This window comes from Gopherus evgoodei, chromosome 13 (genome assembly GCF_007399415.2).
Source record: "Gopherus evgoodei ecotype Sinaloan lineage chromosome 13, rGopEvg1_v1.p, whole genome shotgun sequence".
Classification (NCBI taxonomy): Eukaryota; Metazoa; Chordata; order Testudines; family Testudinidae; genus Gopherus; species Gopherus evgoodei.
In genome coordinates this window covers 14,769,564-15,776,071 of record NC_044334.1, presented here as the reverse complement: position 1 = coordinate 15,776,071, position 1,006,508 = coordinate 14,769,564, and the positions used below count along the sequence as shown (strand labels likewise).

General features: G+C 42.3%; 3 protein-coding genes and 1 long non-coding RNA gene across 23 annotated transcripts; 2 read left to right on the top strand and 2 right to left on the bottom strand.

Moving 5' to 3' along the window:
- Window positions 1–13,345: 13,345 nt before the first annotated feature.
- On the top strand, window positions 13,346–58,419 carry LOC115661122. Of its 6 annotated transcripts, none has more exons than XM_030583296.1 (8): window positions 13,346–13,506; window positions 14,841–14,891; window positions 37,020–38,017; window positions 48,451–48,502; window positions 48,600–48,702; window positions 50,303–50,466; window positions 54,649–54,894; window positions 55,604–58,419. In XM_030583296.1, exons 1-8 carry the CDS (start codon window positions 13,423–13,425, stop codon window positions 56,339–56,341), a joined length of 2,436 nt encoding a protein of 811 aa, XP_030439156.1. In that variant the 5' UTR covers window positions 13,346–13,422; the 3' UTR covers window positions 56,342–58,419. The 6 variants fall into 6 exon arrangements, with proteins under 6 accessions (XP_030439156.1, XP_030439157.1, XP_030439159.1 ...); XM_030583299.1 differs by having other exon boundaries at window positions 13,428–13,506; window positions 14,788–14,891; XM_030583301.1 differs by lacking the exon at window positions 14,841–14,891 and adding an exon at window positions 33,787–33,890 and having other exon boundaries at window positions 13,435–13,506.
- A 5,226-nt stretch (window positions 58,420–63,645) lies between these two features.
- On the bottom strand, window positions 63,646–98,875 carry CHFR (checkpoint with forkhead and ring finger domains). Of its 5 annotated transcripts, XR_004002964.1 has the most exons (19): window positions 98,723–98,864; window positions 98,083–98,227; window positions 96,258–96,357; window positions 83,231–83,340; window positions 81,249–81,308; window positions 80,861–81,073; window positions 79,300–79,521; window positions 78,405–78,561; window positions 77,166–77,320; window positions 76,298–76,460; window positions 75,290–75,432; window positions 74,120–74,239; window positions 73,546–73,629; window positions 72,791–72,861; window positions 71,008–71,095; window positions 70,710–70,817; window positions 69,037–69,109; window positions 66,216–66,398; window positions 63,646–64,576 (listed from the first exon to the last, which is right to left on the bottom strand). XR_004002964.1 is itself a non-coding variant. In XM_030582687.1 (18 exons), exons 2-18 carry the CDS (start codon window positions 98,213–98,215, stop codon window positions 66,356–66,358), a joined length of 2,043 nt encoding a protein of 680 aa, XP_030438547.1. In that variant the 5' UTR covers window positions 98,216–98,227; window positions 98,794–98,875; the 3' UTR covers window positions 63,646–66,355. The 5 variants fall into 5 exon arrangements, 4 of the variants coding, with proteins under 4 accessions (XP_030438547.1, XP_030438546.1, XP_030438548.1 ...); XM_030582687.1 differs by having other exon boundaries at window positions 63,646–66,398; window positions 98,794–98,875; XM_030582686.1 differs by having other exon boundaries at window positions 63,646–66,398.
- A 70,747-nt stretch (window positions 98,876–169,622) lies between these two features.
- Window positions 169,623–925,800, bottom strand: FBRSL1 (fibrosin like 1). 11 transcript variants are annotated; one of them, XM_030582655.1, is made up of 21 exons: window positions 925,295–925,800; window positions 706,757–706,957; window positions 563,527–563,628; window positions 549,174–549,209; window positions 392,262–392,291; window positions 301,157–301,210; window positions 245,344–245,389; window positions 202,471–202,864; window positions 200,499–200,752; window positions 194,435–194,595; window positions 191,756–191,806; window positions 190,527–190,622; window positions 187,067–187,138; window positions 186,501–186,530; window positions 185,846–185,917; window positions 185,426–185,509; window positions 184,308–184,440; window positions 179,892–179,975; window positions 176,734–176,817; window positions 175,409–175,643; window positions 169,623–171,776 (listed from the first exon to the last, which is right to left on the bottom strand). In XM_030582655.1, exons 1-21 carry the CDS (start codon window positions 925,586–925,588, stop codon window positions 170,543–170,545), a joined length of 3,747 nt encoding a protein of 1,248 aa, XP_030438515.1. In that variant the 5' UTR covers window positions 925,589–925,800; the 3' UTR covers window positions 169,623–170,542. The 11 variants fall into 11 exon arrangements, with proteins under 11 accessions (XP_030438515.1, XP_030438511.1, XP_030438513.1 ...); XM_030582651.1 differs by lacking the exon at window positions 194,435–194,595 and adding an exon at window positions 194,102–194,337; XM_030582653.1 differs by lacking the exon at window positions 194,435–194,595 and adding an exon at window positions 194,102–194,337 and having other exon boundaries at window positions 179,898–179,975.
- A 53,712-nt stretch (window positions 925,801–979,512) lies between these two features.
- Window positions 979,513–990,840, top strand: LOC115660801. Its single transcript, XR_004002942.1, has 3 exons — window positions 979,513–979,616; window positions 981,182–981,191; window positions 990,830–990,840. It is a non-coding gene; the product is annotated as an uncharacterized LOC115660801 (long non-coding RNA).
- The last annotated feature ends 15,668 nt before the right edge of the window (window positions 990,841–1,006,508 follow it).

Below are 1,006,508 nucleotides of genomic sequence, written 5' to 3'. Positions count from 1 at the left end.
CTGCAAATGCCTAATGGTGACAACTAATTTACATTTATATATATTACACGCACTTTACGTCGAAAAGAAATACAAGGTACTAGCTTAGTTTTCCATTCAGCGGGTTTTGCAATTTCAATTTCTGTTAGGCTGACCAGATATCAAGTGTGAAAAATCAGGAGGGGGCGGGGGGGGGGGGGAATAGGTGCCTATATAAGGAAAAGCCCCAAATATCAGGGCTGTCCGTATAAAATCAGGACATCTGGTCGCCCTAATTTCTGTTGAACTGCTCAACCATCAGAAAAGTTCAGGGCTTTTTTTCTGTTCAACTGCCAAAGAGAACCTGGAAGTGTTTGTCACTGATTGATCTGGGACAGAGTGTAGCAGAGGCATTTGGCAATTTGGGGAGGTTGTCAAATTGGGGGCACATCACAACTTCCAGGATAAAAAAGGTTTGGCATCTACCTATAATTTATTTTAGACATTTTAAGATGCCTTTTTAATTTGTTTCACACATCTACTTTATCATTAATCAGTGGGTTTCACTAACAAAATTGTAAACGTGCCTTGAGGTATTATTTTAGTAACTCCTAATAGCAATGTCTGATGTGTCATTTGCACAGAGATTTTAATGTTACCCCTTTTGACCTGAGCATTTCGTGCATAACTGGGATCTTGCAAGTAGTTTTTGTTAGCAGGAAACACTGATGGTGGAGTCAAATATTTCTTTGATGCAATCCTGTTTATTTATAAAGAACATACAAAGTCCTGTTTGTTTGTTTGTTTGTAACACTGTAGGAATGAAATAACATTGAGACAGTTTCCTAGCTCAGTATCCCTAGCCTCTTTTTCAAGCCTGCACTCTACCCAAAAAGCTCACTCTCAGCTTTCTCTTTTTCACATTACAAAGTGCTTCTCTGTCTGTCTCTCACTTTCTGCTCCCTCTTCTGGCTGTGTCTTCTCTCATACATATAAACCACTCCACACAAAAAATAACCAGCATAACTCCTTTTCCCACATAACTGTTTCTGACCAGCCTTGCATTTGGCTTTTAGGCAGTATCTACTATTGTTTCAGCTATCTTACTCTAGAAACAGAGAAATTGTTTTGTACGTTTATCCTGAATGAAGGGCAACTATTGCGCCCCCCCAACTTCAATGAGATTTCACCCAACCCCCAATATACATAATATTAATAGATAAGATATTTTAGGCCCCAGTCCTGCAAACACACCTGTACTTTACACACATGAGCAGTTTGACTACCTGCATTCAGAAAGTTAATCATGAGCATTAGCAGAATTAGAGTACAGCTAGTTTGCAATAAAAAATGTCTTTGCTTATCAATATTTTAGTAAAGCAACAGAGAATAGGAAAGTTGGCATGTTTGTCACTAGAAAAGACTCTCCAACCTAGCTACAGAGAGGTGATGAGAGCACCTCACTTTCTTAGCGCCTAATAATGAGGTGGCTCCATTCTTTAAACCATTATCTCCCATGAGGTGGGAAGGAGCATCTCTTCTCTCCCCCACCCCTTCAGAAGGCCTTTCCCAGCATCTCTCTCCCCTTGATGGAACACACTTCTGTCTGTTGTTCTTGAGCTCAGTTGCAGGACCACTGAGCAGAATAGATCAGGCAATGTGGTTGCTGCCTGTTTCCTTTCAGGCCACAACATTAATTTTAGCAACTCCCTAAGGCACACATCAGCTTTCACTCTGCCTGACAATTAATCACCCCTAGACAAGGTAGATTTGGGCTCTTTCACTACTTGCAGTAATTTTCTTTGTTAATGTAGGATTTCTTTTGAATGCTGGGTTACATAAGAGCATAAGAACTGCCATACTGGGTCAGACCAAAGGTCCATCGAGCCCAGTATCTTGTCTTCTCACAGTAGCCAATGCCAGGTGCTTCATTAGGAATGAACAGAACAGGTAATCATCAAGTGATCCATTCTCTGTCGCCCATTCCCACCTTCTAGCAAACATAGGCTAGGGACACCATCCTGGCTAATAGCTATTGATGGGCCTATCTTCCATGAATTTATCTGGTTCTTTTTTGAACCTTGTTATTAGGGTTATCAACTGCTGTCACTGATTATCATGGAAGACTGATGGTGAAAAAAATCTACCCTCTTATCAAGCACATCTCTCTGCCAATGCAGGATTATTCCCCATAGTACACTTTCCAGAGTCTTGTCCAGTTGTAAATGTCCCAGGCACTGGGTTTCCATTACATTCCTAATAAGTTGTTCCTTAGCCTAATGTCAATCTCTGTCACAAAGCTTTCCTGGATAGTTGGCCTACATTTTCTTTCTTAATTTCATCCCATTACTTCTAGTAAAAAGAGATCTGTTGACTTCAAGTTACATATAAAATTGCTTTCATCCTTCCTATTTTTGTGCTGCAGCAGTGCCTACAATTTCCACTTGGGTCCACATTAGACTGGGAGCTATATACATGCATAATAATGGACAGTCTCTGTCCTGAAGAACTTGCTGTCTGATTTGAAACAAGATGCAACAAGTGAGTTTAACCAATAAAAGAAGGGAAGGGAGGATGAAAGTAGAAAAAGAGGATCATATGATTGGATAGTTAAGATATTGCACACTTGGTTCCAAATCACAAAAAAGTCCTAAATGAGGTATTACTGACTGACACACACCTACCTATGGTGGCTGGATGATCTCTTCTAAGCAACACAGTAAACTGGGTCCTGCGGAAGAATTTGAAGGAGGGTAGGGTAGTTGTCTTCAGACTAGTTCAGGAAAGTGATCCAGAGATATCCTCTGTTGTGGACAAGGTAACAAATACAATACTGTATTGATGGGGGACCATAAGAGGACCTAAATAAACTAGACTGAAGTCCAAGGAATAGCAGTTTCCTCCAATTCTCATAACTTTTTCTAGAGTAGATGGATAGTAAGATGGGAAAGACCTAATATATATAGAAATTGTTCCATTTCAGATTAATTGGTTTTCTGCTTTCTTACCAGTAGATCATTTTATTCTGGAGATATCTAACACACACATGACGGACCAATTTTATATAAAATCAGCAGAACTACAATTCTCAGTGCTCTGACCCAGCTGTTTATAAGCCCTGTAATCTAATTCCTTTTGTTAGGTGTGTCCACCAAGTAGGAACTGCAGTCTGTCTGTGTGCAAACATTTAACAAACAATTTGTAAACCATAAAAGTGGGCTTACATGCTTGAATAAGAAAATGCTCAGCAAAATTGAGCCTGGATTAACAAATAAATTCTCAATGAATTTGAGAAGAGCCTTTGAGAAACTGAATATATGGGAAATTGTTTCAAATTCTTTGGGAGTGATCTCTGATGGATGTCTGTCCACAAAAGATGTCAAAGAACCTATGGTGGGAAAAACTCAGATGTTTGGTTCTTTGATTTATCTATTTTTGAAAGAATGTAAAAAAAATTGTTGCCTTTGTCCAGAGAACTCAAAGTAACAAAAATTAAGGCCTGGAGGTAGTCACTAAGGTAGCATTCCAGTTTCAGTATTTGCCAATGTCTTCCTATCAGCTTTGAGCAATCTTCTCTGAGACAGTTAATTGCTTGAGTAAAGCTCTGAGTAGTTCAGATTTTACTTTTTGGTCTGTCATGTGGCCAGGGCCGGTGCAAGGAAGTTTCGTGCCCTAGGTGAAACTTCCACCTTGCGCCCCTCCCACCCAGCTAACCCCACCCCCCGTGGCAGCTAACCCAGCCCCCCACCAGGGGAACCCTCCACCCCCCCCACGGCAGCTAACCCTGCCCAGGGAGCCCGCCCCCGCAGCAGCTAACCCCGCCTGGGGAGCCCCCCTGCTGCAGCTAACCCCACCTGGGGAGACTCCCCACCCCCCGCGGAAGCTAACCCCGCCAGTGGAGCTCCCCTTCAAGGCAGCTAACCCCGCCTGGGGAACTCCTCCCTCCCCCCTGTGGCAGCTAAACCCGCCTGGGGAGACTCCCCCTCTGCGGCAGCTAACCCTGCCTGGGGAGCCCCCCGCCCCACCATGGAAGCTAACCCCGCCTGGGGACCCCCCCCGTGGCAGCTAACCCCACCTGGGGAGACCCCTGCCATGTCAGCTAACCCCACCTGGAGATCCCCCCCATGTCAGCTAACCCCGCCTGGGGAGACTCCTCCCATGGCAGCTAACACTGCCTGAGGACCTCGCTCCAGCTCACCTTGGTTCCGCTTCCTCCGCTGAGCACGCCGACGTCGCTCTAATTCTCTGCCCCTCCCAGGCTTGTGGCGCTGATCGGAGGAGACTTAGAGCGGGGGCTGTGTGCTCAGTGGAGGAGGCAGAGTGGAGGTGATCTGGGGCGGGGAGCGGTTACCCTGTGCGCCCTACCCCCCGTTACTGAGGGTGGCCGTCCCCGCGCCCACCACCCCAACTCACCTCCACTCCACCTCCTCACCTGAGCAGGCTTTTAGGTGCCCCCAACCACTAGGCACTCTAGGCGGCTGCCTAGTTTGCCTAAATGGTTGCACCGGCCCTGCATGTGGCACTGAGAACCCCAGCCACAAAAATAACCATTTGCTTGGAGACAACACGTATTGTCACAATTAAACAGTACACAGTAGTATGTAGCTATAATGAACTTAACAGTCTATTAAAACAGGAAGAGAATTTTTCACGTGAAAAAATATTTATTAGTAATATAGGTTGTACCGACACACTCTGACAAGTTAGCTGTTTAAAAAGCTAGGGGAAGTCCAGGGCTAGTACAAAACAGGAGTCGAAGTGCAGAGATTCCTCAAAATCAGAAGCGAAAAAGACTTATTGAGCCACTTCGTTCATCTCTCCGTGCTACTGCAGCATGTCTTCTTGTGACATCAAATTCGAGGCCTGAGCTCCCAGTGCTGACAGAGGCTGGTATCCTCTAGAGACCAGATATTTAGTTCCTGAACGAGGGAACATTTCAAATCATTTTCAAATGAACCTGAATAGGCAAAGTTTAATGTGATATTGAGAGGCTACTCTATGGATTGCATTCAGCTATCCTCAGACAGAGACAGTCATGCCGCAGAGCCTATGAGGGTGAAAGATGGAAAACAGAGATTCTGTAGGAGTCCCACTACTAAAGAACATAGACTGCGTGCAATAGCTCACTCTTATAATGATTAGGCAGTTACCAGGCAACTGGTATAATGCTTCCATACAAACAATGCAATGGTTTTTGGGTACTTGAAATAGCTCCCCTCAGCAGCCCCAATAACTGGAGAAACACTTGCTCCCTCATTAAAATGCCAATGGTACACAGCTGCATCTTCCTCCAGCACTCCCAAGGGTCCAATTGTTTTGTATATGTAACATTCATAGTATTTTAATCACAAACGGATTAATCTTCAGAGCACTCTAATCAGGTAGTTAACTAGCCCAGTGGTTCATTCTATCTGTTCAAAATTGCAAATGTATTCTTTAATCAGATAACTCGGAGTCTGAGCCTCATACTGCAAGGTGCCAAAAGCGGTCTGCAGGATGCTAGGCACCCTCAACTCCCAATATGTTAGATAAGACTTTGGAAAGTCAGTGGGACCCTTTGTATATATTTCTATGTCCAAATGAATGAACAAGGGGAATAAAAGGCCTAGATTCCTACTGTGACTCAGGAAGCTGTTAGTGGCAACTGGCAGAGAGCGCAGGGGGTTCATAGGGTTTTACAGGGATCCCCTGGGTCAGATATATGCATAATAGTTTACCAAAGGGTGCAGACAGTGCCAGATGCCAATCAAGAGACTGCAAAATCTGCCAGAAAGAAAATCTTCATGAAGAAACAAAACAGCAGGGTGGTGTCTGATTTATGAAAAAGACAAATAATGGAACTTGTATATCTTGGGGGCCAAAGGAACACACTGGGTCCTACACTAAGGAGGCAGGCTAGAAGTATGTTTGTCTTATGAAAGGATGCATTCAGACAGCCTGGCTGTTACACCCTGCAATGGTTTTGGGTGAGCAATATTCTACAACACATGAAAGTATCATGTTAATGATGTCTAGGCTCTAGGATGCATGTTATAATTTTGTTTTATAGGTAATCATTTTCTTCCGATATTACTTCTTGCTATTTCTTGAAATCCTGTGCTTTGTTAAATAAATTTATACTTGATTTCACTATAAACATATCTAAGTGCTGTGTGTTAGGTGGAGCGGTGATCTGAGGGGGAACTGGTAAGCAGGGGTATATTGTTTCTTTGGCAACAGCAAATCTGTGAATACTACGAGTGTCCAGTGGAAGAAGGGTGGGACACTCTACAGAGATACTTGATGGGCTTGAGAGTTGGAGTGTGCCTATAGCTAACCTGTGTAGAGGGCCTGTGGGCCTGTGAGGCACACAGGGAAGAACTTATGTTGCCTGTGGCAGTGGAGTTGAGGAGCTGACCCCTAGCAGGCACAAACAAGGCTTCCTCACGCAAAGGGCGGTGGTAGCGAGATGCCTCAGAGCCATGGGTACCCCGGGAAGCGTCACACCTACCTTCAGATTATATGTGTCTATGTGGTGCAATAGATTGTTGCAGATTAGATGCGTTAGTTAAAAATCAGATTATCTTTTTACATAACCATTTGATTTGCAGCATATTTGTGGATCATTTCTGTTCTTTGAGCAGGTATGGGTCTGAAGGTTTCCTCTTCATATTTTCTAGAGCAAATTCAGGCACTCTAGTTCTGTTTTTCTGCCATCTGGTATGGTAGAGATCCTTGGTCTATAGAACCACAATAAATAACTTTAAAAGGAATTTCTGGTCAACTCTGTAGTGGGGAAGGAATCTATAGTTTCCCAATCCTGCATACATTTTTAATGTAAGTGTTTGGGGTTGCTTTTTATAGAAAAATACTTTATGAGACATAAGGTAACAATATAATATATATATATAAGTGCAACTCACCAGGAACAGGATAGGAAAAAAATTCTTGAAATACCTTGGCAAGTTAAAATGTTAGTACAGTCTAACTACTTATTTCATTAATGATGTGTGTCAATCATTAATATAGGGTAAATAAAATTTCAACCCAGTTATTGGACAAAACATGGTGCACAGGTCAAATTCTTGTAAATTTACAATAGTAACATATGCAATTATTCCTAGATTAATCCATTGAACATAATAGGGGTGTGGGACAGTAACCCATTTAGAGAAATTACAGATTACAAAAATTAGGAATGTGCATATAAAGCTAGAGGAGCACGACACTCTAGATAATATCTATCCTTAGTAAAAGGTATTGACCTATTCACAAAACTTTGAAGTATTCCTATTATAAGATACAAGAGTAGGAAATTGTTTCCTAGGAAATTGTTTCTCTAGCTGCCATTCGGTGGTTTTACCCTCTGCAGAAAAATAAATTACAGTTCCAAAATTTGGAACAACATATGGAGTAAACTCTGAATCCATAACATACAGGGATGATGTGTGGCCCCTTGTGGGAGATGCACTATAGCTTTACAATAGTCTTCTGAACCGTAGAAATATCACCAGAATTCCAGTGGAGGGCAGTCTCTTCCCAAAACCTATTCCAAGTGCTTATATGGTTTACTTTGTAAAGCTTGATTACTTTATTTTGGAAAGCAACCTTCTAGCCTTAAAAAAATCCCTCCCGTTTAACTAACTAGAACTAGTAAAGTGCATCCAAAGTGAATAAATCTCTCTTCTTTGTGCAAGAGTAAACTGATAACTTTGTGATATTTCTTGACTTAAATGTCGAGGGTGGGCTGTATCACTGCAATAATCTCGGCTGAAAACCTCTCTTCTTTACTTACTACTATTTGCCCTTTTCCCTATTACTTCAGGAACTGACCCTGCAAAGAACTAGGGAGGTGAGCAGTCCTATTAAGTTCAATAGGACTATTCATATGCGTTAGTCTTTGCAGGATTGCAGTCTAGATCTGTAAACATGTTATTAAAACCATGTAAAGCATTTTAAGATACAATCTGTTTGAACATATTTGCACCATATCTTTATTTTGTATTTATACTCAGAATTGCACCAGTAAAGAAAGGAATGTGAGATCTTGCAAGTGATAGGCCCTGGATGATAAACAGTTTGTATTTGGCCACAGTCATGATTCTCAAAGGACAAAAGATCATAAATATATCATTTTCTGCCCAGCTCCTCGTCAAAAAAAGTGAAGTCAAATGCATTGGAAAAACTACATACCCCTCAGAGCCAGTAGGTGTCTCTCTCTGTGTACAGTCCAACAGACATTGTGTGTATTGTCCAGTTACAGAAGTGGATTTGTTTTCGTAATTATTTTCTTAACACAGATCTTGTTCTCTAACCACCAACAACACTATGTGCATGCTTCAGTCCCCTGAGCTTATTAGATTTATTTTCCCCTTAGACATTCCTCTTATTTGCTTCTATTCAGTCTCCAAGACCCTTTCCGCTCATTATGTATTGGAAAGAAAAACCTGCCCTGACCACACACAAAGCACAAATGGTTAAGTAACTAACCAGCCTGGCACATTGTATTCAGCCTCAGGCATCCAGTTCCCCATCACATCTCAGTGAGGGGGAAATATTTATTTTGTACTAAATATGGAAAATAAAAACCAATTCATTAAAATCTTTAGGAATGTCATCATCAATCAATCATCATTAATGATCAATCATCAATCATTATGGCCATTCTTATGAGTGCTTACATATCTAAAGAAGTATACTCGCAAAGTTCTTTCTCCATTCCTCAGGGTCATAGGAATCATTTTTTAAAACCATTATTTGGCTTATCCTTCTAACAATAAAGAGGTTTTACATTTAGTTCTGTGAGTACTAGTCTACTGTTCATGATCATTCCAATCTCTTTTAAAAGTGAATTTCACAGTTGTGAGCCACTTGTTGAGAATATTTGGCTCTGTGTGTGTGTCTGTGTGATGAGGCTGACAGTGCCATTGTTCCAGGCAAACATAGCTGCCATGGGAGCTCATGATCCTCCTAGGAAAGGTGGTTCCTTAGGTAATTCAGGCCAGTCCTGTGAAGGGGTTTCACAATGAACATGGAAGCCCCCATTAAAACACAGTAGTTAATGGGGAGCCAGTGCAGACAGCAGAGTACTTTTGTTACTAGGTACAGTGGGCTACTGTAGATAGGAGAAGAACTTTAGGACTTAATCTTATAAACTATTCTGCATGGAAGGCACTCTGGGGTCCCACTGCACATCTGGAGGCGTATTGACTTTACTCACATGGGATCACTTGCAGTAGGAGTGCTAAGAAGGATGTTCAAGTGTGGACATTGGGCATGCCAAGGATTCTCTTTGGCTAGAAAAAAAATTGACTCAGTTGTGTAGGGGGAGTTTATAAACTTAAACATAAAAAGAAAATCTTCAGAGATTCATCAGTCCTACCTAGATGAAACTACTAACTTTAGATTTGTAATTCTGAGTATTTAGTAATTAGGAAGTTACGGTACAAAGTGCAGTGGAGACAGATCTGTGCTGCAGAGGGATGGTGGGAAGAGCAAAGAAATACTGAAGGGAATGAAGGAATAGATGGGTCTGAATACAGCTTAAGCAAGAAATGAGAAAGCAACACGTTTGTCTGTGTGGTATATGTTAGAGGTCTACTTTCTGAAACTACAGCACAGTCCACATGGCAGCCTATTCGCCTTGAAAGGATTATAGGTGCCTGCACTCAGATAATCCTTGGAAAGGAATCCAACTAACAAGGAAGTAAGATCCTTAAAAAAGAGCTAGAATTGGACGTGTTCTCCCTTTCCTTCAGATACTTTTTGTAATATTATTCCAGTCCTTTCAAAACAAAGAAAAATCACTCTTCTGATACCCCTTTTTGCTAGCCCTTGACTTACATGCTCAGCAACTGCACCTAAGCATAAGCAAGCACTAGATAGAATCTCTTTATTTACTTCTGCCACACTGTGTCTCATGTGGAAAATAATATATTCTTTGTTTGAGGAATTTTTGAAAGCTTAACGTGTATTTATGTTGACAGCTGAGACTTACCTGTGTTAGAAAAGCAATGCATCTCAGTCCTATGCTATGAACAACAGACTATGCTTTGAGCAGGAGAGCTCTGTTGTAAAAAATATGCTGCAAGACTGCCAATTGACAGGGAGTGTATTTATCCAGAATAGGTCCTATATAGTAACACAATACATTGTAACTGACAGGCAACTCATGGGAACATTACACAGAAGGAGCAAGATCTAAAATTCAAACCTAAACCAAGGTGGATCTGGAACAAATGACTGACAACATCTTAGCTCAGGAACCAAAATATCAGTTTCACAGAATCTTTCTAAAAATAAAACAGTGAAATAATTCTCTGCACATAGAAGTCTTGCAATTGCCAATCTTAAGGCAGGCAGGCAAACCAATTTATCTATCAAAGTGTTTCTAATGTTCCATCACCAGGATATCTGGGTATCAACAAATGCAAATCCGCACTCCTCCTCAGGGAGGCAATACAATCTAGCAGAAGAATGAGCACAGATTGAACAGTCAGAGTTCTGATTCATAACTATGGCTCTGCCACTGACACTCTCCATGGCTTTGGGCAGCTCATGTCATTGTTCTTCCCAAATTCCCTCATGTGCAAAACAGGGTGGGGGAATAACATATCTACATCTCAGAGATGTTGTGAAGCTTAATTAGATGGTGTCTGTACAGCTTTTGGAACATGTCCGTGCTAAGTGCTAATTTTTTTTTTTTAACTGATGGCACATCTCAAGCACAGAGATGTTAAGTAACTTGTCCCAGGTGACACAGCAAGTCAGAGTCTGAGGTAGGATTAGAACCCACATCTGCTGACACCAGGACTGAGGAACATATTTATTCTTGTTCTTCAGGGAACATAAGAATTGCTATACCAGATGAGACCAATGGTCCACTTAGTCTAATATTAACCAATACTAGAGCTTTCAGGAGAAAGTCCAAGAAACCTCCTATTGGACAATTACGGAATAATCTTCCTATGAGTGGAAGGTTTTCCCCTAAAACCAGCTACTTAGTGCCTGGACCTTTGAAGTCTCCACATGCTGTTTCTTATAAGAAGGTAATTCAACAATACCAAAAAACAAAAAAAACCACCAGCATCAACCACAACCCACAAATTATTCTAAGGAACCTTACTCCTTCACCAAAGACTTTAATTTCTAAAGAAATGTGTTTTAATTCTTTCTAGAGACAATTACGATTAATTCTAGCTATCAGCAAAAACAACAAGGAGTCCTTGTGACACCTTAGAGACTGACAAATTTATTTGGGCATAAGCTTTCGTGGGCTAGAATCTACTTCATCAGATGCATGAAGTGGAAAATACAGGAGCAGGTATAAATACATGAAAGGATGGGAGTTGCCTTTCCAAGTGTGACAATTCACTTAACAGCAAGATATCAAGGGAGGAAAGATAACTTTTGAAGTGGTAATGAGAGTGGTCCATTTCAGACAGTTGACAAGAAGGTGTGAGTAACAGTAAGGGAAAATTAGTATTGGGGAAAATAGGTTTAGGTTTTGTAATGACCCAACCACTCCCAGTCTTTATTCAGGCCTATTTTGATGGTGTCCAGTTTGCAAATTAATTCCAGTCCTGCAGTTTCACATTGGAGTCTGTTTTTGAAGTTTTTTTTGTTGAAGAATTGCCCCTTTAGGTCTGTTATTGAGTGACCAGAGAGACTGACGTGTTCTCCTACTGGTTTTTGAATGTTATGATTCCTGATGTCACATTTGTGTCCATTTATTATTTTGCGTAGAGACTCTCTCCTAGGGGGTGGAGACTCTTTAGCTCTATAGAGATGTCTACACTGTAAATGAAGGGGTGATTATAGTACGGTTAGGCTTACTTATACTAACTTTAATTGATATATCACAGGTAATAATAGCAGTGTAGATGGCATGGGCTTCAGCATGGCCAAGCAACCAGAGTACAAGCCTGCCAGAAATTGTTGGTATGTACTCTGGTTGCTAGCCAGTGCTGAAGTCCATGGCACCACGTCTACACTGCTACTGCCACTTGTGCTAGCTAGATTAGTGGCTCTTATGTACCCTGTCTGCATTATGGGGCCAGGGAGAAAATACAGTGGAAAACAGAAAATAATTACATCAAATATAAAACCACTATATGTTTTAAAACTTGCCTCTGCTGTGATGCCTACAACAAATTTGACAATGGTTGTGCAGCTGGTGTGTGGTAACACTGCTTTTCATGCAGTTTTATCTTATTGATTCCTTGTGCTCCACATATCTATTCTGTTGTATCCGCCCATTGCCTCTTATTTTATACTAGACCGTAAACTTCTGGAGGCAGGGACTGACTTCTTATTTTGTGTAGCACCTAGCACAATGGGATTCTTGTCTATCATCCAGGTCCCTAGATCCTAGTGCAATGTTACTACTGCTGCTATGTGTTTGGTGGAAGACTAGTTTATATTCTCTTTTTTTAAGAAAACAGGGGTGTGGTGGTGTGATGAAAAAGTCTGTGCTTGCTTGATTCTCCTATTCCTCAAAGAGCTTGCCATCCTATTCCACTTCAGAGAACAGAGAAAGAGCAGAGCTTCAGCAATCCCAGATCTACACAACCACCTTGTTAGTAGATTATTCCCACATAAAGAAATTGGGCAGCTCTTGTAGGGCCAGAGGAGTCTCTGCCCAACAGCAACAAGGACCTACCAGAAAAATATCTTTCTCTGCTAAGCCCCAGGGTCCATAGACACCCCCTCCCCTAACAGGCACTCACGGCACCAGGATTTGGTTTGGCTGGGGTGGCTGTACCTACTCTTAAGTGTTAAATCCAGAATTTGTTAGTGTTCTCCTTAGGGTGACCAGATACTCTGATTTTATAGGGACAGTCCCAATTGTAGAGACTTTATCTTAGATAGGCGCCTATTACCCCCTACCCCATCTGCAATTTTCACACTTGCTATCTGATTATCCTAGCTCCCCCACCCCCGAACTGTCAATCAGTTAAATTACCCCCAAAGAACCGCTGTGTACCAAGGGGGGGACGGGGACATCCGTGCATCTCTCTCTCTCTTTCTCTCTCCCTCTCACACACACACGACACCCTCCTCCCGGCTTTCAACCCTAGTAGCCCCCTGTGAATCTCCCCCACAGCTGGAAAAATCACGCTTGGTTTCTCGCCGGCTGAAATTCCGCTTCCTTTGCATCCTGCTGCTTTGGGGGGCACAGGGCAATGTGTGGGCAGGAAAATGCAAGACCTCTCTCTCTTGCCCCATACACCACCCCATTCCAGCCTTCCTCCCTCCCCCTCCTCTGCTGCAGGTGACTCTCTGGAGGAGAGGGGGAGGGGGAGAAATACAGCGCAGGAGGAGGGAGGGAGTTTAGGAGTGGGACAGAGGCAGGGAGGAAAAGGAGGGAGGTCCAGGCGGGGGGGGGGGGGGGTAGGTATTAGGAACAGCTGCTCCAGTCTCCGCTTGCTGCAGCCAGCGCACAACAGGCAGCAACAGCGCACAGAGCATCAGGATCCAGCCAGCATGGATAAAACTTTCGCCCAGTACAGCTCCGGGTGGCTCTTCCTGACAGCTGTGGCGCTCTGCTTATGGGGTGCCAAAGGCAAGGTAAACGGGCTGGTTCTCCCCTCTCCCCTAGGGACCTGCCCTGCTCCCCGCTCCCCCAGGCTTTGGGGGTACAGCTGCGGCTCTGTCGCCGCTGGGGGGGGGGGTCTGGGGTTGGAGCAGGGGCTGATTTCGCTGGAAGGGGCGGGTGTGGGTGGGTGCTGTTGCCCGGGCATGTCTGGCTGATGTTGTTTTTAAAGGGGATGGATGGGTTAGTGGTGGCTCTGAGGAGAGGGAAATGTTTGATGTGTAAATAGTGCCCATGGTAGGGGGAGGAGCGGGGGGAGCTGCTGCTGCTTTGTCACCGCTGGGCGATATTTAACCTATTCCCTTTCTAATGTAATAACACCAGCCTCTTCCCCCTAACCCGCCCCATCTCACTGCCTCGCCTCTCTACTAAACTGCCCTGGGATGTGCGCAAAGTTCCTTTTTTCTTTTAATTAAGTTGCAAGTGCTTGACCACATCTCAGACCTAATAGTCTTTTCACACCTTGCAGCCAGGGCAGTCGTTGGAAAGCCCGATTAGTGCTCAGTAGGAGGGACTGGTAAGATGACAGTGAACTGCTGGAGCCAATTAATTAGTTCTGAAACTGACCGAGAGCTCCTGGCTTTTGGCTGTGTCTTGAGAGCCCCTGGGAGACAAAAGTCATGCCATCTACAAGCTCCCGGGGCTCCCAAGCTAATGATCAGACTATATATAAAATACTGCCTATTTTCCAAGAGCTGCACTACTCACCCTAATACTTTGGAATGGCATCAAGTGTTGCTGTCCCCATTGTAGAGGTGGGAGACCTGAGGTCTCCTGGTCACAGGAGCGTGACAGAGCCAGAACTAAAACACTAGTGTTCTGACTCCAAGAGCTCATGCTGCTGAGGTGGGGGTGCCACACAGGAGAGTCATTTGTGGCTTTCCGAAGCTCAGAGCAGCAGGGGACTGGATCACCTCTAAACTACCCTAGGAGCCAATCTGCCAACCAGGGATTGCCAGTGCAGTGCAAAGGGTTCGTAGCAGGGCTCAGCATTGAGCCTAAAGATTTGTTTCAACCACTGTACTACACTACTGTACCTCTTTTTCCAGTTAATTTTAAAAATATTTTGATGTCTCTGTTTGCTTGTGTTACTGAAGTGCCCAAAACATGCTTGGTGCTGTATAGAAAAATAGAAAGCAAAAGTCCTTGTCCCAAAGATTTTACCTATTATGTGACTTGCTTTTCAAACTGTGTATTCTCTACTGTAAATACTATCATTCTCAACAATTCATTGTTTTATGTTCACATTTGCCCAGGCGCACAGCTATCTTGTAATATCTTGCTTTCATGTCTGAATTATTGACCTCAGAAATGCAGAATGGTGAAATCTGAGATTGTAGAGAGCACAATGTATACAAAGGTAATGTAATCCCTTATTGTAATGTATCTTGTACTCATTTTTGTATTTATATCCCATATTTGTGCCTTAGCAGGCTGAGCAGTGTGCAGGAAACAGTAAGGGTTTGTTTACATAAGGTAGGGTATTAATTTAAACTGCTATAGTTACACCTGTATAATTCCCCATGAGGAGTTATTCTAAAATAAGAGTGCCTCTTTCCAGTTTAGTTTGTCACTTTGGATGGGTTTAAGGTGAACTGCAAAAAGCCATTTGTATTTTGGAATAAGTGTGTTCACATACAGAAATTATAGTGGTTTAATTATAACTAGAATAATAGTAAGTATAACTAGAAAAATCTCCCAGGTACACAAGCCTTAAGGCTGAGGATTCAGATATTTCATACAGTTTCCCCTTATCTATACTTTGGAGATGACTTGAGGAGAAGGATTACTAGTTTATGATAATATATTGTGTATAAAATGGGCCAGAAAAAATAATTTGGCTAATGCAGACTCTGGATTGTGAGGGTATTACACACACAATCACACACTAGTTACCAAAAAAATAGCCCCAAACATATAAAAGCAATAACATGAAATGAAGTTTACATAGAAATTACAGAACCTAACCAGTAGAATTAACCTACCCTTTGATTTAGTGCTTTATAAAGCCCTTGAGACATATGAGTAGCCTGGTGTAATCACTTGCCTTGCTATCTATTATTACTTCCCTAATTGTGTGCATGTAATCCAGAATATGAACAGGGTTTAAACAACGCGACTGGCTATGTGTGGCACCTCCCCTAAAGGGACACAAGTATAAAATGGGATATATTAAATAGGTAGGGCCAGAAAAGCATCAGCTCTCTGGTTCCTTTGCGGAGCTTGAATATGTGCATATCCTTTTGCAATGTACAGTCATTTGCACAAGAAATGGTCACTAACCATTTTGATGAAATAATAGGCAATCCTGGTCCCACTGAAGGCAACAAGACTTTTGCCATTGACTTTAGTAGGAGCAGGAATAGTGTGGAATCTTCATCCTCTGTCCCAACCAACTTGTTATAAGAAAAGTTGTATGTAAAGCTCTCTCTACACTACTTAAAAAAATTCTGCTTTTTAAATTTAGGATAACTTACACGTTAGCTAGCCTGCTGTAAAATCCCAGTAGAGATAAGGCACTGTAATTTTACCACAGGATTGACCTTGCCTGGTTAACCATGGGTGGGAGGGTATAGCATTGACTCACCTAAAAGATGCTTTGTCTCTACGCTCTCTAACAGGATTTTATAGCAAGATAACTAATGTATGGTAGTTATCGTTCTGTACAAATTAATTGGATACTCATATGGAATTGCATTATTTACTAAACAAGGTACATAGCTTATTATCTGTTTTGTTAATGTGGATGCATACCTCTCTAGTCCAACTGCATGCTTCTCTTATCAAGCTGCATAATTCACTAGTTGTCTGATTTTTTTTTTTTTGCATACTTCTGAACTAGTTTGTCACTGTAATTTCTTCCATATATTAGATGGAATTAGTGTTAGCTGAGTTACATGCTTCTGCGTGTGGGTGGGGCATGGAAGAATGTTTGCACAAGCTGTATATTTTGGTAGATGTAAAACAGCTTTGCTGATCAACTTCCATTGTTCACACGCTTTGAAATCTATCAGTCTGATTTCCTTTAAGGTGTTTAACCTAGCTATGTACTGATTTTTAAAGAAGCGCCCTATTTAATGGTAGCACACCGAATCCGGTTGCAGCTTCCCGCATAGACATTACATCTTGTGAAGTCAATTTACCTTTTTTGATCGCATATAGTCTGTAAATTTGCATGACAGTACAGGATAACTTTCTTCAGAATGATAGCTATGCATCTATTCAAGTCTCACTAACCTCAGCCAGCATCCTGTAATGGAATCTCAGCACAGGCCTTTGAAAACTGTCTTGCAGCATGTGTGTATGTGAGACCGCTGAACTTGCTTGGTATTATCAAGGATTGTGTTATGGTCCTCAAACAGGAAGTCTCATTGTTTTTTATCCTTTTTGGTTGGATTCGGATTCTTAAAGAGTGGGACTTGTAGTTTTCCTCTAGGCTGATGGTTCAAATCCAATTCAGGTTAGCAGAGAGAAAAACTCTTTCCATCTGGAAACTGTATAATGTCCTGCAAGAAGTGAATTGTTAGGTGGTATCCTGTTCACATCATTAAAAATGATGACCAAAATTGATACTAACTGGTCCCCATGTTGGTTTCAGTACAGAGGTCAAGGATTGTGTGGGCCAGAGAGACTGAACTGCCCTTTCACCCTTGGAGACGTTCTGTCCAGGTCAAAGTTGAGGCGCATTGGCAAACCCATGTGGAGAAACTTGGACTGTTTGAAGCTTGTATCTGGTTTGTGGATAAATAGAATTCTGTCTCCAGGAATGTGAACCAAGCACTACATTAACAAGAAAAAAAAAAGTTAAAAATCAAATGAAAGAGAAACTGAAGAAGTGGTGGAGACTGTTGTTCCTGTTTATTTACAGCAAGTGGAACAAGATCTGAAGAACAATGGATTGTTTATCCTGGAGAAAATATAACTTTGAAGTCAAACAGATAGCAGGGCAGTCAAAATTCCTATTGTGTGTGAAGTACAGTTCTGTTAATAAAATCCTAAAAGAGAAGATCTCTATTTATCCAAACATAAATCCTCCTATGATATACTGCTATTCACTTGCTGCATTCAAAAAGAGTGTTTAATTTAAAAAAAAATACAAAAGCGGTCTTCTGCTATCCCAGACTCTCTAGCTAGGGACATGATCCTACCCCATTGAAACCAGTGGGAATTTTGCCATAGTCTTCAGTGGGAGCAGAATCCTTCCCAAGACCAGTCAAGTATTAAAAAGTTCAACTACTGAAATATGCACCTCAATTAGCAAAGAATGTGGCCTGATTAGTAAAGTGTATGAAATTTCAGCTACTAAAGTCTGCAGCTGATCAACAAAGCGTGTTGGACAATTGGCAATGTATCTGGAATCTCAACTACTGAACTACAGCATCCTGCCAGATCAACCAAGCATGCATCTGAATTAGTAAATTATGCAACTGGAGCAGCAAAATATTCACCTTAGACAGTAGAGAATGTAAAATCTGAAACACTTGAAAGAATGCACGATAGTTAAAGTCTATGGCAATTCAACACAACAGTAGGAAAAATAGGTAGCTCATTCAAGTATCTCCGGATGTGTCCTGTACTTAAAGAATTCCCCTAGCTAAAATGACAGCTAACTATTGAATAGTAGAAGTGATAAAGAATAGGGCTGCTAGTACTAATCTGGTTTTCAGCCAGGTGTGTTGTGTTCTGCCTTGTATTTAGCTGTGATCCTGAGTACATTTGCCAGACCTGAGAAGAGCTCTGTAAGCTCTCTCACCAACACAAGTTGTTCCAAGAAAAGATATTACTTCACCCACCTTGTCTTTCTAGGTGTATGCGGAGTTATTTTAGTGACACTTTAACTGGCTTTTCAGTTTCATATAATTATTACTTTAGTAGTCACTGCATGAGTACACAGAACTTTAGAAATACATAAAAGACAGGTTGCCAGCTGAGACAAGACGTCTTCAAAGAGGCTAAAGATTTCCCTAGCAATTAGTTTAAGGACTATTAATCTCTCCATTATCTGTGCAACTGTGCAGTAGAAATAGAATATTATAAAGTTTAAATAAAACTGGTAATATTTTTACTTTCCTCTTTGTTTACTCTCCTCTTTTAGCTTTCTTATTTGTTTACAGTACTCTCATATCTGCTAGCATTGCATTGACTCGTATTTGCTGCATGGAGTATTGGGATACCCAGCCTATCATGGTAGCTAATATACAAGTCTATAGTATTGTCCTACTTCTCAAATCCACAGGGGGAATTCCCTAACATCCTGAAGCCAGAAACTTGATTACCCTAATCTTAGTGTGTACATATAATTAATTTAATAAAATATTCTAGCTACAGTATTCGATTCTGATCTCCTGCAGTTGCTTCTTAAATTTTAAATTCTCCTCTCAACTCCTTATAAATTATATCACTTATTTTTGCATATACACAAGGAATGTGGGTTGTCTTGATTAATCAAAATGTATGGTTTCAAATCCCTATAAACAACTTGTTTATATTTGGAAGTCAATTTTTCTATACTGTCCACCTTCAGAAATGGAATGTATGACACTTGTTTTGTAGTGGCAATAGTAACTTTTACTATACTGTTCACTTCAGTACACCTCAAATTTGGACTATTATTTCATTTGTTATATAATAAATCTCTGCTTTTTTTAACCAGCTCCAACTGATATATACAACCGATTTGCAATGAACTTCTTATTTACAAAATTTCTGCTTCATTTCCAGGTCAGTTCAATGAATGATCCCATTTAGATCTTTTTTCCTGTCTCAAATATTTCCTACTGAGTCCAAATCGGTTCCCTTAAAACATAATTGATTTAGGTCATTGAACTATTATTTTTCATTCGTTAGTCTGCATCTTGCCACGGGTCTGACTGGTATTTCAGTTAGAACAATGTAGGAAGGTTTTTCTCTTAGAGGATAAAGTTCATGAGGAGGTTCTGAAGAAATAAAATCCTGGAGTCTGCATGCCTAGTTCCAGGCAATTTTATGTGTGAGAGAATATTTTGAGTCTAGTTCTTTCTTTTTAACATCTCACTGATCAACAATGTGATCCAAAGACGTTTTAGTCCTCATGACTCTAATTACTGAAACATTGAAGAGGCTGAAAATGGAAAAGACTTGTAAGATTGACTTCAAGTCTTGCATATCACATGGGACTCTCTTTAGAGTTGGACCATGATTTTTTTTCCCCATCAAGACCCTGATGTAGATCAAGAGGCCAAGGGATGTAACTTAGCAGGGAAGGAATCATGAAATTATATGGAATCACTTACATTATAGAAGTTAACGGGGTCCTGCACCACTAGAGATACAAACTGTCCTTGGGATGAAAACTGTAACCAAAGTCCCTTCTAACTCTCTGATAGTTGTCCAGCTTGAAGCAAATGATCCCATAGCACTATCTGAAAAGAGAAGGGGACTCTGTCTCCTCTCCTGTGGTAACTAAGAAATACTGTAATAGTAGAGTGTGGTTTGTTTTTTCTTCTTTCACATGACAGACATGGGGGCATTAAGGTTTTTGTTTTGCCTTTAAAATATTGGGTGCCAAATACTGCGAGAAGATGGATACCAAACACTGACCTAAGTGGAACAATGACTAGGTCTAGCATAGCACCTCCTAGAATCACAGAATGTAAGGCTGGTGGGGACTCAAGAAATCCTCTAGTCCATCCCACCCCACCCCTCCCATGCTGAGGCAGGACAAAGTACCTCCACCATCCCTGAAAGGTATTTATCAAATCTGTTCTGAAAAGCCTCCAATGACCGGGATCCCACAACCTCCCTTGGTGACCTATTCCAGTACTTAATTATCCTTAAAGTTAGGAAAAACTTTCTAATATCTAATCTAAATGTCTCTTGCTACAGATTAAGTCAATTACTACTTTCAGTGGCCATGAAGACCGGTTGATCAACGTGCTTTTTATAATATCCCTTAACATATTTGAAACTGTTACCAGATCCCCCCTCCTATGTCCTTTTCTGTGTTGAGCATACCTCATTTGCCTACATGATTGCTCTGCTACTATGGTTTAACTTGTGAATTTTTAAAACCCTGTAGGTTGTTTTTTTCAAAGCTAAAATGCTGCAGTAGTACATGGCTCTGCATTGGCTCCTTAGGACTATGCACACTAAACATTAAATGCCAAATTTACTGATATTGTTGCCTATCATTAGCACTTGAATCTTAATTAGATGGGAGGAAGGGGTTAGGCTGTGCCTTGAGTATGAAAGGTGCTAATAGAACTAAATTATTTTCTGCTTGGACAAGTCCTTGAATAATACTGGTGAGTCTATAGAATCTTGAGTTATGTGTAGACTAGTTATACAAAAGTTATCCTGTCAAATTATTAACTAGCACCTTCATCTCTTGAAATCACTTAGACTCCATCTGAGAACACCTTAATCCTTGTTACAGCTTGTAGTAGTGAATTGTCCAGTATTGCATTCTGCAGTAAGGTGCATCCCTACTCATTCCATCCTCAATAAAACATACATGAAACATAGTGAGAAGTGATCCAAGTGGTGTGGGTGTGGGTGTGTGTGGTGCGGGTGCATGGATCAGCATTCACGTTGCACTCCCCGTTAGTACCCTGCCCAAGCCAGGGGAGCTAATGATCCAACCAACGGACCATATGCTAAGAAGAAGAAGTGTGAGAAGAAAAAGCCATTTTCCCTTTGCGTGCTTCTTTTCTTTCTAGGAGCCAGATCCGAAGACCACTGAAGTCAATTACAGTCTTTTTCTGGATTTCAGTGAGTTGGGATCAGGCTGTAGGTGCTGCTGACTATTAGTAGTAGTGGGACACTGAAGAAGTGGGTCACTCAGCCCTTCATCTGTACTCAGTGTTAGGGGGAGACCTTTAATGGCAGAACAGTCATTAATACTTTGCTTTCACGGCACCTTTGTTTTAGGATTTCAAAGAGCTTTACAAATATCTAAGTAAATTAAGAGAAACTCATAGTTCTGAGGAGCATGTGGATCACCATTACTTCTTAAGTATAAGGCATGGGTGGGAATCAAAGCTCCAAACAAAGGCAAGTTAATTAGATGCAAGCAATTGATGACTCAGCCATAACTTGTTACTCTGTCTGCATTTTCATCCAATTTTCTTCTTATTCTTTTTTATTAGCTGCCAGATTGCAACATCAAACCAAAAGGGAACATAGGTCTCCATTCAGAGCTATTGCAGAGTTGAGAGTGTCTTTCTAAAGTGGACAGATCACCAGTCCCTTACTTATCTTCAATTTACCTGAGGGGCAGGAGCCCTCCTGGGTTAATTGCCTGTACATGTTCCACTTAGCAGCTGCCTTGGTTACCAAACATACTTCAGCCCAGAGTGATAGCTCAGGCCCTTTTAAAGGGATAATTTTCAGGGTTTGCATAATATGTGGGACCTCAAGCTGCTGGAACTGAGGATCAAGCCATGAGTTGCTAGTCCTCTGGTCCACTGCCTACAGCATAGGTCTGTGTGTATGTGTGGTGGGGAGGGGGTGTCTGACTGACTGCGAGTTGTGTTTTCAAATGCAGTTAAGACCTGCCTGTTTGAGTTTCAGGGCCCCATGTAGCTGTTTGTTTTTAAGGTTGGCCTTGACAATGTCAAGTCTGGTAGGCTGAAGGTTTTGACTTGCTTCTAAAAGTAACAGTAACTTATTCCAAGTTTCCTGGTAACTTGAAAGAGAGAGAAGAAAGGGCATCTGCAAAGCAGATTTATTAGGAAAAATAAACTGCTCTCTGGTTGGGACCTTATAATAACAAATTCAATGTCAGTTTTTCCTCTGGCTGCAGTGCCCCTGAGGCTTCCTCATTTTCCACCTCTCTCACTTCCCAAAATAGTCTGTCCTCCTGTGTAGGCTGTAAAGTGAAATTTACAAGCATCCTGCTCTCTGAAGTCCTGGCAGAGCAGGAGTCTTGTAAATTTCCCTTTACACCACACACAAGAAGAGATAAGCCCAGGCACAGTGAGGTGGGGAAAAGAGTTGCCATTTATACTCTCACCATTTGAACTATAACAGATTTTTTGATATCTAGTGAATTTTAAAGTGTAGTTATAAACAAAATATTATTTCCAAAATTGTGTTTGTAAGTATTAAAGAATCATTATAAATGTCCTCTCTGTAAGGCTCCCTCATCCCTATTTCCTTACCTTGAACTTGTTTCCTTGAATGACAGGAAGAGTATCTGAGGAGGCACAGTAATGATTCTGTGGTGCAAGTGGTGAGATGGAATGTTTGCAGATGAGCTTTCACATGTGGAATGTTTTCTTCTCCATATGGTTTTATAACATAAACACTCAACATGTGAAACTTCCAAAGTGCCGTGATGAGGAACAATTGCTTCATGTGGTTGAAAAAGAAATCCAAGCTCAGACTAGCCTTTGTCGATTTGCAAGGCACTTTTATGTGCGTATAGCTGTGGATTTTTTTTTTTAAAGCTCAAAACCTTTTTTGGCCATGAAAGAGTGGGTGGGTGTTTTGTTGACTATGTGGTAAAGGCTTGAAAGAGACTTACCCAGGTAGTCTGTTTCTGCTTTGATTTTTTTTTTTTAATTTTAAATTTTGAACAATGGAGCTGTATGTGGATTAGTCATTTGAATTTTCTTTTAAGAAACAACTTCCATAACAAAAGACTACTTTTTAAAAAACAAACAAACAACCTATCCAAATGTATCTTCACAGACATACACAGCATATATTGACCTATACTGGACTACAAACAAGATTATTTTACTGCAACTCTATAGATTTTGGTTGGTGTACATTTTTTTTGTTGCTGAGAAGTTTAAACACATTCTGACCATGTTCCCTTACTCTTTAATTTGAGCTGCTTTGGCCTGTTCAATTTCTAGAAAATGAAAACCAGATTGACCTTCTGAGAGTTCCTTCTCCACCCCCACCAATTTCCACCAGCCATATCGTTTACTATTACATTTTTCTATGGTGTGTTGTGTAAATTTTGTTAATTGGAGCTCAGTCTTGTAGGAAAAGGACCTATATTGACCTATTAAAGCCCTGAAGCAAATGATCATGGCATCTTGAACTCTTCATTACAACAGTTTACTTTTGTTATTTATGGTGCTCCCATCAAATTCATGATTATTTGCCTGAGGAGACTCTCTAAATGATGCCTTTGTTTCTCTTTCTGAGGCATTAATTTTTTTTTTTTGAATGAGAGCACTTGGCATTGCATTTGCATCAAAAAGTGGGGAAAAACAGGATGGCGGCTTTGTATGAAGGTAGGATCTTGTTTGATATGGCATTTTGCATCCAAATCACAGAACCTCTCTAAAGAAAGCAATACACACTTCAGCAATTCCCAGACCGAATAGGGTTTGAATCTATTGCATTTATGGTCACACCAGAACTAGTTTCCCCAAGGATCAGCCATGAATTTTGTGACTTAGAAAAAGTCTATGAGAAGACACCAGTTGTTTTTGTGAACTCCACGAACACCACCACTCCATGGTGTCTGTTATCTTACATATGTTGTATGCTTCTTTATAGCTGTCAAAAGTTTGTGTGATGATGAGAGGGAAAAACAGTGAGCAAAGACTACTTGCATCTGCATTGAACTTATTGTATGACCCTGGAAGTTTATACCATATGGTAACCCTAGTTTGTGTGAACTATTAATGAGAGACAGATTTTTGCTTTTAATACGGATCTTGTTTGCTAGTTAAAAGTTCTGTCCTCCCCCACCCTCTAAGAATGGATCTGGAAATTCTGCTTCTAGTGTAATACATTAATCCAGAAGTGGGAAAGAGCCACTGAACCAAGGGTTCTCAACATCCTTTTTCTTCCTGAATACATTTAGGAAGAGGAATGGATTCTGAAACTTCAAATTGTAACATGGGGTTGCAGTATGCGGGAAAAGTTGAGAACCACAGATCTAGTCCACTTCTCTGCCAGTGCAGAACTCTTATCTATATTGTACACTTCTACTAGTGTTTTCTCTAGTTTATAAATGTTTCCAGTATTGTGGCTTCCACAGTTCCCTTGGGTGACTATTCAACAATTTAACAGCTCTCACTGCAGGAATATTCTGCTAATATCCAGTCTAAACTTTGTCTCTTAACTTCATCCCATTACTACCTGTTGTACCATCAAGTATTTATATAGATTGCAGTAGTGCACATAATGAACTAGGCTCTTTTCAAATGCAGAGGGAAAACTTTGGTCCCTGTCACAAAGGCCAATAAAACAAAATGGTAGAATGTTTCCCCATCCCCTTGTCTTTTTGCTTAGCAAAACTATATGTATTTAATCTCCCATCCATCTCAATTTTTGTTGCTCTTCTCAGAACTATTTCCAATTTGCCAGTTTCTCCCCTATGACAAAGGGATCCAGAAACAACCACTATTCCAGGCATGGTCTCACCAATAGGTCTACTGTTCCTCCCTCCAGGGTGCTTCAGATTTGTCTACATAGGGAAATCTGCCAGCATAACTATACTGGTATAATTATACTGCTATAACTCCCTGTAAGGACCCTCTTATTCTGGAATAAGAATGCCTTTTCTTGGTTTAGTTTACATCATTTTTGGAAGGGGTTTAAGGTAAACCCGGAAAAGCCATTCTTACACTGGAACGGGAGTGTTCATGTGGTGTATAGCAGTAAAAATAGGTCAGTAAATCTCTCTTTATTTGTTGGGTCTTCTCCTTTCTGCTCTTGCTCTTAGCTGGAGGGTAAAGACTGTATAGTAAAGTGAAAGCTACTATATTGTTGAGCTGTCTTGGTGAAGAATAGGAGTTTTGTTAGATGCATATGAAAAGGTCTATATATATAGGACAATCTTGAAGAAGTAAAATATTGTTGCATTTTGCCATGGTTGCTCAAGTTGCTTTTATGAAAGATTCAGGGTGCCTCCATTTTTGGGAGCCCATCATGATACCTTGGTTCTTATGTTCAAAGCAATGAGAATCTGCATGTCCTACTAAAGTAAATAAGACTTATAGGTGCTCACCCTCTCTAAAAAGCAGGCCCAAGGTGCCTCAAATTTGGCAGCCAAAATCTGTGACTTTTCCTAAAAATTCTGCCCAAATAACATGTTTATATAGTAGTTTACAGTCAAAGCCCATCTCTAAATTATGCTAGAGATGCTGAAGTTTTGGTTCCTCATCTGAGCTTCTCCAAATAACATAGATGTTCAGTTCTGGGATTTTGGTTTGGTGTATCTGCACTGTACACAAATACAAATTGTGATTTGAAATGTTGTACAGATGCTGATTACGTTGTTGTTAAAGAGCTGCTGATTATATCATGGACAGCTGTAGTGTTCAGTTGGTAACTGTTTGAAAATAGCCTCTGTTTGTGCGTCTGGGAACAAGCATTTGTTTGTAAGCTGGAAAACGTTTGCAGATAAATGAGAACCAGTTCTGTTGTTCTCTGTAGAAGCTGGAGAGCCTTGTTGTTCTGCCTGATGGTCGTCGGAGTGCCCATGTTTATGCTGTAATTTCTTCCTCCAGAAAAAATCAAATGTGGGGGAGAGGAGGGACAGTGACTTCATGGTACAATTATGCAATCGGCTTGAGACTGGGTATCAAAATACATTAGTCTGCAGTGGTGAAGCTGGCCAGGTGGTGGGGGGATACCAAAGACCTCTGTAATGAGAATGCTGACCTTATCTTGCCTCTTCTGCAGCTTCTTTGATTGATGCATACTTGGGGGACAGTCTACCTAACAGTCCAGCAGTCTGGTGGAGAACATGTGACTGCTTCCACATCTACAGCCAGTTGTGCAGACCTGCTGTAATGGGGCTCACTCACCACTCTGGCACTTCCTGCTGGCTGTCTTGGGAATTCGCTTTGCATGTTAGTGCGCCCTCTTCGAGTCATGCCTTGCCGCCATCACTCCTGCTCTAGGACCCACATCTCTCCAAGGACCGCAGCGTCCTCTTCAGTGGCACAGCCCTCTGGCCATGCCACACACTGTGCTCCCCCATTCCAGGGGACCTGCAGTCTGCTGTTCAGCCACTTCCCCTAGTGGCTACTGCAGCGAATTGTCTGGCCACTTCCTCCCGGCCCCAGAATCCTCTTTGCCCTTGCCTCAGGGCCACCACCTGCAAACCCCAGCAGCCAGCCAGGAGCTGTCTCTTGCTCCCCCAGTCCCTGCTAGCAGCACTGCTGTATCCAGGGTGCTGGCAGTTCTCTCAGCCCTCCAGAGACACATTCTTCCTCCCTGGGCTCCCAGCAGAGAACTGAACTCCTGTTTTGGGATTCTTGTGTATTCTGTATTCTAGGCAATAAAGTAGTATCATGTTACAACCTTGCACCAAGAAGATTTATTATCTAATTTACTTGTATGCTGTGAAACAAAGAGTCCAAAATGCAGCCTGGTATCAGAAGGGCCCTTGTTTGTGGATGTCTCCCCTGACTGAGAGAACACACAGGCTTATGCAGTAAAATGTAAGTGTCTCCTAAACCCTCCAGAATTATGCATTCAGCTTCACAATCTCCCTGTGAGGTGAGTAAATAGTATCTCTATTTTATAGATGGAAAGATTAAGGCACTGAGAGGTTAAGTGCCTGCCTAAACTTACACAGCAAATTAGTAGCAGGTTTTAGGCTAGATCCCAGGAGTATAGACATCTAGTTCTTTACTCACTAGATTTTAGTCCTTCCCTTCCTTTACTCTAATAATCTTATTGCCCTCCTTGACTTTGGCAGCAGTAGGCTTTTATAGTCTTCCCTTACTTAGTAGTCCTATCTGCATTTTTCATTCTCCTGTAAACTGGAGAAAATATAGTAGAAAGTTTAGTGATACACAAGAAAACAGGGTCCTGTAAAGCTGTCAGGTGTGTGCCAGGAAGGATTATGAAAAGACTTGGACCCTTTCCTAGAAATGGGATTTGCAGAGTGGAAATGTCACATCCCATAATCACTTTCTTGTAGTGGAACTGCTGTTCCCTACCACAATAACAAGAGCATCTGTTCAAAAATGCAGTGTTGGTTTTTTCTCAAATCCCAAAGGAAAATGTTACCCGTTGCTGAAAACACATGTCCGCAATAGGCACAGATGAATGGGAGACGGAAATAGCTTTAACTGCAGTCTGTAGACAGCACTAAAGTCTGTTCATCCCTGCTTCAGAAACCCAAGATTGAATCCTTAAGCAGCAGTGTGGGTGAATTTACTAATGTAGCTGGAAGAAGAATTGTGTGTATGTCCCTGATCAAATAAAATGTGGAGTGCTGTGGTTTGTAACTGACAAGAATTTTTCCAAGGCCAGTTCAACTAAATCCTAGTTGAGAATCTGAAAAGGAATGAGACCTCTTTCCCTGCCTCTACCAGAGCAGCAATTCATTCTTTATTTATAGCCAGATAATTCGCATAGCCTGACAAACATCTGTGGATAGGCATGAACATGTCTATTAATCTGTCTCTTATCCCAGGGAGTCTCAGCCTTTTTCTTTCTGAGCCCCCTCCCCTCCCAACATGCTATAAAAACTCCCCAGCCAACTAGTGCCACAACAACTGTTTTTCTGCATATAAAAGCCAGGGCCAGCATTAGAGGGTAGCAAGCAGGACAACTGTCCAGGCCCCACACCTTTGGGGGCCCCACAAAACTAAGTTGCTCAGGCTTCAGCTTCAGACTCAGGTGGCAGGGCTCAGGGCCCCAGGAGTCAGCCCTGCACAGCGGCACTTTGGCTTTCTGCCCCGGGCTCCAGCAAGTCTAACATTGGCCCTGCTTAGTGGACTCTCCTGAAACCTGCTTGTGGCCCCTCAGGAGGCCCCAAACCCTTGGTTGAGAACCACTGTCTTGTCCAACCTATAAAGGTGTCTATATTTAACACCTCCCTGTCTCAGAAATGGACTATCCGACACTTCCCACATGTGACACAGAGTTTGAATGCAATGTGATATTATAAGTTGTTAGGGACAGGGCCCTTGTTATTTTCATGCCTATCTGTAAAGCACCAAGGGCATCATAGTGTCAGACACAGTGGTAACAACATGGTTCACTACTTTTTTAGGATCTAGTCTGTATTAACTTTGCCTGTAATACAGCTAACATCAAATGTCCTATACCCATGAGCAGTCACCTTTTTCAAAATAATAAATGTAAGGCCCATGGCTCGATGCTCAGAGGGGAAAAAGCTCTCCATTTCCTCTATGACAAGTGCTGCTGAATAGAGTTTCACTTGCATAGGCCAGCTACTCACAATTCTCCTAGTGACACTGGTTAGTGGCCATAATAATACATGAACATGGATTTTGCACGGGGTAGTGGGCTCCTAAAGAGAGGAAAGAGCTCATTCCCAGGCATCCAGGATTCTGCTCAAAAGTCTCAGGTGCTCTTGGCTCCTCTCCGGTGGGGACTCCACAGTGAGGTACAACAGAGCACAGGAGCAGAGCTGAGTGGATTCTGGCAAGGCTCTGCTCATCCAGCACCTTACATAAAGCTGAATCACTAAACTAGGTGATGGCACTTCTGCGTGAGACTAGCAAGCTGCTTCCTTGGTACTGGAAAGAGGCCATGGGTTGTTGTGACTCGCTGATCCAAACCATGAGTGGGATTTAGTAGATGGGTGAGATAGTACCTGTGGGACATTGTCATGAGCAGGTGGGAAGGCAGTTAAATGAACAATTGTCAAAGTTACTGGGAAAGGGAGTGGGTTTTACTCTTTATTTGCATATATATTTTGTTGTGTTCTCCCAATTTTATAACTGTTCCCTTTCCCCAATAAAGATTTTGTTTGTTTGACTCTACACAGACCCTAAATACTTGCCAGTGGGGAAGTTCTACCTATTAAGGGCACCCAGGAGGGTGTTTAGTTTCCCCAGATTTCTGGGTGGGGGCTTGAGCTGGCTTAGTTATTTATCAAGAAAGACTTTAGATCAGTGTTTCCCAAACTTGGAACACTGCTTGTGTAGGGAAAGCCCCTGGTGGGCCGGGCCGGTTTGTTTACCTGCCGCGTCTGCAGATCCATCCGATCGTGGCTCCCAGTGGTCGCAGCTCTCTGCTCCAGGCCAATGGGGGCTGCTGGAAGTGACAAAATGTCCCTTGGCCTGCACCGCTTCCAGCAGTTCCCATTGGCCTGGAGCAGTGAACTGCAGCCAGTGGGAGCCGCAATCGGCTGGACCTGAGGACGGGGCAGGTAAACAAACTGGGCTTTCCCTACACAAGCGGCGTCCCAAGTTTGGGAAACACTGCCTTTGATATATTGAACCTGGCACTTTTTGCTGCTGTTAACCAGCTAGCAGAGTGTCATAAAAACAAAAGGATTCTCCTTCCTATGTCTCACTGAAATATTTTTACTTAGTTCTCTTTTCACATGCTTAAGAATAACTTAAAGTTAAAATTTTTTTTAAATATCTCCACATAGATCAGAGGAATACACTTATTTTTGAACTCTGTGTGGAACTAAGCTTTTACTGATCAAAGTTTGGATTATATATAGGCAATTTGATCTGGTAATTAGACAGGATCCACATAGGTCAATTCTCAATCCTTCCTTTCTGAAAGACATTTGAACTTGTGCGTGGCTCCAGAAACCAGAGGGAGCTTGTCCACACTTAAAACTTCAGGCCACTGCAATGTAAACACCTCCCATTGCCATAGGTAATCCCCCTCTCTGAAAAGTGGTAGATAGGTCAAAGGAAGAATTCTTCCATCGATTTAGCACGGTATACGCAGGTATTTACGTTGTCTTAACTATGTCACGTAAGAGTGTGGATTTTTCACACCTCTGAGAAACGTAGTTATGCCAACCTAATTTTCTGTGTAGACATGGTCTGAGACTCTCCACTACACTAACTTCTTGGTGTAGGTATAGGTCACTAGATTGGGGTTTAAAGACATAGAAGACCAACCTGGTGGGAAGATAAGGCAAGACGTGCTAGAGACTTTGTGTTTTGGTCTTGGTGTGGCACAATCTTTATGTGCCCTGTATTTCCATCTGTAAAACTGTAAAACGCTTTCTTCCCACTAAGTAGTTTTAGCACTGTACTCTTCGCTTAATGTCTAACCCTACTCTGGAAGGGGACTGCAAAAGTTCTCATCCTATTATGTAATACAGTAGTATCTTCTGCTAATGCTGACACAGTCTGGGGTTTGGAGGAGACAACATCAAGGGCAACAATGAAAGTTCAACTGGAGTCTTCAGTTGGTGATGCAACATCACAAAGAACTGAGTCACCAACATAAAAACAACTTTAGATATTAGAATGGAGACGTGAAAAATAAATGTGTGAATGATGAGCTGAAACTTCTGAAAACAAATACACACACTTTAAAAAAAATATTGGCAAAGCACTAGCTATGAATCCTCCCATTGACTTTGTGCTCTAGTTTGAAAGACTCCCATTAAATTCCATGGTCTCTGGATCAGTCAGTTAGTGAAATGAATGTCCTATAGAGCTCTTAGTTGGTTTTTAAATGTCTTTCATGCCTGGGATGGGCAATCCTTGGAAGATTCTATTCTGAGAAGCATCCTAAAGCTCAGACTTTTTCAGCCTAGAAATCTCTATGAGAAAAGGACATTGGGTTTCAGCTGGGAACCGCACTATACTTTTGGGAGTGTTGCAGCTAATGCCAGGTCAGCAAGAAAGACCTCTGCAAACAATGAACAAAAAAAAAATTTTTTGGTAAATGTCAAAGTTCTGTGTTTGCTTCCAGTTTTGGCTGAAGGTTCAGGCCACACCTCATTTCATTCCAGTTGGTTGGTTTTGCTCTAATAGCCCGGTGAGTTCCAGAGATCCTTCATTCAGAATGAAGTTCCTCTGCTCCAAGAGGGAGGGATCTCTAACCAAGACATTGCACCTTGCTCTGCACAGTTTGAGTCATCCCAGAATTTATTGGTAGAACTGAGATTTGTAAAGAGGTCCCTGAGGGAGATGAAAGGAAAGGGAGCTGGTGAGGTGGTCTTAAGTCCTGCCAACACTTTCAAACTTGTGATTTTAAAATGGACATTTAAAGAAAATTGTGGGGTGGGGGGAAGGGGGACATGTTTAAGACAGTGTGCTGAGCATTGGCAGCTTCTAGTGACTTACATGGGAGCTGGAGGTTCCCATACCTCAAGTGAGCTGCCTAAAGTTAGGCATCGAAACATGAAAACCTTGGCCCCCAAGATAGGTTTTTCTGACAGCAGTAGATCTTAATTGCACCCTCCTATGGCATATCTTGAGCTAGCTGCCGTATGAGTAAGGCTCCAATAGATCTCTCAAATGGTATCATTGAGATAGAATCATGCTGCTGTTCATGGAAGAGGCACTTTTAAAAACAAACAGAAAAAAACGCATGCAATATTCCCTACCTTCACTGTGGAAAAATTACCAAAATGTCAAAGCAGTGATGCCTCCTCCAGAAAAGGATAGGACAACGCAGGGTAATAGCTGAATTTCTGAGTTGGACCTTAAGAATATTGTGTACCTCAGTCTGTGCATGTGTATCTTCTCTTTGCCCCTTCCTACTCCTGATGTTAAGTCTTCTTTGTATGCTGTTCAAAGCAAAGCAATGAAAATCATTGCCTTGAAGGGGAGGTAATAACACATCATTATGAAACGTTAGAGGGAGTGATCAGTGTTAGAGCTATATTCCTCCCCCTATGAAATTTAGATGGGTGGAGGTTTGAGAAGGGGTTTCATTTATTTAACCTGTTCAGGGCCATAACCGAGAGTGACTTTCAGTCTATTTGCTCAGTCTGAAACTGGGAACAAACAACAGAAAGGTGAGACCTTTGCTGTAAAGCTAGAATGTACATGGTAGCACTTCTATGGCCTAAAGGAAAAAATAGTTTTTTGGGACTTCCAGGTTTTTGATTATCATTATCAACGGCTTGGATTGCCTCATATGTGTTTTTAGTAGATTGTGTGTCTTGTTTTCTCTATGAGGAATTTCATTCTGATTCTTGGTGCTTTTCCAAGGGAGCTGATATTTCCTGGGTGAGTAAATATAAAAGAAAACAAACTACATTGGATAGGTCCCAAGCTGGTGAATCTGAAATTCTGAATGTGAGGAGTTACACAAACCTCAAGATGACAGGATGAGGGGACTCTCTTGTTTCTTCCTTCTCCACCTCTTTAAAATAAATATTTTTGGATCCTGCCTGCAATGCTGGGACAACTGTGCAGCTAGGCTGCTGCAGACAGCAGCCCCCTGTGTCTAATGTAGATAAGGAAAACATGTTGGTACCTTTCTTTTTAATTGTGCTCAAACATGGTTCTTGCTAGAAATGAGCTAATAGCTTACCTTTTTTTTTTAGTAAGGGAATTGATTTCTGCTTCCAAGTGGTCTCTATAAAGTGGAATAGGGAATTACATCATCATGGAGTCTTAGGACACTGCCATCACAACCACCATACTTCTACCCAAAAAACATGGAACAAAACTCCTTTTTGAGTCCTGATAATATCATTTGTAGAAGACTGCACTCAGCACTGGATTGCCTCCTCACAGCTGGTGTGGCATAGTAGGTTCTCCTTTTTTAGCACCCTCTACCAACAGCTGTTCCAGCCCTGCAGTGCTATGGATCTTTTCTCATGACTCAGCCCTTTGCTCAGGACATGTTCAGTGCCACCCCTTCCAGAGGAACAGAAAGTCCAACAGAAACATAAGATCCCTCCATCTGGTCTGCTGCCCTCAGTTATAGGCCTAGTGGTCTGTACACCCCTTGAGGGCTGTCAAAAGTCTTTACCCCCTTATGTCAAGGGTTTCACACCATCTTCTCTGGGTGGCAGGTAGGAGAAGTGAGGCCTGCCCTCTGCATTAAGTTCTGGTCCAAGGACTCCAGGAAAGGCCATCAGGGTTCACTTCACCAGACTCCTTGCTGTCACGTTCCTACCTAGCCTTTCCTTGGGCTTTCGCCTCACCCTTCAAGGGACTTCTTTGTTCCCTACAGGGCTCTTCACTTGCTACTACCAGGAAAGCCCCTTTTGCACTAAACTTCCTCTGCTTGTAGCACCATGAAGACCCTGCCCGTCTGAGTTTCATCGTTAATTAGGCGTGGCAGACCCTCCAGGTGCACCCAGATGGGTTAATTAGCCTCTCCAGCCCACATTTATACTTTCATCACCTGTGTGGGATAGCTGTCTGAGTTTGGGAGATAAGCAGGGTAATACCTGACCGCAGTGAACTGGGAATTGGCCATTCAACGGAGTTTTAAAAAACACTGAGAGTCCTAGGCAAACTTACAAGCAGTGAACAACCCAGGACACTCTGGTAGCCTTCTCTATGATTGTGTTCAGTGATGCTCTACACCTCTACTATGGTATAGGGTATCTTCACCTTCTCCTTTTCTCTCTCCTCTTTTCGTTTCTCTATTTACAGGATCTCCAGTAACTGGAGCCTAGAAACCATCAAACCATTCACTGACCCCTGATGCCTTCTCTTCTCCTCATCTCATCCCTTGGAACCTTCATCTGTCTGAGCAGGTCATTCAGTTTCATGTGCTGGTGGGGATAAGCACTCCCAATTGTGACCTTTACATTCTCATTGTGTTAAGGTATCTTTTAATGGCACATTGTTGCAATAGCACTCCTGCATAAGATTCTTCATGAGAACTCAGAAGACTGATGTGAGAGCCCCCTGCACAATCTCTGATCATCTGTTAAAATCTTCGTATGAGATGCAAAAGATTAGCCTTCCCCATGATTTATCTGAGTGATGTTGGCATATTTTACCATTTAAAAAAAATTCCTATAATTTGAAAAGATTAAAAATAAAATGTGTCAAACAAATTCTCTGCCTAAATGCATGTTTCTGCAAGTCTATGACTCTATACATTGGTAAATGTAGTGAACATCTTAATAGATGATATTCAGCCTTTGTAACAGATGACTCAAATTCACTGGCTCGTTTGTCAATCATTCAATTGTGGATTATAAATTCATCAGTCCTGTCTCTTCTTCAGGAACCTTTTTTTTCTCAGCTCTGTCTTGCAGATTCTGCCTCTTGTTGACCTTCCTCTGGGATAAAGTTTTGAATCCAAACTCTCAAGCTATAATAAATAAATGATTGCACCATTGAGGTCACTGTTCTAGCCTAATTTTGCAATTTGCAGTATACAATTCACCCACCCTTGCTCTCTTTGAGAGAAGCATTTTACCTGCTGGCATTCAGCAGTCTTCCAGCTAAATATTGGAGCCAACTGGCAATTCTCTGGTGGTTCTGGGAATCAAAAGGAATCTGTTTGGACATCTGCTTTTGAATCTGAGATTTCACTGATGGCGGTTTCTACTAAGGAGATACATAATCCACCCAGAATGGCACATGCAAGCCAAAACTAAGGACAGAAAAAGGGATGAACTTGTCAAAAGTGCTGGATGGACTGTACTGGACTGAAAGTCCTGGATCTGTTGAACTGTTATAGCATAAGTAATAGTGTGCAGGGCTCCCCCTGCCACCTTTTTGGGGCCAGAAGACACCTGTGAACCAGGCCATCTGGTAGTGGTGGTTCTGGTGACGACCAAGTTGTTCAGCAGAACCTGGACGGAGACCGTTAGCTCACTTCACATAGACACACAGCGATTTCCAGTCACTGTGAGCTTGAGTAGACTTAGGCCAGTGCTCTTACCGCCCATCACATCCAAGGTAAATACTATTTGCCGCTAGCAATTTTCATACAAGTTTCATATACATTTAAATAAAAGATAAATTCATGTCAGGGCTCTACTAAAGAATGTCCAACTCAGGTGACACTTGTAGAACACTCTACTGATTGGGATGTAAGAAGAATGATTTTTTTTCCAAATCAACACGACTTTTCCCATGTAAACAACTTTACAGTAATAAAAGTTTGAATAAAAGACCAGGCCTGAAAAGGTAAATCTGCATGAATGTGACTTCCTTCTAATGTAGAACATAGAAGCCCTCTTCCATTCCCCAACCAAGGAAACCATACCACCATACCATACATTCTGTTGCCTTGTCTTCACTAGGTAAAAAGGCATGTTCTTAACTTGAATTAGCTAATTTGAGTTAAACTCGTAGTGAAGACAAGGCAGTTTGTAGCTCTCAAATAGGTTATCAGGTAAAATTAGAGCAGTGGTGGGCAACCTGCGGCCCATCAGGGTAATCTGAGTCTGGGCCACAAGACATTTTGACATGCTGGCTTCCGTTTCCCACAGCTCCCATTGGCCGGGAATGATGAACCATGGCCACTGTGATCTGTGGGGGGCAGTGCCTGCAGATGGTCAACATCAGCAAAATGTCTCACGGCCGGCAATCAGATTACCCTGATGGGCCACAGGTTGCCCACCACTGAATTAGAGACTATCAGAGCATAGGCTTTAACTCTACTAGGCTTTCCCATAGTTTCTAACTCTACCTGATAACCTGCATGTGAACTGCCCTGTCCTCAGTAGGATTTTACCTCAAGTTAGCTAACTTAGGTTAAGAATGCATCTCTCAAGTGAAGACAAGGCCTGCATGTGTATGCAGGAACTGTAGTTTCTTTACCACTTGAGTATGAAACACAGTGTTTGACAGTGAATTAGTCTCCTGATAACATGGAGATGTGAAGAATTTAATTTCCATAGATAAACTAATTACCGGTACTTGAGACTTGATGCTTTAACCTAACTCATGCCCCCAAAACACCAAAATTGCCTGTTGCTTATTTCATTAGACTTAGGATAACAGCAGTTTTTGACCAATATTTAAATCTGGCCATGGAGTATTTTAATTCTGGCATAAAATAGTCTCTCGCTCTCTTGTCCCCACCTGCCACTCCTACTCCCCTCTGGCAAAAAAATGGAAAGCATCTGCAGAAAATCACTTAGTCATGTCCTGGAAATCTGCAAAGGAGAGCAAATCTGGCCACTGTTTGAGGACATTTAATAATTCTTTGAGTTTCAAAGGAATTCTTTTTTTAATTTTAATCAACTGAGGGAGGGAGACAGAGAATAAAAATCTGGACTCTTTTGACCTCATGGCTATATACAGACTTTGTTGTTCGGCCAAGCTTCTTTTGTGTTTTAACAGATAACAGACCAAGGTGACTAATCATTTTAAATAAAAAAAAATTCCCTTTTCTCCAACTAACACTGGTAAACACATGGCTCCTAGACTGGTGATCTAATTATTTATGGACTTTCTTCCTTTAAAGAATATTGCCCAAGGCGGAGGTGAGATTTACTTTCCTGTGTCTATGGAGGAACCTTGCATGAAAGTTCTGTGAGAGAGAAGTCTCTTCACCTTCTCTCAGTAGCAAGCACTGTTGCTAATGAAAGCTTTTGCCATCTGAGACAGTTGTGTCACATAACGAAAGGGAGACTGGGCTTGCAACATACACGTCCAAAAAGTGATCATCTGTTTTAAATATTAATGCTCCAAATGGTGAATGTGGAAGATTGGCTTTTTAAAAGCTTTATGAATTTTCATTTCCTAAGGGATGTTCTATGTCAACCAACTGAAGATGGATACTTTTAAGATAGTAGATGTAAAAGGTCTAGGCCTCTGAATACTCTCTCTTTAGTTTATAGCACTAATATACATCCATTATAAAAAAGGTGATTTTTAATTTTAATTTGCTTTTTATTTGTCTGTCTGTTTCCCTCCAGGTATATTATTCCTGTGGTGCAGATTTGGAATCCATGGAAAGAGGTCTTATTTTATCACCAGGCTTTCCAAATAACTACTATCCAGGGACACACTGTGTTTGGCAGTTTTTCATTCCTGTTAGAACCCATCTTATCCTGGAAATTCTTGACTTTGATGTATTTGAGAGCTCAGATGAAACTCCAGACCCTTGGGATGGCTTTTCTTCTTCTAAAAGAAAAAATAAGGAGATGTTTCCTACTGAAGAAAACTCTGACCTTCCCGTCACTCTTGCTACTACAAAATCCTCTGTTCTGGCTGGGATGTCAAAGGCGATCCAGAAACATAGCAGCCCAGGAGCTCGGTCAAAGGGTCTTGCTGGCCGCTATGATGGATTCCCAGTAACTACCTCCAAAAAAGAAGAATACAAACAAACATCTGAAGAAAAACAGTTCAGACAGATGGAAGAACCCAAAGAAATATCTAAGGCTCAGCCAGATGGACTGCCATTCTCTGTGGCTGGCAATACCACTACGCAGCAGCAAAATATCAGTGGCCTAGAGATGAACAGAGATTTGAAAGGGAAAGTCCTGCTTGCTCATCTCACTGCTAGAAGGAGAGATGAGGTCATGGGAGAGAGTCAGACTCTCTCCACAACAGCCTTACCAAGAGGAAACTCCACCACCCAGCAGTCTTCAGCGGATGTGTGTCCCCATGATGTCTTGTATGTTTCTGACCTCATCACATTTTCCTCTCGCTTCTGTGGGACAAACTTGCCTTTAAACAAGACCATGATCTTCAGTTCATCTCTGGAGATGGTGGAGGTTATTATGGAGCTGATCACGACCACGGATCGTGGGAGGGGCTTTGCAATGCTCTTTGAATACAAGAACATCACGGAACCTAATGTCATGGATGTGGTGAGGCAGGATGGAAAGGAAGACACAATGATGCTGGCAATAATAACTGGAATTGTCCTCTTTGCACTTGTTCTTCTGTCTACCCTCTGCATAACTTGCAGGTAAGATATTTGTAATGATCTAAGCTCCTGAAACTAAGCCTGCCATGAAATCTAGGATATAACTGATGACATGGTGAAAAGGACAGTGAGGATTTTTTTTCTACTTTATTTAATTCAGAATCAAACCTGATTAGATAAATTGTCCACAGAATAAAATCTGGCTAAATTCCACTCTAATGTATTTGTTAATACTATGTGTAATTTACTATTATTATTTGGTAGTATGGTATGTCTCAAAAAAATGATGGTCTTGGCTTTGGATTTTTTGGCAGCTGTCTTGCACGTTTTAATGGGGTTACCAGGAGTGGCATTAGACTTGCTGGAGCGGAAGCTGAAGCCAGAGCCTCCCTGTCCAGAGCTGAAGCCGAAGCCCCAGGGTTTAGCCCTGGGTGGCAGGGCTCAAGTGACAGGCCCACCTACTGGGGGCTGAAGCCCTTGGGCTTTGTCTTTGTCCCCCTGGTCAAGGTGGTGGGGCTTGGGCTTTGGTGGGGCTTGGATGGGCTCTGGCTTCGGTCTCCCCTCCTGAGATTGTGTAGTAATTTTTGTTGTCAGAAGTGGGTTGTGGAGCAATGACGTTTGAGAACCCCTGCTTTATATGTGTCCTTCAAATCTTTTACCCATCCCTCCTCCATCAAGCGGGCGAGACACTAGTGTTGCCCTAGAACAAGCAGCATATTCTTCCTGGACTGGGTCTAATGTTGTTCCATGCCCTGCAGGATAATGTTTCTTCTTTTGCTGCATATTGAAGTTGAAAAATCAAGTCCTATTTTTGCTTTTCCACAAAATGTCTTTGTTCAAAACCGTTTTTTCTTAAATTGAAAATGAAACAATATTTCTATATGATTCCTCCCCGCCCCCCTGCATCAAACTTAGCTGAAACCTAGCTGGTTTTGCCAGACATTTTGATTGTGACAGAAAAACTTTCAACAAACTCTACTGCATGTACAGATCCTCTGCAGCAACAGAATCCAGTTTTCCAGGGCAGCATTCAACTGTTTTAACCAAGAGACAGTCTTTTTTCCCCTTCCCTTGCAATCCCCTCACTGATTCATGAGAATACATCTTCCAATGTCTGCAACAAATGAAGCAAGGGTGCTACAGACAACAGCCTCCTTTACTGAACACTCCTGAATAATCACCAGAGCAAGTCCATCCTGAGCACTGACTGATGTAGCAATCTATGTAAAAAACAGTTATGTACTCATGTAATTAAAAATTGTAACATCATCAGGCATATGACAAAGGGGGCAAAATTACAGTTATACAGGCTTCCTTAATTCTGGCATTTCCTAACTTTTGAGTGCTTGACTTCACAACATTTTAATGTTCTTTTAACCTTTTGTGTGTGTGTAATGTCTCCCTGAGGTTGCAAAATTTTCAAAGAGCTCTTGGTAATATTCAAGAATATTTTGATAAGACTTATTTTTCTTGTGGTCCTGTTGGAAGGTAAATCCCTGGACATGCTGAATAGATAGAAAGTATATTCTATAATCACACTAAGTTAAAAGGGATATCAACAAGGTGGCTAGGTTTAAATATCATTTTCTCTGCTATACATGGAAGTTCCTGACTTCAGAATCCAGCTGTTATTTTGTATTGCTTAGCAAACTAAACCTTGCAAAACTTTAAGAGTTAGACACGTGTTTATATCTAACCATTGTCCTTCTTGATGGATAAATACATAATTTAGACTACAAAGTTTTGCCTGCTCTAAAATGGTTCAAATCTGATGGAAAATATCTACTAGATACTAAATATTTTTTATATTTAAGCTCTTGCCAATTTTTTTTTTGTAAATGCTTCCTCTGCTATAGTAACAGTTATGTCCTAATCCTGCTCATATTGGGCCAGATTCTAATACTCTCTCTTGTTGAGTACCATGTTACTTCTCAAATACTCCCAGTAATTTCAGTGGAACTTCTCATGGCACAAAGTAATACTCAACACAAATGGGGATGTTGCAAGCCATCAATTTGGCTTCCAGCCCACTTAAAAACACCAAGCCCATTTTGAAAGGCAACTTTACCTTTAAAGGTTCAGTTGCTACAGATATTGTTTTGCTGATGAGAGGCAGGATTTGTTTTAATTGGCTTTTTCAACCAGGATGTTTTTAAAATGGAGAACTAGTTGAGTGTTAACACATGGACTAGAATTGCAGGAAATGATTGTCCCTGGTAGCTTGACTCCTGGATCTTTGCATTGGTGTGGTTTCAGGGAAAATTACCTGCTTTAAGTTAGACTGCATGTTTGTATTGTGTTTTTGTTTTGTTTTTAAAGGCCATTTCCTATTCCGCTTGCCTCCCTGTCTTTCCAGGGAGAGGTTATTTTGGGCATATGTTGATTTCTTGCCAAACTTGTATGCATGAGTGAAATGTGATGCTTGTGAAAGTGAAGGCCTCACGGCGCTGAGTAAGCCAGTTTATATAGTACTGGCAGATGCTGCGTCAGGTTTTTTCTTGCCGTTCTGTCTATGCACCTCCAGTCTTTTAGTCTGGGACCTCTTCTGATTAGAGCTTGCCAGTGTTACTCAACTGTTTTGGCTTATGCAGACTAGGAGTAAAATTATGTGATATCCATTAAGCACATCAAAAATTTGCCTCTGAATGAGACCATCAAACTCACTTCTAATTTTGTGTGGCCTAAGTAAGGATTTGAATTCAGAGATGCATTAGCCCCCCTCTTGTCCTCTTTGCAGGAAACGTTAATTAGTCAATCTATAAGAGAGGAGCTGACTTCAGATCGAGAATGGGAGAATAAGGAAGGAGAATGCCCACACTGTAAAGTTTAGGGAAAGGTCAGATCTGGATCCATTACAAAGGAGGCTTTGAAATTCAGAGTCTACCTGGGCCCGTTACAGGGAGAAGAGCCTGCTTTGAATTACAGATATGAGTTATAGGGATTTGATCTGGGATTTCAGTTCAGGCTTATCTAGGGTAACCATATAACAAGTGTGAAAAATCAGGAGGGAAGTGGGGGATAATAGAAGCCTAAATAAGAAAAAGCCCCAAATATTGGGACTATCCCTATAAAATCAGGACATCTGGTCACCCTAGGCCTATCTTCTATAATGAAGCTGGCTACAGCATTACATCAGGGGTGCTGGAACAATCTATATAGTGGGGGTACTAAGAGCCATTGAACCCAATGGTAAACCCTGTATATGATGGAGACCACTACAAGCCAGAACCCCTGGTTCCAGCACTTATGTATTACGTAGAGCACAAGAAGTTCAAAATTAAGGACAAAGGGGGCACTTGCTGAAATGACAACAATGTCCAGTGGAGCCCATGATGGCAGGTGCTGTCCCCTGAGAACATCCTGTCAGTCAGAGAGTACTCTAGGAGGAATGAAGATACTCTAATGAGGCAGTACATTCAGCAATGGGTCCAGTTTTCTGAGGAACAGCACTTGCTATGACTGGAATGTGCTGTTACAGAGGAAACCTTAACAGAAGATGCTAATAATAACCTGTTTGCTAAACTTGTCCTCCACCTCCCTTTCTCTCCACTCCACCTGCTCCTCTGGTATCTGAGCAAGTTGAAGCTTAGCTGTGCTATGCTTCCCTCCCCACCCCCTCCTTTTTTTTTTTTTTAAGCCGCCACTGTTGCTCAGCTAGAAGTAGCAAGCTCTGCCTCGCCAGTGGTTGAAATGGCATAGGACAGGCTTGGCACACAGCACCATCTAATAAATGGAGTCATCAGCAATGCCTGCCCAGGTTTATTCCATTGAACCAAAGTGAAGCTATCTGGGGAGACTCCAAGTTTCTGCCACACTGTTGCTTTTGTTTAGTGTTTGGGGAGGGAATGAAAGCATCAGTTGTTAGATGGCCAATAATTCTAATTACTTTTGGCCATGAGGCCTGGCTTGAGTAACAGGATTTTTTATTTTCTTTCCCAAGCCCCCCAAGAACAAGAGAGACGTTCACCTTATTTAATTTTAATCATTTCCAGTGCAATCAGACTTTTGCTCGATGGTTGCAATTCATGGGGAAGAGACATTTTACATCTGCGCACCCTGCCAAAGAACTGATTCTTATTACAACCCCTCAGTTTACAAGCATTTCAGATGAAAGGAAGCCTCTTATTTCCAAACACCCCCCTCCCATATAAATTAATTTTAAAGTTAATATCCTCCCTGTATTTCCACTTGGTGGGCAGAAATGATGTAGTAATTTTTCATTCAACACAAGACCCAAATAATAGTGACCGTGCAGGATATAGAGCAGGACTGACCAATGGGTTGCCAGGTGGCAATTCTTACTGCTGTAATACATTTCTGGGGAATCTGATTGACTTCTGAGAGTGTGCTAAAAACAGAACGGTTATCTGCTAATTGCTGCAGCTCTGTACTGAGTACTGTACAGAATCCAAGAAGCGCCTCACTCCTTGCCTGCATGCCTCAATGCCCTCCATCTTTGTTTAGCCCATAGCTCTGCACATTAGTTCTTTCCATTTAAATGGAGCTATTGCTACTTCAGCAAAGTCTTGCTGTGCTGGAATAAAAGTTGCCTTTGTCAAAAGCTTCTACAGAAAATTTCAATTTTTCAGGAAAAAAAAAACCCACTCCCAATTGTTCAGCTAAAAACTTCGATTCAGAATGTCATTGTGGTGCCTCACATGAGCTGAAGTCTAGGGGCATGAGGCATTCTGCTCTGTGGATGGGGCTGCCTGGCCAGACTAAATCTCCCATGATACACCATGGTGTCCCTGGATGCTGAGCTGCTGCAGTGCATCATGGGAGTCATAATTTCACTGGCTACCCAGGCCCAAAAAGAAGAATAGGGGCATAAGGATCTGTGGCAGCATTTCTGAACTGAAAAAATTCCATTTTCTTCTGGAAGTTTTTGACTTTTGGTCAAAAGATGACTTTTTTCAGGTGTTCATTTTATTTTTTTCTCCACTTAAAAAAAAAAAAAAGAGTTTGCACAGAAACACTTCAGCCAGCTCTAATTAGTGTTTTGCCCGTGATACATAAGTACTTTAAGTCTTGGGAAGCACAGTGGCGCTCATTTTCTTAGTTACCCTCTAGATACCCAGCTCCTAGCCTTGTACCTCAGGAATACACCATCTTGCACTGCTCAAGATGAGCAGTGCAAATTTATTAATTGGTTCACCACTTCAGCAATGGAAAGTGGATATACACTGGTCTTTGTGCCCTGAGCAGATTTGTCCCACACTTCATTCAAACTGACTGGTAAAAATAAACAATTAAACATATTTATTGACTATAAAAGGTAGATTAAGTGATATTCAAAAAGTCAGAATTAGTTACCAAAAGAAAAGAAAATATAACTACCCCGTCTATACTCTCAACCCTATTAGACTGGGCAACATCTAGATTAAGCAGCTTCTCACCCCACTGGCTATTGCAGTTCATAATACACAAATTTGAAACCTGGGCCTGTCTCCTTTGTTGGAATCTTGTTTTCTTCTCAGTATCTTTGTTGCTTGCATCATAGGTGGGGGCAGACGAAAGGGCCCAGTATGTGTCCACTGTCTGTTTTATACCCTCAGTCCATGTGCTTGGAAAACAAGTCCAGACATGTCTGGGGGGGCATTGCTGAGTTTCCAGGCGAGGTTGAACAATTCCCTTGGTGTGGCCTCATGCGGGCGAGCCATTGCATTGTAGTTCCCTTGCTGGACAATGGTTGTTGATGGGTTGACTGACACCCTGCCCAGGTGTTGGCTACTTCTTTGCTATTGCCTATGAGAAGCTAATGTCTGGCTGATGCCTCAATTTACAACATGTTTTAGTGACAACCATACCACATAATTCTCATAACTTTATGTACACACACACACACCCCACTACATATATGGATAGAGAAATGACTTTCAGCAGATCATAACCTTTCCCCTGATACCTTACAAACAAGCATTATGTATAATCATGATTAGATAAAGTGAGGAATATGGGGGTTTCAGGACACTCCCCCAAAGGTATAGAATGTCACACCAGCCAAGTAACTGAGATTTTTGTATTCAGTATTAATATATGCCTTTTATTCAACATTATGCAAGAGAATACCAATAAATTGTGAGTTGTTCTAAACTTACTTATATGCATTTGCATCCCACTGAATATTATTTTATATATAAATTTTGAGGCCATAACTCAAGAGACCCATATAGGTGACTTTCTTTGGATCTTGGAGGGTTTCAGTGGGGGCATGGGGAGGAGGAAGGGTTGTTTTAAAATCATGGTGGATGTTCAAAAACACTCCAAGTAATGTAATCCTGACAACGCTAACAAGATATGGGTTGTTCATGGTTATAGAAGGGTGGACTCACTGCTAGAGTATCTCCTTATGGCTGGGTTTGGCCCAGCATTTCTCTCCTGTTGAGTGACTCTTGCCAGTAGTTGCAGTCGTCTGAGTCTTCTTATGACTTGGCCCTCTACCCAAGTAACATTTAGTCCTACCCCATCCAGGGTAAATAAAAAGTCCAATAAACTAAATTTTCCACCCCTGTCTGAGCTCACACCTCAGCTGGGTCATCACCGCTTCCCCAGGTTCTGTAAGGTGGTCTGCATTAGAGTGGCAGACAAACACTGCTCAGGGCTTTTTCTCTGATGGCCTTTCTCCAAATTCTACCGTCTGTCTCCCTTTCTGCATCACCTTTCTCAGTGGTCGGTAGGGAAACCCATGCTTTCCTTCTACTCTGAGTTCTAGTCCAGGAACCCTGTGATCAGCAGGTAAAATCTGCTCTCTTAGACTTCACTGTCTCCCTGGACTTCCTCCTACCTTGGCCTTCCTTCAGACCCTTTCCCTCATCTCTTCCCTGGGTTTACAGTACATCTGTTTCTCTCTAGTTGCTTCCTTTGCTCTCCAGCAGTTAGAAAGCAACTGCAGAGTTCTCACTCTGTCTCCCTAGATCCCTATGTGCTCAGGCTTCTTTCTTTATACAAATCACCCATCTCCTTACCCAGCTGGTACTCATCTTTAATTGGGCCTTGCCCACCCCACTCTCCAGGAATGACCTGGTTGGTTGATTGGCCTGTCAGTCCCACATTATCCCTTTCATCACATGGTGTGGAGTAAACTGGCCTGTGTTCATGGTTATAGAAGGGTATCCCAGGTTTTGATTTTTGAAGGTGAATGTTGCTTCACACTCTCCCTTCATCCCAGTTTCCAGCCCGTCTAGAGAGAGAGATTCTAATCAATACCCAGTGAAGACAAGTTCATTCTTCTGGGAGGCTTTAATGCGAGAGTTGGAAAAGGAGGCTCGGAGCGGTGTAGTAAAGACCAATGGAGTCAGAAAAATGAAAAATGGTCTCCTCCTATGCTGCAAGTGTGCTACCTGTGAGCTCGTTGTCACCAACCCAACCTTCAGGCAAGCTAGCAAATACAAAACTGTTTTGGTTCATGCAAGATGAAAGCACTGGCACCTGACTGGCTATGTTACTCTACAGCAAACGGACATTAAGATCACCAGAGCAAGGCAAAGGGCACTGTTGGACTGACTACAGGATGATTAGAGCCATTTTTAATTTACATGCTGTTGCCCCTCAGTGAAATAATGCTGAATAGATTAAACCAAAATTGAACATAGCAAAGCCATTTCTCCAAGAAAAGCTGAGGGAAAACTTAGAGGAAAAAAGGATAGCAGTGCATCATCACCCAAGATTGCACTTAACATATGGAATATATTCAAATTAGCCATTCTTCAAGCCCCAGAAGAAACTCTAGTTAAAATTAAAGTTGGCCCTAAGATTGGTTTGATGAAAATGACAATGAACTCAAAAAGATCCTTAAGGAAAAGAACGCTGGGTTTGTGTCTTGGCAAAATAACAAAGAATCAACATCAAAGGAAAATAAATTCAACTATTTGCAAGAGATAGCTCAAGGATGTCTTTGTGTCCTACATGATAAATGATTGGAAAAGAAAGCAGAAGAAATACTGTGTTATGCTGATACTAACAACACAAAAATGTTTTGATTCCCTGAAGGAATCAAATTTGAATAATCAAAACCAGGAACAGCTCCACTAATAAGTTCAAATGGATCTACCTTAATCAAGGACAAAACAGATTTCTCTGAGAGATGGGTGTAGCACTTTACTGAGCTACTCAACTGTTAGGGGGCTTATTCCTTTACCCTGTCACTTCCCTGGTCCTTCTCACATGAACAGAGAGAAACAATGCTGCATTATGTTGGGGAAACACCACAAACAGGATTCATAACACAAACCATGAGCAAAAGCCCCACCCCTAAGTAAGTTTGGCAGTATCCTTTTCCTTTCAGGGTCTTAAGTCCAACCACCAAAAAGATCACCCCAAAGTCCCAAAAGTGCAACACCCCAAAGTCTCTTGAGTCCAGCAACCCCAAAATCACCCAAAAGTCCAACAACCGAAAAGTCTCTGTCCCTGGTCGGTGCAGCCCCCGAGTTCAAAAGTTTATCTGCAGAGTTTTACCCCCTCCAGCTGGGTGGAAATGGTGGGGGGAAGAAAGGGGCATGCGGAGTGTTAAGGGGCACCTGAGGCCAACTGCCCTGTCTCTCCGTGGGGTTCTGCTGCAGCCTTCACCACAAGCTGCTCCACTCCACCAGCCATCCCATGAGCCACTCCAGCCATCCCATGAACTGCTCCGCTCTGCCCATTTCACTCCACTCACCATCCCGTGGGCTGCTCCAACCATCCCACAAACTGCTCCACTCCGCTGGCTGCTCCAACCATCCCACAAACTGCACTGCTCTGCCAGCCACTTAGTAATATATCTTCAGGCTCCCCCACTAGTTAACACAGCACTCAATAATCTCAGCTTTTAGTAATTTTAGCTCTTTAGTGATTTTAGCTTGTAGTAGGGGAGCCCCAGTGCTGGTGCAGCATTAGCCTAACATGAATTCAGCACAGCAGCCTGTAACCAGACTCTTAACAGAATCAAAATTAGCTCTACTATTCAACAGTGCTGGTGGCCCTCAAAAGGGGCCCATACCATCAGGTACAAATGCTTGTCCCTAAACTGTCTCAATTCACTGGGTTTTGGCATCCATGTCCCTTGTCTAGCAAGTGCTACTTAGTTGATGGTGAGTCCCTCTATCATAAAACAGTTCCACTGGCCTTGATTCACATAATCAGGGTAACAATACTTTATTCTTCCTGCCCCAATAACAGAGAAACTGGGGATCCCACAGCAGTCAAAGTGACCATTTGGGCAGCTGTGGGCTCATGCTAGGTGGGGTGGGTGTGCCTATGCAAACAAGACCAACCACAACTCACCACAATTCACCACCAAATGTCAGGGTAGAGCTCATCCTGACTCAGCTTACACTAACATATTGTAACATGATTTAACCAATTATATTCCATCACTTTAATTGGTTTACACCCAACAAAATTAATTATACAGCAGACAGAAACAATCACAGAACCAGAGATTATACAGACAAACAATAGGGAAGTGGAGACTGCAGTGATAGAACAATACAGAAATTAGGATTTCACATCCCAGCTATTAATAAGTGAGTTCTTGCCAGACAAAATGCTATCAAACTAAGTTCTCTTTTACATCTTCTAGGCTCTTCCCTTTCTCTGAAGGTGATAGGATTACAATCCTGTCCTGACATTCCTAACAGTCCAATAGCACCTTATTTCAATGTGACTAGTCTGGAATGTAAGAATATGACCATACACTTCCCAGTTTATGGCTGGCCTCTGCTACTTAGCCGAAGGTCTTAGCCTAAGAACAGGGGTCAGGCTGTCACAGTAAGAGAAAGCCCTTACACAGTTTAGTGATAAGAATACACCTGAATTCTTAAAGTATAGGCCTTTGCAGACAGGCTTGAATATCTATATCCTGACATCAACCATGCCTCTACTATCAAGCTACAGGTGCTAAAGGAACTGACCCAGCACTCCATAGATGAAGAAATTGCACAGCCACCTACCACTGAGGAAGTGCAATAAGCTATCAAACAAATGAAGTCAGGTAAATCCCTGGCAAAGAGAATATACTAGCTGAAATCTTTAAACTTGCAGGCCCCAAAACTTCTTGGCTCACTAAGAATATCCCAGAATGCTTTGTTCTATATAATAAAATGTCTGGCATGGTGAAGCCAATGAACTGTATCACAGCTTGAGACCTGGGGGGACTACATATTTTGTAGTGTGCTCTACTTACAGAAATCAAAGTTCCACCCTTCCAAGGAGAATAAGTGTTGAGACTTGGGATATCTGGCATAAACTCCTGGTTCTGCTGCAGACACATTGCAGATTCTCTAAGAAAGTAATTGAATCTCTTCTGCCTTAGCTGACGCCCTGATAAGAAGGGGGTAACAATTGCTACCTAGCAAACAGGCATTGATACAAAGAAAGCTATAAAGTGTCATGGGTTGAAGTGCTAGTGCATAGTTGTTCTGTTGTGTTTTATGAACATGGACGAGGACTTTCCTCCTATGGAATACTAATCCATGGGCTTGCTGCTGTCTTTTCCTCAGGCAGAAAATGTGCCCCAAAAGGAACCCTTCCAGTGCACACAGTGACCAGGAGGTTAGTGCTAATGTTTTTGGTGATTTTGTGTCTCTTGCATATTGGCTATTTCACTGTTTGTCTGTAGATGTTTACTGGGGCGTGTTCTGAGTTGTAGAATGGGATCCAGAACTCCGCCATAGATATCAATGAGCTCCAACTTGTGGTGCCAACTCGAGAGAATGAAAACAACAATCACACTGTCAGCGGGGACCAAGCTGGTAAGCTGGAGAGTATATTGTTTCAACCCATAGCTCCTTGCCCATTAAGTCAAGTCAGTCTCTCTCCCTGAATCTTCCTCTTCAGCTGTGTGTGTGTGTTGACGAAGTGCAAGCTGTCACATATTAAAAGTTTTGATGTGGAATTACCTCCTTTTGCCCTCCCTCTTGCTGGTAGAGTAATTCCCTGTCAAGGAATACTGATAAGTGTCATTTCTGAACTCTGCCAACAGAAACTTTCATATCCAGTGGCACAATGCATATATGTGGTTAGCAGGGCAAATGTGGTTTTGGTTCATTCTGTCATATTGCTGGCTTAAAAACACCTGTAAAACCTTCAAGAATTGTGTTTTTTCTCCCTATCATCCTCCCCTTTGTGTCACCTGGCAAGCATGGCTGTCTAAGCACTGGGTTTGGAACACTCAGATTCCCTGGAGCAGTCACAGGTCCAAAGTTTTTTCATATTAACGTTGTGGATAAAATTGCTTTGATCCAGAGTGAGCCATCTACAGAACCCCAGTGAGTGACAGTAGTAAGTGCTGGGACGCTTTGACTACAACTCATAGGTCCTTCATGGCTGGTAAAAGCCAATACAGATATACTGGGTCTAATGTTGGTGGAGATTGTCCATCAAAGTTTCCCTCCAGAGAGACAAAGTGGCTGAGGTAATACTGTTTATGGGACCAACTTCTGTTGGTGAGAAAGACAAGCTTTCGAGCTCACACATAGCTCTTCTTCAGGTCTGGGAAATATACTCCAGGTGTCACAACTAAATACAAAGTGGGATAGATTGTTTAGCATAAGTAGTTAACACATATTTCAAGGTACCATTCAATGTGAAATCGCCCACTAATGGTTCCTTGAAATATGTGTTAACTATTTGTGCTGAGTTGAGTTTGTCAGACCTGTTAGGAGCTGCTGTTACAGACCAGTGAACCCTTTGCCAGCTGGTACCAAGCCATCTGTGTGTCACAGAAGTTCTTGTGAGATCCCAGCTCAAAATCCCAACTCTGTGCTGACAATCTTGCTAACAGTTTCCAATCTCCCTTTGTTGGGAAAGGTCACTAAGAGGATTGTGGCCAGATAGCTCTGACAGTCTGAGTCCCCAAAGCTCTTTGACCCTGATCAGTGAGGTATAACATGAACACAACTTTGGGGGATCTTCAAAGTTTAGGATTTGAGTTGGGGGAGGGCAGGTTATATGGAGTGGAGGCCACAACTGCCTTCTTATCGCCATATCAAATCCTACTTGCCATCCCAAAATGTTTATATGTATATAAAAATGAGATGGGTTGAGCCAGCCTGCAAAGTTTTGATCCAGAGCTGAACTTTTCCCAAGGGTGGCTAGATTTACAACTTTGATTTGGGCCCATCTCTAAAAGGCTTTGGTTTTAAGTCCTTCTGGTTTCCTAGCCAAATTTCAGCCTATTAGGACAAGGCAAGTGGTTGAATGACTGCATTTTTTTCAGATCTGTGTGGCAGCCAAGGGCTGATTTTTTTTAGGCTGGGTTAGAATGGGAAGAGGAAGGTAGGCTATTTGCCCAGCCTAAACAAAAGGAGATCGTCACTTAAAAAAATCTTTCTGTGTCTTTCCTTCCCTTAGTCACTTCCTCTGGAGGCTGCACAGAACACTCTTCTCGGCATACTGACCCAGATATGCCCTCTTCTATGTCTGCCGTGACCACTGAAACGGGGAGCGATGAAGTATTTATTATTTCAGCTGGCCCTGGTGCCAGCGGGTTGAGTTTTACCACATACAAAATACAGGTAGACTGTCATAGACGCACATGGGAGTATCACAGAAAAAGATTTCTAGTAGTTGGAGGAAGGAACTGAGAGTCAAAACTCCCAGATTCCATTCCTGGCTCTGTCCCTAACTTGCTGTGGGCAAGTCATATAACCATACAGTTCCTCAATCCGTCAGTAATATTATTACCTACCTTGCAGCGCTGTTGTTGTTGTGGTTGATTTGTGTTACTGTAGCTCCTAGGTTGTGAAGCTTAATGTTTGCCAATAAATTGGATGATTTGTGTGTCAGAGCTCTTTATAAATGTTTATTTTGTAATTTTATTTTTAAAATTTAAATACTGTAATGTGGCTTCCCTAGTTTTTTTTGTTTTGTTTTGAAGGGGAGGAATTGGGGGGTATTTTAGCTTACTCCCTTGAAGCTCTTACTGATGTTTCTTTAGAAACACGTGGTTCAAAAATCCTTTTGCTTGCATTTCCCTTGAGCACCCAGGGTGGTGATTAACATACATTTTCGTAATCGTTCTGGGGTCAACACTTGCTATCTAAGTGTAGAAGCATGGAATAGTGCAGAAACCTACCAGTCCTTCATGTAGCTCATGTGACTTTATCCCTGGGGTACAAAGTATTGGGTGTCTGCATCCCTGGCCTTGACTGGAGGTCAGTGAGGTCTGCTAGGATACAGTATTGATTAGGATTTTCCTAGAGTCTTAATAATGTACACAGACCTCTATAGAATTATGTCCAGTAATGAAAAATAGCCAGTGAAAACTTAAATGAATATGGGCCACTGCTATTTTTCTTAAACTAGCCTTCTATATGATGGGCAGTGATTTATTATCTAAGACCCATTAAAAATGTTTTAATGCTCTAATTCAGTGTTTCTGAAACTTTTTAATATCAGGGACCAGCTTCCTGCCTCCCTAAAAACTGTGTCAGGAAGACCTCAGGGACAAACCCTGGTCCACAGAGCAGTCGCTGAGAAACACTCAGAGGTGAAAGTAAGCTGGTTCAGTCTGGTACGGCGTACTGGCAAAAGCCAGTACACAACCGACCGTACCGGCAGGGGACAGCTTCCCCAATCCAGCAATTTAAACGGGCCCTGGGCTTCCAGCAGCGGCTGGAGCCCCTGGCCCTTTAAATTGCCACCAGAGCCCCACTACCAGAGCCCTGGGGTAGCAGCAGCGGACTCCGGTGGCAATTTAAAGGGCCAGAGGATTTAAAGGCCCCGCCCCTTCTGCCAGAGGCCCCACCCCTTCTGGTCAAGCCCCCCCCCCCCCCCTCAGGACTCCGGTCCTGCATACTAGAAAGTCCCTTAAGTTACTTTCACCCCTGGAAATACCGCTCTAATCTACCAGTCTGTAGCTTCATTAAATCTTGAAATATTTAAGGTGTAAAAGAGAAGAAATAGTTTGCATAGGCAGAAGTCAAAATTTTTAAAATTTGTGCATAGCTTTAAAATTCTTACATTATCTAACATCTCCTTTCCACCTGCATCATCATCTGTGGCACGATTTCACAGAGGTGGATAGGAAGATAGAGTGGAAATTACAAGCTCTGTGCTTTCTCGCCAAGTATGACTCTTTTGGTCAGAGCTCTATCAGGTGCTGATGAAATGAAACCTCAGTTTGTTGTGGATAGATGGAAAATCCATATTCTCTTTCCTCCCGTTTAAAAAAAATGTTGAGCATCCACAAATCTCATAGAAATCATTGAGCTGTGAAAGCTCATCTTTCAAAGTCAGGCTATTTTTTCCTCTTCTTTCCAACTCCCCGCACCCCCCACTGCTAGAAGATATATAAAATGTAAAAGTAATATTATTACACTTGGTCTTGGACAAAAAGCTTAGAAGGAGCGATCTGATATTACTGCTAAGTAGTGCTTCCCACAGCATGTTGTTAGCTAGGTAGCTAAAGAATCTGGATTATGGCTTTATGGATCCATACTTGCTTGATAATGGTGGTAGGCCTGGATAGGAAGATGATAAGAAATCCTTCTAAATGCTAGACTTTCAGCATGTTTTAGACCCAACCTCCCTGTTTTGGAAGAAAAATGTACGTACAAAATGGCTTGCAGCAGGCCCATATCTAAACAGCGGTACTTCAAACAAGCTGATTTGCACCCTTATTCTAGAAGTCAGAAGTGAGCTACTCAGGTTTGCACACCTGATTGAAATGCACCCAATGCGCATTGTTGGGGGCACAAATTGCATCTGCAGAAAGGAGGCGGTCCTGAAAAATGTCCTCTCTAATCCTCATATATATTGCTCTGAATAGGGGGACTCCAACTGTCTTCCCCTCTATAATATGGTTTGTATGTGCTAGCTTCTTTTGGACAGCCTCGGCAAATGGTGCATGTTGTTATCCACTGGCATGCAGCTACTTTCTTGGCTCTTACTCTGACATTATCCTAATGTTTATGGAGGTGTGAAAGCTTGAGCTTTTATAGTAGACAAGGATTCCAGACTCACTCACCTCAACCGAAATGCTTGTCTAGACACAGCGGATCATAAGAAGCTTTATACAAAGATTATCTAAATCCTTTTACTGAGAAATAGTAGTTGGCCAGCAGCTCCCAAACCTCCCACTGAGTGTGAGCCTGAGATTTGCTGGTGAGGGGGCAATGATAGGTTGGATTTAAACACACACCCCAGGAGCTAATCCACTGTTGGGAGTCAAGGGTACATCCAGGCAATGTTCTGGGGGAGCAAGCAAACTTCTCTGCAGTGTCTCAGTACATTTGTTAAGATGAAGGGAGGGTAGAGGAACTACTCTGCAGGCCCTGAGGGAGAGAACTGATAAAGAGTGGAGACAATGAATCCTGTACGTGTGTTCCAGGCAGGGCCGGCACTTTCATTTAGGCGACCTAGGCAGTCGCCTAGGGTGCCAGGATTTGGGAGGGTGGCAGACTGCTCCGGTGGACCTCCCACAGGCGTGCCTGCGGAGAGTCCGCTGATCCCACGGCTCCAGTGGACCTCCCACAGGCACGCCTGCGGAGGGTCCACTGGAGCCGCGGGACCGGGGAGCCTGCGAGCCAGCTCTGTGCCTAGGGTGCCAAAAACCCTCGCGCCGCTCCTGGTTCCAGGGGACAATATAGGGCATATAGACAACTTCTATAGGAAACCATGTGACTGCTTTATTTATATAACCACTTTTAGCCCTATGTCTATTGCCTTCACTCCACCATCCCTTCTCATGCATTGTACTCTCTATTGATCTTATTTAATTCGGCCTATAAATAGAGTAGATCTTAAAATGTGGATCTGTCTCCCTCTATTGGCTAGACCAGTGTTTCTCAATCTTTTTGATAGCAGGGACTGGCTTGCTGCCTTCCTAAAACGTGTCACGGTGGGGATCTCTCAGAGACCAGTGCCAAATACTGGGGAAGACTACAGAAGCCTTTGACTAAAAAACTTAAGACTTTTAGCACAGGTCATTAAGATTCATGGTTTTAGATCAAGAGACCTGTGAGAACCAAAGACTGATTGAGGGGAGCTGGTCAGGCCTTTAGGTTGACTAGCTGATATCCATCAGATCCTCAAAGGTTCTGCACTCACATTGCTTAATGAAAGAAATCCAACTCCATATTTTTTGTATACATCTTATTAAAACTCTTAATAATGACTTCAATAAAACACAGCGCCAAAGGCAAGCTGACATTACTCATATTAAAATGAAAATAAAGTAATGCAACTACCAAATCAAGCTTAAAAATCAACAAATTAGTCTCCACACTGGATTGGATTTAAATAATCAAATTAATTGTTATAGAAATAATTAATCCTTAAATATTATAAAGATTCTGAGAAGGTGGCTATTTGGTAAATATCGCCATGGAGAGATGTAAACAGGCCCTAATGCGTTTGCTTGAGAGGACTGTGGGAGTCTCTCTGGCATGTTAGGGTTTTCTAGCTGAGTGGGGGATATTTTGAAACTGGCTAATAAAGGTAAAACTTTTCTTGTGTGGGCAGGACGAGGCAATAGTGAACCTGGTGGGTTTAATGCTTTCTGTTCTGGCATATGTTAGGCAGGTGCTGTACAAGCTGCCCCACTGACCTATCTTGTCCCAAGAAAAGATGTGTTTAAAGAACCAGGGTCACTTTCACAGATAGCTCAATGTTTCTAAGTGCCACTAGGGCCTTTGCATGTAAAGTACTTTTGAGACCTTTGGCTGAAGATGTTGAAAAATCTCTCTGTTTTTCAGGACAAAAACCTAAAGAGAAGTGTCACAAGTCCAGCTTCTGTGTCAGACTGGCTGACTTCTGATCATATGGCTCCAGGAGCAGGTACTGTGGATAAAGGGAACACACAGGCAGAGAACCATCATCCAAGGCAACGGACATGGAGCGCCCGCACATTTCATGACTTACTGACTCCGTTACCTCAGTTACAGAAAAAATGGTATAGCTGGACCACTAACAGCCCCTTCACTAAACTGGTAGACAGCAGCGTAAGTATCCACAAGAAGGGAAGGTGTGGGATTCAGGCATTGTGCTCCTAACAACATTACAGACTACTTCCAAAGGGGCACTTTGTGCAATATAAAGACCCACCTACTTTTTGATGAGAACTCCTCTTCCCGCTCTTCTGCCTTTCCCTTGTGCATGTGTTGAGTATGTCAGCTGAAAAGGTCCAAGGCCCTGAATGGGTGTGTGCACACATGCGAGAGAGATGGAGACTGTTAGTTCACATTACCATAATATACATCATCTGGAGCTTGATTTTGCAGCACTGAGAATCTGCAACTCCCGGGGCTAAGCATCTGGATAAAAGATTATCTTCCCTTAAACTTACAAATTATTTCTTCAGAATGGATCACCTTGAGTCATTCTGCATAATTTTTAGGGTTATATCTTAGGTTTCTTTTAATTGACATATTAGTATTGTACGGCAAAGAATCTATAGACTCATGATGACTAGCTCTCTCTCTGATTGACTCTGCAGATGTCAAACTAAGAGTGTTTGTTATAAAGTTAACATGATGCTTCTGTATCTTCCCATGCAGAAAGTACTGCTTTTTGAGAAGGGAAGGAAGCATGTAGCCTCTTGGTCATGATAAGTGCACTATGAAATTTCAGTTCTAAATTCCCTGAGGTTAAAAGTTTTCTAGATTGCTACTTTTCAAAGTATGTTTATTAACTTTATTATTATTTTGGTAGGGTCTTTCTACATCCACAAGAAACCAGAGTGTAACAACCAGAAAAGTAATTTCAGCCACTGAGATAGAGGGAATCTCAGATATTGTTTATTCTGACTCGTCCATCCGCACTGCATCATACCCACAAACCCAATCTGCACAAAGGCAGGGGAAACTGAGCTCCTCCAGCTTGAAGAAATCCAGGTTTGGGAACCCTTACTTTGGGTTTTTAACCAGCTCCCCTGAGTGCAAAGAGGTGAGGCCCTTGGATCCCTCGAGACACGTGGGGGTGACACCTCCACTTGATAACCAAAGCCATGGCCTCCCTGGTCTCAAAAGCAACTTAATCAACTGTTCAAAAACCAAGGAGCTCTCAATAGAAATGGACAAATCCAAACCAGCTTTTGTTATTTCTGAAGAAGGGGATGACCAGCAGCCTCTGGTCCTCGCAGAGCACTTTAGTCAGTGTAGAGATACTCTGTCTGAGCAAAATGTTGTATATGCTTCAGTGAAGGCTATACCTGATAAACCACCAGTGGTCTTGAGTGTTCAGGGAGACAGCTCAGGCAGGCCTCCCAATTTCATGTTGGATCTCCCCATTTGGGAAAAGTTTCCCAATTTATATGGCAATCACATGAAGACCGATAGCTCTTCCAACGGCCAGTGCAGCTTGCCTAGTGCAGATAACAATACAATTGAGTCACCATGGAATTTTGATTCCTTAAGTGCTCATACACTCTGTCAAACATCGGTTCAATGAGGCTTCCAGAGCGACTAAAGGAATCTGCAATAAGGACCATAGCTGTTCACTTTTCTGCTGGAGAAGAAGCTGCTGTGCCTATGGAGGGTAGCAAGTGTGGACAGAGACAACTTTTTTTTCTTCCCATCAGCAGATTGGAGTTATGGGAAAAGGTAACCTAGCAAAGCACAAAACAAAATCATCTTTTCTCATGATCAGCTGGGCCTAATAATGTGCACGACATGATCTTGTTCTCAGTTCCATTCTCCCACATGAAATTTTAATTGTGGCTTATGGAAGAGAGTGATAAAGTGACTCCTCTAAAAAGGAGTCTAATACTGAGTAACTGTGTTCTGGTACACTACAGGAAAACAAATGATCTGAGTGATTACTTTATGGCACATGGTGGGGAATGCAGACCAGTCCTCAGGGTCACTGTGGTGTCACCTTACTCTTTGCTACATGTTATGAACCAAATTCTGCTCTCAGGTACACTTGCATAATCCCTACTGATGTCAACTGAAGTTGCCTCCAGCTATCCAAGAGTAGAATTTGGACTTGCATGTTTATGTATACTATATATAAAGTAAAATGTTTTAAATAGTTGGTAACCTCTCCAATTTAGTACAGTCTTGTTCATATCAGTCTTTGCTGTTTCCTTAGCATTAAAGGGCACATGTAGACCTTAGTCTAACAGTTTAGAGTGGTAAAAGCACAATACAAGAGCGCACTCAGTCTGATGCTATCAAAATAATTAATACTAATTTCCAATATTAACCCTGTTAAAATTTCTACACTGTTGGCTAGCACTGTGTAGGTCTGAAGAATTAAGGGAGCACCCCTCATGGCAATAGGAGGGTGAATACAAAAAATACTATTCACTAGCAATAAAGTCTTTCAGCATCCTGATGCTTGCAGCTGCTATTGTTTTAATACTGTAACAACCAGCTATTGCTGGTAATGCATACTGACTGCAGAATTACTTCCTTTAGCAGGCAAGCCTTAAAAAAAAACAAACCAACAACAACAAGCAAACTAAGTTGGGCAGACTTCATAGCCCTCTTTTGAAATGAACTCCTTAGTAGCTATGCCACCCTGATTACAAATCCAGCACATGAAATGGAAGACTGAACCAAAGGGAAGACTGGTAATTCGATTGCCTTTAATAACCCAATCCGTATTTTAATTGCCTCCCACTGTTATTTTCCTGTCTTAGCAAGAAATGTCTGCATACTTACCCCGCAACTAAAAGCATTTCACTTTCCTAATTGAAAGGATTGTGTCACATAGAGCTATGTGACTGCAGCTGGTTTAAGCTGTTCTAAAAATGGATAGAGGTCTCCAAATATGTGATAAACAGATGCCAAAGGTGGGAAAAATCTTCATGCAGTCTACCCTGTGTCCACAACACTAGGAATCAAATGAGTGATCTTAATATTTCTATGCCCAGACATCTAAGCCTGCCTCTTGAAATATTTAACCCCAGTTTGGCCCTGATTTATTTAAGATCTCACCTGCTATTCCAGCTTCCATCTACCACCTATTAATGTCTGAGCTGTACAACACATGGTCTTAGTTTTGCCTAGCATGTTTTATGTGTAGAAATAGAAGCATTGCATATGGTACTGGTTGAGGAGGAAGAGAGTATCCCATAGTAACTTATTTTTTTAAACAGAACTGCACAAGCAGGTTTCTGTTAATTCTTATTACTGCCAGCCTGCATTGAGCTGAATTTTAAAGCATAAAATTCTAGCTTCAGCTTTTTTTAATTAATGTTACAAGAACTAAAGGGAAGAGCTAATATACTTAGAAAGAAATCTGCAGCGCTCTATATATTTTAATGAACTCTTTCCCTATGTATTGAGTTTCATATGTAACACTTGCATTGTAATGCAGCATCATTATGCTTTGTTGTTTTTAGACTTCAACTTGCAAAATAAATATGAAAGTATTAAAAAAAATACTTTTGGAAAACACTCATGACCAGTTACCTTCGATAATTGCTTGGGTGGGGAGAGGGAGAATGAAGGTTGTTTTTTTTCCAATGAGTGTTTGTTAATGTATGAATTTCTTTAGTTGAATAAACTGCCTTGGCATTATTGCTTGCTTTTTGTGTTGTAAGACTGAACTGAATGACTTGTGCTCCCCTGAGTAATTGGTAACTACTATACTGCCTCAGATAGAGGGAATATGGCTAGAAATGGGAGCTGAACAAATTCAGACTGGAAATAAGGCATAATTTAGACAGCGAGAGCAATTAACCATTGGAACAGTTTATCAAGAGTCCTGGTGGATTTTCCATCTCTGGCAATTTAAGCAAGACTGGATGCTTTTACTAAAAATTATGATCTAGGAATTATTTTGGGGAAGTTCTATAGCCTATGTGATACAGGAGGTCAGACTAGATGATCACAATGGTCCCTTCTGTCCTTGGAATCTATGAACAGCTATGCTAGTAACTTGTCTTCAACAGGACCAGAGCCTGCAGAGAAATCAAGAAATATTATAATGAATAGTTCTTGCATAATGTGCTCATCACAGAAGCTTTTCCCCAGCCCCCTTGAGTTAATGCCCTGAAGCAAAAGGATTTATATCCTTACATCTTGTTTATCCAGTTACATTACTTAAGATGAGGTTATTTCCCACATTCTCCACACTCACTTCCTGTCCTAGCTATCCCTGTAGCCAAAGAATAGACAGTCTGCCTTCTCCTAAGCCTTTCACCAGAGCTAGCAAAGGAGGGAAAGTCTCACACTTGCATCTTGCTGTATAAAATATATCCCTCATGTTCACTGACAGCATGTGCTACCTCCATAATACCTACTACAATGGTACACAGCCACTAACCGCCTCAGAACAAACTCGGGTGGGATGCAGGGCAGGTCTCCAGCATGGATAGTATACATACTAGACCTTCCCTTTCTTCAAAGTTGTATCACAATCTTCAATATATATTTATTTTCAGACTAGCTGTAGCTGCTGCTGCAAACTTTAGAAGCGCCGGACACCCTATGACAGTGGGATATAGGAAAAAAAGCTAGAATCAGAAACAGTTCCACAATATACAGATTCTTATATTAAACTTGGTTTCAAAAGTATGGCTGCATTTTTGCTTTCCTACTAAAAACCAAGCCCGCTGTTATTGGACTGTAGGATTTCCCCCAGGCAACATTCCCATGTTTCTGTTGAAAAACTGTTTGAACATCACAGGGGTAGCATTTATCTAGAAAAGTATGAAGGCTGCTGGTGCAGGAAAGTTGTACAGTGTTCTCTGTGGTACCCATAAGCTAGGATTAGTAAAAGACAAAAGTCTCCATGGTACACAGACTGAAGAGTTTGTGTACAATATACATAACTTGGCCCTTCCTCTTACCAACTCTAAAAAAAAATTAGTCTTCGACACCTCACTTAGACAGATGTTACTCCACTTTGTAAATGAGGAAACCGAGGCACAGCAAGGACAAGGAAATGGCAGAGGCAGGCTTTAACAAAGGTACCTGCCCCAAAAACTGGCTTCCAGACCATTATGGTAGATTACCTCTGACATAGCTACAGCTAGCCTATTCCAAAAGCATATATGCCTGCTTTTCAAAGCTGCCTGTTCTATTCATATTCTTATGCTGCACCCATCAGCATTGTATCTGAAAGTGTATCAGACTAGACACAAAACACCAGACTCATCCAAATTCTCACTCAACTGAGCAAACTAACAGCATACAGCACAGCTAGGCAAGACAGAAAAAAGAGCAAATTAGTAATGCTTTTGTAAGAAATTCTTTTAAAAGTGCATTAAAGTCCTATATTTTAAAAAAAGGGCCAGGGTTCAAAAACGCACTCAACTATCGTGAGTATTTAAACCTGTCCCCTGTGACCCATTTTACTTTTAAAACAAGCTCATCAGTTTGCAGTTGTAATTAATGTTCTTATTTATATAGAACTCTTCTTAGGTACAGTAGGTTAAAAACCGCTAACAGGAAGAGGGAAGTAATTTAACAATTACGTGGGAAAAAGTATCAAGAGATTATGAATCTAAAACCTAGAAAAGCACAATAGAACCTCAGTTCCAAACACCTCAGGAATGGAGAATGTTCATAACTCTGAACAAAACATTATGATTATGCTTTTAAAAATTTACAACTGAACATTGACTTAATACAGCTTTGAAACTTTACTATGCAGAAGAAAAATGCTGCTTTTAACCATCTTAATTTAAATGAAACAAGCACCAAAAGTTTCCTTCCCTTGTCAATTCCCCCTCCCCTTGTTTTTAGTAGTTTTCATTTAACAGAGTACTGTACTGCATTCCTTTTTCTGTTTTTTTGTTTTTTTTGGGGGGGGGTCTCTGCTGCTGCCTGAATGTGTGCTTCCAGTTCAAAATGAGGTGTGTGGTTGACTCATCAGTTAATAACACTTATTTCATAATTTGGGGATTCTACTGTAGTGTGTAAAACTGATATGAAAGCCTTTCTATATTTCACCTTATATTTGATTAGAAATATCTTTGGCTTGTGTTATAGCTATAGTGTCCGTATCAGAAACGCAGTAAGACGGTAGTTCCTTCCACCTTTCCCCCCTCACCCATAATGTTAGCTAATTGGCAGTAACAGGATTTCAAAAGAAGGCATGGGCCTGGCTTTGCTCATTGGTAGCAAGAGCAAGGTAGCAGCAGTTCTCTGAAGCGACCCTACCACCATATAGCAGAACAAGGTTGCAGGGCACTAGTTTTCTTCAGAAGCAATCAACTACTCATAGGTAGCTAAAATGGCAAGGAGAAGTTTAAGGGAATTAAACACCTAGCAGGGTCAAATATGCAGTTACTGTTGTACTAAACTTGAAGATTTAGATTTGTGTTTTAAAGAAGCATTTAATACTTATATCCACTACACTTAGTATGTAGAATTTTTAATACAGGGAGCTGATTGGGCAGGAAGATGCAGTCAGTTTGTTAGCAGAAACCTACTTTCCTTTCAGTCATTTTATAAAACCCAGTCAATTAACCAATGTTAATTTTGTTGCTTATATTTGCTTTTTTCCCTCAAAGTAGAAAAACAGTTTGCAGCAAGATGGTTGTTTGGCTTGATTTCACTTATCAAAACATTTGAAATATTCTAATAAATTCACAGAGTTTGTTAAAAAGCTAGAATGAATTGTTTGGATAAAATGTAAACAATTAAAGGGGAAAGAAAGGTGACAAGACCCAAGCCAATGGGGTCATTTAACCCATCCAAGCAGTTGTAACATCAGCATTGAAAGAAATAGCTGACTGGGAGATTAAAATTTCAAAAAACATTCATGGCCTTTCTGGAAATGTATGATGTTAAATCTCATATGGCGCCCTTAGAAAATGAATTACAAAAAATGCTATAGCAACTAACGAGCTTAGGGATGAAATTATCTCATTGAAAGTCAGAATAGCCAACCATAAAAAAAAGCAAGATGATCTGAAATATGCCAAAGGAAATAACTTAAGTTAGTTTTCTTCAGAAGCTGGTCCCTGACATTGTAATTGGGGCCTCTGTTCCCACACTTGATACAGAAAGGCAGGAAAATAACTAAGGCAAAAAAGGCAGGAAAACTACCAGGCACATTCTCTGAACTGCTCAAATGCAATACTGAAAGCAGGGGAATAAGCAAACAGTCCTTGTGCTGCAAATTTTTTTTCCCCAAGAGGATAGACAGCATGAAATAACACCTCTTTCCAGAAAAGTTTTGTCAGGAAGCATAAATGATTGTGGTTTGGTGGTGATCCTCTTCTCACAGCGCGAACTCCCCCAATTCCCACTTCAAAAAGAAAAAAAATCCAAAAGGACTAGTTTAAGCCATCTAAACTAAAGCCTCCATTTAAAAGTTGAAAACTACTGCACTAACAATTACAGTGTGTGTTTTTACTAGTATAGCCATCTCACTATTTATTACTCATAGCCAAAGACCAACCTCATTGACTTTAAGGGGAGCACAATCTCACTTTAGGTGTAAATTATGGAGGCCTAGATGGCTCAGAGAACTGTAATGGAAACTACCCACTCACTGACTGAAATCCAACCCACAGTAAGGATGACCAAGAGTAACAATGACTGTAAGTGCTTCGTGGACAGATGTGAACACTCTAAAACCTAAAATTAAATGTTGCTCTTTTCTTTCACTCCACTTCATAAGGTACTCCTTCCACAATGGATAAGCAGGGTAAAGCAGAGCTGCCTGTATGATGCTACAGCTGTTCAAGTGACAGGACTTCACTCTGGCAAGACCAAAAATTGACTGCTTCCTTTTAAATTGTGTTAAATACAAGACAGTCCATTCTAAAACAGAATACACAGTACTTAAACCCACCAATGCTGGTAGAACATCCAAAGCAGTTACAGGTCTGAACGTCTACAAGTCTCTTATTCTTACAGCTTACAGAGCAGGATTATACTTTCACTGTATATTGCTTAAAGTTTGGGTTTTAATGTTTTTTCAATTTAGTTTGAAGAATGAATGACAGCTGGCTTAAAAAACAGCAGTAAGGATTAGCTACAATATTAAAGGATTTCAATTTCCATCTTAGTGTGAGAACTGTAAGAATTCAGAAATGCTAAGATCCTAACTCATTAAAACGTGAAACTATAACAATTTTGACTGGCTTTACTATTTTCATCAAATAGTCAAATGAAGTCTGGTGTGAATAAGTTTTTCCAAGTTGGTAAGTATGCAACTTTCTACAACAGACTTAACTTCTCCATCTGTAGTAGCCATTCGGAATCTTTTCATGTGTACATATAACCTAGACTATCAAGACTGGCTTTTAATACTGCAATATTCATTTTCTGTAGCCTGCTGTTAAATCTTATTCTAGTACTGTCAGCAGTTTTAGAATGACAGTGATCACAGTATCTAGATACTCTTGCACGAAGTTAGAAGAAAATCCAGTTCTACAAAAGGAGGTAAAACTCTTTGCTCCTGTCCCTTGTATAGAATTTTTCTTATTTAAAAGAAGAGTTATGTCTGCGTGGTTACTTTCAAGTACAATGGACTCAGGTGAAGTGCAGCTCATTTGTTATAAATCCTGCAGAGAGATTGGAGATCCTTTGCAAATTTATTTTGACAGGTATGTAAGGGAGGCTAAGCCAGATCTCTCACATGCCAAAGACAAGGATTCTCTCCAGGTAATACCTTCATGTCAGTTATTAAGAGTTTAAAGTCTGGTATTTTGATGTAAAAACTCAATAACTTTCAAATCATGGGCAATATGACTGAACGTGAGAAGGTGGTGTGCGCAATATCATCTATGTACAGATTGTGGTGAGGAGAGATTGAACAGCACAGATGAAATGGAAATAGACAGCTTCAGTGGGTAATTTTTTTAATAACTTTTTAGTCCAGGTAATCACAAAAAGAATTGGAAGAACTGCATTCCACCTTCTTTATAAAAGAACCTTCTCACAGAAGGAGACTGTATCTTATTCACCACTACATTAAGCCCTATCATAATCCCTCTTGTTTTCACAACATCTATTCTACAAGGTTCCATGCTCAGCTCCCAAATGTCTCTTATAAAGAGGGTGGGGGTATGCTTTAGACAGGTTAAAAATATGGTGCACCTTTACAGTATTTAAACAATTACATCAAGTATAGTTTATACAGTTATCACATTATCTAAATATCACCTGGCAACCATACATTTTAAAAGGACTAATGTATAAGAGTATGTAATACCCATGACAGATGCTCTTAGTTACTTAAGAGCATATAAAGATCAGGATTCATTCACCTTCCCCATTTGCAAGTTAATCTCTCAGCTCTTCCAAGTACAATATAATCACAAAAAACTTCTCATTCCATTGCACTACTTCAACCCCCTATGCATAGAAAGGCATATTTATTCTCTATTGGGGAGGGGGGGAAGAGAGGGGTACATAAAAGGTATATAAGGAACCTCTACTATACAGGTAGTTTGGATGTCAAGTACTTGAGATTGTTGCAGATTTTTAATGTCACATACGTCCCAACGGCTTGTGCAGGTGCAAAAGAAGTTATACATAGGGTTGTAGACGTTATTCTTAATCCACAAAAAATTCCGCACATTTGGGACTTGAACGTTAGCATAGTGACAAGTCTATGCTAAAAGCCAATGTGGGGCATGGAAAGTAGTGAGTGAGAATGCAAAGCACATTTCTACATGTAATGTGCAAAGGCTCTCTTTCCACAAATACATGTAATTTGCTTACATGCACAGCCAGTGTTGAAATGGAGACCAAACAGCTGGGAATGGCTGTCCTGAGAAGATATAATAACCATTAAAAAAAATCAATCTTTCTAAACATAAAATATGAATACAGATGCAACAGAACATTGTTAGTAATAGTAAAAGGTAGACAGAAAGTTTTGTTAACAAGTTTCAAGTATTATTCCAGATCTGATTTCAACCCTACTCACAGGAGGAAATGCCCAGAGATTAGGAAGAGAAGTCCACACCCAAGTGTACTTTTAACAGCATTATGGATATTACCAACAGACCCATCACTGTTACATCTACTCTTAAAATTAAAATATGAACAGAAATCTATTATTTTTAACTAGCATTTATATTAACATGTGCAGTATTGTACTTTTTTTTATTAATTGACTAACAGATATAATATGCTACATCATCCTGTGCTGCACTATAACACATAGCACAGAGTGTATTTTTTCATGTTGAAGTATAAATCTTGCTTGCAAAATAAGGCATACCTAAAACATGATATATACAGAGGTAACTTTGTACTCTTTCTTCCCATTCTACTTTGCTCTCTGGGTATGATACTTATGAAAAGCTGGTCCAAGTCAAGCATATGAACATTAGTTGCCAGACGACTAGGAAATATTTATGACTACATCACATTTTTATGATGCTCAGGAAATGTTCTGAACACAATTAAGCAAAAAATAGATGAGTGAAAAATTAAGTCTACATACTCAAAATGTTAGAGACACCAATGTCCCCCTTAAAATCTCCCCCATATCAAAAGAATTTCTCCATATTGCTAAAGTTCATCTGTGGTGGACCTTTTCGTAGGTAACATTTGTTCTTTCTTGTAAATCTGTTATATTCTGTTGAAGTGGCAGCTTTTCTATGCTTTTACCGATGTGCACACACTAGAGCACAGCTGCAAGATAAAAACTACATGCCTAGCTAACGTACATCACACCAAAAAATACATTTAAAAAATCGCACCAACTTGTCTTACTGTCTGCTCTATGTCAATAATGGTTTAGTTTAATATAAAATTGCTAAACAGTTATTAAAAGCAGAAGCTTGTTCATAAGCAATTACTATCCCAAATTTGAGTCTGATTTGTAAATATTTGTGCAACTGTTTGAGTTATTTAATTCTAATGGTAAAAAAAATCAATATTACTAAGCTAAAAAAATGTTTTCCTTTATAGCGTTCCTGGAAAGCACTGTTCTGATCTGGAGCTGTAAACTGAAGCCGTTCTTTGTTTAATGAGTAGGGAAAAAAATTAACAAAAAACCATTCTGATGAACATATACCAGATCACCTTCCTGTTTTGTGAAAGTGAACTTTAATAGATTTCCAACCCAACTGCAATTCTAATGACAAGACAGCAGTGGACAAGTCTTAACATGTGTTGAGTTTCCTCCTTTGATATTAAGTTACCAATACAGAGCATTTCCATTTTAATCTAAAGGTTTCTCTTATTTTCAGACACATTTAGTGCAAATACACTCCTTACTGATTATTGTTAGGTCCTCCAATGTATGGCTGCTATTACGTGATTTAAGTATAGTGAAATAGTAACACTGTAATAATGAGGATGGAATGCAATGCTTGTCAGATTTTCTTTCAAAAGGTTCTCACTTACTCATATATAACTGTTAAACTCTACAAATTAAAAAGGTCACACCAGAGTACCTGATGAAAAAGTTATTAACTCCCTGCTGTGAGGGAATAATGAAAATCCCCTGAAAACATTTCCTATGTGATCAGTATTTTGGGCTTCCATCCTCTTTCTAAAGACTACAAATATTCAGACAGCTTCAATTTCAGAAAGTTCAGTTCTTGAAACGTGTTTGTTCACAAATGTGATTAAATTTCCTGAAATAAAAACAAAAACGTTTAGAATTGCTCTCAGAAGTACACCACCATGAAAAAGAGTCAAACCTGCTTTAGGATATTTTAAAGTCAAACAAAAGTTTAGAGCGGCACATATACATGTTAATGCTATCAGAACCTGAAGTCATTGAGGCCTGTTATTTTAGGCTGAATCCTATCCTCCATAAAGTTTTTCATAATAGATTTCTCAGTATTTCTACTACCCAACAACTGTTAATTACATTATGTACTCTGAAAACCTGTTAACTGCATTCCTCTATACCACCACATAATTGACTCCTGGATTTAAAGTAAGACAGGACACATTAGCAGAAGTAATCTTGCCCTGACAGACAGTGGTCATTTTCACAGTCAGCATTAGAAGTCTCACTGGGAACTGAAGTTGTTAGACAATCTTCAGGACATATTAACCTGGCTAACAAATAAATTTCAACATACACATTCTTTGATTTCTGAGATCCAAGATGAGTCTGGAATCTCTTGCTGGAAATAAAGGAGAGTGGAAAACTTTCCCACTTTCGGGAGGAAGGATGCATCTTCCCAAGTGACTTGGGTTCCATACTGATCATCCTGGATTAGATAGGTAACACAGAATTCTAGAAATGTACTACTTTCTTAGTGTCAAGTTCTTGTCTGTTCTTGTGTTCTCTCTGATGGGTTCAGTGCCCCAACATGTATTTAAGGCACAAGTTGAGAGTTGAGCATAGACATGTTTGCAGGAGATGGTGTAAAAGGCCTGAGGCTCTCAGCCCTCTTATTTAATAAGAATCTACTCTTAAACCCACACCAGTTAGCAGACTAGCTCTGCCTCATGCAGAAGGTGATGTATGATGTCAAAGTGGTGTGTCAGGACTGTTTTGTTTCATGGGTTTCTGGAACTAGAAACTTGTCCAAAGTTCTGTGTACAGCTAATGCTTGAAGAAAGAGCACTGAATTATCACTAAAGCTTCCTTCAATTCCAAAAAACCCAACTTCAATCTGAATAGGAAAGTTTGGCAGTTGTTTTGACACTGAATCAGCTCCCAAGCGCATCAAAATCTCCCCTAGCAACAACAATGCAGCCCAGTGCTACAGATAATTCTTGCAGATGTACACCAAAGCACCTAAACTAAATCTATGAGAAAGAGAAAGAAAATTAGTTTGTGGGTTTATTCTGCAAAATCTTTAGCCTTGGAAGACATTGGCGGATGAATATTTTTAATATCTTTCTAATGATCTGGCTGTATAAGCTGCACAGATGGATGATTTTCAGACCACAGTAGTCTGAATTAAAGGAAAATTATGATAACTGCATAGTCTTCTCAGAGAATTAGGTAGACAGAGCAGGACCTTCTGCTCATTAAAGCAATCTCTCAATACAGGGAAAGTGACAGCTCCTCTTTAGGAACTGAGAACATGGATCATTATTCATAAAGTGAGGAACAGTATTTCTGCCTACCCTCACTCTGCTTAATAGAGTAAATCAATTCTGAGCTAAGCAAGCTGTTAAATCATTTAACTTTTGGCCAAATTTAGGCTTGGAGTGAGTGCAACTCCTCTGAATATAGTGGAGTTAGACGGGTTTACGCTAGGTCTGAATCCAGCCCTTTGTGGGGAAAAAAGATCTTTTTAATTCTATAGATAGAACTTCTAGTTAGTTCTCGTGCACGATCACGCACCTTGAGAAGCCTGAGACTGTCCTCCATTAACTATCTGGAGTCTCTCTTTCTAACAAAAAAGATATAACCAAGAAATTCCCACCCAGCTGATTAGGATTTAAAGGAATCAAACCCTTCTTTTTAAATATATCACACATGCAGTCTTATGCAAATCACCCTGGCAGGGGTAGCTCCAGGCACCAGCATGCCAAGCGCGTGCCTGGGGCAGCAAGCCGCAGGGGGCGCTCTGCCGGTCGCCTTCGGCGGCATGCCCACAGAGGGTCCGCTGGTCCCGCGGCTTCGGCGGACCGCCCGCAGGCTGCCGCCAAATCTGTGGGACCGGGGACCTCCCGCAGGCAAGCCGCCAAAGGCAGCCTGCCTGCCATGCTTGGGTGGCAAAATACCTAGAGCTGCCCCTGCCCACTGGCAGCTGCATAGGTCTGTCTTTCACAAGTGGATTTGGAGTCTATATTCCCTAGAATTGATATACACTTGAAAAGCGAAGGCTCTTCCTCCTCTCTTCAAGCTTAATTCTTTATTTTCATCAGGAGCCCAAGCTGAACAAATCCAGAGAAAGAAACTCTTGGAACCACACTGGCAACAAGGAATGGCAGGCCACATCAGACTTCTAAAGCTACAGGTTCTCAACCGGTTTCCAACAGGGAGATGTCAGATAACCACTTTCAACAAGAGTAATCTTGTCCTCAGATGCATCCCAGTATCCTTGGAAACCCATGACACTTCAAAATAGGGACCAGAACAGGGTTTATGCAGTGCATCTGAGAAGAGCCCAGGCACAAAGAACTTAGAAAGTCTGATTCAGTCGGAAGTGATGACTAGGCTTGGGGAGTCAGGATCAAAAGTGTACCAAACTTGGCTATTTCAGATCACAGGTGCTTGTGTAACCTGTTTCCTTATGCCTGATTTTTTTGATAGTTTTAAGTTCAAGCTTAAAAACAAAAACAAAAAAAACACCAACTCACATAGCATGGTGTGCTTTAACCTGAGTCCGGCAATTGCGCCCCCAGTAACAATCAGGACGTGATGTGACAGTCACTATAAAATAAACCACCATAATATCACATTTATTGCATGAAGTAATGAATAAAGATGTAGCAGATGACAAAAGTCAATGTAGCTGAAATACATTAGGATCCACTGCAGTAAATGGCTTTGCTTAGGTGTTGCTGAGGATAGAGAAGATCTCCTCTTGCAAGAAACTGCTTTAAGTCATATCAGTTTCCTGTCATTTTTACAAAATACATATTGAAGCACAGAAAAACCCATCATGCACTGGGGGCAAACATGGACCAGCCCTCTGCATAATGACTTGATCCTGCACCACTGAAGCCACTTGGAGTTTTGCCACTGACTTCAGTGAAAACAGGATCAGGCCTTAAATACATAAGACATCATGTACCAGTTACAGTTCAGATATACTTCAAAACAGAATTTGAGAAAAATATGTCGTGATTATTTTTGTTTCTGTAATTTTGGCGCAGTTATAATGAATGTAAAGCTGAATAGTCAAACATGCCTCCCTAAGCAGATAAAATGTTACTTATAAAAATTAAAACATAGTACGCTGGCCCGTCTGCCCCATGCTGTGTTGAAACTGGCAGCAGCATACTTAGCAGGTAATTGAGTGGAGAAGCTGTTGCTAACAACAAGGACTGTTTGAAAAAAAAGAAAAAAAAAAAAGAGTTGCAGTGCATAACTGAGTTAAAAGTAGATTAATGGAAGGGCTCATCTGCCCCCAAAGGACTGTGGACACATTGGAATTGAAGGAGATACAATTGCCCTTACTATCTTCTAATGAAGCTCTATACTGCTCAGCAGTTTTAGAATGCATGTTGGGATGAATTATTGTAACCACCTAATGACATGGAGCCAATATAGTCAGATATCATTCAGAAAATATCAGCACCTGATTTGCATTTAAAATGTGCAAAGAATTTATGATAGCTAAATTAAAGTCAACAGCTAATTGTTCTTGTATATTATGCTTTACTTTTGAAGTGTTTTAGTATGCACTTTTGTCCTCAAATATTTAAAATTTTAAAAAATAACAAGCCATATTGGAGGCAAAGAATCCCCTATGAAGGGTTTGGCACTAGCCGCTCTTTGAACTGGTAACACACAAGCTTTACAACAGCTCATGAGTAAGGCAACCAACATAAGACCTCACCCTTGCAAAGGGAACCACTGACTGCCTGCAACAGGACTACACCTAGGTGTAAGGACCTGCATAGGAGGATCCATTTAACTGAAAGAGGTTTGACTCTGAGGCCTGGTCTACACTGTGGGAGGAGGGGGGCAAAATCGATCTAAGATATGCAACTTCAGCTACGAGAATAACGTAGCTGAAGTCGACGTATCTTAGATTGACTTAGAATCACTTACTTCACTTCCTCGCGGCACAGGATTGATGGCCACCTCTCTCCCATCAACTCCGCTTCCACCTCTCGCCGTGGTGGAGTTCCAGAGTCAACGGTAGAGCGATCGGGGATCTATTTATCCGTGTCTACACTAGATGCGATAAATCGATCCCCGATACATCGATCACTACCCGCCAATCCGGCGGGTAGCGTAGACATACCCTGAGTTTCCAGGCCTGCACAGTCACGGATCAAATTAATTTTTCCCGATTCCTCACCTGGCAATTCAGCAGCAGGAATATTCTGCCTATACTGGTAGGCGAGCTCTCGGAAGCTGCGGAGGCCACAACAATAACAAACCACTGTGTTCCCAGTAATTCTGTAATCTGGAGAACAAGCCAGTTTGTACACAGCATTAACTTAAGTCTCATTTAATCTAATGTCTCAAAAAAATGCAGTGACCGCTCTGAGCATGTACACAGACAGCTTAGGAAAGCAGGATAGGTTTAGCACAATCCACTATTACTTACTGAAATGCATGCCACTCAAAATAAACATAAGAACGAAGAGACTTACCTGACAGCATAAAAACTTCTCTTTGAAGAGCTAAGAGACTTTCATTTAACATGTTTTTCCATGTAAAACCCCTGGATGCCAGGTAATCCTGAAACATGGAATTTAAAAATGTGTATTTAGAAGAGGCTAAGAGATATTAATGTAACAAAAATGCAAGTCTAAATAGGTTTTCAAAATGCATTTCATTTTATATTTTTAATCCAATGGGGCCAGGATTTTACCCAGTGTCCTTAACTAAAGACAACATGGATCATGCTCAGGTACACAATATTTGGCATATACTTGAAGTTAAAATTAACTCGAATGGAAGAAAAAATGTTAATAAGCCTAATTTTCTTTGCAGATTTTTTTCCATTATTAATCTTTTGGACATTACACTTTTTATAGACCTTGGGAACCGGTTTTCTTAGCAAGTCATCATTGATATGTATAAAGCTGTAACACCTGTTTGCTAGGTGCATCTGAATTCCAGAAAGTGTCTTTTAGTCATTTAATTTCAACGTGATTTCTCTGGTGTTTAATCATTGCCACACCTGCACCAGAAGTGCAGGTGGGAGAAATAAATTCTCCATGATTATGGAAAAGTGATTTTTCAGCTTATTTTGGGGAGAAAGAGCAGGGGGAGGGGAGTGCTTAGGAGAGCTTGGAGGGAATTTTAGTTCAAATCTCTACACTTCCTCTTGCATAGAAATTGAAATGGCTAAAAGATGACCCAGAAAATGAATACAATACTTCCAGCTGGCCATTTGCTCAGTGAGGTAAGTTTTACACTTGGTCAGCTCTGTTGAAAGCTGAAGAACTATTTAGCTTGCTTTTCAGAGACCCACTGGTGGCACACCTAAAAACTGCCACTCAGGACACAGCCCTATTGTAAAAATTACCACATGCAACATTGCTAGTGAACACCTTTCCCCCACCCTTACAGAAAGGATGTTTAATAACATCAGTTTAGTGCTGGTGCAGAGCAGATCCCACAGGTGACACACTGAGCCAAAATCCATTACAATTCATCATCCAGGAACTGAGTGCACTTTAGGCTCGACAGACCACAATATAAAATCCCTGTGTGTATGTGTGTGTACAGGTACGTTTACATAAACACACACTACATAGCAATTACACTCTACTGGGTGAACACTATGTCTAAATCCTTAAATATGTATTTTTACACAATCTAAGTATGTATATTATTTCATGCCACTGGCCTGCTGGGTGACTTTGGGAAAGCCACTTCATCTTAGTATTCCCATTTCACAGATGGGGAAACTATCACACTACATCAGAGCAAGGTATTATTATATACAGTAGAAGCCTGACTCATTAACAGCTCAGAGCAGTTACTGTCCATTGTGTCTTGTCCTGCACTCTTCTCAAAGACATGTAGCAACATGAAGACTGAACACATTCCCGATGTCTTTATTCACTCTTCTAAACTCACTTTGTCTTTGAAAAGAATATTTGCCTGAGAGTTAATGGATTAGGCTAATGGTGTTAAAGTGACACTGAGTTTGGGGGTGAGGATGGAGTGATTAAATGCAAGACAAAATATAACTCATGGAATTTGAGTTAAAGATAATGTTAGTTGTGCCTAGACACTACCTGCATCTCCAGACAGTGAATGAACAAACATCACTCAGTTGCTGCTGGACTATACACAATGGGATGGATAAAAGGAGAAGAGTGTCTCCTTCTGGATTTCTTGCTTTAAACACCTGGTATGTCACAGTCTCAGTGTTCCATGTTCTCTTGCTCATATCCAACATATACTAATTTTTAAACATACCTTTAGAATATCCGACTCATAATGGTTGTTGTTTAGGATTCCATCTAAACACTTGTCACCAAGATTTATTTCTGTTAAGAAGAGGAGAAATTATCTTTGTTTTGAAATTTCTAAATAAGTTTTTCTTATTTTGTAACAAAATGGACTTTTATGAACACAGTATATGAGTTTATGCAAACACATATTGAAGCATATCATGTAATATCCCAACTTTAGGAACTGATCCAAGATTAGGTACTAAGCAGCTCACTACTCATTACAGTCCACAGAAGCCACTGTTGCTCAGTACCAATTAACAATACAATAACCCATTAATTGTGACTTCTACTACCCATTTTAAAGGTATAGTCTAAAAGTTTTTGAAGTGGGTGTCTTCTCTAACATTTTAAGATCTGGCTCTCAATGTTCTTATGTTGATTTGTATGTTTTTCTCCTTAGTCTGAAATGTTGCAAGTTTCTCTTTAATATTCAAGGTGCTATTTATAGTCGCAAAAGTAATTTGCTAGCTTGATCTGATATTAAAGTGTTAAATCATGTCAAAGCTAAGGATTATACATTTAAAGAGTTACACGTATTTGGAACATGACAACATACATAGATCCCCTCTCTTTTTCTGTCCCATGACTGAGGTAAAGCCTAATCTGAACTACAACATTACATTTATATTAGAAAATTAAGCTTGGTAAAATCCAAGTAATCGAGACACTATTGTTTGCGAAGTGACTATAGCTGATACAGCAATTCTCCTGCCATACCACAGAATGGTGCCAAGCAGCCAAAACATGCCATCCGAGTGCAGCCCCAGTACAAGTGACAGAACGGCTGTAGACAAACTGTACCTGTGAACACAAAGAAAAGCCACGATCAACCCAAGGCAGTCACCACTGTCTGGGTATATTGGCCTTACAAAGCAGCATAACAACCCAAAGCTCATGGGGCTTTACACAAAACACTGCTTCGCTGTACAACTAACCTGACATAAATGGGGGCTATATGAGAAATGTTACAATACCAAAAAAAAAAAATAATAAAAAAAAAAATCAGTCAGCTAATGCATTTTGTTTTATCACTATAACAACGAAGATACACAAGTCTTTCCATCCACACTATTGTTGAAAAATGCTAATATATTTCAAAATAATTTGCATTAATTGTGCTTAGAGTAGAGATATAGGAGAACAACCTCCCTCCCTTAATTAAACCCCACAGAAGCAGGAAGACCCTGTCTTGTAACAGCAGGTGATCTGATATAGTTAGAATGTCTTTCAAATAGACCTAGGATTAGCAATAAGAATTAAATTTGTTTTTAGGATAATAAAGTTTACTCACATTGCTGAGGGGCAATATTGGGATTCTGTTCACGCTCTGCTCTTCGGTCTGGCATTGGTTGAAAACAGCACGTGCATATTACATGACTTCCTTGAGAAGGACAAACATACTCCTGGACAGCTAGTTTTAAAGAAATAAAACCCCAAAGAATTATATAATATGGAACCACAGTACCAATGAGTGTTATACACACACATCAGCATCCAAAGAGCAGAGGAACTTGATACTTAAGCAATATCACTGAAGTTTTTAGAAGGCTATACAGAAAAATAGGGAAATTGGTGTTAAGGCTTCTAAACAATATACCTTTTTACACTATTAAACTACAAGACTTTTATTAATACAGGGAAATAGCTTAAGAAAATAAAAGAAACAATTGCTCCTAAACAGTGTATTTTGGGCAATATAGCTGTTAAGTTCTCTCTCTAGTTTTCTGCTTGTACATTTGAGTACATATCTCTCTCATCATACATATACATGCAGACTCTAGAGTTGACAAGTCAAAGCCAATGAATGATTTTTTCAATCAGCTATGAAACAGCAGGAGAAAAAGCTTGACAACCTTTTGATACCACTTTGATTTTGATGAACCTTCAATTTTATCCACCAGCAGCAAAATCAAGGCTGTCAACCCACAAGATGAAGAATGGAGAACAATTATTTCATATGACCCTCATCAGTTGATGTTCTACAACTTATTCCCCTCCCTGGGAAATCCAACTAAACCCTAGTAGTTAGTGGATTACTTACTACACTGAGTAGAATCATCTACACTCACCCTATAAGCACTACAAATCCTGTAAGCTTTTGAACCTACGTCACTGATAACTCCAAAATGGAGTGTCGTAAATCTGCTTTTGTAGTAGGGCTTTGCCTTTTGCTGAAATTCACAAAGACATAGATTATTCTGTACTCCCACAAGGGTGACAGAAAATGATTCCACTCAGCTGTAATGTTTAGCTATTTAAACATAGAGCACATAGTATTTGTTAAATAAATAGGAAAGGCATGACTTATCCCTCAGTAACTCAGGAAAGTCATCTTCACATCTCAAGACTCTAGGGAAGATGCTGACTTTCACAACACCTCAAGAAAGTGTCCTTTCCTCATAAGTGACATGTGTTTCTTAGTGTCCCAGTACCACGTTAACAAGCTTTTCATCAAACTGACTTGCAGGAAAGTCGGCAGACGTCGATGGTGCATCTCCCAATGCTTGTAATCCTCCTGCTTCCCCCTCTTGGCCTGGGCAAGGAAGTGGCGGAATGGAGTGTCGCCGATATCCTGGGCACTGTCTGCACACTATATAAGGCTGACTGAAAGGACAGACACAATCAGGTTACTGGATTTTATATGTATAGTTTCCAGAGTGCATTCAACTAGCTATTTGTTTCTGGTTTTATAAAGCGTTAGCCTAAGCCCAATAGATAAAATCTGGATATGGAAGCTTACGAGTTCAGCAACACAAATCACGTGAAGCTAAGTACTGAACTCCTAGTTCCTTTCAAAGTAGAAAGGGTAAAATAAAAAGACACAATTATTTCAGAAGCATGTAAAGTTTTTTAGTTCTAGAAGTGAGTGCAAGTAGCCCTAGATTGTTGTTATTTACACTAAGCCCACAAGTGAGCTGGATGCATTCCAAGATCTACAAATGACACAATGCTTGTCTTGGCTTCCAGTCCAAGAAGGTGTGGGATGGGGGGAAAAGGAGGACAAAAAGTTACAACAGTATGTGATTTAGGGCCAGATCCACCATTCCGTTCCACTCCTCACGCCTTCAGGAAAGCGCTTGCTGCTCAACATCACCCACTACTGGACCTCTGCTGGAGAGGGAATGCCAGGGGCAGAAGGCAGCACAGCTGGAGCTGTACACTGGGGATCTTGGGATACTTTAGCTTGTGCCAAGACCTGGATCAGCTCCCTATTTCCTTTATAAATAGCATTTTATCTATCGGTTCTGAGATTATTACAGAGGTTCCAAAACTGAACTTGAAAACAAAATTAAATCAAAACCGAACCCTGACAACGATCACGAAAACATACCGACAGGACTTCAAAAATGAGGGATGCAATAAAGATTAAACCCTAGTTTCAAATGGCTGCAGCTAACAACACAGCGCTCTAGCTTAGTTTGAGACTGCCAGCACTCAGACCCAAACAAAGCTAAGCCAATGCACATACCTGATATCTGAGGATTCACTATCTACATCTGACAGTTCCAGCAGATCCTCAGAACTTCCTTCTTCATCTGAAAATGACCTTCGCACCTTAGGCTGCAGCATGTCTTGAGTGATTTTGTTTCTGGCATCCATACTACGTACATCCTCTTCATTACGACACTTATCTGCCAAAGAAACACAAATATGAACGTGAAGAAAGAGACAGCTGTAAATCATCAAATCGACTACTCCAGAGCAAAATCATCTCCCTCACCTTGCAAGTTTTTAAACAATGTACCCAGTATTTATGAATATGTGACTACGGTATTTGTAGCTATGTAATGCTCATGTATCTGACATTTTATAAAGTCACAAGCACAAGACTGAAGCCCAGAATTCATAATTCTAGTTCCAGCTCTGCCAATAGCAGTGTATGACCTTGGGTAAGTCAGTTAGGATGAAATTTTCAGGAGTGGGTGCTTAAAGTTAGACAATTAAATTCAAATCTTGTTTTTTCAAAAAAATCTAACTTCAGGAAGCCTCATCTCTCAGTGCCTCTCTTTGACAATACCTCCCTCCTTCTCATAATGAATTTAGCTTCACAACACCCTTAACATTTGTTAAGTGCTTTCAGGTCTAGTATTATAAAAAGGCTCCTGTAATAAATTGCTTTCAATTCTCAGGTATTTGAGGATTACACTTTATTCTGACACACTAACTGGCAGTTAGTTCTTTTTCTCTTATGGCAACGTGAGAGCAACAGGCAAAATAGTAAGATAGGCACAGAAGGTTTTATGGATAAAAATCTTCTTCTGTTTATACACCTATTTCACACTTAATATCTGAAACATGCTGTAGATGTAAGTATATTAAATACACTTCCAACTTGCCTGGATGCTGGATTAGATAGGCTTCAACCAAGTTATTCAGTATATGGTTCTTACAGATACGTTCAACTGGACAACGGCAAGTTGGACAGAGAGAAGACCGTTCCATCCACCCTGAGTAGCAGGCAGCACAGAAGGTGTGCATGCAGGGCTGCAAGCTGGAAACACAAACAGGTTTACATCACAGGGACAACGAGAAATCCCAAGACTCAAAACAGGCCTTTTACATAAGCTTTAAATACAGAAGTATTTAAAAAGCATGGTCCTTTGATATCTATTTAGATAATCAAGAAATGGAAGTCTGTTTTTCCACTAGCTTTTCTACAGTGAAGATCTGTTTCACAAGGGGCCAGGATTACACAGAAGAGTTGAACTGGTGACCACATTTCTGTTACCAATCAGACGATGGATGTTTAGCAGTCTATTGGAAATTAGTGGATAATCTCAGGATTTAGTAGACTGTAGAAAGCATGTACAACACATTCACAATTAGCATCATATTACTGTAAGTCTTGTCAGAGACCAAGGATTTAATATAGACCACTGTGCTATTAATCTAGCACCTCTGATTACTGAAGGACACTGCTTCATTTTTAAAATTAATTTTAATAAAATAGTTCAATTACTTATAATCCTCTATAATTTTGAGCCTTTTCCAAATATATGCTTGAGGCAAAGATGCTCACCTTTCCCATATGACGATGGGAAAGCATCCATTAAATCACACACTTCAACTGGCATCTCATGTTCAGTTTGATCTGCTTTGCTTGCTAAGCTACCTGATATACTCCACTTCACTTCAGTCTAGTGGGAGAAAACGGTAATGTTGATTAAAGAAGAGTCAGAGCCTTGTTTCACCGTCCACTGGCCAAGTGAACTAGAATTCATCATGAGATTTGCTATACCAGATTGACTCAAGGATCCATTAAATCCTGTATCATGCCTCTGACTGTGGTCTATGTCCAAGGCTTTGTAAGATGGTGAACACGTCTACCATTTAAGCTTCTTTGAAAGTCCCAGCCTAAAGCAGCTAGCTAATTGTTCAATACTGTACGGGGGGTGTGTGTACATGTTGAAACCCTGGTATATACACTGCATAAAGAGAGGAAATCTTACCAACCCTCAAGAGAATATAATAGTTTACAAAAGACAAACAAACCCCCATTACCCCAAACAGCAGTTATTGCATTCTCTGTATTAAGTCCCATGTAATTACAGAAGCTTCTTTTTAACTGTAGGTACCTGACACAGTCATGCAGCAATTCCTGGCAGATAATGCAAGTGAGTGTTTCTTCCATTTTGTCTGGTTTCACATTTGTTGGTTTTGCACCTTCAGATCCAGCTTTAATTATACATTGATTTGGAGCTGTCATCTGAAGATATGGACTAGCATTCTCATCTGCAGAGAAGACATCTCTCAGTGTTATAACAATACATGAAATTGACCATGGATGTCAGAGCCTTCCTATTTAATGTTAATTAAGCCAAAAAGCTAAGCATTATGATTCATATCTGCTTCCATCACTAATGTTGTCACAAAGCCGATGTCCTTGCTTTATAGACTGACCTCCACACAGTCTTACAGTCACGGACATTATTTTCACTGAGCCAGCAACAGAATAGCAGGAAGCCTGGAGCAGGTCTAAAATCAGCAATATTTGGTCCCTTTAAGGCATACTTTGTGAAAAGTAAACATATCTGCCCTCATGTAATAGAAGCCTGAGGGCATGGGTTTTTAAAAACCAGATTGCAATACCTATTGTGTTCCGAATAAGGTTTTATATACCATTTAAACAAATCCTTTAAAGCCCTTCTAGGTTATAGGGGTGCATTTTGAACTTATTTCACAGAGAAAAAAGGAATAATACTCTTAAACTTTCATAAGATATAGTTAGAGTCTTGGATTCTAATCTAGAATGAACCACTGAACTGCCTACTGAGCCTTGGTAAGTCATTTCAGATTCCTGCGTTTCAGTTAACCCAAATGGAATTCTGTGAAAAAATAAACAAGCCATTCATGTACGTAATTAGAAGCTTCTGATTACAATACAGATTATCAGTCTTCTTTCAAATTATTTAAACAAAAGATTAAATAGAAGATTACATCATATGTCACATAATACTATAATATACTAGCCTCCTTTCATTTTCTTCTTTGCAGGCTCCAAGTCCTCCTCCTTTTCCCTTTGAGGCTCTGATGTAAAACTTTCATTTCTCTCTTTATCAATGATATTTGAAGTGATCGTAGAAGTTTCACTATTTGCATACAGCTGTCCTTGTTCTTCATGTGATGCTCCAGGATACCTAGGTTCTAGAGTGGGGAAAGCAGGCACAGGAATGAAAATAGAGGACTGTGATCCTGTAAAATGAAAGCAGAGATTATTAACAGATATGTACAAAGAGGGAACACTGAAGAAAAACTATATTTCCCATGACACATGCCCATCCCAATTCAAACATCATCTGAATGAGAAAAGGCCACGTCAAACAACAAGTGTTACCGGCATTGTTTGCACGATTATACGGTATATCATCTGACCCAGTTTTCCCAATATACCTGATTATTTGGAGGATGTGTAAAAAAATTGGTACAGAATCTGTAAACGCTCCCCATCTAAATGGACGTGCTTACAATTCATTCATAAAAATACACTCCAAGCCAGTACTTAGTAATAAAGATTTGGTCTTGGAGTGATTTTATTCTCTTTCTCTCACATGCACGCACACACACACACAGCCCCCCTACCTCCTTCCACATATGCAGCCTACCACAAAAGTGGTTGAAGAGTCTGGGGGGAGCACGAATAATATGCAGAGTACATCAAGGCTAAGGCACATTTTGAACAATACTTAGGAAGGAGCCAGTATGAGCAGGCAGGGCCAGATTTCTAATAAAATGCTGCAGTATTTGAAGCATTTAGCAATTTGGGGATGGAGCAAGGTCATGAGACAGACTGCAGTATAGGTGCACAGAAGACTGAGGACACACTGAAGGTCAGGAGGCAGCCTGCAGTGACCATGTAAATCGGAATGACAGCATGAGTAGATTTTCACTTGGTTAAACTGGGTGGCAGGTGGGTAGCTGGAAAGGATCCCCAGAGGAACTAGGTATCATTTCTGGGAACATCATTTACATCTTCTAAATAATTGTCTTTTGTTCTATTTGTCAGATTAAAAGATCAATGTGGTCCCTTCTAACCTTAAAAATCTCTGAATAGGAGAAAGTGGACTAGTGAATGGCAGCAGCAACAGTGAGGATTAGAATGGTTCCTCAGAGAGCAACTCCATGCGTGCAGATATTCAGTTGTAGTTAGCTTTGTGATGTGATCTGTATAGTTTCAGTAAGTTTACACTCCAGCTTGGTGAGGGAAAAAAATCCCCAACAGCTGCACCTAAGTTCCAAGATGGTGAAGGCTGCAAAATTAAAACACTTAATGATTGAAATGCATTGTCTGTGTCCTTGAATACACACAATTCTCCCAATTTCCTCTCCGAGCCACTAGGACTAAGCCTATGATTTTCTTATGGAACAAATTATTAAATTAACTACCGATCAGGAGCTTTGACTTGAACTTTTGCAGGGATTTTGATCATTATCATTTTATCCTCTACAGTAAGAGATTCGTTTCTTAGGATTCAACAGAAAAGTCATAATTTCTGAGGCACCAAGCTTACAAACACTGCACGCAACACCTTACCAGATGTTGAAGGATTATCCCGCTCAGCAGATGCCTGCTCAATAAGAGAGGTAGAAGAAGCATTAAAGAGGTTAGATGTAGAAGTAGATGGCTGTGGTTCCTCATAGCAAGACTCAGTGGCTGGCAGTGATGAGGTAATCTGGGTTCCATCATCACTTCTTCCTATATGTGAGGTATCTTTGGTCAGATGGCACGTATTTTCTACATTAGCTTCTGTAACAGAAAGGGAGTGGAAAGAATATTTCTCTGATAGGCAACCTCAAAAGGTCATGGCTTCATCAGGGTCAATTAACAGGATTTGAAGGAATCAAGCTCTCTTAAAATGGCTACCATTAGTCATAACCACTCATCTCCTTTTCTTTAGTCTTGAACTAATAGTTTAACTTACCTACTGGTTCTTGAGTTACATCTTGTTTTGCATTGAAGGATTCGTAGAGATAAGCAACATCTGAAAGGAGAGAAAATGGCAGAAATTTTATTATAATTTTAAAAGTGTTTTTATTTCTCTCCCTCTTACTCTCATAAACTCCTACCCACAGGTGGCTGCTTCTCTTACGTTTTCCACAATGGAGAGGGCAAACAGGAGATTGCTGTTATAGCCAATGTTAATACTGCTACTTAGGAGGTAATTAAGAACAGAACAGATAGATCTATTCTTCTCAGACCAAGCAGAATGGCTGTGCGTGAAATTTAGCTTGTGCCAACCATAGAAATTGAGGCTTAAACACTTACTAACTATAAATTCTGGTGTGTATCAAGATAAGCTGTGACTACTCTTACTAATACAACTGTACTGGATGTTCTCTGCAAAAGGCTGAGAGGTGAGCTCTAACTGTTCATAAGTTCAATTTTTTGTATAAATTTTCCTTAGAGTTTATTGTAAAAAGTTTAAAGTTAACAATCAAATTCCATACAACAGTTTAAGCCACTACCCAAATGCCATTCACTGGCTAAACCAAAACCTACTTACAAAGCAAATCAGAGCAAATTCTTTTCTTCCCAGCCTATGGGAACCCTTCAGCTTCCTGACAGAACCCCAGAGATGCCATTGTGTCCCCCTGCTTTTTATCCTCAACCATTTAGGTCCTTCCAACACCCTCTAAATTTGCACTGTGATCAATCTTACTAGCAAAGAACTATGCAGGATTCTTTTTAGACTGCTTCAGAATTGCTTAAATAAGACAACTATACGTGCCAAAGCTAAGCTCCCTCTCAGTCCTTCAAGGCACAGGGGACTAAAAACACCAGGACTCAGAACATTAACTGAAAGACAGGTACTAAGGCACTAAGCAGCCCCGTTCAAATACATTTTAACTAAAAGAAAAATTAATACCTCAGAACATCTCAATCTATCTTGGAACAACGGGGTAAATGAATTCCTCAACTAGTATTGCCTGCTACAGGAAATCCCCAAAAGAGGATCAATAAAAGAGATAGTGGATATAAAGATATAGATTTAGAGTGTGTGCACATGTGTCATTGCTTTCCTGTAAAACTGACATCACAAATTGATAAATCCAGATTCAAAAAACTGAGGTTACAAAACAGAATTCAGGTTCCAACAGTTATAGGCATCTAAAATAAACTGTGGACAAACAGCTTATACATTTTCCTGTTGTGGCATAGAATTGGTTTGCAACTAAGACATTTAGACTTTCTTACACTTTAGACAAGTCTGGGGCACCAAATTCATCTGGGGCTTAAGTTTTATCTGGGGTTTTAATACCACACCCATCACAGTAGTATTTATCTCTTCTAATAATTCCTGAGCATATAACAGTGTAATAACTTGTCACACTCCCAATCTGCCCATTATAAATTTACATTCCTGTTTTGGACATAGTAGCAGGATATAGTATTTAAATACCTATACCGCTAATCTACTGTAAAGGAAGCTTCCGAAAACTGAACATTTTCTACTAAAGGTACAAATGCTAAATACTAATTTCATGGCACTGGGATGGGCCCAGGAGACCGGGCTTATATTTCTGGCTCTGCTACTGACATACTGCATGACCTTCAGCTTGTCTCACCACCTCTCTGTGCCTCCATTTCTCCTCCAAGCCTACATCTATCTTGTCTAATTAGGCTGTAAGTTTCGTAGGGCAGGGGCTATTTCCTACTATGTGTTTATAGAGTATCTTGCAAAATGAGTCCCCAATTTCAACCGAGGGCTATAGGCTCTACCATAATACAAATAAGAGAGGATGATGATGATGATGACTAGAGAAGGCCTCCAGAATAATGAAAAAGTTTGGTTTTAATATTAAGTGACATTCACTGAGTAGCTATATTCTCACCATCTGATATTCCCTTGTATCCCTTATGACTAGCCAATGCCACTTTAAAAAAAAAGAAATATCTGCTTACTGTTTTCTGGCTCATTCTTCCTGTAAACAACATAGATCACATCCCCAGTCTGCAAAGGGCATGTCTGCTTCTTAACCACTTTCAGTTTATTAATTACTGTTCCATTAGTGCTGCAAAAAGAAAGATCGTTATTTAGCCCAAATGCTTTCATTAATTATCATGGGGGTTGACTGAGAGAAGAAGAAGGTGGGCAGAGAGATATTAGCACAGAAAATCGTAGCCAAGATTAAGAGAAGCCAAGATTATGTAGCCAAGATTAAGAGAAGCCAGATAACTGAATGGGAAAAATCTGCCGTGCAGGGCTGTTCTGCAGAGTTGCCGAGGACTTCATTGCTAGTTTTCAGCTCCTGGTAAGGAAATGTGGCTAATAGACAGACAATGATCCCTTACATTTGGAGAATGGCTCGAAATAATTAGAGAATTGCTCCCTATGGAATGAGCTCAGCTAAGATAAATGGAAGACAGAAATGGATAGAAGTAGAATATCTTATGCATCTATCTGAAAGTGCTACAGGTATGTCTACCCTACGGGATTACTCCGATTTTACAGAACTCGATTTCTGGTAACTGATTGTATAAAGTCGAGTGCATGCGGCCACACTAAGCACATTAATTCGGCGGTGTGCGTCCGTAGTACCGAGCCTAGTGTCAGCTTCCGGAGTGTTGCACTGTGGGTAGATATCTCATAGTTTCCGGAGTCTCCCCCACCCACTGGAATTCTGGGTTGAGATCCCAATGCCTGATGGGGCGAAAAACATTGTCACGGGTGGTTCTGGGTACATATCATCAGGCCCCACTCTCCCTCCTTCCCTCCCACCCTGCCTCTGTGAAACCAATGGCAGACAACCGTTTCGTGCCTTTTTTCCTGTGTTACCTGTGCAGAAGCCATACCACGGCAAGCATGGAGCCCGCACAGCTGACCGTCACCGTAAGTCTCCTGGGTGCTGGCAGACATGGGACTGCATTGCTACACAGCAGCAGCCCATTTCCTTTTGGCAGCAGATGGTGCGTTAGGACTGAAAGCCATCGTCATCATACAGAGATGGGAGTGACTCAGCCGGGTCATTTCCCATTTTCTGCCGAGCACCCAGGAGATGATGATGGCTAGCAGTCATACTGCACCGTCTGCTGCCAGCCTAAGATGTAAAAGATAGATGGAGTGGATCAAAACAAGAAATAGATCAGATTTGTTTTGTATTCATTTGCTCACCCCTCCCTCCGTGAAATCAACAGCCTGCTAAACCCAGGCTTCTGAGTTCAATCCTTGAGGGGGCCATTCTGTGTAATAGTTGTTTGTGTTTCTTCTTGATCTGCCTTTGTGGATTTTAATTCCCTGTAAGCCATGTCGTCAGTCGCCCCTCTGTCCATCAGAGCAACGACAGACAATCGTTTTGCGCCTTTTTTCAGTGCAGACGTCATACCACAGAGCATGGAGCCCGCTCAGCTCAACACAGCAGTCATGAACATTGTAAACACCTTGCGCATTATCATGCAGTTTATGCTGAACCAGAACCAGGAAAACCAAGTGAAGAGGAGGCGACGGCAGCGCAGCGACAAGAGTGAGGAGGACATGGACACAGAATTCTCTCAAACCATGGGCCCCGGCGCTTTGGAGATCATGGTGTTAATGGAGCAGGTTCATGCCGTGGAATGCCGATTCTGGGCCCAGGAAACAAGCACAGACTGATGGGACCGCACAGTGCTGCAGCTGTGGGACAATTTCCAGTGGCTGCAAAATGTTCACATGCATAAGGGCACTTTTACGGAACTTTGTGACTTGCTTTCCCCTGCCTTGAAGCACCAGAATACCAAGATGAGAGCAGCCCTCACAGCTGAGAAGCAAGTGGTGATAGCCTGCTGGAAGCTTGCAATGCCAGACAGCTACCGGTCAGTTGGGAATCTATTTGGAGTGGGCAAATCTACCATAGGGGGTGCTATGATGCAAGCAGCCAAAGCAATCACTGAGCTGCTGCTACCAAAGGCAGTGACTCTGGGACATGTGCAGGTCAAAGTAGATGTCTTTGCTGCAATGGGATTCCCCAACTGTGGTGAGGCAATAGATGCAACCCATATCCCTAGACAGATGGAACCCGCCCCCTTGATTGACTCATTCCCTGTAAGCCACCCACCGTCCCCCCCCTTCGATCACAGCTTCCTTGCAAAGGAAATAAAGTCACTATCATTTAAAAATCATGTATTCTTTATTAATTGATTATAAAAATAGGGAGAGAATTGACAAGATAGCTCAGGTTGGGTGTGGGAGGAGGGAAGGAAAAGGCCACTTCATAACTTGTTGCACGACAGCCTTTTATTGCTTGGGCTGTCCACTGAGGTGGAGTGGCAGGGTGCACGGAGCCTTCCCTCTGCTGTGTTCTTGGGCGTCTGGGTGAGGAGGCTATGGAACTTGGGAAGGGGGGAGGGCAGTTAAACAGGGGCTGCAGCGGCACTCTGTGATCCTGCTGCCGTTCCTGAAGCTCCACCAGATGCCGGAGCATGTCCATTTGATACCGCAGTAGCCCCAGCGTTGCATCCTGCCCCCTCTGATCTTCCTGCCACCACCTCTCATCTCGAGCATCCCTCCTGTCCTCACATTCGTCCCTCCGTTGACCGCTTTCCTGTACTGTGATACTGTGTCCTTTCACTCATTCAGATGAGTGCTTTCATTGTGGGTTGACTGCATGATCTCAGAGAACATTTCAACTAGCGTGTGTTTTTTTCACCGCCTTATCTGAGATAGCCCTCAGGACGGAAGAGGGAGACTTGAAAAATTTGCAGCTGCAGGAAGGAAAAAATGGAGAGAAATATTTAAAAAGATACATTTTACAGAACAATGGATATACTCTTTCACTGTGAACAACACTATTCACATTACATAGCACATGTGATTTCAGTACAAGGTCGCATTTTCCATCTTAATATTGAATGCCTGTGGCTTTGGTGTTAGAGATCACAGACGCAAGGCCAGGCAACGGAATTCGGCTTGCATGCGGCCATGGTAAGCCATTGTCTTTCGGCTTCTGCAACCTTCATAAAAGCAGCGCCCTCCTTTCCCATACCAAGCAAAGCCTGTTGAGTGCTGCGGTTTTCGTGTTAACGTGCAGCAGCAGAAACCAAACTAACCCCCTCCCCCCATCCAATTCTCTGGGATGATTGTTTTACCCCTTCCCCCACCACGTGGCTGGTATCAGGGAAGATCCCCGCTAGCCAAACGCGAACAGCTCAGCGCCAATACTCTCCTGCCCCCCACCGGTTGGCTAACTGCGGGGAGGATTTCTTTTCAGCCACAGGCAAACAGCCCAGTAGGAACAGCCACCTCTTAATATCCCCTTAATTAAATTCCCATATTTCAACCAGGTTACCATGAACGATATCACTCTCCTGAGGATAACACAGCGAGATAAAGAACAGATGTTGCTTGAATGCCAGCAAACACCAGGACCATACGCTGCCAGGTTTTGTCATGCAATACCACCAGATTACTTGCTACTAGCACGGCATCCTAACATGGAGGACGGAATAAGGCTGCCCTCCCCAGAAACCTTCTGCAAAGGCTTTTGGAGTACCTCCAGGAGAGCTTCATGGAGATGTCCCTGGAGGATTTCTGCTCCATCCCCAGACACGTTAACAGACTTTTCCAGTAGCTGTACTGGCCACGAATGCATCCCAAGTCCTCAGGGCAAATTAATCATTAAAAAACGCTTGCTTTTAAACCATGTTTTATATTTACAAAGGTGCACTCACCAGAGGTCCCTTCTCCGGCTTCATGGTCTGGGATACCGCCTTGGGAGGCTATTTCAGTCAGGCTGAGAAAAAGATCCTGGCTGTTGGGAAGAACAGAGTGCTGTATGCTCTCTGCAAGCTCCTTGTCCTCATCATCTTCCCCGTCCGCAAAATCCTCAGGCATGGCTAAGAGTACCCCCTCCTTGGAATCCACGGTCAAGGGTAGGGTAGTGGTGGCGGCCCCTCCTAGAATTGCATGCAGCTCAGTGTAGAAGCGGCATGTCTGCGGCTCTGCCTCGGAGCATCCGTTTGCTTCTTTGGTTTTCTGGCACACTTGTCTGAGTTCCTTAACTTTCACGCAGCACTGTAGTGAGTCCCTATTGTGGCCTCTCTCCATCATGCCACTGGGAGATTTTTTCAAATGTTTTGGCATTTCGTTTTTTGGAATATAGTTCTGCTAGCATGGAATCGTTTCCCCATACAGCGATCTGATCTAGTACCTCCCATACGGTCCATGCTGGAGCTCTTTTTCGATTCTTGAACTGCATGATTACCTGTGCTGATGAGCTCTGCATGGTCACTTGTGCTGATCAGCTCTCCACACAGGGCAAACAGGAAATGAAATTCAAAAGTTTGCAGGGCTTTTCCTGTCTACCTGGTCAGTGCATCCGAGTTCAGATTGCTGTCCAGAGCAGTCATAATGGTGCACTGTGGGATAGCTCCCGGAGGCCAATACCGTCAAATTGCATCCACACTAACCTTAATTCAAACCGGCAATGTCAATTTCAGCGCTACTCCCCTCGAGGGGGAGGAGGACAGAAATCTATTTTAAGAGCCCTTTATGTCAAAGTAAATGGCTTCGTTGTGTAGTCTGGTGCAGTGTTAAGTCGATTTAACGCTGCTAAATTTGACCTAAACTCGTAGTGTAGACCAGGCCATAGTGTTGGGATTAACATTGATAGAAAGGACTCTCTTTTAAACTGTTTACGGGGTGGAAGAACCCATTTTCTGTACAACCAGGGACCTCATGCTGGCCTCTCTCTCCTTCCTCCTCCTTTCCGATGCTTAAAGTTTAAAATACCAAAGGTTGCAGATGGGAAATGATTCTGGTTATTAGTGACTCTAGTCAGTTATTTTATTCTTATTTAAATTAGAAAATGAATTGCTGGAATGACTTTTTTTTTTTTTATTAAAGGTCTATAAGTTTTCAGCATCCTACTCTCAAGCTGCTATCTGTGGATTACTAACAGAAGGAAGGAAAGAAGGAAGTATTTATTTTTCCAGTGATGTTTACCTCAGCTATTTCAGGTTGCCAACTTTCCAGTCACACAAAACCGAACACTCTTGGCCTGCACCTTCTCCGAGGCCCCACCCTGCTTAATTTATCCCCTCTCCTTCCATCACTCGCTCTCTACCCACCCCCACCAACACACTCACGCGCTCTTGTTCACCGGACAGGGGAAGGTCCCTTTTCAACCAGGTGTTCCCGTTGAAAACCAGACACATGACAACCCTAAGAAAGTTAACAGGGGAAAGAACGTGTACATGCGCTTACATGGAGATAAAAGCCAAGCTAGATGGAATCATTTTGAAGTGGAAACAAACTTCAAAATACTTATCTAAGGACTTAAATTTGGAAACACATCAGTGCACAGCACCACCATCTACTGACTAAATATCTAATTATATCGCTCTTCACTCATTCTTTTTGAGATGCACCACTTCATACAGTCGCTATCAGTGTTTTAAAATCAAGTCAAATTACAGTGAAATGAGTAATTTCAGCTCTGTTGCAATATGAGCATTTTTTAAATGATTCATAGAACTAAAGGAGTTCAGATTTCTGTCATCCACGAACCTCAGCAACTAATACTATATGTATAAAGATGCCCAAAGAACATTGGGTCTTTTTTGTTGTTGTCTATGGCAACCTTTGGTCCTATAAATCTTTACTGCCATCTTGTGGATGAATTTAGTTACTCAGCCCAGATTTTTCCAGACATACCATGGTCTCTACTTCATGGTGGAAAATTAACTATCTAGAAACAAATCCCATGCTTCTCTTCTCATCGTTTATCATTTAAAGCAAAAACGGCTCAGCAGAAAGGCCTCCAGTCATCTATTTACACAAGAAGAGAAAGTAAAGAGATTGTTAAATATCCAGAGAGATTGACAGTAGGAAGCGTCTACTAGGCACTACTAGGAGAAATAGGGTGACCAGATGTCCCAATTTTATAGGAACAATCCCGATATTTGGGCTTTTTCCTATATAGGCTCCTATTACCCCCACCCCATCCCGATTTTTCACACTTGCTATCGGGTCACCCTAAGGAAAAATCACTTTTAAGGTGGCACTAAGTGATTTCTCAGTCAAGAAATATATTGCCTCTCCCCATCAGATGAACACTTACAGTGTAGATGGATAAGTCAACTAAGGTGACCAGCCGTCTGATTTTATAGGGACAGCCACGATTTTGGGGTGTTTTTCTTATATAGGCTCCTATTACCCCCCACCCTCGTCCCGATTTTTCACATTTGCTGTCTGGTCACCCTAAAGTCAAACAACACAGCGCAAACTGCAAGAAATGCTGTTTTGAAGGTCCCCTACAGAGGGGAGGAAAAACATTGGACTCGTTTCCTTCTTTGCTCCTTTATTAAAAAAAAAAAAATTAAAAAAGGAGGTTAGAATATTTAAATAAATATTTTCTCCTTGTCTTTTTACATTAGAAATACAGATCCTGTCTAGGCTGGAAGACTCTATGATGATGGGAGAAACAGCGAAGTGCATCACCAAAGTTAAGAGAATGAAAGTTGAGCAATTAGGAGGGGAAGGGAATTTTGGTCAAACTGTTAAAAAATTTTTTTGATTTATTATTTACCTATGTTCAATGACAAAGAAATATTTTGAAACAAGGAAACCATTGTTAAAGATTCAAAAAACTGACTAAACTTCTTCAATCAAGAGTTATTGCTCACAATGACCATAGAGACCTGCTGGAGGTCTGCCAGCAAAGCTCCTGAACAAACAAACAAAAACAAAAAAACCCAAACCTTTTGGGCCTTCTTCATAATAGTAAAACAGCAAAAAAATAAAATGGGAAATGCCCATCTTCTAAAGAAACCTTTACAAGCCTCCTTTAAGTAACGCAGAAGAATTTTCAGGGATTATTTTATACAAATGACAATTGCACTAATTTGGATTACAGTTATATTATGGGCTGGCTACTCATGCAAAGTATCAGAGGGAACAACTCTGCTTGCAACATTACCCATCTGGACACGTTTCAACAGAATAAAACAACGAAATAAGAGTCATATCTGAGTGTTTAAGCAGTGGTCTATGTGCGCTATGATGAAAGTCTAAAGTCTTGTTCTGAAGTGTACATGAATATTAGGTGGAAGGAAAAAAAAAAGCTCAATCTGACAAAATAAAGAATGTCTTTTAGTGAACTTCAGATCTTCAGGAGGTTTCTGGCCTCAAGACTTATTGCCATAATGAGGGCAAATATATGAACTTAAAAAAAAATTTCAATACAAAGGATTTTATAAGTACCTTTAACATAATTATTAAGCAATTACTGTCAAATCCCAAGATGGGCATAAGGCACTTTAATGTGTTTTAGCTAAATGCTTATTAGAAAAAATGTGCACTCTTGGATATTAAACAGTGAAGTTTGCTACTGGGGAGGGAAAAACTGCTAAAACTGCTGCCAAATCAATGTTAAGGCTTGAATTCCACACACATTTCCATGCAGGTGAATCTCTGTGCTCCTGCAGAGTCCCATTGACTTGAACAAAGCTTTGACTACACCAGTCATTTGGAGAATCAGGGCCCAAATCATCATCCTTAACAAAGCCAAATGAGGAAATTGGTAGGGTAGCAAATGAGCAATCTTTGGACAAAGTTTTTCCCGCTCCAGCTGCCCAGAGATTCATTTGTTTAATAGAAAGTAAGGGAAAAAAATATCACATCACTCAAAGAAAAGCACTCAAGTTTTTGCTAAGCACTAAAGAAAACTGAATGTGGTTAAAATTAGATCTTAGCCAATAATATATGAAATTGTAACATTCCTGTGTGTGTCATATCCAGTTTCAGGGCTCTAACCAGAGAAGTCTAACAGACACTTTGTGGAGCGTCAGGCTATCACAAAATGGCTAAATTTATGTATTTATGAGGCACTACAAATCATTGCACTGTAAGTGAAGAAGAAAGTCTAATATGTCCCAAGTCCAACAGACATTCCTTGTGATTCTGTACAAAACCAATGCCAACCTGCTATATTGTTTTGGAGGGAGATGAGAAGGAAACTCTACTATCAGAGGTATAATTTGGATGAAATGTAAATCCAGGTCATAAAAGATCCCACATCACTTTTCTTAAGACTAGAGATATAAATCTCTGTTTCCTGACCCAGTTCCCGTTTGGGTAGGGTGTAGTGGTGCAAGTTATCCCATACTATTCTGTCAATGTGCCTCTTGGCTCTGGAAGGGCCAATCCTAAAGTTAAGAGTGTAGTTTGGCTATTTAATGCAGGCACACACACAAAAACTGCCTAACGGAAGACAGGGACAGGCCCTTCAACTCATGAGACTGAGGTCGACTTTTGCATTGGAATTTCTGTTTTTAAGAAAGAATTAATTGCTTTTCCCTAGGACAAGCCAACTGTTCCATGAATGTAACTGATTTAAGTCATTTAATACAGTATTGTTTCATCTAGTAAACACTAAGGGCTTGTCTACACTGGCAATTTACAGCACTACAACTTTCTAGCTCAGGGGGGTGAAAAAACATATACATTATGGCAGTAGAAGACTTAGGCTTTGTCTACACTAGCAATTTTGTCAGTCTGGAGTGTGAAAAAACATCCCCAACCAACATAAGTTTCACCGACAAAGCACCTCTGTGGGCAGCGCTATGTCAGCGGGAGACACTCTCCTGCCTACACAGCTACTGCCATTTCTTGGGGGTGGCTAATTATGCCGGTTGGAGAGCTCTTTCCTGTCCACATAGAGCAGCTACACAGCAGACCTTACAGTGGTGCAGCTGTGCAGCTATAAGGTCCATAGTGTAGACATAGCCCTAGAAGGCAAAGATAAATTTTGTGGTTGGGATGGGGTGACCCACTTCAAATTCCTGCTTGAGAATTCCATTCACAAATTGTTAAACTTGAATTTAGCTCCCACAGAGTCAAGTCTGTTCATTCAGAGTCTGATGGAGCAATGATCATTGCACTCTGCACTTTGCATTGATCTAGCTTAATTCTGCCAGCACAGCAGGGAGGACTCCTCTGAATGAAACTTGGAACTGTCAGGGTCTATTTTTTGTGTTTTCAACCTCATCAAGTGTGAGACAGCTAAACTGCTGGATGAAGTCCCGAAGCCCTTTACTAGGCAGACACATTACAGTTGCTCATGATACTTCCTGTTAAATTGGAAGCATAGCACTTTGCTCTGCAGCTTCCGCCAGTTCAAGACTTTTCCCTGCACACAAAGATAAAAGTGTTTCCTGTCTTATAAAAAAAAAAAATACATGGCCTAAATCAACATCAGAAGTCAGTTTCTGCCCTGGAAAGAATCCCATTAACAACATTACATCTACCAACTCTGATCAAGAGAATGAGGAGGGACTGGATAAGTAAGGGTAGGGATAGCTCAGTGGTTTGAGCATTGGCCTGCTAAACCTAGGGTTCTGAATTCAATCCTTGAGGGGGGGCCACTTAGGGCTCTGGGGCAAAAATCTATCTGGAGATTGGTCCTGCTTTGAGCAGGGGGTGGACTAGATGACCTCCTGAGGTCTCTTCCAACCCTGATATCTGTGATTCTTCACTAACAACGTTAAAGCACTGCCGTGGCGCTCCCAGTGCTGTAAAAAACCCCATCCCCATGAGGGTAGTAGCTACCAGCAGTGGGAATGCAGCTCCCAGTGCTGGTGCACTGTCTACACAGTCACTTCATAGCACTGAAACTTGCAGGGCTCAGGGACGTGTTTTTTCATACTCCTGAGCAAGAAAGTTTCAGCGCTGTAAAGTGGTAGTGTAGAAAAGGCCTTAGTTAAATTTTGCCAAAGGAAACTGCTGACTAGGTCCCTCCATACATCCTGCGACAGGCAAGAAAGATTATACATCCCAACTAACTTAAACAACACCCCAATAACTATGTTGGTGAAACAATAAATCACTACATTCTACAGTAGTGATTAGAAAATGATACAAGACAAAAACATCCTATCACCTGTAGGTGAAGAACACTTTTCACAGAGAGATGACTCTGTATCTGACCTATCAGTCCTCCTCCTCAAAAGAAACATGCACAATAACACTTTCAAAAGACAAGCCTGGGAGCTCAAATGTATTACTCTGCTAGACACTAAAAATCATGGACTGAATGGAGAGACTGGATTTATGGCTCATTACAACAAGCAGGAAAGCATTAACCCCCTCTTTTTGTTCTATGACTATAGAGGTGTCAAGGGCCATTCTACCTCGAACAGTCTCTTACAATATGTGACAGGTTTCAGAGTAGCAGCCGTGTTAGGGCTTGTCTACATCAGAAAGTTGCAGCGCTGGTGAGGGAGTTACAGCGCTGCAACTTTGAAGGTGTACACATCTGCAGGGCATCACCAGCGCTGCAACTCCCTGTTTGCAGCGCTGGCCGTACTCCCGTTTTGTCTCGGGTGTAGAGGATCCAGCGCTGGTAATCAAGTATAGACACTTACCAGCGCTTTTCTTGACCTCCGTGGAAGGAGGAAGCCTCTGGTAATCAAGCTGGTCTCCTTCCCCGGCTTGCTCTCGCGTTCCCGGAACCCCGAGCAAGCAGGTCTCCTTCCCTGCGCTTTGCAGGGTGGTTCGGGGAACGCGAGAGCAAACCGCCGCGAAGCTGGTCTCCTTTCCCGGTTTGCTCTCTCGTTCCCCGAACCCCCGAGCAAGCAGGTCTCGTTCCCTGCGGTTTGCAGGGTGGTTCAGGGAACGCGAGAGCAAACCGGGAAAGGAGACCAGCTTCGCCGCGGTTTGCTCTCGCGTTCCCCGAGCAAGCAGGTCTCCTTCCCTGCGGTTTGCAGGGTGGTTCGGGGAACGCGAGAGCAAACCGCGGCGAAGCTGGTCTCCTTTCCCGGTTTGCTCTCTCGTTCCCCAAACCCCCGAGCAAGCAGGTCTCCTTCCCTGCGGTTTGCAGGGTGGTTCGGGGAACGCGAGAGCAAACCGCGGCGAAGCTGGTCTCCTTTCCCGGTTTGCTCTCGCGTTCCCCGAACCCCCCTTGAAGCCGCCCAACAGCACTGCAGTGTGGCCACATCTAACACCACTTGCAGCGCTGGTTGCTGTAAGTGTGGCCACTCTGCAGCGCTGGCCCTATACAGCTGTACTAATACAGCTGTAACAACCAGCGCTGCAAAATTTTAGATGTAGACATGGCCTTAGTCTGTATCCGCAAAAAGAAAAGGAGTACTTGTGGCACCTTAGAGACTAACAAATTTATTTCAGCATGAGCTTTCGTGAGCTACAGCTCACTTCTTCGGATGCACAGAATGGAACACACAGACAGGAGATATTTATACATACAGAGAACACAGGAAGAGTCTAATCAATAGAGATGAGCTATCATCAGCAGGAGAAAAAAAACTTTTGAAGTGATAATTAAGATGAGTTCTCCTCACACCTTCTATGGGTCATCGTAATTATCACTTCAAAAGTTTTTTTTCTCCTGCTGATGATAGCTCATCTCAATTGATTAGACTCTTCCCGTTGGTATGCAGAAGGTGCCACAAGTACTCCTGTTCTTTTTGCAGATACAGACTAACACAGCTGCTACTCTGAAACCTGTCATTATGCTAAACAAGCTGTTCCACCTTACATTTAACTGTGATGCTGAGAGTACGGGTATGGCTACATTTGGAATTTCAAAGCGCTGCCGCGGCAGCGCTTTGAAGTGTGAGTGTAGTCAGAGCGGCAGCGCTGGGAGAGAGCTCTCCCAGCGCTGCATGTAAACCACATCCCTTACGGGTGTAGCGTGCAGCGCTGGGAGCCGCGCTCCCAGCGCTGCTGCCCTGATTACACTGACACTTTACAGCGCTGTATCTTGCTTGTTTTTTCACACCCCAGTTGCAGTGCTGTAAAGTGTGAGTGTAGCCAAGGCCTACCTTTCCCAGACCTGAAGAGCACTGTGTATCTCTAAACTTCTTTTTCTCACCAACAGAAGTTGGTCCAATTAAAGATATTGCCTCATTCATCTTGTCTCTCCAATATTGTGGGACCGACACAGCTAGAACAACACTGCATAAGCTCTCATTAGCATTCTTGTAAGCCAGCAGGAAATAACCTCTCCCAGAAGAGCAAGTGTGTTGGCCCTGATCCTGCAAAAACTTATGTGCTGAACTTTATGCACTGTGGAGCAGTTCCATTGACTTCATTGGGACTGCTCATGGTGAGCTAAATTAAGCACATACATGAGTCTTTCCAGGATTAGGGCCTTTAAGCATTATATCACTACATAATAACTCCCTGAAATACTGATTAGAGGAAAGAACTTAAAAAAAAAAATCTGATAAATGACTAATGGCAACATCAAGAGCTACAATGTTATATTGAGCAATTTCAATTATTTAATTAATTTTATTGACTTATATTTTACTTATTAGGCCTTTCTCTCTCCTCTCCACCTGAAGTGCTTGAGGTGACAAAATACTTTCAAAATATAATACAATAGACGTAAGTATTTATATAGTGCTCGTTACCATAGATCCAAAAGGGAGTTCAAACTATAAATAAAGCCAAAATCCAGACAACCCTTCAAGCCCCAAAGTTTCTGTGAAATATAAGTTATCTTCAGAGATATTTTAAATACCAAAAGGAATAACAAATATGAATCTCTATTCAAATCCATTGCACATTTTTGAAGTTATCAGTGCAAATGTTATTTCCTCCCCGACCCGAGAAGCTGGGGATGGAGGTAGGGAAGAGAGTTAGTATTAAGGAATGAGGGTATCATATACTAATTCACTATGAACAGTTTTTAAAAAACTCCTTATGTCACTGATAATTTTTTTCACAATGCTATAATTGCAAATCACATAATAAGACGCACAGTATACAAAACTACCAGGCACTTCCCACCATCAGTCTGTTTTTCATCCAGTAAGCTAGGCATTCCGTGGGGGAGAGAGAGGAGATAAGTTTTAGAGACTGCTGGAAAAAATTAACACCTAAAAATAAGAGACTTACCAACTACTCTCTGATATGTACAGCTAACGCCTTTCATGAGCACTAAACAAAATTTTACTCCAGCAACCAGTAATAAAAGTTTAAAGCAGGGCTAACCTGGTATCCTCCAATGATGCTTGTCCAGATTCTTTATCCACTGTAATTTTACAGTGATCTCCAGACACCAGTTTGTTGCCAGGAAAGGACAAGTCACAACCTTAAAAAGAAAATGTTTATGATCAATATGTTTATAAATATCCCATGAGAATTTACATAGGCAGAACTCTTCTTTTAAAAACAAAATTTTCTTACACGTGTTAGCACCATCTTTAGATTATTAAAGACAAAGAAAATTTTAAATCTAGTGCAGTTCACTGTCATTAGGCAGGAATATTAATGATTTGGGGGGTGATTCTAGGGTTCGAGCAACCTTCACCATTTTGACACTACCTTAATCCCTCCTTCCCAGCCATATTCAAGGCTTCACACTAAGACACTATTCTATCTTGCAACACTTCCCTTGTAAGAGGGGCCATAATAAGGAACATGATTCATATCCTCCCATTCATAGCCTGGCCCTGGATTATTTCCCAATACATTCAATCCTCCCTGATAATGGTTTACCACTATTTTTCCACAACTGATGTCCATGGGACTACCAACAGCTACAGAGTACAACTTGTGCTGCACAACTTCATGATCATGTGATTCTTGCTGAAAGTGACTAGAACGCCGTAGTTTCACTCAGAAGTAGTTCAGCACTTCCGCACTGGTGTACCCCTCTACTCTTTGTGGCTCTTGGAATATGGTGTAAGGGCCAGGAAGAAGAGGGGAACAGCATGGACTAAATTAATTTTTCCAGAATCCCACATATTTTTCTAATAGGATAATGGTGCCAACAATATTTTGCTGAGGAGTAGATGGCAAATTTTGGTTATGTATTTTTCTAACTAAACACTTGAGTAATCTAACTGTTAAATGATGATGAGAGCAATTCAGCAGGCAAAAGTCAATCTTTATCTGCCATGTAAGCCCACTGAAATTCAACAAGATTTCCTAGTGTGGACATCTTGTTGGTTATCAGGCATATTTAGCAATACAGTCATCAAAAAGGGCAACAAATATATGGTACTAAATTTAACAGATAGAAGATATTTAGATTTTCCCTATAATATGGTCCATAAATTCCATTTTGACTTACCATAAAGAGTCTATAAACTATAATATACTTTCATTGATGCTAGGTGCTACAACATGATATGCAGTGAGTTGATGGACAGGCAACCTAAAGTTAGTGCCAGATGGAACAGTGCAAGGTTAAGTGAATAATTTGCTTTAAACATGGAATTCCCTTAAAATAAAATCAAATAGTCAACACTTTTAAACACAGAATCACTTGCATTTCAAATCAACACTCATAGAAATGATCTTAATATGTTAGCAACCATCATGCAGCCAGAAGGTTTTTGGATTGTAGGTGTGTGTTAAAGTGTGAAAATGTTGCATTGCAGATCCTTCCCACTGCCTTTTTTTAAAAAAAAAAAAATCACAAGAGCTAAAGGAGAGAGTGGTGACATAGGTATGGCATGACAAACTTGGTTTGAAATGTAGTGCTTTTTTATTCACACAGAAACAATCAGGGAAATCATCAAGACAAATCCACAGGATTGGGTGTCTGTGATATCACCAGGAACCCCATTAAAAAAGAAAGCCAAAGACAGGGTGAGAGCACAACTTTTCTCTCTGGAAATGCCAGAGTAGGGAACAAGTGATTTTGTGGCAAGCATTGAGGTGGGTCTCTTCTATCCTACCTCCACCTTATCCTCACACCAGATACTAACATACCTGTCATGTTTCAGAGTCCATCTTCATACATTTTTAAGGCCAGAATGATCACTATGATCACCTAGTCCAACCTCCTGCGAATCACACACCAGCTTACCTTTTTTCCGCCCAATTGTCCATTCTCTTTTCAGCAGTAAGACATGGGGCTCTGCTTCATCTGTACCTAACCGGATCAGCTTCCCCCAAGGCTGTTGCTGCTGGTTTTGGTCTCCTCCTTCAGAGTGCTCCATTTGGATTCACATCTGATTAAAAAAAAAAAAATTCACAAGACACACGATAAAAGTTTCACTTGGAAACAGTAGAGTTCCTCTCCCCAACCCTCCTACCTTTCTCCTCCATCTGTTCTTCCTCTCGCAGCTTTCACTGCCGATTACCTTTCTCTTTCCCCAGCCTTCTCTCCCCTCCCCATCCCTCTCCCGCTTCTTGGCTGTTCTCTGCCCAAAACCATCACTTCTCCTCTCATCTCTTTATTTCCAGACCCACCTCCGCAGCAGCCCCTCAGACACCTGCACAGACACCAGCCCAGGCTCTCCTGCATTGTTCTAGTGTGTGGGCTGAAATCCCTGCACTCTACTCCCCGCTCCTTCGCTCTCTAGGGCAAGCAGGGCCCCCCCTAGAGCCTGGCCCTCCAAGGCCTCTCACAGCCCTGAGGGTGAGACATACTGGAGCCAGGCTGGGGCTGCTGCCACGGCCCCGTCCTCCCTCCCCTTCTCTCCCCCAACGTCCCTCCCGCTCACCGCCCTGCCCCCAGCCCAGGGGGATTTGGGGGGCTTCGCAGCGATCTCCTCCCCCAGCGCCAGCCTCTTACACCCAGTCCTGCCGCGGAGGCTGCTGCTGTCAACAGACATTGCCAGCCATCAGCTGATCAGGCTCTGGGCGGGGCCCAGAGCTCCCCCTCGCCTCCTATTGGAGACCGGAGCAGGCGAATCATAGAGGGCAGGGAGGCAGGGAGAGAGAAGCCTTCCGCTCCCACCATAGAGCTGGCCACGCTAGAGCGCCGTTTTCCCCCCGAGCTAGGCAGCCATCTTGGATTGGGGAAGCCAACCGACTATTGATGCGGAGGAAGGACGGACGGCGGCCATCTTGGAGGTGGGCACCAGTGGCGACAGTGTGTCGGGCATTTTGGATTTGGGAGCTATTCCCTTTTGAGGTAACATATTAATCACAGAGCACGCTGGCGCCCATCTTTGTCATGGGCAAAATGAACGTCCTATAACAACTGCCCTGAGAGAGTAATAATGCTGTATTAACAGACATGGAACTAACTCTGTTATCTGGTACCTTCATTTCTGTTAACTATCCAGTAATGAAGCTCCAGTTAATTTGACTATAGCCCAATCAACAGAGTTTCGCTGGCACAGAAGGAACCAGCAGCGCTGCCTTCCCAGGGAATTGCTCCAGACCTAATTCTGAGCTGAAAGGGAAAAACTAAATATTGATTTTGGGCCCAGTCTTTCTAGTTTTAAATACTTGAGAGACACTTAAATACAAGGATGGGGTGGGACTTAGAAATACATGGTTGGCAGTATTGCCAGCTCCCAGGGCCCACGGGGTGGGGTGGGGGGAGCCAGTACAAATAACCGGGGCCTGGTGGTCCAGAAGGGGGCCCAGGGCCTGCTTCCCCAGCCCTGTGTAGCTGGTCCACCCTTGCTGGGGGGCCTGAAAAATGTTTTTCACCAGGGCCTGAACCCGCTCTTGGTGGCCCTGCCAGCTCCAAATATTAGAAAAGCATGAGTCAGTCGTTCCTCCTTCCTCCCTACTACTAGTTGCCAGTTTTGAACGTATTCCTGGAGGTTTCATCACATGACATCATCTATAATTAAAGATTGATCTTTAATTCCTGGAGACTCAAGGAAAATCCTGGAGGGCTGGTAACAAATTTCCCCCCACCCCCAAGGCATGACCAGCTTTAAAATATTTTTTAAATATAATAATACATTTGGGGTTCTTTGTTTGCCTTTTGGTATGGTCAAGCAGAGGGCGCCCCGCGTCCCCCGGTGCTGCAGGAACACACTGTCAGGTATCTGGTTAACACTGGTGACCAGACACTAAAAATCGGGTTACCATGGGAAGCCCTGCCATGGGTGTAGTTTGAGCAGGCATCGTCCCCGCCCCCAGAATTCTCCACCCCTGATTTCTCCAAAGCTCTGCTTAGCGGTTGGGTGGGAAGAAGCTCCCTCTGTCCCTCTCCCCGGCTGAAGCTGGCAGGCTCCAGGTCTCTGCCTCCTGGCTCCTAGTGCCCGTCACATCAGCTTCTATGTGTGCTGGGTCCTGTTTCTGGACAACTGGTGAGTGCCTGGGGGTGGCAGGGCAAGGGAGTGGCAGGGGAAGAGGCAGTACCAGAGCAGTAGGGTGGGAAGCTTGCACACATTCTGTCCAGCTCCAGCCAGAACTCTTGCTTCTCCCATATATAAGTAATGAATTCCCACACACTTGTAGGCAAAACAGAACAAAACATCCCATTCTGGATACCAGTACTTTAACTTTTATAGTACCTTCCATCAAGGGGCTTCAGATTGATGACGCACTGTGTTCAATACTGTATTGAACTGTTCTAAAAATCAAATAAATTCAATTTTTTCTTTGATGTATTTTTCTGTACTGGGATGCACAGGCAACCAAGTTCTTTCCTTATGCTCAACCTAGTTCCACAAGCCAGTGCATCTCTGTACTTTTAAGGGGTTGCAAAAGCACTGAAGAAGCTCAACACACAATGTTGTACGTTTCTCCCTCCCCTCTCCCTCAAGGATTTTCAATCCACTTCTTAGCAGGCTATGATAGAAAGACTGTCTGGATAAGCTAAAGGCAGTTTCTGTCTATTTGCTGGTTCTCTAGCAGTTCAATCCATCATAAAAGCACCTCTCATATGATTTCTTTTGAGTTTCATTCCAAATACTTAAAGCTACATAAACCTGAAGTTAGTCCTCATTTTTCTGCCCCAATTCAAATTAACTTCTTTCCCAAGTGGAACATGTTGGGTAAGCATGGAATGTGTGTGATTTGAGAAGAAAATGAGAACACAGGCCAATTCCTGCTGAAAGTTACACCTGTATAGCCTCATTGACTTCAGGGAGGAGAACAGATTTTTGCACAAGAATAGATTTTGATCCCTTCTGCTTTTGCACACCTGGTATAGCAGAATCTCATTCATTTTCTTCCCTAAACTGGGGATTTTAAGGAAAAAAAATAAATAAGCAAGGTCTGCTTGATTTACACATGCAAACGAAACAGGAAGCTCTACCTTCATTCTACACCAGCCTTAAACAAACACTAGACCTGATGTAACAAGGGCATCACTACAGCAGCCTTGGTTAGACTGTTCTTTTGAAAAATCCTTAATGGTTCTTTCAAGATGCTGACTTTCAGTTAAGTCTTTTTGTTTAGGGGGGAAGAGAACACAACAGGGAATAGTCTGTTTTGTCAACTGCTAGTCATTCAAAAGCTGAAAGCCTTTAGATTAAGTTGTTTAATATTTGTACAGTGATTTTGAAGAACTAACATTGTACAGAAGTGCTAATTATGACAGGACAACCATCTAAAGATCTGTATCACTTCTAGATGTTACCTTTTTCTTACAGAAAACTTAAAACAAACAAATGCAAACGACAGGGGGCTGGTGCACACAGAATTCATGCATTAAAAACCTCATGTCAGAGCTGCTTATCACACATTCTAGAATAGATAATACTTAGTCCTACCATGAGTGCAGGGGGCCGACTAGATGGCCTCTCGAGGTCCATTCCAGTCCTATGATTCTATTTTATTATTCTAATTGTGGAAGAGTTTGGTGACTGAATGGCCTAATCACTGGAGATTAACTACACAAATTGGGTATCATCCCACAAATAATATTTTGGTTCAATCTGAAAACAGTAATTCATTGTCCTCAGCCAGTGCAACTGTGGGAGGCAGCTTTCTGAGCAAGACAACCTAAAATACAGTGCCACCCAATGTAATTTTTCCTCTACTTCAGTGGATTTTACACCTGAGTGGTTATCTTTTACATAATAAAAGCTGACTGCCTCCCAGACTGCAGAGTGAGGGTATGGCTACACTTGCAGCTATAGAGCGCTGCTGCGGGAGTGCTCCTACGGCAGCGCTTTGAAGTGCGAGTACTCCACCTCCCCGTGGGGATTAGCAGTGATTTGCCTACACCCCCCCTGAATTTCCCTAACACCCTCCCCCCCCAGTTTTGTGATCTAGTTACATGCCAAACCTGGTGGCTGAACTTTGCGACTTTGTCCTCACCCACAACTATTTCACATTTGTGGACAATATATACCTTCAAGTCAGTGGCACTGCTATGGGTACCCACATGGCCTCACAGTATGCCAACATTTTTATGGCTGATTTTGAACAAAGCTTCCTTAGCTCTCATTCCCTAACACCCCTTCTCTACTTGCGCTACATTGATGACATCTTTATCATCTGGACCCATGGAAAAGAAGCCCTTGAGGAATTCCACCATGATTTCAACAATTTCCATTCCACCATCAACCTCAGCCTAGACCAATCCGCACAAGAGATCCAGTTCCTTGACACTACTGTGCTAATAAGCGATGGTCACATTAACACCACCCTATACCAGAAACCCGCTGACCTCTATACTTACCTACATGCCTCCAGCTTCCATCCAGGACACACCACACGATCCACTGTCTATAGCCAAGCTCTAAGATACAACCGCATTTGCTCCAATTCCTCAGAGAAACACTTACAAGATCTCTATCAAACATTCTTAAAACTACAATACCCACCTGCTGAAGTGAAAAAACAGATTGACAGAGTCAGAAGAGTACCCAGAAGTCACCTACTACAAGACAGGCCCAACATAGAAAATAACAGAATGCCACTAGCCATTACCTCCATCCCCCAACTAAAGCCTCTCCAGCGCATCCTCAAAGATCTACAACCTATCCTGAAAGATGATCCCTCACTCTTCCAGATCTTGGGAGACAGGCCTGTCCTTGCTTTCAGACAGCCCCCCAACCTAAAGCAAATACTCACCAGCAACCACACACCACAGAACAAAAACACTAACCCAGGAACCTATCCTTGCAACAAAGCCCAGTGCCAACTCTGTCCACATATCTATTCAAGTGACACCATAATAGGACCTCTTCGCATCAGCCACGCCATCAGGGGCTCATTCACCTGCACATCTACCAACGTGATATATGCCATCATGTGCCAGCAATGCCCCTCTGCCATATACATTGGCCAAACCGTACAGTCTCTACGTAAAAGAATAAATGGACACAAATCTGACATCAGGAATCATAACATTAAAAAACCAGTAGGAGAACACTTCAACCTCTCTGGCCATTAGGTAACAGATTTAAAGGTGGCTATTTTGCAACAGAAAAGCTTCAAAAACAAACTCCAACTAGAAACTGCTGAACTTGAATTAGTATGCAAACTAGATACAATCAATTTAGGCTTAAATAGAGGCTGGGAATGGCTGAGCTATTACACACATTGAATCTATTTCCCCATGTTTAGTATCCTCACACCGTCTCATCAAACTGTCTTAAATGGGCTATCTTGATTATCACTACAAAAGTTTTTTTTCTCCTGCTGACAATAGCACATCTTAATTAATTAGCCTCTTAGAGTTGGTTGGGCAACTCTCACCTTTTCCTGTTCTCTGTATGTATATATATATATATCTATCTATCTCCTCACTATAAGTTCCATTCTATGCATCTGATGAAGTGGGCCCACAAAAGCTTATGCTCAAATACATTTGTTAGTCTCTAAGGCGCCACAAGTACTCCTGTTCTTTTTGCAGATACAGACTGACACAGCTGCTGCTCTGAAACATGCCAATTTAGTGACTGTTTGGAAATTTGAATTGAAATTGAAACATTAATACACACTTTAAAAGCATATACGGTATATGATAAAATACGTGTATCTGAAAGTATAATAGATTTGAAAAGTATGAACATAGACTAGCTTCCTTGTACAGCTGTTGTATTTTATGACAATGTCAGTGCATTCATTTCAGTGATGTTGGCAACCTAATAATTTCGAATGATGATTTGTAAGCAAAGTCTAAATGAGTTCTCCCTGACAGCTAATGATGAGGTGAGGGAAAGGCTTCAGGACCAGATTGTATTTACTTTCACACCTAATCTACCTAGGTATCCAGCAAACAGAGCTGTGTTGCCCAAGTGATAGATTTTGGCTGGGGTTGGGTTACAAATCACTTGAATGTGGGGGGGTGGAGGTGGGGTTGGGAATGAAATGTTGTTGTTCTTATTGTATGAGTAAAGGGCAGTTGAACTGTACTTAGCTTGTGCTGATTGAGGGCATCAAAAGAGAGGATGGGGACCTGTCCCTCTCCACTGTTTAAACACAGAGCTCATTAAGCTCCATAGATAGTCTTTTGTTCTGTTAAGTGACCACTGCAGCTGAAATCACTGATAATCAGGTCTAACTGTTTAGTCCTGCTGTGGGGACAGTGTTCCTGTGGGTACAGTGTTTTTGTGTAAAAGACAGCCCAGACTGCACTAGCAGCGAGGTTCCCCCACTGAGAGCTCAGCTGAAATCACTGAGAGCTGGGTGGAACCTCAAGAAACCAACTTGCAGAGGTCACAGTGGCAGGTGGCAGTAGAAGGTGACTGCGCAGGGCAATTGGCAACTGAGTGGTGGAGTGAACGATGGCACAGTGAACAGTTGTGGCCAGAGCGAAGAGTGAGCAGCTGGAGGAACGAGTAAGGTGCCTTCTTGCCCCCCACCTGGGAAGTGTACTCACGTGAAAGCACTTTTAACGGCTTAAATAAGGGGCATGTTAAGTAAACATTTGTTTGTTGGACTATATTTGCTCCAGAATGCTAGATTTGTGACTGGGAATGGAAACTTACATATATATGTTTCCTAGTAGGCCACGATTTTTAAAATGCATTATTTGCCAAGGTTGTTATCTCACATTGTTGCTATCTTGAGAGGTCATTATGTTGGGGAGTTTCTGTACTAAACATTTTTATTATTATAATTAATTTTTACATAAGAATGGTCATACTGGGTCAGACCAGTGGTCCATATAGCCCAGTATCCTGTCTTCCAACAGTGGTCAAGGCCAGGTGTTTCAGAGGGAATGAACAGAACAGGTAACCATCAAGTGATCCATCCCCTGTTGCCCATTCCCAGCTTCTGGCAAACAGGCTAAGGACACTCAGAGCATGGTGTTGCATCCCTCCCCATCCTGGCTATTAGCCCTTGATGGACCTATTCTCCAGGAATTCATCTAGTTCTTTTTTAAATCCTGTTATAGTTTTGGTCTTCACAGCATCCCCTGGCAAAGAGTTCAACAGATTGACTTAATGGTGTGTGGAGAAGTACTTCCTTTAATTTGTTTTAAACCTGCTGCCTATTAATTTCATTGTGTGACTGCTAGTTCTTGTCTTATGTGAAGGATTAAATAACATGTCCTTATTCACTATCTTCACACCAGTCAAAATTTTATAGACCTCTATCATATCCCCCCTTAGTCGTCTTTTTTCTAAGCTGAAAATTCCCAGTCATTTTAATTTCTCCTCCTGTTTCATAATCCGAATCATTTTAGTTGCCCATCTCTGTACCTTTTCCATTTCCAATATATCTTTTTTGGGATGGCATGACCAGATCTGCACACAGTATTCAAGGTGTACACATACCATGGATTTATATAGAGGCAATACGATATTTTCTGTCTTATTATCTATTCCTTTCTTAAAAAAGAAAAAGTTTCAGAGTAGCAGCCGGTGTTAGTCTGTATCCACAAAAAGAACAGGAGTACTTGTAGCAATTTAGAAACTAACAAATTTATTTGAGCATAAGCTTTTGTGGGCTACATCCGATAAAGTGGGCTGGAGCCCACAAAAGCTTATGCTCAGATAAATTTGTGTTTCTAAGGTGCCACAAGTACTTCTGTTCTTTTTAAAAAAGCAATCAGAATGTTGGGAATCATTGACTACCACTGCACATTGAGTGGACGTTTTCAGAGAACTATCCACAATGACTCCAAGATCTCTTTCTTGAGTGTTAACAGCTAATTCAGACTCCTTCATTTTGTATGTATACTTGAGATTGTTTTACAATGTGCATTACTTTGCATTTATCAACATTGAATTTCATCTGCCATTTTTGTTGCCCAGTCACCCAGTTTTGTGAGATCTCTTTGTAACGTTTCGCAGTCTGCCTGGGACTTAACTATCTTGAATAGTTTTGTACCATCTGCAAATTTTGCGACCTCATTCTTTACCCATTTTTCAAGATCATTTATGAATATGTTGAACAGTAATGGTCCCAGTACCGACCCCCCAGGGATACCACTATTTATCTCTCTCCATTCTGAAAACGGATAATTTATTCCTACCCTTTGTTTCCCATCTTTTAACCAGTTACTAATCCATGAGAGGCCTTCCCTCTTATCCCATGATGGCTTACTTTTCAAAAGTCAATTTAAATTAAATACATTTTTTTTTAAATTATATGTTTTTAGAAATCTAGACCTGTTATATGTTTTGGTGTAACTTGCATTATCCTTATGTTAAATTTGCATTATCCTAACAAAACATTTACTTTATTCATATCTCTTTTATATAACTCATCGGTCCTGACAACCCCTCCTGTAAATTCGAACACCCCCTCTAATTTCAATTCCTGGGGAAACCACTGAGGATTAGCTTACAGCACTGGAAGCTGTGCTCCCAGCGCTTTGCAGCACTGTAACTTGCTGTGCTCAGGGGGGTGTTTGCAGCGCTGTAAAGCGCCAATGTAGCCAAGCCCTGTGACAGGTAGAGGCCATAGCTTGTGGAACACACACCTGCAGGGCTTGGCTTTGCACTGTGCTATGTGGAGAGCTGAGGGTAGAAGCACAAGGCTGAAAGAGGTGAGCAGGATGGGGAATGTTGCAGTGTTCATCCTCATACAGATGAGCCATTCACTACTTAGGAGGAAGGAGGCCTAAGCAGGGCTGGCTCTAGCCATTTCGCCACCCCAAGCACAGCGGCATGCCGCAGGGAGCGCTCTGCCGCTCGCCGGTCCCGCGGCTCCGGTGGACCTTCCGCAGGCGTGCCTGCGGAGGGTCCGCTGGTCCCGCAGCTCCGGTGAACCTCCCGCAGGCGTGCCTGCGGAGGGTCCGCTGGTCCCGCAGCTCTGGTGGACCTCCCACAGGCGTGCCTGCGGATGCTCCACCAGAGCTGCGGTGGACCTCCTGCAGGCGTGCCTGTGGATGCTCCACCGGAGCCACGGGACCAGCAGACCCTCCACAGGCACGCCTGCGGGAGGTCCACCGGAGCTGCCTGCCACCCTCCCGGCAACCGGCAGAGCGCCCCCCGCAGCATGCCGCCCCAAGCATGCGCTTGGCGCGCTGGGACCTGGAGCTGGCCCTGGGCCTAAGAGAAGGACAGCATAGCATCCCTCATGCTACCTCTTACTCTGAAGTATCTGTTTGAAGAATTGAGCGTAGTGAGAATAGAATAAACTTGTTAATTTTACATAAATAAATAATATATAAATACATATGTAGATAAATGTTTGATGACTTCATACTTTTTTTTTGCAATATGTAATTCACACTTAGGCCCTTCCCTCCCATTAGCCTTAGGCCCCTCATAACCTTAATCTGACCCTGGTGACCACACAGGTTTTGAATCCTGCCTGGGTTCTGTCAGAACTTCATCAAAATAGAACAATCCCCACAGAAGGTTTCTGTTTTGAGAAATTGGCAAATTCTGACAAAAAACATGTTCAGTAAGAATTCTTCTAACTGGATCTAGTAGTCACAGAATTCACACAAGTTGATACTTTAAGAGCAATTATTGCAAGACTTATGAAAGTTGGCAATGCTGAGGCAGCTAGATGGCTGTACCCTCAAGAGTCATTCTTTGATTTCAACAGGGATGCTCAGGTGAATAAACGTTGCAGAACTGGGCCCCAGATTTACAAGCCAGACTATGTTCCTGGTCAGGTGCATACTTGGCTCTTTGGAAGTCATTGTTGTACAGGACTCAGTTTTGGCAACCTCCCTCCCATCTGAGTACCCTTGCTCACGTGTGTTTACAGATTTGGGTTCTTAGGGGGATCCTGGTAGTTTTGGGTGTGCAAGGAGGGATTTCAGTCTGTCATTTATTAGGGCCTGAACCTGTGAGGTGATCAGCCTCTATCAAAGTGTACATAGTACCCACAGCAGCATCACTCTTGGCACAACACATTGAAGGACTGAGCCCTAATACACCACTCAGTGCAAAATTCTCACTGGCACCTTCCCACTCCTGCTGGCTATATGGAAAAAAGAGGACTTGAGAGGGACTACTTACATGGGCAAAGTTATTCAGGTGCATAAGTGTTTTCAGGACCAATGCCATAATCAGCATTTAGAGTACAATGTCTTTATTGACACACATTTATCACGTAGCCTTAGTATTTTTGAGCCTTGACTCATGAAAGTCAGCTTGCATCACTCAGAAAGGATTTGTTTATAAATGTTACCCTTCTGCCCATCAGAGTTGGCAGCAACAAGGGCCGGGTTCAGTATCTAGAGGTTCTGTTTCAGTAATACAATGCAAAATCGGCTCGAGTCCCCACTCAGTGACCTGGGACAATTACATACCACCACCCTGGGCACCTCTAAGAGGCAATACCTCCCCTCTCGCAAGCAGAGTCTGAGTGTAGTAAAAGCCTTTTAATAAAGGAGCAAATAATTCAGCATTATGTTGGGGAAACACCACAAACAGGATTCATAACACAAACCATGAGCAAAAGACCCACCCCCAAGTAAGTTTGGCAGTGTCCTTTTCCCCTCAGGGTCTTAAGTCCAGCAACCCAACAGTCACTCCTCCCACAGTTTCTGTCCTTGGACAGTGTAGCCCCCAGAGTTTGGAAGTTCATCTGCAGAGTTTACCTCCCAGACTGGTGGAAGTGGGGAGAGGTATAGGGGCATCTTGTATGCTCCGCCTTCTGTGGAGTTCTGCTGTAGTCTTCACCACCAGCTGCACCTCTCCACCATCCACTCACCAACTTGTCTTGAGGGCCCCCCCCTCACTTAGCCCAGCACTCAGTGATTTCAGCTCTGCAGCACCTAACAAGGCTCCTAACTGAGTCAAAATTAGCTCTATTATTACACCATGGAGAGAGGAGGGATTGGGGGGCAGGGGGAGGGGCTCAGAAGGGGCCCACATTACCAGATGTACATTCCTGTTCTCAGCCTGTCTCTCAATTCACCGGGCTTTGGAACCCATGTCCCTTGCCTAGCGAGTGCTACTTAGTTGAGGGCAATTCACATAACCAGGATAACAACACTTCATTACTCGTGCCTCAGTAACAAAGAGACTGGGGATCCCACAGCAGCCAAAGTGACTATTTGGGTGAGTAGTCCATCATACTTGGCAGAGTGAGTGTGCCCATGCAAACGAGATCAGCCCCTGAAGTCCTTTTCCACAGCTCACCACCAGATGTCAGGGTAAAAGCTCATTCTAACTGCTTACATCAACTTCAAGCTTACTTTGGACTTAGTCCTTACTGTGGGCTGGTGCCTATAACACTTGTTATCTCTGCGTAACAGAAGAAAATACCAGCATATGCTGTACATATTAACTACCTGAGGGGGATACAGCTAGAAGCACTATACCCAAATCTTTTTTAAACAGTAGCATTAGTAGAGGGAGAAAGTTGTTTCTTTGTATTGTGGCTTTGAGAAAACACATTTTCCAAATGTTCCTGCAGAGAGATCCCTTACTATCACACTAAGGAATTACTGCACCATGGTGATAGCACAGAACAAGTGGTTTCGTTCAGCTTCTACAGCATCTATGCAGAAAGATGGAAAGTGAAATGTACAGCTAGCTTAGTGAGTCATGTGTTTATGGGAGATTCAATTAAAATTAAATTATACAACAAATTAGGTTTTAAATGCTACGCTGCATAGCCAGACAGATAAATAATAATTAGAAATGCACTGATTCAGCACTATGTGCATTTGAACAGTCCACTACCATTATTGCTTTTCATGTACGTTGACGCTACTTCCACACCCTCACACACACCATGAGCAGTTCCTTATGGAACCCCAAATAACTTATCCTTCCCCATATTTACAACACTCCCCATATCTAGCCAATTTCATGGTGAAATGGATAGAACTCTTCCTAGAGCTCATCCACCGAACTATTCAATCAGTCAGTAATGGCTCTTGAGGGATTTGTGTCACTCTCTTGCTCTTTCCGGTGGCAGGGAGTCAAGATATTATTGAATTTCAATCTCTAAATCTTTTGTTGGTTGGATGTGCATATAAAATTCTGAAGTGAAGGAAGCTGAAGATTAGTTCTTTGCTTTTCTCTTCCCCTTCTGTTTTTGCTGTTGATCAATACACAGACAAACTGGAAAGGACTTTGAAGGGAGCAGCTCGCACCCCAATGCACATATCAGATATTTATTATTTATACTGCAGTAGCACCTGGAGGCATTTGAGAGTTCTATCCCAAGATCATGAGCGAGGCTTAATTTTACGTAGAAATTGCATCTCTTATGATAAATTCACGAGAGTTGGCATGTCTGGGTTATTGGGGAAGGAACCATGCTGTTGGGGCAAAAAAGGGAGGCAACAATGTGGAGCAACTGCCATGTCACACACAGAATTTGCCCATAGTTCCTCCCTGCAACCTCCAAACTCTTTCATCCCCCTATCTTCTGTATGTTGCGGCAAACTACTCCTGCCTTGCCATGTTTCAGCACATTTTCCCCTCCCATAATTCTTTTTTATGTGTTGGGGGGGTGATGTAATCTTAAAATTCAATTTTGTAACCATAATACAGAAATAAGAATTTATGTATATATTTTAAAAAACTGAAAAGACACAGGTCTATGCCCAAATATCAATCATACATAAGCCAAAGATAATTCAGAGTGACTGTACACAACACTGAAGTGTGCTGTACCCAGGGTGACAAACCTTTTATAAATGTACTCACGCATTTCAACCACTGCACATCGACCTTTTTAAACCACCAGCTGCATGTTTGCCATCACGTCGCCCATTATGATCTCATCCGCCACGTCAGGATGTTAGGGAGGAAACACTCTGGGGAGAGGAAAGGATATTTGTTATAATCCCCAACCAGTCCCTCGTCGCCAACCCCACAATCTGCCTGCCTGGTTTTGACCTGCTCTATTGCCAATGGTCCCTGTTGAACAGGTTCCGGACAGGGCAAAGTCTCTGTGCAGCAAACCAGTATCACTGGGGCCTTCGTGACAGCTCTTTGTGCAGCTGCGGCACGACACAGACAATGACGCACGTTGTCGATGAATGCCAGCTGACTAGGTTCAGCAGTGGCCTAGAAGAACTGCATCATGCCACTGAAGATGCCATCGCTTGGCTAGACGACTATGCAAATGCTAAATAAATAAAATTTCTAGAGGGATGCCATCAATTTTAAAAACATTTTAAAAAACACATTAGTTCCTTCCTGAAGTTACCATCACCAACTTTATTGAGTTATATTCAAAGTGGATTTTCAAAAATGTTTACAATTTTTTCACTGTTTATGCCCTTTATTTTTCTTTCTACTTGGAAACGAAAATAAGTGAAGTCAGTTTTGCTTTTCTTTAGAGTCACTTTCAAGATCTCAATGCTGCAGTCTTTGGCTTGCAAACACTGTGTGAAAATGCTTGTCTAAAAATAAATGTTTCCATTGGGATTACAAAATAATAATGAAAACACTTCTATTGGTCTTAGGTTTTTTGTTTGTTTTCTCCCCAGAGGCCATTCCTAACTCACATTAGCTGTCTTCCTCACAAAGTAAATTTTAATCATGTGAACAAGGGTTGTTAACTGATCCTTACATCTTTGGACAAATTTGAGTTTGACCAACTTTCTTTAAAGATACTTCTTTTGATTTACATGTGATATACCATATTTTCCTTATATGAAATGACATTACATAAATTCCCCAGCACTTCCCTAGTCACATTCTTAGACTTATAGCTTTTGTCTAGAGGGAGGAAAACTAGCATTTATTATTTGAAGATTAAGAAAGATACATAGAAAGATTACATTAGTATTTCTACAAACCTTCACCTTCATTGAGAATTGGGAGATTTATAATTTGGTTTAAGAACTGTTAGCACTTGGGGGATTTTTTAATTGCTTTTTTTAAAATGTTTTTGAATATTGATATTATGAAAGGTGCCAAATTGATAACACTGGAGTGTAAAATTCTGTATTTATCCACACAACAGGCCTGGCCGCTGTCCATGCCATACTGTCAACATACTTCCCCGCCAATGTGTCCCTCAAATTTGAGTTAAAGGGATTAACACTAGAATTCAGATAATTTACAGCCCATTGCCTCTTTTGAGGCTGCAGAAGTAGTGCCAATTTGTACGACTGCTAATTTTAGATACTTCCCCTGCTGGGTTAAGTTAGGTTGGGTTGCCTCACTTGGAAGGAAGCTTAAGGATGGCAGTGTAGAAGACAAGAGTCCATCCTGGATTTTAAGAGAAAAGGACTTTGTTTGTGGGAAGAGTCTGAAATTGTAGTGAAATTGGCAAATATGGTCCTAAATTCACCCTTGCTGATGAATAATAGTAACAGTTGAAATGCAAAAACAAAAAATATGGAATACATTGGATTCATAGCTCTTGTTCTAAAGAAAATCAGGGCAGCCAATAGTGTCATATTTTCCCATAGGTCTAAGTGGTGTGTTTGGACTGATAGTACATGCAGCCCAAAGTAAGCATGGTGATTATACAAGTCACTTCAGTGCAGTGAAGGAATTCATTTTCCCCTGGGGAAAAGAGCCCTATTGACTAGAATAAAAGACTGCTTCAAACAATGAATGAATGATGTTTTTCTACAAATCTCTCAACTCTTTCTGCTCAGTAAGCGAAGCCATTTAAAAAATGATAAAATGCAGTTTATAGCTGCTTGCCGATTAAGGAGCAGGAGAAAGATTTAAGAAGATTGTTGGGGAAAATATACAATATATTACATTGCTCATATCTTACTTTTATCTGCACACAAATTAACATAATTTCTCAGTCCAAACAGCCTGGATTCTTTATCCATCGTCATTTAAAAGTACTCCTGAAAGAGTGGTTAGTTATCTTCTTGTACTTGATAGTAATCTCTCTCTGCTGGAAAATTATTTAAATGGAAAACTTCTAGCAGACTTCTATATTAAAAGAAAAAATATATACTTATCTCACCTTTCTCACATTCAAACGACAGTTCTCGTCTCACTCAGAGAGATTAGCAGTGAAAACCAACATAATTAGATCATAACGAAGGATCTGATTCTGTCATGGAGGTCACAGAGATCACAGATTCCATGACTTTAATGGACCTCTGTGACTTCTTCGGCTTCAGCCTCTTGCAGCAGCAGAGCTGGAGCAGCTGTCCGCCCCCACCCCCAGGAGCAACAGAGGGACTGGAGCAGTGGCCAGCAATCAGCCCCCAGGGCTAGAGCAGCAACTGCTCAGCCCCCACCACAGAAGCAGTGGCTGGGGCCAGAGCAGCCCCCGGGGCCAGAGCAGCTGCTGGGGCAAGAGCAGCAGGGTGCTCTAACTGTTAGTTCCCCTACTGCGCATATTTTTAGTAAAAGTCAGACAAGTCATGGGCGTCTGTTAATTTTTGTTTTTTGCCCACAACTTATCTGTGATTTGACTAAAAATATCCATGACAAAATCTTAACTTTCACCATAACATAATGTGAACTGTGAAGGTAACTGAAGAGACTGTCAGAATTGAGAAACCTGTGTAGGTTTAATTAAGAAAATCTTGAACCAGGTAGAGTCAGAGTATCCTGCACTGTAACCTAGGAGATATGGCCATAATTCTAACAGTTGCACTGCAGGATGCTCATTTTATGTGAATTGGTGGAATTCCATTGAAATCAGTGAAGTCACACCAATTTTCGCCAGCTGAGAATATTGCCTCTTGTCTCTTGCTGTCTGGACTGGCAAGAGTTGTAAGTACTGTACAGACAGAAGCATTTGATCTTACCAACTGAAGCCTTGCAACACTAACGGTGACCCTTTTGGCCAATTTAGGAGCTGGGCCAATCTATACAGATCTTCCAGTGGTAAAAATGATGAGAATAGCGTTTCCACTCTCCAGGGTTTCCTAGGATTGTCCCTTTTTTGAGGTAGCGCTCCCAGGAAATCTGTAAGTGTGCTCAATACATGATGCCATATGTCCAGTTTTGTGGTCTCAGGATTCCTGGATGTCCTAGTTTTCTATACCTCAGAAATGGCAAACCTTGCTGATAGTGGTCTTAAATTTATCTTCACAGGATTTTGTTTCCTCCACATAAGAGTGAGAAGGGAAGCTGTCTTTCCATTCAGTAACGAAGACCAGCACAGATGCCATCTCAGTTACCAGTGACAAGTGTTACAAGACTTTGCAATGCATTGTGCTGTTGATAGCATGATTAAAATGTACTGTGCCTTTCATAAAGAGTTCCTTTTTTACTGGAGGCAGAGTAAGCGGGCTGGAAGAAGAGACCTATTCAGGATCAGAATCTATTCGAGCTGTATCCTCTCCGTACTGTTGTACAGTTAAAAGAATGAGGAGTACTTGTGGCACCTTAGAGACCAACAAATTTATTTGAGCATAAGCTTTCGTAGGCTTTTCGTGTACAGTTGTGAAACATGGAACTCTACTGCTCAGACTGGGCAAAGCTGGAGGCTTTTTCACACAAAATGTCAGCGCTGTATATTGGGCATAGAGTGGAATGACTTCATTTGTAATGCAGATGTTTATGGTCACTCTGGTCTACAGACTATTGAGGACATTGTCCGCAGATGGTGTATTATGCTTTTCGGACATATCGCAAGAATGCCACAACACAGTCTGGTGAATGACATTTTCCAAGTGGCTTGTAACATCCGGGATAAAATTCTACCAACAGAGGGGTGAAGGCGGCCCAGAGGCAGACTCCCTATCACATGGGTTCATCAAGTCTTTCTGATGTTGGACTCCCAGGCTGTCAAGCCCTCGCATCCACACAGGACCGGACCAAATGGCGAATGATCATTGCAGCCAACTGTTCAGCAAAGCATTGAAGACAAAGAAGAAGAGACTGCTAGAGAAACAAGGCAAGATGGACTGATTTAGTGCTACTAAATAAAAGCAGTGCCTCCTCACAAGTTGCAGGTATAGATCCATGAGCGCCCATGGGCTGGAGCAGCTGGCCTAGTGGAAATACAATGAAGATGTTTGTCTTGCATTAGTGTTTGAGTTAATCTATAGTGATCTAAAAAATTGTCATGGACACCAAACTGGGGGCCTGAGTGGATAACGGAGTGGGATACCACCATAAGAACGGAGATACTGGATCAGACCAATGGTCTATCTAGTCTAGTATCTTGTCTTCCAACAGTGGCCAATGCCAGGTGCCCCAGAGGAAATGAACAGAACATCAAGTGATCCATTCCCTGTTGCCCAGCTTCTGGCAAACAGAGGCTAGGGACACCATCCCTCCCTATCCTGGCTAATGGATCCATCAATGGCTATCCTCCATGAACTTATCTAGTTTGTTTTTTAACCCTGTTATAGTCTTGGCCTTCACAACATCCTCTGGCAAGGAGTTCCACAGATTGACTGTGGGGTGTGTGGAAAAAAATACTTACTTTTGTTTTAAACCTGCTTCCTATTACTTTCATTTGGTGACCCCCTAGTTCTTGTGTTATGAGAAGGAGTCAGTGACACTTCCTTATTTACTTTCTCCACACCAGTCATGATTTTACAGACCTCAATCATATCCCCCCTTAGTTGTCTCTTTTCCAAGTTGAAAAGTCCCAGTCTAATTAATCTCTCCTCATATGGCAGATGTTCCCTACCTCTAATCATTTTTGCTTCCCTTTTCTGGACCTTTTACAATTCCAATACATCTTTTTTGAGATGAGGTGACCACATCAGCAGGCAGCATTCAAGATGTGGGCGTACCATGGATTTATATAGAGGCAATATATTTTATGTCTTATCCTCTATCCTTTTCTTAATGATTCCAAACATTCTGTTTGCTTTTTTGACTGACGCTACACACTGAGAGGATGTTTGCCGAGAACTATCCCTAGTGACTCCAAGAGCTCTTTCTTGTGTGGTAACAGCTAATTTAGACCCCATCATTTTATATATATAGTTGGGATTATGTTTTGCAATGTGCATTACTTTGCATTTATCAACATTGAATTTCATCTGCTATTTTGTTGCCCAATCACCCAGTTTTGAAAGATCTTTTTGTAGCTCTTCACAGTCTGCTTGGGACTTAACTATCGCAAGTAGTTTTGTATCATCTGCAATTTTTGCCACCTCACTGTTTATCCCTTTTTCCAGATAATTTATAAATATGTTGAATAGGATTGGTCCCAGTACAGACCCCTGGGGGACACCACTATTTGCCACTCTCCATTCTGAAAACTGACTATTTATTCCTACCCTTTGTTTCCTATCTTTTAACCAGTCACCAATCCATGAGAGGATTATCCCATGACAACTTGCTTTGCTTAAGAGTAGCTGGTGAGGGCTTTTGTCAAAGGCTTTCTGAAAATCTAAATACACTATATCCACTGGATCCCTCTTGTCCATATACTTGCTGAGCCACCTCAAAGAATTCTAGTAGATTGGTGAGGCATGATTTTCCTTTACAAAAACCATGTTGACTTTTCCTCAACAAATTATGTTCATCTATGTGTCTGACAATTTTAGTCTTTACTATAGTTTCAACCAGTTTGCCTGGTATTGATATCAGACTTACTGACCTGTAACTGCTGGAATGACCTCTGGAGTTACAAACTACAGTTAGTAGTTCTGCAATTTCACATTGAGTTCCTTCAGCATTCTTGGGTGAATACCATCTGGTCCTGGTGACTTATTATTGTTTAGTTTATCAACTTGTTCCAAAACCTCCTTTAATGACACCTCAATATGTGACAGTTCCTCAGATTTGTCGCCTAAAAAGAATGTCTCACATTTGGGAATCTCCCTGACAGTGGCCACACTGGTTGTTTAAAGCATGCTTCCTGCTTCTGAAGTACTTACAATTGTTTTGCTATTACTTTTTGAGTCTTTGGCTAGTAGTTCTTCAAATTCTTTTTTGGCTTTCCTACTTATATTTTTACATTGCATTTGCCAAAGTTTATGTTCCTTTCTATTTTCCTTACTAGGATTTAACTTCCACTTTTTAAGGGATGTCTTTTTGTCTCTCACTGCTTCTTTTACTTTGTTGTTTAGCCACGGGGTCACTTTTTTGCTTCTCTTACTATGTTTTTTAATTTGGGAGTATATATTTAAGTTGAGCCTCTATTATGGTGTCTTTAAAACGTTTCCACGTAGCTTGCAGAGATTTCACTTTTGGCACTGTACCTTTTAATTTCTGTTTCACTAACTTCCTCATTTCTGTGTAGTCTCCCTGTCTGAAATTAAATGCTACAGTGTTGGGCTGCTGTGGTGTTTTCCCCACCACTGGGATATTCAATTTAATTATATTATGGTCACTATTACCAGGTGGTCCAGCTATATTCACCTCTTGGACCAGACCCTATGCTCCACTTAGGACTAAATAAAGAACTGCCTCTCCTTTTGTGGGCTCCAGGACTAGTTGCTCCATCAGTACTTAAATCATAGGAGTTAAAAAAAAAAAAGGTTGATAAAATACCCTACATTGCATCATCTTTAAATTAAAAAGCCCTTCAGAATGGATTCAGAAATTAAGGAACTGTCTTACTCTGTTATTGGCTTCTTCAAATGTCAAGTTCTAGAAACCTCACTGCAATTTTTTAAAGCATATAAAGTGATATAAGCTCATGTTCTTCACTGATTTGGACTGGGCTGTCTCTAGTAGAAGACAGGAAGCAGGTTTCTATGTCTAGTGCAAAGTTAAAAATTCCAGTGCTCCTCTGTCTGGTTTATTGCTTGAGACAAGGTGGGTGAGGTAATATCTTTTATTTGACCAACTTCTGTTGGTGAGAGAGACAAACTTTTATGCTACACAGAGCTCTTTCTCAGGTCTGGGAAAGGTACTTAGAGTGTCACAACCAAACACAAGATCAGACATAGGTTAGCTTGGTTTATTGGTGGCATGGAACTAGACCCATCAATCCTGGAGGATAGAGACTCAGAATCCTTTTTGGATTGTTTATAAATCCCTGATCTAGACAATAAAAGAAAATTGACCATAGTTCAGGAGGCTGTGGCTTCCAGGGATAGTAAGATGAGAGGTTTCATATTAAAACCCAAATTGAAAATCAGGAGGTATCAGCTGATGGGCAATACACATTCGTTACGCAGAATACCAAGCTCTGTAAACTTCTTGGGGGTGCATGACATCCCCCAGGATGCAATCTGGACTGTGGAACTACTGTGACCCCTTTAACTCTCCTCCCCACCCCAGGCTATCTCTTCCACTGGTATGCTAGGCCTGGTCTACACTACACATTTAAACCGAATTTAGCAGCGTTAAACTGATTTAACCCTTCACCCGTCCACACAACAAGGCCCTTTAAAGGGCTCTTTAAACTGATTTCTGTACTCCTCCCCAATGAGAGAAGTAGCGCTGAAATCGGTATTGCCATGTCGGATTAGGGTTAGTGTGGCCGCAAATTGACGGTATTGGCCTCTGGGCGGTATCCCACAGTGCACCATTGTGCCCACTCTGGAAAGCAGTCTGAACTCAGATCCACTGGCCAGGTTGACAGGAAAAGCTCCGCGAACTTTTGAATTTCATTTCCTGTTTGCCCAGCGTGGAGCTCTGATCAGCATGGGTGGCGATGCAGTCCCAAATCCAAAGAGAGCTCCAGCATGGACTGTATGGGAGATACTGGATCTGATCTCTGCATGGGGAGACAAATCTGTTCTATCAGAGCTCCATTACAGAAGACGAAATGCCAAAGCATTTGAAAAAATCTCCAGGCTATGATAGACAGAGTCCACAGCACAGTGCTGTGTGACAAGCGTAACAGAAAGCCAAAGAATCAAATGGATGCTCCTGGAGGGAGGGAGGGGGTACTGAGGACTCCAGTTATCCCACAGTCCCCGCAGTCTCCGAAAAGCATTTGCATTCTTGGCTGAGCTCCCAATGCCTGAAGGGTCAAAAACATTTTCCCAGGTGTTTCAGGGTATATGTCGTCAATTTACACCCTTCCTCCCCCCCCAAAGAAAAGGAGTAAAAAACGTTTCTTGCCTTTTTTCAGTGTCACCCTATGTATACTGCATGCGGCTGGTAGACGAGGTGCTGCAGCGCTGAACACCAGCATCCCCTTCCTGGTGGCAGACAGTACAATATGACTGCTATCCATCGTCATCATCAGCCCATGAGTGCTCCTGGCTGGCCTCGGTTAGGTCGGCTGGGGGCGCCTGGGTAAAAATGGGAATGACTCCCGGTCATTCCCGGCAGATGGTACAGAACGGCTGGTAACCGTCTTCATCATAACAACTGGAGGCTGAGCTCCATCAGCCCCCCCCCCTTTCATGTCTAAAGAAAAGATTCTGTACTGCCTGGACTATCATAGCAGCTGGAGGCTGCTTCCCCCTCATTTTATCTCACTAAAAAGTCAGTGTTTCTTATTCCTGCATTCTTTATTACTTCATCACACAAATGGGGGGACACTGCCATGGTAGCCCAGGAGGGTTGGGGGAGGAGGGAAGCAACAGATGGGGTTGTTGCAGGGGCACCCCCTAGAATGGCATGCAGCTCATCATTTCTGCGGGATCTCTGGGGCTCTGACACGGAGCAGCTGTGCTCTCTGGTTCTCTAGTACATATTCTAGGCAGGACTGACTCTATTTTTAGACAAAACCTAAAGAAGGGAATGACCTGGGGAGTCATTCCCATTTTTGTCCATGCGCCCCCGGCCAACCTCAGCGAGGCCAGCCAGGAGCACCCATGACAGCAGCAGACGGTACAGAGCGACTGATAACCCTCATCTCATCGCCAATTTACAATGGCATTGCAGACAGTGCAATGCGGTTGGTAACCGTCTCTGCTACCTTGCAAAGGCAAATGAATCCTGCTTTATAGCACTGCAGTACTGCCTCTGTCAGCAGCATCCAGTACACATACAGTGACAGTGACAAAAGATAAAATGAGCTCCATGATTGCCACGCTATGGCATCTGCCAGGACAATCCAGGGAAAAAGGGCGCGATATGATTGTCTGCCGTTGCTTTCACGGAGGAAGGATTGAGTAATGACATTTATCCAGAATCACCCGTGACACTGTTTTTGCATTGGGATCTCAACCCAGAAGTCCAATGGGCGGAGGAGACTCCGGGAACTATGGGATAGCTACGGGATAGCTACCCACAGTGCAACGCTCCGGAAATTGACACTAGCCTCGGTACATGGACGCACATCACCGAATTAATGTGCTTAGTGTGGCTGCGTACACTTGACTTTATACAATCTGGTTTACAAAACCGGTTTATGTAAAATCGGAATAATCCCGTAGTGTAGACAGGCGTCTGTTCAATCAGCCATCAGCATGCAGACGCATTCCCAGCAAAGTACATGAATGCTCTCCACAGCCACTCATGAACTATATACAGGAAGACACCAGGAAATCTCCCTCCCACTCCCCCACCCCCAGCCTTGCAAGCTCATTAATTAGGTTGCCACTCCATCAAAGGATAGTGGACATGCACCAGACTTTGTAACCTGAGTAGACTTCCCAAACTTCAATCAAAAACACACTGGCTTAGATAAAACATTAAAATAAGTTTATTAATTACAGAAAGCTAGGTTTTAAGTGGTATAGGCATGAAAGTTCAGATTTGGTTACAAAAAGAAATAAAAGAAAATCACAGTCTAATGCCTAAACTTTATCAAGCTAAGTCAAATTTGAAGCAGTAAGGTTTCTCTGACCCAAAAACCAACACTCTGTGCTAATTGAAGAGCTTTTCCAGTTCGGACCACTCTCCCCAGGTCAAATGTTTCTTTATCTTCCAAATGATCTTGTTGCCTTCAGTGTAGGTGGAGGAGGAAAGGTGAGGTGGTGGTGTCATTGTCCCTTATTTTATACTCTCCTCCAGGTGCTGGAAAGATCCTTGCTATGTCACGGAGGTTAGGCAGCCTCATGGTGTATGTGCTCCAGCAACAGTCTTTCATGTGAATTGTAAATTTGTTGTTTATAACTCCATTGCTTGCAAATGGCCAGTGATGGTCACTTAACATCTGGCTGGGTGTTGGCCATTCCTTTGTTGCTTCTGAAGAGCTAGTCTGTGGGCGTTTCCCAGACTCACATGTTTCAATAACCAACATATATCAAAATCTCATAACTTCATATACAATGATGATACATATATTTTGACAGAACAATGATGCTCAACAGATTATAACTTTCCAAATGATACCTCACAAGGCATATTTTGTATGAAACATATGATAATCATATAACAGGGATTTGGAGTGCTATTTTGAGGTACAGTGCATCACAGGGTGAAGTGGGGAATCAAAGCACTGACTTTGAGGACAGTCTCATTGTTTAAAAATATTAGGTTAGTAGGAGCTCCTGAGACAGTGGAAGGAGGAGATGCTGTGATACAGCTTGAGTGCCCTATTTATTTGGGTTCTGTATAGTGTTTACCCCAAGGAATCTATTAGAAACTCTACATAGTTATGGTGAGTATGCAACTCTCAGTATGTTGTCCTGCATCTGTGAAGTATAAACTTACCAATGTCCCTCGCATAAATAACAACTAGGGCTAGAAGTGCCATAGAACTCAACTAATGGATCGCTCTGCATTTCTCACCAACACTTCTGTGGCATTAAAGAGAGCTATTGATGAGCTTTAAAGGAGTCCCATTCAGTCTTCCTCGCCCAGAACAACTATGGTGACAGCACAGGGTTGTGAGAGTGTAAAGTGACACCGGGAGGGGCATCTACGTGCCTCTAAAAAGGAAGCAGAAGAGAATCTTAAGAAAATTAAAAGGATTTAGATAGAAGGAATCAGAGAACAAGGTTTTTAAACCTGGCCTTAGTCTGCGGGAAGATATTGGTGACACTGACTTGGAGTAAGATTATTTATAAATCCACAGAAAATGTATCACTAGATCACTTTAAATAGCTTATAGAGATTTATCCTACTAATGAATTTGCTGGAATTCTACCAAATTCCAAATTTGGTACTAATAGCTACCAAAGCATCTCAGGTAATAGTAAAGCACCGGAGGTTAACTCAACATCTTCATGTGTTGCTTGTACATGTCTGTTAAATGTAGGTAATTTGAAACGTGATGAGGCCAGAAGTATGAAGCATTGAAAATTATGATAGTACAGCAATAAATTTAACAGAAAGATTTGTTGGTCATCTCATGACATCATCACCCATCATGACAGCATGTGCTGAAGTGTAAAAGAATTAAACTTGACCTGTCTCCAGTGGTAGCATGTGGTCAATAGCTATAGCATGTGTTGAAACAACATAATATCCAAGAAGCAAAACTGCTGCAGTTTCTGAAAGATAAGAATGGAAGGGAATGCAGGAGACACATCCTTGTTTAGGTAAGGGCTTGGCTACACTTGCGAGCAGCCCCCGGGCGCCCTAGCTCACTACCCATCCACACTGGCAAGGCACATAGAGCTCTCTGACTCCAGGGCTAGAGCACTCCTGGTACTCTACCTCGGTGAGAAGATTAACACTTGGTGTGCATTGGCTGAAATGCCTGGATGTCAGTGTGAACGAGGTGTTGCATTACTGTGCTCTGATCAGCTCCGGAAACGTCCCATAATCCCCTTAAATCAAGTGGCCACTCTTGCCATTGTTTTGTAATTGCTGCAGGAATGCAGATATGCCCTTTGAAAGCTCTGTTCCTGACAGCCATCATGCTTGTCTGCTCTGAGACAAAGCAACCATTACTGTGGAATGCTGAGTGTGAGAGAGAGAGGCGGGGAGCTAGAGGGGGTGGTCTGCTGCTGTCTGCACTTACAAGACAGAATGCTGACATGCTCTCCCCCCATATACACACAACACACTCCCTGTCACACTCCACCCCACCATCATTTGAAAAGCACGTTGCAGCCACTTGCATGCTGGGATAACTATCACAATGCACTGCTCTCTGTGGCCGTTGCAAGAGCTGCTAATGTGGCCACACCAGTGTGCTTGCAGTTGTCAATATGGACGGATTGCAGCTTTCCTTACTGTGCTCTCCAAAGGCTGGTTTACCTCAAAGCGCTCTACAGCTTCAAGTGTAGTCCTGCCCTTATACATTTTTGTATGTGGATTAGGGTTAAAAACTGTCTCAGGGCTTGTCTACATCAGAAAGTTGCAGAGCTGGTGAGGGAGTTACAGCGCTGCAACTTTGAAGGTGTACACATCTGCAGGGCATCACCAGCGCTGCAACTCCCTGTTTGCAGCGCTGGCCGTACTCCCGTTTTGTCTCGGGTGTAGAGGATCCAGCACTGGTGATCCAGCGCTGGTAATCCAATGTAGACACTTACCAGCGCTTTTCTTGACCTCCGTGGAAGGAGGAAGCCTCTGGTAATCAAGCTGGTCTCCTTTCCCGGTTTGCTCTCTCGTTCCCGGAACCCCGAGCAAGCAGGTCTCCTTCCCTGCGGTTTGCTGGGTGGCTCCGGGAACGCGAGAGCAAACCGCGGCGAAGCTGGTCTCCTTTCCCGGTTTGCTCTCTCGTTCCCGGAACCCCGAGCAAGCAGGTCTCCTTCCCTGCGGTTTGCTGGGTGGCTCCGGGAACGCGAGAGCAAACCGCGGCAAAGCTGGTCTCCTTTCCCGGTTTGCTTTCTCGTTCCCGGAACCCCGAGCAAGCAGGTCTCCTTCCCTGCGGTTTGCTGGGTGGCTCCGGGAACGCGAGAGCAAACCGCGGCGAAGCTGGTCTCCTTTCCCGGTTTGCTCTCTCGTTCCCGGAACCCCGAGCAAGCAGGTCTCCTTCCCTGCGGTTTGCTGGGTGGTTCGGGGAACGCGAGAGCAAACCGCGGCGAAGCTGGTCTCCTTTCCCGGTTTGCTCTCGCGTTCCCGGAACCCCGAGCAAGCAGGTCTCCTTCCCTGCGGTTTGCTGGGTGGCTCCGGGAATGCGAGAGCAAACCGCGGCGAAGCTGGTCTCCTTTCCCGGTTTGCTCTCTCGTTCCCGGAACCCCGAGCAAGCAGGTCTCCTTCCCTGCGGTTTGCTGGGTGGTTCGGGGAACGCGAGAGCAAACCGCGGCGAAGCTGGTCTCCTTTCCCGGTTTGCTCTCGCGTTCCCGGAACCCCGAGCAAGCAGGTCTCCTTCCCTGCGGTTTGCTGGGTGGCTCCGGGAACGCGAGAGCAAACCGCGGCGAAGCTGGTCTCCTTTCCCGGTTTGCTCTTGCATTCCCGGAACCCCCCTTGAAGCCGCCCAACAGCGCTGCAGTGTGGCCACATCTAACACCACTTGCAGCGCTGGTTGCTGTAAGTGTGGCCACTCTGCAGCGCTGGCCCTATACAGCTGTACTAATACAGCTGTAACAACCAGCGCTGCAAAATTTTAGATGTAGACATGGCCTCAGAGAATACAAATGAAAGGAATTAAGGAATGGCCCATCTCAATGCTAACTAAAGTAATCCTGACTAGGAGTCACCTGTGTGCAACAGGTTTTTAGATAGAAGTGGTCCTGGAACAGACTGGTCATTTCAGGCTCTGAATCCTTACTAAGCTTAAAAATCAGATCAGGATGATTAAACAAAAAGACAGTTATTTTAAGAGATGGGCTGGAAATAAACTTGTGTCTGTGCTAATTTTTCTTTTGGCAGAACTAATTCATTCTTGGCCTTCACAAGATAGTCTTTTACATTTGATTTAAAATTGGATTTGGGCCTCTGGGGATATCTTATGTCAGCCTCTGTAATATAGTATCTGCAGGAAAACAGAGATAAAAAGTCACTTTCACTTAAAGGCAGAGATCTTTTCTCCGGAATCTAATATGGATTTTCACATTCTCATTCCCTCTTGTACTTTAGATCACTGTATCCATAGGCGGCAGGTTATATGGGCTCGAGGTGCCCGGGGTCCAGGAATATTCAGGGCTGGGGGCCCTGCTCCAGCAGTATTTGGAGCTGGGTCTCTCCCCGGCCCTGCCTGGATCAGGTCCCAGCCCCGGCCCCCGCGGGTCTCCCCCCACCGCGTCCCTGCCTGGATTGGGTCCCAGCCCCGGCCCCGGTCCCCGTGGGTCTCCCCCCACCGCCCCACCCCTCCATGTCCCTGCCTGGAGCTGGTCCCGGCCTCCACCTTACACCCCTCCCTCTGCGTCCCCCCTCCGCCGCGTCCCTGCCTGCTCCTGCTGCCCGAGTAGAGCGGCTCCCAGCAGAACTGCTGTCTGCTGCCCCAGAGTCCTAGCACCTGCCATCCACTAATGGCAAGGCAGGCTGCCCTTACCCTGCTCTTCTGCCCCAGCCCTGAGCCTCTCCAACGCCCCAAACCCCTCATTCCCAGCCAGAGCCCTCATCCCTCTGCACCCTAATCCTCATCCCCAGCCAGAGCCCTCATCCCTCTGCATCATGAACCCCTCATCCCCAGCCAGAGCCCTCATCCCCCTGCACCCGAATCCTCATCCCCAACCAGAGCCCTCATCCCCCTGCACCCTAATCCTCTGCCCCAGCCCTGAGCCCCCCCCCGCAGCACGAACTCCTCATCCTCAGCCGCAACCCTCATTCCCCTGCCCCCCTCATCCCCTCCTGCACACTCACCCACTGCCCCAGCCCAGAGCCTGCACCCCTCACCCCTTCCTACACCCCCACCACCAGTCCAGAGCCTGCACCCAAACTCCGTCCCAAAGCTTGCAGCCCTCACCCCCTCCTGCACACCCACCCCCTGCCCCAGCCCGGAGCCTGCACCCAGCACCCAAACTCCTTCCCAAAGCCTGCACCCCTCCTGCACCCCAGACCTCCCCCCTGAAACCCCGCCCAGAGCCTTAGGCAGGTGGAGGCGGGGTTGGTGCGCGGGTTCTGGGCACCACCAAAATTTCTACAAACTAGCCTCCCATGACTGTATCTACTTTTTTTAAAGTCACATTAGATAGGGCAAGATTATGCTAAGCGACCCCTCTTTGTTTACAGTTAGGGTCAGTGACACAGCTGGGCAGGGGGGAGACAAACTCATACTTGACAGTATCTGCTCTTAAAATGATCAAGGATGTCAGGCAAGTTTTAGGCCTGCCTGTGAAGAGCAGGAACTCTGAGGATCAGTGTAGAATATGCCAGTGTTCCAATTTAGCAGGGACCTGTGACAGGAATATTCTTCCAATACCTAGAGAAATGGTAGATACACAGAGAGATCCACTGAGATTCACTTCGCTATAAGTGACCAACTACTAGCATTTCAGCAGAAAATGCCAGGAAACCTGCTCAGCAAATACAGAATGTATCTTCCTATTTCCTGAGTACGCCAGGAAAATTTATTACATCCGTGCTCTGGGCTGGCTGCAGGTCACTACCTACAAAACCCTGTATGACATAACGTGTGTGTCTGTATCTCCCTTTCTGACCCATCACACTCGGTGCTCATTTGACACATATGGGCTCATCAATGCAAATACAAGGCTCAGTGGGGAGCTAGGGCATTAACATACAACAGGTCCCTGGCGAGGGAAAAAATCCAGTATGTGATAGACTGTCATAATGCATACACACAAGGGGGTTGAATCAAAGTTGCCTAGGCACCCTTAATTCCAGATGTTCCTGACCTGAACCCCTGACTTTGCAACAACGTCCTTTTAACAGTTTTTTTTAATGAAGTATTATACGTATAAACTGTTATTTTAGTACAACTGAGGTTACTCATACTTACTATTAGTACAAACATAAGTGGCTTCTCTCAAAATTTAAGAGAAATGGCTTTTGTATAACCTTACTCAAGCATCACTTAGCAAAGATGGTGACAGCAAGTGCTCTTGGCTAGAAAATTTCAGACTTTATTTCTGTAAAGTATACTGAGTAGATTAATAATATAGCACAGAGTTTTAAGTGGGAGGTGGAGGCTTTCCAATCCACTCAGTTATTCAGCACTTCTTCCTGCTTCAAACATGAGTACTAGCAGCTATACTAGACTAGTCCTACAACCCAAGATGCCTCCCCTTCATGCATCATCACAGACCCTATCAAAATGACTGTTAAACTGGACTGCATTTCCCAGCCCTCATTGATCTCAGAGAGAGGCTAGGTAGGCACAAATTCTTACTCAGGCCTTGGCTACACTGGAGAGTTGCAGCACTGGTAGTGGCTTTACAGCGCTGCAACTTACTCCCCGTCCACACTGGCAAGGCACATACAGCGCTGTATCTCCCTGGCTACAGCACTGGTTGTACTCCACATGGACAAGAGGAATAAAGAGAACAGTGCTGGTGCTGCAGCACTGGAGTGCCAGTGTAAACAGTGATTAATCTTACTATGCTGTAACTGACCTCCGGAATTTTCCCGTAATGCTTTTAACTAGAGAACTCTCTTTGTTTTGTTATGATGCCTCTCTTTGTTTTGTTGTGAACTCGGGGCTCCGGGAGCTGCTTATCTAAAAAACAAACACAGCTATTTTTTGCTCGAGCAGAAGCAGGCAGGGAATGTCCACAGCTAGTGTTTGCTTGAGGAGAGAAACAGCATGGCCGGGGGAGGGAGGGAGTCCGTCGGAGCAGCTGCTTGTCTGGTCTGAAGGCTATTTGGATTTAAGAGTGAATGAGAGAGGGGTGGGGGAAGTGGTCGGAATTTGCAAGGCAGGTGCTGACACAGTGTCGGCTCCAAAAATCCACTCTCTCTGTCTCCCCCACGCTCCCTGTCACACTCCACCCCACCCCTCTCTTTTGAAAAGCATATTGCAGCCACTTGAACGCTGGGATAGCTGCCCATAATGCACCACTCCCAACACCGCTGCAAATGTGGCCACACTGCATTGCTGGTAGCTGTCAGTGTGGCCACACTGCAGCGCTTTCCCTACACAGCTGTACGAAGACAGCTTTAACTCCCAGCACTGTATGGCTGCAAGTGTAGCCAAACCCAGAGGCCTTGGCTACACTGGCACTTTACAGCGCTGCAACTTTCTCGCTCAGGGGTGTGAAAAAAACACACCCCGAGCGCTGCAAGATACAGCGCTGTAAAGTGCCAGTGTAAACAGTGCCGCAGCGCTGGAAGCAAGGCTCCCAGCGCTGCAAGCTAAACCCCGTCAGGATGTGGAGTACATGCAGCGCTGGGAGAGCTCTCTCCCGGCGCTGGCGGTGCGACCACACTTGCACTTCAAAGCGCTGCCACTGCAGTGCTGCCGCGGCAGCACTCTGAAGTTTCAAGTGTAGCCATACCCTCAGTTTCACAGCAATTTACACAGTAGTTTAGGAAACACCAGCAAAACTTCAGGGAACTGCGCCCCCTCATTCATTAGCACCTAAAATCATGACCTGTATCAGCAGCATAAAGCACATTTTGTCCCATATCTCAGTAATAATCATACAAGAGCCATACAAACATAGAATTTAGTGCTAGGAACAGAACACTATAGATGGTGTAGGCATTCTCCTGTACTTTTCATACAGTAGTCCTTCATGTCCCTGAAACCATAAAGAGAATCCTCCTGTACAGGCAGGCTATGCTACAACCTAGGGTGGCAAAAGCATAAAAAACCCTTTTCGTGGGGCAGTTTTCTCCTCTGCTTACATCAGGGTCTAGCCTAGCATATATATATATTCATGTTCTCATTTTCTCTCTGCTATCTGAGCAGACACTGTCCAATATCACATCCCTCCCTGCAGCAGGTTCGTACCACCGAGTCCCTGGTAAATAGCTGATTGAACTAAGCTAGTTCTGCCTAGGCTGCAGCTAGGTCAGGCAGAGCCAGCTGAATGCAATTTCAGTGTACCCAGAGTGGAGACCAAATCAATTCTTCTCTAGAAAGGGAAATGGGTATAGGAGATATGGATTCAAGTACTTTCTCTGAATCAGACATTGAGAACATGGAAGGGGGGGGTGGGTCAAGAAAATGGGGGTGCATGCCTGAGGGGAAACATTGGAAAGAAAGTCTGAACAATTGCATAAGTTTGTAGGGGTACAGTGTGTGAATGGTGTGAGAAAAATAGAAAGGAAGAAAAGAAAGGGGAAGCGGGAAAGATTTGGATTTTTTTAAAATCCCAGTGAGGAAAAAGAAACGGAGAGAGCCGGAAAGATGGAAAAGTGATACAAGAAAATAACCAAGTGGTAGAAAAAGAAGGCAGAAGAGATACTCCAACATGTACAGTCACCAGAAAAAGGAACGACTATGGAGACATAGTAAGTTTTTTAAACTGTTCACAGAAAGTTTACTGATGATGTATTAAATTAAACCTGTAGAAAGTACAGTACACCATGGGATGGGTTATAAAAGATGGAAGGTGAGGGGAAGACAGGGCTCAGATGGATTTTATCCACCTGAATGTCTCTGATAGGTTTTCTATGGAATATGAATGCTCAGTTTAGACATGCTCTTACTGCAGAAAATTCTCATTGCCTTGGGCTCTGCTTTCCATATAGTTGCAGAAAAATCCCATAGTAGTTTAGGTGCTGAGATTTTCTATGGGGCAAATGCTGAAGAGACTGTTAATTAGAGAACAGATGTTCACTGGCTTGTGTGCTTGGCTGAATGTTAATATGTTCTGCACAGCACTAGTAAATAAGCCTTCTGCATTCACTACAAAGAACCATGAACTTAATGGGCCAAATTCACACCCATGATGTGCAGCATAGCATCTGGGCTTAAACTCTTGTAGGTAAGTTGAAATCTTTTATACAAGATGTGAAAATAATGCTAAAACTAAAACCTGTCTCTTTCCAAAAGTGAAGTACAGCTCCTGTTATGTCACAGCAAGTCTGCACCAGATAGATTTAACTGAGATATGAATATATGTGAATACAGTTGCTCTAATTCAGGGGTAGGCAACCTATGGCACGTGTGCCAAAGGCGGCATGCAAGCTGATTTTCAGTAGCACTCACATTGCCCGGGTCCTGGCCACTGCTCTGGGGGCTCTCCATTTTAATTTAATTTTAAGTGAAGCTTCTTAAACATTTTTAAAACCTTATTTACTTTACATACAATAGTTTAGTTATATATTATAGACTTATAGAAAGAGACCTTCTAAAAACTTTAAAATGTATTACTGGGACGCGAAACTTTAAATCAGAGTGAATAAATAAAGACTCGGCACAGCACTTCTGAAAGGTTGCCAACCCCTGCTTTAATGACTAAGACAATGTCTTGGTCCCTTTCTTAGTAAAAGGATGTTGCTTATTAGAGGGAATCTAATTCAGTGGACTCCATCCTGCCAGGCAGCAGCAATATAAGGGCTGAATTGTAGCTGAGATGCTCTTTCAGCTCCAGTTATAGGTGTCTGAATCATCTTCTGGATGTACATGTAAACTCCCCTTGTTTAGTACATTAGAGTCAGAATCTGACAGTTAGAATCTGTTTATTTCAGGTTTTTGGGTGACTGAGGGTTCAGAGGAGAGGCGCCTTCTGATTATGATTGGTGGAGATTTTTTGTTTGAGTTTGTCTGATATCTATAGATTGCAGTTTGGGATTTGCTGCCAGCAATTTATTTATTTTATTTTATTTTAAATGTAAATGTACCTAGAGGCTTGGGAAATGGGTGTTTTTCTTTATAAATATAAAAAAACTGATGATCATGGTGTTTGCATAAAGGACCACAGTGAAAGATGGCGAAGGTCTACACTTCATATGGTACAAGCTAAATACCATGCTGTGTTTTCAGTATGCTCAGTATAGTTTTATGAAGTATTAGCACTTCCAGCCAAGCACATCTAGTATCAGTTTCTTTACCAAGTGGTGTTGCATCCTTCCTCGGTTACAGCTATGAGAAAGTGGTTTTGTTCAAATGGAAAACAAGCTAATAGATTCTCTTATCTCTCATCTTTCTTTTGCAAGCAGATACTCCAATGATACAAGGGGTTTATCAATGGCTTGTGTAGCTATGAAGGAGACACTTTTCTGGGAGCCCTTTTGTTAAACTGTTAGCAGCATAGTTAGTCCAGTGCATACTGACAAGAAGTATTGTAAATGGAGTACCCTTGACTTTCTAGTAGTAGATAGGGTGGGAGTCAGGAGAGCTGAACTGCTGTGTGACCTTGGGCAAATCACTTCACCAGCCTATTCATCTGTTTCCCCTCCCATGCTTGGTCTTTCACTAATTAGATTGTAAACTCTTTGAAACAAGGATGGTCGCTTGATAAGTATATGTACAGTGCCAAGCACAATGGGGTTCCTGATCTCATTTCAGGCTTCTAGGTGCTACTTTAATATAAATAATAATACTAAGTACACTTTGTACTGGTAAGAAGTCCTTGGAAAGGACTTGAACAGCATTTGTTAGCATAGGTCTTTCTGTATAGCTACAGCATCTATTATGTCAAAAGCCTTTACGGATACAATCTATACATCTGGATCATGACATCACTAGTGTAATGTTGTCACATCTAGGGAGGAAGGTTACTGTTGAAGACTGCACAGCAATATAACTAGGCTTGGCAGAATCCAGTTTTTTATATAGTTGTGATAGATAATTTTAACTTAAAAATCAATATTTATATTCAGTTGTGCAAAAAAAAGTTTTTTAGATGATCAGTTTAAATTTTCATAGTTGGGGAAATTATGAAGGGGTCAGACAATTATTTAATGAGTAGATGCTGAGATTAAAAAAGTTAAAGTTTTATAACAAACAGATTGTCATACCTCAATTTTAGCTTTAAATCAAACTTTAATAAGTTCTCAAGCAGCATTTTTCTTACTTTGCCAATTTGTAAATTTCTGTTATCAAAGGAACTATTTTTTATTGGTTGGTGTGAATTGATGAATGTTGATTTCACCACAATTACTGATAACTGAAAATCTAATCTTACCAAGTCTAAATATTCTCGGGGACAAAATATCCGAAATCTATATTTAGTTGGGAAGTACAAAGGAAACTTAGTCAGGTAGGCAGAAAGCAATTAACTCAGCTTTGCAAAATTCCATTTGCCCTCTTTCCTCAGGCAAATTATATTTGGCCAGGCTGAATTAACTGATCTGTAATCTGACCAGCATAGTAAGGTTAACACCCTGATTCTTACTGAGAATGTCAAGGGATTATCAAAAACCCTTGCTGCACCTAGATATTCCTTAAATCCCTTACCCAAGAATTCACCTTGTTTAGTATATCGGACATAACAGCACATAGGCTGCCAGCCATGTAGGTACTGGGGGTAGTTCAGAAAGCTCTAACGCACTATATAAATATTAGGTCCTTTATGATAATTAATCGGGGAACTGTAACAGCAGGTTATACCTTTTTTTTGGAGCTGGTCATTAGGAATTCTTTTAAAGCTCATACAAAGCAAATTACCTGAGGCCCTAGTGTCTCCGGAGTTTGTGATAGAGTCTTCCAAAAGGGACTCTGGGGTATTTCATGTTTCAGTTACTGTTGCTGGGGTTTGTACAAATCAGGGCAAGATTTGCTTCTTCCTCTGGTACTGTTGTGGTAGAAGGAACTTGTGAATTGCAAAGTCAGAGGAGATTCTTAAGTTGTGAGATCCCAAACTGTTGCTTATATTGCATGTGCCTAAGGTACAATTTATACTACATGTATATCTAAATTAGGGGGACCAAGCTACTGCATGGTTGTTGCCTGACCTAGGTAAGCTACTGTAGTGTAAATGGGCACCTAATCATAACTGCATTAAAACCTTGGCTTTAGCCCAGATATTAGGCTCCTCTCTACAATTATGGGTTTTGAGCGGTTTCTCCTGTCTCATTTTCATTTGGATGTCTGAACAGAGCTTTGTTCAGAGGCCAGCTGTTGACATATTTGTGAAGTAAAGACCACTGAGTTGTTCTCAGGCTGGAAGAACTGATTGCAAGGCATGATTGTTCAAGCCTTCAGTTTTCTCCTTTGGCACGAGATGGCATTGTTGCTCTTTAGCAGCACTTGAAAATGACAATTCTCTCTCAGAAAGGTTGGCACAAGCAGAGATAGCTTGGAGATTTCAGTTAGTGGTTTGTGCATTGCTGCTGTTATCTTTAAGCTTACACCTCCCTCCCCCATCCAACTCCGTCCCCCCTCCCCCCGCACTCTTGTAAACTCTTTGTAAGCCCTCCGGCTGTTTCATAGATAAAATGTGAAAAGAAAAACCACGGTGATCTCTCCAATGGCTTTCGTTATCGCACCTATCTAACAACTGCAGAATTTGCCTTTCGTTTCAAATTGGATTTAGCTGATCTTTGGAAAATAAAGCTGCGGTCTCCAGACTGACAACTGGACTGATATGTCTTAACAATGAGTTATAACACACATTCCAGTAAATGAAGGACATAAGAAGAGTGGCACATCTGCTTGCAATCGAAACCTCCAACTGCTGGAGAGTTGCAGCAGGCCATAGAGATGGTGCAGGCCAGGAAAACTCATTTGTATACAATGAAACTTGCTTACATTGTGCTCATGCCCAAACTGTGCTAGGTGTGGTGCAGGCAAGTGATTTTGCTCATAGCATAGTTATGGAAGCAACAGGCAGGAATTCAATCATTTTGTGTGAAGAACAGGTCATCTGTTCTCCAAAATTACAGCTCTGGGATGATTTAGTTGGGGTTGGTCCTGCTTTGAACAGGGGATTGGACTAGATGACCTCCTAAGGTCTCTTCCAACCCTAATCTTCTATGATTCGCTTATTCTTTGAGTGTGGAAAAAATGTTGAATTTACAAGTCAATCTGTTAATTAGCTTTGGTTAAAATTAATTTTTAAAATGGGCCTTTTAGGGCGCCAAATTTCTTGCGTCTTTTATCTCGGCACAGGTATTTGTCTATCCCAAAACTGGCAGATGGGTAAATCTTGGGTAGATAGTCTGACGTGGATAGATTTTGAAAGGCCTTCTAGGATTAATGATAAGACTAGACCTAGGCCATCTAGTCCATTGGCCTTTTCCAATGCGGAATTGTTAATATCATTACATAGTTTTGATTTTATTTCAATTTTAAAACTCCTAAACACTGGGACTGCTGTTGAAAAAAAAAAAGTTCTAGACCCTAGTAGAGCTTATAGTGAGACAATGTACCTGCCATTTCAAATTAAAGTTTCCTTTTCTTAATTTCATCTAGTTTATGCTTATTAAAGTAATCTGGAGCACCCAAAATAATGCCTCTCACTGGGAGGTATGTTAAACCTGTCCAAATATTTACAGGCTTCATCTTCCTCTTTAGTTTTCACTTAGCCAAATTGTACACACTATGCTTTGCTGTCTTCCTCTGTCCCCAATGAGCTAATCTTTGCAGCCTCATAATAATTTTGTTTCACTTCTTAGAACTCCCTCCAGTTTATCTATATCATCCTGGTAAGTGCCCAGAACTAGCTATAGTTTACTAGTCAGAGCTCATACCAGAACTGTATAGAAAAGGAGCATACAGCCCAATACTGTGTACTTGTCCTTTCAGTGGCCCTATTACATTGGGGACTCGTGTATCATTGGCTGTCCACTCACGCCCCCATCTCCTTTACTTATTGCCTTCCAGATTTCTCTCTCTAGTTGAACATCTGTGTTTTGGATAATTTTCCTCCAGATGCACTAGCTTGCAGTTTTTTCCATGCTGAATCTCGTTGTTTTCTGCCTATAATTCTAAGCTCTCACAGTTGCTTTATAGTATTCCTCTGATGTGTTCAAAGGGTCCCAATTCAGTATTATCTGCAAATTTCATCACTGTCCTTATTTACCGCTTGTGGTAGAACATACATGAAAACTAGAAGCAAGCCAAATGCTGATCTTTATGATACATTGTTGGACACCTACTGCCTTTTAACATGTCCTTTGTTTATAGTCCTTCTGACATTCTTCTATGTGGATTACGTGCACATATCCAAGCAAATTGAATTAATGTTATTCTTAAGTGCTTTAAAAACCCATATGTTTTTTATCAATTGTGGTTATGTTATCTTCTGGATGATAAAATTTTCTCTATCATTTTACAAGAGAGAGGAGTTAAGCTTACGGTAACTCCCACAGTCACATTTTCCTATTTGAAGAGCTGTGCCATGTTTACTTTTCTTCCATTTTTTGTTTCCTTCCACCTTCCTAGTTCTGCAGGATTCAACTGCATGGTAAGGAGAATATTTGTTAAATCCATGCCTCTAGCACTGTGAATATGCCCGTGAAAGGGCAAGTAGATTTAATTTCAAAGCATAACTTTGCAAAAACTTCTGTGATTTACAATTACGCATTTAAAACTGGATTAAATGAGCTTTAAGTGAATTTAGCTTTGTATCCTGGGGCTTATCTGTACATGAAACCTGTGAGGTAGGAATGTGTGTCTGAAGATGCACAAAAAAGGGTTCCCATGACATCCTCTTGCCAAGATTACTACATTTTACACAAAATCCCTTCAACCCTAGCTTCCTAGTGGTTAGTAGTGCACAACACCTCTTGAGGAAGTCGTGGGGCTGGAGTCTAGGGCTATGTCTACACTGCTGTGTGGCCGCTCTTTATCCCGGCGACAAAATAAACCATTGTTGGGACAGCATCTCCCACCGACGAAGTGCTGTCCACACCGGTGCTTTTTGTTGTTAAAATTTTTGTCGTTCAGGGGTGTGTATATTTTTTCCATACACAGTGCTGAGGGAGAAGGGAGGGGACTGTAAGGGCAAGGGGACAAGATCTCAAAGCAATAAGATTGCTGCTAGGTGATCTGTAGTGGCTTGATCTACTGCCCATTAAAGCCACTCATTGACTTCAATGGGTTTAGATCAGTCTAGAAGTGAGAGAGAAACCAAAGATGAGAATGAATAGCTAAGCAACATATTGGCATGATGTTCTTGTTTGAGCCCAAGTTGCCTTGAGATATTTCTATTCTCTGACCCTCACAAATTCCCCCTCTATTTTTACCCAGAGGAATGTAAGGCACTTGGAATTCATTAATAGTCATTGCAGATGACCATGTCTAATGCTTAACTTTTTTTTTTCTTTGCACCCACCCACAAATGCTGTGCTGGAGCACAACCCCCTTGTGCACTCTATTGCATGCTGCACGAGGATTTGTAAGATATGGGCTTGAAAATCTCCTTCATTCAGAGTCACAGTTCAGCATTCCTGGTAGACAGACAGACAGAGAGGAGAGTGTTTCCATCAAAGGTCCCCACGCTCACAGCTCCCCTTCCATACTACTCCAACTGTGTGGATTAAACTGTGTTATAGCTTTGTGTGTTTCGGCATCCTCCTCATTCATCACTGCATTGATAACTGATAGAGACAGTATTAGTTAAAGAACCAACTGCTGCAGTACCAAAATAAACAGGAGATGAAAGATAAGGCAGAGTCTCCTCGGTGCATACTAACCTTAAATGAAGGTCTGTTTGATAATGCTGCTGTTTTGATGTGCTAAATAGGTCTGTCTTAATGCCCCAGTGGATAATAAATCAAACATACATCCCAGTGATGTCACGCCAAGATTATTGAGATTGGCAGCTGGAAAAGGGGGGAGGCTACCCCACAAAGAAGTTGTGCATGGAGAATGTTCTCAAGTCATCTGTTGTGGCAGGCAGCAAGCCTGTCTTCACAGCCTGTTCCTCTGTCAACATGCATTTAAAATCTCATCCAGTGATGCTTCCAGGAAGGCTGATAGTTCTTTCAAAGTCACCTTCCCCGTGTTGTAAATAACGTTTCTCTGAGTTGTTTGTCTGGAGATAGAGGCCTTTCAGGCACAGGGTTTGCAGCTCTCCACATGGCAGAGGCCACTCCCCAGTCCTTCCAGTTCTAGGGGAGCTCCCTTCAAAGATAGCCTTGAAGTGACAGAGGGAAAGAAGCTGCAGATGTTGTTCAGATGGTATTACTACCTAGGATCCATGCATTAGCCAAGCTGTATTTGTTGAACACTTTCTCTCTTTTAAATTGACCTTCAGGAAGGACCTGGTGACCTAATTATGCCTGCAGTTGTATCACTTAACTTGTCCCGCACTATAAGTGGCACGTGGAAGCAGGGAGCTCTGAGCACACATGCTCGCAGAAATTAACTAATAGAGAATGACAGGAGGTGGTGAGGGGTTTTTGTTTTAGAATAAGAAATCTTCTGGAGTGTTACTGATCCTCTAGAGGTGCCATTAGCTCATGATAACCAAACCTTTGAAATGGCTTTATTGTCTTAATAATACAGTGGTGAAAGAAAATAGGGAATATGCCACATTTATTATTTATGCTGGTAAACTATGAACACTGGCAATTAGAATCTTTAAACCATGGGTTCATCAGAACTGTATTGCTCGTTTATTTCTGTTTAGAACATCCATCATGGCATCTGAATGCTCCTAGTGTCCCTGTCTGACCACACAAGCTTGCTAAAATAGTAAGCTTATCCTATAAAATACTGCAAAGCAGCAGGCCATCAGAATTAATATTGCAGGATGGAGACATAGTTTAACTGTAGGGATGGATGGGCTTTCCCTATTGTGGGTGATGTTGGAAATGAATGGTGCTTTACGTTATCTGATCTAATCTTACCTTAGGAAAAAATTCTGCCTTGGTTAAGAGCACACAGCCTCTGTGTTGCATAGTCATGCTGTGGCATCTGCTGTGCATCTGATCTGAACATGCAGCTTCCCTGCACACTTAATTGGTAAAATTGCCACCTATAAAAAAACATAGAGCAAACAATTCTGGTCCCTGGGACTGTAGCAGCAGTCTCTCTCTGTCTCTCTCCTTCCCTTGCAGTGTGGTTGGGAATCATGCTCTGCTAACACAAGGCAGTGTGGCGGAGATGCATGTTGAAACATGTGCATCATGACATCTACATCTGGATGGAGTATTTCACATTGAAATTTAAGGAGAACATGCAGCTAGTGAGAGAGAGCACTGTATTTTACAAGTTCTTTCCACACCGCTACATTCTACCCCCAGACTGTACTTTTCTTTTATTCTTGGTGCCTAGAGCGTTGCCGTGGGAAGGGGGGAGGAAAAAAGGCTTTCACAACAGAGGAAAATGGAAGGCGAGAAGGGGAAAGTTAATGCGTACATAAAATAAATTTGCCAAACCATCATATGACCACATTGCTTTCAATCCAATGGAAGCTATTTCAGTAATCTGCCTGACAGCCCACTTTCTCATTCTGTGCGATCCATCCATTAGGTTGCAAACTTTTGCATCACTTCATCTTAGGAAGTAGGCAATAAGAGTAGGGATAGCTGGATTTTGTATCTGCAGTAACTGTCAGCAGAGACTGGAGGGGAGAGTGAGAACAAGTGAACTTTTATTAATAGATTAATTCAATCAAATTTGAATTGGCATTGCAGAACAGATGAAGTGCCAACGTTTGAGGGTCACACACACAACATGCAAAGGTGTCTACACTAAGTATGCTCCTTGTCTTGAGCTGTGATGATTGATACTTGTGCACTTTGACTAGTCGAGGCAGTTCTACTTGAGTTGTCAGAAAATCTACCCCAACTGATCCCCTTCTGCATGGTATTCAATTACAAAATGTTACATTATCAAACTCACTTATTGCTCAATAGTGTGTGTGATGCTACTGCCTCTTGCATCCCTATATGCCCCACCTGGGGTTTCCCTCAACTAGCTATGTGGAGGTAAAAAGTATCTGCTCCTTGTCTCAGTAGGATTTTACATTAAGATAGCTAATGATGTAAAAACACACTTAGCCACTCTGGGCTGCGAAGGAGACAAATCAGTGGATGAACACACAGTGTTACTAGTTTAACAAAACACAATATTAGTATGAGTCTGTATAAGGTTAGTGTGTCTGAAATCTTTCTCCATTATGTAGGATCCCCCATTAAAAGGCCAGAATGCAAAACAAAAGGGGCTGTTGTGCTGTAATTCATATTATGCTGGGGGTTAAGGGTGCAATTTGTTCTAGAGCAGAGGGCCAGCTCATGGGCCTCTACATCACTTTAACCCATAACATGGAGTGTAAATTGCATAAGCCCATTGCACTGGAGTAAGTTTCTCTACAACTTCAGCATAATTAATACTAATGTGTTAGGCTGGGCTGTTGGTATCCTGACCACTGTTGGGCAATAACAAACCCACCTCGTGACTGGTAGCGTGGAGGCACACTCCAACTGACTATGGAAATATACAAAGCCCTGTGATTTTGCACAGAGGAGTGGTGCTAGATTATAGCTGTTGGCCATATGAACTGCCTCAGAACAGAAGGAAGATATAGCACATGCTGTCACTCATGATATTTCTGCAAAAGCTCTGTTTAAGTCTGAGTTTCTTTTAAAATCTAAACCCAGTAACACTTGCTGAGATCATTAGCTGGCAGCCTGAGGCAGCTAAGAGTGAATGGTTGCTTCAAAAATTAATTCCCCTCATTGGTTTTAGTTGAGTCCAAACCCTTGAAATGTCTAGTGTACCCTTGTCTTTCTCTCATATAATTTTATACCTGTTGGCAAGTCTTTCATTTGGATCCATGTGCTCCCACTGGAGACTTGATTCAAACTGTTTATTAATCCACAATAATGCACAGGTGTTCACAATGCATCCTGGATCTCCACATTTACAACCTGTCCCCAGGTATTCATGTTACATAGGCAAAAGGAAAAAGTCAATCTCTTTCCCAGTGGTGATATTCTCTCCGTGAATGAATAAACCGAGTCAATTTCTTTTGAGTGAGTTTAAGGCTTCTTGGTCCTGTACGTCCCTTCTTGGTGAAAGTATAAGTGACCCCAGTTGGGCTGTCTGTAGGGTTTGAACTTGGTACCTTCAGCACTAAAAGCATGAGACTCTAGCACTGCATTAAAGAATTAAGAACTGTAGTTAGCATCTGTAGGAGATTCATTAATCTCCTGTGTGAGCTAGCCACTAGAGCAACCATGAATTTTTAGCTGCCCCCAGACTGCCAGCTATGATCTCAGCAAGTGTTACTGGGTTTAGAGGGGGACAAAGCCCACACTGAGTGCAGGCTACACAAGTGTGACTAGAATCCACAGACGGGTGCAAAGTTAAGTGCTGAGCAGCAATAAATCTCATATGTCCTTGCTTTCAAGAATGCAAGGTGAGAGAGTTGGGGTGATGGGCAGAGAATGGATTTAAGTGCAATCCTCAGCACACAAAACAAGCCACTTAAGTATGTTTCCCTTTTAAGCATTGCCTACTAGTTAATGCAGACCTGGGGTCCCTGCTACTCCTTATCTTGCTCATCACTTTCTGCCTTGTATACACATGTGCAACATTCTGTGCCTGCATTGCTCAGAATCAAGCCCTAGGATCTCACAAGCATGGAACAACAAGAGTTTGTGAAGGGAGCCGGGTAACCCCTCTACATAAAACATTCATGCAAGCTGCCTCTGCAGCATCCGCAGTTCCCCATAGTCCTGACTTCTTCAGGACCCTCTGCTGTTCCAGCCTTTAGGCCCTTCCTCAGCAGTAGTCATTGTATAACAAATAGTTATGGTAGAAGCTACACGACACTTTAAATCTTCTAAACCATATGCTCCAAATGAAATAAATAGGAAAAGGCCCCAGCAAGATTAGATCTATTAACTAAAGGCCAAATTTCAGTGGCTGAGGGTGCAGAAGAGTGCAAGGAATCTCTTCTGACCAATGTCCTCGTGCAGAATGTGTCTGTAGTGTGGCTGTCTGCTTTCTTTGGGCACAAAGCAGAATGGGAGGGTTTCCTGTTGGTGATGCAGCCAGGGCTAATAGGCCAAAGATGATATGTTAGTGTTGGCTGGAGTTATGTGTGGGGTCCTGCCCTACCCACCAGCTAAAGACAGTCAGGCAGTGCTGGAGGAGTTCATTTTGTAGTAAATACCTTTTCCTGAGTACACACCACCTTCCTGCCCCAGATGCTCCTGGAGGAGTTATGCCTTATGCAGGCTGAATGCCTTCCCTCTACCATTGCTGGTTTGCCACAGCTGCTTACAGCCCAGTGAGTGAGCCATAATTTATCCCAGAGCATCTCTATGAGCTGACACACTTAGCTTGCCATTGCTCATAAATTATAGGCAGGATGTGCCTCTGTCACCCTCTGACTTTTTTTCTCTGAGGGCAGGTCTGCCTCTGACTGCTACATTTTAATTCAGACTGTCAGATAACCAGTGGTAATCCCCCAAAACCTAGGCACCTTGCCCATCTGCCTTAATCTGGACACCCTAGAACAGGATTTCACTGTGTTAGAGGAAATGCTTCTGACTCCTCTCTCACCTGGATCTGGGGGAGAAGGAAAGTGTGGTTTGGATCAGAGCACTGCAGCTTTATAAGTGTAGATGTTCTGCTCCATGTGGCATAACAGTCTCAAGTCCTTTTAAACCTTGACATAAATATGTAGTGATAAGATAAGCCTGGTTATCCTGTACCGGTTACTCCAGATAAGACAAAGCCTTTTATGCTTTAAAACAGGACTCAAAGTTTCTGCCCCTTTTTTATTTTTTTATTTTGAGCAACCTCTAGAAATGGTTCCGTTTACAAGGGGAATGGTCGCGTGGGAGCAACAGGGATTATAAACATGGCTTTCAAAACCTATCCAAAACACACAAAGCCGCCTGTTCTCAGACCAAACAATTAATCTGATGGATGGTCCCTTTCAATCTCAAAGAGCTGCTGGGCCAGTAAGAGGCAAAATTATTGCAGTACATGGGTTTGCCTAGGGTTAGTTTGCTAGAACTGTATGCATACTGTAATATTTCAGTGATTACAGAGGCCAGTTCTGGGATAGTTAACATGAAATACCATATTATGGAGGCACTGGTTGAGACTCCACAATTAAGGCTGAGTTTCATTTTGCACTTAAAGGAAGGATTCACCCTCTTTGTTTTGTATGAAAAATACAGTATATCCTCACCAAACTTAAACATTTACCCTTTGAGTACAGAATGCATTTTCTGAGAACATACAGGAAGTCCATCAGAGTTAATTTTAAATGGGTCCTTTGCAAAATTTAGCATGTTAATTTTTGTCCCAAATGATCTTAAACGGAATAACGCGGACTTTAAATTTTCCATACAGTTAAAATAAATTAATCTTGTGCCTAGGCTAAATTTGAAGAAATTAAGTAAGTTTATTAACGGCGGTTGTATCTAATTGCTATGATTATACAGAAACTAGACAGAGTCAAGTAACTCTTATATTTGGCCATTCTGACATCAGAGAACTCAACCAATTGCCCTGCTTCTACAGCTAATGTGCATGTTAGTTGTTAAAAGTCCGTGGTACAACTGCAAGATATCTCAGTGATAGATTACTTGGTCCAGCTGTCTCTGCTCTTGAAGAAATATTCCAGGCCTGCATACTAGCTTGAGCATCCGTATGTGAAAGGCTCCCCATGGCACTGTAGTGTCAGTACTGAGGCAGCATTGCTGGAGGAACTGGGACACAAATGCAAAGGAAACCTTTAAAGCACCAAGGCATTTAGACTCTGGGACTGGGTTCTCCCTGCCTCCTCTTTACATAGGCAGACTGGTGTTGACACAGCCTTTTAAACCAGTAAGTTAATTGCAAAATAAATCCCAGATCCACCAGTACACTTTCAGCCTGCTTTGCATCTGTAACTTGCTAGTGGAACGTGTTCCCCATCCTCTCTGTGCCCAATCTATAGAGGATGGGAATCTGTGACTGCCCCAAATAGTGTGTCTTGGCTTTTTAGCTTCAGTTGAAGAGGATCACGGTTTTAGTTCTGAAGGTCCCTTGTCCATTGACCAAGCTGGCAGCTGTCACACTCAGTGTTCCAGTGCGGCAAAGTGGCTATAAATCCAATTTAACTGGCTAGTGTGCTCTGACTGCTTTGAGCTGCAATGGTGTACCATGGAAGCTGCTGTACAGTAATGCCAAAAATAGGGGCTGGGGGTGTCTTTAAAAATCAGTATAATCTAAAATCTAGGATCACCAATGTCAAATGTTTTAGTCACAATTCTATGGTTACTGCATGATACTGTCATGGGGTAGCATTACGATAGTCCGGGTGCCTTAGCTGTTCATTTCTTATCTGAGCACATCTGGGTTTTGTTCTTTAAGCACAACCTTAAGTCTGGATTTACAATGCTTGGTTTTAGGATAACTACAGCATCCCTGAAACTACTTTCACTCTTTAATTACTGATATGTACTCTCAAGCTTAACCCTCTCTAAATGTAGGGTTTGTGTTTGTGTGGTGTTATTTGGTTTGGGAATAGGACCATGATACTGATATTACTGTAATTGAGTGTGGCTGATTCCTTTGGGTGATCGAATCAACAGGGAACGTGGCACTGTGTAGTGTCCTGCAGTATGTTTGGCAACTGTGCACTCTAGCATGGAGCTCAGACCTTTCATTGCACACAAGAGCAAGTGGACTTCTTGACAACTGCAAACATTTTGGTGCCCATTTCACAAGTGAGCAGAGGCTGAGTGTGTGGTACATGACACACAAGAAGGCAGCTAAAGCTTAAAATACCACAGCCATGTGTTACAGTTCTTAACTGCCACAAATGTGTTTGAAATGGACTGAACAGAGTTAGAGTGATCAACAAGATCATTTCTAAGTTCACGCTAAAATTTTATGTTTTGTAGCAAAATGTAACCCTTCACTTTTCCTGTTACTTATAAGGAGTATTGTGGACAGAGCAGATAACTTCTAGATTGTGTTTTTCCAAAACTGTCACTGATTTGGGTCCTGGCTCCACTGTGACCAGTCCATTGGAGTTACATCATAGACTTTCCATCGGGGGATCACATATGGGTTTCAGGAAGTTGTGACCATCCTACCCTTCTAATATTGCTAGATAGAGAAAGTTGAGAGCCACTGAATTATTGCAATATAGTGCCAGGCGCAGTTCAAACAATGTTTGGTCTCTCCAGTACAGATGGGACCAAACTGGGTCTTAATGCTGTTACTAAATATCATGATGGCCCTGCAGAGTCCAAGGTTGTTAAACAACTCAGGAATATTTTAGGGCTGAATCCCACCTGTGCAGATGATGCTTAGTCACATAAGAATTATTTTGTAACCAGGTCCCCCAACATGGTGGATTCCCATAAGGTTGATGAGACCTGGCAAGTCATTTAGGCAAAAGTTTTCAAACTTAAGTGCCTCTAGAAGAGGACTCAGCACAGGTGTGCCTTCTCATTGCTGAATGTGGCTTAGCAGCTTTCCTCTCTAGCATCCCCTGATGACCTTTGCTCTGGTGCTGGGTGGTCTTCCTTTTCCCCATGACTTGATCCTCCAGCCCAGTCATGTCAAAGTCCACATAAAACAATACCCAAAGTTCCAGTCTCTTCTGCCCCCTTTTCTCAGTGTTAAGACCCATGGGTCCTCACCCCCTGACATTCAATGTATACCACTCAAAGAAATCCTTACTCAAGTAAGTGTTAACACACTCAACTCCCAGCACTTTACTGAACCTGTCTTGGGTTCACCACAGTGAGAACCCCTCCTCTCCCAACCTCTTGGTAGGTCTGAGTTCTATATTGAGCCCCCTTTCAGGCCTGTTGCAGTGAGAATCACCATTTCCTGTAGCCTTTGCCTTTTAACTGTCTGTGCCTAGGATTTTCCCTGCCTCTAGCAGCCTTCCTTGACATCCTCAGCTTCCCAAGCTTCCTCTCTAGATCCCATTTCTCCTCTTCATCAGAGCTTCTCACTTAATGTCTCAAGCTCAGCTTAATATCTGCAAAAGTTCTTTCTTACTCATTTCATAGCATGGCTTCTTCTTGGCTCCAAACTTCAGGCTTCTCTTAGACTTTAGCCTGAGGGAGAACTCCCAGCTATCTCTCATTAAGATCTCCTTTCTGAGCCACTTCCACTGCCTTTTACTCCTGCCTCTATGAAGACCCAGCTGGGTTAGATTACCAGTTATGCCTGATACCCCTCCAGGTGCCACTCAATGGTCTAATTGGGCTCAAGCTCCTGTTAACCCCTGGTTAATCACTGTGCAGGGTTTACACACTCCATTACAGTGCCTCATGTTAGGCAGCTATATGCTCACCTAACTGATGAGATAACACCCACAGCTCTTGCTAACTCTGAAAATCAGGCCACTTTTATTTAGGATGCTAAATGTGGCCTTAGCCTTGATGCATCTAGATTGGCCTTAGCCTCTCTGTGGCTCAGTTAACCTTCTCATAAAATAAAGATATCTTCCTTGCAGGGATGCTAAATGATCTAATGTTGGGATGCCATGTTATCCTAAAATTAAAAGGCACAGTGTATAGTCAAAGTATTAATATTACTGCAAGATATTACAGAGTGTTTATACTCTCTGAATCCCATTAAAGGATTTATATCACCATTTATCAGTGATCCTCTTTCCCACAGTTGTGGAAGTCTGGCTGGCCATCTTCCATGTTGTTCCGACCACTCAGACTACGTTGACCATTGAGGACTTTAAGGGAAATCTCCCACCATCCGGTGTAGGTCTAGATGACCCAATGGTAAAAATGCAGGCTCTCACTGTGGGCTAGCACTAGTGGAACTGCACCAATGTTACTATAGTGCGGGAGGCTCAGACTTCCTTAAAATCCTTCAAGGCTATGATAGCTGGGGGGAGAGGAGAAATATTCCTGGAAATTCCCATTGTAAACTTTTGATAAAAGTTCCTTATGCCCCTGAAGCTAATGGTCAGAACAAGAACAACTCTTCTTTTTTGTTGTACTGTATTTGAAGGGAATTTGGCTGAAAGGTAAAAGTTACATTTCAATGTAATTAAATAGAGCATATTTGGCTAAAAAGAGTAATCAGCTGAGCAGCCAATGGAAAAATGTCTTAAATGGAAGATAATCAGAGAGACCAGGTTCAAACATGAAAAACAATGCCATGATTCCAGACCTATTTAATGAGCAGTTAACAATGTGTGTCTGAGATAGAGTGTATCTGAGGTGAATTCAACAAGACAAAGAGAGATCATCTCATCCACTGGAAACTTGAGGGACATGCTATGTATTCCCACTCGATAGAGTTCAGGCCAGCATATATACACAAGATCCCATCAGTAACCTTTTTTGGCTTGCACAATTAGTGTTCTCCAATTTTCATCCATCGTTGTTTTGTTTAAAGAACTCAAGTCATGCAAACTAAGAAGTAAAATGTTGAAGTATGATTGGAAGAGTTTTGCTGAACTTTTCCAAATGTGTGTTTTATTTAGGGGGAAAATGGCAATCAGGCTCCGATCCAGTGCCACTGAAGGCAGGGTCAGGCCTTTAGAAGCCATCAATTATAGTGTTCAGAAATTCCAAGTTTAACATTTGTGACTGAACTTGGTTAAAATCTACTTTTCATAGGGCTTTGTTGGTCAGCAGGCTGGGGTCAACTCATTACTAGATTTTGATTTTAAAATCAGCTTCAGTCCAGGTAGTGATCCAAACTACAGCACTTAAGCACAACTATTCACATATCTGGAGTTGCATAACTTAGGTCGACGTAACCCTGTAGTGTAAACCTGCCCTCAGTATGAGGCGATGAAAACAGCCACAAGCATGGTTGAGACAGAACTCTTTTTATTCAGAATATCACCAGGCTGAATAATCACTGGGTTTCACAATCTGTTACCATCCAATTTAAGTTCTCAGCCATTTTGACTTTACAAATTACACCTATGAGACATACAGCTAGAGTGAGTCATGTGTCTGCGCCATGCCAATAGTTTTAGACCATTGGTCATTTAGACCTCTGATTTCACTCTTAGTCTACAGAGAATTTGCATGCAACAAGTGTCATTGATTGTAAGAGAGACTGCACAGAGGGTGGGTTACTTGGCTCAACTGCCCCAGTTCTTCAAAGCTACCCAAAGCAAGACAAATCACCCTGCACCCTCCCTTAAACAGTGGAAATGCCCTCCCTCTCTTGTTTGATGGGGCTCACAGTCTCTACAATGATTGGGAACTTCCTGAGCAGGAGATGGAAAGGAAGATAGGGCCCTCTGACTGTTCAGGCTGCCAGTGCTCTGGCTAGTGCTCTGGCTGCTGCTGGTACATGTGGGGTGAACCCCTGAAGAACAATGCTCTATGCTGTTACATATGCCTAAAACCACCATTGACTGTTCACGGATTAGCTAGGAGGGGTATATAGTTATATACACTACTGGCTGTTCAATAGCTCACAGCCATTTTAGAGTGGGAAGTGAAGAAAAACACTGAGTTTGCAGGGGTGGGATTCAGTATGGCCAAGTGTAATTAAAAATTGAAGTCGAGCCAGGACAATGAGTTTAACACACCCCTACAGAAAGATTAAGTGTGGGGTGTGGGAGGAGACTGGCAAAAGTTCAGTATCTGTACTTTGCTACAATAAAAACTTGCCATAATAAAATAAAATTAAAAAAAAAAAACCAACCTTGTAGCTTCATTGCCTGTTGGCCTATACAATGATAAATTGGGCATGAGAGGTGTGCCGGTGTTTAATCTGCAAGTGAGACAAAAAACTGGGGCACTGTGCTGTCTGTGAATGATACTCAGCACTCTGGGGTTCTGTCCAATAAACCATTTATACCTGCATATTCACAAATGATGCCAGAAGGGTACTGGGGGGGAAGTTTGAGCATTGGTCTACTAAACCCAGGGTTGTGAGTTCAATCCTTGAGGGGACCATTTAGGGATCTGTAGCAAAAAAAAAAAAAAATCTGTCTGGGGAGTGGGCCTGCTTTGAGCGGGGGTTGGACTGGATGACCTCCTGAGGTCCAACCCTGATATTCTATGAAATGCACAGACTGCACTAGCAGCAAACAAACTGAACTATTTTTAGAAGAACCCAACTTAGCCAAGCACCTTTGCTGGCAGGGATCAGCAGCCCTGCAGCTGCAAGAGCAAATATGAAAGGAATGGGAGAGGTGAGGAAAAGGAAGCAAAAAGGTATTTTGGGGGCTCTGCAGGTCATTTAAAGCAAAATCTTTGGGATTCAGGTGCGTGGGGGAGCAGGTTTACCTTCCACTTGTTCCTAATTACAAAGGCAGTTAGGCAATTTTTAATTAACTTTAACTGCAAATGATTTGACGTGAGTTGGAGGGAACATTTTTTGGAACTCATCTTACTGTAACCAAGTTAAGAAACTTGATTGTGTCTAGAAAGCACAAACTTAAATCAACAGCATAAGACATCTAAAAAAGTTCCTTTCAAGTCTGCCAGTTATTCAGTACCTTAAGTACCTCTGCCAGTTATTCAGATTTTTATACCCATTTTAGTGTTTGATAACTAGGTACATTTTAAAAGCATCCATTTTATCAAGCACTCTAAAGACTGTGCTAATTATTTTCAGGTGGATTTAAAAAAAAAACCAAACATTTAAGAACTTCTGCCTTTTAGTAGCTGGGCTCCCTATAATGCTACATATTCCCCAACCAAACACTCTCTAACCCAAGAGAATAAACTAGAAATCACAGCCACTGCTCCTGCCAGAAAATTTTTGCACACCACTTTAAAACTTTAGGTCCATAGAGTAATAGAGGTAGAAGACATTAAAATGAGAAAATATCCTTGAAATTTTACTCATGTCCTATAACTTATAGGATTTAATATATACAGAGACAGCTTATCTAGCATCTATATTGTACCTTATAAACAATGTTAGGACTAGCAGCCTGACTTACATTTGCTTTTGATCATGTCTCTGCAAAACAGTGCTAGAGAGCAGGACCTCTGCTTGCTCCCATTTTTGCTTACTGTTGAACACAAATTCTGCTGTTAGAGGAAAATACCTAACCATCCCATGAACTGGATCGAAGGGAGTCTATTCCCTGTGAAATATGCTCATGTAATGCCTATGAAGGGGCAGGTAGTCTACTTGATCCTGACTTGTTATTTACCAACTTTAAAGGACGTACCTGAAAGGGAGCAGATGCCTGGCTAGTGTCCCATTTTAAGAATGTTATGACCATTATTTGCAGGCCTTTGCAGCCTATACCAGCCATCAGCAGTAGAAGATGAGTGGCCGGGGCCTCCTTATCTGCCTAGCTATTTTTATATGGTGCCTATAACCTTAGGATTCAAGTAGCATAAATGCAGAGAGGGGCCCCTGATCTTACAAACTATTCTATATGGGGCCTGTGTGTACCTGGAGCCCCACCCTGCTTGGGCGCAGGGTTTTTTCCCTTGCAGAGCAGTATGGACAACCGGGGCTTAAAGACAGACAAGTTTTAGGTTGATATTAGTCCAGAGGATTGGAAAAAGTTATCAACATGTTCACAAGGGCGATCTAGCCTCACAGCTGCTCCTCCCTTTGGCAGGCACGTTCAGTTTAACAGAGCCCTGGAAATGCACAGGTTTTTGGGAAATAAGTGTTCTTGGTCTCCTTTTTCTTATTGCCTGTAAAATGGCAGGAGACTTTTAAAGCAACACCAAGTCCTGTTTAGTTTTTAATGTTCTTTTTTAAAGAAAAGTTACTTGTCTAGATCCAGCCCTTTTCACTTTAACTTTCATTCACACCACATAAAACTCCTGTATATTTTGGCACTCAACAAGAAATAATTTTTTTCCCTCCTTTTCTTTTTCGAACACAAAACAGGAGCTCGCATGCTCTCTCTCTCTCTCTCAGCTTTGGAATGTAGTTCTGCATAAACACGGAATGTGCAAATAATGGAGCAAGAAAACAGTATTAAATTTTGTAGACAATGAAATGTATTCTATACACAGCAGCTAGTTTCTCTTGCCTTCTGCAGAAGTAAAAGATTTACTAGTGTTCTGGGAAGGGATAAAGAATCAAACACCTCCCTACAAAATCCAGCACAAACAGCTTGGAAATGGCCCTGTGCTACATCACCTTCTGAAAATGTCAATTTCACTCCTACAGGCAAATTGATAGGCCCCAAATGAATCTACCCAGAGAATTCAATGTAAGAGTACTGGATTTTTGTGATCACAAGATTGGGTGCACGCACAAGCATGTGCCCAGGAAGGTATGCCTCTGTTCTTATGAATCATCTAATCAAAGGCCCTATCTGCATAAAGGAATTGTTACCTAACTACAATCAATGTAGTTAAATTCCATAATGTAGGCAGGGCCTGAGGCATTTCTTAAGTTTCCATCACCATAGTATATTGGCATCAGGTAAGCCGTTTATGTCAATTAAATTCTTGTTTGTAGTCCCATTGATGTAGTATTTGATAGGAATGGAATGGAGGCACACTGTGACATGCACATCTCACACAGGCCCGTGGCTGCAAAAAACTGTGTGTTTGGGTTGATTGGTGGTGGGTTGTCTCCCTGCTGAGAGCTGGGATTTCAGTCTGACTTTGAAAGAAGAGTGTTCTTTTAAATCTCTCTCAAACAAAGATCAGATTCCCTTTTAAGGCAGGTTAATTTTGGGGTGTAGCAGCCTTGATAGTGTTTTCTGCAGTCCTAAGAACAATAGTAAGAAGCTAGTGCAAAGTAGCAAGTAGAACTGTGATGCGTATATGGACCATGTCAGCAGGGAAAACGTGTCTCTCCTTTCCTGCAGAGACGTCTGGTTCAAAGCCTATGATGCTTTGGCATCCCAGAGGGAAGAAGATAAAAAACACACAAGAATTTAAGAGCAAAGGGAATCTACCTGCAAAGGGAATGGGTACTATTGAAAATAAGGAAGCAAGGATTAAAACAAAAACAAAAACATCCATGCCTTCTTACGGAACGTGCACACACAGTGACCCTATTGGCTTTGCTTGCCCATCTTCAGGCTCCTCTGTTATGTCCTTGCACCCTGATTGATAATATATTGTATGTAATGTTCCAAGCACAGTGAATATTGCCGTTCCATTACGGCACAGTTTTTAATGAGGCACAAAGTTTACATCCCAAGGAAGCTTCCTGGAACCTAACCTTATTCTCCTCCCTTCCTCTTAGCCTCCCTCCCTCAAAGATCGTTGCCTCCAGCAAGAAGGGTTTGATTGGGCTCCCTTTGGAGCTCATTAGCATTGTTGTTTCAGCCAGGCAATAGGACTAATAGAGAAAATGTGCAGCATTCGCTCCCTACCTAGGACTCAGCCTGCTGCCCAGGTAGTGAACACCCAAACTAAGGTGTCCTGCATAGCCATACACTAGATAGCCAGCCCTAAACACAACGCTTACATGCAAGACATGACATACAGTGCCTACTACTGATTTTTATGGACCCCTAAATGTCCCAGTGTGTAGGCAGGATGCCAAACTTAATGGAACAGTAGTAGCTAGGATGGCTTTGCATTTATGTAATGCTTGCAAACACTAATGAAGCTCCACAATATCCCAGTGAAGTAGGTGGTGTTATCCCCATTTTTACAGATGAGGAAATTGAGGCACAAAGTAATTAGTTTTCTCATAGTCACTACTGCAGCCGGGAACCAGAATCCAGGCATCTTGACTTCTAGTTCCCTCTAACACCTAAACTCACTCTTGTAAAAAGAGGGCATCTCACTAGCTGGGTTGGAGTTTCCACCACAGGGTTGACGGTTGGCCTAGTACAAGCCACAGACTCTTAATCCTGGTAGTGGCTCCACCCTTGTGGCCCTGCTTACTTTACTTCAGGGGAAGGGAGAGCAAACAAAAGTTCAGGTCAACACAAACTAAACCCCTCCTGGGGTCGATAACCAGGCCAAATAAAAAAATGCCTGAGGCACCACCTTGTTTCCGGTGTGCCTGGGTAGCAGCTTTGTTGGAGTTTTTGGGTAGCTGTGTCAGCCCCTCCCTACCTTACCCTGGGATAGTTGAACTCTTCCTAGAGCTGGCAGGCTTCTAGCAGGAAGTATCCTCCTGCTGTTCCAGGACCTAATCTAGTTGCTCCCTTCTCAGTGTTTCCTGTCTTGGGTACTGCAGCTTCCTCCTTTTAAAACCTGCCTTCCTACCATGCCTGACTGACAGGCCAGGGGGTGGGGTGCACACAGCCTCCCAGCCTGTTAGGGTGGCATTTGTACACCCCATCACAGCTCTTAGATTCCAAGATATACTGAAATAATTGTCACAGGAATTGGGTAAGGTAGGCAACTGAAGAAGTCTTCTTCCAGCTGTTTAACTCCTTAAGCAAATACATTCTAATGTCCACATCTCTTGTTCAGGCAGAAAGAGTGTATGTGTCTGAGACTGGCTGCTTAAAAGCTAGTACATTTTCCACCCCCTCCAGTAAGGGTATTTTCTATTTAAAATGTCAGAGAGAAAACATCACCAAATTTGTTTCTTTTTGCAGCAAGTGGCATCCACTGATGGGTCCTTACTATGTGATAGCTGAATTCATACCTGAATCCCAATCCTGTGTCCATTTGTCTAAAAGACCCTAGATAGAGTGCCAAAACTCCCATAGACTTCAGTGAGGATAGGACCATGTTCTTTGGAGTTAATTGCACCAGCTCAGTATTTAGCCTGTTATTAACCATGGATCCAATCCTGATATATAGGGTATATGAACTAGGCACTCAACTGCACTCTTGAAAGTGCCCATGAGAATTAGTCATTCCTATATTTGGTGTTAAGTAAAATCTATTGTGTCCTGTTACATAGAATAAAAACTGGAATCTCTGAGCATGAGGATTGTTCAGAAGCATAAAAGAAAGACTTAAAACTGTCACTCTCAGGTGTAAATGGCTCATTAAAGCCTTTCTTTGGAGTGCAGTGATGAGGGGGAATTGCTCTTCTCTGATGAGAGATTGTATTTTCTTCTCGAGGAGAATGCTGCTCTCTTCCTCCCCCCAGTTTAATAATACACTAAATTGGTGGGCCTCTTAGCAAGTGATTCTAGTCAACTTCAATATCTATTTGCAATCACATGTGCTTGGAGAAGCCCACTTATGCCGCTATTTGAGAGACCAGAGGAAAGTTAGAAGAAATGAATGTATTACTGCACCCCATTAGCACTCTAGAAAACCCACTGAAATGAATCCCTGGTGGCTGAATGTACAAGATTTATATACTGAAATACCATTTTAAAAAAAAAGTCAGGGCTCTCATTCAAGCAAAGTTGCTCAGGCTAAGTGTACAACCTGTACTCTACCCTCAACTAAATTACTCTCTTAGCAATTGAGGGTAGGGATTGGGAATGTATCCAGGGATAGGAGGGTGGAGGAGAGCTAGGGCAATAGCAGATGGTGGTTTCCCACATGAAAAGGAGGAAGAGGGAATGCTTGGTTGTGCCCCAGACAAGGCAGAGATCAAAGATGAGACAGCCAGATTCCCCAAGATTTGACATTTTCTGCAGAGGGTTCAGTAATTTGTGCTTTCCAATCTGAAGTTCTGGAGCTGATGCCATAATCACCATGCATTATTGCAATTATTTTGCACCCCACCCCCTTCCCCCCAAAAAAGAGAACTGGGGTGTCTAAACTGGCCTTGGGAAAATGGTTACCAGATGCTGAGCACACTTTGTTTTTATTTATTCTGTCTAGCATATGAAATTTACAGAAAGGCAATAATTACTCAAAACATTGCACATAAGAGCTATCTTATTCTCTTTACAGAAATAAAGGGAGCCAGGTAGGGGAAAAAGAAGGAAAAGTGCAAAAGCAGACATTTGGAAAGGTTAGGGCAAGTGGCCTTTTGTTCCTCCTTGTGCTACAATCCCATGTAATTTCATCAGCTAAGCAGTGTGGGTCTGTTTCAGTATTTACAGAGGAGATCTGCAAGGAGCACTATCGCTATGCTGTAGAAAATGGTGGTGGTGGTGGTGGCTCAGTAGCATGTACTCTTCCCTCTGATTTGCTGTTGAACCAGTGACCCAGCATGGAGTCTCTCTCTCTCTCTCTCTGCTTCTCTCTGAAGTCCTGGTCATGAATGTGTAAGGCCAGGGGTTCTCAAACTGGGGGTCGGGACCCTTCAGGGGGTTGCAAGCTGTCAACCTCCACCCCAAACCCCACTTTGCCTCCAGCATTTCTAATGGTGTTAAATATACAAAAAGAGTTTTTAATTTATAAAGGGTGGGGGGGTCATCAGAGGCTTGCTATGTGAAAGGGTCACCAGTAAAAAAGTTTGAGAGCCGCTGGTGTAGCGCTTTTTATCAGGTGGTGGTGGAGCTTGTCCTTGGTGACCTGGCCAGATTTCTTCTTGGGATAATGTCCTTCTGCTTAGCTAAAATACACCCAGCAGTTTCAACTGGATACAATGGGTTTTTTTTCCTTCACTCCCTGTCTCAAAACTGTTGCATAGTGTAAAGATCAATTCAACAACTTCTGTATGTCAGAGTGTGCTGAAATGTACTCTCCATATCCCTTCTGTATCTCACAGGGTGTTGTGAGACTCTTAAAATTAAATCATGGATGGAAAGGTGGTGGAATCTCCATCCTTAGAGGTTTTTAAGGCCCAGCTTGACAAAGCCCTGGCTGGGATGATTTAGTGGGCGTTGGTCTTGCTTTGAGCAGAGGGTTGGACTGGATGAGCTCCTGAGGTCTCTTCCAACCCTTATCTTCTATGATTCTATGAAAACCCAATAGAAGTGGGAAGTATTAATACTTGTTCCCTACTTCATAGACATTTATGATGCAGTTCTGTGTTGTCAGGAGGCATAGGGCCTAATTTAAAGTGTGCTGCACTTTGGCTACTCTGCTGCTAAAGTAGATGCAGAAGCAGACTAAGGGCTCCATTCAAATCAAAATTAGTTTTCTGGTCATGGTACCTCTTTGGCACTTCCTGTTCAGGAGCCAGAGCTTGTAGGGTTCTGTTCCCACAGAGACAAGGCCTTTAGCAAAACTTTGTGACTGGTGCAGAGTAAGAAGTCAAAGTCACACACACACACACACACACACACACACACACACACACACACACACACACACACACACACACACACACACACACACACACACACACACACACACACACATATATATCCTGGTGATGTAAGAGAATGCAACTGAGCATATTCAGAGAAGAAGTCAATATTTATACATGGGGGAGAATCCTCAGAAGCAGATTGGTGGTTAAATTGGTGCTGGATTAACCTCTTTTTTAAAAAAAATATGACTGGCTTCTACAGTGCTCATCATTTGGCTGCCTGAAGTCGGGCGATGTGTACAAAAAGGAGGGAGGGAAAAAATCATGCTGTTCATCTCTGTGCAAGATAGGATCAGCCACGCCACTAACTAGTCCAGCCCTCTGACCCTAAATGTGTGGTGCAGCCAAGTCATTTGCAGACTGCACCTGACGAATATCATTTATAGATTCATAGACTTTAATGTCAGAAGAGACTGTCGTGATCATCTAGTCTGACCTCCTGCATATTCCAGGCCACAGAACCTCACCCACCCATAGGCCCATAACCGCTGGCTGAGTTACTGAAGTCCTCAAATCATGGTTTAAAGATTTAAAGTGACAGAGAATTCACCATTTACACTAGTTTAAATGTGCAAGCGACCCATGCCCCATGCTGCAGAGGAAGGTTGAAAAAAACTCCAGAGTCTCTGCCAATCTGACCCAGAGGGAAATTCCTTACCAGCCCCCAAAATGGCGGTCAGTTAGACCCTGAGCATGTGGGCAAGACCCGCCTGGCAGATACCTGGGAAAGAACTATCTGTAGTAACTCAGAGCCCTCCCGAACCTATGTCCCATCTCCGTCCATTGGGGATTTTGCTACTGGCAGTTGCCGATGGGCCACATGCCATTGTAGGCAGTCCCATCATACCATCCCCTCTATAAACTTATAAAGCTTAGTCCTGAAGCCAGATATGTCTTTTGCCTTCACTGCTCCCCTTGGAAGTCTGTTCCAGAACCTCACTTCTTTGATGGTTAGAAATCTTCACCTAATTTTGAGCCTAAATTTGTTGATGGCCAGTTTATATCAATTTTTTATTGTGTCTACATTGACACTTAACTTAAATAATTCCCCTCCCTCCCTGGTATTTATCCCTCTGATGTATTTATAGAGAGTAATCAATCTTCTTTTGGGTAGGTTCAACAAGACAAGCTCTTTGGCTGTCATAAAGTAGGTTTTCCATTCCTTGCATCATTCTAGTAGCCTTTCTCTGCACCTTTCAGTTTGAATTCATCTTAAATGCTGGACACCGGAACTGCACACAGTATTCCAGATGAGGTCTCATCAGAGCCTTGGATAATGGTACTAATTCTTCCCTGTCACTAATGGAAATACCTTGCCTGATGCATCCTAGGACTGCATTAATCTATTTCATGGCACATCACATTGACAGCTCATAGTCATCCTGCAACCAATAGACCCAGGTCTTTTCCTCCTCTGTCCATTCCAATCAATAAGTCCCTAGCTTATAGCAAAAATTCTTGTTGTTAGTTCCTAAATGCATGACCTTGCACTTTGCATTATTAAATTTCATCCTCTCTCTATTCCTCCAGTTTACAAGGTCATCCAGATCTTCTTGATGATATTCCGGTCCTCCTGTGTATTGGCAATACCTCCCAACTTTTTGTCACAAGCACATTAGCACAATCCCACTTTTTGTGCCAAGATCAATAATAAAAATGTTAAATAATATTGCACCCAAGACCGATCCCTGAGAAACTCCGCTAGTAACCTCCCTCAAGCCTGACAGTTCACCTTTCAGCATGAACTATTGTAGTCTTCCCTTTAACCAGTTCCTTATCCACCTTTCAGTTCTCATATTAATCTCCAGCATCTCCAATTTAACTAATGATTTCCCATGTGGAACTGTGGCAAATGCCTTACTGAAATCCAGGTTGATTAGATCTACTGCATTTCCTTTGTCCATTTCTGCACCACTTAATTTTTGTGCCTAGAATCCTAAAGCCCTGATTCTCTAGAGCTTCAGCACAGGTCCTTATTTTTGTGCCCATAAGTAATTGTTGGTGCATTTTATAGTACTTGGACATCGATCTGATCTACAGACAAAATCAGGTATTTAAACATTGTCTGGGCTCTAAAATGCCTGCAGTTATTTGTGGATATAAGAATTGGAGGCCTTCTGGAAAATAGGTTTGGATTTTTTAAAATACTCCTCCTTTTCTTTTAAATGGAAACTCCACCCTGCGGGAACTCTTCCCCATATTCACATGCTCGAAAGAAGGCCAAACACTTGTTAGAGACCTGCAAACTGGGTAAAATGGCTGTACACAAAAGTTTTGCCAGAGGGAAAAGTGTTCGTTGGAGTGAATAATTAGTTTGTCAGACAGTACAATGGCTTTCCCCTTCTGTAAATACACAGCATTCACTAAGGTGGGTGGCTGCTTTTTTTTTTTCAATAGTATGGAAAAGTCTGTTTAAGTCCAGTAATGTTAGAGGTCTCACCTGTAGAGACTGGCTTATACAGTAGCAGCGTGAGGGAAACGGTAGTTATTTGACAGGGCTTCTCAAGGCTAAAACACAGCAGATTGCAGCTGCCTTTGTCACCTTTAATATGAAGATCCCAGCATGCGTTTCTCCAGTCTGATCTACACAAAAGTTGCTCAGCTCAAGATAGGGGCTTGTTGTGTCCATGGTAATATGTATCTCTATTAAAGATGAGGGTCACAGGAGACAGAGCATTGCCTGATGAGACCTGTAGTCTCAGAGAGCCACACCTAAATTCTAAACGTGTGAGTAGAACTCCACATGCAAACAAGCCTCATGCTGGACAACCTGTTTGGCAGTTTTTGCACAGAGTTATAGTCTTTGTTTGCCTCTTCTCTCCTAAATTCCTAATCTCTCTGAGTGCTGTTCTCCTCCAGTATATTCCATCAAGTGTTTCTAATATCTAATTGCATATGACTGATGAGCCTGAACTACACGACAGTGTTGCCAAGAACCACTTTTTAGAGCCTGCTCAGCCAGTCATAACACACTGCATGACTGTTAAGAGTTTATAGTTTGTGTACATAACACCCTCTGAGTACTGAAGCGTGGTTTATCCAAACAGAAAAGAATGGAGATGAATGAATGAAGGAATGACTTTTGGCCAGGAAATACTTTAATTTTAATTAGAAGAAAGGGGGTGAGAGGGGCATGTGGAGTCTTTCTTCTCTCACAAAAGACAAGGCTAATGTTTACAGCTGTGGGCTCGACCTCAGAGCATCCCACATAATGCTAGCGCTGAAATGTTTTGATTTATTAGGAGTGTGATGTTAGACCTGATAACCTTACATTAAAAAGAGTGAAATAAAAGGAAACATCTGACTAGGGAGGAATCCATTTTTTTCTTTGTTTATCCCCTCCCCCCTTCCCTTTTAGCTGCCTTCATAGAGAAACAAGTTCAGACAGCTGCCCATTCACACAGGCCCCATCTCTTTGAAGAAAGGTTGGTCTATTACTGTAGCTTTCCTGCATCACCATAGCTTTCGCTCACCTCTCCACTGAGTGCCCATTTTAGGAAATAAGCAATGCAGCCAATTGATCACCACTGCTATTAAAATGGGGGACACTCAGTCCTGAGAATCACATTAAGGGACCCATATCCCACTGTGAATGAGAACTTGTCAGATCTAGGCATTTTGTTCAATAGCCTGTTTGTGCAAGAGCACTCCCATCGCCATTAAGAAAGCGATAATCATTGTTTAGAAATGATGATTTCTCCCTCCGCAGGGCAACAAAATATTTAAATCTTTATTGCCATCTGTGTTATTCCTGATCAGTCTCAGTAAATCGGGTCTGTAGAGAGAGGATGTTTTGAGAAAGACTGACGCAAAATAGGCATTAAACACCCCAGCCTTCTTGATGTCACTGGTTCTTTCCTGCTAAGTAATGAACATATACATTCCTTCATCTTTCTCTTATTGGTAATGTATTTATAGAACCTCTTCTTATTGCCTATTGTCTTGTACTCCTGCTTAGCAATTTGTCCAGGTTTCCACTTTTGATAGTATTCCTTTTTGATTTTCAGGTATTTAAAGAGCTCCTCTTACTGTTCTGCCTATCTTTTCTTGGCATTGGGATAGTTTAAAGTTGTACCTTTTAATATAGTCTCTTTGAGAAAGTGCTAGTTCTTCTGAACTCTTTTTTCCCTTGGGTTTTCTTTCCGTGGGACCTTACCTACCAGTTCTCTGAGTTGGTTAAACTTGGGTTTTTTTTGAAGTCCATTGTCCTTATTCCGCTGCTTTCACTCTTTTCTTTCCTTAAATAATGAAATATATCATTTCATGATCACTTTCTTGAGTGGCATTCTATCTTCTCATTCATAACTAATTCCTCCTTGTTAGTCTGAATAAAATGGTTGCCTCCCACAAATTACTTCCTTCTCTTTCTGCAACAAGAATTTGTCCCCAATACATTCCAACAACTTATTGAACATTTTGTGTTTCACTGTATTACTTTTCTAACAGAGGTCTGAGTAGTTAAGTCCCCCATTAATATCAAGTCTTGTGTTTGGGATAGTTGTTGTTTGTTCTATAAATGCCTCATCCACCTCCTCTTCCTGATTTGGTGGTCCATAATAGACCTTTATGATGACATTGCCCCTTTTTATTTTTACCCAGTGACTTTCAACTGATCTGCTTCTCACCTTCTGGACCTCAAATGTATAAATTCTTGGCATATGATGCCACACCTCCTCCCTTTTCAACGTGTCCTTCCTGAACAAGTTATACCCTTCAATATCAATATTCTAGACATGAGATTTATCCCAAGTCTCTGTGATGCCAATAACAACATTTTACATGTGTACTAAGCCATCCAGTTCTTCCTGCTTATTCCCCACACTCCTTGCATTTGTTTATCAACATCTAATATATTGAATAGATTCCCCCACTGGTTTCCTTTGTTTCTCCTATGCCCTTATTGACATTTTCCCTCCCCTGCCTCTAAATTCTTGACTTTGGTGTAGGTCACCTTCTTTTATACTTACCTGTGTGCTTTTGTCACCTGACCTCTTAGAATCTAATTTGAAGTCCTCCTCTCTAGGTTGGAGAGTCAGGGTCCTAAGATGCTCTCCCCCTTGTCAAGTGGACTGCCATCTCGTCCCACCAGTTCTCCCTCACAAAACAGCATCTTTGGTCTCACCACTCAGATTTTGAAGCTCTCCTTTTACAGTATGAAGTTGTTCTGAGCCATTGTGGCTTTTAAGCCAGTTTCCCACTCTGGTGATCAACACCAACGGGCCTGCTGAGTCGACAGCCAGCCAGGCTGAAACAATAGAGCAAGTTAATGGAGCAAAATAACCATCAGTGTTTCCCATTAAAAGTAAATTTTTTATATAGTGACTGTAATTTTCTCCCAGCTGACTCAAACACCTCACAGAATAAACAGTTTCTGTATTATCCCCTTGTAAATGAGACCACAGGATCATAAACTTTAATTTGTTGCTTTTGGCTGCTCTCAGGTTTGACAGACAATTAAACCAATTCATTAGTGAGTTCAGAGGCACATTTTTGGCCATGCCTTGCTTCAAGAGCTATGTGAGGTAATCCAATGAGTTCATCCACTGCAGGGTGCAAAAAATGTCCAGTGTCTTTATCACAATGCCTCAATACCGTAAATTTCCTAAGTGCATTCTGGGTGGCTTTTTTTGCCCTTCACATTGGTTTGCAACATCCAGAAGATGTGTCACTGTTGGAGGCTGGGTAGCCCACTGGCCTGATGTGTTGGACAAAGTCTATGTTGATCAGCAGGATGAATATCACTTGTGATAGGGCTTAAGGCTTACATTTAGGGAATGGGCCAATAAACTGCCCCAGAACAGTTCACAGCTGAGTTTTGGGGAATTCTCATTTGTATATGAGCTTTAGAGCTCTCCCCACAAGATGTAAATAATTCATCAGCAATTCCTTGGATGTCCAAACCAATTTCAGAATCCCCAGTTCCAGCTGGAGAATCAAGGCTAGACTGTCAACTCAGCTAGATTGTCTCTCTGATTTTAATCTTTTGTTGCTATCAGTTTAATGTATAACGAGGATAGAGGTTGCTTTTAAAACAAAAGACTTAATATTATTTTTATGACTGCAATAGGGCCCGGATCTGACCAGTCTTAAAACTGCAACCTGTTGGGGATGCGCTCTGGATATTTTTAATTTCTCAGAAACTGTAGTGTTTTTTTTTAAATAGCTCCTAGTTTTGTAACCCCTACAAACGCCTCATAGTTTTGTTCTTCCCCCTCCTGACTGTAGCTGCATTTTACTTTTCTCAGCGCAGTGATGTCCATCAGCATTCTCATTAGTTTAAGAAGGCAGATGATCTCTTTAGCAGTCTCAGGGGTAAATATGAACATTTATGAGGGGAGAAACCTCTTTGATTGTCTCTCTCATATTTCTTTGCTGACACAGAGAGAGACTACTGCACGGCTTCCTGTATCTGACTGGATTAATTCATTTAGGACAAGTGCATGCTTCATTTCTCCCAGGGCTCAGCCCTGGCACCTCTAGGGACTTGGCAGTTCATAGCCCCAGCACCTCTGGGCTTGCCGCATCAGTTATGAACGTAAAAGGAACTGCTTGAGTCCCAGCACCGCTTTCATTACAAATTACGCACTGCTCAAGTGCTAGCTGTGGTAGCCCTTACACAAGGTGTTGGATACATTCTTAGACGCAGGTGTGGCATTATTAGCAGATGGTAAATACTTGGGGAGAAGGGAAATAATCTTACTTTCAGGAAGGGGCCTGAAATGCTTTAGGTCAGTTTTCCTCCAATTTTCCTTCTACAAATGAGATGCTCTTAAACATCATCTTCCGCCCCCTCCAAGAAGTATAATGCCTGGTTCTCTAACCCAACAAATCACCAAGAAAGGTTTTGTGGTCTACAGCCCCGAGGCTGAGATCCACTCTAGAAGAAGGTATCTTATGTGATGTGTGTTGTAGCATGAGGTCAACTCCTTTTTCATGCCTAACAGAAAAAAAGTTCCAGGATCTCAGCTCCCATCTAGTCATAAAGAAAGGGGATCATGCCCCCCTGAGACCTGATCATAACTCACCCAGCTCCCAGAATGCATGGCTCCTTTGCTGAGATCTTTTATGCCCATTTCTCTCCCAAGGCAAGATTTTTTTGTGTGCAAAGTCTTCTCTGAGGATAGCTCTTAAGAAAAGAGTTTCCGAGGGAAAATAAAATTGCACCCAATATAAACACCATGAACAAAATGTTTTGAGCAGTGAAACCAAACAGCATCTAAAACTCCATTTTTCTGATTGGTGTCTTAAGCTTGTACTGGCTTGGCATACAAACATTTTTCCTTTAAATTTTTCCTTTAAGTGAACGGGCTGTCAAGAGCAAAGCTGGGAAATGTCCCTCAGGAGTTGACGCTCCAGCTGTCTCTCTCTCAGCTTGTAATCCTTGTGACATTTATCAGAAGGCTGCTCACCACCACGGTAACATGGATCCCACAGGGTGGAGAGGGAGATCCAAGCCCTTATCTGTCATCTACTTGAAACTGCTGACAAAGCAAAAGTTTCAAGTAGCAAAGCAAAAACCAAGAAGCCTTGTTTGTAGAGAGTGAGTGCTCTCAGTTTTGAGCACAACTAGTGCAATCAAAAACATGTCCCATCATTCTCATTAAGAAGCAAAGTAAACAGACATGACAGGTGTGGGTGAAGATCCTCTCTTTCACTGGTTATGTAAACACTGAGATACAACCTGGGCTATTCTCATGTGCACACCTCAGGTGGCTCACAATTGAGAGGAGAGGACTAAGTCTTTACCTAACCTCTGTCGTGTGTGGCAGGGGATGTGTAAATAAACAAAGTACCTTTCTCATTTTAGGAAAAGAATGAGGGTTTTGTGGATAAAACGCAGACCTGTGCCAGGGGAAATCTGGGTTCAATTTCTTGTGCTGCAACTGCCTTCCTGTATGACCCTGGGCAAGTCACCTTGCTTCAAATTTTCCAGCTAGGATGCCTAACAGTGAACGAATAGAAGTGGCCTCATTTCTGAACTGATTTCAGTGGGCATTCAACACCTGAAAATCTGGCAACCTATTAGATGCCTACATCTGTTTTTCCCAGCTGCAAAATGGGGATGATATTTACTTCATAAAGTGCTTAGAGATCTAGGAAAGAAAAATGCTACATAGAGCTAGATATTGCTATAAGGGTAACTTTACATTATTTGCTTATTGTCAGAGGCTCCAGTTTGAAAATGTTCTTGATCTCAGTGCGTAACAGTGTTCCTGGTATTTGTAAAATGCAGATGAGATGGCCAGGCTCCTGCTTCCAGATGGAAAAACCTAATGAAGGGATAGGGGGTGAGAGGAGGGAAAAATGCATTTTTTTTCACAATTATTCTTTTGGGGGCAGGTGAAAAGAGTATAGGGGAAGTCACCTTCTCCCATCCTGAAACCCTGCAGGTGCTCTGTGGTGCCTGATCAGCTGTGGAGCTCCCTAGCCTCCATGCAGCTCCATTATTTTTGCTGAGAGAAAGCAGCCGTTCTCCAAAGTTGCATGGCTTTGGCCTGGCTTTTCTAAAGTTCTCTTGCAGCCTAACCACTTGAAGGAATGCATGAAAACGACAGGGTGGTCAAGGGCATGTATGAATAGAGGATCTATCTCTGGACCAGTCACATGTTGACACCCAACCTTCTTCAAAACTCTTAGTAAGCGCCCCTTACTTCCACCCCAGTCCTTGTACATGCAGGGAACAGCTAGTTCATTCGGATCCACAGGTGGATAGCAGGTGTGGGGAGGGACATTGATGGAGAAGAGTGGGGCAGCCATTTTTTTCATCTTACCTACCTGTGTACCCTTTTCTGATGCCTAGCAAAGGCAGACCATAGCTGTCTGTGCCAGGTGACTGGCTACCCTGTCTGAATGGTTAAGCTCTGTAAATCATGCCAGCTAGCTTGAAGTGTAAGAATGAGTACACTTCCCCTGCTGAAAGAGGCTGCATCCTGGGACTTGTTTTTTAATGGCCATTTAGTGGGACAATCCTTCATATCACTGTTTTGACACAAGAAAACAGAGGGTGGTTGATGATAAATAGGGTAATTAGGGACGATTAATGGAGTAAAGGGTCTTTCAAGAAGACAAAGAAATTGCTTTGCCAACATCTGCAAAGAGGTGTCTTAGTCACTTCTGCGCAGATTGCTCTAAATACTCTTTCAACGGCAGGGATCAGAGGCAATGAAGGATAACCCCTTTTCTTCTGCTGCAGGTTGCTGTGAAAGGTTTTGGTGGGAAATCCTGTGGATTATGCTCAGACCACTGTTTGGCTTTTCATTATGTTCAGCAATAGAAGTCTGTAATTTAGGCCTGTAAATTAGTCTTGTAAATCTGTAATTTATAGTGTCCTCTGGCCCTCAGGCTTTTATTTTTTCTATTTCACGTAATACAGTGTTACCAGAAATGGCATCTTCCAGACAAAATATTGATCTCTGTGGCATCTAAGTAGGGATGATGACACTTCAGTGCTCTAATGTCTTTCAGGAGTGGCAGGAAGGAGCTAACTCAGTATGGAGTGTTACCTTGGCCTTCAAGAACTCTGTTAAAAGCGGAATCCATCACCTACCATATTGTTCCTTGGGAGGTAGATGTTGATGCTATTTGAGAGCTAATATCAGGGCTAATAGCTCCAGAAAACTTGTATGTATCTGATAAAAAACACTTGCCAAAATCTGACTTACCTTTATTTCCCAGGTTAAACGCCTCACGACCCACAAAGAGAAATCTGCCTTTAAGACCTCAGGTAAGTGAGGTGATAGTGCAAGGGGATAATCAATTTCACCTAAGAAATTTGGATATTTGATCTTGATTCATGGGTGGGCCAGCATCAAGCACTATTGAGATCCCATGCACAATAGTAAGGAATAACAATACAGCAATCAAAAATCCTCATTGCCGGTGCCCCATGCATTCTGCTGAGAATTCAAAGCAAGTGTCCTATCAGCAGCTCTTTCTGTGAAGCATTGAAAATGATATAACATCTGTCACAAAGCAAGAGGTTGCTTTCCAAATCAGGGGCTCTAATTAGGTGCGTGAATTTATTGAAGATCATGGGAATGTCAAGTATTTTCCTTTTGTATTAAGCTTCACTCTTTCAAGGGGAAGGATAACTCTACTTCCAGCAGGTGAGTCTTGGGGAAGGCTCATGTAGCTATTTCTGGCTCAAGAGAATATACAAATTTGTCCCTCTCTTTGAGGGCAATCGAGAGTAAAAAGGGATTGCTTCCTTCCATGAGTGGCTGCAAAGCCTCTCAAAATTAATGCAAAAGATAGATTCTACATAGTTGCCACCTCTCCCTCAAAGTTACATGTATTTTTAAGTTTTATTACTGAATCTGCCCAGGCATAAGTAACAGTATTAAAAAAATTAAGTGACAATGTGCTTAATCCTGCATGAGTTAAAATTTATGGAGCTGCCAATCTAAATGGCACATACAGCAAGGTAGATAAGAGAAGCTGCACTCGGAGACCCAGAAGGTTGTGTGTGTTATCTTAGGTCTCCTTTATTTTAATCTTGTTTTATTGGCACAGAGGCATCAGCTTGATATGGGCTAGTGTTTGTGTGCTCTGTGGAAGGTGAGAGGTTAGAAGGGATTTAAATGAGGAGAGGGTCTGAGCCTGGTACATTAGGAATGGAAGGTGGCAGCATGCACAGGGGACAAGGAAGAAGGCACCTAGAAGGGACAGGAGAAGGAAACAAGGGTGGCAGAAAACATTGCGATGGTGGCAGAGTGAAGAGGGAGCTTAAGAAATAAGATGCAAGGCTGGAATTAAACAGGTCCTTTGATGGCAATGATGGGCAGTGTGGATTTGAGATGAGGGCATGGGGTGAGGAGTCATTGGGGGATGAAAGTTGTGGGCAGGGGATGGACGAATCACTTGATGATTACCTGTTCTGTTCGTTCCCTCTAAAGCACCTGGCATTGGCTACTGTTGGAAGACAGGATACTGGGCTAGATGGACCATTGGTCTGACCCAGAATGGCTGTTCTTATGTTCTTAAGTACCAACTGCTAGATGAGCCAGGGAGATAGCTTTAGTGTTCTGGATGGAAGGCAAGTGAATCAAGGAAGGGGATAACTAGAGGATGGACCAGTGCTTTTTTTAATGTTTATTTCATTATTTCAGTAGTTGGCACAAAGGAAGAGCCAGATTTTTAAAATGTGAAAAGTGGTTTCAAGCTTTGAAGAGAGTCTCGGTATCTGGGCCAAAGAGAAAATACAAAACATGATCCCAAGTGTCGGAGCCTAAGTTATGGTTATGGGAATAAAATGGTGGTGTGTGCAGCCCCTAAGGAGAGAGGAAGAATTAAAGTGCTTCATTAGGTCATGGTTGTAGTCAGCCAGCCATCCAGGCTGACCTCGCAGAGAGAGAGCTGGATATGTGGCATTGCACAGAGACAGAGTTAAGACATCTGAGCCATCAGCAGAAAGTTGATAGTTGGATCCATGTGAATGGAGGTAGTTCCTTAGGAATAAGGGGTGACAGAAGGAAGAACAGACCCCTTTCACAAATGCATTAATTCCTAGAAGAAATAGTGTGTGTGAGATTATGTATTTGCTGGCTACACCTGAATGCATTAGAAACCTCAAGGCCAGCACAACAGACTATAAAATTAGTCTATTTTGGGTTTAGCTAAAGGCTCCACCTGAGTGCCAGCTACTTCTCAGGAAAGCTATTACAACTAATTGACTTTATCGGGATGTTTTAAGTTTTCCTACCCTTTGCTCAATAGAATTCTACAGGCCAAGTCTGCTACGGAGATTATTTTCCCTGAGAACTTAGAAGCTAATGTGGTCTGATTCAGCCAAACTACCTAGATGGGAATGTCTGAATTCACATGCTCTCTAGTAGTGGAATAGGGGTGGGTTCATACAGTATTGAAACATCTATAGTCTTGTGGCTTTGGCAAGATGAACTTTTCTAAAGGAGCTATCAGAGTTCCTCTGTTTTTTTTTGTTCAGTGTAAGTTGATGAAAATGTGCTCCATTTCCCTTTGTCCCTTTTTTTCCCTAGAATAGGCATCCACTTTTGTCTAACTCAAGGAGTCTGACTCATAATTTGTTCATTTCCCCCCTGCTGGTTCAGACATGAGGTTGACCTAAGAGATGGATGTAAGACTCTGATCAAAAGCCTGACATGATTCTTGAGTGCTGGGGTCTCCCTTTCCTTCTGAAACTGTTGGGACATTCCATTTCTGCTTATTTTGGCTTCTCTAATTTATTTCCTTTGCTCCTTCTGTAAACTAATTAATAATAATGAGGCCCAAAGATGATGTGCATATTCGTAATCTGAGAATTCCTGCTGTGACAGCCTGGACAACTGAGGAGTCCTAGAGGGTGTAGCTACACTAGACTTTTTTTGTTTTAATCTTTTAAGTTAATATGGATGAGACCCAGATGTTTGTTCTTTAGGTAGGGAATCAGCAGATTTGCCTTATTGTCAAATTCTTTAATGCTTATTTTTTTGCCATGTAACTTTGAGGATTCCTACAATCCCCTATTGTTTCAGGAATTAGCTTTAGCCTATAATCCACTGTCTCCACTCAACCAGTCAGATGGATATTCAGCACAGTATTTGATCGTTCAATTAAAAAAAGATGCCTGTAACTGTTTATGAACAGAAGATAGTATACTCATAATTATAAAACTCATGCCAGGAAGCCAACTGTATTCCAATCGGTACATAAACACTCCTGGTGTCTCAGAAGAGCCTATTTCCCTCTCCTTGTTCTTTCTGTACATAGACCTTCCAGTGAAAGCAATGAGATTGCTGCATTTCATGCATTTCCTTCAGCAGCTGCCAATACCACTGCTATTTTTCCACTAAGTCCCACCTCTACCAGCGAGTGAGGAAAAATCTCCCAGATGATGGCTGGAAATGGAAGAATCAAAAGTGGGGGTGGGAAACTGAAAGAGCATAAATGAAGCAGAAGTTCTTAACAACCAAAAAGATCTGTGTAGTACTCCCCTCTTCGTAAGAGAAGGCTCAGCTGGGGTAGCTAAAGGAGTAAAGCTGAGTTAATTTCTCTGTTTAGTGTAATAATATGATTAATCATGATGAACTGTTTTGCTATGGAAGTTGATGAACAGTACTGTGTAATTCCATAGGAATTCCATTGTGGTGCAGTATTAATGAACCATTGCTGTTACACTTCCACATAATGTTCACAATACAGTAAACGGCAAATCATGGACTTCCTATGCTGTTGTGACAGACTGAATACCATTCATGATGAATTCTTCTGGCACTCATATGGGTACAATATGTAATTCTTTAGGAATTCCATTGTAGCTGGCCACTAAATTAATGCCCACTTATTAAGTATTACATGGACTGCTACTGTACAGTAGGCTTTTAACTGGATTGCATACACACTATAATCTTGTTGACATTTCTGAGCATTCAAAAGATATAGCTATACAATCTTTTTAATGGACACTAACGTTGTAACATGCTGAGTTTGCCTTGGGCTCTGCTGTAAAAGTGTTGTCAAACAAGATGGCCCATTGCACAATGGTGGTGGAGGAGAATTTCAATTCCAACATTATCCATGAGCCAAGATTACTAATAGCTCTTTGTGCTGAGGCCAACACACTTCTCACTTCCACCATGTGTTATACATTTCTCCAATTTCTGGTGGGGTAGCAGGTGCTGATTTTTAATGCCTATTTTATTTTGTCTCCTTTCACATCAGCCTAAAGACCATGCTTTTTTTTTTTTTTTTTTACACTGAGTAATTTAGTCACACACAAACTTAAAAACAGAAGCTGTAACGTGCTGTTAAATCAGTTAGTTATTGATAGGAAGGAGATAAGGGGAATTCAGAGTTAGGCCAGCAGCACTGTTCTTTAAGCAAGCTGTTGCACAGAGGCTACCCATGAAACAACTACATTTTTACTCCCTCCCCTCCCAACTCCGAAAGGTGGCATAATCCTGTATGTGCTACAGAGACGTCTATAACTTGTAGTTACAGGTTTTCTATGAGGCAGTGCCACTCTCTGCATAGTGTAAAATGAGCTGCTTCATACACCATAGCTATTCTAGCAGCTGTCAAAGTTCTTAGTCTGATACCTTTGATATTGTGTCTGAAGTGCTAAGAGCTAAATCCTTGGCCAATGGGCAAGGTTCTTAGGGTAAGGGGATGCTAATCAAGGAAAGATTTTAAACAAACCCCTCAACCTCTTCATCACACGGTGGCTGGGCCATCAAAGCATCTGAAGCACTATTGGTATTAAAGGGCTCAGCACATCTGTCGATAAACCATTAGCCTTAAAGTCAAGAGGACTAGCTATGACACACAAACACTCAACTACCTTTTTTCATCCAAAATCAATGTTGTATTTATCTTCATTGATCTACAAGGAAACTGAATGTTTAAAATTACAGGGGCGCAGGGGGGAGGTTGGGAGGGGGAGGGAGGGAAACGAGATACAGAGTCAAGGAAAGAAAATAGTAGCAGATGGCTGAATTAACTAGAGAGTAAAAGCCCAGGAAATATAAAACATGGATACTGAAAAATAAAATAAAGGATGGGGAAATGGTACAGCAAGTAAAACATGGCAAAATTTACATATGAGTGAAAAGTAAAATTTGAAATAAAAATAAAAATCATTCCAAAAAGCCAGTTCAAGGCAGAACCACACTGCAACAAACATTTGCTTATGGTCTTCATGTAATAGAGATAATACATCAGGATTTTTTTTTTAAATCAACCATTAGACTTTTTTGCACTCCTAAAATTCTACTTTGTCTTGTATACAGATTCCAATAAGAACACTGCACAATTAGCACAAGGGGTCCACGGAAAATTGTCCTTGCTTGCCAGCTACCCTGCCCAAAACAAAAAAAAAAAAAAAAAAAGGAACAAAAAAGAAAAAAAAAAGGAAAAAAGAAAAAAAAATTAAAGAAAGGGTCTGCCGCATGGGTACTGTGCCAGTTCCATCTGTTTTTGCCATCTTGAAAAGTAGGAAACCAAAATCTCCTCCCAGGAGCGTCTCTTCCTTGGTGAACTGTCCCTTGTGTTTGTACAAAAAAAATGCAGTCTTTTTTTTTTTGTTAAACACAAGCATCCTTCTTTCTGTTCACATGCCATTTCCATTCTGTCTCCAGAGTTGCAAGTTGTTTTGTTTTTTTGGGGTTTTTATTTTTTTTTTTTAAATCTTCCTCCCCCCAACATCCAGTAAGACCTGCCTCCAAGTTCTTGCATAGTTGAAGTATATATGCTGCACTCAGTGTGTATTTCTGACTGTGACAAGAATGAGTTGTAACCATGTTAACAAATAACCCGAGTGGTTCTAGAAACCTTTTTTTTTTTTTTTATAAAGTCTACCTATGTTAAGAATTTAATATTGGTGTACATTTATATTAACAGAATATTTACAGTTTGTTTTCTTTGTTTGTTTTGTTTAAAACAAGAAGTCAAAAAAAATTCCTCTTAAATTTCTGCATAATATTATAAGGCAAAAACCAAACAGTTTTGTACATTATTATTATTAATAATAATATTTTAATATATATCTGTAACTTCGGTTCCAAAGTACCAAGATAAGTGATCAATTGGCCTCAGTTAGGGAACCTCACAGTGGACTGTAAGAAACTACAGTATTTCCATAAATAATACTTTAAGAAACCCTGGGTCATTTTCTTAAGGATCTGAGGCATTTTAAATGCAAATTTAACTAAAAGCAAAATTTCTCTTTTTTTAAGTGAATAAAGAGCACAAAATTAAAAAAATTACAAATCCATTAAAAATGTTTCTCACATTTGGGAAAAAATGTACAAACTTGATATTTTTAATAACTAATTTTAGCACAGAAACAAAAAAAATCAATACCTATATATATTAAATTCCCATTCTTAGCAACCTTCTTGTTGGAAAGTTTGAAACCCCATACCCCATTATTTATGGAACTGTGCTTAACTTCTATAAATTTTACATTAAAAAAAAAGGTTACAGCAGTGCATTTTGTAAAAGATTTTTGTTGTTCTATATACAGCCAAGTTTAAAATTCACCCTGTTGGGGACTATCGTGCCTCTACTTCTTTGGGGTTCCTAGAGGGGGAATAGTCCCTGGACTCTGAGTTTGTGAGTGGGGTAGTCCTGCGTGGGGAGGCAGGCCTAGTACTGCTTGCTGGTACCAAAGGGGGCGGGGCACTCAATGCTGCGGTTGGTGGGTTCCTATTTAAAATTCCATTGTGCATGGCAGTGGATGGACTGAGTCTGGGGTAATGCATCCCGCTTAAGTGAGGCATGAACGATGGCATGTGTGCCAGATGACTTTCGATAGGGGACGAGTGCAGGTGGTGCATTCTGGCACGTTCAAGTTCTTCCCGTAAGTGCAAGCGCTCCCTCTCCTCCACTTGCCGCAACCGCTCCTGCTCTCGGCGGGCTTCGAGAAGGTTTTCATGGTTATAGTCGTGCGGTTCTCTGTCTCTGTAAGAACGCTCATGGTCATAAAATCCAGAAGTGGTAGGGAACCTGTGGATGGGATCTGTCCGGAGCTGGAAGTCCATTCGACGATGCAAGTCTAAGCTCCGGTAGGCATCTCTCAATGGGTCCCTCACTGGGTCCCAAGAAAATCCAGGATGTGGCAGTCTCTCCCTTCCTGACAAAGGATTCATGCCCATGAGAGGGGTCATCATTCTGCTGCGGTCTAGAACATTCATGTTGTTCATCTGGTGAACGCTACTCATGGAGAGAGGCATTGTGGTGGCCATAGAATGGGGCAATGGTAATCCATGCAAAGAAGGTGGTGGCGGATGTTCCACTGTTCTGGAATGCTGTGAAGGTTCAGATCCCACCACCAGCACATCACTGTCCTCCTTGCGCTCCTCTTTGACCTTGATGTCATTCTTAATCTTCTGGAGGTCACTTGGAAGCTCTGACTTTCTCTCTATATCTTTGTTCATTAAATTGCTAAGTTTCAAGCTCTCACTTAGTGCAGGTTTGCTGTAGGGAGATACAGACTGAATTACTGGCTTCGTGTTGTCCTCGGAGGGTCTCTTATCATGGCTTGGAGTTTCCTTCCCGGGGGAACGGCTCTCTTTTATCTTGTGTTCTGTTATGGGCGGCTCTCTCAGCCGCTCAGGGTGCTCTCTCTCTGGTTCTTTGGACCTGTCCCTTTCACCAATGCTAACTTGCCTGATGGGATCGCTGGAGGTCTGAGTGTTGTTGCGGATGAGGTTGCTGATCTGATGGGTCACAGGAGCTGATGCCGGTGAGGATCTATTTGAATGTCTGTTTTTATCCATGAGATCCCTGTGTAAACAGAAAATAGCTTACTGTTGGTGTGTGCTTGTTTACACCAAACACCTACGCCAACAATGAACAGAACTATATTCTAGTCAATAAAGTATATGTTAGTATTAAAAGTGTGAGCCAACATAGACCTTCTGAAAATGAGGGACTGACAGCTTTGGCGAGCAGCAGGCATAGTAGTGTTAAGTGCTGAGCACTACCTTGCAGCCGGCTACTCCAGCTATGGCTGCTCATGAACACTTGTTTGGTGACTTGCAAAATGGAACATGAATATGAGAACCAAAGTTACCTTTCACAAGTGACCTTATCTCAATTTAAACTTTAGTCTCCTTAAGAGACAGGCTAGTGGAAGGCCAAAAGGATCAGTAGATTATTTAAAAAATATTTTTCTAGACTGTGCCAGCCAAGGAAGTAGTCATTATGCTATCAATCAATAAATACAATTTATTACCTAGGGATATTAGCCATGAATTGTCTAAGATCTGCTTGAGTTACCTTGATAGCTGCACTGATGCCATGTATCCAAGACAAAGAAACTGCATCCGTTGGCAGCTTAGTCTTGAGTTCTATGCATATTTACACTAAATTCTTCATAAAACAAATCCATCTTAAACTCTCCTATCTAGGAGCTTGAGCAGCCTGGACACGAGACAACATTTTTCCTAGTTTTCCTAGGCAGCAGCAGATCTGCTTTTTAGTTCAGTTTAGCTGAGCTCAGTGCTCCAATTTCAGCAGTTATATAAGCTGATAAGAAAAAAATGCCAGGCACGGGAGATATATGCACATGACACTGATTGACCAGACTGCCTTTCAAGAAGGGCTGCTGTGAGGCAGACAGTTTAATGCACTGATGCTGACTAAACGAGGCAGGTCTCTCACACAAGCAGGGATGATATTCAATGTTTAGAGTGGGAATGGGAGGCATGAGAGTGGGGTTGTATTCCCAGCTGTGCCACAGATGTGTTTTGACCTTGGACAAATCAATTAACCTCACTGTGCCTCAGTTACTCCCATCTCTAAAAGGGGAGGAAGGTAAGTAATGCTCACCCTTTTCAAAGCACTTTGTGATCTTTGGGTAAAAGGTGCGCTAACCACAAAGTACGAGACAACTGAGAAATTTAATGATGTTCAAACTTTCTGTTGGGTTACTGTCATGAGCTGAATTACTTTTGGTGAAAACTAATAGGTGCTCTTGGAGTTTTATGAATATTTATCTCCTTTTGTTTATTTTTCAGGGCACTGAATTTTGGCAAACCTTTGGTTTTAGTTCAGCAAAAGGTATTAGATGCTGTGGTAGACAGACCTGGTGATGTTTTTCGGTCAGTTAAGCTGATTTACTAATGGCCTGCCTACATTACGGACCCTATGGCATACTTCCATAGTGTAGACATAGCCTACACAGACAGACAGAGCTTTTCTATTGGAGTAGGAACACGGTCTCCCCAAATGATGGTAGCTACATTGATACAAACATTCTTTAACAATATAGCAGCCTCTGCAGTGGGGATTAGGTTGGTTTAGCTGTGTCTATCATGGGTGTGTTTCTTTCATACCTCTGACCAACATAGTTGTTGGCCTAATTTTAAAGTTTAAGCAAATTAAACCTCTTTCTGGATGGTCTCACTCTGAAGTAAAGTGGTCTTTGTTTGCTTTAGTGAAGTGAATTAAGCTAACGTGACCTAATGCCACTTTACTTTGAAATGAATGTCCAGATAGGGGTTTAATGCGCTTTAACTAATGCATTTTGAAATTCATACCTTTAGTTATTTTGTCTTAATTTCTTCCCATGCAGACAAACTCTAAGTTTATATGCAAATAGATTCTTCTTCCCCCTTACAAAAATGTGTGTCCGTAAATTGTATCAGAGACTATAACTCTATGCTATTTAGGATTCTGGGACAATTACTCCTATACAATCTTCCTGACTTTGGTGCATGGGAGTAAGAGGTCAGAATTTACCCTCGCCACTGGTGAAACAGACTGCATAAATACTTCATTACAAATGCCTTGAGCTAGATTTTCATCTCCAACTCACCAGGTCAAATCCGGTCTAGGGTGGTAATAACAGAGTTGTCAGCTGAAGTACCAGCAATACCCTCCCAGCTCAAAAATGTTCCAAGTAAACAGAAAGGCCCTGAAGGTCAACAAAGTCTGACTGTGTGTAGAACAAGTGAAGGTGGAAAAGCAATTTCCAGAGTGGAGGGCCTTCTGTAGAATGTGCTCGCATCAGGCATACAACTCTAGGAATAGTTGGCTAGTATCAACGGCCAAGGTAAAACACACATACTGAGTTAGCCACTCAGATAACCTAAGACACAACGGGCGTGTTAGATCAAAATCATACACCTAGAAGACGAAGCACTACGTGCAGTACAGGTGAAATATTCCACTCATCACTTTAAAAGGTTTTACCTACACTAGTACTGTTTTAAAACTCAAATTAATGGATTGGCCCTTAACATGAGTTCACTAATACTCCTGCACACGCTCTGCAGACATTTGCATTTACCTGGTTAGTATTGTGGGACAAACACTTGTGAAGTATCCAGACTAGCATGTGTAAACGTTAGTGGACTCAAGTTAGTGGGCAGTGCTAGCTGAAATTGTTTACAAGCATTCATCTCATAAAACTATCACCTCATTTTTGGAGCAGTTGGTACGCTTGGGCTCTCTGTGAGATTGCTAACAGGATCCGAATGGGCCATGGAGCCTGAGCTCCACACCCTGGTCCCTTTGAGTCAGGGAAAGGAGCACAGAGGAGGGTTCCAGGCTATAAGGGACCTCTTCTGTGGATAAATGGAGTGTATTTGTCTGCAGATCGGTTCTCTTGATTCTACAGTTGACAATTTCCCTTGCAAGCCTCATGAGAGAGATACTGATCTGGTTTAGTTCTTTTAAATTTCTTTTTCACTGGGCCACTTTTTCATAGGAGTTGAAAACTGCCTGCCACGGATAATTTCATCTCCGAGCATGTTTCTAACAGAATTAAAATTGATGACTTATTGTTCACCTCTTGGTTTATGCATTAGCATCTTTGCACTAGGCCAGCAACAGCTAAAGAGGAATCCCACATAGGCTTTTTCTTTTCTGGATCCTGCCAAATCAATCTCTTTTGGTTTCTCAACAACAGAATTGTTTGGGTTTTATTTGAGATACCTGGCTAGATTGGAGAGGCATTGCTCTTAGCTCGGTGTATGGGAGTGAGAGAGATCAGATCACAGTATCACAATGCAGTTTGCAAACCTTTGCTTACCTGAGATGTTTTGAAAGACAGAAAACACTGTAGCCCACAGCAGCTCTCATTCACCATGCCTGTGTATTAAGAGCTGTCTAACGAGACACACTTTGGGAATAGAGTCTGCCTGACAAATGGCCTAGTGGCAAGGAAGGACAGACTTGTTCACCATGTTGCCACAGAGAGTGACATTCAAGGATGGTCTGTTTGTTTCTGTCTTGCCAAAACATGCCTATGGCAGTGCTGAGTGGAGGAGGCGGTCTGTTGACAGCTTCAGAGAGAATTTGCTCACCTCACTCAGCAGCAGATTTACAATTATACCAAAATCAAGGCCACTGGAAGGGGAGTTGAAGATTAAGGGGTACAAGAAAGTGCCCAAAGTGTTCCTGCCACATACCTCTCTTTCTCTCTGTCGTCTTTATTCAGTGAAAGATCCTTCTTCTCTGACTCCCGCTCCCGGTCTCTGTCATGGTTGGTTACTGAAGAGCTCCGTTCGGAATCCCCCGGCTTAGGCCACTGTGGAGGTGTTGGGAAGGAAGGTGGGGTTCGATGGAGTCTGTTCCATGGCTCGTGGGGATTATTAAAGCTCTGTAGGTTTGGACCGTCTTTGTGAGCAAAAATGCTGTTGTGAGCTAGAACAGTGGAAGGCAAAAGGGAACAGATTTTTTTCCTTCTTTTGAACAAGAGTTAAAAAATAATTCACAGCACATTATCCCAAATAAATTCTGTAAAGTGCCAATTATAACCATAACTATCCTTTCAAGGCTTCTCATTTTGGGGTCAGGGAAAGCTCTTAGCAGGAAGTTTCAACCACCTCTGATATCTGGTGAAAGACACAGCAGCTCTTAAGACTGTTTGTGGGGGAAGCTTTAACTACAGATCTGAGTAACTCCTGTAAGGTAATGAGACCATTAACAGCACGAGAGATGATTCAGAATTGCCCAGCTTCTCTTTCTCTCCCCGCCACCATGGGATCCATCACAACCAGTACTCACTAGCTCCTGTCACTGACCTAAACTAAAAGGTTGCAGGTAGTTACAGCAAATCAGCTGCCTGCAGTGAGGACTAAGGGCCCTATTTGTTAAGGAAAGCATAGGTGATGTGTAGTTGTAATTTTTTTTTTTTTTTTAAACAGAGCTTGCCGTGGTTCACAGGCTCCTTTTAGTATGATCAGTCACTTGATTTTTGTCTACCAATCCAGAATTCATCTCGTTCTGCATGAGATGCACATGCATGCTCCCCTGCGTGTGTCTGCCAAGCATGCCTCACCTGCCAGTAATGTACTTTTAAAGGAAAATCCTTCTATATGTGGAACTTAAAATTCAGACCATGGGCACTGGCAGGAGGGGGAAAGCCTGCACAGCAATTTAGGAGAGAGATCAATGGCTGTTCTACTGCAAGTTTTCGCCGTTGAAGGGTGTCACTTTACATGCCAGTAGGGTAGTAGAGCTCAGTGGAGTTTCACGGCTCTGGCACCTCTAAGAGCACACAAGGCAACAATCTTGAGCGGTGAAGAGATGCAGAAGCACAGCTACTGATAACACGTGACATGCAGAAAAGCTCCCACCGCAGAGACCTGGAAATCTTAGGTGCAGTGTTTTCAGATAGGATAATGGAGGTTAGGAAATAACTTTTTTAAAAACTACCACCAGCTGCTGTAAATATTAGCATGTGGCTTTTTTGGAAGGGATGTTTGTCTGCAGTAACCCAGCCAGTACTTACTCAGAGCATGACTGCCTAATCCTCCAAAGGCATTGCTGCCTAAGTTCCCAAGGCCGCTGAAGGTGCTTGACCTGCTAAATGGATCTGGAAAGGCAAACAGGGATTTAGCAGGCATTTAGCCAAGAATGTTGGAGAATGAAACGCACCCCTCCCCTTTTGAATGCTCTGAATCCAAGTAGGATTAGGTCAGACTTTAAGCTGATCCTCCTTATTGCAAGGTTTTTTGCACGGAAAATTCCCAGCATGTTAAAAAATGGAGAAGGGATTCAGTGCTTACTACACAAACAGATGCTGTCAATGTTTGTATGCCAGTCAGAGGGGAGCTAGAAGTTAAGTTCTAATAGCTGAAATTGGGGTCGCAGCTACAAAGCTACATGTGGCTATGAAGAGCTATAAACTGTGTTCTGGCATGAATGGGCCTTGCAATAACCTTGTGAGGACATAAGAATACTTCGATACACTTTTTGCTCTCCAGCTCCTTTCAGAGCCTACTCTGGGTTCTGTGCCATGTCACAGCGTAGACATCAATATAAAATAAAGCTGTGACAAAACCCAGCAGCCTTGGTATAGGATAACAAAAGGCTCCTGCATTAGTAACCCTACACCTGAGAAAGAATGAGGCAAGACACAAATACCACAATGCTGCTAGCTGATATTTCGGCAGCATTAGACAGTTAGTGGAGGAACTAAACATAAAACCATTCTAGCAAGCAGGGGGTTGATGACATATATGACAATGCTTTTTGATACAGATGAACTTTCTTTGCTCACTACTATTATATTTCAGTTGCCTTGAAACAGGAACTGCAGGAACTTTGGTGAGTGGCCTGAGCGGTCATCTTGTTTCACTATCGCTTTTGTATGCATCTCGGTATTGTCTGCTGTGTAACCTTTTCACAGACATAATCCTAAGCGAATCACTACGGACATCCATCCCTATAGCAACAGGAGCGGCGCCAGGGTTTTTGGTGCCTTAGGCGAGGGCCTTTCTGCGCTCCCGGTTGTTGGTGGCAATTCTGCGGTAGTGGGGGTCCTTCCGCACTCCCGGTCTTCGGGGCACTTCGGCGGCGGGTCCCGTAGAGAGTGAAGGACCCACTGCAGAATTGCCGCTGACAACCCAGAGCGCGGAAGGACCCCCTGCCGCCGAATTGCCGCCGAGGGTGGCAAAATGCTGCCCTCCCAAATCCTGGTGCCCTAGGTGACCGCCTAGGTCGCCTAAATGGAAGTGCCGGCCTGTATAGCAACTATACACCTGGGCCTTTTGCACTAAAATTCCTTGTACAGAGCCACTAGTCGCAGTGAAACTGGGAGAGCTAGTGTAGACTAGGGGCTATTGTGTGTCAGCCACCTGGCGTTTTAGACCTGCTCTGAGTCAAGTTAAATGAGCGGTTGGCTAAAATGCCAGAGAAGGGTCTGCACTACCGCTACAACTAGGGTGGTAACCATAGTTGAGAAATGTTAGGGGAAAAGTGCTGCTGTAGAGTCAGCCTCAGAGGATTGTTTATCCTCACTCACTAGTGTGAAAGTAGACCACAGTCGTAAGGCCTTGCTAAGTCAGAGGACTAAGTTCCCTCACCATAGGTGCCGACTTTCCCTCTGCTCCGTGGGTGCTCAAACCCCATGCCTCGGCTCTGCCCCACCCTCGTCCCAATTCCAACCCCTTCCAAGTCCCCACTTCCTCCCCCGAGCATGCTGTATCCCCACTCCTCCCAGAAAGTCCTAAGCGCCGCCAAACACCAGTAAGGCGGCGGGCAGGAAGCGCTGGGAGGCGGAGGAGCAGGGACATGGCACGCTTGGGGGAGGAGGAGGCAAGGAGAAGGTGGAGGTGGGGAGAGCTTGGCTGCCGGTGGGTGTGGAGCACTTGCTAATTTTTCCCTGTGGGTGCTGCAGCCCCACAGTACCCATGGAGTCAGTGCCTATGTCCCTCACTACACCGCTACCATTAAATTCTGACCAGATGTAAAACATCTTAAATAACATACAAGAGCTGGGTGAACACTACAGAGTTTTCCACAAATACATCAATTAGAATTTTTACACTACTTGACTCCATGTTTGCACCCTACTCTTGTACTGAATATTAGAGTGACTCGTTTCCAGAAATAGTGAATTTTAATTGAGTGTTGGAGAAAATTCAAAGAAAACAGGTTACCATGGGGTTTTTGCCCTGGAAATTGAATTCAAACAGGTCATCATAGGGCATATTCTGTTCACTGACTGGATGAGAGTAAGGGCTTGAGACACATGAAAGTTAGTACAGAATAAGGTAGGATGTGAATTTAAAGTGGAATGGACATTCCTGAATAACTCTGATTCTGAAATACAAATGCCTCTTTTCCTCAAATTATCTTAATCCACTTTGGAAGTGGATTACGCAAAAAACAGAAAGACACACTTATTCCTGAATAACTCCACGTGTAGAAAAACCCTTATTATCAAAACTAACCAACACAGCTTGAACTCTAAGTGATATAATGAACTGCTAACGAGCACTATGTCGAACAAGAAAAACTAATTTTGTGTATAATTTAGAATGAAGAAATTTTAGAAAATCAGGGTCTGCTTACAGCCAATTAGGGAACAGAAAAGCAAGCAAAATATATTGGATAACCGTTCATCCAGCTCTAATAAAAAACCCAGCCAAGAACTTAATAGGTGGGAAGGGATGTGGGAGAAACACATTTTAAATTATGCTTTGTTTGAGATATATTTTGCCAATGACTGGAAGTGCTAAATTATTCTTTTTCTTTTGATCACCTTTTGATAAGCCTCCTAATTTCTAATTATTTATCCATCTAATAGCACAAATTCTTATTGTTTCTTTGAGCCCACCACACACACATTTAACTACAGACTGGAATAAACCTTTACATCTAAGATGTAAGTGAGCATGCACAGTGGCTTATCACTCATGGAGTTCCACCTTTCTGAGACTCTCCATCCATTGGCAGTGGAGGCATCTACTAAGCCTGCTGACCTTAGGAAGTAATTTGGAGGTGGAAAAACAAAGGCTGTGTTGGGGGAATATTCCTACATAGCTTCTGTTTCCTGTGGGGAGTTAAGCCCCCCTAGTGCGACAGTATCTCAGACACTGCTGATCCATGGAATCAGGGAATGAATTAAATAGAACAATAAATGCGAAAGCAGTGTTTACTTACACTTACCTGCCAAATGGCTAGTAGGCAGGAAGCTGCTGTGATGAGGCGAGGGTCCAAAAGGGGTGGTGGCTGGATGTGCAGCACCTGTGACAAGGGAGTGATATGTTTTTAATCCAGCGATGCGTAAGTGTTTAATATGAAAAGCCAAAGCTCCTGTCCATCAAGTCCATTAGGTAGATACAAAGGCACGGGACATACTTAAACACCACAGAGGTAGTATTTGAAACCTGTTCCCTAAATCAGGGCAAGAGAAAGGGTGAATGTAAGATCTTGCATCAAAATTTACTAATTCTCTGTAAAACTCTGATCTTGATGCCTTTTTATAAAAGATTCATGTAGCATGGTCATTTATTTCACTGTATGGATCACCCAAGATCATCACTGGGCTGGGTCACCCAAGGTCACAGAGCAAGACAGAGACCATTCTGAAGTGGGACAGCTGATGGCAAGGATGCATGTGAAGCAGCACAACACCAGTCATCCCTATCCCAGGGTATTTGCCTTGAGGTTCCCTGAATGCATGGCATGTTACATTTTGAGACTGGCATTAAATCACATGAGGTTCCCCTGACCATTTATTGTCGAGTTTGGTGATGTTGTCCACTCCCAGCTGTGGAGCATCACGCCAGACTTTGCTGAGTTGCTGGGATTCAAGGTTTCTGGGACCTTGTCTATGGTAGAAAATCTTTCCTAAAATTTCCCATCATGGCTAACGGTTAATTCAGCTCAACTGGTGGTCTCAGTGGTGGGAGACCTAGTTTATATAAAGGCCCAGGCAGCTGCCATCATTTTAAACACTAGGTTGAGTAGGCCAGCTCCATGCAGGGTTAGATGACACGCTGTTTAAAATGCTAGTGACCAGCTGGAGGCCCTGCCTGTGCTAATATTCCCACTATTGCAGCTGAAATGCTGGGAGATTTTTAAGACAATCGTTTAATGTAAATATACCCTCCTGCCTTGCTCAAAGGAAACAAAAACATATCTACCCCTAAAACCAAGTGCCCCCATCTCCACATTTTATTATGAACTAATGGGACTCCACTAGGCACTGACAGAACCGGCACTTTCTTGAGACCAGGCTTAGCTGAGCCCAAAATTGACCAAGAACTTAGTACTGCCTTCAGGTGCAGCGCTTTATTGCTTACTTTTCTCAAGTTGCACTGTAAATGCAGTCAGTAAAAAGTTAACTTTCCCACCTCCATTAAGACTGGAATAAGAAGTAGGGTCTGTCTACAGCACTTGGTACCCACATGGCCCCACAGGGATATGACACTACTAACAGTTACAGTGGGGAGTAATTAAGACTTCAGAGCAGAAACTGCTACCCAAACATGGCCAATCCCCACCTCCCTAAAGTGAATACAACTTAGTCCAAACCAGGACATGGATGTACCTATACATTATCTGTGGCAGGAACTGGTGCACAGAAGGTCATTGTTAAACAGAGTGATGTCCCATGAACATGAGCAGACTTTAAAGCCCCAGAGACAGACATGCGAGTGCCACACCAACTTGGGCACTGCAAACCTAAGCAGCCAGAAAATGAATTAAGGAAACTTAAGAGAGACCACAGCAACGAAACCTGAGGTTATCTATAAACATTCCAACTGCTCCACTGCTTCAAGATGGATGGAGACTGTCATCTATCTAATCCTTTAAGATTTCAGAAGATGTATAACGGATGGGAGATTTCTTCAAAGGAGATGGCTTACAAACTCAACTACACGGGCTGATAATAAAAAATCCTCTAGAGAAAGGCAGGAGCAGCACTGTGGGCTGTCAGGTAGTTATTAAATATAACGTCTGCCAGGCAGCTGAACATTCGTCCTGAAGACAGGTGGCCCTAAGATAACTTATGTCTCCCACAGTAACAAGGCAATGCCGCAGAACCAATGATTCACACCAACTATGCACTTGTTCAATCAGGCGAAAAGAATGCCTCAGATACTGTAGAGTAAAAGATTTATTTATTCTTATATTACTGCTGCAATGTTTGTTCACTCTGCTGTTCTCTGATAGCACACTTTACCTAGATTTACGGTTTGATGGCTGTTGTGATTAATATACTCCCAGACTAGTTGGTCTAAGTTATTTATCTCCGTTTGAAATAAAGGATTCTATTAATTTGCCTTCTTTAAACAAATCTATTCTATGCTACTTCTCTTCTTGCTCTCGTTAAGAGATAAGCTTGTCGTTATTAAATCATTAGAGAGCTAGATACTTTTCAGGCACGTTTGCTTCCTTTAAAGAAATGTCAAAGATAATAACTGGACAGCACTTTTGCTGCAACAGACCGTTTCTGTTTATGACCACAAACTGTACTATGATACAGGCCTTGCGGCAAAACCAGAGCTCATGTGGGCATCTTTAAAAACAACAAGGGTTTGATTTGAAGATAATGGGAGGAAGAGCAGCTCCCACAGTTAAAGTAATCACTATCTATACACATTCACACATAAAGACATCACCATAGTATCTGGGCACCTGTACCAGACACATACCTATGCAGCGTGCATCATACAGCATAAAAATTTTATGATGGGCACATTGCTTATGTTTGGTGAGGTCACCAGTCACTCCCCCTTTGTAATTCACATCCACAAATCATTGCAGACAGATAAACAGGTCCCAGTTATGCAGGCTGAAGGCTACCTAAAGCCGGTGTTTGAATCTTAACTTGATGCTGGATTAGTTTTCTTTTTAGGATTTGGGCAAAAAGTCATGCTTCTTTTAACTACATGAATTTTAATGGAGTTACACTGGGAATAAATTTGATTAAGTTGGTCACAAATATACACAAGTGATACTGCAATCCTTTGCTCTTGGTGGGAATTCTGTGCCAAAAAATTACTTTTTCTGCAAATTCTGCAAATTTTTACATATTTGATTTGTCAAAATAAAGCAATATAATCACACCAGTTTCAATTATTTTGGTAATTTATTTCAAAATACCTGTCAGCAAGTATGTCTGCAACAATACAGACAATAAAAAAAACTCCACCAGAAGTAGAGATAAAGACACCTCTACCACAACCCAGTTCCTGTTTCTCTGTTATGCTTTTGCTGGGTGCCTCGCTTTGAGTGCGTCACCTGTGCCAGCTGGACATATCTTGAGGGAAAACTACCCCACAGCCCCGAGCCCAGAAACTCACACCCCCCAGAGATCCAGATTGAGGAACAGCCTGATGCTGGGTCCTGGGCTTGTATGCAGTTTCCTGCACGCTGCCTCCTTCCTTCAGTACGTGCTGGGAACCCCAGCTACCCGGAACCCTCCAGCTCCCACTCCCTCCTCCCCCACCCCAGGCAGTGTCCTGTATTTGTGAGCTAGAGAGCCAGGCTCTGCTGGGTCCAGCAGTCCCTAGTGGCGGCCAGCAGCTCTGCAGCACCAATTTTGCAGGGAAAAATTAAATTTAGCACAGAACATTAATTCTGCACAAATTTTGCATTGTGCAGTGGCATAGAATGCCCCCAAGAGTAATCCTAAAAATAGAGTAAGGTGAGGAAAGAAAAACACCATGTAAATTACCCACTAATTAATTATATAAACTAAAATTATATTCTGTCATCCTATCCAAGTGCACAGCTTTCAGTGACTGCAGCTAGAAACTGCATGCCTAGCTCTGAGGGCAGACTTAGATATATAACATACGGAAATAGTCAGAAGCGGGTTGGGGGAAAGAAGGACCATAGAGGGAGAAGAGAGAGAGTATTCTGCAGCAGGAAATATTCCTGAATATAAAACAATAACCATACACAGTAGAACATCAGAGTTGTAGACTGTTTCAATCAGAGCTAGTGGGAAGAATTCAATGTGGATTATATGATTGTAGATTATATGGTGTTTTGGTTTAGGGGAAAAATATATTTTAATGAAAAATTGTCAACACTGAATTTTTTGGTTTTCTGTGATTTTTTTAATCAAATGTTACTGAAACTTTCTGTTCTCAGAAAACCATGTTTTCGATAGACAAAAAACAAAAATGTGGGGGAGTATAATACAGCATGGACAACTTAAATAAAACAACAGAAAATGGATCCATTTTAAACCCTCTGTAATGGAAACAACTGAATTTTTTTGCAAAATCATTTTTTGACCAGCTCCATATAGCATGTTAATCCGGCATGTGGAAAACTAAACTAAAAGCTAGTTAGATAGACCAAATTCAAGAAGCAATTCCTATCACCTCTTGTCTTGTGGGGTAACATGTATTTCCATCTGTATTAAAATAGGAAGACCGAGAAGAACAAATGGATCTGTTCTAAAAGTACAGTTTACCAATATTCTCTAATATTTTCAAACCATTATGCAGACTAACATTGTACTGCTTTAATTTTTGATACATAATAGTGAAAGGGGAAAACATGAAATCCATTGAGTGCGTGACATTTCTGCAAAAATGATAATTCTCTCCTTACCTGTTGTGGAAAACAGAGGCCTGGCAAGGTCTTGTGGGTAATGGAATCCTGGAAAAATTCCAGGGGCAGGAGGTCTGCTGAACAGGTCAAGTTTACCGCCTATGTCTAGCTTGTGGGGATCCAGCTGCATCTGCTGTCAAAGGATACAAGAACAATCTCATTATATATTTCCCTTCCTTATGGGGAGAAGAGAGAGTTCAGGTTCACTGCTGCTTAGTACTGCCAGGGCGAGTCAGTGAGTGTGACGGCAGTGTCTCTGGTCAGATACCGTAGTCATAGTCTGACAACATCTATAAGGCCATTTCACTCCACAGCTTCTCAGCTGCCTGCCTCATTCACATGAATAAGGTCTGAAGTGAGCTCTTAGCCCCACAGCATACACAGCAGAGCATGCTACATGATACACTAAGAGCGCTGCACCCTAGGATCAGTCTGCAGTCTTGACCTGACAAAAAACATTCCACAGGCCGAAAGCTACAGAAAGAACCAGAAGCCTTAAGAGTTGACGACAGAGTTCTGTGCTTTGTTGCTCCAGTCCAGAGAGAGCGAGAGAGAGAGAGAGAGAGAGACTTTCTCAGACTATTCCTTTTCTACAGCTAGTAAGCACCAAATGAAAGGGCTAGGGAGAGAGAAGAGATGTGGAGGAATGAAGAAAACTGCTTCTGAGACGCCGGATGAGATTTTTAATCTTCTCCTAGAGTATGCAAGGCTACTAGCAAAGAGCCAGACTGATACATTGACAAACTTCACCTATGCTGAGAAAATAAGTCTTTTTCTAAATGTACAGCTGAAATGATACTTTCACGTACTAAAATTTACATTTGCCATTTTAATGGCATTAATTAAAAAGCCTCAAGTGAAAGCAGTATATACTCATTAACAACTGGATAAAAACTAACTGTGGAGCCATGAAAAAAAAAATCACTAAAGAGATTGTTTTACTGTGGTATCTGCTATTCTAAGTGTAGGCACCTGGCATGGGGAATGTCGAGTTTGCAATGGCACCCAATGTACCTAAGCTTGTTACCTCGTCAGTTTTTAAATTCCCTCCCATCCCCCCACAGAATCAAAGAAGAAAACCCATCCACCTCTAACACAGTAACTATCATTCTACTCGCCTGCTCTATGTTTTGTAAAATGTCCTTCACCGTATCGGTCATTTCATTCTGAATAGGATAATACTCCATATTCCACAGGAGGTACTAGTGCAGAAGGGAAATGATATTAAACATGTATGCTTCGTAAAAAGCTGGATCTTGGGCAAAATTACCCTCCCCCTCCCACTCTTCCGAACTTCCTCTGGCTTCATACTTAATATCTGCTGTGTGTTTTTGCTACCATTCAACCCAATTTCCGTGCCCTCAGACAAACGTAACAGTTTCTGCCACAGATGTTAAAAGTTTGAAAGCCTTAGTTAATCTATACATCATAAGCTGAAGCATCATCACTAGTATTCTGCATCCTGCTCATTAGTCACTAGAATTTAGCCTATAATAAGCCAGAAGACATGGCTTCATTGAATAAACTGGCTCTGTTACCTTTATCTTCTGCTGGTGATGGTAGATCTGCCAGGCAATCTGTACGTGAACTGCACACCACTTCCCAGGTTTCTGCAATTGAAAGGATAAGAATATAGCTTACTTTAGCGCTTACGCTCTACGAATATCTGATACAACCACTTACTTCCCTTTCTTTAAAACAGTTAAAAATGAGAGAGATTAAGTTGGCAGAGGGAGGTGATCAACATTTTTTGGTGACCTGAAATTGATTAAATGTCTTTTTTTTTTTTTTTAAATAAAGGGGGATTGAGAAGCAAGGTGTAATATTTTTCTAGTTTCACTACCACTCCTATTGGGAGTGGTGGACATCAGCATTCAGGGTTGACACCCTGGGCTCCAAGAGCCATGCTTTGTTCTTTCTGACTTACGTATCGCCACGCTAAAAAGCCACAATAAATGGCATGAAGAATATTATTACGTCTATTAACTATAAGTTTCACTTTATCATTGTTCCATGCAAAACAAGACTGGGTTTTAACCTGAATGATATTCCTCAGATGCAGCTGAGAGCTAACTATTACATGTGTCTTCAAGTAAGGGATGAACATAAGACTTATGCTGTACATGTTAAGTTTCAAAAGCATGTGAACTGTACTTAATAAAAACGTACAACCTCCCCCTAACCCTTACTTACTCTTACTGGAGGTCTATAGGGGTCAGACACCTATGAAGAAAGCAGAAATAAAAATCAGAGATTTTTCTGAAGCTGACCAATATATGGTAGGATAGGGAACTTCCTTCTTCTGAACAAACATAAAGAAAGGCATTGTTCTAGACAAGTCCCTTGTGGTATAGCAAACCCCAAAAGGCTTAAGAGAGGAGTTTTATTAAAACTTGTGTCTTTCATTTCTTGCACCAAACACAATAGGATTTTATGATAGATAAAGCAGTTGCATGCCAGCAACCAAACAGTGCCAAGGTTTTTCAGAACCAAGTAATCCTCCTACAATGGAGTGCATTAAAAACTGCTTCTCTCTAAACAAGGCAAAGAGGAAAGAGCTTAAAGGGTTTCCCACTCCACTTCCGGTGGATTTTGTTTAAAGGAGTCTGTAAATCCCCTTGCATTCATGAACTGTTGGAGGTTATTGCCATAACAGCAAATTCAATCTGCAAAGGCTGTTCTCTCTTTATTATAAACAAACAAACTGTTCACTGGAATTAAAAGAAGAGTAAAAGAAAGGTTGCAAATTGTTGCTTTACCCCCGGAGTCTTCTGCAGAAGAGTGTGGTGGACTGTGCCAGGTCTACCTGCTACATCAATTGGATTTGAAGTCTAAAAGAAAAGAAAATAGCATGAGTGACACTGTACTGTACCAGCAGCACACTTAATATTTCTAGCTATAGTAAATGGCATTAATTAGTCAATGTTTGTACTGTGCTTTGACATGCATATTGCTATATTAGTGCTAAATGTTCTCTCTCATTGGCTCTCAACCAACCATGTCATATATTAGTGTTTATTTTATTGTTTCCCCAAGGAGGATTAAACACTTGGGAGTGCAGAATCCCAGTTACTACTCCTCCATGCTGCCATTTGGATTTTCTTGGTTCTAGACTAGCTCACAGAACCTGCCCTTGGCTGTCTGCAAGAGAGGCCCAAGACCTGGAATTATATGTAAACAATCAGTCTTTGACTCCCCAAACAACTTCACCTGTTGCCCCCAAAAAGCTAATTCCCTGGCTGGCTGTTTTACTCAGAATTTAGGTCATGTGACTGTAGATTCCAAACAGCCAGATTTTAGGAGCAATCAGTAAAAAGGGGTTTTTTTTTGGTTTGTTTGTTTAGTTTAATTTTCTCAGGTCAAGTTGTTAAAACTATAATATTTATTTAAGACAATTCTGAATTGTCTAAGTGATGAAGCACTCCCCTGAAAGACCTGCGTTCAAAGGGCTCCTAGGGTCTCTGTCAGCTGAGGTTTAGGGAGAAAACAAAAGTCACAGCTGTGATACAGTCAAGAGTCTTGGGATCACAATGCATTAATGATGGAGTGTCATTCTGTCCTCCTTTCCCCTGAGGACAGATGTGAATGCTTCTCCCAGCAAAGGAAATTGAATACCTTTGACCTTTTCAAGTCCTTAGCTTGTGAGAATGGCTTTTGGGAAACTCACTCAGAAGTTTATAGTCAGTCTGGATTTATGTGAGTGGCTTCATACACCAGGCCTAAGGCAAGTGACATGGGAGAGATGGGGGGAGAAACATGGACAAAAGCAAACTCTTTGCTTTGTAGGACAGGGAATGCTGAATTCTTTGTGCCAGAATCAAGCCACTGGTCTGTCCTAATTATCTAGAATTTAATCAAATAGCTTGGGAGGAAGGGGGCGGGGTAGGAGGTGACAGTATCTTGTGTGGCTTCACCCAGAGGCTCAGCTCCGTCTCCTCTAGGGAACTGGAAGAGAATGTGACAAGTTGTGGATCAATTTTTCATCTCGTTCATGTCCCTCCAGATGTTAGCTTCCCTGTAAATATAGCACTGTCCAGTGCCCACACCATGTTCCTGATTAACCATTGCAGCAGACTGTGATCTTGCGCGGTTTAACCTTGAACCAGTGAGTGTTCTATTTATTTCTCTCTAAAATAAATTAAAATCTAGTTACATAGTACTTGGAACTGCTTAGAAATGTGAAAGACCTGTGCTCACTCCTTCCTTCTTATTGCAGAACAGTTTCTCCTGTAGTCTCATGGTATTTTACAACAAGATGGTATTATACAGTTTGGTAATGAAGATGGAAACCAGAAGCACACACTATCAATGTATCAGAGGTTGTCTCATTACAGGCAGCCTTGTAGGAAAACTGTACTATCTTCTGATGTCAGAGGTGTTCTACAACAGTGATAGTTCCACAGGGTTTGTGCATCTTTTTCAGATGAGATGTACAACTGAGGACCTGACCACTTGTGGAGTTCTTCGCAAGAATAGGAACTTTAACCATGGTGTTCTGGCCAAATTCCAAGCTAGGTCATTACAGAATTCCTTCCTAAATTCCACCCCCTGCCCACCCTTCCACCTGGATTCAACTGGAGAACTTATTCTTCCATTCCTGTACTTAATTTGCATAATCTTCTAGTTGAGATAGTGTAGAATCCATAACAAATGACCTATTTACAAAAAAAGGCTCACAGAGGCTTGATAAACCACTGAAAAGTTCCTTTAGCTTCCATTAAACTATCTTGTGAAATCCTTAATCATAGTGGTAAGTAGTTATTCACTTCCATCGACTTCATGTGAGTAACTGCTCATGTGAATAACTGTTCACCAGTGCGAGTAAATGCACACCCTGGCCCCACGTTTCTTGCTGGTCTGTTGCAAAACTGATCTTCCAAAATGCAAACAGTTCATAACTGACACAGCGCTGGTTCCTGAAGCCCTTTAATAAACAGTGATTCCGCAGATCATTTCTTATCTCTCTGCAGAGATGTGTTTAGAAATGACAGGAGATCTATAAAACCACGTCACTTAGGAAGTTATAAACATGCTTTATCACAACAAGACCGAGTGTCACTTTTATAAGAATGTCATCAATAATCTCTGTGTACTATGGATTTTTTCTGTTGGAATGGATGTAAACGTTTTCAGTACACTTTCTAAATTTAAAAAAAGAATGTTAAGTTTGAAAAAAGTATGTGCCATGGAGTTTTTTTTAAAAGTTAAAATGGCAACATTTGCAAGTTTGCAATCTGCACTAGTTATAATAATACTTTGCAGCTGTACTCTGTCTTTCATCCAAGCATCTGAAAGCACTTTACAGACATGAAATAAACCTCACAAAACCACTGCATGGTAAGTATGTAATTATCCTCATTTTATAGACGAAGAGGCTGAGGTGCAGAGGGGTAAGTGACTTGCTGGAGGTCAGAAGGCAAATCAGTGGCAGCACTGGGAACTGAACGCCTCACTCCTGCTCTAACCACTACAAAGCATTCCTCTCTATGGTTCCTGTGCTTTGATAGTCAGTTCCATCCCCACAGCTGGCTGCTATCTAGCTGGGGGAGTGACCCCTGTCTATCAGTCTGTTTAATTTGCAAATTGCTTTGGGATTCATCAGTCTGTATTAGAACTAAATAATTTATTTGACCCTGAGCTTCTGCTTAGCTGGCTTTGACTTAGGGCATATCTACACTACAAAATTACGTTGACTTAAGTTATGTTGTCATACAGCTGCCGCAGTAATTAAATCGCTTTTGCGAGTCCACACTATGCTCCTTGTGTCAGCGGTGTGTGTCCTCACCAACAGCGCTCATACAGATTGTACTGTCAGCACTGGGCACTGGGGGATGGCTTCTGAAAGCCAGTAACAGTCGACGTAAGCAACGCAGTGTTAGTGTCAATCTCACTACATTGACATTGACTCTATGCCTCTCACACAGGTTGCATTATTAAGTCGCCGTAGCGGGACAGTTATGTCGACAGGAGTGAAATTTTAGTGTAGACACGTACATAGTTAGGCTGATGTAAGCTACCTTGCATCGATCTAACTTTGTACTGTAGACCAGGCCTTAGACTTCCAAGTGAACAACTGCACTCCTCTTTAAAGAGCAACCCCTGGGCCCCAAAAGCATCTGAGCTAGTCAAAAAGGTCATTCATATAATCATCGGAAGTACAATTCTGATTACCCATTGAAGAACAAAGCCTGTGCTAATACACCAACAATACATTTGTACCTTCGGTTGAAATGCTCCCTGAAGTGACCCAAAAGGTCCTGAGTGTGGAAGCATCGGTGGCATTCCAGGCATTGCCGGAGGATAGGTTGGAAAGAACTACAAAAAAAAGAAGACAAAATGAACAACAGCCAAGGCAGGAGCTAAGCCTGTCAACCACTGTTACAAAATTTTTAAAAGCCAAAATAAAATGTGAAAATTTGCATATCTGATGCATTTTATTGTTAATTTTGAACATGTTGGACTATACAATTTGCTGTATTTTTGAAACAGACAAAGGATCCCTCCACCCCATTCTCTAGAAATGGAAAAATATTGTTTCGCTTGACTATTTTTGAATAGAAGCAGTAAATCTATAACTAATCAATCCTATTTAGAAATGTGTGAAATCGCTTCATTCTACAAAGCAAATATGAACCCTGGATATATACTCTGCTATTACAGACTAACTGCACAACATGTACATAGCCTGGTGAACTGTATTAAGATTTGCTTGGGCCTCTCCTGAACGCAGACTGTACACCAAGTACCAAAAATGTATGCAGTTTTGGTGCTGTGGAGAAATGGGGAGCAGGATGCAGCCACTTGTCCCACTTTGGATATGTCTACACTGCAATAAAAAACTCACAGTACCGAGTCTCAGAGTCTGGCTCAACTGATTCGGGTTCACGGGGCTTGGGCTGCTGGACTAAAAATTTGCAGTGTAGACATTTGGGTTTGGGCTGGAGGCTGAGCTTTGATACTCACCCTCCCTGCAGGATCCTAGATCCCAGGTTCCAGCCTGAGCCCGAACATCTACACAGCAATTTTTAGCCCTGCAGCCTGAGCCCTAAGAGCACGAGTCAGCTGACCTGGGCCAGCCACTGCTGTGCCATGGGTCTTTCATTTTCATGTAGATGTACCCTTTGTCTTGTGAAAGGACCGTGCTCTCTGTGGCACTGCATTGTGTGAAGCTCTGATTGCACCGGGGCTGCAGTAATCCACACTATGAGAAATCTCTGTGCACCCCCAACATTCCCAGGCACAGCAATTTAAAGTGAAAGTAAAGAAAATGCAGAAGACAAAAGTTGAAAAGTACAAGATTTACATTTACAAAAAATTCAAACAAAAATAGGAAAACTTTATGGATGGATGAATCGAAACCGCCATCTGTATCAATTAAAGACATTTAAGCAATGCACTAGCAAGTGGAAGCATAAAGAGTGGAACTGTCTCGAAACATCATCACTCACGTTGGAATGTCGAAAGTAAGGGTTGTCCAATTTGGGAGCGTACTTGTCAAACTGGAAGTAAAAGAGAAAAGAAAAGTTGAGTTTGCATTCCACAACACATAATGAACCCAGATTTCTCATACATAAGTGAATCATGACCCCTTTGTACAGCATTTAACAGAACATGGGAGACTGACTATTCCACACTCATTCAGGAGGGCGTGACCGGTTCTCCCAAAGCCGTTGATTAGTAGCGGTAAAGTTATAGCACCTGGTTGTTCACTAGCCCCCAAAGTACCTCTTTGAGTAACAAACTTTGCACAAATTGGTCCCCTCCTTATTATTGATACACACCTCTGAATCGGAACACTCACTCCATCAAAAAAAAAAAGTAGGGAAGTTGTTCCCAGATCCAAATCTGGCATCTCTAGCTATGAGCTGAATTGCAGCGCTAAATTAGAATGCTGGGGAAGTTCAGATTCTAATCCAGATCTTACTTCTGCAACTCTGGCCCAGCTCTAATTGTCAAGCTAAGAAAAAAACAAATTATCTAGTGCTGCCAGCAATTTCCCCTTCCTCGTTGTATGGGCAATGCCAATATGGCTAAGATAGCTTTTTGGAAAGGGTCCCAGGCATAGAAATCATTGTATTAATCCCCCCCACTCCCAAAAAAGGAGAGGTTCAGTGCTCATGGGAGAAAGCCTGACTCTGAACACGCCCAGCCTGCCAGCACAGGGCTTTAACACCTCCACGCATGTGATCTGGGTCCCATATTTATTTTCACCAGCATTGGTCCTGAACATCTTTTGAAGAAAATAATGCATGTGTTTCATCTTTGAACAATAAGTATTCTGGTGGGGACCAGGGAGGGCAAGGGACAGTGAGCAAGGACCCCCCCCGGAATGCTGTTCATTCGGCAAGTCAGCTGCTGTTACACGCTATCCTACGTGCAGGAGAGCAGATTTGTAATTTCATTAATTACAGTTATTACTGGAGCCATGTACCCACCAGTGTAAATAGCATAAATTACTAAACACATGCAGCTGGAGATTTCAACACTCCTCTCTGGCATTAGGGTTAATAAACCTTATTTAGTGAAATATAAGAAGATGTGAGTAAAATACAACAAAAGAGCCTTGCAAACTGTTTTCACTAGCAAGTCTGACATCAACAGGGCGTGAGTGGGCGGGGAGGGAGCTGTCAGCGGGATCAGATATCAGGGTTCTCAAATAACACACCAGGTTTCAAGGAATGTTTAGAGGGTTGTTTTACACAGCAGAAGAAAAGAGAAGAAGGTATTTGCACACGGCTATGCTGTGCAAGCACCTGGGGCCCAATCTGGGGTGGGAGATATTACTTCCATTGTTCTGTCACTAAGCGGATTATCACTGAACAATGGCATCATGTAACTCACACCAGGAAAGAAAGGCGAGAAATATTGTTTCCCATGAATCCTTGGTAGTTTTCTCCAAAAGTTGCCTTTCATGGTTATTGCTCAGTTTTGCCGGTCCTAGTAGAAGAGGACTCTGTAAGTTTTAGAGGTGGCATGCAACTGAGGAAGAAAAAGCTGAATCTTGCCTTTTCAACCTAACAAAATAATAATTGCCAGGGACGTATGGAGAGCGTGCTTAAAAGAACTGACAAAGCTGGTTTATGCCAGATACTCTTAGATTTTTTAGCAGCAGCAGCAGAAAGCACTGTTACAAGCACTGTCAGTGACAAAATGACAAAGCTTATTCGATGGCCACAAGGTTTTGTCCCGTAAGAGCCAGCCACATATAAATTAGTGTTTGCTGACCAAATCAAATAATAAATACCCAAATTGCCTTCTAGACACAGTATGGGGAAGTAGAAAATAAAACAGACAGGACAACACTGAACTCAAACAGTGCAAGTACTGTGTTACAGTAAGAACAGCAAGCAGACCTGCATTATATGCTCCAGTATAGAGAGCCAAATATATTGTTCCACAAAACCTTTCTTGACATTTTATATTAGAAACCTCTATTCTTCTGGCATCTCTGTGCATGTGTGTTAAGGAGCTGAGCCAGCTGATGCAGCTCCAAGGATGGGTTGTTAATATAAACAAAAGTACAGAGCTGACAGTTTACCATGAAGGAGAGATAAAGAGGCCTGAGAACCACACAGTGTATCTGTTTATTGGTAGGAGCACAAGGGAAACGGGATGATAAATGTTCTTGGTTCTGAATGGAAAGGAGAACATCCTTCAAGAATGGAGGGGCTTAATTAAGTCAGGAGCAGGGCTTCTTGGGGGATGGGAGAGAGAGAAGCTGGTCTGAAATAAAGAGGACTGATTTTGGTACGGTGGGTTACGCTTTTGCCCCAAGATTCTTTACTTATCCTCACATTTTGGGCTGGGGTATGCACCATGGGAGGTGCAGAGGATGGCATGAGCGGCGTCTGGGGTAAGCTGGATGGAAAAGGAGTGAATGTGTGTTGGTGGGTGTGCTGGTGCTGGTGGGTGTGTTGGTGCTGGTGAAACTCCGCCCTCAGTAATGGCACCGGGCCAAGAGAGGCACCGGCCCGGTCCGAACTCTGAACCAGAAACCGGTTGTTCAGCTCTTGCCTGAGCAGCTCATGATCTAAAGGAGAGAGAGAGAGAAAAAAAAAAAAAAAAAGACACAAAGGCCCATTGGCCTGTGAGTTTCACAAAGATGTAGAAGAGAGTCAGATATTCACCTGGCATTCCCTGTTTCTGCAGGTCATGCTGTGGTGGTTTTCTACGTGAGGACTCATTGGTGGAGGTAAGAGAGATGCCTGTGACAAAGTACCAATCAGAATCCCCGAATGAGGCTGGCAATACATGATTGGTTGGTTGAATGATATCAACAGGCTGGTATCTAAAGACAAGAAAGAACACCATGAGTCATCACAGCAGAAAACACAGTGGGGCTTCATAAAGCATAAACAAGCTTGCCCCTCCCCGCTCCCCCAACCCAGCCATGAATACTGAGGTTAGGACACTTTAAAAGGGACATTATCAAATTAAAAAACAAAACTGGAATGACTCACTTTCCTCCCAACCCACAACAGACTCTCCTTCCCTAGTCTACAACCTCACTTTACATTATCAACACTGGAAGAATTATAAACATCTCCCCTTTTTCTGTTTTGGTGCATTAGCCTCATCTGTGACAGTGAAAATAAACTAGTCAGTCTCACATCCAGCTTTTTCCCGCACTAGAAAAAGGCTGCAATATTTGTGTTGGGAGCAGTGCAGAGGAGTATTGGATGGTTTTAAAATAAACAAGAGAAACCTGTTCCCACTGAAATTAAAAAAAAAAAGGTTGGGGAACATTTGCATTGGTCTTAAGTTTGTTAAATTCTCTTTTTTGGCCACATTTGACTTGTCGGTGTCCCTTTGAAAAAGGCACTTTAAAAACCACAGCAAAGGTGATGGGATGGAGAAATGACAGCGTATAAACTTCACTATCCCTCCAAGGAAAACAATGGTTAATTCACAGAGATACACAAACGGTCTAGCATGACTGGCTTCACTGGGTTCTCTCTGTGTGTGTGAAGAAGCCAGGTTAGTGCCTGATAACAGGATAGCATTTTTAAGTGTCTCCTTTTGCCAGGAGGCAACTCCGCAGGCCTCACTTCAGCTGGCAAGATTTGATCCACAGTACAGTGAGCCTCAAACTCTGGGTTGTGACTGAGTTTGCTACCTTCACTTTACTCCCTGGCCTGGGAGGTGAAAAACAAAGCTGGGAATCAAGCTGGGGCATACCAGGTGACTAATGGTAACCATTAACCAACCAAGATGGGCTGAAAATACCACAAAATTTACACACTTCATTGATTGATTTGTATTTAAGCACGTGGACCTGTGAGTTCAGGCTGATGTTCCATAGTAGCGCCCACTGGCTTGGCCATGCTCTCCTCCTTTTGATATAACCAGTGGGGGGAGCATGCACTGTGTACCCGAGAACACTTGGGCTGAGGACTCTGAAGCCTCAGATACCTGTTCCAAATAATGTACCAATTCCGGGAGAGGTTCAACACCTTTAATACTATATTTCTAAACATGCCATCTTTTCAGATAGTAATTGGAATTTCTCTCTCTTCTGCCTCCAATTTATTTTCCCATGCGAAAACTGGGGGCGGGGAGCAGACGGGGAGAAGGAGAAGACACATTTCATTTCACTGGGTCAAGATCTGAAAAAGGTTGCAGCTGCTATAAAAAGAAAAATATTCTATTATATGATACAGGGTCTCCCTTCAGTATCAATATGGGAGGGTAACTGACCCTTGGTCCCCAGATGGGGACAGATTTTCAACAGCGCTAAGCACTCTATGTGCTGAGCTCTTCTGAAAATCAGGCCCTTAGCCCAGCATGCATATTTTTTTGTTCAGTGTAATAGCTGTCTCTCCCTTTCTTAGCTAGCACCACTTTTGCAAAGAGACCCTGACATAGTGACTGACCCGTGAGGCACAGAGTACCGTCCGCTCCCATTCATTCCAACACAAGGAGCCTAGGGCACTCTGCATTTTGCAGGATCAGGCCCATAATAAGAAAGACAACATTAGTTACAAAAAGGCCCCCTCCTAGAATGGAATAAATGTTTAGAGCTTTTAACTTGCACTGAAAAACTAGTTTCTGGATAAAGCACTTTAAGTGACACCTTAGCTAGGTGTCTGATGTTTCTTAGTTGTAATTACTTTGGGCCATGCACAGGTCTTGAGCTAGATTTTTTGTTATTGAGACACTGTCGGTGAAACTCACAAGGTCTATGGCATGCTTATGTCCCCTGAAATCTTCAATGCCGGATTAACATGGCCCTCTGCAAAGGAATGAATTTCACCCACTATGAAAATTTCAGTAGTTTACCCTGAAATAGTTGAGGTGGTCTGGATATGGGTGGGAGGTAATAGGGAGTGGAATCAATTTTAGCAGATTTATCTCTCTTCATTTCCTGTGAAGTTTCTTTATGCATTTGAAACATGCTTCCTTTTCCACAATGTGTATGTGATATTAGCATTATCCCAAATGTTTAACTTCTGCATCTGAAAAGCCTATGAAGTGGTTTCCATGGAACAAATGGCTTTAGATGAAACAGGTTCAACAATACTCAATTTGTAATGAATAACTCAATTAAACCTTCATCTTTTTGTTTTTGGAAGGGGGAATGAACAGGATTCATTTCAGATTTTAAATCAGATTTACCATTAATCCAGGAGATTCCTGATTATTTCTTATTTAAATGTTGTCTAGAATTGTAGAGAGCAGGTGGGGAGATAATACCTTTTATTGGACCAACATCTTTTTGGTGAGAGAGACAAACTTTTGAGCTTACACAGAGCTCTTCTTTGGGTCTTTTAGACTTATGGAAGATACTGAAATGTTATCAATCATCTGCAGTAAATAGAATAATGAGAGCAAGCATCCTCTTCATCTGCCACGTGCTATGGTAGGTATGTCTGACAGGCATACTATAATTATTCATTATTTCCATTGCAGTAGCACCTGACAGCCCCATTTCTGGATCAGCACTCCATTGTGCTAGGTGCACACAAAACAGCTGCTGTCCTAATATCAAGTATGCTGATCTCACACACACACACATGCTGCTGAAGAGACTTGTGTCCTGATGTTCCACTGGTTTCAAGAAAACATCCCATTTAAGATGCAGCAGAATCACAGAGAGGGGAAAATGAACCTTTTGACATTCTAGTTCACCTGTAAGGGTCAAATGTTCAACAGTACCCATAGATGACTTAGGTTCCTAAGTCACTTTTTAAAATGGGACTTAAGAACTAAGCCTCATTGAAAGTCAATGGGAATTTGGCTGTTAAATGCTTAAATAACTTTTGAAAATACGACTTAGAAGCCTAAGTCATTGTAGGATACTTTTAAAAAACTTATCCTAAGAGTCTAGGAGCCAGTGCAATCTCTTTTTAAAGCACTATTTATTTACATACTACAAGAATATTAAATAATAATAATAGATTAACACATGGGCAGAAATGGAGAGAAACCAAATAAAACTACTTGTAATATTCAAGACTTTGGTACTTGAATGCAAAGAGCCTACATTGAGATTTTCTTTGGACGAGCACTAAACTATACTCCAAATAAGTGTAATTAAAATCGAACCTCTTTAAAGACAATGTAGTTTGTTGAAAATAAAATACATTTTTTTTTAAATCTGGGCATGATTCAAAGAAACTGGATCTCTCTTTTAGCATCAAGATAATCCACTTCATGTTGTTTTTGGAAGGAGGGATAAAAGAGAGCTGGCAGCTATAAGTGCCTCAATATCCAATTTCTTTAAGAGACTTGAAGTCAGTCTGGTGGATCTGTGGCTGGCTCCAGACTTCAGCCCTACACCGCAACTTTGCCTTTATCAGTAAAAGAACAGACACTGAAGAGCCTGGAGGAGGAGCAGGTTGGAACACCTTAAGACGCTGTCTAAAAGAGACTATCAGAGTGGGGACACAAGCAGTGTCCCAGTTGCAAATTGGGCTTTAGAGAGTGGCATCAGGACTAGTTATCTGTGCCTATCAGTGATGCCTGTTACAATGGGTTTAGCTACACAATAACACAGCTAGCTATGCAGTCACTTGTATTACCACTAAGTCCCTAGCACCCAATAATTAGTGTCTCCTGTGTGTGAGTACACTTATGGCTGGGACAGGGAGAGAAGAACACTAACGGCTGCCATTTTGTTTTGCTAATGTTGTTAGTACCCCCTAAATCTCAAAAGGGAGGCCTAAAAGCCTTGGCTAGCATACATCAGGGTCGGCCATGGAGCTCCTGACCAGCAACTCATGTGGGGGTCACTAGTACATTACCTACTCAAGCTTTGGGTTTCCAGAGAAAAAGATGCTAGTAGAAGCATATCATTTCCTTGTTACACTGATATGCACAGACCTAACTTATTAGCATCACTGACATATAAATACTGGAAGTCAATGTGAACTCTGCCTCCCTGCCTAGGAACTGGAGCAGAAGTGACAAAGGGCAGCGGTTACTTTAAATTTAAAGGGACAAAAGCAAGCAGGTTTTTTTCTAGATAGGGAAAAGAAAGAAGAACTCAAAGAGCCCATGTTCCCTCTGAGCGTCTCTTCTAACCTGGTGCTTTTATTCAGTGCACACATGCGACCAAGCAACATGACACCATACTAAGGACAACATAACTGGTAGGAGTTTGAACCTAGCACTCCAGAGGTGATTGGCAAACCCACTGCATCACTTATTTGTTAGTAGCAGAGCTCTTGTCTTTTGTTAGCAAACTACTATATACAAGCAGGCCACTTCATCTTGCTCTTACTGAAGTCAATAGTGAAAACTCCACTTGAGTTCAGGGGTGGATGCAGAACTAGCCTGTCAGTGACAACATTCTAATTTCCTCCTTTCAGGATCTGTCTGCACTAGGCCAAGATGTCTATCGTTGGGACTCTTAAGTCTCTTTGCCTTAAGCAGGGGAAGAAGAATAAATCCCCACTGCGATGCCCAAAGTGTCCCCTGCCATGCGGCTGAAATTCTAGACAGGGCCAGGTCCTTGAAAGCAGGCATCTACTAGGATAGCCCTGGTTGGGATCCAGAATATTTTGGTCTAATGTTGTTTTGAGAGTTCATTTGGGGGTAATTCTCATTTCCACCCCTTCAAAAGAGTAATTCGAAATAATGGGATATTGAGCCCCTGAAAATGAAAGTGGGATGCCAAGTCATCAGAGTTTCTAGCAGTAGATCTTCCATCTCCCTACTCTCATTAACTGGCTATGCAGGAAACAGAAGGGTACATTTTTGTCAGTCCTTGTCCTCATTAATCCCTGTTGAGTTAGTTATAGAGTCAAATGCTGGAACAAAAGGAGGCCCAGCAAGTCAGAGTTTCAGGGAAGTCTCCATCTGCCAGACTCTCCCACAGGAACAGCTACAGGCTAATGGTGGCACTATCAACGGGGCATTTAGAGCAGAAGTGACAATAGGGACGGAAAGGGGAACAAAGGAAACGTCTCAAAAAGGCTGCAAAAATAACAATAAAAAGTCTAACAGCAGAGCTCGGAGACTTTAACACTGGGTAGGGGGGTGTCTCACTTGCCAATCTATTTTATTATTCTGCCGCTCACCAGAAAAATTTTCTTCAAATAAGGTCTAAACTGCAGCTTCTTCCAATGCAGGTGCTGAGTATCAGTCCTTTATTTATTTATTAAATGCATTAAATGAATGAATGAATGAATGAATGGCACAGCTCAGCATACCTGGCAAAACCCAAGTGATGGTGGAAATGTATCACTGGACAATCTGCTCCCTCTAGAAAGTAACTAATTTTTAGCAAACCATCCTAAAGCTTATTACAAAGAGCACATGCTCCCCTCCCCATACTGGGTAACAAAGGCAGCAGCAAAAACACAAGACTGCAACATGTTTAAATGAGAACATAAATTCAGGCTGGGAGTTTCAAGAGTGCCTAAGGGATTGTGGTATCCAAATCCAGTTGGGAGCCCAACTCCCTTAAACTCCATGGAAAATCCCAGCTTCAATAATAGTTTATACTCAGATTCACTTCCCCTCCCCCTCTTCTTTTTGTCAGAGAATGCGGAATATGCAGCGATTGTCCTGCAGGTTAACCTAGGCCTCAGCATGCTGGGCCAATTCAGTGTCTCTCATCTGTTACAAGACTACTCTTGACTATTTCAGGATATGTTTGCATTGGGTTTTTTTGCTTATACATCACTTAGCCCCACTGTAAATACTGTGCATGCACAGGAGCCCAGCCCTGATGAAAAGAGCACCTACCTGCAGGGTGTCCTGGTATCACAAGGCTGTTGGTGGGTAACGCTGGTGGTGGTGGTAGCGTTGGTGGGGTGGCAAACATGGCCGGATGGTGCTGGTGTTGGGTCTGAGATCTGAGAGGGAAGTGTGAGGTAGCAAGATTAGAGATGGAGAGGGGCAGGGCTGGGCCAGAAGAGTGGTGAGGAGGGATCTGGGGGGAGAGGGGAAGGTGTTTGGGCAAGCTGATGCTTGTTGCACTGCTGGCGCTGCTGCTCCTGCTGTGGGGAGAGAAATGTGGAGAAGAGAGAAGAGAATTGTGTTACAATACACCAGTCATAATGGCACAGTGTCAGAGACAGCCAGGCTCTATAACAATGACCTCACCAAGCAGAGGGACATGAAACCATGGCCCTTTCTGCCCATTTCGGGGAGCTGTCCACGTGGGGGTTAAAGATCTCAATAACCTTTCCAACAAGGCAGGGTATGGCTCGGGTTCTTCTGGGTGACACTCCCTTTCATGACTGAACAGGTGGCAGCTCTCAGAGCTGTGTGTGAGTTGACTGAGATGCTGTAGTGGCAGCTGAATTTATACCTTTATTTAGCCTGTGATGCCCTTCCAATGCCAACACATTCCCTTGTGATCACAAGGCTCGGTGATGGTTACTCTGTATATTCAGAGTGTCATGGTATGAGCTACAGCAATCATATTATGCCTGCCCTGCATTCCGTACAGTGGTATTGCACTTAATCAATATGATATATCAGTATATATTATATTATTTTAATTCTATTGTTTTAGAAAGCTTTTTATTATTTCTGTTGCACAGCACTTTAAGAGCTTTGTTGGGGGTTGTGGAAGGGTAATGTCAATGCAATTATTATTATTAACCATATTCTCCCACAATACCCATGTCTTGCGATTATCTAAGCACTCTGAGATACCTGTGTGTTTGTTTGAATAGTGCCAATGTGATGTTGTTATTAAATATTTATATTGTGGTAGCAGCTAAAGGCCAAAACCAGGGAGGGGCCCCACTGTGCGAAGTGCTAGACAAACTGGTTGTAAATGACAGTCCCATATCTTGTTCTTTATGCAGCTAAAAGGTTACGAAACGATGCAAACATTGTTCACTGAATTAATCTAATTCAACAGGCTGATTTGGGGGGAATGGTGTGTTTTCTGCACCAACAAAGGAACTGTCCATGTCCCCGTTTATTCCTGTGCATTGACTCCTCTCTCGCCAGCTCACCCCCATTTTATTTCTACTCAAGAAATATAAATCTTTGCATTTTACCCACTGGATGAAAATTATTTGAAAGACAAACTGAGTCTCATGCTAGCCCTACATCTATGATGAACGAGTTACTTTGCAATATCTTTTTTGCTCTACACTGAGAGTCGTACTCTGAGGCTGCTGTTAGCTGATGCATCCTCAGTTTGAATTGTGCTTCCTGCAAAAAAGTCCAAATGGGATGTGGAATTTGTTTTTTTCCAATAGCCCAATATCCCACTAGCTCTGGTGAACCAATTAAACTGCACCAATGTCATATGAACATATGTGACCATGCCAAATCCAAAGACTGCCTATGGGTTTACAATTGGAATCCACCAGGGGGGAAAAATGGTTTTGTTCAAACTCAAACTGTTTCCCAATTACTAAATCTTCTGCTGACTGGTTCTGATGGAAAAAATTGCAAATGCACTGGAAGCTGGACCTAGAAAGTTTTGCGCCACAGCCACGCAGCCCCTGTTCACTGGGGACGCTCTAGTCACAATCTCTTTCATGCAGCTACCCAACACAGCTGGAAATACATGGCTATGTGGTGTGGGCCGAGAGGAATACAATGCATCTCCCAAGCAGAGCACCTTGCCCAGGAAACGGGAAAGCCTATGGCCTATTCCAGAGAGATTTTAATACTTTTTCAATTAACTGTACCCTGGAAGTAGGGTTTGAGTATTTCACAAAGAAGCAATGCAAGTACCCCTTCCTCCTACCTGATATTGAGTCCGTTCTGGGCCACCTGGTGATGCACTTGGTAGTTAAGAGGGGGAGGGATGTGACTCTGAGGCTGGGTCCGAAACTCAGGTATGAGCTGAGGCTGAGACTGTGGTCGAGGCTGAGGTTGTGACTGCGGTCGAGGCTGTGGCTGGGGTGTGAGCCTTGGCGGTGCTGGTGCTGAGATCACTGGCTCCTTCTTCAACAGCGGGCTTGCCCTGGCACTCGACGTGGGTGCAGAAGAAGTGGAAGTCACAACAGCAGCAACTGGCTGGGGGCTGGGAATAGGCAGCACGAAGGGCACGTCGGTGCTCAGTTCCCGGCTGCGCTCTAGCCCTGACACCTTTGGGATGGTCGCTGCTTTAGCTTCAGGTTTGTCATTCAAGGTTGGACCTTACAGAAAAAGAAGAAGAAAAGTGGCATATTGAAGCATCTCTGTTTATTTTCCAATTTTGCAGAATATTTGCCCGGTAAGAAGAAAGTCATATTTAGCTCGCGGGAGTATCATCACAACACGATGGTATGTTCATCTGTCAGTCTGTCTACTACATGGCACTTGTTCGAGTGTGTGTAAAAGATCAAAGTGTTGTCTAGGGGGTGCTTGACGCAAAGAACATATAACCCTTACTACGACTACAGAACACTAAATACAGCAGGAATGCTTCTCAAGTTACTGCTAATGCATTTCCCACCAAATTTAATTTCCTGGAATAGATGATAAATCCCACAACCGTAAATCTGATCACAAGAGTTTTGGTTCATTTATTTTCTCAATGGTCTTTCAAGGTAACCTGCCTGGCATATCTTGCCATTTGTAGCTATGGGGATGGTAACTAAACATTGACGAGAGCATGCTTTAACACCCATCAGCATGCTTTCTGAGATGAATACTAAGGCCTTTTATGAGAGAGAGGATGGCACAATGATTGTTGATTGGATGCACATTCACATATGAAGATGGAACATAAGCAGCCTAGGAAAACCTACAATGAGCACAGTAGGGCAGCCCTGTTCACCCTAAATGTTCTGTGGATATCAAAGAACATACTAACTGCTGTAACATATGCCAAAATCATAAGTAATATGGTAATGAATGGCTAATAGGTGCCAACCAAAATGATTCTTTAATGTGTTAAATTCCTCTCAGATTTTTTCTGAGTACAATGCTGAGTCTTCATTTTTCCAATGAAGTTTGAAGCTCCAGCCAGTAGAAGGGATTAAATAGCAGCAACAACAACAAAAAATCAGACCAAGGACTACAAAAAAAAGACCTAAAATAAGAAGAGAAACCACATGCAGCATGCTGAATACTCAATTCCCAAAGATAACTCCCTTCTAACATTATGTACATATCCCTGAAGTGCAGGGATGCTCCATAAGTCCACTCAAGAGGAGCCTTCCATTGACTGAGTCTGTCGTTCATTTGCTTCTCCAACACACATGCATCCCATTAGATGTATAAGTGTTAAGTTTACTGTACATGTTTTTATTATATCATAATAATTTTAGAGTTTTATTTCTTATAATCTTCAGCCCAACCAAGCTGCCGGAGAGAATATGACAGAGAAACATGTGAGAAAGGAACACGACACCCACCTATGCATGCTCCCAACACTAACATGGACAAATTCCACTTACGAAATTACCTTAACTCTTAACCTTAAAAAGGGCTGGGTAGCACTGAAATATATTCATGATGTATGAACTGTGGAAACAGCAGCACACAACATGCAGCAATTTCTGCATTACTTATTCCACTCTGTGTCTGATTATCAGCGTCTGGCTTCAGTGACTTCACTGGAGTTACGCTGGCATGAAACCAGAGGGAGGCAGTACTGAATCAAGCTTTCTGCTTCCCTGTAATATGCCAGATCATTTTGTATTTATAAAATATACATCCAATAACAGGGTGATGTCAGATTATTTTCCTTCTTCCTTTGGCAAAATCCAATTTCACACATATACCCACCCACACACCTTCAGAATACAGTGGGAGAAAGGCACTGAAATAAACAAGCTATTTTCATGAGCTTGGGAAGGGTTGTGACTGCATAACTCATGAGTGGCAGAAATGTGTGGGAATTCCAAAGAAATTCCAGTGTTTTGGGTGGATCAAATGGTAATTCAACCCCGTCAGCTGATCCCCATTTTGAGACAATCTAGAGATGTCCCAAATCAATTACTATATGAAGTACTATATATAGTCAGTTTCACTGTATTTTTCAGATGTGATTTGATTTATGGACTTAAAGATAATAGTAAGTAGATTTTATTGTAGTTAATACATAAAGTGACTGTATTTATTTCTGAAAATTTAATTTTCATTAATCTAACAGTTCACTGATTTTTATTAATGCATCTAAATCCAATGGGTGACATCCTCGCTAAATTTAAGTCAATGGGAGTTTTGCCACTGATTTCAACATGCCACCCAATATGCTTATCAAAGGAAGCATATTCACAATTATAGATACCATGGTTATCTAGAGGCATCCCATAAAAAACACTCAGGTTCCATTCCTGACCACAGGTTTTATGAAATCCTATTAGCTCATTCCATCCAATAGGCCTATTCAGAGTCAAACTTTAGACAGTGTAATTACAGGCAATATAGACTAATGAACACACTGACACCATAAAAGTTAAAGAAGCTGAGTTAAAAAATAAATCAATTGGATCCAAAACAAATCAATGAAGTGTTCTATTAAAAGCAGCTGTCTGACCAGTTTTATATACAACTATTGATTCCCTGTGGTTCCAGCATAAGATCTCGTTTGCAAGTTTTCCCCAACCATTCCCTAATTGAATCTATTTCCCCATGTTAAGTACCCTCACTCCCTCTATGGGTCATCTCGATTATCACTTCAAAAGTTTTTTTTCTCCTGCTGATGATAGCTCATCTCAATTGATTGGCCTGTTACAGTTGGTATGGCTACTTCCACCTTTTCATGTTCTCTGTATGCATAAATATCTTATAGAATATCTGGGTTGGAAGGGACCTCAGGAGGTCATCTAGTCCAACCCCATGCTCAGTGCAGGACAAATCCCCATTTTTTTTTAAACCCCAGTTCCCTAAATTGCCCCCTCTAGGACTGAACTCACAACCCTGGGTTTAGCAGGCCAATGCTCAAACCACTGAGCTATTCCTCCCCTCTTCTTGTTGCATGTTCCAGTCTATGCATCCGATGAAGTGAGCTGTAGCCCACAAAAGCTTATTCTCAGATAAATTTGTTAGTCTCTAAGGCACCACAAGTACTCCTCTTCTAACTAGAATTGGTTATCACCATTCCTATTTTTCAACAACTGCAGTCAGAGGTGAAAGTAAGCCGGTACAGTACGGCATACTGGCAAGAGCCAGTACGCTGCGCCGGACTGGACTGGCTTGGCTCCTCCGGCAGTGATTTAAAGGGGCCGGAGCTCCGGCCCCTGCAGGGAGCCCTGGACCCTTTAAAGCACCGCCCGAGACCTGCTGCTGGAGCTCCAGTGGTGATTTAAAGGGCCCGGGGTTCCCCACAGCACTGGGCCCTTAAATATTGAAAGGCCCCGCCTCTTCCGGTTGAGGCCATGCCCCTGCTCAGGACTCCAGAGTACCGGTAAGTCCTTTAAGTTACTTTCACCACTGACGCAGTACAGCGTGCTGAAATAAAACCACTTCATGTATTCGATTTACTAGGGAGCGGGAAGGTAGTGCACATAACTAAAACTGAAAGCATAGAGAGAGACAGGTGGTTAGAAGAGAGCAGAGACTGGTCCAAGCATGGGCGGCAGGTAGCATAGGCAGAGGAAAGCTGTGCCATCCCAAACAGCCTTGTGTATCCCCACCTATGCTTTGCCCCAAAGCCCTCTCCTGCCTGCTTCCAGCTCCTTTCTTCTCTTCTGTGGCAGAGAGGCTGAGGCAGGCAGGTTGAGGGCCCGTGCACACAAGGCCCAGGGCTTGGTGCGCGGGGACTAGGGCCACACAACGCTGCCCACCCCTCTGCCTGGCCCTGGGGGTGCTCCAGCCGCACTGCCTGCTCAGCACTCTGGGGTTGAGAACACTCTGGTCACACCGCCCGCCCAGTGATCCAAGGCTGGGGGCATGCCGGAGAAGAGGGGAGAAGGAGAGGGGAGGGTTCAAAAAAAAGAACTAGATAAATTCATGGAGGATAGGTGCATCAATGGCTATTAGTCTGGATGGGCAGGGATGGTGTCCCTAGCCTCTGTTTGCCAGAAGCTGGGAATGGGTGACAAGGGATGGCTCACTTGATGATTATCTGTTCTGTTCATTCCCTTTGGGGCACCTGGCATTGGCCACTGTTGGAAAACAGGATATTGGGCTAGATGGACCTTTGGTCTGAGCCGGTATGGCCGTTCTTATATTCTTCTTATGAGAGGCCTTGGGCAGAGAGGGAGGGGTCGGGAGCTGGCCTTCCCCAATGGCAGGTTCACCAGCTGCCCATGAGTGCAAGCCCAAATATTCAGATATGGGGTGTCTTTGGATCCATGCTTTTGTTTCAGTTTGTTATTGAGATGCAGGAAAGTGTGAAATTTGGATCCAGACCCCAGCTTGGAAGTTGGATTCTAGACCTGCTGAAAAACCAGGGTTGCTCAGATCTAGGGATTTAGTCTCTAGCAGGGAGGACAGAGTCAGGCAAACAAAGGACACTTTTACCCATCTCAGTTTTAGTCATGTGTCTTTGTTAGATTTACAACATACATGTATTTCCACTAGAAAGGCTTACTTGGAGAGAACCCTTCTCACCAGAGATGTACATAGGGCTATGAGTAACCATTAGCTCCGCAGAATAATTTCCCTTGGGTATGCCCCAAACACTGGCTCTACAGGATACACACTAAGTTTAGAGTGAACAGATGTCCCACTTTTCTAGGAATGTCTGTTTTCCTGGGGCATCCAGGCCAATACTATCCAAAACAGTGCCCTTTTCTATTTGGTGCCCCAAACCGATACCCACTTATCACCCGTTAAAACCTTCCTGCATCCTCCCCAGCTACGCACACACAATTCTCCCCACATTTACAGTAAGATGTCCTAGTCACTACGGGCTTGGCTACACTCGAACATCCAAAGCGCTGCTGCAGGAGTGCTGCCGCGGCAGCGCTTTGAAGTGTGAGTGTGGTCGCGGCGCCAGTGCTGGGAGAGAGCTCCCCCAGCGCTGCAGGTACTCCACCTCCCCGTGGGGATTAGCTTGCAGCGCTGGGAGCCGTGCTCCCAGTGGTGGGGCACTGTTTACACTGGCGCTTTGCAGCGCTGTAAATTGCTGCGCTCAGGGGTGTGTTTTTTTCACACCCCTGAGCGAGAAAGTTGCAGCGCTGTAAAACGCCAGTGTAGCCAAGACCTAGCTAGGACATCTTACTATAATCAAACGAACCCTCCAAAATGCTTTACTTTGTTTTTTTAGACTTATTGATTATTAAGAAAATTCCTGGCCCAAACTCCCCCTTCCATTCTTCATCAACATGTGTGTTCATGTACATTTAGGTGGCACGGTAGAACTAAATCAGCTTTGTTCCAACTTCATGGAGCTCCACCAGAAAACTGGGTTTTTATTCTTTTGAGTGATTTCATTGTCCATCCAGAACAGTATCTAGAACTTCAGAGCTTTCCTCCGCAAAAAACACCTAAAAGACCTTCCAACTCACACTCTCTTGCTAAGGGATTTTTCACCTATTCTACACAAGTTGCCTTCACTTGATTGGAGATGACTGCTGTTCACATGTGGAATTGTTCCTTGGGCCTCTTATATCTTCTTTCAGACTTTCTGCACTGGGGTCACATACCTCAGCCCCCTCTGATCATACAGACCTGCATAACCAAGCCCGGCCTCTCATAACAAGACCTGGATTCACCATAGCACACTGGAACATTCTAGCAACAAAAATGTATTTATTTTTACCAAGTCCTAGAGTAGTTAATTTTCATGCTTAATGATAACAGGCTGAGCCAATTTGCCTAAGACTTGACAGTCAGCTCCAATAACTCAAGTTTAATTAAAGCTGAACGCATGTCAGTTCAGCTCTTCCTTTCACAGGAAATCTGACATTTACAATGATTCATGTTTCAGCCATGCTATGTCAAGGCTGGAACGCATCTGCCATTCCCCACCATGCACAACGTTACCCCTTTTCAGTATGCCAATTTTCTTTATTTTCTAACCACGCACATGGGACTTCTGCCACCAAGAGAGAGTTTTCTTCTGTTAATAAGACAGTTAAACACACCTTGGTTCTTGTGGGGTGAGTGGAGAAAAAGAAAGGAGGATACGATTGAACCTGGTCTAACAAAGGAAATAAAAATGATCTCATTTTCAGTAAGTCGTGTCTGCCTGATCACCTGCAACTGGTATTTGCAATGTTGCAAAATATCAACAGTGTGCTACTTCACTATTCAGATTTGACTTGGCTAAGAAAAAAATGTATTTTTAAACAGTAGTGAGGGCGTATGCGACTGCTTTCAGGAAATCTGTGAGCACATACAGTATTATCGATTTAAGATTCAAAAGTCTTAGAGGGACAGTCGACCAACACAGACAACTGTTTGTAAAGTAAATTCTTGAAGGGTTTATCTGAGCCCAAATGAACCTGTTGCACATACTTGATGTAAAATCTGATTGAATTTAAAATCTGTTATGAGAATAAATTTTTTTAAAAAAGTTGCCTCTCCACCCAACCCCATTGGTTAGTATCACCATTACAGACTAAATACGATACAAAAAGTCACAAACACAAATTAAACCTGTTCTATTACAGGAATTTGCTTTCAAGCTGATTAAGTGTTGCTCAAGTGCAGGGGATTAAATCTGCAAAGTCTGCTTTGAGGACTCCAACAGGTGGCTGCTGTTATACAAACCGTACTCAGGGCAATAGCATTTCCAGACTGGCTGCCCTGCCCCTTGCTCGTTGTGGCTGAACGTTGTTATTGAAGGGAACTTGTCAGCACATATACGATATGACTGGAAATTATCTCAGCTTGTCTGTGCATCTTTCCTTTGTTTCTTGAAATAAGAAAGTGGTGTCATTTGGACACGCTCTCTAGCCCTCTGCACTTTCTTTCTATGTGTTCGAAATGTAAAGATGATGGGATAACATGAGAGAGAAGTCTGCAACCCTCTCCATTCCAGGGCATCCTATAAAACAATCCAACAGCAACCTCTTTTAATCTAACCGCACCCCCATCACTCCAGTCCCATCATTCCTGTAGAGCACAGACCTAACCCATGCTACTACTAATCCTGAACCATACAAACACCATGGTTACTGTAACTGAAGCAAGCATATGTAGAAGCAAAGCAACCAGAGTTAATGGGACATAGATATTGAAATGAGTTCATGAGCCACAGAGATGAGCTCTTGAACTCATTGCATTAGGGAATCAGTCAAGTAAAAACAAGATTTTCAGCAACTGGAATGAATAAAGAAAATATCCAAAGGACGAGCTTATTTAATCGAGCTACACCACAATTTTTAAATAGTGCTTTGTATGTGTGCAGCATTATGTATGGTGGATATGTAACATCATCAGCACAAATATATACTTACAAGTGTGTGGTGGAGCAACGCATTTTGCTTTGGTGTTGGGACACAATACAGTAGCTGATGTTTGTAAAGTGCATAGAGGGTGAGAAGAGCTATGTAGGTGATGTCACTTCATTATCACGAGCTTTTTGCTTTTGTTTCTACATTCCAACCCCCCCAGGCTACTGAAGACAGCACTAATTCAAATATCAGTCACACCATGGATTAACCTGCTTGGTCTGCATATTTCAGGCTATCAGAGCAAACACATGGAAGTTGCCCAACATAAACGGCCCTTCATATATATCTAATAACTGCAATTCACTGTTAAGAAAATAAAGACTTGCAACTTATATCTAAAAATACAGATTATTTTCTTAATGGTATGTAAAATGTATTTAATATAGAAATACAGGCAAGGATTATGAGCCAGTAACAGAAAAGTGACCTGAAGGAGGGTAAAACTGCATTACTACTACTCAGGGACTATGTCTATGCAGTAACAAAACATATATGCCCTCGCACCTTGAGATAACATCTCATCTTTTTCATAATATCACTGAGTTTAACTGAGGAAAGGTGTCCTCATGGTTACAGCATAAAGCTATGAGTCAAGAGATCTGGGTGCAGTATGATCAGGGGCGGCTCCAGGCCCCAGCACGCCAAGTGCGTGCTTGGGGCGGCAAGCCGCAGGAGATGCTCTGCCGGCGCTGCGAGGGCAGCAGGCAGGCTGCCTTCGGCGGCTTGCCTGCGGAGGGTCCGCTGGTCCCGCGGCTTCAGAGGACCTCCCACAGGCACGTGCTTGGGGCGGCAAAATTCCCAGAGCCGCTCGGAGTATGACTAACTTTGTGACTAATTCACTATGTTACTGTGAGTAACCTCTCTATGCCTCAGGCTCTCCAGCTGTAAAAATGAGGTGATCTTGTTTTAACTCAGTAGGGCCATGCAGATTAATCATTAATGCTGATCCTTGGATGGGAGGAGCCATAGAATGTGAATTGTTACTATCACGATGCAAGACTAAATCTCCCCTGTGACTCTAATTATCTGCTCCACAGGCTAGTTGGTGTTATCCCATGCCATTATGCAGAGGAGTGTTCTTCCAAGGTGCATGCTCTTCCAAACACAACAGGCACCGAGTGAACTTTCAACAGATAATAATATGAAAGTCTTTTCTCATAGGGGAAAATGGGCCAAATATGAGCACAATCCCCATGCCTTGCTTTGAGCTTGCATCACTGGAACGAAGGAGCGAGGGAAGCGTTTTTTGTCATTGTCACTGATTCCCAAAGTTCTTCTCTGGTGAATGAGTTTTGCTGCTGTCTTTCAACAGGAAGTTCCTTTTGCAATCAAGTTGGATTCAGCTCCTATCACTCAGTTCATTTGTACAGAGCTGTCTGTCAAGTCAAATCGTCTTGCAACAATCTAAAACACCCTCAGAACAGCTGCCACTATCAATTACTCTTGCAGACAGCCTTGACTATCACGAAAAGAACTGGAGCGAGCACTTGCCAGTTTTAATAAACTGTGTTGCCCAAGTCATTTAACCTGCTAGATTGCTGTATGCTGGGGCTGTAACAAGCCTTCAGCTTCTCAAACTGGAAGAAAGAAACAGTGGCAAAAAGCCGTCAGCTCAGTCCTCAGAATTAACTTTCAAGCGTATCTTTTTTTCTGAAGCACCCAAGTTTAAAAGCAAGATCATTTAAAGTCATTTGCAGTATGGTATGATAAGCAAAGCATCTCAAAGTCTTAACACAGAACTGATGACCCACAAGCGTGAGAGTAGCAATTCTCCAACATTTTCATTCAAAACTAGATAGACCGCCTCCCTCAAGAGCATAACAATTTTCTTTGCCTACATAGTCACTGCATTACCAGCATGGAAGTACTAACTCAGCAAAGTGGTTTAGGAAATAGTGAATATCATATGCACTATATACACTGCAATCTAGTCTAATTTCCTGATAGGATTTACCTTTTTAACAGTGAACAATTAAATGCCTGTGCATGCTGAATTTATTCCATTAGCATTATCAGATTGCTATGTGAAAGATTTCCTTGAGAAATATATATATAAAATCAAACCATTTTCTGCTGAATATTTTTGCTTCCTAACCAGCTGTGAGGATTTTGGGAAAAACTTCCAGAACAAAGGATATTTTTTTTTCCTTTTCAGAAATGGTTCCTAACAGCATTAAGATCTATGGACTTGACGCTGATTTGCTGCTTTATGGTTCTTTAATGGGGTGTTTTATTCCTGGAGATTTCAAGCTTGTGGCGTTATATCCAGGCATGTTAGTTGCAAGCATGCATGACGACACTCTGAAACTGCAAAAGCTGCGTGGAAATGGGCACCAAACGTAAGGATTGGGGCCAGGGCATAATGAACAAGGAACATCATTCAAATCCTCAGAAAAGTAAGTCACATTGCAGTTTCATAGTAAAGTTGCTTTTGGCATGGATTCAATGCAAAGCTGAGGCTGTATTTGCAGCCCAGGCACCTACTGCGAATGCTGGGGTTGTAATGAGATTGGAAGTTTCATGTTGTCTTTTAATCCAGGACTATAACACTGGATCAAACACTGCAAGGTTAAATCCCTTCAGTCCTGTTCCGGATGCCAGCTAGCTGAAAAGCAATGACGTAAGGGGTATTCTACTGCCCTGACCACAAAACAATATAAGCATTTTGTGTCTACTAGGTAAGGGTTTTTTGCAGCATGTACTGTATTGTACATACAATCTTACTTTGAAGTGGTAGACAAGAAGCAGGATATATAGGTTATTAAGGAGCCTACCAGAAATCCCAAGAAAACACAAATATTCACCTCAAACTCAAGCAAACACAAGTATTCAACTAAAGTTGAAGCTTTTAAAAAGACAAAAACCCTGCTGTATTGTATATCAAGGAATCTTGTGGTTTTAATTAGTCTAGCAAGTGCAAATAACAAAACTATCAGTGGCTACACTATATGAGAAAACGTACTACTTTTGCTGTTTGAAATCCATATTGATTCCCGTCTGGCCCTGTGAGTGAGTTATTAATCACTTCAATTAAATCACGAACACAGGTCTTTACACTGAAATTGAACCCCCACCAATAGATCAATAGCTCAAACCTCCAAGAGGAATTACTGTTCAGCATCATAGAACAGCTTGTTATAGAGAGCTCCTTTCAGGCCTCAGTTCTCTACATTGTATTTTTCATATGCAGTTCGCATGTATATAATGTAAAGTATTATTTAGGATCACCTAATCTCTCACATCACAGAAGAAAGCAGATTTGCCGAGGTCACACTGGAAACATGATTATGCTTTTTCACAATTTGTTGTTATAGCAAAGCCCTGATGAGATTGAGCTACTGAAGTTCACACTGGTTTAATTTCAAGAGGTTAAATGCCAAATCCTTTTCTTATTGATACAAGAAAAGGATTTGCCAGGTTGTAGAATATCCTGTTCGGGCTAACGCAACAATTTTGTTTCATCTGAACAATCTTACCAAGATTTTGATTTCAAAAAAATGACATCAGAGAACCCTGAATGCACACAGAATCCTTAAAAGTAAATCTGAAAGCTAGATCTCCTCCGAAGTAGTCTGAACGATCTCTCAGACAATCTGGAGTAAAGAAGTTAAATCAATGGTCAGCTGAGGGCAGGTCTACTCTTAGATAGACACTGCATGCGCAGCGAGCACAGGTATAAACAGACGTGTGGACAGTGAGGCCCTGCCTAGGCAATCAGAGTAGCATAGCGTGCCCTGAACTCTAAGGTATATATCCTACAAGCGTCTCTCTCTGTATGCCCAACAGCGCCTCCCAGGTCTAAAATATTATTTTTAGCCCCATAGTGTCCCAACTGCCTTCCTACTGCTGGAGCCCTTCCCTCTCCACACCGCAGTGAGTGCAGATGCAGCCTGCCTTTCCTTGCAGCGTGTAGTTACACGTACCCTTCATGTCACCGCAAGTGTAGACAAGATCTGAGAAAGAGCACTCGGAGACCAAGAAAAAGAACTCTGTCAAACGGTCTCTTTTGAGCTGGGAATGGAAATCTTCCCCGTATCCAGCCAAACACGCACAGGGTCAAGGCCATTCTGCTTTCTTTGACTGGGAAGATCACTGACGCTTTTCTTTCCTCTCTGGCACCTCTGACCAAAAGAGGTAACAGTGCTGAAACATACAAACATTCCCTTTTACTCCCTCTACCTGCTCATTATCTTGTATTGCTCCTGATTTGTTATAATTTATCCATGCCACTCTGGTTCCTGTCCAAATCTGGTTTGACAGATCCAAGAGAGAGAGTCCGCAAGGGGGAAGAAAAAGTAATGTGACATTCCTCATTGGCGACAGCCAGCTGTTCGCAGCCTGAAGGTTACTATACAAACTCATTTTGATTAGTTTCATGGCTTGGGTCCATCGGCACTTAATTAACTGCCAATAGCTTTCCAAATGAAGGATGATAGATTGAACAGCTCAGGGGCCTGCTGGAAGGGATGCGCCAATAAGAATCATGCACCGATGCAGCAATATTGCTCTCACCTGAAAATGGACATGGCAACTAAGTAGTGAGGCACAGCAAAGTGTGTGTCTTAGCATGGATGGTTCCTCTTTTCATGCCATTCAGGGTAAGGGCACTTTTACAAGGGGGAGAGTTTATCCATCTCACTGCCACACAGAGAACTCGAAGAACAAGGCAGGTATCTTTTTCCCCAGAAGGCTGGAGGTGGAAAACAGAGCTGGGAAGATCAAATAAGGCTATTATCTCTTTTCCAGAATGTGGCATGCACTATGCATATGAAATGTCAGTTCAGGCTTCAGCTTATTGTACACACCATCACAGTGTGTATCGTACACATCACCAAAATACTTATGGAAGGGCCCATCCCCTTGTACCTGGGCTGCATTGAGAACAATAGTCATTCATTGGAGCCAAATTTTGTGTTCTGAGATGGCTAATCTATCACTTCTTAAACCCATTAGAAACATACAGCAAAACAGAGGACTTAATATGTAAGGCCAAATTCTGCCTTCAGATGCATGTACATGGCTCCAAATGGGCTTCAATCCAAGGAAAGAGTTTCACCCTACGTAATTAACCAAAATGCCAAAGCAAAGAGCAACCTCTCTCCTTTCCACGCCCGGGTGATCATGAGTTCACCGAATGGGATATTGTTTTATACCATTCCATTTGGATCTTAAATAGTGAATGAGTTAGCTGTAATACAGTGACTAAGCAGGCAAACTGAGCACCCATTATGCATTCCAGATCACACTCAAGCTAAGGACAAGAACTAGCTATGTGTAGGAAATCAATGTTTTCAGTTTGCAGAAATCTGTAGGAATCTTTTCTTCTGGTGGGGAGTGGAGGGAGGGCTCAACACACTATGAGTTTCAATTTGATACAGATCCAGTGTTCAAAAGAAACTCAGTTAAAGCAGTACCTACTGCTGGGTTTTGAGTTGATACATGTGAAATCACTGACTTGCATGCAATTTCCACCTGAAATGTAACTGGACCCAGGTTTGCTTGAAACTGGGTGCAGCGGACCTGGCTTAAATTTTGTTTATCAAAATCTGAAACCAGGGTAAAATGTTCCAAAGCACTTAAATGACAACAGCACCTAAATTCAATTTTCAAAAGGGATTTATGCATGCAGGAACCTGCTCTTCAGTGAAACGTAGGCCCCTTAAGTCACATAAGTGCTTTGGAAAATTTTACTCAGGGTGAGTTTGACCTGGTTATAGGGTCTTTATTACTAAGAAGATTTTCACAGCTCTAATTAGGACAGATCCTTGACCAGGTCACGAGGATTATTTCCTACTTTTTAAAAGAAAATTATACAGAATGCCATGGAATCATTAATTTCTACCTGGTTACTCACCAGAGATGGGCAGAAGGGCTCTCACTTTAAGATCTAACAGGAAAAAAGCTACCAGTGGAGAATACCAGCTGTCACCAAAATAATGCAGTATTACTTCCCTACTGATTTACCTTCAGTCTGAGTACATGGATATTCAGTATAGGACTTGAGTCCACAAACTCTCCTTTAAAAGCTGCCAGCTTCTCCTGGCTGTTCATGCAGTGATTTCAAAATGCAGCATCTGAGGCTGCAGCATCAGCTCTACAGCAATGAATTGTGACACTGCAAATGCTGGATCACGACATCACTGAATGAACTGGGCAGGAGGCAGCAGCTCGCCCTGCTGGGAAGCAATGACGGGAAAGGAAATACAGGGGAGGGACAAGGCAGTTTAAAGGGCTTTGGGTAAAATATTCTTCAAATAAACAATACAGGATCACTACCACCCCCTTACAATTCCTTACAGATTTGGATAAATTGTGCCTATATTTATGCTGGACATTTATTTTAAAGTTAAATAACCACCGCCTAATCCTGGACCCCAACATTTCTCCAGGAAAAAAAAATATACAAGGAGCAAGGCATGTTTGCTCAGCTGTGTAACAGCACCTGAAGCTGAAAGCAGCCTCTGTGCAGTGCTCCCCAGTTTACCATTCGTGAGCTGCTTTTATTCTGTAAATGCAAATGTGCAATAGTTAAAAATGAACTGTTTTACACCTTATCAATTGTTCAGCAGAGAGCAAAGTTTTAACAGTTTGTTCTGTAGGGTAAGGACAAGGTCCTGCTCTGGGTGTGCATGCAAAGTGAGCAAAACCAGCTTCTCTCTCCACTGTAAGTGACAGGGCAGGTTCTCTCTTTGATGCACAAGAAAGACATGACTGGAGAGACACCTAGCCAGTACTGCAAACCCCAAGCATGAAAATCATGAGATCTTCTAAGAATATCGTATTTGGGGCTCTTTTTCTTTACTTTATGGTTTCTGAGCCTTTTAGGTTCATCCCGCTCATGTTTACAAAGTTCTATGCAACCATGAAGGCTACAAACTGACTTTCCCTTTAACATGAAAGCAGAGATTCACGTGGCTGCTTTAAGACCACCACCAAACATTGCTGGATTCATGGCGAAATTATGTGAGTTGGCAACATTGCCTTGCTAATGTAGTAACAGTAATACTTAGCTAGTATATAGCCCTTGATTTTATAAGGAGATGTGGTCTGCCAGCCTGGGGACTTGTCCATCCCTATCCCCATAAGCCTCAACTGGCTAGTGTGTATGCTGCAGTCAGCAACCTGCACTAGCTGGAGGCATGTGTTTGCTTTTAAAGGCAAGGCAATGCAATGCAACGCGTGCAGGGTACCTCTGTGTAAGCTGAGTGACACCACTGTTTCAGTCCATTCTCCACACATGGGTAACTCTAAAACAAGGGTGAGATTCTGCCCTGAATATGTTGCATTCATTTATCATTGCAATGGCTTTAGGCAAGTATTTATTTCTAACCTCACAGCCCACAATGCATTGCCTTAATTAGATCTGATTAATTCAAAATGATTGTGCCTGATTCTATAAATTGCACTGGACCAGGCCTAGATATTTCTTGTGTTTATGCACCATGTGATAGAGCTTTTTTCCAACTAAAATACATAGTAAATTATGAAGGATAAAGCAATTCACGCTGGAGAAAAGGAATAGGCCATTACATGGAGATCATGAATACCCAGAATTATTACAATTAATGTTAACAAAAATGTTGTGGAAGGGATATCAAATCCCACTTCACGACAATCTCTAGCTATTAGAGATCAGGAACAGACCATTTCTGGGGGGCAGATTCTCCCATGTCTGTCTACTATGGGGCTTTTAGTCCTTCCTCTGAAGCATCTTGTGCTGGCCCGTCAGAGATAAGATACTGACTAGATGGATTTGGGGTCTTATCTAGTATGGCAATTCTGTGTACCAAAAAGACACTGTAGAACATTTGGCAATTATTTCTTAAAGAGCCAGTGTCAAAGTTGACAGGCCCAAAATTTAGTCTGCCTTGAAATTCATTTGTTTCAAAACAATCTTCTTGATTAAAAAATGAGAGCAGCAATACTGCTGAGCTGCCAACCTTTCAACTCACCTCAGTAATCCAGTCTGCGTAATCTTGATCTGCTTCCTTTAGCTAATGAGGGTAACATGCATGTCACACATGGAAGACTGATATTCTAAGAGAGTCATTAGTAGAGACTTCTTATGATACTTCACTGTACATAGAGAGGAGGAGATGTTCTGGCAGGGAAAATTTTGATTAGGGAATGCAAGTGGTTTCAGTTACTAGTTCTATCACTGGTATGTCTAGCTGTTAAGTTTGTCTTTAGCCCAGTGGAAATTCAAATTAAAATGCTCAGTCGTTTCCTGCTGATCCTTAGTTAGCCAACAAGGTTTTGGTACAATTCAGTGGATCTACAGCATTGGGCTACTCGCCCTCCAAGCTTAAAACAAGAGCCCATTAAAACCCAACAAAGACCAAGAAACTAGTAGGAAGGTTCTAATGGGAATTTCTACCAGGGAGGGTCCTGTATTATGTCATGATACTACTAATCTAACTAAACAACGGCATTCACAGTGACACTGCCCAAAGTCTGCCAGGGAAAATGATATTCAAAAAGTGAGCTTACTTCACATAACGAGGAACAGTTCAGAGGGACGTACATAGAGTAAACTTCTGAGTGAACTTTAAGCTTCTGGTATGGGAGACTGCACACACTAGTGAGGAAAGCTTACCTATGGAGCTGTGATAAGGCTAACAGGCCACATTAACTGGAGATTTCCCATGTGCCTTGTCTCTATCGGAATCCAGCACATTGCACTTTTGTCTAGGGGGCTCCGGGCTGAACTCTGTAGTTTCTATTCTCAAAGAAAACAAGAGAGAGACAATTGTTTCTAATGGGTTTAAATCTGAAGTGGTCTTTGTTGGATATCAGGGGATTGCACAAAAAGACCTGTCTTGTGTTTGCATGCTGTCATTGCCAGGGAACTCAGAACAAGACGGCAGAAGGAAGGGAAAGGAAAGGTTTGGAGGGTTTAGGTTTAGGAATCATCTTGATTTGGAAAGAAATAAGCTCAGTAATTTGCCTGACTTCTTAATCAATGATATGCAGGGACTTTGTGGCTTTGGTTATAGGTGGGGTACAGTGAAAATAAGAAACTGTGCTGAAGTCAACTTTGTCTTTGCCAAACAGAAACCAAAAGGAGTGATTTATCATGTAGAAATTAGCAAAATCCTGTCTTATTTGCTTTCTAAACCAGCACTCATGGTTCAATAATTGCTGTCATGTTAGTGCTAATATATTTATAATTTGAGAAAACACTGCTTGAGATTCAGCAGTAATTGAGAATGACACATTTCCCTTCCAGAGCTGCCAAGCACACTCACCGTACCCCCATCCCTGCACAGACTCAGTTGCAGCCAAGCTGCATTCAGTCATTCCCCTCACTCAAATTTAGTAAGAGCCACACAATTCTCCTCCCTATATTCAGTAGCAGCCAAATACCATTTGTCTGTCTGTTAACGAATCTGTGACCATCATCTGTCTGTGCCTTCTCTGATGTGGTGGTAGCTGTGCAGTTGCACTATTCCTCTACCTCACATCATATTTGGGGATGTAGATTTTTCTGTGTGAACCAAAACCATAAAATCCCTGCATATCATAACTGCACTGTGATACTCCAGCTATAGACCCGATTGGACTCATGTCTTAAGAAAACTGGGATATTGAGAAAAATAGACTGACTATATACAACATTTCAAGTTGCATCAAGGATAATTAAAATATTTAAGGGACAAGCTGCACATTGTTAATCACGGAGCATTTATTTGAATGGTGTGTGCCCTTTGGATTTGGTCCCTATGGCAACCAAATATTCGCTCCAAAAGGATGTGCTAGAAGGAACATGTCAAGAGCTGCCTCAACATTTTAGTTCACTGAGTAAGCAATGAATAAATGCAGCTATTGACAAGCAGAGCAGAAGCAGTAAAGGTTTGTGAACAGCATTAGGAAGCCACAGATGGCCTTTTGCTATCTAAGTCTGCAACAGGTACATTTTCACTTTAAATGCATCTGCTACGAAGATCAACAAGATGCTACTGTGTTGTGTGCCGGGTGCTGTGCCACATGTACCGGCTGCAGATAATATGTACTCTGTGGTGCTTGAGCTTATTTTCAGTTTCTAACAGCTAAATCCTGCTGGATTGCAATCACATGCTGGTTGTAGAGCTTCTCCGTGAAAATCTGCCCTTTTCCATTAACTTGTTCCCATCTTTGCTGGCCCTCCAGGAATAGCTTCAAAGCATCCTCATAAAAGGAAGAGGAGTATGGTACAGTGACAAAAAGAGGCACCTATTCTTGGTTTATACCCAGTATTGTGGCAGCACCCAAAGTCTCTCATCATGATCAAAGCCTAGTGCATACATAGGAGACACATTATAGGCAGTTTGGAAAGCTCCTTCCACATGGCCCCTTTTATGCAGGGTGGTGTCCTCAAGAGGCTATGGTAATGCTGGAAATACTGCCACCAGAAAGCAGCACGGTACAAGAGACCCTCTATATTCCACAGCCACGGAGTTATCCCTTGATGCAGAGTCACACTCCTGAATCTCGGCTTCCATTAAAAAAAATGTTTCCAGCCTTTATGGTTCTTGAGGAAAACCTCAAAAATGTCAACATAACAGAAGCCCTGAAGCCGGCCTGAATCTACAGAGAGCCTGAAACAGTAACTCTAAGAGCAGCGAACTGACTCATTTATCTCAAATACGCTCTTCTCCACACTAATCTCTGCTGTCTGGCCTTGAGGCCAGATTCCATAGTAGCAGGGATCTCTGGACTGCAAGTTCCACAGGAATTGCTGGTTTGGGATTGATTCCTATTCTGAGGGGTACTCAAAAGCATCTGGAGGATCTCTGTGCTGTTTGTGTGGGTGAAGAGCATTTGTTTTCTAACCACTGATAACGACCCGCTGGGGTCATTAAACGGAATAGTCTGGCTGAACCCCGGACTTATTTGGCTTTTCTTTTCAACGGCTTTTGCCGGAATGCACAGAACTGTACAATTTCCCCCAACCAGTCCCTGAAATTAGCAAGCAGCAGTCTTAAAAATGTCAGTAATCTCTCTCTTCTTTCAAGCTACACATTCTGAACTGTAATTAGGCAGGAGCTCTGATGATACTAACAGGGTTCCCAACTGGTAAACCAAGTAAAAATACAGTACATTAGTGAACACTTTAAATAGAGGTTTCTAGCTAAAGTATAATCATAGCAAGCACTTCAACTTAAATTGATTCATAGTTATTTATTTAATTTTGGGTGAAAGGAAGGAACAGGAAACCAGTTGTTTTGGCCCCTTGAGCTTTTTCCAAGATAATAATTTCAGAGTAATTTGAATGTTTGCTCTCAATTGTCTGCCGTGTGAACGAAGAGACTATTTATTTATTAGTATAAACCTTGCCACTGTCGCACACATTTTTTCCTAACAAAAACTTAGATGGTCTCATGGTAGGCAGCTGCTCTGATTTCAACAAGGATGCTGCATCCTGGAGTCTTGCATAGTGTGAGAAAATGAATGGAGTCACTGTCAGCACCCAAGACAACAATTTCCACTCACTGTGTCTCCATTTTTTTTAAGGGAGTTTTCTCTGAAGTGAAGGTGGAACTGACATTCATGTACTCCAACCTATCCTGAGACTGGGAAGAACTAATTCTTCAGGAATATCCCAGGCAGGAATCAAATCCAAATCGCAAACTCAGAAGCAAGCACTAGAATTAGTGAGCCATCTCACCTCTTATGGCCGATCCTTGCTCTCTGGTTTTAGGATTCATTTGGCGATATACTGCAAAAGTGCTTCCCTCTCAATTAGTAAGGGTTCTTAGGTAATAAACATTTGTGATGATTAAAAAACCACCACACAATTAGAAACAATTTATAGTCTCCATCCAGGATAGGCCCAGGAACAGAACAACAGCGGTGTTACGGTCAGGCATGACTTGTATTCGTATAACTTTTCTATGGAAATCTAACTGTGTATTGCTTGTACTGTGACTGCCTCTGGCCAGTTCCTCATATTCTTAAAGTTTAAGTTAATTTAATCACATTAAAAAGATTTAAGAGCGACTGCCTGCATTAATTCAAATGGAGATTAAACCCTAAATACTAGGCACCAGGATTCCTTTTTGTGAAATACATATGCACTAATAGACCCAAAAGGGTTAATAACGTCAGTGACTATAAATAAAATGCTTTATAGCTCAGTCTAGATTCATGGTGCCATTGTGCATGTGGTTTTGTTTTGCAGATGATCCTGAAAGTTGCCTCTGGCTTGCTCCAGCAAATAAAATCTAAGCCATTCTTCTGACTCTTAATAAGGGGCAGAGTATTACTTTATTATTAGGGCCCTCCAAATCATGGTCCGTTTTGATCAATTTCACGGTCATAGGATTTTAAAAGTCTGAAATTTCATTATTTTAGCTATTTAAATTTGAAATTTCAAGATGTTCTAACTGTAGGGGTCCTGATCCAGAAAGGAGTGGGTTTGGTTTTTTTGGCAAGGTTATTGTACGGGGAAGTTGAGGTATTGTTACCCTGTGCTGCTGCTGGCACTGCCTTCAGAGCTCGGCAGCTGAAGAGCAGCTCTCTGGTTGCTCAGCTCTGAAGGCAGTAGTGCCAGAGGTAAGGATGGCAGGGTATGGTATTGCCACCTTTACTTCTGCATTGCTGCTGGCGGGGTGCTGCCTTCAGAGCTGGAGCCAGCCACAGCCGCTGCTCTCCAGGTGCCCAGCTCTGAAGTCAGTGCAGAAGTAAGGGTGGCAGTGCCGCAACCCCCCTAAAATACACTTGTAACCCCCCCTGCAACTCCCTTTTGGGTCAGGATCCCCTATTTGAGAAACACTGGTCTCCTCTGTGAAAACTGTATAATATAGGGTAAAAGCACACGAAAGACCAGAATTCACGGTCCATGATGCATTTTTCATGGCCATGAATTTGGTAGGGCCATTAGTGCATATGCATTTCACACAAAGGAATCCTGGTGCCCAGTATTTAGGGGTTAATCTCCATTTAAACTAATGCAGGCAGCTGTTATGTACTAGACACCTTATTACTATTTATTTTTATTAAAATCAAGACTGGTCCCCCATTGTGGCAGGTGACGTATATACACAGGATAAAACAGTCCCAGTCTGGCTTTTACAATCTAAAAAGAGACAAGATAAAGGGTGGCAGAAAGGAAGCATCACTGTTGCTGTTTTACAGGTGGGGCATTGAGGCAGAGAGATTAAATGACTTGTCACAAGGTCACACAGTAGAACTCAACCCACATCTACTGGGTCTAAAACACTGCCTTAACCATGAGACAGTTCTCCCTCTCCTTCCATATTAAAGCAGAACAAGACACTCCCTGCTTACCGGTGTTGGATGCTCAATGTGTGTCAGTTTAAGGTCCCTTTCCGTCTTAGTATTAGGCATCTACTCTGCCTCCCACTTTCATTTTATAAAATACCAGCATAGACGTTTAAATGTTCAAGGGTAATTTGAACGCAGCATTCATGCCTTGGGCATTTTTACGCTCTACAAGCAAAGAAACAAAAGGGCCTCATTTAATACCTCTCTATAGTATTCTTTGTTCTGGCTCTTCCCTCATGAATCCAACACACCAATCCTTATTGGTATAATGCACTGCATCTCCTTTCTTTCTTTCTTTCTTTCTTTCTCTCTTTCTTTCTTTGTAAGACCAAGACTGGCTTTTCAAACAAACCTCACTGAGCAATTGGAACAGGTGGCAGAGTCCTTTAAAGGACAGAAAAATCATCTTTAATAAAAAAGGGGGGGAAATTCTCATTCCTTCAGCTCTATTAAGAACCAGGGGGAGTAATTCTGGACGCTAGGCACATCTGCCGCTTCTATGTGCTTCAGCAAACCCTCAGTGCAGGAGCTGTGAAGCTGCAGGGCTGAGAGAATAAACTCTCTTCATGCAGCTGCACACTCAGCTTCTCAGAGACATCTCAGCTTGCACACTGATGGGGAGTTTTATGAACTCAGTATCAGCCCCAAATCTTGATCGTCTATGGATTGTCCCCATCTTCTCCAATAGGTCCTCTGTCCAGAAGGCCTGAGATTCAATTTAACAGAAGCCTCAGAAATTTCTAGGGGCCTGTCCACATACAAAAGCAGTGTCGCTTTAACTATACTGGTATACTTTTGTCAACATAGCTTTGTCTTTGCTGGGGGTTAGGTTGGCAAAGTTATGTTGGTCAGGGGTGTACTTTTTCTCACCCTGACCGATGTTGCTATGCCAACATACATTTTCAGCATTAACAAGGCTTAAGAACTGTGAGTAGGCCAGGCCCAAGAAACATTTCTTGGGGGTTTATTTTATTGCTTTTAAAAAAATCTCTCTCTGCTTTTCTGGTCCTCCTTTCAGGAGGGAAGCTAGTATAATCTATAGCATTATGATTAACATGTGGAGACGTTTAATTAGGACATAACCTCTGAGGCAAAGCTGCAGCAAGCTGGATTTGCTATGACAAACTTCAAGACTGAACGTTTCCTAAAGAGTGGAAGAGAACTGTCACATTTTAATAGGCTAGCCCCAACTCCTTCCCCAAGCTATAGTTATGGTTCAGAGGTATCTCTCTTCTTTACTGCCAATGCAGCACTTCAAAGAAGAGAAAGAAGACAAGAGGGAAAGAAATGGCCAAGATCAAAGATCAAGAACTAAAAGGACTCCTGCCAAACCCAAAACAATGTTTTATGATCCTTCTATGTATGGAGCAAGAATATGTTCCCTATCCTAGCCAAGCGTGAGGGCGCCCAAGCCTCTGCTAGGAATACTTGAGAGAATCCAGGTTGTTGTCCAGCTCCTGGGCCAAGAGCAAATGTTAGAATGCAGACTTATCTGAATGTGATCTCCTATGATGTGGCCACTGTAGTTGTTTGTTCAAGAGTTAAAAGGAAGCAATATTTCCTCCTATGAAATGAAACCTGGAAAGGACTCCAGTCTCTCCCCTTTTTCATGATGGGTTTCTCTCCACAGGGGAGGGACTTGAATTTACTCCAAATGCAACTTCCTTTTCCTGCAGAGGTAATTCATAAAGAAAAGGGTTTGAAGGAAACTGCCACACATAGCTTCCAGGCCTTTTAGAAATATCATAGAATATCAGGGTTGGAAGGGACCTCAGGAGATCATCTAGTCCTCCTCTCCCCTGGCTCAAAGCAGGACCAATCCCCAGACAGATTTTTGCTCCAGATCCCTAAATGGCCCCCTCAAGGACTGAACTCACAACCTTGGGTTTAGTAGGCCAGTGCTCAAACCATTGAGCTACCTTTCTCCCCCCACCTATGTAACATTTCTCAAGCATTTATTTTTTTGCCCCACTGCAGCCTGCCATGAAGTGATTTAACACACGCACAAATGCCAATTGCTCCATTACTCTGACATGCTGCTGGTAAGCACCTTTCGGGATCCAGCCCTAAATTAGCATCACTATAATCCAGAAACAAAAGGAAGTCAAGTTACAGAGGAAGGGTAGAAAATCTGAGGTGTGTTCTTACCCAGTGGTCTGATATTTCATGTCAATAATTTCCCCAAGACAAGCCCAGAACTATAGTGACACAAACCCACCTCATTAACCTAGGGTTAAGACTACAGAGTAAATAAGCCTCAATCTCATGTATGTTTGGTATATTTATCATCCTGAAGCTGAATGAAATTTGTCTTTGGGGCAGAATTTCAGAGGTGCTTAGCACCCAAAGCTGGGACTAGACATTCAAAAGGGCTCAGCTCTCATTCAGGCACCCAAATGAAGTGGCCCCACTTTTAAATGTGCTCAGAGCCCCCAGCAGCTCCCATTGTTTCAATAAACATAAATAATACCGTTTGGTGCAATTCGGGGCTCTATTTTATTAATCCTTGGCTGTGATCTAGTGAAGTACCAATTTAACATCTGATCTGTCCTCTCTTGAGGGGGATAAAGCTTAAAATATCTAATGGGCCTTTTTCCATTTCTTTTACTACTGTTGTCCTATGACAACAGAAATATTAACAGGTGAAGGTACTGGAAACAAATACAACATATTCTGCGACATCTGCCAATCCAAAAGTTTTACGGAACACAAGGCTGAAGGCAGAATGGTCTAAGAATGGTCACGGAACAGTGAAATGGTGTCATAGCATTCTCTCTCAGATCTGAACTTTAGAATTCAGAAAATGAGATACTAGCACCTGAATCCTCTAAGCTTAATTATCAGCTTAGATCTGATAGCACTGCCACCACCCAAAAATATAGTGTTTTGGGGCACTCTGACCTCCCCAACGTTCCCTGAGGACCCCAAGAACCCAGATCCCTTGGGTTCTTAAAATAAGGAGAAATAAACCATTCCCCCACCTTTCCCCCTCCCAGAATTTCCATCCCTGGGCTATCCTGAGAGATACTGATCCAGCCTCTTAAATCACCATACAGAGAAGCATCTCCCTTCCCTTCCACAAAGAGGCAACTAGATTCAAGGAAAACAAAGAGAGATTCTCTCTCTCCCCCTCCCGGCTCCCCCCCACCCGTCCTGGTGAGTTATCCCAATCCCCTGGAATAACACAAGCGAAACAAGAAAAAAAAAATCAATCAGGTTCTCTAAAAAGAAATCTTTTAATAAAAGAAAGGAAAAAGTAAAGAATTATCTCTGTAACTTCAAGATGTAAATATTACAGGGTCCTATAGCTTACAGACACCAGAAAGAGACTTTCCTCCCAGTACCAATACAAATCAGAATATTCCCAGCAACTACACACATAAAAGTTAACCAGCCAGATCCACAATTGCATATAGAGTAAAAAAAATCAAAAAGCCTAAACCGCCTCTTTTTACTTACTATATGAAAAGAAACTTAGAGAGCCTGTAGTAATGTCTGGTCTCTCTCAGACCCTCCGAGAGAAGAGCCCACAACGGACAAAGAACACACAGAAAAGCTTCCCTCCGCCCAAATTTAAAAGTATCTTGTCTTCTGATTGGTCTTCTGGTCAGGTGTCCCATTCCCTGCTTGTAACCCTGTACAGGTACAAGAGATATTAACCCTTAACAATCTGTTTATGACAAATGAGAATCAGAAAATCTGGCTTCCGCACTCCCCTAAGATCAAAAACAAGTTGCAGCCTGTTTCCCCATCTGAAAAATGCAGATACTAAGCCTTACTGACCTTTCTAAAGTGCTCTGAGATGCACAGGTGCTGTAAGTGCCAAGTATTGTTAATCAGTGAGATTTTCAAAGGCACAAAGGGCAGTTAGTTGCCCAACTCAGGCCAGGTCTACACTACGTGTTTAAACCAAATTTAGCAGTGTTAAACCGATTTAACCCTGCACCCATCCACACAACGAGGCCCTTTATATCGATATAAAAGGCTCTTTAAACCAGTTTCTGTACTCCTCCCCGATGAGAGGTGTAGTGCTGAAATCGGTATTGCCACGATGGATTAGGGTTAGTGTGGCCGCAAATCGATGGTATTGGCCTCCAGGCGGTATCCCACGGTGTACCACTGTGACCGCTCTGGAAAACCATCTGAACTCTGATGCACTGGCCAGGTAGACAGGAAAAGCCCCGCGAACTTCTGAATTTCATTTCCTGTTTGGCCAGCGTGGAGAGCTCACCAGCACAGGTGACCATGCAGAGCTCATCAGCACAGGTAACAATGCAGTCTCCTGAGAATCGGAAAAGAGCTCCAGCATGGACCGCACAGGAGGTACTGGATCTGATTGCGGTATGAGGAGAGGATTCCGTGCTAACAGAACTCATTCCAAAAGACGAAATGAAACAACATTTGAAAAAATTTCCAAGGCCATGATGCAGAGGCCACACCAGGGACTCAGTACAGTGCCGTGTGAAAGTTAAGGAGCTCTGACAAGCCTACCAGAAAACCAAAGAAGCAAACGGAAGGTCCGGGGCAGGGCCGAAAACATGCCGCTTCTACGCTGAGCTGCATGCAATTCTAGGGGGGTCCACCACCACTACCCCACCCGTCCCTGGATTCCGAGGTGGGGGTGGTAATCTTAGCCATGGCTGAGGATTCTGCAGACGGGCTTGCAGAGAGCACACAGCACTCCGTTCTCCCCAACAGCCAGGAGCTTTTTCTCACCCTGACGGAATAACCCTCCCAGCCCTCCCAAGCCACTAGCCCAGACAATGAAGCCATGGAAGGGATCTCTGGTGAGTGTACCTTTGTAAATATAAAACATGGTTTAAAAGCAAGCATTTTTTAATGATTAATTTGCCCTGAGGACTTGGGATGCATTCGCGGCCAGTACAGTTATTGGAAAAGTCTGTTAACATGTCTGGGGATGGAGCAGAAATCCTCCAGGGACATCTCCATGAAGCTCTCCTGAAGGTACTCCAAAAGCCTTTGCAGAAGGTTTCTGGGCAGGCACTTGACCACGCCATGCATGTAGCAAGTAATCTGGTATCACTGCATGATAAAGCCTAGCTGCGTATGATCCCAGTGATTGCTGGCATTCAAGGAACATCCGTTCTTTATCTCGCTGTGTTATCCTCAGGAGAGTGATATCGTTCACGGTAACCTAGTTGAAATTCAGGAATTTAATTAAGGAGACAGACATGGCCATTCCCACTGGGCTGTTTGCCTGTTGCTTAAAAGAAATCCTTCCTTGCAGGTAGCCAAGCAGGGGCGGGGATTGGCGCTGAGCTTTTTCACGTTTGGCTAGCAGTGATCTTCCATGATACCAGCCACGCAGTGGGGGGAGGGGTAAAGCGATCATCCCAGAGAATTGGATGGGGGGGTGGTTTCTGCTGCTGCATGTTAACAGGAAAGAAGCAGCACTGAACGGGATTTGCTTGGTCTTTGGAAAAGGAAGGCACTGTGTCTATGAAGGCTGCAGTATCTGAAAGACAATGGCTTACCATGGACACATGCAAGCTGAATTCTGCTGCCCGGACCTGTGTCTGTGAGATCTCTAACACCAGAGCCGCAGGCACTCAATAGTAAGATGCAAAATGCGACCTTGTAGTGAAATCACATGTGCTATGTAAGGTGAATAGTGTTGTTCACTGTGAAAGAGTACAACCATTGTTCTGTAAAATGTATCTTTTTAAATACTTCTCTCCTTTTTTTCCCTCCCTCATGCAGCTGCAAATTTTTCAAGCCTCCCTACTCCATCCCGAAGGCTCTCTCAGATAAGGCGGTGGAAAAAAAAAGACGCAAGACGAAATGTTCTCGGACATCATGGAAGTGATCCACAATGAAAGAGCTCATCTGAATGAGTGGAAGGACGTGGTATCAAATTACAGGAAAGATGCCAGTGAACGTGAGGACAGGAGGGATGCTCGAGATGAGAGGTGGCGGCAGGAAGATCAGAGGTGTAGGCAGGAAGATCAGCAGTGGCGGGATGCAACGCTGGAGCTGCTGCGTGATCAAACTGACATCCTCCGACGTCTGGTGGAGCTTCAGGAACAGCAGCAGGATCACAGAGTGCTGCTGCAGCCCCTGTGTAACCACCCTCACCATGTTCCATATCCTCCTCACCCAGACGTGTAAAAATGCATGGGGGAAGGCTTTGTGCACCCGCCCACTCCACCACCGTGGACAGCCCAACCAAAAGGCTGTCATTACTTTGAAATTTTTTTAATGGCCTTTTCCTTCCCTTCTATCCTCCTCCCATACCACACCCGGGCTACCTTGTCAATTCTCTCCCTCTTTTTATAATAAATTAATAAAGAATACATGATTTTTAAATGATAGTGACTTTATTTCCTTAGAAAGCAAGCTGGAATCGAAGCAGGAAGATGGGTTGCTTACAGGGAATGAGTCAATCAAGGGGGGGGGGTGTTCATCAAGGAGAAACAAACAGCAGTCAGACCGTACCCTGGCCCGTGATTAAACTCGTTTTTAAAGCTTCTCCGATGCGTACCGCTTCCAGGTGTGCTCCTCTAATCGCCCTTGTGTCTGGCTGCGCATAATCAGTGGCCAGGTGATTTGCCTCAGCCTTCCAGCCCGCCAAAAAGGTCTCCCCCTTACTCTCACAGAGATTGTGGAGCATACAGCAAGCAGCAATAACAATGGGGACATTGGTTTGGCTGAGGTCTGACCGAGTCAGTAATGTGCGCCAGCGCGCCTTTAAACGGCCAAATGCACATTCTACCACCATTCTGCACTTGCTCAGCCTGTAGCTGAACAACTCCTGACTACTGTCCAGGCTGCCTGTGTATGGCTTCATGAGCCATGGCATCAAGGGATAGGCTGGGTCACCCAGGATAACTACAGGCATTTCAACATCCCCAACTGTTATTTTCTGGTCTGGGAAGTAATTCCCTTGCTGGAGTCGTTTAAACACAGAGTAGTGTTCCTGAAGACGCGAGTGTCATGAACCCTTCCCGGCCATCCCACATGGATGTTGGTGAAATGTCCCTTGTGATCCACCAGTGCTTGCAGCACCATTGAAAAGTACCCCTTGCGGTTTATGTACTGGGTGCCCTGGTGCCAAGATAGGGATATGGGTTTCATCTATCACCCCTCCACAGTTAGGGAATCCCATTGCAGCAAAGCCATCCACTATGAACTGCACATTTCCCAGAGTCACTACTTTTCGTAGCAGCAGCTTAATGACTGCTTTGGCTACTTGCATCACAGCAGCCCTCACAGTGGATTTTCCCACTCCAAATTGATTCCCGGCTGACCGGTAGCTGTCTGGCGTTGCAAGCTTCCAGAGGGCTATCGCCACTTGCTTCTCAAGTGTGAGGGCTGCTCTCATCTTGGTATTCTGGTGTTTTAGGGCAGGGGGAAAGCAAGTCACAAAGTTCCATGAAAGTGCCCTTACGCATGCGAAAGTTTCGCAGCCATCGGGGATCGTCCCAAACCTGCAAAACTATGCGGTCCCACCAGTCTGTGCTTGTTTCCCGGGCCCAAAATCGGTGTTCAGTTGCTAGAACCTGCCCCATTACCAGCAGGATCTCCAAAGCGCAGGGGCCAGCAGTTTGAGAGAATTCTGTGTCCATGTCCTCATCACTCTCGTCACCGTGCTGCCATAGCCGCTTCCTCTTCACCTGACTTTGCAGGTTCTGATTCAGCATAGATTGCACGAGAATGCGCGAGGTGTTTACAACATCCACGATTGCGGTCTTGAGCTGAGCAGGGTCCATGCATGCTGTGCTATGGCGTTTGCACAGTTCACCCAGGAAAAAAGGCGCAAAATGGTTGTCTGCTGCTTTCACGGAGGGAGGGGTGAGGCTGTACCCAGAACCACCTGCGACAATGTTTTTTGCCCCATCAGGCACTGGGATCTCAACCCAGAATTCCAAGGGGTGGGGGAGACTGCGGAAACTATGGGATAGCTATGGGATAGCTACCCACAGTGCAACGCTTTGGAAATCGACACACCGCTGAATTAATGTGCTTAGTGTGGCCGCATGCACTTGACTTTATACAATCTGTTTTTAAAAAACGGTTTCTGTAAAATCAGAATAATCTCGTAGTGTAGACATACCCTCATACTGAAAAGTCAGGGGGAGCTGGGTACCTGACTTTTATTTGGGCTTTGGAAAATCTCCCACATAAAGTTGAAGAGATAGGCTTAGCCCTGTTGTACAAACAAGCAAGGTAACTCCATTCACTTCACTGTAATCTTCACCAGTGTACCCTGGGAGCTTTTCATAAGCAGATGCAGGGATGACAGGCATTTGTTGTTTGATTGAATACGCCCCATTAGCACATTGGAAAGTAATCAGCTATACCCATTACTGGCTTGTTCAGTCTCTTACGACTTCTTGTACCCCAGGCACATGGCAAGAGGAAAGCCTCTTTAATAGCTTCCCTTTCTCTCCTGCATTTGTCTTTGGCCCAGAGATAATTTCCTGCTTTAAAATGTGATGCATACAAAGAAACAGCACTTCAATGCAACCTGAATGTTAGAATTCACAGATAGAAGAAAATGGCGCTTTACTGGAGGGGGAAGGAGAGAATTGTACTATGTAGAAAACCAAGCCCTGCAATCCCACGTTCCTCTCTGAAATCCAAAGAGAACAGATGAGCAGCATATCTGAAATTAATTACAGTAAAATCAAACTGGATTGTCCCCCTCCCCTCCATCTCCTTCACTGAACTTTCTGTGCAGTGTGTATATTTTCTTAAAGTCACCAGAGCCAAAACAGTACAGCTGAAGTCAAAGAAAGTGCAGAGAAATTTGTGTGTGTGGGTACAATAGTTCCTTAAGAGCACACTCTCCCTCTCCCCCCATCTCTAATGAAGGTTTGGTGTCTGTCCACAAAAAACAAACATCAATCAGGCAACAGGCTGTTTCTTTCCCCCTGTTGCTGGTCTGAAATAACAGTCATCCCACCGCTGGGCTCGGAACACCACTTCCCTGTCCAGCACACATACGGAAGAATAGAGGAGGGAAGAAAACTCGCTCTTAGGTGCCAGAATACACTGTGAGCTGTGCTTTTTGGAGCCAGAGAAAACTTTGGCATACAACAGCTTTTGCTTTCCTCCATCCCACTGGGCACATTAATTATTTAATAGTCGGCTTGTGAATGGAGGGGGAGAGGGAGGAACACAAAGCTCTCTCACCTTCTCCCCACCTAGCAGAATGTGTGTATGTGTCTCACTATCAGACAGGATAGAAGGCTGCTTAGAGCTTTCTGACAAGGACCCCCTTGTTGGCTTGTGACAACAGGAGCATTTGACAGCATGCGACAGCATCTGCAGCAAATGAGTTACAGAGCAGGGGAAAAACAACTGCCCTGTGTGTGCTCCCTAAGGAAGCCAACGTTTTCATGCATTATAATTGGAGGGGGACTGGTGTGTTTATCCTGGGTTTCAATGTTCTTGGAGTGGAGATGCAACCCCATGGCTAACCGAGATAGGCTTATGGTTTGCAACAGTGGTCAGCTGCATCAAAAAGTTATTTAACGTGTTTTCCAGCAGTGTAATGTAACATTTTTGGGAGTGTGTGGAGAGGGGATGTAATTAAGTCTAATTTGGACACAGATGACTCGCAGATGTTAAGAATCTTTTGGATCAACAGCTCTGCTGGCACCGTGGAATCCATAACCTTGATTGCTAGCTGAGTAAGAAAGAGCTGGCAGCTCCTGCCTGTGTGTAGGAGAATCATAGCACTGCCAGTCAATACTTCAGCAACGACAAAATCAGAGCGATCATATTAAAATACGGGAGGGGGGAAACTCAAATCAAATCCGAGCCTTTCCCCTTTGCAGAACTTCTAATACTGCCTGATGGGAAAACTCTCCCAAATCACAACCTACCAATTCTGTTTATTTAAAATTAACACACTGTGGTGGGAGAGTCCAGTCATGAGCATGGTAGGGTAAGCCTGCCAGCAGCAACAGAAGCAGACTCAGCGAGAAGCAGCTTGACACAGGGACACCTGGGTGGCATGTTTAGTAAAGGCCCACAGGAAATGATGCAGAAAAAGAAGGTTATCGCAGCTGCCTCCATTCAGTGACGGAAATGTTTGCAGCAGGCGTGGGTTTAAACCAAAAACCTGGATCCAATGCTCCCGAATTACTGGGGCTGTTGGGGTGTTTCCAAATTCAGATTTTGCAGTATGGGCGGATCTGAAAGCAATATAGGTCCCTGAAGAAAAAGTGAGCAGCACAAACAATCCAGTACTTTTAGCTGCACCAGGGCTCACCTCCAGACCTTAGTGTAATTTAAAGCCGCTCTAAATTACTCCTGGCTGCAGTGAACTGCAATGAGGCGCTCTGGTGCTATGGACGGCTGGAGCCATGCTCTTTCTCTTTCCTGAGACACCCTCTCTGTGCCACAGAGCTGATACAGGACTGACTGTGCAAGCTTTATGCCAACTGGGGTGTCCCCTTGTGCTGGTTAGGATGGCCTTACTGTGACTTTATGCTGTTGGAATGGCACAAAGGGGCCAGGGTCTGGGACAGAATCTGGCCTCTAACACAGAAACCTTCCAACCAAAATGTCCAGTGTGCCCACAGAATTGGTTATAAAAAGTATCAAATAATCAACTTTACCATATCAATTCAACCAATCAGTACAGATTTTAACTATCACATTCTAGCTGTCTGTTTCAGGTTTCTATCTGGCTTTAACTGCCAGTTCAATAATAAAAATAATAACAGTCAATGTTCACACAAATGTTAAACTCATTCAATCAGGATGCTTCGTAGAACCCCCACCCCTGGAGCCCATCACTAGTGTCTGGAGAAGGCCAGCCGCATAAAAGGTCAACTGAACAAAGGCAGCCCTTCAATTTGGAAGCCAAGCCCCATAGAGCAGAGAGAGAACTAAAATGCTGCCTATTTGCCTGCATGAGGTTGGCCCTCTCCTATCAACTGTGCTTTGTGCACAGGTTCCCAGGGTGCAGGTTATTTTTTGCAGCTTGGTGTGCAAACCGCAACCCATTGCAAAGCCTGTTGAACTTTAATCTCAGTCTAATTTGGTTGGTGCTGCCTGCTTCTAAATTTCTTTCTCATCTGTCCCAAACCAAGTCACAGGAGAAAGGAATCAAGTGCCAGAACGGACAAGCCATACTCTTTAGGAGACACTGTTAGGCTGCAGGAAGCATAGTCCCTCAGTACTGGATCATCAGTGAATGCAAACAGATGCATACGCAGTGAGCAGAGACTACAGCAGCAGATGCAGTTTCACGGATGTCTGGCTACCAGCAAAACCATGTTTGTTGAGATCTAAATAGCCTTCCTTATGCAAAATGAAAGAGAGAATGAAACTGAAGGAAACTGGCAATTACATAATTTTACTTCTTTTTCAGCCCACTCACCTGTCATTGGGTGGCTCTGGGCTTGCACATGAAAGATACAAGCAGCAAGATGCATACATACACAAAGACGTTTTCATTTAATTAGATAAAAATTACAACATTAATGCCTGGATGGACTGGACAAGCAGAGCTGGCTGTTTTCAGGGGTCCTGGAACATGTAAACTATCACTACACAATATCTTAAAATACAGTTTGTCACCATGCTGAAAACCTCCCCATAATTCCAGGAGTGCAACTACTACAAACAAGCAGAAAAGAGTTCGGTGGCACCTTATAGACTAACAAACGTATTGGAGCATGAGCTTTTGTGGGCTTTCACCCACAAAAGCTCATGCTCCAATACGTTTGTTAGTCTATAAGGTGCCACAGGACTCTCTGCTGCTTTTACCGATCCAGACTAACACGGCTACCCCTGATACTACAACTAAGGTTACTTTCAGCACCGACAGCTGGGGAGGAGTGGGAAAGGGGTTATAAAACCAACAATGGGAGTAATGATATGATGTTTTAAAAATAACATTTCTTTAACCCAACCAAGATGCAGGGACTGTGATGGTGAGGGGCCTGCCATTTAACAATACTAGTAAATGTACTTTTTCTATCTGAGCTTTCTTCGATTTGTAGCTCACCCTGCTGTTAGACGTTTCAACAGAGCAAAAAGTTAATGCCCATTTCACTGGGGAAAGAGATCCACAAGTCTGACTATTACCTTATGGATAAGCCCTATAGAATTTATTAGTGATTAAACCAACAGGTTTCTTCAGAAACGTAATAAGGGGTCTACAAAATAAGTCTAAAATCCCTTAAAATTGAATGAAAAATGAGAAACTTTCCACAAGCTTATGGCACAGAATCCCGTAGCAGGAATATGATTCTCTAATAAGCTCTACAGGACAGTTTTAAAAACCCTAAAGTTTATATTCCTATTAACTTCAGTAGGACTTTTACATCACGTGCATTAAAATGGAATTGGAGATAGAGAGTTAAATTCTAAACAACACAAACACTAGCCAAGTTTAAAAACAGCCATTGTGGAAAAACAGGGCAAAAACAAAAACATACCCATAAAATACCAGTCTCAGCTATGCTCCTATAAATCCAAGTAAGGTCAACGGAATTACTATGGATTTAAACTGGAGTAACTGAGAACAGATTCTAGCTCACAGTACACAGGAAAAGTCTGAGCCCTGAGTGGTGGGGAGGGAAGGGAAGGCCTCGTGCTGCAATTCATGTGGCCAGCTCAGGAACAGCATTAAAAGACTCTGCAGGGAAGAGTGTTCAGCCCTTGTTAACCAGAAAGGGGCAGGAGGTGGGGCAGAGAGAGAGAGAGAGAGTGTGTGTGCGCGCGCGTCTAGCATGACTTAAAGGAGAAATAAAGTGGCAGGAACCTTCAAGGCTTGAAGGATGCCTCCTTGATATTGCCTCATTCTCTTGGGAGAGGACAGGCCAGGCTGCTGTTAGTGATTCAGAGATTTACACATTTCAAATGAAGCTAATATGAAAATCAATTACCGAAACATACAGCATGTCAACTCCAGAACTGCTGTGGAAAATGAACTGTTACTGTTTGCCACATAGATTGATCAGGATAGCAAGCATCCTGCTCACCAACCTCATGCCCTGTGCCTCCCCAGATTAGGAGGGGGGGCCTTAAATCTCCCGGGGGAAGGGGCAAAGCAGCAGCTTGCTAATGGTATTCTCTACTCATGACGGAAGACCCTGTTGCTGGAGGTCGTTGACTCACTGGGAATTACAGACCACACCAGCTTTCTGCACAAAAGAGCAACCAGATCCATTTGCAATTAAAGAACACATTGTGGTCTCATTGATCATTTTCATTGATTGCTCAGAGGGAAATGCAGGATGACCTCAGGGTCAGTTCCAGCTTTCCCCATGCACCCACCTCCTTACCCTCCTGCTGACTTGTCAAATTACTTGCCAATTGTCGGTCTGGCCTCTGCTATGCTAGTGACCTGCATGAAGCACACAGTTACTGTGTCTGCAGGAGTCCCTAATGAGCTATTATACAACCCAGGACAGCTTAATATTGGCCACCTGTCAAACTGCTTCTCCCAAATAGAAGTATGAAGCATAAGGGTGGAGGAGAACAGAGAAAGGAACATCAGAGAGCTATAAAAAGATCACAAACACCTGGTGCAGCACGCATAGAGAATGCATATGCATTGTATCAAGGCAGTAGAGAAGGATGACACTATTTTACTAGGAACAGATCTGAATTGGATCAGGACTTTCCTCAGAAGGCCAAAAGCATTCATACCCCACACATTGGTTCCAGATAGTCTAACACTGATTAGGCACTGGTTAATTTAAAGGGGCATGGTGGATTTAGACCCAACATTTAGTTTTCTGATTAACAAAAGCTTTACAAAATTAATACTAACAGTGTTTTCAAAGTTAAAAAAAAATCAAGGAAAAAAACTATTAAAATGGATATTGTATTTGGGTGGCGGTGCTTGGATTTAAGCATTAGCACCCTATTAATAGATCAGAATCAGAATGAGAAATCAACTGGGAACAATAATGGAAACTGACCTGTTTCTCATTGCCCCACCAGAGAGAAATGCAGGAAGTAAACAAACAGAGGAAAGGATGCAAAGGATACCTGATTTTTTTAAAAACCTTTTAGCTTCAGTAATTTGTTACTAATAACCAGTAGGAATTTTTTTTTAAATGTATGATTTATAATCTGAGGGTCTCTTCAGCTACTTTTACGTGAACTCGGAAAGTTAAAATGTGCCTAGTGAATCACTACAGTTTATGCATGAATATGCCAGTTATATTTTCTTTGCTTTTAAAAGTTCTTTTTATTTTAAATAAAAACTATAATTAAAGAAAATAAACCATCCTTTTCATAACATTGATACATCCAAGACTTAGTTTATTTTATTTTTCTTGGTAAGGCACTGCATGCAGTTAGCTCTCCATAATATTTAACAAAGCTGCATTTAAAATGTAAAATATTTAAGGAAATGAACAAATCCTGTGGAGGAAGGGCAGTCGAGCAAATAGATTTTTACATTACCCTAGGCAATTGTGTGTGCGTGCATGTATATGTGTGTGTGTGTGTCTCTCTATTCCAAAAATATATCCATGGCTTGTATGCTTTAAATCAAAAAGCAATTTCAGTCTGTAATACTCAAATAAATAATTAAACACGTTTTATCTCTCACAGTATTGCTTCTATTCATTCCAATCCCACTGACAGGAACACAGCTACAGACCCCCCATAACCTTAAAACAACAAAACAACACACATGACACCAACCAGAAGGCCTAGAAATGTTTGTAATTCAACTTTTCACCTCTTGGCTGTAGCCTGACAGCACAAAGAAAGCTTTATCCTGGCAGACTACAGTGGAGGTGGTTGTCTTAACTGACCAGGGGCGGGAGTGGGGAGAAATGGTACTAGCAGAATCTGCCTACTTGCGTTAGACAACAGTAAATTTCTGTCTATATTAAAATCATAAATTGCCCTTCTTCGTAGCCCACTCGCCTGATGACATTTCTGGCTGGTGTAAGTCGAGCTTTACTAAGCTAATTCAACAGTGGCGGTTGGAAAATGGTCTCTTCCATGTTATTGTGACATTTTCCTTGGACTCACTATAGAGAGATGATATGGTGTAGACAGCTATTAAATAAGCCTTACATACCCCCCCCCCACCCTCACGCAGATGCATTTTCAGTTATAAAAAGACTGCAGAGTGCCTTCCAGTGCCTGAGCAATGCAAGGATACCTGTAGAACCCCACTCTTAATGGCTGTTGTTCTTACTTGGTTTTCAAAAAATGTGACTAAGTAGCTCTGACCTATGGGATTGTCATGGTTACCCAGATGGTTTTTGAAAAAACAAGAGTCCTCCTTCTTTCTAGACCACTATATATTATACATGGATATATGCATACACGTTCAAGGAAGCCCAATAGTAGGGTGACCAGACAGCAAGGGTAAACATCGGGACAGGGATATGGGGGGGGGGGGGGAATAGGAGCCTATACAAGAAAAAGACCCAAAAATAGGGACTGTGCCTATACAATTCGGACATCTGGTCACCCTACCCGATAGCTAATGTATTAATTAATCCAAGGAGTGGTTAGATTAGATTAGAAATTTTAGAGAAGGAAAGAGGCAGGAGGCCATGGATGGTTCAGGTCCTGGATCGAATTATATCCCAGATCCTGGTGTGTGTCTAGTATTGCCCCCAAAGCATTAAAAAATTATGAGATGGGCTTAAAAATGAGCTTTTAAAACATAGTACATATGAAGTATCAGGGGGGTAGCCGTGTTAGTCTGGATCTGTAAAAGCAGCAAAGAATCCTGTGGCACCTTATAGACTTATGCTCCAAAACGTCTGTTAGTCTATAAGGTGCCACAGGATTCTTTAATACATATGAAGTTCTTTTTAACTGCCGTCTGGTTTTTGAGTGTTGGAGGAGTGTCACATTATCAAACTTTTCTTTGTAACCAAGCAAGCTAGAAACTTACTACACCTCTACCTCGATATAACACGAATTCAGATATAACGCGGTAAAGCAGTGCTCCGGGGGGGCGGGTCTGCACATTCTGGTGGATCAAGGCAAGTTCGATATAACGCGGTTTCACCTATAACACGGTAAGATTTTTTGGCTCCCAAGGACAGCGTTATATCGGGGTAGAGGTGTAATTTTAACAATCAAAACAGTGTCTCATGTAATCACATGACTCCAGAAGCTAGGGCTTAAAAAACACCAAATAATGTGAGATTTGTGACAAAAGAGATGAGAATACTGGTGGAGAGGGGCTTTATGAGCAGTCTCACCATCTAGTGCATAGTAAGTGATATACTACTAGTAATGCTTCTGTTAAAAGATTTCGCTTCTTGCCTGTGATTAACATGGCCTCTCATTCGCAAATGTGGCTCTAAATCATCACCTTTAAATTCGGGCTGCAAACATCATTGGACTAGGTTTAACAAGCATCACAGAAAAAAATGCTGACTCTGGAATTTCATCAAAGCCTGGGTACATTACAAAATGGGAAATAGGAAGTTGGAGGAATCAGTGGCAGAGCCCTTAGTATCTGTATTCCTGGCTCTTCCATTGAACTGGTGTATGACTATGAACAAGTTTACTACACTTTTCTGGGCCTCAGTTTACACACACACACGATTCTGCTACTTACCTCCCTGAAAAGGGTACTGGGAGACTTGCTTAATGCCTACAGATCACATCAAGATCTTCTGGTGAAAAGCTCTACAGTGTATTATTACTATTACCTAGTAGCACCTAGAGATTGCCAAGTGAGATTATGACCCCAGTGGAAAAGGCTTTATATAATCACATAATGAGAGAGAGTCTTTGCCCCAGTGAGTTTACAACAAAAACAGAACAAGAAGTGGGAGCAGAAAGAGATGAAGTGACTTGTCCAAGGTCACACAGCATTATCAGTGGCAAATCTGGGACAGAACCCAGGTCTCCCGAGTCCCAGTTCAGTGCCTTATCCATTAGATAACGCCTCACAATGGTGTAAAGCATCTTACTTCAAGAGCTGCCCTGCTAGGGCTGGTTTCCACTTCACTGGCTCACACAGGCTCTCTCAGTAAAGAAATCATCTGTTTCCAACCCTTGTCCCTCACCCCACCCCACCCCAGTTCCCACCCCCTCTTGCAATAAGCATCAGTTTTTAACAGCATGTTCTACTCTGGCGATTTTGTATTTCTAGCTTTTAAAATGATTTAGTGTGACAGTTTAGTGCAGAAGGAAAAAAAAACAAGAAAAGAAAAAAGAGAAAAGAAAAAGGAGAGACAGTCCCCTTAAGGCAACAATATTATGCAGCACTGATCTCAGAGGAACAGGGGTTCTTTTTTCTGGTTCAGATGCACTCGTCAGGACTCTGAGTTGTCTTAACAAGAAATCTCTCTTGCTGGCCCATGGCACACTTCTGTGGTCAAGAGGACAAAATATAAAAGAAGGAAACTTCAAAGAGTTATAAATTGCATTAATCCAGGGGGGCTGGTGGTAGTGATGCATCCCATGGCTGACAATTATGGCCTGCATGCCAAGCAAGCCTGTCTCCCTCTTGTCAAAGGGTTAAGACACAGACCGTATGCTTTAGAACTTTGGGTACATGTACAGTTCACGATGAAAGAGAGCACTTCAGAGCTCTATGCCTATATGTTCAATGAAAAGTGAGAGTGTATGGTAAGCAAAGAATGGAAAAAAGCAACAACAACAAAAACTCAAAACCTATTTTCACTTATTATTACAGTGAGAACAATGCTTTACATACTTTACTCTCCATAAAACCTCTCAATATAGGATCTCAAAGCACTTTATAAACATTAATTAATTAAGCCTACCAACAGCTGGTGTGTCAAGTATTATCCCTCATTTTGTAGATGTGGAGACTGAGGCACAGAGGTTAAGTGATCACCCAGCAAGTATGTAGCACAGCTGGACAAAGATCTTAGGAACATGGATTCCCAGTCAGGTACTCTATGCGTCAGACAACATTGCCTGCCTAATTCAAAGTTTGGGCCCGAGCCCAGCAGATGTTGAGTACTCACAGCTCATATTGACTTCCTAATCGTCCTTGATGGCTGTTCCGGGCCCTGTCCAAAGTTGTGGTGCTGCACTCAGTCTGGTTCCTAGTGAACAGGTGGTCATCTTACAAAACCACATCTGGCAACCTTGCTGGAAGCTTTGGAAGAGGTTCCAAGGATTCAGTGGACAATGACACTGAATTCCCATTTCACTTCTACAAGTTATTGCTCCAGGTCAGGACTGAAGCACATTGGGAAGGGTTAGTATGGAGAAACTTGCACTGAAGCTGTCCATGCTCCACTTGCTCTGGGGATAGAGGATTTCACTAACCAGGACCATTTACCTGGAATGTTTCACCAGCATTAAATCCACTGAAGAAACATCTATTTTAAAAAGCCCATTCATACTGCAGTACTCCTGGTGGCTGAGGAAGGAGCTGGGTTCAAGAGAGAACTCGGATCTCCACAAATTTTCTCAGCATTAGGATCTTGGTTTCAAGGCTTATTGGTAATAAAAGCTCTCCTTGTTCCTCTGGCACCTTACTGGTTATCTCACTGAAAGAAACGACACAGGGCTGGCACTGCATGGACTAGCACCACTGGGGATCACCAAATAGTAGTTAGGATACCTGCACGTAACATAGGGCATAATCATTTCCCTCCAATGAAATGGGAAGAAGGGACTTGCCTAAAAGTGAATCAGTAGCTGCAGTGAGTGCATCAGAATAGCTTTCAAAAACTCAACACCCCTAACGTCAATACACCAGCCAGACTGAGGTCCCTTTGGGTGTTTAATGGGCAAATGCTCCTCTGGCCTGCTGCAGGCTGACAGACAAATCTGAATTTGTGTCAGAAGCTCTTGCTTGTTTTCCTCTTCTCAGTCTCTCCTATCCCTTTGGCTAGCATGGAGCTTTGATCCAGCCTGCCTCTGCACTTTCGTTTTTCAGGTCCCTCCAAGCTCTCCCCCCGCCTTTCCCCCACCAGTGACTGGCTGGAAGAACCCTGCATGAAAAGAACAAGGTATCAGAACAAATGGGCCTCTATGCTTTTTATTGTTAATTGCTATTTTCTTGTGTGGGGTGTTTAATCTCTCTCTCTCTCTCTCCAGGAAGCTCAAAGTCCTCTAATTCGCTCTATTTCACAGCTGTGACCACTGAGGTCACTTTGGGTCAAGACACCTCCTCTCCCCTGCATAATGGCAAAGGTTCCAGGGAAGCTGACTGTACATCTGTTGTCACACATCAACTTGTGTCAAAAGAGGGGCACAGCAGCAATGGCTTTCTGTTGTAAGGAGGCAAAGACAAATGTAACACAGGGAAAAGTAAACAAAAGATTCAGCATCTAAGACCTAAGCAGCATGGTAAAAAGTTACATTTTACAACTATTCCAGACATGGAAAAGTAAAGGCTGCCCATCTTCATACTTCATTGCACTGTTAATCTATTGGTAAACTAGAATGACATTAATAAGTTTACTGCACCAAATGCATCTTTCATGTAATTGTTCAGAAGTCAATGGTGTTACACCAAGAATGAATCTGACCTACTGTGTTTAACACCCGACCCCCAAAAAACAACAATCATGTAAAAAAAGGCAACATAGAACTTGCTAACTAAGAAATTAACCTCTACAGAATTCTGGGTGATCTTCATGAAGAAAAAATGGAATGATAATATATTAAAATAAAAACCTTACTGAGAATTTACAAGCAGCGAGTGCGTAAAGTGTTCTGAAGAAAGAGGGCCCTCTCCCATAATCTGAGCAGTACAAGCTTTGGCAAAACAATGCTTGAAGTGCACCCCTCAGTGACTTAGCTTGATTTTTAATTTTTGCTTTTCGCCTGTAATCCCTTGCAATCCTCCATCCCCGCCCCAAACCGAAGCACAGATTTTCAAAGAAGGGCACAATGCGAATGCCTGCAAGAGAAATGTGCACCCGTTGCACCATATGTGTGTACAAATCAGGAAAGTGTACTTTTAACTAATCTTTTGCCTGCACAATTGCTCACACCTTTGAAAACTTAGGACTTAAGTCAATTTTGGTATCTTATTAATGGAGTTTGAAATGTCAGTCCTTGAAGGTCACCTTCTCTCTGCCCATATGGCATCACAAAGGCTTCATCATTTAACAGTGCCTTTAATTTGCATATACGAGAGATAAAACTCTGTTGTAATCACATAGCAGGACTTGTAAAATTAACCAGCATCAGAATTTAGTGCTGTTCAAGCTTCTCCATATAGATGAACCAATGCTACTCAATCGGACCTTGCAATACAACTGCTATGCTATGCCATGCCAATACTAAGGTAGCCCTGAGCACAGTCTGCCAACACAGTCTCAATCTTTGGCAAGCAGCATGGTAGACATGTGTTTACTCCAAGATCTATGTAGAAGCTAAAGATGAGTCACAAAATTCATATCTGGATTGAAACTTTCCCAAAGTCTGGTGATATCTGGATCCATGGCAAAAAAAACAGTAATAATTTTCAGCTGCAGTGATGTAAACACCAGAGAGTAAATGACTCCATGCCGTCAAGTTTACTGCCACCGGCACATGATGGAGAGCAATCCATGTTGCTGAGTGGCTCTGAGATATCAAGGTGGAAAAAACCATCAGACTTCAATAACTGCAGGAGCCAACAAAGCTGCTGACACTTGAATGTAATCCTCTAAACTAGATCACTGGGCCACATTTTCACCCATGCTCCTGGAGTTTTTTGTTTTGTTTTTAAGAGCAAGCGAGTTGTATGGGATTTGGACTTACCAAGGTTTGGCACCTAATATACACAGTAGGGTGGACAGATGACAAATGGTGTCTGTCCCCCTTCCCTCCGCTCGCCTCCTCTTCGGCCCCTGCAGTTCTTTGTTATTTTTTTCCTGATGAAACTGCATAATTTTGTGAAAACATCTGCAAATGTACTAATGTCACACACTTACCATCAGTTTTCACATTTACCATTTAAAGTTTGCAGGACTTGGAAAGAATTTGTGGCACTTACAGCCTCTAAAAAGGCCAGCCCAATGGTGCCTGGAACCAGCCTGAGACACACACAACAAGTAATAACCAAAAAGCCTTTCCTTGGCTAGCTCCTATTCCTATACAGTAGTGAGGTAAACGAGTCCTCTCTTGGTCCTCTTGAAATAACCTTTTCATGCTATAATTTCTTATTAATGAGCCTCATTTTCCCCCTTCAGGACATTTGTGTCTCCCTAGTAGTCATTATTGCTCTGAAATGGTTTTTATTCTGTAGTTCAATAGAAGGAACACTGCAGAACAGCGTTACTTACTGGCAGTGTATACAAAGCCATAATGTCAGCCTTCTTGCACGACAGAGCAGAACCATTCATAGCGCATAATGCTTTCAATTGTACACAACACTCTTCTCTACAAGGCTGTTCCTTAATATTTTTTGTCCACAGCATTCAGCCAAGAGTGAGATTATCCATAGGAAGCTGAGCAACAAGCCAGAGTAGCCTTGTATTACCGGCAGACTGAGTCCTAAAGGGAGGGGTTGGTATATTTAAAAATATATATACCCAACTCCCAAAGGAAATCTGAACAGGCCACGTCTCTTTGCAACACCCAGTGTGTATCACAGGTAACTCTCATTAATACTAATGGGAACTATGGGCTAGAATCCTGCAATATACTGGGCACCTTAAACTTCACTTTGGAGGATTGAGATCTACAGATATAAAAGTTCGGCATGCTGGTGGGTGAAAAGATATTTGAATCCTTGAGAGAGTAATATAGATACACAAATATTCCTTAGTTTTTTTTTAAAAATGAAGATTTGCTTGTGGCAGCTCTGCTATAGAGTTGATTTCTGCTTTGTCAATAAGCTCTCTCGTTAAGACATTTGCTACAAATCTACCATCTGGAAGGGAAAAGAACCCAGCCTCATCCTAATACAAGGTGGCAGTGAAAATTAACATAACCATTGCAAGCCTGTGACAATATGAGGTGTTCTTTTTGACAATGCTACGTGGCAAGATTGAAGTCACTGGCTTCCTGTTAAATTCAATTTGTGTTACACACACAAGCTTATGCTCAAATAAATTTGTTAGTCTCTAAGGTGCCACAAGTACTCCTGTTCTTTTTACGGTTTCATACACTGAAGGAGTTTCTTGTTCTTACGGCAAGATAAGAAAAGGAAAGTGTTTCTCCGAAGCACCTACCTTTATTTGCTGCAAGGGAAAACAGCTTTTCGGAGCCCAAAGAAGCCTGAAAACAAAACAGAAAGAGGGTTACTGATTCTAAAAGAGAATCTAGGAGTCTCTACCAAAAATACACAGTCCTTACAGAACAAATCAATCATCATAACTGCAGTTACACACTGAACCTGGAGGGTGCAATGTTGTGCTATTTAAGAACAAGCAGGAATCTTGAGTAGAGGAAAGAAAAGCACATAAAAGTACTGTCCTGTTCTCACTCAAGTACATCCTCCTGTCTCTTTTATTTAGGCACCCATGCAACACACAAGCTATTTTATTCATGATTCTTCATATGAAAATACAAATGAATTGGCTATTAAGCTGAAGTAACAACATTTCAAAGTCTCTCTTGTTGAAAATAAACCTCTTCTCTTACCGAAAACACAAATCGTAGTTGTGTAGTGACAGTGCAAGCTATAGCCATATGCATCTGCACAAACAGAGGTGTTACATATATCATATCAAATCACAGACACAGCTGCTATGCAGCTGCTATGGTTATGAAACAAAGCAACTTCTTTCTATAGGAAGCCTGTCTCAGTATAATGCAGCCCCGTTTACAAAATTTGAACTCCATCATACTGTACTTGTGCTCTTCACAGCTATGGGAAGTAGTTAAGAAATCCAATTAACCTAAACCTTGTAAACAGCTTCATGATAATCGGGGTCACTATGTTGCAACCAGGATGATAATGACAGACATTTAAAAAACGCTTCATGGTAAATAAAGCTTTTATTGGCTAATTTGATGACTTTTTTCCAGCTATCAAAGTACGTCTACTTCAGCATAAACAAATTTATTGTTTATCACTAGCTGATTATTATCTGGTCAATAAAAGGGTCCATAGAGAATGACAAGCTAATTTTTGGACAGATGGGCATTATCAACATGTTACTCATCTCAGTGTGATAATTATTACTATATTCTCCAAGTTTGCATCAAACTGAATAAAAATATGATACAGACAGAACCAAACTGGAGAAGCTAAATATATATATAAAAAACCCCAGCCTCAATACTGCTTTAAAAATAATTAATTCAACTCAGGGCTGAACTAAGTTGATTTTCTTTTTGATTTTACTGATTTTATTCTAAGGTGCCCCTGGGAGGTTTGCATGATAAGTGCGCTATGACTTGTATTGCGCTGTTACATATTTTAGACAGTGATTTAGAAAGAGACAGTAAAAATGCAGCAAGATCTGCAGCAGATATAATAAGAAAGAGTCATCTCTACTACTATTATTTCTAAGGCCTTGTCTACACCACGCGTTTAAACTGATTTTAGCAGCATTAAACCGATTTAACGCTGCACCCATCCACACAACGAGGCCCTTTATATCAATATAAAGGGCTCTTTAAACTGGTTTCTGTTCTCCTCCCCAACGAGAGGAGTAGCGCTAAAATCAGTATTACCATATCAGATTAGGGTTAGTGTGGCCACAAATCGACAGTATTGGCCTCCAGGCGGTATCCCACAGTGCACCATTGTTGGCCTCCAGGCAGTATTCCACAATGTACCATTGTGACTGCTCTGGACAGCAATCTGAACTCTGATGCAGTGGCCAGGTGGACAGGAAAAGCCCCGCGAACTTTTGAATTTAATTTTCTGTTTGCCTAGCATGGAGCTCTGATCAGCACGGGTGACGATGCAGCCCCAAATCCAAAAAGAGCTCCAGCATGGACCGTACTGGAGATACTGGATCTGACCGCTGTATGGGGAGACAAATCTGTTCTATCAGAGCTTCATTACAGAAGACGAAATGCCAAAGCATTTGAAAAAAATCTCCAGGTTATGATACAGAGTCCACAGCACAGTGCTGTGTGACAAGTGTAACGGAAAGCCAAAGAATCAAATGGACGCTCCTGGAGGTAGGGAGGGTGTACTGAGGACTCCAGCTATCCCACAGCAGTCTCCGAAAAGCATTTGCATTCTTGGCTGAGCTCCCAATGCCTTTAGGGTCAAACACATTGTCCGAGGTGATTCAGGGTATAGCTCGTTAATTTACCCCCATCCCCCCCGTGAAAGAAAAGGGAAAAACATCGTTTCTTGACTTTTTTCAATGTCACCCTATGTCTACTGCATGCTGCTGGTAGACACGATGCTGCGGCAGTGAACAGCAGTATCCTCTTCCCTCCCCTCCCCGGTGGCAGACGGTACAATATGACTGCTATCCCTCGTCATCATCAGCCTGTGAGTGCTCCTGGCTGGCTCCAGGTGAGGTCGGCCGGGGGCGCCTGGATAAAAATAGGAATGACTCCCGGTCATTCCCAGTAGATGGTACAGAACGGCTGGTAACCGTCTTCATCATAGCAACTGGAGGCTGAGCTCCATCAGCCCCCTCCCTTTCACGTGTAAAGAAAAGATTCTGTCCTGCCTGGACTATCATAGCAGCTGGAGTCTGCCTCCCCCTCATTTTATCTCATTAACAAGTCAGTGTTTCTTATTCCTGCATTCTTTATTACTTCATTACACATATGGGGAGATACTGCAATGGTAGCCCAGGAGGGTTCGGGGAGCAGGGAAGCAACGGGTGGGGTTGTTGCAGGGGCAGCCCCTAGAATGGCATGCAGCTCATCATTTCTGCAGGATCTGACAAGGAGCGGCTGTGCTCTCTAGTACACTGGTTCTCTAGTACACTTCCCCCACATTCTAGGCAGGACTGACTCTATTTTTAGATACCATAAAGGAGGGATTGACTCGGGGAGTTGTTCCCATTTTTGTCTTTGCGACCCTGGCCGACCTCAGCCAGGGGCACCCATGACAGCAGCAGAGGGTACAAAATGACTGATAACCGTCATCTCATCGCCAATTTACAATGGCATGGCAGATGGTACAGAACAACTGATAACCGGCTCTGCTATCTTGCAAAGGCAAATGAGTGCTGCTGTGTAGCGCGGCAGTACCGCGTCTGTTAGCAATATCCAGTAGACATACGGTGACAGTAAAAAAAAGCTGAATGGGCTCCATGGTTGCCGTGCTATGGCGTCTGCCAGGGCAATCCAGGGAAAAAGGGCGCGAAATGATTGTCTATCATTGCTTTCACGGAGGAAGGAATGAGTGACGACATTTACCCAGAATCACCCATGACACTGTTTTTGCACCATCATGCACTGGGGTCTCAACCCAGAATTCCAATGGGCGGGGGAGACTGCAGGAACTATGGGATAGCTACCCACAGTGCAACGCTCCAGAAATCGACGCTAGCCTTGGACCATGGACGCACGCCACCAAATTAATGTGCTTAGTGTGGCTGCGTGCACTCGACTTCATACAATCTGTTTTACAAAACCGGTTTATGTAAAATCGGAATAATCCCAGTGTAGACATACCCTAAGGAACACAAAGTCACAATCTGCAGTGATCATATTGAATGCTATAAAAAACAGAGGGAAGGCAACATGAAACAATGCTGAGGTTGAGACAGCAACCCACAAAATAAGTAAGGCGGTTCTGACTTGAGCCTGCCTCTTCAGTCTTGGTGTGTATGGCCACTGCATACCTTCTATCAAAATGATCCAAGATGATGGACCAAATTCTGCCTTGAATTACACTTGTATCACCTTTGCTGCATGGGTGAAGCTGAGGGCAGAATTTACTCCTTGACTTTGGCTAGTTATTTACCACTACACCGTAATGCTGCAATGGCAGCAGTGTATAAAATAGTTTAGCGCCAGCTCTGAATTTATTATCCATGAGTAAGACCTTCTTCCATATATTGTCAAACAATATACACCACCACCAGACAGAAAATAGGAATGCATCTGAATCAAAACCCTGGGTCTATGCACTAGGAATGTTTGAAGTTTGGGCTGAATATTGCAGCTCAGTCACTGCTTCTAAAACCAACAACTTACAAGACATAAACCTTCATACCGAGTGTTTACATTAAGATTTGCATGAATTTATAGAGATCTTTGCCTCCGGATCAGTACTGTTTTTGGCTTAAGGGCCATTTCTGAAACAGTAAATGCCTGCACTACAGTTTATTCAAGGAATTACTCTAAAGTCAGTGAGCAAGTTGAGGAAGGCAGAAATGAGACAGAATTTGAATACATCATTCAATTCCATTACTCACCCTTTAAAGAAAATGGACACAAAAAACCTATGGATCTGAGCAAGCCCACTAATGAGTGCAAAAATCTAGCAAACCAAAGCATATGCTAAAGCCATTGCCCTCCCACATTTTCTGCTGTTTCAAGCAATTAATTTGCATATGTTTCAGAAGGAATTTTTTTTTTTAAAAAAAGCAGAATTCCTCCCCTGAGAGCAATTCAGCCAGTTAAGAGCCCTTTACATGGATGGCTCAAGCCATCCAGGAATTCATGTGTGCGAGTGTTTGGTTTAGGAGCATGAAGCTAAGGGATTTCCTTTCCTCCTCTCCCCACCCACCTGAAGCAAAGTCTCAGGAACGGGGGAGGGCAGTCACAGGGTTACAGAGCAAAATGGTTTGTGTACCCCTGGAGTCTTTTGCTCCTTACTAGATTTTATTTTCATCACTGGATGATGCAGACAGACATTCTCAGCCTGAAGCCTACAGACTGAAGACACTTCTAGTCTTGCTTGTACATTTGGTGCTTGTTCTCCTCTTAACTATTCTTCTCTTTCATTTGCACTGGATACAGCACAGCTAGAGGAAGATATGTTTTATTAAAGCTGTTGCTTTGGTAAGACCTCTTTCTCTATGAGATAGGGGGCTCTATATTTTTCGTGTATTGTAGACTTTTTCTCTGACTCTTTCCCCAAAATAAGCATGCATGTGCAGGGCTTCCCAGAGGATTCAGGGGGCCTGGGGTCTTTAGCGGTGGGAGGCCCCCGCCGCTGAAGACCCAGCACTTCGGTGGTGGGTCTCGGGGTGGAAGGACCCCCCGTTGCGGGTCTTCGGGGCACTTCAGCGGCGGGTCCCGGAGCGGAAGGACCCCCTGCTGCCGAACACCCAGAGTGGAAGAAGCTCCGGGGCCCAGGCCTCGAGAGTGTCTTCCGGGGACCCTGAAGCGAGTGATGGACCCCGCTCCAGGGGCCCCAAAAAACTCTCATGGGGGCCCCTGTGGGGTCCAGGGCAAATTTCCCTACTCGCCCCCACCCTTCTGGGCAGCCCTGTGCATGTGCGCAAACGCACAATTTCACAGGATAGTAAAGAGTCTTCAAGGTGGTTCACACAGCTGAATCACATCAAACTTTTTAAGATCCTTCCAGTTCCATTTAAGGGAGCCTGCAGATTTGTACCATGCCTTATTTTTTTGGGGCGGGGAGGGGAGGAGGCGGCTTATTCATCAGGGTTGCTGACAACTGCCAATTCACCGCTGCTGTTTTGATTTGATTTCCTTCTCCCCCTCCAACGTCCTACCTTCCCCAGTTCTAAAGAGGAAAAGCATCCACCCAGCTCTGTGGCTTAACTTTAAATGGTGTTGAAACTACTACACATAACTACTCTTTCCCACGCCCACCCCCAGAAATAAGAAAAAGAAAACCCATGCTCCGTTTCCTCATTCTCTTGCTCCTTGTGCACACAAACTAGCAGCAAACAGAACACATTGTGGCTCATGTTTTCAACTCTTGCTAATAGAAGCCCCAGCAAAGGCAGTTTTTGCTTTAATAATGGAAGGTGGAAACCACAAATGATGCAGCACACCCTTTCTCCCTAAAGACAAATACTGAGGTACAATAAAATCCATGCCTCATTTATCCCAATTCCTGCTAACACAGGACATCTGAAAGGTGTAGCCCTTTTACAGATTAATAATTTAAAGATTATATATAACAAAGAACTATAGCATCACACAAAAGACAGCACAATAAAACCATGTCAGGCCTCCCAGTAGTTACTGATTTCCCCCCCCCAGCCTAAAAAAATTGTTAACGGGGAATCAATGCTTGCTTGGCATTGAAAATAAAGGCCATATAGATCTTCCTGGAGCAGAAAACACCAGTTTCCCAATCCAGAACTGATTCATCAAACAACATAGCTCTGCTCTACACTGGCCCCAGTCTTGCTGCTTCAAGCACCTGACCACAAGGCACTTTTCTGCTAGCTAGCTCCAAATTTTGGGTTCACAAAGAACAAAACTGTATGGTGACAAAGGCCGGGTGGACTACTTCTGTATATGTAAGAACCAAATCTTTGCTCCACACTCAGCCACATTTCCCTTTGGGGGAGAGAAGAAAGAAGGTTGTAAAATGTAGCTTAATTTTCATTTTTGGAAAGGCTGCACACCTTCTGTTGCAGCTAGGATCCAATCTCAAGACAGGCTATTCTCACAACAACACTCACAAAGCTGAAACCAACGAGTGCTGGAAATCTCACAAAAAAGGGATCTTCTTGGGAGGCTTCCAAACTAAAAGGGATGGATATGTTCTGAGAAGCCTCCAGAGCAGACCTGCAAGATTTGGAGGTTCATCAATTACTAGGCTGTCTCTTCCTGCTTTTCATCCTCCTTTTGCGCTTTTTTCTTTGATTTTATCCACCTCTTCTGAGCTGCTGTGGCTGCTATATGGCTTATTCAGTGGAGAATTTCACCATATGTGGGTGGCTAATCCTTTTGCTCAATGCAAGTTGTTTCTGGAAGTCCCTTTTTCCTGCTTTATACCAAATTCCTTCCTTCAGTGCTAGGAGCAGACAACTAACTAGTTTTTCTAAAGTAAATGGAAATTGATACACATGGGAAGATGCAAAAGTAGCTTGGAGCTCCCCCAAACCGTCCAGTAAACAAGGAAGCATCAAACACAGGAAAGGGTACAGGAGAAATGTAATGATCTGTGGACAGCATTGCATATATTTTGAGGGGACGTGTAACATTTGAAGAAGCTGTTAGAACTTTGAATCTTTCAAAAACGGCACCCGCATCTGACAGAAACTTCTGATGCATTAATACAAATAAAATAAACAGAATAAAGTCAGCTAGAAAAACTATGAAAACTGCAAGTTGATAATTTCGCACAACATCACAAGAGAAATCAATCTGAGGTGCAAAGCATGTGACTGATCTTTTCTTGAAACCTTCTAGGAAGCATTATTGTTGATGGGGACAGGGCTAATTAACTGATCAATGGCGAATATTAGACAGCTGTGCTGCAAGAAGAAACAGGATACACTACACACACTCCAGCTACATTTTGCTTTTTGATCATCCTTGGACTGTGAAGACACTGTCCCCATGTGACCTTTACATAGAATTTATGGTCTAGATTTTCAGAAGGGCTCAGCACCCAACAGTTCCCATTTGGGGACCTAAATAATGGGAACCCCTGGCCACGGGGCACTTTTGAAAATCTTCTTAGGTGCCTAAATGGGAAATAAGCTCTTTTGAAAGTGTAACTCCAGTTGCTGAAATGGAGAACTTGTGAAAAGCTGGCCACTCACCTCTAAGCCAAAGGCTGTATCTATTTAAATGCCAAGCTCACTAATAATAAATGAGAACCCCTAAGCAAGAAAGAATTCCAGATTTGGGCAATATTGGCAAAAGAATGCATTGTGCTGATCTATCTAAAACACAATACAAAAACTTTTGCCGTGCTGCAGTCACCTGATAACACACTGTGGTGAAATCTGCACTATGAACTACACTCAACAGGCAACTCGTTGATAAAGTGACCGCCTTAAAATAGCCTAAAGGTTTCCAGTACAATCCTGACCTTTCATTAAAGGCCTTTCTATGAGCAACTGATAGGTGTTGGGCACCAGGGGTGAAGGTTCACTTTAACAGAGACTTTACTAGTAACAGGAAGCTTCTTGGACTATATTCTGTTCCTGTCAAATGTCAAGCAAAGCCCCAAAGTCAAGTTAATTGACAAAAGTAGTGCGTGCACGCAGTAATATTGCTGTCACGGAAAAGGGCACTTCACAGCACACTTTTTTCTATTCAAAAAGGCATCACCTCTGCCCCTTTTCCACTTGAACGTTTTTATTTCTCAGTAGCCCCAGAACGCCAGTGAGCACGGATTTCTTGTGTTTAACTTCCTTGTCCTTGGGCCAGCATCCTCAATGTTGGCGCAGTTCTGGGACTAGTCAGCTGCACTAGGCTGTGGGGAGCCTGAAAGCACAGGACACAGGGGCAGTTCACTGCTGAACTTCACTGTGTATACCACACACCATGTGCCTACCAGTGCAAAGTGGACCTGATCAGAATAGCAAGGGAACATTTTACACCCAGGTTGCACTTACGTACATGAGTGCATAAGCTGCAGGAGTATGGTGAATCAAGCCCATAATTTTGAAATGCAGGTCCTATATTTATGGCTATTTTTTCACGCTACTCTCTTGGCAACAGAATGGTGTGTTGCACAGAAAAACAAAATAACATTTTGAATCCAGAGCACTTTCCCCACCGCTTTACAATCATTCTGAAGGTGGTTAAATTATTTTGGATTAAACAGTAACTGTAATTGTACAACATGTGCCACTCAGATCTCTCGGTTGCACAGACGCGCCCTCCTTTCCGTGCTGGAAGAGAAGTCTTTGCTGACATGATGCTCTGGAAGCAGCAGGATGCCTGACCTACAAGCATGTCTGTTATCAGAGCCTCAGGGCAGAGGCCTGCTAACTTCTCTTCCCTCCCTGCTCCCTTCTGTCATCTCCCCCACAAACCCACCCCTAGAGAGCATCTACAGCCTACTGTTTTCCCTTTCCTATTCCCTCTATTAGCCATGCTTTGTGATTCTGCTTCCTCTCAGCAATTACTACCTCCCAGAGGAAAAGGCCAAACTCCTCCTCCGCCCCAGCCTCGCTCCACAGCACTAGCTTTGTCTCTGGACAATATAAGTAAATAAATAAATGCATTTCTTTAAAAAAGGTCAGAAAGTTCATGGGGCCTCGACAAGACTGGTCCTGCAGCTGTGGAAGGCCCCCTAAGCTGTTCTCAGAGACACTGAGCAGAGAGAAGCATTTCCAGCTGTCCTTGTTAAACACAGCCCAGAAGCTTCACTTTACATTTTAGCCTGTGTGTCCTTAGTTACTTTAATTGCACTATGGGGTAATATTCTCTCATCTCAGTACCCTTCTCACTGAGACTACCTCCAAGCCCTGCTGGGGCTCATCACAGTTTTACACTCCTCTTTTCCTTTCCTAATTGGCACGGGTATTTTCTTTATCACGTGCCCATCCACTGTGTCTTTCAGATCTTCCACACCAAAGACATGCCAGATAATCAGGGGAAAAGCCAATAGTTCTGGAGGTGAAACAGACATTGCGCTTGTTTCTTCTCCAACTCTTTCCAGTAGGAAATTATTTTAAATTGTGATAAATGGCAAGATTACACTTGGCTCTTCTTTAGGCTCTCTTCTTAATTCCCTCCCAGTGGCTAAGAGCACCAGCTCTGTCTCTGGACAATATTTGTCTATGAATTATAATAAGGGGAGAGTTTTCTGGACATCTCATTTGACCAGGTTGTGTCCTCTCCCTGCAGATTAGTGATGGGAAAGACTCACTATGTTAAAGTCAGCTAATCCGCCCCACAGCCAGTGCAGAACTATTCCTTATGGTGCATTTTTCCAGTGTTTTGCCCAGCCTACTTTGAAACATCTCAGATTATGGTGCTTTGAAACCTTCTCCTGAAAGGCTACTGTACTCCATGACAAGAGCTCACCGTTAGGACAGTTTTTCTGATATTCAGTCTGTATTTGCTGTCTAAATTTCATTGCATGACCCCCATGATGCTGAAATATAGCCATAGAGTTGGCTACTGTTTCAGCTTTCATTACAAAATGTAGGAGGAAACTTGTCTATGACTAGGAAAGGTTGGGAACATTGTAATAATACACTACTACACTAGTTTGTATTATTGTCATTACAGCTTGCAACTATCCAGCCAGGTTATCATTTGGCTGGGACACAGATTTTATTTGCATTAAATCAAAGGAATCAAAGGAAAGGACTCTGTAGAATTACCTAAAATTTCTTATAATTCAAAGGCTGCATCACGGAGAGGAGAGACGGGGGGAGGGCAGGAAATGTCTTGCAAATGACAGGTGGCAGACTGTTGTTAGGTACCCACCAAATTACTCTGCTGCTCCCAGGGCTGAGTTGGCATTTCATTATCCCAGCTCTTCTGGAAGGATGCAGACATAAATTCACACCTCGTGTCCTGGTTTCCATCAAACTGAGTAAGGATGCAAATGCTGGCACCGATGGGGAACGCCAAGCAAGGCTTGGCACACTAGAATAAACTCCTAACTGTGGTCCTTGCCAGCTACCTGCATTTATCATTGAAATGGCCTGCCAGACAGGACTTGGCAACCAAGGGAAAAACGGGTGGGAGGGGGAGGAAAAGGAAGGGCCAGATCTGCACTGCCAAGCAATTCATTTCTGTACCTCCTGCCATCATTGTAAGGGCAACCTTAATTTTAATTTTCCCCTTTTAACCAATCATGGGTCACCCAAATCCCTCCTGGAACCTTCAACTACACAAACTGCTGCAAACCACATTCCGGAGGCCGAGAGGATTTTGCAAGACATCTGATTTCATGTAAAGTTTACGGTCTGAGAACGGCTGCAATTCAAAAAGGCTCCAAATAACAATCTGCATTGGTAGGCAACAAAGGAACAGCTTCTGTGATCTGCCACATGTTGTCATCTGTCCTCAGATAACAGGAGTATTATTAATGAGGTCAGCAATGGAAGAGTTACTTGGATTCGGCTGAACTAAGAAGCTGATACGAATTCAATAAAATATTCCTCCCTTCAATTTTTAGGAATATATCCTTGATTACATAAAAAATAAAAATAATATATGTTAAATGAATGGGAATGTTTGACTGTAATCACCCTCGCCACATAAGCAAAGTAAATGCTTCTCATTTTGGCCTTGACTCACTCCAACTTGCCTAGCTTTCCTCCATGGAATGGAAGATCATACCTAGCTCCCTTCAGAGATCGCTGCAATCCTTTATGGGTCTGAATTTTTTGGCTTTTGAAGTTAGAAGAAAAGTTATCTTTACATGATTTGTGTAGAGGCTGGACACATACATATAGTCTGGCATTTTATATACGTGCACTCACACATACATTATCTATATTTTAGGGACACACAAACTTACTTATTGGTACCCCCTCAGATATTTTGCATTCCCTTTGCATCCAGCCACTTTGTGCAAGTTACACTTCCTGCTAAACAGTCCCATACTGAGTTAGCGCCAAATCTACGTCTAAAGAATCAGGCTAACTGCTGTAAAAATTGGTTAGTGGAATTTGTGTGATGCATGAAAGGATTTGTGTAGTTCTACTAGCCAGATTCATGGTGTATGACATGTTCATACCATAGACACACCACTTCTGGCAGAAGCTCCATTGTCTTTTACATTTGTGAGATCTGATTGTTATTTGGCTTATTCTGGGTTAGGAGGTCATGGAATTTATAAGGGGAAAGGCTATTGAAATCTGCTATATTATCTTCACCATCCCAAAAAGGAGCTTCTTTGCAGAAGGCTCTTTTTGTTGTTTCTAATTCACTGCTCCAAAATATTTCTTGGCTGTATCCCAGGGCTGTAGCCTTATCTGCCCATCCCCCATGGCAGACGTACAGCAGCTGTTGAGGCTTATCACGGCTGCCTGTCCACCGAGTTTACAAATTAACACCCTATCGAGGCTGCACAAGGGCTGATTAATCAGAGAAAGGCAGTCTGAGGACCTTTATCACGTTAAGCGGCTGCTGGGAGTGAAGTCACAAATCTCTCTGGAGGCCAGAGATGCCTTACAAATGAAAGAGCAGGAGGAGGAAGAGAAGGAAGATGAATAGTAAGGGAATCAGATATTTTAGAGATAGTGATGGCGGAGGCAATGGATTAGGGGGAGGGGATGGGCTAGAGGGGAACACCAGTACATTATGACAGCTAAAAAAAGATAATGAAGAGCCTATACCTCATGATTTTAGCTTTCCCTCCCCAGGCTATAATTTAGCCTATTGCTCCTTTGCTCCAGAGGACAATAAACATTTATTATGTTAAACACATAACTGTGCTGCACAAAAGCACTGTTCTTTCTGGGGTCCACTCCTTTCACAGCTGTTCAAACCAAAGGAAGGAAGGGGCATTTAAGTGTGTGTGGGGGGGGGAAGGTGCCACTTGTGTATAGAAAATAATTCAGTTTGGTCACAAAAAGCTCACCCAATGTTGAGGCAGGCTGGGTGTTGGGTTTCTAGACAACTGTGAGCATGTCCCAGACAATCCTCCAGGGGTGAAGAACACTAACCCTTAAGAAGGTGATCTGACGTTGCATTTTCCCTTTGATACAGGAGGTTTTTCAGACTGAGCAGAGATCCTGAGTTGCCAAGCTCAAGCCCATAGCAGAACTTTCCCTCAAATTTGTGGTGTTCAGATTCAGTTTTTGGTTTGGCCCACTATAGACATAAAAGACCAGTGACAACATTCAGACCCATCCCTATAATTAAAATCCAGTGGCCCAATTTTCAAATATGGATGACTCAACAGGATGCTGAAATCCCACACTGAAAGGTTCCTGGCTAAAGAGATAAAACTCCTTTCCCCTTGGGGGGCCGTCCATTTCCATATCTGTACATTTCATTCAGGGCGAAGAGAATACAGCGCTTCACCAGTGCTTAACATATACACAATGCATTCTTGGAACCATGCTGGAAGCTATGTTCCGGGAATACGCTAAGCCCCCTTGCCAAGCACAAAGGGTACATCTTTATAAAGGTGTGACCAGAGTGCTGGGATGAACGCCCACCACGTTCCTTTCTCACTCCTGGAGTTGCTGACAGCAGCTGCAACCATGAACTACAGTGAGAGTGTAACTCGGGTAGCTTTTGCTGCACATGCAATTTTTCCTTCTTTTTATTTCAGCAACTTCTAAACATTCCTAGTTGAGGTTTATTGGGAAGTTCCCAATCCCACCAACAGCATGTGTAGAAGAGATTCTTAATACAACGGGCATACTATGATACCATAAATCATACTAGAGTAGTGCTGGTCCTACCTGTTCTGAGCATTTCATCTATTGGGTCCTGGCAGAGGGATGGGAACAGTGGAAGATCTGATTATTCTAAGTGGCCAGTGGGTACATGTCTTTTCTTTCTTTACATCAAAGTTACTGGTAGCGCGTTCACAGTAGCCCCCATCTCCATGCCTGTCCTAGAACAATGCCAACACTCTAAAATCACTAGTTAGGCGCCCACAAATCATAAAAATAAAATGTTGGATTCAATTTCCCTTTATTTTCCGCAGAGTTTTAAGCCTTTAGGGAGTATATTTTCAAGCTTTTGTTCATAACTATGAGGGCTACGAACCTGGATTAAAAAAAAAAGTGAGTTGAGATTCTCATGCAATAACATGACTCCAGGAGTTGTGACTTTAAGAAAAACAAAAAACAATATCATGAGTCATGATAAAATGGTGAGACATGGCAATGCTGATTTTCCTGGGTCCTTTTTATTACACAAACCAACAAAAACCAAAACCCAAATAATTTCTGGATGAGAAATTTCTTTCAGCACAGCAGATTGCTACAGATTTAACACCAATAGGATAATTTTGATGAGCAACCCCCCTTCATCTTGTTCTAAGGATCTGTAAGGTCAGCATGCATTAAGTCCCATGGCCATTTTGAACCTCAAGGCTAGTTATTGCCAAACAATACAGGATGAAGCAAAACAAAAAGGAAACAAGGACTGTATATTGCAGTGTAATATATATAACAAAAAGAGCATGAGCTGCTATCTTCTCATCCTCTTGAACCCATACGCAGACCCTCTGCTGAACCAGCCTGCTTGTGTGGCTACTGATTACTGTAGGAATCAAGGCTTATATGTAATGAACTAAGCTAACTGGGAGTGGGAAGGGGAGAGTGGGTTGTGATTAGCAGCACAGGAAAAAGAAGCCAGCTTCTCTGCTCTAGAGCTCTCTCTCTGCCACAAGAAGCAGCAGGTGTGTAAGGACCTCTCATAGCCCTGCTCCACAAGCTGAAAAGAAAATGGATTTCAGCAACACTGAACCACCATGCTTGGTATTCAGCAGACCCTTGGGTAATTAAACTAACAAGCCACACAACAACTGCTACAACCTCCAGTCACACCAATCAGATAACATTGGTTCTATACGTGAATACAGCAGAAACTATTCAATATGTACACAATATGTATGTTTTAATCTTGAAACATGGTGAAACAGCAGAACCAGTCTCTCTCTGTTATTTTATGAGATACCTATATAATTTTATCATCTACCGTGCAGGTCAATAAGCAACAAACATTTCACTTCCTGGTATGTTACTCAGTCCCTACCCTTTAAAAAGCCTTTGTTCTAAATGCCACAAGCTCTTTCACCAACAGAAGCTGGTCCAATAAAAGATATTACCTTACCCACCTTGTCTCGCTAATATCCTGGGATCAACACAGCTACAACACTACAGTTCAAACAAACAAATATCCCGGCCACTAGAGGCACTTGGCTATAATAGGGACAGGACTGGGATTAAAAACCTACTAGAAAAGACCAAAAAGATTTGAAACTCCTGAAAAAGAGTAAAGGCCGGAGAATGTACACTATCTCCCTACATATCAAAACTGTGTAGGGAAATAGCAAAGTGCACAGACTATGTGCCTGAATTAGAGAAATCACCCTCTTCAAGAAGGTCAGGGCAGAGACATGATACAATGATCTGAACAGACAGGGAGTACGGAACTCCTGAGTTCTCGTTCAGGGTTTGACTTTGACTACTCCTTGGCCAAGTCATGTAAGATCTCTACCTCAGTCTTTCTATCTGGAATTTGGATTAAATATTTAGCTATTTCTCTGGAACGTCGGGCGGATTCATTAATGTTTGTGAGCCTTTCGGGAGACAAAAAGCACTGCATCAGCAGTAAACATTTTTATAATTGGAAGTGTGTTATCAGTGTCATACGGGGATTCAGAGTGTAGCAGCTTGGAAGGCTGCCTCTTTGGAGTTACGGTCGCAAAGCACAACTGAGTGAGGTACAATGTGTGCAGGAGTACAAGGAGGACGACACAGGTACCGTGCACTCTCAATGTGCTAAACAACAGGAACTGGGAAGGTTCTGCCCATGACAATTCGATTAAATATGGAATTTCCTGACTTCATCTTTTGGGGAGGATGGAGGATTGAGGGGAGGGGAGGGGAGATGACTTTTTCTCCTCTTTAAAGCAGACATATATAATCTGTCTTCTCCAATTAGGCATGCTTTGCAACAAGTGTGGTGGATCCATTTATTTTTGTACTGTACTAATGCAGATAAATCCAACTTTGGCTTCAATCCCATTGCTTTCAAAGCTGGGGCTCCGCATTTCCAATTCCTGCTTTTATTTTTTTCCCCTTCTGCTGCAAAATGTCACCAATTTACTTTAGCCTGGGGGCCCATTTTGAGTTTTACCGCTAATATACGAGAAATGCATTTTTCAAGCTGTTACCACTTAACTGTACTGATATCAGCCACTCAAGAGACACAATATTGTTTACACATCCTGCTCTATGGAATAAGCACGGATGCCAAAACTCTGCCTGGGCTGTGAAGGAGACGTTTACTCTCTGTTTTATGAGATTTCCTCGATTTGTGGCTGTCTCAATGGTCGTAAAAACAGCTGTAAATCAAAAGAGCACCACAAAATTGCAATAACAACTGTCGAACTCAGCTCTAAAGAGCATAACTCCCAGCAACAGAAGGTGGAAGGCTTTTTGCTGATTTAATACCAGGTGTGAGGGAGCCCTGGCAGGTCTGTGTATAGCACAGTATCTCTTAAATGATACCCATGCTTATCTGCATGCCAGCTCAGATGGAATGTGCTAGTCTGCCACTCTTTGCATCACTTTCTCTCTTCCACCAGGAGTTCTCTTTAGAAAGGCTTTTCAAATACCGTGGAGAATGCTTAAATAAATAACTGCTAAACACATAACCCTGTTTAAAGCATTAAAAACGGGAAAGTCAACCCAGTGTTCAAACATGATTGTGCTTTGAACTGTGGATGTCTTTGCAAAATGGCAATAGCTTTAGCAGATCACCTCAGCCACTACACGGTACAGGCCAGTTCCATGGCTACTGGCTTATCTTAGAGGGCCCCAAATTCTTGTAAAGCCTTGACGCCCAGTTCCTGGGGTGCGGAGGGAGAAAGAGGAGGGTTGGTGTGAGGTGAGTTACTAACTGTCTTCAGGGAGCTGACTCTAGCTAATATGGCTCCAAACCAGACAGCTCCATTTTACAGTTTCTGGTGAGAGCCGGCCAAAGGAGCGGACGCACAGGTCTGGAAGCTACTGTTACTGCTACATTGGTGGCTTATTTCCAAATCAGATGTGGGAGCAATTTTCTCCCAGTGGTGGAAGCAGGGCTTCCTGGATTTTATTCTTACCCCCTTCCAATTCCTTCCTCATCAAATTCAAGAGCCTTATCCTTGCCTTCAAGGACCTAAACCAGCAGTTCTCAAACTGTGGATTGTGACCCCAAACTGGGTCGTGACTCTGTTTTAAAGGGGTCTCCATGGCTTGCGTTAGACTGGCTGGGGCCCGGGGCCAAAGCCCGAGCCCAACCACCTGAGGCCCAAGTCCAAGCTCCACTGCCAGGTGGCGGGGCTCAGGTTATAGGCCTCCTGCCCACGGATGAAGCCCTTGGACTTTGGCCCCCCCCGCCCGGGGTGGTAGGGCGAAGGCTTTGGCTCCTCGGCCCGGGGTGGTAGGGCTCAGGCAGGCTTAGGCTTCGGTCCGCACTTCTGGGGTCATGTAGTAATTTTTGTTGTCAGAAGAGGGCTGCAGTGCAGTGACGTTTGAAAGCCCCTGACCTAAACTATACTTAGCTCCCTCTTCCTTTCACTTTCCACATCCCCTATGCTCACCTCTCCCCCTCACAGCATCCAGCAAGTCTAACAACCAATCCCTTTTATTGCCTTCTCATCTCCATGTGCTCAGTTACCATGGTAATGAACTGAGGCATAAAACTCTAGGTAGATAAATTAGCTTGGCCTCCTCCTGCATAGCATCCAAAGCATGAAACCCCTTACTGGCCTCTACCCACCAGGCCTTCATCCTCTCTTCCTTCACGTGTCTCCTTAAATCAAACTTCTTTCATGAGGCCTAAACAATCTAACCCTCCTCTTAGCAGCTGAAAGTGTCTGTATGTGCATATGCCAGACTACACAAAGAAAGGCAGAAGAAAAGCAAAGAAAAATTCAGATGACGCATTATTATGCCTGCACTGATGTCCTTTGCAACTGTCTTGTCATCCTACCAGCACTCCACCTCTAGTGTCTGTCTACATCCCTCATGCATATTATTTCAACCTTGCTTGCAAATTCTTTATTGCAGGGGTCATGTGTTATCTCTCTGCAAAGCTACATACACATTCAGAGTGCAAAAGAATTAATACTCTTTCTGACTTTGCTGATGACTTACTGTATGGCTGTTGGGGCAAATCACAACAACTGGGATTTTCAAAGGAGGCTAAAGGGAGTTAAGTATTACAAAACCAGTTTCTCCTCTTTTGGTTTTCACACCTCAACTGCTAGAACAGGGCCTCATCCTCCCTGATTGAACTGACATCGTTATCTCTAGCTTGCTTGCTAGCACACATATATATACCTGCCCCTGGATATTTCCATTACATGCATCTGAGGAAGTGGGTATTCACCCACGAAAGCTCATGCTCCAAAACGTCTGTTAGTCTATAAGGTGCCACAGGATTCTTTGCTGCTTTTACAGATCCAGACTAACACGGCTACCTTCTGATATAAGTATCAGTGGGGTAGCCGTGTTAGTCTGGATCTGTAAAAAGCAATGAAGGGTCCTGTGGCACCTTGCAGACTAACAGACCTATTGGAGCATAAGCTTTCGTATTCACCCACGAAAAGCTCATGCTCCAATCGTCTGTAGTCTATAAAGTGCCACAGGACTTTTTAAAGGGAATTAGGTGCTCAAATCCTACTAAATTTCCTTGGGCACTAAGTTCTTTTCAACTCCTTTGAAAACCCTAGTCCCTCACTTCCCCATGCCCCGGTTATCCATCTGTAAAATGGATAAAATAAAAATAATATCTGCTTCATAGGGGTGTTGTGAGGGTCAATGGATTTAGTATTTGGAGATACGAAGATGAGAGGTACTACAGAAGAGTAAAAGTGAAAGAGATTAGAAATGAACACATTGCATATTGGTGTTACAGCTGGGGAGACAATATGTTCCTGCCAGTTTTACTTCTAATACATTTCCAAGGAGATGGACATGAAGATTTATTTGGTGCCTATTTTTCCGGAGAGGGTGGAGATGGGGGAGGCAGGAAGCCCTCCTAGACCTTTCCTTCATTTGAGCTCTCTCCTCTGCTATATTAAGCATCACATGACACCAGTGACAATTCCTCCATTGTCATGATGCTGAACAAAGCATAATTCCAGCTACTAAGTGTTTTGCTCACATGAAAATATCAGCTGCACTTTCCACTGCTGCTGTTTAACATGCGACAGCCGGCATGGCCCTCTGTCCTTCTTCAGGAACCACTGGTTTATTTTTAAACATGGTGTATATTTTTAAATGCTGCTTGCGGTTTTTACATCTGCTCTCCTTTGCACCTTTTTTCAGCAATGGGGTATTTATCTCGGTCCACCTTTTGGCAGGTGCATTGCTGTCGCCACCACTGCTTCTTCCCAACAAGAGTTGAGGGAGGAGGAATACACCACCAGGAACGGGGACACAAGGGTAGGGAATAGAGAGAACTTCTGATATAGAGCACTTCAAAACTCCTGGCCCGAAGGGAATCAAGAGAGGGATAGCCGCTTAATTTTCTCCAAATGCCGTGCAGCTCATGTCTATAGAACAGACATAAGCACAAATGCCCTCATTTGGAAGAAGTCAGATTTGAGGCTCTGAAGCATCTCATTAATCTTCTGGGAATCAAATGCTGCCTTCCCTCTGGGAGTTAAAGTAGACGAAGCTGGACCATATCCTAATCTGCCCCGAGACTGCCACACAGATGGGGTGAGCCGATTGACACAGCCTCCTGAATGGGTGTATGTGAGTGTAATGATGGAGACTCTGGAGCTCGGTCTCTTTCCCATCCATAATAGATTGAAATACCACTCTATGCGTCTCTGGAGTCCAGTGTTTTATTCTGATGTCTATCATTGAATTTTCTCAGCTTGCCTCACATTACAGGCTGTCCCCTTCCCCTTATCACTGTTTTCAAGAACATTTTAGTGCCCATGAATACTCCAGATAACTTCACTTTCCAGTTTAGTCATCTTTTTAATCTACAGAACAGGAACAACACAGGCGGTGGAAAACCAAGTTTCTTCACAATAACTGTCAATTCCCCAACCGCCCACAATCAAGTGCAGGAGGGAACTCCTCTAATCTGAGAGGACAGTTTAATTTCCATGGCCCACTTACTCTAGAGGGAAGAGACTCTACGACCCTCCTTTCTTCTAGTCTCTTTGCTGGTAGTATCCACCCCCTAGACTCCTGACTTTAGAAAACTGTCCATAGGTTGAGTGGTCTTTTGCTTCCAATAGGCTACTCATCTCTGTAATAAACACTTCCTTTTCCTATGATGCCTGCTGCATTTTCTGTGTCAATCCAACTCAAAAGCAAACTGACCAAAGAAAGAAGGCCCTAAACCTTTAAGGATTGTGTTACGAGCAAGTTCAAGTGGGGAAAGCCTTCTATATTCTTGCATGCAGTCATGGTATGGAGAATATCACGCTATGCTTTAAAAAGCTGTGTTTGATGGATGTTCTGGATATAGGAATTATAGTAGACAAAGCAAGGCTCATGAGGTGGATATCTGACCAATTACACCCAGACTGCTTTTCCCAAACAGTGATTTATTTCCTTTGGACCACATCCACTGTGACTGTCTGGGTGTGGATACAAAAATTAAAAAACAAAAAACAGTCTATCTCCAATGCCAAGCACCAGCCACTAAAACAGATGACTCCTCCATGCAGTGGTCATAAGCAACTCCCCTAGCTGTCAACCCAAATCTGTAACCAACCAGTTTAAACAGATGCATCTAGTACGATGTTCTAAAGCCTGCCACCCTCCTGCCACCTAGGAGAGTGAATTCTAGAGAGGGGTCTTCCACTGAGAATGCTCTGCTGCCACTCCGATGATTTCAGAAAAGGGAATTTCCCCTCCCCCCCCCAATGACAATTGCCATGACAGGACCACAGGGGTTCTCTTATTTTTGTACAAAGCATTTTGCTCTTCACACAGCTTTACCTGGCTGAGACAAACACAACTTGTAAACTTATGATAAGGCTCAATTTCCAGGAGTGTTTCTAACTCCATGTACTTCCGACTCAGCTTGAAAAATGTAGAGGGTGCCTGCTCATCATTTTGTTTTCTTTAAAAGTAAATATATCACACATTCTAAAATGCTCTGCAATTTTTGCACTTGGCCTGTTAATAGTGTCAGCGACTTGGCTTTGCTCTTCTCCCTTTGTGCTGATGTCAGAGGCAGACAGGCTCGTATGAGTCAGCAGCTAATGCTTTCCATGCTCAGTCACCTCTTGGAAAATGTCCAGAGTACTCACAGGCGTGGCTTTCCAAAGCGCCGAGTCATCTATGGAGCAGAAGAAACTTGACCCAGCAGCTTCAGTATGCTTGGTGCACATGTCCAGCCTGCAGTTTTGCACAGGTGATGCCCATGCCAGGGGACAGAACAGCAAGATGTACATTGTCTCCATTCAGCAGACTGGATGCACTCGTTTGCTGACATATCAATACGGTTGACAAGCAATTAAGGGGTTAACTTCTGTTTAAACAATAAGATCTTCAGAAGTTGGATAGTCCCTGCTCAGCTCTGATAGTTTTATCCCGGTTGATTTTCCTGTGGCCTCTGTTAATGGTAAAGGGCTGAAGTTTATGCCCTTTTCCATATGTATCTACAGAAGCTGTACAATGCCTAAAGCGACATTTAGCTGCAGTTTCCTGAGCTCAAGAAGGTGCAAGTGCATGTGGTTAGAAGGCTTTGTGACCTCAGCACAGACATGACCCTCCCAAACTGCTCAGTAAAGAGATGAAAAGGCTGTGATGAAACTAAAGGGCTTACCAATCCTTCATGTTAAAACACACCAACTAACGCCTTCCCAAAAATCATCTCCACGTACAGGACGCAGAGGGAGTTGGGTAATGAATCTCTACAACGTTTAAAATGCACAGAAGGCTTTCAGAGAGCATCCCCTTTCAAGAAAGCACTTAAGGCCGATGCTTAGCTTTAAAAGTGCTTAAATCATACTGAAGCCCACGGTGGTTAAGTGCTTCCAGAATTGGATTCTTGCTTTCTACTTCTATTAAAAATAAAATTATGGAGGAGAGTCTCCAAACTAAAACCCCAGATCTGAACAGTCCAAAGTTTAGGGAAAATTCTGATCTGGGTCTGAATTTCTGTGGTTTCAGCACAGCTGTAATATAAACTAGAAGTGTTGACTTTGGCAACAGAAGGGAGGAGGAAAAAAATCTGGAGAACCACATGGACTAATCTTCTATGTTTTATCAAATCCTAGTCCAAATTTATCCAACATAAATGTGTACGCTTTACATTTTTAAACAAAATAATTTCAGAGTTGGCCAAGAAACCCATTAAAGACAAGGATACCATTCAAAGGATTTAACCTATATACATGGAAATCATGATTCTACCGCTGGGCTTTGGCTGTGTTAAGATATAATGCTAGGAGGAGGAAATGAAAAGCTATAAAGCAGTGGACGTGTGTTGCATTCCTGATGTTGGTAATCATAACTGTTAGATTAAATCAATGTCTTGCTCATTACATTGCAGTTTTTTGTATTTTCTGGTAAGGGGGGAGGAAAAAATCATTTATATTACACATTTTAAATAAATTTGTATAAGTTGTAGCTACCTCCATGGGACAGGAGACCCAGCACGGCAGCGTGGCAGATAATCACAAATACAAAAAGGATGATACAAATCACCAATAACTACCACTAACTACTGTAATACAAAGTCAGGCTTGCTTCCAAACGAATGACCTCCATAACTCAGTGTTCCCTCTGGAATTCTAGATAGCGTCAAGTAAAAGTCAAAACCCATTTCTGCTTTCCTAAAATAATGCCAGACACACCTTGACGAAGTTGACACAGTGCAGCAAACCCATCTGTTTCTCAGTGTTGGGAAGAATGCAGAAAATAGGATTCTTCTTTTCTCATTTGCCTCCTTTTCCCATTCCTGCTCCCCACTCACATGCTTTCCGATTCCTTCCCCCTTCTTCCCTGGCTGGTGACTCATTGTTGGTCTTAGAGCAAATGGAAGATGGAATCAGGACTGCAGTTCCTTATGCACTCCAATGATTTCAGTCATACCCCAGCATCTCCTGACTAGTTAAGCAAGAACACTAAGTAGAAGGTACAGCAATTTTTGTATCTAATGAGCAAAAGCCACTTTTTTAACTCACTTCAAATACATTTTATGGATATTTCAGCAATATAGACACATATAACGAGCAAAGGGGAGGAAGAAGGGAAAACAATCTAGCCCCTTATTTGGTTGGTTTCAGACCAAACTGATGGAGTGAACCTGATTTCTGCCAATTATCCCTACAAAGCACTAGAACTCTGTAGAGGAAACCCACTGATGGTGGTGTTAGGTTTGTTTCTTTCTTTAAACACATTCATAATCCAATTTGCAGTCCGGCTCTTCTGGCAAATGTGGTTTTGTAAAAGATCACATGCAATTATACAAGACTGGCTTTGGAGTATAATAAAGCAACTGTTTGGGGCTTTGTTTTTTCTGGGATTCAGTGCATCCTGCTCTTGTTTTCTGGAGCAGAAATGGAAAAAAAAGAAAAAAAAGAGGTCTCTCTCTGGCCTGGTCTACACTACACGTTTAAACCGATTTTAGCAGCGTTAAACCGATTTAACACTGTACCCATCCACACTACGAGGCCCTTTATATCGATAAAAAGGGCTCTTAAATCGGTTTCTGTACTCCTCCCCAACGAGAGGAGTAGCGCTAAAATCGGTATTACCATATCGGATTAGGGTTAGTGTGGCCGCAAATTGATGGTATTGACCTCCAGGCGGTATCCCACAGTGCAACCACTGTGACTGCTCTGGACAGCAATCTGAACTCGGATGCAGTGGCCAGGTAGACAGGAAAGCTCCGCGAACCTTTTGAATTTCATTTCCTGTTTGCCCAGTGTGGGAGCTCTGATCAGCACGGGTGGCGATGCAGTCCCAAATCCAAAAAGAGCTCAGCATGGACCGTATGGGAGATACTGGATCTGATCGCTGTGTGGGGAGACAAATCTGTTCTATCAGAGCTCCGTTACAGAAGACAAAATGCCAAAGCATTTGAAAAAAATCTCCAGGCTACACAGTGCTGCATGACAAGCGTAACGGAAAGCCAAAGAATCAAATGGATGCTCATGGGGGTAGGGAGGGTGTACCGAGGACTCCAGCTATCCCACAGTCCCCAGCAGTCTCCGAAAAGCATTTGCATTCTTGGCTGAGCTCCCAATGCCTGTAGGGTCAAACACATTGTCCGGGGTGGTTCAGGGTATAGCTCGTTAATTTACCCCCCTCCCCCCCGTGAAAGAAAAGGGAAAAACATCGTTTCTTGACTTTTTTCAATGTCACCCTATGTCTACTGCATGCTGCTGGTAGACGCGATGCTGCGGCAGTGAACAGCAGTATCGTCTCTCCTCCCCTCCCCGGTGGCAGACGGTCCAATATGACTGCTATCCGTCGTCATCATCAGCCCGTGAGTGCTCCTGGCTGGCCTCAGGTGAGGCTGGCCGGGGACACCTGGGTAAAAATAGGAATGATTCCCGGTCATTCCCAGTAGATGGTACAGAACGGCTGGTAACGGTCCTCATCATAGCAACTGGAGGCTGAGCGCCATCAGCCCCCTCCCTTTCATGTGTAAGGGAAAGATTCTGTACTGCCTGGACTATCATAGCAGCGGGATGCTGGTCTCCTCTCCCCCGCACCGCTTAATGTTCTGCTTTGACTGTCAGAGCATCAAGAGGCTGCCTCCCCCTTATTTTATCTCACTAACAAGTCACTGTTTCTTATCCCTGCATTCTTTATAACTTCATGACACAAAATGGGGGGGGACACTTCCACGGCAGCCCAGGAAGGTTGGGGGAGGAGGGAAGCTACAGGGGGGTTGTTGCATGGGGCAACCCCTGTGAATGGCATGCAGCTCATCATTTCTGCGGATCTGACACGGAGCGGCTGTTCTCCTCTGATACACTGGTTCTCTAGTACACTTGCCCATATTCTAGGCAGGAGTGACTCTATTTAGAAACCATAAAGAAGGGATTGATTCGGGGAGTCGTTCCAGTTTTGCCTTGCGTCCCTAGTCAACCTCAGCCAGGGGGCACCCATGATAGCAGCCGACAGTACAGAACAACAGAATAACCGTCATCTTACTGCCAATTTACAATGGCAGCAGACGTACAGAACGACTGATAACCGTCTCTATCATGCAAAAGCAAATGAATGCTGCTGGTAGTGCTGCAGTAACGCCTCTGTTAGTGGCATCCAGTAAACATACGGTGACAGTAAAAAAAAAAGCTGAACGGGCTCCATGGGTTGCACGTGTTATGGGTCTGCCAGAAGCAATCCAGGAAAAAAGGGGCGCGAATGATTGTCTGCTGCTGTTTTCCAGGAGGAAGGAATGAGTGACGACATTTACCCAGAACCACCGCGCGACAATGATTTTTGCCCCATCAGGCACTGGGATCTCAACCCAGAATTCCAAGGGGTGGGGGAGAGACGCAGAAACTATGGGATAGCTACAGAATAGCTACCCACAGTGTAACGCTCCGGAAATCGACGCTAGCCTCGGACTATGGACGCACCACCGCCAAATTAATGGCTTTAATGTGGCCCGTGTGCCACTCGACTTTATACAATCTTTTTATAAAACCGGTTTATGTAAAATCAGATAATCCCGTAGTGTAGACGTTACCCTCTGTCTAATACACCCTTCCAACCATGGGACCAGAGAGCAAGGCAATTTATTGCTCAGCAGCTCTGGGCAACATATTAAGGCTGGCCCTCTGAACAGACAGTGCAACGAACATTCTTCTTCTTGTATCTGTAACTTTTTTTCCCCACTTGACTGTAAACTCTTCAGGACAGGGATTGCCTTTAATTTGTGTCTTTGAATAAGACAGGCCACATTATCAAGAGCTTACAAATAATAGGGTGAACACCTTTGCTTGTGCTCCTTAAGATTTTTCTGTTTAAGTAACTTTACAAATCACTTATGGTTTAAATTGTGATAACAAGCACACACACCAAAAATAAAAACGCTATTCCAGTCTACTTCTATAAGACACTAAAGTTTCTCAAAGAAACAGGCCACCAATGTTCCTTATCTGCCGAAACAACATTTTCCCCTAGCCTCATTCTTGGAAAAAGCTGAACAGTTTGGTTGAAACTTACTACAAAAATACTCAGCCTGAGGAAGAGATCCAGTAGCAAAGTTTTCACCCAAATAGGTACGGTTTGGCAAAGCACTGAAAATAGGTCTTATAATGGAAAGTATTGGGCAACCCTAACAATATATGGTGTTACCAGCTCCGTCTATAACAAATATAAATGTTAACTACAACTTCGACTAACCACGCTACCATAAATTGTATTATTTCTATATATTTTTCTTTATGTAACAAACATCTCATTTGGACATATTTTCATTTTCAGTACAAAAAAATGAGACATGTGGTAGAAGATAGTGGAGTTGATATAAGAGAGGTGGGATTTTTTTTCATTTATTCCCTACAGTGATTCTTATCCTCAGGGACCTGGGGGGGAGTTATATTTATTTTATTTATTTTTTTACAGCACAGTGCTAGCTAATAAATACAAATACAAGCTAATCACTTGTATCCATTTATCATCAAAGAGCCCTTCTAGTCTTCACTTTCCACAAAGTTGATTAACGATTGTGTTTAACACATACATTATAAATGTGGTGTGGGGGCGGGGGGGTTAGAGCCACATCCTTGTATATATTTACATACATTTACATATGGACAATAAAGAAATGCAGAGAGGAAGGCATGAAAATCTGTTTTTGCAAGTCCTCCTCCCCACCTTCCTTTCTAAAAATATGAAAGACAGGAAGGCTCCACCTCAGGCCTCAGTCACATTTCAGCGAGATAATCTGATAGTCAGAGAAAACAAGATAAAATATGCACTGAAACCGGTAGCACCAACCAGATTTGAAATTTGTAATAACTCTCTATGATCAGCCACATTATTAGTGAATGTAAATTAACATCAACATTAACTTTAAGAGAAAGGAAAGGGGTTAAGATTTAAAAGCACCGTTAGTCTATACTATTAGCTTACACAGCTCCTAGAACCATAGTTAAGCAGGCAATTAAACCAGATAATTAGCCCAATTAAGTGTCCCTCTGTGTAAAAAAGAAAAAAAATCTATCTTGTCATATCCATCAATACTGTAGGCTTTGGGGGCACAGGAGAGTATTGACCCCAGAGACTGGGAAACTGACATCTTGTCTCCTTAATACCTAAGGAAATCACAAATCAACCAGAGCAGAAAATGGGCCCAATCCTTGACTCCAGCTGAGAAAGGCTGGTGCAGATGGGGATAAGAGAGGAAATAATCTCTTTGCACAGCATGGGGCCATCCAGGGGCTTGGGAATTTCCCTGTATAAGACAGAGCAGCCTGAGGGCTTCATTGAGTACGCTGGGAGAGCTGAGGATCATCACTTGGTCAAAAGGCAATCCCAGCATGCTCTTTGTATTGGTCGCTAGGAGGGCGTGGCTTAGCAGTCTGCTATTATGGCTCTGTGCTATTCAAGGAGCTCTTATCTTCCAGCGATCCACCATGCTGAGTTTTTAGGCATCTTTGCAAGATACAGATTTAATTACTGTTTTATTAGCAGGGGCTCTAGCAGCATGCTGCACACAATAACATCTTGCACTATTCTAGGTGGACCATTAGGGTTGTGTCCACAGTCGCTTTGCACCGATTGAGTTCCCCCCAGGAGCAGCCGTGGCAGGCATGAGGGTGAAGACCAGGCTTAAAGCAGCTGCAAAAATCACAGCGATTAAAATGTACTTGGCCCCAGCAGCTTGGCAATCACCATTAATACTGGTGGGGCTGAAGCAATGGTGTGAAATGTCAGGAGAGAAATCTAGGGAGAGTGGGACAAGTTGGAGTTCTCAGGTTACAACAATATGGTGCCTTAAGGGGTCACACAATTACCAGGGTCCTCTTTTGTGCAATTCTCCTGCAACACGGTTGGAATTTTATCTGTGACCTCTGTGGGGGTCAGGACCCACAAACTAGAAAGCCCCAAACTAGTGCATGAGAACCAGACAATGAAACTCAGATCATCAAGCTGAGTGAAGTGCAAACAGGAAATAAACAGCACAAATGGTGGAAAAGTAAATTAGATTCATAAAATGCTTTAAGTCTAAAGAAGCTAAGGCGTTATTAACAACACAGGTAAGGACTAATTTATTTATTAAAAAACATGTGCTTCAGCCACTTTTGAGGTAAGTGGTATTTTCTTTAAAGCACCACCTCCTGGATTTCTGTGCTTCTGTGAGAATTTCAGCTTCTCTTTCAGAAAAGTTCTAACCCTTATGGTTGCAGGGGAAAGCTGGAAAACATAAACCTAAAGACTCAAAAGCCAGACGGCGAATAAAAACACCCCAAATTATTCTATTTTACAATCTCATATTTGAGGCCAGGCTCATAATTTTTGAATGGGGTTAACAATACTGTTTACCTCAACAACGATCATTTTATAAAGCAAAGAGAGAGAATGAATGAAAGAAAGAAGAGTCACAGTCTTCCACCCCTGGCTCTCCTTTTTAAATATGAATGAGCAAACTGCATTCAAAATGCAAAGATCTACCTCAACATTAAAATAAAGGTTACAGTTTGCCTTAAACCCACAAAATGGGGAATTCACAACACAACAGGGAGTAGCAGCCCAGACTGAAATTAAGATGAGTTAATGTGTACAACTGTCTCTTTCCTGCATCTTTTCCTTTGCTGTCCAATACCATCAGCTCTGTACACACCATGCTGTTTCAGAGCACTTCTGTATGCTTTTGAAGCACCAGGCCCTGAACTGAAATGGATGAGGATCATTGCCACAAACACATAATGTAAATCTGCTAGAGCCATTCTGATATATAAAATCAATTTTCAGTGACCAGAAGCAGTCCAGGAGGGAATTAATGACATGATATATGACAACACGTCCTCTCAGGTGTGCTAGGCCACATCACGCCAGTGCCAATTGTGGACTGGTCTATCCCATTATGGATATTTTGTTTTTCACATTTTGACACAGTGACATCTCACTACAGATATTTTTTTCTTGAAAGGTCTTTAGATGGATATTTTGGCCTCACTTGTGCATACACCTTTAAGATCGTGTGTTTATCATTCCAAAATGAACCTGCTAACTAATGAGAAAGAAATACTACCCCGCCAAAACATTACTTCATCTCCTAGAATAGTGAGCTTGTATCCCATCCCCGTTAGTGCATGCCTTCTTATAAACCTAACATCTTAATCAGAGAGAGAACAATGAAGTAGCCCTGTCCTCCTTCCCCAATCCCAGGCTCATTGATATTCACTGCATCTATTTGGCATCTGACATGGAGTTCTTCTGTGAGACTTGGGTCTATATCCAAGTTCTGATACAGAAGAGGGAAAGGAATTACCACAGTTAGAAGTGCCACTGTTCAGCTGGGATGTTAACCTCAGGTCCCTTCCACCTCTCTTTGGTAGGTGTCCAGGTGGAAGTTACAGTGGTATTTTTTAAAAATACGTAATACTGCACAATATTGACTCACTCAATAAAATGGGTTCCAGAGACAAAATTATTGCTCAGTGCAAAATGGCGGCTCCGTTTTCCTGCACCCATTTGGGGTTTGAAAACTGCCACAATAAAATCCAGTTCTATCTTCAGTGGTTTTGGATTTACATTATTTTATTTTCAAACTAATAAAATGAGGAAGACAGTCACCCTGAGACTGTTCAGCAACACACAGCTGGAGGCGAGCTGCAGTCACTACAAAATGCCTCATCCACAGGTGCACTCCAGCTAGAAAAAGTGACAACAGGCAGACTTGTGCAATAGCCTTATGGGAATGAAGAAACCGACAAACTGAACATGGAAAACTGAACACACTGTATGCCAGTTTAGGCACAGACACACTATGGAACCGAAATCAAAAAGCCAGAGAGAAACTCGCAACTACCTACAACGTGCACAACAAAGGACGATCCAGAAGTTGATGGACTTACTGACTGAAACAGCAGCTACTGTTATGGAACCTGACTCAAGATGACTGCCCTGGTTCAAGAGAAATGGAAATTTTCAAGCTCTCTTAAATACAAATGCAATGAGAACATGAGGAGTAAACGTGAGACCACTTTCACTCAGCATTCAGAGCAGAAGCTGAGTGGGATGGCAGCCATCTCTGAACTGTTCCTCTTGCTGGGAGGACGTGGTAGAGATAGAGTAAGAAAATATCTTAGTATTACACATGTATACTTTCTTTTTGTGATGGGGATGAGAAAGGATAGGAAAGAGGTGCAAACAAAAGGGAAAAAAGGAAGGAGATGCAGCAGATGATGGAAGAAAGACATGTCTAAGGTTTGTGAATACTTTATCTTGGATAGCAAGAGTCTTGTGTTAAATGCATAGAATGTGAGTAGGCCACACTACAGATACAACTATGCGGATGAACCACAAGGTAACTAACAGAGGGGTGTATTTAATCTGCACCTGATGCCTGTCCCTGTGCTTCTAGGGATATGCCAATGAATACAGAAATATGCTGCAGTTACACACTTGCCAGTGTGGTGTGTCCCCCGTTTTCAACGCATTAGCCAAATCCTTAATGAACGTGACTAAGAGGTGGCTCTGCCCTGCACAAAGACTGAAGTTTGCCAAATGGAAGGGTTGCAGCAATATCAGTTGAGAGCAGCAGCAACTGAGTCAGCCTTCTCCACTCACTGCAGAGTGCCACAGATCACACCAAATTCCAGTGTATGAGTTCATGTGTGTAATATATCAAATTAAATCAATGGTAGTATAGAGGAAATACGGTGCCACTTCCAACAATGCATATCTTTGTGCATAAAGTAGAAGATGGATCAAGGTTTATCACAACCTGCAGGAAAACGGAGTATGCTACACATTCCAAGTTTCACCCTGCTCAACTGTGACTCTCAAACTTGAATATTTCTCTCATTTTTCTTCTGAAAATATTGCTTGCCCTACTTCTAGGGCTACCAAAGCAATGACAAAAATACATCCAAACCCCAACATCAATGTAGTAAAATTGCATACATGAACATGCAGTAAAAACCATCATCCCCTATATCAGGGGTCGGCAACCTTTCAGAAGTGGCGTGCCAAGTCTTCATTTAATCACTCTAATTTAAGGTTTCACGTGCTAGTAATACATTTTAACGCTGTTGTATGTAAAGTAATAAGGTTTTAAAAATGTTTAAGAAGCTTCATTAAAATTAAATTAAAATGCAGAGTCCCCTTGACTGGTGACCAGGGCCTGGGCAGCGTGAATGCCACTGAAATCAGCTCGTGTGCTGCCTTCAGCACGCATGCCATAGGTTGCCTAGCCCTGCCCTATATTGTAACTACATAGAAACCAGCCAACAAACCTGCCATAACATTTCAAGAGTATTTAAAACTAGAAGCATGGGAACATTTCAAGAGTATTTAAAACTAGAAGCATGGGAACCTTAAATGTTTTGTAAAGTTTGGTTCAGATAAGCATCCAGAAATTTCTATGCTTATTATGATATAGAGGTCTCTGGTTAGTCTTTCAGCCCTCCAACCATACAACTCTAAGGACTGGGGAAAGAACTTCTCAAAATATACCTTCAGAATGAAAAGTTAGAAATCCTGGCTGAGACCGCAAAAGCCGCTTTAAGGGTACCTGGATGACCAATTCCTACTCGGTAAAATTTAGATATTATCTAATCCCTTTTCCTCCAATAGCAAAATGCATCAAATTAAGTATAACAATGCTCCTAAAATATTTCTGCTTTGACTGTAAGCTCTTTGGGGCAGGAATTGTCTTTTTTCTCTGTCTGTACAGCATCTAGCTCAGTGAAGTCTTGCTCCATGACTTGGGCTCCTAGGTGCTATGAGACAAATGATAAGTGATAGTAATTATTCAAATTCTTGAAGTTGATGGAGCATTCTACCCCAGACCATTCCTGCTAGCAGATGTCTCCATGAAAATCTGAATTTGAGGCTAAAATTTCACCTAAACTTTAAAACCACAACAAGAGTACAGGAAATATTTAACTGGAATATTGATACATCTTTAGTTTTATTAATATTCTAGAGATGTTTTTGTTCTGGCATTTTGAATAACAACACAATTTAACATCAATGTGTCTGCAGTGGTGTGTTTCACACACTCAAGGAGGATATACACAATACCATCATTGGTGAGGTGAGAGTGCATGTCCTGGATTTGGAAATTGCATTGCAACGGCTGCAATGATCATGTCACTGAATTGCACCGCTTAGAATTTTTAATGTCTGTAGAGATTAAAATGAGAACTGGCAGTATGGGCAAAGATACTGCACTCTGAATGTGTTATCTATAGTGATCCAGGCTTTCCAGAGCTTCAGCTGAAGCTGGAAGGAGCAGGCTTTTCGCGATGGAAGAAACTACATTACATTGCTCCCTAGGAAATGAAACAAAACAATAAAGGACGGTTAATCTCTTCTCTAATTCTGCTCTGTGGGACAACTCCTTCACCAAGCAGCGCCTGGCCGTATCTACCTGGGAGGGGGTCATTTTCCTTCGGCTTCCTCTTCTGCTTCCCTCTATCCCTGGGAGTGCTCTGTCTCCCTGCTGCATCTTTCAATGGCTTTATCAGAGCTTGCACCATCTCAAGCGTGAAAAGTAGCTCTGGGCCCAGCAGGGAGAGGTGGGGGAGTGTGTGTCTGTGTGTGTTTTAGGGGGAGACAAGGGAGGAAATGTTATTCTGTCTTTTGTCTTTTCAACAATTTCTTTTTAATGCAACTTGCAGAGCAGCCTATAATTAGGCGGCTTGTGGAGCAGGCTTAAACTCAGGAGTAACCCTTCTAACGACCTCAGCAATGGATAATCAGGTGCGCGGCTGTGGGGCACAGCACGCCTCCCCACCCGCCGCGCATCTCGGCCTCGTAATTAGAAGCCTCCACACTCCGCTGCATAAAGGCAGATTGCAAGGACAGCGTGAAGTCCTTGTTTGAAGCTGGGGGTACAAAGATTGCAGTGCCTGTGATGGATAGAGACAAAGACTCCAATACTGGAAAGCTTTCAACAGCCTCAGAATACTTGCAGCATTTCTGATGGACATTTTAAGGCTTTCTTTGAGCAGTGAGGTTATTCTCTTGCACTCCTCTTAAAATTCCTTCACAGCCCTGCAAATGAGGGGCACAGATGTAACACAAGCCCTCTGATATTTCCAATATTTTTAACCAGGAAAACATATTTTTCCCCCATCTTCAATTTTTATTACCTCTCATTCCTGACGAGAGGGAAGATGACTGTGCAATTAGAGATAACAGAAACATCTTGGCATAGTGACATATTGTAGGATGTGAGAATCAACTCCTCAGGAAAAATTCCCAAGGGGCACAAACCCAAGCCCATATGGTATTGTTACCAGACTTTGTTCATACTGGTTTGAAACTGTGGCAGCAGCAACCATAAATAAACGTGGCTGCTCTTAGCACAGTTTCCCTAACCACTCTGGACCTCAAATTAGGATAATGCACAAAAAGTAAAAAGTCCTCTTTTAAAAACACATGAAAAATCTCCTTCTATACTGACCAGAATCTATTTTTATATGTACTTACATGTGTGCAAACATACATGGCTATGACTACTTAGGTGGCAAAATACATAGGCTACAGAGAGAGGGAAGAATACTGGAGGAGAAAACAAAGAAGGATGAGAGGGAAACCCAGGGTTGAAGAAACTGAAAGAGCAGTGCTGGAGGAGGCGGCAATGGTGGTAGCGAACTGTGTGATGTATTCTCTTCAGCTTTGTCTACACTGGCACTTTTGTTGCTAAAATATTTGTCACTCGGGGGTGTGAAAAAACACTCCTCTGAATGACAAAAGTTTCAGCAATGAAAAGCGCTGGTGTGGACAGCACTTTGTTGGTGGAAGCTGTGCTCCCGGTGATGAAGCTACCGCCCCTTATTGGAGCTGGTTTTATTTTGTCACCAGGAGAGAGCTCTCCTGGAGATAAAGAGCAGCCACGTAGTGCATCTGACAATGGTGTGGCTGCAGTGGCACAGCCGCATTGTTGTAAGGCGTGCAGTGTACACATAGCCTTAGAAAACCCTCTTTGACTAGCAGCATTAGGCCCTCTATTTTATTCTATCCTGTTGAGCCTTCCACAAAACTATTTTCATGTTCTGGTAAAGTCTGCACCTCAGGCCTCGGCCACACCTGGTTTGCTAGTTTCTACAGTCCTTGGATCTGCCTCTCAAAGCAACTCTGGTTCTCCGCTATCGCTCTGGGGCTCCTGATGCTCATAGCCAGAAGCAGAGCAGCAAAGCATCTGGGGAGAAAACCAAGTAGCATGGTGCAGCTCAGACAGCTCGAGAAGAGCCAAGCAACACTGCAGAAAAGAGAAAAGCCAAAAGGGGGTGGCGGTAATAAATAAATAAAAGAATAAGAAATGCAAGGAGCAAAATTGTTAGAGCCGCTCACAATTCTGTAGCAGTTTCCATAGGGATTAGCCCCTTGGAAAAACTATGGGGGGGGGGAGGCCATCATCCCTTCTGAACCTACTTAGTGGAATAAAATAGCTGTTCTTCTCAGCATGAAAAAGACATTTACAGGAACTGGGAAGGCAACATAACATGGAAGGTGTCTTCAGTAGAATCTTCGGTGGCTCTGCTGCAAGGCTGCAATTTGTGTGTCCCGCCGCCCGCTTGTGAATACACATTTGTAGATATTTAAAGCCTCGGACGATCATTAACAGACTATTAGAACCGCCAGCAAAGGAACCCTAACTTGGACTCACTAATGTGTCTCATTCCTGAATAATGAAAGGGCAAAAGTATCCACAGACGCCTACCTGGCTATAACTGAAAATGCTATCACAGGAGAAACTGCAATTTGAGTCGTCTCTCTTACCTACCCCCTTTCCACACCACCACTAATACTGTACAGTACAAGAGAGTCATTCTCAATTCTCTCTCCCATTTCGCCTTCTCTGCACTCTCCCCTCTGCTAGGAAGCAGAGTAATTTCATAAATGCCACACTGTCCAACAGGAAAGCAAATTACTGACATACTCTACAAGCTTTCCTATTTTAAAAAAACCATGTAGCCTCTTTGAACAAGGAGCCGCAGAACCACTTTGGGACATGAATATTTTCTACATTGAATCCAAAATGCTCCATGGCCCTTGTGAAATCTGAAAACTTAAAACCACCCCACCCACAAAGAGCAAACAGCCGTGGACGGAGAGGGGATGCAGTATAGAAAAATAACACATCCTACACACATTCAGAATAACAGCTCTCCAGGGGCACATTTACCCTGGTTCCATTCACCTCACCACCAAGCTCCTATTATTCTCCGATCCTTCCCCAACTCACCAGCCCTTTATTTGTTCACAAAGAAAAATGCCAAATTAAAACTGCAACATGGAACTTTTTTTGAAACAACTGGAGCTACAGAGCATCCCTGGTGTAATGATATCCTATTCTCTCTCCTTTCCTTTTGTTGGTGTTTGTCGCTTTTGACACTGATTACTTACTTATTTCTTTTTATTAGGTAATGACTCGTGGTGCTAATATTCTCTCTCCTGCCCCCCTACTCCCAACCAGGCTATGTTTGCACTGTAAAAAAAGAAAGAAACGTGTATTAGATCAAGAGAGCTAACCTGAGACAACTCACTTGATGTAAAATCCTAGTGGATAGAAGAACAGGTAGGTATTCCTCGATGTTAACTAGCCCAGCTCAACCCTAACTCCCCCACCCCCCGGGAATGACCTTGATTAGCTAAATTGAAGGTAAAAACTATTGGTACCTTGTCTCTCTAGGATTTATATTATGAAAAAGCTATCTCAAGTTAGCTGTCTTGATGGAAATACTTCCCCCTACTCCCACCCCAAGTGAAGGACATAGGCTATGTCTACACTCCACAGTTTTTAGCAACACAGCTGTGCTGCTGCAGCCGTACTACTAAAAGGGGCACAGTGTAGCCGCTGTTTGTCGGCAGGAGAGAGTTCATCACTATCATGAACAAATAATTCATTATTACAATGCAGTGGCCACTGTACAGAAACATAAAAGCCAAGCCATAAGTCTAGCTTTTATGCAGGGATGTGTTTACACGTCAGAATGAAGTGGCATAACTTCATCATAATGCAAATCTGCTTGCCCTATGCTGTAGCAAGGTGTGTATTTACTGACATAGAATCTTGTCCTAAGACCTTACTGGAAAACAGAAATATAAACAAATTTAAGGAGAATGAAGGAAGGAAGCTTTAATGAGTTTTTGACGTTTTAAAAATGTTATGCAGATGCTTGGCATTTGGAATGTACCATAAAATGGACACTTCTCTATTCTCTTCAGTTATCATGCACATTCCTGTTGCAGAGATTGTTGCCTCAAACTACTTCATACATGCCTGAAATTACTTAAGAAAACATCTCTGACAGCACTTCTCTTTCAGCCCAATTTAGAGCCATCACAAATAGTTTTCTACAGCTTTCATCTTGGGAGGACACACACTGAATTCTATTAACCTGGTGTGAATTCACAGCAATTCCACCCAGGCACTGTATTTTCTGAACACCCCAAGGACGGACCCGATTTTCAGAGTTTGCGCAGCATCTCTGAAAGTCGGGCCCACAGAATTTATCTGCTCTTGCAGTTAGAAATGAAACAATATAGATAAAAGCTGTCACAATGCCTGTCACCCTCAGAGCCACCTTCTGTTGTAAACTGTTACACAGAATTCAATGATACTGGACAAGGAGTTTAATAAAGAGAAAGCCAAATATTCCAGAAGGCTCTTCTGCTACAGAAGTCATGTTACCATTGCCTCCTTCACTGTGATTAACTCGACATCCTTCTCCCATTGACAACTGGGGAAGGACAGACTGAACTTGGTGACTAATTTACCAGCATACCTCCTCTTCCCGAACCCATCCTTCTCCTGCCCCCATCCATGATCTTTATGGCTCAGTTCTATATACAAGCCACATTTTCTCTGCAACAGCCAACATTAGAGGCATTTTGGCTAATCGCTACATTAACAATATCTGAGTTTAAACCCACCCCTCAACTTTTGTGCCTGGGAATGGAATTCTCTGAAGCCCTCATTCAAATGATGCTGATTAGACAATCTCATAATTCCAGGCATGGAACAGGGAGGAAAGAATAGTAATAGGAAACACTAGATAAAGCAACATTAAATCACCTTTCTTGCAGTCATGTTCCTGCGATTTTTAATATTTGACGCTGCTGGAGAAGCTCATGCCGGCCAACTGGGGGTAGCGCAGCACATTTTAAAAAACGAAGGGGGAAAAAACCCTGAGAAAGGAAATAGGAGTGAAAAATCTATCGGTGTTCTCCAGGCTTATGCCGAGCCAAGAGGCCCTGTTCTAAAAAGCTGTAACTTCCCAGTCATCTGCTCTGCCGGACACTCTGGGGACCCCAGCACAGCAAACTACAATTTCTAGTAAATATATCCCAGGGACACAATTAGTTTGTCAGCTGGGGGCATGATAAATTGGTCATGCATAATTCAAGGCCAGAGCAGGCTGGAATATAAACTGCTCCATGGCGGCTTCCAACTCCCCGACAGGAGAATGCAAATAGGCTGCTGGCACAGAGGTTGATGGACGCTGCTAACACTGCTGGTTTCATTTTACATCTTTGCTTGTTCCTGTGTCCATCAGCATGCACAACAACCACCATTTTAGCCTCTCCTGGCTATTATACTTCCACAGTGATATATCCATCACTGTCCAAATATCTTTTGGGATTGTATGTTGTTGTGATAACATACACGGTTATCACAACAAATGCAGAACAGTGCCTGCCCGTCTCTGTTTTATTTTTCACATCCAGATAGAAAGAGGTAAAGTCTTAACATACAGCTGAGGGCCAGGGTCTTCTGTGTTCTATTCTCAACTCTGACATTAGCCCACGGGCAAGTCACTTAACCTTTGCTTCAATTCCCCTAGCCATAAAACGGAGAGAGATTTACAACCACATGTTTGTGGGGATTAGTTTATGCTTGTAGAATGCATTCAAATGGCATTTGTGCTATAGGGTTGTCAAAATTATGGAGGATACTGAAGGTACACTTCCTAGATGATGATGGGGCAAAAAGGAGTACTTTACATACAACAATAGTTTAGTTATATATTATAGACTTTATAGAAAGAGACCTTCTAAGAATATTAAATGTATACTGGCACGCAAAACCTTAAATTAGAAGAATGAAGACTCAGCACGCCGCTTCTGAAAGGTTGCCAACCCCTGTTTTAAAGTATCCTCAGAGTTTCCAGTGCATTTTGTTTCACCTGTCATTAATCAACTTCTGTTAGGCAATGTGTTTTTCCTGTTCCGCGGGGGGTGGTCACTTAAGACCTAATTATTTCATTTATTTCTTGAGATTGAAATATCCAAGATGCACATATTCTGTACTTTTAGGCACCCTAATATACACTAACGATACCATTAAATCTCAGAGCAGCATTAAGATAATCACTTTAACAGGAGCCCAGCCAGCCACCTACAAAAATTAAGGTTTAAAATGTTTAAGAAGCTTCATTTAAAGTTAAATAAAATGCAGAGCCCTCCGGACCAGTGGCCAGGACCCGGGCAGTGTGCGTGCCAGTGAAAATCAGCTCGGGTGCTGCCTTCGGCACCCGTGCCATTGGTTGCCTACCCCTGCTTTAAAATGACATCTTGAAAGCAAAGGTTTTTAATGAAGCTTCACAGTCTACCCTGTGTACTTGGGTCACAAGCACATGACATATCCATTGGAAATCTCTACATAAATAATTGAAGTGGAGATCATTGTACTGAGCCTGCCATTTGCATTTTATGATCCAGGACAACAATTACATGTTTTTCATTCTACTTCATGAGCCACTAAGTTTCACTAACTCCAAGATGCAAAATTCTAAAGACAATTTACCAGTTTAGTTGCCATATTTCTCTCTTCAGGAATAGAATAAGCATTTTGGCCCACACTGTGGCAGACATTTTCAAAAGTACGTTGTGCTGAAATTTGTCGTCTTTCTGGAAAGATTTTGAGGGAGGAAATACAGACTTATTTGTTACATTTTTGGCAATAGATATGCAGACAGAGCAGCCCAGATTTGCTGAATCTTTAATGAAAATAATGCAGGAACTATTATTATTATTATTTTAAACAACACATTTTTTCCTGAACATGGCTGCATCTTTCCTGGGAGAAGCTGGGATTCCCTAGAAAGGCCAGCCTCACTGGTGGAGAAATCCTGACATAGGTATATGGGGTATCAATAAAGCAAGTGCTGAAATTACATTTATGAGACAGAATGTCCCCATCAGGACACAACCTGATGTAGTGCTACAAGACTTAAGGGAATTCTGAATCCTATCAAGTCAAGATAGATTTGTTGTCCTTAGTATAGTCATGTCATATTTTATTTTCAAATTCCTCATGTAATACTTTCCTGTATCTACATGGAGCTGATTTGGCTGTCTCTTTCAAACCCTGGAGCCATGGTCCTCCATTCTTTTGGCATGATGACCGTCCTAGGAGCTGGTCTCACAGGAGAATGACATGCATGAAGTGAGAATAGCTTGATTTTCTCACTGCATATTCATTAGGTACTTAAATATCTAAGGAACTACCATTATATAGCAGTTGTAGAAATTTACACCTATAAATCACATACCTTATTACAAGATACTTCTACATTTCTACCTAAGCTTCAGGCCTTCTAGAACGTTCTTCCCTACACCTGAGAACATGGAAAGTGTGTCTCTCTCTTCTAACTTCGAATTCAACCTTATAACTTACTTTTTCCAATAATCCTTCCTACCACCTTCTGATCAGTAACCCGCATAGCCTCCAGTGACATGGAGTATCTGGCATTTATTTGTCTTAGGCCTTATCTACAAGAGAAAGAAGCACTGGTCTTTAAGCCAGATTTGTTACATTGGGGCAAGCCTTTTATTTTGGTTTAAGAGGGACTTATTTTTGTTGAGTTTAAACCAGTGTTTCTGAGCTGGTGGGCCATGATTCCCATGGGAGAGGTCACGAAAAGCAACCAGAGAGACCAAGAGGCACTGAAAACTGTATTTGCAATCTAAAGCAAATAAAATCTTGCTCCCCAACTCACTGTTCTTTAAAGTCAAGTATTCTCGGCCAACTGCTCAAAACACCCACAACAATAAATTATATGGGCTTATCCTTATCAACAATACTTTTCTAGTATACATAAGGGGGAGCATAATTTTTTTTTTTTTACTTAGAATAAGAAACTGCCCAAAAGTTGAGAAATACTGCCTTAGCACAATTCCTAACTAACTTATACTAAGCCTGGTGCAAACCAAAATAAGAATGTCCACACAGCCTTTTGTGGCTGGTTTAACTAAAGCAGTTTAAACCACAACTTTCTCATGTAGAAAGGTATTATTAGAGCAAGAGCACATCTTTTCCTAGGGCCTGATCTTGCAAATACTTAAACTGCTGAGCATGAGGTGTATCATAGGCACGAGTAATTTTACTTATGAAGTTCATGTTTTCGCAGGACCAGGTTCGGTGTCTGCATTTTTGACATAGCAGTCCTTTTAAAATATATATTCATGACCTGTGACCTTTGCAAACTTTGTGTGCAAGGGCTAGTGGATGAACTGACACAATTTCATTGAGAACCCTAAATGCTGCCAAGTTAAACTCTGGGCTGCATGAGAGACTCTTAGACAGCAGGAGCTCAGCAACACCACTGCAGCTACACAAAAGAAGCAGACCAGTGAACTCTCAAGAAGTGCTCTAATTCCTCTGGGGTGGTAAGTACTCTCCTTTCCACCAGTTAAAATCTTTTAACAGCATTTGGAGAGTTAAGCAGGGTTTAGCAATGCTCAGTTGTGTCCTGATCAGCCCACTGTTATGACTGCATAAAGCCCAGTTTAATTTTATTCTCACTTCAGTGACTAGCTGAATTTTGTGTATCGTGGGGAGGGGGACAAAGTTGGTGAAAGATGTGGTTTTTTTTTTTTAATAAATATATTTCCACAACTTTTGACCTTTTCACCATTTTGATCTCATGATTTCTCAATTTTTAAAAATTTATTATCCAGTTTATACAGTCCAAATAGTTGTTCTGGCCTGTCTCAGAATTGTAGGTTGGGGGATGCACCAGTTTCATAACAATTCTAACTTTCTAGTCTGGGGAAAAGGCTGTAGGGGTATGCGGGCAGAGAGAATACGTATGGGTTTAGTAGACTGGACTTGTTTAAATGTCCCTGTGAAGAAGAGTATGTGTGTGTGTGTTGTAGTTTTAAGGAGGATGGGAAGCAGGTCTCTTACTCACAGTTTTACATACATGGTAAACAAAAACAAACACTTTCACACCCAGAAAGCTATCCTGACAGTGCAATATGTGTATGTGTTTGTGTAAGGAGCACGTGTCAGTGTAATACATGTGTGTCTCATTTATACGTACAAATACGTACACACGCATAGTATAGATTTATGTGTATCTACACACACATGGAGCACATTGTATAACAATGAAAAGCATTTTAGGAAAAGTCATGGGGCGTCATGTTGAAAAGAGAAAGTCATGAGTGTAAAGCTAAAAAAAAAAAAAAGTCACTTGTCCCAGCTATTTTTTTGAACTCCCAAATGACAACCTCTCTAGACGCAAAAAGAAAAAAAAACATTTAAAATCACAAGCAAAAATATTACTGCAAATTAAGACAATGTCAGATAAGGCACATAAACACCTTAATCCTCCATTAAAAGGAAAGCTGGCCTGTTCCCATCCCCTCATGGGAAAAAAAGGAGTAAGTAGGTCAAGTTATATGGCCTGAAGGCCAGTAATCCTCGATTCTGTTGGACCAAGTTGGAGAAGATAATTTTAGAGTCAAGGACCCTCTGCTAAGAATATACTTCTGTTAAGTCATAAAAATCTAGAGGTGGTCAGCAACAGTGTCCCAGATGTTCTCAACTGGTAAGGTAAAGCATGAGGAAACAGGCTGCTCCAAAATGCCAGGGCAAATCACTGCCCCTGTTGGGTAAACAATATAGAAGAAATTCCATAGATACATTTATTTATATCTCTGGGCTTTTCTACACTGTGGGACAATGTGAACTACAGGGGTGCAATTTCTAGAGCACACTAATGTGTTGCACATTAATTGGTCTGTGTAGACCCTGCTGGTAGGCACTAAAGGTTCCCTAGTGCGCTTTAAACACAGTGCTCATTAAACTGCAACAGGGAACCTTTAGTATGTATCAGCAGGGTCTATACAGACCAATTAATGCACAAAGTTAACGCACTTCAGAAATCACACCCCTGAAGTGCGAATTGCCCCACCATGTAGACAGGTCCTCTGCATCAAGGGATGTAGCCACATACATATATTGTGTGTGGACATATCCAGAGTGAAGGAGGGAGTATCCTATGGAAGGACAGTACACAAACAACACATTCTTGCACAGAGATTTCTTTAAAATATTTAAACAAAATCATATTCACAGCACACCACAAGCACAGCCCCACAGGCAAATTTACAAGACTGGAAAATGAGAACTGCAGTTTGTCAAAAATATATCAAAAAACAAAAACGGATGCAACCACCAAGCCAAAATCATCCCCGAACTGAGGCTGAGACAGTAATTATTTCCTGGGTTCTCACTGCAGATATATTAGATATAATACACCCCCACATGTTTAAAAAAGGCAATAGGAATTTCCCCTCCAGAATATTAAAAGTAACAACTTTTTTTTTAATTTATTAACAAACACTAATCTCAGATCATTAGCCAACTTGGCAACAGACCAGAGAAAATTTATAGCCGACGTGTTGCAACATCAGCTTTCATCCAGAAATGCTAATTTCAGTAAAATGAATAGTGTGTGGGCTTTTCATACTGCTTTGCATTTGGCTCCTCACAACCCTGTTTAAAGCCTGGGAACCGGCCATATAGTTAAACTGCACAGATGTTCAACAATCTGTACTTGTGTTAATTACCCTAATGTGAGCAGAAACTCAACAGATCCCTGCTAATGAAAGAGAAAGTTTTCCAGTGTGACTACCGTATGTTTCATTGTCACTGTATTACTAAGCTTCCCCCGCCCTGCAACAACACCCCCTCTATTCTCTCCAGCTCTTTTGCATTCACATTGCCCGCCTACCTTGGTGTGCATGAATTGGATCAACTAATGACTGCGTTCTTGCAACATGGCAGACACCATTAGGCTGATCGGAGGTGCAGCGGCTGAATTTTAACAGGCAATTTTACACAAGGTAAGGAAAACAGATTTATCAGGCTCCTGAGTCTCCCATGCCCACCCATCTGCCAAAGCATCAGTATGATGCAAATATGCTTCCCACACTGTAAAACATAAGCATATAAAGTGATAAAAATCACTATTGCTGGGTGATACTATTGAAGATGGAAGCCTGACATCCAGTTACATCTGGGAGGATAGACTAACAAGCTAGTGAGGGTGAAGTATATTTTTGTGGGTGTGTGCAATTCTGTGCTGGCAGTCAGCACTGTAGCTATAATATGCCTTGGGAGATCTCATCTGCTAAGCCTGCTGCTCCCATATTAAGAGGCTTGAGTCACTGAATTTCATAATGGTTGGGAATCACAAGAGCAGTAGCGTATGCACATGGGTATGGGAGGGGAAGATGGGGCTTCTGAAGAGTGAGTTAGGCTACACACACACGCACACACACACACACACACACACACACACACACACACGTAATCAGCTATACTAGTAGCAATGAAACAATGCTGAAACCCCACTTAACCGAGCATTAAAACACACTCGACCTCTAAAGGATGTTTCTCCCACTGAGGATCTCACTTTCTCTTCCTGCTTCTTTTCCCCAGTTCCCAGTTGCAATCATCATCTTCTATGATTTCTTCGAAAGCAATCATCTCAGCAAGCGGAAGGCACGGAAGGCTATATAAGGGGAATCTGCTTCCCCCCTGAAAGCACCAGGTCATCTCTAGGCTGAGTTAGATCATCTCACAGGTGCTGCCACATGACCATTAAGCCAGGTTTCATGTTAAATTGCATTACAGGTGTGAAGAGACTGACTTACCTTGCTGGACCTGGCCATGCCAGCACACAATCCACCTCCCTAGAGGCAGCAGCTTGGTCAACAGAATAATTCTTACATCGACCTAGCGCTGTCTACACCAGGGGTTAGGTCGACATAACTATGTCTCTCAGCTGTATGGATTTTTCACACCCCTGCAAGATGTAACTATGCCAATGTAAGTTCCCAGTGTAGACCAGCCCTTAGTTCCTACCTTGTACTCTTCATGCTAGGAAAGCTTCTTGTGTTATTCACAGAGCCAAGAATTTGTAAACACACAGTCAACAAGCATTTCCCTTTGGAGATGCAGCTGCTCCTTTGGATAACTCAGCTACCTTGCCATATTTCACATGCTCACTTCAACAGCAGCTTGGGTAAGTGTACTTTCAATTCTCTGCTTGCAGAAGCTCGAATTCACTTTCACAAATGATGTTCGTCATGAAGTGTGCAGAGAGGGGGAGAAAGAAGCACCACATGAAAAGGTGGGGAAAAGGTAGGGGGAAGGAGTTGGCATAACCCAGAAAAGAGTTGAAAATTATTTAGAGAGCACTTGGGCTCTTTTCTGCCCACCTCTTCATCATTAGCACTGGAAGCAACACAGCTGTCTAATGGCAACTTCAGGAGCCCATGGGCCAGCGAAGCGACATTTTCCACACTTAAATAACACTAAGCTGATTTAATTACTGCACTTAATAGTAACAAAAGATGTCTCAATTTAATCTTCAAACGGCCCTCCAAGATCAAAACACAGCTGGCTGGATAACAAGATGGCCTAGGCCAGCAAACAAGGAGGGCCAATTTGTTCAAGAGCCACATCCACTCCTTAGCATAAAAGGCCAAGGAACACTTGTGCTGCTGAACAAATCAAAGAAAGCTCCACTCCTTTCCCCCCATCCTCCCCTCCCTCCTTCCCACTTTTGTTATACAGAAAAAGGCAGCTGATTCATTGGTGAAGAAATGCAACATGATAAAAGAACAAATGATGTTTGGGAGAGAAAAAAAGAATTAAGAACCAAATTTTTAAAGAGGTTTGTTTTTATAATCCTCAGAGATTATTACAAAAGAGTGAATCAGATTAAAATTGCACAGGGACAAAGGAAAGTCTCTACCTCTATTATTTTCCTTTCTGTTCTGGACAGAAGGAGACAGCTCATTAATGAAAGCCCCCAGGATATGGCTCTTGTAAGGAACTCCCAAGTGTATGTGTGCGCGCGCATGTGTTGGGGGGAGGGGTGGTTGTTGGGGTGTTTTTGCACGTCTGTTGGGGGTTTAAAGAAGAGAGAGAACTTTGGATAAAATAACCATTTCTCTCTCTGAAATTTTCCAATAATTCCTAATAGGGAGTGGCCTTTATTAAGAGGGAAGTGTTTTGGTGAAAAGCTTTTCTTTTCATTAGTTTTTAAGTTCTCCTGCTGATCTATTAACCCTGTGACGCAGTGGTTAGGTCTCTCTCTACTCCCTCTTCAGGAGCATTAAGACTCTGCAGTTTTCATCAGGCTGAATCTATGCTACGGACCTTACAGTGCCACAGTTGTACCACTGCAGCTGTAAGGTTTCCTGTGTAGCTGCCCTATGCCGGCAGAGCTCTCCTGCCAGCATAATTAAACCAGGCCTAATGAGCGGCGGTGGCTATGTTGGCAGGAGAGCCTCTCCCACTGATATAGCACAGTCCCCACTGGTGCTTTGGCCAGCGCAACTTTTGTCCATTAGGGTGTGTTTTTTCACACCTCTGACCGACAAAAGTTTTGCTGACAAAAGTGCTAGTGTACCCGTAGCCTTAGAGTTTAGCACAGAAGCATTCTGGAAGGTAACTATGAAAACTAACTTGCCAGCCATTGTCACATTCCTGCAAGCCTCTGAACAACCACCACCAAAGCCCAAACACACTTTTATTTACCCATCATGTAATTTTTCCAAAAGACCCATCTAACAACTGCAGGTAACTAGACACATCTGGTCCAGTTTTTTTTCAATCTCACTTACACTGGTATAAACTGACAGTAATTCTAGTGCAGTCAACTCCACTGACGTCAATCTGTTGACTGCTGTGGAGTTCTGCTGGATTTACACCATTCCAAGGGAGATTACAGTCTGGTCCATTTGTAGGTTCTTCTCTGAATGGAGAATTGTGACTATGTGACTTTACACTCCCACTCTTTCCCAGGCTTTGTCGATATTAGACTTTCTTCCTTAAAATTTCCCACTGTTACAGCAACAGCGAGACCTTTTGTGTAAGACAATGCTGGCCACCAGCATTTTAGCCACTGTGTCATCTAGAACTGTTCTGAGCAGGGTTAGACGAGATGATGGTTAAAATGCTGGCAGACACCTGCCTCTTTATGTAAATTAGTGCTGCCACCACAGCTAGTTCTGATGGAGTTGTGGAAGTTATGGGCCAAATCCTATTGTTCATGGAAGTACCTGCAACTTCCAGTGACTTTGATGGGAGCTGCATGTGTTGCATCCAAGGGAAGAAATGGGACTTTTAAAACTCAGTGGATATCCACCACGTTGGTATGAGTGAGCATTACACAGTTTTTAATTTATACTACCACTTTGTTTCAGAATTGTGTTCAGACCTTGGTAGGGGATTCATGATTCCCAGTAGAGCGGCTGAGTCATCTGACTTTGCTTGTGGAGCAGAAATGTGGGTGCTCCAATACAGTTTTCAAATTGATGTAATTTAATATGCTTAAGCCATATGGGCAACCATTTCCCCAATCAGTATGAGCTCTGTGCTAGCGTGGAGATGCCTTTGAGAGGTCCTGCTGCTGAAGTTCAAACAAGCTAACATTTACAAATTTGTTTTGTTTTTAAAATGACAGAGATGGGTGTATCATGGGCAACTTCTTTAATTATAATTTGCAAGTGCAATCAACTAAAAAATAACTCCCCCGCTTGCTAGCAAACATATTCAAAGACTGAAAACCAGCTCTGCTCAGTGGACACTGGCACTCAAAGAAACTTTGGTTCAGTTTTAAACACCAAAGCATCAAGGGTGAAATCCTGTTCCCATTGCAGTCAGCAGCAAAACTCCCATTAACTTTAGTGGGGCCAGGATGTTTGAGCCTGTTTAGACAATTCATTAACTACTATTTCAAAGACACACCTTTTCGTGGGATTCCCAAAGGCCTTTTGAATTTTGACTTTAATGCTTGGATTATTTTTACAATTCCAGTTATGGGTTCTTTGTTCGGAGGGAGTTAAGCAACACAAAGCACACAGCAAGAGAACAATGGATCGTATTACCATGCATGATTTGCCTTTAAAAAAACATCCTCTCTCTTTTCACAAAGTTATAGATCCAATTTCAGTCTTCATTATTACTTTCCATTTAAGAAAGTGGCTCTTCATTTTAATAAAGGAAATGGAGCTCCATATTTCATCAAGTGCTAAAATACTCCCAGTAACACAGGAGGCAAAAAAAAACCAAAGCAAACCAAACCAAACCGGGAAAGGCTGTTTTGTTAGATCCTCTTGCTGCCCCAAGTTCAAAGGGAGAAGAAAAAAAAATCATATTTTCCACACTTAGAAAACTCTATTCATTTTTAAAAGCAGCAAAGAGTCCTGTGGCACCTTATAGACTAACAGACGTATTGGAGCATGAGCATTCATGAGTGAATACCCACTTCGTCGGATGCATGTAGTGGGTATTCACCCACGAAAGCTCATGGTCCAATATGTCTGTTAGTCTATAAGGTGCCACAGGACTCTGCTTCTTTTGCAGATCCAGACTAACACGGCTACCCCTCTGATACTACTCACTTTTGAGATTGATCCAATTGATGCTAGGTGGGATAGCACATAACCACATCTAGTGAGAACATGGGGAGGACTGTTTAGCTCCTTAAGAGAACCCAAGAGAATGCCTCATCAAACCCATATTATGTTTCACTCCACACCACCCTCACAAAACTCCTAGGCCAAATTGAGAGCAACACTTAACTTAAATGCCAAGTAAGTGCGTGTAAGTCAGTCTGGGTCTAAGCTGCCTTAAACCCCTGATCTTGCACCATTGAGATCAATGAGACTTTTGCCTTTGACTTCAACAGGAGCAGGCTTTTAAATTACATGCTGAATAGCCTGAACACAGCGTAAGAAGTGTGCGTGTGTGTACCTACCCTTTTCCACATCCAGCTACTAGCAGCTTCCTCTGCTACCTTCCTCTTTTCTAACCCCTTACTGTATAAGTTATACTGATTTAAGACTTCCTTGGATCCTGAAATTTACACCACTGTAGGCATCAGCTCTGAAATTGGCCCTCTGTATCCACTGACAAAATGCAGCATCTACCTCGAACTCTCTCCCTATGAGTCACTCCATCTCTTGTTATAATCTTTGTGTTTACCTTAGCATATGACTAACTCTACTCTCTTCCCCTCCTTACTGCATCACCGCAATGAATTCTACAGCAACATCCATACTGGCAACTTTATTGCCCTTTACTTGGCTTTGTTAAGCATTTTGACTGCCTGGTCTACTTCTCTCTTTAAAGGATTTTGTGGTATATCTAAAAAGATTGCCATATAAAGTTAACTGTATCATATTTGATGTTCAGGGGAACAAATTAAATCCAAACCCTGAATCAAAACTAATTAAACAACAATTCAGAGAGTGCTGTGCAGTTTACCTTTGAAAAAATGATGATTAAAGGCCTGCATTGCCACAACAGTTCACTCTTACAGTGAAGTTACTGTATTCACTTCAAAATGGACATTCTAATTAGTTTTGTTGGCCAGAACTTCTGATATATGGCAGCATTACTGAAATTGCATTTCTTGTCTAAGCTGACCAACAGCTCTATTACTTGGTAGCTTTTTCTATTAGCCCCTGTCTACATGCCTGCTGGAGACAAATTAACAAGATCCATGTTTACACATGGTTCTTGCAGGCATGGAGTGAACACGGTTTTGTAAAATGGTTTATAACACCACTCCATCCATGTGCGTTCTGGCCAGGGAAACCAAGTTAGTTACAACCTGAGACCACACATCATGTTTAAACATGGGTCAAATGAAAGTATAGGCAGGGATTTACTATAACATGTATTGAGTAGTAGATCTTTTTGTTTAGAATTCCTGTATATGGCATCCATGCTGCAAAACATGATATTGCATTAAGCAGATCCTCGCAAAACCAGGCAGCTCTGCTGTGGAGCCCATGGGGAGAGCTAAGAAAAGTCTTATGAGGCTCTCAGGACTACACTGCACAGTGGAAGACACATTCACCTGTTTCTGAATTCTCAATTCAATGCTGGCAAATGCAAAGTTTCCAGTTGCAAATGTTCAATCTTTTAAACCAGAAAAATTATAGTCCCCCTGACAACGCTGTTCCTTAAAAGCAGTCTCTGAAAATCATGCCCTTTTAAGGCATCTCAAGCTGGGCACCCACAAGCAAGTCACTTTTGAAAGACCTGGCCAAGGATCCTGTTATAACAGGACATGATTACCAAGGGTGCCTTTCGTGTCATTTTCTATGCTTGGAACAGACACTCAATCAAGGCTCACTAAGGGTACGTCTACTCTACCCACCAGATTGACGGGTAGCAATCGATCTATCTATCATGCAGCCACGATAAATCGATCCCCGATCGCTCTCCCGTCGACTGCTAAACTCCAGCAATTGGAGAGGCAGAAGCACAGTCGACGGGGGAGCCGCGGACATCGATCCAGCGCTGCGAGGATGCTTAGTAAGTAATTTTAATTCGATCTAAGATACATCTACTTCAGCTACGCTATTCTCATAGCTGAAGTTGCATATCTTAGATCAGTCCCCCCGACCCAGTGTAGACCAGGCCTAAGTGCTCTCTCCTACATTCCAAGACATCCACCTAACCTGCACATGCAGCTTGTTTGTGTCTTTGCATTTCCAAGCTCTTGGGGGCAGGGACTAAGTTATGTTTTTAACACTCATATCTGGCCCTGGCTATATTATAGGACTTTGTCACCTATAGATCTCAAACAATTTTGAATACAAAGATAAGTTGTGTTATCCCCATTTTACAGATGGGAAGACTGAGGCACAGAGCACTGAAGTGACTTGCCCTGCATCACATTGCAGGCCGGTGGCACAGCTAACAGAACCCAGGTCTCTTGACTCTCAGGTCCACTGGATAATGCTGCTTGTGTATTTTTACAGATGCACAAAGCTGTGTAGTAGATCTCTGTCTATCTTAACACTAACCAATGTGCTAATTCTGATTTTTTTAAAAAAATACATCACATTCTGACTCTTGCTAAAAGTAAAAATAACAGTAAATGGAGCTTGTAGTCACATAGGAGAGAGATTTATACTGAAACATCAGAATCTTGAAAATCGGCAGGACATTTCCAGACAAATCTCAAACCAGACCAAAAAGAAAAAGGGGAAAAAAGACGACAAAAAAAGCAAAAGAGCTTCTTAAACTGCCATTTAAATCTCTCAATTCTCTTGCATGCTATTCCTAGAAAAGGGTTTTAACTGTGATGAAGGGAGTTGTGAGATACAGAAGCACGATACGCTATGTTTTCATGCTTCTTTTCATGTAGCAGAGAATAAAATCCTTGTCCTTCTCTCTCTCCTTGGGCCATTCATATTTCCCAGATAATGTAAAGCCGTTCTCGCACCGGGTGGCCCTACTCTCCCAGGATCTTAAAATTTAATTGTCACAAATCAATTCTAATCTCGATCCTCACACTGCTATTCCTTCCTTCCTCTGTTTCTTCTTGCTTAAACTGATCGTAGCCTGGGATCCTTTCATGTTGTTAAATTCATCTTCAGACACACCGCCAAGATAACAAAGAGGTGGCAACACGCATTGCTCATTGCAACCACTATGGTGAGTGGACACATTGCCAGAAGGTGGCCTAAAAATTGTAATTGCGTATGTGTGTGGTCATGCCTCCTATTTTATTTTATATTTTTGTTCAGCTGGAATTAATCAGGAATGATAAACACTGTTTGTCTCCTGGAAGCAGCAATGGGGGAGATGAAATGTGCCTCTTACGCTTATCAGCTTCAGTGCCACTGACAGGAAAGCTGGCTTCTAAGCCCTGGGATAATGGGCGTCCTTTCAGGAAGGTATCAGAGGTCTCAGGAGGCGAGACAACACAATGGTGTGACCTTCAGCTAATAAAGCCAACCCTAGAGTCCAAAGAAGCTTGGGGAATATTGACAAAAGTTCATATTTACAACAGCCTGGATTCCTTCTAGACACCATTACCAATTTAGACAGCCAGAGCCAACACACACACACAAAGCCCATCTCTTTTCCTTTCTCTCTTTCTCGCCCATGCTAGCTGCAAAAATGAGTTGGAGCATGGCAATTCTTCGCTAACAAGGCACTGAAACCACAACCCTCCCTCTCCCCCATCAACGTCTTTTATAATGGAGTTATTTTTTTGACACAAAATAGAATAAAAATTTGCTTTCCACCTCACTACATGGTACTGTCCTCTACATAAGAGGGGGAAAGGGGGCCCCTGGCATGGATTCTCAGCGCACTTTTATAATGATCTAAAGAAAAGACAGCCAACTTATTTAAAAACAAGAACAATTTTTTTTAAATGGGCTCTAGCAATAAATGCAATCACTATTAGAATTAAGAAGCCAGATTTCTTGGGGAGCAGGGACTGACTTTTTGTTCCGTATCCGAACAGTGCCTAGCACAGTCGGGTCCAGATTCATGACTGGGTCTCCTTAGTGCTACTGCAATTCAAATAATGAATATTAATAATAATACAGACCTTGTCCATGCAGAAGATGGAACTGTGCTAGCCTGGCTGTTTCTGGCATCTCTCTAAAATTTCACAACAGCATGAGGGATTTCGATTCTGTCCCACCACCGTGAAAAATATGTTACTCTAACTGTTCTATAGATACTCTACTCTCTACTCCCCTAACAGTCAGGTAGCCTGCCAAAGTTTTATCTTTGATCTCCTAATTATCATAGAAGCTGTGACCAAGTCCATTCACCTGCAAATGCAGAACCTTATTCTCTTGATAAAGGATCTACCACACATTAAAACCAATATAAAATGAATCTTAGCCATTTTTTAATTTCAGCATATCACCACTAAAAGGGAGAGAAAATAAAAGCCACTTAAACTTCTTTCCAGATATTTTTCTACTACAAAGGTGACTCTGTATCTCTTGTGGTCTCATTAACAGCTTCAATATGTAATAGGAAACATCACTACACAAGTGTCTGGAAGATGGAAGAAGAAAACTCATGACATCTCCACACAACTCCAGAGCTAATAAAATGGCTCATTTATATTTCTTTCCGTCCCCGATGAGATCTATTTAAAATTGACATCTACATGAATAACACTTCTTCTCTGTTTACTATGGACTGGACAGCTCACAAATAGTCTTCCAAATCCCTCTAGTCATTGCATAGTAACCCCAGTATAGTTTCCTTAGCCATTCAATATACACTTGTTCTCAAGAGAGTTCAGAAGATAGAGCTGGGCTGTACTAAAAGTGGCCCAATTATACATTTATGCTGTGTTTATTGTTGTCCCACAAACAAGGTGACTGGTTGTATGAAGACTCTAATAAAATATGGCATACGTGGGCGCTAGACAGTTCAGGGGATCGATAATTGGAGAAAAAGCCTTCCGTTTAAGGTCACTGTTTCAAATTTGGCCTGGTTCTATACTGGCTGTTTAATGGCCTATCTGACATGGCATAAATCTAGTTCCCAGCAGATAGTTATCCATATCCCCAGTATAGATGGGCTGGCAATGCTGTAGTTGCACTGGCACTCGACAAATGACAAACAATGACCAGATTAGCTGCCCTCCATCCTCACTCTCAACATTTGCTCCAGAATTATTTGTACTGGTGACAAACAGAGGTGAGATGACAAAATCCACAATAATACTAACTTAGGAGGAGCCGCACATATCAGTGAGGATGGAGCAGTAATACCAAGAAAGCTAGCAAGTCAAACATCAGCAGAAAAATAAAGCTTAAATAGCTGGAAGAAAATAATCCAAAGCCATGATATTCCATGTGAAGAAAAACTCAGAAAAGTGAGATGTATTAGGTTGTGGAATAATTTCCTACGTGAAGCAGAGAGTGTTTCCTTGGGATGATTAGAACTGGGCTGGAGAAGGTACTACATGATATGCTATAGCAGACAACCCTGCATTAGTAGGGGAAAAAACTAAATGGCCCTTGAGGTATTTTAAATTAATAACTTCTATGACTGAAAGGAGATGTTGCAGCAGCTGGTATAAAAGATTCAGACCCCACTCCACACACTTGTCAATGTCACCTCATTATACATTGCTCCAAATATGAGGTCGGTCTTCTTTCTATACTGCTCCTATTACTGAGGCACTAAGTCATATTCCTCCCTCTCCCCAGGTTTTAGAACCAAATTGTTTATTTTCTCTATTTTTTAGGGCTTGCTGTCACGGGTGAGACAGTGATGGAAAGGATGAAATGCTGCCAGAGCAAGTGCTAGCACCACTGTGAAGACAATGTAGACCCAGCCTTTGGATATCACAGGGATACCGTTCTGCCAGTGCTCTGTAAGCAGTGTATATAGAACTACATCTTTGTTAGGATACGGACAGCCAGCATGTGCATATGGTTTATTTCAGCACTAAACGAGAGTCCCATGCTACCCAGGAAATACACCTCCCAAACGGTGAGGCACAATTACAAAAAGCAGCAATATCTATGGCATCTTTGAGACAAGAAAGGAAATAGTTTAGGGTTCAGGGATTGTTAAGAATAATGGATTTAATATCGGCCAAGACCAAGCCTGGAATCCAGAGGCAACTGTTTCCCTCACAGTTTCTCCTGACTGACTGCTAGGCATTTTACTAAAGATTTCTCTTGTGCAACTGCCTGACTAAAATACAGCACACCCTTACCATAAAGCCCTTTGTTACAACATCTCTGCTATAAAGCTGCAAAACCTTGGCTCCCAAGTACATTAAATCCTTATAAACATGCCTTCATTTCAACCGTGCAATATTTCAGCACACAAAGCGTTTCTTCTGAAAAATAGCACTTTAATGAGGAGAGGGGTAAAATGTATAAACTAAACCTCATTATAACCTAATTTCTGGGAGATAAGCAAGCTGTTACAAAATGAAGCCATGGCAATCGCATTTCATATGTCTTGACGGTTTAACTCTCTTAAAGAGCCCTGGCCACACTGATGACAAGTTTAAAAAAAAAAAAAAATGTATTGGGCCACAACCTGAATTTCGGCTCTGCTGTCAGCAACATATTATATGTTTTGTATACTGTCAGAAACTGTGATGTTAAACACTGCTGCAGCTTAACAAATGACCTGTCCACTGGAAGTTAGGAGGCTGATTACAAGTTATTATAGACACACATATCCTTAAGCCTTTCCCACATGCGGCTTTAACTATGCTGGTACAGTTAAAGTGGCAACTCCCCTCTCCCCTCAGTATATACACAGTTATATTAGTATAAAACATCAGTGACTTAAAATAAATTTTGTCACGTATAAACTGCCCTTATACCAGTATAACTGTGTCTATGCTAGGGCTTTTACTGGCATAACTATATTGGCTAAAACTAACCCCCTCAAATCACACACTTTGTTGACAACAGTTATACCAGTAACATTTTTAAAGTTTTAGGCCTTAGATTGTGAGCTTCTCCAGCCAGAGACTGTCTCTTCTAGCACTGGTTTGAGCATTGGACTGCTAAACCCAAGGCTGTGAGTTCAACCCTTGAGGGGACCATTTAGGGAACAGGGGTAAAAATCTGTCTGGGGATTGGTCCTGCTTTGAGCAGGGGGTTGGACTAGATGACCCCCTGAGGTCCCTTCTAACCTTGATATTCTGTGACTCTATGTCTGGATAGTGCCTAGCACATGGATTCTCAATGTGAGGCTCATAAACAGGTGTTAAGGAATATGACCATTCTGCTCTTTTCATATTGCAAAGTGGAAGAGGATGGAGGAGAGAGTGCCAGCGTGAGAAAAGTTGAACATACTGTGAGTGCTACCACAGACAAATACATAAGAATAAATATCTAGGCATTTTAATGTTAGACAGCTGTGCTAATTATATACACACCCCTCCATCCTGATAATCAACAAGAATGGTGAAAAGACAGAAAAAAAGTTGACGACCTTTTAAAAATAAGTTTCATAATAGGACAAAAATCTTCTTTCAGAGAATGAGCTATTTGCCTACCACAAAGAACACCCTGAACTAGAATGGTTTAGAGGACTCCAACCTTTTTGCAGTCTTAATTTAATCAAGAAACCATCATTGATTATAATTCTTCTAGCCCAGCCTGCTGGCTCTCACGGCTGAAAAGAAAGCTTAGCGATGATTAGGTATTTACTACAATCGATGAAGAAAATAGTGAAAGATTAGTGTAAAGGTAACTGGAGAGGAGAATGGCTTACAAAAAAAAAAGAAAACAGCTAGGAAAGGCACTTCATTCCGTCTTTGATTTGCGAAGTCAATATATCATCAGAAGATGGGAACGTAGCAATAGTTGAGGCACAGTCAGAAAATTAAACCATCCAAACAATGAAATCCACGAGGTTCTTTTCTTCCTGGATGTTCTGTTTTGGACAATAATGTAGGAGGATCAGAATTTCAGCAAAGGATAGTCTTGGTTCTTAGTTGCTATCACATGATCTCGGTCAACAGCAGGGTGAAACCCTGCCACTGTTACTATAACCAGGTTAAAATAATTATTTTCCCTTATCTCCTTGCTACAGCTCATAATAAATGAAATTCTGGACTGAAGGGGGCATATTTTTCCTGACTGATCATTAATACAGGTTTCAGCACTAAATACACAGCTCTCTCTACAGTAATAGACAAGTTTTTGCAATTGCAGCTTTTAGAAAAGAAAGACCTCCTAGGGGGACATAAGACCCCCAATACTCTGTTGAGCTACAGAATTAAAAGCAATAACCTGGCTTTGAATCCAGTCCCCATATACTTTCCCATCTTCAAATTTTACTGACAAGATTATCTCTACAAAGCCTACAGTGAAGGAACAAGAGATTTTTTCCCCCTTAAGTCACACAAGACTTATCCAGCTCATAATGACATTGCCACAGGAAAAGACTGTGGGTTGGACAAGTTTGAATCAGTCTGTCAGTGAAACTGACAAAAAAAAATCACAGAAAGCCTAGTGTTAAAGTACATTAGCATGTGTCTTCCATTAACTCAATGTTTCTGTTTACTTTCATAAATTTTTCCCCTTAACCATACAATTAAATTGGTAAAAACTATTATTGGGTGCAGACGCCACTTCATTTTACAGCGTTCCATTTTCGTTTGTTAATGATGGAGAATTTGGGGTTTTGGAAGGCTGACCTGGAGCACGTGACATGCCTGTAACAAGGCCCTGAGCTAACAAGTTAGCCTTTAGCTGCTATGGAACTGTCAACAGAGCACTGGCTTGGAGACAGAGAGGAAGAGCAAAAGACAGAAAAAAAGACCAATTCAGCAGAGAGAAACCAAGCTAAATCAGTCCCAAGTGCCCATGTTGGAGAGACTTGATCTCATACCTTGCTTGTTATCAAGCCACTCCTGATACGAGGCAGCTCCAGTTCCGTTGAGGTCTACAGACAAAACAAAAAGTTTCGTTCACATCAAACACAAATAGTAGAAACCTTGTTTAAATGGCAACCTTCCTGGAACAGTCTATTATCTGTGCATGGCCCTAGTGGTTTAAATAGGCAGCGCTGTGTCGCATCAACCCAGGGTGGCGAGTTTCTTTGTCCTTAGGAGTAAGTGCCTGGCACTGTTCCTCCAACCCTGCCCATCTGGTTCCATGCTGGTGAGGGGCTAGGGGATGGAAATAATGAAGGAGAGAAGAGGGATAGGGAAATGCCATACTGGGTATGTTCCCCAACCAAAGGAATGCTGGCATTCAAAATTTGCACCGAGTGTCCCTTTAAGGCCCACAAACATAATAAATCAGTGGTTCTCAAACAGTGGTCTGGAGAACACTTGCTTGTAGTTCATGGAAAGCTGGCTGGTCCCAGGGTGCTGGCTCTCCTTTTGGTTTCTTGCCACTGTGTCACATTAAAGAAACTAAAAATACATTATTGTATTTTTCTAACATTACTTTTCCCAATAAGCAATTGCTGTAGTTGCCAAAGACGTTATTTGATCATTAGTGGGCGGGGAGATGATCCATGAGACACTTACTCTATTAAGAGCTGCCTCACACAATGAAAAAAAAATGGAATCTCTTACTAACTGTAGTAACAACCAATCTTTAAAATAATCATTAGCAAGTATCAGAAGGGTAGCCGAGTTAGTCTGGATCTGTAAAAAGCGACAAGAGTCCTGTGGCACCTTATAGACTAACGAGGTGGGTATTCATCCACAAAAGCTTATGCTCCAATACGTCTGTTAGTCTATAAGATGCCACAGGACTCTATCGCATTATTAGCAAGGTTCTAAAGGTGCTCCCATATCAGCATGAAAAGTGAGAGAACCCCTATATACATGGGGATTCTGACTATATTAAATAACATGGTTTAAACTCCTTTATGGCAGAACCAGGTTCCAACATGGCTTAGACATAGTGTGAACAGATTCAAGTAGAGTTAAAAAACCCAAACAAAACAATGTTCCTATATGTTTTTCTACCTGGACATAAAATTGTTTGGCATTGATGCCAGCAATCTAAACCATATTATAATCCAATTCAGCCACAATATAATCTGAATAGCCCTTAAAAGCAAGATTGTAAAACACATCCCACAATCCTGTGTAAATCAAGGCTTTTTTGGACACCTAGTTACTAAACACAGGTAGAAACAAGGTTGAGTCCAGACATGGTGCACAGCAGGATTCCTCACAGTGTGAATGTTCCATGTTTAAACCTTGCTCATGAGCAGGACTGTAACATGATTATCAGGCAGTAGCTGGGATTTAACTCAGCACTGCTGTGCAAATGGGGCCATCTAAGCATGTCAATTGTCTCAACCTGGTTACACTTAATGTGGCTCTAGTCGCATGGCTGACAGGACCTCCACTAGCATAGTTTTAACTGTAGTTATTAAATGGCTGCATACATAGGATTTGACGTTAACACCCCATTCATCCCTACTATTTCAGTCTTGTTGTCAGTAGATACACAAGACAGCAGTGGGCAAATCTGTTTATGAAGGCATCCTTCATTGTGCAGAAGGGATAGGAAGGCTGCTCTCCTAGACAATGATTCCCAAACATCAATTACATTTCTGCCCCTACAAAATTTGAACAGCTCCTTAAAATCATAACACTCTGCTATTCCTTGCGTGTATTGCAAATGCAATTCCACAAAAGCTTCGCAAACAGCTGGCAATGGCTCCTGGCACACACACAGAGATTCAGACTGGATTTATAAGGTTTCACATTCAGCAATACTATTTAATGAACAAAAAGGAAAAATTTAAAGTTGCCCCAGTGTTTATGTTGTGTAAATCTGAGATAATAGATCTTCTCCCTAATCCTAATGAGGTCTTCCCATTAAAATCTTTATTAGTTTCTAGCTCAGCATATTGCCAAAAGGCTTGTCAGAGTTTTCCTATCGCTCAGTACCAAGATCTGCTTTAACTTTTACAAATAGCTCTGAGATATTTCCCAGCTTATCAGCATTGCCAAGCAGGCTGTCTTATCATTACTATTGCAGATAAAATAAATGAGCTCGGGATGATATGAATAATGGCATTTTCTGTAGTCTCGTTTCCCATTACATTTTCAACAGATTGTAGATCTAAACTTAAGCACACAAAAAAGCAGAGGGAGAAGATTTATTTTAAAATTTACCTTTGTTGCCTTAGTATCTAGCATGTATTTTTAAGCTTACACGAAAAGAGCAGGCAATTAATTTTGAAAGGGGCTAGAAAAGCCTCAATTCTCCTTCTCTGAAAATCCTCAAATGCACAATTACTTCTGGGACATTTCTTCAGCTGCATTTGGTGGATAGCGACAAGGACAGACAACATTGCACACTACCTAATGAAGCCATCTTCATTAGTATCTTCCTTTCTCTAGCTGCTACGTGTATCAATCGGACTGGGAATTGAAATCACGAAAGGCAACGGAATTGTATCTGAATAAAAAGACTGGGCAACGGAGGTCTCCAAAGCCTTCCTGTGTCTGATAAAACTGTGTACATGTGGCACATTAATAGTACAGGGAGAGTTTAACACAGCAAAAACTAGGGCAATAAAGAGATCAGAAAGCTGAAAGACCAATACATCTCTCAGTTTTCATGCCAACAAGCAGGGAGGTCATATTCTGATAACCACTTTTCATCTGGAAATCACTACAGGGTTAAATGCTTTCCTGTTCCCCAAATTCCTAGCCATGTCACAGCATCAAGGTTATCTATTATTGGCAGTGACAGGTGAAAATTAATCTCCTAATTATTTCCTGCTGCATAATCTGCACTGAAGAAGTAACACAAAGGGATTACAGTGCACCATCTATGGAAGGCTTTTCTAGGGAACCAATCATATAGTGGGATAGGAGGCAGGTGTTAAAGAAGTATTTGTGAAGGATTTCCAACTATTCTGCAGACAAACTACATTACAGCTTTATAACCTAGAGCTTTGGAGTGAGAATCTACTTGCAGGTGACTTAATGGCACAGTCTTTATTCTGTTGTTGATTACTTAAGGAAGAATAATGATTTGTGCATAATGTGTCTTCTGGGCAGGAGAGCGTTGTGTATCAAATGCTGGAAAACTATAACAAGTCACTGCAGGAGTGTAGTCCAAGTAAGAGATTTAATTTTCCCCACAGAAGCACTATGAAATTACTAGCCTATGGCCGCAAATAACCATCCTTCTCTCCCACACCATTTAATACAAGATAAAAATTCTTGTAGCTACTTGGGACTACAATCTAAGTCAATGATGAGATGAGGCTGGTAGAGGTTAGCCAGCCACATTTTCAATAATATATAAATGATCCTTTGTAACAAGCTTTCCACAAAAACACAAACTAAACTGTGTGCTTTTAAAAGTGAACATTAAAAAAAAACAAACCACCCTCCACTTTGAAATCAAAGATTTTCCTGTCTAGCTTGTAATGTAAACATCTCAGTTGTCTTGAAATGATGGAGTTACAGTAAACTCCATCACTTCAACTCACTTTGCATGTGCACAAAAGCAGGTTTTATTTTTAAAAGACCAAATGTTGTATTAAGTGTTAGCCTTTTCAAAGCAGCCTTAAAAGCAGAACAGAGTGGGTTTTTAAAACTTAATTTCTATTGCAATTTACGCCCTAATAAAAATACTCATATTTAAATAAGGAAACAAACAGCACATTTTTACAACCATCAAAAAACACTATAATGTCATCTTTTGACTTCTCCACGTTGGTGACACATGACTGTGGTTCTGATTACCATCCCTAAGCATTGTCGTCTTGTCAAGTTCCTTCTCCAGCTGATAATATTAAGATTTCGAGCCTCTCTGACGGTGGTGGTATACTTCTTGACCTTTGGTACAGGCTTCAGAAACTGCAGTAAGTCCTTCGTCTAACCTCTCAATGTTGAAGCCGGCCACTAATTTGCATCTTTTCAGAAAAGCCAAATCCTGTCCCAGCTTTGAAAATAATTTATTGATCCAACAAGCATAACCGCACTGATTTAAGTGATTTAACTGCACTGAATCACCTAACTTAGGACATGATAGGTAGATCTGAACAGATTGTTGACACTTTAAAGAAACACAAAATAAAACTATCATAGTATAGTAAAGTTGTCAGTTCCTTGAAACTGGGAGCCATGCCTGAATGAAATATTGTACTGTACTTTAATAACCACAAGGTGGCATACAAAATAAGAAAAAACACTGTCAAAAAAGAGTTGTAAGGAGGGTCTGGACTTCAAATAAGGCAACTGCAACTTTATTTCTAGTAAAAATTGTTTAACTACACAAATGACATAATTACCAAAATCACCACTGGGGGTCACTATACTGCCTTCACTGCTTAGAATTAGCAAGGTAACATTAGTGGTTGTTTTTGAAATAAAAATAACACTTTAATGTGTTTTTATCTGCAGGAAAAATACCTAATAATTTTTTTTAAACAAGCTATTTAAAAACCTATTGGAATTGCCAGTATAAGTAGAGATGTTAAATTAGCACTCAAATGAAAGGACTTCCCCATTAGCTATAGAGTTCTTCTGATTCTTCATTCTGTTCATCTGCAGATTTAAAAAACTTTAAAACCACATGTAATAGCATATATAACATTGCGATAGTCTAGATTTTCAGGTTCCAAGAGTTAAAAGCTCTATTTAGAATCTGAATATAAACATCTTGAACTGGTGAGAATGGGGAAGGGTAGAAATGAATAATTTCCTTATTAAAACAATTGGCAGTGAAACTTTAAAAATATTCAATTATTTCAACAATTATTTTATTACATAGGTGAAATTCAGGTCTTTGGAGGTCCTGAGTACTAGGACTCTGAAAACACACATCCAGCTAACTAGGCATATTAAATCAAACAAGATTATGCATACATATTTTTGATTTAAAGATGTATTAAAATTTTGTTCCTATATGGATAAAACCATTTGAGTTTACATCACTAAAGTTAGAGATTATCTTTTCATTCAGATCGATCTACCACAGATAAACAGAAATAACTTAATGAGGGCTGTGATAGAAGTAGAACCTTTTAATGTTTAACCTTTGGCACTAAATATGTCACCCAAAATTAATGACTGCCATTTCATATTTTTTGAAAGTTTTAATTTCTTAGTAAGTTACCAAACCTTTGTAAATGTAATTACTAAAAAGAGAGATACCCCCCAAAAATCACAAATATGCCAATTTTACTATCTCTGCCAATTTTTTACAGTATTGTGTCTTGTTTACAGAAGACTGAAGTATAAATTATTATGCATGGGCATTTAAGGAATATGCACTTCATTATGTGATGTACAAATTCTCCCAAGGGACACTATGTAATGCAATTTCTCCTTCCTCTCCCTAAGGATTATATTTCTCATTACATCTCCTGGTAATTGATCAGCCTAGGAAACAATTACTGGTAAATCCATACGTTTCCTTACCTGGTTCACTGTTCCCATCCCATACTCAGCATCATAAAAGATCGCAAGAAACAATAAATAATTTTTCCATTTGTGATACCAACGTGTTTTCCCTATTTTACCACTAATATCTGTTGATCAATGCTATTTGGTGACAGAGAACACATTTTGGTAAATAGCATGTCAAACTGACTTCAAGTCATTTTGTAATTTCACACAGTCATTGAAGTTAACCAGGATGTGTATTCTATTCTGATTATACAAATAAGTTAACTTTGAAAGAATCTTCTGTGATTACTTAAAATCTGTGTGAGAGAGTGTGACCCATTTCTGCCTCATATCCAGATTGGAGTCTTTGGTTATTATGGGTCATTCAATGCAAGGATGCTGAAAAGCAAGCCTAATTAAGGTATAAAATGAAGTATACATCAATGCTTTCACAATGTATTATACAGCAAAGATTAGTTCACTAAGGAATTAATTCCTCCAAGTGTAATTTTTGTCAACATATATTCCACTAAATCTCCTGCAGTTCTTTAGGTTAGGAAATAATCTAATATTTCCATTCTTTACCAAAGTTCAGTACTACACCTCATATTCAACCTATGTACACATCAAGGTCAGCAAATACCAATTCATATTAAATACACATAGAAGCAACAGACTTCTAAAGTATACACTGACACCCTTCCTACATTAGGGTACTGGACTTATTTGTCTTGCTGCTATTATGTTGAGCAAACATGTACTACCAGTTTGCGCTAATAGAATAACATGGGAATATATTTTGCTCATTTCATACACTGCTGTTCATTTACAAAAATAGACTCAGTGTCCCTTGCAAAAATAAGTCTTACGATTTCAATCAAGGTAATCCACCTTTAAAATAACATTTTTCAGATATAATGGGGCAGCTGTTTTAGAGAACTGATGTTAATGAAGGAAATTCTTCAAAAGAACATGAAAAAGTATATCATTTAGAGAAGTTAATGCTGTGTGTTGAAATCAAGCTTCCCTTCCTTGCAAGCCTGCATGTGGGGAAAACCGGATTTATACATATACATAAACCACTGAAGTAAACTCTGATCAGGGATGACCAGAGATTTAACTCCTCAGGAATAAGAACAGGAAGGTTCTGTTTCCATGTAATACTCTAACAGTCTTTTCCAGTTGAGCCGGACTGACTTTCAGGGGTGGATAATGAAGCAAATAAATCCAGCAGGTATTGTGGACGGTAGACCAACTCAGCAGTCTTGTGTTAGGCAATCTCCAGGAACCAAAGCAATCACTGGGAACAGTAAGTAACTTAGATATCTAGATGTATTTGTTCTATATGATGAAGTCAAAAGAATCTCTGATACTATAATCTTTCAGGAAATAAGGATATGTATAGGGGTTAGTTATTTATCAGCCTGATGACATACATATACAACTCTTCTGTAAGATTTTGCCATTAGTTCACTGTTTAAAAATGAATTAAAATACCCCCTTTTTTCCAAATTCCTTTTTCAAGACTGGTAATCTTTGATTACCCAGTGACTTCATCCCTAAAAAACTGATAACTTTTAAAGATTCAATCCTGAATTTTTAATTGGATTAAATATTTCTTTCCTATTAAGTAGATGGTGGGGAAAAGTAGACACACTGACAATAACATCCATCCAAGCAGTCAACTCAAACCCTGTGTTTCAATTTTGCCAACACAATTCATTAGGCTTTGCAATGCTGTTGGGGTGTTTGTTCAGCCAAATGACACTATGTTAAAATGGACAGATTCTTAAAGACCATTTTTAACTTCTTATCCTTTGTGACTAAGAAATTTTAACTGCACTGAATGAGTTAATTATCAGATACTTTATGCAGTTAAGAATCCTGCGGTACCTTATAGAATTCACCCACGAAAGCTCATGCTCCAAAATGTCTGTTAGTCTATAAGGTGCCACAGGACTCTTTGCTGCTTTTACAGATCCAGACTAAGGCCATGTCTACATCTAAAATTTTGCAGCGCTGGTTGTTACAGCTGTATTAGTACAGCTGTATAGGGCCAGCGCTGCAGAGTGGCCACACTTACAGCAACCAGCGCTGCAAGTGGTGTTAGATGTGGCCACACTGCAGCGCTGTTGGGCGGCTTCAAGGGGGGTTCCGGGACCGAGAGAGCAAACCGGGAAAGGAAACCAGCTTCGCCGCGGTTTGCTCTCTCGGTCCCGGAGCCAGCCAGCAAACCGCAGGGAAGGAGACCTGCTTGCTCGGGGTTCCGGGACCGAGAGAGCAAACCGGGAACGCCGCGGTTTGCTCTCTCGGTCCCGGAGCCAGCCAGCAAACCGCGGGGAAGGAGACCTGCTTGCTCGGGGTTCCGGGACCGAGAGAGCAAACCGGGAACGCCGCGGTTTGCTCTCTCGGTCCCGGAGCCAGCCAGCAAACCGCGGGGAAGGAGACCTGCTTGCTCGGGGTTCCGGGACCGAGAGAGCAAACCGGGAACGCCGCGGTTTGCTCTCTCGGTCCCGGAGCCAGCCAGCAAACCGCGGGGAAGGAGACCTGCTTGCTCGGGGTTCCGGGACCGAGAGAGCAAACCGGGAACGCCGCGGTTTGCTCTCTCGGTCCCGGAGCCAGCCAGCAAACCGCGGGGAAGGAGACCTGCTTGCTCGGGGTTCCGGGACCGAGAGAGCAAACCGCGGCGAAGCTGGTTTCCTTTCCCGGTTTGCTCTCTCGGTCCCGGAACCCCGAGCAAGCAGGTCTCCTTCCCCGCGGTTTGCTGGCTGGCTCCGGGACCGAGAGAGCAAACCGCGGCGTTCCCGGTTTGCTCTCTCGGTCCCGGAACCCCGAGCAAGCAGGTCTCCTTCCCCGCGGTTTGCTGGCTGGCTCCGGGACCGAGAGAGCAAACCGGGAAAGGAAACCAGCTTGATTACCAGAGGCTTCCTCCTTCCACGGAGGTCAAGAAAAGCGCTGGTGAGTGTCTACATTGCATTACCAGCGCTGGATCACCAGCGCTGGATCCTCTACACCCGAGACAAAACGGGAGTACGGCCAGCGCTGCAAACAGGGAGTTGCAGCGCTGGTGATGCCCTGCAGATGTGGACACTCTCAAAGTTGCAGCACTGTAACTCCCTCACCAGCGCTGCAACTTTCTGATGTAGACAAGCCCTAACACGGCTACTTTATGCAGTTAAAATTTCTAACGGGTTTAACTTTATTTTATTATAATTAATTAACAGGATTCTTGGACAAATATATCTGCTACATAGTATATTGGGACAAGGACAAAACTGCCAAGAAAATACCCAAAAGCGACAAGCTGTGGTACTGAAGCGTTCGTTCTAGGCACGTATGTACAGATTTGGTTTGGGTGGGTGGAATAAATAGGAGGTCATTTTGAGATCATGTTACCACTTTCATTCTTTCCTTACTTGTATATGAGGGTGTTTATATGGCACTTTAATGGGTTCAGTTTCTCTGGTTAGTTATGCTTGGAATTGTTGATTCTAATAAGTTTCTCAGTCAATATGCACGCCTTCCTTTGAGATGTTGAAGATCCCTTATAAATTACAAGAAGGTGTGTGCCTTGGGGCTCTGCTAATACAGTATTATTTATTGCTTGGATTTAATATGGTTCTCTACTTAAGCGTTGTTCTAACCATTCCTGTTTTACATGGGCTATGTGTGGAACCCTTGACATTTACCTTCCTTTCCCTGTTGTATACATCCTTCCGCAGACTGGGAAACTAGGCAATGAAACACATGCACACCTTTCCTTCTTGTACACAATCACTACATCTGCAAGAGAAATCTCCTTCCATGTCCCTTCTGTGAAAGCAAAGTTTCAAATGTTGGATCATTCCAAGATCCCTGATTCCGGCAGCCCTGGGCTGGAAATACAGCCCTGTGTATGCTGATGAAGGCAACAATTCACTATTTATTATTTCCCCCCTTCTTAAACTGAGGGGGAATATGTGGTTTGCACAGAAGGAATGCGCAAAACAGATTGAAAAACAGGCTGCCTATAAAAAAAGCGATTCACTTCCCAGCACATCTCAGAAGGCTCTTCCCTGCTAAGTCTGGATTAAACATTAAAAAAAAATAATAGCCCTCCATAAATCTGCATTGAGGATTTTTTGGTTTTGCCTATTTGTTTCAAAGCAGGGGGACGCAGTTTCTGATTATTTGTGCTTTTACGACGGATGCATCTGGAAAATTCACTCAAAGGAAAAAAAAGAAACCCCATGGAAAACAGTAGAACATGACGAGAAGGACAAAACCTGTGGTAAGATTCAGAAAATTAAACAACCTCGTCAATTTCACCGAAAGAGACAACACAACACACACACACACACACACAACCAACCACCATGCACCAGGCGGAAAACAGGGCGATTTCCTTCTCCTGTCTTACCGCAAAGCCACTTAACTCATCATCTCCTGGGGCAAGGGGAAAAATATTTCTAACCTTACTCACCCTCCCAGACAGAGGTGCAAAAACGAAACAATGCATGACGCCTACATGCTCTGAACTGGCCGCAGAGCAAAGACTGGGGTAGGGGTGGTAGTGGCTGGGGGGACAAAGCATCTTCCCCAACCTTCCCCCCTCCCAAACGTGCTTTTACTTACCCCAGCTGCAACGCTGCCCGAGAGCCGCTACAATACAATCACAAGAACAGTTGGGCAACTTCAGGAAGAAGGGATAATCCACAATGCGAAAAAGTAATAGATATATATGTATATACACATACACACATAAATCTACGTGTGTGTAAACACACCCCCGGGGTGTTCGGGCGGGAATCCAGATCAGTCTTAATCCATAGACCAAATGCGCTGATCAGCTCCGGCCGGTGCTAGGGGGGGCGAGCCTTGCTCTGTTTGCACAAAGAAGCACAAAAACCGGGAGATGCCCTAGGATCCCGTCTCCCCCTTCCAGCCCGCACAGCCGCCGCCGCTTCTCCTCTGTCCTCGCCGCAATCCTGGCCCCGGGAGCGGAGAGTTTCGGGCGCCAAGCAGGGATTCCGTGCGCGGGGGTGCAAGGAAAGGTGGAAAAGCCGCTGCTGCTTTTTTAAATTTCCTGTCCCGTCGTCGCCCCCCACCCCCCAAAAAAAATCGGAGAATTTTTTTTAAACTCGAAGTTTGTGTCCCCCCCTCCCCGTCTGTTGGGGGGGGTCTGTCTGATTTCCCTCCCCCCCACCCCGCGCTTGTATCCAGAAACTCAGCTCAGGAGCCGAAGCGGGCACATGGCACTGATGCAGGCAGCGGCGGTCATTGCAAAACCAGCCCGGCTCCGATCGGCCTCAGGCAGGCGGCGAAGGAGCGGTGGGGGGAGAGGAGAAAAGAACCCGGGCCCCCCCCGCCTCTAGGGACTCCCCCCGGCTGGAGATTTCTTCCGCTCCTTCCTGCTGGTCGTCAGGTCTTGGGAGCCATTAGTCCCACGCGTGGAAGGACACGGGACGCAGGACGAGCAGGGGCAGCAGCCCCCTTGCGGAGGCGGCGGCGCCCGGGCAGCGAGAACCCGCGCCGGCTGCTCCTCCGGCGAGCGCTGCTTCGGCGACGCCGCTCCGGAGGCAACTGCGAGCGGCTCGGTGGCAGCACTCGCTGTGGTGGCAGCGCAGAGCGGCAGGAGCCAGGCTAGACTAATCCAGGCACGAGAGACAGATCTCTCCTTCCCAGCGCCGGCGGGGGACTCCGCCGCCCCCTGCTAGGCGGGCAGTGTAGGGAAACCTTCCCCCCAGCTCCCAGCAGCTTCTGCCTCCCTTTCCCCCCCAGCCCCCGCCCCAGGAGAGCCCGGGGATTGTCCTCAGCAGAGCTGGAAGGGGAAGGCGTTCTGCAACCTCGAGTGTCCAAATGGCACCGGGGGACACGGGATAAATTCGGATCAAGAGGAGGGAGGGGGAATTAAAAACAAAACAAAAACAAGGGGATTTCTAATGACTTATGGTTCCCTTGAAATGAAGGTTCCGTTGATAAATGAATGGCAATCGGTATATTAGAAATATAATCATTGCCTGATTGATATATTTTAATAAATGGTTACTCAACTGTTAGAGTCTGATAGGCAGGTTGCTTATAACCAACAGCAATGCTTATAACTGTCTGTAACACTTACTATCATGTCTGCAACAGCTATTAATCATTGATTAAGCCTTTATAAACCATTTCTCCGTGGAAAGTGTGCAAGAATTAACAGCCATTGGGGGATGTAACTCCATTTTGGAAGAGAGTATGTATGAAGGGGTGTCAGATCACTGGGGTTCAGATCACCCAAGTAACTAGATAGATAGATATTGTACTCATATAATGACTCATCTTTATTATAAAGGGGTGTGTTATAGCCCTTTCTTCTACCCTTCACCTGTCCTCTTCCCTGTTTGTTCAATGCCCAGGGGGTGGAGGGGAAGTGGGGCAATTTGCCCCAGACCCCAAGCCCCACAGGGGCCCCCACAAGAATATAGTATTCTATAGTATTGCAACTCTTTTTAATGGAAGGGGCCCCAAAAATTGCTTTGACCCAGGCCCCCTGAATCCTCTGGGCAGCCCTGTCAATGCCTAGCACAATAGTGCCAGATCTTGGTTGGTCCCTACCATAAGAAACCTGATTAATAACTAATAGAGATGTTATCTCCAGTATCCGCCAAATCCTGTCTTATGTAATTATGTACTCACACCTAAATTCAGCCTGCAGTTTCACTCTGGATTACACTGAGAGTACCTTCAGACAGGAATGGTATCTGTCCAATGCTTTGTAGAGAACACTCTTGGAACAGCAAACTATTTTATACTTCTAGCCTAAAACTACTGTTATGCACAATAAAAGAATACTGTGTTCCACCCCAGAATGGGCTGCATTTCAGTGCTGGAGAAAATGTTCTTTACATATAATGTAAATATCACTCACTGGAATGCTCAGAGATCCTTCTGGTTCAAATGTAGTAAATATGTAAATTACTAGTATACTATTACATCATTAAGTGTGAGCATTTTATAATTATTAGTATATTATATTTCTGTGTATAGTTATTGTGACTATTATATTATTAAATCATTATGCATGACTATAGATGCAATAAGTACATTTCCAGGGATTTCTATGGACATTCAGACATTCACTGATCATTATTATTAAACCACATGGAACACAGGATTGCACATACAGATTGTGGGACCCTAGATGTATGATGTTTCATTATTTCTTGTGATTCTTAGATAAGAAGGGGGAAGGAGACCAGCTAACCTAAGTAAAGGCATTCTGCTACGCCCAGGGTTAATTTTTAAAAGCCTCAGATGCAGATGAGCTAGCTAACATAAGTTACAAAGAAACCTGTTGGACAAGGATATTCAAACCTGCCTGATAAGATGGAACCACAGAAAGAATACACACTTCAGGCCATATCTTGCTATTGTTCCACACATAGAACCTCCACATGCAGAACACTCATTGAAGTCAAAGGGAGATTTGCATAAAAATAGATATCAGGATATGGCCCTGGACCAGCATCCTGATACTGAAACTGTGATTTTCTTGTGCAACCTGGCTCCACTGCAAGTAATAATCACAGACACGTTCTCAAATGCTGCTGCTTGTGCTGCGGGGCAGTAAAAGTGTCTCAAACCCTTACCCCGACCCTAGGTCACTAGAGTTCCTGAATTTATGGTACAGCTTCTCATGAAAGAGCAGATGTTGGAGAGAATATACATCTGTATCTTTTCAGCAAGAGAACTGGACGCCAATCAGGGTTAATTTAGGATACATTTACAAGAGTGCACAGCATGACCTGAGGTACCTCTTTATTGCCCTGCTACAGGCCTGCTAAATAGATTGGCCTACTAACTACTACATGAACTTACAAATTCCAAGTAAATTTTACAGGAAGACACAGGGATAGAAAAAGGAAGAAGCCTGATGTCACAAATGACATCCAGATGCGAGAACATTGTAAATAAATATCAGAAAGCTCTTCCTCATTACTTATATTTCTCAAAGGAAAATACAGGGGAAAAGACTTATTTCTGAATTTTTAAATATAAATCATCAGTAAGGAATCTGATGATCCTGTCATCCCCGTGCACACCAATGGCTACTGACTTTAATGGGAATTATGCATACATAAAAACACATGGATCTGGTCCCATGTACATATCACAGTATTATCCTGTACACCCAACTTGTGATAAAAGGGGATGTGTGTCTGAATGGTAGGGAAGTACTTAAGTATGAAAAACAGAAGTTTAATTCTAATATCTCAGGTCAAGAGCACTGAAAATTCCACTACCAAAAAGGATGTATATAAAAATGTAGATTTAGATAAAATCTCTACAGCTATTACAAATTTCTGAGTGAAATCAATACACAAACAGTGGTGCCTCTAAAATGCATCAGTTGCCTTAAAACAGCTAAATAACGATATGCAGACAGACAGCCTTGGTATATGCAGCATTAAAGGTATTTCCTTGTATCAGCTATGCCAGTATAGTACAAGCGCAGATTCTTGAGACCATGAGGCAACCTCATCTTCAGAAAAGCTGGCGAGTTTTAAGGCCCATCTTAAAAATTGGGGAGGGGGCAGGAGAAGGTGCATAGTAAAGGGCAAAACAGGGAAAGATCCACTGTGAAGGATGTGCAGACTTTCCCTCTGTAGCCTCCTGACTGCCAAGAGGAAAAAATGAGAGAGAAAACTGGTTTGAAACGAGAAGGTAGGAATGTGAAGTAGAATCGGAAGGCAGGAGAATCCACATATCACTTTTCCACAAAGGAAGGGGGATTGAAGGATAAGTGGTGCACAGAGGTTGCAACCCCAGAAATTTATTTAGCATACTCAGCTCAGCCCCTAATGTACAAATCCAGATGATAAAATTGGGTGGTATTTGCTTAACCTTGCACCTCAAAGCAGGGTGGTCAGGCATCAGGTTGGAGGTGCAGTGTGAAAACTGAACTGAGATGAAGACGTACTGTTGTTTGTTTTCTTCATACAACATTGCCCTTTCAGGAATACCTTTTACTTATAGCACAGTATCAGACTAACTAGACCACAAGGGACTTTATACCATGCCTGTGATAATTTCCAAGGTGCTCACATAGGATATCGAGGAGTGGGTATAAGTGATCAGCTAGATATTAGATGACTATGACTATCCTTTTTACTTAGATTTATCTGACGCAGGCTTCAGCCTACTACAGCACTACCTGCATCAAGACTGCAGGATCTGACCTCTCAGTTCTAAAAATGACACTCGTCCTAAATAGAAAACATTTTCTATAGAAATGAATCTATCACACTAAAATAGTTCCTTTAAAGATAGCATGCAGACTGTATTTTGGGGCTAAAAGCTTCCAGGAGTTGAGACTCAGAGTACTGACTATAGAAAGAGAAAACATTTATCTTTATGTAACACTGTGGTTGTCATATCACGAGGAAATCAGGACTTTACATCTTTCTGTTTTATAGTCACTGGCAGGGGTGGGGTAGGAAAGTTCTGGTTCAATTTAAAACAGCAACAACAACAGACCAACCTCTGTCTATCTTCTTCACTGTGTGAGCCCCTCACATGAGCTTCTGTTGCGCTGAAGCCAGAGTGAGGTTTTACTGGATCTTTTATAGAATCTGTCTCTAAGCTTGTAACTGTGCTATACATTCTCATCAGAGCCTAAAAATATAAGTGAAGTGACACATACATGTGCAGTTAAATTGTTAAAATACGCACTAATTATTTTTTAAAAAATTGTACTCTGGTAGAGCAAAAAATTCATCTGAGTTCCGGAATGCTATATAAACACCTGAAGTTATCAGTTCTGCTACTACAAGGCGTACCATGGCCCTGAGTTCCTGAATGTGCAACCTCAGCTCCCAGGCCTGGTGTTTTCTGGTTTTGTGTAGCTGCTTTCTTAGGCCTAAAAATATACGAGGCCTAATGCTAAAACAGACGTAGCAAATCTATTTTAGCATTAGAGTATCATACTACATTCAAAATCTACAGCAACCAGGCAGCTTAATTTCAACATAGAACTCTCAGTTGCCAAATAGGAAATGGGGGGAGGACCTGAAACTGTCTAAACAAAAGATTTTTTGCCCCACTGCGCTTTAAAACCTTCATAAGCAGGCACTCAGCCTCAGGGCATCCAAAGCTATGGCTCCAATTAAAGAGAACAAGGATACAGGAGGTGGTACCTCAAGTTTGATTGCTCTTGCCTGGGGTAGCTAAGTCTCAAGATGAAAGAGTGTTCCCTCTAACTCCCAACAAAACAATTACACATTTGTTTTTAAGACTATTTCTTGAGCCTTTCCACTCACAATTTTTGTTATTATAAACTAGCCAGGATAGGAATAAATATCCTTGTCATTCTCTAAATGTCCCTGTAATTCCTCATGAACTTATATCTCTGCAGATGATACGAAGAAATGTATCTTTGAAATATATTTAGATTATTTGCAGTTAATTATGATAGAAAAAACCTTTATCTGTACATACTGCCAGATACCAGAGTGAAAGTCCCAAGAGTAAATTCTATTATCTTGGAATAATGGAGGCAGAATTAGATATTATATCTGACATTTCAGCATATCATATGCAGTGCAATGAAACCTCTCGTTATGACCACCTACTATTCATGGTCACCTGAATAAGTCAGCCCCTGCAATATTTATCATTTCCATACTAGCTCACACTCTCGCAAGCAGTCATGTGCCTCCTGTGTTTCCAGCTACCCTTGGACCTGCCCATGTGTAGAACCCGCATTGTGCCCAACCTGCTAACGGTGGCCAAAAAAGGAACAGTCTTCAAGATAAGGGATTTGTCTTTAGCCAGGAAAAACACTAGCTACCATTGTTTAACATCCGAACTGAGAATGGACAATTAGCGTTTATTAGGCCATTTTAATTTGTATGCTTATTGGATGAGCCTAAGCGAAAGTGAGCTGGATGGTCCCTTTTTTATTTTTTCTTGGTCACACTCCACAAAGCAACAGTCAAACAAATCTGGAATTCCAAGAAAGGCCATTGTTAGCACATTAATCACGATTGAAGGAAAAATGCCCCAACTTCTTATTTTGTTAAAATTTTAGAAAAATAAGTACACAGGCAAAAACAAAAGAAAACCCCAACTTCCCTCTAACAATGATGATGGGATTAATGGCTTATTGGGCCTTCCAAGAACATAATCATTCTACCCTCAGATAATTGACAAAAAAACATATGTGAAAGTTTAATAATGATCAGTCCTTTTAAAATATCAAACCCTAAACCGCACTTTTTGCAATTAGTACAAAACATTCTGGAAGAGATGTCCCCTGACCAGATTATTGTCCTCCTCATCACTGTTATAACAAAGAGAAAATGTAGAATGTGAGAATATATAAGAGATTCTGTTAGACTGAACACACAATGTGTGCACCTGAAAGTGAATAAGCAACAGACTAGTTACTGGTGTTATATATAAGAAGTGAGGTGCTGTGTAATGTCCCATGCTATTCTATTCTATTCAACAACAATGTATATGGGGAGCATGAGTACAAAAATAACAGATGTGACAAGATATTAAAACACAGAGTGGCATAGTACAAAAAAGATAAAAGGACTATGTATAGGCTCTGTAGGAGGGTTTATGCTGAATTGTGTAATTGGTTCTACAGCCTCTTCATCTTAAACTATAGAGCATGGGTATCGTTATGCGTTGCATAAGTAACATATACAACTTTAAACATAAAAAATTGCATTTTGCATGAGGGTTTAGCATAAGGAAATACGTACTGCAAAAGCCAAGATATTAACAAAAGCCCCTCCTCAGTTCTCTGCTGCCAAAATGATGTATTTCAAAATCAAGCTGAGGATGCTAATGATCTGTGAGGTATTTTAAAAGTGAAAAATCAAAGGCAATCTTTTAATTTGGAGGAAAGTCTTTAGGACAGATTTACCTACTTGCACCCAATAATGTTGGTGGTGAATTTGCTAAGGAATTACTTTATGCATGTTTCATTTTGCAGAACCTGCTGGTTGTGACTAATATTTTCTCAAAACAAAACATGTATACGACAAATGGAAACTGTCTCTCTTTTTAAAATGTATACCTCAAAAAGTATTTTATCTAACTGTATAGAAAGCGTGGGGGCTAAGATCCTGTGATTTCTACAAATTTCCACTTTTAACCAAGATTGTGAGTGTGTACTAAAAGGGTCTGAATGGGCTGGTGATTTTGAAAGTGCTATTTTGGCATCATAATATATCTACATTCCTTTTAAGGATGTTTTTGTTAATACACAAAATACAGACTATTTACAGAAAGTCTGAGCTGAAATCTACAGTTTGTGAAGCCATAATTTGTGGTTGCAATTGTGGTTAATTTAACAAAGAAAGTCTTTTGGTTCTCAGTGTACCATACTTACTATTTTTCATAAACTATTGGAGCAAAAAAACTTCATGTCAGATATATGATGATCCAGCAATGTTGTATTTTTCCAACTCTATTTTGTGGTATACCATACTATATGCACAGGAATGCTACATAATTTATTCTGGAGCACAACCCTGTAATTATTGCTGGCAAACTACTAATTACATACCACCATCAAATCTAACAATTTTCCCAACAGCAGCAACAACAAAAAATTTACTTTAATGTGGAATACACCAAATACATGTGTATGTGTTTTTGTAAATATATATATGGCGTTGATGTTTATAATACATGGTACCTGAAACAGTTTTACTATTAATGACAGACTCACACATTTTATAGTATAAAGCCATTTAGTGTTGTGCTGTATTAGAATTAGGTCTGAGTTGTAAAGTTTGATTTTGAATGTGAATTTCTTCAGTGTCTGTGGGAAGTGAATGTCAGATCCGGCATTTTGCTTTAGTCTATTATAGGGTCAGAATGTGAGCCACAAAGTTTGGATCTAGATCTGAACTTCTCCAAAATTCAGGTGCGTTGAACCTGGGGTTTTGGTATGGGGTCCATCTCAAGATATATTAATACCTTATACAACTATGGGCCCAATCCTGCAGTCAGTACCAAATAGAGTGGTTAGCATCTTGTAGGGTGACCAGACAGCAAATATGAAAAATCAGGACAGGGGGTGGGAGATAACAGGAGCCTATATAAGAAAAAGACCCAAAAAATCAGGACTGTCCCTATAAAATTGGGACATCTGGTCACCCTAGCATCTTGGGAGATTCTCCCATCGCCTAGTAGTGAATTTGGCCCTATGTCTATCTTAAGGTATTTTAAAATTTATGCCATGATTCACTTTGCAGAACCTCATGATTTTGACTATAATCATATCCAGGAAAAAAAAATGTACGTGACAGAGCTATCCAGAACATAAGCCCTCTTCTGAGTAGCATTCACAGGCTCAGACGCATAAATTGTACAGCTTGGGGTACTTTGTTATTTTGCTGTATATTCCCATACCATTACTGCCTGGAAGCATGAGGAAGGCCAGGGCAAAAATGTTGCAGAAATATAGTTAAAGCCATGAACACTATTATTTTGGACTTCTCTTGTCTAACATGCTCAGGAGTCATAATACATGTTTGCACATCACAGGACTGCTTGTGGATTTGTTAGTATTTCTAAAGGAGACACTATGCACTCTCACAAGGCTAACGCAGTATAAACACTGTGGGCTAAATTCCCCTGCACTAACTAGAGGTTGGCTACAGTGGAGAAAGGAGAGGGGGACCGAAGAGGGAGCAAAGTACGGATCTCTGAGTCTACAACATTCAATCTCAGCATCTATTAGAGCAGCCCAGGTGCTGCTTTAACTTAAGTGATGGGTGTAAGCGACCTAAGGCCAGAGAATAGGCATATAATAATGGAGGCTCAACTATACCCTCTACAATAGGGCACGCAGAAGGAGTGTATAAGAGGTGCAGGAGCCAATTTCTTCAGCTTTACATCAACAGAGTTCAGGGAACCTAGGGCCACCCATGGCTAGAATCTCTCCCCTTTGTGCTGCCCAAGTGACATAAAAGGGGCAGAGGCTAAACTAGAATCAGGCACTATGTCATCTAAAGCACATTATGTTTCTTTACTTGCAGAAACTGTGTTGTTTTGGCAGGTGGAGGAAAAAGGAGGAGAGAACAGAACCATTAATTCTATTTTCTTAATTAACATTTACCTTTTTGGGTGACCATTAATGATTTTTAAATGGTGTATTTATGACTAGTTGACAATCAAAATAGCTGAGAGCTTTCTCTTTCTAAATTTAACATTGTTTAGTTATGCAGTATCTTTAAGGACAACTTACTTCTCATATCTTCTATTTCAAAAGTAAAACACACAGAAAAGGACTGTAGAGCAAGATCCATTCCTGCTTATTTCAAGGTATGAAATAATATAAGAAGCTCCTTACACACTTTATTATCAAAGTGTGAAATTGACCAGTCAGGGGCACTTCTAAAAGATGTCAAAAGAAATCACACTGAAGTACAGTAATCTTCAAACATGAACAGTAGCACAGGGCACTCATTGCTCAACACAGGCAAACTCGCACATAGCTGCAATATCTGGCACGGCATGGATTATTTGCTTAAGCTTCTGGCATTTACTCCTCAGTGTTCTTAGCAGCTTAAACAACAATAAGCATGCTTTGCATGCCAAGCAAGTAGGCTGATCTTAGTCATGGCTTTGGTCAAATATAAGCAGTTTGACAAAAAATCACTGCAGCTAAAAAAAAGAATTAATTTTTAAAACGCTCACAAAATTCTCTGTTTTCAAATTCAGTATTGTATTTAAGGCCTGACATTCCTTGGGAACTCCCTATAACATTCATCTCACCAGGAATTCTCTTTCACTAACAATCCTTTTTTACATGCATCCGACGAAGTGGGTATTCACCCATGAAAGCTCATGCTCCAATACATCTGTTAGTCTATAAGGTGCCACAGGACTCTTTGCTGCTTTTACAAATCCTTTTTTAAAATTTCACAGATACAGAACAGGGATGGTTTAATACAGATATTTGACAGGTATGAGATTCAGCTGGTATGAATAACTCTGGGAAAGGAGATTTTCTTCCATGAGTCTACTTATAGGTTTGCTGCTTTCAGAGTCAAGGATTAGTCAGCTAATGTGGCATCTCTGTAAGATACATTTCCTTTCTCCCCCTGCAGCTAAAACAGCTTAGCTACTTCATGCATCAGAATCTGCAAAGGTTAACCAGATTCTCATGTCAACAATAGCTTCTCCTATTTATTCATTTATAGTTCTGCTTTCAATATCAACCTGGAATCCATACACAAAGGAAAAAGCACCTTAACCTGGCATGCCTCTAAAATATTTCTGTATCAAATGGATACTTTATTATTAGCTGAATAAATAACACAACAAACCGCCAGGTCAACCAGCCCATGGAATCCATTTACAACTTCTGCATGTGTTTTCTTCTTCAGTACATAGACATTTCAAGGATTAACTAGCAATGGAAAGTTATAGCTTTAGACATACTCTGTCTCAGTACCAACCACAGCACTATCTTTTCCACAAGGATTACTAAGACTACACCCCCCACAGCTGTCAGTCCCTCAGGGCTGTAATTCAGCTATCCTTCTCTTACTCTATCCATCACATTTACACAAATCCCCAAGGTGGACTGTCTCTAAATGTCTTTACCTTGTGCATTATCCTGGGGCTTAACAATCCAATATTGGTGCAGCCAAGGATAATTACTCTCCACTGATGATAAAACACCCTGAATCCTGTCAGGCATGGCAATTTGCATCTTACAGTGCCAAGGATCAATAGCTACAACAATGGAGTGAAACCTGATTAGACGCTATGTGCCTCTCAATGAAAAGGGAAGAGCTGATTGTTTTGCAGGGTTGAAGTCCTGGTTAAGAGAGAGCCAGAGGTTTCTCATTACAACACTGCCTCCAAAACCTACTTTACCTTTGGAAACTAACTTTTACAGAAGAAAATACGGACCCAATGAGAAAGTAGGTGAACTAACAACTTCATTCACATCATTCCTAGCAAATATTTAGTAGTAAAGTTGTGGATGTTGTAGTTTATTGGTAATTTATTTATGCAGGAAAGTACAGGGGACCTGTATCATCTGGGATTGGGTAAAGTCTTGCCTTTCCACTCAGTTTTACAGATGGGTTGATTTAACGAAGAGGTCAAGCAAAAAGCTCAAAGTCTTGTAGTGCTTTAGTGACCCAACTGGGATTAAAATCGTGGACCCAGGAATGGAGGGGGATAGGTCCTTCTTAAATTGTTCTTCCATCACCACGGGACCCAGTAAAGAGCTCCTACACTGTTGGAAAAGGGAAAAGAAATGTAATTTATATTTGTTTAAGGAAAACTTCTAAATCTTGTGATCAGTTTTTGGGTGCATGAGGTGGAAGAGTGAGATGGAAAAATTCTCCTAGCAATCCTCCGGTGTCACCATGGAAGAGCTCAGGGAAGAACTGTATGTGTGTGTGCGCTTGCCATGTCTAATCTTCTACATGTCCATTCAAATTCTTGGCCTCTCCTTCTGGGATGCCAGCAGGGTACAGGTGTGCGCTTAGTAGGGTGACCAGACAGCAAGTGTGAAAAATCAGGACACCCTAGAGGGTAGGTTTTTGAGAATGATATTATGTACTGTGACAAAGTTCCTCCTCTACCTTGGTGGGTCCTGCGCTTATTGGCAGATTTGTTCACCTCAGTGATCTTCCCCTCTTGGGGAACCCACAGTCTGGGTAACTCCTCCTGTGTCTGATCAGGAGTTGGGAGGTTTGGGGGAAATCTGGGCCCGCCCTCTACTCCAGGTTCCAGCCCAGGGCCCTGTGGATTGCAGCTGTCTATAGTGCCTCCTGTAACAGCTGCATGACAGCTACAACTCCCTGGGCTACTTCCCCATGGCCTCCTCCAAACACCTTCTTTATCCTCACCACAGGACCTTCCTCCTGGTGTCTGATAACGCTTGTCCTCCTCAATCCTCCAGCAGTTCACTCTCTCACTCTCAGCTCCTTGCCTTCTTGCTCTTCACACATGCTCCTTCTTCTCTGGCTCCTCCCTGCCTGACTGGAGTGAGCTCCTTTTTAAACCCAGGTGCCTTGATTAGCCTTCCTTGATTGGCTGCAGATGTTCTAATTAAAGTAGCTATCTCTACTGCCTTCTAGAAAGATCTTAATTGGCCCCAGGTGCCTTGATTAACCTGGAGCAACTGTCATTTGGTTACCAGGGTCCTAGGGATTTGTTTAGCCTGGGGCTAACATACCTGTTTCTCAGTACTTTACTGTAGCCATCTGGCCTTGTCCCATCACAGTAACAGGAAGTGGGCTGTAACTAACCCATTTTGTACATGATGCCAAACACCCATGAGTTTCCTGTGTATGTAAATTTATACTTTTCTCCCAGATTATGGTGCTGGAAATCCTCTTTCATCAGTCTCCTTGGAAGTACCATAAGTGCAGCTTCTACAAAAGCAGAGCAGTTCTCACAGAAGGAAACAGAGCTGGACAGACATCCAAATGAACCAGCAAGGCTGGTTCCTTTACAACAGCACTCAGTCTATCACATCCTGGGAATCCATCACTCATCATGAAGAAAGGGACATTATTATGGCTTTCCATCTGTCAGTTCAAAGTGAAATGTAACTTTGTATTGGACTCTCCACTCTGCAGTCAGGCATGGAAGATTTAGAGCTTGCTGCTATATTTTTGAAATGGGAAATTGGAATGAAGCTGCTGAGTCATGAGAACAGGGGGCAATCTCACCAGCCATTTCTCTCTGGGGAAAACCACTAATCCTCCTCGATGCACCTGGGTGCAATTGATTCTTCAGAATTCCAACGCACTTAAACAATCTCAAACTGTCAAAGGTGCATTGATTTGTTCTGTAACTGAGAACAGAATGGATATAATGGAGATGATTTTTTTAAAGGGATGATTGCTATGGGAGGGTGAAGATAAAACTGTATTAAATAAGCAGCCATTAGATCTTAAAACCAAGCAGCTCAATCATCCACTTCTGCCCTCTAAAAGGAAGACCATAACACCATCACAGGCATCTAACACAGGTGAGCAGAAATATAATGAATTCACACGGTGTAATAAACCTGAAGGAAATGGGCTTAAAATAGACTTGTGGTAATAATGAATCCTCTTGCAGAACAGTGCACTCAAGGACTCTGCTCTCATCAGAATGACATTATGTATGGTTGAAGAAAACAGAGGGAGAACATAGAGGGTCCTCAAAAACAGATGCAGCAGGGCCCGAATCCCAAACAAGAGTGTCTTATTTAAAACAGTGACGGTGAATCCTTAATAACAAATGCAAATTAGCATGGCTGGTATTCAGAGTTTGCCTAGAAAACTTCTGGTCAGAGTTATTTGTTTCCATGCAACTGGATTGGGAGGTGAAGAGGATTAGGATAAAGGCCTATTTTCCTATAATTTTATCACATCATTCCTCATATGAACACCCTGCTGACCAGCCTTCTCCCAGGGCTCCTGGTCTATTAACACCATGCTGTTCCTAATTGTAAATTTGAACAGGAGTAACACAAAGTTGTCAGCAGGGGCTTCAGTGATCAGAAGCGGCACAGCCAATTCTCACTATTTTCCTGTGTGTCAAACAAATGTTTACTGATAAAAGGCCTAACACTGAGATATGCTGATAATCCTCAAATCCTTTTGGCCTAGTGGGAGTTAAGGGTTGTCAGCACACTGCAAAACTGGGCCCCAAAATCTTTAACACTGGTGGACTCCAATCAGTCAATATTTATTTTCCAGAACCTATAGGACAGGGGTCAGCAACCTATGGCACGCGAGCCAATTTTTAATGGCACGTGGCTGCCTGCTGGGACTCCGCGTGTCATTAAAAATCCTGCCGACGTGGCAAGCCGCGGGGTCTGCGGTCCCGGGCCGGAGTGCCAGCCCGAGCACAGCAAGCCACTGCCACCTCTCCCGCCTTCCCCTAGAGCCCTGCTGCCGTGCGTGCAGCGCTCTGGGGGCTGGGGCTAGGCGGTCCTGCGGGGCAGCGTTTAGCTCCATGGGGAGGGAAAGCTGCTCCTCGCTCATCTGGAGCCCTGCTGCCATACGCACAGTGCTCTGAGGAGCAGGGCAGGGCTATGCGCACGGAGGTGACAGCAGCAGGGCTCCGGATGAGCGGGGAGCCTCATGGTAAGGGGGCCAGGTCCGGGGCCGGTGGGGGAAAAGGGGTTGGGTAAGGGGTGGAGGCAGTCAAGGGACAGGGAGCAGGGTGAGTGGAATCCCAGGGGGTTTTAGGGCTGGGGGTCTCTGGAGGGTGCAGTCAGGGAGCAGAGAGGGGTTGGATGGGGCATGGGCGTCCCGGGGTCTGTTTGGGGGGGTGGATAGGGGTCAGGGCAATCAGGGGACAGGGAGCAAGGAGGATCCTGGGGGAGCAGTTAGAGTGTGTGGGGGGTCTCTAGAGAGGGTGGTCAAGAGACAAGGAGCTGTGGGGGTTGGATGAGTCGAGAGTTCTGGGGGGACTGTCAGGAGGTAGGGGTGTGGAGAGGGGTTGGGGCAGGCAGGGAGCGGGTGGGGGGTTGTATGGGTCCAGAGTTCTGGGGATCCTGTCAGGGGGCAGGGAGCAGTTAGATAGGCATGGGAGTCCAGGGGGTCTGCCTGGGTGCGGAGGTGTGAATAAGGGTTGGGGCAGTCAGGGGACAGGTAGGGGATAGGGTCCTAGGGGGGCAGTCAGGAGATAAGGGGCAGGGAGGCTTAGATAGGGGATGGGGTCCCAGGAGGGGGAAGTCGGGACAAGGAGCGGGGGGGTTGGGAGTTCGGGGGAGGCAGTCACCCAGCCCTCTGCCCTGAACCCTGCACCCCCACACACCCCCAGGCCCCTGCCCTGAGCCCTGTACCACCCAGACCTCTGCTGACTCCTTCACACCCCCCCATAACCCCAGCCCTGTCTGGCACCCCCACACATACCCAGCCCCCCTACCCTGACTCCTGCACCCCCCTCACATGCCCCCATCTCTCTGCCCTGACTCTTGCACCCCCCACATCCTCAGCCCCCCCCACATCCTATGTACCCTGCCCATCCCCACCCTGAGCACCAAATGGGAGCCCCTGCACCCTCACTCACATTTCCACCTGCTCTCCTTACACCACATGGGAGCTGCCCAGGTAAGTGCCCCCACAACCAAACCTCCTGCCCCAAACCTGAGCCCCCTCCCTCATTCTAGCTGCTGCACAGACCCTTCACCCCCAGCCCTGTGCTCGGTCCACTCCCACCCTCAGCTCAGTGCAGAGAGAGGAAGAGAATGGGCCAGAACCAGGGAGAAGGTAGGTACCCACTGTATGTGGGCAGGGCTGGGACCCAGACCGGCACTGGGCTGAGCGGGTCCAGCAGCAGGGATCCCGGCTGGCAGGAGCCGGAGGATGGAACCCCAGACCGGCAGTGGGCTGAGCCGCTCAGCCCACTTCCGGTCTGGGGTCCCGGCCACCAGCCCCACGCAGTCTGCTGCCGATCTGGGGTTCTGGCTGCCAGACTCTTCCCAGCTGGGGTCCCAGCCGCAGGCCCCACTCAGCCCACTGCCGGCTTAGGTGAACCGAACCTCAGACCAGCAGCGGGCTGAGTGGGTCGGTGGCGTAAGATCAACATTTTAATTTAATTTAAATGAAGCTTCTTAAACATTTTGAAAACCTTGTTTATTTTACAATACAACACTAGTTTAGTTATATAATATACAGACTTGTAGAGAGAGACCTTCTAAAAAACATTAAAATGTATGACCAGCACGCGAAACCTTAAATTAGAGTGAATAAATGAAGACTCGGCACACCACTTCTGAAAGGCTGCCAACCCCTGCTATAGGAGTTAGGCACCCAGCTTCCACAGAAGTTCAGTGGCAATTAGCTATAATCCTTAAAATGTTAGCCTTAGTTGTGAAGAGCCTAATAATTCCCAGTCTAATGGATGGAGCAAAGAACAGGGAGCCAGGAACCTCCGAATTCTAATGCTGGCTTTGCTACTGATTTGATGTGCAAGTGCCTTTGGGCATGTCACCTACCCCTTTGCACCACCATAACTTCATCTGCAAAAAGGGGGGGATGATAATAATACCTACTTTATCATGGGGCAAAAGACTATTCAGATTGATTAAGATAATATTTATAAAGTTCCTTGAAGATGCTAAGTACTATTATTCAACGAGTACGTCTTGAAGCTAACATTAAAGGCAGTAAAGGCTATGCAAACTTTTCCCATTTCCACAGCCAGAGAATACAATATATTTGTAATACAGACTTACATCTTAAAAAGGGATTTTTACACTGGGGCCATTTTGAAAAGAGTAGCCATTTATGCTGCCTGCAAAGCTAAAGCCTTGCAATTACTGATGAGATATCTTTTTGAATGAAAACTTTATTTCCCTGCAGCCTGGCATCGACCTCTGCTTGACCCAACAGTGAAGTCATGATCCTATATTTATGAGATCACCGTCAGCTGCCATGGAAATGTCATGCACTGATGTGATGTCATAATTCAACCATATGATTCCAGCGCAAGAGCAAGTAGGCTTAATACCAAATATATCTGATAATTAGCAGAAGTGATACTACCATTACAGGAAAAGATGTGAAAGGTAAATGGATTTGGTCTAATGTAGGATATATTTTAAAGCTTCCTCCAGCCTGAAAGTCCCTTTTCAATACCACATATATTGCATTTTTCTTAAAGCAGCCTCTGTGGAATTCCAGTATATTGGCTAATAGGAAGAATGGTCATAAGCAGTTTTAATGCGGCTGGGAAGGCAGAGTACAATACTTACAGAACAGAATGAGCAATGTGCCAAAGAGCCATATGATAAGGAAGAAATGTGTTTTCGATCAAGGAAAACCAGTTTAATGCACTTACTGGGAACACAGTATTTTACACAGACACTTCTTCACTGGCCATGTGAATTTAAGGAACCCTCCTGCTGGTTACTCAGATTCTTTGCAGACAATCAGACCAGAAGCAAAACGTTATAAATTCTTAAGGTTCTGTACTCAGTGAGATTTACATCCTATTTTATACAGACCAAAAACAAGAACAGAAAAGATACCATGTAAGCATCTGAACAACCATACAACAAATGCCATTTCAAGCATCATTTATTATGCTGCCTTTCAGAGACTTTTACAAGCCTCACTATGGTTAGCAATTCCAGCTGACTCGTAAAGCGGTTTTAAAATTCATCATTGAAAAGAATGTTTATCTCTGTGTTTTCTCCAGTTCGGAGTAAAATTATACTCTTAAAACCTGGGGACGGTGTGTCTTTAATTTTGTTTAGAACAGAAAATAACTGTGATATGAAAGATTTAATGAGGTTAGAAATCTAAAAGGAAATGGAGTGGGAATAGATTATCAAGAGAAATAAAGCCAGCCGCTGGAGAGTACACTAATATTAAATATTAGGTTTCTAAACCAAATATATATAATCCATTTAGGGACTTAATGGTGGTTCTCAGAAGCACATTTATCTACAGCTTATGGTTCAACAACCAATATTATAACTCCATTTGTCATTGTTAGGCTAGGGGAATGGATGTCAGGGAGGGGAGGGTCAGCAGAGAGGGAAGAGCTAATTCTGAACAGAAGAGAGACAGCCACCGTATGTTACAGAATTATGCTCTGAGGGGTGGAACTGGACTCTTGACTTTTGGATCCAGAGTGAAAAAAGTCCCATGGGGCGAGGGGAATCTCCTTTAAAAAAAAAAAAATCTTTCCTCCAAGATATGGGGTTTATTTATTTATTTTTTGCTGCCCTACAAGAACTAAAGTCACCATTTACCACATGGATTTGCCTTAAGTTAGGCTTCTAAATCCATATTTAGGCTCTAATTTGGCAAGATGTTTGAGCATATGTTTCAGTAAGTATGCCAGCAGTTCCAGTGATTTCTACGGGACTACTCATATGCTTAAAATTAGCTACACTCTTAAGTACCTTGCTGAAGTGGGGCCTCGGATGCCCAAGTACACATGGTCTGAACACCTTTGAAAATAAAGCCAAACTTCCTCAATAAGGATTTAGAAACCTGACTTTAGGCAGCCAGGTTCAAAAAATATATAGCAAGGGCAAATATCCTTAGCTTGACTTGTGTATATGAACACCTACATAGGGATCCTTGCTTTGGTGATTGACACAATACTCATCTTGCCTCTTCTCGCTGCCACTCAGAGTCCCTCTGTCGTAAAGAGGTTCATTCCTGGGTAGTACAAGGTAGAATGAATAGTGACAAGGAAGTTTGCCTTCAGCAACTCCAGTCATCTTAAAGCAGCCCCTGAAGGTGTAGAAAAATCTTTCATGCTTAAGAGAAAATGAGAAATTAAGAGATGAAATGATAAAAAACAAAAATTCACATTCCCTCTCCATTTTGACTTAAAAGACAGCAGGAAAAAAGTCTAATTTCGATTAGCAATTAGCTAATTGTCGTCACTAGGGGAGATGTACATATGAATTAAAAAACAATTCCATAATGCTGGTTCCAGGTTTATCCAAACAACAATTATGGACTACCATATTAATGATGGAGAAGAGAGATGCAGCTACATTTTTCACCTACAACTGAGATTATTTAATTTCCCATTTTATATCACTTTACTATTTTATTAACTCTGCTTTTTTATTTGTTTTTAAGAACGCTCTCACAGAGTCTCTTACACAATTCAGCAATTCCTCTTAACTTCTAAATAACGGCAGGGCTTACCAGCTACAGAATCCACCACCACTGAATGTAATCGGTAACTCACTGAAGACTCCATCAATTTTTTTGTGTAATTTTTTTTCCTGAGTGGGGGATATGGAGGAGAAAGATATAACAGGGAGTGCAACATTGTTCTCTTTTTGTTTAAAAACAGATGACAATAAGGACTTCAAAAACGTCTCTCTTTTCACCAGGGAAAAGTACATTTTGGACTCTTTCTTCCTAGACTGGGAAACTTAGAATGCATATAGGGTGTCACCAGGAGCCAGTGGAGCTTACCTAACTAGGTACCAAACAGGCCAAAGCTAAAAAGCAAAACAGGACAAATAGAGAGTACAGCAGCCCATTTTGGAGAATACTTTTCTGCTGCCACCACCACCAGTAGTAAATAATCTAAATACTATTAATGCTAATATTTTTTACTACCAGTGAAGTTTCCTGAGGTCTAAGGCCACACCATAAACTGTCATATGTTGAGCTGCCACTCTAATCCTATGCTGAGTATTAAAGTGCGGTCAGAACTAGAACTGTTGATATTATCAGAGTGAAGCGACTGCATGAGTCAGAGATTCATCCTGTGATCCATATCACCAAATTTCTTTCCATCGCCTACTTTAGCAGTACTGTGCATCTCTGTCACTCAAGAAAAACTGGTTTTGGCACTACAAGTAATTTTAATTCTGATGAGGCCTGATTCAAAGACTCCCATTAATTTCAGTTAGCACTGAATATGGCTCCAGTTCAGTAGAGCACCTAAAAGCATGTATCTGAAGAAGTGGGTGGTAGCCCACGAAAGCTTATGCTCAAATAAATTTGTTAGTCTCTAAGGTGCCACAAGTACTCCTGTTCCTAAAAGCATGCTCAACTTTAACAGAAGTCAATGGGACTTGAGCATGTGCTTAAAGTTAAACACTTGCTTACGTGCTTTGCTGAATAGCAGCCATAAAACCAAGTGGATGGGGCTCTCAACAGAGATCTAAAAACTGACCCAAGAATATTTTTTAGGATTTTCAAGATCAAGGGATTGGTTTGCAAGGGAGAAATCTTGGTAACATAATAAACAACACTGTTTGTTTAAACATTCATTACTTCTTAAACTGCCTCCCTAGCAGCTACTGTACCTGTTATTTTCAATAAAAATCAAGATGTATGGCTATTTAAGCATCAAACTAAAAAATTAAAAACAAGAATGCAAAGCATAACAGAGTAAGTTACATGTATTCCCATTAGTATAATGCAGCTATATTAGCAATGTTCTGAACCTGCCACACAAGAGAGAGAAACAGCTACAAGTATTCAATGGAGTTATTCAATCCAAATTCGTGTAAGGGCACTATGTCAAAATGTCTTGCAATAACAACATTACTGTAGCTGTTGATACTGGAAGAGTCTGCTAGAGCTGTCTGCAGATCCATATGGAGATATTGCAAGGTCCAGAACTCCTTGACAGTGTTAATTCTCAAAATTTTATCACAAGTCTTATGATACTTGATGCTTTATTGGAGACTTCCTTTCTCCAATATGTTCATTAGTCAATGAAGATGGTATTAACAAAAATCAAATAACTGTAAACAGCTGGATTAAAATCTCTCTCTTCTCAATTGCTCAACTCTCCATCTCTTGAAGTCATAATTTTGTGAGTTCTCCAGTAACTAAAAAGTCTTTCAAACAAGACAAGACCTGAATTTCTAATTTAAAAAAGCAGTTTTTTTAAAACCAACCATCCCTTCCCATCATGCAAACTTTCAGACTTACTTTATACATTACAAAAAAAGTACAAAAGCCCAATGTGTTTTTGGGCTTGTCTACATCAGAAAGTTGCAGCGCTGGTGAGGGAGTTACAGCGCTGCAACTTTGAAGGTGTACACATCTGCAGGGCATCACCAGCGCTGCAACTCCCTGTTTGCAGCGCTGGCCGTACTCCCGTTTTGTCTCGGGTGTAGAGGATCCAGCGCTGGTGATCCAGCGCTGGTAATCCAATGTAGACACTTACCAGCGCTTTTCTTGACCTCCGTGGAAGGAGGAAGCCTCTGGTAATCAAGCTGGTCTCCTTCCCCGGCTTGCTCTCGCGTTCCCGGAACCCCGAGCAAGCAGGTCTCCTTCCCTGCGGTTTGCAGGGTGGTTCGGGGAACGCGAGAGCAAACTGCGGTGAAGCTGGTCTCCTTTCCCGGTTTGCTCTCTCGTTCCCGGAACCCCGAGCAAGCAGGTCTCCTTCCCTGCGGTTTGCAGGGTGGTTCGGGGAACGCGAGAGCAAACCGCGGCGAAGCTGGTCTCCTTTCCCGGTTTGCTCTCTCGTTCCCGGAACCCCGAGCAAGCAGGTCTCCTTCCCTGCGGTTTGCAGGGTGGTTCGGGGAACGCGAGAGCAAACCGCGGCGAAGCTGGTCTCCTTTCCCGGTTTGCTCTCGCATTCCCCGAACCCCCCTTGAAGCCGCCCAACAGCGCTGCAGTGTGGCCACATCTAACACCACTTGCAGCGCTGGTTGCTGTAAGTGTGGCCACTCTGCAGCGCTGGCCCTATACAGCTGTACTAATACAGCTGTAACAACCAGCGCTGCAAAATTTTAGATGTAGACATGGCCTTTGTTTGCAGATCACCTTTAGAACTACCACAGACAGGCAACATGAAAGTTTATTTCATGCAGTTTCTGCTGGTCACAAGTATTGTAATTCACAAAGTTTGAGAGTGTCCTGGATACTGAATCCATCCCAAATACAGATATCAAGATTAATGCCAGCAAAGCATCACATTTCTTATAATCAGCATATGCTTTAAGTAGATCTAAATTCCTTTTCAGTGCTGTTTTATTCAATTTGTTGCATCAGACCTGGTTGTTTTCAGGTCAGATACCAGCAGCCATTTGGGTAACTGAACACCTACTTAATTCCAATCAGAAGTATGCAATGGTAATGCATAGCGATAAAAGCCCTTTTATTTTCTGTTATTTTTCCCTAATTTGTTTTAATCTTTCAGCTCCCTGAAAATTCTGTAAGGGGATCTCAAGGCCTTTTAGACAGCAGTAGAGGCCTTTTAAAGCAGGACAGTATTAACATTTCTTCCTGCATCACAGTAAGCTAGTAACATATTGATAAATTACCCACACCATGCTCAAAACTGGCTGAACCCGCAAGTCAGAGCAGGTACTGTACCACCTATTTCTAAAGTTGTAACTCTGGCTTAATAATTTGCAGACTGCCTTTACCATATGCCAAATATTTTTTGACAAATATATTAGGTTGAACCTAAAGTAGCTTCCACCAAGGTACTGAACATCTTTTAAAGAAAAGAAATTATGGATTCTGTTGTGATGACGTAGCCCCTAAAAGATGTTTCAGGGTCACCAGCTACCTTATATAGGCAACATCTGGCAAAATCATACTGCATCAAAGAGGGAATCACTGGTACATGTTAAAACTGTCTGCAAAAACCAGATGAAAACTATAGTATTCCAGATTCCTTCCAAAAACAGTGTCTTTTCATCAAGACAAAAGAAACAGAGTGATGCTTTGGCGAACAATAATGGAAACTTCCATTCTCAAGTAGTGATATATGAACATTTTTGCTCACTTTCAGATGCATGGACAGAATAGTTTTCTGTGTTAAGAGTTCATTATAGTTTCAGCCCTCCTACTGAACTGTTTCCTCTGAAATCAGAGGTAAGATTAAACCTGTTGTAGCAGAGTGCTTTATAATGGCTCTGACAGACATTGTTTTTCCTAGGCCTCACATCTGGGAGTTAACCAGCAGGGCACTTGAAACCAACCAGGTCAGCTCTTTAGTTGAGTTTTGTGTCTAATCAGCCAGGAAGGCTGAGGCCTCAGGTCACACATGGAAATCACTAGAGCTATTTAAGTCGCCAGAGGTTATTAATAAATCTCCCACTATTTCCTTAAGTAAATAATTGAAGGCCCATCTTTCAAACAAGTTATGTCTGGCCATGTTATGGTACCAATTTTATCCTTCCTTTTTTCCTCTCACCAAGCAGGAAGAACAAATCTCTGGTGACAACAATGGCAAAACTGTGAATTATAAACATCCATGTGTCTCTCATTTGAACGCCTCCTCGAGTTTCCTTGACAGCTGGGAGTGAGAGAGAGGCTCTTAGGCTTTCACTAGAGCCCTCGCCACTGAAGCTGCTCTCAGAAACACAGACTTTGTGGGAAAGCCATTCAGCTGTTTCTTACAAGGAAGCTTTACGTACTCGGTGAAATATGAGCCATTCTATTTCTATTAGGTGCTTTTAGGTAGCCGAGTTCAGATTCTTTTAGGCTCCCATCAAGAAAACAGGAAAGGAACCTGACTATGAAGCAACGCTGGAGCCAAAGCTCAGGGATTTCAGGAAAGGAAAATGTGTTGAGGGACAGACACGTTTCGACTCTGACTCTTCACTTCAGAGGCCATGTGCAAACACTGAACCCTGACTGTGCAGAGAGGCCCAAACACTGGCCCTGATATAAGCGGGCTTTGAATTCAATAGGAGAGGCAATTGCTCTTGCTGAAGCTGAATTTGCCTCAGAATCACAGTAACGAGCATTGTCCTATTGGAGACCATAACTTATTTCTTCTGCATCTGTCAGTCTTTCAAATTCAGAAATAAAGGATTGCTTAATTCTCATTGTAAAAGTGCCAATTATCGATAGCAATGTGTATGTATGTGTGTGTGTATACACATGCTTTCACTATATGTAGATATTTACACATATATTCATATATACTTAACATCAAAAGCGAATCTAGCAGCACTTCTCTACTGACACAAAATGAGGGGAAGTCAAGGCAGGGTCAAGGCGATAACTGTAGTGCACGCCAGTGCAGAGATTCTGTGCAGCTTCAGGTGGCAGGGCAGCCCAGGCAAGGTTGCTATAATTTAGAGCAGCTTCCTAGGCTAAGTTATGCTGCAGGTTGTTCTGACCCCCAACAAACCCAGAATCCCATGTGAGCAAACATGGCATAAAGTCAGCTTCGCCTTGCCCCTACCTCACGTGCTGTGTGTGCTTGGCCTCCTGGGGATGCAACACAGCAGCTCTCTCAAGTTCTTTAGGGTATTAAAATTATGATGTAGTTGGTTTCCCCCAAACATCATTAAGAAGCCACATCACCACCACTACCAGAGTGGTGGTGTTCACTGTTACAGAGTTACAAGCTCATTGTTTTTGCCTGAGCTTCGTTCAAGATATGAAACAAAGTCTCTGTCAGTGTCAAAAAAAAATTGTGGATGCTTTAAATAATGACAAATGTGAATTTTACACACACATCCCTAATCACTGATGCTACTTTCAAGTTTGCCTCTTCAAATTTTAAATCAAAAACATAGACACACGTTCTGAATGATGCATCAGTCAAAACAGCAGGTTTACAGTCATTACATCACCTATCTGATCGGAAATTGATGGGAAAAACCCCTACAATGAACTGGGTTATTTTGGATATCTTAATAAAATAAGAGATTTAAAAATCCCAACTACATGTTAGGGCTCAGAAATATTAAAAATACCTGATTATATACCTGACTGAACGGAATGGTAAATTACACATTGTATGAAAGTAATATGATTCCGAAGTGAAAGCCCTGGATTCAGTTCCAGCTTTATAAATCATTTAATGAACTCGACCTTAAGTATCGCCTGTGAAGCCCTGGAGTTGACAGCTAACCTATAGACTTGATTCAGAGGTATTTTTGCTAGTCCATTTTATATTTTCTCTCATATGCTATGGGTGAGTTTTATCAACTGATGTAAAAAGGTGTTCCTCTATTGATCTATGACCAATTTAAACAAGTTAGGGAGCTGGCCCTATGTTACTTACACACACATGCTATCCTCCTGTAAGTGCTCACAGGAGAGGGTGTGGGGAAGGTAAAGGAAACCTTACAAAGGAGTCTCAAACTATATTAGCTCTATTCCAGCTGCTCCACAGAGCTTGGTGGGTACTTTAGGCTTCCCTTCCACATGACAACCCCACTCCATGTGTGGATCCCCAACCCTCCAGAGGTAATAAAGTAAGGTATGAGGTAGGAAGAAAGCAATGCTACTTAGGAGACACCTGATACTGCATCCCTATCTTTACTTAGGACTGGAGAGGTCCACATGGATGAAACCGTCCAAAAGGCGAAAACTGGCCAGATGATCTGGCTTGAGGATACCCTAATGAAGAGAATAATACTAAAATAACTTCTCTAAAATCACAGTATCACTCAAGTGAAAAAACCAAGTGGAGTCATGAGTGAATCATAATACCATTCCAGATAAGCAAAAGCCTGAAGAATTAGGGCCTCAAACCAAAGTAAAACTCTCATTATCTTCAGTGGGACCAGGATCAGCCTGCATTTCCACTCTGGAGAGATTTTTCCCTTTCAATTCAATGAGCGTTTTCTATTCCCATTCACAGACGACCGCTGTTCTTGGTAACACCTGCAAAGATTAATGTCCAAAACTCTGGGTGCTAGTCTCCCGCTTGCAAGAGCACATTTTCAATTGCTAGATTCCTATTGACAGTTGTACACCTAATTCCCTACATGTTGTGCTGAAAACTTACCATGCAAGTACCACATGAACTGTATTTACATACATATACGTTTACAGAATCACTTGTACTATATTTCTGAGTGGAAGACTAATATGTTCCTTATAGTGAGGTGGAGGTGTCTGTATGGGCCGCGTGTTTTTGCGGGTAACACAAATACAATCTGAAGTTAATGGTCCAAAACATGTCCTTGAACTCATTGCGAGTTGTGTGCTCATAGCCAAAAGCATAATTTGAGAGAGAGTGTCTAGCATGCAGCTTATTGCTCAAGCGCTGAAGAACGGATCTGTTTGGAACGTGACTATTTTTACATGCACTGAACCATTTTTTCTTTGCAAGATTCAGATTCTAAAGACTTTTTCCTTTGTAGTTTTCATTCATGACCTCATAAATAAAAATATTAGGCACAAAGTAACAACTGTCCATCTTGTAGTTTCCAAGTCCAATGGCTGATGTGTCAAATGTGCATAAATGGGTGGTGGATCACCTCCTTCCCTATGGGACATTACCCTCCATTTGCTAGTTGACAAATTATTTTCATTTACATATTGATCTACTTTCCCTCACTCCTTTACCCTTCCTTCGCCTGCAGTTTAATGTCATGAAACTGAATATTTGTCATTTAAGGAGAGGCTCTTTCTTGCAGCTTAATTGCTTTATTTGACTTTCAACTGTTCAGAAAGGGCAACTTTCGGCCATTTCTAAAAGGGCTATTGAGTTAATGGGATATAACTTCAGCTCTGAATCCCAGAGCAGAGCGCAAGTTTGTATTGCTGCTACTTACACAGCACCTTGTTGTGGATATGGACTTCACAGTCAATCCAGTAGCTTTCATGAGCATTAACTTCAATATAAACCCTCCCCACAAATAAACAAAGAACAACAACAATAACACTCACATAAATTACACCAGTGGCATCTCCAGCTCTTTCAGATGCAATAGAAATCTTTATGTTCACACTAGGCCAGGCCTGGGGAAAATTCCACTGGCAGATGTGAGGAATCCCAAGACAGGTTGGTGCATTTCCTGGGTTACTGGCAGCTGATCTTTGTTTGAAAAGCAACATATTGAGTCTGTGTGCATGTGAATGGGGAGGGATGGCGGGGGGTTAAGCAGGGGAGGTTAGGGAGGAAATGGGGAAAAGGTGAAGGCAATCCAGCTCCTCAGCACTCATGCTGTCACTGAGGCAGCACTGATGTGGGAACTGGAGGGAGATGCTTGCCAATCCTTCTGGAAGGAGAAAAATTGCTACAGATGGCAACTGCCAGCAGGGGAACGAAGAGCAAAAATAGAGGAATTCATGACAGAAATTAGAGAGAGAGAGAGAGAGAGAGAGGATTTCTAATGCAATCATTTTATCTTTTCATTTACAGGAAATCGTGAAATCAAATAGCCACAAACAGAATGGGCCAGATACTGCAAATGAGTGTAGCTCCACTGAAGTCAACAGAGCTACATCATTTACACAAGCAGAGAATTTGGCCCAACTACCCTAAGCACAAAGTGGAATAAAGCCTCTAAGCCCCATGACATTAGCATGTGCCTTTTCTTTCCCCATGGCAGAAGATGTCAGATGAAGATATTTCCTATTCCATCCACTCAGAGGCAAAAATAGAAGGAGAAAAGAAAAGAAAAAAGCATGCAGACACACTCAAAATGAGTTACTACGGCTGGTTACTCAATCCTTTCAGCCCTGCCAACACTTTCCTGTGATTAGTTAGTAAATCGGACAAGGTCTGCATTTGTTCACAGCTTATTGACAGAACTGTATCGATAAAGCAATATCCAACCAGGGGCTGTAAGGGGGGATGGGGTGGGGAAGAGAGGGAGAATCTCATTTTACTTTCTCAAGTCTTTATTGTACAAAGGTATTTTTCCTGGATGAATTAATTTTCTAGAAACTGAAGTGTGAATTTTCTCAGACTGCAGCTCTTATATCATTGCTTAATAATTATTTATTGACTGGGCAGACATTAAACATCGAAGAATAAAAATACGTCACAAAAACTTATTCTTATAGATTTTTAACCTGACGCTGCAGGGACATTTTGTGTTGAGTTCTTACGAGTGCTGAGAAGTGTGTCTTTGTGGATTTTCTTTCTTCTGGAAAAGCTCTTTGTGCTACTGATGGGAATCCTCCGATATTTTCCCTCCTTTCCTAATCCCTTCCCCCTAAACCCTGGAGACCTTGAGTCATGCCACTACCCTCTGGAGGAAAAAGACTGAATGGGATTCCCTCTGGAACCTGTTAGTGGCACTCAGAAATCAGCCACATGGGTACATGCTGACCAAGAAAGCAAGGGACTGGAGCTGGAATAGAACTCAGGTTTTCCATACAGCAGTAGAGAGAAATAATCCCCAGACAGTTGCAATGCATGGATTTTCAGTGGTCTTAGGTTTGGATTCACTATATTATAGAAACTAAGAAGGGACAGAATTAAAAGTAAAGACATTTATATTAAAAATATACACATTATTAAAGCCTAATTGGAGTCTTTTAGGCCCTGTTGAACTTTATGAGTCTGATAAAGCCAAACTATCAATAAAAAGCAGCACTGACTCGTGACTGAATGAAAATGAGGGGAAACAAGCTCAGGATCTATCTTGGGATAGTCACACACAGACAGGCAAAATAGTGGTATACAGTACAGGCGAGGGGCTGGGTAAAAAAGATGCCACTGCATTAATCTATATGCATTTCCATTTGGCCATATAATACAGTGGCACTTATGACCAATGCAGGTGGTTAGTTGCTAGTGGAAATTTCTGAAGAGGAGAACTTTTTGGGAGGCAAGGAGTAGAAAATGGTGGGACCCAAATTCATGCCATTGTAGTGGGGAATGGAACGTTATAATCAAAACAGAGTGATTGGGAAAATACCTTTATCAGTTAAGTTAGATCATCATCAGTGTGGATGACATAGTTCAAAAATTTCTCTAGGCTTCCTCTGTCAGTACAAATCCACAGACTCCACTCCAGCCTTCTCTATTTATTAGAACTTTAACCTTTCTCCCCGTAACAAAAATACAAAAAACAAACAAAAAATAAACAAACCCACAAGTACTGTCAACAAAAATTGCACAAGCTCTAAAAATACAATACTTTACAAATAACTAATTTTACAAAAATGGGTTGAAAACAATAGTGCAGTATACAAACATCTTCAGAGGCTATTCTCACTTACAGAAAGCTGGCCTGCATATGTTAAAATAAAGCCTCCAAAATTTATGAAGGCAGAGAATAAAATGGGGAAGAAACAAATTACAACTCTAATTGAAAATCAGGCAGAAGCAACCTAGTGCTAGGAAGAAGCTAATAAAATATACTTTAAGGAATGACATTTATTATTAATGAGTAATCACACTAGTGCTTTATTATATAATTCTATAAAAAAAGTTTTTTTGTGCAGACGAGAGAAAGAATTGGAATTTGGATGCAGTTGTTCTGTGGACTGATTGTAGGACCAGGAGCTAGGAAGTCTTAAGTTCTAAACCTGGCTTTGACACAGATAATTTCTGTGGTTTGGACAAATCCTACCATGTCTTCCTTATTATCACCATTTTACTGATGGGGAAACCAACACCTATGTCCTGACCTTGCAAGTGTATTGAGGGAATGAGTTAATGTTTGTGCAGAACTGTAAAGAGGCAGAGCCACTTTCACAACTGTATTTACTCCAGTTTTATGCCAGTGTAAGGGTATGGCTACACTAGAAACTTCAAAGCGCTGCCGCGGGAGCGCTGCCACGGCAGCGCTTTGAAGTGTGAGTGTGGTCCCAGTGCTGCGCGTACTCCACCTCCTCATGGGGTTTAGCTTACAGTGCTGGGAGTCGCACTCCCAGCGCTGCGGCACTGTTTACACTGGCGCTTTGCAGCGCTGTATCTTGCAGCGCTCAGGGGGGTGGTTTTTTCACACCCCTGAGTGAGAAAGTTGCAGCTCTGTAAAGCGCCAGTGTAGCCATGGCCTAACTCCAATTCAATTAAAACACAAAACTGAAGTAATGCAGTGAGGATATCAGTCTTGAGAAGGGAATTACTATTATTTAGTACCCTTTTGTTGTAAGTATCCAGTGGTTAGTTCTTTGAAATGCCATGTGGGAAAGATAAGCTCAGTTCCAACCCACAGTCCCTTGCTTTCTTGGCTGGCACATAGTCCTCTGGCTGATTTCCCAGGACAGGAAACAGGTTCCAAAGAGTCCCATTCACTCACTCTTAGAAACTGGATATGGTAACATACAACTTAAGGTGTGACTCAGAGCCTCTGAGATTCCATAACTCCTGTTTTAGTCCATTGGGGTTGAAGGCCCTCAATTTTTAGGGCTTGTCTACATAGGAAAAAAGCCTGCAGTAACTGGTGCATACTAGCTACTCTGCACCAACTTCCCGTGTGCACTTACTGTGCACTCGGGATACCTTTGCATACATTAGCTTAATGCACTTTGGAAGCGTAGTAATTTAAACAGGCTGAGGGCACTCTCAGTTTGTAGTAAGTGTCCGCACAGGGAGTTAGGGTGGAATAGCACTTTAAATTCACACCTTAGCTTCCCTCAGTGTAACTGTAAACATAGAATCTGGGTCCATGTGGATGGGTGGTGGAGATAATTTGTCTCTGTAACTGGATGTTGGGGATTATTACGTTCTCTAAGGATTTCATTCCACAATCACATCAGCCTCACAGCAAACCTTGCAATTCATGACGATTTTTTAATAGAGTTAGTCAAGTGTTGTATTACAATAAAATTATCTGTAATATAGTCCACTGTGGCACACATCATTAGGTTGAAGAGTGAGAGAGAAAACAAGCTGATAGGTACAGGATAGCAGCAGTAAAACCATTCACTCCTTCTCTGGAGGAGCCATTTTTGAGCAATATAAATCACCAGCCTATCAGCATTCAGAATCCCTTAACATTTTCTAGTTAGAGTGGTACCACTTCATGCTTCTCTGAGAAAGACGGGAAACAGGGACTGGCTGATTTTTTCCTGAAGGAATGGTATGCTCCATTCTGGTATTCCTTATTCTCATAGAAAACAGTGAAAGCACAGTGGGATTAGGAAGACTATCTGTGCCACAGATGTGCTGTGTGACACTTGATAAGAAACTTAACACAATTTTTTTTTTAAGTTGTCCACTAATTTTGGGTGCCCATCCTGAAACATCTAGGGCCTGATTTTCAAAGGATCCGAGCACCTACAACTCCTACTGAAATCAATGGCAGAGGTGAAGACTTCGCAAATCTGAAAAGCAGACTCACTGTGATCTAAAGCAGGGCACGCAAAAATTCAGCCACCCAGAATGTCTGGGTGTTAACAGAGCTATGACAATTTACATCAGCTGAAGATGTACTCCATTGAGACACAAATCTCTCTCTACAGCCTTAATAAAGCCAAAACTACTAATATGGGACATCTATTGGAAGGGAGTGATTGCCAAAGCTGAAGATGAATCATTTAGACTGGTACTATAGGGGTGTAATGAGGAACTGAACTGGGAACAGGACAATTAAGACTTCATGGGCCTGATTCACATTTACACAAACGGCAACAAAGGAGTGATTTTGCCACTACAGCTTATACTAGTTCCCTAAACAAAATGACTTTTTTTTGCTGGTATAACTGTGTCTACACTAGGACTTTTCCCAGCACAGCTATGGTGTGTGTGTGAAAACTTGTAAGTGTAAACCACACCTAATACAGATACATACATCAAAATATAAGGGTCTAATAATGAAAAGTGCTTGGTCACCTCCACCTTAATTATACACATGGCTGCCAGCTCTTCCTATAATAACCAATATACACTAACCAGCATATATAACACTATTACCCAGAATACTAACTTGGGTGGAGGGGAGAAGGAATATATATACTGCAAGCACACACACAGAAGAGGGTTATATTTCCCTGCCACATGCACTGGTTTAGAACTGAACTGGAGATGGATACCAAAGTGACCCTTTTCATCATCCCTAGAGAGTGTGCAACATTTGTAAAACGAGAGAAAGATTTCCCCACCCCACCCCGTCCTTCCCAAAGAAAGCATTGGCTCTCTTCTACTTCCAGTTTCACCATGGCTGCACATGACTAAACATCAATTTTGACACTTATATGGAGTGGTGCTCTGCTCAAGCTTTGGTCAGTCTGCCTGACTTGTCGAGAGATTGTAAAATCATTAATGGTGTATTTTACACCGCATCTTTTTTAAAACCATAATTACCAGAAAAATTATTCTCCTCTTATTTTAGATTTATTTTTTTATAAGACATGTGTTCACCTTCTCATACCAGTCAAAATGAGGTCAGTAATTTGAACATATGTGGATGTGTGCACTTTCTCCTCCCACCAGAAATGACAAAGCAGAGCTTGGCAAGGCAATAAAGGAACGGCTACAAATCAGCCAGGATTATCTGACTTCCTTTAAGAAAGCTATAAATTGTTTACAGCAGCATTGGTCTTTAAAGGCAGAAGGGGCCGGGGGTGAGGGAGAGAAGGGGAATGCTTTAAACTGACAATTTCAACATGTTGCCAAAGTCCTTTCTTATAGTTCACAATTAAACAAACAAACAAACAAACAAAACAAAGCTTCTAACTTATGTCGGCTGGACATTTTATTTTCAGGGGGAAAAAGATGCCTCCCATTCCCTCACTTCTCCCCCATACAAATGGACTGGGATGCAGAGTTAGCATAAGTTCTAAAACATTTAAGTGTCTGAAAAAAAATGTTTCCAAAGATTTTCATACATGGAAATCTCAAGAGAAACTGGACAGAGACTTGGATAATACACAGCAGCTCCTTCAACTTAGCTTCATGGGGTCCCCTGTGGTGAAGGGCCCCAGGCATTTGCTCTGCTTGCGGCCTCCTAATGCTGGTCCTGGCTTTTATATGCAGGAAAACAGTTGTTGTGGCACAAGTGGGCCGTGGAGTTTTTACAGTATGTTGGAGGGCCTCAGAAAGAAAAAGGTTGAGAATCCCTGGTTTAATGCATGGGGAGATGGAATCATTAGGATTCCAGCTGCAGCAGGGCTTTATCACCTCTGGATTTAGGCACAACTGTCCCCAGTAACGTATAGGCAAAGGGAAAATAAGGATGAGGGGTGGGTTTTCTGCAATTGTTGACACGATGAGAAACAGTTCAGTCCTTTTAGATTGCCTACAATTTTCTGAACATGAAAAGACACCAGAGCATTTCAGTAATTCTAGAGATTGAGCAAAGACGCAAAACTTAGATGTGGATCTCAAACCTCCTTTGCTAATACAAAGTTCAAAGTTGTTTGGAATTTTGTTACTATCTGTTTGAAAGATATGAGCCAATTGTGACATTTAGACCCATACCCGGACTTCTGACTCCAAATGTCCCCAAAGTCTGAGGGTGCTCACAGCCAGAGTTCTGGTTTGTGCCAATCCTTACCACAGTTTTGTATCTTTTGTTCCTGAAGGCCATTCAAAACCAAGGTCAACCATTACTGTATAAAGCCCAAAAATACACAAGTCTAGATTGGCTGGAACTGCAATTCCCAAACTCCTGTCATGTAGTACCTCTCATCGACAGGATACATCTCAGGGTTTGCCTACACTACAAAATTAAGTCAACCTAAGATAGGTCGATGAACAGCCACTGCAGTAATGACTGCTTTTTTCCATGTCCACACTACCCTCCTTCTGCTAGTGGTGTGCGTCCTTACCAGCCTCACAGCTGGAGCCCCCCCCCGTCTTGAGCTGTGAGCCCTGTGCGAGGCTGACAGCCAATAGGCGATGTAAGTAACATAGTGTCTACATGGACACTGCACTGCCCTAACTACATCGACCAAGGAGCCATGCCTTCCATGGAGGTGGAGTTATTAGGTCAGTGTAGTGGGTGGCTTACATCGGCAGGAGCAACACTATAGTGTAGATTACAACGCTGCCTTACGTTGCGTAGTGTAGACCAGGCCTGAGACTTACTGAATGGATGCTGTTACCCGAAATGCCATCCCCAGACATGGTACATCATTTCCAAGCTGCTAAGTAATTCCTGGGTCACATCCCTTATGGAGGATGTGCGCCTATAATAAGAATGAAGTAAAAATTATGACAGAGCTCATGTTATTCACGCAGCTCAGGAACAGCAAAATACCCATCCTAAGCTACTGGCTTTTGAGAACTGGAATGTTTCCAAATCTGTTTATGTCATCACCTTATCTCCTTTAGCCTCACATTTTCATCTTGCTTTTTCACAGGTGCATTTGCTTCCCAGGATGAAAACAAATAATGAACCATCTTCTTTAATTGTTATTATTAATAATAATTATTTTTATTATTTAGTAGTACCTGCGAGCCCATGGCTTGGGCTAGAAACCCTTTGTGTTAAACACTGTACAAACACAGAACAGAAAGATAGTCCCTGCCCTAAAATGCTTACAGTCTCTTTTCCTTGTGCCACTCTATTTGATAGAATGCACAACGCCAAGTCAAAGTTAGTTTTCCTAGTATTGTCAGGCAGATTGCCAGCAAAGGTCATGAGACACCAGTCTCACTTTTTGGGAAAAAATGAAAATTAGTTCATGACTATTTACATAACCACATCCATCATGAACATCATTTTCAGACTTTTCTATGCCAAAACTAGATCTCTGTTGAAACCTGTGTAATGAACCTTGGTAGCAGGTGTTGATCCTTCTGAGAAAGAGTTCTGTGGACTCACAGAAGCTATCTGCTTATTTCCTCACCCAGATGTAAGGAAAGTAGGAGTGGCTCTCTAGAGGGAGAGGATCCAGGGTGTGGGCTGAGGAGTCTGGAGAGAGGAACTCTAGGAGCATTCAAGCTTGGGGAAGGGTTAAGCTGAACTTTATTATTTTGTTGTTAATTTTAATGTTAAGAAAGCCCAGGAAGAGGCTGAGTTTGGATTCTATATAGCATGTGCATCATACTGGAACACAGGTAGGGAAAGATAACTGCTCACATTTGCATTTTGGCAAGGCAAAAGTTGGCTAGCTTAAATGAATTTCATTTTGTGTTTGTTTGAAACCCCACACTCAGGGGGATGAAGTGAAACCAAAACAGATGATGTGAATAAAAAGCACAGTTTTAAGAGTAATATGCTCACCTTTACTGAAAAGCCTCTCTTTAATAATTAAGGTTGGAAAATGACCAGTATTTTTCCAGAGACTAACAAGGAAGGTATAGAAAGTAAAGACAGGACGCTGTAAGTAAACAGCACAAAAGCAAAGAATGAAGGAGAAAAGAGTCCTTTGTGGACAGTTTTAATCTAACTCTCAATTTTGTGTCTGGAGCCTAGCTTTTGAGGGGCTAATTAGAAATGCAATAGGTAGATATCCTCAGTTCTCCTCAAACCCTCACAGCAGCTTCAGTATCACACATGGGGGAAGCTGTGTTTGCTAGGTAGGCAAATGATTTTCTTGTAAAATTTGTATAGCTCTTAGCATGGCTCATTTTCTCCTTGAACCTTGACTATTGCTGCAGTTCCTCCTTCAGAATGAAATATAACACCCTTCAGCATCTTAATGATTCTTTAACGACAACAGTTAGAAAAACAGAGTGCAGAAGGCAGGATATATACAGCTAGTAAGCCTGAGCTCTAATTACAGCACCTTGCTGTTCTTTCCAGGTATAGTAACCCATTCCTGAACCCACTAGCTTCCTTCTCCTGCAATTTACTATCCAAAAAGGGCGAGAAAGGCAGCTGAAATCAGATGCTGCAAAACAATAAAATACTAACAATGAAGTAAATAAGTGTCCTTTTTTTTCCTTACTGCTCAAGAACATGCAAGATAGTTGGGGGGGGGGGAAATCCTTCTCCAAGTAATTCAGTCTGCACTCTTGTATCAGACATTCAATGCTAATTTGGAGTCCTGTCTTATCGCATTACAGACAAACACAGGGCCCCTTATATCAAGTGCAACAAAATAGCTACACTTGGCATTATTAATGAAGTAGATGGATTAATTTCCTATTTATGAGAAGCTAACCAACTGGCTAGCTTGCTGACAGCACTATTAATGATCCTTAATGCCCCACAGGCAGTAATGGGTCCCGCTGGGAGATCTAGGAGCTCTGCAATTTGTATTGAGGATTTAGACATTTAAAAAAAAAAAAAAAAGGCAGCACTCCTGGGAGCAGGCAGTTGATCAGCAGGCGCCCCAGCGGAACACAGCAGACAAATAATAAATGACAGCCTTGCGATTAAATCAAACCTTCTACTTTAAGTGTTAAAGTGTCTGACTGTCACTAACAATCTAGTGCTTGTTAAAGCCTCCCGGGGCCCCCAGGAACAGACGCAGTGAGCTGGAAGGTAAAGAGAGAGGGGGGGGGGGAAACCCAGCAGCAGGAGCCTCGCTGTCTTGACAAGTGAAGCTACATTAAGGCAGAAATTTAGAGAACTAAAGTACCTTGTGCTCTGGTTTTAAAGATACCGCAAACCTGTAGAGTAGATGTCTGCTACTATGCATAAGCTTTTAAAGAAAGTTTTCGCATGTGAACAAAACAGTCTGAAGCCTACCTAATTCAAGCTTGCTCAGAACCGTGCAAGCCTGCTTACAAACAGTGCTCTCAACCTAGTGACCAGCTGAGATGACACCATGCTTTGGGAAAAATGAATGGCCTTGTATATGGTACCTGGGAATTCTGGTTTCAATTTATTTGTCTGCACATTCAGCTGAGAAACTGGAGGATTGTGCTTTTAAATTCAATAAGGTCAAGGTATGAAAAAAAAAATCCCAAAGGCAGTATGCTTTTCATTCATTTGGTGTTCCCAGTAAAAACAGGTCTAATAACTCAGCCATCCTTTTACTTAGTCTCCTTGCAGTCTTGATCAGATCTCATCCCAGGGCAGGACTAGGGTTTGCAGACATATAAACCTTTCTCCTCTGAAGATCTGGGTTCAGACATAGATTAGAGATGGGCAAACAGGCCAGGAAAACATAACTAGTGGACTGAGCCTTTGCTTATCTCCCTGAGTCATGATTCCTTAGTGATATGGATTCTCTGATGATTAGAGATATTAAATCCAACCCTATATCTGATTGGGAAAATGATCTCTCTTCCTCTTTGTGTCATGCCCTCTCCCATGCCATGCCACATACATCTTCCTGCCTTTTTGTCACCTTCCTCTTCCCATCCTTGGAATACTTCAGTAGGTTCCCCCCATCCATCCACTGGCAACCTCCCTCTGATCTTTGAAGGCCCCATCATAAGCCACAGCAATTCCTCTACTGATCTCCAGCCACCACTTCTCATACAAACTGATGTGTGAAGCACTGGTATGTGCAAAGGAGTAATTCAGCATCAGATAATGCCAACTAGAGAGCCTGCCAGAACAGCTTGGCCCTGATAGACACTTCACAGTTAGTATACGTTTTTGAAGGGAAGGAAGCACCAGATGGAACAAAATAGCTGTGGTTCATTGGAAGATTGCAGGAGGCAGGAGGTAGTGTATTGGGGGAGGAGAATATGGAAGCAGTGTGGCCCAAAAGAGAGGGAACCGGACTGGGAGTCAGGAGACCTACTAAAAACAATTTCTGACTCATTGCGCAACCTGGGGCAAATCATTGCACCTCTCTGTGCATCACTTACCCCACATATAAAGTGGTGATGATAATATTTGCCTTTCTTTGTAATGCACGTGAAGACGTACAGTACAGAGTGGTATATCATTTATCTAGAACAAACAAAAAAGGCATCTATGCCAGATCTTGGTGTCCTTCACAAGTATTTAAAAACACAAGAGCTAAGTAGCATTGTTATTATTACTGGAGGATCACAGGGAGGGGACGAGAGTTAGCACTCCGGAAGCCTCAGTCGTTTGGATAGGCACCCAAGCATTAAGGATGCTTCTTCAGACAGAACAGAAATGCCCCATTTCCAGAGGTTTTCTTATCACCAGTGTAGATGAAGGCACAGGTGGAAAGCATTTGCTGGCCTCGGCCTTGCCTCTGGAGGACACTTGTCTACATCACAAAGCCACTACGTTTGGTCTAGAGAGGCCTAGGATTGGAACACAACAGAATATTTGCAGAGGACACTTGCACCTGCTTAAACAGATCAGGGTGAATTCCATTAAATAACACTAAGTTCGCGTTTAAAAGCAGAGAACTAACTTCCTTCCTCCAAGAAAGGAGAGATTTTTCATTTTCAGTTACTAGAACTGCATATATTTAAGGTGAATCGTATAACATTGGAAGTTTTATACAAGATACGTTGAGATTTTCACAAATGTTTATGAAAGAAGTTATGTTTTCAAAACATTTTATATGTCATTTAATACAGAACATCAATATATGCTAAGTCCTATCCCCATTTTACAGATGGGGAAGTTAAGGCAGAGAGGTTACTGTCTTGTCTAAGGCCACTCAGTACATGAATGGCAGAAATGTGTTCCTTGTTTCCTTTCTTGTGATCAATCCACTGTTATTGATATTATGGTAATTCCTGAATGCTCTAACCAACATTGGGTCCCCATTGTGCTAGGTAATGTACAAGCACAAGGGAAAGGATAGGCAGTACATGGAAGAGCTTACGGTCTAAAGAGACAAGACAGATAATGGGGGGAATGGAAAGAGTGACATCAAGAGGTGAAGTGACTTGTCCAAGATCACACAGGAGGTGAGTGGCAGAAGAGAATCCAAGTCTCCTGAGTCTCACTCCAGTGCTCTTTTCCACTGGATCATAGCAACTCCTCCCTAAAATACTCTGCATCTCTATCATCGTTACTGCAATGCTGGAAATAGCATAACCGTCCTGAATCAAAGTCCATCAAAGTCAATGGGACTCTTTCTGCTGACTTCAATGGGTTGGGATCAGTCTCAACACCTTTTTCTTGGTTTTTTTTTTTTTTGGATAGGGGTAAGGGGGGAGAAGAAGTTACAAAACTGAAATTATTATAGGGGGGAGAAGAAGTTACAAAATTGAAATTATTATAAGGGACAACTGTTTTCAGCCTGATTCTGAAATGCTCAGAATTAGTTTCCAAGATAATCTGATGTCCTTGCACTCAATTTTAGAGAAAATACTGTTGAGAGCAGCTTGTGTCAGCCCTACAGTGTCCAAGGAGGTGACCTATCTCTTGGCAGACATAAGGAAACCGGGCCGGCTCTAGTGTTTTTGCTGCCCCAAGCACCAAAAAAAAAAAAGAAGCTGTGACTGGTGGCAATTCGGCGGCAGGTCCTTCGCTCAGAGAGGGAATGACGGCCCTGCTGCCGAATTGCCGAACAGCCGGATGTGCTTCCCCCACTTCACTGGCCGCCCCAGGCATGTGCTTGCTACACTGGTGCCTGGAGCCGGCCCTGTAAGGAAAGCACGACTACATTCTCTGCATACAGGTCTTTGAACCTTAAATGTTCACTTCAGTGGGTAACGCAAATGTCAGAGAACTGAAAGTTTGTGCTCCCCCTGCTCATTACTCCCTCACCCTGTACTTCTGATCTCCACAATAAATACATTTTTTCCCTGCATGCTTTTGCAAAAAACAGAAGACTCCTCGCACCCATCCCTGTATCCACTATACACCAATGTGAGTGGTAGGCAATACCTGGCCCTGTATTCTTTGAGGAGGTACCATTTACGGTGTATTATCTTATTACTGTGAGGCGGCATGATAAAATCTCAAACAGCTATTTCTTATAAATCACTCCACTGCATTTTTTTGGTCAAAGTTAGTAATTTTTTCCTCTCTTTTTAAAGATATTCTTTCACCAACAACAAAAAATCTACTGAAAAACTACCCATTTAGAATAAAATGTTCCACTGTGTGGAAAACACATCAGCCAATGAGAATTTCTTCACTCTACAAGAGCTTCATGAAAGGACATGTAATGAAAAAAAGAGTGCCTGGGAACTTTGCCAGACCCTAGATACTGATTGGCTGGTGAGGACGTAGTGTCTTATAGCTATTTATTTATCGTTCAGTTCATACAGGATGCTTCCATTGTAGCCTCCGGGTGCAGACACATCAATTTTAAAGTATCACACGTTAAAGAATAACCAGTCTGACAAAGAGTCAACTCAAAGACAACTCTACATGCAGGGGAAGCTTACTGCACTCAATGCATCCGTCCCCCGCCCCTCAGGCAAAATCTCAGCAGATAGACAGGTCTTGCAACGAGCCCTCGAGGTCCACAAAACCAAGCTCTGAGAATGGTGTGTGTGTGTGTGTGCAGCAAACTTCAGACTTGAGCTGCTGCCTTCCCCTCCCCACAAATACTTTGCCATAGGTCAAGTTTGGGAGCTATAAGCAAAAGTGTCTCAGCTGATCTGAACTGCGGAGATGGAGCCTGCAAAGAATGCCAGTCTCTACATTTGCCAGCACCCACATCATATACCAATGTATAGATCACCTGGCATTGAACCCCCAGCCGTATTAATAGACAGAAGCATGAAGAGCACTTCCAACTGAGCACGGGGAGTTCTGTCCATCTGGAAGGTCACTCTGATGTGGGACTTTATCTAGAAGACCCTTCGAAAATGAGGAATTTTTTTCTGAAAGTTTCAAAAGCTAATCATGAGCCTCAGTCAACAGTCATGCAGCCAACATCTATATTAAAAGTAACAGCACTGTGATGTTCCCCCTTATTAGATTACAAATGTCTGCTGCTTGGGCCTTTTCTTTGAACCCTGTCTTGCTCCAAGACTCTGCCACCCTAGAGTGACTGGACAGCAAGTGTGAAAAATCGGGACAGGAGGTGGGGCGTAATAGGCTTCTATATAAGAAAAAGCCTCAAATATCGGGATTATCCCTATAAAATCAGGATATCTGGTCACCCTACGCCACCCTGCCAGAGGAGCTGTTGGTCAGAAGTCCGGGATAAGAATATGATACAGAATGCTTTCAAAAGTCTGCACTGAATGTGTGCGTGCATGTCTAACTGCCACTAAACAGAACATGGGGTGGCAAGCAGATGTTGAACAAAGGACAATTTGGTGCTTTGGGCTTCTGAACCCACCTTCAACTCCTCCTTGCAATGGACTGTCCAATACATAAATCAATGGGTTAAGCAAAGTCCTACCACAGATATCCCTTGGATGAGCATGAACCAGCAGACAACAGAGGGGGGTAATTTACATGCGCGTGAGTGCAGCAAAGCCAGCAGCGACTGCGAAGGAGAAAATGCCCACTATCAGGCATCTTCCTCCCATCCACTGCGCGGAATTAAGGCACGTTGTTATTTTCTTCTGCCTGTACTCGTCTGTGTCTCTCTTGAATACTCATATTAAAATTCAGTCCTGAGCCTTGTTTGTTTGATCGTGCTTCTCCTCCCCCAGCCTTTCCACATCCCCCATCCTCACACTGGTGTGGAAGGGGAAAATAACAGTGACAGTCCTCTCGGGAAAGCCGATAGGCCCTAGCAAAGTGCACCGCGAAAATGAACACGCCTGCTCACTCATCACATTTAGCATTCGTTCTGCCACTCGCTGTCAAATTAAAACGCGGCCAACAACTCATTTCTCCTGCTCTCACAGTTACAAATTAGTCCATTAAGCTGTCTGCAGCAAGCCTCTTTCCCTTTTCCCAGTAATGGCCTCTGAGAATTCCTTCATAATCGCCAAGTTCTCCTGGGATGCCCATGGAAAGCAGACGGAGAAGCTCCTGGATAATACATGGCACTTTTTAACAACACAACATGCTGTGTTTGTGTATTTATTTATTTATTGTCCCTGTTCTCCATCCCCACCACCCCAGCTCCTTCTCCCCCTCTTTATTCTGCCAGGATAATTTAGAATTTTAAAAAAGCAGAAAAGAGGAAGAGGAGCGACTGAATAAGAGATTGTGCTACTGTGTAAAAGCTGCAGGCTAGAGGGATGAAAAAAAAATCAGTGTTTCAGCACCCTAATTAAAACATCTTAATTGAATTATCTTTATTAGAAAATTAGACCTTCCACTGGAAGCTTAGAAATCTGGAAAGATAGAGACGATAGAGTCCTTTTGTAGCTGATGGATCTGCTTCGCTTAAAATCTCATCTTCCACACCCGAACAGTATACAAAAGAGAACTTTCTCTCTCCAGACTGTCTGAAAGAGAATCGTTCATGACAGAACAAGTTGCTTAATGAAGAATCCCCTCTCTTAAGGGATGTTCTGGAGAGCCAAAAGGACTTGAGTGTTTATTAGCAAGTAAAGGGCTTGGATCAGCTGGGAGCAGCTTCTATTTTAATTTATTTATTTATGAATTAAGAAGACTGCCTTAGAGTGAGACACCACGATAGCAGTGTGCCCATTTAGGTGGCATGAGAGAGAAGGGGCTGACCGTAGCATTGGTTAGGGCACTTAAAACTCTCCCCCGATCCCATTCACCATGGATATCACTTAATAGACAATTTTACCTTAGAACATTGCTGTGCCTAAATGCAGGGCATTCTGATTAATATCAGCATTTACGCACATTGATGATGCACAGAGAAAATGATACTGATCAAGTATAGCAAACTGCATTCTCATTAACGCTTTCAATTAAAAAGCCTTGCAGCAGATAAGGGAGAAATTAGAGCAATTCCCCAGCCCTACAGGAAAATTCTTTTCCATTCTACCTGACGCTGCAAATGCTAAGTCTTAGAGATGCCATCAGAGAGCTGTAGTTCTTAGTGTCTGGTCCAAAGCCCATTGAACTCAGTAGAAGCACTTTCTTCCACTGACAACTACGGCCTTTGGATCAGGCCCTTGCTGCGCAAAGTCAGGGTCCATACTGTAGGAAAAGGGCTGCTCTTCTCTAGTGTCTGCATCGGCCAGAGGCAAAGCTAGAAAAGGGGAAGTCACAGGACACTGCAAGGTGGCAGAATGACATAATCAAATAAGGTAGGAACTGGTTGGATTCTGAATCTCCTGCCCAGGAAACCAGGGGACACAGCCACGCATAGTAGCATCCTCAAGTCATTTAATTATTTGGTTTAAACTGAGCACCCCGGTATGGAAGTGAAGAACCCCTGGCTATAAAGATACTGGGAGATAAGGGGCTGGCTCATTCAAAGGACTGGTAATGGACCACACACTACAGAGTCTCTCTCTTCTAGGATACTTGTTCAAATCCAGTCCAGGCTGTTACCATCTTATTGTTAGTTGGAAGCCTACATGAAATTAGTTTGGTAGGTCTCAACCCAGTGCCCTGTGAGCAGGTGGTCACATCACAAGACCCACCACCAGCACTGGCGCTCGCTGTCCTCATTTTTTTGGCAGTCTCAGCAGAAAAAGCCAGATCTGAGTGGGCATAGAGACTTAGGCTATGTCTACATGATACCTTATGCCGGCATAACTTATGTCGTTCAGGGGTGTGAATAAATCACCTCCCTGAGTGACATGAGTTACATCAACGTAAACGCCGGTATGGACAGCGCCTTGTCAGCAGGAGAGCTTCCTCCACCAGCAGAGGTGGTTTTATTACGCTGATGGGAAAGCTCACTCCTGTCAGCATACAGCATCTTCACCAGATGCATGGTAGTGGCCTTTAAATACAAGTGGCATCCCTAAGAGGTGGTCCTTCCGGTTCAGCTGAGGCAGTGAAGGAAGGGTAGTACTGTCAAGGCTACACTTGTTCTGTCCTGAAAACAGGACTTCAGCTTCCAAGCAATCAGCTCTCTTTCAAGAGCAATCCATTCATTTGGAAACTTAAAACATACATAGAAGTTGAGGGAGGAAGAAGTCAAATATTTTGTAATTTTGCTCATCGAAGAATCTCTGTGAGGCCTGGTCTACACTGGCGGGGGGTGGGGGGAATTGATCTAAGACATTCAACTTCAGCAACGAGAACAGCGTAGCTGAAGTTGACACATCTTAGACTGACTTAGAATCACTTACTTCGCGTCCTTGTGGCGCGGGATCGATGGCTGTCGCGCTTCCGTCTCTCACCATGGTGGAGTTCCGGAGTCGATGGCAGAGCGATCAGGAATCGATTACACTAGATGTGATAAAATCAATCCCCGATAGATCGATCACTACCCGCTGATCAATTTTTCTATTGCAGAGCAAACTAGCACTGGGAGTGAAGGACTCCAAGCTGCTTTCATTTGAGTTTAGAAACAGCAGAGATAGTGTCACATCAACATAAAGCTGAATGCTGAAGAGTAATTATCCCATACTGTGCTTTACTATTCAAAACCGAAGAAGGAAAGGTCTACGTGCATGAAGCTATTGGAATAGAAGGAATTATCAACGGTATTATTTGTCAGCCTCAAATGTTCAAAAACCACGAGCGAACCTCCTAATCGAAGGATTGGTTTAGCAAATCATGAGATTTTGCATGTAAATAAATAAATAATCCCCTCCCATTTGCATTATGATTTTTCAGTCCTTACAGTGCACTCAGGTCACGTTTCCATGTTTTCCTGTGCAACTATAAGGGCTAAAAGCATGTTGTTGTTTTTTAAGGGAAGCGGAAATTATCACCTAAACACAGGATTCCAGGAGCTGAGCTTTTAAAAAACAAACCACCAAATACCACAAGACTCATGATAAAACTGCAAGAGTTGGCAATTCTGCTTAGTATAAGCTAAGCCTGTGGACAAATATCTGATACCCTTTCTTTCCCCGCCCCCACACCTCCTTTCTCACCACTCCCCAAAGAACCCTCTTTGTCTACCACGTTTCCACTCAGAAATTAGTGACTCAGGTGCCATCTTGCAGATCTCACCACAATTTTGCTGTGAGTGACAGGCGTACTGTATGCTAACACCTTCCTGGTTTTTCCAGCCATGGAATTTATTCTTAGACAAGCAGTGATAAGGCCATTGTCATGGCCACCCACACTATCATGCAGTTCTAACGAGAAACAGGAGGAGGGGGAGGCAGGGGAGCTTCCAGCCTCACCCCACTGTTTTAAGGATGTACTGTGTACTGAAGGGCAGCGGAGTAGGTTTTAACTGTGGGGAGCTGTATTTTATATATATATATGTGTGTGTGTGTATGTGTATGTGTGTGTATACGTACACACACACACACATTTATTTTCTGGGGAAGACAAAAATACCCAACAGCCTGGAAGTGAAGAAAAATTGGCTGTCTTTGCAAACTCTGTGGCCAAGCTGGAAAGACAGAGGCGTGATTGAAATTTTTGTTTAAAGAAAACCCACTCCAAGTGTCAGAAATGTCCAAAAAACGCACACCTCTCCGTAAACACAGAGGAGGTAGTGTGCATTAAAAAAAAAGTCTTTCATGAAATAATTTATTACACTGACAAGAAAATAGGCAATTTCCTTGGAAAGGTAGATGGTGTCTATTCCTACTGAGAGGAGGGGGGCAAAGCAGGGGAAGGCTTAGAACTGTTGACCACTGCAGTCTTGGATTTTGCTGCCACTGTTTGCTTATTTATCTTTCCCCCACAGCATAAAGATGTTTTGATTGCACCACTTATGATATATTTATAGGAAATGTTAAAAAAAATATAAAAAAACCCTCCCTGAAATTTTTCAATTGTTCTTTCCAGTAAATGCAGTGAAAGGAAAGGAGGAACTTTTATCTTCGCAGCCTTCTCTCACCCTAGACAGAGATAATGTCTAGAAGAAACTGACTAGTTGTGCCAGAAGTAATGCATTTCTTAGTGGAGGAAAAAGAAAGAGTGTCAGGGGGGAAGGGACAAGGTTTGATGATGTGCTACCAGAAGACCAGCCATCCCACTGTGGGCTGTGAGACTGGTGAAGCTCACAGGCTAAAGAAAAAAAGATTTGGTCAGTACGGGTATAAAAGACCTCCAAGGAAACTAGATGGATTTCAGGAAGGGTTACTGGTAACTTCTCTCTGTGATGTTGCTGTACTGATGCCTCAACATTGAGAGGGAAGGGCATGTGCTATTGGAGATGCTATGGGAAATTATCAAAAGCCAAAATCAATGGAATTTAAGTTTCTAAGACACTCAGACTACACCTACACTACAGGGCCTATGCTAGCATAGCCCCCTAGTGTAGATGCAGGGTATGTTGACAGAAGTTTTTCTGCCAGCACAAGAGGAACACCACTTTGAACCATGTTAGATATGCTGAGAGACCCATTCTTCTGTCAGAATAGCTGTCTATACTAGGGGTTAGACCAGAATAAAATCACACCAGCTAACCAACATAGTTATGCCAATATAGGTTTTAAGTGTGCGCTGGGTGCTTTTGCAAATTGTATCTGCTGTCTTTTGAATTACATGCAAAATCAAGATCCTCCTAGCTAGTTGAAATCTTTCACCTTCAGCAAGAGTTGGGTTGCTAAGGTCCGTGTCTTGGCCTAACAAAAGTAATTACATTACATTTGCACTGAGCTACCTAATTTGCATGTGTATCCATGGTAAGTGTGCAGGCAAATATGGTCATGTATTTGCATACACATTTTTGCAAATGGATCTCTATTCTCTGTTTATTTAAAATGTTCTGCCAAAATAATATTGAACGTGTGTACCTAAAACATATACACAGTATGTGTGTGTATAAAAATATTCACATATATACGTACACTACATTTATAAAAAACACTTCAGTATTGGATTGTTAGGACCAAAAACTCTACAGCTTACAATTTTACTCCAGAGTTTGGGGCAATTGCTGAGAAATACTGTAATATTTTTGAACCGTGCATATAGGAGAGACTATATAGACTGAAGTTGGCCTCTGGTTTCCATAAACCTTTTTAAAGTCAATATTTTTGCTCCCATGAAGGAATCCTGAGCTACTTATTTTCCATCTTCGTAAAAGTGGTCAGATCAATAGTTCTGTGTATGTTACTTGGAAACATGTCACAACGGCTTCAAAAACCTCTTTCCCCTTTGTCTGAAATCGACTGCTGTAATATGCAAATATTAAGAGAAAGGGAAGCTTTAAGTTTCCTCTTAGAATCCTTTGTGAATCCTTCAGAATCCAGACACCATTAGGATGGAAAATTAAAACCCTGCCAGCAGTTTACCGTCTCCCCTGAGCGTCAGTCGTTCTGTGATCGTAACACTTTGCTCCAAGCCATGAAATTCTAAAATTTGCATATTCTTCTCTTCAGGATTGTTTCAGCAAAAAGATCAACAATAGTGGAACTGGCTGCCTATTAAAATAACCATCTTGTCTTACAACCTTGCTCTCTCTGAAAATGACAAAGAAAAAGCAGGATTTCCATGGCTCCTATGTGCTGGAGAACAGATAACACCATGCAGTCTTGTTTTAGATGTTACCATACACCCTATTTTTAGTTAACATGCAGGATCAGGAAAATCAAACTTGTGTTATAGTCTTTGAAAAGAAGCAAAGAGAAGTGCTATTCACTAGTCTTTTGTGAGAGCTTTTTTTTTCAGCACAGCTTGAGCCCTGAAGCTTTTATACAAAAAAATAAAAAAAACCCTTCCCCCTCTCTGAAGCAGTGTACAAAAATGGGGGGAGTAGAGAAGGTTTAACAAGCACCAAGTCATAGATTTTAAGCTGCTGCTAAAAATTTATGGATGTTTGGATCTTTGCCACACAGAACAGATTGGCAAGCTGATCAGAATCGCAGCAGGCTGCCTAATGAGTCCCACACAATTTTTCACCCCATATTTTTCCAATAAAAAAGCAGTTAAATACCAACCGCAGCCACAGCAGAGCCTGCCATCTGGCTGCTTTTTTCTCCAGCCATCATTAAAATGGTTCTTGGCAGTTTACACCTCGCTTTTTTCTCTACAGATGTGGAACGAATTTTCTGACAACCCTTGGATGAAACAGGGGACTTTATTGAGCTTTACAGATTAACTGCCTAACTTCTGGTCCTAATTTTAAGCGTCTTAGCACACCAGCGGCCTCATTTTAAGTGAGCTAATTGTAGGTATCCGAGCCCCACCGGCAACATTGAGCAAGTCACACTGAGATTTTAAAAGAGCATTGAAAGGGACTGCGTAACCAGTACTACCACCATGCTTGGGAAAGACTGGCCCATGCTGTGAGCTCATGAGAGGTTCAGAAAATGTAAGGATAGTGTTCAAAAGGATCTACAGAGGAAAGTGAAGAATTATTGTTGAAACTGATCTATTCCATCCAAATGAGCATCAGCGGCTTCCAGCCATGTTTTGTTGTTATTGTGGTTGTTTTTTGTTCTGTGTTTGTACTGCTATCTCCATGCAGCAGTTTTTCAAGACAAGAAGTAACAGGACACCAAATTAGTGGTTATTCCAGGGAGCCTTTGGAACAGTGGAACCAGTGATAAAGTTGGATCCCAGAATGCACGGGCAGGTATTTCAGGCAACGGGGAAAGCTTGGCTTAAAACGATGTGGCTTTAAAAAAAAAAAAATGAAGGACTTGGAGGAATTTTTATAAAATCTACTTGCTCTTGGCAAGGACCTTATGTATGCAGTCACGGAAATGGCCCCATAATTGTACTCCAGAAATTAAGTTTTCATTCAAAATACTGAGCTTATTATAGCCTTCAAGGTTGTGAAGATAACCTTCATAATGTAAACTAAAGCTGTGATGTCTGCCTGAGTATGGAGACAGCCTGAAACAACTGCTCTGAGAAGAGCATGTTCCAATTCTTCTCAATGGGTGTTAACTCTGATGTCTACTGATGATACCTTATATACTAATATAGTTAGCTAAGTCACGGCTGATCATTTTAGCAGAAACACCCAACTAATGTACATCTCCATTGTTACTGGATATAGTGGCAGATTTTGGGTAGTGGAGCAGTTAACTGCTGTCAAGGATTGACGAGATGGGAAGTTCAACCCTCATGCTCCTATTTTAAAGTCACCCCCACCCGTGACGAAAAAGGTGTAGAAAAAGTAGATATGCATACCTTCCCCACTGTGCAAAAATGTCAACTGCCAGCAAGATGGCAACCAAAAATGACCTCCACTCCTTCCTGAGAGCCAAAGGCCCCAGATGTCCCCTTCCCAGCTGCCTAAATCACCAGCTTCATCCAAACAGTAATGATGCACTTTCCATACACAATTCTGCAATATACTGGAAGTCTGGGGGGGCAACATAAAATGAACTGACATTAATATCAGAATACATTTAAAATAAAACAACAATTATGTATGTTTAGGGATAATTGTTGGTGGGGAGCAGCAAGGGATGGGATCCTATGGTCCTGGACTGAGGAGAAGATCATGTCACATCATACTGGAGTTTGAAATGGTATAATTTGAGTCTAATGTGTAGTGGGGGATAAAGAGCCGTACTTACAGCAAAACAAATTTAAAACGAAACAAACGTGACAGAATAACTTCGTGCCTTGTTCCATATTTAGTAAATTTTGTTCCTAAGAAATGTGTGAGGTTTTTTCTTTTTATGTATATATGACATTTGCACTTTTTTTATATAAACATTTTTACAGTATTTCATTACCCCAGAACACACTAGCTAATAGCCAAATCCCTAAAGCTGCTAACAATAAAATCTGGCTCGAGAGTTGCCTCTGAATAACTTCTATTTCGTCAATGCTTTTGCACAGCAGGCTGGCTAATAAACAACTGAGCAGTAAAACTACAAGTTATCCAATACTGCCTCTGTCTTCTCCAGTTCAGGACCAGCTATAATATGATGTGGAAATATATCCATTGGCCAACCAGCCTCTGGGAATTCTTATGTTTCATGTCAGTTTGTCTTTATTTGCGTTATTTTGGGATATCCACAAAAATGAGTCCCAATTCCCTATCCCTTGCTCTCCACCTCCCCACAATCACATACTCTAGCACGCAAAACATTCTGGCTGCTCAAATGTGGTCAGGGAATAAACTATTGCAAGGGAAAAAACACTAGCTTCATCTTAATGGTTTCCATCCAAATGATTCAGCCCAAAGGCTTTCCTTCACACAAGCCTAACACAATAGGATTTATAGAGCTTGCTTGTGCTCTCTCACATTCGATCTATCCCTGTCAAGAGTTCTCAGCCCACAGAGGAGATGATAGGGTAGCTTAGAACTTGCTCTGAATATCATTTTAATTTTATTATCTTTTTATTTAGGAATTAACTCCATCTCAGAGAGTTTGGCAGATTACCTGTGTATTGTAAACAGCCTTATGTTTTACAGACTCCTTTATAACTAAGGTCCCAGCACTGCAACGTGGAATTCTGCAGCTGCAGGATCAGCCAGAGGGGCAGTTTCTCTCAAGCAAGTTTAATTGTACTTTCCGTATGGCAGGGCTGATGGAAAAACTCAAGGGAGAATTTTCAAGTGACTCTACTAGGTTACAGAGTTAAATAACAGGTGCCTCCTCATTCAGCACCCAAACATACATACAGTTGACTTGTGAGCTGTGTAAATCCACAGCTGGCTAAAGAACATCCGAAAATTCATATTACTGAGTTCCAGGGCTGCTCCAGCACTGCGGCTTGTTTTCTTTTTCTGCTCAGTACTGCTACTTCTTTATGATTACTATGTTACCTTTATGGATAACACTATTAGAATGATACCCAATACTGGTGCTGCTGTACTTATAGGTCTCTCAGTGGTCTCTTGTTCCCTACTATTTATAAGGTTATAACTAGGCTGTAAAAATTTTGCTCTAGGCTAAAATTTGGCATACCAGATCTTGCTCCTAAAAAGATTTTTTCCTCTACACTATACAAATAAAATTTCCATTGAAAGTTAAAACACCACAAAAAAGAATTCAAGAAAACAAACATGGTTCACCATTATTTGGCAAGTCCATAATTTTTAGGAAAAAAAACCCCAAAGAAACATACTTTCTACAAAGAAAAAAAGGCTTTGTTCTTGGAAAACCACTTGAGTCCAAGTGATGTCCACAGGAAAGGAAAATAAACAGGCTCAGGAGCTCTGGGGATGCAAATAGGAGATCTGGACCCAGAGGGAGCTGGGCATAGGACACAATTCTATTTGGAAGCTGTGGTACTCTAGAAATCCTGCCCCTCTTAAAGTACATGATGGTTTTGCCACTAACATCAGTGAGGCCAGGATATCAACCTATATCTGGATGGGAGGCAGAAGTGTGTAGTATTTTGCAGCGGACAGCATTTTTAAATGCTGCCACGCTGGTTAAAGCGGGGTAGATATTTTCTTTTTGATTTTGTTTTCCTGAATAGTGTCAATATATCAGGACCATTCTGGATACAAGAGATTTCTTGGGGTTACTCGAAAAGGGTACATATGCAGCTCTGTGGCTCACTCCCATAAACTGAGTTCATCCGTTTTCTAATGGTCTTTACTGTTTTAGAATTCACATCCAAAGCTCAGTTTCTCCTCGGAAATGGCCTCCCTCTAGATCTAATTTGTTTACTTTGGGGCGGGGAGAATTATTGTGCCATGTGAACAGGGGAGGTCATAAACTGCAATGTAACTGAGAACAATTGCCACAGAAAGAGTTTTGTCTTGCCCCTTGCATTTTATTTTGCTGAATGTCCTTTGAATTCAGACTAGTATTTTAAACGGGGGTCTCCAGAGTTAGGATCCTAAATCCAAATTTAGGCCCCTGCATAAAAGTGGCCTGATGTTCCAGTTATTGGGCTCAATAGAGAGGTAACTCGGTGAAATTCTGTGACTTGTGTTATACAGGCATCAGACTAGTTACTTAGATTCTGGCCTTAGTATCTATGAATTCCAAGTTGCCAAGTGCTCATGCTGTGTGTTTTCTGCACCACTGAACATCAGACCACTTTTATTCAGGTGCCCAAGTTTGAAACAGCTGGTTTTAATCTATAACGTTGATCAGGTTTCATTGGGTATTTGCTGTTTGTTCTCAGTTATTAACATTTGAAAATTAACTACTGCGCACAGACGATAACTTCCTAATGTTACCGAATACATGTTACTGTATTCACATTGTAAAGACTCCACATCCTTGTTCTGACGCAAGACTTGGGTATAAGGCCACTACAGTGCTGTATTAAAAGCCTCAATATATACTGACACATATATCTGCATTTACACAATGAGCTGTCAAAAGCACACTGCACTTACCCCCACGCGGCCATTACAATTTGGGCTTCATGTGACACACCAGAATCATATTAATTTATTCACTTAACTAGTGTTGTGAAAGGAAAAGGAAACTGATGGAACAGCAGCAAAATCTACGTGCAAAGATTTGACTTCAACCTACAGAAACAAGTCAGGACAAATAAGAAGTCAACTTTGAATTCACTGACTTTTGCCTTCAAAGGGTAGAACAGATTTCTTCAGAGTGTGCGTAATCGTGTGTACCGTGAGATAAGTTTGAGGCTGCTTCATATCTGCACATATGGGGGAAAAGCAGCAGCAAAGAGACGTGCAACTGTTCTACCTCACTTGGGCATCCCTACAAATCTCCATGGGTCCCTCCAGACACAGTCCCAAAGGGTGTCACCAGCATGTTTTACCATATCTGGTCTCCCCATATCTTTCACATATTATCCTTCTCATTGCAGCAAATCCTGGCTGATCACCCTTCCCTATGGCTGGTAGGGCCTTAACCACAGCAGAACCCGAATGTGTGCACCAATTACTAGAAACCGCTGCAGAGGGTCTGCACCCCCTATATCGCTCTGAAAGAGGCACAGCCAGTGGATTCATTTTTACAGGGATTAACCAACTATACCACCACACCTCACCCTTTCCCTGAACAAGGAGCGTTTCAAGTGTAGCTGAGGAGGGAAGGTTCACAGGTGGTCCTTCCATTCCAACTTGCAGCAAGGCTTTTGTCCCCATGTGACCTTTGCAGACTCGCTCAAGTGCAGAGGCCCACAGGCAGGAGTAACTTGCATGGGGCCAGCAGATGATTCAGAATATGGTGCACATTAACGCACTCTTTCTGCATGTCTGTCTCTGCCACAAAAGTGAACAGGGCTGGGATTTAGTCTCTATACAGTCTCCAAAACCTAGGTCACAACATGACGAGTCCAATGCAACTGAGAAATCTTTACTGTCATTAAAAGCTATACAAGTATTGCCAAAGATTTAAAACAAAACAAAACAAAACACTTCAGTCTTAGTTTTCTATTGCTTTACGTCTGTGGGTTTAAAGAGAGGCACTCTAATGTTTTTTTGAACTGTTCTTTTCATTACATCAGTGAATGATTCTAGTACAAATTGCTTCAGTTATGATGCAGGAGAGTTTTACACACATGCAGGATTATAGGCTATGTTATCCTGCAACTTGCCAAGAACACCTTTCAAGGAAGAAATCATTCTCCCTCTAGGTTTGTTTGTAAACAAATATATATGGCATTCCTAAAATAAATGCAGCAATGGATGTTTTCTCACCGGATATTATCAGCTACTCTAAGTAAACTCGGGAGTTTCTTGTGAACTGAGCGGGGCGTACATTCTTTTCCTGGTGGGACATATGTCCTTATAGAACTGCCTTTTAGAGAATTCCCCCAAATATTTTTGGAATAGTATTTTTATTACTCAACTTACCCATGTACCGTGTGCCTTCAGCACTGGGATTTTATTTTTCCAAAATACCAAGCATGTGCATATTGAGATTTTTTTGGAGGCTTTTTAACTTGGCCAGATTTGGTTGAATTTTCACAGTGATGGCAAAAAAGCAGATTTCTGACACCAGAGCCATCCACTGCCAAATTTCAAGTCCCTGCTCCAAAGCATGGCAACACTAGAGCTTCTGAACAAAACAGTTGCAATAATTTTTTATTTTTACAATGGGCAAAACAAAGTACTTTCTCCCAATCTCATTCTTGGAAATGGCTGAACACTTTTAGCTAAAACTTTCCAAAAGAAATTCACCCAGAGGCAGACATTTAGCATGGAAAATTTCAGCCTGAACACTTTAAGGTTGGCAAAGTTATAAGCAGCTGCCATCAGGGTCTTATATAATGGGAGGTGTCAGGCAAACTTTACTCTGTGAAGCACTACCAGCTCCATCTATAAGTACAGTAATGCACTCACGTATGTCAGGTCTATACGACATTGTCATGAAGCTGTTTTTAAGGAGTTAAGAATCATATATGTTATTGTGAGACATGATGTTTATTGTGAAGGATTGTGAAGCTGAAATGCAAGAAGGCATAACCTTACAACTAAAGAGCTTTATAGTCGGGGGACACAGATTAAATCATGAGTACTCTAGAGAATTTAAAGACTTGCCCATTATTCACAGAGATCTGGAATCACTTTCCAGACATTTTGGGTAATTGCAATACAAACTTTACCTAGACTATTAAAGGCTATGTCCAATTAAAATACATAAATTCCCACCCAAAGGATCTACAGATACAAAGCACTAAATAAGAGCAATGTATTGTTATCCTCAACACTGTTAATCTTTGTAAGGATTTTCACATATGATAGATAGTTCCTTATCTAAATTTAAACATAACTCAAGGATCTACAAGTCCAAAATAAAAATAAAATAATAAAAAAAAAAATCGAACAGTGGAGGTTAAGTTAGAAAGACAGAAAAATGAGCAGTGTTTGGAAAGGCACAACATTTCCTCTGTCAATCCTACTCCTTACTAACTGCCTGTTATGTGCAACTTTCTCTAGGGAACTGGCCAAAAGTTAAGAAATTATAACCAAGAGAATCAGTTTAGTATTACATTTAACGCTTCTAGAACTCCAAGGATGTAGTCAGCATAATGAATTACCGACCATATTGATATAAACTTTTGAAACATATTAGAGGCATCATGCCTAGTAGATTGAGCATGTGACTGCAAAACGGGATTCCAGCATTCTAATCCTGGCTTGGACACTGACTCCTGCGACCTTAGTAGATCACGTAAGGCCCAGCTCTGCTATCCAACAACCATAATGATAAATGATTTCAATGGGGCTACTAGCATAGTAGGGTGTGTCTTGTGTTCTATGAATATCGATGGCCTGTGTTATACAGAAGTCAGACTAGATGATCACAATGGTCCCTTCTGGCTTCAGAATCTATAGGAATAAACCATCTTGATTTCTCTGAGGCAATGGGAGTTTCACCATTGATTTCAAGGGGACCAGAATTTAACCCTATCTACTTCCCTTTCATAAAACTAGGATCATACTTACAGACCTCATAGAGGACTGTAAGGATACATTCATGTTTGTTGAGAATTCTGAATACGGACAATGGTATGTGTCATGTATTATTTATGTGTATTAATTAAAATACTTTGGTTGAAATTTACAATCCAGTTTATTAGACAGAATGACATAAACCCAGTCAGTCTGTGGTACTCACACACTTGTCACTAGTCAGACCCTAAATCTAATTACAGACTAAAAAAGTCACATCTCTTTCCTACAGAGAACTACTGTTTACTTAGATGTTAACATTAATTTCACATCGTTCTCGAAGTCTGCTCCTGTTCTGCTGACATCAATGACGCAGGATCAAAGCATTAGTTTCTAGAAACTCCACAAAATCGTCATATAAGGCAGTGAATATTTTTACTCTCTATCAGAAAACAATGGATGCTGTCTTTTTTGCCACTCAGAGACCAATCCTAAGCACGTGTAAATTACCAGGTAGGCCTAATTTATATCACCCGAAGATCTGTTGCACTGGTATCTCCATTAGGTTTTCTCTTAAAATTTCACATCAGTGCAATATAATTGGTACAGATCCCGCAGGGGTAACAACAACAAGAAATCTGGTGCAACCATGGTACCATCATGTTGTTTAATTCTGAACAGAGAAAACCTGGGTGATATGGTGGTAAAAAAGGTTGGTAGCTGCCAGCATCTCATCTACACTAGAGTTCCCAATGCTGGAGCTGCCAACAATGAAAACTTTTAAAGAAAAGGTAGAGACAAGGCCAATGATGCAAGCACGTTCCCTTGGATTGAAGTCAGAACTTTGAACGTTATCAGCTGCAGACACTGGACAGATATTTACCATAATATGGTGAACTATTATTACCCCTTGAGCTAGAAATGTGAACTCTAATTTAGTAATAACATCATTAGCCTCTGGATTCATTATTATGTCTCAGTGTTGCAACTCATGGACTAATAACTTTTCAGCAACTCCAGTCCCTGTTGGTATAAATGTATATCCCCAGCATGTCAGTGATAATAGTAACCTATCAATAAAACCTATTATTTCTCTCATAAGACTAACTTCCAAAGTGAGAAAATGTCCTGCTATTGTCATATTTCTGATTTCACGTGTTAGCCTGAACCATCTAGGGATGGTCTAGACAGTATTTGGTCCTGCCATGAGGGCAGGGGACTGGACTCGATGACCTCTCGAGGTCTCTTCCAGTCCTAGAGTCTATGAGTCTATGAGCTTCGCTATGTGAATGCGCGTGCGCATGTGTGTATATTTTTTACCTAATATATAATGGAGAAAAGAAAAGTAGCACTACTAATATTGTCCCCTGAGGTAAACTTCCTGTTGGGTCTGTAACTTTTAATATTTACATTAACAGTCTAATTGTTACATAACTATGAGAAAATCTTGGTTCATGACTGGCTGAGAACACTAATGTGACAAGTCATCACATTTCCAAAGCCCAAGGCCAAGCCTTTCAAAAAGCAACTAGGCCTAGAATAGTAAAGGTATTTAGGCTCCTAACTCTCATTGAAATCAATGGGAGTTAGGTGCCTAAATACCTTAAAAAACCCAGACCCTAGTGATTTTGGGTGCCTCCATTTTTGAGTCTCCAACCTGACACACCTTGAAGGAGCCTGTATTTTAGAGAGCAAGTACTCGGCACTTTTTGTGACTCAAGTCCCTTTGATGTGTCTCAAGTTGGGCACCTCAAAGTGGAGACTCCACAAATCAATTATTTTTTAAAATCTTGGTTAATATTTACGTCATAGTAAATATAAAGTACACCTCTACCTCGATATAACGCTGTCCTCAGGAGCCAAAAAATCTTACTGAGTTATAGGTGAAACCGTGTTATATCAAATTTGATTTGATCTGCCGGAATGCGCACCCCTTCCCCCCAGAGCGCTGCTTTACCGCGTAATATCCAAATTCGTGTATATCGGGTGGTGTTATATCAAGGTAGAGGTGTATACAACAGTTACCTCCCTATATCTCCGCAGAGGTCGATATCTATTCAATTTTTCTCTATTTTGTGTACATGTTTTTCTCTATGTATATATTGGCATATTCTATACATTTTGTCTCTCTATACTGAACAGTTTTAAATGCACAGGTAAACAAACCATCAAAGCCAGTCTTCATATTCCTCTGTTCATTTATAATGTTCATTTTCAGCCCTTTAATTTTGGTACAAAATACCTGCTCACTGGTTCTAAAACAACAAAAGGCAGTTCTCATGTACTGTACAAGTATATCAGTAAAATACTGTACCCCACCCAACAGGTTTTCAAAATAGCCAGGCAGGAAGAGGGCTTTTTAAAAAAAAGATATTATTTCTTTGACATAAGGCAGCCTTCCCAGCCATTATCAATAATCACTGTTCCAACTGTCTGATGCATATGCTGGCCTGCTCTGTTACATGAAGTGGCTCTCTGCTGGAAGAGGCATTAATTATGAGCAGGCAAGAAGAAACTTCTGTGATGGTGACAGTGGCTGCTCCACTGGATGATTCTCTCTGTGCTAAGCTTGTTTTCATTAACTTTCTAAATAAATGATAAAAGGTCTGGGACACAGGCAATGGGAAGACAAAACCATAATCACTGGATTATCTGGCTGACTTCCTATATGCAGACAAGGAAGCATCATTTAGATTTGTGTGTGCGCCTACGCAGATTTCCTGTCATAACTCAACAAACGCAACCATCAGTATAAATATTAGCCCACTGGGAGCTTGAAGTTTTGGCTACCTTTATGATGCTGAGGTTTAAAAACAAAAACAAAACAAAACAAACAAAACCCTCATGGTATAAGGTTTCATATTAGGCCTGTGACTTAACAAAATAAGATAATGAGGACAGAGAAACCAATGGTAGAAAGACTGTGTCTGTTCTCATATTGGTATAGTGCTGCCAATCCTCATGATTTTATTGCAAGTCTCACTATAGCTGTTGTTTCTTGTAAAGCCCCAGCTCCTAGAGTCATGTGATTTAAGTTGGAATCTCAGCTTTCATTAAAACAAAAATAAAGTTTCTAGCTTTCCTAGCTGTGTAGAAAAGCTTGAAAATATGACCCCCTAAAGGCTCAATCACCAGAATACAAATAAAAATATCCCTGGTTCAATATTTTCTAAAATGTTGTGGTTTTTTAACCCAATCTCATGATTTTTGGAGCCTGACTCAGAATTTTTTAGGGTTTAGCTATACTGCTGGTGTAAATCTGGAGCAGCTCCACCCACATCAATGAAATTAAACCATTAAAAAATATAATAAGGGAGAAAAGAATCAAGCTAAGAGAAGTAACAGCTGTGATTACTCATGCAGACTGTGCATTAGGAAAGGTCAAAGACTCATTTTTTTTACAAAAAACTTTGATTCAGTTTTTATTTGTACTGAATTAGGGAAAACTTAGCCCATATTTGCTCCAAGTAGCCTGGTTAGCCCAAAATTCTTCAGTGCGATTAGAACACAATATTAATACTATCAGTGGATGGCTGACGCTCAGTTAATCTGAGAGAAATTTATGCCAGCTGTTGTAGGAGACTTCAGTCATTCAAATGGAAGGTAGATTCCCTCCCACCCCACATGATCAGACCTGGATAGGGACGGAGTAGAAGTAAACATTAACGATTTAGATTTAGATGTTGGGATAGAAAGTACGCTTATTAAGTTTGCGGACGATACCAAACTGGGAGGGATTGCAACTGCTTTGGAGGACAGGGTCAAAATTAAAAATGATCTGGACAAATTGGAGAAATGGTCTGAGATAAACAAGATGAAGTTCAATAAAGACAAATGCAAAGTGCTCCACTTAGGAAGGAACAATCAGTTTCACACATACAGAATGGGAAGAGACTGTTTAGGAAGGAGTATGGCAGAAAGAGATCTAGGGGTCATAGTAGACCACAAGCTTAATATGAGTCAACAGTGTGATACTGTTGCAAAAAAAAGCAAACATGATTCTGGGATGCATTAACAGGTGTGTTGTAAACAAGACACGAGAAGTCATTTTTCCGTTTTACTCTGCGCTGGTCAGGCCTCAGCAGGAGTATTGTGTCCAGTTCTGGGCACCGCATTTCAAGAAAGATGTGGAGAAATTGGAGAGGGTCCAGAGAAGAGCAACAAGAATGATTAAAGATCTTGAGAACATGACCTATGAAGGAAGGCTGAAGGAATTGGTTTGTTTAGTTTGGAAAAGAGAAGACTGAGAGGGGACATGATAGCAGTTTTCAGGTATCTAAAAGGGTGTCATCAGGAGGAGGGAGAAAACTTGTTCACCTTAGCCTCCAATGATAGAACAAGAAGCAATGGGCTTAAACTGCAGCAAGGGAGATTTAGGTTGGACATTAGGAAAAAGTTCCTAACTGTCAGGGTAGTTAAACACTGGAATAGATTGCCTAGGGAAGTTGTAGAATCTCCATCTCTGGAGATATTTAAGAGTAGGTTAGATAAATGTCTATTAGGGATGGTCTAGACAATATTTGGTCCTGCCATGAGGGCAGGGGACTGGACTCGATGACCTCTCGAGGCCCCTTCCAGTCCTGGAGTCTATGAGTCTATGAGTTTTGTTGAAAAGTCCTATCCTGCCCCCAGATTTCATTGCTCAGAAGATCATCCCTATCTTGCTGACACAGGGAACAGTGACTAGCAAGAATGGTTTTAAAGGTTAAACAACTGAACCTTCTGTCATGTTTTTTTTTTTAAAAATAGGCAGACAACAGCACTACAAATCAAGCGAAATGACCTCTCAGCAGAAGCAGAGGGCAAAGGTGTACATAGCATTATCCTGTTTGGAACACAATACACAGAAACTCTGTTCACACTAGGATTCTGTAGAGAAAACAATTGTCTTAATCACAACCCCTTGGAGCTAGCAACTTTCAGGCACTGGTTTTGTATCAGGAAATGCCAGATCTTGGCAGCAAACATGTTACCAATATGTCTCATAAAACAACAGCATTCTCTGTATGTGTATTATCTCCAAGGACTGAAGAAAATAGAAGCTAAAAATCTGAAATGTCCTCTTCCGAAAAGAGGCACGAAAGCTATGGACTGTCTTTCCCAGGTATGTTGTGTAGTATCACTTCCCTGACCAGCATTGCTTCTTTAAGAAGATCAAAGAGGCACGCCTTGCACAAAGAGGGGTTAAATAGGGACTCCAACTAATTGCAGCAAGTAAGCTGAGGCCCCAAATATTTGCTGAAAGCTCCAAAGACTTCCTCTCTCTCACTCACATCCCTCCATCTTTACTCCCCCAAAAAGCTGAAAACATCCAGATGACTACGTAAGAGAGAAGCTTTTTCTAGTGGCCTGAGCACAGGACTGGAAGTCAAGGCCTCCTGAATTCTAATCTCATCTTTGACAGTGACTGTCCTCAACTTAACTGCCCTGTGCCTTCTTTTTTCCATCCTTAAGAATGGGTATAATGAGAAACAGAATGAGCAGTTTACCAGTACACGTATACCAGTATACTAAACCAGCAAAGAACGCCTTGTGTGGTCGTGACTTATATTGGCAAAGTTGCACTGTTATTGCTATAGCTTATTCCAACACCTTATCCCCTACTCACTGAAACAAGCTATTCTGATGAAAGTGCTGTTTTGCTAGTATAACTGCATTGACACGAGGGGCTTTTCCTGGCACACCTATGTGGCCATAAACTTCTCCTCTTCGTCCCCTGACCGACACAGCTACGCTGGCTGAAGTCTGTAATGTACACATAACCTTCCCTACTCCCCAGAGTTTGCGATAATGTAACAGAGGGTAAATTGCGATAAAAGTGAGCAGGATAACTCAGCTAAATCATGACCCTGCATTTGGAAACCATGTCTCATGCCCCATATTCCTCATCTCTCTGCTTAGATTGTAAATTCTTTTGAACTCCTGGACAATCACTGCACTGTTATGGAAGAGGATGCAGCCTCTGGTCTCCTTTAAGGTTATCGGGTTGTGCTCCTTTCTGCAGAGGCTAGCATCACGTTCCTGGCATGCTCACCCATGGGCCAGGCACAGTCTTGCCTCTAATGCTGAAAAAAGCTTTGAAATGAAAAGCTTTCTGTGTTATCATTGTGGAGAGGATGGCGCTCTACTTCCCATCCAGTACAGCTCAGCAGCTGAAGATAGATGGCACTAGAAGTGGGCCTTGGACGTTCTATATTTCACTTAATTGTGAGAGGGCTGACACCACGGCTAGGCAGAGAGTGATAAAAAAGAATGCAGTCTGATTTGGCAAATTAGCCCCTGGTATGATGCAGTTGCCATATGTACTAGGTGCCAAATTTCAAATGGACCAGAGTGACCTGACCCTGACCTTTGGCTCAGAATGCTAAGTTCAGTCTTCAGGGAGCCCTTTTAGCCTGAAGCATGTTTGAGAGCTGTGAAGAGAATAATTGTATTCACCTGGGGGTTATTTACAGCAGAACATTTGTATTCACTTATACTGAAATCTAAGGAGGGCTTTGTCCTTTTGTCATTTATTCCAAGAACAGATTTTGTGACTCTTCTTATACAGGTGTCTGGGACCCGTGTAAATCTATCCTGGCTGACCACAAATACCTGATGATGCATTTATTTTAAAAAGCAGGATGCTAATTCTCATTCCACTAATCTGCAGTACCCGGGATCTGACACCCTCTCTCCCACTGCTTACCAACGATTTAATAGTAGCTTTGCAATGTTTCTGTTACCAACACTTCACTATTTGTAATAGACATACTCCAGAACATTTACTAATTTACAAGTAGTATCATAAATAATTTAAACTATACTTGAAATGAATGAAGCATGTTTTTTTTCATCCCTGCTATGCATAGCTGTGCTATGCTATGCTGATTGTTTGCTTACTAATTAAAAAAATGTAATTGTTCGCAATGGGTCATTAGAGCAAATTAGTGAGGTTAGACTAGAGAATTAAATATAGGCTAATTTCAACTGTAATCTTGGTAACTGTAATGTATAATCAGTGTATCTGTTCTATTCAAGTTCTCATAACTGCACACCTGCCGTAACTTCAAAGCCAACGACTCCTGGTGTCGGATTTGAACTCAAGGCCTTTTGCACTTCATACTGGAACCAGTTCCCCTAAAATGTACTAACCACTTCACAGATGCTCAGTCATTGTGATCCGCAGTTTCTCTAAAATTAATATTGGCTCTAGGCAAGAGTAACATCAGGGATGGGCAAGACTGGATTGGTTTGAAATAAGGCAAAAAATATTAGGGGCTGAAAGCTCAATTAAAAACGTTTGGAGGGTCAAGTTCTGCTCAGGAGAGATTGTGAAAAAAGGAAAAACAGAGGAACTCAGAGCAAAAAGTCAAAAGATTAATTAAACTAACAGTATTCGGGCCATTCACTAGCTTTTGGGAAAGGTGGATATTCTTCTACTCCTAGTACATGGGGCAGGCTTCCTTCCAGTTAACTAAAAATACATTTTTATTTTAAAGGAACTGAATCACCCCTGAAATTAATCATCGATGTTTAAATTACAGTTAAAAAAAGTTTACAACTGTGAACTAGTTTGGCAAATCCCTCATAAATAAAAAACAGTTTGTGAGATTTGGAGAACACCTTGATCTCCAGGAGACTGCTCCATTCCCTATAACAATAATAAATCTTCCCATTATTACCATAGAAGGGGAGGGGAGTTTTGGTAAATTGTGGTTTTATACAAGTTACATATAGAAAACTTCAGTTCTGTGAACTAAGATTCCGTAGTAGGACACATCCATCTGTTAAGGCAGGGATTCTCAAACTGGGGATCAGGACCCCTCAGGGGGTCGCAAGGTTATTACATGGGGGTCACAAGTGATCAACCTCCTCCTCAAACCCCGCTTTGCATCCAGCATTTATAATGGTGTTAAATATATTAAAAGTGTTTTTAATTTATAAGAGGGGTCACACTCAGAGGCTTGCTATTTGAAAGGGGTCACCAGCACAAAAGTTTGAGAACCACCGTGCTAAGGTCTCTTTTCCTTAGCTCACCCAAATTCAACTCTTCTCTTTTTTGGAGCACAGCCCATTTTGTGTGTCACTATAACACAATAAATATACACAAAAAACTGTAGAGTATTAAAAGACCTTTATTAAGGTTGCAAAGTCAAGCACTCAGAAGTGAGAAAATCACAGATTTAAAGTTGTCCATGCAACCTCAGTTTGGCCTCCTTCTGCCTAAGCATTTATGGCACAGTCTTTAATTACACCGGGGGTGGCAGAACTGAGGAGGGCAGTGGGGACTAGCACCGCCACAAAGTTAATATTGTGGCTACTCCATCCCCATGTAAACTTGTGCATGGGGGGCACGAGTAGGTGAGAGCAGGACCTGGAGGGGCTGGTGAAGCTGCTGCAGATCTATGATCAGACTAGGGAGCAGGTAGGAACCAATGGAACCGTCCCCTGCTTCCCAGCCTGTAGTCGACTGCACTCCCTCCACCTGAGTATCAGTTGCTTTCTTTGCTCACCCTGCAATCCCTCCATTCCCCTATTCACAGCAAGCTTTTGTCCCCCCCACCCAATTTACATAATATATTTTTAACAAAATTCAACTCCATGTCTTATCCCAGTTCCCTGTCCCAGTGCTAGTCTCTCAACCCCACACACCTAAGGACTGCATCCTAGTCCCCCACTCTCTGAAGCCCCTTCTCTAAGTCCCCTCCGCCCTGGTCATCCTATCAGACCCAGCTCATCATCTTGCTGCATCCAGCCAGGCTGCGTGCTCCTTATCCAAGCTGCCTGGATTGCAGTAACAGGATCTTTGAGAGCACAAGAGAGATCGTTTCCCTGCTCTCAGTTCCTGTGTTCAGTGCCGGGGTCACGGTCCCCAGAAGTCAGGAGGAGCAATTGCAAGCAAAGTCCTACTCATTCTCTGCAGCACACACAGTAAAGATGGAGTCTTATAAGCTGCCAAACTCTAACAAGGCTCAACTCCACTGAGCATGTGCAAACAGAGTTTCAGAGGCTCATAACATGGCCAAATTTTGGCAGACATGGGGATGGCAACAGGCACATCCCTGCCACCAGTGCGTCACTCCTGACAAATTTCAAGTCCATGTCCCAAAGCACAGGTGCACTAGAGCTTTTTGAATGAAATAGTTGTAAACAGTTTTCAACATTGGCAAAACTATGTACTTTTTCATAACCTAGTTCTAAGAAATGGCTGAACCATTTTACCTGAAATTATCCAAAGTAATTCCACCTGAGGCAGACAACCAGCAAGAGAAATTTAATCCCAAATGACAAAATGTTGCCAAAGTTATAAGCAATTGAAAACAGGGCCTTATAATGGAAAGTGTCAGGCATGCTGAATTTTAGATGTCACTAACAATTGGAAAGAGGCAAAAGACTTCAGTGGTGGTGATAAGAGGAGGAACAACAGGTGCCTCACTCCCAACTCCCACAAATAAACCAGGGTAATGTGTTTTTAGGATGCACAGTAAGCTCATCCATTAGAAGTTTCTCGAAAGGAATGAAGGGAGTTGCACATGACAGAGATAAATGTCGTGTTAAGGAAAAATTATGCTGAGATCGGACAGGATTTTCTGCACCAATGGCCACTTTTGAAAACACTGAACTTTATACACAGAAATGCAAGCATCTTTTACCGAGCAGCAACAGCTTTGGAAGAGTGCAGAAGTAAATCATAGGAACAAACAAAATAAATAAAGTAATAATAATAATAAAAAGCCTACCGTGTGGCACAGAATGCCCAAAGGATGCAGGGAAATATGGATTCATGAGCAACACCTTTGAACCTGTAAGTGTGAATGTCATTTCACAGCACCTCTCCATTCCTATTAGCAGGTGAAAGCAGCAATTAAGCAAGCAGTAGCACTTTGCAAGCTTCACTCACTATCACTGGCTAATCCAGTGATTTATTGGATAACCCATTTACTCCAATGTGAACTTATTTTGTACACCTACATCTACATCAGACTACAGGGATAGCCTATCAACCAGGGTATTTTTTCTAATGATAATTCATTGCTGTAAAGCTCTGTCCCTGTGTACAGAGGTTACTACAAACCATGGCTACTGTATAAAATGACTGTACTCTACACCCTCCTTCACGTCAACCCCTACGTTCATCATTCTTCAACTGTCTGGGGGACAATTATACATAAGATGTCTGCCTCAGAGAACAGATTGTACAGGATTTCCAGCATAACCCTACAGGGATTTCTTTTGTAACCTATGCTATGCTTTCAGCTCCAACTGTCCCACTCACAAACAGATTCACCAAATAAACTTTTCAGTACTTGAATTCCTGGCCAGAGAGTGAGGCAAATCCTCTGTTTACGCTCAATTTGAAACAGACTCTCCTTCCAGGGGTGCAAAACTTTTGCCTGGAAATATGTCAAGTCAGGACCTTGGCCTGTATTCACTGACCACTGATGTCAGCGATTAGATAATACATGAATGGAAGGGCTGTCATAAACAGATAAGTAAGGGTTAATAGAACAGAAGTACTTCATATCTCTTTTGCCTGTAAAGGGTTAACAAGATCAGTGAGCCTGGCTGTCACTTGACCAGAGGACCAATCAGGGGACAGGATACTTTCAAATCTTGAGGGAGGGACGTTTTTGTGTGTGCTGTTAGTTTTTGGTTGTTCTCCTCTCTGGGTTCTAAGAGTGATCAGACATGCAACCAGGTTTCTCTCCAATCTCCCTGATACAGGTTCTTATAGATTCAAAATAGTAAGTACGAGGTAATAAGGCAAGTTAGGCTTATGTTTGTTTTCTTTATTTGCAAATGTGTATTTGGCTGGAAGGAGTTCAAATGTGTATTTTGCTGAAAGGATTTTACTTTGTACTTGTATACTTAGGCTGGGAGGGTATTCCCAGTGTCTATAGCTGAAAAACCCTGTAACATATTCCATCTTAAATTTACAAAGATAATTTTTACTATTTTTTCTTTCTTTAATTAAAAGCTTTTCTTGTTTAAGAACCTGATTGTTTTTTAATTCTGGTGAGACCCCAGGGGACTGGGTCTGGATCCACCAGGGAACTGGTGGGAGAAAGGAGGGAAGGGGGAGAGAAAGGTTAATTTTCTCTCTATGTTAGGATTACTTTCTCTCTTAGGGAGTGTCTTGGAGGGGGAGAGAGAAGGAGGGGGAAAGTTGGATTTTCCTCTCTGTTTTAAGATTCAAGGAGTTTGAATCACAGTGATCTTCCAGGGTAACCCAGGGAGGGGAAGTCTGAGAGAGGCAATGGTGAGGGAAAGGGTTTACTTTCCTTGTGTTAAGATCCAGAGGGACTGGGTCTTGGGGGTCCCCGGGCAAGGTTTGGGGGGGACCAGAGTGTACCAGGCACGGGAATTCCTGGTTGGTGGCAGCGCTACAAGTACTAAGCTGGTAATTGAGCTTAGAGGAATTAACGCTGGTACCCCATCTTTTGGATGCTAAAGTTCAGAGTGGGAATTATACCATGACAAGGGCTTTCAACAGTGCTATTGTATGCTGAGAAACATAATAAAGAGCACACATCATGGCAATTCTTAACATATAAAATTCCCTAGAGGGATAATCCTGTGAGAGAAAATGTCTTTGGTATGTCCCTGTTTTTCACACTGGTCTCACTGATTTAGCGGTTGGATAATGTACGGCAATCTACCTACCCACAAAACAAATCCCACCCACACCGCAGGGCTATACAAAACTTTCCATTTCACTCCACAGAAAAATGTTATAGCCTCCATAGACAGACTCTTGTACAGCTCCCGATATTCAAGGATCAGTACTAAATGACCTTCATTTTCTCTTCTAAGGTGCTTTTCATGCCATGCATTATAACCCTAAATCTTTTACAAAAATGAGCAAGCCCAACATCTTCAGTGTTTAAGAGAAAGTCTGATCATACTAAACAGATTTGTGTTTAGATTTAAAAGCAGAAGTTGGTACTACATTTAAAAAATGAACCAGTAACAGAAGGGAATTTCTAGATGCAACAGGAAATGACAGCCAAATACTCCAAACTCAAAATTACAGTCTTGTACCAACAGCCAAGCTTTCCCATATTAGGCAAACTGGCACCTCAACTTTCCAGCCCTATTATGTTAGCTTGTAAGATATGTGTTAGACTGCAAGCTTTTGGGAATGGAGATTGTGTTTGTCTATGCTTTGCAAACCACTATGTGCATTTATAGCACTATATAAATGTCTCAGATAATAGATGCAAATTATTCTACTTCCTTGAAGCCAGATTATATGCAAATTTCACAGTACTAGTGAGAAATGCATATCCGCAACAAGATCAGAGCCTATTGCAAATGGACATAGGACCAATTCTGTAACATTGGTGAAAAAGATACTATGCTAGCTTCATTAGCTAATTTTTTTGACTTGCAGCAGTTAAAGGAAATCCCATAGCACTTGTGCTACTTACCCTGAGTTCTGGTCATGCTTCTGATGCAAGTCAGTCCTGTTTTGCACTCATTTTCCCACATTCTATAACAAATAAGATTATTTGGCTGCTCCTTGTTTTATTTCTGGTTTTAACACCCTACTTCTTTCACCTCTCTGCTTCTGTCTAATGCCTTGTTATCCCCACCTTCCAAACACAAAGTAGACATCAACAGAGAGTTCTGCCCAGGGAAGAGCTCTGACTGCTGGATGCTAGATGAGCAATAGTGATCCCTGCTGCATCCATGCTTGATTTCACCACTCTTTATAGGGTCTTCTACATCACTGCATAGCGCAAGCCCCAACCCTTATCTAAGCACTTGCCGTGCAAGTTCAGATCACAAAAAGTTATTCCAGGAAGCTCCCTCCATGCATCATCTCCAACCTTTCCAATGAGAGGGCAGCTGCTGTGCAGAATGACCATTTCCTGTGGTTTGCTGAGAGTTGGAAACTCAACATCTATTTAATTGTTTTTGCCATCAGAAGCCATACCCCAGAAGACAGAGTTGGAAACATTACAGATGCCTTTCTGAAAAAGCTAATCTGCACAGGAAACAAATCTGGCCAGTAGGTTCACTCCAATCTCCTCATTTGTGTACTGAGGGCCACCAGACAAGGATTACCTAGGATGATTTAATTACATGCAAAAACAGCATGTGGGGTATCTTGAGGGTTTTAGTTTTAGGGGTGAAGGGAGGGAAGAAATTAGACAGAGACAGGCTGGTTTAGTTTGGGATGGTCTTTGATGATTAAGAGGGCTGTTGTCACACATTTTTTTTTTAATAGCAGCACAGGGTCAAGGATTGATACACACAAAGTTAAAGTTTCTTGTATCAACTTACTCCTGATAGCTTTCCAGCTAGGGCAGGATCACCATGTCTGGCTGGCAATATGAGACAGCAATGTACTTTCTTCTGATCTGTTCACTGGCATACAAAGGAAGACTTCACATTCTTCTATGTTAAATGATGCCTGTGGCAGAGGAGGGTGCCGGGGCGGGGAATGGGAGATGTGGCATATTCTTGGTGACACTGGATGAACTCTTGGCCTCACTGAAGTTGGTGAGAATGCGGCAATTGACTTCAACAGGGCCAAGATTTCACCCATTGTCTTGATAGGTGTGTCTGGAGAATGGCAGATATCACCTTCCAATGAAACCCAGCACCTTCACTCTCATGGGGCCTGATCCTATGAGATACTACTGGGTGCCCTCAAGTCCCATTTGCTGAGCTTCTATTGGAAGTGAGGAGACTCAGCACCTTGCAAGAAGGCTCTGGGGTACCACCCCCAATGGGGGCAGGGGAAATCTCTCTCATAATACCAATTTCCATAAACTGTGATAAGAGCTCCTCAATGCTATCTGCAAACTGATTGAAGCCTTCCATTTAGGACTGTACCAAACAAATCTCATGCAGGAATTACAGTCCATATGGTTTTTGTTTGGTTTTGTTTTGTTTTTCCTTGACTTTTATTTCTGGAATATTTTTGCTTAGTAAGGTCATTTTCTTGCATAGCATGCAATATCTAATTATTTGTGGCCTTTTTTTTTTAAACTGACATTTTCCCCAAACTTAAGGCTACAAGATGCTTATTCAAACCATCCTTTTTGCTTCGTTGAGGGCTCTAGTGCTGCTAACATTTTAAAACAAAAACATATAAAAATGAAAGGCATACTTAGCTGGAACAGACACCTTTTTGTCCTATGCATGTGTGCACGTGCAGACACACACATTTATTTTACTCTCTCCTTTCCGGTGTTTCCTATCTGAAGAACACTCCACAAAAAGACTTGAAGACAACCTTGTCTTGCTTGGATTTTAAAAGGAACCTGCGGGAGTTAGGTTACCCCAAATCCCACAAAACGTCAACAGGACTGGATGCCTAACATCCTTTGCCTCCTTTGAAATCCCCAGCCTTACTGAACTAAGAAAAAAAGAAAACCTTGCCTAAAAGCAGGAATCCACTAATTAAAGAGAAATGGCTTATTTGTCTTGGTTCCTGAAGCCACAGTCCTCTATGTCTGAAAACACAAGTTTCTCACCATCTCTCCCCTAGGGCTGTGACCTAAGCAACTTAAATGCTACACAGATTTTGGTCAAAATCTGGTCCTTATTTACTGGACTGCAATGTGCAAGCAATTACCGAATGGGTCACATTTATTGAATAAAAACACTTAGGCATTATGTTTACAAAGGCTCAGAAACATTAAAATCCAGTGAAAAACAATTATTTTTACAGAATACATCTGCAAGCAATATGGAGTCATTTTGTTTTTGTAAATTTCTCCGTAAAAGATTTATAGCTGGTGTGGAAAATGTTCACATCACGTCAGTGAGTTATTTTGAAATGCCAAACTTAATAAATGAAAAATTATTGCAGATAATATTGCAGCCCTACAAAAAAAGCAGCCAAAATGCCAGTGGTTTCCTGACTAGTCAAGCCTCTTAAGGTTGGCAGGACTCTTCAGACTAATCAGGAAGAGTTAGACAAATAATTATTTTATTACTGAAACTGTCACATAAATCAAGATCTGGTCAGCAACTGTTTCGGATCCCTGCATTCTGGCTGACTTGCTTTTCCATAAAACTTAGGCTAACTGTGATCTTGGGGGGGGAAGGTAGGGGGAGGTCTGTAAAACAAATATAGGCTTTTAAGCCTCCAAACAAAACTCTCTCCAAACTTAGGCCAGCATTTTTCTTGGCTTCTCCAAGTTTGTGCTCTGGAATATGAATCAGCGAGGACGAGAAATGCTTTATAACCCACCAGATTCAATCAATGCTGTTATTCTTAGAGGAACTGTGGAGTTCAGTTCACAAAGGGTAACAGGAGCATAATGTTTAAAAGGACATTGTCTACTGAATTAGGCATCAAACTTGACCTCCTTTATCACCTGATTCTTCTGGGATCTTCAGGCAAAGTTGTTTTCCTCAAGAATGCCTACTCTTTGGGTAGGCAAAATGAACAGGAGTTTTGCTTGAGTTACAAGTGCTGAGCAGGCCCATAAAAAGGGTGGGACTGTCTCGAAATGCAAAGTTCAAGTCCCAATCTGGGCTGAATGACTCTGGGACAGCATTTGTCCCAGATTCCCTATGGTGCCAGTCCACGCCACCTGAGGCTCAGGGGTAGCACCAGCCTCTTCCCAGTGTGTGTGTCTGTGGGGCTGGAGGGCGGAGGACTGAGATGGACCTCGGGACACCCCTCCAACACCACGAGGCCCTGCACCTGCTCTTCCTCTTCCCTCTCTGCCCTGCCCCTTGGCCATGCCAGAGCCGGGGTAAGAGTTGCCTAGCCCCGGAACCTCCATCTGCCCTGGGTGGCATGCTCCGGGGGGACGGGCACTGCTTTTGGGTTCCACGGTCACCTGCCCACAGCAGGTGGAGGGTCCAGAGCTACTCACAATGGCCCAGGCTACCTGGGCAGTTCTTACCACTGCCTAGCTCTGGCTTCTGGCCTGGCCAGGGGGCAGGGCCTTGCAGGGGCGGGGGAAGAGGAGGAGCACGGGCTGGGGGGAAGAGGAAGGGTGGAGGAGGGGCACCTGCATGTGTTCCGCTTTTGCCTTTTGAAAAGGTGGTCACCTTAGCCATAACTAAGGATTGCAGAGTAGAGGAATTTAAGAAAGCGAACCACACCAAAGTGTTGGACCTGCTATGCACCTTACTCTAAACAAATTTGTGCATGCAGTGAAGTTTCAGCTGAGTAAGAACTAAGGCCCCAGTTTAGCAAAGCATTTAACTGTAATTTTAAATCCATTTTCATTCAGCATAGCACTTAAGCACATGCTTAAATTTAGACATGTTGGACTTAAGCATGTGCTTAAGTACTTTTCTGAACAGGGAAATCCAGACTGCTAAATCAGAGTCTAATTAAGGATATCAGGGTTTGGCTCTGTGTCCTACCCTGCCTAATCCAATCCAGAATGTGTCATTTATCTGCACTACATGATATTGGTTTGAACGTGAACCAGCATTTGGGGAAAACCTTGAAATTAAGGCCTAGCCACTGCCACACTAGGGTTTATAACTCTGTTTGGAATCATTTTTAATCATGGTTATAACACAGATTATGTACACAAACCAAACAGGTGAGAATTGTGTTTAGAAATTATAAGATCACCTAGGCAAAGACTGTCTCTGTCTTTGTGCACCATCTTGCACAAAGCACGTTGACAGCAATGAAAAAACAGTCAACAATGCTAATAATAATGCTAAAAATTTGCCAAGATGACGATGAGGGTAAGGTTTTGGGCAAGGACGCTGGTTTAAAAACATCCCTTTCCACAAAGGGCAGTGACACTGTGCTAACACCATGCTATCCACAGGTGCTTGACAACTATTTGCAAATACAACTGTAGCTAGAGTAGCACTGTTCTTAATAGGAATCAACTTTTAATACAGATCAGTTTTAGGTCTAATTGACTTCACAGCGTCTCTATAAATAACTATCTATTCATCTAGCTAGCAGCCAGTGTACTCTCCTTGCACATGTCTCAGTATGGAAAGACAGCACTACAGGCATCATCCTTTTCTCTCTCCCACACCACACAGTTTCCTCTTCCACCTGCCATTTCATACAATGTTGACAGTTTGCGATTCTCTATTACTGGCGACAACATTGTTGTTACAGAGAGAAAACTTGCAGTGCCACCAGTTTGCCTCCTGAAAATCAACTTTCAGGAGGAAGAGGTGAAGGAAGGCCAGAGAGGAGGAACAGAGAGAAAAAACAGAGAGTTTTCCAGTTTACATAAACATCTCTTTAGTCATTAGTAATTGCTTAGCAGACAAAACTGTCACTAGCTCAAGGAAAGGGAAGTGCCCTTTGCTTAAATAAAAATGTTGATAAGTGTGAAAACTAAGGTGAATTGTATAAAGCTGTTTTTCAGGATGGACTTCTAGTGTGACCAGCTGAGGAGAGAAATGGGAAGATCCAGTTCTGAGAGATCATCCAGGAAAGCTAGTGAAAAACCCAAAGTTTTTAAGCGGGGGGTTATAATACAATCATTAATTGTCTTGTGCACACACCGCCTGTCATATTGTTATAGGATGCTCACTCTTTCCACCTGGAGTAGTGCTAATTATTTACAATTCTTCTAGGACATATAGGAAAGAAATATCTATACTAAATTGCTATTTAAGGAAAATTGGATCTGAGTAAATAAAACCCCTCGTAATGCTTTATTGCATTTCAGCTGTGTATAAGATAAGGTTAAACAAGAATGGAGGGTTCATGCTGCATGGTATTCAAGCAAATATTAAAAGAACCCATAATGACTGATTGCACGACCAAAATGAAGGACTATCTCCCAGCACATGTCTAAGTGTACAAGACACTAGAGCTCCAGATAATCATCCCTTAGATTTACACTGATTTATTTAATTTTAGGTAGCATTACAGCAAAGCCCATCCATCCAAAATGAATTTACAGTACAAATAAAATCTCTCCTCCTCCTCATTTACGTAGCAATAAATGTACTTGTTACGTAGAGTATACAAGAGGCAGCATTGTGTAAGGATTGGAGGAGGAGATTGAGAGTCAGGAGCTCCTGTCTCTGCTTCTAATTGCTTTTGTAGTCTGGAGCAAGACACTTTACCTTAATTTCCCCATCTGTAGGATGGGAACCATACCTATAATTACATGGATATTGAACGGCCAAATCGATGTTTGTGCAGTGATTTGAAGATATGCATTATGAAGAATAAATATCTTACTTTTACACACAGAGTATTTCCCCCTTTCTTCCTCATTCTCATATATCAGAGGTTCTCAAACTGGGGTTCGGGACCACTCAGGGAGTCATGAGGTTATTACACGGGGAGGGGTCGCGACCTGTCAGCCTCCATCCCAAACCCTGCTTTGCAGCCAGCATTTATAATGGTGTTAAATATATTTTGAAGTGTTTTTAATTTATAAGGGGGGGGTCACACTCAGAGGCTTGCTATGTGAAAGGAGTCACCACTACAAAAGTTTGAGAACCACTGTCATATATAGTAGATGGGGTAGGGTGGAGTGGGGGGTCAAAAGGGGTAGGTGAAAATGAGTTTTTACTCATCCACTTAAAGCACACTGCCCTTCCATCTGCTTTACACTGTACATCATCACCTACTGTCCTAGCTGGAGATGATTTTCAAGTCCTTAAACTGTTGATGGCTGTTGGTAATGATATATGAAGCACAAACAAAGCCAGAGTTTCAAAGAATCATGGAGACTTCAAAAGGCTGAGAAGAACAAGTAATATGATTTTGACTAAATACAGATACATGCAGGAAGAAGCTGCCACTTCTACCAAACGAGCTCTCCTTCTGGAGCAACCTTTTAATTTCTTGCAGTTGCATAAATTATCTCTTCTAGCACTGTGTGTTAGAGTTCAAAGGAGACAGCGATCAGAACAGTATCTTGATACTCTTGCCATGTTAAAGCACTTAAGAGAGCAAGCTTCAAGGTCTCAGCAAGAACGAGACTTTCAACGTAACCCAAAAACATTATGAATTTTAAACAAAACAAATCCAAAATGTATTCCGGTTTAGCTAAAAGTTAATTAATTTTCAAGGACTGCCTGTCACTCTTAAAGAGAATAAATATATACAAGGCAAACGTCCAAAGATTAGTTTTGGCTAAGACTGTTTGTAATAAGAGCGTAATAATAATATTAGTAGAGGAAGTGGTTACATTTTAGGATTGAGTCAGGTGATCTGGGCTTCTAGTCCCAACTCTGCCACTAGTTCACCGTGTGACAACAGGCAAATCACTTATTTTCTCTGAGATATTGGGGAAGAGAATTTCACGCTTTGATTTGGGGACAGTCTGTGTCAGATACTGGACACAGAATGTGGTGGGTATCCTGACAGGACACCAAGGCTGATGAAAATCTTGTAGGAAAAACGAAGCTGAATAAAAGTGAATTGGAAAAGATTCAAATCTGCGCAAACTACTTGCCCATAGTCTGAATGCTACTGATCCAACAAGATGGAAAGCTGAGGCAGGTACTGGATAAATTAGCTCTGTGTTGTTGATCCTACAATACTACAGAGTAATCAAAATGCCAAAAGCTATAAGTGTTTAACACCTATATATCTTTTTCCTCATACAGGAAGATTCCAACCTATCCCAGGCATTTTTAAAGCCTAATTTTCACTGTAGCTCAATTATGAAAGCCCTTCAGCAAATTTTTAGGGCTTTTCCAATCAATGAAGACAGAGTGGGAAAAATAAGAAAAATCCTTCATGGAAAAGGGATTCTGCTTAGTGTTTGGAACTCTTTTTTTAATTAAAAAGACATGTTTCTGTCTCTCATCAGCATGAAGCCAAGGAACGTTTCTAATAGTTTTCAGCTCTTTTGCCATCTTATATTGTACATATTGCATCTGCTTTTACAGCTACATTGGCAAAATACTGTTTACCTGGACAACTGAATCACTACCAAGATATATAGTAACCACTAAAGAATATTTCCACATAGTTAAAAAATCAGAGGAAATGATATATTTTAGGGAAATTCATCCCAGATGTTTGAAGAGCAGGAAAGGTGAGCAAACCTTTGTAAATCCATCAGGACTTTCTTCCCCAACCACCCCAATCTAAAAGCCTTAAAATGCAAATGACTTTGTCCTCGGATGTGATCTTGATTGTAAAGATTTTGTTTTGTTTCTTTCCTCCCTACCAAAGACAGAAGGGATAGTGAGTGAGTCTTTAAACTCTCAGTTCTTAAGGCTGTTAATATTTCACATTGCCAGCAGGGAAAGGAATTAAAACTGCCAACAGCTATCCAGATAGATTTAAAAATCCCCTTCCCTTCCTCCCTCCCTCCTTTTTTCTTTCTGCATCCCTTGGCTTCAGAGAATATTTTCCCCGCAAATTGGTTTTAAATTAAAGGAGGTGATGAAAGCAATGTGCCGTCTCAGCATTTTCCCAGGTGCACTTAATCTAATTTCATTAAGGAGATCAGGACAGATGATCGCTACAGTCGAAACATTAAGTCTGTCCATTTTTGTATAAAAAACCATTAAGTCTGTCAAAGTGTCGGCGGGTGGGCTGTTTATTATTGGAGATGAAGGCGCACTTTGCTTCCCCAGTAAACTGTCAGGAGTAGTAAACCACAAATTAAGTCAGCTGCTGCCAAAGATTTAGGCAAAGATCTCCAACTAATTTCGACACAGGTGTGAGAAAGGCCAGGGAAATAGAGCCCTTAAGTAGGTCTGTTAGGTTTGGGAACCATGTTTTTTGTGTATATTTGCTATGACTTTTGACAAACTTCAAGTCAATGCAATGCAATGCAATGTTGGGATGGGACATCACGGGGTATGGTAAAGCTGAGTCATTGGCTCAATATGGTTTTAAATTTCCAGATGCCAAATGGCTGTACATTGGCATTGGGCACTGGTAAGTGCTGCAAAGTTTCTAATGCTGAGTTTACCACCACTTTTACCTACACTGCATCCTGCTCAGACCCATCATCTTATTCTTACGCAGAAGTGAACTCATTAAATCTTCATTCAGCCATTTTTCCCTTTTAAGTGTTTTTGCAACTGTCAACACACCGTGGAATCACGATGCATGGGTAATAATAAAAATATCACACAAAATTAAAGGAAACCCAACAATACAGAGAAAGTACAGCAAACTTCTCTAAAAGCACAGAAATAAGAGTGAAGGTTTCAAATTGAGTTTTCAGGCATTACAAAGCTCAACATAATCTATTTGTTCAGAAGGACATCTTGTTTCTGATCAAAAAATGCAGTTTGGTAAATAGAGTCAGGATATTATGAAATGTCATTAAAGTTATTTACGTCTTAAGTTAAATTTTCTTTATAGTATATACAGAATAATTCATGATCTCTGGTAGAGTGCATGATTGTTGCAATTCTATCAAGAGCTTTTTACTCATCTTGTAAACCACAAGGGAGCAGTTGAAACAGCATCTGACCAGCAGAATCTACCAGCCAACAGGTACATTCCTCCTGCATTTTGGTTCGGGGGAGCAGTGACACATGAATTCTCAATCAAGGAGAGGCAAACGTAACCTCTTGACTTCGACACCGACCCATGCACCAGTCCAGGCTCCAGAGCACAAGGGCTGATACAACAGACTCCAATGACTCAGCTCTTTGTGCATTCCTAGTTTTTAAACTGCTCTAGTAGACAGAATGTAGCATATCTAGAACTCATTTCTGGACAAAGTTAAGTCAAGAAGCTAGGAAAAAAAAGTCTCCAGCATCTGTAACTTCTGTTTTTGTGAGATAGAGTTTTGTAGTTCTGACAGCCTCACCTGGACTTGTGTGAAATGCACTTTGCAGTCTGGAGCTTTCAGGTTATTTGTGCCCCAGAATATTTTTAATGAGAAGCCAAAAAACTGAGGATGCATCAGACATTGGACAAAGGAAGACCCGCGTGGAGAATGAAAGCTTAAGATGCAGTCAGTCAACCTGAGAACTGAACAGAGGGTTAGGTTTGGTTTGGGAACTGACATAGATTTGGATGGGTATTTACATTGCCCATCCCTTTTGCTATTAAACATTTTCAGCTGACTATGGAGGGGCACAGATGAGCTATAAAGTGAGTTCTTCATCCAGTGTTCCTTCACCAGATGGTAAACACTGAACATCAATGACAGAGTGGAAATTAGTGGAGGAAATGGGGGAAAAAATGTTCACAAAGGTTTATCTGAAGAGACTGTGATTATATGTCAGGAATATTTTGCTCCAAGAAGCATTTCAAAAATGATCTTTGCAAGACTCTTACATCACCCACGCTTGTACTAGTTCTCTATGTCCTGTGTATTTCTGAAGACTTTGGGCACTGCTGACACTATACACTATTTGGAGCAAGGACTGTAAGCGTCATATATTTATAAGGTGCTGAACACATTGTCAGTGCCCAGTAAATAACAGTAGCAGGGTGAAGTAGAATTTGAAGACTAAATTATGGTGTGTGAATAAGGTCTAACAAACGGGCTACAAAGGAGCCTGAAGCAAACTTACTGTGCTTTTGCAAAGTGCACTGTGAAAACACTATTTTGGCAACTCCACCAATGCTCTTTTTAATTTTTACTTCAAGCTCACATATTACTTACTTGAAGCTCTCCTACCAGAGCTAGAATACAAAACTGAATTGCAGCATAAACACACAGCGAACATTTAATTAACTTGGAAACACAATGTCATTTTTTCTATGTCTTATTTAGCACCACATTAAATGAAGAAATGCCTGATATCTAACCCTTGATTTGGAGAGCATGCTTATACCCAGCGTCCACACAATTAAACTGACAACCCATAATTTCACACACAGCAGACAGAAGCCCAAGAATGAAAGAACATGAGCGCTGAATTACTTTGAAAATGGGAAATAGGTTGTTTTTTTTAAAACACGGTCTTGAACATTGTTATTAAAAAAAATCAGAACAACATTTTGGTGTAATGAGCAGAGCTTATTCATTCCCTTGTTCTATGCAACTTGACTTTTGGCTTTCTGCAGAACGCCGTTTAACAGAGCACATTACCAAGCTGCTAGCCACTTTTCATAGTGATGCTAAAGCAGGTAAGAGACAATAAGTGGAACTGTTGATGGTTTATATTACTCTATTATGTTAATGTTCACTAAAGTATGCCATAAGCTCTCTCATTACATGTGTATAAACCAATTCTCTGTGGTGTTATTCCTGTGTTAAATGCTATAACTACATAAATCTTGAATTAATGGAGACTTTATTGTTCCTGAAAATGAAGGGTAATTGCTATCTGTTAATGCTGTTGTTGCTATTAAAGGAGTATATATTTTCTGTAACAATGTTTATGGACCATGCGCCTCACATAGCAGCTACTGCATGGTTTGGAACATAGCATAATACCGTTACCAGACAAACTCCCCTCCTCTTCCCGCAACACCAGAAAAAGGCGATAAAACTCTCCACAGCTACCACAAACTACCCTGTAATTCTCCTAACAACGGCAGAGTCCAAATCCATGCCCGTCAGTGAACATAAGGCAGAAATAATGGAATTCATGTTACCATCTCTGGGAATGCATGGTTTGCAGAGCTCTTAGTTTCTCTCAGTGGTAGAAAAGCTCAGTTTATTGTTTCATTAAAAAAAAACAAACAGTTCTTCGAAAGGATGGAAAGTGGGTGCAAGAAAATATCTCCTCGTTTGCCTCCCTGGAGAGTTCTGTGGTGAAACAGAAGCTTGAGGAAACGGTTGGTGGAAATTCGCAGCACTCTCCTTCAGAAAGTAGAAGGGGCGGATTAGCAGACTTCAATATACCTACCTGAAGTCTTTGCGCTTTTAAAAACAGCAGAGTCATCATTTGGAAGCACTGTCACAATCTGCCAGCAGACTGCACCTCATGCAACTATAAATATCACTCTTCCGTTCTGGTTTATCTTTTTTATAATTAACTGGGCTCTAACTTGATTACCCTATGCCACTGCCCTCTAGAGTACTGGATGTGACTGCATAAAGGTAAAAACTATGAAGTGTCTGCTTATAGCTACTAATACAGGGAAGAATTATTACAAATGTTGCTCTAATGTATGCATTTTTAAAATGTTGGGCGCTCTAACAACCTATATATCTATGGGCTAAATAAATAAGGGATAAGCAGTAGGCAGCGGATAGAATATGGAAATGGGAGTCGGAAGACTTGAGTTTTATTCCCAGCTGATGCCACTGACTCTGTGTAATTGTGGACAATTTTTCCTCCCTCCCATTCCCCCACCAATAAAATGGCATTGCAGCTGCAACTAACCCACCTTAGTGAAGTGATTTGAGATCTACAAATGAAAAATGCTATGTAAGTGCAAAGTATTTTATTATTAAATGCTGCCCTGCATTTAATTAGTGTTCAAAGGGTATTTGTGCATGTATTATATATACATAAAGATGCCACAGAGAGCTTCTTGCTGAGCAAGCAGCAAGATAGGAGCTCTCTGCAGCACTTTAAAATGCTAAGAAAGGTACAGAGTCCATACCTCTTATCCGTGAGAGAGTGCAGTGTGTGGGCTAGAGCATATGTCTAGCCCTACAACTGACTGCAAAGGGCAGGAAATGTTATTAGAGGGCACACTTTGCTAATGTTCTGAGGAGTAGAAATACTCCCCAAGTCCCTAGTGTAATCTCTCAGGCTACCATAAGGTATTCTTTGTTGAGGCCACTCAGGCCAGCATTTTGATAGCTCCTTGTTGCATCAGTCAGGGCAGGATTAAGATCTATAACCAACAGTTGTCCACTTAGGTATAACATCAGATGTAAACAGAGCCTGATTCTCCATGTGCTCCATGAATTGAGTGGGAATTCCACATGAAGGGCATTTGCACTATAAGGCCCATTGGAAAGACTGAAATCCCTCCACTTCAGCCATAATGGTGCTTATACTTATGTGCTATATGCACATGTCTTTGAGGACACAAAAGGCAACCTTACTTAATGCCAGAGACCTACTTAATGAAACTGATGTCTTGCCTCATGTCTTTACAGATCAGAGAAGAGATATAAAAAAAGACAATTGCTCTCTCTCCCTTTTTGGTACAGAAAGTACTTTGATTAGGTAGGATTTACTAAAAGGAGGGGGTAGTTGGAACATGCATGAGCCTGGATGGTCCGGTTACAGATATATATGAAATGCTATAATAACGGTATGGGATGCTACAATGGTCTTTCATTTGCTGTAAAGGACAGTAAGTTACCAGCCAAACACAATGCCGCTTTCTCTAAAGGTAACCTCAGATCCCACATTCTGAAAGCTAATCAATGTTGTTCAGATTTCAATTTCTTCACTACAAGGTGAAGTCAAACCTAATCTAACAAACGTCAGTCTCAGGCTAGCTGGGTCTACCAGTGTAATTTAGATAATCATTAATAGCATAGCTGTATACTAAAACTACATGTCACTTACAACTTCATCTGAGGTTTGACTGGCAGATCTTTTAAACTGTTTTCTAAATGATTGCTTTTACTTTCTCTGATTGGGCAGTGTAAGAAATGTTTTAACTCTTTGGTACCCAAGCTTTGGGGGAGTAAATTCAATCTGTTTCTCTGCCCAAAACCATCCTCTGTTATTATTTATCCTTATGTGGAAGACAGCCTTAGAAACATAACAAAAGGTATGCTGAAAATGTCCATTGTATGTTTCATTCAAGAGCCATGATTAAAATATTCCTCTTTGTTTAAGACTTTTTGCCAAAATGTATCTGCTGTTTCATTCAGGGAAAATTAGATATTTGAGTGGACTTTTAAAAGAATACAATGAAAAAATTAAGGACAGCATACATTTTCCTGGTTTTAAACCCATGTCAAAAAGCAAACAACCGTCACAAAATTTAGTTAGCATTAGCTTTCAATGCAGCATCTTGAATTCACTTCTTCCTATGGCTACAGGCAGTTGTGCTACCAAACTGGATACGGAATTTCAGAACTCAGCCTTTACATTTGTAATGCTGATCCAGTGGAATCTGTGCATGTTGTTGGTTCTCATGCATGGATATAAGGGACTGGAAAAACAAAGAGTAGAAAAGGTTTGATGAAAGTTTAACCTGAGACTAATATCTGCTAAAACAGATGGCTATGGGGATGCTGAAGATTTTAAATGCTTGATATTCAAAAGCACATCGCAGTTGCTGCTTCTAGTAGGGGTTGTCTGTTTTCATTGCAAAGGTGATGGTCAAGCACAAGAATGAAGGTCATTGGGATGAAACAAGAAGTCCCTATACATATACCAAAACATATTCCTATAGCCTCCCACTGTCTAACATCCGTATCAAACAAAAAGGTCAGAAAAATCATTGTTGCATGATAAATATGCATGCAACATGACAAAATACTCCCTGACAGTTACCTATTCTCACAGATAGTGCAGTACCAGTTGTCCATCTTCTAAACCCATGACAAAACTGACATGTTCAAAGGTTATTATAAATAAAATATTGGCTCTAGAAGAGTTATCAGGGAAGTCTTTCTCCGAAACAAAAAGATAGTGCCAACACAGCGGCTTGCATCCTACTAAACTCTGACACATTAATCAAGAAGGCGTATTGTGTTAGGAACAGAAAGCTCGGCTGCATGTCTAAGCTTAGGGCAAAGGCTGAGACTATCATCTTGTGAAGCGGATACAAGTTACTGATATTTCTAAATTTGACATGAAGGCTAAAGGAAAATATTATGTTATTGTTAGATTCATTTTTATTTTTCTCGTAGGGGAATTTCCAAGCTAGTGAAGCATATGGAAAAAGGGAATTCAGTCTTACCTTATCGTCAATATCACTCTCGCTGTCACACTGCAGATTAGAGAAAGAGAGAGAGAAAAGGCTTCATGAAATATCTGTATATAAATGAAACTCCTGCATCATCATCTGCAATCTTTCAGGTGGCTGCTTAATAGATATTTCAATGAACAGAGAGTACACTTTCATTGTATGCATTTTACATTGCCAACATAAATAAAAAATGCAAAGAAATAGCAATTTCCTCTCTTTTTTTAAATAAAAATACAATGTGCTCGTAGTTGAATTAGATGTTCACACACAAAGTGGGCTTTAATCAAGTGAGACAATCAGCTATGTGTTGCAATAACCACTGGATATCATATGGATATTTCAACACAAATCTTGCCCTCTTTTCATCCAAAACTCTGGAAATGTATAGACACAGCTGTGGATGCCTCTAGTGTGATAAGCACTTTGTCGTTTAATGAGGAAACTGTGAAGGTGGCAACAGTTTCTAAATCAGATTAGTAGCACCCATAATGGTAATTTAATATATATAATTATTTTAAATAGTGTATCTTAAAATGAGATTGAGAACCCAAGTCGAAAAGTGTTTATTTAAGGAGTTCAGAGTGAACTCTTTTACTGTTTCTGAAAAGAGAATATTTCATTTTCATTGCACAAGTGATGGCAAGATAACTTGAGCTCTGAATGTTTAGGGGTGCATGGATTTCATAGGTCACAGGTCAGAAAGATTTACATTTGCAAGACAGAAATAAACCCACACAGAGTGGAAATGTCTAGCTGTTGTGGGGCTTCTGGATTCCACTGGATTCCATGTGGATATTACAGCACATATTTGCAAATGGAGGTCAGGATGGGAATCCATGTTGTGAAACGCTTTATTGGGGCTCAACAAGCTGAGATCATGCACCACAAGTATGAAAACTGGCAGTGAGAAATTTGCACATGTGTATTACCGAAGAAAGAAAACGAAACCCTTTCTTAGGTCATCTAGTCTCCATCTTCTAATCTCCAGAGAGGGAAGATTGTTCCTTACTGTATAATAGGTCAGTTTAACGGGAACGTTGTGAAACGTCATGCAGTTATACTGTGACACTCTTGCCTTTCTGTGGTTTGCCTTAGAAATTACATAGAAATCTCTCCTTCCTTTTGGCATCTGAAGTGGCATCCCCAAGCGCCAGAAGGCTCCTATGACTATGTATTCTTTGATAAGTACAAAGCACACAATGAACTTTGTCATTCTTCAGTCATGATTCTATAGTTAACATTGCCACAAGTTTCCACTCTAAAGCTTATTCTCACCTAACTTTTTGCAGTAATAATATTCCCGTCTAAAAATTTATGTGACTTATGGATGGGGGGCGGGGAGGAGTCAATAATTTTTTGGCTGTTATTTCAACAAACATTTTTCAAATGTTTCAAAATTTTTTAAAAAATGACATGCCCCATCCCTTCTTCAAATTGTAACGGCCTCTCCTGGTTTTCAGCCTCCTTTCACTGACAAATGCCACAATTTTAAAACAACACGTGCATCCGTACACTTGTGTCTGTCACAATTTTGAAGAAACATGAATTCAAAGCAAAAAAGTTGGTAATCTTGGTTAACTACTGATTTGATCTCTTTAGTGATGCTGCTGGACAGAGACTTATCCATCTATCAGCAGCAATGGGCAGTGGTTAGGTTAACCTGGGAAGACTCTGCAGGTAATGTGGTGTTACAGGTAGATCAGTCTTAGTCAATTGAGTGCTTCAGCATCTAAACCTTATGTGCAAATCTAGAAGCACTGCAAGCCTATTTTCAAGTATAAAAATGTAAGCAATTCAATAGGAAATGGGACTACCGAGCTAAACAGTATCCCATGGCAACCTAGGTCTCCCCTCACAGCCCACTATAGGTTTATGCAACCCTATTTTCACTTTTGAGCTCCTTTTACCTTTTTAAAAGAAAGAAAAGCAGGAAAATCCCAACATATACACCTTGTTAAACTTTCAGGTGCCCTTAAGGCTCAGCCATTCAGTTAAGTGCAAAAAGACGGTTACCTTTTCTGTAACTGGTGTTCTTCGAGATGTGTTACTCATGTCTATTCTACAGTAGGTGTGCGTGCTCATCACGTGCACTGGTGCTGGAAGCTTTTCCCCTAGCAGTACCCGTACGGGGAAGTGCCCCTCACGATCCCTGGAGTGGCGCCTGCCTGGCGCGGTATAAGGGGAGCTACGCGCTACCCCCACCCTCACTTCCTTCTTGCCAGAAAATCTCTAGCAGCAGGGAAGGAGGGCGGGATGTGGATAGACACAAGCAACACATCTCGAAGAACACCAGTTACGGAAAAGGTAACCGTCTTTTCTTCTTCGAGTGATTGCTCAAGTGTATTCCACAGTAGGTGATTCCAAGCTGTATCTGCTGGAGGTGGGTAGGAGTTCATAAGTTCTCGAGACGGCGTTCCGCCCTGCCAAACCCTGCGTCATCCCTGGTTTGGGAGACTACCACACAGTGTGAGAGGAACGTGTGAACCAAAGACCATGTGGCGGCCCTACAAACGTCCTGAATAGGAACGTAGGCCACAAAGGCAGCCGACAAGGCCTGCACCCGCGTTGAGTGTGCCCTAAAAATAGGCGGCAGGGAAATACCAGCCAGCTTGTAACAGGATTGGATGCACGGAGTGACCCAGTTGAACAGCTGCTGAGCGGAAATCGGCCGGCCTCTCATGCGCTCACATGAGGCGACAGACAGCTGTGAGGATTTTCTGAACGGTTTGGTTCGCTCGAGGTAGAAAGCCAGAGCCCGCCTCACACTGAGCCTGGGGAGCCGATGTTCCTCATTAGTTGCGTGATGTCTGGTGCAAAGGACTGGTAGAAAAATGTCCTGACCCATTTGGTAGGCGGAGACCACCTTCGGGAGGAATGCAGGGTGTGGACGGAGCTGGACCTGCTCCTTATGAAACATATTATACAGCGGCTTGGAGCTCCGAGACCCGCCTGGCCAACGCGATAACCAGGAAGGCCACCTTCCATGAGGTGAGACCACGAACATGTGACTAGCGGCTCAAACGGGGGCCCCGTAAGCTGAGCAAGCACCAGATTCAGGTCCCACTGTGGGACCAGGGGCTTAGATTATGGGTAAAGCCGGTCCAAACCCTTAAGGAGCCGGCCGGTCATAGCATGGGAGAACACCGTGTGTCCTTGCACCGGGGGATGGAAAGCCGGGACAGCTGCCAGATGCACCTTGACCAACGAGGTCACCAGACCCTGGGCCCTCAGGCAGAGGAGGTAATTGAGAATAAGCTGAAAACTACACTGACTACGGGTACTACTGCACGAACAGTTCTGGGGACAAGCTGCAGCAAGGCTGGAGCTAGGCAGTTCCGACGCACCTTCACTGATGGCAAGAAGGAACTGAGAGTGGGAGAAGTGCGCAGTTCCCCTTATACTGTGCCAGGCAGGTGCCACACCAGGGGTTATGGAGGGCGCCCCCCCCCACAGGTACTGCTAGGGGAAAAACTTCCAGCACCGGTGCACATGGCGAGCACGCACACCTACGGTGGAATACACTTCAAGAAGAAGAGCTAAATACATTTGTTCCATGTTATGTACAGTGCACTCCATTTATAAGAATCACTGATACAAGAATCAACCACAGATAGTGATGAAAACCACGGGAACAAAATCATTCCTAAACTAACTAAAATACGCCGCTTGTAAGAATCAACTGCTTGTGAGAATCAAATCATCCAGAACGAATGTGATTCTTATACAAGGAGTACACTTGTATAAAGTAGCAAATATTTAATATTGGGCTCTTCAATTTAGCAGAAAAAAGTATAACTTGATCCAATGACTGGAAACTGAAGCTAGACAAATTTAGACTGGAAATAAAGTGTACATTTTCAACAGTAAGAGTAATTCACCACTGAAACAAGTTACCAGCAGTCCTGGTGGATTCTCTATCACTAAGCATTTTTAAATCAGATTGGATTTTCTCTAAAATATATGCTCTAGAATTATGTTTGGGAAGTTCTATGGCCTGTGTTATACAGGAGTTCAGACTATATGATCCCTCTGGCCCTGGAATCTATGAATCTATGGAAAATACAGCAAAAATAAAGGCTGTAAAATTCCTGTGATGCCGCGATAGCCATGCATGCCTAAACTAAAATTCTGGAAAGAGACAATCCTAAAACTGCAACAAACTCAGAGATATGCAACCCTGTTCCCTTCAGGAGCTGTGCTTAAAGAACCAAATATCACAAGGTAGGCTGCACTACATTTGTATTTTGCACATCTTCAAACATCAGCTTATCAAATCACTACCACTGTCAGGGTAATCTTCAGAAACCACTGCAAGCCAATGCCTCTTGAACAGCTCTAGTGCTACACATTAAGCACACTGTTAATTATTTTGCTAAACTGAAGCCTAAATTCTCAGTGACAGAAACTTCAAAGATGCTGTTGCCTCCTACTTAGACCTACTTTTCAGCATATTTAAAACTTCACTAAGGAATAACTTCATGCAGACTGGTCCTTAGCAAATAATTTCCCACATGCCTTACTTTTCAGTTTATGTTGCTAAATTTCACGAAATAAACAAATGAATAGAAGGGGTTAGTGTCACTTCCGGAGACCTGGGGTTTCCACATCATGTTTGAAGATCAAAAGACAAAATCACTTTGTTACAAACTCTCATCCTAGTTCCTAGCCCTAGCGGATGTTTGCTCTCACAACAAAGCTGTGCGCAGTTGGCAGGTATCTGTTCTGGTGAGGCCCAGGCCTAAGACAGAAGGGGCACCACACCTTGTGATTAAAGTGCATTGGCAGCACACTGTGTGTAGGCACCTGCCTGAACTTGAGCATGGCTCAACACAGTCCTGACAAAGCAACAAATTCACCAAAAAGCTTAAGAGAAAAAGAAAAGGGAGATAGAGTCACAGCAGTAAGCGAATTATTGTCTCTGTAAATACACTATTTAGGGAGATTGGATGATTTAGGGGATTGGGAGCCTTTCATCTCCAACTGAGTGGTCGAAATCCAGCCTAAGTCAGTAGTGACCAAAAGCCAGTATCATCTAACAGCTGTTTGGAACTCAATATGAAATAGATTAGGTTAGTCCAGTTCCTATAGTGGGGTCCATGGCCCCAAACCACCGTCACAGTTGATACTACCACTTGTGGTCTCTGTGGCCGGTCTACACTAGAAAATTAGGTCGGTTTAACTACACCGGTCAGGAGTGCGAAAAATCCACATCCCTGAGCAACGTAGTTAAGCCCACTTAAGTCCCTGTACCGACAGAGGTAGGCTGATGGAAGAAGTCTTCCACCGACCTAGCTACTGCCTCTCAGGGAAGTGGATTACCTGCGCTGATGGAAGAACTCCTCCCATCGGTGTAGGTAGTGTCTACACTGAAGCACTACAGTGGTGTTGCTATACACAAGCTACAGACTGAATGGACCAAAAAGACTGAGTTATCTTCTCACACTTAAGCCCCTGTCTACACGACACTGTGGCTATCATTTTGACTGCTGTGTCACTTAGACTTGCACTGAGATGGGATTAGTAGATTCACCGGTTTTAAAGACAGAAGAGACTAATATGATCATATAGTCCGACCTCCTGCAAAACACAGGCCAGAGAATTTTACCTAATGCTGCCTGCATCTAGGGTGACCAGATGTCCCAATTTTATAGGAACAGTCCCAATTTTGGGGTCTTTTTCTTATATAGGCTCCTATTACCTCCTACACCCTGTCCCGATTTTTCACATTTGCTGTCTGGTCACCCTACCTGCATCTAGACCAACAACCTGTGGTTGAACTATGGTATACCTTTTAGAAAGACACCCACTCTTGATTTAAAGACCCCAAGTGATAGATAAATGACTCACTAGCTAAAGCGGTGGCCACAGCTGGAAGTTTCCACTCATATGCACTGAATCTACCTCTACTGTGGATTAAGGGGGCAGGCAACAGAGGGAATTTTTTTTGAAAATTTCCCTCCTTTAAATAGGGCCCAAACGGTAGCCAACTTGAAACAAGTTTGAAGTAAATCTGAGAGGTAGTAGGGGGGGAAGGTTGCACTGTTGATATTCTATGTTGTACTGGTTCTGTAAATGTGGGACTTTCCAGGCTACCAACTGACCACCCTGCAACAGCTCTAAATGTAATTTAAAAATTTTACATACAAACTACTCAACTAATTTCAACTTCTTGTTTAATAATTCTGTATCTCACAAGCATTAATAGAAATTCGTGCTGAGACTTACTCAAAAGAATCCAGTTGTGCCACTTGATATAAATTCTAATTAACTAAGCCCAAAAAAGTCTTATTTTATTTTAAAATAATTCTTAAACATTTCTTTAAAGTTGATATATTTTTGCCTTTTAATCATGCCAAGATATTTCACAGATTTGCAACATAAATGTTAGCCTTTCTAAACATGGGAGTTTAGTTCAAAGATTTTTGAAAGCAGATTATTTTTTGAAATAATTTTGGAATGTTAATATCCATTATTATCCAAATCTAATGTGATTTCTAGGAGTTATAAGTATTAGTGGCTTCTGAAGATTCAAAGTTGTCTCTCTTTTTACAGCTGAATAGTGTATAATATCAAAAAAATTGAAAAAGGCACAGTAGAAAACTAAAAAAAGTCTTACCTGTGCTTTAAGGGGAAAAAGCTTTAAGGGAAACTTGCTTGCTTAATACAGATCTGGTAAGCTCACACAGCCATAATGAGTATAAAAATCCATTACAGATGGCTTGCATTACTAAAAGGCGCAGAACTGCCTTATTTAGATGCCTAATTTTGCTCTGTGCGATACACAACTTTGCCTGACGTAGATAAGTGAACGCTGTAAAAAGCAAGTGAACCATCAAAACTGCACTCTAAATTTTATAAACAGACATACAAATGAAACAAACATCTGCTATCTGAGGATAAGATTTTCAGTTCAGAATCTGAAAATACACTATAATTAATTGTTTAAAAACTAAAAGGAAAGCAAAGATTTTCGTTACATTTTAATTTACATTTTACTTAGTTTAAACACTAAGGCTTCATGAAAAAGCCAGTGAAGCACCATGTGGGTGAAGATCCGTTTGCAAATTTGGCTCCATCCCCATGAATCCAAATGCAAGATGTTGCCTTTAAATGGACTATTTTGGACAGCAAGCAACAACTACTTTGTTTATCTTATAGACCAGATGAGTGAGGCTAGATTTCTTTTCCAATCTCTTCCAATCCTGCATAGATTTAAACGTACATAAGCTTTACTCATATGAGTAGACCCACTGACTTCACTGTGACTATTCAAGTCAGCAAATGTACACAGGTTCTTAGTCTTTGCTGGAATTGGGCTCTAATCTGTGTGATTCTACAAAGAAACAAGCCCAGTGCGCTCTATGTATGTTAACCTTTGAATCAGACTTGCTAATAGAACTAAAAGAATGCTACAGCATGCGAGAAATAATCATCATTATCGGTGTATAATTTGGACTACTGATCAATATAGAATGACCTGGAAAATGGAGAGTGTAAAAACAAGCTCAAGCTCTGGAAAATGGAGGGTGTGCAACAAGCCCGAACAGATTTTCTTCCGACTCCCACCAATTCTCAAAGGAAATCAATGGCCAACTCCAGTGAAAAGCCAAGCTACTATTAAGTGTATGGGTTTTTTTTTAAACAATTTAAAGAAACTTACATTCATGTACACATAAAGAAACAGGAACTCTCAGGCTGCTGAATGTGCAAGAGTGACACAAAGGAAGAAGCAACTATAGCAAAAGCAACTCTGCTTGTGGAAATACATGAAAAACAAAACCAATGTCATCTCTTCCTGCCCCACCCTCCCAAAAAAGTAGATTTCAGTAGATCAGTTTAGTTTCTGTGGTAACACACTTCAGTATCCTTATGCCCCCCTCCCTACTATAAAAGAAAGGCCATGGGTCAAAAGAGAAAGACCCATGTTTTCTGTTGAGAGGAGGTTTAGATGAATAATTAAGTAATTGGAGAAACTTCAAGTTTACCCATTGGATTCTCAGGGACCTATAGAGAAAAGGCTGTTCTGGGATGATGGGAGGGGTTCCAGAGGTACTCTCAAAAGAACTAGCAAATTAAGATGGTGTAAGTCACACAACCAGTTTCCACACAAACTTTGCCTAAGGAATGTCAACTGCAGAGGAATTAAAAAAAAAAAAACAGAAAAAAGCAGCTCTCCACAATTTTACCTCTCACGCAGCCGTTGTCAACGGGACAAAAGCCCTTGTCAAAATACAAAGTTAAAGAAATGTAAAGAATGGCAACTGTTGACAGCTATGGAGGCTCACTGAAAGACAAAAGCTTCAATTACCTGGATATTCCTAGAGGCCTGTTAACACTCCTGGTCTATAAGCAAAACTGTAAACAGCCTATTGTACTGTGTTCATACAGGCTTGTAAAGGGATTATTTGCTGAGTTTTGCCAATTGCCTCTTAATTCCACCAAGAATGTTTGCAAAGCAGACCCTAATTGCCCCAGAGTTTGTAAACAGTTTCCTCCAACACAGGGTTGGAGTCAGAACCCTTCCTGCGAGGGAAAGTTAACAAAAAAGAAAAATACAGTGGAACTGGCTCAATCTGCCACACAGAGGCCATAAGTGCTTCCCATCCTCCTGCCCTAAATGAGGCTGAAGTGAACTTTCTAGTAGGAGGAGAGAGGCCGTCAGTGCATTGAAGAACTGCTGGGAGGAGACTGCAAAACCAGCTGTTAAATCAACATTGAAAGAGGACTTGATCACAATCACATTGACTGCTATGGTGCAAGATCAGATTCAGGATGTGGAAGAGGTTGCTTCGCAGGGTAAAAACGGTGGTTTTCTGCCTTCCACACGTCATCCCAGAATTCCCTATGCACTATTATTTGCCCCCACTATCTTGCCTCATGTCCGAGCAATCAGAGACAAGGCAACTCTACAGAGGGCAGGCTCACAGCCCTGCTCTTCTGTGACTGTTGTGCAAGTGTTAGTGGTTTCAGGCAGGGAATAGTTTCAGTATGCCATCCCCTATGCTTCCTCAAGACCTGGAGTTAGGGTTGGCTGAGGCTATGAACCCAGCGAGAGGTGAATATGACGGCTCCTGTGATGGGAGAGGGCATAAAAGGACAAGGTGGGCTGGGTCCTTGTGAGATTTCCAGCCTCAGCAGGACTTCCAGGGAATACTGGGAGTCTCGAGGACTTGGCATGAGATGTGGAGCTCTAAAGGGAGCCCTGTACTCAGAGCCACTTCCTGTTTCCCAGTGGAGACAGCCAAACTGATGCTCGCAGCTCCTTTTGGCAGGTGCCCAGTGCACAAATTTGCTGATTTAGCCTCAAAAAAAAAGGGTAACACAGTGGGAATCCTGAGGGCATCTTCTTATGAGATGGGGAAAACATGTCTAGCCCCCTGGGACAAATGTGAACCAGGGGCCAGGATATTATCCCAGGATTGTGGAGTGACTGATGGCAGCACTAGCGGGGTTGAGGGTCAAGGTCTCCTCTCGCCCTCTCTTGCCTCAACCCCTGTAAAGGGGAGGTGGTTAGCAGATAGGTAGAGGCACCCAGAGACACCTCTAGCATGGTGACTGGCTTCCGTTGTGGTGGGAGCAGCCAAAGAATTGGCAAAGGCTCAATGGGGTGTGAGTGACTGGTCTGAACTGCTCCGTGACAGGAACCTTGGATGTAATTTGACTAATAAAGTTGCGGCCTGGTTAAAACTCATACCACATGTGTCCTTGCCTTCTTCCATGCGGTGAGCACACTAAAGCTGGATATGTCAGTGATTTAAAGATGGACAAGGAGTTACTTCAGTGGTGAAACATTCCGGTTTAATATTTGGCCTGTACAAATCAGCTTGATAGAAGAGAAAAAGGGACTAAGGCTCTTAAGGAGCAAGAGCAAGAGCAAGTATATCGATGGAGAAGGTCTTGTTTTGTCATATAAATTGGACTGCTGCTTGCAAGACAAACTAGCATTAACTCCATTCTGCAGGGAACTGAACACAAATTGCTAATCCTTACCACCCATTCCATACACACAACTGGAAATGGGGGAAATATGAATTTTGCTTGCAGCTGGTTCAGATGACATTTAAGTAGAAATCCGATAGTTCCAATAACAACATATAATTAGATATTTAGAGGTTAGCAGAACTAAGCCTAGGTCTACACTACAAACTTTTGCTGGCATAGCTAGATCAGTCAGAGGTGTGATCCTGACCGACACAGTTGCATTGGCCAAAACCCCTAGCGCAGACACAGTTCTACTGGAAAACATACAGGATTTTGCCTGTAATAAGCTGCGTCCACACTATAATGCACCTGCACCGGCAAAATGCTCCTAGTGTAGACCTGGTCTAATTTTCATACTGATGTAACATAAGACTAGAAAGGTGTGCACCACAGTTTAGGATGCTATTTACTGATACATCTTCTGGGTTTGTATGTGTGCACATTTGTCAATCAACTGAAGAATGGAATGGAGGTTTAAAAAAAAAATCAATCAGATTTGGTCAGAAAACAGCTCAAAATAATAAAACCAAAAGCCTTGAACTGCACCTTTTGTAGATTTTCACTCACTAGTCTATTTAACAAACACTGCCATCTTGAATTGAATATGGTTTTTTGGGGGGAGAGGGGAAACATTATCCTTAGGACGATGCGTGGATGTGTCTGCCTTACAACAAATAGAGCACAGTCCTGATCCTCCTGATTTGCACAGCACGAGTAGTAATTTTTTCTACACCCACTTGTACATAGCTCACACACCCACTCATACAGTACTAAAAGATGGCCACAATATTGTGCGGTTATTATTTACAACCATATATTGTTATCTCATTTCCTTTTAATGGCCAGCTTGCTGGAAACATCTGGCTCAAAACCTTGCATTGTTTAAAAGCAAAATAAAATAGTATATCTTTTTAAAGACTCCTCTCCCCTTGTTCCCTCCCCCTCACGCCCCCAAATTAATTCTCCAGAGCTGCAGGGAGGTGCTTGTGGCAATGGCTGTGAATGCGCATGTGGGGGTGTTGTTTCCTATTAAGTTTGGCATCAGATTCAGGTCTACAGGGACTTGCTTAAGATGATAGGAAGAGGGAGTTTTATCGTGAGCCAAGCTGACAGAAAAGCCTGCTAATAGGACTTGAGGCATACACACGAAAGAAAGTGCCAAAACATTATGCTACCACCAAGTGTCAGAGGGCCACTGATTTATTGCAGCAATTTTGCCACTGTGTCCTTCTTTATAAGGTCCCATAAGTCCTTCCTGCTGGCAAGAAAGCATGAGCTGCTGCAGCTAGGGGAGAAGTTTAGATCCACAGCACAGAGACTGGCCAAGAGAAAAGGGGAGGGGGGTGGAAAGGAGGAGAAAATCGAATGTTGACTTGAACTTGCCCCAGGCAGGAATGAGTCCTCTTAGGTCCACTGGCTCCTTGACAGTTTGATTAAATGAGTCAGGGCCTCCCTATGGCTAGACCAGCTTAGGCTTCTGAGTACCAGGGTAGAGCTGTAAGAAACAGATTGAGCCTCAGGGCAGCAATTTTTCCCCCCTTCTCTCCTCAGCATCTGGCTAGGGGAAAGGGAGGTTATGAGCACTACAGATATATATGCTGAGCCTTTGTCTATGTGCATGTAGGAGGGAAGGCGTGGGGGCGGGGGGGGAAGAGAGAAGAACAGCACGAGTGTATTAGTAGTGGCAGCCAAGGGTAGCCCTGAGCACTATAACTAATTTTGAGGGGCAATGATGCATCATATGGTCTGTCTGCTGTTTGGTCTGAGGGGGCCCCTGTTGTGAAGCAGCAATCAAGAGGACATTTTGTTAAGTGACCAGCAGCTGTCATTTGCAAGCTGAGAGGAGAGAAAGAAGGGGCAAGGGAGGGGGGAACATTGTACCTTGGAGGCAGAGCACATTAATCCACCAATCTGCCTCAGGTTTAACTCTAAAAACGCTCAGCACCTCCTCCACTCTATTACCCTTCCTGAAAGATGCATTCCTCTCATGAGGCATGAATCCGTCAGACAATGCGAGCTTCCTTACCTCTCTGGGTCAAGGAACCAATGCTAAAATACTGTTTAAGTCTCTTTTCATTCCAAAAATCAAGTTGATCTGCTGCAGCTTCGGGTCAATCCCTCAAGGACTGTTTTCCCCCCTCCCCTTTCCTTTTCGTTAGCACTCATAAATGAATCAAGGAAGCCCCTGACACTTAGTCATTTTATGCTGTACAACATAAAAGACAGTCCCCTGATGATCCATGCTAGGATCTAGTAAAAGGGGGTGGGGAGGAGGAGGAGGGAGAGGGCTAAGAAAGAAGGGAGAAGAGAAGGGAGGGAGAAGGGAAAAAACCTCAACTTTTTTGATTTTTTAGGATAAAAGCTGGAGGAATTTGTTACAAATTCTAGCCTACATCAAAATACCTTGAATAATTCAAAGAACATGTTAAAGGGAAGAAACTGAATGTTGCTCTGATGTTCAGTTGCTGAAATGCAGAATATTACCCAAAACACCACAGCCTGTTAAGGGAGAGAGAAGCCTTGAGCATTTCAGTTCTTTAGAAAAATGTCAGAACCTGTAAAAATCATAATTTCCAGCAACTTTTTTTTTTTTTTCATGATGTAAACTCAGTGAGACTGAAATGTAGGTTTCTGACAAGCTGTTAACAAGACAACTTTAGAAATCTGTCTGGAGCTCTCAGGGAGATGGCTGCCATTTCATAGCTTCGAAGAAGTTCATGACATGACAAGCAAAAATCAGGGAACAGAGACCTAAAAACCACGGTGTAATTTTCATTTGCTTCTGTCGTGAAAGAATTCAGGCAGAAATATTAGAAGACTGCACAACTAAAAAAGCCAGCAACTGGAAAATCATTGCTTGGGTTTGACAAGCACATATTTTTATGCTGAAAATGGATTTTTTTCCTCTCTTACATGAAATAATTTTGTTTAAAAAAGGATTAACTCCAAATTATTTCATGAGCTCCTCAAGGATTCTAAGAGCTGCTGGTTCTTCATACTGTGTCTAAAAATGATCCGGTTAATATGAAACTTTTTCTACCTTTAGGGAAATATAAAAGCTGGTGCCACCTTTTCTTATGGCACACTGCAAGCTTCTGCTCTACTCTAAGGTAATCCGACGGACATTGCTGTAATATAAGGGCGTTTAATAAAAACAAATTCATATAAACAAAGAATATGAGCACCCAATGTCATCAAAACACTTGTGCTCACACCTCACTCGAGAATCCTTCTAGGCTAACCACGCTGGAATCACAAAATACAGAACTGTGTTAAAGAAGGTCTGGGGGTTCATCACACATCTGGCATCAGGTCTTAGTATACCAGTCAACAGGCCCTCCATGACTCTTTGGAGGGACTAAATGGTCTCTTTTCCAGAATCTATCCATGCTGAAGCACGATTAGACACAAGTGGAAAACCTACATGGTAGAATCTGTGATCATGAAAGGGAGACCAAAGGTGAGAATCTAGCTCAAAATCTCTTTCTATGTAAAACTGATAATCTGAACACGTTTTCTTACATTGGATTAGCTCCATAAATGTCAGGACACCAGGCGATGCATCTTACTTATGTTTTGTGTTCCTTAATTCAACTTTCTAGGTACTGGTAACATACTCTTTCAGCAAAAGTTGTGGATCTAGCTCTGGCATCCAAAATTGAAAAGTTAGTCTTCGTTCAATTCTTAACAACAGCGTTATAAGTATGGACCTCATAGCATAAGTGCTAAGATCCATGCACTGACAATTTGACAAATTTCCCCCTCCGTTACAGTGCTTTGACATTATAGTGATAGATGCTTTAGGGAACCCTAAGACAGACAGTTACACATTTTCAACACCATGGTTAATTACAGCCTGCACTAGCATGGAGATAGAGTGGATGATCCAGTAGATCATGTCTATCGCTATCATCTATGATTCTACGACTGATATAAATGGGGAACCTACCTTTGGTTTAACTAAGGGACAAAATTTGGCCCAGTATTTACAGAGACCAGGCAAACAATGAACTGAAGTTTTTTCATCCCTTCCTCTTTCAATTCTTTTCTACACAGCTCAATGGTGCAAATCTAAGGCTGCTTTTGGATAATTGAAAGGACAGCGCACACAAAGTTGAATGGCTGACACTGCATTTCACCAATTTACAATGCGGAGGGAACTCTGACAAGAAAAGAAGTCTGGTTTGTCCCTCTTCAGAGGCAATGACAAGTTCTTTTCATTCCCCACTTACTATGGCATTGTGTGGCCTGTCAGTCATTTTCTTTTCATTCGGCAGACGCTTTGGGAGACATCACAGTGTCAGTGCTCTACATGGGCTTTTACTGAGAAGCTAGAGAAAGATCCATTACTTCTTTTTTATTCTGTAGTTTTAAAATGTGACTAACCTCATCCGCTTCTAACAGGTGGCTCATCTTACCCCTCCTTCCAAACAGCCTGCTTGTTTGGGCATTCCTAGCCCCTTAGTTCTACCCAAATTAGCTTTATGAGACTGTGGTTCCCCAATATCCTCATACTCCAAGATGGCTCCTTAGAGGAGAGAGTAAAATGGAGATAGAATTTTCATTTACTCTGCCAACCCCATCATCCCATCCTAGCAGCTGGGGTATTCTGTGTATAATATTCAACAGCGACCCAGATGTTAACATGAAGAAACTCTAGTCCTTGTCTGCAACCAGCAAATATTAACTCAAAAAGCAAACTATTTGCAACGCTGAAGGGTGAAAACAGTTGTGGTTTGACTACATAAACCTTACTAAATTTAAAGAGGAAGGTTGGGTTATTTTGCATTTGACAAAAAGTCATTACATCACTTCATTATGTTGTAATCCCTCACCGAAACCATAGCTATCTGTCCAGATATAATTTTTTTCTAATTGGGCCTTATCTAGTCCAGGTGTACATTCAAATGTTATATATGTGTCATAATAGGAGAACAAAAGCAGCATAAAGCACTAAAACACTAAGAAATAACAAGGGTTTGTTAAATGTGCCTCTGCTATGACTGGAATACATTTAGATATTCTTAGCTCTCCTGCGGTATTGCATGGAACTCTGTTTGGGAATTTAATTTACCTATATATTTGGTGGAGAACATGCATGGCTGTCTTTATTAGTTGGCAGGAAGCTGTTTTAGGAAATTTCAGCAAGGAACTCACTAGATAAAGTGCTTTTTAATCCATTAATATCATAGTTTATAAAACTGACCCTTCCAGAATGAACAGCAACTTGTGCCTATGGAACATGCTGTGATTTGTTAGGAGTAAGTCATGGGAATATTTATTTTATTTTACTTTATAAATAAAGAGCTGAACTTGTCCCATTTGATCATCCTGTCAATTTAACTCCTTTGCAAGCCATTGCTTCTCCCCATCCAGACACATTCTTGAAAAAGTAGAGCTACTGGGTTTTCACACGGTGGCGAGGAACCCACAGCATGGGCTACACATCAACACATGCACTTAGCCACACATATGCACAACGTGTATTCTAAGGCATGGGAGAAGTTAAAAGAAACTGGGGCAAGACTGCTTTCAAAGAACTTGTGCACAACATTTTCAAACTTAGATGCCTAAAGTTGGGCACCTAATTCCAAAAAAGGTGTATTTTAGGTACCCAACTTTGGGTATCCAAATTTGAAAATGCCCATGGTTATATACATTATTTTCAGCATAATGTTCAATTTGGAATTTGGACCTGAAACATAATCAAAGGGAGAAGGACCTAAAGCATTCCCTATTTGTCTTAAATCAGGAAAACAAAATACACTATATAATAATTTCAGTGGATGTCCTAATGTTAGGTGACTCAGATACATGGTTCTGTTAAGGCCTTTCAATTGTCCACAAGGAAAGTCCTTTGGTGCTGCCACATGTATGATTTAGAATACTTATGTATAATTAACATTATAACCAATGTTACGTAAGCCCATTGCCATTTAACTCATAAAAAGACTGTTTGCTGTTGTTGATAATAAAGGATAAACCTTATAAAACTACCAGTCATGTCTGCATGAACATCATCATTCAATCTGGTTAATGATTTGACACAACCAGGGAATCATCTACAGAAGCCCAATTCCTCTGTGAGGCAGCTGTCAGCGTATGTGCTAGAACACTTCAACCACGGTAGTTGAGAGAAGGACAGCCTGATCTTCTTGATTGTACTCGTAGGTAGTCCAGGCCCAGGGCAAAAAAAAGTTACTAAGATGGCCACTGAAGAACATTTTAAATCCAAGGTGTAAAGGGAACAGAAAGTTTAGATGCATACAATGCAACTCTTCAACAGTCAAATTTGAATGGATTTCTTTCTTTCACTCCAGCCCTCAAAGCTGTAGAGATAGGCAAGTCACAGAGGTGAAGGAAACCATTGCTTGGAGTGCTTAGGTGTGTATTTTTACTGAATGTTATGCAATGAAGTAACAGAGGACTGGGCCCCTGTCTTAACCAGCTTCTGCCTTGAACTATTGAAAGACAAACTTGAAAACGAATAGGTTTCACTTTAGATTAGAAATTGTAGGTGCTTATCTGAAATGTTGAATACTCTCCACCATCTCATCTCATCCATTCCTTCACTTCCTGTTCAGTAACCTCTGGTTACACAACTTGCTCTTACCAACCCTTCAAATCCTCAATGCCTCACCCAACGTTAATAGTCAACGTTAGTGTCTACGTACCTTTGCATTCCATTTGCATCAGCTGGAAACGTAGTTTGGCCTGCACTGACCTGAAAGATGAAGTCTGGAGCTTCTGGAAAGTTCAGAAGGAGCCTAACATGCATTTGAGACCCCTGCAACTGACCCTCCTGCAACACTTCAAATTAGTTTGGGGGGTCAACCCAGTTTTTGTTGTTGTTTGCAAATTTAATACTTTTATTTATTTTTACGTACATTTTTCCTTCAGAGCAAATGTCTGCTTGGATGGATTGGTGGATGTTAACAGCTAGGTCTCTGCAAGCAAACTGAGAACAATGAATGCAAGCCCCAACTGTTTGATAAGCCTTTCCTCAGTAGTGATATCTCTCCCCAGAACTAACTCACAACAGGATGGTTGAAAAGTAGAAGGAAAGAAGGAACACCTCAAGAGGAGGAGAAGTAGGCAAAGAACAGTAGATTAAAGAACAAAGATAACACAAAACAACCCTTTCTCCCCTGTTGTGGACTAGCAATGGGATGGGACTACAAATACAACCCTGCTTCCATGCTCACTGCTACCTTTAATTGCTATTCAGCATAATTACCACACCTTAGAAACACCTAAGATTAGATTAGATGGAAAAAACTAGTATGTATTAGTCATGAAGCCAAAAAACATTCTATTAAGGAAACCGATTTCAGTTGCAAGCAATTAGTATAAGCAAGAGTGAATATAAAAATCTGTTTGAAAAACTGGAAAATACTTTCATGCTGTCCATTTTAACCATTCTCTGCTTAGTATATTGAAGTTAAGAATACAGGCCTTGTTGCTGCGATATATGGGAGGTACAATAGTGCTTGGAGTAAATTTTGTACCTGTTGTGATTTTCGTTATATTGCATTTTGGTACCCCAGGGCCATTACATCTGCTGAAAATGGCTCGCAGCCACAAGCAGCAGTAAAATGCATCAATAGCAACTCACAATAATAGCATTATTAATGCATTTCACTACCACACATGTAAGAACAGGAGGAGTTTTCATCGACTGCAGTGTAATTAGATGCCTTTAAATTTGCGTTAAAGCCTTTTAATGAAGCTACACTGTGGGAAGATTCTCCTCAGTCTTCACATGAAATGTTTGCACAGGTAACTAAAAAGCCCAGGGGCTTCTGGCAAGCAATTTTGGAATACATGTAGAGAACGGCAGGAACTGAATGAAGTCTCCCCCAAGTACATTTGCTTTTACATTTTCATTTTAAAATCACACCTAGCACACTTCTGTTTATGCAGCAGAAATACCATTTAAAGCAAACCAGTTTGTTGGCCCAGCTGGATAATGAAAAATTGTCACAACTACAAAAACAAATCTTTGTTTTCAATTTTCAGTAAGCAGAGCTTTAAAAGAACAAGCTGCTCTTGAAACCATGACAATTTTTTTTCCTATCAGGAAAAAAAAGTCCTCCCTAGCAACTGCAATTATGATACTTTCATGTCAAATGAATTATATTACTGAAAATAAATCTTTCTAAGATGCACAAGAGGGTTATCTGGCTCCAGTCAGACTTATGCATTACTGGTTTTATATGTTGTACTCTACTTGATTAATATAGGTAATCAAATTATATTGCCTTCCACTGTGCTCTCAAATTCAAGGCTATAATGTTTTCAATGACAAAGTTCATAGAGTTGTATAAAAATGTACCTCATGCTGTACCAGCCCTTTACTGCTGTAGTAAAACACCATTTTCAATTTAGTAATAAGTGATATAAAACAGAGTGTCTTGATTGGCAGGGTCGTATTCGTCATGCAGTGCCCTTTGACACAGCATACTTCAGAATGGAAATGTAAGGAAAGAATCAACCACAATATCAGACACTGATCTCTTTTTCTGGCATTTTTCTAAAAGAAGCACTGATTTCTTCCTGAAAGACTGTATAGAGGGCTACAGAAGGGCAGACTCAGAGAAGTACATTAATTTAATTGAGTTCCACCATATAAAGGTTTTCCTGCGCAGTAGCCAATCCCGTAACATTGCTTCCTACCTTGAATGGTAAATAACAAAAAAGGGAGGAAATGTAGCACAGTGGATCATGCTCAGTCAGGAAACATGGGTTCTTTTGTGGCTCTGCGACTGACTTGCCGTTTGGTCATAAGCCAGTTGCCTAGGCCTAAATTTTTAAGAGATTAGTGATTTTGGATGTTCAGCATGAAACATTGTCTGAAAATGAGGCTCCTTTAAGGTAAGTCCTAAGCTCTTTGTGAACATTAGGCCCCTTTAAGGTGCCTTAAGTTGGGCAGTCAAAAACGTAGACACCCAAAATCACTAGTCATTTCTGAAAATGTACCCCTAATCTTTCTGTGCCTCATTTTTCCCATCGGGAAAATACTGATAATATTTACCTATATTTGTTAAGTACTTTAGCGCTATAGAGGAAAAGCATATTAACAAAAATATTATTATGAGTAATACCACAGGCTGAGTTATAAAACCGCTTCATGGGGTACTAGATTATGTTTTTCTGCTAGTTGATGTCTTTTCTAAACATGTATATTGAACAAATGATTTTACCAGGAAAGACAACTCTTAGAGTCAGGAATTAGTATCATCATCCCAGGTTTGTTTCCTTGGCAACTTCACATTTCAAAATCTACCCCAAGGAAAAATATAGGCAACATATCCTTCTCAAATCATACACTGACAATCTTGTGATTAAAAGCATCACCATAATGTGGCCTTGCCATAAAATGGAGAATTAACAACTCTATATTAAATGATCCACTGATGTTGAATAAAATGAAAGTAGCCTTACAAGAACGCTTAATGAGAGGCTCTGTATTAGAATAGGTTTAATCTAGGATGCAGCTATAGATGTCATAAGAAGGAATTTATCAGCATTGCTTCCACTAAAACAGAAATGCAAAATTGCTGAAATGAATTAGAAACAGATTAAAAAACTAGGACTTAAACATAAAAGAGACTGAGCTGATGCCACCCTCAGAGAGCTCATTTGAGATACAGGAGAACTTAATTTGCCGTTAACAGAGGAATCATAGTGTTTGATGTTATTAAAGAGAAGCATGCATTATGAAGAAGGAAAAAAGGCAGAAAGTCTTTTGCCTTGTCAATTAAAAATGAAAACCCGACCAGAATATCAGCAGCAGACTCAGAGACCCAACAGAATAAATTTACTGTTGCCTTAGGGACTATCAGAGTATCCTATGTGGGACTCTAAAAACAACTAAGTGCTGTGTAAAACATCACCAGTTTACAACATGCTTGCCTATGTTGCACAAGTTAATGCCTTTTGAGATGGATAACTTAGTATTAAAGAAATATACACTGCAATTGAGCAAATGCTTGGAGCTTGTGAAAAATATGAAATCAGATGAAGCCTCTTGAGTACACTCTAGACGGTTTGGTCAGAATCTATACAGAAAGAGCTCTCTCCCACCATGATAAGGCTCCCCAGGATCAGCTCCACTATGGCCATACAATGAAGAATAAGTCAGTGTATCATCTCTCCTATTACGCAAGAAGAATCTAATATTTTCCATGTGTATTACATAGTCCAATCTCGTTCATAAACCAAGGAGGGTCAGCTCCTTTATGAGTGAAGCTTTTATCTAGCAGACACAATACAAATATTCACAGAGTTTAAGGTAAATAGGGAGAATTAGGTAGTCTAGTTTGCCCTCCTCTATATATCACTAGCCATTACATTTCACCCAGTTACCTCTGTATTAAGCCCAATAACCTGTGTTTTACTAAAGCACATCTGCAAGAAAGCCTCCTGTCTTGATTTGAAGACATTAAGAGATGGAGATTCTAACACATCCCTTGGTAATTTGTTCCAATAGTTAATCACTCTCACTGTTAAAAATTGTGAGTTATAGTTAACAATTCTGCTTATGCAAAGGACAAACTGAGTTGATCAAATATGAGTTTTTTGTTGACAGCCTCTGTGATTGTACTAAATATCTACTCTGTCTGATCCAACGAAATCATCTATGACTTACTATCACTACTTGCTAAAAAGGTGTTTGACTGTGTTGAGTGGCCCTTCTTTGAAACACTGTATCTAAAAAAATCTGCTTCAATCCCAATTTTCATCAATAGCCTGATGTACTATGCCAATCATCTAAGTACTTGTTTCCGAACTAATGAAATCTTATAAAGAGCTTTGATCTTGACAGAGGAACCCATCAAGAGTTCCCATTTATCTCGCTACGTGCATGCTTTGATACTCAAGATCATTGCATCAGTGAATGTCCTGATATTGCCATAAACACAGTTAGTGAAGCTGTGCTGCATACATATAGCTATACCTGCTATATATTTCTTCTTTCCTTTTAGCCACTCCTCAGTCACAATTATAAGGTATATCTGTAGTGTAAGTTAATAAAATCATTTCTATTAATTTGAGTCTTACAAAAGTGCATTATAATAACTAATATTGAAAGTCAAGTTGTTCTACCTGCACTGTAAGTATACCAAAGCTAGAAGAGGAAATGTTCTTAGAACACAGGACTATGAGCCAGGACTCAGGAGTTCTACTCTTGGCATTGCCACTGACTTGCTTTGCAATCTCTTCCTGGCTCGGTTTTCCTAAATGTACGTACACACACACACACACACACACACACACACTTCTCTCCTGTAGGCATGTTGTAAGGAATTATCTTTTGTGAACCTTAGCTGAAAAATCCTATAGAAGTGCAAAACATTATTAATATTTATATTTTGCTTGAGGTGAGTTTTCTCCCTCTACTTCTGCAACTTTATTATTAGCTGAAAAGCTTTTATTCAGCCTCCATGCATCTCCCCTTTTTAAATGAAGATTCCAAATAAATAATGAGATATGGTTAAATTTGAACATTAGTAATAATTACATATAAGCACAAAATACTGGAAAATCAGTTGCTTTTTTAAAACTTATCTGCCAGGCCCCAAGGTCAGTGATCTGCATCTTCCCTCATGAAAGAGGTTATGACAAACTCCTACAATGAAGCATTTTTCTGCACTCCCTGTATTGATTTAGGCGCAAGGGATGCCATGAAACACAGTACCTGGCAGGTAAAGTCAACGTGGAACTCATATTTTATTTTAAAATGTATGTATATTTGCAAGCCGTCAGTGCATGCATACACGCTTGTCGTGACTGTGAACCTTAAAGAGGTTTCTTCAACTAGATACAAAAGTTTTTAGTGCACCTTCTAAAATATAGCAAATGAATAAAATATGTATTGTAAGTGGAAAACATCTTAATGCAGTGTAAACTGGCTGGCTGCCTAAAGTTGATTTTTTTATTTGTTTCTTTTAAAACACAGAATTACCTTTTTTTTTTTTTAATTTGTAAGGGAAGCAGTCTCTTCTCAATATGCCAGGTGTTCTGCTACAAAAGTTTTAAATGTTGTGTCAAGAGCACACCTCTAAATCTTTTTTGCTCAGAGTTTAGAAATCTTCCTTAATCAATTAAAACTGTATGGAGAGGTAACAAGTTACCAGCATGGACGTTTTAAAGCAAATCAGAGCATGCAATATTAGTACAGACTAATAACTCCACTAATCCTGTGAGCATGCCCAGTGTGAAAAATTTGTTCTTAGAATCCTCAGCAATCTCAGGCTGAGCTGGTGGCTAGTGCAGCTAATATATGTTCTGAGCCTTCCCCATAAGCCTGGATTTATTAATTATCACAGGAATGAGGTTTTACACATTATCCAATAGAGATATCCGTCATAAGTTTTGGTACTACTAAGGCTCCCAGCCTGCAACAAGGTCCACATAGTTGGAGGTATCTGTCCCCATACTGCAGGATCAGGATCCAAAGTTTCACCAGCACTTAATGAGTGGAGGCTCTTTAAATAATTCTTCTCTCTTCTATTGCTCATCGTCCCCCCCCAAATAAAAATTAATCTGGTGTGATATTAGACCTTGAGGTTAGATCATGCCTGAATATAGTGCACTTACAACAGGATTACATTTATACAGATAATCTTAACATAAAGGCACTACACTTTCATTGCACAGCCTGTGATTGACACCTTACCAGTTTCTTATTATTTTGTTTGGAACAGGATAGAGAGGAAAGATGGATTCAAATGAATTAAATAGGCCCAACAGAAAAGAAGAATTATTGACTCTGGGGCAATATGGCATGTTTTTCCCAGCTACAAGCATAAATGAAACCTATGGTCTTTACCAACTCCAAAATGCCCATAATAGCAGAAATCAGTATTAGTATGCAAAATGAGCCGATCAGGCTAATCATCATTGTCTTTGGATAAGTTGTCTTAGGAACTACCTTATTGAAGAATGTGAGAAACAACAGTAGCCAAATTGTAAGATGAGGAAAAAAGGACAATTTATTACTGGGTAACTGTTTGTTTTTTTTCTAAAGAAAATCAGCATGCCAAAGAACTTGGACTTGTCTTTCAAAGATATATGCCCAGTAACGTGAAAGGTTGTAATGTACGCTACATGAGAGAGAATACATAAATCACTATAAAATTCAGCATGATTAATATATGATTAGCTAATGTTTGTACAATGCTTTGAAGATGTACAGTGCTAATTAGAATTTCTAGATTGGTCTGGTTTATGCCCCACTGTAATCCAGATCAGGAAATAAAAAAACTGCAGAAATGTACACAGACTGCCCAAAGATTGAAGAACTCATGAGACATTGTTAAACATTCTAAAATTAAACTAGATAAATAAATAAAAATAAAAAGGGGGGGGCAAGTCAGGGCATTACTGATATTAGTTAGGAAATTTAAAAAACCCAAAGCTGATAATACTGACAGATGCTCTGATCCAACTCCCAGTAAAGCCAACAAAAAAGACTCCTATTAACTACAAGGGGAGTTTGATGGAGGCTTTTAAATCAACGTGCAGATAGCAGAAATGGAGAAGATTAATGCCCTGATTCTGGATAGCCCTTAAGCATGTGTTTAATTTTAAATCCATGCTTGAGACCTGCTGACTTTAGCGGAATTTATGCAAATACTTAAGCAAATTCCTGAATTGTGGCCTACGGGACAACACAACAATATTAACTTTGTTCTGCTTTACAATGTTCAGTGGAGAAGATGCAATGGATGTGGCGTAGATGGGGATGCCGGGGGAGTGGAAAGAAAGAGAAGGAAATCCACTTTAGTCTTATCTTAAAATCAGAATCCAAATCTGGGATATGAAAAGAAGAACAAAAGTGTAATGAGGTGACATGGACAATGTGTACTATTCAGTGATGGAAGCTTCCAAAGCAGCAGCAGATGAAAAGGTAAGATAGTAATTGTACAAACAAATAATGAAACTCATGAAAAAGATACAAGTATGTGTATGAAAGAGTTGAATAAGTCAAGTCATTTATGGTACAAATGCAGTCTGTATACAATGACTCGCATGTGACCAATACACAGTGTAGGACTGAAATAGAATGACATCCAACAGAGTGAGGTTGACTCTGCTACCGATCTGGCCTTTTCCTGCTTAATTAAAGCTGCTGAACACTTGAGCTGGAAAACTGTAATCCCCATTAAAGTGTCATTTTAGCTGTAGGTGATCAAATCTTTCAAGCTAAACTAAGTAATTATGCTAGCAGGAATTGTGCGTAGTATTAATGCTACCATAGGAAAGGCATAAATGTGCAGGCAGGAGCACCATCAATAGAGAATCCTAGTACAGAGTAACACTACTTAACACACAAGGCAAAAAAGTAGTTTCAGCTCTAGGTACATCTTCAGTACTACTATGGCAGTACTTATGGAGTACTGAGTGCCATGCAGAGAAGGGTAATATAGCTCTCTTGTTGTGTACTTGAGCATAAATACAATAGATTGGATAGACTGGCATCTGGGAATAAGGAATGCATATAATGGTAATTTACACCTAGGTAAATCATGAGTTTGATATAACCATCAAGTTTAAATGTAGCAGTAGAGTAGGCTCAAAGCAATGAAACACCCATCACGTGAATGTGTACGTAAATTATCATCAAGGCACAGAAATGCAGGTAGTGGTCTATAAAGTTTAAGTTGGTTTTATACTGCTCTGCGTTCTAAGGAAGAAGAAATGTGACCCATGAAAATCTTAGCAATACAGAAAGTGTGGAGATTTATTTCTGGGTAACTGGTTTTTTTTTCCCCCTAAAGAAGATCAGCATACCAAAGAACAAAGATAATTTTAGAGAATGCATTTACATTTAGAGCTTAGCAAATTCCTTTATGAACCAACTTCAGAAAGACTATTCAGGGGCACAGGAAGATGGGGGTACATCATAGATGCCTGTTGATTAGAAGGCATGCTGTGATGAAGCTGTCATAACCTTAGTCCCAGATTTGGACCTTAGCGTCCAAAATATGAAGGTTAGCATGAAAACCTCCAAGCTTAGCTACCAGCTTGGACCTGGTACTTGCTGCCACCACCCAAAAAATGAGAGTGTTTTGGGGCACTCTGGTCCCCCTGAAAAACCTTCCCTGGGGACCCCAAGACCCAAATCCCTTGAGTCTCACAACAAAGGGAAATAATCCTTTTTCCCTTCCCCCCTCCAGGTGTTCCTGGAGAGATACACAGACACAAGCTCTGTGAATCCAAACAGAGTGACTCCCCCTCTCCGTTCCCAGTCCTGGAAACAAAAAGGACTTTCCTATTCCCCAGAGGGAATGCAAAATCAGGCTAGCAAATCCAATGCACACAGATTTCCCCTGATTTCTTCCTCCCACCAATTCCCTGGTGAGTACAGACTCAATTTCCCTGAAGTAAAGAAAAACTCCAACAGGTCTTAAAAGAAAGCTTTATATAAAAAGAAAGAAAAATACATACAAATGGTCTCTCTGTATTAAGGTGACACAATACAGGGTTAATTGCTTAAAAGAATATTGAATAAACAGCCTTATTCAAAAAAGAATACAAATCAAAGCACTCCAGCACTTATATTCATGCAAATACCAAGGAAAAGAAACCATATAACTTACTATCTGATCTCTTTGTCCTTACACTTAGAAACAGAAGATTAGAAAACAGAACTACTTCTCCAAAGCTCAGAGAAAGCAGGCAGACGGAAAACAAAGACTTAGACACAAACTTCCCTCCACCCAGAGTTGAAAAAATCCGGTTTCCTGATTGGTCCTCTGGTCAGGTGCTTCAGGTGAAAGAGACATTAACTCTTAGCTATCTGTTTATGACAGAAGCTGAAGCCATATTTAACCACTCATCCTAGAATGCCTGCGTTACTGAAAAGAAGTTAAATAGAAGAAAGCCAAAACAAAGTAAACCTTCTAATTAGTGTTAAAATGAAACAAAGACACTTTCTTATTAAGTAGGTTGTACATTTTCTGTCCTGTGTTCTTGCAAAGATGACTAGGACAATTACTCACACAAAGTATAAAAAAGATGCAATTCCGAGGTATTTACAAATCTTTTCCAATTGTTTTTTTAAAACCAGCATCTGCAGCAATGCATATTTGTAGCAAGTATTTAGAATGAAATATTTTACGAAGTACTTCAGCACTTCTTTGAGTATTTAATTTATCTGACATAAAAGAACAAGAATATAGCATTTTTCAGTAAGTGGATGTAAAATACGCATTGCATGGATCCCTATAATTAAAAAAACAGCAAATCATTGTCATTAATGCATAAGCAAGATCATAAATGAATACATTATTAAGTCCTACTGAATTAATGTTTAACTGCAATAGAGTCGAAATTGAATGAGGCAATTAATCAGAGTAAGAACTGAAAAAAAAAAGCTGCATCTGTCTCACTTTGAATACATTCAGCTGAACGACCTTCAAAACAGTTCTGTCAATCAAAGCATGATGCCCACTGATTTGACAGTCCTGGTGCCACCACAGAGGGAAAGTTTAGTTAGTGTAACAGATACAAGCTTTCACTCTGAGTCACTTGGGGGGTACATGTCACCCCAAAGGAATAGAACATTGTGTCTCAGGGGTCTCATCTCATAAAATCATGAAAGCTCAGATAGAGAAGATCATGCTGGTTACAAATGTGAACTACATCTGCTCAAAGATTCAAGAAAATGAAACTGGGGGAGCTGACATATTAATTATAAGTTTTAGAGGCTTAATGTTCTTCACCATCTACAGTAACTGAAAAAATTCTGTTCAGAAGCATTTGTTCCAGGATTGTTCTTTGATCATCCAAAATATGCTAAATTCCTTTCTTCCTTGTCAATCTTAAATTCCATAGTGGAATTTTCTTTAGTGGGATAATTAAACTCCCTGAGATTCCTGATTGACTCTCGTTCTGGCTAAAGCCTTTAACCATTCTCCACATGTAATAGTAAATATTTTAAAATATTATGATAAATCTTCTGTTCCACTGTACTACTAGCTGAAGCAGAGAGACAGTCTTTGGGACTTTTTTTCCATATACAATTATGGAAGCTAAACTATACTTAAAACTTTGGAAATTCTATTGGTATTTTTGTTTCAAATTCTTAAGCAATAATTATCAATTTGATACAGATTTTGTTTTGTTGGTTAAAGCAAACGAGCTGCAACTCTTTCAAGTTGTAATTGTTTCCCCCTACAACGGATTGCTGGAAAGACTGGCATGAAGGAAATCAGCATATTCATTTCCTTTCTTAACTGCATTAAGGTTTAGGACTTGCCATTGAAAATGTCTGCTCTGGGGTTTGTTGGTGAATTAATAATGATTAAAACTGTAGACAAGTTTGCCAGACATTTGAACTGTGGTTATCAAGTTCCTGTACTCCTACATTCATACCAATAGTCCATTAAACACCTTGTATTATCTTTGCAGTGTACAGTAATTTGACCTTTTGTATAGTAATAGCTTACTTCAGCAAAAAGTCATGCAGAATAGAATTACCTCTCTATTTCCCCATTAACAGTAGCAATTACATTTTCTTTTTCTTTTCTTTTGTGGCGCATAACGCAGGTGGTGTCACCAATGCCAGCTGATTTACTTTGGGGGGCCAACATGAATATCTCTATGCTACAGTACCCTTACTCATATTGCCTAAATACATCAGACGGGGACTGCAGTGTTTCATAAGATACCAACGCACTCATGTCACTGTAATGTTATATGCTCTATTCTGTGTCTCTGTTCTGTATCTCTGAAGCCTCCCTCGCATAGACTGCCCTAGACTGATGGCCTAGAATAACACTCAGGTTACGCCCGCACTACAAGCTAGGGATGTGATTTCTCAGTTCACATACACATACTTGCTCGAACCATATGAGAACGAGTATGAGTATAAATGGTAGTATAGCCATGGTAGGACAAGCAGCAGCAAGATGGCTTAGCCGTACCAAGTGCGTACCAACAGGGTGCGTGCAGGTTTATACTCAGCACGACTACGCTGTGCTGCTGCTGCCTGTGTTACTGCGGCTACATTACTATTTATACCCATGCTAGCGCTCACTGAGCCAGTGTATGTCTACAGAAACTGGGAATCCTACTCCTAGCTCGTAGTTTAGACATAACCTATGTGTAGAGCTCAAATATATAACATAGGAAAAATCAAAGAAGCGGAACACAATGGAGACAGTTTTCATTGTCACAGATTCTGAAACATCACTTAAAATTCATTTTGAAAGGTATAATGTTGCCAGTACACTCTGTACAGCAGAGGGAACTATTGCAGATGAAGAATATTCAAGCCATAGGTTGGCATATGGAGACATTTTTGCATCATTGCAAATATCATCTACTATCCAAATGCTTGATATGCAAGATACTGAGTAAACTCAACTTCCGTTGAAGTGAATTGGAGTTGAGGACACTTAAGGCAGAATTTCTGGAAGGGTTCACCAACCACAATTAGGGCCAGATTTTCAAAAGAGCTCAGAATGTTCCATGCAGAGCTCTTTTCAGAATGTCGTCCTTAAGCATCACAACAGCTCGACTTAGTGCAGTAAGTCTGTTACAAAAATAGGTTTGAGGAGAACAGGAAGATTAGTGTCAATGACTGATGGGTTTCCTTGATCTTTTACAGCTCAGGGACCTGATCCAAAGCCCACTGAAGTCAACAGAAAGACTCAGTTGACTTGGGATCAGACCCTGGGGCATATGTCTCCCTGAACAAGAGCAAGTCCTTAGTGCAGAAGAGAGAGTGCTGTCTCTTGAAAACAGTAAGGCTAAGATTTTCAAAGCTGCCTTTGGAGCTTGGATACTCTATTCCCACTCAGCTGTATAGAGAATTTTAACATCAAGCGAGTGGCCCCTATTAATTTTAGTAACTGTGGATGCAAAAGCAAAGATGACGACATGACGTGATGGGTAAATGATGTCATATTTCAAGTTGGTAAATAAAACCATATTTGTTCTATATAAATAGTTATATTGTCCTAACAAACAAGTATCTAGGCACCATCTTACATAAGAATTATGTTAAAGAAATAATAGAACTGAAATTATTATATCCAATTGCCATTGGGACCTAAATGTGTGACTATCAGGAGGCCCATTGGTGTGGATAATCATAGCATAGCAAATTCAGAAAGCTATAGGAACAGAGATTTTGATCTTCATAAAATCTATTCAAAAGCTGCTAATAACTGACTCTCTGAGGCAACAACATGGGTTAAAAGGGACCCAGTCTTAACAAGGAGAATAATTCACTCTATTTAATGTAGAAAGACAGAGCTATAAAGTGACCTACAGTGTGCCTTCAGTCCAAGCCAGTCATATTTATTAATGAGTGGTCATGCTGTGCACACTGAACATGTAGCTCTTTAGATCTCATAGCAAAGACACAGAGTGAAACGGATTCAGAACTGGAAAGTATTACAGTGGGGAACTTCAGATTATGTCTCCTGAGAAAAGCAAGTCTCAAAATAATCTAACTCTCCTGTCCTATGAGATTCACATCAGATAAAGATTCTTTTGCTTTAAGGACAATGGAAATTCACTTTTCTACTGAAGGACTTAAAAAAAAAAGCTTTAGAAGCTACTCCCCAGGATGCATTTCCAGTGAAACAATATTTTGTAAGGATGCTGGCCTCTGAGATCTAGACATATGTTTCTGGGAAAGCCTGTGTGTGTCCATCCAGCCCTTTTCTAATGTGAGAAATGCAGAACTGTATAATCTAAAAGTAAACTTGAAAACCTCATCGGAATTGTCTAATGACCAAGGATGTAGTTTTCGATTAAAACTTCACAATGGAAGAGCACAATAAAAAGGAGTCATTGCTATGTATTAGTGATTCAACTTTGGCTGCTCAGTACAAGACAGAGCACTCTTTAATAAAGCAATGTGGAAATCACACAAGCTAAGGCTTTCCCAGGTATCGTGACAAAATAGCTAATCAGCACCTGAATGCAAACGAAAGCATTAACAATACCAACTAATTGCAAGCATGGCTAATTGACCGAATTCATAAGGAGGAGGATTTAGGGCTCCTACTCCCACTGAAGTTAATGGCTGATGATTTGTTTACTTCAGTGAGGGTGGGATTGGGTCCTATGAAAAAGGGATGGGGGAGTGGAATAAGAAAGAAGACAGCATGAAGGAGGAAGAAGCAAGAGCAAGAGAGGAGAATTCAGTAACACACAAATCCACAAGATAAAAATCAACAAAGCAATTAAGCTTCAACAAAAACAAGACAAGTTTTTTTTTTTTACAATGTGAATGTTAATTACTGTGCTTTACAGCGGAGATAACAAGAGGGTTTTAATGCCTAGCATTTTTCAAACAAAGACATGAAAAATTCATGAGCAGGAGAGACCTTGGTTTTGAGCTTCAGTTTTCTTGTCAAATATTTCAGCTCCGGAGGTCTTTGGGAAGGTTACACACCAATATTCAAGTCTAAAGGATGCTGTCAACTGGAAGTAAAAGCAACAGGAATTTTATAGGCTGCATGTGACCCTGTCAATGGTATTTTCACTGGCCAACAGCCTCTTGGTAATGGTTACTCATCTCAGTTTTAAAAAAGAGAAAAGAAAAAAAAAAGAACCACAGAGTGGATCTTACAGGGAGTTGAGCACCCTCAGCTCCAATATGTCCACATTTATTAAGATAGCATTTGAATAGCTTGTTTCATGCAAGGAATAAATGTCATAAAATTAACATGAACATTCTAATACAGGTTATTTTCTATGGCTGAGATTCACTCCTGTGCAGAGGGCCAGCAAAAAGTCTTTAATAGAACTTAGACAGTACACAGGAGTTTTGCCAGGCCCTTGCACTGGACTGAGCTTGACCCTACATGAGAGCTGGGTGAAGATCTTGCCAACTTTGGCCCAGAAACTGATATAAATTAACTGATCTACTATTCTATATTAGTCTTATACATGCTGCTTGCTTTAGGTCAGTCCTGCATTTATTGAAACTCAGGTAAGATTTTTTTTTTAAGAGTTAGAAAAAATTATTTGCTGTGTCTTGACACCTAGGTCAAGGACAGATCCAGTGCCAAAAGAGTAATGCCATTCAGCTGGCTAACAAGAAATAAAAATAAGACAAAAGCTTTTGGATCTTGTGAAACTCCTTCCCCTGCCTCATCAAAACCACTACAACAGCAAAAGGAATTTGATGAGCTCTTCAAAGCTTGAACATTCTACATATTCTTTCTTTCCGTGTTTAACAACACAGAACCCTTACATAATAAAATAAAATAAAATAAAATAAAATAAAATAATTGGAGATATACCAATCTCCTAGAACTGGAAGGGACCTTGAAAGGTCATTGAGTCCAGCCCCCTGCCTTCACTAGCAGGACCAATTTTTGCCCCAGATCCCTAAGTGGCCCCCTCAAGGATTGAACTCACAAGCCTGGGTTTAGCAGGCCAATGCTCAAACCACTGAGCTATCCCTCCCCCCCCATGTTACTAAAAATGATTCCTCAAATCAAAATCTTCACTCCACCTTTGCGTCAAGCCTTTAAAAAGGATTTATTCAACTTCAAAAACTGCCAGATCTCTTGGAATACAGATGCTTATATAAAGATAATACTGTATACTAAATACATTACATGCATAATGTGTGCATCCAATTCTTAACTTAAGCCTTTATCCTGCAGTGATCTCTGTACAGGTGCAGGGGTTCACCCACACAGAGCTCATTGCAAGATCAGGACCTTAGTTGGTTAATCCAAAAATTGCCTCAAATTCACTGCTGTTTCAAAAATATTAGTAAACTAGCCCTTTTAGCAAAACAGCACGAAGAGCTGATTTACTTGATAATTAAATTCCTAGAGTTAGACAAGAACCTACAAATAAAAAATAACCCACTTGCCAATACCAAACAGATCAGTGAATGCACCCAAAAGGTCAAATGGCTTGATTCTGTCTTGGAGCGCTAATATAGAAGTAAGCTAATAACTAGAGTGTGACACAGAAATCCCTAGCAATGTGTCACATAAAGCCTACTGGTATACTGTATATCTGTGTTTAGTTCAGAATGCTTAATTTCATTAACATGCTGTTGCTGTTCCTGGAGATGTTCTCTCTCGCTGTCAGGATCACTAATCCTAAAGGTCCAAAAATCATGAATCAGCCCCCTCCTCCTACAGGAGTCAGATTAGTTTAAAAATCGTGAGATTAAAAATAAATAAATCTGGGGTTCGTTTTATTTCCCTTCTGGTTTTTGAGTCTTTAGGGTATATTCGTGTCATGTGTTCACGTTTCTCTCTGCAATCATCAGGAGTAGAAAGTTATATATATTAAAAAACCAAAAACATAAGACTCTCACATAATCATTTGTTTCCAGGAGCTGGAGCGTTAAGGTAAAACACAAAACATCATGAGAGTTAGCAACATGGTAGTATTTAAGAACATTTTCCAATCATGGAATTTCTTTTATTAAATATTTATTAAAAATATTAGATATGTGGAAGGGAGACTGCAGTGTACTTGCTGTAGCAGGAGGCTCTGCAAACTCTCATAGTTTAACTGGATTAGTGGGGAAATAATGTTTAATAAATGCTTCCTTTTCCCAAAAAGTGAATTGGTCACTGAAATTAAACAGGTGTTTTAAAACCCCCCAAAGACAAAGAGTTTTAAAATACTAACTCTTCCACTCACAATAGGTCAGAATTGCACTGTCATGGCTTTTGTGATATTGCCATTTCATTAGTTCTTCCTAGCTAGATGGGACCTGATTTTCACACCACAAGCAGGGGAAAAAAAGCTCTTTAATGCCCCCCTCCCTCAAAGAAAAAGCTTTCAGCCCTTCCTGATGTATCATAAAGAAGCAGAATAAGACACAAGCATATTTTCCCCCTCCTTTGTAGGTCACCTCTGATTAATATGGTCCCAGATACTGAAAGATAGTTGCTGGTAGGTATAGAAAACACGTTAAACAAGGGAGAAGAAAGTGCATGAGCTGGTTTCACCTACTCCTTATCTTAGGCCAATGACAAAGTAAAAGCAAGTGCATTTAACCTCAACATGTTTCTCTTAAGTACCCATACTAGACATTTTCTGCAATTCTAACCATTGTACGCTTTCAGCTAACCACACTCTCTGCTCTCACATTGCAACATTGAGCCACTTAGAGTTCAAACACAGCATTTGTAACCAACCACTCTAAGCTCTTCTGAGTGCAACAAGCCTGAGTATTGTTCTGCCAACCTGTTCTTATCCATGGGCCATTCCCTGTTTGCATGCAGGCATACACATGAAATCTCATGCTATTTGGAACACAATTTTTTGTTCCATATGACATTTTACAGAGAAGGGGCTTAGCTGCAAAATTATGGCGATAGAGTCTCATCTGTAATCCACATGTGTGGGGTGCAACTGAGTGGAGGTGGGTTGGGGCAAAGTATTTATTTGTGGTTCACTGATCCTGAGGATGTTTCTATGCTGGTCTGTTCCCTGGTGTAAAATTCTACCAGCTACCTATAGCTGCCAAATGCCATTGCACCACAAGGGGTCTATCTATTTTAGGTACTTATAAAGCCCACATTAATGCAGTCTCTGTGGACTTTGCAATCTTTAATGTATTTAGTTTCAGGTGCGGAAGGGAAGTGCTATTATCTCATTTTACAGATAAGGAACTGAGGTCCAGAGACATTAAATGGCTTGGCGCAAGGTCACGCTAGAAGTTTATGGTGGAACAGGGTACTGAACCCGGACCTCTCAAATCCCAGGCTAATGTCCTAACCACTGGACCATCTTTCTTTCAGATCTCTAAAGTGCAGCAGTGCTCTGGTGACACACTCTTTACCCAGCCAGATGCTTTATGAGGGGGAGGTGGTGTAGGAGGTAGCATTCCCCCATGTTGAGGGAATTCTCCACTGGACAGATCTGCTGGTTTGATGGTCCCTTTGTGCTGGTGGACTGGCACAAATAGGGCACAGGGTAGTACAGAATTTTGCTCTAGATCTGGATCAAATCTCTCAATGAGTGGTTTTGAACCAGTGTTTCAGTCTGAGCCCATTTCTAGCATATATGGAGTCAAGCAGTCTTCTCAGTGGCTATATTGTTTAATGCCATACTCCTGGGTTTTGTGTCACCTCTTGTTTTACAAAGCTTTCCCCCCTTTCTGCACACCCACAAATATCACTGTATGCGTGTTTTCATTCTGTGAAATCACACTGCACAATTCTCTGATTAAAGATCTTCCCTGATGTAAAAAGCAGAAGCATTATGAAAATCATTTCTCCCCTCCCTCCTCATTTTATCTTGCAAAGTGTTTCATCTGTTCTCCACCCTGTACTACAGATGTCTCCATAACAAGAAATATCCCCAAAGCCACAATATAAAACCCCAACATACCTCTGGGACAACGTCCCTTCTACAGGTTTGGGAGTATCAGAGCAGAATGCAGAGAGTCTTATTTCCAGTCGTTACAAGTGATAGCGTTAGTTTGAACAGCAGTGCTCATGAGTCAACCTTATACTGACATTGGTTGCACATCTATTGGTAAAGGCTCACAATGAGGTTATTGAGATCCAGGCCAACTTCCTTCTGAAATGAGTCACTGCTTTTCCACGAGTCACTTTCAGTTTTAGTTAATTAGTGTGAACCTTCTCTGACCATTTTTCAACCTACTGGCTTCTAAAGACTTTATACAAATTACTCTCTTTCTTCTTCTGTCTGTATTTTCCTCACTTTTATTCTCCACATTGGTTGGGGATACTGTTTTTCATTTCAGTTTACTCTAGTAGGCAATGGCAATTGGAGTCTCTTTTGATAGAAAATGGCAAACCTTTTGGTGTCCTTAGCCTTGATACACCAGTTACGTTAAGAGTAATTAATCTGCTCTCAGGGTAATTAACTAAAGAGAATGGGGAGAAATGTCCCACTGAGTTTCTAATCGGTGTTTTAAACAAACTGGAACAAATTCTAACTTGACCCAACTTCTTTGCACAGCCGCACTAAGGACAGTAGGGTTATAACAGGTGTGAATCAGGACAAAATTTTGTCCACAGCTTCTAGCACAAAACTGACCACCTCTCACTAATGAATGGGAGGCAGCACACATTTGAGTCGTCATTGCAGTATTGCAAACCACGGGCTTGCCTCTAAAGTCAGGTAGGCTAAACGTGAGTCACCATAACTACAAAGATGACCAAATCGGTTGCTCCTTTCTTTTACCAGAAATGTCATAACAAGCACCCAGCTCTCTGAGGGAAGAGACAGGCCTAATTGCAACCAATATATTACATTTATACAATGTGTCTTGTGGTGTTAGATGGATACTCACTGGAATTCAAGAGTTTGGGTAAAAAACTTCAGAAGTTTTCTTGGAAGTCTGAGCTCTCAAAAAGGTAAACAGGAGACCTTGCCAAGATACAGCAGTTGAAGATGAAGATGGTGTAAAGTCGGCCACTTATAAGGAGAATTAAAAAGTAGGCATAAGAGTAAAACTTCCATGGAACAAAATAGCACAGTGTCCCCTGCACGTACCCAGAAACTATTTGTTTATGCTAATAAATCTTAAAATTGTTTCCAAACACATTTGTTTTCCAAGTTCGTACCTTTTTTTTTAATATGAAAAGGCCCCAAAGGAGAGGCAAGAACTCAGAAGGGTACACACATGTAATATTGACTTGGACCAGTGGTTCTCAACCCATTTACCATTGTGGGCGGCATATGCAGCTCTCTCTCTATTGCGTGGGCTGCTTCCACACAATATATATACTATATACTATCTGTAGGGCCCAGAGGATGTCACATGAGCTACAGCTGTGTGTGGATTGGGCCACAAGCGGCCTGCAGGCTGAGAATCACTGACTTGGACAATAAGAAGCAGTTCGAAGGGTCAGAGTAAGAGAAGATTAAAGCACATCTATTTCTAGGATACAAAGATATTTGATTCAATTAGTCATTCATTCAGTAGGTTTATTTTACTTTTCCTAATTAAATTGCCCTAGTATCTATTCTTGATGTTTTAAAGATCTGGGTTAAAAAAACAAATTTGGCTCAAGTTGCAATGCAAATGAGATTTGTGATCATGGTTTAGTCCCTTAGTGGATGTTTGTCAACCTCCCAAAAACATTACACAATTTGGCGCTGTTCAGCATGATTGGAACAGCAGGGGAGTTTCAGGTCAGGATTGTGGTGCCTTGGCAGAGCTATGACTGGGAGATTTGTATAGCACCTGCATGTACTGTCTGGCTACAGTTAGTTCTTTCATGCTCTCACTTTCATGAGAACCAAACTTCACCCTCCTACTCGTCCACCACAAAAAGGAAATGCTCTAGATACAGTAGAATTTATCACTGCTGAGGGCTATGATTAAACAAAACAGCCAGAGCAACTAAAAACTGGGGAAATCAGCCTGGCAGTAAACCTGTGCCATTTGGATTTTGAAACCACTGTATCCTCCATGGTATGTTTATTTGCCCAGGAAAACAACCCAGTGGGTTAGTGACTCATCTGAGATTAAACCCAGAGTATTTTATTGCTCACTAGTCTTATATTTCAACCACAGTGTTTTCTTTTGACTATTCCTGCTTTCATTTCAACTGATTTTAACGGCATGAAATTGGAAACAAAGTTTAAACTACACTGTTTTTTGGTGACGCTGATACAAATGGAAAGGTCACCTTGTAAAAATTAATTTTTTCACATTACAGCTGAACTATTGCCTGGCTAGCCATTGGCTAAATAAGGTTGCCAACTGAATTATTCTTGATAGTGCAAGACATGGAACATTTTTCCTGTTTTCCCCTGACCCTCTCACTCTATTTTGTATGTTTCCCCATCCTCTAACCTGGTTTCCTACATTTCTTATGAAAAACATGTGAGGAACTCTTGCAGCACAGAGAAGAGATTCTATTGTAACCAAGTACAGTAGCTATAATCAATAAATGGAGCATCTGCCTTGGGACTGCTGAGTGTAACATTTATGGAATCTTTGAGTGCATAAGCTTCAATGACTTGTCCTAGGCTGTTACATTAGCAGTGGGAACAGAGCTGCTTTTGCAACTCAGAGGCAATGAGAGGAGGTAGTAGTGTCTTGGCAATTTAAAGAAAGACAGAAAGAAACACTAGGAACAAACTACATTTTCTTTTCAACATGCTTATAAAATAAAAACAACTCCAGAGATATGTTTCACTTCAAATCCAGAAGAGGGAACATCTCCATAGTAAGTTAAACCATTTTAGTTTACCCACACATTTAGATGTTTGATAGAGATTAGCTTACTGTGATCTTAGAGCTCTCAACATGCAGCGAATAGATGGGAAGAATGAATTAACTTGGCGAGCTTGTCTAATGTTATAGCCTTATGCATGTCAAGTAGTGCTTTGTAGGCGGAGAATAGAGAGTTCCATTCAAGCGCCTTTGATGAAGGTTTTCTCCAAAATAAGGCAATCAGTTAAAAGTCTGTATTTGCATGTATCATTTTTCATTAGTGCAGGTTCACATAAAAAACCCCACCTTAGATACATGAATTGGTATCATTAAGCACTGTAGTTTACAGAAAGCTGTGCGTGAGAGAACTTTGTGCTGTTGAGTGTAGTAATGCATTAATTTGAAAAACATGATTGGTCAAAAGAACAATGCTCACCTATAGCTAAATAGCTATTTCCACTTCAGGCACTGTACAATATTTTCTCTGCTTTGCACACTCTGCATCGTGCAAGAAAAATCTTGTTAGTGTGCAGCTGGCATAGTCTGATCAGCTTCTATTCCAATGGTCCAACCCAAGGACATTTCCACCATCTGAGGGCCTATTACACTGCTCTACAGCCAAAATGCTTCTGAAATAAATGTAGTCCAACTTTACTAATTCTGGGTCACTGAGAATGAAAATGATGCTTAAAATTGTTGATTGGCTCTAGTTTTCAAGATATGCTATTGGGTCAGTATATACGACCCTTGACTTGGGAATGGCGGAGGATAAGTGAGTTATAAAGGGAAGGGATCTCAGTTTAAACCAGAAATGACTAAAATACATCTTTGACTGGATTTATGAATAAATCTATGATTGGGTTTGGACAGTACTTGTTTTGCCTAAAAAGCAATGAATGATTCAATCTGAAGCTGGTACTGTGTCATACATGATATGAATTGCATCATGTTATTCCTAGAAGTCATAGATGATGCAATCATAACAAAGCTTACATCACTCTGCTGAACAAATTGCCCTATATCAGCTCTAGAAATCATACAGTGTTGTGCTCTCTTATTGGTCAGTGTTTGATTTTGCAAAGGGACACATTTCGGTTTATCCAAAGTGAGCAGAGATGCCTCGTACTTGTGTGAACAGTGCAGATAACTTCTGCTATGTTTGTGGCGAAGTGACTTTTGCATCACAAAAGCGCAGTATAACCATTATGGTTAAGAAAGCCTATCACCTTTATTTTGGCTGCAAATTGGAGATAAGGACAAGAGGTGGGCCCCACACATATGCTGCAACACTTGTGCAACAAATCTTCGCCAATGGTTGAACAGGAAAAGGAAATCTATGCCTTTTGCAGTGCCAATGATTTGGAGAGAGCCAACAGATCCTACCAGCAATTGTTACTTCTGCATGGTGCCTCCAGTTGGGAAAGGTGTGTCAAAGAAGAAAAAGTGGACTGTGCATTATCCAAACATTCCATCAGCTATATGCCCAGTACCCCACGGAGAAGGACTGCCGGTTCCTGATGCACCAGAATCAATCTCACTCGAGTCAGACGAGGAAGAGGAAGAGGATGAAACTTCTGGTCCTGAACCATCAATATCACAGGACCCACATTTTCTCCCATCCTCCTCCTCTGAACCACACCTCATAACACAAGGTGAACTGAATGAGCTTGTCAGGGATTTGGAACTACCCAAGAGTAAGGCAGAGCTGTTGGGCTCCAGACTACAGCAGTGGAATCTCCTGGCAGGCTATCAGGGCAAATGGAGCCCATCACTGCTTGCAGACTATTGCTGGACAGTGACAAGAGATGCTCCATTTAATGAATACAAGAGACAAGCCAAGAAGCGCCGAGTAGACACTGAATAAGACTAAACTATGTACCTAATAGTTTTTTGTCTTTTGTTTCATAATAAATTTTATTTATATAACCCTTTTGCTGATTTTTAAAGTGTTACATAAACAGGACAGGTGAAATATCATGTAAAGCAACCATAAACACATGAAAAGAGCTAGGTTTACAATTTATGATTAAAACTCTAATATCTACACAATATACATAGACATAAAATGTAAAAACTTAAATATCTTAGAAACAGTAGCCAATCAGTTGTTTTAATTGTCATACTTGAATTCAGCACATCAAAATACATAATAAATATCACATTTTATCTCTGAAGCAGACAACTTCTCAAAAATTGTAGACCAGTGTTATGTGAAATGAGCTGATGGTCTCCATCCAGCTCCTAGTGCACAAGTGCAAAGAACACAACAAATATCATCATTACCACTAGCACCTCTGATATCAGTCTCAGCAAAGAGGTGGAGGATGGTAAGAGCCTGAAGAATGGATCTATTTATTCCCTAGAGTAGGCTTCATCTGATTACCTGAGGCATGTTGCTGGGGAGAGTAGGGTAGTCTTGCTCTACTGCCTATGCTGTATCTGACATGTGGATAAATGGAGGACTTTTGTCACAAGGGCTATAAATCTGGCAACTTTCATGAGCACTGCATTCATTAAAAATACCTTTCAGAAACTGTAAGTAAACATGTAATGCTTTCAACTTATATTTAGGGACTTTCAGCCAAAGATCCCAAACTGCTTTATAAGAAGTGGGTATTATCCCACAGCAGGGGTCACCGGCTACTGATGCACAAAGAGATAAAGTGACTTGACCAAAGTCACAAAAAGACAGTAACAGAAGTGGGAACAGAACCCAAGCAACTTTAGGTGAAATTCTGTGCTGCAGCTCTCAGGTGGGCCAACACAGAACTCAGATCCTGGAAGGGGAGGGGTGACTTTAAACTTTGCAGCTCCCGGCATAATATGAATAGTCCTGGGGGCTGTGTAAAGTTACAGCAGCCTATTCATGACTGCTTATGAGCAACAGCAGTGCCTCAAATCTCTGCACTGACATGTGGTATGGACCCACTCCCTGGCACGCTCATAACTACCCTGATACTCCATCCCCTACACCAGGATTTGTGAAACGGTCCTCAGAAGATCATTTATGGCAATGGGGTAATTCTCCCTGACCAGATTTGAAGCGTTGAGAACCCTTTTATGCCACCCCCGCCTCACTCCCCAGCTCACAGAGGCCTGATGATGATGAGAGAGACAAACTCACACTTTTTAGTTCTAAGTCTCCTTCACTAAACAGTAGACAGTGCTGCTCCCACGTAGACGTATCCCTCACTCCCACAGACGCTGTATATTAGTATGAGTGCAGTTATGATCATTTATTTTTACAGCAGTGACCAGATGCCCCAGAGAGATTCAGGAATTCATTGTGTTTGGTGTTCTACAGTCTCCACCCCACGGCACTTATATGCTTCTGTAATGCCAAGGGAGTCCGGCTGTACGTGTGACTGTTTCAGTGTTTGAGTCTTTGACTACGCCTCATTTCCCTACTTTTTCTGCTTTTGGCAGATGTTCCAATAATAGCCTGATCCTGCCATGTGACAGAGCCTTGGAAGCTCTGTGCATGGATAGAAGCTGAAACCTTCTTGGCATGCATCAGAATAGTAATCCGTCTTTTAGGGTCATATTAAAAAACCCATAGAAATGTTCCTATCTCATTGAGTGCACTGGAAGTTCACGGGGAGACACATTTCTTGCCTTGCCTGAACTATGAGCCAAATTTCAAAGCAAAGCTGTTGGGTTTTTTTTTTTATTGTTATTGGCATCACAGAGCTAGAATTGCTAGTGGAGGTGGTGTCTTGCTAAATCGTTAGATCATTTGTGACCCAAGTAATATGGAAATCCATTTTAAGTGATAACGATCCATTTTCCCATCCTTTTTAATACTTGTTTAACAATCACAGTAAGCAGACAAAAAAGTATAATATTAAAATGGGTAGAGATGTACCACTCTGCTCTTATGAGAACAAATAAAATTAAGCACTTGAGCAGGCAAACCAAGGTTTTGCATGTGCAAAAATTGGCCATTGAAAACCGTGAATGCTAAATCTGCATTCTGATTTAGAGAGGCTGGGTTGAGTCCCATTTGAAAATCTGGCCTAACATCATATGGTGAAAACTCTTGAAGATCATGATCAATGGCCTAATTTATTTTAAGCTAAATAAGAGTGTCCTGTAAAAGGCTGGCACGTTCTGATTTTCACACAGGAATGTACTTTTTAAAGCACATTCTTAAATTGTATGACAGGCGTTATTCCCCTCAATGACACTTAGTCATGAGAATGGCTGAATTTTAAAACTGGCTGTAGCACGTGAAACTTCAGAAGCAGAACAAGAATGTCAATCAAGGGATATATCCTGCAGTCATCTCTCTCTCTCTCTCTCTGTCATGACTTGCCCTTGCCCTATTTTGGAAGGAGGGCAAAGAACTGGAATCTATTATTTAGATTAAATCCTACAACTCTGTTCTAACATTCATGTCTCTCTCCAGGGAAATAAGTCTCAAAACCATGCCAACCAGTTGGATTTTTTAAACACACTCTGCCTTGAGGTTCCAAACTGACTATTTCTATACATTGGATGGTTTAAGCGGGTCATAGACTCTGTCTTAGTAACAGATTGAAAGGAACCAAACAGAAGGCATGCAGCTGAACTCATTATTATATTTTAAATGTTTCAGGATCCTCAAAAACAGATTAAGTAATGCAATAATAAAACTCTCAGTGAAACTGTGCAATAAAATCCATCAACAGAGGAGATAGGTAATATAATCTCTTTAGAAAAAAATCCTCTGCTCTATGCTTGAATTACCTTGTGCACCACAAGATAGAGGATTTAGACTATGGCAACGGATTGAAATCTCTCTTCAGGGACATCCTTCTCATAATTGTACATTCATGTCTCTCTCCCCAGTAGTAGCCTAAATACAATTTACCGTTGCACACATTTTTATAGGGTTTCTGCAAAATCGCCACTTTATTACCACCCCGGTTATAAGGGGCCCCACAGCAATTCCTGAGAGTTCACTAACTGAGCAAGATATTAAGCACAAATAAAAAGAATCAAAAAGTCTATCTACAATTTATAGTTCTTTATAAAGGACCTTGGGGAACTGCAATTTGAAGGTGAAAAGTAAATGGAAAGCAGATTTAGGCTGGAAAATTCCATATGATCAATGGGAAGACTTACGGGGAATTATCCAGAGAGGTTTTTAAGGTGTGCTGGAGTTAAAAATATACAATTTCAAATTATACACACGCCACATAAACACCCCAAGGTGGATTCATTTAATTAATAAGGTCTATTTGGAGCTTGATAACAGCTGCCTTCTATATGCAAATGTTATGAAAGCAACCCTATTTTAGAACATCCATCACAAGAAGGGAAGGCAATAAGCAGACATGAAAAGTTCTCAGGAGGACACCAGTACCTAATAGTTTCCTAGCTTGGCTAGGAGACCTTGAGTTTAGTAGTCAGGAAATCTGGGCTCTACCCCAGCTCTGCTATTAACCCTCAATGTGACCATAGGCAAGTCACTTAACCCACTGTGCCTCTGCTTCCCTGTTGGTAAAATGAGATAATATGCATTCATTAACACACATTAAATATTTTGAGATAGTAGCATGAAAAGCGTTATATAAATTAAAATTGGTAGTGTTCTTAATTTTCGTAATGCACGGTAGGCTACTGCATTCAGCTGAATATCTGATTAAAAAGCAACACAGACTAAGAAATAAGATAAGAACTTTTTTACAGTAGTTACTAGGAATAAATAAATGTAAATGATTTAATAAACGAACACAAGAAACTAATCATAGGCAATGTTGTGAGCATTTAGAAAGCAAACGACCTGTAAGACGTTATTCAGAATGGACACGAATTGCAAGATTTAGACCCAAAATTTGAGGTGCTTGCATTGTGTGTCAAATTCTCCATCACTTGGAGTCTTTAAATGAAGACTAGTGTTTTTCTAACAGACAGTTCAGCCATAAGTTATTGTTTGGCTGGATGCAGGACTCACTGGGTAACATTCTATGGCTTGTGCAGGAGATCAGTCTAGATCAGTGGTTTTCAACCTGGGGTCCGCTGACTCCTGGAGGTCCACAGACTATGTCTAAGATTTCCAAAGGAGTCTGCACCTCCATTTGAAAATATTTAGGGGTCGACAAATTAAAAAAGGTTGAAAACCACTGGACTAGATGATCATACCAGATCCTTCTGGCTTTAGAACATAAGCCAGAAATTCCCTGCTGTCGTAATTCCAATGACCTCAGTGGAATGATACCAGCAGGGAATTTGTCTCCATGAATCCATGAAACAAGGAATGATTCTCTCCCCAAGTTCTGTTCATTTCCATCCTAGAGCAGCTTGGTATAAGAAGTAGGCATATTTTAGCTTTGTGATCATGTGTGGTGGAGGGGTGAGCATTAGACAGAGCATGAACTTTCTAGTATTGGTGAGATGTAACACATTTGGTATTAAAGAGTCCTGTGGCACCTTATAGACTAACAGACATTTTGGAGCATGTGCTTTCGTGGATGAATACCCACTTCGTCGGATGCACCCACGAAAGCTCATGCTCCAAAATGTCTGTTAGTCTATAAAGTGCCACAGGATTCTTTGCTGCTTTTACAGATCCAGACTAACCCAGCTACCCCTCTGATACTTGACACATTTGGTATTGGATCTTCTGCAACATCTGAAGACCATCACACTATTCCCTGAACCGACGGCACAGTATCTCATTTGAGTCTGAAACAATGACATATGGTAATTAACTTTCTTTTCATCAACTTTTGATTCAATTACATCAGCTAACTATAATAATGAACACCAGGTGGGGAAATCTGTGTTTCATTTTAATCCTGGAAGAGACCTAGATAAAATGATAGGCTTTATTTGACACTAAATCAAGCGAAGATGCGATATCTTGGGCGTTGTGTTTCCTGCGCCATCATAATGTTTTTATTATTTCTCCTCTCTACCCTGCTAAGTCTAAAAATAATGTAAGTGCCGCGTTCACCCAGAACCCTGACTTGGGGAAGATAGTGCTCTCCTCCATGTGCTATGACCTTGCTTGTGTCAGCACTCTGGACAGTACTTGAGAAGTACACCCTACAGTCTGCTCTAAAGTGATGTCACAATTTTGACCCTTCACATTGGACCTTAATAAACAACACTCTGAGGCTAAGTGTCCTCAGACACTCAGAAGAAAGAGTTGGAACAATGGGATGTCTTTTTTAAAGCCCATTTATTATTGACTATTGCTGAGGAGAGGTAGCTAGTAGCACTAGACTTGGACTCAGGAGATGTGGGTTAGATTCCCGGCTCTGCCGAAAACATCCTGTGTGACCTTGGGCAACTTAATCCAACAGTTCTCCATCTGCAAAATGGGAATCATGATACTGCTTGTTCCCTGCCCTTTGTTCACCATGTCCATTACAGATGTAAGGGCTAATGCAGGGACTAATCTTTTCCTATGCATTCAGGGCATCACACAAAAGGACATTTATCTCAACTGAGGCAAGTATGTGTATGTATGTAATATAAATAATAAAAGTAGTTGACCGGCTTGGTGTATTATGGAGGTATATGAGCATCTCTCTCTCTCTCTCTTTTTTTTTTCTTCCAAATCGGGGCTTCAGTAATACTTTAAAGGACAATTTACAGACACACAGACCTTATTCACTGGGATGAACACAAACCTCTTTTCCTCCAGACTGTTTCAATCCATTCACTAAAGTTTATTCTACACTTTAAAGAAAGTTACTGGAATTTCTAAACTGTATTAAAATTAATCCTTTCATTCTTTACAGTCGCCTTTTGGAGTGCTTCTTTTTGTTCCAAGCCATCACTTATAGCAGCTTTCATAACCAGTAGGCAAGGCAATCAAACACATCCTTCCTGTTTGCAGTTTTTACTGTACTTTACACAAACAAAAAGTGCAGAACAGTCCAAAGGACAGCCCATGTGTCTGAGAAAGAACAGGGAAAAAGTAAATGTTAGTAATAGCTCCAAACAGAGACAAGAAGCTGAATAGAGACACCTGAGTTTGCTGATGGAGCTGCAAATATACCATGTCAGGTGACCTGTTAACAATCTGGTTGTCCAGTGACACTGCTAAGGCACCTCCACTGTGAAGTGTGGGCTGAAATATAAGAGCAGTGACCTTCAAAACAAGGGATCAGCATAGCATTCTGTTATGGTTGCTAGAGGCCCCAACCACAGTGGTAGGCTCAGTACCAATAACTATTTCACAACAAACATACATAATGTCTTATTGAAATAGGCAAGGCTCATGGCCTCCCTGCCTGCCATACCATTAATTCATGTAGCTCATCTGACGCTCCATTTCCCACAAACGTTAAATTAAGAACTCTTTCCTAAATGCAGGTCAGCACGTTGAATGAGCTAATTTTTGAGGCATTGATCAGACTTGAGAGAATACAGGGAAATGCTTAGTGGCCAGTCATACCCTTCCTGTATCTTCACTGTGGTTCGTTGCTAATTCACCTATCTCTGTAGCAGAAACTTTGTGGAACTCATTGAAAAACAGTCTTTTCCATAAACTCAGACTGAAAACACTGGCCTACTTATATGTATGGAATCCAAGGTGGTTCCAGGAACCCTGATTATCTTTAGTAAATCTGTTCCTCATCAGAATTTAAACCAACATGTTCTCACCCTTCTAAGATGCCCTATTTCCTGCAGAAACAGTACAAAGAATTGTTGTTTTCTATTCTGTAGCAGTGTTTTCATAGAACAATGACGCTCAATCTCCATGGTCTTTTGTATAACTAGAAAATGTACCAATTTTTCAATAACCATGTAGCTGGAGTAGACCAGGCTCAGGTGTTCTTACCACGTCTAACACACAAAATCCTCAAGCTCTAATGCAGTGATAAAATAAGCCCTGTCTACCATTAGCACTTCAACTTTTGTTAGAACCAATGCAGCTAAAAATGGGCACAAAACGTTGTAGTGTACACGAACTCTTAGAAAAAGAGAAGCTGGGATGGTTACCTGCAAATGCCTGAGTCTGCTTTACTTTGCGTCCAAAGAGCTTACAGCCCAAAGCCAGATAATAGGTGGGAGAAGAAATAGAGACAAGGAGAAGCACAGAGAAGTGGGTTGCCCAAGGGTATCCAGCAGTTTTAGTGGAAGAGCTAGGAACAGAACCATGGTCTCCTCACTCACACTTCAATGGCCTTTCTACTAGACCATGATACCACTCGTATTTTCTATTATTCATATATATTATTTTAGCAGATTAGTGTATAAAGTCCATATTCAGCATTGCCACTCTGTGGTCAAGGTTCACGCTCTGCAGCTTTGCACAAGTCACTTTGTACCTCGTTTTACCCATTTATAAAATGAGGATAATACCATCAACTTTGTGGAGGTGTGGGAAGGCTAAATTAACCTGTATGTAAGGCCTTTTGCTGCAAGTAGAAGTGCAAAGCGATGTTCTTCCTAACAGTAGAGGTGTAACTTTAAAATTAACCTCCAAACCATCATCAAATCGCTAAAGACACATTTTGCCCTAATTATGAGATGGGACTGGCACACTGAATATGGAAAATAATGGTTAAAACTTCTTTGCTGCAGTTAGGGGAATAATAACAACAGGGAATGAATCCATGTAACATTAAAAAGGTATCATGAAAAAAGAACAGCCCTTTCCTCAAGCATGCTGCAGCTAGAACATAATGCAGCCTAGCTGCTTTTTGGTGTTTACTGCTTGAATGACTAATGTTCAGAAAGCTTCCCTTCACTGTGCCGAGTCCTGACTGATTTCAGAGCCATGCTATCCAGGTTAATAAAGAGGAGAATTTCTCTATTACCACAATGATTCATGAAAGTGATCACTCCAACTTTGACATGTCTTTAAAAAAAAAAAATCAGCATGCAGTGATGTACCTGCCAAATGCGTTTCCAAACCTTCTGGGGAGGGCCACTCACTGAGGTAAGCGGTAACCTGCCTCTCATTGCTGCTGCAGAATACCAGAATTTGGTCTGTGAAATGGAGCTGGCAAACTTGGAGAGATGTCACATACATTAAAGGGAGAAGCTTGGAAGAACAGCATTGACAATACTTCCATTCCTTGTGTAAGTGGATAGGAGTTAATCAAGCATAGACACAAGCCATGCACATACTGAACCCAATCCTCAGGCCCAGACATGCTCCTTGCAGTGCAGGACCTTGGGCCTGGCTGGAGGCAGGGCTGCTCTAAGGTATACCAATTGGTAATAACTACAAGCTGGAGTGTATCAGACTCACACTCCCTTTCCTGGCCACACTTGTTCCTACCCCAAGGGCTCTGAGTGGCTGCTGTAGAGAGCCAACTATCCCATGAGCTTCCTCGGCTTCCCTCTTAGGTGTATATATAGGGGTTGTAGCAAAAAGGCCACAGCAGTGGCTTGAATGTGGCACCCTGTGTTTGTGTAGAAGCTGGAGGAATGTGTGCTGGCATAATCTCAGGTACTGCATCTCTTCCATCAGCATATCTCCATCACCACAGTCCAAATACCAGTAATAATGAAACTTCTGAATTGCCTTCTGAAGATCTCAAAAAGCTTTAAAATCTTTAAGTGCCTAATCCCCAACTACCCCTCTGAGCAAGGCACGATTATCCCCATTTTACAGATGAAAAAAACTAAGATTGTGAGAGAATGAGAGAGAAGTAGCTTGTCCAAGGTCACACAGTGAGTGGTAGAACCTGGAATAGGGTCCACACCTCCTGACACCCAAGGTATGCCTACCGTGCAGCTGGAAGGTGCAATTCCGAGTGCAGGAAGTACATGAACTAGCTCTGCTCAAGCCAGCACACTAAAAATAGTAGCGTGGCTGCAATGGCAGGGCAGCAGCTCAGGCAAGCTGAGCACGTACATACCTGGGCCCTCGGATGGGCTTGTATTTTGGTAGATAGCCTGAGTCACCACTAGTGCTGCAGCAGCTATGCTGCTAATTTTAGCGTACTAGCTTGAGCAAAGCTAGCGCATGTATGCCTACCACACTCTCCAGCTGCAGTATAGATGTACCATCAGTTCCCTGCTCTAATGACTAGAATATGCTCCCTCCATTTTAGCTGATCCTCATATTACATGCAAATATCCTAATAAGCAGTCTCTACAATGAGGACTCATTATATCTAAGGCCAACTCTACACTACAAAGTTTGGTCAATATAGCTGTGTAGGTCAGGATGTGAAAAAAAACTACATCCCCTAGTCGACAGAGCTAGGCCAGCAACCTAGTGTAGATGCAGCAATACTGACAGAAAAGTGCTTTTGTTGACACAGCTAATGTCATTTGGGGAGGTGGTGTTAGTATGCTGGTAGAAAAACTACTCCTGTTAGCATAAAGTACATCTACACCAGCGGCACTGCCAGAATACCTATACCAGCCAAGACTCTAGTGTAGACAAGACCTGAGAAAATCCCATAATGAAATTCTAGAACCTTTGCCTGCTATGTCAGCTGCATACATTTAATGGGCTAAAGAAGTGGTTTTCAACGTGCAGTCTGCAGACTATGTCTAAGGCGTCTGTGAAAGGTTGCTATTACCATAGAACAGTGGTTTTCAAACTCTGGAAGGGTCTGCACCTACATCTGAAATTTTTTTTAGGGGTCAGCAAATGAAAAAAGGTTGAAAAGTCACTGAGCTAGAGCAAAACTCTCTCTCTCATTTGGTAACAGAGATTCCATCTCCCCCATTTTTTTTTTCATATAGGAAACACATTAGCTATGAGGTTATGCATTACTGTGATACATTTGGTTTTGAAGCACTGAGTAGCTTTTAGAATTTGGCATTTTGAACTTCTAAGATGGAAGAATGTTACTCTCACGACAAACTTTGAAGTCTATTTCCTGAATGCGTTAACTGTTTACTCTCTCTCTCTCTCTCTCCTGGACACTTTAAGTTCCGTTTAAGTAAACACAGCACTAACTCCTACAATTCTTATCGTTCAGGTGTCAAATAACATTCCAAATGCAGGAAATCAATGTAACAATATTTTAAATACAGAGACAGAGCCTCAGAAAGTAGTGGGACTCAGGCTTTAATGCAAACACTCAACAACCTATTCTTAAACGAGTCTTCCAGTTCATTTTATGGTAATCTGGCAACTTTAATTGCCCAGGTGTGTATGTCACAGGAATCACCCGTAATTACCAATCATTCACCTTTCTTCCAAAGCTCTTTGGCACACATAGGTCTAGAGTTGGATTATTATTCAAACAGTGAGTATTTTAGTTTTAATATCTGTACTTTCATTCTCAGATTTGAATCAAACCCTTTCTTCTGGGCTATAAACTACAATCTCAAACAAGAACCTTACGAAACAAATCTCTTGTTGAATTCTATATCCTTTTAATTGGCTTTCACATCCAAGGGCCAAAATTTGCTCTCAATTACACGAATCCATGGCCACTGATATCAGCAGAAGCTACAGAACAGAATTTCTGCCCTGTATCTCTCTCTTTTGAAAATAAAAAGCAAGGGATACCCCGCTAACCCTTTCTTATTCAAAGTATTTCTTTTTTCATATAAAAAGAACAAAAGTAAGTTATGCTACAGAGTCATACAAAAGAGCTTTAAATATATTTCTCCTTATCTAGGGGGTTGGGAAGGGCTTATATGCAAAATTACCACTCAAAGGTGGCAACGAAGAAAATTGTGGCAAATATTTTTCATCAGATAAAATTAAGGCATTTTTTAACCCCTTTCTTTATGCGGAAGGGAACAAAATCTCTGACAAGTGTCAGTTTCAGTTTGATGAAAACTGCTCATTTAACAGTTGTTAGTGTCAGCAAATAAAAGTGAACCCATTTTTTGCCAATGAGTCAATAGTTTTTTGTGTTGAGCATAATTTAAAAAAAGATACTACATCTTTACCGCCTGTCTTTGCACTAAGTCATATTTAAAGCAATGATCAAGTTTCTCAGTTCCTCCTAACAGCCAAACCCCTACTTCTTCTTTTTATCCTTCTAAGAAGCAGAGGAACAAAAGTTGCAAAGCCCCACTGAAAAGAACTGGCTTTGCCATAACTACAGCTTCATGAGAAACAAGGTTGCACAACTAGTCCACAGAAGCCTGAATGACAACACAATCCAAGTAGAGTTTCAAAGTAGGATGCTAATGTCTAGGGTATGTCTACATTGCAAAATGAAGGTGTGATAGTAGCCTGGGCAACAATACCAGTGTAGACATGGTAACACAAGCTTCAGCTTGGGCTAGCAACCAGAGTACATAGCCAGGGTCCCTAGAGGGCTTGTACTCTGATTACTAGCCCGTGCTGAATCCCGTGCCACCACACCTACACTGCTATTGTTACCTGTGCTAGTTGGATTAAAGCTAGCGCAGGTATGTCTACCTATGCTACAATCACACCTTCACTTTGCAGTGTAGTTATACCCCTAATGTCGAAGGGCATAAGAGGGGTAGGAGTTAGCACTGAAGAAAAGATCTAAGAAAACCCTCAGATGTGAAACTATTCCCTTTCTCTCCCCTGTGTTTCACTAGGCAAGAACCCCTCAGAAGATGCATCATATACACAAGGGCCCCCCTCCTCCAGTGCCTCAATTTTAAAATCTGTTTCCTTTATGTTTGTATTTTCTCAGATTTTTTTTTCCTCTAGTGAAGCAGGGGGATTCTACCACTGCTGGGTGAGAAGCGATTTACTGACAATGGGATTTTACTGCCTCTCGCCAAGGGGTGCACTTAACAAGAACCTTTGGCTAGAAATTAAAGCCAGACAAGTTCAAATTAGAAATAAAGCACACATTTTTAATAATGAGTGTGATTAACCAAGAAAAGTGATTGAGTCTTCATCACTTGATGTCTTCAAATCAAGATTGGATTCCTTTCTGGAAGGTATGTTTTAGTCAAACACATATTACTGGCCTCAGTACAGGGGCAACTCTGCGCCCTATGTTCTACAGGAGGTCCGGATGAGATGATCTAATGATCCAGTGTCACCTTAAACATTTATGAATCTTCAAAGAATATTCTGGATGTAGCTGCTTTGGCTTAAAATATACTAAAGCTTTTAGCCAGCTGAATCAGGTTTTGATCACCCAAAGTTTCTCTGCTAACTTTTTGTTCTGCGAAAATATGGCTCCTTCCAGAATATGGCTCACTGACTCTGTGGCTCAAAAATTTTAGAGATTTTAACCCAAAGTAACTGCATCCTGTAATTACACACCGTGCATTTGTATCATGCAACCGAAATTGTTGCTTTGTTTTTGCTTAAAAGGTTAAATATCTGTGTGAAGTTAAAGGAGGGTGGAAACAAGCCACTAAAAAGGACATGAAAGTGTGAGGTTTGTATTCTTGCACTTGCCAAGCTCTGCTCAAGTTGTTTTTTTAAACACCCTTCATCATGCCTTTAGCTAGAGGCAGCCACATAGACAATATTCCTGGCGTAAAAGACTGGAGGGCTGTTGCCTCCTGAAACCACCACTGGCACCGATGTTGGCAGATGCCTGGTTAACAGTGCTGTTCCTCTGCAAGGTAGTGGACTCCTTCCCCTTAATGACTAATTACTGCATGTCAGGCTCTGCTGTGCTAAGACTTTGCTGGCCTGTGGCCTAGACTCTGCACTTGCTTCCTGGCTGCCATTTGGCATGTTTTCACAATTTCTGTTTTAACTCTTTTCCTGTCTCACAACATTTTCCAGCCTGGGAAATTGCATATGAGACTGCCACCCTGAGCTTGGCTGACACCACGGAAATTTTCCAGCTTAGAGATCCCTGTGTGGGTGTGAATTTGAGACTTTCACTCCCCTCCACCTATGGAGCTGTCAGGTTCAGCTCAGGTTGGGAAGGATAAGAAGGTGTCCACACTGTTATGCTACCTACACTTTCCAGAATTTGACTCAGGGAACAGGGATTGCTGTTTTGTAAGAATCTGGCTATTTTACCCACACAGTGACAGCAGTATATATACAGTGCGGAACAAGGGAAATAAATAGAAGGAGAAAGACTATTAAAGAAAGAGGACGTGGGCTCACAACCCCACCCAATAACTCCATTAAACTAAAATTCTTTGTCTGGCCCTTACAGAAGTGAGTGACCCTGACAGACATCTTCGGATAGCACTTTTGTGTCCCTGATGTCCTAACTATTGAATGAAATAATTTTAGGAAGAAAAAAATATGCACTTCGCCTTCCAGAATGCCACATGCGGAGACACAGAAGTGCCATAATTAAACCCTAGAGCTACAGGCACAATTCTCAGTTGCTATCCACAATACAGTGTGCTTGGAAATCATTCATAGGAACCACCTCAAAATGGTTTTAACTTATCATGCGCTTTGGGAGATCCCTATGCAAAGGGGAAAAAAATCACTAAATTGAGACTGTCATTGTATCACCAGAATAATGAAGCACATTTGGCCATGATACTAACCATTTTATATTCTATGGTTAAAATGATCTCTTCATCTATATACACAGCTTACTGATTTGAAGGGAGAGTTTATTATTGAACATAAATCTCTTTGGTCTTTCCAGTTAATTGGAAAACAAAATTATAGTTTTCAAGCTAGGCCCTATGGTTTACTACATCTAAACAATAATATAACTGAATGATTTTTTGAATTCATTTAAGATCAAATTCCTCCATAGGAAAGCAATTCCTATTGTCTTAATTCAATCAGCAGTTGCAGTTAGACCAAGGTGTCCAGTTACACCAATGCAATTAGACTTCCTATCATTTTAGGATTTATTGTTTCATTTTGGATTCTTTTTTCTTCTCTATCCCCTCCCGCCACACACACACACCCACCACTTGTGCCATTGGTTCAACTCCTGCTGGTCCCTGAAGTATTTTGTGGTCTCCCCACACGGATTGTGTTTTGGAGAAGAATTTGTCAGTGCCACAAGGAAAGGCTTGGACAAACCTTTAGGTATAAGGAAGGTATAAAAAGGTTTCTTCAAAATTATAATTTAGTCAGGCAAAGTTGGCACATCTACATGCAGACCACAGCACTTTCATAACACACAGATTCAGAATCACTCCAGTTGTGTGTCAGTTATAGGGACTGGGGACACTAGAAGGAAGTATAAGCTCCTTTGACCTCCGCCTCCCCGCCTCACCCCCCCACAATCTTTTAGTATATATAGAGGCTACAAATACTGTCTTACTCCCAGTACGATTCTTTAGATTCCTCTATACAGCCTAATAACAACCAAATTTCTTCAAGTGCTTTATTCTGCTTTTACCAGACTATCAAAACAATCCACCTCATTTATGTTCTTGAAAGGTAATATTGAGGGTACTAAGAAACTGTTACAAATAGATTTTGACCCCACTGACTTTTTTTTTTTTTTTTAACTCCAGATCTGAAATTTGTTGATAAAAAGGTTCTGTAAAAAGGAGCTTGACTCTGTGCAAAAGTCATTGTGGCCTGAGAAATTTGGGAATAGATTTGTAGGAGTCAATTCTAAACCTCATTTCCAGTTTCTGGCTTGAGAGAGAGAGAGAGAGAGAGCGAGCATCCACCCCCCACCATGAACACAGTTGGGTGAAGACTAAATGAAGAAATATACCACATAATGGACAGATCAACTCCTTGGGTTCTGGTGGCAAAAGTGGAACTCAGCCTGGGTATTCCCAGCATTGGATAGTCTGTTATAGAAGTGTTGCAGTGGCACAAGACATCTACAAACGCTACTCACCAGAAGGGCTGGAGCCTGCCAATGCATTCCCAGCTGGAGCTGTTTCCCTAGGGTAGAACTCTTTGGGAGGAGGTGTCGGCAGTACCATTGCCTGCTGTCCCCTGGGGGACGAATGCCTCCTCCACACAGAAAGTTGCAATTTATACCTCTTACATCCAAAGAGGTGAGTCTGACCAAACATTAACTGAACACGCATGCATCCAAACCCACACTCATTAGGAACAAAGCATTCACCTTATTGTGCTGTTGCTATCAGCTGACCAGACACTGCATTTCAGGAATGGGAAAGCAAATGCCTCCTTTTCAAAATAAGCCATATTTTGTGTGTTTTGTACTGTTGTGTGTGGGACAGATGACATAGAAGGATTTTACAATAAACAATTGAATGCTCTTTTCTCAAAAAACAAAAAAAAACCCACCCTACTTGCAAACAACCAGGAGTAACCCTACAGTGCAGTAACAAACTCGATGGAAGTGAAAACATTTTCAATAAGGAAACACATTTTCATTTTTAAGCTGCCAAGAGGTTCTTCTAAACACCAGTGAGAAAAACAATGACAGGAGAAGTAAAATACTGGTGAACATGTTCTCTTTATTATTAATAGTCAGACATTGATCATCAGATATTCTGACACTGGCCCCCAAGCCTCTGCTGTATTAAAGTGAAAGCATAATACCAGCTTAGGGCAGATGAACACGACGTTGGATGGAACACAATGCTGAATACTGCAAAAGTATATGGAGTGATCCATTTATGGAAAAGACCTAGATGTAACCAGCACAGTTCTATGGAATTTGAATAGGTTTCTATAGAAATGACTATAAAAACCAACAGAATTCAATAGCTGGTGACAGTCTTTTTTATAGTTTTAATTAAACCACCCTACAGGATTCTATGGCATATTCTATGGAATATACTTTATTAAAATTCCACAAGATGGTTTCAATCACCTACAGAAAAGTGATCATTTTCTATTAAACTTGCACAGGACTTTTCCAAAATGCTTGCTTGTTTTACTATATTTATTTATTTAAACTCTCATGGTGCTTAATACAAGCTTTAAGAACCTGATCCTATGGAAGTTTTCCACTGACTTTGATGGGCTTTGGATCACGCACCAACCGCATTACTTTTTTTTTTTTTTTAAAGTACAATAAACACTGACAAATAAACCTCCTCAAAACCTGCCCAGCCCTGGTATTAGGCCCTTCACAGCATGTGACTCATTACGTAAAGAACTTCATAGCCTACCAACCATTAACGACTTGTTTATGGCTTCTAACAACCTCTCCTCTTCTCAGCCCTTCACAATCATCCTTCATTAGAAATGGCTGAGAAACAGATGACTCCCGTAGTACGTCCAAAAAAAAATCCTGGAGAACAAAGGAGGGAAATGAGTTCCAGATCCAAGAACCCTTCACTTAAAATCTCCTCCTTCCAGTCCCCTCCCACTAATACCTGCTTGCAAGCCACAGAAAACAATTGCCATGCTATATTTTTCTCCTTATGCAACTGAGGTCAGTCATAATTCCAAGAGCAGCTGATACTCAATGAATAAGATGCTGAAGTTACAGCCTCATTTCTGGTTAACAGTCCAGTTTTATTCCCACTTTACAACATTTCTCAGATCAAGCATCTCACATTTTTCACAGCGAATGGGTCAGGGTCCATCTGATGTTGCCAAATCATCCACTCCAACCCTGTCTGTCTAGTTTCTTATTGGTCCAAGAGTTAATGAGACTGAGCTAACAGACTGCAGCATGTCAACATGCTAAGCTGACATTCTGATGCTCCTTCCACATCTGCCTGACTTTAAGCTTTTTCTTTCTGTTTCCTCTCCGGATTATGGGCTACTTGCACTGCCATCCAGGAGTGCCTCTTGCTTTGGCTGCCTCGACTCTTTCTGGCATGCACATGGACCCTGAGGGAGTCTAGCTGAGGCTGGCTACATGGCACGTTTGCCCTTTACTGAACATTAAAAAGAAAGCAGAACCTATGCCATTTTGATGTTTCTATTAATACACAGCATAAGAAAGCTCAGGTTCTAATAATAAAGATGGCAGGAAACAATGACATTTCTAGCGCTCGATATATATAGTACAGTAGCAGAAAGGTTTGCCAGTGGGAAAATAAGGGTGCTAATCACTACTTTATGCATTGCAAGCGTCTTCGATTTGAAGTACTCTAACAATGCAATTTGGTGCATTTTACTGTCAGGTTCTTGCATTCTTGAAATGTCCATTGAATGACCTTTACTTATGGTTATTTTCACCCATTGAACTATAACAGCTCAGCACACAATGCAAACATATGCTGTTGGAGACTCATTGTTACTAAGTGATGTATCAGATGGGATGGGAGCGAGGGTGGCGGTCTTCTCTACATCCCTCCAGTGCATCGAGCAATGGCAGAAAGCATTTGGTGAATTATAACCTTACTGGCTACATAATGTCACATGCAGTATGATCTTCAGTGGGTAGAGGGAGGGGAACAACATCAACATTACTGTGAATCTTAAACATTTTCTTTTGATTAGTTTCATTTCCGGAATGTCAGGCAACAGAAACTAAGGTCCTTGAACAATGGCTCACCGTTTTAAACATTTTGTTCTGCCAGAGTGACCTTTGCAAGAAATCTAGGGAAAAAGAAAAGAGCAGGTTCTTCCCTTCTTAGGGAGGATTGCATCTCCCAATTGCACTCCTGAGCATGAATCAATTTTCGTTCAGTCGATAACTAGCGCAAAGGTTCTAACCTTCATTTGTGCTCCAAATACTCAATCGGGGATGTAGAACACATACCAATTAAGCAATTCAGCTAAAATAAGAAGGCCGTGAACCAACATCGTTGCTGCAGCTGCCCCGAGGGATCGAGGGTTATCAGCTTGGGGAAAAGGTAATTTATTGAGCTTAATACTCTGCGAAATGTTCTCATGATAATAAGATTGTAAGATCGTTTTAATATCTGAAGTCATGTTGAAAAGGTCATTTCTCATCTTTTACGCCTACCTAAGTCATGTAAATTAGAGCTACTCAAACAGAGTTGAGGATTTTTGCAGCCTAAGTTTTTCTATTATTTCATCTGAAGGACTGGGAAAAGGCTAGCAATCACAGCTGAGGATAGTCTGGACACAATCAACCAAATCCTCAGCTGGTGCAAATTAATGTGACTCCATGAATTTGAGTGCAACAATAGTGACTTACACAACCAGGAGATCTGGGGTGAAATATCCTACTGAAGTCAATGGAAGTTTTGCTACTGACTTCAATAGGACAAGGATTTCAGCCCTGTTTCTGAATTTTTTTTAATTTCATTTTATCATGGTTTGGATTTTTTTTAAATGTTCTGATTTGGAAACTATATTCTTTATTAAAATAATTAAAAATGCTGTATATATCCTGGAGGGAAGGGGAGAATAGCTAAGTTACCCTGTCTGCCAAAACTTATATTACTAGGAAAATGGGGTATTGGCAGTTCCATAAGCAAAGCATTCTCCATTTTTCCATGGGTGAGAGTTAATTTGGTGAGATTTTTTTTTTTTTGGTTTTTTTTTTAAAGAAGGACTTTCTGGGCAGAAACTGTGTAAGTGTCACTCTCCCCATAGCTCTGCCAACATTCCTACATCACACCTTGTAGTTGCCCCTGCAATGTGAACACTGAGCCTTGCTTTGGTAGAGAACCAGAGTAATGCCAAGATGTGACTTTTTGTGATCCATACGTTTATCCAATGGGGACTGAACTGAGATCACTAAACTCATCTCACTTATGTCCTTAACCCATTTTTGAACCCTGGTCTCCAAAAGTGAAAAAATATTACACACCTAGGCCGTTAGTTTTGTTTATTTTTTTGATGCCTCAAGTACATAACATGAAGTCTGATTTTAATCAGAGTAGAATGTCAAATACTGCATTAGATTTCATGGCAGTCTGAAAGAAGATTGTGTCTCCTTTTTCATTCTCTCCTTACTGGCTACCTCACCTTCTCCTCCTCTATGTTCTGCTATTTCTTTGATACAACTCCTCTCGATTCTAGTCTCAGTTCTAGTCAAACTCTCCTCTCCTTCAAGACTCTCCTTAAAACCTATTTCCTCAAAAAATTCTTTTTATTTAGTTCTCCATACCAATTATCTATCCATTCCCTGTCCCGTTGGTCTCGTATCTCAGGTTATAATTTTTTTGTGGGCAAACTAAGTCTCTCTCTGTGTCTGGCTAAGTGCTGCAAAGGTGCTATATAAATGATTAATTATAACAATAATGACTGCAATAATTGAATGTACTATAAAGTGAAGGCACAGGAGAGTTGGTCACCCAATGGGTTCACCAAACTAAAATCCAGCTCTACACAAAAAGTTTTCTGCTGCCACAATGATGTATTTTCAGATTTGCTGGGAGGGGGGTGTGTGGGGAATTTTCCAACCATTCATCAGCTTGAACTTCTCCCATGGCCTTTATCATCCATTACAGTCTCTCTGAAAAACTCTCTGAAAGAGACAGACTGAAACAGCTGCCAAACCACTTCTTAGTCATTGGCTCTCAGGGTCTGGGACTCTCTGAAGAGCGCTGCAATGAAAACATGCCAAGACCATCACCCTTCATATTATTATACTAGAAATAATGACTGTGATAACTGATAACACAGGGTCAGATTGCTCTGGCCTGCAAGAAAAACAAGAGATTTGTCCCACAACTTCATGGACTTTAGGTGATTCACTGGATGTAAAATGCACTGGAAGGTTATCTGGCAGCCCAACTATTGGAATTATATTGCCAAGGGCTCTTGTGCTGAAATTACCCCCCACTTAGATAGGAAGTTCCAAACAAAAGTTATTGCAGCCTCTCAGGAACACGGCCTCATCATAACTCATTTTATCCTTTAAGACTATTTTTCCTAATGCAAGGCTAAGGGCCACGTCGTATCCATGGGGAAGTCAATCGGAGTCTCAGTGCTCCTAGCTGAGGGCAGGAATTGGCCCTTATTGTGTGAACAGTAAATATATAACAATAGTATCAACAATACAACTATTGTATTGAGAGAGACCTTGAGTCCGTTTGTGATACTGTGCTTCCAAGTGAGGCATTTTGAAGCAGCATAAACCCTTCCCCCCTCAAAAAACAGAGGCACAGAGAAAAGTGATGGGTATAAAAGTATCCCAAGCACCCATGGGAATTTTTTTTATTTATGACTGGCCACTGAAGATAAAGGCTGGAAACTGTGTGTGTCTGTGTGTGAGTGCAAGTCAAGCCTTCAAAAAAAATGAGCAGAACTGATGTGACCATGAAACAATAAATCAAGTTTGCTTCATTTCTGCAACAGTCCGCTTTAAAAATTCACACCGCATTCTGGATAAGCGTGGATGTGTGTTTTTCACTTGCGGAGCAGGGGAGACACAGAGGCAGGCTGTGGTTACCTTAACAGGAAACCTGCCATCTATTTTCTGTAGCGTGTGCCAAATAATGCAGCCTGAAAGTTAATAGATGATAAATTGTTATTTAGTAGAAACACATATTTCTCACACGGCTTAAAATATGTTCATAAAAAAAGCTGAAACTTGTTAATCCCAGGCATTTATATCTTCAGCCAATTTAAAAAATTCCAGTCAGTTTCTGAGAAGCCAATATATCATTGCTGACTGGAAAAGTGTCTGCAAGGGGAAAGAAACCCTAGAAGTATAAGAATAGTAAAAATTTCACAATACTTTTCTTCACTTCTCCAAAACGTATATGTAATGCTGTTCAAGAAAAGTTAAGGGTACAAGATTCCATGAAAAAAAATAAGAACTGTGACTGAGATGTATAAAGTCAGCACATCGGAGATAATTTTGCAGAGTATGTAACAAAAGTTGGCAGCATTGAAACCAAGGAATATCAAGCATTTTAACTTATCTTCTTTAAAGAGGGGTGTGTGTGTATGTGTTCGTATTTTCCCTCGAATTCATTTTGTTTCATTTTCTCATGTTCTATTCTTCTCTCTCTCTCTCTGCAGGGCCCTTAAAAAAAATTGTCTTAGGTTTTATAGTTGGTCACCCATCACATAGTGTCAGATCAACTTCCACATTAAATCAATAGCAACAGTCAAGTTTCTAGTGAACTTTTAGGAGGGAAAGCTCTGCTTCAGGTTGGGTTTTTGTTTTTGATTGAATGTCTTGGTTTGAAGAAACCCAAGGTTAGTAAGATGCATGGCGACTCAAGGTTTTCAAGCCAGTGTCATCTCAGCAGATCAATTTCAGCTGCTGCTTTTGCTTCAACCATAAGGATGTACATTGTTCCACATTTGACCAATATTTTAAAATCTAGAAATATGCAGTTGCTCCAATTCTACTTCCCTACCTAACTGCTAGTTCTGGGTACCATATAGCAAAGAACAGCTTGTTCTTGGATCGGTTGTTGCATACTGAGCCACGCTGTTGGCTGTTATATTTTAAATGCCATCACACCCACAGAAAAATGTCTATAGGAAACTCTATTCCCAGAAGGCTGTCCATCAAAGGTGTGTGACACAGGGAACTGAATGGCTTGTTCACTCACAGACATTGGTTATCTGATGATGTTAAAGAGACAGAGCAACCAAGAAAGTGGATCATCATAGAAGTCATATGTAGAGCAACACTTCGGGTGGAATCTGAAGGATGTGTATGTACAGGGTAACATGAAAGAGGTAGTTTAGCTTCATATATCTCAAAAAGATCAAATATTTCCAATTCAATGTTCTTGTATGTGTCAAACTTTACAGATGTTTCCTTTATCAGCTCGCTAAGAAAATGCCTTTGTGGTTCATTCTTTGTAAAACCTCAATTACATTGCAATGAAAACTGTCTAATGTTATGGTAGTTTTATTTACCATATCAACATCTGACCACAAATGCCAAATATAAAAATTATTAGATTTCACCTTACTGTGTTTTGTACTTTATTATGAGCCAAACTCTAAAGTTCTTACTCAAGCTTTCCTCAGACAAATATTTTACTAACTTCAGTTTGGGACAACATTGACTTTGGAATGAATTCTCACTTCACTAGTATAAATCCAGAGTTAACTCCATTGACTTCACCAGTGAAAATGTGAGCAGGATGCGACCTTATATATAATACACGAGCAACATTCCAGAGACCACTGATGTTCCTTTTTAAATCCAATCCCAAAAGCAAGAAGAATAAAAATAAATGCTTATCCTTCTGTTCCCCTTCCTCTACTGCTCAGAGGGTCTCAGATCCAATTATGACACCATTAAACCATAAAATCCAGTACTGCAAGGAAGAGCACAATGAAGCACCCACAGAATATTGTTACGACCACTCTTCAGAGATAAGGCCTCAATGCCCAATTAAGGATGTTGGTATTTTTGAGTAGTGCAGGCAACGGCTTGCGACATTCAAAGAACAAAAGCAACACTGGCAGAGGTGTGTGCCCCGAAATGGGTGTGTGTGAAGTAAGCCAATAAGTATTGGATACAAGCAGGCTTTAAATCTAATTTTTTCTGTACCAGTATTAATTATTACTATCCTTCTTCTTTAAAAAAAAAAAAAAAAAGTTAGGACGAATTGTCTCTGATTAGCACATCCATCTGTAGGGCTGTCTCTTCTCCAGAGAGAAGTTTGTTGTGTTTCCATGTTAATGCAGACCCTGGTAAAATAAACTTGTTTTCACTGTATACCATGCTGCTGGGGGGTTTGGAAGACTGCTCTATGCTGTGGAACTAAAATTAATACACCACTACCCTGATATAACACAAATTTGGATATAATTTGTAAAGCGGTAAAGCAGCTCTCTAGGGGGTGACGAGGCTGTGCACTCCAGCAGATCAAAGCAAGTTCGCTATAACATGGTTTCACCTATAACACGGTAAGAGTTATTGGCTCCCGAGGACAGCGTTATATCGGGGTAGAGGTGGACATGCGGAGATGGAAAAGGAGGCAAGGGATAAAAAAAAAAATCCCTTCCCCATGAGCATGTCCTGCCTCATAGTGACTCAGCCTTAAGCCCCAACCATGAAAGTCATCCATGTGTTTGGATCCCTATTCTTATTGGGAACCCCACAGAAGGCGACAGGGTTCGGTGAAGGTTCTAGAATCTGCCCATATGGAACAATATGCAGGATTAGGGCCTTAGAGAAGCCATTAGATTAATGAGGTAAATTCAGGGTGCTTTTTCAATGTGTGTTGAGATTCGTATTCATGCCTCCCCCACCAACCTAATGCAGTCGCCGGAAAGAAGAATTATAATAAAAGCTTGATTAATTATGTGCAATAACTAGGACAGCATATCATGAAAATTCCATTCTTGTTTACTCAGCTAATTCACTTTTTATGAGTGTTTAGGCTTTAAAGCAAAACAAAGCACTAATTACCCAATTAACGAGCAATTAAGTTACTGCAGCCTAATAGCCTGTACAGTGGCTGCCTTTATGAGTCTGATGGTGAGTTAGAGACCCATTAAACAAATTTATACACAGCTGTAGCAAAAACTACATTTCCAGAGATGTTACATTACATGCTAATATTTTCACAGCTCTGAATCATCATTTGCTTGTTTAAGAAATGGAGGCTTAGTTAGCAGAGGTCTGATAAAAGGAGAGATGATCTTATATTTTTGTTATAGCAGTTCCCATGAGAAGGGGACGAAGGGGTACTATATTGGAAGTTATGTTAGCACATCAGGTAGTTTATAACTCAACTGTACAACATTCACTCTGGCTTAAAAATTTTCCTCTTGTGCCTCGACTGTGGACAGATCTTCAAAGAGTGGGTCATCTCAGCTCTGACAAAGATAGTACCAAGACATCACAAGATGACAGTTAAGGGCAGAGCTTGAAATTTCACTCAGAACTTCTTTTCTCTTGAGAGTTTAGGTCAAACAAATAACATTAAATAAGTAATGTTAGTTTTTTTTTTACATCAACAAGGGAAACATCTATGCCTGTAACTTTATTTCCACAAAGTAACATTTTAAAAGTCTAATTCTAATCTCAGTTGCCAAAAATTATAACATTTATGTATTTTTCCAAGCAAGATTTACTGAAACACAAAATCATTTTTCCTTTTTGGGAGGGGGTGTGTCTGTACCCTGGCACAGCCAGATTTCTATTTACCTCAATTTACCGGATAAACCTGAGATCAGCTTCCCACAGACATGAGTATATGCACTTAAAATGGGTAGCCTTCATTAGGAAAAAAAATCCAAAAACATACTTGTGTATACATGTTTAAAAATATGGATCCAATCTTGAAACATATGACAGAGCACCCTGAATAATTCCAGTGAATTCTGGAGTAGGCAATACTCACTGGAGCATATATTTGTAGGCTTACGTCGAAGTGGCTTGATATTTAAAAGTGCTGAGAATCACCTGGCGCAGTGGCAGTTCAGAACTTCTGATAATCAGGACCTAAATGTGTATCTGTAACCGAGAGTACCCATTGGGCCAGACTCTCAGTTGTGTAAATTCCCATAGCTCCACTGACTTCCATGGAAGTCCATACTTCAATTTACAGCTAAGTGTGTGTGTGTGTGTGTGTAAACTAAAAGCAACAGAGATGTCTCATTTGTACAGCAAATAAACAACGTTTTCTTCACATCTTTCAGTGAAAACATAAGCAAGCAGTGAGCTTTCTTCTAGAATAGATGGCTACATGGATGAGTGGATGAAAGTGGTTTTTGCAAGGAATTTAATCCGTCTGATAAAGCAGCAGACAGCAACACAAAAACATACCTGTCCCCATTTACAGCCATCTGTAATCAGTCTAACCTGTACTCTGAGCATGCAAAAGTAAATGGGTCAGCAAGAGGAAAAATGATGAAGACAAACTCAAAGTCAACATAAACAAGATGCAAAGTGACTACGATCTTACTCAAAAGAGTGGCATTTTTTTAAAAGAATGAATACACTGCAGTAGCAAACACTTTTCTAGAATCATCATCCAGCTCCGCTCATCTACGAGTCACCCAAGCAGCATCTGGTTCAGTTCAAGTGATTTCTTCCACTCCTCCACTCCCCCCGCAAACACACACACATTTTTTTTTTTTTTTGGTCTTACTTGGCCTGTTCTGCATTGTTCTGATTTTTTTTTCTAAAGTCATTTCAAAGAGTGAGTGTCAGATATCAAGCCCAATATCCTTTTTCTCATTAGCGTTTTTCCCGTGCAGACCTTCAAATGCGGTAATAATTAATGAGTCTGTGTCAGAAAATGAATAAAAGATGGCTCAGATGCTTCACTGTTCAGGGCTGACCTTTAGCTGAGTCTACTGTATTAATATATTCTTGTGTTGTCAGACTCAAAGAGCTAACTGCCTTATGAATTATTTATCAACACAAAAAGTCTTAACCAGAAACAGTGTTAACATTAATTTCTAACCCTCTGTGTCACAGCAAAGCCTGCCTGCACTGCATAATTGAATTTTAGTTTTAGACAAGCAATCAAAGCACAAGTCACTGTTATTGTAAGTGTGGCTGCCTATGATAACGAGAGGAACGGATGCTCTTTCTACACATCTGGTGCATTACGGGCGGCTCAGGTTTCTGTGAGCATGAAGTCAGACTGGAGACAAATGTGGAATGCGTTTGCAGTCGAAAAGGCTTGCTTCTTTCTCTTCTATCCTGTTCTCTCGCCGTAAGAGCACTAGATGCTGTACTAATTATTACACGGCTACTGATATTTCTAAAAGGACGTGGTATGGAAATTCATGAAGGATTCTAAAGCTTTTAACATTCTGTGGGCATATTTGACATAATACATCTAAATTGTGGGACTCTAGATTATGCAGATTGCCCAAAGGCTACAGTAGTTTCATCAATCCTTTTATCCCTCCAACTCTGAGATGAGATTCAACCACACCATTTGCTCTCCCCTGGAACCTGGATGTTCCCCATTTGGATGATTTTACAAAGTCTAGTCAGTAGCAAACTTTGGAGAAATGGATTACAACAGTGATTCCCAACCACTTTTGAGTAACTACTAAATCAAATCATAGATTAGGTTTAACATGTACCATATTTACCTGATGAAAAGATTAGCTGTAAGAGCTCAGAATTATACTTGCAGCAGCACACAACTCAACGAGGTGTGAGCCAGCGTGATGCACCTGGGCACAGTACAAAGGTGTAGCATTATGTGAGCAGGATGGAAAGCATTTTATATACCATTGGAACACAGCAGCTTCATTGCCTACCCCCAGCAAAATTTATAAATTTATTTTTTCAGTTCACATTTAATGACTTTATTGGGTTTGTAGCTCTTTGAAGACACTAGACCTGCAATTTTCAAAGGAGTCAAAGAAGGTCCTAAATCAGTGAGATCTGGACACTTAGCTCCCTTAGGCTCCTTTGAAAATCCCAGCCTAAAATATTGTGACACATCAGTGCTGAGCAGTGGATTCACTATTCATCTCTCCCATCCCAGAGGATCACAGATCAGCAGGAGCAGGGAGAGCAGACCCATATCCTCTCTCCTAACTGAGGAAGGGGATGGAAACTCTTTCATAAGCTGAGTCCCAAGAAGGGAATTCTCCCTGGGGTTCAAGCAGGAGGCATATTGGGAGCTCTGATAAGGAGACTGGGTGAGAACCAGAGAGCCCAGCATGGGAGCAGGTTGAAGCTGTGCTGGCAGAAACTGCAGAAGCAGGACACAGGTTTGAACAGAGCCTGTGTGGTAGCAGCAAGGACTGAGATAGGGGGTCCTGCAGTCAAGGAGCAGAACAGAGAGGGAACCTGAACGTGAAGCTCAGAAGCATAAAAGCAGCAGCCCTTCCAGTCTCTTAAAAGGGCAGTAACATGAAATAAGCTATCGTTCAGTCAGCATGACCCAGGCATAGGGTTTAAGCCTGGGGGAAAGGTCAATCAATCTGACATGACTGCAAGCCAGGACAAAGTGAAAGGGGTGAGCAGGCTGCTGAGCATAAAGGAGCAGATGCAAAGCAAAGATAAGGAGAAATGGCTGGATGGGGTTATAGCCTAATTGTCGCCCACAGTGGAATAGGGGCAGGGGATAACCACTACATCTGGATGACAGGAGGACAATGTGAAAGGATCGCCAATGCAGCCATAAATGAAGGGAGCCCAGCAGAATTAGCCGCCTAGAAGCACCAGATTGCAGCACTTGTCTCTGAAACTCATGGTACACCTGATGCCAAGTATCTGAGAGAGTTTGCTCTGCCTCAGCACTCCCGTGACCACATTGTGTGGGGTCCAATTACACTACAGCTGCGACGGTCTGCGATTGTAGGAATCAACCCTGGGAGCATGGTGTCTTTGATCAAAGTCTGTAGAGTTAAAACCACATCAGCGAAATTCGAATCAGGCCCCCATGCCTTCCTATTGCAGTACATGAATTGTGAATTATGAAGGTTGAGCTCCTGCAAACATGCCAAAGGGATCTGGGTACCCAGTTAAAATGAATGGAAATTGGGTGACTAACTCCCATAGGCAGCTTTGAAAAACTCAGCTGAGAAGCGCAGCATTTGAGTCAGTGACAGGTGCATTAACCCGTAGGCGACTCACCCATGACACATGACTGGAACTTGGTAATAAAATCCCTACTTTTACCCACACTCCTGCGGGTCACACCTTTATAAAAAGGAAGAGTTGACTATGAATGTTTTAATCTGAAATACGAAGCGCAGAGTTTTGCGGGTGATAGACTGTGTGGTTCTGGCTTTTTTGCACAAGACTGCCAGCCAAATGTCAATGGAACAAGATGACAATATTTTTTAATTGCTCTGCCTGCCCTTGGTAAAGGATAATTTTTTATGGGTTCTAGAATCTTCTGAGCAGAAGGGTTTCTTAAACTTTCTTTTGTGTTGTTTTTATTTTTACTCTGGAGGCTAAAATGGCAGAAGTCAGTTTTTGCCAGCCAGATACTTTTCCTTGGTACCTATTTGCATATTAAAGCTAAAGTTGTCTATCTTAGCATAGCGAAAAGCAGTTCCTGAAAATCACCTCACATCCTCCCTGTAACATGTTACTAATACACCTCAATAACTAGCACGGCAACACTCTGCCTGCTTTCTCATGACCTGCTAACCTGGCACATCCAACTGTTCTCTAGTGACTACTTATTAATGCCCAGATCAAAACCTTTATAAGATCTGCAACGTAGAGACAAATAATTTGACAAGATCTTAATTTATCACAAGTCTTCCTTTAAAGTTGGTATTTATTAATTTTTTCCCCAAACACACCACAGGTCAGTAATAACTAGCTCCCAATTGCACACGTTTACTGCTGCACTATACAAAATGACTGCATTGGAAGCCGAAGAATGAGGTTTAAGAATGAGTGATATGCTGAGATTGACTTTTGCCCTCACTGAAGGCTCGTGGCAGGTACATTCCACCCTTCATACACTGCAAAATTGGCCAACGGATAAAAATAGCGTATTGGTTTATAGCTGTTTCGCAGATGCAGTGACCTGCTTCGTATCCCATTGTTCTCAATGTCCCAAACCCTCCCCGTTGGTTGTGTAAAATATATGTTACAATTGGGGATATTTTTTTAGTCTCCCATTTCAATATACCAGACTAGGCTAGTAAAAAATGAGACGGTCATGCTCTTTTAAAATAACACAACACCCACCCTGGCAGTTATGACATAACCCAGCAGATTTTTCTTGTTACTTTGCTGTTTTAAGTGCCTCACTCAATGTGAATCCAATTACCAAGGCCTTTGTTTTCTCTAACAAAGGGACTGTGTTTCGGAGCTCTGTCTCATCTGGCTTTAATCATCTCTCAGGAGGGGAGCTCAGTAACAACCATCTTGGGATACCTTTTATGACAGCTTTAGGAAGGCACATGGAAGAAAGGGGTGGTTTGAAGAAAGTATAGAAGAAATAGACTTTTTTTCCCCTTTCTTTTGACAAGTGCATGAGCCTTCCACAGAGGTCCAGTAAACCTGTACATGACATACCCTAGCCACTGATGGAAACTCTATTTTGGCTTGAGCCATGGTTTATTTTAAAAGTCCTCTAAGTCTTCAGAAAAAGCAGCTCTAGATCTTCACTGGCTCATGTGTCTGAAAATCACAAGCTTTACTACTAGCAGTGATGGTGCCAAGTGGACAGCACATACCGTGGTGTTTTCTTTTCCCTTTAAGGCCTAGTCTACACCGGATTTTTCCCCATAAAACTTCCCAGTAGTGCAGCTCACACATCGAATCTGAAGAACAAAGTTTCTGAAATCAGTAGGAAACAAATAAATAGAAGTGAATGCATCAACATCAGGGATGGGGAATTCAGGCTGTTGGAATGATACTCAAATTCTCTTTCCCACTCCATCCCAGCAGGCACTCTTGCTTTAAAAGCAACCATTTCAATATCAGACTAGTAACCAAGGCCAGGATCTTTCCTATTCCACTCCCAAAGGTTACATTTAAAAGGGAAAGTAGACCCAACCTGAAAACTTCCCCTAAAGCACTCATGTCTTGCTACAGGTCAGTGAAAGAGTGGTGGGATAATTATCTCAATGCCACAACTAACCTATATTTTGCTAAGTTTACAAGTTTTGGTAATCTCCACAGTGCCCAAAGCAGTATTATCTAGAACTCTTTATTTATCTTCCGGGAATAGACTTCAATAGCTACCCACTGATTCATCATTTTTCAATGTTGTTCCATCTTTACCAGGTTTATAACTCTTTAGCAATGTTGTGAGTTGGTTTATGATGGTTCAGAGCTACTGCACAGAGAAGAGTATTTGGGGTTTCTTTCCTATTGCACTCAACAGGCAGAGAAGCCTGCATAGTAAATTTTCCCTCGGAAATCTGTTCATAACCACCATAATCATGCAGCATCTTCTGATGACTGGTCACATGTCTTGTCGAAGGCTCTCTGTCGGTATGTACTGCAGCTTCTCAAGGGCTCTCCTCTTTCCCACCAAAAATCAGCTACAAGGTCAAAAGTCTAATTTAGCATAATGCTGATAGCAGAGACTAGAGAATTTTGTCATGTTTCATACAACTACCTAGTGTTCAAGGCATCTCTGATGTTCCCTAAAACCACAAAAAATTAGTATAAATAAATAAATAAAAATAAATGCCCAGTGGGAGTTTCTCCTCTTTCTTCAAATATTGTTCCTCCATTGACCACCCAGTCGCCACTACATCTCCTACAGGTAAGTTTTGGCTCAACAGACCAAAGTATTTCAGGATGAAAAGCCATCTTTCCCCTTTGTATTCAGCTTCATACTCATATCAGTTTTGCATTTAATTTGATTATCATTTCAGGATCAACATGAATATTCCCAAAACATACAGGGAAGATTTTTTGCTGCTTTGCTTCCTATTTTGCTGTGTATCTTCTGAATGATTCCTATTTGGGCCTGAATACAATGCACAGATTTTCACTACATCCAACAGCACAGTTGACAACTCCATACAAATTACCATAGTTACTGTATTAGACCAATCTGGGCAATGACCCAGCCACTATGATTTACCATTACAGTAACTATCATACATTTCACTTTGATTTACTAAGTCCTTATACAAGCCCGGAAACTAGATCATATATTGGGAGTTGCTGGAGAAAGCCAAGCATAATTAATTGTTTTGATCCACTAAGAACAACATGCCAGTTTAGAGACTTATACAGGCTTCAGATCACGTCCCAAGAAATTATTGGTAGTGAATCCACAGTTAAGATTTCAGGAGCCATTCCTCTGTAAACCTAATTTTACCCACTAAAAATTTCCACACTGCTGTGTTATATTCTGGAAAATTTGAAGGATATTAACTTTGCACACCCTGTGGCTTAATCAATGTATCCCTTAAAAAAAAACAACAAACCTTCTTGCCTTTTTATGCTCTCGTCTACCTTAAAAACAGCTTGCTCTTACAAGTTTAAATAGGCAGTACTGTTAATCTTCCATAAGAATAAGTGGATATGACATGTCTGAAAAGTTTGGGTTAGAAATAAACATATAAACCTTTGAAATCAATCCTTTCTAATTACATGAGCTCATCGTAGAAGATTTCATAAACTACACTGGATGCTTGAGAAGATCCTAATGTGCACCAGAGGTTTCTATATCTGATGATGTCCACTGGTATGAGCTGATACATGAAAAATGACATGCAGGCACTAAATATCATCATCATAATTATGGTTATGCCTCTGCTTGGGAGCCTAACTCCAGAGAACCGGAGTTTGAGACACAGCATACCCCATTCTCCTTAGAGTTGGCAGGGTTTATACACTTCTGTGCTGCAGAAGCCCACACAAGACCTGAAACATTTAATCTGGAGACTTATGTGACCTTTTGCAGAACTGAAGCCTGAAGTTTTGGTGTTTGGGGTTTGTGTGTTAAACCTCAGTTGGGTTCAAATGGTTAACTTGTATGACAAATCACAAAACAAGACAAGATTATCCTGGGGACTCTGTGGCTCAGGGGGTTCATAATGAGATACAGAATGTTTCATCTATGACTAATCAGCTTGAATCCAGCTGAGTCAATAGCAGCTCAAAGTGACTGTACTACCAACTGATGGCTTTTGAGTGGCCCGAGTGAAATGACTTTGACGGATTCATTCCAGTTCCCAGCAGATGGGTGTCCACACGATAAAGGAATCACAGCTGGAGCTATGGAGACTGAACTACACTCTCATTCTTAAGAGAGAGGTCCTCCAGACAGCATATGGCAGGGGCAAAGTACTGGAGATTGCACTGCCTATGTCACATCATAAACAGAGGGCTTCAGGCTGTATGATAGCCACGCCTGGCACTTTTCACCATCACTAAATTCACATAAAAAATTAAAGAGAAAATGATCAATTATTGCTGAGAAGCCTGTGGCCATGTCAAAGAGGAAGGCAAGGTGCTTTCTGGTTTTTTTGACTCCTATTTCTTTCCCCACCCCCACCTCCTTCTAATAAAGAAAATCACTTTTTTTGGTCACTGTTTTAATGATTCCCAGAGCATTTCTTAGCACAGACATAAATCTGGAAATCAGCTCTTAGAAGGAATGAGTTTTCTCTTCTCTAAATCATAAAAGTATGCGGAGCTCTTTGTAAATTCCCACAACAATGTAATTGTGGTTCTCCCATCATTGCATAGAATGTTTTTGGTGGCTTGTTTACAAGCTAAATAAATAGCTGCACAAAACATCTGGAACCACAATATATCTTTTAAAAGGCTGCTTTCTGAAGAGCTTAAAGTCTCAATTTTTACTGGTCTCGATTCTTTCTGATCTAATTGGGGTATATTAATAGACATCATGGAAACATTTGCTTAAAATATGATTAAAAGCTCACAATCTCTCATGCAGAGAACTAAGACCACTAGTCCTTTACAGTATAACTTCATTGATCTTTCTGTACAATAAAAAAGAATGCACAACTTTCTGGGTACTGGATGGCCCAACTCTTCAAGAAACTAGAAAGTAACTTGAGATTCTTCTTTGCAGGAAGCACTGTGATTCAATAGCTGGTGCCAGATCAAGTATAAATGTTTTAGGAACCAATTTTGAATATAACTCAGGTAAAAATCCCACTGTAATCAATGGCAATTTTGCCTAGGTAAATGGGCCTGCTGTATATATGACATATTGCCGGTGACACAGGGCCAAGTGCAGCACTCATGGTCTTCAATAGGAAATGGATTGACCCAGGGTGGCTCTAGACATTTCGCCGCCCCAAGCACGGCGGCATGCCACGGGGGGGGCGCTCTGCCGGTCGCCAGTCCCGCGGCTCCAGTGGACCTCCTGCAGGCATGCCTGCAGAGGGTCCGCTGGTCCCGCAGTTCCACCGAAGCCGAGGGACCAGCAGACCCTCCGCAGGCACGCCTGCGGGAGGTCCACCAGAGCCGCGGGACCAGTAGACACTCCGCAGGCATGCCGCCGAAGGCAGCCTGCCTGCCGTCCTCCTGGCTACCGGCAGAGCGCCCCCCGCGGCATGCCGCCCCAAGCACGTGCTTGGCATGCTGGGACCTGGAGCCGCCCCTGGATTGACCTCTTGGGTGGTGGTACAGATTTCAATATGGACTGTTCGAGCATGCCATGAGTATATACTCATGTTTGTAGTCCATGTGGAAGCTTGCATTACTGTGACAACACTGCTAATTTTAGCTATGGGAGCATGAGTATACTGAGTGCAGGTATGTCTGTCTGTGCTACAATCACACCTTGGACTGCAGTGTAGGAGAACATTGTTTAAGGGTCAAAGAGTGGGGTGGCTTTAAGTAATTGAAAGGCGGTGTTAGGATTACCTAGCATAATATATATGTATTTTTTATTGTGGTTGATGGGGAGGAATAGATTGGGTTTGAGTATGAGAATTGTGTACAGGTACAAGGAATTAGAGCAATTAATGTATTTCTAATGATGAAATGTAAAGAGGTTTGTCACATTAATACAAGATTTCTGCTTCTAGTAAGCACTGCTGGTGTTTCAGGTTTTCCAGCTGCTATATTTTCATGCTGAGGGTCAGCATAATAATTTTTTCTTCAGATGTATTCAGTGCCAGGAGAAGACAACATTTATAAGGTTGGTTAAGGGGCTTATGAAAGAACAATCACAATTTTAAAAGCCTGCAGCACTCCAACCACTTTTAAACACCCAATTTTCCTCAAGCTTTAAATATAACTAATCAAATGACAATCCAGGGACTTAACTGTGAAATGAATTAATAGTCCTCAGTGCAGATTCTAGTGCATAAATATTCATACCACAGACATGGCCATTCTATCCAGCACTTACAGGCACCTTCAACAGAGGGATCATGGATGTGTTGGGGCATGGAAGCTAGACTACCCTCCCACCCTTAAAAAGTGGTCACTAGGTCGTGGATGATGCAGGTTGTTAAGTTACCAGGGCATTGAAATAGGCCATTTTTTGGCTAAAAAAATCTCCAGACCTGTTCGAGCTGTATCTTTCACCAGCAGTAAATTTGCTTTAAAATATGTTATTTTAAGAAGGCTTAAAAACCTCTGCTGAACTCCTGAGTTTTATTCTTCAAAGTTAATTTTGTATGCAGGCGATTAAAACAGAATAAAATTAATGAATCCTGTTATTGGGGAGTCTCTGTCAGGCAAAAAAGGCAAGACAACACACTAATTCCCTCACCACTTAGATGCAGATGTGTTTGGGTCAGCAGCCACAACATTTCAAAAAGGCAAATTAACACTGAATATCTTATTTTGAAATTGCATTTGTGAAACAGGATTTCCTGGGACAATGGAACCTGTAACGCCCCAAAGTTATTCATAGCCCAGAATTAGCTTATGCCATCTGGGTGAACAGTTCATACCAATGTTTAAGGCCCTAATCTGCAAACAACAGTGTGTGGGCAGACCGCTGCACCTGTGTGGGACCTACTGACTTCAGCCAACCAGGCTCAGTCAAAGTACAGCAGTTTACAGGATCATGACCTTGCACATAACATGAAAATCGCTATCTGAAACCAGTCGTTTCGTGTCCTGAGGTCACTTAAATTCCTGGAGGATGTTTTAAGTGTGCTTCCAAGCCTCCCTACTTCTGAGCAGTTCAGTGCATACGTAAACCCTGAATCTGGTTGCCATATACTACTGAAGCAGCTATTGCCTTGCAATACCTCCTAGGTAGAGAGTGAGGAGGAGCCATGAATGCTGTTGCTTCCCATCTGTATATATGCTTAAAGACTGTAAAATAAATTAATGGTGAAATCTAAAACATAATGATAAGGATTCCCCACTGAACAGGTGTTTTTTCCATCCACGAAATTACAAGTTGCCAGGAAAAGACATGGGCCCAGCTCAGTTTTATTTTAGTCTCAGCTCCTTCCATTAAAATAATAACAGGCTTTATGTTCCTGACGCTGTAATTAAACAAGTGCTTTAGGAGGAAGACCTAAAGCTTGTTGTACTGGAAACAAAAGGGAAGCATGAGCAGCATGCTCTGATTGGCTGCTTCCGACTCACTTTCTCTCCCTCTCCTTGCCTCCTAGTGTGACTCTCTGGATCAAGCTCTGATTTTACATCGCTGTTTTGGGGTTGGGTTTTTTAAAATGGAGAATATGTATTTATCATTGGGATACATGTTCCGAAGCGACTTTGAAAACTAGAGACGCATTAGTTCTTCAAAGAGTCCCATATACCGGCCATTGAATTGCCTAGAATTTTTTTAATATTGTAAACATTCATTTGCCATCAGTGTCTAATAGTGACATTCACAACAACTACTTATGATATTGACCTTTATTTCAATCACTCAAAACGTAAATGGCAAATATCACTCTAAGATGACTCCTATTTTATATTGTGAGGATGACAGAAACAAAACGTCTCCATATTTACAATACAAAATAAGCACTAGCAAATATAAAACAGTTCAAGAGGGAAAACAGACTGCGGTTTGAACCAAATTTAAATCAATTATATCTATTACAGAATCCAGGATTTACAAAAGAAATAAGCTGCCTTTAGTGAGACAAAATTCATTTAACCTGTCTGTAACCCCAATAAATAAAAGGGTTTCAACATGCATTTATAGATGAGGGGGAATGTAAACTAAAGATGTCCTATAATTTATGATTTTGTGTTTTAAAAGATCAATAGAGAAGCTGGGAAAGAAAAGAAGATGATTCTGAGTCTCTTGCTCATCCACTCTCAATCTGTATTTTTCTGGGTGCTACCATAACATAAATATTGACCATTAATATAGTGGTTAAAGCTAGACATGGGTCACTTACTGAAGGTGACTAATAACCAGTTATGTTATATTCTTCACTTGTGCATGATTAAAGATTAAAGACATTTATGACTGAGTAAACTTTATTAACATTCACAGCTGACATACAGTCAAAATCAGCAAGGCTGCCAGTTATCAGAACCAGATGATTTAATAATATATTTGAAACTGAAAATAATAGAGTAAAAATGAAGTAAAATTCCTAACTGTCAGGGTGGTTAAGCACTGGAATAAATTGCAGAGGGAGGTTGTGAAATCTCCATCATTGGAGATTTTTAAGAGCAGATTAGACAAACACCTGTCAGGGATGGTCTCATGCCATGAGTGCAGGGGACTGGATTAGATGAACTCTCGAGGTCCCCAGCCCTACAATGCTATGATTCTAAAATAAGTAACTCTAGGAGAGACTTTGCAAAATGAGAGTCTAGGGCTATGGAGGCACAAGGGACTCTGTAGACAAGGACTGCCAGCTTGATCCACTAGCCAGGATGAGTGTCCATCTGGTTATCTTCTAACAATTAACATGCTGTGTGTGAATGGGTTGTACGCTAAACAAGCACCACATCACTATAAAACTACATGAGAAAGTCACATGACACATCCATCCAAGTGCTGTATCATTGGCATAAGACAGCTTACATTCTTACTCCCTCCTCATGGACTACACCGGGACCTGTTACTCCCATTGGTGAGCAGTTACTCAAATCATTAGTCTCACTGTGCCACTAACCACTCACCATTGAGAGTAAGGAGATCACAATCTGCCCCGTAAGGAGTGTGAGAAAAGCTGTAAAGAGTCTTGTACAAAGAACAGATTTCAATCCGTCGTTAAGTTAGGAGGAGTCCACCTGACTAAAAGGGGATCAGAAAAAGCAATAAAAGATTTGTATTGCCCAAACAGAAGAGAGCTTACAGTGTCCAATTAGGAAAGAAACATGCTTCAAGAGACGGCTTTAACTTTGTACCTGTATTTTCAGAAATAGACAACTCACCCTTGCATGTGGTCTTACACGCATAATATTTTTTAACATCTGCTTCATTATCCTAATAAGAATCATGCCATTAATGACAGACATGAATGTCCTCTTGTTGCATCTCCCACCCCCGTTGAAGAGGTGTTTATTGTCAGAAATCTCTCTCTACCCTGAAGTTCCCCTTTGTCTTATTGTATCCCAGAAAGTTGAACTGCCATTATCATAAAGCCCTTCCACGTGTAATTTCAAATCCAAGACTCAAGTCACTTCAAATTTTAATGAGTGAAAGTATCATCTTGTTACTGGATAGTACTAAATTTAGTAAATGAATGTTGCTTCATTATAAGATCCTTCTGGTTTAAACTCTGGTCACTTCTAAACAAGATAAATAATTGGTTTCATCTTGATTAATTTTGAGAGAAAGCAGATTGGGGAAAAACCATCAGGGAAAAACAGGAGAGAAACTAAATATTATTGTAGTACTCGTTTTGTTTCAAGGGTCTGCAATAGCGTAATATAGCTCCAGTGACATAGTATTACAGTAGTATTAGTAACCTTTCTACCCAGTAGTTCTGTATTTTGGGTCCTGTACCTGATATCCCACACATCAAATGAAGACCTCAAGTATATTCTTTGCTAAGAGTAGTCATTGATGTACAGTCGCAGAAGATGTAGAGACAATTCCAAAACATCAGCGGCTGGATCCTACAAGGCACTAAGCACTCTGGAAAAGTACTTAGCATTTGCTCAACATGAAGCATGTGAGCATGAAGCATTGACTCTATTACTAGAGCTGGTTGAAAATGTTCAATTTGCAAAAATTGAGACCAAAAGTTGTTAAACAATTTTCAATTTTTTTTTGTTTCTAGAGAGGATGGACTTCTCAGAGACACAAAATTTCAAAGAAAATGTAGAAAATGTTTTGTGAAAAAAATATTTTGTATTTTTTAACTATAATAACAAGAAAAAAACATAAGAATGGTCATAATGAGTGGGACCAATGGTCCATCTAGCCCAGTACCCTGCCTTCTGACAGTGGCCAGTGCCAGATGCCTCAAAGAACAGAGCAAACCTCAAGTGATCCATCCCTGCGGTTCAGTCTCAGCACCTGACAATCAGAGGCTCCACTTATTATCAGCTCTACTTACTACTATTCATAGTGCTCCAACAGTACGGAATGCAGAAATGGATGACATGGTGGTAAATATACCCATGCCTTATGTTCAAGCGAGCCACTGGTGCTAATGCAGGTGGACTTGAAAATTTCTAGTGTGGATTCACCCCTAACACCTAGAGGTCTATTATGAGCTATCTCCGATGTTAGTACAAATATCCTCCTTTCTAGCCATTCAGTTCACAGAAGATAAACTGTTTCTAAATGTTGGCTCTAGGTACACATGTCCTTTAAGTGCAATATGTATGTACAGCAACTGGCCCAAGCAGGAAACTCACATAAGAAAAAAGTACCTCCAAGGACTTGAAGAAGAGCTCTGTGTAGCTCGAATGCTTGTGTCTTTCACCAACGGCAGTTGATTCAATAAAAGACATTACCCTCACTCACCTTGTCTTTATAAAGGAGGAACATATACATGCTTAAGCAAAATGCTGATGAAACAAACCTTAGGTAGGTACCAACTCTCTGACTATCGTAATTACAGAGCAGCCAGGGAATTATCGCAACTTTGAAACAAACTACATACTGGTATTTGCCTAAAGATACAATTCATGAGAGCCGCCTCGCCCCCCCTCATTGTATCTTAACTGTTCCTTAAATTGTTTCCTAACAGATATCTACATGGCAAAGCATTTTGTTTTTTCTCACAAATTGGAGATTAGGCTTCAAATTAAAATGGAAAGGCTGCGTTCCAAATTTCAAGAAGCGAGGTATAAATAAAAGATAGTTAATTAGCAGTGTGGTGATAGGTGCCCGCATAACAAAGATGAATTACTGCATTTTTGTGCCCTGGTATATTAGTGTGTCTACTGCAACATAACAGGAATACCTCACATCAGTGTGAAGCACAGTACTCTAAAATAAGCCACTGACATGGGGTATTTGCTTATCAGAAGATATTATGATAGGGTAAATGTAAATGAGGATACTGTGTGTTGATAAATGCATTTGACATCACAGAAGAAAACGTAACCTCAAGAGGCTGACTGCGAATTCATCAAAGGTTCATGCAAGTTTCAAGCCACAGCGTACAACATGGAAATGCAGAGCAGGCTCTTGTCATATAGGAGGAAAGGAGGAGATCTATTCAGACTCTGTAATTTAGTGTTGTCTTTTTCAATAAAAGTTAAAGATAGTTGGAAGCTCAAGGTACATAAATGCTGGAATTTATATCTTGGCTAGAGAAGGGCACATGATATACAGTACAATGGGAAGGCCACCACAGTTAGTCTACACTGTGCCTACTTCCAGGATTATTGTGTTAAAGGGCGATGACGGTAGGAAGGGAATTGTAGGTGGGGAATGATGGAGATCAGAGTCTGTCCTTGGAATAATTTAAATCCGGGGGGGGGAAATCACTCATCGGGAGGAAGCTTCCCTTTGAAAATGCTCTCTCATATGCAGGAGATTGGAGGGATTTTGATAAAGAATTCATCTTTTTGGAGATGTGTTTTGCTGCTGCAGGATTATAACTCTTCTTTTGCTATCTGCAACACGGTATTAAGCTGCCCTGACTGCCTCCTGGGACAGTGTTGTGCACACATACTGTGGGCAGATTTTTTCTGTTCTGGAGCTTGCAAAGAGAACAGGACGCAGTGTAAGATTTTTAGAAGCACTAATGAAAAGGAGAAAGAAACAGTCGCAGATACAGGCACAGGGGTTTGCCCATTCATTAGAAAAAATACTAATTTGCCCTATAATAGAGCCCTACAGTGAGCTCAGCGCACTTTAGGAACGTTGGTAATATTTTGATTGTACGTAGGGGTAAACAGGCAGAGATGTTAAGTGACTTGCTCAAGGTCACACAGCAAAGTCAGTCGGCAGAATTGAAAAAAAGTATGGGATCCTATAAGTAAAAACTGAACCATAATGCATACGCGCAACTGGCTGAATTAAGATTTCATGGGTAACCTCAACTCTGGCATTTCCTGACTTCTGAATTTGCAATCTGACCATTCTTTTAATATAGTTGTGTGTAATTTCCTTGGGTTTTTTTTTTTTTAAAGTAAACTGAAAAAACAAATTCCATTATGTGGAATCTTACTAACTCCAACATGATTCCTCAGCATAGTGAGAGTCTTTAGATCCACAGCACAAATTTCTGTCACCTAAGCTAACAATCCCTACAGCCCCAGGATGGAGCATACTCAATACAGATGGAATCTTCAAAGAATGTAGCCACCAAACTAAGAGTTGAGTCACTATTGAACATGTGCATACTAAGATTTTCAGGAGCTCATAAATTGGTCAAAATTCGGTGGGTTTTCATAGGGAAAGCAAAAGGCACAACAATGACACTACAGAGACTACCACCAAATTTAAAGTCTCAGCTTCACAGCATGTAGGCATTAGAGCGTCTCAAAGAAATGGCTATAAGCATTTTTTTTTTTTTACAACTTTTTCTCCAGACTTGTTCTGAGAAAAGACCAAACTCAAATATGCAGGATGGAAATTCCAGCCCAAACAGGTGAAGTCTGGCAAAGTTACAAGCAACCAAAACCAGTCTTCTAATGGAAAGTATCAGGCAACCTTAACTACAGGCAGTGCTACCTGCAGTGACTCTAATAAGTAACTTCAGTACAGACCACGCACGGTAACAATGGGAGAATGAGATAACAAAATGACAGACAGGGTATTTTCATATGCAAACAGGCTTTTTACTATACAAACGAGGTACTCACTGTACATGCACAATTAGCTCTTCTGTATTCATGAACAGATGACTCCCAGATGTACTGTAGGTGCATTTTTGGAGGCCCTTGGAAAATTTGGTCCAATATGTAGAAACTTTTATTTTGCCTACTGTTAGATTGAAATATCTATTGGCTTAAGAGAGAACCGAGCTCCTTACTGAGCTCCTTACTGAAATGGAGGAGAACAGAATGCTAAGACACAAAACTCAAAATGAAGCGGTGGAGATGTTACCCTGGAATTTGACATTCCTGCATGTACCCCAGAACTTGACTGTACTGCAGTCAGCCATTTTGTATGTTCAGCCACTGTCAGACAAAAACCAAACATCATATAGGTAGGAATAATCTTAGGTCTTTGTAAAACAAAGTCAGACAACTGCATATTTGCAGTTTACTAATCAGAACGGGAGAATGGGACAGAAAATTATGGAAAAAAGTGAATAAATAGCGACCTTGGTTTTAAGTGCCCCGACATATTGTTGTTCTAGCTAAAATGTTTTAAAATAATAAGTAGTTTGTTAAAATTAAAAAATTTGTAATCCAGTAGACATTATTATGCAAAGCCAAGAAGAATCACTATAGGTTATGTGCTTTGTTAAAGTTAGCTATAAAAAATTAAGTAAAAGTAAATACCTCGGAGCAGTCTGAGGAAGCTTTCTTAAGGCAAAGAGCTGACATTTAAACTCCCCATCAGATGGATGGTAAGAGGGCCCCTGGAAGCCAGGCTGGTGATCACTCGAAACCACTTCAGACTGTGGGTAACTATATCTGGGATGTCCTAAACCTATTGCGTACTTGTGTGTGCTGAATAGCTAATAAATAGTAGAGTTAAATAAGAGCATGCTTGCTTGTATCAATCATTTATCAGATGGAAGCGCTGTGTTCCCATTGATTTATCCCTGACACCGCCTGGAGAAAAATAATTAAATTACCACTGTTATAGGTTCTGAAAATTCTGGGTAACAGACATACTCTGGACTGGTTGAACTAGATTTGCTTTTGCTTTCCCCCACTTTTTTACCTAAAAGTAAAGTGTCAGTAGAAGAACATAAGAATAGCCAGACTGAGTCAGAACAAAGGTCCCTAGCCTAGTATCCTGTTTTCCGACAGTGGCCAATGCCAAGTGCCCCAGAGGGAATGAACAGAACAGGTAATCATCAAGCGATCCATCCCCTGTCGCCCATTCACAGCTTCTGGCAAACAGAGTTATTGGATCATGTTTCCATAACCTTTGACAGACAAGGCTGTTAATGCGATCTCAGCAACAGACAAAGTCAGACCAGGATAAAGCTGCAGCTGCCAAATTTAAGAGGAAGTCATTGCATAATCACGTTCAATGCCAAAAAACTCAGGATCTAGTTGGCAGGGCTCCAGATGGAAGAGTTGATGTGGCTAAACATTTATCATCAGGAATTGGAAATAAGAAGCAAGGTAAGCTATGTACTCAACAGAGGACTATGATATCCTGGGCCTGATTCACAATTTTGCTAAGGCCTCTTTATACCACTCTGGCTGTGTAAAGAGGCCTTATAGGGAACATCGACTCAGCCCCTGGCAGCAAGCCTCCCAGATTGCGTCACCAGACTTGGGCTAACAAGGCATGTGCTAATGCTCTATAAATAGCTGTGTAGACAGTGCTTTGAAGGTGTGGCCTGGGCTGGAGCCCAGGCTCTGAAGCCTCCCACCCCCCCAGCCTTCAGTTGAGTCCGAGCTCCAGCCCAAGCCACAACATCGAAGCGCCATCTACATAGCTATTTTTAGAGCGCAAGTGCAAGCCCTGCTATCCCAAGTCTGTCCCTATGGGCTCAGAGGCTCGCTGTCGTGGGCTGTATGGACATACCCATCATATAACTGAGAATTCAGGGCCCCCGAGGGCTTACCCTGGCTCTCCCAGTGATGTGCTGCATGTCTTTGAGCAAGTCAATTTCTCCATTTCTCATTCCTCCCTCTTCCATCAGTAAAATGGGAATTACCTACCTACCAATGGCCAAAGGGATTTGTTAATGTTTTTAAAATGCTTTGAAATTGTAAATTGACCCCCACTCCTTCAAAAGCAAATAGGAAATCAGGCTGTCAGAAAGTCTCATGGTCTTCAAACCAAAACCTCATTTCAGTGTTGGGTTTTTTTTTAAGAAGCTCCTGCCAAAAGGCTCACAGTTCACATGAAATCTTAAGGAGGTGGGTGCTTATTTATCATGTCTTATTATTAAAAATACTCAATATATAATCTGTTCTTCAAATTGTGCTCTGTTGAAACAGTTCAATAGTCATATTAACAAGGTGAATTGAAGAGGAGAGCAGTATAGTTAGTACCTGCCATTTTAGTAAAAGCAGCTGTTTGCACTTAACATACATAGTGTAGGACCCAGCGTTCTAAAATAGACTATTTAAGAGCCTTATATTTTAGAGGGCGATGACTTGAACTATAATATTATGAAGTAGCATTACACAAGATGTCGTCACAATATATAAAAAGTAGAGTTGTTAAATATTTAAGAATAATTTCAGGTACTGTTTGTGGTAGGTTGTCTTTAAAGAACTCAAGATTTACTATGCTATGGTATGAGGGCAGGACAGTGGGGGAGAAAAAGAAATTTGTAGAAGGTCACATCAGTGCAATGACATTATGAAAGACAGCATGGCCAATAAATTGTGAATAGAATTTTTATAAGCTGGGATTCGGTGTCTTTGCTTTTTATTGACTCACAAGTATCAAATAGTAAAATACATCTAAATAATATGTATTATGCAGCTTTATTTTTATCACAGGGCTGTTCTAAAAGAAAGTACACTGCTTCGATTCTGCTGTCATGACACACACTATCATTTGAAAACCCCTGGTAAAAGGGGAGCCTTTTATCTGTAGTTTGGCATGCTTTAGTCTCTATTTACTTCACAGCTACTGCACATAGTCAGGGTGTTGTGTTGTATCCCCATGCAGGAGTCTCAGGTTTAGGAACCTGTCTGCCTAGGAACACAGCTACACTAGAGAGCTTACAGCAGTGCAGCTGTAAGATAGCTGTATGGCTGCTCTAAGCTGCCAGAAGACAGGCTCTCCCGTCATCTTAATTACTCCAGGCCCGGTGAGCAGCAGTAGCTATGTCGCTGGGAGAAGCTCTCCCGCTGCCAATATAGTGCAGTCCACGCTGGTGTTTACACTAGTGTAACCTATGTTGCTCGGGGGGTGGGTTAGTCACATCCCTAAGTGATGCAAGTTATGCTGACATAAGCTATAGGGTAGACATAGCCTAGGTCAGAGGTTCCCAAACATTTCTTGTTGCAAACCCCCTTCCAGATCTACCAGCTGTCCACAAACCCCTACACTTTTCATGACTAATACTTTGTGTGCTCTTTTTAACACTAACCTGTCTTTAGCCATCTATCCAAATTTCAGTTACGTACAGATGTGATGTCTATAAAAAAACCTGATTAAGTTCTGAGCTTAGCTAGACTGGACAGGGGCTCGGCAACTGAACTCGTGTTGTACGGTGATTGGAGGTGAGGGCTCTGTGTGTCAGCGTCTCTGTGTATCTGTGTTCTCATTGGTACATCTTGAAGTAAATTAACTACAATATTTTATATAACAAATCCCCAGCGTTTTAAAGCATTGTCTGAGTAACCCGTTGTGAAAATGCAATCAATAAAACAATTAAAAAAACCCAACATTACATAATTTCTCCTACATACCCCCCCGAGATGTTTGGGAAGCCCTGGCTTGGGTTCTTTACCATGATCTTCCATAGTACCATATATGAGCGCATGCCATGATTTGTACTACGTGAGGCAATTAGGACTGACGTCACAAAAGGGCAGGGGCACTGTCTGCTCTGTGGAGGACAGGACAGGTGGTGGGGGAGAAGTTTGAGTGTGTAACTGTGTGAGCACACCCTGAAACGACTAACAGCACTAAGAATCACCTCTGGGAAAGATGCACATTGCCCTCCTTCCACCAGGAAGTTGGATGTCCTACATACACCTTAATTTCTACATGAATTTACAAATTATCTGCTTCTGTTTATGCACTGGCATTGATGGCAGTTTCATGCATGTAAAACTAGACTTCCTTTACTCCTCACTAGTTCTTTGATTCCCTTGAGAATTGCAACACAAGAGTCACCAACCAGCTTCCCCCTCTGACCTCTTCCAGGCAGCATAAGAGAGAAGTTGCTATCAGGCAGTGGATTATGCTTGGAGGCATGGTCCTTACCGAGTTAGCTAAATAGAGATGCAGGTTTCCTATTACAGGAGTCAACACAGATCCTTACATAACACCCCCAATAAAAGGTATATACTGTAGACTACTGTGATCCATCAGCACATGAGCAGCTGAGGAGGAAATCAGGACGTACTATGCAATGTATTGTTTTAGATCTCAAACATGTCAGCGCCAGGAAATGCCCAGAGTTTTCCAGTGCTTGTGAGAATTCTTTGGTAAAAAAAAGGGAAAATAACATTTTAACTATGAAGTTAAAAAAAGGCTCCCTAGCTTCTCACTTAACTTGTTCTCACTTAACTTGTTCCTCACTTCCTCATCACTTTGCACTTTCAGCCCTAGAGCCTTCCCCGCACTGCATTCTGAGGTTCTGAAAAAGGCATTTTTTTTTCTGCCTCAAGCACTTTCTTTAAATGATCACTGAATCATGAAATATCCAGTCTCTGCCAATCTTTGGGTAACCTAGCTGTTGTGTTCCCACCAGGTTTGCTTATCAAAGGTCAAAAACCTTGTGCTGCTGCTGCTAACAGCAGTAGTTCCATGCATGCAAGATATTGTTCTGACAAACTTCTGTAATACAGAACTGCTGTTTGAAGTTAACCTTCACTGCATCAATTTAGGGATGGGCAACAATACAATCATCTTCCACGTGAAAATGGTTGTACTACAAATACCTGCATTTCGTATAACCTTTACTAGGGCGGAAGTTGTTTTTTCTAGTTACAGCTCAGAACTGAAAACTAGGGATTCTGGAGTCTGTTCCAAGCTCTGCAACTGACTCAATGTGTGGCCTTGGTCAAGTCACTTACCTTCTCTAAATTGGGAAAAATTATTATATACCTTTCTAGTTTAGGAATTAAGAACACTCAAACACTCTCCCCTTCGCCCCATTACATGTGTATATCTGATATATGTTTGTGTGTCTACATACATATACATACACACACAGCTGATAGGTAAGAGATGGAGAAGCAGTCTGAATATGGCTTTTGTTAGCATTCACAAATCTCCTTTAGAAGTAGCCAGTAAGGCAAGTAAACTAATCAGTCCACAGCTAGCATTAAGTCTAATACAATCTCCAGCAGAAATGTGATTAATCCATGCATGACATCTTAAAGGTCAAAGCTAGAATGCAGTGCTTCTTGACTGCAAAGAAAGAACTGACTTATTTTTATCTCTTCTTTAAAAATTACAGCAGCCATGAAGTGGCTCAAGGAGCAGAGTAATGAACGTCATAAACCTGCCTCATAAAAATGGCATTCATGCAGTAATATAGCAGGTCAGATGAGCAGGGAACATTTCATTAAAAATTCCCCTTCTTGCCTACCCAAGAGAGACTTAAAACTAATCATATAAAATGGCTGAGTGACACCATTAACGAGCATTAATATTTTAAAGCTTTAATAGTACAACAGAGCTAGGCTGTTATATCAAAATTATACAACCTTATTAGACAGTGCACTTGGCTGTACTGTACTTGAACTGTCAGTATCCCTCATTGAAAATATTAAGGTGGCCAAGGTCCATAGCATAAATACTTTAGATGTTGTTTGTCCATGCTTCGGAGGCATGACTGTTATCTGACCACTTGCACATGCACCAAAAACCTTTAACTTCTAGAAGCAGGTTGATTTACTCTATCAGTAGCAAAAAGGGGGCAAGAATTTATTATTCCCAGATTATCTGGGTTGGGGATTACTGGTTTCAAAAGCTAATACAGATCAGAATTCTGAATTTAAGCAACTTGAATTATAGTGCTAAACAGAATTAGTGGAACCACTAGGATGACTGGGGGAGGAAGGGTAGTAAATGTCTCTTCCAATTTTAGATATACATATTAAAATCAATATAGGGCAGAGTAACAGCTAGCCAAGTATACATAGCTTCCTTACAAAAAGAGAAACCCTTTTTTAATATGGATCCATTTATGTACCATAGATACAAAGGGTGAAACAGAAGCAGAGAGGTTAAGTGACTTGCCCAACATCTTCCAGCAAAGAAGCTTTAGAAAGCTTGCAAGGATCTGATGAAGTTGGAGAAGACAGTGAGCTGCCTATTTTAGTTTCAGACATAGAGCTCTGACTTAGGAAGCAAAAGTAAGAACCATCCATACCTTTCTCCCTCCAGACAAAAATTAATCACACTCACAACACTAAACCAACAATATACTGGGCTTCAAATTAAGTGAAATATTTTAGCTCAGGATCCATTTGACATACCTGAACTAAAAGCTTCACTGCAGATCATTTGCAGTCATAAGCAATCACAGTGAGAGTTAGAATCACTTAGTTACTAAATAAACAATAGTACTTCTAATGAGCAGACATTATTTCCAGCCTTTCCTTTTAGCGAAAATGAGATCTCCATCATAATTTTCTAGAAATTAAATGCATGAAATAGAAATTGGAGGGAGATGTAGTCAAGTAAAGTGTAAGAGACTGCGTTTTATAGTATTCTTTGTAGACAGCATAGTTCCTTAGTTCCTTCCAGTTAAGACACATCTAAACATTGCTGTTTCATATGGTGCAAAACTGCTATAGAAAACTGAGGCTCTTACAACTCCTGTTCCTGTCTCGCATAATCTTGAAGGATGTTTGCTCATCTCTATAACATTCTACCTCAACACACATGCACAAAATACAACTTCTACTGTTTCCAGGCACTGGTCTTTCCTTAAACGTTTATGATCTGTAGAACAGGGTAACGATTTGGAAGACCTGTCCATGAACAGTTTATGAATTCCAGTTTGATGTGATGAACTCTCCGTATGTTTAGGCCTTAGGGCTGTCTTCTGTTCTAGTGCTGCATTATGCTTCCTGTGTTAAGAACAGGAGGAATGTGTGGGTCCGGATGTGGGCCTTTGAATGAGATAGCTGTTAAAGTTCAACAACAGCTCCATAGGCCCTGCCCTAAGAAAACAAATGGTTACCTCAGAGTGTGGCCAAAGCTGCAATAAAGCAGTTTTTCAAGTCTGGACTCCAAGTGGGTGGTAACCAAGTAAAAGACCACCTGATGGGGGACCATGATCATCTGATAGATGGGAGGGCTTGAGTCTGACTAGGAGAATCACATGACAGAGGGGACTGGAAGTTATAGAAGTACCTGGTTTGCTCGGAGCAGCACGCTCTTTCTCATCAACTCGAAAAGGAAAAGAAGTCTGTGGGTGGATAAGTGAAGTCCAGGACAGGGGACCTGGAACTATGAAATGATACTGACTGAATCCCAAAGAATGCTCAAGAGTGGTGAGAAAACTGAGGGCTTGCCTACATGAGGACATTCGGGCAAGTGAAAGCCCCCATGCAAACACTCTCATTCAGAAAATGGCCTTAATATAGACAAGACTTGATGCATGGAATGGCCTACAAATGTCTCTTATTTTGCAAGGATGTGTACATCTTGTGCCGTCTAAAAGAGAAGCGTGATTGGGTTAGAAATCCTTCTGCAAATCTGTATATTATTGGCTTCAACTATTATGTGTCCCTGAAGGGTTAAACAGTAAATCACAGTACCCACCATAGAGGGAGTGCTTAAGCTACTTTCAGGGGTCTGGGACTTGGGGGTCAAGACAGGCCTATGGGCATAAGACAGCTGAACTGCAGGGTCCCACTTCCGAGAAAGGATGCCAGATAGAGTCAATGTCCAGGGAATGAGCCTAGTGGCCAAAGAAGGAGACAGTGCTGGAGCCTAATTCAGGCGCAGGAGAGATTAAGGCTCATAGACCTAGCAGGTAAGTCCAAACACAACAGACTGCTGAATGTCCAGCTGGGGGCACTCAACTGGGGCCATGACAGACAATAATTAGTCAATGCTGACAATATAATGTACACTGTAAAGTTTGCAAACTACATCTTTAGTAGGCATCCTACTTAAGGAACATCTGAAAATTCAGCGAAGTTATCATAAGAGCACCTCTTAATTACTTTGGCATTATAATGAATGTTCCTCAGCTGCTTTGTTTCGTCTCATATAGAGACAGTGGCGAATTGCTCAATAACTGCCTGAATGATAAGACATTGGTAATCTTAAGACTGAAGAGATAATGCTGATGACTCTGGTCTATTTCCCTCTCTCTAAATGCTATAATTAAAGTGACCAATTTAAGAAGGGATTGCTCAAAGAAGAGAGTGATGGTAGGACTCAGCTCAATACTGGTTACTTGGACAATATTAGACAATAGTAAATTGATGCTGTGATTTTGGAGAGGAAGAGAGATTTAAGTAAAATGCATATATATAAGAGCATTAAATGCTAGAGGTGCCATACACTCCCCTATAACGCCACAGCTTTCCGACTATTGTAGATGAGGTTGTAGACACATATAAATCTTAATATCCCAGATATATAAATGCTAGTGGGCTTTGGTAGCTAACTTTTCCTGGCTACTGGCCCTTTGCTTTGTTGGCAATGCAAAAACCCAGGGCAATCCTATCTGATACAATAAAAGGCGCCATGTCCTTTGATGTGCTAAGCATAAATGGTGTAGTATAGTAGACCCTACCCTCTTCAACATATTGTTTATCGATCTTCACTGTGGATCCATTGTGCTGGTTAGAATCTGACCCCTGGTCATGCACCCTTTCTCTCTATTTTGCAATGCAAAAGTCAATAATAAGCAAGCATCTAATGCATGTTATTTATAATCTGTGAATATTACCCAAGTGCTGTTATTAAGGAAAATCAAACAGCACATATTTTAAGATAAAGAAAAAAATATAGAAAGTCAATTAATCTGATCTTACAAGTACTAAGAAGGAGCCTCACAACCCTTCTGTTTTAAGAACTTCGGTGCTCACAAGCTGTGTTGCATCATCTCAGAAATGATAAAATGGAATAAATCATCCAGAACATTGATGTGACATCCTAGCATTGTATTAAAAGAATAATATCCCAGGATACATATAGTGATGGGGCACTAGATGGGGAGGGCTCTGAGTTACTACAGAGAATTCTTTCCCAGGAGTCTGGCTGGTAGGTCTCACTGACATGTTCAGGGTTCAACTGATCATCACATTTGGGGTCAGGAAGGAATTTTCCCCCAGGTCAGATTGGCAGAGACCCTGGCTGGGTTTCACCTTCCTCTGCAGCATGGGGTAGGGGTCGCTGGCTGGTTTGAACTAGTGTAAATAGTGGATTCTCTGTAACTTGAAGTCTTTAAATAATGATTTGAGGATTTCAGTAACCCAGCCAGAGGTCTGGGGTCCGTTACAGGAGTGGGTGGGTGAGGTTCTGTGGCATGCGATGGAGATCAGACTAGATGATCACGATGGTCTCTTCTGGCCTTAAAGTCTGCGAATCTAATAGCAAGTTAGCAGAACAACATTTTTATACACTCTCCAGATTGGGTTGTGAGCCTCCTTTTGTACTCTGCCTCCCTCAGGTTTTCCCATCATTTCCCAGTGCATGAAAGTGAGAGGTGAATTCCATTGTTTTTCCCTTGCTCAATCTAGTAATGTCATAATTCCATGATCCTCTAGTAATACCTTGGTCTGTAAGGAATCACAGCCATTGAAACATGTAAGGCAGCCATCTCTTCCCAGGAACACCTACTATTTCCCCCCAGGAATGAACATTGCAGTCTTTTTATACAATAACCACCTACTTTTACCACTTAAAACTTAATAAGCAGTTTGGGGAAACTATTCTCAAACCTCTGAAAAAGCTTTGTGAAGATGAAAAGTTACACTTTCCCAACAGGCTGAGGGCTGCAATATCTAGCTATCTAAAGAACTTTAGCAATATGAAACAAAAATAGCCATTTTTTTTTCTTTTTGAGCTATGTTGCATTTAACAGATCACTTCCTGAGGTGATACAGCTTTACATGTCCGTAATCATTGCAGGAACACCAGACTGTGCAGCTGCCTAAAGAATGCGACGATTTGTTTTGATTCTTACGTGCTTTTTATCTACAATTAGTTCCCCAAAAGGAAGCTCATCTCTGCTATCAATAAATATTTGGAGGTTTGATAAATAAGGCCATGGTATAATAGAGTATGTTAAAATCTAAAAGTTATTTCCATTTGGCGGTGGATTAATTTTAGTAGCAAATCTCCCTGTGACCCTTTTGTAACTTAAAAGATCTAACACCATTCTTTTCACAGTAGCATCAGAACATCTCTGACCTTTAAAAAAAAAAAAAAGTTTTTTGATTGGCATTGTTAGCACCAAGTCTTAATATACCATGACGATATAATAAAATCCTTTGAATGCACAGAAAACTCATGCACTCCATGCAGCTTTCTTTCTATTAGCTTCACTTCCTTTTGTTGTTTATTCGGAGCAGCCCTGAAGCTGTGATCAGAAAACTCAGCAAGATTTGGCAAGGACAACCTCCTCTCCCCCCAAAAAGTGCAAAGAAGCAGAACAGAAATGTCCACATTGCACAAATTTATCATTGACCATGTGCAGTGACTACAGCTCAGGTCTAGCAAGGGAATGATTTTAAAAAAAGATTAAGCTATTTGACATTGTGCCACCTGCGAGGAGACTTAGGACTGAATTAGGGTGGCTAGGCTCTGGGCCAGAGGAAGATGGGTACAGCACAGGGGGAGAAGTCAACAGATTTCAGGACATCTGCCAGCTGGCTAAATAGCCAAACAGGCGATCAGGAGCAACAATCATACATGAACAGCAGTAAGAGTTGAATGAAAAGAATGAAACTGGGAATTCCATAGCTGAGACTGGGAGTAAGGTGGGTAACTGCAGAAAAAGAAAAAAATGTATATCCTCATCCACATCCTTAGAAAGGCTTTATCACTGATATACTAAATTCAGATTGGCCTCGAAGTTAGATCTTTGATGACCTGGAAAATTAATATGGATCTTGGCCAGTACAATGGAGGCCAATTAAATGTACTTGCTAGAAGAATGGACCTAATTGAAGACTCTGTTTTCCAGGTACCAAAATAAAACATATAGCATCCAATTCCCATTTATACTGAGGCACTTTTCCTCTGTGCTGGCAATCTAGAGGGGCCTGAACATGGGCATAAAAGTACGTAATTTACTTTGTGTAATGAGAATCAGATCTATGCTGCACAGAAATGCATTGCGGTTCCCTTAATAATAAGGTACTTGTCACAGTCATAGGATACTCGACTAGGTGGACCACTGGTCTCATATAATTCCTATATCCCTGTTTTAAAATGAATATTTGATTTAAAAAATAAAACGGGTGTGGGGGGGTACCAAAACACTTAACTGAACATTGACTAGACAAAAACTAGGAGTTCAGATTATTAGCTGGTGTAAATCAACAAAGACCCAGAGCTCTGCCTACTACAAAATGTAAGGATATGGCCATAGATCTGTCAAAAAAACAGCCACCACCACCCAAACCTTTAAATTAATAACTGCAAAAGAAATAAAATTGCAAAAAAGAAGAGAGGGTTTGGGCCTCCTCAGCAGCATCTTCTGAACATACTTCTGTGGCAAGTTTGCAAAATTCTATTCAATCTTTCAATCCAGGGCAAATAACCTTTTTTGACATAAGAGTAAAATACCTTCAGCATTTTTGCATTATTAGCAAACATCTTGGTAAAGTGCAGAAGAATAGATTTCTATTCCTGGGTCAGTACATGTTAATGGAAACTTTGCAACACCATTCTTTGCTGTATTTGTGTTTCAGCTTTACTCTTGTGGCTTGCATTTCAAAGCATCAGCAGATTATTTTAATTACCATTTTAGTCAACACCCTTCAAATGAAGGAACAAAAATTTCAAATCGCATGCTGTGACCCTCAGAGCCCCTAAACAACACTGGCAGAGGGCCCACCATACTATAATTCATATCAGGCCTGACACATACACTACTCCCAACACACTGTTGGCACAATATATATCTAAAAGGTGTTTTATGTATTATATGTAAACAGGTGATCCCGAAAATCATATACATGTTGTGTTCAAAAGTTTTGTGCGTGCGTGCGTGCGTGCTGCAAATATGTTCCTAAAATGTGTTTGGGCAGAAGTTTATATACCAAGTCTAGACAAAGGAATGTGGATTTTCCTATCCAACCAGCTTGATTACAGTCAGGAGACAATGAAAGTACATTTACGTGTAAGGTAAACAAAGCCATCAAGCTAATGAGGCAAGGAGACAATTTAGTAAATACACCGCAGGTCAGAATATGCACCCCAGGATCCCTTCCTGGCTCTTGAGTCAGATACAACAGACTTTGGGTAGTACAAGGGGAACAAAAAGACATGATCATCACTTAAAGGACAAAAGAGGCCAGAGCTCTTGGAATCTGTGGAAGGTGGATCCTTCAACCACGTGGGTTGAAGTGTCTGGGAACTGACTATGGGTGAGAAATTGCCTGAAACCAAGATTGTAATCTATTAAGATTCAGGTATTAGAAAGTTCCCCCGAGATATATTTTGTTTCGCTTGTATCTATACCTGTCTCTTTTTCTCTTTCTTAGAATCACTTAAATCTGTTTTTATTATAAAATCATCATAGAGCTGAGTACTAAAGTGATTTCAGCTAACCTAGCAGGTTGGTGCGTATGACACTGTCTCTTTTAGGAGGCAGCAAATTTAACAATTTCTGTGAGTGTCACAGTAAGAGAGACTGGACACTTCAGTGAGATATCTCTGGGGAACTTGGGAACTGGCTTCACTAATTGCCTGTAAGGCAAGGTTTAGACTAGCAGTGTCTTGCTGGTGAAGCAGATAGACTGGTGTGGCAGTAAGATAACATACAGTCTAATCTCCCAGCAAAGTTCACTCTTGATAAGGCAGATGGGTAACACGGTGGCTTAAAGTTCTGGGTTTCCTGAGCAGAACATCAAACACACTTTAGTCTAAAATTGGGTTAGTAGGGGTTCATGGATAGCAAACAGCTATGTTTTGCAATGCAATATAAGGGTAAAAAAGGCAATGTTATTTTGAGCTGTTTCTGGAGAGCAGTCACAGTGATATGACCAGCATTACAGAGTAGAATGGATATTATCCCCTATACAGCACTTATGAGACCTCACAAAGAACATCATGATCAGTAATGAGTGCTTCAGTATTTGAAAGATGTTACTAAACTGAAAGGAACCAAGAGAAGAGCAACAAAATAACTAAGGGGCTGGAATGATTGACTTATGAGTAGAGATCGAAATAAATATGTCTAAATAGGACTAAATACGTCTGTCTTAGCCAAATGACCACTAAGAGGGGATGGAGTGCCAGAAATCAAAAGTATCTGAAGTATGTAAGCACCAAGAAGGAAGATGAACTGTTTAGAGTTTACTTGTGTGAGTACTTACTGTAGAAGAAAAGGGGTATATTAAGTCAAACAAAATTCAGTGTTCGTATTAGAAAGTTTCCTATCTGTAATAGTCAGACTGTGCAATGGCCTCCCAACAGAAATGCTAGAACCACCTCTGCTTAGGTCATTGAAAGGCAGATTGCAAACACACTAGATTATAGGGAACAATTCTGCATTTGCAAAGGGATGGACTAAATGGGTTAAGACAATCTGTCTTTTCCAATTCTATTTTTCACAATCATTTGACATTTAAATTTGATCTGCATGTAAATAATTTCTTTTCCATTTAGAAAATAAAAATATCATATGAAACAGAATTTTTCATCTGTGTCTGTCTGAGAATTCTGATTCCTCTGAGATCCTCATACTTGGCAAGACAAGGAAGATGCAGAAGAGAAGAGGAGCCTTTGGGAAGTAAGCTGATAGTAATTCCACATTAAATGCCAAAAGAAACATAACTGACAAGGTCATATGGTAGCATATAGGTTGAGAGGTATCTCTGACAACTGAAATTCTGATAGAAATATGTAGTAATTTGCCATACCGGGAGTACAACCCACAGTCACTTTAGAAGTTCCTTTTTTCTCCAGTACAGTCGCTTGATTGAAAATTAACGTAAGACCTGCAGGTAACAAGTATCCATTATTATTATGTAACTATGGGTATTTGAGATGGAATTACAGAGCAGGTGCATGGTTATCTTTGAGTTTTCAAAAGAACCCACAACCACAACACCTGAAATTCAGCAGTCAAGGGCAACATGTCTGGTTTTGACAGGAAGGTCTGTGAACTCCTGCAATCCTTGCCCAACGTTATCAACGGTTATGTGGTATGTGGGCTTCTCCCCACACTTTTTTCTACCTCCATATTGCATCTAATTCTTGGAACTGCAATAATTGACTGGTCTCTACAGAGATCACAAGTTCCTCCCACTCCTGGCCAGAGGTTGGCAAGAAAGGAAAAGGGGAAGCAGGGGAGATGTAGATGACAGGCAAACCAGAATCCCAGTAGCACGAATGGCAGGGCTTTGCTCATGCTTGCATAGTTAAAGGACTAGCAACAAAAACAGACTTTATACTTGAGGGCAAGAATACAGTGGTCTGAAATAGCCTTGCAACTCAAGGAGCAGAAGGCTTATTACACTCTCCAGACTAACACAAAATAAACACATTTCAAATGGTGTCATATCCAGGTCAGACTCTCTTGTGTTTCAAAATATTTGGATACAGAAAAAACTTCACCTTTTGTCTCACACTGTTAAGACTATCTGAAGAAAAGTATATTTAAGATTAAGTGTGATGTACAACCATATAGAGAAAAAGATTTAATTATGTCATATTCCTACTGATGTTCAACTGAGTTCAATTTCTCTCGTTCCCAGTGAAAGTCTGCATTTCAAACCATATATCTGGAAAAGCATCCCTGTTCTCTCTATTTTCCAATTTCACCTTTGCTTCTGCTGCTGTGTTCTTTAAAATGAGAAAACATTAAGATGATTCCAGTTGTCTAATCTACATGGATGGGATTGTTAAAACTGGTGCCGAATGGTTCACTTGCCACAATAATTATTTACGATGCAGACCCAACTTCTTAGGATATAGCCTTAGTGTTTCTATGAAGATGGAAGGAGATACCAACACATCTGCCAAGCCAGGCAGAAAGAGCTTGTCTTTTTTATTCATAAATAATTTTGCATTTCTTACTGTATTGCTCCAGTTTAATGAAACAAGTGATTGCAAACTCCCAAAAAGCACGCCAGTTCTGTGCAAGGACATGAAAAGCCTGCCAGCCTTTTACACAATGGATTTTTTTATCTAATAAATCAAGTCAGGCCTTTTTGACTAAAGCAATGCTCCTCATGAAGGAGTGAAGAACCGCCTCATTTGACAACGCAAGGAAGAAGAAAAAAACGAATGGGGGAGCCAGCTTCATTTCAAGGTGACACTAAGCAGAGAAAGCAAGGAGAAGCAGCAGATTGGTATTCTGCAAGACTCCAAGCAAGCATTGGACATAAGATTCCTCTGAATTGAGGGAGTCTCACTCCATTAATTCAAAAACCGATTGAGGTGGAGGGAAAGTAGAGCAATATGCATTATGTATTTGTTACAAAACTATTGTGTCAAAGCAATATTTAGTGGTAAATTATGGCACTATCAGGAGTAGGATGCCACAGACATAAATCAATTTGTCTGCTATGCTGTGTGACAAAAAGATAAGAGCTCATCAGAACCATTATTTCACTAGGCTAGAGGAGGGGTGGGGGAAGTGCAGAAGGGGGAACCAAACACAGCCATTGATCGTAAGTGACAAAATGAGGAAGGCCTTGAGCTTTGACGAGCACTGTTAAGATGCTATCTCTAAGTTAAAACAAAACCTCTGCTAAAGAAAGGTTGCACAATACAAACTCTCTTCTCTCCTACAGGAGGGGGAAGCAGACAGACTAATCATTTATTTTTCCAACGTCAGCTTGAAATATTGCAAAGATTGAAACAATAATATTTTCTCTGGCAGAAGAGAACCAAAAAGAAAGAAAGAAAGAAAGAAAGAAAGAAAGAAAGAAAGAAAGAAAGAAAGAAAGAAGTAGGGCTTCTTAGAATAAAGGGAAGTACAAATGGCACAGAGCTAAATGGTAATTATGGCTTTATGGAAATATCCCATTAATTACTAGGTCATTTTTTTTTGTTTGTTTTACAATTGAGTTGTCAATTTGCAGCTAATTTAGGCCATGCCAGCCTAATAGCTATTTACAGTTCACACAATTGCCTCCATGGGAGGAGCAAGTGGCCTGCAGGCATCAGATGCCATTTTGGAGGAGGGGAGGGAGAAGACTATCATTCGGCAAGTGCAAGTTTCCAATTGAAACAGCCCCACAGGCACCTGGGATACATGCACAACAATAGTAAACAGAGCAAGGGGAGAAAGAAAGAATGAAGTGGCTTCTCTGCTTAGTTTATTCATTCTGTGATAATACAGTGGAATAACATGTCCTCCAGTCAGGCCTGCCCTGTGATTAGAGGAGCACAGTAAAGACCATAATTATTCCTCTTTTTTAAAACCCTGGGCAATTCTGATGCTGTGTGTTATCTGTTCCTTAATTGCAGCTGTCCACAAGAGTCTGTGCTTGTAACCTGAAAACTGAAGTGCTAAGAACCAAATAAAACACCACAATCAAATGCACTCTCTTATCCCACAATGTCAATACTCTGATTCCTATCCAGAAGCGTACTGGAGTTTCATCCTGAGGCGTCTATGAAGGCCCTTTCAGCCACAAGTTGCAGAAGCTAGACGTGATGCTGGCAGGCCAGGTGCCTGTGTCTCAACTGGACACTACAAGATACATAGCTGCAATCTGTCCGGCTCACTTGTGGGTGAATATTGATAAAATAGGCATTAGAATTATAAGGAAGTGTTTAGACTCTATTGAATGCTGGTGAGTTGCTGCATGAGTAGTTGAATTGTGAGCCTCTGGGACTATATGAATCACTGTACAGGAGTGGGACATTAATTAGGGTGAGGAGCTGCTCTTCTATAGAAATTGTTACAATCCGTTCAAAAGAGGAGAGCCATCAATATTAGACAGGATATGGGGGGATCTTACAACTGTCAACTCCCCACATCTAGACTGAGGAAAAGTCAACAAAAGGACTAAAGACTCTTATTGCTGTTCTGTTCTCCTCCCTGTGAAGATGAGCCATGCAAGTGGACTCCACCCATCAGCTGAGTTTGAAACTCAGAGCACATAGAAGGAGGGGGATAAAAACCCCAGACAAAATGAACTAAGCTTCTCTATGCCACCTCTGGGGAGAGGGTGTTTCTAGGCATAAGGAAGAGGTCCCCAGCTCCTTAGCCCAAAAGGTCAAATACAGCTCACTGATTATAGAAACCTCTATTACCTTTTGAAATCTAAGGGCTTGTCTACATCAGAAAGTTGCAGCGCTGGTGAGGGAGTTACAGCGCTGCAACTTTGAAGGTGTACACATCTGCAGGGCATCACCAGCGCTGCAACTCCCTGTTTGCAGCGCTGGCCGTACTCCCGTTTTGTCTCGGGTGTAGAGGATCCAGCGCTGGTGATCCAGCGCTGGTAATCCAATGTAGACACTTACCAGCGCTTTTCTTGACCTCCGTGGAAGGAGGAAGCCTCTGGTAATCAAGCTGGTCTCCTTCCCCGGCTTGCTCTCGCGTTCCCCGAACCCCGAGCAAGCAGGTCTCCTTCCCTGCGGTTTGCAGGGTGGTTCGGGGAACGCGAGAGCAAACCGCGGCGAAGCTGGTCTCCTTTCCCGGTTTGCTCTCTCGTTCCCCGAACCCCCGAGCAAGCAGGTCTCCTTCCCTGCGGTTTGCAGGGTGGTTCGGGGAACGCGAGAGCAAACCGCGGCGAAGCTGGTCTCCTTTCCCGGTTTGCTCTCGCGTTCCCCGAACCCCCCTTGAAGCCGCCCAACAGCGCTGCAGTGTGGCCACATCTAACACCAGTTGCAGCGCTGGTTGCTGTAAGTGTGGCCACTCTGCAGCGCTGGCCCTATACAGCTGTACTAATACAGCTGTAAAAACCAGCGCTGCAAAATTTTAGATGTAGACATGGCCTAAGACTATATATATAGTTTACTATAGGATTGGCTACAAGCATTGTCTTTGGCATGAGACTAAAAGCACAACTGACTGGGGGTACATGAGTTGTCCTTTGGAATCAGAAGTAACCTGAATATTGCTGTGATTCTTGCTGCAAGGGGCATCTGTCACAGAGCTGTGGGCACCTGGGTGGCAAGACAAACCAGAGTCCGGGTTTTACCCGGACAGTTCAGTTTTTGGCTTCTGTGTCTGGGTGCTATTTAGGGTTGCCAGGTGCCCGATTTTTGACTTGTAAGGCCGGTCAAAAAGGAGACCTGGAAGTGGCCGGTCAGAAGCCCAGTTACGATGGGACGGGGAAGGTACTGGGTCATTAACCTGCATCAGTTCCTGCTCAGCCAGGGCCACCTCCTACATACAAGCTCTTTGTCAGGATGCAGCAGCTCCCATTCCAGCCCGGGAGCAGAGGGAGCCCAGCTGGGTGGGGGAGGGAGTGGAGACAATCCAGCGAGTGATGGGGGAGAGAAGAGGACCAAGTGATGGGGGGAAGGTTCTGGGGGGAAGAGGCAGGGCTTCAGGGAGGGGCCTTGAGGGAAGAGGTGGAGCAGGGGCAGGACCTTGGGAGAAGAGGTGGGGTGGCGACAGGACCTCGGCAATTAGAAAGATGGCAACCCTCACCAGCATATCCAAGGGGATTGTCTGTGATTCCATGCTATGGCTTTTAAAGTGCCTGAGGAGCGTACACTTGGTGCATCTGGTTGGTGAAATTTAAGTTTAGAACTCTCAATCCATTTGGAGGTTGTGCCCTTGTTTTTAAGTCTGCCCTGAGGTTAGTACTCATGCTCTTGTAGCGCCATTGGTAGCATTACGCTAGACTCATCACTTGGTACACTAACAGAAGACACTTCTATGCCATGGTGATGGGTGCGATATAAGAACCTGAATAGAATGGAATAGAAAATAGAAGAGAACAGAAAACAGAATTTTTAGTTTTTGGGGAGGAGGAACAGAAATACAGAAGAGCAGATGGAAATCAGCATCTGTGAACTCAGAACCAAGAATATAAATATAGAACATTTCCAAATAAAATTGATTGATCGAGGAGACTTCATATGAGTTTGGAAAAACTCTGATAGGATGCACAGTTTATTGCAGCAGAATGAAGCACATGTGAATACCTGTGGGAACTGCCACACTTCCTGCAAACATAAGATATAGGGATCTTTCTATATGGCTTTGACAGGCACTATGTACACAAGCCATTTAGAACCAACCATTTGTAGTACAAAATCACCACACTGACTAATATTAGCTGATTTCCACAGGTTTGTTTTTTTTTTTTGTTTGTAGAAACAAACCTTCAAGCACTTCTGTTTTGTTTTGTTTTAATAACATGTGATCCATTGACATATTTCAGAGGATAAGACGGTTACCATGTACCCATGCAATTACTAAGATTTCATTTCACCTTTAGCAAAAATGATACTTTCCTGATTTCAAAACCAAAGATTAAATGTCTAGTGCTGAGCTACAGGAGGTGACTCCAACATTTGTTTCTAAGGTTCACTTTTCAATTTTTTTAAGGGAAAGAGGAAACTCTTTTGGTGCCTCTAGCTGGATCTGGATGGCAGTATCTTGTAAAATTAGCATTCCTGTATTGTGCACTGGATAAACGGGAATAAGAGAGCTTATTATTAGTATATGTCAAGACAAAGTCAGGCAGGCTACTGCCCAGATAGTCTAGTCTCAGCAACAGTTCAGACAATGATGGTGACTTGTTATAACAACTAAACTACAAATGAAAGCAATGAAAGGCAATAGGGGTGAAAGAAATCACACACAACAAACAGTCTCAAAGAAATTATCAAACACTTTATGAAATTATCTGTTTGCAACAATTTTAAGTCAATTTATAAAAAAAAATCCCAGAAGACAATCAAGTAAATCAGGTAATTATATCTTGTAAGGGGAGATAACATCAGGAAAATTAGCAACACTTCTGCACATAAATTAGAGGAAGGAAAACCTTCACACTTCATTTACTCATTATCATGTCCCATATATTTCACACAGGGGGCAAGGGAGTGGCTTGGGTGATGTTGGCTGCTGGGTGCATTCTGTATGTTTACGGAAACTGGATGAGGTCATCCTATGTAACATGGGTGATCAACCCAAAGAGGCAAACCTGCAATGATGTGATTTGATTTAATGTTTTGAATATTAAAATTGGAGATGGGCCTGAACCAGAATGAAAAAATGTCCCCACTGAACTCTGAGGTAGTTCGGATACAGATCTAAATACTATGACTCAGGCTTTCCTAGTCTAAAATGGTTAAACGCCCGGGACTTGGGAGAAGTTGGTATTCTGATTTGATTCCAGACCTGAATTTCAACACTTGAGGCCACAGTGTCCCTTGTGAAAGAAAGATGAGACAGAACTCAGATGTAATAAGCACAAATAGATTTTGTTACTGACAGGGGCAGCTCTATGTTTTTTGCTGCCCCAAGCACAGCAGGCAGGCGGCTTTGGCAGTGCGCCTGCGGGCGGTCCGCTGGTCACATGGATTCGGCAGAACGCCTGCGAGCAGTCTGCCGGTGCCGAGCCATCAGCGTCCCCCCACTGAATTGCTACCAAAGCTGCTGGACCAGCGGACCTCCCGCAGGTGCGCCGCTGAAAGGTGCCTGCCTGCCGCCCTCACAGCGCCTAGTAGGCCGCCCCCCGCGGCTTGCCGCCCCCCACACACACTTGCTGCGCTGGTGCCTGGAGCCGCCCCTGGTTACTGAGGGTGTTGGCTCCAGCCAGGGCCCAGTATTTCTTTCTGCCTCTCTACAGCATCTACACCAAAAGCCTATGCTACTTACTGTCACTATACAGAGTTTCCCTAAATCCTGGCCTGGATCAGCTATCACAGGATGGACTGCTGACTGGATTTATATGGCTCATTTCTACTTAAAAAGATTTGGACATAGATACGCTTGGACATATGCTTTTGTACTCTATCTATCATAATTTCATCTGCCTTGAAATGGGAACTGCAAGCATTTTTATAAGCAGATTGAACTGTAACTTCTAAGTAACACTTGTGAGGTGTCATTTTGTAACTTCTATCAGCAGTCAATCACTGCAAGTATTGCTATGCCTCCTGTAGTAATAGGGTCCTAGGAGAATTATTGTTTCTCTTTTCTCCAGAAATGGAAGAACACCAATGTCAAAAAGGCTTACATTCATCAGTACATCCTATTCAGCAAAGCTCTGAAGTACATGCTTATGCTAAGGCCTGGTCTACACTGCAACATTAGGTAGCAGCTACCTGCCATTGATCTAGCTGCCCACGGGTCAACACTTAAATTTGTCTCCCACCGATGTAAGCACCCTCTTACAATAATGGAGTAACATCACCTCCCCAAGCTACACTGAGCTGTAGTCGACGTAACGAGGTCAACTAACTAACTTATGTTGACCCTAACAGTCCTCCAGCAGCTGTCCCACAATGCCTGACACTGACCGTTCTGATCACAGTTGTGATCTCCACTACCCAGGGGTCTCGGAGACCAGAAGGCCCCACTCCTCTTTAACCACTGCAAATTTCTGACATGCTTTTCCTGATTATCCAGCTTGGCAAGCACAACTGCCCAACTGCCCATACCAGCTATATGCTCCTGACGTGCTCTGGTTTGGAGCAGACAGGTTGATGATCTCCTGTGTCTGTGGGGAGAAGAGTACAGGTATGGACCAGCCATTAAAATGTGGATATCTATGAGCAGATAGTATGGGTCCAACCAGGCTGCAAGCCAGAACCTGAGACTCCACCACAGTCCAGTCAATCCCGGCAATTGAGCACAGGTGAACCAAATGCAGAAGAAGGAACCTTGAGTAAGCGTGTAATTGTATTTCTCATTACAATGATGTATTGACCAGACCCCCGAGACAACAGTACACAGCTATCTACTTTTCATTCATTTATTCAGACTAGAGAAGGTAGCATTTTGATGTCCCTCTAGAATTCAGAATTCAGGCGGGGTGGGAAGGTCATGCAGAGCAGTTTGTTTGTTTACATAGGGATGTTCTTTGAATCCTCCTGAGAGAGCTCGATGAAACTGTTATGGAGGTACTTTGCAATCCTCCCCGGACGGTTTCTATGAATGGCAGCCTTATTTCTTCCTCTGCAGTACAACTCCTTCCTGCGCCAGACAGCAATATCTTCAGCAGGCACCAGTGCAGTACTACCATGCAGGCTAGCAGCACAGGAGCACAGACAGCTTCGGGATGCCAGCAGCAGCTGTGCTCTCTGTGCCTTTGTTACCCTCAGGAGTGAGACAATAGCTAAAATCACCACCGATCGTGGAAAATGGTGCCAGTATTCAGTGCCATTACCCTACACTCATTGTTTCATGCAACTGAGCAATTCCCTCCTCATTTCCCTCACCCCTAGTGGGCCATGCTCACCGTGGTTGGTGTCAAGAGTGGCGCTGTGCACAAACACTTTGAAGCAGAAGTGTCAATAAGCATGTCTTGTTTAAAACTACAGGGAAGCAAGGGAAGGGAATTCTGAATCTTAATTTTTGCATACAGTTGTGACTATACTGACAATGGTACCTCTGCATGTTTTATCTGCAGCTACTGCCATTGCAGCCTTGAAAGATTCCCCCTCCACACCTGAAGAACATCTGTGCCAGATAAGGAGGAGCTAGGGATGAGACCCTGCAAGGCAGGACTGCATCAGACTGTGAACAAAAGGCCAGGAGACATTGCAGACAGCCTGCAGAAAGAAAGAGCAGAAAGGAGAAAGGCCCAAGCATCCTAGTAGGAAAGGAGAGGAAAATGCACCAGGACATAATGGGGCTTCTCCGGCAGCAAATACAGACACTGCAGACTCTTGTGGGCCTACAGGTTCAATAATCTCGGGCTCGCCTCCCTTTGCAGTCTCTGGAAAACTCCATTACAGCACTTCCCTAAGTACCCGGCATTAGGGGTTGCATCTCTAGCCCTACCATTCCACCCTGGGACATTAAGGACAACCATAGCTTCACATACGCTGACCTATGAAAGCCAAAGTTGCTGTATGTGTAGGTAAAATGGACGTAAATGTTCTTTCCTCTTCTTAAGTTCTGTTCCAATAATTTATTAAGTTTTTAACATACACTTCTACCTCGATATAACGCTGTCCTCGGGAACCAAAACATCTTACCGTGTTATAGGTGAAACAGCGTTATATCGAACGTGCTTCGATCCACCGGAGTGCACATCCTCCCTCTCCTCTCCCCCCCCCGGAGCACTGCTTTACCGCATTATATCTGAATTCGTGTTATATCGGGTCACATTATATCGAAAGTAGAGGTTTATTTGCTTTTAAAATTGTACAGATTTTTCTTTGCACTGATTTTGTTACTGAATAAAATTCCATTATTTTGAAAATAATTCATCTTTATTAGTGCACAACACATGCTACAGAGTGCCTAGCAGTTCAGAAAGCAGCCAATTACTTGTTACTGTACAGGGTGACACAACTCATAGGCTTGGTGACAAATGGTGTAATAATCATAAATGTACAGCAAGCAATGCAAAATTAATAGGTGCACTGACAGTGTTATATCCATAGATGTACACCAAGCACCACACGACTCCTTACAGACCCCAAAACAGCAGGGCAAGGTAGAGCACAGTACACCACAACATATGAATGTGGCTCACTGTTAAAGTGCTCTTTCAAAGCCTCCCTGAGCCATATAGCTCAGCACTGAGTTTTTCTAATAACCCTTGTGTCTGGCAGTTCAAACTCAGCAGAGAGCCATTCCACCTCCACCCTGGTGGCAACTTCCCCCGCTCTACTTCACAGATATTATGCAGGACACAGCAAGCACTTATACAATTGGGATCTTTTTTTCATTGCAATCCAATCTTGTGAGTAAACAACGGCAGCGTCTCTTCAATCTTCCAAAAGTGCATTCTACTCTCATTCTGCACCTGCTGAATCTTCGCTTGGTGCTGTTGAGGGGGCTGGTGTGTGGCTCCATGAGTCAGGGGAGCAAGGGGAAGCCAGGTCACTATTAGCCAAGGTCCCTGTTAGCATTTCAAGATCACCAATGCTAATCTGCTGTTCAGGAAAGAAAGTCCCTGCTTGCAGCTTTTTGAACAGTCCTGTGATCTTAAAGATGCCTATATTCTTCCCTGACCAGCCAACACTGATGTAGATGAAGCATCCCCGGTGATCCACCAAGGCGTGCATAACGTCACAGAAGGTAGCCCTTTCTGTTTATGTACTCTGTGGCTAGGTGTTCTGGTGCCAAAATAGGGATATCCATGCTGTCTATTGCTCCACAGTTTGGAAACCCCACTGCTGCAAATCCATCCACTATGTCCTGCACATTGCTAAGAGTCACAATCCAGCACAGAAGGAGATGATTAATAGCCCTGCACACTTGCATGACAGTGGCCCCCATCGTCAATTTTCCAACTCCAAAATGACTTCCTAGTGACTTGTTGCAATCTGGCATTGCAAGGTTCCACAGTGCAATTACTACTCACTTCTCCTCTGTCAGTGCAACTCTCATTCCGGTGTTCCTGAGCTCAGCACACAGATACAGGAATGGGTCTTGCACATCCAAAAGTTCTGCAGCCCAAGACTGTATTAGGATGTGAACTTCCCAGTCAGTGCTCATTTCTGAGGCCCAGAAGTAGCAATCCATCATCTGCAGCTGTTCTATCAATACTACCAGCAAACTTGAACTGGTGCTAACTTTCTCCCACAGCAATCTGTCCTCCAAGACATTTTTGTATGCAGCGTTGTTGTAGCTATGTCAGTACCAGGATATTAGATAAACAAGGTGGGTGAGGTAATATTTATTGGACCAACTTCTGTTGGTGAGAGGAACAAGCTTTTGAGCCACATAGAGCTCTTCTTCACTCACCTTGTCTGCCTAACAAATTGTCACGTACCATAGAATCGTGGAATATCAGGATTGGAAGGGACCTCAGGAGGTCATCTAGTCCAACCCCCTGCTCAAAGCAGGACCAATCACCAACTAAATCCCCAAAATGGCCCCCTCAAGGATTGAACTCACAACCCTGGGTCTAGCAGACCAATGCTCAAACCACTGAGCTATCCCTCCCTCCCTCTGCTCTGCAAACATGGGAGGATTGTGTGTCCTGCACTTGCAACATGTCTGACCACAGTGCAGAGCTGTGCAGGCTCCATGCTTCTGTCACAGATGGTGAACAGTGATGAGGATCATACAGGTTCATGGGATTTTTAAACAAGACATGAAAACTATGGGATGTAGATGATATTATGGGATGGAGACAGTTGCACGCTGGGAAGTTGACTCCTCCGCACCCAGTCACTCCCTTGTATGACTTGTTTCTGCCCCACCAGGCACTGCCAAAACTTCCCAAAAAACTGCAGTGCATCGACACAAGCACTACTGGTGAGTACACAGAGAGCCAGTGCAAGGAACCAAGCATGCAGATGCACAAAGGATATACAACTGCAGCAGCTTTATGTTGACATAACTTGCACTGACCAAGGTTTATTGTGTGGACATGGCCTTCAGAACATTTTAAGTTCCACTGGAATTAATAGGACTTAAGCAAGTGCCTGGAGTTAAGCATTTGCTTAGCTGTATGGGGAAGAAGCTAAGTACATGTTTAAATGCTTTGTTGAATTGGTGTCAAGCTTGTATTAAATCAGGGCCCTGGCTCTTTCTAATCTGATGCCAATACCTCATGAATCAGGCAGAAGAAAGGAGGTCTATCCAAGTCCTGTATCCTTTCTTAGGATAGAAAAGACTTGCCCTACTTCCTGTTACAAGTAAAACATATAAACTGATGCCACTGGGGAATCTCTCGTTGCCAAAGCATCTCAAATATATTATGGCAGATAAGCCTTTTAGTAGTTAATATTCGTCCCTAGCCACATTCCTACTTTATAGATTATCATTTCTCTTTAATAAAGGAAAAACCCTAAATCCCCCAGCTTCAGCTGGAGATGGATTTTCATTTATTTGGTAGCAAGAAATCAAATTAAGAAAATTACTTTCTAACTAATTTTATAGTGCTAAGGAACATCTGATGATATGCTGGGGGAAAGCTGCAAGCTTTCTGAAAGAAGCTGTTAAGAAGTGAGTAATAATTGGAAATGTACTGTGAATAAATCTTGGCAAAATTAAACTGCATTTAAGTATGTGCTATAAAACCAGGTCAAATGGCAAATGTCCCTATGTCATTTAGCACGGGGAAATGTATTGTGTTAAAACTTCAAACAATATAATTACTGTTTCCAAGCTCTACATACAGGTAACCATTCCTTTCCTTGCATACAAAAAATCCTGGTGTAAAAGTGCTATATTTATCAGTCACTCCTGATTCAAATTCATCTCTGGAGAGAAATGTCCAGATTTGCAGACGGCACAATATGATGTTTGTAGACATTGTTCAGCTTTACAATATGTTCGCTAATACAACACAAAACACAGTTCTTTATAATATGCTTTATCAAATCTTTGCAACTTCCTTTGGTATTTGCTGAGATAGCATTAAATGATATTATTTTCCCCCCTACCCCTCTGTGTTTATACATGCTGGACTGGATCCTCAACTACTGGATGGAGCCAATGGAGCTATGCTGATTTATACCAGCTAAGGCTCTAACTCATTGTGTATAAACAAGTTCATAGAAAGTCCAATGTCATGGAGCATTCAATGACAGCCACTCAGAGCACATTTGGGTTATAGTCAGGTGTGTGTTACAAACCATTACCCAATTCTTTAAGGCTAATTATCTGTCCACCGTGTCTTATGGACAATGGGGGAAAGCCAGCCCCCCTTGTAGTTAATGGGAAAAATCCCATTGCTGTCAATGGAGCCAGGGTTTCACCTGATATTTCTAAGGCATTATGGGCAGTATACTGTTTTTTGTTTAACAAAGCAACCCATATTCTAAAGTGAATATAGTAAAATCACTATTGGCTCCTATCCTTCCAAGAGGAACAAACAGCCGTCTGTTATAAAAATGAACTTCATCTGAACATAACCCAAATGCATCGTGAGCTATCATCGCTCCAAGGACTTTGACAAAGTACATGAACGTGATGGAAAGTCTGCAAAAATGTGATAATTAACTGTATATACAAGTAAATCAATAATCCAGGAGATGAGCCAGATACTCAGCAAATGTAAATTGGCACCATTCTGTTGAAGTCAATGGAGCTATGCCAGTTTTCTTCAGGTGAGGATCTGGTCTACCGGCTTTTGAACTTAAAGCTAAACCTGAGGCATGAAGTATAATTTATGAGCAGAATGGTGGGAAGAAGCAGTGAACCACTCTTCCCCCACCACACCTTTTTTAAGCAAGTCACCCAGCAGACTAGTAGGAGGGGATAAACAGGTCACATAATGAGAATAATCTTCATAATAAATTTCTCTCTGAGTTGCAGGAAGAGGAGCAGGCGGAAGCTAGGGCCAGCTGGATGACCTAGAAATACTGTGCATATGACAAACTGAGTGTAATTCTGGTCCCACAAGGAGAACTGAGGAGGGTTCAGGAACTCACTCAGAACTAGCAGTGATGTGTCTGATAAAGAGGAAACATTTGGAAGGATCCTTCCCAGTTTACCTCTCTTATATAGCCCCCTATCTCTCCATAATATCTAAGCACCTCACATACATTAATTTATCCCAACAACACTTCTGTAAGGCAGAGAAGTACTAATATGCCCATTTTAATGATGGGGAACTGAGGCATTGCAAGATGAAGTGACTTGCCCACGGTCACTCAAGATGTTCTGTGGCAAAGCCAAGAATTCAACCCAGATGATCCGAGTCTCAGTCCAGCATCTTAACCACAGGACCATCCTTCCTCTTGGAAGTCCTCAGTCAGAAGAATGGTGACTCTGACATGAGGATGTCGGAAAAGGAAAGGCAAGGCGGGGAAGGAGGCAAGAGAAGAAAATTGACCAGCAGTGTAAACAGCCCTCAGGATTTCTGGAAAAATGACTCTACAAGCTGGGAATTGTGCTTCATTCACAATGGTAACATAACCTACATCCAGGAAGAGTGTCAAACCACATAGGCAAGTTCCTTGGAGGCGCCGACTGGAAATGCATCAGGCTTGAGTCTGCAGGCACCACAACGCAACAGTGCTTTATTTGGCAGGGGGGTGGGGAGAGGAGAGAAGTGGAAAATTCCACAGATGTAGCTCAGTGCTTCAGCATGCAACAAAAATATTATAATTTAGCATGAAAGGCGAAGGGCACTTCCTGAGGAAAACATCAGGAGGAAGGAACTTTTCTTTTTTACAACCTTAAACAGAAGCACACTGTCCTTTTATGGGATTACACAGCACATATCTGCTAGCAGATACATATTAACTGCTGCTAGTTTTTCCTTCGCTGTATGTTGCATTTATTACTGTGTGGTTAAAAACAAAATCCCTGCTGATTTAAACCCTTTCAAGTAATGTTTGTTATGTTTCCTGCTGCTAATATTTGTCTCGTAATACTTTGCTACAGAAGTTAGGTAAACTTGTCACGGAATGCATTTAACAGTCCCCCTGGAGGCTAGTCCTGAACACTGCCTGCTCTGTTACAGAAATGTGTGGGTCCTGACAAGCTACTAGTATGTTTTTTATTTAACCCCGGGAAAAGGAACATAGGACTTGCTGTAGCACACCAGCCCAATGGTGCATCAACTCTGATTGGCCAGGATTGTGGCCTTTGTCTGATAGTTCAGGGGAAGGCGAATACCTTCCACTATACACATGAGCTTAATCCCTGCTGAAGCCCTCTTATTTCCATCTATTTATGTCCCACACTTGCTTGTTCTGTAACACAGTCTCCATCATTCTGACCAAGGAGAACTGGCTGGAATTCTCTTTCTGGGACATGTTTTGGGGCTACTGCTATATTGCCATTTTTATATTTATTGATTTGCCAATAGTACCGCCATATTCTGTCATTGTTAACTTTGAGGTACTGAAAGGAAAAAGTTCAATGATACTAACATTTTGTGTAATGTTTCTCAGCTGCACTTGGAAATACATTTTTCCAAACAGAAGGAGAAAGAATGAGTTATCTGAAGAGAATTTATAAAAGGTTCAGGGTAGACTGATTGAGCAGCATCGCTCACAAAGAGATTGCAGCTCTTTTAGGGAAAGCTGGGAAGAAGCATCAAAATCTGAGAATTGTGTTTTCACTTCTAAATCACATTATATCCTTCTGAATGCAGACAGGTTTGTGGAAACAGAATGCTCTCTTCATACAGCTAGTTTACGGCACCTGACAGTACCACAGAGCATGTGATAACAAGGATGAATTTATTTATTTATTACAAATTTCTTCATTACTTCAAGCCTAAGTGAGATTTCAATTTTCAGTTCAAGATGACAGACTATTATCAAGAAATGTACAATTAAAGGGAATCTTTCCACCTCCATGAAGGTGATGAGTCAGCAAAACTGTGAACCAAAACTGCCAACTTTCCCACAGCGCTACACCTTTACTAAGCAGGAGTTATATTAGCAAATAATAAGGAGTAGTATCATTCCCAAGACCCAACCACTCATTGAGTCAAAAGAAGATATCACTCGACATGAGATACTAAAAGGAATTTCTTAATATCAAGGGAAGGTCAGGATCCCTTCTGGCCTTAAACACTATATATATGATCATCTCTCTTCTTTCTTGCATACTTTTATCAGCACAGAAATAGGAACCAATGTTGACATTTAAATGATCATAATTAGGTTTCAAAGTTAACAGATCATTCAGAAGAGTAGGCTGCAGTGTATACCTTTCAAAGCCATTGTTTCAGGTTATGAGTCACAGAATGAAAGTGTTGGGAAACCACCCCATTAAATGAATGATACAGTGACACAGGTTATTAAAATATCAGATTAGATTCATTCTCTCTGGGTCCACCATGCAGATATTAAGGGTGTATGCACAGATTCAGTTCTTCTCGAACATTTTCCCCCAATGCTTTTACGCTGCCTCTGTTTGGACATCTTCTCGGCGCTCCCAGCCCCAGTGGTCAAATTGGACTAAAAAGTGTTTCAAATGGGTGATGATTTTCAAGTAAAGCACAAAACAGTCATACTGGCAACATTAATACCGTTAAAAGAGAGAGACCGAGCCTGCAGGCTGGCTTTGGTCTAATATAGCATTCATCTTCCTGGGTGAGGATGAGAAAACAGATGTCCCAAACAACCTCTCCTAATCAGAGAGGCTAACCACATGCAGCGCTTCCACTGAAACCAGTGGGAGTTTTGAATGCAGATCAATTGGAAAAAAAAAATCAGGCAGGTTTCTCTGTATGTTTTTCCCTGTTTTGATGAAGAAGGCAGCATCTCATGGTCAGCACACAGGACAGCGATTTAGGATACCAGTGGCCTGATGTTCAGCGCTGATCAGTACCCTAGAAACCAGCTATAGTTAATGGGAGGCACAGGTGCTCAGACCCTCTGCAAATCAGGTCACAGGGGATCTATTTTTTGCTCTGCTGGTCAATCACTGTAATTTTGGGCAAATATACACAACTGTATATGCAAAATATCCAGCCAGGAGGTGCAAGGGGACACAGGCAATTTGCCAGCAGTATGTAAGGTAAGTAAATGCCCATTTTACACACCCAAGTGAAAATATGAGCATTGAAAGGTGAATATGTTGTGTTACCAGGTTTGAAATTATGTTTGGAGCACTGCTCATCCCTCGGTCGATGAGGTAAGTATAGTTATTCAATGGATGAGAACAGCTGAGCGATCCTTTTTCACAATCCAAAAGCTGGTCAGATAGCTCAGGTTTCCCTCTCACGCTTCTTTATTCTGGGGGAAAAACATCCTCAGATCCCTATTAACATCCACACCCTCCTGCTCCTTAAGCAGCCGCCCCTGTACAGACTGTTTGCCATCAAGAAAAGGAATAATCTGCTACATCTCTCTTTGCAAGGATGATGATACAGCATACTCCTCTCTCTTAACTATATGCTACTGCTTTATACTGTAAAAAGGAACTATCTATTGACTTCCAGTGACTGCTGTTCATGCTCATGAGACAGGCATCTCATAATTTATTCATGAAGATGCTGGTTGTGAATGCTCACTCTTGGGAGGAAATGTGGTATCTTCAGAGGCAGCATGAAGGGATTTGCTGAGGGTGAGGAGGGGTACTAGAGTTGCCCATCAAGTGTCTTTCAGCCTTGTGTGGAAGAGGCACAACACAAATTTTTCCAAGCTTTCTCACTCACAAAGCCCTCGCACCTCCCACGCCTCCAGAAAAGATGTCAGAGTATGTTGCTCTTTTTTCTTCTCCTTTCCGCTGCTAGGAAGTTAATTCCGCTGGAGTACTATAATTCAGTGCCGGGGGAAAATCCTGATCTCTTGGCCATGAAAGTTTAGCACGGTTACATGGGGATGCCAAACTTCTAGAGAATTAGGCTATGTTTTTTCTCTCTCTCTTTTTCTCCAGCCTTGAATTAAAAGATGTCAACAGCCCCGTTCACTGGCAATATACAGCTGTTACTCCACTTAAATACACCTCTGCCCCAATATAACACGAATTCAGATACAGCACAGTAAAGTAGTGCTCCAGAAGAGTGGGGCTGTGCACTCCGGCAGATCAAAGCAAGTTCAATATAATGCGGTTTCACCTATAACGCGGTAAGATTTTTGGCTCCCAAGGACAGCTTTATATCAAAGTAGAGGTGTATTTAAAACCGAAACATTGACTATTAGGAATCCTAGTCTACATATGCCTGCATCCATTCCTCTGGCTCGTAATCTCAATCTATTTTCAGTAAAGATCCATTTAACTGGACTGTATGTAGGTGTGATGCTACACCCCATATTCTTCATAGAAATATTGTTATGATATGAATATGGCATAAGTAATATAGGTTTTATGCAAGATGGGTCTTGTGAGGTATCATTGGAAAGGCTATGATTTATTAAAGGTGTTTATCCAATTGGTATGCATGTATCATCCCTGTATCTGAAGTTAGAAATATTGACTATATAACAATTACTGTGTGTGTACTTGGGGGAATGCCCACCAGACAGTAGACAATCAGCCTTAATGTGACATTTAAGGAGGACAAACGAAGATACTAATCTCCCACCTTCCTGAGAAGCTTCCTTGGATGCTGCTTTGACACTGCAAGGTCAGGTAATAATGTCACCTGATACGGAATACCACCTTGGACACTGCTGGTATTTTTCCACTGGAAACAAAGGATTCCCACCTTATGTAAATCCTATTTAAGGCTGGGAAGTGAGTCAGTCAGGGCTCTTTTCCATTGTCTCTCTGCCCAAGGGGGAAGACTGCTGAAAGCACCTGAAGAGCCAAAGGGACTATGCTGGGGAAAGGCAAGGGCCGAGTCCAGGCTGAGACAGGAGTCTAGCCTGTGAAGAGAAACAGCTGGAAGTCTAAGTTGCAGAAATTCTGTAACCTGCCTAAAACAATATTCAGGGTGAGAATTACTATTAGTACCTTGTTCCTTTAGTGACTTACGCTTAGGTTGCGTGTTTTGTTTGATTTGCTCACTAATCTGCTTTGTTTTGTTTGGTATCCCTTATAATCACTTAAAATTTACCTTTCATAGTTAATAATTTCATTGTTACTATTTCTTGTTTATACCACAACCCAGTTTGTGCAATTCATATCTCCGAGGGAGGCACAAAAAGCTGTGCCTATCTCCCTCCACATTGAGGGAGGAGCAATTTTTATGAGCTTGCACGGTACAGATCTCTCTATAGACAATATTATTTTGGATATACACCCCAAAGGAAGTGTGCACGAGTGCTGGGTAAATTCCCGAGCTGAATCCTCCCATACAGAGCTAATTTCAGTCTGTGTCTGCAGCTAGGTGTGGCCTTACCTGTATGCGTGCCAGAGAAGGCTTCAGGGTCTGGCACAGCAAGGACAGGGTGAGGAAGACCAGGCTCGTGGAACGGGCAGGCTCAGTGGAACCCCAGCACACTAAGTGGCATCCCAGACAGGGGATCCAACCCGTCAGAGTAGGGTACCATAACACTCCTAAGTGGCACATGTGCTTATTTTTTATAGTGTACCTCAGCCCTTTGTTCCAGCTACTGGGGGACTGAGTAAAAGGTGGATGCCCTCTGATCTGCTGTTACTCCTGCTTTGTACTGCGTCATCTGTGCAACTGCTATACGAAGAAGCTGCGGCAGCAAGGATGTTCCATCTGGAAGACGGACTATTGAAGTAACACCTCTGTCCAGTGCACAGAATTGGGAGGAGGCAACTGTACTTTAGTCTAATTTTATTTTTCATTTCTAGAGTGCCTCATGCAGCCTAGTGACTGAAACACCACTGATTACGGCAGAGTTTTCACCTTTGTACTGCAGCACTAAATCATGCCATGTCATGGGATTGTATTCATAAGCAATCATGTGTTTTGCCATGATGCAAAGCCACCACATCTTGACGCAACAAACTGGTTCACTATATCAAGATGACATATCTCAATCTGCTGATTCCCAAAAATATAGCCAAGTCTCTAACCATCTTGCAAAAAGCTGAAGGATGTGGGAAAGACCCAAGACAAAACATGCATTTTAGGATGGGTGACAATCCTAATTAAACAGGGTTGGCTGAGTCATTTCCCTCTTGGTGCTATTAAAACAGGAAAAATGTAGCAATTATAGTAATTTTTATTTATCTACCATCCTTTATCCAGAACCTCCAAGGAGGCTAGGCATAGTTTATCCCCATTTGCAGATGAGAAAACTAAGGCAACAGAGAGGTTAAGTGAACACAGGGCCTGATAGTAAATACCCTGTATGTTGGAAGGCTTTGCTCAGAGGCTTGCAGGGTTGAGCAGACAGTCTGCGGGAACTCTGCCATTTACTTCAATAGGGTGAGGATTTCACTGCAAGCCTGCTCACTCTCAGCCACCTGTCCTGACCACACTGCCTTCCTCTAACACCTTCTGTTCTTCCACTGCAGACTATGGTGCCCTTCTCATGCTACCTGTTTTCCACGCACAGCGTCCTCAAAACTCCTACTTTAGAGGTTCCATGACATTTCTCTTACTGGTGGGGGAGTGAAAAGGTGAGGCTGAAATTTAGACTCTTACCAACAACACATCAAGTCATTTTAAAGATTTGTGAATTACTGTAACACACCTGTGAATGTGGTCTGAGAGCAGAAGAAAATACACAAGTGACAAATGTGTAGTGAATGCTGTCATGTGCATTTTCAATTCTGAATGCCACCACTGCATGGCCAAATTCTGTCTTTAATCACAATGCATGCAAGTTGATGGCCCATAATCTCAAAAAGATGCATGCACCTCTCTCATAAATACTCACAAATGAGAGATGTTTATTTTAGTAAAGACTATAGCCATGCATTTTGGAAAGAAACACATTCTCCTTTCAACAACCAGAGATGCAGGCAGCTCCTGACATTTATGGCTTGGGTTCAGGTTTGAGCTTGTGGCTTTTCTAACCCTCTCCCTCCGACATCTAATAGTCTGTTTATCCTCACCTCACCTCATCCCTCCCTGACAACCTATTAATACCCAGCTCTCTCCCCTCTGTCTCTTTTAAATCATGTAGAATTTTTTTGGCATTCATCTCAGTGTAGTACATAATTCCACAGGAATTCCATTGTCATTTAGCATTAATTTAATGTCCACTTACTATACAAGTATTATGATGAAATAATACACTATTCTTGTATGAGAAGATTACGTTAAGAAACTGATTGTATAATAAAGATGTTACTTTGAAAGGTACTTCCTATTGTTAGGCATCTTTAGACTCTTTAGCACCGAAGTGCTGCTTGTTTTGACAAGCAACTGAAAATTCTGTTTATTGCTTTAACGGCAACGTTTTAGCTGTCATTCTGTCAGGAAAAAATGTTCTGCAGTTAAAAACACACAGCTTCAAGGAATGATTTGGATATACCTATGCTCCTTTTTGTATTTTTTAAAAAATGTGAAAATAGCTTGCCAGTCTAATTTGCTTGTCCTATGTGCTACAGTGCTTCATTGCACACTACACAGGGACAGACATTGTTATATGTTTGAAGAGAATAATTTGCAGTTCTCACAATTTTATTTTAACTTAAAAAAAATTCTAGCAAAAACTAGAAATTCCTAATGTCACACTTTAAAAATGCTTAATATATTTGCATTTGATATACTAAAGGGATAACTTTAGGAAGATATAATCTATTCGTAATATTGCTACAAGATAATGATCTTCCGATGCTAGACAGAGTGAAGCCAAGACACTCATTTTCAAAGCAGCAGACACCGACCCTGTGACAATGCTGTATAACAACCACTTTATCTTTTATTATGCCATATGACTGGAGGGAGAAATTGACCTCTCAGATCTACACAGCAAACCTGAGACTCCAATGTTGTGCTCTCTCAATATATCAACTCCATTTGGCTTTGGCAGGAGATCCATGCACAGAAAGAGAATAAGAAGCCCACCATCACTCATCCAGATCTGAGAGCAGAATTTTCCCCTCTCGCAGGCATGCCGCCAAAGGCTGCCTGACTGCCACTCTCACAGTGACCAGCAGGCTGCTCCCCGCAGCTTGCCGCCCCAGGCACGCGCTTGCTGTACTGGTGCCTGGAGCCACCCCTAGTCAGTCAATAGAAATTTGGCACAAAAGGGCTGTGTGATTTGGCTTGGTATCATTTGTGCACTGGACTGGGCTTACAGCAAAAGACTGATTTGGTTCCTAGAGCACAGCATTATTTCCAGTCTAGCTTCTAGCACATTAAGGACCTGTCTATACTGGCCAGAAAACCAAGTTGGCACCTTACTAGCAATAACCAGATCAAGGAACAGTTTGTTAGAAAGGTGCTATTTCCCTGGGCAGTTTGGACAGTGGTAAAAAGACTGAAGATTGTAGTCAGACAATATTGATCAGAAGGACAAAGCCAACCACTGAACATGGGGCCTATTTTTGGTATGTTCCTGGGCAGTAACACAATCAATCAACCAACAACCAACTACAATTAACAAGGGACTAACCCAAAGACACTGCCTCAAATATGAACAACACAGGGAGCTTTAAAATGTTTTTTCATCTGCCTGTTCTAATTTGCAAAGTATAGAAAAGTGTGTATTTGACAACAATCCATTGGGTTTTTAGGTTTGGCTTTTTTTTCTTTCCTTCAGATTTTGTTAATTATGAGGATAGTTTAGATGCTAAGTGAGACGTAATGGAAAGGTCATCTTTCTATAACAAGAAATGGAGGTTAGTAAATTTAAAAGCTGATGTTTTACTGAAACTTCAGGATCTTGTTGACTGGCTGGCACTCTGCTGAGCCAATAGTTTGGGGTGAATCTTCAGAGCGGCATGAGAAGATTTAGCCTCATGTCTCCCATTCATGTTGATAATCACACAACTAACTTGACACAGCACTTCTTTGACTATTTACTCCGTTGTGCCTTATTCAGCCTGGGCTTATTGATATCTGGTTTAAGCCCCTTGGCTAAGTTTTATTTGTAAACACAGCTCCAGAGGTGCAAACAACAGGCAGCGAATGCTGTAGCATGGACCTTATAAGTCACACCTGATTCATCTGAAAGTCCAGATAGGATTGGACTGCCTGGCTGATCAGGAGCATGTGGCTATTAAACAACAGTGCACGTACCTACAGAATCACTTGGAAAAAAACTGAGGTAGCATCAAATTGTCATCAATAGGGGGACCTGGCTATTTAGTGAAGATGGGATTTCAGCTGTCAGAGAAATTAGACTAATTTTTCTCCTTTTGAGGATCATTGTTTCATAAGTAATGTTATGGTGCTTTAACTTAACGAAGCCAATGGTGTGAATAATTAAAATTAGATGATGAAAGAGAAATCAAACAACGCTTCCCCTCCTAACCTTGAAGGAGCTGCATGATCTTAATGGAAAACTAAACAGACTGAAAAAAAATGTATTTTATGCTGAGATAAAAATTATTTCTGCTGGCTACAGGCTGTATAATAACTAACCAGATTTAAACAAGGCAATGCAGTTTGCATTAGCCTATAGCATCTACTTGGTTGCTCTCTCTTTCTGAAACACTCCATAATGCCTTTCTGACAATAAAAGGAAGTATTGGAAAATGAAGTGTCTGTAACATTACTAACAAAACTGTGATAATGACAAAGGACATATGTTTAATTAGCTTAGAAGAAAGTTGTGTGAACAGTGCTGGTGAGGAGGCAGTTGTCTGAACAATTAAATCTAGGGAATTCATTAACCAAGCCACTGCCAAAGCTTATGTAAAATGTCAGACATCCAACCACATCACTCAGCACTTATAATATGCTTTTTACATCTTCTGAGCACTTTGCAAGCATTAAGTAATTAATTCTTATGCCAGGCAGGGCACTAAAAATCATTACCCCAATTTTGTAGATGGGGAAACTGAGGCAGAGTGGTGTAGTTACTTGCTCAACTCCACGGTGTCTCTCAGAGCCAGATTAGTCTTATCGTTGCTAGGTTCCCACACCTGCACTCTGCCATACCTCCATTCCTCTGACCCACCAAATATATGGAGTGGAAATCAAGCATTCTACTGGGGATTTAAAATCCTCTCCATGTTGCTGAAAGTGCAAAACTGCTAGATATGCCAGTCCCACATTCTGCCGACTCTGCGCTGCCAGCTAGTCACTGATGGGAAGCAGGCTTAATGAATGCGAGATCCAGGTGTCTAGAAGGAAAAGAAGGAGATCAGAGAGCTTAGAGAGCAGCAGAATTCAGTAAGGAAGGGCCAATCATGCCTTCAGGTACTTCTTCACAGCTTCTACTCACTTCCACTGGAGCTACTGTTGGAATATAGCATCCATCCATGAGCAGAACTTGGTCCAAATTGTTTCAGTTAGCAACCATATTTAATGATGAGAGACAGCTAAGAGACTCAAAATGGAAGACATGGAGGGAACAGCAATGATGAAAGAGGAGAAGACACAGGACAGGGTAACAGAAATGGGGGGAGAGGATAAACCTATCGAACTTTGTTCTTTCCTCCCTAATGACAGATGCCTTTTCTCTTTGGAAAAAAAGCAGGATCTCAGAGGAGAAAGAGTCATAACTAATTTGGCCCAAAGAAATGTGTGGAGGATGAGGATTCAGCTACTCAATGGAAGTGTGCACAACGTATGAACCCATTTCCTCTGCTAATTTGACTTCTGATAGTCTAAGCTAGTTGTCTGACTTTCCTCACTGTGATTTGTAAGGATCTATTTTATGGACAAGAATAGTGATTAGTTGGTTCCTCCAAAAAAAACAAAACAAAACAAAACAAAAACCAAAAGTACATGAGAATTTAAATTCTTACTGGTAGTTAAAAAATGGAAAAGACTTAATAAGAAAATATTAATATCACTCTCTAAAAGTAAAGGCCACAGTAATATTGAGCTGTTTTTACAATTTTAAACACATCAGGTTCTTGAACATATTGCTTTATTGAGATGTTAAAAAGTTATATGATTTTAATGGCACAGGAAAGAATACAGTCTCAGGGAATGAATACCGAAGTCCTTAAATCCTTAGCAAGTGTCTTTAAAGTAGATAATTTCTAAATGTATCAGACTATAACTCATGGTAATTTTATTTCTATTGAATATGCTAAGAGCTACTGCTCAAGGACAGGCATTTATTGAAAGCAGGTCGCCGAGGTGTTGCATCAAAATGTAATAACACTGCGTAAATGAAAACAAAAACTATTGAGGTTTTCAATCGGGGAATTTCAAAATCTAATCCACACCCATCTGGCAGCTGTGATTTAACTTACTCTGGTGCAGAGGTCTCATTACTACATCGAAAGGGGAAATTTGGAGAAGATTGGAATCTGCTCACAAGCATTCAGGTGACCGATGTTCAACCACCCTGCACTTGGGAAGTGGGTGGCTGGCTGGCTGAATCAAATGTTACCATTGTTTTTAAAATTTCAGAGGGAGAGAGAAAACTGAAAGGTTCAGCTACCACATGAACGTGAACCTCAGGCTTATCTGCTTGATACCAATATAAAACCAAGTGCTATGCTATACACACAAGTAGTGTTTCTTCCATCAAAGTGAAAATTTACAGTCTCTGAAACAATATATGAGATACAGTTGTTAGGCATCAGCTTATAACATTTATGGGTAATGATCCCTATAGTATTTAAATGTGACCCAGCAAGTATCACAAAAGAGAATGGGGATGGGGAAGACTACTGAAAGTCAATTGCTTATGTGTTACTTAGCTTTTTTGCACAGGAGGTGGTGTAGAGGAGGATTATTTTTTAGAAAGACCACATGGGGATGTGTGGGGAGAGAGAAATACGCACTCTCACACACACATTTGGAGGCTTGATAAGCGCTGGATATAAAATGCATGAGCAAATCTCAGATACCCTGGTGATTGATGCAACGTAAGAACCTGAGCAGAATTCTCAAAGGATCATTCAATGTGGAGAAGATAAAGATCTACACTGAATTTAGCTGATCACTGAATTGAATCATATGGCAAGAGAAGCAGAACCTGAGTGGCAGCATGGTCCAGTGAGAAAGATGTTGAGCTGGAAATTGGGAGACCTGCATTCTGCTCCCAGTTCTGCCACTTACCTACTGTATGACTTTGGGTAAATCACTGCCTCTGTTTCTCCCAATACCAATTATCTATTAGAATGTAAGCTCCTGTCTCTGCCTGTGTGCTTGTACAGTGCCAAGCATGATGGTGCATCCTTCCTGGCTCAGGCCCCATGGCTGCTTTCCAACACAAAAATATTAGCAACAATTAAACACATGATTAGTATATAAATTGGCCACCTTCCTCCATAGCCACTCTGTAGTCCAATTACATTAATTCTAGTTTTAGCTGGATTTAAGTTTCTTTAGACTGGAGGTCCTCAAATGGGAGAGCATGGAATATATTATTGGGCAGGGAGAGTGTGAGAAGTTATTGTGGCTTTTTTTGGAGTGGAGGACTTACTGCACACAGTTTACCCACAACAATGAATAACTAGCAAAGCTGATTCCTCCAGACATATCAGGTCCTCAGATGGTGCTGTGCATTTGCCTTTGTCTGAATCAATGCTTTACTGTTTTTAATATTTAGCGAGAGTTGCATGTTAATTTTTTTGATCAGTATATGTACTTGTTTGGCAGGAGGGTGGGGCATAAACTACTACAGACACAAAGAAGGGGGCACAATCAAATACGTCTGAGAGCCACTGCTCTAGACAGTCTCTGTAAAGTTATAATGTTCTTAATTCTAATATTGACAGACAAAACTGATACCATGTGTCTTATAACACCTCTATGAAGTACATACATATTGTCTAGGTAGATTACTTACATATGTCCCTGTATATGATGGATTTCAAAGGTGTCTTTACAGTTTGTTCCATAAATGCTTTTCAGTGTGGCAGGGCATGATTCTGATTTCCGGCACACTGCTGTAAATCTGTTGTAATTCCATAATCTAGCCCTTATTTTTAATTAATAGAACTGCCACTGGGGTATATTTACCATATATTTCCTATAGTCCATGAGATTAGAATTATGGTGATGTTGTCCAATGCTCTCTCTAATCTTATATGCATTCATTAATGGTTTAAGGAAAACGATCAGACTGTCCAATCAACACAGAAGATCATTCATGAGCCATCATTTACATGTTATCCCTTTTTGCTATAGTGTGATTTCCACTTGGCCTCAGGGTAATACGCGATCAGTATTAGCATTTTTCCTTGTAAATTAATCAGAATCACCTAGCAAATAATTACAAACCTCTCTTCCAAATTTATTATCTTCAAGTTTAAATTTTGGCAGCTGGTAGGCTGGAGGGCATGTTTTATTCCAGGTATTGCATTAATTGATGATTTCTGACATTATAAACTGTCCTTATTAGGCTCATGGTAGGTAAATGTCTGGCAGCAACAAAATCTGATTTTTAAATATTTAGCCCATTTTGATTCTGGTACTAGAATCATAAGCTCCCTTCTTACTAGTCCACTAATATTCGAAGTTTCCCTGTAACACTTGATTTCTTCTAAGTGTCCAGTTCTGGGCACCGCATTTCAAGAAAGATGTGGAGAAATTGGAGAGGGTCCAGAGAAGAGCAACAAGAATGATTAAAGGTCTTGAGAACATGACCTATGAAGGAAGGCTGAAGGAATTGGGTTTGTTTAGTTTGGAAAAGAGAAGACTGAGAGGGGACATGATAGCAGTTTTCAGGTATCTAAAAGGGTGTCATCAGGAGGAGGGAGAAAACTTGTTCACCTTAGCCTCCAATGATAGAACAAGGAGCAATGGGCTTAAACTGCAGCAAGGGAGATTTAGGTTGGACATTAGGAAAAAGTTCCTAACTGTCAGGGTAGTTAAACACTGGAATAGATTGCCTAGGGAAGTTGTGGAATCTCCATCGCTGGAGATATTTAAGAGTAGGTTAGATAAATGTCTATCAGGGATGGTCTAGACAGTATTTGGTCCTGCCATGAGGGCAGGGGACTGGACTCGATGACCTCTCGAGGTCCCTTCCAGTCCTAGAGTCTATGAGTCTATGAGTCTATAAGAGATAAGCGTTAATTTATTCTTCAGGCTGCTTCCTTTGGCTAGAATTGAACACTCTTCCCAAGCAGTCCAATGACATGCATGATAGTTTTAGGATATAAATACTTTGGCTTGGAAACTTAGTTTTTCTTTGAATTGTACCCTAGAGTTGAGAGAACAAGTCTTCATTTATTTGGACAGCTTATCAATGAGAACACAATCCTGGATCTTCCAGAATCTCAGACAACAGAGACCTCTTGGATTGTTCAGTCCGAAGCAGCAAACCATGCCTTGAACACAAACTTGGAGTCTTTTAAGGTGCTGTTCGGCTAAACCAAAGAACGTATGCAGTGTTGTTGCAGTTGTATTGGTACCAGTATATTAGAGAGACAAGGTGGGTTAGGTAATATTTTTTATTAGAACCAACTTCTCTTAGTCAGTGAGAAGTTTTTGAGCTTACACAGAGCTCTTTTGTGTAAAACAAAAGCTTGTCTCTTTCACTAACAGAAGTTGGTCCAATAAAATACGTTATCTCACCCTCCTTGTTTTTCTAACCCAAGGAGCTGGGTTAGCACCTTTCTTAGAAGAAATATGTTAAAACTCCAAAGCCTTGTCTACTCTGACAAGTTCTAAACCTAATCCAGTACGTCACCATTACCCTTATCCTTCCCAGCAAGTGCATGTATCAGAGGAAAAATACTATATGCCAGCTAGAGTTAAATACTTCGGGAGGCAGCATTGTTTTGAGCTTGGAAATATCCACTGTATTCTAAACATCATGAAAAAAGAGCCCGACAACAAGCATCCCATTTATACACAATAAGAGCCTATTTTTAAACATTATTATTAGTGTTATTCTATCTACTGATGGAACAGACCTCTTGTGGAGGCTTTGTAAATACCTCTCTATAAATCATGACCATACAACAAAGCACTGGGAGATAATTTATAACCTCTTATTATTTTTCTTTATGGCTTCTTTGCTATCACTCACATATGGAAAACAGAGCTCAAGTAACAGCAGATATACCTACATCTGATTTTCCTATCTCAGAGGGAGAGGAAAAAAACAAACCTCAAAACACAACCAGCCCTATCAAAGAGCTTCTTTTTCCTGGCTGGCAGAAATAAGACACCGTGTTATCAGTATGGATATAGATTTCCTAGGACCTGCTATCAATATTGTACACTGAAATCCAAAATTCATACAATAGGTAAGAAAAAGCTTAGTAAACAGCGATCAAATGTTTTTTCCTTTCCTGTCTCAGGAAGCAATCAGTGCATATAAGACAGAACAACTGATCTGATCATGATGAGAACAGAAAACTTTGTTCTTTCTTTTCTTTCGAGGAAGAGCTGTTTTCTGTCAGCAAGTAGTGACCAACAAAATTAAACCAGAACAATCCAATTAGGTACAAGGAAGAAAATGTCTAACAGTGTCTGACAAGGTAAGTACTTTAAATTGATGATAATACATATGTTAGGACTAAGATCCAATGTCAATATTTTACAACCTCAGTGGCATAGTCACATTAATAGAACAGACTGTGGACTCAATCTAGTAAAGAACATGATTAACTTTAAGCACTGAGCAGTCCCATTGGCCAAGATTTTCAGAAACGACTAGTGATTTTGGGTGCCTCAAATTTTGGGTTCCCAAGTTGAGACACTTTTTAACTTTTTAAAAAGGGCCTGATTTTGAGAAAGTGCTGAACACTTCCACTTCTGAAAATCATCCCTTTTTAGGGTGCCTCCAAAAATGGAGGCAACCAAAATCACTAACCAGTTCTGAAAATCCTGGGCATTGATTTTAATGGGATGGCTCACATATAAGAAGTTAAGCATACTGTGCTGGATAAGGGCCTATGCATCAGTGGGCAGATAAGTGGCTGATTGGGGGGCGGGGAGGGGGGACAGACAGACACGAGACGGGAATAAATTCCGAAAATGTGGCCCTGAATAATGACCTCTTAAATCACTTATCCAGAATTCCTGCTCTAAAGGTACGGAGAGAGGGTTTCCTTAGAACAGGGACAGTTTGGCGAGCCTTTTGTGGTGAAGTTCAGTTTCCTGGGACTTCTTCAGTGGGTAGCTAAAACTCAATTAATCAGTTAATCAATCAATTAATGCAATTCCAATGGTCTCTTGCACAATCATCATTGATCAGGATGCCATGGGTAATGCTTAAATGAAAACAAAGGAATTTCTTACAATCAAAAAGCAAGAATTTTATTTCCTTAAAAATAAATTAATTCCTAGGAACACAAGCAGGCATTTTTAATTATACCTAAAAAAAGGAAGAGCTACACCTTAATACAATAATTAAAGAGTTAATTATATGTACTATAAAAATAAGTTTTATGATTTACAGTGCACACCCAATTCTTATAATCTGGTCATAAATAAATGTGCTGGCAATAAGGAAAGCTGCAGGCAGGAGAGCAACTCACCATCTTTAATGGGCAGTTATGTGACATGCTGCTAGTACACTGGCAGTAAATCAGCAGAAACATCTTTTATAGAGTTCTGGTTTTTATGATGTCATTAACTTTCCTCCTTATACTTAAGGGATAATGAAATAAAGTCATGAGGAGGGATCAAAGGATGAGCCCGTATTGTGTAGTTTGAAGCAGCCGCAGGGGAATTAGCTTTGCCCACTCATTCTTGCGGACATTTTGATGGTGGAGAAAGGAGCAAAGGGTGGAGATGGTAAGAAAAACCACAGATTTTTGGCAAACTCTGAATAGCACACAGTAATGAGCTGTTTTATGAGAAGAGCTCTTTAAGCAACAGTTTGTGGTTCCAAAACACTACAATTTAGGCAGAATTTAAACCCATAAGGTGACAGGATCAATCTGAGGTTCAAAGCATTTTTGCCACAGACGTTGCATTGGGCATTAGGATAGTTTCTATCCCCGGCCACCAATCTCTTAAACATAACTAGAGATACAGTCATGGGCATCTAACAATGAGTAAGGCAAAATACGGCATACATTAACCAGTAGGCTTGCTGAATTAAACCATTAAGACTGAGGGGAGATAAAAAAAAAATTAAAAAAAAAGAGGCAGTTGTATCCATTTAGGCCAGCGTAGGAATTTGAATCTCTCAGCATGGGAGGCAGGTCTTGTCTGCACATACAGTGATGGGTATGTAATTTTTATTTTAAATTCAAATAAGATCCCCTATCTGGCAGTAGTCATTATGATAAAAAATTACTCCTTCTGTGATTCCGCATCAATCATGTTTTTTTTCTCATCTAGACTAAATATCAGAATTACAGCATGCAAATTTTTTTTTTTTTTAAATATTAGGGTAGAATTTTCAAAAGTGGTCAGCAGAGTTAGATCAACACCGAATGGCTTTGAAAAATTCACTCAAAGCACAGTGGAACTCTCTTACACTGAAGACTAGTTGTCACTGAATAACAGGAGAGAGAACTGACACTGTTTTCACATTTCAAGACGTTTCATTTAGAAATGAGCCCAAGATGAAGTTCAGAACTGCATCCTGTTTGTCCCAAACTTTGGAAGTATTTTGACTGCAGGTTTTGGTTTGGACTCAAACTCACTATGTATGTGAACTCATTATCAGCAAGGACTCCATCTGAGTATACAGTCATGAATCTTCCATTGGTTAGAACACGAGTATTTAAAACAGGATAGTCTTTTGCTTTGTTTTACTAGCCCCCTGATGTAATGGTGCAGCCAACTTTACTTGTCTGCAAAAGGGCTGCCAGGAGGAGCTCAGAAAATGTGCTTTAATTAAAATCTTCTATTTCTAACTGCAGTTCATATCTAGAAAGAAAGGCTTTGCACTCTTTTAAGGAACAGACCAAGATACATACATTACTACATATGAGATGTGTTATTTGGCTGCCTATCTGCCTCACACAACTCCCACTTACCCACGTAAAAGTAAAACTGGTAGCCTGTGATTGACACTGTACTGTAGAACATTTTATAGTGTAGTTGGTTCATGGACGATAAAAGTTTGTTAGGTACTAGGGCTTGGATCAGTTTCTAATGTACAAGTTTATTCACAAAGCACATCCAAATGTGAATAGTAGACTAAGAACAACTTTCCCCTCCACCTTCAATGAACAGGCGTGAACCATGAAAGTTCATCTGTAGCACTAAGAACAGCGTCACACCCACTATAATCTAGTTAAGTTACCAGGAAAGTGTCTTTCTGGTGTCAGATATGCCTTTCCTTACATTAGTAGGTTTAATTTTGAATAGTAAAAATGTAATCTTATTCAATGGCTGATGACCACTTACTCACCTTGCATGGAATTCAGGACATCATCCAAAGCTCACTGAAGTCAATGGAAAGATTCCCGTTGACTTCAGTGGTCTCTGGGCCATGTCCTGAGGTAATGAGCCACAATAAGATATGCTGGAGGGTAGTGATAGGATCCAGAGCAACCCAGACAAATTGGAGGATTTAGCTAAAAGAAATCTGATGCAGTTCAACAAGGACAAGTACAGAATCCTGCATTTAGGACAGAAGAATCCCATGCACTGCTACAGGATGGGGACTGACTACTTAAGCGGCAGTTCTGCAGAAAAAGATCTGCAGATTACAGTGGACAAGAAGCTGGATATGAGTCAACCGTGCCCTTGTTGCCAGGAGGGCTAACGGCATATTGGGCTGCATTAGGAGCATTGCCAGCAGATTGAGGGAAGTGATTATTCCCCTCTATTCAGCATAGTGAGGCCACATATGAAGTATTGTGTCCAGTTTGGGGCCTTCCACTACAGAAAGGATGCGGACACATTGGAGAGAGTCCAGCAGAGGGCAATGAAAATGAATAGGGGGCTGGGGGACATGACTTATGAGGAGAGGCTGACAGAGCTGATCTTATTTAGTCTGCAGAAGAGAAGAGTGAGGGGAGATTTGATAGCAGCCTTCAACTATCTGAAGGGGGGGTCCCAAGGAGAATGGAGCTAGCGGTGGCAGATGACAGAACAAGAAGTAATGGTCTCAAGTTGCACTGGGGGAGAACTAGGTTGGATATTAGGAAAAACTATTTCACTAGGAGGAGAGGGAAGCACTGGAATGGGTTACCTAGGGAGGTGGTGGAATCTCAATCTATAGAAGATTTTAAGGCCCAGCTTGACAAAGCCCTGTCTGGGATTATTTATTTGGGGTTGGTCCTAGTTGAGCAGGGGGTTGGACTAGATGACCTCCTGAGGTCTCTTCCAGCCCTAATCTTCTTTGATTCTATGATAATTGGTCCACTCTTCAAATGATCTGGTGGCTAGCTGACTTGTATGCTGACTGGAGTGATATACGTTTGGATTGACCAAATCCTTTTCCACTTACTCACACAAGTGATCCAGTTCCTTCAGTAGGACTATTTCAAAGAATAATATGAGCAAGACTAGGCCCACAGTACATGAGCAATCTGCATTAAAACTACAGATTACACAGTAGGATTGACATTATCACCAGAGTGAATAAAATGAAACAATTCTAGCTTTAAAGCATTAATTGAGAGCTTTGCTACAATGACATTCGGTTAGCCAAGCCTGGTAGGCTCGAATCCTGTCCTGACCTATTGGTCATTCCTTATTACTTACTGTGCCTGTATCCAATTATTTAAAAGGAACAGTTGTGCTTTTTGCTGACCAAAAACATCAGGTGTTGGCAGTTCTTTGACACACTAAGTTTATGCAACCTGGTCTCTTCCTCCCTCCTGCACCACAGTAGATGCCACTTGTTTTGCATAACTGGTTAGAAGGTTTAGGGGTTGAAATGAATAAGGGGAAGTTAATGATCCCATCTTGGAGATTTGCATGTGTACATGGTAAGCTCTAGGTCAGCGCATCTGTCTGCAAACAAAGTGGTGAATTATTACAAAAAAAATCCATCATCAGCTACGGTTACATATTACATAAGCAAATGTTCAATTAAATATGAGCAATATCCTACAGCAAGTCTCAGAAATCTACTTGGTTGTAGTTTAGATTCTTGAAGCTATTCTGCCACATTATCAGAAGCCTTGCACCATAGGAGACCCACTCCACACATCACTCCATTCAGATCGAAACTGTCTTTGTATGAAACATGCACAAAGTAGTTCAACAGAAGAGTATCCAATCCTACTTCCCATGTACTGAGAATGACCTAAACCCATGGGCTCGTCTGTCTCTTGCCTGCCGATCTGTCTCTTGCTGCTTCCCATCCTCCTTGGTACTACAGTTTCCTTGAATGCTCAACCCTGACAAAATAGTATCACTCAAGGAAGAAGGATTTAGTGGTGTTATTAAAAGGGAGGAGGAGAGGGAGGAGGTAATCTTGTTCACTACAACTCTCCTTAAAAATAAGGAATGTAGGGCTTTATGCATTCAAACTTCTCTAAATGAGGGACTGCACCATGCATTGAACATAACCATATAGATGATTGTATACCATTACCTAAAATTGAACTGAGTCTGTTCAACCTACACTGCACTCCAATTTGTCACAGGAAATAGTTTTCCCAGCCCATTCACATAATGAATGTAGATACGAAGTTAATACCAAGGAAGGTAAGCACCCTAAGGGTTATTTAAGCTTAGCCTTCTCTGTCATTTCCTTCATTATTTCTTAGGCAGGATTGTACAGTGGGTTTGTTTTTTAAAGGAAAAAAGGTGTGTGTGTGGGGGGGGGGTTACCAGCAAGGTCTAATGCCAACATTTACTGTGGCCTTGCTGTCAAGATTGTGATAAAATGTAAAACATTTCATATTTTTTGTTTCTGGAGAATGACACTGAAAGACCTAGACACTGACTATGTATTTTTCTGTAACGCTGATGTCGCTCTCTTACTTTAATAGGAAATTCAATATAGAATTAAACTGTTAAGTGCAAAATACAGCTTTGAAAGGAAGGCTCCATAAAGCAAGCAAACAAGACTCCTAACAACTTGCACAGCAGCCTGTTAGGAGATCTGGGTGAAATAAATTGAAATCAAAGGTAAACTTCCCACTAAGCTCAACAGGGCCAGAATTTCACCCCCTGGATTCTAGTCCCTAACACTACCTTTTAATCTAATTAGACCCCCATTTACTTAGCTTTTCTAGGTACTTCTGAAGCTTCTCACCTTCCTTTCTGGTCTTGATTTACCTAAATAATTTAGAATTATCTGCACTTTTGATCACCTCACAGTTAAATTCTCCAGATCATTAGTAAGTGTTACTAAATACAGGTCCTAGTTAGGATCCTTCCATGCTGGAAACTCTATTTACCTCCTTCTATGTTGACCACTTATTCCAACAGTTTGTTTTCTATCTTTGCCAGTTTCTAATCCATAACAGAACTTTACCCTGCTCACCCCATGACCAATGACTTCTCTTAGCAGCCTTTTGTGAGGGACTTTATCAAAGGCCTTTTGGAAGTCTAAATAAATGTTATTTTTTCTCTCTCTCTCTCGCTCACGTCTTTATAAGCTAGTTCACTGACTCCCTCTTAAAAGGTTGGAGAAACACAATTTTTCTTTAGAGAAACCAGGCTGGCTTGCTCCCATCATATCATGCTTCTTTAAATGTTTCTTAACTTTATCTTAATTATTGTTTCAAGCAATTAACCTGATATCAGTCTGTGCACTTTACATTAGAACAGATACAACAAGGACTACCCTGCAGACCTGTGGAGTAACAGCAGATTTTAATTTTTATAGCCTCTGGGCGGGAGTTTGGGTGCAGAAGGGGATACGGGGGTGTTGGCTCAGGGCTGGGACAGGGGTGCAGGAGGAGTGTAGGCTCATGGGAGGGAGCTTAGGTGCAGCAGGGGAACGGGGTGCTGGCTCAAGACTGGGGTAGAGGGTTGGGATGCAGGAAGGGTGCAGGCTCTGGGAGGGAGTTTGGGTGCAGGAGGGAGTTCCGGGCTGAGGCAGAGTGTTGGAGTGCAGGAGGAAGTACAGGATGCTGGCTCTGGGAGAGGGCTCAGGGCTGGGGCAGGGGTTTGAGGTGTAGGATGGGCATGGGCTCCCCGTGGGCAGCACTGACCTCAGGCGGCTCTCAGACAGTGGCACAATGGGGCTAAGGCAGGCTCCCTATCTGTCCCAGCCCGCTCCCTGAAGTGGCCAGCAACATCCCTATGGCCCCGGGGGGAGGGGGGCCGGGGAGGAATGTGGCTCTGCATGCCACCCCTTCCTGCAGGCACCATCCCCGCAGCTCCCATTGGCCACAGTTTCCCTGTTCCTGACTGATGGGAGCTGCAGGGGCGGTGCCTGCAGGCAGGAGCAGCGAGCAGAGACCCCCTGCTCCATCTCCCCAGGGGCTGCAGGGACATGCTGGTAGCTTCTGGGAGCAGCACGGGGGCCAGGACAGGCAGGGAGCCTGTCTTAGCCCTGCTGTGCTGCTGGACTTTTAGTGGCCGGAGATCGCGATCGACTGTCAGAGGCTCCAGGATCAACCAGTCAATTGAGATCTACCAGTTGGTGACCACTGATCTAGTCTTATCTCCTGCACATCACAGGCCACTGACCCCTACAGGTGACCTCCTGAAGCATGAGATTTACGAATACAAACCATGGGACTGGAAAGGACTCCCTGGGACACAGAGCCTAACCTTTCCTCACCATAAGCAACCCCTCATGCAATCCTACTCATAAATATACCAAGCTCTATCTTAAAACTAATTAAGTTGAAAACACTCTAAGGTGGTGATAGGCTATAACATTTCCCCCAACGCATATCTACCTTACATTATTTAGAGAAAGAGCTCATTATAATGTCAAATTAGAAAATGCTGCCAGCAGTGTTTGACTCTGAAATCTCTTCTCATGTGAGCAGTCCCAGTGAAGTTATATGGGTTCAGATTCCTACGTTGAGGGCTTGGTCTACATCACAAAGTTGCAGCGCTGGTGAGGGGGTTACAGCGCTGGCAACTTAGGAAGTGTACACATCTGCAGGCATCACCAGCGCTGCAACTCCTGTTTGCAGCGCTGGCCGTACTCCCCGTTTTGTCTCGGTGTAGAGGATCCAGCGCTGGTGATCCAGCGCTGGTAATCAAGTGTAGACACTTACCAGCGCTTTTCTTGACCTCCGTGGAATAGGCAGGTATCCCAGCATACCTGAGGAAGCCTCTCTGGTAATCAAGCAGGTCTCCTTCCCCGCGGTTTGCTTCCGGTGTTCTCCGAATCCCCCCCCCAAGCGGGTCTCCTTCCCCGCGGTTTGCAGGGGGGTTCGGGGAACGCGAGAGCAAACCGCGGGAAGCAGGTCTCCTTCCCCGCGTTTGCTCTCGCGTTCCCCGAACCCCCGTGCAAGCAAGTCTCCTTCCCCAGTTTGCTCTCGCGTTCCCCAAACCCCCGTGCAAGCAGGTCTCCTTCCACGGTTTGCTCTCGCGTTCCCCGAACCCCCGTGCAAGCAGGTCTCCTTCCCCGGTTTGCTCTCGCGTTCCCCGAACCCCCCTGCAAACCGCAGGGAAGGAGACCTGCTTGCTCGGGGGTTCGGGGAACGCGAGAGCAAACCGGGGAAGGAGACCTGCTTCCCCGCGTTTGCTCTCGCGTTCCCCGAACCCCTGTGCAAGCAGGTCTCCTTCCCCGGTTTGCTCTCGCGTTCCCCGAACCCCCGAGCAAGCAGGTCTCCTTCCCCGCAGTTTGCAGGGGGGTTCGGGGAACGCGAGAGCAAACCGCGGGAAGGAGACCTGCTTGCTCGGGGGTTCGGGGAACGCAAGAGCAAACCGCGGGGAAGGCAGGTCTCCTTCCCGGTTTGCTCTCGACGCTTCCCGAACCCCCCTTGAAGCCGCCCCCAACAGCGCTTGCAGTGTGGCTACCATCTAACACAACATTGCAGCGCTGGTGCTGTAAGTATGGCCACTCTGCAGCGAGGGCCCTATGACAGACGTACGTAAATACAGCTGTAACAACCAGCGCTGCAAAATTGAGATGTCGAAAATCACTGTGATAACTCCCAACTTTTTTTTTTTGGACAGGGACACGCTCCCTGTAAGTCTGAGTGTCTCAAAGCAAGGCCTGTGGGCAAGGATATACAAAGGAGCCTAAGTGAATAGATATTCAATTCCCATTGAAAACCAGTGTGGTAATCAGTACTGTATTATAAATATTATAGGCCCATGGAATTAGCATGCAAAGTATGCACATGCAGAAGACAATCCTGACTGAGGTTAATATTTGGCTTTTCCATGAGGTTTTTATGTGACTTTATGGCCTTATGTTACCTTTGGTATCTCATCCTTGCACCTCCTATTCACACAAAACAAGTATGCCGCAAAGATGCAATATTGCTACAAAATGCTGCTTATCCAAAGATGCCACCATCTCCCAGTTACTGATCTGCATGTAGCAATTTACATGTGCAATAGTCTCTTTCCGAGTATCACTAATTGTAAGGAAAAAAAAAAACAAATATGACTGCCAGCCTCCAAGTATCATAATTTCTTATGGCTTGCTGTGGAACCTTAAGCCCAGGATGAAGAATTAGCTGTGCCATGGAGAAAATTTGCTACGTCAAAGTTAGTTAGTTATTCAGAGTTACAAAATATGATTTGCTGCTACCAAAATCAACTGGGCTGTATTAAAAATTGTAATTGATACTTGGATATAAATCTCTTAATAAAAAGTGCGGTGAGGACGATTTATCTATATAGAGAGATTAATCTCTATTTAAATGCATATAAATTCAGGCAAAATGAAAGATAGGCAGAGCAGAGGAGGATTCTACAAAGTCTTGGGTGTTGCTGCTGCTGAGTTTTGTTTTTTTTTTTTTTTGTGTTTTTCCTCCTACTAACTAGTGAAATGCTCAGTTTTCTGCAACCTATTTGAACATACTTTGCAGTTAAGCATGAAATGTATTTATTATTCTCACTCTGAAACTTCCACAGCATCTCTTTCATCAGTTAATTCTCCCTTTTGAAACCAAACATCTATTTGAACAAAAACAGTCTTTAAAAAAATCAAAGCGTTTCAGTGAAATGAAGTTTCTGGACGAATTACCCAGCCTACACCATAGTATGCTCAGCCACTGGAAATTATTTAGAAACAAACCAAGTATAGGGCTAAAGGCCTGAGGCCTCTATTTCTAAGGCCACATGATTGATGTGTTGGGGCCCTGATGTGGTTAACAGTGATTTTTATCTGTTGCTAGCAGCAACAGTCAGGGTCTCAGCATGAGGCCAGCAGCAGGCTTCATGCTGAAGCAGGCCGCGCACACAGGGACAGACAAAAGTCTTTTCAGCTGGACAGGTCTCATGGGGGGTTTTGCATAAAGGGTCCTTTGGAAAGGCTGGAATTGTCAGTCCTTTGATGGCCCATGCTGGGCCATTAGCTTTGTTACTAATTTGCTGTTCATGGAGAGGGCAGAGCTACGTGAACACCTGCAAGCAGCTATTGGTGCATTGTGGGAAGGATTTTATAGGGAGAGCGAAGGAATAAAGGATGAGGCATAACCCCTCCATCTAAAGGACAGATGACACAGACTTATCATTTTAAACCATCAAAAAGACAACTCTGAAATAAACATCAAGGGGCCTAACTCAAACCTGAAAAAGCAAAGAAAGCAAGAACATTCAGAGTTAACGAGAGGCCATCCCTTCATTCAGCACGCCTAGGTTTTGCAGGAATTGTCAAGCAGAGGTACTCTTATATTCTGGAATAGGAGGTAGAATGGAGTTTAAGGAGAGATTTCAGCATAAATCATTGCTTTGCTTTCTGCGTTTTGGATTCTATCCCTCCAAAAATGTGTTAAATATAATGAGAGAAAAATGCTGTTTTACAGTCAAATGATAGCTGACAGATCTTAGACTGTAACAGCACTAGAAGGACTAGCTATCTTAATTCAGACAATGTTTAAACTCAGGATAAAATATGGAGCAAATCTCTCTTGTACATTCTATACTCATTCAGGATTCTCGCTCATGATGGTGGGAAATGCACACGCAGAACATAACCCACTACTACACGATCTACAGGGCACACTGTGCAGGAGTATCCTGCCCTAGTATGCAGATTATGGATACAGCGATTAATGAAAAGTACTTTTAGAAATCCTGAGTTAACCTTCTTAAATATGGATTATTGAAGTCTTTCCAACACATACATCATGGACTCCATGTACTTACCATGGGGTAAATTTCACCCCAAGCAATGGGGTAGTGTGAGGGCTATGCACCACTTAAACACTCAGAATAGGATTTCAGAGGTGAACAGATTTTCTGCTGGCACTCCACACAGTGGTGAATTTCACCCCTGGAGGACTGTAAAGGCTCTGAGTCATGAGCTACTTGGTTAACTTCTTAAATCCACAGATTCATGCATCCCTAACACTATTGAATCAATATTTTGGCACCTTTCACCTGAGAATGTCACAGAACACTATAAACATAACCTGACTAAATAAATTATAACGTCCAACTTTATTTAGCACTTTTCACCAAAAGCTCAAAGCACTTTACAAATGAGGTCAGCATCATATTCCCATTTCCACAGAAAGGGGAGATGACTTGCCCAAGATCACTCAAGCAGGCCACTGCAGAGTCAGGAACAGAACCCAAGTCTCCGGAATCCCAGTCTAATTCTGTATTCACTAGGCCTAACAGCACATCCTGAGGTCTTTCCAATCCCATAGAAGAGTTAACTGAGGCACAAACACTTTAAATGACTTGCCCAGAATCACAGAGCAAGATTATGGTAGAGTTGGGAATGGAACTCAGACCACCTGATTCCTAGTCCTGCGTTTAAAACACAAGACCGTGCTTCCTCTTCTGGTTAACATACAGAATGTTGGAATTATAACCATTAAAGATTGTAGCTTTGAAGAAAAAGAAGCCGCTTTTGAGTAATGTTTATTAAGCGAGCAAAAAAAGCACAGACTGTAAAATCATTAACTGGTTTGCACCGCTCTGGATTCAAATTGCTACAGAGCAAGTTGGCTGTGAGGCTGAGTTGCAGGCAAGAGAAAATTCTTCAGTCAAGTTATAAAATCTGTGTATAATGGAGAGTCATTGACAGCTCTCATATTATAGTGGGGTTAGCAGACAGCATTTCAATAAAAACACACGGTAATAAGGGGACCGACAGAATGCCAAAAATAATCCTGATTTTTACTTTATTTAAAAACCTACGAAACAAATTGCCCCATTTCTACAAGTTATTCTAATGCACATACAATTGCCATGTCCACCCAAAGGGTTTTGACCGAATACCTAGAACAACCTCACTGTAGAGTTTACATGAAAAGTTACTCATTATTATTAGTGGTATTGCTGATACAACAGAGCTGAGAGGTTTCAACTAAGATTAGCGCGTCATTGTGCTAGGAATGGTACAAGCACAGAATAAGAGACAGAGCTGCCCGAGATCCCCTCTCTACAGTGAATGTTAAGGTCACATGGCTACAAATGTCTGAATCAGGAAATAACAGCTTTAAGGCTCCATGCACAACTTTCAGTCTGGCCCTGATGCAGTCTTTAATTACATGCTTCCATCAGCATGGCCAGCCCCAAGCAATTAAAACTCATAAGTCAGGGCCGCCATAAAAGTATGAGATTGGTTGAAATTCACAAGTTTTCAAAAAATAATAATACATTTGTTCTTTTTATGTGCCTTCTGGTTTTACAGCCTCACAGTTCCCACTTTCCTCCACAACCACAAGGGTTAGAAATTCGTTGTGGTCTCCCCACACTCCTTTCTTTTAAATGAAAAAGAAGACACTTGCCACCAGGAGCTGGGGCTTTATGGAAAATACCAAATATTGCAAGACTTGTAGTAAGATTGTAAAAGTTGGCAACACCATTGTCCTCGTACTCCCGCCGAGACAGATAGATGTGGCACGTTCTGGATTTACCTGGGATCTCTGTAACTCCTCATTGCTGGTCACCTAAGATGGGAGAAATCCTGCTACTATCCTATCCGTCTCCCTGCACAAAGGGATGAAAAGTGGCCTGCAGAGTAGTGGAGGTAGAAGGGAGGTTTAGGAAACTGCTTGCCAAAGAGGGCGATGGGAAGAACATGGAACAGACACACACCTATGATTTATCAAAATATGAAGCAGTAGACTCAGTGCCCTTTTGAGGACATTTCCTGCTCTGTTTTTGCCATTCACAACACATTTTAAACACAAGTGAATGGAACTGCCAGATGTCACGCCTACCATTCATATTTTGAATCATTTGCACCCTTCATACCATGTCCCAGAGATTACAATCTGTGCAGCTGGCCCAGAAGCACACTACACAGAGAGCTGGCAGGCAGAGCAGTGAGCAGCTTTGTTTCTGCGTATTTACACGATTTTACCCAATTCCTCCACTACTTACTGTCCCCAGGTCTCCAGTAATTTCCTTATCTGTATACTGTGAAAACACAAGCTGCCTTCCACGAATTTTCATTGCAGAACTGCCATCCCTCTACCAACAAGCTGGTTTTGAACTCTGACCCAATCACCTGAACAAGATTGCTAAACAATTAGATCTTATGGCATAACATGTCATAGTACTTTGGGCCAACAAGAGGGTAGAGTGCGTATACTGTATTTCAAAGCATACCAGCTTCCTGGTTCCTATGTGCCATATTTGTCTCAGGTTCATTTGTATTACACTTCATGCCACTTTATGCATGCTTGACTATGTATACTTCAATCAAACGAGGCTGCTTAAATTAACTTCCACTATTACATACCACCTTCAGATCTCCAATAGCTACTCAAAGGTTTAGGGCACTGAATTCCAATATATTGTAAGGTCATCTGGATTTCAGTACTACGTTCCAAAGGCCACGACCATTTCAAATCCTGCCATCTAACCAAACAGCTGAATGATGGGAGGTATTTTTCTTTGTTAAAATTTCTTCAGACAACCAAAAGCTTGTGTGTTTCCTTATATACTTAAAAACTCAGCAAGTTTACAGAGAAACTGATTTCTGACAGGTTAAAACACACACAATGCTTTTTGTTCTTTAAGCCAATCATAATGCAGCTAGTCAGTGATGCAGACTAATTGCTAGTCCAAAGCATTAACATCCTTCAGAAGAAATGATCAACTCTACATCAATCATTGGCCTTTTCAGAAATAAAGTCACTGAAACAATCAGTTTATCTTGGTTTTGAAAATAAACGTCTTGGCCTTTATTTTCCACATAAGTGCTTTAAACCTTTTTTTTGGGGGGGGGGGGGGGGGGGCGGGGAGGTGGTGCATGTCAGGAGAGACATAAAAATTCTGTGACGATGTGAGGGTTTTGTGGGGGTTTGTTTTATTTAGATTCCACTATGGTTACTACATAATCCTTTAGTCTATATGCCTGTTCCACCCCTCCAGCCTTCTCTCTCTCTGCTTAGGACCAAAATTATATTCTATTGCAAGATCATAACCATCTTCTGCTCCAGCATCTGATGCAAGAAATAATGGAGACAATCTCTCTCTCTCTCTTCAGATGCTCTGTAAAGTGTACACAGTATCTGGCTAGCTCTTAACCAAAAAATTGTCCAGGGACCTGTTGTGCCTTCTCAAATTTCCTTGAAATACTAATCAATTCTTGCTTATCTTCTCACATTGCACAACATAAAGTCTTTATTGGAAACAGCATCTTTCATTTCTCTGCAATTTTCTGTAAACAGGAGAGATCCATTTGCAGATAATGAGACTGATTTTGGCATGCCCAGCCAAGCTTTATTTTTTAAGACAAATATTTGAAGAAAACATGTGTGCTGAGAAATGTTGGTGTGTGTTTGTTCTGAATTATAAGTATAGAAATAAAGACACAGTCTGTTCCAAAGCAATTAAATACAAAAGGAATCATATGTAGATGGTACAAACATGATGCAGCCAAGCTTGAAAGGAAAGATTTAAATAAGGAGCGCATGAGTATCAAACAATAGAACCAATCCAGAGAGGTTGCTGGAAAAAGAGTGACAAACACATGAGACTGCAGCACGTCACTTTGGAAACAGGACAGATGGCCCCCCTCTCCCTTCAGCAGGGGACAACATTTTTTGGTTTTTATCAAATGCTAAACATCACCAGGCAGAAACCAAAAGATTGTCATCCTGATTCCATCGCTTCTGGGTCATTAGCATTTTCACACACGATGCTCCCCATCCAGCAAGAGCAGCCAATTTTTTAAAATCCCTTTTTTGCCCCATCTGAAAAAGTCTCTTTTGAGTGACAAGGCCCTTCTTTCTAAAGACTACATTTGAAAATTGAGTTTCCAAGATTTGCATACTGCACCTTCTGAGGAAATGCAGGAATGATGGTTCAATCCAAATGTCTATGGACTGCAATCTGAAAGGTGCTTTCAATGCTTTTTCTGATCAAATGACTTACACGTAGACTGTAAACTCTTCAGGATGGTGATGTGCCTTTCTGTGTGTGTGAACAGCCTAAACAGAGAGTGTTACCAGAGTTAAAAAAACCAGCAACTAATAGCTTAGAAAATGCTACAGGACAGTGGCATTTGTTTGTTGACACACAAGCTGTCCCGTAAGTGCTGCATCCCACTGCCCCACTACTTGATCCTCAAAATGTTTCATCTTATGTACCACACTTGGGGAACAACTTCCTGAAGGCTGACTGAGCAGCTCAGACTATTTCTGACATGGTTAGTCTTCTGTGGCTTACAGGAGACATGGTCAGCCACTGGTCTCCTGTTATCAGGGACAGAAAAACACCATTCAGTTTGTGTGTAAGCTTCTAATCATGGGCATTTCCATCTAACCTCTCCAACCACACACCCTTTCGCCCGAAAGGCATATACTCTGGACAGGCAGTCTCCATAATGTCTGTAAAACCCACTGACAATAACAGATGAGCAGCTTAGTCATCATAAAACTGTTCTGCCTAATAATTAACGGAGGCTTCTTATTTATTAGGCTATACTTCAAAGACACATTCTCACTCTTGATAAGATTTCATGAGAGTTCTAAAATTAATGTGCTAAATATTTTCCTTTTCAAAAAAAAAACACAACAAAAACACCACAATAAGCTTCTAGACATTTGATTACAAAATATATGTATATGACAGATATCAGCAAGCCTACAGGAAGATGTCTCCTTCAGTATTCAATGCAGCCTCAATAAATATTTCAAGGTTTCAACTGGATGCTTTGCAATAGCAAAGTTTTCATTTGCACAAGTGCCGGAAGGAAGCATTCAAAGCAGGCTTAAAGCAAAAACATAGTATTTTCCTGTAAAACTTTAATTGGGAAACTGACACTATATAATCTGTACATCATTGCCTCCGAGCTGTTGTTAAAAAATTAAAGCTGTATCAAAAGAACTGCTTTGTTAAATAACATGTTATGCATACCAGACATAATCTGTCCCAGGAAAGGAAATAGTTTTGAGTCAGAAACCCACTGATGGTTATGGCTGTCACTGCAACTGTCTGAGCCGTGCAATGAGAGCAGACAAAGCAGAAGGATACATCTCATCCTATATATGAATCTTAAACACACACACTTTTTTTTTTGGTGAAACCCAGCTAGCTAGCAAAAATGATGCTCTGTTATTACAATCAACATGGGTAAATCATAGATCACATCATGCAATCCCACAATAAAATAATACCACCCATTCTTGTACAGCGCTTTTTAATCAGTAGATCTCAAAGCACTATACAGAGAAGGTGTCATCGTCCCTTTTTCTACGTAATGAAACTTACGCACAGATCAGCTAAGTGACTTGCCCAGGTCACCCAGCGAGTTCTCTCCCATTGAAACAGAACATTGTCCACTTTACCTCAGAGATTTGCAGCAGAGTAGAGGCCTTTCACTATCCAGTTGGAGATGTCACATTACACCAGTCCTCTGTTTCGTGCATGATGCCTTTATGCTTTATAGTGACCCAATATTCTGTTGCCCAATCGGCATAATCAGACTTGGACAATGGACTTTCCACAAGGTGGGATGGATAGAGAGCATCCAGTGTCCCTAGCAGCCTGAATGATGTCCCCATTTTCTGTATTCTAATCCCGAAAGGCCGATGCCACAGCTAATACCCTCTGAGTCAGGCCTAGACCGAACTCATCTGAGAATCCACCAATGCAGCTTCTTAATAAGCCTCAGGAATAAAAGTTGCTGAACTATTTGTGTTATTCCTTCCACCTGAAGCAGTGGGCAAAGGAAGCTCTGACAGGTCTAGGGAGCAAGATTAGAGACAGAAGAAAAGCACTACCATCGGGCACTGAGCATGCCCACCGTGCAGGTTGGTTTGTTTTTTTAAATGGAGCAAGGAGGTTAAGCTGCATAGGGGCCTGTCACATGCTGTGCTTTCATAGCTGAGCCATGCACATCCAGGATTTACTGAAGTGGTGAAAGGACATTGTCAAGTGCTTCTCTGTTCCCGGCTTCGTAGCACAACTTTAAACTGCTACTGCTCACATTAAAAATATACACTGGAATGTTCAAAGTTTGCCAAAGGGAGTTAGGAAAACACTTCCATTTAATTTCAGTGACCCTGGGTGGGCCTATCTCCCTTGGCATCTTGAAAATGCCATCCATAGACTACGCACAAGAGTGCGGGATTTCACTGTTAATTCAAAACCAAAAACTCAGCTGACATCTGGTGGCATATTTTGGGGTATGGAACAAATCCACGAGCTATCAACAAGAGAGATCAGTAGACGAATCACATATGCTTGGGGAGGTGAGAGCAGAATCCCCATTCTTCCATTCTAAAAGCACAGTCCTGTCATTTGAGCTAAAGGAGAGCTTCTTCAGCTACCAGGAGCAGGTGCCTGTACTCGTCCTTGGGCACCATCCTACACACAAAGCCCTTATACTACAGGTGGACTTTACAGCCCAGATTGTCAAAAGGGGTGGTGATTTGCCTGCCTCAGCTTTTGAATGTTCAACCTGAGAATCTTTAAGAGGCTTGATTTTCAGAATACACGGAGCATGCTCCCTCTAAAAATCAGGGCCTTTTGATGTTTCTCAAGTCAGTTGATTGAAAAACTGAAGCACCCAAAATCACTTTTAAAAGGCTTAGACATAATGTTTCTCAGGGCACGTCTTCAGCGGCAGCACTTTAACATGGCTTGTGTAGTTGCAGCACAGCTCACTGGGAGAGCTCTAAAAAAAAACCCCACCTCAACAAAGGGATTGCACTAGCACTGGGAGTGCAGCTCCCAGCACTGTTTCACTGTCTATACTGGCATGTTACAGCACTGAAACTTGCAGAGTTCAGGAGAGTGTTTTATCACACCTCTGAGGGCTTGTCTACATCAGAAAGTTGCAGCGCTGGTGAGGGAGTTACAGCGCTGCAACTTTGAAGGTGTACACATCTGCAGGGCACCACCAGCGCTGCAACTCCCTGTTGCAGCGCTGGCCGTACTCCCGTTTTGTCTCGGGGTAGAGGATCCACGCTGCTGGTAATCCAATGTAGACACTTACCAGCGCTTTTCTTGACCTCCGTGGAAGGAGGAAGCCTCTGGTAATCAAGCTGGTCTCCTTTCCCGGTTTGCTCTCTCGTTCCCGGAACCCCGAGCAAGCAGGTCTCCTTCCCTGCGGTTTGCTGGGTGGCTCCGGGAACGCGAGAGCAAACCGCGGCGAAGCTGGTCTCCTTTCCCGGTTTGCTCTCGTTCCCGGAACCCCGAGCAAGCAGGTCTCCTTCCCTGCGGTTTGCTGGGTGGCTCCGGGAACGCGAGAGCAACCGCGGCGAAGCTGGTCTCCTTTCCCGGTTTGCTCTCTCGTTCCCGGAACCCCGAGCAAGCGGGTCTCCTTCCCTGCGGTTTGCAGGGTGGTTCAGGGAACGCGAGAGCAAACCGCGGCGAAGCTGGTCTCCTTTCCCGGTTTGCTCTCGCGTTCCCGGAACCCCCTTGAAGCCGCCCAACAGCGCTGCAGTGTGGCCACATCTAACACCACTTGCAGCGCTGGTTGCTGTAAGTGTGGCCACTCTGCAGCGCTGGCCCTATACAGCTGTACTAATACAGCTGTAACAACCAGCGCTGCAAAATTTTAGATGTAGACATGGCCTGAGCAAGAAAATTGCAGTGCTGTAAAGTGCCAGTGTAGACAAGCCATAAGATATGTTGGTTTTCTTTATAGCTTTGTTTAATGTGACAGTTTGTCAAACGAATTTTCTGACTGCAAATCTTAAGACGCTAATGTAGTCCACAGTGGTGAAGATGGGTTAACAGTTTTGAGCCATTAAGATAAGTAAAATTTCCCCTTAACGTTGTAAATCTTCAGGTGGTTACAGGCAACAGCTTCTGCATTTTTGATGTCTTCTCAAAAGAGCTCACATAATTTTATCAGCCTCTGGGGTGACCATCAGATAACCAAGCTATTCCTGTCTGAACCACTCAACATGTCTCAACCTTCCTGTCACTGGAAATCCACAAAACAACCAGGAGACCTGTCTTAAACCACATAGCTCACAGCTTAACTGATTAAGTAGGTGGGAACTGATGCCAGCTCAGCTCAAAGTGTCTTTTTCTGCTAACCAAAAGCTGGCCACAAGTTGTACAGAGGATTGACCGCAGATATTGCACCGATAACTAAACAGTTCTGGTGAAGTTACAACTTCCTGTTTGAGTGCTCTTACAATCACATGTCGCCTCGGATTGAATCGCGAGCAGGAAACAGACTCAGAAACAAGCTGTCAGGTTCCTATAGACACCCATATATTACTGTATGGTGTGTCAACAGGAACCATTTACCACTTTCTCCCCATGCCCCAGCCTTCTAGAAATTAACTAAGTTAGGGCTCCGAAGAGAATGCCAACAGTCCTTAACAGTGTGCATGTGTCAACGTTGGAAGACAGCAGTGGCTTCTTAAGGAGTTCATGGTTATCACTTATGTGGCACTTCATGGTCACTTCAAATGACATTGTAACACTCAAGAAGCTGCACCACTTTCTCTACAAATGCAGCCTCCTACGATTTGGGGAAAAATCTTGTAAGGACCTTCAGCTTGCTAAGAAGAGCTGAGTGAATAGTGGGGAAAAATGTTCTGTAAATTAGAAAATGAGGTTTGATCTGACACTGATCATGACCCTTGCATGTGTGCATCTATTAAATACTCGAGTGCTCAAGTTTTGCTAGCGAGAATACTCAGAAAAAAGTGATCTTAAGCATGAATAGTCTCTGAAAGTGAGTTTCAAACTGTAGTGGATTGTCTTGTTTCAAATTCACATGGTGTTGGTTAATCACCTGAGGGCCTGAACCAATGCCAAGTGAAGACAATAAAAGGAATCCCACTGCATTGCACCAGGCCTTAAATCCTGTTCACGACACAGGAACAATGTGACACCGTTAGGTACACCACCAGCACAGCTCCATTTCCAAAGTTCTAACGATGAATTGTCACAATGAGCGGTTCACAGAGGAAAAATCAGTTCAACAATTCATGAATAATTTGAGAGATTAATAAATCACGTTTTGCAAACAGAAAGAGAGGTGAAAGTCTATAAACAACTGGATTAAAATTATATGTCATTAATGATTTACTCAGTTCTAGCTGTTAGGGTATAGAGCCTATGAGACACAGTTGAACAGTTTTGATCCATTGTGCGCGAGCGCACGCACACACACACACACACACACACACAAACACACACACACACACACACACACACACACACACACACACACACACACACACACAGAGTTCAGCCAGTTCATTACACCATCTTCCCTTCATGCTTTACCATGTGCCTTTAGTTACTACCGCCATAATGCATCATAATATAAGTAATGTAGTGTGCAGTTCTATAGCAGTTTACATCTACAAGGCTCAGGATGCCACACCTTGGCCAAAGAGATACTGAACTAATTATAAAGTTTTTAAAATGCATCGATTAATAATATTAAGGCAAGAAGAGATTATTATATAAGCTCATCCAACCACTTGCATAACCCGGCCAAAGAACCTCACCCAGTAATTTCTACATCAAGCCCACAACTACTGCTTGAACAAAACTTTGCTCTGTATATGCAACGGGACTTCAGCTGGCAATTCCAGACGCCCGGACCCAATGCGCTCCTGACATATTCCACAAGGGCTACAAATGCTGCGAAGCTTCCTGAAAAAATATATGCAGCTCGTGAATCTGACATCCTCCAAAAACTCCTTAAAATACTATGAGTCTGGGCCATAAATCCCCAGAAACATATGGAATAAGTCAATATACAGCTTGAAGAGGGGTATAGGACCATGCACTATCTATACAACATGGAGAGGGTTAGATGACAGTGAAGAAAAGAAATTTAAAAGTTAGATTAGGTTTCTCTGGAAACCATCAATTGTGACGTCATGTCATGTGAATTTCCAGCCAGTTTATTGTTCTAGTTGCAGAATTCTGGGTAAGTCACAACTAACTTGAAAGGATAGTGTCTGGAAGGCTTCCATAAATAGTGAACGTCTTAAAACCTAGCAGAGATGTGATGAAAACGTGAATAAACAGCTCATCAGCATTCTCTCCCCATGCCCTAGAAAAGAAAAGAAAAGAAAGAAAAGAAAAAAAAGAAAGAAAAAGAAAAAAAAAAGAAAAGAAGAAAAGAAAAGAAAGAAAAAGAAAAGAAAAGAAAAGAAAGAAAACTCTGGCCACTGAAGTACCAACTGGAATTTTTGTTGTGTTACTTAAGTGGTAATCAAAAGCAAGTTTGTGCTCGAAAACTGACCTCTAGGTTACAAATCCCCTCCAGCAGATTATAAAATGTATTTCCAATCAAAAGCAGCAACCATGTCATTAGCACGTACGAACCAGAAGAATTGTGAGGGTGATTAAAGGAAGCTCTGGGTGCATATATCAATGCCAGGAGAAGATTACTAAACAAGGAGAAAGTTGCGGAAAATTCACACAAAACAGAATAGAGTTAAGATTCTTGAAAGTAATTTTACAAGACCGCAATGCTCCTGAGTTCCTATTCTGTGATTGTCTGAAAAGATGAGAAAGCAGATGCAGTAAGAGACTTATGACCACACCTCAAAGACTCATAGACTTTAAGGTCAGAAGGAACCATTACGATCATCTAGTCTGACCTCCTGCACAACGCAGGCCACAGAATCTCACCCACCCACTCCTGTAACAACCCCTAATCTATGTCTGAGTTACTGAAGTCCTCAGCTTGTGGTTTAAAGACCTCAAGGTGCAGAGAATCCTCCACCAAGTGATCTGTGCCCCATGCTGCAGAGGAAGGCAAAAACCCTCCAGGGCCTCTGCCAATCTGCCCTGGAGGAAAATTCCTTCCGACCCAAATATGGTGATCAGTTAAACCCCGAGCATGTGGGCAAGACTCACCAACCAGCACCCAGGAAAGAATTCTCTGTAGTAACTCAGATCCCATCCCATCACAGACCATTGGGCATATTTACCTGCTACAAATCAAAGATCAATTAATTGCCAAAATTAGGCTATCCCATCATACCATCTCCTCCATAAACTTGCCAAGCTTAGTCTTGAAGTCAGATATGTCTTTTTTCCCCACTACTCCCATTGGAAGGCTGTTCCAGAACTTCACTCCTCTAATGGTTAGAAACCTTTGTCTAATTTCAAGTCTAAACTTCCTAATGTCCAGTTATATCCATTTGTTCTTGTGTCCACATTGGTACTAAGCTTAAATAATTCTCTCTCTCCCTGATATTTATCCCTCTGATATATTTATAAAGAGCAAGCATATCCCACCTCAGCCTTCTTTTGGTTAGGCTAAACAAGCCAAGCTCTTGAGTCTCCTTTCATATGACACGTTTTCCATTCCTCAGATCATCCTAGCAGGCCTTCTCCGTACCTGTTCCAGTTTGAATTCGTCCTTCTTAAACATGGGAGACTAGAACTGCACACAATATTCCAGATGAGGTCTCACCAGTGCCTTGATAATGGTACTAACACCACCTTATCTTTACTGGAAATACCTCACCTGATGCATCCCAAGACCACATTACATTTTTTAATGGCCATATCACACTGGCAGTTCATAGTCATCCTGTGATCAACCAATACTCCGAGGTCCTTCTCCTCTGTTACTTCCAACTGATGTGCCTCCAATTTATAACCAAAATTCTTGTTATTAATTCCTAAATGCATGACTTTGCACTTTTCACTATTAAATTTCCTATTACTATTACTCCAGTTTACAAGGTCATCCAGATCTTCCTATGATATCCGGTCCTTCTCTGAATTAGCAATACCGCCCAGCTTTGTGTCATCCACAAACTTTATTAGCACATTCCCACTTTTTGTGCCAAGGTCAGTAAAAAAGATTAAAAAGATTGGTCCCAAAACCAATCCCTGAGGAACTCCACTAGTAACCTCCTTCCAGCCTGACAGTTCACCTTTCAGTATGACCCGTTGTAGTCTCCCCTTTAACCAATTCTTTATCCACCTTTCAGTTTTCATATTGATCCTCATCTTTTCCAATTTAGCTAATAATTCCCCATGTGGAACCGTATCAAATACCTTACTGAAATCGAGGTAAATTAGATCCACTGCGTTTCCTTTGTCTAAAAAATCTGTTATCGTCTCAAAGAAGGAAATCAGGTTGGTTTGGCACGATCTACCTTTTGTAAAACCATGTTGTATTTTGTCCCAATTACCATTGACCTCAACGTCCTTAATTACTTTCTCCTTCAGAAATTTTTCCAAGACCTTGCATGTCAAACTAACAGGCCTATAGTTACTCGGATCACTTTTTTTCCCTTTCTTAAAAATAGGAACTATGTTAGCAATTCTCCAGTCATTCAGTACAACCCCTGAGTTTACTGATTCATTAAAAATTCTTGCTAACGGGCTTGCAATTTCATGTGCCAATTCCTTTTCATATTCTGGATGAAGATTATCTGGGGCCCCCATTTAGTCCCATGGTTTGAGTTTGGCTTCTACCTCGGATGTGGTAATATCTACCTCCATATCTTCATTCCCATTTGTCATCCTACCATTATCCTAAGCTCTTCATTAGCCTCATTGAAGACTGAGGCAAAGTATTTGTTCAGATGTTGGGCCTTGCCTAGATTATCCTTAACCTCTACTCCATCCTCAGTGTTTAGCGGTCCCACTTCTTCTTTCTTTGTTTTCTTCTTATTTATATGGCTATAGAACCTTCTACTGGTTTTAATTCCCTTTGAAAGGTCCAGTTCTACATGGCTTTTGGCCTTTCTCTTTATCCCTATAAGTTCTGACCTCACTAAGGTAGCTTTCCTTGCTAATTCCTCCCATCTTCCACTCCTTGTAGGCTTTCTGCTTTTTCTTAATCACCTCTCTGAGATGCTTGCTCATCCAGCTTGGTCTACAACTCCTGCCTATGCATTTTTCCCGCTTTTGGGATGCAGGCTTCTGATAGTTTTTGCAACTTTGACTGAAGCAATAACTAAGCAAAAGAGAATTATATCAATTTCTGCCTTTACCCTGAATTTTCTGGCTTTTGTGAGGTGAAGTCAGTCTCTGTGTGCTATTTAAGGAGGAGTCATTTATGGTTCCATTTATTTATTTGCCATAAAACAGAGAAGGGCACCTGGGTGTTATTTCAGTTTCTAAGAAGTTGCCAACCAAGTCACCATGTGTATCTGGAATTAACCACTAGGAAATGGGAAACTGGATCTCTAAGAAGGTGGCAAGTGCAAATAGCATCCTGTACGACTGACAAGGATTTCTGCCTTTATCCTCTAGCAAAAAAGTGCATATGGTGGAAAAAATCCAATCCTCACAGTCAGCTCCCCCACTACCTCTTCTTCCCTCACACCCAAGGACTGAAAGATCCCCTTCTCACCATTCAGAGCAAGGCAGACCATGAATCTTGGTCCACTTCTGGGGATCACAGGCTGCTGTTCTCTCACTGAAGCCAGTGAGACTGAGCTACCTGCTTACAACAGCTTTAAAGCTGAAAGCCTTGTAATTTCTGTATTCAAGTTCCCCTAGTGAATGGAGTGTTACCTTCCTCCTGAAGGTGCAACTGCATATATCAAGGTATTGTACATTTTTAATGGCTTGTTAAATTGCAGTCAGTCTGCAACTGTATGGGGAAAAACTCCCAGCCCATGTGGTACACTAGATTTATTCCCCCCCCACAACTGGCAGCTTTTGTAACACTGTGTCAAATCTTTAAGGTGTTATTAGAAGCCTTCCAAGGTGTGAGGTATGACTTGTATTGTATTGTCTCGTTAGCTGCAAAGCTGCACCTTGTTTTCTGTTAGGAATATGATGGAGCTGGTCAGGGAAATTTGCCTCTGGCCTTTAACAAACAAACAAACATATATATAAATATATCAATAGGGGATGGGATGGGGCAGGAAGGGCGGAGTCAGACCAGGTGAAACTTCACTTACATATTGCAGTGCAGACAAGAATTAAACAGCAGTTTTCCACTACAGATTTTGTGGCTGGTGTTTAATGAATGGAAAAACAACCATAGACCTATTTGGGGACTAGCTAACGAAAACTGTGTGCATAGGGAAGAGAGTATTTACTGAAGTAACCAATTAAAACATCTTTATATATTAATATGTCAACTGATATGTTAGCTTACATTCTCTTAGGCAAACACAGTATATGCACGGGTTACTGGACCACTTCCCCCCCCCCACACACACACTGTTGTTTATTCCATTGCTAATTAGACCAACATAACACATCATTTTCCCTTTCTTTTACTTTTGTGCCAGTGTTTTGGGTTAACGTCACTGTTATTTCCTCTGCTGCTTCCCTTCACTCAGTGGTTTTGGGTGTAGGTTTCAATAAAAACATGTAAGATATGAGATAAAACAAGCTGATCAATTCTCCCCACCATGTTAATTTCTTCTGATGAGCCCACCACAGCCTGAAGTGTAATAAACAGGCCATCTCCGCTTTTGTATAGTCTACAGGAATTGGGTATATAAAACTTCTGTCTGTGTGGTCATAGCTCATGCATAACCCTGTGACAGAATGAAATAAAAAATCTAAATGCCCCACTCTCCCATAAAACGACCACTGCCTAGTGCAACATTAGCATGAGATAAGTGTGCTAGAGCCTGACTGAGATGAATTGCTAGTCTGTTTTTGTTGTTTTTAAAACAGAAAGGGAAGTAAGGAAAGATTGGAAATGGAGAAGAAGAGAGCACAGGACAAACAATGTGAAGACGAAGACAATGAAACATGCTGACCTATTACATAAGAAAAGCTATGACATACACACAACATAACCACCTTAGGCCATTCTTAATCATAAAGGTCCAGAAATGAAGACCAGATCTCCTCAAAACCCTTACCTTTCCTCTCAGCAGTATGTAGTCCTTTCCAGGCTAGAGAATTCAAGACAGATTTAGGACAGCTCTTTATTCCAGTATGCAGGGCTGTGGGCAGCTAGGCTATCCTATGCAGAAGTGCTTAATGGGGAGACTTTCTGGAGATGTGTTTGTATAACAATCATGGCTTTCTAGTCAGACTAGAGATAGGATTCCCATCACCCCCTGGGGGGTGGGGGCGGATTAAAAATGTGGTAAAAATCAGAGACGAGTCATAGACCCGTCCCCTGAGGGGATCTCAGAGTCTTGCCGTGTCAGCTAGCTGCACTTGCATTAATACTTGTCAGTTTACGTAAATCAACGTCATCCAGTTATGCTCATGTCTTATAAACAAAGGGGTGCCCTTGTGTATCGGTTATGTTGTCAATATGTCTGCTCTGTGAGCCTCACAATCAGACCCTCTGCCAATGCCACTGACTCAGACAGACTGAAATATAGCCAGCAAGGGCCCTTTGTGATTATTTATGGCTGTGGAGATGAGCGAAAATTTATGGGACTTTTCATCATAATTAAAAGCAGAATGTCTAATAGGAAACAGATTCTAAGAGAAGGGAACTTTTAAAGGAAATTGTGTTAGTAAAGTCCATGCACATCCCTATTTGTACAATTCAGTATTTGAGTTTATTTACTTTTTTTTTTTTTTTGGCTTAGGTTTTCCATGGGGCTTTTCACACACTCCAAAAGCCCTTGATGTGCCCAAAATGCTATGCATGCTCATTTTCCAGCAGCATTTAAGTTCCCAGACTGTGGAAGTATCACAAAAAGACAAGGGGCCAGATCCTTAGGGATTTAAGTCAACATACTTCCACTGAATTCAGCTTGACTCAAGATCTCACATGGCACAATGAATTGAAAGTGAAGTCCATACAACAAACTCAGAGCATTTATTTGGCAACAAGGGCTTCTTTGGGCTAATCTCAACACAAGGATAACCAGGTTCATGCAGAATAAAATGGGTGTGTCTAGAAACCTAATAAAGGGAATTGTCAGACTTTTTTAGAGTCAGATTGATGTGTGGTTATAGTCCTGGATCTTTAAGATTTCTCCTGTGCTCCAGGATGGGGGAGTCTTATTTATTAATTTTTAAAAACAGGAACTCCGAGTTAGCCTATGGAATTAAACCTGCAGGGTAGAAAATTCACTGTAGAACAGGAGGGGTTTTATAGCAGTGTGCACACACAGCACAAAACTTATAAAAGAATAGTGTTGGCACAGTCTCTCTCTCTCATCCCCCAGGAGATCTTCTTAATCCCTATTAAAGTCTCAAGTATTCCTTTCCACATTTAACACACAGTATCCCTAGGTAACAGGTACTTTTCTCCCGGGTGAGGAGAACTGGACAGGAGTGTGTCTAGAACCCCATCAACACTTCTCTCTAACTGACTGGGGCACTTTCCCATTCTTGTCCATCCCCTTTTTGGCTGAATGAACTATTTCCATTGTATTTTCATCCCAAGGAGCAAGAGCCCCATCCTGGAAATCTAACCTGGCATCTCCCTCCTCTATCTATCTTATAGTACATTCATCATCAGGGCATGTGCCCTGAAAACAGGGAAAGCAGCAGGCCTAGATGACATCCAAACAGCAGATCAAATATTTCAGCTCACACACACGGAAGTGGCTCCAGACTAGGTTCAATACCGGTCTCATCTAGCTCGAGATACAAAAATCTGGCAACAAGCCAAGGCAGGGGCCTTTTTGAAGCCTGGAAAGGAACCATCTGATCTTTTTAAAAAAAAACTTTCTACTTATCTCAATAAAATATCCTGTGTGATATTTTAAAGTTGTTTGAGAGACTACTGTCATACCAGTTACTGAACCACTTTTTAATCAACAAAACAGCTGGCTTTCAACCGGGCTCATCATGCACTGAACAGCTTCTGAACTGGACACAATATATCAAAGATGGATATAAAAGGAGACTGATGACAAGAGCGGTTTTCATTGATCTCTCAGCTGCCTATGAAGCAGTCAATCATTGCGGATTCCTTGCCAAGGGACTAATGGCAACGAAGGACCACCACTTCACAAAGCTAATACAGACCATGCTGGAGAACAGACAATCCTTCGTGAACGTTTGTGGCAAACAAAGCCAATGGAACAACAGAATGTGGCCTCCTCCAAGTAGTGTCTTAGCACCTACATTAGTCAACATCTACACAAATGACCAGGCAAGCTATCCCAGCACAAGGTGCTTTATCTACACACAGATAATCTGTGTGTCACCACACAGCACAAGGAGTTTGACATAGTAGAGAGTACCGGGGAATGCACTTAACATAAGTACTATGCAGCCAACCAAGTGCATGCAAACCCAGCAAAGATGTAAGTCAGTGCATGCCATTTAAAAAACTGAGGGGGTCAAAGGTGAACTCACTCTGTTCACTGAGGGGTCAAAGGTGAACTCCACTCTGTGATCAACTACATTGGCACTTTGCTACTTCTCTGCTGAATATGTCTGTGCAGTTTGGGCACGATCCCCCCATGCAAAAAAGTTAAACCCTCTACTTACCTCTGCCTGTTGCAACATTACAAGATGCCTTAAGCCTACCCACATCAACAGCCTCTATGGCCTCGCAGATATTGCTCCACCTGATAAATGCTGGAAAGTTGCTAGGAGAGTCGAGTGTACAAGGCAATGCACAGATCCAAGACATCTGCTATGTGATGTAACATTGATGCTGAGTCAACTGAAGTCATAACAAAGTTTTCTCACCACCATTAAACCCCTAACATTGTCACTCAGACAGACAAGGGTTCAGCTATGGCAAACAAAAGTAGGGAACGACTGTGTGGACTCCAGTTCCCACTAGTTAAGCAACTACCACCCGCTGCAGATCAGCCCTGACTACATGCTGTTACCTTCAATCAACTCCACGCTGGAGCTGGCTGAGGCGCTAAGTGCACCTGATGAGCAGTGGCTAGCTGGAATATCATTATGCATTTAGTGGCTTCTTCAGTCCCTTCAGCACTAAGTTTATTTGTCAAGTTTTATTTATTACCTGATTTAGGGCTCAATCCTGTAATGTGCTGCACCCTCAACTTTCACTGACTTCAATGCAAGTTGAAAGTGCCCAGCACCTTACGGGATTGAGCCCATAATTCTTATTACAACACAACTTGGGCTTTAACATTGATCTAACACTTCCGCTAATAAGCTGCTGGAGAGAGAAACCAGAAGGGAAATAAAAAAAAAACATTCAGCAAAAGCCTGACACGAACAAAAGATCCTTGCAGGGTGATCAGAGGTTGACCAACTTGACTGTAACGGACAGTCAGAAAGAGCCAAATCCAGGACCTAAAACTGGGAATGTCCTGCTTCTGAGCTTTGGAAAGCCAAGGATCAAACACAGACAGATGAGATTATCCTAGCAGAGCTTAACTGTTGAGATAGAGTAGAGAGTAAGAAGCAGTCACTTAGACAACTGGCTTTAAAGTGGTTACTAATTGCTTGGAAACCCGTCCTCAAAACCTCAATACAAATGACAGGAATGACTCTACACTCAGGAATGGGCTACAGCAGAGTTGCAGATGTGTTCAATAGCAAGAATCAGGTGTATTGGTGGACATGTGCATTCAGGAAAATTGCAAGTGGTTGCCTATATTATGCTTGGCTCTAACTTTGTCTGCATAAGTACTTCACTTTTATGAGAAGTCACAACATGGTGGGAAGGTGCACTAATCACTATGAGTTTGGATGCCCCAAACAGAGAAAGAATCATCTCAAGATCTCTCTATAAGCATTATGTGTTTTAGACATATCTTGATATACATGATCTTCAAATATAAATTATTTGGGACACTGGTTTCCAGTGTTCAAACAAACAAACAAACAAAGGTAAAATTCACTAAATTTGATGGCTGCCAGGAATTTGACTATGCTGCACAGAGTTTGATATTTTACAGCAGTGTAGAGTAAAAATCAGCTGCATTTGTTGCCAAGTGCATGTTATTGTTATTAGTTTAAAAAAAAAATCTTATTTCAGGACCCAAAGAAATAAAATGAAGAGCTCCATCCTCAACACTTTGCTCCAGTGGATACCCAGAGACAGTTTGGTTACTGAACCTGGATCTGCCATGTGCTTTTAAGTTCGTTCCCCTTGCATTTTATCCCTTTCATTTCATAACAGGAACAGCTTTGCAGGTGTTCTATAAACAAGCTACATGATTTATCTGGAATATTTAATTATCATGTATTCCCACTTCTGCCCCCTTCTCCTCTGTACAAAAATGAGCCAAGCACAACTTTAGCCTAGACTTATCTGTAAGCCATGCTCTCCATTTCAAACAGTTGATGCATTGTTAGCTGTGTTCATAGAGTCCAGTAATTTGTTATTGTTTGCATTATCACTAGTTCCTAAACACACTATGTCAAATGAATGTATAACTGTTGTGACAGGGTCAGGAACAGATGGCTACAGGAGAGTGTTAGAAGGCAGACATATTAGTCCCAGACTTAAGTAGATCCCCTTTTCCCTGGGTAAGGTAACAGGGGGCGTTCCATGAACAAGCAGGAACTTGCTGGAACAACTAAGGCAGGAGGAGGTAATTAGGACACGTGGAGCAATTACAAAGAAACTGCTAGAATCACTTAGGGAAGGTGGCTAATCAGTTTAAAAGAACCTCAATTCAGTTATATAGCGTGCATGCCGAAGGAGCTGGAGCCAAGAGGCACGCGGAGCTAAGAGTGAGAATGGCATATGTTGGAAGATTGAAGAGGACAAGCATTATCAGACACCCAGAGAAAGGTACTGTGGTGAGGTTAAAGAAGGTGTTGGGAGGAGGCCATGGGGAAGTAGCCCAGGGAGTTGTAGTTGTCGCGCAGCTGTTCCCAGGAGGCACTCTAGACAGCTGCAGTCCAAAGGAACCTGGCTGGAACCCAGAGTAGAGGGCAGGCCAGGTTTCCCCCAGACCTCCCCAACTCCTGATCAAACACAGGAGGAATTGACCTGGACTGTGGGTTCTATCAGAGGCGAAGGTCTCTGGGCTGTTCTCGACCCCACATGGTGAATCTCTGAGGCGAACAACTCCGCAATAAGCACAGGCTACCCACCAAGATAGAGGAGGAACTTGTCACAGTATAAAGAATACATTTTTTAAAATGCTCCACAGCGCAATCTAGTGAAATCTAGAACACTGGACACATGATCAGTGAAGCATTTCCAGAATTTCCAAGTCTACACGTTAAAATGTACGAAAGAGGATTTGCCTGTTTAAGTTGTTACCAAAATATCTGTTTTTTTCTGCTTGCAAAAAACACACATTTATGGATCAGAATGGCTGAAAGCTGGAATGTCTGATCTCAGCCATGTGCATGAGAGGCATAGCATAATATCTTATCACATACTTGCTTAAAATAAAGAAATGGAGAGTAAGTTATTACCCTCCCAAAAATGCTACCATCCATTTCTCAACACAGAGAAATACATATTTGACGTTGCAACAGAGAAAGGGCATGGACAAACATCATGCTACGCTGCTTATGAGATAAACATCTTGCTAATTCACACATCTACATATGTTGCATAACTTGTTGTCCCAGGTAAAATTAATCCTTGTTGAAACTTTATGATGAGCAGTAAATCATAACAAAGTATAATCCATGAATTCACCTTTTTTTTGTTTTTTTTCTGATCACCAGCATATGGGAACAAACTATGAAATTATATGGCAAGCAATTTCCACCGAAGTAGTTGCTGGTCAAAATGTTCAAATTTATGAGTAAACTCAGTCAGTTGGAGTTGCTGGGCTGTTCCGCAAATGAAACATTAGGTCTCTTGCATAGGTGCTTAAATTAATTTTTCTACCTAACTTAGGCTCCATTTGAAACTCTTGTCTTTAGTCTATAGCTTTATATAAGCTGTCACCTGAAGCATCAATATTTGAGATGTTGCGATTGGACACATGGCTTACATAGCATTCTGTTTCCTGACTGATGAGCTTAAATCTTTGAATAAGGTTTTTTGGCAATGCTCATGGTTTTGGATTTCAAATTCTCTTCTTTACAGTAAATATTTCCTTACAAACTTGGTGTTTATAGAACGTTTCCTAACAGTAAACTCATCTGCAAGGATAACTGAAAAAAGGCAAAACCTGAAAGGGTGCCGAATGTCAAAGCAAGTTTCATTTTAAAAAAGCACAACCTTAATATGTAATATCCAAATAGTTTGATATTTAACCCGCTCTTTGTGAAACCAGAGCAACTATCCCTGCATATGTAACTACGTACCATTTTCTAAGTGACAAACTTCAACAACTATAAGCCATCACAGATATCAAGAGAATAGGGCACAAGTAAAAGAAAACTGTGCATTTACTTTTTGTAAATGCTATTTTTTAAAAATGCTTTCACCATGTCTTGCAAACAGGCTCTGATATAAACAGAGGGCCGTGCCAAAAATACTGATTTAGTGCTAATATACAGCTAGTTCCCTGTGAAAATGAAACCTTCGCAATATATAAGGACAACCCTAGCTCGGTCAGTCTTGTCGAGTCAGTTGTTAGAATGTCTTTTAGTGCCACCTGGGAGAGTCAGGTTCCAAGCTAAATTTGGGCCAACGGGATCTTGGCAGTGTTAGAAGCTATGTCTTGGCCTTATGTTGGATCAATTTAGAACAGCATGATAGTCTTAAGGGAAATGGTCAGCCTCAACAGCTGGTACATGGTGAGGCAGAAGGCAATTTAACAGATAAAATGACAACCCAGAAGGAAAAGCAATGCCAGCTCGGCTACTCATGATCTCAAAACACTGCTTGAGGATGCTAAGAGCTCTCCCCTCCCTGAGAAGGTCTGGGCTGGTTAAACGAGACAGAACAAAACCAGTTTTCAGACAGGGAGCTAAATAATTTCTGAAGATCAGTTATTAAAGACACACACAAAAAAGATTATTTTCAGTCATGCAACAGACAAAATACCCAATGATGTATTGTTTAGGGGCTTCTGCAACAATCTTTTGGCCTTTTTCATTCAGATTTTGAAACTCATGTTATAGCCAGAGGGAAATTGTTTAATTCCCAGACATAAATTTGCCAAGGTGATTCATATATTTATATAATGCATAGGCATGCATGGCACTTTACAGAAGAATAACCTAAAGAGTTTTCAGTCTAGATCAGGGCAGCATGCGAGATGATTTTCAGTGGCATTCCCACTGCCCAGGTCCTGGCCACCGGGTCTGGGGGCTCTGCATTTTAATTTAATTTTAAATGAAGCTTCTGAACATTTAAAACCTTATTTACTTTACATACAACAATAAGTTTAGTTATATATTATAGCCTTGTTAGGAAAGAGACCTTCTAAAACATAAAAATGTATTACTGGCACATGAAACCTTAAATTAGGGTGAATAAATGAAGGACTCGGCACACCAATTCTGAAAGGCTGCCAACCCCTGGTCTAGATGGATCCAGCCCTTCATATGTATGGGAGATTAACCTGCTCTATTTTGCACACGTACATTCTGTATCTCTCACTGCTACGAGCAAAAGAGCTCATGCGGCAAGAGAGTTCAGCCAATGACACTCACCTGAAATACAATAAATATTTTTCATTGCAAGATATTTGAGGTGCATGCAACATCAGCTGACGTCCTCCAAATACTATTTGTAAAGTCTTTTAGACTCCAAATCATATGATACTACTATGGCCAATGCACTTCCACTGCACTATGCCTCTGTCACAGAGTATGCGTGTGATGCTGTCACTCTGAAACTGGGACAATCTACTAGCTCCCAATGTTAATGTGGTACATCACAGCAGCTGGACACGCACAGGTTCCATCAACATTATTCAGTAATCTCTTCTCTCTATTCCCCTCGTGTCAAATGGCAAATGTACAACATACATCATTAAAAAGAATCACTCTCAATTACTTTAAAGGCTCTGTGTCAGGTTGTACATCAACTCATAAACAATATGTAACACCTGCCCCCTTTTTAAAACTATATGTAAAAGGACGCAGCAGGGCTCTTGATATAAGACACACTTCCGGGTCACTCACCTAGAAGATAAAACTTATGTGTGACAGAACTTGCAACAGGAGTGACTACTGCCAGTTAGTATATGTAGGGATTGTTAAATGGTTAACACACTTCTAATTCGATCATCATACAACTTCATTATAACCTCTGCACCATAATCAGAGAACACATGACTTGATAGGAGCCAGCAATGTCATTATATGCATCTAAATGCCATACATTTCTCCTAAGAGTGTGTGTAATACAAATCCAGGACTATAGTAATGTCTTAAATAAACAACGTATACCTGTGTGTCTTATTCATATAAATTCCTACAATATACTTGTAGACCACATTTCAGGTGGTATGAGTGCAACGGCACACGTTACCAAATGAGTGCATCACATCTACATGGAAAATACATCGCTGTGCATACAAAACTTCAAGTATCTGCACATACAAATGGCCATTTAAAACCATTGTGGAACTGCATCTGTATGCATCTACTTTTGAACTCAGGGCTTATAAACACTGCCTATAATTATGGCAACCTGTTTACTGGAGGCAAAAACAATCATGTTATCTTGTTTTCAAATCAAGTGAGATTTCTTCTGTTCTGACCAGTTATACAGCACAATGTTTGCCAGCAAGAGAATTTAACATTGTTTGATTTGATTTTGGGTGGAATATTTTCAAAGGCATAAAGGGGGTAGTGAGGAAACTCAATGGAAGACAGGCATCTGTTTAGCCAAATCTCTTTTTTGTTTCTTAAAGTTTCATACCTGATTGACTAGTCAAAAGTAGTTGGGGGGGAGGGGAAAAACCCATGAAAAAAAACAAAATTCAGGAGACTCAAAATAGGCAATTCACCGTTCTCTCCTGTGCAGAAGGTGTGTCTTGCTAGAAACACAAGACAGTGCCTTGCTCAAAGCTTATTTTTCATGTTTTGTATTCCCTAGTGTCAGTGGATATGCAACAGGTAATATAAACCTCTGCAATCAACAGGAACAATAGCGAAAGAATTAGCTGTAAAATGACTTACGGAATAGCCTCTTCCTGAAAGCGATTGAGCCGAACTCTGTAGGAGGAAACAATACTGCCACAATAAGTAATGCGAGAGATTATGTTTAATGTAATATAAGTAACATTGTGAGATTTCCCCCCAACTCAATTTTTGGGGGAAAACTTACAACTAAGCACCTCTTCAGTTATGTTCTGGCATTCTCCATGTTGCTGCCTCAGTCACTTTGTAACAGTCAAAGAGCATTTCCAGGTTGCTGGCTCAAAGGCTATTTTAACACTGAAATTGTGAAAACTATATTGGGGGGGGGTATTTGGGGTTCAGTAGCTCTTTTTCAATTGAGGTGGGGTGTCTCACATTTATTCATAGTGTGGCCCACATCTTAGCAGAAGCCTCAATTCAAGAATTGTAATCAGGAGGGTGCTTAAATCATCCCTATCCGTACAGCATTTAAGGGTATGTCTACCTTACAGCTTATATCGGTGTAACTTATGTCGCTCAGGGGGTGTACTGATTCACCCACACACAACCCGATGTGTACACAAGTTACACCAGCGTAAGTGATGGTGTGGACAGCTTCTCCCACCGACTTAGCTACTGCCACCGCAGGGCTGGAGTAGTTAAGCCAATGGAAGATGGGTGCAGCTGCGCCCTGTAAATGCTCTAGAGTAGCCATGCCTAAGTTTGACTTCAAAGGGTATTTCTACACTGCAATCAAAGGTGTGACAGCAGCAAGTACAGACTAGGATGACCAGATGTCCTGATTTTATAGGGACAGTCCCAATATTTGGGGCTTTGTCTTATATAGGTGCCAACTACCCCACCCCCGTCCCGATCATTCACCCTTGCTATCTGGTCACCCTAGTGCAGACATACCCAAGGTAGCTTTGATCTAGCTCGTGTGAATTACAATAGCAGAGAAGTTTGGCAGCACAGGTTAGCCTCTGATTGCAGTGTAGACATATCTTAAGGGACTTAAGCTGACACTTGGGCCATGCCTACGTTACAGACTTAGTGAAAAATCCACACCCCTGAGTGATGTAGATCACCGACCTAACTCCCAGTGTAGACAGCGCTATGTCGGCGGGAGAGCTTGTCCTGTCAACATAATCCCGCTCTGTGAGAGGTCACAGCTAACTACACCAACGGGAGAAACTCTCCCACTGATATAAAGTGTCTTCACTTAAGCGTTCCCGGGCTGATCTGATGCACCGTTTTAAGTGTCGACCTGCCCTTCGGAATCTTGAATTAGGGCCAGGACAGATGTCTCATGGGCCACCTCCCTCCCCCACTTAAGATCATGAAGCCAGACCTCTCTCCCGCTCATGAGCAAACCCCCCCTACACCAGCCAGTGATTGCACAACCACTTCCTCTTCCCATTCTTCATTGTGATAGCTCCCTTGTGATAACTGCACTAACCACTTGCATGGAGCAGCAATACTGGGAATGCTTCTGACTATCTTAAGCGGCTTTCATAAGTTCTGTCCCTCTTGAATACAAATTAAACCATACTGTAAGTTTGGTCTTCATTTCATCTTCCTCCACCCATCTGCTCTAATCCACCCTCGGGCCTTGTCCACACTTCTCCATGTCTCTGAGCCCCTACTCTCCTCTCCCCTGCACACGCTACTCTGCCAATTGACTCCCTTTCTTCTCTGCTTCATTGGACAGACTGCCCAACCACCTGGTCCTTTTTTCCCTCTGGATATGTTTTTGAGCTGTCTCATTGCGTGTTCTGTGGACTTTACTCTCTCTCTGTGGCTGATACCTCTACTAGGCTTCAGTGTTACAAAAGAGGAGGAGTAGAGGCAGCTAGGATGGTTCCTCCTCCTTGTTCCCAGCTGCTGCTTCAGGCCTCCAGGAACAAGCAAAAAAGGAAAAAGAACCATGTGACCAGCCACCCCTCCAGCAATTGGCGTGGTCTGAAGATGCTTTACAAGATAGCTATGTTTATTAACTCCCTTTTACACGCAGGGTAAACCCCAGTTATACAAAGGTGAAGAGAACTGCCCAACATGACAGAGCAGTTAGTGGCAAAGCTCAAGATAGATGCAGGAGTCATAGTCACCCATTTCCGAGATAATCTAATGGTCCCAGATGCCTTGATATAGTTTAGATGTGGAGTAGAAAAGCATGAGAGAAAACCCACCCATTTTGTCCCAAGTCCAGCTTGCTGAAGGTTTTCCTTGAAGACTTGCTTGTCATACTGCAGCTATGATGGGAATCATTTACCACATTACCAGAAGGTTACAAAGCACCGACATCCTGTGTTTTTTAACAACAACTATTCTGTATTATCACTCCACATTCTTACTACCGGAAGCCACGCAACTCAGATATCCCAAGATCCTAGGCTTCCAAGCTGCATACAAATAGTGAAGCTTTGACTGGGAGCTCTCTGACAGCAGTAACATAAATTAAATTGTTTACAATGTTCAGGCTTTAGCCTCTCACATCTTACACACAGATCTGACCTCTGCCTCTAAACATTACTAAGGGTTCAGGGTTATAAATAAGTCTTGTAATGTAAAGTGGCTGGAAATAAAGCTACTGAGTGATAAAATGAAGGACAGTAGCATTTATGGGATTTTTGAGCTGCTACTACCAAAAAAAACCCAATAACCCCCAAATACTAATAAACTAAAAACCAGGGAACTCATCATAATGTTAACAACATCGCCCCATTTGCATAAAGATATTCAGCAGATAAATTACAGTACCTGTTCTGTAAATTTGATAGTTTGCCAATATAGTCAACATATCAAACATAAAAAAATAAGGCAAACAAAGAACTGGAAGGAGGCAACATATTTGCTTGGGAGGGAGGTGAGGGAGAGGGGGGCTGTATTAACTCTCTTGACCTTTCAGTTTAAATACAGACATTGACAAGAAGTTTAGCAAAAGGGAAGAACAGGAGGTTTCATTACCAGCTCCCTTATGGGATTTTAAATGCAGCTCGGAGCATCCTTTGTTTTAAAAAGACAAAAGCAGCAATCAGTGCAGAATATGCTGTACCTGAAATAATGATGATTGAACGCCACTTCATTGACTTTTTTCACAGCTAAAAAGCTCCCCTCCCCTCCCCCCAAATTGAATATCAACATTTCCTGGACTAGGAAAAGGATCTTTTTCTCGTACAGAATTTTCACTGCATATGTAAAGCTAGTCATTGGTAATACTTTGGATCTAATTCTTAACATCCCTTCCAACATCTCACGTATTTAGACTCATGTGAGCCCTGCTTCCGCAGCAGTTTGCATGGATGTTCCCTAATATAGGCCTGACTTTTGGTTTCTGGGAGAACCGGGAACATTCTAAGCTCTTCAAAAACAATCCATATCGAACTGCTGCATTCAGAACCTCTAAAAGGCCCCAAATCATAAGTGCCGTGCAAGTACCAGAGTAATATCCATGCATTCTGATCTGCATTCCTAAAATGAGATTCTTTTGATATTACTCAGGATAATCCACTTAAACACACCGACAGGCCCCAATCCTGAAGCCTTTACTCAACTCCTATGTAATGAATCATCACTGCATACACAGAGACATGACTGTTAGCAGAAACGGAATCTGGGAGTACCAGTATCAAGAATATAGGCCCTCTCCCACTCGAATCAAAGCAAATCATTTTATCTTGTTTTAGTTTTGTTTTTACCAAATAAGCATTTCCCCTGGTTTGCAACCCAAATGACATAATACTGCACCACTGTGCTGCCTGAAAATGAAAGAGACATGATTTTTTGGTGCAAATTTCATTGGGTAAGCTCTGAGAAATGCAAAGTAGTAAACAGTACAAATAACAAGTCATTTGTGAAACAACTAACAGCACAAACTTCTTCATATCGCCCACTAATCTGCATCTACCCTGCTCTAGAGGAGTGACATCTAACAAGACGATAATTCGTGCCCAATTAATCCTATGCCTGTCTGCCAACAAGGGTGCCAATTAGCATTAATTGTGATAGGATGACACTTTGATACAGGCACCTGTCCATAAGGAACAGAGATGCAAGCAATAATTCTTTCCATGTAGGTCACAAACAAGATGTCCAATGCCTTCCAGAGGTTTTCCAACCTCAAATGGAGTTGAACCATTGTCCTTGGGTACATCTACACTGAAAAACAAACCACCATTGCAGTGAGTCTCAGGTAGGCTCCTGCTACATGATTAAAAATAGCAACATAGATGTTCCCACTCAAGCTGGAGCCTGAGCTCCGAGACCCACCCGGTCTGCAACAGGCTTCAGAGCTCCAGCCCAGGCCCCAACATCCACATCCTTCAATTGTTAGCCCTGTCGCGCATACACCCCGACCCCGTGAGCCTAAATCGTTGATACCCACTCAGACTTGCTGCCCTAGGTTGTGTTTTTGCAGTGTAGATGTACCCGTTACATTTGCAAGGCTTTATTATCCCCTTACCAATACTCTTGAGCCTCCTGTCACTAATTTGTTTTCAAAAGTTCTTTTATTCCTGACAAACACTGCATTGCTTGTAATTTGGGGTGGGAGAAAATCATGACAAAACTATGGTTGTGTCAAAGATCTTCAACTGGATTTTAAGAACATCTATTAAGAGTTACTCTCTCTGTATCAATACAAATGTCTTCATCCCACTGTATTTTGATTAAGCAAAGAGAGATTCCCTTTGATAGTCTGGGTAACAGAGTCATGACATAGATTAAAAATTGGGGATAGTAACTCTATTTGGTATTAAGCTTTTATCTGTCTTTTTATCTAAGAAATTTGCATAATCCCCATCACTACAATATCTGAGCAGTTTACAATCTTTAATGTATTTACCAGAACACTTCTGTGAGGAATGGAAGTGCTCTTATTCCCATTTACAGATGGGGAACTGAGACACAGAAAGGCTAAGGCCCAAATACACAAGGAAAACTTGGAGGTTATGACACTGAGTGTCGCCCAACTCTTAGAACTCCTAGAAAATCATAGGAACGCTGCTATCCACAAAGCCTGAGTTGGAAGCCTAGAATCCTATAGAATGGATGGGAAGAGACAGTAGTCTTAGAATGATATCCACAAAATTAGGGCCTAAACTAGCCAATGGCAGATGCCAACAAGATTGGTGTGTGCTAAGCCCTGCCCCTCTTTCAGAGTTCAGTGCCTAAGTCCAGGCTGCAGGGAGGTGCCTATCTCTGCTAGCAATTTATGAACAGGGAGAAGATGGCCATTGGGCCACCTAAGCTGCATGCAGGACCCAATCCACTAGACAGGCTCAGAGGGCTTCTAACTCCATATCAAACCACCAGGTAGAAGGAAACCTCCTTTGTAACCTTTAGCCTAATGGGTAGAGTATTCATCCGCGATGTGGATACCCTGGATTCAATTCCCCGTTCCGCCTCAGGAAAGGAAGGCATCTGCCACCTCTCAGGTGAGTGATCTAACCACCAGGCTATGGAATATTTTCATATGGGTCTCCCCCAATCTCTCCTATTGAAGTTGTTCCACTTAATTAAATAATTTAATAATTAAATATGAATTGGGCCAGAGATAGAGCTTGAATGACTCAATAGTCTAGTGGTTAGAGCACTCACCTGAGAGGTGGCAGATCCCTGTTCAGATCCCCACTACCCCCAGCCTTGGAGCATGCCCAGACCAAGCCCCACAAGCAACTTAGGTGGCCGACTGCCTGTCTTTCCCAGTTTGAGAGTCCCTTTGGGGCTCAGGCAGGAGACAGATGCCTGGGTGCCTAGAGGGAGGCAGCACTGTGTGCGCTCAGAGGCAAGAACATAGGAACCTAGGGAACTGTTACTGCAAAAACTCAGGCACTGAGCGACTTTAGGATTAGGCGGCAGCTGAGCAGGAATTCTGTGGATCACAGTGGCACTTAAGTACCTTTGTGGAGCCCACTCTAAGTCACCTGCCCTAAATTATACTGGAAGTCCATGACAGAGCAGGGAACTGAACCTGGATCTCCTAGGCTAGTGCCTTAATCTCTGAACTCTCCTTCCTCTCTGGAACACATTTATCTTTATCCAAATTTATCTTCCCCACTGTCCGTACAGCATGATGTTCTTAGCCAGCACTCAGAAGAATTAATAAATAAACCTGATTAAACTAATTTTTGGTTTAATTTCTACTCAGGGAAACTTATCTCAGACAGTCCCATGCCATTTATCCAGCTTTATAGGCAGGATGAGTTGAGATACAAGGAGGTAAAATTCTCCATCCATCCATCCAGGCATTTATAACACTCTTTTCACTATCGTGTTAGTTCAACTTCAGCCTTTAAATACTGGTGGGATCTAGTATTTCTATTTCCCAGGATGGGCTTTATAAAACCAGACCTCACTCTTTGGACGGGAGGGAGGGGACAAAAGAGGCCAGGAATAAGACTGTAGTTTAACCAGGAGCATCTTTATGCAATGAGTCACACCCTTCTCTGTGCTCATGCAATGAGGTCAATTGACTTGCCAAATGTCAGACAGTGCGTCAAGTATTCATTCAGACTAGAAACCAGGACTTGCCTGGATAACCTCAACACAATGTGATTTCTGGATGTTATGCAAAACTTGATTCATCTTCTCTGTTTAATTTTCCCATTTTATATGCTCATATAAACAAAGGGGTTTCAATGTTTGCAACAGCTAAAAACTAAATGGATTTCTTAATAGATACAAAATTATGTAAATTCTAAACCTCTGTGATTGGCTTGACAAGCCTTTAGGAAAAAGAGAGCCTCCTACGAAAGAGGGCACTAGAATCCCGGCACTAGCAGCCAGAGAAACAATAAGGAAAGAGAACTGATGACTAGTGATGGTCAGATGGATCCTAGAAATCCAGTTGCCACAGAAAAACACAGATTTTGCATTTTTACAGAGAATCTTTAGTTTTTACATTTTATGAAAAAAATAAACACATATATGTAGTGGAACCCCAGTTATCCAATCTAAATGGGACTGGGGCCAGATCGGATAATAAAAAATTCAGATAATCAGGAGAAAGGGAAGGGCTCCACTGTCAGCTCTAGGTGACAGAGCTCTGGCTCTCAACTTACAATATATCATTGTGTCCAACTGATACCTATATATACACATTGTGGCTAGGGAAACTAAAGTTCAGCCTTTCATTTTAATTGCAGAAAAACACAGATTTTTTTTAAAAATTGGAGAATTTTGCTTTTTTTTTATCATGGAAAACTAGGATTTCTGGTGCTGTGTGACCCTTATTTCATATACTGCATTCTGGGTAATAACATGAGATGACTGTTTCTAAAACTAAACTGGTTTTTATTGAGAGAACTATTTAGAGATGCTACAGCTGCAACCAGCATTCAAGCCACGTGCAAACAGACTGGATTTTTGGTGCTTCCTACAAAACTCTACCCTTCTGCAACCTGGGCTCCTCCCTCCATATTCCACACAGGCTGCTGCAAATCTCACTACAGGTTCAGCTTGGGTAACAAGTGTCACCAACTCTCACAATTTTAGCACAAGTTTTGCAATGTTTGAGGTTTTGTTTAGAGCCCCAGCGCCTAGAAACAATTCATTAGATAAGAATCGAAACTTACATTTGTTTTGAAAGAAGCAAGTTTCCAGTTCTCATGCTTGCAGAGAAAAGCTTGAAAATGTGACTCAAGTGCATCCTCAAGGGTCAACAACCAAAAAGCAAAATTAAATAACCCCAAATTTACTATTTTGGGTTAAAAATCATGATTTATGGGGGCCTGAGTCATGGTTTGATAACTTTTGGGGTTACCAGTGCAGAGTACCCACCTCCCAAATAACACCACTCCATTCTTATCTAGCATTTCTCAAAAGAGCTCTGTACAAATCAGTACAATTCATCCTCATATCACCCTGCAAAGCCAGTCAGTAAAATGAGTTTCCCCATTTCACACATGGGGAAACTTCAGCTGAGAAATCTGGGGCCTGAGCACCAAGCAGTTTTCACTGAGTTCAACTGGAACTATAGGGTATGTCTACATTACAAAGAAAAACCCACAGCACCAAGTCTTAGAGCCCAGGTCCATTGATTTGGGCTCGTGGAGTTCAGGCTGTAGGGCTAAAAGTAGCAGTGTAGATGTTCCCCCTTGGGCCAGAACCTGGGCTCTAAAATTGGACAATCTGGGAGCGTGTCAGAGCCTGGGCTCCAGCCCGAGTGGGAATGTCTACACTGCTGTTTTTAGCCCAACTCAACTAAATCCTCTTTCCTTTTCATGACCTTGCTTTCACCCCTGTTAACTCCTGCTCCTCCTTTACTATACTCCTGTCCATAGCTCTGTTAGTGAGTCTCTCTCAGTGTACAGTCATTGTGTGGGGTTTCTAAATTGGTTCTCTCATGATGACTATTATCCACAGGCAGGCCTTGGCTGGTATGCATGTGTGCATACATCCATTTCAGCACTGTTCCTTTCCCTCAGGGGTCAGATCAGTAGCCATCAAGAAAACATGAGGATGCTAAAAAAAATTTCAGATGCTATGCAACTGTCCATAAACAACTCTGCCAACATACTTCTATCTCAACTGATAATCCCTTCTGTTATTCCTGTCCTCTCACATAAGCTTTGTTAATGTATCCAACTCCTGAGGTTCACTCTCCTCTGCTAGCCGTTCCTCAGCCCCACAACAGCATGTGAATGCACCTCCAACTTGACTTGCAATTCCTCCTACTATTAAATGACAACTACAGCATCCAGCAGCCCCAGTCAGGATTAGGACCCCATTGTGTCAGTGACTGTATAAATGTGAAATAAAGGAGAACATCTGCCTCAAAGAGCTTACAGTTTAAATATTGGAAGTCAACGCTTCTGATGGAGCTCCTCCAATTCACCATCTTCCCAGGCTATACCACCTTTGCTATTCCACTCCTGAGCCCCAAAGAGCACTATCAATTAATCTTATTCCTGACCTGTAAGCACACTACACTATTTCTCTTCCAAACCCCTTCCTCTATCCTGAGCTAAGACTGTGAACTAACATGTGCCAAAGTATGTGATGGTTTTGTGAAGTGGCCAAATAAGGGTGGAGACCACAGGACTCTTTCACTTCTGATGTTTGATCATTGTCCTGGGAAGGGACTTAAGCCCTCGGCATACCCAATAGATCACTGGCTTGCATACAGTATTGCACTTACTATTACACCTGCAGCTGCTTTCATCCATTTGCCCCAGCAGTGGGCAGTGTAGTACAAAGCGTAGGAACATGAAGGGGAGAAAACCAATAAGCCTGATAGAACACAAAGACGAGCAGTTCACAATACACATGCAGCTGGGAAATCAGTAGGCATTTATTGTACACCTCTACTGGAGAAAGGATTTCACATCTAGATTATGCAATATGTTAAACACGCATCCAAAAACTGATCCAAAAACATTCAAGGAAGGGGACGGGGGGAACTCTGCATTTCTGCTTTTCTGACATAGGGATTTCTGTTTGCTTGTTACACTGTAAAAACGTTTTCAAAGCAGGTAGTTGGGAGAAAAGAGAGAAAAAGCCCGAAATGACTTACGACAGGGGCTTGTATTTTTGTGCACGGCCTAAAGTCAATCTCCTGAAAAAGAGTTTTGTCTCTAAAGTGGCCAGCACCTCTTGCAACATATTTCCTAATCAGCTAGTATTTATGGTCAATATTTTATATTTCCAATTTCCCCCTAAGGGCTCATGAGAAAGCAGCACACCTGCCAACCTTTTCAGCTGGGCCAATAATTGCCAATTTGCTCTCTGCCTTAGTATATCACTCAATTTAGCCCTTGCTGTGCCCTGCATACATCCTCATTCATCTAGGTGCCCCCATGACAATTAGAGTGTTAGCTTCAGTTAACTAGGGCAACTATTCTACTAGGGTTGGAAGACAATTATTAGTCTATTTTCCCATCTTGTGGCAACAAAATTGAGACTCCATGACAATTACATTCAGCAATTCTGTCCTCTGTTGCGTCCTCCTCTCCCCACCTTGCGAATATTTCAAATTATCACAGCTCTACAAGCACATTCAAATTTTCCACGTTCACAGGGAGTGAGGGTTCTATTTAAATGATAATGAGGGACGATCCATTCAATTTAGTGAGGGAGAAAAGCCATTAAAATGCAGGCAGTTCTTAAGCTGATGGGTCAAGAAAAAAGATAAAACCTTTTTTAAAGCCATTATACAAAGGTCTGTGTCAATTTTTTACACTGTTTGGGACATCAGAAAAGATTAGGACAATTACTGAAGGGAGGGGGAGCAAAACCCAAACCTCCCAGTTTTACTTGGGTCAACACAACAATCAGCAATGGGGCTTATCTGTCTCTTAGTTCTTTGGTAACTTTCAATTACCTTACTATGAAAGATAGCAGAAAAAAATCCTGTTTTGGAAAGCAGCTGTTGACTTTGTGTTCTAAAGGAACCGGATAGGACACCAAGAACATGTGTTGCAGAGACCTTTCCTTTGTAATAAATTAAAAGGGAATTTACCGTTGACCATTGCAAGTACAAACAAGTGTAAATTCTCATCCTTCCCCGCCCCTTTAAAAAAGAATTATTTGTCATGCAAACATTGGTTAAAACTTTGTTTTCCCATAATAGGCTTATCATATCGATGAGAAACCAGTCCCAACAAATCAAACCTTTGCAGCAGAGATAATTTCACTAGATCAAAATATATATTTTCCCCTCAATGATCTATAATAAACTGCACTCCAAGCAACATCTGGAAAGATGCACTGTACAACACAGAGTATTATTGTTCTTCTATAAAGCTTTAGTGCTCTTTCCACAAGGAAACTTCACTGTGCCAAAGCAGAGTGAGTGTGAGTGACAGAAAGGGGGCGTGTGTGTGTGTGTGTGCATGTGCATGAGAGAGAGAGAGACACACACACACACACACACACACACACACACACACACACAGTCGATCACTTCACTTCAGTTTCCTTTAGGGTGTAATTATTTCATGACAGACCAGGCCACCTCTTGCCTTTATGGTCCATCAGAGACTTATTTACATGAATGCATGTCTTTAAACACATTAAATAAGTCATCTCAAGAAACAATTCACACAGAGAAACTAAGTTGCTCCTAGTAGCACCTCCTAAATGCAGAACTGCACTGAAGTGAGAGAGGAGTAGCCAAGGAATGCCACAAAGGAATGTGCGTGATGGCACTACAGCGCTCCCAGAGCAGTAACTTTAATGCATACATCCGTCTGCATACCTGCTATGCCATGGTATAGCAGCCAAATCTGCTAGCACTTGCTTCATTTGCTCTGGTTGTTGCCACAAGTTAATAGGAATGGAGGTGAGAGATGAAGGCATTACAAAGCAGGCATCGCAAGACTGTTTTGAGCTCAAACACACTGAGGAACAGCAGGATGGTTAGTCAGACTGAGCAAGCAATGGGCCTGATGCCTGAGGCAGCATGTTATGTCAGCAAGAAAAAGTAACCGCTCTAGGACAATTGCGTTTCAGAGCCTCAATTTGTAATCCCTCCAGCAGCCCCTAAGGGGGAAGAAAATAAAACCCCTTCTCTTTACATCTTTAATGCACGACGGGGGCTTAATCCTCTGAGTGCCACACATAAGGGGTCAAGTCAGTTCAATTGCACACCATCCATTTGAAGGATACGCCAGGAGATGCATCTATAGAGCCATATGGGGGCCTTATCAGATGGACAGTAGAATCCTATGTTAATCCACACTCCTCATAGCATGCACACAAAAAATCTTGGGTCTTCTTCCCCACTTCTCTGCAAAAGTTTACCAGCAGATTGCAACAGTGTGGCCTTTGAAGGCTGACATCTACTACCTTGTGATGAATTGTTGTGAAAAGTAAATAAAAACTCAACTGCAATTATCAAATAATGAACAAAGTGCATTTTGTGATTCAGAAACCTCGTTCTTCAAACAATGTAATTAGTCACTAACTGGAAAAATTCCATCATTTGTAATAGGTCACTGGGTCATTACAGCAACATAAGCGAGGTTCTACTGTATGCTCCTGCCCATAGGCACCATGGCTGGAAGTCTCCAAGGAGCCTGGAAGAGTTGAACACCCAACTTGCACTGAATTTCCTTGGATTAACAACTCCCTGGGAGGAGCCTATGGAGTTAGACACCCAATAAAATTCAATTAAGGTCACATTTTTAGGCGCTCATGCCGTAACACTGTGGGCAGGGGTGGCAGGTTTGTATAATTTTTGGTGGTGTCCAGAACAGGTCCAAATCCTGCCCCCTGTCCCCAGCTGCCTTGTAAGCTGATTTTTTTTTTTTTTAATGTGCAGGCTCTGGGCTGGGGCTGGGGACGAAGGGTTTGGGGTGCAGGCAAGCTGCCCCTGGCTGGGGCCAGAAAGGATTTGCCCCCCAGCCCTCCCACCCCCCGCAGCACTCACCTTGCACCACTGTCACTGCACGTGCTCCTACGGCCCTTCTCAGTCACCTGTGCACCTCCTCCCCTGCTACTGCCCCTCACCGCAGTCGGGGGATGGGGTTGCCTCTTGCCTAGCGTGGGGCAGGAGCGGTGACTGCAGGCGGGGGGCCCCCTGTGCTGGTGGAGGGTCCCACCGAAAAAGGGAAGGGTCCGTCTGTCCGAGGCAGAAGGGCAGCGTCAGCCTGCCCTGGCACTAATGGAGGGGGAAGGCGCTAGGACCCTGCAGAAGCAGTTGGTGCTGGGAGCCGGCAGAGTGAGCACAGCACGGAGCTGCAAGGCACAGCTGCCCAGGGGCACAGGCAGGGATGCTCGGGGGAGGCATGCAGGGGCGGCAGGCGGGGCTGGGGGAGAGAGCCGGCCCCAAACATTGGTGGAGCCGGGCCTCCATGCCCTGAATATTGCTGGAGCCCAGACACCAGGAGCCCATATAACTCACTGCCCTGATGGTAGGTGGGGAGAGAAAATAGCTCTCTCTCCACCTACAGTGTTACAGGCTCCTTCAAGAACCTGCGACACTGGCTAACCACTTGCCATCTAAATACTTTAACCTAAACTACTCAAACCAATTGGTAGATCTGAATCTTTTATTCTTTTTTTTCCCCCAGCTGTACTGAGCAGCAGCAGTGTTACCAGCTGCCTCAGATCACACACTCGTCAAGAGTGACTGGAGGAAGAGAATCATGCAAAGATTATTACTGTTCAAAACACACACAAACAAGATTATTTTCCCTTAAGGGATTCCCCCCCCAGCCCCTTTTTCTTCTCCAGTGTGCTCAGATTCTTTATCCTAGAAGCAAATCACAGGTACAGCATTTTTTTTCCCCCTTCCTCCCACCATGCAGGCTGTTTACAGCACCCCATTCACACTCAAAACATGTAGAGAGAATTTTCCCCCGTCACATTTCCCTGTCAGAGCTGTCAAGCCGAATCCCGCTTTAATCTGCCAGAAGCACTTTTCTGCTGACATTTTTAATAAATACTTTCAGCTTTTAAACACATTTGTGGGAGCCATTTTCCCCCTTTCTTTTTTTTTCCCCCCTTCTCCTGTAGAATGGGCTCTGAAAGCCTTAATGGCAAATACATTACACTTATCAAAGCCTTTTTTTCCCCTCCTTCCTTTTGCATCCTGAAGCAGAGGTAGTGTTTTCAATTTTAAAGCTAAATTAACTGTCCAATTGAATTTGGCTGGTGTGAGCGGTTTTCTGTGACAGGTTTTAGTTATGAAGCATATTTTACATTAATAGAACTCAACATGAATACCGCTCGCTCTGGGATTTCTGTGGCTTGCCATTGAAATGTTAAATTTAATATTTCAGACATGCTTGTGCCAGCGTTTGATTATTGTTCTTCATTTAAAATTTCTCCTAACGGGAAAGGTCTTAATTAGTAAAAAATCATGTTTTAATGAAGGCGAAATGCTAATTGCTAACACAAAAAGCCTTCATATAAAATTATCCCAGCACTGCCATTGATTTCTTGGTGACTAAAAAGCCCATTTGTGTGTTTACACATGAAGGCACTATTTACTTTTGTTTTATCATAACATTTCACTCAAAGTAGAGTTGAGTTTCCTGAGAGAAAGGCAGCTCACCTCCACCACTCAAAAAATGCTCCTCATCTTTCAGAGACAGGAAGCATAACAATAGGTGAGCCAACTTTGCATCCACCATAATTTTATGCAGAAGCTAAAACCAAAAGCATCTGTAAAATGCTTTTTACATAACCTTTTTCTTTAAAAAAATCTCAAGCCATCTTTCCCCTCAGGAATAACAGTTCCATTTTGTTTTCCCATCTCTGATCTTTCACTTATCATATTATTTGCACCATGATTATAGTGTTTGCAAGGCAGCTCAACCACTTATGCCATAACACTCAATCATGACATAAAAAAAAAGTTATTACACAGTGACCTCTGGATGCCAACATTTGTTCAGAGAGATTTATGAAAAGCCATGTCAGCAGCGGGAATTGCTGCAATGAAGCGGCGCTTGATTCTGGTACTTACATCACTGAGACGGTCCCTCGAGCTGCTCCGCTGAGAGCTTGTGGCCTCCCTGATGCTATCTTCTTCACTATTTCTGCCACTTCTGCTTGCAGGGACCTTCATCTACAGGGAGCAACGAAAAACAAATAGAGGAGTTTCAGGCACTGCTGCATCAACTGTTCCAGAGGTCACCAAACACAGTTTCTCAAATGCGTTCACACCTATAAATTTCACTGTAGTGTGGAGAAGATGCTCTTGAGTTCATTAGACTTTTCCAAAGAGTGCCTTACTCACTTGCTTCTGCATCCCTTTCTGCTAGCATTCAAGGAACAGGTGAATTTAGCACTCCTGGAAGTGGGACAGGCTAAGCCAAGTAGCTATGATCAGTAGACAACAGGCAAATTTCCCTCACAATCTACTACTAATGCACCTCAGTTCAGACCTGAACCACTTCAGTAATGAACATACTCCTGTGTGGAATTATTATTAATATACACATGTCTAAGGCTACCATTACTTGTTTAGAAGTACATCAGGGGTCTCAAAGAAAAGAAACAAAGCTCCCCTCACCTCCCTAATAGAATGAAACTGCTTATTTTTGTGGAATAAAATTTACTGTGTGATATATTACTGTGGAGTCTCCAATCAGTATGCAGTAACATTATGTAATAAAATAAGTTATAGTTCTGTACTGAGACAGAACAACTCATTCCTCAAAAATCTACCATTACCTCACAAGCTTCAACGTATTTTTCCTGACAATGTGTGTATTTAGCCCTGTGAGGTAGGGAAATGCTTTTATCCTCATTTTACAGACCAGCAACTGAGTCACAGAGATTTTTAAAAGGTATTTAGACATCTAACAGGATTTTCAAAATCATCTAGACACCTAAACCTCTTGGATTTCAATATGTGTTAGGTGCCTAGATGCTTTTGAAAATCACACTAGGAGCCTAAATGCCTCTTGGGGATCTCTGGCAGAGCAGGAAATTGAAGATAGTTCTCCTAAATCCTAGACTAGTTCCCTAAGCACTGGGCTGTCGCTCCATCCTCATCACCCTTTCACTTGTGATCTTGGTTACATTTGAACCCAGAATACCAAGTGAAAGGGATAATGTCTCAAATCACAGCAATATCAGCGCTTCATTCTGCAAAGACTGTAAAAGGGGAGGGGAGAAAGAACAGAGCTGAAATGTCATTCACTGCCACATTCCTGGGATCATCTACTAACAAATTATTCTGTTAATTTCCTTGTGAAATACTGAGTGGAAGGAAGTGTTTAATTTATTAATAGGTTCTATTCATATCAGCCTGCTTCCATTTAAATTACACTATTTAAAATGTTGGTTTGTACAAATTGGTACTTTTAATGGCAATAAAATTCCCTTGTTTCCCTGGGTGCAATTTCATTGCATAATCTGCAGTTCAGTGGCCAGAGATATTCGCCGGTGATTCCAGCGTACGTTAGCACCTTCTGAGGGCACTGCCACTCCAGGCCTATGGAGTCAGCGCCCTTCAGTACAACACTCAGGAGCTTCAGTGCCCACACCCAACAGTGAAATGCTCTAGCATATACTGTACAAAGCCCCATTCACACTTGGCACTGCGGCAGTTAAAATGCCTCGGTTTCTTCCCAATGAATGTGCAGGGCACTATTCCCAGACTGATGCCAACTACTGAGCTAGTCTGGAGAATATAATACTGCTTAGCTTCACAGAGGGTCCCGTGCAGGGCTGAGATTACAGCTCATCTGGAGGTGTCCAAAGACGAGGGACAGAGAGAGAGAGAGAGAGAGAGAGAGTGTAAAAAGAGAGAGTCCACCATTCCCAGCGTTACTAATTCCTTAATTTCAAACTCAAATATTCACCGGAAACATGTAACAAGACTAAAACCTCAGAAGTTAAAGGTCTCACTCAATCTGTTACCAAAGAGAACCCAATCTTTCTGGAGCAGTAGTATGTCCCCCTGTTCCCTCACCTGACCTGTTTCCCTTTCATAAACTTTGGAGGAAAGAAACTACACCTACGCATAGGAACAAATTGAGACAATTTGACCTGACAAGGTCTTGCACGGGCAAACAAATTAGAAGCCTCACCGCTGCCATTAACCTTTCCGAGTAAATATCAATTATTAAACTTGCTGTACTACCTCTGTCCCCCGTTTGCTGCTGTGAATTAAGAGGGTCATCAGCCTTTTTGACAGATCTTGTTCATTTACACCTGCTGCCTGCCAGCAGGGGAGCCCACACACCCGCAGCCTGAGCGCTGAGCCAAGCTGCTTTAATTCATCAGTAATTACTCTAATGAGCCACATGCAGGACTGAACTAGGAGGATAAGGAGTTCTACTAAATGGATGCATCGGTTTCATGGGCACTTTCTGCAGATCAGGAGATTAGTGAACTGGTCAAAAGCTCGTTTCTTGAAGTTGCTCCTGGCTTGACTGCTTGATTTTTAATCAGTTTCTCTGGATGTTGCTGTTTCAGCTATAAAAATTCCCTCTGGCTGTATCCTTGAGTTGAGTCTTACTTTGCAAACTGACAGCCCTTTTCCATCCCTTTGAATGGTCCTAGCCCTAGGAGACCATGAAATCCTTGCACAAAAGCCCCAAATGTAACCAAGCCAGAGGATGCACACTTTCACCCTGTTTTGTTGCTTCACAATGGATCTTCGGCAGGATTTGAACCTGGATTTTCCACACCGTAGCACAGATTTGGCCACTTGGTCACAAGAAGTAATTTAGGCCACGTCTGCACTGTGTAGTCGCTCTATTGCCAGGAGAGAGCTCTAACAGCAATAAAACAAAATCACCCCAAACGAGGGCTGGTATGGTAGCTTAGCGCTGTCTACACTAGCACTTTTCAGTGCTAAAACGTTTGTCGCTCGGAGGTGTGTGTGTGTGTGTTTTTTAACACCCCGAACGACAAAAGTTTTAGCGCTGAAAGTGCCAGCGTAGACACAGCCTTTGTTGACTGGCAGCAAGAGGAAGCTACTATGCCCTAATGCAGTGGTTCTCAACCAGGGATCCAGGGCCCCCTGGGGGGCCACAAGCAGGTTTCAGGGGGTCTGCCAAGCAGGGCCAGTGTTAGACTCGCTGGGACCCAGGGCACAAAGATGAAGTTCCACCACATGGGGCTGAAGCCTGGGGCCCTGAGCCCTTCCACCTGGGACTGAAGTCGAAGCCTGAGTAACTTAGCTTCCTGGGGGCCCCTGTGGCATGGGGCCCCAGGCAGTTGCCCTGCTTGCTACCCCCTAATGCCGGTCCTGGCTTTTATATGCAGAAAACTAGTTGTTGTGGCACATGTGGGCTGTAGCGTTTGTATAGCATGTTGGGGGGGGCCTCAGAAAGAAAAAGGTTGAGATCTCTTGCCCTAGTGGAGCATCCAATAGCGCCAATGTTTCACACAGACACGACTGTAACATCAACCACTTCTTGTATTTTTAAAAAAACAGAGTCTAGAAGTTCAGGATAATTTATGCATGGAAAACTTGAAAATTTCATTTCCACCTGAAAATACTGTGCTTACTACTAAAAGAAAGAGGAGTACTTGTGGCACCTTAGAGGCGAACAAATTTATTTGGGCATAAGCTTTCGTGGATTAAAGCCCAATTCATCAGATGCTTGCAGTGGAAAATACAGTAGGAAGATATATTACACACACACACACACACACACACACACACCATGAAGAAATGAGTGTTGCCATAGCAACTCTAACGAGACTAATCAATTAAGGTGGGCTATTATCAGCAGGAGGAAAAAAAACGTTCATAGTGATAATTGCGATGGCCCATTTCAAACAGCTGACAAGAAGGTGTGAGTAACAGTAGCCATCACCTTCAGCCCTCAACTAAAACCCCTCCAGCACATTATCAGGGATCTACAACCTATCCTGAAGGATGATCCCTCACTCTCACAGATCTTGGGAGACAGACCTGTCCTTGCTTACAGACAGCTCCCCAACCTGAAACAAATACTCACCAGCAACCACACACCACACAACAAGAACACTAACCCAGGAACCTATCCTTGCAAAAAAAAAAGCCTGTTGCCAACTCTGTCCATGTATCTATTCAAGGGACACCATCATAGGACTTAATCACATCAAACATGCCATCAGAGGCTCATTCACCTGCACATCTATCACTGTGATATATGCCATCATGTGCCAGCAATGCCCCTCTGCCATTTACATTGGTCAAACTGAACAGTCTCTACGCAAAAGAATAAATGGACACAAATCAGATGTCAAGAATTATAACATTCAAAAACCAGAGAACACTTCAAGCCTCCCCGGTCACTCAATTACAGACCTAAAAGTCGCAATTCTTCAACAACAAAACTTCAAAAACAGACTCCAACGAGAAACAGTAGAACTGGAATTTATTTGCAAACTGGACACCATTAAATTAGGCTTGAATAAAGACTAGGAGTGGATGGGTCATTACACAAAGTAAGAACTATTTCCCCATGCTAATCTTCTCCCTACTGTTACTCATACCTTCTTGTCGACTGTTGGATATGGGCCATCCTGATTATCACTACAAAAGTTTTTTTTTCCTCCTGCTGATAATAGCCCACCTTAATTGATTAGTCTCATTAGAGTTGGTATGGCAACACCCATTTCTTCATGTTCTCTCTCTCTCTATCTTCCTACTGTATTTTCCACTGCCTGCGTCCGATGAAGTGGGCTTTAGCCCACGAAAGCTTATGCCCAAATAAATGTGTTAATCTCTAAGGTGCCACAAGGACTCCTCGTTCTTTTTGCTGATACAGATTAACACGGCTACCACTCTGAAACCTGTGCTTACTACTGTTACAGGAAGGCCTTAGAATTACTAGAAACAAAAGAATAAAGGGAAAAAACTTTTTTTTCAGTTTGTTGACTTGGTGAATTTGACAGCACTTTCAATAGCACTTTTTTTCCATTTTGCTGATGGCGCACGTCTTCTCTAGGCCCTGAAATATGGTGTTTCCAGTAAAAGCAGCAACAAAGCTGAAACAGAAACTAAAGAAGCAGCAGACAGCAGTGTACCAGGGCCAGGTTTGAGTCTATTTGACAGTTAATCTTGGGCCTGCCCCAAACACCATTCTAAGCATCAGGGGAGCAGGAAATACAAAAACTAAAAAAATTAAAAACAAACATCAAGTCAATCTTGAAAGAGTGCTCTTTTAGGACATTCCCTTTTGTTTTAAATAGTCAATAAAAACTTCAGGTTGACAACTTTGGGAATGTTAAACCAAAACAGAGCAGGAATTCAAACAAGGGGGCAACTCAAAAGGGTTGATAATCAGACTTGGCAAAAGTTGATTTTTTTTATACTTTGATGGATAACAACTATGTTTATTTTTCAGAATTTTTTTTTTAGATTTTTACTGATTGCAAATGTTTACACTTATGCAAAATTATGGTTCCTAAGCATTTTTTAAATTTTTATCTATTTAAATTTCACAGATGCAGAAATTATAGGGCAGGTCAGGTAGTTATTTAATTACAGTAGTTGTTGAGATTCAACAAGTTAAAAAGCTTTTTAACACCACGAACTGTCAATACCACATCAAAATATACAAATAAAAATTGTGAAATCAAACTCCATTACGTTCTGAAGCGGCATTTTCTAACTTTGCCAACCTGTACATTTCAATCATTATTGATAGAATATTTTTCCATCAGTTTTTGTGAGTACGGCGAAACTAACATTTACCAACATTTATCAATAAAAATCTAATCCTTCCAAGCATATTGATAATTTACCTCCTCTGCGGGGCCAAATTCCATTCTCATTTAGGTCCCAAATCAGCAACATGTTTAAGTCCATCCATATTTAGCAAAACTCTTAACTACACATTTAATGGTTTGCTCAATTAGGGCATGAATCCTGCCAAAGGTTTGTCTGAAGGCAGAATTTGTCCCTACCACTGCTTAGAACCCAGTGTTGCTCAGAAAATGGACAAATGGTGCCTTCTCCTTGACACACAACCCATCAAAGAACATGCACATTATGGTGCAAAGCTGGCAGTTAGTGGTCCCGGACATCTCTATAGTTCAGTGCAATTCACATCCTCAACCAAAGGCCCAGCTTTCAGAATATGAGTAATAACCCAACAGCCATTTCTGCTTAGGGGCTGGTTTGGCAGGAGAAAGAGCAGGGGGAATATATGGATAGATATGAAAGGCCACAATCAGTCGGCATGCTCCAGGTGCTCATGTACAATCCCGAACCACATTCAGAGCCAAGAATTATGAATCTCATGCCATTGGACAACATGTAGCATGATTAAATACCATAACTCATTCCAGCAATAACTTCAGCTCTCATTATATTCCAATTCTATTTTTCTCTACTGCTCCTGCCTTCCCCCCCCCCCTTGCTTCTTTTTCCTGCGGGGAAAAAATGTGCATGGACAGAATGGGGTCTTCCCTCTATAAAAGGGCTTTTTTCCATGATCACTGTTTTAGCTCCCAGATCCTGCTTTTTAATCATAATAGATCAGTCTACTCTCCATTTACTTACACTTTTCCGATGTCATAGAAAAGCACATTTTAAGTTGGTGCCCCTATTTTCAAATCACAGGCACGTTGCCCCTGCTCGTTATTAATAAATACACTTTGATTTATCAGAAGCTCCGTTTGAATGCCACAGGGAGCCTGGGGCAAAAGGAGACAAATTCTTTTCTTAAGTTGTTCTGAAAGGTGCTGGGCTTTCCGACCCTCACCCCCATTAACCTAGCAAAGCTAGTTCGCTCCTACTGGGAGCTCCATGGCTTGCACAGCGGCAAACTCGGACTGATCTTGTGCCATCTCGATATATTTGTTCATTATCTTGCGCGCACACAGAAGCATTTGGAAATGTACTCGGGGCACAGGCCAAATTGAATCATCTGCCTTCATTTTCCACACGATCTGAAGCTACAGCTGCTACAACAGGCTGTTGGATTTTTTTTTTTTCCATTCCCTAACAGTTTTTATCTCTCTTAAAGCCACAGCCGTCTGGTTTTTAACTCCTTGTCATTTTTGGTTTTGTAAGAAGTCTTTTTTTTTTTTTTTTTTTTAGAAAGGCCTCTGCAGACACAGTCTCTAATTTTACTGAGGCTTGATTTGGGGGCTGCACCATGGAAGCAGTAGAGAAAGCAATGCCCTTGGGGGAAAAGTATAATTAATATTCATTTTCTATGTGGCTCAGATGGATCTATTAATCCATTAATCCTCTTTCCTCTGTTATTGGGCAAGAACCTGGTAGAGATGGCAGCTGCCCATCCTGTGTACTGACTATGAGAACTTAGATATACTGGGAGACAGAGAAAGGGGCTGTCTTTTTGTCCTGTTCGTACAGCACAGTAGGATCCTGGTGGTCCATGTCCGTGGCTCCTTGGTGCCATGATAATACAAAAAAATATATTGAAAACGCTCTTCCAAATCCAAACAAGAATGACCATGTCGTGTCCTCTGGGAAACACAAAGGTAACCTGTGGGAATAGTTTGATTTCCTAAAACGCTCTGGTAAATCAACTTTGAGTTGTGTTGTGTAAAAGGACAAATCAACTATAGCCAACAAAATTCAGATGAACTCCATCTTCCTACCACTTTAGTGGCAAAACTTAAGTCGGCAGAGGCAGCTCAAAGAAAAGCAGACACTCTTCTCTTGAGACACGCCCAACATGAAAAGTTTGGAGCCAAACTTCTGGATCTGCAGTTCTGGGGGCAGACCTGTCTCTACAGTTCACATATCTATGCCATACTGCTGCTGAATGGATGAGGCGTTAACAATAGACAGCCTTATAAACTAGCCTGCCAAGAGATCTATTTCCAGTGTTTCTGGTGGGCAGCCCAGAGACTAAGCATTCTTTGCAGTTATGTTTCCTACTGCCAGAGATTATGTCTAACCTGAGGCTACCAGAGCTGGTAAGAATGGCTATTCCTTCCAATAACTTACTGAGAGCGTAAAGTCCTTATTTCAAGGCCTGTCCCTTTTCACACACACACACACACACACACACACACACACACACACACACACACACACACACACACACACACACACACACCAAACTCCAAAGGACAATGATATTGAAGGGCTTGTCAACATGGGCAAAAAGCCGGGAATAGCCAGAGTGGAATAGTTATTCCGCACTAGCTCCCTATGTGGACACTCTTATTATGCATTAAGAGTGCCTTCATATGGTTTAGATTAATCCACTTTGAAAGTGGATTAACCTAAACCACAAACAGGTCCTTTTAGTGCAGAATAAATGTCCACTCAGAGATGTGTGCGGAATAGTTCACACCAACTTTCCTGGGTAGACAAGCCCCACTTAACTATACTTTTGGGAGAAGTTCTTGGCTTGCATTCTCTTCCATTTTAATATCAATGCACAGCTAAGCTAATGCTTCTCCTTGGTAAACTATAGCAGTAATAGCAAACTTCTGCATTAGGAGACAACAAACTGCCTTAATAAATATAAATGGACAATTTAATTAAAATATATTGGAGATTAGGAAAAAAGTACTCTGTGGATAAAATTGTGTTAAGAGATTGAACTTGAACTTGAAGCTAGTTCAGTGTATTTTAAACAGGCAACAATAAGTGGCAGTGATATATACCGATTATTAAAGAGCATGATGAAATTATTCAAGTATTTACCAGAAGGGAAAAAAATGGTCACTGAGTTGCCTCGTTTTAGTGCTTGAAACGAAACAAACCATTTGGCTTCAAAAATGCACTTCTTTAAACTTGAAAAAGCCCATGTATCAAAACAAGGTGGAATCAGCTAAACACATTACTTCTGACTTGTTTCCTTGAAAATCCAGCCTTAATGCATTCTAACTGAATTTATCTATCCCAAGCATACCTCATAATGAGATCAACTGGGAAAAATATCAGGCTTGTTTGTATATTTTATACTTGCTCTAACTTGGCAGTTTGGAGATTATGTATTCCCCAGGTCCCTCCTTAAATCGTTTCACACGCTGCAATTTGATTTTCTTTGCTTGCCCTTTTCCACAATTTTTTGATACATTTTATTGAGTTCTGGCTCAGAGGGAAACATTCCCTTTGAATTAAGGGTGCAATCATTTTTTCTCTAAATAAGGACATATGGCCTAGAAAGCAACGTTATGGTACAAGGATTTTATGATTGAAGTAAGACTCATTTTAAAAAAACGACAATAGCATCAGGTTAGATTAGCCTAGTTTTTCTAATTGCATGGCACTGCTGTGGATCTTGTGATAGGCTACTTTAGGAATAACTAATGTTTAGAATGACACGTCAATCTTTACTTACTGTGATGAGAAAATTATGTCAATGGCAGTACACTGTGATTTACAAGGACATTTTTACTTATGTCTACATTCATTCAAGGGAGAAGCATTGTCTAAGATTTAGAACACAGGATTGAGATTCAGAATATTAGAGTCTAATCCTGGCTCACTGGTGTGACCCCCAAAAAATAAATTTACATCTTGTACTTTAATTTACCAATCTGTAAAATGGAGAATAATATTTACCTACCACAGAGGGGAATTGTGAGGATTAATTAATGTTTGTAAAGTAACCTGAGATCATCTGATCCAAGGTACTACAGAAGTGCAAAGAATAATAAATGATGCTACTGCTACTAATAATAATAATAATTTAAAAAACCCACAAAAAGTAGTATTGATGCAATGTTAAGTTCACAAAAAAAGCATACAAGTCAGGAAATTCCAAAAGTTTGTATACAATATTAACTCAGCCACATTTGTTTATAAAAGAACAGGATGTTGCGACCTTAACAATAGTACTAGTTTTTGTATATTCAGTTTCCTTGGTTTTTTTGTTAAAAAAAAAATGATGACACAATCAGCAGCTATTCATTTTGTGCAGACTACTGACTCCGAAGTCTTTGCCAGTGAAGCTGATATGTTCTCTGTTCTGGAGGTAACAGGTTCATGGCCCAATCCCTAAAGTCAGACCATCATCCGGCTTTGAGCTCATCCTCAACCAGTTCCAGGCCTATTCCTAACCCTCTGTCAAGACCGTCACATTGCAATCTGCTAACACTGTGCTACTATGCTGGGCTAACCTGAAGTATGAGCAATGGAAGCAGTGGCTTGCGGCCCCAAACATTCCATGAGCCCTACCAAGACTTTGCAACTCATGGGCTAGCTCTCCCTTCTAGACATATGAGCAAAAAAAGAGGACTCTCAGCTTGAGTTCCCCTTCGGGCATTGTGCTTGGAGATGAATTGTGTTCCAATGTCCCTGGGACCTCTAATGGCATGCCTACACCCCAACTGAAAACCTGCATTGACACTGCAATTAGACACCCGGGACTGGCCCATGCCAGTTGACTCGGGTTCACAGGGCTTGGGGTAAGGGGTTGTTTAATTGTGATACAGACATCTGGGCTTGGGCTAGGGCCCAGGTCCTAGGACTCTGCAAGGTGGGAGACTTCCAGAGCCTGAGCCCAAATCAGCTGGCACGGGCCAGTCATGGGTAGCTAACTGCAATGTAGACATATGCTGAGTGGCTTCTTTGATTGATGGCTTGCAGAACGAAAGGCCATAACTGTCAGTAGATGTCAACCTTTCTACATGGAACCAAGTCATTGAAGCAGGAAAAACGATTTCCACAAGCTCCTAGCTGGAGAAGAGCCTTTATAGTGGAATAGAACCTAGAATACTTTTGTCCAATGGGCTATGCCATCTTTACTGGGAGGCTTACTGTAAATCCAAGAGCTGATACTTATTTTGGAAGAGAGTTGATAATTAAATGGTCACAACTGCCTAACTTTACAGCTGCCACCCGGCTAATAGCAAACTGCACTCTGTATGCCCCCATCTATGCTTGGCAGATGATATTAGACAGCTGGGAAAATCTGGATTTGACATACATCAGTGATGAAGTGTGTCAATGTAGATCTGCTTTGGTTACATCTAGCAAGCATGAGAGTGAGCCTCATGGAGAGTAAATAAGCTGAGCTTTCAGTCATTCCTAACCAATGTAGCTAAAATCTATCTCCACAAAGGGGTACGCAGAAAGTATCTAAAGGTTTCTCTACTCTGTATGGAGAGTCACATAGAACAGGTGTTCTCAACCTTTTTCTTTCTGAGGCCCTCCTAACATGGTATAAAAAAATCCAGGGCTCAGCTGTGCCACAACAACTAGTTTTCTGCATATAAAAGCCAGGACCGGCATCAGGGCAATTGCCAGGGGCCTCCAGGAAGCTAAGTTACTCAGGCTTCGACGTCAGTCCCAGGTGGAAGGGTTCAGGGCCTCGGGCTTCAGCCCCATGTAGTGGGACTTCATCTTTCTGCCCTGGGCCCCAGGAAGTCTAACACTGGCCCTGCTTGGCAGACCCCCTGAAACCTGCTCATGGTCCTCGCCCTTGGCTGAGAACCACTGAGACAACATGTAATTTTGTGACTCACAGAGTACATCGCAAACACAGATATGTAACAAACAAGTGATCACTGCAAACGATAATTTGTTATAGCCTGTTGTGAAGACAAACATAAAAGCAATGATGGAAGGAAAGAAAAGACTTTTTGCACTCACTAAGTGAAGAAATCTTTTAAACCTTGATAGTAATAAAAGAAACTTACTGGAGCACATTTGGCTGTGTTTAGCAAGATTAAAAGAACCTGTAGCCACACAATCACCAGAACACGGTGACAAGAGAAACGGGCTACGAGGCGGACAGATAGCAATATTGCAACTAGATAGACTAGAAACTTATAATGATCAGTGCTAAAAAGGCAGTTGCTGATAATTGCTGAGACTCTCAGTCAGAAGTCGGATGCTTTAACTACACCCTAATTTAGCTATTTGTCAGGAAACGAATAATGGTCATTAAATACTTCAGGAGAGAGTTCAAAGTCCTTAGCAGTTTACTATATAAGATTTGTAGCTCTGACTTGCACACTAATCTGTTTGGATATATGACTCTCAATCATAAAGGGCTACTCAGTCCATGTTTGATGACAAGTAGATCTGGTACAGGCTGGCTAAACCGGTAATAAAGATGTATGGTTGCAAGGATAAACTGAATATTCTAATAACAGAGATCCATGGCCCAATATCACAATACTGGTGCTTCTGACCATACTGAAATTAGCACGCATTCGGCTGGAGTTGATGGAATAAATTAGTTGGAGTTTACACAATGCTTTTAAATATTATGTAGAAGGCGATCAGAACAGAACAGATTTAACATTGTTGTCATCTACACATATAGATACCATCAACAGCTGTTCTGTTCAAAGCAACAATACATTTGATATACATATTATATTGTCCAAAACTGCAAGATATGTCTCACAATATGCTAGGAAATGCAACCAAAAGAACTATCCTTCAGTTTGCTGCTGCATTTCTCTCCTACAAAACTCATTCATCAAAAATGAGGAGTCCTGAGCGAAAGAACTGGAATTCTGGAAATTAACTCTAGAAAAGGAAGACACTGAAACCTGGACCTGGGCGTTACTAATGAGGCAGAAAATAAGAGTGTCCAATAGATATTTCTGTTCTATATTTGGGAAAAAGCCAGATGATGTACTCATATCATAATTACTTTCTAGTCCATTAGTAACTAAGGAGGTTAGACAACATCTACTAGGGACAAACATTTTTAAATTAGCAGGCCTAGATAACTTGCACTCCAGAGTCCTAAAAGAATTGTCTGAGGAGATCTCTGCCCAATGATGTTGTTCCCCTCCCCAACCCCCAGCCCAATAAATCTTGGAATAAAAGGAAAGTTCCATAAGACTGGAAAAGAGCTAATGTTGTGCCAATATTCAAAAAGGACAAGCAGGCTGACCAGGGTACCTATAGGAAAGTTAGCCTAACATCAGTCCGGGGGGGAGAGGGGAGAGAGGAAAGGAAAAGCAAACAAACCAAACAGCCAACCAACAAATAAAAACAACCAAGAGTTGATGCAGGATTCAAATGATAAAGAATTAAAGGCTAGGAATATAATTAATGACAGTCAACACGATTTTATAGAAAATAGGTCTTGTCAAACAACCATGATTTCATTCTTTGTTGCGATAACAAATTTGGATCGTAAAGGTAACTGCACAGATGTATACATTTGAATTTTTGTAATGCATCTAACTTAGGACCACACAACATTGTGATTAAAAAATTAGCACTGTACAATTTCAACAGAGTATATGTTAAATGGGGTAAGAACTTGCCAACTGACAGAGCTCAAAAAGTAGTTGTCAATGGGGAAATCATCATTAAATGGGAACTTTTCTAGTGGGGTTCCCTGGGAATCAGTACTGGGTTAAATACCTTTCATTGTTTTCTTTAACGGTCTGGAAGTAAATATCAAATCACAGATGGTAAAACTTGCAAATGACAAAGAGATTGGTGGATTAGTAAAGAATGAGATCTGGATCATTTGGTAACTTGGGCCCATTCAAATCAAATGCATTTTAATATAGCCAAATACAAAGTTGTATATCTAATCTGGGAAGAAGGAATGCAGGCCATACCTGCAGAATGCTGGGGAGTCTATCCTGGAAAACAATCACAGAATTTAGGGTTCATAGATGACCAATTCAACGTATGCTTTGTGATGTTGTAGCAAAAAGAGCTAACGGAATCTCTGAATGTATGAGAAGAGAGGAGCAGGTAGGATTAGCTCGGTGGTTTGAGCATTGGCCTACTAAACCCAGGGTTGAGAGTTCAGTCCTTGAGGGGGTCACTTAAGAGATCTGAGGCAAAATCAGTACTTGGTCCTGCTAGTGAAGGCAGGGGGCTGGACTTAATGACCTTTTGGGGTCCCTTCGATCCCTATGAGATAGGTATATCTCCATATTAGAGAGGTGATTTCACCTCTGTGAATGGCACTGGTGGGACCAATACTGGAATAGTGCATTCAGTTCTGGTGTCCAGATTTTAAAAGGGATCCTGAAAAAATGGAGAGACTGTAAAAAAGGGCCACAAATGATTTGAGGGTTGGAGAAAATGCCTTCTGCTGAGAGGCTTAAAAGCTCAATATGTTTAGCTTGTCCTAAAGATTGAGAGGTGACTTGATTATAGTGTATAAGTACCTTCCAGGAGAGAATATACTGAGTACTTCAGGGCTCTTTAATCTAGTGCAAAAAGGTATAACAAGAACCAGTGGCTGGAAGCCAAAGACAGTCAAATTCAAATAGGAAGTAAGGCACCATATTTTAGCAGTGAAACTAGACTGATTAACCATTGCAACAAACTTCTAAGGGAAGTGGTGAATTCTCCATGTCTTGGTGTCTTCATATCAATACTGGATGCCTTTCTGGAAGATATGACTAGGGCTGATAGGTGCTACAGTAAAACAAATAAAAAAAATGCTTTAGTCAAACAAGTTATTAGGCTCAATACAGTGATGTCTGGGTGAAATTTAATGGCCTGTAATATACAGGTCAGACTAGATAATCTAATAGTCCCTGATGGACTTAAATTTATGAATCTGACACTGGATCTGAGGGAAATATAAGCCAGGAAGGACATCTTTAATTTGAGCTTTGTGTAAGAAGTTATTGACCCAGATGTTGGAGCCATTACCTAGGAAAGTGACGACAAGCCTGACCCAAGAACATACAGGATTATAGACTTATAGGCACTGATCTTGAAAACATTCACATGCATGGAGTTACTCATGCGCGTGAGTAATTCCATGGATACCTCACAGCTTTGAAAACACAGGCATAAGTATTTGCAGGATTGGTGCCAGAGATGTAAGATATGGAAAATGGACCATCTACCTCATCTCCCCACTGTTCCTTACAGGGCAATTTTTTAGCACTTTATCCAATCTCAATTTAAAAGCCCCAAGCAATTGGGCTTCCATCACTTCTTCAGGAAATTATTTCATAGCCTAAAATAAATGACACTGTCAAGAGTTTTTCCTTATATTATACCTACATTCATTTATTCAAGTTATGTCTTCTTATGTATCATACTAAATAATCTCTCCTTACGTGATATTTACACCCTTAGAATATTTTTGTAGGCTCGTGATCTCCTGCCCACCCCGTACATGTCAGATATCACTTAGCCAAGCTCTCTCTCTCTCTAAACAATAACACTCTCTATCTTCCCTCTTAAATCAATCCCTTCAGATCTCTTGATGATTTTTATTGCTGTTATCTGAGCTCCCTTCAATATGTTGACTTGGTGTGCACAAACAAAGGCAATATTCAGGTGCACCTACATGAGAAAGAGTCCATGCTCCATATTGTGCTGCTTTGTTAAACAGCTCAAAAGAGCACTGGCCTTTTTTTCAACAGTCAACACACATTACTGCATTCAGGATTCTCTCTCTCTCTCTCTCTGAGTGTGTGTGTGTGTTGGATTCATTTTCTCTACAAGTAATCCTAGAGGGTTAATAGTTTCTGCCATGTTCGCACTTGGTTATAAGGTCAATGTGGGAGGCAAACATGGCTAATGGCGTCACAATCTGTGATGTACGAGACTGGCAAGGTACCAGGTATGGCCACAAGCACAACAGTAAAACTTTCCCATTTGCAATAGCAAGAAATGGCAACTATAGACAGATTTAGGAGTCTAATTTTGACTGTAGTCCTTGAACCCTCAAGCCCCTTTTGGGATGGAGCACAGTAATAATACAGGGGTTATCAGAAAAAAAAAAAGTCAACATTTGCTAATGGTTATCAAAATCTGATACACTGCATAATTCTCCTATACTTAGAACCGGAATTAACAGTAGTGTTTCAGACACCACGGTGTGGTCAGTGTTATTTATTTAGTGATGGCCTCTGAACACGACAGGTTCTTTTTAATAGTTCACAGCACCAAGAAGAGTCACATTCACCTCTGCACATTTCACTCAAGCATCCTCAGGTGCCTCAAGTGAAAAAGATGTGTGTTTCCTAGTATGTCCAATTTTTATAATATGTTATGTGTGTGGACAGTAATATATTGTTCATATTAATTCACGAGTCAGTACCACCACACGTAAGTCTTACATATAAAACACGCTATTGATATAGCGCCCTCGTGCAAGGTACCTATTTTTTTTTCCATAGGGAGAGGTTCATACGGCCAGTAATTTAAAATGAACAAGTTAACATCTCAATTTAAAAGACTTAAGAAAGAATATCAACATCCAGTTACCAATGATCCCACTAAAAGTATAGCCTATCAGCGGGTGAAATTTCCATCTGGCTCTGAATGCATCCTACACACACTGGGCTCAATTTTCCACTGAGCAAAGAGCTCAAATGCAGAAGAGAGCAGGGGGTAGCAGAGACCAAATCACACCTCCAGATTCTATACTGCCCAGCTCCAGTATAAGTTTAAGCTGTAGCGGGGCAGTTTACACTTAAACAGCTGGTGGAAGACCTTCCACCAGCAGAGAATCAGAGGTTACGTTACGCTCCACCATGCTCCCTTACCTCCCCAGCCCTGCTTCCTTCCCCTTCCCTGAAATGACCTGTAAGTAATCTCCTCTTCCCTCCCCAACCCTAAAGCACCCTTTACATCCAGCAGCACAGCTCCAACATAGGAGCTGGCAGCAGAGCTGACATAGAAGGCAACAGTGCCCCAATTCCATCAACTTTATACTGGCGAAGGCTTGCCCTAAACACAGCCAATTTTTCAGGGGGAATCTCTAGCCGCTGAAAGCTGCAGCAGTGCAATGTGAACGTAACAGGGCGGAGCATCAAGCCACCTGTATTTTTATTTTAAATTTACTCATCCCGCTCCTCCAACCTGCCCTAGGATTTACTTTTATCAGTAACTCAAACACCGCCAAAGCCACAAACCTCAAGCTAAACTCTTTCCCTAAGCTTGGTTGGTCCTAGACTTTTTCAATAGAGAACCTTCTTTCCTTTCCCAGTTTCCTATACCCTGGAAGCCACTTCCATGATCCCGGGTGTCCAGAATGCCATTAACACACCGCTCCTGCCCAGTGGTGGGATTATAATGGTGCCGTGACACTGAGCCCACACTCAGAAGGGGCTCCGGTGCTCAGACCATGGCCTTGCCCCGGCCTGCGCTCCACTCTGAGGCCCTACCTCCACTTGGCCTCTTCTTCTGGAGGCCTCGCCTGCTGCTCGTTCCCCTCTGCTTCCCCTCCCTCCTGTGCGAGCGGGGCCTTGGGGGGAAGACAATGACGAAGGGGGGCAGGACCTCAGGGCAGAGCATGGGTGGAGGGGGGGCAGGGACAGAGTCCTGGCACTGTGGCCCACAAAAGGTTAATCCATCCCTGCACCTGCCACAATAAGCGTCAGCAGGACTCAGTAGGCATTTCCCTGCTGAGTTCCACCACCTGCTCACAGAGGTCAATAGATGGGCCCTGCCAATGAAGTCAAACACAAACGGATTCAAAATCATTTCCTAGAATCTGCATTTGAACGCAGGTGCTCAGAAGCATTTCTGAAGCACGGAGAACATCTTTGCTCTCTGCCTGTTGACTCAAAATTGTGATCTCCCATTATGATCAGTCAAAACATTACAGAGTGTTGCCGTGGAAACTTCCTGAAAGGTTACAGGTCCCACTCTACTATTAAAGATGCGGTGATCAGGAAAAAATGTGTTAGAACTATCATAATAAGCAAAGTTAGCTCCACAAGGAAACATACAAACAATTTCCCTAGAATACCTGAGGGACATCCTGTTTACTCTTAGGCATCCTGGAAAAAAAAAATCGTAACAATAATTAAAGCCAAAGCAGTTCAGGTGAAGCCACTTGATAATTTTCTGCCCTGAATAACTAAAAAGGGTGACAATTATTTCAGTTAATTATCACTGTGTTTTGCTTTGAAATTAACATTCATAGCCAAGGAATAGGAAACACATTTTCAGAAGACAGTGCTGTGATTAGGACAAGCACAGAGCTCTGTGGAATAGTTGTTTGTCACTTAGTATATACAAGGGATACGCTGAATTACCCAAAGACATAGTGAAGTAAACAAAGCAGAAAAGGCTTGATGGAGGTGAACTGCAATTCCACGCTTTAAGGAGAAGGGTTTTCTTTCATCTATATAATACAAGGGTTCTCAAACTGGGGGATGAGACCCCTCAGGAGGTCGCGAGGTTTTTACATGGGTGGGGGTGTCACGAGCCATCAACCTCCACCCCAAACCCCACTTCGCATCCAGCATTTATAATGGTGTTAAATATATAAAAAAGTGTTTTTAATTAATAAGGGGGGGGAGTTGCACTCAAAGGCTCGCTATGTGGAAGGGGTCGCCAGTAAAAAAATGTTTGAGAGCCACTGATATATATATTATGTCACCTCTCAATAGGGGCATCAGACAACCATATCTACATACAGTGCTTTGCAGATTTACATCCTTACTTGCCACAGAGGAGCAGTTCCGCACCGGTTTGTCTTAGAGCTGCATTGCAAAGGAAGGTTTTAAAAATTTCATAACACCTCAGCTCAAAATCAGAACTAGGATCTGGATTTTGTGGTGCATTCTCTGTATTGTTATAATGGCCAAACCAAAATACTGATTCTGAACACTCCCTTCAGACTTGTGTGTGTTCAAAACTTTGTGGCTCAGGCTCAGCTAGCAAAAATTACCTCCCTCACCTCACAAAGGCCCATGATCTAACCGCAGTCACGGGACTCCTTTTGACAGAGGGAGTTGTTTCTCCACTCCAGTGGCCATGACAGCCAGTAGGTGCCACTGAGATCCAGTAATCTCTCTGTAGAGAGGAAGTCCTAGCCTCTCCAGAAGTTTACAGTGCTATAGTGCACCCTAAGGTGAGAGTTGCTATGAATCACCAAGAATGTTTTTAAATGTTATAAGAGTGTCATAGTGGAAGGATTGTTGAGTCCTCCAACACTCACCTGACCCCAGAAAGCAAGAGGAAGTAGGCCATGAAACCACACCTCGAAGAGGAAAATTAGTGGCAGAGAAACACTGTGCTGACGTGGGAGCAGAAGGTGCTGCTTCATTTCTGAAGACAGGCGATAGGAAAGAAATAGGTCTCGTTCAAGGGTGAGCTGTACACAGAGAAGGACCTCGGGGCTTTAAACATTCCAATAGCTCAACCATGCTTTGACTAATAACCCAAACTGTGCTACTGCTTCAGATAAACTTACAGACCATTTCAGAGTATACAGGCACATGTTATTGTGTGTGTAAGAATTTGTCAACATGAACAAGTTGCACACGTTTAACTAAAGGTATGATTTTAAATAGATTTAGTTAAATTGATGCAAACCGTTACGTGGACACTTTTAGGCCTGGTCTACACTAGGGGATGGGATCGATCTAAGTTACGCAACTTCAGCTACGTGAACAACATAGCAGAAGTTGACATAGTTAGATCTACTTAACACAGTGTCTTCACTGTGGTAGGTCAACTGCTGCCACTCCCCCGTTGACTCCGTCTATGCTTCTTGCTCCTGTGGAGTACCGGAGCTGATGGGAGAGCGCTCAGTGGTCGATTTATGGTGTCTTCAATAGACACCATAAATCGACCCTTGCTGGATCGATCGCTCCAGAGGTAAGCGTAGACATGCCCTTAGTTTGTTTTAAAGCAAGTTTATTTCAGTTCAGTTTTAATTGATCGGTTTAAGCTACACCAAAATCAGTTTAAACTAAACCACTCTTAATCCAAACTGAGTGTCTATAAAAGGGGTTTCACCAGTTTTACTAAATGAATTTACAAAAACTATTAAGTTGAATTGGTGCAACTTTAACATGTAGACAAGGCTTTAGCCATAGCAAAGCCACACATTCCTTGTTATGTATTTATTGCTGTTTGTAATCCCTGTCCCCCCCACCCCGGTATCTGTTTTTAAAAATTGCTTGTTGGATAAGTGTAGATAACTACAAATAGGGTCACTTTTGATGACTAATGTATTAAACAATAAACGCTTTGCGCCTCTAAGCACTTTCCCTCAGAGGATCTCCAAATGCTTTTGTTAACGTCAATTAAGATTCACAATAAACCTATGGAAGTATAGCAGATAAGTACGATTATCCCAGTTTCTCAGATGAGGTCCAAGGTCTTGCAGGCAAGCTATGGCAGAGCTGGGATTAGGACCCAGATCTGCTGGAGAAGAGAATTATACTTAAAAGCATCTGGTATGATGCAGCTCTTAAGAGTAACGATCCTGGGTCTTAACCAATCATTCCTCCTTGCTGACACGCAGTAAAATGTTTCTTGAAGGCCTTTTGTTTATTTGTTTTACAATATGTTGTTAACTGAGTGCAATGTATGGAGGGAGGAAAAAGCAATGCTTTTTAAGAGACTGACATTTCAAAAACACCACCTGTAAACCCATTGACACTAGTTGAAAATGCTTAAATATTTAAATTGATGGAGGAATCCATAGTTAGTTTGAAAAGTGAGACAAGATAGTAAGACATTTTTCTTTATTACATATAAACATGCACTCATTACACAATTTAAAAATAACACACCACTTTTTTGTGGGAGAAATGGGGGAATAAGAAAAATATTTGATGTCAAAGTTGATAACCATGGCTACCTTCACATGCAGTACTGGGGCCTGGAGTGCTTCAAAATGGACTTTCAGAACAGTTATAAGAAAACTGCATAAACCAAAAGCTTGATCCAAAGTCCCTCAAAGTTAATGGAAAGACTAGCTGGGTGAGATAATATATTTTATTGGATCAACTTCTGTTCATGAGAAAAACAAGCTTTTGAGGTTACACAGAGCTCTTGTTCAGGTCCAATAAAAGATATTACGTCACTGGGACCAACATGGCTACAACAACACTGCATTCAATGGAAAGACTATCAATGACTTTAGAGAGCTTTGGATCAGCACACAGAGGGTCACAAAAGAAAAACAGGAACCCACCACAAGAACGATAATTAAATTAACCAAGTCAGAGACCTTAACAGAACTAGCTACAGAATAGCAGCAGGAAAAGAATTAATGAGATCTGTAACGTCCCTTGAACTGTTGCCTGTGGATAAACAGACAGAGGAAACGCAAAAAAGAAAGGGAGAAAGAGAGAGAAAAACTCCCTACCCTCAAAAAAGTATGATGCAGGATTTCAACTCTCTTATTGGAGATTTAGTCTTACATGGAAATCTTTGCAGAATGCCAATGATGTAATCTTGGTTGTCTGTAAATTATTCCACAGAAAATATCAATCTAATACTACCTGTAAACACCCCTTTCTGCTAAAATGTTCTAGATTAAAAGAAACAATCTGACTCAATGAACCAACAGTGCTGTCTGCGCAAAACAAAGCAATTAACCTCTGAGTTTACAAGGAAACATGTTAGCACAACAGATGTATGTGCATGTATTTCGACCCTTTGGTAAAAGGCATGGTTTTACAGCCAGATGTTTTTGTTCATGCCGAAAAAGAATCCAGCTGCATCAAGCTGTGAAAATGTCTTCTGATCTATCAAAACCTGCCATGAACTAGAAGAGAAAAAAACAGAACTTAAGTTTGAAAAAGAAGTCTGTTCTCCACTGGGATTTTATCACCATCTGTATTTTAAAAGCTTTAGTATTACTTGAAGTCCTCTGCGAAAGTTTGCAACTCAATAGGTAGAGCACATTAACACAACATGCAAATAAGGTTTAAAGGCTTTCAGAAAACAAGTAGTAAAAGGCTAGCTTTTGCACATTGTTCTTGAAAAAAAATCACTTCACATTTATTTTTAAAACCCAATACTGCACACTTTTTCTTGTAATATCCTGCCACAGTGATGCTCAGTACTGCTATAGGAAAGGAACACAATAACATTTCTGGTTGGTGGGGTCTACTTTAAAAACATCAGACCCGATTAGTCTGTCAGGCTCACTGGATTTTAAACCAGCATAACTCCACTGACTTCAAAAGAAATTAGTGCAGAATTACACTGAGATGAGACAGAATCAAGCACATTTTTTCCACAAACAATCCATGAAAAAGGAACCACAATAATAAATAACTACCAGCAAAACATCTCTGACAATGGCTGGCTCACATCAGCAGGGCAATGAATTGCTCTGCATATTACCAGCGGATCCCTAAGCAATATTTCAAACTGGGGTGGGGAAAACGCATGAACATCGCTGGCACTAATTGGCATCCTTCCTGGCAGGCAGTCCATGCAGATTGGTCAAGCAATGAACAGGCACTGATTGAATGACCCTCTTGTTTCCGAATGGTGGTTCCCTCCAGGATCGGGCTGGGGGCATAGGAGTAAAGTGAAAATATTCTTTTGAAGGGGGAGGGCTGCGCAATCAGGCTCCTGGCTCTGCACAGGATGGGTCTGTCTCCAACCCGAGCATGTGCTGGAGGAGCTTGCTCTCTGGACCTGCTCTCCAGCGTGTATGTGGGGGCTGCTGTGAAGCCTCCATCCTGGGCTGGTACAGAGGAGAGGACCCCACGGTACAAGGGGGGTTTAAGAGCAATCCCGCCCCGCACTCACCCGTGGCGACAGTGGCTCCAATCCCACATGGCTGCCCACTCCAGCCCACTGGCTCTCTCCACTTGGAGAAGCATGCCACAGTGTGACATAAGACGCCTCCCCCTCGGCCCTAGTACCACGAGATGCAGCTTATTCTGCGCCGCAACCACAGGGGGCAGATGATGAGCTGGTAGACGGTGGGTTTTGGTGCATGAGGGTAATGGACTGAGCCCCTCTAGCCCTAGCCACCTGCCACCTACAGCTTGAGTGTTTTGGAAGGGGGAGTAGGGAAGCATGTACCACCACCGCCCAGCTGTACCCATTCAGTGCCTAGAGGTTTATACTGTTTCTTTTTACAAGCACTAAGCCTGAGATTTTCAAAAACACGCCTACAAGAGGAGTTAGGTTCCTAATGCCTAAGGGAGTTGGGGACATAGGCCCAGCTCCTCAAAAGGTATTTAGGCACCCACCTCCAACTGACAACACTGAGGATCTGGGCCCTAATTCTTCCAGTCTCCTTCGAAAATCTCAGCCTTACTAAGAAACTCACCTAATTGAAACAATTAAAATATATTTTACCTAGAGGAAAGAACTTTGTATCTAACCTGGGAGCATCTAAAACTCGATGAATGTACAGTTTTAAATCTTGATCTTTGATTATAGTCCCCTTTCCGTGTTAATATGTTAGCATTCGAACATCTGAGCTCCCTTCCAGGTGCAATGTGCAGATTTTCCACTGACAGGGTTATCTGTTTCATGGGGAATTATGCCAGGAGGGCTACAATGAAAATCACTGTAGAATTGTTTTGAAAAAAGGACGCCTCACATGGACAATTTCAACTTCACATAAGCTGACAGAAGATTTTCAGGTTCTAATTATTAATCAGCATCCAATAGCACTGCACCAGTACTACATTTACTTTGTCGCAAACTGTAAAATCTGGATTTGAGAATTTACTTTGGGGGAGGAGGTGGAAGGGACCTTAAGAGCTGATCTAACTAGTCTGGATGCATTTACAAATGGGGGGGATGCTACTTTCTTTTCTTGGAGATGGAAATGATAAAAAGATGCCAGACAAAATGACTGCCCTTTTGCATTCCATCCACTAATGCAAAAAGTACCTAACTCCTCCCATGATGACAATTGCCATTACACAGGTTTCTCCAGCAAAAGAAGAATATAATTATAATAACCACTTCGCACAATGCAACAACCACTAATCATACATAATCACACAGTGAGTGTGTTGATTCACATCAAGCTAGTTTTAAGCATCATTTTGCTTGACCTATCAAGTTAATATGTTCCTGTGAAAATCTGCAGGGCTAAGCTTGCAAATCAGTGCCTGGGAAAATCAATGGGTGAAATCCTTGTAAATGATTTCAAAATGTAATCCAAAGCTTTTAACAAACAGGTATGTTTACTCTGTAAAATAGAACTCTGTAGATGCACAAACAATATTTTACCTTATATTTTGAAAAAGAACAACTTTCCATGTCAATAGAATCTGCTACTGCCAAATTGACCAATAAATTCCCTGGGCACAACCAGCAGTAGTAAAGTTCTTTGACTACTCTAAGTTGTGGCTTGGCAGTTCTTTCCTGTAATGCATCCCCATAGCACAGGCCCTTAAACTGCAGTCCTCCTGTAACAAAGCAATCCAGACTGCTTCTGTTTTTCAGTATTCAGAATGGATAACTGAGAAGAGAGAACCCTCCAGCCCAGTTGGCTTTGTCACATTTGGTGCACTAGTGGATGCCTGAACAGCTGTTTATGTACTCAACTTCGAAGCCCTCAAGTGCAGAAGGTTCAACATTTGATTGTTTTAGCGCAGTCAGCTGCAGGCAGAGTCTTTGCCATATCCTCCTGAGTGTGGGGGGGGAGTGAAAGAGTGTACAGGTGCACGTGCATACACAAACATGAATGTTAGGAGGGGCCAGAAAAATACACTGTAGTGTGACTGGCCCAGGACCCAGGTATGCATGGCAGCTACTGCTGAGGACATGCATTAAAATCCTCTTTGCTTCCCTATGCTGTTTACATCTTTATTACAAAGAATTGTCCTGAGAGATGACTTGGGAGGTTGGGGCTAGCAGGCAGGCAGTCTCACAGTCTTTGCCTGAAAGTGTTAAATTTCTGCCTTAAGTATTTTTTCAGTGTCACCAACAAAATAAAAATAAAGGGATACATTGTTCCTCCTGTTGCATTATACTAAAACAACAGCCGCTTCCTCTTGCGGGAGATTCATCAAGAACTTCCTCCAGTGCTGCCCTGCTTTTCTTTCAGACCTAGTCAGAAGGCAAATTAGCAGCAGCCTGATGAGGAAGTGCTAAATTTTTCATTATCATCTTTCTCCTGAGATTTGGAGTTTAATAATTTGTACTGTATAAAATTTCACATATGGGAAAACACTGCACCACACAGCCTCTCCAGATGCTTTTTCTGCTGATAATCATGTGAACCCCACGGCTAAAGGAGAGGATTTAGGGCATAATTAAAGCTTTATACTTTAATAGGACTACGTGCAAAGCACAATTTTATTTTTAAGAAAAACATGCCACATTTGTAAGTTCCCATTTCACTGAAGATCAGTTTTCAAACAGGCTCTGTGATCAGGCCTCTTTGTTCCTGATACACCATGAAACTACATATTTGGAACCATATAGGAAGTTTATGGTGCTATGAAAGCACTATACTTCTGATTAGCCTCTATGAATGTTCTTTAGGCAATGGACGTTTACAAGAGACCCTTGATATCATCCTCTCTGGCATTCACCATGTATTTTTGGCAGAGAAATCACTCAGATTGGTCACATGAGCTTGGAAGTTATTAATATTTTAGCTGCAGCCTTAAGCATGTCCTAGTGGTCTAGTTATGTTGGTGCTACACTAAGGCCTCCCATTCACTTCCCTCCCCATGAGGAAATTCGAAGCTCTTGCAGTTGTGAGTTAGAATGGAGAGCAGTCCTTGTAATCTTACCACCACGGAAAGTTTTTTTTCTAAAAAAAATTTCTGGATGGAGACTAGTAATTGTGAAAATCATTTAGGCTCATGGCTTGTTCAGGGTAAGCCCCTGGCGGGCCGTGAGACGCTTTGTTTACCTGAGAGTCTGCAGGTATGGCAGCTCGCAGCTCCCAGTGGCTGGGGTTTGCCATTCCCAGCCAATGGGAGCTGTGGGAAGTGGTCGCCCGGCCCGCGCCGCTTCCAGCAGCTCAGGTACTTGCGGATGCTCCGATAAACAAACTGTCTCACGGCCCGCGAGGGACTTACCCTGAAGCAGCATGAACCAAGTTTGGGAACCAGTGCCTTAGAGGGAAGAGATACAGGGATCAAGTCCCCAAGATGCCACTTACAATGTAAAGAGCTCTTCCCTGATAGAAAAATCCTCCCAGATAAATCCTGCAAAAAATAAGACGACTGTGTTCACAATGCGGCTTTAATTAAACCCAACTTTCTTTCACCTGCTCAAGAGGCCCACAGACTGCCTTTGAGTGAAATGCCTTGATACTAGGATGGACTTGAGATTTCCCATGGAGAGAGCAGGTGAGAAAAGGGATTTAAAAAGTGTAGTAAAAATTTACAGCACTCTGTGGTGCACCTCTGTTCACTACAAAGCAGAGATCCCAATTTTACCATCTACTGTCACTATGCAACACCATGCAGGTTGAAAAGCTGACAAGCAAAGATATTGTGTAGGATGGTGGGGAAATTGTGGTACCATGGATATGTATTTATTCAGCTGTTGGGCTCTCCAATATACTGGCAAATATATCAAATGACCTAGAAGAAAGAAATAACGACCTTGAAAGTGAAAGCTTATTTCTGATTTTATCCACCTTTAATATCACAGATTAAACTAAATCAACCATGCATTTTAAGATCTATATTGTATCCTTTCAAATTGCTGTCCAAATCTATCTGAGAATGCTGAAGTCTTGAAATGTTATTTGTTAGAGTACAGAGCTTATGGCAGGTCAGAATTTTACTTGCCTTTGAAATGATTATGTACATTACTTAAGCCTGTAATACAGCTAAGGGATCGAGAGCTCTCAAAGTATAATGGAATTTTTAGTGACCAGGAGACTGAGATAAACTTTGGGGATGCATGCTAAATACTGATTTGAGTATGACTAAAGAGGAGTTTTAGAGAATCCAATTAACTACCAGGCAATCTTAAGGTTGAGAACCATACATCACAGGCAAAAGGTAGACAAGGATTATTTAAATATTTGGAATGAAACAACATCCTGGTCTTGAATATATAATCTTTATGTACATGATTGTTTTAATTTTTTAAAACTCATCAAGGTACTAGTGACCAGGAGCAGTGGGAAATTGTTAGTGCAAGGGTAGCTGACTACAGAAGATAGTGATCTTGGGTAGATTGTCTATCGCTAGCTTGGTTGTTCTAAATAACCAACTTTGCATAAAATCCATGTGTGGGAAAGCGTATTCTGCAAAACCTATGGCTCAGAAGGAACAGATCTGTCCATTGTTATAAAGTCCATGGTGGTGACTCCCCGTTCACCAATGGATCTGCTTCTATGATCTGTAACAGTATACCCAGTAAAAATGAGACCTGCTGGCAGGAAGAATAATCTTGTGGGTAAGACATAGGACCGGGAATCCCGAGTCCTAGGTTCTATTCCAAGGTCTGACCTTGGGCAAATCACTTATCTCTTTGCCACAATCATCTCATTTGTGAAATGGGGATAAGTCATATTTTGTGAGGTTTTGATGGTTGATTCATTAATGCTTGTAAAATGTTTAGAGGTCCTCAGTATAGAAGGTTCTACACAAGTTCAAAAGAACATTATTGTGCCAAGGGATATTCTTGGTGCGTAGCAAGAGACAGAAAAACCTATATATTCATTGAACAGAAAGGGATAAAGTTGTTAGGCCTGAGAGCTAATGGATAAAGTATGGTATCAGAATTCCTGCCAGAGGAAACTCAAAGTGCTGATTTTGAAGGAAGAATTTATATTAATCTACAGTAGATAAGAAACACAGGAAATAAATCTAAGTCAGAGCTTACTAATGGGTATTAGTTCTCAGATAATAGCAAGTTAATGCTATCTAGCTGGGCAACTAAACCATTCCATACTTGACAAAGGTGTAAACAACTTTAAGGCATAATCCCTCCATATCACGAAGTTACTTGTGCATTTATAACATTGTCATCCTTCTGTTGGCACTGCCTTTACGAATCTCTACTCCATACCAGCTCGACCAAACTCTGTGGCCCATGGACTGCTTCCCCCAACAGACACACTTTCCTGCTCTAAATCCATTAATAAAAGCTCTAATCACTGTGTCACAGATCTCAAACTTTGTAACCAGTCAACTTGAACTAATTTCAGTGCTTGCACATTATTTCTACATTTATTGGTTGAGCTCTGTAGAGAAAATGCCAGAATTAAGCCTTACATCAAGGCCAGACTTTAGAGAAGAAATGAGGGGAAAATGCAGCGGTGCCGTATTTAATGCAGAATCCTCATGGATACACATTCACCCACCAACCCACCCCAACCTCAATGTTTTTATTGTATACAAGTATTTATTAGAGGCTGACTCCTGATCCCATTGAAGTCAATGGGAACTTTGCTACTCAGTGGGTCTAGGATTTGGCACTAAAGGAGATGTTAAGCAAAAGTCAGTTTTCCTTTATGTAATAGTCCTGGATCCCTTGTTCAGCCTCTCTCTGAAGAATCCACAGACTTCACCAATTGGATCACAAGTAGGGGAGTTGCGTCAAATGACAACAAACTGCCGCGAGGCTTGTTGAACGATGTCAATATTTTTTTTAACTGTTATTTAATTACCGGTACTTAATCTGTTCACAAAATATAAAGAAAAACAAGTTGGCAAGGAAACCAGCCTGAGCTGATGATTTTAATATTGCGTAACCCTTTTCCCTCAGGGAATTTCACATACAGCAATCAAAGCCCTTAGGATTCAGTGACTTATTAAATAACATTTTATGGAGACAGTTTTGCTTCCCCAGTTCTCACTCCCAATATTGATTACAGTTTCACCTGCTTTGCTATGGAGTATGCAGGTGTTTTGATAAATGGACTGAATGCTTGCCCAGGCCTACATAAATTTTGAAAGCTCATCTTTATCCTTCTGCAGTAAAAGCTATTTTGGAGCTTCTTAGAAAAAAACTCAGCAAATCACATTAGACATCCCTAAAACACAGAATATGCCACAGGTAGAAATACGGCACTAATGAGAACATGTCTAGTTCCTCCACTGATGGAAACATGCAAGTGTGTCAAAATATTTAGCTATATATTAACTCTGTCTCTCCCTTCTCTTCCCTCCCTGCCTCAACCCCACCCCCGGTTACTTCCAGATCTTGCATTTATGGTACAGAGTTAGGTAAAACTGGTGAAAAATCATATGAGAGACCAGTAAAAATGACAATAACCCCCCATCTTTGACTTAATTTAAAGGGATGTGGTTGTTTTAATTGTAACGTCCTTGGGGCTACATAAAACAACGTAAGATAACATAAAATGGCCATACTGGGTCAGGCTAATGGTCCATCTACCCCAGTACCCTGTCTTCCAACAGAGGCTCATGCCAGGTGCTTCAGAGGAAATGAACAGAACAGGGAAATTTATCAAGTGATTCATCTCCTGTTGCCCATTCCCAGCTTCAGAAGCTTAGGGAACTAAGCAATCAGAAGCTTAGGGACAACCAGAACATGGGGCTATTGTCCTAACCATCTTGGCTATCTGACACGAATGTCTTCTTTTAAATTTGTGTGTGTGCATGTACAGTGTCTACCATAATGGGACCTTTGATAGGGGAATTTAGGCACTAACACAAAACAAATAATAAATAATATTACCATTTAAAATTGGTGAGTCCCAAGATCTGATCTATATATTTTTTTAACTTATCTTTTAGCAAAGTTCATGTAATCACTTCGTTTTCTGTGTATGATTTAAAACAAATTATCTTCTTCCTCTTAAAATACCTACTCCGGCCAAGTTGCTATGGTTGAGCCAACCTACGATGATAACCCAATGCAGCCACATCAGGGCAGGTCAGAAGTACATCAGAAACAGGAAGTCTGGTCAAAACAATCAGTGAGGCCACTGGACTATCAAAGTGCTAAAGGAGCACTCAAGGAAGACAAGGCTATTGCAGAGAAGCAAAATGAATTCTTTGCACTGGTCTTCACTGCAGAGGATATCAGCGAAATTCCCACACTTGAGCCATTCTTTTTGGGTCAAAAATCTGAGGAACAGTCTCAGATTCAGGTGTCAATATAGATGGTTTCAGAACAAATTGAGAAATTAAATAGTAATAGGTCATCAGGACCAGATGGTATTCACCCAAGAGTTCTGAAGTAACTCATATATGAAATTGCAGACCTACTAACTGTGGTGTGTAACCGATCATTTAAATCGGCCTCTGTACCAGATGACTGGAGGACAGCTAATGTAACACCGATTTCTAAAAAGAGGCTCAAGGGGCAATCCTGGCAATTACAAGACAGCTAGCTTAACTTCAGTATCAGGCAAACTAGCTGAAAGTATAATATAGAACAGACTTATCAGACCCATAGACAAACATGGTATGTTGGGGACCAGTCAACATAGTTTTTGTAAAGGGAAATCATGCCTCACCAATGTATTTGGATTCTTTTGAGGGTGTCAAAAAACATGTGGACAAGGGTGATCCCGTTAATACAGTATGCTTGAACTTTCAGAAGGCCTTGGGGAAGGTCTTGCACTAAAGTCTCTTATGCAAAGTAACCATCATGGTATAAGAAGGAAGGCCCACTCATGGATCAGTAACTGGATAAAAGATAGGAAACAAAAGGTAGAAAAGAATGGTAAGTTTTCACAATGGAGAGGTGTAAACAGCAGTGTCCTCCAAGGATCTGTAATGGGACCAGGGCTGTTCAACATATTCATGAACGATCTGGGAGAAGGGGCAAACAGAGAGGTGGCAAAGTTTGAAGATGATATTAAATTATTCAAGATAGCTAGGTCCAAAACTGATGCTGAAAAGATACAAAGGGATCTCACAAAACCGGGTGACAGGGTTTCCTATTTGAACTTGCCATCCTTCTCCTACTGTCCGAAACCAATGACATTTTGGGCTAGGGAATAAGCTCTTTCCTTGCTGGAATGACACACCAAATGGTTTTATACACTTGATGTTGCTTTAATCAGCCATTAGTGAATCACTTTAACTGAATATTTTACCCTAGCTTGTAAAAATGACTCCATTTTAGGCAGCCTATAAAGGAAAATGGTTTAACAAATAGAAAACATAAATGATCTAAAGCTGAGCTTTTCCTTCCCCTTTCAATGAATAAGTTGCTAAAAACATCAAACTCTTGGTGCCAATTTGTAAGATTTAATGACTATTCGGACTATTAAATGAATAGACAATGCCCCAAAGCTGCTCATTTAGGATGCTGCTATTGTAATAAAATTAGCTGCCTGTCCAATGAAAGATCAGAACCCTCAGCTGGTGCTGTGTAATTGAAGTTTACAACTTTATTGGAGGTTCTTTGCATCTCTCTCTCGCTTTGTGAAGCTTAATGGCTGGTGGCCTAACTTAATTACAAATTGGAAAGGAAGATTGTGTGAACATGACACCATTCTGCTAAGCTTAAACACAGCAGTTTTTTCAAGGCAAATTTTACCTGTTCTCATCTTAATTTGCCTAGTCGGTGGGTCTTAATCAAATGGAACAAATAGGTTTTCAAATTTAGAATGAAAACAGAAAATTGAGGGCCAACGTCTGAGTGCCCTTAATGCCCCATGAAACCTTTGAGAGTTAAGAGCATTCCACACATATCAGGAAGTCCTGTAAACATGCAGGATCCAGCCCAGAGTTAGTAATAGTGGCCAGATCATCCCCATCTGTGGAGATGGGAGGGGAACAGAAAAGGCCTCAGAGGAGGCAAATCTCTGTGAGAATCCCCTAACAGATATCAACCCTCTCAATATCCCTGTGGCCTGCTCCCAAGCATTGTCACTCCCTAGAAATCTACAAGAGGGTCTATGCCTCCACTTGTGGCCTGATCATCTTCCCGGCTGTGGAAAGCCACGTTACCAAGGTTTCCTCAGGCTGGGGCTGTCCCTGAATCCTTGGGTAAAGGAGGAAGGTGGGATGGTCTTCAGAAAATATGTATATGTAAATAATCACAGACACAAAGATTTTAATAACCCGGGGGGAAGTGATGGCTAGAAAGGAACTGGTTAAAGTAGTCAAGAAAGGAAGGCAGGAAATTATGAGAGCCCAGAAAATAGCTTTAGCTGTGTAGAAACAGCAAAAAGTGAGTGATGGAGGGTACCTTGAGTAAGACAAAGGAAAGGGAGGAGGAGGATGCACTGAGGCACTCAAGAAAAAAAAAGTAGGAGAACTAAGAAAAGGAGTGAGTCATGAAAGACGAGGAAAGACATGATTCCAAGGAGGGTATGACTGAAGGCTTCAAAGGAAAGTCAGAAGTTGAGGAGAAGGAAGATGAAGAAAAGGGCCCTTGGATTTGACCACAAAGTCATTAGCAACCGTCATGAGAACAATTTCATTGAAGTAGAAAGAGTGAAAACCAGACTGAAGAGCAGCTATAGAGGAGTGGAACTTGAAGTGAAATTTGTTGATGGCACATTCAAATTGCTGAGTTCATAGGTCACTGATTCACAGTGATCTGGACCACTTGGTAAACTGGGCACAAGCAAACAATATGCATTTTAACATGGCTAAATGTAAACGCATACATATAAGAACAAAGAGTGCAGGCCATACTTACAGGATGGGGAACAATATCCTGGGAAGCAATGACTCTGAAAAAGATTTGGGGATTGTGCTGAACAGGAGCTCCCAGTGTGACTCCGTAGCTAAAAGAGCTAATAAAATCCTGGGATGCATAAACAGAGGAATCTTGAGTAGAAGTATTCTTATAGATATTCTTATAGATAAACTAGGAAAGTACAATTTAGATGGGGCTACTATAAGGTGGGTGCATAACTGGCTGGATAACCGTACTCAGAGAGTAGTTGTTAATGGCTCCCAATCCTGCTGGAAAGGTATAACAAGTGGGGTTCCGCAGGGGTCTGTTTTGGGACCGGTTCTGTTCAATATCTTCATCAACGATTTAGATGTTGGCATAGAAAGTACGCTTATTAAGTTTGTGGACGATAACAAACTGGGAGGGATTGCAACTGCTTTGGAGGACAGGGTCAAAATTCAAAATGATCTGGACAAATTGGAGAAATGGTCTGAGGTAAACAGGATGAAGTTCAATAAAGATAAATGCAAAGTGCTCCACCTAGGAAGGAACAATCAGTTTCACACATACAGAATGGGAAGAGACTGTCTAGGAAGGAGTATGGCAGAAAGAGATCTAGGGGTCATAGTAGACCACAAGCTTAATATGAGTCAACAGTGTGATACTGTTGCAAAAAAAGCAAACATGATTCTGGGATGCATTAACAGGTGTGTTGTAAACAAGACACGAGAAGTCATTCTTCCGCTTTACTCTGCGCTGGTTAGGCCTCAACTGGAGTATTGTGTCCAGTTCTGGGCACCGCATTTCAAGAAAGATGTGGAGAAATTGGAGAGGGTCCAGAGAAGAGCAACAAGAATGATTAAAGGTCTTGAGAACATGACCTCTGAAGGAAGGCTGAAGGAATTGGGTTTGTTTAGTTTGGAAAAGAGAAGACTGAGAGGGGACCAGATAGCAGTTTTCAGGTATCTAAAAGGGTGTCATCAGGAGGAGGGAGAAAACTTGTTCACCTTAGCCTCCAATGATAGAACAAGAAGCAATGGGCTTAAACTGCAGCAAGGGAGATTTAGGTTGGACATTAGGAAAAAGTTCCTAACTGTCAGGGTAGTTAAACACTGAAATAAATTGCCTAGGGAGGTTGTGGAATCTCCATCTCTGGAGATATTTAAGAGTAGGTTAGATAAATGTCTATTAGGGATGGTCTAGACAGTATTTGGTCCTGCCATGAGGGCAGGGGACTGGACTCGATGACCTCTCGAGGTCCTTTCCAGTCCTAGAGTCTATGAGTCGAAGTAGAGAGAGGCTATTTTACATCTGTATTTGGCACTGATGTGACCACTGCTGTTCAAAATGCAGGGGACCATCACGTAAGACTTCACTCCATATTAAGCGATCCTGGGCAAGTGTCTCCCAGGTATCAATGTCAATACTACATTTTTTTAGGCTGTCCTTCAACAAGTCCTTATAACACTTCCATTGTCCACCCATGTTACGGTACCCTTCTTTCAGCTGAGAGAACAGGACCTGTTTTGGGAGGTGATGGTCTGGCATCCAGACAATGTGACCAGTCCAGCAGAATTGCTGACAGATGATCATTGCCTCGATACTGGTGGCCTCTGCCTCTTCCAGAACACTAATACTGGTGCGCCTGTCTTTCCATTTGATCTTCAGAATCTTAAGAAGGCAGCGTTGATGGTGCCTCTCAAGGACTTTCAAGTGGCGTCTATTGGTTGTCTAAGTTTTGGACCCATATAACAGTGTTAGGAGAATAACAGCTTGATAAACAAAAAGCTTGGTGTCAGTTTGAATATTGTGATCTTCAAAGAGAAAAATGCTACACTGGCACAGCACAGGTGATGTTGAATTTATGCATCAGTATCTGCCCTGGATGAAAGATGACTTCCAAGACAGAGAAAATGATTGACATTCTCCAGTGCCACTCCATTGATTTTGATAGATGGGGCATGTAATACCACATTTGGAGAGGGCTGATAGAGCACTTCAGTCTTCTTGACATTAAGAGTTAGACCAAGACATGCATAAGCATCGGCAAACACATTCAAGATAGTCTGAAGATCTCTCTCAGAGCAGGTAAAGATTGCTTTGTCATCAGCATACTCAAGTTCCAGAATAAATGTTGAGGAAATGTTACTCTTGGCTTTCAGCCTGGTAAGCCTGAAAAGCTTTTCATCCATTCTGTGAGTGATTTCAATGCCAGCTGTAAACTTCCCAGCAATCAGGTAAAGAATGACAACCGCAAACATGGTTGGAGTGATGATACAGCCATTTGACTCCTGTTTGTACTTTCAAAGGTTCTCTCTGGGAGGCAGTGCTGCTCAGAACAGTCGCTTTCATGCTATCACAAAGCAATTTTAGGACACTGATGTATTTATCTGGACATCTAATCTTAGAAAGTACAGTCCAGAGGACATGGCGATTCACTCAGTCGAAGGCTTTAGTTAGATCAATAAAAGCCATGTACGGTGGTCGGTTTTGCTCCCGACACTTTTCTTGCAGCTGCCATGCTGTGAAGACCATATCCGCAATTCCACAACATGGTTGGAAACCCCTCTGACTCCAGTAAAATTTCTTCTGACAAGGACAGAAGGCAGGTTGCAAGGATCCACGCCAGAACTTTGCCAGCAGTGGCTGGGAGGGAGATACCACGATAATTTCCACAATCCACTTAATCCACTTTTGAAGAAGGTGACAATCAAGGCATCCCTCATTTCACGGGTATCTCCTGCTTTATCCAGATTTTAATGATAAGCAGGTAAAGCTGCCGAATTAGCTCTGGTTTTGAAGCTTTCAGTGGGGATCCCATGCTGCCTTGTTGTTGTTCGTCTGCACTGTGCACGTCATACAAATTGGGAGGATCTCCGAGCTCATCTCTAAATGGTCGTTGAAAGATTTGCTCAAAGACTTCACCTACAACCATAGAATTACAATTAAGGAGATCTTCAAAATGTTCTTTCCAGTGAGAATTGATGGCTTTGTTGTCCTTCAGAAGTGCGGTTCCATCCTTAGAGCGAAGAGGATTCATACTATGATAAATTGGCCCATAAACAGTCTTGGTGGCACTAAAGAAACCACATATATTGTGGATATCTGTAAGATGTTGGAGTTCTTGCGCTTTCTCAGTCTACTATTTGTTCTTAAGTTCTCTGGTTTTACACAGTACTTCCACCCTCACCTTGGCATGGGCTTCTCTCTTTATATTACAATTTATGTATTCTGCCAATCATGAAATGCCATTCTCTTCTCATTAATGAGTTGCTCAATTTCAGCATCATTCTCGTCAAACCAATCCTGATGTCTTCTGGTGTGGTAGCCTATGGTTTCCTCACAGGCATTGATGATTACTGCTTTCAGCTGGCTCCAATGTTCCTCAATTTCTTCTGGAAACTCTGATGGGAGCCTTTCTTCTAAGACGGCTTGGAAGTGGTCTTACTTAATAGGATCCTTCAAATCTTGAACCTTCAGTTTGCATCTGACTTGCTTCTTTTGCAGCCTCCAGTTGAGAGATATCTTAATTTTCATTGTGGATCAAATAAGGCGATGATCAGCCCAACCGTCATCAACACTTGTCATTGCTCTTGTGAGAAGTACATCATTACGATCTCGGGTACAAACTATGACGTAGTCAATGAGATGCAGGTTCTTTGACCGTGGGGGTCTCCAAGATGATCTGAACTTTTCCTTTTGTTGGAAAAGCGTGTTCATAATAATAAGTTCATGTTCAGCACACTTGGTCAGGAGCAGAATTCCTTTTAAATTACTTTTACCAACTCCTTCTTTCCAAATTGTTCCTTTCCACAAGTCTGAGTCTCATCCAACACGTGCATTGAAATCCCCCAGAAGAATGATCTGGTCTGCTGTAGGGGTTTCCAACTGAGAATAAAAATCTTCCTTTACATTCTCATTGGCATCCAGCGTTGGTGCACAGGCGCTCACAATAGTTGCCTGTTGATTTTTGGTCAGCCTCAGTTGGACTGTCATAAACCACTCATTGATGCCAACTGGTACCTCAGAGAGGCACCTTACAAGCTTGTTCTTTATAGCAAAGCCCACTCCATTGCAATTGGAGTTCATCCATAGATTTTCCCTTCCAGAAATAGATGTATCCTCCTTTCTCCTTCCTCACCTGTCCTTCATCAGCTCGTCTAATTTTGAACAAAGCAGCAATATCGATGTTAAACCGATTCAATTCACGAGCAATAATGGCTGCATGTCACTCTCGTAAGCAATACAAGAAGGATGTTGATAAACTGGAGAAGGTTCAGAGAAGAGCCACAAGAATGAAAATGCCATACAGAAATAGATTGAGCTCCTTAAGTCTACTTAAGCTTAACAAAGAGAAGGTTAACAGGTAAATTTTATCACAGTCGCTAAGTACCTAATGGGGAACAAATATTTAATAATGGGCTCTTCAATCTAGCAGAGAAAGGTGTAACATGATTCAGTGACTGAAAGTTGAAGCTAGACAAGTTCAGACTGGAAATCAGGCAAAAATATGTAAAAGTGAGAGTTAGGGTATGTCTACAGTGGCAGAATTACAATGCTGTTGACAGAAGCGTGCTGGGCCATTAATCGCATCCTTCTCTGAAAGGCTGTGATGCTGGGTAACGTGCGTGACACTGTGGACAGCTTTGTATGAACGGGCTTCCTAACTGCGGAGGGGTCATAGATGGCACACATCTTCCAATTCTGGCACCAGACAACCTAGCCATCAAGTACATTAATCGGAAGGGGTATTTCTCAATGGTTCTACAGGCGCTTGTGGATCACCATGGGTGCTTCACCGACATTAACGTAGGCTGGTCCAGAAACACATGCATCTTTTGGAATACTGGCCTGTTCAGGAAGCTGCAAGCAGGGACTTTCTTCCCAGATCTAAAGATCACCATAAGGGAGGTCGAAATGACCATTGTGATCTTGGGAGATCCTGCCTACCCTTAATGCTGTTGCTTATGAAGCCAGACACGGAGCACCTTGACAGCAGCAAGGAGTGGTTCAACAACAGGCAGAGCAAGAGCAGAATGACTGTTGAGTGTGCTTTTGGCTGTTTAAAGGCCCACTGGCGCTGCCTATATGGGAGGCTGGACCTGGCCGATGACAATATTCTTATGCTTATAGCTGCATGCTGAACGCTCCATAATATTTGTGAAGGGAAGGGTGAAAGCTTCACTCAGGGTTGGACCGCTAAGGCTCAGCACTTGGGGGCTGAATTTGAACAGATAGAGACCAGGACTATTAGAGAGGTGCCATGTGGAGCCATAAGGATCAGCGATGCTTTGAGGCAGCAAGCTGAAAGCCACTAATATTTGTTGCTTGGGAGAGCAGTGCTTGTAATGCTAGGAAGTGATTAATGCAGACAATGCACTATGAAGGGCTCTGTTTGCTTTCAATTAATAGAATAAAGATTGCTTTCAAACAAAAAAATTCTTTTATTAGAAAACAACAACCAGAGGAGAGAGACAAACAAAAAAAAAACATCAGCACTGAGGGGGATAGGGGAAGGGAGGGTCCCAGGAGAAGGTGGGGTCCGGGACAGTTAAAGATTTGTGTATGTCCAGTAATCATATCCAACCTTTTCCTTTGGAGTATGATGCAGTGGGTAATGAACTTCAGCAGGGCTAACCTGCAGAGGGACAGGTGTTGAGTGCAGTGCGTAATGGGAGTGCTGGACTGTGACAGGGGAGGAGTGGAATGCAGTGGGTACAGACTGAAGCCAGGACGTTGATAAGAGTGTGTTGGCAGTGTCTAGGGGGTGCATGGGAAAGAATTTTGCGACAGCATCTGCAGGGGAGGGTGGGTGTGGAGCTGCTCAGTTTGCAGTGTGAGTAGCGCCTGGAGTGTGTCCGCTTCTTCAAGCTCCGACAACTGTGACAGGCTAGCCTCCTTCGGGGTAAAAAAGAGCTCCTGTCTCCATGCACCTCTGACCTCCAAGTCATCCTCTGCCTCTAGGTGCCCCTGCCCCCTCCACATCCTCATCCAAGATTTTCTCTTCCTGGCTTGCCCTACTCTCAACTGGCACGTGAGCCACCAAAGTATCCACAGTGGCCTTCACAGTGGAGGTGGAGTAACCACCGACTATCGCGTCCAGCTCTTTGTAGAACCGGCAGCTCCTGAGTGCAGCACCGGAGCGATGGTTTGCCTCTCCCACCTTGTGGTAGGTGTTCCACAGCTCCTTCATTTTGACCCTGCAGTGTGTCCTGGTCATGGCCCCTTTCAGTCATGCATCGTGAAATCTGTCCATAGATATAATTCCTACGGCTGGAGCACAGCTGGGACTGGACAGCCTCCTCTCCCCAAATGCTGATGAGGTCCAGCAGCTCGGCATTGCTCCAAGTGGGGGATCTGCTGGTGCATGGAGCCTGCATGGTCACCTGGAAAGATATGCTGAGACCACTGCACACGTCACCAAGCAAACAGGAGGGGGACTTTCAAAAAGGAATTTAAGGGGTGAGGCTCATGGTCACCTGAGGGCAAAGCATTAGAGTTCAAACCAATGACCAGAGACACAAGAACAGGCATTGTGGGACACCTCCCAGAGGCCAATCACAGGGCTGTAATTGACCGGGATGTCTACAGTGGCACTGTACCCCTGGTGCAGAAAGCTGTACACCTCTCGTCAGCGTGGTTGTTTTTCATTTTTTTGACAAAGCTGCAAGTGCACAGTTTCTGTGCACTAAGTGGCCTGGCAGCATGTACACCTCGGGAGTTACAATGCAGAAAGCTGCTTTACTGCGCAGAAACTTGCCAGTGTAGACAAGGCCTAATTAACCACTGGAACAATTTACCAAGGGTCATGGTGGATTCTCTATCACTGACCATTTTTAAATTAAGACTAGATATTTTTCTAAAAGATCTGCTGTAGGAATTATTTCGGGGAAGTTCTATGGCCTTTATTATACCAGAGTCAGACTTGACATCACAATGGCCTCTTCTCTGGCCTTGGAATCTACGAATCAGCAAAAGGAAAAGGATGGGAGTAGGGTCAAGGGCGGGGTATTTTTAAGGATGGGGGAAACATAACATGTTTGTATTGTGAATGGAGGGAACTTGATGGAAGTGAGAGGTTAAGGAGAGAGTGAGGAACATGTGGAGTGAGAATGGGGGTAAGGGAGATCAGAAGGCCAAAGGGAATTGGGTTGCTAGGGCAAGAACAGGGATAGAGCAGAAAAGTGAGCGTCACAGCACCAGTGACTGAGGAGAAAACAATGGGGGGCAAGGGAGAAGTCAGATTGATTGTTGCTGATTATCTCTTGGAGAAAGTCAGTAACATCCCCTGCAGAATGGGAGGAGGGTGAGGAGGGGAGGGATTTAGCAGGGATCAGAGATGATGCATATGCAAACTTTTACATTTAATTTTCAATGTTATAATATTAAGCCGAAGAAAAAGGTGATCAGCAGGCGCCAAGTACAACATTGCGGGGAGAAAAAAGCCCTGGGAAAAAGTGAGTCTATACAGTCTTCTAAAAGATAAGCTGATGTGTGTTCACTATAAACAAAACCATCACTGCCACCTCACATACACAAACACACATGCCGCAATGTGGTCCATTAACAGTCAGTTTGTTCCACTGATTATAAAGAAAATGTAATACATCTACTGGAACACAAAGACAGAATAAATATCCTTATCATTCCATTTACTGTAAATACTACTTAAGGGCAAGTCAAATATTAGCTATGTTCAAAACATCATCACAACAAAACAGCCACTGTTAACATTATGGTCCCGAACGGTGTTATTCTTAATTAACGTCTGACATATATCTGCTTTTGCAATCACCCATTACTGATTAAATGACAAGGCACAATGTCAGATACATAATCTGATTGGTTGGTGCTCAGTTACCACGGTGTTACATTTTGAAATTGCCTGTGAATTGATTTCTTTTATTGAATTAATAAGTGTTATCATACTATACAGAAGGTAAAATTGCTACTGAATGTGAGTGATAACATATAATTACAGAAAATCAAATCCTCATCTGCATAGCCAAGCCAGGTGTCAACATTTTAATTGTTGTTAGGGAAGTACATTAACACTACAGAGTATGGGCGGGGGCAGAGGGGGAAGACAGCAAGATTAGAAAGCAAGAGAAATGTATAACATTAGAAAACAGATTTGGTTGGGGGTGGTGAAAACCTTGAGGAACATCAACAACCCATTGAGACTGCAGGAACTCTGTATTTAATTTTTCACTTTATATGAAATCCTCATATGCTAGAACATCTGATTGCCATACAGTCCTGACTATCCTTGCAGAGATAATAAGCTTTGCATTTTGGGGAGAAAGCCTCTCTCAGAGTTCAGATCTCCTAGGATCATTATGTAAACTTAAAATACTTAATTCACATCCACCTACAAATTTTTCACACCTTTCCCCCCCACTTCTGCTTCTCTTATGGAAAGATAGCAGCATTATGAAGTCCATGCTAGATTATTAGGAATTTGTTTCTATTTTTGATATATTTGCATAATTTTTGTTTCAATGAAAAATACATCCCCTGATATGTTTTCCTGGATGTTCTCCCTATGGCTGATCTACACAGAAGTTGAACTGAATTAACTAAACTGGTTTCTAAACTGATGTTGTTAAACTGGTGCAAAGCCTCTGCATGGACACTTCCAAGTCAGTTATTGCTCATATTGATTTACATTAAGTTGATCTATATTAGCTCCTCTTAAACCTATTTAAGAAGGGTAATGACACCATTTAGAAACCAATTTAGTTAAACTGTGTCAACCAGGTCTGCTGAGTCTCGGTCTCCTCTCCCTCCCATGAAGAGGTGCCGCTACCACCCTGCAACCCTCACAATGACCAGGGCACCTGGAATGAGTGTGGGGACACTGTACTTTCCTCCTGTCCCCATGTAGGCCCCAGCCACTCTCCTCATGGCTGTGGGCTAGGAAATCCCAAGCCATCACCACCACCTTAATCAGAATTGCAGCGACTTCAGCTCCGTCACTGATGCCTCTCTGCAAACTGCTTCTCTGTCATCTCATTAATTCAGAAATACCATCTGCCTTTGTCTTCCAGGTGCTTGTCTCCAGCCTCTTTCTTTCATCACTCCCTTTCCCAGTCCCTTCCCTGGCGCTCTCCCTTTGGATACTATCTATCACTCATTTTCCTTCTGCAGAACTGACAGACGGGTTCACAGTGAAGTGAATTATTATTCACTCCATCTTCCTTGCTGAAAGGGAGCAGACAGAACTCCCAGGTACAGATTCTGATCTTGCCCACTAATTCCATTACTCGGAACAAGGAATTTCCTAGGCAGAATGCAGGCTACTTACCCAGAGCGGTGCACAAGGGCACTGGCTATAAAAGCTTTGTCTAGAGGCCAGACTGCCCTTTTATAGCACCACGTGCCAGATGCTAATTTGCTAAACATCTGCTCAAGAGTTGTTTCTCATCTTTCTCTTTTGTTCTGGGGAAAGCAAGCAAGTAGTAAAGTGGGCCTGTTTCAATGCAGAGGGAGTGGCTAAACTGCGTTATTCTGCCCAGCTGGCATGCCTGCTTGGCCTCAGGATGGCATATAAAACTTTGAAAGCTTCTCTTTCTAATGTAATATACTCCTAAATTTTTGTTTAACTGCAGGAGGGACCTTCTTCCTTCTCCAGGAATTGCATCTCTCAACACTCCTAAGATATGACCAGGATGAGACCTTTCATCTTCCTCTGTTCTGGGATTATGATTTTCCCTCATTACAATGAATCCTGGAATAAAAATAGTAAGGCACCACTAATGATCGATTTCTCCCTGGCCCAAGTGGTTGTATTTACCTCCTGTGTTAAGCAGCAGTGGATACCAATAGAGCGCAAGTGCAGACCCCAACAGACTGCTGCAGCCACATGCCCCAACTACATTGGCTCATGGGGAAAGAGTCCTGCGGTTCCTTGTGTACTTAGGTTTCCCATCCTGGATGAATGACAGGCTGTTGCCAACCCACTAGTTAGTTGTAAAAAGATTACTATGCAGCTTGTGTTTTGGTATCATGTGATAAAAGACAAGGCAACTTAGAAGTTAACCGGTCTTGTCCTTGCAACTTAAAAACCATGGACTCATCTTTTAATCACTTAATGTGATCCTGTATGTGGAACCACAATGACAGACAGCAAATGACGCAGGCATTGCAAATGATAAAGAAGCAAAACTGGGCAAAGCCATGTTTTGATTGAATGTACACAAAGGCATCACTGCATGCAAAACAGAGAGAATAGTTCTTTTCTACAGAGCTCTGCTGTGAATGCACTTATAATGCAAGGCACCTTGTTATCAGTTAGGTGCTGACATACCGAAGAGAGTTCACAGATGAGTAATAAAAAATATTTCAGGGGCTGACTTAGGAGGAAAATTCATAAGTTTGTGTATGCATAGCTTGGCTAAGCAGTGACTGTGGCCACGTCCAGACTAGATATTAAAATCGATTTTAGATACGCAACTTCAGCTACGGGAATAACGTAGCTGAAGTCGAATTTCTAAAATCGAGGTACTCACCCGTCTGGACGGCGCTGCATCGATGTCCGCGGGTCTCCGTGTCGATTCCGGAACTCTGTTCGGGTTGATGGAGTTCCGGAATCGATGTAAGTGCGCTCGGGGATCGATACATCGCGTCCAGACTAGACGCGATATATCGATCCCCGAGCAATCGATTTTAACCCGCCGATGCCGCGGGTTAGTCTGGACGAGGGCTAAGAGAGGAGGGAGGACGCAGTAAAGCTCACACATATCTGAGAGATGTAGATACCAAGGACAGAGAGGAATTATTTAAAGTAGCAGAAACAGGCATAACTAGAAGCAATAGGCTACAAGTAAGTAATGCAAAAATAAGGCTAAATATGAGAGGGGGAAAACTTCCTGGCAGCAAGATATATTAAGTTGTTAAAAAATCTCTTAGGGGAAGTGGCAGAAACTCATTGGAAGGAGCATTTTAGGGGGGAAAAAATACCACACAGAACAATCCTGGATTGTACTGGACGATATTTTGTTATTGTTCATATCTGTGTTACTACAATATGGACACTCTCAAAGGGAAAATCGGCCAATTGGATTTCATTTCTGAACAGCTTGCTTTAATTTGTTTACTGTTCACTTGAAGTCATCAGTGGTGGGAAATTTGCTGTATTTAATTAATGGATTATTTATTTATGCTGATTGCCTATTTTAGAAATACATTTCTAAAAAAACTGACTGGAGCTAGCTCGGCTGTCCAATGGCAGCATACTCCATTCGTACGTTACAAACAAGAGTTCTGGGCTCGGGCCATTGTACTGCAAAGACACCATCACTCAGCCTTTTAGGGACAGAGGGCGGTCTCTCACTCTCAAGCTCAGCCAGCTGTTGGAATACTACTGACTCTTGAGGAAGGTGCCTCCAATTCTCCTTTGCGGAAAAGAACATTGGGGCTGGCTACACTACAGTTTAAATCAACAGGAGTTATGTTGTGCAGGGCTGTGAATTAGCCACCACCCCAGAGTAACATAACTTATGTCGACTTAAGCCCCAGTGTGGACAGCGCTATGTTGGCGGGAGAGCTTTTCCCACCGACATAGCTACCGCTGCTCGCGGAGGCTGGAGTAATTAAGCTGACAGGAGAGCTCTTTCCCATTGGCTTAGAGTGGCTACATGAGAGATTTACAGTGACAAAGCTGCTCCGATGCTCTCTAGTGTAGCCATAACCTGAGTGGTGTGGTGGTGGTGGTGAGGTACCTGGCAGGTGAGGGGAAAGATTTATTAAACTAGCACTGTAGCATACTAGGAGTTCTGCATGTTGCAACATGCAGGGTATGAGTTTTGTTCCTGGGTTAGATCTATTTTTTCTGAGCGACGAAGGCGGTGCCACTAAGTATCTACCAACTGTCTTGAGCAGTTCCCTGAAATGGATATATAGACTCATAGACTCATAGACTCTAGGACTGGAAGGGACCTCGAGAGGTCATCGAGTCCAGTCCCATGCCCTCATGGCAGGACCAAATACTGTCTAGACCATCCCTAATAGACATTTATCTAACCTACTCTTAAATATCTCCAGAGATGGAGATTCCACAACTTCCCTAGGCAATCTATTCCAGTGTTTAACTACCCTGACAGTTAGGAACTTTTTCCTAATGTCCAACCTAAATCTCCCTTGCTGCAGTTTAAGCCCATTGCTTCTTGTTCTATCATTGGAGGCTAAGGTGAACAAGTTTTCTCCCTCCTCCTGATGACACCCTTTTAGATACCTGAAAACTGCTATCAGGTCCCCTCTCAGTCTTCTCTTTTCCAAACTAAATAAACCCAATTCCTTCAGCCTTCCTTCATAGGTCATGTTCTCAAGACCTTTAATCATTCTTGTTGCTCTTCTCTGGACCCTCTCCAATTTCTCCACATCTTTCTTGAAATGCGGTGCCCAGAACTGGACACAATACTCCAGTTGAGGCCTAACCAGCGCAGAGTAAAGCGGAAGAATGACTTCTCGTGTCTTGTTTACAACACACCTGTTAATGCATCCCAGAATCACGTTTGCTTTTTTTGCAACAGTATCACACTGTTCACTCATATTAAGCTTGTGGTCCACTATGACCCCTAGATCTCTTTCTGCCATACTCCTTCCTAGACAGTCTCTTCCCATTCTGTATGTGTGAAACTGATTGTTCCTTCCTAAGTGGAGCACTTTGCATTTATCTTTATTGAACTTCATCCTGTTTACCTCAGACCATTTCTCCAATTTGTCCAGATCATTTTGAATTTTGACCCTGTCCTCCAGAGCAGTTGCAATCCCTCCCAGTTTGGTATCGTCCGCAAACTTAATAAGCGTACTTTCTATGCCAACATCTAAATCGTTGATGAAGATATTGAACAGAACCGGTCCCAAAACAGACCCCTGCGGAACCCCACTTGTTATACCTTTCCAGCAGGATTGGGAGCCATTAACAACTACTCTCTGAGTACGGTTATCCAGCCAGTTATGCACCCACCTTATAGTAGCCCCATCTAAATTGTACTTTCCTAGCTTATCTATAAGAATATCATGCGAAACTGTATCAAATGCCTTACTAAAGTCTAGGTATATCACATCCACCGCTTCTCCCTTATCCACAAGGCTCGTTATCCTATCAAAGAACGTTATCAGATTAGTTTGACAGGATTTGTTCTTTACAAATCCATGCTGGCTATTCCCTATCACCTTACCACTTTCCAAGTGTTTGCAGATGATTTCTTTGATTACCTGCTCCATTATCTTCCCTGGCACAGAAGTTAAACTAACTGGTCTGTAGTTTCCTGGGTTGTTTTTATTTCCCTTTTTATAGATGGGCACTATATTTGCCCCCTTCCAGTCTTCTGGAATCTCCCCCGTCTCCCATGATTTCCCAAAGATAATAGCTAGAGGCTCAGATACCTCCTCTATTAACTCCTTGAGTATTCTAGGATGCATTTCATCAGGCCCTGGTGACTTGCAGGCATCTAACTTTTCTAAGTGCTTTTTTACTTGCTCTTTCCTTATTTTCCTTATTATCTTTCCTTATTATATGACACAGCACTGGCTGCTTTTGGAGGGGTCCTGAATCAAGCCCTAACTGCTGCTATGCTGTGTGGCTTCCGAGGGTAAGTTACGGAAGAATCCTGAAGGCCTGTTCCCCCACTCCCCGAAATAATCCAAATATATTAAAATCAACTATTTTAAAAAACAATGCTTTTCAGTAAGTACTTGTGTTCTTACTATAGTAATTACCTCGGATTCTGCTATTTGTAAGTGCAGCTAGATATTCTAGATCTTATTTCTTTTCTTTCCAAGCAATAACCTCCTCCCTTTGCCGACTGCTGAAACTGACCTGGACATCTGCTTAATTTGCAGACTACAGCTCCTGTCAGACAGACACAACCTCCCTTTAGACTTGTATTACTCTTTCCCAGATTTTCAGTTTATTAGGCCCATTAGAGACTTCTTTTCTTCTCCTCTAGGAAACATGCTCTCCCTTGTGTCATTTATTTAACAAAATGATTTGTGCCAAGACGACTGTCAACTACCTGAGCTTCCTATACCTGTCAACTGCTTGTGCCCACTACACCTAGAAGTGATTCTTCTTCTGGTCCCTCCTGTCTGTGTGATTACTAATAAAACACTAACCCGTTGTGTAGCAAACGTGCGCCTCTCTGTGCTCTCTCTTGGGTCCCAATATGGCCTCCATTACCTTAGTATCTGAGCGCGTTGCAATCTGTAATGTATTTATCCTCATAGCACTTCTGTAACTTTGCCAGTGCTACTGTCCCCATTTTACCAATGGGGATTTGGGGCACAGTGGAACTAAGTCTTTGCAAAGGAGCAGGGAACTCAACTCGAGTCCCAGGCTAGCACCCTACCTCTGGAATATCTTGCCCCCTATTTCCCAAACTGCCTCATACATAAACTTAGGAACGCAAAACTAAGGAGTTTTAAGGGTTTTTACCTTCCATTCATTCCAAACCCTCCTCTTTATGCACTGTATCACCCTCCCTCAGAGCAGCAGAGACTGAAGCACTCAAACTAGGGATGAGAAGGCAAATATCTGCAAGGCTGCATTCATTAATGGTTATTTACAAATGGTAAAGTATATATGAAAACATGCTGCAACTCCTTATGAGAGACAAGGCGGGGGAGGTAATATATTTCAGTGGACCAACTTCTTTTGGTGAGAGAGACAAGTTTTCAAGCCATATAGAGTTCTTCCTCAGGTCTCTCTCCCCAACAGAAGTTGATCCAATAAAAGATATTACCTCACCCACCTTGTCTTTCTGATACCCTGGGATCAACACGGCTGTAACAATACTGCAAGCAACTCCTCATGTGCAGTCTGCACTGAAAGCATCACCTCCGTGCAACCTCCCATTCACAGCTGATGCATGAGAACGAGGTTCCTCTTATTACTTAGCACTATTCTCTAGGCCATCAGCCAGGTTTCACAGACAACAATAAAAAAATACATATATAGTCATCCAATAACTTGAGTGCCAAGACAAGCAAGGAGCAAAGCTGTAGGCCAACCCTAATACCAGAGAACTTGGCAGGCAACACTCTTTCCAACTTATTGTATATTTTTGTCCAAACTTTCCATCCTTATATATCCATTTCGGGGCGGGGGGGGGGGAGAACAGACAATAGCATCGACCTGGAGAGTGACAAATGGCTACAATGGTTAAGTGTTTGCCCTTGATTAACTCAGACCTCTTTCTGCTCTCCCCCATTCCCATCCCAATTCTTTCCAATATCACTCGGCACACCTCCATCAGTTACAAGCTCTGGCAAAGCTGAAAAACCTGTTGCTGCTGTTTCTCTTTCAAACCATAAAGCCAACTGGCAAACCAGAATTTAAGCTGACAGCTGCTGACTACAGTTGGATCCATGCACTCTGGCTAAATAAAATACTGCCTTTTAAACATCATTTCTGCTTGACACATAGCACATTGGGAAAATGCAGAGCAATTTGCACTTTAGGCTAACTACTAATCCTACGTGAAGAGCGCTTTGATGCCCCCAATTTGGATCTGACAGGCTTAATGTTTCTTGGAAATAGGCAGCAGTGTAAGAGGCTCCTGCACTAGTAATAACTGATGTATGAAAATTGAAAAAACCTAATTGGATCGAATGTTTTGTAGAATTCTGTGTATGCTCTCCCTAAAAAAAAAGTTAAGATACAGCAAGAAGAGATTGATATTGGCTAATTGTGACGACTTTTTTTTTTTTTATAAAACACAGGACAGTGGCTTCACTTCATCTTTTAAACGAAATCTAGCAATGTTACTTCTAGGGAAAAAGAAAACCCTAGGAAAGGGAAGTTCTTTGCTTATGTCTGTGGTTATCTGGCCTGAAACAAGCACAGCCTCAAACTCCTGAGGTCTGTTGCTCCTAAACTGAATGTCTATACGTTGTAAAACCTGAGACAGGGAGCATCACGATTTTCTCATGCTGAGAGTAAAGGTACGTCTACACTACAGGATTATTCCGATTTTACATAAACCGGTTTTGTAAAACGGATTGTATAAAGTCCACACAAAGCACAATAATTCGGCCGTGTCCGTCCATGTACCGAGGCTAGCGTCGATTTCTGGAGCGTTGCACTGTGGGTAGCTATCCGGTAGCTATCCCATACTTCCCGCAGTCTCCCGCACCCATTGGAATTCTGGGTTGAGATCCCAATGCATGATGGTGCAAAAACAGTGTCGCGGGTGATTCTGGGTAAATGTCGTCACTTATTCCTTCCTCTGTGAAAGCAATGGCAGATAATCATTTTGCGCCCTTTTCCCTGGATTGCCCTGGCAGACGCCATAGCATGGCAACCATGGAGCCCGTTTTGCCTTTTGTCACTGTCACCGTATGTGTACTGGATGCTGCTGACAGAGGTGGCACTGCAGTGCTACACAGCAGCATTCATTTGCAAGGTAGCAGAGATGGTTACCATCCCTATTGTACCGTCTGCAATGCCATTGTAAATTGGCGATGAGATGACGGTTATCAGTCATTCTGTACCGTCTGCTGCTGTCATGGGTGCTCCTGGCTGGCCTTCACTGAGGTCAGCCGGGGGGACAAAGACAAAAATGGGAATGACTCCCCGGGTCATTCCCTTCTTTATGTTTTATCTAAAAATAGAGTCAGTCCTGCCTAGAATATGGGGCAGGTGTACTAGAGAACCAGTGTACCAGAGAACCAGAGAGCACAGCCGCTCTGTGTCAGATCCCGCAGAAATGATGAACTGCATGCCATTCTAGGGGGTGCCCCTGCAACAACCCCACCTGTTGCTTCCCTCCTCCCCCAACCCTCCTGGGCTACCATTGCAGTGTCCCCCCATTTGTGTGATGAAGTAATAAAGAACGCAGAAATAAAACACATTGATTTTTTAGTGAGTTAAAATGAGGGGGAGGCAGCCTCCAGCTGCTATGATAGTCCAGGCAGGACATTAAACGGTGGTGGGAAGAGGAGCCCAGCCTCCTGCTGGTATGATAGTCCAAGCAGTACAGAATCTTTTCTTTAGACATGAAAGGGGGGGGTGGCTGATGGAGCTCAGACCCCAGTTGCTATGATGAAGACGGTTACCAGCCGTTCTGTACCATCTGCCAGAAACGACCAGCAGTCATTCCTATTTTTACCCAGGCGCCCCCGGCCGACCTCACCGAGGCCAGCCAGGAGCACTCACAGGATGATGAGAATGGCTATCAGTCATTTTACACTGTACCGTCTGCCACCGGGGATGGGAGGGGAGAGGATGCTGCTGTTCAGTGCCACAGCACCGCGTCTACCAGCAGCATGCAGTAGACATACGGTGACATTGAAAAAAGTCAAGAAATGATTTTTTTCCCTTTTCTTTCATGGGGGGCAGGGGGGTAAATTGACGAGATATACCCTGAACCACCCCGGACAATGTGTTTGACCCTACAGGCATTGAGTGCTCAGCCAAGAATGCAAATGCTTTTCGGAGACTGCGGGGACTGTGGGATAGCTGGAGTCCTCAGTACCCCCTCGCTCCCTCCATCAGCGTCCATTTGACTCTTTGGCTTTCTGTTACGCTTGTCACGCAACACTGTGCTGTGGACTCTGTCTACCATAGCTTGGAGATTTTTTCAAATGCTTTCTCATTTCGTCTTCTGTAAGGGAGCTGTGATAGAACAGATTTGTCTCCCCATACAGCAATCAGATCCAGTATCTCCTGTACGGTCTATGCTGGAGCTCTTTTTGGATTTGGGACTGCTTGGCCACCCGTGCTGATCAGAGCTCCACGCTGGGCAAACAGGAAATGAAATTCAAAAGTTCGCAGGGCTCTTCCTGTCTACCTGGCCAGTGCATCCGAGTTCAGATTGCTTTCCAGAGCGGTCACAATGGTGCACTGTGGGATACCGCCCAGAAGCCAATACCGTCGATTTGCAGCCACACTAACCCTAATCCGACATGGCAATACCGATGTCAGCGCTACTCCTCTCGTCGGGGAGGAGTACAGAGATCGATATAAAGGGCCTCGCTGTGTGGATGGGTGCAGGGTTAAATCGGTTTAAAGCTGCTAAATTCGATTTAAATGCGTAGTGTAGACCAGGCCCAAGCGCAAAGCAGCTCCCAATGAAGTAATGAGAGTTTTTCCACTGTATTTAATGGAAATTGGATTTGGAGTGTTGAGATAACTATGTTACGGACACACTCCAATTGTTGGCCCAGGAGTCAAAGGGGGAGACCTTGGAGAGAGACATATCTTTGTTTACAATCATTCCCTCCTGCCCCCATAATTTGAAACTGAGCCTTCAAATTAATTATTGAAGCTGCTTCTCTGTTGTGTTTGGTGGTGTGAGGAGACAAGACTCTCGTAAAAGCGACACACATATACCACATTTGCTCAACATTTTCAGGGTTAAATAAGCTGCACATAACTCATGGGCTCTCTTGAAAGGTTGGCTGCAACCTTCTGACATAAAATATGGCTTTACTAAGCCAAAAAGGATAAAACAGAGATACCTTCATACTTAAAGAAGGAACAGTGAAGGATTTCATATTTTAATAAGGTACAGATGCCGACCACTGAATGAATCATTCTGTCCATAATTAAAGATTCTTCTGATGTCTGAAGACACTTCCCGTCATGAAAACTCCTGGACGTGATTTCATCCCCATCCTAAATCTGATTTCAGGCTGAAGGAGGGGGATCCAAACTCTGATGTCACCCCAGACACTACTTACATTCCTCAACTCCCTTTTGAAGGATTTGGAATTATTTTCTGTCTATTCCCCTCCTCTTTTTTAAAAAAAAACAGATGCTCAAGCACCCTCAGAGCTACACAGGAGGTGAGGAAAATCAAAGATGGACCAAAACTCTTTAGAAAAAATTTAGGACAATGTGGATTAGTGTTTCATGAAAAACAAAACTCATGCCCCAATAACTCAGTTCCTCTCTCAACACCAGACCCCTCCCCCCCAAAAAAAATTATGAAATTCTGTTTATAATAGCAGTGATTCAAATTATGCTCCAAATATTTTAATTCCAAGAATACCATCTAGGACAGTGGTCCCCATCTTTTTGTGGCCAATAGCACATTCATGTTTTCAGAAGAGTGTGGTGGGAGCCAACAATTTTTCAAGGCACCAGCAGAGCAAGGACATGCCTGAGGCAGTAGATGCCACGGGGTGGCATTCCATCCATTCTTAGGACGGCAGAGTTGGAGCGTTTTTTTTTTTTCCCTGCTTTGGCAGTTCAGGCGGGTTTTTTGTTTGGGTTTTTTTTGGCAGTAGTTCTGGGAGCGCGGAGAGAAGCCATGGCCCCGTGCCTTCCGGGCCTGCAGCCCCAGAGTTCTCTGTCCCTGGCAGGCACAGGGTCACAGTTTCTCTCCTCTGCTGGGCACTAGGTGTGCCCCGCACCTGCCGGGGACAGAGAATACTGGCACTCGCAGCCTGCAGCCCTGGAGTCCTCTGTCCCTGGCAGGCGTGGGGCTGCGGCTTATCTTCCCTCCTGGGCACTAGGCAGACGCACATAAATGCCCCAGTGGGTGCCATGGCACCCGTGGGCACCGCGTTGGGGACCACTGATCTAGGAAATGTTCAGACTCCAGGTCCTCAAAGTTAAGAAGAGTTCAGACTTGAACCTCTATTATAGGAGGACTTGAACCAATATTTTGGAGATATTTGAAATATTAGTCATAAGAATGGCCATACTGGGTCAGACCAATGGTCCATCTAGCTCAGTATCCTGTCTTCTGATGGGGGCTGGTGCCAGGTGCTCCAGCAGGAATGAACAGAACAGGCAATCATTGAGTGATCCATCCCATCATCCATTCCCAGCTTCTGGCAATCAGAGGTTAGAAACACTCAGAGTAGGGGGATGCATGCCTGACCATCTCAGATAATAGCCATTGATGGACCTATCCTCCACAAACATATTTAGTTCTTTTGTGAATCTCATTATAGTTTTGGCCTTCACATCATCTCCCAGATCAATTTCTGAAGGTTGATTGTGTGTTGTGTGAAGTAGTACATCCTTTTGTTAGTTTTAATATTTATTTCATTGCGTGTCCCCTGGTTTTAGTGTTATGAAAAGGAGTAAATAACACTTCCTTATTCACTTTCTCCACGCCAGTCACATTTTATAGTCTTTTATCCTACCCCCTCTTAGTCATTTCTTTTCTAAGATGAAAAGTTCCAGTCTTTTAAATCTCTCCTCATACAGAAGCTGTTACATACCCTTAATCATTTTTGTTGCCCTTTTGTGTATTTTTTCCAACTCTAATATATCTTTTTTAGAGATCGGGTGACCAAAACTGCATGCAGTATTCAAGGTGTGGGCATACCATGGATTTATATAGTAGCATTATGGTATTTTCTGTCCTATTATCTATCTCTTTCCTAACTGTTCCTAACATTCTGTTAGCTTTTTTGACCTGCCACTGAGTGGATGTTTTCAGAGAACTATCCACAATGGCTCCAAGGTCTCTTTCTTGAGTGGTAAGAGCTAATGTAGACCTCATCTTTTTGTATATATAGTTGGGATTATGTTTTCTAATGTGTATTACTTTGCATTTATCAACACTGAATTTCATCTGCCATTTTGTTGCCCAGTCGCCCAATTTTGTGAGAGCCCTTTGTCTCTCGTCACAGTTCGCTTTGGACTTCACTATCTTGAGTAATTTTGTATCGTCTGCTAATTTTGCTATCTCACTGTTTACCCCCTGTCATGGTATAATCCCCACTCAGAATCTTAGCGTCCAAAAGATGGGGAACCAGCATGAATTCCTCTAAGCTTAATTACCATCTTAGAACCTGTAGCACTGCCACCAACCAGGAATTCCAGTGCCTGGCACACTCTGGTCCTCCCAAAACCTGGCCCGGGGACCCCCAAGACCCAGACCCTCTGGATCTTAACACAAGGAATGTAAACCCTTTCCCTCACCGTTGCCTCTCCCAGACTTCCCCTCCCTGGGTTACCCTGGAAGATCACTGTGATTCAAACTCCTTGAATCTTAAAACAGAGAGAAAAATTTACCTTCCCCCCTCCTTCTCTCTCCCCCTCCCAGATTCTCCCTGAGAAAGAAAGTAATCCTAACACAGAGAGAAATTAACCTCTCTCTCCCCCTTCCCTCCTTTCTCCCCACCAATTCCCTGATGGATCCAGACCCAGTCCCTGGGGTCTCACCAGAATTAAATAAAAAAAAACAATCAGGTTCTTAAACAAGAAAAGCTTTTAATTAAAGAGAGAAAAACAGTAAAAATTATCTTTGTAAATTTAAAATAGAATAAGTACAGGGTCTTTCAGCTATAGACACTGGGAATTCCCTCCCAGCCTAAGTATACCAATACAAATTAAAATCCTTTCAGCAAAATACCAGTTTGAACTCCTTCCAACCAAATACACATTTGCAAATAAAGAAAACAACCATAAGCCTAACTCGCTTTATCTACCTAGTACTCACTATTATGAACTTATAAGAGCCTGTATCGGAGAGATTGGAGAGAAACTTGGTTGCACGTCTGATCCCTCTGAGCCCCCGGGGTGAACAACAACCAAAAAACTAACAGCACACACAAAACTTCCCTCCCTCAAGATTTGAAAGTATCCTGTCCTCTGATTGGTCCTCTGGTCAGGTGACAGCCAGGCTCACTGTTCCTGTTAACTCTTTCCAGGCAAAAGAGATATGAAGTACTTCTGTTCCATTAACTCTTAACTATCCGTTTATGACACCCCCTTTTCCAGATCATTCATGAATATGTTGAGCAGCACTGGTCCCAGTACAGACCACTGGGGGGATACCACTATTTACACCTCTCCATTCTGAAAACTGACCATTTATTCCTACCTTTTGTTTTCTGTCTTTTATCCAGTTACTGATCCACGAGAGAACCTTCCCTCTTATTCCATGACTGCTTCCTTCGCTTAAGAGCCTTAGGTGAGGGATCTTGTCTAAGGCTTTCTCAAAGTCCAAGTACACCATATCCACTGGATCACCGTTGTCCACATTTCCCTCTACAAAAGCTATGTTGACTCTTCCCCAACAAATCATGCTCATGTATGTGTTTGATAATTCTGTTCTTTATTATAGTTTCATCCAATTTTCCTCGTACTGATGTTAGGCTTACTGGCCTGTAATAGCCAGAATTACCTCTGGATCCTTTTTAAAAATTGGTATCATGTTAGCTGTCCTCTAGGCATCTGGTACAGGAGCTGATTTAAGTGATAGGTTACATACCACAGCTAGCAGTTCTGCTATTCATATTTGCGTTCCTTCAGAACTCTTGGGTGAACACCATCTGGTCCTGGTGACCTATTACTGTTTAATTTATCAATTTGTTCTAAAAAGTCTAGATTCAAATACCCCACTGAGGCAGAGTCAGTGAGAGTGGAGATGCTTGAAGAGCGCACTCTGGTCTTCCTCTTGTTTTTGTTTGCTTCTTCATTACCACTGCTCTCTGGTTGCTGCAGTGCCTCTAATGGGACCAGAAAGGAGAATAATTTCTTCTCTGGGCAAAAACAAGGCCTGGAGACAGTTTTGTTGCAGAAAACTGCACGCAAGAACCCATTTGAAAGAGAATAATTTAATAGATTCTCTTCCATGCAGCAGGGAGATCTGGAACTGCCTTATTGCAGCTGTTGAAGCAGAACAAAACTAGTGATGTCTTCAAGGGATGGGCTGCTCCCCTGCTAACTGCTAGGTCTGGCCATACCTACAAAGCTTCAAAAAGGCTAAGGATCCATTGTAGCAGATCAGCAGAGTTTAGCACTCTGAAGAAAACAGTGTTATTTTGTCATCCCTATGTTGATATTTCCTCATGTCCAGCAAGAGCTTCCAGGACCTTACAATTCTACTTAACAGTTAGAACAAAGCACGTCTTACATATGGAAGCAGCAGAAGCAGACAGCGCAAGTGAAAGTGAGTCAGTAATGCCTCTTTAGATGTGATGGGATTATCTCGGCAGGCAGCCACCATTCATGACATCACTTGCAACTTCCAAAATATGATGGCATTTCTACAGGAATTAGACATATCACAACCTAATGGGTGTCGGGGGTGGGGGGAAACAAACACCATATAGCTTCCCTGAAGCAGTAATCTAAGTCTATCCAGAAAGCAAGGAATTTTCAGACACAAAGTTAAGACCCGTTCACTAGAAGGACACAGCATCATCACGCTGTATTTAAGTGGGGATCTGTAACCTTAGGACATTTCATTTGGGCTTTTGGTCCCCATTACTTACATGTACAGTATAGTCAGAAAACTAAAATTTCAACAGCATACGTAATCCCGGAGCCAAAAATGCTGTTACAATAAAATAGCCCAGATAAAATTTTAGCTCCATTAATCAAACGTGCAGTGTGGACTTGAAAACTTACTGCCTGATTCTGCTCTCATATATACTGGTGTGAATTTGGAGTGACCCTACTGAAGTCTGTGCCGTTACCTGGTGTGAGAGTTGCTTTAGTTTTTAAGTCCAAACTGCAGACACATTAATGGGAAAGGAAAATTTCCTAACAAAATGTCCCACACAAATTGTTTGTAATAAAATATCTCCCAATAAAATGTTGCAGAGCAAATTACGCACAACAAAAAACAGGACAGACCCTTCAGAAAGGGCACTGTCATTCTCCTGGATACTCAGGTGCTCTGGTTTAGTGTCCTCAGAAAAGGCTGCAGAATCCTCCTTGCTGCTGGCACAAGATATAATGAAGGATTTAATTGGAGGCTGTAAAATTCTATGTGCTGTCCTGGAGAATTTATACTTTTCCAAATGATGCCTCTCCATTCCTTAAATATGAGAGATCACCCTCGAGGGGGTAGCCCTGACCCCAGTCCTTTCAACATCCTCCCTCTACTCAGGGGATGCTTATATCCTACTGCCATGCTTTGCTGCACAGTAGCAGTCAATAGCAAAAAATGGCCTACAGAGAGAGAGGCACCAGGAAAGAAAGAAAGAACAAATATTTTAACAGCTACCTGCTAATACACAGAGTGGGAAGGAGGAAGACAGAGCACAAGAGGGACAGTGAAAACAGTATCAGTCCTAACATGTGGTTAGACCGATATGTGTTATCTAGGGTTTGCCAGCCAACTCCTGTGTGTGCAAGATCACAGTGCCCTGGTTAACTCTGCTTGCTCTGCTGTTTCCAGAAATGCCTTAAAAGCATTCATTCTGGAAATCATAGCCAATCTGCTTTTACGATGGCATGTTATCAATGAATGTCATAACTTGTTATACGCTGTTCTAATGGGGCCATTATTCAAAAACAGAATCACAGCATAACCACAGCTGCCTTCACGCTTACTTCTAGTCGGCATGAGATTTGAAGCAGGATAGGCTACCAGCATAGATGGCTTATACTTACCCCGGGGTGCAGTTAGGCCAATGTTGAGCACATTTGAAAACCCTAACCAGTGATTAGCTGCTTTCAGAGCATGCTTAATGCCTATTGCTGTGGGATTACTAGAAACAAACTGTCACCTAGCTCATAAAGGATCTGGTGCTGGAATAGTTTATTCTGAAGCAGGAGGCGGGGTCATTTTGACCCACATTTGGTCCATGGAAAGCTACTGCTCTATTGGAATGAAATGCCATGCATTAAATACATTGAGTCTAGTATAGATGGGATACTTTCAACTCATACATTTGTAGTTATAAATGGAAAGAGGGCACCTGTGCTGCCACAAATTCATGCATCTATCAAAGATGGTATGCTGTACTGGCACCAGAAAGAAAGGAGCAGATCCCAATGTCTGAAGAAGAGAAACCATCTATCCTCAATGCTAGGAGGCTCTATGGCCACCAAGAAGAGAAGAGGTAGGGTTTCATGGATTTCCTGACAGAGGCATCCGTCTGCCAACCTGACCTGACTTCCTGGTGGGTGTGCTGCCTTCCTGGTGCACGCATCTGAGACATCACAAAAAGGTTGCAGAGGGTTTTATCCCTTTGACCATTACCTTACGCTGATCATCCATATGGTACCAATGATACAGCCAGATATGACTTTGAGCAGGACCCTGAGAGCAAGGGTGAAGGGACTGGGGGCACAGATGGGGTTCTTTTCTGTCTTCCTGATTGGGGGAAAGGGCCTAGGCAGGGGGACATGCATCCTGGAGATGAATGCAAGACTGTGCAGATGGTGTTGACTGGAAGGATTTGGCTTCCTTGACCAGGAGATGTTGTTTCAGAAAGGAGGACTGCTGAGAATAAGTGGTGTCCACTGACAAAGAAGTTGAAGAGTATCTTGAGTCACTGACTGACCAACCTAGTGAGGAGGGCTTTAAACTAAGTTCTAAGGAGCAGGAGATAAAAGCCCACAGATAGGCTTTGAAAAAAGACAACAACAACAGAGGGCTAGATGTTGGGAAATGGAAAATTACAGTAGGATCACAGAAGCAACAAAAGAGAAAACAGTGGGAAAATCTGCTTAACATCTTAGATATCTGCATACAAATGCAAGGAGCAAAAAAAAAGAACATCACCGCACCCGACATTGGAAAAGTAATACAGCAAAATACCAAATTTCTAATTCAGTTCTTGGAATGTACTGGGGATAGGATCTGGGGAGTAAAAATGGGTCACAAATTAAATGAGTCAGCAATGTGATGCAGTTGCAAAAGAGGTTAATATCATTTTGGGACATATAAACAGGAGTGTCCTATGTAACACATAGAAGGTGATTGTCCTGTTCTACTTAGCACTGGTGAAGCCTCAGCTGGAGTCGCGTGTCCAATTCTGGGCTCCACACTTTCGCAAGATATGGATAAACTGGAGAGAGTCTCTAAGAGAGCTACAAAAAAATGATAAAGGTTTAGAAAAACAGATATATGAGGAAAAGTTTAAAAAAATGGGCATGTTTAATTTTGGGAAAAGAAGATAGAGGTGACCTCATGCATCTTGTGAAGGACTATTATAAAGAGAACGGTTATCAATTGTTCTCCTTATCCACTGAAGGTGGGACAAAACGTAATAGGCTTAACCTGCAATAAAGCAGATGTAGGTTAAACATTGAGAAAAATTTTCTAACTATAAGAATAGTTAAGCTATTCCAGTGGGCTTCCACTGGAGGTCACACAATCTCCGCCACTGGAAGTTTTTAAGAACTGGTTAGACAAACACCTTTCAGGGATAGTCTAGGTCTATTTGGTCCTGCCTCAGTACATGGGGTTGGACTAGATAACTTCTTACGGTCCCTTGCAGTCATACGTTTCTATTATTTTATGATCATAGGAGGGGCCTCTCTTTTACTCACCCACAGAATTCACCTGAACAAATGCAGTTTTGAGTGCATTCTATCACTCATCTGAAAGGCAAGCAGAATTCTCTCCTTCCTCCATCATCTCTTTCCCCTAAGAGCCAAATTCTACCCTTATTTACACCTCTGAAACCCTGTGGCAGGCCGGATTTGGCCCCAAATATTTGAATACTCCTAATATATTGGCCCATACAGAATACAACCTTTCCTCCCTTATTTTAAATTGGCTCTTTGCAACTGCATGAAATACCTTAACTGCCTACATTCATCCATATTTGGGGGGCCAGTTTATTTTTCGTTTCCATTTATGGTGAGTTTCTGCAGTTAAAATTAAACCATCGTGACAGTTCATTACCCTTTCTCCAAATCCACTGAATCATTTCATATAATTTCTAGAAACAAGATTTGTGGTTCACACACACACACACCAAGGCAAAATAAAGACAGTACACTTGAACGAGGAAGCAATAAAAGAATTATAGCAATAAAGAATAAAAATGCTGTATCAGGTTGTCATGGGAACCTGCATTCAAGGACTCCAGGTAACATTGTAAAACATGCCACTGAGCATAAAGCAGCTAAACAGGTTAAGAGGTTATTTATAACATTGCAACATGTCGTGCAGTGCCCTCTGGTGAGTGCACAAGACAGGCATGTCGGGGATTAAAAATCAGGCTTTATTCAGCAATTTTAGGACAACAAATCTTTGTACGTTGAATGCTTCTTAGCAAGAGAAATGTCAACTTTACAATTACACAAATAAAAAGAAGCTTGAGAAAGGCAAAATTGCTGCAGAACCACAGGGAGCTCCAAGCAACATACAAGGATGTATTGTCTTCAGTCCACAAACTGTCACTGCTCCATGCCCAGAAATTTCCACTGGAATCAGCAGGATTTCTGCATGTCAGGCAACTGCAGAATCAGCCCCTCCATTAATCATAATTGTTTATACCAGAGTGCAAAATAGGGAAAAACAGGGAGAACTGCAAGAACTACAGCATTAGGTTTCCTCTTTACAAGGTATTATAAGAGCAAAAATTGTTTTAAACTGCCCTTTGTTACGCGTTTTCCTTCTGCATATGCATGAATATCCGGGAGATTGTCTTGAGTGTCCTGAGAAAGCAGTCATTTCACACTATTACATAAAGATAACCTACAGAAAAAAGGATGATATAATATTGACCAGACTAAAGATCTGCATATGAAATAGAACTGAGTAATACTGCATTAAAACGCTAGACAAAACTGGAGCTTTTTGACAGGCTGATTGCTGTTTCTATACTGCCTGCTCTAACCTCCTCTCATTTTATGTACACGTTCCACTTTATAACAGAAATAGGACACATGGCCAGTGTCTTTCTGATAAATTAAAGTGTATCTTGAATGGTTAACATTATTTGCCCTTTGAACTTTGCCTTGAGGCATATAGCAAACATCCAGAAATATGCCTTGTCATGTCTTATTAGTTAATTCAGATCTGAAGGCGCTGTTATCAATATCTTGTCAGCAGAGGAATTTTTTGTTTTTTAAGCACACACTCTACTTAACAATAGCCATTAGTAGAAATATCATTAACAGAATATTTGAATAAATAAACCATTAACGTTTCATATAGATCGTCGTCTTAAAAACTAAACCAAAGATAGACACAATTTAGTTTCCTGATCCTGTTATATTTAAAGCACTGGAAATAATGGTCCATATTGATTTGGGGAGTGAGAGGGGGCGCTTAAAAATTATACTATTTCATTACATGACTTGGCAGGACCAATTTTTAAATGCATAAACCCAGATGACTTAATGCAATGTTCAGCAGTGATTTTGTTTTGTTGTACACTCTGAAAACATCCAGGCAGCTAAAATCATCGTTATATGTTCTGGACACTTTGAACGTAATTACATGGCTAGCAACACACTATCTTGCACTTAATTAAATAGCATAAAATACTGATTTATTATTATTATTTAGGGAAAATCCTTGCAAAAAGACCCTAGAATCTTTAAGCCTGACTTCCCTAGTTTTCCCCTATGACGTTAGAAAAAAGTCAATTCAGTTCTCCCCCCACTAAGTGGCACCAATGCACCACAAACCACAATGAAAACATCTGTATGGGCAGTTTAAAATATTCTTCTGCCTCCTTGAGCCTTGCCCACTGAATGTGAAATAAAGCAAGCACAGCATTATGTGATTAAATGCTTTCTGACAGAGGCTACTGACTTCAGCCGGTGATTGAACACCCAGAGAGGAGTCTGAATTCCAAGTCTTTTAACGGTTTTTTTTTCACAGCAGAAGGAAGTTTCTTTATGAAAGACATTTAACCCTTTGGTGTAAGCGTTCACCCAACATTAAACAGTAATTAATTTTCCATAAAGGAAATTCATAGTTTACACTGAGTTAAGAAAAAGCAAATAGGTAGACCAACGTTAATTATAAAGTCCATATTCTCATCAAGCCCCAACAATGCCAAAACTCATCCTAGCAAACTCTGCACATTCTAAACTCACCATCACCCATCTTAGCATTGACCATTATTGCAGCACCTTTCCGACAGACAGACAAACATCAGTCCTTTAAGGACATGTGCTGCTACTTTTATTCTGTGAGAATTAGGGAACAATGTGAAGTATTAAAGAGTTGTAGCTCCATGAAGACATTAGCTTCCTATTATTCCCTGAATACCTGTTCTTTTGTTTAAAAGAAAAAACATTAAGAACATGCAAAGCAGTCTGCCAAGCCTAGCTTGGATTGCATCTTTACCATACATAGTCTGCACTGCACGCACCCAAAGCCTGGATTGATTTACGAGCATTGTAAACTTTCTTTTGGCAAGTCCTTGCAAGTGCCTTTTGTTTGTGCAGATAAGATTTAATGACTCCCAAATTCTTGATAGAGCTGTCTCAACTTTTCTCAGAACTCTGCTTGCAAGGCTCTTAGATATCATTGTGACTGATGTGGTATAAGGTCCTACACAGATTAGATCATTGTTTTTTTTTAGTTTGGAAGGTGATAAGGGGTTAAAGGCTGCCGAGCCATCCAGTAACACACTCACTGTCCCTTTGGTTTGCTTACTCCTACTAGACTGGGGCCTTGCCTGCCTGGCCAGGAATTAGGACTGAGGGCTTGTCTACATCAGAAAGTTGCAGCGCTGGTGAGGGAGTTACAGCGTTGCAACTTTGAAGGTGTACACATCTGCAGGGCACCACCAGCGCTGCAACTCCCTGTTTGCAGCACTGGCCGTACTCCCGTTTTGTCTCGGGTGTAGAGGATCCAGCGCTGGTGATCCAGCGCTGGTAATCCAATGTAGACAGTTACCAGCGCTTTTCTTGACCTCCGTGGAAGGAGGAAGCCTCTGGTAATCAAGCTGGTTTCCTTTCCCGGTTTGCTCTCTCGGTCCCGGAGCCACCCAGCAAACCGCAGGGAAGGAGACCTGCTTGCTCGGGGTTCCGGGACCGAGAGAGCAAACCGGGAAAGGAGACCAGCTTCGCCGCGGTTTGCTCTCTCGGTCCCGGAGCCAGCCAGCAAACCGCAGGGAAGGAGACCTGCTTGGTCGGGGTTCCGGGACCGAGAGAGCAAACCGGGAACGCCGCGGTTTGCTCTCTCGGTCCCGGAGCCAGCCAGCAAACCGCAGGGAAGGAGACCTGCTTGCTCGGGGTTCCGGGACCGAGAGAGCAAACCGGGATTCTGAATAGGGAGCGGAGTTGGAAGACTATCTAACCCACACCCAGTGCTTAATTTGTAGCAATTTGTAGCCGAGCTCTAGCACCTGGGCAGTTCATAGCTCCTGCACCTCTGGAATATAAAAACATTGCTTGAGCTGCAACACTTCTTTCATTACAAATAAGCACTGCCCACACCCCCTCGTAGTTGGAACAACTGGCTACAGAAAACCGAGCACATGTTTAGGTTTAGATCTACTTGTTTCCTGTTTTTCCCAACACAAGAACAGAAAGTAAAAATGAATGGTGAGCAATTGTATTAATCAGCGTTACACGAGGAAAGTACACATTGGACCAGGGAACAAAGGAAAATATGACAGAAAGATTTGGTGGTGCCTGTTCTATGTGAAAGCAAACCGTTTAAAAATGCACAGACCAAACACACAGGTTAACCAAATTCCTATGGTCCTTTGGTTTCAGCCCAGACAGCCATGTGGTCTCAATATCAAAGTATCAGCTACCTGCAGGAGAAGAGCTGAAACTTAAAAGCTACAAGATGGAATCAGTAAGAATGCAAGTATAACAGTGTCAGAGCTGTAACAATTTCATGGAAGCTGACAAGCGACTGAATCAGTAGGGTTTCAGACAAGAGTTTCATGATGATGGTTTGGGGTGACTGATTCTTAGAGGGGAAAAAACCTACTACATATTTCCATTAAGGTGGAATTTCTTCTACAACAGCTGTTTCTATGGACGAGTTATCTTTACTGGTAACCTATGGTATTTTCGCCAAGAGGCATACCACCGAGCAGATCAAATTTACAGGTGATAATGAAGTGCTGCATTGAATAGTGCCAGAAAACATTTTAAAGTCATAGCAACGTAGGAGGTGGGGGTTGGCTTCCAAATTCTTTCCTTACCAACAGCTAGTTCACATTTCCGGCAGGAGAAAGTGGATCTGAAGCAGCTCAATTCCCCATGCTATAGTTCATTCGTAGATGAGCCCTCTTTGACCAGCTGATCCTAGCACTAAAAAGTAACACCAGGAATGAATAAATAGTGACCTCCCTAATCAAAGAGGGCTGCCATCAGACACCATAACCCATGGTTGCAAAGAATCCTGTGGCACCTTATAGACTAACAGACGTTTTGGAGCATGAGCTTTCGTGGGTGAATACCCACTTCCTCAGATGCATCTGAGGAAGTGGGTATTCACCCACGAAAGCTCATGCTCCAAAACGTCTGTTAGGCCACGTCCAGACTAGGTATTAAAATCGATTTTAGATACGCAACTTCAGCTACGGGAATAACGTAGCTGAAGTCGATTTTCTAAAATCGAGGTACTCACCCGTCTGGACGGCGCGGCATCGATGTCCGCGGCTCTCCGTGTCGATTCCGGAACTCCGTTCGGGTTGATGGAGTTCTGGAATCGATGTAAGCGCGCTCGGGGATCGATACACCGCGTCCAGACTAGACGCGATATATCGATCCCCGAGCAATCGATTTTAACCCGCCGATGCCGCGGGTTAGTCTGGACGTGGGCTTAGTCTATAAGGTGCCACAGGATTCTTTGCTGCTTTTACAGATCCAGACTAACACGGCTACCCCTCTGATACCAGCCCATGGTTGTGATTCCACCTTCTTAAGGCCACCCACAATATAGGCTGGCCATGAAGAAACAACCTTACTTTGCACAGAAGGATTGTAGGAGTACACAGTCTCAGGGATATCCAGAACTGCAATCATTTTATTGCAGCAAGGAAAAACTGCAGTTGTCCCTAGAGGAAAAAGAAACACTTCAAAGCTGCATCTAAGACAAAGTGTGCAAATCTCATATATTCAGACACAGTTCTAGCTTTGAATTCACACGCAGAGACTTCTCTGCTCCTGAGATATGACAGACACTCTGTGCAGAAGGCAAGCTTATATCCTGGACATCAGATCACTGTCTACACTTGTTGATTTGCCTCCTAATCCTTCGCTTCATCAGTGTGATATCCAGCAGCTGATTGTTTTGTTGTTTGTAGTAGGCTGAAGTAATTAAGCCTAACCCTATTCCTGTGGGAGTCTCACAGAAGGTTAGTGATCCACAGGCATGACATGCTGTTATTTATAACTGATTAAGTCCTATTTATCTCCATTTAGATGTTTCAGGAGATGGGAGAGATCCCAATACACATAGGTGACTGATTAGAAATACCAGCTGAATATGGTAGCTTAAAGTTCCCCATTGTGTGCGTGGGGGGGGGGAGCCAAAATAACTAATTCCTTTTCATATCCAAAGTAAGGAGCACAGCTTAGTCATGGTTTTCAATAGTAGAACTGTGTAGATCCTTTGTTATGAAGCCTGAAATCAGATGAATCTCAGCTGCTTTTGGGTTCATGTTAGAATGCGGAAAGTATGCAATTGTCATGTAGCCACATTGGTCCTGGGATATTAGCAAAACAAGGAGAGAGAGGTAATATATTTTATGGGACCAACTTCTATTGGTGAGAGAGACAAGCTTTTCAGACACTAAAGAGAAGGTCTGGTCCCTGATTGACTTTGTCTACTCACAAGACTGAAAGGGACATTCAGGTGAAATGTGCTTCTCTCCCCTCCCCTTCCTCCCAGCAGAAAGCTTTATTTAGCAGAGCACTGCAATTAATTCTGTTAGCCAAAAGCTTGGGGGAGGGGGAAAGTACCCAAATACAATGTTGAACCACTCTAGAAAAGTCTGTGATGGTTAGAAGTTTTCATACAAAGAACTTATCTTTGCACAAGCAGGCAGGGAAGGATAGTGGGAAGAATTTCTGCTCCTTCTCTGCCTTTGGCAAGAACTCCAACACTTCTTCATTCATATTTGGTAGAGCCCCTCGAAATCCTGGGATGAAAGGCACTATTTAAGTTCTAAGAATTTGATTATTATTCAGACAGCTACACATGCAATAAAGGCCTAATAAACTTCTGTACGGTAATTTATTCTTAATAAGTGCATGTTTACCTCCTGGGTGTGGTGTTCTGTCCCATCTAGTGGCACTGAGACCACTTAGCTAGCACTAGACAGCAGACTCATTAATCTCTCTCTAACCACCATATGGCTTTTAGCTCATGCAGTAGAGACTCATGCACTAAACACCAGAGACCCCAGGTTCAATCCCGCCTGCCGATGACTGGGGTCTGTCAGTGTTACGCATGGGCAAAAAACAAAGCCTCTTCATATATCGATAAATATATACACTCATACATATATATACAGATTCAGATTACATGTACATCAGTAAGAAAGCCAACACAGTGGCACAGGAGACCCCCTGAACAAAAAGGCCACCGTCCATTTCTTCAGAAAGAGGCAAAATGTTACAGTATTCACCAGAAAAACTTCTGCATTGAATTAAAGTCATTGTAGTATTTGCTCTTTTGGGTATAGAGATGTGAGCGGAATGATGAGTAAATGGAAATACTTTAATGATGAACACTGTATTAGGAATCCAAAGCCAGATTCCAGGGGCAGAGACAGCACAACTTTCCCCTCAGCGCCGGCAGGTCTACTGTCATTTCCCTACTTCCCATCAAATGCCAGAGCAGAGCTTTATAAGGGACCAGCAGGCAGACGTCAATGCCCCCAGCTACTGTAAACATAAAGAATGATCTGAGTTCAAGCACCAAGACAGCAGCAGTCGGACCTAGTGGGGCCTTTCATGTCCTCCTTCCTTAGAATTGCAACCCTCCAGAACAATGATACTCAGACCGAGACTTGTGAGCCACAAGTGGCTTTTAATGTGTCTCCTTGTGGATGTTTGCAGCACATGATATTAAAACACTGTGTGATTTAAGGATTAACCAATCGGGGTGTGTTTATTATTACTAATCAACTGTAGCTGATAAAATAATAATAATTGGTCAGTCATTTTGTGGTCAGAAATATTTCCCATCACCCTGTTTAAATATGAATCCATAGTACTATAGTAATGAAACAATGAATTCATACAATTGTGGCTCGTTTGGGTAATGCTGATCTCTAATTTGGCTCTTGAATCACTGAGGTCTGAATATCACTGCTCCATAAGTTGTTTCCTGGGTTTGGGAGGGGTGGGACAGCAGGCCTACCTCCTGATTCCCCAAAGATGGAAGGAGCATGCCAGCCATTTTTCCCCCTCCTCCCAAAGAGCTCAGGTGGGGCACAGGTGCTGGAACTAGGGCTGCAGGCGAGTGCTGTTGCACTCCCTGGCTTGAAGTGGTTTCTGTTATAAACAGGGTTTACGCAGTTTGGTTCAATGGCTCTCGGCACCCCCACTATAAAAATGGTTCCAATACCACTTGGTGGGAGGAAGGAGCATGTCAAACATCTGACTCCGGAAGACAACTCATACGAGCAGTATAAAAGCCACAAGGATCTGACTTGAGGCTTTCAGTGGAAACTATATGAAACTTGATGGATTTGCCTCTTTTTGGAACTGTGCAAAAACCCAGCTAATCTGGTTGAGTTTTACATTGAACTTCATTTCAAATGAACCTAAAACTCACAATGAAACTCAGCTAGTGTAAAGTGAAACCTCCAAGTTTGACACAGATCTAATCTCTAGATCTTTATGGCTTCAGAGCTTCAATAACCTCGCTTCCCTCAAAACAGCAGTCAGAATGTAGAGGTGGGAGCATAATGAAACAATCTACCTTGAAACCTGGGAGCTAAGGAGCAGAACCTTCATACAACAGCTAGTACAAGGAATGCAGCAGTACTTCGGATAGCTAGCATTTGCTTATTGCAAACCAGAGGACTGCATACATCATCGTAGGGTTCGGTTCACAAGCTGAGCCTGTAGTTTGGCCTGCAAAAGGTAAAAGCTAGGCAACACCTGCAGATTTTCTTGGCAGATGCAGGAGTTTCCTGGAGCTCCCATTCCCAATGTCTCAAAAGGCCAAAGGAGGCTGGTTTGCTGGCTTCACAACTGTATGAATAACCCCAGTCCTAGCATGGGCTGAGGTTCACACATGCATCAAATCTCAAACTAAGGCTCAGTCTGAGTGGGTTTGAGACAAATATTTGCATATTTCATGTGAGCAAGGTAATGTTCCCAACTGTTGTGATTTTACTGCTAGCCTCTCAATATTTGGTGTTATTCTTAAAGACTCAGCTCCTGGAGTCACGTGAATATATGAAACACTGAACTATCGTTTATAAAAAAGTAAGTTTCTAGACCTTATGATTGTGTTGAAGAACTTGCAAACGTGACCTGTGCACACTTTGCAGGTTCAAAAACCAGAAGGCAAAGAAAAGTAATGCAAAAACAGTTATAATTACCAATCCCAAGATTTTTAAACTAATCTCATGATTTTGAGGTAGCTGACTCATAATTGCTTGGGAGCAGCAAATACTGGAGTGCATTGGTCTCATGGTTTATGCACCAGATTGGGACTCATGGGCTCCCCATTCAATTCCATGTTCTTCCATTGACATGGGGCAAGTAATTTATGGCCAGATTTTTAAAGCTATTTAGGTGCATAACTTCCACTCATTAAATTTTGATTTAGGCAACTAAATACCTTTAAAAATCTGCCCCTTAGTCTCCTTGCACTTCAGTTCACCATCTATAAAAAGGAATACAGATATTTCCCATTCTCCCACCTTTTATCTGTCTTATCTATCTAGATCGTAATTTCTTTCTGGAGAGAGACTGTTTATACAGTTCATAAGAACAGCCATACTGGGTCAGACCAAAGGTCCATCTAGCCCAATATTCTGTCTTCTGGCAATGGCCAACACTAGGTGCTTCAGAGGAAATGAACAGAACAGGTAATCACTAAGTGATCGATCCTTTGTACCTCACAACATGGGGCCCTGACATCAGTAGGGGTTCCTAAGCGCTACCATATATTAATAATAAGAACACAATTCTAGTCTTCCCTCCAGTATCTCAAAACTTATCAGTATCTAACATCAGGAAACATATATCCCATAGACAAACCTTGCCCACGATTCAAAAGTATTGGGTAATACATATCCTATTATCATCAAATGAAGCAAAACTTTTAGCATCAATGATCTTGCAAAACTGTACCACCATAATGTTTTGAAATGTAACTGGTATACAAAACTATCTACACCACACTATCATCTCCTCTCATGCTTATGATTTCATCAGACTGAATCTTCCGGGAGTTGCAAGCATGCGTGTGTGGTATGACATCTTTTAAAAAGAACTAACAAAAGCTCTCTCTGATATACTGTACGTAAACAAAGCACTTTGGTAGATACACAGCTCTTGCTTTTCATGTCACAATCAAACATATGAAAAAAACTCCAACAAAACAAAGTCTGATCTCTCCAAGCCAAATTAATTCCCACTGGCACAGAGTTAATATGTCTCAGACTGTCAGACTGCTTTGGACCAGTATTTTGCTCCAGGCCTTGTGGAAAGATTTCACTGTGATGGGAACGGGAACCGTACAATATAATATGATCACAGTTTCATCAAGTGGAAGATGACTCGCTGGTTTGTTTTAAACTTCTCACTGGAAGGTGGAATAGGGAATACATAACACTCAGTCCCATATGCAATTTGCTGGAATCCAGTTAGCCACATGAAAGATTATAACCAATGCCAAAGACGGGGGCGGGAGGAGGGGAAGGGACATTGAGTTTGAAAGTCAATCTGATGGGTGGACCCAATGGACAAGATTCTCCTGACTTATACCACTTGACACCTCACTGATTTCAATGGGAACTCAATGGGGTATAAATTAGAACAGATTCGGCCCATTCTTTTGTTTTAAAAAAAGGAAGATAAAGAAATGAACTTTCAAGATGCTATTAAAGGTTTGTCTGCCCCCAAATGTTTTCTCTTAAAACTTCCCATCTTTGCAGCTCTAGGGAAGACAAGGTACCAATGGCTTCTGAAACACCAGGATGATCAGGTAGTACTGCTCTGAGCAGGATTGGGTGGTTAAAACAGTAGTGACCTACCTATCACTGCTACCATCATTGCTAGCACCAGTGGAACTGCACCCAGTAACGGTGGAAAATTTTAAAGGAAAAAATATCAACTTGGTGTTACAACACAGAGATATGGGGCTAGTTTGTACAGCAACAAAACTCGTCTCTACAGTTGTACTGGAGGTACGCCATTGTCTTTCACCGGAATTAGATCTACTTTATGTGTCACAGATACCATATAATGGTAATAGCTAATGGACATTCTCTTTTAGAAAGCTAGTGCTTTTGAGTAGGAGAATCTGAGTTTTATCCCTACTCCAAGTGCTGTAGGTATGCAGAATGATGATAATAGCGGCCAAAGACTTTCAGTTCGTTTTCTTTAAAGTTCTATTAAAATAGAAAAATGTGTAACTATTCCAATTGCAAAGTTTGCTCTTTTCCTCTTGACTATGTTATAATTTGTCCTGTTCACCCTTTCATTGGACTAGCTAGAAAAATGTTCCTAGACACTGAGCTTTTGAATTCAGTGTCTTATCACGCCTGCAGAGTATAAAATAGAAGCTCAGCAAAGAACAGCAATGGGAATGTAAAGGGCTGTCATTTTTAAACAGGCACAAGGTTTAAGGTTATTTACTATTAACATTGTCTTTTCTAGCTCTTTACTTCTGTATCTCAAATATGGTTCTATGCTTTTGTGCATTCTGCATTGCTCCAAGTTCTGTTAATTTCTCCACTTTCTCATTTCAGGTTATTAATATGAACAGGAGTTTTAGTAGTATTCTGAAAAATTGAGCAATATTGATTATATAATTATTTTTCTTACCTCTAGAAAGATCAGAGAAGCTGTTTGCACAGTTTACTCAAAGAAAAACAGACTCCTCCAGCACAGGGCCATATTGCAGTCCCATCTAATTCTTCATTCCAAATTAAATATATATTGCCATTGGGTCAGGTAAGCCTAGCTGACAAAAATGTCCACCACAGATTTTTGTCTTATTCTACCTATGTAATAGATTTAGCAAAGAAGAAAGATAAAGGAGAGTTACCAGTTTTACCTTACAAAAGGGTAGTAAAAATTTTACCAGATGGAGCAGAAAACTACTCACTTGCTCTTTGCCACAGTGACTGGAGAGAATTTTAAAACTTAATATTTTACTCACCAGTTAAAAAATGTATTTGCTGTGAGTCGTATTTTGCAAGAAATTTGTATTCTTAAAAGTACAAATACAGCCCCACAAAGATTCCAAACTGCTACGCCTTTGGTATCCTTTTTGTTTCCGACACTCTGACACAGTGCAATTAAGTCAAATCAGATTGCAAAAGGCGCAGAAGTACCTTGTTTGTCTTCTTCCCATCAACATCCACTTGCCCTCTTCAGCACAGGTCACCTTGTCTACGTACTACATGTGCCAGTACAGGACTCCAGAGGGGTGTTATTTTAAAAAACAATAATAAAATTCCAAATTCCAAAACACTTGGAAGAAAAAAAGAACAAGTTGTGCAGCGGGACAAACTCAGCCGTAGTTCTGCAGCTGACTGAGCCCCTAACAAGTGCCAGCGGTTTCAAAAGAGCTGTAATCTGTAGAATGTTATCAAGGTTTTTATCACACTCCGGGACTTATCTAAGCCAAACAATCACTAGAACAGCAGTTGATAAGGCATCCTGACAAGGTAATTTCAGCAATTAAAACTCCACAGCTACAGCCATCATATGCGGAGAATATTTTAACACTCTTTACACTTTAACCTCTAACCTGACTCTCTTCCTCTGTTCTTTCCAAACAAGTGATCAATTTATTTTCCTCTCTCTCTCTCTTTTTACAACAGCGTGCACTTCTTGCTGTCATTTACATTACACACAGGTGCCCTTTGAGCTCTCCCCTCTGGTGTGTGCAGTTCGTTTACTGATACCATTTTGCTTAATCAAAGGCACTATTTCCTCACTGAATTCAAGTGGCAGCATTCCCTGTTTTAATACAGATTCACCCTGAGAAGCAGCAGAAGCCACCACATACTGCAGTGTTGAAAATTAAAAAAAACAATCAATGGTCGTCAACATGACCTGGGAATCTTACCCAGTTCTGATGTAAATGGGCATAACTCAATGGAATTGTCTTTGGAATACAACCCGGTGGAATTTACACCTAAGGAATTTCACCCACATATCACAGAGCAGAATTTGCTCAGAAACTTTTGGCTTCATCACTTTCCTTTTAATCCCTTCACATCACAGGAAAGTCAGACGAATATTTGCACTGCAGCAGCAGAGTGTCTTTCTCGGTCTTCTAACTGCAGGCATCACCAAGCAAGTATATAGCTGTGCTTGTCACAGATTTCTCCTACCAAGCCTGGCTTTGTATTACTACATTTTAAAAAACATTTTGTTGCCAAATGTAGTTGGCAACTAGTCTATAAAAAAACAGAAGCTACTTGTCAACCGGACAGAAATGTTAGTGGCTTTATACTATTTCCTTTCAGACACTGCCTGGGCCTCCTTCCAAATTATTTTGCTCCTGTACATGCGTCTAAGCGAAGGTAGGGGGCTAATGTAGCTTTACGCCACCATTGTGCTCCCAATATTCTGGCCCTGTGCAAGGCCCTGCCTGGTCTCTAGTGCAAATCAGGGCAGTTTCTAGTCTGCTCTAACTTTGCTTTTCATGACTTTCTATTGGTCCTGGGGAGCACAGACAAGCTGTTATGCAGTGAACTCTGGCCACATCTCATCACCCCACCAATCTGCTGCTATATCAAGGCTGGGAGCAGGACCAGAGAAGAATCCTATGCCAGTTCAACACAGGCCAGGGAGACTCTCTGCACTGGGCTTAGTCTTAAGGGACTATTTCTGCTCACTTTAAGGCTACTTTATACTGCTATACATTGCATTAAACCACAACTGACGGCAACACAGTAAGAGGTTGCAGTCTCCATGTGCAACAACTATTAAACAATAGGCACTACATTTTTTTTCACGTTTGAACAGTTAGAATTAGGAACCAAGAATGCATGATTTGTTGGCATATTTTCACGTTAAAAAAAGAAAAATTGGCACCTGCAAAAAACAAGCAATCACTTCAGCTGAGAAGGGTGTCGTGGAATTTTCCTGTTTCAAAAACTTTCTTCAATCAAGAGCCAGAACCAGATGCAGAAAAACATTTTTCTTAATAAATCACTTTGTGTCTGGCATGTGAAATGCAAACTAATCTGTTTAAATTACAACAGTTAATGTGGTTATAAAAATAAGAAGATGCCTTCATATTTTTTAATCAGAAAAATATATCCTGAATTTCAGGAAAAATTACCCAGCTCAACTAGCAATGATAGTGTCTATAAATACAACATAGTCTCTTCCTGGGATCAAATATGCTTTTTTCTTTCCATTAATCTTCAAAAGCTGGTAGTTTCCTGGTTTCTGTTTGGATCAGATGGGGATGTAATATGGGTAATTGAATGAACAAGCAAGTGATTGGTTGTGTAATTATAACTTTGCAGTTAAAGGTACAATTTGTGCTGCTCACTGACTTGTTGGCCTTTGATATTTGGGCAGCTATGCCTGAAACATGAAGACATCTGTATTGCTATCTGTAGAATAGGTGGAGGAGATTCAACAAGAAAGAGTGGGCTGTCTTGTGCATGTGTGCATTTGTGAGAATAAGAGCTGAATCTAAAAAGAAACACAAGATGAGTCTTCCCATCCCATTTAAAGGCACAAGACAGCCCACTCTTTCTTGTTGAATCTCCTCCACCTATTCTACAGATAGCAATACAGATGTCTTCATGTTTCAGGCATAGCTGCCCAAATATCAAAGGCCAACAAGTCAGTGAGCAGCACAAATTGTACCTTTAACTGCAAAGTTATAATTACACAACCAATCACTTGCTTGTTCATTCAATTACCCAATGCATATATTTCTGACCAAGAGATGTGCAAATAATTATTTTCATTACAGTTAGTTGCTTTCACATTAATATATTCATTGCTTCCACAGAGATGAAGGATGATCCAGTGATTAGAGCACTGTTCTAGGACTTGGGAGATTAGGGTTCAATTCCAAGCTCTGCCACAGACTTCCTGCATGATCTTGGGCAAGTCACTTAGGGCTTGTCTACCTAGTGCAGCAATGCATACTATGGAGGTGTGTGATTTCTAAAGAACATTACTGTGTTGCACGCTAAATGGTCTGTGTAGAACCTGCTGGTGCGCAGTCAAAATTCCCTAGTGCACTTATATGTAGTACTGTGTGAAACAATGCTTTGCTAAAGTGCACTAAGGATTTTTCAGTGCACACCAGCAGGGTCTACACAGACCAATTCGTATGCAACATGTCAGTGTTCTTTAGAAATCACACACCCTATAGTATGCTCCATGTAGACGTGCCCTTAAATCTCTCTCTGCCTCAGTTCCCAATCTGTTAAGTGGAAATAACGATACATTGTGCCCTCATAGGGCTGTTGTGAGGATAAATACATTAAAGAATGTGATGCACTCAGCTATGTACTACAATATCTCTTACTATGTAAGCTGGACTGTCATTTATTTCCTAACTGAAAGTCCTGTGGTACTAATAAATATAATTCATCTTGCAGTTATTAGAAATTCTAAAGCTATTTCAAAACTAAACTGAAAGATATAATATTTTAGCCTAGCATTTAATTAGCGATTTCATCTTCCCATTTGATTGTATCTTTGATTGTAAAGTGTAGCAAGACACTATTTATGTGAATGGACTTACACACAGTTGATCAGGGAGTATATGGAATTATACTGTTTTTTCCAATTATTGGGATTGGATTCACTAATCAAATTGGTCCAAAAAAGGTGGCTATTGGCAAGGAATGAGCATCTCTCCCATGTATCGAAGTAGTTCCAAAATGGCCGTTCCCCCTGCCCCCAACAGGAATGGACTATGCTTTTCAACCCCCTTTTTCCCTCCACCATCACCAGACAGCAAACCAACCCCTTAAAAGCACAATTATGGTGTATGCAATCAGTTTTTAAAGCACCTAACCACTCTGCCATAAACTGTCACTCCAGACATTGATGATAGGCCATAAACACATATTTATCACATGACACCTGTACCGTGCAGTCCAATGGTGCAATAATCCTTATCAAATCAGTTGTTTATCAGGAGCCCAACAAAAATAAGGTTACACCTTGCTGTCTCCTCCTTGTAACCTCTGCTCCACCACCACCACACATGGCTTCAATTAAAGCTACATTTTCAGACTCTCTCGACCTACTTACTAGTGCCTGCCCTTGAAAACAGATCCCTGTTAGCAAAGCACATTGAAATGATCACCGCTGAACTTGACAAATACCCTGTTGGCCTAGCTTTTCACTTTCTTGCCTGCTGTAGTGCTGGCACCCAGGCCCTGTGTAGAGCAATGTGTCAGCATGGAAGTGTTTACATTTAGGACATGTCCACACTTACCTCCGGAGCGATCGATCCAGCAGCAGTCAATTATCATGTCTAGTGAAGACGCGATAAATGGAATGCCGAGCACTCCCCCGTCGACTCCGGTACTCCACCGGAGCAAGTGGTGCAGGCGGAGTCGACGGGGGATTGCGGTAGGTCGATCTAAGTACGTTGACGTTAGCTACGTTTTTATACACGTAGCTGAAGTTGCGTAACTTAGATCGATTTCCTCCCTCCCTCCACCCCCACCGTGTAGACTAGGCCTAAGTGTCTATTCAACATCTGTTTACAAGCAGCTTTCTGCATTTTGGAAACAAGCTGAAGGTCAAATAGACTCAACTGAATCCAAAATGCTTGTTTAAAAATAATAAGAATTGCAGGTGGTACTGGATAGAATTTAAATGATTCAAGTGACTGTTCAGTCATGATGGTCTTTGTTCTTGGGTGTTAGACACTGCTTCCATTAACCAAATTAATGTACTCGAGCAAGAACAAAAACATTAGGACAGATCTCCTCCTATCTGCCTTGGCCTCCTCCTTGTAAGAAGAAACTTGGACCTTTTCTAACCATTATTGTATATTGCATATTAAAAAAAAGAAAGCAGGCTCTGACCAACAGAACTCCTGGTACACACAGTATAAAAGCAAGTGAAGTGAATTAACCTGGTATTTGAGCAATACAAGGAATAAAGTTCACTTCAAAAAGTACATTTGCTATTTGTGCCTATATGGAATATTCCCTTTCACTGACGGTGCTTGATGTGCCAGAATAATAGGATACCTCATTCTTTTATTCACTAACTGGAAAAAAAATCTGACAGAAACAATAATTTCGCTTTATGAATTATGCATGTGATCCAACTTTTATTGATAAAACTTCCATGCTTTACAATAGTGCCACTATGAACTACATTGTCAAATTCAATCCACATTCCTTACCATGGAACACTTGTGAAACATAGTTTATTTCAAAATGTCTAATTCGGCGAGATGATATAAAAAAGTAACCTACAAGTGGAAGTTTTTCCCACCTTCCTAATTGAACAAGATCCAAGAATGAAATTTTCCAGGTTTGTAATTTGCCTTTAATCTCAAACACATTTTGTTGAGATGACTCAGCTGGAGCACGAATGTTCATTTTTACTTGCAGGCAATATTAATAAAAACTACAAAAAGTCACTTCACTTCCTCTTTGAGACCTCTCCCCTTCTAGCATTCTGTTGTCGCACAGTCAATCAAGACTCTGACTAAAGAACTCTGACTAAAAACATGTCTATACATACAGCACTGCAGCGGGGCAGCTGTACCGATACAGCGTGTCTGGTGAAAATAGGGCCGCCGGGGGGGGGGGAGGGGAAGTGGAGCAATTTACCCCAGGCTCCCAGCCCCGGAGGGGCCCCCATGAGAATATAGTATTCTATAGTATTGCAACTTTTTTTATGAAAGGGGCCCCCTAAATTGTTTTGCCCTAGGCCCCCTGAATCCTCTGGGCAGCCCTGGGTGAAAAGCCCACCTCCATGAGTAGCAGGAGCTATGTTGGCAGGAGAAACTTTCCTATCGATATAGCGCTGTGCACACAAGGGCTTATATCGGTGTAACTTATGTTGCTCAGGGGGATGGAATAGTCACACCCCTGAGCGACATAAGTTTTGCCAACAAAAGTGTAGTGTAAAAATAGTCTAAACTCATTTTGGGCCACTCCTGATTTATAAACTTACGGGCTTATCTACACAGGGAAATTATTTTAGCACTAGGAATGGTTATGAATTTAAAGCCCAATAATTATTCTGGAAGAAGAGACCACGTGGGAAGCTATTCTGGTCAATTTCCCTGTGTAGAGGAGACCTAAGACTGCTGCTGGATATATTGTGCATGTGATGCTAAGTCTGCCCCTGGAGAGCAGGCTGTTATTCAGGCTTTTGTTTCCATACTCTCTTCCTTTATTGTATTGTGAGGTTCGGCTGAGACTCTGGCTCAAAAAGCACTTTCCCATTGATTAGCTACATCATTGTTTTTATCATCAAAGTCTTTACAAATTGCTATTTGCCTATTATTATAATATTGACAGCTCCTTTGGTGGGAAGAGCACTGAGAGGGCTTTCATACATTCTTACCATTGATATAGAAACCTGCACTGTCTTTATGCAAATAGTTTATGTATGTTTGCTGCTATCATCTGGCCAGGTTAAATTCAGCTTTAATGAAATGCACTTGTAACTCTGTGAACTCACAAACACAAGCCCTCCATGATAAGCAAGCAATAAAAACCTCTCCTTTACTGGCAACAAGGCAGTTCATATTTCTAATATATCTGTTATTTCTGTACTAAGATTATTTTACTGCAGCAAATTGAATTCCCCCCATGAGGGTAATAAAAAAAAAAAGAAAAGAAAAATGCATCAAAGACACTGGAGCAAAATCAGAGATTCTCTAAGTGAGAAAGGATGGAAAAGAGAAAATTACAGAGGAACTGAAATTAACAGAGATGTTACAAATCAGAAGAAACCACATTAAAATAAAATGCTTTGTGTTGCCCAGTTAGGAAAATTATTTAACACAAATATAAAATACTAAGTATTCCAACAGTGCATTTCATCCAAGTACATCAAAGCATTTTACAAACATCAAACAGTTGTCATTTAAACAGTTGTCATTTACAAGACACGCCTTCCCTACCCCCTGCAGGTATTATGCCCATTTTGTAGAAAAGGAACCTGACACAGAGAGAGTTTAAGTGAGTTGCTCAGAGTCAGACATTTAATCAGTTGCAAAGCTAGATCCAGGACCCAGAAATCCTGATTTCCATCTGTGTACTGTGACTACTAGAAAATGCTTCCTTTTCCTAGAATACATTTTCAATGTAATCATTCACTGGTGTGTATATGTACACAAAGGCTCCCCCGCAACTGGAAGGGGATGAAAGTTCATCAATAGCTTTGAAAATTTAAACTTCTTGCTCAAAGATTCAGAAGGCAAGTTAACCATTTACTGTATATGAAGTCAACTGAGAATCAGAATAACTCATTCTTCCCATTTGCAGTCTCATGTTTCTGAAGCCTGCAAACAATCTTGCTAACACAGATTTAGTATTCATATCATCACAGCACAATCACTAACCAGTACTTCCCCACATGTTTTGTTCCATGTAATGTTTCTTGATCAATAGGGATGTGATTCCCAAATTGGTAGAGGATTCAGAAATATGGTTTGCATTTTATTCCTACGGAAGACTGTCAGGCCTGCGTTATGGAGGAACTAATATTCTGAAAGGAGGAGAATGTAAACTAGTTCATTTCATTTTATTGGCCAAATATACCATACCTGATACTTAAGTAATATAGCATAATGCAGGTTTATTACATTATTCATGAGACACTGGAATACAGGTGAAGTAGTTCTGCTCTAGGTATAGCCAATACAACCTAAAACATTTATTCTCAGGAAAGAATTCTACAGCTGTCAAATGGCTTTTATGAAATGTGCTGGTCCTCTTGTCCAATTCCAGGCAGATAGATGCCTGATGTCACAAAAACTAACATCACAATCAGTACTAATGGTCACCTTCCCTGGCAAGCACATCAAAATTCAAGGAATGAATTTGTTACAGAGACTCAACTTACCGTCTCACGTCCATCTGTCATTACTTCTATTGAGTATTTATATTATGGTAGTGCCCAAATGCTGCAATCGGGATTGAAGCCCCATTGTGCCAAGCCCTATACTAATACGGAAAAGAGACAAATCCCTGCCTGAAGGGCTTGCTATCTAAACAGACCAAAGACAGGGGATGGGAATATGGTGAAGGCTTGTCACCATTTTGTTAGTTAAATGTACTGGAGTTGTGTTTTGAACCAGGGTTTGATATAGGGAGTAGGAAAAGAAAGGAAAGGATTTGAAAGTGGGTTTAACATCAAGATAGGTTACTTGATCAGCTATGTAGGGCTGAGCTAAAAATCATTGCAATACATAATAATAGTAGTAGTAGTAATGAATAACAACCACCACCCTTCACATAGGCTTGAGGAAACCCAAACTAACCTGTGCTGCTGATAGCACATGACATCTGGATTACTGTGGTTTGCAGCCACAGAGGAAAACAGTTCTTGAAGGGAAAGTTGTTTTGAACGGGCAGATATGAGAGGTGGCTTCTTGGGAAAATAGGAATTGCTGTAGTGGAACAGAGTGGGTATCCAAATCTTTTAGAAGGTAAAAAACGGAAGTCATCTGGGGGATCATTAACAGGGCCACATCTCACACACTTCTTGTCTGATAGATCTATTTCTATGCAGTGGTGTTATAGTCATGTTGGTCCCAGGATGTTAGAGAGACAAGGTTGGTGAGGTAATATCTTTTACTGGACCAACTTCTGCTGGTGAGAAATACAAGCTTTCGACTTTACATAGAGCTGTTCTTTAGGTCACTGTTTCTACTTTTGGGTCTCCCTGGCTTACCCCAGGCACAGCTTTGTCATCCTAGGACTGTGACTAAAAGGGTTCTATTTGAACTGATGGATTTATTTGAAAGTCTCAATTTCCCACCCAGTCAAGAAGATTGGGATTCCTCCTCAGCACATTATTTTTTTGTTTTTAAAATGTAAAGATCCAAGGGGGGGAAAATGGTGGGGAGGTGAAAAAGGAAACCTGAATCATTAAGGAAAAATGGGAGTCTTTCCATCATCCCCTGAACCACAGTCACACTGAGAATCCGGATCAAGAATTTTCTTTTTAACCGCATATTCATGAAGCCAGGGCCAGAACCATTTGCATGCAACCTCCATCTTCAGGTCAGCTCCCAGCAGCTTACAGCCACAGTTTGCCTAGTTTGTATTTACTAGCTTCCACAACAAGCCCATGGTTCCTGCGTGTACCGTAGGTCAACCTCCTACCCAGCCAGATTCCATGACCCACTAGGGTTTACATAGCTGGCTTAGGATGCAAAAGATATTTTCTGTTAGACTAGGGTTGTTGGGTCTTTTAGTACCATGAGAATGAGAAATTTAGATTGGGACTCCTTGAAGAAAGAGATACAGTACAAGTTCATGCAGGTTAATTATTAATTCTTAGAACTTGTAATCTTCAAAGCCCTTTACAAACATTTAACTAAAGTTCTCACAGCACCCTTGTGAGGTAGGTACATGATTAAGTCTGGTTACCATTTTACAGAGAAACGAAACTGAGACAAAAACTGACTTATTTAAAGCAATGAAGGGAGGCAGCATAAGAACTAGTATTTTAACTCAGGAGTCCTACACAGCTCCCAGACCCATGGTCAGACCAGACCTCCTAACTTAAAGGTCTTTCAGTGTAGTCTTTATCCCTTTAAATCTTGTTTAGGAAAGTGGAAGCCATATCACATTATGAGCAGCCTTCACTACCATGATCTGAAAAACAAAGCTTCAGGATCTAAGAAAAACCAGAAGACTGACCTCTGACATTTTTTTTTCACGCTTAACAAACTGACGGTAAATAGGAAGCCAAATGATATCATGCACCAAGGAAGTGTAAATTATTTTATGATACAGCAGGTTATTCAATTTAAAATCATGACTATTAAAGAGACTGATAAGAGATAAGAGAGGTAAAAACTCAGGGACATTTCAATCTTATATCTTATCTGTTCTAGTATAATATTAACCAACTTGATTCACCATATTCCAGTCACTTTGTGATCTTTCCACAGTTGAGAATCATTAGGAAATGTCAAGTACCCAGAACTTTGTTCGATTGTATTCCAAACAATACAATCTCGTTTTTGATCGGGAACCTAATTACAGTAGCAGTAATACAGAGATGATGTAAATGTTTTATGCCTTTAAGAAAGATGCCTTGGGTAAAAGTAAAAGCTGGGCATTATGAGCACATTTATGTCCTCCACTGTAATCAATACACCTTTTATACCTCTAGGCACATGTTAGCAAACTGCATTTTAATATATTCTGACATCTCCCTTTCCAATTGTCTTACATGTGCAGTAGGCACTAAGTCATGCTAGAAGTCTGAAGGAATGGTCTAATTCCCACAAAGGATTATGTCTCACTCATCACATAGATAGATTAATCCATGACACTGGAGTCACTCTCACACGTGTTCAGAAAAAAGTAACTCTAGAACTTTTACCCACATCAGCTTACAGTGTTTTAATTGCAAGAGTCACATTTGTTATGGCTTGCATTGCCTGACAACTAGGGATTCATAACTCCACTTGTTGTCAAAATATGGGTGGTAAAGCCTATAAACAATGGAGGAGTATTACTTAAGGACATTCTCATAACGCAAACCTGAAGTCGCATACCCACAGCCTGTGATTGTGTTAGATCTCAAACTATGGAGGGTTAGGACTGGTTGTACTTGGCTGAAAAAGCTCCAAGCAATACCCAGGTGGTGCAGTATTTTTATTTATTCATTTATTTTTGCTTTGTGACTTACTCTCTTCCCATCTAAGGTCCTATCCTGCAAAGACGTACTCACATGAGTAATCTTGTTGACTTCAACAGTGCTGCTTATGTGCACTGGATTAGACACGAGCATATCTTTGCTGGCTTGGGGCCTAAGCACATACTGAATGAATGCCTGGGGATTCTGGTTTTAAGGCGCATTGTGCTTAGAGGTTGCTATTTGTGGCTAGAGAAGAAATGGGATCATTTTTTGCAATGGCAGAGGTGTTATGTTAAAGGTGAAACTCAAAACAAATAAAACAAACTGTGCTTTTGCCCTTTGTTTCAAGCCTCTATGATGTAAGGAGCCAGATCTTCAGCTAGTGTAAACGGTCATAGCTCCTTTTGGAGAAGCTGACCCTAAAAATAGTCTCAACATTGTTATTCTGTTTTTGTTCTGGGTCTTTTTGGCTGGGACGGGAGAGGAGACTTCGATCACGACTAGAGCTATTCTAACTGTGCTTTTTCACAAAAGCCAAAACAATATGTGAAGACGTATCCATTTCAGTGACTTTCTCCAGCAAGAAGGTGTCTGAGGTCCAGAGAGAGACCCCCAAATCGAAAATCCTAGCTTTCCAATCCACAAACAGCTGTTTCGACACAAGTCTGCTTCATGAAAAAATGTGAATGGTTTTGGTTTTGTTCCACTGTGGAACAAAAACAAATCTCAGAACCTCAAAAGGTTCTGAAATCATATCACATCACAGGAGGCTGAAAATGTTGCTGCAGCTCTCCTCAGCTGGGGACTATGTATCTATCTATATATGCTAAAACAACCTCTCAACCAAGTAGTGAAATGCAGTTACCTCTCCAGTTAACTGCTGCTACTGTTAAATTGTGCACAGCAAAATCAACTATATCTATATATGTCTCCATGTTACAGTTTCATAATTAGAGTATCCTGAGCCCTACCAAAGTGGGTCAATTGTCGTGTGTGTGTGTGTGTGCGCGCGCGCGCGTGTGCGTGTGTCCTATTTTGAAGAAAAAAACCCTCTTCATAATATATTTCAATGAGTGATCATCTGAATTCTCTTCCCTGAATTATCAGGAGACTATAAGGAAGCAGTCAGTAAAGTCTGACCGTGGAGTGTTTTGTCAGCTCTGTACGGCTGACACACGCTGACAAAGCATGCCTGGAGCAAAGGGCTGTAAATAAGACAGTAAGACAGATTTTTTAGCTCAGGAAAAGAAAAGGAGAGTGGATGAGTCCCTAGGCTTTCATGGATGGTAAAAGGACAGCAGCTTTAAAGATGGAAATATCTAAGCATTCAGCACAAGAAGCCAGATGGCATTTTTTCCACTTACCAAGGCCTGGAAGAGTCATCTGAGCTAGAAGTCGAAGACAGACAAGCAATAGTGGTCATGCAATCTATTAGCACCTGGCAGACAGACACTGCCATTTAATAAACCCGTAACAATAAGCTTGAAAACCACTGCTAAAGACAGCTGAACAATTACAAGGAGCAAATCAGGACAGTGCATTTTCACATGGCCCTACCCTGTTTTTTTTCAGGTGGAAAAAGAATCTGGTACAAAAGAGACCAAAAGCAGCAAGGGAAAGGCTAAGACCTTGACTATAGTAGGAATTTTTTCTCTTGAGCTTTCTCTTAAGCTCTTCTGGGCAGGGACTGCCACGGACTACCTCTGTATAGCACCTAGAACAATGAGGCCGTCATTCACTTGAGCTGCTGTATTATAAATGTTAATGAATATCAATGTTAATATCACTTCCCACCTTTGCATCCCCTGTTCAGCTCCACTGACGGTAACTAAAATAGGAGCACCAGTGCAGACATGGTGAGAAGACAGGGACAGAGGGTGGAGTGGCCTGAGGTGAACAGGGCCAGAAAGGAACAGGTGTGGGAGGGGAGAAGCAGGAACTGATGGAGTACAGAGGTAGGGGGGGCAGGGACAGGAGTGGGTACAGCGCCAATGAGATGGAGCAGAAGATGGATAATGGGATGGGAAGCAATGGCTGCTCCAGCGTCTCCACCTGCAACACCACCTCCTGCCTGTGGACTCCCTGCCACTGACTGCTTCTTGTTTCCATTAGCTTCTCCAAGCATAGCCTCCCCCAATTATCTCCAAACTGCCCCTGCCTCCAGGGGCAGCAGGTTTGTATAATTTTTGGTGGTGCCCAGAGTGGATCCAAGTCCTGCGTCACTCTACACCTGCCTAAGGTTCTGGGAGGGAGTTTGGGTGCAGGCGGGAGTTTGGGGCACAGGCTCTGGGAGCAAGTTTTGGTGCAGGAGGGGTGTGGGCTCTGGGAGGGAGTTTGGGTGCTGGGTGCGGGCTCTGGGCTGGGATAGGTGGTTGGGGTGCAGAAGAAGGTGTGGGAGGGGCTTTGGGGTGCTGGGTGCAGGCTCTGGGAGAGAGTTTGGGTGCAGGCTCTGGGCTGGAGGCTGGGGTGCAGGAGGTGGTGTAGGAGGGGGGCTTGGGGTGCTGAGTGTGGGGGGGGTTGGGTGCTGGGTGCAGGCTCTGGGAGGGAGTTTGGGTGCTGGGTGCGGGCTCTGGGCTGGGCCAGACGGTTGAGGCGCAGGAGGGGGTGTGGAGTTTGGGGCTGGGCCAGGGATGAAGAGTTTGGGGTGCAGCAGGCAGGCAGGCTGACCCAGGGCTGGGATGGGGGGCAAGAGAGGACGACTCATCTCAGCCCTCTCCCTGCCATTAGCAGCGAACTTCAGGGGAAAGGGGGGCCCTAGGCCCCACCCCCCCCAGCACAACACTCACCCAAGCCCCCCAAGTCCAGCCAGGAGAAGCCCCCCCAACTCAAAGTCGCCTGCCGGGGGGAGGGACTGCCATGTGACTCCTTTCTCCCTCCACAGCAGCTGCCTCAGCCTTCCCCTGGTGCCCTTCCCTGGCCGTGGACGCCGATGGAGAGGGAGCGCAGTGCAGAGCTGCAGGGAGGCAGCTGCCTGCAGCCCAGGGCAGGAAGGGGTGTGCGGGGGTGGTAGGCGGGGCCACGGGATGCTCCAGGGGAGGCACACATGGGCGGCGGGTGGGGCTGGAGCTATATAACTCACCACCCCTGCCTGCCTGCCTCCCTCCCTTCCACTCCAACGGCTCTAGGGCACCCCGAGGGGGGGGGGGAATGACAGAATCCACCACAAACCCCGATCCCATAGCTTTCCTGCAACAACAGTGGAATGGTCACCTAAAAAAAGGTAATTTTAGGATAAATTAAACTTGCTTTAATGGAGGGGTAGCTGCTGCTTGTTTGTTGGCACGCTCCACCCCAAACCCCACACACAACACTTACTGTAAACAGCCTAGACAGAATATTCTCTCCCTGGGTGTACATTTATTAGAACAAGCTTTGCCTACATCAGAAAGGGTTTGCCGGTATAGTGAAGACAGGTATAGAGCTTTTGCTGGTGTAGATGAACCCAGTTCCCCAAATGAAACAGAACAGACTTTTTGCTTTTAGCAGCACAGCAGTGTTTGGCTATGGGGCTTCCCACACACACACACTTATAACTGACAGTTACAACAGCAACACTTTTTAAATATAGCTCCAGCCGCAGGATCTCCTCTTACTGCTTGCAGCCTATGCTGCAACTTATACTGCACTAATCTCACCAGATCACTTTGAGGTTTAGTTCTGTTCTCCTCTGGGCTTGCTATCCCTCCTGCAGCGTGGGTGCTGTCAGCCAGTTTGATCAGGGTGGAATTTCTACCAAAGCAGCACCCAACAAAGAATGGCGCTCCTCAGTGTACTTCAGTTCCCATGGAACAACCAAACACGTGAAGGCAGACAAAGGTGCTCAGTGCAGAGATGCCAGAGTGCTCTGCCTGAAGTGTGACACATGCACAGGACGGCAAAGGCACTTCTACTGTCAACTGTTCATGCTTCACAATTACTGTGGAAATTTAACAGGTCTCCCTGAAGGTCTCCAGAAACCATAGTTTGAGGCCACTGATTTACAGTAACTGCTAGTTGTTACTTCTGCAATATTTCATGGGATGCAAGTTTGGTCACAACCAAACCAAGTGGGGACTTTTGGTTTGAGACTCAGACTTCTGAGGGGGATTTCCCTGACCTTAGGAACTGTTCCCAGAAGGTCCTCATCCTGAGGAGTGGGCTGCAGGTGGACAGGTGGCCGAAGGCAGTAGTTTTGGGGTGAAAGCACACAGCATGATCTAGTGGTCTGTGCACAAGGCTGGACAATAGGTTGATTTCCTAAATTCTAATACACGCCACAGTGCCGACTGCTTCTGCAGTCCTGGGAAAGTAACCCACTCACTCTGTGACTTGGTTTCCCTGGTGTAAAATGGTTAAAATGCTTACTTGTCTCAGCAAGAGGTGGTGAAGGTCAGTTAATTAATGCCTACAATTTTCTTTGAGGATGAAAAGTGCTACAATTAGCACTGAAAAATTCTTTTGCTATTGCTTTTATAAGAAGCTGCTGAACAAGCAAGTCTTAAAACCTAAGTGAATCCTGATGGGCCACAGAAAGCAATGACCTAGCTACACATATGAGAACACTTTCAAGTTCAATCAAAACATCTTCCAAATACATCCTTCAATCAACCTGATGTTCTGTACTTGGTAATTTCTGCACAGAAGGAAGAATACGTGAAGCCAAAAGAGATTTTAGCTTCAGAAATAACTTGCAAGATCTAGATAGAATGGATTCACACTGATATTAAGAAACCAGATGACTCATTTGTGGCAGCAGATAATGAATAGCACTTGCAGCTATCTGATGGACTGGTATAACCCTCACCACAGTAAACTGCTGTGCTCTTATCTCAAGTTAATTAACTCAAAGAAAATACTAACAAAGACAAGTTGTAGTTTTCAGATGAGTTAGCAGGTCACATTATAGGAAAGCATAGGCTTTAACGTGACTTGCTAACTTGTGTGAAAAATCACCATTTCATGATTTATCTCAAGTTAATTAAGTTAAGAACACTTTTTTCCCCCATCAGGGAAGACAAAACCTGTAAGATGTCTTAACAGAACAAATCACCTAGTGACAAAGTGGCTAGGGCTAGGGATTCGAATCCTATGCTGTATTTGTGTTGTACATATTGCACTAGACCAGTGGTTCCCAAACTGGGGTTCATGAACCCCTGGAGGTTCACGAAATATTACAGGGGCTTCTTGGGAAAAAATTCCCTAATGGCAGACAGAGCTGTCCCTAGGGCCCTGGGCAGCACAGGGCCAGCAGCATGCAGCCCCTGGACTTCCAAGAGCTAAGCAGATCAAAGCAAACATACCTATCACACTGAGGAGATTTAAACTTCAAGACTCCTTATAAGAAACGGAAAGGGAGGTGAATATTTTTTGCTGTTTCTAAAATTAAATAGACAGTTAGTATTGTTTTTAAAATTACTATGAAAAACAAGTTTAAGCTTTGTTGTAACATGCACTGTTTGCCTGCACTGCTCAAGACCTGAATGCTTGTGTAGGAGGAACTCTTTGAGTTGGCTTCTTAAATCTCTTCCTGCTGTTTCACATCTGATACTCCTTGATGAAACATAGGAGCCTTGTCTTAGAACAGGCTTATTCAAAGTGATACAAGCTATGAAAGTGAGATCTTGGAAGAGTGTTGCTATTTTCATAATGTAATAAAAATACTGTAATGATCAATAATAATTAATACTAAATAGTGTGTAAAAAGCATGTCATAAAAACAAATTTTATATTTCCAAGATCACTGCTTTTATCATTTATACTTAGGTAAAGGAGAAAATATGGAAATATTCATTTTTAGGAGGGGGTTCGTGAGACTTGACATGTTAATGAAAGGGATTCACAGGCTATTAAAGTTTGGGAACTACTGCACTAGAGTCAAGGACCAGTGGATGGAGGCGCATCCTCTATGTATGTTATTTTCCAATGAATGTAGAGCTGGTGCTGGATGGACTGTCCTGGAGACCTAAATCATCTATTTATCCACAGAACAAATCCAGCACAAACAATGGAGATGTGAGCATCCTCAGTGTCCCAATGAATTTCAGCACTGACACGACGGACCAGTTCTTGGGGTGAGAGGACAGTTCAGGGTTCTGTGCTGAATTAATCATTGGCTTCTCTACTGAGACTTCCAACAAACAGAGCCAAGTATGATTATAGATGCTGGCACGCTGGGAACTGGACTGAGTCCACCAGCCCATTTCATATAAGTCACTGCACAGCTGTCAGACAGTAACAAGTTTTGGTCACCACCAAGCAGGGCACGCCTGGAGACAGTTACCTAGGTAACAGAATGCAGAAACATTTATGTCTATCTCTGCATCATCCATTCCCTCCATTCTACAGACAAAATGGCTGATAGTTTTGGAGGTTAAATTTGTAATAAATAATTAAAAATTAGACCTGTAAATGTGTATGCAAATTTCTCCCAATTATTTTCTCCAACAGACTGTGTGTAAACATCCTGCAATTTTGTTTACAATGGAAAACTATATAGTCTGAAGTTCTGTGTACACTGCAATGTAAGCCCATGGTTCAAATTCAGGCACAAGTCCAACCCTCCTTGCACCTAAACACAAATTGCACTAACCTAAATTCAGGGTCAGCTGACTTGAGTCCCACTTACCCTAGGCTTAGTAGACATACCGTTGCAATGTAGACGTACCATAACATCTTGCATGCCTGTCCAGCATATAGGAGAGTAGCTACAGGGATTCTTGTCTTAAAATATGCAGTCGATGGACCATCACTACATAGCCTAAGATAGTAATGAAAGTCTGTAAGGGTATGTCTATACTACAATTAAACACTTGTGGCTGGCCCATGTTAGCTGACTCAACTTCGTGGAGCTCAGACTGCAGGGCTGTAAAACTGTGATGTAGACATTCAGGCTCAGGCTGCATCCCGAGCTCTGGGACCTCAAGCATCTACACCACAGTTTTATGGCCTTTCAGCATGAGCCCCACAAACCCAAGTCAGCTAACATGGGCTAGCTGTGGGTGTTTAATCATAGTGTAGACATACCCTAAGTGGCTGAAAGATAACGACAAAGTATTAAGACCAAAATTGTCTTGGGTATTTCAAAAGATTTGTTTAGTGCTTGGTGTAGTTACATATTTCTTCCTTTCTCTATGACATCTTAAATCAATGCAGAAAAATACTAGACAGCATTCTTCAAAAACAGACTGGTAAAAACTGAATCCAGCTTGTTCTAAAGCTGTTCAGAATATATACCACAACCCAATCCATTGAGCAACTCTATCTGAAGAAGATAACTGCCAGTAAATTATTAATGCAGGAAGCCAAAGTGTTTTCAAAGCAAATACAGAGATTTTCATCCAACTGAGCTTCAGAGTGCAAACGTTCATCTTTTAAACATATCCTCATTTCTGCTGTATAGCATGCTAAAAGGTGATTCTTTGACAAGGAAGAATGAGGAATGTCAGCTTTTCATCGGTAACCAAACTGACACAGCACACTGTGTATGTTTGTCTTCCTATATTTTGATGCACTTTTATACTATTAATATGCAAGATAAAATATCCTGGAAGTTCTGCAAACATTTCAATAGGGAAATTAAAATCAAATCAATCAAATATGGGGCTGTACTCAGGCTTGTCTATTTGTAATAAGAACAAGGTATCAAAAGGCTTAAAATTATTCTTTTTCTATATCCCATAGTTGATATTTATAGTTTTTATAATAGAATCTTATTAAAGAAAAAACACTAACATTTTAAGTCATTTCATTAGAAAACCAAACAGCTAATTTGTAGTTACTGGAATTCTGATGTGTACCAATTAGGGAATGTAATAGTTTACGCTTAAATATATGTTCAATAAAACAACCTGCACAGCAACATGCCTGACATCAAGTCAATTTACCTGGACGGCCTCTGCTACACTGAATATAAAAAAATGCATGACCATTTCTTAAAAAAGACAGCACCATGAAAAAGTTAAAACACAAAAACAAAACAAAAAACCAGTATACTCATTTTCAGTCTTTTATCACCAACTATCCAAATGCCCCCACAAGTCCCCAAATACAAACACTGAAGATTACGTCAGGACAAAATGTAACCCTAATTTGCTGCCTTTAAATGAAATTGGGACTCCTCTGCCTCAGAAGCAGGTCTCAGTTTGGCAACCCATCACTTTAAATATACTGATTTTATAATTATCATTCTTAAGGCTCTATCCACACTGCAGAAGTAACTATGTTCAGGAGCCTGGTAACACCACATTAGTCCATAACCTGAGGGTATGGTCCTAATTGGCAGCACAGACTGGACCTTAACCATGGGATAACCACAGTGTAAACTGTCATGGTTGTATTTGCAGAGTAGCCAGGGCCTCAGAAAGGCCAATGTAAGTTCTATTTTCACTGGTACTTCATTGTATTAATAGCAATGACTGACCTCTCTGGGCCCAGTCCTGGAGAGTGCTGAGCTCCTTCAACTCCTTTTGACTCTGTGGGACTGGTGGATGCTTGCAGGTCTCTGAAAATGGCAGGATCTGACTCCTATCTTAGCTAGCAACAATTCAGAGCATTTTACCGGCCACGAGAGCAGAGGAATTGGACCCATAGTTCACTGGGTCACTCACTGATTTCAACAGGCTTTGAGTCAGATTCTGAGCATACAGCACCTGCTGATCAGAAGTGAGCAAAGCAGAATCTATTCTCCAGAAATGTTAGGCTTGACACCACGTTACCTCACAAGCAATTACAAGTCTCCTTAAAGAGAGAGAGTTTTCACAACAGACTCGCTGATCTAGCTCCTATTCTTAACAGACCTGGTCCAAAGCCCACTTAAGTCAGTGAACAAACTCCCTTTGACTTCAAAGGGCTTGGATCAAGCCTTAAATAAACTACAAAATGCCACAAGGTAAGTAACATATATATCTGGGTGGTGATCCTGTTATTATTATTATTTTCTTGTTAAAGTTCAACACTGTTATGCCACAAGCTCAGAGACAAGACGGTTGACACAAAATGACTCCCCACACATCTTAAAACCTTATGAACTCTTTCTCTTTCACTGCAATCAGCCTAATTACACTCACGTAGAAGTCTAATTACACTTCTGCCTTAGCTACCAGTGAAGTGTTTCTTGGGTTATTCCTGAGCAGCCTACAATTAAATGAGACTCATCCATTAAGTGACACTTAGTGTGTGTAGTCTTAGTGCTCCAATTAAGTACCTCAAATCAGTCCCTGAAAATCCTCCTTGCTGCCAAAGATATCCCTCTGAAAAATTAAAGATACTGGAGGTGGCTTTGGTTGAAAAACATCACCCGTGTTTAAAATGACTGCTCTTATGCAAGGCCCTGCATTTCATTTAAATTTGTGCTGCCTGAGATGCAAACAAGACTGATTTCACTATACGGCTGTGTTATTCATTTATTAACCATTCTGCATGAAATCCATTTCTAAATGATTTCACTAAAGATCATAAACCATTTCAAAACTCAGAAACTCATGAAAAGGGAAATGATCCAGCAGTTACAAACCTTGATCTAAAAGCCTGATGGAAATAATTTTGTCTATTTAAACAGCATACAAAATTGGATTCAATCCTAAAATCATTACGTTATTTTTTAATTAAAACTTACACAGAAAGAGTTCTGTTTTCATAAACTGAGAAAATGTTTTCTTAGTTTGCTACTGTACTAACTTATAACTTACATTTGGTAACAAACAGTAAATGAGGCAGATGGTCAAAATGTGGAAGTCTTTTTCTTCACTGACAGAGGGACAGATGAGTTACTATCCAGCAGCTGAAATTAACAAGTGCTTGGATTCCCAGCTGCTGCTGATGGCCAAGTATCTTCCACCATTTCCAAGAAGGCATTAGATCAAAGTAAACAACAAGAGTTATTTGTATAGTGCCTACCAAAACAGGCCCTGCTCCTTGGCTAGGGCTCACAGACACTGCAGTAGCACAATATATAATTATAATAGAGGTGGCATTTTAAAACATTCCCCTTCGTTCATTCAGGGCTAGATTGTGAGTTGAACTATGCAGTTGCACCTGGGCATAATGGCTAATAAGAACCTCCCTGGGTATGTCTACAAAGCAACTAGACACCCACAGCTGACCAGTGCTATCTGACTTGAGCTCATGGGATTGTTTCATTGTTGAGTAGACTTCCGGGCTCAGGCTGGAGCCTGGGCACTAGTACCCTGTGATGTGGGAGGGTCCCAGAATCCAGACTCCAGCCTGAGCTTGAATGTCTACACAGCAATGAAACAGCCCTGCAGCCCGAGCGCCATGGGCCAGACGCAAGTGCTCAGTTGCTGCGTAAATATACTCCTTATGTCTCCACATGAGCTACCCAGAATCTGAGACTGGGCATAAGGAGAGTAAGCGCCGTCCCTGCATTAGCTACTCCTCCAACTCCTTTTTAGCGGAGGTGAATAGGGAGGTATAGGAAGAAGGTGAAGCCTTAACTCTCTCCCACCAGTGAGCTGGGCAATGAAGCTCCCAAACCAAAATAAACTGTACCAGTTGTCATAAACAGATAGTTAAGGGTTAATGTCTCTTTTACCTGTAAAGGGTTAAGAAGCTCAGTAAACCTGTGACACCTGACCAGAGGACCAATAAGGGGACAAGATACTTTCAAATCTTGGTGGAGGGAAGTCTTTGTTTTTGCTCTTTGTTTTGGGTGTTGTTTGCTCTTGGGACTAAGAGGGACCAGACGTCCACCCAGGCTCTCCAAATCTTTCTAAACCAGTCTCTCATGTTTCAAAATTGTAAATAACAGCCAGGCAAGGCGGATTAGTTTTATTTTTGTTTTCTCAACTTGTAAATGTCCTTTTTTGCTGAGAGGATTTTACCTCTGTTTGCTGTAACTTTGAACCTAAGGCTAGACGGGGTTCCTCTAGGCTATATGAATTTGATTACCCTGTAAAGTATTTTCCCTCCTGATTTTACAGAGATGATTTTTACCTTTCTTCTTTAATTAAAAGCTTTCTTTTTAAAAACCTGATTGATTTTTCCTTGTTTTAAGATCCAAGGGGATTGGATCTGGACTCACCAGGGATTGGTAAGGGAAAGGAGGGTGGATGGTTAATTTTTCCTTGTTTTGAGATACAAGGGGATTGGATCTGGACTCACCAGGGATTGGTGAGGGAAAGGAGGGGCGATGGTTAATTTTTCCTTGTTTTAAGATCCAAGGGGTTTGGATCTGTGTTCACCAGAGAATTGGTGAAGTCCCTCAAGGCCACCCAGAGAGGGGAGAGTTTTGGGGGGACAGAAAGTGCTCCAGACACTGACTTCTGGATGGTGGCAGTGTACCAGATCTAAGCTAGTAATTAAGCTTAGAAGTGTCCATGCAGGTCCCCACATTTGTACCCTAAAGTTCAGAGTGGGGAAGAAACCTTGACACCAGTATAAGGCCTGATCTACACTGGGGTGGGAGGGTGGAAATAGATCTAAGATACGCAACTTTAGCTACGAGAATAGTGTAGCTGAAGTCGACGTATCTTAGATCGACTTAGATTGACTTACTTCACGTCCTCGCGGTGCGGAATCGATGGCCACCGCTTCCCCATCGAGTCCGCTTCTGCCTCTTGCCGTGGTGGAGTTCCGGAGTCAACGGGGAGCGTATTCAGATATCGATGTATCACATCTAGACAAGACGCTTTACATCGATCCCCAACAGATCGATCACTATCCGTCGATCCAGTGGCTAGCGTAGCCATATCATTAGGCATGTTTATATTGGTATAACTGTGTCCATCGCTGGGTGTTTTGCAGTTTTACCCACACTGAGATAATAAAATGACATATTTTACATGCATAACCCCTTGACCATGAACATAGCCCTTTCATTATATACATACATGCACACACAGAGCAGGAGGTTACCCAAGTGCAAATAAGGGGAGAATATGTCCCACTCAATGAAGCTAAAGTGAAGGGCTGTTCTTCCATATGATATACATAGCTGCTGCTCAGAGCAGAGTTTTATTTGTATAATTTACCTAAACTATGTCTAAATAGCAAAGGTTTCTGTAAAAAAACCCATCACAACCCTAAATATCACTTCTTACATATTAAATAAATGGTTTTTTTGGTGAGAATGAAAAATCACCACAGGACTTTGCCAGAACATCAAAGCAATGGCAAAACCAAAGCATGCGTGGAAAATAAGTTCTCAGACAGAGCAAACACATTATTTTGAAACCACAACATGCTATTACAGCAACCATGTAATGTCTCTTACCATAGTCATTTTTGCCTGCTGGACACCATGCAATGTAATAACAACTGCCCACAGCGCTATTACTGAATAAGCATATTCTGACTGGCCTATTTAAAACAAAAAAACAAAAAAAAAAAACTTATTTGCCTGGATCAATAAAAGAGTTGTTTAAAATCATGCTGCGTTTTCAGAAATGAAACAACTCCTGACAAGTCAATTTCTTTGAGTAACTCACAAGATATATCTATGAATAATCCAACAGCCAAGCATCAATCTGATTTCCACCCATTCTGTTTTGTGAACTATTTTGTTTTTAGTTGGTGGGGCACATGGATTTTCCTCAGCTGTGCTCACAGTCTTAGAGGCTGACCCAACAACCAGAGCAAGAGTCCTATTGACTTCAGCAGGTGTTGGATCATGCCCTCAGACACCAAAATATATAGAAAGAGATTGCTTTGCCTTTACTGTGAGGTGCTCGTGCTCCTTTTACGAGGTTTTATCTTCCTTCTTGTGTATGCACAATGATGGCACCTGAAACTTTCAGACTGAGCTTAATGGATCTATCAGATCACAGAGCTGGTATAAATTCACTGGGTAATGGCCTGTGCGATAGAATAAACTGCGAAATATAATTGTCTGATAGAAGCCAGGGAACTGCTGAGTGTAGAATACAGGAGATTTTAGTTTGTAGACTGCAGTAAGTAAGTATCGGATTTGAGGTTTCATACTATTGAATACCTGGTGCAATACCCTCTCTGCTTTGTGGATTGCATTTGATTTGCCTTTTCTCCCTGCCTAAGCTGCATCATTCTGTTTATCTTTGTAAAATGTCCTCTGCAATGTTATCCAGAATGCTAGCTTATCACATTATTGGAGTCTTTTTTTTTTTAAGATGCCTCTGAGAAGGAATGATCACCACTTCAGTAGTCTCTTTATTCTAATGCTTCATACAGCCATCTAAAACAAAGAGAACCAGAAATTTACATTTCAATGTTACAGCAGCAGTCTTAGCGCTAAACAGCTGGGGTTATTTTCCCAGGTTTGGGCAGGTATTATAAATCATCTCTCTAAATAACAACTTTGGGCGATCTTGGGTCATATGATGACATCTTCATAAAACTCACAACCAAGTGCCAATGTCAAGCAGGGTTCTCAAGCACCGCTACCTCGTGTTAAACAACTAGATGTCCATTCAGCAGCTAGGCTGCCTGCTGAAGTCTCAAGGAGCAGCACTACTAACAAGAGTACATGAACCTTAAGTCACCTGAGGCAACTTTCCAACGAAGAGAAGCTACATGAAGCCTCAGAGCTCAGTGTGAAATGAGGTTATTCTATCAGTAGGCAAAACGCCTTCAGAGAGATTTTTCTGATGCTTAATAGCACCGATTTAAAAGAAGTTATTTGCATCAAAATTAAGTGAGAGCATAAGTCCCTTAGCATATTAATAGTTTTCTTGAGCTCCAGTCTCTTTTTAATAAACAGCAGCCATGGAAGGGTTTAAGTGACTTGTTTTAACTGCCCATAAGTAGTCTTGACAGGGAGAATCCTACCTCTGAAGATGTGCTTAAACACTTTAGGGAGGTTGGAGGGAAAGAGCTTTACTCTCTGAAGCACAGCACTTTGCAAACTGAATGCTGTTAATCTTTGAACATTAACAAATGTCAGCTCAACCTGCAGGAGATCAAACTGCTGATTGCATTGGTTATTACTAGTATTTCAAAAGCAAACTGAGGGCACTACATTAGGCAAAAACAGCAAAGAGTCCTGTGGCACCTTAAAGACTAGCAGACGTAATGAAGCATGAGCTTTTGTGGGTGAATATTCACTTTGTCAGATGCATGCATTAGGCAAGTTCACCAAGGACAGGTGCCTGTGTGTAAAATACATACATACACACACACACACACACACACACACACACACACACACACACACACACACACACACAAACTTATATATATATATATTACAGTATTACAGAAGTATCCATTGTTGTTGGCATGTTGTAACTGTGTTGATCCAGGATATTAGAGACACAAAGTGGGCAAGGTAATATCTTTTATTGGACCAACACGTGTTAACTCAGGGGTGGGCAAACTTTTTGGCCCAAGGGCCACATCTGGGAATAGAAACTGTATGGCGGGTCATGAATACTCAGAAAATTGGGGTTGCGGTGCGGGAGGGGATGAGGGCTCTGGATGTGGGTGCAGGCTCCGGGGTGAGGCCAGAAATGAGGAGTTCAGGGTACAGGAGATGGGCTACGGGCTGGGGTGGAGGAGTGGGGTGCGGGGGAGGGGGAGGTGAGGGCTCCAGCTGGGGATGCGGGCTCTGGGGTGGGGCTGAGAATGAGGAGTTTGGGATGTAAGATGCATCCCCTTTTCTGAAACATTGCCAGTTGTCTTCACTTTTCTTTGGGTTCTGTAACTAAACAACCACACTCCTATAAACTCCAAACCTCACTCACTCACTCTCTCACACACACAGACACACACGTTCTGACAGCATCTCAGATGCAGGGCACTTCAGGAATTTTTAAATTAAGCACACAAACCCCTCCTCCTCTAATTGGCCATAATCCGAGGGAGATCTGTAAAGGGCGAGGGGGAGGCGAACAGGCTTGCACGAATGAGGTGACAGAAATGTGACTGTGCAAGGGGCCTGGAGCAGTAGTTTCCCCAGGAATTAAAATTAGGGGGGCTGTTCAAATTTATGGGGGGGGGGGTGTCAGGGCCAATGAGATATATAAAAGATGTGAATAAAGTAAATGTTTTGTTAGGAAATGCAAATTTAACATAAGGATAATGCAAGTCACACAACAGATTTCTAAAAATATATATAATTTTAAAAAATGTATTTAATTTAAATTGACTTTTGAAAAGTAAGCCATCATGGGATAAGAGGGAAGTCCTCTCATGGATCAGTAACTGGTTAAAATATTGGAAACAAAGGGTAGGAATAAATTATCAGTTTTCAGAATAGAGAGAGATGAATAGTGGTATTCCAGAGGGGTCGGTACTGCGACCATTACCGTTCAACATACTCATAAATGATCTGGAAAAATGGGTAAACAGTGAGGTGACAAAATTTTCAGATGATACAAAACTGTTCAAGATAGTTAAGTCCCAGGCAGACTGCGAAGAGTTACAAAGTGATCTCACAAAACTGGGTAATTGGGCAACAAAATTGCAGATGCAGCAAAGAATCCTGTGGCACCTTATAGACTAACAGACGTTTTGGAGCATGAGCTTTCGTGGGTGAATACCCACTTCCTCGATGTTAATAAACGGCTTCATCGGATGTATAGAATGGAACATATAGTGAGGATACACACACACACACAGAACATGAAAAGGTGGGAGTTGCCCAACCAACTCTAAGAAGCTAATTAATTAAGATGAGTTATTCTCAGCAGGAGAAAAAAAACTTTTGTAGTGATAATCAAGATGCCCCATTTAAGATAGTTTGACAAGAAGGTGTGAGGATACTTAACATGGGGAAATAGATTCAACGTGTATAATGGCTCAGCCATTCCCAGTCTCTATTTAAGCCTAAATTGGTTGTATCTAGTTTGCATATTAATTCAAGTTCAGCAGTTTCTCCTTGGAGTCTGTTTTTGAAGCTTTCTGTTGCAAAACTGCCACCTTTAAATCTGTTACTGAACTCCCAGAGAGGTTGAAGTGTTCTCCTACTGGTGTTTGAATGTAATAACTCTTGACGTCTGATTTGCATCCCATTTATTCTTTTGCATAGAGACTGTCCGGTTTGGCCAATGTACATGGCAGAGGGTCATTGCTGGCACATAATTGCATATATCACATTGGTAGATGCGGAGGCTAACGAGCCCCTGATGGCATGGCTGATGTGATTAGGTCCTATTATGGTGTCACTTGAATAGACATGTGGACAGAGTTGGCATCGGGCTTTGTTGCAAGGATAGATTCCTGGGTTAGTGTTGTTCTGTGGTTGCTGCTGAGTATTTGCTTCAGGTTTGGAGGTTGTCTGTAAGCAAGGACTGGCCTGTCTCTCAAAACCTGGGAGAGTGAGGGATCATCTTTCAGGCTAGGTTGTAGATCTTTGATGATGCGCTGGAGAGGTTTTAAATGGGGGATGAAGGTAAAGGCTAGTGGTGTTCTGTTATTTTCTATGTTGGGCCTGTCTTGTAGTAGGTGACTTCTGGGTACTCTTCTGGCTCTGTCAATCTGTTTTTTCACTTCGGCAGGTGGATACTGTAGTTTTAAGAATGCTTGATAGAGGTCTTGTACGTGTTTATCTCTGTTTGAGGCATTGGAGCAAATACGGTTGTATCTCAGAGCTTGGCTGTAGACAATGGATCGTGTGGTGTGTCCTAGATGGAAGCTGGAGGCATGTAGGTAAGTATAGCGGTCAGTGGGTTTCCGGTATAGGGTGGTGTTTACGTGACCATTGCTTATCAGCACAGTATTGTCAAGGAAATGGACCGCTTGTGTGAATTGATCTAGGCTGATTGATGGTGGGATGGAAATTGTTGAAATCATGGTGGAATTCCTCGAGTGCTTCTTTTCCATGGGTCCAGAGGATGAAGATGTCATCAGTGTAGTGCAAGTACAGTAGGTGCATTAGGGGACGAGAGCTAAGGAAGCGTTGTTCTAAATCAGCCATAAAAATGTTGGCATACTGTGGGGCCATGCAGGTACCCATAGCAGTGCCGCTGACTTGAAGATATATATCGTCCCCAAATGTGAAATGGTTGTGGGTGAGGACAAAGTCGCAAAGTTCAGCCACCAGGTTTCGCATGTAACTAGATCACAAAACTGGGGGGGGGGGGGTGTTAGGGAAATTCAGGGGGGGTGTACATTCCCTTGGGGGGGTGTAGGGAAATCACTGGCCTGTGGCATTGTGCCTAAATGCTGAGTCTTGGCTCTTCAAAGGCCCTCCAGGTGCTGGCCTGGTTCCCCACCACACCGCAGCATCCATACCACAGGAAGCAACAGACCCTGGCAGGGAGACACCACATTCCCCCAGCATAGCTGACCCTTCTCCCATGAATCAAGCAGAGTGTCTCTGCTCCAAAATGTCTACTGATCAAGGCCCCCTACGGCACTGCAGCTGCACTGGGGAGCAGAGGCCGCAGTGTCAGAGGAACCCTGCAAGTGCTGATGCCTCAGTGCAGAGGCACCAAGTGCTCCTACATCCCATCTGCCCACACAACTCAAAGTCCCTCTCACATTATCACCCGTTCCCCCAAACGCCCCTCTTCCCATCTCTCCTGCTCAGGGCTGGTACAAGGATGTTTCGTGCCCGAGGCGAAACTTCCACCTTGCACCCTTGCCCCTGCGCCCCCGCCCTGAGGCGCACCCCCATGGTAGCTCCCCACCCTCCACCCTGAGGCACCTCCCCCGCCCCAGCTCACCTCTGCTCCATGCCGTCACTGCTTCACTTCTCTCGCCTCCCAGGCTTGCGGCGCCAATCAGCTTAGGCGCCGCAAGCCTGGGAGGCGGGAGAAGTGAAGCAGCCACGGCATGCTCGGGGAGGAGGTGGGACAGGGGTGAGCTGGGGCGGGGAATTCCCCTGCATGCCGTCCCCCCCACTTACTTGCTGCAGGCGGCTCTCCCCGCACTCCCCTACCCCAGCTCCCTCCGCCTAAATGCCGGTGGCAACCGGGGTGGCTGAAGATCCAGCCACCGTGGTCGCTGTCAAAGAAAATGGCGCCCCCCCAAATCCCAGTGCCCTAGGCGACTGCCTAGGTTGCCTAAATGGTTGCACCAGCCCTGCTCCTGCTCCCCATGGCTCCAGTCACCCACTGGTTCCACAAACATCCCTGCTCACTCCTCCCGCTCCCCTCCCCCTCCGCTCACCCAGAGCAGCAGCAGTGCCATGAGGAGCCTTGAGCAAGTGAGCGGTCATGTAAAGTGAGCAAGGAGGAGTGAGCAGGCATGTGGGAGATGTGTGTGTATGCAGTGGGACTGTGGGGAATTTATGCAGACATAGGGCTGTCAGAGAAGCAAGGCTGCATGGAGGAAAAGTGAGGCTTGAGGAATTTGTCAAACCACTGGCATTTCATCAGACAGGAACTGTCCCAATTTTCCCACTCAAAGGGAGAAAATAGTCACTAGAGGAAAAAAACATTTTAGAAGTGAGGAAGAAAAAAAGAGGGAGCTACGGGCAGGATTTGGTCTCATCAAATTCCTCTTATAAATGACAGGAAAAGAGACTTGGGTCCAAGGGAGAATGCTGACATGGTGCATGCACCAGGGAATACTGAAGATCTCCCCAGAATGCTTCCCTTCCTAGCAGTTATCTAGCCTGAAGAAGTTCGGGATATGTACCTGAATGATGAGAAAGACAGAACCTCTGAATCTCTGGAGGGTCCTGTCCCCCCCACCCCTGGCTCCGGAGCTCAGCCCTGAGCCAATGCCTCAGCGTGGTGTAATGATCTGCCAGTGCTGTCTGAGCCACAACCTTTCAGGTTAGGTCCTGCCTAATAGGACCATTACTAACCCCACACCTCCTTTTACATATTCGGGGGTGTGCTAGTGTGACTAGGTCCTGGGGCACAACTGCAAAAAGCAGTCAGCCAGACTCCACCCTGTAGGCCCAGGAGCAGCCAAAATGGTAGAGTGATCTGATTGTGTGTGCTGACTGACTGCTCCAAACTGCCCTTTCCTTACAGTCTCTTCACCGCAGCTTCACTCCACACCTGCCTCCCCCCTCCATCCTGTCCCTAACCTGCCCCCAACCTTTCTCAACTCAACTCTCCCCCAAAAAAGGAATCCTGGAACTAACATGATATTTGCTGCCATCACACTGCCCACTCTGCTTGTGCATTCTAGCCCTTCCCCTTCCTGTCTCCCTCCTATTTCAACAATATTGGTTCATTGTTTCCTTCAGCTTCCCTGTCTATCTCCAACATCCATCCATTGTCTCCTGTTTTATACTTGGCTTGTAAACTCACTGGGGCAGGCAGTGTTTTTCTGTTCTGGGTTTGTATAGTGCCTAGCACCATAGGGGTCTGGTCCAAACGACAGGATTCAGAATACATTACATGATTGGCACTGGACGGAATCTCGCATGCCGCCAATGAGCCTTTCCTTTAAAGACAAACTCTCAGGGAGCCAGGCTGCCTGCCCTGCCTCTTTCACCAATGCCTCACCTTTCTTACTCTGGTGCCGTCTGCACTATAAAGCCTATGCTGTCATAGCTAAGCTAGCAGAGTCCCTCTGCACAGATACAGTGTATGCTGGCAGGAGTTCTTCTGCCGGCAGAGCTATACCACCTGCCCAAATGACCTTAGGTCAACAGACAGAAGCACTCTGCCAGCCTAGTTGTGTCTACACTGAGGGGTGTGTCATCACAGCTATGTTGGGTGAGATTTTTTTCATGCTCCTTGTCAACATAGCTATGCTGGTGTGACTTTGTAGCGTACCCCAACTCCTAAAGGTTAATTGTGCAGCCTCCTTCCTCCTACAGACAGTCAGATTAGATCTCCCTTGGTCCTGGGAAAGTTTCAAATGGAGCAAAGGCACATTAAGAATCTATGTGCGAGCAGTTACACAGACCTACCCCATTTGCTCACAAATACAGCAGTGTTCCCTGCAATATGCTGTCAAGAGCTTTGTCCAGTCTAGTTTTATATGATCAAAAATCCAGCTTAACACCACTGCTTTTCTTAGCCTGTCCCTCAGTCTCATAGCTCTGTGAGAAATGCCACCATTCCTTTCCCCCTAGAAACCTGTTATATTGCCTCACAACAAAGATTACAACGTGTCTTGAGATGATAAACCCAAGGAGGATTTGGCAAGTACAGTTGTTTGTACTGGAAAAGATGCTATTTCATTGACAGAGAGGAGACCACTAACCACATTTCTCTCTCTCTCAAACTAAACAGCTCCAAGAACAAACAAAAAATAAAATCTTATTTACATTTTGTGTCTTACTAGAAAAAACCTCCGCCAAAAAAAAAAAAGACGAAAAATAATAAGGAACACTTCAATAGCTTTGGTTTTCTTTAAAGAAAAACAAAAAGTTGTTTATGTAGTGCAAAAGGAAGCGTCTTCTCACTGGGGAAAATCAGATTATTAGAAAAATAAGACATTTCTTGCTAACAACCAGCAGATCCTCACTTTAGCAGCAGCCTAGGAGAGAGAAGAAAGGAGAGGTGGCATCGCTAAATTCATCCCTGGTATAATAAATCCATTGAAATCAAGGGATGAATTTAACTCAGAAGTTTCTCCTCTTGATGGAAATGGAGTTGCTAGATATATAACGGGCTTTCATTTGACTAGTCCTTGCTAAATCACAACAAATATACAAGTGACAAGAAAGCACAGCAACAAAGAATAGTGGAATGCAATTTACCTGACTTTTGCTCCTATCCCATACAGCATTATGATACCTCCGAGATAATGGCCAAAACATGTAGACACAGTGGAGTTTGGAGCAACATGTGCTGTGCTCTGCCCTGCCCTGATACACATTATGTAGTGTTGTAACCCTGTTGGTCCCAGGATATTAGAGAGAAAAGCAGATGGAAGTAGGGGCAGAGTGAGTGGTCCTACCGGGGAAATGCCAAGGAACAGCCAAGCTCAGGAGACAGTTTATGCTGAGTTGTGTTTTGCTGCTGTTATTTAAGTTACCAGTAAAGGGGAACACCAGAAAAGGGGTAGTTTGGATTATGGAGTGAGTGTGTACTGTTTCCTTAGAGCAGGATGGAGGCTCCACCTGCTTCCATCTTGTTAACAAGACAAATTAGCAAGATACATCACTTTATAGGACTCATTTCATGTCTGACCCACCCTGTTTGCTACTCCCCTAAACTGGATTCCCCCCAATTTACCCATTATGCATGTACAGTGAACTAATGAACCAATCCTTGAAATTCATCCACAATTGCTACAGTGTTAAGGCTGCTGTGAGCCGCTTTTCCAGATGTGAGGCCACAAAGAAACTAAGTTGTTCTTTATATACCCCGAACTTTAAGTTGTGCACCCCCCATCCAATGAGTGCAAACACCAGCACTGATGTCTCCACTGCAATTTGAAACACCCATTTACCTTTCCAGAGAAAGCCAAAACATGCATTAAGAAACTGAAGCCAGCTCAGCCATTCTGTCATGTTTCAGAAAGTCAATGGCAGCCTACACTGTGCAGAGCCATTTATTTCCTCGTGAGACCTCCCACTTCCCTTTCTGGATATGAGTCCATCTACCTGATCAAACGTGCAATTAACCTACAATTCAGTGTGCTAAGATGATAAAGCCAGGGCTCATCAACTGGTTTTCTATCTTGGGAGACAGCAGTCAGAACACAGGGCTGGCATTATCCAGAGATCATTGCTTTGTTTCTCCACTTTTACAAGTGAAACATGAGTTCTCAGGGAATCATTTCTCTCAGCCATACATTCACACAATATCTAGAAAAATATTTTAATGGAGCAGGAAGAAACACTTGGAGATTTTAGGCCATTCTATGCCAAAAAGCCTATCATTAGCAGGTGTCTTTCTACAACAGCCCTTTATGCTGGTATAAGCCTCTCCATTACAAGATTACTGTATCCTGCCTCTCAACTAAAATCAAATCCCACTGAAAACATTACAGTCACAGCAAAACATTCTTCCTTGCTAATGCATCAAGCACATAGCTCTTGGAAATAAGCCTTCTATTATGATATAGGGGTTTGTTTTTTAGCTTACTCTTCTCCAATTCCCTTTTATTACCTGGAAGGGGATGGAATTATATCTGCTTGACTCGAAATCGATTAGTCCTGTGCTAGAAGTAAAAAACCCATTAGGGCAGCATTCAGGCGTGGAGAGGCAGGAAGGAGGCCTGAGTGGATTAGGGATAACTATGAAGAGGGGCATTTAGATTGGATAGATACCATGCTTCCTAAAGAAACCAATTATAAAAGCCCCACTTCAGCGTCAGTTTGTGTTTATTCTCTTCCTGCAGTACATTTCCCCATTCCTGTGATTCCAAAAAGAACACATTCTGAGTTTGAGGCTCCATATGTTGTTCAACATTTATATATTTATTTTTGCTTGTTTTGTTCAGTCTCTCACGTATTTTTCTGCTTTTTCTAACCTGCCAACCACCATAAATATAATGGGAAGGAATCATGTCCACAAATAAACTTCACCTATCAGAGACACTAAAACAAGACACCACCCCACAATATATTGTGCATATTTTCATCATATGATCTTCCCTCTTCTTTCTGATGTAGTTTACCAGTATTATATGATTTGTCAATATTATCAGTAGGCTTCAGAGGCAACAGCACACTGAGATGAACAGGGGCAATTCACACCTTTCAAAGCTATTGTTTCAGGCAGTATGCAGAATGAGGTAGACATCACTGCATCAGTTTATAATCCAAAGAACATTTGGTACCAACTCATCCTCAAGAGGATGTACCTAAATATGGTGGAACTACTACACGTCACAATGCCATTACTTTGTAATAAACATGAATCCCGGTTGAAATATATTCGGTTCTGTTACGAACTTGAAGGGCAGGTTGGGTTTGCTAAAAGACTCTCAGGTTTACAAACTATTTCGAGAACTTGGGCAGAGTTTTGGATGCTAGAAAGGGATTTCTGGTTTCACGTGCAAACTATGAAAAATTCATGCATCTGAGGAAGTGGGTATTCACCCACGAAAGCTCATGCTCCAAAACGTCTGTTAGTCTATAAGGTGCCACAGGATTCTTTGCTGCTTTTACAGATCCAGACTAACACGGCTACCCTCTGATACTATGAAAAATTCAGTAAGTTCAGGCAGACAAGACTACGCAGTTTTGGTGAACTCTGCTCTGAAAATCTGGGTTCACTCAAACAAACTCCAGCTCAGTGGGTGCAAATCCACACGAACCCCAACCAGTAAAGTTTGCATGACCCTCTTCTAACTGAAATCACTGTGAGCTGCGGATATGGTGAGTTTGCTAGGACAATAAATATTTAAATATTCCATCTTAAATAAAACTGTTTTCCCACCCCCAATTGCAGGCAGAATGATCAAAGGACTCCTAAGGACAATTAGAGGAAAAAACTCCTGCTCACCAAAGTCAACCACTACCAATAAAATGAAACTCGGGACACTAGCTTCACTTTGCCTTTGAAAAATGTTCTGTTACAAATCCCTGGAGATTTGCAAGTTCCTTTCATAATCCTGAGGATTATTTCCCTCTCTTTCTGGCCAGCCCTTCCTTCATAACTCGTCAATACCATGCCTTACGCCACTGGACGGATCAGCATTCTGAACTGAAAAGCTGCCTCTATTCCAAAGGATGGAGATAGCACATTGCTGCTATATTTTCAAGCTATGATTTTATTTATTTTTACTAACCTTCATTCCATTTTTTCTTTTCCCGTTATTGAACCGTTTAAATTTTTTTTCCTCAGTGAATTAGTAGCTAAATGCTAACTCCCACCCAATCAAAACACTCCTGAATTTTGGGGAAGTTAGGATCTAGAATCTGATCTGTATCGAACTTTGTGGCTTGAGCCCATCTCTGTTAGCCAAGTGCTTAAAATGAGCATATTAAAATGGCCTTTTATTTTCTTAGCAGTACTTTATGGAGTTGTTTGAAAGGGACATATAGTATTTGCAACTCATCTTTAGGAACACAAATCCCATTCATAACTAGATCTCTTGCAAAGCGGAAATCAGACAGCACCGAACTATCCTGTTGACAAGAGAAAATGTCATTAGCTGACAAGGTGCGTGGGGGGAGGGGGGATTGGGTTTTTTTTGGTTGTGTTTTTTTGCTGCAAATGGCAAATATATTAATAATAATTATTATTATTATTAAACTAGGTTGCAAATATAATACCGTAATGCAATATTGAGAACACTGGAGAAACAGAATAATATAGAATCACGGAAATGTAGGGCTGAAAGGGACCTTGAGAAGTTACCAACTCCAGGCACCTACACTGAGGCAGGACCAAGTAAACCTAGATCATCCTTGACAGGCATTTGTCCAACCTGTTCTTAAAAACCTCCAATGATGGGGATTCTACAACCTCCCTTGGAAGCCTGTGCCAGAGTTTACCTACCTTTATAGTTAGAAAGGTTTTCTTAATATCAAACCTAAATCTCCCTTGCTGCAGATTAAGCCTATTGTTTCTTGTTCTATCTTCAATGGACATGGAGAACAATTGACCACAGTCCTCTTTATAACAACAATTAACATATTTGAAGACTTATTGGGTCCATCCCTCAGTCTTCTTTTCTCAAGACTAAACATGCCTAGTTTTTTTAACATTTCCTTACGGGTCAGATTTTCTAAACCTTTTTATGATTTTTGTTGCTATCCTCTGGACTCTCTCTAATTTATCCCCATCTTTCCTAAAGCATGGCACCCAGAAATGGACCAATACTCCAGCTGAGGTCTCAACAATGCCACGTAGAGTGGGACAGTTACCTCTCATGTCTTACACATCCCACTCCTGTTAATACACCCCAGAATTATATCAGCCTGATCTTTTTCAGCAGTATGACCCCTAGCCAGTAGTTCCTCATTTTGTAGTTATGCCTTTGATTTCTCCCTCCTAAGTCAAGTTAACACTATTAGAAGTTAGCTATATCAATGATATACAAATGAATGGTTGGAGCCTTACTATAATATTTTTCCCCTCACTCTTGCCCTATGAATTTTCACTTCTCTTTAGAGGCACTGGATTGATAGTGCTGAATAACAAAGCCCTGCATTCATCCATTCATTAGGTACGTGTGCGTCTTGCGACAGTGCAAGTGTCACCTTTAGAGACTGCTCTATCCCTAGGCCCATTCAGTGCTGGATCTGCCAAAGAGGACCAACTAGTTCTAATTTTGCTGGTGCTTCTGTGTGGAGAGCCGTCAGCTAGGAATGGAAGTTAGGCCACCAGTGCCTTACTATCATACTTGTTGCTTTCACAGCTGAGTGGAGCCCACACTGCTTACAAATATTAATTTTTCAGATGACAAGAAGTGATAGGCTCGGGCCATGAAGCGGGCATCTAGATGGGAATCTGAACTTTCCTAGAGTTCCAAAGGGCTTGCACCTAGTGTTCCAGTTTGAGAACAACTCTTCTTACAAGGAGAAAATAAATTTATTATTGTTAGGAAAGCTGGACATTTAGAGCATCCTGTGATCCCTGCATCAATGAAATGTCTGAATATTTTATCTGCAGATTTTTCTTCTCTTCACACACCCTAGTATTCCCTCCCTCCCCACACCCTATCTTGTCCTTTTCTCCAAATTTCAGTGGTCTGTATTCCAAGTGAAAGGCTCAATTCTAAAGCTGTTCCACAGGCAGAACTCCCATACAAATGAGAGTGACTGTAGAATCAAGTAGTGCTCGATCGGCTGACCTAGGTAACACTATTAGCTAATCAACCAGACTTACAGCTGACAATAACAGCATCTTCAGATTCAAAAACCAGGCAATGCCTGGATTCATGCTCTCTAGCCTAGCACGCATGAGGCCCCATTGGAGCAGTGTGGAGCGTGACATTAATAGTGCATTTTCTATCAGAGTCATTCACATTACATGGGAATAGCTCATTCACAGCTATTGAAGATGTAAGCATCCAATCTCCCTCTCTTCTTTGCCATAGGTTTGCCTGAAAAACACAATGTTATCATATAGCTAATATTAATGCCAGGATTCATATCCTTCATACATCATTATGGTGACTGCAGATTTACATTCTCTGCTCACTCCGGACAGATTGGTGACTGCTTAGTCATGCTATCAATGTGGCTATATTGCCACTCACAAACAATATTTAGATCTAATAAAAATCACAACCACACCCACCCCATGCCAATTGACAAGTTTCATATTGTAATCCCAACTGGGCACGGAAAAGGCAACTGCAGAAAGGATCTTGGATTTCAGCCAGCCCCTTCCCCAGCGAGTAAAGATAATTAAGCTTTTAGCTATTGACTGGAAATGCTTTTTGGAAATGCTCCCTTATGTAAGTATCGCCCAGCAGATGGCACTTTTGATTCACAGACCACTTTCAGCTGTATTTTCTCCTATTCTTTTTTGTGGCGCTGGAGAAGCTGAAGCAGAGGTGGTGCTGTATGCTTAAAAATAAAGACATTGTTGCTTTAGTCTACTCTCTCCCTGTCCCCCCCCACCAAGTTTTATTAAGTTCTCATCTTTAATTCATGCCTGCAGCAGAGCTGATGTCACTTTTTTGCTATAACAAAAATCCACAAAGCGTAAGCCAGGCAGGCAGTGGTATCTTACCTACTCTTGCTTCTCTATTTTTATTTCCTGTTTCAGTGATTTGTTAGTATTCCAACAACATGAAAGCCTATTCCGACAGAAACAGGATTACAGCACTTAGAAGGGAAAGAAAACAAACTACCTCTCAGATCATGAAGTCTATCCCACCGCAAGGGCAGGATACAGCCCAGAGACATCTCACATATTCAACTCACCAGTCATCTGAAGCAAAATTGTTGGGTGTTGGTGACACACTGAAATAAACAGTTTAGCAACTGTAAAGGTGAATTCCCTTTTGGGAGGCTGACACCTAACATTGTTGCTTTCACTCTGGGTACAAAATGTGAGAGTGAGAACATGGCAGAGGGAACGAAGACAGTGTGGTGGATGAGCTTTGTGGTAAATTTCCAGCAGGAGCCACTGGAATTGAGTCAGACCACATCCTGAAGCTGAACTGTCAAGAGTTCATAATTTACACTGCTATGTTCCCAGGAGAGGAACGATAGTCTTGTGGTTAAGGCACAAGGGGTGGGACTTAAGTGATCTGGGCTCCACTCCCGATACTGCCACAGACTTTTTATGCATCAAATCATTTAATCCATTTGTGCTTTATTTCTCCACCTGTAAAATGGGGATAATAATATACTTCCTTTCTCCCACCTTTTGTCTGTCTTGTCTATTTGGATTGTAAGTTCTTCAGGGAATGGATTGTCTCTAAGTGTTTGTACAGTGCTTAGCATGACAGAGATTAAACTACAGCAGCAGCAGGAGGTTTGCCCGTTAGTACTGATCACTGGTTAAGATCAAAAAAAGATAGACTGGAGACAAGATAAGAAATGTGTCATACTGAATTATGGTGAACCAGTAAATAACTACCCCATACAGAGACGGAAGAAGTAAGATAGCAGCAAAATTGAGGTGGCTATATCGAGGTTACAAAGAGAGCTAGAGATTGTGATGAGGAGATACACAAGGCCCTGTGTCTGTCACCACTTTAACATGTAAGTTTAACTGCAGTGTAAAGGTCTAGAGGCTAGAACACAGAGCTGGGAGGGCATGTCTGGGCTCAGTTCTCATTCTGTCACTCAAATACCTTGTCTCTTTAATAACTGACACAGTTACAATCACACTGCATACTGCTGTGCTCCACAGAGTAATCATTTAGCTTTTTGTCTCAGTTTCCTCATCTACAAAATGCATATAGTAATACTTCCCAACCCCCAAAGAGGTGTTTGGAAACTTCATTAATCAATGTTTGCTAAGCACTTTGAGAGCCTAAGAGAGTGCAAAGTATTAAACCATATCCCTCTGTCCACATCGCAATTCAAGTCTAAGGGCCAGAAGCGCATACAGAGGAATGTTTAAACCTAAGGAACAAGAAAAGCAAGGAGGTAGGAAAAAAAAAATAGAAAAGCAATTTACTGAGAAAATAAAATAGTTGGTTGCCCTACTGCCAGATTATGTAATAGCATCCTATGGAGCTGCAGGCCTGTGGGTCTTGCAAGTGAAAGTAATAAAGAGAGGCTTATTCAAAGGGAGTCTCATTCCAGGATCATTTTAACAGAGTTTCACATGGAGACTCTCTACAGGAGATGCACGTAACTCTTCATTGGTTATGCAGTCATTGGGATAACATTCCTGGTTTTACACCTCTTTGTGAGGCACTACAGTGTGGAGCACCACAGAAAAACCTAAAATTGCGTCTAATTGCCATCCTCCCTGTGATACTTCCCACTAGTATGCTTCTAGTCACTCCCTTATTTTTAATCCACTGACTAAATGTTGTAACTATCACTATCAATTCTGAGGGATATAAGACATAAAAGACAACTGGAATAGCATAGAAGGGATTCATGCTTTCTCCTGCACAAATTCCTCAACCGCTACCTTACAGGTTAAAAAATGTTAGTAGCAATTTGCTCTGTGTTTAAATACAGCTGCTGGCATTGTTTCATAAAACAGAGTCACACAAGATCAAAGAAGGCTAGCGCCATGTAGGAGCGTCTGTCTGGTGTTGCAGGATTAGTTTTGGTGCAGCACATGAAACACTGTTTGGATTGACAGCACAAGCCTACAGGCCAGAAAGGAGTTGAGACTCTGCTGTGTTAAACTGAGGGTATACATCATCTGTACAGGTAAGGGGGATGGGAAGGAAAGCTATTACCAATACAAAACAAAACAAAAAAACTACCATGGTTAAAAAACACATTGACTCTGCTCTTACTCAACAAAATGGGTTTCACCAAAACTCCGGTTTGCTACGCTTCTGATCCAGAAGACTCTTCTGCACCAGGCTGCATTTATATCACACTTTTCCTGCAAGGTGCATTACAAACACTGATTAGCTAATCTAATCGGGGGAGTGGCTGGGACATACAATCAACTACAATTTTTCATCTCTCTGTGGTGAGGACAAAAATCTAATTTAAACCCATATTACCACAGCCCAGCGAATCTGACCTCTGCTCTACTCAAGAGACCCACCTCAAAAGAAACAAAGTAAGAATTAGCTTATTATCGCTTCTCTCTAGGTAGAGACAGGCTCTAGAGCAGAGGTTCCCAAATTTTTCTTATTGCGTACCTCCTTCTAGCTCTACCAGCTGCTTCCGTACCCCTACCCTTCTCATAACTGATACTTTGTGTCTTCTTAACACTACCCGTCTTTACTCATCCGCCCATATTTCACTGTTACGTACAGATATAGTTACAGTGAGATGTATATAACCAAAAAAAGACCCCAACAATCCTGACTCAGTTCCGAGCTCACTTAGACTGGACAATTGCTGGGTAACTGAACCCACACTGTAAGGTGATTTGGAGGTGAGAGCTCTCTACGTCAGTATCTCTGTGCTCTCATTGGTACATCTTGAAGGAAATTAACTACTATATTTTATGTAACAAATTCCCAGAGTTTTAAACCTTTGTCTGAATGGCCTATTGTGAAAATGCGATAAAATAATAAATAAATAAAACCCTCCATTATACAATTTCTCCTGCGTGCCCTCCCGAGATGTCTGAGGTACCCCCAGGGGTACAGTATCACAGTTTGGGAATCCCTGCTCTAGAGTGATCTGCGTGGGGTAATGCCCGCAGCCACACCCCAGGCACTCACCTCTCTGAATGAGAAGCGAGACACCTGCTTTCGTATAGTCGGACTAGCTTGAATTCCCAGTCACACCGTGCCCATGCACAGATCCATGCTACAGAGCTAGGGACTCGATACAAAGCCTACTGAAAAATCAATAGAAATTCACTCCCATTGACTTTAGTGGGCTTCGATCAGGCATTAAGATACTTTCCTTGTAAGAACAGGGTCTTTGAAATCCAGTTTATCCTTGAGTCTTTGAACTCAAATACAAATATTCATGCAGGCCTTCACTTTCGCTACCCCCTATTCACTCAATCACCCAGTGAGTCACTTAAATATTGAGAACAAATTAATGCATAGAAATTAAACGTAAAAGTTCAACTCTCACATTTTATGGCAAGTCCCACTATAGTGGGTGGTGTTTTCCTTAAAGCCCCAGCTCCTGCAGTCATGTGATTATACGAGAACCTCATCTTTAAACAAAAGTAAGTTTCTAGCCCACAGAGTTATGGGAAAACCCTGAAAAAAAGAAAGGCCCCCAAACAAGAAGGCAAATAAGAACCCCAAATTAATTATTTGAAGCCAATCTCATGATTTTGGGGGTCCGGACTCATGATTTTTGAATGCATGGGACTGGCAATGCTGTAAGAAATTATCCCAAAGATACACAGAGAGTCTATTTCAGACTCAGTAACAGAGCCCAAGAGTCTCACTGCTGTAAATACCGGACACACTGCCTCCCAAACCCTTATTTCTAGACTGATAGATTCAGTCAGAGCTGAACACTGCATATTTGGACCAAAGTAGCGTTCAAAGATATATTTATAGCTTTATAAGAAGCCTAGGCTGTGGGCGCTCACTGACAATGAGATCATCAAACACTTCCCAGGGGGCTGTTAAATGTCATATTTTACATAGCTGAGCTAAAAGAACTGGTTTTGTAAGTAATAATTTTACAAGACTGACTAAACAAATACATTTCCCTTATCCACACAATCCTTTAAAACTCTGGCTCCTCTGGGCCAATGGAAGTTAACTGGAAGCACATTTACACAGACTGATTTTTTTTTCAAATGTTATAACAATGGGTGGAGCTGTTATGTTATGTAAGAAAACAAAGAGCAAAACAATTAGTAACAAGGAAAGATATTATCATCATAGGGTTTATTTTCCCTACCAAATCCATTGGGCAGGACTTCCTTTCATGCTAGGGTGTTACTAGTTTTATTGGAACTACATGTTATTACTATCTGTCCGACCCAAACAAGTTTTAGTATCTTTTAAATTAAACACAAGGAAATCATTCAGACATCCTTGCAAACTGTCATGACATTTTAATAACTTAGGCACAAAAAAGCCACTGAAACTCAATGGGACTTGTGCATGTAAGCTACATAGGCACTTTTGAACATCCCTCCCCAAACATAAATTATATGTCCTTTACTCTGATTTCTGATTCTGAACAAACAAAAGACCAGATCATCGGTTAATGTAAATCGCTGTAGTTCCACTGAAGTCAGTGGAGCTATGCCAATTTACACCAGCTTAAAACACAACTCTACGTTTTTAATTAACTCATCCAAAAAAATGTTATCCACCCTGTGCAGGTAAGAGGAGAATTTTGTAAGGCTCAAATAGTGTAATATTAAGGCTGAAGTTTTAAACTCACCAAAGCCAAAAAGTTCAGAGTTAAAAGTTCTTAGCATAGTAGCAATTCTATAGCTTGCAGGTAAGCCTTCCAATAGGGTATTTCAATTACCTGACTATTCAATCTCTTCGCAGATATTTTACAAAAGCCAAAACTGGATGCCTAAAGTTAGGCTTAGAGCAGTATGCCAACCCCAAATATTGTAAAATCATAAGTCCATGATTTGTAAGCCTAAATCATGAGTTTTGGCTTACAAATCACAGGAGTTTTAAAAATAATACATCCTGGTTATTTTTATTTCTCTTCTGGAGCCTCTAGGGTTCATATTTTCAAAGTTTTCTTTGCAGCAGAGAGAATTAAAAACTATGTTATCTTTTTCCACATGAAAGCTGAGATTCTCTTATAACATATTTCCAAGGGCTGGGACTTTAAGGAAAAAACAAACACAAAATATCATGAGTTTTGCAATAAAAATCACTAGAATTGGCAACACTGGGGCCTGATTCAAATTTCAATTAAAACAGTGGGAGTCTTTCCATTTAATTCAATGGGCTTTGGATCAGGTCATGAAAAACTGCAGATTCTTGGCTACTTTGAAAAATCAGGCCACCAGCTTAGGAACATGTAGATAATAAAATAATATTAGTTCTTAGTGTATATATATATAGACTTAGTGTATATACATAGACTTTTTCAGTTGTTGATTTCCAAATACTTTAACAAAGAGGTTCAATATCATTATACCAAATTTATACATCAGGAAACTGAGGCACAGAGAAGTAAAGTGACTTGCCCAAGACAAAATCAAATGCAAAGCTGGGAGTAGAATTCAGGTACTCTGATACCTGGGAACTTATGGTATGTCTACATTTAAAACAGTAGTGCACCACATCTGCATCACTGTAGCACCAAGTGTAGACTCTACCTATGCCGAGGGTAACCTACTTCCTCAACAAGCGGTAGCTATGTTGACAGAAGAACTCTTCCATCACGTAGCACTGTCTACAAGGGGATTTAGATTGGATTAGCTACACCACTCGGGTGAGGAGTTTTCTAGTTTAGACCAGGCCTCAAGTCCAGTGCCCAACTCACTGGACCACACTGACTCAATGATGTATAAGAGTAACATGCCATGAGTGGCTTTAGATATGGGATAAAATTACCGAGCAAATTACACGTAAGCAGCTCTGAGCAGAGACTCAAACAACATAGTAAATAGGTTTTTATTGCTTCACTCTGCCTTCCTTCAACGTGCTGAGTGTTAAAGCACCCTGCCTTTCCCATGTGTCTGTTTTGTTGTTTTCACTGTTCCAATGCCAATTTAGCAGAAGGAAACTACATCCAACTTCTACCTCATGCAAGACTGTGGTAGCCCAAAGACCTCAGACTTGGTCGCCTTACATAGGCTTCCACAGCAAGGAGAATGAAGAGATTGTTTCTTTTTGTGGACCTGAAAAAATTAGCAGCAGTCCTGATCTCCTGCTGAAGAAACTGCGCCAGGACCTACGTTCCTATGAGCTCTTGCTTATTTTCTGCACTGGTGATGATAGATTATATAAAACCACACATTGGGCACGGACTGGCAGTCTCTCTCTCTCTCTTTCCAAACATCTTGTTTCAGTCTCTGTATTAGAAACTGCCAGTGCCTTGTTTCTGAATGCTTGCTGCACTAAGAGCACATATTCCTCATCCTCAATACATTCCACTGTCTCACTGCAGGACTGCAATTTTAAAAGGTATTGTCACACTGTGCATCTAGGAAATAAAAGTATCCTTATGTTTCCAGCATACTGGAAATGAGATGGTATGTTGCAGTAAACATTTTTCATACATAATCCCACAGAAAAATGCTAGTTTAATGCCCACTAAGAGACTGGGAATTTAAATACAAGCTAGGAAATTCTGAGCAAAGGTCAGTGAACACACCTTATCTCTGCAACATATCTACCCACTTACCTCCCTCCTAATACTAATTGGTATGGCAGTACCACCTCGGAGCCCCAGGACCCCATGGTGTCAGGTGCTGCACAAACGCAGAACAAACAGATACTCCAGCTGGTAACCTCCCTGTGCACTCTCTACACGTTCCGAAGATCAGAGCTGCATGAAAGATTTACAAAGAACCTAAATCCACAAAGGTAAAGATTTTTCTTTGATTTTTGAATTTCTCTCTAAATGCTTGTATAGATAGGTCCTTTGTGAGTGTGTGAGGGATCTGGTCTGTCCAAAGTGCCTTTTCAATAAATACCTAAACAATAACTGAACAACCCAGAGGAAACTCCCAAATGCAGTCACAGCAATATTGCTCTGGCAATTACCAAGGTTTCTATGTCTTGCATATTCCTTTAAAATATTCCAGTTTTGCATATGATAACTAGCTAAGGTTACGACTGTATAGCACATACAAAGTGAAAAGAATTCCCAGAGAACACTCTGACCATGATGGCAGCATTATCTAATTAGCAAAAGCAAAAAACTGTCAGACTGAGAGAATCATGTGAGAGAATAACATGTACAGTGTCTAGCCTAAACTACAGTGCAGAAAGGCCAGGCATTAATGCCAGTTTTAGGACTAGTCTACATTTACACATTAGGTTGGCATATGGTGCTAGGGGAACAATCCATACCCCTGAGCTCCGTAAGCTAAATCCACCTAACCCATAGAGTAGATGCTGCTAGGTCAACAGAAGAATACTTCCATAACCTAACTACTGTTGCTTAGAAAGGTGGAGTTCCTACAGCTATAGAAAACCCGCTTCCATCGCTGTAGGAAGTGTCTTTACCGCATCATAGCTGTGCTGCTGTAGTGCCCATAGTGCAGATATGGCCTTGGTTACATTCAGTTGTTGAAAAGAAAAAAAACGTTATGAATTTCTCTTTTCTTAGATGTCTTGCCTAAATGCTTTAAAGTAGCCCCAGAGAACTGTGCTCTTGGGTCTAAATCCCATAGGAAATTATTCTTTGCGGTGGATGCTCTCCCCTTGGGGCTTGTCTGTTTTGCTTTGATGTAATCCTCCCACCTTGGTTTTCAAATGTAATGCTATCCACATTATTACAGCTCTTTGATATCCTCAAATGGCACTTACGCACGCTGTCATATTTTCAACTCTTCCAGACAGGGTCTGAATGGCTCTGACTGCTTGTGGTTCATACAGTAAATATTTAGTTAAGCCAACACAGATATGGCTAAATGAGTCCAAGTTTGTTGCAGACAATGCAAAGAAAACGCTTAGGCCATTTGCTCTTTCCAAGTAAAATGTGTTTGTGATGTGAGAGAGCATGAGTTCTAATACTGACAGCACCGAAACAATAGAATCATAAAATGTGATGACTGTTGGGATCTGATGACATCCTGTAAATTCAGCGCTTGGTGTTACTCCATTTTTTTCCCTCTTCTAATTTATGTCCCAGGAAAGCATGCCAGATTTTACATAAGTTGTTAGTAAACCTCCTGATTCCAGTCCAATTTTACCAATGCTGTGCTGGGTCTCAACACTGCCTATATACTTTGTCTCAGGGTTAAACAAAAGGTGATGATCTCTTAGGGAGCTTAGACCCAAACTTGGGGTTCCCTCCATTCCCCAGCCAGCCCAAGACTGAAAAAACCCCCAGCAGTCTCACTCGCCCTCCCCTCCCGGCTTCTCCTCCAGCCTTTGTCCAGTTTCCTGGGCAAAGGCGTCATGTGGCCCAACCCTTGTCCCGGCTCGAGTTACAGGCTCAGGTATTATCCCTCAAGAAAAGTTATCCCCTGCTATTTCATCCCCAATGCAGACAGTTCCAGTAGAACTAGATGACATTCCCAGGTCAATTCACCCCACTACCTACTGCATCACATCTCTCGCTAGACATTAATTTTCATTGCTATTGCCTATCTCACAATTAGAACAGGGTTTATTGGTTTCCTTTCTAGCTTGTCACCCTCACCCAGCCCTTGTAACAGGTTTACATTCTCCTCATGCAGAGTGAGAATCTGATCATAGAATATCAGGGTGGAAGGGACCTCAGGAGGTCATCTAGTCCAACCCCTTGCTCAAAGCAGGACCAATCCCCAGACAGATTTTATCCCAGTTCCCTAAATGGTCCCCTCAAGGACTGAACTTTCACCCTGGGTTTGGAAGGCTAATGCTCAAACCACTGAGCTATCCCTCCCTAAAGACCTTCTCTCTTTGGGTGTTATCTTTGCTGATTCAACGCAAATTTAAATCTTAGACAAGTTTGAACTTTACTATACTTCCTACAAACACACATAGGACAACCTCAGCACCCCAGCATGCTCATACAGCAGAGGCCCTTAAACACCATAAATCAGCATTAACCCACAGTTTCCCTGCACTGCTATCTGACTTACAGCAGTTCTCTCTTAGGTGTAGGAAAAGACTCTGACACCACCACGTGGGAACTGTAGCTGACTGCTCTACCATCGTTTCCTTCTAGAAAATTATCTCCTCGTTGTAAAGTGGTCTATAATACCACCACACAGTGCTCCTCATCTAAAAAAATCAAAGCGCTTTGTAACCGTATACTGGTTAAACCTCATAACACAGCTGTAAACTTTCCGCATCTTTGAAAAGTGCTGTAGGATTCAGAAACCTTAGGACCATAAAAGACCATTAGGATCATCTAGTCAGACCTCCTGCATAACACAGGTCAAAGAACTTTACCCAAGAACTTCTGTTTGAGCTATCTTTTAAAAAGATACCCAGTCTTGACTTATATACACAAGTGACGGAGAATCAACCCTATGCTTAATTAATTTAATTACCCTCACTGTTAAGAATGGGTGCCTTATTTCTAGTCTGAATTCGTCCAGCTTCTGGATCTCCAGATGAAAAGTGTTAGATGGTCACTATGTATCATCACTACCATTATTACTACTATATGTAGATGTCAAAAAATAATTTGGACAGAATTTGAGCAAATTGTTTGCGGGGAGGGGGAACACTGTCAAAGGAGGATGTCTGAAGAATGCTTAATTCCTTTGAGCACCAATTCAGGAGTGAAGCAGTAAAAAGTGAATTTGGTATAATTATCCTAAGGCCATTCCATTGTGGTTCCTCTAGCTAGAAGTAGAGTGAAGCAACTCTACTGTCTGCCAGATTGTCAAAATGGTGGTGAAATGTGAGGAGGTTTTACTTCATTTTCCACCGAGTGGCAGTAAATTGAAGCAGTGCAGCTGCATTCTGTTCATGTTTAGGAGGAGAAACAATTTGAAGCTCACATCTATGCAACAGCTATTAAGAGAGTAGAGTAGCAACGGGTAGGTCAAAAATTGACCTACAGTGCAGATCTTGCTGACGATATTAACTTTAGGAAAGGCACAGCATGTTTATTTTGCAAACAGATCTTCGCTGGGGAATTATAAAAGAACAAAACAGCAGCTTGCTGTTAGACAACACTGTAACTCAAAACAGAGCACAAGCATTGTGAAGAGAGAACACATGGCCAACTCTCAGAATTTTATTGTGAGTCTTGTGATATCTGGTGGTTTTCTTAATTCCTCAGCGCCTGGAATTGTGATGTGGTGAGAATCTCAGCTTTTCCATTAAAAAAGCCCCAAACAAACCCTTAAGTTTCTAGACCTTGTGGTGGCAGAGAAAAGCTTAAAAACCTGATCCTTACAAACTCAAAACTTGGAAAACAAATTTAAAGCAGCAAAATTCATTATTTTTAGATCTCTTGTGATGGGAGGGGGAGGGCTGATTCCTGGTTTTATAATGCCTGGGGTTAGTAATACTGGTGAACCAATGCACATTGCTTGTGTTACTTATTGCAATATTAAACAGTAAGCTGCATACTGGTTTCTTTTATTAAAAATTTCTGGCTGCAAAACAAAATGAGGAATTCTCCAAGGTAATGGGCCCAAATCTGCTCTTACATCACAGTGACTTCAATAAAGTTGTGCACATATTTCATTATCATTTATATAAGCGAGAGGAGGCTCACAATCAACAGTTTTATATGAGGTGGAATAGCCTTTTAACCTACAATCTTTGCCCTAATATTCCCAGTGCCCTTTGAGGGTTTTATAATGGGAATTATTCATTGCAAGTTTATTTCCCTGAAATACATTCCAGCATCACTCTTCTAGAATATCATATTTTAAAATACATTTTTCAAAGGAGACTCTGTAAGGAGAGCACTAACGGGTTTGGAGTTCTATTGCTTCTACATGCAAGCAATTTGTGCAAGTCAACTTACATAGACACAAACAGAGGTTATGTCAGACACCTTGACAATCTGACTTTGCAGATCAGAGGTAGAAACAGGATGGCAAGACAGAAACAAGTTTTAACTATTGCTTGTTTTTCCCATGCAGCACTCTATATTCAAAGACCCTTCTGTTAAGTTGAGAGCATAAAGGAAAGTTTGTGGTGAAAGTAAACTCAGCCCATGCACCAAGTTTAGTTTTTTTTAATATAAGTGGTAATGGAAAATGCACCATTTATGTTAATCTTCCCTTTTATTAAACTCACAGGATACTCTCGCTCACCAGGGGAACGAAGCAAACATTGGCAGGAATCAAAACAACAAAAATTGCAGGTGCATGGTAATAGTGGACAGAATAATCTCTATGCCTGTTGCCTCCTTTCCCGCACCTCATTGGACACAAACGGCATAGCCCTGTTCCTTTCAACTCTACTGAAATTAAACAAACTGCACAGAATGAATGAAATACAACATACAGGGATAAAAATACCTTCTGCACTGACTAATATACCTCCAACAAGAGCTATTACTTTAAGCCTTGAGTTGGGACTGTACCATCAAAATAATTTATAATCTCCATCCTCAGGGTTCTATGACCATTAAGCTTTGTAATCTCTCCGTTTCATGGCTAATAGAATTTGCACGAGCATTTAGCTGGATCTGGAAGCAAACCAAAAATGTCAAGGGATAGCAAGAACTAAACATTTCTAAGAGACAGCAGCAGGTCCACAAAAACAATCAGACTACGAAAAGAAAGGTAAAAACCACAACAAGCGCATACTAGGAAATGTCCAGCTTTATTTTAGACTTTCTCCATAGCTTGCAACACTTTTGAAGGTTATGATACAAATGACATGAGACCAGATTCTCAGCTAGTGTATAAACTGTCATTGTGTCACTGTCTACAATCAAAAATACAACCAACTTCTTCAAATTTAAAGAAGTCTTGCCTTTATAGGCATTATTTTGCCTTATTTTAGCCATTTACTTACAGCAGTGACACATACACACACAATGTACAAAACTGTACTAGAGCCAAATGATTTAAGGATGGGAGGAAGAGCACATGATGTTCAAAATTCCTGCTACAAGTTACAGTTAACACCCTTCCATCTGGCACTAGAGAAATTAGCAGAAGCCTTCTTAAACCATTTGCATTGGCCAACAGTTTCCTCTCTCCATTTTTTACTTTGCATACGTCTGGGGAAAAGTTCCTGTGCTAAACTCCCCTGAGGTCTGGACAGAACGCATTGTGTATGATTTCTAATGAGAATTCCAAAAAAATGCACAGTGTTTGTTCATTCTCCTCTCTGGGTTTATACTAAGCTTCCATACATTTTTCTTCCTGATGGTTTTACTGCACCAAAGAGGCTCGTCATATAATGTGTGATGGCAAACATAAGTTAGAATAACCTTTACAAATTTACATACTAAAAACAAAACATCCTGGAAATGCAACTAATTTGGAATTCTCTTCTAGAGGATATTATACTTTCCCAGTAGAGTTTCAATGGTGTGGCTCTAAAGGACCTGTCCTGTATTGGTTTTAATGATTAAACTCACGTTTTCAATCAGAATGCGTAAATAAATGAGTGACTCCTGGGAAGAAATACACCAGTGTAACTGACTGTAACACAAATGCTCAGAACACACTTCCCATTGAATTTCAGGTTAACCTACCTTTCCTGCAATACATTAGGCAGGGCATTCATCTGCTTTTAAGACAGATAGTCCTGTTTTTTTCAACATTTGTCCCTCGTCCAGTACAGATATAAAACCAGACATGGTTTTATTTGATATCATATCACTCTGCTGGTTTGACGTCACATGCCCATGAATGCGAGGTCATTGCGAGCGGGGAAGGTGGGGTGCTCTTCAAATGGTGTCCTCCATGTGAGGGTGGCCATGACACAGGGGTCATGCGGCGGGGTGGTCTCATGACATTCCTGGAAGTACCAGACTGTTTGGTATTCTGGGATGCATCAATGGCCATCCTACAATGCACAACTTTAAACCTGCACCCTTAAGAATTAGGGAGAGACTGTACCATCCTAACACATGTTGAGTACTACCTTCCTCCATGAGCAATCCCACTGGCTTCAATGAGCCTAAATTAAGGTGTAAGGTATCAACATTTTTAAAAAATGTATTCCACCTCCATCCTTACAACAGGCTATCCTCAAGAGCTTGTATCCAAATATTTAGAAGTAAATTTTTGGCAACGTCACATTTGATACAGATCAAACCCTTCTCTACTACGTCTACCTACTCATAAAAGGACCCACATTAAGCTAGAAGCCAGAGTAAAACAATGCGTCTTCCATTGCATCTTAAAGATGCCAAGTCTCTGGATCTGACATACAGCAAGGAGAGTGAAACCAAGAGCTGGTCCTTCTTACTTGGCAAGCTTTGGTACAGACCGCAGAGCAGTGAAGGCAATTGCAATTGCTGCTGTAAAACTCTTTGGTGCTTTTATAGTTATAGATAAGCAGCAATTTTACATCGCACCAGACAGTGAATAGGGCTCCCGTGCAAAGCCAACTTAAAGGTGCACTAGGGTTTCTTTGTGCCCTAGCTGAAACTTCTGATTAGTCTTTCAAAGGAAAGCAGCCGAGTGAGCTATAGTACGGCAATTTTATCATCAGTAATGGGAAACAAACTGGTTTTTAAAAGTTTTAAGTTGGAAAAGTTCAATGTAGGACTTCCTGAGATCAGCAGAGAGAAAACTGTTACTACTGCAATAAAGAGAGATCAGACTTTTTTTTTCGTCTTTAACAAAAACTGCAAAGGCTGTATTCTAAATCATTCCTTTCTCGTGTGAGCACAGCTTATCCCCAACAGTCAACATATCCAGAAGAAACTGCTGCATGATACTGCAGACATGTACATTCTTCTCTGAAATAAAAAAGTTTTAATCACAAACAAGTTTTCTGCATTGTCCTATTGGTGCATATTGACTCCTACGTATCTCTACAAATTAGCATTGCAGTCATCCATTAAATACTGCATTAACAAAGTGGAAGGGGAATCTTAATGGATAGGGGAGATGGACAGGAGCAGGCTCTCTCCGAGAGGTTTTTCAGCAAGTTTTTTCTCAAAGGCCTTGGTTTGCTATTTACTATCCTTTCAGGTGAACGCACTATGTATTTGTATCTCTCAGCCTGCCTAGACTGTGTCTAGGAAAGATATTAATAAACACCAATAATTCAGCAGAACAGAGCAAGAAGCCATTTGACATTGGACCACCTGAATTTTTGTCAAAGCTTAAAAAGATCCTGGAGAAGATATATTTTTTTTTGTTTGTTTTATGGGAGTCTATTCATTTCAGCATCGCTTTCTCACACAGGATTGGACCTAGAGATGGTGTGCTGTGCTACTGCAAGCTTTTGAGGGAGAAACAGGACACCTGGTGGTTCTCTGCTTTGCTAGGCAAGAATAGGGGGGAGGGGGGAGGCAGAATGGAGGAACTTATGTAACAGGAAGCTCTCAGATCTTTCATTAACTAGGCCATGGATCTGGCTCACAGTTGGGTTTATGAGAGTGGGACAGATACTGTACTCCAGTAAGTCAGACAATGACTGTGGTTAGCAGACATTTAGACCTCAAGGTAGATATCCCTTCCCGCTGCAGAAAGAGACTTAAGCTTTCCGAGTAGCGATGTATGAGTTTGTTAGAGCTGCCCTAAGAACCCCACTTCAGATCTTTGTTCTCCTGGTCAACTCAGATTACTGCTCTAATCCCCAAGAATCCCGCTCTGCTAATGTCACACCAACAGACCCTGCTCGTTGGTGGGTGAGATCAAACCTGGGGCCTCTCAAGCTTGGCGCATCAGCCAACTGGCTCTTAGCTACAGCTGCAGCAAATTCATTCATCTCTCTCTCTCAGTGCCACTAGCTGAGACAGAACACCACACTCAGAAGGTGTGTGGCTTACACTAACATGGATTTTTTTGATGGAAGCTGCTTTTAAGCAGGGAACCAAAGTACAGACATATCTTGACAATGCAAAAGGTAAGTGAGCAGTTAACTGACCTACAATAATGGGATCATTCTGAGCACTTCACCCTTTTACTGCTTGTGTGTTCTCAGCCCAACACCACACATCATTTGACTCAGCCTCAGTTTGGCCCAGAGAAAAATTAATTACAATCTAATAGGATTCAAATTGGTACAGGGTATCCCATCATTACAGAACAAGAGAACATAGAGCGGCACTACATCAGCTGGTTAGCAAAGAGCTTCGGTCAATGCAGTGGAACAAGCTACAGTATCACAGAGATATGATGAACTGCTATCTCAATAACTGTAATTTATTATTCAGGGGCACTGAACTAGCATATGAAACAGTTGACATGGACAAAACCCACGTAGTGTTTGTGGAAGAATTACTTTCCTTTCGCAAGGTCTATCTTAAAATAATTTTGCACTGAAATGGAGATGGGTTAATCCAGGCAGCAATTACATAGACCAGAGGATTAAAGCGTAAATCAGCAGCAGACTTGGAAACAGAAGGCTCTGGGTTTCAAATGTCAGCTGAGCCTCTCCCTTACTGTGCAACCTTTGACAAGTCACTTGACCTCCTGGTGCTTCAATCAAGCCAACTTGAGAACTGGGTAAGAAGCAAGATCCCATAATAAGTCAAATACTACAATGGAGCTGAGAAGTCTTAGATAAACTGTAACTTCTTGAACATTAACATTACATTTGAAATTAAGGTTTGCATTATTAAAATCGGACTGCACCATGGTTATTTAAAAATTGTGTGTGAATCAAACAGTTAGGCTTTATGTTGATGTACTGTGACTGTAAAACTGGGATAGGTGACATCCCCCCACTCACACACACACACACACACGCGAGCAAAGCTAGAGTAACTTGGTGTTGTGTGGGGAAACTCTGTGGGACTTGGAGGGATAGAATTTAACCCCATCAACCCACTGAAGCCAGCCTGCCCCACTCCCCGCCATTCCAGGCTTTGAGCTAGAATAGTGACAGCCACCCATCCAATCCTCTTTGGGCAAGTTCTTAGGCTACAGCAACCCCACAGGCACAGATCTGGTGGTCTCTCACCTGGCTCACCCCAAATAATGCCCTCTGCTTCAGGGACACAATTGCAGAAGTCTTCTAGGCAGCCACTCGGCCCATCACAGCTCTCAACAGAGAACCATAAGGCTAGCTAAAGTGATGTGGATGGCCTTGTGGGAGACCATTGTGCTGGAGTGAACTTCAACTACTCTGTCTAGCTAGCGTGGCTGAGGATTACATTTTTTCCCCACCAATCCATGCAAAGAGTCCATCCCGTGGGGTAGTGGAGCAGATGCACTGCTACGCTGGAGTCTATGGGTTTCACGACTTGGAGTTGAAAGCCTGTCACTGTTACCAAGGAAATCAGGGTTATTATGGTCAAACCAGGTTGCTATTTATGCTGTAACTATCTGAAATCTCATGTCTGGCCTGGGACTCACTCCTTCCAACACACACATCTTGAGACCGTTTAAGCAGCAGCACTGAAAGACGCTCAATGATGGTGGTAGTGGGTGCAAATGGTTGTATCAGAACACGGAAGTGAGCATATTCTGGGATGTAGCAGTGAGAAAACATGGGATGGACTAGAATAGACAATTACTGGTGAAACTTCCCAATGTTTACTTTTTTGTGGGCTTATTTTACCCTTTTATCCCCCAAACTCACCTGCAATACACAAGCTGATCTTATTCCAGATGCATCTTCTAAATTGGTAGAATTAATGAGTACATTTGTATGAGCACAAGCCTCTTCAGCCAGGAAATTTCTATCTCTTTGAATCAAAAGCAGTACACAGTGCAGACAAATCCTGCCGCTGGGCTGAAAAACGGCACAAATGCATACTGAGTTACTGAAAATGTTTTTCTTGGCAAGCTGGTGCTTTGACAGTCCTTTTTACTTCATTGCAAACAGCTTTATGTAGTTCTCACTCTCTAAGATGCGTGACCAAGTGGAGCTGTTTCACAGTAATAGGTACCTGAGCCTTTCCTCAAGTATATGAAAGTGGAGTTAGTCTTTCCTGAAGCTTCCTGAGAAACTGGTTACTAAAGATGGAAGACCATAAATTATACACTCTGAGTGTTTCCAACCAACAGTTCTCCCTAGGAAAGCTTGGAGGTTTGTAATTAAGAAAACAAAATGCTTTGACTGAAAAACTGGCCAAGCAAGTGTGGTATCAAGATCCTTCCTCTGGGTATACACTGCAGAACACTCGCACTATTACACCTAGTTCGCAACCATAAGTTAATTCTGGCGATATCTTTAGGATTAAACTCCCTTCAGTGTTGCTATAGCTCCGTGAAAAGTATTTTGTAGCTGCCATCGCTAGAGGGCCCTCAGCACCTCAGATCAGACCCTCAGAACATGGCAGCTATAGTCTTTCTAACCAGATGGAGCCGCCACCACTAGAGCAACTGAAGTCCTTCTCTCGCTCCTCAAATTGTATCACCTCCGATCTCCCTGCATGGGAACAGTACTACCACCTCCCAGCTGTCATGGAGCCCTTTTTATCTGCATACCGCAAAGAACTTTATAAAAGACAAAACCATCATTACCCCCTTTTACAGATGGGGAAACTGAGGCACAGCGCAATGACATGACCTGTCACCCAGTAATCCAGTGGAAGAGCTGGGTAGCACAAGGCATTTTACCACTATGACCCAGGCCCAGACCTTGCTGGGAACAAGAATGCAGACTCTCCGGAATACAGAAATGTTTTTTTAAAAGGCAGAATAGTTTTGTTAGCTAAATTTGCTAGCCAGGAGACCTTGTTGTAAACCACAGTTTGCCTTTCCTCAGCTATCTCCAGAGTCCATACATTTTTTATGTATTTTGACAAAACGCTTATTTAAATTTTTTTGGAAGGGGTGGTAGTGGTGGTTTTTAAATCAGTTCACATTTTTGCAGTAGCTAGAAACAAAGGAAAGTTTAGTTATTAACTGAAACTGCAATTACAACAGAAGTCAAGAATCATATTCAATTCAGAAATAAAATCAGATCTTGTAAAATTAATTTCTTATTGACCGCCAGAGAGAAATGACAGGAGAGGAGGGCACCAAATAATCTACAGCTGCAATATAACATACAATTAGCTTTCCCTCTCAGTAGATTTAAATTAACATTAGAAATCTCTCTGATTTTGGGGAAGGTAGAGGGAGAAACAGATGACTCACTGACTAATACTGACTAAAATCTAATCCTGCCAAAACCACAGTAAGCTATTGTAAACACCTATTAGCAATTAACTAAAAAAGATGTTGTCTTTGCCTGGCTGTATTGACACGGGAATGTCCTTCAAAATAGTAGCAGTCTGCATCTTAAAACGACTTGAGGGCAAAAAAACAACAAAAACCTTGTCCAGACTAGTTTGCTCTACCAGATACTTTTTAAAACAATTACAGAGATACCCCATAGGTCCTTTGAATTGCAGGAAATACCTGATCAATTTAAACCACATGGGATCTGAATAAAAAAGCGGAATGGATGAAATGAAATGAAATAAGTGTCTTCTCCCCTCCATCCTGAAAAGTCACAAATGCTTGTCTACAGAACTGTGAGGTAATGGAAAAACCCAGCATTTGCCAGTGCAAATTCAAGCTACTATGACTATTTAAAAACAAAATTTCTTTTGAAAATAAGTCTGAACACTGAATAGAAGACTCAGGTGTGATAGTGCTTCAGAAAGAAGCCTCTTGAATTACCAGAAATCCTATTAAAAGCACAAATCTTGCAACAGCTTGCACATTTCTCTCGCTGGAAACTCTATCAGAAAGAAGAGAATGTATTTGCTGTCTTCCTCTTGGTAACAGCATGAAAAATTTGTATGGAATTACAGGGCCAATGCTCAAGGTGGGATTTTCAAAAGAGTCTAAAAACTTGTCTACACTTACAGGGCTGAGAGGCGGTAGCTATGTCAACGGGAGAAGACCTACGCTCGACAGCATGGTCTACACAAGAGGTTAGGTTGGTATAATTGCATCACTCAAGGGTGTGAATTTTCTACATCTCTGAGCACCAAAGCTATACCAATAGAAGTTGGCAATGGAGGCCAACACCAGGTCTACACTACAGACCTATATCGGTACAACTAAGTTGCTCGGGGTGTGAAACATTCACAACCTGAGCAACATAGTTATACTGACCTAACAACCCATGTAGCCAGCATCTTGTTGACGGGAGAGCTTCTCCCATTGGCATAGGAGTGTCTTCACTTAAGGACAACCGCAGAACAGCAGCACTGGTGCAGCTGTACCAATGCAGGTTTGAAGTGGAGACCTGCCCCAAGCCTCAGTGACTCAGAAGCACAAATTCTGATGAAAGCTCCTAAATCACTTAAGGCCATAGGTATTTAGGCACCCAAGGACACAAACAGGCATAGAATTTGCAATACTGCCTAGCTCCTAGCTTCCACAGAAATGAGAGTTAAGTGCCGAGGCACTTGTGAAATGCCCACTAGGTGCCCATCTGCATATTTGGGCACACCAGTAAGTGGCCAGATTTTAAATACTGCCCAGCAAATTGTGGGCATGTGGGATGCTAAGCTCCTTTGTGTGCATACTAGGCCTTGGGCCAGATTCGCAATCTCCAGAATGCTCTTGCTTTATTTCTAAGTGAAATTAGCACAAATACGGAACTGATATAAAGTATCCAGGGTCTCTGTCATTGCCTAGTGTAATGACATGACAGTCACATTGTTTAAAGATTTTATTTCTGCCCTTAAAATAACTTCAAAAGACCATATTTTCCTGGTGCCCTCTGTTTCAACAAACAATAATAACCAGTTATTTGTAAAGTTTACCTATAACCAAATTTGTATCTCTTCTGCCTTTGGCTTTGTCTTAGGCTTAAACCTATTGTATCAGGTGACCCAGACAGCATTTCAGTTCACACACTGAAATAAAATAAAATACTCCCCCACACCACGTCTTTTTTTTTCTCTGGGACAATGCAGACTCTTTGTTACATCTGCTATTACAACATGCCTATAACAATGTTCTCTAACAAGCAGCCCAAGGGTCAAATGTGTCCCTTGATCAATTCACTAGAGGTCTCTGGTGCTGCTGCAGGTAGACTGTGTCTGAAAAAAATCCCTTTATTCTCTCTGCTTCACTGGAAAAATATGCTGTCACTGAAACACACTTTTCTTCTTCTAGTCTCAACAATTCAGGTAAACAAGAAGCAGCTATCTAGTTGGCATGGCACTGAAACCATTATGGCTCTAGCATGTGTATGAGCCTATAATAAACAAAAGAAACATTGGTTTGCCAAACAGCCTGGCTCTGAGTATGACTCAGTGGTAAGGAAAGAAACCAGTCAGTCCACTGCAAGCTGGAGGTAAGCAAAGACAAACATAAGATGCTCTGGATCAGCAATTACTTTTTATGGCATTTTTTTTTCCACACTTGATTTTAACAATCCCAGTCATGGCTAGCACCAGAGCAGTCCAACTGGTAGTAGCACTAGGGTAGACAGGCTACCAGTTGTTTAACCACTATGTTAAAACACTGGTGGTCTGTTCTGCTCTACGATCTGGTCTATAGCACTAAATAACATCTGCACCCAGCAAAAGCATTCCTTGTGGCGTCTGACACAGTCGGACTTGCTAGAGAAACCGCTACAAGGGCATATTCACGTTCAAGCAGCAGGGAAGGAGTTAATGCCAGAGGCCAGCAAAGTTAAGTGCAAAGCTAGCTCATGCTTGATTGCATGATTTCTATTTCATATGTTGTGATTTATTTTCAGCTCCATGTGTGGATTTTAGCCACGAAGCTCATATTAGCGTTAGTGGAGCTGCCCTCTAAAGCCTGCTGACTTGGAGTTGGACCATAACCCAGCATGCCTCCTGAGATTAAGACAAGCCTGAATACTTCTGGGAGCTCCTTTGCCTCCCAAGCGGATACTTGCCATGCACCAGTTCCCCGTGCTCCTGACTAACACATGACAATACCTACAAACACGGAATGAGCAGACCCCTTTAAAAAGAAAGTAAGCTCGGAAAGTGATCTTTAATGGGGCTGAATAAAGACTAGGCTGTCCTTCATTCATGCATGGCTCCAGCGCTTCTGTTCCTTCCACACCCTGCCCCCTTGTCATGATTTGGAGCAGGGTCTTGGCACAGACAATTTACAAACCCCCATGGTACACAAACTGACAAGCCTAATTCTTTATTCTGCATGATAACACTGGTCTACAATTTTTGAGAAGTCGTCTGCTTCAGAGATAAAATGTGATATTTATTATGTATTTTGATGTGCTGAATTCAAATATGACAATTAAAACAACTGATTGGCTACTGTTTCTAAGATATTTAAGTTTTTACATTTTATGTCTATGTATATTGTGTAGATAGTAGAGTTTTAATCATAAATTGTAAACCTAGGTCTTTTCATGTGTTTATGGTTGCTTTACATGATAATATTTCACCTGTCCTGTTTATGTAACACTTTAAAAATCAGCAAAAGGGTTATATAAATAAAATTTATTATGAAACAAAAGGCAAAAAACTATTATGTACATAGTTTAGTCCTATTCAGTGTCTACTCGGCGCTTCTTGGCTTGTCTCTTATATTCATTAAATGGAGCATCTCTTGTCACTGTCCAGCAATAGTCTGCAAGCAGTGATGGGCTCCATTTGCCCTGATAGCCTGCCAGGAGATTCCATTGCTGTAGTCTGGAGCCCAACAGCTCTGCCTTACTCTTGGGTAGTTCCAAATCCCTGACAAAGTCATTCAGTTCACCTTGTGTTATGAGGTGTGCTTCAGAGGAGGAGGATGGGAGAAAATGTGGGTCCTGTGACATTGACGGTTCAGGACCAGAAGTTTCATCCTCTTCCTCTTCTGACTCGAGTGAGACTGATTCTGGTGCATCAGGAACCGGCAGTCCTTCTCCGTGGGGTACTGGGCATATAGCTGATGGAATGTTTGGATAACGCACAGTCCACTTTTTCTTCTTTGACACACCTTTCCCAACTGGAGGCACCATGCAGAAGTAACAATTGCTGGTAGGATCTGTTGGCTCTCTCCAAATCACTGGCACTGCAAAAGGCATAGATTTCCTCTTCCTGTTCAACCACTGGCGAAGATTTATTGCACAAGTGTTGCAGCATATGTGTGGGGCCCACCTCTTGTCCTGATCTCCAATTTTGCAGCCAAAATAAAGGTGATAGGCTTTCTTAACCATAGTGGTTATACTGCACTTTTGTGATGCAAAAGTCACTTCACCACAAACATAGCAGAAGTTATCTGCACTGTTCACACAAGTACGAGGCATCTCTGCTCACTTTGGCTAAACAGAAATGTGTCTCTTTGCAAAATCAAACACTGATAAATAAGAGAGCACTACACTGTATGATTTCTAGAGCTGACATAGGGCAATTTGTTCAGCAGAGTGATGTAAGCTTCGTTATGATTGCATCATCCATGACTTCTAGGAATAACATGATGCAATTCATATCATGTATGACGCAATACCAGCTTCAGATTGCAGCATTCATAGTTTTGCCTCCAAAGCAAGTACTATCCAAACCCAGTCATTGATTTATTCATAGATCCAGTCAAAGATGTATTTTAGTCATTTCTGGTTTAAATTGAGATCCCTTCCCTTTATAACTCACTTATCCTCCGCCATTCCCAAGTCAAGGGTCGTATATACTGACCCAATAGAATATCCTAAAACTAGAGCCAATCAACAATTTTAAACATCATTTTCGTTCTCAGTGACCCAGAATTAGTAAAGTTGGACTACATTTATTTCAGAAGCATTTTGGCAGTAGAGTAGTGTTTGGCCAGGACTCTTATTTTGATAAATCAAGCTCTGTCTACACTGGAGATTCCAGCCAGTGGTAGCTGGGCACTGGTGTTGCTGCAACACCGCAAACCCCTAGTGTACACAGGTAAAGTCTTGAAACGGGGGTAAGCAGCAGTGATGCAAATCACAGCTTACAGTGGCAGCTTTGCCTGTCTACATTAGGGGTTTGCAGTGGTGCAACGACACTGATGGTCTGCAATGGATGCAATCGTGGCAAACTGCCCAGTGTAGACCACAGCTCTGTTCACGTGAGAAAGTTGGGGATTTGGCTTGCTTGGTGCTGCAGTGGGATTGCCACTCTCCAAGCATGTGGGGAGCAGGCAGGCAGCTGTGTGTGACGGAGTTAGTGTGCTTGTCAGTGTGCAGGAGAGGTCATAAACTGCAAAGCTCTTCTCAGAGCTTTCTTTCTACCCCCTCCTACAGCGATTCCCACCTTTTGCTACCAGGATACTCCCAGCTAGCCAAGACCTGCTTCCTATTTAATAATATAAGGGAAGAGGAAAGGTGTCAACTTCCCAGAACCTGAGAGTTACAACTTCCAGGCCAAGAACCCACACTGCTGGACAAATGTAGGAGAAGCATTCGTTAAGTGGCCTCTTTCAAATCCATTAGTCGCTAAGATCCTGGGGTTTAGGAATGAGAGCCACCACAAAGGTCAAGAACATGGCATATGCAAGAAGAGAAAAAAATTGCAGGTGCCAGCAACAATTATTGCTCAGAGGTCATGGGTGCTCCTAGATACTCAGACTGGTGCAGCCCTGCATGCTGAAGGCAACTCAGTGAGAGCCCTTGGATACAGCAGGAGAAGCACTGCATAATGAGAGCTACACTCTCCACCCCTTTCACTCCCGTATGAAGACAGCTGTAATCATTTTATGAAAATTAGGCATGCCCCTTAAGTGTTTGGTGACTTGCCCACTGCAAATCACATCTAGGCAAAGTTGCACATTGAAGTGAAAAGATTTGTTGTGCAAACACTTGGAAAACACATGAGCAAATATACTCACCCTATTTTTTTTTTAAAGCCATCACAACAACAAACCATTGACTGGAAATTCATGTGACCATCTGCATATCTCAGAGAGAGCATGCTTATCACTGCCTGTCCCTGCAACTATTTTAATCTGCCTTTCCAAGCCAAAGAGTAAAATTGCTGATGACAGAACCATGACAGTGACAAACAGACAGGCTGAAGTTCAGACCCAAATTGTTATTCCTTCAGCTAGGCAGTCATGCACCAGAAACGCTGCATGTGAACACTTCTTTGTCAAACACTCAATTATAAACTTGAGCTACAAGGAAAGCAAGAGAGGAGAAAGGGGGAAAAAAACAAAATGGCAGGCAGTCTTTATGCCATCCCATTCCTCTGACCGGTGCCAGGAACCATATTGTCAACCACGGATTGCAACAGAGGATGAACACGTGATGGGGAAAAAATATTGATGATTTTGTTTTTAAGAGCAGGTTAGTGCTTATGTGAATCTACTTCCTATTCCCTCCCATAGAAAAACATGGTGTTTAAGGTTTATTCTTAGGTGCTGTGTGGTAAGCAAAGGCCAAAATGTTTTTTATTTATGTCCTCATGTACTGGAAAGAAAAATAAAACATCAGCTACAGACCTAAAGTAAGTAACTAACTAACTAAAGTCAGTCACCAAGAGATGGGATGCCTGTAACCTGACTGGGATTCCCTGAGTATTATTCTGCCAGCACCATGAAAAACCATTTATGAATAGAAACTGCTCTGTATAAATGAGAAATAAAATCAGCATATAGTGTTTTAAAACAGTAAGTCACTGTCTTTCCCTCCACAGTAGTACACCTATCTGATACTAGCTGAGCTATCTCAGCTTGATGTCCCAACAGAGATTTCAACTCCAGACACGTGACTGACAACACAGCTAACAAATGTCATGACAAATTACAACTACTAACTGACAACCATATGCAAATTACAAGAATCTATAGAAATATAATGTAATGGGCTCCAACACCCGCTCTTAGACAGCCGCAATACTACCTGCAGTATAGAGGAATCAAAAGAATTCATTACAGGATTCCAGAGCTTCAGACTGTCTATAGCATTCAGAAGGTTAGCATTACTCCATCCTTGGATTCCTTGATAGACATCAGGCCACAGAGTTTGGTAGGTGAGGTTTGCTCTTACAGGCAATTTACCTTCTACTTGCTGCTCATTGTCCGAGGGTCAGGAAGGGACCAGAAGGGGAAAGATTAGAGAAATCTAAATGGAACTCATGTTATCCTTCAGCATTCTCCCATACAGCGGATGAAGGATGTAGCTCCTCAGTCACTCATTCCCTTGCTCTGGAATCAAACTACTGACCTGCCACCATGGAGAAAGTGGCGCCTGAGAGGAGGGTTCAGATAGTAGGATTTGCTAGCTAACCTTTAGCTGCCTGATGTCTGAAGCTCTCACTTTGGGTGCTAATACAATTCCGGACTCAGCACCAAGCAGCTAACATCGACACTCTGCTGTGTTATCTAAACCACCTCTAATCAGAGAGAAACAATGAAAAAAGATGATGCTACTAAAAGCCTGTGTAACCCGCACACCTCTTGGGTGTGGTGTTTTGTCCCACCAAGACCAGTTAGGGTATGGCTACATTTGCAGCCACACAGCACTGCCGCGGGAGTGCTCCCCTGGCAGCGCTTTGAAGTGCGAATGTAGTCACAGCGCCAGCGCTGGGAGAGAGCTCTCCCAGCGCTGCAGGTACTCCACCTCCCCGTGGGGATAGGCTTTACACTGGTGCTTTGCAGCACTGTAACTAGCTGCGCTCAGGGGTGTGTTTTTTCACATCCCTGAGCGAGAAAGTTACAGCGCTGTAAAGCACCCGTGTAGCCAAGGCCTTAGAGAGAGAGAAAATGAGTCTGCTCTACAGCCTTAGCTAACAGCCAGTTGGCTTTTAGCTAATGCACTAAACTCCATAGGTCCTAGGTTCAGTCGCGCCCACCAACAACCGGGATCTTTCGGTGTTACACCTGTGCACATAAGGCAACTCTCCAGAGGTCATTTTTCAACAGGGTGACTGAAAAACGAAGTAGGCCAACTCCCATTAACAGTGAGGTTTATATGACCCATTCCTGGCACTTAGCACTTGAAATATTCTTCTTGGTGGGATTTATTTTTATGAACAAATTAATTCCAAAGTCTAACCTGTTAAAAAAAAGTCTGAAAATCAATTTAGAACTTTAAAAGCAAAGAGGTCGTATTCAAGTGATCATTTCTTTGGGCGTATTTCATCTCTCAGTTACAAATATGTACACACAACTATCCCTCAGGAGTCCATACACCAGCAAATTTGGAATAGTTTAAAGGCTTTCAAACTCCCTGATGATTTTATTTTAGTTTTTTTAACTTCCTCTGTTAGGTAAAACTGCAGAGGAAATACCAAGGGCTTCATATGCTGCCTGAGCCAAACAAATAGCCCTCAGGCATCTCCCCTACAACTACGAGTAACCTGGCTTGACGGACCACAGAACAAGGAGTGCTTATTTTACCTAAGAGATGTCTTCAAATCAAAGATGTGCTTACTCAAGCTGTGCATATTCTCAACAGTTCATGTAAACCATCAATCAGTTAGCAGTATGAAAATCAGTTCCCCGAGGAATCAATGCAGAAAGAAGGAGAGAGAGAGAGACAGGGAGGGGATGTTTGCAAGACAGCCTGAGGCTGCACTTTGTGAGGATAGTGCCACTGCAAGATGGAAAACAGCATCTTCTTTGATATGCTTCCACAAGAAAACCCAACTGAATTGGACAAACATCATTAAAAGGCTTTACCCAAGAACTGGCAACCACCATCGCTTCTGCCGTAGCTCATGATGCACTGATTCAGACATGTTAAACCTTCACATTTCTCACAGAGTTTTGTGGAAATTGGGATTACTGGTTAGGAACAAACAAGTACAGTTTGTTCTGCCTGTTTGAAATAACTCACAGTTCTTTAGAAATATATATTTGATTCTCTCTCAGCAGTGACCCATCTAGGGCTGTAGCTTTATTGTTTGTTTCCTGAGTAAAGATTAGAGAAGGACAGATCAGTTGGATCAGATTAGATGGATCAGTTATCCCAGTGAACAGCACAGTATACAAACCTAGACAGACTATATTGCCCAGTTGGTGTTGATTACATTTGTGTTGCAGACCAAAGAACCTGAGATCAGCCTGAATTAAGGCTACTCATTAAAGAGCCACATTTTATCCATGATTGTTCTGAGGCTTTGTTTTTTCCTGAAGATATTATGTGCAAAGCCCAAGAAGGTATAAGAACAGAGCAGTTACAATTAGCTATCCCTAAGGAACTTCAACCCTGGTACATGAAATTCAGAGTTCACTTAAAGCTATCTGAAATGAGGTTGAGGGCCAGTGAATGAAGGCGCAAATCTTCACTTAGAATCTTCCTCCCTGCCAAGCCAGAACAAGGGTGCAACCAGCCATGCAGCCGCTGCACATTTACTCCTGCAGCTTCCAGGCTGCAATAGCACCTGCTGTCTGCAGCGCGTCCACTCTGCAAGAGGTTTGGCTGGTGACTCCGCATAGTTCATGGACCAGCTGGCAGCATGCATTGTCACTGGAGCTGGTCGAATCAGGGTCGTCCTTTTGCATTAAGGAAACATGCCTAGTATTGAATGGGAAGAGACGGAAGAGAACAACACAGATGTAATGGCCGCTTTTCCCTGACTTTCATTTCAAAGTGCTACTTCTGACCCTCTGCCTTCTCCCACTCCCAAAGCAAATTAAAAAAAAGAAAGATTTCGAAAAGAAAAAAAATAAAAGGACTTTTGCATTGCGCTAGCCAATTAAATACAAGACAGACAGATACAAGCAGTTATAGCTTTCTGTAAATTACTTCATGTAATTAAATCCACTTCTCTAAATTACAAACCATTTAGCTCTTCTTTTATAACAATGTAAGCAATGACCACCAACCACCTTTTTATGGAGTCTGATGCCATAAAAGTTGTTAGCAATGAAATTTCCTTTATATCTCTTAATTTCAAATAAGCCATTGTAATGAGATCCATTCACATCTACTTAGCAAACAACTACATATTCTGCTCCAAGACTGAGGCTATATTTAATCTGTCATGACCTATCTGTGGTCTCTGCTGATCAGCTAATGACTAGACAGAAGAGTTAAAGGTGACCTAAAAAGGAATTTGTGCCCTCTTTTTTATTTTCATTATACACACACACACAAGGCTTCACAAGTTCTTTTCCCACCAGTTTTATTTTCTGTTTGGTTTTTTACTTTGGAAATCTCAGGAATGTCAAGTCATGTCTTCCTTGGTGTTGTCGGAGGCCTTGCTGGGAGTCTCAGGAGGTAGATGTTCTGAAGAAGGGATGTTGGGAGAGGAATGCTGAATCCGATATCTTTTTTCCTAAGCCGGGGCGGCTCTAGGTATTTTGCCGCCCCAAGCACAGCAGGCAGGCTGCCTTTGGCGGCTTGCCTGCAGGAGATCCCCGGTCCCGCGGATTTGGCGGCAAGCCTGTGGGAGGTCCGCCGAAGCCGCGGCACCTGCGGACCCTCCACAGGCATGCCACTGAAGGCAACCTGCCTGCTGCCCTCGCGGCGATCGGCAGAGCGCCCCCCGTGGCTTGCTGCCCCAAGCACGTGCTTGGCATGCTGGTGCCTGGAGCAGCGCCTGCTCCCAATCGTTCAGCTCACCAATGCCTGGGTACTTTTCCTTTAGATCAATACACTCACCACTGCTGCGTGTGAACCATTTTTACTTTACGTATGAGGAAACAGCGATTAAGGCCTTGCCTATGCTAGGAACAATTTTTTTTAAAGTTGCCACCATTGGTTGAGCTCCACCACCGGTAACGCTGGGAGCACTAACATGGACAAGGTGTTGGTGGCTGCTGGCATCTTAACTCCTGGGGTTTCCCTCACACGTTAATAAAATGCCAGGGGCCATCTGGAACCCTCTCTACACTGGTGCTGATACTGATACTGCTGCTGGTGGAGTTGAACTGGTGAGAGCAATGGTGGGAGTTTTTGAGCAGGGGGGGGAATCGAACACTGCAGGCACAGCCTAATTGCCTGATCCCGAACCCACTGAAGTCACTGGTGACATCCTGAGAGCAGAGTGGAGCTGGGAATGGAACTCAAGTCTCCTGATCCTCAGTTCTATTTCTTAATTGCAAGGTAATCCTTCCTCTCAGTGTACAGCATGCCAGATGCAACGCAGGGCCCAGAGAATGGGTAGGTGGTGGTTTAAAATTGGATTGGATCTGGAGAGATACACGGGACCCCACTTTGCAGAAGAAACCGTCGAACAACAGGAAACTCCAAATTCCTTCCGATTTGAGCTTCCAATTTTAATTGGAAACATTCCAAATTTTGAACATATTCTAACCTGAATGTCCTGGCTACATGCCAACTCACATGACCGCACTGTGCCTCTTTAAATTCCCCTGGTAGTTTCCAGTGGATATGGCTTCTCCCCACTCCAATCCCTCACCCCCCCAACACTATTTGTCCTGATGTGTAGTGTTACAGAAATCTGTTAAAACAGTTGCTGCGTTCCACAGAAGAGGTGGCTGCATTTCAGCGACAAATGAAGTTGTCCACTGTCTATGTTATGGTGATATTAGAAACCTTAATTGCTTAAGGTTTGTAATGCACTTAGAGATATATCAGACAAGCGAAGTCTATCTAGCTCTCTCTCTCTCTCTAATGTACAGTAGGGTTATCCTCCACACAGACTTGAAGAATCTTTAAAACCACTGGGTAAATTCTTTTAAAATAACAGCACATATTTATAGTAGCCAGATTTGAGTTGGAAAATAAACATACAGTATTTATTTATGATGTTTGTTTTTTTTTACTGCTGCCACTGCTGTGCTATGCCCATTGTTTCCCTGCACTTTGATGCAGAAAACAGAATACAAAGTGCATAACCAGGACTTAAAACAGATTTTTAAATTAGTTCCTAACAGTGCAAGCAGATTGCTATTGGTTGAAATGAGCCTGATTTTAGGCCTTGGATTAGCAAACCTAATGACTAAATACTGTATTGCCCATTTCAGTACTTTGTGCTGGGCCTCCCCAGTGGTTCTGCAGGCAGCTGTGAGCTCTCCGTATTCGCAGATTACTATCAGAGAATCAGGGAAGACCATCTGTGTCTTCATAGTGTAGCAGCTCTCAGCCTGAACTAAGGACCACCAATGAAAATCCCCCTGTGACAGGGTTCCCTGCTCTGCATCCTCATTAAGGGCTCTGAAGCCAATGGGACTGTTCACATGCTTAAACATAAACACGGTCAGTCTTTTGCTGCATTGGAGTCAGAGTACTCAGCACCTTACAGGATCAATCCCTAAGTGTTTTTTCCTCATTTTGGCATAAGCTTAAGGGAATCGAGGTTGCAAACTCAGTCAACAACACTGGATATTTCCAGGCATCTTAACCAAAGCGTAAAATCTTTCTTTTACTAATAAGTATCTGATTAATGGTGTAACTCTTAAAGTAATCACATACGCATATTAAAAGATTTGTTGCCAAATAGCTTTAAGCCCAAAATTTAGATTTATATACTTACAACAACCACCACCATCAAAAAAAGACCAAAATGTGGACCTGATTTTAGAAGCTCCAATAATACAAACAGAAATGTTTGATTAAAAGAGGCTACCGGAACAGTTTTTCATTTGTTTTGTTTTTAAATGTTCTGCGAAAACAAACAGAATCTGCTAAATAAAAAGGTAAAACCACCAAGAAACAAAGAAACTGATCTGTCTAATTTTACTGTTCAAATGCAGTGAAATGAAAAAAAAACACCAAACATTCTGTGCTGTACGGGTTGTTAATTATATTCTTAATTTGTATCAACAGTACAAAAAGGGGTAGGGAATAAAGTCTGAGCACAAAGCATATTGTCAACACAATTTTTATCTGACCATTTTATCTGTTTGAACATATCATGTCAGAGGCCTGATGGTAATACAGAGAGTCTTTCACCTCTAGCTCTTCTGTTCAAATCTATGCCAAGTCAGTTGTGACTGGAAGTGGCTATTATTCGATGGCTATTTAGTGGCCTATTAATTAATGTGCCTGGAATATTAAGGTGATGAGCACTACAAAAAGCCTGTAAGTAATTTAAACAAAGTAAACGAACAAAAATACATGTGAAACTCATTTGGAGATTCCAACTCAGCAAGAGCCCCTATGACAACCCGCATTAATTATCATGCTAGTTCTGCAATCTCATTCCACATCGACATGAGTCCCTGGTCCCCTAAAGACAGGGTTAAGTCACACTGGTAGCTCAGCATCAGGAAGTCTACACTCTCATATGCCATGCTGCATCTCTTCCGTGGACAACAGGGATTTCAGCTTCCTAGATGGTCCCAACCCAGCCCCACTCATAAGCACTACACCTACACTCACACCAAAGATGTGAATGAAACCTTTTTTTTCTCTTGTCAGCCTCTTGTGATGCCTTCTCACCTTGGGACCTTTAAATGGTGGGCGTAAAAGAGAAGGATGAGGTGAAAAATGGTAATCTCCATGCTGAATGGTGCTTGCTGTATTCCCATTGTCACTACAGCAGCATATAAACAAACATTCAACACAATACACTACTTCTGACTTGCCTGGCCACAGTGCTTGTAGATAGCTAACTTTTAGCAGCACCAACTCTTTTCTATTAACTTGTTTTTGGCAGTGCGATGCAGTAGCACAAAAGACCAGCACAACTCTGGGCTGCATATAGAGTGCCACTGGGTCACGATGCTTGGCACAACAGCAGCTACATTAACTCAGTTCTGGGCACTTCATTTCCAGACAGAGACTAGAAAGCTGGAAGGATTTCAGCAGAAAAAGAAAGCAGCAAAAACAAGCAGAGGGGTAGATAGACGGATTTAGAAGGAAAAGAGAAATAGACACAGTTTGGCTAAGGGACAGCTAAGGAGATAACAGAATAAAAATCCTTTAGGGCAGTGCAAGGGGATATAACCTAGACTAATAAAACAAAAAATAAAGATGGACAGTTTTCAGATTAAATATCAGGAATCTCTCTTAGAGGAGATCTCTTCTCTTGGGTTACGGAACAGCCTCTCAAGATGAGTAATGCAAGCCACAACGGTGACTGCGTTTCTCATGCTTCACCCAATTTTAACTTTAAAATATAGTGTAGAGGTGGTACTGGCACTTGCAGAGGGATGGGCTAGACGGCTGGACAGATCTTATTCATTTCCAGGGTCTTTGGTTGTAGTGCAGAGGACTTCCCCACGCCCACAAGCAGGGATACAGATGGATGTGTTATGAGAGAGAGAGAGGAGAGGCTGGGAGGAAAAGAAAACAGAAAGAAGTCTTATTTTTGTGGGTGGGGCTGCCTGTATCCAGCTTCTGGGGAAGAAAGTGCTGCTGTGTGAGGGCTCTAGCCCCGATCAAGTTTTGTTGTATTTTTGGACAATCCCTCATTTCTTTAGATATCCCTGATGCTGCAGTATGCTTCCCAAAGACTTCTTCATCACCAGTCAGAGAGCAACAGTTCTGACACAGCTGCCTTAAACCAACACAAACAACAAGGAGCCCAGTGGCACCTTAAAGACTAACAGATTTATCTGGGCATACGCTTTCGCAGGTAAAAAACCACTTCTTACCCACGAAAGCTTATGCCCAAATAAATCTGTTAGTCTTTAAGGCGCCAGCAGACACCTTGTTGTTTTTGTGGATACAGACTAACACGGCTACCCCCTGATACTTAAACCAATATGGTGATGCATCATCCCTGCTATGAATGCAGTAGCAAAAAAACTTAGAGGGGGGTAGGAGAAGAAGGCGACAGAGCAGAATAGAACAAACCCACAGACACGTAAATCTTTGGCTAATTATCCCTATGTCATACAAAATGCCCACAATGCCCTGCATTCTCTCTATATGGTTTCTGCAGGATGTAAAAGCTATTAAACCACTTTTCTCTATATTCCGAAGTGAAAAAAAGAACAAAATCTGAGGTACATAGGAATTTGGACATTCACTTTGTTGAAAAAAGAGTGAAGTATTAATCTAATTTCCTAAACAAATCAGATAACCTGGCACTCAAATCAGCTTACCACTTTGCACCTCTCTACAAGGATTAGCAGAGCGCCATAATTATAATGCCCAATTTGATTTATTAAAGGAGGCTTCACAGAAAGGATGACAATTCAATAGCTTAGCAAAGAGAAGGGATGAGAGAGAGTGTGAGGCTTCAAGTAGACCAGCAGTGTCTTAAATAAAAACATGCATCAATACAATTAGTATCAGCTATAGTAAATTTATCAAATTAGGGGAGAGCACAGACTGGAACCTCAGATGCTAACCATCCCAAAACCCTGGGAAAATTTAGATCAAGCCCATTATTTCTAGAGTGGATTTGAAACATAACAGCCCTGAACTTGGAGGATATTAGATCTGGGCATGAATTTCATGGCTATAAAAAACACGCAAAAAAAGAAAGCAGGGTTATAAAAAAAAGCATAATTGAATATAAATTTCAAAAAGCTTGTGCTAAGAGAAAAATGGTTTTACTTGTTACACCTGAGTAAAGCACAGTTCATCTAATCGAGTCATTAACAACCAGGAAGACTACAGAGAATATCTGCAATAAGCACTTATCTCTATAGCCTTAAATACTGGTGTGCACCATATTGAGAATACACTGGACTCTGAACACGACTTGCTCCAACAGACTAATTGTGGTTTAATGGGTCATTCATCACAGGTTTTGTTTTACTCTCTCCATGTAACCTCCTACAGAAGCTTGTTACTTCTACCTACAGAGAAGCAGGAGAGACTATGCAGACAATGAACCAAGAAAAGATGTAGGAACAATGCGGGGAGGACTTGGAATACGAGAGATGTTACTGTTTAATATCAGTGGCAACCACAACCGTAGCTAGAAGAAAATGCAGGTAACTTTTGATATGTCTTCATTACTCATGATGTACCGAGGGAAATTAAGAATTAGGCAAAATCAGGCAGCAGAATGTAATGACTCAAACTGGAATTTGGCCAGGACATCAAGGCTTTTTGACCCTTGTGGTTGCTAGAAAAGTGTCATGAGATCCTTCGGGACCACAAGTGTTGGAAACCTTGGTTTTACATTTCATCTAAAAGATGGCAACTCAACAGTACATTCTCCAGTACATCATGCAGGGGCATTGGTTCATTACTGACTCAGGGATAAGTGATACCTACTGAATCACTAGCCTCACTCCCGCATTTTGGATCAATGCCTAGTAGATTTCAGGTATGAGTGAATTTCCTAAACAGCAATGAACTGATAGAATTTTGTTAAGTCTCAAAGAACAGCCTAGTTTGCTTTTTAACCCGCAGGTGAATATTTTCTAAGCTGCCCCCAAATGAATGTTTAGCTGAAACATCTCTGCAGCATTAATTGGTTAGACTGACGAGATCAGTAAAAGAGAGCTAGCTTTGGCTGTAATCACATCGTTTTTGCACTCCTTTTCTACAAACATCTGAACAAAGTGTTTTAATGGCCCAAATATTCACAGAAAACAGATTTCAAATGTAAAATGCAAGTATTTGTGGAAAATGAAATTTAAATTCACACGTTAAGCATTTGGATTGGACACGACTGCATGCTTACCCAACTGGGAATCAAAATACTATGTGACTAATCTGAACAATCATACAAGACACTCAGCTCAGATTTTATATCGCATACTGAATGAATCCTGGAAACAAAGTGTTTGTGATAACTTCGGAGAGTTTTCAAAATGTCCAAAAAACACCCCAACCACTACCATCTGACTGGAGGAAATTGATTTGCAATCAAAATGTCCACAAGCAGAAAATGAAGCTAGATTTGTCAGATAAGTCATTTGTTGTGATATTTTCCTCATCCCTAATAGCAATCCATTTTGAAAATCAACACAACAGAAAAGAAGCCAGAGTAGTTAACCATCAGAACAGATTGCAAGGTAACTCTCTGTCACTAAGGCCATGTCTACACTAGCACTTATGTCGGCAAAACTCTTGTCACTCAGGGGTGTGAAAAAACACACACACCCCGAGCGACATAAGTGCTAGTGTCTCTTGCTGATACAGTTACCACTGCTCATTGAGCTGGTTTTATTATGTTAACAGGACAGCTCTGCTCTGTCGGCACAACGCGGCTCCGTGAGCTGTACCAATACGACTGTGCTGCTGTAAGCGTAGACATGAACTTAGAGTCTAGCTCAAGATTTGGTGCAGTGTCTTTCTAAAAGACATGCTCAAGTTCAACCACAAGTTACTGGGCTCAACCCAGAAATCACTTGATAAAGTTCCGTGGCATGCGTAATGTGGGAGATCAGAGTCCATGACCATAACGATCTCTTCTGGCCTTAAAAATCTATAATTCAATTAAAAACACTTACAATGACCACAGAATCTAAACTTTTGTTGTCATCCGAGACACGTGCAAATCCTCACCCATAGAAGGGAAGGCTTGTCCTGCTTATTTGAATAAGCTCCTTTTCTGGAGTACTATGCAGTACATCTGCAAATACTTTTCAATTGCACATTTACTTCTTAGCTTGGTAAGGACAAATATGTTGGTCACGCTGCTAATTTCCATTTGGCCCTAGGTAACAGGTACTTAGCAAGTGCTTGCTCTTAGATATACTCTGCTGTGCTATGTGGATTTCAAGCCCCCAACAAATCTCCCAGTTGAGCTGCAGTAAGTGATAAACAGCCTGCCAATCCCTTGCGCCTTTCCTTCTTCACCCCTCTGGCTATAAAAAACACACAGACTGGTTCAGACAAGAGCTTTTGAGGCCACGTTCCTCATGCTTGTGGCATTCAAGGGTGACTATGACATCAAGACCACTACTAGAGCGTATTAATGCATTGCCTGGTTTCAAATGCACAAGGAAACTGTATGTGGCATGAGAAGGAAGGGACAAACCCTTTCTTCTGTCTCTATTTTCATTTCTTAACTCCTATAATGCTCCCCTCAGTCTTAATTCACTGTTTGGCAGCATGCAGAGGAACTTGATTCATGATGTGCACACTGGTGTCACATTTGCTAAGCCCCAGATATGCATTAACAACCCTGCATTCCCCAATCCTAGGCACCAGTGGAGATGACAGTTGGATCACACCAATGGAGATGACTGGATCACAGCCTACCATGCACACTGCATTTGTGTCACTTACTGTGCGAGTTACCAAACTTTGCTGGAAATGCAGAACTACAGGGTAGTTTGTCTCTCCCATGGTGCACTTGTTTTTTCATTTTAACCAATGGAAATTTCCTACCACTCATGTCTACTCACTTGACTAGAATCCACACAGGAGACATTGCAGCGCCTAGTACATTAGTCAGGAGATTTTAAAACAGAAGCATTAACAGCTTCCACCCAAGAGAAAGAAGACAGCCTATACTAGGACACAGTCACTTCAGAGGCAAAAGAATTCCCCTACCTGCTTGGATATCTTCAAGGGGTGTTTCTTCTTCACCCTCTCTTTGCCTCGTTCAGTCTCTCTCTCAGAGCTCCCGGCATCATTATTATGGCCATTTTCAATGGGCTCTGCGGACACTAGTTTTCGGATTCTCGTGGTTTCTTTCCTGGGATGCCTCTCCCATTTTTCCTTTCGGCTCCTGAGCGTTAATGACATGTCCTTCTGTGGAGAGGAAAAATAAAAAGTAAATCGTTTAAGCTCTTGCGGTAAGGACTAGAATTTACTATATGTTTCCACAGCAACCTAGCACAATGGGTCCAACCTGCCCTTCTTTTCTAAAGCATCTAAATGTCAAATAAAAAAGAAAATAGGACCTTCCTTTAAGAGAGAAGCTGAAAATGAGCAACCTATTCCTCTGCAATACAAACAACATTACATTAAAGTGGATGAATTTTCTCCGGCTATGTGGGAAACAGCTTCAGAGAACTAGTTATGACGACGGGCTCCCTTCTGACTAATTCAAAAGCCACACTTCACTCATAAGCACCCAAACATCTCAGAAGCAAGCTCTGTAAGGTTTGCTTGGCACTAACATAGCCAGTGACATATAAACCTCTGAACTGAAGAAGGCATAGAGGCCCTGTTTCAGAAAAGCATCCTTGTTGGGGAAAGAAGTTTGCCAAATGCTATGTGATTCCTGAATAGGGATGCTAAAGTCAAAGGGATTTAAACGTGTGAGTCAAGTTAAGCAAGCGTGTAAGAGCCTTCCGAATCAGGGCCAGAATGCACATTTTGAAGGTAAAAACACTGAAGACACCTGGCATGGTGTGCAATAAAACAAAGTCAGCACAGAATATCCAGAGCAGAGAAAAGGATACATTACAGTACATTTGTGAAGAGCATAATTTAGTGGGGTTAAAGAAAAAGGCACCTCAAAGAATGGAATAAAGTTGACTACTGGAAAAAAAATATGCAAAACACACATAAGGAAAATGTTCTGCAAAGAACTGGCTATTACAAGAAACAACATACAAAATACTCCATAGTTGTGGCTATATAGTTCTAGACAGCTAGACTTCTGCCACACTTTTGTGAGACCACCTAAGCATCAAAGACTAAACTCTCTCAAATGCTTTGCAGACTCACCATTCTATTAATTTTTCATTTGAGCTAACTGAATGAGATTAGGAGATGCATTAAAACCTCTACTAATCATGACTTGTCAACTTCAGACAGTTAAACCTTGCTTCTTTTTCAATCCTCAGGCACTCCTTCTGACTCGGTCACAATCACTTCATCAAATTCATACTCTGTGTGAATGGAATTCACAATAGCGCACCCATTCATATTGGCCTACACACACCTTCAATGCAGCAAAAGTTACATCAGTCTCCTATACGTTGAAACCCAAAGCACCACACCAAAGGATGCGCTGGGAATTGGGACAAATGCCCTGCTGGCTGCTCTATACTATTTTTCCCTCTTTTAAATTTGCAGATTGGGCTTCTAAGTTTGCATTACGCTGTTTTCATTTCAAATCATTCACACACTTACAGTTTTCTTTCCTTCTGCAGTTCGATGATGCACTGACATTCTAGTGAGATGCATAAACATATAAGTTTGAATCTGTCACAACAGCAACAAAAAGTGGGGGGAGGGGGACCAGTGAGACAACTAATTTTCTATCCTCAGCTAAGTCGACACTCAACTGTTACACACACAGCCAAATCACTGTATAGTTTAGCATAAGGTTGTTTAAGGGGCTAACAGCATCTCCTTACACACACACAGACACAGACACACACACTAAAGAACACGTTGTAAGAATCAGCAATGTCCCTTAAAAGTGCAGAGCAAAATGGACTATGGTACTGCCGGCTAAACCTGTAAGTAGGGAGGGAGCCCCAGGAAAATGGTTGCTCTCTGTAAATGCCAGAATTAGGAACTTATCTGGGGTTTTCAGTTTGAAGATCTCTCTCCAAAGCAACAGTTTGCGATGCCACTTAGAGAAGGTCACAGCCTCCCACTTGCTGGGATGTTGCTAAGACAGAAAATGACTTTTAAGCTCCGATAACTAATCAGAAAAGTAACATAACTGGAAATTACATTGCCCTGCTAGTCAACTGATGCTCAAATAGCCATGTAAAATATTAGAAACAAAAGCCACTAGAAACTTGTCTTGGTTCCAACTTTTAGTATGAATTTATGGGGAGATTTTCTAAGGCACTAATGGCAGTGCCTAACAGAATGCCCCCCCTCCCCACACACACCCTTAATGTTCAGATCATATTCACTGATGGGTTCTGTTAGGTTTACAAAACTTTCCTGTACACTTCGACTGGCGTCATTAATGGTTTCATGCAAAGTTCACTGCTTGGAAGGTCACAGTTTTGTTTCGAGATTTGAGGTTTGTTCCATCACAGAAGTGAGTGTGAAATGAATTTAGGGGATGCCATCACAACTGGATCAAAGCCACATTTGCTTCTAGCGCACCTAGCCTCAAAGTATTTTACAAACGTTAATGAATTAAGATGCACAATGCCCTGTGATTAAGGTTATTACTTATATTTTCCTCATAAGGAAACTGTTTTTTAAAGGGACTGAGTGGCTCATCCAGTCTCAGAGCACATATGGCAGAGCCAAGGAAAAAATCTCAGACCTCTCAGCCATAACCCAGGACTACGAGTTCACTCTTCCTCTCTGAGAATATTTGTACATAACCTGGGAAGTGAAACTGTGTGCAAAGGATTGTGGGATTTGGGTCACAGGACCATTTCCAGCTATTTGTGTGCGGCAGAACATAAACGATACGGGGTTGGGGATTGTGCGGGAGGGCACAGGTGCCCATGGGGAGACCTGAGGGATCCCCATCTCTGCCTCCCCCCAGTCCCCTCTGTCCCACTGCATCCCAGTTTACCAATCCCCAATGAGGAGTCGTCTCTGCCCTCATAGCACCACCTTTACTCTCTCCTACCCGTCACACTGGAAAGAGCTGGTGAGTGTCCTTTCTTTCTCATCCACTTGGCCCAGCTACATGGGGAAGGCAGCACATCATCCTTGCCTGGTTTGCAACTGGCAGGAGGAAAGCTGAATTCTTGCCTCTGTCCCCCTCCCCGTGCTGGCTGAGTCTAGCACTGTGTGTGTGCTAGTGAGTAGAGAGCTGGTATCTCCACTCAGCAGCCTCACAGAGGAAGCAGGAGGAAGCACTGCTTGAGATCAGCCTTCTCTTCCACCACTGCTTCTCCTGTGCGCCTGCCCAGCCATAAACTTTCCCCCAGGCTGAGAAACCCTGCTGCACAGGAAGACGCAAACGCTGTCCAGAAGAATTTATCATTTATTTAAGTAAGGACGCCTACGCATCTGTGCTTGAGTGTAGGTGATTATTGCCATGGGCGGCCCATAATGGCTAAGCTGCCCCAAACCTCATCCCAGCCTCTGGAAAAATCTCTCCCCACCATGGTGCCTGGGCCATGGCAGGTGCACAGAGTTTTTCTGGTCTCGAGGCCACAGCAGGGCGGAAAGGAGCAAACAGGGGGAAGGCCTCGGGAGAAGAGGCGGAACAGGGGTGGGACAGAATGGGGGTGAGGCCATGGGCAGAACGGGGCAGGGCTGTGGGGGAACAGGTGGAATGGATTGGCACCGAGAGCTCGATCCTGGCTGATGCTGAGCTATCAAACCCCCACCCTCCACCCCAAGCAGGGCCATGCGGTAGGGGCTGAGAGCAGCAAGCAAGGGCAGGGCCTCAGCTGGAAGAGGCAGGGCAGGGGGCTAGCCTCCCGAGGAGGAAGCTTCACCCACCGCCCACGATTACTGCAGAGCCTGGGGGCATACCAAATGTACACTGGATCACCACAATGGACTCTGCAAAAATGCACTTTCATTCTCCTGCTAGTAAGCAGTGCTTCTCGGTGGCTGCAGCACACAATACCAGTGTTCCATGGTCTGTAGTGGCTGCCTATTGGCTTCTGGATTGAATTTCAACTGCTGGCTTAGATCCATAATATGGATCCTCAATGGCTTGGGACATTCCCACCTGAGAAGCTACCTCTCGCCTTGTGCCACACTGCAGCCACCATGAGAAGGAGCTGGTGATAAAACATTACCTCCACATGGCTCTTGGTTTTGGAACCAGATCCTTCCTCCCCAGTCTAAAAGAGCCCATGTCTGTTAACCTTCATGCCCTGCTGCAAGGCACATTTATTTGCTGGTTGTTGCAGAGATGAACGTCTTGATGGGGTTCAGGGCTACCTGAAGGAGATGTTCTGTTGGGGAGTGAGTTTTGCTGGTCATCGTGGAGTGGGGTGGAGGAAGTAACCTATTTACTATTTCTGTTCCTGTAAATGTGTGCGAGGGATGTTGAGGGGTTTGGATTCTATATAAATCTACATACATATATAGGCTAATGCTTCATTGTACATGCCATTTTATTATATCCTTATGACAATTAAATGAGGGTGGGAGGGCAAACACACTGGAGATTTATGCACAGCTGACACGTGTTCTCTGTTTGATCAGGAAAGAACAATCAGCCCTAGAGGTCCTTGGCTCTGAAACTCACATCCACAGCTTTCTGCTGGCCAGAGTTATCACCACATGTTTGCTCAACCCAGGTACAAACTTTCCCTTAATCCTCCTAGTTTATCCTGCACTTTGAGATTTCAGAGAGTGTAAGTGGGGGGGGGGGGACTAGAAATATCCATCACATGAGGGGACTCTCTGGGAGCTGGAGAAGAAGTAAAAGCAACACAGTTAGAGGAAAAACATCCAGCATGCTGTGGTAGAGAAGACAGAATGATTCTTAGTTTTAACTAAATAGAAATGCCCTTACCTTCCAAACAGCATTTAACATTACTAGGGCCTGGTCTATACTGCAAAGTTTTGGAAGCACAGCTATGGTGGCTAGGAGTAGGGGGAAAAAAAACAAAAACAAAAAAAAAAGCCCACCTTCCCAGAGGCATAATAGCTAATGTTTGGGGGGAGGTGGTGAAGCTATGCTGACAGAAGAATCCCATCTGCCAGCTTTCACTGCATTGACACAGGGGAGCAGCCAGGATAACTATACTGGCCAAGGTTCTACTGTGTAGAAAAGCCCTTGCTTTCATACTTGGCAAAGTTAAAGTCCTGCATGGTTCACCTAACTTTGAGATAGAGAGGGGGGAAGGTTGCAAATATTAAAAAGCAAAGCCAATAGCTAATTACATTCCATCATCATCAGAATGCCCCCACCCCCAGTTCCTAAGACAACGGTTCCCACACTTTTTGACTGCACAACTCCATTTTGAGAAGTATGGATTCCCATGACCCTATAATGACATCACTAGACTTATGGCTACAGGCTGAATCAAATGCTGTGCCTCCACAGGCCTCCAACAAAAACACCTGCTTTACAAAATGGCCTCCTCCATGCTGCGTGACCTCATACATATGGTGCATGGCATTTTGTAGAGCAGGTCTGGATGTGTTTGAATTTGGGTTCTCTATTCAATTGGGATTGCAACCCACCTGCTGATGACATGACCCCACTTGGGGTTGAGACCCACAGTTTGGGAACCACTTCCTTAAGAGATTATGTAGGCACATTTATCAAAAGGGAAAGGGGCCTGCAGGATCTTTCACCATCATCACCTCCCAGGCTCTGCATTATAGCAGCTATCACTTTGGCTGGGGAACACAGAACGCTGGCTCCAGCAGTCAAAGAAGAGTGATTACTAGAGAGAAATGTGAAAAACTGCTCCCTTCTATGACTGAGCCTATTTGTGTCTATACAGTGTCCCCATAGACCGGGGAGCAAAGGACTGGTCACCACCCCTAAGTGCCACACACCCTTCTGTTAGGGTTGTCACTCAACTAATCAGCCAGTCTGTCAGGTCTGTTTTAGAAAAATGCTGGGAGAACTACTGGTCCCCAGACATGAATTATATCACTCTCTCTCTCAGGTATTTCTTAGGTATTGCTGCTATCTCTGGGGAAACTAAGCACTGTATTACAATATACACTGCATGTTACTCATTATTGTTATGACTTGGTATTTATGAGCTTTCTACGTGTACAGAGCACTTTATAAATGCATACAAGATGAGGTCCCTACCAAGAGAAGCCTACAATCCATTTCAGATGGATAAAAGTAATACAGGAGCTATCCATTCAAATGGAAAATATTGGCAAGGAGATTTACATGAGGCTATATGAAAGCAGGGCCCTTGGCAGACAAGGCAGGAGGAGATTGTTCCAAGAACAGCCGCCAACATAAAAGATGATGTGAAGCCAACAGGGAGAGGAGATGAAGGGAGTAATAAGGACAGCGCAAGGGGGAGGAATGTAGGGTATGAAGAGGAGGTAACTAAAACAGAGATTTAGGCTGGAGTGTGATTATGTAGAGCCTTGAAGGTGGGGACAATGAGCTGGAGCTTGGTGTGATAAAAGAGAAAACGAATGAAGACGGAAGTAATACGTTTAGAGCAGTAAAAGAGGAAGAGATTTTGGAAGCCCTGCTTTGGACAGACTGCAAGGAAATCAGTGAGGAGGACGATGACCAAGGCAGGGAGTTAGGCATAGCAACAGCTAACCAAAAAGCTGATTGAGCAAGGCTCAGGCTATGTCTACACTTGCAGAGTTTCTGCGCAGTCAGTTTCACGGGTGATAGTGAACCAATGAAAGAAAAGCGCCGGTTTGTGTACTCACTCACTTCCACAGGCATCAGAGAGTGTTTATGTTTGCAGCACTTCCATCACCGATGAGAGCAGTGAACTGAGGGCAGCTATCCCACAGTGCAGCTCTCTCCATTCTGACAATGGGTCGAGTGGAAGTGTGTGATCGTGGGGCATCCTGGGTCCCTGCACAGCCTCCTCTCCCCAAACACCAATCAGCTCCAGTAGCTCAGCATTGCTCCAAGCAGGGGATTGTTTGCTCCGAGGAGCAGGCATTGTCACCTGGCCAGATTAGTGAGCACTTGCCAAGAAAACAGAAAGGGGAGTTTCAAAATTCCCAGGGCTTTACAGGGGAGGGGTGGACATCTGTTTACCTGGCATCAGAGCTGCTGGCCAGAGTGGTCACCTAGGCATTGTGGGATATCCTCCGGAGGCTAAAAGCTGTGTAAACAGGAAGAACGTGTCTTCACTTGCATATCATCGCAAAAGCATCAGTGGTAAGAGCTGTATGCCTCTCCTGGAGGTGGTTTTCTTTTTGCATGAAACTCAGAAATTTCACCACAAAAAATCATTGGCAAGTGTAGACGTTCCCATGGTTTTTGTGCAAAAAAGGGACTTTTTCTGCTTTAAATGGTAAATGTAGACATGCCCTCAGACTCACAAAGCTCAAAACCTCATCAGGACAATTTGGGAGGCAGACTGTTGGACTCTCCAGCTGCAGGCTGCAATGTTCAGAGAGGGGGGAAGTTCTCACCTTTCTTTTAATACAACACACATTTGTTTGTTTTACTTTCCAGCCCTCTCTTCTCCGTTACTGTGAACTTGACTGAAAGTGTAACTCAAACCTTTGGCTTTTCAGTCAATGCAACTAAAGCTTTAAAGGAGATTTGAAAAGGCTCTCTCACTTTGACCCTCAATTCAGGTAATGCAATCAATATCAATTAAAATGAATGCAAGTGAAATCCTTGCTTGTTTAACCCTAGACTAGAATTCCACCCTGCCAGATGACATAGTCCAGTCTAATTCAGGTCTTACTTTCTCTGTGGGTGACGTTGGCTTGACCCTATCAAATGTCTGGTTTGAGAATAAGAGGACTGCCTGATAGACAACCTTGGAAAGGTTAAGCCATTTGAAGCTGCCAGTGGTTTGCAGGTTTATGATGCATGCCTTAGCTTAAAAACCATAGAAATCAGCATAATGAAAATAGTTATATTTATTACCAGAGACTCGGTTCCTATTTATCAGTGGAAAACTGAAGAGCAAATTGTCATGTACTCTACTGAATGGCCATGTGTTGCATTTTCTGCACGTATGCAGTCCCAAGCATGCCCCCTAGCAGATTAGCGTGCCACTGCCTCATTTTCCTTCACATTCCTGGAAATAATTCAGACACAGCCAAGGTCTTGGAAACAGTATTCCCCCTCCCCTGGGGCCTAAATAGCATTCGGTTCCTCAAAATGCCCCTTTCCGTTCACCCCTCGGGTGTAGGGTTCACAGTTATCCTTCCCGAGACTGTGGCCTCCCTGGCCTGTCGACTCTTCCCTCAGGTTCAGGGGTTTCACAGCGCTCCTGCCTGGAGCTGTGCCCTGGCTGAGTTCTCCCTCTCAGGCCTGGTCTACACTACCTTGTGAGGTGTGAAAAATCTCTTCTGTCGCTGCAGCAAGTGTCTACAGCGTATAGCTGCAGTGCTGCAACTGTACCACTGTAGCCCTTACAGTGTAGAGACAGCCTCAGCAGCCCCCTCCCTTGAGTGGGGTGGGGGCCTCCTTTTTAGTTACTCACCCAGTCAACCAATTACTCTCTTCACACTGCCCAGGTGGTTCTAATAACCCCAAAAACATGAGAGAAGGGGGGGTACTCACCCAGCTCATTCTATAAGACTCCTGGTCCTGGGTTTTTAAAGGAATTTGGTCAGGATTTTCCTATACCTCCCTCCTCCTGGTCACTGACTATTCCCCAGGACTATCTTACTCTCTCCCAGTGACTATTTCAGTTATTAGTTTATTTTTGCTTCATTTGCTTGCCCTGGACACATGGAATAGGGTAGCTGGCCTCTCAAGCTACCTCCTATGGCCTCAAAGGGCCAATATCCATTACATCCTCCAAGAATTAACCAATTTCCTCCTGACAATGAAGGTATGCCAGGAAGGTACAGCAGCTATGAAGGCATTTTTTGGACCAATGAAAATGGTACCTTCCAGGCAAAACATATACAAGATAATGTAAGTTAAAAAATTCAATATAATGGTTCAATAAACTTTTCTTTATAACTGGCCTGAACTCACAATATTTATTAAATTTGGGCAAGTGTCTCCAAATTAATCCAAAGTCTGGCCTATTCTGTTCAGATTCTTATACCACACACCTGACCCTTGTGTTTGAGTATCTATTAGTAGTTCATTAATCACGTGACTGGCATTTGTCACAAACGCTTTATTTTGTTTTCTCCCTTCTTCTCTGGCTAAGCAGCACAGCTTGTGGCATTACCAAGTACCTGAAACTAGGATAATTTTTTTTTCTTAAAAACAGTAACTTCTGTGGAAGATAAAAATCAAACCCATCTCTACAGCAGCAATTATATTTGTTGTATAACTTCTGCTCATGTGTACGTGTGCACATGTGAGGTTTTGCCCATATTTTGGCACAAACATGCCTAAAATCACCCACTGATGAGATGGCTGAAAAATCCGTTGTTTTCTGCCACATTCTGCAGGTCCTTCAACACAGGAAACAATTGCTCATAATGCAGAGGAAGGTGTATATTTTTTTCTTCCTTTTGATTCCCTGCAGGATTTCAGAGTCTGTGAATGCCTCACTGAGAGGAACTGCACAAGTCTTCCCTGCTACCTACTGACAGGCACACCATACAGCTACTAAAACTCCCACAGGTGCTCGCTGTCCATCAGAAAGGAAATGATCCCATTTTAAGCCATCAGTAATTCCTCTACTGATAGCAGTAAATGCCCGACGAGCACTCACAGAATTACTGTCAGTGGAAAGTGTGTCAGAGAGCAAGGGAGCTTAAATGATTGAAGGGAAGCCAGGGCACCATTTTCAGGTAGATGAAATGAGGCATATTGCGAGACCAGCCTACCCAGCTTTCACAGTCTATAGAGTGCTGAAAGAGATCTCCATTCACCAGGCACCACAAGGCCAACCTGCTCAGTTTCCACAATAAAAGCATGTTTGGGACAGTGCTGCTTTCAACCGGCACCATGAGATCAGCCTGCCTGGTTTATGCAGCGTATAAAGGATGCACAGAGGAGCCTGCGTTCGTTGACAATGTCTGCTTCAACTCATTTCAGCTGCACTGCCATTTCGTACGAACTCTGAGAATTAAGAGAGCACTCCCTGGAGGTCTCTCTGATGAGCGGAGGTGGGATTTTATTTCTGCGTGAATCCAGCCCTTGTGGAAAAATGCCAGGTCAGCAGCCTTGAAGGACAATTCCACAAAGGTAGGCACAGCCATGGCAGCAGCATGTCAAGCTTCCACCATAGTGCTCCAACTTCTCATAGAGGAACCACCTACAGCAACGAAAAGATAATTCGTTTGCCATGGTCTATTCATTTGCAGGCAAGGATGCCAATTGTGATTATGGTCTTGTCCACCGAAAACTGGAGAGAAGCCATCAACACATATCACGTAGGCCACTGATTATCAGATGGTAACTTTCTGTCTCTACTGACCATGCACCAGCAATCTAAATGCTCTATATAATCCATTATCAACACCGCTGAGCTACCATTCATTCCTCTCCTCTGTCCCTCACTATTCATCTCCTTTCTGTATATTAATAATATTTTGTGCTCAACAGCACCTTCCAGCAGGGGATCTCTCAGTATTTTACAAACAACAGAATAAGTCTCAGAGAGCCCATATGCTATTCCGATGTTTACAGACAGGGAACCAGGTCCACAGAGGTGAAAGGGCTTGTTCAGGGTCAGCAATCGAACCCAAGAGTCCTATACTTTTGCACCATGAAGACAAGAAATAATATGTAATGCAAATGACAGCTTGGGGCTGCATTATTCTCAGGCAGTAACTTCATGACTCACAAGCCAGCCTTCTCTCGCCTAGCAGCGGCAGGATTGGAAGGAAAGGAAGTTCACTGCTTAAAATTCAGGGGGAGAGGAGGGGTCAGGGAAGAAGATTCATTACCCTTCCCTTCTGGCAAAGGCAGCTCACACAACCCAAGCGCTCCAGCATTAGCACATGGGGCCCAGAAAATCATGAGGCTAGCCCTGAGCTGCCCGAGGACGAGAGGACCAGGTACTATTTTGCACAAGCAGGTCAGTCAGCTGGACATTTCTATCATCACAAATTATCAGCTTACACCACTCAGGAAAGAGAAAGCAGGAGGATGCTGTTCAGTTACAGATGCCTGCAGCACATTTGCTACTATAGCCCAGCACTTGTAAACATATTTGTCTATTAGTTTAAAATTAATGGCAAAATGAAAAAAAGCTCTTCGTCAATGGAATTCTTTTGCCCTGTTGAAAGATGGAGGCCACACATTTATGAACTGGATTCTGAAAGTCTGGGTGAGATGACTGCAAACTAAGCAGACTTTATTACAACCTGTGGCTGAATTTTCAAAAGCCGATACCTAAAGTAGGTTCCTAAATCCATATCTAGGCATGATGACCTGATCTTCAAAAGTGCAGAACATCCATCATCTCCCATTGACATCATAACTGTATTGATTCCAATGTAAGCTGGAACATACTCAACACTTTTAAAAATCAGGCCACTTAATTAGGTGCATAGCTAAGGATTTAGGAGCATAACATGAGGGTTTTCTGTTTGTTTGTGGGTAGTTGGGTTGTTTTTAAATCTTGGCCTATGGTTTTGTTTAACAATTCAAAGCTTCATCCTGCAAAAAACCAAACTCAAAATTAAAACGTATTACCCAGTGATAGTAAGCATCAGTCACAAGTGTGGCTCCATTTATTATTTTAGATTTGTGCTTTTAAAAATGTAGCCATGAAAAATAATAATTCCCCTAAGAACACACCACATAAGGAAAGAATGACTCTGCAGGCAATGAAAGCTATTTTAGTTGCAAACTAAAACACCCAGAACTGGACTATAGCATAGGGAAAAGTTGCAATATTTATGGAAATCAGGGACAACAAATGCATTGTGTTAAAAACAAAGATTCCACCACAATTATTTTCAGTTCAGCTACCCAATGTGTGTATAAAAAGTATTAAGCAATTTATCCTCTGGTAATTTCTTTTGACTGGAAAGCAGAGAAATTATTTTAGGATCGATTCACTGATAAGAAATATGTAAAGAAATCCATCTGCAAAAAGCACCTGTCCAAGACACTTCACTCTCCGATATGACCTGAACCTCACAGAATGGAGTTCTAATGCTTCACTGGAGAACTGTCAACATGTCAGTGGTGGTCATGGCATTTAGTAAGAGTAGAATACTTTTTGCTCTTTTATTATTTGATGGGCTCCCTTCCATAACAGTAAGAAATAAGGAATAAAAGGTACTAACAAAACAAGAATGGCCAGAAAGTTTCTCCTATGAGAATGACTGACAAGATAAATATCACCCTGTTCTTGGAATGTCTTGTGTGCTCTGAATATTTTCCAAACTTCATGTATGTTACTGAAGACCAAACTTTGCAGTTCTAAAATGAGTTTTCAGAGAGCGATTCCATCTGCTGAAAAGACTGACAGATATTTTCATGATTATATTGAATGGTGTTATATGTGGCTCCAGTTGCACCCCTTCTCCTAGCAAAAAAGGAAGGCCAATGTTTGTATACCTATTCTTGTCCTTTCTACTTCATAGCACTGAATTGGTTCCAACTAAAACAGGGGCTGGCTGTAGATGATGTAAAGCTATCATCTCTGCCATCAGCTGTTTTCTCCCACGTATAGAGCGTTGGTGCAAGGGATGTATTTGGGTGCAATAACTCTATAAATAGTTGCTAGAAAAAATAATCTTCATCCAAATGTTGCCAAATATCCAAGTGGTTCCAAAGGACAATTCCAAACACGCTAATAGCCATGTCAGAATGAGTTATTCATTCATATCCCAAACAATCACTAAGAAAAGGGAGAAATACACCAGGATAGTCAACAATTTTAATGTATTATATGTTACAATACATTTCATTCAGAAACCATAAAGGTCATTAATAGATTGTCACACGTTTGCAGGCAGCAGCAATTTCAAACTATGCAATTTTAAAATTGCATGTCAGTCCCTCAACTTCCAGCTGTTATCTCAACATTAGATGATGAACACAAAGCAAAGGTTACACCATCATTTAAACAAGCTTATGTACTGTATCTGATAACAGACCATTTATTAAATTCTAATTACACATATATTACTTTTACAACTCTTATTAAAACAACAGAGAACACAAGGGCAAAGCCATTAAAAAACAAGATGAACAATTTAGAGAAAGTGGCAATAAAGGTTATTCTTTTCAATGTGGCAAATTTGCAGTGAGTTGCTGTTTCTATCCACTTCATCTCAAATCTCCACTGATTTACGATAGTCTCTCTCAAAAATACAACTGCATCTTGTTAACACACTACCAGCTGGTGCCACGTATAGCTTTCAGCCTCAATTTTGTTTAAGTGCTTTATAGATGCTTAACATATAGACATTGACATCTGCTTAAAATGATGGTCTGATTAGAGAATTAAAATGTTTGGTGCCCATCCAATGCACTCATTGAGGATGCTCGTTACAAGCTTTCAGACACAGACAGAGGTAAAATTAAGGACTTCCACTGAAGTCTGTGAATTTCTTCAGATGTGTAAGTGTGATGATCTCCACTAAATCTTTAGAGGACATCAGGTCAATCTTCACTGGTTTTTATGGATTCATAGATTCTAAGGATAGGATTTTAAGGTTTTTATGATCCTCCAGACTAACCTCCTGCATAACACAAACCAAGGAACATAATCCACAATGGCGTTGATTACGGCAGTGGTTCTCAAACTTTTGTACTGGTAACCCCTTTCAAATAGCAAGCCTCTGAGTGTGATTCCCTTTTATAAATTAAAAACACCTTTTAATATATTTAACACCTTTATAATGCTGGATGTAAAATGGGGCTTGGGGTGGAGGCTGATAGCTTGCGACCTCCCCCCCATGTAATAACCTCATGACCCCGTGAGGGGTCCCAACACCCAGTTTGAGAACCCCTGGATTATGGGGAGTTTTGGAAAGCATGCCAGCCAAAGTATAGCCCTATTCAAACAAAAAAAACACAAAAACACCTCTATCACCAGACTCCCTTTCTCATCCCCAGTCCTGGGAGATACTGAGAACCACCAAATCCAGCTTATTTATTTTGACTTCAGTTGTCAGTTTCACAGCATGTGACTTCAACCGGAGATGAAGCAGCTCAGCCCCAAGAACGGGCTTTGAAGCAGGATAGACCAGCAACATCCTTTTGTACAGAAGAGGTATCCTGCAGTGACAGCAGTGCTATCTTGGCAGTGTAAAGCCTTTCTAATTCCTGGCGCATCCGTTGCCAGAAATGAATTTCACACGGGGAAATTCCATGTTTTAGCATTAAAGAATTTCAGCTGAGAATAGCAAAGTCTAGAGGATTTCCACTGAAATTTGATGAGATTTGGGTGCCAAACTCTCTTAGGCTCCTTTGACAACACCACCATCATTCTCATTTCCATCCCCCTTCCCCCTTTTCTATGTGAGTGAGAGTGTGCAAGCAGAGGGCAGGGGGTGGTGCACTGGGGAGGACATGCTACGGTGGGATCAACAAGAGACCCCACACCCATCTTAGCATACTAGGTCCTGTCAGTTTGTAGCACGCAACATGGGCAAGAACTAATTAATGGGTATTTTCATTAATGTTCTGATAGGACTAAAATTAGTGCTCTTAGTGGTTAGCCTTATGTTGTATCAACCAGGCAAGGTACTAACAACTTCAACAGGACTTTATTTTTACAGTGGAAACCTCTTTACCAAGATGCTGCTGCACCCTCTGTAACTCATTCTGCCTCCTCAACTCCTCCCCACCCTTCCTGTTTCCTGTCCTTTCAGACTCCCAACAGCCAGTGCTCCCAGTTCTAAAAATTACAAGCAGCATCTAAACAACACACCTTACCAGACATTAAGGAAAAGTCAACAGGCGAATACCCCGCAGAACTGTAAACAATTAAGGCTCTAAAGTGAACAACAAAAAAGCAGCTCTGGAAGAAGGAACATGTGCAGAATCAAAATGATGTGGTTCACTTACCCAAGCATGTAAAATAAGGCCTCAGGCACATTTAGCTGACAAGGCGGTAACTGATTGTTGAGAAAGACATCGGTGAAGCAGCTGCAATCAATCACTCCTTCCTGCAGTCTCACCAAAACCAGTGTGAACTGTGCAATTTTTCTTTTGCTCAGCTGCCCCCTTTTCATAGCAGGGTCTGGGTCTGAGCAAGGACGACTAAACCGGGGCTCTTTGCAATCTACTGGTTTCGTCTCCTCAACCTGCACTATTTCAATCATTGATTTTTCCTTTTGTTCTGTTTTCAGTCCCATAAGTGGTGCTAGCTTTACTACTGCACTTACAGCCTCCCAACCAGAAAGGAGGCCCCTATCTACTTCTTAATCTTTTCTGAAATAATTTCCTAACAATGAGGGAGTGAGGAGTTACAACATGGAGCTTCAAAGCCCCAGTGAGGCCAACTGCCCCACACAATGGAGGAAGCCCATCATGTGTTATTTGCCTCACAGGCAACAACTACAATTAAAAATCATTCAGTCAGAAAGAAAGAGGTTGAGGCAGAACAGATTCAGGTAGGATGACTGGAGAACAGACTTCAGTAGGGAGGTGATCAGTTTCTGAACAGCAGCACCACAGCTGACAGTAAGCCCTTCTCCAAGATCTAACTCCTCACTCATGCAGATAACCAAAACTATCAAGATCATCTACAGTATGGGGCCATCTAGTGGTTCTCAAGGTTACAATAATGTGAGGAAAAGAGCCAAGAACTCCCGGGTTCTAATCCCGCTTCTGCCACTGACTAAGGGTTTGGCTACACTTGCAGCTGTACAGCGCTGGGAGTTAAAGCTGTCTTCATACAGCTGTGTAGGGAAAGCATTGCAGTGTTGCCACAGACAGTTACCAGTGCTGCAGTGTGGCCACATTTGCAGCAGTGTTGGGAGTGGTGCATTATGGGCAGCTATCTCAGCATTCAAGTGGCTGCAATGTGCTTTTCAAAAGACGGGGGTGGGGTGGAGTGTGGCAGGGAGCGTGGGGGAGACAGAGAGAGTGGATTTTTGGAGCTGACACTGTGGTTTTTTCCTCACAGACCAGATAAGCATCTGCTCCAAAATGGGACCCCCCACCCACCCACCGTGCTGCTTCTCTCCTCAAGCAAACACTAGCTGTGGACATTCCAAAGGGATCCCCCTGTCTCTGCTCATTCACTGCAAACAGGAGCTGTGTTTGTTTTTTAGATAAGCAGCTCCGGGAGCCCCGAGTTCACAACAAAACAAAGAGAGGCATCACAACAAAACAAAGAGAGTGTTATCTTTACTTACAAGCATTATGGGAAGGTTCCGGAGGTAGTAAGATTAATCACTCTTTACACTGGCACCCCAGCGCTGCTACAGCAGCACTGTTCTCTTTATTCCTCTCATCGAAGTGGAGTACATACAGCGCAGTATCTCCCTGGCTACAGCGCTGCACGTGCCTTGCCAGTGTGGATGGGCAGTAAGTTACAGCGCTGTACTGTTTATTAACAAAGGTCTCCCACTGCCATCATACTGGTTATCCACAACCTTCTTTTCTGCTAGTCTATTAATGTGGCACATTAGATCTGCACTGAACAATGTAGCCTCATCTTGTGCGTGGCTGATGCTTAAATTTGCCTCCCCAGACAGGTTGTTGGAGGAGGATCTATATAAGTGGTACAGCAAGAGCTCTCCTTCCAATCTCCATCTCAGGAGCCTGTTGCTAAGCAACTAAGTGTCTCATATCTGCAATATACATCCTTTGCCGCCAGCCCAGGGAGCAGGTTCTGAGTGTATTCCAAATTCAGGACCCCTACAGGGCAGAGCTTCTGTTTTGTGGATCTTAATAATACTAATAATTTTATGCATAAAGCACTCCCTGCCAAGGAGCTCAGGGAACCATATGATGGTAAAGACAGTAAGGTCAAATAAAAGGTAACACTAAGAACAAAAATCTCCACAAACAAACCAAGGGGGAGAGTGGAAAAATTCCACACATCAGGGCCAAGAGTGACCAGAATGAAGAATACATTTGAAAAAGAGTCTCTTCCCCCCAGCAGGTGTGTTTGAAAGGAGAGAAGGAAAGATTGGATTTATTTAGTGGGCTCAAGTCCCACACCATAGGTCCATCTGAGCTAAAGCAAGACCGCCCGCCAATGTATGGTGCAATGGTGGATCTCCTAAAGACGGGACGCTATGAGAGGACAAATATAACCCTTTGTGAAGAAACTAAAGCAAAGGTCTCCTCTATGCTGGCAGCTAGGGCCGATGCTGTTAAAAGCGTTAAAAACCAGCAAGGCCCACTTAAAAATCAATCCACCCTTTTACAGGCAGCCAATTTGGAGAACACAGGGCCAGCATAATAAATCTGCATGTTAAGGAATTCTTTTCTAAGTCTCTCTCCACACCTAATAGATTTCCCATCCAAGCATTAATCTGTTATTCATATAAATGATGAGGTTTCTGGCTTTTAAATTTCATTAGAGAAAGTCTTCCTCTAGCCAAAAAGTAAAGGGGGGAGAAAGCCGGGGAAGACATGTAATAAATAAATAAATACATACATACATACATACATACATACATACCATCTAGCTTTTTTCATTCAGAGATCTAAAAGCACTTTACAAAGGAGGTCAGTATCATTATCCTAATTTTGCATATGGGGAAACTGAGGCACAGAGGTGACCTGAATTGCCCAAGGTCACCCAGCAAGCCAGCTGTGTTCTACTCCTGAGCCTCAGTCCCATGTTCTGTCCATTAAGAGACACTGGCTCCTTCCCAAGAAAAAACCCCAGTGGAGCCAGGTAGGAGCTTACTTTCCTGACATTAGGAAGGATAATCTGTGGTAGATGTGGGGTTTTCTATGGTGTATGGCAAATACGAGCCTTGATGTTAGCTGTGAAAGAGGGAGCACGAAGGGGTTGTCTGACTTCATCCTGTAGGTTCATAATTTACAAGGCCAAAGCTAAAATCGTCATGATGACAGTGAAAACAACAACATCGCTCTATGAAGTCAAACTGGTTGTTACAAGAACAAGAACTGGCAGGCTTTCTTCACTTCTGTGTTTCGACACATTCCCTGGCCTTCCTAACTTGCTGCTCAGGATACTGCCCAAACCCAGGACCATCTGGCCAGTATGTGAGTAGGGCAGGGAACAGAGTCCTAGATGACAGCTAAATGACATCAGTACCATACTGAGGACTCTACCTTTCTTTCAAGAGAGTGCAAAGTTGGACCAGTGCTGGGAAAGCAAAGAGGCTGGTTAAGTGACTCCAGGTATAAGGAGGCTGAGAGAGGCAAGATGAAAACTTCTCATATGGGCATGGGTTCTGGATAAACATTTGCTTTGTGTGCAGAAACAAAATAACCCATGCTGCAAAGATGTGAAATGATTTTCCTAGTACAGATGCCAAGTGTGGGGTTTCACACTCCCTTCCCCAGCCTGACAGCTAATCTCTGAATTCAAAGGCATGATTTTTCTACTTCAGTTTCTGCATTCACTCTTCCGCACCCTAACTCTGGCTTCACAACAGTCACAACTGACATGGGCTCTCATTTTTCCTTACACCCTGCATAGACCTTTAATCTGGTTTCCCAACTGTGGATTGAACCTTTCCTTCTCACATTCCAGCTGCAAGAACACAATGTACAACCTCTTCTAACGTCATTTTCAAGCAATCTACAGGGGACTTGGCAGGAGGGTGCTAAGACAGCAGTGTAGTAGGCAACCTCTGTAGAGCCCTATAATCCGACCTGAAACTGAAGGGACATGACTACAAAAGTGTCAGGCCTGGGTCAGGAAAAACAACCAGATCCTCTCAGACTACGGTCAGCTCCACCCTTGCACACGAGATCAGTGCAGTAGCATCTGCATGCCTTGAGCCTGCTGGTCACCCCCACCTCACTACGCTGTGTGCATTGCAGACTGTTTGCCAAGCAGCTGTAGAGCCCCTCACTCCGCAGCATGCACACATAGCATACCACGGGCAGTGAATGGCAGACACAGGGCACCTGGCCACTGCCAGCACCAACCCCATGTGTTACAAAGGCAGAGATGCCGGCGCTGACTCAGGTTCTGGGGGGAAAAGGTCCAGGTTGGTCAGAAAATGACTCGACATCTCAAGTTGGGTGGGCTTGGGTCCAGCATGGGACTAAAATTAGGACTAAGCAGACCCCAAATCTCTGTTTTAGAGAGAAGAAATGTGATGGCATGTATCAAATCTAGAGCCTGATTCTCCGCTCACCTACGCTGGTTTTACATTGCTGTAACTCCATTGACTTAGAGAGTCACCTCTGATTCACGCTGGCGGTAGGGAGAGGAGAATCAGACTCTTTGTCTCTGCCAGTTTGGGAAGTGGGAGTCCCTGAGACTGCACAATGTGTCATCCCACTAGGGACCCGGCATAAGAATCCAGGCAGAGAAAGAATCTTCCATCGGAAAATACCCAGACCCAGCATGGCCATGGATTCATAACCACTGCTGCAGAAACCCCTGGAAATTTTGTTTTTGCATTTGCTATTCCTCAAATGAGGGGGAAAGAACAAAAGGAATTTAAAATAAAATAAAATAAAAAGAAACCACAACAGTCTATTTCAAATTAAAAGCCAGAGACAAGTTAAAAATCCAAACTTGAAATTCCTTTTTAAATAGAGTTAAAAGTGGCTTCTGGGACCCCATGCCCCTAGATCCTCCTGCTGATTTTGGCTTTACAATGCCCCACTTCCCCCCCACGTGAAAGACACCAGGGGAAATGGGCTGACTACAGGGGAAACTGTGGAAGTGACTCTAGACAAAATACTGTCAAATTCACGAAGTGAACAAGCTGAGAGATAATTTCCTCCCCCTTTAGTTTCCTTCAGTATAGGATATGTATACGCTGAAGCCGGGAAGTATAATCCCCATCTTAGGTGGGCATACACATGATAGGTCTTACCAGCTGGCATGTTAAAAATAGCAATGTGGTTGTGTCAGCACAGGCAGCAGCTTGGGCTAGTCCCTGAGTACAATCTTGCCCATAGCCCCTGCTGCCACAGCCAAACTGTGATTTTTAGTGCACTAGCTCTATCAGAGTTGGCACATGTACATCTACCTGAGCTGGGAATTATACCTCCCAGCTGGTTCCCCTTGTAGTGATAAGAGGCGTTACTTGTTATGACAGCGAGCAATCTGTAGATAGGAGTGTGAGTTCTAAGTTGATTGTCACTGTCTGTCTCTCTGTCTCACACACACATATTGTGTGGAGAGGGAAAACGGGGAGATGCCCACCTTTCAATGACTGCAGCACAGAGGATGCACATGTACCATCCAGTGCACTTTTATCTGAAAATAGGGCTGCTTATAGCTTGCCTGCTTGCCACCTTCTCTGCTGAGGCATTGACAGCACTACACAGGTTTGTCACTGACTTCACTTCCTAACTGGCTTTAACAGCGCATACAGCACCATACATAGGGGCCTTCTTAAAAAACCAACCAACCCTATATACTATTTTCTTTCCATTCAGAAGTTCTTACTGAAGTGAAACTGAAAGACTTCTTCCAGGACAAAGGAGGAACAGGGACAAAGAGGTTCAAATTAATGAGAATCCCTGGCAATCAAGGAGAGAAGAAAAGCTGGGAGCTGTGGAAGATTAAAATGTCATCTTTGTTTAGCGCTAACTACCTTCTGCTATCTTTATACATCATGTGAAATTCACTGTGCCCTTCCCCAGAAGATTTTGTTATGAAGTTACTTTACTCTGGTTTCTAAACTCCTCAATGAGCCCGTCATGGAAATCTAATTTACAACGTGTTTAAACATTCAAAGTTTCTCAGCTACCAAAAAATAACCTTTCTATAGAGGATTAGACTGGTGTTTTCTTTAAACCACAGAGTGACTAGAAGAGGCGTGCTACAAAGGCAAAGAAAAACAACAAGGGATTAGTCTGGATTTTTTCTTTAAACAGCTCAGGTGTACAAAAACAATGATTTATAGTGCTACAGTTTTTTAAATAAACCAAGGGGTAGCTATATTTATGGTGGAAGTGAACAAGTAATTATCTTTTTAAATGAGATGATCTCTAATGGACTGTTCATGGGACTGAACAGCTGTGATCTTGCTCACCTAATTTTTCAGTGCCTCGGTTTTCCCATATGTAAAGAAGAGGGATACAATACTTAAATAGCTTTGTAAAGCACCTCAAGAACTACAGACAATATAATAAAACCCTTGTTTTTATTTATGGCTTTCCATCCATAGAGATCAATTTATAAAGGAGGTAAGGATATTTTTCACCATTTCACAGGTGGGGAAACTGAGGTGAATCAACTTGCCTGATGTCACAGACAGGAATAGACTCCAGGCTTTCTGAGCTCCTCTCCCACTGGCTCATACTGCCTGCCTTAGGGAGGAAACATACACAGTTTCTCTTCTTGTCTGAAGAACACACACACTGGAATAAACAGGTCAAGAGGCTGAAATACTGCTCCCCATGGCAGAATGCCCCATGAAGTTGTGAGACCTCTTCATCAACCTCCTTTGGGAGCTGGCCAAGGTGGCCCTCTATTATACTAGGAGGAGGATGCTGGATAGGGAGGTGCTCTGCAACTGTGGGGTCTATTTCTGCTCCTTTCTTCAATCACACATCTGGTCAGAGTTCCTCTGGGTGGTGTCCGCTGCCACCCTAGACACCTTCAAGGAGCAGTGGGTGCTGTCTGGGGGTTTCTGCTCAGTGACCTCTTCTGGATGGAAGAATCTGCCCATGTAGATGCATTTCCTTTGGAGAGACTCCTACTATTTCCAACAGCTTTGTTCTCTGCATGCACTTTCCTTGTTAAGGTCCCCTTATCTAATCATACTTTATGGTACTTTACATTATCACAGGTTTGGCATCTCAAACATCTGAAAGAAAAACAGACTGCACAAGCATGCCGATTACGATTAAGGTGCTAATTGTTGTAGTTGCCTGGTAAGGAGGTGAGAGAACAGGGAGACTGGAGCAGTAGGGGTTGCATTCTCAGCTCTGCCATTGACCTTCTGTGTGACCTCGGGCACAGATCTGTGGGTGCTTCTACACCACACAGGGCAGCCCTGACACACATGGGTTTGCAGGGCTCATGCTAATGTTCTGAAATCAGCAGTGAAGACAACACTCAAAGTTCAGGCTCAGGCTGGAGCTCAGGCTCTGAAGCCTTTGGAGCCGCAACTCCAAAGTGCTGCCTCCACCACTATTGTTAAAGAGCTAGCATCAGTCCCACAGGCCCAAGTCTGCCAACACAGGCTGGGGCCTGGTCCACACTGGATGGGGGGATGGGTCGACCTAATATATGCAACTTCAGCTACGCGAATAGCATAGCTGAAGTCGGCGCATCTTAGGTGGACTGACCTGGCCGTGAGGACGGCGACAAGTTGACCGCTGCCGCTCCCCCGTAAACTCTGCTTATGCCTCTCGTGAGCTGGAGTTCCGGAGTCGACGGGGAGCACGTTTGGGAATCGATTTATCCGCATCTAGATGAGATGCGATAAATCAATCCCCGATAGACTGATCTCTGCCCACCGATCTGGTGGGTAGTGAAGGCCTGCCTTGGGAAACTCCCTGTCACAGGCTTTGTGGACTGCTCTGTGTTCCCCTCCCTCCTTTATCTGTCTATTTACACTGTAGAGAGATAAGGTGGGTGAGATGATATCTTTCTGTTGGTGAAATAAAAGCTTTCAAGCTACACAAAGCTTTTCTTCTAAACTTTTTGTTCTATGTTTGCATAACACCTAGCACAATTAAGCCCTCTCCCAGCCCTAACCCATAACTGAGCTCTTACACACCACCACAATAGAAACAAATGGTCAGGATAATAAATAATAATGCAAACAGACAACTTGAATTTCCCTCAAAGCATGTCATTTCCGGGATGAATGGAAAGATGCACAGGAAACTCATTTTTATGGATTTAGAATGGGGACCTGTGAAGCAAAGCTTAGCTAGTACAAAAATATTTTCAAAGTTTTGACACATTTTGATGTAATGAGACATAAGAGATGCGGGATTCTCATGATCCTTTTTGAACTGGCCTTTGGCTACGATTACCAGCCACGACAAGAAGGGAAAATCTGTGCTGCTGGGTCTTCAGGAATAATATAACAGACACTAACCGAAAAGCAGAATTAAGAGCTGTTCTACTCTCAGTTTTTGTAGACCTAAATAGGTAGAAAACACAATTTAGTTCAAATCAGTACAAGTCCCTGCTGTGGAATTTATAGATTCCTTCCTTAACCTTTGACTGGATAGCTAAACTACCACCATCATACAGTCTCTCCCGTGGTCCCTTCAACTAAATCAAACCACCCACTGCAGTTCTACACAGCTAAAACAATGTAAATAGGTTATGTGTAACCTTAATTACTCTCTGAATAACAATGAGGTGCTAATTCACAGGGTCTAACTACCCTTCATTTTTATGGAGCTGAATAATTAGTTCCCTAACGGTATGTCTATACAGAAAGAAAAAAAAATTGTGTACTCAACTCGGGCTAGCTAACTCTAGTAAAAATAGCAGTGAAGACACACCAACTTGAGTTAGTAGCTCAAGTTAAAGCTTTTTAGGGGAGCCTAGGATTGAATTTGAGCAGCTAAACCAAGTTAAGAGCCCAGTTGCTGTGTTTTCACTGTTATTTCAACCAGAGCTAACTAAAGCAGGTCTGCTAATCTAAGGGGCTTGTCTACACTACGCAGCTTTTAGCGACAAGGCTGTGTCGATACAGCCTTGTCACTAAAAGTCAGCGTGTGTAAACACTTTGTCGGTATTTTGTCAGTACTTTGGACAATAAAAGACTTTCAGCCCCGTAAGCGGTGTTAGCTTTGTTGGCAGGAGAGTGCTCCTGCCAACAAAGTCACGTTCACACTGCCACTTGCATTGTCAAAATGTGTGTGTTTCGCAGAGGGGCTTTTTTAAGTACCCGTGAAAGACAAAAGTTTTGCTGACAACTTCGCAGTGTAGACATACCCCAAGTGACCAACACTCCTTTTTTCCTCCCCATCAATGTAGACATACCCTAAGGCACTGACACATATTGCTGTTCTTTGACATACCCTCCGAAGCTGGTTTCCTTGTCCTTAAATTAGATTACAATCATTTTGGAGAGTTGGAAGGCATAGTATTTAACATTTTATGGAAACATCTGCCGACAAAGCTGTTGAACATCCTTTCAGGAGAAAGGAAGAATGTTTCTTTAGACTTGCTCTTGAAGATTCCTGCTGCATTTTGATCCTCAGGCTCACTTAGCCCTTCCAAATAATTTAATGCATCTTGTGGAAGCAGCAGTCTCCTAAAATAGTATAGCTATTGAGTGTAACTGAGTTTGAAACTCCCTGTCAAAGCAATACTGCTATCTAAGCTCCTCCTGAGGCCCCAGACAAAGAAGCTAAAAACCACCTAAGAAAAAACTATTTCCCATAAGCCAACATTTAAAGTTAACAAGGGATGAAAGGGAAAATGGCTCAATGGTTAGGAACCTAATCTTGGATCTGGGAGACTTGGTTAAATTCCCCACTCAGGCATATACTTCCTGTGTGACCTCAGGCAAGTCACTTAGCTTCTCTGTGCCTCAGTTCCCCATCTGTAAAATGGGAATAACAGTACTTCACAAAAGTCTTATGACGATCTATATACATTAAAGATTGTGAGGTGCTCTGATATCATGGTAATCAGGGCCATAAAAGTACCCAAGATGGACAGACATTTGTAGCATATATCCTGGGGAAAATCGATTAATTGTTTTTCTATTAATAATTCACAACATGAAACAACCTGGACCTTCCCTCGAAGAAAGGAAGAGAATTAGAGATTCTGTGCTTTTTGACATTTGATCCCCAATAATACAGTACAGAATAATATGTTAAGCAACAGATTTTGCATTTCTCTGTGTAGAAAGCATTACCATAGCTTGTCGGTTACAGAGATTGAAGACAAAGAGGAACGAAACATGAACTTTTATGTTTTATGGTTGAATACCACCAGTTAAAACTAACCACACAAAAATGAAGGGTTGTACTGTTAACTAACATGTCAGCAAGAAATGATGTGGGGGGGGGGAAGGGGGATCAGTTCTATTTTAGGTAATTTTGCACCTGCCAGATTTGAAGGTTCTCTTCTGCCCACAATTTTTGTTCCCTAAAGAAGGCACGTTTTGTGGGCAGGCACTTTGACAGGCACATTGTGAGTGCTATGAGAAACATAATAATGAAAAGGGCAATTGAGGATCCTCAGGGCTGGCTCTCCCTGCTTTGCTTGAATTCATGTACTATACCACTGAACTAGGATTACCTATTGTTGTAAAATGGTTTTCTGCTAACCTGGGTGTGTCATTTTCCCCGTATCCAATTTTAAACAGAACCAGCTTCCACTGGATATTCAATTTTGCAGCTTTATTATTATACTAGACCAATAGACCCCAGTCAAGGAACTGTTGTGTTACAGGCACTGTAAACACACAGCAAAAAGGCAGTTTACTGCTTCGATATGGAAACCCCCTCAGTGGCCACTTCTGCACCAACTATCCTAGAATAAAATTCCCACAAGAAAACTGACTGTCACCTGAACTAAATTCTGAGATTTTCAAGGTTCTATCTTGAGGGAAGGAGGGGAGAGGGCTCATTTAAACTTCGAAATGCTCTCATTTGTCATGCAAAAAACGAAGACATTTCTCAAACTTGTCTGCCTGTTTTAATGAAATCACACCATTTCCCTGAAATCACAATGAAAACTGAAAATCTTAGAATTTGAGGAGTTCAAACAAAACATCTATGTGAGCTAACTCCCCTGACCTAGTTTTGAGACTCAGGTCTTGTCCACACATAAAAATTGTATTGCTTTAACTATAATCAGTATATTTAAATGGTACAACCCCCCGCCTCCCCTATGGTGGACACAGTTATAAGGTAGAAATGGACCTACACTTATTCCCCTATGGTAAGGGATATGTGACAGGGAGGCTACTTCCTTCTGATGTAAGCTTATCCATGTTTCCCCTTATGTTTACTTGCACAATGATGTACATGATGAAATACTTCAATTTGTGGGGAGGAAGCTCATTGCAGAATGAAATCTTCACTCCCTTCAACTACTTTAGGTAACAAGGACCCTAGGAATTTTCTTCCACAGCATCTTCTGACTCTGCTCTAATAATGCTAAGAACTTGTCTTTGTTCAGGTAAAGTGATTATTCCAAGAAAAAAAAAAGTTACTACCGATAAGTATCTATAAACCAACAGGTAATTTAAAAGAAGAGGTAGATTTTTTAGTCTATTATTTAAGAAACTGAAGAGTTTCAATTCCTACAAGAGATATGGCCCCCACTCTGAAGTTATGTGAGGCTTGACTGAAACAAGGATGATGCTGAATTCTTGTGTTTCTTAAATCAGATCGGATCCATTCTATGAGATCCATCTGCATGAACTCCAAGGCTATTTAAATGCTTAATTGCTAAATGTATACACATGTAGTTCTGACCACTCTGGTTCTCAGTAGGATTTATTTCAGTGGCAGGAAATTTGAGTTAGCGACTCACCCAATAATGTACCTTTTAAAGTTCCTGTCATCAATCAAATTGCAAGAACAAATTATTCTAGGTGTCATGGTCACTTCCCCTACAACCACATGGGAAGATTTAATATAGGGGTACTAATAAAAGGACAACACCACACTTTAGCTCAGGATTTCTTTTTGTCACAGGTCAGATGGACTAACTAATTAAGTTAACACTAACATGGAATACCTAGAGTCAACCACAAAACCAGCTAACACATTTTTAAAGGTATGAAACCCCATTTACAGTTTTGTTTACAAAAGTCTTAGTTAAAACATGTTAGCGAATGTGTTTTTAAACAGAGCTTTGTTTTCATAATCAAGACAGGATCATTGAGTGTTAAGATTCCTTTGCATCAAAGCAAATGTAAGGCTGTCATCGACAAACAAAACCACTGGTATTTGCTGTATCCATCTGTTGATAGATTGATGTAAGAAGAGGCAGGATGTGTCCATTCTCATTCAACCTGGGGAGTGGCTCTGTGATCAAGGTTGTTTCCGACTGTTCCCAAGCAACTCCTACGGGAACTGTTTCAGGTCACAGTGCGTATGGAAACATTCCCAGTCATCAGAAACAAATGTTTAAAATCCAGATTGCCTAGTTCCTAAAAAAAAAAACCAGCCAGTGACACAAGCCAAGCTTCAGGTCTCAAAAGAGATGCAAACAGAAAAGCAGCTGGAACAAAGTACTATCATTTCACTCACACCAGGCCCTCTGTTGATGCAATCATTTTTAATAGTACATAGAACTTCAAGATACCTGCCAATTGTTATGTTTGGGAAGCACGTGCATGGGCCCTAAGTGTTCTTCAATGCCACCAGTAAAGTCCCTTCGGTGTCTCATATGTGCTAGAACAGAGGCTCTCATGTAGCAAGACTAAAGATCCAATATCCAATACTGTATATAAAACAAGATTGTGCAAACACTATTAGACACAATAAAAGAGACTGCACTCCTTCCTAGAAGACCCTCAGTACAATCACTGCTGATAATATGCCTATCTTTTTAATTTTTGTAATTTATAGTGAATTTGGTGCTCATGAAAACGAGGGACCCATTGTAGAGGGTTAGAGCCTGGCTCCCTCTACCTGCAAAACTTTCCCCTGGTAGCTTTGCTATTGCATCCCCTGCTAATTGAGTCACAGCCCTTTCTAGAGGGGAGGCTGTCAAATGAGCTACACATTTTGCTATGTGGACAAAAAGTCCACCAGGCATTGGTCTAAAACAAAACTCATTTCCTCTTAGGACTTAAGCCAACATTTGAATAAGGGTATGTCTACATCTAAAATTTTGCCGCGCTGGTTGTTACAGCTGTATTAGTACAGCTGTATAGGGCCAGCGCTGCAGAGTGGCCACACTTACAGCAACCAGCGCTGCAAGTGGTGTTAGATGTGGCCATACTGCAGCGCTGTTGGGCGGCTTCAAGGGGGGTTCGGGGAACACGAGAGCAAACCGGGGAAGGAGACCAGCTTCGCCGCGGTTTGCTCTTGCGTTCCCCGAACCCCCCTGCAAACCGCAGGGAAGGAGACCTGCTTGCACGGAGGTTCGGGCAACGCGAGAGCAAACCGGGGAAGGAGACCAGCTTCGCCGCGGTTTGCTCTCGCGTTCCCCGAACTCCCCTGCAAACCGCAGGGAAGGAGACCTGCTTGCACAGGGGTTTGGGGAACGCGAGAGCAAACCGGGGAAGGAGACCAGCTTCACCGCGGTTTGCTCTCGCGTTCTCCGAACCACCCTGCAAACCGCAGGGAAGGAGACCTGCTTGCACGGAGATTCGGGGAACGTGAGAGCAAACTGGGGAAGGAGACCAGCTTCACCGCGGTTTGCTCTCGCGTTCCCCGAACCACCCTGCAAACCGCAGGGAAGGAGACCTGCTTGCTCGGGGTTCGGGGAACACGAGAGCAAACCAGGGAAGGAGACCAGCTTGATTACCAGAGGCTTCCTCAGGTATGCTGGGATACCTGCTTATTCCACGGAGGTCAAGAAAAGCGCTGGTAAGTGTCTACACTTGATTACCAGCGCTGGATCCTCTACACCCGAGACAAAACGGGAGTACGGCCAGCGCTGCAAACAGGGAGTTGCAGTGCTGGTGATGCCCTGCAGATGTGTACACCTCCTAAGTTGCAGCGCTGTAACCCCCTCACCAGCGCTGCAACTTTGTGATGTAGACAAGCCCTAAATGTCTCCAGAGGCGAAAGGCTAATGCATTATAAATTGACTGTGTGCAGTCTACTCCCCTCTATTGCTTCCCTATCTTATACTGATTTCTACAGAGAAAAATGTGAATTTAAATTAAGTAAACATGCCCTGTTTTGTTTTGTTTTAACCTGGGGCTGCACCATAGACTACAAGGTCTGGTACTCAGGACTCCTGGGTTCTATTTGCAAGTCTATCACTGATTTGTTGTTTAACTTTGTAAAGTCATACAACCAGCTGGGCCTCAGTTTACTCATCTGCAAAACTCAAAAGTGGTATTGAAAGACTTAGTATTAGTAAAGCACTTTGAAATCCATGAAAGAAAGCTACTTTAGAAGCCCAGTACATTATTTTTTAACACTGACTGGAATAGTATCAATTGATAATAAAATCATGAATGTTTTTCAGGACTTTGCAGGATAGAAAATGATATTTGCTTTGATTTTGAGGGAAATGAGTGGTTGTTTATGATGGATAGTTGATAGTTAACATGGGAGTAACAGCTCATCATAACAAAATTTAGCATTTATATGCATTTTTCATGTGTTAACCTGCAAATCCAGAAGCTTTTTTTTTTCTTTTCCATCTTTAGTTTCTGTGGGGGAAATGGGGGCACAGAGAGATTAAATGACTGTCTCCACAGAGAGTTACCGGCAGAGCCAAACATAGAACCTAGTTTCCCCTTGCTCCCAGCCTTTGGGAAGTACTCAGTACTCAAATACAGCTGGGCCCTTGCCAATGCAGTCATTTTCTTAGCAAAGGATTCTGTTGATACAGTTTGCAAGTATTGTTTTCCATTTTCAAATAATATTCAGCAATTTGTTAGTCATGTTATAGCCACCATACAGAGGGCATAGATATTTGAGTAAAAAATAAAACTACAGTTTTAAAGGAAAGCAAGAAGATTTCAGCCTTGAGGTAGAGCCGTCCCATGACACAGCACTGGGGAGGTATGTGTTATAAGGCGATGGTAAGGAGAAACTGAATGGAGGAGCAGGCCAAAGTTCTCTGCATGAGCTTGGTGTTTCCCAAGTTATCAGTAATGAGGCTTTTTTCTGTCACTTACCCACTCCCTCCCTCCCGTCAGACACTGATAGAGTGCCTGTCACAGACACAGCAAAGCCAAAGTCAGAGATGACAAATCACAGTGAATGTGTGTCAACACAATCAACTGGCCTGAAGACAGACAGCTGGTGCTCAAATTCCACCACAGACAATACTGCTTGTGAAATCATTCCAAGGTATTTTCAGCAACAACGGCTTTTCAACAGCAGTAGTGAATGCTAAAAATAGCCAGCTGAAGACTTGGTCCAGCATCAGTAATAGGGCTAGCTAAATTTAAGTCACAAACCACTTTCTGACAAACCAGGGGAAAAAAAAAAAAAATCAATGAGCAATGAAAGCATAAGGCTTGTAAATAAGTGGGGGGGGGGGGTTGGTGTTTATGAAGATTAGAAGGATGCCCTAGCTGCTACTTAAGACATTTAATTGGATTACAAAACATATATATTTCATTAATTTCAGGCTCTCAGATACCAGGGGGAGAGGCATTCAATGGGAACCTAGACAGACAGAATTAGATAGAACCTAGACAGGGGATTTAAGAAAAAAGAGTGTCAAATACCAAGTAATCTCAAATGATCATCCTTATCCATGCAAACAAAACAGACCAATCCTTCAAGGTGCTGGGTGCCCCCATCTCCCATTGACTTCAGTCACAGAAGGTGTCACTAGTAGCCTGGAAAATCAGGGCCAAAATTGCTTCTCCACTAGTTTTGACTCCGCTCTTGGAGAAGAGTGGCATGCGGAAGACAGATTCTTCTTTCTTTGATATACAGCTAAACTAGATTATGGCCCAATCTTCAGCGATGCTGAGCTCCCACAGCTGTCACTGAGGCAAAGGAAAGTTGCGGGTGCTCAACACCATTGACAATCATGCCAATAAATGGTAATCACAGATGCACATGTAAAGGAGAATTGACTCCTTAATATTTAAACACCGTGGTGTCAACTGTCTCCTCTGTCAAACCCCATTGATTTTCTGTGTTTGGACCTATGGATTGTTTTAACAAGTCCTCCTCTTTTCCCCCTAGAAATCCTCTTTTGTGTGCATGTTATTCATAGATTATAAAGCCGGAAGTGACCATTTTGATCATTTAGCCTGACCTCCTGTATAACAAATGTCATAGGACATCCCTGAATTAAATCCTGCTTGAACTAGTGTGTACCTTATAGAAAAACATCTCATCTTGATTCAAAAATTCCCAGTGACGGAGAAGCTACCACAACTCTTGGTAAGTTGTTCCAGTGCTTAACTCCATTAAAAAATGGTGCTTTATTTCTAGTCTAAATTCAACTTCCAGCCATTGGATCTTGTTGTACCTTTGTTCGCAAGATTGAAGGGACCCCTATTATAAAATTTCTGTCTCCACACAGACTGATCAAGTTACCCCTTATATCATCTCTTTGATAACATGAATAGACTGAGCTCCTTCAGATCTTTCAATCTAAGGCATGTTTTCCGATTCTTCAGTCATTCTTATGACTCTTCTCTGTACCCTCTCCATTTTTTAAACAACTTTCTTGAACTGTGGACACCAGAACTGGACAAGACATTCCAGTAGTGGTTGTACCAGTGGCAAATACAGAGGTAAAATAATCCTTCTACCTCTACTCAACATTTCCCAGATTATATATCCAAGGATCATTTTAGCCATTTTGGTCACAGAGTTGCAATGGGAGCTCATGTTCATCGGATTATTCACCATGAATCCCAAATCTCTTTCAGAGTCTCTGCTTCCTAGGGTACAGTCCCCAATCCTGTAAGTATTCTTTGACCTAGATGTATGACCTTATGTTTAGTTGTACTGAAAGGCACATTGTTAGCCTGTGGCCAGTTTACCAAAAACAATCCAGATCGCCCTGTATCAGTAACTTGTCCTCTTAATTATCCACCACTCACCCAGTCTGAGTGTCATCATTTATTGATCAACTTTGCAATGTTTTTTTCCAGGTTATTGATAAAAACATTAAATAGTTTAGGCCAAGAACTGATCTCTGCAGAAGCCCACTAGAAACACACCCACTCAAATGATAATTTACACCTTGAGGCCTATCAAAATATAATCCAGTTTTTAATCCAGGTAATGTGGCTGCACTACAAAAACAATAAAGCTGGGAGAGTTGTGGTAAGATCCAGTAAGCTTCAGAAAGTGCCCTACCAAGCATCTAGGGGCTGCCACAGCAGATTGGAACAAATGTCAGAGGAAACACATTCACTGAAAACCACACTCTTCGCAGATAGACTAAATAAACCCAAATCTGGGATTGTGCCTTTGAGACATGTAGCATCTGGTGCTCTTACTCTGCCCAGTGGGGTATTCCAATCTTAATGTGATGGAATTAGATCTAAGTGCAATGAGAACAATACACACAAAATGAGGACTGCAGTATAGTTGAAATAATGCATACAGCATGCCCCATTACTTACACAGTCTTAATCAGCTTTAGTTTGAATTGATCCCACTCAACTGTGCAGCCTTAAATCTCACCTGACTATCAAATGTTGCCAGGTAAAACAAGCTTTCTTCACTAAATTAAGCAGCTGAGCAAAACAGGGAGTGAAAACCGAATACTGATCTGCAATCTTCTAGATAATTTTCCTCTGGATTATTTCATTGCGAGGCTTCTCCTCTGGCAGAAGTCATGAGACGAACTTCCTTTGCCACATCGCTGTCAACTGGTGGGTCAGCACCCCAGCCACTGCATCAGCTCTCCCCAGCAGCAGGAATTCTCTCCAGGAGTTATTTCTCCAAATCCAAAACAGTTTAGCACAAAATAGATATAACAGGCTCCCTCCCCTGCAACAGAATATCCGGAATGAACCACTCTCTACTGAGCTACATGTTTGCCAGTAATGCAAGGATCACTTTCCCTGCAGGCTATCACTCCCTTCCTGGCCTCAGACCCCTCACCTGGAAGGCAGCTGATTAGTCACAGGTGAAGCTAAGACCAGCTCCTGTAAAGGGCCATCCTGCCCTGTAACCATCTCCTTTTCACCAGGCATAGCTGTCACCAGGCTCTCACAACCCCACATGCTTCTGTAAACCTTAGTATATGGGGGAGGGGGAGAATAGCCCAATGGGCAGAACTACATGACAGGATTTCACAGATCAAAAGGGGCAGAAAGTCTGGACAAATAGGTGGCCACTCATCTTTCTAGTTTCACACTTATTTCTAATCAATGCTAAGCTCCCAGTTCCAGCAACTTTAGCCCTAAAGTGCTCCAGATGAGCACAAATGATATGGCTCTTGCCTTTAAAGTAAATTGGAACTAAAGCCATTCTAGGCTTTGGAAACAATGGCTACTACCATAACTTTCACCTACAGATCTACTGGCAGCCAGTGCAGAGAATAGGTGTGATGTGTTTTTGCCACCCTACTTGGGAGGAAGACACCTTGTTTTCTACATTAGCCAGATTTTCAAAAGGCATTCTAGCGTCAGCCCCCAGTATAGCCCATTATAATAGTCACACCTAGATGTAAAAAAGATGTGGCTGATCCAGGAGAGAGAGAGAGAAATATCATCCTTCTTTGTCTTAAGAGTTGAAGGTACAGGGGTATGTGTTGGTTTTGCTCTTATTTGGAATAACTGATGATTGCATTTGAGCTCCCCACTGCATGTAATAATGCAATTCTTTTAGATGCTTATATCAGGATGATTGCATACTACAGCTGGGATTCAGCTAAGAAAATGTGTCTCTCTCTGAAATTGGTCAAGTAAGCTAACGTGTGTGAATTTTACTCAACATTAAAACAAATTACTTGATCAACAGCACCAGCAAAACAAAACAATGCAACCACAAAAACTGTAGGGGGGCCTTTGGCAGCGGACTGATAAGGCATACAAGAGACTGCACCAGGGGAAAGATAAAGCATACAAGAGAAATAAGTTCAAGCTGGCAGGAAACGTGAAGCCTTACTGAGGAAGTGTCTTCTGAGTGGCTTGCTTAGAAAAAAATTAAATCTCCCACCCTCAGACTGTCAGGGCTAACAAGTACTTCCTTCATTTTGATGGGCCACAAAAGAACTCTCAGGAATAAGAGAAGAGCTCATTGGTGAGGGAGATGGAAGCTTTTTGGGGTGATCTGCCATTGTGGAATGAACTCCCACAGGAACCAGGGACTATCACAAACCTCAGCACTTTCTGCTCCAAGTGCAAGCCACATTTTTTTCATCTTTTTTAAAAACACACACAACAGGTATATTTACCAAAAGAAAAAAAAATCACCTTACCAAACCAAGACATGCAGCATGCTTCTCCCTCTGGGAGAGGATGAGAGAACAAACAAACAACACATGAAAGATGTGTACTCACGCAGCTCAATGCACTACCAGAAGGCACTCAGACACTATAGTGAGAAGCATGGTATAAAAACCTATATAGAATAGAATAGACACTTTCAGGAAGCAGCACTTTGGAGGATGTTGCAGAAACAGGATTCTCATTTGTTCTTCAACGGCATGATAAACTGCAGGCCAAGTCACACACAGACTTCCCTAGCAGGGGCACAGGCTCACCAGTTTGTCAGACAAAACAGCAGATTTACCAGCAACGTATGCACTGCTTACGGAGTATCACAGAAACCTGCACCTCACGTTGCTATCACTGCTGGGTGCAACATGAAGCCTTCAAGGGAGAGGATCCTTTTCTTTGCCATTGATGGGCATAGTATGCGTAATCCAGTCCTCCAGGATTGACATGCACTGGGGGAACTGCCACAGGTTTTTACAACGGCACCCACTCTAGGAGAAGCTGGCACAGGCCACTTCAATATGGAGCACTGTGATCTCCCAGTGGAATAGTTTGTTTTTGTTTTGCACACACTCTCCCCATCAGTACAGTCTCTGATCCCCTGGGAAGGTATTTTGCAGAAATTCTCACACAGTCTGGTTGTTTTGCCATTTTCCTGTGGCTTGTGTCCACAACTCTCCACCAGGCAGCCAGCTGGCATTGGCTTACCTAAGACCCACAAAGTCCAGCTCTAGTGACAGGTTTCAGAGCCAATTACAGACATCTGGACTCTGACATCAGGAATCTCAACATTCAAAAACCAGTAGGAAAAGACTTCAGTCTCTCTGGTCACTCAATAACTGACCTAAAAGTGGCAATTCTTCAACAAAAACTCTTCAGAAACAGACTCCAATATGAAGCTGCAGAACTGGAATTAATTTGCAAACTGGATACCATCAGATTAGGCCTGAATAAAGACCGGGAGTAGTTGGGTCATTACAAAAACTAAATTTCCCCCAATGCTAATTTCTCCCAACTGTTACTCACACCTTGTCAACTGCCTGTAATGGGCCACCCTCTTACCACTTCAAAAGTTATTTTTCTCCCTTGGTATCTTGTTGTTAATTGTTTTATCTCGTTAGAATGACTTCACATTTGGTGCAACCCTCATCCTTTCATGTATTTATACCTGCTCCTCTATTTTTCATTTCATGCATCTAATGAAATAGGTTCTAGCCCACGAAAGCTTATACCCAAATAAATTTGTTAGTCTCTAAGGTGCCACAAGGACTCCTCGTTGTTTCAGCTCTAGAGAGAGGCCCCGCCCATAAGGCTGGAATGGTGGAGTCCCAGAGCTGCTGAATCGGTCTGATGGCCCGACTTAAGCTGTACAAACATCTGGGCTCCACCCTGCTCTGGACTATGGTTCCTGGTCCCGCTTCCCCATCTTAATTTCCTAGCATCCCAACCCAGCTTGACGCCTGGCATTTGACTCGTGGCTCCTGATTTCAAGTTTGTCTCCTGCCTCTGATCCCTGCTATCTTGACTCAGCCTGATTCTGGCTCCCGACTCATGGTTCTGATCTCCAATTTGTCTCCTTGCTTCAGGCCTCCCAGCATCCTCACTCAGCCAACCAGTGGTTTCCCCAGGAACTGAAATTAGAGTGGGTGTTCGAATTTACAGGGGGGGGATGTCAGGACCAATGAGATATATAAAAGAGATACGAATAAAGTAAATGTTTTGTTACAATAATGCAAAAATAACAAGGATACTGTAAGTTACACCAAAACACATAACAGGTCTAGATTTCTAAAAAGATATAAATTAAAAAAAATGTATTTAATTTAAATTGACTTTTGAAAAGTAAGCCATCATGGGATAAGAGGGAAGTCCTCTCATGGATCAGTAACTGGTTAAAAGATGGGATACAAAGGGTAGGAATAAATTATCAGTTTTCAGAATGGAGAGAGATAAATAGTGGTATCCCTGAGGGGTCGGTACTGGGACCATTAGTGTTCAACATACTCGTAAATGATCTGGAAAAATGGGTAAACACTGAGGTGGCAAAATTTGCAGATGATACACAACTATTGAAGATAGTTAAGTCCCAAGCACACTGCGAAGAGTTACAAAGGGATCTCACAAAAAATTGGGTGACTGGGCAACAAAAATGGCAGATGAAATTCAATGTTAATAAATGCAAAGTAATGCACATTGGAAAACAATCTCAACTATATATACAAAATGAAGGAGTCTGAATTAGCTGTTAACACTAAAGAAGTGATCTTGGAGTCATTGTGGATAGTTCTCTGAAAACATCCACTCAATGAGCAGCGGCAGTCAATGATTCCCAACATTCTGTTTGCTTGTTTAAAAAGAACAAGAGTACTTGTGGCACCTTAGAGACTAACACATTTATTTGAGCACAAGCTTTTGTGGGCTCCAGCCCACTTCATTGGATGTAGCCCACGAAAGCTCATGCTCAGATAAATTTGTTAGTCTCTAAGGTGCTACAAGTACTCCTGTTCTTTTGCAGTGTGACAGACCCAGGCCAGTGGGGTGCAGGAGTCTGGTAGAGGGCAAATATACTGGTCACTGGGTGAGTAGCTTTCTGTTCCCTGAGTGACCAGAGCAGGATCTGCACTAGAGTAGTCAGGAACTTGCTAAAACCAGTTAAAGCAAAACAGGCTGATTAGAACACCTGCAGCCAATCAAGGCAGGCTAATCAGGGCAGCTGGATTTAAAAAGGAGCTCACTCCAGTCAGGTTGGGGGGAGCCAGAGGAGAGGAAGTGCGTGTGAGGAGCTGGGAGCAAGAAGCTGAAAGTGAGAGAATGTTCTGCTGGAGGACTAAGGAGTACAAGCGTTACCAGACACCAGGAGGAAGGTCCTGTGGTGAGGATAAAGAAGGTGTTTGGAGGAGGCCATGGGGAAGTAGCCCAGGGAGGTGTAGCTGTCATGCAGCTGTTACAAGAGGCACTGTAGACAGCTGCAAATCCATAGGGCCCTGGGCGCAAACCCGGAGTAGAGGGCGGGCCTGGGTCCCCCCCAAACCTCCCACCTCCTGATCAGACACAGGAGGAGTTGATCCAGACTGGGGGGGGGCGGAATCACTGAGGTGAGCAAATCTGCCAATATGCACAGGACCCACCAGGGTAGAGGAGGAACTTTGTCACAACAGATACAGACTAACATGGCTGCTACTCTGAAACCTTTGCTTTTTTAAGAAAGGGATAGATAATAAGACAGAAAATATCACATTGCCTCTATATAAATCCATGGTACATGCACACCTTCAGTACTGTATTCAGATCTGGTCATTCCATCCCAAAAAAGATATATTGGAAATGGAAAAGATACAGAGATGTGCAACTAAAATGATTAGAGGTATGAAACAGGAGGAGAAATTAAAATGACGGAATTTTCAGCTTAGAAAAGAGACGACTAAGGGGGGATATTATGGAGGTCTATAAAATCTTGACTGGTGTGAAGAAAGTGAATAAGGAAATGTTACTTAAACCTTCACATAACACAAGAACTGGCAGTCACCCAATGAAATTAATAGGCAGCAGGTTTTGTTGTTTTTTTTAAAAGGAAGTACTTCTTCACACAACATAAAGTCAATCCGTTGAACTCTTTGCCAAGGGATGCTGTGAAGACCAAAATTATAACAGGATTAAAAAAAGAAATAGATAAATTCCTGGAGAATAGGTCCATCAGTGGCTATTAGCCAGGATTGGGAGGGATGCAACACCATGCTCTGAGTGTCCCTAGCCTGTTTGCCAGAAGCTGGGAATGGACAACAGGGGATGGATCACTTGATGATTACCTGTTCTGTTCATTCCCTCTGAAGCACCTGGCCTTGACCACGGTCGGAAGACAGGATACTGGGCTATATGGACCACTGGTCTGACCCAGTATGACCATTCTTATGTAAAAATTAATTATAATAAAAATGTTTAGTACAGAAACTCCGCAACATAATGACCTCTCAAGATAGCAACAATGTGAGATAACAACCTTGGCAAATAATGCATTTTAAAAATCTTGGCCTACTAGGAAACATATTTATGTAAGTTTCCATTCCCAGTCACAAATCTAGCATTCTGGAGCAAAGTCACTAAAATATAGTCCAACGAACAAATGTTTCTTTAATGTGCCCCTCACTTTTCCCTCCACCGCACCCCACTCCCCGGTGTTGTCCTTGGTCAGTAGAGACTCAGAGTTCAGAGGTGCTTTCACGTGAGTACACCACCCAGGTGGGGGGCAAGAAGGCACCTTGCTCGTTCCTCCAGCTGCTCAATGTTTGCTCCAGCCACGGCTGTTCATTGTGCCACCGTTCACTCTACCACTCTGTTGCCAATGGCCCTGCACAGTCACTTTCTACTGCCACCTGCCACTGTGACCTCTGTGAGTTCGTCTCTTGAGGTTCCACCAGCTCTCAGTGATTTCAGCTGAGCTCTCAGTGGGGGAACCTCGCTGCTAGTGCAGTCTGGGCTGTCTCTTCCACAGAAACACTGTCCCCACAGCAGGACTAAGCACTTAGACCTGATTATCAGTGATTTCAGCTGCAGTGGTCACTTAACAGAGCAAAAGACTATCTATGGAGCCTAATCAGCTCTGTCTTTAAACAGTGGAGAGGGACAGGTCCCCACCCACTCTTTTGAGGCTCTCAATCAGCACAGGCTAAGTACAGTTCTACTGCCCTTTACTCATACAATAGGAACAACAACATTTCATTCTCCCCTCTCAAGTGATTTGTAACCCAACCCCAGCCAAAATCTATCACTTGGGCAACACAGCGCTGTTTGCTGGATACCTAGGTAGATTAGGTGTGAATGTAAATACAATCTGGTCCTGAAGCCTTCCCCTCCAACCCCCAGCTCATCACTGGCTGTCAGGGAGAGCTCATTTTGACTTTGCTTACAAATCATCATTTGAAATTATTAGGATGGCCAACATCAAGAAAGTGAATGCACTGACATTGTCATAAAAAACAACAGCTGTATACGGAAGCTAGTCTATGTTTATACTTTTCAAATCTATTATACTTTTTCAGATACATGTGTTTTACCATACACTATATGCTTTTGAAGTGTGCATTAATATTTCAATTCAAATTCCCAAACAGTCACTAAATTGGCATGTTTCTGAGTAGCAGCCATGTTAGTCTGTATTCTCAAAAAGAACAGGAGCACTTGTGGCACCTTAGAGACTAATAAATGTATTTGAGCTTAAGCTTTCGTGGGCCACTTCATCGGATGCATAGAATGGAACTTATAGTGAGGATATATATATATACACATATACAGAAAACATGAAAAGGTGGGAGTTGCCCAACCAACTCTAAGAGGCTAATTAATTAAGATACGCTATTGTCAGCAGGAGAAAAAAAAACTTCTGTAGTGATAATCAAGATAGCTCATTTAAGACAGTTTGACAAGATGATGTGAGGATACTTAACATGTGTATAATGGCTCAGCCATTCCTAGTCTCTATTTAAGCCTAAGTTGATTGCATATTAATTCAAGTTCAGCAGTTTCTAGTTGGAGTCTCTTTTTGAAGCTTTTCTGTTGCAAAATTGCCACCTTTAAATCTGTTACTGAACGGCCAGAGAGGCTGAAGTGTTCTCCTACTGTTTTTTGAATGTTATGATTCCTGATGTCAGATTTGTGTCAATTTATTCTTTTGCGTAGAGACTGTCTGGTTTGGCCAATGTACATGGCAGAGGGGCACTGCTGGCACATGATGGCATAGATCACATTGGTAGATGTGCAGGTGAACTAGCCCTTGATGACGTGGCTGATGTGATTAGGTCCTATTATGGTGTCACCTGAATAGATACATGGACAGAGTTGGCATCGGGCTTTGTTGCAAGGATAGGTTCCTGGGTTAGTGTTTCTGTTGTGTGGTTGCTGGTGAGTATTTGCTTCAGGTTGGGGGGCTGTCTGTAAGAAAGGACAGGCCTGTCTCCCAAGATCTGGGAGAGCGAGGGATCATCTTTCAGGATAGGTTGTAGATCTTTGATGATGCGCTGGAGAGGTTTTAGTCAGGGGCTGAAGATGATGGCTAGTGGCATTCTGTTATTTTCTACATTGGGCCTGTTTTGTAGTAGGTGACTTCTGGATACTCTTCTGGCTCTGTCAATCTGTTTTTTTCACTTCAGCAGGTGGGTACTGTAGTTTTAAGAATGCTTGATAGAGATCCTGTAGGTGTTTGTCTCTGTTTGAGGGATTGGAGCAAATGCGGTTGTATCTTAGAGCTTGGCTGTATACAATGGATCGTGTGGTGTGTCCTGGATGGAAGCTGGACGCATGTAGGTAAGTATAGCGGTCAGTAGGTTCCGGTATAGGGTGGTGTTTATGTGACCATCGCTTATTAGCACTGTAGTGTCAAGGAAATGGACCGCTTGTGTGGACTGGTCTAGGCTGAGGTTGATGGTGGGATGGAAATTGTTGAATTCATGGTAGAATTCCTCAAGGGCTTCTTTTCCAGATGATGAAGATGTCATCAATGTAGTGCAAGTAGACTAGGGGTGTTAGGGGAGCTAAGGAAGTGTTGTTCTAAGTCAGCCATAAAAATGTTGGCATACTGTGGGGCCATGCGGGTACCCATAGCAGTGCCGCTGACTTGAAGCTATATATTGTCCCCAAATGTGAAATAGTTGTGGGTGAGGACAAAGTCGTAAAGTTCAGCCACCAGGTGTGGCATGTAACTAATTCACAAAACGGGGGGAGGGGTGTTGGGAAAATTCAAGGGGAGTGTAGGGAAATCACTGCAGCCAACTCTTCACTCCTGTCTCATGTCTGCGGACTCTGGCTCCAATTATTAGGTTTGGTCACCCACAAACAAGCCGTGACAAGCAAGTATTTTTCAGCAGTGACCTAATTTTATCTACTAAATTACTAGACCAGTCTCATGATGAAGCAAATGCTATCCCTGCAATCACAGGAAAAAACGACAACTTATTGACAGGCACATCGAGGGGAATGCTACCTTTCCCTCCTTTTTTATGGCTCTTCTGATTATGAGATATGCACTGCAGTTAACTTCAGGCCACTATCGGTTTCAATACATCCAGTGGACATTACCAGGAAACATTAACACTTGGTTTAAAACAAGCAACCTACATTTTTTGACCCTCTGCTAGGCTATGGTGTATTTAAAACAACAACCACTTATTATATTCTCGATAACAAGGCTTCATTTACCAATTTTCTCCAAATCACACTGCATTAAGGAAGAATATTACTGAGTTAAACTAGTGTCAGTCATATGATTGCCTTTAGTAGGACAGTCTATTTCTTCTCCAAACTATGACCCCAGTTGGTCTGAATTACACAGTGAGGAAGACTTGTAGAACGTGTCTGATTCTTGGGTATGGAGAAGCCAGCAGGACAAACTTCTCTTTTCTACCTCCAATTCTCATTCCGCTCACACCAATAAAATTTGTCCATGCTGCATTTAGAGAACCTTGATTTTGGATTGGGTTCAAACGAACGTTTTTCGTTATCTTCCACTCCGATCAGCAACTTAAAACCATTTTACGGCAACGGCTGCTCCCTCCCAGCTTCCCCTCCCCCACCCCGATACGCTGCAGGCATTGTATCCAGGGTGACAGGTGGATTGACAAGATGATTGGTGCCGCCTCAGACCACTAAACTCTCAAGTTTTATGGCCGCTTAATACATTTGTCAACCTGTTCAAAAAATAATGAACTGTAGCAAAGTTATCCCAGCCAGCAGTAACTTGTGCAAAAAAGAGAGCCTTTTTTTATTATTATTATTATTTAAAGATTTAATGGGAAAATGATAGACTGCCCCTTGGCTACAGTGCACTGGTTGCAAGGACCTAAATTCCCATGTTAGCAATTTGTACGGGTTTGTGATGCTTTCTAGTCTGTGTGAATGTGACCTGCGTTTAAATGCAAGCAGCTGGTATAGGCACACATGGAAAGTGTGGTTTTCAAGCACATAAAGACTGGCTCTGCCATTGGAAAGACGGTGTCCTGAGACCTGTGTGTACTCAGTGTTTGAAAGTTTCAGTAAGAGGAAGGACTATTTTGGGGGGAGGTTAAGGCAAGCAGATACATTGTGCTGCGAACTTTCAACTGTGCTGAGCTAAAATTAGTTTAATCCTGCGATAAAATGCCATTGATACCATGCTTAGAGCAGTTGTTGGAGATACATGTTGAAAAGAGACTCCTTTTCTCTGAAAGAACAGGAGTACTTGTGGCACCTAGAGACTAACAAATTTATTTCAGCATGAGCTTTCGTGAGCTACAGCTCACTTCTTTGGATGCATAGAATGGAACACACAGACAGGAGATATTTATACATACAGAGAACATGAAAAGGTGGAAGTATGCATACCAACAGGAAGAATCTAATCAACTGAGATGAGCTATCATCAGTAGGAGAAAAAAAACTTTTGAAGTGATAATTAAGATGACCCATAGAAGGTGTGAGAAGAACTTAACATAGGGAAATAGATTCAATTAGTGTAATGACCCAACCATTCCCAGTCTCTGTTTAAGCCTGAGTTAATTGTATCTAATTTGCATATTAATTCAAGTTCAGCAGTCTCTCTTTGGAGTCTGTTTTTGACTTTTTTTGTTGCATAATTGCCATCTTCAAGTCTGTCACTGAGTGGTTAAAGAGGTTGAAGTGTTCTCCCACTGGTTTTTGAATTTATGATTCCATGTGTCCATTTATTCTTTTGCGTAGAGACTGTCCGGTTTGCCCAATGTACATTGCAGAGGGGCATTGCTGGCACATGATGGCATATATCACGTTGGTAGATGTGCAGGTGAACGAGTCCCTGATGGCATGGCTTATGTGATTAGGTCCTATGATGGTGTCACTTGAATAGATATGTGGACAGAGCTGGCATCGGGCTTTGTTGCAAGAAACTTTTCTCGAAGAAAATCTATGGAGTACTACTTATTTTTAAACAACTGTAAAAGTTTTCCCCCTGGCTGTGTAAGAGAAGGCTTAGATACGGCAACTCAAAGTAGTCCTTGCCAAGCTCAAACACAACTAACCAGGAATTGTTGGAGAGAGAGGGTGGTTTGGGTTTTTCCATTTACCTGGTTGGGTACTATGAAAAGATGCAATTGCTGCTTACTTGCCGTGGAGGCTGCTTGCTTGTGGTGGACGATAGTATGTACAAGTAATATCAAGAACAGATATATTATTTGGACAGACACCTTTTTTTAAGCAGCAGAAATCTAAAATAAAATACTATAAAAATGTCACTGCAAAAATCCCATTAAGCTGCCATGCAGACTTTTCTGCTGTTATTACGGACTATATTAAAAAAAAAATCTTTACACATGGCCATTTCTTTTCTTCACAAACCAATCTGCTGCTTCTGCCCAATTCATTCTCTGTCACAACCTAAGATTGGTGACATCAGAATTTGCTTCTTAAAATATTTTAAAAAAACAAACAAAAAAACCCATAATACTCTTTGGAGAAGCATTGCAATGCCAGTCTTTTACACTGCAGAGTTCTGGACCCTTAATGCAGAATATTGCATTGCATTTTTAAATAAGGAGTGGTGAAAATTTGATATCAGAGACATGGCAATCTGATGAGGGCTTGACCTTACTAAGTTCCCATTTGTTTTCATGGGAGAGGCTCAAGGCCAGAATGAATAAGGTGAGAAGTGGATAAGTACATAAGGAAAACGGTTACAAAATGCTTTTAAAATGGACAACAACAAAAACATGCAGAAAAAGCAGGAGAGAGCTCAGCAATTCCTGTGAGGTTGGCCCAAGCGAGTTCTGGATCTGGAGTCTTCCAAAATTTGGGGAGTTCAGAACTAAGGTGTTGTTTGGGCTCATTTCTATCTGTTCTTAGACAGTTTAAGAATTCCTCGCCACATCCACATATACACCCTCCCCCACATACCTATATTGGGCATTTGACACTTTGCATAATCTTCAGGAAATCTCTGCCTGCCTGTTTAGCATCTTAGCTACTGCCAGGTGAATGACAGCCTAAGCTTGCTGTAAAGTCCAAAACAACGAGCAGTGTCTCCACTATGCTTGGAAATTCCTCATTTTAGATTTATTCATTCAGGGCTAAGGTTTGAAGAAGGCATTTATGCGTGCGGTAGGGTACACACACAAATAAACAGAAAGATTTTTTATAAAGCCTTTCAAAGAGACCTCACAGTTAGAAATGTGGAATCATGCATGACCAAATATGCTCACAAATGAGTGCCCAATTGTAAATGCAAACTAGCTGGGGACATACACCTGAATAACAAACAGGGGTGCTGCTGAATATCACTTGAGCTGGTAGGGAAAAACAGAAAAACAAACACCTTTCCACCAAATCCTTTTCCAGCTGAAAAAGCATTTTAGACCAAATGAAAATTTTTGGTTGCGAAAATGTCAAAAAACTTGCATCCTTCTGGAGAAAGAGAGAGAGAGAGAGAGAGAGAGAGAGAAACCCACATGATCTCCGATCTTTGCCACTGCCTCGGTTCTCCTTGGGGAGGGAGTGGGGAAGTAAAGTGAGAAAGAAAGGGGATTTTCTCACCAAAATGAAGTAATATATTTTAGAAAACTTTAAAAAGTTTTTTGACATTATTTATTACAAAATGCACGCTTCTATAGAAACCTTTGAATTGAATATAATATTTAAATTTACTTCTGAAATTTCCTTGCAGGATATACTCAACTTTTCTATTTACCACCTGATATGCTTCCATTGTATATGGGACCTAGTTCAACTTTATGCAAAAAACAGCTTCTATTAGCTCTTTCCCAAGCCCTTAATTTAAATAAACAACAGCATGTATAACCAAAAATCTTGCTAACAGCAAGCCTGTTCTTACTGAGGCTGGGTCAAACAATGTTAATTACCTTAAAATACGTACAATGTGCATTTTGTCCAAATCTCTGTTTCACTCTTTCGTATAGAGGGCATTCGCTCTAAAAATATGAAGATATTGTCCACTTGAATTAATCTGATATGTTTTTTGTTGAGATTTCAGTTGTTCTCTATTGACCTCCATTGTTTTCTAATTTTTGTTTTTTATTACAGTTGTTTGTGTTCCTTGTGGTTGAAAAATAAATGTGATTCAAGGGGTAATTTGAAAGCAAAAAACAAAAATATTTTCCAAATGACAAAGTCAAATCACTCCTTCGCCACTTTGAATTTTTAGGGGTGGAGTTAGAGTGAAGGAACAGAACAAAGAACACTTTTAAACTAATCACAATGACTTCTGCATATATCAGCTATGTTTTGATCACCAATTACGTGCCTAATATGCTGAGTGACGCAGATGCATGTTTACATGCAGTCCCCAAAACTCACAGTATTCCTCCTCCTCAAGAACAGTGCTTATGCAAGGTGACAGGAAGAGCAACAGAAGGGACCATACTCGAGAATTCTGGGCCCTGAAATCCCGGCAGTCACGAGGACAATAGAATCAAATTACTTCATTTTAGGGTGAGGACGAGAGCACAATGTCTTTTGGCTACTGATGAGTTAATGGTCAGTGTTAAGCAGGGCCGGCTCCAGCTTTTTTGCCACCCCAAGCGGCAGCAAAGAGAAAAAAAAAAAAAAAGCCCGACTGAGCAGCCACCGAAGTGCTGCCGAAGACGAAGCGAGAGACTGAAGGACCCGCCGCCGAAGTGCCGCCAAAGACCTAGATGTACCGCCCCAACAAAGGACAGACTGCTGTCCTTTCCATTGGCTTCCCAAGGCACCTGCTTCCTTTGCTAGCGTGAAGCAGACTGGGAGCCAGAACAAGATCACAAATCAGACCATCTTAGAATGTTGGATTTCCTTCTCCCCTTCTTTGAAAGTGATCCCTAGTGATCCCTACCTACAGATAAACGTGAAATGAAAGCCCCAGAAGGCACTTGCAGTTAGGTGCCCAATCAGTCTAGCAGGACACCAGGACATCTTTTGTTTAAAAAAAAAAATATATATATATATATATAATATTTAGGCCCCAATCCTGCAACTTGTTCTCCATGTCCTGTGTCTGCACAGTGCCCCGTTCGTAGCAGTGGCTCAGTGCAGGGGTATGTCCAAGTGGAGCCATTTACAGGATTTGGGGGATCTGAATCCTTAGCTTCCTATTTAAAAACCAGGAAATGTAATTTAACAGAGTGTGAATTGCACAGAAAAAAGTGATCGCCTTTCGAGGAAAATGTGCTGGCCTGGATGGAGAAAAAAAGGGGAAGGACCAAGACTACTGCTAGCTGATGTTGAGCCCTGCTCCCCCACCCCAAAGCAAGAAAGCACTGAGGAGGCGGCCATTTTATTACTGAGGAAAAGTAGTTTTTCATTCATATCCACCAATTCAGAGACTGGGCTATGCACAGCTTCAAAAGAAATAAAGTCTGAGATTTTTGTGGTTCGAAGAGGGAATTCAAGAAGCTTGTGGCCTTTGACATCTCCATTTTCCTTTTTCCACATGTTCTGTCAATGATGAATCATATTGCTTTTTCTTTCACAATACTCCCCTGATTTGATCTTTCTGTCCATACAGATAAAATCTCTATCCAGGTCCTCCATGTCTCCTGTCTGACCACTGTAAATCCCTTCTTCTTGGAACACACATCATTACCCCCCAACCCCTTCTCCTCTCCACTGCAGTCCACCCTGGACACAGCTAAAAATCATCTTCCTAGTCCATCACTTTGACTGTGCCGTCCTTGCAATTGCGGTATTTGCTTGACTAGAAACAAGGAAGCAAGGGGACATGTGAATAGCACTCACAAAATTTCAAGGTAAGAAGTTTGTCCTAGAAAAGTCAATGTACTTGCTGATGAAGGAAATGCAATGGAATCACTTATTCATTCATTGATTTATTCGTACTCCCGTTACCCAGGCCTGCTTTGGCAACAAGTTCTCTGATCTCACAAAGCCTGGTTACTCTACCGATGGCAGTACACGTTCACTTTATCTTAAACCTGACGAGCCATTTGTGCTCCAGGGCATGTGTAAGAAGAATTAAATGCAAATAGTCAGTCCTCTGCAGGTTAAGAGACATGAAAGATAGTGCAAAGGGATTAAGGATTAAAGGGGGAACAGCCATAAGCAGGATGGAAGGTTTACTTATGCAGCTGGCTCCCATTAGCTAAATATTTATGAGTAAAGGGAGTAGATGATTATAAAAATGTGTGCGTGAGGGGGCAGATATGCAGGGAAAACACACAACTACTGAAGGTTTTTGCCTTATTGATTTTGTGGGAGATTTTCAAAGTCATCCAAGGGGTTTAGGTGCACAAATCCCATTGAAAGGCTCTAATGGCATTTTCACTGCATTGTACATCTTCAAAGCACTGTTGAAACATCAACTAATAGAATGAGAAATGGACACAGCCAGAGAGCACTTTAACTCTGGGGCTTTGACAAGAGTCAATCTGTTGGAGATGCAGGTAGAAGGAAAACCCTTCCAAAGTTGCTCATTCCCTAGAACCCACCACTTCTTTAGGCTGGAGCGCTTCTATGCCTGAGGTGTATTGTCTCAAACTTTTTCTCCAAGGTATCTTCCCTTTTTGCACTTTGAAGAACTGACTTTTATTAGTTATCAGAGATATGTATAGCAGAGATATTTAAGGGCTCCTGTTATCAATTCAGTTCAGCCAACATGATTGGAGGGAAGGAATTTCCACATCCGATGCTGCTTCTGAATGAGACTAACATCCCACTTTTTGCACTCCCCTTCTCGCTTCAGTGGCTTACCCCCAACTTGGTGTCTGCTTTTCCTTTGAAGGCGCTTTGCTGTTTCCACCTCAAAAATTTCAGCTCTCCGACACACCCTGCAACCTTTTGCAGTGGTTACCACAATATAGGCACAAAAAGTGATATATCAGCAGCCTCAATCAGTTACTCTCGTCTGTATTTTATACCAACAAGTGTCTGCAGCTGGTCAAGAATGAAACAAAACTTTGTAGAAAGGTCCTGAATTTCAGAGTTGCCAAGCCTCCAAAATTACCACTGACTTCAGTTGGAGTTGTAGGTGCTCAGCACCTGTGGAAAAAAAAAATCAGGTCACAGAGTCCAGAACCTAGAGGCAACCAGAAAGTTAGGCAGATTAAGGACAAGGCTGGTAAAAAGGAAGGGTTTCCTGAGAAGAGAGGGTTAGTGAGGAAAGAGGACTATGTATAACAAACAAAAGAGACTCTGTTTCCTTGACTATGCATGTCCCTATTTCACAATCCTGAATGATCCAGTACAAAGATGTGGTTTATTAAATATGAGCAAGTCACATGGCCAATATTACCAGGCTGCTCCCGCTCATTTGCTGAGTTGCCAGATGTGTTGATCAGTATCCACAATTCAAGACTTGGGCAAACTGTTAAGAAACAAAGATCCCTTCTCATGTAAGTATCCTTGCAAATAAACACAAAGCAAATGAAGCGAAGTGCAGCAAATATGTTGTTTCTAGATAGCCAAGCTTTCTACGGCTGTTCAGCAGCTCTTATAAAGGTAGGAAAGCAATAGCATAGAATCACGGATCTGGAAGGGACATTGAGAGGTCATCCAGTCCAGTTCCCTGCACTCGTGGCAGGACTAAGTATTATCTAGACCATTCTTGACAGGTGTTTTTCTAACCTGCTCTTAAAAATCTTCAGTGATGGAGATTCCACAACCTCCCTAGGAAATGTATTCTGGTGCTTAACCACCCTGACAGTTAGGAAGTTTTTCCTAATATCCAACCTAAACCTCCCTTGCTGCAATTTAAGCCCACTGCTTCTTGTCCTATCCTGAGAGGTTAATAAAAACAATTTTTTCTCCCTCCTTGTAACCACCTTTTATGTACTTGAAAACTCTTATGTCCCCTCTCAGTCTTCTCTTCTCAAGACTAAACAAACCCAATTTTTTCTATTTTCCCTCATACGTCATGTTTTCTAGCCCTTCAATCATTTTTGTCAAACTTCTCTGGATTCTCTCTAGTTTGTCCATATCCTTCCTGAAATGTCGAGCCCAGAACTGGACACAATACTCCAGCTGAGGCCTAATCAGCACGGAGTAGAGCAGAATTACTTCTCGGTCTTCCTTACAACACTCCTGCTAATACATCCCAGAATGATGTTCGCTTTTTTTTGCAGCAGCGTTACACTGTTGACTCACATTTAGCTTGTGGTCCACTATGACCCCTAGATCCCTTTCTGCAGTACTCCTCCTTAGGCAGTCATTTCCCATTTTGTACGTGTGCAACTGACTGTTCCTTCCAAAATGGAGTACTTCGCATTTGTCCTTATTGAATGCCATCCTATTTACTTCAGACTATTTCTCCAGTTTGTCCAGATCATTTTGAATTTTAATCCTATCCTCCAAAGCACTTGCAATCCCCCTCAGCTTGGTATCATCCACAAATTTTATAAGTGTACTGTCTATGCTATTATCTAAATCACTGATGAAGATATTGAACAGAACTGGACTCAGAACCAATCCCTGTGAGACGCCCCCCCCCGACTCGTTATGTCCTTCCAGTATGACTGTGAACCACTGATAGCTACTCTTTAGGAATGCTTTTCCAACCAGTTTTGCACCACCTCATAGTAGCTCCATCTGGGTTGCATTTCCCTAGTTTGTTTATGAGAAGGTCTTCTGAGATAGTATCAAAAGCTTTACTAAAGTCAAGATATATCACTTCTACCACTTTCCCCCTATTCACAAGGCTTGTTAACTTGTCAAAGAAAGCTATCACGTTGGCTTGACATGATTTGTTCTTGACAAATCCATGCTGACTGTTATTTATCACCTTATTATCTTCTAGCTGTTTGCAAACTGATTGCTTAATTATTTGCTCCATTATCTTTCCAGCACAGAAGTTAAGCTGACTGGGTCTGTAATTCCCAGGGTTGTCCTTATTTCCCTTTTAATATATTGGCACTGTATTTGCCCTTTTCCAGTCTTCTGGAATCTCTCCCGTCTTCCATGACTTTTCAAAGATCTTCGCTAATGGCTCAGATATTGCCTCAGTCAGCAACTTGAGTATTCTAGGATGCATTTCATCAGGCCCTGAGGATTTGAAAACATCTAAATTTGTCTAAGTAATTTTTAACTTGTTCTTTCCCTATTTTAGCCTCTTCTGATCCTACCACATTTTCACTGGTATTCACTATGTTAGATGTCCCATCACCACCAACTTTCTTGGTGAAAACCGAAACAAAGAAGTTATTAAGCACCTCTGCCATTTCCACATTTTCTGTTATTGTTTTCCCCCGTTCATTGCGTAATGGGCCTACCCTGTCCTTGGTCTTCCTCTTGCTTCTAATGTATCTGTAGAATGTTTTCGTGTTACCCTTTATGTCTCTAGCTAGTTTGATCTCATTTTGTGCCTTGGCCATTCTAATTTTGTCCCTACTTACTTGTGTCTCCTTGATTTAGAACATGCACACACAAACACGCACAACTGAGCATGACTTTGTTCAGAAGAATACCAGACAGAAGACCTAAAATCAAGGCTTTATAAATTGTTAGTTCCCAATCATGCCAACTTTCACTGCTTCTCATATGACAGCAACTTTGACAAAGAAAACTCTTTTTATTCTTCCCTAGTCATAGCTGTTGCCAAGAACTGAGTATGTAGCATGCTGCTTAAAATTTGAACTGTTTAGTTTCTCTTCATTTTGTCGGGACCTGAATGGCATACATGGAGATTGCAGGGCTAGGGAGGAAGAATTCACCATTCCTGGTTTTTCTGGATACCAATACAGTAAAATTCTAAAAAGAAACATACTTGCTAATATTTATAAGCCCAACTATTAGAGCATCAAAGGCTGTGGTCTTATTACGCACCTTATTTTTCAGAATGCCGATAAATATTTCCTCCAGTCAGCAATTGTGTATTATGAGATCTTAGTCTGGGAATGGCTTAAAAAAGCAAAAAAGATGAAAACAAATCTGGACAGCCATTTTAAAGATAAAAATATACATGAATGGTTTAGCCTTATTGTTCTTGTTCTGTGCAACTGAAAATATCTTGGATTTTATTTCAAATGCCATTTTTCAGTCAGTTCATTCATAGTATGTAGATGTCATTTGGGGTGACTGGGGAAAAATAATCCAAAATATCTGGCACCAGTTAAGCCATCAGATCCACATAGACTGGTTTTTGCCACTGTAAAGAACTCCACTAGTTTTAATTGGGGGGCGGGAGGGGTCGAGGGGTCTGCTTCACTGGATCCAATTGCAGGACTGAGGTGAATCTCATTTCCTCTAGAAAAGCAGTTTACGGTTCACACACACTTTTTTTGTTGTTGTTAAACAAAAATTTAATATCATTTTCAGGTCACAAAGCTAACATGCATCTTCAACAGCTGAATAATCCATGGATTTAAATGTCCCTAAATACACAGTGAAAAGATGGATTACACATTAGGCTAAAGTAATACACCCAAGTCCCTAAATACATATGTACACTGTCATGCATATTTTTAATAGTCTCAGTGTGTGAATTTAAATGATAACATGCCTGTTAAAAAGTTTCAAACAACATATTTACAAAGGAGCCATTACTACTGTGTAAATAATACATCATTTAAAAGAAACTCTCTGGGCTCTCATGAGAAGCTTTTTTTTTTTTTTGGTCAGCATTAAAAGAATAAAGAAAATTAATACACATAAAACAGAGACCATACGAGAGCTTCAGTTTAAAGGAACCAATGATGGAATACACCTCTACCCCGATATAATGCAACCCAATATAACAAATTCAGATATAATGCAGTAAAGCAGTGCTCCGGGAGGGCGGGGCTGCACATTCCGGCGGATCAAACCAAGTTCGATATAACATGGTTTCACCTATAACACAGTAAGATTTTTTGGCTCTCAAGGACAGCGTTATATCGAGGTAGAGGTGTAATTAAATTAATGACTGAAATACTCAGCCCAGACTTATTATTCTAGTATTGCTGCACTTTTTGTTTGGAGATCCTGGAGGAAAAAAATATCCTAAGAGAAAAGAGAGACAACTGTTTAAATTTGGAAAGATCTAAGAGAAAAAATGGAAGCCTCATTACCAAGAAGTAGTACATGTATGTACATCCTCTCTCTCTTTTGTGTGCGGAAAACTCAAATCAGTATTTTCTGTCTCCAACTCCTGGGATTCTGTGCACAATAGAAGGCATTTAAATGACCTCTATCAAATTTTTAATGATTGTTTTAGGCTGCGATTTTCAGAGCTATCTAACACCTGTTTTTGTAATGTTATAACTGTGTTGCTTAGGGGTGTGATTTTTTTCATGATATAATTATACCAATACAATGCTAGAGCAGACACAGTTCTGCTGATATAAAGGTGCTTTATACTGACTTGAATAGCTTATATATAGTGATATAACTGTGTCCATGGGAGGGGGTCATTAAAGCAGTCAATGTTTGTGTGTAGACAAAGCCTAAGGGATAGGTGACCAATTCCAAATGGGATTTGGGTGTTTAACTTATTTAGGGTATGTTGCAAATCCCAGCCTTAAATTACTTAAACCTAGCAATATCTCAATACTGAAAAATGAAACCATGCGCCTGGTGGCAGGTTTGTCTTTGAAAAACTTTACAACTTGCTTTCATATGTTAATTTTTGTATTTTCATTTTGAGGAGACATCCTAGGCTGTGTTGTCTACTGCACCATTATGACATAATCATCATTATGTACAGCTCTGGAAAGCAAACAGGCACTCTTTTGTTCATGCCCCAGTTCGGATCACTGGACGATACACATGTGAGCAAAGGACACTGTACTGCCGATAATAAACCTTATCACTGAAATGTGAGCGTGTTTCCTGTAGCTTTTTTGCTTTCAACTTGTACAGCCTCGTTTTCCTCACCTTACCTCCATGCTCACTTTCAATCCCTTCCCTTCCATAACACACAAGACAATGTTCAGATTTCTCCCTCTCCTGATCTTGGCATGTTTCTGTCACTTCCACCCAGCAGGGACAGGAGGGAACTTGGAATTAAGGGTACAGGACAAGGAAGCGGCAGAGGCATCCAGGGTTTACAGAAGGAAGCTGGAACATGATCCTGCCCAGTCTCTCTGCAGTCACATAAAACTTCCACTGACTCCAATGAGAGGACTGCAGGACAGGCCCTGGAATCCCCAGCCAGCTCTGATCAAAAGCTACACACTTCTGCTGGAGTAAAATAAATCATTCCTTTGGGCAGTCACCTGTGTTCCTCGCTGCTGCTGCTCTGCCAGTTTCCTCTCGACACTCCCTTCTCTAGAGGTGGTTCAAAAAACATAACTCCTAGGACCACATGTAAGCTGGTCTAGCGCTCACCTACCTCCAAACAGCTGCGTGGTTACTGTAGTCAAAAAAGCCATCCCCTTCTGATATGTTTTATTAGCTAAATAGTAATTCTATAAAAACACTATATGAATTCTAGCCTAAGCCTTCTCCCTAGGTGTCACTACTCCTAGGTTTCTTTTCCTCTACACCTGTCTGTCCAACTTGCATTTTCCTTCTGCCAGAGGGCTATTCCTGTTATGTTCACAGCTTACACAGAGGGCAAAGTTAGAAAAACACAAATACTCTTGCTGGAAGGCTGCAACGTAACACTACTTTACTGTTCAGTATTCATAACGCTTACAAACAAGAATCCAAAACCAGAGAGTGAAAAGGCAGGCTGCTCTGCTCCCTAAAACAGACAGGCACAACTCACTCCCCCTTGCTTTAAACTGGCTGCTCTTTCTAGACTGACTCTGATCCCAGAGGCTTCACTAGAGAGCCCACAAGCAGAATTAAGAAAACCCCATCACTCAAAGTGATAACTTGCAATTTCAACACAGTCCTCAATACACACCCACAACTCCCACCTCCCATACATACTAGGTGGAATCTAGCAAGCCACATCTGACCCAGTGAGTTAACATTAACCTACAGTTCCCTGTAGAGTTCAGACACCGGAGTACAGGAGAATCCAGCCACCTCTAATTTGTAACCATGCACATAACTAACCAATGATGTCACATTTCTCCCCTTAACAGTACATAATTGTGACGCTTCCTTGGGGTAACCAGCTGTATCACTTCTCTTCTCTTCTTCAATGCTTAGCCAGACAGTCGGCCATAATGATTGTTTGCCATTTGGTCTGTTCCTGTGCAACCGTGAAGGCTTGATGGCCTGAGAGTCCAACATCAGATCTTGATGAACCCATGTAATACGGGGTCTGCCTCTGAGCCACTTCTACCCCTTGGTTGGTGGAATTTTACCCCAGATGTTACAAGCCACCCGAAGAACGACATTTGCTGGAATGTCTTGTGGCATCTACGTGACATGTCCGAAAAGCACTGAATATAGGGGAATAATCACTTCCCTCGGTCTGCTGGCAACATTCCTACCAATGCAGCCCAATATGCCTTTAGCCTTCTTGGCAATAAAGATACACTGTTGACTCATCTCCAGCTTCTCATCCACTGTAATCCCCAGGTCCTTTTCTGAAGAACTGCTTCTTAGCCATTTGGTCCCCCGCATGTAGCAGTGCAAGGGATTCTTCCATCCTAAGTGAAGGACTCTGCACTTGTCCCCTTGAAACCTCATCAGATTTCTTTTAGTTCAATCCTTCAATTTGTCTAGGTCACTAGACATCAAGCTGTTAATCACTACTCGTTAAGCCTGATGATCTAGCCAGCTTTCTATCCACCTTATTGTCCATTCACCCAATCCATACTACATTAACTTACTGGCAAGAATACTGTGGGAGACTGTCAAGGTATATTATGTCCACTGCTTTCCCCATATCCACAGAGACAGTTATCTCATCATAGAAGACAATCAGGTTGGTGAGGCATAACTTACCCTTGGTGAATCCATGTTATTGTTCCTGATCCCCTTCCTCTCCAGGTTCTTCAAAATGTACTCCTTGAGGCCCTGCTCCATGATTTTTCCAGGGACTGAACTTGGTTGTCATACTAAAATGATGTTAATTCCATATCCGTTGTAAACGGCCCATGCAGCTGCTGCAATGCCAATCCAATGGAGAACCTCCATGTGAGAATTGGAGGAGCTCATAAGAACACAACCCAGATAGCAAAAACTGGCAACGGATTTGAGGGTTTCATTGTTCAAAGAGATTGGAGTTGCAGGTGGACCTGGTCCTAGATTTTGCAGTTTTGTCTTTGACCATGAAACATGGAGACCAATCTTCGCTGACGTGCCTCACGAAACCTGTTGGGGCTCTGTACTAAAAGAACATCATCAGCGTAGTCAAGGTCTGTGAGCAAGAGATGCCACTGCATCTACATTTATTCTTATCCTCCCAGAAAGAGAGTCTTTTCCAATATTTACCCACATCTATTAGCAAGATTTTTACAATTTGATATAAAACCTCTTAGAACTGTAATATTTATAAACCAAAATCTAATTTGATATTGGTTCTGAAAGTTCTGTATACTGCACAATGTGCATTCCCCTTCTCATAATTACATCTGAAAATGTAAGACTTAAAGTGTGTTTGTATATACATGCACATGCAATGCTCTAGATACCTTGAATATGAATCTGGCTCTATTTCTCTAACCTGCTACCCTTAAACAACATGAACTTTCTTATTACTTTTAAACTAAAAAACAACAATTTGGGTAAATGAACTGGAAAAAAAAAGAAACCAAAAAACTTTTAATGGGATTTCTAAATCCCTGTTTAATGGAGCTTCAGAGAGGGTTGGGGGGTTTTTTGTTTGTTTTTTTTAAAGAGGTGGGCTACTGAGTAGAGAGGAGTTTGTTTTGCTTTTTTACAGAAAGAAGCATATTAATTTTTTGCTATTACAAATCATCTTCTGGAAAATTAAGAATCCCACATCACTGAAGTTATTGCTAATTGAGCAGGTTAAAACTGAAACTAGACAGCTCTTTCTTCTACAGCACAAATGGCCCAGAAGTTCTGTTTCCTTTTTCATTTCAAGACTGTTGTAATAAATCCTAGCCCTCACAGCTCTTCTCCACCCCATCCCATCTCTTTTTTGTGCTATAAAAAAGTGTAAATTAGAGCTTTGCTTACATTGACACATACAGGCTGTCAGTGAGCTTTCAGCCAATGTTTTTCTTTCAAGGTTAAATAGGAATTCAGATATTTACAAATACCTAATTCTTCCAGTTAAGAGTTCAAGAGTGGCTGTCCTATTGCTACGTGCAGACACTTCAACTTGCAAATCTCATTGACTTAAAATGCTGTAGGGCTGGCCCAGAGAGCTGCACTGCCGTGTAGTAAATCCAGGTCTGATTTCTGCTTTCAGGTTGGCAAGCTCTGGGAGTGTTGCAGAGGCATAGCACTTTAGAACAATCTTCCCGCATTTGTGAGTTATTTCTTCGCTGACAAACACCAGTGTCTGTGGACACAGAGGGGTATTTCTGATTAACACTGCAATGCCAATTCTTGCACCAAACTGTGTTATTGCTGAATATTCTGCACTTGCATGAGATCTTCCTGCAATTCAAGCCAAGCTATTCCAGGGCCTGTATATACTGGAAGCTGGTATGAATTTCCATGACAGGCAAGGTACATGTTTCTTTCCTAGGTTAGGTGAAAAAGGAAGATGTAGGTTATCTGCTCAGAGAGAACTAATTTTTGTGGCAGACACTTAAGGGTTCCTTGTCCCAATTTCTACAATGGTTGAGCACCAGAGATGTGAAATCTAGTTTATGGTGGGAGAGAAGGTGCAACTAAAACTGTCCTGCCATTTTCTTTTCATCTTTTGTAGATGTTTGAGGAGTGGGGGTGCCAGGAAGGATAAAGAAATGATATCCACAGAATCTTGAGCTCCATGGGCTTTTCTTCTAAAGAACAATTCCAATTCTTATTCATCCACATTCAGCTTGCACATCATTACTGTAATTAACCTGAACACCTTTCAGTTGAGGATCCATTCCCCTTGATTTTTTGATCCTGCTCAACCAGTCTGCCCTTGGTATTTAGGATCCCTCTGATGTCCATTGTTTAGACAGATTCCATACTCTATAACTCTGACCAGGGAACTAAGAGAACTGTTTCCTGGTGTGAGTGGAAACTTGCTGTACTTCCTACCTGCTGAGATGTTATCCAGCAGCATTAGGAGGTGCTAGCCCCACAGAATGTTTGTGAAGTTTCAGAAGGGAGAAAGGACCTGGCTGTTTTGCTTTGACCTTCAGCTACTCCTGGGGAATTCCGCATCACTGCGGATGCACAGAATTCATGGCCCCCGCAGATTTCTTTGCTTCCCTGCAGAAAAATGACTTCTGATGGAGAAGCAAAGGGAAGTCACAAGAGCAGTCATGCACCCCTCCCCGGTGGTGCAGGCAGGTCAGCTTGGGCTCCTGGAGCAGCCGTTAGAGACATAAACCATCGTCGGGATGGGAGGGCTGTGTAGTCATGTGTGAGAGAGAAAAACACTCTGTCCCTCTCGCTTGCGGAGGGGCAGGGTTTTGGGGTGTTTCTGTGGAGGAAGGTGTGGGGCAGGCTCTGTCCCCTCAGGCAGAGCAGAATCTAACAGCTTGCCTCCTTAGTGAATTGTTTCCATTGTTCTTAGATAATTCCCCCAGAAGTATAAAACAGGGGTAAAAATGTTAAGGCTCCTTTAACACTGCCAGAAGTGGTTTAAAGGAGCCTTATTGTAAAGGACAGTGTGGTCTTACAAATGCTTATGGTGCTTTAGTGATTAGAACTGGTCTAAATTTTTGGACTGAAAAAATTTCCTATCAAAATGTGCTCCATGAACTGTTTGCTACTGACCTTTCTGGAGATGGTCAGTAGCCAGTATAAACTGTGAGTTTGAGTCCCTAGCTTGCTCTTCAATTGCCTGTGATTTAATACTGAGCATACGGCTGCACAGATTTGCTGACTAATAACCAGAGGTAAAGGAGCAATACAAACTATTAGACAGAGGGGGTTGGGAATTTCCTCCAGTGTGTCCCACTCCCAATATTCATCCATTGTATTGTCGTTTAAATAAATTACCAAAATAATTGAAACCAGCATGATTATGTGTTATTTGGCAAATAAAATATGCAGAATTTTAAAATAATGTGTGCAGAATTTTTAATATTTTGGCACAGAATTCCCCCAGGAGTATGCCTCCTGCCCCCCAAGTGGAGTGCCATCATCGGGGAGAAATGACGACACAAAGGTAATGCAGCCCTGGAAGAGACAATGGGAGGGCTCCCAGATGGTGAACAGATGGCCTTGAAGAGAGCCCCTCTATCTGCCTGCCAGCTTAGGAATTAGATCAGCTGACTTTGGGTCTGGTTGGCTAAGTGAGAACAAATCTCTACCAGGGCAAGAGATCTCCATGAGCTCTGGCAAACGCAGCTCAGAAGCTGATGCTGCAGGAAAGGCTGCTCCTACTCAAAAAGCCCCTCAGGGGAGTTCTCGGGGTGGGGCTCTGATGCTCTCATTCCCAGCCCAATCCTGGTTGAAGTCAGACTCCATTCATGTATTTTCCCAATTCCTTCAGCCCCTCCATCCTTCTGATTAATGGTTCTCCCAAGTGCTGACTCCAGAGCACTCCCAGCCCCCAACGAGTCTGAGGGCTGGTATAAGTTAGAAAACTAGATTGATTTAGCTACGTTGCTCAGGGGTGTGAAAAATCCACACCCCCTGCGTGATGCAGTTAAGCCAGACTAAGTCCCAGCAGTAAGTAGCCAGCACGAGGTCGACAGAAAAATTCTTCTCTTGACCAAGTTATTGCCTCAGGAACCACACATTAAGCTGCCATTCTTGCCTTCATTGCACGTAGATGCTCTTTTTTTGGAATAGAGAGTGCACACAAAACTTGCTTGGTTTAGACCTCCTCTTATGATGCTTTTCTTTGTCTCCAGATAAGTATTTTTTTTAAGCAATAGCAATCTGTGACTCAAAAGATTTAGCAGAACACAATTTCTTTTGTTTTATTGCTCCATTAATTTTATTTATGTTCCAAGCTGTTGCTTTTTACCAGTTTGGTGCAAAAGAGAAAGATACAGACAATAAGGGGGAAGAAAGAAACATGGCTGTACTTGAAAATGAGGTTTTGGACAAAATATGAGAGGTGAGTGTTAGAACCATATAAAACTATCAGCGTTATATTAACAACTCAGTGAAGTTTTGATAAGTAGCAATTCCAGGATAATATATACTGTAACATCTATCACAGAGGCCTGCTCAACTATATGTTTAGAGCAGTTGGCCCCAAACTCTAGCGGGGGGCACAAAAGAACATCCAGGGGACACAGTGGGACCCAGGTCTGCTCCCACGAGGGAGTGGGGAGGGAATGTCCATGCATCCCTGCTCTGCCCCCAGCTCTGCTACAGCCCCTCACCGGCCCCAGCCCCCCGCTCTCCGGCCCAGAGGGGCACAGACACATTCTATTACTGGTAAGGGGGAGTGTGAAAGGAAAAGTTTGGGCATCACTGGTTTAGAGGAATAATGCCTTTATTTTCCATGCTGTGGGTATACATGTAAATTGTCATTTTTGGGGAGAGAAAGTCCATACTTTTTGTTGTTGTTTTTTTAAATGGCAGTATATTTTGCATTATCCACTCCACTTCTCTTGAAAGAAAGAAAAAAAAACCAACCCAACAACTGCCTACAAGAAATTAATGATCATGAGACCCCGTACAACACCTCTGCTAATGACAAGATATTACTGCACAGGTTAATGAAAACCAAACACCAATTTAACATGCTAACCTCTGAGCAAATTGAGTTCAACTCATCAAGGACCCTCAAAAGAGCTACTTTGAACTAAGAGAGAAAACTGGAAAATCATTTGCACAAAATGGCAGAGAACACCACTGGTGCCTAGCATCATAAGTGCTAGGCAATTATCCCAAGGGAATTAATGCATCATTTAGGGCCTTTTCCCTGAAGTATTTATAGTACACAAGCAAGAGGCCAAATTCTACCCCGAGGCTTATGCACAATTCCCATTAAAAACCAAGGGCCATAACAGATTTTTCTGCAGGTATAAACCACCAGAATTTTAACAAACAGAAGCAACACGTAGGCTCTACCATAAAGTCAACAGCTTTGACCATTATTCAACAATGCACCTGTACTGTATAATGTGCTATACAACTTTAAGAATTCTCTACTTCTGGATCTCCACATATTTTGAACAATACCATAAACTATTCTATAAACTCAGAATTGAACACTGCATCAGTTAAAATTATTCTTATAATTTGTAATATGTATAGCAGAAAGTATGCTATGCGTCCTGATTTGTCAACAAACGCAGCATCCAATTAAAAAGTTTGGAATACGTCCAACATTCGTAACAAGTCTAGGATTTATCAGATGCAAGATCCTAACATTACAACAATTTAATAGAACCTGGGCATATAAATTAGAATTATATTTAAACAATTGCAAGTTATATAATACATTATCTTCATATGTATCAAACATTGCAGTCTGCACACTAGTCGTGAGTCCTTGAACAGGTTTTTCTTTCAATTAAGGGCTTTGAAATAGAAGGGAATGGCTGGCAACCCACGCTTGCTTGCTCTGGCACTGCAATGACTACCACTGACTGGTGCAACAATTGGTAACAGTGTCAGTGAATCCTTAACAATGACCTTACATACGAGGCACCTTTGGCATAACTGGCAGGACAATATTTCCTCCAGACTGATCTCGTTGTTGCTGCATAATTGTCCCAACGAAAGCCAGAGGAGCTGTCACTAAAGGAACATTAAAGGAGTGTGATGCTGGAAATGACCAGCACAGAAACAAGGAGGAAACAATTCTCAAACATGACAAATTGGATTAATACAATAGAAGGCCACAATTCAGGAAAGCATCAGTGGACACTTGTTCACTAGGAACTGGATTAGACAAAATATATTTTAGACCAGACAACCACCTCAATAACTTTTGGTCACTATTGACCAGGGCTGGCCTCATTACATTTTAAGTGCCTAGACATAATATAATTTCTTTCTTTATTTTAAGTGTCAGCCACTGAGGTTCATTTTGGGAAGGACTGTGATGCACTCTCACTCTCACTTTCATCTCATTGCTAAACCAGCAGCTTTTAAAGTACTTTCTTGATACTACCAAGCAACCTATGAGAGGATGAATAAGGAAAAATAGTTAGTACATATGGTGTTAAGAGCTGTTATAACCCCTGTCTTACTTATCTAGCCTATCTAGCCTGACATTTTCAAAAAGGCCTAATGGGGTAAGATGCTCCCATTGAAAGTCACTGGAATTTGGATGTTGTGCTCCTTTGAAAACCCCAATCCATGCCTTTTTTGGCAGACTGAAAACTGCCCTGCAATATTTTCATTCCCCTTCTCCGTATCCCTCCCAGTTCCCTCCACTTCAATCATAAGAAATGTCATTATGAAACTAACACTTGTCTGGTATTGAGAGCTTAAAAAATAAAAAAAGGAAAATCAAACAATTTCCAATTGAAATGTGTCTATGGTTAACAACGGCTCGGACCTTTGTGAAACTATACCTTGCAGTTAAGGGATTTCATAATTAGACCATAATTACTCAGCCATATAATGTGTCAAATTATAGAGAATGATTATTTGTTAAACTACAGATAAAGTCAAGAATGAATCAATCTGGAGCCATAGATAAAGCCAATTAAATGAAAAATCTTCCCCTTAGCATTTACACTCCTGAGACCGTCTTTATTTCCTACGCTAGTCTACACACACAATTGCTGTGTGTAACCTTTACACCATACACACAGTGTTAATCTCAGTAGTAAATAATGCAATACAAGAAAAACTGCAAAGAGAGACCGCTGTTCCTGACAACACTAGCAGTGTAGTTATTACTACTTGGCACACAGTTGGCTAGTTTGATATGAACAGGGCAGAGGACACAGTGAAAAGGGGACACAAATTTCAGATAAAGCTGAAAATTGTTCTGGGATTTCAATTCTTACGGCTACATTTGCCAAGATTTTTTTAAAACTGTGTGTCAAAAAAACCCTCGTCCCAATCTACTGAAGATTCTTCTTACGTACAAGTTCACAAAGCAGTCTATACTGGGGCATCTAGATATTTTGTTATTATTCACAATAGATTGCTGGCTATTGAAACATTTTACATTTTTGTTTAGCATAAGTTCTCAATGCCTCGGTTTTGGGCTCTGGTCCTGATGGGCAGAATGCACCTAGATGGTATTCTAATGGGCTATGTCTTCACAGGTCACAATGCAGCACAGAAGTTTTAGAGAGAAACAGAAACAGACAGTGAGAAACTGAAATATTTATGCTAACACAGAGCCACTAAATGAAGCCTAATAGATAGGCACTAATGAAACAAAGAGGTTTTTAACTAATAAAAAAAACAAGAGTAAAGCTTATATACTAGCCACCTTCTTCTCCTGAGCTGATGGGGAAAAAATCTGCAGACTTCTCAGAAGCAAAGGATGTGAGTCAATACAAACTGCAGTATGACGTGAAAGCGCAATAGATTAACCAGAAACATTCAACCATAGCATAGTTCCAACTGCAGCCTCCACAGTCATTTAATCACAAATCATCTTGCGATAATAGGTGCTTTGCTCTGGACAGGAGCATATGTGAACCTCTCAGTTAAAAAACATGGTCAACGATATAATTTGATTCACTAATTCAGCCAGCGCTAAACTATACTGTTTGTAATCTAGAGGAGAATGAGGGAAAAATCAAAGCAAATGGCTACCCAGTTTAGAACCCAGAAAGGTTATTATTCAGCACCACAGACGTTGGAACTGCACAAATGGCACTAGCAGGAATGACGGAACAGACAGAATGACGCAACAAAACAATAAAGAAAGATAAAATAGACAGTTTTCAAAGGAGTCCCAAAAGAAGCAAGCTTCAAATTTGCAAGGTATGCCAAGGAGTCATTTAAACTGCACCCTAAATCTTAAGAATGTCCCATCAATTGTTTTCTTTCCAAGGTAATTTGTAAATTCCAGCACTCTGAGAAGAGCACCTCCTGTCAAGTGGCTATGACAACAGATTTTATTTTATTTCCCTTATGAATGCACTACCCTGGCTTTTTTCTACTTAGGAAAGACCATTGTGACTGAGTGGAAACTCTGTTTTGCTGAATAATACCATGCTGTGCAGTGCTTTTGTGACTCACTAGGGAATGAAGAGAAGCCAAACACATTTCAATTGTGACCTCAGCAGAATTGGACCCTAGGTTTCCTCTCCTGTCCCCCCATTCGTTTCACAGTGTTACAATCCTTGCCTTGATATACTGCAGCTACATGTAGCCCATGCACAATATTAAGAGTGACCTATAAAAAGAGCCTCATTACTCATTCAACGTAGAGAAAAATCGATTAAGGAATTAAGCAAACTATATAGAAAACCAAGCCGGTGATAAATAAAGGCTCTCTCATCTTAAGTGGTAATAATTAGGTTTTCCTTTCACAAGCAACTGAGATCTAAGAAATATTAGCATCACCATTCTTTTCTACTGCAATGTTCTTGTACTGGTTTTTCTTTTGATTTTTTTTTTTTTTTAAGAATGCACATTTCTAACTCAAAATCAGAAAAATGAAAAACGTTAAGAGCCATCAGTTACCACTCTTACAGGGCCTGAAAACATTGTTCAGTGTTGTTATATAACATCAGCAGCACTGGTCACCTAGAACCAAATTTAAATAAAACTAAGTCTGTAGGCAACAGTCTACTGGTTAAAGTGTGGGACTTGGAATCAAAAGAACAGGATTCTAGTCTGAGCTCGCAACCCCCTTGGCAAGTCACAGACTGTACCTCTTTCTCTAACTGTACAAGGGAAATATTAATATGTACCCACCTTTGTAAAGTGCTGCAACATCTTTAGAAGAAAACATGTATATAATGGGATAACCCTAGTGGTTCTTCTCTCTTTCAAAAGAAGGTGCTTCATCAAGATTTACTACTGCAATGCATTTTTTACAACTACTATCCGGCTGACACTGGAAACAATAGCAAAACCACACAGGAAACCAAAAAGAAATCAAAAACGATATTAACTCAACATTCAGCAGATTAAAAATAGTGGGAAGCTTTGAAGAGAGATATTAAAAGCATATAAATCAATAAAAACGGACATTTAGGCAACATGGTGACACAAAACCAATAAGAGGTAAGACATGGAAAGCTGAGCATACAGTAGCATTAAGGATGGGGTGTAAGAATGGACCATCATTTGGTTTAGTATGCATTACTAAAATCAATCACATCATTTTTAATGGATTAATCAGGGCCTGATGCAAAGCCCATTGACCTCAACAGAAAGACACGGATCAACTTCAATGCGCTTTGGAGCAGACCCCAGAAGGAGGAGAAAATGGTTTTGCACTCTCTCACTAAATATACAGGAGCCCAGTGTATCACAAGTGAAACAATCCGGCAAGATGTTAACATCCAAGAGCATGCTATAGCTTCAGGAATTCCAAAGTTAAAAAACTTGTACTGGAAAATTAAAGCTACTTTCAAGAACAGCACATTTCACATCATGACAAATTTTGAGCTTTCTAGTATTTCATGGCTGCCACTACACTGTGCATCAGGCTATCCTGTATTTCAGGGCAGCAGCTGGGATAAACCCACATACCCACTTGTTGCAAAACCACAGGCTCCTGCCTCCTGAAGTAGAGGGGAATCTCTAACTGTTAGCAGTATGGGGCCTGTGACACAAAGCTGAGTAGTTCTGATTGTTTCCACCACTGGGCAACAGAGTCTACACATACATTAGCCATCATACTAAAAGACTACTATATTGTAACATAAGAAAAGGGCAGCTCATATTTTGGTTTATCCAACTAGCCCTGATAATACCCCTTTAACTATTCCTGCTTTTGTTTGCTTGTGTCAAACAATGATATTTAAAACAGAGATGCATATAAAAATGAAGCATTAATATTACAAACACTGAATAATGAGATTAGTATATCAGATATGCAGAATCATCAAGCATCAGAGGAGGTGATAATCTTGGAAATGTAACTTTTCTATTTAATACATACATATATTGTAAGCCAAAATAGTTCTGAGATTCACATGACATTTAGAAATTTTACTTAATGTCATTCATAGTGCTAGAAGATCTGACACTTAAATGTCTACTATGCAACTTGTGCCATATATATATACACACACACACACACACACAATCAAATTCAACAGTACTGACTACATATACCAAGCCAAATTTATAGCATCTAATTGCTAATTACGGTTATTTCTGAAGCACTCCTGTTTGCACCACACCAGCTTTGCACATGGACGGAAAACAAAAAAAAACAACATGATTTACAAGGTTGGACTGAACTTTAAACGTTTTTATACAGCCAGATTTATTCATGTTACAATCACTAAATAGCTTTAGCAATCTGAGAGTGAAACAATGGTATTTACATAGGATACTGTTAAAATGGTCACTCCCAATCTCTTGTCAAGCAGTTATTAATGTGCAAAAATGCAGAGTAAGTTGCAACAGTTTAGACAGACAACCCTCTATAATATCAATGGAAAAAGCGTGAGCTAGGTGCTTATGCCATGCATTGCACCAAAAATTAAACACTAGTACTAATGCACCCTGTTCATTTTCATAACCTAAGGCAAAAATTTAATGCACTAGCTGCCAGTATTTGCAACAGTACATTACTATCAGCCTGGGGATTATTAGTCACTGAAGGAACAACTGGCCATCTCCTCTACAGCCACTTCCGATGTATGATCCATGATTGGTAGATGGATTCCAATAATTCACAGGGTCATGTCCAGATTTATATAAAAATAGGGGTTTAATACATGTAACTAAGTATTTATACCACACTGGTCAACACTATATTTTAGAGCCTTTTCTCTGGGGATGCAAACTCCATCCTAGAATATAGAACTCCACTTTTAATGTCATCCAACATTTTGCTCCAGTGACCTATGAGCCCTCAATGCCAACTGGCAAGGGAGTTACAAGAATATCCTAAGCCTGGTATGTACATTCTGGTTCACCAAAGAATATAATGTGAAGTCTTAAATGAAAGCCAGGGTCACACTGGACGTTAATATTGTTGCGAAATGTACGTACAGATACTGTGTGAGGAATTCTGTATGTATGCTGAAAATATGTTCCTAAAATCTGTATCAAGGCAGAGTTGACAAACAGGTTTCCTGACCGATAGACAAAAGAGGCTTATTCACCTATCTCCCAATTGGCAGGTAAATTAAGTAATGGAAGCCAGCACCATGGAAGCCCTATTTATATACCAAGTCAAGTGGGGGATGTAATATCAACTGCAAAGAAGCAGAACTCAGGGGAAAAACAAGCAATGGGGGGATTTTACTGTCCCTGAGGACAGATAATGAGCTTCAAGGATATAATTTGAACTCAAGGAGACACTCCTTTATTCTGCACTTAGGGAGTATGCAGAAAGAACATGAAAATGGGATCTCAACCAGACTTGGTTGGTTAAAAAAAACAACACAACAACAAAAACAAAAAAATGCAGAGGACATTTGGGGTCAAATGAACCTCTTTAGGCAGAAGGTTAGCTGGCTAAGTTGAGCACCTAGAAATCATGTTATGATTTTGTTTTATATGTAACCCTTTTGATTCCATTATCTTCATTTACACTGATGAAAAACTTATTGTTTTTACAATAAATATATCTCAGCACCGTGTATTATACTCGGAGCTGATCCTGAGTTGACTCATTCGAGTTGTACACTGTTCCTTTGGGGACAGCAGATCAGGTATTTCTGAGAGCGTTCAGTGGATATGGCGCTGGGCACTACAGGGGAACACTTCATTGGGGCTCAGGGACTGAGGTGGCATACTGTTAACCTGCGAGGCAAAGTCAGGGCTGGCATAGTTCAGAAGAGATTGTGCGGCTGGCTACCAGGCTGGTAGGAGTGAGGAAGCAGACAATCACTTAAGTACAAGCAGGTCTCCCTCTCCCTGGAGGTATAAAGTAACAAGGTGACTCTCAGTCCTGGGTACCCTGAGAACAATCAGTTACTCCAATAAAAATCTGGCCAGCATTTTTGCTCTCTAGCTGCATTTAGCACCGATCTGAGTTTCTCCTGATGAAAAAGAATCCTTTTTGAATCTTGCTCTCAGAAAGCTGAAGATGGTGGAATGATATTTTTGCCTGTTACCTAGAAAAGGTTTAATACTTTTGATGAGAAAAAAGGAGAAAATGTCCTATAAAACCCAGAGAACTGAGTTACAGGCAATAGATTTTATATGATATAGTGTATGGGCCATGAAGCTGTGATTTAAAACTATGAGATTAAACAAAGTTGAGAACAAACGAGGCTAAGAAATATATGGTGGATAGAGATAATTCAATTAGATGAGCTGAAGTATTTTTCACTGAAATATTAGCAGAGTAACTGGAACCCAATCTGTCCATTGGGCATCAGTTGAGGGACTAAATTACAAAGAAATGGGGGGAACTCTATTAACTCTTGAACTCCAGATGAGATATTCTGAATAGAAACAGAGTGGTGAAGAAAGACGACTAACCTGGGTTCCAGGACCAGGATTTACCTAGAATACTAAATAGAACTGAATTGCTGTGAAAACTGTTGAGAGAGAGAGAACCCCAAACAAACTCAGCTTTGGTTAGAGTAGACAAGGACCAGAATTCTTACTGTGAATAAAGGTGCTGAATTAACAAAGGAGATTGACTATAGCAAGAGTATATGAAGGATGAATAAGTTTCAACCAAAAACATGTAACTTTAGATTTAATAGGTCTTGAATCATTACCTGATTTAAACTCACTTTTACTGTTATCTTTGAGTCTCCACTCTAATCATTAGCTGTATCGGCTGAGTGAGAGACAAGTGAGAAATAATGCAGTTAATTTTAACTTTAGGAAACCAATTTTGTTGCCAAATATATTGCTAGTCTAAGCCAGACAGGAAGTGGTTTCATAAATCCAGTGAGTTTTCCTAGCATATTTCCCAGAGAGAGAAGCAGCTGGTGTGAAATCTCAGAGAAAGCTTTGATTCCATGAACCAGAATCTAGGGAGTGCGGCGTAAGGGTTGTTATAAAAATATGTTTCATGTTTTTTCTGCATTTTTTCATGGATAGAGGTTTGGATCCCTGCTGAAAACCCAACTTCTAAATTCAGCCTTTGCCAGGTCACTAGAAAAGTTGTTCTTTTATTCATTATTATTGTTTATATACAATGATAGGACGTACGAGACACAGTCAAGGACCAGGACCCCACTGTGGCAGACACGGTACCAAGCACAGAACAAAAAGACAGTCCCTGCCCCAAACAGCTTACGATCCAATGTTTATTCCATGCATGAACACAATTCCCTACAGCATTTTAACAAAAGACATATGTGCACCAAGAGAAGATGGTTTATAGTTGTGAGGTTTGTTCTCTCCCCTTCATTTAGTTCTAAGGAGATACAACACAATCTCCGTCTGTCCTTCCCACCCAATATCCCTAGGAGTATGAAAGGGAAGGCAAAGCTAAGGCTGTGGTGGTGAGCAGAAGAGGTATCTTTCCTTTATTACAAAATATAACCTTTAGGCAGAAAAAAAAATGGTTTCTGAACTACTGCAGACTGAACATGTAGCAGATGATAAAATTGTTCATTATTTCAATCATGCACCTATCAAATTTTTAGCAGCATTTGCATACACATAGCATAACACCTATTGTGACAATGCAACACTAAAAATACTCCCTCCACAAAGAAAAGGGGAACTGTCCCTATTTAACTCATCCCTGACAAAAGACCTGAGATAGGCTTTGAAGGTATGCCAGGAATATCAAACAACTCAGGATCTGTCTGACGGACATTTCAAGCAGTGAATTTTCACTGATCATGAGTATGAGAAGAGAACTCTAAGGTAGCCAGGCCTCAAACTATGAGCTTTATAGTCAAAACCACCACTTTGAACTGCACCAAAAAACTAAATGGAGGCTGGTGCAACCTGTGAAAGACCAGTGTAATATGCTCCCTAAGCCAGCAACCGCCTACAGCACCTTAAGTTTGAATGGTCTTTGTGTGCAATCCAAGTACAGCAATTTCAGTATGGAGGTGACAGATCACTGGGTTGAGTTCCCCATCTCCATCAGAAAAGGACACAGCCTTCTAACTAAGCCAGGAGTTCTCAAACATCATTGCACCGCAACCCCCTTCTGACAACCAAAATTACTACATGACCTCAGGAGGAAGGACTGAAGCCTGAGCCTGCCCGAGCCCCGCCATCCTGAGTGTGGGGCTGGGCGGAGGCAAAGGCCAAGCCCCTGCACTCCAGGCAGAGGACCAAAAGCTGAAACCAAGAGCTTCAGCCCCAGACAGGGGGCCTGTAACCTGAGCCCTGCCACCCAGGACTGGAGCCAAAGCCTGAGCCCTACTGTCCAGGGCTGAAGCCCTCAGGCTTGGGCCCTGGATCCCAGCAAGTATAATTCAGCCCTGGAGACCCCATTAAAACAGGGTTGCAACCCACTTTGGGATTCTGACCCACAGTTTTAGAACTGCTGAATTAAGCTATGATAGAAAAAAGCACTTCAGGCAACTCCGGAGATGTAATCAACCAGAAGTCAAAAACTCAAAGGCTGCAAATCATAGTTACAAAATTCAACAGAAGGGGCCAATATCTCTCTCATTTCCTCAGATTGCTTCTTCCACCCTGCCGGCACATGCTCTTTTGTAATGTTCCATGTATTCAATTCAGGGCAGGGAACACATCCTGCTATGTGTTTGTACAGCATCTAGCATCCAGGGCCACGATGCTACTTTACGCTCCCTGGAACTACTACAATGTATATGCTTAATACCAAACAAAACAATTATTTTGACTGTATTAATAAGACATACATGCATGCTTTTTTGTCTGCGTGTATAAAACATTTAACAAGTATCCTGGCCTTGATGTGAACCCATCCCTACTGGAATACATAGAATCACAGAAATGTAGGGCTGGAAGGAACCTCGAGAGGTCATCAAGTCCAGCTCCTGAAGCAGAGGGTAGACCACGTATACCTAGGCCTGGTCTACACTGGGGGGGATCGATCTAAGATACACAACTTCAGCTATGAGAATAGTGCAGCTGAAGTCAACCTATCTTAGATCCACTTACTTCGTGTCCTTGTGGCGCGGAATCGACGGCCGCCGCTCCCCCGTCGACTCCACTTCTGCCTCTCGCCCTGGTGGAGTTCCGGAGTAGATGGGGAGCGCATTCGGGGATCGATGTATCACGTCTAGACGAGACACGATACATCGATCCCCGATAGATAATGTAGACATAGCCCTAGACGACCCTTAACCTGTTTGTCTAACCTGTTCTTAAAACCTCCAGTGCTGGGATTTCACAACCTCCCTCGAAAGCCTACTCCAGAACTTAACAACCCTTAATAGCTAGAAAGTTTTTCCTAATATCTAACCTGAACTTCCCCTGCTGCAGATTAAGCCCATTACTTCTTGTCCTACATTCAGTATCCACAGAGAACAGTTGACCACCATCTTCTTTATAACAACCCTTCACATATTCAAAGACTCAGCTGGTCCTCCCTCAGTCTTTTCCCCTCAAACATGCCAAGTTTTTTTAAACTTTCCTCACAGGTCAGGTTGTCTAAAGCCTTTACCAATTTTGTTGCTCTCTTCTGGACTCTCTCCAATTTGTCCACATCTTTCCGATGCCCAGAACTGGACACAGTACTTCAGCTGATCTCCCACCAGTGCTGAGTAGAATAGAACAATTACCTTCGGTATTTTACATGCCTCTTAACACATCCCAGAACACTAGACTTATTTGCAACTGCACCACATTGTTGGCTCATATTCAGTTTGCGATTTACTAACTCCCTAGTCATTACGCCCCATTTTATAGCTGTGCATTTGATTTTTCCTTCTTAAGGCACTTGCCTATATTGAATTTCGTCTTGTTGATTTCAGATCAATTCTTTAATTTCTGAAGGCTGTTTTGAATTCTAATTGTGTCTTTCAAAGTGCTTGCAAACCCTCCTTTCTTGCTGTTATCCACAAATTTTATAAGTATCCTCTTCACTGCATTATCCAAATCATTCATGAAAATTATTGAGTAGTATCTGACCCAGAACAGACCCCCCAGTGGGATCTCACTAGATACATCCTCCCAGTTTGTTAGCAAACTACTGATAACTACCCTGAATATGATCGTTTAACCAGTTATGAACTCACTTTATAGTAATTTCATCTAGACCACATTTCCTTAGCTTACTTATAAGAATGTCATGTGAGTTTGTGTCAGAAACCTTACTAAATATCAAGATAGATCACATCTACTGTTTCCCCCTTATCCACTAGGCCAGTAATCCTGTCAAAAAAGGGAACTGGTTTGACATGATTTGTCCTTGACAAATCATGTTGGCTATTACTTATTACCTTATTATCCTGTAGGTGCTCACAGACTGTTTAATAATTTACTCCAGTATCTTTCCAGGTATCAAAGTTAGGCTGACAGGTCTATAATTCTCCAGATCCTCTTTGTTCCCCTGTTTAAGAGAGGTACTGTGGCCATGTCTACATCTAAAATTTTGCAGCGCTGGTTGTTACAGCTGTATTAGTACAGCTGTATAGGGCCAGCGCTGCAGAGTGGCCACACTTACAGCAACCAGCGCTGCAAGTGGTGTTAGATGTGGCCACACTGCAGCGCTGTTGGGCGGCTTCAAGGGGGGTTCCGGGAACGCGAGAGCAAACCGGGAAAGGAGACCAGCTTCGCCGCGGTTTGCTCTCGCATTCCCGGAGCCACCCAGCAAACCGCAGGGAAGGAGACCTGCTTGCTCGGGGTTCCGGGAACGCGAGAGCAAACCGGGAAAGGAGACCAGCTTCGCCGCGGTTTGCTCTCGCGTTCCCGGAGCCACCCAGCAAACCGCAGGGAAGGAGACCTGCTTGCTCGGGGTTCTGGGAACGAAAGAGCAAACCGGGAAAGGAGACCAGCTTCGCCGCGGTTTGCTCTCGCGTTCCCAGAGCCACCCAGCAAACCGCAGGGAAGGAGACCTGCTTGCTCGGGGTTCCGGGAACGAGAGAGCAAACCGGGAAAGGAGACCAGCTTGATTACCAGAGGCTTCCTCCTTCCACGGAGGTCAAGAAAAGCGCTGGTAAGTGTCTACATTGGATTACCAGCGCTGGATCACCAGCGCTGGATCCTCTACACCCGAGACAAAACGGGAGTACGGCCAGCGCTGCAAACAGGGAGTTGCAGTGCTGGTGATGCCCTGCAGATGTGTACACCTTCAAAGTTGCAGCGCTGTAACTCCCTCACCAGAGCTGCAACTTTCTGATGTAGACAAGCCCTGTGTTTGCCCTTCTCCAGTCGTCTGGGACCTCACTTGTCTTCCATAAGTTCTCAAAGATAATTACTAACTGCTCTGAGATTGTTCCAGCTAGTTCCTTAAGTACCCTAGGATAAAATTCATCAGCCTCTGCTGCCCTGAATACACATAATTTACCTAAATATTCTTTAAACTGTTCTGTTGCTATTCTGGCTTGTGTTGCTTCCCACTTGTTGTTAACATTAACTATGTTAAATAGCTTGTCACAATTAACGTTTTTAGTGAAGAATTAAGCAAAATAGGCATTAAACACCTCAGCTTCTCGTTTGTCATCCTTCCCAGCTTCAATTCCTTTTCTCCATCTTTCTCTTGCTCCTAATGTATTTGAAGATTATTGCCTTTTATGTCCCTTGCCAGATGTAACTCTGGAATGCAGCCCTCGTTCTCAGCCTGACAAGGTGATCTGACAGAGGCCCTGACTGACGGCTAGCACTGGCTTCTGGGCTTGCACCAGCTGCACCACCACACTGTGATGGGGAGCAGCACTGCAGGTATCCCACCCCCAGTACACACACACCCCAAATATCCTCTGCAGAACCCCCAACTGTACCCTTCTTGAACTCTGCCCACCCCCTCCTGCTCGTTCCCCCAGTGTCCTCTTTTGGGGAACCTGAAATATGGTAACTCTACAGAGCCATATTGATCTCTTACTAGTCTTCCTATCTTTCCTGCACATTGGGATACTGTGTAGCTGGCCTTTAATACTGTCTTATGGAGAAACTGCCAACTCTCCTGAACATTAATCCCCTAGGGTTCTTCCCACGGGACTGTATCTATCAGTTCTCTGGATTTGTTAAAGTCTACTTTTTCATAGTTCATAGTCTTTATTCTGGGGGTCTCTCCCCTTCCTTTCCTAAGGGCTTGTCTACACTGCCACTTTACAGAACTGCAACTTTCTCGCTCAGGGGTGTGAAAAGAGAGCCCCCCGATCACTGCAAGTTTTACCGTTGTAAAGTGGCAGTGTAGACAGTGCACCAGTGCTTTAACGTTGCTAATGAAGACATGCCCTTTGAATCATGAAATTTATCATTTCATGATCATTTTCACCCAAATTGCCATTCTTCGATTGCGCAAGTCCATGTTAGTCAGAATCAAGTCCAAAATGGCTTTCCTCCACCTTCTGAAACCAGAATTTGACCCCAGTACATTCCAAGACCGTAGTAACAATTGTGTGTTTTGCTGCATTACTTTTCCAACAGATGTCTGGGTAGTTAAGCCTTCCCTATTATTACCAGGCCTTGTGTTTTTGATATTTGTGTTGTTTGTTCTAGAAATGACTCACCTACCTCCTCCTCCTCCTGATTTGGTGGGCTATATGTTTGTAAACATCTGAACCAATTAAAAAAAAAATCATAGAAAACCATACAAGTTCCTGCAGTTTGTGTATAAAGCTTTGGTGAAATGAAGAGCAGAAACACATTCCGACCCACTCCAACCTGGGAGGTCTGCTGATTCCCAATTACTACACAGCAATGTCAGGTGCTGCGTATTGGCGGGGGGGAGGGGAAACGGAGGATTCTTTTCACTATTCATCACGCAATTTTCACCTCTCAGTACATGGTGGGGATTTAACGCACGTAAAGCTCTGGTTCATCAAGAAGTGAATAGACCCTTTTGTTGCAGTCTATTACAGTTATAAAGATTCTGGCTGTTCTTCCCTCACTGCCACCCCCCTCTCTGTTAAAAAAAAAAAAAAAAAAAAAAAAGACTTAAAAGCTTGCAGGAAAGTTAACTATGGGAATATCAACATTCAAACATGGCCTGAAACCTGAACCACCAGGCTGCACCATAGAAAAAACCTCACTGCCTCCTTTTCAGGCCCTTACAACACCCACTTTTGAAGAGTTTTATTCAGGCAGCTGACATCCAGCATTCGCCTTCCACTGCAGATGTGTGGCCTGCTCACACAATAGGCGCCTGCAGCCCTGGCCTCCCTCCAGATCCCACTGTGTGACAGCAACAAAAGGCTATGCTGGAAGACCGCAGCTATAGCATAGCTCTAAATGATTTAGTGACCACAGCATTCAGACCTTGGCAGCAGCTGCTGTTTTAAAGAAACATCTCCTCCTTGGTTTACTTACTACTCCTGGATAGTTTATCTCCCACTGGATTGGAAAATCCCCTTCATGGTTAAAAGGGTCCCCACAATTCCTAAAAATATTTAGGGTAGGGGCAGGGGGGGAACACAAGGATTGTCACTATGTTGCTCTCAATTTCCCCATGTGACACCAAAATGCTCTACACTCCTGTACAGTATCAAATGGCTCTGCAAACACTAATTAAATCTCACACCACCCCAGCCAGGTAGATCCAGATAATCCTCATTTTTACAGAGAGGGAAACCAATGCATAGGAACCTGTTCCAGGACATGCAAGACATCTGAGCTAGACAGCGATCCCAGATCTCCTCAATCCCCCCTTTTTTTTAAAAAATCACTAAATTGGACCACATGCTCTGCAATATGAACAGAGCGCAAAAGGCTTTTCTGAAGAACTCTAAGATGAATGTTCATTCCCAGCCTGTCACTGCAGTGTGAAGGGGGAATTACTTACGGAATATCACCAGCCTGCTCAGTGCTGTACAAACACAGGCATCGATCCTGTAATGTGACATCACCAGGCCTACACCAGGCACCTCATGTAGCACAATCAAGGCCATAGCAAGATGCAGTGCTTGCCTCAAGCAGCCTGGAGTCTAATTCACATGCATTTGGTGACATCCTTAGCAGTCCCCCTCATTTACTGTGCAGTTTGCTAGCACTTGTACAAATAGCTGTTGAGAAATCGTATGTGGATTAATGTATCCCTGTACATCCCCAAACACAATTCATTACATTTATTTGTAAGATTTATTTTAATCAAATAGTTTCCTCCCAGGTTGCAGGAGAGCAGAGCTTTTATTATGAGACTTCTCACATATTTCAGTGAGTTAATGAGTCAAAGCAATAGCATTTTTTCAGCCAGAGCAACAGTAAAAACAAAGATCACCCTGCCTTGGTGTTTTGGCTTTTCTATCTCCAAGCACTAGAAGTCAGCATTTTGCATTGGTGTTTTGCGGCAGGCAATTTACAACTCCCTCCTGAGACCTGACAACATTGGTACTGTTCAACCTCTATATTTCTCACCTTTCAAAACTGATGATTCAAAAAGAGCACAGTGAAGTATAGTCTGCAGCCACCGGCAGTCAAACAGGGGTTGGCCTATTGACCAAACAACAGAGAAGCAAGTCTAATAGTTCACTCACAAAGGATGTCTATACGTACAGCGCTGCAATGGCGCAGCTGGACCAATACAACTGCACCCCATGTGGTGAAGACGCTCTATGCTGATGGCATAAATAAAACCCATCTCCAAGAGCTGTGCACACGAATGCTTATGTTGGTATAACTTATGGCTATATGTCACATAAGTTCTGCCGACACTGGCTATGTCTACACGACAGCCTGAAAGAAAGGACTAGGTAGTTGTGCTACAGGGCCTCATCCTCCCTGATTGAACTGACCTCGTTATCTCTAGCTTGCTTGCTAGCACACATATATATACCTGCCCCTGGATATTTCCATTACATGCATCTGAGGAAGTGGGTATTCACCCACGAAAGCTCATGCTCCAAAACGTCTGTTAGTCTATAAGGTGCCACAGGATTCTTTGCTGCTTTTACAGATCCAGACTAACACGGCTACCCTCTGATACTCTATACCCATTTGAGTCAGTAACAGATTTATGCAAACAGTAGCTACTGTGCGTCAAATACTCAAAATATTTTCTATCAGTAGGGCACTAAGGTGAATAAACACTCAAATTAATCTTCCTCCACCTTCTCTGCCCATCACCCAAAGCAATTTCCCCACTAGAGAGAGAGATTAGTGAAAAAAAACAAAGAAAATCACACAGCTAATACTGCTGCATGCTGTGTGCCATAGTCAGGTACAGTAGGCTTGTTAGGGATAGACCGGAGGGAAAAATACAAATTTTATCTCTCTACAGATCCTGAACTTAATTTTAAAAGCACTTTTTAAAACTGTCCTTTCCTACTTACAGTCAAATGGTCAATAGGAAAATAATATACTGTAATCAAAGCTCCCACTACCTTCTGCGAATCACGATTACTCCAATAAGTGGTGTGGCTCCATCCATCCACTCTACAGCCATCACAAGCAAATGAAGTAAAGTCGTGCTTAGTGGGTCTGATTCTCAGCTGCTCCATTCCTCCACTCAGAGCAGGGAATGGGTGAAGGGACAAAGACGTCTTTAAGCCAACTTTGTATTTCTCACGTGCTGGGGCCATGATCTACCCAGGCCCCAGAGCAGTCTCAGGGCCACATATGGGCCCTGAGAAAGAGCAAATCGTTGTAGTGCAGTGCCATACCCCGATCTGCTCCCTATGCTGGGAGCAGGGCCAGCAGAGACACCATACTCCAGTTCTACACTAGCTGGAGAGGCTCCCTGCCCAGGCAGTAGTCTTGGGAGGCCATTTCCACTCACTGAGGGTCACACTATGCTGACAGAGTTGTGTAAAGCAGCCCTGGTGTAACAGAGAATACGGTCCAATGAGAGGCAAGTACCACTAACCATTCAGGGGATCTGGCATCCTGAAATATTTCAGAGTGAAATGCACAGAACAAAAAAATAATTTCCCTCTGCCCAACTAGAGATAAGCCCTCTCCCAATTTATATTTCCTCCAGAAACAGATGTTGACTGCAGGTGATCTAGAGGCTAACCCTGAGTGTGGGTATGTCTACACTACCCATCGGGTAGTGATCGATCTATCGGGGATCGATGTATTGCGTCTCGTCTAGATGTGATACATTGATCCCCGAACGCGCTCCCTGTCGACTCCGGAACTCCACCAGGACGAGAGGCAGAAGCGGAGTCGACGGGGGAGCAGCAATCGTCAATCCCGCACCACAAGGACGTGAAGTAAGTAAATTTAAGTCGATCTAAGATACGTCGACTTCAGCTACGCTATTCTCGTAGCTGAAGTTGCATATCTTAGATCTATTCCCCCGCCCCTGCCCCCACCCCCCAGTGTAGACCAGGCCTGTGTATCTCTTTTCATTCACACAAACACAGCTTTGACAACTGGATCAGCAGGCTTCGAGCAAACCCAGGTCTCTGTAGCACCAAACTGGAGACCAGGGAGATCTGATGAATGTTCCAGTCTCTTGCTCACTCAAAGCAGGGACTGAAACTCGTAACAGTAGAGGATGGTAAACAGCATCATTTAGCAGCATATCTGTTAGTAGCTCTTGGTGCAGCACTGACTATGTTTAGAAGGAGCCCCTCCTTGGCTGTGGCTGTGGTGCTGTGGCTGGACATTGTAGTGATGGGGGTATGGACAAGTGAATGCAAAAAAGCATTCTTTGGATTACAGAGAATTTCTTGTAGGAGAGCGTGGGTGTGTGTAAAATACAATTCATACCTATCCAAAGTGAACGGCAGCATCTAACATGTGCCACCAGCCCAAGTCACTCACAGTAGCGCATGGAGATGATCTTGGGCAGCCATCCAAGCAGACTGGGTCTATGCCAAGGAATGCTGTCGGCTCATTCAGGTTGGGATGTTAGCTGCCTACCGAAAGTTGAAGTTCTGGAACTCTAAATGGGCAAACGCTGTGGACTGGACGTATGGCAATCCCTGGGATTAGAGACAGGGTTATCTGGAATGACTGTACATAGCATAACAACACAGTATCCTCCGATTTACTGATTGATTCTGGCACTTCCTCAAGTACTGTGTGCATGTATTTGGGCGTGGCAGAGAGACAGAGGGTGGTGGTATCGGGGCACATATCAACTTGAGGCTGCACTTAAACATAGCAGGTGCTACAATTAAAAAAAAAAAGTGTGGTGGTGCAGTCAACAGCCTGTACTAATGTGTGCACAGCCTGCAAAGGGAAAGGTGGTCTGTATAGATAATGTGCAGGACTGGGGAACCAGGACTCCTGAGGTCTTCGCCCAGCAGGTGCCACTGACTCACCGCATAAGCTTGGGCAAGTCCTTTAACTATTGTGTGTCTCAGTTCCCTCATCAGAACAGGGATAACGATACTGAGACACTTCATCTTTGAATTTAGGGTGAGAGGCTTATTCCATCAAGGCCTATAAAGCACTTTGATCCCCTAAGGATGGAAGGCGCCACCCCTGTTTTTGGTGTATGAAGTACTAAATTGTCACATTTACACCTGACAGGATCCTGATTGGCTACATGTGCTTTAACTAACAACTTAACCCCAAACCACAACAGATGCCAAGAAAACAAATTCAGCCCCAACCCACCACCCGGTCTCCAAAGCTGAAAAGAGCGAGAGGATTCCAAATGGCTGAACTATGACAGGCAAATGTATTTTTAACAGATTCTGTTTCTATAAATATTACAAAGCTTTTTGCTCTTTGGAGGCTGCTCTGTTCCTGGGGCTGCTGACATTACTGTGACATTTAGGAGGCCTTGGCATTGCCTCGCTGCCTTTCCTATGCTGGTTTTGTTCCAGGGATCAGAGAGACACAAGAGGACACAGGAGCTGCTTATTCAAACTCTGCTCACTCGCTGACCCATCGCTCATGTGGGAGCTGGGAGCACAAAGGGGCTCTCCATGTCAAGTGTGCAGGCTGCTGCCGTCTCCACTGCTGTGGAATGCATGTAAATGCAAAGGGACTTTAACCCTGAGGTGCCACCAGCAAGGGAAGAGGCAAATTTCCTTAAGGAAGAGGTGGGTGGCTTTTTCAGGCTGGATCTTTCCACTTTCGTATTCCACACAATGCATAGATTGTCCTTCTCCACAATGGGATTCTGTATTGGGTTTCTTGTCTCCTCTTTCTTTTTCAAGCTACTCCCTCCCGTGCCCTTTCCCCCCTCCCCGTACTCTCTCCACCAGAGACTCTTGCCAGCAAAGCTGCATGGCAGGCATGCACCACGAATGGCACTCAACTGGCACACTCCCCAGACGCTGCCATCACCTCTGCTAATGCCCTCAGCCGCCACTGAGCTGGGATCCAAATCCTGCTTCTAAAACTCTGATCTTCTAATTTGCAGCCTGCTGCCTCCATCCCAGCTCTGGTTTAATCTGTACTGATTCCTTTATTAAAAGGTGGGACAGTAGTACAGCAGGAGACTGCTTAGAAAGAAACTGCTTAGGAGAGGACCTCCTAGGCCAGATTAAATAATACAGCAGCACACACCTAGGCTCATTTTAGCATTGGAAAGTAATTCCCTTCCCAACTTCCTCCCTCCCCCCCACGCCTCTGCCTCTTGCCAAAACCTGAACCTTGATATCCCATCTGTTTATGAGCTAAAAAATATGCTTCCTGCATATTTAAGCACATTTCAAATGCTCAGATAACACCATGGTCAGGGCCACAAGTACTGTGACAGACAGATGTAACACACTAACCTTTAAGATATATTTTTTTAATACAAGTCAAGATGATGAATTTTTATTAGACGTTTCGGCTTTTGGTTTAATTTGTGGTGAGCGACTGTGGAAACGTCCTTGTTCCATTTCAACTAGAGCTATGCAAAATTAAGGACTCCCCCCCCCCACACACACACACATCCCCCTCATGATGTTTGATCATAAATGCAAGCTGCCTGGATCCCTATCTTCCTCCAACCAGTGGAGAACGTTCATAAAGTCCTGGCTCTGTTGCAAAGTCTGCAGTGAAATGACCAATGCCCTGGATCTTGCATATACCTATAAGGTGCTTAAACTTAATCACATGAGTAGTTCCATTAATCTCCTCATCTATTGCAGGACTGGGGCCCAAGGTATCATATGCAATGTGAAGAGAGAGAGTGTTTTCCTTTGATTTTGAATCCTCCATAACAATGCAGAGCATGCTATACTTTTTATATTCTTGCTCTTTCAAAACAAATAAAACATTTTTTAAACAACAGTTCTGCATTTTGTGTTCACAGAATTACTTGTACTGCAACCAGGGCAGGGGGGAGGAGAGAGAGAGAGAGAGAGATGTCCCACTATGATAGTTTGGCTGGCACAAACCAATGAAAATTGATTTGTTTGGATTCTTTAAAGATTTCTTCTCCCTATCTGACATTTAATGTATCAGTTGACACAGTAAATGGATTTTGAGATTCACAAGGAGAAGAGAATCACCGTAAATGTGCATCCCTTAATAGGATTCTCCCAGAGAAATAACAACCAGCACTAAGCAGCTGCCTGTCAAGTTTGTAATACAAGGAGACTTCAACGCATGATAACTGTAGTAGTTTAACCTTTTGTCAAAAAACCCCAAAACCCTGAATATCCAATGACAACACGTACAATCTATAAAGGCTTCAAGTCAACACACTTTTTATAAGCAGATCTGTAAGGTAATAAATTTTCTGTGACTTAATGATCAGCGTTGGCTATGAAAGCCAATGTTGTAATTCCCAATTGATTGTAGATGTTAATCTTGGGAGACACTTGTTCTTATGCTGTGATTTATTAGGTGAATTAATGACAGATTGCACCGTTTAAAGCAGGCTGCTGTTTTACACAATATCTCAGGAAGCTCTGTCCAACTTAGGGTATGGCTACACTTGCAGTTCAAAACGCTGCCACAGCAGCGCTTTGAAGTTTCGAATGTGGTCGGAGCACCAGTGCTGGGAGAGAGCTCTCCCAGCACTGCACGTAAACCACATCCCTTACGGGTTGAGCTTGCAGCGCTGGGAGCTGCGTTCCCAGCGCTGCGGCACTGTTTACACTGAGCCTTTACAGCGCTGTATCTTGCAGCGCTCGGGGGGTGTTTTTTCACACCCCTGAGCGCAGAGGTTGCAGCGCTGTAAAGTGCCAGTGTAGCCATGGCCTTAGTCACAGCAAAGAAGGGAGGAGGTGCTTTTGTGCAAGGTGAAACTGCTTCAGATACCTGAGCTAATTGGTCATATATTGAACTTTGAAATGCAGCACCAATTGCCTAATAATTAACCCTATGACTGAACACTAGGAAAGATGAACCTCTGCCATCCTTAGGAATTACAGCTAGTTCTGCATGTAATTCATCCACTTAAGAGACCTCTGCATTCCATGGAAACTAGCATAAGATTTGCCTTGCCTGTCTGGCTGGAGGCCTGGGGAATGATACCCTAACACGGTCTGTTTTCCTTCCCCACTTCTTTGTTGGCGTTACTGGTTGGCTGTCTAATCTTCCTGAGCCTTATTTTCAGTAACAACTGTTGTACTAGTCCAGAGAATATCAGAGACTTAAATCCATCCTTTACAAGGGGTCTCATAACAACACAGACTATTTGGGCCAAATTCTCAGCCTCATTTTTCTCCTTTGTATTGCTTCAGTAGCACAAAGACAACACAATCTGGTTGCAGCTGGTCAGTGGAGAACACCTCTGGCAGAGGGAAATTCTCAACTGGCATAAAGCCAAGCCAGCTCCTACATCAACTGCCATCCCAACAAGGGCGTGCACTAGGGGAGGGATGGAGCAGAACATAGGGCAAATCTCAGCTCGCATGTGGTTCCTAGGCTGCTCTAATTTATGACAGAACCAGAGCAGTCTGAGAATCTAGGAGCTATTACAGACTCTCTGACATCCCCTATTCCTCTTCTACACTAAGTGCATCTTGATGCAGGAAAGATTCTGCCACAAATAAGCTTCTAACAAGTTGGGAAAATGACAGGCCTTTTGTTACACAGTAGGTTACGAACTGTGATGCTGGGATGAACTCAGACCTTTTCCTGTCAACTGCGTCATCAAATATCATGCAGAGTTGAGAACAGAAGTTGTGAATTTGCAGAAAAACTACTCAGTTACAAAGAAGGAGTTTTAACTTTGGTGCAGGAGACCACGTTTCCGACAGCAAACAGCTTTGTTGTTTGCTTTTTAAAAGCCTGTCTCTGATTTTATCCTTCTGCATTGCAGTGGATTTGAACTTGCTTGGCAAATGCATCTTCCTTTGCAGGTATTTCCCAAGCTGCAACTAAAAGTGTTACCAGTTCCTGCTGAACCACTGCTTAATTGCAGTCCCATTGTACATTTACATGGACAGCGGCTCCTTCCTCCTCCTTGTTCCTGATTAGCAACAGTATACGCAGTATTATACTAGGGCTCTAAAGGTGAGCATAGTGTTTTAAAAAAGGAGATGGGGGATGGCTGAGCCTTGCATGGCTGCTTCATGACAACAGGTGTAATTCACCTCTGAAGAGTCATATCGAGTCCCTGGGTTCACCGCTGTGATCAGTTATAAAAACTGGCCTTCGCCATCTGCTGGTGGTCAAACTCCATGATGTGGCAATCAATTACAGCTGTTATCCAGTCCCAGTTTAGACAGATGTTCCTCTCCTTCATTGTACAGTAATTACTGGTCGGCTGCCAGCAGGCTTCACACTTCAGCTGTGATGCTAATTTGAAACAAAGAGGAAGAGACAAACAGACAGGGAAAGGGGAAAGCTAAAATGGCTTTGGTAGATTGAGCCTCAATGGATTGAACATTTCTTTACAGACAATGAGAGGAATAAGGCAACCAGTCACCCAAGCAAGATAGAAAGAGCCAGTAGGGCATCATCCAAACACAAAATGCCTCTCTGACAGAGAAACAAGGAAAAGCCTCATGTTTTATTTTATTGTTTTATTGTCTTAAGGTTGCAAAGTCTCTATACAAGTTAGAGGAAGCTCTACTTCTGCAAAAGCCAGTCTGGGGTTAGATCAACTGTTGGTCTGCCCTTGGGGTTTGCAGTGACGTATCTAAAGAAACACCAAGAAACAGGATGACTGCTTTTGAAGAAAGGACCCAAGGACACAAGGTTGTAGACATCTTCAGGGCAGACAACTGTCTGTCACAAGACGAGCATGGCCTTCTGAAAGCCTGGAGGGACCCCGCTACCTGACAGAGGCCTGGTCCACACTACACAGTTAAATCGATTTAAACAGCGTTAAATCGATTTAACGCTGTACCCGTCCACACTACAAGGCACTTTAAATCAATTTTAAGGGCTCTTAAAATCGATTTCTGTACTCCTCCCCAACGAGAGGAGTAACGCTAAAATCGATATTACTATATCGATTTAGGGTTAGTGTGGACTGAAATCGAAGTTATTGGTCTCATTCTTTTACTGTAGCTACCCAGAGTGCACCGCTCCGGAAATCGATGGTAGGCTAGGACCATGGACGCACACCACCGAATTAATGTGCCCTAGTGTGGACGCATAAAATCGATTTTATAATATCGGTTTTATAAAACCGGTTTTAGTAATTTCGATTTTATGCTGTAGTGTAGACGTAGCCAGAGAAAAGTCAACAATTTGAAAAAAAAACTGTAGAAATTAATTGCACCTGTCATAGCTTTCTTTATCTTCACACTCTGCTTACTGCCTAACTTGACTACATGATTTCTGCTGCTCTTAAAAACAGCGAAGAATGGCTTGTTCTTCACATTGGCTTTAATGCCTATGCACTGCTATTTCCCTTTATCGAACTTATCTCCTTGGCATTTAGGTAACTCACTCACCATCATTCAAGCTTTGCCATCTTACCAAAGACCAGTGCCACCCCTTTAAATCTGGTCCTTATAACTGACCAGAGAAACAATCTAACTATGATCCCACAAAGCTTTTCCCTGCATTCCTTTCACCGTGCTCCTGACTGCCAAGCCATAACTGCTGAACACCCCCGGCACACACTCATGCCCCTTTCAAAGACCGCCAAACCATCTCCAGCAGACGATAGATTTGAGGCCATGGCCACGGTGCTCTTTATATGTTGAACACCCGCGATTCCCCCTACTCAAATTCCACCTAATGAATGATCTCTGGAGTCAGTAGGTGCTGACCTCTGACCTCTATCTCCACCAATGAGCACTTGTTAAATGTAAAACAATCTCTCCAACTGTCATCAATGCTGAACAGGCCATTACTATGCCTAGTGATTGATTACATTTCCCTAAGTTGCATCCAGAAGGGAGGCAAATCCACATTCTATAATAAGGGGAGAAAGATCCAAGCAGAAACTAGACTCATTTTAAGTAGAAAGGGGCTCAAAACCCCAGGTTCGAAACTGCCCCATTTGTTGGAGGTGTCTGAAATCTGAATCTAGACTGGAATTCAAGCTGCTTTCAGAGTGAAGTGCCCCAAAACGCCTTACATGTTTGAAATGCAATAGGACCTGCTTACAACAAACTCAGCTGGAGTCAAACTCCTTTATAGTAAAATGTAGAGAAAGTCTCAATCTTGCTTTAGTGTTTTTGATGGACCTTTCATATCGCTTGCAGTGAGATTTCTCTCCAACATAAGCAAGTTCCAGGAAGCTAATCCTTCTGAAACACAGCAGTTGCTATATATATACCTGTTAAAAGCCTCATGCCACAGACCAGTCCCCCTGCCGCTTTCTCTGCTCAGACTCAGAAGTGGAGGAGAGCAAGTGGGACTGATTCTGCCTCTTTGCCCCGGCATAGCCATTTACCTCAATGCAAAATGTGTGTAAATCTCTATTATTCCGATTTGGTAGCATTTTGCACCAGCTGGCACTTTGTTCAAGAGTAATAGATGCAAGGCGGTAGAGATTCAGACCTCATCTACATTGCAATGCAGCTCTGATTTCAGATATTGGTATAGCTGCATCAGCACAAGTCCCAAGCACAGACAGGGAAAGCCCCAAATGGAGCCCATTCTGATCCCCAGCTTCAAGCAGGCATCATGTGGGTAATGGGTAAAGACACTGAGGCTGTCATCTTGTCTTACTACTATCAACAAAGAGTGAACTGATCTTGTTCAATTCGCTCTCCAGGTGCAGAACGACTAGAATGAACATGAGTTCTTCCCAAGGCAGGAAGGACGAGCTTGGCATTCCCATTAGTGAAAAGGAATGCTCTTTTGTGAGATAGGCTGTCTTCTCTTACAATGGGGGAGGGGGGTAAGGAAGCCTTCACTGTAAGAAAGTGTTGCTGTTTGCACAAGGAGTTTTTGAAGCTCTGAACTGCTGCAAGAATATGAAAGGGGCTCTGAGGAGCTTCAGTCTGAATACAACTGAAAAGCACTACAGATGGGAAGAGGAGCAGATCAGATGGAAGGAGGACTAGTGTAATTGTCCCTAGGGGGGTTTCTTGGATCTGGAGAACCCCAGCAGGTAGTGCCAGAAGGGCACTCCTTATCATGCCAATCTCAGTTCGTCTCTGCTTGGCAACCTCTCACCACTTTCACACCAACCTGTGAGATCCAAGAAAACTATAATGCCATTCTGTGACTGTCTACCAAGGAGTGCTTGAGAGAGAAAAGGTGACTGAGGGAATCTCTTTTATTGGACCAGCTTCAGTAGGTGAGAGAGAAGCTTGCGAGCCACACAGAGATCTTCCTCAGGTCTGGGAAAGGAACTCCCAGCAACACAGCTAAATGCAAGGTGGAACAGATTGTTTAGCATGAGTAGATAGCATGCGTTGTAAGGGACCATTCAAGATAGAGTGGCCCATTGACACCTCTATACTCATAGGACAAGAAGAGGGGGTTAGTGGGTTACAGAGTGTTCTAATGGGCCATAAACCAAAACTCAGCATCTCTGTTCAGTCTATGATTTTTAAGTGCCTAGCAGAGTAAGGAATTTAAGCTCCAAGCTCCTCTTTCGAAAATGCTGTGCAGGTTTCCTTTGAGCACGAGGACTGTTAGGTCAGATATAGAGTGACTGCTTTGTGAAAAGTGTTCACCCACGGGTGACAGGGTGTTTTTATCTTGTATCATTTTCCTGAGCGAGTTCCTTCGAGTGTTGTGATTGTTTGGTTTCACCCACATAGTTGTTATTGGGGCAGTTAGGGCACTGGAAGAGGTATGTTGTGATCGGTATGTTTAGGACCCACAATACTTGAAAGGTGTGTCATGGGAGAGGTGCTGATCATTGCAGAAGTGGAGATATGTCTGCAGGTTTTGCATCTACTGTTCTGGCAGGGTGTGGTGCTGCTTTGAGTTATGTCCTGGTCTGTGAGGAGCTTGCTTCTGGTGATGAGCTTGGAGAGGTCAGGGGGGGTTGTTTGAAGGTCTGAAATGGGGGTTCAGGAAAAATTCTTTCAGGGTGGGGTCCCTATTGAGCAAGGGCTGTAGTTGTTTTATGATACCCCATATGGGTTTCAGAGATATTACTCACCCCACCTTGTCTCTCTAATATCCTGCGACCTAGACAGCTACAACAACACCGCATACAAGAATGCTTTAGAAAGTTGCAGCCTACATTCAGCACCTGCCAGTGTTATCTCTGTGGTTCTCCCAGTCCCACCACTTGGCCCACAGGAGACTTGATATTCCATGAACTGGAGTCACACCAGCACTACCAGTCAGAATATTCAGCTGGCTCCAGAGATATTAGGGTCAAAGAGCCAAAAGGAGAAAAGCTTTCGATTAACCCTTTTCTGGTATCAGTCATGTCCCAGAAAGCCGCAATACACCATGAATAATGATGGGCTCAGGGATTTTTTTTCCCCATCATTAGTAATTATCTTGCGCATCTTTGCCATGAGCATTTCACAAAACAAGACTTCAAGACAAACTGCATTGGCTTTTGAACCATATCCCACAGCAAGAATAACCTTCAATTCTAATTAAAGGCTCCTTCACTCACAACACGGAAAGTCTATTACAGCTGCTTTGTCACACGGCATTATCATTTCCACTTACTTAGCACATCACTCAACAGAGACAGAGAAAGCAAGGCCCCTAGCCTCGCTCTCTCCAGGGCTGACTAGGCCTCGGGATGCTGAAAGTAATTAAGGCCTAACCAGCATAGAGGACTTTTTATTTTTTTTTGGATGAAGCCCAGCTGCCAAAACTTTAATTCCTTTTTACAGGATCAGAGCTGAAATGTTTGAAATAATTTCTTGACCAAACAAAAGAGGCTGCTGAAAAGAATAACATTGTGACAGCTGCTGGGAAAGTCACTGATGGGTGAAAATGTTGGTCACACTGCAGATCCTGTTCCCTTCACTGGCTACGGGAAGGAAGTCATTTTTATATCCTGAGCAGAAGTGTTGGCTTTTTGTTTTTGCACTTTAAATTAAAAAAAAATAATTTCATTCTAAAGAAGCCCAGGTTCAGAATGGTCAGGTTCTTCTAAAGCTCCTAGTTTTGAGACCACTTTACGTCAATGGATATTAGAAAGGAAGGGATTAGGGTGCTAGCTTTGCACGTGGGAGACCGGCTCTGCCATAAGCTTCCTGTATGACTTTAGGCAGGTTGCTTACAGCAGGTCTGCACTGGTGCAGCTACACCGATGCAACTGCGCCGCTGTAGCACTTTAATGAAGATGCTCTCAGAGAGCTCTCCCATTAGCATAGTTAATCCACCTCCCCGAGAGGCAGTAGCTATGTCCGCCAACACAGTGCTGTCTACACGGGGGGTTAGGTTGGCGTAAAGACGTCGCTCAAGGGTGTGGATTATTCAGACCCTGAGCATCATAGGCATAGATATAGGTCTGCAGTGTTCACCAGACTTGAGTGTGTCTCTGCTCCAGTTCCTCCATCTGTAGAGTCAGTATAAACCTACTTTGCAGAGTGTTCTGAGGATAAATACATTGAAAGATCTTGAAATATTCAGATACTGTGGTAATGAAAGCCATTTAAGTACCCTACATAGATATTAATGATCACATTAGCTAAAACATGAATTGGGATACATTATTAGGTAAGATAATAAACTTGCATTAAATGGGTAATTCTTTCTCCCCACACATTTATTTTAAAATGATAGGAGTCTCTTTCCAGCACTGGCATCCCTTGCTCTTTGCCAATGATAAGTTTAACCATAGAACCATTTGCTTCCATCCATACAAATCCCTCCTTACACACACTTCCCCACGGCCAGAGACGCATAGAAAACTGGCCTGTGAAGTCATTACAAAAATTAAACGGAATTTCAGATGAAATTAAGTTTAACTATGTATACTTAATGTCAGCTATGTGTTTTAAAAGAAACGGGTCTGTGCAACATCTGTTCAATAAAATACTCCATGGTGCTAAAGAAAATGTTTTAGTTACGAGTGAAAAATGCCATTCCCTGTCTTTAGCTAGGCATCTGTAAAAGTACAGTACTTCAATATATACATATCCACCAATGATGATATATGTTTTTTTCACATTTTCTTCCCCATCATTCCCGGTAGTGCTGGATGGATGTCTGGAGGGAATTAACCTCCTTGCCCAAATTACCTGTCACTCTGAGCTACTGCAAGAGCAGGAAACAGCAGCAGTGAGGATTCTCCAAATAAGGACATCCGAGCACCAGTCCTGCTGCAGCAGTATCTTCAAAGACTGTCTCAGGTGTAGCTCCTACCCTGTATCACTCCTGGGTGACAGACACAAAAGACCCTAGAAGTCCTGTGTTAAAACTTGGCCTATCAGAGCCCAAAGAGTCAGGGCAAGTATCTTCAGGAAGCAATTGACTGAGGCTGCAGGATGTGAAGAGAAGACTCTGGCCAGGCATATGACGGGATGGGTGATAAGAAATAGAAGGGGGTGGACTTTCCGGAGTGGGGCAAAGGAAATTAATTTGAAGGGGAAGTTGGGAAGCTACTGAGTATGAAAATCAGAGATGAGAGGTAGGAGAAAAGGAGGAAAGGATTGTGAGAAAAGGTAGAGAGGTGGAAGGAGGGATAGGTTTAAGGCTTGATCCAGACCCCACTTCAATAGGAGTCTTTCATTGACTTCAGTGACCTTTGGATGATGCCCATGGAGAGAGGAAGTGTAGGAAAATCTTTTGAATGGAGAAGTCTGAAGAAATACACAACACTATGAAAATGAAGGGGAATAATGTAAGGAAAAATAACCTCCATGTATTAATGAACCAGAGAAGAAAACATATGTGGGAGAAAAGGAGGAAAAAGAAACAGTGAAAATCCACATGATAAATCAATTATTCTCAGGGAAGGCTGAAAAAAAAGGTCTGAGGAAGTGATGCAACCAGATATAGAAATGGGAGGAGACAAAGGGAGAGAAAGACAACTAAAAATGAGAGAAACACCTAATAATTTAGCCTTCCATGTACAATGGCCAAGAGATATTTTGATTGAAAACATGGTTGGGATGAGCCATATTGAAACAAGAACCAGAAACTTCTTTGGGGGAAGGGGCTGGAGAGGTTCTCGCAGAGGGTCTCCATCAGACCCAGATGAAAAATGCGAGAAAAAATATTTACATTTGTTCCCATTTTTCCTGAAAAATCTTGAAATTTTGAAGCAAAATTAAATTTCAAAGAATTCTGGCCAGGTCTACCTCCAAGAAATGAACTTCAGCTATGTTGGAAAGTAACGATGGTCCATGGGTTAGGGTGCTAGGAAAACCTGGGTTCTAGTTCCCATTCCTCCACATCCTTCTGCTTAGTCTGTCTCTCTTCGCTCCTCATCTGTAAAATGGGGATAACCATACTTCCCTACTGCACTGGGGTATTGTGAGGATAAATACATTAAAGCTTGTGACGTGTTCAAATACTATGGTGATGGGGTCATGTAAGTACCACACATAGATATATTGGCAAAAGAATACCTCAAGTTTTATTGCATACCACTTTTACTTTCACTCCACTACAATTGGCTGAATTTCAAGTCCTTCCCCGCAAACAAAAAGTTACCTTTGCCCCAGTCATTGCTCACAATAACCGTGGGCCAGGATTAAAAATATTCCAACACATTATGGGAGCTCATGAGAGTCCCTCAAATTGTGTTTGGCCTTGTACAGCTGTGGGACCAGAGTATTTAAAGAATCAGGCCTTAAGATATCCGTGTGTGTGAACAGACACTCTGTTAGAATCAATAAGCTTCTCCTTTCTGATTCAGTTACTGGCACAGTCCTAGGCAGTATAAACAAAATGTTTGCGCTTGTCACAAGCACAGGGTTTGTGAATTGATCCTAGGGAGCAGACTGCATACAAAGGAGAAAGATTCTATTTGAACAAGTTTCTTAGAAACCCATAGTTACAGAAAAGGAAATAAGAAAACAGTGACAGCTTAATTGGGATTTGAACACAATTTGGGAACGTTTGCCTGAACACAGCAGCAACCGCTCTAAATTCTGCTGTTATGTCAGCAGGCGGCTGCACAGGTATCTCCTAGCTACCCCTCCTGAAACTCACTATGGTGGGTGAGCAAGTTTCACTTTCCCCTCCCAGCCCACAGGAGGGCAGCTGGGCCAGAAGGAAAGTGAAACGTTTTGTCAGTTTCACTTTTAAGTCCTGATGTCTAGACATCACAGCAGACTGGGAAGGGAACTGCCTGTAGGAATGAGGCAAGAGACAATGGGGAGAAACAAAGGAAGAGGAAGAAGAAAAAGCCCAGGAAAGGAAGACTATTGCCCCTCTCTCCTCCTAAACAATACCCTCCAACAAAAACCTCCTTCAGGTTTCAGAGCGGTAGCCGTGTTAGTCTGTATCAGCAAAAACAACGCGCAGTCCTTGTCTGCCAGAAACCACAAGTCCAGAGCAGGAAGCCAAAAACTAATCAGGGGATGATTATGTTTAACTAATATAACCCCCAATTTTTCTCTGTTTCTCATCCTGGCTGTGTGCATCAGGAAGAGCGGGGAGCGCCCAGTAGCCCAGCGACTGGGGAAAGAGAATGTGTTGGCAGTAAGCAACTCTCCCATGCTGCTAGCAGGGCTGGAAGGTGAGGAAGGATTGTGGGAAATTCTCTCCAACCCCGTTCAGTCTCCAACATCACCCAGAGGAAGTCTCCTGCCAGACTGTGGCTGAAATTTGGCAGTCCTGCTTCCTATGCACGCAACACAGATGGCAGGGCAGGACACCTGCTGCTGCAGAAAGCCTTGCCAGTGACTCATGGGGGAGCTGGTGGAGATGGGTCATCAAGATTAGACCTCATTTCATTGGAGTCTCAGCCCGCTCTCTGGAGAGAGCCAATGGAAATTTCAGAATCAGGATGAAGATTTTTATGTTTCATTATGGGCCTGTCAATCTTGACAGGGTACCTTAAAGGGGGAAAAATATACTCAGAATTACTTGGCCTGCTTAAAAAATATCTGATTCTTGCTGATTGATTGCTTATCTACCTTCTGCTTTCCTGTCCATTCTCGTTGATTTAATTATATCTCACTTCACTGTTCACCAAGAAAACGAATGGTTACTGTAGAGGGGCTAACAGGCAAGTTGCAAAGTAACTTGCACAGCTATTTCCTGTTACGTTTTCTTAGAATATCCATATCCATTCTCCTGTCCTTGATTTAAAAGCAAGATGAACCAGCAATACTGTTCTCTGACTGCATCAAAACGCTCAGCTATTAGGAACCATCGCCTTGCAGAATCACCAAGAGACAGTACACTTTCTCCCCAGCTACATTCTCCTTTCCACCACATTCAGCGTGGTCCTGCAGCCATGTGTGGCAAACTTTGCCAACTCTCCTGAGCATACAGGAAATCTGTTAAGTATCAGAGGGGTAGCCGTGTTAGTCTGGATCTGTAAAAGCCGCAAAGAGTCCTGTAGCACCTTATAGACTAACAGACATTTTGGAGCATGAGCTTTCGTGGGTGAATACCCACTTCCTCAGATGCATGTAGTGGAAATCTGTTGTGAACGACTGAGGGAGTAAGTGAATAAACACGATTTTAAAACTAAGGCTAATGCATCAATTGCTTGCCATGCATTTGATAAGTGTAATTTAATTTTAATTGTTTATGATAATGCTACATAGCATGCTAGAAAACATTGGGTCTATTCAGTAAAGTCCTAGCAATATTGATGGCAGTGGGTCCATTACTGAGTCCTTTGCAAAGAAAGTAAAGGAGAAAGAGCACCATTTTGTGGGCATGAATTACAGTCTGTGCAGAGCAGTGCAGTAGAAAATAGGAAGGTTTAGGGCAGTGGTTTTCAACCTTTTTTTCATTTGCAGATCTCTTTGGAAATATTAGACATAGTCAGCAGGCGTCCACAGAACATAAGTGGAAAACCACTGTTTTAGGGGATGTAGAAAAAATGCCACTTACACCCTTGTGTACCCAGTCCTAGCAGGGCATTCTCTCGTTCTCACCAAGGCCTTGCTGATGCTGGGATTGCACCAACTGCTGTAGTTGCCCCAGTCTGAATCCCTAATGCTGATATCCCAGAGTAGACAAGACAGTGCACTTTTATTCAGAAGAGATCTGCATATTATAGCAAGGTTAAGGTAAGTACATTTCATGTGCTTGGTGAGCACCCAGTGTGCATGTGGTTTTAAACCGGCCTTGTGTGTTTATATTCTGCAGAAACCCAAACAAAGCTGATGTACAAATAAAGCTAAATACCTCTCTATTTACATTTGTTGATTTGGTGTATTATTTGGTTTTTATAAAACTGGCTCCATCAATACCTCCTGGAGCTAATTATGTAGTCAAAACCAATATGGGAGCTCGTCTTCTCAGGGTATTCAGTACCCAAAAGGAACTGAAAATGCTTCAAGAAAAAAAAAATCACGTCTCACATTTTAAAGCTCCACAAATGGTTTCACGAGATATTAAGAAGCTGGTGAAAAATATAAATACATACACAAATGCACTCAAATACTAGACCCTACATACACCCTAGTGTGTCAGCTTGTATGCCAAAGGGGAGGGATGCACTAGTACTGAACACAGAACTGGGACTAAGCAAACCTGGGTTCTATTCCAGCTCTGCCACTGAGGGAAAATCACACCCCCTGTCTATGCCTCAGTTTCCCCATCTGTAAAAATGATATGCTCCTCTTTTGTGCTCTGCTGATGAAAAATGCTAGACGAGAGCTAGGTATCATTAACTGGTTTGTTTGAGAGCTTTTTTGTCTGTCTGTTTGGATAGTCACATATCAAAAGCAGTTGAGAACGCCTTACATGGTGTGAATCTATACACTTTTTAGCGACCACTCACACATTACCAGCAGATAAGTATGCCCAGTGGTCGGTGATGGGATGGGATCTGAGTTACTGCAGAGAATTCTTTCCTGAGTGCTGGCCGGTGAGTCTTGCCCACATGCTCAGGGTTTAGCTGATTGCCATATTTGGGGTCGGGAAGGAATTTTCCTCCGGGGCAGATTGGCAGAGGCCCTGGAGGTTTTTCGCCTTCCTCTGCAGCATGGGGCATGGGTCACTTGCTGGTGGATTCTCTGCAGCTTGAGGTCTTCAAACCACAATTTGAAGACTTCAGTAACTCGGACATAGGTTAGGGGTTTGTTATAGAAGTGGATGGGTAGGGTTCTGTGGCCTGCTTTGTGCAGGAGGTCAGACTAGATGATCACATTGGTCCCTTCTGACCCTAAAGTCTATGAAAAAAACCACATTTTTAAAATCGTCTTTGATCAAAGCACATGAGAACAAAATTCAAGATAAAAGGAAAGAAAAACACGGCACAGAGCTCTCTAGAGGCGCCTTAGTGGCTTTCATGACATTTCAGACATCACTTTATTCCCATCTATCTGAACACCAAAGGTCAATTTATTTAAATTGGTCAAAAAAACTAGCGGAAGGAGAGAAAGACCAGAGAGACCGAGACGGGTCTATTTCAAAGACATTTTCCAAAGTAAACTTTTCCATGTTTGGTAACCATTTAGCACACTTGGGGTTCTATTGCATTTGAAATTATAGCAACTACTCAGACATTTACCCAAAGGTTAGCTCGGACCTGTCAGTGCCCTGCCTCTGGGAATGAACCTTGCTATGTGACACCGTAACCTCAATAAGGCTGCATTCCTGAAACAGGAAACAAGTTGTAATCTTGTAGGGGAACTGGTATGTACTTCTGTTAACACAAAAAGATCTATTGGTACTAAATATCTCAGTCTCTCATCCAGTAATAGATTTGCCCCCCACCCCATCAGAAAAATGTTTTCCACCTGTGAAAATTACAGATATATGCCCTGGTATTGCAAAGACTTTCATGCATGCTTAGTTGTAAGCAGTGAAGTACTCACACTGATTTTACTAGCTTAAGGTTAGGCATGAGTGCAAGTCCTCACAGGTTCACAGGCTTATATTGTTTTTGTCTCTTGATCATTTAGGAAGAAATGTATCAGAGAAGCATTTTATGTTTTTGTTACAATCTTTATCTGAAACCTATCAAGAAGCGACGAGTCTGCTTTCTCTGGCTCTCCTCTTCTTACTGTCACCAACAAAATGGCTTCAGTCCACTTTATCTATAGGTGAGAGTCTGAAAATACAGGACCATATTAGCACTTCAGCCCAAGGAACTCCTCTAACAACCAGAAGCAGCCAATGGTAAAATCTCAAAATTTCCATCTCTGTTGGAAGGAATCTCTTCTCCTGCAAAGGTGGCCCAAAGCAAAACCCTTGATCTGCATATTTCCATATTGTAGGTCTAGGCCAATGTCTTTTGTTATTTTTAATTAATAGTCTCTAACTAAATGTGACTAAAGCAACCCCCAGATCCAAACATTAGATTTAACAGCTATGGAAATCGGCAGAGAACATTCCTGAACCCCCACTCTAGTCACTACTGACACTTAACCGCTGTCAACATATGATTTGTATCTACTTGGTTTCCACAGATATTACTCTGTACTTTATTGAAATTTTATGATGTTCTCACAAAGATGCTAAAATTCTTTAAAAGTACAGGCCCACAGTTTTCTTTGCAATGCCAGTAAGTTCACAAAGTTAATTGTTAACAGGATACTGTTACCTAAACATAGTAGGTGTAGACTGTAGCATTCTGATTTGAAAAGCTGGGCCTAACCACACAAACTAGGTTTTCAACCAAAAGTTTATTATGCACAAAATTGCAAGAAACTGAACATCAGCTGGTGGTTTAACTATTTTGAGCAACCATGCTGCATTGAAGTAAAAAGGCCAATATTTTTCAGATTTGCCTATTGATTTTGGGTGCCCAATTTGAGGCTTTCTGATTTTCCAGGAGTGCTAAGAACCTCTGAAATCAGGCTGCTAACATGCATCTCAAACTGAGCACCCAAAAAAATGTCAGGGAAAAAAATGACACACTCTGGAAAATCCTAGCCAATAATCTAAAGTGCATTCCTACACAATCTAAAAAGTGGCCCCGTCAGCCCAGAGGAGCAGCCCAGAGGAGAGCTCACAGTTAATTGGGGCAGGGAAACCGCTCAAATAGTGAGAAATCTTGGGGACCAGAGACAATAGTGACTTAGTTCTATGCCAGCAAGGCTTGTGGTGCGGGGGGGGGGGCGGGAGGGGGGAAGCAGAGCTCAGTGTGGTTTGCAGACTGTAACCACCCTTTATCATCCATCTCATGAGCTGCCAGCCACCTTGGATTTTTTTTTTATTGCAGTGAGTAATGCTTAATTCTTACCAGATGTTCATTCATCAGTACCCACAGAGGTCTGCTTCAAAGCACAGAGGCTAATTTTTATTTATTTATTTTTTTAAAATCAGAAACATACTAGCAGCTCTGTGTTTACTCCCGGCTTCTCCCTGAATCCTGAGGTGAGGAGAGGATGGCGTGGTGGAGAAAAGGTTCCTCTGAAAGGCATGTGCTTGCAGGAGAAAGGCACCCAAGATTCTGTAGTAATGGATCCAGAAGAAGAGCGCCAATTATGGAAACAAGCCCCTAATACTACCCTCCTTTTAAAACAAATATTCTTTCAAAGTCCCTGTGGGGTAGCCTAGCAAATATGAGCCAAACTTTTTTTCCTTTTTGTTTTATAGGCAAGGCAGGCAAACACACAGTGTTTCCTTTGGAAGCCGGACCAGCTGGCTCAACTCTCTGAACATAAATTATTTAGCTTGCTTGGAAAAGCTGTGCAAGTCATACTATTATTTCAAATGATAACAAGGTGGCTGGAGACATTGCTGGCCAAGCTCTTGGGCTGTGCAGTGCTTTTATTTGTTAATGAACATTCAGGGTGGCTTGGCACTGGGGAACAAAAACCTGAGAATCATAACATGGCTCCAGGGAAGTCAGATGATAAATGCTGGGAATATTCATAAATAAGAGGAAAAATTATTTCAATCTGGGAATTCAAGTTCTCAATTAAGTTCCCAATAAGTTAAGGGCACTAGAGTGGATTCTGCCCGCTAGCAGTTGAAAGCCACGGTTTATTTGCTAGTTCAACTAAATTTATTTTCTTTTAGTACCAAACACTCATTTCAGACCTTTCTACAGGTAAAGCCAACTCACATTTCCAGCTCTCGCATGATCTTCAGGCAGCAACAGGAAGAGACACCAATACTCACAGATTTCCTCCTAGTGAGACATTAGGCCCAGGGTAACTATGATGTGGCATATGCCCAATCCTAACAAATAAAGGGCAAAAAGGGAGGCTGAGGGCCCAATCAGGCCATTCTATGGCACCTGGAGAGGAGACCGCTAATTAAGCATGAGACCCAGCTGGATTCAGACTGGATGGTCCCTGTAAAGGAAGGGTGGGGTGTCTCTCTCCTGTTCTGGAAGGGGGAGACCCAGAAGACAGGAGGTGGGGACTCTCCTCTGTTTGGGAAAAGGAACCACCGGGAAGCTACAGGAGTTGAGCTAGCCCTCTGGTAGGCCCTGGTAAAGGGGCAAGACCCATGAAGACTTTCCTCTAGAGTCTCAAGGGAGGAACAAGGGATTAAGATGACCGAGGGAGTTTCCTGGAAGTAAGTGCCAGATGAGGGTTTTTATTAATCACAGGCTAATGCAGGGGTGGGCAAACTTTTTAGCCTGAGGGCCACCTTGGGGTTGCAAAACTGTATGGGGAGCTGGGTAGGGAAGGCTGTGCCTTCCCAAACAGCCTGGCCCCCGCCCCCGCCCCCTATCCAACCCCTTCCACCTTCCTCCCTGACTGCCCCCCTCAGAACCTCCCACCCATCCAACTCCCCTGCTCCCTGTTCCCTGACTGCTCTGACCCCTCCCCTCCCCACCCTGACAGGCCCCCCGGGATTTCCACGCCTATCCAACCCCCCCAGCCACCCCTATTGCACATCCTCTGAGGAATCCTCTAGGAAAACATCCAACCAAAATCGGCAACTGTATGGAGAGCACATTACACTAATCTAACAAAGTGACAAAGAGCACTGAGTACTATGATGAGGTCTTATCTTCAAGAAAAGAAAAATTATTTGGCCAAGTGAAGATGATGTGAAACACACCATGCCATTGTTGCTAGCTGGGTCTCCAGAATCTGCTCAGGATTTAATAAAACCCGTAGGTTGCAAACTTGAATAGCAAAAAGCATTAATCTAGGAAGCAAGCCTATTTCTTTTGTTTTTTTTGCAGCCAACCTGAGCCTGTTCTGTGTTGAGGGCAAATTGGCTGAGACTCAATCAAATCCTGATCCTGACCAGACACTTGAGAGATGATAAACTTGCATGATTTGGATGCAGATTTTGCAAATTACGCAAGCCTGTGTCTGAAGTGAGATATAATTAATGTGGCACTCCCTTTCCCTAGGATAACATAGGTGGCCTCAGAGACAGTTTGCTTTTGTAATGAGTTCAGTGTACTCTAATCACAGGTGCCATGAAATGCTCACCATTTCAGCTGTTCAAACTTCTATTGCATTTCAGCACTTTTGTGCCTCCTTAGTTTAATTATTTAATATTCCCACATTCATGAAGACTGTAGATGCGAGTAACAAGTTCCCTCTTAGAACTCCAGCATATTCTAGAATGAGCATTTCAAAAGCTGTTTTGCAAGACATAATTCCCATTCCTGTGAGAAAGAAAAACCAACACTGTCCCCACACCCTGTGCTCTGGCATAATCTTGTGGAATCATGGGATCTCATGCTGACACTTCCATGAAACCGAGGATTTGGTGTGATAAAGCTATACACTAGAGAAGAGTGTTTTTGCTGACAGAGGGTAAATTCTATTATGGTCTGTACTGATACAATGAGATGCTGCTGAAAGACCTTTCCCTGACAGCCTATTCATTTAAATGGGTTTTTGTGACAGCCTCCCGAGAATGAATCCACAAACTGTGCAAGCAAACTGACACTAGACATCACCTCATTCACTGTTAAAAAGTGTTTCAAGAAAATAATCTCTTTCAATTAAGAGCTAAGTTTATACACTCAGCATAGGTTAAAAGGAAAATAAAATATCTGATCATATTACTTAAAGATTATACTATAGACTACGTTTTATTGTGTGATAGTCACAATACTACTCTCTCAAGGGTAGAGCTGTTTTAAAGAAAAAACTCTTTCCTTTTCTGCAGCAGCACTTATGGAAATTTACTGTACATTTGAACTTCCTGGCTTTTCTTGGTTTTCGTCATGACTGCAGTTGGAGAAACATTCATTATGATGCTGAATTACCTTGATGTTTGCCCCTTTTTGAGTTCATGGGTCATCTCTGAAAATACATACTTTTCTGCAGCTCCACCCAAGAAAATGTTAAGATGCAGCTACATATTGCTTCCAGCTACTCATGCTGTAGGTTACTCAGTGCTAGCATACATGTACTCTGGAGGATGGACTGTGATAAGGCCAGATCTAACTAAAGGCGTGATTAAGTCATTTTAGTTAAACAAGTGCAACAGTGTTTGGACACACCTCAATTTAAAAATATTTTAAATCAGATTAGCACGATCCTAAATTGCTTTGTAACCAAATTAAGCTGAACTGATTTAGAGTGCCTCCAGAGGGGCTGGAGGGTTGCACTCTTGTAACTCAAATTGGTTTTCTAAACATCAGTGCAAAGATTGTGTAAACAAAGCCTAGTGATTTTGGAATACTTGATATGGTAAAAATACTGGATTCACATTACACACCTGTCACTTTGTAAGCAGTTACAATCTTATCCCCTGAGGGATGAGTGAAGTTAGAGGAAATGAAAAAGAGGAAATGAAGTGACTGAGCAAAATAGCTCTAGTCCTCCTGTCATCTTCTGTCCCTTTTTGGGTTTCCAGGACAAGTTTACAGAGGGATCCCCTGAAGAGAGACCATAGCCCACATTGTTACAATATAGTAAACACAGCAAAAGTTCTCTATCATAGCTCATACTTCATGACTCCACAAAGGAATCTTCAAACTCCACTATTTCCTTTGACAACAAATCCTGATTGATCACGCCTAGTGTGCAGCTCTTGGCAGGAACCCTGGCAGATTCTATAGAAAGCTATGAAGTGCTACACTTTAATCAATGCCTATACAAAAAGCATCTTGTCAAGGATGTTCAAAACTGAGGGTCACTTTACAACCGTGATCATTAATTGCAATCACCACACTGAGATGGGAATTCCACCAGTACTACACATACTCTGCTTTGATTCTATGCAAAAATAACTCTCTCCCCTTTAAGGATCGAGTGAGGCATCTGCTCAGATGGGTGGCCACTTTTAATCATCCTTACTTCACTCTCCTAAATAAATCTCTCACTAACTCAAAACACACCATCTTTATCACTCCCTTTTTGAGGGGAGCAAGAAGCACTGAGACTTAGAACAGTCAAAATGTAAGACAGATGCTTAAGGTTTGTGATCTTTAATGTTCCTCGACTTTTCCCAACACTGTAATTTTAAGAGCTAATTATGAAATTACTGTCTGTATTCAAAAGAATTCTCTTTCAAACCATGGTTTAAACTCTCTATAAACATCCTAAACCATACCCACTGATCCACAGAGAAATTTCACCGGGGGAAGTGTCACATGTTAGCAATGGCCTTCTTGGATAATCTCTCTTTTCCCTACATTATCTGACTATGTATCAGAAGTACAGTAGTTTGCGATAATTCTTGGCCACTAGAGCTAAAATGAAACAGATATCCGTCTTGGTGTTTAATGTTAAAGTAGGCTTTACAACCCTAAACACAACAACATAGCAATGATGTAGTATGCTGATATTGGTTTGCCTTCTTGATGTTTGTATTTCTGAAGTTAACTAAACTAAATCAAAATCTTCTATCTTAATTTTGAAACTGACAACATAAAAGTCTTGGCTTGTGTGAGCTTGCATTCTGTAGAGATACAACATGTGAGTTCGCGCCAAGACAGAAGGCAGTAAGATTCATGATCTAAAAAATAAATGAGAGGTTTGGCACTCTAAAAGAAAAGAGCTGGAGAAGCCCCGTGAAGACTTTTGACCTGTCTCTGACTTAATGTTGTGCCTGCTAGAGAACGGCAAATAGTTAGTAGTTAGTAATTAATTTGACTGATTTTCCATATTTTGCTGCTCTCATCAACTGTCCAGTGTCTACAACAGATCCTATCTGATCTTAGTTTGACATCTGCCAAATTATTTCCTCAGATAATTCTTAGTCTGTAGCTTGCTCATGAGCAGTCCATTGTAATTATTCTAAAATCATTTATTTTTTATTAGAGGCAGGTCACATGATAGATTTTGACACCCTAGTTCAATGAGACTTGTTAGAATCAAAGCTTCTATGCAAATTCTTATGGGTACAAATTTGAAGTTAGCTTTCTTCAGATATCCTCCAATACTTCACTGTTTTGGCCCATAATGCTGCCAGGCAATCTACTCATTGTCTGAATATTCATATTCACAGAATATTCATATTCATGAACATAGTCAAAGCAAATTCATCTAAAAGCCCGAATTAGTATTTATATAGCGGAGATGCGTTTAATCACAGAACCCTCCTGGGTTTTATTCAACTTCTGGTCTAGCATGTTGCCCTGTGTTTCACAGTTTTCCAGCTCACAACTGTTATATACTACTATGAAAAAAATCTACAGGATTAATAAGGCTCCTGAGTCAGAATGGTAAATAACCTCTAACACCAACTATATAACACAACACAGAGAGGGGAAAACGTGGTTTCTTTATAGGAAAACACATCAAGTTCATTGTACACGCTGATTTTTAGTTGGAGTCTGTAAGGGGGAGGGGAAGAGCAGGAAGAAACAGTTCTAAATATCATGCTGAGTTTTCAGCTTCTGTGGCTCTCTGTATGCAGAAAGATCAACCAAGTTTTCCAGATTATGAACAAATAGCAGGTCAGTCTGTAGCCATTGTGGGCAGCTGCAGCAGGAGGACTAGTTATATGGTGATAAGAACACCAAATGCTTCTCTTTACGGCTAGTGGTAACACAAACCTCTTTCGCCACTCAGGGCAGGGGTTCACAAAAGAGATACTTTTTTCAATTGTCCTGGAACCTTGACTCTTCCCACCATCAAATTCACTAAGCTCTGGTGACATCTCAGCCAATGGGGGACTCAAAGCTAACATAGTAACCAAGAGTCCTGTGGCACCTTATAGATTAACAGATGTATGGGAATATGAGCTTTCGTGGGTGAATACCCACTTTGTCAGATGCATGTGATGGAAATTTCCAGAGGCAGGTATAAATATGCAGGCAAGAATCAGTCTGGAGATAACGAGGTTAGTTCAATCAGGAAGCATGAGGCCCTCTTCTAGCAGTTGAGGTGTGAACAACAAGGGAGGACAAACTGGTTCTGTAGTTGGCTAGCCATTCACAGTCTTTGTTTAATCCTGATCTGATGGTGTCGAATTTGCAAATGAATTGAAACTCACCAGTTTCTCTTTGAAGTCTGGTCCTGAAGTTTTTTTGCTGTAAGATGGCTACCTTTACATCTGCTATTGTGTGGCCAGGGAGGTTGAAGTGTTCTCCTACAGGTTTTTGTATATTGCCATTCTTAATATCTGACTTGTGTCCATTTATTCTTTTACGTAGGGACTGTCCAGTTTGGCCGATGTTCATAGCAGAGGGGCATTGCTGGCACATGATGGCGTATATATTGGTGGACGTGCAGGTGAATGAACCGGTGATTTTGTAGCTGATCTGGTTAGGTCCTGTGATGGTGTCGCTGGCGTAGATGTGGGCAGAGCTGGCATCGAGGTTTGTTGCATGGATTGGTTCCCGAGTAAGAGTTGTAATGGTGCGGTGTGTGGTTGCTGGTGAGAATGTGCTTAAGGTTGGCAGATTGTCTGGGGTGAGGACTGACCTGCCTCCCAAAGTCTGTGATGGGTTGTAGATCACTGATGATGAGTTGGAGAGGTTTAAGCTGAGGACTGTAGGTGATGGCCAGTGGAGTCCTGTTGGTTGCTTTCTTGGGCTTGTCTTGTAGCAGGAGGCTTCTACGTACACCTCTGGCTCTGTTGATTTGTTTCCTTATTTCCTTGTGCGGGTATCGTAGTTTTGAGAATGCTTGGTGAAGATCTTGTAGGTGTTGGTCTCTGTCTGAGGGGTTGAAGCAAATGTGGTTGTACCTTAGTGCTTGGCTGTAGACGATGGATTGTGTGGTGTGTCCGGGATGGAAGCTGGAGGCATGAAGGTAGGCATAGCGGTCGGTAGGTTTTCGGTATAGGGTGGTGTTAATATGACCGTCACTTATTTGTACTGTGGTGTCTAGGAAGTGGACCTCCCGTGTAGATTGGTCCAGGCTGAGGTTGATGGTGGGGTGGAAGCTGTTGAAATCATGGTGGAATTCTTCCAGAGTCTCCTTCCTATAGGTCCAGATGATGAAGATGTCGTCAATGTAGCATAGGTAGAGAAGGGGCGTGAGTGGACGAGAGCTGAGGAAGCGTTGTTCCAGGTCAGCCATAAAACAAGTTGGCATATTGTGGGGCCATGCGCGTGCCCATGGCGGTGCCACTGGTCTGGAGGTATATACTGTCACCTAGTCTCTACAGCTTGAGCTAAAGAGCCAGGCTAGGTAGCTGCGGTGGTTACAGACTCACATCTGCTGTAGAGCAGGTAGAGAAGGCGGCACGTATTACATATAGACCAGTCAGTTCCATACTTTGTCTGCACAGAGAAAACTCGTCCTGAACACCTGTGGCTCATGGCAGTTCAATTCACAGACAGCAGGAATTTTTTAACCAGGGACCTTCAGAGCTGAAAACATGAGTTTCTAGGACTTGAGATAAAGACTCAGGGTCTGTAAGTGGGGTGGAAGCTTACAGACTTGCATGCTCTGTGGATCAGGTAGAGAAGGGTACTTATAGCACACTGACTGGTGGGGGTTATGTACACTTACTATAGTGTGCTTAGGTTTACACGTTAATTAACGTTATTCTGCATTAGTCGACAATGCTTTGCAGTCTATGGATGACAGGAAGAGAAAACTAGTGAGAATATTTCTTACAATGCCTTAAGTGATTTCAGTGACTCGTGTTTTTCTTTCATGTGCAATCCTTTAGCTTTCCCTTGACTCTAGCATCAAACTGCCTGCTGGGACCAGCTTTACCTTAGATCCACAAATGTTACAATGTCTTTGTGGAAAGACGTAGGTGAAAAACACTTTTGTCACAAACACTCAGGACTTTCAGCTGCTCAGTTCAGCAGTTGGTACCAGAAACAAAAAGAATTTAAATAAAATTCAGATTTTCAGTATCATCATAAAAGCTCAGAAATGAAAAGGCCTTTGTCTTGAAATGACTGGTACTTGTTTAAACTTTATACTTTGGTGTCTAATGCACTGAAGTCCTTGTGTTATAATATGTCTGTTTCTACAGATCATGAATACAAAATACAGATAAGAGAAGTTGTGGGGAAAAAGTTCAAATGGAGGCAAAGAAAGATAGATACAGCTACAGAAGACAAAATCCACATTTAGAGCACTGATTTGAAAGAAAAAAAGAGCAAAATGGAAATAGCTCCTTGTTAAAAATACCAGCAAAAACAAAGGTTGCTGCATGAAAACAAGCAAAGGAGATTATGCAACAGAAAAATAAATCAGATAGAATACAGAAAACAAAAGGTGACCATACAGATAACAGCCAGCAAGGGAGAGAGTCCACGCAAATTAGAGAAAGCTTTTAGATTATCCCAGTACTTTGTGCAAGTTTGATGCAAGAAAGATCCCTCAGCCACTTTCATTATTACACTTTTCTTTTGGGATCCATTCTACATAGGGTAGCTGGTGCAGTCACACTGTGAAACAACTAGCTGTGTCAACAGAGATAAAGCTCACTTTTCACCCCTGTAAAGCTCTCAAACACAGACTGGCAGAAGGGGGGAAGTCGAAAACTCAGAAGCATATTAAAATACATATCACAAGAGCACATTTATACTCCAGTAATATATAGAAGCCAACAAAGGTGGGCTTGAAATTTTGGCATGTGGATTGAGAAAGAACTAAAGCTGAGTCAGATATATTGCATGTCATAAAATGAATAACAATATCACTAAGACCCAACTGACAGTAGGAAGAAGACAAAGAAAATCTATTGCTTCATTTTGTTTTCCTTCTGCCAGCACAATAAATTTAAATAAACAAAACCAAGCCTTCAAAAGCTAAGAATAATAGTATAATATACAACAACCCACCAAATTCCAAACAAAACAGGAGGGAAAAGGATTCAGCAGAGGGGCAAAAACAAGTGGTCTTTCTGTCTTTGAATAAGCCCAGGTTTCTTAGGTAGGCTGGCAGGTACACTTCTGCTGTTTTTACTACAGACAATAATGCAATGATATCATTTTTTGGTCTGAATGTTCTTCTCCTACAGCAGCAGTTTCCAAACTGTGGGTTGCAACTGAAAGCATACCAGGGGGCACAAGATGAAGGAAAATGAAGAAAACGCATGGAAGTTCTAAACAAAACAGCTCTAGGGCAGCTAGGAAGGATCAGCTACTACCAGACAGAGCACTCTTTCAGCAGCACCATGCCTTCTAAGGCCATCTGGTGGGCCGGATATGGCCTCTAGACACCAGCTGCCCATTTTTGGTCCACTGGTCAGGGCCAACCCCTGAGATGGGGGCCCTATAAAAGTCCACTGAGAACATATTGGTTAATCCAGGCCTGACTACCCATCCAGAGTTTTCAAAGTAAACTGTTTTAGTGGAGTGGTTGTTTGTGGCAAGCCAAACTGAACATTAAATCCGGGGGTGGGCAAGCGTTAACACAGGTGAGTCCAACGGGGATCCCAGCCTGAAAAAAAGTTTGAGACTCACTGCCCTAGAGAGAACATGGACATCCAAGTTGTGCAATTCAGCAGCACTCCCACTGGGAGCCCTTTGGCTGGACAGCTGGTAGGATTTAGGAATATGTTGCTTGAGTCATTTTCCATGGAAGTCGGGGGAATCTCTCCATTGACTTCAATAGGAGTTGAATTAGGGCCGTAAGAGAGGATATGATTCATACGACTTCTGGCAAAGGCAGCAAAAAGGAACTCTAGCTCTGTAACAGAAGTCTGAGAAATTCCCCATTTTCCTTTGTTTAAACTCTAATTCTCATGGCCACACATAGCAATTGCCCTTCCAGTCAAAAAAGACTTGATACCACTCCCTTAAAATGCTATTACAGCTGCTGCTGCTGAATTGATTGAAAGGGTCGCTAATAACTAGCGTAAGACTCTTCCTTCCTGAGTCTGTACATTCTGCACCTCCATATGATACAGATCTTGCTGGTCTGTGAAAGGAGGCCCCAAGACTAGGAATCAAACTCCCGTCTTCTGCAAGATAGAGAGCAGAGCACTACCAACTCTACGAACTGGACTGACCAATCTAGTAATATTTTATAAGTCCCAAAGAGTCCCCTACTCCTTAAAACTAATTTGATAGAAACTAATTTTGCATTCAAACTTCCTTTTACCTCTTGAAGTTCTGTTCAGAATACAGACCCTGATCAATGCTTAAAAAAAAAGAAAAGGAAAATAAGAAGTACAAGCAGATTTCCCACCCACATCGATTAGGGTGACCTAGCAACATGTATACACACACTGTTTTTTTATTTCTTTTCTCCTAGACCAAGGCTCTCTTAGGACAATAGTTTTCAGGACAATATCTTTAATAACGGGACAAGATATTGCATCAAAGCTGGCAGGGCTTCTTGGTTTTGAAGGTCCACCAGAACTCATATTTGTTAAACTCTTGAGTATGTTGCAAAGCTCACCTTGTTCCTCCGTCTCCTAAGGAGCAGAGGATGTCTGAGATGGATGTGTGTTTATGGGAGGTCCTTACATTGTAATTTTAATTTATGAAACACAAAGCACAGAATGGACACTTCCAATAAAAATTTAGATATTTAAGTAACATCAACCTTCTCTTTGTTGCACTTGCTATTTTAACCACTCCTCCTTTTACACACAAAACAATTGCAGCTCTCAGGTTCTGCTACTTGGAATCAGCAGAAAGAAAAAATGTACTGAGCTTTTTATCTGATTTGGTTTGAGAGGATTTGGCATGAACCATTTGCGGACGGGTCAAAAAAAAAAAGTTAATCTGCTCACTTCAACTTTAGCCTATAACAACAAAAAAGCAGATTGTGGTTGTAACAACAGGAATTAGAGAGCTAGAAACGTCAAACTGAAGGGAGACCACACTGTAATTTACTTCTATTGCTTTCAAAATCCACCCCCCCCAACCCCCATGTATCCGCAACCACATTGGCCAGGAGGATCTAAAACTCTGATCACATTTGTATGAACATGAACTAGAAAGGACTGACTGCTTTTTCAGGTTCCTCTACTTCACTGGGAGCACAGATTGAGATTTCTTACCTAAAAAGATAATTAATTTAATCAAGTGTCAGATACATATGAGGTCAATCAGTTACGTGGATTTACTTCCATTATTCTATTTCAAAAACCTGTGGTTTTATTGTCCACATAAGCAGTAATTTACTGAAGTGAAAACAACTGTGGTATTGTATTCTGGTATAACCGACCAGAAAATATCAGCTGACACTGCTATGTTATTTACTAATGTGACCAGTGTTAAAAGCCAAAAAAGCTTTTTGAAAAAACTGTTTTTATACAGTATATAAGGTTAGACATATGATGCAAGTCTTCCATCTTTGAATTAAAAAAAAATTAAGTCTTGTACATTACATGAATTTCTTCATAGAAAGGACTCTAATCTTTCACACTTCATGGGCCAGAAAAAATTTACAACCAGAGAGAATATCATAACAAACTTCCATTCCCAGAGATCTAAGTGCCAAACCTGTATAGTATTTGTAAACAATCTAACCTAGTAATGAAGATGATCAGACTCTGAGATACAAGACCTGTTAATGAAACGATTCTCCTTTTCGAATAACAGTTAATGATGGATGGCAATCTTATGTACTTGAAGAAAGAATCACCCACTGTCACAGATGCAGTGTGTTCTGATTAACTGAATCTAGAGAGTATAATTTAGTTTGGTATCAGAGAGATAGCCGTGTTAATCTGGATCTGTAAAAGCAGCAAAGAATCCTGCGGCACCTTATAGACTAAGAAGTTTTGAGGCATGAGCTTTCGTGGGTGAATACCCACTTTGTCGGATGCAAGGGTGCATCCAATGAAGTGGGTATTCACCCACGAAAGCTCATGCTCCAAAATGTCTGTTGGTCTATAAGGTGCCACAGGACTCTTTGCTAATTTAGTTTGTTCTTTTATAAAATGTCTCTTTTCAGTTTTATTTTCCTTATCTTTCTGTTGCTTACTTTTACACAAAAGTTAATAAAAAGCTTAGGTGCCCGACATAATTACAGATGGCAACCTTACCTTAATGAGCACTTGCAACTACAATAAGCATCAAAAAGTGCAGTTCAGCTAAGTTCAAAGCCCAGTGCAGTCAGTGAAAAGATTAAGACCTTGATCCAGCAAACACTTCCACATGTGCTCAGCTTTGAACAGATAAGTAGCCCTATTGACTTTAAGCATGTGAGCAGATCCATTGAATTTAAGCATAAGCGGAAATATTTATAGGATCATGCTCTAACATTGATTTCATTGGGTTTTGGATCAGCCCCTCAAACACCTAACATGAGCATCTTTCTTCGCCTCATGACCAATCTATTTCCCTTCTCTTCTTTCCTTCATGGTCAACAAGGTAACAATCTGAATAGATAAGCCTTTACAGTGTAGAACTAGCAGAGGGTAGTGAGCGACTACAACACTGATTGGATTTAAAAACCACAAGATGGAGATCTGTATAAATCACGTATGAATAATCACACCCCAGATGTAAGATCAGCTGTATAGGAAGGGAGCTCAGAGCTGTTTAAACTGATGTGTGATGAGGCAACTCTCTACCCATTAAGATGAATTCCATATCCTTACTGTAGCACATTCATAATCACAAGGATGAAACTCCACTGGCAGAAAACTGAATCCCATGTGGAAATATAAAAAGAGCTGTTGGCACAAAATACTAAGAGAACCGATGCTAGGAGCAAATGGCAATTCTGTTAACTATACTCTTCAACATTCTCCACAGCAATCCTGTCCTTCCCTTGACCCAATACTGTTCTTCAATACGGTCTTGGATTGCAAAAGCAGAAATAATGCCAGACTGCAAGGCAGTGAGCTTTATTCAGAATAAAGATATGGATTGCTTTCTGAATCTTGATTACCTCTTCCGACCAAATCTAATTATTTTTAGCTTACAAAACTGAGATACTGGATGTTGTTGACATATTTTGCAGCCAGCCCCAGTAGTCTTTCCTCATATATACACCGCCACTGAGTCCCATCAGGCTGACAGGCAAGGCAAGTTTACTAGATCTAGTAATTATGTAAGTTTAATGTAGCAATTTAACTTAATATTGCCAGAATAAACATGTTAGAGCTGTCTTCAAGTTCTGAAGACTATGAAGTTGTCATATTTCACAAAACACTATATAGTGCTTTTTTAAAAAGAGTGTGAGAAGAGGTCCCATTTTATTTTTCAAGAGCATGATGAGTAGAGCCAGTTAAAAAAACAATATTCAGTGGATTTTCTCAGTGAAATGTTGAAGTTTTTTCAACCAGCTCTGGTATTGACAGGGAACTTCACAAAATTTTTAAAAAAAAAATCATCGGTTCACAGACCCAGTTTGGGTTCTTGGGATGTATGAAAACTCAACCGACTGACATAGATAGATAGATAGATAGATAGATAGATAGATAGATAGATAGATAGATAGATAGATAGATAGATAGATAGATAGAGTGGGGAAGACAATGAATTGAACAAGTAAGTTTCTGTTAGAGCTGAGTGATAACATTTTCTGGGCATGTTTACTGAAATAAGACAAGTCCGTGTTTACTTTCTGTGAACATTCTAGCCAGTCACTTTGGTGGCAGCAAAATTCATGGAATCAATGAGTTTTGAGCAAGTTTTAGTGAACATGTGCAGACGGTTAGTTTTAACTTTTAAACCTAAATATCCACAGAGGAAACCTGATTCTGAGGGCTGATGCATCCAGGGTTTGAGCCAATAAAGCACTTCAGCACCTGGAAAACTTTATGAATATGAGCAGTTTCCATTATCTTCCAAAGGACTATTCACATGCATGTGTTGACATTCTCTGCTGGTTCACAGCTCCAAACAATGGACAAGCAACTTACGATGTCCAATCAAAACCTTGCTTTAAGTCTGAATATCAAATACTTCAAGAATCCAAGAATTATAATTTTTAATAACAGATTTGAGAAACCTCATGGAATTTAAATGGGAAGGGAGAGAGAAAAAATGACAGCGAACTGACAGTTCAAATCTAATTACCCCAAGGTCCTCGAAGATCACCTGAGTGGTTCATTTGCACCTGTCTCCAATTAGCAATTTCAAGACACTGACATTTTAATTGTGATATGCTAATAAGCAGCTTCTGTACCTCACTCCCCCTCCTCTTCTCCCCCCAAAAAAGACTTACTGTGTTTTTGGGAAAATAACTGACACATACCAAATGAGTCTGTTTTTCCCACAAAAAATTCTGCTCACTCCACACACATTTTCATTTACTAAAAATTCTTTGCTATACTTTGTGGCAATACTTTTCTTTTGGAGTAAGTGCTTGGAATGCTATTACAGCTACCATTACAGACAACATCCTTGTGAAGCAGCAGAAGCAGTACTTCCCAGCACAAATACACACTTACATTTACACAAAACATATATTGTGTTTGTGAAGATAAAGAAGAAGATTATGTAAACAGATTTAGCTTTCCTCCCATCATAGCTGGCACGGTGAATGACGGAGGGCACAGAAACAAGTGCCCTCTGGAAATTAAACAAAAAACCGTTTCCATCCAGCTACAGAAGTCTTTAATTACTGTGCTCTGATCTATACTAGGACATTCTTCTCAAGATTTCCCATTGTTGCTATCTCTAATCGAGCTCCGCTAGCGGTAGCAACAGTGTGGAGAAGAAGCTAGTGGCCACATTGTGAGCACTGCATCACATAGATCTTCTCTGGGAAGGGTTAAATGACCGTGCTGGAAACACCAGTGGCTGCTGGGAAGCCTGCTATACATTAGTGCTTCCACTGTTGCTGCTGTTGGTGGAGATTAACTGGTAGTACCAAATGTGGGAAATTTTAGGGGGTGGAGAGTAAAAAAAGCTTTGTGGAGACACAGACACAAGTACAGAGCATATGCACAAAATGGCACCAACCCCTACTAAGACACTATCAGCTGTTCCCAGAACCCAATGGATTTGTGAATGGAAACATGGCACATGTATAAAGAAAATGACGAACTATAGTGAAGGTGAAAATGCAGAATAGAACAGCTTTACTTCGTGAAGCCTGAAAGGTTACTATTATGTTCCTCTTTCTTCTCTTTTTAAAACAATGATCAAATGCGTTTGTGCATCCTATTACCCTATTCATTTGATTCTTCCACAGCATTAAGCCTCTCTGAATATCCCTGACATAAATCAAATATGGGGTGGGCTTTCCTGAAGGTACATATTATTTGAAGCAAAGAGGACTATTGCCTTTGATTTTTTTTTTTAATACCTTAAACATTTTTTTATGAGCCTCGCCATTAAAAACGAATATCTGGTGAAGCTGCTCTCCATGCTAACACTGTAGGGTTAGATAAAATGTTTGAGTACGATAGGAGAGTTTCTATCACACCACACCCTTGTGCTCTAAGGGAGTAAGCCAAATATATACATCATCGTTTCTAATATTTTTCTTGGCAACAATATTAATTCTTTGCACTAATATAAAGCCTTTCAGCAACAGATTTCAATGCACTTCACAAACAAACAAGCCTCATAGCAACCAGATATAGAAGAAGTTATTACAGACCAAGAGGTTAAAGTGACTTGTCCAATCTCTTAAAGCAAGACTTCACTCTGGTACAGTTCCAACAGAGGGAGGGAGCTGTTATATATAGACAGTCCAAGTGTTTTACCTTCCTGCATCATTTAACCCTTCCAGACAACAGGCAACGCACCAGACAAGTATAGACACCTGGATCCTATTTACACTACAACTTCCACTGCAGGTGGTCCACTGGTGGCAACTGATTGCTAAGATGGTTAATAGTACTGACAAGGTCCAAGTGGATGGCAGAGCCAAGTCTCTACTTACATTCTCATTGCAACCATCCTAGACCACAGTCCTTCCAAGCATCTTGACACGTGCCGGTACGAAGAGTTGCTACCAGTATCTAATTTCTTATTATTGTCTATGGACTTCCTTAGGCTGATGAGGTCTCTTAAATCAACAGCAGCTGATGTAACCATAAACCACTAACCTCGTCATTGGGCAGTTTCGAAATACTCTTACTTTTTCTAAGCTCTCAAAACATTTAGTATGATCCTGATTCACTGGTATTATTATTTGTGTTACCCAATCATAGGCCAGAATGCCACTGTGCTAGGTGCTGTACAAACAGAGGCGTCCTCTCACCTTTAAGGAGAAGAGTTGTATATTAAAATTACCGAGAAATTTGATGGATTTATTCTACAGTAAGTTCCCATTGAACTCTGCTTCAGTTAGCAGAAAAACACAAGAAAGAGCAGATGACATAGAAACAAACTAATTTTAAAGGAAGTAAAAGCCGGATTTGTTCCCATCAGATATTTAAAGTTTAAACCAGTCTTGAAGCTGGGAATTACAACCATCAAATAAAACTGGAGTTGAGCATACTTTACACATGTACTGCAGTGCACGTCCAACAGGCTGAATACAAACTATGGGCCATTAAGTTGGCGGCAGCAGCAGAGAACCAACAAGTATGCTTTCAGAGCTCCTTTTAATAACTTTGCAAGTATTAATCCTCATTAAGTGTTAATTAGGAGATTAGGGGTTTTTTTTGAAGTGCAGTGGCAGTGTGTAAAACATTTCCCATCTACACTACTTCTCTGTCACGTCTTCAACTGTTATGTTCAGTGCAAGGCTGTTAAGATCTGCAGACACTCGGCTATAGGGAAAATGGAAATACTTACCCATAGAGGGTGAGGAACACAAATGAAAAAGGGAACACGAAGTTTATGAGGGAAAACTAAGCATTACCAAAAAGGCAGTCTTACTTGAAAATGTGATTTCTGTGGATCCGATCCATCAGCATGGGCCAAATGGTCAACCCCCTCTTGAGCTCTTCATTCAAGTAGAATCCAGACAATAAGGATCATGGTTTTGGTACCACTACCCTCAGTTTTTTCCCGTTCCCCTTATGAAACTTCTCAAGCTATCAAGTAAAAGATATGACTAAAGAATAAACAACTAATACCCAGGATCACTCCCTTAGCTGGTGACAAGAGTCACTATCACACCCCATTTTGGGGCAAATTTCTTATAGGTGTCAGGTTGACCTCCATTATGTGAACACAATCAATCAAGAGTGCAAATGCTAGGGTTTGGGGTGGGAGGTTTTCAAAGGTGTAGAAGGGCACGTAGGCGAACAACAATCACTGGATGCCAATGGAGTGCCTAACTTCCATTCATGCCTTTGAAAATCTGCCCCAGCTCCATCTACTGGCTGATGCATGCACTTGTGTTAGCGACTAATTATGCCCAAAACATTGGAGGCAGATTTAAAATCAAGCCCCCTAATGGTTACAAATCACTCTTACAGCTTCACCTAAATGGATCTGCACTCAAAAGATGCAACCAAAATAATTCCTCTCTCTTATCTAATTGCGTCCCAGCCGTTTAAAAAACAGTAAAGCTAAAATCCTGCAGAACAATTCCCATAGACTGAGCTGCAGGGCTAAAATCTGAAAATATCCCTTTCCAGACATCCTCCCCCCACCAACTCTTGAGTTCAAACTTAAGATCCATTGAAGCCAAGCCTTATTTAACTAAGCATCTTAAGAAGGTTCTCTGAAAACACACATGCCCTGGAAAAGAAGGCTCTTAAGCAAGCTTCCAAGAAAAGTTTTATCAATAAAAGCCCCTTTCCAAGGCATGATTTATCAAGAACCTCACCCCCCAGGTAGGGAGCTGGAATAAATAGTTAATTAAAAAAAACCACCACCCCCAAAACAGGTACTTTAGATCCATAAAAACTTCTTGCAAGACAGACAGACAATTATAGAAAGGAACAAATAAGACAGATAGTAAAATGACCTTAACTACCGAACACAAGTGTCTGTTTCTTGCCACGGCACTTCATGTGACAAGGACAATCAAGTAAGGATCCCACTTATACCCAAAACCAGAGTGTGAACAAACTTCTGAAGGAGACAGACTTACAGCAGTGATAGCGGAAAGGGCTTTGGATGTAGGTTATAACATGAACTATAACTTTTAAGTGTGTTGGTCAGATACTAGAGAGATTAGCTCATCTACTACATACACTGAATTTATTAACACAAAGCAGGCATGATCGTTATACCACTCTCTGCATTTCCATGCATGCGCTACACACACACACACACACACACACAGTTTCTCTAAGGTCTGAAACAACCTGCTTCTGTGAGCAGATGCAAGTCTTGTAAAAGATTAATAAACACCATGAGCTATTTCGACTGCAGGGGGGAAATATGCTAGTTAAATATTTCAGTACTTTCATCAAACATCTGGCCTCTACACTGCACTTGATAAAACGGCAAGGTAACGTCTCAAAGATTAACAGACATCTGCTCAGTTAAATCAATGAGTGCAGCGGAGTGCTGTTAAATGTGGAATGCAACATCTTCGAAAAGTTACTTTGTATACCACTAGGAGCCTGTGAAGATATCCCAGTATTAGCCTGTATTGGAAATGTATCTCTCTTAAAAGATAAGGGCACTGTTTTTTTTAATATAGAAACTGCTTTGGCACAATACATGTAAGTTACAACACAAATCTGCTTCACAAGGATAGCAGAGCAAAGGATGAGAAAATAAATCTGGAGCCGTAGCTAATGTGATGTCCCACCCAGCCATCCTTTGCATAAATTTGTTAAGGCAGCAAATGACAGAGACAGTTTAAATGCTAAATGAAGAAGGTTGTTTTGGAAATGCCCGTGTAATATATCTAGGGTTTTATTTCCCCTATTAAAGTCTCGTAAGTTTCACAACAGTATTTTGTAGGGTATCCTTCCCACGAGCAGGACAATAAGAATTGTGCAGGCTATACTGCAGCTGTCCTCGGATCTGGTTTATAGGTCTAGACTAAAGCACATTTCAAGCAACACGCCCTTTTGGAGATCTCTCTGTTAGTGCCTTTCCATTTATATGATGCACTCACAAACTCACCTACACAATCTCCTCCTGGGCCCTAGAATGGCACTCTGCCCCTTCATTTTTTTCATGCTCTTAAACCTTCTGCCCCCGGATACCAAAGACCTCCCCAGCTACCATGCTTGACAAAAGAGACTTGCATCGCCTTAATTCCAAGTGCCTCCATCATGGGCCAGCTACTAGATGCACCCATCCCCCCAGATGTGCTATGTGGATTATGAAATTCTACTACAGAGCCCCACCTATCTTACTGCACACAGGGTCTCACAGAATCCTGACTGGAAGAGCATAGCATTTCTTAGACAACACCCACCGTGGACGCAGTTTTCATGAAAGAGGCTGAACATAATCTGGGGGGTTTAAAAACTGAGGGGCTTTAGGTGATACTCTACACATGTTGGGGGGAGCATCCTATAACTCCCATATTCCTCATTTCCATACAATTGTGATATTGCATATAAAGCACGGCATGTGAGGTATCATGGGAAAGGTTATGATCTGCTGAAAGCCACTGTTCCATCTAAATGTGTATACCATTAATGCATATAAAATAAGTTTAGTGTTGTATGGTTTTCACTAAAATATGCTGTGAGTTTGGGAAGCGCCCAGATACTAGCTCTCCAGAGACAATGACAAGGGAAGAGGTAACCAATGCCGGGTAGGTGCTGAACAGACATCACCAGCCATTGTTCAGCAGGGGAGATACAATTCAATGACTCACTTGCAGAAGACCCACCAGCGTATTGCGTCACCTTGTGACTCAGCAATGCCCACCAGAGATGCCTGGACTTGTGTCCTCCTAGCACATGGACTGAGGGTCTAAAACAGAACACAGTGGCCACATGCTTGGCCTTTTCTCCTATCCTCACCCATGCTGCAAGCAACAAGGACACTCATAAGACTGAAGACTCCAACAGAGGAGACTGGCCCAGGTTTCAAGGGTGAAACCTGTGTACTATGAACTGCAATATCCAGTGGGGTAAGAAAAACTGCTTAATCTAGATGTTGCCCAGTCTAATAGGGTTGACAGTTTAAACTGTGCTTATATTTTGTTTTCTTTTGGTAACTAACTCTGACTTTTTGCTTATCACTTATAATCACTTAAAATCTATCTTTTAGTCCATAAATTTGTTTTACAGTTTATCTTTACCAGTGAGTTTGCCTGAAGTGCTTGATAAATCTGCTCAGATTTACAAAGGCTGGTGTACAACCACTTTCCACTGATGAAGTGGTGACCCAATTAATAAACTTGCACTGCTCATCTTGAGCAATGCAAGACAGTTTATTTCTGAGCTACAAGGCTGGGAGCTGGGGGGGATTTGGCTGGTGCCTTTCTCTGTGTGATTCATGAGTGGCTCTGGGACTATTCATGCAATATAGCCCACGTGTGGGGCTCCACATGTGGTTGTGCTGAGTGATAACAGCACCTGGAGGGGTTTGCTGCTTGTCACTAGCAAAGCATTGTGAGAGACAGCCTTGGCTGGAGAGTTAAGGGCACAGCAGTCCCATAGTGCCAGGCTGCACCCCAGGGATCCTGTAATACTTTAAATCTGCTAAATCATCTTTCATCAGGAAAGTGATTAATGTCACATCTTGGATGTCAAATGGGCTCATGTTGCCAATGATTTGTCAAGTCATTGAGAAATGGTTCTGGATTTCCTAGTAAGTGACAGAGTAATGAGGAAGAAGTCACTCACTTCTATTTTTAAATGCATAGTGGGTTCAAATTAGTGATCTTGGGAATGCACCAAGTATCACCGCTGGACAAAGGTGAAAACACAAGGAACACCTATGATGTATGAAAAGAAAGCCTCAGGAAACGTCACCTGGGCTAGCTTTACTCCAAAGGAAGGTAAATTCAAAAAGCACTGTATTATTAGGTGACAGATGTTGTGTCTCGAAGAAACTGCAGTGGAACATAAGGTAGCAAAGAACTGGAGCCAAGAGGAGGGAGGAGAGACGTCTCCCGCTAGGTGTCAAATGATTTGTTGTGGGACAGCATGACGTCTGCAATGCCATTCAAGTCTGTGTCATGTTGCAGCTTTCCTTCTGGATAAGAAAGATATTCAAAGGCAAGGATTATGCGCATGAGTCATCATCATGAGGTACCTATTAGGGAGTGGGAGTTAATAAGGTATTTCACTTAGGCTGGGAACAGAGCAAGAATACAGTTACCCTAATAACAGTTTTCTACTCAGGAAGAATATGCCCATTTTTAACAATGCCTTGATAGTTTGTCGGAGGGAAGAAGGGGAGGAAAAAAGAAAAGAAGTTTGAAAGCCAGTGACTAAGGCTAAAATTTTAAAACCTTAGATGATTAAAGTTAAGCATAAAAATTCATAATGAGGCACATAAATGAGTGTCCTGATTTTAAGATATCAATGGGACTTGCAGGCACTCTAGTATCAAATGTTAAACGCTTAAAATATATATGCACTGGTTTGATTTTCAGAGCTGCTAAGTACCCATCATTATAATTAGTGCAGTTGCACCTAGTCAATGCCTCTGAGTATCAGGCCACGGTGTGCTTAATTTTTTTAGGGTCTCCAAGTTTGACAATGTGAGTCTAAACTCTGTTTGAGCTCCATGATCTCTTCGGCTGTCTCAGGAATAGGAGAGTGTTTAGCTACAGAGCAGCCAAGTCACCAAGCTGGTACCAGCTGCCTACCCGAGTTCAAGAAGATGTTTGTTTTGGGGGTTCTGAGATAGCACTCGAGGCATTTGTTCCACGTATCCACAAGTTTCACACACTTCACTGAGAGAGGAGACTAAACCTGATCTCCTGTTAAGTGGTTCATCAGAGGGCTAGTGTTCAATGGACTATTGGAAGCCAGTCACCTTGGGTTCTTCTGTTCCCACTGCAGACTGTTTAATATTAAACAGTGAACAGGAAACCAAGCAAGGGCTACATTTATACCATAGAACTAGCGATCTGCTCAACTACTCCTATTCCACGCAAGACACTTACCTTGGCGGCCTCAATGGTGTATAGGAAACTAGAAATCTAAAAAGGGCAGCTGCAACCCACATTAATATACGAGTGCAATTTGTATAAAAAAAGCAATGTGTAACTCTGTCAGGAGACATGACATGCACACATGGGTTTATTATTTTTTCAAACCTCTCTATCCCATTAGGATCCTTAGTAACAACATGCACACCACACCTGTGCAGACAGGCGAAAGATTCCTCTCAATACCTGACCTGCATTGAGAAGAGGTCAGCAACAGGAAATCACATCTCTACCATATAAATTAGCTTTGATCAGTGCTATTACAACGAATGCCAAAGGAATTAAGAACGGGGGAGGAGGGGGAATAAAAGAACTTTACCAACAACATTCACATCTGGCTGCTCCGGTGTATTAGGCCAATCGTAAGTCTTCCTTATGCCCATCACTGTCTGCCTGCGCTAACTTAATGATGTTTTCAAAGGCAGAATCACATGCACCAAAACTAGGTGTGTGGTTTTTCATGTAGTTTAGGGCGGAAACAAACAATATACTAGTCTACCAACTGACTATTTTGCATGCACCCTTAACCAGGAAGTCTGCTCAGGCTTAAACTTTCACTTCATCATTTCAGTGTCAAATCCTGTGTGTTTCCTCAAACGCATCCTCAGCTGACTCTGAATGATGCAAGTTGGTCTCATCAGCTGTGGCAGACTCCTAATACCCAAGAGAGGCAAGAATGGGTATATGTAGAGAGGCAACAAAACCATATCTTCCAAAGGCTAGCTTGGTGACCAGACCAAAATTCAATAAGTTCAGGCTGGAACTTATGAGAAAGCATGCTTTTAAAACGGGAATTACGTAAAAGGACAGAGATGAACCCTTCCTTAGTCAGTCTAATGACCAGTTTACAGGAGTGGGCAATATAGATTTGATATAGGAAGGAAAATGAGATTCAGTGATATATACAGGCAACAGGCAGTCAGTACCCACGTGCTGACTGACACATGCAACATGCCAATGGTAGAAAACCTCACTCCTAATAAGGGGAAAGCTCAGAAGTCTGAAGTAAAAAGGTGATCTTCAAGGACTAAAGACAAATACCCCTATTCCCCAGCATTAAGGATTATGTGCAGAATACGCCATTAAGCAGTGTGTGAGGGACCCGCCGCTCAAAACTCAATGACTACATGTTTTCTTGTTTCTCTAAGGGTACATCTACAATACCCGCCGATCTGAGAGGCAGAAGCAGAGTCAACGGGGGAGTGGCGGCCATCGATCCTGCGCCGCGAGGACGCAAAGTAATGATTCTAAGTCAATCTAAGACATGTTGACTTCAGCTATGCTATTCTCCTAGCTGAAGTTGCATATCTTAGATCGATCCCCTCCACCCAGTGCAGACCAGGCCTAAGGATCCTTACAAGGAAAGTGCCTTCTTCAGCTGAGAAGCTTCTACAGCGCATGGGTCAAGGGCTCCTTTTGCGAAGTAGGGGCTGGATCCCAATGTATTAAGGTCACTTGAAGCAGTGGCCTTCACCCAGTCAGAGATAGGCAGCGGAGAACTTTTGTCGCACAGAATTCTCCACTGGTATGTAGCTATGCAGAAGGGTCTGCTACCTCCAGCCCCAGCCACACAATGTAAGGAGAAGAAAGAGGCATGTCAGGCGCAGGGCCTGGGTGAGACAGGAAAGGGTGTGGCAGAAGAGAGTTTCACTAGGCAGAAGTCTGCACAAACTTACACTGCCAGACCATACACTCATGGGATAAATTGGGGCTGCCCCCGTGCAGTTCTAACTTCTGCTTGGGCTTGGCAGTTCTGAATCAGGGAACCACAACCAGCTTCCTGCAGCAGCCACTCTCCAAACCTCTCATGCACCGTTCAAAAGTGGCTGAGTGTCAGGGCTTAGGATTTCATTCAAGAGCAGCACAGAGGCAAACAAGACAGTTTCTCTGATGCAGCTGGGGATATGCCTGCCCTGTAGAGTTCTTAAACTCTAGCAGAACAAAGGCTCTGCTTCACTGGAGCTCAGGGGCCTCCCTCCTCCATTAAGCCAGCCCCAAGCTACAACTCCCTTTCCAAGATCTCCCCGTGCACCAACTCTCAAGAGACCCTACCCCTCCTGGTCACTGTTTCATGTCCTCAAGTCAGCAGAGGAGCCGAGATTTAACCTGTGGCAGAAAGACGAGGTTTGGAAAGATGAGGGTTCTCAGATGCCCTAGGTTATCCTATTAAGGGGAGGAAGGTTGTGACCACAAGCTGTCTCTGCTGAACCATGCATAATTCCAGCAGCCTTGCCATTTAGAGTTAAAGCGCCTCATCAGTACACAGACCTTGGTACCAGATTTGTAAATGCTTTTAGGCACCTAAAGATGGAAGCAGGTACGCGGTGGGATTTTCAGAAGTACCAAGGTGCCTGATTCCTATGGAAATCCATGTTAGATGTCTAAGTGCTTTGGAAAACCCCATTAAGCACCTATCTGCATTTTTAGGTGTCTAAATACCTGTAAAAATATGGCTCTTTATTCATATGCAAAGATATCCCCTTTTGAGGTTCCAATAGAAATAGCACGCACAGTGAGCTGCTTTAATGTCTGAGCATCTCTCCTCCTGCTCAGAGGATGGTTATTGAATTTCCCAGAACATGTTCAGTTTACTGCACTGCAGTCTTCCTATACCCCACTGTCAATGCCAGATGAACTCTGCTGCTGCTGTTATGCTCTGGGGTCATGGTGCAAAGCCCGCTCAAGACAATGGAAAGCCTCCCATTGACGGCAGGGGGCTTTGGACCAGCCTGCTGGTGACCACACCATTTTAAGTATACGTGTCTCAATATAGATCAACAACTATGAGTCTGAAGGACAAGCAGGAACTAGTGCTCTCTTCTAACCCAGCCCTCAGCACAGCTCACACCACTGTCAAGTGCAGGTTTGTGTTTGTTTTCCAGCCTTGTGATATATTTCTGTTGGACATGAAAATACAAGAGCGCTCTCTTTGCAGCACCAACACTTGAACATTTTCAGTTCTCACACATCAAACCTAGTTAAGCCCCTCGACAAACTAAAGCTCTGTGGTTTACCACAAGCAGCACTTGACAGGGTCGCTCCCGGACTGACACAACACTGCAGCGTTGTTAAAAGCACGCAGAACCTGGACAGTGCAGACTGCTGTGCTCTTGCAGAGGCAAATAGCTCACGGCTTTCTCAAAATCCAAAACACAGGCATTTAGCAGCATCATTTGATTTTTTTTTTAAATCCTTTGTGGAGATTCTCATGAGAACAGAAATAAAACATTCAAAGCTTTTCTATTGCCTCCTTTTCATCCTGTTATGAGAAAGACAATATGCTTTAAAGGAAAGAGAGACTAGGTATACATGCAGCCAGTATCCTTTTCTGTTTGTATTATAGGAACTGATCACATAACACTTAGGTGCATTTCTACTACCAGTATTAAAATCAGAAGGACACAAATTTTCTCCTGGTAAGAGAGTAAGAATTCATCCATGCCCCTATTTCTGAAATATATTCAGTTTACTGTCCCACATAATACAAAAAACAAAAAAAATTACAAGACAGAAAATTTAAAACTGTTAAAGAAAAAACTATCACACAACGAAAAATTAGCCCAGGGAACTTACAGCCAGAATATATCACTGAGTCAAAGAGTTTAGCAAGTTTCCAAAAAGGACTGGATGGAGAACAAGGGCATCCAGAATTACAATAGCAAGGATTTTTAAACAAAACAAAAAAAACACCAAGAGTTTTGGAAGGGACATATACCCACCTGCTTCAGAGCATAAGCCAACCCGTATCTTCTGCACAGTTGTAAGAAACTTTCTGTGTTGGCAAAGATCTCGCCCCATTCCCAATTATTTTTATTTCTCCCTCAGTGTCATGTGATAATTGCTACCCCTTCAGCCTGGTCATGCACAATCCTCCTTCACTACCAGGGAGTAACCTACTTCTAGGGACATAAGACCTGCCTAACAGTTGCAGAATTCAAATGCAGAACAGGAATGTAACTAATCTGAAACATTGTCGTTACTAAATTATCTCAGTTTTAAATCAAGATTGGATGTTTTGCTAAAAGATTTGCTGTAGGGGGAATTTCTCTGGCTTATGTTACACTGGAGGTCAGACTAGATTACCACCGTGGTCCCTTCTGCCAATGAAAAGACCTTCAACTATGGCACCCCGCCAAACTTTCCCCCAGGTTAGGCCATGCATAACTGAGCAGCAGGTGCAGGAATAGTTAGGGGCAGTGCCAGGGGAATAAAAGCATAAAGGGGTTTGACGCAGAAGGCAATAAAAATGTGGGGGAGAAGGAAAACACCACTCCCCTAGGCAATTCTAGTATATAGCACCTGAAGACATATAACACTATCAGATACTAAGCATGCTGCTTCCATAGCATCTAGCACACCACAATCCTGAAAGCTGAAAGAGCTTCAAAGACAATTACAAGTATCAGAGGGGTAGCCGTGTTAGTCTGTATCCACAAAAACAATGAGGAGTCTGATGCACCTTAAAGACTAACATTTATTTGGCCATAAGCTTTCATGGATAAAAAAACCCACTTCTTCAGATGCAATGCTTATGCCCAAATAAATCTGTTAGTCTTAAAGACAGTTACTCTTATTTAATTTTATTTTAAAGGAACAGTTCTAATCAGGTGATTGCTACCAGGTAGGTTACTGAGTCAACAAGTGTAACTTTTACTGAGCAACAATTTCACTCTAGGCTAAGCACTGCAAAAGTGCTACTACTGACGAATGGATCCAGTCAGTGGTTCAGCAACTGAAGGGCAACTAATCCACTTCATCATCATCAGCTCCTAGGCTTGGGGTATAGGGTGGAGTGGAGAAAGCATTGCTAACCTTTCTAAAATGGGTAACTAAATCATGGAAGTCATCTAAGTACATAGAGGTACCAGGCTTTATCTGCAACAAGGGCTCAGGGGTACTGAACAAGATGTCAGAAACGTGTGGGGTCTGAGATACAATAAGTTACTATCTCTGTGTTTGCACATGCTGTCTTTGATTCCCAATGAAAAACTTTCCAGCAAACTCAGCTAAAGTGTGAGGAAAGGGTAGTTATAAAAAGTTCCGAAACCAGGTGCTTCGAGCTAATGGCCTCCATTATTAAGACTTCAAGAGGCAAACAAAATTTAAAAATATCCATTTGAAAATAAATTTCTTGCTGCATATGAAAGGGCCCCAAGATGCAATTTCTCTCTACGTTCCCATATCTTCTTGACAAAGTTTTATTTTTATGTCATGCATTGCTGTGTGTGAAATCTCATCAACGTGTTTTTACTGCTACAAAAGGCAGCTGAATTTAATATTGAAATGAACTGTTTTATCTTAGCTTTAACCAATGGAAATGCTTATTAACTGTGATTTGGGGTGGAATAAAACCAAACAAGATCTGGATTCACCTAAACTTTGCATCTTCAATGGCCCAAGGACAAGTTTCCTCCAGTCAAGCTCCCCTCATCAAATCCTTCTGCACCCTGGAGCTCCTGATCTTCTAGCTAAGCCCACCCCTCTCCCAAAGTCTTCATTTCATTTCCTCAGCATGACCATTCTAAATTTCCCCAGCCCAATCCATCTCAGCCTCCCCCATTCTGACTGCTCTTTCCTCTCACAGAATCCAGCCAGGGCACATTGAATCTTCCTTTTGCTCTGACTCAGGATCGAACTTGGGCTCCCTCCTACCCATGGGACTCAGCACTCGAAATTCAGCCTGAATCTTCTGACTGCCCAGCAATTATACAGATAGGATGAAGCGGGTGAGGAGACTAAAGGGGGTAGCAGTGGGTACACATTTTCCAAACACCCTTACAAATGCAAAGTTTCCCACTGAAGATTTGGGTGTCCCTCTTAAAGTAAGTGGATGTTTTGCTCGTATAATGAAATTGCAAGACCAGGCCCTTAAAAGAACTGTTCCATTAAACTGCATATGAGCGAGAGAGACAGAGAGAGAGAGAGAGAGAGAACAGAACACATGCGGGCATGTGTGTCCCCCTTCCTCACTCCTTCCTGCTCCTCATGAAGAAGTCGAGAGCAGTGGGGAAGGGGCAGTAATGTTACTTTCTCCATAAGTCTACCTGATGGAGGCTGGCAGGCTAGAATTCTCTTTCAGGAAGGAGAAAAAAAGTTGACTGGCAAGTTTTCAGCAGTAAATACGATTCAGAAACAGAAATTTGATTAAAAACGTTTGCTTTCTGTCCAAATCTGGTTGGAGACAACGAATGGTGCTCTTCGTTATCCATCAATCTTCCCCACTTGTCCATTTTCCAGATGGCACCGCACTTCATAAGATGGGAAACAATAAGCAAAGGGTCAGTTGCGTAGCAAATCTGCTCACAGAGGGAGAATAAAAATGGGGAGGGAAAGAATATTAATTTAGTGTTCGTACAAGTTTTTTTATTTCAGTAAATCGACAACACTGATGTTTCAGCTATATTTCTGGAACGATTTTTCCTTTAGTTTTTGTCTTTGTTTTTTCAGCAAAGATTTCAACGGGTTGTTGTCCCCTTAATATTTGCATTTGTTTTACGGTGGCGCCTAGAGGCCACAACTGAGATCAAGATCCTATTTCCCTAGATACTGCACGCGCACACACACACACACACACACACGGGAAGAGAGATTCCCTGCCCAACAAGTTCACAATTTAAATAGACCAGACAGACACAGGGTAGGAGGAAAGGAGGAGTTAACAAGCTAAGGTGCAAGAAATGTTAATCGCCCCCTCTCCCCCCGATTCTCATCTCAGTTCTGCAGAGATTTCCCAGAAAAAGAAACCTGGCTCCAGGCGTAGTTTGCTGAGAGGACTGCTAAAACAACATCTTTTGTGTATTAACAGAGAGAATTCAACGGGTAAATCAGTGAGACACAGACATGGAGCCCTACGGTGCCATTTTTACAGAGTCGCACTTCAGAGTATATCTGCACTTTAAGATTTGATATTGTGCCTAACAGCCTCTGTTGGTATTGTGCCAACAGCATATGTTGGAAGCTGATGTGGATGTAAACACCAGCAACAATATATATATTAAAAGTAGCGAGAGAATAACAGGGCAGGGGAAACGAGGACCCTTGGGTAGGAAAATAGAGCTTGGATAAATGTCTACAACCAAACTTAACCCCAAATTTTAGTCAGCTTCATTTTCATTCATTGTCAGGTTCCTAAGAGGTGTTCCATGATGAGTACACTTAGACAGAAAGACCATATAGACAGAAAAGAAAGTTAATCTGCCCAAGGTCACACAGGCAGTATCAGAGCCAAGACTGGAATCCAAGACTCTTACCTCTCTCCTCTAACCACGATACAAGCCCTGTCACCAGAAGCTCTAGAAGGAAAAAGAGGCAAAAAGAAAAAAGTGCTCCCACAGAGCTTAATTTGCATAAGTGACCTACCCACAATTTCTCTTGTGACCATTATTGTTATGGTGACTCTCCAAATTCGATTTGGGGGCAGGAGTGGGGTTGTGGGTTCTCAGAGAGGAGAAAGGGCTCTTACCTCATGGCAGAGTTCATCTCCAATCAGCCAGGACTCAGCTCAACAGTCCTATGTATTCTTGGTTCCCCTCCCATAAGGACTCATGCTTCCTTTCCCCCAGTAAAGATTTCCTTGATTGTACAATTTTGGAGCACTTGTGAGTGGGGAAGTCCTGCCTGTTAAGGGCACCCAGGGTGGATGCATTTAGTTTTCTCAAGTTTCTCTTGGTGGTGGAGGGGAGAGGTCAGGCCAGCTTAGTTATTTGTCGAGAGAGATCCTAGATATATTAAACCCAACTCTTGCTGCTTCCATAGCCATCTGGCACAAGGGTTACAACGTAACGATGTTGTCCCTCAAACTGAAAATGAATTCTGAGTAAGCCGGGACAAAATATATGCTGGGTGTAAGCCAGGTAAAACGCAATGCCTTCACCGGAAGCAGGAAAGATTCAATCAGCCCAGCACTGGACTGGGACTCAGGACATCTGGGTTCTATTCCTGGCTCTGTGCTTCCCCGTCTCTGTGCCTCAGTTTCCCTAACTGTAAAATGGGGACAATGCTATAATGACCTCCTTTGTAAAGTGCTTTGAGATCTATTGACAGGAAAGGCTAGTTATTATGTCTTCAAAAACTGTCCATTTGCAATAGGTCTGCTGCAAGGTGTGGTAGGAATTGTCAAAAATTAAGTGATTTAATGGATTCTCTTTCTCCATTAAAAAAAAATTAGTGGTCTCAGGGAAACCTGCCTAAAATGCTACCCGTAGCCTCAAAGCCTCCTGCTGCTGAATCTAACCCAATACCATACAATTTCATGACATTAAAAAACAAATGGACGTGAAAACAAAAAAGTCAGAGAAAACTGGCAATCCCTGAAGTGAAAAATAGACCAAGTTAGGATAAGGCTAACTGCTTGTTTTCAGAGTAACTGAATCTTCTAGTACAGTTGTGCATTTTAAAATGCACAGCAAGAAGGAGCTTTGAAGTATTATCTATTGGACACAAAGGATCTACCGTGAGCTACGGTACCTTTTGTTCTTTTGCCCTGAGTTGTAAAATCAACATAGGTCAGGTCTGACAACAGCTGCAGAAAGGGTAAGGGAGCAGGCAGCATATCCTTTTGATCTAAAGGCTTTATGCTTTATTCTGTCTTTTCTACTGGGTCAAAATAAACTGGTCTGTCATAATACACTCCACACCTTCAATGCCAAGATTACCACTTCACTATCAGATATTATTTAGTTATATCAGGTACTGCCTAGAGGCCACTCACAATCAGGGCTTCACTGAATATAGAAAGATACAGTTATGTGTCTGAAGAGTTTATAACCAAAACAAACAAAGGGTGTGAGAGAGAAAGTAACATTATCCCCATTTTACAGCTAGGTAATTGAGGCACTGAGAGATTAAGCAATTTCCCCAAGATCACTTGTAAAATGGCAGAGCTGGGAATTGAATCCAGATCGGTGCCCCAGCCCAACATTGTCGCTGCATCCTTCCACTCAGTTAACTAGCCTAAAACTACAGACACCTCTCTGAATGCGGTTGAACTTCATCTTCCCAGAGATATCACTTCTGCCTTCACATTAACAAGGCACTAGTCTTCCTTAGATTTTCATATTAGTGTCAAGCAAAGGGGGAAACATTTTTTTACACTACTTATTTTTAATTAGCTCTGAACCCATTGCAGTTTCTCAGAGAGACACAAGGTTTTATAACAAGGAGCTCTGTAAATTATGCACCTTTTAGGGATAAAGTGAACCTGTGAGGCTTTTTAAAAAGTCAGCTAAGATCTGATATTTTGCATACTGGAAATGCTGAGAGATGTTTAATGTTTCAGTGGGATTTTCCCCCGCTCCCCCTCCAGAGAATGAAAAGGAAAGACTCAGACAGCGACAAAACGGGAGAGAGTCTGTATCAGATTGCCAATCTGCCAATAAATCCCAGAACTCTCTTAATACCTTCAGTTTCCCAACATCTCAAACTGTTTAAAAACACGGATGTACACTCTGAAGAATTCCAGGAGATGGAAGCTAAGCCAAAGGACTTTGTGCTTAACTGCTAGGGGAGCAGTGAGGGGGAAGGAAACGAAAAACTCTCAGCCGTAAGGATTTAATAGATTTCAGCACCGAAATGCACCTGCAGTGCCTCCACTTTATTACGGTGCCTCTATAATTTATGGATTTGCACTTTAAACTGATAGTAAGACTGTTGTGTGAATGTGTGTCTATGGGAGACTTTAGGGTATGGAAAGGATCGGAAGGAAGAATACCTCATCTAATATTCACTGTTGCACAAAAGACAAGCTCAAAGGCCAATACCTCATGACCCTGTTGAGTTAGAGGAATGAGAATTTCATCAGTTGGAAGAGGTACGAACTCCTTTTTTTCGATGGAACACCACACATCACATGCTTCTATTCCCAGAAGTTCATAAAGTACTAGGCTTCAGAGTCATGGGTGACCCTAGTTCCATTAAAGTCAAGGGGAGTTTTGACACTGATTTCCATGGGGCCAGGATTTCACTCATAACGTTTTAATATACAGAAAAGCTATTTGGTCCCAGAGGCCCCACAAGGTCAGGACAACATTGTGCAAGAATATTTCTAGATTTTTTCCCCTTTGACTATGTATTTCTCTCCCCCTCTGGGATTGGGCAGGTGGCCGCATGGTGAATAGGCACTTGGCTTTGGCAAGTGGAAGGAATAATAGTCATCAATAGTATTTTAAAACTCCCTAAATGCTTAAAAGTAATGCATCCAAATTCATGTTTAAAAATACTTTAAAAGAATGGCATTTTAGTTCCATAGCAATAATAATACTGGAATCTGGCCTCCAGAAACCAACCTGTAATAAAACTGAACTAACAACTTCCGCCCCTCACTCACAGATTTGGCAAACACTCCTTAGTACTGATTTTTATTTTTTAAAGACAGTGTTTGTTAAACTGGATTAAAGATGGCTGGAAAGGTAGCCAGCATGTCCCATTTCAATTGCCTCCAAAGTAACTCTCAGCATTTCTTTGTGTATATTAAGTAAGCTACTCATCAATTTGGTTTGCCATTATTCAGTCATTTCATTTAGTAAGTCTCTCTGGATACTGCTTTTTCTTTGAATGTACAAAGAAAACATTCAGAACCTTATACTGCGATGGTCACAGACCATCTGCTTAGGGCACAGCAGAGGTCTCACACTACAGGACCCTTATTTAAGTGAAGTATTTCAGGAGTTGATCATTCCATGAGCATGCCACAGTTATACTTTATGCTGCTCTAACTTTTTGGGCACTCAGGCAGTCATGCTCTCTAAACGGCTCAAATGCTCCAAGCAGGAAAGGTGACAGAGTTGATTAACCAGCATAATGATCTACATAAGAACAGCCATAGTGGGTCAGATCAAAGGTCGATCCAGTCCAGTATCCTGTCTACCGACAGTGGCCAATGCCAGGTGCCCCAGAGGGACTGAACCTAACACATAATGATCAAGTGATCTCTCTCTTGCCATCCATCTCCACCCTCTGACAAATAGAGGCTAGGGACACCATTCCTTACCCATCCTGGCTTATAGCCGTTAATGGACTTTACCTCCATAAAATTATCTAGTTCTCTTCTAAACCCTGTTATAGTCCCAGCCTTCACAATCTCCTCAGGCAAGGAGTTCCACAGGTTGACTGTGCGCTGTGTGAAGAACTTCCTTTTATTTGTTTTAAATCTGCTGCCCATTAATTTCGTTTGGCGGCCCCTACTTCTTATATTATGGGAACAAGTAAATAACTTTTCCTTATTCACTTTCTCCACACCACTCATGATTTTATATACCTCTACCATATCCCCCTTTAGTTTCCTCTTTTCCAAGCTGAAAAGTCCTAGCCTCTTTAATCTCTCCTCATATGGGACCCATCCCAAACCCCTAATCATTTCAGTTGCCCTTTTCTGAACCTTTTCTAATGCCAGAATATCTTTTTTGAGATGAGGAAACCACATCTGTAAGCAGTATTCGAGATGTGGGCATACCATGGATTTATAGAAGGGCAATGAGATATTCTCTTATTCTCTATCCCTTTTTTAATGATTCCTAACATCCTTTTTTGACTGCCGCTGCACACTATGTGGACATCTTCAAAGAACTATCCACGATGACGCCAAGATCTCTTTCCTGATTAATTGTAGCTAAATAAGCCCCCATCATATTGTATATATAGTTGAGGTTATTTTTTCCAATGTGCATTACTTTACATTTATCCACATTACATTGCATTTGCCATTTTGTTGACCAATCATATAGTTTTGTTAGATATTTTTGAAGTTCTTCACAGTTTGCTTTGGTCTTAAAAATCTTGAGCAGTTTAATATCATCTGCAAACTTTGCCACCTCACTGTTTACCCCTTTCTCCAGATCATTTAAGAATAAATTGGATTGGTCCTAGGACCACTAGTTACTCTTCTCCATTCTGAAAATTTAACATTTATTCCTATTCTTTGTTCCCTGTCTTTTAACCAGTTCTCAGTCCATGAAAGGATCTTCCCTCTTATCCCATGACAACTTAATTTACGTAAGAGCCTTTGGTGAGGGGCCTTGTCAAAGGCTTTCTGGAAATCTAAGTACACTATGTCCACTGGATCCCCCTTGTCCACATGTTTATTGACCCCTTCAAAGAACTCTAATAGATTAGTAAGACATGATTTTCCTTTACAGAAACCATGTTGACTTTTGCCCAACAATTTATGTTCTTCTGCGTATCTGACAATTTTATTCTTCACTATTGTTTCAACTAATTTGCCCGATACTGATGTTAGACTTACTGGTCTGTAACTGCCGGGATCACCTCTACAGCTCTTTTTAAATACTAGCGTTACATTAGCTATCTTCCAGTCATTGGGTACAGAAGCTGATTTAAAGGACAGTTTACAAACCATAGTTAATAGTTCTGCTATTTCACATTTGAGTTCTTTCAGAACTCTTGGGTGAATGCCATCTGATCCCAGTGACATGTTACTGTTAAGTTTATCAATTAATTCCAAAACCTCCTCTAATGACCCTTGTGTGTGACAATTCCTCATATTTGTCACCTACAAAGGATGGCTCAGGTTTGGGAATCTCCCTAACATCCTCAGCCGTGAAGACTGAAGTAAAGAATTCATTTAGTTTCTCTGCAATGACCTTATCATCTTTAAGTGCTCCTTTTGTATCTCGATCGTCCAGGGGCCCCACTGGTTGTGTAGCAGACTTGCTGCTTCTGATGTACTTAAAAAACGTTTTGTTATTACCTTTTGAGTTTTTGGCTAGCTGTTCTTCAAACTCCTTTTTGGCTTTTCTTATTACATTTTTACACTTAATTTGGCACTGTTCATGCTCCTTTCTATTTACCTCACTAGGATTTGACTTCTACTTTTTAAAAAGATGCCTTTTTATCTCTCACTGCTTCTTTTACATGATTAAGCCACAGTGGCCTTTTTTTTACTTCTTTTACTGTGTTTTTTAATAAGGGATATACATTTAAGTTGGCTCTCTATTATGGTGTCTTTGACAAGTGTCAACGCAGCTTGCATGGATTTCACTCTGGTCACTGTACCTTTTAATTTCTGTTTAACTAATCTCCTAATTTTTGCATAGTTCCCCTTTCTGAAATTAAATGGGCTGTTGAAGGCCAGACTCCTTGCTATCTGCATACTCCTTGGCTTTGTTTACACGGTAATCAGTGTTGAAAAGTTTCACTGCAGGCTATCTTAAATTAAATTTTAATGTATAAAGCATGGCATGAAATTGTAATTTTCCATGTACAGATTTTTATCATTTGGGTCTTAAAAAAGAGAAGTTTAGATTCTAATACAGGTACAATTTTAACAAGCAGAAGTGTATCACATTTGTCTGATGAGTCTCAGAGCAACCCTTAACTACCCTGGCCTTCTTGACAATGATAGATAGCATAATTCCAGGAAGCAAAATAATTATGGAGACAGATGAACAGACACCATGGAAACAGATAAGAGATACTGTGTAACCATAAAAACCAATATTTCAAATATAACATTATTAAAACAAAGTCAATGTTATCTGCATAAAGGTCTCTTCGCCTATTAAAATTCATAAGGAACTGAAGTAATTCTATTCCATGTGGAATTTACCTCGATTTTATTTGTGCAGCCTTTTCAAAGCAATACTTTGACTTAAGACACCTGTGTTCTAAGATCTGTGTACTGAACAAAGCTGAACAAATAATTCATAGCAAACCATGTGCTCAATATATCAAGCTTTTCCCCTGCTAGCTGACATTCTGTGGACACACTGGAATTTCCTCAGTTTTAGTCATTATTTGACTTTTCTTGCAGTGGACTGGGAACTGTATTCTAACGCGGAGCTTTGAGTTGTGTTGGTTAATTGTGATTGATCATTAAGTCACATGGTACTGTTTCTGTCTCCTGACTGGATAACTGTAACTCTTCTAATCAAAAGCATCTTAAAGAAGCCACTGGAACTTTGGCCGTTTCAAGCAGAGGTGGCATGTAAACAAGATAAGGGCATTAAAAAATTTTTAAAAACCTTTTCATTATTTATTTCTTTAATCAAATGTATGGAAAAGGGCAGTTACCTCACATGCGAGAGTTCCTTGCCAGGAACGGGGAGATCAAATAATAAATGCTAATCTACCAACAGCCCCTAACAAAACGCTCCTTCCTTCACAAAACAATAGCACTTATCTAGTCCTTCCCTCCTTCAAAAGCCTAACCACTAACCAAGCTTTGCAGTGTGCCCTTGAGATTAGCATACCTAGGCTGTTTCAGACAAGAGAATGACAAGTTCCAAAGCTGACTGCCTCTCACAGTAAATGCTCTACTGCCAGCCCCCCTCCTTTTAAAAAGATGGGGTGTCGAGAGCATCAATAAGCCACACGGAGACCTCCCCCAAGGCACTGACTATCGGCTGGGGGCAGAGCATAAATTTAATTTCATCTGATCTCATTCACACAAAGTGATTATGTTTGCACTCCTAGCTGGGTTAATTGCCTCTGCGCCAGGGCTCTGTCAAATGGTCTTGGGAACCATCTCTCCATGATGCATCATGCAAGCTAGCAAATTGCTTCCACAAGCATTCATGTGTGTAAAGCTCCATCAGTAAAATGGTTGCAGAAACTGAACAGTCAGAAAGGCTGCAAGCATGGCCAAAGTGAATCCAACTAAAGTGGAACCACTCTGGGACCGGGACTGTCTTAGCCGCTGTTTTCTGTATACTGCTGTCATAAACAGATAAGAAAAGTTAATAGCACAGAAGTACTTTATATCTCTTTGCCTGTAAAGGGTTAACAAGTTCAGTAAGCCTGGCTGTCACCTGACCAGAGGACCAATCAGAGGACAGGATACTTTCAAATCTTGAGAAGGGAAGTTTTCTGTGTGTGCTGTTAGTTTTTGGTTATTCACTCTGGGGGCTCAGAGGGATCAGACGTGCAACCAGGTTTCTCTCCAATCTCTTCAATACAGGCTCTTATAAGTTCAGACTAGTGAGTACTAGGTAGATAAAGCGAGTTAGGCTTATGGTTGTTTTCTTTATTTGCAAATGTGTATTTGGTTGGAAGGAGTTTTAATTGTGCATTTGGCTGGAAGGAGTTCAAATTGGTATTTTGCTGAAAAGATTTTAATTTGTACTTGTATACTTAGGCTGGGAGGGTGTTCCCAGTGTCTATAGCTGAAAGACCCTGTACCTATTCAATTTTTTTTAATTTACAAAGATAATTTTTACTGTTTTTTCTTTCTTTAATTAAAAGCTTTTCTTGTTTAATAACCTAATTCTTTTTTTATTCTGGTGAGACCCCAGGGGACTGGGTCTGGATTCACCAGGGAATTGGTGGGGAGAAAGGAGGGAAGGGGGAGAGAGAGGCTGATTTCTCTCTGTGCCAGGATTACTTTCTCTCAGGAAGAGTCTGGGAGGGGGAAAGAGAAGGAGGGAGGAAGGTGAATTGTCCTCTCTGTTTTGTGATTCAAGGAGTTTGAATCACACAGTGATCTTCCAGGGTAACCCAGGGAGGGGAAGCCTGGGAGAGGCAACAGTGAGGGAAAGGGTTTACTTTCCTTGTGTTAAGATCCAGAGAGTCTGGGTCTTGCGGGGTCCCCAGGCAAGGTTTTGGGGGGACCAGAGTGTACCAGGCACTGGAATTCCTGGTTGGTGGCAGCGCTACAGGTTCTAAGCTGGTAATTAAGCTTAGAGGAATTCATGCTGGTACCCCATCTTTTGGACGCTAAGGTTCAGAGTGGGGAATTGTACCATGACAACTGCCTACCACAATGGGGCCCTGATACTTGCTTGAGATTCATAGGCCCTACCATAATAATAAGAACTTCATTTTTAAAGTGTAAAAATACACCTGGGATTTGTATGATATTTGACCAGCTCCTCTATTAATTAGAAATAATTATGTTTCTGTTAAGATCCTTAAAGTTTGGACGAAGTACATTTCCTTTAAGATGGAGTATTCTTGGAAATGTAGCAATGACTAAAATGAGGCTAGACAGAAGAAAAAGTAAACTGTTAACAACCAAAAGGCAAAATAAAAAATCTAGATAATATGATCAATCACTTTTTATGAGAAAAAAAAGTGTTTAAGATCAAATATAAAATGAGAGCCATAAGAGAAGGCATCTCCTTTCTGGAAAGAGTTTTATGCTGAGCTGCATGTTACACACCAACAAAGAATAAATAGGCTAAATATAGCTTGGAGCCAAATTATTGCCGCCTTAAAATGCGGTATATTTAGGAACCCTCTAAGGACACCTAGATTGCTGTCAGTGTGCACTGAACCATGTTTAGGTTCTCCACTTTATAATTCATTACCTCCACACCAGTCAATGCCATCCATTTCTGAGCCGTCTGAAGCATGCATATATCGACATACCAGAAGCATGGTCTTGCCCCTTCACCGAAAATATTGGAAAACGGAGTGCCCTGACTGGTTAGTAACTTGAAGAATTCCATTCTCATATTTCATGCAGGGCTATTTTCTTGTGGGACTGAATAGCTCAGAGTTCTAGTAACAGAAGACAGTCACTCAGCTGTAGGTCACTGGTTCCTTTACATGTTGTTCTGGTCAGTAATGACAGAAATTTGTTATAGGATGGCTGCTCAATGAGCTATGTGGATTCGTTGAATTCAGTTCAGTTCCTTGTGGCAAAGATGTCTGCTTTCCAAAAGCACTATCTTCACCAGCACTCTTGCTGATGGTCTCAGGAAATAGGCCAAGGACTGAGTGAATGGAGAATGAATTATCTTCTCATTCTTAGACGCAAACCAGAGAACAGGACTAAGGCCTTGGCTACACTCACACTTTACAGCGCTACAACTGGGGTGTGAAAAAACACTCCCCTGAGCGCTGCAAGATACAGCACTGTAAAGCATCAGTGTAATCAGGGCAGCAGCGCTGGGAGCGCGGCTCCCAGCACTGCACGCTACACCCGTAAGGGATGTGGTTTACATGCAGCGCTGGGAGAGCTCTCTCCCAGCGCTGCCGCTCTGACTACACTCACACTTCCAGCGTTTTGAAATTCCAAATGTAGCCATACCCTAAGACTACAGTTCTGAGAAAGCAAGGAAACCTATTGTCTCCCCCCTCTCGCTCCACACAATATTAAATGGAAAAATTCTGTTTGGGTAAATTTTGAACAGCCATGAAAATTCGGTAGGGTATGTCAGGTATCTGCAACATGCAGTCCCCCAGAAGGGATGTATCTGAGTGAGGTGAAAACTGGGACATCATCTTATCCTTTCTTCAGGCCAGCAAGCGCTGGTGAGACTGCTGGAGGGGGAAATGCAGCTATGTATTTTTACAACTGTAGCAAGCCCCTCTGGTTCATGGCATCCTGCCCAGTGCACAGGAAAACCTATGCCTCCCATTTCCACCTCATAAAATACATATTGTGACATCCAGGTTGGATGTTTTTCTTAAAATAAAATAAAATAAAATAAAATAAAATAAAATATGGCTTGTTCAACCACAAGCTATCAGGCTCAGTGCAAGAATTACTGGTTAAAATTCCATGGCCTGTATTGTGCAGGAGGTCAGACTAGATGGTCATAATGGTGCATTCTAGCCTTAAAAAAAAATGAACTGGAGAATAATTTAACCCAGCAAATTGCGATAAATATTTTCCACAAAAATCTCTTGACAAAAGTCTCCGCATTTTATGTGCTCACAATTGTATGGATTATGTCACATACAACACTCACTAGAGAAAACCCCAATGCAGTAGAAGTCTTTGCTGTTCATGCTAATCCGGTATTTATAGGAAAAATCTTTGGTTTAAGCTCCCGCTTGCAGCTGAGCCCTGAGGCAAAGAGGAGTGCTGGAGCTCAGTGTGAGCTTTACCGAGCTCACCCAGACAGGCACTAAATCTGTGGTGCACCAGCTCATAAAACAGACATGGATACGTTGTGTCACAGGCGAGAACTTCGCTGAAAGCTTAAACAATCTATGTTCATTCGGAAAGAAAATGATCCATGTCTTAATTCAGCACCAATTGCATACATTGGATGGGTGTGGTGTTGTCTGGATGGGCATTGCTCGTATCCATGTATATCCCACAACTACACACAGACTGGTAGACTCAATTACCACTTTTAATGTATTCTCTCTCTCACTCGGTAATACCTGGTTTCGACATCCGTTAAATAATTAAGGCCTATACATGAATAAACATAGCTCAGGGAGCTTTTCTACCAGAGAACACTGCTGCAAAACTTTGCTGGAAGTAGGAGAAACATTCATGTTTGTAGGAAGAAGGCCTGTTACCATGGAGCTTATTTTGTTACCAGACCCACTGAGAGATATTTGGCCTCAGGTGGGCTGCTTCTTGCCTTCACATCAACTCTTTAGACATGCAAGCTCTGTGTTAAAGCACCACTGCAGGAAATGCATATTATTTTACATGTTTACAAACCACCTTTTCAGATCTTACCCTGCTCTGTCTCCTGAGGTGGTGTGTATTGTAATAAATTCACATTATGATGATTTAAAGAGCTTTAGAGTGGCATGTTTAGCGCCTTGATCCAATTGTCTGCCTCTCAAACTGTCAGTTTGTTCACTGCAACTCCCCCATGGTGGAAAGCTGTTCCCCTTACATAAACATGCCGGAAAAGTTGTACTTTTGGGGAAAGGAATTAGTAGCAATGTCATTTAAGCTCATTACCAACAAGATTTTCTCTTGTTAAGACACAAGGAGCCTGAGCTACAACACAATAGCAGGAGATGCAAACTCAGAACTGTTATAATGGAAGGCTTGAGAGATAAAACAGCTGTATGCACATGTATAATACTATGTCTTTAGGTAACTGCTGAATATTTTCACTCATTACTCACCCCAGCCCATTCCAATTCCCAACCCATTACCTGTTATTTCCTTTCAGTACAGTATGCAGATGAATGACAGAAGAATTCAGTGCACACACCAAAAGACAGTGAACGTATATGATGGATGTACAGAAGAGATCTTAAACCTCCATTGCTTAAAATAACACACTTCCTACATGAATGATGCCATTTTTGTAAAATACATTTATTTAAGTATCTGAAAATATGCTTACTGAGCCACGAAATTACACAAGGTACCATTACAATTAGAGCATGAGCTCATTAATTTTTGCTATTGATATTTAGTGGTTTCTTATTCAGTTTTAATTGAGCATATTCCAGGTATCAACGCCCTGTTTTTAAAACCAAAATATTGACCTGTGGCTCCCATTCGTCACAGCTATTAAGTATAGTCAGTGACAAAGAACTGTTTTATATTGCATGTACAAACTGGTTGGTTTGCATCTAGTTTACTATTACAAACCCATTTCCCCACCCCAACCCCCAAACTCTATCTGAGCAACTACACACTACAGTAGCATAAATGGCAATATGCATGTAGCTGTAGATGAGAGCATTAGGACACCCCAACATCAAAAATGATTAAAAATATAGGTACATACCCTAAGCTTCACTCTAACACTAATAATTCAGCATTTTAATTTAATGGATATTGTCAACTTAGAATGATCTATACACTTCTGTCTGGATTTTTTCTCCCTCTCATTATTACAGCGAACACCTCCAGTGAACAGAAAGACTGTAGTTGATACAGATTACAGGGAGAAAATTTTTTTTGCCGTTTGTTTACTTTGTGCATTGGACAGAACCTGAAGCCATGTGTACACTACAGTGTCACAGTTATCCCACAACAGCCCCACAGCACAGCTGCACACTACAGCGATGGATAGGTTTTTCCCATCTCTGTATTAATGCCCATACCCTGGGTGACATTAGCTTTGTCGACGGAAGTATTCTTCAGCTGATCTAGCCATGTCTACATTGGGGGTTAAGGTTGGCATAGCAGCCCTGCTCAGGGGTGTGGATTTTTTACACCCCTGAGCACTGTCACTATGTCGACCTGCTGGACCACTGTCTTAGTTAGACTCTGCAGGTGGAACAGTGAAACTGTGGGTCTTTCCCAGTGTCAGAGGAGAAGAAAATCAGTTTTAAAACAATAGGAAAACATTACTGCAAAACACAAAATTGGCAGGGGGGGGGACTGAACAGGCATACTTGCCTGAATTTACTTTTAACTCTATTTTTCCTTTTTAAATTAACGAGATCTCTGTTTTTTACCCACAGATCTCTACTGTGAGGCCTGTTGGTAAGTGAAATGCATGAAGAGACCAGCTTCCCATAATCAGTTTAAAAAAAAAATGTTGAACTTTTTTCTCTCATATTTGCAAAACTGCAACATGCATGCAACCAACATATTGTGGCCTGAAGGTTATATATTCCATTAAGAACAAAATCACCATCTTCCTTCTACTGAGCAGCAGAAAATAGACAATGGTTGCTGCAAATTACTTACTAGTACTGCTCAAATATTTTGTGTTCAAACAGTTTGTGTAGAAACTCAAAGCTGCCGCAAAGACCCCATATTTGGGATGATCCTGTTTGCATACTTTCCCCCTTCAGTAAAGGGCTCTAGATTTGCCTAGCCTCTGCCTTGGATACAAATATCCCCCTCTCTCTTGCCATGTGTTACATCTCTTCTCCTCCAGCCTGGGAGGCCACCAGAAAGGCCCACTACCTTTGCCAATTTTTAGTAGGCGTTCAGCAGCAACAGATGAGAATCCATCCCTGCTCTGCAGGCTTGGCTCTGTATATCCTCCCCATGACACTTAGAACTGGGTAGATAAGAAAGCTATAGAACTTTTAAGACATCCACATATTTTGGATTCTCTCCTCAAGCATGGTTGCTGGGGAAGCCCTAGGAGCTCCCTAGCTAACCAATGCTAACGATTACTGAGTGCAACTGCATCCATATAGTGAGACCAGGGCTGCTTCTCAACGCTACTGCCTGCACGTGTTGTGGGAAATGCTCGTTATGCCTCTTCAGAATCACACAGCTTGGTTACCGCACTGATTTCTTATAGCATTATATATATCGTACTCAAGATCTTAGTCTGGATCCTAAAAGCTTTTAGTAGGATGGGCCAGAGCTATTTCAGGAGTCACGTCTCCTTCCAGGACCACAATCAAGGGAGACTAATGAGGGCAGAATACAGAGCTTTTTACAGAGCCAGCAGCCCAGCTCTGAGTGGGGAGCCTGGAAACCTGGCGGGGGCAGCCAAACTCTAGCTGAAGTCCCCCACCTGCCTGGGGTGACAGCCTAAGTCCAACTTTTTGGACCAAGGGCAACATCTGGGTATGGAAATTGTATGGCGGGTCATGAACGCTCACAAAATTGGGGGGTTGGGGTGCGGGAGCCAGTAAGAGCTCCAGCTGGGGGTGCGGGCTCTGGGGTGAAGCTGGGGATGAGGGGCTGGGGGTACAGGAGGATGATCAGGGCTGGGGCAGGGGGTTGGGGCGCAGGCTATGGGTGGCGCTTACCTCAAACAGCTCCCAGAAGCAGCAGCAGCAGCATCTTGTCCCTCCCTCCAGCTCCTACACGGAGACATGACCAGACAGCTCTGCACGCTATCCCATCTGCAGGAGCTGCCCCTGCAGCTTCCATTGGCCACAGTTGTGGGGGGGAGCAGTGTGCAGAGTCCCCTGGCTGCCCCTATACGAAGGAGCCGGAGGGAGCACATGCTGCTGATTCTGGGAGCCGTGTGGAGCGGGACAAGACTCAAGTCCACTCCCCAGTGGGAGCTTGAGGGCCAGATTAAAATGTCTGGAGGGCTGAATGCAGCCCTCGGGCCATAGTTTGCCTACCCCTGGCCTAAGCTGTGAACTGGGTTTTCTTGTCAATTTCACTTCTCCAGTGGGGAGCTGTGAAATTGAAAAGAATGGCTGTCTGTGATCAATGTAAGTAACCTGCAATGTCTATAGCGACACTGTGTCGCTCTAACTACACCATGCAGGTGGAGTAATGTGGTGTAGTACAGCACTTACATCAGCAAGAATAAGGCTGTAGTGTGGACACTGACATAGTTAGGTCAACATAAGCTGCCTTATGTCAACCTCACTCGTTTTCACCAGGTTGGGACAGGGGGTTGGAGTGTGAAAGGGGGTGAGGGCTCTGGCTGGGGTGCAGGCATTGGGGTGGGGTGGGGAGCAAGAGGTTTAGGCTGTAGGAGGGGGCTCTGGGCTGGGGCCGAGGAGATTAGAGAGTGGGGGGGGAAGGGCGGGGCTCTGGGCTGGGGCAGGGGTTTGGGGTCCAGGAGGGAGTGCAAGAGGGGGCTCAGGGCTGCAGCGTGGGAGGGGTGTGTGGCCTCAGGGCTGGAGCAGGGCATTGGGGTGCGGGCTCTGGGAGGGAGTTTGGGTGCAGGAGAGGGCTCAGGGCAGGGGCAGAGGGTTGAGGTGCGGGAGGGGGCTTAGGGTATGGGCGATGCTTACCTCAGGTGGTACCACAGAAATGGCCAGTATGTCCCTGCAGCCCTTAGATTGAGTTGCAGCCAGGCAACTCCGCACACTGCCCTGGCCTGCAGGTGCCACCCCTGCAGCTCCCACTGGCTGCACTTCTCAGGCAATGGGAGCTGCGGAGCCGGCGCTCGGGGAGGAGGCAGCACACAGAGCTGCTATGGCTGCCCATGCCTCTAGGAGCTGGATTTGCCAGCCGCTTCCAGGAGCCGCACGGAGCCACGGCAGTAGCTCTGCCAACCACACTTAACAGTCCTGTCAATGGTGTTGATCGGAGAGGCCAGGGTCTCTTTACAACTGGATGTTCCGGTCAAAAAACGGATGCCTGGCAACCCTAGCTCACTACTGTGCCATGAAGCAGCTCAATAGACTTCCCTGTAGCTATTTTTACATTGCTATTTTTAGCACCACTCAATGTTACTGCTATGCAGTACCAATAAACTGCTAATTATGCTGAAGGAAACCAATCACAAACAGATAGAAGTAATTATAACTTGGCATATACAAATTCTGGAGGATTTTTCCTCTTCCCTCATAAGCGATGACTTTATTGTTCACTCCTGTCAGTAGCACCAGGGCACGAACACCAGAATCTAACCATCTCTTCTCTTCTAGATCTGGACCCTTCTTCTCCATTTTAATCTTTGGACGCAATTAGTAATATACAGGCACTGTCAAGCTGTCCAGAAAAGCAGACATTAATTCTAAATGCACATGCCTTCATAATCATTTGCATTATGAAGGCTTTTTTCCAGTGGAACGATGCACATAAGGGAAAGTAATCTGAGGCGGTAAATCGTCTGTCCTCCTTGAAAATATTCAGATTTTTGACACTCTCAGCTCCTCTTTATTTTTTACATGCTCTAGTTCTTTATTGGGTGCTTTGCCTCCATTACTCTTGTCTCTCTGCATCTTTGGTAGAAACCTTAAGAACATAAGGGACCATGGCAAGCAGGAAAAGCAGCAGATAGGCTATTTGAAATACTATGTTTCAGTTGTCCATGGCCACTCCCATTCACGCAAGAGTCCATATAGCCTCTCCAAACACTGCAATTATCTATGCTTTCCCCAGCTTGTGACCCCAAAGACCCCGTAGATCACTGCACCACAGTGGCCTCAGACAATCAGTAACCTGTAGACAAGGGATTACTGAATCAGGGACTATTGTTCAGTTCTGTGTTTGTACAACACCCAGCACAACTGTGGACCTGGTCTATGACTGGGACTCAGACAATACAAATATTTCAAGTAAGTACTAGCTCAGAATTTGCTTCTTTCTTAGGATAGACTGTGCTCTAGGGCATTTTCATAGAGCTCTATCCTTCAGCCATTGGGGCAGGAGACAAGGCCCCACTGCAATGGTCTCTCATATATGCACTTCAAGTGGACTATGATAGGCTCTAATTCTCATAAACAAATCTATCCATCAAGATGCCGCACATAACACTGAAAAATGACCCAAGTGAGTAGGCCCTCATCCGTCCATAAAGAAAAGAATATTGTCATCCACAATCTCAACAGAATAGTGCAAACAGACCCCCTACTCCCAGGACTCAGAACACATGGACAGGTTGGTGCCTGATGCATAGTCATGCCCCTACTGAGGTGGATTAAAGAAGGATCCTTGACAACTGAAAAAAGCCCAACACACAACAGTAAGTCAGTCAAAAAATTCCAAAAGGGATATAATGTAACCCTAGCATCAAAGATACAATTGCAATGAATTTTACCCTTCTACTCCAGGGCTGAATTCAAAGCCAAGAACATACCCTAGATGTTAAAAGGGGAAGATCAAGGAGCCTTTTTGAGAGAAAGTACTGGAAGGAAGATTCTGTTTGGGCAAGGGGAATTGAGGAGATTGTAGGTGTGGTGTGTGTTTGTGTTTGGGGCGGGGGAGGAAAAAGGTGGCCATTTAGTTCCTGCTCATGTGGAATTTCCAGCAGGCATATTCCTCCTCTTCCTCCTCTCTAGTCCCCAAAGCACTCAAGATAATCAAGCAGTGGCAGAACTGGGAAGGATCCTAGTGCTTCATCACTCAACACCCAAGCTGACCCATGAGTTTGATGCAGCTGTTTAAAGCTCTCTGACCAAACTTCCACTTTTCTCAGCTATCTGAATGAGATCCTAACTATTTTAAGAAGTTCAAGTGCCGTAACTGCAGACTTAAAGTTTCTGTCTTTCATAAGTCAAGACTCAGGAATGTCCACCAGGGTGACAGACAACTTGCTTAAACAGAAACACTAGCCCTCACCTATATGAAACGGGGCATGTTCTGGAATTCATTCAGGAGAGGTTGGCTCTCAGGACACTGAAACAGCGGAGAGCCACCCCTTGGCACTGTGAAGGTAGTCAAGGCCAGGATTACATAGTAAGCTCTCAAAATTTGCCATGCCTTTTATTCAGAACCTGTGTTTAACTAAGGCTTCCATTTTGACAATTCACAGTTTAGTTTAAGGCATCAGGTGTTCAGGTAATTCTCGTAACACAGACCACAAAGCTCTACTTGCACTCAGCTTCCATTTCAATTAAAAAACTACCTCTGGTGCTCTGCCCAATGCCAGTAAAGATCCACTGAACAAACAGGATGGCACTTGCCACTACGAGCTTCTGCAGTGAAGAATAGTTTAATTAACAAGGTCAGGCAATACAGAAAGGCTTATTTAGATCTGGATCAACTTATGTTTCAGATAAGTATCATGTTGGCAAAGGACTTGCCAGCTGAAATATATGCCAATCCAAGTCTAAACAAGTTTTTTTTTCTGTAACACCTTGTGCTACAGATGCAAAAAGATATGAACTAAAATTCTGCTTTCTTGAGTGGATGGTCTCCCTGTCTGTTTTATGAATCACTCCTCCCCTTTGGGAAAGATCCTGTCTTGGTAGCCAGACCTTGATGACAATTTCAAAGACTATAACATTCTCCTATTTCTCTCTGTAATTCAAAGTTACCTCAATGATGCTGACAACGATTTTAACTCACTAGCACCATTGATATGGAGGTGTTTTGGGCCCAATTGAGTGTTGAAAACAAAAATCCAACTCACTATGTGCAAGAAAAAAAAATGAATCAATTGCCACAAGCTGTCATGATTTCCCATTGTTAAGAGCTATTAGCACTGGGAAACACTCACCAGGGATTAAACCAGCAGTGCGTGTATAGTAGTTAACTGTTAAGCAAATGTATACTGCCTGGTAACACATGGTGCGAGGCTGTAATTAATCATTAAGATGTGACAGGAAGTATAATACTGTGAGATAATGCCAGAAATTGGATGCATTGCGTACAATGCCAAGTTGCTTACGTTAGTATATCCCACCTTCATATGACTCATTAATACAAAAAAAGTGTCCTTAAATTGTTTACTTGCTCTCTGATGGCAGGATTCTGAAGTATGCATCTGGGTTATTTGGAGGATAAGGTTATACGTATTTGAAAATTAAATACATATTCAGGGCTTGATCCTTGAAGATGCCCAATACCCACAACTATCAGCATCTTCGACGGATGCTGTGGACATAAAGTACCTCTTCAAAATTGGACTCAAAACGATGGATCTTCAACTGGACCCAAAATGACAGTGCCAAGTTACACCAATATAAACCCAGAATAACTCCTCTGAAGTCAATGGAATTATTCCAGATTTACCCCCAACGTAATGAAGAATGTATAGCAGTCTGTGTTAAAAGCCAGGATGGAGACAGAGACACACAGATGCTTTACCTGCTTCCTAGAAGTTTGTCTTAGACCTTTAGGGAAAAAAAAAAACCTCAGAGCCTCTGCAGTGATGTTATCACATCACTTCTTCCAGTAATGCCCCGTAAAATGAATTCAACACTATCTGGGTCCGCCCACCACTGATTCCCTTCCTAATTTGCCCGAGAAGACCTAAAGGAAAAGCTCTACAGGTGGCATGAATTCTGCTCTTATCCAGTCCAATGTCCATGTTTTAGAGTGCTGTACTACCAGCACAATAAAAAAAAAGGGAGAAGCTACAGCCTCTTTTATCCTAGTCACTCTGACAGGCAATTAGTAAAGATCTACATTACATTACAGAGTATTGAATGGACACAATTATTTATCAAGGGTATGGACAATAGCACTGATTGTTACAAGTTTGATTGATTAAACAGACAAATTGGCACAGTTTCCACTTGCCTGCTTACCATATGTTTCTTCTTAATCATCTGGTAAAGACTTTGTACTTCCTTGAGTAACCTAACAGGTGTTGAATCAAATCCTTAATGCTTTCAGTTCTCCTTTTTGAAGCAGACAGGTGAGAAGGAAGAATATTGCATTTCTAATCTCTGCCTCCCCCCTTCCCTGGCCTCACCAATAGCCTCAGGTTAAAAGTAGTAAAGGGAATTCTTTATCAATCACTAGACTCTTCTTTTGGTGTGGAAAAGGTTCTTTACACTGAGGAGAGGAACTAAAGCTTTCTATCACCAATGTGATTTTTTTCACATTGCAAAGTGCAGCAAGAAAGGCCCTTTTACCTGGCCACTTGTACACATTTCTGCAATGATAAAAACTTCCTCTCGCATCCAAAGGGGGCCATTTGTTTATTGTGCTCTGGCTGATGGTGAAATGAAAGCTACAATTACATCTCCGACTTGCAGGAAGCCATTGACAGCAACAGGCAGGGTGCCAAATCTGTAATTCTAGCACAAAGAGCAGAAACACAGGTGTTTAACACCGAGAGGGCACTCTGTTTGAAAAATGCAGCAACAATGCTTTGCCTAATTACGTTATCTGTTTAAAACTATAGGATAGTTTGATGATAATTAGAAGGGTCTCCCAGAAGGGCTGTTGGGATCAAAGCCCCTTTCTGCTCCTAAGTTTAACAAGGAAATTAACACTTTTGCCGAGCAATTTGCACATGCTGCCAGAGTTGTTTTAACTTGCTGTAATATTTTAGTTTTTAAATATGTACCTGCAGAAATTCAGCTTTTGCTCAATCATCCCCTTTTCCAGCTGGAGGATCCCAACCAGCCCCCCTCCCTTCTTCTATGTTCTCACTAACAGCCACTTCAGGGGGAATGGACTCCTACCCAGGGCCGGTGCTAAAATTTAGGCGACCGAGGCAATGGCCTAGGGCGCCAGGATTGGGGGGGGGGGGCAGCACGCAGGTCCGGTGGACCTACCGCAGTCATGCCGGCGGACGGTCCGCTGCTGGAAAGGCTCCGGTGGAGCTGCCGCAGTCATTTTGGCGGACGGCGCGCTGGTCTAAAGGCTCCGGCCAACCTACCGCAGTCATGCCTGTCCTCAAAGCTGGGCAGCTGGAGAGTGGTGGCTGCTTACCAAGGGTCCAGCTCTGTCGGCAACCGCTCTGCCTTCAGAGCTGAGCTCCTGGCCAGCAGCCACCGCTCTCCAGCTGCCCAGCTCTGAAGGCTGTGCCACTGCCAGCAGCAGCGCAGAAGTAAGGGTAGCAGTAACGCAACCCCACCTACAATAACCTTGTGACCATCCCCATAACTCCTTTTTGGGTCCAGACCCCTACAGTTACACCACCATGAAATTTACCATTTTTAAATTCCTATGACCACGAACTCAAGCAAAATGGACCATGAATTTGGTAGGGCCCTGCTTATGTGTTTGTACAGAACTTAGCACAACAGAGACTGATCTCAGATAGGGCCTTTATTTGCTACAATGATGCCCATAAACAAATAATCACGACTTACTTTCGATAAGTACTTATGGAAGATCCACTCCCTGGATGGGGAGGTTACGTTCCCCCAGATTCTAGAACAGTGGTTGGCAACCTTTCAGAAGTGATGTGCCGAATCTTCATTTAATCACTCTAATTTAAGGTTTCATGTGCTAGTAAGACATTTTAACGTTTTTAGAAGGTCTCTTTCTATAAGTCTATAATATATAAGTAAATAAGGTTTTTAAAATGTTTAAGAAGCTTCATTTAAAATTAAATTAAAATGCAGAGCCCCCTGTACTGGTGGCCAGGACCTGGGCAGTGTGAGTGCCACTGAAAATCAGCTCACGTGCCACCTTCGGCACCCGTGCCATAGGTTGCCTACCCCTGTTCTAGAACTTTCTCATTCCGTCCACCACAGAGCCAGTTCTTAAATGTTATCCTTAATATTCTATATTCCTGCGGCTTCTACTGTTTCATTCCTGAGGAACCAAAACATTAATTCTGTCCCCATTTCAGTACAAGTGACATAATGGCCACAGATTTTTCTCCATCCCTAGGCGGCAACCTTGTGCTGAAGCCGTGCTATGGCTGTGCTAGCACGGTTATCCTTATCAGAAGAATTTCACTGGTTATTACAGTGCAATAGAGGAGAAACACAACTATTGTGATGTGGAAGTCCACAAACCAGAAAGTGGAAAGAAAATCTTGGATTTCAAAGACAGAGGACAAACAGCGACGGGGCTCTGAACATGCAGTTGTTCCACTTTCTCAAACCAGAAGCTAGCAAAAAGCATTTTATTTTTAGTAAAGTGACACGTTCCCTTTGTTCACTTCAGTAACTCAGTTACATCACAGTAAGTGATCCGTTGCAGTGCAGTATAAAACTGCATAGTCAGAGGAAGAAGGCTGAGTCAATAAGAAAGACATTTACTGTTCGGAGAAAAACCCTGACATGAAGGTTATATTCACCTGGAAAATAATGTCAAGTATATTGGCACGTGTGTCCTTGCACCAAAATGGACTATGACCTAATAGACCTTTTCCTTTCATTATCGTTATCCATCTTTCAAAAGCCAGCCGCACATTTGTATAGGTCCTGAAAGGAACCATGGAGGCCTCTTACACAGTTTTTAATTAGAGCACATGGAGTCCACAGGGTTCTTGGGTTTTTAAACCAGAGAAGCCTTATGAATCTATTAGCAAGACAGCGGCAGGCAAATGTTAGAAGAGAATTTGGAATATTTCAGATCCTTCCATTTCTTTGGGCCAACTGATTCCCATCATTTCAGGTTACGGAAATCCAGGGGCTCAGAATCATCATTTGTTTTACAGCAGCACCTAAAGGATACATTTGCTGTGCTTGGTGCTGTGCAAAGATATAGTAAGAGACAGGCCCTATCTCAGGGATTTGAAACTTGAAGCGACAAGGCCGATAAAGGTTGAGGGACAGTAATATCACCCCCATTTTAGAGCTAGAGAATTGAAGCACACAGAGATGAAGTTCCTTGCCTGTGAAGTCACAGGAAATTTACAGTGGAGCTCAGAACTGAACCCAGAACCCCTCCCTTAACTAACATCTTTAATTTCTTAAAAAGCAAAAGATAAAATCACTTAACTTCAATTTAACGTTGTCCTTAGTTGGGCAGCTATCCACATTCCTGGATACAAATTCCATTCAGATGGGATCAGACCAGGGCAACTCTTGAGCTGTTTAACACAGGGTGATGAACTACAAGCGCTGAGTGTTTTTCTTCCTAAAAAGTGAATTTATTCTTCAAGGAACGCCTTAAAACCCCCATCAAACTAACTCTTACTTTGGAAGTGATTATTATTTTAAAGATATTAAATATATAATGAATTAAATCTGTATATTTAACATAACTCTTCCTTGCCTTAAGAGCAAGTAGCAGCTATGAAGACAATGAAGTGTAACTGGGTTCAAAAAAACTAGATAAAAAGAACAGATCCATCAATGACTATTAATCAAGACAGTCAGGGATGCAACCCTAATGCTGGGGACAACCCTAAACCTCTGACTGCCAGAAGCAGGGAGGGGAAGACAGGGGTGGATCACTTCAAGTGCCCTGTTCTGTAGACAGCCCCGATGCTCTGGAACTGATCACTGTTGGACACAGGATAATGGACTAGAACAGGAGTCAGCAACCTCTGGCACCAGTCTGTTTACCTGCTGCATCCGCAGGTTCAGTCGATCGCAGCTCCCGCTGGCCGTGGTTTGCCCCTCCAGGCCAATGGAGGCTGCGGGAAGCGATGCGGGCTGAAGGAGGTGCTGGCCGTGGCTTCCCGCTGCCCCCATTGGCCTGGAGCAGCGAACCATGGCCAATGGGAGCTGTGATTGGCCAAACCTGCGGATGCAACAGGTAAACAAACTGGCCCAGCCCGCCAGGGTGCTTACCCTGGTGAGCAGCGTGCCAGAGGTTGCAGACCCTTGGACTGGATCAGACCAATGGTCTGATCCAGTCTGGCAGTTCTCATATCTTTAGTGCATAGTAATCTAACATCATGCTTTAAAAGCTAGAGATTCAGATCCAGATCTTGGCAGCACCTTGCATCAACCACACTGAGCCCTGAATTTGGAAGGGCCTTCTCAAGGTGGCTGGTTAAGCCTCTGGGAGAACTAAGCCCCTCCTGACTGTAGCACATCACAAGCAAAGGATAGGGTGAAGACTATTTGTCGTCTTGGACAGGCCATTTCTAGAACTGGTCAGAGAAATTTCAGCTGAGCCATATTCCATCAGAGTATGCAGTTCCATCGAAATTGAAACATGGCAAACTCTGGGTGAGTTCAACAGAATTTCATTTTAGGGAAACAACTGAGTAAGTCCTGACAATGTTGACATGCCCCATTTTGATACTGTTGGAATGAAATATGTTAATATTTCATATTGAAATGACTATTTCAGCCTTAAAAATTGTTTATAATATGGAATATACAAAACAACTGAAATAGAAACCAGTTGTTTCAAACGACTACTTCCCCCACTCCGTGTTTTCCTTCCCCCCCAAAAAAAATTTTTTTTTAAAAAAAGTCAGTTTGTTCCAATTCAGCTCAAAGCCAAACCTTGAAATCCTTTGCGAAATGGAACCACTGCAGCTCTAGTCATTTCTACTCACTCAAAAGTACTTACATAGCTCCCCCATTACCATAGTATCTGGTCACCTCACAATCTTTAATACATTTCTCCTCATAGCAAGCCTGGGAGATAGATAACAGCACTTCCCTATTTTACAGATGGGGAACTAAGGCACAAAGAGGCTAAAGTGAAATGCAGAACACACCCAAGGTGACCCACTGAACCATTAGCACCTTGTATGCAAAGATTAAAGCAAATTCCTGCTCTCAGAATGGCTTGGGTTACCAAGCTCCTCACTTTTACTAGCAGTCCAAAAGGTGACACTGGAGAACATAATGGACAGAAAGGAGATGCAATTCAGGGAGATAAATCAGAAGCAAGCATCCATTTGAGTCTCAGATGAAATAATTTAAGGTCTGATCTTTACACACACGAGTAATCCTGACCTGTAAGTAACATTTACTCTACTTGTCTTCTTGCATGTGTAAGGATTAAAAGATCAGGCTCTTAGGCCATGTCTACATCTAAAATTTTGCAGCGCTGGTTGTTACAGCTGTATTAGTACAGCTGTATAGGGCCAGCGCTGCAGAGTGGCCACACTTACAGCAACCAGCGCTGCAAGTGGTGTTAGATGTGGCCACACTGCAGCGCTGTTGGGCGGCTTCAAGGGGGGTTCCCGGACGAGAGAGCAAACCGGGAAAGGAAACCAGCTTCCCCGCGGTTTGCTCTCTCGGTCCCGGAGCCAGCCAGCAAACCGCAGGGAAGGAGACCTGCTTGCTCGGGGTTCCGGGACCGAGAGAGCAAACCGGGAAAGGAGACCAGCTTCGCCGCGGTTTGCTCTCTCGGTCCCGGAACCCCGAGCAAGCAGGTCTCCTTCCCTGCGGTTTGCTGGCTGGCTCCGGGACCGAGAGAGCAAACCGCGGCGTTCCCGGTTTGCTCTCTCGGTCCCGGAACCCCGAGCAAGCAGGTCTCCTTCCCTGCGGTTTGCTGGCTGGCTCCGGGACCGAGAGAGCAAACCGCGGCGTTCCCGGTTTGCTCTCTCGGTCCCGGAACCCCGAGCAAGCAGGTCTCCTTCCCTGCGGTTTGCTGGCTGGCTCCGGGACCGAGAGAGCAAACCGCGGCGTTCCCGGTTTGCTCTCTCGGTCCCGGAACCCCGAGCAAGCAGGTCTCCTTCCCTGCGGTTTGCTGGCTGGCTCCGGGACCGAGAGAGCAAACCGCGGCGAAGCTGGTCTCCTTTCCCGGTTTGCTCTCTCGGTCCCGGAACCCCGAGCAAGCAGGTCTCCTTCCCTGCGGTTTGCTGGCTGGCTCCGGGACCGAGAGAGCAAACCGCGGCGAAGCTGGTCTCCTTTCCCGGTTTGCTCTCTCGGTCCCGGAACCCCGAGCAAGCTGGTCTCCTTCCCTGCGGTTTGCTGGCTGGCTCCGGGACCGAGAGAGCAAACCGGGAAAGGAAACCAGCTTGATTACCAGAGGCTTCCTCCTTCCACGGAGGTCAAGAAAAGCGCTGGTAACTGTCTACATTGGATTACCAGCGCTGGATCACCAGCGCTGGATCCTCTACACCCGAGACAAAACGGGAGTACGGCCAGCGCTGCAAACAGGGAGTTGCACCGCTGGTGGTGCCCTGCAGATGTGTACACCTCCTAAGTTGCAGCGCTGTAACTCCCTCACCAGCGCTGCAACTTTCTGATGTAGACAAGCCCATAGACTTACAGGTTCAGCCAGGCTCTACAAATGAGAAGAAGTGTAGCAACACACACAGTTTGACCTTTTCACCCTACAATTTAAATGACTAAAGTTGCAATGACACAGTGGAAATAAACGCCTCTATTGAATTCAGAGAGCAGGTACGTTCTGACTTAACCCTCTCCTCTCCCAGGGTTAGGTACACCAAGCCGCGCCAGCAAGAATCCTGCCCAGTCAATTTTATCCAGCCTCTCACCTAGAAGAAGTTCAAACCAAATAAAGCCTTCTGTCCTGTATCATTCTATCTCTCTAGGTAACGGTGGAGGTTAGTGCACAGAGAAATGTGAGGAAACTTGAAAATGACAGTGGATACGGGCCCCATGGTTAAATCAAAAGCTTCAATTTCCAGGGCTGCCAGACTTAACCTTCCCGATTACTGAATATGTGCCAAAAAAAATAAAAAGTTTAGAGAATCACAGTTTATTAAGTCTTTAATCATTGGTAGAAGTTAAACAGGTTCTGCACTAGAGGCATGTGCAGTGTTGAAGGAAGCTTAGATCAATGAAGTGCGTGTTGAAGGAAGCTTAGATCAAAGGAGACAGCTCAGACAAGAGAGGTAAGCAAGATGGGAAAGGTGATAAGAGTAATTAAAATCTGCAACAAATTTAGGGAGAGTCAAAATGAAAAAGAATGATGCTTTCTGGGGCATCCATCACAGGCAGAAAAAGCATCCCTCGGAAGTGCACAGCTCAGCGTAAGACAGGAAGGACTAACAATAAGCAGGATACTTGGAATCCTGCAGAGGCTCCAGCGGAGCCACTCCTCATCAATGATGTATAGGACCGTAGTTATATGGAGGAAATATGACATCTCAGCTTTCCGCAAGAGACGGATAACTGCGACTTATGCATGCATTTGATTCATATACTATCATCCCTGTCAAACAGCTTCCACTGGCTAATTTTGTGGCAAAAATCTCACTAACCAGCTCTAATCCATTTAAATGGATAGAGAATTCTGCTGATCTTCTGTATCTTATAAAATTCCAATTTAATTCTTATTTGGCACTAGGATATTTTCAGTGCAAGAAAGAAGTTAAATGCTATTTGGATTGCCTAAGAAGTAGGGCTTTTTGTTTGTTTTTGTTTTTTTAACGTCACAATGTTCTCTTCATCTTGGGAAGTTTTCCTCCGAATATTAATAAAAGACCCAAAATGCAGTGAAGAGGCTCCCTCCCCAATGAAGGTCTCCCTTGTTTAAAATGAGGGCTCCCACGAACTCAGCAATTCCACAACCATGGAATCTGATGCAGGATCCACCTCTTTTCTGAGCTCTGTACTAGAGGGTATGGCTACACTTGCACTTCAAAGCGCTGCCGCGGCAGCGCTTTGAAGTTTCGAGTGTGGTCACAGTGCCAGCGCTGGGAGAGAGCTCTCCCAGAGCTGCACATACTCCACATCCTCTACGGGTGTAGCTTGCATTGTTTACACTGAGGCTTTACAGCGCTGTATTTTGCAGCGCTAAGGGGGGTGTTTTTTTCACACTCTTGAGCATGAAAGTTGCAGCGCTGTAAAGCGCCAGTGTAGCCATGGCCACAGAAACTAAACACATACAAAAGCGTTTATAGATACAGCGACTTAGATGCAAACGTAGCGTAAGCAGTGCAGTGATGTTTGCAGAAAGCCTGAAACTGCAAATTTCAGCACCTCCATTATTCTCGTTTCACTATTGCTCATTATAGCAACCAGTAGCGTGCGTTATCTCCCACTACATCTTCACAGACGTGAAAAAAGCCTCAAATTCCCTCCTTTCAAAGCTTCCAACTTCTTCCAATAGCTTCCAGCAAAATGTGCATTTTCACTACAAAAATCTGTAGTTAACTGAAAATTACAAAGAGAGAGACTGTAAGAAATAGAATTTAATATCACATTATATACTTGGGGGGGGAGAGAGGGAGGGACATGAAAACTAGTATCCACATTCATATTTAATTAATTAAAACCTCGTAGTTCTAGTTTATCTAAAGGTGCCACAGAATCTCCAGTCATCAGAATGTCACACAACACAGGGGCCATGGTGCAGAATTTAGCTCCAGTTTGCTATGGAGCACATAGGGCTCCGAGGTATGGGTGGAAAGCCACCTCCTGTTGCTCCCTGAAAATCAAATTGAATATAAAAAAAGGCTTGAAGGAAACCCTTTTAATGCTCCCTCTTTGCATCCCAAACATATGGGATCTTCATGAGTGCTGAGCATTCACAACCAGGACCAGACTTCAACAAAAAAAAAAAAAAAAACCAAAAACACTCAGCAACCATTCAGGCACCAAATAAAGTTGGCAGATTTTCATGAGCACTCAAAACCTAGAAGCTTCCACTGAAAACAACAGGAGCCAGAGGGTGCTGAGCTTTTGAAAATCTGGTCACTTCTTTAGGTGCCGAAATGGGTGCTGGGCTTGTCTGAAAAAAATCAGCCCCACAAAGACTCAACTACTCAAGTTTACACAACAGCTGAGACCCATGTCCCTTCCTCACTTGCCCCAATCAATGGAAAGCTTTAAGAGCTTCTTGTCTGGTATTAATTCATCTCTGTATCCTTGCCCATCACAGATAGTGAGAGAAGCGAAATGTACAGAAGTTAACTGAAAACACACGGGATCAGCTAAGCTTGAAGAGTCCTGGTCAATCAGAGCACTAAAGTATGGTTATACTTAGGTTTAACTCCAGGGAGCCCAGTAGCTTATTTGTACATTTGATATCAAACCCACAGTGTTTTTCAGAATCAAAGAAAGAACAACTTACAGCCTTTGGTCTAATGAAAGTCAAACACTCAGTGTGTGCGGCTTGGTAAGGGGAAAGAATCAGTCATAGGAAACTCACAAAACTCACTTTATACTTAGCTAAATAGCATACAACTTAGATAGTTCTTACAAAGCAAGAATTGCTGCTCCTGTACTTTGGCCACTAGCAGTATAAATGCTGACTGCCAGAGTCATTCCCTAGGTTTGTTGACACAGCAAACTCTATCCAAATCTCATTTACAAACACAGTTCAGCAAGCTGTGTGATAAAACTATTAGTAATTAAACAAACAACCCAGCAATCTGCATGGGCAACTTAATCTTACGTTCTAGGAGTAACGGTTAATAAAAGATTTTTCTTCAGATGTTCAGCTCCAGAAAGGCTACTTGCTGGCTGCCATTCAGTTGTATGGGCTAGCATGCCAAAAACAAAACAAAACAAAACAAAAAAGCACCTGTCATTAATAATATAATAAAATGTGGACTTTATAAGCCATATCTGTACTTTTGGAGCAGCTTCCAATCATGTGTTGACTAAGGCTATGGCTACACTACAGCTTAAATCAACATACATTATGTCGCTCGGGGTGTGAATTAGCCACACACCCCAAGCGACATAACTTATGCTGACTTACACTCAGGCCATGTCTACATCTAAAATTTTGCAGCGCTGGTTGTTACAGCTGTATTAGTACAGCTGTATAGGGCCAGCGCTGCAGAGTGGCCACACTTACAGCAACCAGCGCTGCAAGTGGTGTTAGATGTGGCCACACTGCAGCGCTGTTGGGCGGCTTCAAGGGGGGTTCCGGGACCGAGAGAGCAAACCGGGAAAGGAAACCAGCTTCGCCGCGGTTTGCTCTCTCGGTCCCGGAGCCAGCCAGCAAACCGCAGGGAAGGAGACCTGCTTGCTCGGGGTTCCGGGACCGAGAGAGCAAACCGGGAACGCCGCGGTTTGCTCTCTCGGTCCCGGAGCCAGCCAGCAAACCGCGGGGAAGGAGACCTGCTTGCTCGGGGTTCCGGGACCGAGAGAGCAAACCGGGAACGCCGCGGTTTGCTCTCTCGGTCCCGGAGCCAGCCAGCAAACCGCGGGGAAGGAGACCTGCTTGCTCGGGGTTCCGGGACCGAGAGAGCAAACCGCGGCGAAGCTGGTTTCCTTTCCCGGTTTGCTCTCTCGGTCCCGGAACCCCGAGCAAGCAGGTCTCCTTCCCCGCGGTTTGCTGGCAGGCTCCGGGACCGAGAGAGCAAACCGCGGCGTTCCCGGTTTGCTCTCTCGGTCCCGGAACCCCGAGCAAGCAGGTCTCCTTCCCCGCGGTTTGCTGGCTGGCTCCGGGACCGAGAGAGCAAACCGCGGCGTTCCCGGTTTGCTCTCTCGGTCCCGGAACCCCGAGCAAGCAGGTCTCCTTCCCTGCGGTTTGCTGGCTGGCTCCGGGACCGAGAGAGCAAACCGGGAAAGGAAACCAGCTTGATTACCAGAGGCTTCCTCCTTCCACGGAGGTCAAGAAAAGCGCTGGTGAGTGTCTACATTGCATTACCAGCGCTGGATCACCAGCGCTGGATCCTCTACACCCGAGACAAAACGGGAGTACGGCCAGCGCTGCAAACAGGGAGTTGCAGCGCTGGTGATGCCCTGCAGATGTGGACACTCTCAAAGTTGCAGCGCTGTAACTCCCTCACCAGCGCTGCAACTTTCTGATGTAGACAAGCCCTTAGAATGGCTACACTGGAGAGTTTACAGCGGTGCAGCAGCATCAGTGCAGCTAGACCTGTGTAGGGTCTCCAGTGTAGCCCTGGTCTAAGTCTATTAATAGCAACATCAATATGGTAATAAGCCAAGTTGTTTTAATAGCTAAAACGTTTAAATGCTAAAAAAAAAAATCCACCAAAATACGTCCCACAGCAACAGCCCTCAGTCAATATAAACTTTCTATTATCAGATTTACTTAACTGGCCTCTCAGAGTTGGTAAGACAACTCCTACCTTTTCATGCTCTCTGTATGTGTATATATATCTCCCCAATATATGTTCCATTCCATGCATCCGAAGAAGTGGGCAGTAGCCCATGAAAGCTTATGCTCAAATAAATCTGTTAGTCTCTAAGGTGCCACAAGTACTCCTGTTCTTTTTGCAGACACAGACTAACACGGCTCCTACTCTGAAACCAGATTTATAAAAGCAGTCATACTAATCTTACCAACTTTCACAATTTCCTCATGAGTAATACAATTTTGGTCCATATAGGGGCCAATCTTGCCACAAGGCAATCCTCGTGCAAACTCCAACCCTAACTAAGGACGTAGATAATTAATTAAAGGGCTTGGGGGATGAGCAGATGGAGGAGTACAATTAATCTGTTAGAATTCGGGCAGTTGGGAGAAGCTAGACGCCTTGCACCATCAGGCAGCCAATGAGATCTCCTGCAGCAGGGGCCGAAATTACCATATTCAGTAAATTTTTCAAAGTTGGCAAAGCTGATTATCTATCACGTACTAAAGATAAGCAACAAGGAGTTCAAAAATAAAAAAAGACCAACCCACAAATACAATTTCCATTTTTCAATATGATTTGGGGGCAAATCTCATGTTTTTGAGAGATGCTTTTTACACTTTTGGGATTCCTAATACTGATGCTTCCAAATTTGTCATGGTTAGAACTGGGTAAATAATTTGAAGTTTTTTTTGACAAAGTTCATCTTCTCTGTTCATAAATTGCCCCTGCAGAGATTGCCAAATTCTTTAAATTAATTCAGCATTCAAACCTGTGTGGATTTCAAATCAATGGCTAATTCTTGATCTGCAGATTGTTCATGCAAATATTTGAAATTGTGACTCTATTAAGGACCACTACTGCAAAACGGTACGCCTCATTGAAACCAATGCAAAATGCAGGCCTTAGTTTCATGAGTCGTATGGTGTTGTTTCTATCATTTCACTGAATGATGTAAATGAACACCCTAGACGTTCTATAGAGAAATCTGAATTTAGAGTTTAGAATTCGCACCTTTATTGGTTATTTCTGCAATCTGAAATTTACTATGGATTAATATTTAACCTTAAAGTTCACTGTTTGTGACTATTTGCAGTAGTGAAACTGCTTTGGGGAAATAAATGCAGAGCAAGTTAGTTTAAAAATTCTGAAATTTGTGATTTTAAGAAACTTAATTTCTCTGTTTTAGTCCTTTTATTATAGTAATGAATTTTCATAGGCCACAGTAACTGAAACAAAAGAAACCTTTGCTGTTATAAAGTATATTTAATATAATGCAACTGGACATACACTATATATCCCATTGATCTTTCCATTATTATGCACATCTTCTTACTCAATGTATAAGTGAATACAGTAAAGGGTTGGTTAAATATCAGCAATCAAGCTACCACTTTGCAATGTTTCTAGGACTCTCAATTTTGTAATTCCCCCGTGCCTACCTGTCTAGGTAAGTCCAAGTCAGTGCAGTATGCTTATTTCGGGCATGAAGGAAGGAGACTACTCCCCAGCAAAACTACAAAAGAACATGTGAATTGGGAGGAGGAGAGGAAGAATGATGGTTTTAATGATCCTGAGAATAAATATAGGGCCAAGTTTTAATGAAGCCTCCTATGCTTGCAAGATCTGTGCCTGCACCAAACTATCTTATATACTAGTTCTTACACAATTCTCTTGAAGTGTGTGTAGGACAGCTCCCAATCTGTAAAACGGATTACAATTTCCTTTCTTCCACTCTGTGTGTCTTGACTGTAAGCCCTTTGGGACATGGATTCGCTTTTGCTAATCTGTGTAACACAGCCCCCATCTCAGCAGGGATCTCTAGAAATTACTGTAGCACCAATATAATAGTTATGGACCCGGTGTATAGAAGTTCACATTTAGGGTCTACGTCTACTCTAAGAGCCATACATGTTTACCTCTGAAAATCAGAAAAAATTAGGTCTTTCAGGAACTGCACAAGGTAAACATTAGCTCCCAGTGCTCTGCCATCTGCAAAATGTACAGTTCATCATGTCTGCACTACCTCTGCATGGACCATGGCATGTCTTAAAAAGGAACCAAATGCTGGAATATAATAGTGAACATTGAAAGTCTTCATGTGCTACCATTGGACAATTCTGCCAGCACTGAACTCTCATGTTGAACAGCTGCTGCTTTGTGGGCAAGTCAAAAGGAATCTCTCTCCTCTCCCTCCTCCACCCCCACAATAAACATCTCTCATCTACAGTATATACTCCAAATCTAGTACTCGGGGACACTGGATGTATTGGTTGACACTGCCTGGGTTCTTTTGGATCCAGAAACTGAACTCATCCATATTACAGATTTTTTCCCCTCTTCTCCAAGACTGATATAATTGACAATATTCATCTCAATATTTAATCAAAAATTCATTTAATAATGAATTCAAGAATAATTGAATTCCGGTTATTAATGGAAGTTAAAAAATACTGTTCCTTTTACTTACTCTTTGGGGGGGGGGGTGGAGTGTGAGAGAGAGAGAGCCCAGAGGAAGTGGAGTCTCCTGAAGGTAGATAGGACACACTGTCTTATTAGTAAATAATAATGAATACATGGCATTTGAATCAGATACAAATGATCGTTACCTGCTGTTGAACACACCATGCGTAAATTTGGCCTGCTCACTTTCAGATGTCATTGGCTCTCCTGAATGGAGAGGAAAATGCTTATGGAAAGGACGGTTGCCATATTTCAAAGCATGTTGTCTTGCCTCTCAGTGAAGAAAGACACATGTCATGTGCTACCAAGTTCTACAACCACCACTTGCTTACATAATCTCTTGCAAGGAGCAAACATGACTTGACAGAGTCCAGCACTGGAATCGCACAGTATCTGGCTTATGTGTGGGTCCTCTGTTACTGTATGTGCATTCTAGTATTATCCATTGTGGAGAACTCTCATTATGCACTAGAAACTTGGGCCCAAATATTCAAAAGTGACTATGATTTTGGGGATCCCAATGGGAGACACCTTAAAGGGGCCTGATTTTCAGGAAACGCTCACACCCGCTCGCTGGAAATTAGCTTCCTTTGGGGTGTCTAAAACTGGCCATGCAACAATCAAAGCAGCCAAAACCAAAAGCTGCTTTTGAAAGTTAGCTCTTGGTCTTGTACAGAGACTTAACTGATCTTCAAGTAACTTCACCCTTTGGGAAGCAGACTATTGTTTCCAATGGATTGTGTTTGGAGACCAGTCCCCAAGATCATTATAAAAAACTGCCTGGACTCAGATACAGGTGCAGGGTAACAGCTAGATAATACCAAAATATTTTGGTTCTTTTAACCTGGACACACAAATGTTGAACTTCAGATTCTCCATTTTTCCTATCCCCAACCTCCTTCAAATGGGCAGAATTTAGCCCATGGTAACAATTCTTATAATTTAAAAACCTCTCTTTGGAAAACTACCCATTTTCACTGAATTCCTAACACACCACCTTTCTCCTCCCCCATTTCCAGTTGTGCCCCCTCCACTTTGACAGCAGAAGAAGAGTTCGCTATTTGTTTCTGGAAAAAGAAGCCTTTTTAATTTGAATAGAAGAACTTCAGAGCTGAAGTGTCCCAGGTTAAATTAAAGTATTTCCAAGGGAATTCTATGCAAGTGATAGGTTGCCTGTTAATAAATTGGTGCTTCAGAGAAGAAAATATCAATTAAGTTTCATAGCATGCACCCAGAAATTGACCTTGAAAGCTATTTGTAACTTTGATAATTTAAACTTGAAAATGTGGAGTCAAAACTTCTGCTCTAATTGGTTTTTACTTCGCTGAAGAATGGCACAACTCTGCAAAGACCCTAGTAAAATTAAGAGAATCAGTCTGAAAAAGAAATCCTCCCAAATCCTGTTAAGAATTTAACTATAACATTTGTGTGTGTCTATGGTTTCTCTCCCTTTGGTTTTGGCCATTGCCTTTGGAGATATTAGTGGTTCTTTTCTCTTTCAGCCTTTTAATAAGGCAGAAACCGTTAACCATCACAAGAGACTTGCGCTATCATTTCCATAAATATGCATTAGAATAGAAGAGTTCTAAGAGAGTTCAATCCTTGAGGGATCTGGGGCAAAAATCTGTCTGGGGCTTGGTCCTGCTTTGAGCAGGGGGTTGGACTAGATGACCTCCCGAGGTCCCTTCCAACCATGAAATTCTATGATTCTATGAAATCACTGCATTTCATTCCATTAGACTTTGTGGAGTCCGTATTGGAGTACCTGATCCTCCACAGTTAACAAGACAACCAGCATGTGTTGCCGTGGGGAGCTTAACAAACAGAGGCACTTCCTGGTGACTGAATTCTCTAGATGCTGCATAAAGCATGGCTTTTTTTGTTTATGGCCTCACAAGACAGGCTTTAGGTCCAGTTCACTTAATAGCCACATTACATATCATTTGTACTACTTCCCTGTCTCAAGGCACACTGGCCTGCATTTTCAGAAGAGGCCAGTGATTGAAGTTCCCAGCCTGACACACCTCAAAAGGATCTGATTTTCAGAAAGTCCTGAGCACCTCCCCTCTGAAAATCAGGCTTCTTTCAGCTGTTTTGAGTTGAATCTTCAACAGCAGAAAATTACTAGCCACTTGTATAAACATTAGGCCATGTCTACACCACAGTATTTCAATACCAAAGAAAATATAATAATCACAGAACTAGAACACAGACTGACAAGACAAGATGGGTGGAGGGGAAAGCAGCCATCGTAAATTTGTTGTGTAGAACAGAATGAGGAAAATTATAAAGCACTTCACACCTGGAATTTGTGTTGCTCTTTCATTTAATGCATCTCCCATTGCAGTAGCAATTACAAGTGTTGCTGTAATTCAGGTTTTGTCAGCAACACGTCTGTTGAAATTATAAGGGTAATTTCTTATCTGCGGTAGTGTAGTTATCAAAGGCGTCCTATCCCAGCTCAGATTAGTGAGTTATCTGCGCCCCAATCAATGCGAGACAGGAACGTAAATGTTTAATGGTACCCACTTAATCCAGGAAAATTAATAGTTTACAATCACGCAAAAGATAATCCTCCAAATCTTTTGGAGTGCATGGGTGGGGTTTTTTGTTTTGTTTTTTGCCTGAATGAGGACTGTACATGCCCTTAGTAAACACCTGAAGCAATAAATGAGAACAATACTCACTATCCTCCCCACCACAAAAGCCTGGGTTGGACGTGTCAGTGGTTTGAGCACTGGCCTGCTAAACCCAGAGTTGAGAATTCAGTCCTTGAGGGGTCCATTTAGGGAACCTGGGTAAAAAAAACTGTCTGGGGATTTGTCCTGCTTTGAGCAGGGATTAGACTAGATGATCTCCTGAGGTCCCTTCCAGCCCTGATATTCTATGATATCCAAGCCACCAGATCAGGAAGGAAAATGTGCTAGATTTCCTGAGCAGAGGTAGAAGAATCCAGCTTCTGTGGATGCTTTGCTTAAGCTTAGCTTGTGTTCCCCCAAGGATTCACGGAGTGTAAATAGTCACAGCAGGAATTAATGCCTGTCTATCCGCTGAAAGGTAGCCAAGCCTGTTTTCCTACTGAAATCTTTTCTGGGCTGTTGAGTCAGTAACACAGGTTTGAAATCCCTCCAGTGTTCCATGGGAGCTGAAGTCAAACTCTTCTGTGCTGAGTGGGTGGAAGCAGCAATGTTAGTTTGCTAATACCTCTGATTCAAAGCGGGGAGGGGAGGAGAATCTTTACACATCAGTTTCTTTTTTCTTAGAATTGGTATCTGATGGTCCTACACAGGTGAGTTAGGTCCCCTTTGTCAGTGACCAGGATGTGGGTGGTCAAGCCTAGTGGCTGGAATCAGGAATCAGAGCCAAGGGCCAGAGGCCAGGCGCCAGAGGTCAAAGCCAAAGAAAGAAATTGGAGCAGAGGGTCAGGACTGGGTTATTAGAAAGAGGCAAGGCAGGGGCAAAGCTGGAGCCAAGGCAGGAGCAGGAGGCATCACAGCCGTAGGTGAATGTTCCAACACCTTTTATAGTGACTGGAAGCAACTAGAGATCCCAAACAGGTGGGATGATAACCGTATCTATCAAGCAATTAACCCTTGTACATGGAGTTTTAATTTCCCTCCTCCTGCAGGCAAAGAAACAAAAAGCTTATTAAATTTCATACATAAGCTGATCTAAACCAGCTTCAATATATACAGGAAGATTCTATGGGGAAGGTGATCACCACACACTAACCCTTAGATTAAAAATTAATAGGACTGGAAAAATCTCTCTCATTTGATATTGCCCACTGACCCCACTTGCGAACATATGGATGCTGAGCTAGGTATCAACTTTACAAACCCCTTCTGTGGAGCCCACGCTCTTCCAACCCTACAATATTGTTTGGGATGGGTCTTTCTTGGAAGCCCTCAGACGTTTGAGGAGAGTTCAGATATTTGGTTCCCTTTATCAGCTTTGGAATGGTACCTTTATATGCACTGCGAGAGGTTATGAACCAGAGGGCGAATCATTCTTGCAAATTCCCCAGGCCCTTTAAGAATTTGTGAAAGGTCCTTTGGTCCCCAAATTTGGGCTAGGATTTCTCTTTAACAGTGGAGGATTAGGGCATAAGGCAAGGAGGCTCTTTGCCTTATGGCATGTATCCTACCAGTACCTGTGCTACCTTTTTGTTTCACCTGACAGTCATTTCACTGCACTACTAACGGCTCCTATGGAACCCGCTCAAATTGTCAGGAAATGCCAGGAGACCACACTGACGGCTTGCATACACTTTAAGCACCACAGCAGCACACCTCTGAATGGCACAGCTGGGGTGACCTAATTTTTTAGCACAGACCAGGCCACTCAGGAGACTTTTCAAGAAGCACCGAACTGTTCCAGTTCATCCTACAGGCTCAGGGTGGCTGTATCTTTCTTAAGGCTCCATATGACAGGATGAGATGAGTTGCTGTGGGTCAGTGACACGGACAGAATGGAATTAAAGGCTGATACCTGCCTGCTTATAGCCGATATAGCCAAGTCAGGAGAGGTGCTCCCAGTAATTACAATATGTAAAAGCCTGATCTGCACACAGTTTGTGTGTTGTTTTAAATAGATCAGTTTAGAAACAGATATAGTTAAAGGGGTACAATCCCTTAGTATGGACACACAACCAAGATTCAGCAAGTATTTTCCCAGCCTCATGGACCCCCTGGTCTTTGTATTCGATGTGCTATGCCCTTGGGGATGATATGCATCTTTCTACCACCCCCAGACAGTTTGACGCCCTCCTGGCGGGGTGAGGTTCCTTTAGGCCCTTCTTGCCTGTGCAAGACTGGCTATGTGGAGAGATGCAGTCCTATTCTGCTGATTCACCCTGGCATCTAGATGAAGTGGCTCCCATCAGCTCCAATGCAGGAATGTAAAAGGTTGAAAGGCAAGAGGGACTCTAATAGGGACAAATGATTCTCCTGCAGGGGAAAATGTTAGGAACAGCCAAGCTCAAGCTAAGGTTTGTGTCTGCTGTTTTAACTTAGTTAGCAATAAAAGAAATATCCTTTGAAGGTGCAAGTTTGGAGACACCCTAATGTGTGTGACCTGTGGTAGAGCAGAAGGTAGAGTCCCAGGAGCATTTCCACCACACAGCTCCAGGAAACTGATGCTTCATTCCCTGGACCACAGACACCTGAGCAGAGTTCATTCTCCAAGTGCACGTCTCTTTCCCTGAGGCATTGGGGGTGACTGCTAAGTATTGGCCATATCTATTCTGTATTTGTACAGCAACTAGCACAATAGGTTCTTGGGCCATGACTACCACAAGAGAAACAACAATCCCCAAGTGATGCATTGTGAAGGGTTCAGGGTTTTTTTGTTTGTTTTTTAAAAAAACCAATCAGCTTATAGCCTCCCCATACCAAAGTAGCCACCTTTGAACTATACAATCATCCCTTTTATCCTCCACTTTCTATCTCCCTAAAAATCTCTCACTGGTTTTGCATATGGCTATATTTAAAGAAGCTGTGTACTACTATATTCTTCTTCAGCTTTCGCAGGCATGGCAGTAAGGCTGTCTGAGTGTGAGGTGAAGGCCAACACCTTAAAATGTATTAACATTTAATCACTGTTTCTATGTACATATTTCATTTGAATGTGGACCTGGAGAAAGTTTATTAGCTTACTGGAAATTACTGGTTATAATTTTTGTATTATTCTACCGCCAGGATAATACCTCTCCCTCTCAACTCTCCTACACAGATTTAGCAGAAACATTTTCAAGTCATTAATTGGAGTCAGTCATTTAGCTCTGGCATAGCAAACTTTTCCACTAGAAGCATGTCCAACCTCCAGGAAAACATGCTACACATTAACACGTGATACTACTGCAGAGGATACAGAAACAAAGAGATACAGTTTCCAAGATTAACTAAAGATCTCCTCCCTCCCCCACCTTTCTTCTCTAAATGGCAATATTTAATCTCATTTACGTACTGGTGTAAATCCATTGAACCACTCCAGATTTACACTGGAGCGCAAATCTGACTTCAGTTTACTCTGTGCTTCTATCTACCGCAGTTTTCTGCAACGGAATCAAGATGAGACTTACATGACTAAAAGTGGAGAGAAAGAAGGTGTACTCCAGAAAGCCAAGCATTATAAACCACGATTAGTCATAATCTTACATCCAAATAACTATGCATGGATATCAGAACAGAGATCAGATTAGGCATGCTACTAAATGAGGAGAGAGAAACCTTCAGTAGTTTCACCTTCAGTGTAATACCACGGCTTTGGAATTACTGTTGTCTCATTTAGCAAACTGAGTCTTACTAGTAACGATGTGGGAGGAGTGATTAGCTTCAATTTTGCATTTTCCATTAATCATAGTTAACTCATGCAATTAACTCAAATTAATCGTGATTTAAAAAATTCATCGCGATTAATTGCAGATTTAATCACACTGTTAAACAGTACCAATTGAAATTTATTAAATATTTTGGATGTTTTTCTACATTTTCATACAATTTATTCGGTGTTGTAACTGAAATCAAAGTGTATATTATTTTTATTACACATATCTGCACTGTAAAAATGAAACAAAAGAAATAGTATTTTTCAGTTCACCTCATACAAGTACTGTAGTGCAATCTGTCGTGAAAATGCAATTTACAAATCTAGATTTTTTTTGTTACATAACTGCACTCAAAAACAAAATGTAAAACGTCAGAGACAACAAGTCCATTCAGTCCTACTTCTTGTTCAGCCAATTGCTAAGAGAAACAAGTTTGTTCACTTTATTTCCTGTAAATGTAAAAACACGTATTTGGATTGTTATCGACCAGAACCCATCATCAGCATGGACATATCTCCCCTGGAATGGTGGTTGAAGCATGAAGGGACATATGAATCTTTAATGCATCTGGCACATAAATATCTTGCGACGCCAGCTAAAACAGTGCCATGAAAGAACCTGTTCTCACTTTCAGGTGACATTGTAAATATGAAGTGGGCAGCATTGTCTCCTGCAAATGTAAACAAACTTGCTTGTCTGAGCGATTGGCTGAACAAGCAGTAGGACTGAGTAGACTTGTAGGCGATGAAGTTTTACATTGTTTTATTTTTGAATGCAGGTTGTTTTTTTTAATTTGTTTTACACACATAATTCTACATTTGTAAGTTCAACTTTCATGATAAAGAGATTGCATTGCAGTACTACTTTTAGGTGAACTGAAAAATCCTATTTCTTTGGGGGGTTTTTATAGTGCAAATGCTTGTAATCAAAAATAAATATAAAGTGAGAATACAAAGGGTACAGTGCTGTGTGGTAAGTGAAATCAATATCTTTGAAAATGGAGAAAACATGTAAAGATATTTATAATAAATGGTATTCTATGATTGTTTAATGGTGCGATTAATCATATGATTAATTGCGATTAATTTTTTTTAATTGCTTGACAGCCCTGCTTAGAATCAATTTAACTTTTGTTGGGAGTGACAGAGGATACAAAAAGCTAGCATTCTGCCCAATACCAGGGTAGCTAAAGCGCTAAGAGATGCTCTCTCATGACTCTTTTCCCCTTTCCTCAGGACTATTTTCATAGAATCATAGATTATTTTGCAGTTCAGACAATAAGGCAGGCAAACAATTTCTTGACAAATTAGAAAGTGAGCTTTGGAATGAATTCAGGAACTTTACAAAACACTAGAGAAAGAGATTTAATTGCAAGTGCTTGGAACTCATTGACCTTGCAGACAAGTAAGAATGCCATTTCCCAAGGCCCCAAATCTACATATTAAAGGGCAAAGGGAACAACTCTTGATAAGAAAAAAAAAAGTTATATTTCAGTAATTTTCATCTCAGATAACTCTCCTGTGTAAAAATCTCAAGAGCCGTTTACATCCCAAACACCATCTATGCACCACATTCAGAAATCCTTGCTGGGCATTACTAATGGGAAGACCTCAGAAGGGTCAGCTCTTCAGACTGCTTGGAAAGAATGATAGACTTGTGATTAAGGCATTGGAGGGGGAGACTTCTCTGCACAGCACTTAGCACAATGGGCCTCTGAGTGTTACTGTAATATAAATAATAATTAGGACTTGTACTTTTCTACTTAAGGTCATCAAAACCTTTTGCTCTCAACACACATGCAAGATCATGTATGTAGAATTTACACCCCTATAGCTTAGTCACAAACAAAACTAGACAAGTTCTTCCATTTTTAATGCTCCTCTTGGTTCTGAAGAAGGAAAACAAAGGGAAGAGTTTGATGCTTCCACAAAACAAGAAAAGGCATCGAGAAAACAAAAAGCTGCATTTACCTAGAGCAGATGAAAAAATGGCTGCTCTTATTCATTTCAATTCTGATAGTTCACATTCAATCCATTTTTTCTACTCAGCATGGTGCTTAGACAAGGCAATATTTCAGCCTGCAATGCCCTCTTCTGAATTCTATGGCTGATGATCAAGTTAGCTTTTTGCTCCTAGAGTAGCTGTCAGACCTTTCAGATCTAGGCTTTCCTGGCTTGTAACCTAGAGATGACAGGGGAAGGGATCAAGTGAGCGAAGCTCCCATTTCTCTAAAAATTGAATACCTGCTAAAGACAAAAAGTGACCTGCCTGATGAATATGAAATGATCTCTGACTTGGGTGAAGAGTTTGGGCCAAACTGTGCCATTTCTTCGAGCTTTTAATTCAGTCTTCTATGACCCCAGTATTATGAAGGGTAGTTAATGTAAACTATCTGTGAGCCTTACTTGACACTCTTTTTCCTGACCATTTGAGGGCCATTAAAAAATAAAGAAAAGAAATAGCTCCCATGTGCGTGTGTGTGTAATGTCTATTTTTCAAAAATTCACTGTTGCTTTTATTTTAAACAAGCTGTAGCAAATATATTTTAAAGAAGAGGATAGAAGAATGGTTGCAATACTCAAAAATTCTGGCATATTTTGGTTTTCTTACATCTGTGCAAAGTCAATGTTAGTTTTTTATTTTTTGACAGAATACCCCAATTCTTATTGTACATTAATTCTACTAAAAAATCATTAACCTTGTTCTCCCCTCTCTACTCCCAACTGCTAGTTGTATTCAACTGTTGTGTCATCATATATTTAGACTAAGCTTTTGGGACAAGAAGTATCTTTTCATTTTAAGTATGTATAGTATGCCTAGCACAACCGGGCCCTAATTAGGACCTCTAGATTCTACTGTACTAGACATCCCCCAATTCTAAAAATAAAGGCGATGCCTATAACCAGCACTCAATAACACCTAAGCATAACTATGTACTTAGTAAACAGATTTCAATGTGACATTTGCAAGAGTGTATGAACGTTCTGTTCACTGTCATTTTGACCACAATAATTTCATTGCATTTAATCCCTCTGAACAATAAAACTACTACACCTCTACCCCAGTATAACGCCACCCAATATAACATGGATTCGGATATAACGTGGTAAAGCATCGCTCCGGGGGGGGAGGGACTGCGTGCTCCAGCGGATCAAATCAAGCTCGATATAACGCGGTTTCACCTATAACACGGTAAGATTTTTTGGCTCTCGAGGACAGCATTATGTCGAGGTAGAGGTGTATATATAAAAGTAGCGTATTTTATTCAAGGTAAGTTAATATCAGCATTTAAAATGATTAATACCCTGATTTCATTGCTATGGGTTTCTGTTGTACAAAAGAATCCTAGTCACTTGCTATTCCTTTCTTAGCCCAAACTGAAATGGCAGAGTATAACACAGAAAGACAGTGAGGTGCAGGGAAAGGAGGAGACTGGATGACAGAGCTATGATTCGGTATTAAGTGTTACTAGGAAACTGCAATGGCCCGCCCTATACCAAGGACAGAACAAATTCTCACTCCTTGTTTTGTCTCATTAACAAGGTTTACATTAGCAACAGTGAAACGTGTCTCACTTTGACAGCTTACTAGAGAATTTAGGAATCATTCCAGAACTTCGTGAATAAGAAATCACCTAACCATGTTAGCGTTCAGTTTCAAGCAAGCCTCCTTCTGTTTCCTGTTAATGAAAGAATAGAAAGGTGGTTGTTAGGCACTTTCAAGGAACCTATTCACCTTGTACCTAAAGCATGTGTGTTTCTGAAGTAAGGGAGGAAGGATTTAGGCCCTGATCGCAGGCATGCTTAATTTTATGCTTTCAATGATTTCTCTATGGGTCTTCTACCAAGCATGCATGCTAAGTCTTTGCAGGATCAGGGGCATAAATAATAACTCAGCTTTCATCAAGAGTGTACATTTGCATACCTGAGAGAATTAGCCCGCCCACCCCTTCCAAAACACCACAAGAGCTTGATATACTGTACATTTAAATTATGGGTTTCAGATTCGCTCATAAAAATACAAGCATTTCCCATCTGGATTTTTAAAGTATCTACTAAGAATGTTAACCATGAAGGAACATAAATTTAACTGGGTTGCTGTATTATTAAATAAATTAATTTAGCCAAATGGGAACAGATGAAGAGCAAAAGAAGACCACTCAAGATTTCTCTGGGGGAAGGGAACAATTGCTAAATATTTAAGGTTTGCTAATTATTATTTGAACCCCAGAATTATAAAAGTGCTCAGAGACAGTTTGTAGAGAGTTTGATTTCACTTAGCTTAGCAGTTTAACCACCGCACATTACTGGAAAGCGTCATCTCTGTGGTTCACAAATGTGCATATTAGAGAAGATACAAAGCAACATATTGATAACCTTATATACAGATCCCTTTCTTTTTCTTAGTTTAACTCAAAGATTGAGATCATGGATGATTCAGGGCTACATGCTGAAGATTCGAAATGACATTTTGGAGGTCTCAGAACACCAGTCCAATTGACAGACCCCCAGCCCGAGAATAATTTATATATATTATGGAAGCATCTAAGTGCACTAGGCAATGAACAAATGCACAGAAAGAAACAGTTCCGACACATTCACAAGGGAAAAATTCAAGGAAAAGCTTTAAAACTGCCAGAAAGAATAAGCACCTGGGGGAAAAAAACCTCAGAGTGCCTCCCTATAGCCTCAATCAACATCACATCTAAGGGCCATGTTGATTACAACTTTAACCCCTCCTCCGCATCACACCTGCTGGTTTTCTGAAATTTTAGCCCAAGTTCCCTGCCAACCTTTATCTCCAATGAAGTGGGTTTTTCAGGCCCCTTAACCAGTGCTCATTCCTCTTTTGACTTCAGGAACATGAAATTGTTAAAAACGTATGTTGATAAAGGTGAAGGGCTTGTCTACACTTACGGAGGTGCCACTGTAGCACTTAGTGAAGAACCTACACCAACGGCAGAGCTTGGTAGATCAAGCCTAAAGCAACACAGTAAGCAGTGAGGAGACTTTGGGAATTTCAGGCACTGGTGGCCAGCAGCGGTGTCTCTGTATCAGTGGAAACCCGCAGGTCAATGTACACCGCAAACTTTTGCCACCATAGCCAGGGTCAGGGGCGTGATGCAGTGTGAACGGTGGCTGGCGTAGTTGTGCTGGCAAAAGCCTGTAATGCATATGCAGTTATACTTGCAAAACTGTACATTTACCGGTATAACTTATTTCCCTCCCAGGACTCAAGCTGCAACAAGCTTTGCCAGTGTAAGCTGTGTTCACAGTAGGAGCGCTTTGCCAGTACAGCTACACTGGTAAAAAGCACTTCTAGCATAGACCTGGTCTTAGTAGAAACTGCTCAGTTCCATAATTAGCTACCATAGTTTGCTTGGGTTTCAAGCAGGGGTAAACTCCACGTATGCAAGTCACAGCTACGCTGGTCTATGTCAAGGGTTTTCACATATACACCAGTGCTGGCTACCAACGGACGTAATCCCCAGTGTAGGCCAACTTTAAGCACGTGCATGAAGAGGAAAGGGATGGAATTAAAGCAAAATGTCCGTTTCATATGAAATGACCATTAGTAATTCTTATCAATAACGTACGGCTAACTACACAGAAAGGGAACCGAAATAACGGATTTCTTTTGGCTGAAGTTATTTATTTTCCTCAGAGTTGAGATTTTCCTTACACTGGAGAGTTCTAATCTTTCCCTGATTTCCTTAAAAAAAAAAACAACCACCAAAAAACAACAAAAAAACCCATCATCATTTGCGTCAGTGATGAAATATATTTTTAGTTCCTTTTTAAAACACTGCAGGCTGGTTGAAATGAAAGATTGTTTTTTGCTCCTTCTCACTAAATGGGAATGAAAAAAATGTACCACGGCTTTCTGGCAAAAGAGCAAACACATCTCAATTTTGTGCTTACAAGAAATGTAAATGTTGTTATATTTCATATTTGAACTCTTATGCAGCTTCCAGCAAGGGCTCAGAAGCAGAACAAGTTGTACCCACTGATTGGTAGGAATAGAAGAAAAAAAAAATACACCTCAGACATTCCCTGCCGGTGGATGACCAGTTTTTTCAATGATTCTGCTACACAGGACGAAAACATTTTCAATGCAAATAAATAAATAAATAAATAATAAATTATTGCTAGAATCTCCCCATTAACTCTAATTAGCAAGTATTTGTAGTCTGGGTTTAAAACTTCCCAACTTGGTATTAATTAATAGCAACAGTGCAGCAAAAGGTATTAATAAAAACACCACACAGTGGTCTGAATAACAGCTTCCACTTTAAAATGTGCGCAGGAATCTGGTGGTGTGGAGGGGAGTTTCTTTGCTGCTTCACCTAAGAAAATACACATGTTAAGTAATATTAAGGGTGCTGCACTGAAGGTCAATACACACAAACTCTAACCTGCTTGGTGCATTATTTAAATGACAATTAACTGAACTCCATGAACTCTTTTGGGGGAAAAAAAAGTCACTCTCCTATAATGTACAAGAAGGGCATCTGCTTAGATGAAATATCCCCCCACCACCACTTTGCAGGAAAGCCGACATGGGAAAAAATTAACGAACTTAGGTTTTAACACTGCATCTGTTCCTATCCCACACTCTCCTGACTATCCTGTCACGCTACATCTGTAGCATCTTTAAGCTCCATTATGCCAATCACCATGGCAACATCCAACTATAGTGAAGATGCAAACCCAACAGGACATCAGTTCCAATAATTGGGTTACAAGGCTTTTTAGAGAGCGAGTATAGAAAGTAATCAGACAGTAATTAATGGGACACCACAGGTGTGGGTTTCATATGCTTGTCCCGATTCTGTCCCCTCAATAAATGTGTAAAACATCATGCACAATCAAAATCCAAAATCCATTCAAGGTTTTGAATCTCATTTGTTTGCTAATTATCCTGAAAATCTAGGAAAAGGGAAATACAAAGAAATGTGCATCTGTTTCATTCCAGCAACAAACAGCATAATGTGATAAGTGAAATATTTGCAAGACAAAAACACCTCTTGATGAGTTCTTTGAACGAGGGGGAGAGAACCCCAGAAGTGAGATTTAATTTTCATTTCAAGATGCCAGAAGGGAGTAAACAAAAGAAAGCAGTCATAAATATCAGTGCAGTTTGTAGCAGCTTTAAAACAGGCTCCTTGTAATCAAGCTCCTCCTGGCATAGTTGCAAATGTGCTGGGGTTCAAGAACATACTGAGCCAGCAGAGTATTTAGGCACAGTTTGAATTACAAATTCATCTAGCTGCATGAAATACACACGGGCCCAAATATTAAAGAGATTGTGTGCAGCTCCAGGTTCCCATCTTGCTGCATCCTAGAAGGGAAATGACACTTTCCAAGGAGTCAATGAAGCACATTTTGACAGGCTGTTTAGAAATATAGTTCTTCTCTTGCTGTCAGGAAATACAATGGCTCATTGCGGGAGTAGACATATAGAGGTAAGAATTAGGGTGTGGGAGAAAAAGAAAGGCTTTCAAATTTCTCTCCGAGACTTTGGGCATTCAGAGGAGGGGCTTTCCATGCCTACATCCTGGAACTAAGACAAGGCCTCTGCGCTTTCCTGCCCCCAAATAAGGTGTTGGTTTTAACTGTTTTGAGACCTCACCCTCGCATAGTTTTGGAGCAGAGCAGAAAACCACTATTTAAACTACACAGATTTAAATCTTACTTAAGGCCTAAATCCAGCTGTTGAGCCAATACTTTCCCCCACTGCTTCTAGACCAGCATTTGGGGGTTTGGGAATGTGTGCATTTTATGGGGAGAAATGAGGACGGCAGTCATTTATTTTACTCTGATTGTTTGATGTTGGGGGTTTTAGCCACTGTCAAAGCCATGCCTTTGGACGGGAGCTTCTTTTTGCATCATTAGAAACAAAAATAAATAGCTCTGTATGTCAATAATGGCGACAGTGTAACACAGCACCTTTCATAGACAGAGCTGGAGCACAGGACTGGGAGACAGCAGACCTGGGTTTCTATTCCTGGCGCTACCACTTAGGGCTGGTTTACACTACGGGGGGAATCGATCTAAGTTACACAACTTCAGCTATGTGACTAACGTGGCTGACGTCAACGTACTTAGATCTACCTAACACAGTGACTTCACTGAGGTGTGTAGACAGGAGACGCTCTCCCATCGATTCCCCTAGTGCTTTTCACTGAGGTGAAGTATCAGAGTCAACGCTAGAGCGGTTGATTTATCGCATCTATACTAGACACAATAAGCCGACCCCTGCTGGATCGAGCACTGCCCGTTGATCTGGCCGGTAGTGTAGACAAGCCTTTACTCAGTGAACGACTTTAGGTAAGTCATACCTCTTGTATTAATGTCTATCTGTAAAATGGAAATAATGCACAGGGATGTTTAATTTATCAGGCACTCTGAGGTCCTTGAATGATAAGGGCTAAAGAAGTGCCAGCTAATATATTTCATATGGACATCCCTAAATGCCTTATAAACACCCACTGAATCTCAAGGCACTAGGGAGAGGTACAAGTTATTGTCCTGATTTTTCACATGGGGAAACTGAGGTACAACGAATGAGGTGGCATGCGCACCAGATAGCTAATGGGAAACAACATAAGAGGTCCTGGCCCTTCCCCTCCTGCAACTGCAACAATATAATTTAATTACAATTAAAAAAAGGTACCAAACATACATATACATCCAACCACATATAACAGCTCTCCCTGTGATCTGGAGAATTCCTTATTGCCAGGTCCCAGCCTCACCCATAAGTTATCTAGTCACAACAGCTGGCATTTTGTACACTGAATTTAGCAATTAACTGCTGTATTTTCAGAATATATTTTCCCCCATATATTGTTTCTGTGGCTGCACTAAGAACCACGTGATAATGGAAGAATGAAAGCAATTCCTAATGGCTAAGAACAAGCATTAATTATATTGATCAGACTGACATGGTACAGGTATACAATTATAACCCACATGGGTTGCTGATTTTATATCCTGCATTTTTTCCTTCTTGTTTAGCTCAATACTGAAACACAGACATTCTGGAGTCAAATGTCAAACTTCAGCTTACCTGAAATACCATGAATACCATGAAGAAAAAGCACAAGAAAGGGGAAGAAAAAAAAAAAGCATTTGGGCACTAGTGATATTTACACATACTGCTGGGTCTAGGTCTTAAAAGGTTATCTGCTTTTAAAATCAATTGTGCAGATTATACTAAAATGCTGTCCTAGACACAGCCAGATGCCCTTGTGCATCAGAGCGCTGACTCAGAGAAGAGCAAGCAAGGATGGCTGCAAACCCAGGTTAAAAGAAATTAAATCCTCTAATCTGATGACAACAATTGAGTCCAGCTCAAGAGGAAAGGAGGTAACCCTGCCGCAGCCAGACGGCATGGCAATCAAGATTTTCAGCTTGTACTGAGAAAGACGCCAGGGGCTCCACAGACACCAGTCAGTGCTGGCTTCTAATGAGACTTGTACCTCTTTACCGTGCTACATTTCCCCCTGGAGAGAACACAGCCACACCAGTGCCAGGCTGGTCACGTGTGTGACACAGGGATGTGGGAAGTGATGGATGACAACCTCTCTACAGCTACACCGATGGCATTCCCTCCTTTTCTCCACCTCAAGTGTATTTTCAGCTTTAGGCAAATCTTCAAGGCGTTTTTTTAAAAATTCCCATTTTGTCTTTCAGCTCACATTTGATGCATGTTAAATGTGAACACGAATTGACCCCAGTGATCACATCTACACATATTTTGGGACAGAACAAACGAAGGCGTATTCTTTTCAGACCCAAAATCAAAGTATGGCCCTATTTAGTAGTATATTTAAAATGTGCCTCGACATAGCTTTGGACGCATATACAAGAGCTGCATTAAAAAAAAAAAGTCAACACAACACACAACGCCCCCCCAAAACACCAGGAAGAAAGTGATCCCCATAATCCCTATGCAGGCAAAAATTTCACTTCATTATTGATTGGCTCTTTGTTTTATCAGGCTACTGTCTGGCATTATCTATCCTGAAGATTTTAGGCAAATCTCCAACTGTTGCTCAAGCTCAGGCCTAGATCCACCAATGCCAGCACCGCGATGCTAACACTTCAAATAATGTTTAAAACGTCACCATCGCGCAAGCATCATTGGAGCCGTAAGAGTGTCCCTCTTTGATCTGCTACAACTGACATGGCAAACAGAGTTGCAGTGACCATCGCGCTACAAACTTTGCATTCTCCTCATGGGGCAACCTAGCAGGAGCAGATTTCCAAGTTCGGGGCATATGGTGGAAAAGAAAAAAAAGTCTGCCAAAGAGCTATGCAAAAAGGGAAAAAAAAAAAAAGAGAGAGAGAGAGAGAGAGAGAGAGAGAGAGAGGGCAAAGCCATTTACAACCTGTCACTGCATTAGAGCTGTAACCTGACCCTGGCGGTGTCTTGCTACCGAGAACATTAACTACAAACAGCTTCCATTTCAGCAGCTCCTGCCAAAAATAAACAGTCCAGACTTTGCTGGCTGCTTGGTGGGGTCTCTTTTTTCTCTCAATGTTTTTCTTCTTGTAAAGACTACTGGGATGCAGCCTAGGCTGCCTAATTGGAACACACTGCAACATTTCCTGTGACCAACTAGTTTCTTAGCTTATTTCCATCTCACTATTTTTACCATGTGGAACTGCCCTGATTAAAGCTAAGCAGCTAGCAACTTGGTAATATTCCTCAACAGTTTACAGGTTACTATTCAAAAGATGGTCCAGTTCAGCTTCTTGGCTCTGAGGTGGTCACCTCTGGTGGTGTTGCCTAGTGGTTACAGCAGGTGTTGTACAACTTTTCTGTAGTAAGAAGCCTCATCTTCATAATGATATTGTCTTGTGGGCAATCCCCCCCTCCCTCCCCCACAGACACACACACATTCTGATCACACAGGCCACTACCCCTTGCAGTCTCACATCAAATCTTGGAATCTACAGCAACTCCGATGACCAAAAGTTACATTTGAAAGGTATTTCATGGATCAGCTGTCTTTTTCTAAAATGACGTACTGAATTAGCGTCATTCACGTTGTCAAATGTTACTGCTTAATTATCTCCTTTCCACCCCTCCTCTGGTGTCTTTGGTTCTTCACACATCATCAACAGGAGATCCCACATGGGCACAACTGGGTCCCAACTGACTATATTTGCTCAATATACAGAAACATGCTAGGCCTACATACATACTCCTCCTCTAACTGGTTTCAGATGGCTTCAACATAACAGTGAGTGCCATTAGACAACTTACAAACGACAGAATATTACCCTATTCCTATATGCTACACCACTCCATCTGTTCTGTTCCATTGCTTTTCCCCCACCCACACCTTTCCATGCTGCTTTGCCGGCTGGTCTCCTCTCCCCATTGCATATGCTTCCCATTACCCTATGGCATGAGGCCCAGCCTCCTAGTCTTTTTCTTGCTCTACTTCTCTAGAGATACTGCCCAGTTCCTTTGTTCCACTCTCCCCAAACATTCCTCTTCAATCGGCATCTTAATTGGCGGGAGGGAGGGCTTCTGTTTCCCCTCTTCCTCTTATGGAGCAGTGGCTTTCAGTTAAGGCATCTACAGAGTCTCCTACTTTGTTCTTACAGGCCTCTGGGCTCTTCCCTGCAAGGTCTGCATAATCAGCTGGAGACAAAGAGCCAAGCACTATCTGACCCGCCAGACCTCTATGGACCACAACCAAGTTCAAGCAGAAGATGGAACCCGGGACACCTCGATTCTACTCCTGGCTATATCGAGTCAGTCATTCACTTGCCCTCTTCTAAGCCTCATTTTCCCACCCCCACCCCCCAAATCTATAATATGAGGCTGATAACTTATCCACTGTCACAGTGGTATCCGCTGTTTATAAAGCACTCTGATCTGCTTGGATGACAGGCACTAAGTATTATCAGTGGAAGATGGCTAATGTTTTATCATTCCTGAACACAACACACTTAGCAGGTGCCAATAAACCACTGAACTGCAAGCTGCTATAAACTCTTACACCTCCCTCATCATGCAATAAAATACAGCTCAGTAAAAATACTATTACAAAACTTGAGGGACCGTTGTATGTGTTGACAGGCACTTAATATAATGGGGATGAGGGAGGCAGTGGGATTTAACCGTCACTTTCAGTGATGCTAATGTTGAGGGGCACATGACTGGCACTAAAAAAGTGCACTTAAGAAACGAAAATACAATTGAAAGGGATGCAAATGATTTAAAATTCCATGGAAGCATATCGCACCAACCTTCCTCTCTTTACACAGTTCCAGTGAACGGGGCTACTCAGAATACAGATGGGAAAGGGAAAAAATTCTTGTCCAGCAAGCAGCACGTTTCTGACCAAGCCATTGGGGGGAAAACACAATTGAAAGGTACGGTTCTTTAAACTGGGGTATTTTAATATGCTGTAGGAAGTTCTCTTTCCTTTCTGATTTGTTCAACTCTTTGAAACACGATTTCCTATGTTCTATTACTGTACAAATAGTCTGAAGCTCATGTGGAGTCCTGCCATTAAGACTAACAGTTACATTTAAATAGGCGATTCCTCTACTTGAAAGGTTACACATTAAAGAGAGAGAAATAAATGTCTTCAAACAGAGAATACAACTCCAAACCATTTATTTATACCTATACCTTTTTTCCTGTGACTGACTGCTGCAGGGAGGGGCTAGGAAAGAAGAGGTTGAAGGCCCCAGTAATTAATTCTAAGTGGTTTTAAACTAGCTAGGGAATTGAGGTAGACAAGATGCAGTCTTGAGGTCTAAGCCAAGCTGCACTGTCCTCCCCCACTCCCACTTACACTATATTCTAGAATATATTATTTACATTGTCATCATGTGAAAAAGATAAAGTGTTTTCACTTTTAAGAAATAAATCCAGAAGCCCCATTGTTCTACAGAATACAAACTTTCAAAAAAGGTGTTTCAGGCCAAATCTCAGATGGATTTAGAAAAGGAGAGGAAGTGTAACAGAACCATGATTTCATATTAATAAATCATTTAATACAATTGCCATGAATAGGAGGGGAGGGCTTGTTAGCAGGAACTTCCCTGGAGTCACATGCATCACCTCCTACAAATACAGCTCCTTTTAAAAAAAAAAAAATCAAATTAAAAAAATTTAACAGTAATGTCCCATTGGAGAACATTTATCATTCTGGGTTTTTTTTTCCTCCTAACCTTCCTTTTTATTAAGACTTTATAAAAATATAATGAAACATGACAACACACCATATGGCGCATAAACACACTTCCAACCTCACCAAGTTAATTCAACAGGCTGTGCAACAACCATTCACCTCTCATGGGACAACACAGCCCCAGTCCCTTTCTTCTACTAATTAATTCAAGTCCTGCAAAACAATGGACTACCTCCATGCCGAAGAACCATTCAGAACAAAGGGATCCCAAGAGCCCATGAAGTGTTTTTTGTATACACAGCAATCCTAGGAAACCCAAAACCTATGTATATTACAAGATAAAGATCTTGATTAAAATGTGCACTGCAAGCAAACTGATTAGCAAAAGAGTGGAACCAAAAAACCCAATCCCAAACTGAAGGACTCAATGCCTAATTCCATTCTACACATGGAAGATCAACCAGACACGACTAGAGAAATTACTATTATCCTCCCCTCCAATGGCCTCAGATTGTGTCACTTGCTTCTTTCTATAGCGCAGAATATACAGAGCCAAGGGATTTATCCTTTGATGCAAAATTGTTTCAGAATCTCAACTTCCATTTTAAAAAGGAGTTTCTAGCCCAAGAGTTGCCGATATCACCCGGAATACATCAGCGGAGTGTAACTAACACAGCGTAATCGTCCTAAGTTTGAAGAGATCCTGAAACAATATTGAGATAGGAACTGTCCCCAATCAACTCAATCATAAAGCCCTGGAATTTGCCACTTGGCTACAGACAGCATCAACATTCTGTGTTCTGTCTCCCTGCAGCTGCATCTTGCTCCTCGGCTTTCCGCACACAGGGGTATTAAATCGGATAACAGTGCATACTTTCTGAATTGTCCACGTAGCCAGGGAACTGGGAGATCCAGCAGTGTGAGCTAGGAAGCCAAATTGCCTGGCGAACAGTGTAGCAGCTGAGGCATGAATTACTGAAGCTGGCTACAAACTCCCTGCCATGTATGGGGGAGGGGAGGGAAACGGGAGATTTTCAGCCAGGATGCCTGGACAATACTGGACCTGGGCCACCTGGAGAATATAGTGGAAAACAAACAAACAAACATCAAAAAATAATCATACTTGAAGACCAGTGGCACTGTGAGCCACAGTTTAGTGTGGGTGTGTGCACATGTGCTTTGGGATGGGGAGGATGAGAATTCAATTATTCTGTCTCCAAATAATCTCACCATTGTTGAGCAATTTTGGAGTTCTTGCCACAGAAAGCAGGGGGTATTAGCACAGAGTTTGGTTCTGTTTTGTCAGAGTAGCCATGCCCCTGAGAGCGGGTTGAGGCAGTGCACTCAACTGAGTCCAAAGATGGGAATTCTGCTCCCAGCTTTGCTGTTGACCTTGGGCAATGCACTTTCCCTCCGTGGATCAGTTTCCCCATCTGTAAAATGGAGATGGCAATACAGACCTTTTGTGAGGTGCTTTGAGTTCCATGGATGAACAATGAATCATCCCACTCCTGTTTCCAACCCACTTGAGCACACAGAATAGCCTTCCTGCCTCATTTACTAACCACTTTTCTATTCTGTTGTAGCATTTGCCAGTCTGAATTCAACACTGACACCCCCCTGAGGGCTGTGCAGGGCACTTCAGCCTTATGGTGAACCCCCTTTGAGCAAGATACATTCTTCCTCTTTTCACATGGGAGAAAAGACCAAGGGGTCTGAGACAAAGTCTCTACAAGAAAAGCCTCCTGAGGAGGGTACTCATTTCAGCTGCCTATTTGATGGGTTAATTGCGCTGTGATACACTTGCCCATTGAACAAGGAGGCTGAGCTCAGCCATTTGGGTTATGTTAATAGTCCAAATTTCCATAAACTCCTCCTGATTTCAGGTGCCCAGCTTGAACGGCCTTAAAAGGGGCCCAATTTTCAGATAGAGCTGAGCACCAGCTCTCTGGATATCAGGTCAGTATATGACACCCCCAACTGGGCAGTCCAACAGACGCTCTAAGGTCTACAACATACGCACACACACTCCTTAGTAAGGGCAACTTTTACCTGGGCAAGCTGGTTGTGAACTGTTTGTACCATGTGGCAAAACTCAGGGCTTCCTCAACCCAGCCCATTCCCATGACCATTGATAACAGAGCCATTCAGCATTCCGTGCAGGTGGAGCCAGACAGCAGGCCAGGCAACCAAGAAGAGTTCTGTGTAAGCCTGACAGCTTGTCTCTCTCACCAACAGAAGTTGGCCCAATAAAGGGCATTATCTCACCCCCCTGTTTCTCCAAGCAGTGATCCTTTCATTTCAGTCGTTTATCAGTTACACATGTACGCAAGGAATGACAGACAACCCTCTCCCCCTTCCCACACATACCCCACCTGTAATTTAACATAGGCGAATGGAGCAGATGATGGGCCTCCTTTCCCTGGCCTCTGCCCAAAAACGAAAAACAGAAATGCTCTCTCAAGACTCACCCAGCCACTAGCCTGAGACCTACAGACTATGCACATGCAGGGCTTTCCCTGACGTTCAATGGAACATTGCAGTCACATGGTAGACCCAGGGGCTCCTGGCTAATGTCTGCAGTGGTCCAATATGACCTGGAGCCTGCCATGTAGACAAAGGTGAGAAATGATGGGCAGATCTGTTTTGCTTTCCCAAGCAGAGCAAAAAAACCACCAGTGCTAAATCTCTGCATGGCTGCCATTCAGTTGTTCCCCAGCATTATGTAATGAACTGAAGCCTTCAAGGATCAAATCAACCAAAAACTCTACCAAGGAAATAATGCAAAGCAACCAACCAGAGCAAATTAAAAACAAACAAGGAAAAGCAAACAAACAGAGAGACTGAGCATACAGTAGCTGCCGCACTAGTAGAAAAAGTGTGTCCCTGACTCATTTTAATGAGGATGGGGTGATTGTTTTCATTTTCATTCTCATACATCCAGCAACAACAACTTAAGGCACAACACAACCAGATTCAGTTTGTCACGCAACACCTGCAATCCACTGAGTAAAAAAACAAAAACAAAAAAATATAAATTAAAAAAATGTGCACAAAGAACACTGCTCAACTTCTAATTTGCAAACTACATTTCAGGATTGTTTCATTAAAGTCATTTTTAGTTTTTGCATGAATGCATTCACCAAACATTGTTTCCCTGTCAGCATTTGAGGGGCAAACGTGTTGCTACCAGCAATAAGTACAAATCTGGCTGACATTGTTTTCCCTAAAAATAAACCATCCATGTTAAGTAGCTCAAGAACAAACTAAATAATAGAAAAAAAGGATTTTTAATTTTTTTGCAACTGTGTTTTTTCCAAACAAAAGATGGAAGATCATGGTTGAGGAGACACTGAACCAACATCACAGCATGGTGTTTAGGAGACACTCTGCAGCTGGAGATGCAGACCTAGGGTATGTCTACACTGCAGTGAAACTGCAGCAGCACAAACCCACCCAGAACCCTGAATTACTCAGCCAGCCAGCCCAGCCCAGCTGAAGCCCGGGCTGCCATAGCTTTGCTACTACTGGTACCTGAGCTAGCTAGATTAAAGCTAGCTCAGGTATGTATACATGAGCTGCAATCACCCCCCATGAGTTACCGTGTAAACATACCCTTAGACATGAAATGTGAAACAGAGATCATGGACACTTCTGATAATTAAGGAACCCTTTACCTCCCAACCCTTCCGCTATGCCACCACACTATCTTTTTTGTGTTAAGCCAGAAGAGGGATGTTAATGCCAGGGTCCTGGCCGAGTTCCATTCAGGGCAATTACTTTCTGCATTCTTGAATTCTCCCTGACGCGTGTCTCTCAATCTGCCAGTAGCCAAACATGGGGCACGATGTGTGACAAAGACCCCAAATAGTTATTTGTGTAGGGAAACCTCTTTGTGATTCCTTTCTTTAGTATGAATAACTTTCTATAACCACCGTTTCATGATTCTTTATTTCAGATTTAAATAATTTTGAACAATAAAAGTGAAACGATGCCACATATTTGGGCATTGTAGGTGATTCTGGGACAAAAAATGAGCGACAGCCCTCTAAATGAAGGATAATGGAGAGATACACCATCCAGCTCCTATTGCATGTGGCATTTGTTCACTTCCTGTCCTAAATTGCTAGATGGGGCTATTAAACCATGTCATGCTCCACCCCAGAGGTGACAGCCCTTCAACGATGGGAGAATTAATTCCTACAGAGAAAAAGACTGCAGTGTTCTTCAATCCTTCTGGATAAGAAATATTATAAAAGATAGCTTATAAAACTATTACGCGAATCAGACAGAAGCGAAGGAAAGGGAAGAGATGACTCTCTTTTGCTTAGAGTCAGGATTATTTGCCAACTACACAATAGCATCTTGAATTTTTATTACTGGGTTACTGCTTCTTCAGGATCTTGATTCCGCGGTTGCATTTTCTTGCTCCCCCTCCAGGCATTATATATTAAATGTTTTGCAGATTTATAACACTCTCTTAGAGGACATTAGTCAAACCGGATTTTATTTTTTACTGAGATTAGCTAATAAAGGAGATGGTCACTGTCACAATTGCTTCCACCTTTCTATTCCTAATAATGCACATGAATTATTGCGGTTTCAAAAAAAAAGCTGAACGCCTACCATGCAAACGCCAAAGTACGCAGGGCGCTTCCTCTGATATTACTAGCAAACAGAAGGCAAAAAATGCTTCAAAAGTAGATCTGTGTCCAGGTGAGGGTGACCAAATGTTCCAATTTTGGGGTATTTTTCTTGTATAGGCTCCTATTACCCCCCCAACCCCTGTCCCGATTTTTTATATTTGCTGTCTGGTCACCCTAGTCCAGGCTGGTTTAGGGATCAATAATTAAGCTGCGTGAAATACATGCACACCTGTTTTGATGTAGTCTGGTCAATATTTTAAGTGAATCCATGAGTTCCAAGATAATTTTTCCGCTGAATTTTGCCTGGTTTCCGTTAAAAACAAAACAAAACATACAAACCTATTGAGTTTTACATGCTTTCCATTTGAAATTGTTAAATCAACCCAGATTTGGGAGGGGGGGGGAGAATCAGTGAATCTGGTCTGAGTTTGGGCTCTATAATTAAACCCAAACCTAAATAGTTCCAGTTTCATTACCGACTTTTTCTTTTAATACACCAGAGACACATTACCAAACCAGAGAGATATTTGTTTCTGTTTTTAAAACACCAATCCCCAGTATGTTTGTCCATGCTTGATTGAATTTGATTCTGCTCTACAATTATGTCTATTTCTGATCTGAAAAAACAAAGCAAGTCACTAATGTTTACAAAAAAAGCATTTATACCATTTAAAGTTTGGGCAACAAGCAAAAGAATGAACAGTGAAGTACAGCAATAGTCCAGTGATGACAAGTACTAGCCTGAGGGGGGGTGTTTCTACAAACACAGGACCATTGACTGCAAAAATCAATCTTGGAATCCTGTTGAAAACTGTGGGCAGTGTGACCCATACAAAGGCACTGTTCTATAGGATAACAGTTAATTAAAACTAGCAATAAGTCATCTACATCAAGCATGATCTCCTGGTACTTACAGTAATGAGACAATCATGAGGCAACTCAGGATCTAACCTGATGAATCTCCTTAAATCTGGCGCTTGCATGCCATATTTACACATCATCAGCAATGCAAATCTCTCCTCCTCCCCGCCCTCCATTGGCTCAGAGTATAAAGAACAGCCCTGGTGCTTCCTACTGAGGCTCACCTGAAGCGGCTCAGTAGAAGGAAGCTGGTAGTTTTGCTTACCAACCAACTAGCTCGTTGCCTATTCCTGACTCTGTATGCCACCTCTACACCACATGTATTACAGAACTAATGATAGTATCTCATTCGCCTCACCAGATCCGAGAAGCTTTCCTCCTCCTGTGGAGAGAATGCTAAGCCTGCAAAGAAAACAATTACCTTCCCCGACCCCCATTTGCTCTCAAGAATAGGTCCCTCAATGCCAGAGCTGAGCCCATCACCCAGGCAAACTCTCATTACAGCCACCATTTTCCTTCTCCTCTGGCTCAGGCATTCTCTGTGTATCTCTATCAATATTCATTCCATATTGAATCGGAAAGATTCAGGAAACATGCAGTGCTAATGGTTTGAGTGGAAATCTCAGACCGAATTTAGGAGCCAGCCACATTCAGGACTGAGCAAGTTTGTCAGGCAAAGGATTAGTCAAGCACTTCAGAGACATTCACATCATGATACAGGGGTGTCACATTCTGTCACCCACTTGCCCGTGCACATACCAGCCCATGCCTCCAGAATCCATCGTCAGTGCCCTCGGGAGACAAGATGGCCATTAGATTCTAAAAGACTAGTTCAGGAGTCCACTTCTGGAGCACAGGCCAGGGTGGCTCTGGGTTCTAGCTCTGAAAATTGTGCTCGCTAGCAGATCCTTATCTTCTCTGGCTTTGCTTGCCCCATGCTAGTGGCAGACTTCGGGACAGACAGGGAGGGAGGGGGGAGGAAATGATTCACATCGCCCAGAACCAGTCCTCTGACTAACGTGCTACAGAGAAAACCTGCAAGACTGATGGTGAACTCAAGGTCTTGAGACAGAATGATGTGAAGTGGGAGGAAAAGGGGTCAAGGAAAGGTGAAAAGGAGGAAGGAGTTCCCTGAGTTCTGAAAAGGACACAGAAGAGAGATTCCTGGGGGTGGGGAGCCTCATGTTTCAATGATTAACTGTAAATCTTAACTATCCAGTTCCTCCCCTGAACTTCAGAGACGGCATCTTGCCAGTGCTAGCTGTATTTTCATTTTCCTCAATTCCCCAACCGCCCTTTTTCCATCCTAGTGCTCCAAAAAGACAGAGGTGGTAATGAAACTTCACTGCATCTGTACCATAGCCAACTACTTTTGGCAAGTGTGCAGGATCAGCATTACTCCTCCACTGCTCTGTCTTCTTCCCAAGAGCTCGGGGGGGGGAGAAGGGGGGGGAAGAAATGGGTGAAGACAGACAGATAGAAAAAGCAAGTCTTACATCCCACCCATTAAATGTCATCATTAGGCTTTCCATGCATAGGAGTGAGTGGCTGGTTAACTGAAAAAGTCTGGAATTGCTGAAGCCTTGATTTGCCTCTGACCTTGAAAGTGTCTGGAATGTGCAGAAACAGGACTCACACAATTAAATATGCTGTCCTTTACGCCACTTCCAGCAATCATCGCAAGAACATATAAAACATGAACAGAAACGTTAGCTACGTCAATGGCTCTTGTATTCTGTTTTTGTTTGTACACTGCATCCTCTTGTGTCAAGTCTCCAGCTGACTGTTACACTGTATACACATTATGCCTTCTCAAACAATGGCACCTCTCTCAGCCTGTTCCTAAGCCATTAGTACACTGTGTGTGCTGTTGGACTAAGCTGGCACAAATACTGGCCTGGTGTAATTTGACCCACTCACAAGCTTCAGACAGTGCAAAGCTCACTGCTCAGCTAAAACCAGTTATTAAGCTAGCATCAGCCTGCTTTGGCCAATTGCATTATTTATATACATACTTTGGAGTAAGCAAAGTTGTGAAACCAGTTCACCGGTAAAGAGTGTGCATACGGGTGTGTTAACATTTGTTTGTGGTCTGTAAACTACTCTCTCCACTTAATTGAGTGCTATTAGTGAAGAGCTAAGGAAACAGATAGGGATGGCAAGAGACAAAGCATCTTCAAGTCATGTCAAAGCTTGGAGAAACAAACAAATATATTCAGAGGGGATCAGAGCTGATCACAAGCTACAAAGTTTTTGGCTTTAGAATCAGACACTTGCCCAAAGTTAGGCAAATACCCCAGATCCAAAGCCCCCTAAGCCCATCCTTTAACAAGGATGTACATCAGACTATTTGTATTTGGAGATCTGTGCGTCTCTGTGGCCGTTAGACTGAAGACCACTTGTGATTACTAACTCATGAGACATACAGATGTCTACTGCTACCTTATGCTGTCCTCCCCTCTCTCGTTTGCCTGTTTATTCATCTGTTAGCATATTGTCTACATCCTCGCTCTCTGGGGCTGGGAGTGCCTTTCTGATAGGGGCCCTAATTCCTGCATCGGGTCCCAAGGTAACACTGCAGTAGAAATCAGGATATTAAGGATTTAGGACTTGTAGAATGCTATAGGGTGAGCATGTCCCTCTCCTATCTCGTGCAGGGCAAGGAACAGACACAGGGGTCAAGTACTTCTCCCTCCTCACACAGATTCTTCCTCTGTTCTCACACTGTTAGGAAAGAAGGCAAAGTAGCTTAAAACAAAGCCAGGGGGTTGGCGACAATTGCCAATTTTGATTGGATGCATCCCTGGAGGTTTCATCACATGACAATCTTTAATTCCTGGAGACTCTAGGACAATCGTGGAGGGTTGGCAACCCTAGGTTTGGCAGAGCTGACGCAGCACCATGTAGGGTGTTCAGCACAGGCCTGTCCTACCTGACAATTTTTAATGGACTAGGATACTACAGTGACAGGAGTGACCATGTCAGATCCCAAATATCTTCCTTAAGCCCAAACACCAGTAATGCAAGTTTAGGCCCCAATCCTGCAGTTTACAGCATATGGGCAGATACTGCACCTGCACTGACTTTAGCCTTAGTCTGGGGACATCTGAAATATTATATTTGGTTCCAACACTGGATCCTCCTTCTAGAAAGTCTTATGGGAGATGAGTGTCCCGCCTCTAAATTTAACATTTTATAACAACAACAAAAGAATCTCTTCCAGGACTTTCTGCTTAAGCCTTGCATAGCCTGGCTGGGTTGAAGAGGTATGTTTTTCAGTTTCTTTCTTCATAGATTTAAAATAACCAGAAAAGGGGAGAGATGAAGTGAACATTTCTTTATTGTATGATACACAGAAATTGTGTTAATCCTTTGCGGTCATCAAGCTCTAAATGTTTGCTTAGTGTGTTCGTTGCTTGCTTGCTTTTTTCTAAAACCCAGCAATGAAATTTTACAGGCATAACCATTATGAAATCTGTATAAAAAAATTACAATAAACTCAAGTCTTATGTTGTGAGATTTAAAGTTTTAATTGTTTTTTCCCCCTTTCTTCATTTACTTTATGGTGTTGTTATTGTTTTCTCAACCTTGCAACATTTGGAGAAGGCTGAGCCATGTTATTGTTTCCTACTCTCTGGCATTGTTTCTGGGGCAATGTTACTGAAAAGAAATCTCTCTTTTGGGCAGAGACTGTCGTAACCTTTGTTACTTGCATAGTGTGGAGCACACTGTCAGCACTAAGCAAATAAGTGCCCTGTTAACATAGGGTAAGTTATTCTTTATGAAGTCCTGCTGAACTTCATAGTATGCTATTTTACAGAGCACAGATGGTCCATGGGAAACTAGGAATTTCTCAACCACATTTTCTTTTCCAGATGCTGAGGTGAATACGATTTCTCTTGAAACAAGCTCCTTCTGCTTTCACTGAAGAGCTTATAATTATTGTACAATAGATCTCATCGATGCAGGAATGCTGATACGCTGCCGTACAGAGAAACGTTTTGCTCTGGGCCAACAGAAAAAAACAGCAGGATTGCTTATCTGGCTCAAAGGTGTTGCAAAGTTATCACTTTTATTACAGCTGAAAAGCTCTGAGCTCTAGCTTGCAACTTGCTCAAAATTCAGGAGCGTTTGGATGTGAGGTTCTGATTTAGGCCTACCTCTATTTTTCATTTATTGACTCTCAGAGATGGTCTGGAACAATAAATTAAAATTTCTTCAACCCACTCCCAAGTTCTGGAGGTGAAGGGACTAAATGGGATGAAAGCCATTCCTGATATAAGTTTTGTACATCAACAATCTGACAATGAGGTTTTGCAAAAACCAAACTACCAATACGTTTTGCCAGTCTTTCAGAAATACTGTACTTACTCATAGACCTTAAGGTCAGAAGGGACCATTATGATCATCTAGTCTGACCTCCTGCACAATGCAGGCCATAGAATCTCACCCACCCACTCCTGTAACAACCCCCTAACCTATGTCTGACTTATTGAAGTCCTGAAATTGTGGTTTGAAGACCTCAAGCTGCAGAGAATCCTCCAGCAAGTGACCCATGTCCCACGCTGCAGAGGAAGGCGAAAAACCTCCAGGGCCTCTGCCAATCTGCCCTGGAGAAAAATTCCTTCCCGACTCCAAATATGGCGATCAGTAAAACCCTGAGCATGTGGGCAAGACTCCCCAGCCAACACCCAGGAAAGAATTCTCTGTAGACCCTCCCACCCTAACTGTCCCCCCAGGACCCTACCGTCTACCTGTCCCCTGACTGCCCCAATCCTTATGAACACCCCTGCACCCAGACTGACCCCCCTCGCGACTCCCACACCCCATCCAACCACTCCCCACCCCCTGACAGGACCCCCACAACTCCTGATCCATCCAATCCTCCCCCTGCTCCCTGACTGCCCCCCGGGACTTCCCTTACCATGCCCATGCTGGTGAGACACTGGCTCCACGTGGAGGCAAAACATGCTGCCAGGCTGTACTTGCAGTTAAGATGCAGGATTTCCAAATAAAAATGCCAACCTCAGAACCTCATCTCATCCCTAGCAAAATCTGAGTTCCTGTGACAGCTCACTCGCTGTTCCACATCTCTGCTGAGAGTCAGGACTTGGTCTACACAAAGGAATGCTAATGCTGACTTGCTATTCACACCATATCACACTGAATTAGATGCACCATATGTCACTCCACCAGCACACCACCATCATCCCCACCAACTTCACTCCCTATCAACAAATTCCCAAAAAATGTGTCATGGATTGCACCCATGCTAGGAAGGTCTCCCTCCTTCAGCAATAAATCTATAGTTACAAATGCCTTTAGACGTAGGGATGCAAAGGGTTGGGGGTGGGTGGCAGATATAGGAAGTACAGTTTTACCATTTCCTGCAGTTTGTTAATCAGCACAGTACAGCTGTAATGCTGAACAGGGGGATGACATGAAGGATTTAATGATCCTTTGTGACGGAAAGTCTCTGGCATTTCTCAAGTACAATTGGATCAAGGCACAATGCATCAGATGAAGAGCTGCCCTATCGATTCTGCATGAAGGAAGGAATTGGGCTCTTGTATTTAAGCCAGGAAATTGCAAGCACACTTAAACCACTGTTTTCCAATTGTGGACCCAGTGAACGTCAGGGTGGAAAGGAACATGTCAGTTTATTCATGCTAATACAAAGATGATTGGTCTTGGCTGGTTGGCTCTGGAGGAAATCTGAAGTGGTGTCACAACAAATTAATCTGATTTAGAACATTCTCCGCTCCTGCCCCTCAAATACCCAATTAAAAAAAAAGGCAACATTCAGCAGCAACAGTCGGATCAGAAAACAAAGGCAGAATCAATCCATCAGAGCCTTCTTGAGATGAGAGATGCATCGGCACTAGAGAGGAAATCATGCTCGCTCAGCTATAGATCTGATATGGATTGCACCATGAGGTGCTTCCTCACCCACAACGCTGACCACAAACCTTCCATACCAGAAAAAAACTCCACCACCTCACCCCCCCTCGCTTCTGTCCAACTGTCATTTCTGCTTAAATCTCACGTGACAAGAAAGGCAGCTCTGCGTGACTCTCCCTGGGCTTTTTCCACCTACGATGCACATGACGAGCAGAGATACAGAGAATTATTTTGAACACCTCTGAGAGGAAAAGAAAATTCAGACTAAAAAACACCAATGCACATAGTTCGCAGTCCACTGTCTGAGTATAGGGGTTGCGAGGGGTCTCCCTGCACCTTTAATAAAATACACAGCAATGAAATCACGAAGGAGTCATTTTTTCCTCGCTAACCCATCAGTGCCTACTACAGACACTTTTCACCTTCCTCTGAAGCAGCTGGTCCCGGGCCCCTAGCAGCAGCAGGACACCAGATTAGACAGCCACTCATCTGAGCCAGCCTGGTTCTTCCTACGCTATGCACGGATGTCTACAAAGACACCAGAATGATTCCAAGTCAGTAATATTTTAACCGTGTCCTGAAAGCAGCCTAAAGGCAATGTTACCTTAACATTCCCATCCTCCATTTATATTCCCATGTCATACCTTCCTACATGACTTTGGACTCGCTACTTCTCTCCCTTGGTTATGTAGTACTTCACACTTTCAAAACAACATCTTACACTTAGACCTCATGAAAAGGAGCGGAATCTGTTAGATCTGTCAAACATTCTGTAAATCCAAAGAAAGTGAAACAATAAAAATCCCACCTCTCTCAAGTTGCCACTGTAGCACTATTATTTATTTGTGCTAACCTAGCATCTAGGAGCCCCAGTCACAGACTAGGCCCTCCATTGTAGTAGGTGTTGTACAACCAGAACAAAAACTCATACCCCAAAGAGCTTACAACCTAAGTAGCTTCTCTGCCTCTTGAGGGAATGTTAAAACGCTTTATATTAGTAAATGCAGACACCTAAACATTGATTTAAAGGGATTATAACAACTTGGATTCTGGTTAAAGCTAACAAATGTATAAGTTTTAAATTCTTAGTTACCTGAGTCCTGTGACAAGTATCAGAGGGGTAACCGTGTTAGTCTGGATCTGAAAAGCGACAAAGAGTCCTGTGGCACCTTATAGACTAACAGAAGCATTGGAGCATAAGCTTTCGTGGGTGAATACCAACTTCGTCAAACACGAGTCCTGTGAGTTTTTGTTTTTGCTTCTGCCAGACAACTAGGGCTTTGGGGGTGATTCTCCCCTCTGGTTGGATGTCAACTGCATGAACAGCTGGGAAGACCACAGGTTGGAGATGATACACAGCTCCATAAAGCTCAATATGGTTAAGTGAGAATGACATAAAAGCAATGGTAGAGTCTCCCTCCTCCCAGGAAATCAAAAGGAAGTCAAATGGCGACCCCCTGGCAACCTACTATTTTTAGAAGGTCTGAAAAGCCTTTGAGATTGTGGATGGATGCTTTGAATCAGTAAATCAATAATCATACAACAAAGCAGATTAAAAAATTGCTATTGATAAAGAGGCTCAAAAAATCCTGAACATATAAATACAATCTGCATTACCAAGTATAATCTGCATAACCAACTGTTTTAACTTCCTCTTGTGGCTGCCACGGAAAATTAAAGGCCAGACTTTTAAATCTGGTTACTACGAGCACTAAGATATTCTTGCTGTGACAATTTTTTCTTACAGGTATTAAAACACTCTCCATCCCTGCTATGTTCCTTCAACACACCCCTCCATTTCACTCAAAAAACTTGTCAGTCAAGCAAAAAAATTAGTCTCAAAAACACAACACAGAACACATTTAAACACTATTCAAGAACAAACTTACAAGTCATACACTGTAGTGTTCTACTGCACTTGCCAGACCTCAGAAATATTAGATGCACAAACCCCAAAGGCAGCATGCACTGAAAGAAATCTTTGCTCTGGGCAGCTCTGTAAAATGCTCTCTCTCACATGCTTCAGAAATTCTGAATGCACCAGTGAGCAATGTGTAAGTTTACTTACTCTTAGGGGGAAGAGACTGAATTCAAAACTGTGTTACAAAACTGAAAAGGAAAGGAACAGTCATTGAAAATTATAAGCAATCTATTGCTTTCTTGTATTCTGCAATTTGTATTCTGTAACTTCAATTGACGAAGTTAATTATGGGATTTTATAAGCAAGGGCATGATAATATAGGATAACTAAGGGAGAAGAGAGAAAATAGTTGATATGTTGGTCAGAGATGTTCTGGCTCATGTAAGGAGCATTCACAGTAACAAAAAACCTGGAGAAATGGACCTTTTAACTGCACTGGTAGCTACAGATTGTTAATTTCTTTTTTAAAAAATCAGTCTCATTGTAAAGTTAAATAAAAGTGTGGTTTTAAGAAGTGCATGGAAAGCTCGGCTCCATGTAGCCATTTCTTAGCAAGTAAAATATACTGATTACCTCCTTTTACCGCTGCAAATTAAAACCTACTTGCAACGGTAAGGCTGTGAGCTACATGGCCACTGCCGATACCTGTTTGTACTTCATCTCCCAACTTTATCACAAACAAGCAAACATCACCCTCAAATCTCTTCAGGACAGAACATCATGCACTCCTATACTACTGCATCTCCTGTCATAGAATTCCAGAGAGCTTTACAAATATATCAAGGAATAATGTCTCCAAGCCCTTGTGAGATCAACTATCCTCATTTTATAGATGGAGAAACTGAGGCAGGGAAATTAAATTACTTGCCCAAAGTCACAGAGAAAGTCAGTGGCATATCCTGACTCTCCTACTCTCTGAACTCCTAGATTTCCTGACACCCAAGTCCTGTTCTCTAACCACTATGACAGGCTTCCGCAAGAATCATGCACTCAATTTTACTTTGCAATAGCTCATGTCTCAGATTAAGAAAACCTACATAAACATCAATGTCCATTTTTCTCATGGCACACGTGAAGACTCACCCAACCTTTGATGGGTAATAGAACTTAACAGGTAAATAAATAACTGGTTTCGTTATTTTGAACACTTTGCCCAGAGTGCAGTTGTGAATACTTGAAACAAATCCATGAAAGCCAGGGACTTTACAGTTGTTACTAGGCTACCCACCATACCTATTTGGAAAGTCATTATGGGTTCAAGGCTAGAACTCGAATCCTTCTGCTTCAAAAGGGCAAGGGGAAGGAAAAACTGATAGCAATGGGGCTTACGACACAGGTAAACAGTTCTGATTCCATGCAGCAAGGAAGAGGAAGATTTGGACACACTCACAAGGTTATTAGTCCATGAAATAAGATAATTTGCTAATTGTGGTATCTCACTCAGTTGCCATGAAAATTAAGTGGTGCTCCTACAAGGGCTGGTCAAAAGTTTTCCATAAAAGCTATTTTTCTGCTGAAAGTTTTGAGTTTTTATTGAAAACTGGACCATTTTCAATTTTTAAACAGAAATTTAACATTTTCCAGGGGGAGAAGAAAACATTGTCCAAGAAGGCCTAATTCCAACATCCCTACTGTAGAAGAACATGTGAGACAAGGGGTATGTCTATACTACAGGATTGTTCCGATTTTACATAAATCAGTTTTGGTGTAAAACAGATTGTATAAATTCGAGTGCACGCGGCCACACAAAGCACAATAATTCGGTGGTGTGCATCCATGTACCGAGGCTAGCGTCGATTTCTGGAGCGTTGCACTGTGGGTAGCTATCCCATAGCTCTCCCATAGTCCCCGCAGTCTTCCCCGCCCATTGGAATTCTGGGTTGAGATCCCAATGCAGGATGGTGCAAAAACAGTGTCACGGGTGATTCTGGGTAAACGTCGTCACTCATTCCTTCCTCCGTGAAAGCAACAGAAGACAATCTTTTCGCGCCCTTTTTTCCTGCATTGCCCTGGCAGACACCATAGCATGGCAACCATGGAGCCCGTTTTGCCTTTTGTCACTGTCACCGTATGTGTGCTGGATGCCGCTGACAGAGGCGGTACTGCAGTGCTACACAGCAGCATTCATTTGCCTTTGCAAGGTAGCAGAGACGGCTACCAGTCGTTCTGTACCATCTGCTGCTGTCATGGGTGCTCCTGGCTGGCCTTTGCTGAGGTCGGCCGGAGGCACAAAGACAAAAATGGGAATGACTCCCCGAGTCAATTCCTCCTTTATGTTTTATCTAAAAATAGAGTCAGTCCTGCCTAGAAGATGGGGCAAGTGTGCTAGAGAACCAGTGTATCAGAGAACCAGAGAGCACACCCGCTCCGTGTCAGATCCCGCAGAAATGATGAGCTACATGCCATTCGAGGGGGTGCCCCGGCAACAACCCCACCCGTTGCTTCCCTTCTCCCCCAACCTTCCTGAGCTACCGTGGCAGTGTCCCCCCCATTTTTGTGATGAAGTAATAAAGAATGCAGGAATAAGAAACACTGACTTTTTAGTGAAATAAAATGAGGGGGAGGCAGCCTCCAGCTGCTATGATAGTCCAGGCAGTACAGAATCTTTTCTTTAGAAATGAAAGGGGGGGGCTGATGGAACTCAGCCCCTAGTTACTATGATGAGGACGGTTACCAGCCGTTCCGTACCATCTACCGGGAATGATCGGGAGTCATTCCTATTTTCAGCCAGGAGCACTCACAGGATGATGAGGACAGCTATCAGTCCTTTTGCACGGTACTGTCTGCCATGGGGGAGGGGAGAGGATGCTGCTATTCATTGCCGCAGCACCGCGTCTACCAGCAGCATGCAGTAGACATAGGGTGACATATAAAAAAGTCAAACGATATTTTTCCCCTTTTCTTTCACAGGGGGTAGGGGGGGTAAATTGACGAGATATACCCTGAAACACCCCGGACAATGTGTTTGACCCTACAGGCATTGGGAGCTCAGCCAAGAATGCAAATGCTTTTCGGAGACTGCGGGGACTGTGGGATAGCTGGAGTCCTCAGTACCCCTCCCGCCCTCCAACAGCGTCCATTTGATTCTTTGGCTTTCCGTTACGCTTGTCACGCAGCACTGTGCTGTGGACTCTGTCTATCATAGCCTGGAGATTTTTTCAAATGCTTTCTCATTTCGTCTTCTGTAACGGAGCTCTGATAGAACAGATTTGTCTCCCCATACAGCGATCAGATCCAGTATCTCCTGTACGGTCCATGCTGGAGTTCTTTTTGGATTTGGGACTGCATCGCCACTCGTGCTGATCAGAGCTCCACGCTGGGCAAACAGGAAATGCAATTCAAAAGTTCGCGGGGCTTTTCCTGTCTACCTGGCCAGTGCATCCGAGTTCGGATTGCTGTCCAGAGCGGTTACAATGGTGCACTGTGGGATACCGCCCGGAGGTCAATACCGTCAATTTGCGGCCACACTAACCCTAATCCAATATGGTAATACCGATTTCAGCACTACTCCTCTCATCGGGGAGGAGTACAGAAACCGGTTTGAAGAGCCCTTTATATTGATATAAAGGGCCTCGTTGTGTGGACGGGTACAGTGTTAAGTCGGTTTAATGCTGCTAAAATCGGTTTAAACGCGCAGTGTAGACCAGGCCAAGGACTGGTGGAAAGAGCTGCAGCTTAAAATAAACTTTTAGAGAAAGCCACTGAACAGGAATTGAAGAGGTGCAGATTTTTTCAAAATCTATTTTCAGTAATTTATTAATATATCACCAAACCAGAGATTAAGTTCATTATATTCAAAAAAAAGTTTAGAACACTGATTTTTCTTGAACATCTCAGTCTGCAATCCAGTTCATTAGTGCTACAGTGAGAAACTGCTAATGCTTCAATAATATGCTCTGTTACTAATCTATTTTTTTTTAAACTTCGGCACTTTCTTAATCTCTACCCCTCAACATGAAGGAAGTATTTCACTGGTTTAAATTTGGTACAGTAACAAACAAATTTGCCTACAGATTAGCCAATTTATTTGCTGTGATGTTACAAGATACTGTTTTATTAGCTTAATTTGTCTTATACACAGTGGAGCCCAGGGTAACTACAGATGAACTACTGGAGAGAACATGTAAAAAATGCCTTTTTTTCCCCCTCCCCCTCAGAAGACTGTATAGCTATTGCCGCACTCCAACATACTGTTTTTAGCTTGCTCATGTGAAGCAAATGAAGTTTAAAGGGCAGTTTCTTGCAGGTATCCTTTAAACCTTATTTCACCCTTCAAAGGCAGTCCATCTCTGAGATTCTAGAAGGCCCACTATATTGGCACATAGTGCAGACAAAAGTAGAGCTTCTATTTAACAAATAACTAACTTGATAAAAGATAGCAAACTACTCAACTGCACAAATTAAGAGTTCACCCAACTCTCTACTTGGACAATAAAATCTGTTCTTGGTTTGAAATGTTTTCTTTTCCACTTTAACTGCATTGCTACACTGAAAGTTAAATGAAAGATAAAATTAGACACATCCAGGATTTGAGTGAAATCCGTGCCCCACTGAAGCCAATGGGGGTTTTTGCCACTGGTGAAATCCTGTCCCACAGAAATCTCTGATCGCTGCACACTGTTTCAGTTTATTTTCCCTTCTTTTCCCTAGCTCTCCCCTTTCTTTTATACCCTCTCATGAAATACACTAAAGTTCCAGTGAGTTCCCAGCCCTTGAACAATGTGTTCTCCAACTGTGCACCAGAGAGGACAAATAGAAATGAAATCTGTGTTGCTGTTTCCACAAATCTGAGACCGCTTTACACTGTCCCATCACATAAAAAAATAGGGCTGTCAAGGGATTAAAAAAATTAATCATGCATTTAATTGTGCTGTTAAACAATAATAGAATACTATTTTTTTTTGTTTTCCTCATTTTCAAATATATTGATTTCAACTATACCAGAATACAAAGTGTACAGTGCTCACTTTATATTTTACAAATATTTGCACTGTAAAAAACAAAATATATAGTATTTTTCAATTCACCTAATACAAGTATTCTAGTGTAATCTCTTTATCATGAAAGTTGAACTTACAAATGTAGAATTATGAACAAAAAAGACTGCATTCACAAATAAAACAATGTAAAACTTTAGCGGCTACAAGTACATTAAGTCCTATTTCTTGCTCAATCACCCAAACAAAAAAGTTTGTTTATATTTGCATGAGATAATGCTGCCCACTTCTTGTTCACAGGTCACCGGAAAGTGAGAACATGGCACTGTTGTAGCTGCGGTGTTGGGGGTCACCCTGCAATATAGCCAGGCTAGTCAGAATCAATGTGTGACTGGCTGCAGCACACACGGACATAGCTGGGAGTAACTTACATGCTGGAGGCTGTTTATGAACAGTCCAGGACTGGAGGCTTCAGCAGCAAAGCAAGATAAAGGGCCCCCTAGATTGGAGGTTGGGGTGACAATGCTATTTATTAGTCTGGATTTTACCCTAGGTATGTCACAGAGCCCAAATCTCAAAAGGATCAAAGTATACGTGCATTAATTTCTGCACCTAAATTGCAAACAGAGTTACCATGAGTGCACATGCAAGTTAGATAACTGAGTGGGCAAATAACATCCAGCGAGCCAGTTATTCTATCTGTATCACAGCCACTACATGTATATTTTTTCATTCACAATTCAGCCACTTAATTCTGAAAGTAAGCCCAATATTTAGATGCCTGCTCCAGAAACAATATATTTGAGGAGGAAAAAAACATTTGGGAGGTAGCATAGTCTAGTAGACAGGACACTGGACTGGGAACAGGAAAACTCCGATTTTATTCCATACTCTGCAACTGCTTTTTGTCCTGGGTCAATTCATTTCTCTGTACCTGTTTCAGGTTGCCTGTGGGTGAGGGCTGGCCTGCCACCCAAGGCCTGTGAAAGTGTGGGATCACTGTCCAGGATGGGTTGTAGGTCCCTGATGATGCGTTGGAGAGGTTTTAGCTGGGGACTGTATGTGATGGCCAGTGGAGTCCTGTTGGTTTCTGCCAACCTGAAACATATTCTCACCAGTAACTATACACCGCACCATAGTAACTCTAGCTCAGGAACCAATCCATGCAACAAACCTCGATGCCAACTCTGCCCACATATCTACACCAGCGTCACCATCACAGGACCTAACCAGATCAGCCACACCATCACCGGTTCATTCACCTGCACGTCCACCAATGTAATATACGCCATGATATGCCAGCAATGCCCCTCTGCTATGTACATCGGCCAAACTGGACAGTCACTACGGACAAGGATAAATGGACACAAATCAGATATTAGGAATGGCAATATACAAAAACCTGTACGAGAACACTTCAACCTCCCTGGCCACATTATAGCAGACCTCAAGGTGGCCATCCTGCAGCAAAAAAACTTCAGGACCAGACTTCAAAGAGAAACTGCTGAGCTTCAGTTCATCTGCCAATTTGACACCATCAGCTCAGGATTAAACAAAGACTGTGAATGGCTTGCCAATTACAGAACCAGTTTCTCCTCCCTTGGTTTTCACACCTCAACTGCTAGAACAGGGCCTCATCCTCCCTGACTGAACTACCTCATTATCTCTAGCTTGCCTGCATATATATATACCTGCCCCTGGAAATTTCCACTACATGCATCTGATGAAGTGGGTATTCACCCACGAAAGCTCATGCTCCAAAACGTCTGTTAGTCTATAAGGTGCCACAGGACTCTTTGCTGGTTTTACAGATCCAGACTAACACGGCTACCCCTCTGATACTTGACAGTATTAAAAATATGTCCAGTAGCAATGATATAACAAAGGCTTATCACAAATTCCAATTTTCAGGACTTCATCACTAGCCTTCAAAACTCTGACCCAGTCTCCAACCTGATACAAATAGTTTCAGCCCAAGTCCTGCTGACCAACCCAATTACACAGAGTCTCTCATATCTTCTTTTCATATAGGAGGCAGGCTTGTTAAAAAAATGCTACGGCTGGCCCTGCTTCTACCCTGAGGCCACCACAGGCCGCTCAGATACCACTGTACTGGGCACCAGCAGAAGAACTTAGACAGATAAACAATGGATGATCTTATTTGGTCTGAAAGGTGCCAGGCCTAGGCACAAAGGAGAAGTCTATTATTATCTCAGTTCTTGACGGGAAAGGGGAGGATTTAACTGACTAAATCCTTCATGTGAAGAGACTAGACCTTGGAATTTCAGCCCATCCTCAAACACCAGCTCTCTACTGGGTATTTTTGTACTGTGTAGTGTGACAAAGTTCCTCCTCTACCTTGGTGGGTCCTGCGCTTATTGGTAGATTTGCTCACCTCAGTGATCTTCCCCACAGACTGGGTCAACTTCTCCTGTGTCTGATCAGAAGTTGGGAGGTTTAGGGGGAACCCGGGCCCACCCTCTACTCCAGGTTCCAGCCCAGGGCCCTGTGGATCACAGCTGTCTATAGTGCCGCCTGTAATAGCTGCATGACGGCTACAACTCCCTGGGCTACTTCCCCATGGCCTCCTCCAAACACCTTTTTTATGCTCACCACAGGACCTTCCTCCTGGTGTCTGATAAGGCTTGTACTCCTTAGTCCTCCAGCAGAACATTCTCTCACTTTCAGCTCCTTGTCCTCTTGCTCCCAGCTCCTCACATGCACTTCCTCTCCTCTGGCTCCCCCCGACCTGACTGGAGTGAGCTCCTTTTGAAATCCAGCTGTCCTGATTAGCCTGCCTTGATTGGCTGCAGGTGTTCTAATCAGCCTGTCTGCCTTAACTGGTTCTAGCAGGTTCCTGATTACTCTAGTGCAGCCCCTGCTCTGGTCACTCAGGGAACAGAAAACTACTCATCCAGTGACCAGTATATTTGCCCTCTAGCAGACTCCTGTACCCCACTGGTTTGGGTCTGTCACAGAAGCTAAACCCTCAATATAGATGCACTGCACGAGCATAACTTGTAAGTAAGCCACGTTATAAACCAGAGCAGTCTGTATGCATTAGGATTTGCCTGTGCAATTATATCGGTTTTGCTACATTGGTGCTAATTTTCCTCATCTAGACAAGATCCAAATTCCCAAGTTTTGTTGATCTATGCTTGACTTGCAGCATTTTAACAGCGTGCACGTTACCATGGGAGAGTATGAATAAATAAGGGTTCTGTGTTTCAGTACCGCCAACCACTTAAATATGCAGCCTTTGCATGATCACGTGGGCAGAGGTTTCTGAATAGCTGCTTTTATACATGGTTTCAGAGAATACCTGTCTCTCAAAAACTCCCCCCAAAACCTGTCTCGTCAATTAAACCTTGGAAGATCTGGGCCCTGTGCTGATGGTGTTGTCAGTATTGTGAACTTCAGACTGATTCTTCATTTGTTTGAACTCTGTTGCACTAGTTGCTGCTATTACAACCTTGCTCACATTCAACTGAAGCAACAGGGATTACAGAGATGGCACAATTTAACCAGCTGGGGTTTACTTTGTTTTTGTTTGTTTGTATTGGGAGGGGGGAAATCTTGCTCTCTTTGGGGGTGTAAATACCATTTCTTATAGGAAGCATCCATGTCCATTTTTCTTCAGTGACCCTTTTCTTGAGAAGATCCAGTCCAGCAGAATTTGAAGAGGGCTAATTCAGGAGTAAAAGGGGACAAGGTAAAGTATTCATGGGTAAGATTCTCAAGTAGTATAAATCAGACAGCTCCCCTGACAACCACGGCTACACCAACGTATAGAGGCTGAGGGTCTGGTTCCATCTCTCCTCTCATGTTTGTCAGTTGTTTTCTGGCACATCTACACACAACCTTACTATAATGGGGGCTCATTTTAACACAATAGCATCCCAAACACCATGAGACACATAGTATTGCATGCACAGGCAAAACCAAAACAGCATCACATCCTTATTTCAGAGCCGTGTTACAGTCTGTTTTTACAGGGCCTTTTAGAGCTTCAACGTAGGTTTTGGTGGGCTGCAGCACCAAGAGAACAGTTATAACATTGGCCCAGCCACAAAAGTAATATGATGACTGTCTTTACACTCTCAATTAGAACAAAATCCCTCCTTTTCAGATTCCTCCCCCCACCTCCTATTATTGGTACATGTTCAGTTGCTTTGCTCCCCTCTGTCTCTCTTGATGAATCTATAGGCATTGCTGTAAATGGGACTTGGTGTGCATACTCAGATTAAAGATAATCACATCTGGGCAGAGATAATCACATCTGGGCAGAGAGTGTATCCCCTGTGGCCACTCACTCTATTGCACACAGCATCCAATGGCAAAATTCTGACAAGGTCAATACCTAGGGAGCCCAGGGAGGTTACATATTCATACTTAAATCTTCAATGTGTTGTAAGTTGATGCATTTTTCTCCAAACCAGCTAGGGCCATCCAATGAAATACTGTTGTTTTAGGAATTCCAAGGTTTATATAAATTATTTTAACACAGAATTTTTTTTCCTCCAGACCAATCCTAGTAAAAGCCCTCTCTAGCATGAACAGTTATCTACAGGGTCCACAACAAAGCAAGCACAGGAATTATCTGGGTTCCACCAGCCACTTAGTCTTAGAAAACTTTTGTTTGCAGAGTCTCTCTCAATCTTACAATGTGCTTGAAATAGTGAAGGAGACATTGATCTGGGTGGCCCTTCCACTCTCCTCTTTAGATCTACAATATATATTTCCTGCTTCTTTATAAAGCATCAGCAGAAAAAATAAAAATAAAAACAGAACCAAAGTAATAGGGGAAAACTCATCAACTCCCGACAGCCAAAAGTTAGTAGTTCAGACACCTTACTCATCATCAAAATCACCCAAACAAGAAAATCTCTCTTATTTCCTTGCTTTTGCTTTGAAAATAACAAAACAAACTGTGCAAAAGGCAGCAAAAGCCACCTGTTTTCAGAGCAGTTAAATAGCATGCAAGATCTGTCCTTCCAAGAGGCCTCTTACACATCACACAGCCTCCCTCATCTCTCCCCAACCTTGGAAATAATGCTGCCTGGCACCAGAAGCAGAAGGTTAATTATAATTATCTACGATCATTCAGCACTGTTCAAGTGGATACTCTAATGTTAGAAGTCAACCTGAATATATGGCTACGAATAAAAGGTTTCACCCATCTTTTTGCAAACTCAGCTCACTCCTGACATCTCTATAACCGGGAATGTGGGAATAACAAAGCACGGATTGTAGATCAGGCGGTTTATCTTAGCAAAATGGAACCTGTTTAATACAGAGCCGTTTTTACAGCATTTTTCTCCTCTTACTTGCTTAGAATCATAGAATGTAAGGGTTGGAAGGGACCTCAGGAGGTCATCTAGTCCAACCCCCTGCTCAAAGCAGGACCAATCCCCATCCTCTCTTTAAAGCATTTTGAATATGAGGGTCTCAAGGCTCCCAGTTGTCTAAGCAGCTAAATACTGAGCAGAATAAAGGAGGACACTTCAAGGTGCAGGAAGTGGGAAGTGAACCTTGATTGCTAGAGGTAGGGTTGCTTGTATTTCCCCTGCAAAGGCAAACAAGTTAAGCAGTGTGGACAGAGTGACTCCACAAAAGAGAAGAGAAACTAAGCTGGGATGAGAGAGAGGAAAAAAAAAAAAGAAAGAAAAGAGATAGATGCAAAATAAGCATTTAAAAAACAGCAGGCTGCCTTGCTAACTCTGAATGTAAGCACATGCAGGGAAAGAACAGTTTACATCTTCCTCAATTTGCTACCATAACCGTTTTCATTTTTGCATGATTTTCATATAGTTCTCTCATCTGTCCTTATGATAATTCATTTCAGGTCCTGGCCCAAGGCATGAGGTAAATTCCTACAATATGAAGAAGACCCCCAGGTTTGCGAGATCTACTGGGCAGATTTCAAATTCAGCTCCCTCCTACTAAAATTAGGGGATCTACAATAAGCAATGTATTTATTTCTAAAATGCTTTCCAAGCAGGTGTGAACCTTTATCAGCCATAAAGTAATAATATCCAAACAGTATCCAACCATGGGTCAAAAGTATGTTTAACTGAGCAAAATCGGTTTTTCAAAATCTGAATTTTTCAACAGCAAGAATGATTTAGCATTAAATACATTTTAATCACGCCATTCTTTCCCACTTCTTACTCCAATCTGTAATGAAAACCAGTCCAATCTGTACTGACTACTTTCTGAACATTTTCTTTAATTTTTAAAAAAGTCAATAAATTAACATACATGCAACACTTTGTAGATCTGTTCAATTTTCTTCATTAATATTTTTGATACTGACAATGAACTTTCCGTAAGAGTAATAAATATAAGTCCACTCTACTGAACTATAAAAACTCATGATTAAATTCCATCAGTTCCCAGAGGTTTTTAATAACTAAAAGAAAAAGTGTGTGTATTGAGGTCAATTGTTATATAATCCATGTGAGACGGGAGGACAGAAGACTTCAACATCATAAAGGAGAAGTGACAACTAGGTTATGGCCTAAATATTAATTCTTTATTTATAGGAAAATGTTGGCATGATCACCAACAGAGGTGATAAATAAAGCAGAGGTTTATTTGTTGGGATTTAAACATTGTTAGGGCCTGAGAATTCGAAAGTGAAATGCCCATAATCTAAAGTGGAACTGAGTAGCATTTCAATATTCCAGCTGAACAAAATGGAAAAAAGGTACAAAGACTAAAAGACTAACATATAGATAGTTAAAGTTAACTCATCTTTGAAGCCTGACAGTGTGTTTTATTAAAAAGGACTACAGTTTAAAAAAAAAAATCAATATACTGGGACAAACATTTCACCCTTTAATGCAGCTGTAGCCCAAATTCTTACATTCCTGGAAACTTTTCAACCCCTCGGGGGGGGGCATTATTTATATTTGCATTTGGGGGTATTGTGTGATAATTACGTGGAGTTAATTTGTGGGTCAGGAAAATATCAGGCTAATTTCTACGCATTTTGTCAGCTCGGGAACACATTATAGTACTCAACTTCAATCTACCAGTGTGGTGTTTACTTTTATAAAGGACTTGATCACCATGAAGAGACAGACACAAAGCAACAAGAAAAGGCAAGAAAAACCAAGTACATTACTATTTCCGGGACCATAAAAACTGTGCTACTGCAAGCTGTCATCCTCTGAAGACACATCAATCTGTTTGTCTAATGCTGGGGGGGGGGAAAGCACTCATGTGACATTCTGCTTGTTGCCAGTGCAGTGAGGCCAACTGTACAGAAAGATTAACCCTTTCCTACCCAGAAAACCAGACATATCCAAGTATTTTCCAGTAGAATGTTAAAAATAGCATCTTCCTTTAAAACATACATATTCTGTTCACCTCTTTAGTCTTATCTCTATGCTCTCTGAGATTCTGCTTGTGCTCTGAACCTAAGAAATTGAATACTATGAAATTACCCTCTTGTGAGTGTATTTGCTTCAGATATTTGTATATACATACAGGATTGGGATTTTTACATAAGAGATATAGGAAAACAATGTTTATTTCCTCCTCAAATATATTGTTTCTGGAGCAGGCATCTAATTTTTTCTGAATATTTTCTCCTATTCAGTCGAGTTCCATTTTGCCAATACACTTTTCCCCCTAATTAAGCTGCATGGTAATAAATGGTCAAAAGGCTGAAAGGTTTAGTAGGACTGAGAGAAACATATGGAAGTCGAGATGCTTTATCCAGTACTACAGCACACTCCATCCAAGGATCTCAATGAGCTGCACAAATATCTATTAACCTCAGAAAACAATCCTGAGAGGTTGGAATTATCACCACCACTTTACAAATGAGAGAGTTAAATGACTCCCTCTCTTCTACCCACCAAAGGCACAGAAGACATCTATGACAGAGCCTCCTGACTCCTAGTTCCAGTTCTTCCTGCTTCCGCCCAGACAGGAAATATGGGGGAGAAAATCAACATAAAACAAGCCAGTCTCCTGGTATTTATGCTTAAAGTTCCAGCTGAATATTTCCTGGACTTCTTGACATCTTGGCTTCAGTTTGGTTCAAGTCTTGGACATACATTGGGCTCATTATTTTACTGTATTCATATTGGTTTATTCCTAATGATCATTAAACAAATTGTTACTCCTTTATCCTCCAGCTGGTTCTACCTGCAAACCTCCAACCGGCTTTGAATAACTGCAGTAAGTGATAACAGTAAAACCTGCCAGTTGGTATATATGTGAGATGAGGAGAGAAGACGGCACTCTGTAAAGATTTAACTGCTATTCAAGAATCCCAATAATCCAGTTGTAAATGGCTAGTTACATTAGAGTTAAGAAAACACAAATGCCCTACTCCAGCGCTGCAAAGGGTTTAGAGCAATCCTTCTCCTGTCCTTTTTATCTGTTTTTTTTTAAAAATACCAAAGAGAATACAAAGAAATATTCCAAATGTTGTCCTGAAGAGTGTAAGAGCCATATCTTTGGGTGTGTTTATGCAGTGCCTGGCACAATGGAGCATTGGTCCCGACTCTGGACCTTGAGGGTCACAGTAATGTTAAACATGCCATCACAGTTGTATCTATCAGACCTCCACGTGGAAATATAGCCTCTGTAACTTAATCTGACAGTCTTCCAGTGATGCGCATAATTCCTAAGCCTAAAGACCCCATAACCATTTCTTCTTCCCCTCAAAATAAAATTCAGGGCCCCATACTTGTCAAATACTTATTAACTAATCAAAATTCCACACTTCCCCTTTCTAAGTTTTTCAGCTGACGACTTCAGGGGTTTCGTTGCCCTTGTCAGCTTTTATTTCAGGAGCTGCACAGTAGCTTGAGTGACATATGCTGACCAGGACATAGTGACTGACTATCACAGAATAAATGTCTTAAGGGGGAGTCCACAGCATCCTCACCTGGAAATCTGGGAATAAGTGCCTATTTATATGATGCTATCCAGCACATTCAGAGGCAAAAACAATAGACTCTTCTTCCAAATTATAGCAGCACATCTTTAAGATCAAGCACGTCAACCCTAGCAGGGCCTGTTTGAGAAACAGGATGAAGTTTCAGAAAGAAAAATTCCATACTTTCCCACCCCCACAAATTTTGGAGCACAGAGCGGGTATTAGGGGGGAGGTCCTCTGGGAATTCCCCACAAGACTCCCTGAAGACTGGACCCCCAGATGCATATGCTACATCTTTTGATACCAGCCCCAACTTCCTCATTTGGAATTAGCAGGAGCCTAACTCCGGCATAGCTAATAAGACCACCATAAGAACACGTAGTTTGTAATGAGATGAGGCTTGCCCCAAAGCTGTATGAGAAATAAATGGCTAGAAACAGAAGCACAAAGATAACATCGAGTCCCCATTTTAGAAGGAGTAAACAAACGTGCTAGGAAATCTCACAAATTTAGTACTTATAATTTAGTACCTAGCACTGAAGGAGGACGAAGTGCAGAACCCAAAAACATCTCATCAGGAAATAGTTCACGTAAGTGGTTTATTTAAAAATACTGAGTTCAGAAATAACCCTTTGGCATCCTATTAAACAGTAACATGTTTAAGATTTTATTTGAAGACAATCTGTGGGTGAGCAATACTATATACACAGCAACCCACTCCCTACTGCTCATATTGCAGCATAAACTCGGGAGATGCCACTTATTTACGTCCCAAAAGCCACTCCCCAAGCTGCAAAAGGAACTTTGCTTGATGTTAGGAAGCAAGGCTTTGGAAAACCTGTTCACCTAGCAGATGCTGTGCAGCTCATCCCTTCCTTGCAGGAAGCCCATAGGAGAGAATACTTTATTAGCATCAATCTTCCTGGAATCAGTGCTAATGTTTTCCCATGTAAACATGGTATTGCATCAGCAAGTCTCGAAAATTGTTATCTTTACTAAGACACTCAGAATGGAAGAACTGATAGAAAACAACCCCCACGGAGATGGAGACTTGCGAAAGCAATCATGCTTAAGCTCTTAAGAAGTTTTACTGTCTAGTGCTGTTGGGACAGGTCTACCAAATGCACTTCCCCTCCCGCACACATACCATACCAGGGGGCTGCAGCCTGGGGGGAAAACATTAATAGGACTTGGATAAGTTTGTCTGATGTAATCAACAACATTCCCATGTGTGCCTTATAATTAATCTGCAGACGTGTAGAGTTTGATGGATGAGCTGATAGCAAGCAAGTTATGGAATCCATCTGTCTGGAAAGCCATAGTTATTTTCAGCTAAAATCACATTAGTAATATTAAATCACAACTTGCTATTTAGCTTTCAACCAGAATGTCAGAATAAATGGGATGCCTTTTTCCTGGACAGGAGTTTGCAAAAGGTGTTTGTTGCTTTTAATGTTCAGTGTCGTACACAACAGCATGTACTGAACGGAATTAAAGATGGTTCGGGGTTTTTTTTTACATGTTCTGGGATCTTGGTAAGTGTGAGAAAAACAGAAGGGGACTGTATCTTGCTCTATAGTGTATTGGTCTCTCTTGAGATTTGAGCTGCATGAGAGGAATATCCAATGAACACAGGAGTGACTCCTGCTATGAGAAGACAGACTGTGGATCAGGAGTACTGGGGGGGAAAGCAAAGACCCACAAAAGTTTCAGAACCTCATCTTGGATGGATTGAATAGCCTGTTTCCTTGGCTCTAGTAGAAGAGGTACCAGGTGGCCAAGGAAGAGCCATCACTTGCATATCTCAGTCCATCTTTGGGGAAAATACATACATTTTATAAGCGCAGTACAGTCTCTAGAATTTGTACACTGTATCAGCAAGGGATGGACTATAGCAAGTTCAGAAAGTCAATGTGAGAGGGATGCAACAGTGACTTAGAGAAAAGGCCTGGAGACGGGGGGGCGAAATCAAGATTTTTCTGTGTGTCGCTCACACAGGAGGATTCAATCTTTGCTTGCAGCTTTTTCCAGAACCTTATGAATTCAGATAAAGTAATATCAAAGTTCAAGATACTAGAATGATGAGCGAGGGGTCAGAAATAATAGACACATATACCCAGTGACATGGCACTTCCTCCACTAAATGAGAAACATTTATCTGGAGCTGCAGAGCTTTTCCAGCGTGCTAGGTGCTGTACACACACACACCACCTGACCTGAGAAGTGTTCCCTCACATTCTCCAGTATAGGGGAATGGTGAATATTGCTGAATAGCCACTGAAGTATTGGAGCTATTCGCCAAATCACACAAGCTGAGAATCTGTCCTCCCCGTGTGGTAGCCAAGGATTATTATACAGAGTTTATATGTGGGTAAAGTGAAGCAAAGATGTTAAATGACTTGCTCAAAGCTCAGACAGGAAATTAGTGGCAGAGTCAGAAAAACAACCCAGATATCTAGATTTCCGGTCCCCCTGCTAACCACTAGACCACAACACTACTGTTATAGTGCAACATCACAATAAATGAATATTTTGTACTGTAGTTCATCATTAAGAGCATATTCTCAGCGTGGTAGTGAAAACAATTCATTTAAGTTTTTAAAACACATTTCAATTACAGCTGAAAATAAACCTGAAAGATAGCGCTGTGACATAGCCACCTATAACGCACGCAATTCCCTCCTTCCCGCCCCCTCCAATTTCATTAAGCCCTCTTGATAAGAGCAATTATTGGACTTTTAGACACTGTGAAAAAGCAACTGGAAAAGATGGTGACAAATTTTGTCCCTCTCTTTATGCATGTGGTTTTTTACAATTTTTTTAGTTTTGCCATGAGGTCTTTTATGTCTCTTTCAATAATCATATAATTATATAATTCTTAAAGTACATGCTGGCAACACTTCAGGGGATTTTAGTTATTACAGGTGACAAGACTCTTCTTTCATATCTAATATGCATGAGGATTTATTTCCACTTCATTCACAGAAGGTTTTGGTAACATTCCAGATAAGCCTCAAATCCTAAAGATTCTGGGGACAGTTTGGTGTGGGACAAAGGGTTGAACGCTTTTCATTAACACATTGAATTGCACAGAAAACCGACTGTAGTGAACCTAAATTGGAATGAAGTTTGGTTTTTTTAATTAATTGGCCCATCATTTTTCTCAGGCTTCATGTCCAACTATTTTCACGTTCTTTATTTAATTTCACAATCAAAAACTAAGGATGCTGCAATTATATTTCTCCCGATGGCTGCAAGTTATTAACAAGCTGACAAAACACCATAATTATTTTATTTCAGGTTTGACTGATTCTATAAACACCTCTTAACTCCATACTATCTTTAGTATCTCTCTCTCCCTGTGCATGAGGTCTGGATAGATTATATAAAAAAAGAGGCGCACCCAGCAAAACATCCACACACACAAAACGCATTCATGATTCCAAGTCAAAGATATAATCATATTTATTAGCCAAAACTTAACAGCAATCAAAGGATAAAACAGCCACCCCACAAAAAATGCTTTAGCTCTGTAGTAAAGAGTGTATAACAAAACCACTGCTGCTTAATCCATAGTTTTAACAATAGTAGGGAGTAATGAAACTGCAGCCCTTCTGTAGGTCATAAGGCAATTATCCCAATCTGTTGAGTAGCCAGACAGTATCTAAATTATCCATTTTCCCCCCTGCGTGGGCCACCCACCTCCTCTCAAGCTAACGATGGCATTTCCTCATTACACAGGGGTTACTAGTTTGTGGATATGCTTGGGGGGGGAAACTACCTAATACTAAATAAAAATAAATGAACTCTAGTTTTATTGTTTGTCATCTATGGCAGTGCTTCTCAAAGCTGGTCCGCCGCTCATTCAGGAAAAGCACCTGGCGGTCCGGGCCTGTTTGTTTACCTGCCGCATCCACAGATTCAGCCGATTGCGGCTCCCACTGGCCACGGTTTGCCCTCCTGGCCAATGGGGGCTGTGGGAAGGGTGGCAGCACATCCGTCAGGCCACATTGCTTCCCGTAGCCCCCACTGGCCTGGAGCAGCAAACCACGGCCAGTGGGAGCTGCGATCGGCCAAACCTGCGGACGCGGCAGGTAAACAAACCGGCCCCGACCGCCAGGAGCTTTCCCTGCACAAACAGTGGCCCAACTTTGAGAAGCACTGATTTATGGAGAAAATTTGGTCGGGGGTGGGGGGGGACACAAGAGTTCTATGATAACCAGTCACTAACATTAATTTTCATACTCAGCAGACTACAGGATGCACTAGACTAGATGAAAGAGATTTCCTACACACATCTCATTCGAAATTCGGACAGAAAAAGCCATCTCTCTGTGGCTCCTCTGCAAAGCACGTCCAGGCCATACCAGAACAAAATGAAGTACAGGCTTATTGACAGTGACCCACAGTCCCCTAAAATGGAATGTTTGACTTCAAATTGCGATCTTTTCTGTGGCATGTGGCTGGTGTAACTGTACATAGCTCATAAAAGATTGTAAAGCTTTTCACTGAACACACAGAGATAGACAGGAATGGTGACATCAGCCCATGTTTTGCAGCCAATGGCTCTGGGAATCATTTTGATCCCTCCAATCCATGCCAAGCACTGACCTTGCAGACGCAACTTTTGTTCAAGTTAGTCTCTTTCTGGCTTGGAGCAAAACGGAACTACAAATGAAACAGGCTACGTCTACCTTGAATGACACAGGAGAGCAGTCCTCATACTGCTTTAGTAACTATAGGGTCAATACGGATGCCTGAAGTTTTGCTTCCATGGCACTTAATTTGAAATAATTAATGAACAATGTGAGGTGACTTATGCCAGCCTCTGCTGTTCCCAGCCCATTCCCACTCCTCTTCCTTCCTTCTCCTATGGTACCCAAAAGATTTGGTATATTCTTCACTGCTATTTTACTTTCCTGCATGCCCCTGCAGCTTTCCTTCCTTGCATTACAGTATGACCCCCGCCCGCAACAATGCTCTGTAGATTCCCTGACAGCCAGCCTCTCCGAGTCCTTGAAATCTACTGCCTTTCCCTACCCACACCCTTCCCCATACTCTACACAGAGCATGAAATATCTCCCTAACCAACATCCTCTGGACAGACACAGCTTTGCTTGCATTAATGGGACCCCAATTCACTACCAATACAGCATCACTGATAGTAACTACACTGGAAGTTGGGTAAAAAGATCTGGGATCTCTCTATGCTACATCTGACAGCCAGCCCCGTTCACAACAGGGTAAAGATCCCCAAGGCCTGTATACACTCCAGCCTTCAGCATGCTAGAACAAATAGAGCTGTACTGGTGACATATGACAGGTGCCACTGCTGCTCACGCAGACACAGCCTTGAAAGTTAAGTCACCCAAGACCGACTCATTTTAACAGGACTTTTTTTCTTAAAAGCATTTTGGATTAACAGTGTGAAGACTGATTCTCCTTTCAGCATCTGAATGGTATTAATAACAGCTCATTTGATCTGGGAAAGAAACAATTTTTTAAAGAGATGGAATGTACCCAGTAAAGCAGCACTCAGACACCTCAGTGTGTGTAAGTAGCGCGGCTGAAACAGTCAAAGCCCCTCTGTACTACAGCAAAGCCAAGCCAAGAAACTGTTAAATAGTAACAGTCACTTCACCTACATAAAGCTCTTTCATATCTTTACTGCGATTAACTAGAGGCATTGAAGTGCAATGCATTGGAAACTGTTCTCACTTCGAGCAAGATATTCACGTACAATAGATACCAGGATGCAAGCCTTCCCTACTGTATTTCAAAGCTTTATTTTAAAAGTCACTGAGCTTGATTTAAGAGCTCATCCCATGGTCTCAGTTTTGCTGATACACAACTTGCTCTGAGCAATACACAAATACTGACTGCCACACTAAGGATACCAGAACAAAGTTCCCCCCATCCTAAATCGCGGTGACAAAGAATGATTTTTATAAAAAGCTGCACAATCTTTCTACAACCATATTCTTCCAAAAGATCCACTTTAGAATCTACATACATGCAGCCACCACCAAGTGCAGCAAACTCCACACCCCTACCATGGAGTAGGAAGAAGAAGTTTTGGTCAAAGACAGAAAGATAAATCCCTAAATTTAAATTCACTGGAATAAGCTATACCAATATAAGCATCTTCATAACAGTACAACTGTGTCTACTACAGGGTTGTATCACTTTAACTATATCAGTTTCTAAACTTATATAGTTAGCCTGGTACAAAACATCTGTGTCGACCAATTCTTACACAGAGCAAGCCAGAATTCGGTTTAAGAAAATTTCAGGCTGAGAGGGCCAATATTGCTCTAAATACCCTCAGAATTTTGCATTTTCCTGAACACATCATTATGAGAGAGACAGTCTGTCTCATTTCTTTGAGATAGCCAAGATAAATGGCCAAACTTGTCTTTCACTAGCATACAGGGAGAGACAATGGAGATTTTATTGGTTATTTCATTACAAGTCGAATGCATGTTAACTGGAACTAGTAAGATCTACTTCTTTTAAAAATGGGATGCTGTCAGGCATTTTTTTTAAAATATATTTTATAAAACATACTTACCTGAGCTACACACAACACCTTAGACTATTAAATGCTAAATAATTTAAAATCACATTTACCTTTCACTTTTTATATGGTTTAAATTTGATTTTTCCTTTGTTTGGAGGATGCAATTAGCCAGGTCAGTTGCATTTTTGTTTCAAGTCAATTCCAGTCAATTTTACATATGTTCTTTGGCACCAGTTAAAATACTGAAGTGTTCTTGTTGTAAACTCCTCAAGAGAACATTTGTAACTTTCTAACGGAATTTTTTTTTGGAAGAAAATATGCACTGAAACTTTTCCATTGGTCTTAGGTTTTGTGAAAGGGACTGTCACGTTGAATTTGGACCATGCACACAGCAAAGTGAAGAACTCAGCTTATCTGCCTCACAAGGATGAAGTTGACTCTGTGGCATTTTGTACCTTCTGTTTCATAGAATATCAAAAATTTCAAAACCTGATGCTCAGCTCAGTAAGCCATCTCTTTTTCTGATTAATCTACAAGTATGGTAAGCAGCACATACCCAGATAATACCATGAAACTAACACGATCCATATATGCACCACTGCTTTCATGGAGCAGTCACACTCCATTACAACACACAATCACTCCTCTTAAATGACTCACTCACATGCAACAGTATGTCCATTGATTTCACTGTGTATAGCTATGTGGCCAGGTCCACTGACGAGGTACAGAGTCCCAGTAGGGACTGCAGAGCTTGATTCTTACTCATTTCCAGCTCCAAATTATAATTAGGTTTGTACAGAGTCTAAGAAATCGACTGTGCTGCATCGCTGCAGTGCTTAGTGAAGATGCTACGTATGCCAACGGGAGAGCTGCTCCTGTAGGCGGAGCTACTCTACTTCCCTGAGAGGCAGTAACTACATCAATGGGAGAAGCACTCCTGTCAATATAGCACTGTCTACACTGGGAGTTCAGCTGGTATAACTGTGTTGCTTCAGGGTGAGGATTTTTCACACCCATCAGTGATACAGTTATATCAAAATAAGGTTCCAGTGTAGACCAGGGCTTAAAATCCTCCCTCCCCACATGGCACTATTCAGGATGCATAAAGTTAACTGCATGCTTAAGTCTTTCCAGAATTGGATCCTTACATTTTTTTTTTTTAAGATCCAATATTAAGTAGACACCCATTTCTTACAAAATGAAAGAACACAAAAGGACAAAATGCTTCCAGAGAGGAAGTTATAAATAATGCTACCATTACCGGGGGGAGGGATAGCTCAGTGGTTTGAGCATTGGCCTGCTAACCCCAGGGTTGTGAATTCAATCCTTGAGGGGGCCACTTAAGAATCTGGGGCAAAATCAGTACTTGGTCCTGCTAGTGAAGGCAGGGGGCTGGACTTGATGACCTTTCAGGGTCCCTTCCAGTTCTATAGGATAGGTATGTCTCCATATATTAATATACTGACTGTACCCATATTTCTGTTTGCAAGTTTCAAGGGGGGGGAAATCCGCATTTCAGCCCACAAACGTTACATCAGCTGAATTTCTGATGGGCACCTTAAAGCAGCCTATCAAGAAATAACACCTGTGTTCTCTTTTGATTACTTTATATCTAAAAATTATTTGAAAGCATTCCACTTTCAAAGGGATCTTTTTCCTTGCCTGCCTTTTTAACTTATTTACAGGTTGGGGCAGACATTTACTGAGACCACTCATCAACTGAAGGGGCGGGGGGAGTGTTAAATAAATATTTAACAAAGTCATCTCTTCTCCAAAGAATGGGCAAGTCAGTTGAGTTAAACAGGTGCTTAAACAGTAATAAGTTTAAAAATGCGCTCCCCTCTCTGCTGTTCATGCTCATTTTACTAGCTCTACGGTCGCCTCAGAGTTTTTCCCAGTGGACAAGACCTGTATTTCTAATGCAAAGAAATAAGCAAAAGAAAAATTCTTTGGCCTCCTTTCACATCATAAAGGAGCAAGAAGGCACAAGCTCATTATTCCGTCTTTACAGGTCATCTTTAGTTGATTTATATATTGCTCTAAGAACTGTCACAATGGGCTTGCACAGACCAAAATAAAAAAAGTTGCCAATATCTGTTAAATTTAAAAAAAATCAAAGCTAATCTGACTAATAGTATCAGACAGTGAAATCTTTTCTGTGCCACCAACACACAATTCCCTGAGTGACATTTACTTTAGATTGCAGCGATATAAAATAGTTTTCATCTAAGAACTCCAAGCACAGAATGGGGTTCCTATGGACCTGGGTGTCAGCATTTCAGATTTTCCAATTTGAAAGTAGCCCAAAAGGATCAGTTATCGAAATGGCAGAAACCAGACTGTCTTCTATGTCAAAACATTATACCATGTTCCCAGAACCTGAGTTGGAACAGCGTGCGGCATGGTAATATCCAAATGTGCTCATCTAATTAATGCATCCCACTTTGCTTTTACAATTCCTGTTCTCAGTAACGTCACCAAAGAAAGCTACTTATTACAACAAGACTAGATATGGGAATTCCAGAAGCAAAGTGGCTGTGCTGATTTCCATACCAATAGTCCAACTCTTCTTGCAGATCACAGCTACTTCATGGCAAGACTAGTGTCCAAGTTCTGTTGGAAAAATTAAGCATTCGAGTGAGTTTCTGAGTGAAAAGGAGGTTATTTTCTCTACGTTCTTTAGAAACTCTATACTAACTACAGCAGTCCACTTTTACATATATTAGCAATATTAGTTCATTTTCTTTTAAAAGATCCATGGAAAAGAAATTCTTATAATTAAAGCAGATTTTTAGTATTCATCTGCAAAAGGCAATTAACTGCCATAATTAACCTGCTTTTTTTTAATCTTGAAAAGCACACTGCTATGAAAACAGATAATCGAAGACTACTACTAAGTCTGCAGTTAAATCAAAAGTCTAAGGCATCTGAAGTGGAATCTTTAAAAGTACAAGATTTTTAAGGAACATAATTCCTCAAAAAACTGACTTTATAAATTGTCATTAGGCAATTAAGTACCAAGGTAAGTACTTTAAATGTTGGGAATCTGCCCTTTTAAACATGAGTGCTGCTTTATGGAAAAGACTTCATTACATCACATTTGAAAACATACAGAAGATATAATCATAAATCAAAGGTTACACAGCTAAGTCAATGGAACTAACACAAAACCTTTGGAACAGGAAGTTAAACGCACTGGTTTTATCATTGTTAAAAGATCAGAGCAACAGCACAGTGTACAGCACACTTGTGGACACCGCATTATCAAGACAGAAGTTGAAAGAAAGACCAAGCAATTACAGATTCTACCCAGAAATTTTGCATCACTACAATACTTTCCAACTGGCTAGTCTGAAGCACAACCCACAACAAGCAACTACCTAGTATCTCTGTTAGATCCCTTAAAAAAGGAAGGTGTGAGAAAACTAACACAATGTAAACCTCTTCAGGGTAGAGACTATCTACTTGTATGGCTGCAACCTTGCAAACACTTATCTGCATGTAGCCTCATGACTTCAGTGGAACTACTAACTTGTGTGAAGTTAAGCACAAGTCTATATCTTTTCAGGACTGGGAGCTGTATTTGTGCAACACCTAATGCAAAGGAGCCCTGATCCCAGCTGAGAGCTACCAGAATATAAATACAAAATCTTAAATCTTTATTATAGGGTTCCACAGCTTTGTAAAGTTGATAATAAAAGCCAAAGAACACACAGATATAACATTTACAAAAGCTTTGATTGAACAACTGGTCTCAAAGATCTCATTCATTTACATTCTGATGAAATTCCCTTTTTAGCATTGTTTTTATACTTGAAAGGAACAAGTATGATCAGAGAGAGGAGCCCTTAAATACAGATTCACTCATCTGTTTTTTTCTCACTGTGATTCACCAATCACCTTCAAGAATAATTAGCAACTTCATCTAAATGAAATGAATATACAGCAAGAGAGAAACACGCACATATATATATATCCATTCATTTCAGGATGCTGTTCAAAATTCCCCTCTGTTTTTAAACATCCCCTCAAGGACTTTCTGCATTCTCCTTCATAGACCACCTCTCACTTTTTCTCTCCCTGCACATACATTACAGATCTCACAATCATATCGCCACTGGTGCAAGAACCTTCTTCTCTGCTGCACAGGTCATCTAAATAGCATTCCTGTAGTTTGCAGTGTAGTTGTTGCCATGCTGGTCTCAGGAGATTAGCGACAAGGTGGTCAGATGTTTTATTGGACCAACTTCCATTGGTGAAAGAGATAAGCTTTTGGGCCACAAGAATTCTGTGTAGCTCAAAAGCTTGTCTCTCACTTCCTGTAGCTGTCCATCTTATTCGGTCTCCACAATGACTCTCCCTTTCAGATTAAAACATTTATTTCATTTGCTTTACCTGCTATTAAGTCCCTCTACTATTTCTTTTAAACTCTGAAATTCTATTGATTTCTATTTAATAATTTGTAAGATAAAGCTGCATTTTAACCTGGGTTTGAGTAGAGATTTGTATTGAGGGTGAAGGATATTTAAGTGCAGATGATGAGTTGGGGTAATTTCGGATCCTTATGAACAGAGAAGAACTGATGGTTTGCTACGGCTTTCTGTTTTGATCTTAGTTGGATTATTTTTTTTAAATATTATCTGTTTTAAGTTCTCTCTTGAGTAAAGGATACCTAGAGCTTGTGATAGGTAATCTGTTCCTAAAACGAAGCCACAAGTAGATAGACACATGCAGAGCTGAGACATCATCATCAGGTACCAAAATGCCACTGGCAGCATTCTGTAGTGGTTTAATGAAAATTCAAAGCACTACTTCTTAAAACTTAAAAAAATTAAAGGAAACATCATAAAGTAACTAACTCCCTCATAGGCAACAGCAAAATTAACTCCTGCTGGGCTCAGCATGCCGGCATCTTCAGTTCAACGTACAGGAAGAGTATATATAGCACCCTACATTTACAGGAACATAAGGTAATGAGAAATTTTTTTGAAGTGAGGAAGGGGATTTCACATTATTTGAGATAAAAAGAAAAAGAAAACCTACATGTTACAGACTTTTCTACCATGAAGTTCTCTCTAACCATACAGCAATTTGATTTCCCAGGGGAAACCCACAATTTAGCGAGCTTATTTAACCTAATCACAGGTCACTGTAAAACCAAATGAAAAACAATGCAAAGCAGCAATATGAGAAAGGATCATAATGAAGAACTGCCACATACACAAACAACTGCTCCTTTTTAGGCTTACAAATGAAAAAAATTATGAGAAGGCTAACATATGCGTGCTGAATATGAAATTAAACTTTATTCTCTTTTCTCCTCAAATTGTATATCATTTTTATATAAGCAGACATCGCAGAATTATTTTTGCAAAAACGTATGCACTGTTAAAGATGCTTCTCCTCAAAACCAGTGGAAGACCACCTGTTGTAGTCAAGTATACTACAGAGTATTGCTTCTTAGTATTCTAAATGACCTTACAGATTCACTAATTTATGTGGGCATATGTTACTTTAAAGCAGTTTTGTTTTGCTAATCCCTTTTGCTTGCTGCTACATCAGAAATCTGCCAGGCATTATCTTTTGACAAAAGCAGCACTGCTCTTTTGTAAGAAAAATTCTCACAATGCACAGTAAATGTGTGTGTATTACTGGAATTTATTAAATACACAGATCACTAGGACTTTCAAAAGCACCTCACGTATGACACATCTTCCAGTGCAACACATGAAAGAAACAAGTGACTTCTGCTTACACTATTTATTCTGACGAGCCAATTAAAATCTAAAATGAAGTTCGTGTACTCTCTTGCATGTTGATAAAGACTGCAGAAATAGATTGCTTCTGAAATCTCACTATGGATTCCGAGGGGACTGTCCTATAAAGTATCTTTACCATAGCTCATCCCCAAAGCAAAAAGGTTTCCAGGGTTGTGGGGTGGTGGTTGGTTTTTTTTAATGTCACTCCTCTTCCTCTGTGCACAGTACTATTGCCCAGATTAATGTTTGGTTGATTTGATGACTAATCCGATACCATGTGCAAACCATGAGATGCTCCCCCTCCCCCCTTTTGCCCCTGGAGGGACTGTACCATCATTTGAATGGTATTTCCCAATAATGTGCTCATCATGGCAGAAAATTTCCCAAAGAAAATGAATTTTACTTTCTTCACTGACAGCTCTGAGAAATGCAGTGGTTTAATTGGACCTATCTGCTGATGTGTGCTTGACAATGAGCATGCCCAGAAAAAAAAAAAAAAACAGACAGGTCTAGACCATCTGTTTTAAAGCAACACAAAGCTGGATAGTTTGCTCATTATCAACTCAGACAGACATTAGTTGATTTAAGTGTTAAGATAATATCCCACAGCAGTTTCTGCTAAAGGCCATAAAACACCACCCATCAGTTTATCATAAATCTTTTCTTTTTAAACATTCCAGCATTTACACATTCAATATTGCTCAGCAGAGACTCAGCCAAATTTTCTTTTTACATGCATTAAGAGTCAGTTTCCCTTAACCAAAATCTTGCCAGCTCAGTCCCCCGTAGATTTACAGGGCATCATGCATTAGAAACATTTCTTCTCAGAACAGCTCCAGACACTGCTGCTGAGCAGGTTGTCCCCTTCCAAACACCATCACCATATGCCCTGCTAGTAATGACTTCCCAAGCAAAACACTCAGAGATTAGGGATAGAGAGGGGAAATTTAGGGCCCAAAGAGATGGCAGTTTCTCTTATGTTTAAAAGGATCGTCTTTAGGGTACAAAGAAGTTGGTTCTGATCATCAGCTACTTGTTACAATAGACTTTATAAACACACTGCTAACAAAGTGTGGGTGAGCTGAAAAATCCTGGTAGCCACAAGGCCACAAACTATGGGAGAAGGAACCTGTGTTCTAAGAGATTTGGTCTGGAAATCAGACAGGTTCTTTGGGAAACCTTCTGACAAAATAAAATCTTGGTATGTGGGTGTAAACATTAAGAATGCTGTACAGATGTACAAGAGGGCCAGGGAAACATAACAAGGATTACAGTAAATTAAAATCCTAGACAAGATAGATACTAAAATGGCAGGAAATCCAAAGTATGAATAACCAAACACATTATTCAACGTGCTGTATTAAAAATGTGGTAAAGTGAACGAGGACACTATTATTGCTCATATTTACTGAGAATATGATGAACTCTTTTCTTTGATAAATGCCTTTAGATAGCGGTTTTTCTCCTATCAACTCAAATTTTCCCATCACACACCCACAAAACAAAACTCAAAAGCCACACAAAGTGCTAGATTCTCATTGCCCCTCTGAGAATATTACGTTTCCTGCTCTGCTTAATTTAGCTCAGACAAGACAAGCAGTATTTGCTCAGCAAATATTGTTTGTAATAAGTCTGACAAGCAATATTTTTGCCAACCTATTAACAGCAGGAAAATATGGACAGTCAATAACGGATGAAGAATTTGTTCAATTACTTCAAAAATTGGGACTTACAACCGGGGGATTATTATCCATTTAAACATCTCTTTTTCCACAAAATGTTAAACACTGGCCATTTGCTAACAGTCTCCTGAGAAAGATAAAGTAATATTCTGGCAATACAAATACAAACTTTAAAGGCCTAGAAAAAAATGGTTTAAGTATTGACTCTAGAATTCACAATGTCAGGTTATCGTCAATATACCATGATGCACAAATAAGTTACATTCCTCCCATCAGATATTTGTCAGCCAATTAAAATCCTAAACAAACATTTAACTTGCCCTGATACTTGACATTAGTTGAAATGGAAAGTATAGGACTACCCACAAATACTGGCCTACAGCAACTTATGAACAGACACACAAGTACTCAAGAAAGATACTGGTGTTCACTTGCCATCCCTATGACCACATACATACACAGCTTCCCCTCTATTTAAATTCCTCCAGGCTGACATCAGGATTAATGCACACAGGTAATTTACAAGAAGAAAGTTAACTGGTATTTACAATCTGGAACCTAGATTCAGTGCCTCTATAAAGGTCCCATGCTTTTTCAGGAGACAATACCATTGCTCTGGACCATGAAACATACAAATACCAGATAACCCATCATTCTGATCTCTTACCTCCAAGGCTTCTAAGGTATTGAAGCTGGCTATAGCAAACCCATCAATTAAATCCTCTTCTTGGGAGCTGGATTCCCGTCTCCTGCGCCTCGGAGGTCTGACATTTCTGGCGGTGGACGCCAGGTTTGGGGGATTTGTACAGTTTTGGCTTGTATTTTCCTTGCCAGGGCTTTGCTCCTTTTCGGATGCCGAAGAAGGACTTTGATTTCGAGGATCCCTGACATTAGCTTCCCTTCTGCTCACGCGGTCCCTTTGGGACCTTGATCTCCGGCTCTGCCTGATTTTCCCATCCATTTCCAAACGAGAAAAAGAAAAAAGGAAGGGGGGAGAGAAAAAAAATCACCCCCCTTCCTCACTCACCACTTCCCCTCCCCAACCCCCGAAGCCCTAAAAATCCTCCTGTTCAGACCCTCCGATCCAGAGAGATTATAATCCACAGAACAAGGCTGGGTAGTGGTGGTGGTGGTGGTGAGAGGAGAGAGGGGGGAGATAAAAAAATTAAATCCACAGAATGACCTTGACAAAATCCCCCCCTCAAAAAAAAAAAAAGAGGGTTAAAAAAAATCTCAGCCCCTCGGATTCACAGCGGCGGCGGCAGCAGCAAAAGACGGAGATCCAGAAGAGCTCGACCCGGCTCGGGATAATCCAGCGGCGGCGGCTCTGCGCCCCCTCCCCCGGGGCAGCGACCGGCTCCGGCCCCCGATCCGATCGGCCAGCAGCCACGGGGGGTTGCAACAATATCACTCGCTCCGCAACTTTGTTGCAATGAAGAGAGAGAGAGAGAAAATCCCGGTGCAGCCGCCGCCGCCGCCTGCAACCCCTCCTGCCGGGCACGGCTCCCCGCCCCCGGCACAGCTCCCCGCCTGCCCCCGCCCGCAGCCGGAGCACGCACGCCCCCCTCCCCTGCCCGGCCGCCCCCCAGCGCAGCCCCAGCCCCTGGAAGCGTCTCAGTCTGCGCTCCCCGGATTCCGCCCCATTCTCCCCGAGCTGGGACGATTAGCACCGCCCGGCCGGCCGCGCATGAGCAAGGCTGCCAGCTGCGCGTCAGTCGCCGGCGCAGGCCCGGCCGTGCCCCGCCTCCCCCGCCCCCCCAGCCGCCCCCGGCCCAGAACCCCGGGAGCACCCGCCTGCCCAGCCCAGAACCCCGGGGAGCTTCCCCTCAGCCCAGAACGCCGGGAGCACCCGCCTGCCCAGCCCAGAACCCCGGGGAGCTTCCCTCCAGCCCAGAACCCCGGGACCACCCGCATGCCCAGCCCAGCCCAGAACCCCGGGGAGCTTCCCTCCAGCCCAGAACCCCGGGACCACCCGCCTGCACAGCCCAGAACCCCGGGGAGCTTCCCCTCAGCCCAGAACCCCGGGAGCACCCGCCTGCCCAGCCCAGCCCAGAACCCCGGGGAGCTTCGCCCCCAGCCCAGAACCCCGGGAGCACTCGCCTGCCCAGCCCAGCCCAGAACCCCTGGGAGCTTCCCTCCAGCCCAGAACCCCGGGGAGCTTCCCCCCAGCCCAGAACCCAGGGACCATCCGCCTGCCCAGCCCAGAACCCCGGGGAGCTTCCCCCCAGCCCAGAACCCCGGGACCGCCCGCCTGCCCAGCCCAGAACCCGGGGGAGCTTCCCCCCAGCCCAGAACCCCAGGGGGCTTCGCCCCAGCCCAGAACCCTGGGACCACCCGCCTGCCCAGCCCAGAACCCCGGGGAGCTTCGCCCCCAGCCCAGAACCCCGGGGAGCTTCCCTCCAGCCCAGAACCCCGGGACCACCCGCCTGCCCAGCCCAGAACCCCGGGGAGCTTCCCCTCAGCCCAGAACCCCGGGAGCACCCGCCTGCCCAGCCCAGCCCAGAACCCCGGGGAGCTTCGCCCCCAGCCCAGAACCCCTGGGAGCTTCCCCCCAGCCCAGAACCCCTGGGAGCTTCCCCCCAGCCCAGAACCCCGGGGGGCTTCGCCCCAGCCCAGAACCCTGGGACCACCCGCCTGCCCAGCCCAGAACCCCGGGGAGCTTCCCCCCAGCCCAGAACCCCGGGACCATCAGCCTGCCTAGCCCAGAACCCCGGGGAGCTTCCCCCCAGCACAGAACCCCGGGACCGCCCGCCTGCCCAGCCCAGAACCTCGGGGAGATTCCCCCCAACCCAGAACCCCGGGACCGCCCGCCTGCCCAGCCCAGAACCCAGGGGAGCTTCCCTCCAGCCCAGAACCCCGGGACCGCCCGCCTGCCCAGCCCAGAACCCCAGGGAGCTTCCCCCCAGCCCAGAACCCCGGGACCGCATGCCTGCCCAGCCCAGAACCCCGGGGAGCTTTCCCCCTCAGTTCAGAACCCCAGGATTGCCTGCCTGCCCAGTCCAGAACCCCAGGGAGCTTCCCCCTCAGACCAGAACCCAGGGAACCACCCTGTCTGGCCCCCAGCGCAGAACCCGGGGGCACCCGCCTGACCAGCCCAGAACCCCGGGGACTGCCCCGCCCCAGCCCAGAACCCCGGGAACACCCACCTTCCCAGCCCAAAACCCCAGGGAGCTTTCCCCCCCCCCCGCCCAGAAGTCCAGGACACCTACCTGCCAAGCCCAGAACCCCTGGGAGCTTCCCCCTCAGACCAGGACCCCGGGGACTGCCCCAGCCCAGAACCCTGGGGACTGCCCCGCCCCCAGCCCAGAACGCCAGGAGCACCCGCCTGCCCAGCCCAGAACCCTGGGGATCGCCCCGCCCCCAGACCAGGACCCCAGGGATGGCCCCCCACTCCTCAGACCAGAATCCCAGGAGCTTCCCCTCCCACCCTTCAATCAGAATCAGGATAGTTCCTTCTGCCACCCCGCAGCCCAGAACCCTGGGAGCTTCTCCCCCAGCACAGAACCCAGGGAACTCCCCAGCCCTGAACCCCAGGGACCTTCCTGCCTTGCCCAGAACTCCTTGGATCTTCCCCCAACCCAGAACCCCGGGAGTGCCCACCTGACCAGACCAAAAGCCCAGGGAGCTTCCCCCTCAGACCAGAACCCCGGGGACCACCCCCCACTCATCAGACCAGAACCTTGGGAACTTCCCCTCCCACCTCTCAGTCAGAGTCAGGAGACTTCCTCCTGCCCCCCCCCCCCCCGCAGCCCATAACTTGGGAACTCCCTAACCCTGAACCCCAGGGACCTTTCCGCCTTCCCAGAACCCCTAGGATTTTCCCCCAGCCCAGAACCCTGGGAGCTTCCACCCACTACCCTTCATCCCAGAACCCCAATAAACTCCCCAGCCCAGAAGCTCCCACCACTACCATCCAGCCCAAATCCTTGGGAGCTTGCTCCATACCCAGCTTTCTCCAGCCTCCCTCAGCCTAGTACTGCAGGATTTTTCCCTTCAAACCTAGAACTTCTCAGCCTAGAACCCACCAGCTCCCACTTGCTCCTCTACATCAGAGCAGCGGAACTTTCTCCCCAGCTCATCCCTTCTCCCCCAGCCTCATTCCTGCAGAGCTATATCTGACCCTGTCTGTCCTCTGCTCCCCTACTTAGGATGCCTTCCTGTGCTCCTTACAGCCCCCCCCCCAATGCTCCCCACTCGTTATTTGTTCCCTCCACGAGCTTCCTTCTGCCCACCTGCTCTCACCTTCCCCCTGTGCCCCTCACACTCTGCTCCACCTGTGGTCCAGTGCTCCACTTCTTCATCTTTAACCCTAACTCCCCCATTTTGCTGTTCTCTTAACCCCCAGCTCCTGCCCCATTGCTTGGCTGTTGTCTATAACCAAATCCCCTCTCCCTTATGTGCTGACCCATAGACCCCTTTTCCTCCACTGTGCAACCTCTTTGGTTACACCACACATACAACTTTACCACTGCTACCTCCAAGTGCCACCTGGGGCAACCCCTAGTCCCGTTCCTAGGAGTAGTGGAATGAAATTATGAAAGGGAGACCAGAAGAGGAGTATCAAAAAAGACTTTGTATCAGACATGGGAAAAACCCATGAGGAAGATCCCACACTAGCTGGGCAAACTGTCAGGGAACCTGTAGAGTAATTCCCCAGAAGTGATGGAAGCCAAGAAACCCTCCCATCCCACATCCTGGTCCCTTGTACGAACAGGGGTGTTAATTTCCCCAACGGGGTGTCTCCTTTTCACACTAATGAGAATGAGGCTGGTACACCCCCTTGTAAGAGTCTAATTGGGGCCCCTATTTCTCCCGCTTTTCCTCAAGTCCTCAGATTCCATCCTGCCCTAAGCACAGTAATGAAACAAGCTTGAAGCAGTGTGTCAATTCTCAGAAGTGGCTGCTGGTGGTCATTCCCTCTCCCCCACTCCTCCCCTACACAAGGCTATTAACATATAGCCACAACCTTGCCCTGGCCTATTTAAACAACAAATACTACGTAAAATGACTTTAAAGTCATCCTTTTTAAAAAAAATAGAAATGTCAAATAAAAATAATTTAAAATAATGGGCGGAAGTTTTGTATTTAGTTTTATGCTGCTTAATGCAAATAGGCATTTGTGCATTGTGCACTTCTATCATGCTTGTATTGGTGTCATCTGTGCCCTAATACAAATCTTATAATCATTTATGTGCCAATTAAGCAAGGAAGATAGCTAAATCTAACAACTTCCTTTGGTAATTACAGGCTAGTGGAAGTTATCTGCTTTGGCTTTCCTAGACTGTACATTTCAGAAAGACTATTTCTCCCTCTTCTGTATCTTTAAAAGACTAAATCTGTAAAATTAGAGATCCTTGGCATTTTAAGGCTTAAATTGAGGTCTGCAGAGTGGTTATCAATAAAGGATCTCAATTTGAATGTAGCTAGTTAAGTACAGTAATGGATGAAGTTTAATAACTGTATTTGTTTTACAAACACTTTTACAAACACTCAGTTTCCAGACCAGACCCTTTCATCGGAATCAAATCAGCTATTTTTACATATGCAATTCTGTGCCTCACCCCTAGCAATTAATATCTTGCTCTTGCAGAAGAGCATTGTCATGAAGAGATATAAGTAACAGGTGAATTTAACAGTTTGTCTGAGTAGTGGTGGTTACAATCATTCTATGTTTTGTAGAGCTCCGATCATTAATATGCATTTCTAATTTGTTTCTGTTCACTTTTGCTGACCAGCAAGGATGGTGGAAATTGCTTGTACAGTTCCTTACCTTAGTCCTTGTGACCATAGTCGTCATGATCCTCATCCCAGTTATGTCTTTACTAGTATTAGCTTGACGCTGCAGTAGGTTTCACTTGAATTTGCCTTCTCAGGAAAATTGTGGAGAATTGATTTAACATTAATTTTAACAATTCAGCAGCGGTCAAAAAAATTGCAAGAAAACCTATCTACCTTCTGTAATATGTTTATCATGTTTATGGGGAACCTCTAATTTGTATATTTATATATTTTTGTTTATAAGTACGGCATAAGTATTGACTAATGGAATTAACAAAATCAAACATCAAGACACCTATCTGAAATAATATCTATAGATCAATTGTGCCTTTCCCCCCACCACGTTAATTTAACATTTTCAATAGGAGACATATCTAGAGTGATTTTCCTGCATCCACATAATGATATTCATCATATTATAACTGGGTGAATGATAATGGATTAGAGAGAATGAAAACAGATGGATGTTAAAACAGACAATTCTGCACCATGATCCTGGAAGCTCTCCACTACAGCCAGTCTGTTCATTCAGTTTTATAATTGTATTAGACATTCCAACAATAGGGAGGCCTTCTTCATTATTTCTGAATTTACTGAAAAGAAACCCTCTGGGCTATAGCTCTTTTGGTACATAGACAACAAGAACCAATTTACCATTGGTTTAAGGCGGTGAAACTCTACCAAACAGAGCTAATGTAGGAGATTTGAGAAGAAGATAGACAGGGCCAATGAGGCAAGAAAAGAACCTTTGCGACTGCATTTTGGATAGACTAGAAACATTCAAATATATTTGAGACAGAAACATCTGCAGCCTGGCTTTCACTGGGGAAATTTACACTGGTTCAGTATAAACATAGCTTAGGATAGATAGATAAACCTGTTAACATCAGCAGCACATTTGGACTGATTTTCCATTTTCAGTGATCACAGGACACAAGTTTAACTAGGTGTGTAACACAAGCCATATGAGTCAATGGATACTGATCCATGCCATGTGACAAGTGTACAACCTGGCCTATGTCAGGTAACTAGGACAAGGAAAAAAAGATCAAATATCTTAGCAGCTCTTTTTTATTACAATATTGATATTGACATTTTAATCATGTACTTATGACTGCAGATTCTAAGGTTGCCACTCACTAGGCCTTTGCTTTCAAAGGGCCAAATACTAGACCACTGCACAAACCCCAAGAAAGAGGCACATGGAACATCAGAGCAGCAGCTACTGTCATAGCAAATATGATCATCCTGTCTCGTTGTAGTCCATGGTCAATATCTTGTGCCACTGCCAATGAGAACGTGGCACTCTGCTCTACAGCGCATAGGAGTCCCAGTTCTCAATGATTTCATTCCCATACTTAGCACAGGAATAGAGGACATGGGAGGGGAGAAGAAGAGAAACATGGTGGTAAGCCACCTTTGCACTCCCCTGTCCTGAGAATCTACTTGAGTCCTGGTGAGGCTGCTTGACTTTACGCCTTCTGCTTCCTGGGGCTTATAGTCATAGAACATAGTACCCCAGCCACACCCTAACTTCCTACATAGTGAGGCTAGGAATAGAGCTTAAATTTAAAACCTATACGCCCCCTTTTATGCTGTCAGAGAAGCATGAAGGGGCCTTGGTGTCATTGAGAATCTGGCCCCAAATCTGCAATGTTTCCCCTGCATTGTCTTTCTGTAACCTGCCCCTAACATCGCATAGTGGATCCGTGTGATCCCACTGTATTTAGAGATTGCTGTGTCAGTGGGGAGCTGGAATGGGGGGTGGGATTTGCCCTACATGGTTTGGATAGATTAAATAAATTAAATACAAGACTGCTTAAAGTAGTAAAAAGACAATAGAAACTATAAGAGGCAACATTTCAGTATTCTCAGGATGTTAAATAAGCTGGTTTAGGTGACGTTTTGTTCACCACCTATTATGCTTGTCCTAAAATGAGCTGGTTGTAACTGGTTATTACCTTTGCCCTTAATATGAACCGCCTTTATCACTTACTTCACCATGGTCATTTCCAGTGAAAATACATAATCACTGTCAAAGTACAAAGAATCATTGCAAATAATTAGTTGCTTCCAGTATAGCAGCTCAGCCTCATAAATCTTCCATCTTTGGCTATGGTGCTGGAGAGAGAGTCCTTAACAGCTACACTTCCAAGACTCTTTTAATCTACATGAAATTGTATTCAGAATTAAATTTGTTTTCACAGTTCTAAATCATCCCAATAAATCAATTTCAGCCCACCTGCTTCTTAAGGGTTCAAATATGATTTTTACCTCTGGGAGAAAAGCATCCACCCACAATGGTTGAATAAATAGTTAGATCTGACCTATTTTTGTTTTTCTAAATACTCACCTATTCCCATAGGCTGACGTCAGAGAGATATTTCACTTTGCAAATGGGGAAGTGGTAGGTAGAAGTATAGCCTATGACATACTGGCTTAAGGGTTCATAGCTGCAGCAGTTCTCATATGCATCTCTCTTCCTGATCCAGAGCCTGGTAGGGTACAACACACTCAACTTAGATTGTCAGTGTCAGCTGATCAGTGAGCAGGGAACACATAGTCACATGCAGACTTACAGGTGAACAAAGAATGAGCAAGGAAAATCTTCCAGCAAGAGGCATTCTCAAACCCTACATGATGATGGTTTGGGTGTTAACTTCTCCCCAGCTGCTGGGTGAAGGGGCGCTGGAGGGGTGGCCCATACATTGCCTTGTTGTCTTCAGAAGAGATTGTTTTTCCTTTCCCCCTCCCAAGTGGGAGAAGATGAAGGGAATTGGTATTATACCTAGCTTTTCTACAGTGCTTTTCATCCACAGAGCTCAAAATATGTTACAAAGAAAAGTCAGTATCATTATTCCTAGTTTGCAGATGTGATAATGGAGGAACAGAAATAGAACCCAGGCCTCCCAAGTCCTAATCTAGGGTTGTATCCACTAGGCCATGCTTCCCATCCACATAACAAGGAGGTGAGGTGCACTCTGCTCTCCAAGATAATGAATGATAAAGTGACCCAGAACAGTTCACCACTCCCTGTCTGCTAAGCACCTTCTCTCCTCCCTCAGATCTTTCTTTCTTTCTTTAAAAGCTCATTTATTCCAGGAGACTCCTTCCTACCTAGTTCTCCTATTGAAAAAATTTCTTTGCACCCCCCTTCTGCAACCATTGTCCTGCCTTTGGGTCTGGCTGGTGTTCCTCAGGCCCTAGTCCCAGAACAGGTTCCAGGGAGGCAGATACCTGCTCTTGCATGGAGCCCCATTGACTGGTGATGCTCTGCAAAGGCCCACAAGTCCATATACATGAAGCAGATTTTAGAAGACAAAACTCTTCAAGGTAGAGACCTCATCTAATATGTGTAAAGCACCATGTAGGTTTTCAGTGCTGCATAGATTAATACATTTTGCTTAGCTAGTGATGCCCAAATCTCCTTGGACTAGAATAATGCTGGGGTACACAGACACCTTTTTCTCTAACATGCAAAGTACACAGTATGGCACTGAGACATTTGTGGGCAAATGAGAACCATCGTTTTTCTCTAACTGTATTGCAGCCTTTATAGGCGGTGGGAATTTTGCATGAGTAAGGACAGCCTGATTGAGGTACCAGTGCACTGCAATTCATCCCCGTCTTACTATTTATGAAAGTCCATGAGATACAGTTTATTTTTTACTTCTCTGAGCATAGTTATAAAAACAAAACCTCTACATAGACAGCAAACACTGCCAAATGAGAGGTGTTTTTTTTCAGGGTCTTTCCACTCTATTCATTCATATGAAGCAAAAATAATAATAATAATCAGCAAAACAGAATTTAGAGTGGCTATTTCAGGCAACAGACGTATTTCAGAGCTCCCCCAACAGAGGCTGGTAGGGAGTGTGAACATAATTATCATGCGGTCAGGTGATTATGATAAAATAAACAGGCACTAAAACATTTCCGCAAGCATTTTCTCCATTCATGTTTTGTTTCTTTAAAGCAACTGTAGGTGAGACATGTCTTAATTACAGTATCTGGAAGTGAGAAGTTTAGCAGTAGCTAGGTAACTACTGATAAGGCCTTCTCTGCATTGCATGGGGGGTTTCAGCTGTCAGCACAACTGTGACCGTAGAAACCCCTAATGTAGACAGGCAAAAACACTGTGATACATGATTTGCACCAGGTCAGGTTACCTCTGCTTGAATCCAGGATTAGCTGCACTGGTGTTAATCAGAGTTTTGCCCTGTCTATAGCCGATGGCTGTAACAGGGACAAATCCCCAGAGTCGGTGGGGTCTGTGATATTCCTCCATGAGCACATGCATGTTCTCTCCTGTCTCACACATTTGTGCATCCAAACTAACTTTTCAAAATGTATATTAAGAGGTGGATTCACTGCAAATAGTTGCATATAGAATATATCGAACAAAATGCACTGCTTTTAATGGACAAAAATCCTACGCCATCTGTCTGGAAACATTTTTCAAAATCCAAGATGAATTGGAGAGGCTCATTGCGAGAAAGGGGGAAAAGAGTCCAAGGGATTACCCACATTTAGAAAACATGTATTAAGTACTGCAGTCTTCTCAATAATACAGCACGATATTTTTCATGTGCGCCTCAGATAGATTATTGCCAACCTCCAGTCTGATTCACTGATTGCATTTCACTTTTGCACAGGAAGGAAGTTGTCTCAATTTATGGGGAGCAGAAAGTGTTTTGAAGGGTGGGGTATTGAATTTCAGAAAGCCTTTCATGAGACAGTAGCCTGCCACAATCTTGTGCCACAGGACTTCCCTTGGAAGCGTTCATTTCTCCTTCATAAGTCTTTTGAATTATTTTATACCACACATTTCAAGAGCATTAAATCAATAATGCTCTGTACCTTTTCTAACTTGAAATGCAAGCTCTGCAATGCAAGAGAGCAAGCTATGCAATTAACGGTTGTCCTTTTCAAACCAATTTCAGTGAATATTTATTGTTTACTGTATTCTATTTCCATGCCACTGGAATGTAACAGTGCAACTGAACACTACTGACTGGAACTATGAAATCATTCAAGCCATGTCCCTCTCTTGGTCAAATCTCAAGAGGTGCTGAATACAGCAGTTACAGAAATTCAGCACCTCAGAATTTGGCATTAACGTTTGATTGATTTATCATGCACCCCAGTTAAGAGAATGGAGAAAGGATTTATTTCTCCATCCTCAGTTTCATCACTTGCTGCCTTTCCTAACACAATACACAAACCCTTCCTTGCAATAAAAGTTATATGTTTAAAATGGAATTTCTCAACCCTGCACAAATGTATTCATAAAATAAGAGCTTTCTCAATTGGTGTATGGTCAACATAAGAAGTGGGAAGACTATTTTGCGTGGCAAAATAAGACACACATTACTATGTTTGTGTGGGAGTCTATTAAAAATGAACTATGCAATACTACAAGAAATGAATACATTGGCATTTGACTGCTAGACACTGCACTGCAATACAATGCCTCTTATTTTATACCCTGGGTTTCCCAGTAACCTATATATTCATGCTGGTGTCTGAGCACCATGACAGTTCCTAAACTAATTAATTTTCTGGAAACTATCCTAATATTCTACTTGGAAAAAATGGCATTAATTTACTGTAAATATATGAGAGTCTGGAGCTTCAGTAAAATGGTAACACTGTCAGATTCAATCTCCCTTTTCTCCTCTCTTAACATGAGGCTCTTATCACAGGTCACTTTAGATTCCGAGCTTGATTTGCAACTTTTCCCAATTGTAATTGAAAACTGGAATTTCTCAATCACTCTACTTTATGGCTCTGAACCAGCACAGAGGTGCGCTGTATGCTGCTAAATCCTATTAGTTCTTTTTCCAGAGGAACTCAACCCACTGCTCTCAGGTTGTACATGGCTCTCCAGGAACCAGCATGCAGCTCACAGGAAGGGTTGGTCACTCCTGTTGCTAGACTGTCCATTTCAGGAGCAGCAAGTGAAGCACGGATCATAGTGTTCCCTGAAATGCTTGATATGCATAAGGCAGCACAGGTAGCACTGAGCAATGGAGCAGTAATGGAAACCTCTGCCCACTGGGATCATGCTTCCTTTCAGCAACCACAAGAAAGGGAAAGAAGAAATGTGCCAACACCCCTGCCCCTCCAATGTCAGGGGATGCGGGGAAAGAGGGGAAGAAAAATTACTTCCAGCTGCCAAGAAGGAGATGAGAAAAGAGGAGCCTGCTGTCATTACTTAGCAACCACAGAGAGGGTGGGGATATGATGCTATTGCATTGTGACTCCACCTTAGTATGTAGCGATATCAAGTTGTTACAATGCAACATCACAAATATGTTTTACAGAGCAACAATGGGACATCACCCCACAATTGAGATGCCACTGGGTGACAAAGGTATTTCTTCAGTTGTCAGAAGCCAAGTACCACTGCTCTGAGAGATCAAATGCCAGTTCTCAGTCTATGGAAGCAATTCAGAGAAGTTTCTCAGGATTTTTGTGGGTTTTTTTTTTGTTTGTGTTGCTTAAGAGAAAGCAGGATTTCTCATAGACTCATAGACTCATAGACTCTAGGACTGGAAGGGACCTCGAGAGGTCATCGATTCCAGTCCCCTGCCCTCATGGCAGGACCAAATACTGTCTAGACCATCCCTAATAGACATTTATCTAACCTACTCTTAAATATCTCCAGCGATGGAGATTCCACAACTTCCCTAGGCAATCTATTCCAGTGTTTAACTACCCTGACAGTTAGGAACTTTTTCCTAATGTCCAACCTAAATCTCCCTTGCTGCAGTTTAAGCCCATTGCTTCTTGTTCTATCATTGGAGGCTAAGGTGAACAAGTTTTCTCCCTCCTCCTGATGACCAGTTTTTTCTTTTCTTTTTCCTCCTATTAATCTACACACCTATCTTAAATTTCCAGAGGAGAAACGTCTTGGAAAGGGCTGCTGGCTCCTTTTATACCTACGCACCACATCCAGCCTTTTTATGTGTACTGGCGGTCACCAGTCTCCACAGAGAGACTCTTAGAGCAGCTAGATCTGGAAACTGCCAGGAATCACTTCTGTATGAGGATCTGATAAGGATTCCAGTTGCAGTTCTCAGAATAATGAGTGGGTCAACACAGTACAACAGTGATCTGGGGCCAAACCCACTTTGTTGTCAAAATGGACTACTTGTGTGATCAAAGCAAGAAAGTCTTGGCCCTTTCATGAGCTGAGCTACTATGCTGACCTGGGGAGGGGGAAAAAATTCAATAATATAGTAGGGAACTCTCCTGTGCTGGACATAGGAGAGCTTCCAGAGAATAAAAGCAAACAGTACATTATTTGTGTGCTCTTATCACATTTCTCAAGGCATTATGTCAATGTTAATCAAGGTGAAATTACACTCAATCATGTCTAAATGCAACCTAAGTTTATTCTGGTAATGTTCAAGCAGAGGTCAGCCACTCGCCAGTCTTCTGATGGAAGCTCTGAGGTGCCCTGCTGTTTCTCACAGCTATAGTGCTGTTCTGATGCACTGGCACATAATTGACTAGTTGGAGTCCCAAGAGCTGATGCTGCCTCTACCCTTCCCAAGCCTAGATCCTTGTTCTAGTGAAAAGTGTGTCTGTGTATATGCATGTATGGGAGAAAGACTTTGGTGTAACTCTGACTTCAGTCTTAACTATGGAGAAACTACTGCGTCTCCATAATGTTACATCCCAACTTGTTTTCTAGATCCTCAAATCTAATCTGTGTGGTTAGACCAATAAAGGTATTAACTAAAACAAAGATCTGGGCTTTGTCTGATTTAAGGGACAGAAAAAAAAGTCAGACAGGAAGTTTAGATCAGAGGGATGTTTATCTATCCAAGGACTTCGAAACACAACCCATCCAGCACTCTGAATTATGGTACAAATCTGGATGAAATCTTGCTAACTGTCAATGTGAGACAATGCCTGATAATATCTACCACATCACACTATGCTTTTTTTTTAAAGGGGGTCTTAAAAATAACTCCCCATTTTTACCTAGAAAGTACAATGTATGCTTCTACAGCTAGAATTTTAAGGAGCAGATTCAGCACGCTGTGACAGAACATTAAAATTCACTGTTTTGTTCTGAAGCTGCCTTTTTGCCCTTGCATTCAGCTAGCCTTTTTTTTTTTTGTAAAAACAGTTCTTTTTTATTGAAATTTTAATTTACAAATATAAAGTGCTCCAGCAGCTACCTAAGTCAGAACTGAAACCAGTTACATTTATTTTGTATGTGTGTTTTTAAATATAGCCCTTTGAAAAACGGTAACAAGAACACTTACAGAATAAGTCTAGTCCTCAGATGGACTCTGAATACTCTGAGCTATCTGTACAAGTACAGTTATATTTTACCACTCTCTCAACAAACTAAATTGGAAAATAAAGGGATTCCTTCTCTCTCATCAGTCCTTCTGGGCAGTAAAAAAGAACTTGTAATAATCAGGGCATTCTGTGAGAATGCAGATGAAAAACCAAATCAATATGTAGGTGGGTACTTGCTTGCTTGCTTCAGGGTGGAAGGCTACAGAGAAAAGCAGCCAGCCACTACAAAATGTCTTCCCCCCAGGCTAGAGCTGCTCAGCTCTGTTAAATTTAAAGGGCTAGCCCCAGAAAGGCAGGCTGGGGGAAAGGATCTACTATCAAAGGGTAGCATGACAGTAAGTATTGACAGTACTGACTAGAATTTCAGTGAAGGAGACGGGGGAAGGTGTCCTATTAATACTGTGCTTACTACCACATTTAGTTTGGCTCTGCGTGGTGCTGAAGGGCTGAAACTAAAGGTCTCCCATAGCTTGTGCTAAAAGGGGTGGGAAGGTACCCTAGAACTTTACTTTTACTGTTCATCATTTTCTTTCTTTAAAATGACCTGAGAACTAATGTACAAGTGCAGAGGATCGTAGGCACTGGCATTTCTTGTTAGGGCACATTTTTAATACTTTGCTAGCATAGTCTGGAGATGAGGGCCAATTTACCATTATACACACAAAGGTGTTTGTATAACTTATTGGTGGTCCCCCCTGAACTTGTTGCGTGCTTCTCCCTCCACCATTACTGGGTCACTTAACCATCTGTGCTGCCCAGCTGCAGAGCTCAGTCATGCATGGCAGCATTTAATGAGTTTCACCATTTTTTTTTCTGTCTGACCACTGCCCAGAACAGATGCAAAGTGACACCTGACAGCCTAAGCAAAGCAGTGACAATGCTTCAAGACACTAATAATAGCTGTAGAGCTGCAGCCGTCTTCCTTCGTCCTTCTTTTTATTAGATTCCCTGGTTTAGAGAGGAAAGGTGATCACCCTGGCACAGTTTAGCCTTGGAAACCCCCATTGCTGAGCTGTTTAATCACAAAACTCACTGCACAGTGGAGTCAACGTACCAGGGATGCTATCACCATAATCTCTTTAAAGAACAGCTGATACCTCAACACTGAAAAAAAATCCTATTTAGAAACACTCCTTGGCAGAGGGTCTGAGCACTCAGAGGGTTCCGTGGGAGTAAAGGTTGAAGGGGGTGGATACTGGCTCATTAGCGGATCAGAGAAGCTGAGAACTCTCTAGAAAAACAGATGGGCAGTTCTGTGCAGAGATTTTCCGTATCTCTTGTCTTTTGCTTTGTTACTAGGAAAAGTTGCATTGGAAAAGAAATCTGTGAGGGATTCTTAGGGCTAAGCTATGATCAAAAGGGAATTCCAAGGAAAGGCAGAAAAATACATGGCCCAGTTCTGACGTAAGTAGTCCTATTAATCCTGCTGGACAATTCACATGGGTAAGGACAGGATTGAGCTCATATCCAGCTGGAGCCCATTGGTCCTCCAGAAATCAATGGCAAATGTGGGATTGGATCAGGGCCTTTGTTGTTTTAAGGATTATCAACTGCTGCTGCTTATTCCCTGCCTGATTTCCTAATTCTCCAAAACATCATAGTATTAAAAACAGCAATCAGCTGTGAGATCACAAACAACAGGATCAGGCTTTAGGGTGTTTGGCTTTGTTCCGATAGTCTAGTATTATTATTAGGAAAAGAAGGGAAAGAGAGGTTAAAAAAGTTGCCTAATGGGTCATATTTTCAAAAGTGCTTAGGATCCTAAGTCTTAATGTAAGTCCAAGATCCTCAAAGGTATTTAGGCACCTAACTCCCATTGAAATCAATGGAACTTAGGCACCTAAATATCTTTGAGGAGCTGAGACTAAGTGACTTTTGAAAATGAGACAAGCTCACACACCAAGTCAGTGGTAGAGTCAGAATAGGACCCAAATCTCCTGTCTCCCAAACCGGTGTGCCCCTGACCCCACTTGAGGAACAACAGAGAGAATCACCCCGGGCAGGAAATCCTACTTTCCTGAACTGTATTAAGTTTTAAGAAAAAGAGGGGTAAAAAAACAAAAACAGGAGAAAACCCTACAAGGAAGTGGAGACAGACTAGTTTTTCAGTAGAATGGAGATGAAACATGGGCAGCATTTAAGGGCCCTATTTTGCCCTCATATGGCTCGAAGGTTTTTGCAATTGCATTTGTTCCGCAAATGTCAATGCAGTGAATAAGTGGTTTGAATGTAGCAAACATGCTGGGCAACTTGAAAAATTAGTCGGTGAGGGGGCTGACAGAGAAAACGGTCTTATCCAGTAAGGGAAGGAAGGAAGGGAAAAAAAAGAAGGAATTACTGTCCTCAGTAAGCTAGCATTTTCCTCTCCAAGAGTGTGTTTGAAATCTTAAAACAATTGATCATGTACAATGATCATAGTATTGCTAACCAACATATATACAGCAGGTTAGCTAAGTTCTCACTTGCTTTGCCAATATTGCAGGGGGCACCATTTCACACAATTATACTGTTCCTGATTAAATATTGCACAAAAATATTTTTTATCTAACAGAAGTTATGAAGGTTCTTGTGACCTTTAAAAATTATGCCCCTTCTTGCAATGGAAATTCTTCTCTTCGTTCACATCCTCTGTCCCCAGTTCCCAGGGCAGTGGTGAAATAGATTCTTGTTTCTTAGCCATTATATTCTGGTAGAATTATCCCCCAGCACTCCAGCATCTGGTATCTATTCTTTTTTAACAGAGAAGCCTGAACCTTCTGCCTTACAGGCATCTGAAGATGCAGAATCTGTTCCATTACCCATGTGTGTGCATTGGCACCAGAAGGAAATGAAGGCACTTTAGGAGCATGAGGGCCACAGGCATAGGACAGGCTGAGTTTCCTGGGCATACCCGTAGATGGCAGAACATTGTGTATTACAGTTTAGGCTATATCTTTGTGTGTCAAAGGTATCACAACGCTATTAAACATCCACTTTAAATTGCACGTTTGATCAAACTCTGTCCAAAGGGAGCATCACTGTATAGTTTATATATATACTTTGGAGATCACAACTCTGGCAGCATAAGAAAGGTCTCGGGAGACAAAGGGGAAAAGAATGACACACACATTAAAGTTGGCTGAGTCCTATCCTATGGTATCTTATCAATTCCTATCTGATAAGCACACACACCTTTGAAGCTCTTTGCAAAGTCATAAATAAGGACAAAACAAAATAGACAGATTTGCTCCAGCCTGCCTCCAGGATGGACCATATCTCTCCTGGCTACCATCTGCGCTCACCGTGCTTGTCTAGCTCTGTCCTGTATCAAGCCTTCTTACTGCTGGTGTGAGCACCTTCTTTTGCTCCTCAGCAGATCCTGCTGTCTGGAGAAGCCTTCGTGCATTTGTCTGCCTTATCTACTCTGCGTCTGATTTCCAATCTGAGCTGAAAATGTATCTTTATTTCTCTAGTCTCAAGTCCTGAATGTCTCTATCCTTCTGCCCTTAAATACCTTATAACTGTATTTTTAAACTGTAATATCTGAGGGCTGCTGTACCAAACAAGAGTTGTGTTGCATTGCGAATGGTGCAGATGCCCAGGAAAAAAATATTTTTTCATAAGAACAAAGTCCAAATCATTTTTTAAAAAATTACATTTTGCAAATTTTGAGTTAGATGCAAGATCCGGTAGTGAGATGGTTTGGGGAGTAGGTGCTGATGCAGGAGGAGAAGTTTAGCTTTCATCAGGTCCCTTAATCCCACAGGTTATTAGAAGAGAAGCTAAATAGTATCAACTTTTACAGGGCTCTTTGGGTCACGTTTTCAGCCCGTGTAAATCAGAGAGGCTCCAATGACTGCAACAGAGCTATGCTGATTGACACCTGCTGGGGACTGGCCCTTTGTGTTATCTTTTTCCATTTACTGGTAGACAGAGCTTTAAAAATAAGCCTATTAATGCCCAGCTCAGATTATCCATGAACCCTTCCATTGTAATACTATCCCACGCTGTTCTGAATCGTGATATATTATCCAGGGTGTGGGTAATCTCCTGCCTGGTCTTCATTGCTGTAGGACTGAGCACCTCGATTTTTTATTGCAGATAACCTCCTAACACTTCTCTTAGTAGAAGAGTATTATCATCATCACCCCTACTGCACAGGTGGGAAACTGAGGCACAGAGATTAAATGACTTGTGTAAAGTTACAGAGTGGCCTGTGGCAGAGCAGGAACTAGCACTCTGACTTCCCTGGTCCAAGGCTAATGTCTTAACCAGTGGCCCATCCTTTCATTCTCCCAGCATACCCCCAGCATACCCTGGATGCTCTCAGACCGAGTGAAAGCATTTGCAGACCCAAAAGAAGACAGGAACCCAGATCTCATTAGCATTCATCGGGAGCTTGGTTCCAAACACTCTTAGACACCTTTGGAAACAGCTTAAAATCTGGCATGAACATTCCTGTGCTTTAGGACATTGCTATCAAATATGGACAAACATACCTTCCACCCACACTCTCTGCACCCAGTAATTGGAGACATCCTTTTTTAAAAAAGAGGCAGTTTTCTTTTTACAGCTGCACATATGGAAGTGTAATCTGCTATATGCCAACAAAGGGACCAATGCTCTAGCGAAATGCCTCATCTGAGCATTTATTCATTTAATGCCATTTGTCTTCCAAATCAAGTTTAAATAAATTGGCTACATAGTTTTGAAATGATGCTTTTGCAGCCTCATCACCTCTATAAATGGGTCTGTGAAATTCACTGTTTGTCAGGCCATTGGAATAGAATATTGTAATTATATACAATTAGCTTATCTACATGGAAAGTTATTTACAATGTCATGAGCGGCAAAGTGTCCTGTGGCACCCTATAGACTAACAGATGTATTGGAGCATAAGCTTTCGTGGGTGAATACCCACTTCGTCAGACACATGTAATGGAAATTTCCAGAGGCAAGTATAAATATGCAGGCAAGAATCAGCCTAAAGATAACAAAGTTTGTTCAGTCAGGGAGGGTGAGGCCCTCTTCTAGCAGCTGAGGTGTGAACACCAAAGGAGGAGAAACTGCTTTTATAGTTGGCTAGCCATTCACAGTCTTTGTTTAATCCTGAGCTGATGGTGTCAAATTTGCAAATGACCGGAAACTCAGCAGTTTCTCTTTGAAGTCTGGTCCTGAAGTTTTCGTTGCAGGATGCAGGGCTGGCTCCAGGCACCAGCTAAAGAAGCAGGTGCTTGAGGTGGCAGAAAACCTGGAGCCAGCTCTGGCAGGATGGCTATCTTTAAATCTGCTAATGTGTGTACAGGGAGGTTGAAATGTTCTCCTACAAGTTTTTGTATATTGCCATTCCTAATATCTGACTTGTGTCCATTTATCCTTTTACGTAGGGACTGTCCAGTTTGGCCGATGTACATAGCAGAAGGGCAGAGGACTGGCCTGCCTCTCAAGGCCTGTGAAAGCGAGGGATCATTGTCCAGGATGGGTTGTAGATCACTGATGCATTGGAGACGTTTTGGCTGAGGACTGTAGGTGATGGCCAGTGGAGTTCTGTTGGTTTCTTTCTTGGGCTTGTCTAGCAGCAGGAGGCGTCTGGGTACACTTCTGACTCTGTTGATTTGTTTCCTTATTTCCTCCTGGGGGTATCATAGTTTTGAGAATGCTTGGGGAAGATTTTGTAGGTGTTGGTGTCTGTCTGAAAGGTTGACGCTTTTTACAGATCCAGACTAACATGGCTACCCGTCTGATACTTTACAATGTCACGCAGTTTTCTCCTCTTTAATTGATGGGCTTACTCTTTGCAGGCCAATTTGCCCCCTTTTCTCCATTTGTGGGGGGAGAAGGGGGAAGGCATAATTCTCTCCTTGAGGTAAGTAAAACATTTTCAACATTAAAAACAGCTATGAGAGAATTGCAACAAATCTGTGACTACGTAGTTGTTATCAGGGCCAATGAGAACTTCACAGCAGCATTAAGGATGGAACTTCCATCCTCTTGCTTTGAAAGTACCAGAAGTGGGTATTTGAGATAAAGGAGAATCTCCACTGGATAATAACATTTTAGAGCTAATGACACAATTAACCCATTCTGTTCCACTGAGTGGAGGGCAGAGTTGCCGTTAATTACTGTATTTGTATACAAGACCTCTGTGCATGAACAGGATTGATTTATTTTAGCGATAAGACACTTTAACCTTTTAAGAATGTCACTTTGCTAAAGAAAAGAAAAAAATGTCACTTTGCTAAAGAAAAGAAAAAAAAACAGCCTAAGCAAACTAGAAAATCCACACAATTTCCAGAAGCTGAATGTCACACTTCAGCAAGGCAGTTGATTGTCTGTACATGTATGGAGATTTCCATGGGCACATCCAGTAGTTCATGCATAAAATAGAGGTGCATTTGTACACATGCAAATGCAAACTAGAAAATCCACACAATTTCCAGAAGTTCTGAAACCTTTACATTGTTTCCCTGAATAACTTGCAAAGAGTTTGCATTATAATGAAGTGAAAATATATTAAATTACTAACTAAAGCAAGGCCTGAGAAAAATGATGAGAGTGGCAAGTCGGACCAGCAAAATCAATGCAGCTGAATCAAAGCGATTTTTGTTGAGCACCTTCTTGCGTGGCTCAACAAGGTTATGCTGCAAAGGCACAACTGAGCCATGGGCACTGCCTGTGGTCAGTGATGTAACTCTCAAGTTTAGAAGATGCAGCCAATTTGAATTTTCAAACCACATGCCAGAATACATGTGGTTTGCTTGCCAAAATGGCCAGACAAGAAGCCCCCCACTCTCCGCTCCACAGAATAGGATTAAGCAGAATTAAAGCCTGAAATAATTATACTGTACTGAGTACTGGATGCCGCCACAGCAGACTCAATAAAACTCAGCAGGACACTTGACATTGTATATTTCCAAGCAGCAAGTCATAAATCTACGTGAGTGTAATCCTCCACACCCTGAGTCTGACAGAAACAGAAACACTGCACAATTGCAGGTGCTGGTAAGGGGAATAAAGTACAGGCCACTGCCTTGCCTTGCGGGGACAGATTCCTGCTAGGGAAAATGGAAAGCAACTTGAATGATGTATGTAATTATGCTTGAATCATACTTTACTAAACATGGCTCATTTGCAAGGCTATGTAATTACTGAGAGTCCCCAAAGCCTGAGATTAAAAGCAGCTCTTTCTCTCTCTCTATATATATAACAATAGTTGCCTACATATAATTATACTATCTAGAGATTGCTATAACAGGCCCCAGATCAGCAGTCCATCCCTAGTCAGCAAAGCACTTAAGCATGTACTTACTGCATGCACTTAAGTGCTTTGCTAAACAGGGATGGATTTAAGCACTTGCTTAAATAATTTGCTGAATTAGAGTTGGAATGAATGCAGAGTTTTTTGTGTCACCACTCACATAAGCATACTCTGCTTAATACTAATCCCAGTGTATTGAGAGCAAACACCAAAGAGAAGGAGGTGGAGAGGATTCTACCATCATACCCATGCATGGTGAACTGGCCTTATGCTAAGTGTTCCTTTATCATGTGTTGCACACTCACCGGTGTCAACGGGAACCTTGGGTGTGTAGGGCCATCAGAATATCACAGTCCTGATTATAGAGATGGTTCCAGCTTGGGGCCATTTATCCTATCAAACACAGGGCTTGGATCAAATTGGATGTGGTTCTGAACCACTCCTGGTTAGGGGTTAGACTTTTGCATAAAGAAAATTACTCCTTCTGTCTCTAGTTTTGCTCATCTCTAGCCTAAACGGGGATGTGAGCATGAAGCAGCCGCTTGCTGGGGCCATAAATACAGGCTAAAGACCTGGTGGATTCTCTGCTTTCCGACTAGAAAATGGTGGCCAAGCCTGTGACCATTACTTAAAGATCTCCAGGCTGTCATGGGTAACAGCTGATATTATAATTCATCTCAAACCGCAGTGGGGAAAAAAGTGTCTTCATTTAAAATGTGGCCTTACACCTTCCACCATGCTCTTGAAAAACATCCTCAAGCCTGACACCTTCCTATTTTAAACATATTCTCTGGCAACAATAAATTATGATCTTATCAGGCACATTATCACAATAACCAGATGCAAAACAAGCAGGATGGTGGACTGACTTTGTACCTCCAGATCACACAGCTGTAGTTAACATCACACATCTTTCCACTCCAGGGGAGGAGTGGAGAACCTGAGAAAATATTCCCCCATGAACCACTGCAAAATAATTTACACCAGAGTCAGTTCATAGCCATGATCAAGCTAAAGTTATCACACACCCATAATAAATGGTGTTATGGTCTTCCTGGTCAATACAGACATCTGATGGTTTCTAGTTACATCAAATAAGGGAGTGGGAGAATTATCTTTTCACAACTGCTGACATTTCCCATCTGCAATGCGACTGCCATTTTTAGTAGCTCCATTCAGTGTGTGTCTGTACCACGTTCAGATGCTTATTAACCATACTGTAATGTCTAACCAGAGAGAGTGGCATGGAAATCTAGGGCCGGACTGTTCATTGCAAAGTGAATGCAAACGCTCACCAGGGGCCCGATCCAAAGCCAATAGAAATCAATGAAAAGACTCCTGTTGAGTTCAGTGGGGCTTGAATCAGGCCTCAGATCTAAAGGACAGTGTTTTACAGCCCACTTTGCACTTATTGTGCACAGATGAAAATTCAGAGCAACAGAGAATCAAACTCCTATGGCTCAAACCTTAGAACTGTGGGTTTTCTCTTAGTTCAGACCAGAAAACAGCTGCACTACTGATCTGTCTATGCAACATGAATAGCCCTCAAAGAGAGTGCATGCAAATTTGTGCAGAGCTCTGCATGTTCATCCGAACTATCCTTCTTTCCCTGTTCCCGTTGAGAATGCTGGGAAGCAGATGTAACCAACAAAGAATGCACTCCTGGATGTGGCTGTCATTTTAGGGAGGATAAATTAAAAGGACATACGTGGGAATCTGAAAGGCGCTATTTGGAGCCCAGATGAATTGCTCTCCAACACAAAGAAGAACGTGTCAATGCTAGTCAGGATGAAATGGCCTTGTTTCAAGAATGGGAAACGCTGAACACTCACCCAGTAAAGGCTACACTCCTACTGCTATGGAAATCTATATCTATATCCTCCCTAGAGAATCAGCCTCTGAAATGCTGCAGCACAGGTTAGACCTGGGGAGCACATACACCAGGGTTTGCCCTGCAGAACAGGTCAGGTCACACTGATGATTAACTCAACCTTGCAAATCTGTCAGGAAAATTCTGCAGCCCAGGCAGAAATCTGCTTGCCTGCCCTTTACCATGAAGACTTATGCTATACAACTAACAATGCTTTACTCACCTCTCAGAAAAATACTTGTCCCTGTCATGCGCAGAAGTAGAGTTTTGCAAGGCTAGATTAAGGTGAGTTTATTTCCTCCACCTTCTCTCCAATGAGGATTTCTGTACTTTATTTCAGCTTTACAATCTTTGCACTGTTGCTCCAGTAAAGCTGTCAGATAACTCCAGTTTAGTTCAGGAAAAGGGCTGGGACTCAGATCCTGCTGGGACCAACCCCCGGGGCTTAGTTCCTGCTCACACTGCCCTCGATTTATCTCACACCTGTCTGCACTACTAAGTAGAGCAGTGTTCTCAAACTGGGGTCACTGCTTGTCTAGGGAAAGCCCCTGGCAGGCCGGGCCAGTTTGTTTACCTGCCCCATCCGCAGGTCCAGCCGATCGCGGCTCTCACTGGCTGCGGTTCGCCGCTGCAGGCCAGTGGGAGCTGCTGGAAGCGGCGGCCAGTATGTCCCTTGGCCCGTGCCACTTCCAGCAGCTCCTATTGGCCCAGAGCAGCAAACCGCAGCCAGTGGGAGCCACGATCGGCCGGATCTGCAGGTGGGGCAGGTAAACAAATTGGCCCAGCCTGCCAGGGGCTTTCCCTACACAAGTCACCCCAGTTTGAGAAATCCTGCTGTAGAGGCTCCATGAGCCTCCTGTGCAGTGTTGTGCAGCAGAGGAAGCAGCTTTCTGTTTCTTGGAAGAGGCCATGTAAGCTTTTATGCCACCCCTTCCTCCTGATTTTGTATGGCATCCGAAGGTCCTGGAAGTGGCGGTGGGGTTGGACACTGGAGAAGGTACTGAGTACAGCAGCGTCCTAGTTGTTAGGTTTCCATGTGTTACTGACCCCCAGGGAAGATGAGGGAAGGCTGAAGAGAATGGATCCCTGTCCTATAGAGTCAGGGAGAGGTGCCAGGGCCTATCATCCTCAAAATGTGCATCTGCAATCGTGAGCAGGAATGGGGAGCCCCCAGTTGACCCAGTCCCCCAGCCTGTATGTCTATATGAATCCCCATAAAGTAGCCTGGGATGGCAGAGACCTTCTCCTCTCCACCATATAACTGGGAGGTAAAGTCTGAATCTAGCCCCATCCCATGGCCCCTCAACTTAACACCAGTGGAAGACCCCACTGCATCCCTAAGACATCCCTAAAGTAGTAAGTCCTACTTCCCTTCTGGCTGCAGCTTCTGGGAGAGTGACCAGCGACGAATAAGGAGCAGTTCTGCTCAGAGTTTGGGAAATCATGCACTGCCTACCCTCTGCTCGACTCCTGGCTGCTTATATCTCCCTTATGCTTTGGGTCAAAAGCGATTGACCTATATGCAGTTTTCTGAGGTGTGCAAGCCCCAGGATATCATTAAACTTAGAGCCCTTCAAATACAGCTTCTGACTAAACACTAATGGTTAACTCTAACCCCACAATTTTAAATGCAGCCCACGGACACTCAAGCCATGTGTCTTCCATTAATGTCAGTGGGAATGGCAAGGCTAAAACCCTGCATGCAGTTTTACAAACATAAGGGTTGGTATTAGAAGGGAACAGCTGTTGGATTTCATCATGGGCAATTAGTGCTGGACTTTAACCTGAACTAAATATCACAGGGGAAAGAAAAAAAAACCAATCAGACCACAAGGATCTGAACCCACAGAAGGGCCAAAATACATTTTCAAGTTTTCAGTCTCTCTGCCTTGCAAAGAGGCAGGGTGGGATAATGGCTGGAGGAATGAAAGAGGAGCTAGCAGCTGTGGGTTCCATTCCTTGTTCTCTCATTGACCTTCTGTGTGACTTAAGATAAAATGCTTCATCTCTGTGTTTTTCCTCACATCCATTGCTTCCCTGGACTCTTTGCACCATACGTCCTGCATGGCAAAGGCTGGCTTTTAATATTTGTATGTACCGCACCCAACGTAAAGGGACCCTGCTTTTGGCTGCAGCCTTTAAGTGCTACTGTAATACAAATAAATAATAAGAATAAAAGCCACACCAACGAGAACGAGGCATTTGTGTCCTGGGAAGCAATGACAAGAATCACAGATGACATAAGCAGGTGATTAGGAGTGGATGAGCCCCTTTATTCATGATGAAAAATTGATTCCTATGGGAAAACTAAGGAAATTTTTTGCTTGTATTGTTACTATCCCCTTTAAGGTTTTGTTGTTTTTTTTTTAAAGACTAAGTTCTACATAAGATGGTTTTAGCAAGTGATGGGATAATCAAACCCGAGCAGTGAAATGATGTTTATATGGATGTGTGTTTGTGAGGGTAACTGGTTTTTAAAGGTAAATAAGTCCTGGATGTTTAGAGATACTCTCTACCTCTGGCCCCTCCATACTCCCCAGGTCATGTGGAATAATTTCCCACACAGCCATATGGGGGTCCTCTTTTTAACTAGCGGTTGTAAACCCATAGCGCTATGTTAGATTTTTTATCACTTGCAAAGGTCCCTGATTGATTTTCACACATTAATTTCGACAACAATAGGTTCTACACACTGAGATGCAGAGAAGAAGGGGGGGGGGACTTTTTAATCTCTTCTCATATGAAAGCTGTTCCATACCCCTAATCATTTCTGTTGCCCTTCTGTGTACCTTTTCCAATTCTGATATATCTTTTTTGCAATGAGGCAACTAGAACTGCACGCAGTATTCAAGGTGTGGGCATACCATGGATTTATATAGTGCCATTATGGTATTTTCTGTCTTATTATCTATCCCTTTCCTAATGGTTCCTAATACATCTTGTCTATTTAGACTAGAAGCTCCTTAGGTCACTCTTTTATTATTTGTTTATTCAGTGCCTAGCAGCACAATGGGGTCCTCATCACAGCTGAGGCCTAAATTAATAAAAACCTAAAATCTGTGAGCTTTATTTGCTAGGGCTGCACTGAATGGATAGCCACACAGAATAGACTGAAGTCCCCAAATCCTCCATCACCACCTATGGGGGGTGGTTGGTATTTAAAAAATACTGGGGGGCAAAATTGGGCAAAATTAAAAGAGAAAGACAAGTGGGCCAGTTTTGAGCACACTGAAATGAAAACACCCTAAACATTTTTTTTTTAAACATAAATCAGTTTTCATTTTTCAACCAGTTCTTCACCACGACACTCCCAGTGTGAGAGCCCCAGGGCTGGTGACACATCCTGTGTAGTGACATAGAGCACAACCACCAGCCATGGAGCTGGTTTCCCAATACAGCAGAACCTGAGGGTTATGAACTGACCAGTTAACCACACAGCCCATTTGAAACCTGAAGTACACAATCAGGCAGCAGCGGAGAACCCCCCACAAAAAGCAACTACAGTACAGTCCTGTGTTAAACATAAACTACTAAAAATAAAAAAGAAAAGCAGCATTTTTCTTCTGCATATTAAAGTTTCAAAGCTGTATGAAGTCAATGTTCAGTTGGCAACTTTTGAAAACACAATCATAATGTTTTGTTCAGAATTATGAACATTTCAGAGTTATGAACAACCTCTATTCCTGAGGTGTTCGTAACTCTGAGGTTCTACTGTACAGCCTTTTATGAATCACTGAATTATTAAATGATTTAAAGGAATGGAAAATATAGCAGATAAGGCTGAGACCCAAGTGACAGCTACTACACAAAACTGAAGCGCTATCCTCTCAGTAAGATCTTAAATATCTGCAAATACTGGCTAAAGTTTAATGGACTGCGGACTATTTTTTCATTTACCTAACAGACATTGTCATTATCAATGATATTTTTCTCCAGACCCTGTAATGGCTTGCCTTAGAAATGGAGTCCAGCCTGGCTTATAGAAAGCTTCTCAGTAAACAAAATAAGTATGCATTTTATTTCTTAAAAAGTCACACTGGCAGTTTAAAAAGGCATCCTATATCTCACAAACAGAAATGTTTATAAACCACACATCCTAGTGAGTCAATGGAAGTGTGCTCATCTAGTTTATAATAATAGCACAATAAAATACCCTGAACATAAATAGCAAGAAATCAATTTTCTTTAGAAAAAAAGTAAAATCAAGAACATTAAACGATCATTTGGTTAGATAACTGCAGTTTACTCTGTGGTATAACTGTCAGCTTGCTGCTGCATAATAATGGAATTAATGCAGGGGGGTATGGTTAGAAATCGGCTTCTTTACAATGACAATAACTCCCTTGTTTTCTCTAGTGAGTACATGTTTATATTCTAATTTTGTCTCTGCAGGCTACACACAGCCTTAAACTTGCAAAAGCGATTTGCGAGCAGCTTGCTTGTCAAGAACAAACACTAGTCAAAAGACATGCATGACTTATTGACCCCAAGTTCACTGAGCCTTCCTTTTAATGCTTCTGCACCACTAAGGGATCAGTTCCTGGTAAAATTAAAATTCCCAGATGAGAGAAGAAACATCACATAGAGTGAGTGAAGGTTTTACAAATACATATCAGTTAGAGAACTTTAACAGAGCTGAATTAGAACAAGGAGATTATGAAAAAGCAAATGTTTGAAAGACAAGAAACTAAATGAAGGTCAAAGTTGATAAAACCAGACATCTGAAAATATGGAATTTCATATGTACATTTCCACCGACAGCCTCCTTATTTGCCAGGTTATTCATCTGAAGATGCAGGTATATGGCCAGCATGTGTTAGCTATGAAAATAACTATCTTATAGGGTATTATTGTTATTGGTCTTGTGGTAATGTCTAGGAACCTTAGCCAAGGACCAGACCTCCATGGTACTGCAGACACAAAATAAAAAGTCCCTTTCTGTCTCAAAGACCTGAGTTTCTGTTTGGCTATATGTTAAGTCCTTTATGATACTGTGTCTGGTCAATGGTAAATAGGATAATATTATAGGGTGTTATCTTTTGGAGGATGCATAGATAGATTTGTCTGTCTAGCACAAAATGGAAGGATTTGCCTTAAACTAATTAAGACTCTTCAAGTTAGAAACAATCTTTTATGATGTCCCTGATTAAGCAAGTCACTTAAACAGGCACTTTAATGCTGGATGAATTGTTGCCTGTATTTATACATAGCACCTAGAAAATGGGGCTTGGGTGAGCTAAGGCCTCTAGATGCTACAATAGTACCAATATCATAATAAATAATAATAGATTTGACATAGTGTTGTTCCTAAAATGTATATGAAGAAAGAGAGCGGACGTGGAATTATACTTGCCGTTGGGATAGGAGCTGTTGAAATGGAGGATGGTTTGTGTTTGGGTCAGTGTCCTGTATATAATGGATAAGGAACGCTTTGTAGATCTAGATTTACAATAGAATATGTGGGTTTTGTATTGGAAATCTGGCAGCAGGATGGCAGTGTGATAGCTTGATGTAAAGGGGGTGTTGGTAGATCGTAAGATACATGTGGAGGAGGGTGAGAGTCACAGAAGTTATGTTAGTCTGTATCAGCAAAAACAATGAGGAGTCCTTGTGGCATCTTAGAGACTAACAAATGTATTGGGGCATAAGCTTTTGTGGGCTAGAAACCACTTCATCAGATGCATGGAGTGGAAAATACAGGAGCAGGTATAAATACATGAAAGATGGGAGTTGCCTTACCAAGTGTGAGCAGGAGTGGCACCAGAGTTTCTGGCACCCTAGGCAGAATTTGGGAGGTGGCATTTTGTGCGCTCCCCACGGGGCGCGTGGGAGCTTCCGGTTCCACTCCCATTGCGCCGCCGAAGAAGGAATCTCCACCGAAATGCCGCAGGCGACAGCAGCAGTCATTGAACTGCTCAATTGCCTGCCGCTGTTTTCCGCGGCACGTCGGCAGAAGGTCCTTCTTCGATGGCACGATGGGAACGGAACCCGAAGCTCCCGTGTGTCCCATAGGGAGCGCACAAAATGCCGCCCCCCGAATCCTGGCACCCTAGGCGACCACCTAGGGTCACCTAATGGAAGCGCCAGCCCTGAGTGTGAGGTCAGTTTAACGAGACAATTCACTTAACAGCAGGATACCATGGGAGGAAAAATAACTTTTGAAGTGGTAGTTATGAATTTCTAGAATGTTAAAGGTTGTGTTTTTTTTCTGTAGCATTCATTTGGAATTTTCTGGCTTTCACATATTTGGTTTTTTTTTAATAACTATAACGTTATAAAAACTTTTTTTTTAATTAAAAAACATTTTATATGTGTTTCCTAAAACTGTCATAAAGGTTTTTGTGCAGTCTTATATGAGGGAAAGCTAGTTACAGCTTTAACTATAGAGTTCATCTTGCAGCTTTATATCCAAGAAATAACCAAGAATGCAAGATTTGTCTTTTGAGAAAGGACATGTACCATAAAAAGCTCATATAACTCTTATCTCTGACTGTGAAACAGAATTGTTTTCTTGTTATATAGCACAGATATATATCTGTGTTTTGTAAGTGTTTTATATATGCTTGTGGTAAAAAAAAATCTGTCAACATTGAATTTAAGAACTATGGAAAGCTGGTTAATATTTTACTGATGGTGGCTCCAAAGTTCCATTTTCTCCCTTATATTCAGCCTGCTCCTTAATTCTAGAAGTATTCACTGGACAAAGAAACTTGGGCAACTGAAAACTTATTTTGCTTACCCTGAAAACCAAAAAAGTTCACTTTGATGGTACTGTTACATAACTTCTGATGCGTGTCACGCAGAACAAAGTCTTTGCAGTGTACACACCAAAGCAGCTCTTGCTCAAATGGTTTTAGTAAGTAGGTGGAGAATTTTTACCATGTATTTAGAAATGTGGGATAAAGTCCAAGACGCATTATTTTTTCCCCTTTAGCTGAATAAGGATAATGCTGAAACTGTGAAGAATCTCTAAGCTTACTGTAACGGAAGAGTCTATCCCTTTAACAGAGAATCACTTACAATGACTAGCTCATGGCCAATTTAGAAGTGAGAGTATGAAAAACCATTTAAAAACCTTTAAAACTGCCAACTTTCCCTGAAAGGGGATTCTTTGGATGTTGTCGGCAAAGCAACCTCATTGAAAGTACTTTCCTTTTCATTTTCAAGTCTTCAGAGTTACAGTTTATTTTAGATACATGTTTATTTTTCTATTTCTTTTTTCCACTTTCTACCACAGTAACCGAAAATGACAGCTTTTTTTTGTCAGTTACAAGGCATGCGGTGTTCTAGAGAAAGTGTAGCTTTATGTTAATAGCACTATCAGCTCACTTCATTTTAAAGAGACACCCTCACTTCACCAGAAAATAATTGATATTTGTATGACCTGAAGAAGGTTTAAATAGTTCTCTTGAAGCTGCATAGAGCAGAAAGTGTCTCATGACGATATAGAGCATGAAACTCTGGCAATAGTGTGAAACAATATCTTGCTATTCAGAGACTATTGGTTCCTGTTCACATTCACAGAAATAACTAGCAGAGTTCTCTTTGTGTGTAGTTATGCAATGGGCTTGGAGAGCATTCTTAAAATTTAGCACACTCTAAAGTGTTTTCCTGAATTTGGGCCTCAGTAAGGGGCCACTGTGGGCTAATGTGAGCATGAGACCAGAAATCAGGAGACCTGCGTTTTCATCTCACTTCTGTCACTGATTTGCTAAATGACCTTGGGAGTAAACGACTTCATCTCTCTGTGCTTCAGTTGCCCCATCTATAAAACAGGGATATCCACCTTTGTAAAGTACTTTGACATCTCTGGATGAAAAGGCTCCATGTAAATGCATAGTATTAGTTCATTATTACTGTTACTGTTTGTTTTCCCTCCAGAGACTGCATTAGAAACTATTAAACCACATTCGCCCCCATCCTGCAAAATTAAAATAAAGGTTGAGAGTTGTCAAAAGCTTAGGATATTCAGAATAGGGCTGACGGTCTACTTTGCTGGACCTAGGTATTTCAGCTCCTATGCTAGGCAGAAGTAAGATTATATGTTGTTTGAAGACTCCCTGCAAACTTGGTGGTGGTGGTGTGATTAAGACACCAGCCTGGAATTCAGCAAACCTAGGTTCAAAAGCTGCAGGACCTTGAGTAATAGCTTTTATTGGAACAACTCTTTAATGTCCTGGGACTGACAACAGCACTGCATACATGATATTGGGTACGTCGTTTAATTTCTCTGTACTGCAATTTCTCATCTATAAAATGGGGATGATAAACCTTTCTTCCACCCTTTGTCTATTAAACAATGAGATTTCCAGAGAACGGACAGGCTAGCACAATACAGCCCCATTCTTGGTGGGAGTCCCTAAGTGCTACTGTAATATAAAAAATAATAGGTTCAGGAACACTAGGTAGGTGGGAGGTGAACTTTCATGCTCAGTTGTGAATGGCATGGTGAGGGTTAATCAGATCCCTGGAGTCCCATATGCCACCATACCAAAAGCCAAGGTATATCCAGAATGCCTAGTGAAGGCAGGAATTTTGTGATTTGTCACACACAGCGAAGGGGTTGCTCTCAGTGCTAAACGAAGGACAGCATCAGAAAGTGTGGCGCTATCACAGTGACAGTAAAGCCAGTGTTATGCGCAGAGCAATGTGCGCTTTCTGGATATGAAGATTCCTTTACTTCTTTAGCTGGATTATGCAAGGAGAGTGTACTTGTTAATACAAGTGCAGGGAAAATCCCATGAGTTGTTCAAAATAACAACACAGAAGAGGCTGTAACTGCTATGATCATTTACCTTTGGGAATACTGTCTGCCCCAGATTTTTTTCAGAGGATGCTGCATCAGGTTTTGAGTGATTACCAGGATACTACTGCTACCTCAGTGACATTGCAGTGATTGGCAACAGTGAACAGGGGTGCGCAAAGAAACTAGCTGGGACCTACAGTGTTTGTGGTACCAAAGTGGTCCGGCTGCAAAGTCAGGCTTTCCATTAAGTTCCTAAGCAGACAGTGGGGGTCATGTAAGGTCAAGAGTCATTTCAGTGTTCCCTAAACCTGTTAAAAAGTTATTATGCAATGTAACTGGTAAAAATCACACCACTGCCTATGCATTACGAAAGCATCTACCTATCTCTATATACACAACATTATGATACAAGCCTCAGGGCATTTCTTAGCCTTTTCTAAACAAAAGTCTTCTCTGAAAACCTTAGTCATGCAAGTTAGTGGCGTGAAATCATCTTATCAGCATAAAACTGGGAGTTTTGCATCTGAAGCCTCAAGGAGCTTTGTCTTGTCTTGCAAAGTTGTTGTGCTTCACAGACCTAATCACCCCTAGTAATTTGGGAGCAATTGGTTTCTCAGTTTGAAGGTTGCTCAGGAGGCATGTTGCAATCCCATAGAGGCTGTGCCTTGGTTACTCCCCGAGTCCCTTTGGCACGTATAGCTTAGCCACTGTTATCCAACCTCTCCCAAAGATCTCGTTATTTGGCATGAGATATAAAAAAAACTAAAAAGCAAGGATATAATGGCTAGGTCACTATACTGTCTGTAAAAATTAGCAAAAGTAGAAGGGTACCACCAAAAGACGAAGCTGTGAAGAGAGACTGAGGTGGTGTGTTCCCAGTGGGTTTGTTTGCCAGACATTAGACAATTTTATGTAAGAGCTCCCAGGTACTGTGATGGGAGCTTTAGAAATGCAGCCAATAATTGAAGTGTATGCAGTTATCAGACTGTGATGCCTTTTTGTTATCTGTGTATTATGCCTTTAAACAGATGATCCTTTCCCTTCATGCAACCCCCATTCAGCAGCCATTTTCATTCTCAGAGCTCAATGCAGACTGTTAGAGAAGACACACATGCACAATGTACTCTCTCCCATGGAGACTTTACTTTTGTTCTTTCGTGTTTTGTTATAAAAAAGAAGAGTAGTTCTGGCTGAAAGTATCTGTTCTACCTGTATGGAAAAACAAATAATTACAAATTATAATAAGAAAAAAAAGTTGATTTTCCATATCAGCTATGTGCTCATCCTTCTAATGTCAGTATGGGGCTTTGTCACCTGGTCTGATCAGTGCTTTGTAGGATCCTTAGGTGTAGAGAGATCACAGGTGGTACCTTTTGGAGTCGCAGACAGCATTAAACAGTTGTCATATTATAGGCCCTGATCCAGGCTGACTCTTGTACCTGCACAAAGTTCTATTTGGCTTCCCCATGCAGCAGAAGGGCCTTGTCACTTGGTGGTGGGATTCCTCTGTGGCAGGAGGCTCATCCAAAGAGAGCCAGAGAAATCCCCCTGGCTGTCTGGGAAAGGAAAGAGCTCAAATAGTTGAGTCTCCCTGCTCCACATGGTCACTGGTAAGCCTCGGTTTCTTTCCTTAATTATAGCAAAACTAAAAAATAGTGTTCAACTCCTCTTGTGCATAATGACTGTTGCTTTTTCCCCACTCCTGCTTGTTATTCTGTATGTCAGTTTTAGCTCTCAGTAGCCATCTATCCTCCAGGAAGGGTGAAAAATAAGCTTTCATTCTCCCCTCCCCCCTTCTTGAAGATAAACAATATTACTTGGCTTCTACTTTAACATGTAAAGATTTCTACTCGCTGTCACAGGAATTCCAGTCCCTGTCCCACCCCCCCAAGATTAATCAAATCCCAAATGCATGGGATTTAGAAAGTGTTTTTAAGACTTCTTGCCTCACCGTTTATGATGCTGGGCTGTTGTGTCGTCAGATTATCACAGCATGGATAAAATAATATTCTCTTCCTTGCCTACATGCCATTACTGCACCTCAGAAAGCCCCATCACTTAGTCTGACTACTCAGGGGGAAAGTGAATGACACACAACCCTTTGAAACTAGTAAAAACTGTTGTGGAGACAATAAAAAGGAACCTTAATTCATTTTGACATGACTTCTGGTTTGCTGGTACTCATTGACTTGAACAGTTATTATTCCATGATTTGCAATTGGGTGCACATACCCCTCCAAACACACCCCAAAAAACCCAAACCAAAAAACAACCCCCTCCACACACACAGAATTTACTTTGAACTTCTTGTTGTTAAATATTATGCTGCCTCAGGAATGAAGCAGTGGAGCTGTGTTCCTAGCTGGAATATTTAAGGGGAACAGTGGGGCAAGATTACACTACTGGTGAATTTATAACAATATGGCGAGTCAATACTCGCACAAAGGTTATTCCTCTAGCTAACTTGTACATTTTTTACACACACGCACGCACGCACGCACACACACTTTCCAATCCCTTAGGTGCTTTACAATCCTGAACACTCTCTCCTTCAGAGCACTGAGGGGGAGGATAGAAACCTCTTAGCATTATTGCCTGGCTTTTTCTAACAAAGAACAAGAAAAAGACTCTCATCAAGCATGAATAGAAGCAGTGACAGGCTGTTGGGACTAGAATGAACCCACCCTCCCTGCACTGTGATATTTCTGTTTTCACTTGTCATTATCAATATAGTCTCAGTTCTCCTTTTTTCCCTCCCCCTCCTGTAACTTGTAAAAGATTTCCTCATTCTTTCCTAGTAGCTGAAACAAATCTTGCTGTAGCTTTTAGCTTCCTTCTACAGGGCTAATTTACTCATTGTGGTTATACTGTGGTCTCTGAATGCTAGTTATATTGAAGGGACTGCTCCCTTATCAAAATAAAAAGAAATCCATTTGATATTAAAAAAAATTTCTCTCTTATCTTTCAGAAACATTTTTCTTCATTCTCCCACCCCTCCGAGTTCTAGGAACACAGTCACCTGTAGGAAGGGAGCTTTCCAATAGCGTACATTAGGTTAGCTGCTTAATAAGCACTTCCAGTCTGGTGTCAGTGGTTAAAATAGCTAGGGGCCAGAAGGTACCCTTTGGAGTCCTAACTCTGACCAAATTCCATCTCAAGTCAATATTCCTATTGGAGAGGGAGGGAATGTGTTTTTGTTGGGCTCCTAACTCCATGAAGAGCTGTTGCAAGTCACACCTCAAGTCAGTAGGAGTTTTATTGAGTACGGATGGCCCTGAGTATAGAAGGCTATTGAACACTAAATGGGGGTATGGGGTTTTTTTTTTTCAAAACCCAGTGCAGATTATTACAGGTCATTTTTCAGATTTTAAGACTCTGGCCAGCTTCAGCTAACATTTGGCCCTTTGTAATTCTGCATACGTTGTGCACACTGTGTTCAACAGTAATAATAACCGGTACTTTTTATAGCACTTTTCAGACAAGGATCTCAAAATGCTTTGTAGTTCTCACACCTTGTCTAAGAAGTAGCATCTTGGTTTATATCAAAACAAGAAGATTTGTGTGAAGGTAAATAAGGACTTGAAATGGTCAGTATTTTGCTTTTGAATCCATAAACCTTGTTGTCACTCCAGCAGACGTGTGTGTGTGTGTGAAAGAGGGGAAAATTAGAGGATTTTTACCCTATTAATGCCCATTCCAGAATGCAACCTTAACTATGAAGTAGTAACAAGTGCCTTCACATGGCTATTCTACAGGTGGATGGAGAGATCTTAAGTCGCTTGCTCAAGATTCCAAAAGTCACTCTCAGAGCAAAGAACAGACCTTGGGAGACCTAACTCCTAGTCAGCTGCTTTAAGCATCAGTAGCAGTAGCCAATCCCCTGTTTCTTAAGTCACATAGTATCTGTCAGATATGGACTTCAAGATAATACTCACTGGTGGATGACAGCAATGGAATTGATTTAATGTGCCATCTAGCTTAGCCCTCTGCCTGAGCAGGCTTCTCCCCTGGATTTTATTATCCAATGTATTCAATCCTCTCTAGAGCCAGGGGTTCCATCTCCTCACTCTCAGAAAGATTTTTCTAATGTGTAAGCGAAGTTTTTCCCGTTCTAGGCTTTCAAGCCATTGAGCCTTTTTGCCACAATTTTTTCAGCTCCTGCAGCTAATTCCCCACCTCCTCGCAATTTCTTAAGAATGGCATAAACCAGGAATGATGGCTTCAGACTGTACAAGGAAAAATTATGTGGAGGTTCCCATTTGGGAGCTGATCCAGTAGTCAGTAGAAAAGTTCCCGTTGACTTCAACAGCTGCTGGGCCAGGCCTTAAGAGAACTGCACTGTGGAATCGTTGTCATATGCTGGAGTAAGAGCAATTTCAAATTAGTCGGATGCCTGGAGGTTTGCAAGTCTCCATGACACGCTGATTGCTGCTAGAGCAGTGTGAAAGTTTTGTAATGAAACCTCAAACCATGTGAGACCTACCAGGCTTCACTGCAAACCTAAAACCAGAGCTAAATTCATGGAGGTTCACAAATCCTTCAAGAGAATCTTGGGCAATTTTTGGTTTCAGACAGGGCCAGTGTAACCAGGAGCAGCGCCAGGGTTTCTGGCACCCTAGGCAGAATCCAGGGGTGACATTTTGTGCGCTTCCCACGGGGCACGTGGGAGCTTCTGGTTCCACTCCCATCGCACCACCGAAGAAGGATCTTCTGCCGAAATGCCACAGGCGACAGCGGCAGTCATTGAGCTGCTCAATTGCCTGCCGCTGTTTTCCACGGCACATTGGCAGAAGGTCCTTCTTCGGCAGCGCTACGGAAGCGGAACTGGAAGCTCCTTTGCGCCCCGTAGGGAGCGCACAAAATGCCGCCCCCCGAATCCTGGCGCCCTAGGCGAGAGCCTAGGGTTGCCTAATGGAAGCGCTGGCCCTGGGTGTAACCACTAGGTGAACTAGGCAGCTGCTTAGGGTGCCAAGATTTGGGGGCACCAAAAAGCATGTCCGGCATCATGGGAGTAGCTGAGCAGGGCAGGGCTGGGAGCGAGGCCTCCATAACAAACCTGCCCCCGCAGCGAGGGGCGCCATGCAGGCCAGTCAGTGGGAGCCTGCGGTGGAGCAAGGAGGGACAGCCGGCCAGGCATGGCGACCAGCGTGGCCGAGGGACGAAGCCGTTGGGGGAGGCAGGACGCAGTCCTGAGCTCAGGTGAGCTTCGCCCTCCTACGCTCTGCGCTTGGGGCCGGGCGCAGCTGCCTCCTGAGGCAAGGGAAAGTGCAGGGCCGTCCTTAGGCATAGGCAGAATAGGCAACGGTGGCGTAGGGCCTCACTCTGCCTGGGGGCACCACTCTGCAGGCAGCCCAGACAGTGTAGAAGCAGGGCTGCTGGGTCCTAGAGAGAGCCGAATGCAGCACAGTCTGAGGGAGGGGATTGGCTGCTGGGGTCTCTGGAAAGGGGTTGGGGAAGGAGCTCACCTGTGAGTGTGACTCTTTCCCCCGGCTGAGGTCAGGTGAGGCAGGCTCTGTGGCTCTGGAACCAGTATTCTTTGTTGTCTCCCATAACATCCATTCTTCTCCCCCCTGCCCCACGGAGCACCCCCTCCTTTCTCCCTCCTCCCCAGGAGCACCCCTCTCTCTCTCCTCCCTCCCCTCCGTCAGGGCTGGGTTGGGTGAGGTGCTGGGGGATAGGTGGGGGCAGGGCTGGCTGGCTGCCTGCTGAGGAATGAAAGTGAAAGTAACTCACTTCCTGGGCAGTGAGCCAGGATTGGAATGTCACACAGGGCTTGGCTGGGGTTAGCCAGATGTGTGAAAAATCAGGATAGGGGATTGGGGTAGGGTGAGCAGATATCCCTATTTTATAGGGACAGTCTCAATTTTGGGGTCTTTTTCTTATATAGGCTCCTTTTACCCCCCCCACCCCCACCCATCCCTGTCCTGATTTTACACACTTTCTGTCTGGTCACTCTAGGTGGGGGTAATTGGTGCCTATATAAGACAAAGCCCCAAATATCGGGACTGGCCCTATAAAATCAGGACATCTGGATCTATCACCCTAGGTGGGGAGCACCTCTCCCCCGGGCTGGCAGCTGCCAGCAATCCATCTCATCTGGGGGGAGCTGCACAGGGCTCCCGTCCCTGAGATCAGATGCTGTGCTAACTTCACCATGGTCTGTTGGGCTGGCGGCGGTGCCCATTGGCGTGTGATTGGACCTGAGGGTTTGCTGCTGCTGTTGCCACTCTGCACCCCAAGAGGCGGATTTTGGGGTCCTGCAGTTTTCCACCTATCTCCTCCTCTACTGCAGCTGTTGGACCAGCAGTCTGGGGGGGTGAGCCAAGCATGAAAGCAGTACTGTGTTGCCATTTAGATTCTCATTTAAAACTTTAAGGTGCCACAGGATTCTTTGCTGCATTTAAAACTTTGTTTGCCAAAAACTCTTGCTAACAATCCTGAATCCAATTTCAATATTTTTTTTAAAAAAAAATCAATATCTTAGCCAAAAACAGAAAATTAAGTTGTTGACAATTATTAGTGACAGGTTTGGTTTGAGGCAGGGAGTGGGTCAGTTTTCATCAGAGAAACAAAAAACGTTGACTGACTTTCCTATAGCCTGTTACTCCTGATAAGAGCCCTCCAACAACTGTAATATGCTCATCTCCTTACTAGTGTATAAAGCAGGGTTCGGCAACCTACGGCACACGTGTCAAAGGTGGCAGGTGAGCTGATTTTTGATGGTATGCAGCAGCAGGCTGAGCTGCTCAGCCCATCACTGCTCTGGGGTTCCGGCTGCTGCCCTATTGCCAGCTGGAATACCAGCCATCGGCCCCACTCAGCACCTGCTGCTGGCCTGGGGACCCCCAAGGAACCCCAGGCTGGCAGTGGGCTGAGCAGGCCAGTTGAGCCACTCAACCTGCTGTCAGCCTGGGGTTCCATTCACTCAGCTGGCAGGGGGCTGAGTGGGCTGGTGGCGGGCTGAGCGGGCTGGTGGCAGGCTGAGCAGAGCCGGTGGGGGGTTGAGTGGCTCAGTCTGCTGCCAGTCTGGGGTGCCAGCAGCACTCAGCCTACTGCTACTTCGGGGTTCCAGCTGCCGGCCCCTTGCCAGTCAGGAGCTCAGCCGCCAGCCCCACTCTGCCTCCTGCCAGCTTGGGTGAGCAGAATCCCAGGCTGGTAGCAGGCTGAGGGGGGGTTGGCGGCCGGGATCCTGGCTGGCAGGAGTTGATGGTCAGAACCCCACACCAGCAGCGGGCTGAGCAGGGTCTGGGATCCTTGTCTAGGGTTCCAGCCAACAGCCCACTGCCGGTTTGGGGTTTCATTTACTCAGCTGGCAGTGGCCTGAGCAGGACTGGTGGCCAAGACCTCAGATAATAACAATAGTTTATTTATATAATATAGACATAGAGCGAAACCTTCTACAAACATTAAAATGTATCACTGGCACGAGAAACCTTAAATTACAGTGAACTTGGCACACCACTTCTGAAAGGTTGCCGACCCCTGGTATAGAGTGACCATATGTTGTACTAAGATTCTCCTGCTTTTTTTTTTCCTTGTGAGTCAGTATAACTTTTGCCAGCCCAGAAGTTGGGCAGCCAATGTTTTACGTTTTCACAATGTATTCTCCAACTTTCATAAAGTAAATACATAGTTAATATGAGTTAAAAAGGCCAGGGACACTTCTTTGTGAAGAATCTGTACAGCAGGTCATGCCCATAGACGATCCAGAAAAGAAATCTGAGGTTGAATTTTTTAATGTTGTGATGGATAAAGCAGTATCTGCTGTTGATGAAAGGTTTAATACCTTGCAAGTACACCATGAACAGTGTGGATTTTTGTATGACATAACTAAATTCAACAAAATAGGAAAACAAGAGCAACTAATGACAAAGTGCAAGAATCTAGAGAGCCTCCTGAAGCACGGTGATAGTTTTGATTTAAATGGACTTGAACTGTACGAAGAATTGAGTACACTGTCATCAATGTTGCCACATGCAAAATCGGTGATGGACATTGTACAGTTTATTCATACCCGCAAACTTGTTGACATATATCCTAATGTGTACATTGCCACTCGTATTCTACTGACAATTCCTGTAACAGTAGCATCAGGAGAACGGAGTTTCTCAAAACTAAAGCTCATTAAAAACTATCTCCGCTCTACAATGAGTTAGGAACGCTTGACTGGTTTTGCTATTCTTGCGATCGAACAAGACACGACTTTGCCTTTCTCATATGATGACATTATTACTGATTTTGCAGCCAAAAAAGCCAGAAAGATTGCTTTTAATTAAAAACAAATCTTTGTTTCAATACCTCTTCATATAAATTTCCAATAAAATTTTGATAAATTAAATAAAATATATTATTTGCATCATTCTGTCATATCAGAATTTTTTCTATAGTGCTGCTTCTTTAGCAGTCCATCAGCATTACAGTGTGCTTAATTAAGTTAAACTGGTTTTAATAATGTGAATGTGGCAAGTTTTCCAATACTATAAGCTTAGTTTGTGTTGCTAACAGCAGATCAGGCACAGGGGCACCAGTTTAATAATCTCGCCTAGGGCACCATAAATTCTAAGGCCGGCCCTGGGAAAGTGAAACTAAACCCCACAGCGCGACGGAGGGGAAAGTGCTGGCGCAGGTGCCGCTTCCAAACACCGACCCCCTCAGTGGCACTGTGTCAATGTAGGGAGCCGGCCCTGATCCCCAGGGAGATCCTCACCTGCTCCCTGGGAGAGCCTGGCTCTGCCCTCCTTGCCCCTGGGTTCCCCCCAGAGGGCGACGTACTCAGAGCCTGGGAATGTTTAGAGACCCTGCAAGCTGGGGGCCTTCCCAACCTCCTCCTTGCTCACAGGTTCCCCCAGGCCAGAAGGGACCATTGTGATTATCTCCTCTGACCTCCTTGTATTAATTCTAATGAACAATGCCACATTATGCAGTATTCATTTTTGAAAGTTTATAATAAGTGATGCTCTAGGGTGGGAGGGGGGGCCAGGTGGAAGTTTTGCCTAGAGTGTAAAATATCCTTGCACTGGCCCTGGAGATGAGTCTTGCAATGATCTTATGGGTTCATTCGTGCACTGAGCACAAAATGCCCTGAGCCCAAAGTGAACCTCTCCATGTGAATGAAAAGGGGTGTGCTTTGCACAGCTGCACATGCAACCCAGGTTTTGGCCAGGCTGGGTATGCAGTTGCCATTGATATCCCAGTAATAACGCTGTTGCAATCACCAGCCAACTGACCTAAAACTCATCAGCAATTTGTCCATTCCAGCTGTGAAGCAAGTCAAAGTTCTGCTCTGAAAAGTGATTAAAAACGGCATCAGTGACTCCAGCAAGTGGAACTTGGGACCTGATCTTAACAATGTACTAGCAAAGTCAATGCTTCTCACTGTGCATAGTCCTACTGCAGTCCACAGGATAGTAAGTGCTATGTTTTAAGGCCACCCTACGGCTTTATAGTGAGTGTTGCAGAATCAGGCTGTTCACCAAAACACTGTCAGTGAGCAAGGTATACTAGAATCCAGCTACCTGTCCTAGAGCTGGGTTAGCTATGCAGCGCTGTCAAGGATAAAAGAGGAGTATTTGGTACTAAAGTCAGCGGGGCTGATACTAAATACTCACAGGAAGCAGACTGGCTGCGTGAAAAAGCTGTTAGGAAGCAGGAGAGGCTTGCGGGTAAGCCACAGGGCTAGGACTCAGCAGATCTAGTTTCCGGTCTTGGCTCTACTACAGACTCCTTAGGCAAGTCAGTTCTCCACCTGTAAAATGGGGATGGTAGCACTTCATGTCTCTGCCTTTTGTTTTTCTTGTTCTGTACATTCTCTGGGGATAGCGCTCTCCCTTTCTCTATTTATATACAGTGCATAGCCCAAGGGGGCCTTGAGCTGTTACTCTAATGCCAACGCTAGTTTTCTAGTTTGCTAGTAGTCACTTACAAAAGCAGGCATCTTCTTTCACAACAGGGACATGTGCCCTCAAAGCCTTTCTCTGGTGCTCATCTGCACACGTCTGACGTGACCAATGCCCTGAACACGTGTCCAGCTTAGTGAGTTATCTATAAATCTGCCAAGAGGGAACCAAGGAGCCAAAACCATTCTGCAGAGCAGCGATCCTGTGTGTCTCTAGTCAAGTGGAAATGCGGTAGCTAGCAACTCCATCATGTGCTTACAAGGGAGAGGGATTGAGAGTGGAAGATTTTTAAGGTCAGCATCATCCATTCAAGGCAAGAATAGAAGATCTGACCTTTTTCAAATGGTAAGCTTTGTCAGTGGTCCCACTGGGAGTTTTACCCAGGTGGCAGCTTAAATGTCACTTGTGGTAAACCAAGGGATTGGAATCAGTTAAACCTTTTATTTCCCCTCACAGGGCAGCATTCAGAGCTTCTAATGAGGCTACATATTTTCTTGAAAATGAAAAAGTGGATTCACTCCCTATTCTTCTACATAGCAACCCCTATTTTATAAACACTATAGATTCTGGAGGTTTCTGTTTTTCTATCAATGCACAAGGATTTCTACATAACTCCAGTTAATACTCAAGCAATAATTTAGTGGCATAAATCCCCTGTGTTTATTGATGGGAGAATAGACCCCCCATGGGGCTTACATTGCTTCCAACACATTCAATTCCAGTTGAATACCTGCAGTGTAAATTGATCCAAGTGTGCTGTCCTCCTAAATTTTAGTCATCTTGGCCCATTGCATCACTTACTGTGATTATATTTCATCGCAGCAGTACAAAGCTAAAATGAAAAGGCTCCACATGAGGACCCAATCCTGCCCTCATTGAAACCAATAATGAGCCTGATTCTCTTACACCAGCATAATTCCACAGAGCTACTCTTGATTTACAGGGGAGTGAGTGAGAAGAAAATCAAGTTCCATGGGAGTTAAAGGAGCTCAGCACCTCACAGATTCAGGCCCTTGTATTGCATGAGCAGATTTAATACCAGTGTTCAAAGCAAATGGGAAACAATTAAATTACAATATCTTTCCTTTCGGTTTGGTCATGAGGCTGCATTACTAATGATTTTCCTTTGGATTGCAAACCTGGGTGATGTAGTCCGGGCTGGAGTAGTAAGTGTTCCCTTGCATTCGAAAGAAGCTAATTTCCTAAAACTGAGGGGTCTGCCAGGAGCATGCTTTCCCTGCATACAAAGAGTGCATGCAAAGAGACTCCACGTTTGGTCAGCAGCAGCTGCCTCTGAAATCATGAATGCTGAAACAAGTTCTTTGGAAATCATTCTTGCTATGTCCATGTAAGTTTGCATGGTGTTTAGCAGACTATTGAAATATACAGGTCCCTGTCCAAAGTCTGAGGACCAGAGCAAGGTGTGTAGGTGTTGCTCAATGACCAAACAAAGGAGATATGACCTAGCATGAGGCTAGGATGTAGATAGCAAGGAGAGTTTCACCCTCGGCTCTGCCAGTCTTGGTATCTCAATGGAATCACAGCTGTTGCTTCTAGTTACTGAGTTGGATGCCGTCTCTGAGGTTTGGCCTGTTAAGGGCTTTAAAAACTAGGGTCAGGACCTTGAAACTGCTCTGCAGTCTGTTAAGGAGTCCGTTAAAAGATCAGAGCATGTTTGCTGTCTGTGAAACAAGGGTAATGGGTTCAGTTCAGTTCCAAGTGGACCAGTGTTCACAGCACTAAAAGACTCGAGGCCAAAACTGGAAGAGCTGGCAGTTTCAGCAGAGAGGCTAAACCACAGAGACTGAGAGCACGCTGCTCGCTGCCTTGAGTTACGCGGGCTGAGGCATGTGTGCGATGCTTGCACTGCTGCTGTCCATGCTATACTGGCTTTGAGAACTTCCATTTCCCAGTAGTGTCAATACAATACCTTTCAATGCAGCGACTGTCCCATTTAAAAAAAAAAAGAGATGGGAACATTTATTTTAATTCTGATAACATTGTTCCCACCAACAGGTCATTTCTAAAGACCAAGACAGCTTCCTTATCTCTAAGTACTGATTTCTGGCCTTTTACTTGCTCCCACGTATCCTCCTCACACAGCTCTTCTGCACCACAGAATGGATGTGCTGGCTGCATGACACTGGTCCCCAAACCATTAGAATAAACCAAACACCCATCAGTCTACAGCTGAGATTTGACTAATGTGAATTCCAAATGTGATTGTGAAGATTCATTCCATTTTCAGCCCTGGAATGTACAGTTGCTCCTTGATGCAACGCACACTGATGTGCTATTCTTCTGCACAGCAGCATCAATGGAAAAATGCAAAGGAACTGGCTAAGGGGAGATGCATGGAAGAAAGAATCTTTTTCAGCTTTTGATGCTCAATTAGCGGAGGCCTCCATATTCTTTGGTGGTGGTGTCACTGTAGCCGTAGGAGAGAGGACGAGCTTGGGACACTGTGAATCTTCACAAGCCCAGATAAGGATAATCCTCTGGAAATCCCTGCATCCCACCAGTGTAAAACAATGCAAAAATAATGAACCATAAACTCTGCCACTGATTTTTATGGCATCAGAATCAGGAAAGGGATTCCCTGCTAGAGGGAAAGCTTCAAGTGCAAAATGAGAGCCTGTTCCCCACCACTGCCCCATTCCTCTGCACAAAAAGAAATAACAAGAGAAATGAATAGAAATACATGAAAGAATGGAAATGAGATTTTATTTGCAACCTCCACAATAACTATGTTTGAAGATTGCTTAGGTGGGGAGGGGAGCCTGCCTGCTTAATGCTGTTTTTGCTTCAGTACATTAGGAAAGTTCTTCAAGAACAACAAAATCTGTGTGCAAATGTGACCCCTGAAATGCTGAACCCTGAAATGCTGCCAGTTCCACTGAAAGGAATGGAGCTGCCAAGCCAGTGCTGGCCATGCAAGTTCCAGATGCCTGGAGCAAGCTTTCCCTTACCCAAAGGTTCCAGATTTTCAAGCTGTCTTAGAGAACAGTCTGTAAAATAGGCTTGTACAGTCAGTCCTCCTTTTGAGTTTTCTGTTCTCTGGGCCAGCTTGTCCTCTCAGTTACAACTCCACTGACATCACTGGGGATCACTCTGGTGCCAGAGGAATGTTTATTATTATTTGTATCACAGTACTGCCTTGGAGCCCGAGTCATGGACCAAGCTTCTGTTGTGCTAGGTGCTGGCCAAACACAGAACAAAAGGATGGCGCCCTCCCCCAAAAGCTTACAACCTAAGCCCCCTGCATTCTCCACAAACATGTTCTGTGCTTCTCCATTCAGATCAGAGGCTTTTTGACTCCCCGTAGTGGAGGCAGAGGAGAGTGGGAGGGGGGCTACATTCTTGCAGGTGAAATACCAGTTTAGGGTAATGCAAATGAGAGGACGGTGTGCTTCCTTTTGCATTCACATTACACAAACATTTGAGATCCCAGACATGAGCAAAGGCAGACCAGAGCTGAGTCTTTAATCTTTAAAATCTATTTTACATGATTAAAAGGATCCTGCCTGGAGAAAAGCAACTCTGGCTATTTATATCTCCATTCTTTCCGTCACCCCGCCTTTTTACTTATTTTTTATTTTTTGCTTCCAGAAAATACTGCAGTTTTTGTACATCTGAAAGACTACGGCTAGCTGCCATTAATTTTAATGCTAAATCCTCATCAGCATTTCAAAACATTATGAAAACCTCTAAGCAACTGTCTTCTGCCAGCTTGAAAATATTGCAGGCAGCAATCTAAATAATGTTATAAGTGCCACAGAAAGTATAAGAGCACATGCTGGAAAGAAAAGAAGAAAAATAATAGGCTTCAGACCATCAGGAATGTGTCAGTTCTGGAGAGTAGTCATAAATGGATTGCAGGATTCCATAGGAGGTGCGTCTGATTGAGCTGCACCTCACTTACACAGAACGTACCAAATTTTAAATGCTGCTGTTTGCAGAAGCCATCTATTCCGTGAACAAGTGCATACACAATTTACATTTATTCAGCGTCATTTAGGCAAGCAGAAGTAATCAAATGTAGTGGGATTTGGCCAGAGCACTGATATTAATACTCTCTTTAGCTGTGCTTTCAAAGAGGATGGATGCCAGTCAAACTGAAATCAGGATACATTCATCAAGCAGATTTATGACCCTGATTCGAGAGAGCATTCCTTACTCAGGAAAGCATTAGATCCATGCTTAACTTTAAATACATGTTTAGGACTTGAGCACATGCTTAATGTTAAGCATTGTGCTTAAGTGATTTCCTAAATAGGGATGTGCTTCAGCAGGTGATTGTAAGGGAGTGGACTCACTCCTGTGGCGCTTCCTGCTGGTCATCCATGGGAATTAGCTCTTCCAGCATCCTGCAGCGCTTCATGCAGGCTGGTGATCTGCCTTACCACTGCCCCCGTGTCCCTCCCAGGACCCCAGTGCCCTTTTCTCTGAGTTGCTGCCCCCCATGGTAGTACCGCCACACTCTGGGTCTCCCCAGCCAGGGGAACCTCCACCCACTAACCCCATCTCACCTCAGTGTAAGGCTGCCAGTCACCATTGAGCCCCGCTCTCTGGGGCAGACTGCAGTATATGCCACTCATCACAGGCAAGGTTGGGTTGGACCTGCTGCCTCTCTCTCTAGCTGGGTTGCCCCTCTGAAGCCCCGGTACCGGTCTTAGGCCCTCAGTTAGGGCCATAGCCTGGGGATTTCCTAGGCCAGAGCTCCCCAGCTCCTCTAGCCTTCCCCTAGCCCTGCTCAACTCCTAGTACCCTGCTCAGCTCCCTAGCAGCCAGGCCCTTCTCGCTCTACAAACAGAGAGAGAGTCCTGAGCTTCTGGCTGCCCTGGTCTTCTTCCAAGGCCTGGTTAGTCTGTTTGGGGCGTGGCCTTACTGCAGCCACTTCCCCCAATCAGCTGGGCTTTGCTCTCTTTCCGAGCCCCAGCCCTCTCCTGAGCTGTTTCCAGCCCCACAGGCCAGGAGCAGGTAACCACCCCGATACAGTGACCGAGTGCTTTCTTGAACTAGGGACTAAAAATTCCATATGTCTTTAGTTCTTTAAGGCCCACATTCAGCAGCACACTTAAGCACATGCTTAACTTTGGCTTCAATGGGACTTAAGGATGTGCTTAAAGTTAAGCAAGTTCTCTGCTGAATCAGGGCCTAAAACTGGCTCTATTTTGTGGCTGGGATGTTTGTAGAACGTATTCCAACATTATAATTCGAATGTAAAGCCCATGCCAACTCGGGGTTTGGTGAGAGAAGGTGGAACTGTTTCAATATTGTTTTAAGGATATGAATTTCATAGGAACTACGGCCCAAATTGTAATCTCGGATATATCCATGTAAAACTGGAATGACTTCATTGCAGTCATCTGGTCGGCATTTGGCCCCAGTGCGTCGATGTTGTTCAGTGTTTTTATTGAATTGGACAGCTAGAGAAATGTTGCTGTGAACACTTATTTACATTGTGCTAGTGCCCAAAGTGGTCTGTGAGCTGTATAAGCACATAAAGTGAGATTTTTAAAAACTCAGCGTTAGACTAACTCTTCTTCCACTGTAGTCAATGGAAGTTGTATCATTTCAATCAGAGAAGAATTTGGCCAAAGCTGAGTGCTCTTTGTAGGTGTAGGCATTTGTATTTGTGCACACAGAGCAGGTTGGAATGTGTTGTTGGTTGTTTTTATTTAAATTTTCCTTGGCAAAATTTTTCATTTTTTGCCATGATTTTCTGATTTATTTAATGACACTGAAAATTTTAATTTCCTTCTCTGCCTCCCTCTACTGCCTCATACTTTAAAACAGACAGGAAATTGCAAACCTAAAAAACAATTTAAAAATTCAGAAAAATTCCATGAGAAAATTAAAAAATTGTAATTTCTCTCCAAGTTTCTTATGGAAGATGCTGATCATTTTTCAACCAGCTCCAGGCAGCGTGTTGCAGGCTAGGAAACATAGTTCTCTGCACCAGAATGTGGGTGCAGAATAACAAGCACTATTGCAGCTGGAATTAGCTTCCCCCCCTCCCATTTCCTTTGAAAAAACATATTCAGAAGAAACTGAATCCTGAGCTGAATAACCTTCATCTGCTTCTGAACTTCCTCTCTTTCTGATTAAACATTAGGTTTAAGTATCATCAACACAGTGACCCCTGAAGAATATATCAGAATGCACTTGAGGTCAGGAAAGCATGTCTTTTATTTATTCAAGTATTTGAAAAAAAATAACCACTAGACTTGCAATAAATCACCGCGAGGGTTAGTTGAAGGCTGGAGGTGCGAGCTACATTTTTCATCGCAGCTCCTCGTAGCCAAGGTGCGTTGTCAAGGCTATTTAACCTTGGAAAAGCTCTTCCATTGTACAGCTCTCCGTGGTGGTGTCATTAAAGTTGATGGGTATAACTGACCACAAAGGCTAGCAGGGCTCTGGCTCCTACCTGATTTTCCCAAGTGTTTGTGCAGTGTGGTTATCCTGACCACAGAGCGGACTAATCAGCATTATAGCTGTCAAATACTGTCATGGCTAAGTGGGAGATGGTGCTTCTGCTAAAACAAGCAGTGAGCCTGGGGGCACATCATGCTCAGAGAGCAGTGTTAGGGATTAATATTAATGCACTCCCCACTCATTAGGGGCCTCATCCAGATCCCACTGAAGTCAAGAGGTGTCTTTCTACTGCCTTCTGTGGGTTTGGGTCAGGCCCCAAAGGTGTTTTAGCATTTTTTTTTTTACACAGAGGGCTATTCCCATCCAGTGTCCATTATATTAAAAACCATTGTAATTACCACAATGGTAGTGAAGTTGACACCAGTATTTAGTGTAAAAAGCATATGCTTGGTCCAGCATAATTCCCTCACCCATTGCAATAATCTCTTTAGAATTCCCACTGTATCATGAGCTAAAACACTCCCCAACAGCCTTTAACTCCTTCACCCTTTTGCCCCAAACTTACTCCTGAAGGCCTCTGGAATTACAGACCTGGCTTCTTCCCCCACCCTCAAAGGAGAGAGGCCAAACGCAAACCCATGTTGAACTTGGATGTGCCTCCACCACTTCCTCTCCTTCTCCAGGCCACACTTCCTCTCTGCATGCCTGAGCGCCCGCAGCTCCTTCCATATTGTATGCACTAACTCCTCCGGAGAAGTCCCTGGCAGGGGGTTCATTTGAAACACCTCTCACTTTGCCTTCCAGAGGAACGTACATAGGACTGTGCTGATGAGATAGAGGGTCTCCCCCTCCCATTGCGGAAAAATCCCCATATCCGCATTGTCCCTTCGCTTGGCCTAAAATAACTGGTACTTTCAACACCCTGGCTAATCTCACCTGCACCTTCTGGGCCCACAGGCATTCCTCCAACAGATGCTCCACCCCGACCACAGCTGTTGCCTGGGACACACCCAGTCTTGGGTTTTCTGAATCACTAACATATTTCATTGCTGCAGGTCTTGTAACACTGCCATCTTCCACACCTATGTCCTCAGTGCTCTGATACTATTCACATTCAGTGTCCTCACCATTAGAGCATCCAGCTCCCCTATATGCCCAATGGGTCATGGGATTCTCCCGCACAATCCGAAGATGCTACCAGCCGTGCTCAAAAAAGGATGTTTGATAGGCCTCCCCTTAGAATCAGGCATTTATCCCTCCCCATTTTCATTGTCTTAACTCTCCCTCCTTCATTCACCCATCAGTTCTTTTCAAGCTCACTCCTTTCTTACTCTGTGCTTTCTTAGAGATCCAGACTAGCATGGCTACCTCTCTGATTCTCAGCTATTTGTTTCCCTGTCCCCATGGCTGGTGAATACAGATCCTTCCCACTGGCTGGAGACTAAGTTGACTGGTGCGATTCCACCGCTGGACATGACTGATCAATAATGGCCAAGCCAGACGTCCTCACCAGCTCCCTTCCCCCTTTCTCTTGAAGGAACTCATGTTCACCAGTCAGGGAGATTATCCTGTGTTTGCCCAGTTGATCAGCCTTCTCCAACCCCATTCATTCCTCCTCCTCTTCTATGTCTGGTCTGGTTCTTCCCAACCTGCTCGCTTTCCTCTGCTCCATGTCCACATTCACATCTCTCCTGCATGCTGCCATCAGACCAAGCTCCGTATAAGTAGCATCCACCTTGACTACCAGCCCCATATGAGGCTCTCTCCTAGTGGCAGCTCGCTGCACTCCAGGCCTCTGCTATTCCTCTGGCACTGCAAACTCACTGAGTAACTGGGAGGGAGTTAATTAGGCAGGGAAGCACCTGGATATGATGAAAGGAAGATATTCACAGGGGGGTGGAGTGGCCAGGCTCGAGAACAGAGGCTCCTGGGGAGGGGAACAGGTCCCAGAATGCCCGAAGAGACAGCACCTAAGGAGATGCTGTTCTGAGGAAAGGTTGTTGCAATTTGACCTCTGTGGGGACCTTGATCCGAGATGAGAAACCCTTCTCCGGCTGATGACAAGAGGCCTTGGCTCCAGAAGAAGTTTCTGGGTCAAGAGGGCCTTGCTGGTCAGTGACCTGGACAAGAGTGGGATTAATGGACTAAAGTTAACTCAGCCTAGGGTGACCAGACAGCAAATGTGAAAAATCGGGATGGGGATGGGAGGTAATAGGAGCCTATATAAGAAAAAGACCCAAAAATCAGGACCGTCCCTATAAAATCTGGTCATCCTAACTCTGCCCTTTCCCCCTCCAGCTAGAGATGCACTGGTGGAGGCCTACCAGCCTAGGGTTCCACCCATGGGTTAAATAAACCGGGCCCCTCAAAGGGGCACTGTTCAATACGCATACATCTCATTGAACTTATTGAAGCCCACTAGCTTTTTGTTGTAACACCTCCTAGTTTAGCTGTAGCCCATGTAACATTAAATGGTTAATGTTTCAGATGGCAGGGCGGGGACGGGGGGAGAAGGGGACCCACCCAGGAGGACACATTAGGGATACATAAACAAGGTAGCTGTGTGATCCTTAGCAAAACAATATTGTTAGAAAATATTCCCACCAGATATTTGAACAGCATGGGGTACAACTGCAAAACTAACATTTCAACATAGGAAGATACATATTCATAACGGACTGCAATTTACCAAAATACACGGAGGGCCTCAGCTTTGTCAGTGTGCATTTGCTCTGTTAGAAATACATCTCCCTGAAAGCCAGATGTCAAAACTAGCAGTAGAACTTCTGCAATGCAGGGAGAGAGGCTGACATCCCAGAGCTGCTAGTCCAGGGGTGTTCTTGGCATCAGAGAGCATTTGTGTTATTAAGTACAGGGGAATCACATTAGCTGTTTGTTTCTGATTATGAATGGTATGAAATCAGCACATTGTGGTTTGGGGCAACAATTTGCAATCAGTGTGGAGGTGAGATCTTGGATTCTTCCCCCTTTCTTTCTCCTTGTGCTTCCCATCCCATCCCATCCCAATGTTTGGTTGGGTTCCCATCTGGTAAAATTTCAGGCAACTGTAACTTATGTTTTAATTCCGGAGTCAATGTCTGAGGAGTGCAGTGGGGGATTGATGTGTTAGGGGCAGGCACTTGGAATGCTATTGGATGTTTCTGAGTAGCTACTGAAGCATGCAAAATCTTTTCATATTATCATGGTTTTGAATGTGTTTTTTCTTCCCAATGGTTTCATTTGCCTTTTTTTGTTTGTTGGTTTATCTTTAACTTTATGGACCCAATGTCACCCTTGTGTTTCATCTCATCTCTCTGTGCTCATGTTTAGATGCTAGCTATTGACCCAGTGCATTTATTAGCTTGACTAATTCATTTGCATGGATGTAAGCCTGTTAGGGTGACCAGATATCCCGATTTTATAGGGACAGTCCCAATTTTTGGGTCTTTTTCTTATATAGGTTCCTATTACTCCCCGCCCCGTCCTGATTTTTCACACTTGCTGTCTGGTCGCTCTAAACCCCGGACCAAACTAAGGGCCCAATCCTGCATAGCACAATGTGCTTATTGCAAGGTGCCAAGCAGCCTCATCTCCTACTGGCTTGCCAAGATGTTTCGTTACTGACCTAAGCATGAGTCATGTTCACTCAGAGCCTCATAGGTTTGTCTCCTAACATATTCCCTAAGGGGTAGATTGTGTCTTAAAAAGGACATTCATAAGTAGTGAATGGTGTGGCGCTCCAGCAAGGGGAGACAAGAGAGGGAATGTGGGGAGGGAACAGTGCCTCTCTGAGCATCCTGCTGCGCCAGAGGAGTGCATTGGCTGCAGCATCCTGTAAGAATTTGGAGCTTGCTTCCCCTGGGTCAGTAGAAATAGGAATGTGGCTGTGGGCCCACTTCATTCCTGTCCTCTTTGGGGTGATGATGTCATCTGTGGAGCGCAGGGACTGTAATTGTCCTTGACCATCGTGTGGGGCACATGGAGGGGGCCCCTTGTAAAGGGGTTCCCTCCCCTTTAAATACTCAAGGGCCATAGCTAAATCCCAGCCCAAAGCCTGCAGAAACCAAGACACTCAAGAGTTCCATGGAAATCTCAGCAGAATACTATTGAGTCTCCAGCATATGTCCTTCATGCTACCCATGAGGTGGCTTGTATCTCTGGGTGATTGCAGGATGATACTAGGGACTGGGGAAGTCGCTAGTAGTCTAAGACTATGGTTTATTTTATTTACTTACAGGCCTTTCTATGGCTCTCCTCACTAACAGCTGAGCACACACCAAGCAATTTAGCTTTGCACCGCCTCCAGGAGCTAGGGAATATCCCTATTTTAGAGTTGAGGAAACAGACACAAAAGGACTAGGTGACTTGCCCCAGGAACATCTGTGGCAGAGCTGGGAATGGATTTCATTCATTATCCAGAATTTCATTCTAGGCCCTTAAACATAAGGCCCTACATGCTCCTATGGAGCACCTGAAAGCTAGATAGCTAGATATGGCTGTTGACCTCAAAGCATTGAGGGGCCTTGCCGACACCACACAAATTTTCCTAAAGTTTGCTACTGTTGGTGCAGTCCCACCATTGGCAGCAGCAGCTGGATTGATGGTGTAGAAATGAGGTCTTTGAGACGTACCTACCCTGAGCAGACTTAGATGATGACAGGGTAGTTACAAGGCCTGGGGCTGTTCTACTCTAAAGCTCCCACAGATTCATGGCAGTCGCTAAGGTGGGAAAAGGGCTGGTGTAGACACCTTCTCAAGGCCTGGATTCAGAAATCCAACATGGCCTAGTGGATAGAGCTCTGGACTGGAGCTCAGTTCTATCCCCTGCTCTGGCCTGGTGAGTGACCTTGGACAAGTCACGTCTCTGCTCTGTGCCTCAGTCCCCCCCCACCCAATAGACTGAGGATAATGATAATGGCCTTCTTTGAAGTGTTTTGAGCTCTATGGATGAAAAGCACCATAGAAGAGCTAGGTCTTATTATGTTAATCCTCAGCAAAGCACGTAAACATGCTTAAATTTAGGCAGGTTCTTAAGTACTTAGATTTTAAGCTCTTGGGTCAGGGACCATCTTCTTGTTCCAGGTTTGTAGCATGGAGTCTTGGGCCACGACTAGGCCTCCTAAGATGCTAGAGTAACTCAAATAAGCACTTTTCTGGATAAGGAGAGACTTCACGTGTATCAATGGTTTGCTGAGCTGGAGCGCAAGAAAGGAAGGAATCCTTAGGTGAGTCACAATGTATAAATATCTCTGGCATTAGCGTAACTAAGGCTGCCATGCTGTCACCCAGCAGAGTCAGCAATAAGAAGGCGTTCTGAATTAGAGAAAATCTTGGCTATACTTAAAATGTGGCTGTGATAGCAAAACGTACAAAATGTTCTTTGAAAAAGCAGCTGTGGCTATTTTATCTTTCTCTGAAAAGATAAGTAATTGTAGGAATGTTATAATCTTTTTTTTTTTTAAATCAGGTCTAAACAGCAATTTCCTTTCCAGCACAGGAGGTATTTAAACATCCGTACGTTGAACTAGTTAAAAAGAACTGTACTGATAATGCAATTTTGTAGCTTAAGATTTACATTGAACTGAACAATAAATCATAATGAAACAGACTGAAGGCAGGAGTTATGATGGGAACAATTCCACAAACCAATAAGTCCAAGCTGGTATTTTGGTATCAAAAAGGGAAGTTGGCATTTGTATGAAGCGTATAATTACTGGGGCCAGAAAGGTCTAGTTGTTAAATCTAGAGTGGCTGTTGTTTTTTTACATGAGAAGTACTATGACTGTTTAATGCTGTGTTGCCTTGTTTTACTGGAGGAAGTCCTGGGAGTGCCAGATATGTAATGTGATCTCTCACACTTTAATGGAAGGACTTGCGAGGTTGGATCTTTAACCAAGAAACCCTTTCTCCTTAACAAAAAACCCCCAAGGAACGAGGGTAACTTTCCCCCCCACACTTTGTATGACACTTCAAGAAAACAAAATCCTCGAACCACCTCACATCCTAGCGGTTGCATGCCTGTTCACGGGCCTGATCATGAGAGATGCAGAGGACCTGCCTCTCCCACTCAAGTCAATGGGAGGTGCAGGTGTGCAGCAGCTCTTAGAAGCAAGCCCTTTACAGAGTAACTCACTGTAATAATCTTTCACTCTGAGTCCAATACTGTTTTACAATCAAGGTTAACTATGAGATGCTGACTGTTTAAGTGCTAATGAGTCTAACGGGCCGTGTGCCAATCTAATTTTTGCAGGCTGCTGTGTGAGAAGATCTAGCAGTCACCTAGCTAGGCTGATTTTGGATCGTTATGTTTAATTCTATTCTGCACCATGCAAACACAAAGAAAATGACTTTGGTCCACCATGTGCCTCCAAGTTGCTGGCTGAGTATTGCTAATTTAACCCTTGCTCATTGGTGGCACTTATGTTTGGAGTACTTTCCACACTGCTGCTACTGTAATCAGTCTCTAACCTTCACTGCAGACATGCCAAGCTTGCGGGCAGAAAAATGCAGAAAATGGGCTTGTTTTTGGCTTAATTGGCTTGCGAGTTGCTTGTTGGTTAGTTTTTGGCTTGTAGCTTGTTGATTGTTTGGTTTGTAGCTTTTTTTGATTGGTTCCTGGCCAGGGCCGGTGCAACCATTTAGGCGACCTAGGCGGTCGCCTAGGGTGCTGGGATTTGGGGGGCGCCATTTTCTTCATCAGCGACCGCTGCGGCCGGATCTTAGGCTGCCCCGGTCACCGCTGGCATTTAGATGGAGGGAGCTGTATCAGGGAGGCGTGGGGAGGGCTGCCTGCAGCAAGTTGGGGGGGGTGGCATGCAGGGGAACTCCCCACCACAGTTCAACCCTGCTCCGCCTCCTCCCCAAACAGGCTGTGACTGCTTCATTTCTCCTGCCTCCTAGGCTTGCGGCACCAATCAGCTTAGGTGCTGCAAGCCTGGGAGGCGGGAGAAGTAAAGCAGCGACGGCGTGCTCGGGGAGCTCGTGCTTGTGTGCAGAGCAGGGGTGAGCTGGGGTGGGAGAGGTGCCTCAGGGTGGGGGGTGGGAAGCTGCCGCAGGGGCAGGAGGGGCGCCTCAGGGAGGGGGCACCTCAGGATGGAGGTGCAAGGTGGAAGTTTTGCCTAGGGCACAAAACATCCTTGCACCGGCCCTGCTCCCGGCAATCAGGGGCAAGAAGCATTACATTGGTGTAATATACGCCATCATATGCCAGCAATGCCCCTCTGCTATGTACATCGGCCAAACTGGACAATCTCTACGGAAAAGGATAAATGGACACAAATCAGACATTAGGAATGGCAATATACAAAAACCTGTAGGAGAGCACTTCAACCTCCCTGGCCACACTATTGCAGACCTTAAGGTGGCCATCCTGCAGCAAAAAAACTTCAGGACCAGACTTCAAAGAGAAACTGCTGAGCTTCAGTTCATCTGCAAATTTGACACCATCAGCTCAGGACTGAACAAAGACTGTGAATGGCTTGCCAACTACAGAACCAGTTTCTCCTCTCTTGGTTTTCACACCTCAACTGCTAGAACAGGGCCTCATCCTCCCTGACTGAACTGACCTCGTTATCTCTAGCTTGCTTGCTAGCATATATATACCTGCCCCTGGAAATTTCCACCACATGCATCTGAAGAAGTGGGTATTCACCCACGAAAGCTCATGCTCCAAAACGTCTGTTAGTCTGTAAGGTGCCACAGGATTCTTTGCTGCTTTTACAGATCCAGACTAACACGGCTACCCCCTGATACAATTACAAAGAGTATCTCTATAAATGGACCTTAAATGGATACGACACTGCACACTTCACTAGGGTTTTCCATCAAGGAAGTGTTAGAGGAAATAATAGGGTCTAGGGCAGAGGTGGGCAAACTACGGCCCCCGGGACCCTCTTGTCTGGCCCCTGAGCTCCCGGCCCAGGAGGCTCGTTCCCGGCCCCGCCCTCACTGTTTCTCCTCCCCCGCAGCCTCAGCTCACTGCACCGTTGGTGCAGTGCTCTGGATGACAGGGCGGTGAGCTCCTAGGGCAGCGCAGCTGTGGAGCCCGGCCTCACCCTGTGCTCTGTGCTGCACAGTGCGTGGCCACCTGTGCTCCAAGTGGTGCAGTAAGGGGTCAGGGAGCAGGGGTCAGGGGGAGTTGGATAGAGGGCAGGGGAGTTTGGGGTGGTGGTCAGAGGGTGGGAGTGTGGATAGGGGCCGGGGAGGTCAGAGGACAGAGAACAGGGGGGATGATTGGGGGCAGTGGTCCTGGGGGGCAGTCAGGAAGGAGGGGGGGTTGGATGGAGCGGGGGGAAGTAATGAGGGATGGGGTTTCTGGGGGAAGTTAGGGGACAGGGAGTGGGGGGGTGGATAGGGGATGGGGGCCGGACCAAGCCCCACCCCTCAACCGTCCCTCCATACAATTTCCAAAACCTGATGCAGCCCTCAGGCCAAAAAGTTTGCCTGCCCCAGTCTAGGTCCAAGTTCTATTAGTTCAATGTCCCTACTGATAGAAAAGGAGAGGGGGAAAGAATTCCTTATGTCCTGATTTTTAGCAAATAGAAAGACGTACAGGGAGAACGGAATGACCAGGATATTATTTATTTGTCTCGCGCTGGTGTCTAGAAGCCCAATCATGGACCAGGACCCTATTACGCTAGGTGCTGTACAAACCCAGAACAAAAAAGACAGTCCTTGCCCCAAAGAGCTTAAAATCTAATAGCCAGGGAAGAATATTAATATAAAAGTAAGTTACAAAAATAGGCAGCCCTCTCCTATTGATCCCTCCCCTTCTTAGCTAGCCCTTTCCTAAACTGCCCTTGTTATTCATATTGGTTCAGCTAAATATATTGTTCCTCTCTTCTTCTTTGTAACGTCATGATCCTCATTGCACCATATGTATTTTTATCCCCGCAAACAATAAAAACCTTTGAAACAAAAACGGCAATATCACAGAGACTAATTTAAAATACAAACGTTTGTAAACATGTGTAATGTGAGCCTTCAAAGCCCCAGGCAGCTGAGTGTGGTAGTTGGATTGTACATCCTCATCTGCATTCTTTTCAGTTTGATTAAGGATAAAGGGGATCACTAATGGTGTACAAAGGAACACAAACACGCTGTAAAACAAATGGTTATATCACTAAATGAGGCACAACCTGCAGGATGAATAACTTCAGCGATAAAGACTCAGGTCCAGATCCACAATCCAGGCACTGATGTCAGTGGAACTTAGGAGCCTAAATGTCTTGGGGTCTGAGTGCTGTAAGCTTCTGTCCCATAGAAAACTGTATGGAGGGAGCAGGGAGCTGTGAAAAGATGCCTGAGGAAGAAGGTTCTGTCTAAACAGCAATTTCCTTTCTGGGACAGGAGGTATTTAAACATCCGTACCTTGAACTGGTTAAAAGAGCTGTATTGATAATGCAGTTTTGTAGCTTCTGATTTACATTGAACTGACCTGCCATGGAGCAGATGATGGATGCTGTCCAAAGGCCTGCTCTAAAACCCCTACAGCTATGCTGATGGATGCAGAGTGCTTGCAAAGGCCAGAACTGTAGGGGCAAAGTGCAGGGGCAGGGGAGGGAGGTCAGAGGGTGGCTGGCCCCAGTAAATGAAGCAGATCCAGCACCCTTGTGCCAGTTTGGCCAATTCAGAGGGTGGGCCAGCACCTGGGGTTGTCAAGGATCAGGGAGAATCTGACAAGGAGGTGGGGAGGACTGGCAAGAAAGGGACCTAGCTGTCAGAAGGACAAAGTCTCTGCAGGCTCTCCTGGGAAAGCAGGAGGAATTAAGAGGAAGCCAGTGGAGAGACTAGCTGAGGTTCCTGAGTCAAAGCCAGGACTGGGAGGTTGACAAGGACTGAGAGGGAGGAGCCAGGGGAGGGGTGAGCCCGGTGACCTTCCTGAACTACTGCCAGAGAAGGCAGGAGAAGACTGAGGGCTTAGGCCAGCAGAGGGAGATGCTTGCTGGCCCTTGGAGCCTGAGAGCTGAAGCTGGAGGTCCAGAAAGGGCTGAGGTCTAGAGTGAGGTCTGGTGAGGGGTGCCTGAGCTTGGGGCATGGTGCTGGGTGCTAAGGTACTTGAGGTACAATCTGGACTAAGGTGCTGAGACTTGTTTTGTTATGGCTTATGTGCAGCGGGCTTTCTTCTGTAACAAAGTAGCCCCACAAGGGCTATTTGTTCTAAGTTCAAATGTGTGGACTATTTCTGAGAACTCTGAAAGAAGGAAACTGAGGCAAATGTGCTTCAGTCAGGCCTGCTCTATTATGGCAGGCGGTTTCCTCTAAACTAAACCTGTTTAAAACGTCTGACTTGTTCCTCTCCAAAGATGTAGGAGCCCTAGTGCACAAAAGACTCCAAGCAGTTGCCAGAATCTTAGCCACCTTGTCATCTAGACTTGCTCTCTTTTCTGCTTGGGAGCTTGGTTTCAGGACAGATTTTTTGCACAGCACATATAACATCCCCCAGGGCCCTGTGATTTTCCTTGACTTCTTTCACCTGGCCTCTCGCCATTGATTCTGTAGGACCTACTGATGATACGCCTTGCCCTCCTGACACTGTGCATCGCCACAGAGTGGGTGGGGGAAAGCAGGCTGCCTAGACAATTATCCACTGCGCACAGGGGTTTCACCTTGTTTTTTTTGTTTGCAGTTATCTGTTTCAAACTATTCATTGCTGCACTGAACAGTGGAGGGGAGTATATTGCCCATGGAAAGAAGAGTGAAGTGCAATTGGGAAAACAGTTGGTATCCTGGGTCAGCAACGGAAAACCCGCCGGAGAGGATGGTGACTTGCCTGGGATGAGAAAGAGAAGGATGAGGTGTGTGGAGAACAGCCTGGGGGATGGGTGGGAACAGGAGGAATGACTCTGACTGCAGAATATGCTGTCTGAGGAGGAGAGACAGGGGAGGAGAGCTGTTTTGCTTTGCATGGTTTATAGGCCTGGACATGGCCCCTAATTGTGCAGATCATGTAACCTGCCTAGAGACCCGGTTGAAAGTCTCGAAAACACAGAGCCCCTCTTGGGTGCCTGGCTCTCCCTGCATTTTTTCCTTTACCTGCCTTGCATTGTGGAAGTCCAGGAGGGTCAGGCTGAGGACACAGCTTCCTGCTGATGCCTTCCTTGCTGCTGACCGAATCACCTGGAAGGGGCTGCCAGTTGAAGTCAACGGAATTGTGCCACTTATACCAGCTGGAGTCCTGGCCCACAATTCTGATTCAGGAGAACAGACTTAGAGATCAGCTCCCACTGAGTGCCTTGGGGGCGGCACAGGTGTGACTGGTGAATCAGCATCGCTCCATTCAAGTCAACAGAGCTACACTGATTCACACCAGCAGAAGATTTGACCCAAAAGGAGGCCTGGCCAGGGCTGGGTATGTGGCCTCCATGGTACTGCTCAGGAATCCTGGGTTGAGATCTGCTCCTGGGTTTGTCTCCAATGTATGGCCGCATAGCTGGCTGGCTGGCCCTCGGTATTTTTAACATTCAATAATTGTTTTTCAAAGGGTTATAAACACGAGCAGGTGTTGTAATGCCCAAAGCATCTCTAACATCTTTGTTTCATTTCCTTGAAAGCCTTTTTGAAACTGAAATGCATTTTTTTAATTCCCTCTAGATAAATTTTCTGTACGATTGGGGAAACTGTGTCTCCTAACTCCACTGAATGCTTCTAACATGGTAGTGCTTAGTATGACTTCTGGCATATTGTTGTTGGCTCTCCGACTAGATAACGTGTCAAGCTGTCCTGGGGGCCTTAATTATCACAACTTCAGGTCAGTGTTGCCTGCCTACGGCGCAATCCCACGGCCTAGAGTGAAACCTGAAAACACTTAATTAAATGACATTCCACAATAGATTAATGTATCGGAAACTCAAGATCCAGAAAAAGGATATTGCAGGAGGAGCAGCAGCAGGAGCATATGCTCTTCCCCTTCAGGATAACATCCTGACAATCTCTTTCAACTTGAACATCTTCAAAAAGCAGCAGTGTGAGATCAGTGCAGGATAGTCATCTGGCTTTTTGGTTTGTCCGCATAGTGATGCGTAGAGAACTTGTTTTGGACCAGATCCTCTGTGATCACGAACTTCATTGTAGCTTTGCTGATTTGCTCCACCTGAGGATCCATTCCTGATCAGTCACCAGTTATAACCCTGCAACTCCCAACGCGCTCAATGGGAGCTGAGTGGCTTTCACCAAGGCAGTATTTGGCCCTATATTTTTCACCTATAATCATGGCTGAATTCTGGCCTGATCTTGAAGTATGCTCCTGTGAGTAAGAATTGCAGGGCAGGTCTCCAGCTAGTATAAATCTGTATCGTTCCATAGGCTTCACATGGAGTTAGGCCAATTTATAGTAACACTGGATCTGGCCCTGTCAGAATAGGAATTTGTAGGGTTGGATCCTTCAACCATCTTTTCCCAAAGTGATCAGTGATTTTGTGTGCCTCAGTTTTTTGGTTGCCCAACTTGAGATGTGGGCTCGATTGTCCAATGTGTGAGCACCCAGAGCTCCAGCTGAGTTTCTGCTCAGCACTTCTGAAATTCAGGGCCAATGTGTCTCTGAGACGGTACCCAAAATCAGGGCCCGCTTTTGAAAACCCTAAATCCAACCCCCATCTAGCAGGCAGGTGGCTACAAGGCATTGCACTGTGTGCAATACACACCATCAAGCTGCATTAGAAACCCCCCAGGGAGCCAAAGTCTAAGTACACTGCAACTACAAAAGATCTGACTAAAATGCTGTAAATATTACGTTGTACAGACTAGCACTGAAAACTTCATGATGATGTTCAGAGCAAGGAAATGACAGCGAGTGGGACACATGCACCACACACAGGGCAAATCTCTTACAAGGGCCAATTTGTAAAGGCAGTTATCGCTAATATTGTGTTCTATCATATTATTCTTCAATTATTTGCTCCAACAGCTCTCTTGTCTTGGCCTAATAAGCCGGCTCTGCAGAAGCTACCCACGATTGATTTCCTTTCTGCAAAGAGAAGTGGATCATGGTTGGATTTTGTGACATTTCTGCAAGCTTAGCTTGTTTGTTTCTGGTCCTTCCTCTCCCCCTCCTCAGTCCTGTGACATATTTTAGACAATTAAACTATAGGATGGAAATTAACGTAATGCTTGTGTTAATGTTGGAGCAGGCACCAGGGGAAAAATACACAAAAGGAAAGCCAGGCTAACCAGATCAGTGACATTGGTTGCTGGCAAGGTGACTTGTCAGTTTAGTGGCTCTGGTTAAGAATTAGAATCCACCGAAGGGGGGAAGGAGGAGGGGGTGTTGCTAGGCAGCGCAGTGGGTAAATGCATTAGCCTCATACCTCTAGAGACCTTAGGTTTAAGTATTTCTTATCTTACAAGTGAAAGGAGTTTAGTGGTTCCAGCTTAATCCCTAGTGCATATTTTGTCCACATTATAAAATGTACCACATGATATGACACAACTGGCAACCTCTGGTGTGTGGAGAGACAAGAGGTTCTTATCTGAGAGCAGAGGCAATGTGGATTATTTCTAACCTGTGTCGGCTGAACAGTCTGAGGGAGCCTTATGCATTGGTTCCTTATCTCTATAATAGAGAGGATAATATCTCCTATCTTCCCCTTCTGTCTTGTCCATTAGACTGTAAGCTCTGTGAGGGTAGAGACTGTCTCTTATTATGGCCCCGACCCTGCAGACACTTATGCATACGCTTAATTTTACTACCATGAGTTGTTCCATTGATTTCAATGGAGCCACTCACATTAATGAAGTTAAGCGTGAAAGTGTTTGCAGTGTCGTGCCCCACGGTTTGTATAATACATAACACAATGGGGTCCTGATCCTAACTGGGGCTTATAGGCATTACCGGAGCACTATTACTGGTCTCCTGCCTGAATGATGCAAGATTTGATCTAGTAATTGGGCCTATAATTTGACCTTAATTGTGAGTTTAATAGTGAAAAAGATCATAAAATATCACACTAGCCATAATAAATAAATGTTGATGATGGTTGGATGGGGGAAGGTGGAAAAAGGAGACAGGCTGAACTCGTACAAACAAAACAGCCTATTGATATAATTCAAGAGCTGTGTTAAGGTCATACCCAGGCGGGTGAGCGGGTGGCACTTCCCAACCCTGGGCGGGAGGCACAGTCCCCTCCCCCGCCCAACCCCAAACCAGAATGCAGGACCAGAAACCAGTGAAATGCTGGCGGCTGAGTGGGCAGCTGGCTCCCAGCCACTCCAGAGTTCTGGGCGGGTCAGTGGGCCACGCGTCCCAGCCCTAGGCAGGCGGCACAGCCTGCACCCCCAACCTCGGAGAGGCAGAAGGGCAGACAGCATTTTCCCTCCCAGCATGTTGGATGGGTGGGATAGCCTTCCCCCAGCCCTGGAGTGCTGGCCGGCCTCCATTAGCACCCAAGTCTGGGATCCCAGCCACAGGGGAGAAGAGCCTCCCACAGGACAGCCCAGGAAGCAGAAAGGGGCCTTGGGGTGGAGCATGGGCAGGGCCATGCAAGGCTGTTTGGGGAAGCACAGCCTCTCGCTGCCTTCGATACCTGCTGCCAATGCACTGGACCAAAATAGATGTGTTGGTGAACAAAATAATGAGGAGTTGGGGTTATTCCACGAAAAGAGACTTTGGGAGTGAAATTTGGGGGAAGCAAACACAAGAATTGCTGATTGAAAGAAGAAGGAACAAGCTTCACCCTCATGGTTGCCACCCCATTGTGTCCTGGGACCCTGGAATCTACCATAGCACATCAGACCGTCTTCATTCTGATCCTGAGAGAGGTCCTGACTAGACTGGGCCAGAAAAGGAACTCAGATGACATCGCCACCTCCACCAGCTCTGGATAAAACCTGAACACTCACCTTATTTTTTCTTTCCTGTTCCTCTTCTTTTGCCTTCTATCTAACAAGAGTCTGACTTAGTTTGCAAAGATTGAATATTTTGCAACACTGCTATAGGCCTATGACCAGAGAGACAGATAAAAGCAATGCCCAAGACTGCCTGGTGCTGGTACAAGTTTACCAGATCATGGAGTGGCTAATAAGATCATGTTCCATGCCTGTGTTTCTCCAGCAGTGAAGTTGCAAGTGAAAGTCAACACCAGAAACAGAAGCTGCATTTGTTGTTCTTTTCTCTCCTCTTTTATTTTTGTCTTCTAGGAAATGGGATCAGATTTTAACAAGGGTAACGAGCCTTGTGGATAGGAGGAAGCGGTAGATGTGGTATATCTTGACTTTAGTAAGGCTTTTGATACTGTCTCTTATGACCTTCTCATAAACAAACTAGGGAAATACAACTGAGATGGAGCTACTATAAGGTGGGTGCAAAACTGGTTGGCAAAACGTCTCAGAGAGCAGTTATCAGTGATTCACAGTCAAGCTAGAAGGGCATATCAAGTGGGGTCCCACAGGGACCAGTTTTGGGTCTTGTTCTGTTCAATATATTCATCGATTATTTAGATAATGGCATAGAGAGTACACTTATAAAGTTTGTGAATGATACCAAGCTGAGAGGGGTTGCAAGTGCTGTGGAGGATAGGATAAAAATTCAAAATGATCTGGAGAAACTGGAGAAGTGGTCTGAAGCAAATAGGATGACATTCAATAAGGACACATGCAAAGAACTCCTCTTAAGAAGGAACAATCAGTTGTACACAAACAAAATGGGAAATGACTGCCCAGGAGGGGCTGTGGAAAGGGATCTCGGGGTCATAGTGGATCACAAGCTAAATATGATGTGACACTGTTGCAAAAAAAGCAAACATCAATCGGGGATGTATTTGCAGAAGTGTTATAAGCAAGACACGAGAAGTAATTCTGCTGTTCTACTCTGTACTGATTAGGCCTTAACTGGAGAATTGTGTCCAGTTCTGTGTGCCCCATTTCAGGACAGATGTGGAAAAATTGGAGAAAGTCCAGAGAAGAGCAACAAATATGATAAAAGGTCTAGAACACATGCCTTATGAAGAAAGAGTGAAAAAATTGGGTTTGTTTAGTCAGAGAAGACTGAGGGGGGACATGATAAGAGTTTTCAAGTCCATGAAAGGTTGTTTCAAGGAGGAGGGAGAAAAATTGTTTTTCTTAACCTCTGAGGATAAGACAAGAAGCAATGGGCTTAAATTGCAGCAAGGAAGGTTTAGGTTGGACATTAGGAAAAAATTCCTAACTGCCAGGGTAGTTAAGCACTGGAATAAATTGCCTACGGAGGTTGTGGAATCTCCATCATTGGAGATTTTTAAGATCAGGTTGGACAAACACCTGTCAGGGATGGTCTAGATAATACTTCGTCCTGCCTTGAGTACTGGGGACTGGACTAGATGAACTCTCAAGGTCCCATCCAATCCTACAATTCTGTGTTTTAACAGCAACAACTCCTCCAGCCCATCTCAACTGACTCATCCCATTTTCCCCAAAAGGACAATTATTACAATCTTTAATACCATCTAAAAGGCTATCAAATGTGGGGAGATTACTTCTAAAAACTCTCTCCAGCGAAAGGGAAAGGGAGCAAGGGATGTTAGAATGAAAATCTTACTTACTACTTTACATTTTGAATGCTCTGTTTCTTTCCTTTCTCTCTGTCTTTAATCAAACGTTAAAACAATGTTAATAAGGTTTGCCACGGTACTAAGCAGGCTGAGGTCTCTGAATATCAAACCTTGTTTAATGTTGGACGGTTACAGGGTCATGTTAACGCCTTTGACTCTGGCCCCATTTGTTCCATCTAAATTAATACAACAGACCCTACCTAGTGTTAAGTATTCCCCAATATTAAAATGTATCAGGTTCTTCCACCACAAGTTTTTGTTTGCAGATCTAAAGTAGAATAGATTAAAAAACAAGCGAGATCTTACAGTAAAAGCCCAGTAGTAGATATTCTCTGGGATGGAAAAATTGCTGCTGATGCAGCTGTCAAAGATTTTTATGTACCTACAGAGAGTTTGCACATGAGACTAGGCAGAAGCCCACAGGTCTGCACTGATTTCCTTTTAAAGCTTTGCATTTAGTAAAAAAGGAGTAGCTATAGATTCATTTTCTTTCCTCTATATTTATTATTGCGCCTCTGGAATGGAAACAGCAAGTGCTTTGCTAAATCGATAAAAAGACTGTCTGGCTTCAGTCTGAAAGCTCAAACCTGTGAGGCACAGAGCACCTTCAGCTTCTGTTGACTTCTATGAGGAGTCCAGTGTGGTCCTCATACGGCAGGATGTAGCCCTCTGTTCCTCAGCGAAGTAGAAAGTCAACCTCTCTGGAAGCACTTGGGTGAAACCTGCAGCCCTTACTCAGGGCTATATTGTGTGATTCTTGCTCAGTTGGTGAATACTTCCTCCCAGGAGTTAGGTCCACTGAAAATGCAGCTATGAGTAAGGGGTTGCACCAATCTAGCCCTCAGTGACTTCACAGAAAGCTTTGCTTGAGTAAGAGCTCCTGGGGTAGGCCTGTGTGTATCACCCCACCCCAACTTTGAGGCTCCGTCAGACTGCCAGAGTAGTGTAAAAGGCCCTCAGACTCAAACTATACCCTCAGAGTTGCTTTTTTAGGAGTCACTGGGCGTTCACATGTTTCCAAAGGGAAGAACTGGGTTCTGAAGACTTTCATTTAATGTGTGTACTTCCAAAAGATTTCAGGTGAAATTTCAATGAGCCGGAGATGTACATAGCACAAAATAATTGATTGAATCTTAATCAAATCCGACTGTTCTCGTGCAGGAACAAAAATAAGGTATCTTAAAGCAGGGCAGCCACTTACATTGTAGCAGATGTTTCTTTTTATTGTTGGAAAAACAAATCTTTATTAAATACCAAAGAAAGCCCCATAAATCCGGGAAGGCTGTTGATTCTATGCTGAGGACATCTCTTCCTCTCAAGCCAGACAGTCTTATTTCTTCAAAGTTGTTTTGTTTTTCCTGCTGATCCTTCCATGGTGTTTCCATGACATAAAGGCAAAAGGGAAGATGAATATTTAATAATGGAAACAACCTGATAGTTTAAACTTGAAAACAGAGCACAGGGAGTGTAGCAAATACGCTAACAAAATACCTTTCACACCAGCAATTCCTCCTCACTGGTGGATTTTGACAAAACAGAGATGCTGGTGATGATTAGTAAGATTTTCCACAATTAGCAGCAGGCCAAGATAGCTGGGCATGACATGGCTGATTTCTGGGATAGTCTTCTTTGGGAACATGTCTGGAGCAAAACAACACATTTTTATGGCCTGTGAATTGTGGAGACACAACTTGGGTAGAAAGTATCAGAGAGGTAGCCATTTTAGTCTGGATCTGTAAAAGCAACAAAGAATCCTGTGGCACCTTGCATGCATCTGACGAAATGGGTATTCACCCATGAAAGCTCATGCTCCAAAACGTCAATTAGTCTATAAGGTGCCACAGGACTCTTTGCAACTTGGGTAGAATATATTTTCTGCACTGAAATGGAAACAAGTCTGTCTGGGTTATCTGGAGAATGCTAAGTGTAATAAGTTTGATTTTTTTTCATTAGGGCTACTTACTAATGGCATATTCTGCTTTTAAAAACAACCACCCTCCATCAATTAATAAACAGAAGATTGTGATTGACTAAACAGAAAGGTGCGCAAATCGACATTGTTTTTTCACCAGTTAATGTCTGTAGATGTAGTATTTATTCATAGAAACGCACCAATGGCACTCTCAGAGCAATAGTATAGGAATGGGCAAGAGAGCTTAGCCCCAGCTGACTTATGCATGTTAACTACTATATAAGGCATATGAATGAATGTTGAACAGGAAGGTGAGGCATCACAACCGTACTCTGATATATACAATAATTTTCTAAGCAAAAGCTAAACAGAAGACACACCTACAGACTTGGAACAGGGTACCTAGGTAACTTGCTCTGTCCTCAGAGAAGACCCCACAGTATCATGCATGGTTTTGTTATTGTTCTTGAACTATTGTAAAATGCTTTATTGCAGTAATTGGTTCATTATTCCTGTGTTTGCCAGTCATAGAGTGATGCTGGGAGCTTGCTTGCACAATGCAAATCATAGATTATATGCAAATCTATCTGCAGTCCTGTCTGCATATCTAAGGGGGATATGACAGAGGTCTATAAAATTATGACTGCTGTGGAGAAAGTAAATAAGGAAGTGTTATTTACTCCTTCTCATAACACACGAACTAGGAGTCCCCAAATTAAATTAATAGGCAACAGGTATAAAACAAACAAAAGGAAGTATTTCTTCACATAACGCCCAGTCAGCCCGTAGAACTCATAGACTCATAGACTCTAGGACTGGAAGGGACCTTGAGAGGTCATAGAGTCCAGTCCCCTGCCCTCATGGCAGGACCAAATACTGTCTAGACCATCCCTAATAGACATTTATCTAACCTACTCTTAAATATCTCCAGAGATGGAGATTCCACAACTTCCCTAGGCAATCTATTCCAGTGTTTAAATTGCCTAGGGAAGTTGTGGAATCTCCATCTCTGGAGGTATTTAAGAGTAGGTTAGATAAATGTCTATTAGGGATGGTCTAGACAGTATTTGGTCCTGCCATGAGGGCAGGGGACTGGACTCGATGACCTCTCAAAGTCCCTTGCCAGATGATGTTGTGAAGGCCAAGACTGTAACAGGGTTACAAAAAGAACTATATAAATTCATAGAGGATAGGTCCATCAATGGTTATTAACCAGGATGGGCAGGGATGGTGGCCCTAGCCTCTCTTTGCCAGAAGCTGGGAATGGGCGACAGGGAATGGATCACTTGATGATTACTTGTTCTGTTTGTTCCCTCTGGGGCACCTGGCATTGGCCACTATCAGAAGACAGGATACTGGGCTAGATGGACCGCTGGTCTGACCTAGCATGGCTGTTCTTATGTTCTTATCAGAACTTGTGCCAGTCATATTTAAACACATTTGGTGTTAGAAAAATTCTAGCTCAGTTTGTTTCATGTGGATTCTGCCCGGGGTTTGTAGTGTTGTGTCTCCCATTCCTTTAATCTAAACTACCACCTAGGCAGAATTCCAAAGAAATGAGAAATATTAGACTCATGTCCTGGGCTATATACCACATGCCCTAGTCTGTGTCTACATTTAGGATTTTCAGCTATGTTTGACACATGTCAGACAAGGTTCTTACCCTCTGAAAGTTGATGACCCTGTTGTCCAACTGGTGTAGATGGATTGATCTCACTGAACAAAGCAAATTCAGTCAGCAGTTCTTTAAGATGGATTTCTCACTTTTCGTTAAAATTAGAGAGAAGACCAAGCCAATCCCCTGGATCCAGTCACCTCTGACTCTTGTGGATCTTGGAATCTGGATCCTAACTTTGCATCTTGGGCCCATCACTAGTTGGAATAGGTGTGGAACCTGGTCATAGGTGCTTGCAAAACTGGGACACCTGAGTTCAGTGTTGGCTGGGAGAAGCCAGGATTGAATGATCTCTGTAGTGCTGCTTAGCAAGCATGTCTTTCAGAAAGCAATTCCCATCCCTGCTGGTCAGGGAATTCTACACTAGAACTTTGCTAGCTACAACTGTTCTTAAACATGGCTGCAGCTACGGCCATTCTGATTCTGTTGCAGATGAGAAATTACATCTCTGCCTCAAGATACTGATTCTAGCTCTTTACTTGACTGTGACAGAGTAGCTTTTCCACTCAATCTTTTCTAAATCCCACAAAACGCTAAGGATCTTTTAAAAAGTAACTGGACATCCTTTCCTGTATGACGTGTGACAGCACTCCCAGATACTGTGTGAGCGTGTGTGTGTGTATGTATTCTATGGGAACAATGCCAAAACAAACAACAGGTGTCTGTGTTATTTTGCAGTAGGAACTCCTCAAATATCAGACTTTGGCAGCTTAGACACTTCATTACAAAAGGAATCTTTTTACTCCAAAGGCTCTTTGAAACTTGTGTGGCATATTTATGTTTAATAATGTAAAGATATCGCCTTAGATAAAAATAGCATTTTAAATGCATCACAAGGACCTTATTCGACTACTTTACAGTAGCACGTAACAAAAGTATGGATCAGTATCAGATTTAAGAACAACTGGAGAGGGCACATGATGACTCAGATAACTCATAATAGCCTTTCTCCCCTAAGGACTTGTCTGTACTGGGGAATTTTGCACTGGTGTTGTTATACCAATGTAGCAGCACCAGAACAAACCTCTGGTGCAGAAATGTGGCACCAATACACGAAGTGTTTACACCAGTGCAGATTACCTTTTTCTGAAAACAGAATAATATGATTTAGTGTAAGCCACTTTTTACACCAGTGCAATGTACACTAGGGATTTGCACTGTTGAAGCCATATCAGTGAACTTACAGTGGTGCAAAAGTACCTAGGGTTGACAAATCTCTGACTGTAGTGCAATGCCTGGGGCTGATGCATCCCTCCACTAACTAGCCATTTTTCCTGCACTGTGATTGAAAGAGCAGGCTGTCCACACTGGTGGGAAATTATTACCATCTGCTGGCTTTTTTGTGATACATGTGAAAGTGGGAGGTGGTCTCGGTCTAGTCCCAAGTATTGTCCCACAACACAGCACTGTTTTCTTAGCAGGATGGTAGGTCAATGGAGACTGGCCTGCTCTATCTCCATTAAAGGGGATCCCTCTAAAGATGGGGTGATGTGGGGAAATCTGCACTGCTTCTTCCCATGATGTATCCATTTTGTGGCTACATAATGAACTCAGACTGGAGTTTTCAAAGGAACCTCAATGAGTTGGGTGCCTAATTCCCACAGTCTCCTTTGAAAATGAAGGCCTCAGTCTCCAGAGCTGGCAATCTGGCAGCTATCATGAGTACTTAAATGGATTTTAGAAGAAGCAAAGAAAGAATAGCTGAGAGCTGTAACTGCTCTAAGGCGGAACTGAAACAATAGCTTGTGGCTGTCTGAATCAGTTCCTTTCTTTCACGAATTTGACTCAGAGCTGAATATTTCAGAACCTCAAACAGAAAAGGGTTGTTTCAATTTTAGTTCTAATAATGGACAAAGGTTAAGGCAGCTCGGATGGGAAATGAAAGAAAGGGGAGGTTCTAATTTCTTTGAACCTCTTCACCTACTTATCTCAGTAGAACTGTGACTGTTTTTCCCACAGCAAATAGAATAGGGGTGGGCAAACTTTTTGACCCGAGGGCTACATTGGGGTGCGAAACTGTACGGAGGGCCAGGTAGGGAATGCTGTGCCGCCCAAATAGCCTGGCCCCCACCCCCGTCCTACCCCTCCCACTTTCCACCCTCTGACTGCCCCCCTCAGAACCTCCCACCCATCCAACTCCCCCCGCTCCTTGTCCCCTGACCGCCCCCTCCCGGGATCCCGGCCCCTAACCCCCCCTGTTCCCTGTCCCCTGGCTGCCTTGACCCCTATCCACACCTTCGCCCCCTAACAGATACCCCAGGATCCCACCCTCTATCCAATCCCCCCTGTTTCCCATCCAACCACCCCCTGCTCCCTATCCCTTGACTGTCCCCCGGGACTCCCTTCCCCATATCCAACCCCCCGGCCCCCTTACCATGCTGCTCAGAGCAGCATGTCTGGAGCCACGCTTCCCGGCCAGAGCCAGACATGCTGCTGCTCTGTCTTGCATGAGTGCGCAGCCTCGCCACCCAGAGCGCTGCCTGAGAGGTGGCGTGGCTGTGGGGACAGAGGACAGCAGGGAAGGAGCTGGGGGCTACCTGCCTGGCCAGAAGCTCAGTGGCAGGGCAGGATGGTCCCGCAGGCTAGATGTGGCCTGCAGGCTGTAGTTTGCCCACCTCTGGTGTAGACTTACATCAACTGTTGCTGCCTTTCAGAACCATCCCACAATGCCCCACTCTGACAGTTAAATCGGTGCAAGAGTGCCTGGTGAGGATGTGCACCACTCACACAAGGTATGTATTGTGGACATACAAAAGCAGTTTAATTTCTGTAGTGGCTATAAGTCAACATAACTTAAGTTGACTTAATTTTGCCCTAACAGGGAATTCTCTCTTTAAGAGATCTATTGGGGTGGGTAGAAATGTGTTGCATCTGGGTCACTGTTGCTAGGCAAATGCACAATTAGCACTTCACACTCAGAAGTTTCTGGAACTGAGTGTGGAAATTTTGGCTATGTGCAATAGATTCCCTGTTGCTGGGTTCAGATTCCACAAGGGCAAGTTGTGAGGGCAGTTGCTTTAGAAAAGGCCATGTGAAGATGCTGAGCTGTAGGAGCAGAAAGCAGGCTGTTTCCTCTAACTCTGAAGCATTTTGTGATAGATAGTGATGTTGTTAACCCTCCAGCAGGGAAACCCTGGCAGTGTTAATTGTAAAAAGGGGAAATTGGGAGGAAAACTAATTTCTTTCATTTTAATTGTATGCTTGGAATGGACTGTTTTATTTAAATTGTCTCAATGAGTATGATTCACCAACTTTGCTCTTATTTGAATGTGATGATGGGGAAAGAGTCACTTCTATTTTGCTATTCTCAGTTTGTATTTTTCTTGTAACAGGTTTTTTTTTTAATCTTAAACTGAGTTGTTGGTTAATTGATTAGCTGATTAGCTAACTGAGTGATTTCAGAAGAGGAAGAGGAAGAGTCTGCCTGGATTCCAGCTGAAGATTTCTACAAGCAAGTGGTGGGAAGATGTTGTTGCAGTGCTTTTTGCATAGATTTTGGTGATCAAAGACTATAACCGAGAGTCAAACTCAACCTAAGCTTTTGGGAACTCTTGAGTTTTTTCTCACTAGGTTTGTGTGTGGACTCTGATTTAATTTCTTTTCTTTAGACATAACTGTGAAGATAATGTGTGTGGCTTATAAAGTAGCCATGTTAGGTTGTAGAAATTAAGTGGTTATTTCTTTATCTTTATCAAGTTGATATTTCAGAGTTAAGTTCATTCATTTTGTTCTTTTCAGACTTGAAAGGGGGGAGGGAGGAGGGAAGGTTGACCCTGTGCAATCCTTGCTGAAAAGCCTAAGTGACTGAAATCTGAGTCTCCAGGTGCTTTTCTGTGGGAGTTGGAATTTTTACACACTGGGGGAATGGATAGTTCAGTGGTTTAAGCATTGGCTTGCTAAACTCAGGTTTGTGAGTTCAGTCCTTGAGGGGGCCATCTGGGGAACTGGGGTAAAAATCTGGGGATTGGTCCTGCTTTGAGCAGGGGGTTGGACTAGATGACCACCTGAGGTCCCTTCCAACCCTAACATTCTATGAAGGGCAGTGAAGTAAATGCCAGCCCACTCAAAGATTGCACTACCACACATTAAAAGTTCCTTAGTGTGATTTGCTCTACTCTGCTTTGAAATGGGAGTATGTCCATGAGCAGTAGGGAACTCTCAGTGCATGGTAACAGGGTTGACAGTTAGTGTGCAGTATTCTGTAGATTTACACACATGCTGGCCATGCACAAACAACATCTAGACAAGCCCTTACTGTACTGATGTTCTCAGTGCTGTGTCTGAGTCATCCTCATCGCTGTTACACCTTATTATTGTAAGAAGTTTCTTTCTGGCCACAGGAATCAGTTTTGGTGACATCAGCCATTGCTCTCAGTGAAGAAAGCAGAGGGGTAAGGGATAGCAGATTCAATGTTCATACAGTATCACTGACCATATATCCCTACAACGAACATTGGCTGGGTCATAAAGGAGCCTATTACTTCACAATGAAGATGGCACCCAGCCTGGAAGTGCCATCGGAGAGCTGGAGTTGGGGTGGGGACTTTCCAGAGAGAAACTGGCCATAAAGCCTGAATAACTAATCCAACCCTCATTCTTTCCCTGTGTGCACCCCAGTGAGAATTTACATTAACCGAGATTTGTATGTTAATTGTTTTATTAGTCCCACTTCTATAGTGCCTTCTGGCTGGAGCTCAGTGTATTTTGCAAGCATTTATTTAATAAGTCTCACAACCCTCTTGTGAGGGAGACATTACTAACAATATTTTACAACAGGGTAAAATGAGGAACAGAGCTAGAGAAATCTGTCAAGTGACTTATCCAGGGTCACAGATAAAGTTGGTGGGAGGTTTGCATTAGTGGTTAGGCAGCTGGTGGGCTGTGACTGCTCCTTATCACATTGTTCATAATGGTCTCCTTGCTACCTTATGATCCCACCCTCAGTTTGTTGCATGCATCTGTTGTCTAATATTTAGATTCTAAATTCCTTGGGGCAGGGAGTGTCTTCATTATGTGTGTGTACAGTGCTGAGCACAATGGGACTGGAGCACTACCACAATATAAATAATAATTAGAAATGGAACCCAGAAGTCCAGGTTTGCAGCAATTAGATCTAACCACTGGTCACACTACCTTTCCTAACTATCTAATTAATGCTTTTTGTTCAGAGGCTAGTTCTCTCTACACAGCCAAAGAAAACATTTCTGAGAGTATGAGAGATCTCTGGAGCAGGGGCGACTCCAGGCACCAGCGCAGCAAAGGCATACCTGAAGTGGCATGCCACGGGAGGCAGCATGCCGGTCGCCATGAGGGCAGCAGTCAGGCAGCGTTTGGCGGCATGCCTGTGGGAGGTCCGCCGGTCCCGTGGCCTCAGCAGCAATTCAGCGGTGGATATGCCAAAGGGATGGGAATGGCAGATCACCCGCAGAAACGCCGCTGAATCCGTGTCCCCAGTGGACCTCCCACAGGGATGCCGCCGAAGGCTGCCTGACAGCCGTGCTTGGGGTGGCAAAAAACATAGAACCGCCCCTGCCCTGGAGTCCTTAAAAATAAGTTCTTTTCTGTATTCCCCCCACCCTAAACATTTTTTTAAATAACCAGACAAACACACATGGCAGAAATCTCAACTCTCTTTCTGTTGCCAAGATATATGATAATGTGTAAATCAATGCACCTGTTGACTGAGTTTGCAGTAATGAGAGATTAACACAAGAACTCCCACAATGCACTTAAACATGCTGTTAACATCAAAGACTAGTTGGGACAATTAAAATACTAGCATTAGTATCTGAAGTATTGAGCATGTCATCCAAAAACGCAGATAGGAGCTGTAGAACAGACAGGTGAGAGAAAAGCACTTGTAGAATACTTTAGGGTTATTAATCTCCCAAACAATATAAATAAATAACTTTTCAATATTTAGTTAGAGATATTCATATACTGCTCTTTAGGGAGCCATAGTTATTAAATATTTCACGTGTATCTTTTGCTGTCTGTCTCTTATGTTCATCTTAAGTATTCCACACATTTTTCCATAGCTTTGGCTCAAGAAATCATCTTTAGCTCTGCTGAGCAGACATGACAGAAGCTTTGTTCTGTTCTCAGCTGTGCTGGTGTAGGGCTAGATTCTGACCTCAGGAATGTCCCTGAGCAAAGGGTGGTGTGTAAGATGCAACAACCCATGAATAGCCCAGGGAGCAACATGACTCAGATATGTCTCAAGAGTCACAATCCTTCTGCTTGTTCCTTTGGAGACGGGTAGTAAAGTACTGCTGTCCAATACCTACAGTGAATTACTATGCAATACCACTTCCTCCCCTACTGACTCAGCTCCCTTGGCCAGTGAGTGGGTGCGTGTGTGAAGCCAAGCTCTGCTCTGATGAGGGAGAAAACAAGTGATTAGTCATGCTTACTCCACTGCTTTCCCGCCTATGGTCTGGATAGCCTGCGAAGAGGTGCAGGGGGTTTATTACTCCTTTGTATGGGCTTGTCGGAGGATAGCCCTTGCTCTGATGGTAGAAATAAAAACAAATATCCACAGAAGAGAGGCAGCACAGGAAATGAGTTCAAGCTTCGTTCCCCAAGCCTCAAACCCGCCTTGAAGGAATTTCTTTTAGGATTCTCAGGCCAAGGGTGGCTGTTGTGATAGTGTTTTCCTTCTTGCATGGACCTTTCCAACTAGGCAATGGACAGTTCACCGAACTGGTTTCACACAACAGCAAGCAAATGGTAACAGCGGTTAGCCACTGCCAGTTTAAGGCTTTCTGTGTCCGGTTACCAATTTGGGCAGCTATTCAGTCTCCTTAAATACTATCACTTTTAATATGTGTCAGTGCAAGTCTCCCTAGAAGTCTTGCATGGTTTTCTGCATGGTGAAATAAGGTCTGCCCCTAGCAAGCAGAGTGCGTAGAGCACATCAGCTAGGTGAGGCAAAACCATGCAAAGTGCAAGAGTAGATCCATCTGCAATCAGGGGTGGTGAGGTGTATGGGCCCGTGGTGTCCAGGCTCCAGGAATATTCAGGACCCGGTGGCCCGACTCCACCAATGTTTGGAGCCAGCTCTCTCCCCTGGCCTTGCCTTCTCCGGAGTGTGCCCCAGCCCCTGTCTGCCACACCCGTGCACCTCCTCCGGCCCCGGAGTGTCCCTGCCTCAAGCAGGGGGCTGCCCTGCCACTCTGTGCTGCACTCCCTCGTCGCTGGCCGCTGCTGTCTACAACACAAGAGCGGCAGGCTGAGGTGGCTGCTTCACTTGAGGAGGGGAGGGAGGAGGCGCACACATGATTGGCAGCCCTCCCCTACCCCAGCACCCAACGGGAGGTGACACCGAGGGGCTTCTGGGAGATGGAGTCTGGCGCTCACCTGAGCAGCTGCTGGGGCTTGGGTGAGTATCCGACCGTGTGTTCCACCCCCCTCGCCTGCAGCCACCATTCCTGCCCCACGCTGGACAAGAGGCAGCCCCATCTCTTGTGAGGCTATGGTCAGGGGCAGCAGGCGAGGAGGCCACATGTGATGGCAGCCCCCTTCCAGCACCCTCCACAGGGGAGGTGAGGGGCCTCCCTGGACCTGAGAAGGGCCCATCCTGGCCCCTAGGAGCATGTGCAGTGACAGTGCCAGGTGAGCATGCTGCCGGGCGGGGGGGGGGAAGGAGACCCCCCTCCCACAGAGCTCACTGCAGGCAGTGGGAAGAGAGTTGGGGGACTGTGGAGTCATCCTCTCTGGCCCTAGCCCTGAGGCAGCCTGCCTGCACCCCAAACTCCTCAGCCCTGCCTCACCCCAGAACCCACATCTACAGCCAGAGCCCTAACCCCAACCCTCCACCCCACCCTGAGCCCCCTCCTGCACTGTGAACTCCTCATCCCTGGCCCCACCGCGCAGCCCTCACCCCCACACCCTAACCCTCTGTCCTAGCCCTGAGCCCCTCCCACACCCCAAACCCCTCATCCCCAACCCCACCCCCAGGGTCGGCTCTAGGCACCAGCAAACCAAGCACGTGCTTGAGGTGGCAGAATTCCCGGGGTGGCTTTGCAGGTTGTTGGGTTTTTGTTTTTTGCTTTGGCAGTTGCGCTCTCAGAGTTTTTTTTTTTGCTTGCTTGCACCCCAAACTCCTCAGCCCTGCCCACCCCAGAGCCCACAGCCCCAGCCAGAACTCTCACCTCCCCCACACACCATCCCTCTGCCCTAGCCCTGAGCCCTCTCCTACACCCCAAACACCTCAGCCCCACCCCAGAGCCCGCACCCCCAGCCAGAGCCCTCATCCCCCCTGCACACCCCCACATTATTCAGTATATGGAAACTGTTAAACACTTACTGTTTCCAGTCCATTCTTACATTATTTTAAAAAATATATATCAGCTTACAAGGCAGGTCGGGGGCGGGACTTGGACCCATTCTGGTCACCACCAAAAATTATTCAAACCTGCCACACCTGTCTGCAATGGAAGGCAGCAGATGAAATGGAGTAAGACTCAGGGATCTTGTGAAAGGTACAATGGCACCATGGTATGGAGGGCAAAGGAAGGTCCATGGGAGTCAGCGCAGGGTTCAGACAGATGGCATCTTGGCATACGACTGGGTGCCTAGGTCCTATTCCTAGCGTAATTCAGCTGTTTTTATGCTTCAGCATTTTATTGTTTTTTTAAAAGTAGAAATGAAGGGAGAGCAATAAAAGAGATCTGGTGGGAACATCTGTATTTCCCTAGACATGCAGGGAGCAGAGAAACTACAGGGACTCGGCAGAAGCATTGTTAGTAGCTACTGAGCAGCTTGGCCACCATTAAGGGTAGCCAGTTAACTCTTGAGAGGTGGGATGGGGATTGGAGAAAGGTTTATAGTGGGTTTAGCCAGAGGGGGGATGGTAACATGAACATGAGTCCTGTTAGAGCCCTAAGACTATTACATCTTGGCTCCAGGTGAGTCTCATTCCAGTTTCTATTTGATACGGAAGTCCTTGTAAAAATAACATATGATGCACTGGGTGCATTTTATAGACCTAGAGGGAGCACTGAGTGGGGATTTTTGTCATCATTTAGAGAAGTGTTTCCCAAAGTTGGAGGTATGACCTCCTACTCCACTGCATGGGAGTGTGTGTGAAAGACCAGCTGAGAATGGGGGCACGGAACGGTGGCAGTGAAAGTTTCCTCTGTGCTGCCCAGAACAGAGGCAAAGCTCCATCAGAAGAGGTCTGTAAATCTCTTATCTGATTTGCCTGGGATTATAGGGAGGAGGGGCAGTGCCCTTTAGAGTAGGACTGGAACCTGGTAGAAATCGAGGGGCTGGATATTTTATGTGCCGATGTTTCCTATCTGTGACATTTTAGCAATAGGCAAGACTTTCTGTCTGACCAAACCGTGAAGAGTGAGACATCCATTTGCTGGGGATTGAGTGCTGCTAGTTAAAAGGATTCAGAGTTTGCTGGCAAGACAGAAATGTTTGGATATGACCTGACACTGCACTTTTCATGCTGGTTACAAATGAAGACATCAGGTGGCACAAGTTACATGGGAGCCTATCGTATAAGCTAGGCAATTGCCTTTTAAGAAGGTCAGAGGAGCAAGCATGCACACACACACTTACATATTCTATAATAAAAGCGAGTGACTATTCTGCTGAGAGCTGTAAACTGATAGATGCTGCACGTACAGTAAAGAGTATCTGAAATGCTATGTGGGAGAAATACTTTTTTGAAACCAATGTATTTATAGCACTAAGTAAAATATGTTTGTCTGTCTGACAAAGAGTATACTAAGTAGTTGTGCAGTATTCTTTCTCTGAAGGCAGTGCAGTGGCTTCCTGCTTTCTGTTTCAGTGGTCACACGTTCAAATCTTAGCTAGTCCCTCACAGATTTGGTAAAAATTCTCTGCTCTGCTGCAAGCTTATGATCTTGGGCAAGTCACTTAGGTCTCTGTATTCCGCATTTGTGAAATGTGGGTTAATAGCATTGCCCTACCTCCCAAGGGCATTCTGAATATAAGTACAGTAAAGACTGTGAGGTGTGCAGACCCTGTGGTAATATCTTAAATAGGTAGAAGGTGATAGGTGGAACTAATACTAAGAACTAAATTCAGGGCTTAAACAGTGCTGGCTTTGCTCTGAAAAGCCACAGCCCTAGCTTGTGCTGTCCAAATAGTTGAGCACAAGCCCTGAAAAGGGAGAGAAAGAACAATTGTAATTAGCTCTGATATCCCAATTAAATTAGCTTTGCCACAGGCTCCCAGAGTCACCTTACAGTGCGTTATATTTCTGACACATTTTATTGTCCAATGCGCTCAGCACCTGTGACTCCCATTGACTTCAGCACTTTGAAAATCAGGCCATGTCATTAGGGGGCTCACTTTAGGCCATCAGGTATGAACATGTAGGCCTTAGTCTCAGAGTGCTTCAGCCTGCCCATCTGTGAGTCGGGGATAGTAATATTTCTCTATCAGTCGGGGTGACTAAGGCTTCATTAAGATTTGTGAGGTGCTCAGATACAGCCGTGAAAATGATTGTAGAAATGCCTTTACATTAGAGCTGGTCAAAAAATGTCAGTTTTCATGGGAAATTTAAAAAAAAGCATGGGAAGAAATAATTAATAAAGAAGGGAAAAATTGTTGTTTTAGAAAGTAGTTTTTGATTAAAATATTCAGATTTTGGTAAAAAAACCTCAGTTTCTGATTAGAAATCATGAACATGTTTTCTTGTAAAATTGTTTTCATTTTGCAGCAAACAAGCGAAGAAACAAAAAAAAATGCTTATGGATTTTGGTTTTTCAACTGGAAAAATTGGACCAAAATGAAAATGTTGTGAAAATATTCATTTTAATCGAAAGGCCATCTGTTGTCTAATGTCTTGATGGAAAAAATTTCAACCAGCTTTAGTTAAATATTTATCTTTGTCTTCTGTGATATCAAATGAGACAACTATGTATGACCAGAACAAGGAACAAAGTCCCTTATAGTGGAAAGCATCTGACTGCAGGTGTTTATTGTCTTTCATCTACATTTAGGAAGATACAAGCCCCAAATATGGGCATGTTAGATTACAGGAAATCTTTTCAAAAGAGCATGAGTAAAGGCCAGATTTTATAGTGCTTAATGGGATTTTCAAAGGTGTGTTAGCAGGTTAGGTGCCTTAAATTCCATGAAGTAGGTGCTTATCCTCCTTAGATGCTTTTGAAAATTCCACTGAGTCCCTACATGAATCTTTAGGAATTATTTGAAAATCTGGCCTATACTGACTAGGGATCTGAAACACAAGTCCTGGTTGTGCAAGGGGTTCTGATGGGCAGACTCTTGGGTCTGCATAGAATCCTGCTGCCCTCAAGGCTTCACAGTGATACATGGGGCTGCCCGCTGAGCTCATTAAAGGATCAAGGCTTTGCTTAGTTTAAAAAGTTTTATCACTACAATAGTCTTTGTTTGTAGTGAAAGGAAAAATGCAGTCTGTGACTGACTGACTGACTGACTGACTGACTTATTGCTGATTGAAAGGTTTGCTTCTGACAAAACACAAAGAGAGCATAGGGAGAGGGAGCAATATTATAGTATGTTTTTGCTACTGATGTTGGAATTGTTTGGCATATTCTTGCCTTTGTATGGCAAAAATAAGGGCATGTTTGTACATGTTTGTGTTTTTTTTCATCCTGGTTTGTTTTGTGTGAGAAGAAACAGCTCTGAAAGTTGAAAAGAGAGACAGAAGTGGAGAAAGAAGCTGATTATGTAGTTAAACCTCAAGACTAGATGCCAGAGAGGCATTGTAGTCTAGTGAGGTGAAAACCCCACTGTGACTCAGCAGCTGTGGCTTCAATTCTTGACTCTCTGCTGTGTGACCTTGGTCAAGTCACTTAGACAGACAAAGGGTGGGAGGGCAAAGAGAATCTGTCTGTTTCTCTCTCCTTTTGTTAAGACTATAAGCTCTTCAGTGTAAGGGCAGCCTCTTGCTATGAGTTTGGATGGTGTCTAGCATCATGAGACCCTAGTGCTGGTTGGGGCCTTTAGAGGTAAAATAATTTATAATAAATCAGTAGATCTGAGCTCCTGCCCTGCTTTAGCTAGGTGCTGAAACTTTAAGTGTGTGAGCAGTCTGACTTCTACGGCACTACTCTCAAGCTTAAGGTTGCTGAATTGGAGCCTATGTTCCTTGCTCCACCACGACCTTTGGGTAGGTTACTAATGTAAAGCCATGACATTGGATGCCTGTGCTGCAGCACTTATTCACAGGACAAAGGTTTCTCCTAGTCCCAAATAACTAGTAATGGTGCATGAAGGCACAGAAATTTCAGGAGACCTGATCCATGTCTCAAGCAGTCTGTGGTCACTGTCAGGCTTAGTGCTGAGTAGGATGGGTAACGTCACTGATTTCCATTGGACTATTCAGGGTACTTCGCACTACATGTGTTACTACTATGAGCGGGGAGGGTGTTGAATTTTTTTCTTTAGGGCTCAGATTTCCATTGCATCTTAGATTGGGCAATGATCATATATGTTGTAACCCTTTGGTTTTGAGAGCGGAAATAGCTGTAAGTGGATTTCACAGCATTTGGTGCCAAATTTATGTAACTCAACCAAATAGATACAGATATAATCACTATTAATTTGTATCACAGTAGCTCCTATAGGCCTCAACAATAATTGGGACCATGTTGTGTTAGGTGCTGCACAAGTACAAAGTAAGAGATGGTCCAAGTTCACATGCTAAATAGACAAAACTCTCAAAAGGTGGGAGGGGAAACTGAGGCAGACTGATGCGAAGAAGACTTTTTCACACCCCTGACTAACATAGTTATGCTGGCAGAAGTCTGTAGTGTAGACCTGACTTATTCTTTCACTCTTTCTTTTTCAGTAGCACAAAATGAATTTTTCAAAAGTTAAATGACTAAGTAAACAAATATGGAGCTATTTACTTGCGATGGTTATAGAAGTGCTGAGGTTTAATAGAGAATTTTTATATTCACTGTTCACATCTGCAATCCTGTGGGAAAAGAAGACTATTTCTTTTATTTGTTCCAGCCTACTCAATAAATCAGGATGCTAATAATTCCTCTCTCGAGTTACCCCTCTGCAAAGAGTCCCAAGACAGCAGAGTCACTGTTCTCTCCAGTCCCCACACAGCAGAGTCATGACATCAGCATGATAAACACTGGGTATCAGAAAAACAAACTTTTTTTTCTAGGAGGGGGAGAAAAAAAGACATTAGCAAATGTTGTCTTCCCTCAGAACGAAAATAACACCGAGCAGCGCAAGCTGAAGATGCAGCTGCGGTTCAGAGACTTTTATTTATTTTATTTTTTGTATCTTCTGCTGGGAGTTCAGACAATGTGTCTGCGTGATAGGCTGTCTTTTGCAGAGAGTGGCTTCTCTCTTTTTTTATTCTTGAGGCATTTTAGTCATTCCTTCGAGAACACATAGCTCATTTGGATAAAAGCCTCCGCGGTGACATCCGGAGCCCAAATGCACAAAGTTGTTTGTTTCAAAGGAATAATCTGGGAGAATTTATCTAACTGACAACCCCCTGCATGCCTTCATTGTAAATTAACGAAATGGATGTTCTGTGGCACTCGTTAAAAAGT

Bases quoted from the DNA above. Each gene is read 5' to 3' on its own strand.
- LOC115661122 (XM_030583296.1), top strand. From the start codon at position 13,423: ATGGATAAAACTTTCGCCCAGTACAGCTCCGGGTGGCTCTTCCTGACA. The intron at 38,018-48,450 runs GTAAGATATTTG...TCTTTTCCTCAG, and splicing joins ACCCTCTGCATAACTTGCAG to GCAGAAAATGTGCCCCAAAA. The intron at 50,467-54,648 runs GTAGACTGTCAT...TCTGTTTTTCAG, and splicing joins TTACCACATACAAAATACAG to GACAAAAACCTAAAGAGAAG.
- CHFR (XM_030582687.1), bottom strand. From the start codon at position 98,215: ATGGAGCACTCTGAAGGAGGAGACCAAAACCAGCAGCAACAGCCTTGG. The intron at 70,818-71,007 runs GTAAGTCTCTTC...CTTGTTCTCCAG, and splicing joins AGAAGTTTTTATGCTGTCAG to ATTACAGAATTACTGGGAAC. The intron at 66,399-69,036 runs GTGAGTTGGTGT...TTTTTATTTCAG, and splicing joins GTTAAAGCACACCATGCTAT to GAAATTTAATCACATTTGTG.
- FBRSL1 (XM_030582651.1), bottom strand. From the start codon at position 925,588: ATGGATGGGAAAATCAGGCAGAGCCGGAGATCAAGGTCCCAAAGGGAC. The intron at 392,292-549,173 runs GTAAGTCATTTT...TCTAATCTGCAG, and splicing joins TTTCAGGAAGAGGCTATTCC to TGTGACAGCGAGAGTGATAT. The intron at 171,777-175,408 runs GTATGTGGCAGG...CTGTTTACACAG, and splicing joins GACGACAGAGAGAAAGAGAG to GGATCTCATGGATAAAAACA.